General features: G+C 39.2%; 8 protein-coding genes, 2 long non-coding RNA genes and 6 pseudogenes across 46 annotated transcripts, besides 43 other annotated features; 7 read left to right on the top strand and 9 right to left on the bottom strand.

The window, feature by feature from the left end:
• Nucleotides 8,652-8,801: an enhancer, noted in NCBI's record as "active region_22080". NCBI's record gives its function as "activates an Ori minimal core promoter by ATAC-STARR-seq in GM12878 lymphoblastoid cells {active_cell/tissue: GM12878}" and the evidence as "EXISTENCE:reporter gene assay evidence [ECO:0000049][PMID:35858748]".
• Nucleotides 11,787-12,959: an enhancer, noted in NCBI's record as "VISTA enhancer hs1706". NCBI's record gives its function as "enhancer in: pancreas[3/8]" and the evidence as "EXISTENCE:transgenic organism evidence [ECO:0001131][PMID:17130149]".
• Nucleotides 13,001-21,521, top strand: FGG (fibrinogen gamma chain). Of its 2 annotated transcripts, NM_000509.6 has the most exons (10): nucleotides 13,001-13,125; nucleotides 13,222-13,266; nucleotides 13,456-13,639; nucleotides 13,759-13,852; nucleotides 15,460-15,590; nucleotides 15,894-16,027; nucleotides 17,007-17,191; nucleotides 18,675-18,952; nucleotides 20,591-20,760; nucleotides 21,303-21,521. In NM_000509.6, the coding sequence occupies exons 1-10, from the start codon at nucleotides 13,048-13,050 to the stop codon at nucleotides 21,315-21,317; spliced, it is 1,314 nt and encodes a 437-aa protein (NP_000500.2). In that variant the 5' UTR covers nucleotides 13,001-13,047; the 3' UTR covers nucleotides 21,318-21,521. The 2 variants fall into 2 exon arrangements, with proteins under 2 accessions (NP_000500.2, NP_068656.2); NM_021870.3 differs by having other exon boundaries at nucleotides 20,591-21,486.
• Nucleotides 34,915-42,531, top strand: FGA (fibrinogen alpha chain). Of its 2 annotated transcripts, NM_000508.5 has the most exons (6): nucleotides 34,915-35,023; nucleotides 36,095-36,220; nucleotides 36,681-36,864; nucleotides 38,000-38,145; nucleotides 38,739-40,119; nucleotides 40,824-42,531. In NM_000508.5, the coding sequence occupies exons 1-6, from the start codon at nucleotides 34,970-34,972 to the stop codon at nucleotides 41,531-41,533; spliced, it is 2,601 nt and encodes an 866-aa protein (NP_000499.1). In that variant the 5' UTR covers nucleotides 34,915-34,969; the 3' UTR covers nucleotides 41,534-42,531. The 2 variants fall into 2 exon arrangements, with proteins under 2 accessions (NP_000499.1, NP_068657.1); NM_021871.4 differs by lacking the exon at nucleotides 40,824-42,531 and having other exon boundaries at nucleotides 38,739-40,382.
• Nucleotides 52,850-62,677, bottom strand: FGB (fibrinogen beta chain). 9 transcript variants are annotated; one of them, NM_001382764.1, is made up of 9 exons: nucleotides 62,525-62,646; nucleotides 59,658-59,849; nucleotides 58,985-59,168; nucleotides 57,837-58,064; nucleotides 57,163-57,276; nucleotides 56,350-56,475; nucleotides 56,022-56,143; nucleotides 55,858-55,884; nucleotides 52,850-55,238 (listed from the first exon to the last, which is right to left on the bottom strand). In NM_001382764.1, the coding sequence occupies exons 1-8, from the start codon at nucleotides 62,636-62,638 to the stop codon at nucleotides 55,876-55,878; spliced, it is 1,089 nt and encodes a 362-aa protein (NP_001369693.1). In that variant the 5' UTR covers nucleotides 62,639-62,646; the 3' UTR covers nucleotides 52,850-55,238; nucleotides 55,858-55,875. The 9 variants fall into 9 exon arrangements, with proteins under 9 accessions (NP_001369693.1, NP_005132.2, NP_001369690.1 ...); NM_005141.5 differs by having other exon boundaries at nucleotides 55,858-56,143; NM_001382761.1 differs by having other exon boundaries at nucleotides 52,850-55,148; nucleotides 55,858-56,143.
• On the bottom strand, nucleotides 69,667-70,420 carry LOC100422640 (5-aminoimidazole-4-carboxamide ribonucleotide formyltransferase/IMP cyclohydrolase pseudogene; annotated as a pseudogene).
• Nucleotides 73,246-73,540: an enhancer, noted in NCBI's record as "tiled region #11496; HepG2 Activating DNase matched - State 12:CtcfO, and K562 Activating DNase unmatched - State 12:CtcfO". NCBI's record gives its function as "activates a minimal TATA promoter and a strong SV40 promoter by Sharpr-MPRA in HepG2 and K562 cells {active_cell/tissue: HepG2 | K562}" and the evidence as "EXISTENCE:reporter gene assay evidence [ECO:0000049][PMID:27701403]".
• Nucleotides 74,924-75,083: an enhancer, noted in NCBI's record as "active region_22079". NCBI's record gives its function as "activates an Ori minimal core promoter by ATAC-STARR-seq in GM12878 lymphoblastoid cells {active_cell/tissue: GM12878}" and the evidence as "EXISTENCE:reporter gene assay evidence [ECO:0000049][PMID:35858748]".
• Nucleotides 75,104-75,153: an enhancer, noted in NCBI's record as "active region_22078". NCBI's record gives its function as "activates an Ori minimal core promoter by ATAC-STARR-seq in GM12878 lymphoblastoid cells {active_cell/tissue: GM12878}" and the evidence as "EXISTENCE:reporter gene assay evidence [ECO:0000049][PMID:35858748]".
• Nucleotides 75,257-90,652, top strand: PLRG1 (pleiotropic regulator 1). 2 transcript variants are annotated; one of them, NM_001201564.2, is made up of 15 exons: nucleotides 75,257-75,357; nucleotides 76,722-76,828; nucleotides 77,804-77,946; nucleotides 78,593-78,619; nucleotides 79,444-79,534; nucleotides 79,734-79,821; nucleotides 81,111-81,212; nucleotides 83,378-83,470; nucleotides 84,723-84,872; nucleotides 84,962-85,063; nucleotides 85,604-85,706; nucleotides 86,444-86,552; nucleotides 87,549-87,688; nucleotides 88,178-88,371; nucleotides 88,913-90,652. In NM_001201564.2, the coding sequence occupies exons 1-15, from the start codon at nucleotides 75,349-75,351 to the stop codon at nucleotides 88,970-88,972; spliced, it is 1,518 nt and encodes a 505-aa protein (NP_001188493.1). In that variant the 5' UTR covers nucleotides 75,257-75,348; the 3' UTR covers nucleotides 88,973-90,652. The 2 variants fall into 2 exon arrangements, with proteins under 2 accessions (NP_001188493.1, NP_002660.1); NM_002669.4 differs by having other exon boundaries at nucleotides 78,593-78,646.
• Nucleotides 81,620-81,724, top strand: RNU6-1285P (RNA, U6 small nuclear 1285, pseudogene; annotated as a pseudogene).
• Nucleotides 90,653-100,650: 9,998 nt separating the features above from the next.
• On the bottom strand, nucleotides 100,651-101,696 carry WDR77P1 (WDR77 pseudogene 1; annotated as a pseudogene).
• Nucleotides 133,428-133,477: an enhancer, noted in NCBI's record as "active region_22077". NCBI's record gives its function as "activates an Ori minimal core promoter by ATAC-STARR-seq in GM12878 lymphoblastoid cells {active_cell/tissue: GM12878}" and the evidence as "EXISTENCE:reporter gene assay evidence [ECO:0000049][PMID:35858748]".
• DCHS2 (dachsous cadherin-related 2) lies at nucleotides 133,858-393,915 on the top strand. 2 transcript variants are annotated; one of them, NM_001358235.2, is made up of 20 exons: nucleotides 133,858-136,353; nucleotides 248,213-248,404; nucleotides 259,216-259,447; nucleotides 290,553-290,789; nucleotides 292,163-293,179; nucleotides 295,947-296,134; nucleotides 297,465-297,564; nucleotides 303,169-303,326; nucleotides 304,435-305,278; nucleotides 309,670-309,909; nucleotides 320,426-320,560; nucleotides 320,779-320,988; nucleotides 326,949-327,806; nucleotides 355,644-355,757; nucleotides 365,901-366,112; nucleotides 369,987-370,138; nucleotides 382,885-383,015; nucleotides 384,834-385,120; nucleotides 386,355-386,487; nucleotides 388,498-393,915. In NM_001358235.2, exons 1-20 carry the CDS (start codon nucleotides 134,302-134,304, stop codon nucleotides 391,119-391,121), a joined length of 10,116 nt encoding a protein of 3,371 aa, NP_001345164.1. In that variant the 5' UTR covers nucleotides 133,858-134,301; the 3' UTR covers nucleotides 391,122-393,915. The 2 variants fall into 2 exon arrangements, with proteins under 2 accessions (NP_001345164.1, NP_001136024.1); NM_001142552.2 differs by lacking the exons at nucleotides 303,169-303,326; nucleotides 304,435-305,278; nucleotides 309,670-309,909; ... (8 more) ...; nucleotides 386,355-386,487; nucleotides 388,498-393,915 and adding an exon at nucleotides 302,328-303,012.
• Nucleotides 134,118-135,073: an enhancer, noted in NCBI's record as "H3K27ac-H3K4me1 hESC enhancer chr4:155411736-155412691 (GRCh37/hg19 assembly coordinates)". NCBI's record gives its function as "activates a minimal SCP1, AML or CMV promoter by ChIP-STARR-seq in naive H9 embryonic stem cells {active_cell/tissue: H9 hESC(naive)}" and the evidence as "EXISTENCE:reporter gene assay evidence [ECO:0000049][PMID:30033119]".
• Nucleotides 134,280-134,459: an enhancer, noted in NCBI's record as "active region_22076". NCBI's record gives its function as "activates an Ori minimal core promoter by ATAC-STARR-seq in GM12878 lymphoblastoid cells {active_cell/tissue: GM12878}" and the evidence as "EXISTENCE:reporter gene assay evidence [ECO:0000049][PMID:35858748]".
• Nucleotides 134,510-134,649: an enhancer, noted in NCBI's record as "active region_22075". NCBI's record gives its function as "activates an Ori minimal core promoter by ATAC-STARR-seq in GM12878 lymphoblastoid cells {active_cell/tissue: GM12878}" and the evidence as "EXISTENCE:reporter gene assay evidence [ECO:0000049][PMID:35858748]".
• Nucleotides 135,074-136,030: an enhancer, noted in NCBI's record as "H3K27ac-H3K4me1 hESC enhancer chr4:155410779-155411735 (GRCh37/hg19 assembly coordinates)". NCBI's record gives its function as "activates a minimal SCP1, AML or CMV promoter by ChIP-STARR-seq in naive and primed H9 embryonic stem cells {active_cell/tissue: H9 hESC(naive and primed)}" and the evidence as "EXISTENCE:reporter gene assay evidence [ECO:0000049][PMID:30033119]".
• Nucleotides 208,455-208,956: an enhancer, noted in NCBI's record as "H3K4me1 hESC enhancer chr4:155337853-155338354 (GRCh37/hg19 assembly coordinates)". NCBI's record gives its function as "activates a minimal SCP1, AML or CMV promoter by ChIP-STARR-seq in primed H9 embryonic stem cells {active_cell/tissue: H9 hESC(primed)}" and the evidence as "EXISTENCE:reporter gene assay evidence [ECO:0000049][PMID:30033119]".
• Nucleotides 209,244-209,463: an enhancer, noted in NCBI's record as "active region_22074". NCBI's record gives its function as "activates an Ori minimal core promoter by ATAC-STARR-seq in GM12878 lymphoblastoid cells {active_cell/tissue: GM12878}" and the evidence as "EXISTENCE:reporter gene assay evidence [ECO:0000049][PMID:35858748]".
• LOC100419960 (kelch domain containing 4 pseudogene) lies at nucleotides 251,308-251,868 on the bottom strand (annotated as a pseudogene).
• Nucleotides 257,261-257,330: an enhancer, noted in NCBI's record as "active region_22073". NCBI's record gives its function as "activates an Ori minimal core promoter by ATAC-STARR-seq in GM12878 lymphoblastoid cells {active_cell/tissue: GM12878}" and the evidence as "EXISTENCE:reporter gene assay evidence [ECO:0000049][PMID:35858748]".
• Nucleotides 326,838-796,834, bottom strand: LOC101927947 (uncharacterized). 2 transcript variants are annotated; one of them, XR_007058336.1, is made up of 15 exons: nucleotides 793,701-796,834; nucleotides 785,330-785,500; nucleotides 783,390-783,524; nucleotides 741,604-741,698; nucleotides 717,342-717,464; nucleotides 711,476-711,586; nucleotides 676,796-676,836; nucleotides 658,334-658,426; nucleotides 598,178-598,232; nucleotides 483,415-483,541; nucleotides 423,826-423,909; nucleotides 418,604-418,689; nucleotides 356,301-356,595; nucleotides 353,371-353,489; nucleotides 326,838-327,404 (listed from the first exon to the last, which is right to left on the bottom strand). It is a non-coding gene; the product is annotated as an uncharacterized LOC101927947 (long non-coding RNA). The 2 variants fall into 2 exon arrangements; XR_007058335.1 differs by lacking the exons at nucleotides 326,838-327,404; nucleotides 353,371-353,489; nucleotides 658,334-658,426; ... (5 more) ...; nucleotides 785,330-785,500; nucleotides 793,701-796,834 and adding an exon at nucleotides 620,196-620,532 and having other exon boundaries at nucleotides 356,113-356,595.
• Nucleotides 436,014-436,214: a silencer, noted in NCBI's record as "peak5134 fragment used in MPRA reporter construct". NCBI's record gives its function as "represses an SCP1 promoter by STARR-seq MPRAs in K562 erythroleukemia cells {active_cell/tissue: K562}" and the evidence as "EXISTENCE:reporter gene assay evidence [ECO:0000049][PMID:32103011]".
• Nucleotides 487,766-488,060: an enhancer, noted in NCBI's record as "tiled region #8445; K562 Activating non-DNase unmatched - State 24:Quies". NCBI's record gives its function as "weakly activates a minimal TATA promoter and a strong SV40 promoter by Sharpr-MPRA in K562 cells {active_cell/tissue: K562}" and the evidence as "EXISTENCE:reporter gene assay evidence [ECO:0000049][PMID:27701403]".
• Nucleotides 601,283-601,803: an enhancer, noted in NCBI's record as "H3K4me1 hESC enhancer chr4:154945006-154945526 (GRCh37/hg19 assembly coordinates)". NCBI's record gives its function as "activates a minimal SCP1, AML or CMV promoter by ChIP-STARR-seq in primed H9 embryonic stem cells {active_cell/tissue: H9 hESC(primed)}" and the evidence as "EXISTENCE:reporter gene assay evidence [ECO:0000049][PMID:30033119]".
• Nucleotides 601,804-602,325: an enhancer, noted in NCBI's record as "H3K4me1 hESC enhancer chr4:154944484-154945005 (GRCh37/hg19 assembly coordinates)". NCBI's record gives its function as "activates a minimal SCP1, AML or CMV promoter by ChIP-STARR-seq in primed H9 embryonic stem cells {active_cell/tissue: H9 hESC(primed)}" and the evidence as "EXISTENCE:reporter gene assay evidence [ECO:0000049][PMID:30033119]".
• Nucleotides 637,047-638,246: an enhancer, noted in NCBI's record as "BRD4-independent group 4 enhancer chr4:154908563-154909762 (GRCh37/hg19 assembly coordinates)". NCBI's record gives its function as "activates an origin of replication core promoter dependent on BRD2, P300/CBP, MED14 and CDK7 cofactors, and independent of BRD4, by STARR-seq in HCT116 cells {active_cell/tissue: HCT116}" and the evidence as "EXISTENCE:reporter gene assay evidence [ECO:0000049][PMID:35650434]".
• Nucleotides 674,786-674,982: a silencer, noted in NCBI's record as "fragment chr4:154871827-154872023 (GRCh37/hg19 assembly coordinates)". NCBI's record gives its function as "represses an EF-1alpha promoter that drives an FKBP-Casp9 reporter gene in an ReSE screen in phorbol 12-myristate 13-acetate-treated (for megakaryocytic differentiation) K562 erythroleukemia cells {active_cell/tissue: K562(+PMA)}" and the evidence as "EXISTENCE:reporter gene assay evidence [ECO:0000049][PMID:32094911]".
• Nucleotides 691,203-691,702: an enhancer, noted in NCBI's record as "H3K27ac hESC enhancer chr4:154855107-154855606 (GRCh37/hg19 assembly coordinates)". NCBI's record gives its function as "activates a minimal SCP1, AML or CMV promoter by ChIP-STARR-seq in primed H9 embryonic stem cells {active_cell/tissue: H9 hESC(primed)}" and the evidence as "EXISTENCE:reporter gene assay evidence [ECO:0000049][PMID:30033119]".
• Nucleotides 709,147-709,266: an enhancer, noted in NCBI's record as "active region_22072". NCBI's record gives its function as "activates an Ori minimal core promoter by ATAC-STARR-seq in GM12878 lymphoblastoid cells {active_cell/tissue: GM12878}" and the evidence as "EXISTENCE:reporter gene assay evidence [ECO:0000049][PMID:35858748]".
• Nucleotides 744,467-744,630: a silencer, noted in NCBI's record as "fragment chr4:154802179-154802342 (GRCh37/hg19 assembly coordinates)". NCBI's record gives its function as "represses an EF-1alpha promoter that drives an FKBP-Casp9 reporter gene in an ReSE screen in HepG2 liver carcinoma cells {active_cell/tissue: HepG2}" and the evidence as "EXISTENCE:reporter gene assay evidence [ECO:0000049][PMID:32094911]".
• Nucleotides 793,790-793,959: an enhancer, noted in NCBI's record as "experimental_74908 CRE fragment used in MPRA reporter constructs". NCBI's record gives its function as "activates a minimal promoter by MPRAs in K562 erythroleukemia cells, with activity observed for both the introgressed and non-introgressed 4:154752935 variant alleles {active_cell/tissue: K562}" and the evidence as "EXISTENCE:reporter gene assay evidence [ECO:0000049][PMID:34662402]".
• Nucleotides 797,200-797,369: an enhancer, noted in NCBI's record as "experimental_74906 CRE fragment used in MPRA reporter constructs". NCBI's record gives its function as "activates a minimal promoter by MPRAs in K562 erythroleukemia cells, with activity observed for both the introgressed and non-introgressed 4:154749525 variant alleles {active_cell/tissue: K562}" and the evidence as "EXISTENCE:reporter gene assay evidence [ECO:0000049][PMID:34662402]".
• Nucleotides 798,086-798,255: an enhancer, noted in NCBI's record as "experimental_74905 CRE fragment used in MPRA reporter constructs". NCBI's record gives its function as "activates a minimal promoter by MPRAs in K562 erythroleukemia cells, with activity observed for the non-introgressed 4:154748639 variant allele {active_cell/tissue: K562}" and the evidence as "EXISTENCE:reporter gene assay evidence [ECO:0000049][PMID:34662402]".
• Nucleotides 802,597-802,766: an enhancer, noted in NCBI's record as "experimental_74898 CRE fragment used in MPRA reporter constructs". NCBI's record gives its function as "activates a minimal promoter by MPRAs in K562 erythroleukemia cells, with activity observed for both the introgressed and non-introgressed 4:154744128 variant alleles {active_cell/tissue: K562}" and the evidence as "EXISTENCE:reporter gene assay evidence [ECO:0000049][PMID:34662402]".
• Nucleotides 819,157-819,326: an enhancer, noted in NCBI's record as "experimental_74882 CRE fragment used in MPRA reporter constructs". NCBI's record gives its function as "activates a minimal promoter by MPRAs in K562 erythroleukemia cells, with activity observed for the non-introgressed 4:154727568 variant allele {active_cell/tissue: K562}" and the evidence as "EXISTENCE:reporter gene assay evidence [ECO:0000049][PMID:34662402]".
• Nucleotides 821,038-821,207: an enhancer, noted in NCBI's record as "experimental_74875 CRE fragment used in MPRA reporter constructs". NCBI's record gives its function as "activates a minimal promoter by MPRAs in K562 erythroleukemia cells, with activity observed for both the introgressed and non-introgressed 4:154725687 variant alleles {active_cell/tissue: K562}" and the evidence as "EXISTENCE:reporter gene assay evidence [ECO:0000049][PMID:34662402]".
• Nucleotides 832,564-832,733: an enhancer, noted in NCBI's record as "experimental_74859 CRE fragment used in MPRA reporter constructs". NCBI's record gives its function as "activates a minimal promoter by MPRAs in K562 erythroleukemia cells, with activity observed for both the introgressed and non-introgressed 4:154714161 variant alleles {active_cell/tissue: K562}" and the evidence as "EXISTENCE:reporter gene assay evidence [ECO:0000049][PMID:34662402]".
• Nucleotides 832,837-833,538: an enhancer, noted in NCBI's record as "H3K27ac-H3K4me1 hESC enhancer chr4:154713271-154713972 (GRCh37/hg19 assembly coordinates)". NCBI's record gives its function as "activates a minimal SCP1, AML or CMV promoter by ChIP-STARR-seq in naive and primed H9 embryonic stem cells {active_cell/tissue: H9 hESC(naive and primed)}" and the evidence as "EXISTENCE:reporter gene assay evidence [ECO:0000049][PMID:30033119]".
• Nucleotides 832,966-833,260: an enhancer, noted in NCBI's record as "tiled region #5783; HepG2 Activating non-DNase unmatched - State 23:Low, and K562 Activating DNase matched - State 20:ReprD". NCBI's record gives its function as "activates a minimal TATA promoter and a strong SV40 promoter by Sharpr-MPRA in HepG2 and K562 cells {active_cell/tissue: HepG2 | K562}" and the evidence as "EXISTENCE:reporter gene assay evidence [ECO:0000049][PMID:27701403]".
• Nucleotides 834,512-834,681: an enhancer, noted in NCBI's record as "experimental_74856/74857 CRE fragment used in MPRA reporter constructs". NCBI's record gives its function as "activates a minimal promoter by MPRAs in K562 erythroleukemia cells, with activity observed for both the introgressed and non-introgressed 4:154712213 variant alleles {active_cell/tissue: K562}" and the evidence as "EXISTENCE:reporter gene assay evidence [ECO:0000049][PMID:34662402]".
• Nucleotides 834,943-835,644: an enhancer, noted in NCBI's record as "OCT4-NANOG-H3K27ac-H3K4me1 hESC enhancer chr4:154711165-154711866 (GRCh37/hg19 assembly coordinates)". NCBI's record gives its function as "activates a minimal SCP1, AML or CMV promoter by ChIP-STARR-seq in naive and primed H9 embryonic stem cells {active_cell/tissue: H9 hESC(naive and primed)}" and the evidence as "EXISTENCE:reporter gene assay evidence [ECO:0000049][PMID:30033119]".
• Nucleotides 835,645-836,346: an enhancer, noted in NCBI's record as "OCT4-NANOG-H3K27ac-H3K4me1 hESC enhancer chr4:154710463-154711164 (GRCh37/hg19 assembly coordinates)". NCBI's record gives its function as "activates a minimal SCP1, AML or CMV promoter by ChIP-STARR-seq in naive H9 embryonic stem cells {active_cell/tissue: H9 hESC(naive)}" and the evidence as "EXISTENCE:reporter gene assay evidence [ECO:0000049][PMID:30033119]".
• Nucleotides 835,645-836,430: a biological region, named in NCBI's record as "OCT4-NANOG-H3K27ac-H3K4me1 hESC enhancer GRCh37_chr4:154710463-154711164".
• Nucleotides 836,261-836,430: an enhancer, noted in NCBI's record as "experimental_74852 CRE fragment used in MPRA reporter constructs". NCBI's record gives its function as "activates a minimal promoter by MPRAs in K562 erythroleukemia cells, with activity observed for the introgressed 4:154710464 variant allele {active_cell/tissue: K562}" and the evidence as "EXISTENCE:reporter gene assay evidence [ECO:0000049][PMID:34662402]".
• SFRP2 (secreted frizzled related protein 2) lies at nucleotides 836,574-845,066 on the top strand. Its single transcript, NM_003013.3, has 3 exons — nucleotides 836,574-837,323; nucleotides 839,713-839,793; nucleotides 843,902-845,066. Exons 1-3 carry the CDS (start codon nucleotides 836,822-836,824, stop codon nucleotides 844,204-844,206), a joined length of 888 nt encoding a protein of 295 aa, NP_003004.1. The 5' UTR covers nucleotides 836,574-836,821; the 3' UTR covers nucleotides 844,207-845,066.
• Nucleotides 854,170-854,339: an enhancer, noted in NCBI's record as "experimental_74848 CRE fragment used in MPRA reporter constructs". NCBI's record gives its function as "activates a minimal promoter by MPRAs in K562 erythroleukemia cells, with activity observed for both the introgressed and non-introgressed 4:154692555 variant alleles {active_cell/tissue: K562}" and the evidence as "EXISTENCE:reporter gene assay evidence [ECO:0000049][PMID:34662402]".
• RNF175 (ring finger protein 175) lies at nucleotides 865,633-915,497 on the top strand. 8 transcript variants are annotated; one of them, NM_173662.4, is made up of 9 exons: nucleotides 865,633-865,860; nucleotides 874,182-874,219; nucleotides 876,871-877,012; nucleotides 897,296-897,450; nucleotides 902,199-902,306; nucleotides 905,353-905,473; nucleotides 909,995-910,128; nucleotides 913,081-913,182; nucleotides 915,168-915,497. In NM_173662.4, exons 1-9 carry the CDS (start codon nucleotides 865,795-865,797, stop codon nucleotides 915,286-915,288), a joined length of 987 nt encoding a protein of 328 aa, NP_775933.2. In that variant the 5' UTR covers nucleotides 865,633-865,794; the 3' UTR covers nucleotides 915,289-915,497. The 8 variants fall into 8 exon arrangements, with proteins under 8 accessions (NP_775933.2, XP_011530181.1, XP_005262996.1 ...); XM_011531879.3 differs by lacking the exon at nucleotides 897,296-897,450 and adding an exon at nucleotides 879,930-879,988; XM_005262939.4 differs by lacking the exon at nucleotides 876,871-877,012.
• Nucleotides 875,186-875,480: a silencer, noted in NCBI's record as "tiled region #15425; HepG2 Repressive non-DNase unmatched - State 12:CtcfO". NCBI's record gives its function as "represses a minimal TATA promoter and a strong SV40 promoter by Sharpr-MPRA in HepG2 cells {active_cell/tissue: HepG2}" and the evidence as "EXISTENCE:reporter gene assay evidence [ECO:0000049][PMID:27701403]".
• Nucleotides 905,005-905,359, bottom strand: LOC105377499 (uncharacterized). Its single transcript, XR_007058334.1, has 2 exons — nucleotides 905,254-905,359; nucleotides 905,005-905,165 (listed from the first exon to the last, which is right to left on the bottom strand). It is a non-coding gene; the product is annotated as an uncharacterized LOC105377499 (long non-coding RNA).
• Nucleotides 905,602-905,771: an enhancer, noted in NCBI's record as "experimental_74840 CRE fragment used in MPRA reporter constructs". NCBI's record gives its function as "activates a minimal promoter by MPRAs in K562 erythroleukemia cells, with activity observed for both the introgressed and non-introgressed 4:154641123 variant alleles {active_cell/tissue: K562}" and the evidence as "EXISTENCE:reporter gene assay evidence [ECO:0000049][PMID:34662402]".
• On the bottom strand, nucleotides 915,020-941,377 carry TLR2 (toll like receptor 2). 16 transcript variants are annotated; one of them, XM_017008573.2, is made up of 4 exons: nucleotides 941,297-941,377; nucleotides 937,610-937,755; nucleotides 923,147-923,430; nucleotides 919,397-922,765 (listed from the first exon to the last, which is right to left on the bottom strand). In XM_017008573.2, the coding sequence occupies exon 4, from the start codon at nucleotides 922,747-922,749 to the stop codon at nucleotides 920,395-920,397; it is 2,355 nt and encodes a 784-aa protein (XP_016864062.1). In that variant the 5' UTR covers nucleotides 922,750-922,765; nucleotides 923,147-923,430; nucleotides 937,610-937,755; nucleotides 941,297-941,377; the 3' UTR covers nucleotides 919,397-920,394. The 16 variants fall into 16 exon arrangements, with proteins under 16 accessions (XP_047272067.1, XP_016864062.1, XP_047272068.1 ...); XM_047416112.1 differs by lacking the exon at nucleotides 923,147-923,430 and adding an exon at nucleotides 937,312-937,564 and having other exon boundaries at nucleotides 937,669-937,755; XM_017008575.2 differs by lacking the exon at nucleotides 923,147-923,430 and adding an exon at nucleotides 937,312-937,564 and having other exon boundaries at nucleotides 937,669-937,740.
• Nucleotides 941,110-941,199: a silencer, noted in NCBI's record as "silent region_15767". NCBI's record gives its function as "represses an Ori minimal core promoter by ATAC-STARR-seq in GM12878 lymphoblastoid cells {active_cell/tissue: GM12878}" and the evidence as "EXISTENCE:reporter gene assay evidence [ECO:0000049][PMID:35858748]".
• Nucleotides 941,480-941,659: a silencer, noted in NCBI's record as "silent region_15766". NCBI's record gives its function as "represses an Ori minimal core promoter by ATAC-STARR-seq in GM12878 lymphoblastoid cells {active_cell/tissue: GM12878}" and the evidence as "EXISTENCE:reporter gene assay evidence [ECO:0000049][PMID:35858748]".
• LOC100419170 (toll like receptor 2 pseudogene) lies at nucleotides 944,471-985,489 on the bottom strand (annotated as a pseudogene). Its single transcript, NR_134873.1, has 3 exons — nucleotides 985,178-985,489; nucleotides 984,640-984,682; nucleotides 944,471-947,155 (listed from the first exon to the last, which is right to left on the bottom strand). The product of NR_134873.1 is annotated as a toll like receptor 2 pseudogene (transcript).
• Nucleotides 965,645-967,191, bottom strand: WDR45P1 (WD repeat domain 45 pseudogene 1; annotated as a pseudogene).
• Nucleotides 981,973-982,042: a silencer, noted in NCBI's record as "silent region_15765". NCBI's record gives its function as "represses an Ori minimal core promoter by ATAC-STARR-seq in GM12878 lymphoblastoid cells {active_cell/tissue: GM12878}" and the evidence as "EXISTENCE:reporter gene assay evidence [ECO:0000049][PMID:35858748]".
• Nucleotides 984,925-985,424: an enhancer, noted in NCBI's record as "H3K4me1 hESC enhancer chr4:154561385-154561884 (GRCh37/hg19 assembly coordinates)". NCBI's record gives its function as "activates a minimal SCP1, AML or CMV promoter by ChIP-STARR-seq in primed H9 embryonic stem cells {active_cell/tissue: H9 hESC(primed)}" and the evidence as "EXISTENCE:reporter gene assay evidence [ECO:0000049][PMID:30033119]".

Here is a 987,335-nt window from a genome sequence, read left to right as displayed (position 1 = left end):
ACAGGACTAATAGGATAGATGTATATATGATGTATATATGAAAGGGAGTTTATTAAGGAGAATTGACTCTCATAATCACAAGGTGAGTCCCACAATAGGCCATCTGCAAGCTGAGGAGCAAGGAAGTCAGTCTGATAAAAGGAAACAGGCACAGAGAGGCTAACTAATAGTCCAGGAACACAGAGCTACTAACTTGTACAGGCAAGATTAGAACAAGTGAGTCTGATCCTTAACTAACCATGGGAGGGAGATACTTTTTTCCTACATTCAGCCATACAGAGGGAGAAGGGATTGCCTAAAAAGGGTGTGATGCTTTCATAACCTTCAATTAGTGAGCCCAGCTGGGCTTGGTGGCTTTTGCCTATAATCTCAGCATTTGGGGAGTCCAAGGATTGCTTGAGGCCAGGAATTTGAAACCAATCTAGGCAACTAACAGGACAACATTGTGAGACCCTATCTCTACAAAACTAAAAAATTTAAAAAATTAGCTGGGCGTGGTGATGCATGCCTGTAGTCCCAGCTACATGGGAGGCTGAGGTGGGAGGATTGCTTGAGAACAGGAGTTTTAAGCTGCAGTGAGCTTTAATTGTGCCACAGCACAGCAGCCTGGGCGGCAGAGGGAGAGCTCATCTCTTAAACAATAACAAAAACAAAAACAGCCCCTTGTGTGATGGTTAAACAAATCCAGCCCCTTGATTAGATTGAAGGATGCAAAGCATTGATCCTGGGTGTGTCTGCGAGGGTGTTGCCAAAGGAGATTAACATTTGAGTCAGTGGACTGGGCAAGGCAGACCCACCCTCAATGTAGGTGGGCACCATCCAATCAGCTGCCAGCGCAGCTAGGATGAAAGCAGGCAGAGGAATGTGGAAGGAATAGAATGGCTGAGTCTTCTGGCCTTCATATTTCTCCCGTATTGGATGCTTCCTGCCCTAGAGCATCGGACTCCAAGTTCTTCAGCTTTTGGACTCTTGGACTTACACCAGTGGTTTGCCGGGGCTCTCAGGCCTTAGGCCACAGACTGAAGGCTGCACTTTCGGCTTCCCTACTTTTGAGGCTTTGGGACTCAGACTGACTTCCTTGCTCCTCAGCTTGCAGATGGCCTATTGTGGGACTTCACCTTGTGATTATGAGAGTCAGTTCTCCTTAATAAACTCCCTTTCATATATACATCATATATACATCTATCCTATTAGTCCTGTCCCTCTAGAGTACCCTGAATGATCCACCTGGGTTTCAGGCTGAGTCCCTGAGAGTCAAGGCCTGACGTTGAGCTGAACTGTCTGTTTAAGCAGCTCCTCCCTTCCTGCACTCTACTAGCAATGCCAAGAGCATAAAGAGCCCTTCGCCAAACTCAGGGCCAGACTAAGGTCCCGCTGTATTACCTACAGCTGAAACAACTGTTCCCTTAGGAGGCCAAGGCATAAAAAAAAAGCCTCCACAGTGGGGCACATGGTGTGGCACATGGTGTGGCACATGGTGCGCTCTCATCCCTTCTGTGACCAGTTCTCCTGGACGCTTTGGGAAGGGACGACTAGAGGCACCAGTATCGCCAAGTAATCTTTGCCCTTTTAGAGGAAATAATGTTGCTTTCTGCAGGGGAACAACAGTAATTGAAGAAGAGGCACAGAGGGAAACTTAGGGCCATGACCATATGAAAAACCAGAGTTACCAGAGTTTATGACATTCATTTCTTTCTCCCTGCTGAGGTGAGGCCTTTCTCACCTGATAGAATGAGTTTTTCAAGGGATTTTGAGGCTGATCAAGGAAAAAAACATAATAATGAAGTGGGAGTAGCACACAATGAGCTCTATTTTGGAAGCACTTTAACAGGTTTGCGTGGTGAGGGGGAGTCCCACACAGCGTGGACCCATCCAGAGCTCTGGCAGCATGGAGGCCACCACCCAGAAGGGGAGGAGGATAAAGGAAGCCCTGAAGAAGAGGAATCAGAGAGGGGACTTCTGTATTTAGGTAACGTCCCTCAACACACTGCAAAATCTCAGGATCAGATACCCTCAAAGGGCAGCTGCTGAGTGGGGTTTTTTTAGCTGCAAAGTTTATCTTATCTATGGCTAGCAGATCTTGGGTGCAGTTGCTCAGGGTATACAGAGCAGGCAGTTTCTAAATAGCTGAAAATCTGTTTATTTGGACTGTGTTTAAAACATTAAGATATATAAACATTTGACTTGTTGACAACCTGCCATTAAAACAAAACTCAACAACCTTACCAACCTTGGCAACACAGTGAGATCCCATTTTTACCATTTTTTTTAATTAGCTGGGCATTGTGGCGTGTGCCTGTAGTCCCAGCTACTCAAAAGGCTGAGATTGAACAATCACTAGAGCCCAGGAGTTGGAGATTACAGTGAGCTATGATTGCACCACTGCACTCCAGGCTGGGTGACAGGGCGAGAGCCCCCACCCCCACCTATCCTTTAAAATAATAATAATAAATTGGAAAAAATAAAAAAAAATCAACAGCTTAGAAGCCAATATACAGAGGCCATTTGGGGGTCATTTATTATACCCTAACTGCTAGGTTGGAAGTACCTCCAAACACACAGAGAATCCCAAATTCTGAATTTCAGATTTTGACCTGAGGACCCATTTCAAATGCTGTTGACTGACACTAAGAAAAATATCTACTTCACCACCCCTTCAGCACAAAAACAGAGAAACCTAACATATGGATAAGAACTTACACACATACAAAAAGAATAGGTGGGGGATATTTAATCTACAAGAATCTATGTGGCAATTTGAGTGCACAGGTGTATCCACAGAAGTGGCTGTTGCTGTCTAGCAATAACTTCACCAGCAGGTGGCTGTATTACACTAACCATTAGAGAGGACTGGGCTTCCAACAAAGTGCCTTAAAATACAGTTCTTTTCTTGTCTTTTTTTTTTTTTTTTTTGAGACAAAGTTGAGACAGGGTTTCACTCTATCACCCAGGCTCTGAAAAGCAATGCAGTGATTCAAACACAGTTCACTGCAGCCTGGACCTATTGGGCTCAAGGAATCCTCCTGTCTCAGCCTCCTGTGTAGCTGGGACCACAAGCACACACTGCCACGCCCATCTAATTTTGTTACTTTTTGTAGTCTCGTTTTGTTGCCCATGCTGGTCTTGAACTCCTGGGTTTAAGCAATCCTCCCACGTCAGCCTCCCAAAATACTGGGATTACAGGCGTGAGCCACAGCACCCAGCTAGAATAGAGTACTATATTTCTAAATTATTTGAATTTTGGTTTGAATTAGCCCTAATAAACCCTATGTATTCATCAAAATCTGTAATGACATATGCAACATAAAAATCCATTCACAATGAAATCCAACAGTTTCCTCCAAGCATCTCAGGAAATTCAGCACAACTAGATTATATCACAGAATGTACTAATTAACAAAATCTATTTACTAGACAGCCTACCCATTTCTGGCACCACAGAACATGAAATGTGTTAAATGATTACCACTCATTCTGTATTATCTGACATATCTAACAGCAAAGGTTTCATATGTATGTATATGTATATATAATGTGTATACATATATCTGTGTATATATATATAAAATACTGTTTATAATTCTTTCATTTGAAAGCATTCCAAGACACAGATAAACAGCTAAATCACATCCAAGCGGTGTCATTTGGAGATATGAAAGTCTTTGGCTTTTGTGTAGGCACAGGGCCATGAGGTAGAGTCAGAGCCATTCTTCCCCTCTCTGCCTGTTCTGCCAGCTCTTAAATTCAGTCCACATTCTGTCCTCAGGTTGTTTTCTCCTTGGAAACTCACTTCACCCTCCATCAGCTCACCACTAGTTCTCATTCCCAAAGCTCTATCATCTCCAGCATTCTGACGCCATCTCCTCTTACAGGTCTCACTCCCATCCAAACTTAAAATGTTGGAAATTGGACTCTTCATTTTCTCTCTTCAGCAGACCAGTTCCTCTTCTTGTTTTCCTATTCATGTTAGTGTTCTCCCATATTTACTGTTTCTCAGAGTTATTATCTGTGAAACTTTTACCCCTCTCCTACGTGTTCATTCAGTCTTTCCCTAAGTCCTTTCTATTCTATTTCTGTAAAGCGATTGAATTTCTTGAACACCTACTTCTGTAATGTGTTAAGGCACTGGGGCTTGGGGCCAGTCTACTTTTTATTCTTTGGGCAGCATTGATGCCATATTCATCAATAAAGCAATATGCATCATTAAACTGGATTATCCACAATCTATTTTGTTTTTGTTTTGTTTTTTATTTTCATAGATTTAGGGGTTACCAGTGCAGTTTTGTTACACAGATATATGGTTTAGTGGTGAAGTCTGGGCTTTTAGTGTAACCATCATCGGAATGATGTACATGTACTCAATAGGTAATTTCTCATCCCTGACCCCTCTCCGACCCTCCCACCCTTTGGAGTCTCCAGTGTCTATTAATCCACTCTGTATGTGCATGTGTGCAGATTTTTAGCTCCCACTTATAACTGAGAACATGCTGTATTTGTCTTTTTGTTTCTGAATTACCAAAATCTAATTTTAAACTTCAATAGAAAAAAACTGATACCGTTGGTTTTTAAATTCTTTTTGCAACAAGAAATGATTATGGCATATCTTCAGTATTAAATACTCTAACAAAGAGGAAGTATACAAGATTTGAGATTGTCTAATGGAAATAAGGCCTTCTTAGGTAAAGCAGGTATGGTTACTCTCCTGTGTAGGGCAGTGGTTGTCCTATTTTACTGTGTATAATAATCATCTGGGGAAGTTTGTTAATAAAATGAAGATTCTTGGGGTCCACTCCCAGATACTCTTCTTCGGTAGATCTGGAAAGGGGCTGAGGAACCTAACATTTTTAACAAAGTGAAACAGAGTAATCTAAGGAGCATTTTAAGAAATAGTCGCTTAGAAGAAATTCTAAGTACTTAAAATAGAAATAAAACGTCTTTACGTCATTAAATGGCTTTATACAACTTCTCTTAGTTACCTAATTTGTATTTGATCCCATAATTCTCTTCTAATAGCTGACTGTTTTGTAAAATTCTCTTTTTAGATTCTGATGTCTTCAGTTTCCGGGTTTTTCTCAAGTTTAAATTTCAGTCTTGGTAGAAGTAATACCTTAGGCGAGCTCAGTCTTTCCTACCTTACTTCATATGAGTTTACCAGATCCTGTCATTGGGAGAGCAGGAAGTAGAGAGGGATTCCTGAATGGAGAAAGAAGGGACCACAACAAACCTAAGTAGGGCTGGGTGCTGGGGCCAGGCTGGAATGCACTGGTGCATTTCCTGACAGTAACCATAGGCTGTGGCAGCCTGAGGCCCAGTGGCAAATTCTAGTTGAGAAATGGAGTGCAGTGGGTGACACAAGGTCCTGCAATAGTGTCCCAAATGTAGGTCATGACCACTTGCTGACTTGGAGCACAGCTGAGTGAGCTGAGCTAAAGCATGGGACCAAGACAGACAAACCTAAGGAAAGGGCCAGGTGAAGGTTACTTGGCTTTCTCTATGACACATTCTAGCCCTAGTTCTGCGTATTCTAGAGAATATGCACAACACAATGCTATAAACTCCCTCATTTCCCTATCTTCTAGGATTTGACTGACCTTTGTTAAAGTTGTACTGTTTGGTTAGGGCAGCCCACCTGTTCCAGTCAAGCAGGAGTGGTTCAGAGGCCTATGTGGAGCTTTCTCTCCTTATAGTTTATAAAGCAAATCAGGAGAAACAGTGACCAATGGCTCTAGGCAATTCCTCCTAGTGTTGTGATATTCTAGGACTTGCCCACTCTATTTTATGTTTATCATTCAAACTTGGAGTTGTTTTAAAATGTGACACAATTTTGCTTTAGTTTTCCAAAAATTAAATACATATAAAGTTTCCTTCAGTCAAAAAATCACGGTGAATGTCTTGCTCCTCTCCTGATCCACTCAAATGGAGTCAGGAGGATCACCGTGGTCCCTCCCCAGTACTCTCCATCAGCTCTATCACTGACCCACACTGTGAGATCTGATTGCCTTGCTACAGATTTTTGCTCTGAAACAGATGGTTTTGAAATGGGTGTATTTCCTTTTCTTGAATGATTTTGTTATCTGCTTAATGGTCATGTTCTCTGCCTCAAACTGCATTTTAGTATTTTATGTTAGTGTTTTAGTAATATTTAGTAATTCTTAATATTTTAGTAAAATATATTTTATTCACTCAACAAATATTTATTGGGTGCATTGATCAAGCACCACAGATAATAACAGATTAAAAATCCTTGCCTTCATGAGGCTTACATAAAATTTACTTTAATTAAGGTATTATTATATGATTATGAAGGTATTTAATTAAGGTATTATATAATAATAATTGTATAATAATTAAAATACCTTTTATGTCAGCCTCATGAAGGCAAAATTTTGAAATTTTATGGGATATGCTACCTCAATCCAATTTATAAGATATACCTAACAAGTTATATTGGCCTTTTTTTTTTGGAGAAGCTTAAATACAAGGCTGAGAAGTTTATATTTAATTAGACAGGAAATGGGAATTCCTCAGAGGATTTTGATGAAGAGAATGGCATAACTCGCAAGCTCAATAGTAATGTGTAGATGGTCATTGTGGTATTTTCTGGCTAACTTGCGCAGTGTTCCTCTCTTAGTATACTTCTCATTCTATTACTTACCTACACTTGTCAAATCTCTGACAGCTCTAAATGAAAAAATATGTGTCTGTTGGCTTTAAATCATTCATCCTCCAGATGTATTGGGGCCTGCAGGTGGCAATAGTGAGCCAGCCATGAGCTTTGTAACTAGCCTCACCAGAAACCCAGCAAATGTCACCTTAACCTAGAGTGCTGCCCGACCACCATATCTAAAACAGCACCTCCTCTAGTCTTTCATTTCCTTAATCCTTCTTCATTTTTGTTCACAGCCCGTGTCACCAACTGACATTATATAATATTTTGTTTATATCCTCTTTCTCTCCACTAGAATGTAAACTTATCAGCAGCGACTTTGGTTCATTGTGTAGAACAGGGCCTGGCAAATAGTATATGCCCAATATGTATTTACTAAGTGAATGACCACTTTGATCTGAGCATCCAGCAGAGGAACACCATGGGACAGTGTGCAGTTACCCGGCAGCCAAATTTTGTGGTGCATATTTGATTCAGCATTATTTTAGATATTATCCTAGATAAATTCTATAAAGTTTCTCGGTCAGAGCTAGAAATGGCTTAACATATCAGGTTAATATGAGGAGGGGTATGGGGCCTTCCATAGCCATAATTAGATGATGTAGTATTAAATATCAATAAAGTACTAATGAGGAAATTAACCTTATAAAGCATAGTGAGATCCACAGGAAGTATTGATATGTAAATATCAGGTAGTTTTCCGACGCAGAAGGATGCATAATTAAGCAATCGGTTTCCTGGATCTTGGTCAACAGAATTTCCTCTCTGCTGTTTATAAAAGGTAAAATGCAGTGTTCTAAATTTTGACCTAACCTTGTTTCTTTGTGAATGAGCTTGCTCTGGTCAGCCCTGAAGCCAGACCATTCTTCGGTAACTTGCAGCCATAGTGTTATCCATCAAGAGTGTGATTTACACTCTAGGCTTTCTTGCACAACATTCAATAAATATTTGGGTCTTTGACTTAATCTGGTTTTGCAAATCGTATCTTTGTTTACTTAGTAGAGGTCACTGCTCCACCACTCAAGGTAAAGTATACACAGAAATCTACACTTGAAGAAGACAGAGATATGTCACCTTTCATGGATGAAGCAAAGTCCTTCAAAATGTCAATAGAAAGTTAGCCTTTGTACACAGCAAATCCTATATGGATTTAACTTTGAAAGGACTATAGTGCAATTACACTAAGACAATAAACTAACCCAAGTAGTTAGAATTTAAAACAAAGATCTAAATCTTATAAATGTTTTGTTTGTCCTCATTCAAAATTGCAGGTTAAAGCAAATGTGTGCGTTAAGCTAGATAAGATGACTGAATTGCTTTGATGATCTGATAGCATTCTCTGTTCTTCTTATTTTCTCTCCTTCTTTAGAAATATATATATATTCCTCCAAAGATAGTTTATATGACAAAATAACTACAGTTTTTCTCAAACAGGGGCCTGTCCACTTTCAACATAGGCCAGTATTTCTACTCAAAGGCTTAAAAAGTTTCTTCTTTCCGGAGCACATTCTTGTGAATATAACTTGGCCCCTTGGTTGGTGGTGGTTTATTTTTCCCCCCAAACTCATTTGCTCTTGTAAATCTCCTGCTAATCATATTTAGTCATGAAAATTCTTTCATGGGGTGAGAGATTTAAAATCGTAGATTACACAAAGATGGAAAAACACAAACAAACCAGTAGCAGATACCAATGTGGCACAGCAAAACACTTAAATCCAACTTCTCTGTTCAATTTGTCTCAATCCAGGGCACCTCAGATCATTCCTTAGTCTCAAACTAGTATTAAAAATGGCTAATTTCCAGCCTCTTTGGCCTCTGTAATTGCCAATGGGATAATCCTTCTTTCTCTAGGCACCCAGTACTTTATTTCCTAAATTCCAATCACAGCAGAGATTTTTCAACATCCCTGCCGCTAGGACAGATCCCCCAAATGACACATGTAATGAAACTTTATGAAGTTAAGAAGTGCAAAACTCAACCTGTGGGTGCTGTTCTGCTGCCAGTGAGGGAGTCCATTTTACTTGTGCCCAATGTTGTTTTTGTCTTTGATTTACATAGTGAAACTAAAAGCACATTGTTCACAGACTACCAAGAAACTTTTGCGTTTTCACTTTCCCTGGGCTATTTTTATACACAAAGCAAATATTCTAACAGACAACTCTGTTGCCCTTAATGGGATATTTTTACTATTAGGTTGGACTGGCTTTCAGTATGCCAATAGGTCATTTTCTTTCTGCCAGTTTTTAGGAAATCCAGTTCTGAGGGTTCAGGCTATAAATTTAGCTTAGATCTAGAAATGGTTTACTTGTTAGAAAAACAGATATATCATTGTCGCCATTGATTTGAGCTTCCTTGACCACGCAGTGGCTGTCTCTCCCTTTAACTTACTGATGGAATTCAATTTATCAAGTCCTATTAAACTTGAACCATGCAGTTAGCATTGAAAAACTGCTTCCATCTAAAATTGGACTGAAGCCAGGTGCATTGGCACGTGCCCATAGTCCGAGCTACTCAGGAGGCTGAGGCAAGAGGATCACTTGGGCCCAGCAGTTCAGTTTGAGGCCAGACTGAGCAACAAAGCTAGGCTGCATCTCTAAAGAGAGAGAAAAAAAAAAAAGGACCATAAACACAAGCTAATCATAAAACAACACAAATCTAGGTTTGAGAAATACTCAAAGACTGTAAAAGATCATTCACAAAATCTTGTCTCTAACCCAGAGAAGAAGATAGATAAGTTGGTAGATAGATGTAAATGTGTGTTCAAATAATCATGCACACAGTTATGTAGATGCACACACACATCTTTAAAATCCATTCTATCAGTGAATAACTTTGAGTCTCATAACACCTTGTATCTGTGTATTATTTTAAATTAAGAAGGGCTTCATGGTTGTATTAAGATTCATGGTTAAGAGCACAGGCATTGGGCCCCATGGGTTTGAGTTCCTGTTCTGGCACACTGACCCTGCATATGTTACACAACATCTCTAGGCCTTTCTTTTTTCATTATAAGATACAGGTAATTATATCTACTTCCTAGGCTTGTGGTGAGGATTAAATGAGAGAATATACATGACAACAAAAACTATACTACCACATAATATCTAGCATAAAGAAGATGCTCAAAATTGGTAGTTCTTTCTATTATTCCTTAGGGCTATATCATTTGTCACTAGGTCAAGAAGTCTTCTACATAATCAAATTTAAATTCAGCAAATAATTTTGGAGCAAAGATGAATGTAACAGACTTGGCTCACAGAGTAAATTACCAATATACACGAAGACTGTTAGCTGTAGATTTGTGTTTTCAAATCAGAACACAAACGGTTGGACGATAGGGAATTTGGGACATTATTATTTCAATAAACAAGCCCACTGACCTCAGAGTTACAGTAAATGATTATTTTGGCTTAAATACTACCTATGCTATTATCTCAAAAAACATACCTGGAAGTAGAAGAACTGTGATTTAAGAAACATTCTTCATTCCTGGAATTCATCAATCATTTATCATTTTTCAAAGAAAAAATTGGCCCAAACATGAAAAAACTAGTTAAAATTTAATAAACCTAAGTGATACTAGATTGAATGCAGGGCCAATGTAGACCGCTAAATCACTGTTGACCATTTTTTTTTCTCAGAGAGCAAGCATCTTGTCTTATATGATTTGGATTTAGGACTTGAGATTGTAGTAAAAGGAAATTATTTTCTCTAAAATTGTGATAACACATCTGGATTCCAATATAAGTCAGTTAAAAGCCTGTAATACAAGTATTCCACTTCTAAAATGGGATAAGATAGAATTTCTAATGTCCTCAATTTAAATGTTTATCAACTTTGTGAATATTATATATCTTAACACAACCAATGAAACTTTATGACATTAAGGAGCTCAGAACCCAACCTGTGGCTGCATGAATTGTTACCCTAAATTCAACAAACTAATATTTTATGGTCTTCAGCAAAAAGAACCACAAAGACATGCTCTGTCTAAACACACTTTGCTTGAACATTCTTACAGATAGGAAGTATACCTTCTCACAAGGCATGCAATCCATTTATATTATCATTTGATCTTTGATTGGTAAAATCAATTTGGATAGAATTTCCTAAACTAAACGACCAGGTGCTTTCTTCTCTGGGGAATCTTACAGAAGGAGACTGCAGTTAGTTGCAACAGATTTTTTATTAAAGAGAATTTCTGTAGCTAGAACAACAAAGCTTGTTCCCTGTGAACCAAATCTACCAATAATAGCTCTATTAAAAGAGTTTCCTATTTACATAGATTTTATACCAAATATATTTGGTAATTCATAAACCTTACAAACATTTACTTAACACTTACCATGAATTGGGTAATGTGCTCAACACATTATCCCACTAAATCTTAGTAATAGCCCTATTAAGTAAATACCATATCATAAGTATTATCTCTCTTTTACTGACATGGATAATGGAACTCAAGGAGATTGAGTAACTTGTACTGAATCACACAGCCAGTAAATTGTAAAGATGGGACTCAAACCTAGGGAGATGGACTCCAGAGCCTTAACAACTATTTATTTATACATTCTCCAATTGAGCTACACACTTCTTGAAGGCAAAGGCAATGCCTGAGTCACCTTTCATGTTCAAATCATATTAAAAAGTTAGCAAGATGTAATTATCAGTGTACTATGTAAATCTTTGTGAATGATCAATAATTACATATTTTCATTATATATATTTTAGTAGATAATATTTATATACATTCAACATTCTAAATATAGAAAGTTTACAGAGAAAAATAAAGCCTTTTTTTCCAATCCTGTCCTCCACCTCTGCATCCCATTCTTCTTCACAGAGGCAACTGATTCAAGTCATTACATAGTTATTGAGTGTTAACTACAACTATGTTAAGTACAGCTATATATGTTAGATGCCGTAGCCACAGAAATCAGTTTACAATCTAATGCAGTGGATACAGCATGTATACATATAATATAAGGTTGCTACAAATGCTATCTGAGGTAGAGCTGTTTGAAAGAATACTAATACTTAAATGTTTAATTCAACTGACTTGATTGACAACTGATTAGCTGAGTGGAAAAGATGGATGAGAAAGATTGTGAGACTTAATTGGCTGGTGGTATGGTGATATGATTGACAATAACTGCTAAGTCAGAGAGGGATATATTAAGGAGGAGAAGAAAAGCAACAAATCTGGTTTTGATGTGTTCACTTTGTTATAATTATTGATTATTTACTGAATATGAATATTTATCTTTGTTTTTGAGTCAATAAATATACCTTTGTAAAGACAGAATTAAAGTATTAGTATTTCTTTCAAACTGGAGGCATTTCTCCCACTAACATATTTCATCAAAACTTATAATAAGCTTGGTTCCAGAGGAAGAAATGAGGGATAACCAAAAATAGAGACATTAATAATAGTGTAACGCCCAGTGATAAATCTCAATAGGCAGTGATGACAGACATGTTTTCCCAAACACAAGGATGCTGTAAGGGCCAAACAGAAATGATGGCCCCTCCCCAGCACCTCATTTTGCCCCTTCCTTCAGCTATGCCTCTACTCTCCTTAGATACAAGGGAGGTGGATTTTTCTCTTCTCTGAGATAGCTTGATGGAACCACAGGAACAATGAAGTGGGCTCCTGGCTCTTTTCTCTGTGGCAGATGGGGTGCCATGCCCACCTTCAGACAAAGGGAAGATTGAGCTCAAAAGCTCCCTGAGAAGTGAGAGCCTATGAACATGGTTGACACAGAGGGACAGGAATGTATTTCCAGGGTCATTCATTCCTGGGAATAGTGAACTGGGACATGGGGGAAGTCAGTCTCCTCCTGCCACAGCCACAGATTAAAAATAATAATGTTAACTGATCCCTAGGCTAAAATAATAGTGTTAACTGATCCCTAAGCTAAGAAAGTTCTTTTGGTAATTCAGGTGATGGCAGCAGGACCCATCTTAAGGATAGACTAGGTTTGCTTAGTTCGAGGTCATATCTGTTTGCTCTCAGCCATGTACTGGAAGAAGTTGCATCACACAGCCTCCAGGACTGCCCTCCTCCTCACAGCAATGGATAATGCTTCACTAGCCTTTGCAGATAATTTTGGATCAGAGAAAAAACCTTGAGCTGGGCCAAAAAGGAGGAGCTTCAACCTGTGTGCAAAATCTGGGAACCTGACAGTATAGGTTGGGGGCCAGGATGAGGAAAAAGGAACGGGAAAGACCTGCCCACCCTTCTGGTAAGGAGGCCCCGTGATCAGCTCCAGCCATTTGCAGTCCTGGCTATCCCAGGAGCTTACATAAAGGGACAATTGGAGCCTGAGAGGTGACAGTGCTGACACTACAAGGCTCGGAGCTCCGGGCACTCAGACATCATGAGTTGGTCCTTGCACCCCCGGAATTTAATTCTCTACTTCTATGCTCTTTTATTTCTCTCTTCAACATGTGTAGCAGTAAGTGTGCTCTTCACAAAACGTTGTTTAAAATGGAAAGCTGGAAAATAAAACAGATAATAAACTAGTGAAATTTCTGTATTTTTTCTCTTTTAGTATGTTGCTACCAGAGACAACTGCTGCATCTTAGATGAAAGATTCGTAAGTAGTTTTTATGTTTCTCCCTTTGTGTGTGAACTGGAGAGGGGCAGAGGAATAGAAATAATTCCCTCATAAATATCATCTGGCACTTGTAACTTTTTAAAAACATAGTCTAGGTTTTACCTATTTTTCTTAATAGATTTTAAGAGTAGCATCTGTCTACATTTTTAATCACTGTTATATTTTCAGGGTAGTTATTGTCCAACTACCTGTGGCATTGCAGATTTCCTGTCTACTTATCAAACCAAAGTAGACAAGGATCTACAGTCTTTGGAAGACATCTTACATCAAGTTGAAAACAAAACATCAGAAGTCAAACAGCTGATAAAAGCAATCCAACTCACTTATAATCCTGATGAATCATCAAAACCAAGTGAGAAAATAAAGACTACTGACCAAAAAATAATAATAATAATCTGTGAAGTTCTTTTGCTGTTGTTTTAGTTGTTCTATTTGCTTAAGGATTTTTATGTCTCTGATCCTATATTACAGATATGATAGACGCTGCTACTTTGAAGTCCAGGAAAATGTTAGAAGAAATTATGAAATATGAAGCATCGATTTTAACACATGACTCAAGTATTCGGTAAGGATTTTTGTTTTAATTTGCTCTGCAAGACTGATTTAGTTTTTATTTAATATTCTATACTTGAGTGAAAGTAATTTTTAATGTGTTTTCCCCATTTATAATATCCCAGTGACATTATGCCTGATTATGTTGAGCATAGTAGAGATAGAAGTTTTTAGTGCAATATAAATTATACTGGGTTATAATTGCTTATTAATAATCACATTGAAGAAAGATGTTCTAGATGTCTTCAAATGCTAGTTTGACCATATTTATCAAAAATTTTTTCCCCATCCCCCATTTATCTTACAACATAAAATCAATCTCATAGGAATTTGGGTGTTGAAAATAAAATCCTCTTTATAAAAATGCTGACAAATTGGTGGTTAAAAAAATTAGCAAGCAGAGGCATAGTAAGGATTTTGGCTCCTAAAGTAAATTATATTGAATGTGGAGCAGGAAGAAACATGTCTTGAGAGACTAAGTGTGGCAAATATTGCAAAGCTCATATTGATCATTGCAGAATGAACCTGCATAGTCTCTTCCCTTCATTTGGAAGTGAATGTCTCTGTTAAAGCTTCTCAGGGACTCATAAACTTTCTGAACATAAGGTCTCAGATACAGTTTTAATATTTTTCCCCAATTTTTTTTTCTGAATTTTTCTCAAAGCAGCTTGAGAAATTGAGATAAATAGTAGCTAGGGAGAAGTGGCCCAGGAAAGATTTCTCCTCTTTTTGCTATCAGAGGGCCCTTGTTATTATTGTTATTATTATTACTTGCATTATTATTGTCCATCATTGAAGTTGAAGGAGGTTATTGTACAGAAATTGCCTAAGACAAGGTAGAGGGAAAACGTGGACAAATAGTTTGTCTACCCTTTTTTACTTCAAAGAAAGAACGGTTTATGCATTGTAGACAGTTTTCTATCATTTTTGGATATTTGCAAGCCACCCTGTAAGTAACTACAAAAGGAGGGTTTTTACTTCCCCCAGTCCATTCCCAAAGCTATGTAACCAGAAGCATTAAAGAAGAAAGGGGAAGTATCTGTTGTTTTATTTTACATACAATAACGTTCCAGATCATGTCCCTGTGTAAGTTATATTTTAGATTGAAGCTTATATGTATAGCCTCAGTAGATCCACAAGTGAAAGGTATACTCCTTCAGCACATGTGAATTACTGAACTGAGCTTTTCCTGCTTCTAAAGCATCAGGGGGTGTTCCTATTAACCAGTCCCGCCACTCTTGCAGGTTGCTATCTGCTGTCCCTTATGCATAAAGTAAAAAGCAAAATGTCAATGACATTTGCTTATTGACAAGGACTTTGTTATTTGTGTTGGGAGTTGAGACAATATGCCCCATTCTAAGTAAAAAGATTCAGGTCCACATTGTATTCCTGTTTTAATTGATTTTTTGATTTGTTTTTCTTTTTCAAAAAGTTTATAATTTTAATTCATGTTAATTTAGTAATATAATTTTACATTTTCCTCAAGAATGGAATAATTTATCAGAAAGCACTTCTTAAGAAAATACTTAGCAGTTTCCAAAGAAAATATAAAATTACTCTTCTGAAAGGAATACTTATTTTTGTCTTCTTATTTTTGTTATCTTATGTTTCTGTTTGTAGATATTTGCAGGAAATATATAATTCAAATAATCAAAAGATTGTTAACCTGAAAGAGAAGGTAGCCCAGCTTGAAGCACAGTGCCAGGAACCTTGCAAAGACACGGTGCAAATCCATGATATCACTGGGAAAGGTAACTGATGAAGGTTATATTGGGATTAGGTTCATCAAAGTAAGTAATGTAAAGGAGAAAGTATGTACTGGAAAGTATAGGAATAGTTTAGAAAGTGGCTACCCATTAAGTCTAAGAATTTCAGTTGTCTAGACCTTTCTTGAATAGCTAAAAAAAACAGTTTAAAAGGAATGCTGATGTGAAAAGTAAGAAAATTATTCTTGGAAAATGAATAGTTTACTACATGTTAAAAGCTATTTTTCAAGGCTGGCACAGTCTTACCTGCATTTCAAACCACAGTAAAAGTCGATTCTCCTTCTCTAGATTGTCAAGACATTGCCAATAAGGGAGCTAAACAGAGCGGGCTTTACTTTATTAAACCTCTGAAAGCTAACCAGCAATTCTTAGTCTACTGTGAAATCGATGGGTCTGGAAATGGATGGACTGTGTTTCAGAAGGTAATTTTTTCCCCACCATGTGTATTTAATAAATTCCTACATTGTTTCTGCCATATGGCAGATACTTTTCTAAGCACCTTGTGAACCGTAGCTCATTTAATCCTTGCAATAGCCCTAAGAGGAAGGTACTTCTGTTACTCCTATTTACAGAAAAGGAAACTGAGGCACACAAGGTTAAATAACTTGCCCAAGACCACATAACTAATAAGCAACAGAGTCAGCATTTGAACCTAGGCAGTATAGTTTCAGAGTTTGTGACTTGACTCTATATTGTACTGGCACTGACTTTGTAGATTCATGGTGGCACATAATCATAGTACCACAGTGACAAATAAAAAGAAGGAAACTCTTTTGTCAGGTAGGTCAAGACCTGAGGTTTCCCATCACAAGATGAGGAAGCCCAACACCACCCCCCACCACCCCACCACCATCACCACCCTTTCACACACCAGAGGATACACTTGGGCTGCTCCAAGACAAGGAACCTGTGTTGCATCTGCCACTTGCTGATACCCACTAGGAATCTTGGCTCCTTTACTTTCTGTTTACCTCCCACCACTGTTATAACTGTTTCTACAGGGGGCGCTCAGAGGGAATGAATGGTGGAAGCATTAGTTGCCAGACACCGATTGAGCAATGGGTTCCATCATAAGTGTAAGAATCAGTAATATCCAGCTAGAGTTCTGAAGTCGTCTAGGTGTCTTTTTAATATTACCACTCATTTAGAATTTATGATGTGCCAGAAACCCTCTTAAGTATTTCTCTTATATTCTCTCTCATGATCCTTGCAGCAACCCTAAGAAGTAACCATCATTTTTCCTATTTGATACATGAGGAAACTGAGGTAGCTTGGCCAAGATCACTTAGTTGGGAGTTGATAGAACCAGTGCTCTGTATTTTTGACAAAATGTTGACAGCATTCTCTTTACATGCATTGATAGTCTATTTTCTCCTTTTGCTCTTGCAAATGTGTAATTAGAGACTTGATGGCAGTGTAGATTTCAAGAAAAACTGGATTCAATATAAAGAAGGATTTGGACATCTGTCTCCTACTGGCACAACAGAATTTTGGCTGGGAAATGAGAAGATTCATTTGATAAGCACACAGTCTGCCATCCCATATGCATTAAGAGTGGAACTGGAAGACTGGAATGGCAGAACCAGGTACTGTTTTGAAATGACTTCCAACTTTTTATTGTAAAGATTGCCTGGAATGTGCACTTTCCAACTATCAATAGACAATGGCAAATGCAGCCTGACAAATGCAAACAGCACATCCAGCCACCATTTTCTCCAGGAGTCTGTTTGGTTCTTGGGCAATCCAAAAAGGTAAATTCTATTCAGGATGAATCTAAGTGTATTGGTACAATCTAATTACCCTGGAACCATTCAGAGTAATAGCTAATTACTGAACTTTTAATCAGTCCCAGGAATTGAGCATAAAATTATAATTTTATCTAGTCTAAATTACTATTTCATGAAGCAGGTATTATTATTAATCCCATTTTATAGATTAACTTGCTCAAAGTCACATTGCTGATAAGTGGTAGAGGTAGAATTCAGACTCAAGTAGTTTAACTTTAGAGCCTGTCCTCTTAACAACTATCCTGGTTGAAAAGCAAATACAGCCTCTTCAGACTTCTCAGTGCCTTGATGGCCATTTATTCTGTCAAATCATGAGCTACCCTAAAAGTAAACCAGCTAGCTCTTTTGATGATCTAGAGGCTTCTTTTTGCTTGAGATATTTGAAGGTTTTAAGCATTGTTACCTAATTAAAATGCAGAAAAATATCCAACCCTCTTGTTATGTATAAGGAATAGTGAAATATATTGTCTTCAAACACATGGACTTTTTTTTATTGCTTGGTTGGTTTTTAATCCAGAAAGTGCTATAGTCAGTAGACCTTCTTCTAGGAAAGGACCTTCCATTTCCCAGCCACTGGAGATTAGAAAATAAGCTAAATATTTTCTGGAAATTTCTGTTCATTCATTAAGGCCCATCCTTTCCCCCACTCTATAGAAGTGTTGTCCACTTGCACAATTTTTTCCAGGAAAGAATCTCTCTAACTCCTTCAGCTCACATGCTTTGGACCACACAGGGAAGACTTTGATTGTGTAATGCCCTCAGAAGCTCTCCTTCTTGCCACTACCACACTGATTTGAGGAAGAAAATCCCTTTAGCACCTAACCCTTCAGGTGCTATGAGTGGCTAATGGAACTGTACCTCCTTCAAGTTTTGTGCAATAATTAAGGGTCACTCACTGTCAGATACTTTCTGTGATCTATGATAATGTGTGTGCAACACATAACATTTCAATAAAAGTAGAAAATATGAAATTAGAGTCATCTACACATCTGGATTTGATCTTAGAATGAAACAAGCAAAAAAGCATCCAAGTGAGTGCAATTATTAGTTTTCAGAGATGCTTCAAAGGCTTCTAGGCCCATCCCGGGAAGTGTTAATGAGCTGTGGACTGGTTCACATATCTATTGCCTCTTGCCAGATTTGCAAAAAACTTCACTCAATGAGCAAATTTCAGCCTTAAGAAACAAAGTCAAAAATTCCAAGGAAGCATCCTACGAAAGAGGGAACTTCTGAGATCCCTGAGGAGGGTCAGCATGTGATGGTTGTATTTCCTTCTTCTCAGTACTGCAGACTATGCCATGTTCAAGGTGGGACCTGAAGCTGACAAGTACCGCCTAACATATGCCTACTTCGCTGGTGGGGATGCTGGAGATGCCTTTGATGGCTTTGATTTTGGCGATGATCCTAGTGACAAGTTTTTCACATCCCATAATGGCATGCAGTTCAGTACCTGGGACAATGACAATGATAAGTTTGAAGGCAACTGTGCTGAACAGGATGGATCTGGTTGGTGGATGAACAAGTGTCACGCTGGCCATCTCAATGGAGTTTATTACCAAGGTATGTTTTCCTTTCTTAGATTCCAAGTTAATGTATAGTGTATACTATTTTCATAAAAAATAATAAATAGATATGAAGAAATGAAGAATAATTTATAAAGATAGTAGGGATTTTATCATGTTCTTTATTTCAACTAAGTTCTTTGAAACTGGAAGTGGATAATACCAAGTTCATGCCTAAAATTAGCCCTTCTAAAGAAATCCACCTGCTGCAAAATATCCAGTAGTTTGGCATTATATGTGAAACTATCACCATCATAGCTGGCACTGTGGGTTGTGGGATCTCCTTTAGACATACAACATAAATGATCTGGATGGATTAACATTACTACATGGATGCTTGTTGACACATTAACCTGGCTTCCCATGAGCTTTGTGTCAGATACACGCAGTGAACAGGTGTTTGGAGGAACAGAATAAAGAGAAGGCAAGCACTGGTAAGGGCAGGGGTTTGTGAAAGCTTGAGAGAAGAGACCAGTCTGAGGACAGTAGACACTTATTTTAGGATGGGGGTTGGATGAGGAGGCTATAGTTTGCTATAAGCTTGGAATGGTTTGGAACACTGGTTTCACTCACCTACCCAGCAGTTATGTGTGGGGAAGCCTTACCGATGCTAAAGGATCCATGTTACAATAATGGCATTATTTGGAAATCCCAGTGGTATTCCATGAATAAAACCACTATGAAGATAATCCCACTCAACAGACTCTCCGTTGGAGAAGGACAGCAACACCACCCTGGGAAAGCCAAACAGTCAGACCAGACCTGTTTAGCATCAGTAGGACTTCCCTACCATATCTGCTGGGTAGATGAGTGAAACCAGTGTTCCAAACCACTCCGGGCTTGTAGCAAACCATAGTCTCCTCATCTACCAAGATGAGCAACCTTACCTCCTGATGTCCTAGCCAATCACCAACTAGGAAACTTTGCACAGTTTATTTAAAGTAACAGTTTGATTTTCACAATATTTTTAAATTGGAGAAACATAACTTATCTTTGCACTCACAAACCACATAATGAGAAGAAACTCTAAGGGAAAATGCTTGATCTGTGTGACCCGGGGCGCCATGCCAGAGCTGTAGTTCATGCCAGTGTTGTGCTCTGACAAGCCTTTTACAGAATTACATGAGATCTGCTTCCCTAGGACAAGGAGAAGGCAAATCAACAGAGGCTGCACTTTAAAATGGAGACATAAAATAACATGCCAGAACCATTTCCTAAAGCTCCTCAATCAACCAACAAAATTGTGCTTTCAAATAACCTGAGTTGACCTCATCAGGAATTTTGTGGCTCCTTCTCTTCTAACCTGCCTGAAGAAAGATGGTCCACAGCAGCTGAGTCCGGGATGGATAAGCTTAGGGACAGAGGCCAATTAGGGAACTTTGGGTTTCTAGCCCTACTAGTAGTGAATAAATTTAAAGTGTGGATGTGACTATGAGTCACAGCACAGATGTTGTTTAATAATATGTTTATTTTATAAATTGATATTTTAGGAATCTTTGGAGATATTTTCAGTTAGCAGATAATACTATAAATTTTATGTAACTGGCAATGCACTTCGTAATAGACAGCTCTTCATAGACTTGCAGAGGTAAAAAGATTCCAGAATAATGATATGTACATCTACGACTTGTTTTAGGTGGCACTTACTCAAAAGCATCTACTCCTAATGGTTATGATAATGGCATTATTTGGGCCACTTGGAAAACCCGGTGGTATTCCATGAAGAAAACCACTATGAAGATAATCCCATTCAACAGACTCACAATTGGAGAAGGACAGCAACACCACCTGGGGGGAGCCAAACAGGTCAGACCAGAGCACCCTGCGGAAACAGAATATGACTCACTTTACCCTGAGGATGATTTGTAGAAAATTAACTGCTAACTTCTATTGACCCACAAAGTTTCAGAAATTCTCTGAAAGTTTCTTCCTTTTTTCTCTTACTATATTTATTGATTTCAAGTCTTCTATTAAGGACATTTAGCCTTCAATGGAAATTAAAACTCATTTAGGACTGTATTTCCAAATTACTGATATCAGAGTTATTTAAAAATTGTTTATTTGAGGAGATAACATTTCAACTTTGTTCCTAAATATATAATAATAAAATGATTGACTTTATTTGCATTTTTATGACCACTTGTCATTTATTTTGTCTTCGTAAATTATTTTCATTATATCAAATATTTTAGTATGTACTTAATAAAATAGGAGAACATTTTAGAGTTTCAAATTCCCAGGTATTTTCCTTGTTTATTACCCCTAAATCATTCCTATTTAATTCTTCTTTTTAAATGGAGAAAATTATGTCTTTTTAATATGGTTTTTGTTTTGTTATATATTCACAGGCTGGAGACGTTTAAAAGACCGTTTCAAAAGAGATTTACTTTTTTAAAGGACTTTATCTGAACAGAGAGATATAATATTTTTCCTATTGGACAATGGACTTGCAAAGCTTCACTTCATTTTAAGAGCAAAAGACCCCATGTTGAAAACTCCATAACAGTTTTATGCTGATGATAATTTATCTACATGCATTTCAATAAACCTTTTGTTTCCTAAGACTAGATACATGGTACCTTTATTGACCATTAAAAACCACCACTTTTTGCCAATTTACCAATTACAATTGGGCAACCATCAGTAGTAATTGAGTCCTCATTTTATGCTAAATGTTATGCCTAACTCTTTGGGAGTTACAAAGGAAATAGCAATTATGGCTTTTGCCCTCTAGGAGATACAGGACAAATACAGGAAAATACAGCAACCCAAACTGACAATACTCTATACAAGAACATAATCACTAAGCAGGAGTCACAGCCACACAACCAAGATGCATAGTATCCAAAGTGCAGCTGGAGACAGGAAAGCTGCTTGGGGAGTCTCCCAGCAGAACCTTTTAGCTCCAAACACCTGTGGTGGGACCTGGTCACTCTGAAAGGACTGCAACTCAGAGCAGAGAGCTTTAGGGAGCTATTTGCCCTATCTCTCACTAGTCATGAGGTGAGCTGAATGGAACCATCTCTTCCTTCTGATTCAGGGATATTGACTTTTTAGCAGCCTGAGTTCAGGTTCATTCGCCAACTTTCTAAGGAATAGCTAAATCTACATAACTTAGCAAAAGGCTGACTGTGGGAAGTAATTGGCTAATTTTATGAGGTGGGTCTGGTTGTTCCGAAGTCCTGAGCTTTGGCTTTGCACTCTCTTTCTTTTCACACTTCTTTCTTTCTTCTTGCCTTTCCTTTTTTTTTTTGGATATAGGGTCTCACTCTGTCACCCAGTCTGTAATGCAGTGGCACAACAGTAGCTCACTGCAGCCAGCCTTGAACTCCTGGGCTCAAGTGATCCTCCTTCCTCAGCCTCCCGAGTAGCTGTGACTACAGGAGTGCACCATCACACCTGCCTAATTTTTCTTTAATTTTTATTTTTGTAGAGAAAGAGTCTCACTGTGTTGCCCAGGCTGGTCTCAAATGCCTGGCCTCAAGGGATCCTCCTGCCTCGGCCTCCAAAAGTGCTGGGATTACAGGCATGAGCTACCATGCCAGGCCCACAATTTCCTTCTTAATCTTTTCACTTTCTTGTTATCAGGAGTGCTGAATTTAAGATATCCTATTGAAGAGATAAAAACAGTAAGTCAGCTTCTAGATATACAACCGAAGACGTGGGAGGCTTTGGAAAATAGAAACATTGATTCATTGTTTGCAGCCTTCATATATACATGTATGCATGAAGCACTTATTCAATTAACATTTATTGAATGCCTTCCTTGTGGTAGCCATTGTGTTGGATTTGGGGATATAGTACATGGTATGCTTAGTGTTCTCCACTCTCCCAAACCTGTTCTACTCCATCCAGTCCTCAAATGCAAAAAAAACAGTGACTCATCCTCCAATCTTCCTCCCCATATCCAATTTCTACCTCCCTATATCCAATTACTCATCAAGCCTGCTGAATTCACCTCCTATATATTTATCATATTCACTTTTTTCCTGTATACCGATTGTCACCTTTGTAGTTGAGATACATCTCTTGCCAGGATAAGGGCAATCACCCACTTCCTGTTCCCTTTCTTACATCCAGCCTCTCCTGCTACCATCTCATCCTCCTCCAAACCACTTCTAAAGCCAGAATGCATACAGTTTACCCTTTGTGAACCTATAAAATCCTTTGTGTGAGCAATCTGGTCATAGCTACAAAGAGATATACAATATTCATGAGTTTTCATGCAATATCACTCTAGTGATTTATCCCAAGAAAATCATTTTTAAAAAAGAAAATAGTTATATACAGAAATAAAAATATAGATGTAAATTTCATATTAGTAGGAAATTAAGAAAATATTTAACAGTGGAAGAATGGACAAGCAAGATAGCTTATTAGTAAATAAAATAGAATATAAGGATTATATAAGCACAATAGCTTTTTATGAATATGGAAATATTTACAAAATAAGTGAAATTTTAAGATGTAAGAATAATTCTAAAATAAAAATTATGTAAAGTTGTATATACATATACTTCATGAACAAAATATAATCTTGACATATATCCTTATTTGTACATACTCGTTCTCCTGTCAACCAATCCACAATATATAATTACATGAAAATTCTAAAACATGGCTGGACATGATGGCTCACACTTGTAATCTCAGCACTTGGGAGGCCAAGGTGGGAAGATCACTTGAGCCCAGGAGTTTGAGACCAGCCTGGGCGAAATGGTAAAACCGTCTCCATAAAAAATACCAAAAAATGTTAGCCAGGCATGGTGGTGCACACCCGTAGTCATAGCTACCAGGAAAACTGAGGTGGGAGGATCACTTGAGCCTGGGGAATTGAGCCTGCAGTGAGCCGTGATTGTGCTGCTGCACTCCAACCTGGGCAACAGAGTGAGTGAGACCTTGTCTCAAAAACAAAAAAATACTAAAACACAAAATAAATATAAGGAAGTCTAAAGATTCCTGATGTCTCCCATTATCACTTGTCCAATTCTTCTTCTGAAATATCAAATATAGCATTCTTTCAAAAACATTTAGGAGTCTCCTGATTTTTGTAGGTATCCTGAGTACAAGCTTGATCTGCATGTTGAATAATCCAGCATTCATTGGTAGAAAGAGGCTACTAACTTTTTCTTTAGATATCTCTGCATTGTTTGGCTTGTTATAACGAGTACATATTAATTTTGTGGTTCACTTTGCAACCCAGTGAGGCAGAGACAAAAAAAAGAATTTCAAAATTCTACTTGTTTAGTTATTAATATCCAGCGGTGAGCACTGAAAGCCTACAGTAAGAACTAAAGCATGAAAAACCCTTCTAGACTCAGTTGCATCATGTCTCCTCAAATAAAGTGGCAATTGAAAGGGTTATGTTGAGAAATCAACCAAAAAAACCTTTTAAGTGAAAAAAAGAGTTTGGGGTCTCCCAGAGACAGATTATATATTTTTTTCACAGCTCAAATCACAGGTGACTATTGCTAAGCCCTCCTCTTTATTTTCCCGGACACAGAAAAACTCTAGTCACTGAAAAGTAGTGAGGCGAAGTGCAAAGCAGATGTGTAGTGTCTTACACCGTGACAAACCTATGGAGGGAAGCATCTACAAAGGAAGAGATCAGGTGTAGTGATACTGTGACTTTAAACCATACAACTACAGAGCAGAGTTCTTGAATCAACAGAGAGGGTGATGACTTCCTGACCAAATACCAAGATTTTAAAATATACCTGTGAAGATTCTGTTTCATACCTGTGGGTGGGTTGAAAGTGAGCGAGAAATGAAAAAATAAATGTATGGACAGCATAGTTGAAATCTTTCCAAGATCCAAAATTCTTTTGCTCTGATTCTAATTAGTATAAACTAGCCAAGGTATTTATAATAGATACCTTCAGTTTATTCAGATGAAAAGGGTGAAAACAAAATACACATTTAACCCTGTGGGAAATATGTGTACCCGTTGATTTCTTATCACTTTGATGTAGCTCAAAGAGGGAGAAAAAGTTAAAGATAGTAAGATGAGTCAAAGTGGATGGAAAATAATAAGCTGCTTTGGGAGGCCGAGGCGGGCAGATCATGAAGTCAAGAGATCGAGACCATCCTGGCCAACATGGTGAAACCCCGTCTCTACTAAAAATACCAAAAAATTAGCCGGGCGTGGTGGTGCACACCTGTAGTCCCAGCTACTTGGGAGGCTGAGGCAAGAGAATCACTTGAACCCAGGAGGCGAAGGTTGCAGTGAGCCAAGATCACACTCCAGCCTGGGCAACAGAGGGACACTCCATCTCAAAATAAATAAATAAATAAGTTGGTGAAAGAGACCAAGAGTGTGGGAAAGACTACGTTTCATTTATCTCTTTGTGTTTGTGCATGTGTGTGTGTGTGTGTGTGTGCGTGTATGCGTGCAGAGACAGAAGTTGTTACCACACTCCCAGTACATCATTCTCATTGCTCTGTTGATTGATTGATTCTCATTTATTCACATTTCCTTTTTGTTCCATCTTCCCCTTAATAAACAATCACCTTAATAGGTTTGATATTTGTTTCTTTATTTGTATGCATTCTTATAAATCATGGTTTTTTTGTGTGTGTATGTATTTTTAAATTATGCAAATGACATTATGCTATAAGTTAGTGTTACTTAGAATACTGGTCCCGAAACTTCTGTTACTTTTCTGCACTAAGTACAAAAATTGAGAATTAGCAGGGAGAAACTTTTTCCTATGTTATATTTGTTCTGATATACTTACTGAGATAGAATTTTATATCTTTCAAATCTCATAATAAAAATATGGGCCTATATTTTGAATATCATTGCTTTTTAACATTTCATTTTTTTAGTAATTATTTTTATTGAATTCTATAAAAACCTGGTCTGTGGCTGATTAGAATTTTAATAAAACTAGTCCTTCACCACAAATCCTTTGACAATCACTGCTGAAGTCTTCATCATACTTACTACTTTTTTATTTCAGCATTGTGTTTTTAAGATCTATCCACACATGAATTTGTGGTTTGAAAGCAGAATGAAAAGGAAAAAAAAAAGATCTATCTACAATCTGAGTATTTCATAATTTTCCTTGATTTCCTTTTGAACCCAAGGGTTATGAAGTGAACACTTTTTGGTTCTAAAGTTTATGAGTTTTTCAACGGTCTATTTTTAATTATTATCTAAATTTATTGCATTATAATCAGAGAACATAGTTTTGATGATATTGATTCTCAGGAGAGAGATTTCACAAATTATTTTGGAACAAATGTTTGTTACAGAATTAACTCACCCCATAAAAGTGTACATCAGTTGTAATTATTCTCCACTAATGATCTATATACTGGAAGCCTGTTAATATTTTTTGCTTTGAGAAGGAAAAAAACACCAGGCATGGTGGCTCACACTTATGATCCCAGCACTTTGGGAGGCCAAGGCAGGAGGATCACTTGAGCCCAGGAGTTCCAGATCATTCTGGGCAACATTGAGAAACCCCATCTATACAGAAAAATTCAAAAATTAGCTGGGAATGGTGTGGTGCCGGCTACTCAGGAGGCTGAAGTGGGAAGATCATTTGAGCCCAGGAAGCCAAGGCTGCTGTGAGCCGTGATTGCACCACTGCACTCCAGCCTAAGCAACAGCAGCAAACCCTGCCTCAAAATAAAAAAAATTAAAAAAAAAATTAAAAAAAAAGAAGGGGACGGGCGTGATGGCTCACGTCTGTAATCCCAGTGCTTTGGGAGGCTAAGGAGGGTGGATCACAAGGTCAGGAGCTCAAGAACAGCCTGGGCAACATGGTGAAACCCCATTTCTATTAAAATATACAAAAATTAGCCAGGCAATATGGTGAAACCCCATTTCTATTAAAAAATACAAGAATTAGCCAGGCATGGTGGCACGTGCCTGTCCCAGCTACTCAGGATGCTGAGGCAGGAGAATCGCTTGAACCTGGGAGGTTGCAGTGAGCTGAAATCACGCCACTGCACTCCAGCCTGGGCGACACAGTGAGACTCTGTCTCAAAAAAAAAATTAGTTAAAAGATAGACTAACGGTTATCATAAACATGAGCTTTGGCCCAAATGGTATTGTTGCCATTGGCTCATTCTGGGCATTGATGGTAGACTCAACCATGGCTTATAGAACACTGCTCTGTAGCAACCTGGAAAGCTTTCTGGGAAGGGTAGCTGGCACAATTTTAAGCTCTTGCTCACCTCAATTTCATTGGGAAATATTTGAAGGAAGAAATCGTGGTAAATTCAGGATCATGACATTTAATCATGTCTACAGCTGGGTCAAAAATGTGTTTCCCAAATCCAAAATCCGTATCCTTGGCCCTCACTCCTATTTCTCAGATCCTCACCCAGATTTTCTTCTACTGGCAACTTTAAAGCATGAGGTGAACTGAGGCAAGTAGAGAATCCTCACTAAATAAATCTAAATGTTGACTCTACTTAGATAAACATAGGAGGGCAGATTCCACTCTGTTATGAAAGTGGCTTCTTTGAAATATTTCGGGACGAATAGTTAAAATGTGACATTAAGACAATATGACCTAACATTTAAGAGACCTTGGACTGGAAATGTTTTCCTTCATAATTTGTCCTCCTTACATCACAAAGCTGTGATAAGGGTCAAGTGAGATAATATGTGTAACTGTTTCAGAGACAATAAAACAAAATTTTTTTTTTTACTCTTGTTTTTTACTCTTAAGATTGGTATTGCTGTGTGGGGTTTGAATTATGTTAAGTTTGGAAATAAAATTTTATAACTTTAATATTTGCTTGCTTTTGCTTTCAAATAAAGCTTTAATTTTGGAATCATGTTTTTATTTGCAGAAAATGTGTAAAGGTACTATGCAGAGTTCACTAGACTATCACCTAGTTCCCTTTCTTTCTTTCTCTCTTTCTCTCTTTCTCTTTCTTCCTCTCCTCCTCTCCTCCTCTCCTCTCCTCTCCTCTTCTTTCCTTTCCTTCTTTCCCTTTCTTTTCTTTCTGAGTCTCACTCTGTTGCCCAGGCTGGAGTGCAGTGCTATGATCTCGGCTTACTGCAACCTCCACCTCCCAGGCTCAAGTGATTTTCCTGCCTCAGCCTCCCGAGTAGCTGGTATTACAGGCGCCCGCTACCACACCCGGCTAAGTTTTGTGTTTTTAGTAGAGACAAGGTTTCACCATGTTGGCCAAGCTGACCTTGAACTCCTGACCTCAGGTGATGTGCCCACCTTGGCCTCCTAAATTGCTGGGATTACAGGTGTGAGCCACCATCCCTGGCCCCAACAGGCGTGAGCCACTGCACCTGGCCCCAGTTACGGGGTGAGCCACCGCGCCCTGCCCCAGTTTTCTTTAACGTTAGTGTCTTACATTACTATAGTACATTCGTCAAAACTAAGAAACCAACTCAGGTACCTTGCTACTGCGTAACCTTCACACTTTATTCAGATTTCAACAATTTTTACACTACTGTCCCTTTTCTGTCCAGGATCCCATCCAAATACCACATTACCTTTAGTTGTCACATCTCCTTAGTCACCTCTGGTTCCCTGTTTCTTAGTCTTTCTTTGTCGTTTCACAACCTTCACAAATTAAGGAAGTCTGTTCTGGTGTGCCAGTCATGAATTTCGTAAAATGTCCCTCAGTTTAGGTTTCTCTACTGTTTTTCTTGGTAACTTTTTGTCAAATTTTATCTAAGTAAAATTTTTATGTAAAATCTTCCATTAATATAGGGCCCAATAAATACCACAGATAATTATATGGATCTTGGTAATTGACTTACCCCTTTTTTTCATATAATTCCTTGTTTGTGGAAATTCCACATGCCTTGCAGATGATATTTCTCCAATTTTTAACATGTCACTGTTAAACCAACACCAACCGGTAGATTTTGTTTGCCAGTCTTTACTAGAAGAACCACAGTGAGACCATCCAGCAATGCACTGAATACCATGGATTTAATAGATATGATGTGAGAATGAATCCATGTTGTTGATATTAATACATCAATTGATTATCTGTATAATGGTTTTACTTTTCAAAACTAGCATTTAAGTTTTAATATACGTTAAGTGCCAAAAATTAGTAAATCTAGATCACGCACATTATAGGTAAGATAAATTAATCTTGAAAAATGAATTATGTAATTGATACTGCAGTTAAACATGAAAAGAGATAAAACAGTAAGAAAAACTCAAAGACTCTACTTTCACCTCTCTTTCTCTCCCTCTCTCCACACACACACACACACACACACTCTCATAACTACTTAATGAGAACTTGATTAAAAGTGCTTAAGTAAAAGACCATGAAAATTATGCCTAAGGATAAAAACAGAATTATTATTATATTATTGGAACAGAATAGATTTTAATCTCAAAAATGATAAAAAGTTATTCAATTAAGTGGTCATTAATCTAAAGTCAGTTCAACTACAAAAAATAAAATGGGTGTCTTTCCTGAAGAAAGAGATTAAAGAGAAATAACAGTGTGATAGAATAAATCACGATCACAAAAAGCTCTTTTTTTTTCCTCCTCACTTTCTTAAGTGCAACTCAGAATCACTTCTGGGTATTAAGGAAATTCCTATTTTATCTTTGCAGCTGTAACTTCTGGGGAAACCATTTGAGGTCAGAAAATTGATGAGTTCTGAAAATAAACATTAAACACTCCATTAGTCACACTTACATAGGTCATCCTACCAGTTCATTTACCTTTCACAGTAAGCAGCTTGGTAAAGACAAACTTTTGCAATACCCTTGAGGTGCACAAGACAAATAGAGAAAATAAGATACACAAGCTGGTAATCCCAGCTACTCAGGCAGCTGAGGTGAGATGATCCCTTGAGCCCAAGGAGTTCAGGCTGCAGTAAGCCATGATTGTGCCACTACACTCCAGCTTGGGCAACAGAGCAAGACCCTGTCTCTAAAAAAAAAAAAAAAAAAAAAAAAGAAAAATAAAAAAACTACAGAAAGTTAAATAGCTTTGCCAATGTTGTCCAGTGAATTCATTACAGATCAGACTGTATTTATAAATGCCAAAATCTTGTAAATTTTTATAATTTAGTCATTTCAAAATTTAGAAGATAATTTTAGTACTTTCCAAGAATGCACTTAATATTGTTTTAACAAAATAGTTCCTGTCAAAGTACTATTATCTTCTTGTTATTAGGATACCAAATGTCTTTGGAAAGAATGTACAGATTCATGTAGATTTTTATGATAGATGACATAAGAATTTTTCAGAAACATCTTGTATTTTGAGACCTGAATTAAATCTGACTTTTTAAGAAATATCTCACACAAACAAAACAAAAAGCAATACGTAAGTGATATAACACTCTCTGCTGTGTGTTCTAACAGAACTCAGCATATAGCTTACAGATTTTTTCCATTGTTTTATATTAGATTAAACCGTATAAAACTGTAGATATTATTGTTTTGACCTACAAAAATGTCAAGTTTACATAGTTTAACTTAATTCTCAGCTGCATAACGTATTTGACTTGCTTGCCAATTGTAAGCAACTTGAAGGTAAAAGACTATACATTGTTTGCCTTTTTATCTTAAGCACATAGTATGCAGGACTAGAGAAATAATATACATAGGATAAATGATTGCTAAATTTAGACAAATGAGTGAATGAGTGAGCTGCTCTCAGAAATCAATGCATTTAATTTCTGGTGTCAGCCCAGGGTAAGACAAATATTCCATTCAAAATAACACTGTTGTTTTGTTTTGTATTTTTAAGTTGTATTTATACAATTGCAAATATATAGATAACTGGTTATATATTTTACTTTTCCTGTGGAAGCTGTGATGAGTAGATATAGTTTAAAACTGAAACATATAGCTATAGAATTTCTACTCTTTCTGTATACATTATATACCACACAAATAAAGCTATTAAAACTAGTAAAAACTATTCTAGTCATGCCAAAAGTTATGGCATAACAAATGTGTAAATTCCTGCATTCAAATGTTTATATTAACATTTATATTTAAATGTTTATATTACATTAACTTCAAAAGGATAGATATATCAAACATCCTTCTCATTAGAGCTAAGGTAAATAGGATGTAGTTATCTATAGGAAAAAGACAAACCTGGTGCAGTAGCTCATGCCTGTAATCCCAGCACTTTGGGAGGCTGAAGTGGGTGGAGCACCTCAGGTCAGGAGTTCAAGACCAGCCTGGTCAACATGGGGAAACCCTATCTCTACTAAAAATACAAAAAATTAGCCAGTCATGGTGGTGGGCACCTGTAATCCCAGCTACTCAGGAGGCTGAGGCAGGAAAATCGCTTGAACCCGGGAGGCAGAGGTTGCAGTAAGCTGAGATGGCGCTGTTGCACTCCAGCCTGGGTGGCAGAGTGAGACTCCATCTCAAAAAGAAAAAGCCAATGCACGGCAGATTATAATTTAAGCAACTGAAAATTTCTTCCATCTTTTTTCCAGTTTTGCACATTTAAAGATACGCTTATTGTCACATGCTTTTTAAAAAATGATACTCGTATCATGCCTATTAATTTGCATGGTTTTCCAGCTAAACAAAACCTACTCCTCCAAAGCTTACAATACAGCCTGTTCATGGGGCAGAGAGCCCAGCCTAGTGAGCAGCCTGCAGTGTGGGGCCAAACAGTGAGCTACAGAAGTGCCTCATTAGGGACTCCTGGTACTACAGTCAAAACAAGGGAACATTTTATCATGGAGCATTGGGATATTCTAGGAACAATAAAAGCTACTGTTTCTAGAGCTCCTGCTGTGTATGGCCAACATTTTACATACACCATTTTACATAATCTTCACAGCAATCCTGTAAGACAAATATCATCATCCCATTTATAGCTCAGAGAATTTAAATAGTTTGCCCATGTCACTTAGCTGGAATCCAGGTCTCACATGCTGGAAAGCCCACCATGCATTGTCACCACCATATGGTGACAGCCTTCCATTTCTCCAGCAGATACTGAGCAGCAATTGCTCTATGCCTGACATTTGTGCCAGTCCTTGTGCCTTGGCCTCAGGAAGCTTTGTGTAGGCAAGACACAGAATAAACAAATACCTTCCCAAATGCACATTGTCCAGGAGTTATAAGGTACTGCGTGGAAAAACCAAGCAGAGTCAATGGAATGACATGCGAGAGTGGCAGCTCTTTAGATCAGGTGGCCAGAGAAGGCCTCTCTGAGTAGATGCCATGTGAGCAGAGGCCAGGAGTAAGAAAGGGTGTGAGATGTGCTGATTCTGAGAGGCAAGGATAAAGCCCTCAGGTGGCATCCTTGGAAACACCCTGACATGGCACTAGGGTGGTGGCATTCAACCAAATTGTTTTCTGTTAATTTACCTTCAATCAGATTATGTTCAGCCGACTCACCTAAGGCCTACCAGGTTACTCTCGGGAACTTCTTTGCTATATACCATGTTCACCTCCCAAAGGGGCACTTCTTGTGGGCATAGGAAAATGTGTGCAGAGATCAAGCCTCACCTTCCTATCTAATCCTGACATTTTGCCAGTGCAGTCATTGTGAGTGAGTGTAACCCAGCTTTTCATGGAATCATTGCCCTCTGGAACCTGGATGGGGCTCTGGGGCTTCCTCTTTGCTCTGCAGTTAACTCTAAAATCATAGCAAGCTGCTTCAGGGGTGAGCTTGATCAGACAAGGAGTCTTCCATAGAGCAGACAGTGCACTGCCTTGCACCAGGGCTTCCATCCATTTATAGAAAGCTTCACACGTCTGCAGTGCTGGGGGAGGCAGCCAGGCAACTTCGCATCTCTGGAACCCACTTATGCTTTCTTGCTCAATGAGGGCCCACACCTTTTGGGGAGAATATAAAGACCAATAAAACATTTCAATTCTCAAGTTTATGATCTAGTGGAGGAGACAGACGGTACTCCTATAATGATAAATGCCATTAGTGGTGCACAGTCTAAGGAAGTATGAAAGAACATGAGATTCCTTTTAATTGGACATTGAATCAGGTACCCTGCAAAATGTCTAGCAAAGAACCCAAGACTTAGTAAACATTCAATACACATTAGCTATTACTCTATTAGGATTGGCTTCATGTAGGAAGCAGAATTTGAGGCAAGGTAGGATTGCCAGATAAAGTACAGGATGTCCAGTAAAGTTTGAATTTCAGATGAACAACAAAAAAATTTTAAGTGTGTCTCAAATATCACATGAGACATACTTATACTCAAATAGATTTGTTGTTTATCTGAAATTCAAATTTAACTGGGACACTCTTATTTTTATTTGCTATTTCCGCCAACCTAATACATCTGGTAAATGTAAGCTGAAGATGTTTTTTACCTTTATTGAAGTATAATTGACAAATAAAAATTGCATAATTTAGGTTGTACAGCTGGATGTTTGTTTTTTTATTTTCCTTTAAAGGGGAACTTCTCTCTGATTGGTGTTTTGATACACATAAACATTGTGAAATGATTACCACTATTAATCTAATTAGCACTTAAAACACCTCATATAGTTATCTTTTTGTGTGGTGAGAAGACTTAAGATCTACCTTTTTAGCAAATTTCAAATATACAGCATAATATTATCAACTATAGTCACCATGCTGCACATTGGACTCCAGAACTTATTTATATTGCATAGCTCAAACTTTGTGCCCTCTAACCAACATCTCCCCCATTTCTCCTATGCCTCAGGCCCTGGCCACCACCATTCTACACTTTTCTTCCGTGAGTTTGACTATTTTAGATTTCACATGTAAGAAAGATCATACAGTATTTGTCTTTCTTTTCCGTTTTTTTTTTTTTTTTTGAGAAGGAGTCTCACTCTGTGGCCCAGGCTGGAGTGCAATGATGCAATCTCGGCTCACTGCAACCTCCTCCACCTCCCGCGTTCAAGTGATTCTCCCTGCCTCAGCCTCCTGAGTAGCTGGGATTACAGGTGCCTGTCACCACGACCAGCTAAGCAGTATTTGTCTGTCTATATCTGCTCATTTCACTTAGGATAATGCCCTCTAGGTTCATCAATGTTACTGCAAATGACAGAATTTCCTTCTTTTTCAAGGCTGAGTAATACTCCATTGTGTATATATATATATACACATTTTCTTTATCTACTCATCCATCAGTGGAAACAGGTTGTTTTCATATCTCGGCTATTGTCAATATAGCTACAATGAACATGGGAATGCAGGTGTCTCTTCAAGATCCTGATTTCATTTCCTTTGGAAATACACTCAGAAATGAGATTGCTAGCACAGAAACAGGAAATAAATGGTATTTTTCATGGCACTTTATGATCTCCCATAATTCACTGAGTATTTCCTATGTGACAGTCACTGTTCTGAGAGATTTACAAGAATTAACTCATTTATTCTTCATAAAAGCATGGGGTAGCTTATCAGCATCCTTATTTTATAAATGAGGAAACTGAAGTATAAAGAGGTAAAGTAACTTGTCCAAGAACATAGAGCAGGGAAGTGGTGCAGCTTGGATTATGAACCCAAGATGTTTTGTTCCTGGGGCTGCTGTCATCTTAATATTTTAAATAGAGAAAAGTAATATGTTCTAAATAAACTTATAGAAAGCCTTCAGGGCCAGCTTATCCCCAAAGTTATTTTTTTTATAAGCCAGATCACCCAACCCTAATTTCTGCATAAAGTGAAATATTGTTTGCTAAATCACTACTACTGGGGGCTACAGCTAGCTTACCTAAGCACCTTCTATATTCTTTCACGTTTAGAAATATGGATATACCCTCCTATGCTCCTCTTTTCATTCTCAAAGCCACCCTGTTCCTGGAATGTGAGATCTCCTAATTGTTGACTGGAGAATCAAATGCTACCTTTGCAACAGCTTATCGGAAGCAAACAAGCTGAGGGGAATTGAGCAAGAATTTCTGGGATACCAACAGCATAGGAGGAACAAAGGACGTAGAGGGAGGGTTGACTGTCTACACAGGACAAAGCCAATGATTAACCAAACCTCTTGCAGATTTAAATAGGATGGGAACTAGGAGTGGCAGCAATCCTTTCTTTCAGCTGGAGTGCTCCTCAGGAGCCAGCCCCACCCTTAGAAAAGATGTTTTCCATGAGGATCGTCTGCCTGGTCCTAAGTGTGGTGGGCACAGCATGGGTATGGCCCTTTTCATTTTTTCTTCTTGCTTTCTCTCTGGTGTTTATTCCACAAAGAGCCTGGAGGTCAGAGTCTACCTGCTCTATGTCCTGACACACTCTTAGCTTTATGACCCCAGGCCTGGGAGGAAATTTCCTGGGTGGGCTTGACACCTCAAGAATACAGGGTAATATGACACCAAGAGGAAGATCTTAGATGGATGAGAGTGTACAAACTCACAAGGGAAACTTTAGCATCTGTCATTCAGTCTTACCACATTTTGTTTTGTTTTGTTTTAAAAAGGGCAAGAATTATTTGCCATCCTTGTACCTATAAAGCCTTGGTGCATTATAATGCTAGTTAATGGAATAAAACATTTTATGGTAAGATTTGTTTTCTTTAGTTATTAATTTCTTGCTACTTGTCCATAATAAGCAGAACTTTTAGTGTTAGTACAGTTTTGCTGAAAGGTTATTGTTGTGTTTGTCAAGACAGAAGAAAAAGCAAACGAATTATCTTTGGAAATATCTTTGCAGTATCAGAAGAGATTAGTTAGTAAGGCAATACGCTTTTCCGCAGTAATGGTATTCTTTTAAATTATGAATCCATCTCTAAAGGTTACATAGAAACTTGAAGGAGAGAGGAACATTCAGTTAAGATAGTCTAGGTTTTTCTACTGAAGCAGCAATTACAGGAGAAAGAGCTCTACAGTAGTTTTCAACTTTCTGTCTGCAGTCATTAGTAAAAATGAAAAGGTAAAATTTAACTGATTTTATAGATTCAAATAATTTTCCTTTTAGGATGGATTCTTTAAAACTCCTAATATTTATCAAATGCTTATTTAAGTGTCACACACAGTTAAGAAATTTGTACACCTTGTCTCCTTTAATTCTCATAACAACTCCATAAAATGGGTCCTAGGATTTCCATTTGAAGATAAGAAACCTGAAGCTTGCCGAAGCCCTGTGTCTGCTCTCCTTAATCTCTGTGAGAGTGCCATCTCTTCCTGGGGACTTGTAGGCATGCCACTGTCTCCTCTTCTGGCTAACATTGCTGTTGCTCTCTTTTGTGTATGTGAATGAATCTTTAAAGACTGCAGATAGTGGTGAAGGTGACTTTCTAGCTGAAGGAGGAGGCGTGCGTGGCCCAAGGGTTGTGGAAAGACATCAATCTGCCTGCAAAGATTCAGACTGGCCCTTCTGCTCTGATGAAGACTGGGTAAGCAGTCAGCGGGGGAAGCAGGAGATTCCTTCCCTCTGATGCTAGAGGGGCTCACAGGCTGACCTGATTGGTCCCAGAAACTTTTTTAAATAGAAAATAATTGAATAGTTACCTACATAGCAAATAAAGAAAAGGAACCTACTCCCAAGAGCACTGTTTATTTACCTCCCCAACTCTGGATCATTAGTGGGTGAACAGACAGGATTTCAGTTGCATGCTCAGGCAAAACCAGGCTCCTGAGTATTGTGGCCTCAATTTCCTGGCACCTAATTTATGGCTAAGTGGACCCTCATTCCAGAGTTTCTCTGCGACCTCTAACTAGTCCTCTTACCTACTTTTAAGCCAACTTATCTGGAAGAGATAGGGTAGGAAGAAATGGGGGCTGCATGGAAACATGCAAAATTATTCTGAATCTGAGAGATAGATCCTTACTGTAATTTTCTCCCTTCACTTTCAGAACTACAAATGCCCTTCTGGCTGCAGGATGAAAGGGTTGATTGATGAAGTCAATCAAGATTTTACAAACAGAATAAATAAGCTCAAAAATTCACTATTTGAATATCAGAAGAACAATAAGGATTCTCATTCGTTGACCACTAATATAATGGAAATTTTGAGAGGCGATTTTTCCTCAGCCAATAGTAAGTATTACATATTTACTGCTTTGACTTTATAACAGAAACAACAAAAATCCTAAATAAATATGATATCCGCTTATATCTATGACAATTTCATCCCAAAGTACTTAGTGTAGAAACACATACCTTCATAATATCCCTGAAAATTTTAAGAGGGAGCTTTTGTTTTCGTTATTTTTTCAAAGTAAAAGATGTTAACTGAGATTGTTTAAGGTCACAAAATAAGTCAGAATTTTGGATTAAAAACAAGAATTTAAATGTGTTCTTTTCAACAGTATATACTGAAAGTAGGATGGGTCAGACTCTTTGAGTTGATATTTTTGTTTCTGCTTTGTAAAGGTGAAAACTGAGAGGTCAAGGAACTTGTTCAAAGACACAGAGCTGGGAATTCAACTCCCAGACTCCACTGAGCTGATTAGGTAGATTTTTAAATTTAAAATATAGGGTCAAGCTACGTCATTCTCACAGTCTACTCATTAGGGTTAGGAAACATTGCATTCACTCTGGGCATGGACAGCGAGTCTAGGGAGTCCTCAGTTTCTCAAGTTTTGCTTTGCCTTTTTACACCTTCACAAACACTTGACATTTAAAATCAGTGATGCAACACTAGCTGGCAAGTGAGTGATCCTGTTGACCCAAAACAGCTTAGGAACCATTTCAAATCTATAGATTAAAAAGAAAAGCTCATCAGTAAGAAAATCCAATATGTTCAAGTCCCTTGATTAAGGATGTTATAAAATAATTGAAATGCAATCAAACCAACTATTTTAACTCCAAATTACACCTTTAAAATTCCAAAGAAAGTTCTTCTTCTATATTTCTTTGGGATTACTAATTGCTATTAGGACATCTTAACTGGCATTCATGGAAGGCTGCAGGGCATAACATTATCCAAAAGTCAAATGCCCCATAGGTTTTGAACTCACAGATTAAACTGTAACCAAAATAAAATTAGGCATATTTACAAGCTAGTTTCTTTCTTTCTTTTTTCTCTTTCTTTCTTTCTTTCTTTCTTTCTTTCTTTCTTTCTTTCTTTCTTTCTTTCTTTCTCCTTCCTTCCTTTCTTCCTTTCTTTTTTGCTGGCAATTACAGACAAATCACTCAGCAGCTACTTCAATAACCATATTTTCGATTTCAGACCGTGATAATACCTACAACCGAGTGTCAGAGGATCTGAGAAGCAGAATTGAAGTCCTGAAGCGCAAAGTCATAGAAAAAGTACAGCATATCCAGCTTCTGCAGAAAAATGTTAGAGCTCAGTTGGTTGATATGAAACGACTGGAGGTAAGTATGTGGCTGTGGTCCCAGATGTCCTTGTTTCTGAGTAGAGGGAAAAGGAAGGCGATAGTTATGCACTGAGTGTCTACTATATGCAGAGAAAAGTGTTATATCCATCATCTACCTAAAAGTAGGTATTATTTTCCTCACTCCACAGTTGAAGAAAAAAAATTCAGAGATATTAAGTAAATTTTCCAACGGTACATAGATAGTAAATTTCAAAAGCAAATGTTCAGTCCCTGTCTAATTCCAAAGCCCATTACATCACCACACCTCTGAGCCCTCAGCCTGAGTTTCACCAAGGATCATTTAATTAGCGTTTCCTTTGAGAGGGAATAGCACCTTACTCTTGATCCATTCTGAGGCTAAGATGAATTAAACAGCATCCATTGCTTATCCTGGCTAGCCCTGCAATACCCAACATCTCTTCCACTGAGGGTGCTCGATAGGCAGAAAACAGAGAATATTAAGTGGTAGGTCTCCGAGTCAAAAAAAATGAAACCAGTTTCCAGAAGGAAAATTAACTACCAGGAACTCAATAGACGTAGTTTATGTATTTGTATCTACATTTTCTCTTTATTTTTCTCCCCTCTCTCTAGGTGGACATTGATATTAAGATCCGATCTTGTCGAGGGTCATGCAGTAGGGCTTTAGCTCGTGAAGTAGATCTGAAGGACTATGAAGATCAGCAGAAGCAACTTGAACAGGTCATTGCCAAAGACTTACTTCCCTCTAGAGATAGGCAACACTTACCACTGATAAAAATGAAACCAGTTCCAGACTTGGTTCCCGGAAATTTTAAGAGCCAGCTTCAGAAGGTACCCCCAGAGTGGAAGGCATTAACAGACATGCCGCAGATGAGAATGGAGTTAGAGAGACCTGGTGGAAATGAGATTACTCGAGGAGGCTCCACCTCTTATGGAACCGGATCAGAGACGGAAAGCCCCAGGAACCCTAGCAGTGCTGGAAGCTGGAACTCTGGGAGCTCTGGACCTGGAAGTACTGGAAACCGAAACCCTGGGAGCTCTGGGACTGGAGGGACTGCAACCTGGAAACCTGGGAGCTCTGGACCTGGAAGTACTGGAAGCTGGAACTCTGGGAGCTCTGGAACTGGAAGTACTGGAAACCAAAACCCTGGGAGCCCTAGACCTGGTAGTACCGGAACCTGGAATCCTGGCAGCTCTGAACGCGGAAGTGCTGGGCACTGGACCTCTGAGAGCTCTGTATCTGGTAGTACTGGACAATGGCACTCTGAATCTGGAAGTTTTAGGCCAGATAGCCCAGGCTCTGGGAACGCGAGGCCTAACAACCCAGACTGGGGCACATTTGAAGAGGTGTCAGGAAATGTAAGTCCAGGGACAAGGAGAGAGTACCACACAGAAAAACTGGTCACTTCTAAAGGAGATAAAGAGCTCAGGACTGGTAAAGAGAAGGTCACCTCTGGTAGCACAACCACCACGCGTCGTTCATGCTCTAAAACCGTTACTAAGACTGTTATTGGTCCTGATGGTCACAAAGAAGTTACCAAAGAAGTGGTGACCTCCGAAGATGGTTCTGACTGTCCCGAGGCAATGGATTTAGGCACATTGTCTGGCATAGGTACTCTGGATGGGTTCCGCCATAGGCACCCTGATGAAGCTGCCTTCTTCGACACTGCCTCAACTGGAAAAACATTCCCAGGTTTCTTCTCACCTATGTTAGGAGAGTTTGTCAGTGAGACTGAGTCTAGGGGCTCAGAATCTGGCATCTTCACAAATACAAAGGAATCCAGTTCTCATCACCCTGGGATAGCTGAATTCCCTTCCCGTGGTAAATCTTCAAGTTACAGCAAACAATTTACTAGTAGCACGAGTTACAACAGAGGAGACTCCACATTTGAAAGCAAGAGCTATAAAATGGCAGATGAGGCCGGAAGTGAAGCCGATCATGAAGGAACACATAGCACCAAGAGAGGCCATGCTAAATCTCGCCCTGTCAGAGGTATCCACACTTCTCCTTTGGGGAAGCCTTCCCTGTCCCCCTAGACTAAGTTAAATATTTCTGCACAGTGTTCCCATGGCCCCTTGCATTTCCTTCTTAACTCTCTGTTACACGTCATTGAAACTACACTTTTTTGGTCTGTTTTTGTGCTAGACTGTAAGTTCCTTGGGGGCAGGGCCTTTGTCTGTCTCATCTCTGTATTCCCAAATGCCTAACAGTACAGAGCCATGACTCAATAAATACATGTTAAATGGATGAATGAATTCCTCTGAAACTCTATTTGAGCTTATTTAGTCAAATTCTTTCACTATTCAAAGTGTGTGCTATTAGAATTGTCACCCAACTGATTAATCACATTTTTAGTATGTGTCTCAGTTGACATTTAGGTCAGGCTAAATACAAGTTGTGTTAGTATTAAGTGATGCTTAGCTACCTGTACTGGTTACTTGCTATTAGTTTGTGCAAGTAAAATTCCAAATACATTTGAGGAAAATCCCCTTTGCAATTTGTAGGTATAAATAACCGCTTATTTGCATAAGTTCTATCCCACTGTAAGTGCATCCTTTCCCTATGGAGGGAAGGAAAGGAGGAAGAAAGAAAGGAAGGGAAAGAAACAGTATTTGCCTTATTTAATCTGAGCCGTGCCTATCTTTGTAAAGTTAAATGAGAATAACTTCTTCCAACCAGCTTAATTTTTTTTTTAGACTGTGATGATGTCCTCCAAACACATCCTTCAGGTACCCAAAGTGGCATTTTCAATATCAAGCTACCGGGATCCAGTAAGATTTTTTCTGTTTATTGCGATCAAGAGACCAGTTTGGGAGGATGGCTTTTGATCCAGCAAAGAATGGATGGATCACTGAATTTTAACCGGACCTGGCAAGACTACAAGAGAGGTTTCGGCAGCCTGAATGACGAGGGGGAAGGAGAATTCTGGCTAGGCAATGACTACCTCCACTTACTAACCCAAAGGGGCTCTGTTCTTAGGGTTGAATTAGAGGACTGGGCTGGGAATGAAGCTTATGCAGAATATCACTTCCGGGTAGGCTCTGAGGCTGAAGGCTATGCCCTCCAAGTCTCCTCCTATGAAGGCACTGCGGGTGATGCTCTGATTGAGGGTTCCGTAGAGGAAGGGGCAGAGTACACCTCTCACAACAACATGCAGTTCAGCACCTTTGACAGGGATGCAGACCAGTGGGAAGAGAACTGTGCAGAAGTCTATGGGGGAGGCTGGTGGTATAATAACTGCCAAGCAGCCAATCTCAATGGAATCTACTACCCTGGGGGCTCCTATGACCCAAGGAATAACAGTCCTTATGAGATTGAGAATGGAGTGGTCTGGGTTTCCTTTAGAGGGGCAGATTATTCCCTCAGGGCTGTTCGCATGAAAATTAGGCCCCTTGTGACCCAATAGGCTGAAGAAGTGGGAATGGGAGCACTCTGTCTTCTTTGCTAGAGAAGTGGAGAGAAAATACAAAAGGTAAAGCAGTTGAGATTCTCTACAACCTAAAAAATTCCTAGGTGCTATTTTCTTATCCTTTGTACTGTAGCTAAATGTACCTGAGACATATTAGTCTTTGAAAAATAAAGTTATGTAAGGTTTTTTTTATCTTTAAATAGCTCTGTGGGTTTTAACATTTTTATAAAGATATACCAAGGGCCATTCAGTACATCAGGAAAGTGGCAGACAGAAGCTTCTCTCTGCAACCTTGAAGACTATTGGTTTGAGAACTTCTCTTCCCATACCACCCAAAATCATAATGCCATTGGAAAGCAAAAAGTTGTTTTATCCATTTGATTTGAATTGTTTTAAGCCAATATTTTAAGGTAAAACTCACTGAATCTAACCATAGCTGACCTTTGTAGTAGAATTTACAACTTATAATTACAATGCACAATTTATAATTACAATATGTATTTATGTCTTTTGCTATGGAGCAAATCCAGGAAGGCAAGAGAAACATTCTTTCCTAAATATAAATGAAAATCTATCCTTTAAACTCTTCCACTAGACGTTGTAATGCACACTTATTTTTTTCCCAAGGAGTAACCAATTTCTTTCTAAAACACATTTAAAATTTTAAAACTATTTATGAATATTAAAAAAAGACATAATTCACACATTAATAAACAATCTCCCAAGTATTGATTTAACTTCATTTTTCTAATAATCATAAACTATATTCTGTGACATGCTAATTATTATTAAATGTAAGTCGTTAGTTCGAAAGCCTCTCACTAAGTATGATCTATGCTATATTCAAAATTCAACCCATTTACTTTGGTCAATATTTGATCTAAGTTGCATCTTTAATCCTGGTGGTCTTGCCTTCTGATTTTTAATTTGTATCCTTTTCTATTAAGATATATTTGTCATTTTCTCTTGAATATGTATTAAAATATCCCAAGCAATCCAGTATACCACCCTTTCTTACATAGCTTCTATTCTGATATAACTGCATTATCCCTCAAAGAAGGAAGGAGAGAGGGAGGGAAGGAGAGGAGAAGAGAGGGAGGAGGAAAAAGAGGCTACAGCTAGGGGCCAGAGCCTGGGGATCAAAGGGGAAATAACCTTGCAAATGCATCACAGATGAACCCCAGAGTTCTTGCATTTCTTTATGGGGAATTGTAAATCTCTGATACAAACTAAACGCTATACCTTCAAATGGTTGGATACTTGGACAAGAACTTCTTCAGAATCAAATGAAGCTTCACTTCTTTCAGACATCAGAACTTCATGCTATCTCTATCCCCACTCTACTTACACTCACACGTATTGCCTTGACAGAATTTGAGTTGAGACTAGAAAATATTTTGTTTTCCAGAATAGCATACTATGTAGGAATATAAATGGTTCCTGGAATGAAAGTGATTATGAACGGGAAGGGCCATTCATTTCTAGTTATTCAGAAGATTTTGAGTTTATCAAAGGATTAGATAAACCTCTTTTAATTTAATAAATGGTAGCCAATATTAGCAGGATCATGAGAATTGGAGATACAATTTGGTTGTCAGAAAAGACATGAAACATCTATTTTCCATTTCACCTTATCTTTAGGTGAAATTTTTTCTGAAATTATTTCATTTTTTCTGAAATTAAATATTAATTTAGCTCCCTGACTCTTATTCACTCAGAAGCCCATTTCAACTTGGTTTTCATGCAATTACCACACTCTTGAAATTGATCTCAAATCAACACAACTTTGCAATTGTAAATTAAATGTGCTGCATTCAAGCCTCTTTCTACTTCTCTCTTTTAAACATCTGCTACTTATTTTGCCCTTATCCTGCCTCTTGGGCCTGTCCTTTTGTCTTGGTTTCTATACCATTTCTTCCCGTCTTACTCTTTTCAGTGTTTTTAACTGGTAATTTCTTCTCTGACCACTTCTTAAATGTAGGGGTTTCTCATTGCATTTACATTGGTACTCATCTTTATCATTTGGGATTAGGTTTGGTACATCTGACTTCAACAAGGCAGAAATTCATTTCCTGCTCACAAAAAAGCCTATGTAGGAGTATGTCCACATAGTCTTCAGAAAGCCGTCATTTTAATAAAAGACTTCTATCCCTTGGTTCAACTTGTAATCCAAATATCATGTCCTCTGGCAATCTGGAAGAAGGAGAAAAGAAAGAAGGGCAAAGGAGTACCTTCTCCTTTTAAGGAACTTTCTTGAGTGTTCTAAACAGCACTTCTGCTTATATTAGCCACAACTTAGTCACATAGATAAGCTCAGTTGCAGGAGAAGCTGAGTCAAGTTGACTATTAGCTTGGGTACAAGACTATCCTAACTAAAATCAGGATTCTGCTAATAAGGAAAAGAGGGAGAATAGATAAGGAAGTCTGCAATTACCAGTCTTGGCCAAACATTTTCTCGCTCTTCTCTTTCTCCTTGATTGATCTGACAATCACCATAGCTTCAACTACAATCAGTGGCCTTAAGCAGGAGGCAGACATTAAGATTAAGTTAAAACTTCTTAGCTTGGAATATAAACTCTTTCAAAAATTGGTCCATTTTCAACCTCTGCAATCATTCATTCTACACATTAGTTACACTGAATTTCTCACTGGCACTGAAATACCAGGTCCTTTAATGATTTGGGGCCTTTTCACAAACTACCTAGAAGACACCCATTCACTCCTTTAAAAACAGCTCAATGCTGCTTCTGTGAACCCTTCCCCAGTGCCCATCATAGAATGAATTGAATTGTCCTCTAGGTCCTCACTGTTTTTGTTCTTATCTCAAAAATAGCATATTCTATCCCTACCTCTAACATATTTATATTATTTGTGGCACTAGGTTATGAACTCCTTTGGGACAGAGCTCATTTATATGGTGCATCCTGTCCTACACAAAATGTTTCCCCATTCTAAGATTATACAGTATTTCAAATACTTCCTTAAATTTTTAAATGTTTTTTATTTTTCCTGTTTTTTCTTTTGCATGTATATATTTAACCTAGAATTTATTTTAATATGTCATGAAGAAAATCTACTTTTATCTTCTTGTGAATGGGTAGCCAGTTATACTGGGATCCTTTAATAAAGAAAGCATTCGTTGTCCATAGAATTAAAATGCCAACTTTTTTCTATAAGATTTTCTTGGGATCTATATCTAAACTCTCTCCTGTGCTTACACCTCCTTGCTCACATTTCAAGTACAGAGTTTGGAAGACGTAGTCTCCATCCTATTCCCCATTTTTTTTCCTTTTTTTTTTAGTCTGTAAAATTGTACTTTTAATTTTTATTTATTTTGTTGTTCTGGGACTACTTAGAGAAGTTTTTCTTAATTTCCAGTTTTCTCGTCTTAAAACCCAATTTGTTATTTTTTCAGGGGGTTAGAGTGAGTCATCTTTCAATCATTAGTTTTCAAGTATTTTATAAATTTTGTTAATTTAACCAACTGTTTCATTCTAAGCATTTTAGATTTTCTTAATTAATTGATTAATTAATTTTATTGCAGTGGTACAATCATGGCTCATTACAGCCTCTACCTCCTGGGCTCAAGCAATTCTCCCATCTCAGCCTCCTGAGGAGCTGGGACTACAGTCACACACCACCTCGTCCAGCTAATTTTTTCATTTTTTGTAGAGACAGAGTCTTGCTATGTTGCCCAGGCTGATCTTGAACTCCTGGCCTCAAGCAATCCTCCTGTCTCTGTCTCCCAAAGTATAGAATTTTTAAGGTTTTCTTTGTGAACAAGTTGCGTTAACTTTTGCAAATGTTTCATAGGTGAAAAGAATGTATATTATCACACCCATATGTTATAATATTCCATATTACCAAGCCTATTGATGGTGTTATTTAAATATCCTATATCTTTTCCTTTTTATGTATCTTTTTGTAAGAGACAGAGTCTCACTCTGTTGTTACCTAGGGTGGAAGAGTGCAGTGGTGCAATCATAGCTCACTGGAGGCTCAAACTCCTGGCCTCTTGCCTTGGCCTCCCAAAGCACTGGGATTATAGTTATGAGATTTTCATCATGTTTTTGTGTGTGTGTGTATAAAAAGACCTCACTCTGTGGTTCTGTGCATGTGTGTGGTCTCTGCATTTTAGGAATTCTGTTTCATAAGGTTGGCTCCTTCCTTATACAGTGCATGAAAGTTTATGACTGTTATATCTTCTTCACAAATTGTACTTTCTATCATTACATAATGTTTCTCTTTTTTTTTCCATTTCTCCTTTTGGAATTAAATTCCTTCTGGTGAAATAGCAACATTGTCATCACTTTTGATTTTCTTTTCTTTGAATTTGCCTACATATCTTGACATGTCATTTCATTTTCAACATACTTTTTGTCACTTTGTTTGGAAGACTTTCCCAAAATAACAGATGAATTTTTAAACATGATTTTATTTTACCATTGTTTTCCCTTTTCTTAAGTTTTATATATCCCTTGATTTTCAAGATTTATTTTTCGTCTTATTTAGAATACTTTCTTATAAATAATAAATTTTAAAACTTAATTATTTTACATTTACATTAAAATATTATTGTTTCCTCTTTCCTTAACTTTTGCTCCCTTACTTATATAAGATGGTATCCCTCCATTAACATGCAAGTTCTATTCAGGCTATCCATTTCAAATTAGTCCTTAGTTGAATGAATGGATTAATGAACAAAACAGATATGAATGTGAAAATCTTGCCAGGAAAAGACATGGTTTTAAATATTTCTGCTAGAGAGAAAAGTGTTGAAGTGGGGTTTTTAATCCTGAGTCAGGAATAGAAAAAACATCTGGCTAGATTTTAATTTTACTTCCAGGTATATCTATCTCCATCCTTTAGCCTGAAGCTGTCTTTGATGTTCTCCTTTGGTATACCATAGTATATGTTATTCTTTTCTTAGGTGTAGGAACTGTATTTGATATCTAGTACTTAACACAAGGTCTGACACATAATAATGACTCAACAAATTTTTGTGAGCTAAGGAATCTAACAGTTAAAAAGGAACTTTTGGGACCAGTCACGGTGTCTCATGCCTGTAATCCCAGCACTTTGGGAGGCTATGGAAGAAGGATAGCTTGAGACCAGGAGTGCAAGACCAGCCTGGGCAACATAGTGAGATGCTGTCTCTACTAAATAAATAAATAAATAAATAAAAAATAAATAAATAAATAGGCTGCATGTGGTGTTGCATACTTATGATCCCAGCTACTCGGGAAGCTGAGGTGGGAGGATCACCTGAGCCCAGGAGATCACGTTTGAGGTTGCAGTGAGCCGTGATTGTGCCACTGCCCTCAAACCTGGGCAACAGCGTGAAACTCCATCTCAAACAAAACAAAACAAGGAACTTATCATCTTTTTTGAACTTTCTACAGAATGCATAATATAATGAAGTTAAGATGCCTTGTTGGGTTCTTATTAAAAGATATTATTTACATTTTAATCCAAGTCTTGTGTTTATGTATTTACTTTCAGTTCCTGGAAACTCTTTAGAATAAAGAATTACAAGTTTCCCCCCAAATATGTGGATACTTTTAATGGAAATCAATTATTACTAGTGTTCTTTTAATGAAGGTGAGAACATTTTATGAACTGATTTTTCAGGTGAGTAAATAGTAATTTAAGGAGGTGAAATAATGTGATGATAAGGAGGACACCTGGGGATGAAGCCCACAGTATTGTTCTTACAGGTTCTAACCACCTAAGTTCCATGCCTCATTCATTATTCATTCTGGGATAATGATACTACACTTCATAAATAAACATGACACTATTGTACATAGCATTTGCTTTTCATTATTGGCCCAGTGGTATCACTGATCTAATTATATTTTGTCATAGATTCCCCACCAAAACAAAATATATTTCCAAGTTAGTTAGCTGATGCTTGGGGTGCAGCTGGTGAATCAGAACAGAAAGACCCATCCAGCCAAATTCACTCATCTTTTTCATGTCCAGAAAAGCCTGAAGGGAAATGCCAAGGTGTCAATGTAAGCACATGCAATCATAAATTAAAGCTTTGTTATATTCAAATAAAGTAATACAACATTTATTACTTGCTTGGGAAACAGCTTGGGAAGCAGCCACATTGAAATTTCTTGTAGCCATGAAAATAATACAAGTTGCTTGTGGATAACAAAATTCACACAGAAACCATTTCTGAGATATCTTATATTTGATGTATTTATGCATTCATTTAAGTCACATATTACCTCTTTTTAATGGAATTCCAAGTACTTCATAAATCTCCTGTATAGAGGAAAATGCTTAATTAATTGGGGATGAGGGCAGGAAGTGCATTAAATATCACTGAGGAAAGCAGTATCGTGAAGTATTTGCCCCTGGGGAAATCTCAATTAATTCTTAAACATGAACAGGACATGATGTCTTCCATTTTCACATAGTAAGAGCAACCATTCAAAACCACAGAGGCAAGAAAACTTAGAACCTGCCAGATTTGAGCTGAGAATTGCTCCGTTACTAAGCAGTAGTCTCCCTGTTCACCAGGTCATTGCTGAAGGTGGGTACGTGGTTATTGCAGCAGAGTACTCTGGAAAATATTTGCTAAATTTGCCTTTGTCTCAATCCCTCATAGGTCTGTGACCTCAAGGTTGCATGTCTACATAAGCTGTTGCAATACTGCACTAAAGTATCTCCTTTCAACAAACAAAGGGTGAAGCTAGGAGAAGGACAGAGAGGTATTTATTAAAATTCTTGCAATTTCTCTGTAGAGTATAAACTGTTCAAAATAAAAAGTTTGGGGCAGAAATAAATATAATTGAATCAAAAAACAAACAAAAAGATGTATTGCCTGTTCATCACATCTTGGCTGGGAGAAGAAAAGAAAGTGTCTGATGGTGAATATCCGTACCAGTTAAGATTATTTGCATAAGTATATGACTCCCAGTGTAATTACTTACAAATTAAAATATTTGTATAGAGGAAAATACCATGTTTCTGATTGCTATCCTACATATTATGAAATGAGTAATTCATATAAAAGATGACTTTGCTAATGGAAAATTGAGGAAAGGGCCAGGCGCAGTGGCTCATGCTTACAATCCCAGCACTTTGGGAGGTCAGGGAGGGCAGATCGCTTTAGTCCAGGAGTCTGAGACCAGCTTGGGCAACATGGCGAAACCCAGTCTCTACAAAAAATACAAAAAAATTAGTTAGGTATGGTGGTGCATGCCTGTGGTCCCAGCTATTTGGGAGGCTGAGGTGGGAGAATCACCTGAGCCCAGGAAGCAGAAGTTGCAGTGAACCAAGATCACGCCACTGTACTCCAGCCTGGGGAACAGAGCGAGACCTTGTCTCAAAAAAAAGAGAAGAGAAGAAAAAACAAGAAAAAAAAGAAAATTGAGCAAAGGACGTGGATAGGCAATTCACAGAAGATAGTAAAATAGTCATTAAACATTTTTAAATCTCTTACTTGTACTACTAATTCAAGATATTAAAATTAAAGTAATTACTAATATTTTAATCATAATATTAGTGATGGAGAAGCAAAATAAAAATTAAATATGTTATTCTGTGCATCAAAGGTAAATTGGTACAATCTTTCTGGAGAGTTACTTGGCTATATATATATATATATTTTTTTTTTAAGTTTAAAATGCCAAAAACATTTTTTTTGAGGCAGGTTCTCACTCTGTCATCTAGGCTGTAGTGCAGTAGCAGTAGCACAGTCAGGGCTCACTGCAGCCTGGGCCAAGTAATCCTCCCACCTCAGCCTTCCAAAGTGCTAGGATTACAGGCATGAGGTACTGCGCTGAGCCCAAAACCTTTTATTTCCTCCAGATATTCTGCTTCAAGTAATTTATCCTAGAAATAAATAAATAAATATTATAAATATACATTTATAATGTGTAAACCATGTTATAAAATAAATATTTTAAAATATAAAATAAATTTATATTATAAATAATGTATACAATATATTATATAATATATATGCACAAAAGGTTTATGGAGAAGGATGTTAATGTCAGTACTCTCTTTAATAGAAAAAGGTTGGAAAAAACCTAAATGTGAAATGAGAGGAGACGTTTAAATAAATTCCCATAATGGAATATCATATGGCCATTAAAAAGCAAATTACAGAAAATGATACTATAGAAGAATGTTAAATAATATGGAAAACTTTTTGTGACTCAGTGTGAAAAATTCAGGCACTAAAACATGTACAGGGTAAGACAAAAAACATAAATGAAGGTATTAGCTATTCCACTGCTTGTGTTGAAATTATAAATGGGTCTAATCATTTCTATATTTCCCAAAATGTCTGCAAAGAATACGGGCTACTTTCATTATTTAATACCACAACTAATGTTGTTAAAATAAATGTCAGTTGGCCAAGCATGGTGGCTCACACCTGTAATCCCAGCACTTTGGGAGGCCTAGGCAGGTGGATCACCTGGGGTTGGGAATTTGGGACCAGCCTGACCAACATGGAGAAACCCCGTCTCTACTAAAAATGTGAAATTATCCAGGCATGGTGGTGCATGCTTGTAATCCCAGCTACTCGGGAGGCTGAGGCAGGAAAATTGCTTGAACCCAGGAGACGGAGGTTGCTGTGAGCCATGATTGCGAGTGCCATTGTACTCCAGCCTGGGCAACAAGAGCAGAACTCCATCTTAAAAAAAAAAAAAAAAAATCAGTGATTCCACTTTCCATGTGTCTGCATTACTATGTACCAATTCATTGCTATTTGGTGCAGAGCTGCACACCACAAGAAGTTCAAGCAAGAGCATCAGATCACATGCAATAGTGAGGGGGGAGGATGGAATTCAAAAACTGAAATGTCAGCTCTATGTACACATGAGAGGTAGCATCTGTAATTCTTTTCTACACTGCAAGAGAATTTGAAGTCCAATCCAAAGAATCACCAGAGACTAGCGGAAGTATAGTGGAAATAGTGATTCTAGCATTTGGAGAGATGTTAAACCCAAGTCTGGTCTTAAACATAGGCAGTGGTCACCATGAAGTTATTCAAGGTAACTTTAAGGATGACTATTTGCTCAAAATATTGCCTCATGGTCACCATTTGAGTGAAAAGGATAGTAGGTAAGAAATATCAAGGGAGTCTCAGGTAAATACAAATGTAGCCTCTATCAGTAACTCTGAAATCCAACCAGTGATCAGTCACTCTCAGGGACATTTATTTTAAAATGGAGACTCAGGCTCTTTGCCCTTAGAGTCTCTGATGTAATAAACCTAGGTTAGTACCAAGAAATCTGCATTTTTTTTTTTGACTTGGAGTCTCAGTCTTATGCCCAGGCTGGAGTGCAGTGGCGTGATCTCAGCTCACTGTAACCTCTGCCTCCCGGGTTCAAGTGATTCTCCTGCCTCAGCCTCCCGAGTAGCTGGGATTACAGGTGCACACCACCACACCCAGCTAATTTTTGTATTTTTAGTAGAGACACTGTTTCGATTTCACCATGTTGTCCAGGATGGTCTCAATTTCCTGACCTCATGATTCACCCCCCTCGGCCTCCCAAAGTGCTGGGATTACAAGCGTCAGTAAGTTTAAATGATCAGCATACAGGATATTATGTGTGTAATGCTTAAACAGAAATGTGAGCTGAGCTACTGCAGCTGGTGATGTGTCATGTCACCCATATTTTTGCCCCATGGTGGGAATCTGTAGTCAGTTTAAAAACAATCCCTGAGTTAGCTGTTTCTCTTGGTTCATAAATAAAGAGGAACTAGAAGCTTATGTCCCAAGTGCATACATCCATTATAGTTTGTTGCAGACTTTCAGTCCTAATTGTATAATTATATATACATATATATAATTATATATGTGTATATATATATATGTATATATATATATAAATAAAATAGTTCTCATACCACAGTGTGGGATTAAAAACTTTCAACTAATCTTTCTATTATCATCTTAAAATCATGAGTTATACAATCTTGTTGTTACTGTTTTATATATTCTAAATAGGGGAAGCTACCTTTTTTATTATATTCAAAATTGTGCATGGGCAAAATCAGACACATAACATTTCTTACCAAATGACACCTTAAGAAAGTGCATTTCTTTTTTCGTTACTGTATTTTCGTTTGTTTTTACAAGTTTTATAGTAGAGCCAGGGTCTCACTATGTTGCCAAGCTGGCCTCTAACTCCTGGTCTGAAGCAATCTTCCCACCTCATCCCAGCAAAGTGCTGGGTTTGCAGATGGGAGCCACTGTGCCCAGCCAAGAAAGTGCATTTCTTTCTAGATAGACTTACATATTACCTGGGAGTGGTCTCTGTGTTTTTTCTATTTGTACATTAACTAAGAATTGACCATCAGATTATCTACTTTAGTGGTTTTTCTTCTATGGCATTACTTCAAGCTCTAGGGATTCATTTGATCCTCTGTGAACACGTAAGGAGTGAGCAAAGGTCTGATGACTGCAGTCTTCCCAACCCGCATTTTTCATTCAGTGAACTTTTGCGACTCTCAGTATTGCCCCAAAAGTTCCATATTCAAGAACTTTGCATGTTGAGTTTCTGTTTGTGGCTTTATTGGAAAATGGGTTCTACATTTAAAAAGAGGATGTTCGAGACTTTGAAAATCACTGGATTTAGCCATCCAGCATTCACAAATGCATGAAAATTAGCCATTCTGACAGGCTGATGTTTCTGGAATCAAAGCTGGATAAGCCTCAGGCATTCATTGTCAAAAAGTAATAAAATTTGCCCAAAGGTTTTAGAAAGTCTTCTCTGGGCGGTGACAGTTAAAGTGAGGTTTAAAAACAAATAGCAGTTTGTCAGATGGTGTTGGGAGGAAGACATTGCTGCAATGAGGGCATCATATAAAAGGACCTGAACATTGTGAATAATGTTGCAATGACCACAGATGCACAAATATTGCTTCCAGATCCTGATATCAGTTCTTTTGGATATATGCCTAAAAGTGAGATTGCTGGATCATATGATAATCAGAATTTTTTAAAAAATTTTTTAGGGGCCTCCACATTTCTTCCCATGGTAGCTGCACCGTTTTACATCCCCACAACAGTGCGAAAGGATACTGTGTGATTTCACTTATATGAGGTATCTGAAACAGTCAAAGTGGAAAATAGAATGGTAGTTGCCAGGGGATGGGAGGTAGGGGGAAATGGAGATAAAATTTCATTTTTAGTAGATGAATATGTTCTAGAGATCTACTGTACAACATAATGCCTAAAATTAATAATACAGTATTGTGCACTTAAAAATTTGTTGATAATATTTCATATTAAATGTTCTTACCATGAAAAACTAAAATAAATGAACACAAGGAAACTTTTGGAGGTGATGGATATATTTAATATCTTGACTGTGCCAGTGATATCATGGGTGTATGCATATTTCCAAAATCATGAAATCGTATATGTTAAACACTTTGTATGACAGATGCATCCGACAGCATTAACTCAAGCATACCCTGAGAATGACTGTATGGTCTAAGAAGAATATGTGTTCAGAGTCTAAGCTAAGGAATCCGGGAATGGCCAACCCAGAGAGATTCACTTCTTATCTGTGAAGGACACTTGAACTCCCTGCCTGTCCGTTGGAACTCAGGATGTGCAAGGAACCAAGGCCTTTTATTTTGGGTTAAATGGAGGTTGCTAAGTGGAGAGTGCTAAGTAGAAATGTTATATAAACTACATACTCTTTACAAATAGTAGCGGTCCTGTCCAGCCCACTGCCACTGGACCACATCTGTATTTAAGTCCTAAATAAACCCTATGTCCCATTCACTGGCTCTGGGTCTCTTCTTGGACAAGGCGCCATCCCTGTTGGAATCAATAGGGCTCCAGCATGACACATGTGCAGGATTTTTTAAATTATATCAATTATATCTCAATAAAGCTGTTGAAATTTTTAAAGGGCCTGACCTGTCCTGGAATGGGGAAAAACTTAATGTGACAAAAATGTAGGTTATAGTGAAGGGAACAGGAAATGGTACTGGGACCATTTTTACTCCAGCTAAAAAATTTGAATTTAAGAAATTTGGATATAGATAGGAAGGAGCTAATGTTAAGCAGGAAGTAAGTTGATAAGAGTTTTCTGTTAAATGTGATGGCAAAGCGGTAGGTGAGTATGGGCTCCAGTGGGACAGAACTTGTGGCAGAGAAACCAGGTCAAAAGTTAAAGTTGGATTTGGTGAGTAATTAAAGAGAGTAGTAGCATTTCCAAGACAGAAATTAATGAGCTTTGCTTACATGAAAAGATTAAGAGGATAAGCTTAAGAACAATAAGTACCATAAAAATGGGTGGCAATGATGATACATTAGGGGTGGAGGACCTAGGGTCATAAGGTTGCCCGTGGCGACTTGGAGTGAAGTGTTGAGATGATATGCCCATTTCATGGGGAGAAGTAGAAAGAACAGAAAAACCACTTTTACTTTAGTTCTGGTGTAACTATGAAGAAAAAAAAGCCTAATTGAGGACAAGAATAGACCTCGTTTCTATGGGCAACAGGCATATTCTGCTCCCTATTTCATTATTTCGCTTAAAAAACACTTGGTGAAGACTTGATGCAGATTGTCCTCTTGGAATCTCTGATCCTGATGTTTATTTAAGTGGCAGAGTGGTGGCTTTTCCATGGTATATAGTCAGATTCTTTTTTTTTTTTTTTTGAGGTGGAGTCTCACGCTGTTGCCCAGGCTGGAGTGCAGTGTTGAGATCTTGGCTCAATGCAATCTCCACCTCACAGGTAGCTGGGACTACAGGCACCTGCCACCACGCCTGGCTAATTTTTGTATTTTTAGTAGAGATGGGGTTTCACCATATTGGTCAGGCTGGTCTTGAACTCCTGACCTTGTGACCGCCCGCCTCAGCCTCCCAAAGTGTTGGGATTATAGTCGTGAGCCACCGTGCCCGTCCTAGAGTCAGATTTTAAATCTTCAAATATTCAAGACCGGTTTATTAGCTATTTGAGGTTGTGAACGCTTCTCCTTCCTTACAAGTGCAAAGCCTAACTCATTGAATGTGTGGATTACAAAACAAGAAAACATTAACTTATTGCAACAGAGTCTGGTTTAATTAATAAATCTTTTTGGAAGTTTTCTTTGACAGATCCTACATAAATAAATATAGTTTTAAAAGTGGACTTTTAAACATCAGTTTTTCCTTTCCGTCATGGTTTTCCTACGACAAGGATAAAAGACCCCTCTTCCTTATTTGAAAATTCTCGCAATCAACTAGAACTGAAATTATGAACACCAACTCTGTCAAAACTATACTTTTGTTACTTCTTGGTGAGCAAGAGAAATGAAGAAAACAAAAGAAAATCATGTGCTATTTTAATGTAATTTATCCTATACTTTTTTCAAAAAGTCACACTCACGTCTGCTTGAGAGTTTTAGAGGAATATAATGTATGAAAGAAAATTCCAATAACATAATGTACAAAAATGTTGTCACATACAGAAGAGCAAAAATCTACGTATTGGGGACTATTGCTGTGGGAAGAAGGGCCTGATCTTCATACTCATCTTCCTCATTGAGTACCATGACCCCTTCCAATTCATCCATACTACACCATCATCTGTGCCATGCTTTGCCATGTCCCAGGTGTACTGTCCACCCCAGTAGTATCTGCCGTTTGGATTGGCTGCATGACATCTATTATACCACCATCCACCACCGTCTTCTTTAGAACACTGTTTTCTGGGATCTGATGTTAACCTGAAAGAAAATGTGTTTGGCGTTATTAGAAACAGAACTACGGTGGTCAAGTTACGTTTTGCAGATTACCCATAAAAGACTGCTACACTCGTGTGCACAGTAGTCTTTCCTTTGGGTGCTATACATAGAGTCACACTAATACACCAAAGACCTCCTGTGCCCTATAGCAAGAAAGAGAGATAACTGGGCCTTTGTGGCCAATCCATCTAGGGACTGTGTTTGTTACTTTATACTGGAATAATAGCTTTTACAACCCTTAGTATCAGAGAACCCTGGAAATGAAAATGAAAGTTTTCACACACACTTTAGAATATAGAGATATAGGTATTTATCTAAATGCTCATTATTCAGAAAGTAACTGTGCTCAAATTCTAGTTTTATCTCTGGGTAGTTGTGTGACATTGGACAAATCACGTAATCTCTCTAAATCTCATCTGTAAAATGAGAATAAGAATGTCTACCTTATAGTTGAAATGCTTTCGAGTGATGCATAAAGAGCTTAGGACAGTGGCTGACAGTAAGTGCCCAGGAAGTGGTAGCTATTAAAAATATTGTTAATGATTCTGAGTAATGATATTAGTGTGATTTTTAAAGCAGGAGCAAAGAGTGCCACACATACCAGCCGTCATTGTCTCTGTCATACGTGCTGAAGAACATGCCGTTGTGAATGGTCATGGTCCTGTTTTCTCCCATCAGCTGAGATGCTCCATCCATGAGGGCATTACCGGCTGTTCCTCTGTATTTGTTCACTGAGATCTGGTATTTGTTGGCTTCATTCTGTACAGTGAATCCTCCATAGTGAGCCTTTACTTTGTCTCCTTTCCAGTCCTCCATTTCTATCAAAAGTTCTGTGGGTCCCATCCTGGTAAGCTGGCTAATTTTATCATTTCCAAGCCAATATTCACCTAAAAGAAAAACAAAATAAAATCTCACCAAAAATAAAATTTTGGGAAACTAAAAACTGCCTTTCTTCCCTTATCTTTAGCTTCCACATTTTTGTCAGGAAACTCCTCTTAACTGCCTAAAACAGGCTTCCAACAATGAATGTTTTTTAATTAAAAAAAATCCCATTTCAAATAGAATGATTTTATTTTGCATGCCTGTTCGTTACCTGGTAGGCCACAGTAATTCTTCCCATCTGTGTTGGTTGCAACATTTCCAAATCCCTGTTTATATGGATCCCATTTCCTGCCAAAGTCAACACTACCGTCTTGACGGTTCTGAATCACTGTCCATCCTTTGGTTGACAGAAACAAAAAGAGCATATATTAACCAACAGCAAATAATGTCACTTTGAAAATAATATCTGAATCCCCTGTCCATTCCATTTAGTATATATTTGGTGCTCTAAAATAGACACAATAAGGAAATAAATATGAGAGGTAAACTTGTAAAATCTTTGGAAACTGCAAGTGCTTTATCTTACCCCAAATTGTGAATTATAGATATTTTATAACTTTTTAAATATCAGGTTGAATTCCACATCAAATTACTCTTTGTCAGCTATGTTAGATGTTAGAGCTAAGTCTTGTTTCCTGGCTTTTTAATTAATTTTTTTTTTTGAGACAGGATCTCACTATCCTCTGTTGCCCAGGCTACAGTTCAGTAGCATGATCAAGACTCCAGGTTGTGGGCTCAGGTGATCTCCCATCTCAGCCTCCTGGATAGCTGGGACTACAGGCACATACTACCAACACAGCTGATTTTTTTTTTTTTTTGGTATTTTTTTTTTTTTTGTAGAGTTAGGGTCTCATTATGTTGCCCAGGCTAGTTTCAAACTCCTAGGCTCAAGCTATCAGCCCACTTTGGCCTCCCAAGGTGCTGGAATTACAGGTATGAGCCACCACACCTGGCCTTGTTTCCTGGCATTTTACGGTATCCAAATAATTACAGATCAACAGGTCAACAACTGTCGAAAGCTTACCTCCATTTTCTGTATTCATGTCACAGTATACTCTATACGGTTTGACAGAACTGTCAGGTTGAATGAGATACATTTCAGATGTTTCACCTCCTTTCCTGATAATTTCCTCACATTCTGCAAATGTAAGACAACATTATGTTCAGGGGTTTATGACATAATTACTTTGTATTTAGTCACCAATTCTTTAAAATAACATTACATAAGTTACTAAGGAGTGTGTTATTATAGACCTTTGAAAATAATATAACAAATATTAGATTTTCATTTTACTTTAGTAAGTCCAACCCAGTTTTGAGGACGTTTATCTGCTAAGAGGATGAACAAAGCTCTTCTCCACCTTTTGTGTCCTGGAATATCCATGAGCTCCCAGAACACACAAAATGGAGAAACTTCTACATCTATCTGTGGTTCTGCCATCTGTTCAAGCCAGTACGCAGATGCACACATCAGCCACCCCTGGGACTACCTGTGCCCCATCCTGCTCATCAAAACCAGCAAATGCACCAGGCCAGTCCAAAACACAACTGGCTAAGGATATTTTTATGATGTACTGTAATGTCATTATGATCTGTTGGGAAAATCCACTTAGCATTTTTGTTGTTGTTGTTGTTCTCTTATTTTTGGTGTGTGAGTTCTTCTGGAACTCTCTAAAAATATGTTTATGAATCAGTTACCTTTGCCAGACACCACAGGAATATTGCAACTGACAGTGCATGGGGTGCGACAATATTCCATTTGAGCTGAGACATCAGATTCTAACTTTTGTATTTTGCTTCTCAGGTTTTCCAGGATTGAACGAAGCACACGAAGGTTAGTTGGGATATTGCTATTCACAGTCTCATCTATATATAATTGGTGCTTTTCCAGTTCTGAGGAGTACTCATTGACTACATTTTCATTATCTGGAAAAATGAAATTATGTAGAAATAGTTAGCATTTTTGCCTCATAAAACTAATGTATTTAACTATACAATTTTGATTTTCTGAGAATAAACTATTAAACACTGAGCTATCACCAAGCAGTTATGATATATAGTCATATTTAGTGGAAATGATTTGGCGCATGACATATACAAATTAACATAAATCCTAACCACCATACTAGTAATTTACCATAGGTATACGCTAAAGATTGTGTCCAGTAATAAATGAAATAGGTTGTTTATTTCTTTGGTGAGGGAAAAGAGGAGAAAGCAGTATTGGGGTCTTCCATCTGAGAAGTTCAATCTTACAGAGTGGATATGCTTGATTTATTTATCCATTTCACATAAGTATAGCAGAACCTTGAAATTTATAAGATGTCATGATTCCTTTGATTTCTTTGAAAAATTTCCAACTGTGGGTATGCTACTCACTGAGATGCCTGTGCCAGGCTCACGCACTAGCTGTTTCCTGACCACCAAGTCAACAGCACTCAACATTCTGACCTCAAGATTCACAGGTTAGGTGTCATTATCCACAACACAATTGAATATATTATGGATAACTCTCTCATTCAAAACCTCAAATGTTAAAACTATAAATGCTAGGGGTTTTTTTCCACTCTGTAAATATTATCTTCTGAGTCACAAGTTTCTTGTATACTTAAAATAAGGAGTCATAGTAGAATTTTTCATAGAAAATCACACTTGCTGATGTCAGACTGGGAATAAGAGCTGAATAGTGCTTATCTGGCAAGTTGCAGGGGAAGGTGCCCAAAAGCGTATGAATGCTATTCACTAACCCAGAAATGTTAATCTTCTCACAACCATGCATTCTCGTGGCAGTCTAACGGTTCCAATTTTATAGCTGAAAATCGAATGGAAAGCACAAGGATATCTACCTTTTACTTGCTTCTGCCTCTTTTGCCACAGGTCTTTCAGCAAATACATGTACTGAAAGGAAGAAGAGGAGGTCTGGGAAACAGCTTCCACATTGTTATTTAACTCATCAACACTATTTCTGATTGGCCTTTCCTGTTGTAGCAAAGCCTCTTGCAACTGACATCCTGTAGGACACAACACCCCCTAAAAACAAAGAAAATAGCAGGCATTAGATGAAGGATTTGGGTCATGGACATTTGTTAAAATAGCACATAGGAAAATTCAGCGATACGATTAGCCAACATAAAAATTTATTATTTGGTTTTCTGTAAGACCAGAAATTCGAAAGTCATCATCATACTCTCATAGAGATTTAAAATATTACTTACCCCAGAAAAAATATAATTGGGCTATGAAAATTTTACCAACTAAACAAAGGCAGTGGCAAAATACAAATGGAAAGGTGGCACCCACATATCCTAATTTGAAATTTTGGGCCCAGACCAAAGAAAACAAGAAAGAAAGCCTAAACCAAAGGCCCAATATGTTTATGTTTTGAATTTTATTTCCAAAATAAACAAACAAAATAACAGTGATGGTAATGTGGGTCAGTGAAACATTAGCAGACTGCCATGACTACAGGCTTTCTCTGCATGAGAGAGCCACCACTGCAAGAAACATCAGTGCACCCACCAGGTCTGGGTCAGCGTGAAGACAGCCTCCAGCATCAGGGGCTTTTCTTTCTACTTTCTTTTGAGTGGCAGCTGCTTTGGCTGGACGAGCCCGATAGCCACCTCCACTGATGGGCGGTGGGGCAGGCCTCAGGCTGGGAGCCTCTTCTCTCTTCTTGTCAAGGGGTCGATGACCACGGGCACTGAAGAAACCCTACAAGGAATGAGGCAGAAATATAATACAGAGTGTTATAGAAGATTTGGAATGTAACTATTCCAACACCCTCATTTTATAATTTAGGTTATCACAAGCTTGATAATTTGCTTAAGATCCATCAACTGGCTGGTTGGTGATAGTGAATCTGTAGGTTGCTTACTGTTCAGTAACAGTAGAAAGACCAACTGCACAAAAAAGCTATGATGCAGTGTAGTTTTTAAAGAGAGGCCTTAGGATAAAGCTGTATCAGATTATGAATAGTAATGACCTCATATTCCTAAAACATACATTGGAACTTACGAAATTGTAAAGAATCTATACTGTCAAGAAGAATGAATATTCTCAAGCCACTTGGATTGTTAGATTCCTATGATTATTGTTAATCATTTCCCTACTTTCATTTTTGTGAATTGGTGATTAGACTCCTATATAAACATATTTAAGAGACATTAAAGACTTATTAAAGGTTGATTCTACTTGGAATTTATTTGTAATAAGACAATCTTTGACCCTCATAATGTACTCTGGAGCTCGGCTACTTGTAGGTCTTGACCGTAGGGTTGACTTACAGCTATGAGACCTTGGGCAAGTTGCTTTATCTGTGCCCCAGTTTTCTCATCTGTAAAATAAGTGTAATGATAGTTTGAATCTGCCTTACAAGATTATTGTAAGGATTAAATAACTTATTGCATATGGTACCCTCAGAACAGTACTTGGCAATAATAAGTGCTCATTACTATTTTTACTGGAATCACACATAACAAGTACTACAGTTTAAGTGTCCTCTCCACTTCGAATTTCACTTTTAGTCTTATCTTCTATCAACAAAATTATTTGTTAAACCATTATCTTGAAATTTCTTACATGATTTCTTTATCAAACATTATGATTTTCTTATATTTAAAATAATTCTCAAGGCTTGTGCATTGTAATTAAAATTACTTGCTAACTTAAAATATTATATTAAAGGATAATGAAGCAGAAAATACGCATTGCAATAGGAAAGTTTTGATTTGGATTAACTACATTCTCATTTTTTTTTTTGTCAGTAGCTATACATCCTTTGGAGCTTAATTACAAATTAACAAACGACATGATTTGGAACAACTGAGCAACAACTGAGCTCTCTTGCAATTTTGTGAGTCTAGAAGTCATCAGATGAACTCTATTTGGAATTGCATTGTCATTTATTCATTAGATTATAATATTATTTAACATTTAGTAGGATGGTGCTAAGATTAAAACCCAGCCAGGCTGGTTCCAGATTTTCCTGTTTAACCAGTTGACTATATACATTCTTAATATGTAAAGATTCGGAGGATATATACATATTTCACATTGAAGTCATGGTCCTAGTCAGAGCTTACCCTCTCTAAAACAAATTTTAAGAAATGTGATTCATCTGCTTATTACAAATACAATTATAACAGAGAAAACTATTTTCTTTTTATTTCAGAGTGCCACTAGAGAGGTAGCATGGATGGTCTGGCTTTACTAGAGAAAAGGAAATTTTAAAAAATATTTAAAGAAAGTATATACTTAAAGAAAAACACTTAAAGAAATTATGAAGGCCACTTGTTGAATAATCAAAATCCATTTTAAAGCCTAAACTATTAAACTATCTCTGTGAGGTTTAGTTGATAAGCAGAAATGTGAAAGTGCTTTGCAGAGTACTTTACAAAAATTTCGTCTTACACATTCTTTACATTTTTCTTACCTAATATGATTAACCAGACTTAACCAGATTAACCATATGTTTTTACACACACAACCAGATTAACTATATGTTCTTACATGTAGAGTCTGATAAGTACAACACTCAAGTTCCCTTGAAACTCAATAATGATCCGAAATGAATCACTTCATTTAAATATTATTGTGTATTCTTATTTCTAGTTTAATGATACTATGCTATATGTAAGAAATTTGGCCATGATACGTTTGATGATAAAATTTAAATTTCTTAAATATCCATTGTCCTAAATGCATTTCTGTATTTTTAGTAACTGCAAATTAACAGCAATAAGTCAGCAAAAATAATAGTTGAGGACAAACTGTTCTACAAATAAATAAATTAGACTGAACCGTGTTTCATAACTATTAATAATAACAATACACACTAACTCTAATTTGAACTTTTCATCTGAAAAAAGCAATATTTCATTTTCTATCATTACACTTGATGTATTTTGCTTTTAGGCTTAGTTATAATTTTTATAAATAGTAATCTCAGTAACAATATATATTACCTTCCTTCACCAAAGAACAATCTACCTACCACCAGTTTCTTTTATCTTAAAATTCTGCTCTTTTATTATTTTATAGTTTGTGAGATTTTCAGATCTTGTCCTCTTAATTGTAATCCTGTATTGCTAGAAGTAAATGAAAATCACAGTACTCAGAATAGCAAGTGAGAAAAACACATCTTACATTAGCTAAGCCATCCTCATCTTAAGAAAACAAAGGTGATAAACTAGAAAACAAGAAATTACTTTGTTTTTATATAAGAAATACTATGAAACATTCTTTAAATACAATAAGTCAGAGGTTAACAATTCCATTTCATAACTATAAGCAATGCTAATTTCATTAAAATAAGCACATAATATGATTATGTTACATCTTATATTAATAATACTACTAATAATATAATAATGCTTTAAAAAATTCACCTCCTCATTGTCGTTGACACCTTGGGACTTAACTAGAAAAACACACAATAGTAGCAATAATAGATGTTTCATGGTTTTAAGTTTGTGGAAGCTCCAAGAAACCATCCTTTTCATGTAGACTTAACTGAGAGATCTTCAATCCTATATATATCTGAGTCCTCTGCTAGGAATGACTTCAGAAATGGTTACCTTTCCTTAGTTAATATTTAATTTTTGGTTCACTTGTTGGCTGAACCATTTTATCATTTAAGCAACATCTTCCCAGCAAAGCTTATTTACTTGTCATACAACTATTATTCTTTGTTGGTCTAGTTTAGAAACATTAAATTTCTTCAATTCATTTAATTGGACAAAATGATGGGAAGTTAGGGCACTCCTCAAAGAGAGATGTGTATCTTGTTTCTGGTAAATTAATGTGGAAACTACACAAGCTCCGAAAGAATATGTGAGAAAACAAATCTAAGCTTAGTAAATTTGACCTACTCACAAGGCAACCACTAAAATCGTGACTCATTAATGATATACCATAAATGCTTATGTTTTCTGACAATGACATAATTCTATTTCAAAAGGGGCCATTAAAATCAATAGTAATGTTATATCATAATGTGTTTATCTTTTGTTTTAGACATTAATCAAAATAACAAAATAACAAATTCATACCCTATTCTATGAAAAATACACATCAGAAAGACCCTTTTTTTGTGCTGAATAGCTTTAATATTTTGTCCTTAATTCACATAAGGTAAAATGTTCAACAAATTCTAAACATTATTAAGATAACTAATAAATTATAGATTTCTGAATCAAAATTATGATGATGATTAAATACATGTTTAACATTCTATTTTATTGTTATATAGTTTATATCATATGATTTATAAAAACAATGTTATTTTAACACTGGTGAAGTCTTCATACATCTATTTCAATTAGTATGCTCACAGACTAAATGAGGCCCATTTTCCTTCATTTCCCACAAGCCACAAAATTTATCTCTCTTGTCTGTTCACTTGTGTGTTGCAATCAGGATTAATAACTCCTACAAGAATCAATAGGAACACCAGTCAGTAATCCAAATCCCAGTAAGTGCATTGATTCAAAGCATTTTTCTGTTTTTTGTATGGAAAGTGAAACATTCTCATTAAATTTATAAATTATTTTATTAAAAAGATGGCAGGTTATCAGGGTTTGGATCAGCGTATTGAAACAATGCTTTGAAACAGAGTCTTGAGAATGGTGTGGGACCCACGACATTTCTTTCTTCTCCAGGTAGCAGAGATTGCATTCCCAAATTCTTTTAACTCAGATTCCTAGAAACAAATTATTCTCTTGGTAGCATAGGTTGTCCTCCCAAATTCTTTTAACTTAGCTTAATAGAGACAAAGTACTCAGTTTAAATTAAGAAAAAATATTCACTTGAGTCTTTCCAAATTTGTGTTCCCTTTATTAGCAATGAGTAAATATTATATTTTAAGATTTTTTTCTTTAGCTTTAATGGTTTTTAAAGGGATACATGATCTGACAGAAAAAGCAAATATCTATGTGGCTATTAATTAAAATATATACAGGAATATTTTCCATGAAAATATAACTGATAACAAAGTTTATTTTAATAATCTAGACAGGATTTTATTTTAGTGACGTACAGATTCTTACAGATTTAAAAAGAATTATCTGTTAAGAAAACTCTAACCTTTTTTTTTTCTTTTGAGGTAACGTATTACTACATTTTCAATGACTGATGTTTGATCAACTAACAATAGAATCATCATTTAACTTTCAGAAGTCTGTAAATTTGTAAAGTTTTTTCTAGTATATAATAGACTCTTGTTCAACACTAAAGTGAAGGTTCCTTTACTTTCCTACTTTGTTCTACTCTGATTGGCATTCTTCCCATGGTCAGAAGGAGGATGGATTCAATCCAGCATGCATGCACCATAACAGCACAGACTTAACATTCATCTTACAAATAGTTCTTGAGAGTCTCCTCAGTGACGGGTAGTGTGATAGGGGCTGGGAATGCATTGGTGAGCAAGACAGACATAGTAGGCGTTCAATACATAATTACGGGATGAATGAGTGAACTGGCTGTCATTGGTACATGCCTCAGATGCCAAATTATGGTAGTCATTTATCGTATTTAATTCTTGAAACCACTATGTTCTACAGATGGTGAAACAGGTTCAGAGAGGTTAAGTAAACTACCCCAGAGTGTATAGGTAGTAGGTGCTGGTATGAGGACTTGACCCCTGACTGTCTGACTCTACAGTCCACACTCTGTGCCCATTACATTATATTTCCCAACAGGATACAAACATTATAAAAATTTACCTCTACCTTCTTTTTGTGTGTTTGTTCTTTTGGAGTATTTTGGCCAGCCTGTCATCTTGGGACCATAATGTATCAGGCTGACACACTCACTCATAGCTTTTACTTTCACTTATCTTTTTACCCTCATATGTGGGTATAGTATTCATGTCTGTGTGAAGCATGTGCAATGCAGTGATAATGAGTTTTTGTAATTCTAGTTCTTGTTAGATATGTCTTTTTTCTGTAGAGTTATGTACAGTTACACTGGGACTCTAAATTGCCTAATATTACAAAGAATATTATCATGTTTTCAGGGAAGAAATATATTTGCAGAGACACCGCTTATTAAGATGCTTAAATTTTTTTAGAATGTTGATGCCATTGGTGGAGGGGAAAGGGAGTACTATTTGTTCAGTTATTTTGAGGTCATCAGTGCAGTGTTCTTCATATTAGCTGATGTCATTGCATAAGTCAAGGGTAGTAAATCAGTGACAGAGAAAACAGAGATAATCTGTCCTGCCCAGCAGCTCTCTGGCTTGAAGGGCAAAGACTTGCCGATACCCATTGTCAATACACTTGTTGATACTTTTACAACTCATGTCAGGCCCAGTCTCCATAGCACAAGGCAATTTGTGCTTAACAACTATTTACAGAGCATCTACTTCATAGCAGGTAGTTTGCTGGGGGCCGGGGAGACCTTGGCGAAGCCTTAAGTCTAAAAGGAAAGACAGAAAATGAAAACTACTTACAATAATTAGTGTTGAGCCTAAGATTGGGGGAGGTGAGGCTTTGGGACTGGTAACTTAAGGATCTAACTTTCTTCAGGGGGAAACGAACTTCAAAGGAAAAGGGCTTTTAGACTTGAAACTTGGTTTGAATGACTGTACAGTTTATGTCATGCACCTGGCACATAGCCAGTATTTAATAAATATCGGTTGAGCAAATTCATGAATATATAAATGAACGAATGACTAAAAGGAATACTGATTCTCGTTGTCTAAATATGCATAGGTTTTGAGGTACTGTAATAAGTTGTTAGTCTCTGTATATATTTTCCTTGTGTTACCTTGATTAACACTGACGAGTTGGAGGCCAGGCTGGACCAGAGCTCTTGGGGCAAGCCTGAGAGCAGTGCAGTGGTGACACCTGCAATTTGTTGGTCATCTTTAGTGGGAAAGCATATGGTGGGGAAGAAATAGGAGATGACGCCATCTCTTGTGGAATGTCTCCCTCTACTGGCTTAGATGTCAGTTTCCATTTCTTATGGGAGCTGACATAGAGCATGGTAATAAGGGATAATAGGACATTTTCTCCTACAACAGGATGGAGATCACAAGAGCTAAGAAAAGATAGAGATGCTCTTCTGCTTTTGTCACATTGAGACCCACAACCATTAAGGGTGTAATGAACACCTCTGGGAGTGCTGCTCCCTTCTCCTGGAATGACCCCTAAAATGGAGGTATGAAGCTCCAGTGGTCCTGTCAGTACTACAACACCCTGACCCTCTAACCACAGGTGACCAAGCTAGGGGTAGACAGACCCTTTACGCAAGCTAAATCTACCAGATTGTCTCTCCAAATTTGATATTTGCTGGAAGAAGAAGGAGGAGGAGGAGGAGAAGAAGAAGGGGAAGGGGAAGGGGAAGGGGAAGGGAACTGGGTCAATTGGACTGATGTTATATCCATGGCAGCATTTTAGAGGGAAAGCCTACCAACTGCATCAACAGAAGTAACCAAAACGTCCAAACATAATAATTTGATTCTTCACAGCCCAGTCTGTGAGACACCTGATGTCCTTTCTATAGTACTCATTTTACCTTTCATTAACTTTGACTGAGATGATTTTTGGCATTTGTTGAGAAAATTAAGATCAAATTTTTAGGAATCAGACTGGCTGTCTTATTTTTAAGCATAAATTGCAGGTTAGAAAGAGAAGCTTTATATTCAAATAATGTAATCAATCACTAAAAGTTTTCATATATTAAGCATATGGGCTGGGCGCAGTGGCTCACAGCTGTAATTCCAGCACTTTGGGAGGCCAAGGATCACTTGAGCCCAGGAGTTCGAGACCACCTTGGGCAACGTGGTGAAACCCTATCTATACAAAAAATGAAAAAATTATCTGGGCATGGTGGCACACACCTGTAGTCTCAGCCACTCCAGCTACTTGGGAGGCTGAGAGGTGGGAGGATTGCTTGGGCCTGGGAGGTTGAGGCTGCAATGAGCTGAGATTGCACCACTATACACCAGCCTTGGTGACAAAGCAAGACCCTGTCTGTCTCTCTCTGTCTCTCTCCATCTCTCTCTCTCTCTCTCTCTCTATATATATATATATATATATGTATATATGTATGTATATATGTATTTTTTTGTAGAGATAGGGTTTCACCATGTTGCCCAGGCTGGTCTGGAACTCCTGGCATCAAGTGATCCACCAGCCTTGGCCTCCCAAAGTGCTGGAATTACAGCTGTGAGCCACCATGCCCCGCCCATATACATAATATATGAAAACCTTTAGTGATGGATTACATTATTTGAATATAAAGCTTCTCTTTCCAACATGGAATTTATGCTTAAAAATAAGACAGCCAGTCTGATAGTATTAGCAGTGAAACTCTAGGGAAAATGAGGACTTTTATTTTGGTGCATGTCAGTAACATGCATTTCAAAAATTTCAAAAATCTTTCACAATTTAATAACTAATAAGTATTACTTGAATTAGATTAACAATATTTTCTGTAAAATGTGCACAGGATTAGACAAAGGTTTAATAAAATTTTTATGAAGAGTTACAGTTTGATGAGAAAGCATGAGCCCTATAGATAAAAATGGGCAAAAGATATATATACATGTATGTATATCCATATATATATTTTAAAAAACACAAACATGTACTTGAAAAAATATGGAACCTAGATATAAATCAAAGAAAGCCAGAAAGGCTGGTTTCTAGAAACACGGATACAATGTTAGGGAAGGGGGAGACGTGGGCAGAAAAATCTCTATCCTCTCCACATAATAAAGAGGTAACGACAAACTAAGAAAAAGACGCAAGTTGAATGAGGATGGACAAAGTATGCTATTGGGTCCAGGATCTCCCTTCAATCCTTTGTTATTTGCTCAATGTTTCAATCTACTTTGCTGATATGGTTTGGCTGTGTCCCCACCCAAATCTCACCTTGAATTCTAGTTCCCATAATCCTCATATGTTGTGGGAGGGACCTGTTGGGAGGTAATTGAATCATGGGTGCAGTTACCCTCATACTGTTCTTGTGATAGTGAGTGAGTTCTCACAAGATTGAATGGTTTTATAAAGGGATTTCCCTGTTTCATTCCGCACTTCTCCTTCCTGCTGTCATGTGAAGAAGGGCATATTTGCTTCCCCTTCTGCCTTGATTGTAAGTTTCCTGAGGCCTTCCCAGCTCTGCAGAACTGTGAGTCAATTAAACTTCTTCCCTTTATAAATTATCTACTCTTGGTATGTATTTATCAGTAGTGTGAGAACAGACTAATATATGTGCTAACTAGTATTTTGTGTACTAGGTTTCCTTGTGGGGAGAATCGAGGCCCACTTTAGGTTTAGTTTAGGATGAAAATAGAAGCTGCCTGTGTTGACCTCTGACTTCTAGGTTACATTTATGCAGCTTTCTCCCCTTTTAGAACAACGGGGATAATTAGTATCATATAACTAATGTTTATGGATCAAGTAATTCTGTGCCGGTCACTGTTACTAGTACGTTACACTTAATTCTTACAATAACTCTATGAGGTAGAGTAGTACTATTATTCCCATTTTACAGATGGGAGAATTGAAGTACAAAAAGAAGAAAGTTACCCAAGATGATGCTGCAGGTAACTTGCAGAGAAGGAGTTGAATCATGGCATTCTGACTCTATACCCTTACCTACTATGATGGACAGTTTCTTCCTGTTATGTACAAAGCTATTTTTTCTCTTGTATTGATGTGGTGTTCCTACCTTAGCAAAATGAACACCTGTGTATGTATATCTTTGCATCCTTCTATGAAGATTATATATAATACATACATACATTCATACAGACATACACACTCTCACACAAACACACAAACACACATACATACATACCAAGGACATTTTTGGAAAGTAAATCCATTGTAACAAAAGGTATGCAAACAATTTTGGGGCCAGGAGTGGTGGCTCACACCTGTAATCCCTGCACTTTGGGAGGCCAAGGCAGGAAGGGTGCTTGAGCCTAGGAGTTCGAGAGCAGCCTAGGCAACATAGTGAGACACCTGTCTCTACAAAAAAATTAAAAAATTAGCCAGGCATCATAGTGCACACCTGTAGTTCCAGCTATTTGGGAGGCTGAGGTAGGAGGATCTGCCTGACCCCAGGAGGTCATCCACTGAAGTCTAGCCTGGGCCACAGAGAAAGACCCTGTCTCGAAAAAAATTGTCAGCTTATTGCTAAACTGCCTATGAAAGTGATTGCCACCATTTATACTCTCATCAATATTTAGGTTGTCCCTCATCCTTGTCATCACTTGTTGTTGTCAAATTTTAAAATTTTTTGCCAACCTATTAGGTGAAATATGTTATCTTATTGTTATTGTGATTAAAATTTCTTTCATCATGAGCACACTGAGAATCTTTTCAATTTACATATCAGCCACAATGTCAGTGGTCTTTCTGTGAACTGCCTGTCCATGTGCCTTGTCTTTTGAGTTGTTCATTTTTTCTGTTGATTCATGAGAGCTCTTTTCTTATTAAGAAAATTAGCCCTGTGGCTAACATACACATTGCCTATATTTCCCAATTTTTCATTTGTCTTTTAACTTTGCTTATGATATATGCAGACTTTGGCCTCATTTTCACTGAGTGGAATTTCAACAGCAGCATCTGCTGGGCTGACATGTTTGAAAAGGGCAGCAGATAGAATGCCTAATGCCTCTTTGAGTTCCTTCACCAGCTGCCAGGCATTCAAAGCATCACAAAAGTTTTTAAATCCAGGGGCTCCATTTAGAACTGTGATGGGAAGCTTAGGCTTCAGTGTGTATAGCTGCACAGGAGTCTGATGAGGGATCATTCTGTACTGCAAGGGCATCTGAGATATTCCTTTACTGTGCTATTTCCTGAGGTAATCTGAAATTGCTTCATCATATTGTGCCATATAAGTGAATGTGAATGCCTTCAAGACTAACTGGCACCTAGTCTCCAAGAAGGTGTCCTTACTCTTGGAGCTCTGCCTGTCTGTGGACACTGCCTCATAGTCCTCTGACACACCACTGTCACTGGATTGTGGTTTTTGGTGGCATCTCTCAGTAAAGTTACTCTACCAGTACCAATTTGCTCAACAGCCTCTCAACCATTACACCTGGAGAAGCCACTGTCTTCAGGAAGGGATAGAGATTACAGGCAACAATCAGGCCTGGCCATGTCAGCATTACCTTTTGGGATATTATGAGCCAGGATTCCAGCATGGATTTCAGGATGCAAAATTTTCACAGCATTTCAGGAAATCCTGTCAGCTCAGAGACCTCTCTGACTGCCAGACCAGCATCCCTGAGATGCTGGTCTCAGGGATTTTTCAGTCCCTCCAGAAGCAGCAGTAGTGAGGCCACATGCACAGAGAGGAGGGAGGTCCCTGATTCAGGTTTTCACGTCTCTTAATTTTTTTTTCCTTTAGGTCTTGCACATTTTAAAATTTATTGCTATTTTAAATAAAAATCCCTTTCCCTGCTGTATTTTTAACTGCATAAAGGAAAACTATTGATTTTTAATAACATTTTTATACTCAGTGAATTTTCATATTGTTTCGAATAGTTTTTTCAATTGGTTTTTCAGGTAGAAAGTCATACCGTTTGCAAATAAAGATAACTTTTCATCCCTATTTCCTATTTTACACAATTTAATTTTTTTGTCCAATTGAATGACTAGTGCTTTCATAAAAAATACACGTGGATAATAGTGGTGATGGTGGACATCCTTGTATTGTGACTAATAAGAATATTTTTAATATTTCTCTGTGAACATGATTCTGGCTTTTGGTAGCATATTTCTAAAAGAAAGCCTGAAGTGTCTAAATAGCATTATGTAATATAAATATAATGGGATCTATAAATATGAATTAATAATAATAGTAAAATATTCAATCAAATGCCTTACTCTTCTTAATTATTCATGTCAAAAGGTATTTCTGCTAACTAAACTGACTGTTGCAAATATTTCTACAGATAAATTGTATTTTGTAACTAAGTTGCTAAGTTTTATAGAAACTAAATAAAATTTAGAATTAACTTACTTAAATGTAATGGAAAATATTTTTCATTGTCATAAAATTTACAAAGATCAGAAATACAGAACTGAACAGTCCTTTTATAAGCAATTATCTGCATTACACACACAGAAAGACTGTGATTAAATTAATGGTTACTGAAATAGCAACTTTTCGGAGTGAGCACATCACACACACACACACACACACACACACACACACTCACAGACCATCCTTCCTACATGTTCAGTAGCTGCAACTCCAAATCAAAATTAAAGTCTCGGCTGGGCTCAGTGGTTCACACCTGTAATCCCAGCACTTTGAGAGGCTGAGACAGGTGGATCACCTAAGGTCGGGAGTGCGAGACTAGCCTGGCCAACATGGTAAAACCCCATGTCTACTAAAAATACAAGTAATTAGCCAGGCGTGGTGGTGCACACCTGTATTCCCAGCTACTCCGGAGGCTGAGGCAGGAGAATCATTTGAATCCAGGAGGCAGAGATTGCAGTGAGCTGAGATGGTGCCACTGCACTTCAACCTGGCCGGCAGAGCCAGACTCCGTCTCAAAAAAAATTAAGCTCTCAAAGCCACCTAAACCCATATTTAAGTGTACAATATAATAGCTTACTTATTCATTCATTCAATAAATATTGAAAACTTACCAGTTGCAAGTCAATTAGATTCTGACTGTGTGATAGTAAACATCATGCCATATTCACCCCATAAGTCTACTGGGAAATACAGATATTTAAACAAATATTACAACAAAACATTCAGCTAAGAAAGCTGGAACCAAGACATTGTTATTTCTTCTGTGGCAGTATAAACACCAAAAATATTTCTGTAAAATAAAAACATTTGTAAATGCCTGCAAATATTTGTAAGTACAAATTCTTATTTGTAAAGGTAAACAACAAAAGTCATGATTATGTTCAATATTGTCACTTATTTTGTGATATAGTGTTGTGGGTTGAACTGTGTCCCCCCAAATTCACATTATGAATTCCTAACCCCCAGTATCTAAGAATGTGACCTTATTTGGAAATAGGGTATTTTTGGATGGAATTAGTTAAGATGAAGCCATACTGGAGTAGGGTGGGCCTTTAATTCAATATGATTGATGTTCTTTAAGAAGGAGAAATTTGGCATAGGCATATGCACAGTGAGAACGAAATGTGAAGATGAAGGCAGACATGACAGTGATGCAGCAGAAGACAAGAAACGGCAAAGACTGCCAGAGAACTACTGGAAGTTAGGGGAGAGGCATAGAACACATTCTCTCTCACAGCCCTTAGAAGGAACCAACTTTGCCAACGCCTTTATTTCAAGCCTCTTGCCTCCAGAACTGTGAGACAATAAACATTTGTTGTCTAAGCCATCCAGTTTGTGGTACTTTGTTACATCAGCCCTAGCAAACTAATACACATGAGATGGGGCTTCATGTAGTAGAGGATGGTGAAATTGTGATAAGTAAGACCCGAGGACTCTCTCTCTCTCTCTCACACACACACATACACCTTGCTAAGATATTTATAACTGACAGTTTATAACTGATAGTACAATCTAATTATTCCCAAAGTCTTTCCAGGCATTAACAGGAAGAACAGCCCCTTCACTGTTCCTTATAGTCCCAGAAGCTTGTTTCAACTATGCTACAAGAAAGTATCTGCTAACACTACCTTAGTATTTAGGCAAATTCATAGCATTGTGCTAAACAATTAAAGACCAAAGTTTTGGAAGAAATGTCCAAGTATCATTTTTCACAGGTTTTGACCTCAGAAATTCAAATAAACAGTGATAACTCCCATGATTACTTCCTTTTGAATTAACGAACAATTTCAAATATGAAATTTAAGGGATGGACATACTGAGCCACACAACTCTAAAGAACATTGCATATAGTGTTTTTTAAAGCTTGTATATTTAACCCTCTAAGTTGAAACAGAAAAATAAATAGTAATATTTATTATTTTATAAGAATCAGAAAACACTTCCTATAAAAATATCATAAAAAGCTGATGAAAATGGCACTCAAATCTATACTCATATGACCTATCACTGTTCAAGAGCAAAGGACAATATTTGAAGGAGAATAAAAAGAGTTTCTGTATTGGTGAGTTTAAAAAATCTTGCCTAAAGAAGGAGGGCTTTCCTTAAAACTTGTATTCTTGGTTTTACACAGACATAATACTAATAATTTATATTAATAAGTTACTTGCCGTGTCTGCTTTAAGGACAGCCCTGAGGGCCCGTACAAAGAGCAGTGGTGACACCTGCTGTTCAAATAAGGCAGCTTCGGGTGTCAGCCAGGCCATGTGTGTATGACGGAGCCTTTCAGGAATCCAATTAAACTTGTGGATCCTTTCTCCAGAAAATAAAACATATTCCCATATAAATACAAAATTTTCCTACAATATACATAATTCATGAATCCCTGAACTAAATAATAGGGTCACTTGAGTTCTATATTTATCTAAAATATTGTAAACTTTCAAGGGGATGACATCATTCTATAAATTCACGACAGTGTTTTAAAAGGAGCAAATTCGAGGCAATTTACCTCAATCATTACCATGTTGTTATTGAGAAATTAAATTAATGTCTCCAGGATGATTAAATATGTAAAAAGTTAATAGATCCAACTAGACAATTAATATATTGCCATATATATTAGTCTTGCTTAGGTTTCTATGGTTTTATTGTCATTTCAAATCATGTTATTTTCTATAGTTATTATTAATAGGTGAGTATATTATTTAGTTCATCAAGTATATATTTTACAATTATGGTATTTTCTTGCAAGGAAATACCATCACCTGCCACCTTTACAGAAAAGCAATTCTTAGGCCAAACTCACAGTTAAATTCAGAGATGCTGTATCTTCAAGTAAAAACATGACCTTAAGGCAGGGCTCAGTGGCTCATGCCTGTAATCCTAGCACTTTGGGAGGCCGAGGCGGGCGGATCACCTGAGGTCAGGAGTTCAAGACCAGCCTGGCCAACATGGTGAAACGCTGTCTCTACTAAAAATACAAAAATTAGCCGGGCATGGTGGCGGGCGCCTGTAATCCCAGCTACTCCAGAGGCTGAGGCAGGAGAATAGCTTGAACCTGGGATGCTGAGGTTGCAGTGAGCCAAGATCGCGCCATGGCACTCCAGCCTGGGCGACAAGAGCGAAACTCTGTCTCAAACAAAAACCCATGACCTTAATGTTTTTAATGAATTTCCAAGTAAGGTTGATTTATATTGCTATTCTTTTGCTAGATTTTTTCCCCCTCTCAAAGTGTAAGCAGTATGCTCTCAGGACAGGATTAGTGAAACTGAAACAGGGCCAGTAAAATGTTTGTCTATTTAAGTTTGTAAATGCCTAAGTCCATCCATTTTTTTTTTTACATAGAAAAATAATTGGGTAGGGTTGATCACAAACCACAGATTTTACCAGGGTAGAAAGCAAAAATACCAATACTTGGCACAAGGATATGTATAAATAAAAATGGCTAAAGTCTCCAATTGTGTCTTCTACCAGCTTTGAAAAGCTGTACCCTGGCATTGTTGAAGCCACAATAATCAGCAGGCAACTAGGAAATGGACAAGAGCTATGCAGTTTTGAGAAATTAAAAAAAAAAATCTATTAGCAGAAAATAAATATGGGGTTTTGTTATAACTACATGTCAAAATTTTCCAAATTAAAACAGCTATTCCTCAACGTTCACTTAACAAGTGTTTACTGGACTGTTTAAGCGAAATTGTTTTCAGGTGTTAAGCCTACAAGTGTCCAAGTGCTTCTCGCCAGGATTAGAACCAGGAGACACAAAGCACGCAGGCGACCTCCAAAGAGATCAAGGTAGTGGAAATGCCTTAGATAGAGCCCACGGGAGTTTGCTCTCCAGACGCTTAGGTTCTCTGAATAAAAAGCGTTAAGCTTCCGGGGAATACAGCACGAACAACCAGGACCCCAACTAAGGCAGAAAACATAATTCTAAGATTTCTTCAGAGGGACGAGTGAAACCCTCCACCCAGGCCCTTCCAGGAGTCTCCGGCTTTCAGCCTCGAGACTCCGCCCTAGAGGCGGTCCCGAGGAGGGAGACCCGCCTCCTGATCCTAGATGGCCGAGGGAGACTAGCGCGCGTGCGCAGAGCTTGCATCACATCCGCCGCCTGGGCGCCCAATTCCGGAAGGTGCTGCACAGCTGTGGCGGCGGGTACTGCGTTAGTGATTAGAGTTTCTTCCCTGCCGGAGGTGGGATACACGGTAGCATCATGGTCGAGGTAAAGTGACACTGGGGCTCTCAAGAGTCGTTTGTCTCTGGACTGTTTTTTTTGGCAGTGCGCGTGGGGGATTGAGAGTACTTGGAGTCCAGAGAGAAAAGAGGCTACGAGGGGAGCTATTTGGCCAAGGCCGAGTGGTCTCTTCTTCGGGTTTTCGGGGAAGGGGTAGAAGCCGGATGAGAACCCGAGTCGGAGGTTCAGCCTGGGCGCGAAGCCTGAGATAATTCGTCCAGTCCTCGTTTGACTCTTGGGAGCTGGAAAGTGTCCTCGGAGGCGGGGCCTCTGTTGGTGATCGACCACTGGTACTTGCCGCCCTCGGGGCAGTGTCAGTGAGTCTGTGCCCTAAAAGATTGGTAGTCTTCTCTATCTTGCGTTCAGGTCGTCTCTTATTTCACCTCTACCCCCAGAAAAACTTGCCGTTCTTTACATCTTTCCCTGGCATGAACAGCCAACGCTGTTAGCTGGTCTTGTCCATCTTACCCCACATGTTTATTGATTCCATTCACTCTTCTCCATATCCGCTGCAGTCCACCTTAATTGAGACCAACATCATCTTTCACCTGGACTGGTGCATTAGCTCCCCGTTGGTTGGTTTCCTTGCTTCCATTTTGTTCTATAAGTTGTTCTGTTTAAAACGTAAGTTGTTCATACCTTTCTTGTTTAAAACCCTTTACTGACCCTATGTTGCTAGAACAAAATATAGGCTGTTGTAATAGTCTAAAAGACCTTACCTAATCTGGACCTTGTCTACCCTTGCAGCTACAAAGCACCATCTCATCCTCCATACACAGCTGTACTGCGCTCCTTGTATTATTTCAGTTAACTGAACTTTTTTTTACATGACATTTCCATCAGCCTGGTTCGTTCTTACCTCTGTTTTGTGCAAGGCTAACTCCCTTTCTGCTTAAATATCACCTTAGTGAAATCTTTCACAATTATACTTAGTCCTTCATTCCCTGACTCAGCGCCTTGCTTGTTGCCTTCATAGCACTTATCAAAATGTGGAATTATTTTACTTTTTATTTGTCTGTTTCCTCTTGAGCACAGGGACCATGACCACCTTTTTATCATTCTATTGTGAGATTCTAGCACAATACCTGCCAGACACACAGTAGGAGCTCAGTAAATATTTATTGAGTAAGTTAAACTCCGGCATCACTCAGTTGCTAAACCTGAGGTTCTAGCCAAAGAGGAGCTTCCTCCTCTTCTCTGAACTTGACTCCTGTAGCTTGCAACAAGTAGCTATGGTGAGTGGTATAAAGCTTTTTACATATTTAAACACGTGAAGTGTATAATCAATCTGACTTTAGGTTATGATTTGTGTAATTTGTAGATAGGTGTGTAATTACATTCTTTTTTTTTAGGAGGTACAGAAACATTCTGTACACACCCTTGTGTTCAGGTCGTTGAAGAGGACCCATGACATGTTTGTAGCTGATAATGGAAAACCTGTGCCTTTAGATGAAGAGAGGTTGGTGTAGTTTTTTTTTTTCAATTGCTAAAATACTTAACATTCTAATACTAGGGGAAGAGAGCAGGGAGAGGGAGTCCTTTAAAGATAAGCTAGTCATGGGCTAATTATTCAATAATGAGTGGTGTTTTGGCATAATTTAAGCTGATTTAACTTTTTTTTTTGGCCTTTTACAGTAAAAGTTCCATTAATTAATTGCATTTTACAAATACCCAGTAATTAAGAGAGTCCCTTTTAGGTATTTTATTTTATAATCAATCACTTTGTATGTGCTTTCAGCTTCCCGCTGCTCTCAGAGCCTTGCTGAGCTGAAATTGTACCTGGCTAGTACCTCTACTCCCATCTTTTCTCGTTAGTATGATGAAGATTTTTGAGTGGTGGCATATTTTTGGTTCTACATATCCAGCTCCAGTCTGGGAATGCATTATGTGCAGTGTTCCTTCTTTGTCCTTTACCTTTTTAAAATCTACTTAACTCCTCAAACAAGCATTTATATTTAATTTATAAAGTAGACTATTTTTAAAAGTAATATAAATGCATTTCTTTTTAAGATATTGAACCAATTAAGTACTTTGATTAGTTCTAACTAACCTGTTTGGATACATCTAGTAAAGGTTGCTATAGAGTTTTTACTATATTTATATTTTGAAGGAAAGTATATTGACTTTGAGGTTTCTTAAAGGGTATGTTAGTTTCTGTATATCTTTCAGTCAGACCCTTGACAATTTATCATAAAAGGTTTTCTATTTATTAGGTAACAAACTAAAATATTACGTAGGTTTAATGAATGCTGTGTGGTCGAATGTAAGCAAAAGAACAGATATGGTGGGGAAATGCCCTTGGAAATTTTTGATTCTTTTAAATACTACTTAAAATCATACTAGAAACTTTTTCTACGTGAATGGGCAAACTTAAGCTAAGTGTTTGTTTTAAAGTATTTATGGATACGTTCTTATGTTTATAATTTCTAAATAGTCACAAACGAAAAATGGCAATCAAGCTTCGTAATGAGTATGGTCCTGTGTTGCATATGCCTACTTCAAAAGAAAATCTTAAAGAGAAGGGTCCTCAGAATGCAACGGATTCATATGTTCATAAACAGTACCCTGCCAATCAAGGTGAGTATGGTATTATCAGAAATGTCAGACTTATATGTGAATTTTAAAAACAGAAAAATAAAATATGTTATTTTTGCCCCTCCTGGCAGGACTTATTGTGGTCGTACAGTATTTAATGGCCGTACCTGTATTATAATGGAAGTTTTGATCCTCATGGGAATACTGTTGATGACTTTTTTCTTATAGGAAATAAAAATGGTAGTATAATGATGGCAGAGATTCTTAGAGTGTGGAGAAGGTCACAGTAGAGATTAAAGGAAAAAATTGGAGAATATTCTTAACCTGTGAGGACACCATCTATCTTGTCTGTAATTCAGAAAGATGAAATTAAATACTGAAATCTTAATAAGTAAAGAGAATTCAAGATTCCACAGGAAACCATTTGCTTGGAAGAAATACCAGAGTGGATTGTCACTTGATAGGAGGGCTTCTTTGTATACCATTGCTATATAGCAAATGGTCAAGGACATGGTTTACAGAGATCAAAGCAAAAGTGATCAACTTCCCTTATTTCTGAGGCTTGACTTTAGTTGAGAAAATTTGATAGATCCAGTTGAAAACTTAATATTACTTGATACATTTAAAGAGATGATAACTTTTGTATAAGGTAAATTCACTACTGTTGATTTTTTTTGTGTTTTTTTAGGACAAGAAGTTGAATACTTTGTGGCAGGTACACATCCATACCCACCAGGACCTGGTTAGTGAGCTGTTATATATTGAAAATGTCTTAAAAATGTCACATATATTTTCACTAACGAGCCAATAATGAGATTCTTGTTGCCTATAAAATGCAAGATAAGCTCAGTAGCCAAGCATCCATGCATAGCTTTGTAGGTAATAATGAATACTCATATGCCTTCATTCAGCAAACATTCTTAAGTACGTATAATTTTTCAGGCAATGTGCTAGGAATTCAAAGACAGTAAAACTGTTGCAGGCCTAGTTATTTATTATCTGGTGGTTTAGGCAGACATGTAAATATCACTAAGCTTGTAAAAATGATGGAAATGTTAGAAGCAGTATCTGAGAAACATGTCCTCTGTCTGTATTAAGGCATTGGTCCACAGATGGAGTGGCCAGTGTAACAGGGTAGAGGACAAAAGGCTTAGTATGTAAAGAAAGTACAGGGAAATTGGGTGTTTCTAGTTTTAGTAAGTTACATCCACTCTTGGAAACATTCTGTTAGTATTTGAGGAACTGCTTAATACTGACTTGAAACTAATACCCAAATATAATGGAAATTAACTTTACTATTCTGGGCTGCTTTAATACCATGTGGGCTGTGATCAAATCAAATTTGAGTTACGTGTTATTAAGCAGTATTTATTGTAGAAATTAAAAACAAAGATGAGCAAAACTTAATCAAATTTGTATAATATCACTGCCTGGAGATAATAAACATTTGGTGTATGTTTTCCTTCATCATTTTATTTTAAGTGCATGTAAATGAATAATACACAGCTACTAAAAGAAGTTGATTTTTCATTTTAATAGGGGTTGCTTTGACAGCAGATACTAAGATCCAGAGAATGCCAAGTGAATCAGCTGCACAGTCCTTAGCGGTGGCATTACCTTTGCAGACCAAGTATGAAATATTATAATTACAAAGATCTTAAAAGCATATTTCACTGTTCACATTTTTTCTTTTTAAAATTTCTTTATAACTATTATATGACATTTTCCTTTATCAGGACTTTATAACAATTTAAAATAAAGGGTTAGTTTTGCAGAATACATGACTGGAGGCATTAATTACTTTGAAAATATTATTTCTTTTGCCCCAGGGCTGATGCAAATCGTACTGCCCCTAGTGGAAGTGAATACCGACATCCTGGGGCTTCTGACCGTCCACAGCCTACAGCGATGAATTCAGTAAGTTTTTCTGCATCAAATAGCAGGTTTCTAACTTTTGGAACATGTTGCCATATTTCCCTCTTCTTTGGAATTATTAAGATAAATAGCAGCCTGAGCTAGTCATTCATATTTCATAGCCCTAAAACTCAAGTTGGTAGTAAATTAACGTATTTTTTGGAATTTAATTCTGTTATTTGTCTACTTGTACATTGTGTGTAATATATATTTTGATAAAGATAATGTGATGTTGGTATTTATTGCCCACTATTAAAAATGCAAGGAGAGTTTTTCTGAAACTTGTGTTAGTATGTATTGAATATGAAAGTCTTTTTTTTTTTATTAAATTTTAAGTTGGTGTGTACAGTTATCTTGAGTGCTGTTAGTGTTGTACTATTCATGGGCTATACAACTAGTCTTATAAATGAGCATTTAGAAATAAGTTTATCTGTTTGTAAGTAAATGGCAACTGGTATTAGTATGGTAGAAATAGTTGTTGAATTTTCTATAGTTATTTTATTGATTTATCTGCAGCATAATAAAATATGCTGCCACTTGAAATAAGTGCTGGTTTTGCTTCTCAGCTCATTATGCAATTGATTTGACTTTATGAAGTGAATGAATGTGTAACTGCCACATCTCCTTTCCTCCTTTATTCCATTCAGAGCACGTCTTCTGTCCAGGCTCTCTACCCTCCTTATGAGGGTATAATTTAAGCTTCTTGAGGGCAGGAACTTTATGGGCTTATTTATGTTTTGGATGACTAGATGACTGCTAACAACAGATGGTATATCAGGCAGTATACCTGTTAAAATAGTATTTAAATATTGTATTAGAAGATAAATAGAAGGAACTGTCAGTCTTTGCTATATTAAACCAATAATGTTAAAATATGACAATGAAAGACAGTGGCACTAATACACTTAAAATGACTTTAATATTGGGAGCTTACATGGAGCATTTACTACTTATTAAATCTTTGTAGTAACCCTATGAAATAGGCACTATTCTTCCCATTTTACAGGTGAGCCACATAGAGGTTACATGATTGTTACCTAATGTCAAACAGCTAGTAATTGGCCAAGCTGGGTTTTGAACCCGTACACAGTGATGTGTGCTCTTAAGTCTAATGCTCTGCCTGTCTGTGATTTTATAATTGCTTTTTTAAGTTAACATACAGAAAATTGTATTTCTTCATTTATGGAAAAATTCTTTTGTAAGTTCCCTCTTTCCATTTCCATTTCTGAATTGATATCATGAAGCCTTAGGTATGATGTCTTTAATAATAATAATGTCTCTTCTATGTCTAGATTGTCATGGAGACTGGCAATACCAAGAACTCTGCACTGATGGCTAAAAAAGCCCCTACAATGCCAAAACCCCAGTGGCACCCACCGTGGAAACTCTACAGGGTGAGTGACTCTGCATTTATTTTATTATGTGAACCATGATTGCTTTGTAGTTGACAAGCACTGAAGAATAGAATAAGGAGGAAAAAGAGTGAATATGAAAAGCTGGTAGAGCGATCTGAGGTGGATTGAGAAGAGTCGTAGGGAGTATCTTAAAAGATCTCTTGGGAAGGTGACTTCCTTAAGCAAAAGTTATACTTTTATATAAAATAGTATGAAATGTCAAGATAAAGCTACTAAATATGGATGGCAGACTAAATAAATGTAGAAAAAGTGTTCAAAGTATTTAGTTTGAAGGTGAAGGGGAAAAACACCATATAAAGAAATTTATTTGGGCCTACCAGTTACTCTTTCAACTACAATAAATGAAAATGATTCAGAGTGTATCATCTAAAAGAAAATGGACATGCATGCTAACTTCAGCAGCACATACACTAAAATTGGAATGGTACGGAGAAGATGAGCATGGCCCTTCCACAAGGATAACACAGATTCGTGAAGTGTTCCATACTGTTTATTTTGCATTGCTTGCCTATACCAAAATATCTCATGTACTCCATAAATACATTTCTACTGTGTACCCACAAAAATTAAAAACAGAAAATTTTAAAAAAGAAAATGTACATAGTAGGAAATGTACAGCTACACATAATTTAATATGTATCTTAAAAATTTCATTTTTCAAATGATTGTACAGTAAGAGCCTTTTTGTTTGACATACAGCTCTAATGAATTGTAATAGATGTATTGATTTGGGTAACCACTACCACAATTAGGATATAGATGTTACACCACCTCAAAAAACACCCTTGTGCTATTCGTTTGTAGTTACACTTTCCTTCACCTCTGACAATCACTGATCTGTTTTCTATCACTATAGTTGTCTTATTTTTTTTCAATAATTTCAGTTCTAATTTATTTTTAATTTTTATGGCTAACATAATAGATGTGCATATTTATGGGCTACATATCAAATTTGATACAAGCATACAGTGTGTAGGCCAGGCATGGTGGCTCATGCCTATAATCCCAGTGCTTTGGGAGGCCTAGGCAAGCGCATCTCTTGAGCCTAGGAGTTCAGTACCAGCCTGGGCAACACAACAAAACCCCGCCTCTACAAAAAAATACAAAAATTGGCTATGTGTAGTGGAGCACACCTGTAGTCCCAGCTACTCCAGAGGCTGAAGTGGGAGGATCACTTGGGCTCAGGAGGCGGAGGTTGCAGTGAGCCAAGATCACGCCACTGCACTCCAGCCTGGGCGACAGAGTGACACCCTATCTCAAAACAAAAAACAAAGAAAAACATACAGTGTGTAATGATCAAATCACGGTAATTGGGATATTATTTCTTTGTATTAGGAACATTCCAATTTTACTCTTCTAGTTATTTTGAAATATACAATAAATTACTCTTAACTGTAGTCACTCTATTGTGCTACCAAGCTAACTAGCCAAACTAGTGCTACCAAACTAGCTAACCAAACTAGTGCTACCAAACACTAAATCTTACTCCCTTTATCTATTTTTGTACCCGTGATCCACCTCTTCTTTATCTTCTGCCTCCCCACTATTCTTCCCAACCTCTGGTAGCCATCATTCAACTCTGAAGATCATTTATTTTTTAGCTCCCGTATATGAGAGAGAGCACGCAATATTTGTTTTTCTGTGCCTGGCTTATTTCACTTAACATAGTATCTTCCAGTTCCATCCATGTTGTTGCAAATAACAGAATTTCATTCTTTTTTATGGCTGAATAGTATTCCATTGTGTGTATGTACCACATTTTATTTATCCATTCACCTCATGATGGACACTTAGGTTGGTTTAGCTGTGTCTTTTTGACTATGTCATATAAATGGAATCATACAATATGTACTTTTTGAGACTGGCTTCCTTCACACAGCTTAATACTTTGTGAGTCATTGAAGTTGTTGCAAGTATTAATAATGTATTCCTTTTTATTACTGAGTAGTTTACATTATATAGATGAGCCACAATTTGTGTTAACTATTAACTCACTGAAGATAATTTCATATTATTGTAAAATGTAATAGTCATTATCTTTTATGATTTGAAGATGGGAGGGCAATTCAAACTCGGGCTGCAGTTAAACTTAAATACATTTTAACTTCTACGTTGGCCTGCCCATTCTACTTTGTTTTATACAGGTTATCAGTGGGCATCTTGGCTGGGTTCGATGTATTGCTGTGGAACCTGGAAATCAGTGGTTTGTTACTGGATCTGCTGACAGAACTATAAAGGTAATAATGAAGGAAGAAAAAATAAACATGACTTTGTGTTTGTCATGTAAGTTTAATCAGTTATTATTTCCTGTGGCAGGAATTGCTATTGCAGTTCCTCTGTTATTTTAGACCTGAATAAGGAGTAAAATTTATCATTTATACTAATAAGTGTTCTAAATAAATATCTGTTTGAAAAGTGCTATTTAAACCACTTTTTCTTTACCTACTGAATACCTACCACTAATTCCTTTATACTTACATTGTTCTCTCCAACTGGTTACAAAATTAAGAGCATGCTCATTCATAGAAAATGTGGAAAATATAGAGAATTAGGAAAGTACATAGACCTGTATATAATCCTACCATTGTTAGATATTTGGATAAGTTTCGTTTTAGTATTTATTTCTGTAAGTATCAATACCTTCACTTCTAAGCTCTTTTCCTGTGTGTGTATCTTTTAAAAAATCATTCTTAGTATGTAATTTTGTATCTTGCTTTTTTCACTTAACGTTGTATCAAAGGCATATTCCTGTGAAAAATTTACCATCTTTTAAAGTGGTTGCATAATATTATATCATTTAGATAGTCTGTAATCTGTTTTCCTATTACTGGACAGTAGAGTTTTTAGTCTGATTTTCACCATTACAAGTAATGCTGTTAAGTTTTGTATATAAGACTTTTTCTGTATTTTAAATTATTTTGTTATGGTAGAGTTCCATAAATGGAATAAATGGGTCAAATATTTTTGAAGCTGATACCCAAAGTACAAATTACTTTCCAAATGGGTGAATCGATACTTGCAGTGTATGAGAGGATCCTTTTCAGCACATTGGTTGTACATTCCTTTACAAATATCTAATATGGTAAGCAAAAATGGATACTTAATCTTTTTAAAAAACTTTGTATGAAATTTCTAATGAGTGTGAACTTTTTCATATCTGTATTTGCTGCTTTTAGGATTTCTTTAAGTTGTTGCCAGCCTCAGTTAATTTAATACCATACTTTTCTTACTGTTATTATCAAAGATATCATTTATATAACAAGAAGGTTAACCTTTTGTCATCTAATTGCAAATATTTTTCCAGTTTGAGCATGCCAGTTTTTTTCTTGCTTTTATTTGGAGGGGAGTCATTTTGCAAAATTTTTTATTTTTACGTATTTGTTATCTTTTTCCTTTTGTCTTTGAAAGCTCAGTTTTAATAATCAGGTTTCTAAAATTTTGTTTTGCAGTAACCAGTGAAAGAAAAAAATAAATATTCTTTGATTGCAGATCTGGGACTTGGCTAGTGGCAAATTAAAACTGTCATTGACTGGGCATATTAGTACTGTGCGGGGCGTGATAGTAAGCACAAGGAGCCCATATCTGTTCTCTTGTGGAGAAGACAAACAAGTGAAATGCTGGGATCTCGAATACAATAAGGTAAGTTTGGAGTTAAGGATTTAAAACATTGTGAACTACTATTTATCTTTCTAATTCTAGAAGTTTTAACTTTCCTGCTTTGTCTTTAGGTTATACGGCATTATCATGGACATTTAAGTGCAGTGTATGGTTTGGATTTGCACCCGACAATCGATGTGTTGGTAACCTGTAGTCGAGATTCAACTGCACGGGTAAATGGGATAGAGTTGTGTATTTATCTGTAAATATATTGCATCTTGTAGGGTGCACTTTCGGTTTCAGTGTCTTCAATTGATTGATAGAGAATTAAAGATAGCTGTCTTGAGTCATCAATATCCTAGTCCCTAAGTTTCTTAACTTGCATTTTTTTCCACCTTAGTCTTCAGTTGTATGGCCTCACCATGTTAGTGTTATTAGTGCCCTGCCCCTGAAATGTGATATTCTCACGTTCCATTCTGTAACAACTATTGTCCATTAGTTCTTTCATTCAGTAGTCTTAAAAAGTAGTCCCATCATACTCATTCTTAGATTTTCAGTACCCTGATCTTTTAGCTTTTTAGAATTCTTGCAAGTTGTCTCCTATTTATATTCGTCCTCCAGTTTGTAAATCATTATCTTTCACTTAAGCATTTTCTTTATTATATTCAGGCACTAGTTATGTAGTAAATTTTCAGCCTTGAATTGATCCAGTTATCTTCTTGAGATAATGAATACCTATTCTCTTTCCTAATATGTCTATTGTGTTTTTATAGATTTGGGATGTGAGAACTAAAGCCAGTGTACACACATTATCTGGACATACAAATGCAGTTGCTACAGTGAGATGTCAGGCTGCAGAACCACAAATTATTACAGGTATGATCGATACTTTTCAAGTTTACAGAATATTCATGTCAGAATCCATGTTATTATACATATACTTTTAATATTCATGATGACTCTTGCTCTGTATTGTGTTTACAGTGTTTCTGTGTCATATTTTAATCATGGACAATTGAAATGTATTCAAATGAAATTTCATTCCACTGTTTTTACCTCATGCTTTTTACATATCATAGAGTATGCCATACATAGTATCCTGTAATGTCTGACTAGAATACTGTGTTATGAACAATTATTATTTTATAGTGTCAAAATTATTTTTCTAAGAAATTGAAGTTAGAAGACAAAACATCTTGAGACTAGTAATCTTTAGAACTGATTTGAATCTTACTTTGCTCTAAATAAAGTTAGTAACAATGGATCTTTAATACTAGAAAATAATTCCTTTGCCTGATGTATTTTATTAACTTAAAAAAATCATTGAAGTTTTTTCCTTTTCACTAGGGTATACAATTATATATTTATTTGTTATTTGCATTTGTTTTAGCTGTTCAATTGACAGTGAATCAATTGTTGTATTGCATTTTTTTAAAGAATTAAAATCAACCTAAAAATTTGGAACTATGAAGAAATTAGCCAAGACTAATTTGCGTGTGATATGACTTTCATTTAGAACATATGTGTTTTGGAAGAATGCTTTGTATTTTATTTAACTTTTGCATTATTTTTCCTGGTCTATGTTTTGAGGGATATATGTGTTTCCATTACAGGAAGCCATGATACTACAATTCGATTATGGGATCTGGTGGCTGGAAAAACAAGAGTGACATTAACAAATCACAAAAAATCAGTTAGGGCTGTGGTTTTACATCCAAGACAGTAAGTGTATTTTCCTAATTAGCTTCTTGTTTTTCTTCAGTTCTTAAGATAATGCTGAAATGCTAGTGGTGTTAGCACTGCTTTTGGCAGTCATTTAGCTGCTGTCATTTCTAGGCCTGTGCCGCATAGGAACGTGTGTTTCTTTTATTTTCCTCATGCACTATTTTGCTTCATGCCCTATAAAACATGAGGAAAGCCTTCTACTTGATAACAAATAAATAATGTCAAATGAGACAGTGTAAATCATGATTAAATGCTGCATGTCAAAATAAAAGATATTAGTGGCTAGGCTTAATGTTTTGGACATAAATGATTTTGGACACTGAGACATTCATTGAATAGTTTAATTCTTAAGGAGGAAGTTAATATATGTAGAAACAGAAATAATAAGAACCGTGAACATTACAGTCAGAGTATCCAAAAAGGTGGAGCATAATATCACAACTATTGTTTGGTGTATCAGATCACTCTGACACTTTTCTGGATTCTTCCTCTCCTTCCTTTCCTCTTCTCTGTCTTCTACTCTCCATACCCTTTTCCCCCTCTCTTCTTCCTTCCTTTGCTTATCTTTCTCACTCCCATTTCGCCTCTCCTCCCTCCTGTTCTCTCTCTTCCTCTTGCCCTCTATTCCTTTTCTCTCTTTCTTCCTGTCCTGTCTTGCTCTCCCTCCCTCCAAAAGAGTTGCATAACACATTGCCCTTCATGTGAAATAGGGCTTCTGCACATTTATTGCTCTGGCTTAGTGCAGAGCATTAAGGAAATGAAAGGAGAACAAAACATTAATCTAGGACTTAAAATATACTGTTAAAAATGTGAAGGTCTGATTTAACCTTGAACAAATGTCTTAATATTTTTACATTTTGATACGACTATTTTGCTGAATATATAAATCATTGAGTACACACTGCAAAATATAACTGAAATAAACTTTTTAAAACCCACCACTTTATTTAACTTGGTTTACTTTGTCGTTAATTCTTTTTAATATTATTTCAGTTACACATTTGCATCTGGTTCTCCAGATAACATAAAGCAGTGGAAATTCCCTGATGGAAGTTTCATTCAAAATCTTTCCGGTCATAATGCTATTATTAACACATTGACGGTAAATTCTGATGGAGTGCTTGTATCTGGAGGTAAAATAAGATTTTTATAATAAATATGTTTAGTCTGTTATTTTTTCTTTTAATGATGAATAAACATTTGTAATGCTTCTAAGCTGTCACACTTAAGTATTATAGCAGCACTTGCCTGGTTAGGGCATATTTGCATGTTATTATGTGTGTTCATGCATATTCATATTACATGTAGTATATTTCATAGCTTAGTCCTCTTTGAGTTCCCATCTAATGAATCTCAGGGATTTATGCTGGGAATTGCTTAAAATTTTGTTTATTATTCTGGAATTGGATGTCAGATTTTCAGGTGCTTTTTAAGATCTATAAGTTCTGAACCCAGCCCAAATGAAAGTAGACAAACCAATATTAAGAGAAGGTGGAGTGCCTGTGTCTTATGTATTTTTATAACCGTAGTATTCCCATGCTTGGGCTAATGATGCTTCATAAATGTTTGTCAAGCTGTACTGCTGAGGGGATACCAGGTGTAACTAGATTTTTCCCTTTAAGCTGACAATGGCACCATGCATCTTTGGGACTGGAGAACTGGCTACAATTTTCAGAGAGTTCACGCAGCTGTGCAACCTGGGTCTTTGGACAGTGAATCAGGAATATTTGCTTGTGCTTTTGATCAGTCTGAAAGTCGATTACTAACAGCTGAAGCTGATAAAACCATTAAAGTATACAGAGAGGATGACACAGCCGTAAGTTCTGTGTTTCACATTCGTTAAGTAAAACAGCTATACCAATTTGGCAGCATATTCTCATTTAATTATCAGAAGGAAAAATAATCTTTATAGTATTTAAGATATCTGTCTTCTTGAATAGTGTCCATTTATATATTTCTATATTGTTTCACTGATGCCAGTGAATCCATGGATGGCTTTAATTTTATCCCAACTTCCTTTGTTATAGTTGCTGGGAAATGTTGCACCAAGAATAACAGCAAATAAATAGATTGCTATGTAAATTAATTCGAGAATCATAAGCTTTGGTGTTAGTAGAATATCCAAGTAGAAATGTTATTTTAGATGGAAAACTACAAACTAAACATAATGAATCCATCCATCTGTTATTAGACTTGGATAATGCCAGAAGTTTATCAACTCTTCCTAAAACTGTCAAAGAACTAAGTGTATAAAGCCAATGAATAATGTTAGATACCTTATTTTTGTTAGAAAGGAAGCCTATTAGACATGAAGCAAACTAATAATACTTTATTTTAACTCACTTTTCTATTTTTAGACAGAAGAAACTCATCCAGTCAGCTGGAAACCAGAAATTATCAAGAGAAAGAGATTTTAATGAATGTGGAATTTTTTCTCTCTCTTTTTTTTTCTTTTTAATTAAAAAAAAAAAAGCTTGGCGTTCATGAGGATATCCAGTCATTTTGTGCTCTGGCTGGGAATATAAAGGAGAAATTCACTTGCTTCAATCATTGCTGCTTCATATTTTACAATAAACTGTCCCCTGTCCCCTACCCCTGTGTTTTTATTTCTAAAACAATTTGTGATACTAGGAAGATGCAGATATCAAGTAAATGCAGGTTTATTGAACATAACTATTCTAGATGTAATATTTTGACAGTCTTATTAGAAAACCCCCTTTTTTAAAAAAAATGTATGAAACCGATAATTAGGACATTTGAAGGAGCAGTAGTTTTTTTTTAGTCCTTTAAAAAATAACATCTGTGACTAATAATTTGAGATTAAAAGATTTGAAGTCTTAATTTATGTATGTTTATTCCAAAAACAGTTTTTGAGTGTATGTTCTACAAAGTTCTGCACTAGATACTGTTCAGGAAATAGACAAGTAAGATGTGTCTATCCTCTAAGACTTCCAGTTTGGTAGCTTAGTATAGAAATTCTGTAACAGAGGTGCAGGTGAAATGCTGGGGGAACAGAAGGGATAAGACCATTTATTTTTCTCAGGAAGGATTGTGGAAGACTTCATAGAGTAAGTGGCATTGGAGATTACCTTGAAGTGAAGGAAGACAAAGAAGGAAAAGAGATGAGGCATAAAGTGATGAAACCAGGCACAAGAAAGTGTGCGGTGTGTTCTGGGACAAAGAATGTTCTGCTACTGTCGAATAATGGGACTAAAGCTGGCTTGTTCTGGGGAAAGCTCATATAAGTATGGATTTTATTCCTCAACTAGTAGGATACCAATACTGGTATTGAAACTTGGGGAAAATAACTGGAGATACCAGTGCAGCTATTTAAAGCTGTAGCAAGGGCTGCAATCTTGCGGAGATTTTAAAGAGAAGTTTTAAAGTTTCTAATACTGATGCCTCTTTTTGGTAAATACAAGTTTTATAAATCCTGCCCTGGGATCCTGATTCCCCATTAATCAAGATTTGTCAGACTTCACCTTCTATAATTAGAAAACACAGTTATAAGAACAGTCAATTTTTTAAATTTTCCAAATTAAAAAATTGCACCATGATTTTGAACAAGCACTTCCAATTACATTACCCATCTTGTATGCCATAGGTGGGAGTATAATTGTCACAGCCTTTAGGAATGTAGTTTTCTGGGATTTATTGAAACTTTGAACCTTTTGGCCTACTAAGTTCATTCCTAGGAAACTGCCTAATGGGAATGATCTGACAAGTGTACACAAGCAAAGTCATTGCACCTTTGTTCTTTAATACTTAAAACTAGCCCAAATGCCCTGTCAGTAAGGGACTGGTTTAATAGATGGTACCTTTATGCAATTTGTTTCTAAGTATTCGTTAAGAGAGTGAGGAATGTCTGGATTATTAGGGCAAGATTTCTAAACTTGGGTAAAAAAAAAAGTTGTGCAAGCATTTTTGTGGACAACTTGATGCTCTAAAATATAAGTAACACCACATTACTAACAGTGGCTTTGTTAGGAAGCAGAATTATGGAAGAACTTTCATGGGTGGCTTTACATATTTCTATAATGTTTTAATTTTCTATAAGCATGTATTTCGTAAACTTAAATAAAGAAAAAAGAACACTACACTTGCATTCCTGAGAGATTCTGATATGCCTTCTAACAAGAAAAATCAGAGGTGGATGCTGTTCCATCTCTAAAGGCCAAGAAGAAATTACTAGTACAAGGAGATGAGAAAGCCCCTACCGACCTGTCTGGCAAAGCTTCAACTATTGTGTTCAAGTTAGGTATACGTATCAAATTCTGAAAAGCATTAAAAAAAAATCTCTTTCCCTGCTCCATGCTGCCCTGTATTACAGTGTTCTTGAATCCTCTGTTGCATTAATTCATATACCATAATGTGTTTGTGAACCCTATGAAAGATGCAGAATTTCATGCATGTGCCCTTTTACTTACCTGACAGACATCCAACCAGGGTTAAGCTCAAATCTTTTCCACTGCCCATTCCGTACAGCTTGAGTGTAGTCAAGCTATAAAATGTTACCAAAGAAAAACAGCTCCACTGACTGGACTCATTCTTGGTCTATAACCACATATCTCAAGTGGGCCATCAATAATGACCAAATACACATTTCCATAGTTAATGCCTTCTGCCTGCTGTTACAGAGGATGAGCAATCTGCCTCACAACAATTCCCTCTGTGCAGTTGTTGCCATACACTCTTGCCCACTCAAGGACCTTGCTCCCATGATTAAACTCTTTCTCTCCTGTACCATGAATTTCTTCCCTCTGCCCTAAATGAGTGTCATCAACAAATAGGTTGCAATACTGCTTCTTAGAAAAAAAAAACACTAAACCTATTGTTTCCCTCTAGGAATACACCCATTTCTCTACTCTTACAGCCAAACTCTTAGAGTTTTTGATAAACTTATTTCTATTTCCTCACTTTACATTTTTTCAACCAATTGCAAAAAAAAAAAATAATGAAAATGTGTTAAACATTTTTCTTTTGAAAAAAGGAATTGGTAAGTTAATAAGGAAAAATAATAAATACTGATTTTTTTGGTACAAAAATAGATAAAACTAGATAAGCCAATTAAACAGAAATATAAATAATAGAAACAAAGGGAGGAGGGAAGTAATAACTAAAAGAGCTCTGTCCAATTCCATGCCATTTGCCAAACAAAATGATTAAAGAAAAAAATAGCCTATGGCTATTTCAAAAGGATACAGAAAACATAAACAAATTAATTGCCATAAAAAAATGAAGTTGTCAAAGACAGCCACCTCTACCACCACTAACACATACATCACTAAACCTGAAGAACTTCAGAATTGAATCCTAACATAATTTAAATGCACTTGAAATTTTTCCTAGGACCTTGATAAACAAGGAAATCTTTTGTGTGTTTTTAAATGTTACTATAACAAAGACACCTAAATCCAATAAAGAACAAATAAATTGTGATTTCATCTCACTTATGGATGCAAATATTATTAGGAAAGTTTAATAAAAGAATCAAGCCACATACCCAAGTGGAGATTATTCTAAGAATGCAAGGATGGTTTACTATTAATATAGCTAATTAAGTTAATTAGCTATATTGATAATTAGCTATATTGATTTAGATAAGGTAGAAAATATGAGCATCTTCATAGATGCCAAAGAAGGGTTTCTATACATAGAAAAAAGCATATGTGTGTGTGTGTGTATATATATATATATATATATATATTTTTTTTTTTTTTTTTTTTTTTTTGAGACAGAGTCTTGCTCTGTTGCCCAGGCTGGAATGCAGTGGCACAATCGTGACTCACTGTACCCTCTGCTTCCTGGGTTCCAGCGATTCTCCATGTAATTTGAAATTTATTCTTGGTTAAGAAACTTATTAACACAGCAGTAGATAGATACTTTGATTAAATACGGCTCTTCTTTCTTAACTTGGTCAGAGGAAGTTTCTCCTGAAACTTCTTTAGGAGAATTTACAAAGCTGAAAATCAGAATTCTCATGGAGAATTTCTGTCTTTCTTTCCTTGAGAATAATTTGTTAGCTAATTAACATATCAAATAGAAATATTGATACCTAAGAGTCATAAATTATAGTTTAATTTTGTAAAAACTGAAGTTTATTGGACTACTCTGCCTTAGAATGGGGGGAATGGGTGTGCTTTCCGCTTGATTTAAAATTGTGACCCTCCTATCTAAATCACATAGTACACCCTAGCTATCGCCTATTTCTGCTCTATTTTTCTCGATTATTATTTTTTATTGTTTGTTTCACCCAATAGAATGTAAGCTGCAAAATAACAGGTCTATTTTATCACCAATGTGTTGGCTGGTATTGTTTTGTTAGATAACTGAAGTCAGAAATTTTAATAATTAGGAAATTGGAAGAATCACCTTCAGTGATCTGATTTGAATTTTTAAACTTTTGTAACAAAAGCATATTATTGAATGAATTATTAAACAATGGGATTTCAGAAGTAATTTTAACAAGGTTAATTTGTACATTTATGAATTTAAAATGTAATTAATATTTAACAGCAAACTCATAGATTTGGAAGATACTATGATGTGATTAAGCTGAATTTAGAAAGTGCGGGTTACAATCTCACAGCATTTGTACTGTTCAATTTTTCAAAAAGTAAAATTTTCTTCTTTGAACAAACTGTACCCTCTACTGCTCTTTTTTTTAAGTAGCTTATGGTTAAAAGATAGTGTCAGCTGGGCATGATGGCTTGCGCCTGTAATCCCCACAATTTGGGAGACCAAGGCAGGAGGATTGCTTGGCCCCAGGAGTTCAAGACCAGACTGGGCAACATAGTGAGACCCAGTCTCTACAATTTATTTTTTAAAAAATTAGCTAAGCATGTTAGCACAAGCCTGTAGTCCCAGCTACTTGAGAGGCTGAGGTGGGAGGATCACTGGAGCCTGGGAGGTCGAGGCTTCAGTGAGCCCTGATGGAACCACTGCACTCCAGTGCAGTCAACAACAGAGTGAGACCCTGTCTCACAAACAAAGATAGTGTTTGCATTTCTAAAAAATTTAGCTCTGAAATATATAAATAATATAAGTAAATAGAGTATGCATTACATCCTTGCTTAATTTCTGTCTGAAATTCAGAAATTCAGATAAGTGAGGATGGTCTGAAGGTCAGTGGTAAAAATGTTTCACCTGTTTGGATACAAAACTGAGATTCCTATAACCTGCACTGAGTTGTTTATACCTCCTGGGGATAAACATATTTTGTCTTGTGGCTTCACCATAAACCAAATTTATTAAAGAAAAGGACTGACATGCATTTCAAGTAGTCTTTCTTTATAGCTTTCATTTGTGGTGATAAGTATCAACTGGAAATTTCTGAAAATGAAATTGAAATGACCCACCCCTGAGAAGAGCAATATTTGGTTGGCGTCTCTAACATCATACTTAAAAGACAGCCTATGAATTTCTTAAAAACTTTCAGACATTTCAGTTTGTTCATCTTCAGCACCATCCTGATGATTCTGTGATATCATGTGATCTTTTCTTCTGATCAGATGTCTGCACTTCTGGAAGAGGAGAAGGTATAGTTCAGAGCAGAATAAAACCCTGGTTTTATTCTTGGCTCTGACGCTGATTAATTGTGCAATGCGCTTGTCTACAAGTGACTTCAGTGACTGCATTTTTCTGTTCCTCAGTTTTCTCACTGGTGAAAACGAGTGATAATAGTTCTAGTCTCATCGAGTTGTTGTGCCTATTAAAGAGTAAAGTCATTGCAGGGCCTACCAAATAGTAAACACTCTACGAATATTAGCTATTATTTTGCTGGTTATGTTAATTGCCATCATGGTTGGTTACTGCTGCTGAAGTTTTTTATGGTGTCACAGGTTCTTTGCTCTCCTTTCTATCCTGAGCTGCTGAATTAGTTCTAGACTCTAGGACACCTGTCTCTCCCAAGGCCTTTGGTAAAGCGGCTCTTCATGTTTTAGGTGCAAATCAAGATGTCTCTAGACATATCCAGTTTCTGGTGAATGTCATGTTGATCATTCAAGGAGAAAATAACATAAATGCCTTGGATGGCATATCTATATATTATGCATAATTTACTGTATGTTTATTTTTAATATAATTTATATTTTATATAATCATCTTCATCTTTATATGTAACATAGATAATTGTATTATATATAACACACTTGAAATATTTGGCTTTGTTAATTGCCATTTAAAAATCTTAATGGAACCTTAATTACTTGGTTATTTATCTATATATTTCTCATGAAACAAGGATTATTTTTCCCCACTACCCAGTCCTCCCCCAGATATGTACCTGTGAATTAATTCCACATCAACTCTCTTCAAAGACCCAGCTCTGTTTTTGTTTTTTTTTTTTTTTTTTTTTTTTTAGGAAAGGGGCATATGGTAGGGTGAGTTAATTTCCAATAAGCATTCTCCTCTTTCACTTTATTTTATTTTATTTTTATTTTTTGGCAGGGGTCAGTGGGGAAGGTGTAGGGGATGCATCCACATAAAATGCTACATTTCTCAGACTTTTATTCAGTTATGTGTGGCTATGAAGGCAAGTCCTAGCCAGTGAGATTTAATCAGAAATGTTGTGTGGGACTTTCAGAAAGTTTGTTTAAAGTTGTTGACTCAGCTGGGAGATGTGGGCATTCACCCTTTCTCCTGTCAGGAAAGCAAATGTGATAGCTGGAGCATATAAATGTGACAGCTTGTCCCACCATCTTAGGACAAGAGGTGATCCTGAAAATGGAAGCCAGCATTAGGATAATGTAGCAGGGATACAGAAGCAGCCTGAGGTCATTATGAATACAGTGCTGCTATTCCAAGTCTAGACTGCTCATCTTTAGATATCAATTACATCATAGAGAAATAAACTTCTATCTTCCTTAAGCTACTGTTGTTTTGACTTTTATATTTTATAGGCAGCCACATTGTTTTTTAACAGATCCAGGGGACTTGCTTTTGAGTGCCTCCAGAAGTGGGTACATATCCATGGCAATTCAGATGGGAGCTCATCAAAGTCTCAGGGCAGGAGAGAAGGCGAAGGAATGGTGAGAAGTTGGCTTTTGTTGAATGAGCAACGGTCCATGTATAGGCAACAACGCGAGGAAGGCATTCATAGGAAAGTCACAAGAAGAAACTTGTAGCTTTTCTGCCAGGGGCATGATGATGAGCTCACAGGAATGGCAAGGGATGGTCTGTAGGTGTTGGCTGGGCTTCTTGATGTTTCCAAGGGGTGGAGCTGACTCTTGGCTGACTCTTTCTTTTTGAAGAGGTTATAAACTCTCTGCTCTGGTCTCCTTGGAGCTTCTCTTTTTGAATCTTAAAACCCTAGTTTCTACTTCAAAAATAATATTAAAATAGTTCCTTTCTCCTTAAATTCCTGCTTTAACAATCTTAATTCTCTCCCAGGCAACGTGATTGCCTCCAGCTGATGAAGGGAAGAGTCAGGAAGTGGAGGAGAGAAAAACACAAGGATTAATATGCAGGATGTTATCTCACTGCAAGTACCTCCACCATGGTGTCTTCTAACACTATGGTAAAATGACTGTTAATATGAAAAAAAATTTTTGTTTAAGCAAATCAAAATCAGTGTAGTTTCTGTTGATTAAAAAAGTACAAAAGAAAAATATCCATCAAACTTCCTAAGAAGTATTGTCCTGTACTGAGCATGCCAAATGTAAGAGAAAATTCTTAAAAGGAGAACCCATAAATACGGATGTTGCCAAAAAGCATGACATTATCATTTAGTAGATTGCTTTATGAATGAAAACAGCTATTTGAATAAAAAGTCTTGGCTGTCTACCACCCTCTTGGAAGCTGTTTGCAACGACAATTGCAATTAATAATAATTATATTATTAATTAATAATAATTGCTTCCAATACCTTTGGTGGCATTAGAAGGTACTGTTTTCCTTAGGAATTAATTGTAGGATTTTTCATTTCATTCTCACAAGGTGTGAAGGTGGAGACATATTACAGTAAATCATTTGCATTGGAGTGTGGCCAAGAGAGGGAATGTTGCAAGAGCAAAATACGATGAATGTCCATGAGAGAGTGGGAGGCCATAGTAGCTACAGGGAAGTAGGATGGAGCCAAAATAATCTCAAGTGCTTGTATGACTGGGACTATTAGTGAGGAATAAGAAACAAGACTCCCTGAGCGAGCCTGTGACTAAATGAAAGTACCAGAGTCCACTTTCACTGGGGTCAGAATGTTAGCTCTTCCTTGTCCTCTGCTGGTGTTTGAAAAATTTGATATCCATTATTAACATAGGTTCAAAATACTGAGAGAAATAGCTAAGGGATGATCCCCAGATACAATGAAAGTAACTCTGTTTTCTTTATTTCTGGGTCCTAGCTATGGCAGGTTATCTCCTATTTTAATAAGATATTAGAATTTTGCATGATTCATTCACTCATTCAACAAACACTTATTGACAGGTCACCCTTCCCTCCTTCCAGCACAGAGGCAGGTTTTTCTCTGTTTTTATTTCTCTTAGTTATTTCAGTTGGGAAACCTGTGTAACTATATGCAAAACGTATATATATGCACACATTTATTTAAAATTATTGCTGAATTTTGAAAAATCATTTATGAAAAATTATGACATAACATATATTATTATTCTAGTATACAGGAATTGTAATGTGGGCCAAACAAGTCATTCTTGATTTTCAGATGTGCCATAGTTTTAGTTTTACATTTTATTACTTTGTAACATTACAGATTTTGCCAGTTCATTTAATCAAACTTTATTAAATTGTGTAACTGTAAATGGAACTTTCTAAGTATAAGTCTATTCTAGCTAGCAAAATGTATTTTATCAAGTATAGTAACAGAAGAGTGATATACATAGGTTAGAAGTCCGTATCTATGAAAAAAATTCTTCTAAGACTTGACATAATTGTAACCTTATATTGGACTGTAAACTTAAACTTGGATGTATATATTGTCATTTACATAGTGTCATATATTCACACTAACTTGCTTGTCTGTGAACGATTAGAATGCTGAACTTTCACATTTAGACTGTTTTAAAATTGTCCACTACTGAGACTTAAATCAATTATTGATAATAAAACTGCATTATTGATTAATATGTATAAAGGACAGCTAATGTGTTAGTATTACCCTATCATTTAACTTGAACTATGGATGAAAAATGTAAGATATTCCTTTAAGTACTTTCTGTTCAACATCTTTTAAGAGAGACTTGGATTTGAGGGGGTAATAAAACATTTATTCTAGTGTAATGTCACAGATTTGCAGATAGTTCATTTTAAATCTCTGAGGTCTACACTCATTAACACTGACTTATAAAAAAGAAAGAGTTCCATTTACAAGATATTTGGTAAATGAAGAAAAGCATAAATATCACCAGCCACACTGTTCCCTACCCGCCCCCAAGCCCCAGCCACAGGGTGGAAGACATTCATGGACAGAAGCATGCTTTTCAGGGTAAATGTGACTTAGGATTCTTCCTGGATGGTGCATACGCCTCATAGTTCCCCATTCTTCCATCCTGGAGAGAGCTGGAGGAGTGGAATGGGGTGTCTGGGAATTCTCCTAACACAATGGGGCAATGTCTTCACAGCATCCCTCCCCATTTGTTGTCATGACTTGCACCTGCAGGGCGCTCACTCCACCAGCTACCGCCCACCTGTGCAGAATCCTCATTTCACTTCCCTTCATCAAAGACCCAGCTGGTGGATGGAGCGCTAACTTCTCCTGGCTTAATTTTCTTTTTCTTAAATAAGGAGACAAATTCAATAAACTGGAACATTCTTCTGGTTTGATTGTGTGGACCAATCAAAATGTGGTCTTTGATAGCTTCTGAAATGAAACATACACACTATTTTATTAAAGGCAGAAAAACAAATATAGATGAAAATATCCAAAGTCTGCTACCAACTTTACGTTTTAAAAAATCCTCAGCCCGATTTTATATAACCATAAGCAGAAATTTCAGAAATATTCTCCTCAGAGGACAAAGTGAAAAAAGTTTTTTAATGCTTCTAACCCTCTAATGAGACTTATTTTCCTTAAACGGTTGGTCTGCCCTTATGTCCTGTCCTGTAACCTGTTTTGTTTGTTTGTTGTTTTTTTACCCTCATCTTTTCTGTGATGATAAATCTGTTCTTTTTTGTCAATGTCCTTGATCTTCCCAGAGCCTGGCAGGTTCCACCCCACCCTCTCCACAGACCTCCCTCCCCTTGCCTTCAGTTCCCTCATCCTCTTCCTCCTCAAGCTGCTCTATTACCAGTAACACATTTTAAATGTGTGGTTGGCTTTTTATAGACAATGGTTAGATTTAATATGTATGATTTATGTTTGAAAAGCAAGCAAGTTGTGGAAAGACTTGGGAATCGAGATTTGTTCTCTTTCTTGGATTGAAATCAATTTTGAAGGGTAGCACATAATGCCACATGCAGCCTATGGAACTTTATATCACACTAGACTTGGTTTAGTACACATGGATCAGGATGATGCTTTCAAAGGTGACATGCTCAAGATTTTGTTCCCCTTGGGAAATTCAGGACAGTGTTTCATCTTTTTTTTCAATAATTGAGGCCTCTTGTCTGTAATATCTTATACTTTCCAAAGAATTTTCATGTATTTTTTTTTAAATTGTGGTGAAATACACATAGAATTTATCATAACCATTTTTAATTATACACATCAGTAGTGCTGTGTACATTTGCATTGTTGTGCAATCAATCCTGAGAATGCTTTTCATCTGCAAAACTGAAACTCTGCACCAATTAAACAATAAACCCCCGTTCCCCTTTCCTCGCAGCTCCAGGAAACCACCTGTTTACTTTCTGTCTTTATGAATTTGATTACTCTAGGTTCCTCATATGAGTGGAATTGCATTTATCTTTTTACAGCTAGCCTATTTCACTCAGCATGGTGTCCTCAAGGTTCATCCATGTTGTAGCCCATGTCAGAATTTCCTTTCCTTTTAAGGCTGAATAATATTCCATTTTATGTATATACCACCTTTTTATTCATCCACTCATGTGTCAATGGACACTCGGGGAGCTGCCACCTTTTGACCGTTGTGAATAATGCTGCTCTAAACATGGGTATACAAATATCTCTTTGAGATCTTACTTTCATTTTTTTGGATGTGTATCCAGAAATTGAATTGCCGGATCACATGGTAATTGTATTTTTCATTTTTTGAGGAATTGTCATATTGTTTTCCATAATGACTGCACCATTTTTGATTCCCATCAACAGTGCACAAGGGTTCCAATTTTTCCACATCCTCACCAACACTTACTTTGTTTTGTTGTTTTTCAAAAAAGGCAGGCTTACAAGATGCCTAAACTGTTTATTTCACCAGCCAGTATTTCTGATTTTCTTCCTGAGGCTGAATTTTAAAACTTTAAAAGTCTACACATACTGCATTTAGACTTTCTATATGCAGAGAAAGGGGCTGAGAGCAGAAGAGGTCAGGCCCCAGGCTGGTTTTGGGTGGGAAAAGTGGCAAAGATTCCTCTGTAACAGTCTGTGTCAGTTTTCTAACAATTGAAATGCCTTTAAGCTCTCCAACATCCACAAAATTTCCTCTAGGGCATCTATGACAGAAAAACACTCCTCTTTCATATACACAACACCAGCAGGGAGCAGAGGGAAGGGAGTTGGCAGAAAGGAGTGGACATTACACAGGCACAGGCCACATTTTTAATTCATCCAGAAAAAGGACTTCTGATTCAGTTTAATGGAAATGAGTTGTATAAAACTATAACATGTCCTGCCTCTTCCTCAAAACGAGCTGGGCTGAATTTTTGTGATTGGAAGCATTTCCCATAACGGTGAATTAAGCGCTATAAAAAATAAAATCAGTCCCATCTCTATGAGTAGCATAAGAGCTGCTTCCAGGAACCTAGGGATGCCCACATTCCATACCCCACCCAGATATGGTCAATTCCTCAGACAGCTACATGGGAAGAATAAAACCCTTTTGTCAACTTTTTTGGGGAGTGAGGGAGAGATGGTGTTCAGGGGAGATGTGGGATAGATTTTTTTTAAATCCCTCCCCCACCGTCCCACCTCCCTACCAAAACCTACACACACACACTCAAGACGAACCTGCATGCCCATTTTTAAGAAAGCTTTTCTTTCCTGTGACTACAGGATCCCAGCATCCAGCCTCCTTCAGGCTGCGAGACGATGCCAATTAATGGCACAGATCTAATGTTTCAACATACTACAGAAGGCTCCTGTGTTATCTCACAAGCTGAGGGAACAGGGGCAAAGAAGTGGACTCTCATGGGGGACTTGCTGTTTGTCTTAAGTCCAATCTACTCAGCAACGCTTTCAGGTCCAGGGGCTGGGAGAGGTTCTGTGGGCACTTGTGGCAGACGACCTGATGGTCCCAGCCCATTGTGGTAAGCAGAAAGTGATTGAGGGGGGATCAAGCAGCATCTCTCGCAAGGTCACAGTGGCCTCGGCTTCTAAACACCTCAGAAAGGCTGGAGTCCAGCACAGCCAGTGAGCCATCTTCGCTGTAAGAGGCCGGGAAGGGAACACGGTGTGAGGAAAACACCAGCCCAATGACACATTGGTCTTGTACAGCTGAGCCAAGGGCACCTCTCCCTCTCTTGGTGTCCACAAGGGAGACTGTCCCATTCCCATCACAAAGATGAAGACTTCACTTTGCTGAGGATGCCAAGCCAGTGAGGTGGGAAGGCAGCCAGAGGCACTGCAGCCCACCTGTGACGTCGGCTTGGTCAGAGAGTATCCCAGAATAAAATTCTACTGTTCTCACTGCAGGAAAGAAACACAGAGTCCTTGCGGGGAGAGGCAGCAGCACAGGTGACCTGCCCAGCATGAGATCGGTATGAATTCAGTGCCACCTGCAGAGCAAGGTCCCAATCCTTGATGCTGAAGTCTTTGCTGCCGCTGACAGCCGAGAACACTGAGGGTAGACACAGTGTCTCCATGCTCATACTTGCAGAACTTGCTGACGGTAAGTGGCTCGTTCTCATCCACCTCCCACAATTCACCAGCACTTGAATCAGAAGCCGCTGTGATACCTCTCTCCTCCCCACAAGTGAGGTCAGCCACTCCAGCCTCCATCTGGGCTCCAGCAGAGCAGAAGCCTTCTTTGGGGGTGGCACAGGGGTCCTTAAAAAGGCAGAGGGGACCGGGCGCGGTGGCTCACGCCTATAATCCCAGCACTTTGGGAGGCCGAGACGGGCGGATCACAAGGTCAGGAGGTCGACACCATCCTGGCTAACACGGTGAAACCCCGTCTCTATTAAAAACACACACAAAAAATTAGCCAGGTGGTGGCAGGCGCCTGTAGTCCCAGCTACTCGGGAGGCTGAGGCAGGAGAATGGCGTGAACCCCGGAGGCGGAGCTTGCAGTGAGCCGAGATCGCGCCACTGCACTGCAGCATGGACGACAGAGCGAGACTCCGTCTAAAAAAAAAAGTCAGAGGGAGCCGGCTCAGCAGCGACCACTGAGACTGGAGGACCCGGAGCAGAAGCCCCCATGGGACTGGTACCGCGCAGCCTCCAACTGCGTTCCAAGCAGGCCGGTGCGTTAGGGGGCGGTAGGGAAGACGGGTTTCCTTCGGCATCTCCAGGGTTCCAACTCCAACCTGGATTCTGCTCCGGTAGCAACTCCCACGTGCTGCACCTCCTGTTTGCTTTTGGTTGTTGTTGTTGTTTTCCCCTTGATAGTAGCCATCCTAGTCGGTATGAGATGGTATCTCATGGTTTTAATTTGCATTTCCCTGGTGTTTAGTAGTGCTGAGCATATTTGTATGTGCTTATTGTCCATTTGTATGTCTTCTTTGGAGAAATCTGTATTGAAGTCCTTTGTCCGTTTTTAAATCATGTTGTTTGGTTTTTTTTTAATTGTTAAGTTGTAGGAGCTCTTATCTATTCTGGATATTAAACCCTTACCAGATATATGATTTGCAAATATTTTTTTCCATCCGTTGCCATTTCATTCCGTTTATTGTGTCTTTTGATGTACAATGATTAATTTTTATGTAGTCCAATTTATCTATTTGTACTTTTGTTGCCTGTGCTTTTGGTGTCAGGTGCAAGAAATCATGGCCAAATCCAGTGTCATGAAGCTTTTCTCCGATGTTGTCTTCTAAGAGTTTTATAGTTTTAGCTCTTCAGTTTAAGTTTTTAATCCATTTTGAGTTAATTTTTGTATATGGTGTTACCTACGGGTCCAACTTTATTCTTTCGCATGGGGATATCTGGTTTTCCCAACACCATTTGTTGAAAAGACTGTCCTTTCCCCATTTACTGGTCTTGGCAGCCTTGTTGAAAATCATTTGACCACATATGGATAATTTATTTCTAGGCTTTCTATTCTGTTCCATTGGTCTATATGTCCCTTTATGCCAGTATCACACTATTTTGATTACTATATCTTTGTAATACATTTTGATACTGGGAAGTGTGAAACCTCTGAAGTTGTTCTTTTTAAGATTGTTTTGGCTATTCTGGGTCCCTTGAGATTCCACATGAGTCTTAGGATGGATTTTTTTCTGCTTAAGCAAAAACATTGGGATTTTGATAGGGATTGCATTAAATTTGTAGATCACTTTAGGTAGTATTGACATCAAAGTTCCCATTTTTGGTGATACAGGATCACTCTTGATTTCAGAATTTTTTATCCATAGTTGACGAAAAGAGATAAGGAAAACAGCCATATGTAATGAGTTTCCAGAGATGTGAATATCAAAATATCAAAGAACATTCACTCTGTGTCCTCAGTTCAGGAGTCAGGCTTCTAGTTTCCTTTCTAGAACTCATTCATCTTTTTTACCCCAGCCTGCCTTCCTTGTAACAGAACTGGATATGAACATTCCTGTAAGAGCGCTTACCAAGTTTTCACTAATTGACAGAAATTCAAAATGTGAAACATTTTAAGTACCCATGCTACTTTTTGTTCCAGAGAAAAATGACATTTAAGATGATAAGTGTCAAACAACATGCCCACTCTAAATGTAAACTCTGTCCCTTGCTTTCTACAACAGTAGGCCTTTAACTACCCCCAAGGAACTTCACATTTTCCATTTCACATTTGATTTTTATTTCTTCCTTTCAGGTTTGAAAATCTGAATCTCCTTGACAAAGCTAACTTTTAAATGTATCATTATGAGACAGCCTAATTATTTTTTAGATCCTTCATGGTCATTTATTTTTCTTAAGGGCCATTCATTTACCTGTTTCATTCACTTAGATGGAACACCCAGCATGATTTTCAAAGTCATTTTGAAATAATGGAAACCCTGCCCAGTCCTTTAAAGGAAAGAGCTTACTTTAATAGATTTTGAGGGGTATCCTAGCAACCAGTCCACAGTGAAATTTATCAATTTCTTAAAGGGAATCTGCACTAAATCCATGAAAAAGACATTTCAATTTTGGTTTCTTAGGTCCATCTTTTCTACATTGTTCCAGGGATTGGACTTGATTGGATATCTTCACTTTTGAGACTTCATTTAATGACCATTAAAAACATAGTTGATGTTCTTCCACTCAGCGTAGCTCCTTTCATGGCATTGGACTCTACCTGAAAATAGAAAGATGGATACATAGAGAAATATTTCTAAGTTGTATAAGCAGCCCAAAACTTAGTGCAAAAATCGAATATATATTTGTGCTTTTTGTTCTTATTTCTGTACATGCAAAAATACAAGGCAAAATCTTCTTGATCCCAAGAAAAGCCAGGGCTTGGAAAGCATATTCATTCATGCCAATCTTGGCTTTCCTGGGTGCTGTGAATGAGAGAAGATTTATTTGGTCGTGCTTTCAGATATTAGTCGTTTCCAAGTTGCGAATTTTTTTTTTTTGATTCTGAACCCAAATCAAAATAAAAATTTTCCCCAGATATGTAGACAAGTCAAGCATGAAATAGCATAAATGGAGTACACATTCTGCAAGTAGGATTTAAAATTGAGAAGGCTATTAAAATTAAATAGCATTAACAATTCAACTCTAGATAACCCGGGAATAATGCCTGCATAGGAAATTCATATGGGTGAGCGAGACTTATTCTCAGTCTTTTTGCTATCTTGAAAAGCAAAATGAAATTGTTCTGTGCATTGGTCTTTGGGATTTAGAATTCATGCAATGTTTACAATACATTCATTTAGTGTTTGACTAGATAGAAGTGGACATTTGTTTAAGGACATGCAGGTATAAAAAGTATACACTTGTTTTAATTAGTACTATGATAATTTAATTATAGGGAGAGAATTTTCATAATTCAGCTGGCTGACTAATGTTTCCTTGATATGTGCTGGTGAACAAATGAATAAGCATTTAGTAGCTCATATTTACACTGATAGCCTATTTCTGGCACAATACCCATTAACAGAGTTTGAATTTATGTAGAATATTTTGCCTTTTAAAATATTAGGTATTTGGCCAGGTGCGGTGGCTCACACCTGTAATCCCAGCACTCTGGGTGGCCGAGGCAGGTGGATCATTTGAGGTCAGGAGTTTGAGACCAGCCTGACTAACATGGTGAAACCCCATCTCTACTAAAAATGCAAAAAAAAAAATTACCCAGGCATGGTTGCTCATGCCTGTAGTCCCAGCTACTCAGGAGGCTGAGGCAAGAAAATTGGTTAAACCTGGGAGACAGAGGTTGCAGAGAGCCGAGATCACACCACTGTACCCCAGCCTGGGTGACCTCCGTCTCAAAAAAAAAAAAAAAGAAAGAAAAAATAGGTATTTAATAAAGATTTGTTTATTTCACCATACTAATTATTCTTTACAGTATTTTTATTTAAATGTACTCTGAATTATTTAAAATTTTATTCTTTCAGTTATTCTTTGAGCTCTTTTAATATTACTTTTGCTTTTTTCATCATGTTTGCTTATTTTTTATTTGTTGCATCTATTATTAGCTAGTTGGTTTGAAAGATTATTGTTCTTAAACGATTGATCCTTAGCTCATTGAATCCTGCTTTATTTGTTTTCCTTTATCTTTGGTTTCCTGAAAGGAGTCAGGTTATTATTAGTTTTTGTTGGCAACAAGGAAGTCTGAGACAGGGTGACAGCAGCAGCAAGGACCCACACCAGGGAGGTGGAAACTGTTGGAACCCATCCACTTCCCTGGTGTGGTCCTCCTTTGACTTCTCTCATCCCCAAGGCCGTCAGTGTTGATTCTCCAAATAATCTTAGCCAGCACCATTTAAGCATCCCCCACAGGCTAAGAAGGCTTTACAAGCCAAAATTGTCTTATTTATTCAAACAGCACGCTTGGATTCCCATCACCTTAGGCAGTCCTCAATTCACAACTCTCAGAACAGCAATTATTGACTGAATAGCTGTATGCTGACTTTATGCCCCATATTTGCTGTAAGTTGGTTGTTTGGAACTCAGGAAGCATTTTCCAGAAACATTCCCATTCTTGTGTCTGGGTTCCTAGGTCAGTTGGCAAAAGCCCAGGGAATCTGAACCAGTCTGACTCTTCCCCTTTTTTCTTTTATATATATATATAAATCCTAGCATACCGAAGTCTTTTCTGTATATATTTACAACAATCCCAAGGAATTAGCTTTTTATTGAGTAAGTTTTAAGTCACTCTTTCCAGGGTTAAATGAGGTAATGGGAGAAATAGACAGGGATGGCAAAAATGAGCGCAGAATGTGAGCTGCAGTCTCAGATGGCTGTTCCTGGAGCACATGTGACAACTGGAGAATAATTCCAGCACAGAGGACTGAGGACAGCGGAGGCAGAGATAAGCACAAACACTCGCTGGGTGAAACTGTCGAATATGTGGGGCACTTGGGATGGGAGTACAGTCACAGAGACCAATGCATTTTGGTCTGTGTTTTATCTTCAACAATGCTAAACAGATTTATGAGCACCTTACTAAAATGGCCTATGTGGGAGATCCTCAAGAGATTCCAGAGAGCAAGAGATGTCAAATGGAAATTCATGGTATAGAACTTATCATTACTAATGGTTTTACTCTCAATCTTGATGACCTCCAAACAGTTTTTCCTTAAGATCTTAAATTTCTCAATCTGCAGCTCTCTACAGCCACCATGGTGGCAGGCATTCAGCCACTGAACTGGAGAACTGAATACTGAAAGCAGCCAAGACTAGCACAGTGGTGTTGTAGTACCCTTAATTAAAAGAGAAGAACATTAAACTACATTAAAAACAAAATAGTGGGGTTTTTTTTGTTGTTCTGTTTTTTGTTTTCTTGAATGCTGGTGATTAAGGAAAGGAAAGTCTAATTAGAGCAGGATAGGGAGATTTGGAATGGGACTTGTGGCTGCTTTCAAGTGCTTTGAAAGTTGGTGGCATTGATTCCTTTTGAACTTTTTTCTTTTCAATGTTTTTATGTGTATGTCTGGATCATTGCCCTCCAGCCCTCCTGCTCTTCCCTCACCACACACACAATCTTTTAGTTTGGCTCACAAATGAAACAAAAATCGAACAATAAATGAAAAATAAGAAAGGTGGATTCCTGAGATAAACTATCAGAAAGGAAGAAAGTGAAAGGGATCAAAGGCATATTATTGAGGGGGAAGATTTCTCAAAGCAGAACTGAGAGAATAAGGAGACAGACAGAAAAGGAGATGAGAGCAAGAGAGAGAAGAAAGCTAGGGACAAAGGGAAAGAGTAAGGCAGGGAGAAAAAGAGGGAGAGAGAGGAGCAGAAATAGGAGCGCAGGAGATTCAGTGAGGATCTGATGTTGGCAATTTCAGATGGGGCAGAGAAACTTTTGATCCTTCAGTTCTTTTAGCTAGTGCTGTGGACCTACACGTGTTTGGTTTAGATCAAAGAAACCTGGAATCAGAACAGCTTAAGGACTTCGTTCTTAACTCTGGCTTCACATTAGATCCACCCAGGGAGTTTTAAAAGCCGCCTAGACCTGCCTCCCCTCCCAGAAACAGGGACAGATTGATCTGGGCTGGGACATCATATTTTTTAAAGTTCACTGGGTAGTTCTAATGCCTAGTCACGGTTGAGACCCTAGGCAGGTCTGGAGACATTGGGGCAGTATGAAACTGGCATTGTGTGCTTGTGGGATGCTGTTTGTAAGCTAGTTGTCACCCTGAGGAGCTTGTCTACATCTAAGTACTTTTAAAATACTAGCTCATCTAGCAAAAGAGGACCCACGGGGTGCTCTCCTGTGCTGAACTCTTTCTAAGGAGTATGGACTCCACAAAAGCCATGGATAACCTGAAAAAATATAGCATCTATGATAATTATCAAATAGGTTCTTCCAACCATATTATTCTTACATTATGAATTCTTTCCTTCTTTTTTTTTTCTGGACACAGAGTCTCGCTCTGTTGGCCAGGCTCCCAGGCTAGAGTGCAGTGGCGTGAACACGGCTCACTGCAGCCTCAAATACCCAGGCTCAAGCGTTTCTCCCACCTCAGCCTCCCATGTAGCTGGGACTACAGGTGTGTGCCAACATGCCCAGATAGTTTTGTTTGTTTGTTTTTTGTAGAGACAGTCTCATTATGTTACCCAGGCTGGTCTTGGACTTCTAGGCTCAAATGATCCTCCTGCCTTAGCCTCCCAAAGTGTTGAGATTACAGGCATGAGCCACCACGCCTGGCCAAAATATTTCTTTGTAAAATAACTTGTTCCTAGTCTCCTTTTTGGTGGCTCTTCTGCTGCTCAGATATACAAAGAAAGAAAGCTCTTTTGCTTTAAACTGTCAATTAACATAGGCAAATTTCTCAAACATGAAAGAATTTTGCAGTTGGTCAATAAAAAAATTACTACAGCTGGATTTTTAAAGCAGAGGCCAAGAAATTTGAAAGAAAAGATCCTTATTAGCTAGGATATTACCATCATTATTAACAACTACTCTTTAATGAGCACCTACTGTGTGCCAGGCATCGTATTAGGTGAGTTAGAGAGGAAATGTCATTTCATGCTGACTACTCCCTACCCAAGGTTTAAATGTTGTTGATGGTGATTACAAGAGCTAGTCGAACATTTAAAGGAGTTTTGTTCACATTCTCTGAGAAGTCATTGCAGTATAATGGCATCTTTGTCTGGAAGTTAGAAACCTAAGAGACCTATTCATTTCTCCAAGTTGTGGCTCTTTTATTTGTTAAATGATGTGTTCAGACTGCATGATTTTGTAAGTTTATGAAAATCATGGTAAGAATAAGTAGTTGGATAAAACTATGAGCTGTTGGGTGCAATACTGATTTATTTCTGGTGGATAGTGCTTTGCAATTTCCATTTCCATTATAAATGTCATTATTTTTGATTCTCACTCACAGCTCCCTTGTGAGGTAAGCAGGATAAGATATCACCTCACCATTTCTGGAAACAAGCCTGGAATGTTATTTTTTCCTTAAGAAATGCTACAGAAAAGGCAGTCAGTTTTTGTTTTCTTTCTTGCAGTGTGAAGCAGTGGGAAAAGTAATTGAAAGTTTCTATGATTGCTAAAACAAATATACAAAGAAATGTAAAAGCTTGACTTTTTCACTATGCATTGCAAATATTTTACAAATTTTCATTTTATAAAAGAAGAAAATCATGTGAATTGTTTCTCTCTAAAGTACTCTCCTTGAAAAGGCAGTTCAGTCTCCTAGCAACCAACACTTCTCCAAACGAGAAAAATGTCTGGAGGAAGGGAGAAACTACAATTACACAATGAATAGAGCAGAATTCTCATGAGCCTGGAAGAGATTCATAAAGGGCATCTTAGCCCATTTCCATTCTCCCAGTGTCAGCTTTGGGGATTCTCAGAAGCTCCAAACAGAGTCACCAGCAAGGTCCAATGTAGTGGCTTACCTTATGCCTAGGCCTGGTGCTGGGGCCTCTTCCCTCCCACCCCCTTGGAGCTTTGCTCTTTCTAACCTTAAAAGTAAAATCCTCTGCAGTAGTGCTGTCAAAAATGGCAGCGACTAGCCTCATGGTTTTAGGGGGAAAACCAGTATTTTCTCTTCTATACCACCACAACACTTCTGGTCACCAAAATGTGTAGAGCTTTTTCCTATGACAAGCAATTCTCCAATTCTCTGAGGACACCAACTGGATGTCCTACAATTTAACCCAATTCTGACACCATCTACCAGGAGATAGCATCTGATCCCACAGGTTAAGGACTCAGTCCCCCAAGACAGTCCCCCACTTCAGATGTCAATCACAAGTAGTGAGCCCCAGGTTGCCCATAACTTCCGTCTGACTTAGCTAATAATAACAGGTCCTCTCTGGCAAAGGCAGCTCACGGAACTCAGGAAAACAGTTTACTTACAAGATTACCAGTTTATTACAAAGAATACAATTTAGGTACAGCCAGAGGGAAGAGACACATTGGTCAAGGTATGGGAGAAGGGATGAGGAGCTTCCATGACCTCTCTGGGCCACTCTCTCTCACAGCACCTCCAGGCATTCACCAACCCAGAAGCGCTTCAAACCCCATCCTTTTGGGTTTTTATGGAAGCTTCATCTTGTGGGCGTAATTAATCAAATCGTTGAGCACTGGGATCGACTCAACCTTCAGGCCCTCTTCTCTTCCAGAGGCGGGGGGATTGGAGATCAAAGTTCCGACTCTCTAATCATGTGGTTGTATTCCCTGGCACCCATCCCCCTATTCTGAGGCTGTCCAGAGCCCCCAGACACCAGTCATCTCATTAGTGTATAGAAAGACGTGATTACTTCAGAGATTGCAAGGGTTTTAAGAGCTATGTGCCAAGAAATGGGGAAAGAAGACCAAAATATATATTTCTTATCATATCATACATGGCTATTTAAATTAAAAGATTGAAATTTTAATTACCTGAAATTAAATAAAAAAGCAGCTCCTCACTCACACCAGCCACATTTCAAGTGTTTAATAGCCACATGTGGCTAATGGTTGCTATATTGGACAGGTCAGTTTTAGAACATTTCCTTCATTCCAGAAAGTTCAATGCTGCTCCAGAGGCTGCTCTGGAGAGTGTCCACAGATCACATTTGGATAGAGAAATTTCAGGTAGAAAGGGTTTCATTGTATGAGGGGCATTGAAATTGCCTCTCTGAATTTTACTTACATCCTTAGATTTTTCTCACCATATTTACACATTAGTTTTTTTTTTCATATAGTCCTATCCAATTGAAGAAGGAATTTTGGAAATTGGTAAGTTAACATTATGAATGCAACTAAGAGTTGCAGAGGGCAAGAATGGGAGAGGACAAGAACTTTGGGACAATCATGCAATTGATGTTTTCTGTAAATTTAAATCTGAAAGTTTATGGTACTAGTAGGAGCAGCAGGTCAGTAACAATAAAATTCTACCTCAAGATAAGTTGATATGGGATAGTCTGAAAGCCTTAGACATTGTTATTTTTTATTCCATTTTTAGTTTCCATTAGTTGGCCAGCACATGAGCAAATGCTGGCATTCATGTTTGGGAATGAATACGAATTTCAAAAGATATAACAGGATTTTCTTCTGGATTTCCTAGTCTCTTTTCTTTCTACTTATACACCACGTTAATAAGCTGCTTTGATGCCCTATGCACATGAAATAACTCAGTGCCTTGGAGGATAAGATGAAGCAGAACTGGACTGCAGTGATCCTGTATTCTAAATCCATCTGGACTGAGACCTTGAGAGGACCTGGGTATTAGACAACAGTGAAACCGCCTTTGCAAAATTATGACAGCAAGAGAAATCTGACATAGTTGATTCCATCTTGCTTATAACTTCAGAGCTTTCCTCAGTCATCTCTGGGCATAGGCCAAGCTAATTTTGGAAAGAATTTAATTTATAGTTTAACCTTAAAGTAAAGATGATAATAATCCTTCCGAATACTAAACTGCCTTTGTAAAACTAAAGAAAAGCCACAAGGTTAGGACCATGAGATAGGGGCCTGAATTCTGAGAAGACATAGGTGTAATTAATAACTGACCATTGTTCTAGAGGTCACAAGGTTTGTAACTTCTCCAATTCCTCCTATAGATAACAGCACTGTTTGTAGAACCTAAGATTGGCCTTTTGAGATGTTTTTCTGAGATGTTTTTTCTGCATTTCTGATGACTGGCTGTCTCCACATGGACCCTCATGACTCAGTCAGTCCTGTGGCCCCCCTCAGAGGTAGACTCAGTGCATGGGACCATTTTCCACACACCTATGATTGCTTCTTCAACCAATCAGCAGCACCTATTCCCCAGCCCCCTGCCCACCAAACTATCTTTGAAAAACCTTAACTCCAAGACTTCAGGGAGACTGATTTAAGTAATAGCTCTGTTTCCCTCTTGGCTGGCCTCCCATGGATTAAACTCCATCTTTACTGCAATGTCATGATCTCAGTGAATTGATTTTGTCTGTGCGGTGGGCAGAAAGAACCCACTGGATGATTACATAAGGACCCATCAGTGAAATATCCAGCTCAGGCCACTACCAGCACAGATCCCCCAACTGGAGCCTTAGCTCCCACATGGCTATGGGACCAAGCAGTCAATATGTGCCTATCAAAAATGGATGATCTTACTCTGTTTTTTTTTTTTAATTTTTGAGACAGGGTCTCCCTCTGTTGCCCAGGCTGGACTGCAGTGGTACAATCACAGCTCACAGCAGCCTCAGTGTCCTGGGCTCAAGTGATCCTGCTACCTCAGCCCCCTGAGTAGCTGGACTACAGGCATGTGTCACCACACCCAGCTAATTTTTGTATTTTTTTTTTTTTTTTTGGTAGAGATAGAGTTTCACTATGTTTCCTAGGAGGCTGGTCTTGAACTCCTGGGCTCAAGCAATCCTCCTGCCTCAGCCACTCAAAGTGATTACAGGCGTGAGCCATCACACCCAGCCTGGATGCTGTCACAAAGTAGTTCTAAGTTGATATTTCTTCTTCCATAAAATGAAAATTATTTCTTAAGAAAATATTTTTACAGATAAGTCTCTGGAAGACTTAATTTTAGAAAATATATGTCAGCTTGAGAGGTGAGAATAGAGCAAAACCAAGAGATACCTGAGAATTTGACTTAATGTATAAAAGTGTGGCTTCCTAGGAAATGGCCAAATGTAAGGCTCTGTGATCTCTTGTACCCGCAGGGTGCTGGACAAGACATGATTGAACAGCAATGCTGACAGGGAGGATGTTTACTGACATGCTCAGGGAGTGATATAGCACCCACATTCCTGCCCAAGGGGAATCAATTCCAAATGAGAATCCAAGCCAGAATTGATCCACAGCACTAGTGAAGGTTTAAAACATTGCTCTTTCCATGTGGCTGCAAAATACAGACAGCAGATCATGGCAGAGAAAAAACAGATGCACAGAGTTGGTTGAGTGTCTAAAGGTTTCAGGGTCATGATCTTGTTTCCTTAATAACTAGAGCCAGCAGCCAGCAATCCAGAGCACAGGGAAGCAAGCAAAAAACACCTTCCTGGAAATCAATGAATAGATCATAATAAAAGGGGAAGCATTTTAAACATTCATTAGACTCAGATTGGTAACTTCCTTTATTTTTATGCTAATCAAACTGCAAGCCCTATTTTGGCCCAGTGGTAGAAAAACAACCTTGCCAGTTCAACAAAACTCAGTCGCTTCTGGTTTGAAATACAGTCAGGTCAGAATTTAAACTTACGAAAATATTTCTGGGGCCCTCATCCTTCACACACACACCTAGACATCCAAGCATGTTCTTCCTTATGTCTGAAATCTGAGAAGCAGCTATTTTTCTCTACTGTTTATGGTATCACACTGTCCACTCTGAAACCGCTCTCCTAGAGCGCTATACAGGAATTGGGGCACGGGTTTTCCATACTTTTGAATACTCAAAACAAACTTGGGGGTTCAATATTGCCTCTTTCTGGGGGTAGATGCTGGGGATGAGGTATGGGATGGGGAGGGGCAGCGAGTCACCATTTTGTTGGTGTCTAAATGCCTTTGCTCTCTCCTTTCTTTTCCATCCTCCCTCCAGCCCTCCAGGGACGGCTGCTGTCTGTCCTCCGTGTAGAGGGAAACTGTTCACACACGTGTGCATTCTTACTCTCCCTGTGACTTACTGCATGCCCAAAGCCTCCAGTGCTCCACTCTCTAGCTCTTTGGAAACACAACTCTTTGTCTCTCTTAACAAAGCCAGCCTCCTGCAAATGAATGCCTTGCTTTCTAGTTTGTTATTTATGTTAGAGAGGGACAGAAATTAATTTAGCACTTTAATTGATGTCTTTGTTGTAGGTTTTACCCACCTTCCTCCTGGGAACAATGAATGCCTTTGATTAATTGGGTGCCGATCACAGAGGCTACTAGAAAATACTAGAATCACAGGGAATAAAGAAAACACATTAGTTACAAGGTCAAATATAATGCTATAATGATGATAATGGTGATAACCATCATATGTTGAGCTTTTATTATTTGCCATGCACTGTTGTGAGATCTTCCTTTGTCTCATGTAATCCTCAGACCAATTCTGTGAAGTAGGCACTGCTCCCATCATACTTTTTTTATTTTCCTGAGATGGGTCTCACTCTGTCACCTAGGCTGTAGTGCAGTTGTGCGATTATGGCTCACTGCAGTCATGGCCCTCCTGGTTCAGTGATCCTCCCCACCTCAGCCTCCTGAGTAGCTGGGACTACAGGTGGGCACACACATATCTGGCTAATTAAAAAACAATATATATATTTTTTGTAGCGACAGGGTCTCACTTTGTTGACCAGGCTGGTCTCAAACTCCTGACCTCATGTGGTCCTCCCGCCTTGGCTGGCATTCCAGGTGTGAGCTACCATGCCTGGCATCCCATCCTACTTTACAGATGAAGAAATCCCCAGTCTTAGGAAGGAGAGCACATGTGACCAGGATTGTCCAGCTGGGAACTAGAGGAGAAGGGATGTGAACCTCTGCAGTCTGACTCTGGGGCCCTTGTTCAGAATCACCCACCATATTCCTTCCTCCCTGAGTGTCATGAACATCCCCCAAACTGCAGAAGAACTAAAACAATTATCAGAGCACTTCCACCATATTGTGTTAACTATATACTGTTTCACACTTTCAAAGGAAGATCACTTCCATAATAAAATTCTACCAGAACATTCAAAAAGAAAAAGCTCTTCAGTTGATCTTGCCCATATGAGGGCAAATGATGTTACGTTGCCCTTAGAAGAAAAAAAAAAAACAAAAAAAACCAAGCAAACCAGTGATGGAGATAGCCCAAAAAATAAAATTACAATGCTCCAGAGGCCATATTTGACTTGGAGATGTGTTTGCCTGACCAGCACGAATTCTCAAGGTATCTGTATTATTAGGAGGGGCACGCACTCCTGGTTTCATTTACTCCCTGCTGTCTTAACCTTGGCTCATTCACACATTTATGTTACTCACTGGCTCCTGAAGAGAGTTGAATTGCCATTAATTAAATCATCTGTGATTGTAGGTATAAATGCAATGTATTAGATCCTTGTCATTTGCATATCTACTTTTTGAAGTGTGTGACCTGTAGCTCTTTTAAATTTTATTAGTACAAGTTTTAAATCCTGCCCAACATGTCACACAGGGCCACAAATAAGTGAGCCTGAAACCACCAGAACTCACATCTCCAAGTTTTGTTCTGCAAAACTTGGATTTTTCTATGTATTAGGGGTAAAATAATGAACTATCAAGATAGCCATAAATGTGGATATGTATAAATGTCCTGCTGTGTGCTAGTAAGTATAAAATAATCACCTATCACAGCCATGCAAGGCTTAATCTAGAAAATATTCAGAAGCAAGGCCACCAGAAATCAACACAATGAAAACACCAAGAGTGGCTCCAAGAAACAAAGTATGTTACAACTTAAAAAGACAGCCCAAAAAATCAGTCTGGGATGTTTTATGTAGCAAGAAACAGCTTCAAATACCTAAGCAGGCCCTGGGGGCATTGGGGAGTGGAAGAATCAGATATCCTTAATTACATCAAAGATTCATGGCGGATACTTCAAGTTCAGCATATTTTATTTAAAAGGCAGAATGTGAGTAATACATTAAAATATATACACCAAGAATGTACTCTAAGTCATAAAGGATATTTTCATGTGAAATGGGGCCAAATATAATTATCTGAAAATTTTGCCCAACTCCCTTGACAATACTGTTAGATAGTTTATTAAATCTGCATATCAGTTTTGTAAAAAAAAAAAATTTAAAAATAAGACAAAATGCCTCTCTATCCATATGGTCTTTGCGAACTGTCTGCCTGTGGGAGATTTGTTATGTGTGAGAATGAAAGTGCAAGAAGGATCCAATGTGTGAGAATGGAGTGCCTTTCCTGTAGTTTTAGGGAGAGAACTGTACCCAACATGGGGCCACCTACTAAACAACCCTTGGTGTGTGCTTGGTGCATGACTGGAATGCTGTACAAGACCTATACTATTTCCCAATTTTGTTTAAAAAAAGTTGAATTTTTTGCAGGTAAACCAGAAACATTTGGGTACTCCAGTGAAGTGATATTGAACCATGATCGTGCATATGTTAGGGCAGGGCAAGCCATCTGACCATGTGTTATCGCACACTGCTAAAAGCAGACAGCTGGAATGATCAAATCCATGTTACAGAGCCCAGACAACATCTCCTATTGTCCACAGGATGGACATAGGAGATTGTCCAATATCTCCATACAAAGAAATTCTTCCAGGGAATAATTTCCCAAAAGCAGGCAGAAAATGAAAGCCCTTCCATCTGAATGATATTAATTAGCTGCTCTCTCCACCATGCCTGGTCTACTGTTTACATGTGATCAAGAATGTGGGAGATGGCTAATTATTAGCACAAAAAAAAAGAAATATGGAAATTAGAGAAGGCAAAGAATGGCAAGTTGGTTAGTCATTTGAATTTTAGAGCTGTTCTGGGGGCTGGGAGTCTCAAGGTGCTATTTAAATTCAAAGACCATTTGGAAGCTTTTTTCAATATTCAAGTTATGTGAGTTTCAATATTTATGCTGAAGTTAATATTAGAAAGACTACTCTATCTTGCCTGTGGAAAAAAACAATGAAAAGGGGTTATTTACATGGTTTACCAGTCAAGGCAGTTAAGAGCTTGCCACCTTATCCTGAGTTTGTGCAGAAGCTGTGCTGGGAATTTTATCCGGATGGCAAATGGCTGAACATGGAAAATTAACATTTCAGATGAATATCTTGTGCTCAGAATTGAAAACCCATCAGGACATGCAGGCTCTGGGCCCCAAAGCCCCTCATCTGGATAGAGCATCATTGACCACCTGGAGCTAAGCCATCTTTACCTCTCTGCCTTTGCAATCTCCTACTTATATGTTTCCTCCTTCTTGTTTGCTTATTTCGGCTTTCAACTCTACTGGGCAAAAAATACTTGTTTTTTGTCCAGGTCTCAGTAGTCATGAAAATCTCAAGGTTTGACTGCACCACAGTTGGGGGTGTTTAATTAAGGCTAGACACCATCCCAGAATTTCTGTGCCCACCAGACTTGCATTGTGATATTCCAGCAAGTCAAAAGGAGCAGACAACTTAGCTAAGTGGAACTGATATACGTGGAACATGGGCAGAGTGAAAGGAAAAGAAACACATGGATTTCTTCTGGCATTTGCCAATTGGCTAGTCATAATCTTCACTGTGACCAAAGTAGGTCTCTTTATCTTGAAAACTTAACTTTTTTAAATGGCAAAGTTCCTTAAGGAGCCTAAGAAGGATACCTTGCATTTAAGGAGACAATGTTAATTTGTTTCAAAATCTCAAGTGCTCGAGATGATGACAAGATCAATGCCATGATTTCATTCTGAAAATTATTTTCTGTTTATTGCCCTGAGTGTGAATTACAGTGTGAGGCTGCCCAGCCCTGCACTTGCCCTGAATTCTGTTCTGTGTCACAGAACCTGCTTCATCTTCTTCCTTGCGAACACAGCTTGCTATAGCCTCGACCTCCTGGGCTCAAGCAATCCTCCTACCTCAGCCTCCTGAGTAACTAGGACCACAGGGATGCTCTACCATGACTTGCTAATTTTTTATTTGTACTTTCAGTAGAGATGGGATCTCCGTATATTGCCAGGCTGGTCTCAAACTCCTAGGCTCAAGTGATCCTCCTGACTGAGCCTCCCAAAGTGCTGGGATTATAGGCGTGAGCCAGCATGTCAGGCCTACTTCACTTTCTTACAACCCAAAAGCTGCAAACATTTTCTAGGATCAGTGATTTTTAAATTCACACCTGTCTAGCCTTGCTTCACCTTGTCCATTTTCCTTCTTTACTATAATAATGATGGGGGAAGAGGACTGCTTAAAAAAGAAATGCAAAGAGAGCAGCTAAGCCAAGAAGTAAATCATGAAGTTTGCTGTTTGGTCAGTCGGCCAATCGTTTCTGTGATGAATCTACTTAGACATAATTTCCAATATGGATTTATTTATAGGGCATGAACTGGTAATTAGTTATTGACTCTGAAAAACAAATTATTTACAAAGCATATATTCTATGATGTCTCATGATACAAATGAGTTTTGGAATGACCAATGACTTTTCAAAGCAGCTTATTCTCTACCTGTGTACAAAAGTCTCCAGTGGCTACTATGCTGCTTATGAGAAATCCAGTTCTAAGTCATTTGAAAACAATCATTCTGAGAACAAACCTTAAAAAATAAGCTAGTCTATGTGATGAAATAATAGTTAAGAATAGAGCCAAAGAGAGGAAGAAGGCTGGGTGTTGTGGCTCTTGCCTGTAATCCCAGCACTTTGGGAGGCCGAGGTGCATGGATCACTTGAGCTCAGGAATTTGAGCCAGCGTGGGCACCTGTTTTTACAAAAAATCAAAATATTAGCCAGGTGCGGAGGCTGAGGCCTGAGAATTGTTTGAGCCTGGGAGATTGAGGCTACAGTGAGTCATGATCACACCACTACACTTCAGTCTGGGTGACAGAGTAAGATCCTGTCTCAAGAAAGAGAGAGAGACAGAGAGAGAGAAAGGAAGAACTGGATGAACCTGTTTTTGCAAAGCAGTATCAAAAGGGGTTTGAATGAATATGTTTTACATTTCCTTTCAGCCTCACCCATCTTTGCAATGCCCTGAGTTGCCCTGAACCTATTTATTGTTGGTATGCCACTAGACATAGGTCACTTCGCCTCTCTACACCTCCATTATTCTTTTATTCAAACCCACCTTAAATAGCTCAAGAGTATAGAATATGTCAATGTTTCAAGATGGACTTGACATTTCAAAATAAAATGACTGCTTTCAAAAATATTAGAAACATTTTTCTCCACTCTTAAAATCGTCATCGTATCTGCTGTTCATTTGTTTATTCATTAATTCTCTCAATAAGCAGCTCTTGAGGACTTCTTACACGCCCTGTTTTGGGTTTGTATTGTCAAATAGCATCAACTCACTGCTGTCCTAATACAGTTGACAGCTATGGTCTGGAGCACATACCTCCTAAAAGTAAAAGGCTTAAAAAAGTTCTCTGGGCTTCAAAGGACCTGAACCTGAAGATGGCTTAAATAAGTGGGTCCTTCAGTATCTTTAAATAATCTGGGGGAGGGAAACCAACAAAACTCTACAAAAGAGAGTCACTAAGAGTAGACCCTAAAGGTAGAGTTTTGTAATTTTGAGTTTCTAGCAGTAATCAAGTGGTTGTTAGTTTTAAGGCCTGGAAAGAGGGACTGGTCAGGGAATCTCTCCAGTTCTGAGCTCCTCTGTTTATAAACATGTTTATAAAGGGAGGACCACTTGGCTTTTCACCTACTCTGTGATCACAAGGTGGCAGTATTTCTGAACTTTGCTGCTGTTATTTCACGTAAAATGGAATTGGGCAGAATTGCTGCAGGGAAGCCAGAATAAATTTAGAAGAACCTTAGCATGTGAAATAAAACCAACCCGCAAATAAAAATAAACTGATTATTTTCCACATTTTATTACTTTGCATTTTTGGAGGCATAAGTCCATGCCTAGGAGTTGAAGGCATTTGAAAGGCTACAATTTAGTGACATCTTCTCAAACTCTCACATAATGAGAGCTGGCTAAGGCCTGGGGAGGACAGGAGGGTGATGAGCCTGGGAAATGAGCCGAGGTCTGATCACAAAGGACATTGCATGCAGGAATAAGGAGATATGACTCTAGTCCTTAATGGGAGAGCCACTGAAGGGTTTTAAAACAAGAGGGGAAGGTAGTGGAGATAATCGGATTGTCTCTTTGGAAAGATAACTATGGAAGTATTTAGTAGTTTGTCAGTGGAGGGATGGAACATGTTTAGGTATTGGAGGTAGGCTGGCTTGTCAAAAAGCAATTCCAATCATTTAAACAAGACCTGATTATCCAGATTCAAGAAATGGTGGAGAGATGGAGAAAAAATTTAAATCAAAAATATAGTCCACTGGACTCAGTGAAAGAAAGGAAGTTTAGGAGAGAAAGTGGTATATTGGGGCTGGTATTTAACAGTTGTTAAATATACCAGCCCCCAAAAATACCAGCCCCAATATACCAATGGGTCCTGTTAAGTATCAGTTGGAAAAGATTCGTCATCCATTGAGAATGAGGAATTCACATTTGAGGGAGAAAGAGGCTATGTGTTCTTAAAGTCATAGATTTGAGTATCGTTGGGGTCTAGGTAGGAAGCTGAAGCTGAAGCTAAGAGAGTGGGAAAATGAGGGGGTGTCAATAGTGGGGACACCCCATCTCTTAGCAACATACCTTAACATCTTTGGCGCCTGGTCCTTCTGAGGCAGCATCCCTTCAAATGATTTCCCCCCAAATGATAATCACCATGGCATAGCAATATTCTTCTATATGGCAACTAATATTTTCTGAAACATGTAAATATTGAATACATGCATCTTACAATTGCCTTTATGTAAGCTGTGTATATGGGCATCTTGATTAAAATTTCCCATTTGTAATGATCTGGAAACGTGTAATCCAAATAAAAGAGATGTGTTTGTCATGCAAAGGCAGTTTTAAGGCAAAATCTGTCCCCCGCAAGCCCAGCCCCCTATAACCTTACCTTGGCTTTTACCCAGTTGCTAAGTTTAAAGCTGTCCCTGGACAAGAAAAGGAGAAGAGAAGAAATCCACAAGAAGTTGTCAGTCCTACCTGTTTATCAGTGGCTCTTAAAACAAAAACCAAACAGGCCAGGCACAGTGGCTCATGCCTGTAATCCTTGTACTTTGGGAGGCTGAGCTGGGAGGATTGCTTGAGCTCAAGAGTTTGAGACCAGCCTGGGCAACATAGCGAGATTTTATCTCTACTAAAAAGATAAAAATAAAAAAAATTAGATGGGCATGGCAGATCATGCCTGTAGACCCAGCTATTGGGAGGCTGAGGTGGGAGAATCACTTAAGCCCAGCAGGTCAAGGCTGCAATGAGCCATGATTGTGCCACTGCACTCCAGCCTGGGTGAAGTGACAGAGCAAGACTCTGCCTTGAAATACACACACACCCACACACACATACACACTTGGGTCTTGTCTATGGAGATTTTGATCCAGCAGGTCTGAGGAATGAAAACCAAGAGAGAATGGTTTTGTGTAAGCCACAGGAGAAGGATTTAAAAGAGAGACTGGGAAACCTTGCCTAATGCAGCAGAGATGCTAACTATGAGACAGACCGAACAGTACCCTAAATATCCCTAAACCCATGAGGTCCTTAGAGGGGCTGCCATTGGGGTGTGAAGGACCAGATCATTTGCTGAAGTGAATTTATAACAGTGGTGAAGGAGGTTCTTATAACTCAAGGAAAGGAATTTGTTGACTAAAGGTTTGTTGAACAGCAGTGGGGACCCAATTGGGATTGGAACCTATAGATTTAAAATGATATCAGTTTGCATGAATTCATAAATTCAGTCAATGCTTTTGTAGGCACTGAGGACAGAGAAGTGAATAAAATTCACCAGAATCACACATTTTAGAGAGAAGGCGGACAATAAACAGGTAACTCAACAAAGATGTTCATTTTAGAAAGTGATAAGTGCTGCTGCAGGAAACAAACAGCAGCGGCGAGACACAGACAGGAGCAGGTAGCATCTCAAGGAAGGCCAAACAAAAGGAAACACTTGTTTGGATTAATCCAAAAGGATGTGGGGAAGGAGGAGGCTGTGGAAGGGGACGACGCCTTGGAAGGACTGGGTGCGAAGGATATTAAGGTATGTTGCTAAGAGACGGTTGAAGCAATGAACTGTGTTAGCCAGATTGGATATGAATGAAAGCGAAGCTGTCTTCTAAGTTCCATAAGTCTTTATTCCCACAGCATTATTTGTCTTGTAATGTAATTAATTTTTGTTACCTACTTCCTTACTAAATCCTGGGTTCTTCCAGGGAAGGGACCTTCTCCACCAGATTCTTCCTTGAATTCCTAATACAAATACTTCATAGGTCAGGATGGTTTCCTTCTAAAATCCCAACTGAAAATATTTGGCACTCACTCCCCCTTGTGGTAGTCTAATATACCCCAAATGATCTTCCTCTTGTGTAGGTCCTCCACAACCCCAGGTAACTTGTTTGTCCAGACAAATGAAGAGTAATGTTAGAGAAAATCCTTAAAGATAACAGAACGAATTCAATGGTTTAAACTGCTTATCTTGATTTGATTTAAAGATTTCTGGGAGAAAACCAAGAGATCAGGAATGGATGTATTATTTGGAAGCTCTTTGCAAGAAGCCGGGAAAACAATTTTTATCCGAATTTGAAGAAAAAGGGGTTAAGATGATTTATTATGCAGTAAAGTGTTTATTCAATAATATAGAAGATAATTATGTCTTTGTCTACCCTGAGACGTTCTTCTTCTTGTTTTATGTTTCTGCTGCAAGCTCAGCCCACATGAGGAAGCTTATATGCATTTAGATACTTTACCTTGGGAACAGTTTTGTAGTTTGATTGTCAAGCTCTCTAGAATTAATAAAAAGATTTTCAGACTTTATTTTTACTTAGTCGTTCTGTTAAAGTGTCTTTTATTTCAAAAATCATTCATCATAAGTTAAAAATAGTTATCTCTAAAGAAAAAACTGTAAAATGTAATAAAATTTAACTACATTCTGTATCTATCTTTAACTGCTGTATCTTTAATGGCTCTGTCAATCAAATAATCCAAGGATTGGATATTACATATGCTCAAATTAACTAGATTGGGGCATCTAGGATCTTATGTGTTTAAATCATGGCACTGGACTATGCTGGAACTTCATTCCAAATTGGCAATGAAAACTCCCTCTGACAATGTGCCCTTAATGTTCCAGCTGCTCATAATTTCTCTCAATTTCATAAATCAACACCCTATTTCCCTTTAGGGCCACTAAATCTAAATACAGATATTAAAATTTTTCTTCAAAATCCTTATTTGGAATTCTGAATGCATTTCTTTCATAAGGAGTATTTGATTGAACCAGCCTAAGTTCTGGTTCTAGACAGATTGGGCAGGTGAGTTTTTTTAATCTCTCTTGTATCCAACATCTACTTTCCAGCATCCTTATTTTTGTATCTATCATAAGAGACCGTGTTCTCTCACACAAAAGAACACTTTTCAACAGAATTAATACGATTTAAAAACAAAGTTACAGAGTAGTTTTGTGATATTGTCAAAAGGCTTCTAAAATAGTGTGAGTTACACATCCCAGCTTAATGTTGTAATGCCTTGAATTGTGATCCTGTCTTAATTCTAAATGAAGCAATGTGAGCTCTTCTTCTTCTTCTTAATTTTTTTAATCTTTAATTTTTAAAAATCAATGTAGCAGGAGGCACTCATTTACATTACAGTTTATTGATGTTATATTTTAGTGGCAAGAACAAAGTCATGTTGATATATGGCAATTTAAAATAATTGCTCTTCTCAGAAGGAAAATTAGTTGGCCTGGTGGATCAGCCTATTTCGGCAATCTGTCTCCGTATGTCATCTCGCTGCTCTCCGCACCACCTGCTTGAGTTCCCATCAGGGACACAGACCGATGAGATCACTGCAGCAAGCTATAGATCTTGGGCAAGTTAACCGGTCTGGTTTTGCTTGGTAATGAGGAGAGTGTCTCTGGAAAAATAGGAAATTGGAATCTGTCACCTCTCAGCAAACTGATGAGTGATTGCTATTGTTTTGCATCTCTGAAGGGTTAGCACAATTTATTAGCTATTCTTCAGCCCTGAGAGTTTAGCATCACTTTTATTTTACAGGCAAGAATCTGACAAGTGTGTTGTGCAGCATAATTGTTAAAAACAAAGTGAAAGTGAGCAGTTTCTCTGTGAGTCTTAGGACACTAGCTTCACCTGCCTTCAGCAATATTAGTGATGAGAAGGGGAGGACAATTTCAAGATGATATTGGCTACAGCATAAATCAAAACACTCTCTGGAAGTGACTCAAAATGCTTTATCCCTTAGGAGTGATTCTAGTTCCCCAACTCCTGAAATCAAAATTCAGAAACACCAATGAACAATGTGACAAAAAAGGTATGGCAAAAATTTCAATAATTTGATTTTCATTAGAAAGACATGTTTGGTGTTTAGAACTAATAATTGAAGACCAAAACGGAATCAGAATTATTTTAGTAAAACCATTTTTTTAAATTAAACAAACTTGCTGGAGAGAAGGTTTCAAGTTATTAGTCATTGCTTTATTTTATTAAAAAAACTTTAGATAAAGTAATATTTCTTTTGATGAAAAACTATAAATTATAGACTTAGAAAGACCTTAAAGGTATTGAGTTCCAAGCTATCATTTTGTTTGAAGTTACTAGGTAGTAATGAATAGCTGTTACTACTACAACCCAAAGAAAATACCTACCTTCTTGATAATAGTCCTACTGAAGCTATGTTTTTAAACTCCAAGTCATGACCACTTAGTTGATCCTGACTAGCATTTTAAAAATGAAAAATAAATAAATGATCCTGACTAGCATTTTAAAAATGAAAAATAAGTAAATGAACGAACATCAGTGAAAAATAACAAGAAGAATTAGGAAATATCAGAATATAGCTCACATTGCAAGGGTAAGTAAGATGTCATGAAAATACTGTTTTAATTACATTGTATATGTGTATATGTGGCCTATGATATAAAATATATTATTTAAGGTGGGTCAGAAAAGTTTGGAAACCACCACATTTCCATTTGAGTATGAGGAGATGAAAAGAAACAGATTCTTTGTGTACACACTAGCAGGTTCCCACCTCTGGAGCCACTGACTCCCATTGAATAGATTTCATGGCCCATTATACAGCACTTAGATTTGTTTCCACAGTCGGGATTTATTTCTCTCCACAGTACAACCAGAACCCCATTTTCTGGCTGTTGGGTCAAGCCCTTTGATTTAAACAGAACCTTTGTGTCCTTGACTCTCTTTCCCAAAGACTCTAGTCTCTCCCTCTGATAAATTATGGCTAACTCAATATTATCCCCAAATCACAGCTAGTTAAAGTTTTAACAATCATGATTGTTATATCTTTAGCCTTTTAAACATGAGTGTTGTTTTGTGACAGGTTTTTTTCTAAAAAACATTTTTACAAAGACATAACTTCAAATAATGCATTTAAATCAAAGAAAAACTTCATCTTGACACTGTTGAGAGACACTTTCTATGAAAGGAATCTGCTCAAATTTCCAGCAGGAATTGATCTCTTGAGATACTGTTGGCTGGAGGCAAAAACTGATGCTGTGATAATTTCTGTCTTCTTTTCATTGAGAACGTAAATGTTCATGTTTGAGAGGGAACAATGGCACTGGGAATGTGAATATTTACTTCAGAGAATTCAGGGAAGAGGAAAAACTGGTCTCGGCACTGCCAAGGGGTGTATTAGTTTCCTGTGGCTGCTGTAACAAATTATCACAAATTTAGTGGCTTAAAACAACACAAATGTATTATCTTACAGTTGTGTAGGTTAGAAATCCCACACAGGTCTCACTGGGCCAAAATCAAGGTGTTGTCAGAACTGTGTTCCTTCTGGATGCTCTGGGGAGAATCCAATTCCTTGCCTTTGCCAGCTTTGAGAGACTGCCTGAGTTCTTTGGCTCATGGCTCCTTCACTCCAACCTTTTGTCCCATCTCCTCCTCCGACTCTGACTTTCCTTCCTCCCCTTTTCCCTTCTAAGGCCCCCTGGGATTACATTGGGTCCACCTAGACAATCTCCACATCTCAAACTCCTTAACTTAATCACATCTGCAAAGTCCCTTTTGTCAAGTAATGTATTTACAGGTTCAGTGGATTATGACGAAGACATCTTTGTGGGCGTAGGGAAGGAGGAATTATTCTGCCTACCACAGGGGACTATGGAGATTAGGTCTAGAATAATCCTTCAAGTTCCCTTGATTTGTGAACATGGCTTTTCTGCTGGTGATATTCTTGCAGAAGGAGAGCTGAGTTCCTGGAATCATTCACTCTGGGCACCTGCAAAGTTCAAGGATTGGCAGCTGTGGCCACTCTGCAGCCGTTTACAGCTCTGCCTTTTTCCTCTTGGGCCACACAATGCACTTGCTCAAAAATGAACGATTACATCTCTGATTACTGGTGTTTGCTTCCCAGCATTTAACATTCATCTGTGCCCCCTGAAGGGCTTTACAATTTGAGCTTTAAAGCATCTCTTCTAAACTACATTTTTTATGGCCATTTTTAAGCTTCTCCGTTATGCCTGGATAAGAGACCAGGGCTTAACAGAAGGAAGAACAGTGAATAAAGCCCACAGGTGAAACAGGGCAGACTGGGGATGAAAATGCATGAGAAGAGAGGCTGGAGGCCTTCAAAAAGGATTTTCAAGATAAAGCACACAGCAAAAACGTGGAAGCTACGTTTATTTAAAAAAAAAAAATACAGGGTCGGGGATAAAAGTCCGTGAAGTCAGAGAAAAAAATTATACATATACATTTGCAAACACAGGAAGCTGTGTTTGAAGAGAAGCTCCTGCACATGCAGTAATGCTACTGCAGATACCCTGGAGGTCAGCTTGATGGCTAAAACACTCAATGTGCAGTGGTCAGAATGGACATTGTTGACCAGGGGATTTAGGGTTGCTTTCCTGAAAGATTACTGTTTATTAATTGAATGCATCCTTTGAGGCTAGAAGCTTCTGCAATATCTTTCCTCCATTTTTCTTTCTCTCCTTTTTTTTTTTTTTTTTTTTTGCACTGAGATACAAAGAGTTATGGGAAATAAGGAATTGGCAGTCAACAGAGGAAAGATGAGGAGAACCTGAATTCATGAAGCTGTTTCCACCATAACCTCTCCTGATTTCTGGAGCAAGTAATTGGGTAAAAGAAATTCTCCCAAGGCCTCAGGATTCTAGAACCCTCAGATGTGAAGTCTGTGATTTCTCAAAACACAGGTTCTCTCCTCAGGTTGATTTTGGATAGCAAACTAAAAACACCTTTAAAGGGATTAAGCACTGACTCACTCCTTATAAATTATGTTAACAATAAGAAACCTCTGTATGATTTAAAGTAGGTAAATCTTAAGTATAAATGATTACTTAATTCATTGGAAATATCTGCCTAATTTTCAGATTAATTTCAGGGCCAACAGTGGGTTTTTTTAAAATAATGGATTGATGAAAAGTTATTTGGAAAATGTAGTGAAAATGTGTCCTTTTGACACAAAAGAAGTTTATGCCAATAAAGGAAAAGATGGGAATATGTGGAAAGTGTACATTGTGATGATAGAGATATAGGATTTTTCCTAATTCACGTATGTTCAGAAAGTCCTGGAACTTTCCTGTTATGATTATGCTACTATATTGTTGATTGTATACTAAAGGAAAACAAGATTGACTTATCAATTTTGCATTTCATTTTACATATATTCGCTGCTCGACCTAAAGAATCTGGATGGACATGCTCAGATCTTGGTGATCCAAGCAACCCTAATCAAAGAGCAGCACTGCCAAACCCACATATGTTCCAGGAGAGAAATAACTGAGATAGTAACAGAGCCCAAAAACCTGTGCCATAAGTTTTCTTACCAAATATCTGTGTATTGGAGTTTCTCATAGATAATATCTGCACTCAGTGTACCCCCATCTGTGTGTGCTAGTCACGAGCTGTGCTTGAATCCAGCAGGAACTATTTATTTCCAAAATAACTGTGTCTTGATCAAATAGGATTCATGTGTGTGCGTCGTACGCAGTAGACACACTGGGCCGGATGTGGCCCTTTTCCCTGACTGCCTTGATTCAATGGGAACCAGGCATTTTCCAACTAAACAGCTGTGGCTTGGGGAGAATCCAGGTGTTTTTCTCACTGAATATTTGTGGGATTGGCAGAGTCCTGGGTATTTCCTTTGCTTTCTCTTGCCTGGAATTATTATAACATATATTATGTATATATATTTCAGTGAACTTTACTTTGTCCCAGGAAACAGATCAGCTTCCTTAACTTCTCACAAAGAACAATAGCACTTAGAAAAATATTGGCAGGATCCAGTGCTATTTATCTTTTTCTTCACCTGCTTTATCTATCATGCCGTCTTATACAAATACATGAATATTCTAAAATTTTTTATGTGAAAGCAAGTAGATTACACTTTCCACACTGAATAATTACCAACTCAGAAAGTGTTGCTTTATTGGAATGGGGGTGTCACACCTGTTCCAACATCCACTTGTTAACCTTTTGGACTTGGCTTCAATTTCTGATTGAAGAAGTAAGTCACCTCCCCAGGTTTGGCAATGCATAGATCCTGTTAGAAAATGGTGTGTGGTTTTGGTTTCCGCATCTGATACAATATATAGGAAAATTGGAGAGAGTTCAGAGAACAGAAACAAAATGATTAAAGGGTCGAGGGAATGAGGAGCTGGGATTATTTCATCTAAAGAAAAGATTTTACAAAAGGCAAAATGGGGTATGTGCCAAAGACAGAATTAGAAAAGCCAAATTGTAGAGCCTATATGGTTGAGCAGGTTTGATTGGACTTTGTCGGCCATCCTGAGTCTGTTGGAGGGAATGGGGAGAAGTTGGTCTGCCTTACCAAGCACTGGGAAGGAGAATAAGCAAGTTAGGACAGAAAAGGGGAAATTAGGCAGGAATTACCTTAGCTAGGGGTTCTGAGATCTACAAATACCACAATCTTCAAAAGCAGGGACAACTTTGGTATACGCACTTCTTATATTCCAGCTTCTACTAGATCTGAAACTATGATTCAATACAGTATGATAAAACCAACTTAACGATAAGCCTTGTTATAGTTCCCTTCAACTATATGATGAAGTGTTGGCATAAAAATAATCGACCAGTTTTTCTTCATCTTCCCCAAAATCAAAGCAAATAACTATATGTTGATATTCAAATCAAAGATTCTTAATCTGTAAAATGTGATCATATTCTGTGGAGTTGAGAATATCATACAGGCATGTGTGGAATTGGTTCTAATGTTAAAAAAAGGAAAAGACTATCATCTCTTTTGAGTGGCTTAGAATCTAAGACAGAAAGATGTACTTGATTACTTATTAAGATCCCTATTAGGTCCAGGATTCTGATTTTAAAAACTTTAAGAACACAAAATATATGTAGATTCTAAATACCAGCTATAATATTAAATACTAAATTATCTCCACTTCCACAAAGCTCTATATTAGTTAGGGTTCTTCCCAGCATGACATAACCTTCCTAGCAGCATCTAGACCAGTGTTTCACCAAACAATGTGGGCACCGTAGCCTGGGCCAACTTGACACATCACATTTAACCATCACAAGCTCCAAACGCTCTTTGGCTCAAACGTTTTCAGAAAGATGGCATGTGAGTCAAGGGAGTATGGGGGCTTCCTGGTATCATGCACCCTTCTTAACCCTCAGAGGGCCATCCCCATGCGTGAGAAGTTGGGAAGAAACCCTCCATGTCACCCGATTCTCCTTACTGGCCTTTAAGTACCATTTCTAAGTACATTTCTAAGTACGGAGTTGGTTTTTTTTTTTGGTTGTATTTTCAAGTACTGACATGTGACTATCCTCTTGTGCCTCCCCACCACTCCCACTAACATGCTCACAAGTTCCTCCTTCTGTAGTTCTCCCAGGTCTTCCCAAAACTCACTATATCACTGTACTGATTTCATCAAGAATTCAGAAGAAGACAATCTTATTAAAGAAAATCATGAAGACAATAAATGACCAGTGAACACCGTGGACACTGGAGCAAAACTGGGTTCAGGTTCCAATTCTACTACCTGTGGGACTTTGGCCACATGACTTGCAATGCTCCTGAACCTCAGTTTCCTCATCTGTAAGATGGGAATACTAATTATAACTCCTTTCCTAAAAGGTTGACGTGAGGTGATTTGAACCCTGCTTTGAGCACTTAGCAACTACACTATTTAAATTAACTATCACAAAGCTGAGGGCTACCTACAGTCTGAGGGAAAATGTTTCTGAAGAGGGACTTCCTGTGTTACTTAAACTGAATAACACAAAGTGAAGAAATGCCTTGAGCCTTTTTGTCCAAGTTTCTGTTTACAATACTGGGGATTTTTTTTTTTTTTTTTTGAGATGGGCTTTCGCTCTGTCATCCAAGCTGGAGTGCAGTGGCAATGACACAGCTCAATGTCTTGGGTTCAAGCCATCCTGGCATCTCAGCCTCCTGAGTAGCTGGGACTTACAGGTATGCATCAGCGTGCCTGGCTATTTTTAAATTTTTTTTTTTTTTTTTTTTTTTTGTAGAGAGAAGGTCTTGCCACATTGCCTAGGCTGGTTTTTACTTCCCGGGCTCAAGCAATCCTCCTGCCTTGGCCTCTGAAAATGCTGGGATTACAGGCATGAGCCACTGCATCCAGCCAGATAGTGGGAATTTTATATCCTCCCCCTTCACACCTTCTGGGGGGCTAAGAAGTCGGAGTTTGATATTACTGAGAATTCCAAAATAATTCACTCCTAAAACATTTCATCATACAAACACCAGAGGGCAAGAAAAATACAATTTACCACATGCATTCTAGGTACCAATCCACATATATTGCCTCATTTAAGGCCCATGACATCCCTGTAAATTAGATGTATCATCCCCAATTTAGAAAGGAGGAAACTCTAAGGCTTAAGATTTAAATAACTTGCCCCAAATTATAGAGCAGAATAAGGATTTTCCAACTTTAAAGCTAAAACTCTGGCCAGTTACGCCATGATGCTTCGCTTACAAGGATCAGACCTTGACCTATTTCTTGCAGGCTGTTGGCTTCTGTATTATCTAAAATTATTTTTCACATATCTGAGAAATGCTCTTATTTCTCTTACTTTACAAAATTGAATTCTTAATTCTATAATTAAGGATATTCAGGACATTCAATGAAGGGTAATTGTGAAATGGACAGGAGACCTTGAATTGTACATGCTGGAGATATAAAGCTTTAGAACTAATAGGAAAATAGATGTCTGAGGTTCTTGATTTTCCATTTGTTTTCCACTGTTTCTAAACTAAACCACTGTTTACAAAGAATGTGTCAGTGAAAGATGCAGTAAAAGATGCTTCTTTTCCTTTATTTTTAGACTCAAGTAAATATTTGTTAACAATATGGTTGATATGGTTTGGATCTGTGTCCCTGCCCAAATCTCATGTTGAATGGTAATCCCCAGTGTTAGAGGTGGGACCTGGTGGGAGGTGACTGGATCATGAGGCAGTTTCTTATGAATGCTTTAGCACCATTCCCTGATGCTGTCCTCATGAGAGTGAGTGAGTTCTCATGAGATGTGTTTGTTTAAAAGTGTATAGCACCTCCCCATTCATTTTCTTCCTCCTGCCTACTTCCCCTTCACTTTCTGCTATGATTGTAAGTTTCCTGAGGCCTCCCCAGAAACTGATCCCACCATGCTTCCTGTACAGCCTGCAGAACCATGAGCCAATTAAACATTTTTTCTTTATAAATTACCCAGTCTCAGGTTCTTTACAGCAATGCAAGAACAGACTAATACAATGGTTTACAAAGTAAGTTGACGAAGCTGAAAAATAAGTTCAAGAAGTCCTATGAAATAATTAAGATGAGTAAGATTGCAAAGACATAATTCATTACAGTGAAGATTCTCATGGCCAATTCATTCTTGGTTATGGCTTCCAACTTCTACTTTAACAGACAAATGCATTCACTTACCCATAGGTTCAACCAACCGTCTGTCCAACACATACTTAGTAAATAGAGACACACTACATGCTAGGTACTGTTCTAGGTGCTGAGATAAAGCAGAATGAAGGTTTTGAGGTTGTAATAATCTAATAAACAAATGAAAAAAGCAAGTTGATTTCAGATGCTGATAGGTGTTGTGAATGAAATATACTGAAAGGATATAGCATTTATAGTAGAAAGGCTATCTGAAATAGGGTAATTAGGGAAGATCTTTCTTAACAGAGGGCATTGGAGTTGAGACCTGAATGAGAAAGAGCTAGCTCTTTCCAAAGCAGAAAAAAGAACTCCCAGGCATGGAAAGTTCTAACAATTCAAAGGTACAAGATCAAAAAGAAGGCAGATGGCTGAGTCCAGAGTGGTGGTATGAGGCAAGGTCAGAAAGATGGATAGGATCCTGTACTACTAAAAGGAGCTTGATTGAAGGAGTCTGAATTATAATCTAAGTATAATGGAATCATTTCAGGTTCTAAGCAGGAGGTAATATGATTTGAGACAGCTTTAAAAACATTAATCCAGATGCTTGTTCAAGAATTACTTATAGGCTGGTTGCGGTGGCTCAAGCCTGTAATCCCAGCACTTTGGGAGGCCTAGGCAGGAAGACTGGCCCCAGGAGTTCGAGACGAGCCTGGGCAATATAGTGAGACCTCATCTCTACAAAAGTAAAAAAAATAAACAAATAAATTAATAAAATAATATAAAATTTGCCAGGTATAGTGGTGGGCACCCATAGTCCCAGCTACTCTGGAAGCTGAGGTGATGGAATCACTTGAGTCCATGAGGTTGCAGTGCGCCATGATTGCACCACCGCACTCCAGCCTGGGTGACAGAGTGAGATCCTGACTCAGAAAACAAAACAGCAACAACAACAACAATAGCAAAAACAGAAAAGAATTACTTATAAAGGGGCAAGAGTGGGAGGGGAGGGACTAGTTAGGGTGCAAATGCAGAGACTGAAGATAAAAAGACTCTAAAGACTCATAACAAATCTCTTTAATGGTTAAAGAGAGTTCATTGGGGGAAAGAAAGCTGAATTTATTTTAATAATGTCCCCATTTTCGGTAACATATATGCTACAAAGTCAATTATTTTATTGTTATTTGGTCACAGGTAGAGATAACGGTGTGGCTGTGGATTAGCAATTACATACACCTCCGTTGCACATTTAAAAAGGCATTTTGTTGTTGCTGCAAGAAACCACTATGCAGGGCTTTTGGTCCTCCCTAAAGGAGAGAAACGGTATCTAGGAAATTAATTCTTCTCTCAGGCCCAAATGCAAAATTGCAGAAACCACTTGCTAAATATGGTCAGCCATTTTTAAGAGTCCAGAGAGTCTTTTCTCAGGCGTACTTTATTAGAGGCCATTGATCAGTTTCTACCGATTATTATAGTTAATTGAAGGGAAATCTGCGACTATGGCTATTTATTGGCATTTGCGTTCGGCTCAGACAGAAGCTAGTTTTGAAAGTGGTATCCGTAGAGTTATCCCGCTTGCACACTTCCTTGCCTAGGGGTGGTGGGGGAGCGCTGAGGGCTTGCGGGGTGTCAGCCACCAGGGCTTTCTGCTCATCAGTCAGCATCGTCAGACATCCTGGAAGTGTTATGATGGCGCTGAATGTAGAAAAAGGGTTCTCAGGGCGGATATATTGTCGTCATTCCTGGTGGCAGAGGGGAGTGACAAGAGGCTCACACGTCGCTGGGTAGTAGCACGCATAATAAAGTGTGGTTTGCACCATGTGTGCCACAGATTTCTCGGGTTTTCTGGAAGGCTTTTCCAAGTTCCGCCTTCTCCCCTTTAAAGCCATCCTGGCCCCAGCTATGCATCGGCCTTTGACTCCATCTGTCCTTCCGCTGCGGACGGGAGTCCCTCTCGCCAAATGGAGAACACAAGTTTGGCACCCCAAAGTGATGATAACCTCTACCCTCTTGGCTCAGCGCGAGCCAAGAGTCAGGCCTGCAGAGGGACGGTCAAGCGGATGGAGGGGGAGGCCGCGGAGAGGCCGCTCCTCTCACCTCCCCGCACCCATCATCACTTGGCACTTGGCCAAGCCCAGGCAGACGCCCCGCCTGCGCGTCCCCCACCCGCCCCGCGGTGCACGTCTCCCAGTGCTTTTGCATTTGCTCCTCTTCCGCCCTGCTGCAGAGCGCGGCTCGCAGGTTGGAGTTTGCCCTCGTGTGCGCCGCATCACACGGCAGGGAGGGGAAGGCAGGCGGCGGAGGCTGGGTCGGAGCAGGAGTCGCGCGGTCCCTGGCGCCCGGAGACACAGTGGGGAACCACCGCCCCGCCCCCGGAGCAGCGGACAGGGCCGCAGACCTCCCTTCCCCCCTCCCTCTCTCCCTCCTCCCCAGCGCCCTGACTCCCTGCCTCCACGCCCTTACTCCACCCCCTACTCCGGCCAGATCCCCATCCTCTCCTTGTGTGTGCGCGCTTCATATAATCTCCTCCTTTTTGGCAAAAGAAATAATGCACCTGACTTTACCAGGGGGGAACAACCAGCCGAGTAGAACAAGGAACAGATGTAAAGGGAATAAAAGGAGAGAGAAAAAGAGATGAGATTCGTTTAAAGAAATCCAGGGGCAGAAGAGGTGGCTGCCGCGGCAGAGGCAGCTAGAGCTTACTTCCCTGTCTGCGTGAGCTGCAGGCAGAGGACGCTTTCACCAGTTGCAGATGTAACCTCGGGAATTCCTGGGCCGTCGGTTTGTTTGCCAAACAAAGTCTTTTCTTCTCTGGCTCAGACACTGAAGAGGCTCCTGGATTTTTCTGCGATCCTGCCACAAGCTGGCAGTTACCCGAGAGCCTTCCCAAGGAGCTGGAGGAGAAATGAGCCCTTGTGGGCGGAAGATGGGCGAAGGGCGTCAGCAGCGGCGGGCTCCGGTCGGGAAGCTCCTTCTGCTCCCCGGGAGGAGAGATACACCCCATGGGCGGTCAGGCAGCAGCGGCGCCAGGACGCAGCGCTCCCTGCTCTGGCTCTTGGTGCACGTGTGGCTGTGGGCGGCCTCGGGCTCCTCTGCCCAGTTGTTCAACCTCACCCTTTCCGTAGATGAGGGGCTTCCCCCGGACACGCTGGTAGGTGACATCCGCGCCGGGCTGCCGGCCGCGCAGCAGCAGGAGGGGAGCGGCTTCTTTCTGTCGGAGGACTCCGATGACTCCCCGCTGCTGGACGACTTCCACGTGCACCCGGACACCGGCATCATCCGCACTGCGCGGCGCCTGGACCGCGAGCGGCGGGACCACTACAGCTTCGTCGCCGCCACGCTGCTGGGCGCTGTGGTGCAGGTGGAGATTCGCGTCAACGACGTGAATGACCACTCGCCCCGCTTTCCCCTCGACTCCCTGCAACTCGACGTCTCCGAGCTCAGCCCGCCAGGGACCGCCTTCCGCCTGCCAGTTGCCCACGATCCGGACGCCGGACTGTTCAGCACTCAGGGCTACACCCTGGTGCAACCGTCCGACCTGCCCAAGGACCCCGCAGGCCCGTTCTTCCAGTTGCGCTACCGGACTCCGGGGCCACTACCGTCACCGCTTTTGCCAGGCTCCTCGTCACCCCTGGAGCCTCTAGATCTGGTGCTGCTGCGGCGCTTGGACCGAGAGGAGGCGGCGGCGCACCGGCTGCAGATCGAGGCATGGGACGGCGGCCGACCCCGGCGCACCGGCCTCCTGAGCGTGGAGCTGCGCGTGCTGGATGAGAACGACAACCCGCCGGTCTTTGAGCAGGACGAGTACCGCGCCGCGGTGCGCGAGGACGCCCAGCCGGGCGCCGAGGTCTGTCGCGTGCGCGCCACCGACCGCGACCTGGGGCCCAATGGCTTCGTGCGCTACAGCGTCCGCGCCCGGCAAGTGCCTGGGGCGGGTAGCGGCGGCGGGGCACTGGGCGACGCGGCCTACTTCGCGGTGGAGGAGCTGAGCGGCGTGGTGCGAGTGTGGAGACCTCTGGACCGCGAGGCACAGGCCTGGCACCAGTTGGTGGTGGAGGCCCGCGATGGAGGCGCCGAGCCTGAGGTTGCCACGGTGCGCGTGTCCATCGCCGTGCTGGACGTGAATGACAACCGGCCAGCAATTCACGTGCTCTTTCTCACAGAGGGAGGCGTCGCCCGTGTCTCTGAAGGCGCCCGACCGGGCGACTACGTGGCTCGCGTCTCGGTGTCTGACGCGGACGGTGACTGGGAGAAGGAAGATGAGGCCACAGGGGAGCTTGGTGTGGGTCTTGGAGACGGGAGCATCTCTCTGTCCTTGGAAGGCGGAGAGGGAGACTTCGCGTTGCTACCCGGCGGCCCCCCAGGGGTATTTTTCCTTTGCGTGGAGGGGCCCCTGGACAGAGAGAGCCGCGATCTGTATGAGTTACTACTGGTGGCCACGGACGCGGGGTCCCCGCCGCTGAGCACGGAGGAGACGCTGCTACTCCGGGTCGCTGACCTCAATGACCAACCACCTCTCTTCAGCCAACAGCATTACAAGGCCTCAGTGTCCGAGGCCGCGGCCCCTGGCACTGTAGTCATGTGGGTCAGCGCCTCCGATGCCGACGAGGCAGGCAGTGATCACGCCTGGCTGCGCTACACTGTAGTCCAACTCTCGGCTCCCTGCAATCTCGGCTCCCTGCAATCAAAGATGGTCCACACCGCAGAGTGTGGACCATCTTTTGCCATTGATTCCGAAAGCGGTGCGATCAGCACTATCCGGACTCTAGACCGAGAGGTCCAGGAGGCGGTGGAGCTGAAAGTGGTGGCCCAGGACCTCGGAGAGCCCCCACTCTCTGCCACCTGCCTGGTGAGCATCACCGTAGATGATGTGAATGACAATGAGCCCATCTTCTGGAGGCAGGTGTACAATGCCACCATTGCAGAGCATGCCCCGGTTGGACACTGCTTTCTGCAGGTGAGTGCATCAGGCCTGTGGGCCAACCTGAAGGCTTGGGAAGGGATGGAGAGGGTTGTGAGTTGGCCTAGGAAATTGTGATGTGGAGGATAATATTCCGGCTCTCAAATACAAGACTGGCGGTAGTGCCCCCTCTACAGTGAGATGAATGATGCCCTCTAGTCACCTAACTTTTTTTTGCCAGGGTCTTGGCTACATGATCTCTAAGGTCCTTTCAACTTGACTTTTAGATCTTGATTTATCTTATTGAAGCCTGATTTCTTTCCTGCTGGATGTATGCACCTAAATAGGTTCAGGAGGAACTGCCCATTCTAAATCAGACCTCTTCCAACTGACAATGTCTCACATCATATCATATAAATACATGTATACACACACACACACACACACACACACACACAGACACACACACACACATATATATATTTTTGTCAAACAGAGTGTCACTCTGTTGCCCAGGCTGGAGTGCAGTGGCTCAATCTCGGCTCACTGCAACCTCCTTTTCCCAGACTCAAGCAATTCTCCTGCCTGCCACCATACCTGGCTAATTTCTGTATTTTTTTAGTGGAGATGGGGTTTCACCATGTTTGCCAGGCTGGTCTCGAACTCCTGACCTCAGGTGATCTGCCCTCCTCAACTTCCCAAAGTGCTGGGATTACAGGGGTGAGCCACCACGCCCAGCAATGTCTCATATATTTTTTTAACAGCTTTATGAGGCAACCTAGGGAATAAGGTAGTTCTCGTAAGTGAGTTTTTAAAATGACCAAGTGTATATCTTTATACACTGACACTGTTTTGAGTTACCTTTTCCAGAGACTTCTTACATGTTTTCCTACCTTCCTTCGAAGCTTACAAAGGTTGGATGAAGACTGAAGTCATCTTTATTAGTTAGCATCAGGTGTGAGCTAAGCTTCTTCCATGATGCTTTCAGGACTCTGAGGGGCAGTGGGACTCAATTATCCTTTATAAAATGGGGCACTGTACACTGCTTTTTGATTTGGGTGTTTTGCCTCTTGTAGTTTTCCTGATCTCTCCTTCACTATCAGAATGGCATGTTTTGCCCCCTTCCAGGCCATTCCTTTTTTTTTTGCTTCCGATTTCCTATTTGTTTCTTTTTTATTTTTTTGAGACAAGGTCTTGCTTTGTGGCCCAAAATGGAGTACAGTGGCACAATCATGGCTCACTGAAGCCTGGACCTCCCAGGGTAAAGTGATTCTCCCACCTCAGTCTCCCAAGTAGCTGCAAGCACAGGCATGCGCCAACATGGCTAGCTAATTTTTAAATAATGTGTAGGGACGAGGTCCAGCTGTGTTCCCCAGGCTGGTCTCGAACTCCTGGGCTCAAATGATACTCCCGCCTCAGCCTCCCAAAGTGCTGGGATTACAGGCATAAGCCACCTTGCCTGGCCAATTTCCTATTTCTTATCTGATGGGAGATAATCAAAGTTCCAAGACTGATTTATTTACTCTGAAATAACTTGAGTAAATATATCTAGCCTGAAGAGCTTACCAGGGCATGAAGCTCTAAAGCTTAATTTTGCTCTCAGCCTGGGTTGTTTTAAGATGTTTGCTGCTTACTTTCTGGTTCTCAGTTAGGGAGTTCAGGCTTTAGCTTTGCAAATTATGTCTCAAATAATAACCTTTAGATAATTGAGGTGCTACTGCAAAGTAAAAGTGGGTTTCATGACTGCTTCCACCATTTTAATCTTTTGGGTATATGGGTGATAATAATCTCCATCCCTTTCTTTAGAGTGATTGCCAGCTCTGAGTTGCTAGATTATTAAAAAGTGGCTTGATATGAATTAATGCTTGCTGATGAAATGGACAAATCCACAAATATTAGTGACTAACACTGTCAAAGTATATTTCTCTCTCAAGCAGAGTCTGATGTGAAGCAACTTGGCTGTTTCTCCTCCGTCTGAGAGAGCCAGGCCTGAGAGTGACTTACACAACTTCCGCCAATGTCACATTAGCCAGAGCCCAGCCATGCAGCGTCAGATGTACTGCAAAGGAGGCTGAGAAATGTAGAGGAGCCCGGGTATGCCAGTGCCCACTGATAGTTTCTTCCATGGATTTCTAAAAATGAAAGTCATAATAGGTGACAGGTTGGACAAGTTGACTTCCAATATTCCTTCCACCTGGAACTCCCTGAAGATCTTGGTATGAATAGTACAACTTGGCTCCATTGTTAGGAAAATAAGCAGGGTGGATTAATTATGATTTTTTTGATGAAAGCCTGTCTTTAGAGTTGTTTCTATCATCGTGAGATGATTCTTCTATGAGGTGTGAGTTTATCCCATTGTTACAACTCCATATGTGGTAGATCCATTATGGTGAGCTCAGCTTGGCTTACATGTAGGACTGCACCTCCAACAATTGCAACAAACCTTTCCAGGTTGCCAAGTATTGCTGCAGACAGCATTAAATTGTGCTGACTAGAATTTCTGGAAATTCCAGCGATCTAGCCCCTCAAGATTTGCAAAAGCCTCTTAGTCACTGGGCTCTCTGGTGGCCTCTCCAAGGCAGCTATGTGAACTTTCTGTGTTCCATACGCCCCACAGCTGACTTACCCCCTAATTTCCATATGAGATTCAAAGAAGCGTCTTCCTTCTTTCTACTCTCTCAATCTTTCTTTATACCACTTTGCAAAAACCAACTCCCCCATCTTGCCTTTGAATCTCATGACACCTCCTGTGTTCCATGGCTTTGCTTAATGACATTACATACATTCCTTGTAACTGTACCTTCTTTCTGTTGCCATCTACAAGTTTTCCTCTTTTACAGCTTATATCTGCTCAAGTTGCCTTTGTCAAAATCAAACAAAAACAAAAGGAAATACAGGAAAAACAAAATCTTGCCTAGATTTCCTGTAAGATAATACCATGTCATCTGATAAAAACAAACCCTTTAACTTCAAGTTGTCTTAGTGGTTACTCCACATCCCCAATGTTTGGGGTCCTACCACTCTAGTTGCTGCTGTTGCTGGCACTATGGTGCTGGCCACCCTCCCCTCTCCGAGTGTTGGCTGAACTCTTATATTCTCATGCCCTGACGAGACCTTTCCAAAGACTTATGAGTGAGGCAGAACTGAGGGAATTAATGCAGAGGACAAGAACCATTAGCAAACTGAGATAGATAACCTCTAGCTGCAAAAGGTTTTTACAACATTGTAGGCACTCGTCTGGACTTCTTAATAACTCAGTCCCTGCCTGTCTCAGGTGGACAGCCTCTTCTTAACAATCCACCCCTCAGGAGTTCCTTTCAATCTCTTGCTGCCTTCTTGGTCAAGACAGAGAGGGAATTCCACTCTGCAGACACCCAGAGATTTTCCTCCAGTTCTCATGTTTGGCCTGAAAGATTCCATTTTCGCTCAGATAACTGTCAAAAAGATTAACTTCAACCTCTAGACAAGAGCTCCATCCTCCACCCTACACTAAGTCTGATGTTGTGAGCTGCATTTGCAGCTTTTATCTTATAACCAGATCTTAGTCTGTACTAAGTATAACTCCAGCATTGAGACCTGAATTACATGTGGTAACATGAAGAGTATTCTTTCATACTCCCTCAAATACAAGTACTATGTTCATTCATCAATTCATTTATTTATCCAAACAACAACATTCATTAATTCAATAACATTGATTGAATTCAACAACATCTAACCAACAAATACTTATTGAATATCTATTACATGCCAGGAACTGTTCTTGGTGCTGGGGACAGCAACAAGCAAAACGGGCAAGGTGCTTGCTAGCAGAGCTTATTGTGTGTGTTCTCCATCTCCTTCCCTTCTCCGTCAGTCCTTGTGAATGAATGACATGTGCCTGACTCCCACTTGCTGATCACCCCTTCTCCATGTGTTCTGACCTTCTCCCATCACTGTACTAAATTCTGCCTCTCAAGAGGCGTGTATCTGTTTCTTTCAAATCCAATGGGCTTTTCTTAGTCATAACCTCTCTCATGCTCTCTGAAGCATTTTGGACTGCTGACCACTTCCTCTTTCTTGCATGCATCTTTTTCACTGCCCATTGTCTCCTTACATTCTGCCTCTCGCTTGCCAATTCCTCTTTTTCCTTTTTTCTCTTGTGCCACCCCACACTCAGTGTGGTAGAGGCATTCCCAAAGGCTCTGTCTTCCCCTCACTCCTTGCCTTTCTATAATCTCTTCCTGTATATTCCCAGAAGTTCATTTAAAAAAAAAAGCTCATAACACCACATGGATGTAAGGATTGGAGATAACTGGTATGTTGAGGTAGAAAGTGGTTTGTAGAGCTTTATAGGTGGGAAAGTAGATCTATCCAGTAGATCGGGGATTCTCTGTTATGTACATTTTTATTTACAACCTGTCATGGATGCATTCCACTGTAGCTGCACATTTTGTGTGTATGTAGGAATGTGTAATGCATTTCTAGGTATGATCATCTCCAAAAGAGAACCACTTAGGATGGACTTCAGAAAGTTGTGATCAGTAAGATTTCCCTTCTCTGAGGATTGAAATCTTACAATAAATCGATTTTAGTAACAACTAAACTCCAGATGTCTATTAATGGTCCCCTCACCTTTTAAATTATAAATGAAAAGTGAGCAACTGTGGAAGTAATTTATATTTTCATAGCCCATTAGGGAAATTATGCGAAATCATTTTTACAAATGCCAGGTTATTTTAATCTTACTGAATTAAAATCTTCATTTAATCAAAATATGTGTTTTGTAGTGAAAGTAGATCAGGTAAATATAATCGGAAGTATGAATTAATTGAAAATCTATGTAATCCATGGGGATAGGAGGAATTGGAATAATCACGGTGTGTCTGGTTCCTGTAGTGAAGTAATGGGAGGCTGTTTTGGAGACATGGGAGATATCAGTGTTTGCGCAGAGCTTGGCCTTTATTATTATGGAAATACATGGGAGATAATGGGAGGTTTGTGAATAGAGATTGACATGTGAAAAGTAACGTTTTAGGAAGAGTCATCTTAAATTAGTAGAAAGAATAGAAAGAAGTAAGGAGGGAAACCAGGTAGGAGAGTTCTGAGTCTCTTGTAATAACACATATTCAGCTACATGGGCCTGAATTAGGGGAATGGTAGTGAAGCGTAAGAGGAAGGATGGCCTTAGAGGTATCACAAAGGAATAATTGGTACAACTTGTATAGATGTGAGTGAGAAACTGGTGGAAGGAGTAAAAAATAACACCATGTTTTCCATCTGGATTAGTGGGAAGAATAGGAAAAGCTGGAGGTGAGAGTTTTGGGGGAAAGATGCTGGCTCTCTCGAGTTTTTGATTTCAGTGTGAATTAACGGCCAGTAGTATAGGAAAATACATCTTGAAGGCTATTTAGAGCTTCAGAACTACTAACAGGAGAGAATGTAAGGTTGGAGACATAAACTTGGAAGTTACTCATGTGGAGGTGATACTTAAAGCTGTGAAAGTGTCAGGATAATGGGAGAAGAGTCAATGGCTAAGGACGCTGGCTGAGACGAGGGTCTTGCGACTCATATGATGTTGGGGGGCAGGTCTCTGTGATGATAATGCTATGTGCTTGTATTCCTGAGCCTCAAGGACCACAACCCAGAGAGATGGTTGGCATCTTACTCCATTTTCTGAGCTCCTCAGCATAGCTTCTGAGATATTCAGCCTCCCATGCCACAGTCCCAGGCATTAAGGCACTCGTTATTTGAATCTGCCTGTTTCTCTCTCCTCTTCTTCCTGTTTCCTATGGACCATCTGGTCAGTCCCCATGTGCAGTGAAGACAATGAAAGCCTGTTTTAGTCATTGTTGTCCCCATTGTAACTCTTGTCATCCAGGCAATTTGGTCTCATGTTTCTTCAGTTGACCCAGTTTTGATGTCCTTATTGTTACTTCCTCTCCAGGAACCCTATCCTACAGCCATCCCCTGTAATCTGGAATCACTTAGAACAACTCTACCTCTTATGTCTCATCTCACTCTCTGATCACAGCTTGCCAGCCTTTCCGCTTTCTCAGCCTTTGATTTGGTTTGCATTTATTTTTTAATCTAGATTTTTTTCTAGATGACTTGCTCTTTCTTTTCTCTTCTTGTATATCACCCCCCTCCTTGCTTTAGTTCCTTCTCTGTTCGGTTGTAATTCTTCTATGCACCAAACTAACCCTTCCTCTTCCATACATGTATACATATTACCAACAGTAGATCTCTCCAACTATATCTCCCCCTGCCCCACACACTCTCTGAAACACTCAGACTACAGGGGACTGCTGGAGTAATTCCAAGTGATAATAGAGTCTACTTAGAGTAGAATTTAAGTATGGTATTTTAATATCAGCCAGGCCCTCAATTCTGTTGAGTAATTTTGTTGTATTCATCTAAGCATCTCTTCCACAACCTCATTCGCTTTAAGCACCATAGCCTGCTGCCTTTACTCTTTACAGGTAACTATGCTTCCTACTCAGTAGAGGCTAGTAGCTGAAAACTTGCTTGTGTTTTTGCCTGCCACCATGAGGCTTTCTGTAAATGCACTATCCAATCCCTAGGGACTAGATGATTTTTCTTTGTCCACATCAAACTCACCCATTCATATTCTCCCATCCATCTATCCATCCATCCAACAATCCCCTATTCCATCTTCTCTGACATGGATTCTCAATCACTCCATTTCTCCTTTATCTTTTACCTCTACCTCTATACTTACTTATTCTCTTAGCACATAATACGACTCTTTCATAGTTTGTAATATTTAAAAACTAAGTATGTGAGGGTCTTTTTCGCTCACTTCTTTCCTCAATGTCCTGTAGGAGTTGATGTCTGCTACCTATTGGCCCATTTTTTTCCCCAAGTCTTTCCTACTCAAAGAAGAGTTCTGGAAACCTGTGCTGCTATCTTTTTCAATGTCTGATATCTCTTGACGATGGACTCAGTACTCTGTTTTGGTTCTTGAGCAAAAGTGGCCTTCTTTCTCATCTGTTAGTGTCAAGAAGTTGTGAAAAAAATGTAGCTGCTAAAGTGTAAGAAATGACATATGGAATTTATTTTTGCTCATTTCTTAATGTTATACACTGTAATTGATGGAAGCCATTAACTAATATGTTTCATATGAGAAGAAATGGTTGAATCAATCAAAATAGTATATTCTATTGAACAGGCAAAAGTGTCTTAGTCTTGATTATTGTTTAAATCATCTTGCTACACTCACTTTTTACTGGATGGTTTTTGGGCATGCTAACCCTACCATATCTGTACAGTAAGACACCGTGTCTTCCTTTCTCAATAATTCTGTTTTGAATTTCCTTTTAAACAGCCCAGGCTGTTACCTTCATTTCAGGCTTTATCACTTTCCCATAAACATGCAGATCTCAGAGTCCACTGATGAAGTGTGTGAAAACTCCTTGGTAGAGAGGATGGAAGAGGTTTGCTCGTTCTCATTATTTCCAGGTGTCCTTCATTTGGACAGAAGAAGAGTAATCCCGTGGATAAAAGCTTGCAATGCAGAGTGAAACATACCCAAGTTTAAATTTCAGCTCTGTTACTTAATAGCTTAACCTCAAGTAAATTCCTAAACCTTTGTAAGCCTCAATTTTGTCATCCATAAAATAGGGATGATAATGGGATTCACCTGGTAGGGTTATTGTGGCGATTAAATGAGATGATGCATATCCAGGACACAGAGCACTGCCTAGCACATGGTAAACTCCCAGGAAAGTTTACCATTATATGTAATTTCACTTGAGTGTGATTAAACTATGGAGCTAAGAGAGAGTGAGAAAAAGAAACGTCAGGCTGGGCATGGTGGCTCTTGTCTGTAATCCCAGCACTTTGGGAGGCTGAGGTGGATGGACAGCTTGAGCCCAGGAGTTTGAGACCAGCCTGGGCAACAGAGCAAAACCTCTACAAAAAATACAAAAATTAGCCAGGTGTGGTGATGTGCACCTGTAGTCCCAGCTACTTGGGATGCTGAGATGGGAGGATTAGTTGAGCCTGGGAGGTCGAGGCTGCAGTGAACCATGATTGCGCCACTGCACCCCAGCCTGGGTGACAGAGCAAGACCCTGTCTCCAATAAAATAAAATTAAATAATAAAATAAAAGTCAGTTCTTTCTTTTAAAAATTCCTATGGCTAGTCATGTTAAATGGCTAGAGATATGATCTCAATAGATACTCTAGGAAAACCATTGTCCTAATTAATACCCAGGGCTTCCATCCCAAATTCAGTCAGCTTCCTGCCTTGGACAGCTAAACAGGAGCTGTTTGTACAAAATTTACCAACAAAAAGGGACATCAGTTAAAAACTATTTGTATACCACTTTTAAGAAAGCTGAACAACACAAATCTTTCCTTAAAAGTTCTTTTGCATATTAAAGGAAACATTATTAAAATAATTGTTAACATATTATTATAATTAGAATATTAGGCCAGGCAGTGGCTCATGTCTGTAATCTCAGCACTTTGGGAGGCCTCTGTTGGTGAGTGCTTGAGGCCAGGAGTTTGAGGCCAGCCTGGGCAACATAACAAAACCCTATCTCTATTTCAAGAAAATAAATTTTAACAAGAATATTAATGTAAAACTTTTTCAGTTGAATTGATTTGTATTATGTGTGTACTAGATATATTGACAGCCCTTCATGAAATCAAGTAAATTGTTTATGCATGCTTTATATAAATTAAAATCTTTATTTTCTATTTTAAATGACTACAGTAATTTGTAATTATTGCATACTTGCTTTGATGACACTGTTGATGTATTTCATACTAAATTCTCAGATTAGAAAATGCCATCTCCTTCATGCTTTTGAAAAATGTATTATGGCAAAAGGCAGGGAAGACCTGTAGTAGAGCTTCACTTTCATGAGAATAGCTAAGAAGAAAGAACCAAACAGAACTTGGCAATTTTTGAGTGGCTTCATTACTGATGACAGTTAATCTAAAAATTCTGTTCAATATGACAAACCGTCCTCCAACTTTTCAAAGCTTTTTTGTTCAGATTATTCTGAAATTTCCTTTGTTCTTCATTTCAATTAACTGTGCAGAATTAGCAATTGTTATGGGTATGATTTCAAGCGATTAAATATTATTTTTAGCCTTACCGTATATGGCCTTAAACACGATTTGATTTTTAACAATTGTTTTGTTAGAAACTCCTCATGTTGTATGTTCATCTTTATTTCTACATTTGGAAACACAGAGGAAGTTAATGTTTATTTAGAGATTGACTTGTCTGGTCCTAAGAATATCTATTATACAAGAACCAAGTTATGAGGTAAAGAGCAACCTAAGCTTATGCACTGTTTACTCTCCTTTGAAGTATAGATTATTTTAAGTAGGAACGGTTAAAAATAATACAAAGGCTGTTCTGTTACATTGTGTATAAACAAGAACACAATATTTCAGAGCTGTCAGATATATTTCCTGGACTCATCTTACAAGAATTTTTATATGGCATTTTTCTTGTGTAGAATCTAATTGTCATGCTTATGTCTGTTTCACTTCCACTGCCTCTATCAGCGTCCAGCATAAAGAAGAGAGGTGACAGGGAGGCCAATTTATAAATTAATGTTTGACGGTATTAGAGGTAATTTGCTTGCTGGCATTAAACATATAGTTTCTACATATATCACAGCATACTCTTAATACCACAACATGAATTTAATAAGTTTACCTTGAGTCTTGATTCTTAGTAGATTTTAAAAGAAAGATAATTTTTTTGGAACACAATAGTATTCAGATTTGCCATTTATACAGAGGAGTACAACTGTGCTCTAATCTAAATTCATAATATCTTAAGGCTACTTTATCATTATTTCTCTAAATGTGTTTTAACCTCTGAAGTACAGTTACCACATTTGTCTGTTACTTGTGAAGAAAACTTTTTTTTAAAATGAGAAAGCTTATTCTATGTGCCAACAGGAATCTTTCTAGAGAGTGCTTTTTCTTTATTTTAAAATATTTTTTTCTGCTCTATTCTTTCTTTTCTGTCTTTCAGAGATTCCAAATATACATATGTTAGACCTTTAGATCTGAGGCCTTGAGACTCTGTTCATTTTTCTTTTCAATAATTTTCTTTTCTATTCTTCAGATCAGATGGCTTGTATTATTTTCAAATTCACTGTCATGTTCTTCATCACCATCCTGCTGTTAAGCCCTTCTAACACATTTTTAATTTATTATATTTTTCACTTATACAATTTTCATTTTATTCTGTCTCATAGTTTCTGTTTCTTTGCTGATATTATCTATCTTTTCATTCATTACAAGAGTGTCTTCCTTTACCTCATATAACTATAATAGCTGCTTTAAAGTTTTATCTGTGAAATATAGTCATCTGTGTTTGGCTTCTTTAATTGTTTTTTGTCTTGTAAATGTATCATATTTCTCTAGTTTTTCAGATATTGAATACTTTTTCCTTGTATTCCGGACATTGTGTATGTTTTGTTGTGGAGACCGTAGATTCTTCTGAGTGTTACATTCTTCTGAATAATGTTGATGTTTTTGTTTTAGCAGGTAATCAACTTGATTGGACTCAAACTGCAAATTCTGACTCTCAGGCACCTGTGAAAGCCCCATTTCAGTTCTGTTTTTTCTTAACTGGGCTGTTTTCAGTCCATATCCCATGCATGTGGAGCTCAGAGGTCAGTCAGAAATTTGGGCATAGTTTATGTACAGAATTTCGAGCTTGCCCGGATTTCCCCTCTCTAAGAGTTCCCTCTTTCTCTCTAATGGCTATGGTTTCCTGGAACCCTATGCTAAGGTTCTTGTGTCCAGAAAGACTGTGTGTTTCTAGTGACTCTAACCACCCTGCATGGTGCCTTGACTGCTACCCAACCTCAGGTTCACAGCCTAAATAAATAATCCTCAAAAAATGGGAAACTCACTCCATATAGGTCCATTCTTCCATTTTGGACCCCTTGTAAAAAGTTGAATGCTTTTACTCACCCCTAGAAGGTTCAAGTATTTTTGTTTCTGTTTTATTTAAAGTTTACAGTTGTTACATGCAGGAGGGTAGGTTTCAGTAGGCGTATACTCAGTCATACCAGAAGCAGAACTCCCGCTGTATTCTTGCATTTCAATTTCTATTACTTTCAATGAGATTCAGATCATTAAGACTTAATAGTAAGAGTCCTTTGAAAATAAAGCCTGTAGAATTTTACTCTAGTTGTATAATATATTACATTGTTCTTGAGTGATAGCTATTGTGCACAGCTGCAAAGGTTTACTAGGTCAATGTGTTTTGGATTAACTAGTGTTACTAGTAGTAAATGCTAACAGTTTAAAATTATTTAAGTATTTTTAAGCTTCACCTAGTGTAAACAAATTATTGCATGTATTTATGATTATGGAATTTTAATTGAATAATTGTGATAATCCTTCATGGAAAAGTAGGAATAGAAATCAACTCCATGAATTAGCTGATAATATTTCCCACCCTATTTGGGATTGACTAGGACATATAGGAAAAGTCATTCACTGTGACCCATTTGAGGAACGTCAGTCCTTAGCAAGCTCTGACCACATGATAAGAACCACCTAGGATTGTTAACAATCATAAAGACTAAGTTTTGAATGCCAAAGACACTTTCATCTTAAGTGGAAATTTATTTTGCTATTTCTCTTTTTGAGAGTCAATGCTCTGGGACCCAAATATCTCACAATTATCTCTCACTGAGTACAACGTTCTCTTATCATGTATCAGATAGAAACTGACATTTCCTTTGATAATTGCTTTCTTTCCAAATAATCTATAACACAAATCTGATTATGTTACTCATGCTGAGCACCTTCCGTGGCTTTGCACTGCTTGTAAGATCAAGTTCACATCTAATCCATTCTGCCTGCCTCTCTATCCTTGTTTCAAGGGACTCTTCCCCAGTCCTCTGTATTTCAAAAAGGCACCGTGCTTTTTCTCAGCTCAGGCCTTTGTGCTATGTTATGGTCTGAATGTTAGTATGTCTCCAAAATTCATACATTGAAGTCCTAATCCTCAATGTGATCCTTTTGGGAGGTGGGGCCTTTGTGAGATAATTAGTTTAGATGAAGTTATGAGGGTTGCATCTGCATGATGGAATTAGTGTCCTTATAAGAGAAAGAGAGAGGAGTTGAATCTCTTTCCGCCACGTGAGGCTACATCAAGAGGTCACCTGTCCACAAACCAGGAGGAGGGCCCTCACCAGAACCCAACCGTGCTGGCACTTTGAGTTTGGACTTTCAGCCTCCAGAACCATGAGAAATAAACTTCTGTTGTTTAAGTGTTTAAGCCACCCAGCCTACAGTATTTTGTTATGGCAGCCTGAGCTGAGTAAGACACTCTAGTTCTTCCCTTTGCATTGAATATGCTGTCCTTGTCCTCTCTGTCATGAGTCTCCCCTTCCCCAGCTAACTTTTACTTGTTTCTTAAAAATATCATGTCCTTAGGAAGCCTTCCTTGACCACCTAAGCTCCCCACTTGCCCACTGTTAGTTAAGTTCCCATCTTATAAACACCTAAAGATAATATGCATTATGCAATAGTAAAGATAATATCTCTTATCATATATCAGATAGAACCTGACATTTCCTGATACCACGTAATGCGTCTTATGTTCTGCAGCATTCCTCACAGGTAACCACTTAGTATCTGCTTCCCTGCTCATTATAAGCATCATGAGATGATGGCAGAGACCTTACCCATCTTGCCTACTGCTGAGTGCTTAGTAAAATACTTGGCACATAATAAAAGTAAAATTTGTTCAATGATAAAATGAAATGCCCTGCATGGTAGCCACATAAAAGAGTGTTGATTACTTGAAGAACTGGGCACATTCTGCAGGGTAACAGTGAAGTCTATCTATAATCTTTCATGTTCTTACAGCTTTCTGAAAAGCAGTGCTGTCATTGAAATGCCTGCCATAAACATTACACAACAGTAAGACAATTAATACCCTTTTTGTGTTGTAATTTCGTATCAGACAGATCTTTCCATTTCATGTAAAAAACATGATCTTTGTCTGTGCCTCTCTTTACTGTCAGAATATGAAGCTATGAATTTTGCATATTAGCAGAAATATTACCAGAGTGATTTTGTTTCTTAAATGTCTCAAGTTAATAATCTGCTGTTTGGTCTTTTAACCTTGAGTTTCCATGTCTCCACTTGTAAGAAATCACTTTTTAAAAAGCATATATATTTCTCATTGTTATGAAAAAAATTTGGGTAGCAGATTTGAGAACACAATATTTTAACTTTTTAGTTTATTCTGTTCTCTAGTTTGAAAAATAAAACAATTGAAAACGTAAAAAGACAATTATAGTAGATATATTTCCTCTTGTTTTTGGAGAAATGCCAATATTGTGAGGCACTTTCCCAATCCTTTTAAGCAGAATATGAGTTGATTTATTAATAGTTATGTGCTCAGTGAGACACAGCAAGAGGAAAGAACAGATAGGCTTGAATCTATCTGGCTCTGTGTTTCATAAGCTGTGTGTATTGAACCTCATTTTATTAATCTAGAAAATGGGATAATAATATGTACTTTGAAGGGTTATTTTGAGAATTGAAGATAATGTATTTAAAGCACTAGCACATGTAAGCACTTAAAAAGTTTCAGCTATTTCTTATAAGTGGAGGCATGGAAAGTCAACCAGACATTGTTGTTAGGACTGCCTCTTAATAGACTGGGTGAGATTTCTGGGTGAAGCAATGTGGGAAATATTTACTACATAAAGGTAAATAGCATGTGAGTCCTCTGCCTGCTGGGTTAATTTTCTTGATTTACTTTGACTAACTAGGACTTACTTGCTTTTGTCTTAACAAATAATGGGACTGGACGTGGTCATAAATAATACATCCTAATCCTGAGAAAAACTAATTTAAGATACGGCTGTACTAAATGCAAAAAAAAAGTCTGGCTAATTTATTCCTTTAAGATTTCAGTCCTTTAAGCTTATGAATTAAATGACTCTACCCTTGAAACTTTATATTGTTCTCCAAGGGTTAATTTATAGCCTTGATGGGAAGAACTCTATAGGGTACTTTTTTGATACTTTAATTGGCTAATAAATTTTAAGATCCAGAGCCACTCTGAAATATTAAACCTTCAGTTTAAATTACAGTTTTGCCCCTTTCTGATTTTGTTGGGTTTGATATATTAAATTTAGAGTAAATATATAAGTTTACAGAAGGAGTTCAGTACATTTGTTTCTTTGATATGTATAAAAAATTCAAAAACCACTTATTACATTCCCTTGCTGAAAATTAATTAATGTGGCAATTAGGATAAGGTAATAGTGATTTTAAATAGTAGTAATACTTTAATTTTATTATAATTAGATTATCAGAAATAATATAAATTATAACTTGATTTTAGATTCATTGTCCTACTGGTTCATAACTTAGGAAAAGCTAAAAAATACAATAATAATATAAAAACGAATTCATTCCTTAATGAATGTTTTTCCTACAGAAGAAAACATGCTTATAATAGTAGCTTGTAATCAACATTTATGGAGCACTTCCTATGTTGCCAGGCAGTATTCTAAGAGATCTGGATTAATTAACTTGTTTCATTTTCACAACACCCTGCATGGAAGGTATTGCTCTTATCCTTATTTCATGGATAAGAAAAATTGGGAGTAGCATGGTTAAGTATCCTGTCCAAAATTCTCCACTAGTAAGTGGCCAAGAGGCTTGGCCCGGGATCGGGGAGCCTGAGGGTCAGGTTCCCCGGAAACAACTGCTGAAGACAGACGTAGTTTATTGGTGTGTGCTCTTGGGAACAACACCTGGACAGCAGTGAGGGCAGCAGGGTCGGGCGTAGAGGAAGGTGAACCATGATGCAAACACAGCAAGACCTCAGTCTCTCCTGTAGGGAGCTCTGGGATGGAGGTGCCCTTCAGATCTGTGCTCAGTTGAGTCAGGGGGCTGCCCCTGAGGAAGGGGCATAGCCTTGCGTGAGGAAGCTCCCTTTAGCTGAGGGCATTTTTCTGGGGGACACCACACTGCCTGATGGAGGAACGAGTGCCTGGGCTTGAAAGGGGATTCTGGGCAGGGCACTGGGCCATCCACTGCAGCCCACCTGTGACTGTGACCTTATTTAGAAATAGGAACTTTGTTGATGTAAGTTAACGCTCTGAAGATGAGATCACACTGGATTTAGAGTGGACCCTAATTCCAGTTATTGGTGTCATGAGACAAGGGAAAGGGAAGTTCGAGACAGGGGAGAAGGCCCTGTAAAGATGGAGGCAGAGACTGGAGTTACACTGCCATAAAGCAAGAAATGCCAGGAGTCACCAAAAGCTGAAAAGGGCAAGGCAGGATTGTTCCTTAGAGCCCTTGGAGGGAGCATGGCCCTGCTGATACCTACTTACCTTTAATATCGGCTCAGATTTAAGATTTCTGTCCTCAAGAACTGTGAGATAATGAATTTCTGTTGTCTCAAGCCAGTTAGTTTGTGGTACTTTATTATGGCAGCCTAAGGAAATGAATATAGCCCCTCTTGGGCTTCCTGGGTCCACTTACTTCCTAAATGTTTGTTTATTCCATCCGGGAACTGCTCCTCCAGGATTCTGGACTCTGGTTGGTTTCTTTTTCTGGGGAAACTTACAAGAAGATCAGTGGGAGGGGCCGTATCTCTCTGCTGCAGATGGTTTTGGGACTACAGCTGATACTCATCATCTTCCGCTTCTCCTGCCCATTCTAGAATCCCCTCACGCTTGGCTAGCACCCCTCTCTGTCAAGGTGGTGTGACTCAGATCTTCATCCCGGAAGGGTCAAACACCTGAATACCATAACCCTTCTAGGGCTGTATCCACTACATTTGTCCATTTGCTATCAAAATTGGGCAAGGCGCACCAAAAAACATTTCCATATGTCACCTGGGTGTCAAATGAATTCTCCCCTGTCTGCATTGTATAATATTAGCTCTCCCTTCCTCTTAATGATCAGAGTCCATTATTCTTGATAGCATAGTAACTTCTTTCCTTGCAGCTGGTCACTCGGCACAAGAAGACCGAATGACCAACCAGATAGCGGCCTCTGCTTAGTTTAACGGAATGATCACTGTGTCCCATGATGAAGTGCTCCCCAACTCTGGGAATCAGAATGTCTGGATGCACTGAGCCCAGAGTTGTGGTGGTGGCCAAGGTTTTTCACATAGAGTTGGAGTGGTCAGTAGAACCAGCTATGCAGAAGGGATGCTTTGAAGTAACCCTAGCCTGAGGATTTCTGGAGCAGCAGCTGAAGAGATGATAGAGCCCACCCGATTGGCTTTCCCCATTTCTGTAGGCTCAGGGAGGTGCTGTAGCTTATCCAGGGTCACACAGCTGAGCAGCAGCTGAACTAGGCCCTGGACACTCCCATCTTGGTGAGGCACTGTGTTGCTTCCCCTTACTTCACATGGATTAATTTTACTTAATAATGAAAATGAGTTGGCTGGTACTTAAAATATACATTTCTGTTGAATGATTTTCAAATTTGGTTTCTAACTGAAATGTTATTCTAATGAAGTCAATTGAGAGATTTTATTCTCTGTGTGATGTGATATGTGTGTGTATGTGAATGTGTGTGTATGTGAATGTGTATGTGTGGGTGTTTGTGTGTGTGTTTGTGTATTGTGGGCAGGGTGGGGTCATCTCTGAAACCTACATATTTAATATGGGTTTTCATATCCAAGGCAGTTTTACAAAGTCTTTATGCTTCCGTCAGTGTTAGCAGTTCATTAAAAAATTACTATTATAAAATGAACTTAATTGTAGACGTTTTGGTGAGAGAATGAGTCTTTCTCTTGCAGTTAGTCTTAATGAACAGTTTCCTGGAAATGTTGTGTATGCCAAAAGTTTAGGGGAAAAATGAGGACTTTCTAATATGTTGACAAAAAGGTAGTGTTCTTTAAAAATGGCTTAAAATATCCCACAACATTTGATTTAATTTAATTTAATTGTTACCTGCTAGCTGAGATTACAGTGGATAGATATACTGACAATTGTCTCAGTTGTCTTTAAGAATATGACAGAGCTCATTTCTAGGATGCTTTTATTATTATGAGATTTAAAAAGAAACAATTGGAACCAAGATTACTTTCATACTGTTCTGTAGTCACAAATGTTAGACTTGGAAGAGATCTCAGTACAGAAAATTACAATCATTGTCAAGGGGATAAAGTATAGAAGAGAAAACAGCCTTTTAAAACTGTGGATTATTTACATATGTGTGACACTGTTGACAACCAGCCAGAGAGCTGCTTTGTGGTTTCATGTCCTGAAGCTTTGCTGTCATGTTAATTAATAACTTCTTGCAATCCAAACCACCTTTTTTTGCCCAGAGCTGTACTTTAATAGCAAGTTGTTTTTGTTAGAGACTAACAGGACATGAGGCGTACAATATTTGTAGTAGTGTAGTAGAATCCTTAATGCCATTACTATTGAAATAAGAAGATGATTTTTCAGTCTGAAAGCTCCAGCAGTGTTCAAATCACCGACCTAACTATGCATCACCTTTAAAATCTGGACTGTGAGCATTGCTGTTCTCTGCTTCTGCTTGCATATTTTTTCCACACTTTTTGTGAAGATTGGGCACAGATTTGCATGAACAATTACTCTTCCAGGGAAAAGTTCAATCTCACACTCTAAAGCATTCTCTAAAGTTTAGAGAATGGAAAAGACACAAAACAAATGCTCTGCACGTGACCATAATGCGACTTTAGTTTTGAGGATGGCAGAGATGTTTGCTCTCTGAGACAGATGTCCTCTTAGGATTGTGCATATGTGTCTCAGGAGGGCCAATGGATATTAAATTCAACCCTGGATTTATTAACTGAAAAGTAAAAATCATCTGTGACTGAGGATAGCCAGTTAAGGTACTACAATAAACCATTTCTAACTCAGTTATAGACATAACTCTTGTTATAGCTGACCTTGAAAATAAAGGGAAGCATGGTTTGATCACAAGTGGGAAGCCTTTCACACCAGTTGCCCTCATGCTGTGATATGAAAAGGGTATTATCAGGAACATATTTTTAAACCATAATTTATTTCAGACCTATGCTGCAATAAATAACACACATGAACCTTAACATATGCAAATAATAGGGAGTAATCTTTGTATGAGTAATTTTACACATTGTATAGATTGTGGAATCATTCTGAAACAAAAACTGGGCTGTCGGAGACACTGTGGAGTTGAAACATTTTTAATGTGTGATTTTAAGCAAGTCAGTTTGTCCTGAACCCACATGGCAATGGTTATAAAATCTAGCCAGCACACAAAGAAATAAAGGATGTGAAATTCTGGGCCAATTAATAGAAACCATTTGTAGGTTTCTTCTCTTCATCCACCGTGAAGGGCTGGAAGAAGGTAAGTTTTGATGTTAGATTGCTTCTGTAGTGCAACTGCAGAAATCCAGTGATCCAGCAGATCCTTGTTCAGGTTCCTTCTCTTGATATCCAAATGTGGTTGCCCAAATCCAGTCTACCTGAAGCTCTAGCTATACTGTAATAATTGTTAGTTAACTTTGACCAAGTATTACAAAGGGAAAAGTATGGTGGTAGGTGGTAAAATCTTTTTCAGAATCCTTAGTCTTGCTTCATGAATTCTTTCTTTGGGGGGAAGATGGTTTGACAAACATAAATTTATGATAAATCTAATTTAACTACAGGTATTAGTTAAACTTTTAGGACTTTTCCAATAATAATTTTCTTGAGATACATAGCTTATGAGATGAGTGACATATGTACAGCAGCGTTAAAACTTTGTACTCTAAGTAAATATTGGTTAAAATTGTGTATAAGCCATTGAAGTCTAAAAACCTCATGCAAGGTAATATCAGAATTAGCTGACAGATCTTATTTAATATTAGTCACAGCTGTTTGACATTTTTTTTTTTTTTGAGACAGGGTCTTGCTCTGTCACCCAGGCTGAAGTACAGTGGTGCAATCATGGCTCACTGCAGCCTAGAACTCCTAGGCTTAAGTGATCCTCCTGCCTCAGCCACCTGAGTAGCTAGGACTACAGGCAAGTGCCACAACATCTGGTTAATTATTTTATTTTATTTTTGTACAGATGGGGTATTGCTTTGTTGCCCAGGCTAGCCTCAAACTCCTCAATTGAGGCTCAATTGATCCTCCAAGCTCAGCCTCCCAAAGTGCTGGAATTACAGGAATGAGCCACTGTGCCTAGCTAAAAATTGTTGAATATTAAGAGATTCCTTCCTTTCTTTCTCTTATCTCTCTGCATCTTTCCTTTTCTTGCTTCTTTCATTCTCTTTCACAATCACTAATTCATTGTCATTCACTCATTCATTCAACTGTTTATTCACCACCCACTACGTCTCAGGCCCTGTTGTAGAAAGCTGATGATACAAGATGGTAGTCAACAACTTTTAGGAGTTGTTTTCTTGTGGGAGAAGACAGACAGAAAATAGAAATAATGAAATAGAAGACTGTAAAAAGTGCTATAAAGAATAAAAACAGCAGGATGGGCTCAAGAGTGGCTGGGGACAAGGTGATGTGCTCTTATTGAGAGTAGGAAGGAAAGGTTTGTCTAACAGGATGATGTTACAGTTGAGAACTGAATGATAAGGAGGCAGCCATGCTAATACTACCTGGGAGAATGACTTCGAAGGTGAAAAGGACCAGTAAGTACAAAGGCACTGAGACAGGTAGGAGCTTGCTATGGTCAAGGGACAGAAGGAAGACCACTGCTGTTGGAGCTTTGTGATCAAAGGGGAGAACAGGTGAGGGCCAGGTCATGTAGGGTGTCACAGACTGTGATGAGAGATTTGGATTTGTTCCAATCAAATTGGAGGGTATTGAGAGTTTAAGCAAGAGAATGATTTGAAACTTACAAGTACATATTAAGAAGATGTTGATTCTCATTCACTACATCACAGAATATCCAATTAATGAGAATACAGTAGAGAAATTCCTTTCAGGTCTTAATATGGGGAAAATCTGAATTTTGAAACAACATAATTCTCCATTTGATATGACCTCTAGGAAGTTCAAAGCTAATTTGCATCTTTCCTCCAGTAATTATAGATTATTGTACACTGTTGTATTGAATACACTTTTTAAAATTTTAAATTAAATGTCATAAATTTTGGACATTTATGACATCCAAAAGTAAAAAAAAAATAGAAATTTTTATATTGAGAAGATGTTTGCACTCCTGTGTCTACCCAGTTCACCAGCCTCCCTTGACCCCAATAAACAACCTTTTCTCTTACTTTCTTATGTCTTTCCAGTGTTTCTCTGTGCATATACAAGCAAGTATAAATATATATATGCTATTTTTCAGCTTTATCGAGGTATAATTCTCAAGTAAAAATTGTATATATTTAAGGTGTACAACTTGATGTTTTGATATATATGTAAGTTGTGAAATGATCACCACAATTAGGCTAATTAACATATTCATCACTTTACATAGTTACCGTTTCCTTCCTTCTTCACGTCTCTCCCTTCCTCTCTTCTTCCACCAGTCTCTAAGTGCCTTCACAATAGCATGATCCGTATTTTAGTAGTCCTAGGAAACCAATGCCTGGTACATAGTAGGCAATAAATATTTGGTATTTTAATGAATAGTTTGTAATATGTTACTACTGTGCCTAGGAGTCCTAACGAATAGAGCCAAGTTGGTATTCAGAGAAGGAATCAGTGAATAAATTTAATAAATTAGTTAATAAATGTAGGATTTTTATTTTAGGAGAAACCGTTGTATCAATAGCAATAAAGAAATATTATCATTATGAAATGGACTAATCTTGTCTTATTTAGCTGGATGCTAGTATAACATAAATTAACATGATATCCCATCAAAACATGACTTTAGAGCAAATGAAATTCTATACTGTATGGCAGGTGAGGATTTTAATGAACATATTCATAAATAAAAGTGTCCAGTGAATAATTAGAAGCTAACATAGAGAAATGGTCAGGCAAAAGAATGATTCTGAGGAGAAAATTCTGCATTGGGGACCTTTAGATGACATGAGTGTTCAAAGAAAATCCTGGAAAAAATTTTAAAAGAAAATGCTTAAACTTTTCTATGTGTAATCATATATGATTGTAACATGCATTCAGTAATACTGCTGCACATTTTGGACTTGATTATTTTATGATTTGTATCTAGATGAGCTGAAAAAACATTCTAAACCATTCAAAATGTGATATTACTGCTCATGAAACATGTATGTGCAATAAAACTCTCTAGTCATTGGGTAAGAATGTCCGGCTGGAGAACTGCCCATATTTAATAATCCTTTTGTATATGAAACAACTAATCAGAGAAAACTGTGGACACCAAATAGCAAGCTGATGAGGTTTTGCTTTTAGGGTAATGGTGGTCAGGCATTGAAACCAACTACCTAGTCAGACTCATTTAAATGTGTACCTGCCAGATTTTACACATCACAATGACTAAATGTGCATGTATCTTCAAAACTGTTTCATGCTATTCAATAATCTTGGCATGAACATATGACAGAATGATTTCATCGGACTACAGGGATTATGATATTGAATATCATTCTGCAAACATTTATAAAGCATTTAAGATATACCTTGTTTTAAACAAGTCTGATTTATAAAAATACACCTATTTTATGAAGAGATTATTTTCTTTATAAATGATTTCTTCAAAATTGCCATTAGGTGTAATTTTCGTCATGCATTCAAATTATAATTCAACCTACAAATATCTATTTTCATTCCATTTTTTCCAGAAACATGTAAATATATTAAGTATTATACTTGGACATAATATACCTCTTTGTTCTTGGTAAAATTACAAACATTGTTTAAACTTTTGACATTTCTGCAAATTCCTTACAAGAATTGGCTAATGCTTCTTTTGAATATTTTCATTATTTTAGCAATTTTAATTGATAGGCTTCCATGTTTAAATTATTACAGTGGCTATAGAGTATGTATTTAGAGTTAAAGCCACTTAAAATATAGTGTAAAACAGTAAATTATTGAGATATACCTTATTTTGCTAATAGGAAATATAACCTGGTATCATTTCATGCCTGGCAATCCTTGCTCACTTGTAAAAGACTGAAGTTAAATATGCAACTTAGTAGTAGGAACTCTATCCAAAGTATAGGACAACTTGACAGCCATCAGGTGTATTGTATATTAAGCTTATAAATTATTTTCTATTCTATACCAATATACTCCATAAACATATAAATGGATTTTATAGCCTTGCACACATTTTGATTTTTTCTATTTAAAAAATGTATACCAGATTAGTTGGAATGATCTCTGGATGTAATTGGAACTATCTCTTCCTGTGGATTTTCTTCAAATTATTCTTTAATCAGGAATCTTGTGTAAACTTCATAGATGCTGCACTAAATACTGTACCAGATGCTGAGAAAGTTTTTGTGTATAATACTTAATACCTGTGAATATGGGAAAGAGAGCTCTCTTGGAACCTTGTTGACCAAGTATTACTTATATGCCAGTAAAGGAAGCTAAAATAGAAAAGGAATTAGAGTAAAATCTAGTTAAACCTTAAGCTTCCTTTTGTATAAGAAGTATAAATACACTACCTATATTTCTTGAACTAAAACAAAAAGTCTTGTCTCTGTTTCTTAAAACCTAGCTTTAAGAATAATTGTCTCATTTGATTAATAAAAATATTGAATATAAACAGTCTGGTTTTTTAAGTTGGCAAAAAATAGTTCAGCTTTTAGAGCTATCATTCTAATCTACCTAAGATGAAATGCACTTAGCATTCGAATAGATCAGTTTTCCCATAGGTCTTACATGTCTTGCTGGGTATGCCAAGAATGCAAGGTCCTGACCACTCTTTACCTGGATTATTTATCAGGGTTGCATTTTCAGCAAGCGGTCTCGAGGGATGAGGTAATGTCTCCATTCAGGATGAAGAGCTGGCTTCGTTACCGCTTGCTATAAAGTGATGGGTTCTTTAGGCTCAGTGTTCCTACTCTATCTGTGTGCAGGCATCATCTGGCCATCTATTTTGCCCTTAAAACTTAGACTTGGGTAATTGATATGAATATGCTGATATGCGGCTACCACCTTTGCTATGAGTAATGAAGGCTTTCATCTCTGATCCAGGAGTCTTCTGTCTTCTCTCAGCCTCTAAACTGGGTAATTGTAAGAATCACCTTGTTTCTCTCAGCCCAGGGATCACAATTTTGTCTTGCTTGTTCTCTGATGTCTGAGAGGAGCTAGTTCCTATATTTTGTCCAGTTTTCTAGTTGTTTATGACAAAAGGGTAAGTCCAGTCCCAATTACACCAGCATGCTGGGAAGTAGAAATTTGAAACTTAATTAATTTAAATTAATTAATTATTTTTGGGCGGTTATCTGTTAAAATTTATCATCTTTTCCTTATCAACAGCAACAAAAAATATACAGCTTTTAAAGCCTCTGTCTGACAATGCAGCTTTAATATCTGAAGCTTTATGGATCTGTTGTTTCTAGTGTATTTTTCTTTTTGTCTTTTTTCTTTGTATTCCTGGTTACCTTTGATTGTATGTGGATATTGTGTTTGAAAAGCTGTTTGCAAAAATACTTTGAGGCCCAGCATGATGAGGCATCCAGGCTCTAAGATAGCCCCCAACGACATCAATCCTTGTGTATTGTCCTTTATTGAGGGTGAACTGGACTTAGTAACTCACTTCTGACTAATAGAAAATGGTAGAAGTAATGGTATGTCACTTTTTTTTTTTTTGAGATGGGGTCTTGCTCTGTCACCCAGGCTGGAGTGTAGTGGCGTGATCTCAGCTCACTGCAGCCTCCGCCTCATAGGTTCAAACAATTCTCCTACCTCAGCCTCCCAGGTAGCTGGGATTACAGGGGTGCGCCACCATGCCTGGCTAATTTTTGCATTTTTAGTAGAGACAGGGTTTCACGATGTTGTCCAGGCTGGTCTTGAGCTCCCGACCTCAGGTGACCCACCCGCCTTGGTCTCCCAAACTGCTAGGATTACAGACGTGAGCCACTGCACTTGGCCAGTATGTCACTTTTGAGATTGTGGCTTCCATATTGGACTCCCTCTTGTGCTCTTGGATCCCTCTGGGAGAAGCACATTGAGAGCAGCCCTATGGTGAACCCACACAGTGAGGAACTGAAGCTCCTGCCAACAGTCAGATGAGTCAACTTGGAGGTGGCTCCTTCAGACCCAGTCAAGGCTTACATGATTGCGGCTCGATCTGGCACCTTGATTGCAGCCTGTTGGAAGTCCTGAAGCAAAACCACCAAGCTAAGCTACTCGTAGATTCCTGACTCAAAACTGTGAGATGATAAATATATCTTGTTTTAAGCCACTAAATTTGGAATAATGTTGTATGCAGCAACTGATAACTAATGCAGATGATGATCTCTTTTTAACAGTATTTAAACCTTCTGCCAGTTGCCTGGGGGTGCTAACACTTTAGGAAACCTGGGGAGACTAGGAGGTAGAAAGATCTCTTTTCCAGTCTCAAATATTGCAATAATTCAAAGCTGAGTTGCAAGGGCGGAAGTTGTGGTTCAGCTTTACTCCTCAGGAACAGCCTTTAGGGATCACAGCCAAAAGTGAGGGAGTCCAGCAGGGCTTTCCCCAACCCTTTGTAGGCCCTGAAGACCAACCTCTGTGGCCTGGGCACCAAGAGGATATTGCAAATCCTGTTCAGCCTCAGTCTCTAGTTCTCCCTGCTGGAACCCATGTAAGTTCCCATGGAAAGAAGTTGCTTCAAATTTGTATTTACCTAGACTCCTTTCCCAGTAAATCTTTACTATACGTGAGAGATCTGTGTGCCTTTAATGGGTTGTTTCTTTAAATATTTTGTCCAATTTTTCTAGTCATCCTCTGAGAGGATTTAATCACTTAGTTTCTTAGTTTTCTGTTCTATATTAATATATTCCATAAACATATAAATGGACTTTATATCCTTGCACACATTTTGATTTTTTTCTATTTAAAAAATGTATACCAGGTTAGTTAGAATGATCTCTGGTTGTAATTGGAGCTATCTCTTGCTGTGAATTTTCCTCAAATTATTCTTTAATCAGGAATCTTGTGTAATCAAAAGTAGGAATCAAACTCCACATTCATTTCTCTCAGAGAAGTTAAAAAGCAATGAGGGAAAAGTTTTTTTCCTGCAAATACTACTTAAGTCGCAAAGCATTTTTGGTGATATGTTTCAGTATGGCTGTTTATTGAATTCTATAGGAATTCAGTGTCCCCTCTATCTAACATGCTGGAGGGTGCTTTTTTGGTGACCAGTCTAATTTTGCCTGCTCACACATTTTACATGGTGACATTGCCGTTTTCCAACAATACATGGGCATTAAGGTGTTAATTCTGACGTTCAATCATTTTCCAACTCGTACTTTGGACGGATAGACTTGTATTTTGATGTTACTTGGGTAATAGGGAACTAAATATCATATTCTATCTCTTTGAATATTTGCTATTCTCTGCAAAGTCACTATTGATGGTTTTTATTTTTACACATGTTTTTTAGTAAAGAAGTAAATAAGCTTGTTCTGAGTTAAGCATAAAATCCAAATCACATGGAATCTATATGAAGTCTCTATGCTGATGTATATAGAGCCCTGACTTTTAAAAATTTGTTGTATTGTATCAACTTTAGTTTGGGGAGAGAGACAGAAGGAGGGAGAGAGAGACAGAGAGAGAGAGAGAGAGAGAGAGAGAGAGAGAGAAAAGAGAGAATAGCTTACAGGATTTTTAGTTTACCTAATGACCTCTGCCTGTACTATTTGTACTAAGACTTAAGGGATACATTTCTATTAGCATTTTAATAGCTCAGTACTGTTCTCCAAAAGATTCTGATTCTCCTTCAAGAAATCAATGAAAAGAGGCTTCGTTAAAGAGTTTTGAAATTGTTAGCGTACAGTTTTTATTACATGCTCCTACTTAGTTTTGTTAAAAATATGTCAGGCTTGGTATGAATTAGTTTCATGACAATAAAGTGTTCATTCTCTAGTCATGCAATTTATGTCCCGGAAAAATGCTATGATAGGGAAATTAATAGTTGGGGATCTTAAGGCCTTATATTGGGGGAAAAAAGCCTATATAATTTTTTAAAGAAGTAGATTTATGTATATTGATTTAGAAAATGTGCTGATATATTCTGAATGAAAAAAGCAGTTGTATAGTATGCTGCCATTGGTGTAGAACAAAAACAAAACCCTCCAAATTCCTGTGTGTGTGTGTGTGTATATATATATACACACACTTATATATATACACATAAGTATGTATATACTTATGTATATACATAAGTATGTACATATGTATACACCTACTTATAAATGTAAACAAAATGTTTAGAAGGATACAGAGGAAATTGAGGAATGGGGTTGAGGATTTGGTATGGGGAAGAGTCTTACTTTTTCATGGTTCATCTTTGAGGTTTTGGCTTTTTCTCATTTCATGTCATTTTCCCAATTAACTAGCTAGTTACTTTAAACATTGAGCATATACATATTAGTTGTGCAATCTTACATTAGTTGTAGAGAACTGTATACAATTATTTCATTTTATCATCTTGTTTTAGGATCTCTCGTTCATAGTCTTTTTACTACATATTGGGTTTATACATTTATGTCTTTAGCTATGGATAGTATAAATTTTAAATCTATTAGATAATGTTTTCCCCTCTATCCCAGTGTTTAATGCTTTCTGGTTATATGTATTAAAGTTGCTAAATCTCCCTAAGCAACATTTTGGATTGGAACAGTTGTCAATTTGTATATACAAAATCCAGAGTCAGACATTCTGGAAGGAATTTAAATTCTATCACTTAATAGCTGTAAGACCTTGTATGGGAAATTTAACCATTTCCAACTCTTCTGTCTCTCTGTCTGTCCATGTGCATAGAGTCAACATTCACAACTATTTTTCAGACCCTCAGTTTTCTCTCAGAGAACATAAATAATGACGCCATCTTTCTTACCTACCTTACATGTTTGTGATGAGCAACAAAAGAGAATATACATGAAAGCTTTCGTATGTTGTAAAACAATATGCAAACATAAAGTGTGATTGTTCGTAGTCCTTTGCTTGACTGTAAAGTGTTAAGTAAAGACTACTGAGTTGAGATGTCCAATTTTCCCATATTTTGAAATAAGAAAAGACATTGAAGGAGTCAGATAATATTTATGAAGCCAAAAATCTAAGGCAAAAATTGGATGTATCATTTGTAACTTGAGACAAAGAGCAACCAAAGATACTCTATGTTAAGGGGATAAAAATTCTGGATAATAAAAGATATTTGTTGTACTGAAGAGAAGGGAAGGAAGGCATCTCATCTTGTTGGGAGTGGGGCGGGTGAGGTGGGTGTGTTCCCGCCAGGTGGTTTCTGTCCCTTTCCTTCCTCTGAATTTTAAAAGCATGACCTCCCTCTTGTGCTTTTGATAAGTTTAACATCAAGTGCAGGGCCTTGAATGTCAGCTCCTGACCTCAGGGACAACTTTCTGGGAAGCCTTGGAAAGTGAATAAGTATGGGAAAGTCTTCCTCTTGCAAATGTCCCCTCCTCACCTATCCCTTGGACAATCCACTGAAAATGTCCAGGTTCTTGCTCTATGTTTCTCTAAATTATAAATACAGTTACTTAAGGATCTATGTGCTGCAGCCAGATGGTAATAATCTTAAGAGCACAAAGGAAAAAAAAGGCAACATCTTTATCCCTTCTTACAATACATGGATTTAAACCTATAATATTTAGAGTGTATTTCATTTTAGTTTATAAAAATATGTTCTATTTCTTAAATTTAATAACCTATATACCTTCTATTCTAAGTTATGATCTGTCATTATACTATGTCACAATCTTTTCCATTTTATATATTTTCTCTTTCTTTCCTACTCTCTTTCAGAAAATAGACTTAGCAGGATAGAAAAACAAATGTTAGCTTTTAAAGGGTAGATAAATATAAATTTCCCACTGAGATATACTAAATACTGATATGTCCTGAGATACAAAGTAGAGTTATTTGTTTTTATGGTTTCAGAACTATGTTTTATTATTTTTTTAAAAAGCTATATCCATCAGCTTTATTTAGCTAGGCCCTAGATGGCTATATATTGGATATATAACAAATGGACACTGAAGGAAAACAGAAATGATATTTCATAGAAGAAAAGGATAAACGTGTTTTCAATGAAAAACTCTACATTGTTAGATGACGGGCCTAAAATTGCATTTGAATTTTGGTGATACTATTGCTTAGTATGGGTCAGGGCCTAGGATTGGAAAGGGCTGTGCCTGAGTCCTCTTTGGGGCTTCCTAAGGCTGGTGGAAGTAGTTTTCTGAGGACCTGATGTTTGTCAGAAGCTTGTGATTCATATGTTATTCCTCTGCTCACTGGATTGCTTCTCCTTTTAAACACATTTGAGCTTTTCTTGGTCTGGAAGCCCATTTTGGGAACAATGGCATACAGTGATTCAATTATGTCTTTCAGTTGAAAGTGGAGGCTGAAAATAGGGTTTTTACATGTTCTGTAGATATTTTACCCTGCTAGTTTTTTAATTATTATTGTTTTAACCAAATAATATATAGATCAGCAACTTTTTCTTATTATATTCCTTTCCAGTTACTGGCATGAAGTTGTAGCTGGCAATAATAACATAGCTAAGATTTATTGACTTCTTACTATATGCTAGGCAATACCATTTAACTTTATATGGAATATCTAACCCATTTATGAGTCAGAAGCACAAGTTTCTGACAACCACCACATTTTCAGAAAACTATTTCCACCAGCCTTAAGATGCCCCAAAGAGAGCTCAAGCAGAGCCCTTTCCAGTCCTAGTCCCTGACCCATACTAAGTAATAACATTGCTAAAGTTCAAAGTTCTTCACTACAACCCCATGAGGTCAGTCCTGTTACTAAACCATTTTATAGATGTGGAAACTGAAGCTTTAATAGCAGTGAAATAATGTGCCTGAGGTCAAACAGATCATACATGGTGGAGTCAGGATGCCTAATTTGTGATATTAAGGAGGTTTACAAATGTCTCAGGAAACAAATCTCCCTTAGGAAGATGTTCCACTTCACATGGAAAATGTTTGTATCAGCATTGACAAAATCATTCAGCACAAAGTGTGTCTAAGAAGGGGTTGGAACTTGAGCTCATCAAAATAACACTTAGCATTTACATAGCAGTATACATTTGTGTTTTGCTTTGCTTTTTCCCTTCTGTATCCATCTCTAATTAAATCATTGGAGACTTTTGTCAGTTGAACCAGTATAATTAATGCCAGCTTAAGATGAGGCACTGAAGCTCAGGTTCATAGATAGGGTATTAATTCATTTGTAACAGTAGAAATGTACCAGTGATCTGTGTACAACCTTGGTATTGCTGAGCTATTCATGCTAATAATATTGGTTACAATGCAGAGAAAAGCTCCAATCAGCTGCTGGTCCATCAGGTGTAGAATTGGTGGCCTGGCAGATTTAATGTTGGGAAGACCCTACCTAAGTATTAGATTAGTACTTGTTGGGTTAAGTGGGTACATTTAGGTCTTGAATATTCTATTTTTACATCTGGATTGGGTTTTGTAAGTTGGAAACCATGAGCGAGAGAAAGAGAGGGAGATAGACATAGAGAGAGAGAGAGAGAGAGAGAGAGAGAGAGAGAGAGAGAGAGAGAGAATGTGTAGATACTGCTGGAGACAGAGAAAAGGACTGCCACATCTTGGAGCTGACCTTCCTTTGGCCCTCAGTCTCCTGCCACATCCCATTATGTAAATCTAACTAGAAGCCACTTCGCAGGGGTGCCTGAGAGAGGTAGCCTGCAGGGTCATTCCTGGGAAGGGCAAGGCAGAGCAGGGCAAGGGAAGGGAAGGGTCTGATATCAGACAGGGAGGACTGGCACATCATTTGTGGGGACGGTGGTCGGGGCTCTTTGCCTTTGCTTTCCCTTTCATTGAGAAGAGAAGAGCAAAAACTTTGATTTTTGGATTTTTTGATGATTTTTTTAAAGTCTCTTTTGTTTCTTTTTTTTTAATGAAACGTAAAATTCCTTTGAAGAAATTCTATAATGAGAGCTTTGAAGGCAGGAGTTTTATCACTTGGGCAAATGCTTCAATCCTAACCTTCCCTCTCAGGGTTTTTAAACGAGAGATTCTCAAATACACTCTACCTTCAGGGCTATTCCATTTTGTCGTGAGAATATGCTTCAGAGGAAGCATAACTCCCCTGACAAATCTAATGTTGAAATGTTCTATGGGAGCTGCTACTTTCTGATTTGGCTTATTTCCACACATGGGGAGTAGGAATTCTTCATAGTTCTTTAAAATTCTGGCCTCCATTGTGTAACTGCAAAGACATTATCTTCTTGGAAATGTAATAGAATATTTTGGGGTCAGTTGATGAAAGCAGTTATCACTGTAGTATTTTCTGTTGTGAAATCTCCATTTGGTATTTTTTAGATCAGAAGATTGGGTACATCAGAGTATTGTAATGATGTTTTCATTGTTTTTTGGGGATTAACTCTGCTGTGTATGCATCTGTGGAATATTTGTGTGTGCACCTGAGAAACTGCAACCTTAGAGGACAGTATTTGAACTGATACTACCACCAGTCTAATAAACTTTAGAATCAGTGAACATTCTAATTATCAACACTTGAAAACAGAGAATTCCATTTGTTTTATTTTCTTTAGAGTTTTCAGCATATATCTGCACATATTTGTATAGTATATGTAGATATTTGGATTGTAACATGGAATATCATTTAACAGCCATGTAAATACAGATTTCTAGATTTAATATGGTGTGTGCAAGAGACGGCATTTTATTTCAAAATTGAGCTCATCGACTTTTAGAATTTCATGAGTCCTGACTTGGCCAGACAATCATTCCCTTTTTAACTTCAAAGCAAACAAGATAAATCTCATAATGGGAAACACTGTGAGGTGCTTATATGATATAATGAACAAGAGAATATTAGCGCTTCTCTGTGAAATTAAGGCTTGGAGAAGAAAAACCGTAACAGCTGTTTTCCAGTTTGTCCTTAGGAAGCATAGAGCTTCTACATACTAAGTTTATGAACCAAGTAACTTGATTCCATAATGAAAATTCCATTCATTTGGAAATATGGGTCTGATTTTCTATTAATACAGTTATAGAATTTTATTTAGAATTTTAGCAAAATATTGTTTCTCTTTGGGTGATAGAAACTTGTTCTAAATTGAAGTATTTCATTTAAAAATAATGTTATACTAATTCTCTGCAGTTACCTTCCCCTCTTGTGTACTTTTTTCTTCTTTTAACTCATTTTAATTGGCAAGAAGGTGAATGAAACTTCAGTTTTCATAAAATAATGTATCCGAATTAACATTTATTTCTATATCTGAACATTTATTTCTGTATATGACTGAAGATTGATGTGGATTAAAAATAGGAAAAAAAGTTAAACAAAAAGGCAGAGGGCATACTGATGTAATTACAATAGTAGAGTGAATGGATTGTCCTGATTATCCAGATCAGTGGTTCTCAAGGTGTGGTCCCTGGACCAGCAGCATCAACAACACCAGAGAACTCGTTAAAAATGCAAATTCTCGTGCTCCCCCCAGGTGTACTGAAGCAGAAACTGGCAGTAGAAAGAGGCGGGGGAGAGAAGCAATTTGTGCTTTAACAAGCCCTCCAGGTGATTCTGTGGACCCTAGAATAATTACTGTAATTGGGTATCACTTGTCAATTCAGCTCACCCTGTTATAAGCCAGATGTAACAGATGGCATAGATACTCTAAAAAACAAAATCGTCAACACTACTGCTGCTGGTTGTTGGATTTGTAGAAGCTTTTCTTGTGAAGAAAAATTTGCATGGCTGTTTTGGGGATGAGCCAATAGTAGCTCTAAAGGCAGGGATGTGTGCGCCATTCTTAAATGTTGCCACGGAAGCATTAAGGCCATAGTGATGGGAGCTAGAGGAACCAGGCATGGGTGAGTACTTTCTCATTTAGTTAAAATGGTGCTTGCTTTTATTTGTGTCATGTTAATAGGATAAAAGAAGGTAATAGACATGAAAATGATTTGCACGACTTGATGGATTTAGAAAAGTTAGACAATTTAAAGTTAGCAGTTGAGGAAGATGTTTTATAAAATAAACTTTGAGTCAGAACTAGAGCTAAAGGGCATGAGGTTAGTAGATGAACTTGTTGACATCTATTTTGGGTTTACGGAGGCCTGTTTTCTTACTTTTTGGTTAGATGTGTTTGAAATTACTATATAATTAGACTATAAGTAGGTAAACTTATGTAAAGCACAACATAAATGAACTTGTGCATTTATTCAGTCAACAAACATTTAAGTGCTCTAGGGGCTGGGGAATCAACAATGAAGAAAACAGATGGTCATGCCTTCATGGAACTCATACTCTAGTGGGTTGCAGTTATATTTTAGTATGTACATGTTACAGGTAAGCTATACATGGGTACTTATGAGTAAACTGAGGTTGATTAGTGGAAAAAATCACAACGCAAAAAAGTCCCATATGGCAATAACAGTTTACCTACTTATAGCCCAAATATATTATAATATCAAACACATCTAACCAGAATGTAAGAAAAAAGTCCTCTGCAAACCCAAAATAGATGTCAACAAGTTCATCTACTAACCTCATGCCCTTTACCTATAGCTCTGACTCAAAGTTTATTTTATAGAACGTCTTCCTTGACTTGTTATTTTAAGTTGTCTACCTTTTCTAAATCCATCAAGTCCTTCCAGTACACCATGACTTTTCTCATGCTCTGTTCTTTTGTGCCTGTAATTCCCTCACTTCCTCTGTTTTGCTTAATAAAATTGTATATATTCTTCAAAATCCAGCTCACATCTCACTTCCGAGAACCGTTCTCAGAGACGGAGCTAGTTTCCGCATCTCCTGTGCACTCACAGCAGCGTGTCATATCTGCATTAGCATCTGGAGCTCCACTGTTGGGTTCCTCTCTCTGTGTGCTTATCTTCTCCGTTGGACTGCAGATTCCTGGAGGACAGGGACTGAGTCTAAAGGAGCTCAGATCATCAGCAGCTACTGCACTGTTGATGATAAATAAAAGAGGCTCAATAAATGCTTGCTATATGAATGATTTTAACATGGTAGTCTGGTTTCCAATCTCACAGCCCCTGAGAGATAGCAAATTAAAAGAAAGTTTCCTGGTGGAGAGATACTATAGCAGCGAAGACAGACTCCTGACAACTTTACAACAAAAGGCAAAACAGAAAACCTATATACTATATATACAGAAGCCTAGATAGAAGCGCAGCCTGGAGAACAAATTATTACTTTTTTTTTTTTTAAATGGAGTCTTGCTCTGTTGCCCAGGCTGGAGTGAAGTGGCATGATCTCAGCTCATTGCAAGCTCTGCCTTCCAGGTTCAAGCAATTCTCTTACCTCAGCCTCCTGAGTAGCTGGGATTACAGGCATGTGCCACCATGCTCAGCTAATTTTTGTATTTTTAATAGAGACGGGGTTTCACCATGTTGGCCAGGCTGGGCTCGAACTCCTGGCCTCAAGTGATCCACCTGCCTCTGCCTCCCAAAGTTCTAAGATTACATTCGTGAGCCACTGCACCCAGCCCCAAATTATTACTTTTAATCTTGTAAATCCTATAGCATGGTAATCTTTTGTGGCCAAGAAACACTTTATTGAGCAGCTATGAATACCTTTTTGAAATATTGTGTTGAGCGAAAGAAAATTGCTGCATGGCATTTTGCAAAGAAGCTGCGTAGTACAGTTCTTATTTGGAGTCTACTCCCCAGTCTGCCACATGGCAAGTGTAAGTTTCATCTAAATCACTAAAATTCCACCAGAAGTGATTTCCTTTTGTGCAAAATGGAGCCAAGCAAACCTACAACATAGAATTGTTTTCATAATTAGATAAAATAATGTGTGTGAAGGGCATTTAATAAACAAAATCACTTGCAGACATGGTGGGAACTCATATCACAAAATGTATGTTAAAGACAGGATCCAAGCAATTTACAGAAGTATTTAATTTTTCCATTCCCATCTCTTCCTTCCTATGATATTTCCCTTGACAATTCATGAAGTCAGATGATTCTTTGTTTACATAAAATGGCCCAGATCCAGTCGTTCTCTTGAGCTGGCCTGGCTCTTTCTAAAGTAGGTTTGTTACTGAGCCTAAATGGTTGGTAAATGAATTATAAATTCAAAGAAGGAAATCAGATGTTATGAACTGAACACCAGTACCAGAAAGCAGGCCTAGACCTGGTGAATTTAACAGAGGTTTGGATTTTAAAGACTTGTGAAGGAGTGTTTACTACACTGGACTTCTGACATATTTACAGGTAATTGAAAGTTTATATGTGCATTTTTCTTATTTAACATTTTTGTCTTCACACAGTTCTTTAGCTGCTGCCTCACATTGACATCATTGATGACAAAGCCTGTAGTGACACACATTTTGACAAGGAATAGTTAGAAAGCTGTGGTTCAGCAGGAAAGCTGAAGTCAGCTGTATTTCACTTTTCAAATCAGTGAGCTTTGCCTTTAATCCCCTCAGATCCAGGTCACAGGGTTAGCTCTGTGGGACAGTTTTCACTGCAGCTCAGATTATTTTCTTTCTGAAAAGCAACTGTACTATGAGCTGGTATCACTTGTTAATACTTTAGAGGATGTCCTCTTGGAGGGAACATTTTGTGGACTCTGGGGAGCCTCGTTTATAGCCTTGAAGTAGTACTGGGATGGAGAAGAACTTGGAAAGACTAAAAATGAATGGGAGGGGGGTCATAGGCAGCTTTACCTTCATTTGCTTTGCAGTTTTGCCTGGTTGTAGTTCCCAGGGTGCTATCGAAACAAAATTAATATTTGTTTAGTGATAACTAACATAATCCAAATTACAAATGTAATAATTTTTAAGTCCATATGTAGAATAATATTTAATTTGGGGTTAATAGGTAGATTGTTAGCCTGGGCAACATGGTGAGACCCCATCTCTATAAAAAATAGAAAAATTAACTGAGCATGATGGCGTACACCTGTGGTTTCAGCTACTTGGGAGGCTGAGGCAGGGGGATCATTTGAGCTCAGGAGTATGAGGCTGCAGTGAGCTATGTTCATGCCACTGAACTTCAGCCTGGGTGATAGAGAGATACACCATCTCAAAACAAAAGAATAGGCAGATTGTTGTCTTATTTCTCTGATTAAAACAATTTCTTTTGAAAGGCCTGAGCATGTTATGCTGAGTACATCGATATCCTGGCAAGGGGTGTGTGTGTGTGTGTGTGTGCGCGCGCATGTGTGTATAAATGCTATTTGAACAATGGGAATATATAAAATGATTGGACCATTGTACATAAGTAGTTATAGTTTCTATTTAATATTTCATTTTCATCAATTGCATGTATTAAATAATTTACTAGTTTTAGTGTATGAAAGCTAAGAGCTATATTAGTATTTGTCACATTAATGCTTTAAAAAATAAGTAATTGCATAGCATTCATGAAATTTAATGTGCTTTTATCACAGTAACAGTATTTCCTTCTTATAAAATAAAACAAATACAAAATAGCACTATTGATTATTATGTCAGTTCAGAGATGCTCTGAGGTTCAGCCTCCATGATGGAATTAGATAGGCAAGAGATTCATTGGGAGGGAAGTTTGTGAAGGACACAGGGACAAGGGAGAAGGAATAGGTGGGTAGGACTCAGACTGTGATGCCAGTCTGACACTTGTGAATGGAAAGAAGGAAGGAAGGAGGTTGGGCAGGAAGAGACTCAGACTGAATAGAGCTTTGAAAAAATCTTGGTTAGACCAGGGGGTCCTCTACAGCAAAGACTGCCCAGCAGATGAGTCAACCATTGAGCAGGAAAGCCCAGCCCCAACATGTTTAGGCATTGACGAGGAGAGGCTTGGGGATAGGATGCTGCCACAGATCCTGAAGGCATGGCAGCTGGAGGCTGTCAGCTAACTGCTGGATACTCTGAAGATGTCTGGAATCCTTGTCTTGCTAGAAACGGTGAAAAAAATCTTTATGATTTCCTAAATATAACCCTCTTGAGCTCTCTCTATCTTTGCCCACCACCCCCACCCCCTTAAATAGATTTCACATCTAGGATGCAATAGGGCCCCTGTGTCTGCCCCTTTCTGTCTCCAGCAGTGTCGCATTACTATGCAGTCCCCTAAAATGTCTAACTGCAGTCCCGTAAGGCCCTTATTAAATAGGAAAGACAGTGCTTCCTTCAGGAGCTCCAGCTGGATGTGGGCCTCTCAGGTTTGGCTCTCCATTTTTGCCTGCATGCACGGGATGGTCTCAAAGTTTAGCTGCATCTCTTTATTCTTAATGCTCCTCTTTCCCAAGACCTGGACTTCAGCTTACACCTCGCTGTGAGCTTAGCAAGGCAATAAGCTTGTTGTAGTCAGTCCAGTTTCTGTTTAACTTATTGCCTGAGGGATTCTTAGAATATCTAGCATTTCATAGTCCTCGAAGTGGAAGTGCTTACTGTGTCCTTTGAGATGTTTGCAAAGCCTTTATCCTGAAGATGATGCTTTTGTGATTGTCAAATAAAAGGACTTCCAGCTGCCTGGTTCTATCATACTCAATTTGTAATAAGTAACAAATACTGCTTGTTTTTCTCACAACATTTTGTTCCTGGAACACTTATGTAGATCCTTCTTAGTTTCAGAAAAAAAATTTAGGGTTATTTGGATGGATTTAGATTTTTCACATTTGAGATATATGAAATAAAACTCAACCTTTAACAGTTTTTTTTTGTTTTTTTGTTTGTTTGTTTGTTTTTGCGATGGAGTCTTGCCTTGTTGCCCAGGCTGGAGTGCAGCAGCACAGTCTTGGCTCACTGCAACCTCTGCCTCCTGGGTTCAAGAGATTCTCATGCCTCAGCCTCCTTAGTAGCTGGGACTACAGGCACGTGCCACCACACCTGGCTAATTTTTGTATTTTTATTAGAGACGAGGTTTCACCATGTTGGCCAGGCTGGTCTTGAACTCCTGACCCCAGGCGATCCACCCGCCTGGGCCTCCCAAATTGCTGGGATTACAGCCTCAACCTTTAATTTTTAAAGCTTCTTTAGTAGGGTGCTAAATTGACAAGTTAATACATGTTAGGAGAGTATTAGATTGACAAATGAATATTTGTTAGAGGCTTAATGCTACCTTATATTAAAGATGTAAATAAACAAATATATTCTTTCCATTCTGTGTAGAAATTGTGTGGAACTATAGTATCAAGCTGTATGATGAGCTATATATATCAACATGGGCACAAACCCATGATGATAATTGGCATTATGGATTTTGTGTTTATGTTGTGGTGTGTCACAAGCACTAGATGACTGTGTGGCCACTTTGTACATCAGCCCTTTGGGCAATGACAGGAGTGTCTGGAAAGTGGTTGACTGGTATCAACAGAACAAGTCATCCTGTCCTCTTGATATTAAACTCTTTCTCTGCTGAAACCACCCTTTGATGAGCATGCACGTGGGACACAATTATCTTCAAGTATTTTTGCCCATTTAGAGAAGTCTGTCCACATATCTCTTCCCCTGACCTTTTCACCAATTTTCCAATCATGTTCCAAGTTTCTCAACATACGACCAAGTCACTGGCTTCATCCCATTTATCAGTATAGAACTGTACATTTGGCCATTTCTCCTTCCAAGCAAAATAAACAACCAGAAGCAGTATTTGAAGTTCTGCCCTCTGGGAGGATTTCCCTTCGCTGCTGTCCTTCATAGGTGTTCCTGAAATGGGCTATAGTGCTGCAGCCGTCCACTTTCAGATGGTGCCTGCATGTCATGTGGAAGCATCTGTGAACAGGCCCAAGTTTTCTCCCATAAGGTTGTAGTTGTGGACAGAGGGAGAGGAGATAACATAGCAGGAGTCAGGTCCATGGGGATTTGGGCCACTTCCTCATGTAACTTACTTGTACCTTCAGTGCCACTTTGAGCCTATATATATTAATAACACTTCCATTTGATAGTGGATTACTGTTATGCACACCCAACTTTATATCTTGGAAGGTCATTAACATCCTGTTCATGATGAGCGTAGTAAGTGTCCAATTTCTATTAAGGCCCAGTAGCAAGCCAAAGGCTATTTCTCAAAAGGGAGAGTAGTTGTCTGCAGAGAATGGCAGGGCTTTGCTCTAAAATCCTAAGGGCTTGTGCTGTGATTCACCTAGCTGGGCCTGCCAAAGGCTCCAGACAGTATCCCTGTCTGCCTCTGGCACTTCAAGCCATTGTATCTGCCAGATCCTTTGGCCCAAGAATCAGAGCAGCCAGCATAGCATCCTGGACTTGTTACAGAACCTTATTCTGTTCAGGACCCACTGAAAACTAGCAGCTTTTGGGTCACTCAGTGAATGGACTGGAGTAGCACACTCAAATGGGAAATATGTTGCCTCCAAAATCCAAAGAGGATCACCAGGCATATACCTCTTTCCTGGCTGTAGGAGGGACCAGATGCAACAAATTATCTTTCACCTTAGAAGGGATATCTCAACGTGCCCCACACCACTGGACCCCTAGACATTTCACTGAGGTGGAAGCCGCCTAAATTTTTTTTTCTTTCTTTTTTTTTCTGAGATGGGAGTTTCACTCTTGTTGCCCAGGCTGGAGTGCAATGGCTCACTGTAACCTCTGCCTTCCGCGTTCAAGTGATTCTACTGCCTCAGCCTCCCAAGTAGCTGGGATTACAGGCATGTGCCACTATGCCTGGCTAATTTTTGTATTTTTAGTAGAGATGGGGTTTCACCATGTTGGTTAGGCTGGTCTCGAACTCCTGACCTCAGGTAATCCACCCATCTTGGCCTCCCAAAGTGCTGGGATTACAGGCATGAACCACCCTGCCCGGCTGGCTCCTAAATTTTTGATGGATGCATTTCTCACCTTCTGGCCAAAAAATTCTTACTAGTAAGTCTAGGATAGTTGCTTGAACCAGGAACATTCTCTGTAGTATCCAGCACTGAGTAAGTGCAGAATAAGTATTCTTATTTTTAGCGATTGGTAAAGAAAGTGTGATGTGAGCATGTCTTTTGGAAGATGCACAGTCCAAGCAAGAATTCCAGTCCACCTGAAACTCCCTCCAGTACTTAACAGCATTCAAGTACCGTTCAAGTCAAATCTCATTAAAGTCCCTCGTCCCCTTTCTATTCTTTGGCACTTATAACTTTGGGAGACTGCAGCCCTCCTAGCCAAGAAGTGTTTTCCTTCATCTATGTTATCCTCCCTTTCCCACTGTCGCCTTTCTCTTTGGATTCTCAGCAACCTCTGTGCTGTTTCCCCAGGGTAACCTTCTCCCAGGGGTCGGCTCCTTCTGCATGTTCAGCCCATGAGGAGTATAGTTCTTTAACTGTTTTCCTCTTGAAGATCCACTTGCATGGAATTTCCCATTTTCTGTACTCAAAGCCACAAGGGACAGGGTAAGGCTAAGCTGGTAACTTTCTCTTGTTTGTGGAAAGGTGAGAGTGGAAGGAGGAAAGGATGTGATGCTCACGTTAAGATTTTTTGTGTAGTTACAAAAGCTATGAAGACACTGATAAAATTATGACGTTGATTATCACAAACGTGAAGGCAAACAAATGATGCCCTAAGGGAAATTTTTAGCAATGCCATTTGTCTAATAAGTTAAACATCTGAAAATTGCATTATTATTTTAACAATATAAAACTCCTTATTTATACACATTTTCAGCTTTTACTTGTGAATTAAAATTTTGAGAGAAAATAAAGATTGGCTGGGCGTGGTGGCTCATGCCTGTAATCCCAGCACTTTGGGAGGCCGAGGCAAGAGTATTGCTCGAGCCCAGGAGTTCGAGACCAGCCTAGGCAACATAATGAAACCTCATCTCTACAAAAAAATTACAAAAATTAGCCAAGTGTGGTGGCACGCACCTGTAGTCCCAGCTACTAGGGAGGCTGAGGTGGGAGGGTCCCTTGAGCCTGGGAAGTGGAGATTGCAGTGAGCCATGATTGTGCCATTGCACTCCAGCCTGAGCGACAGGAACACTGTCTAAAAAAAAAAAAGATTAATTAAAAAACTTATTTACTCATTTTTTTTACTTCTTTATTACCTGTGGAATGGAGATATGGGGAAAAATCAAGATTAATTGAAAATATCATAATTCAATTAAAACATGAATGGTAATATTTAAATAACAGTTGTATCAATGACAGCATTTTTTTTTTCAATTTTGGGGATATTTAAGTGACAAATTTTATCATGTATATAATTATAAAACCTCATCTTCTTCTCCAGCCAGGGTGCGAAGGGGCAGAAAGGCAGAGGCACAATTTCTACCATTTCTAAAATCTACCTTTTATTTTTGGTGCTATTTCCTCAATATAGGTGTGTTTGTGGGAGTGTGTCAGGCATGAGTACAGTGATGAGTACATGTAAACATGTTTCTTCCCTGAGGAGTTTACAGTCCAGTGAGGAGGCACGCATTAACCATACAATCACACAGATGGAAGTTGCATTTAAATATCAGTAAGTGCTACAAAGAATGGCATATGGCAATGTGTGAGCCTATATTGGGGGATGGAGAGGACAGGCATGTCCTGCCTGAGGAAATATTGTTCATGGAGCTGAAGTATGAAGGGTGAGTAGAAATTCATTCGGCAAACAAACTGGAAAGATTGGCTCAGCCAGAGGAAACAGAGACAGCTTCTGTGAAAACCACAAAGAAGTGCTCATATGGCTGGAGTAGAGAGCAGGGGGCCGTGTTAAGGATTTTGTCTTTATAGTAAAAAGTCATCAAAGTGTTTTAAGCATGGGGGTCACAAGAAGCTCACTTGGATGGAGGTCAGGGGCATGAGTGAAGCCAGGGAGATATGTTAGCAGGCTCTTGCTTTAGTTGAGATGACAAATAGTGGTAGCTGGGATATGGGTGGTGGCAGGAGTGATGGAGAGGAGTGCACAGATTTGAGAAATCCTTACAAGGATAAGCGGGTAAGTGGGTTGCTAAGGGGTTGGATATTGAGAGTGGTGTAAAAGAACTCTTGGGTTACTTGCTTCTGTAAAGGGGAAAAGATCATACATCCAGCTTTCATATTGAGGACACTTGAGGCATCTGAGATATAGAGTTCTGGTCTTGAGACATAAAATAGTGAGCAAAAGATACATTCATAGATATAAAATGAAGTCATAGGCCTGCATCAGATTACCTAGGGAGAGAGGAGCGCCCACATGTCATAGCCAGGAATGGGAGGGCAAGCTCATAGGGCAGAGTGCAAAGGAGCACCTGAGATGTGGAGGAAACCAGAAGAGCCATGGAAGAGGGAATGCGGAAGCAGGGAGGGAAAGCAGCCTCAGAGGCTGAGGACAAGGCAAGGAACTGAGTGCAGTAATTTTCAGTTGAATTTAATGGGATGAGTTGTGAGGGTTGAAACAGGACTGAGGTAGTTTGAAGAGGGAATAGGAGGTGAGGAAAGGAAGTCAACAAGGAATTAGGCAGCTCTTTGAAGAATTTTGTCTTCTGCATGGAGAGAAACGTAGGATTGAGGGAGTGTGTTTAAGGGATATGTTTTATGATCAAAAGGTGTCTGCCACATTCAGGTTGCTTGGAAAAGGTATCCTTCCCTGTTTACAATTTTCTTATTCATCTATTTCAGTTACATAAAAATTATCTAAAAAGGTAGTGTGCCTTCCACATCACTGACCATCATATAATAGTTTTAACTTCTCAGTAAAGACAGCACCACATCAGGACTGCAGTTGAATATTGTTATTAAAGCCCTCTTGAGAATACCTCATGGTATAAAGTTTCCAGGTGATTTTTCCTCAAGCTCCATCTTGTTAAGAGCAAAAAATAGTTTGAAATTCAGTATGGAGAATCCAAATCCATTTGAAAGTGATTTTTCAAAATATCAAAAACCCTAAAGATATATATTTTTAATAATTTTTAATTGAAATTTGTATTGAGATAATTGTAGATGTGCATATAGTTGGGAGGAATAATGAATACAGAGACATCCACATACTATTTATTTGGCTTACCTCAGCAGCAACATAGAGGCAAAACTATGGTATAATATTACAACCAGGATACAGACATTGATATAAACCACTTATTTAGATTTCCCTAGTTTTTAAGTTTTTATTCATTTATTTATTTTTTAGACAGTTTTCCTCTGTTGCCCAGGCTGGAGCACAGTGGCACAATCTCAGCTCACTGCATCCCCTGCCTCCCAGGTTCAAGCAATTCTCCTGCCTCAGCCTCCCAAGTAGCTGGGATTACAGGAGTGCACCACCATGTCCGGCTAGTTTTTGTATTTTTAGTAGAGATGGGGTTTCGCCGTGTTGTTCAGGCTGGTCTCGAACTCCTGACCTTAAGTAATCTGCCCGCCTCGGCCTCCCAAAATGCTGGGATTACAGGCATAAGCCACTGTGCATGGCCCAGATTTCCCTAGTTTTACTTGCATTTATTATGTGTGTGTGTGTGTGTGCGTGTGTATGAGTGTGCCTGTGTGTAGTTCTATACACCTTCCTCACAGGTGAAGTGTGTCCACTACCTCAGTCAAAAGTAATTTGATGAGAAAACAAGCTAACACTCTAAGTTTGCATAGTTGATAGTAAATTGTACTTGAATAGGTCGAAGAGCAACTCTAACTAATTTATTTGCCTCCTTTTTTTTTCTAGCCAGTAACTTGCTTTATTCTTGAAATCTGATAATTTCCAAATGTCAGGAGAGGCAGCATTGTAGGTCCCATCATGTAATGTCATTTGGAGGAGTGCTGAGCATGGACTCCAGCCAGATCGCCTGCACTCAGGTTCCAGCTCAATCCCTTACTCTCTGTATATGATCTCAGGCAGGTCATAAACACTCTCTGACTCAGTTTCCTCATCTGTAAAATGCAGATGATAATAGGACCCACCTCCTGAAGTTGTTCTGAGGATTAAATAGTATACTGTGTAACTGAGAACTGCCTCATTATTTTTACAGTTAATTCTTTCAAGACTATAATCTGTCTGTCAGTGAAAATTCCAGAAACAGACTCTAGGCTTTACCTTCTTCACTCTATGTAAAGCAAGACTTTCTCTTGACAGCGGGTCTGTGATAACTTTAGTGTATATTTAACTTTTGGTACAAATCGAAATATGGTGCTCTACATTTGACTCTCAAGGATGTATTGATTCATGAAATTCCATTTCAGAGCCATGATAAAAGCCTTAAAGGCAACCTCTTTAACCTTCAGATTTCTAATGTAAACTATTATGGATTAGACTTTTAAGTCTTATCTATTTCCTGAGAAATCTTATTGATTTATTAAGAGCTGACGCCACATATCTAACATAGGAGAGTTAGACTCATTATTGGAAAAGGAGAAGGTGAAGAGTTCTTTCTGACAGGAAAATGTAGATGAAATTATTTTAAAAAGTTCTCCAAGGAATATTCTCATCTTCTATAAATTCAGTAATGAAACTCTTTTTCTGATTGTACCCTGAGAGATTTTGAAGTCATTTTTCAGGGGTAGACAAATGCATTCTTATAATGAGGATTCTATCATCAGTTTTTGTTCTACTCGAGGGATGTTGGTGGCTCGACCAGAAGGGCAGGTGGCCTATACTTTCTTTCTTTCGTTTTTTTTTTTTTTTTTGACAGTGTCTTGCTCTATCACTCAGGCTGGAGCTCAGTGGCCTGATCACAGCTCACTGCAGCCTAGAACTCCTAGGCTCAAGTAATCCTCCCACTTCAGCCTCCCTAGTATCTGGGACCACAGGTACACAACACCACAGCCAGCTAATTATTTTCTATTTTTTGTAGAGACAGGGTCACACTATGTTGCCCACGCTAGTCTTGAACTCCTGGGCTCAAGTGATCCCCTCACCTTGGCCTCCCAAAGCACTGGGATCAAGTGTGAACCACCATGCCCGGCCTGGCCTATGCTTTCGTTGTAAGGGGAGGTGCACTTAGAACAACCAACTATTTGAGGCTTTTCTAGGAGGTGCTTGGAGGAGCAAGAAGAACGAATTATACGTTAAGAACAAAACAAAACAGTTTCCTTCGGTTACTTGCATAAGTGACCTGGGAAATTGCCTCCTTTGTTAAATGCCCTGAAGAAATTGATTTCCTGTTCAATAAGGTTAGTTTTCTCAGAGCATGAAGACAAGATTGATTTATGAATTAATTCATTCAGGAAATATTTATTTATGGAGGCTTTACTAGGTTCCAGACTCGATTCTAAGCCCTAAAGATAACACTGTGGGCCAATATCTCTGCCTTAAGGGAGCCAGTCTAGTGGGAGAGAAAGATAATGAAGAAGTAACAACTCATGGTGCATAGTGACAAATGTATGAGTAGAATTAAAGCAGGGTGAGGAGACGGAGTGACAGCCATTGCTCTTTCAGATAAGGTGGTCAGGAAGGCCTGTCTAAAGAGGTAACCATTGGTCCAAGACCTGAGTGTGGTGAGGTGCCAGCTGCCATGCCCAACTGTGTGGGACCAGTCGTCTAGGTAGAAAAGACAGCAAGTAAAGCGCAAACACTCTGAGGTGGTAGCCTGCTGGCTGGGTTTGCAGAACTCCAGGAGGGCACTGTGGCTGGAGCTAAATGAGGAATGAACGGGGCGCGTGGAAGAGATGTGGAGAGATGGTCAGGGGCCAGCCAATATGAGGCCTGCCTTGTAGGCCACAGCAACAACTTTGCATCTTATCCTGAGTGTGGAGGAAAGTGAGTGAAGGCTTTTGAAACCAGCAAAGTGACATGATCTGATTTATCCTTTGAGAAGATCACCTGGAGCTGTGTGGTGGGATGGTGTTGTGAGGGTGGTGCTGGGGGTGATACAGCATGATTCCAAGCAGGGAGAGCCGTGAAGAGGCTGTTGCAGTAATGCAGGTGCAAGGTGGTGCTGGCTCAGCCCAGGGTGGTAGAAGTGGAGGTGGAAGTGGGGAGAAGAAATCAGATTCAGGATATGTTCTCATTGTGGAGAAGACAAGATTGGCTGATGAACTGGATGAGGGCAATGCCAGACAGACTGTCTGTGTGAATTTTGGCCTGAGTAATAGGGTGAATGAAAATGCAGGCACCTGGGGGAAGAGGTTTAGGGGAAGAAGTTTGGAGTTGATTTGGGGGTATGTTAATTTTGAGATACCTAAAAAATATCCAAGTGAGATAACAGCTAGGCATACATTGTTGGATATATACATCTGAATATATATCAGAATTGGATATACAATTCTGAAATTCAGAAGAGGTTTGAGTTGGAGATATGAATTTGAGGGTCATCAGCTAGCAGATGGTATCAAAACCATTAGTTTGGGCCCCACCACCAGTGCGTTGAATGTAAATAGGAAAGAGGCCCATGGGCTGGGCCATGCAGAAGTCCATCCCAAAACAGAAGGAGGAAGCAAGGAGGCTGAGAAAAAGCAGCTGGGCAGGGAGGAGAGGAATCAGGAGAACACTGGATCCTGGAAGCAAAGAGAATGAAATGTTTTCAAGAATCAGCAAGTGATCAATTCTGTCAAATGAAAGCTGGATACAAATGAGGGCTAAGAATGGGCCACAAGCAGTGAGCAGCTCATTGGTGATCTTGACAAGCAGTTTTAATGGAGTGGAATATAAAGAGAAGAAGACACTCCTCACTTTCCATGATTCATTTGGATAGCAGAATGGGGAGGGTGGTGTAGCTGGAGAACTGTGTGGTCTCAGTGGAGATTTTTTGAGAACTAACAGCATGTTGTATACTGAAAGAATGATCCTGAGAAAGGGAACAATTGATGATGCCTATGATATGTAATAATTGCAGGTGCAGAGTCCTGGAGTAGGTGAGATGGGATGGGGCCCAGAGCCCTAGTGGAGAGGGTACAATTAATCCATTTCTATGGGAAAGGTGTAGTCTGTGGGTATGTTTGCAGTGGGGATGGTAGTTTGTGGGTGGGAAAATATGGAAGTTCTCTTCTGGTTACCTTTTGTGTTCTCAGGGAAATAAGAGAAACAGGATTGACAGTCATCTCAGAGTGCAGGTGGTAGAGGGAATAGAGCCTTTTGAAGAGAGAGCATTCCACAATGTGTATGTGAGAATGAAAATGTCCACTCAGGAGAGAAATTTATTTTACCACAGCCTTGAGTGGTAATTTATTTTATTTTCCAGGTAGCTTCGATTGTCACTTGAGGTTGTGTTAGTAAGTTTTAAGGGAGATGAGCCAGTGTAACTGTTTTTTTGTTTAGCCGTATTGGTCTAGAGAAATATCTAATAGGTGAAGAGTTGGGTTTAACTAACTTAGGAGCGATGGAAGTAAGGGTTTGGGCATGGGGGTGACTTTAACAGTGGACCATGGAATTTAAATAATATAAGAAGGAAGTGAGGGCATGAGGCGGTGGTGGTTGTTGGAGGTGGTTGGAGTGGATACTGGAGTGAGTAGGCTGGACAGAGGGGAGGAGGTGGTCAAAGAAAGGGAAAGTTGAGTTTGGGGTGTTTGTAGATGGTGCAGTTATTGGCATTCATGATGACAGGGCATGAGCAGAGGGGTGTGTGTCTGAGGAGGACTGGGAGACAGGAGTTTTTTGCATGAGGAGGGCATGGACCTTGGCACCAGGGTTCTGGATGAGTTATCTATGCAGATAAGAAAACTAGTGACCAAGAGAAAGACAGGGAACCATAGCAAAATCTTCTAACAATAAGTGGGGAATCCTCAGGAATACAGTAGATAATTATAAGGAGAGGTAGCTTGTGTCTCTGATGACATGTGCCTTAAAGGGATTATGGATTCCAAGAAGGAGGAAAGAGAAATAGCTTGGAAGCAGCAAAGAGGATATACACCTCTCTTCCAGCCCACTGGCAGTAGGGATGTGGGGGAAAAATAACAGCTGCTACACAAGAAGGTGTCAACGTAAGCAATGTCCTGGTGTGTGTGTGTGTGTGTGTGGGGGGGGGGGGGTGTCCACTTTTCAGTGACAGCAAAAAAGTGAAGAGAATATTCAGAGAAGAGGGTGAGAACATAGGGGATTTTCCTGAGGTCATAGACCTGGATTATTCAAGGTACAGTCAAGGGGTTTGGGGGACTCAGGAAGGGCATGTTTGAGTCAGTTACAGGATATACAGAGCCATGTAGGGTAAGAGAGTCTAGGGATTGAGACTCTACATTTTTATGGGAATTGAGGTCAACAAGGTGGAGGAATGATAGTAAGGTCTGCCCTGAAAGTCACGTAGGGGAGACAGATGATCAGAAGATTGTAGCCTCCTTGGGATGACTCATTTAGGCAGTAAAATGGGGCACCATGAGTTAGGAAGGATAAGTGGTGGTCTGACTGGGAGCAAGTTGAATTCTGTGTACCTGCCCACTAAATTTTGTCACCAGCGGTAACAAGGCTGAAAGGTCACCCAGATGACGATGATATAATGATGTTTGGAGTAGGGGATGAGTATGGTATATTTGATGAGGTTATGAAGGAGACTTTGGTTTAGTGGTAAACAAAATTTACCCATTGACTTACCCAATGGTTATTGAAGATAGAGGCAAAACAAAGCTCAGTTCTTCCCAGTGATATCACTCACCAGAATATTACCTGGATGCAATCGACTGTGGCCCCGGTTTATGTCTTTTTCCCTCCTCAAACCTTTCAACCACAAGAGCTTATTGGTCATATGTGTACATTTATGTTTATTAATAAATAGCTGTTTTTATAAAACAAGAAGTGCTTTATAAACACTGAGACTTTCAAGTTAAAAAAAAAGCCTAATAAATGGTGACGTAGCTCATTCAGTACAAATTTAATAGTTTTAAACTATATTAAATTGAGTTTTGCTAACTGATAAATGTTGTGTTATAGTTTTTTTTTTTAATTCAGGGAAAGAATGTTCTGGTACAAGAGGAGTTTTCACAATGAAAATAGGAAAAAACTTTTCTGAAAAACTTTTATTTATGTTATCCTATTTGCCAGCAATCATCACTGCAAATACAAAGAGCTTTACCAATTTTCAGTTTACTTTTATTTTATGACAAATATTTTGCATACTGTGTGCTTTTAAAAAATAGACTTTACATGTATTTGATTTAAGAAGGTTGGGGAAAAAGAACATTATTTACTGTGTTTAATTAATTCATGAACTGTGTAATCCCTTTGCTTCCCAAAATGCTGATTCAGAATGTTATCTTTTTTGCTCTCAAAGACTCAACAGGTTGCTACAGTTGATGCAGAAATCTTTTGAACATACTGTATTATCATATTGAAGATATTTTGGCTACAGTTTTAAAATATGACCAAACCAATTTCCATTTAGCTTTTAAGTCAATGAGGCTTTCCGTTCTATTTTAGTACATGATTCCAGCAAAGACTTTGCATCCTTTCTTTTAACAACAATCTAATATCAAAGGACTGTCAGTGCTGTGACTCTGCTTTATTTTTGCCCATGCCAGCAAAAGTTTGAGTCATTTTTCTAAAATGCTGGCAAAGTTCAAAGAGACGTCATAGTAACTCTCAACTTACTGGTGAGATATATGTGTATGCCTTTTGCACATTATAACTCCAGGCATCCTGTATTTTCTCTAATGACATATGGAGTAATAAACATGTGAAAGACATTATTTGGTGAAACTGAAAGAGTCTGAGTTATGTGGCAAGGAGTGTAGGGTTCAATTGTGATTTTTTTAAATGCCTCTCTTTATATCTTCTTTAATACTGTGTTCTTTGGTCTTACAACTTCTTAGCCTGTAGGGATAAGAAGGGTACAACATAACATTTTTTCTGTGTAAGAAACACAATGGCTTATGATTTTGATGTCTCATTAAAATAGAATACAGATATACTCATCTTTCTTAGAATTTCATTTTGGTCTATGAATTGTTAGCAGGGGCAAAACTTGGTTTGGGGAAATAAAAAAAAATTATGACAATGGTTTTTGGCCCTCCAAAGGGTCATGGTACATGAATAGCTATACATGTATATTATAGTCTGTAATATTAAAATTTCATGCGGGCAATTAGGAAAAAATGCCCAAAAAAGGCTCTTTTGAGGGACAATAATTTCAAAACAAGGTTGAGAATCGCTGATAGAAGAATAGAAGATCAGCACCACAATAAAATGTGAGCCACCAGCACAGTGGGACTATAGACAGATTTTGAACATAAATTCCAATTGTGCATTGCAAGTACAGTTTCATTTGTTTGCTAACCATCAATCGTACACTTTTTTAGTACATCAGCCTCTTTATAACTCATGCTAGGCCGTGTATGCCAGGGTTCTAAGGCAGGGCACTGGCTCCATCAGCTTCGTCTCACTCTAGTCCTTTCCTCCAGGAGCTGTCTTTTGAGGGAAATGAGATAAGGAAAGTGAAGCACTTGGCACGGAGCATTCTGTGAGTACAAGTGTAGACAGATGTGGGATCACAGAGGAAGAATAGTTAACTTTGCCAGAAGGTGGTTAGGAAAGAATTCAATAAATAGATGACTTTGGACCAAGGAGTTTGCAAAATTGAATGGGAAAACAACCACATCTTTATTATCAATTAACCACATCTAAAATTTACTGTTTCCTTTAATTACAATGTGGCAAACCTCAGTAGTATTAGCAGGACCTGGATTTTGTCAACAGTAGAAATACTAGCTATTTTCGTAGAGCATTATGGTTGTTGCAGATATCTTGAAATATTGTTTGTGGTCATAACTACTTTGAAATTATAATAGTTACTAGATACACCTCTGGATTTTGTTACTTAACATTTTGTTAATAAAGCACATATTTTGTAAAGCTCAGATTTAACTATATAAAATGAAAAAATTCTGTTGACAAGGGACAGCACAAAGTTAAAAAGAAAATGACAGTATGGAATGCATATATAACAGACAAGAAATCCATATTCATAATAAAATAGAGCTCCTTGAGCAGATTCATGGGATTAAGGAGAAAATTCATAGCTTATCAAAGAGGAGCTAGGAAAAGACAGACTGTAGGAGAAAATATTGATATAGCCAATGCAAATATAAATATCTTCCTCAGTTCTTCAGTGTAATATTAACTAAAAAACAAGTATTTCATAACATTTTGGCAAATTGCCAAAAATTAAGAGTGAAAATGTAAAATATAAACGGTATGGGAAAATGGACTTTTTCAGAATGTTGGCACAGGTGGTAAATCCTTCTTTCAGGGCAATTTGATAGTAGCTTTCAATTTCTTAAAATGCTCATATGTTGACCCAGAACTCCCATCTTTATAAATCTCACCTACAAAAATACTGGCATAAATATGTATATAAATCTATGTATATGTATGTTTGGTGAAGTAGTGCTTTCAGTGTGAAAAGCCTCTGGTGACTTAAATGTCCATTAGTAGGGAAATGTATTAAATGTATTGTCAAATTCTTATAATAGCATAATATGCAACTACAGGTATAGCCATATCTATGCACCTGGAAACTTTTCTAAGACAACACTTCTGTATGAAAAGTCATAAAGAAAATACATAGTACAATCTTGTTTATGCAAAACATAACAAAGCCACAAACTCAACAATAGTTAAGGGGCATGGAAAATTGTCTTGATGGACATGAGCCCAACTCTTTATAGATGTCCCCTTTGGTGGGAAGAGTGAGGGTTTGTAGGATTAATGACCAGAGTGTTTGGTTTTACTCTTCTGTAATGTTTTGTAATGACTTTGTATTCATGTATTGCTGCATAATTAAGTAAAAGGAAAAAAATTTAAAAATGATTACATCTGCTATAACAACAGAAATATAGACAACTTAGGAATAAAGCGACTAGGAAATGTGCAGGACTTTTGGAAAGAGAACTATTAAATTTTATGGAGGTACATAAAAGAAGACCTGAATAAATGGAGAGTTGTAACATGTTCGTGAATTGAATGATTCAATATAAGTTTACCGATGTTAGCGCAAATCTAGTCAAAACCCATGGGAAATTAAACTTGGCAAGATTATCCTAAAGTTCTGCAAGAACAAAAAATGTAGGTGAGAATAACCAAGAAAATCTTGAAAAAGAATTGTAAGAGTATGCCTGTACAACCAGATATTAAAGCTACCCTAAAATTAAAGTAATGAAAATAGCGAACTGTTGGCTCATGATTAGACAAGAAGATCCACTTAACAGAATGGAAAGCCAGAAATTAGTGGCCTGGCCTCTACAGTCTCTTGGGCATCGCTTGCCATTGTCCTACTAGAGATTCACATTTAGCCTTCCAAGCTCTTTATTATCACTCAAAATGGGCCAGACTCAGCCCTGTCTCCTTTGCACTTTTCACCATACCTTGTGCCATTTCAGTGTTTGGTATTAGGTAGGGCAGGCAGAGGATGACCATTTGATTAGGTTTACCTGGCAAGATGATTTTAGGGGCAAATGTCTTGTTACTCTAACCTCCTTAAGGAGGGTGACTGACAGTGAGGAAGTATACAGGGGGACTGAGAGGAGTAATTTCATTTATTTATTTTTATTTTATTAACTTTTTTTTAGGAGACAGGTTCTCACTATGTTGCCCAGGCTGGTCTCGAACTCCTGGGCTCAAGTGGTCCTCCTGCCTTGGCCTTCCGAAGTGTTGGGATTACAGGCATGAGCCATCATGCCCAGTTAGGGGGTAATTTTAGAAATAATACTCAAATCTCTACTGTATAACTGTTTAGCCTCTAAGAAAAAAGAATTTTTGGAATAGTGTGTTTCTATGTAGGAGACTAAAGAATACTTTTTCAGTTTTCCTTATATATAATGATTTAAAAACATATTATTTTAGAGAAAAGTTGAAAGAGGTACTGTAAGTCAGTCAAGGAAGAACAAAGTAAGCCAGATTCAACGAATATGTTACTCAAAATCAAAGTTTATTTGCAGGAATGGAAAAAATGTCAGGGGCCATAGCACAAATTGGTTGTATAGATTCTAAAAGATTTCCCCTCCAAAGAAACCTATAAAATACATATAGTATTTATATTGCTTGATTAAAAACATAAACCCAATAAGCAAAGGTCTTTGTTTTGTTGAATTACCTGATTTTGGAGTAATCTAGGGAGTTCTCTCTACCCAAAGAAAGCCTAGATTGGGCTTGTTTTGTTTTAGGCTTTCAGTAGTCGCTGCCTTCCCTTCCCTGTCACTGAATTTATGTTTCCCATCCTTTTTTCATCATGAGAGTGGTTAGTGGTAGGAGTGAGATGGCCAAGTTTTGGACGTTTATTGATGGAAGCAGTGGTTCTCATTTTATTGTGCAAAGGAGTCACTTGGAGGTGTCTCCTTAAAGTACAGATTCTGATTTAATAGTTCAGGAGTGGGACCTGAGATTCTGCATTTTTAATAAGCTCCTGGGTGAACTGTCTAAGGCTGGTCTAGGGCTCACACTTTGAGTAGCAAGGGGCTAAACTGAAAAGGAGCCAAGGAGGCCTAACTTGAATGCAGGAACTAAATCAGCACTGTCCGGAAGAAATGTAGTGTGAGCCACCGATGTGAGCCAGATACATGATTTAAAATTTTCCAGTACCCACACCAAAAGAAGGAAGAGGAAACAGATGAAATTAATTGTAATACTATATGTTATTTAAAGAATATATCCCAAATCTTATTATTTCAACATGTAATCGATGGAAGACATTATTGAGATATTTTACATACTTTGTTTTCAAATTAAGTTTTGAAATCCCCTGTGTATTTTATACTTACAATATACCTCCATGTGCATTGTAATACAGCCACATTTCAAGCACTTAGTAACCAAGTGTGGCTACTAGCTACCATATTGAACCATAAAACAGTAAAAGAATCCTTTCTGATTTATACAAATTTTAGCCCAAATAAAAATCTGGACATGCTGGTTCCTACTTCATGTATACGAGCCAAATACATGTTTACAGTATATGTTTATTGTATATGTATATATCACATCACATACTCCAAAATAAATTTCTGGATAAAGGATTTTTAAATAAACCATACAGTAATGTGGTTGAAATATAGGTGACACATTTTCTGATATTGAGAGTATCACGAGGTATTTTTTAACATGAAAACACAGGGAAAAGCAGTAATAAAAGAAAATAATAGCTTTTCATGCAGTCAAATCTAACATTTAATTAATCAGAAACACTGCATCCCAAATTAGAAATCAAGCAATCATGATGGAAAAAAGTACTTACAACATATAGTATAGATAATAAGCTATAAAGAGCTACTTAATATTTTTAAGAAAAATGGGCAGTGTAAGTGATATAATAATTTGTTGAAAGACACACAAAGGACCAATACAATTTTAAAAATTCAGCCTTATTATTGATAAAAACATTAAAACTAGGAGTGAGATTTATCAATTGAGCATTACTGTGGGAAAAATAACATGAAGGTAGAGGGCAGGTTAGTTCAGTCTTTGGGGAACCCCCTGACAGGATTTCCCTACAGAGAGCAGTAAAGAAGGTTATGCTTTGACCCAGCATTGTTTCTACTTTGGGGAATTTAGCAAAAGAAGCAGAGAGGTTTACAAAGTTTGTGAATAAGGATGTTTATCACGATGTTATATATGATTATATTGTATGCCTTCAACACTTAGCTATCCTACTTTCCACTCTGCCTTGACCTTCACTTTTTGCTGTCACTGAGCCTATTTCAGGTTTCTCATCAAGCTCAGACTCAAATAATACTGGCACTAACAACAAGATAAATTTTTGCAGCTTGCATTTAACATTTGTGTAACAAGTCCTCTATAAAACCTTCAGATGCTAATCTAGTTTATTGGTTTTAATTTTTGGTAGCTGGTAGGTACAATTTGGATTATTTTGTTAGGAGGTAAATGAGAGGATATAAAATCTGTACCCTTTTTTTATTGGCCAGAGGTATTCATTATTTCTAAAGTAATATTAGTCTTACAATTTCTGTAATTTTTTTTTTTTTTGAGATGGAGTCTCACTCTGTTGCCCAGGCTGGAGTGCAGTGGTGCAATCTGGGCTCACTGCAAGCTCTGCCTCCCGGGTTCACACCATTCTCCTGCCTCAGCCTCCCGAGTAGCTGGGACTACAGGCACCCACCACCATACCCAGCTAATTTTTTTGCATTTTAGTAGAGTTGGGGTTTCACCGTGTAACACAGGATGGTCTCGATCTCCTGACCTCGTGATCTGCCTGCCTCGGCCTCCCAAAGTGCTGGGATTACAGGCATGAGCCACCGCGCCCAGCCATAATTTCTGTAATTTTTAAATGTTATCTGGCATAGTAACTGTGATGACTGAGAATTTGCTGATCAATCTTAAAAAGTTAGCTTTGTTTTTGCTTCTAATAAGTTTTATAATTTTTTTAGAATTGTTTTAGATTTACAGAAGAATTGCAAGGATAGTACAGATTCTCTGTGTACCCCTCATCTAGTTTTCCCTATTGTTAACCTCGTATATTTCCATGGTGCATTTGTCAAAACAAAGAAACAAACCTTGGTGCATTACTATGGATTGAACTCCATTCTTAATATCCCTAGTTTTCCCTCTTGTCCTTTCTCCATTGCGAGATCCCATTCAGGACACCACGTTACCTTTATGCAGCATGTCTCCCTGGGTTCCTCTGGTCTGTGACAGTTTCCCAGACTTTCCTTGGTTTTGATGACTTTGGTAGTTTTGATGATTACTCATCAGGTATTTTGTAAAATGTCCCTTAATTTGGGGTTTGTCCTACATTTTTCTCAGGATTTGACTGGGCTGATAAATTATGGGGAAAGAAGACCACAGAGGTAAAATACCATTTTCATCACATCATATCAGAAGTACATGCTATCAACATGGCTTATCACTGATAATGTTAACTCACTTTTTAACCTTACAATTTTTATTGGGAAGCACATTATCTTCATAAGAGTACACAGAATACATATAGGTACAGGTTAGTTATAATAAAAAAAACACTCATGTACCCTTTACCCAGCTTAAGAAACCAACACCTTGGAAATTTTCTGTATTCCACCTTTATAGCTATAAGCTATAATTCTAAATTTTGTATTAATCTTTCTCATCAAATTTACTACTTCAATATGTATAATTTAAACAATATATTGTATTATTTTTGCCAGTGACTTATTTTTTTTCTGAGACAGGGTCTCACTCTCTCACCCAAACTATAGTGCTGTGGCACAATCACACCTCACTGCAATATCCACCTCCCAGGCTCAAGCGATCCTCCCACCTCAGCCCCGCAAGGAGCTGGGGCTATAGGTGCACACCTCCATGCTTGGCTATATTTTTAAAATTTTCTGTAGTGACAGGGTCTTACTCTATTGTCCAGGTTGGTCTCAAGCAATCATCTCCCCTCAGCCTCCCAAAGTATTGGGATTACAGGCATGAGCCATCATGCCCAGCCCATTATTTGCCAGTTTTTGAATTTCATGTAAACATATAATTTTGTATGTATTCTCTGTAACTTGATTTATTTTGCTCAGTTTTACTTCATGACGTTTATCCATGTCTATGACTGATATTTGGATTGACTATCTTCATCTATCATCATATGCACTTTCTCTTTGTCAAGATTTTTGTGTTTCTTTTTTCCTTTTTTCTTTTGCTTTCTGCATTGGTCAAGGTTCTGGCATGAAACTGATGAACTCTGAAACTGGGTAATTTGGCAATTTGTAGATTGTTGTTTAGTGACTATATATGAAGGCATGGACAAAGTGTAGGAAAACCACAAGAGATAGAAGGTGGCCTGGAGCCAGTGAGAGCAGCGAGGCCACTGCAGGAGCCTAGTGAGAGGAGTGCGTTAGTTGCCTAGGGCTATGCAACAAATTATCACAAACTGAGTGGCTTAAAACAACGGGTACTGGCCTGGCGCAGTGATTCATGCCTGTAATCCCAGCACTTTGGGAGGCTGAGGCAGGCAGATCAAGAGGTCAAGAGATCATAGACCATCCTGGCCAACATGGTGAAACCTCATCTCTACTAAAAATACATAAATTAGCCGGGCATGGTGGCGCACGCCTGTAGGCCCAGCTACTTGGGAGGCTGAGTCAGAAGAATCACTTGAACACGGGAAGCAGAGGTTGCAGTGAGCGGAGATCACGCCACTGCACTCCAGCCTAGCGACAGAGCAAGACTCTGTCTCAAAAAAAAAAAAAAAAAAGGAAAAAAAAAAAACTAGTTATTTGTTTTCTCACAGTTTTGGAGATGAGAAGTCCGAAATGAATGTACTTGGCAGGGCCATGGTCCCTCTGAAGGCTCCAAGGTTGAGCTCTTCCTCATTTCCTCCAAGCTTCTGGGGACTCTCAGTAATCCTTCCTCCCTCCTTGGCTTGTGGCTGCATCATTCCAAACTGCCTCCATTGTCACATGGCCTGTTTCCTCTCTGGTTCTGTAACTGAAGTCCCTTTTCTTCTCTTTTTATAAATAAAAATTCAGTCATTGGGTTTAGGGTCCGCCTAATCCAATATGTCCTCTTCTTAACCCTATTATATCTGCAAAGAGCCTATTTTCAAATAAAGTTTCACTCACAGGTACCGGAGTTTATGATTTGAACACATCTTTTTGCAGGACATGATTCAACCCACTGAGGAAGGTAGCAGTTACTGGAACCAGGTGTATATATATAGAGAGAGAGATCTGTAGACCCTTCCCTCTAGAAGCTGAAGGCCCTGTAAAATGGAGCTAGGGAGTAGACACCCTGCTTTCCCTCCCTTTCTTCTCTCTGCTTTCTTATCCTTTCTCCTATTGGATGGCTGAGCTCACTCCAGAAGCAAAGGAACCTCAGTCTGTGGTCCATGCAAGATTAGGCTTGAAGGGCACAGATCCTAGTGGAGAAGGGTTAGGACTGGATCTGGGGCACAGCTGTTGGATTGATTGAGATTTTCTGTCTTTTTCTCATCTTTTTTTTTTTCATTCTATTACTCCATTATCCTGAAAATTTTATTATTTGTGCCTATTCTTTTAGTGTTCACCTGGCCTATTTTAACATGCGTATTTAACTTAAAGTCTAAAACAAATTAGGACCTTTACTCTCTTACTGAACAATGTAAGACCTTTAACTCCTATTATTTCCTCCCAACTTATATGTCATCATGGTTTATTTGAAATAGTTGTTATTACAACACAACTTTTGCCTGATAAAGAAAATGAGGCACTGAAAGTTATGTGGCTTGTTTTAAGACAACCAGCACACCACTGAGTTTTTATTTTAATTTTTTAAAATTAAATTGACAAATCATAGTTGTAGATAAGCTGAGAGTCTTTAGCATTATTGCATGCCTGACTCTAGGAATATAAAGATAAGATATAATCCATGTTGCAGCCTCCAGGAGAATATGTAAAAAGATGGACTATTCAAGTTGCTCTTTAGACAAAATAGCTAACATCATCTTTTTAAAATGATTTGTTTTATGATCTCTTAGAACTTCATGCTAATTATTTTGCACACAGTATTTGTTCAAAACATTTCCCATAGTCGAGAGATAGTAAGGGTGGTTGTATTAACTTCTGACAAAGTGGCACAGGTGGTTTATACCTTGATGCATTCCCTTCTTTATAAACAAATAACAATGGCAGGTAAATATTAAAATATGAAACAAAAATATGTATCCAGGCTTCAAATGAACACCTTCCTCTCTGTGGAATACAAATAGGACAGAAATTTTTTAAATGTTCATTGGAACCAAAGCCTTAGGCTTATTGGGCATTCGGCTTGGGATGGTCTGAAAGCAGAAAGTGATGGCTAAGAATTCAGCTTCTGTATGTAAAGAAGGCTGAAGGCCCATGGAGTCTGGGAACTTAGAGCCAGGTGACCAAAAACTGATTCAGGCCATCTGTGGGCTTTGAGGCTAGAATCATGATATCCCTATGTCCTCATGGGACAAGAATCCTGAAACGCCATTACAAGTCCTGGAAGAGATTTAACTGGGACTGATGTTATTATCTGCATAGAGAATTCCGAGAAAATATATCAACTAATTATAAGATGATTTTTACAATATATAAGATTAACATAAAAACTCAGGAGTATTCCTATATACAATAATATAAGGAATAAGAAAATATAAAAGAAGATGACTAGGAATATATCTAACAAAAGATGTGTGATATATCTAACAATATATATATAAGTATCTAAAAAAGAGAAAAGTATATGTTAGTGCTGAATGATACTGGTATGTTGAACCAGTACTACCGCTTATGATATAAGTTTTATGTTTTCTTTATGAAATAAGTTTTATGATTTCTTTAAGTCATACACACTGCCTTGTTTCAGTAAACAGGATCCCCACCCTCCTGTAATTGTCCAAACTTAGAAAATTTAGTGTTAAATCTCCCCCCGCCTGCATCCAAGCTGAGGTCTGTTCACTCTAGTTTTCAATATTGTAAAGATGCTAATGCTGCCCTAAACTGATCTTTAGATGCAATGCAATCCCAAGAAAAATCTCAGCAGATTTTTTTGGGTAGAATTTGACAAGCTGATTCTAAAATACACATAAACATGTAGACAGCTAAGAATAATTGAGATGTTTGAAAGAAGGACAAGGTGAGGAGACTTGAGCTACCAGATAAGAAGGCTAATAATAAAAGCATAGCAATTAAGATAGGGCATTGCTGGTGTGGGAATAGACAGATCAATCAATGGAACAGAAGAGAGCCCAGAAGCACTTGCACGTGTGGACACTTGATTTATTTCAGAAGTGGCTCTGCAGGGCCACAGGGTAGGATGGTCTTTTGTAAAAAATGGTGCTGGAACAACTGGGAATTTAGAGTGAAAAGATGAAATTGAATCCCCAAAAGCAATGTACTAGATGATCCTGAAATTGAATTCCTATAAGTAATTGTTTTAGATAAGTGGGGGATGGATACATTTTGAAGAAGATTGATAGATGCTACACCACACAACTCATGCTTAGAATTTAAAAGATACATAATTCAGACTTTTGCTGTGAGAACAGGTCCAAGAATTCTACAGCATTGTCTGCTCTACGGAAGAGACTCCTTTTGGAGTTAACTCTTCATCCAGGGGAATTATTTCCCACGTTCCCCAGGGAGGATCCTGTGGGGTCATATTTTAATTTTATCCTGCCTTGGGTCTCCATATGCCTGACTAGAATCCCTAGGGCACATGGAAACAGACTCATGTTCCTGGGGAGTGCTTTTGGATTTTTGATGCTGCCCAGGCTTGAAATGAATGCCTTTTTCTAGTTTTCTCTTTTGATCTTAGCCTGTCAGAAGTTCTCAGTTGGACTCTGAAAACTTTTCATGGCTGTAGGGTATGGCCTAATATTTCAGTGGCATAAATATGGCTGGTTGAAAAAAGAGCATTTTATGAACTGACATGACAACAGGTTTTAGACTCACATTTGTGTCATCTGCAAGCATGCTATGCCATTCTTTTCTACTTATGGAATATTTCACATGTATGCCTCTTGCCTCTTCACTTAGGTCCCAAAGTGCTAAGGACAGAGATCATGGCTTATTTAGGAGACACCTACATTACTCTTGTCATCCCACTATCATAATCACCCCCAACATTCATGGTTACTAGGTGTCAAGCCCTGTGGTAAGCCCTTTATATTATCTCATTTATTCGTACACCACCATGACATGGGTTAATGTTATGACCCATATTTTGCAGATGTGGAAACTGAGGCACAGTGTGTGAGTGGCTTGCATACGATTACACAGCTAGTAAGGAGGAGAGCTAGGGGAAAAGCCCAGCAGGGATTTATTCCAGAGTCGTGGCTACTCACTACTGGATGATGCTTGTTATACACAGGAGACATTGATGACAGAAGAGAAGTTTTGAAATTTTGAAATTATATGACAATGGAAACAGACCATATCTAATAGAAAAAAAAAAACTTATGGGAAGGATATTGGGTAACTTTAAAAAATTGATCTAAAATCTAGAAAATGAGAATAAGGGTTTGGGCAGAAACTGGGAGAGCTGGGTCAGATGGCCAAGATGGTCTAAGAAATGTGCTGCCGCTGGGTGCTGCTGCTGAGGCTGAGTTCTACGCTGCCTCCTTTTCCATGTGTCCTTTCCTCACAAATCTAAGTTTTTGTGTGGAAACATTTTGTTTGGTTAAGCCTAGGACACCTGTCTGCAGTCTATCTGCCAAGAATGAGGAGAGGGAGTATCTGGCCTCCTCTGGCTTTTGAAGTGAGAAGTAGGACTTGGCGTCCCATCAAAACACATGCACTGAGGATGTCCCCCACAAAAGGAAGGAAAGAGGGGGAGTAGGTGTCAAGCAGCCAAAAAAATGATGAACAGTCATTTCGGCTCTCCAATTTGCTGTCATGTGTTCATCCCGAAGCACCAGTTCTGTCTACCAAAAGTGGCCCAATAGGCACTCACATTCTATGCCAGCAAATAGGAGAGCTGTATGCATAAGCCAGATTAGAGACATTAAACGATATCCCCTCATAGTTGCATAGGACATAACTGACCCAGTTTATAAACCATCGCCAGGTTGTACTCTTGCTTTTGAAGATTTCTTTGTGTGTTTATAACCATTATCAAATATTCTGCTAAAACCCTGAACTTAATTTCATTCATCTCCTTTTTTTTTTAAACTTACCCCTTCTTTTGATTCTCTATCAGTAGCTTTGCCTTTTTACCCACTTTCCTTTTTTTTCTTTGAGATGGAGTCTCGCTCTGTCACCCAGGGCCCAGGCTGAAGTGCAGTGGTGCGATCTCAGCTCTCTGCAACCTCCACCTCCTGGGTTCAAGTGATTCTCCTGCCTCAGCCTCTTGAGTAGCTGGGATTACAGGCACGTGCCACCATGCCTGGCTATTTTTTTTGTATTTTTAGTAGAGACGGTGTTTCACCATGTTGGTCAGGCTGGTCTTGAACTACTGACCTCAAATGATCCACCCGCCTTGCCCTTCCAAAGTGCTAGGATTACAGTATCCACTTTCCTTTTTTTCATTTTCATTGGCCTCAACAACCACATATTTACCAAACCTCAGCAGTTATGTTTTGTTTCTTTGTTCTTGTTTTTGTTTTTATTAGACAGGGTCTCACTTTGTTACCCAAGCTGGAGTGCAGTGGTACGATCATAGCTCACTGCAGCCTCGAACTCCTAGACTGAAGCAATCCTCCTGCCTCTGCCTCCTGAGTAGATGAAATCACAGGCACATACCACCACGCCTGGCTAATTTTTATTTTTGTAGAGATGGGGGGTCTCACTGTGTTACCCAAGCTGGTCTTGAACTCTTGGCCTCAAACAATCCTCCCGCCTCAACTTCCAAAGTTCTGGGATTATAAGCATGAGCCATTCTGCCTGGCCAGTGTTTTTTCGCACCTAGAATTGGCCCTGTCTTTTTATTTTCACCCTTGTTATTTTTTTGTATGACTTGCTTTATATCTACTAGATTTCATATCTCCAATGTGTCTCTCTTCCAGTCTGCCTTTCCTTTTTCTACCAAATTAAGTTACTCTGAAGCTCAGCTCCAGTTCTATGACTCTCTTGCTCTTCACTATTCAATGGCTGTAGCCTCCTGAGTTTGAGTTCAAAGAACCACATGGCATGGCTCCAGACCGCATCTCCAGACTGCCTTCATATGCACTTCTCTCCAGCTGAACTGTGAATGAATAATCTATACCTTGTTTGCTCTCAATGTATAGAGCAGTTGATTTTGTTGATTGTTTCTACTATTTATTTCAATCACAACATTCCTATGTGACAAAGTTTTATATTTTCCGTTTTACAGATAGAGAGAGAGGTAGTTAACATTATGGGCTTTTCCCCAGGTCTCTCTGACGGGAGGTGGTAGAAGGAGTCTTCAGACCCACTCTTTCTAGCTCAGAGCCTTTGCTCTCATCAGGACACTATCACCTCTGTCTGTTGGCATTTTCATTTCACTCTGTCTTGGATCCCCTTTCCTTTTACTTCAATAAGACTAAATTTTCCCATCTTTCAAGACATAACTCAGATGCTACCTCTGTTAAAAGAAAAACTTTGGACAAATTAAATTTAACAGAGTTAATTGAGCAAAGAATGATTCGCAAATTGGGCAGCCCTCAGAACCAGAATAGGTTCAGGGTGGCTCTGGGGTTGCTGCGTGGTCGGGCAATAGTCATGGATGGAAAAAGGAAAGTGACATACGGAAAAGAGAAGTGTGGTACAGAACAGCTCTTCTCTTAGAGCTGTTAGATTGGTCAGAGCTCGGCGTTTGCCTTGTTTTAACACAGTTTGAACATTTCACCTGTGAGTGGCTGAAACTCTGTGGTGGTACAAGAGCAAGTTAGTCTATTTATACACCAGTTAGATTACAGTTCACTGTGTACAGAGAAACCTTAAAGCTGAACTTAAAATATGTAAGGAGGCAGCTTTAGGCTAGACTTAATTTATCACTTCTCAGTGAAACATGCTATTTTTCTTTAATTGACACATAATAATTGTATGTATTTATGGGGTACTTATGATGTTTCCATACATGTATACAGTGTGTAATGATCAAATCACAGTGTTTAGCCTATCCATCACCTCAAACATTTATCAAGTGAAACATTCATGAATCACTGTGGCTCTGAGAAATCTCTACCTCTTCTGATTTTGTATGGCATTTAAAAAAATTTAAATGTAAAAATTTTGTGGGTGTATATATTTATGGGGCACATGAGATAGTTGGATACAGTCATACAATGTATAATAATCACATCAGGGTAAATGGGGAATCCATCATCTCAAGCATTTATCCTTTCTTTGTGTTATAAACAATCCAATTATACTCTTTTAGTTATTTTATTTTATTTTTAAGTTTATTTTTATTTTGTAGAGACAAAGTCTCACTATGTTGCCCAGGCTGGTCTCAAACTCCTGAGCTCAAGGAATCCTCCCTCCTCAGCCTCCCAAGGTGTTGGGATTACAGGCATGAGCCATCGCACCTGACCAGTTATTTTAAAATGTACAATAAGTTATTGTTGACTATAGTCACCCAGTTGTGCTGTCAAATACTCAATCTTATTCTATCTAGTTATATATTTGTACTGATTACATGGCATTTTTCTCCCCTTTGTGGACCTGCACTTTGTATTACAATTCTTCATATATAACCTTATGCGGAGACCTGTGTAGCTTCCTGCTTATTCCCTTATGTTACCTAGATCATCATGATGAATGGAATGCCTCCCAATCTAAAGACTGCAAAGTGAGAAAACAGGTGACTTTAAAGAATCTATGGTACTATTACTGTCACCAACTGATGGCAACTTTTCTCTGTTAGGTATTCACTACAGCCTTACACTGTCTGCCACTAAAAACTAATTGAAGAAGACATGAGATATATCAGTGTATTTTTAGATGCGATAAAATGAACTAGAATTTTTTGTCACCTGTTAGTCACTCAAGGACTTTGGTGGCAATAGGCCAGTAGAAGCGGGGTCTGGGGTGGGGGTTGGCAGTGAGGGAACAGTGTTGAAGCCCCTGGAAGAGTCTGGCTTGTAGTTCTGGTTTAGACAGGCTGCACATTAATCCTGAGAAAAAAACAGAGGCCAAGAGGGCAATCAAGGAAGGAAACAAAAAATAGGGCAGGGGAGGGCGATCAAAGAAAGGCCCAGGGATCCATGTAGCCTGGGCTCCAAAGCATCCAAATCTAAAGGTGCAGGCAGGATAATGGAATGCTTTAACAGTAAAATTGAGTGTGATACTGAATTCTTCCTCATTTTTTTGCCCAGGGCCAGAACAGCTCTCAGACTGTGGGTGGGCCAAGCAAAGATGCAATTAGCCACACTTGGCTGGGGCCAGGGGTCTGTGGTGTGCACACTGAGAAGCTGATGACAGTATTACTTTTAAAAAGCTCTGTTTAAAAATTGGTTATGGTTCATTTAAGCATTGTGGCTTTGCGAGTTCCCTCGGAGCTGTGTGTTTTGCCTTAGTTAAGTGGAGCCTGATGAACCAGAAATGCACTTTCTATTATATAATGTAGAGATCGGGTGGAATGGAAATTCAGTTCCTGCTAAGTGTTAAAGGCTGAGATCTCCAAATGAGCTAACTACCATGTCAGTTTCACAGCTCTGGTTTCAATGATCAAGGGCACCTGCTAATTGGCATTTGGCTTCTAAATAGGGCAGTGAGTTTGTACTTTTTCTAGATGTTTTTCAGCAACATTTGGAAATGCAAGTGACCTCGGTAGATTAAATTATCCTATCTGGAAGAAATGCACTCAGCTCAGAAATTTTACTTAGCTTAGAAGTTTTAAATATAGAGAAGAGTCCTCCACACGCTACTTGAGGGACTGGGTATAACCACAAGGGCTCTAAGCGTTTGCACAACGCAGGCATGGTACAGAGCTACCTGTTCTTCGGATGGGGCTGGAGCCTTGAAAAGAAGTTCATCCTTTCATTCAGCTGTGACTTTGGGATGACTTCCATTGTCAATCTCTGTACTGAAGGGGTAGACCCCTCTAGATCCTGTTGCACAGCCATGGTGAATAACTGCTGTCACCTGTTATTTGGCCGTGATCCCTCAGCCCAGCGATCCTGTTTATCTGCTGCTGTCAAGGTGTGCTTATCAGGAATCTGCTTTCTGCAGTGCAGTCTTCTCTCTTGCTTGGAAAAGATGTTAATTAAAAAAGAAATAGAGCTGCCAGAAGTGAATTATTGTGTTCATGGTTATCTTTGACTCTGTACCTGTTGCAGATGTCATTATCATGGGAAGGGTCTCTGTAGCTGGAGACTTCCAGCTGCCATTACCTTGTGATAGAGGAGTGCACAGAATTTTCAGATAACACAATCCTGAATCTTAAATAGGAGGGCTTGAATGAAGATAATCTTTCTGTTTTCTGCCAAACATCTGATTTGAAGTAAAGGCTTACTTGAACACTTAGACCTAGCTAATTTACTGAGACCCTATAAGGTTTCTGACAAGTTGCAGTTTTTAGAACCTCCAGTGTCAGTGTTCATTTACTTCTTCACAGTGTGCCTTTGTGCTGTTTATTCTAAAATCCAAGAGATTCTGGTTTGATGTAGTAATTCAATTTAATGTCTGCCTGATTCATGTTCTCAAAAGAGATCTCATTTTAGTTGTTTGGATCTGTAGCTTGCTTTCATCTTCATTTTCTGGTTCTTGCACAGTTTTTCCTATCCACTGTAAAGTTTCATTTTTGCACATCCTAATTGTCTCATTTTCTTTTGCTCCTTCTAATCACTGCATAAAGACAAGGGAAGCTTTTTATTTCTTTTTTAGAGAGTACACACATTTGCTTGGAATGTTAAGATGTTCTTTTCTGGCTTCCTTTTTACTGTCCTTTACTTTCAGCTTAGTAACGTATTGTACTTATATCCCTGAATTACAGTAGTTTAGGATCTGATTTACTTTTTCTTTTTCTTGAATTCTTTGATTTTCAAAGCTCCTTGCTTTTACTTGATGTTTCAGCCCTATTTTTTTGTTGTTTGTGCACATAAGTCAGACCAAGGATGCAGCAATGAAACCTTGTTATGTCTGGAAGCAATTTATACATTTACTAAGTACTAATTCATCAAGCATTTGTTAAGCTCCTACCATGTATATTGTAAGTACAATAATTTATCAAAAATGATTTGAAGATATTTCTAAAATGCCAGCAGGCTTGAAGAAGATAAACCACGATATTTTAAGACCCTCCTGCTGAAAGTTTGGTCCCTGGACCAGCAGTATTGGCGTTACCCAGGAGATTGTTAGAAATGTAGAATCTCAGGCTCCATCCCAGATTTAGGGAATCAGAAGCTGCACTTTACCAAGATCCCCAAGTGGTTTATATGCATTTTAATGCATGCATATAAGTATGTATAAGTATATGCATTTTAACATATGCATATAAGAAAAGCGTACAGAGTTGTATAACATAAATTTGAGGGTATATTCCTAGATTTTAATTATTCTCTAATTATTGCTACAATGTACCAATATAGAATGCAGAATGAGTTTTATTATTTCAGTGATGAAAAGAAGCTCAGCTGGATTCTTAGCCTTCAAAATTGGAGTGATGTATTGCATAGGCTTTGAGCCAAGTTCACTTTTTTGATTTGTTAGTAGTTCAACAAATCATTTTTGATCACCTCTCTGTGTGATATGGGAAGCAATGAGACATGGTTTCTGGTTTTGTAGGACTTACATTTTAGCAGGAGAGACAACCAATTATTCAACTATGAAAAATAATTTGGGGGTCATAAAAAGGAATGAAGTGCTGACACGTACTACAAAATGGATAAACATTGAAAACATTATGTTCTAGGAAAGAAACTGGTCACAAAGGACCACATATCACATGACTCCTTTCATGGGAAAAGTCCAGGATACAGAAATCTATAGAGGCAGAAATTGGTCAAATGTTAGCATTGGGCTAGGCCAGTGGACTGGAGGGCCAGGCAGTGATAGCTAAAGGCTACAGAGTTTCTTTTCAAGGTGATGAAAACTTCTAAAATTTACATACCTACTAAATACCATTGAAGTGTACAGTTTAAATGGGTGGAGTTTATGGTATGAGTTATATTTTAAATCAATACAATAAATATATTTTATGGTATGTGAGTTATATTTCACATATCATAAAATTTTAACAGTTATAACACTGTTAAAATTATTTTGGACAGAGCTATGGAGGAGGAGTCTTGGGTGCTCTGAGTGTGTACAATGGAGACTTCACGCCTGGACAGGCAGGTTTCTTTGACTGTGTGTCCCTTCAGCTAAGCTTTGGTGAATGCGTGGGAATTGCCTGGACAAGCGTAGTGGGGCCACAGAGAATTCCAGGCAGAAAGGGTGGCATTGCTTGGGGCCTATGGCAGGAAGCACATAGAACATCTGAAGACCTGACAGGCTAGTGGAATGGAGCATGGGGCTGAGGGAGGAGAGCATCATGAGCAAGCCTGGTGAGGCAGCAAGGCCAGGTCACATAGAAGACTTTGATTTTTATGCTAAAACAACAGAAGATTACTAAACAGCTTCAATCATGAATGGGTATATATATGTTTTCTAGATCACTCTTGTTTTGGGTGGAGTATGGATTGGATGGGGACCAAGAATGGAAACTGGGAGACCTTTGGAGATTAATGTAATAGCCCAGGGTTCTGATAGAGAAGGAGAATAGTGGATGTTTCAGGATATATTTTGAATGTAGAGGCAATAGAACTTGCTGATGGAGTGGGTTACTGGGTAAAGAAAAGGGTGACTCAAGGGTGACTCTTAGGTTTCTGACCAGTATGTCTTGATGAGTTCATATTGAGTTTGAGGGAGCTGTGGTCACTCAAGTGAAGATGCTGAAGAGTTGTATTTAGAGTACTACAGCTCAGATGAATGTGCTGGACAGGTGATAAAATCCAAAAGCTGGCATCGTATGGGCTTGAGATCATGGGCAGAGGTGAAATAGCTTAAGCAGAGAGTATAACCTAAGAAGAGATTGAAGACCCCACCTTGGAGGGACTCTAACACTTAGGGTTGACTAGAAGAGGGTGCATCAGCCTAGGAGACTGAAAAAGGATATTTAGAGAAGTAGGAAGAAAATCAAGAGTATTATTCAATGAAATTAGGCGAAGAAACTTTCCAACATGAAGTAAAGAGTGGCAACCTTTACTGAATGATGCTGAGAGATTAAATAAAAAGAGGATAGAAAATGTTTATTGGATGTAGCAACTTTGGCTATTCGTGATTTTAGCAATAATTACTTCAATGGAGTGATGGGATTTCAAACCAGATTGCAGCAGATTAAAGAGGAAGTGAGAAGTGAGAAAATAGAAAGAGAGCATATGAAAACCATTTTGAAATGTTCAGCTGCAACAGGATGGAGAGAGAAAAGGCTGTGGCTAGAAGGGAAAATGGGTGCAAGGTAGTGTTTTTATTTTTTAAAGCAGACGAAAGCGTGTTTAAACACAGATGAGTTCGGGCGTGGTGGCTTACGCCTGTAATCCCAGCACTTTGGGAGGCCAAGGTGGTGGATTTTTTGAGGTCAGGAGTTCGAGACCAGCCTGGCCAACATAGAGAAACCCTGTCTCTACTAAAAATACAAAAATTAGCCAGACATGGTGGCTGGCACCTGTAATCCCAGCTACTCAGGAGGCTGAGGCAGGAGAATCGCTTAAACCACGGAGGCAGAGGTTGCAGTGAGCCGGGATCATGCCATTGCACTCCAGCCTGGGTGACAGAGTGAGACTTTTCTCAAATAAATAAATTAAATTAAATTAAATTAAATTAAATTAACACAGATGAGAAGGGTCTAATAAAGAGAGGAAACTTTCAGACTGCAAAGGAGTGATTCTTTAATAAAGTATTTCGATGCTTAATGAAGTATTTTATATTATAAATATTTCCTGACCTTTTACTTTTTGTTAGGCAATATGCTACAACTAGGATTATATCAATGAAAACCAGTTTCTGCTCTCAGGATACTTTCTATAAGTCCTCTATGTAGCTAAAGTTCCATAAAGCTGCATTTTGAGTCTTCTTCACTATGCTTCCCCAGTATCTAGATAATACCTATCATAGCATCTATGTCAACAAAAATTGCTGAATTGTGTTATTCAAATCACTGTCAGTGAGTGTGACTTCTGAGCCTTTTTTTTCCAATGATGGTAGTGTATATATTATATGCAGTAGTAGTAATTACCAGGTTACAAGTAGGCACTAGTAATTTGGTAATTACTAGTTTAGTTAGTATGCACCATCCACTCATGCCAAAAGAGTATCTTCCCTGCATAGCTACCAGTCCTCTACAATTGTCCTACTATGAGGGTGTGATGGTTAATTTTAGGTGTCAGCTTGACTGGGTTAAGGGATACCCAGGTATCTGGAAAAACATTACTTCTGGGTATGGCTGTGAGAGTGTTTCTGAAAGAGATTGCATTTGAATCAGTGGACCGAGTAAGGAAGATCTGCCCTCATCCAATGTGAGTGGGCACTATCCCATCAGTTGAGGGCCCAGATAGAGCAAAAAAGCAGAAGAAAGGTGAATTCACTGACTCTCCTGGGGCTGGGACTATCTTCTCCTGCCTGTAGACATCAGAACTCCAGGTTTTCCAGTCTTTAGACTCTGGGACTTGTACTAGTGTCCTGCCCCAAATCTCAGGCCTTTGGCTTTGGACTGAGAGTTACATCATTGTCTTCTCTGGTTCTCAGGGTTTTGGACACGTACTGAGGTATGCCATTCTCTTCCTTGGTTTTCCAGCTTGCAGATAGCACATTGTGGAACTTCTTGGCTTCTATAACTGTGTGAGCCAATTCCCGTGATAAATTCTCTCACATCCATCTATGTATGTATGTATGTACGTACGTATCTATCTATCTATCTATCTATCTATCTATCTATCTATCTATCTATCTATCTATCTGTCTGTCTGTCTCCCATCGGTTCTGTTTCTCTGGAGAACTCTGACTCCTTTTTTTTCTCACTTCTTCTCTCCATCTGGTCTCCCCAGCCCATCAAATCTACCTCTAAATATATGTCAAGTCTGCCCTGTTCAGTCAGCCCCCATGGCTGTTATTTTAAGCCTTGACTATTTCTACCTGTGTTAAACTAACAATCTCCTAACTTATCTAATTTACCTTCTTAGAAACCATTCTGTACTGCTACCAAAAAGGATGTTCTTAAATGCAAACTGGATGTCACTCCAGCTTGAAGGACTCCAGGATATACTCTGATTTTTCATCATCTCCTCCCTGCCTATATATGTCCACTTCCCCCTACACACCACAGTCCCTCATGCCCCAATCCTTGTCCACTCATACGTTCTTCTCTGGCTTTTTTTTTTTTTTTGGTCTTGTTCTAGTTCAAACATTTAGTTCTAGCATCACCCTGCTTTCTGTCCTGGAAACCTTCTTCACCATCTTCATATGGACTTAGATGACTCCTTTCCTCTATATTCCTTTAGTGTCCTGCACATCCTTCGTAATGGCATCCAGCTTTTTTTTTTTTTTTTTTTTTTTTGAGATGGAGTTTCGTTTCTTTTGCCCAGGCTGGAATGCAATGGTGTGATCTCGGCTCACTGCAACCTCCGCCTTCCAGGTTCAACGATTCTCCTGCCTCAGCCTCCCAAGTAGCTGGGATTACAGGTGCCCACCACCACACCCGGCTAACTTTTGTATTTTTAGTAGAGATGGGGTTTCACCACATTGGCCAGGCTGGTCTTGAACTCCTGACCTCAGGTGATCCACCCGCCTCAGCCTCACAAAGTAGCATTTTTAAAATATAATTGCTGCATCTCATTTTTCACACAATGTAAAAGTTGCTTGAGTTCCTCATAAATTTTGAATGAGTAGTTTGATATCCAAGCAGGTGAAAAACCTGCTTATAATAACCTACGTAAGTCCAGAACCTTACTCTATTTTCTGTATAAACACACAAAATAATTTTTGTGCTGACTTTATATACTTTGAATTACCCAAGAATACAACTACTAAGTAAACTGAGGTAAGATGAAACTTTATTTGTAACTTTACCATTTTGCAAAATGCGTCACTGATGGCAGCATTGCCTATTAAATTGAGTCACCTACTCAGGAGGCCTATTTTTGTAGCTATTACATTCATGCTGATTGCATGTGTGTTTGCATGTGCACCCACATGCACACATACACATGCATATAGGCTTGTTTTTTCTTTTAAAATGTCAAATATGAAGCATTCATTCATGTTCAGCATTCATGCTGTTTTTCTATGCATACAGCTTTATTTAGTCCTTATTTCAAATTGTAAAATATGTACAAAAGCTTATGGAATGGTGTCTTCTCATAACTCCAAACTTACTCATTAAAAATATGTGCAAATATCTATCTCATTGTGTTTCCTATTGTAGTCATACCTACATAATTACATATTGAAATACATGATATTTTACTATGAATCACTTTTATTTTCCCTTTATATTATAGCTAGGACATTATATCGATGTCATAAAAAATTTATATCAGGGTAGAAAAGGAGATATTACAAAATGCTTAACTAAAAAGAGTGCATGGATCTAAAAGGGGAGAACAACTGGCATTTTGTGTCAATTTTGCAATAGCAAAATTTTGTTACATTGGCTCTTCTGAAATAAATGTTTTTAATAAATACTTTACAAATTCCTTTGATATGTTCTTTTATGTTTTAGCTGCAGTGGTGTGATAATCATCCTTTCTAAATGGTGGAAGAGGAAAAGGGAGTCTTAGTGAGTGGATTAAAGGCACTCTCAGCTGGCGACACCTTGCAAGGGGCTTCTGCCATTTGAAAAGTAGTGTCCTGTTTTTAATCAGGTAGTGAGCTGGGCACTGAGACACCTGGCGTTAGTGCTGATACAGCGGGGCCATGTGCCTAACTCTGGGCACATTCATGGGTTTTCTGAGCCTCGGGTTCTACATATGTAATATGAAAGAAATACATGCAATTATTTGCTGGTTTTCACATTTATTCTGATAACTATATCCCTAGAAGAATACCATGACCTACAGGTGCATTTAAAATTATTGTATTAACTAGAAATAATTGTACGACAGAAATTTGACCATATAATATAAATGTTACAAAAATAAGAATATTTGTTCAGAAAAAGGCAACCTTCCAAACTAAGAATGGGTAGGTCATTTTTCCTACTAATATCATTTAAGGATTGTTCACTTTTTCTGACATCCACTGGTGTTTGCTGGCAAATAAGCAAAGATGAAATGGTTAGAAAAAATATTGGGAAAAAAAGCTTAACATTGAGAAATTTTAATTAACTTAGTTTGTTCTCTGAAAGTTGAGAAAATACCATATTCTGGTAGTAGAATATAGAAAGAGAATTGAAAGCCTAGTTGATTTTTAAGATAGTTTCTGCTATTAGAAGGATTTTATGTTTTGTTTTCCAGGTCTTCCTAAGACAACACTGATTCTCACAGAACCAGGACACTTTTTTCCCCCTGGCCATGTTAGGATTGTTCAGTTTAGCAAAGAAAAAGGGTGCTCAGTGAAATCTGAATTTCAGATAAACAATGAATAGTTTTTTGTTTTGTTTTTAGTATAATCATGTCCCAAATAGTGCATAAAACAATTTGATTTCTGAAACAGCTCAGATTAACCAGTCCACTACTAATGTTTGTAGGTTTTTCTCGTGTGAGGTCAAAAAATATCGTGAGATCCCTCCCTTGAAGCAGCTTATTGGGGCCACAGTTGCTCTGAGGGAGTTAATTAAAACAACTGTTGAGTAATAACAAAGTGCTTTGGCTTAAATGGAAATAGTTCTTGAATTTGGCCAAGGAAGTCTGGTAAGGCTACTAATCCTGAACATTAAACTGTCAAAAATGTGCTCACAGTGCACTTGGGAGTCTGCACTGTAAACGGGAAGAATGACTCCCAGTTCCCCTGACTGGTCTCTCTCTCTCTCTCTCTCTCTCTCTCTCTCTCTCTCTCTCTCTCTCACACACACACACACACACACACACACACACACACACACACACACACTCGGGACCGGCCTGAGGTGGTGACAGGTGGTTTTTGTGTGGTTTTAGCCATGTGATTCGCGTTTGTGTGGCTTCTCACAGAGGGCGACCCCGCCGCGATCCTGTGGTTGTAGTTGCAGCTCCTAGTAAAATAGTGCCGCTTGGCGTCCGTGATCCCTGCAGCTGGGAGAGGGTAATGGGAGGACGGGAGTGACGGGGACAGACAGAGGCCGGGGGTGACAGGAAAGGAGCGATTTCGTGTTAGTTTTGGCCTCGGAGTGTAAAAACATCTGGGAAATAAAATGAGCCACGCTGACTGGAAATGTGAACGTTCGCCAAGATTATGTGAGGAAGGTGCAGCGAGGAGCTGGAGCAGACACTTTCCTGCCTGGCGCCGCCAGCTCGGAGATTTAAACAAGCAGCACCGGGGAAACCGTGCTGTTACACAGGGGGAAACTAGCTTATTTATAAGTGTTTTTATTCAGTTTGATTTTCCCCAGTTCCTCTTCTGTGGTACCAAGTTGGTTGCTTAGGAAAGTGGGTGGAGTTACCGTGTGATCTGAGGGGCTCAGAAATCAAAGTCTCAAGTCTTGAGATGTCAGAAATGTCCGGCTAGAGCCTAGGACAAGGTGTTTGGAGGATCAGATGGCACAAAAGAGGAAACAATAGGAGCAGGACTCAGGGAGCCTGAAGATTTAATAACAGAAGGAAGACGTATTCCTCGTCGGGTGGGGAATAACACCAGAGGCCTGAAGGAAAAGAAAAAGAAAAGATGTTGGATAAACACAGCCTCCCTGCGCTGTCAGCTGCTAATGATCCTGGGATGCGAGGTGGGGGCGCTGTGAGGTCAACTGCGTCCCTCTGGCAGGAAATAGAAGACGGGGCTGATGCAGCTGTGCTCCTCTGTTTCTGGTGTGGACCCTCCTTCCAGGCTGTCCTCGGGGCCTATCCTGTCCCCCGTCTCTGGGCTCTCTTCCTGTGGGATCTCCCCAACTTTCAGACAGCTGATCATGACCATTTGACTTAGCGCCCTCTTCCTACCCCTTCTCTTGTGCTCATCTCAGTTCTACTGCATCAGCCTTCAAACTTTTTGGACTGAATGTACCTATTAATAAAAGTTTTGAGTACTCATCTCCAGTATATGTTTATTTCCTTATAAACCACGTGCAAGAATTTTGTATACAGGTGTATAAATGTGAATGTATACATGAAATAAAAATGAATATAGAAGATAAAATATGAATTTAAAATATATAAGATAAAAATATTTAAAAAATAATAAAATGGAAGAGGTAAAAAACTTATTTAAGTGAATTTATGTTTTCTTCCTACAAGTCTGTCCATCAATTCCCTTGGAGAAAACTCAGAGTGTTCTGCCACTTTTTGGAGACCTCTGGGTGGAGCTGATTCCTGGCCACGCTTTGGGCTGAATCTGATCTCATAGTCATTTTCCTCACCGACCTCGGTTTCCTCCTAATTAGCTCCATCTTACTGACGCTCGGGACCTGGAGATACCGTAGCTTTAGGTCTCCAGTACCCAAGGTCAGGCTTACTTGAGATTCTTTAGCTAAGTCTTTCTGTCTTTCCCCCAGTACCGGAAGTCAAAGATAAATATCTGAATAATCTCAGACTGCCTCTGGTTGCTTCTCCAAAAAGGAGGAATTCTGTCAAATGCCAGCTCATTCAAGAGCAGATTTAGGAGTAGGAATGCCTCTAAGTAATAATGTGGTGGCACCCCCAGAGGCAGGAAATCCATGGCAACTGAGAAAGGCTGGGTCTCTGGGAAACCTGAGGCTACTGAAAATTTGGAGCAAGTTAGGAAATTCTATTGCTAATGAGTCATGGGCTCCAATTAAATGTATATGCAATTAAATCTATGTATAAGTCAAAACAAATTATGAAATGTTTCATCAATATTTGAGAGAAGATTAGAAATGAATCCTTGTAATTGATTGAAAATACTGTTCAAATTAGTATCAGATTTCTGAAAAAATTTTTATGGTTAGTTCCCTCATCTATTAATTTGCAAATAGCATCAGTTATATCAGGTCCCTCCCGGTCTTCAGTAGTATAACTAAATGATACTGATTTAGGCAGAGAAAATAGCCATGTGTTAGGCAGTTGAACAGCTGCTAAAGAGGACAGTATGTTACAGGGGTGAACCTTTTGCCATACCCACATGAGCTCATCTGGGAGCTGTAGCCGCGGCATCACCTTCTTAGCAGCTGTCAAGGAAGGCAAGTACTTCCACTGTTGAATGGCTGTGTTCCCCAATGGCATGACTGCCAACACAGGTTCAGATCATTCTAAACTCCCTTTTCTCTGTCCACTCTTGATTTTCCTTATAACCTGCAGTATCCCATTTAGGAAAGAGGTGAGCAAGGTCTCATTTTCAGTCTTTCCTTTCACTTCTCTATCACGAATACCTAAATCAACTTTTACATATTCATGTAAGAAAAGGCCTATCCCCCATCTTGGTGGGTATTAATGTTTTAGTACTTTAAAAGCATAGTTTTATGCATGAGATGGGGAAGTTGTAGTTGGATAGCAGTCCAGTGACAGTTAGTGATAAATTTGTGTTTTGAGTAGAGAAACAAGTGTACAATGATGTCAGGAATGCTTCTTGAATTACGGCCTAATTTTTGGCAGTTATCATATGTCCCTTGGCCAAAAAAAAAAAAAAAAAAAAAAAAGAAAGCTGTATGGAGATATTTTTTGTCTTCACTTTATATTATACTCTCTGGGAATTTTCTGCTTTGCTTCCTTTAATGTTAGAAACTCAACCTAGGAGGATAATTTATAGTGTTAAGCATTTTGTGTTTTGATTGGGTTTAAAGAAATGCTAGATTTAAGCTCTGAGTTAGTACTTTGTTTTAAATCTTGAAAAAGTAGATTAGTAACTGAGCTAGTGTTTTCGAATCTTCTTCTAAACATAAAGAGATATCACTCTGAATTGGAACATATATCTATATCTCTCTCTCTCTATATATATATATATATAATTGATTTATTTGATTTATTTCTTCAAGAAATATTTATTGACTGTTTGCCCTCTATCTGCCCTATTCTAGAAGCTGAGGAGATAGTGGTGAATAAGAAAAAAGGCCTGCCATATGGAATTTATTGTTATTTTTTTGTAGGGAGGAGAAGAGTCTTGATAATAAACCCCAGTAAGCAAATAAATGAATAAGATTATTTTAGATCTTAAGTACAAGAAGGAAAATAAAGCAGATATATTAACCAGGGTCTCAAGAAGACAGAGCATGCAAATTAGTATAATTTAAGAAAAGTTTAATAAAAGTTCTGTTTACAAGGGTAAGGGTAAGGGCATGGTAGGAAGCTATAAAGTAATGCAGTGCTTTGGGGTTAGTAACAGAAGTAAACCCTAAAGTGGAGGGCACAGTTATGTGAAGGACAGGGAGGCCAGGTAAGGAGGGCCATCTTATAGGGGTTCTGACCTTCAGTGAGGGCCTCAGCCAGCCCTTGGGTTTCTGCAGGGAAGGAACTGGAGAAGTAAGTACCCAAACTCACTGGCTCCCCCATTGGCCTAACCTACTGGAAGTCAGATGGTAAGGGAGCTGATGACATAATCCATCCCTACAGGTCAGCCTTCTGGGACACAGATCAAGTGGGAGAAAGGTGGAGCATGTGGCTCTGGAGCCACCTGGAGATATCCAGCATCAGAGAGAAATGAGATGTTATATAAAACTTGCATTTCTTGATGATCTAAAATGCAATGTCTCAAAGATGCTGACAGTTTATTTAAGGTGATCAAAAATAAATTCATGAAAATATAAGTAGCAATATAGAACTGGATATAGGTGACAAAAAGTGGTGTTCATCTACACCATAACTCTTAACATTTGAGAACAGGAAAAGATTGCTTCTACTTTGGAAGAAGAGGAAACATTTAATGGAGTGAGTATAATTGAAATTGGGCTTAAGGAATGGATAGATTGTTAATAGTTGGAAAGGAAGAAGGAAGCATGCCAGGAATACAAAATGTCATGGGCCAAAGTGCACAGATAGGACATGTTTTAGAAATAAATTGGCTCCAGTGGTTGGATGTTTCTATAATCCTTTCAGAATCAGACTTGTAATTAAAAATAAGCCTGCTCTCTTCTAACCTCCCTACCAGTGTAAAGATTATGTCTGTCAATGCTGGGTAGCTTCCTTCCTTCCTCCTCCTCTTCCTTTTCCTCTCTATTTCTCTTTCTCCTCTCTTCTTACTTCTGTGCTTTTCAACAAAAATTTATTGAGCGCCCATGATTTGCATAGTTGCAATAAGTAAGCAGTATGTCACTGTGTCGAACAAGACCATGTTTTCTACTTTATCAGGGAGTTTAGTTAGAATTTCAGCATTCCACAGGGTTTTTCAGTAATTCAACAAGGTAATAATAATACAAACACTTATGTGAACATTTGTTATATGCCAGATACTATTCTTATTCAAGGAGACTTGGTTTGTCTTAGGAAGAACGTATGAAAAGCTTAGAAGAAGGGATTACTGAAATGATCTCCCACATTTTAGTCCTATAAAGCTATGTTTGATTGTTTCAAAAGTGCTCGTTTGCTGAAATATTAAATTGACTGGACAACCTACTGCTTATCAAGTGTGAATAAGATTTCAGTTTTGCGTATATTATGGATGAGGAACATTTTCTCGGTGAGGGACCCATTGAAATTGAGTTTGGGTCCAGAGTGATATCCTTCCACTCAGTGGAAACATTTCCTTCTCTTCCTCTTTTTCTGGAATTCCAAATGTCTTGATGGTGGGGATGAGAAAGGCAGCTAGACTGAAAAGAGGATTACTCACTCTGAAGGCTCAGCTTGAGGACATGCTGAAATTGATGGGGGTAAAACGTTGTTGGGTCGTCTACAGAGGAGGTGAGAAAGAAGATTTTGCTCTGCGCTCAGAGAGATGCTTCTTTAGAGACATGCAGAGGTTTCTCTTTATTCCCAATGTTGACAAGAGAGAATTCACTTGGAAAAAGAGATCTTAGCAATTTTGTGCTTTTTTTCTCTCTCTCTTTGGGAACTGTATTTCCCTTATAACTATCTTTCTTCTTATAATTAAACCAAATCAAATTTATTTCATATTTGAGAATGCATGATACAGTAAATTAGTACATAGAATTCAGTTTTTAAAAATTATTTAAGCCCTATATTAAACTCTATTCCTCTGAAAGTAAACCCATAAACATTACATTATAAAATGTTAATTGGGTCAATTGCATGTAAGAATAATTCTGTGTTTTTACACTAAATAAATTGTGTTTTCTTTATTTCTATAAATAAAACCTTCAGGCTTTTTTAGAAAAATAAAATGTATTTTGTATATGTAAGGTGTACAGCATGATGTTATATGATACATATACTGTATATAGTAAAATTGTTACTGTAGTGGAACAAATTAACATTCATCATCTCACATAGTTATCCATTTCCCTTCACCTGGTGGCAAGAGCAGCTATAATCTACTCATTTAGCAAATATCCTGAATATAATACACTGTTATTAACTATAGCTTGTGTTGTAGATTAGGTCTTTTGACTTGTTCAGACTTGTTTATTCTTTTCTTTTTTTTTTGAGAGGGAGTCTCTGTCACTGAGGCTGGAGTCAGTGGTATAATCTTGGCTTATTGCAACCTCTGCCTCCCAGGTTCAAGCGATTCTTCTGCCTCAGCCTCCCGAGTAGCTGGGACTACAGGCACGCGCCACCACACCTGGCTAATTTTTGTATTTTTAGAAGAGACAGGGTTTCACCATATTGACCAGGCTGGTCTTGAACTCCTGTCCTTGTGATCCACCCACCTCGGCCTCCCAAAGTACTGGGATTATAGGAATGAGCCACAGTGCCCCGCCCCAGACTTGTTTATTCTTTTTATTTGCTACTTTGTATTCTTTGACCTACATCTCCTTATTTCTACCTGATAACCCATCCCTATTCTACCCTGATAACCACTGTTTTATTCTCTATCACTATGTATTTGACCTTTTAAAAAAGGATTTTGCATATAAGTGAGATCATGCAATATTTTTCTTTCTGTGTCTGACTTCTTTGATTTAGCATAATGTTCTCCAGGTTTATAGCAAATGGCATTTATAGCAAATGGCAGGATCTCCTCCATCATTTCTGAAGGACGTATTTCCTGTGTATAGTATTCTTGACTGACAGTTTTTGTTGTTTTTCCTTGTAGCATTTTGCGTATAACATCTCATTCTCTCCTGGTCTGCAAGGTTACTGCTGGAAATTCACTAGTAGTCTAGTGGGGATTCCTATATATGTCAATACTTGACACTTCTCTTGCTGCTTTAAAAATTCTTTGTCTTTGATTTTTGACTGGTTAATTATAATGTGCTTCAGAGAACACCCCTTTGAACTATTGAATCTATTTGGAGACTTTTGAACTTCATGGATGTCAATGTCTGTATCTCTTCTAAGACTTAAGAAACTTCTGGGAATTATTTCATTAAATAAGCTTCTGTCCCTATCTTTTTCTCTTCTCTTTCTGCAACTCTTATAATGTGAATGTCTGTTTGCTTATTGGTGTCCCATGAGTCCCATAGGCTGCCTTCATTTTTTTTTTTTTTTTTTTTTTTTTTTGAGATGGAGTCTTGCTCTGTCAAAGTACTGGGATTACAGGTGTGAGCCACCGTGCCCAGCTGTCTTCACTCTTTTTCATTATATTTTCTTTTTTTTTTTTTTTTGCCCTCTGGGTATTTTCAAAATACCTATCTTGAAGTTTAGAGATTCTTTTTTCTTCTTGATGTAGTCTACTGTTGAAATTCTCTATTTTATTTCTTATATTATTCGTTGAATGTTTCAGCTTCAAGATTTCTGCTTGGTTCTTTTGTATGATATCCATCTCTTTGCTGAATTTCTCATTAAAGTAATCAATTTTTTTCTTGATTTTATTGAATTTTCTATCTGTATTCTCTTGTATGTTGCTGAGTTTCCTTAAGATTATTATTTTAAATTTTTTTTCAGGCAATTTATAAATTTACTTTTCTTTGGGGTCAGTTACTAGACATTGTGTTCTTTTGGTGGTATCATGTTTCCTTGCTTTTTCATTCTTTTGTGGCCCTGCATTGCTGGCTGAGCATCTGGTGGAATAATCACTTCTTCCAAACTTTACGGAGTGGCTTTTGTAAGGAAAAACTTTCACTACAGGTGGGTCTTAGTGTGCCAGTTGGGAAGGGTGTGATGACTTTGGTTCCAAGTAGATGCAGTGGTATAGCATCTGTGCAGGTTCTTCAGCTGCAATCAATGTCAGTGATGACTATGGTGTTTCAGTGGGCTAGGCTACAGGAGTTTGTGGCAGTGGTGGCAAGAGCATAGGTTGTTAGGGTCCTCAGAGGTGAGGGCTTTTGGGACCTTTTCTTCTTGTTTTCCCTATAATGGGTAATCTTAGTTGAGGGGATCCCTCTTGGTGTCATGTCTGACATGACCCTTAAGCAACGGCATTGGTGCTGGGTTCCAGGACACAAATGCTCAGAGTGGCTGTGGAGCCAGAGTCCTGTGCTCAGGAGCTTATGAGCCTATTGTGGCACCAGGGTCTTGGGGTACAGGGTGAGTCTCCAAGGCATGTTTGGATGAAGATTACCCACAACGTTGGGATCTGTTACTCTGAGGAATCCCCTGTCAGCTCAGGCTCAGGAGGCCAGGTTGTAGCTGACCCTTGGGGACAGAGCACGGTACTGGCCTGTCTCTGGGAAAGAAGAGATTCTCTGGAGGTTTGAGTTCGGTGAACAGGGTACAATCACAATTTAGGAACCAGAACCAATAAGGCACAGTGGAAACTCAGGCCCCAGAAGATAAGACACTGCATAATGGTGACTCTGGACCCTGGGATGATGGGACATGGCAGTATCTCAGATTCTGTGGGGTCAAGTATGGCAGCAGCAAGGACTCTGGAATGGTGGAGCATAGCTGTCACTTGGGCCCTGGGAGGCAGGGGCAACACAGTAATGACTCCACTCCCTGGACTCAGCAGCCCAGACTCTACTCCACTTCCAGGGAAACAGGGTACTGCGGTCACTTGGCCTGTAGGACTAGGTGTCTGAGCTCAGCCAATGCTCGGTTTCTCTAGGACATGGGGCTCCACGTCAGCTTAGTCCTGAGATGCTTGACTGCTTGGCTTGTCCAAGGCACTGATTCCACAGGAGATGATGAGCTCCTTTATCTCAGGCCCATTTTGTGTGACTGCTCTGGGCATCCAAGGCATCATCTCCCCAGGGGAACTCCACGCAGCTCACTCATCTGGGCTTAGCCTCTGTGAGAACCTCAGATGTTCCCAGTGGTGAGGTCTGTAGGTGTCAAAAGTGGTGATGAGGACTGCTGGGGTCCCCTTGCTTACTTTTTCTCCGCAAAAAAAAGTACCTCCTAGTTCCAAGCTGATCCCAACTGGGTGATGGGGTGGTGGAGGCCAGATGTTTTCTTCTCTTTTCTTTGTGTCTGTCGTAGGTTACTGTGCTCCACAGGGTTTTTGCTATTCCTTTGATGTACTCCAGCACTCTCCTTTAGTTATTTTCATCAATATGTAGTTGTTTATTTTTTGTTTTGGCTGTATTTGTGTGGGAATGAGTGCTAAGGGCTTCTAGTTGGCTATCTTGCTTTATTGCATTTGACCTTTCCTCTCATAATTCTTAAATCTTTCCTTTTTAACTTTAAACTATTAAATTAAAAAATAAGTTATATACAAAATAATGATGGCCTATTTTAGGAAAAGCCAGTACATTTTATTTTCCGTGGTCAACATATACAAATTATAGATTGATCTCCTATGAAAGTTTTCCTCAAGGACTATTAAGCTTCTTGGATAGAGTTTCAGTGCTATTCTTATTAAATTTGCTCATTAAATATAGCTCTGGCACCATCATAATATTTAAATCAGAGTAATCATTGAGTGACAAATGAGATAATATGATTAATGTAATTTTAAAATGATCTGGCTGAATGTATTTCACACATGAGAGAAGTGTTTTAAATTTGCATTTTTATCACTAAAATTCTGGAACATAGGTATTGAGAAGTTAATTTTAAAGTTATATTAGTATTAACTTTCTCATTCTTAAACTTGTTTTCTAAGGTTAATTCCATATCAAATACGTACAGAGATGAAAGATACTATTTGAGCAGAAACCCAGAGAAACTTTCCATGACATGGGCAGTCTGAGGGTGAGAGGTGGACGGTACTTGGGGTGGGTGGGAGGAGCAGCAGGGAGGGTCTAGTTATAGAAACTTTTGCATTTGTAAGGAGATGAGGAGGAAAGGGGTCATGAAAAAAGAGAAAATGCAGGATTTAGTAAAGGGAATGCATATCTTTATGCAGGGCTTTTGCTCTGACCTACCAATAGAAAATGGTTTCCCAGGGACTGCCACTGTGGAGTTTGCCATTAAGCAGATATTTGCAAGCACTGGTGCAACTGCACCCTCCCAGACCCTGCAGGAACTTATGGGAAGCACTGTACCAAGACTGAGGGGGAGAGTCTCAGGGTTGTGTGGGGCACCTCACTGGCATAGTGGGGGATTTTCAGAGTCAGTGCTCTCAGCTGTGACAGAAAGCAACCAGGACTTTGTTTCTGGTGAAATGTGTGACTACTTTAAAACAAGTATGTGGAAAGGCAGAGCAGTCCTGGGATTTAGAAAAAAGTAGGACTTCCTGTCACAAGAAAAAGAAAAGGTTTTATGTGTATGTTCAGCTTGGAATGTCTACTTGGATGAGGGCTATGCAATAGTTCAGAGTTAACACATAACCTCTGCCTCCACCACATACCTGAGAGGCTCCAAGTTTTTGCTCTTGGTTAAGCAAGTTGGGGTTGATATAAAAAAGGAGGAGAACATAGAAACCTTTCAATAGCAAATTAACAGAGATCGTATACAAGATACCTGGGAGAAATAGAAGTTAAGGTCCATATGACTCAACCTTCTAAAGCCAGATTTGTAACAAGTAAGAAAATCCCCATGATGGTGAAGCAGCTAGAGAGCCCTCAATCCCAAGCGAAAGATGCCTGAGTCCCAGAATTTGGGCATTTCCTTGTGTATCCTGTCCTCCCTCATGTTGCCATAAAACAGATTTTTGTGAGCATTTATTCTTTGACTCATTGCAGACACCAGTATGTGTGGGACAGTCTCAGGATTGCCTAGAACTTGGGAGGGTGGCTGCTTTCATAGTTCTTGCAGTATTTGGTATCTCACTGCATTCATGAGGAAAATGATTGATAGATGTGGCATCTTTTTTCTTTTGTGAGAGAGACCCCAAGGAGGGGAAGATTGGAACATGATGCTGATAACTTCCTTTCCAACGCAGTCACTTATGTCTCAGTCCCAAGATTTGTTGGAAGAAACTGTGGGATATACAGTCAGATGCCATTGGGAAATTGACAATGTTGTCCAACACAATAGCAAAAGAAGAAAGGAAGGTAGGATCTATGCTGCAAGTCAGAAGAGATTTTCTTTCCACAAGTACATATAACATGTAAGTCCTCTGAGAGAAAACTGTGTAATAGATTTGTCAGGATTCCAAAAAACTTTCCTGGAGTAAGATGTAATGAGATGAAGGAATTTAGTCATTAACATTCTTGGGTGGGGTTGATTTTCACAAGAAAAACAATAAGAGCTATATCATTTGCACTTCGAGCTACAACAGAGTAGCCAATACTGGACTTGTCCTCCCACCATAAACAACTATAAAATCAGACAGAATATATGAGACAGATGTTTTCAGGTGTTGGACAATAGGCAGAGCAGGACTGGGATTCTTGAGAGAAGAGAACAGGAATGATACCTTTGTTGGCCCTGGCACTTTGATTCAGGGCGCCTTTCTAATTGCAGCAAAATGAGGCATAGTTTGAGGAGCAGTGTTCTTGCTGAACTGAGAGGCAGTGATTGGGACTTGAGGGCTGCTAAGCTTTGTGGGTAGAGTGCTAGAGAAAAGGAAGTTGCTTAGAGGGAAGTTCTGAGAATCTGCGTGGGTGTTTACCATAGGACCATGGCCTAGGCCTGGGCTGTGCATATGCTGGCCCAGACTCTGAGGTGCAGCAGAGAACAGATGCAGTTGGGAAGAGAGCTGACATGGAGAAGCCAGAGTTCATCCAGTGCTAGGAGATAATTGGTTTTCCATGACAGAGGTGAAGAGATTCGCTGTACAACTTGGGCATTCTTTTGAGATTACAGAAAACCCACACCTTAGCAATAAGGATTATGCCTTCAAGCAAGGGCTATCCCCTAAGGACAAAATGTCAACTCTTTAAAGGGAGACAACATAATTCAGGCTATTTACAATGTATCACTCACAATATTCAGCATACAATAAAAAAAACTTACGAGACATGTTAAGAAGCATGAAACTGTGTGACCCAACATCAAACCCTGAGAAATAACCCAAGTTGACACAAAGGTTAGATTTAGCAGACAAGGACTTTTAAACAGCTGCTAAAAAATGTGTTCGAGGACTTAAAGGACAGCATGTTTCTAATGAGAGAATATGTGGGAATGACAGTAGAAAATAAAAACTATGAAAATTAGCTAAGGAAATTCAGAAATGAAAAGGATAATATCTGAAATAAGTCTAATCTGTAGAATGAAAAGAAAAAAGATTTAAAAAATATTTTTAAAGCATTAGTAAACTCTGGCACAATATTTAGAAGTCTATCTTACATATAATTGGCATCCCTTAGGGAGAAGAGAGTGAATGGAGCAATGAAAATATATATATATATATATGAATAAATATGAATCAATAAGGGCTAATAATCTCCCAAATTTGGGAAAAAAAATCAGTGTCCATATCTAGGAACATTAGCAAATCCCAAACAGGGAAAATAAAAGGAAAAATACACTTCAGCAAATCATCCTCAAACTGCTGAAAAACCAAACAAAGATAAAGATAAAATTTTATTTTTTATTTTTATTTATTTATTTATTTTGAGATGGAGTTTTGCTCTGTTGCCCAGGATGGAGTGCAATGGCGTGATCTCAGCTCACTTGCAACCTCAACCTCCCAGGTTCAAGCGATTTTCCTGCCTCTGCCTCCCGAGCAGATGGGATTACAGGTGACCGCCACCAGGCCTGGCTAATTTTTTTTGTATTTTTAGTGGAGAGGGGGTTTCACCATGTTTGCCAAGCTGGTCTCAAACTCCTGACCTCAGGTGATCCAGCCACCTCAGCCTCCCAAACTGCTGGGATTACAGGCATGAGCCACCATGCCCATGCCAAGAGAAAATGTTTAAAGTGGGTGGACTCTGGGGGTAGAGGTGTGAGTGAAGGTAGGGGAAACACATTATGTAGCAGGGAATGACAGGTTAGCAAATACACTACCTAGACAATAAGCATGATAAAGCTGGTGTGGCTTTGTCTTTTCAGATGAAGTAGACTTCAAGACAAAAATTATTACCACAGATAAAGGAAGATATTTCATAACCATAAAAGGTCAATTAATCATTGGAGACATAATAAACCCAAATGCGCATGGACCTAATAATAGCTTCAAAATACTTGGGGAAAAATCTGATAAAAGTGCAGGGAGAAAGAATAAAACACATAAATTAGAGATGTTAACACCCTTCTTTAGTAGTTGATTGGTCAAGTAGGCAAAAGTACAAACAAAAAATCCAAGAATATAGATTTGAACAACTCTTTCCTCCACTTAACACAGTTGGCATTTACAGAACTTTCTATCTAACAGTTGCAGAACATATTGTTTTCAAGTACACATAGAATGTTCAGCATCATAGATCACGTGTTGGACCATGAAAAAGTACCAATGCACTTAAAGGATTGAAGTCATAGACTATGTTCTGTGATCATAATGGAATTAAATTAGAAATAAATAACCATAGGATTTCTAGAAAGAAGAAAACATCCCAAGTATTTGAAAATCAATCAATACTCCTCTAAATAATCCATGAGTCAAAGAAGAAATTAAAATGGAAATTAGAAAATATTTTGAATTGAATGGTAATAAAAATACAATATAAAAATTTGTGAACTTCAGTTAAATAATTATTAGAGGGAAATGTTTTACATATTTATATTAGAAAAGAAGAAAGAAAGAAGACAGAGCAAGGTAGAAAATAGAAGCAAAGAATTACAAAGAGGAAATCCTATGAAGTAGAACACAAATATTAGAGAAAATTACCATATGAAAGTTTTTTGAAAATACTAATAAAATTGATAAGCCCGTAGCAAGCATTATCAAGAAAAAAAGAGAGGGAAGATAAGTTATTAATAGCAGGAATGAAAGTGAGGATATAATGGCAGATCCCACATACCTTAAAAAGGGTATGTAAACTTGTTTCAGTAAATTTGACAACTTACATGAAATGGACAAATAACCAAGTTTACAAAACTGACACAAAAAGAAATGAAAAATCACAATAGCTCTGTATCTACTTAAGACATAGAATTTTTAATAATTACCCACTCTTTTTCCTTGAAATACCAGGCCCAAATAGTTTACTGGTACTAATGTCAGACAAACTCAGAAAATATAGGGCGACGGAATGTTTCCCAACTCATGTTATAAGGCCAGGATCATCCTAATATCACAACATGATCAAAGCATTACAGGTAAACAAAATTACAGCCAGTATCTCTAATGAACATAGACATAAAAATCCTCAGTAAAATATTAGGAAATCAAATCCAATCATGTATGAAAAGGATCATAAAACCAGGCGGAGTTTATCCCAGGAATATAAGTGGTTCAACATTTGAAAATCAATGTAAATTAGCCACATTACTAGAAAAAAAGAGAAAAATTTATATAATCATCTAAATAAATGCAGCAAAAGTATTTGAAAAAACAACACTTATTTGAGATTAAAATAAAACAGTTGTCAACAAACTGAAAATAGGACCTAATAAGGGCATCTACCCAAAATTTATAGCTAATTTTATACTTACATGAAACACTAAATGCTTTCCTCCTAAGATTAGGAAAAAGAAAAATGTGCTTTTCTCACCACTTCTAATCAGTATTGTAATATGAAGGTCCTTGTCAGAATAGTAAGGCAAGGAAAAGAAATAAAAGGCAAAATATTGGAAAGGATAAAATAAAATAATCTTTAGTCACAGATGACATGATTATGTTGAAAAGCCTAAGTAATCTATAATAATTTACAAATAAGTGAATTTAGCAAAATGTGAGGATACAAGGTCAATATACCACAAGCAATTGTTTTTCTATATGTTAGCATAAAAGTAGTAAATGAAATTTTAAAAATTGAGTTGTTAAATAGTATCAAAAATCAGATAACTAAGAATAAATTTAATAAAATGCACGAGGACTTGTACACTGGAAACTACAAAATTCTGCTGAGAGAAAATAAAGGAGATCTAAATAAATGGAGAGGTATATAATGTTCATGCATTAGTGTATATGTTTGGCTGTGTCCCCACCCCAAATCTCATGTCCCCACATTTCAAAACAAAGCACGCCTTCCCAACAGTTCCCCAAAGTCTTAACTTATTCTAGCATTAACTCAGAAGTCCAAGTCCAAACCCTCATTTGAGACAAGGCAAGTCCCTGCTGCCATGTAAGATGGGACTTTGCTCCTCATTCACCTTCTGACCTGATTGTGAGGCCTCCCCATCCATGTGGAACTGTGAGTCCATTAAGCCTCCTTCCTGTATACCAGTCTCAGGTATGTCTTTGTTAGCAGTGTGAGAACAGACTAATATGGTATACTTAGTACTTTTAAGATGTCACTACTTCCCAAATTGATCTATACCTTTATCACTGTCCCAATTGACATTTCCAACAAGCTCATTTTATAAAAGTTGTGAGTTGATTCTAAAATCTATATGGTAATATAGTGGATCTAGGACAGCCAAACATTTGGGGGTTGGGAGATGGGGAACTTTCCCTACTTGATTTAAAACCTTGTATAAAGCTATATTAATCAAGAGAGTGCAGAATAAGCATTAAGAAAGACAAATAATTCAGTGGAACAGAATTAGAGTGCAGAAAGATATCCTCACATTGAGTTTTGACAAGGGTACCAGGGCAATTTAGTGGTAAAAAGAAAGTCTTTTCAATAAATCATTCTGGAATGATTGGACATCTGTTTGGGGAAAAACTTTACAATCTCACACTGTACATGAAAATTAATTTGAGATTGCTTATAGACCCAAGATTAAAAGTTTCTTCAAAGCTTCTAGAAGACAACACAGCAGAATACCATTGCACTTTTTCTTTTCAGTTGCCCAGGCTGGAGTGAAGTTGCATGATCTCAGCTAACTGCAACCTCCACCTCCTGGGTTCAAGCGATTCTCTTGCCTCAGCTTCCCGAGTAGCTGGGACTATAGGCACGCACCACCATGCCAGAATAATTTTTTGTATTTTTAATAGAGATGGGGTTTCACCACGTTGACCAGGCTGGTCTTGAATTCCTGACCTCAAGTGATCCACCCGCCTTGGCCTCCCAAAGTGCTGGGATTACAGGCGTGAGCTACCACACCTGGCCACCATTGGCACTTTTGAGACAGTGCAGTTTTTGAGATAAAAGTATTTCTTGGAGAGGAAACAAAATGCCCAGACCATAAAAGAAAAAGAAGACTGCTAAAATTGAACTTCATCAAAATTTAAAAAATTTGCTCATCAAAAGACATCATTAAGAAAATAAAAAGGCCTGCTACATATTGGAAGAATATAGTCTGATAACACCAATGTTGATGAGGATGTGGAGCAGCAGCTGGAACTCATATGTTACTGGTAAAATACTTAGAAGTGTTTTGGTAGTTTCTGTAGCAGTTAGATGGGTACCCTATGACCCTCCAATTCTGCTCCTAGATTTTTACCCCCCCAAAATGAAAACATGTCTGCAAAAAGACTCATGCGATAATATTCATGGCAGCTTCACTCATAGTCACTCCAAAATGGAAATAACAGATGTCCGTGGTGAATGGATAAATAAATTATGGTGTATAGAGTTAATAGAATACTACTAAAACATGAAACAATAGGGATGAATCTCAAAAAACTTATGTTGAATGAAAAAAGAATCAAAAAAGCACATGTGTGATCTCATTATGTAAAGTTAAGGACGAGCAAAATTAATCTATGGTGATAGAAATGAAAGCTGTGGTTGCTTAGGGGCGTGGGAGTGACTGGGAGGAGGAACAAGGAAGCCTTCTGGGCTGATTTAAATGTTCTCTATTTTGATTGGTGTGTTGATTGCACATACACATTTCAAAACTCATCTAACTATACCTTAGGGTCATTGCATAACTCTGAATATAAATTTACTGCAATGAAAGTGATGAGAAAAGGCTTGGCTGAGAGAGTGGACTTCTTAATTTTCTGGAACTGCATGCAGTTGGCAGTTCCCAAGTTGGGAGCATGGAGTAGGTGGACAGAGAGCAAACTGGTGGGGACAGGGTAAAAAAAGAGCGAATGTGTGCAACGTTACATGAGAGAGAGGGAGGGATTTTGTAGCTAGCATGAGTGTGAAACCTTAGAGGAAAGAGAAGGATGTCTAAGGCAGATTTTAAGGAAGTTTTATTTGTTTGAAGCAGCATATAGATTCTCATTATCCCTTCAAGAAAACCCGAAGTGAAGAGCCGCATTCTTCTTTTTGGTGTTCAGAGTAGGTTCCTATTGCTTTTGAAAGTGTCACTATACCGAGGCTAGTTGTATGAGGACTCTGATTTGCAAGGGTGTCAGGTAGCATCCAACTCTCATTTAATCATCAAATAACTCAACCACCCTTACAGCATGGGGGGCGAGGGTCGATGGGTGGTTACTGAAGAGTGTAGTGTACATTTCTGATTTCCTGGATGAGAAGGACCCTGGAAAGACATTCTGCAGGGGTCCTTATATCATCAAACAATAAGGGCTAGTCTTGAAAGCCTACTTCCTTTTTTTTTTTTTTTGAGACGAAGTCTCGCTCTGTTGCCCAGGCTGGAGTGCAGTGGCGCAATCTCGGCTCCCTGCAGGCTCCGCCTCCCGGGTTCACACCATTCTCCTGCCTCAGCTTCCCGAGTAGCTGGGACTACAGGCACCCGCCACCACGCCCGGCTAATTTTTTGTATTTTTAGTAGAGACGGGGTTTTACCGTGTTAGCCAGGATGGTCTCGATCTCCTGACCTCGTGATCCGCCCGCCTCGGCCTCCCAAAGTGCTGGGATTACAGGCATGAGCCACCGCGCCCGGCCGTGAAAGCCTACTTACTTTTAAAGGAAAATCTTACTCTGGATTTATATGTGAAGAATCCTGGTGATTCCATCATGGGTTGCTTGAACAGAGCGAAATGCCCTATGGATTTATGCCCTCTCACAGCTCATTCACAGCAGCGTAGCATATCCTCTCTATTCGTTTGCTCCCAGAGGGATCCCCCTAGGTTTCCCTTGCTGTTCTGAAGCAACTTGAAATGCTGTGAAAACCTCAGCAGAATGTTCCGGGAGCTGCTGGAATTTACTTTCTTTATTCCTCAGCCACTATAGACCAACATTGGTTTCGGATTCTGCTTTGGTGCATGAATCCCTTTGTCACCAACTCCCTCTGCTGGTCTTGTATTTCCTTGAAATATTAAAGATAGCAACTCCAAACAAAAACAAGATGATGTTCACTTGCAAGTGAGCACTCAATGAAACTTACTTTATTATTCGCAGTTCTCATTTTCCTTCCCACTTTCCTGTTTTTAGCCATTACCTCCAGCCCTCTATGGTCATACTGTGTAGTTCTGTAGTTCTGAATCACCACGCCTCAACACATCGTTGTTGGGGTCACCAGTGAGGCATGTCTCAGATAATGTGCTCTTTCTTTTTAATGCAGAGTACTTAAAATATGTATTTCCATAAACTGTCTCTAACTCTTAACAGATTTGTACTCACTAGTTTTTTATATTTTTTGGCAGATTTGAATGTTAAACTCTTGCGTGGCATCTGATTTGGGGGAACGATTAAAAGCAAAGGGAGAGGGTGGGTAGGTAAAAGTTGAATTATTCTTAAAGGTTCTGGGAATGATACCATATTTTAAAACCAATCCAGAATGGAAAATGGAAGTTGCTCTCAGGCATGACAGTCTAGCATTTACAGCTCAGTTTCTGTTTCCAATTCTCCCAGAAGACAGATATCATGAAATTGTTCATGAAACTCCAAATCTCCTCTTAAGATGATGTTTTTTGGAGGCATGGAAAAAGCCCACAGACACGGAGGGCTCGTGCTGATCGTACTGTTCCCATTTTCCCTTAGACCTAGTGAGAAGGCGGGGGTGATGGGGAGCAGGGTCCTGCCTAATTTGAGCATGTCAAAGAAAAAACTGTCCTTTTAAAGCCTCTGCCAATGTTTTGGCTGGAGGGATATAGACCTGTAATCCTCTATTTAGTAGAATAACTTAGTGAGTTTTTGCTTATGCAGATTTAGACTCAGATCTTAGTTCTAAATAGGAATGGAGACTTAAGTCTCTTTATATAGTAAATGTGACTTTATTGGTTAGGGCCGGCAGTAAGTTTGGGGGAGAAGGTCCTACTTGAGAGCTCACTGGAATGTAAATGACTAAGAGTGATATTATCATGGGGATAGCTTTATAGGGATAGGAATTCAATAACATTTATTTTCCAAAAAACCATTCAAAAATTTTGGAAGTTATTCTATATCATAAGCACATTAGTTGAGGCATACCTCATTGCTGATCCCAACAATGATGTGTTGAGGTGTGGTGGTTGAGAATTATGGAACCATAGTGTCACAGTCAAAGGGCTGGGGCTGTGTTCTTTAAAGACAGGGAAGTTGGAAGGAAAATGAGAACAAGAATAATAACAGTAACTATGTTTTGTTGAGTGCTTAATATATGTCAGGCATTGGACACTTTCTGCACGTTATTTCACTGAATCTTTGCTGCGACCCTGGGAAGTGGCTAATTAACTTTGATAAAGTTTGTACATGGTGAACCCAGGATTCAAACTCCTCTTTTCTACCCCTATAAGGGCATGGAGAGAATTTATGGGTACAATTCTTGATTTGAATGAAATTAAAATGAAATCAACAAATATCCATTGATCATAGTGTAAGGCCTTATGGCGACATAGATTTCAGAATCTCTTAGAAAACATAGAAGATAAACATGTACCAGATGGGATTTTTCCTCCTTAAAGCCAAAACAGAAACAAAAACAAAGTGTATCTACTTTCATGCCCATTATTGTCTCCTTTTCCAGTCTCAGTCCTTGGTCTATTTATTAACTCTTTCTTTTTATGCCTTCAAACTCTCCCCTCACTTGCCATTTTCCTTCTTTGTAGGTTTACTCTACCCAACACAGAGATGAGCAGATATTCTGAGATTTTGTGCCAGGTTTTCATTATTCATTTTTGGGGGAATGAGAGGAAGAAAAAACTACTGCTCAACCACCTCCCTCATCTCCTCATTTTGAGAAGCTGTTGCTCTGAAAGGAGCCCTTCGGAATTCATTGACAAATGGGAAATCTGGGTCTCAGGAAGTGCCATTTTTTAAAGTGAACTTGTAAAAAGTCAATTCTTTGCCTGTCCTTGGGAGAATTAACTATGGAATGGGTAAAACTCAGACTGTTAGGCACAGTCAGGTTAAAAAAGTAGGGAAAAGGTACCCACTAAGGAGGGATTGTTGTCTAGAAAAACCAGGGACACGGTATCTTGTAATTAAAGGGTGTCACAGTTTTGTGAAAAAGCAAGTAGTATTTGGTAAGAAGCATGAGAAGTATAAGTGAACTTTTTTATTTAATATGATGCAATATTTTACTTAAATTGAGCCCATATCCTAAATTGGGTCAATTTCAGGTATACAAATGGGCTCTCTTTTCAAATACAGAATAGGTATTCTAGACCTAGACTAAACTTACTTCAAACTTTTGGCCTAATTTGTAAAAGAAGTTAAGAAAAGAAATAGAGAAAACAATCACTCAGTAAGTCTTAGCCCAAATGGTATGTGTGAATGAAATAGATTTTGACAAATATGTAAGAATCTGTTTAGCCTGATAAATGCTTGCCCATGTTACTGTTTATGTCTCTTTCCCATGCTGACTTATGTTGGCTTTCTGTTGTCATTAGAATTAGTATAATTAGATTAGTGCGGTGTCCTTTTCTGCTCTTAGCTTATATTACATGCCCCTGTGCTTCCTGCACTCCACATGAACATGAGTTAGACATTCATGGGTCTTACTTTTTGCTCAGGCTGATTTCAACAAGGATGCCTTTCTTGTCTTAGGCTATTATTCCTACCAATTCCTTCAGATTCTGTTTGAAGAAGTTATATCAGGAAGGTTTAGGATATATAAGTAAATCAAATAGGAGATGGTCACTATCAGAATGATACAGAGAAGTAGCGCTGAGAATTCAGAGGAAGGGAAGATTACCTCAGCTGCGGGCATCTGGGAAGAGTTTTGGGAGTGGTAAAAATTGCATTGGGCCTTTGTATTCAAATAAATGAATTATGAGTAGCATTTTGTTATACTGAAGTAGAGTGGGAAATGGAATTTCATGCAAAGAGAACACCATGAGGCAAACACTGGAGTGAGGAGTGTGTGAAACAGTGGATTGTGTATTTTGGCAGGAACAGGCATTGCAAAAAATAAAAGAGAATAGGCTATAAAGGAGGTTAGAGACACCGTTGAAACTTTGAGCACAAAGTGTTGGCATTGGGAGCTCAATAAACTCTTTCCCTTCCTGAATTCAGAGCCAGTTAAGAGATTTTAGGTGTCAACAAATTGGAGTTATAATGCCATCATCAGTACTGTTAGAGCTGATTAGAGAATGGACTTTTAATTGGTGGCCAAGTGGGCTTATTCATACTCCACCCTTGCATTAGACAAAATTACTGGTCAACTGAAGGCCTCTCTTTTCTGGGCAGAACCTGTACCATGTGGCAGACATCAGAAATTGTTCAATTCCTTCCTTCTTCCCCCACCCTTCCTTCCATCTCCCATTTTTCCCTCCCTCCCTCCCTTCCTTTGTTTCTTCTTTTCTTCTATATATATTGAGTACCTATTATGTGCCAGGTACACTTCTACTGCTGAGAATAAAGTATTGAACAAGGAAGACATAAGACTTACATTTAAGAAAGAGTTCAAATCTTCTTAAGGCAGACCAGATCTGAAAAGAAAAATCCCAGAAAAGCCTCAGCTGATCATGCTCAATTTCTTCTCCTAAACTCAGGATGCTGTATAACCACAGAAATGACAAATGTTTACCTCGCTCAATTTCCTAACCTACAAAATGGTAATAAGAACTCTTCCCTTGAATAACTCTTCCATTTTTTAAGTCAAATGAAAGCACATTGAATATCTTAGCATACTGTTCACACATAGAGACAAGTTGAGTTAATAAACCTTATGTTTTCTTCCCTCTTCTTACTTAGCAACTCTTATTACCATAATTCCTCTTTGTCCTCTTATTCATTCGTCTACTTTCCTTCTTGCCTGCTTTTCTCCACTAAGGATATTTGAGGGCTTTCCAAGAAACCCACCCTTGAGTTTTATATAATAGTCTTATAGCTACTTTGCATTGGAAAGAAAATTTGCTTGTGCTTTGAAAATGCTTTAACTCATTATTTAAAGTTGATAAATTCTCAGTTTTACAAATAGAATTTGGTCAATGTGCTGAATCAAAAACCCTACTGGGCAGTGGGAACTAGCATTGAAGGATACAGAGATGGTCTCTCTCCTTGTAGATCTTATGGGCTATGGCAGGAGGCAGATCACAAGTGTGATGGCGGAGCAATCCAGGAGATAGGAGGATCAGTGGGAAGACCTGTATAAGGAAGTATTTTTTAAAGATTTAATCCAGAGTCTCCTAGATGGCATTCAGAGGGCCAAGAACCTTCAGCTGAAACAGTATAGAAAAATGTGTGTGCATGGTCACTGCAGAGGCACACACCTGTAGCTGCATGCTAGGTTGGCAGAAAAGTTCATCAGATTCTCCAGGTGGAGTGTGACCAAGCAGGTGTTCAGTGTTTAAATAAACGGTTTATGAATGTTGTGGAAAGACTATGTGGTACTCATACTTAATGATGTTATTAATAATGCCCTTAATGATATAAACAGCTAACATATTTTTACTTCTCTGCACTAGTGGCTAAGCATTGTGTTAGGAGCTTTACACAGATTATCTCATTTAAAACACAAAATAGCTTCCAGAAGATAGTGGCAGATCTAGTAGTTGCCTGTCCTACAGTCTCACGCCTTTTGTCCTTGCTACAGAGTCCCTGTTGTTTTTCACCTTTCTCCAAATGGGCACATTCTGGTTGGCTCTTTCTCAGTCCCTCCACTTGGAGTGAATTGTAATTGGTATAAACAAATCATAGTGGTCTAATTTGACTTGCCAAATAATTGGCTAGGCCTGGAAAGGCCATGCAGTTTTGAGACTTGAGGGAAACACTGTTGAGAATTTATGAGAAGAGTTTTCTTGCTCTAAAATATGGATGCCAGGTAAATATGTTGTCCTTTCTATCTGTGGATATTGTCATTGGCAAGTGATGTATAGCACCAAACAGCAACTTGGCCCAATTTGAGGACCAGGCTAAAGAGGATAAGCCAATGCATCAAGCATGGTCAGAGAATGGAAGGAGTGAGATATAAAGGACCTAGAACCCTGATAGGATTATCGAGCTACTGAATTAACCAGTCTTGGAACTGCCCACCCCACCACTGCCCAGATCTTGACAAAGAGGGATAATAAATGTCCTTATTGTTTAAGATATTCCTGTTGGATGTTCTGTTACTTGTAACCAAGAGAATGCCTAGAGATGAGTTATTCGGTTTCTACAAAATTGAAGCACAGAGAAGTTAAGTTACTGTCCAAGGTCACATAGCTGCTAAGAGGGAAAACCAGAGTCCAAAACCTGTCTGACTCCTGAGGGGGGCCTTGTGCCTAATGACCAGCTGTAATCCCTTTGCACTGACCTTGACATTTCAATTCTGTATGAGCAGAATAGTGCTGATTTAAGTGCATTGCATTTCAAGAATAAAAATTTGCTGTACGGTGTTGTTAGTCTGGCCTAGAGTAAGATTATTGGTGACCCTGAGGCCTCCCTGGACTGTGACTCCCTCATTGATAACAGTTATGAAGCAGCAGAAGAGAAATGTGATGGGTCCTCTCCTAGCCTTCCGCTCCACACCTCCTCTTTACCTGTGATTACTGATTTGAGAGAGAATCTATCCAATGGATGTGTAAAATTTTAGTTTTTGTCAACTGTGTTTTTAACTGCATGATAAATCTTACTTAGATTGATTCCTTGAATTCTTGCGTATGGATGTGTCTGAGACTGAGGAATTATCCCATATGTGCATCATAAATATTTATATACATAAATATTATTACTTGATGGTTTGTACCTGCCTGAGAATAAAGTCACCTTAAGAGTCAGTCCTCATCCTTGTAGAGACAGACACCATCAGGACATAATGTAATTAATTCTGGGAGTCTTTGGACATGCTGTTGGGAGTGGTGATGTGGCACATCTTAGACTTCAGGATCATGGACAAGAGCATGTCCAAGTCAGGCTGAAACAGCGAAAGAGTGGACTGGTGGGACATTTCTGGAAGACTGTAGAGATTAGACTAGCATATGACATAATGAAACATTCTATAGGGTACCTTGGCTGGAAAATCCTGCTTTTTGGCTTAAAAGTACCTTTTGGACATAGCCAGAATTTAGGCAGCACTTATGACATTGGGATGTTGAAGACATTGTGACTATCACACCATGAAATACAACATCTGATTAAACTATTACATAAAGAGGATCTTTTTAAAAGAATCACTTTATATCTCCATACTGTCTTTGTCTTAACTCCGTATGTGTTAAAATATGAAGCCCATTTTTTTTCCCCCAACCAAAAGCTTTCAAGCCCAATCATTGACTTGGAACACTGAGAGATTAGTTGAAGAGCCATGTGAATGGGACTTGAATCAACATGTAGAAGTTCTAACTTGCAAGGAATGGGCTTTGCACATAATTCATTTTAGTGGCATGTTTAGAGTTATCTGTTGGTCTCTTCTGGGCTGAAAACATTTCCTAGGTTTAAATTCTTTAATCAGGTATTAATCATATAGCTGTATGCTTGTAACATCCATTTCTGTTGGATACCATTTGTTAAGTTAATGTATTTTATTATCCATCTACTTAAAAATATAATATGAGCTACTAACAAAACTACAATAACTCAGTAAGATGAAGATAAAATTAAACAAATCAGGAAAAAAGTCAAGTGGAATAGTGAGATGAAATCAGGAAGCCTTAGTACATGGAAGTGGATTATGCAAGATTATGCACATGTATTAAAGCTGCATCAATGAAGTGATAAGACTCAAACAGTCCCCAAGTTAGAAACATTCCTAACTGATCAAGAGAAGCAGCATTGACTTTCCCTGACACTAAGCCCTGAGGAAATGTTTTTCCTGTAAGTCTTTATAAAGGGGACTCTAAAATGTAATAAGAAGTCCCCTAAATAGTATGTTTACAATAAATATACAGTTCTGTAAAAGTGATTATATTGGGAGCTGGTATACAAAACGGTGCATCCCACACTTCCATAGTTAGATCTATGTGCATGGTTTTCTCTTTTCCTCCATGAAGCAAAGCTGCTAAATTGAGAATAGGTTTCCAAACCTTAATATTTGCCCATTGTGACTATGACCCTTTTGCAGGTGTGAAAACTGAAGCAGTTAGCTATAGTGCAGTCAGTCACAGTCCATATTGGAAATCACAGCCCTTAAGGTTATATTGTGAACTTACTCACTTTGCCTCCCTACTCTTTGTCTTTTTCATTATATATTTTTTTAAAACGATGGGTTTCCCTTGAGTTTAGAGTGCACCTGTTCATGTTTATATCTGGGAATGCATCCTTCCACTGGGAAGACCTCTGTGCATAAATTCTGGGTATCTCTTTGTTTTACAAAACATATATGGGAAGGTACAGCTAAAAGATAAAAGTCAAATGATTCTGAATTATGATACTCATTCCCAAAAAAGAGGGAGATGCTTAAATGTGAATTGCTTGGAAAAAAATCAACAACCAGCTCTCCTCTCTGGACTTCATGGGCATTTCAATGTATCTTTGTGGGTGGAGTGGGAAGAGGCTGGCCCTTAACAATCATACCACGTGGAAGCTTTTGGTGTATATAAAGTAAATCAGGCTCAGTGTAAAACATTGTTTACAAAACGGTGTCATTTTATAAGTTAACTTTTCCCATGATTGTACCCCAAGAGAGAACACCTGTTAGTATATAGTATATAGTATATAGAATAACATAACCTGGGGTATGTTATTCAGATTTTTATTTTCTCTGGGAATACTAACATTTATGTAACTCTGCACAATGGTCTTCTATCTTGAGTTAGAATATTGGTCAAAAGGAATTGAGCTTTAGCTTTCAGCAGGTCAGGGCCATCACGTGGCCCATCGCCTTCATCTCCTGCTGTTCACATTGATGGAGTACAGGTGATTGCAGGGAGAAAAATATCTTGTTTTCTTCCTCTGCTGGGAACACACAGAACCCCCAAAACATTGAAAGTCACCTTTTACTTTGGATTCTTGCAATACAATCCAACCCATAAGGTGTCGAGAGGGTGTTGAGATGTCAGATGAGGTTGGCTGGCCCAGTTGCCCATCGCCTTGTCTTTTTGCCTGGACTTTTGTTGCCATTTGCATATGGTCCCTCTCCTAGAGAAGCACTCCTTTGCCTCAGTCTTTTTAACTCTTCCTCTTCTCCTTCAGCACTTTGCCTCCTCCTGCAAACTCAGCATCAGTGACTCTCTGATCTGCCTATTTTTAGTTTTGAACGCTTTCTTTATGCTGCAAGTGGAAAGTCATGGAGGTATTTCCATATGTGAACCTGTAGCACAAGGAAAGGGTTCATGCCAGAGACATGAAGTTGAAGCTACCCTCATATAGGAGATATTTAAAATCATGAGACTGGATGAGATAACGAAATCAGAGAATGAAGACGGAGAAAAGAAGATGTTTACTCAGCAGTTTGAAAGTACTGATGCCTGTGTATATGAGGTGTATGTGAAAATAAATTCCATTGTGAAATCTCAGAGGTAAGAACAAAAATTAAAAATAAGTATCAGCTTTTATAAGTCTGTTCCTTCTGCTAAATTACATATGAGATTCATACTGGCCAAAGAATTTACTTCTGAGCTTCAGGGAAATAAAGCCTTGGAAGAAATACTTAGCTAGGATCCTCTCATGAATTTGTTTGTCATTTAAAGTTTTATGGTATTAGACGTTATCAATATCTATGATAGACATATAGTATTTGTAATCCAAATTCATTTTTGGATAAATAAAATTTTCTAATCATATACTTTTTGTGTGTTTCCAGATACCTGTAAGAATACTATGAAAATATTCGGTCATGGATTGCTTTGTTGTTTACATATGGTTTCTTTCTCTTTATTTTATTATTGTTTGGTGATGAAGAATAGTACAAATGTATTTGAAAATGATTGTTGTCCTGAATAGTTAGAGTTGTACATGACAATGATCATATGAACCAGAACTAAGAGAACTTCACTTGTTACTAACACTGTTAATGCTAATAATAAACAGTTAAAAAGAGAATTTGAAGTCATATAGTAAGAACTTGGGAAAGTAGGCGTCATAACTTGTTTTTCAGGAGTATCTGGAAATGAAAGATGATGTAGGTGTATTTGGGCTAGTGTGTGTGTGTGCATGTGTGGGTGTGTGTGTGTGTGTGTGAATGACTTAGTGATATAAAAGTGAGGTAACTTTTGAGCATTAGTCAGCCAGTTACTTACAGTTGCTACCAGTATTTCCATGTATTCTTTGGCCACAGGATTAAGAGTATCAAACTATCGCAAGAACAAAAAACCAAACACCGCATATTCTCACTCATAGGTGGGAATTGAACAATGAGATCACATGGACACAGGAAGGGGAACATCACACTCTGGGGACTGTTGTGGGGTGGGGGGAGGGGGGAGGGATAGCATTGGGAGATATACCTAATGCTAGATGACGAGTTAGTGGGTGCAGCGCACCAGCGTGGCACATGTATACATATGTAACTAACCTGCACAATGTGCACATGTACCCTAAAACTTAAAGTATAATAATAAAAGAAAAAAAATAAAAAAATTTAAAAAAATAAAAAAAAAGAGTATCAACAGCCTAGGTCAGTTCACTGAAATAATTTAATAACTCAAAAGCAAGTAATCTAAAAAGATGTTGAAGTGCCAGTCCGTGGATCAGCTACCAGCAACCTAATTTTTATGCCATAAATATAAATTAATTATTCTCTTAAAGATGAGTATCTTACCTGTGAGGGCAGACAAGGCCTTATTGAAACAGGGTGTTTGGTAGAGAGGAGCTCTGGAATGAGAGCTCCTGTGCAGACACTCTATTCCTCTAACTTTAACTTCCTTCAACTTTAGCATAGGTACCATGGAGAGGTTTTTGTTTTGTTTGATTTGTGTGTGTGTTTTTCGAGGAGGGGTGGGGGTCGTGGAGTGTGATTAGATTTAAAGTTAAAAGGATCTCGATTAAAGAATTACTGGATCCTGTAATAAATCCATTTTCTGTTTTAGTTTTTCCAAAGACAAATGATTAAAATGAAATTTTTGTAAAATATAAAGTCATGATATAAAAATTTCACTCAGTGAAAGCATTTTGAAGTCAAATAGTTTAGGTCCTTTAAAAAAAGGTTATATATATATATATATATAACCTTTGTCTTTAGGAATAGAACATAGAGACAGCAATACATGGATAGTAAACCTGTCTGTGAGACCAGCTCAAATCCAGGATGTCAAACAAGCCCCTGATATGCACTGGACTGAGGTCATTCTGAAGTGGTATTCCTGGGCCTGAAGTGTTGACTCTGTTTTTCTAAAGATTACTTCTTATGCTTTAGATCAGGGGTTAGCAAACCATGGCACATGGCCCAGATCCAGCCTCCTGTCTGTTTTTGTACCACCTAGTACAAAAGGTAAGAATGGTTTTTACATTTTTAAATGGTTGAAAAAAGAGAGAGAGAAATAATATTTCATGACAATTGAAAGTGACATGAAATTCAAATATTGATATGTGTAAATAAAATTCTACTGGAACACAGCCATTCATTTACTTATTGTCCACGGCTCTTTCATGCTAAAATGGCAGAGTTGAGTAGTTGTAACAGAGACTTTATGGCTTGTGCAGCCTAAAATATTTACTGTCCGGCCCTTGCTCACCCCTGGTTTAGACATCAGTAATGCCTTCAGCCCTGTGACTCCTCCCCATCCGTGCTGTAGTGGGTCTTCAAGAACCCAGTACTGTGAAGATGCACTCATAATAGTTCAATAGACAGACGGCCAATGCCTATCAAATACAATTTTTTTTTAGGATTAATATTTTTTGATGCTCATCTTCTTTTTCATAATAATGTTTCCATAAAATTACATGTATTTGGCCGGGCGCAGTGGCTTACGCCTGTAATCCCAGCACTTTGGGAGGCCGAGGCGGGTGGATCACGAGGTCAGGAGATCGAGACCATCCTGGCTAACACGGTGAAACCCCATCTCTACTAAAAATAAAAAAAATTAGACAGCCGTGGTGATGTGCGCCTGTAATCCCAGCTACTCAGGAGGCTGAGGCAGGAGAATCACTTGAACCCAGAAGGCAGAGGTTGCAGTCAGCCGAGATCGCACCACTGCACTGCAGCCTGGGCGACAGAGGGAGACTCCATCTCAAAAAAAAAAAAAAAAAATTACATCTATTTTTGAAAATTTGGGAAAGAAATGAATGGAATAAAAAAAAATCACCTATTCCCCACATTAAATCACTTAACCCTTTGCTTATTTCCTTTCAGTTTTTAATTGTATACACTGAATTTTTTTGCATAAATGGGATTTTTATATGTAATTTTTAGTTACCTTTCTTTTTTTTTACTCACCTCAATATTTTGGACATTTTATTGTGTCTTTAAATATACAATTTTCATGCCTACATTGAATTCTCTCTTATGAATGAATTTTAATTTATTTAACAACTCTTTTCTGATTGGACATTTGGGTTTTAGAATAAATAATGCCACATTATATGTTTTTCATACAAATATCTTTCTATGTATATTCTTAGAAATATGCTAACAGAGTCAAAGGAGATGAATATTTTTAGATTTGGGAGAATGTTTAACATGTATATGTGGTAAACACAGAGTTACTTTTCAGATGGGCTGTAAGAATAAGCATATACTTAATACATCTTTCTACAACTTAATATATTATTTTAATGATTGCCAATTTGGAAGGCAAAAGTTTTATTTTATTTTTATTTATTTAATTACAAGTGAAGTTGAATATCTTAAATATATTTTTCTATGAATTGTCTGTTCATGTCCTTTGGCTATTTGTTTTTACTGGGAAATCTGTATTATTTTTATCTTTGAAGTCCTCTTTCTACATTAAGGACATTAACATTTTACTATATATTTGTTGCAGATATACCTCATTTGCCTTTAATATTTTGTGTATATTTTTGACATAATGGAGTTTAAGCCTTTATGTAGTCAATTTATTGACTTTTTCCTTTGTGATCTGCTTTAATTTTGAAATACTTCTTTGCTTTGAAATTTCTTTTCAATGTAAGGATCAGCCAAATATTTCTTTATATATTCTTTGTACTTTAAATGATTTCATTATTTACATTTAACATATTGGTGTAGAATCTCTTTTGGTCTGAGGTTAATATCAATCCTGATTTTTCCTCATGTACTTTGCCAATTTTTCTAGCAATTTATGTGAATAAACCCACATTCTTCAGTGGTTTTCTTTGTTATATACACTTTTAGTTTTAGTAGGATCTGTTTCAGGTCTTGCTTTTGTGTTCTATTGATCTGCCTGCCAATTCTTTTATTAGATCACACTATTTTAATTGTTTATTTTATAACACCTTATAGGACAAGTTACTTTCCATTCCCCTAAACCCCACTGGTCTCCTTTCACAAAATTTCCTTAGACTGCTTTTTTGAGGTGGGAAGAAAGGACAATAATTAAGTAGTAGAATTCGTGGTTGCTTAAACTCATTCTTCAATTAAGGCAATAAAAACATGCTATTGTAACAACTTTTTCAGGCTGTAACTTGAGGATATGTATTCAGCCTATTCATCTAATAGCTGTGAGAGTCTCTCTTAACATACATTTTAAAAGGTTAAACCTTTTAAAAGATGTTCTGATTCCAACATCTTAATAGTTCCACATGCTTTGAGATAGTTTTCTTTTCTTTTTGCCTAGCTGATTTTAGTTGTAGCATTTAGTGGCTTTGAAAAAGTATTATGGATCTTATTGTATGATAATATAGCTTCGTTAATAGATAGTGTTTTATGAGTAAAAATATTATTTCTCAATGAGTGTTTGATGAGTGTCACGAACCATCTTGTTCTTATGTGTTTCCTCTGAAGGGCAAATAGAGAGAATAGTCATAAAGTTTATTTCTTAAACGTGCTTGTATCCTATACACAGTATTAGATTCATTAATTCATGCAACAAACATTTCTAGCACCTCAATATGAACTAGGCACCAGTGCTATGGCTGCTGGAGATGCAGCAGGGGTGGTTAGGGGTGGGGCGAGATCAGTGTAATGGTTGTCCCGAAGCTTAAATTCCAGTGGGGAAGACATGTTATTATCAATATACAAATAAATAAAAATATATAATGCAACATAACTTGGAGATAAGTTCTCTGAAGAAAGCAAAGCAGGGTTAAGAAAAAAAAGGTGAGACAGAGGTAAAGTGACTCTTGACTAGAGCATCAATCAAGGCCTGTGTGATTAGGTGTACAAAGAGTAAAGAGATGTGAGCATGTTATACTAAAGGCTGGAGGAAAGGCCTTGCAGGCACAGAGAACACCAAGTACAAGGCCCTAAGGTGGGAACAAGCCAGTGTTTTCCAGGACTGTCGAGGAGACCACTGTGTCCAGAGGGGAGTGAAAGAGTCGGACAGGAGTGGAGGATGAGGTCAGAGAAGTAGCCAGGGGTCAGATTAAAGACTTGGATTATGTTGGGTAGGATGGGAAGTTGTTGAAAGATTCTTAGCAAGAGAGTAATAGGATTTGGTGTCATTTTAGACAGTATCTCTCTGACTGTGTGTAGCAGAAAGTGAATGGTAGTATCGTTCACTAAAAAGACCGGGAGGGTAGCAGACTGTGGGGTGGAGTGGGGTGGGAATCAGGAGTTCCCTTTGAGCAGGTTGCATTTGAGATGCCAATTAGTCACTTAAGACGTGTGAGGTGTGAGTTGGCATAGGAGGATGCAGAGTCTGGAGCCCAGATGGAGATTTAGAATTGGGGAGTCATTGGCACAGAGATTGGTGTAGTGTCGTGGGCTGGTCAGACCACTCAGGGAGTGTGTTAATTTCCTAGGGCTGCAGTAACAAATTACCAAGAATTTGGTGGCTTAAAACAGCAGAAATTGGGCTGGGCGTGGTGGCTCACACCTTTAATCCTAGCACTTTGGGAGCCTGAGGTAGGTGGGTCACGAGGTCAAGAGATCGAGACTATCCTGGCCAACGTGGTGAAACCTCATCTCTACTAAAAATGCAGAAAAAAAAAAGTAATTGAGCATGATGGCCTGCACCTGTAGTCTCAGCACTTGGGAGGCTAAGTCAGGAGAATCGCTTGAACCCAGGAGGCGGAGGTTGCAGTGAGCCGAGATTGTGCTACTGCACTCCAGCCTGGAGATGGAGTTCAACCATTGTGGAAGTCAGTGTGGCGATTCCTCAGGGATCTAGAACTAGAAAAGCCATTTGACTCAGCCATCCCATTACTGGGTATATACCCAAAGGATTATAAACATGCTGCTATAAAGACACACGTACATGTATGTTTATTGGGGGCACTATTCACAATAGCAAAGACTTGGAACCAACCCAAATGTTCAACAATGATAGACTGGATTAAGAAAATGTGGCACATATACACAATGGAATACTATGCAGCCATAAAAAAGGATGAGTTCATGTCCTTTGTAAGGACATGGATGAAGCTGGAAACCATCATTCTCAGCAAACTATTGCAAGGACAAAAAACCAAACGCCGCATGTTCTCACTCATAGGTGGGAATTGAACAATGAGAACACATGGACACAGGAGGGGAACATCACACACTGGGGCCTGTTGTGGGGTGGGGGGAGGGGGAAGGGATAGCATTAGAAGATATACCTAATGTTAAATGATGAGTTAATGGGTGCAGCACACCAACATGGCACATGTATACATATGTAACAAACATGCACATTGTGCACATGTACCCTAAAACTTAAAGTATAATAAAAATAAAAATAAAAATAAAAAACATTTCCATATTAAAAAAAACAGCGGAAATTATTCTTTCACACAGTTCTGGAGACTAGAAGTCTGCAATCCAGCAGGGCTGTGCTCCTTCTGGGGGCTCTGGGGTCAATCCATTCTTTATCTCCTCCAGCTTCTGGTGGCTGTCGGTGTTCCTTGACTTGTGGCCACATCCCTTCAATCTCTGCTTCCCTGGTCACATTGCCTCCTCCTCTTCTGTTGGGCAGACCTTCCTCTGTCTATCTCTTGTGAGGACATTTGTTGGATATAGGACCCACCCAGATAAGCAAGGATAAGATTCTCCTCTCAAAATCCTCAACTTAATCATGTCTGTTGCCATATAAGGTAGTACTCACTACTTTATCAAATAAGAGAATAGTCATAGGTTCTGGGGATTAGAACATTGACAGAGGTTTTTTGGAGGCCAGCATTCAGTCCCCTACAAGCAGTCAGTGTGGATTGAAAAGAGGTAGTCCCGAGACTGAGCTCTGGGGTGCTATAGTGTTCAGAAGCCAGGAAGAGAACGCAAAACCAGTGAAGGAAACTGAGGTGAGGTCAGTCAGGTGGTGCATGAGGAGGAGGGCCATAACATGGTGTCTGATGAAGGATGTTTCAATAAGGAGGCAATGACTAGCTGTGTGAACGGCTGCCAAATAATTCAGAAAATAAAGATCAAGCCTCGATCATTAGACTTTGGAACTTGGTGAACTTGCCAAGTGGTGTTCAGAGAGTGGCATACTTGCATTAGTTGTGGGCCCCAATGCTGATTCCAAGTTCCACTGGAATATTATAGTCCTATTTCAGCTGCAGGATCAGTGGTTGTCCAGTGCTTCAAATGTAAAACGTTATTTAATGATTTTTTTCTTCTTTTCTATGTAAAGTTCTATGTGTGTGTTGTGTTAATAACTTTGTTTCTTCAAACAAATTGTTAAATGCTCATGGATAGAAAAACTGGAAATTGTAATAAGAAAAAAATTAAAGTGGGCTATTTCATTTTGAATTTCATCTTAAGTGCTGCTATTTTTTTTTCCACTAGAACTCCTGTTTTATTGCTCTTTTTTACTGGGCTCTGAGACGTTTTTATTTTTTTTCACAAATTTTGCTGAGTTGAGTGTACAATTGCTTAGGAGTAGACAGAGGAATTATGGCCAACCCTGTTACATCATGCCTTTTGGGTGGAGTCTGGCTGATATAAATGGCTGGACTGACCACTGATGTTGAAGGGGAGGAAGCCCTATTATCCTGATGAGGGGGATGTAAGCAGATCCATTCCACTTGTAGAACATCCAAAAACCATGGAAACATGCCTTCAAGGGCCAGTGATTTCAATTTGTCTCCTGTCTTCATGACACATTCATAGGGAGGAATTCTTACCTAGATGTTAATATGAAGGAAGTAATAAAAATTATTTATTTGTATTTTACTTTATTTTTTGTAATTTCAACCTTTATTTTAGATTCAAGGGGTACATGTGCAGATTTGTCATGTGAGTGTATTGTGTGATGCTGAGGTTTGGGGTACAATTGATCCCATCGCCCAGGCAATGAGCATTGCAACCAATGGGTAGACTTTCAACCCTCTTCCAACCTCCCCCTTCTAGTAGTTTCCTGTGTTTATTGTCCCCATCTTTATACCCATAACTCCCACTTATGAGTGAGAACTGCAGTATTTGGTTTTCTGTTCCTGTGTTAATTCCCTTAAGATAATGGCAGCCAGCTGCATTCATGTTTCTGCAAAGGACATGATATTTTTCTTGTTTATGGCTGTGTAGCATTCCATAGTGCATATGTTCCACATTTTCTTTGTCTAATCCACCATTGATGGGTCCCTAGGTTGATTCTATGTTTTTGCTATTGTGAATAGCACTGTGATGAATATGCAAGTGCATGTGTCTTTTTGGTAGAATAATTTATTTTCCTTTGGATATTTACTCAGTAATTGGATTATTGTTCGAATGGTAGTTCTTTAATAAATCTCCATCCTTCTTTCCACAGTGGCTGAACTAATTTGCATTCTCACCAAGAGTGTATTTAAGTGTCCACTTTTCTTCATAGCCTCATCAGCATCTGTTATTTTTTGACTTTTCAATAATAGCTATTCTGACTGGTGCAAGATGACATCTCATTGTGGTATTGATTTGCATTTCTCTGATGATTAGTGATATTGAGCATTTTTTTCATATGTTTCTTGGCTGCTTGTATGTCGTCTTTTGAGAAGTGTCTGTTAATGTCTTTTGCCCACTTTTTAATGGGGTTATTTGTTTTTCGCTGGTTGAATTATTTAAGTTCCTTATAGACTCTGGATATTAGACCTTTGTCAGATATATAGTTTGTGATTATTTTTTCCCATTCTGAGGGGTTGTCTGTTTACTCTGTTGGGATTTTCTTATACTGTGCAGAAGCTCTTTAGTTTAATTCGATTCCACTTGTCAATTTTTGTTTTGGTTGCAATTGCTTTTGAGGACTTAGTAATAAATTTTTTTCCAAGGCCAATGTCCAGAATGTTGTTTCCTAGGTTTTCTTCTAGGATTCTTATAGTTTGAGGTCTTATATTTAAATATTTAATCCATTTAAATATTTGTATATTGTGAATTATTGTGTATTAAAATTAAAATTCATCTAGTTGAAATTAAAATTCATTTAATTTTTGTATATGGTGAAAGGTGGGCAACCAGTTTCAATCCTCTGTATATGGCTAGCCAGCTACCCCAGCACCATTTATTGATTAAGGAGTCCTTTCCTTATTGCTTATTCAACTTTGTCAAAGATCAGATGGCTGTAGGTGTGATGTTTTATTTCTGGGTTCTCTCTTCTGTTCCATTGGTCTATGTTTCTGTTTTCGTACCAGTACCATGCTGTTTTGGTTACTGTAGCCCTATAGTATAATTTGAAGTTGGATAATGTGATGCCTCCAACTTTGTTCTTTTTGCTTAGGATTACTTTGACTATTTGGGCATTTTTTCAGTTCCGTATGAATTTTAGAATGGTTTTTTATAATTCTGTGTAAAATTACATTGGTAGTTTGATAGGAATGGCATTGAATCTATAGATTGCTTTAGACAGTCTGGCCATTTTAACAATATTGATTCTTCTAATCAATGAGCATGGAATGTTTTTCCATTTGTTTGTGTCGTCTGTGATTTCTTTCAGCAGTGTTTTGTAGTTCTCCTTGTAGAGATCTTTTACCTCCTTGGTTAGATTTATTCCTAGGTATTTTATTTTTTGGTGGCTATTGTAAATGGGATTGTGTTCTTGATTTGGCTCTCAGCTTGAACATTATTGCTGTATAGGAATGCTACTGATTTTTGTATATTGATTTCATATCTTGAAACTTTACTGAAGTTGTTTATCAGTTCCAGGAGCCTTTTGGCAGAGTCTTACGAATTCTCTAGCTATAGAATTATATTGTCAGTAAAGAGAGATAGTTTGGCTTCTTTTCCTATTTGGATGCTTTTTATTTCTTTCTGTTGCCCGATTGCTCTGGCTAGGACTTCCCGTACTGTGTTGAATAGGAGTGGCGAAAGTGTATATCCTTGTCTGATAAAAATTATTTAAATCTCAGAAAGCTAACAATGGAATCAGGGGGATTTTAATAATATATTGATATTTTGCATTTTTATAATGTTTCCATCAAACTTGTGAAAGATAGACTTGGGGAGAACAATTCTGAGTTGGAAGAAGTTTACAGTGAAAAGTATCAGATTCATCTCTGTCTAAAATAGGTAAATTGAGATTAGGATGAAGAACACAGGAATGTTATTTAGAGTGCTGTAATGTGGCTCAATAAGTAGACGTAGGGATAAAATCCTCTTGAGATATCCTCTGATGCTCAATCAGCACCATAAGATTGCGATAATGGAGTTGGCCAGGTGCCTCTTGCTTCAATTTAAACAATCATCTTTGGAGAAAGGGCCCATGGAGCTTATTAACTAAGCAAGATTTCCTCTTGAAGCTTTGACAAAGCCATTTCCATTTTCTATTACTCAATTTGCCTAAATTTTATGTGTCAGTCAATGGATATTGGAAAATATAAATCTTAGAAAGATGTCAAATTAATTCTAGGCATTCAAGACCCAATATTAATTCTAGGCATTCAAGACCCAATAGGTGGGATATGTTGTTGAGAATACTAGGTCAATATTTTTAGGTATTTTGGTCACAACAGGAAGAAAAACATTCTTATGTTACGATTCTGAAACTCAGAATATGAATTGCTAACATAAATTGAGATCAATACTTTTATCCTACTTTTGTCTCCTTACATTTTGCTTTGCCAAAAGTCCAGATGAGAAAAAGGTCTTGAAAGTGGAAGTAAGGAAATTTGTTTTATATAAGCTGAATCACTTATTAATATGTACTATTAAAGGCTAAGAATGAATTTTAAAATTTAAAAGTTCATTGTATGTGTCTTTCAATGAAGCCAAAGTTATTGAGAATACCATATGGCTTTAGAAGATATATTTGGTGTCTTCAGGAACTTGAAGCTTCTAAATTATTAACAGCTGTCAGAATAGAATAGACCAAATGTATTTGGAGTTTAGTTCTTTGTAGTGGGGAAATTTGTGGATTTCCTGCTTCAGCCCAACTGATGAGAAGAATCACAATATGAGAAGAAGTGATGAGAAGAACTTATAAATATGTTAGATGGTTGCACAGGATGAATAATTTTGCTACAGAATATGAGATAGATGAGAGAAAAGATAAATTTAAAGGCTGTATCATCAGTTTAAGAAATAGACAATTAAAGCAGGAAAATAACACTGCCAATTGGTAGGAGTTTCATCATGCCCAGGGGTTCTCAGTCTAGGCACTACTAACATTTCGGGTCAGATAATTCTTTGTTGTGAAGTCTATCTTATGCATTGTAGGATGTTATATAATACATTGCAGCAGTATCTCTCGAATTAACCCATTAAATTAACCCATTAAATGAAAGTAGAAACCCTTCCCCAGTTGTGACAACCAAAAGTGTCTCTAGACATACTAAATGTCTTCTTGGGGGGCAAACTTGTCCCTAGTTGAGAACCACTAAGCTAGACTACTTCAAAATAGCTCCAAAAGTCACATTCTGGTTATATGCTCAAGATGGAACAGGATGAAGGAGAAGGTTTATTGAGAACTTTGTTGAACATGTTGTCAGGATGAAGCTTTATTTGGGAAGTACTGTAATTAAGTTGTAGCTCCTGCATGTATATTATATTGATGAAAAGCTTATTATTTTGTTTTCAGTCCAGAGTTAAATGAGTATAATAAGAGCACAAATATTGTAGGTGATGAAATTGTCTTTTATTTTTGCCTCCCTCCTAAAAGGCTTACAAATATATGCAAGACAGCCAGAATTACTTTCCAAAACTAAATCTATAGTAGAGTGGCACTGGGTAGCCATTTCTGGGTATAACTTTCCTCGTGCTTAAGTTTCACTACATCTACTTGGAGACCTACATAATCTTATGTGCCTGTCTTCACATATTCTAGACTAAATGATATGTATGACAAAGACTATTTGTATGCACCAAATATCCTCATGCTCCTCTCCTTTTCTCAGCCTCCCTTGCAGCTAAGCTGGGGACATATAACTGGTTCTGCCCAGTGGAATGTGAGCTGAGCACGGCTTCTGGGCCAAAGAAGTTAAAAGCCAGAATGCCTCTTCCATCTCTCTCCTTCCCTGTCAGAGTGACTTTGGGGACCTTGCATGTATGTGTCCTTGTGAACCAAAGAAATAGCTGCTCCTTTGCTCCTTTTTTTTCCATTTTATCTGTTTTCTCTTCTCTTTTTCTGTGATGTCCATTAGTGGGAAGTTGGACTTTCTGAATTAATCTGCTTAATTCTCTTTTATTTCCAATTGTCATCACTTTATATTTCTGCATTCTGGAACCCATTTGGAATTTGATCACATGGAATAGAAGGTTCAGCTAAGACTTAAGAGCACAGGCACCACTACTAGTTGCCTTTCTTCATGTTAATGATATTATGGTGAGAAACAACATATACCTGGGGTAAACATTTACTTGGAATGGTGCTACACATAATCTAGCACATTCTGCATCAGAGGAAGGTCAGGAGATTTGGGGTCTGATTTTTCTGTAAATAAAGGATTATATGACAAGGTGTCAGACTTGGGAGGCAGCACATAGATCATGGTCATTAGAGCATGCCCTCTGCTGCCAATTGTATGGATAAGAATTTCAGTTTTGACACTTATTCGTTATGTGACCTTTGGCCCGTTACATAAACTCTCTGAGCCTGACTTGTCTGATCTGAAGAGTGAACGTTAGTACCTATAGGTTGTAAGTATGTGATGTACTTTAAGCTCTTATAAGAGTACGTGTTCTGTAGCACGGAATCCTTCCTACCTTCCTTCCTTCCTTCCTTCCTTCCTTCCTTCCTTCCTTCCTTCTTTCCTTCCTTCCTTCCTTCCCACCCTCCCTCCCTCCTTCCTTCTTTCCTTCCTTCCTCCCTTCCTTCCTTCCCTCCTCCTCTTTTCCTCTCTTTCTTTCTGTCTTCCCTTAAAGTGCTGCTTTTATTGTAAGTGCTATGTAGGTGTTTGCTCTTACTGTTAGTTGGGTTGTAAATTAAAAGCATTATCTATCATGAGCCTATGAGCTTGAGAATTTTTTGAGTTCTATAGAGCCTGTTGTATTTCTCACTATATACTCCCACAGTTAGTATAAATAAGTTAAGTGCTTTCATAATTTCACTTGCTTCATCTTTTCTATCAGGCACAGGATTGCTGGTAACATAAGTGGTACGTATGGCAAAATAAGACGGTGCCTTTTCCTCTGGGCATGTCAGTGTTTGTGCCTGTTTTGGCGAGCACAGCATGGGCTGGATTTCATTCCCCATGTACCTACAGGCACCTGCAGACTGAATGCTACACCACTGTGCAGGGCCCTGATTGAGACATTACTCCCAGAAGGAAAGCTGGCCAGGGAGACTCAACTCTCACATTCCAGTGTGAATTCTGTCACTGGGATTGGGTTTCTAGTAATGGTGGCATTTACTGTCTTGATTTCTTGGCCCTCCCCTTGCTGCTCTCAAAGGTGGGGGGCATCAAGCCTATCACTTGAAGGCCTAGGTATGAGAGGGAATCAACAGCTTGGCTGTCAAGTCCTTAATCCTATGGGTATTCTTAAATCTTTGAGATTGGATGAGATTAGTTACGTATAGTGAATGAAATAAGAAGACTATAAGTGAATGAAATAAGGTCCTTAGGGACCTCAAACTTTCAGAGATCATCTGAAAAGATAGGAGTGGGCAAGAGATATTGAAAAGGAGAACTCACAAAGAAAGGAGAAAAGTGAAGGGGGAATTATCACAGAAGGTAAGCGAGGAGAGAGATATGAAACCAAAGCCTAGGCTTTGTGAATAGCTATGGGGGTTATGTGGTTGTGCAAATTGTTTTAATAATTCATGACTGACTGAAAAGTAATGCTAGCATTTCTGTTTCCTCCTGATCACCCTCCTGTCTCACAGGTGACAGCCTCTGATGCAGATTCAGGACTCTATGGCTTTATTGAATATTCTCTTTATGATGGATTCCTGAGCTATGAAGCACCTCAGGCATTCCGGATCGACCCTCATGATGGGCAAATCTGTGTTTCTCAAGATATCGACAGGGAAAGGGATCCAGCTACCTATGATCTCCTGGTGGAAGCTAAGGATGGGGTAAGTTTTTATGTATGAAGTTTATTTTAAACATAATCACAAGTGAGCCACTGTGTATACATCACAGAGGACCAATGATGATCAACAATTGGGTCATTCTGTTTCATGTGTCACTACCTCTTTCCTTTGCTGAAGTTTTTTGAAGCAAATATCCAGCATGTTATTTCACCCATAAATAATTCAAGAATATCTCTAAAAATGACTTTAAAAACACAGAACTACAAAACATTAACAATAATGCTTTAATGATATCTTATATCCTTTCTATGTTAAATTTTCTTGATTATCAAAACATGTCTTTTATAGTTGGTTTCTTTGAATGAAGATCCAAATAAGTTCACAATTGATTTGATCGATATATTCTTTAAGTTTCCATCTGTAACAGTCAGGCCTCTTACCTGTTCTCCTATGGCTTTTTTAAAAAACCAAGTCATTTGTCCGGTAGATTTTCCACATGCTAAATGTGGCTGATTACATCCTTGGGATTCATTTACTGTGTTCTTCCATTCCCTCTATTTCCTATAAACTAGCATTAGAGACAGAGAGCTGATTGTTTTCAGATTCATTTAGGTGATGCCATTTGCTTCTTATTGCATCAGCAGACACATACCATTATTTTCTTAGAGGTTGAAAAATGGTAGCTTTTGAATTCTATTATTCCTTTTGCATTTATTATCTGGAATTCTTCAACTAAGGAAAATGTTCTCACAACAACTATTTGATTACTCTTAAGTATAATTCATACAGGAATTGCAGGATAAGGCTTGATTATTTGTTTTTATTTTACCAGTTTTTTTTAATAGTAACTTGCTGTCTTAATTATCTCCAAAGGTAAACAATAATGTCTTTTTCCTAATTTGAGTATAAATTCCTGGATTTTAAAAAATTTGATGTATTTCAATACATTGCTGACCCTATCCTTTCTGATGTTCTCATTGGCCCATTCTTGATCAGTGAAGGCACCTTCAGTTTGATTCCTTTGTCTTTTTTTGTTGTTAAACTTTTTAATTGACATATAAAATGCATACAGAGAAATGCACAAATAATAAGTGTATAGCTCAATGGATTTCTGCAAAATCAACAGACCCATAAAAGCAAATGAGAAAACGTTACCGGAACCCAGAAGCCCCCTCTTTGCATCTTGTTGTAACTGTCCTCCATCCACCCCTCCATGCCCCCATCCCTGCCTTTTTAGAAACCACTGTTGACTTCTAACACCAAGCATTAGTATACCAATTTTTTTAACTTTCAGTGAATGGAATCATACAGTATGTGTTTCTGTCGAGTTTCTTTTGCTGAAAATTATTTGCCGGAATCATTTATGCTGTTGTGTATAGCAATAGTTCACTCATTCTCATTGGCTTATAGTATGCCTTTATGTGAATATACAATAATTTTAACCTGTTCTATAGTTGGTGGTATCCATTTTAGGCTATGCTTCTTTTAACATTCTTATACTTGCAATATGGTGAACAAATGTAAGCATTTCTCTTGAGTATATACAAAGGAGTAGAATTGCGCTCCCACCAGTGAAGTATGAAAATTTCATTTGCTACACATTCTCCCTAATGTTTGATATTTAATGCCTTTTTTATTATAGAAATAATAGTACTTATGTAATGATATATCACACTGGGGTTTTACTTTGTATTTGTTTAATAACTAATGAGGTTTTTTTTCATGTTTATTGCTATTCGTATAATTTGTGAAGTGTCTATTCTTCACAGAAGAAAATCCTTTATTCATTTTCCATTGTTATTGTTGGATCTTTTTCTTACTGATGTGCATGAGTTCTTTATATTTTTGGCCTGAAAGTCCTTTTTTCGATATATTTACTGCATATATTTTTCTCCCATTCCGTGGCTGGCCTTTTCTATTCTTAATGGTTTCTTTTGAGGAACAGAAGTTCTTCATTATAATAGAGCTTAGTAGTTTCTCAGTTTGCTTCCTTTTATAGCTAGTGATTTTTGTGTTCTTTTAAGAAATATTTGCTTATCTTAGGGATATGAAGATGTTCTCTTATTGTTTTCTTCCAAAACTTTTGTTTTGTTTTACCTTTCATACTTACTTTTTTTCAATCTAGTGGGAAGAAGTTTTGTTATTTTTTCCCCTATGATTAACTCAGCACCACTTACTGAAATGGTTATTCTCACTTTTACCTATTTATCCACCTTAGTGCTAGCAACATCTCTCTTAACTATTTTAGCTTTATCATAGGTCATGGTATCATACATTCTTTTAGCTTTGTTCTAACTTAAGATTACCTTGACTATTCTTGACCATTTACATTTCCAAATACAGTTTAGAAACAACGTGTTCAATTTACATTGTTTACAGAAAAGGTGGCCTACTATACACACCGTTCTGCGCTTTGATTTTTTTTCACTTATTTCATTTTGGAGACTTTACTTATATTTTTCACTTATACATTTTGAAGACCTTCCTTGTTTCTTTTTCATCTGCTTACTACTCTTTTGTATAGACAGACCCTACTAACACCTCTCTGGTCTAATCATTCTCTTTTGAAATTAGTGAGAGAATCCACCTATTTAAGCTGTGAATTTTGGGGAAAAAATGAGTCTAAATATATTACAAGTAAACATGTAAAAATGAACATGAAGTACAGCCCTTTATATTCAATAAATATTCATGATCTGTTTGGTTAGATTTTTGCCAATACCTTACTATGTAGTTTCAGGAATCCCTGACTCTATGTAAGAAAATATGTAGGAAACAAAAAATAGGAGTAAACAGAATTTATATTAATTCAAGTATATGTAATTATTTGAAGCCCAATAGATGCACACCCAAATATTAATCCAAGCCTTAAAAATATATTCTTGATAGATTTTGAGACAATTGTATAATGCCATCCTAGAATTGAATAATGGGTTTAAAACACAACTCTCATGAAAACCACCAAAAAGAATTAGCTGTGTCTTCCAGGCTACTGTCTGCTGTCCACTGTGATCTAAACAAGCCCCTGTTGATTCAACTAGTTTCCAGGTTTTGGTGGCCAGATGCAGGACACAGAGATCCTTGTAGTCGTAGAACTGCTGTCCATCAGGAGAAGCAAGCTCCCCTGCAAATGCTCATAACCTGTCTGTCATATCAATGCACCACCACAGCCTGGAAAGCACAGTGCTCCAGAAGTGCATTGGGAATTTTGACTTTAATCCAGGTGTCTTTTCTGGTATTGTAGATATAGAGGTGGTTATATAAGCAAGTTTTTTTTTTTTTTTTTTTTTTTGCTATTAAAATATCCACCTCCAAAAAGGATCAATTCATTGTTTTCAGGATGAGCAGAGAATGACACATTTAGCCCTGGTGAAGGTAAGGAACATGATGTTTCTATAATCTGAGTCTTTTAACATCTGGTGCCTGGAAATGGGTTGTCAGAGCTTCGAGTTTTCCTTCTCCCCTGAGTGCTTGCACACCTTCTCCATCTTGGCTGTGATTTTCTCCTTCTTGCCCTCTTGCCCGTCTTGCAGGTATGAGGCTGAATGGAGATCCAGACAGGGAGCTGTGTGCAGGAGGGAACCCTCTTGGAAGCAGGGCCCCTCCTGGAAGCAGGACCCCTCCTGAAGTAGGTTTATGTGAAAACGGGACCTGGCACAAGCCCAGGGATGCATTTTAAAAGACAAATTCTAGAAGAGCCTCCACATCACAGGCTTTTAACAAATCCCCAACCTTCACTCTGGACCTAAAACTGCCTCCAGCATTCCTTATGTTTGCCTCAGAATATATGGAGAGCAAGCAACATATGTGTTTTCATGTGAGTGTATGTGTATGTATACACATATAGTATGTATATATGTATGTAAACATATATACAAATACAAGGTTATCCAGTGTGCAGCATTTATTCTGTTGACTGCATAATCCTCATGAATTTCTTCTGTGATGAACTGAGTTTTTACAGGGTGACTTCTGCATCTATCATAATTATTCTTTGCAATATTATTTAGCAGTACATGTCCCTCAGAAATGCATAGTCAAAAAGGTTGGTAAAGAGAAAGATGACAAAGTTGGTAATGACTCAGTAGTCTTCCCCTGAAAGCAACGTAGACTGCATTCAAAGAATAAATTAATGCAGACAGGACATTTTAGGTTTACGTTGTTGGATTCTAGGCCATAATGAGTTTATTTAAACCAATAAACTGAACCTTGACAGAAGTCCTTTAACTTTATGTTGTTACCTTGACAATCTCTGGTTTTTCCTCTGATTCCTTCTCTTTGTAATAAATGTCCTGAAAGCCCTTTAGAAGAAAATTGCTGAGAACCCATTTGCTGGTGGTTACTAAGAGATTTTTATCTGCCAGTAGAAGAATTTTTCTTGTAAAATACATTGATGTTCGTTGCTACTGCTCTATTTATCCTTGTGAAGACTGTCAATATTTTTTCAACTGAGTCACTTCTACTCTACTGATATTACTTCTGAAATACTCTATTTTTGCTGCTGCTGCTACTGCTGCTGCTATTTATCTCATAAGTCATGAGAATGCTATAAAATTACATAATGTAACCAAACAATTGAATTACATTGGCAATCAAGTGGTTTTTCACAAGAAAGCTCTACAATTTAATTATTCCATGCTTATATCTAATTTTTTGTTTCCTTTTCCCATTCATTTTTACCAAATAGATTTTTTTTGGTGTATGTGCTTATTAACACTCTATCTCTATTTTTTGTTACATCCTGGATTCTGTAGCTGACATATGTGTTTGAGATAAAGCTATTTCAACTCCATCTCACCACTGAAGGTTTAAGGGAGGATTTTGTCAGACGAGCAAGAAAGGAAGTAAACGGACTGAGCTCTTCACTGTTCTTTACATTCATGAGAAAAGTTGGCTACTGAAGTTGTGCTCATAGTTTGTGTGCAATGCAGTTACTCCCAAAAAGTAAACTTGCTGAGTAAAAAGGCACATTCATTTTCATTTTAATAGATTATGTTCTTTAACTTTCTAACAAATGTTCAAATGCTTATTCCTGTCTTTCGTTTCCTTCATTAGCACCCTCCACCTGTTCTAGGAATGAGCAGTTGCCCCATCCCCCCATTGTCCCGTGTTTTCTAACTAAATTGCCTGGACCATATCTTAGATTTCCCATCATTCTTTAATATATGACCAGGATGTATCCCAAATTATCTTCAATACTCCTTTACCTCCTTCTAATCTCTAAAAGTTTAAGCATCCAAGCCATTTATTATTATCCATATTCTCCTCCCCACCCTGCCCAGTTCATCCCTTAGTTTAAATCAATCTCTTACTGATGTGGTTTGGATCTGTGTCCCATCAAATCTCATGTCGAATTGTAATCCCCAGCGTTGGAGGTAGGGCCTTGTGGCAGGTGTTTGGATCATGAGGGTGGATTTCTCATGAATAGTTTAGCACCATCCCCCTCCGGTACTGTTCTCCTGATAGTGAGTGAGTTCTCATGAGATCTGGTTATTTAAAAGTGTGTAGCAACACCCCTCTGCCTCCGCCTTCTCTCTTGCTCCTGCTCCTACCACTTAAGATGTCTTGCTCCCCCTTTGCCTTCTGCCATGATTGGAAGCTTCCTGAGGCCTTCCCAGAAGCTGAAGCTGCTATGCTTCCTGTTCACCTGCAGAGCCATGAGCCAATTAAACCTCTTTTCTTATAAATTAATCAGTCTCAGGTTTCTTTTTTTATAGCAATGTGAGAATGGACTAATACACCTACCTGCCTTCTCTGCCCTTCGAAATGCTTCTACCATGCCCTTTGGAACTCGTGGTCCATTATTTAGCAAACTCCTTTATGAACTTAAGCTGGTCTCTGATTGTTTCTTTAACTTTCGGCCCTGATTAAAACAACCTACCCCACAAGGATACCCGTTCCTTTCTGCACTCTCACAAGGAAGCCCATAGTCCACCAATCACAAGCTGACAGGAAGTGAGTTGGGTGCCCTGCTTGTTGCCCAGGGCAGCATCCAAATAATTTCTACTCCTTTCTCCATCAAAAACGAATCCCTTTTGAAGTTCTTGTTGTCTGACTATACCATAGATACTTCTCCTCTTTTTTTTTTTTCCTGTCATGACTTAAACCTCCTTATCACTTAGGACTTTCACACTTTGTTCACAGTCTTCCTCTTCACCAGTTTCCTCATCATTCTGGGAGACTTTACTATCATTTGCTGAACAACCCAGCACCCTGAGCCTCTCAGTTCCTTGACTTTCTCATTTCCAAGGATTGTCACCAGTAATTGCACAGCTTTGATATCTTGGCTTCAAGCATGCTGTTCCTGATAAACATTTTTATCTTTCTGTCTAATTTACTGTAGCACGTCCACTTTAATCAATAATTCTTCTCCCATGTTAAGATCATTGATTTGTTACCCATCACTAAAGTCACTCAGTTGCAAACTCCCTTTAGTTTTCCCATTCAATAGAACTCTCCTGGTAAAACCCCAGCCCTACGTAAATCTGACGCTGCATTTTCTGCACTGCCATCTCAGCAGCTGAAGTACTTGGAGAAAAATAACAGGTCTGCTTGAGAGAGAAAGGTCTTACCTTCCTACCACCAAATCCACTAACCTACCTGCGTATCAGCTCACATTCTTTGCTTTCTTTTCTATTATCTTTTTAGAGATGTCCCTGCTTGCATCAAAAGCAAATCTCTCTACTGTTTAGGGTCCCATCCATTCCAGCCTTCTTACAGATAACATTTCTATAATGATTTTCTCTTTTTTCCTGCATCATTAATTTATCAAGCTCTTTTGGATGACCCTCATAAGCATACAGGGCATAATAATAGTCTCTATCTTAAAAAATACTCTGGATTCCTTTTGATGTCATGTACCTTTTCAGAAAACCATTTTATTCTTCTTCTTTCTTCACAGCAAGTCTCCTAAAATAGTGGTCTCCATTTCCTCACTTTTCAATCTTTATTTGATCTATTTTTCCCTCTCTACCTCTTCTATAAGACTGCTTTTCTCTACATGGTTACTGTCGTGCCATAACCTGGGATTCTTTATTTATTTTTATCTGATTCATCCTCTCAATGAATTTGAAAATATTCTTTAGATGCTGCTTCTCTTGGATTTGGTGATGTCACAACTTATGTTTCTTTTTTTTCCCCTTTAAGAAGCTGGAACCTCATTTCCTTCCACCTTTGTTTATTGAATCATGAAATATAGACTGGAGTTCATTGACATAGAAAGCTCACTGGAATGAAACCACAGCTCACAAGAGCTGAGAGATGTGAAGGAGAGATGTTATTAATATTCTACTATTCAGGAGTCCCAGAAGGCAAGAACAAAGAGAATGGAAAGCAGACAATTACCAAAGTAGAAGTAACGGTAGAAAATGTTCCCTACCTGCTGATTGCCCTAGGCGACCCTCCTGCCTCCAATATTATATGTTTTCAAGCTTGGAGCTTTCCCAAACAACTTTCATCTTTTATAGTATAACTTGAAGAAATTGGGTTTCCTACCATAATCCTCACAATTAAATGCTGAAAATGAAATAAAAATGCCACATGAATCATCAGTGGAAAAAGAAATGATAAGACAAAATTAAGACATACTCATGCATGGAATTTATGGGATGTATTAGCTACCTATTGCTGTATAACAAATTATTCCTGAATCTAGCAGCTTAAAATAGCAAACATTCATTATCTTATATAGTTTTTAAGGGCCAGGAACCTGCAAGTGGCTTTGCTGGGTGGCTCTGACTCAGTCTCTCATGAGGTTGCATTATCGAAACAGTTTCCATGAGCTGGACAAAAGTTTAGCTACACAGCATTGGGAAGTGCACACTCTAAGTGGATGGAGAAAATTAGTTTAGATCAGCTATTCCCGCACTGTGTTCTGTGGGAAACTGGTTTCCCAATATGTTTCTTTCAAAGAGCATTCTGGGGCCTAAAAAGAGTGGGGAACACCTCAGAACTCACTCCCTCTAGAAATGTATGTGCAAAAGGCTCTGTGAGAAGTTCTGAGGCATAGAATGCATCCACTTAACTTGGTGAATTCAGCATTTTCCCCCCTTTTTGTCTGAGGAAGTTCTCTACCTTTTTTGTAAAGATGCATCTCTTCTTCCCTATCCCAGATACCTCTTTCTAAAATCTAGATTTGATCTTGTCATTTCATTGAGGATAGCAATAGTTGTCCCATGTGGGTGTTTAAGAAGACAACATTAGAATTCTGTCCTTTTACATTTTAGTTTTCTGATATTTGTAATATAAGTAATACATTAGCACAGTAAATGTATATACAGTTTATTAACAGATAAAAAATATATATTAAGAATGTACACACCACATTTTATACTGATGGAGTAGAATAAATCTGTCCTCTTTAGCACTTAAATCAGGTGAGAGGAATCTGACTGCCAAGCCTGTCCTCTGGATTCTGCCCAGCCTCTGTCACTAAATGCCCAGCCCTCTCTAGCCCCACTAGTGTGCTTACCCTACCGGCAACAAAAATGTATTGTTGGCCAGGCATGGTGGCTCATGCCTGTAATCCCAGAACTTTGGGAGGCCAAGGTGGGTGGATCACCTGAGGTCAGGAGTTCGAGACCAGTCGACCATCTCTACCAAAAATACAAAATTAGCCGGGTGTGGTGGTGTGTGCCTGTAATCCCAGCTATTCGGGAGGCTGAGGTAGGAGAATCACTTGAACCCGGGAGGCGCAGGTTGCGGTGAGCCAAGATCGTGCCATTGCACTTCAGCCTGGGCAACAACAGAGAAACTCCATCTCAAAAAAAAAAAAAAAAGTATTATACGTTTTCCACTTTGTGCATCTAACATTTGCTTATTTTTTACAGCACTGCCTGATTTAGGATCTTTGTTCTTAAATATCTTAAGCTGGGGCAATATTCATTTCTTCATATTTTCCCCACTTTTTCATTACTTCTCTTACCTCAACCCTAAGTGACCTCTTGAATTTGAGGAGAAATAAAAAAGAAAGAGGAAGGGGAAAGGAAAAGGGAAAGCAAAACTGAGAAGAAAGGCAGTTTCGAGCAGCAGCAGGGTCTGTGGCAGAGGTGAAGGAATATTTTCTATAAGCTTATCACCAGTGTGCAGTCCCCTCTTACTACGTCGAACCTGGAGACATACAGGTTACTTAGGGTGGCTGCAGATGTAGGGCGACCCTGCATTTTAAGCATAAAGGCCAGATAGATGAACTTGCATTGTTCTTTGTGGAATCATAACCAGCCCCATTTCTCCTATTCTAATTGATACCCGGCATGGCTCTGGCACTTTATTCAACTCAGAACATGGAAAATCAGACTATTTCTAAATTATTTCCCCATCATTTTTTAGTCCTCAAAGCCTGGAGTACAAGGGACCTCAGAGCTCAGAGCTCAGAGCAGGACAGCCGTTTCTGGGTTTGTCTTACCTTCCTCCCATACAATCTTCATTCTTGCCCTCCCTCTCTCCCTGTCAACAAGTGCTTCCTCTCTGCATGGCAGCAGTTCTCCCTCTGTCCCTTGCCAAATCTTCTTCCTCCTTGTCATTTTTCCTCCTTGCTCTGTGCCTCCCTGCCAGAGTAGAAAAAGGAAACAAAAAAGATGAAGAGGGGGAGGATACATGAGTGAGAAAACCCAGGCTGTTGTGACTTACCAAGGATTTTTGTCAAAGATGAAAGTGTCAAAATGTACCAGATAGAAACAGAAAATGGTGCTTTAAAGTGGGAACATGTGTTTTACTTTAGAAAAGTAAAAATTGCAGAGGATTATTTTCTTCTATTTCATTTGCTCTCTTTCTCCTTGATTTTAGATGGAGGCAACACCAAAAAAGCAGTATGGGATCCACTTCTCACTACTTTAGGTGCTGCATTCCCTTCTAAAACTTGAAAAATTCAGAATTCCCAAACAAATCTGGCCCCCAGGATCTGGGATGAGTACCTGCACTGCTCCTGTCCTCCTTCAGGCCCCATCCACTCTGGACTTGATTCAAAGAGCCTCCTCCTGCCCGTTCTCCCTCCTTCCACCCTGCTGCTCTTCGGTCTGTTCTGAACACTGCAGCTAGAGCAGTGTTAACATCTCAGTGAAATCAGGCCACTCTTGTGCTCAAAGCCCTCCTGTGAGGAAGAACCATGTCCTTCCAGAGACCTGCAGAGGTCCCTAGGACTCACTCCTGCCTCTCTGAGCTCAGCCCTTCCTGCTTCCTTGCTGCGGCTGAGCAGGCCTGAGAGGTACACCACGTTCCTGCCTTAGGGCCTTTGGCTCTGCTCTTTCCTCTGCCTGTTATTCTTTCCTTTCTGGTAACTGAAGTCTAGCTGCCTCATGTGGGTTGGTCTGCACACCAATGGTACCTTCCTAGTGAAGGCTTCACCAGGGCACCCCCCTGCCCATGCTCCCTCACACCTTCTTCTTAGCACTTACCAGCATTCACTTAAAAATTATCTTAGGGATAAAAGTGATTTTGATTTCTTTTTGGACATCAGGACAAATTTCCTTGAATGTATTTGGCCTCTACTCTGAAATTTTTGCCTCACAGCTGCTCTAAGTGGAAATCTCATTCCATGCTTAAGAATCAGCAGTGAAGTGTACATACCATGCTGTTACCTATGAATTCATACATCAAAGTTGAAAATAAAATGAATATAAAGACGTGTTTGTGTGTGTGTGTGTCTGTGTGTGTGTGTATATATACACACTCTTTTGAAATGACAAAATGTGTATGTATGGGGGTGTGTGTATATGTGTATACACACATATACATATACAAACCCCCACATATTCAAATTCTGTTGTTTCAAGACTATTGTAGGGCCATTGTCAATTATTCTACATCCTAGTGTTCAGCAAAAACCCATTTGTAATCACCACTCATTCATCCACCAGGGTGGGCTAAGTGCCCAAGCCTTTGTTCGTGTGGACCTGGAGGACGTGAATGATAATCATCCTGTGTTTAACCCATCAACCTATGTGACGAGCATCAGTGATGAGACCCAGCCAGGCACCGAGATCATCAATGTTCTTGCCACTGACCAGGACTCTGGGATATATGGGACAGTGGCTTATGAGCTTATTCCAGGAAACGTGTCGTCCCTTTTTACCATTGACTCCACCACAGGTATGTGATCTTGGAACAGTTTTCATCCTTTGGCTATAAAGTTTCTGCTTAACTACTTAACAGCCAGAAAATTAGAAAAAGTGACTTTTTTTCAATAATGGGGGTGTTGCAGGACTCACTTAACCTTCTAGCAGATGCTGAAGTATATTGAAAATGGCTGAGGCTTTGTAGTGGGTTAGACCTGGATCTGAGTCCCAGCTTTGCCTACTACTGATCTTGTGGTCTTTATTGGCCTCACTGTCCTTACCTTAAAATTGGTGTTGACTGGGTGCGGTGGCTCACACCTGTAATCCCAGCACTTTGGGGGGCCGAGGTGGGTGGATCAAGAGGTCAGGAGTTCAAGACTAGCCTGGCCAAGATGGTGAAACCCTGGTTCTATTAAAAAAAAAAAAAATTAGCCGGACGTGGTGGTGGGCGCCTGTAATCTCAGGTTCTCAGGAGGCTGAGGCAGAGAATTCCTTGTACCTGGGAAACCGAGGTTGCAGTGAGCTGAGATCACGCCACTGCCCTCCAGCCTGGGTGACAGAGAGACTCCGTCTAAAAAAAAGAAAAAAAAAAGTACTGTTATCTGGGCTCTGTGGCTGACTCCTGTAATCCCAGCTACTTGGGAGGCTGAGGTGGGAGGATGGCTCGAGGCCAGGAGTTTGAGGCTGCAGTGAGATATGAAGCTATGATCAGGCCACTGTCCTCCAGCCTGAGTGACAGAGCAAAACCCTGTCTCCAAAAAAAAAACAAAAAAGTAACACTGATAATATCTATGTTGCAAAGTTTTTGTGAGAGAACTAAAGACAGTAATTTATGTAGAAACGGTTGGCCAGTATTTACCTTGCAAATGTTAATTTCCCCTTATTTGTATGATCATGCCATCTGAGGGTGACTCGAGGGTGACTGAGCCTCATTTGGATGTATTAATAGCTAAGATTAGTGCAAAGACATTTTTACAGGCGTCCAAAGTAGATCCTTTTTTTTTGTACTAGGTCTGGCATTCCCTTAGTCTCTTTGGGTTTTAGTTTCCTTGTTTTAAAAATGATACCTAAAGCTCCTTTTAGTTCTCTACAATGGTAATTGCATATCTGCCAAAGAATCCCAGTGGGCAAGCTGTCTTTTAGAAATCATGAATATTTAAGAAGTTACCTTCCATTTTCTATTCATTAGCTTGTTGCTAACAAAATATTGGTTTAAATATTTGATTATAAGAAAATAAAACATTTCAAAAATATAATATGACATTACAATACTTTTGAGATACTTAGAGATACTCTGGTCCAAAAATGAGGCTGCAAAAAAAGAAAAAAAAAAGAATTTTTTTCTTTTGCATTTTTCCACCTGATCCAAACAGTGGGTAGAATGTGTTTCTATTGTAATGGTAATGATAATGTCAGATGCTACACTAGACATTTTCTGTACATTGTCTTATTGGATCTTCACAACATGCTTTGTAATAGCCATATACGGTAGAAACAAATGATAATTTACACAGGAAATCTAATGTGCTATGTGAGTGTGCCCTCTCACCCAGCCCCATTAGGTAGAGAGCCGCTGCTTCTGCCTGGAAACTGTGCCTTGTCTGGCTTGTGCAACTGGCCAGGGATTAGTTGTTTATACTGGCAGTCTTTGTAAGGCAAAACTTTCCTTGCTCAAAATAATACACTGATGTGGCCCCTTTAACATTTCAAAGATCAGAAGAAAATACTTTTGCGGGAAATTAGTCTGTTTAATCTCAGCTTTTTCAAAATTCATCTTAACTGAGGACTTAACTGCCTATCAAATTGTCAGGCCCTCTAGGGCACTAGCATTGCCAAAAATATATAGGTCAGCCAGTAATCAGGGCACAGGATCTAAAAGCATTTAACAGATTGTTTTAAAAAGACATTCACACACTCGTCATTCAGTTTTCCCTGGAAGATCTGGAAGAATGAGTTATACTGTATTCTGTTTTTAGAGGAGATCTCTCTTGCTGTCCTGGCCGAAGCCAGACTCATGCTTCCCTTCCTGGCAGCGACTATAGCACAAATGCCATTGTTAATCATGGAAAACACTCTGTGTGGGTGATTATCTTAGGGAACTTTCATGGAATTTTATTTTTAAGCAAAGACCAAATTTATATGGAAATAGCCTTGGGTTCTTATTGTTGGCGGTTTTGATACCCGTGTATTTAGATTGAAGACATTTCTCAGTCAAATAGTGCTTGGAATTTGGTCGCACTTAATCATAACTCATGAGAAATTCATGAGGACTGGTAGTGCTTTACTTTAACCTTTAGAAGAGAATGAAAAAGCATCGTGACTAGCTATGGGAAAAAGTTGTCCGGTGAACAGGCAGCTGCTAAGTTGAATGGTTGAGTTCTGAAAGTTCATCTGTTGGTTGACAGCAACTGAAAACACATTGTATATAATTATGGCGTACAAGGTGGTGTTTTGATGTATGTATATTGTGAAGCGATTAAATCAAGCTGGTTAACATAACCATCACCTCTCACACTTAGAATTTTTTGTGGTGAGAATATTTAAGACCTACTCTCTTAGTAATTTTCAAGTATAGAACATATTATTATTAATACATTATTATTAATGCTATAAAGTAGATCTTCAGAACTTACTCATCCTGTCTAACTGAACCTTTGTAACCTTTGGGCAACATCTCCAATTACCCCAGCCCTTGGCAACCACCATTCTACTCTCTGTTTCTATGAGTTCAGTATTTCTAAATGCCACATGTAAAAGTGAGACCATGCAGTATTTGTCTTTCTGTGCCTGGCTTATTTATTTAGCATAATGTTCTTGAGGTTCATCCATTATTGTCACAAATGATAGGCTGTCCTGTTTTAAGGCTTAATAGTACTCTATTGTGTATATATACTACATTTTCATTATCCATTTATCTATGGATGGACCCTTTGGTTGATTCTATATCTTGGCTATTGTGAATAATGCTGCAATGAACATACTAGTGTAAATATATCTTTGACATACTGATTTTTTTTCCTTTGGATATATACTCAGAAGTAGACTTTCTGGATCATATTTTAGTTCTATTTTTAACTTTTAAAGGAACCTCCATACTGTTTTCCATAATGACTGTAACACATTTTCTATACAAGGATGTTCTCAAATAATAGAACAAGAAGCAGTATTAGAATATACAGTTGATTCTTGAACAATGCAGAGGGTAGAGATGCTAACCCTCCACATAGTTAAAAATCTGTGCATAACTTCTGACTCCCCCAAAACTTAACTGCTAATAGCCTATCACTGACTGGAAGTCTTACCCATAACATAAATAGTGGGTTAACACATCTTTTGTGTGTTTTATGTATTATATACTGTATTCTTACAATAAAGTTAGCTAGAGATGGGAAGTTATTATTAAGGAAATCATCAAGAAGAGAAAATATATTTACTATTCATTAAGTAAAGGTCTTCATCCTCATCATCTTCATGTTGAGATGGCCGAGGAGGAAGAGGAAGGAGAAGGGTTGGTCTTTCGGTCTCGTGGGTGTCGGAGGTGGTAGAGACGGAGGAAAGGGCAGGCAGGAGAGGCAGGCATACTTGTAACTGTTATTGAAAACTATCTGTGTATAAGTGGACTCACGCAATTCAAACCCATGTTATTCAAGGCTCAACTGTAGTCTTCCTCTTCTGGATATTTTCTTTCAGGAATCTACATAAAGCTGGACTTTCTTGCTCCCATCATATGGCCGATCTCTACAGAGGCTGCCAGTGTAAACACAGTCCTAAGAAAGTGCCCCCATCATATATTTGTGGAATAAATGAATAAATAACATCTAGAAATATTGCAAAAGTAACTTAAATCCTTCCTACAGCCTCTTAAAAATTTCATGGGAGTTTCATTGATATATGGAGCAAAACTTTATTTAAAATCCTCTTTCTGAATCACAGCATGGTAAGTGACTCTATGGCCTATCCCCACGTTTCCTCAAAACTCTCCCTAGACTTTCTCTCCAGCCTACCTGTGCTGGCACTTTACTTTTTGTTACCTCCCTTTGTCTCTGGATTTTTCTATTCTCTTCCAGAATACCTGTCTGGCCTTGACAATGGGAATTGTTCAAGCTAGTCTCAACACCTTTTAATTTTCCTTCTTCCTTTTTATCCTAAGTTCTTATATAGGCAGGTTGAGATGTTATGTCATATGAGAAGAAGATTGAGAATTGATGAGCCCATTTATACATTGCTACTTCTTCCTGAATTACTCTAGAATTCTCTCTTAGAGATTTCATTTGCACACTGGTTCATTCATTCTTTCATTTTGATGCTTTCTTTATCAGACATGCTATTTTATAAACTTACATGCTTTCTGTTATAGGCTTGTGTTTTCCTGAAGACAAAAGATTTCTCATTGATCTATTATGCCACAACCAAGACTCATGCATTTAAAAATAGAGCTGTTTGACTTACTGTGTTCATCTGGTATGAAAAATGTTTTGGAGAAAACTAGAAGGGGGTGTGGCGATGTCATGGTTGTTTTCTCTTGTGGGTTTATCTTCCTGTTCTGTTTCTAGTTTTCTGGGTTTGTTGCTGGTTCAAAGAACATTTTTGTAAAATGTGTTTAGGCGCCACGAGAGAGATACTGAGTTGAGCCTTCATTTCTCTTATTCTTAGTTCACTGGCTTTCTTTGATGTGGGCACAAGGCAGACCACACTGTTTTGAGTTTTAACGGGAAGAAACACAAGAGACATATTTATTAATAGCTCTTTTTTCATGTATTTTTAATCCCATTTTGTGAATTATATGTAGATTTCTTCCTCCATCGTTTGAAGTGCTCTCTTTAGTAACATTAAAAGAGCAGTTCTTTAGCTTTGGGGTTTGTCCTATTTATTCTGTAGTTTTACACTGGAAGAAACTACTTTTTTTTCAACTTTTATTTTAGATTCAGGGGATACATGTGCAGGTGAAGTTACCTGGGTATAATGCATAATGCCAAGGTTTGAGGTTTGAGGAATTCAGATCATTTTAAGGCAACAGGCAGGTTTCAAGCTTTTGTGCTGGTCATTTATTTTCATCCCAAACTATCTCTTTTATTCAGGCAACCATTGGTTAAATCTTGTGGTTTATCTCTTTTTCTATAGAAGCATGTTAATGATATAAATGCAAATCAATAAAAGTCATAAACAGAATGTAGCTTATCTATTCAAGGAATAAATGGAAGCCAGTTCATCTGTTCAATACATATTTATTCAGTGCTTATGATGCAGCAGGCCGTGTTCTAGGTGTTTGGGATACATCAGTGAATAAAACAGACAAGAATCCCTGCTCTTGTAGCACTTACAGCAACAAGCTTATGTGGCTTAGCCTTTGTCTGTTCTATGTTTAGTTGTGGTGTACACAAAATCCAAGTTTAGCACTACAGAAAAACAAGTAATTGAAAGGATATCAAACTGCCAGACAAGGGCAGCTGTTCCTCAGTGTTTAGTTGTAATCTTTTGTTTGTATGGGGTGTGTGATTTTAACATAGACTGTAAGTAATGTAGTACAGACTTGTTTTCTGTATTTCAAGGGCAGATTCTTTTCCAATGTTAGTTTTATGCTCAGATTTTATACCATGTAATGATTCTTGTAATTCTTCACAAACGCCACCTTCCTACATTTAACGTTGAACATTCTGGTATACAGTTAATAAATTAATACCACACCTCATTTCATAAGGGATGTGAGCCTGTTCCTGCCAAATAAATGATGACTTTCTCTTATTTGCAAGACAGAGTCTAAAATTAATCATGAGCACCTAATCAGTGTACGTTACTTTCATAGGAAACAAAAGCATGTTAGAGAATTTCTTCATTAGGTTTCTCGTACCAGATCACAGACTTATAAAGATGGAAAGAACCTTACAAATTAGCTGCCTCATTTAGTGGAGGAAGAAATTGAGGCTGGAAGGGATTTGATGACTTATCTAAAGGTACACTGTTGGTGATGGTGGCATTGGACTTGAATCCCATTCTAAACCTGTGATCTGTTCCTGTGCTGCTCTGTCTCAGATAATAATAGTTTTCAGTGTCTTTTCCATATGTAATATTGCCTATTTGAGTCTTACATTAATTACATGGGATAAACATGGCAAATATTTTTATGTTCATTTGCAGATTAAGAGACTGAAGACTCTAAAATTCTTAGTGACTTACTCAAAGACACAGTAGTAAACCTGACACTTGAATTTACTTCTTGCACTTCCATTTCAAGGCTTGTTTCATAATTATGACTTAAAAAAAAACACTAAAGATGAAGCTAAGATAAATATAGGTTCTACTGATTCAACTAAATAAGATAGAAAAATGACCTCTCATTGTGACAGGAATTTCTTTATAAGACTACCTAAACACCAAATTATCTGTTGAATTTTATTTACTCTTTCCAATTGAGTAAGTAGAACTCAGTGGACTTTTCCAAAACAGGTACATTTTTTTCTTAAGAATTTTTTAAAATTCTCAATATGAGATAGAATTTCAAATCCATTCTAGTTTTTTCAGCCAATACTACTTAGTCGCTAAGATTTGTGTGCAAAATAAATAGCACAGTGTAATCTATTTGGTAAATAAGTTTTTATATTCTCACAAACTGAATATAGGAGATACTTCATAAATATCTACAACTAAGAAGAAAATGGTATTGATATCCTGTAGCTTTTGGTTTGTATCTGTTTGTGAGAGAACCTCACTTTTAAACTCCGTATCTGTTGAAGGTCATGATTTTGTGCTTATTTTTGTTGCTAACTATTTCATGGCTTATAATTTTAGTAATGATTTACTGATTATTTTCTAATTATGAATTGCTACCTTGGTTAAAAATTCCATTTTCCAGGATATTTTATTCTGAAAGTCAGTATTGCTTAGTTAGTAGAAGAGCATGATTATGTACGTATATATATATCTTTAAGTTCACTTAGTACTGCATCTGTTCAAAACATTTTTTGATTACAACAGTTTCCTCTATTTAAATAAAAAGTGACAAGGTGAAGAGCATAGACAAACATTATATATGATAATTGGTATGTATAAATCCAAGCAGTCATTAAAATAGAAAATAACCAGTGCTCTGTAAGTTAATTAATGACGTTTTTTAAAGTTAATGTTTGTCCCTGCACTGGTGGTTAATTACCATTTGCAAGTGTCATGAAAAATGTGAGCTAAATAATCACTGTACTTTAAAGTATTAAAATATAGTGTCATAAATTTTACTCTGACCAATATATAGGCAAAGAGAGTTATTCATTTTATTTATGATTTTATTATTTATTATTAATAAATAACATGAATTATGATACACACATATATTACATATATGCATATTTATATATAGTAAACAATTAATAACAAATATGGGAGTTACATGTTTTCTAGCCCCTCAACTTCTAATAGAGAGCTTAGTTTATTTAAGCATGTTGGATTCAAATATACAATTACTAGTCAGTTATACTCAATAAAGTTGAAAAAAAAGTTAGATTCAAGTAAATAGGTTTTCTAGCTCCTGTTTATATATAAATGTTTAAAAAAGTGAATGTTTGAAATATTCAGCATATATAATATAGAACAACAAGCTTTATCCTAATACTTCCCTTCTTTTCTAAGTGATGAGTGTTCATTCAAAGAAATTTAATGAACCTAGATGTCCATGCCTAACATTTGCCTCTCTTTGTCCCACTTTTCTTAAACTTATAAGCCACCTTTTGGATCAGCACATTTTTCAAAGATATTTTTGTATTTCAAGTACAATTAAGTTTGTAGGCCACAGAGTCACTGTCTCATGAAGGTGCCTGTATTTCTTTCATGAAAAAGAAATGCTAAGGGCAAACTTTATGTATTGATTATAGTAACTTCTGCAACTAGTGTAGGGCTTCCAAAGACAATGCTGGAAAATCTAAAACAGTCAGGCAAGAGAGCATAAATAAGATGGAACTTGAGCACAACCTTGCAGGATAGCTCAGATTTGGATAAGCGAGTTGGGAAAGAATAGATAGATTCCAGAGAGGAAAACAACACACATGAAGATAGAAATTATTAAGCATTTGTAATGAGAAATTAAAATATAAGTTTGGACTGAGAAACTAAGATACATACAAATTCTACATTCCACAGAGACTTTATGCAAGATTTACAAAGGAGATCCACCTTGTCAATGGTATAAAATGTTGATAATTTGGAGAGAGCTGCTGTTGATTTGTGGGTACCAGAATGGGGTACCAGCACCTTACCAGCTACTCAGAGAACTTACTATGTATTCCCTGCAGTCTGCTGGCTAACTGTAGGCTCATGTCTGATTCTCACCTGAGAAATCTGAAGAAAGGAAAGACTGACAGAATAAAGGAGAAGTTTCTTAAGTGGAGACACACTACATTCCAGGAGTTTGTAGGTGCAAAGAGTATTTAAGTTTTTCTTCTGAATATGGATCATTTTTGAGGGAGAGCTAGTATAGAGTTGTTTTTAAGCCCTGTCCAGAAAGGGCCATACTGCAAGTGATCAGCAACCATCTGGGGCCAGTGGCATGAGCAGTAAGAAGAATTTACCAAGACAGTTTGTAGGTAAAGAAAGGCAGGATTATTCAAGAAAGTATGAAAATACATTGCAAGTGTACAATGGGCAGGTCAGCAAGAAAGGAGCTGACTGTAAGGAGACAAAAGCTTGCTGGGGATTTTGTGTGATGTGCTAAAGAAGGCTTTGTGCAGTACTGATAACACCAAGGTTGCAGTGAACTAACCTGCATTTTACTCTCATCCAAGGGTCTGGTGATAGCTGGGCTCAGAAAGATTGTGAATTATTTGCACAAGAGTGCTACGTGTCCTGGACTATGAAGAAAGGCAGACTTATAGCTTACCTGCTTTTTCTTTTTGCTTTTCCCTGCTCCCACCAGCCTGGCTCCTTTTCCCTAATTAGGACTCTATAGTCCAGAGGTAGAAATTCTGAGTGCTGTCAACTTTTCAGCAGACAAGGAAGTAATGAACAGTTTAGAGATGTTTTTACCTCTGCTAAGGCACTTCAAGTAGAGGTTAGCCTTCTCCAAAAAAGCCAGAGTCAGAAGCATTCACCAAAAAGGCCATGAAAGCACCTATATGAGAAAGTGAGTTTTAAACAACTTCGCAGGCCAAAGGTTCGTTGATGTTAGATTATTTTACTAGCGCTTGTCAAGAAAGAACATTTCTGGGCCTCTCTCCTCCTCTTCTCCCTTGCTTTAATCCTGGATGATTCAGAGATTTAGTTTAACAAAAAGATGAAGGAAGAAAACAACTACTAGATAAGGAAAGAGAGAAGCCAACTACTTCTGACCTGTAGCCTGTGCTCCTCCAAACTTAAAAGTAAGTTTAGAATTTGGATTATTATGTGGTCCTTTATATTTAATTTTAGTCATGCATTGCTCAAAGATGGGGATACATTCTGAGACATGCATCATTTGGTGATTTCGTTGTTGTGTGAACATCATAAAGTGTACTTACATAAATCTAGATGGCATAGCCCAGTACACACCTAGGCTATATGGTATAGCCTATTGCTCCTAGGCTACAAACCTATGCAGCATGTTACCGCATTGACTACTATAGGCAACTGTTTCACTATGGTAAGAATTTGTATATCTAAACATAGTAAAGGTAGAGTAAAAAGGGAATATTAAAGATTTAAAATGGTACACCTGTATAGGGCACTGATTATGAATAAAGCTCGCAGGACTGGAAGGTGTTCTGGGTGAGACAGTGAGTGGTGAATTAATGTGAAGATGTAGGACATTACTGTACACTACTGTAGACTTTAGAAATACTACACTTAGGCTACATCAAATTTCTTTAAATTTTTTCTTCAAAAATAAATTAACCTCAGCTTATGATAATTTTTTAACTTTATAAACTTTAATTTTTTTAAGTTTTTGACTTTTTGTAGTAACACTTAGCTTGAAAGACAAACACATTGTATAGTTGTACAACCATATTTTCTTTCTTTGTATCCTTATTGTATAAGCTTTTCTTTGTTTTTAATTTTTTTTAACTTTTTAAACTTTTTAATTAAAAATGAGACACAAACGCACACATTAGCCTAGGCCTACACAGGGTCAAGAGCATGAATACCACTGTCTTCCACCTCCACATCTTGTCCGCTGGAAGGTCTTCAGAGCCAGTAACACACATGGAGCTGTCATCTCCTATGATAGCAATGCATTCTGAAATATCTCCTGAAGGACCTGTCTGTGGCTGTTCTACAATTAACTTCTTTTTTCAATCAGTAGAAAAGCACTCTAAAATAATAAAAAGTATGATATAATAAATACATAAACCAGTAATATGGCCATTTATTATCATTATCAAGTATCATATGCTTAATTATGTACTTATGTACATAAGCATGTGCCATACTTTTATACAACTGACAGTGCAGTAGGTATATTTACATCATAACCACAAGCAGATGAGTAATGCATTACATTATGACATTAGGACTATTATGACATTATTAAGTAACAGGAATTTTTTAGCTCCATTATAATCTTATGGGACCACCATCGTAAGTGCATGGGCCGTTGTTGACCAAAATGTCATTATGTATGTGACAGTGTTACTGGAATGCTGGTCCTGGTCTAGACCCCAAGAGAGGGTTCTTGGACCTCACGCAAGAATGAATTCAGGGTAAGTCCATAGAGTAAAGTGAAAGCAAGTTTATTAAGAAAGTAAAGGAATAAAATAGGCAGAGCAGCCCTGAGGGTGGCTGGTTGGCTATTTTTATGGTTATTTCTTGATTATATGCCAAACAAGGCATGGATTATTTCTGAGTTTTCTGGGAAAGGGGCAGGAAATTCTCCAAATTGAGGATTTCTCTTCCTTTTAGACTATATAGAGTAACTTCCTGATGTGGCCATGGCATTTGTAAACTGTCATAGCTGATGGGAGTGCCTCTTAGCATGCTAATGCATTATAATTAGCATATAATGAGCAGAGAAGATGATCATAGGTTGCTTTCATTGCCTTCTTGGTCTTGGTGGGTTTTGGCCTGCTTCTTTATGGCATCCTGTTTATCAGCAGAGTCTTTGTGACTGGTATCTTGTGCTGACCTCCTATCTCATCTTGTGACTAAGAATGCCTAACCTCCTGGGAATGCAGCCCAATAGGTCTCAGCCTCATTTTACCCAGCCCCTATTCAAGATGGAGTCACTCTGGTTCAAGCACCTCTAATATCAGTATTAAATTGAGACTGTTTCATCACTGATAATAACTAGGAATTTTAATTGGTTGATGGCAGCTGTGGAAGGCATAGGAGCTTCCTAAATTTTCACTTAGGAATGGGGGAAAAACAGCTAGCTGCACAACATAAATATAAATTAAAAAAAAAAGTCACTCTGTGATTGCCTGCCATGAGTTGTGCTTTGTTGTCATACTCGCTTCATGCATTCATGACAGCAGGAGAGCAGCATGTCTGACGTAGAGAGTATGGACTACTGGATGATGGGAAGGCACATTGAGTGGAGTGGATTCTGAAGTTCAAAAACATGACAGGCAAGTTTAAATTTGATTATTAAGGAACTAAGGAATGATATGAAGATATTTAGCATCAGTGTGATATGGTGAAAGTGATATTTAAGGAAAATTATTCTGGCAGCAGTGTCCTAGATGGATTGTAGGACTAGAACATTTGAATAGAAAAACTAGTTATAAAAATCCATACATAAAGTAATGAGGGTCGTACTAAAGAGACAGCAATACAGAGCAAAAGGAACTTAAGGATATTTTACAGGACAAGAATATGAGTTGTAATGAATTGGATTTATTAATGAAAGGATGAGCTATACATAATTTCTTAATTTTAACTAATGTGATTGATGGTCCAATTGACATCAAGTTGACAAATACCTTAGAAGTGCCACCTAAAGTACAGAACTGTAATTTAGATGAGAGGACAGGGGAAAATACTAAAATAAAGTATTAACAACTATTAAAGCCATGAAACATGAAAACATGAATATTTTGAAAGAAAGAATACATTAAATTATCTTCAAGCCGGGTGCAGTGGCTCACACCTGTAATCCTAACACTTTGGGAGGCTGAGGCAGGTGGATGGCTTGAGCCCAGGAATTCGAGGCCAGTCTGGGCAACATGGTGAAACTCTATCTCCACTAAAAATACAATGTTAACCGGGCGTGGTGGCACATGCCTGTAGTACCAGCTACTCTGGAGGCTGAGGTGGAAGGATTGCTTGAGCCCAGGACGCGGAGGGTGCAGTGAGCTGAGATCACACCACTGCACTCTAGCCGGGGTGACAGAGTGAGATCCTGTCTGAAAAATAAAAACTACAATAAAAAAAAGGTCTTCAAACTTTGGAGTATATAATAATTACTGGTGGAGCTTGTTAAAAATGCAATTCTTAGATCCTTTCCCAAATCTAAAAATCAGAATGTCTGGCTAATCGCCCAGGAAATTCTGTTTTTACAAATAGCCAAAATGATTTTAATGCAGGTAGTCAGGGGACACCCTTTGAGACCCTCCAGGGAATAGAACAAATAGCGTAGCACTTCGCTAGAGGAATGCTTAGAAGTCTGAGGAGGAAGAAGGACCACTGGAAAAGTCCAAGGGATTGTTAAGGAAGGCAAAAAAGAAAACTGTAATATAACCAAAGGAAAGAGACAAAGAGCAAGGGGTCATCATGTCTCTGATAGATGATAGGAGTCAGGGAACAATGAGGGTGGAGATGACTTCCAGTTGGCTGTCTTTCACTTTCACCCTGTCTGTATTCTTTTGTTTCAGGTGTGCTTCTTATACACAACATATGGTTGGATTTATTTTGAAATCCACTCTGATAATGTTTGTCTTTTAACTAGAGTATTTTGTGTGTTTGTCTTTTCTGAAGTCTTTCCTCCTTTAAATCTGCTATTGGTTCTTGGTCTCACTCATGTTGACATATTTCCTGATTTTTTGTGTGTTTTTTTTTAATTGTGGGCTTGGATCTTTATCTGAGGAATTCTTTGAATCCTTGGGTGAAGGTGGGTTTCTTTAGAAGGTATTTAGGTATTTGTGTTTCTTTTGCCCGAGTGTCCTAGAGACATACTTCTCCCTACAATTTTAATCTAACTTCTTGGCTTGAAATTTTTCACATCATCCTATATTGTGAGTTCAGACTAAAAACTGGTGTGAATCTGGTTTATAGTTAGGAATTCTCAAAGGAAATTTTTATCACCTCTTATTTATCACTGAATTTCAAGCCAGACAATTTTATTTGCGATCTACTGGGGATACAGAAGCTTATTTCTAGTTCACCCTTAAACTGAAACCTTTGTGGACCTAATTTTATTGGAGAAACTCTTCTGAGATTCTCCATCCCCAGTCTGCCCCTACCCTCAAATGGCTCTGATCTTGTCTTCTGCCCTCCATGAGCTCCACAAGGTCAGTAAAAGGAAAGATTAAGGTCACTAGGATTTTGCGAATGTCCTGAGAGCCAAAGCCAAATTCAGTATGCTGCTTATTCTCTAGGTTTCTCACATCACTTAAACTTTTTGCCTTCTTTATTGTCAATTTATTGAAGCATTTATGAGGATGTGTTTTTATATTTTATGGAGCACTTGCTTTCAGGAGGAAGGTTAGTCAGAGTCCCTAGTGCTAGAACACAAAACTTTCCTTTAGTAGTCCTTTCAGTGACGGTCTGTAAGATATAAATTATCTGTCTGTGTTTGTTTTATTTTATACTTAATTTTACCAATATTACCTGGGACCCATGAAAGAGGCCCAAGAGGAACCCTCTGCATTTACCAGAAATTGGGAACATTTACAAAGAAGACAGGTAAGGGAGTCTTTATCTGGACACTTGATTTTTCTGTAAGGACAACTAGATTCTAGATTCAACACCTTCTGCGATTAGAGGGGGTGGCTACTCATCTCTTCCCAGAAGGCTGAGCTTCTCAGAGAATGAGGATAAAGCAAGCTGTTGCTTCTTATTATCTCAGCCTTATTGGTTTAGAGAAGATCCCATATTTAGTCTGGCAGGTTGGGGTGACTTGTGGGGTGATGGCACTAGCGGGGAACCAGAAATTCTTGGAAGTCCATATAGAAAATAAAAAGTTAATGAAACAGATAATAATAATAAGCCTTTTATTGCTGGACAAACATGGAGTCCTTCATAATTTGTATGTGTATGCAAGTCTCTCTGTGTGTGTATGTATGTGTGTGTGTGTGTGCATGTGTCTGTGTGTGTGTGGAGTTAGTTCATGCTATACTCAGGTGAGTTGAATGCACCTAGCTATAACTGTGATTAAATTGCCTAATATACATAATTCATAGAAATAGCAAAATGCCTAAAAGCAATCAGTGCCTTCATAGGGCAGGGGTTCCCAACCCCTGGGCCACTGACTGGTACTGGTCTGTGGCCTGTTGGGAACCAGGCCACACAATGGGAGGTGAGTGAGCATTACCGCCGGAGCTCTACCTCCTGTCAGATCGGCGTAAGCATTAGATTCTTATAGGAGCACTAACCCTATTATGAACTGTGCGTGCAGGAGATCTAGGTTGCGTGCTCCTTATGAGAATCTAACTAATGCCTGATGATCTGAGGTGGACCACTTTTATCCTGAAACCATTCCCCCGCCAGCCCTGTCCTGTGGAAAAATTGTCTTCCACGAAACCGGTCCCTGGTACCAAAAAGGTTGAGGATCACTGATTTGGAGGTTAAATATATTGAATAGCTAAAAACTATTGTATAAATAAGAAGGCATCTATTCAGAAGAAACTGTTTATGAAGGCAGCATTTTTCAATCTGCTAAACCTATATCATCTATAGATTTCTATTTTCAGTAATAATACCACTCTAAATATTTTTGTAATGTTTTTATTGCAGTTGCATTAATTTCTGCAATTTTTGAACTGTATTATAAAAATGGCAAGTATTTGAATATGCTTTCTAGACTACAACCCCCTCCAAATTTGCCCACACAACTCCTCTTTACACTCCCATTGAGAGTCTGTAGTGTAATCCCTTATTAGCATTTTCCTGACAAAAGGACCATCTTTTGGTACATACTTTATTGGAGTCACTTAAAAGCTTTTCCTTCAATTGCCCCCTTTTTCCCACCTGTTGTCCACCATTCCCCAAATCCCTCTGCTTCTCACTGGTCATGCTGAACATAAGACAAATCCGTCACAAATGCCATTGTCTAAATGAATCTTTTCATCACTAGAAGGCAGTTTCCTTGACATAGCTTTCATGTCAGCAAACCAGAACAAGAACTTCTTGAAGGCATGGCCAATGGGTGTCCCTCTTCCTGAACCTCTGGCCATCCCTTCTTTTCCTGCATTTTCCCTGAGATCTGACTTCTCAAATAATTTTTGAAACCTTGCACTTTTGTAAAGCTCATCTTTTTAATGGACACTAACCTATTGCTGTTGGTGAAAATAAAGGTCAAAAATAATATTAAAAGGATTTTCTGACATCTTCTACCTAAAGTTAATATTGGTAAATTTACTTTCCAATATACAAAATACATGTGATTATACCTTTTGTGATGAGATTGATAGCAAAAAAAATAGATGGTAAGTGTTGCCTAAAAATCAAAATCACAAATATAGAGATGTATAAATGGTTGCTGTGCAGTTATGGATATGTAGGTTGGCTTTAGAATAAAAATAAATATCTAAGATGTAGAAGATACCAAGTAGCAGGTATTTACATGGCTCTTACAGATGCAATGTCACTGTAAGCCAAGGCCTTGATTCTGTTTTGTGTGTCTGGGGACCAGTGTGTGCACATGACTCAAATCAGCCCCAGAAAGTAGTCAGTTGGCAAAGCATAGATGTACAGTTTCACCTTCAAGTTGAAAAAAAATTTAAAAAAAACTACAGATCTTCACAGATTGTTCTTTAATTATGTAGTCCTTTCTGCAGAGATATTTTCCAATGATTTGCTTGTTTTTGGTGCTAGTTGTTAGATGTATAATCTAAGTTGTGGCTTGTGATGAGAGCTTTCATGTTAAGGTAATTAAAATCAAAGAAATTCAGGGTAATATGTCTTGGAGATAAGAACAACTTTTTCAGAAAGTTATTGAACAGTCACCATGTGCTCATGCTACAGTTCTTTCTTTACTTGTGTCCTGTTAGCTGAGTTCCTCAGAGATCTGTAAGGTAGAGCCTACGCGTTTCCTTATGTTTCCAATGAAGAAGCAGTTGCTGAGAGAAGTTTCATGATTTCTATCAAGTAACACCAGTAGGTGGAGCAGCCAGGACCTGCTCACCTTATCACAATGGAAAATTTCAAATGAGCAGATTCCAGACTCAGAGATAGAACCAAGACTATAGAATGAAATGAAAGGAAGTGGAAGGCATTTTTATTTATCATCATTTCACAGGTATTTTATTTCTGGAACTAGCTATGCATTTTCTAACTTTTATTTTTCTAAAACTCCAAAATAAGGCTTCTGATTTATTAATTAAATAGTATTCATCAACTATCTGTTAATCGTAGCAACACGTTTAAATACATATCATGTGAATCAGCATTTGGTTACAACTGTCACACAAAAAATGCATGAGTTTTACCATAAAGGCTGTGATTTCCCTTAGTTGTTGAACCCTAAGTAGACATGAAAGGATAGTAATAATAGAAACAAAGGTTTAGTCATATTCACCATGTTTATAAAAATATTAGTTTGTGTCCATTGTCACAAATCCTCCCATGAAGTAAGGAGAAGGCAGAAATAATATGCTTTTGAAATACAGGGACATAGAAACACAGTCTGTAAATCATAATGAGTGTTGTTAAATAAAATTTATAGGAAGTCATTGGTTTGAACGGAGCTCCTGCGCTAGGCCCAACAGACCAGACCAAAATGGAGTCACTCACGCTAAAGTTTCATGGCCACCAAGCTGAAATGAAGTTGTCTATTTGACCTTCCAAGAAATCAGGAGAGAGAGGGATAATAAATAGCCAAACCCCCAAATGAGCCAATTTTAGCTGGCATGATAAGAAAGTCCCATCTGATTTAACCTTTACAAGGAAAGTAACTGTGAAATGACTTTTTGTTCCCTGTTTCTGTTTTCCTTTTCTGTCTATAAAGCCAGCCACTTCTGCTCAGCTCACTGGAACACATCGAGGTGTTTCTCAACTCTAGAATTGCAAATAAAAGCCAATTAAGATCTTTAAACTAAATTTGTTGTCATTTTGTCTTTTGGCAATATTTATTGAGCATTAACTGCCTGATTTAACTGTCATGCCAAACCTTTGATATAGGAACTAGTTTTATCTCCATTTCACAAATGAGCAAATGAATCCAAAAAAGATCAACAGCCCATAAACGTAATGAGAAAGTGACAACCAAAATGTGAACTGAGACAGTCTGGCTTCAGAGTTCCCACCTTACCATACGCCTCCTGCTGGTGTTCATGTCCTAGGGCTGCCATAACAAAGCACCACGCACTGGGTGGCTTAGACAGCAGAATCTCATTCTCTAACAGTTCTGGAGGCCAGAAGTCTGAAATCAAGGTGTCAACAGGATTAGTTTCTTCTGGAACCTCCCTTAGCTTCTGGTGTTTGTTGGTGATCTTTGGCACTCCTTGGTCTATGGCAGTGTTACTCTCATCTCTGTTTCCATTTTTGCATGTCCTTCTTTTCTGTGTCTTCTTGTGTCCTTCCTTGTGTGTGGACACCGGTCATTGGATTTAGGGCACCCTTAAAACCAGGATAATTTCCTCTTGAGATCCTTAACTAATTATATCTACAAAAACCCTTTTCCAAATAAGGTCATATTCTGAGGATCCAAGTGGACATAAATTTGGTGAGACATGATCCAACTTACTATATTACCTTTCTAAAATTATGTTATCTTAAAATAATACTCGATTCTTTTCTCAATTATTGCCAAATTTATGACCTTTCCATGGTACTCCCGCAACTGTGAGGACCACTGTCAGGTTCAGGTCTTCAAGGGTTTTGGGTTTTGCTTTAAGTAAATTATTTCCTTTAAACTGAATATTTAAATTAGTGTTATGTCTGTTGTTGGTGGTGCATTGGTGTAAATAGTGGTGTTCAGAGTTGATTCTCTCAAATGATCAGTGTTTCAAATGACAAAGTGAGAGAGAATAATAGTTAAGCCATCTGTGTCCACTGGAAATGTATTTGGGCCTCCCAAAAAGGGACTATCAGCCCACATCCCTGTTGCCAACTTGTGTCAGTATCCAGCTTTATAAAATCAGAAAGCTTTATTGAAAAGATTTTGAAATATTAACTTAGGGGAACACATTGTAAACCCCATGCAAACTATAAGAGTCTGCCACCTACAGTAGTGGGACAAATGCAAAATATACATCTATCCAGGACTGGTTTAGATAAGTCTATGGACCAGAAATCTGTACCATTTAAGTAAAGGGGCTAGACATGTTGGAATGAGTGTCATTACAGCCTCTCCCAAAATGCTCCTTGGTGGCAGGCTACCAGGTCAGATTGGCCACTGGTCAGCTCTTCCAGCGGACTTCCTATGCATGCTTTGCAGTGAAGTATTGATGCTACTCAAGTTCCTCCTACTTTCCCTTTCCCCAAAATATTTTTAAATCATTCATTATTGATTATTTCTTGGTGCATGGAATTACCCATCTAATACCTTGTAGTCCTTAGGAGAGAAGGAAGGGAACTAGTATTGTATTAAGGAGTCAGTATATGTCAGACACTATGCTACAGTACTTTGTAGTACTATACTGTAGTACAACAGTACTTTGTTTATATATACGATGTAATTTTATCCTCATAGCAGTTCTGCACAGTAAATGGTATTAGTCTGATTCTTCAGTCTGTTTAAAGTGATAAACAGAAGCTCAGAGCACTTAAGAAACTGCTGAAGATCAAACTAGGGATTGATAGAACCAAGATTTGAACCCAGCTGTATCTGATGCAAAAATCTGACTCCATGCTCTTTTCTTACTCCATCAACCCTAAATAATAGATTTCTTGCCTTGCTTTTAAGAAGCCGTTCCCCATATGGAAAATATCTAGGATGCCAGGTTTATGTAGGAAGTCTGGTTCTGCTAAGATTTAATCAAAATCATTCCCAAATAAACCTAGCACTGAGAACATAAAATTAGCATATAGAATCAGAACTCTAACATTCATAGCATTTGAAGGCAAGGATTAAAAACGTTACAAATGTCACTCATTTGTTTGTGCAGTACTGATGCAGGAGGGAGACTCGTATTTTAAACTGAAATAATGATTATATCCTCTGAATATATCACATTGATTAAAGTGGTCTTCTAACTGTCACAGACGTATCTTTAATATATCATCCTAAGCAGGTTCACAAGAGTTAGATACATACAAATCTGAAGTCGGACATTATCACTAAAAATCAGGGTATTTTAAATGTCCAGTTTTGTGACACAAAGTTTGCAGCTTGTTATGGTAAACACTCCACATCAAGAGGGGGAGTATGGGTTTAAAATGCAAATGAGTACAGTTAAATATGGGGTAGACTTTTCGATGGGTATCTAGGAATTATGAATTATTTTTCTATAGTTTTTGAACATAAGATAGTTTCCCACTGGCCAGGGACAAATTTTGTGGTCTTAAGTAGAAGCAGCTCAATAAATGACTTTTCAGGGTTCCAGGAATTCGACTTTAAGCATGAACAGTTACTTACATAGGCACCTGATCTGGTGACTTTCTTTATTAAATGGGCAATTAGGTAGAATTCATGTATAATTCATTAAAAATAATTATATATGTTGACTAAATAAGGACATGTTACCAAAGGCACAAAAGTGATTTTATACACTGAAACTACATTGCATGGGACAAAGTTGTTATGGGATGATTTTCCCTCTCTGAGTTGACTGATTTTTAAATGTAGTACATCAGGACCTAGAGGAATTCCTTCATTAATATCATAACTGCCACTTAAGTAGACTAGCATCTTTGTAGGGGCTGTCTGTTCCGTTCTATTGTCTATTCTTGCTTTGGTAGCACACACTATAAATGGTTACAGATGTATAATAATGTAAATATTTGATCTGGAGTTCTGACACCACATTACTCTTCTGCTATGGACTACATGTTTGTGCCCCTCCAAAATTCATATGTTGAAACCCTCACCCCTAATGGGATGGAATTAGGAGAAAGGGTCTTTGGGAGCTAATTATGTTTAGATAAAGTCATAATGGTGGCGCTCCACAATGGGATGAGTGGCTTATACGAAGAGAGGGACTAGAGCTTGCTTCTTCTGCCATGTGAGTATACAAGAAGATGGCTGTCTGCAAACCAGGAAGGGAGCCCTGTCCAGACACTGATTCTGCTGGCACCATGATCTTGGGCTTCCCAGCCTCCAGAAGTGTGAGCGACCCAGTCTATGCTACTTTTGCTATAGCAGCCAAACTGACTAAGACATCTTATCTCTTCTTTGTGTAATTCTGACTAATCTCAAGCCATCTCATGATTTTTTTCCAGGTTGGTTTGTTTATTTGTTAATTAATTCAACAAATAATTACCAAACACCTTTTCTGAGCCTGGGACTGTGCCAGACCCTGTTTGGTAGTGGTGAATGAGACAGACACAGTCCTTGCTCTCATGGGCTTTAACTTGTGAGGGGGACAAACAAAAACAGGAAAACAGAAAATACCACAGGTTATGATAGGTTTCATGAAGGAAACAACAGGGGAGTTAGGCAGAGAATAACAAGAGCCTGTTTTGCAAGGGTGGCATAATTAGGACTTGTAGTTTTTGTCTGCCCAGCATGCACTTGTTTATTTGCTTGGAGAACCTTGACATGTGAACAAGGTGACGTTGGTCAAACATCACATCCCTTCAAGCCATAGTGATTATTACATCTAACTAGTACAAGCCAGGCCAGTAGAATCAGTTAGATCAGCATCAGTCAGCAGCCAGTCAGGAAAACAGAAACAGTAACATTTATAGTAACAGAAATAATTTAGTATAGACAGCTGGTTAAGTGGATAATGGAAGACAGAAAAGGCGAAAAGGAAACACCAAGATTAACATATGATGGAAGCAACTATCACCCCTAGGCTGGGGGAACTAAGCTAAACATTTGGCGTCATCAAAACTTAGCATTAGCGAGGAGGCCCTGCAGAGCTGGGACCTAGACATCTTGGGAGAAGGCACAGCCAGACGGGGACTGATGCCCCAAGACACTGTTACAGGCGACTTTCAGATCTGTTCCACCAGTGGCAGGTACTGGTAGGAAACTGGACAACAGGAGGAGGAGAGAAGGGGCTTTTTCATGCTTTCTTCTGTGTTTAGTATTCCTCCCAAGTCCTTTGGCACCAACTGCACCATTTTCCTCAGAAATGCCACCATCAGCTATGTCAGCCACGCAAGACCTTTTGGACAGTGAGCACTGCCCTCACCAGGCCTCCTTGGATTATAGCAGCCACACCATGGTGACCAGAGTACTTCCTGGGCCCTGCCCTTAAAGGTTTGAACGTAGCTCTGCACTAATCCTCTGAGACACCTGAGTCTCAGCTGCACAGGGATGCCTCGGAACTGTGGACGCTAGCCCTGCGGCACCGCCTCAGGGCTCCAAGACACACCATGGCTCACCCTCCTCCTCTTTTTGATAGAGGTAGCAATACTGCCTTTTTCCTTCTGTTTCTGCAACCCTAGAGAAGGTTGCAGGTTCTTGGAGTTACTGTTCATCACCCCCTTCTTATTCTTCTGGCTTTCCCATACTTGTGTAATCAGTTTCTTTAATTAAATAGCCACTAAAATTCTTAGGACGGTTTCAGTTTCCCTGATTAGACCCTGACCAAAACAAATATATTGAATATAATTCAAGAAATGAAGGAAGTGACTGAATGTATAGATATGCATATTTGCTGATAAATGACCTAGTAGCCATGCTCAGATCTAAGCCCAGCCTATTTATACAGACATACCCCACTTCATTGTGCTTCACAGATAGTGTGCTTTTTACAAATTCATGGTTTGTGGCAACTCTCCTCAAGCAAATTTATTAGTGTTATGGGGACACTTTGTGTCTCTATGTCACATTTTGATAATTCTCATAACATTTCAAACTTTTTCATTATTATTATACCTGTTATGATGATCTGTGATCAGTAATTTTTGATATTATTATTGTAATTGTTTGGGGATGCCACAAACCATGGCCATGAAAGACTGCTAACATAACTGATAAATGTTGTGTGTGCTCTGATTGCTCCACCCATTGGCTGTTTCCCGTCTCTCTCTCTCTCCCCAGGCTGCCCTAATCCCCAAGACACAGCAATGTTGAAATTTGGCAGTTAATAACCCTATAATGGCCTTTAAGTGTCCGAGTGAAAGGAAGAGTGGCATATCTCTCTCTTTAAATCAAAAGCTAGATATGATTAAGCATAGTGACGAAGGCATGACAAAAGTGCAGATAAGCCAAAAGCTAGGCCTCTTGCACAGTTATCCGAATTGTGAATGTAAAGGAAAAGTTCTTGAAGGGAATTAAAAGTATACTCCAGTGAACAGAAAAATGATAAGAAAGCAAAAGAGACTCATTGCTGAGTCAGAAAGTTTGAGTGGTCTGGATAGATCAAAGCAGCCACATCATTCCCTTAAGCCAAAGCCTAATCCAGAGCAAGGTCCTAACTCTTTTTAAATATAGGAAGGTTGAAAGAGATGAGGAAGCTGCAGAAAAAAAATTTGAAGCTAGCAGAGGTTGGTTCATGAGGTTTAAGGGAAGACGCCATCTCCATTACCTAAAAGTGCAAGATGAAGCAGCAAGTGCTGATGGAGAAGCTGCAGCAAGGTATGTAGCAAATCTAGCTAAGATTCTTGGTGAAGGTGGTTACACTAAACAATAGATTTTCAATGTAGATGAAACAGCCTTATATGAAATAAGATGCCATCTAGGACTTTCATAGCTAGAGAGGAGAAGTCAATGCCTGGCTTCAGAACTTAAAAGGGCAGGCTGACTCTCTTGTTAGGGGCTAATGCAGCTGGTGACTTTAAGTGGAACAATGCTAATTTATCATTCTGAAAGTCCTAGGGCTCTTAAGAAATATACTGTATCTACTCTGACTGTGCTTTATAAAAGGAACAACAGAGCCTGGATGACAAACAGATGTTATCTGTTTACAGATATCATCTGTCTACAGCCTGGTTTACAGAATATTTTAAACCCACTGTTGAGACCTATTATTCACAAAAAATTCTTTCAAATCATTACTGCTCACTGACAATGCACATGGCTACCTAAGAGCTCTGATGAAGATATACAAGGAGGTTTTTTCTTAATGCCTCCTAATACAAGATTCATTCTGCAATCCATGCATCCATCAAGGAGTAATTTTGACTTTCAAGTATTTTATTTAAGAAATACATTTCCTAAGGCTATAGTTGCCATAGATAGTGAGTCCTCTGATATATTTGGGTAAAATACATTGAAAACTTTCTGGAAAGGATGCACCATTCTAGATGCCATTAAGAACATTTGTGATTCATGGAGGGAGGTTAACATAGGAGTTTGGAAGAAGTTGACTCCAACCCTCACAGATGACTTTGAGGGAATCACCACTTCAGTGAAGTGGTAAAAATAGCAAGAGACATAGAATTAGAAGTGGAGCCTGAAGATGTGACAGAATTGCTGCAATCTCATGATAACACTTAAACTAATGAGGAATTGCTTTTTTGGATGAGCAAAGAAAATGGTTTCTTGAGATGGAATCTACTCCTGGGGAAGATGTGAACATTGTTGAAATGACAACAAAGGATTTAGAATATTCCATATACTTAGTTGATAAATCATCAGTAGGGCCTAGGAGGATTGGCTCCAATTTTAAAGAAGTTCTAATGTGGATAAACTATTAGCAAATAGCATTGCATGCTACAGAAAAAAATATTTTGTGGAAGGAAGAGTCAATCAATGTGGCAACCTTCCTTGTTGTCTTATTTTAAGAAATTGCCACAGCCACCGCCACCTTCAGTAACCACCACACTGACCAGTTAGTACCCATCTACATTGAGGCAAGCCCCTCCACCAGCAAGAAGATTACCACTCACTAAAATCTCAAATGACTGTTAACACTTTTTTTTTTACCAATAAAATATTTTTAAATTAAGGTATATACATTGTTTTCTTTAGACTTACTGTTATTGCACACTGAATAGGCTACAACATAGTGTAAACATAACTTTTTATGCACTGGAAAATCAAAAAATTTCTGTGTCTCACTTTTTTTTGCAGTATTGGCTTTATTGCAGTGGTCTGGAATAAAGCCCACAGTACCTCTAGAGCCCTTCAAGTTCAAAGACAAGTGAATTTACCAATTGTGTTGATTTCTTTTGATGGTTATATTTAGTTGAGTATAATGCTTTCATTTAATTAAAAAAATAAAATTAAAAAGACTAAACTTTTGGGCTTCTGGAAATAATTAACCCAAGGATTCAGCACTTTCAGACAGGAAATACTTCTGTCTGATATTACCTGGGAGATTAAGGTAAAACCATGGTAGGTTTAAGTGATTAGCCTATGGATACGCACAGAAAACAGTGGAGCTTCTGATGTTATTGAAAAATTACTTAGAGCCTAGTAATTGATGGACAGGTTTTTTGTTCACACAATATTTATAATCCCATTACTACACAGGAATTTTTGATAGATCAGCATATTATATATAGATAGATATGTGTGTGTATATATATATGAATGTATGTGTATATATATGAATGTATGCATTACGATACATATACAGTATATAGAGTGATGGTCTCTACTTCTAAGACTTCTATGAAATGAAAAATGGAGGAATATGATAACAGGCATTTTCTTTTTAAAACCTAGCGGAAAACTGAGATTTCAGAGATTTACCTTGTATGGTTAGGTGCTTATAGAGCGGTGTTTTGAAATACTTGAAAACGTTCTCTTTTTTTTTTTTTTTTTTGAGACAGAGTCTCGCTCTGTCTCTCAGGCTGGAGTGCAGTGGCGCGGTCTCGGCTCACTGCAGCCTCCACTTCCCGGGTTCACGCCATTCTCCTGCCTCAGCCTCCCAAATAGCTGGGTCTGCAGGCGCCCGCCACCACGCCCGGCTAATTTTTTTGTATTTTTAGGAGAGACGGAGTTTCACTGTGTTAGCCAGGATGGTCTCCATCTCCTGACCTCGTGATCCACCCGCCTCGGCCTCCCAGAGTGCTGGGATTACAAGCGTGAGCCACCGCGCCCGGGCGAAAACGTTTTTTCAAATTATTAACAAGGCACTTCCCTTTGAGAAGTAAGGTTCACGATTCTCCCCCCACATAAATTCATTTCTTTGAGTGGCTACCATATGCAAGGTTCTAAGCTAAGCCCTCTTCATAATAGCTAACATTTGTGTGATGTTTCACTGTTTACATACAACTTTAAATTTCGTTATCTCCTGCTCACCTATAACTGACAGCTCTTATTTGTCTTTGTTGACGTTACACTTAGTTACTGATTGGCTTGTATAAATTCTTTAAGGGTAAAGATTCTTGAAAAGGTTACATTTGTATAACTCTCTATAATTGATGTCATGTCTCCCTTTTTCTTCCCTTTTCCTTTCCTTCAAATTTATTTGATAACTCATAATATGGCAAATAAAATGGACATTCATCAGTAAAATTTTGTTAAGACAGTAAACTTAATTTTGCTTCATGGACTAACATTCCAGGTGGTATCAAGGATAAAATAAGTGATGTGTTGCTTCTTGCTCCCCATTGTCAAATCATCGGGAACCTCAAAAACTATTATTAAACTGTCTCAATTAAAAATGCCAGTTTGGGGATTTGGAGGGGCTATAATTAGACACCAAATAGTTCTATCAGAGAGAATATTTTTCAGTACCAGAGTGAATATAGTATAGATATTAATTTTATTAGACTTCACATTTGCTGTATGTTACTAGGACACACTTTAGTAATTTGAATATTTGAAACATTATTTTTCATGTTCGGCTTTATATAGACAGCTTCTCCAGAGTTTGTTTATTATAACCTCAGGGATTGATTTAATGGAAATTAATCCCTTTAATATCTTCATTTAATGGTTCTGAAATATCCATGATATTCATTCTTGAAATTTTTTGTAGAATTAGAATCCTATTTTTAAGGAAGTGTGCTCTGCAATTATTTTTAGAGGCCCACATTTTAATGTCCAATCTTAGTTTACACTATAGTTTACAAGTTTCCTTCATAGTCCTAAAAAAGTTAAATAATAACCAAACATATCTTCTTTTTCTGAATATCTTTAAAATATATTTTTTCATTTACAAAGTTAACATATAATTATTAAAAAATTTTTAAACTATAGGAATGTAAGAAGTAAAAAGTGAGCTTCCCATAATCTCAACACACAAAGATGACTTCCCTTAACAGTTCCTATCCTTTCATATTTTTCAGTATGCATAGTTCTGTGTGTATACACATCGTATATGTATTAGTGTTTGTATTCAAACTTTACATAGTGTTCTGTAATCAAATATTCTCAGCAGGTTTTCATGAATTTTTCTTTTACATTAAATAGAGATATACCATGATTTTAAAAATGTTTGGCTGGGCGCGGTCGCTCACACCTGTAATCCCAGCACTCTGGGAGGCCGAGATGGGCGGATCACAAGGTCAGGAGTTTGAGACCAGCCTGGCCAATATGGTGAAACCCCTCTCTACTAAAAATACAAAAATTAGCTAGGCGTGATGGTAGGCGCCTGTAGTCCTAGCTACTCAGGAGGCTGAGGCGGGAGAATCGCTTGAATCCAGGAGGCAGAGGTTGCAGTGAGCCGAGATCACGCCACTGCACTCCAGCCTGGGCAACAGAGTGAGACTCCATCTCAAAAAAAAAAAAAAAAGTTTGTTCATGTGATTATTACTTTTATGTGTTAACTTGAATAGTCCACAAGATGCCCAGATAGCTGATTAAACACTGTTTCTGGGTGTCTCTGTGGGTGGATTTTCATTTGAATTGGTGAACTGCGTAAAGCAGATGGCCAGCCCTAGAATGGGTGAGCATCATCTAATTCACTGAGGGCCTGAAAAAGAACAAAAAGGTGGAGGAAGGTTGAATTTGCTCTCTGCCTAACAGCTTGAGCTGAGACATCAGTCTCTTGCCCTCAGTGCTCCTGGCTCTCAGGCCATCAGACCCTGACTAGAATCTACACCACTGACTACCTGGCTCTCAGGCTTTCAAACTATACCATCAGCTTTTCTATGTCTCCAGCTTGCAGATGGGTGAACATGGGACTTCTCAGACTTCATAATCTCAGCCAATTCCTTAATGTAAATCTCACTTTATATCTATCTATTAATGTCTATCTATCTATCTCTATATGTAGATATGAGAGATATAAGATCTATAGATATCTATATCTACAGAGGAGAGATCCCATTGGTTTGCTTCTCTGGAGAATCCTGGCTAATACTTGTAGTATTGACATTATTTTTTCAAGCACAATGGATTGATAACATAGACTCACGTTTGCAACTTGTTTTTCACATAAAATGTAGTGTGTAAAGTCTTTCTAGATGAAAACATGTATATTTACTTCATTTTGATGCTACACAGTATTCTATTGTATTGATATACCACAATAGAGTGCACTGTCCATTCTTTTCCTGATGGATATTAAGGTCATTTTCAGTGTTCCAAATGACATCCTCTTGATTTATTTCTGTGTACTTACACAAATATAGAGTAGATTTCTGAGTTATTGAGTGTGAACAATTAAAATTTTGATAAGTATCACCAAAGTGCCTTTTGGAGAATGTACATAAATAACAACCTGCTATTAACTCTGGGTATTATCACTTAAATATTTTAGGAAAACAGAGAGGTAAAAATGAGGTAGTGGTTTTAATTTTGTATTTTCATTATTATTAGTGATTTTAGGTAGTATTATATTTATCAACATTTTATTGTTTCTTATCTAAACTACCTGTCCTTATCCACTGCTAATCTAACTTTCAGTTATTTTCCATTTTGTTTACAGATCTCTCTTCTCCTTATGTATAGTAAATTGTTGTTTGTATATTTTCAAAATTTCTTTTAATTTTATTTATAAATCATTCAGTAAACTAATGAGTAAATGAAGGACTGATATAAAATATTAAAAACCGGTAATTAAGTAAGGCATGTTAAGTTCATAATAGGCACATGTACCCAGGCTGCTGCGGGATCATAGAATAGTGGTAGCTAGAGCTAAGTGGAGAGAAAGAGAAGGCCAGCTGCACCAGATGAAACCTGAGCTGTGTTTTAAAATATGACTAGAGGCCAAGTGCAGTGGCTCACACCTATAATCCCAGTACTTTGGGAGGCCGAGGTAGGCAAATCACGTCAGGAGTTCGAGACCAGGCTGGCCAACATGGTGAAACCCTGGCTCTACTAAAGATACAAAAATTAGCCGGGCATGGTGATACGTGCCTGTAATCCCAGCTACTCGGGAGGCTGAGGCAGAAGAATCGCTTGAACCCAGGAGGCGGAGGTCACAGTGAGCTGAGATCATGCCACTGTACTCCAACCTGGGCAACAGAGTGAAACTTCATCTCAATAATAATAATAATAATAATAATAAAATATGGCTAGAAATTGTTACATCAAAGAAGATGAAGAAGTTGTTCTGGGAAGAGGACGCAGCAATCCAGATGGAAGACAGCAAGGTCTTTTCTGGAAATTACAAGCTGTTCACTTTGCCTAGAGCAAAAGGTACTGTACAGAGAGCTATGACACAGAGAGCTATGAGATGGGGTTACAGAGAGGGAGAGGGGCCATTTATGAATAGCTTGGTATGTTAAGATAATGCATTTAAGCTTTACCCTGAAAAGCTGGGGAGCCATCGATGTGTCTAGATTTGGATTTCAAGAAGACTGGTCTAACACAAATATAAAAATAGTTCAGAAGGAGTCAGTCGGGATGCAGGAAGACCAGGTTGTGTTGAGGCAGACATTAAGTTTTTCATTGTCATAATCATCAGGGCTCAACATAAAATCTTTTAAAATTTCTCTGTAATCGGAATTTAGTGGTAGCTCTGGAAGAATATATACCTGGTGAGTGGGGATGTTTGGGGTAGGGGGACTTTTTCTTCTCTTCTGTACACATTTGTGTATATTCAAGTTTTATTTTTCAATCAATCAGAGACTTTAATACTAAAGCAATATTTTTTAGAAACTGCACCAATAACAGATGAGAAAGATCTGACTTGGAAATTTTTTGTGATAAGTACTGAGTGCTTTGATGGACCATCAAATCAGTCTGAAACCAGATGTGAATATGGTTACTAAAAGCTGGTGTACTAATAGTTGGTTACATTAGTATTTTATGGTATTCTAATAAAGAGTGTTTATCCTCTGCTTTATAACAGTAAAATTGTATCTGGAAACAAAGTTTGTTCACTTTGGTTATCAAAATTGAGATGATCAACTTGGACCATGTTTAGGAGAAAGAACTGTGAGAGAAATGACTTAAAATCATATTAGATAAGGAATCATTAAAGAAAATGGTTATAATCACAAATTGTCAAATTGTACACCTTAAACATATGTAATTTTATTGGTCAACTATACCTTAATAAAGCTGGGGAAAAAAGGAAAATGAGTATGTGTTTAGAGCAGGCCAAGCAAGATATTTGATTTCAGTAAATAAGAATATTTTATTAAATTTCTAATAGAAATAGAAACAAGAAATCGAAGTTGCAAGAGGGCAGATTTTTATATAAAAAAGGAAGAAATCAAATGGATGTCACCTTTTAATGCCTAGAAACTGATATCCCTGATGTTTTTGCCAACTTCTCCTAAACTGGCAAAGACTGCAGTATTCATTCATTAACTAATTGTTATGGCCAGTTGTACATGATGAATTCCATAAAGGCCAGCCATACGTATTTGTTCGCAAATTCATTTAATAAGTTTGCATACATTTTTCTCATTAAACAAAACTAACAGGTTCATTTCTTAAGTTGATTGCATTAGATCCGTTTTCAGGTTTTTAAACTAGTACACTAAGTGGTAGTATTAATAATATTAAATAATTCATTTTTGTCAGTATTACCGAATCTCTTCCCAACTTAGCCATAAATAAGTTCTCCTCTCACATACTCTACATGCATAAGCCTAAGTCGTCACTCTTGTCCCCATTGTCTTTACATTTGCTGAAGTTTTATTGTACACAGCTATTGTATTATATCTTCTCACCAACAAAGGTGGAGTGGAGTCAGTTTAAAAAGAGAGCTACCCTACACGGTCTAGTTCAGGGCAAATGTCAAATACCTTAGAAGATAAAATTTTAGTTTCATCCTGTAGACTTGGGATTCTGGCACTTGAGCAGGTTGTAATCACCCTACAACCCTGCGCTAGCCTGCATTAGAATATACTGGACTATGGGATATAATCTGATCTTCTGTCATCTCGGGCTGGTGATATGGTAAGCCCTAAAGAAGACAACACAATTTATATTTTTTCTAGTGACTTTATATACTTCTAAAATGTCTAATGTTTTAACTCTAGGAAAATATTGCTTACCTAACATAATTTGACATTGTTTTGCAAATATGCAGAAGGTCTTTGGTTGGCAAATACATGTATCAGTTCATCTCCAGAGAACAGACCCAACAGGATGTATGTGTGTGTGTGTGTGTATGTATGAGGAGACTGATCACAAGGAATTGGCTCATGTGATTATGAAGGCTGGCAAGTCCCAAGATCTGCAGGGTGAGCAGATCCATCAAACTGAGCCAGGAGAGCTGGCAGTGTTGCTTCAGTCTCAGTCCAAAGACCTGAGAACCAGGAGAGCCAGTCGTATAGTTTGAGGCTGAAGACCAGCAGGCTCGAGACCTAGGAAGAGCCAATGCTTCTATCTGAGCCTGAAGGCTGGAGAAAAACCAGTGCCCCAGGTTGGGAGCAGGAGCCATTCTCTCTTAGTCAGCTTTTTTGTTCTATTCAGGCCTTCAGTGGATTGGACCAGGCCTGCCCACATTAGGGAGGATGATCTGCTTTATTCAGTCTACAGATTTAAATGTTAATGTCATCCAAAAGCACCCTCACAGACACACTCAAAATAATGTTTGATCAAATGCCTGGACATCCTGTGGCCCAGTTAACACATAAAATAAAACATCACAATACACTTAATAGACCAGGTGTTACTATTGCTCATCAGTATTTATTACATGTTATCTGTTTACCAATGTTTTCTTTTCCCTACCCAGGAATTATTTACTTAACATTACCTCTTAGTCATTTGGAATCTACCACACTTTCGTTGATGGTCTCTGCTCAAGACGGTGGTGGGCTCACAGCTGTCATTAATGCCGATGTCACCATACACATTTTCCAGACAACTCTGGCACCTGCTGAGTTTGAAAGGCCTAAGTACACTTTCTTAGTTTATGAAGATGTGCCTGAAGATAGTCCCATTGGAACAGTGAAAGCAAGAGAGCCCTTGAGTAAGTACTTATTTCTTATGCTGCATGGAATTCCATTATTGGAACATTTCTTGTTTTTTTGTAGGCGGTACAATCTTGAATAATTTTTTTCTTCTTTCCACGCAAGTCAAAACAAGGGAGATAACACAAACTGTGGCTTGCTCTTTGTTCTTCCAACATTGTTTCTGTCCATCCCACAATTTTTTTTCTGATCACAAAAATAATAGGCATTTTAAAAAGAATGTTTAAAATAATACAGATTATAATATACAAAATATATGTCTCCTATAACCCACTCACAAAAACACACACATGTACACACAATTTACAAATTTTTGACAAAAATGCATCTTTCTATATTTGTTGTTATAGAGCTTCTTTCCCCACTTAGTATATACTGAACAACTTTCCAGATAAATGGATGCCATTCTGTTTCCTTAAAAGACAGTTTATAGTGTTTCAACTTAGATATGTTTTATGTTTACATTTGCTACCAATTTGAAGGATTTAAAAAATCTTGCTAGTCCAAATAGTACTTGAGCAAATAGCCGTGTGTGACTTTTTCACACCTGTAGAGGAACCTCTGCAGGATAAATTCCTAGAAATGAATTACCTTTCCAAAGAGCTTGTCCTCCTCCTAGTCCCCTCCTGTTCCTTCCTCTCTCCCTTCCCTCAATCTCTATGGAGAGTATTTGCCCTTCATAGGTAGATATAATAGAGTAACATCAACATAAATTGAACTTGACTTCCTCAAATATATTTAAAAAAAGGTATTTGAATTATTTTCTGAATATCTTTCCCTTTTATCTAATGCAAGAGGGATGAAGGAAGAGAGTGAAACCTGTGGCTTGCTCTTTGCCCATTGGACATTCTTTTCGTACACCAAAAAAATTCTTAAAACCGTGTGTCCACTTTTCCGCAGGCTTTGGAGAGTGGAGAAAGTAAGACATTGCACAGCAGTCTCTGTAGATGGAGAATATACAATCATGCGTCCTTAACGATGGGAAATGTTTTGAGAAATGCCTCATTAGAAAATTTTGTCAGTGTGCAGACATCACAGAGTGTACTCACACGAACCTGGATGGTGTGGCCTACCAGACACCTAGGCTAAATGTTACAGTCGATTGCTCCTAGGCTACAAACCTGCACAGCATATTACTGCACTTAATACTGTAGGCAGTTGTACCCCAATGGTAAGGATTTATGTATGTGAGCACAGAAAAGGTACAATAAAATACGGTGTCAGAATCTTACGGAACCATCATAGTATATGTGATCCATCATTGACTGAAGTGTCATTAGGCAGTGGATGACTGTATTAACATTTCAATTTCTGAGTTTCCAGTGGGTCCACCCTTTTGACATACAGTGGTTGTCCCCTCTCTCTTTTTCAGACTCCTCAGAACCAATCTTTTACAGGATTTCTTCTGGTGATCTCGGCGGAAAGTTCTCCATTCACCCGCGGCTGGGCACTATTCGCACCCGGAAGCCCCTGGATCACGAGACGCAGCCCGTGGTTGTGCTCACGGTGCAGGCGCAGCTCGGCAGCGCCCCAGCCTGCAGCAGCACCGAGGTCAACATAACAGTCATGGATGTCAATGACAACCACCCAGCGTTCCTCAGGACCTCGGATGAGATTAGAATATCCCAGACCACGCCCCCTGGCACAGCCTTGTACCTCGCACGTGCGGAAGACAGAGACAGTGGGCGGAACGGACTCATCCGGTACTCCATCGCCAGCCCGCAGCCAGGCGTCTTTGCCATCGACAGAGCCCTGGGGGTGCTGTTCCTCAACGGCAGCCTGGGCGCGGGCGAGCAGCGGGAGCTCACGCTGACTCTCAGGGCCGAGGACCAAGGCGTGCATCCTCAGGCAGCCCTGCTGGTGCTGACAGTCGTTATCGAGAAACGCGAACACAGCCCATCCTGGACTTTCGAACATTTGGTCTATCAAGTGGAAGTCAGTGAGTCTCTCTCACCGATGACACAAATGCTGCAAACACAGGCGCACCCACTTGGCCCCCAGCGTGCAGCCTCGCCTCTTAGGTACTCGCTGGAACCCAGCGTAGACTCTGCTATGTTTGGAATCCGCCCTTACACGGGCTGGATTTATTTGCGGCGACAGTTTGACTATGAATCCACCCAAACATATAATTTTAGAGTGTTTGCTTGGATCCCCGAGGACGGATTCTTGCAAAATGTGAGCACTACAGTCATTGTTCGTGTCTGGGATGAGAATGACAATTCCCCCACCTTCTTGCATGATGTGTTGTTTTTGAAAGTCGAAGAGAGCCCTGTTCCCCAAGGGGTAATAGGCAAAATTACAGCTATTGACATGGACTCTGGAAAGAATGGACAGCTATTATATTTCCTTTTGTCTGATGGAAAATTCTTCAAGATGAATCCTAATACAGGTAGCACTTCATAGTTTCCACCTATTCCTTTAAAATGAGGGTTCAGTACTATCACACTCGTCTTTAAGTAAAAATAAAAATAAAAAATTAAACAAAATCAGGATTGAGAAAACTCAAGTCGTTAGGTATAGCATTAGTGCATACATGCAATTGAAATAATGGTTTTTAATAAATAAGGTATTCGATTACTCTATTGTGAGGTCTTAAAAATGGATTAAAAATTGAATAGAGTTTCACCCATAATAATTCATACTTTCCCTGCATCACATCCCCATCTTGCCAATATATGGTTCTTTTTCTGAACTAGAGGTATAGTCAGAACTGGATTGAATATATCCTTGTGTAAAGGCTAATTTTTTCAACAACCATCCTTTTCCATTTGTAGACATTTAAAAAACGTCAAAACGTATTTTGTGAAATATAAATATCATCAATGTAAAGCTAGACATCAATTCATTGGTTAAGATTTCAAAATCACTCTAAGAATATATATCCTTTTTCTCATTCTGACAGGGGAACCAGAGGAAAAGGGGGAATAATTACAGTGAAATTTTTAAAGTCTGAATTAAGAAATTAAAGATTAAAAGTCACTATATTTTAAAATTTATGTTGTATAAGTTTACGGGGAGTTTATTTAATCCTTACAATGAAACATATCTATACTGCAAATACATACCCGGGAAAACTGAAACTCAGATAGCTCGAGTAGTACACCCAAAGTCATGGAGCTGGTAAGATGAGAAGAAGCTCCCTTTTTGTGCAGGTCCAGCAGGCACCATCTATGTCATAACCTGGGCAGATGGTGCTGCTGCCTTTAGTGGGACAGACTTTGCATTCAGTTCTGATGAACTTCAAGCCTTTGTTCTCAAGTCTCTGTTCTGTGAATTAGGAGAAGGTGACCTTTCACAGCAGATGGAGGGTTTTCACAGGGCACATGGCTTGCCAAGAAGGTTGCAAGCTGCCTTTCCACTCTCATTCACTCCCTAAACTGAGACTCCTGCTGCAAGGGCACAAACCATACAGCTATATGGGATGACCCTGCTTGCACTTTACTTCCATATGGCTAGTTTTCAAGGTCTTCTATTTCACTTGTTTTTTTCTTTAAAATAAGCAAACTACAGTTGATTCCCCCGTGATCTTCCCTCCCCTACAAGAAAACGAGGTGTCCATTCCTAATTTCATTGTATGGCTTTAAGCAAGTAGCTTAAGCTCAGAGCTGCTTCCTTACCATGAATACAGGAGACAATTCCTGACACGCCCTGTGCCATGCTTTGAGGGGTAAAGAGCTAAAGAATATGAAAGGGCTTGGAACACTACGTGCTTGTAAACTGTTCCTCCTCCCAAGGACAGCATGGCAAGGCAGGGTGGAGGGTGTCCTTCAGAGCCTGGGAGACACACCCCCTTTTCATCCAGTTCTCTGGACAGTCCTACAAGTGACCAGGACTTGAGCTCCTGTGGAACCATATCCTGGTGTCGCCCATCCCCAGCTGCAGCCTGAGCTGCACAGTCTTTTACATCCCCGACCTCCAAGGCTGCTGCTTATCCATCAGATTTGCTTTATGAATAAAAATCTGTTTGCCATTCAGAAGTTAAGGTCTTCGGAGGAGAATTATAGTTTGGAATTTAAAAAAAGCAATTGTGTGTATGATCTATATTAAAACCACCGAGTAAACACTATAAATATAGTTTATATATTAACAGTAAACAGTTATCATAAACACTGCATTTAAGCTCACCAATTCAGCAACTTACCTAAATGAGAATTTTCATTTTTGTTCCCTGTTTCCACTTTTTTTTAATGCAATGCTATTTTATTTGTATTAAGAGGAAAAAAGTTTTTAGCCACAGAAATGTTTGTCGGTAGCTGCTTCATGCTCACATTCTCACAGGTACATTTTTTTTTCATAAATGGTGAGGAAATCAATGCTTGGCAGAGCTCTGACAGGCTATTGGACCGAGTGCTTGTCTTCCCAAGGTCCCTGGCAATAGGAAGAGGCACTTAGATGTTATGCCTGGGTCTGCATGGCTGACACATGAGGAAAGTTACTGAAGGTAGTATAGCTCTAGGCAGAAATATTTGAAATAAAGCTTCTAAAGCATTAAGAGTTTTTATAGGAAGTCACTATCCACTGCTACATGTATATTTTGTGAGATAAAAAACAAATACTTGTGTGCATAAAACAAGAACTATTGCCTAAGGGATATTATTTGATTTCCAGAAAGGTATTTAGCCATTATGTTAAAGTAGTAATAACAGCTTCCACTTGTGTCGTCATGTATAGCTTGCACAATACTTTTAAATGTGTGATTACATTTCTTCCTGACAGCAGTCCCAGGCTCAGAGGAGTCATTCCATGTCTGAGATGGGGAAACTGGGGCCAAAGCCAGAACCTGTGTCAGAGCTCACATGCTTTCCATCATTCTGTATAGCAGCATAAAGAGGGATAAGCAGCAGTTTTAAATCTTCCAAATCATTACTAAGTTCCCACGGAGTTTTATCATTTTTATGAATTCATTGTTTATTAGTTCAAATGATCGATGGATGATAATTTGAAATACAAAGAATAACAAATTTAAAGTGACATTTTCAGGAGCAACTTGAGAAAATTTTTTCAACAGTACCATAGAGCCAAACTACTATGTAGATGGTCTTAGAAGTCGCATATTTGCTCAAAGCTTTGTACTTGGTTTTCCTTCTGGAAATGGTTCTGGCCCTGGTGCGCCTGGTACACAGTGCCTGTGTCTTGTTCTGCTCTGTACTCTGCAGGAGAGTTAATCAATTGGGTGGCACTGGATCGTGAGCACCGGGGGCACCATGAGATGACTGTGCTAGTGACAGACCGCGGCTCCCCACCACGAAACGCCACCATGGCGGTTTACGTCTCAGTTACTGACATCAATGATAACAGGCCCTTCTTCCCCCAGTGTCTCCCTGGAAAGGAGTTACACGTGAAGGTTTGTGAAGAAACCTTGCAATGAATTTGTAATATCTTAAGTCATTTGTTTTGAGCACCATCTTGTGGTAAAACCTGTGAATTTATCACATCAGTCTTGGTGTGGCAAAGCATACTTTTTCTAGAAGACCTAGATACTGTGCACATGTTATTTTAAAAGAAAATTTTTAAAAAGTAAATGAATATATGTGCTCTTTGGCATTGTACCTCCAGTTGCTTTATAACAATAAGTTTAGTTCAGCCCCTTGTACACAAACTGAATGGTGCTTCAGGTTAATGCTCAGACATGGCTTGTTTTTCCAGTAGTTTACGTGCATCTCTTTGTGCAGAGCTTCTTAACGGCAATTGATACATGTCTCTAAGATAGTTACTTAAGGGTAGGGGAACAACCTGTAGCTCTAAAGTGGGTAGGTGGAAATCCAGAGATAGTAAAAGTTGATCCTTTTGATCACATGCACCAACTGGCAATTATATTTATATTATCTCATCTTTTTCATTTGTCTTTTTGTATGTTGTATAATATACATAATAAATTAGAATATCAGTTCATTCACATAATTAATAAATATGTTTGGACCTACTAATAATTTTTTTAGTGGATGGGTTATAATAATGAAAAGTTTAGAAGCTACTGTTCCAGAACAATTGAATTAGACATTCAAATTGTGCTCAAATATACATATTGAACAACTCAACAAAAGTATTGAGGAACTCATAACTTTAAACTGATCTGAATCCAGCTTTAAAGAAAAATTCTAACAAAGCAAAATATTATTATATCATCATTACACTTTTTAATCATATCATTAAAATGTCCTGTGGCTTAATTGGGCAGTTGGACTCTAAACATGTAGTTGAACTTCACATGTGCATTTCAACATTGCAGGACAGCTCCTGATAATTGGTATGTCCTGCATGAGTTTTGTTTTCTGAATTAAAGGTTCATACTTATTTTAAGCATATTTTAAGCCATAGCAACCACCTTTCAAAAAATGTCCTAAGAGATGATGAATGAGAATATGCTAGAAATCTTAAAATACACCAAAAATCTAAGATTGTTTAGCAAGTTCAATTTCTTTTTCTTTTGGTCAGAATTAGTTCAGATGCCTCAGATAATTCATTCTAATTGAATAAAAGATTTAATATGTAAGGAGGATTCTTTTCATGGACATACACCCATATAACTTTTACATGGTATGCATTTGAATTATATGTGGATTTTAAGATAGTTTAAAATGTTTAGTATAATGTATTCATTCATTTAAAGGTCCACTGATATTTCTTTTTAAACTTTTGCTGACTCATTTGTAAGCTGTTTGTTTTAATGGCAGGTTCTGGAAGGTCAACCAGTAAATATGTTGGTTACAACTGTGTTTGCAAAGGATCCTGATGAAGGAAATAATGCAGAAGTTACATACTCAGTATCTTCAGGTAAAACTTACTGTTCATACGGGATTAAGAACTTTTAGGATTTCTGCTTTCATTTATCAACTATCCCCTTCTGGGAAAAGAAGTTCTATTTTGATTACTTTGAATGCTGTAGTTAGTTTTGAAAAAGCACCAAGTTACAAACAAAATACATTTGCTATTGTCAAGAACTACTTTCAGTTTTTGAAAAGTAATTTAAAGTTTAATAAAAAATCAGAGTAGCTTTTTACGTTCTTAATAGAAACCATTCATCTTTAGTGAGTAATTTGCAATAATGTGAAGTACAAATTTACTTTTATTGATAGGAAAGTGTTAGTTAGGGGATAAGAATTGGTATTAAGTATGACTAAGAGTTCCAAGCATCTATAAATCTTTATGAAGACTGAATACTTGTAAGGTCAGAGTAAATCATGCCTAGAAAATGTCACATGTATACATGCGTGTGTGTATGGGGAAATTTTATTGAAGTGGGCTTACTATTATGTTTTCTGTTGGAACATGCAGGCCCCAGATTTTTTCCAGTTATTTACTTTAATTGGCATTGTGTTTTATATAATTTTAAAAGACATTTGGTGCTTTGTCATGTTTGACACAAACATAGGACATAGGAAAGAAGAGATAACATTGCCCTTTCCCACAGATAGTTTGATTGTCTGCATGGAAAACCCAAGAGATGCTATAGGCAACCCATTGGAATTAATAAAATAGCCAATTTTCTGAGAATAATGTCAACATACGAAACTCACTGGTATTTTTAAAACTTAGCAGTTTCCAAAGATCTCATTCACTATGGTGAATTCACAAAGAAAATGAAAGGGGGTAGGAGCAGATCTACTGTGAAACTAATGAAGCTAAGTTTTGCGGTGTTTTACTTGCATAGCCTCCCCAGGGAGCGGGAAGTGGACAATTTATTTTTCTTAAGGAGTGCCTCTCAAACTGTACAAACTTCAAAACAACACAGATAGGATCTGTCTCTATTAGGGGCATAGAAAAAATTCCAATATAACTTGTATAAGACTTTCATACAGAAAAATATAAAATATTAATGAAGGACATAAAAGAATGAAATGAAAAGCTGTATCATGTTCATGCTTGGGAAGACTCAATATCCTAAAGATTACAATTCTTAACAAAAATATCATTATTAATTCAGTATGATTTCAATCAAATGTTCAATGAGGCTTTGATAGAATTTGACAAGCTGATTCTAAACATCATGTGGAAAAGCAAAAGACAAGGAATAACTAAGACAATGTCCAAATAACAAGTGGGAAGTTGGCCTTACCCAGTCTTAATTTATAAAATTTCATAATTAAAACACTATTGTATTGATTCACTCATTAATAAATGGGCCAGTTAAAAAGAGTAGGGGTCACACTTTACACGTACGGAAACTTGACATATGAGGGGGTAGAAAATAAATGGGGAAAAGATGGACTATCAATACGTGATGCTGATATGATCGGTTACCTACAAGGAAAAATATCTCTACTCTCAGCATATCAAAGATGAGTCTTATTAAATGTAGAAATCTTTAACTCTTACAAAAGAAAATATGAGACTGGTTATATATATGGCATTGAGAATAAAGAAGACGGTTTAAACAAGAAGAAATGCAGAAGCTCACAAAGAAATAGATAAATAAAACTAAATGAAAATTGAAAACACTACAAAATATGCCATTGTTTACAATGTGACTATTCAAGTCACAAGTTGGGAAAAGATAATTATAGTCCAGTAACCAATACAAAATTAGTATTCAGAATTTATTAAGAACTCCTGCAAACCAGTAAGAAAAACCAGTAAATAAATAATAAAATTGGACAAAGAATGTTAACAGACAACTCAAAGAAAAGAAGCCTGAATAATTAAAAAGGTTTTTAAAGCATGCCCAGACTCCTTGTTGTGACGACTTCGAAGAACAATGAAGCAATATCTGATAAGACTGGAGATGTGCTTATGCTATACCCTTGCAGTTCTACTTCTGTTACCCTAGAGGAACTCTATATGTGCAGAGTGAGACTGTAACAGGATATTCATTGAAGCATTGTTTCAGTTGTCTGCATAATATGGTATATTCACGGAATACTATACAGCAATGAAAATGAATACAATAGAATTTCATACATGGCAGTGTGGATAAATATTGAATCCAAAGTTAAGCAAGGAAGGCAAGGATTTTACAGAAGATAAAAAGAATTTGACGCAAACAGCAGCTTTGAGTTCATTGCATTGCTTTTCCTTGGAAAAGTTACATATGCAGTTCTTCTCAATACCTCCATGGTCAGGGAGCCAAATTCTTCTCTGATGTTTCTATGCCCATATAAACCATCCGAACTTATTTACCTATAAATGTCTTCCCAAGTTCTCAGGACACTTGAATGGTGGATTATACAGAGGTAGTGAGCCTGCAGCAGATCCACATTTGGAGACAGCCCTTCCTCTGTGTTCCTGCTGTCCCCTCCTTCAGAGACTCTTTCCCCATTCTCCCCCTCTTTTTTTGTCTTCCCTTTTGTTACTTCTCAAATTTCTCTTTTTGTTGTCTTAGCTTATTTTAATCTGGTCCTTGGGTGGGAGAAAAACTGGCTTTGCAGGTATGCATTCAAGAATCTTTCTCTGGCTATGAGGTCAGTTAGGTCAATAAGATCTTTATATCTTTTTTTCCTGTCTTATTTTGGGGTGGAGAAGACAACATAGTGTACCTGTGAAGGACAATGATTGTGAAGAGGGAAAATACACACACACACACACACACACACACACACACACACACACACACGGCTATAATCCTGCTATAATACCACTATTTAAAAGCAAGCAAAGCCATGGCATATGTTATTTATGGATGTATGGACTTCAAAGATAAACCTCAACTTCAGTTATAAAAGTGACTTTCTACGGGGAAAAAGGAGGGGAATGAGATTTGGAGCTATATACAGATCCACTCCTTTATTCATACTCTGCCATTTCTTGGAAAAAATTGAAAAAATATTGAAAATTAATCAGTCTAAGAAGTGATACTTTGGTGTTCATCGAAATATTCTTTTTTTATAAATTAGCTTTTAAATGATAATTGAGGCATGTCAATACAAAAATATGGAGATATATATTACATTATTCCCATCTTTATTTTTTATCTGATAGTAAAATAGAAGCAACTACAAAATATATGGTAAAATAATGAGATGAAAATTGGTATAAGGGGAATAAAGGTATGTATCATATTCATGAATGCATTCTATAGTATTTCTGTGAGAACAAAATCAATGGATTAAAGCATAGAAATCACAACTAATAAATGTTACATAATTGCCTGCTCCATGCTATGAGTTTCTTGAAGACAGGGGTTCTTTTTTATTTGCTTTTATGTCCCTAAAAACTGATAAGGTATTTGGTCCATAGTAATGACTCAGCAACTGTTGAACTAAAGAATGGAGGGGAGCTTCTACTCAAGACTTGTCTGAGGTTTGAACTGTTTGAAATGTTCAGATTTTATTGAAGAATACAAATCTGTTATTTAACTCAAAACCTTATGATACCAATCTAAATTATAAGCATCAATATGAATGTATAGATGTGTGCATGTGTATTCTCCGTGCACTGAAAAGGCCTAGAAGTGATGACAAACCCAGAAACGATGAGCACCTCTAATGTCCCAAATATGTTCTCCCAAAACCATTTTCCACCAAAGGAACCAGGAGTCCTTGGAGAAATGATGATGTCAGGTCATGGTCAGGAAATCTACAAGATGAGTCTGCACCATTTTGTCATACCAGTTACAAGGAGGCTACTAAACACTATTAGGATCATGGAAAGAGACCCGGGAACCAACTTTAAGAAGATCCCAATGTTTGGTGATGGGACAGTTTGAGCATCAATAAGGATAAAAATGGCAATATATTGAAATACAACTAATATGTTTAAATCATGCTTAACGATTTCCAAAACAAAAGCAAGACAAAATTTTACTTATCATAGTTGGAACATTGGTGGATGTTAGTGAACCAACCCATTATTTCAAAAACTGTTAAATAAAAGTTTAACTCATCGAGCATTTATCCTGCCTTTCTTATAATGAACTCCTCTGAAAGTTTCTATTTATTGAAATATTCCAGCTAATACATGAAAAAGGGATGATAAACCAGAATGCAGTGCATATTGAGTATCCTTAATCTAAAATGCTTGGGACCAGAAGTGTTTCAGCTTTTGGATTTTTTTTTTTGGTGGGTTTTTTTTGGGGGGAGGGATATTTGCATATACATATTGAGATATCTTGGGGATGAGACCCAAGTCTAAACATGAAATTCATTTTTTATATACATCTATATGCATAGCCTGAAGGTAATTTTATACAATATTTTTTATAACTTTGTGCATGAAACAAAGTTTTGACTGTGTTTTGACTGCAATCCATCAGATGAATCAGGCGTAGAGTTTTTCTTGTTGTAGCATCATGTCAGTACTCAAAAAGTTTTGGATTTTGGAATATTTTGGATCTCATATTTTTTGGATTTGGGATGTCAACTTGCATTATACTTCACAAAACTTAAAGAATAATTAATGGATCTAGGCTGTGCATCAGTGGGGGGCCAACATCAAAAATAACTAGCTTTTGGCCCATGCCTGTAGTCCCAGCTATCTGGGAGGCCAAGGTGTGAGGATAGCTTGCGACCCTGAACTCCAGGCTGCAGTGAGCTATCATGGCACAATTGCGCTCCAGCCTGGGTAACAGAAAGAGACTTCATCTTTTTTTTTTTTTTTGGCAGCTAGACCTATGCCTCTGAAGGGAAAAACAGCATTTGGGAAGCAGTCGTGCAAAAAACAAACAAACAAACAAACAAACAAAATCCTGACCTGAATCTGGTCAGTTCTCTAGATCTGCCTCCCAATTTAAGGAAAACATAAGAATAGAGGAACATATTATGCTACACGTTGGAGATGCAACAGCAAATCTAGATCATGGAAAATGTCAGGATACAAGTTCCAGTTTATTCAACAAATAAATTGCAAGGACAAATAGAGAGATGGGTGGCAGGAATCCATAGATTAAAGAAATATGCAATATATGGACTTTATTTTGATCTTAATGTAAACAAGAAAAATAAAGAGTATTTATGGGATGGTTGAAAATTTGAAAACTTACTGAATATTTGGTGATACTGTGAACCATTATTAATTTTTAAGGTATAATATGGTACTGTGATGATTGTGTTAAAATATTTATTTTTTAAAGATGCATTTTGAAATATATACAGAAGAAATAATATGACTTCTGGAACTTACTTCAAAAAAAATGGGAGAAGCGAAGTATATACATGGGGAATAGATGAAATAAGATTGGCCATGAGCTGATCATTGTTGAAGCTAGGTGATGGACTCGTGAAAGTTTATTATACCATTTTGTCCACTTTTTTGTATGCATTTTCCATAATAAAAATTTTTAAAAAGTGATGTTTCTTGTCTATTTTTAGTGTCATTTTTGTGTTCATACTCTCATAGAATTCAAAGCAAACAAATCTTCCAAATGATCGATATATTGGATTAATTGATTTTCTGTTTTCTGCATTGTCAATTAACATTCATTTCTTAATTTTCTTGTGTGTGTAGAAGATAGTTCTGATCACTTTAAGATTGACGCCAACAATGGTGAAATAAGAACAACCACAATACTTTCGTATGATTATAGACCTTCCTACAGAATGAGTGTCATTGCCACTGACCAGGGAGTGCCTCCTCTTCAAGGACAGGCAGTTGTTAATATTCAGGTAATGTTGTCACCATAAAATATGGAAGGACATCTAAAGATTTCATTTGACTTTCATTACAAGTTTATAGAGTGAAGATACATGTAATATGTATGTATATGAATATGTATGTATGTTACATGAATACTATTTTGAGAGCATTGCACATAGCATACTTAGCTTTTTGCTATCACTAGAAAAATGATTTAGACCCAAATTATTTTGCAAATTAGCTTTGTACAGTTCTTGACAAGATAATCATCACTATATTGGCATTTATGTTGCTTTGTTTATAATGGACAAAAGGTATCTTTTCTTGTGCTTATTTCTAATGTCAAGGCTCTGGTAAATTTGCAGGAGACACTTGTATGTAAACAAATGGCCATATAATAAATGACATAGATTTTTGTAATTTTTTTAATTTAGAAAAGTAACTCCAGATTCATATTTTAAGGCTTTACTTTAATCATAATGGGCAAACAAGTTGTGAGAAGTCTCCATAGTAAGAAAAAAATTACACCAACCACTCAAAGAAAGATGACTGTGCATAGTTTCTTTGTGTGTGCATGTGATAATCAGAAATATTAATACAGGTATATACAATAACCAAGGATATATATCCACAAGAACTCTGTTTCCAAATTATATTCTTTACTGCTTAAGGGTATGTGGGTTAAGAGAAAAATCTGTATGGTCATACCTCCAGTTTCTTGTTTCAGACAAACAAAGACATATGATACTTAAATGTACACAGATGTTGTCATTATGGATAGATCAGTCTGTAGTATTTAAAATAATCTGGAGAACTAGCTACCCTGCATTCCCATTGAAGAATCACAAGGCTACAGTTCAGCTTAACTATAACATGGCTTTACCAAACTGTTGTTTCACACAATACAGCAAACTGGGAAATAGAAAATTCTGTAGCTGTTATCTCCTAAATATTATGCAGTTTTTGATCTTCTGAGACATACTGGAATTATATAATATAAAAATGACATTTTTCTCACTAATTAACATATGATCACATACATGGAAGGAATTTGCTTTCAAAATAATATTATTACATTTATTCATTAAACTGTTTTAAAAATACCCCAAATTAATATCTCTTTTATTCGTATTTCAGGTGATCCCACTATCCAAAGGGAGAGCAATCATGTCTCAGAATATTAGACATTTAATTATACCAGAAAATTTGAAGCCCACAAAAATAATGAGCTTGATAAAGTCATCTGATCACCTTCAACAACATTATAATGGAAAGTTACATTTTAGTATTGTTGCAGATGATAAGGATGGACACTTTGAAATAGACAGCTCAACCGGAGACTTGTTTCTTTCTAAGGAACTTGATTATGAGACGACATCTCATTATCTTTTCAGAGTGATTACTACAGACCATAGCAAAAACCTTTCCCTGAGTAGCACAGTCTTCCTTAGTATCGATGTGGAAGATCAGAATGACCATTCCCCATCTTTCCAGGATGAGCTCATTGTGATCAGTGTAGAGGAGAATGTTCCCATAGGAACCCTGGTGTATGTCTTCAATGCCAAAGATGATGACGGCAGTTTTTTGAACAGTAGAATACAATACTACATTGAATCCCACAACCCTGGCACGAATCCATTTCTCATCCACCCCTCATTTGGCACACTAGTCACTGTGTCCCGTCTTGACAGAGAAAGCATTCCAACTGTCATCCTGACAGTAACAGCATCTGATCAGGCTGTGAATGTGACAGACCGGCGACTGAGATCACTGACAGCACAAATAGTGATTTTGGATGTAAATGACCACAACCCCACTTTTATTTCTTTCCCCAATGCCCATGTCAAAGAGGATGTCACAGTGGGCTCCTTGGTCCACCACATAACTGCTCACGATCCAGACGAAGGAAGGAATGGAAAAGTAACATACAGCATCCTCTCAGGAAATGAAAACATGACGTTTATGCTAGATGAGTCATCAGGTACAGTGCCCTATATGTCACTTTTAAAAATATTTTATTTTATTGTGGTAAGAAAACATGAGACCCACCCTCCTAACAAAGTTTTAAGTGTACAATACATTGTTGTTGACTGTGAGTTCAATGTTGCACAGCGTATCTCTAGATATTATTTACCTTGCTTAACTGAAACTTTAGTTTCTCCCATTTTCCCTTCCATCCAGCCTCTGACAATCACCACTGCACTCTTTGATTCCATGAATTAGACTATTTTAGATACTTCATGTAAATGGAATAATGGAGTTTTGTCTTTTTGTGACTGGCTTATTTTACCTAGCAAAATGTCCTCAAGATTTATCCATACTGTCACATCTTGTAGAATGTCTTTCTCTTTTAAGGCTGAATTGTCTTCAATGGTATGCACATACCACATTTTCTTTATCCATTCATCTGCCGATTAACATTTTTAGGTTGTTGCCACATCTTAGCTATTGTGGATGGTGCTGCAGTAAACATGGGTGTGTTACTCTCTCTTCAAGATCCTGATTTCAATTCTTTTGTATAAATATCCAAAAGTGGAGTTGCTGGGCCATATGGTAGTTATAGTTTTATGTTTTGAGGAACATCCATACTATTTTCCATAGTGGCTGTAACATTTTGAATTCCCACCAACAGTATACAAGGGTTCCAATTTCTCTACGCCCTCACCAATACTTGTTGTCTTTTTTTTTTTTTTTTTTTTTTTTAGTAACAGCCATCCTAACAGGTATAAGCAATATCTCGTTGTGGTTTTGATTTGCATTTCTCAAATAATTAGTGCCATGGAGCATTTTTTCATATACCTGTTAGCCATTTGTATGTCTTTTTTGGAGATGTTTCTATTCAAGTCTTTTGTCCATTTTAAAATTAGGGTTTTTTTATGTTTAGTTGTAGGAGTTTTTTTATATATATTCTGGATATTAACCCCTCATCAGATAGATGATTTACAAATACTTTCTCCCATTCTATAGGTTGCCTTTTTCTTTGCTGTGCAGAAGCTTCTTAATTTTATGTAATCCGCCTGTTTATTTTTGATTTGTAATCTGTGTTTTTGTTGTCTACCCATGAAATAATTGCCAAGACCCACTTCACAAAGCTTTCCCCTCTGTGTTTCCTTGTAGGACCTTTATAGTTTCAGGTATTACATTTAAGTCTTTAATCCATTTTATTTTGTTTTATTTTTGTATAGTGTAAGATAAAGATACAACTTCATTCTTTTGCATGTGGATATCTGGTTTCCCCACATCATTTGTTGAAGAGATTAGCCTTTTTCGAAAGTGTAGTATTGGAAACCTTGTTGAAGATCAATTGACCATATATGGGTGGATTTATTTCTGGGCTCTTTACTCTGTTCCATTGGCCTAAATGTTTATCCTATGCCAATACCATACTGTTTTGATTATGGTAGCTTTGTAATATATCAAAGCCAGGAAGTGTGATGCCTCCAGCTTTGTTCTTTCTCAAGATTATTTTCACTCTTTGGGGTTCTTTGAGATTCCATTTGAATTGCGATATTATTTTTTTCTATTTCTACAACAAATGCCACTGAGATTTTGGTAGAGATTGCATTGAATCTGTAGATCAGTTTGGGTAGTATGAACATTTTAATAATATTAGACCTTTCACTCTATGAACATACATGTCTTTCCATTTGTATCTTCTTTAATTTCTTTCATCATTGTTTTGTGGCTTTCAATATGTAGGGTACTCACCTCCTCAGCTAGCTTTATCCCTGTTTTCTTTTATTCCTTTTTGTGCTATTGTCAATGGAATTGTTTTTCTAATTTCCTTTTCAGACAGTTCCTTGTTAGTGTATAGAAATGCAACTGATTTTTGTATCCTGCCTTTTCTGAATTTATTTGTTCTAACAGTTTTTTGGTGGAGTCTTTAGGATTTTCTATATATAAGATCATGTAATCTACAAACAGGGATAATTTTACTTCTTTCTTTCTGATTTGGATGACTTTCATTTCTCTTCCTGCCACTTTCAATTAAACCCTCTCATCGCTTGCTTATATTTAACTTTTTCTTTTTTTTCTCTTAAAATGATGGTTCTTAAGATACATATGCTTTAAATATTTTTGACTTCTTCTGTTGTTTAACTTATATATGTATATATGTATATACTTATATAACGTATATATACGTATGCATATATATATAAAATAGACACAGGGTTTGTATTTGGAGAACTAACTTTAATGGTCCTGTTTGTTAATATTAACTATGCTCTGTAGCTAGCTGACACTATGGGCTGAATACACAACAGAAAACTTCTTTGCCCCCATTGTGAGTCCTTGCAGGGTAGGATATGGTACCAATAGTGAATCAGGTAGCAGTATGACAAATCAACAGCATTGTTCAAAGACTTTAGTATGGAAATTTATCTTTGAGATTATACAAACATGTATTCGTAAATATTGGAAATAATATATATTTTTAATGGCTGAATTCATTTGGACATTAAGACCCCTGCTTTTCACATCAATTGTAACATTTCTTTTTTTGAAGAAGCATTTATTCACTGTCAGGTACTCTGCAGAAATGTCACTCACCCTCAACTTTACTTGTCTTGCTGTCACCATGTTGCTAGATAACATCTATTATATGTTTTTTATGTAGTTTGATGGAAGAGTAAATGTACAAATTTTCAGTCTTATGACTTTAAAAATGAACCTCCTACCTGATTTTCAGGGAATATTGAAAAATTAATAAACTCTCATCTTATTCACTAAAAAATAAAGTTATTTCTACATGAATGAAAAAAATCTCAGATATACACCATTTGGCCCAACTGTTAGTTAAAAGCATTATTTGGAATGGAGTTAAATGTGGAGGATTTGGAAGTCATGATTATAGTCTGGCTATATTCCGTTGGAAAATTTCATCAAAATATTTATTAAATCTTGTACATGTGGTTTCATTCTGAGGCATGCATGGACACCACCTAAATGCCCAACTGACAGAGAAATAGTCCAGACACAGGCTGCTGATATCTGTTAGAGCTGAGGCTCTCCAAGGACCTGTTTCAGTAATACTTGGAATGTGTTCCAAGATGGCTAAGAAAGGTATATTTCAGATTGTTAAAAAGAATGGATAAAATTAAACTTGTGTTTTGGTAATATAGGTAATGTGAATCTCTTGAGTAATTGCAGTGACTGTTTCAATGGAGATGTTTTTCAAAGACATAAAATGATAATTGCCAAATGCATTCATATGAGATGGGATTTTTTTCTCTCACAAAACTCATATTTCTTATAAAGAAGACAGTGAGTTTTTTGTGGCTATGGCTGTGAAATATAAAGTGATGAGTAATTATTGAAAAATTATTTTATAAAATAGAATTCCGTAAACTTCTTTCATTATTTCAAGAAAAATTCTTATAAAAGGGAGAAGCAAACAGCAATCCTAAAAGAAAAATGTGATAATTGGAATCATATAATGGCTATCTGTGTGCCAGTATGTATTACATCTGACTTATGTGGTTTATATGCTTAAATGGCAGTGGGATAGAGACACATTTTACTTGTGAAGTGTATTGTCTGAGTTATAACATCTTTGCTTTTTTTTCTTTTTTATTGAGATGGAGTCTTGCTCTGTTGCCCAGGCTAGAGTGCAGTGGCACGATCTCAGCTCACTACAGCTTCCGCCTCCCAGGTTCCAGTGATTCTCCTGCCTCAGCCTCCCGAGCAGCTGAGATTACAGGCACCCGCCACCATGCCTGGCTAGTTTTTTGTGTTTTTAGAGGAGATGGAGTTTCACCATGTTGGCCAGGCTGGTCTTGAACACCTAACCTCAAGTGATCCTCCTGCCTTGGCCTCCCAAAGTGCTGGGATTACAAGTGTAAGCCGCCACACCCAGCCTGAGCCACTACACCTGGCCTGCTCTTTATTGTTAAAAAAAATCCAGTTAACTGAGAATAAATATTAAGAGAGCATAATTCTTTAACAAAAATCAACCGTCTTAAAGAATATAGCCATACCCACATTTTTGTAACTTGGTCGCTTTTATACATGAGGTGTTATGTGACATGAAGATGATATATATTGTTAGTATCCTAGATATTTTTTAAAAGGGAGGTAGATGTTGGCTAGAGAATTTTAATGTAATCCTCTCAGTAGATAATTGCATAACATTGATTATTCTTGAATTGTTTTGTTTGATATAATTTAAATTGAGATGACTTTTCTGACTAAAAATGTTTGCTTTTAATTGTAGATAGTGTATACATTTAAAGATGATTTAATGCAGTTCATATTTTAGCAGTTAAGACTTCTGAATTTTTATTAGGTAGACAAGTTAGATATAAGTGGAGTAAGCATGACTTCTCTAAAGAATATTCATTACATGTTGCTTTTCTTCCATTTTCAAAACAGGCTTACTAACCACAACCTGTCCTTTGGATTATGAAATGAAAACTCAGCATATTCTGACTGTTCTGGCACTGGATGATGGCACACCAGCACTTTCTTCATCCCAGACTTTGACAGTTACTGTTCTTGATGTAAATGATGAAGCTCCAGTATTTAAGCAGCACCTGTATGAAGCCTCAGTGAAAGAAAACCAAAATCCAGGGGAGTTTGTTACCAGGGTTGAAGCTCTGGACAGAGATTCAGGTAATTTAGAAATACAGAAACTGGGTATTTAATGCTTAAAAGAAATTGAAGATTATAATTGACGTAATTTATAATAGTTATGGCTCAGAAAAAATGAACAGTTGCTAGTTATCTCAAATTTGTAATACTTCTTTCATTTGCATCCACACAGAAACACATACACCTGTAAAGATACAGATATATCACATAAGATTTGCTTGTATTAACTTTATTATTATTTATATTAGGGTGATACACACCTTATTAACATACACTTTATTGATTTGATCTTGATAATCGAAGTATGGACAAAGCATCACATTTCTTTCAGAGTATAATAGTTAGATACATTGAGAAGAAGAAGAAGATAAATGGTTCTTTATTTCCTCTGTATATATAGCATAGTGGAAGAGGCATGGTGCTGGTGTCAGACTGCCTAGATTTGAATCCAAAACTACCATTTACTTATGCCATGTGACCTTGAACAAGTTACTAATTCTTTCTATTTCCCTACTTATCTGTGATATGGAGATAATAACAGAGCCTAAATTATAGTTTGTTATGAGTATGAATGAATTATTACTTGTAAAGAGCTTAGACCAGTGTCTGACACAATAAATGGTCAATATGTTAACTTTGTTACTATTTTTACTATTTTCAAACACTATGTCCAGACAAATGACTTCGGAGTAAACAATTACTATGGCTAGGAATTTATAAATTTCTTAGACTTGCTTTTCAACATCACTGTGGCTGTTTTGGCAACTAAGGTTCAGCAACTTTAACCATATTCTGTTTTTATCTTAAACAAAATAATTACAAAAATTACAGTGCTGTGTTTCTTATTCACAGCACATGCTGAATTTTTCCATCTGAACTAATATGAATAGTTTATATTCCCATTCACATGTGAAACACTGAACTAATGTAAATATGAATATTATATGAATATAAACTATTCGTGTTAGTTCACCTTAATAATCCGGTCTTTTAAAATTTACGTTTGTATATAGCAAATGGCATTATATATCAATGTAATATTTTGTTATATTTTTGCAAGAATTGTAATAGATATTTTTATGGAAATAGTATTAATAATAGCATTTCCTTGTACATTGTTAATTTAAGGGGCAAAAGATACATTTACTTGAAATTTTAAAGTAAATTATAAAATATTTGAATACTTTGCCCTCTTGGAAAACACTGTCTTTTAATGAAATGCATTTTACATGAATTTGTATGTGATGTTACTAACACTCTTTTCAAGGGCTAACCCAATTTTCTGTCTTTGACCGGAGTGGGGCAGTGTGATCAAAGAGTTTTTCTAAGAGTTGAGTCCGAAGCATGCTAACGATTGTTTGCTCCAATCTGTCCTTAGAACTTAGTACGTTTTTGGCAGTATTCATTTTTAGGGTGTCAGAAACAATGAAGAATATACATAAGCTTTGTGTTTCACAATAATTTTAGCTCAGTAAAGTTCTCTTAGAGTGTTCTCTGTAGAAACAGAGCAATACAGGGTGCTGAGCAATGCAAAAACTACTTCCCAAAGTATATAGACATATACTGAACTTATTGCTGATGTTGTGTGATTTTGCAAACAGTAAGGTATGTAAAATGCTTCCTCCCTTTGGCCTTGCTTTATTTTATGAATTTTATTTTTTTGTAATGGATTCTACTAAAAAGGCTCCTCTTGCTTTAATGCTTGAAGAGGGAGAAAAGAATTTCTCTCAAAATTTGCATATATTAACCAAAGAAAATTACCATAAATATATTCTTCTGATTTTTACTGTCAAGTTGCCCAGTGTTAATGTTATTTTCATTTAGAATGAATTATCTGCAACCTGCTAATTATAATTGAATTGAAACTTTATTATTCTAGAGATTATGGTATGCCAACTGAGAATTTAGGTACAAAATTATTGTTTTTCTGAATTAATGGATGATTGAAATACACATTAACATCTTCATGAGTCTCATGTAACCTTACATATTTTGGAGACAATTTTGATTTACTGGAAATCTCAGTGTTTTTAATGAGGCCAGGTCTGTTAAGTAGGTGGTTATGTAAACACATGTGAATATTTGTGTGTATGCACGTACTTTCGAATATATTTTCCCTCAATCTTTTTTTTTCTTTTTTGATTATTGGGTTAAAACAATGAAACAGGATTATGCATGAGAATTAAATGACTTAGTCAAGATTTTAACATAACTGGCATTACACTGGAATTTATGAATGGTTTACTTTATAGTACGTATTTTTTTAAAAAAATACCACAGTGTTCCTTAATACTAGAGAGCTTAACATGTGTTTTCTAGCATTCTACGATGCAGTTTTTAAAAATGTAAGTATACAGTGTTATTTGGCATTCAAAGCCCACAGGGATTTGAGCACTGAATGTTTATGGTATATGACTCACATTAGCTCTAGCAGGAGTTTCTTCTTGTATCAAAAGGAAAAAACAACTACCAGATTTTAACTAAGGTATTAAAACTGCTGCAGCATTTGGTGCCATCAACAAGAGCGCCATTGTTAGTGAAAAAAGAGCTCCCCCTGCAGTGCCCTTCCCCCACTCCCAAGAGGAAAGGGTGCCCCACTGGGAATACCACTCACATTCGCTCAAAGGTGTCAAACGTAAAATAACTTAACAGTATATTGCCACACTGAAATATAGAATTCATTAGTGGATGTTATTCTCTATTCCATAAGAATGTATTCTGTTTCTGGGGTCATCTTCAATAAACTACATCTGGTTTTCTGGAATCCCTGGTGCTGCACTAGGTGTACAACTGCACCGCCTAAGTCTACACTTGGAGCCAGGGAGAAACACCTTATTTCATCAAATCTAAGACACCATTAATTGTAAGATGCATCTAATTTTGGAATACTTCCACTGGGCTGATAGCTTTATCTTCATAGGAAGTTATAAGGTGCCATTCTGTATACCCTTTAGAAGGTGACTTATTTGTGTGTATATCAAAGAATAAAGGATAAGGATGCTAAAATATCTGAATCTATGGCATTTTGTAATAACAATTTCTCATTCGAGTGGACAATACTATCTGGCTATTCAGTTTATTTTAAATGTTTCTTTATGGAGTGATATTTTCTCTGTATCATATACTCAGGCAAAATATCCATCAACTTTCCTCCGTACTTCATTTAAAGAGAACATATCCCTGATCCTTTATTTTTATTTATTTGTGTTTTATTTTTATACAGACGGAATCTCGCTCTGTTCCCCAGGCTGGAGGGCAGTGGCCCAATCATGGCTCACTGTAGCCTCAAATGCCTGGCTTCAAGCCATCCTCCAGCCTCCACCTCCCAAAGTATAGGGATTACAGTTGTGAGTCACAGCGCTGGGTCTCTCTGCACTTTATTAGTAGTTATTCATTGACGTGCCCCGTCATTCTTTCCCCAGTGGCATTTGTCCATCATTTTAGATTCAATCTAATTAATCCAGGGGCACATAAGGAGATCCATAGGATTCAAGCACAAGCCGATCTTACTGGCTTTGTGCCATTCCAGCAACCTCGATTATACTGAAGTCCCAGAGAAGGATTTAAAGGCGGGTTAGATTATAGAGCATTTCAAAAGTTGAATTTCCCAATCCAAAGCTATGGAACATTTGCTAGAGAAAGTCACAACAGCATGCTAATTGAAGCCATCGCCTACTTAGGCTGCAGTATTTCTGCTAATCCCTTAGTGCTGTTATGTTTTCCTTGGCTCTCTCTATATAAATTTTCTCTATATATATATTAAAAAATTCTATTATAAATATATTTGCATAAATATCAAAAATAAGGAGATGAAAAAGAATAAGGACCAGTCATAACCTCACTCACTCAGAGACAATCACTGTTAAAACTTTGGTATATATTCTTAATACATTTAATATATAGTATTATAATTGTGTAAATGTTTATTCACCTGCTTTTTCTCTAGGCTGTGAACTTCTCCTGGATTCAGCACTTTTTATCTATTAATACATTTATTCCAGGTTCTTAGAGTAGTGCAAGATATGACATAGGAACTCAATAAATATTTTTGACCATATGGTCTGAGAAACTGAAGCATGTATGACATAAGCTTCCTCAAGCTGCCCTCACTGTTTAGAATTTATTTATTATTTATTCCTTTATTCAATCAACCAGGCATAATTCTATTTTTGCTTTAGAAATGCCTGATTGTGAGGACATTGTACAGTCGAGGCATTATACAAACAAGAATCTTGGCTGGGCACGGTGGCTCATGCCTGTAATACTAGTGCTTTGGAAGGCCGAGGTGGGAGGATTGCTTGAAGCCAGGAGTTCAAGACCAGCTTGGGCAACATAGCAAGACCTCACCTTTACAAAAAAAAATATAAAAATTTGTTGGGTATGGTGGCATGCTCCTGTAGTCTCAGCTACTCAGGAAGCTGAAGTAGAAGGATGGCTTGAGCCCAGGAATTTGCTGCCGTGAGCCACGACTGTGCCTCTGCACACTCCAGCCTGGGTGGCAGAGTGAGATGCTGTCTTAAAAAAAGAAAAGAAAAGAAAAATGATCTTCCTAAAAATAACACACCCCTGGAAAGAATTCTTTATTAAATCCCCATAGTTTGAGGAAGAGGAGGATAAAATTTTATCCCTTTTAGCTTAACAATCAGCTTTCCTGTCTGTTCTCAGCTCCTAGCACTCTCCCACCTTTTACTCTAGGATAGAATTCTGGAAAACTTTTTCCTTTAAAGGACCAGATAGTAAATATTTTAGGCTTTGTGTGCTTTACGGTCTCCTTTGTGCAACTCTGACACTATAGCAAGACAGCAGCCATAGTTAATATTGTGTGTATTTCAATAAAACTTTACAAAAACAGGGAGCAGGCCAGATTTGATCACTGGACTGTAGTTTGCCAATCCCTAGTCTAATGCATGTGTCTAATTAAGACATCTAAGTTACTTGCTACTTTCTGCTCATCAGATCCAATTATCATGATGTCATCATAATATCTCTACCAACTAGATGATGTCAACAGTGGGAGAGTTTGCATAAAGATGGGTGAAAGCCAATGAGTTCTGATAGTTCTTATAAATTAGTATCAAATGTTGCTTCTCAAAAGGTGGTCCCTGGGACCATTGGCACCATGATCCATCCCCAGTCTACAGAAAACAGCACCCATTCTGCTTTTCAAGGATGCTGATGGCCTTCTAATATCTTTCCCAGTGTACTTATGAAGGTAGGGTCCTCTGATCTCTTGGGAAAGGTAGTGGGAGTGTTTGGTGAGCATGTCATACATGATAAGTTCACTCTAACATTCTCATTTCCTTAAGCTTTGGATTATTTATAGTATTCAAAAGAAGACCTAATGTCTCAACCTCAGTGATTATAGGCTCCCATTGAATCCAACCAATCAAAGAAACTCTCAAGAGACACAGCTCTATGGGCTAACACATTAAATTCTGACTCTCTAGCAAACAGTATCAATATTGTCTATTTATCTATCAATAAATCCAGCCTAAACCAATGTTATATCTTCCTAGGTCTCACATTCTTAGAACTGATTTCCACACATATTCCCCAGGTTTATGCCAATATAACTTAGAAAATATTATTATTCTTTGAAACTATAAGCTTCTTTGACTGAGTCAGATTTGCACTTGGCTACCTGAGTTATGTTGAAATCTGACTCTGGTTATGGGTATTTACATGAATAGTCATCTCCTTACAAGGTATTTATTATACCTGCCACTCAATTTGGGTCTGATCTTCAGGGAGGTTAATTTTAGGCCTTCTATATAGGAGCTTTCCAGCTTTCTAACCATGACTTGAGTTACAGGTTTAAAGCCTCAGCTCATAGTTATCGTTCTATAATTTCCTAGTCCTTTGAAAAACAGTCTTCTGCATCATAGTCCTTTTTACTATTATGTGGTCAAAGTCAGCGCCATTTGGTTCTCTAAGGAATTTGAGTCCTTTAATAGTCACTTTATCACAGTCAAACATGATTGATAATTTAATTAATCGTGACAGCACTCCAAGTATTGAATTCCTAGCATTCCATTTCCCATGGTTAAGGAACTCATAGCTGCATTCAAAGCCTAAGACATAACCAAACCAATCTCAGAGTCCCTGTTACCTGAGACCCAATTCTGGTGCCAAGTGCTCTATCAGCCATGTTTAGTCAGGAAGAATAGATGCTACAAACAGGTGTTGGATGAATGAGTAAGCAAGAAGGGAATACTGAAGTAACCAAAAAGACAAAAACAAAGCTCTAGAAGGCAGCTACCACCCCTAATACTGGGAAAGAAGAAGATGTTTGGATTATCAGACCCTGGGAAGGAAATGAGAGAGGGGGCCTTGCAAAGGAGTAGCAAAACAGACTGAATAGCATTGCTGATGACGACAGTAGGTAACTAGGAAGAAGGAAGTCCCATTTTCTGTCCTTCTGACTTTTGGTCTCCTTCTAGTGTCCTTTTGTGGCAAACCCTAGGAGAGAGGTAGTTGGCAATGGGGAATGTAGTTTGCAGATCCCCAGACCCAGCATCACAGGGTGGAGTACAGAAGAACAGATTTGGATCTGAGACACTATGGTTTAATAAATAATACACCATGTGAAGAACTGAAAAGAGCAGGCAGAGGGAACAACCACTACAAAGGCCTCAGCAGAAAGATGCTTAGTATGTTCAGAGAACAGAAAGGAAGCCAGTGCGATAAGAATATAGCAAGGGAGCAAGTCCATGAAAAGAGGTTGGAAAGATATGCAGAGCCCACATCATATGGGACTTTGTGGACTGTGGTAAGGTATTTAGATTTTCTTTTGAACTCATTCAAATGTTCTTTCTTCCCTCTTACCCATTAACTCCTATTCATCTTTAGGGTTTCCGGTTATATCAAGGCAACTCAACTTACCCATCATGTCTATTCAGGGGGAATTGTCACTGCGAGCTTGCTTATCTGTATCCGGTGCTATATTGTAAGCACCATGAGGGTAGAGAATTTGTCTGTTTACTAGCAGTTATATTTTTAGCACATGGTATGGTATCTTGGCACCTAAGATCACTCTTTATATATGTTAATACAATGAGATAATTAATGACAAACTATATACCTGAGATAAGTCTTCTATGATCCACTCCCTCAGTGATTTCATATATTCCATCACACTTTCCATTACTCGTTGATTTAATCATCTTCCACTCTAGAGAGAAACTCTGAGGTCCAAGGTAACTATTCAGTGGTGCCTTTCCAGTACCTGACATTCAGTATCTGTGCATTCATAAATGAACACATGAATGAATAAATGAATGAACCAACCAAATAGATATGGATGCAAACTGAAGACATGAATGTATAGAGTGAGATGACAATGGCGTGATGGCCAGCACATTGATTGTCAATGCACCCCACTCCTGGAACCAGGAGAAAAATATGTCATAGAGAAACAGACAAAAATATTATTTTTCTTTTATTTTTTACTTCTCTCTTCCTCATGCCTTCCTCCCCTCCCTTCTTTTGTTTCTTTGTTTTTTGTTTTTTTTTTTTAAATTGGTCAGCCATATATGATGCCACAGAGAAGACAAGTTAGGTAAGAACTAGAAATGGCCAGTAGACTTTATAATCAGAAGGTCATTGGTCACTGTAGAAAGAGTAACTGGCAATGGCATGGTTTGAAGCTAGCTGCAGACTGAATATGATTTTCAAAAGAAATTTGGCCACAAAGAGGAGGAGATAAAAGCCTAATTCTTCTTATAGCTAGAGAAGGATATAATTTAAGGAAAAAAATTTTAGGAGAAAGACTAGACCTGACAGGAAAATTCTGAGAGTGTGTTTGAAGAATGACTTTTGCCATTGAGACAGGGAGTAAGGGGTACAGTTGAGTACAGGTGCAGAGGGTGAGGGAGTTCTTTCCCAATGCCTCCTTTCTCTCTGGGAAATGGAAAGGGAAGTGATCTGTGAGAGTAAGCCAGGTAGTGGTCGGGTAGGAGACCTGAATGGAAGAGGGGTGATTATGGACACCTGGAAAGATTGCCAGATACAACAGCACTGCAGTTGTCTCAATCCATGCTGTTGTGAAATTTTCTGTAGCCCCAGCCATCTGTTGGATATTCAAATGGAGTAAAGAGATGGTTGGAATGATCCCAGGCTGAAGCTTTGCTGGAAATCTTTGGCAGAAAGCCCCAGGACCTGAGAAACTATGCAAGGTTGCTAGAGGAATAGCTCATGGGGCCGGACTGGAGAAGGAGAGAAATGAATTGAGGAGAGGTATCCTAGAGCCGGAGGATTAAGAAGTCATGGGACTGCAGGTCTTGAAGTCTAAGAGAAGGTAGATATGTGTGTGTGTGTGTGTGTGTGTGCGCGCGCACATCTGTGTATGTGTGTATTCACACTGGTGTGCATACACACATAGGTATGGGCATATATACACAGGCACACACACACACATATCTTTTAGTGGGCATGTGTCATAAGGATATCACTAAATATCTTCAGATCCAAATTTCCAATTTGCTCAGTGAGGTGATAGAATGAGGCCAAATAACCTCTTTTTAATTTTTATTTTCTTAATTCTCAAGTTTGATGATGCTATGTTTGTTCTGTAGGATTATAAGGGTGTAAGGGTGTAAGGTGCAAGGCACTAGTTAAATTCCAAATAAGCCATAGTAAAATACATTTAATTTACTTCCTAATTTGTAAAGGGTATGAAGTTTGGGGTATGAAAAATGTGTGTATGCAGACTACAGTTATAGGTAAAGATCTTATTTATCCTTAATAATATACTAGGAGGGTTGAAGGTTAATGTATTGTTATCTTAGGGATAAAAAACCTGTATAGAATAATAGAACAAAATAAAATCTGGAAGTTTCTAAAAAGTCAGAGAAATATTGAGTAGAGTGGTGAAGCACATTAGAGGATAATGGGAAGGGACAGCAGAAAGATCTGAATTTATGTGTAAACAATTGAAGACATTTTCTAGGTTTGGCAAGTGGTGAGAATTAAAAATGTATAATATATAGCATTCTATAATATGTAATACAATACATAATATGCAATGGTATATATAATGTGTAAGAAAATCATATAAAATAATATGAAATGGTGTATATATAATGTGTAACAAAATCATATAAATGAGCTCATTCATTTAAAAGATCCATGTAATCTTTTTGAAGACAGAGGTCATATCTGACTCAGCACTCTGTCTTTGGCACATAGTACTATGCTTGGCACCTGATATTTCTCTCTTTTTTTTGAGGAAAAGGAAAGTAAATATAAGATAATATTGTTCCCATTTTTATAATGTAGGCAGAGATAGGAATAACAAATTTTAACAACCTGGAACTTTAAGAAATTCTGTCTTGCTATAGAATAGATTATATGATCCTTAAGTTACTGAAATAATCACTATGACTCTTTAGTAATATCATTAATAATATACGTAATGCCTAATAATAGAATGAAACATTTTGGTGACCTCTGACCATGTCATATCAAATACATTGGTCCTATGTTATTAGACTTTTTTTCTCAGGGTCATTCCAATGCCTGCAGATTATATCTCAAATATATTTCTCCTCCAAGTTATATAGTAATATGATATGTATTTTCATTCTTATATAAAACTAGAATTCTATTTCACTCCTTTCAGCTCTCAGTCCTATATAATATCTGCCAGATCATAATGTAATGAAAATTTACTTTTTAAGACTGGCAAGATGGAAATTTGTAATTGAAGATTTTTTGTTAAGGCCAAAAGAATGACATTTCGTCTTTTATTAAAGTATAACATCATATATTCTCAGTACTGTGTGTACACCTAGATTCTTGTCAGTTAAGAAAGGAACATAGGAAAATAACTGAGAGGAACTTGTGTAAAATGCAATAAATTACAATGGCATGGGACAGACTCATTAAAATTAGTAGTATGAATGATCTTCATAACCAGAGATGGAAATGACGTGATACTTTTCTCAGGGGAGAAATGAAACCACAAAAATATGGGAAGAATTATTTCCAAAATGCATAATAATGTGGTACCACATTTCTCACTCCAGATAGCAGACTGAACACTAAGTCGAAAACAAAACAAACAGAAATACGTGTATAAGCAATTCTAGGTGCTCGCTTCTTGAGGTTGAGAATAAACAGAGTTCTATAACTTAGCACGGGCTTTTAAACAGCAGGTCAATCTACAGAAATTGTCATTTGCCCTGCAAGCTTACAATTAAGTCATTAAATCACAATCAGAGGTGTTAGAAGGAGTAATTAGGAATATGTTGTAGAGTTGCACACTCATAAGAAATTTTTTATGGGAAGGAAAAAATTCTAAGCATTCACTGTGGGGAAGTCTCATAAGACTTTTGAAAATCAAGCATTTCAGCCCATGAGGCTTTTATTTTAGCAAGAACAGCCAAAAGAGGTTTTCTTTTACCTTAATTTAAAGGCTGTTTGAGAATCTTGCCATTTTCATCTATGGCCTAACATGTTCAAAGGAAAAGAAATAGGAAAGTGGATAAATGTATTTCAAAGAAATGATTGCTAAGTTTTTCTTTATATTTTTCTTAAGGAGTCAATTCCAAGCTTCAGTTTGAAATCATGCCAGGTGCTTCATTTGAATTATTCGAGATAAATTCTGACACTGGAGAGGTAGTGACAACCACCATACTTGACAGAGAAATTCAAGAAGTCTTCACCCTTCGAGGTAAGGGATTCTTTGAGTAGGCTAAAAAATAAAAATTAAAAATTAAATTTAAAAAAAACCTGTTAAGTGGTGAAATGTTATATTTTGTTGGGGTGTTTTTAAATAAAATATTATTGAGCCAGTGCTACCTGGTTAGCCTGACATTGTCTAGTTAGAACAACATATTTTAGGTATGAATCAAAGGCCACAATTCATACCGTCTTTGTGTTCTGTGTCAGTACTAGTACGAGATGGGGGATTCCCTTCATTGTCCAGCACCACAACAATCCTCTGCACTGTTGAAGATGAAAACGATCACGCACCAGAGTTTATTGTTTCCAGTTATGACATTGAGGTTCTGGAAAACCAGGAACCAGAGGTTGTCTATACGGTTTTAGCCTCTGATATGGATGCTGGCAATAACAGAGCTGTTGAATATCACATAATTGGTAAGTTTGTTTGTTTGTTTGTTTGTTTGTTTGTTTTTTTAAGACAGAGTCTCACTCTGTCACCCAGGCTGGAGTGCAGTGGCGCGATGGCTCACTGCAACTTCACCTCCCAGGTTCAAGCAATTCTTGTGCCTCAGCCTCCCAAATTGGTAAGTATTTTTAAATTAAAATTTATTCCAGGATGCTGACTGAGTTGACACACACTCTCTGTTGATTACTCTGTGTTTGATACCTGTTGCTTTTCTCTACAAAATACACACCCAGTCAGAACTGACTGGTGCCATGAGCTTTCTCTCTACCTCCTTCTCACAGCCACCTTGAACCACTGCTCTCCACATTCTTTAAAAATCTGCCTTTGCAAACTGCTGTGAATTTTTTTCTATGCTAACATTAGTGGATGTAAGGATGGAAAAGATAGTGTTTTTCTATTTTTGTTGCTTTCATGTGATCAGTTTTAATTTTTTTTAATTTTTCTTGTCTCATAGACAGATTCTTACTGGGTCATTTCATCCAGTCTCTGTCTTTAGCTACCACTGGGATGCCAATGGCTCCCATCTCCATCTGCATCCTAGATCTAGGTCCCGTTAAAGGATATTGTTTTTAAAAGTAAAGTAATAACTCTCATACAAATATAAAAATGGTACCTGCGAATAACTTTTATTTAATTCACTAATGAATAAGTAAACCAAAAAGATGTTAAAATGGGTTCAAGGAGAATTCCAAGAGCCATACACAGGCACATACACACACAAAGGGAATAAGGAATTCTGAAATGCAGAAAAGGTGTATTTGCAAGACAACAATCAGTGCATTTCACCAGATTTACTTGCATTTCTGTGGATAAGAATCATTTACATTATTATCAGTTTTCAACAATTTACAGAGTGGTCAAAATGCGGTGAAGGTGGAAGAACATTCTGATGGCAAAGACACACTGGACACCTGTGCCCCACCCTTCTTTCTTCAATACCAGGACACCTACTAACCTTGTTCCTCCTATTTCAAATTATTTCACAATTTCCTAACAGCCCCAAGGACCCAGTCTTTATATCCAACAGCATTGCATTATCAGTGTGTCCAAAATGACACATCAGCCTCACCCCCTTTCTACCTCCCCCATCATGGTCTGGGTCCTTCTGCTAGTCTCTGCCAGTGATCTTCAGCTTTTTTTTTTTTTTTTTTTTGCTTCACTTACCCTTAAAATAATCTTGAAAACTTATGTACGCAGACATATTTTTATGTTGTCAACTAAACTTTTTTTAAAGAGTAACAAAGGTGTGTTTCCCAGCATATCCTAAATATTGACACATTAAAATAAGACTGTTATATCAATCACCTTTTAAAAGTATTTGATAGAATAAAAAAACCTTAAAAATATATGAAAGGTGTCCAGGTACGGTGGGTCATGGCTGTCATCCCAGCACTTTGGGAGGCCAACGTGGGCGGATCACCTGAGGTCAGGAGTTCGAGACCAGCCTGGCCAACATGGTGAAACCCCACCTCTACTAAAAATACAAAAATTAGCTGGGTGTGGTGGCAGGCACCTGTAATCCCAGCTACTTGGGAGACTGAGGCAGGAGAATCACTTGAACTTAGGAGGCAGAGGTTGCAGTGAGCTGAGATTGTGCCATTGCACTCCCTCCTGGGGGAAAAGAGTGAGACTTTGTCTCAAAAAAAAAAAAAAATATGTGTGTGTGTGGGTGTGTGTGTGTGTGTGTGTGTGTGTGTGTGTATACGTATATCTATTTCATATATATGTGTGTATATATACACGTATATATATTTCATATGTGTGTATATATACACGTATATATATTTCATATATGTGTGTATATATATAAGTATATATATATGAAATATATATAAGTATATATATATGAAAGGCATCCTCCCCTTGTGTCACCTTCCTCTTTCCTGGCTCTGCATGTCTCTTCATGGTCCCAAAGTCTCCACCTGTTCTGCCCAAGCTGAGGCCACCTTCTCAGCCAGGTTGGAAACTGGGAGCTCCGTAGCCCTCGGATGGCTGTGGGACTCAGAAATCTTTCCAGGAGCAGAGAGCATACCTTGGATTGGCAAAGCTGCCTGCCAAGCCACCATGCCCAGGAAATCGGCTAAAAAGGTGACACAGCAAAGGTGATAGAGGAGCCACACAGGAGATAGGCAGGGTTGTCTGCTAAACCTGCCCTTCCAAAAACAAAAGCCAGGCCTAAAACAGCCCCCACAACTCGGCAAAGAAGGGAGTGAGGTGTGTAAGGGGAGAAAGGGGAAGGGGATGCTGGCAAGGATGAGAACCACCCTGCACAAACCAAGACGCCTGCACAGCGCAGTCACAGGGAGCGCAAGGCGCTGGGAATGCCAAGTGAATTGTAAATTTTCATAGCTCACAGACTCTACTGTTTGAAATATGATTTTTTTAAGTTAATAAAAATGTAGAATTTTACTTAAGTTTTTTTCAATTATATGTATGAATGAGCATTTTCAGTTATATGTTTTGCATTTTTACTTCTTCAATCAATATTACCTTTCTACATCCTTGCAGAATTTTACCATAACGTAATGGACTTTTATGCTTAAAATATTGATCATTTTATTATACTTTTCTACAATTAAAATATGTGGATAAATTTAAGACTTCTAAAAATTTCCAATGAACATAAGGTCTCAGTTTTGAAAATTATATTAGATTGTTATTATTATGATTGTAAGATTAAAATAGCAAAAGTGTATTCCAATTTTGACCAATAATAACATAAAAAGTAAAATTGTGTTGTAAATGCATCTCTGAATCAGATTAATGGGTTCCTTTTTTCCAGTGAGTTCATGATTCTCGGAATGCATGTTCCTTTTTGCTAAAATAAGGCAAAGCAGCTGGGTGCAGTGGCTCACGCCTGTAATCCCACCACTTTGGGATGCCAAGGTGGGCAGATCACCTGAGGTCTGGAGTTAATTTGAGACCAGCCTGACCAACATGGAGAAACCTCGTCTCTACTAAAAATACAAAATTAGCCAGTGGCACATGCCTGTAATCCCAGCTACTCGGGAGGCTGAGGCAGGAGAATCGCTTGAACCCGGTAGGCAGAGGTTGAGGTGAGCTGAGATTGCGCCATTGCACTCCAGCCTGGGCAACAAGAACGAAACTCTGTCTCAAAAAATAAAAATAAAAATAAATAAATAAATAAATAAAAATAAGGCAAAAGGCAAAGCACAGTGCCAAGTCTGTTGCTGTTTCTCTTTGTTACAGATGTAAGAACTGAAAATCCTTGCTCACCTTTTTAAAAATGGAAGTATTGTTACAGAAGTTAATTTAGTACTTGTATGCCTTCTGAGTTATATGCCAAAAAGTTAATGAATAGTCTTTATTTTTTCTTTATCTACCACTTGAAAACTTGAATAGGCTCTATAATTTGGTTGATAGCAGAGACACTCTCCCACTGCATAAGGATATCTTCCCAGGCATTAAAATCAGTCACTGTTTTGACATTGAACTTTCAACATTGGGAATGACCACTTTATTTGGCAGCCATTTATTTGGGTGAGAGGGAGACTTTCTTTTTTAATTTGCAAGAAGAGTGCTTATAAAGGTGAATGTGGGAAAGATAAATTCCATGATCCCAGGTGAGCTCTCAGGTAGAGCAATTTTAGGAATAAGGATATTTAAATTGAACTTCTGGAGATTACCACAGAACTACCTGTTTCCAAGTGAATTCCTTAGAAAACTTCAAGTAACCTAGCTGTACTCAGCCCTCATTTTAAAGATGATTGACTGGTCTAAACACCCTTCACTTATTCGCCTAAGCCGGATCATGAATCCTTTCTCCATAACTTATTTTTTCTCCTTAATATCTTTGCAATGTGTTCACTTCCTGCACGCAAATATTGTTTCAGATACCCCTTGTTGCGCAAGTAGATTACTATGACTCCTAACCTTCCCATTTTCATTTTCTTTTCTTTTTTTTTAAAGACAGGCTCTCGATCTGTCACCAAGGCTGTGCAGTGGTGCATTCACAGCTCACCGCAGCAGCACAATCACAGCTCACTGCAGCCTGTACCCCCTGTCAGGCTCAAGCAATTCTCCCACCCCAGCCTCCTGAGCAGCGGGGAATACAGGCACATGTCACCATGCCTGAATAACTTAAAAACTTTTTTTTTTTTTTTTTTGTAGAGATGAGGTCTCACTATGTTGCCCAGGCTGGACTCAAATTCCTGGACTCAAGCAATCCTCCCGCCTTGGTCTCCAAAAGTTCTGGGATTACAGGAACCATCCTATTTTCTAAACAAACTTTGACATTGCTGCCTCGATACTATTCTTAAAATAGAAATTTGATTCATGACACTTTCCTGTCCAAAATCCTTCAGGGGGCTCCCTCATGGATTTCAGGAGAAACTATAGAATCTTCAGCAGTATACAGAGAGCCCTTCACAATTTGACCCCCTGCTTACCTCCCAAATTCATGTCTTTCCTCTACCGCTACTGCCAGCCCTTTTCCTACTTGCCACATACAAACACCCAGGAACCCTGTGTACTAGTCACACCCAAACATTTGCAGCCTGTTAATTCTTATATTCCTAGAACTTCCCACGGGCTCTTTCCTCTGCATAGAACACTCTCCCCAAAACTTGTAGTATGGCTTTCTCCACTTTAGGAGTGAGATTTGATGTCACTTTTTCCAATAAGCATTTCTTGAACTTACTAACATAGGACTATGTGCCCTTTCTCTGTACTTCTCAGAGAAATAGCACCCCTTGGCTAGCACTATCTATATGTACTCATTTAGCACTCTGTACATATGATTTTCACATGGTACTTTAATACCCGAGTATTGACCAGCCTTTCCTTTTAGACTGTGAACTCTTGGAGCTAGGTCATGTCTTACTCCCTTCATATCTGTGATCTTGAGCACAAACTTGGCACATAGTAGATGCTCATCAAATGTTTGCTGAATGACTGAATCACTTTATCAGCCACAAATACTACAGAAATGTGGGTTTGTCCAATCATCTCTACTTTTGGTGTAAATTAACTGTTCCTCATGAATACAAATGCAGGGCCCTCTCCTCCTCCCTAAAGCTACCTATTGCTGTTGTTTCCTTTGAATGCCATTCCACTTGGTCCTCATATGCCTCTGATATGCAGACTCTAGTAAGTTCCCACACTATTGGGCCTGCTCTTCATCCAAGAATATGGCTGGCAAGCATATGAACCACATTTTTCTTCACTAATTTTCAGGGTTATTTAAAAATGTCTTTGAAAGCTTTTTGTCCCTGTGTTCAATTTTAAGTTTTATTCTACTTGATACGATGGAATATAATAAAGGGCAGATTTTTTTTAAGGAATAGATGAATAGAACAATGTCCTTATTTATGTTTTGGAAGAAATAGTCAAGTGTCCAACTAACTCTAACCAAAGTGTTATGATTCTTGTACAAAATGCTGTGGACATGTAGAAGAGAAGGCTTACTGCAATAGTATAACAGGCATGAATACTGTAGTGGGTACTATTTGAGAAAATAACTACAAATCAAATCTGTTCATTTCTGATTGATATCTTAAAAAAGGACATTATATTCTGTTTTTTTTATCCTCATCTATTGTTTTGTGTTAAATAAAACATATATCTTCATCCTCTTATGAGGAAAAATATATTAAAATTAAAAGTTGTAGATGCACACAAAAAATCATACGGCTGCAAATTAGTGAAAGCAAGTGTTCTAATTATTGACTGATTAAAGATAGGCATTGAATCATATTATTCTGTTTATCCCCTCAATAGAAGTTTCATGAGGGCAGAGCCTTTATCATGCTTACTGTTATATCCCCAATATTTACAAAAGTGCTAGGATACAATATAATCGGGAATAAATATATTTTTAATGAATGTATAAATGAATACCATAGATAGTGCTAGCAAAGAGCTGCTACTTTTTCAATTCAAATGAATTTGTAATTGTTTTCTTTAATAGATGGAAATACTGATGAGTGCTTTACTATAAATGAGATGTCAGGAGAACTCTCAACCACTCGTGCTTTGGACCGGGAGCAAATCAGCAATTTTACCCTTGTCATTCTGTGCTCTGACCTGGGAGATCCACCTAGGAGCTCTGTAATACACCTGCAAGTTAGAGTTTTGGATGCCAATGACCACAGTCCTTCTTTTCCCACACTTTATTACCAGTCCTCTGTGAGAGAAGATGCTGAAGTGGGAACAGTGGTTCTTGTGCTTTCAGCTGTGGACAAGGATGAAGGCCTGAATGGGCAAACTGAGTATTTTCTGACTGATGAGGCTTCTGGTGCATTCACCATTGATCCTATGTCAGGCACATTGAAAACCAGCAACACCCTCGACCGTGAAGCCAGATCTCAGCATACATTTAGTGCTGTGGCCAGAGACTGTAGCATCCAGGGTTCACGAAGCACCACTGTAATTATAAAAGTATATGTCACTGATGTTAATGACAATGATCCAGTTTTGGAACAGAACCCTTTTGATGTGTTTCTTTCCCCCGAGTCGCCTACAAACCAGACAACTGTCATTGTGAGAGCTGATGACCTGGACTTGGGGCCCAATGGAACTGTGGTTTTTAGTTTTGCAGAGACCCAGTCAATGTTTTCTATTGATAAATACACAGGAGAAATTCAATTTCAGCAAAATCCATCTTCAGAATACTTCCCTATCTGGCTGCAGTTAAAAGTTACAGACCAGGGCATTCCAGCCAGGACAACCACGGGTCTCTTGGTCATTCACATGGAAGGAGAAGATGTAAAGATTTCCTTCAGCCACCACCTGTATAAAGGGCTCGTGACTGAAAATTGTGAGGCAGGTGAGTGTCCCTTCAAGTTTTTCATATATTGTACCTGTTTTGACAAAATGCTTAAGAGTACGGATTATACTACAAGAGTGCCATTGCGCATTCAGTTATACATTTTTTAGTTCAATGCCTGTTCTTGATATTGGAATAAACATGGTTAAGTGGAACCTGGTCTGAGATGAAATGACAGGGCAGAAGACAGTGAGGACCAAATTCCTTCTGACCTCTAAAGGAGGGCCCTCCCATTAAAGATTCAGTTAGAAAAGCTAATGAATAAGTGGATGGGGAGCCTTCAATCTGATATTCTTACTGTGTTTTCCTGACCTCTTGTCAGAGTTGTTCTTAGTTCCCTTATGTTTGGAATTACTTAATTAAATTTAGCTTTTATCTTTTTAATAGAACTTACTCTGAAAATTCCTTTATTAAATATTACACATAAAAAAGCCTATAGATACTTCTGGAAATAATATAAGCATGTGGTATCCATAAATATCCAGGTAGGTGTACATGTCAAGACATCTGAAGCAATAGGTTGGGACCTCTCTTTGAAGAGCAAATATAACGTGTGAAGGGCATAAGTCTAAATTGAGAGGCGAACTAAAAGTTGCAGGTGTAACAGGAAAGAGGCAAAAGGAAAGGATGACAGTTAAGGAAGCTGTTGAAGCTGACTAGATGTAATTAATCCACACCTGGGTCAGCAGGGTTTCTTGGGCCCCTGTGAAAAATAATGACAACATCATAAAATATTGATTGACATTTCAAGCTGGCTGATGCTTTGCTTGGAACATGAACTCATTACAAACTGCCAGATCATATTTTAGACACCAGAAGATTATTTTTCCTCGTTTGTTCATTTTTTGCTTTCAAATTCCCAAATTCTAGTGGTTTTAAAAGATTGTAAATCCACCTACCAGTGTTGGAATAGCCTTGATATAAATTATTTAATAACATTTTATAGCTGCCAGCGTTATTTTCTCCCCAAATACGCCTGCAATTTTAACCTTTATTTTCAAATGAAAAATAGATGCCTATCGGAAGCTTAAGTTTTCTGTGGGCCACTCACACATTTGATCTATGAGTAGGCACCACTTGTCATCCTGAGTGAATTATTTTTGGTATTATTATACATTTTCATCACTCCAAACTGCTTTTAACATTTTCTTATTCTTTTAAGAAAACAAAAAATTAAAAGTTAAAACAAATAACTCCAGTGTATTGTTATTTGTTTAACATTTCTTTGTTGGAAAGCCCACAGGTTCAGCTTTTGATTAACATTGCATTCATCTATTAACATTATTAAACTTAACATCTCAATTGTTTAAAATAATGTATAGTTTCTATTTTCAAATCAGTCTTTTGGTTGGTAAAAGTTCTTTAAGAGTCAGTCATTAAATGTTCACTTAATCGTAGGAAGAGGCACTCAGAATTTCTGGTAAGACACAGGCTGGCCCCACAGCAGTGTGACAAGAAAAGTTAACCAAGTGACTCCCCGCTCTTTACTGTGAATGCCACCCCTCCTGACTACCCCTCCACCCCTCGCATTTCCAAGCCAGATTAGAGAAAACGTAACTGTTCTGAATCTCTTTAAAAGTTAAGGATAAACCACTTGGTTGCCCACGATGTTTAACTCAACTAAACAATTTAAATGAATCTCCTAGAAACCAGCTTTTATTTCTTCGGTTTCATTTCCGGTGCTTTGATTGTCATGATAAGAATGAATCAGCAATCATAGTCCATGATGTGGACTATTCACAACTTCATGCATTTCATTGACTTGCCAGGAGGGGAGAAATTGAAATTATGAATGATATTGATACCCCGATTAAAAGTAAATACTCAGACTTTGAAAATGAAATAAAATTAAAACTGATGACATATGGGAGGACTCTCACTAGTAAAATGTATTTACTATTGTACAATACATAAATTAGATCTTGATGTTTTGAAGGAAAAACCCTTCTTCCAGCCCTTTGGCAGTTGATCTGTTGAATTCAGGCTCCACTCTTGGTAAGGCTGGGCACATGTGTGTTAGAGTGTGAAACTCATGACACCAGTTAATGTAGTTGAGTGGGTCGGCCTCTGTGATGGCTCTACTGGGCATATTCTCTTTGATGACTTCCTCACAGGGATACTGTAAAGATTAAGTTTTAAGAGGATACTAGTCATTGCTTTCTTTGGTTGTTATTTTTGTTATCTTTCTGTCCCAAATCTATGAATTTCATAAAGTTACTTGGGTATAAATTCTCACCAGAGCAACCAGTTGTTACATAACAATTATATTACAACAATGAACTAGTGGTTGTTAGGGGCCTACGGTATGTCTTTTTTTGTCTTCAAACCAGATAAGAACGATACTTTCCAAGGAGATGAATTTCTCCATAAACACAGTGTTATTCTCGGCTTTGGAATGTATGAATGTTTCCACATATGAATTCCTATGATAATGAAAGAGGGAAGCACATGTTATCTGTCATTGCTATTTTGTTATTTAGGGACTGTCTCTTGTTTTATTATAAATTCATTGGAATGAGCATTATCTAACTAGGCATCTAAAATGGTATGGAATTTAATCATTTGACTTATGACTCCAAGTTAGCTGTAGGGAAGGAAGATAGAGAAACGTCTTATTCTCAGAAGAGGGTACGTACTTCACAAAGCAGTTTTTATCTTTGCAAATTCACCCAAGTCCCACATCTGGCCCTCAGCCATACAGGCACAAGACATCATTTGATTAACTCACCAAGGATTTCCTTTCCCCAGGGGTGGGAATTTATTCACCAATATGAAAGAGACTGATATATACACCATGACAGTTTTGTTATTTATTTGGTGAGCTGTGATTGTTATGTGGATTACAGTAGTCATATTGGAATGACCAGTTTTCTCTTTCTAGGAATAAAAGACACAAGAAGCGAAGTTGTAAACAGAAAGTTGCTTGCTAATCCTCAACAATTAGGAGTAGGATGTCATTCAAGTGTTGAGTGTCATCAGCCTACATTACTCTTTCCTCAGGCAGAGCTTACCCAGCCCTGCCAAGTCAGATTTTATGATGCCTTCATTGACTGCCTGGGCTTCCATTACTCACCAATTTCCTTTTGATTTACACATTCCCTGTTGGTGTTTTAACACCTCTGTCAAGGCTCGGCCCTGGAAGCCACTTATGATTTTTTATGATGATTTTGCATAACACTGTTCTGAACTGTTGTACTTTGTTTATAAATGTAAAGGGTTAATATTTTGGAACTATATTAATACTCTTCTGTTGCCTATCTGTAGATAAGACCTTCCACCTATTCTACAAAACACATCCATTTGCTGCGGATAGCATTAGGATTATTATAGCAGGAGTACAAAGAGAGGATATTCTGCCTTTGATAAACAAAATACTGAGTGGGGCTCATAAAAAATATTAGATCAAGCATCAAGAAATCAACTAATTTTGTGTGCATATCAGCTGTACTGTTTAAAACTGTAACTCTGCTTCATACATCTTTAACTATTGAAGGACACTCATCAATATTCCTGAGGATACCCCTCACAGTTTTTCTCCTTCCCCAACATACTTCCTATTATATGTTGACTATATATTTGATATATTATATACAATATTCAATTTTAAGAAGCCTTGAACATCTATTCATTTAGTCTCTTAAAAGGTGGTTTTGATGATCAAATGAGCACTTTGTAATCTCTAAAGCATTTCACCATCATGATTACCAGTAGTTATAAGTCTAAGATATGAAGATGAAAGTGCAGCCAGACCCTGTGGATAGCAGAGCTAGAGGATATTTGCTCCTAGTGGGTATTCCCCAAATGTCTGTTGATATCATTTTACCATTTAACCATTACTTCTAAGATAACAAAAGGCATATATATGCACAAATGAGGAAAAAAAAACTCATGGGGTAAGAGGGAAGGGTCGGGGAGATAGTTGTGCCAGGCAGTGGAAATGTCATGCACAAAGCTTGGGGCCTCCACAGGGTGTGGTGAGTTGACCCCGCGACCAAGCGTCTCATCTGGAATAGCTGGAGAGCAGCGTGCACAGAGCCTCATGTGCTTTCCAGTGATAATTTGGAAGAGAGAGACATTGATGGCCTTTAAATTATCAAAATCAAACTTGACGTTGTAGAAAGCTCACTTTGGAAGCTGTGTGGAGTGTACCCTGGAGGAGAGAAATGAGTTAGGAGGATACTGTGGTGATTTATGTGATAATGACCCAGGCCTGAAGAAAGCCACAGCAGTGAGGGATGATAAGGAGGAATGTGCTTCTCACGTGTTTCCAAGACAGCCTCAATGAGGCCTGGGGGTTGTTTATACCTGAGGTTCTCAACCAGGACTACACATCGAAATACCAAGGGAGATTTAAAAAGTTCCTAATACCGGCCGGGCGCAGTGGTTCACGCCTGTAATCCCAGCATTTTGGGAAGCCGGGGTGGGTGGATCACCAGAGGTCAGGAGTTTGACACCAGCCTGACCAACATGGAGAAACCCCATCTCTACTAAAAATACAAATAATTAGCCGGGCATGCTGACGCTTGCCTGTAATCCGGGAGAATCGCTTGAACCTGGGAGGCAGAGGTTGCGGTAAGCCAAGATCACGCCATTGCACTCCAGCCTGGGCAACAAGAGCGAAACTGCGTCTCAGAGAAAAAAAAAAATCGAATACCTGGATATCCACCCCTTTCCCGCATCCAGTTAAATGGTAATCGTTGAAGGTAGAGCACACATTGTTTATTTGTAGAAGCTCCCATGCGATTCCAATGTGCAGCCAAGGGTGAAGGAAGAGGGAGGGCTGAGAAGAAAATCTAAAGTAACATCAATATTTTACAGGAGTTGATCAAATAATGTATCTAAAAAGGAGATTGAGTTGGAGGGCTAGGGTGATAGTGACAATTCCCAGGAGGATGGTGTTAGAGAAACAAGAAAGTGGCACATTTAAGAAACGGGGCGGTCAACCATATTTAATATAGAGCAGGGGCTAGGTAAGATAGAGATGGAAAAATGGCTACTGGTTCACCTGGGTGCCTGTCCCAAAAGCAGAAGTAAGTGAGGTAGTGGGCTGCCACCTGCTGGGAGTGGGGCTACAACTCACTGAGTCCCTGGGCTTGGTTGAGTTGGGAACAGCATTACCTGAGATGTTCTGGGGATGACATCTTGGTATCAGGAGGTATGAACATGGGAGAAAGGAAGGCATGTCTGAAATAACAAGTCCATGTGTTAAATATAGAGGATAAGACAATAAAGGAATGGCACTAAAAGCAAAATAAGGTGCTTGGAGAGTCTAGAGAGGAGTAAGTTTGCTCTGTTGAAGTAGTTTAGGATTTGGGCCAAGAATAGATACCAGCAGCCCAGGCTTTCTAATGTGAATTCTGGAGTCAGCTGTGGCTTCTTATAGGAATTCTTCATAGCTAAATGGAACAACTTGGGAGGGAATTGGGATTTTGGGAGTGGACTAATTCCATAGAGATTTATTTTAAAAGCCAGAATATAGTGAAGTGCAGAGTGAAAAAGTGAAATCAGTCCCTGAAATCAGACAAAGACATCAGTTTATTTGTCACAAGCTTTTCCTATGAAGGGAAAGAAAGGAAAGTGGCAATAGCTTGAAGAACCCTGAAGAATCAGAGGATTATTTTGTTATGTTTCTGAAAGCAGAAACAGGTTTGGGTATTTGTGATTTATAGCACTGGAAAATTTACAAGAAACTTTCATTATTTTTTATTATAGAAAATTTGTTTTTTTACATTTCAAAAAATTTTAATTTTTAATTTATGCAGGTATGTAGTAGGTATATATATTTATGGGTTATGTGAAATATTTTGATACAGGCATGCAATGTGTAATAATCACATCAGGCTAAATGGAGTATCCATCTCCTCAAGCTTGTATACTTTGTGTTGCAAACAATCCAGTTATACTCTTAGCTAATTTTACATGTACAATAAATTATTGTTGACGGTAGGAACCCTGTTGTGCTATCAAATACTAGACCTTATTCATTCTATCTGACTATATTTTTGTACCCATTCACCATTACCACTTCCCCTCTAACCTCCCACTACCCTTCCCAGCTTCTGGTAACCATCCTTCTTCTCTGTATTTCTATGAGTTCAATTATTGTAATTTTTAGCCCCTACAAATAAGTGAGAACATGTGAAGTTTTTCTGTCAGTGCCTGGCTTATTTCACTTAACATAATGACCTCCAGTTCCATCCATGTTGTTGCAGATGACTGGGTCTCATTCTTTTTTTATGGCCGGATGCTACTCTATTGTGTATATGTACCACATTTTCTTTATCCGTTCAGCTGTTGATGGACACTTAAGTTGCTTCCAAATCTTGGCTATTGTGAACAGTGCTGCAATAAACATAGAAGTGCAGATATCTTCAATGTACTGATTTTCTCTCTTTTAAGTATATAACCTAACAGTGCAATTGCTGGATCATATGATAGCTCTATTTTTAGGTTTTTGAGGTACCTTCACACTGTTATTTATTTATAGTGGTTGAGCTAATTTACATTCCCACCAACAGCGTATAAGGATTCCCCTTTCTCAACATCCTCACTAGCATTTTTTTTTTCCTGTCTTTTGGATATAAGTCATTTTAAATGAGATGAGATGATATTTCACTGTAGTTTTTTGATTTGCATTTCTCTGATAATCAATGGTGTTGAGCACCTTTTCTTATACCTGTTTGCCATTTATATGTATTCTATTGAGAGATGTCTATTTGGGTGTTTTGCCCATTTTTTAATCGGATTATTAGATTTTCTTCCAAAAAGTTATTTGAGCTTCTTACACATTCTGGTTATGAATCCCTTGTCAGATAGATAGTTTGCAAGTATTTTCTCCCTTCAGTGGGTTGTCGCTTCACTTTTCTGATTCTTTCCTTTGCAATGCAGAAGCTTTTTAACTTGATATGATCTCATTTTTCTGTCTTTGCTTTGGTTGTCTGTGTTTGTGGGGCACTACTCAAGAAATCTACTCCCACTCCAATTTCCTAGAGCGTTTCCCCAATGTTTTCTTTTAGCAGTTTTATAGTTTGAGGTCTTAAGTTTAAATCTTTAATCCATTTTGATTTAATTTTTGTATGTGGTGAGAGGTAGGGGTCTAGTTTTATTCTTTTGCACATGGATATACAGTTTTTCCAGCACCATTTGTTGAAGAGACTGTTCTTTCTCCAGTGTATGTTCTTGGCAACTTTGTGAAAAATGAGTTCACTGTAGATGTCTGGATTTGTTTCTGGATTCTCTATTCTGTTTCATTGGTTTATATGTTTGTTTTTATGCCAGAACCATGCTGTTTTGTTACTATAGTTTTGTAGTATAATTTGAAGCCAGGTAATGTGATTCCCTTTGTTCTGTTCTTTCTGCTCAGGATAGCTTTGACTATGATGGGTCTTTTATGATTTCATATAAATTTTAGATTTTTTCTATTTCTATGAAGAACGTCATTGGTATTTTAGTAGGGATTGCATTGAATCTTTAGGTTGCTTTTGATAGTATGGACATTTTAAAAATAGTGATTCTTCAATCCATGAACATGGAATATCTTTTCCTTTTTTGTGAAGCCTCCTCAATTTTTTTCATCAATCTTTTATACTTTTCATTGCAGAAGTCTTTCACTGCTTTGGTTAAGTTAATTCCTAGGTATTTTATTTTATTTGTAGCTATTGTAAATGAGATTACTTTCTCGTTTCTTTTTCATATTGTTTGCTGCTGGCATGGCAATATGCCATGAATTTTTGTAGGTTGATTTCGTATTCTGCAACTTCACTGAATTTGTTTATCAGTTCTAATAGTTTTTTGGAGGAGTCTTTAGGTTTTTCCAAATATAAGATCATATCATCTGCAAACAAGAATAATTTGACTTTTTCCTTTCCAATTTGGATGTCCTTTATTTCTTTCTCTTGTCTGATTGCTCTGTTTTGCTGAGGTATGTTTCTTCTATACCCAGTTTGTTGAAGGTGTTTATCATGAAGGGATGTTGAATTTCATCAAATGCTTTTTCAGCATGAATTGAAATAATCATATGGTCCTTTATTTTGTTGACATGATGTATCACATCCATTGGTTTATGTAAGTTGAACCATCCTTGCATCCCTGGGATGAATCCCACTTGGTCATGATGAATGATCTTCTTAATGTGTTGTTGAATTGGTTTGCTAGTATTTTGTTGAGGATTTTTACATCAGTGTTCATCAGAGATATGGCCTTTACTTTTCTCTTTTTTTGATGTCTCTTAGTCTGATTTTGGTACGAAGATAATAATGACCTGGTAGAATGAGTTTGGTAGTATTCTCTCTTGCTTTATTTTTTGGAATACTTTGAGTGTGATAGGTGTTAGTTCTTCTGTAAATGTTTGGTAAAATTCAGCAGTAAAGTCATCAGGTCCTGGGATTTTCTTTGCTGGGAGACTTTTTATTACAGCTTTGATCTCATTACATATTATTGGTCTGTTCAGGCTTTGGATTTCTTTATAGTTCAATATTGGTAGGTTATATGTGTCTATGAATTTATCCATTTATTCTATGTTTTCTAATTTATTGGTGTATAATTGTTCATAGTAGCCACTAATGATCCTTTAAATTTATGTAGTATCTGTCGGAATGCCTTCTTTTTCACCTCTGATTTTATTTATTTAGGTCTTCTCCCTTTTCTTCTGAGTCTGGCTAAAGGTTTGTTGATTTTGTTTATCTTTTCAAAAAGCCAATTTTTTGTTTCATTGATCTTTGTATTGTTTTCTTCATTTAAGTTTCATTTATTTCTGTTCTGATCTTTGTTGTTCTGATCTTTGTTATTTCTTTTCTGCTACCAATTTTGAGTTTGTTTTGCTCTTGCTTTTTTAATTCTTTAAGATGCATTGTTAGATTGTTTATTTGACATTTTTCTACTTTTTTGATGTAGGCACTTACAGCTATAAACTTTACTCTTTGTACTGCTTTTGCTGGATCCCATACGATTTGCTATTTTGTCTTTCCATTATCGTTTGTTTCAAGAAATGTTTAAATTTTCTTTTAAATTTTTCCATTGAATCACTGGTCATTCAGGAGCATATTGTTTAATTTTCATGTGTCTGTATAATTTCCAAAATACTTTTTGTTATTGATTTCTAGTTTTATTCCTTTGCAGTCAGAGAAGATACTTTATATAATTTTAATTATTGTCAATATTTTGTCAAGACTTGTTTTGCAGCCTAACATATGGTCTGTCCTTGAGAATGATCCATGTGCTGAGGAGAAGAATGTGTATTCTCCATCCATTTCATTGGATGAAATGTTCTGTAAATATCTATTGGGTCCATTTGATATATGGTGCCTATTAAGTTCAATATTTCCTTGTTGATTGTCTGTCTGGATGATATATCCAATGCTGAATGTGGAGTGTTGAAGTCTTCAGCTATTATTGTACTGGGGTCAATCTCTCTTTAGGTCTAATAATATTTTCCTTATATATCTGGGTCCTCCAGTGGTGGGTGCATATATATTTACAAACATTATATCCTTTTGCTGAATTGATTCATCATTGCATAATGACCTTCCTTGTCTATATAGTTTTTGTGTTGAAATCTATTGTATATGATATAAATATAGCTACTTTTTCTCTTTTTTGTTTCCATTTGCATGGAGTATCTTTTTCCAGCTCTTTATTTTCAGTCTGTGTGTCTCTTCATAGGTGAGGTGTGTTTCTAGTAGGCAAAAGACCATTGTGTCTTCTTCTTATATCCATTTAACCATACTATGTCTTTTGATTGGGGAGTTTAGTCCAGTTACATTCAGTGTTATTATTGCTAAGTAAGGATTTACTCCTGCCATTTTGTTATTTGTTTTCTGATTGTCTTAGAGTCTTCTCTTCCCTTTTTCTTATCTTCCTGACTTCGTTTTAGTGAAGGCGGTTTTCTCTGGTTGTGTATTTTAATTTCTAGCGTTTTTGTTTTCATTGTATATTTTTTGATTTGAGGTTACCATGCGGCTTGCAAATAATATCTCATAACTTATTATTTTAAACTGATGATAACTTGGCACCGAATGCATAAACAAACAATCAACCAAACAAAGAGAAAACTAATAAAGACTACACTTTAGGCAGGGTGCTGTGGCTCACATCTATAATCCCAGGATGTCAAGAGGCTGAGGCAGGTGGATCACTTGAGGCCAGGAGTTCATGACCAGCCTGGCCAACATGATGAAACCCATCTCTACTTAAAGAAATAGAAAAATTAGCCAGGTATGGTGCACATACCTGTAATCTCAGCTACTTGGAAAGCAGAGGTACAAGTATCACTTGAATCTGGGAGGCGGAGTTTGCAGTGAGCCAAGATCATACCACTGCACTCCAACCTGGGAGACAGAGTAAGGCTCCTTATCAAAAATTTTTAAAGAAGACTATACCTTAACTTTGCTCCCTCACTTTTCAACTTTTTGTTGTTTCTATCTTATTGTACTGTCTTGACTATGTCTTGAAAAGTTGTTGTAGTTATTATTTTTGGTTGGTTCATTGTTTAGTCTTTCTACTTAGAACAAGAATAGTTTACACACCACAGTTACAGTGTTATAATATTCTGTGTTTTTCTGTGTACTATTACCAGTGAGTTTTGTACCTTAAGATGATTTCTTATTACTCATTAATGTCCTTTTCTTTCTGATTGAAATACTCCCCATAGGATTTCTTGTAAGACAGGTCTGGTGTTGATGAAATCCCTCAGCTTTTGTTTGTATGGAAAAGTCTTTATTTCTCCTTCATATTTGAATGATATTTTCACTGAGTATGGTATTCTAGGATAAAAGCTTATTTCTTCCAGAACTTTAAATATGTCATGCCACCCTCTCTTTTCCTGTAAGGTTTCCACTGAAAAGTCTACTTCCAGATGTATTGGAGCTCCACTGCATGTTGTTTCTTTTCTTGGGCTGCTTTTAGGATCCTTTCTTTATCCTTGACATTTGGGAGTTTATTAAATGCCTTGAGGTAGTCTTCTTTGGGTTAAAACTGCTTGGTGTTCTATAACCTTCTTATACTTATATATTGGTATCTTTCTCTAAGTTTGAGGAGTTCTCTGTTATCATCCCTTTGAATAAACTTTGTACTCTTACCTCTTTCTCTACTTTCCCTTTAAGGCCAATAATTCTTAGATTTGCCCTTTTGAGGCTATTTTCTAGATCTTGTAGATGTGCTTTCTTCTTTTTCATCCTTTTTTCTTTTGTCTCCTCTGTTTATTTTCAAATAGCCTGCCTTCAAGCTCACTAATTCTTTCTTCTGCTTGATCTGTTCTGTTGCTTAGAGACTGTAATGCATTCTTAAGTATGTCAATTGTATTTTCCAACTCCAGAATTTCTGCTTGAATTTTTTCAATTACTTCAATCTCTTTGTTAAAGTTATCCAGTAGGATTCAGAACTCCCTCTCTGTGTTATCTTGAAATTCTTTGAGTTTTTGCAAAACAGCTGTTTTGAATTCTCTGTCTGAAAGGTCACCTATCTCAGTTTCTCCAGGATTTGTCCCTGGTGCCTTATTTAGTTCATTTGGTAAGGTCATGTTTTCCTGGATGGTACTGATGCTTATGGATGTTCTTCAGTGTCTGCATATTGAAGAGTAGGTATTTATTGTAGTCTTTGCCATCTAGGTTGTTTGCATCTCTTCTTCTTGGCAAGACTTTCCAGGTATTCGAAGTGACTTTGGTGTTGTGATCTAAGTTTTTGGTCACTGCAGTCATATCTGCATTAGGGGGTTCCTAATGCAGAGGCACCACCTTGGTGGTCCTGGATATAACCCAGAAGAATTATCTTGATTACCAGGCAGAGACTCTTGTTCTCTTCTCTTCCTTCCTTCCAAACAAATTCTTTTGCTCTGTGCTGAGCTGCCTGAAGCTGTGGAAGGAGTGACCCAAGAACCCCTGTGACCACCACCACTGGGACTGCACTGGGTCATACCTGAAGCCAGTACAGCACTGGGTCCCCTTGAAGGCCTATAGTAACCACTGCCTTGCTACCAGCTATGTTCACTCAAGGCCCCAGGGCTCTACAGTGGATGTTGAAGCCAGCCGAGCTTGTGTCCTTTCCTTCATGGCAGTGAGTTCCCCTGAAGCCTAGGAGTGTACAGAGATGTCATCAGAAAGTCAGGACTCCTGACACATCTACCTGGTGCTCTATTCTACTGCAACTGAGCTGGCACCCAAGCCACAAGACAAAAGTCCTTCCTATTCTTCCCCCAGCTTTTCTACAAGCATAAGAGTCTCTCTCATATGGCCACCACCACTCCAGGCCCATGAGGAATACTGTCTGGCTACTGCTAATGTTCACTCAAGGCCAAAGGAATCTTTACTCAGCTTGTGATGAATATTGCCAGGCCTGGAACTCTCCCTTCAAGGCAGTAGGCTCCCCTCTGCCTTGGGGCAGTTCAAGAAATGCTGTCCAAGAGCCAAGGCCCGGAATCAATGATCCTAAGAGCCCACTTGGTGCTCTGTCCCACTGTGGCTGAGCTGGTACCTAAACTGCAAGACAAAGTCCCCTTTCCCCTTCCCTCTCTTTTTCTCTAGCAGAAAGGGTCTCTCCCCATAGCCACCACATCTGGGAATATGCTGGGTCACACATGAAGCCAGCACATCTCTGAGTCTCGCCCAGGGTTCATGGTGAGTACTCCTGGCTACCAAGGAGTACTTCAGGGCCCAAGGGCTCTTTCATTAGCAGGTGGTGAATCTTGTCAGGACTAGGTATTTGCCTTAAAGATAGCAGGTTTCTTTCTGGCCCAGGGTGTGTCTAGAAATGTTGTCTGGGAGCTAGGGCTTGGGATGGGGGCCTCAGCACTCTGCCTAATGCCCTATCATACTGTGGCTGAGCTGGTATCCAAGTTGCAAGACAAAGTCTTCTTTACTCTTCCCTCTCCTCTGCTCAAGTGGAAGGAAAGAGTCTGTCCTGGAGTTATAAGCTGTGCTGCCTGGGGTTAGGGGAGGGGTGGTGAAAGTACTCCCTTGGCCACCCCAGTTGGTGTCTCAGTAGGTCATGTGCTCCCCGAAGTCCACTGGCTTCAAGCCCCGCACAATTCCTTATCCAGGAATTGTGGTCCTTGTGGCCTAGACAAACTTTCCAGAGCTCTTTAGCCTGCAGTGGCAAGGCTTGCTGGAATTCAGGTTCCAACTGCTGAGACAGGAGATTCCCCTATCACCAGGGTTGGATTAAATGTTCCCTCCATGGGAGCTGGCTGAGTTCTGCCCAGTGTTGCTTTGTGCTGTGACAGGACAGCACTGAGTTCCAATGCAGAGTCCCACAATCACCATGCTCACCCTCTCCCAAGTGCACAGATTCTCTCTCTTCAGCACATGGCCACTGCCAGGAGATGGGGAAGGTGGGGTTGTATTCAATTCAAGACTGTCCCTACACTCCTCAGTGCCTCTTTTGGTGATATGAAGTAAAAACCAGGTACTGTGATTGCTCACCTGATTTTTGGTTCTTATGAAGGTCCTTTTTTGTGTAGATAATTGTTCAATTTTGTTTCCCTGTTGGGAGGACAATCTGGGGAGACTTCTATTTTGCCATCTTGCTCAACCTCCTTATTAATATTTAAGTCAAAAATAGAATAAAACATTTGGTAGAAATAACAGGATTTTATTTTTGTTTTTAATTGGCGTCTATTGTTTGTGGATGTCTGAAGCCTGATTTTAGATTATTTTGAGGATAAAAATGCTGTTTTCATGAAGAGCTGCTGCAACAATCATTGAATTATGGAAATACTGTAGTGTAGTTTTTATTATTTGGCAACTAAAAACATCTTAAAAGGCATTTCTTTAAGTGAAGTGTAACTGTACATTTTGGTAGATACATTTACCTTGTTTTTTGAGATAATTGGAAATGTTCTGGGTTATCTCAAAACCAAAGTTGAGAATTACTCACATAGAAAAATTATGCAACCTTTCTTTCTGAACACATGCAGGCTCTGGATTCTAGCTTGATCTGGAGTTCTGGGAGCTGGAAAGGATAATGAGGATGGCTCCTGAAAATTCAGGGAATCTAAAGTCTGAGTGTCAACTTTGGGATGACAGCCCATACAAGAAATGGTTGGGAAGTGAGGGAAAATTGGCAGCACCAGGTCCACAATCAAGATGTTGACTCTGATCCAACACTGAAGCAGCAGTGAAAATTCTCAAACTCATGTCTTAAATACAGTCTTCTGTAAATCACAAAATTAGAGATATAGTTGGAACATCTAGGGATCATTTTAGCACCTGCCTTTCTCTAAGTTGCTATGTGTGCATTTTTAAATAATTAAGTGCAACAATTTATAATCACTTCTTTGAAAGTTGCCTCATTAAAATCTATAATCCTATTAAAAATCTATTTCAGACTTAATCAATTGTGTTTACTTCTCATTGCATGCATTAACTTTATTTTGGTTTATCTGCACATCTTTTTTTTTTTTTTGCTTAAACTTATAAAAAAATAAGCAGTTTTCTGGCTTCTCTATTATTTCTTTAGGTGTTCACAAAAGCAAATAAGTTTAAGAATGTATACCATTTTCATTTTAAAGCATGATTTTCACCTATCCACAAATTTTGGAAAATTATTTCTTTTGAGCATACATTTTCCATGCTTTGTCTCACATCAGGAGTGATTTTTTTAAAAAGCCTTAGTAATGGTTCAGCCATTTTTAATGATAGGAAGGTGGTAGAAAAAAATCAATGCATTTCTTCTTTTTTTATTGTGTTAAAAACACATAACATAAAATTTACCATCTTGATTATTTCTAAGTCTACGACAGTGTTAACTGTGTGCACATTGTTACACAACAGATCTCTAGATATTTTTCATTTTGTAAAATTCAAATTGTGCCCACCAAGCTATTTTCTTCTGCCCCCTCCACCAACCCTTAGCAAATGCCATTCTACTTTCTGTTTCTAAGAGTCTATTTAAATACTTCATATAAGTGGAATCAGACAGTATTTGTTTTTGTAACTGGCTTATTTCACATAATGTCATTAAGCTTTATCCATTTTGTAGCATATAACAGGATTTTCATTTCCTTCTTTTTAAAGGCCAAATAATATTTCATTGAATGTATATACTACGTTTTGGCTATCCATTCATTCATTGAGGGACATTTAGGTTGCTTTTACCTCTCATTTATTATTTTTAAAAATGCTGCAAGGAACATGAGTATGCTAATATCCCTTTGAGATCCTGTTTTCAATTCTTGGGGATATATATCCTGAAGTGGAATTGCTGGATCATAAAGTAATTCTATTTTTAATTTTTTGAGGAACCTCTGTACTATGTTCCATAGTGGGCTGCACCATTTTACATTCCCAGCAACAGTGCACAAAGGTTCCAATTTCTCGACATCCTTGTCAACATTTGTTATTTTCTGTTTTTTTTTTAATTTTTGATATAAAATAAATGCCATCCTAATGGGTATAAGGTAATATCTTGTGGTTTTGATTTTTACTTCCCTGATATTTAATGATATTGACCGTTTGGATATCGTCTTTGGAGAAATGTTTGTTCAAGTCCTTTGTTCATTTTTAATCAGGTTATTTGCTTTTGTTCTCTTGTTTATTTGCAAGAGTTATTTATATACTATGGATATTAACCTCTCATCAGATATGTGGCTTGCAACTATTTTCTCTTATTATATAAGTTCCCTTTTTAATCTGTTCATTGTTTCCTGTGCTGTGAAAAAGCTTTCAGTTTGATATACTCCTATTTGTCTATTTTTTTGCTTTTGTTGCCTATGCTTTTGGTCTTATATCCAAAGAATGAATCATTGCTAAATTAAATATCATGAAGCTCTCCTCCTATATTATATTAATTTTGGAGTTTCAGCTCTTACATTTAAGTCTCTAATCCATTCTGAGTGGATCTTTGTAGATTGTATAAGAAAAGGGTCCAACTTCAGTATTTCATATGTGGATATTCAGTTTTCCAAGCACCATTTGTTGAAGATACTATTCATACCCTATTATGTAACCTTGGCACCCTTATTGAAGTTCATTTGATCATATACATGTGGGTTTATTTCTAGGCCTTATATTCTGTTCCATTAGTCTATATGTCTGTCTTTATTCCAGTATCATACATTTTGATTGGTGTAGCTTTGTAAACTGTTTCGAAGTCAGTAAGTATGAAGCCTCTAGCTTTGTTTTACTTTCTCAAGATTATTTTGACTATTCAGGGTCCTTTGACATTCCATATTTATTTTAGGGTAGCTTATACGAACTCTACAAAAAATGACATTGAAGATTTGGTAGGGATTGAATTGAATCTGTAGATTCCTTTTGATACTATGGTCACTTTAACAATATTGTCTTCCATTTCATAAACATGGAATGGTTTTCCATTTATTTGTGACTTCTTTGATTTCCTTCAGTAATGTTTTGAAATTTTCAACGTATTAATATTTTACCTCATTGATTAAGTTTATTCTTAAGTATTTTATTTTGTTTGATGATGTTGTAAATGGTATTGTTTTTCTAATTTTCTTTTCAGATTGCTTATTGTTACTGGATAGAAACACAACTAATATTTGCATATTGATTTTTGTATCCTGCAACTTTGCTGAATTTGTTTATTAGTTTTTCTTGTGGGATCTTTAGGGTTTTACACATACAGGATTATGTCGTCTGCAAAGATAATTTTACTTTGTTTTTCTTTTTAGTTTGCATGCATTTTTTTTCTTCTTCTTCTTTCTCTTGTCTAATTGCTCAGGCTAGGACTTGTATACTGTGTTAAATAGAAGTGGTAATAGTGGGCATTCTGGCTGGGCATACTGGCTCACACCTGTAATCCCAGCACTTTGGGAGGTCGAGGTGGGCAGATCACCTGAGGTCAGGAGTTCAAGACCAGCCTGGCCAACATGGTGAAACATTGTCTCCACAAAAATACAAAAATTAGCCAGGTATGATGGCGGATGCCTGTAATCCCGACTACTCAGGAGGCTGAGGTGGGAGAATCACTTCAACCTTGGAGGCAGAGGTTGCAGTGAACCGAGATCATGCCGTTGCACTCTAGCCTGGGTGACAGAGTAAGACTCTGTCTTTAAAAAAAAAAAAAAAAGAAGTGAGCATTCTTGTCTTGTTCCTTATCTTAGCATAAATGCTTTTGGTTTTTCACTGTTGAGTGTTGTGTTAGCTGTGGGATTTTTAGATATGGCCTTTATTATGTTGAAATAATTTCCTTCTATTCCTAGTTTGAGTTTTTACCATGAAAGCATGTTGAATTTTGTTATACGCTTTTTCTGCATCTACTGAGATGATCATGTAATTTTTATTTTTTGTTCTGTTGATGTGGTGTATCGCATTAATTTGTTTTTGTATGTTGAACAATTCTTGCATCCCAGGGACAAACCCCACTTGGTCATGGTATATAATCCTTTTAATGTGCTGTTGAATTATGTTTGCTAGTATTTTATTGATAAATTTTGCATATATATTTATCAGGGAGATTGGTCTGAAGAAAACTTTCTTTTTAGTATCTTTGTCTGACTTTGGAATGAGAATAATGCTGGCCTCATAATATGAGTTTCAAAGTATTCTCTCCTCTTCAATTTCTTGAAAGAGTTTAAGAAGAATTGACATTAATTTTTTAAATGTTTCTTAGAATTCTCCAGTGATGCCATCTGGTCCTGGAGTTTTCTTTGTTGAGAGTTTTTGATTATTGACTCAATCACCTTACTAATTACAGGTTTCTTGAGATTTTCTATTTATTCATGATTCAGTCTTGGTAGGTTATATATTTCCAGAAATGTATCCATTTCATCTAGGTTATCTAATTTTTTGCTGTATAATTGTTCAAATTAGTCTCTTATGATCCCTTTGGATTTCTGTGGCATTGGTTTTAATGTCTCCTCTTTAATTAAGGATTCATTTTTTTCTCTCTCTCTCTTTCTCTGTCTCTGTCTCATTAGTCTAGCTAAGGCTTTGCCAATTTTATTAAGCTTTTCAAAAAAATAACTTAGTTCCATTGTTTTTTTCTATTGTTTTTCTATAATGTCATTTATTTCTGCTTTAGTATTTATTATTTCCTTCCTTCTACTAACTTCGGGTTAAGTTTGTTCTTTCTCTGGTTCCTTGTGTTGTAATGTTAGATTGTTAATTTGAGATCTTTCTTCTTTTTTAATGTAAGTGTTTACCACTATTAACTTTCCTCTTAGTATTACTATCATTGCATCCCATAATTTTTGGTATGTTTTGTTTCTGTTTTTATCTCAATATATTTTCTAAATTTTCTTTTGATTTCCTTTTGATGTATCAGTAGTTCAAGAATGTGTTGTTTAATTTCCATGTACTTGAGAATTTACTAGCTTTCCTTTTGCTAATGATTTTGAGTTTCATTCCATTGTGGTTGAATGGACTTTTTATTATTATATAATGTTCTTATTTACATCTTGTGATAGTTTTTAACTTAAAGCCAATTTTTCCTGATAAAAGTATGGCCAACCCTACACTCTTTTGGATAGCATTTGTATGAAATATTTTTATCATTTCATTTTCAGCTTATTTGTGTGTTCTTCTATGTAAAGTGAGTCTCTAATAGACAGCATATAGCTGGATCTTATTTTTCATTTATTTTCTTCTCTTGTTACCTTCCTTTGTGTTTTGTTAATTTTTTGTAGCAACATACCTTGATTTTTTTATTTCCTTTTGTGTTTCTTCTATACATATTTTCTTTGTGGTTACTATGGAGACTATATAAAATATCATATTTATAACAATTTACTTTATAACAGCTCTAGCTCAATTACATACAAAAGACTCTGCTCCTTTACATCCCCAACACATTCTATATTATCAATGTTACAGATTACATCTTTTATATTGCATATCCATTAACCTAGTTAGTAGTTATATTTTTATTCTTTTATCTTTTAAATTCTATACCAGAATAAAAGTGATTTTTTCATCACTATTGCCATATTATATTTACCTTTACAAGTGCTGTATATATTTTTTTGTGTTTTCATTTGCTGTATAGTGTCCTTTTGTTTCAACTTGAAGGACTCACTTTCTCATATCCTGTAAGGCAGGTTTAATAGACTTGAAATCCCTCAACGTTTGTTTATCTAGGAAAGTCACCTCTCCTTCATTTATGAAGGACAGTTTTGGAAGACGTGGTATTCTTGGTTGGCAGTTTTCTTACTTTCAGCCCTTTGAGTACATCATCCTACTCCCTTCTGATCTCTACTGTCTCTGCTGAGAAATCCACTTAATCTTATGGGAGCTCCCTTGTTCAGGATGAGTCACTTTTTCTTTCTCTTTTTTTTTTTAATTTAAGATTTTCTCTTTATCTTTGACATATACAGTTGGATTTTAATGTGTTCTCACGTAGATTTCTTTGGATTTATCCTATGTATAGTCCTTTAAGTATCATGAATATGGATGTCTATTTTTTCCCTCAGATTTGGGGACTTTTTTGCCATTGTTTCTTCAAATAAGCTTTTTACCCATTTTCCTTTGTTTCCCTCTTCTCCTTCTGAGCTTTCATAGTGAATATATTGGTCCACTTGATGATGTCCCATGAGTTCCTTAGGCTTCCTTCACTTTTCTTCATTATTTTATTGTTGCTGTTGTTCCTCTAACTTGATAATTCCAAATGATCTGTCTTCAAGTTCACTGATTCCTCTGTTTGATCAAGTCTTCTGTTAAATCCCTCTGGTGAATTTTTCAATTCAGTTATTTTGTTCTTCAGCTCCTTAATTTCTGGGTTTTTTTAAATTAGTTTCTATCTCTTTATTGATATTCTCACTTTGTTCATGCAGTTTTCCTCATTTCATTTGATTGTCTGTGTTCTCTTGTAGTGCATTGAGTTTCTGTGTAATTATTTTAAATTCTTTTTTTTTGTGTGTGTGATGGAGTCTTGCTCTGTTGCCCAGGCTGGAGTGCAGTGGTATAATCTCGGCTCACTGTAGCCTCTGCCTCCTGCGTTCCAGCGATTCTCCTGCCTCAGCCTTCTGAGTAGCTAGGATTGCAGGTGCCCGCCACCATGCCCAGCTAATTTTTTTATTTTTGGTAGAGACAGGGTTACACCATGTTGGCCAGGCTGGTCTTGAACTCCTGACCTCAGGTGATCCACCTGCCTTGGCCTCCCAAAGTGCTGGGATTATAGGCATGAACCACTGCACTCAGTTCTGAATTCTTTGTTAAGTAATTTATAGATCTGTTTCTTCAGGTTAGCACCTGGAGATTTGTTTTATTCCATTGATTCAGCCATTTTTTGTTTCTCCATATTCCTTATTGTCTTTTTTTTTTTTTTTTTGGTGTGATTTCTGCATTTGAAAAAAATCACCACCTCTCTAGATTTTACAGACTGGATTTGTGCAAAGGAAGATCTTTACCAATCAGCCTGGCTACAGATTCTGGGGGCCTCCTAAAGGTTTTCTGGGGATGAATCTTCACTGGGCTTATGTACGTGACTACCCAATTAGAGAGGTTTGCCAGTTTCTTTCTGAGGGGCTTTGTAGTCTCTTGCTCTCTCTGGTGTCTATCTGCAGTACTTCACATTCTCTGGCACTGCGGTAAGCCACTGAGTTCTCTTTTGTTCTCAGCAACCCTCAAGCATCCAAAGTATGCTGGCTCCCCATCAGTATTCTGAGCCAAGTTAACACAGAAACCATCTCCACAGGTAGCCCCCTCAAAAGCTATAAAGTTGGATGTATATTCTACCCTTCTCTTTCCATCCCAGTGGAGAAGCCCCAAGTTGTGTGTTTATTCTTAAGAGTGGCAGTAAGAAAAGAAAAAGCTATGCCAACAAAAGAAACAATCTTGCTGATGGCCTTTTTTTTATGGGTTAGAATGCTTATTATATGCCCAATTACAAAAGAAAACACAGTGACTGCTTGCATAGAAAAGAATAAAGATGACTACAGAACTGCAAAGAAGAGTTATACATGGCCTCTCTCATAAAGGAACAATCCTATTTTTATTGCAAATCAAATTTTCATAATATTTTCATAATATCAAATGGGATTGTAGCACAAAAGAATTTCACTAGCACTGTTGCTAGCTTAGGGGAATGTCCACTGGGGATTAAATGCAATGTCTACAATCTGACTATTCTTGGTTTTGAGCTTGCCTGGTGTCCCATGACTTCTTAACTGCTTTTGCAGTTCTCATGAAGGCTTTTTGGAACATATGTTCTTGTTAAGTCCGTGCCTTTGTGCAGCAAGGTCTGGGGTTTCCCATTCTGCCATCTTGCTAATGTCACTCCAGGCTTTTCTTAAGTAGTTGCAATATGTTTAGTTTCAATGGTTGGACACTTAAGTGATAACAGATAATTCAGAATCATCCAAATGTTTGAAAATCTGTTTCTCTCAAGTCAGTCATCAATAAGAAAATGTTGGCATTGCTTAGGAATAACAAACATAAAACTCTAGAATTATTCACTCATGCACTTCTATGCATACAATGTTTTCATAATTACTTTACCTAAATACTTTTATAATTATTGATTTTTACAGTCATATAGCATTAATTAATAGTTATCTAAGTATGCTTTTAAATTGCTGCTGTGAGCGGTCAGAGTTTTTTAACTCTATTTTTGTAAAGAAGAAAAAACCAAGAACATTAAATGTTTCACACTTTTTAAATACGGTGTCAGACTTGAAATAAAATTTATAAAAGCTTGAAAATGTAAAAGGTAAATTATTCTGTATGTTTCACTTAACTCATTCGAGTTGCAGGTACAGTGTTGGTTTTCATAGCTTACCCTTTCTACCTTGATAATGTGAAATGAATAGTAAGTTTCATCTATATGCCCAGAGATAGACTTTTATTTAAAATTTTCACAGTAAGCAGATGCCAAGAAGGATTCAAGTCCCTTAAGTTATTTTATCTTTTTTCAAGAGAATCTCCAATTTGGACTTTGTCAGAGGAAGAACATATAAAACATTTGCAGCTTCTTGCTGACTTCAGTGTCTAGTTTGAAGTATTTTCATTGAATGAAATTCTTTTGTGCTACAATTCCATTTGATATTATGAAAATTTGATTTGCAACAAAAATAGGATTGTTCCTTTATGAGAGAGGCCATGTATAACTCTTCTTTGCAGTTCTGTACTCATCTTTATTCTTTTCTATGCAAGCAGTCACTATGTTTTCTTTTGTAATTGGGCATATAATAAGCATTCTAACCCATGAAAAAAAGGCCGTCAGCAAGATTGTTTCTTTTGTTGGCATAGCTGTTTCTTTTCTTACTGCCATCCTTAAGACTTATATGACAAGCCAGTTGAAATAAAATTTCCTGTGTTTAGGAAATAAATTGTACCCGGAAGCACAGAACTTTGAGCAGTGGGGATAAAACATATTGTACTACTGTAAAGGCATATTCCTACCAAAAATCTAAGACATTTTTATATTAACAATATGTCTCTCAAAATGCAATAAAATAAGCATCAGATTATAATGCAATTTGAAAGAGTTCTCAACATGTGTGGTAACTTGATTCCACCATGATTGATTATAATCCATTACTTTGTCACTAAATGACTTCTTCCTAACTGGCTTGAAAAGAATAACCGTTTGGAAATCCTGATAAATGATTTTTAAACTTTGTTACAGTTTATGTTAAGCATAATGTTTGTAAAGAGAGTAATATATTCAGTTGGGTTTTCTTGCTCTTTTTCCTTAACAAATTCTGTTTTATCCCTTTTTTTTGACTGAGCTTTCACTGAAGTTTCAGTTTTGCAGGCAATATCACACTTGTTTCCTTTAATATTTACAGTGATCACTGCATTTTTGAGTGTTAGGCATTGAAAGGCTTCTAAGGAAAACTACTATTTGTTCCAGAGCCTTTTCTTTTTTCTGTTCTTTACAGTAAAATCCTTTTACATATCCAGAAAAAAAAAATAACAATTTGGCTTGGTTTAGGGGTCATTTTTGTTATTACCTCTAGCAAGATGGGTTTCAAGTTGGGGTCTCTGGGGCTTGTGTATGAGGGTTCAATGAGATGGCTCAGCAAAGATCTTGAGTAGCTGTTTTTTTTGTTGTTATTTTGTTTGTTTTTTCTAACTACTGCAAATCTCACTATCAGATATGGTATTATAGCAGTGAGTTATTTGAAAAAAAAGTTAGTTAAAAAAAATTGCTTTTGGCTTACAGTGATCCTGTAGGCAGAGACCAGGATTTTTCTAATCTCTCACAATAGAAAATGTCAGTGTCCTTTCTCCTCTGTCTCCCTTTTTAACCTCCTTTCTTCCCGTACTCATTAAGCATCTACTACATACAAGAAAATAAACTTGATACACAAAATAACATGTTTTATTCCTGAAAAATTACACTGAGCAAAATACGCCAGATACTACATGATACACAAGTATATGAAATTTTCAAAGCAAAACTAATATAGAGTTATAAAACATATACAATACAAATATATAGAAAATCTCCTCTGCTGTCATGGAACTTAGTCCAATTTAAGCAGGCAGATGAGATCAGTCTTCAACTATGTTCAGTACAAGTCCTTAGATGACAAATTAGTAGCACAATCTAAGTGCCAAAAGGGTTAGAAACAAAAGAGGAGAGATTTGTCTTCTCTATCAGAGATGGTAAACAAGAAAACTCAGAATTGGAGTCAGACCACAGCTGTGTTTTGTTCAACCAATATAGTGGGGTTTTTCCCCATAAATTAAATTATTTTCCAACACTTAGAAATTGAGAGATTTCAAATAAAAATAAATATATAAAATTTTGAGCTTCTCTTGAAAAGCCCAGAATCTTCAGCATCCTGAAGCCTCTTTTCCCTGCTGACAGCGATAGGCTGACAGTGACTGTCTGAGACATTTTCTGGCCTCCTCCACCATTTGACCTCTACATTTGTTCCTGCTTCTTGCTTTTACCCAAATGCATATGGGATGATGAGCCCTGCTCTGTACTCATCTCTGACACCATGTCAGCTCCTGTTCCTTTTAGATGTTTCCTCTTACTTTCCTCTTGTGACTTGTTACCACTGTCTTATACATGGCCTCTGTTACTGTGCACCCAGCAGCAGGGTAGACTCCTATAGCCTTACTCCCTATCCATCTCTCCCCAATCAGGACAGTGTGCATACTTTTACCAGTATGTGTAATCGTATAGGGCAGGATGACAGTTAAGTAAGAAGCACAGGCATTGCAAGATTGGGAGTGTAAAACAGATGCCATAAATTACAGGCCTAATATCAGAGGACTAAGGCCAGTAAAGGAACTATGAGGAAGCTTCTTTCATTTATTTTTTAGAATATACATATATATAATATTTTTTCTATGTATACATATTTGTTTTTTTGTTTCTTTTAAATTTAAGTTTTTATTTCAGTAGGTTTTGGGGAAACAGATGGTCTTTGGTTACATGAATAACTTATTTAGTGGTGATTTCTGAGATTTTGGTGCACCCGTCACCCAAACAGTGTATATAGTATCTATTGTATAGTCTTTTATCCTTCACTTCCCCACCTTTTCCCCCAAGTCCCCAAAGTTCATTGTATCATTCTTATGCCTTTGCATCCTCTTAGCTTAGCTCCCACATACGAATGAGAATACACAATGTTTGGTTTTCCATTCCTGAGTTACTTCACTTAGAATAATAGTCTCCAATTCCATCCAGGTTGCTGTGAATGCCATTATTTCATTTCTCTTTATGGCTGAGAGGTATTCCATGGTGTGTGTGCATATATATATATCACATTTTCTTAATCTACTCGATGATTGATAGGCATTTGGGCTGGTTCCATATTTTTGCAATTGTGAATTGTGCTGCCCTAAACACGCATACACAGGTATCTTTTTTGTATAATGACTTCTTTTCCTCTGGGTAGATATCCAGAAGTGGGATTGCTGGATCAAATGGTAGATCTACTTTTAGTTCTTTAAGGAATCTGCAGACTGTTTTCCATAGTCGTCGTACTAGTTTACATTTTCACCAACAGCGTAGAAGTGGAACTATGAGGAAGTTTCTGAGGAATAGTATGTGAGTAGTAAACAGGAGGCCAAGGACCAAAGATGGATTAAAAAGAGGAGGAAGTGGCCAATAAGCACATGAAAAGATGCACAATATCACCAGACACCAGATAAATTAAATTAAAACCACTGTAAGATACTACATATCCACTAGGATGGCTACAATTTAAAAGATTGATAATACCAATCAATGTGGATGTTATCAGTCCGTTCTCACACTGCTATAAAGATACTACCTGTGACTGGGTAACTTACAAAGGAAAGAGGTTTAATTGACTCACAGTTCTGCATGGCTGGGGAGGCCTCAGGAAACTTATAAACATGGTGGAAGGGGTGGAGGCATGCCTTACATGGCAGTAGGTGAGAGACAGTGGGCAAGAGCAGGGAAAACTGCCTTATAAAACCATCAGATCTCATGAGAACTCACTCACTATCATGAGAACAGCATGGGGAAAGTGCCCCCATGATCCCATCACCTCCCACCTGGTGCCTCCCTTGACACGTGAAGATTATGAGGATTACAATTTGAGATGAGATTTGGGTGGGGACACAAAGCCAAACCATATTAGTAGAGCAACTGCCATTCTCATATGTTGTTAGAAGAAATGTAAAATGATACTACTTTGGAAAAATAGTTTTGCATTTTCTTATAAGGTTAAATGTATACTTACCGTAGGTATTTAGGCCTTGATCAGTGAAAACATGGGTCCACACACACACTTGTGTATGAATGTTCATAGCAGTTTTTTTCATAATAGCCAAAAACTGGAAATAATTCAAATGCCCATCCCTAGGTAAATGAAAAAGAAATTGTGGTTTTCCATTTAATAGAATATTACTCTGCAATAACAATTGTATGAATTTTTATACATAAAATAACATGCTTGATTCTCAAAAAATGCTGAGCAAAAGAAATCAGGTATTGTGTAATTCACAAATGTATGAAATTTAAGAGGCAGAACTAATGTAGACTTATAGAAAGCAGATCAGTGATTTACTGGGGCCAAAAGTGAGAGAAAACTGAAATGGGCATAAGAAAGCATTTTGAGGTGTCGAATATATTCTATGATCATGATACTGATCATAGAAAATATTTTATGCTTATGATACTGATTACACAGTGTATATATTTTCAAGATTCATAGAACTCTATATTTAAAATATGTACAGATTATTGTATGTAAATTTCACATAAATGAAATTGATTAAGTAAAAAAATACTTTTACAAAACAAGGCAGGCAATCCTAAGAGGGTGACACATAGACAACTGGGAAAGATGAGCAGCAAAGGACATAAAATATTACAAGGACATCAAAGTACTAACTTGGGGACCAAATGAATACTTGGGACCCTTCCGGCTGCTGTAGATGACTTTTTCCACAGAGCTTCCCATACAGACAGCTGCCCTACCTGGTTTGCCTTAAAGGCACTCAGCATCTTCTCTTAGTATATCAGTCCCCTCAAGAACTTTGCATTTCTTCATTGCTTCCTGTCACATAAAGCGAGGATCTGCTCATCCACTTATTTTGGTAAATAAAGTTTTATTGAAACACAGCCACACTCCCTTGGTTATGCATTGTCTGTGACTACTTTCATGCTACAATAGCAGATTTGAGTATTTGCAACAGGACTGTGTGACTTGTAAAGCCTAAAATAATTAATATCTGGCCCTTGACAGAAAAATTAGCTGATTCTTGACATAAAGCCACACTTATCTCCCTGGCTCTCAAGCTCTCCCATTCTCTTGCTACCTCTCTTACCCTTCTTCACACTGTATTTATACTTCCTATTTAAATTTATTCCCCACTCCTGCCTTATTTGGTTCTAGATCTAATTACAAGGATTGTCTTCTTGCCTCTATCAGTCCTTGCTAATTCTTCTTTCATGTTGGTATTTAGTCTGTTCCCGTAACTTAAAATGACTTCCTTCTCTTTTGTCTTTCCAATTCCTATACCTAACTGAATTTCTGTTTCTCCCTTAAAGTTATCTCTTTGCCCCTGCTCTATCTGAACAAATCTTGAATTAATTCATGTCTTGCAGTTAAGTTGCTGGTTACTCTCTAGTTGGGTTGCTTTTTCCTACAGCTAGATCGGAAGCTGGTTGAGGGAATATTTCTTTTCTTTATGCTCTCATAGCCTCCTTTCCCACTCCCACCTCCAGTGTTTTGGGGCAGTGTGTCAAATGTCTTTAATCTGTCCATGTCTCTCCATCTCCCATCCCACAGTCCTAGGTCATTGTCTTCTGCTTGGACTATTGCAGTATTATCTTAATTGGCCTCTCTGCTCCATTCTTACCCCTCTCTTCTCTGTTCTCACAGCACTTAGTATGATATTTTTAAAAAGCAAATCATATTTTACTCTACTCCTTAAAATGCTTCCATGACTTCCCTTTGCACTTACAATAAAATCTGACCTTTGCTTATCCTGCCATCTCCACCTTCTTCTTCTTCCCCTACTCATTGTGCTTTACCCAACCAAGCCCTTTCCTAGCCCACAGCCTTTGTGGTGGTGGCTCTTTTTCCCAAAATCCTCTTCTTCCAGCTGTTTCTATGGCTTCTCATCCTTCACTGTCCCCAGACCTCTCTAAAGTCTGGTGCTTCCCCTGAAAAAGAAGTACCTTATATCAAGTAACCTTATTTCTCTCTTTCTAAGGGCCTGACACAATTGAAACTTTTCTATGATTATGTATGTTTTAATGGTTTATTGTCTGTCTCCTTACACAAGTTAATAACCACCATGAGGACAGAGATCTTTTCTATCTTGTTTGCTAGTATATCCCTAGCACCTAGCATGGGATCTGGCTCATTGAAGACAATAAGTTATTGTTGAATCAATGAACAAGTGAAAACATAGTAGGCAAATAATAAATAATCAGTATTTTCTCTTGTGTTTCCATGAAATTTTTTTATCCTAATGGAGTTCTTTTTTTACCTAATTTTTACAGGTACTTCTATTGTGACTGTTAAAGCTTTTGCTCCTGACTCAATTCAGGACAGCATGAAATATTCAATTTTTAGTGGAAATGAAGATGGAGTTCTTTCCCTGTGCTCTAAGTCAGGTAATCCTTCTCTACCCTATACTAGCTTTATTTTCTGCTCCATTTAATGTTATTTCTGCAAAATTTGCAAAGTAGAAATTGTTAGAGCTAAGTAATTTAAAAGGTAAGCAAGAAAGAATTTTTTAAGCTAGCCTATGAAAAATTATGGGAAATCAAAAACTATTTATTTATATTCACTAAGAATTATATTCTTAATATTTCCAAACTAGACAGTGTCTATCCTGCCCTTCAAATTTTTGAAGATAAATTAGCTTCCACTTACAATTTACCCATGTATTTGGGAAAATTGGAGATAGAGTAGTGAGATCATTGACACTGAGTCTGAATTCAAAAATAAGAACACATCTAGCTGTAAGGAGTTTTCATCAGAGATTCTTGTAATTTGCTACTGAATGTCAACAACACAACAACAAAAAAAGAACAGCTGTGAAGGTTTCTACACAGTGGTAAAGAAATTACTTCCAAACACAGCATGTATTAAACTTAGCTTCAGTAAGACCATTACTGTTTAAAATGAATACCAATTGATTACTTCAAACATACCTTTTTTCACTAACAACTCTGTAGTAGATACACATCTACTGCTTTGTTGTCAAACTTCAAGAAGAATGTTTCTAATAATGTCTCTGTTGCCATACAACCACCTTATTTAATCTATACTACATGCACCTGGGAAGAATTGAGAGCGGGTAATTCCTTAGGTAAATGTCCTTTCATCCAGGGTGGTGTTATGACTTTTTGGTCCATACAGCCTTTGGTCAGCAACCTTTCTGAGGTAGCCTGCTAGAAGTCTTCATCTCTTCATCCCATTGTTGCATTAAAGGGTAGTATAGGAAACCTGTTCACGAAAGGATCGTTTGTGAACATCACCAAGTCTTAATTTTCTTGCAGTCCAGGTGTCTGAGGGTTCTGGGAAAGCAGCCCAGATTAAAATGCTTAGGAACGAAGAAGAGTAGCATAGCTGGCATATTTTCCCAGGCTATCCAGACCCTCCGCCACCGCACTCCTAACATGGCCCAGACCTGGTCTTATTTCTTCTACAGTCCATCATTAAAATGCAGATAAAATCTTCCTAGGGTTAGTCCAAAGAGGTCATTCACAGGAACATCTTTATTTTTTGATTAGATAACTTATTTACATTGAGTTTTAAAATTTTATTGTGAAATATCTGCCAGATGGTATGTTGAAACATGTAAGACTGTTTAATGGACAATAGTAAAATAAAAACCCATACACATGCCACCCATCTCTGGAAATAGACATTAAGGTAGCCCACCCTTATCCTTAGTTTCTTTTTCTCCAGGCTTAGTTACCTGTGGTCAACCATGGCCCAAAAATGTTAAATGGGAAGGTCCAGAAATAAACAATTCATATGTTTTAAATTTCTCACTATTCTGAGTAGTGTGATGAAATCTCACATTATCCTACTCTGCCCCACACAGAAGTAAATCCTCCTTTTGTCCAGGGTCTCCACACTGTACATGCTCCCTGTCTATTAGTCAGTAGCTGTCTCAATTCTCAGTTTCACTGTCACATATTGCAGTACTTATATTCATGTCACTCTTATGTAACTTAATAATGGCCCCAAAGCACGAGTGTAGTATTCTGGATTCTGGCAATTTAGATATGCCAAAGAGAAGTGGTAAAGCGTTATTTTTTTGGGGGGGGGAAAGTGAAAGGTGAAAGTTCTCAATTTAATAAGAAAAGAGAAAAGATTGTATGCTGAGGTTGCTAAGATCTACAGTAAGAATGAATATTCTACTTGTGAAATTGTGAAGAAAGAAAAAAAAATTTGTGCTAGTTTTGCTATGGCACCTCACGATGCAAAAGTCATGGCCACAGGGCATGGCAAATGCTTAGTTAAGAATGGAAAAGGCATTAAATTTGGGGGTGGAAGACTTGAATAGAAAAACGTGTTCAATTTGACAGTAACATGTTGCAACAGAAAGCATTGAGCCCTCTATGAAGGCTTCAGCAAGGAATCCCCTGAAACGAGTGACCCTAAGCCATTTACTGCAAGTAAGAGATGGTTACACAGATTTGGAAATAGGTTTGGACTGAAAAATACAAAAACTACTGGAGAGGCTGCATCTGCCAACAAAGAAGGTGCTGCCGCATTTCTGAAGATGTTGAATAAGGAGAAAGGAAACCATCTAAAGCAAATCTCTAATTGCCGTAAAGCTAGGCTTCGGGAAGAAGATGCCCAATGGAACCTACATTCATAGATGTACAAAGGAAGCACCAGGGCATAAAACATGGAGGGACAGATGAACTCTGGTACTATGTGGCAACACTGCAGGACATATGATAAAATCAAGTGTAGTATACAAAGTGAAGAACCCACATGCTCTCTGAAACAAAAAATTATCTGCCTATGTTCTGGCAACATAATAATAAAGCATGGGTGACACACATCTTGTTTATGGAATGGTTCCACCAGTGCTTCATTCCAGAAGTTAAAAAAAAAAATACTTGGATGAGGAAAGGTTGGAATTCAAAGTTCTGTTAATATTAGACAATGCACCTGGCCATCTTGCTATGAAAATGAAAATGTTGAGGTTGTATTTTTACCTCCAAATAAAACCTCATTGCTTCAGCCCCTTGAGCAGGCATCATTTGGTTTATCAAGGTCACACACCTGCCTGGTATTTGAGTTATCAAGGTCACACACCTGCCTGGTATTTGATCAGCCACTAATTGATTGATGCAGATCATAATCTGGATGTAATGTAATGCTGGAAATCATTCACTGTTGCTGTCGCAGTAACATTCATCAAAGCTGCCATGCATGAATTAAAACCAGAAACTGTAAATGCCTGCTGGAAGAACTTCTAGAGTGAAGTCATGAATGATTTTAATGGCTTCCTGGGGATTGACGGAAAAGTTAGGAAAATAATTCACACAGCAAGACAAGTTGGTGGAGAAGGGTTTGCCGACATGCTTGATGAAGAAGTAGAAGAACATATTGAAGGCCAATGAGAATTGTTAATAAATGAGGAAGAAATTTTTGAGTCATCTACAGAGAAAGGGAAGACAAAGAAGAAACTAAAGCAGAACGAACAATGTAGACATTACTGAAATTTGCTCAAGTGTTTCCAATCACACAGATATGAAAAGACAAAATTATAGAATACAATCCTCAGATAAAGTGCAGCATTGAAGTCACCCATATGATCACAGGATTATAACCTCTGTACCAACACTTTGATTAAAAACTGACAAGCTTTCTTTTTTTTTTTTTTTTGAGACGGAGCCTTGCTCTGTTGCCCAGGCTGAAGTGCAGTGGCATGATCTCGGTTCTCTGCCACCTCCACCTCCTGGGTTCAAGCGATTCTCCTGCATCAGCCTCCCAAGTAGCTAGGACTACAGGCATGCGCCACCACACCCAGGTAATTTTTTGTAATTTTTTTAGAGACGGGGTTTCACTGTGTTAGCCAGGATGGTCTCGATCTCCTGTCCTCGTGATCCACCCGCTTCACCCTCCCAAAGTTCTGGGATTACAGGCGAAGCTTTTATTACAATGATTTCCAAAAGGTTTTGGAAAAACAAACAAACAAACAAACAACAAAAAAAAAACCCCTGCAACTCTCAAGTACTCCCAACCATCAACATCATCTGCTCTTGACATCCAACCATCGACATCATCGTGGCTCGTTGATCCAGGACCACTTGAAGCAGATGATGATCCTTCTCCTGACATACCATCAGACATTCAGTAGTAGCCTACTGCTATGTCACAGTGCCCATGTCATTTACCTCACTTTACCTTATCATGTGGGCATTTTGTCATCTCACATCATCACAAGAAGAAGGATGAATACAGTACAATACGATATTTTGCAAGAGAGACCACATTCACGTAACTTTTACTACAGTATAATTGTTCAATTTTATTAGTCGTTGTTAATTTCTTACTGTGCCTAATTTAGAAATTAAACTCCATCATAGGTATGCATATATAGAAAAAAGCATAGTATATATAGGGTTTGGTACCATCCACAGTTTCAAACATTCACTGGGGGGTCTCAGAATATATCCCCCACAGGGAAGGGGGAACTACTGTACTAGAATTTTCGAATTTTTGAAAGCCTCTGTGTGCCCCTTCCTTTTTATATCTCTTTTTTCCTTTCTCTTTTTTTTTTGTTGTTCAGAAATATGTGTACATTGCAGAATATCTAAATTGAGCCAATTAACATACACATCACTTTATGTCTCTCTTTTTTGTCCCAGAGATAATTAGTAACTTGAATTTGTATTGATCACTGGCTTCTTTTTTTCTCGTAAAGAAAGACAGGTTCTCACTTTGTTGCCCAGGCTGGCCTCAAACTCCTGAACTCGAGCAATCTCCTTGCCTTGGCCTCCTGAAGTTCTGGGATTATAGGCATGAGCCACTGCACCCAACTGATCGCTGACATTTTTGGTTATAATTTTTCCACTGCATTTGAATTTCTAAACAATATGTCATTTACTTTTACCTTGACTTAAGTATGATAATAGAATCATGCTACGTACTCTTCTATGACTTTATTCCTTTGCTCAACATTTTTACTATGACTTACAGTGCATAAACCATTACATGTTAAAGAGAAATAGCAAAGAATGAAATGTACAGGCTTGTATGTCTCTTGTTAGATTTCTCCTAAGTACATTATGCTTTTTCTCACTACGGTAAATGAAAAAAAATGCTTTTCCTGACGGTGCTGGTGTATGTATTTGAAACTGATTTTTGTCTTTTGATTTTTTGTCTGGCAAATTTGCAAACTAGAGACTGACATTTTTCTGTATATTTGACACATAAAATCATATCTGAAAATGACCACTTTCCCCTGTCTGAAGTTATATAGTTATTTTTCTTATTTCGGTGGCTAGCCTCGTTACTTTAACATATATAAAGTCCAACATTAATCAATATTCTCTTCCTGAGTAATACAAGAGATTTGCAATTACTGATCTCGAAGTGCTCCTATATCAATTTACATGCTTTTGTGACCACAATTTTGGTTCTTTCAAATTAGGCATTATTAGTATTTTTCAGTTGATTTAGCTGCATCCTTGTTGATGTCTCTGCTAACCATTCTTTCTTACATCTCAGCCTTTCTTCTAGTATTATTTTTTTCTGCTTGAACTATCTCCTTTAGTGAGGGTTTGTATAGTAAGCTCTCTCAGATTTAGGTAGTTAAAAATGTACTTATTTAATCCATGCTTTTAAAATACTTTTGCTGGTCTTGTAATTCTAGATTCACAGTTATTTTATCTCATCATATTAAGATATTATTCTACTGGCTTCTGGCATCCCATTGTCGCATTAAGAAGCTAGCTGTTGATCTAAACGCCATTCATTTGTATCTTTTCTTGGAACTCCAATTAGACAAATGTTGGGCTATGTGACTCTCTGCTACATCTCTTTTTTATATTTTTCATCTGTCTTTCTCTTCATTCTGAGGAACTGTATTTTTCATTTCCAGTAGTTCTGTTGAATTTTTTTCAACTCTTTGTCTTTTGAAAAATAGCCTCTTGTTCCTTGCTCATATTTCCAAGGGTTTTTAATGTATTTAAACATATATAATAATTCTGTGTCCAACAATTCCTGCATCTGAAGCCTTTGATGTTTGGTTCTGTTGTCTATGGGTTTGCTTGCTGTCATTTATGGTGCCTTGCTTCTCTATGACTTTAGTGCTTGTAGACTATGAGCTACTCATTATCCTTGAAAGCTCTTTGACGATTCTCTGAAGCCTCAGTTGAATTTATGCCCTTAAAAGAGGATTTGCTTCCTTTTCTGCAATTCACCTGGAGAATCATCAGGGAGAAGCCAGTTTAAGTTTAATTCCTAAGAGTTTTAAATATGTATAACTATGATAGTATAGCTACCATAAATTCAGGCTTAAACTAATACGGAAGATTTTTTTTCTCCCTTTCAATCAACACCAAGGTTAAAAAAAAAAGTCAAGCTTCTGGTGGTTTTTTGGCCAAAACCTTTTGGAAGAACATTGTAATTAGAAGTTGTAGTCTCTTTCTTTCTAACTCATCACCGTTGCTGCAGATTGTAATCCTTCTGTGATCATATGGGTGACTTTGATGCTGCATTCCATCTGTGGATTGTATTCATGAGTTTGTTCTTTAATATCTACACAATTTGAAACACTTCAGCAAATTTCAGTTATGTCCACATTGCTAATTCTGCTTCAGTTTCAGTTTTCTTTTTTTTTTTTTTTTCAATAATGGCCACTGATTTGGAATATATGCAGCCTTTAGGTTTCCAGCTTTATGCTAGTTTTTCCTATTAGCCCCTTCACCTTTTGTGGGTTCTCACCTTATTTTCCACACTCCATGCAACTATCAGAAATGAATAGTAAGATAAAAGGTTGTGGTAGAAATCTTTGGAACAAAAATGAGCTGTTAGTACTTACTAACCTCTCAGGATTTCTGTCTTCATTTCTGTTTTGTCCTCTGTAGAATTCTTACAACTGTACCAACTCAATAATGCATTGTAATACATACACATATATGTCTATGCATATATATGTATTATATATATAATTTATCATGCATTTTAGTTGTTTTTATCATGAAGATTGGTCAAGTATATAGTTTAACATATTGCTGTCAAGAAAGCTTTTTTAAAACTTTAATTATGATATTAAATGCATCTTTTATGCTACCTTTGACAAATTATCATTAAAATTGTATCTAATTGTATAGGTTTTCTGAATGTATGTATTTTAAACATACACCACTTAAAATGTGAGACTGATATGTATAATAAATCAATAATATTTATCTCTAAGATTATAGTAACTTAAGAATAAAAGTGTGAGAAAACCATTTTATTAGTAATTAGTTTAATAAGTTGTCATTAGACAGATCTCTGATGAGAACTCTGTTTTCTGTCAATTTGTGCCAGTTTACCCTCTGTTCCATCGTCACAAACCAAGTTGACTCTGTATTTAAACTTCATGCCACTTTAGTGTAAAAACATGTATTTCTCACTGTCTAAATCAGCAGCAATTTTAGAGCTTGACTAAGGTTTTGTATGTAAATAACAGATGGCAGCATTCATTTTAGTATTTATTAGAGTGGCGCAAAACAAAACTGATCAAACTTTCAATGTTTCAAAGACATTGTTTAAGTAGGAGACGGTTTGAAAGCTACTGAATAACATAAATATTTATCACATTCTGCTTTGGTTTGTACAAATGCATGTACACAGTATATAATTGATGGAAGTAACCTGATTATGTTATCAAGCATGTAGCATTTGATGAATCTTAATCTCATTTGGATGTGTATTTCATAACTTTGTCAAAAGCTACATAATGTATGTATTTTTTAGAAGAAAATGTTACTACCATTTTTTTCTCAAGTTATTCCATAACTGGCACATTAACATATAAGCAAGAACATGAAGTTAGTATTTGTGAGGCTTCTTACTCTAAGGAAGGTGTTAGTTTCTGCGTATACCATTAGACAGAGTCCAGTAGTACTTTCCTCTCACTGATGACAGTACACGCTTGATGTCTTTGTGAAAACTACCCATGTATTATCCAAGGAAAAATGTGGATCTAGCAGCCTTGAATCATCCCACAGACTGGTTATTGTCTTTTCTACTTGCACGACTTTCACAGCATATGCCAGTTATTACCCCAAAAATAAAAACCATGCAAGGAAAGCATTAGAACCGTCGATCCATTCCAAGTGCAAAATTCCAATTATCAAAGCCTAAACACAAGCCTTTTATTAAAAATCAACTTTGATCTGCACTATAATTGGCACACTTTCTACTCAGTGACACGGGCAATTTAGTGTTGCATTTCTATTCTATTTTTCCTTTACAAACAGTAACAGAACATGATAGCCAGGCAAGTGCTCTTTTTGGTGGAGACAAGAGATCTGGGTGAGAGCTGTGGACCCACCTCAGACTCGGGCTCTGGTGACATTTCGGGGTGTGGGAATCAGCCTTTGTTTCAGGGAGGTTTCTGAAGACCACCTAGTTTCATCACCAGCATATCAAAAAGCATCTTAATTATTCTCCAGCTGCCCAAAGTTAGAGCTACTCTAAATTTTCTGCCAGGGGTGTTGGTCACAACAGACTATGGTTTGTGAAGTAATTTGGTTCTAGTACTAAATTGATAACTAAATTTGATATCAAAAAATGATACTGAGTTTATGAAATTTTAAATTTGGTAGTATAGTGAGTTAATATATATTGTTTTTTTTTCCTAACAGAATATAAGCTACAAAATCTCCCCCAAAACACCCAATAACAAAGACAGAATATTTGAACAGGATATGCCTCCCACTAGAATTCAAGTAGGTGCCAGATGACCTAAAGCTTCTTGGACTAGGTTATCTGGGGAAGCTGATTCAGATAGAGCAATAAAAACTGCAGCTCCCAGGCCATAGTTACGGAACATAGTTCCAGTACAGATTCTTTCACCAGAGGATCGAACTTCTAGTAGTTGATGGCTATTAAATGTTCTCTTTCTAAATTCAGAGTTCACAGAGATATTAAATCCATATGTGATGATGAGGGGCAGACAAACACGAGTAACACATCGTGGAATCTACATGTTACTACAAAGAGACATTCCAAATATGCGTTATGTCACTTGCTCCTCACAGCCACTCTTTGAAGTCATTGTTAACATCCCATTTTATATAGAAAAGGAGACTCAGCTTTATGTCAACCGCATAACTTATCCAGGTCACAAAGTTAGGAGGTGGTGGAGCCAGGTAATTGACCTAAATTAAATTTCTAGGCCTCGGATTTATGCCTGGTTTCAGGTTTCTCTAACTCCAAATTAGTGTTCATTCAGAAACTCTCTATTTGATGGACTTGCTGACAGTGAAAGCCAAGTAAATAAAAATAATACATTGAGTCGGAAATTTTATTGTAAAGTGGAGGAAAAAACAGTAAAATCTAGACAAGGAAATTATGTTAAAGGAGTAAGTTTCTTAATTTGCTGGGGGTGGGGGAAACTAGAGTATGGCATCACCCTCAAAAATCTGCTTCCCTAACCTGGATCTGCCTTTTATATGAGGGCATAAAAGTATTACTGTGTGCCTTCTGGAGGCCAGACCCTGAGCCAGACACTGGAGATATGATGGTACGTAAGAGATGGTGTATGGAGCTTATAAACAAGAGGAATAATAGGACAAAAAACAGATGAAGGTGAACAAAGCGATGATGCAGCTGCTGGGAAATGCAGAGGCTTTGTAAGAGACTTTGGGGAGGTGATGGTACAGGGATGGTGATCTGGAAAAATCCCTGAGGAAGAATCGCTGTGTGAGCCATTCCAGGCTGATGGAACCGCATGCGTGATGACTCTTTAATAAGCATTCAAGAAGCAGATGCATATTATGATCATGGAAGGGTTTCATGCAGAACAATGACAGCATCTTTTTTTTTATTAAATTCAGAATGAAAACTGGATTAGGGAGAGACCAATTTTGTGGCTAATGCAGGGGACAAGGTGGGAAGTGCTGGTGGCTTGAAGGAAGGCAGCAGTAATGGGGCTGGAGTGAAGCTAAATTTGAAAGATAGACTTTCCAGACATGGCCAGGGGGTAAATATGGAGAGAGATAGCTCCCAGGTCTTGGTATTTCATAGTTTCTTTCTCTCTACATATTTGAACCTGCAAACATCTGCAAGATCCCAAATCTTTTCACAATGACCCGGGTCGGTGGGGAAAGGAGGCCCGGCAATGGGAGGCTTTTGCGGGACAGGTGAGCTGTGAGCACATGAGGCAAAGATGCTTTGAGTCATTTTAAGAATAACTATGGCCAGGTGCTGTGGCTCACGCCTATAATCCGAGCACTTTCAGAGGCCAAGGCAGGTGAATCACGAGGTCAGGAGTTCGAGACCAGACTGGCCAACATGGTGAAAACCCGTCTCTACTAAAAATACAAAAAATTGGCTGGGCATGGTGGCGGGTTCCTGTAACTCCAACTACTCAGGAGGCTGAGGCAGGAGAATCGCTTGAACCCGGGAGGCGTAGGTTGCAGTGAGCCGAGATTTCACCACTGCACTCCAGCCTGGGCGACAGTGCGAGACTCTGTCTCAAAACTAAATAAATAAATAAAATAAAAAATAAAAGAATAACTACAACATCATTTTCTTTTTTTTCTCCTTGGAAATAAAAATAGGACAACTCACTGTGAAAGAACCCAAGTTTCTTGATTTTGAAGTCAGAAATGAGGTTCAACTCATCGTTTTAGCTGAAAGTAGTGGGCATAGAGCCTATTGCAAAGTAGCAGTCTTGATACAGGATGAGAATGATAATTCACCATGCTTTGAACAAAGCATTTACCAGGCATCAGTGTCTGAAAGCCAACTCTACAATGCTCATGTCATACAGGTAACAGAAATATATTTGTGTGTGTGTGTGTGTGTGTGTGTGTGGGTGTGTCTGTGTGAGAGAGAGAGAGAGAATTATTACAAGTCAATGTACATAAAAATTTCTAATCCCTGTAGTACAACACTCTTTCCAGGCCATGTACATTTTATAGATGGGATGAAACCTTAGGTTAAAGAAAATCTGAAATTCTTGCACTGTCTCTTCCTCTTTATTTATTCAGTGCTCAATTACTGACATCTGCTTTCTCTAGGAGTACTGTTGAGCACTAGAAGTATGCATTTATTAATACAATAGAAGTATGCATTTAGTGTAATGAGTGAAAAGAGGAGACACAGCCTCCTCCTGAAGGAGGAGTGTAAGACTTCATAGAATAAGGATATTTACACTAAGTCTTCAAGGTGAACAGGCATGTGGACGGATCTGCTTTCAGGACTAGCCCCATCTCAGTAAAAGGCCCCAAGTCCTGGAGAAGCATCCATTCACAGGGAAGTTTTGTTCATGCTGTAAAACCCACCCATCCTTGATACTTTCTCCACCTGCCTCAGGACAAGTGCTTGTTTCATCTTTCCCTCCACTATTGAATTGAGTTTTTGTAGTCAGGAAGCTGGGCATTAGGAGATCTCTAACCTCCCGTGACTTTGGAAAGGAAATCAGTATAAATCCAACTTCCAGGCAAAGTTAGCCACAGGGAGGGTCATTCCTTTTGGCCCCTGGAATGTCATGGCTGTGGTCAGCACTTCATGCTTATTACACCCCTTTTTCTCTGGGCTAGGTGGGGTAAGGCGTTTACATGGCATGCTAGCATATTTTCTGGACAAAACCTGCAACAGTTCTTTACTGTGCAGACACCTTCACCTCATTATATAAAAAGACCCCACAGTGGCTCACAACTGTAATCCCAGCACTTTGGGAGGCCAAGGCAGGTGGATCACCTGAGGTCAGGAGTTCGAGACTAGTCTGACCAACATGGTGAAACCCCATCTCTACTAAAAATATAAAACTAGCCTGGTGTGGTGGTGGGCACCTGTAGTCCCAGCTACTTGGGAGGCTGAGGCAGGAGAATTGCTTGAACCTGGAAGGCAGAGGTTACAGTGAGCTGAGATCATGCCATTGCACTCCAGCCTGGGCAATAAGAGCAAAACTCAATCTCACAAAAAAAAAAAAAAAAAAAAAAAAAGCCTTTCTTTTACTGCAATTCCAGTTTCTGAAGCACATATCCATGCTGTTGGTGAAAACAAGACCAATAGAGTCTCAGCTGCCTTGGAGTTTTAGCTCTGTGCCCCTACACCCCGTCCAGGATATCTGGGATCCCCTAGGCTATGACTGCAGGTGTATTTTGTTTTATAGCAGCCTGATTGCTCTAGTCACCAGCCTGTTCCAGATGTGCTGTGTCTTTACCCTGGTTTCAGCCATGACTGAGATGTTTCAGAAGAAAGAACATTCACTTTTCCAGTCTTTATCATCCCTGCCCAGTGAGGCTGATCAGTGGGGATGGCAGATGCCTCCATTGCCACCTTGTCACAAGAGGATCCCCACACTGGGGCCCTGCATCGTTTCACTTCTCTGTCCCAAATGCTAACTGGGATGGAGCTAAATTGCTCAGTGTGAAATAAGTGAAGGCAAAGACCCATATAAAGCCCAGGTGCACTGAATGAGAGAGAGCCTGACCCACCAGCCCTTCAAATTATGGCAGACTTGTAGAAGGCTGAGTCAGGGACAGATAGAATGAACTTTGTTCTTTCCATTTTCCAATCATTGAGTTCCCAGGAAGCTAGCACTACCATTCTGCTGTGTCCTGTTCAGAAAATTAGAAATGAAGGAGGCTCTGGAGCTCATACCAATTGTGGTGGTTGCTTCCTGGTTTTTGACCCCACATTGCTCAATGCCCTCCTTTGGTTACAGCCCCACAAACTCCTTTGAGGGTCTGACCCTCTGTTGATGCAGTCCTGGGGGTGTTGTCATCAAGATATTGACCTGCCTCCCACTCCCATCCCGCCAAAGGTGTGGTGAACTGCCTTGCTTCTCTCAGTCACACAGACTTTCTCTCCCTGAAATTTGAATCTTCGGTGAAGGGACACCAAGACAGAGACAAATTACAGCCAATTCATCTTGATGACAACAACTCAAAGAAGCTGTGCTTTACATTCCCTAGAGCCACTCAGGCTCTTGTATTCACTGGGCACTGTCTTTCTGATACATCTCTCCCCGGTTGGGTTAGCACTAGTTAAGATGTGCCGGTACCCTAGAACCATAGCTGATAGACCACCCAGAGATACTCTCTGTAGCACTTTTTTTTTTGAGACGAAGTCTCGCTCTGTCGCCAGGCTGGAGTGTGGGGGCGTGATCTCGGCTCACTGCAACCTCCGCCTCCCAGGTACAAGCAATTCTCCTGCCTCAGCCTCCTGAGTAGCTGGGACTATGGGCGTATGCCACCACGCCCAGCTAATTTTTGTATTTTTAGTGGAGATGGGGTTTCACCATGTTGGCCAGGATGGTCTTGATCTCTTAACCTCGTAATCCACCCGCCTTGGCCTCCCAAAGTGCTTCTGTAGCACTTTTAAATGTATGGCTCCAAGGGATATAGTGGACTTTGATGCAGACTGGTTTCTTTTCTTGGTGATCCCAAAGGAAACTGCATATTGCAGCCTTTCGGTCCCAAGAGCTGTCCCCTGTCTGATGAGCTCCTGGATACTGCACCTGGGTCACTCAGGGTCCCCTGAGAACTCTGGCAGCAAAGTGAAGGATAAATTGAGATGGTAGGAAATTAGAATGAAAACCCACTAGGACATTCATCAGTATAGTAGCCCAGGAGAGAGATGACAGGGGACAGGAGCTAAGACTAAGGCTCAGGGGCATAGAAGATATAAACAAGTAAAAAGTAATTAATTAATTTGTCAACTTGTTCTTAATCAAGATACCAAATCCACTAACATAATTGGTTTAGTGATTAAAGTTTATTGCAAAATGATGGAGAATGATGTAAAACTTCTGTTTTATCCTCAACACAACTTTGATAACTCATCAAATACATGATTAGGATCTACACTTCTTAGCACTAAATCTAGGTTTTGTTTCACTTGTTTAATGATCCCTTTAAAATGAAACTTTAGGGCCAGCCACAGTGGCTCACACCTGTTATCCCAGCACTTTGGGAGGCTGATGCAGGTGGATCGCTTGAGCCCAGGAGTTCAAGACCAGCCTGGGCAAAATGGGAAAACCCCATCTCTACAAAAAAATACAAAAATTAGCTGGGCATGGTGGCGCATGCTACTTGGGAGGCTAAAGTGGGAGGATCACTTAAGCCCAGCAGGCTGAGGCTGCAGTGAACCATGAATCACATCACTGCACTCCACCCTGGGTGACAGTGCCAGACTCTATCTCAAAAATAAAATAAAATAAAACTTTAAATACAATATAAAAAAATTCACACCTAGCCAATTTTATAGGTAATTCTTTAAGCAGAAAAACAGAGCAAATGAAAAAAAAATTATCACTATGTGGAGATTTCCCATAACATTTTTTCCCTTTACTTGTGCTAGCATGAATTCATATACACTATTGGAACTCTCCTATTCAAGCAACTTAGATGTTTTTAAAAATATTTCTTCTCATTGCACAAAATTATACCTCAAAAACATGTACCATGTCTACTGAGAGCTATTTGAAAATTCTTTGGATGAAGAATTTCCCCCATCACTCAGTTTATCATAAAGTTAAATGTAAGCTTCAGTTGTCTGTTGGTATTTCATTTCATCGTTGTTTTTAAAATATGTTTGACAAGCTGTGATTCTTTCTTAATGCATGTCTCTGAAAAACAGACTGAACCCATATTGCAGAATAAATCTTATCTAATGAAACAGTCGGTTCCTCACAGGTTTTTGCTACCGACTTGGACAGTGGTTTGAACGGCCTGATTGAGTATTCTATTCTGTCTGGCAACCAAGAAGAAGCATTCCAGATTGATGCACTGAGTGGTGTGATAACAACAAAAGCGATTCTAGATTACGAGCTCACCAGCTCCTACAGGTTGGTCCAGGGTTCAGATCCATTGGCTCCATTTATTCTGCCTGCTTACTGACAACATTGCTGTTTTGTTCATAACTTCCTGTTACGTAAGCTTATTGTAAAATGTGTTATCCCTTTGATCCAACTTGTTGATATTCTCTTTGATCTACTCTTTTTGATATTGAAAATAGTCTCAGCCATTATTTGTATTTGGAAAAAAGTGATTAAAATAGCAAAACTTTAAGGTCCCTTCTAGTTCTAAGATTTTATGAATTTGTGATGCTATTAAGCACTAAATGGGGGACACTAAAAAGATAATGTTTGTGAGATGTCTAATGAACTAGAGAGCCCTCTGCAGGTGTTTGTTGTTATTGTTTTTTTAAAACGTGACGACTGAGGGATACCTTGCTTTTTGATTCTTTATTCTTGCATATGAAAGTACAACGCTGTCTTGAAGGTCCTGTTGCAGTTCTGTGTTCTAATAGAAATGATCTTATTAAACGCATACATTTAACATTAAAACTTTGTGCCTAGAGTCTAAGATATGCCAGCCTTATACAGAATTCAACAAAGGAAATAATAATAGTGTTTAAGTTTTCTTGGTGTTTAAAAAAATCAGTGCTACCAAAGACTAGACTTATACAGAGAGATAGTGATGGGATCACAATTTGTGGAAGCAAAAGCCTTTTTTTTTTCCTTTTCTGAGACAGAGTCTTATTCTGTCGCCCAGACTGGAGTGTAGTGGCACAATCTCAGTTCACTGCAGCTTCTGTCTCCTGGATTCAAGCAATTCTCCTGCCTCAGCCTTCCAAGTGGCTGGGTTTACAGCCACCTGCCACCATGCGTGGTTAATTTTTGTATTTTTAGTAGAGATGGGGTTCCACCATATTGGCCAGGCTGGTCTCAATCTCCTGACCTCTAGTGATCCACCTGCCTTGGCCTCCCAAAGTGCTGGGATTACAGGCTTGAGCCACTGCGCCCAGCCAGCAAAACACTGTTAAGAATTCTAAAATATCCATGAGTGGGGACTGCTTAAAGAATTAGCAAAACCCTGGAATAGAATACTATGAAATACCATGAAGCTGATTTTACAAAAGAAAGAGGCATAACTCTATGTGCCGATGAGGATGGAGCTCTAGGATATGTGACTAAGTGAAGGCAGTAACGAGACCCACTACCATGCTTATCCAGCATGCCTGTTTGAGTAAAAGCACACCCGCATATTGAGAATGCTTCTGGAAGAAAATATAAGAAACCGTTCACCTTATTTGTCTCTGGAGAAGCAGTCAGGCAGCCTGTGGTCCAAGAGAGGCTTAGCTCTTTTACTGAACATTTTAGTATGCTTTAGATAGATGTTGTGTTTTTCGGTTTTTCCAAAAGGCCTTGCTCATACTGTATTCTATTTAATCCTCGCAAGCACCTCCTGAGGATGTTAAGGTGGGCATTTTCTTATTTGCTGATAAGGCAACAGAAATACAGTGGCTTGCTCAGGGTCATAGGATAATTTGAGGTTCAAAAGTGAACTTGCACTTAAGTATTCTGCTTCTAAGTCACAGTCTTTCCACTGTAGAGCTGCAGAGCAGACATCCTGTTTAAGGAAAACACAGGTACAGTATACCAAAGACAGTGAGTGTCAGTATGCTTCTACACCAGACTACTTTTATGTTTTATGAAAAAATTATAATATGTGCATGTGGTTGAGCAATGAGAGCTGATTAAACTGGAATATCTTACTGGCTATATTGGATTAATTACCCTCTGGAAAACCTCCCAATGCTAAAAATTTAAATGTTTAGTTTTTTGTTTAATATACTTCAAAAGTATTTTAAAAGTTTAAGACTTTATCCTGTATTAACTATTATAAATTTTAAAATAATATTTTAGCATAATAGCTATTGGTACTTATTGTTTAGATATATTAAAACCTATTCCCTGCTACATTGTTTCTATAGTAATTGTTTAAGCATGAAACTTTTCTCCTCTTCCACGGATGACTGCAGATAAATCTCAATCTAATTGAGTGATTACAAATTCAGGAATTATTAAAGGTCTGCCATGTTCTAAGAACTAAGCATTTTCTGATTTTAAGGACTTTCTGTTACAGTGTTCTTCTTACTCAATGGAACCTAATTAACAATTAAATCTAATTTCTTTCAACTTTTTCCTATTTGCGTCATGGTTTCTATGTTCACAATATTAAATTGGTCCCAATATTAAAAATGACTCTCTCCCATTGCCATGAAGAATTTAACTCTAGGCTTGAAGAAGCAGGAACTGAGAAAAGTTGAACCCCCTACACACTGCCACAGAGAGATACACACAGGTAACAACACACACACACACACACTCTCTCTCTCTCTCTCTCTCTCCAGCATCACCAAGGCAAGGAATTATTTTAAACCTCCTTCCTCCCTGGGCTCTCCCCACACCCCGCCCCCCACCCCGCACAACACCTGCTGTGGCATGGCTTCTATCCTTTAGTGCTTTTCTTGATATTTAAGGCAATAAGAAATAAAGGAGGATTTTCCCTAGTCTGCTACACCTTTAGTGAATGTTCTGGAAACAGTCTCATTTAGCTTCCAACTTTTTACTTTTGAAGTATTGCTATTTTGTCTGATCGAGGAAAGTATCCCAATTCCAGCCCTTTGTTTTAAAATATAAAACATTTCCTCAAAAAAATAGAGCTACCATACAATCTAGCATTCCTGCTCCTAGATGTATACCCACTAAAAAGAAATCACTATATCGACAATTTATTGCAGTAATATTCACAATAGCCGAGGTTTGGAAGCAACCTAAGTGTCCATTAACAGGTGAATGGATAAAGAAAATGGGATACATATACACAATGGAGTATTATTTAGCCATTAAAAGAAAAAAAGAAGAATGAGATCCGGTCATTTGCAACAACATGGATGGAACTGGAAGTCATTATGTTAAGTGAAATACAAACATCACATGTTCTCACTTATTTGTGGGAGCTAAAAATTACAACAAATGAACTCAAGCAGATAGGGAGTAGAAGGATGGTTACCAGAGGCTGGGAAGGGTCAGGGAGGATTGAGGGCAAGTGGGAATGGTTAAAGATTACAAAATATAGTTGGAATGAATGAATAAGACCCAGTATTTGCTGGTACAAAAGGGTAACTATAGTCAAAAATTTAATTATACGTTTAAAAATAACAAAAAGATTATAATTAAAAATAACTAAAAGATTTGGATTGTTTGTAACACAAAGGATAAATGCTTGAGGTGATGGATACTCCATTTACCCTGATGTAATTGATACACATTGCATGCCTGTATCAAAATATCTCATGTAACCCATAAATGTATACACCTACTATGTACCCACAAAAATTAAAAATTGAAAAAGAAAAGATTTCCTATTATATTCTTCAATTTCCAAGACTTGGGCAATTTAACCTTTAATTAGTGATGCATTTTTTAAAATAATAATAAATTAAAACATAAAATGGAAAAAGGGAGATAGTATCAGTCATGATTCTACTAAATATGAATGTATTAAATAATTTTTAGTTTTCATATTAAGCCACATAGAAGAAAATTCAGTGGAAATTCGATGACAAATTATAAAATAGGCATTAATTTCTGTTTGATGTTTATGAATATACAAAAAGCTATTTATCAAGCATGAAGCTGGGGACACAAAGACAAATGCAAGAGCCCTTGTTCTCAAGGAGTTTGAAAATCGAGTCCTGGCCAGGTGCAGTGGCTCATGCCTGTAATCCTAGCACTTTGGGAGGCTGAGGCGGGCAGATCACCTGAGGTCAGGCGTTTGAGACCAGCCTGGTCAACATGGCAAAACCCCGTCTCAACTAAAAGTTCAAAAATTAGCCAGGCATGGTGGCGGGCTCCTGTAATCCCAGCTACTCGGGAGGCTGAGGCAGGAGAATCGCTTGAACCCGGAAGGTGGAGATTGCAGTGAGCTGAGATCGCACCACTGCACTCCAGCCTGGGCAACAAGAGTGAGACTTTGTCTCAAAAAAAGAAAAAGAAAATCAAGTCCTAGTAAGATATATGGCAGAAGGCACATTAATAATCACAATAGTTTCCATTTATGGAACTCCTGCTTCACATTTATTATCTAATTGAATTCTTGTAATAGACATGATTTATAAAATAAAGAAATGGGAACTCAGAGAGGTAAAGTGGTTTGGCCAAGAATCCGAAGCTAGTACATGGTAGAACATGATTCTAGCCGATGTGAATGATTGCAGGGCTTATTTTATGATGTGAATGAATCTTAAAAGTATATGCATGTACATTTACAAAATAAATAAATATTCAAGGCAAGCAGTTATTTTCAGGAGCAATGCTAAACTCAGTGTATTCTCCATTGAATGCTCATTATGACTGGGAGAAAGCAATTTTACAGGCAACGTAGGAAATGGACTGAGATGTTAATTATCTTTTTCAAAATACACAATTCATGAAAAGCAAAGCTGGGATTGGAATCCCAGTCTATTGATGCCCTGAGAAAAAGGGAATAAAAAGGATTTGGGGCCAAAGGCACGGGAACGTGAAAGTGTTTGGTATGTTTGGAAGTAGCAAGTAGTACAGCACACCAAAGAAGCAACTAAGTTTGGGGTAATGAAAGAGGCAGCAGGCAAGTTTTGAAAGACTTTCTGTGTCTCGTAGTGGAAACTAAACATTATTCTGTGAACTACATACAACTATAAGCAGTTGAACGAATGTTTGTATCTTTATTTCTAAAGACACCTCATAATGGATGCACTGCAAGAGAGAGAACTAGCTTAGGCCAACAAGCTGAGCTAGACTGCAGCAATGAAAAGTCTGTTACATGGATGGTGCAGTGGGGACAGAAGGAAGATACATACTAAAATATTGATTCAAATATGGAATCCATAGGAACTTGATCACCAATTGAATTTATCGAGCAAGAAAAGAGATAGAATGGTTCTTTTTCTGCTTAGGAAAGGAAGGGAGAGGAACAGATGGAGATTATGATTTTTTTATTCTGGGTATTTTGAGGTGGAAGGACCAATACAAGAACAAAAGTAAAGATACCCTTTTGGCAATTGAAAATAATAATCTGTAGCTCAGGGTAGGGGTCTTCACTCAAGATATGGATTTGAGATTCATCCAGGGAAAATGTGTAAAATGAATTACCTAGGGAGAATATGTAAAATGAGAATTGAGGAGTGGTGACTTATCACCACCTCAGGATTCGGCCGATAAATAGGAACTGCAAAATATATTTAGGGAATAGAAAGATCTAGAAAAAGATAATGTCATGGAGACCAAGGGGAGAGGTTGGGCTGAAAGAAGACTTCAAAATATGTTTGCATTAGAATCACTAAAAATACAGTCATCTCTCAGTATCCATGAGGTATTGGTTGTGAGACTCTCCACTGCATCCCTCCCACTCCCCCATCCAAAAATCCATGGATGCTCACATTTCTTATATAAAATGGCATAGTATTTGCATATTACCTATGCAATCCTCTCATATAGTTTATTTTTATTTATTTATTTTAATTTCAAATTTTATTTTAGTTACAGGAGACATGTGTGCAGGTTTGTTACATAGGTGTGTTGTACTATGTAGTGAGCACAGTACTCAGGTAGTTTTTCAACCCATGCACCCTCCCTCCCTCCCCCTCAGCAGTTCACAGTGTCCATTATTCCCATGTTTATGTCCATGCATGCTCCATGTTTAGCTCCCATTTGTAAGTGAGAACATGAGCTATTTTGGTTTTTTGTTTATGTGTTAATTTGTTTAGGATTATAGCCTCCATCTCTATCCATGTTTCTGCAAAAGACATGATTTTATTCTTTTTTATGGCTGCATAGATCACATTTTCCTTATCCAATCCACCATTAACAGGCACCTAGGTTGCCTTTTTGCTATTGTGAATAGCGTGGTGATGAACATATAAATGCATGTATTTTTTGCTCTAATGATCTACCTTCCTTTGGGAATATACCCAGCAATAGGATTGCTGGGTCCAATGGCACTCTGTGGTAAGTTCTTTGAGAAATCTCCAAACTGCTTTCCACAGTGGCCGAACTATTTTACATTCCCAACAATGTATTAATGTTCCCTTTTCTTCACACTCTCACTAGCATCTTTGTTTTTTGACTTTTTAATAATAGCCATTCTGACTGGTATCTCATTATGTTTTGATTTGTATTTCTCTGATGATTAGTGATCATGAGCATTTTTTTATATGTTTGTTGGCTGCTTCTGTGTCTTTCTTTGAAAAGTGTCTGTTCATGTCCTTTGCCCAATTTTTAATGGGATTATTTGGGTTTTGCTTGTTGATTTAAGTTCCTTGTAGATTCTGGATATTAGACCTTTGCCAGATGCATAGTTAGTGAATATTTTCTCTCATTCTGTAGGTTGTCTCTTTACTCTGCTGATTATTTCTTTTATTGTGCAGAAGCTCTTTAGTTTAATTAGATCCCATCTGTCAATTTTTGTTTTTTGTTACAATTGCTTTTGAGGACTTAGCCAAAAATTTCTTGCCAGGGCCAATTTCAAGAAGGGTATTTCTTAGGTTTTCTTCTAGGATTTCTATAGCTTGAGGCCTTATATTTAAATCTTCAATTCATCTTCAGTCAATTTTTGTATATGGTAAAAGGTAAGGATCTAGTTTCATTCTTCTGCATCTGGTTAGCCAGTTATCCCAGTACCATTTATTGAATAGGGAGTGCTTTCCTCATTGCTTGTTTTTGCTGGCTTTGTCAAAGATTGAATGGTTGTACGTGTGTGGTTCTATTTCTAAGTTTTCTATTCTGTTCCATCACTCTGTGTGTTTGTGTTATATCAGTACCATGCTATTTTCATTACTGTAGCCTTATAGTATAGTTTGAAGTCAGGTAATATGGTGCCTCCGGCTTTCTTCTTTTTACTTAGGATTGAGTCTGTTTAGGCAGAAAAGAAGTATTCAATAGATACATAAAGATTAAAGATTTTGATCTAAGCATATTTTCTTAATTTGATTTTTTATTATTATCAAAGTAATATATACATTTTTTAAAAAAATCAAATAGTGTATAGAGTGTAGATGAAAGTCAGCAACCACTGCCTCACCTCTCCCAAGGCTAAAGCCCTCCAGAAGCAGACACTATTAACTGATTTTCTCTGATATTATAAATACAAGTATGTAATAATTTATAACTTTAAACATTATCTCTTAACTTCCTGTTATAATAGATATAGGTGTAAAATCCTTACTTTCTCACACTCCAACTCTTTCTATATTCATATCACTGTTTTTCATTTAATCAGTAATTAGTGTTTATATTATATGAATCTATTCATGTTTACTTCATAGTCAAATCATATTATATGTTTTTTTCCTTTTATCACTACTCCTCAAGCCCCCAGTTTCTTTCCTGAGTGCCCAATTGGCTATATCTATGCACTGAATGCCTTGTAAATATCCCATAAGCTCTGTTATCTGCATCTAATTTATCCTCTAACTGCCTTTCATCAAATATTCTATCAAGCCCTCTTTTTTCATGAAGACCTGGTTCCTACTGCTTTATGCCCTCTCCATCTAGCATGAACAGTTTGGGTTAATAAACCTATTGCAAGGCTGAGATCCGATAACTTTGGTTTATAGCTCTCCGAGGTCAGGCCAGCACTTCCAGATCCCATGTCTTTCTCTTCCAATAGGTTTGCAGGAAAAGGTGCCACAGAAGTAAATTATCTGAGCCTTTGCATGTCTGAAAATGTCTTTATTCTACTCTTTCATGTAATATATGCAATGGACAATACAGAAGTTGAAAGTATCTTTTAGAATTTTGAAGGCATTGCTGTGTTATTCTCTGAAACCCAGTGTTGCTATTAACAAGTCTAGTGCCATTCTAATTCTTTTTTTTTTTTTTTTTTTTTTTTTTTTTTTTTTTTTGAGACGGAGTCTTGCTCTTCACCCAGGCTGGAGTGGTGTGATCTTGGCTCAGTGCAACCTCTGCCTCCCAGGTTCAAGCGACTTTCCTGCCTCAGCCTCTCAAGTAGCTGGGACTACAGGCACCCACTACCACACCCAGCTAATTTTTATATTTTTAGTAGAGATGGGGTTTCACCAAATTGGCCAGGCTGGTCTCGAACTCCTGACCTTAGCTCAGTGCAACCTCTGCCTCCTGGTTCAAGTGACTTTCCTACCTCAGCCTCCCGAGTAGCTGGGACTACAGGCGCCCGCTACCACACCCAGCTAATTTTTATATTTTTAGTAGAGATGGGGTTTCACCAAATTGGCCAGGCTGGTCTCGAACTCCTGACCTTATTATGATCCACCCGCCTCAGCCTCCCAAAGTGCTGGGATTAAAGGCATAAGCCACTGCGCCTGGCCACCATTCTGATTCTTTTACTTTGTATAATTTTTCCTTCTCTCTAGAAATTTATAGGTTATACTTATCATCCATAGTATTTTAAAATGTGATTGCATATTTTGATGTGGGTTTCTCCTTGTGCTGTGTATTCAGTGTTCACTTTTAATAAAAAGACATATTTCTTTTAATTTTCTTGTATTATTGAAAAGGAAAATTCATTGAAAATTTCCTCCCCTTTTTTTAGTTTTGTTTTGTTGTTTTGCCCTGTTTCATTTTCCTGAATCCTATTCAATTAGGTATTGGATTGCCTAGATGAATTCTTTGTTAGTTATATTTTATTTCCTACTTTCCATTTATTGTTTGTGTGTGGGTTTAGTTTTTGTTGTTTTATTTTGGGAAGATATTTCCTGAATTTTAATCTTCTAAAATTTCTTTTTTATTTTCTAATTAAAAATTGAGAGGATATTATATATTTGTTTTTACTTCTAAAAGCTCTTCTTTGATGTTTGACTTTTTAAATAATATCCAACTCTTGTTTTATGCACATGTTGTCTTCTGATATCTCTCCAAGGTATTAATTAGAATTGTTTTAAATTTTCTTTTGTTCCTTTCAATATCTGTTTCCACTGGGTTCCTTTTTTTTATTTGTCTATATTGAGCTCTCTTTTTCATGCTGAAGGCTTTCTGTAAATAAGTGTTGATTCTTAGATATAAGTGAGGCAATTTCAAAGTCATTAGAACCTCTGAGTGGGCTAGAGGGACTTGACTAGCACTCTTCACTTTCAAATGTACCACAGGGGAAGTCGACTATTTTTCAGGATGACATACAAATGGCAGTATATGGAGTTCACTTTTCTTTGGGAGGGGACTTTCAGTTCTCCAGAGAAGGTCTTTCAATATTACTAACCCCAAGTATGAACCAAAGGCATTCTTTGGCTGAGAATGCAGAGTAATGGGCAAGAGGGACAAAACTACCCTGTATTTAAAATAACATAAATAATCTTTCTATTTAAATAATCTGAATTTAAAATATTCTTCCTATTTTTATCTCAATACCTCACTGCAATATTTGCCATGTCTTGAGCCTCTCCTTGGTGACCTGGGAGCAACTCTGCTCCTCACGTATCTTTATGCTCCTCTGAATGCATTTTAAAAGACTTCTTTTAGAGTGGTTTTAGGTCCACAGCAAAATTGAGAGATGGTGCAGAGATTTCCTGTATATCCCTGCCCAAACACATGCACAGCCTCCCCTGTTATCAAAATCCCCACCAGATTGGTGCATTTTGATGAAGCTACACTGACACATCATTATCACTCAGATTTACAGTTTTCAGTGGGATCCACTCTTGGTGTTGTACATTCTGAGTGGATTTTAATCTCTGATTTCCTTTGGCCCACTCATCTGCAAACACTCTTCAATCTGCTTGTATCTTCCAGAATTTGTTGATATTTCTCATTCATTTCACCCACTAATATCTTCCCTCATTTTTTAGCTTTATGGACTTATAACTTATTATAAAAGGTTTTTGATATCATTTTAGAAGAATCTTGAGAGGAAGGGAAGATAAAACCTGTGTAGTCAGCTTGCTGTCTTTAACCAGAAATCATAGTTTTTCTTTTCATAGTTATTTCTACTGGTGGCTGATATTTTTTTTTTCAGAATTTCAGAAGGATTAGAAAATTCCTGCTAGACGTTTAAGATATAATTGAGAGTTTTGAAAAATCCTCTACCAACAAGTTTAGTACTTGTTAAGACAATCAAAGAGATCCTTCCTGGTCAAAAGCCTTATTTAAAGTTTAACATGGTAAAAGAAGCTTCCCATTGTTGATAGAACAGGAAAAAAATGCTCTGAATTTAAAAGGCTTAGAATGGGCCTGTTCTAAATCTGGTCAGTTTCATTTATTGTCTGTAGTGATAATAGTAATCAGGGCAACAGTTGTGGAACATGGAGTGAGTTGGACAGGCTACAACCAACAGTTTCACAACTGCGAAAGAGCCATCATAGATGGCTTGAAGTCTTGCAGAGGTTGTGTACAGAATATCTGCACATCTACCTTCATATTTTTTTATTTGTTCTTCAAGTCATTGAGGAACCTTTTCCTTTCCCATTTATTTTGATGCTAAACAACATATTTCTCTCCATATCAAAGAATCTCACTTCTTTTTAATCTGACAAGGCATTATGTAGGATGCCTGAAGTTGTAACATTGTGAAAATAATGGTAATTATGGCTACAGTAGAAGAGTTGATAGAAACTTAACTTTGATGTCTTGGCTGAGACTTTAGATGACATTGGAAGGGGCAAGCAGCAGGGGAGAAAGGAGTATGAGTTGATTATTTTTGGTAAAATATTTCCATATGTATCTGACTGACATTCATACTAACAAAATAAACTTTCAGCATATAATTATTCCAGAAGTTAGGCTCCAGAAATGTGAGATTCAGGTGGTTGTTCTACTAATATTCCAACTCTGATAATGCAGAAGGCAGCCTGTGTTCTTCATGAATAGTAGATAAGCCCTGATGATTTAATATTAAGTGGAATTCAAACCAAGAAGGAGTTGATGTTTATTTCATGTCATTTTTAAATTTAGGATTGGAAAGAGAAAGAACATTCATCAAGTGAATGTTCTAACAATGAAAACAAAGTGAAAGTGTATCAACTTTGAAGACATAGTTTCTTAAAAGGTGGTTCCCACAACTAGCTGAGACTAATTCCACTTCTGAAATAAAGAGCATCTTCTAATTAATAACTCATTTTATTACTCAGCCACCCTCCTAGCCTTCATCGTGTTCAGAGGGGAGTGAAAAATAAGCCAATAATTATACATTAGAATGTGATATATACACAATAAGAGAGGTATGTTCAACAAGTATCATGAAGCACAGGTTTCCAGTTGACCAACACATGAACCTGAATCCCAGCTCTGTCATATAATGTATGTATAACCTTGGGGAAATCTTGAGAAACCAACATTCAATACTTACTATAGAAAAGCAAATAAGGCGGCTCCCTGCCCATAAGAAACTTACAGAAGAGGCAGACAAATATGTTATTAAGAAAAAAGAGTGATGATTGCTATGGCAGAAGAATGTACAGGGTGCTATGCGAATACATAAAGGTGCATTTAAATCAAATGAAAGGTCCATGACAACTTCGCAGAGATGTGAGCTTTGAAAAACCAAGGTGTAAGGGCTGAGATTCCATGTAAAAGCAAGAACAAAAAAGTTTATGTGAACATGTTCAGGGGTTTGGATAACCTCTTAGAGACATGGAGAGCCAAAGAAGAGTTTTAAATAGGGAGGTCAGGTTTTCAAATTAGGATCTTAGTTAGAGCAATTGAGCGCAATATAGAGGGTGGATGGAACAAGAGGAGACTCACAGCAGGGAGGTTGGTAATTTATCAGGTCCTCCTGGTGAGAAAGGATACAATACATATAGAGCATTCCAGGTAAAAATGGTGAGGGGCTGAGGCTACAGGGGACTGGCTTGTCCAGGTTTGCCTGGGACTTTAGTGGATGTAGCACTGAAAGTCCCATGTCCAGTTTGCCTGGAGTATCTTGGTTTTAAAAACACTGCAAGTCTCATGTCCCAGGAAATTCTTCACTCCCAGACAAAGCAAAATGTGCTGATTACCATACATGAGGGCTCTGAAGGTAGGAGTGAAATGGCTGGGGACACTAATCCAAGTGACATCCAGGAGGTAATACCGATAAGATACATAATTAGTTGAACATTGGAAGGGTGGTGAGAGAAAGGGAGAAGTTGAAGACAGTAACAAGGTTTGTAGTTTGTTTGATGGACAAGCTCATTGTAGCATCATCCAAGAGAGATTAAATTAGTCTATGTAAATTCTTTCAGATCATGGACTTTTACCTCTACTTCACAATCCTAGCCAATCATACATCTTCTGTAAGTGTGTTCATCATAGCGGTGTCCTGTCTTATTTCTAGCATTTCGATTGATTTGCTATTTGGATCCAAAAATATCAGTACAAAGCAATCTTTTAGTGGCTACATCTTTTGTTGGTTCAGTAAGATGGAAATATGTAGCAATATCCAGACCAGGGCATGGCAAGGTGGAAACAGTCTACTTATCCAAAGTACAGATATTGGTGTTTCTATTTTTTAAGATTATTCTTCACAGGACAGGATTGAATTTTACAGTCTGGCTCTCCGAAATGGTCCATTTTGACATTAATGCCTCATGATCCCTGGCAGCTTGCTGGATTTGGTTCTCTGAACATGCCAAAAATAAATAAATTTCAGAGTACCATTCTTATGAAATACATTTTAAATGATGCCATTTAGAAAATCCAAGAGAAAAATAAAAGTAGCTAGTCAGCTCATTTTAAAATTTTCAACTAGATATTTGATATTTATGTTGTTTTTCTAATTCCTGGATGATGAATCACATTCTTTGATTCTTTTTCCAAACCAGCTTGATTGTCCAAGCCACAGATAAAGGGATGCCCAGGCTTTCTAATACGACTGTAATCAAGGTACAGGTGACTGATATAAATGACAATGCCCCAGCTTTTCTCCCCTCTGAAGCAGTGGAAATTACAGAAGGTAAGTGTGACAATTTGGCATAGTGGTTTTGATTAACTTGTATAATATCATTTACCATTTTCTTTAGCCAGACACTGTATTAACATGAGTGCTAATCCTCAACAACCAAGCAAACTAGATCATTTTTGTCTTCATTTTGCAGAACAAAAAAATGGATGATCATAAGTTAAATATTAAATGTCAAAGGAGTAAAATGTCAAAGCAAGTCCCCATGCTCCAACCATCATCCCTTATAGTATCTGTTTATAATGCAGACATTTCCTACAAATTATATCTACTCTATGAAGAAGCATATTTTGTTGACTGTGATAACCATTGTGAACCTCCTCTAAGAAGAATCAGCATTCATAACTCTGTCAGTCTTTTCAGGATACGAACAACAACTAATTAGTGAAGTGAATTAGATGTTTATTGCACAAAGCCATCATTTTTCCCAGAATAACCTTATCTTCAACGTTTGTACCACACTAATGGTAGAGGTTGAAACTAGAAATTTTTAAGTGAGATGCTGGTTAACCTTCATTATTTGGGTCTGTGGGTTATACAATGGTCCTCTAGTCTGTGGACCCAAAGTTGTCCATGGTCAATGGCTGCGTTGGGGAAACATAACCTAAGTCTTTATAGTTGAAGATGAAAATAATGGTGACCCTCGCTTGCCTCTCTACTTCACTCGTAATACGACATTAATTCCTAAAATGTTTCTAACATTTTATTATGTTCACTTTCTAAACAAATTACAACCATAACCTCTCACAGAGGGAAATATTCCAGACATGTCTATGCATAGAGATATCTACAAATATTACAACCTACAAATAAAATAAATTCTCCAGTTTTGCCTTTTGCATATTTGATATATTTTCATTTGATTTTATTGAAGGATCTATTTTTCAGCACATGCAATTAGTGTTAAAATATAGCAATGGGCCTAATATAAATATATCACAAGAAGAAACTACATAAATCAAAACATACTGAATAGGGTACGGTGTGGTTGGTGCACATTGAGAGTGTTCAAGCTTGAAAATGGAAAATTATGGGTTTCATATACAATGGAACTATTCTGAGCATCTTGGCATATTCTTTCTAGCTGTACCATATCTGTAAGATTAAAAACAAAGTCCCTTTCACGGGCTGTTTAGGCTACAGAACATATGTGGTGAGTGAGGCATTGAACATTTCATCTATTTTGTAATTTTTTGGTGAATAATATTTGAGATTTGCTTTCCTCACTAGTACTATGTAGACTTTGTTTTTCTATAGTCTTAATAATTTTGAGAGTCAGATTTAAGAAAAGGAAGCAGTGTGTGCACCACTCCAAAATAAATAATTGTACAAAAATAAATATAAGGAAATAAGTATCTAATTCGGACATTAGTGCCCAAATATTTAAACCTGGCCTGTTTTTGAAAATGCCATGTTTTGTATTAATGTCCTGAGTAATACCTTTCATCCCATTCATATCCCCCATGAAGATATGATTTTGATACAGAAAGTGTATATTATAAATAAGTGGCTTAGAATGTTTCTTGGTACTGGAATTGTGTTGTAAGCATATAATGAAAATAATGTAATATAAAAATTGAATATACCCTACCTCCTCAATTCCCTACTCAGTGGTAAATTTTCACTTTTATTGGTCTCATAAATTCTTCAGAGTTTTTGTTCAGTGCATAATGAGCTTTGTATGAGAAATCAAGCCAAGAAAGAGCAAATCATATTGGACTTAGAATAAAAATACTTGGATGGAACTACTAAAGAAATGTATTTCAAAGGATGAATTTTAATGGAGACTGACACTGGTCATGACTATTTCAGATTCTTTGCCTGGTGTAATTGTGACTCATGTGTCAGTTCATGATGTGGATTTGAATTCAGCTTTCATATTCAGTTTTGCCAAAGAGAGTAATCCTGGAACCAAGTTTGCTATTGATCAGAACACTGGAGTGGTGGTGTTGGTGAAAACATTGGATTTTGAAGAAATGACTGAATATGAGCTGCTCATCCAAATTTCTGATTCAGTGCACTACACAGAGGGAGCACTTGTAGTCCGTGTGCTGGATGTCAATGATAATCCACCAGTGTTTTCTCAAGATTTCTATCAGGTAAAGGGCTTAAAGAGATGCCGAAACCAAAGCCAAAACTAGAAAGAATAGAGAATAATGTAAGTCTTCCATCGCCGATAGACTAATTCAGATAGACAGCATTCACTGTTTGTAGTGCCTAAGTTAACGCTGCGGGTTTTACACTTAATATCACGGAGTCTATAAGTACATATGGAAATGAATGTCTCATTCGGTTTAGTTTACTACATATGTATTTTTTTTTTTTTTTAGTTTTTAGAGGTTGTAGTCCAGTTTGTCATGACAATTGGAACCTGCCAAATATTTGCAAACCACTGATAAGACTGTTTGCATTATCTGCAGTTAATTTGGGAAAATTCTTTCTTTCATAGGCATATTTTTGGAATGCATTGATTAAAATTTTACAGAAAAAAAATCACGAACAAAACTATAAAGTGGAAATTTTAGCTTTTAGAGCATAATATATGTTTATAGAAGTAAGGGCAAGGATAGCATTCAACTCAATACTTGCAAATGGACTCCAGAACTTTTGAATGTAGCAAATGCAAGATTTAAGTGTAAACACAAGGGGAGGGTAACCTAAGTAATGATCCCCTGTGAAGGCTTGCTTGAATTAATGCCATGCATGTAATGGAATAATATATTAGTGAATGTATTAACTATTTTCTGCCTCATAGAAATAGTTTAGAAGAACTTTTTTTCATAGTAAAAAAAACTGAATAAAATTATTTTTAAAACTTAGTTTTTCTGGCCAGGCGTGGTGGCTCATACCTGTAATCCCAGCACTTTGGGAGGCTGAGGTGGGCGGATCACCTGAGATCAGGAGTTCAAGACCAGCCTGGCCAACGTGGTGAAACCCCATCTCTACTAAAAATACAAAAATTAGCCTGGTGTGGTGATAGGTACCTGTAGTCCCAGCTACTCTGGAGGCTGAGGCAGGAGAATCGCTTGAACCCAGGAGGCAGAGGATGCAGTGAGCTAAGACTGCGCCACTGCACTCCAGCCTGGGCAACAGAGCAAGACTGCATCTCAAACAAAACAAAACAAAACAACACCTTTTTTTCTGAATCCAGGGACTATTCACACAATCTTTTTAATATGCCAATTCCATAAATTAATATGTCTAACAAAGTCAGGTTGTATTGTATGGTTTCCATAATCAAAATGAATAAAATGACCTCATGTTCTGTCCCTGTTGGTGAAAATACCTTCAGCCTTTAAGCACAATGTCCCTATTTTTCTCTTTTTCCCTCAGGTCACAGTTCCTGAATCAATACCTGTGGGGTATTCAGTGCTGACTCTGTCAGCCACAGACTTAGAAAGCAATGAGAACATTTCTTACAGAATTCTATCCTCTTCTAAGGAATTCTCCATTGATCCTAAGAATGGTGAGTTATTTATAATTGCATTAATGCTCATAGGTTTGGGTTTCAAAGTAGAAACCTGAAATAACCCTTTCTAAATGCCTCTATAAAAGTTCCCCACCTCCCCACCCCGCATGGAATTATAAGCACGACTGTTTCATTACTCTTCACATGAAGTGCTGCGATAGCAAATGCCAGTGTTATTTCTCTTCTCCAACATCTCAGTGGCTGGAAAGCAAATGTCACTGTTTAAATGCTGGTAAATGCTCACAAATTCAGAGACCCCAGTATAATAAACACCCAGTTGCATCCGTCCAACCAAGCACAGTTCAGGCAATTATCCCAGGATTCAGCAAGAATCAAAATGATGTTGAAGGGATTAAGTTAGTGCTGAAGACTTCATATTACTAGAGTCTGGATGCTTTCTTCCCAAGCCAAGTTAAAAAAAATCAGTAATAGCATTATATGTTCAATAAGCACAAGAATAATTTTAAAAGGAAAATTATTTAAGCATCTCTACCAACTGGAAACCACTGTGGTGTTTTGGTTTATTTGATGCTTCCCAAGGCTTTTTGTCTTTTTATCAGAGACCAAGACATTCGTGGTTGTGAAATGCCTTCAGGCAAGTGATTCTACATTCAATTAAACAGTATATAGAGAAAGTTGAACAGTGAGTGGACATTTAATTTAATTTAAAAGCTAAATTTTGTAAAGATGAATAAGTAGCAAAACAATGTCCCTAGCAGAGCATACTAGAAAATAACAGGGCCTGGGAGACATCACACTCTGTGTTCCCCATCTCTATCCACCATTGCATCATTTCACAAGTGAGAGTTCATTTAAAAATTAACCTTGGGATTACCTGAAAGGGGAATTTAGTCCCAAAATACCAGCATGAAGCCCACCGGGTGTTGTAAATGGAGAAGTACGTCCTGTATCATGCTGCCTGTGGATGAACGATTACTGCATGATTACAAACGTATCAGGAATTTGGCTCTTCTATTCTTCTCTCTGTATCCCCACCCCACCCCCCCACCGTCTTTTCTCTCTCTGTCTGTCTCTCTTTCTGTAGTCTCAGATGATGGCAACTGCCACCCCGGCCACAGCAAATCACAGTGTGCAAGGCAGTTCTTCTGAGCACTCAATCCTTAGCAACACTTTTACTTGACATGTGCTATTGACAGATTTTGCACTGAGCTATTGATTCAAATATTTTTAAAACATTAAATGTTTAAAACATTAAAGGCAATGTTAAAAACATTAAATGCAATGTTTAAAACATTAAACGCACTAAGCTATTGATTCAAATATTTTTAAAACATTAAATGATGGCCGATTTAGTTCATGGTGGGACTCTAACTGAAACATGGCATTTAAATGTCAGCATTCTGTATTCTTTCTTAGTGACCATCCTTAAGACATATTTATCTTAAAAATGGTTTAACACACACATTTATAAAAATTAAATATTTCTATATTTAGTACAATAAACTTTATCAACTACATTTCAGCAATAAGGGAAACATCGACTTGCATGATCTGTAGGAAAGCCCATCTCTCTAATTAAGCAATAGTATAATAGTAACTCAGCATTATCATTTTTACTGCTTTCATTTGGCTTGAATATCAACAAGTATTTCCAGAATAAGTATCTTTATGCCAGAATATCTTTATACATGTGTTTGTGGGTAGTAGAATGGGGTATAAATTTTACAAACAAAAATATTTTTTAAGAATAGTGGAACAACTTACTATACAAAAACAAAATTCAGAGGAATTTGTGGCAACAGCAACCTCAAGCAGCACACATATTTCACAGAGTGAATGTCATGAATATTATTTCTGTATCTTACATGTTATAAACATATAAATACAATAATTTGTATTTCTATTTGGAGTCATTGTTCATTGTGACTTAACAGATCTAACAAAGAATTAAACACATATTAGTAGACATTGGATAGTCAACTGCCGATTAAATGGATCATCAAAACTGCACCTCACAGTGTTGAAATACTATGTCTTATTTTTCAGGCACAATATTTACTATCAGTCCCGTATTACTTCTGGATACAATATCAACAACTCAATTTCTTGTGGAAGCCAGTGATGGTGGAAATCCTGACCTGAGAGCTCTTACTTTAGTGGAGATAGGAATAGAAGATATGAACAATTATGCCCCTGAATTCACAGTCAAATCCTATAATCTTAGCCTAAGTGAGGATGCTCTGGTTGGAAGCACGCTTGTTACATTTTCAAACATCGACCATGACTGGACCCGTGAAAACACATATGTTGAATATTCCATCATCAGTGGTAATTCACAGAACAATTTTCATGTGGAAACTAAGTTCTTTCATTCAGAATATCCTTATAAGCAAGTCGGTTATCTTGTGTTGCTTCACAGTCTGGACAGAGAAGCAAGTGCTAGCCATGAGCTTGTCATTCTGGCATCTGACAGTGGCTGCCCTCCATTGAGTTCCACAGCTGTCATATCAATACAAGTACTTGATGTCAATGACAATCCCCCAAACTTCAGCAGCCTGAGCTATCACACCCATGTCAAGGAAAGCACCCCTCTAGGGAGTCACATCACTGTGGTCTCAGCAAATGACCGTGACACAGGGTCACATGCAGAAATCATCTACAACATCATCTCTGGAAATGAGAAGGGACATTTTTACTTAGAAGAAAACACTGGAGTTCTTTATTTGATTAAACCTCTGGATTATGAAAAAATGACAAAATTCACCTTAACTGTCCAAGCTTCAGATGCAGAAAAGAAACATTTTTCTTTTGCAGTTGTGTTTGTCAGTGTCCTGGATGATAACGACCATGCACCTCAGTTTATGTTCTCAAGCTTCAGCTGTATTGTTCCAGAAAATCTGCCTATTTCCTCTACCATATGCTCTATAAATGCTCTGGATTTTGATGCTGGTCCGTATGGAGAATTGACCTATTCTATTGTATCACCCTGTTTTCTCACTCATGGAATGTCTTATGATCATGATCTCTTCCTCATTGACCCTTTGACAGGGGATATTCATGCTAAGCAAATCCTTGACTATGAAAATGGCAATAAATACTGCCTCACAGTCCAAGCCAAAGACAAAGGTGATGCAACTGCCTCCTTAGTGGTCTGGGTGGATATTGAAGGGATAGATGAATTTGAGCCCATTTTCACTCAAGATCAGTATTTTTTCACCCTCCCAGAAAAGAATAAAGACAGACAGTTGATTGGCAGAGTGGAAGCCTCAGATGCAGATGCTGGTATTGATGGAGTCATTCTTTACTCCCTTGGAACCTCATCTCCTTTCTTTTCAGTAAATAAAACCAATGGAAATATTTATTTGATTAGAGCCCTTCCCCTAATAAAAAGTCAACTCAACAAAGAAGACACCTTGGAAATGAAAATAATCGCTCATAGTCCCAAATCAGATTCCAAGTTTGCATCTTGCACTGTTTTTGTGAATGTGTCTTTCTCCTCTGAAGGAACACCCTTGGCAGTGTTCGCCAGCAGCTTTTCAATCAGCCTGGTGGTCTCCTTTTTAGTGTTTCTGATACTCATCTGCATTCTAATTGTAATGATTTTAAGACATAAACAAAAAGACACAATAAACAATTATGAGGAGAAGAAAACCTCATCTTTAGATGCGGACTTGAGAGTGACCCGGGATGCCAGTGTGCTCAAAGCCTTCCAGAAAACTGACGACTGCAGTAACGAGGTGGTCCCTGTGGATGCCACTCCGGAATGGTTGAGTTTAATAAGTATCATGGAGAAGGATATTGTCAATCTGTACAGACACTCAAACTCCAGTGGCCACTGTTCTGTGGAAGGAGAAACTGCAGAAGATAAGGAAATCCAGAGGATAAATGAGCATCCCTACAGAAAGTGCTCAGACTCAGCTCTGAGTGACCACGAGTCCAGGGTGCCAGACTCGGGTATCCCGAGGGACTCAGACCAGCTCTCCTGCCTATCTGGGGAAACTGATGTGATGGTGACTGCCGAAACAGCAGAAGCCAGCCAAACATTTGGGGAAGGAGATCAAGGGGAAGGCTGCAGCACCACCTGTGCTCAAAATAATGTGTTACCCCAGACAGTTCAGAAGAGAGAGGCAAAAGAGAGCATCCTGGCTGACGTTAGAAAAGAGTCTGTCTTTATTTCAGGTGATCAGGAAGTAAGGTGTGCAGCTCTTTCAACTCAGACGACCTCTGATCATGATGGAAAAGACAACTATCACTGGAATTATCTTCTTAGTTGGGAGCCCAAATTCCAACCTCTTGCCTCAGTATTTAATGATATTGCAAAACTAAAGGATGAACATTTGCATATGCCTGGCATTCCAAAAGAGAAGAAATCTTTTGTTTTTCCACCCCCTTTGATAACAGCAGTAGCCCAGCCTGGGATTAAAGCAGTCCCACCAAGAATGCCGGCAGTAAACCTGGGGCAGGTGCCTCCGAAACACCCACGCTCTCCCATCCCCTACCATCTTGGTTCTCTGCCAGAAGGCATGACTCCCAATTTTTCTCCATCTCTTTCCCTATTGACGATGCAGCCTCCTGCCTTGTCTCCACTGTTGAGAGAAGGAGAATTATTAGGAACACACATCAGTGGTACATGCCATGAACTTAAAGCAGAAGATGAAGTTCAAATATGAAACCACTGGGATGCCAAGTACCTGCTCACCATTGGTCATGAATGAATGAACAAAATGTTTTCAAGCCAGCAACTCGAGATTGGGCTCATTTTTATCTAAAAGCAAGTGATGTAATTTAGTTAGAGTTTTTAAAACTTCCCCATTAAAGTTTCTCCAATTTCTTCCAGCCTTAATGAAAAGTTATTTCCTCTTTTAATCCTTATGTGTTGCTCTCAGGACTCACATTTGTATATATTAAGTAGTGTATATTCTGTCAGACCTGTTGTCTGTATGATTAGACTTCCAAAGGACACAGTGAACTTAACTGACTGCCAGAATGTTTATATGGAAACAAAATATAGTGTACTCTGGTCACATTGCTGCTGATCACACTGCTATATCAAAAACAAACTAGTAAAGGCTAAATGGAGAATGAGTTTAGGTCAGAACATATAGCAGAGAGGGGAAGTCTAGAGGAATAAACTTTCATTTTAAGATAAAGCAATAGTTGGTGGATCTGATATATTTAGAGGAGTATTTCTCCATTTTTCCCCATATACCACACCTGTAGAGTTTAGCCATAATTGAATTTCAATGTGGAGTCTTTTGGAAAACTAATAAAAAATTCAGAAGGAAATTTGTCATAACTCTGTGACAATAGGGAGAAACAAATAGGATTTATAATGATAGGTAATATAAATAATTATTCATGATTCAATAAACCAGAAATGCATGTTCCTGATAGAGGGCCAGGATTGATACTCGCAATATTTATGTGGTTTGCTACCACCTGAAACATATTATCTTGGCCTTCTTTACAAACAGAATGGCTTTTTTTTCAGGTCTTGTCTTATAAGTAGGTGTGGGTAAAGACATTAAACTTCAAAGGTTAATTTATAGCAATGTCTTCATTTTATTTTCTTCTAGATACAGTAACTTTTTTGTGTGAAATAATTTATCCACTCAATGTCAGTTTTTAAAATTTGTGTAGATAAAAATCATGTCATTAGCTAATGATAAATCTCATAGAGTAATTTAGCAATATATTTTTAAATGAAGTTTTTTATGGAAATGTTTCTACTATAAAAGTTAAGAATAGAAGTCAGAAGTCTTTTTACCATTTGCTCACACACTTGCAGCTTTAATTTAACTGTCATTAGATGGAGCAGTTTGGCACATGGTTAAAATGACTCTGTACAATTACTATTTTAGAAATATAGCAGTGCTAGATGGTGCTCACATACAATGCTCTAGCCTTCTTTCTGATAAGCCTGGGAATCCCTCACAGATTCTCATCCCTTTCAGGAAGGTGGACAGCATCCTGACGATGGTGGTTCAGAAGTCCTCTTCCTGTGGTCAGCATGAGGGCCAGGTGTTAGGCTAACAGTTTAGGAATTCTAATGTGAAATCTAAAGGGTATCGTGTGGCTTTCTTAGTAGTTAGGATGGGCTTCTACTACAGATATAGTTCCTTTGTGTTCTTCTTCCATAGGCCTCATCTGTGAAATTTTGTGACATAATTTCTCTTTACTAAAAAATATTGCAAGGTGCAGTGTTTGATGTCTGGTTTTGTAGATAAGTAATTCTACAGCTTCCTATGCTGATATTTTCTATTATCTATCTATGCTGACTGAGATTGGGAACAAATGTATAAAGCTATATTACAAATTGTATGAAACATGAAGGTTTTTGAATAAGCCTGAAATCCTAGGAAAAATCCTTTAGGAGTAGAAAATTTAAATACTATGGGACTGATATATGATGTTTCTCCTTTTCTTCCTGGCATCTGGGGAAGAAGATTTCATGACTTATGTAAAAAAAAAACCCACACATATTTAATCATTTATGTGTTCCAGTATTTATTATCTCTGACTCTTTTGAAAACATTGCTTTGAGCATAGAAAGAAACCCTATACTATATTTTCCTAATTATATATGGAAGTTTTCTTTTCACAATAGAATTATTTCTGGAAACTAAGAACATTTTGTTGTTTTTAATTAAACAGGTTCTTCATTTACTTATGCTTAAAAAGAGTTATTCATCTACCTATTCCCTAAGTTAGTTATTTATTACTGTGATTTATTTACTCATTATGGATGTGATTCTGTATGTTTTCTAGCCATTGCATAACAAGAGAAGACATGTAATAGAGCTTTTTTACCAATATTTAATGGATTTTTAATTGATGGGTTTATCAGTCTGTATCCAGTGCCACAATGCCACCAAACAAGTACTACAAGTGGGAATGGGGTTAAAAATGTGAACACGCTGGTTAAGTGTTTGCAATAAATCGTATGTCAGCTCTTTCAACTAGAGTGCTTTTTTTCCTAAGTAAACAATATAATTTGTACATTTTTCCTTCAAGTTTAATATTAACTTGCCTCATATGTTCTGGGTTACTTTGCTGATCTATGCACTGGCTTTAGCACTCTGGAGGGGGTACAGAACTTGTTAGTGGAAAATCATATTAAGCCCCAAATTCATAAGCTATAAAATAAAAGACAGTTGTCTCTTGTGGAATTTTGGCTGCCTGATGAAATTCTGGACTTTCTTGTTGGCAGCCTTAAAAATACTGGTGTAAATCAGTACCAAATGGATATCAAAATTCCATGTCCTAGTAGTAATCATTGAATTGGCTTCCAAAACAGATTCCTGGGCAAAGAAAAAGAAAAATGCTGTATCTTTAGGGATTTGATCATTTAACTCTTTTAAAAATTATTAAAATGCACTCTACATTACTGGCTGCCTCCATGTATTCATATTCAATCTATAATAGACGTCCAGTTGAGACAGGATTTGTGTTTCTCAGCACCTTCACCTTTAGCCCTCCTTGCTGTGTTTTCTAGAAGTTATAGCAATGAAAATTAATTGTAAATTTTAGTTATTTTCATCCAAACAGACACTTTGTTACTTTTGTTCTGCCATTCTATACATACCTTAACTTTAAAAAGCAAGACATAACTAAGGATCTAAGATAATCCACTTCAAAGCAATAAAATATATGGCGTTAATATGGTCAGTGTATTCTCACGTGATATTCCAGATAAGCAAATTGAGTTTATTTTCACAGCGTGTTTTACTTGAGCTCAAAGGTATAGAGACATCTATTTGGCCATAACTGAAGGAACTTAGAATGGAAGATGGTCCTGTACAGGAGGGATACTGGGATCCAGTGGAGTTGCAGAAGATTTGCTTAGGACCCAAACGAAGCATTTCAGTGGGAGTTTTTACCCACTATAAAGATGGAAGGAGAAAAGTGAAAGAGGAAGGGAGGGGGAGAGGCAGGCAGGGACAGAAGAGAAATAGACAATTAAATCTTAAAATGAATAATTAGGACACAAGTAGAGAAATACAAGAAAGTAGATGGGTAGGGACTTTTAAAAAGTAATTTTTAGTGTATGAAGATTTTTCTGAGTCATTTGCCCTTCACAGATTCATCCTTTTGAAGAATCTCTTTTCCTCCTTCCTTTGTGTTCCTCTCAAATCTCTCTCTCCATTGTCTGACAATTTAGATGTATCAAGCTGTGAATTGAAAGCTAGATGATAATGAATGAGAATACATTTGACCATGAAAACTTGCATTTATTGTGTTTTTTTGGGGTGAATTTCAGAACAAAAGTAGGAATGATTACCGTATTTCCCACTCTACACTGGCACTGAGAATGCCACAGTTTTAAGTAGTTGCTTTTATTCACATAAACAAATAAATGGACATTCAGAAGACAGTGGGTCAGAATGTGGAATTTCATTACCTAATCTTTTTCCTGATGGCCAGTCCGTTTTTAAAATGAGTGCACGCTTGACAGTTGTGAGTTTATGTTAAAATATTACATTTTATATCACTTTTAAACCACAGTATAAAATAAGACAAGGGCATGGTCAACAGTTTGTTCTCAAACATTGTCAATTTTATTTGAATTCTGGTGCATAAATTATTCATAAATTAAATTGTTCCATATAGATCAAAGAAATTTGTCTATTAGAAACAGAATGTGGCCATCTTAGAAAGATCCAGCCTAAAGTGGCTGGAGTATCAAACTATACCTTTCTCTTATAAACTCAGAACTTGGCTATTTGATGACAATTAACACTTCCTACTGTTTTGGTCTACATATCTTTATTCATTTCACCCAATGCATTTGCTAAACCAAAACTGTGAAGTGAGTAATAGAGAGGGGAAAGGCATGCCAAATAAATAGCAGATGCACAAGTACATCTCTTGAATGAGAAAGCATTATTTTGGTTAGAAAACTAAATAAATGGATTTCGTTGTGAGATTATAAACCCTCAGGGTCTGTCTCCACTTGCATTATGAGGTACAGATGGTTTTTAGAATGAATGAGTACATATGTGAACGGGCACAGAGGATGCTGTAATGCAAGGATGTGACACATAGCCTTGAACCCATTAGGTGAGAATGCTACAATAGTTCTGTGATTTTAGCCAGTCACAAAGCAGAGAGAAAGTAAGTTTAAACATTATATCAAAATATTATAGAATATCTTATAAAATGCCAAAGGAATAGTAATTTCTTCTGTAATCCAGTTTGGTTTTTTTCCTTCTCTCTGCCTTCCCCACAATATACATGTATATCTTGTGAAGTTTAGACATAAGAGAAACAAGCTATATATGACATTCAAAAGCATATTGTTTGAGACAGCAACATGACATGACCAAGCACATTGGTTTAATTTAATTTCTGATCTCATAATAAACTGTAACTGCCCTATAGCAGAATGGCAGAATGAAGTTCTATCAGTATGATAACAAAATGCAGTTCAGTAGATATGCCTAGAATATTTACATCAAAATGTATCAATATTTAAAGTACAAACAACATAAGGAATTTATGAGGGATATTCTATATGTGCATATACTTAGTGTGTGTCAAGGGTAACATTTTAAACAAATATAGATTAGATTATCTCATAAGTGTGTGCCAGGTTATTAGGGAAGGGAGTAAATATGAAATTTCTCCTCACACCATAAACAAATAATTCTCAGAAAAACCAGCCGAGTGAGATAGGATAGAAAGACAGTGTAGTATGATGTCTCTCCAAAACCAAATAAAGGAAGTGATTTAGGTTTTAGTCAGGGCAACATGGCAGCATCAGTGCAGACTTTTAAACCATCCCAATTCCCCTTACAAAATGGTTAGAGCATCTAGAATAGTAAAAGTAAAACCTCATGGTTATCTTCAACAAACACAAGGATCATTCTTACAAATTCTAGAATATGGATAGGCAAGAAAAATTACCAACTATTGGCAGTAACAGAGAGGAGAAAGGGGGAACTTCCAACTTTCTGTGAGCTGGAGTACCAAGAATCCACAAGTACTCACCTACTAAAGCAGAAGTCTGCTCTTGGATGGAAACCTAGCAGGCAGGTCTGAGAATAATTGCCAAAACTAGAGAGAGGTTACAGAGCAGCAACTCTGTAGATGGGTGTAGAAAAACTAAAGTGAAATCAGATTATGCAGGGGCACTCAAGTTCCAGAGCCTCTGGAAATAGTCAACCAAAATTTCCTTCTGTAAGAAGAGAACCCCACACTAAGTAAAGTCTACTGAAAATAGAATTCAAATCTATATAAATAGAAAATGGAGAGAAGTCCTAGATATAAAGGAGAGAAGGGACCAGAGAAAACAGAAGGTACAAAGAGGTCCTATTTGTAAATATTTTGCAGAAACAAAAGAAGAAGGGGTCTTAAAGCCATGCATGAATCTAGGAAGGCTATTCTGGTCTGCTACCACCCCTACATTATAACCCCTAAAATATAATATAATCCATCTCAATAAAACGTGAGCAACAGAAAATAATTTCAGAATAAAATGTCTTGTAAGCAAAGACATTTTATTTCGTACATGCGCTGACTGACACAATAATGAACAGTGAAGATCCACTAGAAAAATATAGCAAAAAGGCCAATAAAAGTTTTTTTTTACTTAATATTTCAAAACCAGCTAAAGAACATTAGAAAAATAATAAAAACTGTAAAGGTTGCATAATCAATCAGACAAGGCAAAAATTAAAAGGCTAACCAAGAGGAGGATACTAAAAGAAAGAAAACAGAGCTCAAGAAATAATTGAGGATCCTCCATACTGTTCTCCATAGTGGAGGTACCAATTTACATTCTCACCAACATTGTAGAGGGTTCCTCTTTCTCTGTTCCTCAAAAAACAAAAACATAGAACTACCATGTGATCCAGCAATCCTATTGCTAGGTATATATTCAAAACAAAGGAAATCAGTACATCAAAGAGATATCTTCACTCCCATGTTTATTGCAGCACTACTCACAATAGCCAAGATATGGAATCAACCCAAGTGTCCATCAGTGGATGAATGGATAAAGAAAATGTAGTACAGGTAGATGCACAATAGAATATTACTCAGCCATAAAAATAGAATGAAATTCTGTCATTTGCAGCAACATGGATGGAACTGGAGGACATTATGCTAAGTGAAATAAGCCTGACACAGAAAGACAAATATTGAGGTTCTCACTAACATGTGGGAGCTAAAAATTACTAAACTCATGGAGATAGAGTAGAATGATGGTTACCAGAGGGCGGGAAGGGTAGTGGGGAGGGGAGATAAAGAGGGCATGGTGAATAGATACAAAAATACAGTTAGATAGAAGGAATAAGATTATTTCAAAATAACTGAAAGCATAAAATTGGAATGTTCCTAACACGAAGAAATGATAAATGCTTGAGGTGATGAATATCCCAGTTTCCCTGATTTGATCATTATGCATTATATGCTTTTATCAAAATATCACATGTACCCCATAAATATATACAACTATACAACTAGTATCTGTAATAATTAAAAATAAAAAAGTGTAAACAAAAAATTGGAAATGAGAGAAAAAATTCAGAAGACTAAACTGGAAAGAACAAAAGTAAATAAACACCAATGAAAATACAGTAAGAGAAATAGAAAATGGAAAGGAAAAAAATATTAAAAATCAAATGGAACTGAAAATATGGTAAATTAATGCCATATGATAAATATGATAAATTATACCATATGTCATAGACATATGTGTATACATATATATATACACACACACAACATAATATATATACATATGTCATAGAGAAGGCTATGAGTATGTAAGACCTCAAGGAACATTTTTCAAGAATCAAGTAGAAAATGAGTTTCAGACAACTGGGAAATACTGGGGCAGGTTCACCATAAGGCCACTAAAGATATTTAACTGTAGAGGTGATGGTGGATATAAAGGTGATAGAATAGTATATGCTTAATATATGCCCTGATCATCTGAATAAATTTTAACTACAAAAATGAGAGAAGAAAGGTAGAGTATATGGAAATAGAATGCTTTCTAATTGCCTGATAGGTATTAACTGGGAGTAACAGCTATTGCCATAAATTAGAAAAATGAAGAAATTAGAAGAAAAGAAATATTAAAGTTAAAAAATTAACAAACAAAAAACTCAGAATTTATGAATAAATAAATCTTGTTCCCTAAAAATCAATAAAATTAAATAAATTAAATGTGAGAAAGTAAAAAATAATAGCATACATAATAAGAAAGAGCAAAGAGAGGATAATGAGAGCCACCAAAGAGAGGAATTAACATCAAAAGAGACTTTTCTGCACAACTATATAGAAATTTATTGAAATACTTAAAAATGCATTTTATAGGAAAATTTAATTTACTAAAATTGATCTCAGTAAACATAGAATCTAAATGGACCAAACTTAAAAGAAAAAAATAAAGATATAAAGAAGCACCCTCGCAAAGTTTCAGAGTGACATCTTAAAAATCCTTTAAATCCTAGATCATCCAAATGCTATATAAACTATTCCAAAGCATGAAAAAATAAGGAAAATATTTAAAATCTTTTAATGAATTGAATGTAGAATTCATATCAAAATCTTAAAAATTGTACAAAATAGAAGACTATAGACTATTCCCACTTATAAATAGGTATGCAAAATTCTAAAATAAAATATTAGCAAAAAGAATTAATAGCATATTTTAAAATAATACCTCACAACATGTAGGATTTATTGCATAAACACAAAATGATTCAATATTAAGAAAACAATCAATGTAATTCACATTAATAGAGCTGTGGAAAAAAAATAAGAACATTTTCTTAAATGGCAAAAAGGCACTTAACAAAACCCAATACCCAGTGATGCAAAAAGCACTCAATAATCGTCAATGATTAATCCTTAAAATCGTCATTTTAAGTATCATTTAAATTTTAAAATCATTATCATCCTTAAAATGATATTTAATCCAAAAGCCAGATCTTCCCCAATGGAGATACTCTAGATTCTTTCTGGTGAAAGGAAGAACAAGACAACATGCCTAGTCTCTCTGCCAAAATTTAATGTTATATTGTAGAAATTAGTCCATACAAGTAGACAAGACAGCAATTAGAAACATCAGAGTTTGAAAGAATAAGGTGAAACCATCTCGATTGGTACACTATGTTATTTTTCTGGAAAGCTCAAAATAATTGATGGAAAACTACCATAAACAAAACAAATTAGTAAAGTTGCAAGATATAAAATAAACATGCAAGAAATTACATCACTACTCTTTACATATATGAATAACAATCAGTTAGAGGATGAATGAAAGAGAAGATTCCATTTACAATTTAAAATACCTAAGCAAAAACTTCACCCAAAAAATGTCTAACTTCTATGTGAGGAAAATTATATCTCCTGAAGTGCATAGAGTAAACTCGAGTAGATGTTTTTGAATAGAAATAGTAAATGTTAGAAAAATGCCAGTTGTTCCTAAGTAAATTTACAAATTTAACCTTATCTTAATATACATATTATATTTTTTTCTGGAGTTAAAGAACTTGATTATACTGTTTATTTGGAAGCATAAACAGACAAGATAACTGGGAAACACTAAAAAGAGCTGTGTGTGTGTATATGCATGTGTACACAAACATGCACTCATGCACTAACCCTATCAGATAACAAATGTATTATTAAAGCCTCGATAATTAAAACAGGGTGGCAATAGGGCATGACTAGATAGACTAATGGAACCGAATAGAAAATACAAAAATGGATCCAAGTGCATGGAAGGCTTCCTGTAATGATGAATTAGGTTGTTGTATACCAACCCCACCACTGAGAATAAGTACAAAAAGCTGGGTAATTAATAAAAAGGAGGAGGGACAGAGGAGGAGTGGAAGCTAGAGGTATAAGAGTAGAAGGAAAAGGAGAAGAAGAAAAAGAAACAGTTTTGTGTACGTGTGTTTGTATGTGAAGCATCAGAGAACCACCAAGGCAGTTAAGACTTGAGATGCCATGCTCCTGGAAAGATGAGAAACACAGAGAGGTAAACCTAATAGTACACTGTGCCTCTAACACCCTTGAGGCTGAGCAGCAATGTCAACTGCAAGGTGAAGTAGCTACACAGAACTATTGGCAATTTTTTGGGGACAAAAATTAGAGTTAAGGGTTGTAAACCCAAACGTATCTGAGACAGGCATCAATCAATTTAGAAAGTTTATTTCACCAAGGTTAAGGACATGCTCATGACACAGCCTTGAAAGATCCTGATGACATGTTCCCAAGGTGCTTGTGGTACGGCTTGCATTTTTATACGTTTTAGTGAGACATAATACATCAATCAATGCATGTAAGATGTACATTGATTCAATGTGCAAAGCAAGACAACTCAAAGTGGGGGTTCCCAGGTCATAGGAACAGTTAAAGATTTTGTGATTGGCAATTGCTTGAAAGAGTGAAATTATCTAAACACCTGGCATCAGTAGAAAGGAATGTCTGTGTTACAATAAGGGGTTGTGGAGACCAAAGTTTTATCTTTCAGCTGAAGACTCCAGGTAGCTGACTTCAGAGAGAATAGACTGTAAATGTTTCTTAACAGACTTAAAGTCTGTGTTGATGTGAATGTTGGTTGGCTTTTCCTGAATTCCAAAAGACAGGAGGTAAAATTAGGCATGTCCAACTCCCACTTCCTATCATGGCCTGAACTAGTTATTCAGGTTAACTTTGGAATGCTGTTGGTTGAGAGGAGGAATTCATTCAGATAATTGGGGTCTTAGAATTTTATTTCTGATTTGCTTACCAAGGAGGCAGGCCTTTGATAAATATGCCAGCCTGTAAGTTGGAAATCCTAGAAAGCTACACCTCAGGAGCAGAGGTAAACTAGAAAAGACAAGCTCTCACAAAGTATATTGCCAAGTTTCAAATAAAATCAATCACGTATTTGAGTCTGGTAATCTGTCACTACTCTAACTGCCTGCCAAAAATAATATTTAGACCTCTATAGAAGATAAAATCATTCAGAGCATTTGTGATTATTCACAACAATGTCCAGCATTCAATCCAAAATTGCTAGAGATACTGAGGAAAAGCCCACATGACCAGAGCTAATATATATATATATATATATATATATATATATATATATATATATACACATAATATACATAAATACATAATAGAAACAGGCAACAGGAAGTTCATGTATTGCATTATCCCACGTGGACTTTCAAATAGCTGTTCAAGAAATTAGATGCCATAATAGAGAATATCAGGAGAGAACTGAAAACTATTCTTTTAATGAAAAAGAAATTCCAAACTATAAAATACAACTGCCACTTCACACCTACTAAGATAGCTATAATAAAAAGAAAGATAATAACACGTGAGAATTAGTGATGATATGGAGAAATTGGAACTCTCATATACTGCTGATGGGAATGTAAAACGGTACAGTCTGTACGGAAACTGTCCAGGAGGTTCTCAAAAAGTCAAATCATAATACTCTGCAATTCCATTCCTAGGTGTATATCCAATAGAAATAAAAGTTATGTTCATATGAACATTTGTCCGGGAATGTTTATAGCAATATTATTTATAAAAGCCAAAAAGTGGAAACAACCCAAATGTCAATTAACTGATGAATATATAAACCAAATGTGGTATATCGATAAAATTGAGTATTATTCAGCAAAAATAAAGTACTGACACATGCTGTAAGACAGATGAACTTGAGAAAAATTATGCAAAGTGAAAAAATCCAGTCACAAAAGATCACGTATTTTATGATTGTTTATGTGTAATTTCCAGAAAAAGCAAATATATAGAGACATAGAAAGCAGATTAGTGGGGCTCAGAGGTTGGAGAGTTGGGAGAAGACGGTGAATGACTGCTAATGGGTATGGGTTTTCTTTTTTGATAATAAAAATGTTATAAAATTAATTGTAGTGGTGGTTATATGACTCTGTGAATTTACTAAAATCTATTGATTGTACACTTTAAATAGGTGAATTATTATATGATGTATGATTTATATTATATATGAATTATATATTAATAAATGAGTTAAGATACAGTAACTGAAAATTAAGAACTCAATGTTTGCATTAGATTAGACACAGATAAAGAGAGGATTAGTAAATTAGAAAATATATCTAATGAAAATATACAGACTGAAACACAGAGAGATGTTTGGAAAATACTGTAAAGAAAATAAGGGATGAGTGGAACAAAATAAAAAGATCTAACATAAACCTTAATTTATTACACACAGATTCTATGTGTAATTGGAATCTCAAAAAGAGAATGGAGATAATGGGCCAGCAGAAATATTTGATAAGATAGCAGCTGAGAATCTTTCAAAACTGACATTTAATCACAATTTTGTAAGTGCTACACACCACAGACATGATAAATAAAAAGAAAACCATAACCAAGCACATCACAGCAAAATTGCTGTAAAACAAAATAAAAATATCTTAAAAGCATTCAGAGAGAAATGACATATTATCTTCAAAGAACTGAGTGCATATGGAAATATAACACATGATAAAGGCCATACATTTAAGAAAAGAGGAATTTTTAAATCAGTGTGGTTGATGTAACTGGAGAGTTTTATGAAAAAAGATCAAACTGATTCATACCACACACCAGGATAAACTATACAAATAAATATAAGTAAATACTACAAGTAAACCCAAGTGCATAATTTAATAAACTGGGAATAGGAAAATATTTTCTTTTTTTTTTTTTGAGACAGAGTTTCACTCTTGTTGCCCAGGCTAGAGTGCAATGGCTGGGATTACAGCATGTGCCACCACGCCTGGCTAATTTTGTATTTTTAGTAGATATGGGGTTTCTCCATGTTGGTCAGGCTGGTCTTGAACTCCCGACCTCAGGTGCTCCAACTGCCTCGGCTTCCAAAGTGCTGGGATTACAGGCGTGAGCCACCGCACCCAGCCAATATTTTCTAATAAACTCAAAATCCAGAAGCAATAACAGAAATTGGTGACAAATTTGACTAAAAAATATTTTGTATGGCAAAAACAAACTCTAAATCAATTACAATATTCAGGAGGATGGGTTCTCTGGCCTCATGTCAATCTTGTGATGTGAAAGGTTGGGTCATGTGATTGGCAAGCACTTGGTGGAGAAAGGCCAGTTCCTCAAAGGAACATACTTCTGTCACTATAACACCATCAATTCGATACTATTTTTATCTTGCGTGTTCACTTATAACACAGATTTGTAAGTATACCTGGCTAAACCATGAATTCACCAGTTTTAAGTGCTATTGCACAGAGCAGAGCATAAGAGTAAAGCCTCATAATGTTAGTAATTGAATCTGCAGGTCATCTCTAAACTTGGCTTTTAATTTTTATTTCTCATTGCCTTATCTATCATTTTTAGTCTGTCATTCATTTTTCTCTTCAGCTAATATAATGGAAATAATTTGCCTATTGTTAGAATATTAAAGTAATCTTCAGCAATGAGACACAAGCAAATAGACTTTGATTATGAAGTTCAACTTTTTCTGATTTAATTTATTTAAAAGTATAGCTTCTATTTTTATCTAAAAATTATGGAAAACCCCTATCCTAAATGTTAATTACAGGAAGCATATGTGGTTAATTTTATGAAATGGACAAATTGAAAGTAATGAAAATAAAAGCTTCAGATTATTGTCAGATTATGTATCACATAAAAGATAATATATTAACCTTTGTGAACTTAAATAAATAATAGCTAAATTTTATTGAGTGTTTGTTATGTGCCAAATCTGGTGCTAAATGTTTTAAGTGTAGTATATTTTGTTTAATCTTCAAAATAACCCTTCAGGGTAGGTACTAATAGGGTCCCATTTTATTAATAAGGAAACCATGGCTAGTAATTGGTGGAACCTGGACTCCAACTCAGTGGTGTGACTGGAAGCGCTTCTCTTAACCCCTTCACTACATTGTCTTAAAGTGTGTCTTTTACACACTTGAAAGCACCTTAGGAAGGTCTAATTTTTAAAACAATAAACTTATAGTGGCCCTAAGTTATTCCATTTTGTGCTGATATAAAGAACACTTGAGAAGGGGCAATTTATAAAGAAAATAGGTTTATTTGGCTCATGGTTCTGCAGGCTGTACAAAAAGTGTGGTGCCAGCATCTGCTTCTGGTGAGGACTTCAAGAAGTATCTAATCATGGTGGAAAGGGAAGGGAAGTGGCATGTCACATGGTGAAAGAAGGATCAAGAGAAACGGGGAGGAGGTGCCATGCTTTTTTAAACAACCAGCTCTGTGTGTACTAACAGAGCAAGAACTCACAGGGACGGCACCAACCCATTCATGAGGGATCCACCCCCATGACCAAACAGCACCCACTGGGCCCCACCTCCAACATTAGGGATCACCTTTCAACATGAGCTTTGGACAAATATCCATTGTATGTCAGACCCTGTTTTAACAATTCTTTGGTATGCACAGATCATGTTCAACAAATGATAAATAAGCCATATGACCACTGGGCAGATATTTCCCTTGTGTTTGAATCTATAGTCATAGTGAATTCATAATTGAAGGATTATTCTGCAGACACATAAATATAATTGTTCTGATTCCCACCTTTTCTTACACACAAAGAAAGTCACGTTTAAAATAGAACTGATGACTTTTCTGGCCAAAATGGCTCCAAAAGTTCATATATTGCTTCAGTTTTCACTGCAGAAAAATAGCAACAAGAGATAAAATGCTTAAAGCACAAATAAAAGTAAAAATGGCATAGGCAAATTAAAACACAAGAAAATCATCTCCATGGCAATATCTAGTAAAGTTGAAGATATCTTAGAAAGTGGGATAATTTCATTTCTTGGTATGTACTCTAGAGAAAAATCTCCCAAGATATTGAACAAGAAATGAGCCGTGTGCAAGGCTGAAGTTTGGGCCCGGTCTACTGCAGGAAGTAGGCATTGCTAGACATGGACATTTTACATTTATGAAGGAAAGTGCTTAAAATGCTCTTTGCAAGATGGGGAACATAGCTAAGCTAAGCACTTAAAACCAGAAGCAGGTTAGGGCTGCTGAGCTCCCTCCTCCAAAAAGGATAGAACAAGATAAGTTGCTGACCACCTGGGAACTTGAGAACCTGGATAGACACTTGATCTCATGAATAAGAACTAAGTCAATCTGCCCATGACTTAAGGATCACTTCTATTACTATTTAAAAGTGTACCAATAGCTGTATATAATAGTAGAAAAAAAAAAAGGAAGGTAGGCAGGCAGTCAGGAAGGAAGGAAGGAAGAAAGGAAGGAAGGAAGGAAGGAAAGAAAGGGTGGGAGGAGGGAGGGAAGGAGGGAAATTTGGGGAAAAAAAATCTCAACAGTCCATATTTATAGACAATATCACTATCTAGACATCTATTCTATATGTAAACTATTAGAACTAACAGATAACTCATAACATTTGTGAATACAAGATCAATATCAAATATCTTTAACACCTCTATATACAATCAAATGGAAAATGTAATAGAAGAAAATCTCATAATCTCATTCACAATAACAAGGACTATAAGGTGTCTAAGAATAAATCTAACAACATTTTGAAGATCTTTTGGAAAAAAATTTTAAATTATTATTTTAGTAAATAAAATACCTAATTAAATGATGATATATAGTGGAAAGTAATACTCAATAATTTAAATGTGATAATTCTCTATGAATTCATTTATAAACTCAATGCAATTTAATCAAAGGGCCATCTGGATTTTTGTGGAATTTGACAATACTATTTAAAAGTTAATACAGAAGAATAAAGGTAAAAGAACAATGAAGACAACTTTGAAGAAAAAAGAAAGGATAGGAGGATCCTATGAGATAGAAAGAGATGAATAGATTAGAGTAGCCTAGAAATACACACCTGTGTGGAAATTTGATATGGAGATAGCTTAGTAAATAAAGAGAGAGTGTATAATTTAATAAATGGTGCTGAATTATTATTTTTATAAAAAGAAAATGAAATTGGATCTCTTCATCACATATGAAATTAAAATTAAATTTTAAACTTTGAGATTAAAATATAGGAGAGTATCTTTATAGTCTTAGAGTAGGAAAGACTTTGTTAAACAAAATACAAAAACACAAGAAAAGATTCATAAATTACTTTAAAATTAAGAAGTAGTGTTGAAACAATCATGCTATACAAAGTTATAAAAGAATCCACAACCTAGAAGAAGGCATTTACAATATACGTCATGAAAAAAAGCCTTAATATCCATAACCTTTATTAGGTTGGTGCAAAAGTAATCACAGTTTTTGCCATTGAAAGTACCAGCAAAAACAGCGATTACTTTTGCAACAACCTAATAACAAATTAGTAAGAAAGTGCTAGCTTAATAGATAAATGAACAAAGAAAAAATACAGAAAAGGAAATTTGTATAGTCAATAAACATATACACGTTCAATGTGATACAAGTACACAATGGTGCTCACCACTGGGAAGACAGGAGCATGTGGTCTTCAAATGTGGTTGTAATATTTTATTACTTTTAAAGATCTGAAGCAAATCTGGCAACATAGTAAGCTTTCACAGAGCTGAGTAGTTGGTAGTATTTTTCAAATAAAAAATAATGATTACAAGTATCAATATCAAATAAAAAGATTTTACTTTAAAACTTGGCTGCTTCTAAATTCATATTCATACTGCTTACTTAGGAAAACTAACTTGTCTTCTAAAAGAGTGTTTTTCCTATGCAAACTGTGGCAATGAATCTTTAAGCATTTAAGTGCTGTGGAAAATTTTTTAGGCATATGCTTTAATCAGCATCCTCTGCCAATGAGTTTTCTTTTCTTTCACATTACAAAGAATGTCAGTAGTGAATGCAATCATGTAACTCTACAACATTACTAGGGGTGAACCACAGAACCTGAGAACTGTTGGGGTTTTTAAAATACACATTTTAACTTTGAGCAAAAGAGCCCCTTGTTTCTGTGATGAATGAGATGTGGCATTTTCTGATTGGCAAGTGACCCATAGAAAGCACACAGAGAATGATCATGTCACCATTCAACTTCATAATTAAGTGTAGTTTTGTTTGTGGCCTTAATTGCATTTGTTGGAAGCTGAGTCCTTGATTTCTTAATCATGTCTACATTTTTACTTGCCTAGGTAAAAATGAATAAGAAGAGGAGGTATGTCTCCAAAGAAGTATAAGTTTGGGAGATTTGTTTGGTATAGATAAGCAGGGTGTTTATCCTATTACTTAGCTGACAGAGTTCTCCCAGGGAAAAGCTGAGTCTTTGTATCATCTGGGCATTTAATGATGACTGAGAATTTGTCCTTCTAGCTAAATGCTGCCAATGTGATATTTCTCCCTTAACTGCCTTGCCTCTATTAATAAATGGGCCAATTTAAGTGTCTAGGTCCTTGACATATCTTTACATATACAGATGTTGCATCCTAGCACAATTATGACTGACATCTTCCTGCCAGAATAAAATAAATAATTTAGCACCTTGGGAGGCCGAGGCGGGTGGATTATGAGGTCAGGAGATCGAGACCATCCTGGCTAACACAGTGAAACCCCATCTACACTAAAAATACAAAAAATTAGCCGGGCGTAGTGGCGGGCACCTGTAGTCCCAGCCACTCTGGACGCTGGGGCAGAGAGAATGACGTGAACTCAGGAGGCGGAGCTTGCAGTGAGTGGAGATCACGCGACTGCACTCCACCCTGGGTGACAGAGCGAGACTCTGTCTCAAAAAAAAAAAAAGAAAAATGTACATGACAGCACTTTGTATGCTGAAAACTGTTTCACAATGGTAACCTAACAATCCTGGAAGTAGAGAAAAGACAAACACAGATTTAGAGTCATATTTTTGTAACTCCACGTCCCGTTCCTTTAAAGGAAAAGAGATGTTTAGTAGTTACTGTCTCTTTGAGCATAAAGCTTCCTTCAAGGAGAGACAGGCAGAAGAAAAGGGTATGGTATTCACTATGGCCAAGCAAGCCCCAGTTTTCTCAGGAGAGTGAAACTATTGCAAGCCCACAAGAAGTGTCTGGCAACAAGTGGGTTCCTGGTGTATACTCATGGTCATTCCAAAAGCACAATCACACACTGATGACTATGTGGGACTGGGAAGAGGAGGAGCCCATCCCCAGCATCCTTTCCACCGATTGGAATATGCTAATCTGTGTGCAGAGACCCTTGGTTCCGTGTGCAACAAATGCCTGCCAGCACCAATGGGTTTGTAGAGCCAAAGATCTCCACTTCAATCAGTAAAATATGTCTGGACATATTAACCCGAAGCTATTCACAATACCGATATTATTGGTGGACCCACAAGCTGACCATGATTCATAGTGCAGGCGTGGCTTTGATAAAAGGCACAAAGAAGCTGACTCTTGGCATATCTGCTCCAATCTGAGGTGGTGATACTCATTTTTATGACCTTACACATTAAAAACAAGGCCACAAAAATTCATTTTATGTCGGCTTTTCTCTCAGCAGCCCCAAATGATCTCAGTCCCAGAATAGATTGAGATAGTGCCCTACAGGTGAAATATGTTTTAGCTCTCAATTATTATTATTATTATTATTATTAGTAGTAGTAGTAGTAGTAGTAGTAGTAGTAGTAGTATTTTGAGATGGAGTTTCGCTCTTGCCCAGGCTGCAGTGAAATGGCACAGTCTTGGCTCACCACAACCTCCACCTCCCAGGTTCAAGCAACTCTCCTGCCTCAGCCTCTTGAGTAGCTAGGATTACAGGCATGCATCACCACATCCAGCTAATTTTGTATTTTTAGTAGAGACAGGGTTTCTCCATGTTGGTCAGGCTGGTCTCTATCTCCAGACCTCAGGAGATCTGCCTGCTTCAGCCTCCCAAAGCACTGGGATTACAGGTGTGAGCCACTGTGCCCAGCCTAGCTCTCAATTATTATTTTTATTTTTGCTTTTAAAAATTATTTCTGTAAACCTAGAATGCACCCAAAAATATACAAAAACTTGAGCCAAAAGTCTTAATACAGACTTTGTGTCAGCTTTCACAAGCAGCTCTACTGATTCATTTTCTTTTCCACCTCCACTTCACATCACCTCTACATCAGTCCTAACTCCTCGCCTCCTGAGAAACCCTTTTCTGAGAATACAGCAGATGGTTTTTTAGATGAAAACACAGGAAAACAAATGCTAAACAGAAGAATGTTCTACCTTCTCAGGAAAATAAAGAGGGTACCTAGAGGAACATTGAATAATACTGGTCTAGGATTGTTACCTATGGCGGAGGAGGAAAAGAGGAGTCTCAGAGGAAAACACTGCTCATTTCTGTGCACTGGAAAGTGTGTTGTTTGCCATTTGACGAGTCCATTTAATACTGTAAGTTTACTTACTGACCCCCTTGAAAGTGCCAATTCTCTAAAATGATGTCATTTCCCTTAATTGAGACATGAATGAATGCATCAGGATTCAGAGGAGGTTGACCCTTCTGGAGTGCTAGTGCCTAACAGAACTTAACCTTGAAGTCAAGTTTAGGACCATAGGAAACCTCCATAACGAAGGCTAGTTATTGTTGATGCAGTCAGTCTCAGCTTCTTCACAGGATAACACCTTTGGACAGCAATAGTAGGGAAAATTCTCTCTTGTGCTCAGTACTATAGTCTACCTTCCTACATAATTTAAGTACTAATTTCCATTTCTTCGAGGCTACTGTGGCCAAAGGAGAGCTATTAAATGTGTTGTGTCTCCTCCTCCCCATCCCACTGCCTCCATCTTGGCCAATCTTCTTCCCTAGAGCGGCTCTCCTGTTACATCCAATCAGCCTGTGGCTCCCACTCTTTCCTCTTCCTGAGGCCATTCTTCCAGGCAACATCTTTTCTGACTTCCCCAATTAAATTTGCTAAACTTGTGGGATATGTACCAATGACATGTGCCATAGTGGGAAGACAGGCTTTTGGTGGACAAACAGACCTGGAGTCAAAATTATCTCTTGCACAAAACATAATACCTCACCCACAACATTTTTCCCTCACCAGAGTGAATCATGACCACAGATCCTGGTATCTTTTGTCCCAACCCAGAAATCTAAAAGCCAGTCTGACCTGCATAATCCCAAGCAAGTCAGTCCTTTTGTACTGTGATGGTTAATTTTGGGGGTCAACTTGACTAGATTGAGGGATACCCAGATAGCTGGTAAAGCATCAATTATTCTCAGTGCAGCAGTAGGTACTGAGCCTGTCTCTCTCCTGCTGAAAGGAAAACCCAGGTGGATTCACTTTTTTTTGGGGGGGGGGATTTTTTACCACATATTTATTTATTTATTTATTTATTATTATACTTTAAGTTTTAGGGTACATGTGCACAATGTGCAGGTTAGTTACATATGTATACATGTGCCATGTTGGTGTGCTGCACCCATTAACTCGTCATTTAATATTAGGTATATCTCCTAATGCTATCCCTCCCCCCTCCCCCCACCCCACCACAGGCCCCGGTGTGTGGTGTGTGATGTTCCCCTTCCTGTGTTGCTTTTGATTAGAACGATGAATGATGGGGCTGTTCCAGGTGTGTCTATGAGGGTGTTTCCAGAGGACATTGGTATATGAGCCAGTGGACTGAGTGGGAAGATCTGCCCTCAATGTGGACAGGTGCCATCCAATTGGATGGAGGCCTGAATGGAACAAAAAGATGAAGAAAGGGCAAATTTAATCTCTGTGCCAGTGCCAAGACATTCTTCTTTTCCTGCCCTTGGGTATCAAAACACCAGGTTCTCTGGCCTTCGGACTCCAGGACTTATGTGACACCCACCTCCCCACCCTCATGCTGTTAGACCTTCAGCTTCTGAGTGAGGGTTACACCATTGGCTTCCTTGGTCCTGAGGCCTTTAGACATGGGCCAAGCCATGCTATCTGCTTTCCTGGTTCTCCAGCTTGCAGACAGCCTATCTTGAGACTTCCCAGCTTCCATAATCAAGGGAGCCAATTCCTCTAACAAATCCCTTTTTATGTATTACTGTCTATATTCTATAGTTTCTCTCTCTGGAGAAAGCTGACTAAAACAAGTCCCTTTCACATGACTAGAAAAGACCCTAAAATCCCATTTCTTTCTCAGAATCTTCAAAACATGTTCCTATGGCAAAATATTCTGCTCATTTTGACATTCTAAATGGTATATATATCCCTGTTACTACACATCAAAAGTGAGTTATTCTAGTTTTGGGGAGCCAAGAGTCCTTTTAACACACTCCCTTTAGCTCCATGGAAAAGATCCTCCCTTCTTTACATAAATAATTTACTGATTCATCAAATCACCAGCCAATCTGTCTCCTCTCACTTGTAACTTTCTCACTTTATGTTGACTTGGTTCAAGGTCAAATAGGAAACTTTAATTAGTTCCAACCTCACAAGTTTAAAGATAAATTTATGAGGTTGTTTTTTTTTTCCCCCAAATAGGTGAAGTTCTGTCTCCTGGCTGCATTCTGCAGCTAGTAATTGATTTGTTTAGTTACATATAAAGAAGCTGAGCATTCTATAACACATTGCTGTTCAATAGAACTCTCTATTATGATAGAAGTTTTTTATATCTATGGTAGCACTATCCACCTGTGACTATTAAGGACTAAAAACATAGCTAGTATGACTGAGAACTACTTTTTAAATTGTACTTGCTATGGTTTGAAGGTTTGTCCCCTTCAAAACTCATGTTGAAAGTTAATCTCCAATGTGGCAGAATTGACAGGCAGGGCCTTTAAGAGGTGAGTGGGTCATGGGGGCTCTGCTCTCATGAATAGATTAATTCATTCATGAATTAATGGATTAATATGTTAATGGATTAATATGTTAATGGATTAGTGGGTGCATGGGAGTGGGATTTGTGGCTTTAGAACAAGAGGAAGACAGACCCAAGCTAGCAAGCTTAGCTCCTAACCATGTGATGCCCTGAACTGCCTTGGGACTCTGCAGAGAGTCCTCACTAGCCAGAAGGCCCTCACCAGATGTAGCCCCTTGACCTTGGACTTACCAGCCTATATAACATAAGGAATAAATTATTTTTCTCTATAAATTACCCAGTTTCAGTTATTCTTTTAGAAGCAACAGAAAACAGAGTATGACAGTACTTAATTGTAATTAATTTCATTTTAAATAGCCACAGGAAACTAGTGCCTACTGTACCGTGCAGTGCAACGCTAGATTAATAATGGTGACAAGGTCCTATTTCCACTGGAAATAAAAACTTATTTTAAAAGTCCAAAATAATAATAATAGCCATCATTGCTATCACTGCTCATGTAGAGGGGACAATTAGAGATAATGAGTTAATTTAAGGATCCATATTTTCTTTATTTAGTAGAACCCTAGTGAATAATCTAAAATCATGGTCTGTTAGGGACAATGATAACAACGTATAGAAATTTTTACTCATAGAAGGCAGTATCACCAGTTAGAATGGCGATCATTAAAAAGTCAGGAAACAACAGGTGCTGGAGAGGATGTGGAGAAATAGGAACACTTTTACACTGTTGGTGGGACTGTAAACTAGTTCAACCATTGTGGAAGTCAGTGTGGCAATTCCTCAGGGATCTAGAACTAGAAATACCATTTGACCCAGCCATCCCACTACTGGGTATATACCCAAAGGATTATAAATCATGCTGCTATAAAGACACATGCACACGTATGTTTATTGCGGCACTATTCACAATAGCAAAGACTTGGAACCAACCCAAATGTCCAACAATGATAGACTGGATTAAGAAAATGTGGCACATATACACCATGGAATACTATGCAGCCACAAAAAATGATGAGTTCATGTCCTTTGTAGGGACATGGATGAAGCTGGAAACTATCATTCTCAGCAAACTATCGCAAGGACTAAAAACCAAACACTGCATGTTCTCACTCATAGGTGGAAATTGAACAATGAGAACACGTGGACACAGGAAGAGGAACATCACACACTGGGGCCTGTTGTTGGGTGGGGGGACGGGGGAGGGATAGCATTAGGAGATATACCTAATGTTAAATGACGAGTTAATGGGTGCAGCACACCAACATGGCACATGTATACATATGTAACTAACCTGCACATTGTGCACATGTACCCTAAAACTTAAAGTATAATAATAAAAAAAAAACCATAGGAAGCAAACAGATCCAGAATTCAGGGAATACACCACCTATAATAAATTATACCTAGCTGTCTTTCTCCACTAAAAAATACAATTATAGTAATTTAATAGCCTAAAAAAAAAAAAAAAGAAGGCAGTATAACATAAAAGGGCACAGTCTCTGGGCCTAGACTTCCTTATGAGCTGTGTATCTTAGCCAAGTTCTTAACCTGTTGTGCCTTATTTCCCTCAACAGTAAGATTGGGACAATAATAATGTTGTTAATCCATATAAAATACTTAGAACAGAGACTTGCACATGATAAGTACTCCATAAATGTTAGCTGTCATCCTCCTTAAAGAATAAAGACAGCCCCAAATCTATATTAACCCTGGCATCAGACATGACTGATTTCTTTCTCTCAAAGGATTCAAGTCATGTTAGAAACATGTGATATCTGTGGTCTAAGGAAGTTTGACATTTAATAAAAGTCAAGTGGCCTTCTATCAAAAGACTTCCCATGGTAATTGTCAATTAGTTATTCAAGGGCCTGTCGATAGAATTTTCCCACATCTGGTTGAACATGAGCACTCCATTAGCAAAAGCATTTACAGAGGAAGCATGATGCATTGAACCCCTTCTTTCATCTAAGAAGAACATTTCCTTAGATTTAATCAGTCTTAACCAGAAACTACAGACATTCAAGTAGAGATGTAAGGAAAATTTTAATGGGGTAACAAATTCCTCAAAAAATATTATCAGAAATATTGTTTGTAATAAATCAAAAGCTAATTTTGCCACAATGTAAACTTCATTATTATAATACTGCTTAAAATGGGTTCATTCTACCAAAAGTAATACAATTTAAAAAGAAACACAAATTTTAAAATAATTTTGTTCATATTTTTCTCAGTTTTTGATCTCCTAGTTTTTTCCTACTCAAAAATATTACTTTCAAAACCTTTATTTTTCTTAGAAAACAAGTAAAAATAATGCTATGGGAGTTATTAAATAAGGTTGTCATTAGAAACAACTAGAAATTCTAGAGAAGAAACCTGACTTGTGATGTCATATTTGTTAGGGAATTTTAAAATATGGTTTTTTCCTTACAATTCCCCCACTGGACAAAATGACTTCTGTATGGCAGACATTGAGAAGAAAGGAGTAATCTACACATCTCTCCTCCTGGTTCTTATCCCCACCCCATTTCCTCCAGCCAGGGAGGTCCCCGGAAGGAGCATTGATTGGGATGAGAGGAAACAGATCCTATTCCTTTCCTCTAACTTCCTGGCCTTCAGCAACCCACTCAACCTTAAAACCTGGTTCTTCAATTGAAAATTAGTAATTGGCAATGTGGTAATTTCCAAGATCCCTTCTGATTCTAAGAGTCTGTAAACTTAAAATTTACAGAAAATCTCTTAATTAGCTTCTATTTATCAGCTAATGTAGGTATCATTTATATTTTCCCTTCAAATGAGTTTTGTTCTTATAAATGCATCTTCATGAGATGTAGCCCAGCCTACCCAACTATGATGCCACTCTTCTGGATCTTCTCTTCCAAGTACTCCCTAGTCTTAGAATAATGGAGTATAATACCCCACAAGAGCAGCAGAGTTTTAGGAGCAGATGATTAAGTGTTGAGGTTAAATGACGTCTGTTAGACTACACTATGTGGAAGGATGAATACGGGTAAACAACATTTTAATATCACCAATCGATTATTTTTACAACTGATTATTGTAAAAAATGTCTACTGTTTAATTTTTTCAGTACCATATGCTTGGCATAAGGTAGAAGCAATCAAAACTAAGAAGCTGTCTTGTATTTATGAACCTCTAAAAGTGGGCCTAAGAGTGCTTTGAAAACTTGCAAGCTCCATGGAACAACCTCAGAGAAGCTGAGTGATCTCTTCCAGTCCCAGGCACAGTCAAAGATAGAACCTCCTGCAATTATTTCCCTGACTCCTAGACCCTTCATTACCCTACCCTAGGAGGCTAGGAATACCCATTCTCTATGATTTGCACCCATTTTCTGTAACTAGCCTCTGGTCTGGCTTGCCCTTAGTCACACCTCATCTTGTACCGTGGTTCCAATAACTGTATCAAGATCTTGTCCTCAGGTGTTCTCCTGAATTCTTAGCTGGCTGTTAGGACTGTCCCTGTCCACCACACCTTCATAGCTAGCTGAGAAGTGGAGTCACTTCTCAGCAGTTTGGATACCTGTGCTCTTGTCTTGCTTTTCAAACTCTTCAGCTATTGTTATCCTCCCTCTGAGTCCCTGGTCCAAAGCTGTCCTTCATACCTGTGCTTGTGTTAAAAGAGCATAAATAACAATGAGTCTAGCCCTGCCAATTCAGAATGACATCTCTTAGATGCTGGCACTGTGCTGGGATTTGGGGTACAATAACAAATAAAGCATTGTTCCTGTCTGGAGTTGCTAACAGTCTAGAGCCAGGGTTCCCTGTCTGTGGCTTCAGGGTCATCAGAGGTTCCTGAAAAGTCACATGTGCTCTGGGCATTTTCAACCATAGTGTTCGTTCTGGGGTTTGGAGTTTTGTGTTTCTTAATCTGTTTCTGTGTGTAGTCTCTTTCTTGAGGACACAGCATACACTGTTTAATAAATATGATTCAATAATAATAATTGAGTTTGGAGTTCTTTCTGACTTTTTCAGAGAACATTCCACTTTTAAATGAAGGCATTGTCATTTTCATTTCTTTTTAAATCTTCAACACTTTAAATACTCATAACAGTAGACCTGTGTTACATGATTAAAATGTTGTAAGTCATTTGATATATTGTCCCCAGATGGGAGATGTAAAATAGGATGTTTGTCCACAAATCCTCTTCCAAAACTTAGCAAAGAAGTGGGTAGGAAGGAGCAGTACAGTTTGCCAGTTCTCTGGATGTGTTTATTTAGTTCATCTGCTTGCAAAGCATTTCTGTATCTCATTTGTTTTTATTCCAGGAAAAGACTGACAAATGAGTTATAAAATTCCCACTATATATATGAAGAAACTAAGCATAAGTGAGGTCAGAGAATCTCCCAGAAATAACATATTTGACAGTGGCAGTGTTGAATCCAGGGATTGAAAATCTAGCACGGGTGGGCCATGTGGGTATAGGGGACTTTCCAGTTCCGCTTCTGGACACTGCCCGTTCTTTGTCTATCCCATGGGTTGGGTGGTCTCTATGGTCCTTCGAGCCCCTCATCCAGATATCCAGATAGCCAGCCTCCTGTTCATTTGTTCTCCACTTTCTTCCCACTTCTATGTCTAGCACCAAGTGCACTTTGATTGTTAGGCCTTCCCATGTCCCTGAGACATGGGCGATTAGACCCCCCAGGAGAGCTCCCCAAGATGCTCAGAATCCTACTCCTAAATCATTCTAAGGAACCTGAGAGGAGGAAGAGTCCGGGAACTCAGAGCTCACATCCTTTCCTATGCAGATAAACTCAGTAACGCACATCTACATAAAGGTGGGACAAAATTCCCAGCAGCAGGGAGAAGACTCAGCAAGGCCCTGGTGGGGGCAATTCTAGGCGGACGTGAGTCACTGACACTCACTGACCTCACTGGGCGGTGCCCTCCTGAGCACTCAGCCACACCCACAGCCCCTTTGCCTTTGCATCACAGGGGAGAAGCAGGTGGAGAGGAAAAGCACAGAAACATGTCTGGCCCTGACCACAGGGCACAGCTTCCTGAAAGAAAAAACTTGGATTGTTCATAGGAAATAATGGAACAAGCATTAGTTAATCTAATTATGGTATTAAAAACAAACAAACAAACAAACAAAAACAGAGGGTTTCCCGAATGATTTCTTTGCTGACTTCTCACTTGGGTTGAGAGACCCAGGAAGAAGCAATAAGTATGTCACAGTCCAACAGGGTTTGGCCCACCATCTGATAAAAATGAGTGTCCATGCTTACAATAACAGCTAATATTTATTGTGTGTGTACTAGATGCCAGACATGCTCTAAGTGTATAATCTCATTTTGTCCTCAAATAACCCTAGAAATTGCCATTATTTCCAATTACAGATACAAATCTATTTGGGAATATTCTGGGTACTGACCTACTATTTGGTCTAAGGCTTCTACATCTTTTTCAACTTGGAGAACATTTTGGAAATTTTTTTTCTCAGTCAATCTTCAAAACACAAGATTTCTTGGCCCATTATTTATACAGGTTCTATAAGAGTAAAATAGGTTCTCCCCTGGGGAGAGGGACTTTAAAAAGTGCGAGAAATAGCAAAGACAGGAGGTTGTCACTCAAACAAGTAGATATGCTAAAGCTGCCAGCAGAGACAGACTAGCAGGTAGTGGAATAATAATTAATATTTTATTACTCTCAGAGCTTCATTCTTTCATTAATGTTTGAATAAGATAGGTCTGTTTTATAATGTTTTCTTATGTGTGTTTCTGGGTCTACTTACTTCTCCTGTATGTTTTGTCTTTTTTCCCCCTTTCAGGTTTTTTCTTTCTTGTTTCTGTCATTCAGTTTCAGGTAGCCTTTTGGGTCTCTTTTTGCTTTGAAGATTATCTCTTTTTTTTTAATCCTTGCTTTTTGTTGGAGGAGTCTTTACCTCTATCATTGTCATTTGTTAAAACTATGTTATTTTTCCATTCCTCTCTTTTCATCCACTTAGCCAATTGTGATCTGTTTTCATTCATTCTGTTTTTAATTACAAGCTTCCTCGCATGGTGCTTTTTCTCTGCTCTCCTTCATAATTTTCCTTTATCTCTTCATAACTAATTTTTTTCTCTAATTAATGGGAAGCTTATCTAACTATTCAAGTATTTATGATTTCTCCCTAATTGGTCCTTCTTTCTCCTTTCCTTGGGATCTTCCTCCAGCACTCAATTTGGTAATGCACTGAGTTGAAACAGAAGGATCTCACAATTTTTCCATTACTCAGTCATTCTCTATCTTTCAGAAACAAGTTCATGAAATTACCTACAGTGCCTTTAGGCTATAGTTCTCCCTTTAGCTTAGATTAAAATGTGACAGGTGTAGCTGGAAGTTACCTACATTAATCACAGACAGAATATAAGGAACAAAGTGCATCAGGAGGTAAGGACTGGAGTGCAAGAGCTTCTAACTAGTGAAAGCAAGGTACTTACGTGTGCAGACAGTCAGAAAATGGTCCTCTCAATCAATGATGTGGGAGATGAGCTGGAGTTTCCTTTGTCTCCCTGAAGTTGTAAATCTTTGAAAACAAAAGCAATTTTGAAAAATATAGTTAAAAATGTTTCATGGGGGTCTCACTGCCTTTTTTTGGAGACAATTTTCCAGGCCACCTTGCATTTGTTTGGTTCTTATTTCCAAAAGGCATTGGCATTATCTCAATTCATCTTATTAATAACTCTAAGAAAAAAAAAAACTGCACTGAAATTGCCCAGTTCACAGGTGAGCTTTCTCAGGGATGGAGTTTCACTTGTTCAATCTAATGTAAGATTTAATAACAAACAAGGTTTTCGGTCTATGTCTGTTGAGTTCTGTGCTTTCTCAAGATTTAGTTCCCTGCCACTCTCATCTTCCCTACGCACTCCCTGCTTCTATATTCCTGTTTTCTCTCCTTTTACAACTTTTGGAATCTTTCATATTTTATCACTAGAGAAACAGGATGATATGAACTAACTGAGGGAGAAGAAAATAGTCACCACTTTCATGTGTTCTAATGAAGTTGACCATACTCGATATATCTAAACCTCGCCTAGGAATTATTCAGATACAAAGATACTATCTCTGAGGGGTTCATTAAAAATTCAATTGAGGCCGGGTGTGCTGGCTCACACCTGTAATCCCAGCACTTTGGGAGGCTGAGGCGGGCAGATCACGAGGTCAGGAGATCAAGACCATCCTGGCCAACATAGTGAAACCTCGTCTTTACTAAAAATACAAAAAATTAGCTGGGCGTGGTGGTGCACGCCTGTAGTCCCAGCTACTCAGGAGGCTGAGGCAGGAGACGTGCTTGAATCAGGGAGACGGAGGTTGCAGTGAGCTGAGATCGTGCCACTCCAGCCTGGGTGACAGAGCGACACTCTGTCTCAAAAACAAACAAACAAACAAACAAAAACAACAAAAACAAACAAAAATTCCATTGAAGAAAACAGATAAATCAAGGATGAAAATGACAGTGAAGGCAGGTCTGGCCCACTGTTTAGTAGGGAGGAAGTCTAAGAGCCTCACATAGTGAGAAGGCTGAGGAACAGAAGGCCAAATACTTATTTTAGGTTTTATTTTTACTGCCTTTATTGCTCTTAACTCCGCAGACTTCTCTAGCAACAGCAGCAGCTATGACCCTCCCCAGGTTCTGGAATGCTCAGAAATCTAAACTCTGCCTCCCACTGCTTCTGTGTGGAGGGAAAAACAACTGAACATTCCCCAAAAAGCTTCTTATCACAAGTGTCTAAAAATTCTTTGAGTGTGCTCTCAAGATATGCTGTCATGTGTCAGCTTCCTTGTTTACTTTTTCAGAGCCTCAAGGGACTGAAACCTGTGGTTTTGTGAAACACAATTCCTTTTTTACTATCATTATCCATAAGCTTGTGCTCAAGGTCACCCGTTTTACTGTTCACGTTCACTTTCAACTAGGCCTGAAATGATACCAAAGAGATGGAAGGAAGCTTCTGGCTTTATCCCAAGTGAAGCAGGCACCTCCCTGTTTTAGCATATGATTCTGCTTAGCTTCCTATAGCTCGTCTTTCTCCATTTGACTTGCTTGCTCACTCACTTGCAATTGTAGGCATTTGCTTTATCATCCTTTGGTGAAGATGAGGGTGAAAGTGAGTGTGAGAGAGTATGGAAAATGGGTAGGAATGGAGGAACAACTGAGCAGATATGCTGTCTGGCCACCTAGTCTTCATAAAAAATTTGATAGCCCCTACCCAAAAGAATATAAATCATTCTACTATAAAGACACACACACATTTATGTTTATTGCAGTGCTATTTACAATAGTAAAGACGTGGAACCAACCCAAATGTCCATCAATGACAGACTGGGTAAAGAAAATGTAGTACATATACACCGTGGAACACTATGCAGCCACAAAAAGGAATGAGATCCTGTCCTTTGTAGGGACGTGGATGAAGCCATCATCCTCAACAAACTAACACAGGAACAGAAAACCAAACACTGCATGTTCTTACTCATAAGTGGGAGTTGAACATTGAGAACACATGGACACAGGGAGAGGAACATCACACACTAGAGCCTGTTGGCGGGTGGGGGTTGAAGAGAAGAAATTTAGAGGAGGGGTCAATAGGTGCAGCAAACCACCATGGCACACGTATACCTATGTAATGGCTTATGTAACAAACATGCATGTACTGTACATGTATCCCCTTTTTTTAGAAGAACTAGAGAAAAAAATAATAAAATAAAATAAAAAATTTGATAGCCCCATTGCACTACTTGATGGGAGAGGCCAGCTGGGATGGCAGAGGGTCTGTGGTCTGTGGTCATAATTCTTGGTCTAATCTAAGTTGATGAAAACTGCTCTTGGAAATATTTATTAATAGTTCTGAAGCCAACTTGAATAACAAATCTGGTGTGAAAATAGATCTTATCCTGTTTCCCTGTCGTCAGTCACTTTTCTGATTTCATCCTGGAATACAAACATATCAGATAAATTTAGTCTGTCTAAGGAGAAGCATTATATGTTTTTAATGACCAATAACAATTTATCTTGAGAAATCTGTTTTCCACTAACTGATGTAGCCCAGTAAATGGCTAAGGGAATTGTATTTTTTCATAACCAACAACTCTCTCGGTGATGCTTTTCCAAATAGGTGCACAAACCAAGAAAAAATATGTCATAAATGTTATTGAAAAAACTAGTTTTCTGAGACAGTGAAAACATTTGATTTATTTAAATTAAAGCAGAATGGCAGTGGCTTGCGTTTAATTCATGTTGTCTATGAAATTGAAGCAATGCATTCGTCTTGATTTTTCATGCTCATTGTCCCTCTCTTTAAATGGTCAACTTCAGTTGCCTGTTATTTGCTCAAGTTGTTTACCTTTGAGTATGTTTTTGACCAACAATCAAACAAGTGTATTGAAATGTCATAGTTTAACACATGGTCAGTAGTCTCCTTTAGAAAATCCATTTGTCCTCACAGAGTATTTACAGCCCCCAAAAGATGTTATTTTCTTTGATAATGAAACAATGTTGTGCTTAGGAATTTGGTAATGGGAATAGACTGTTTGCTAGTACCCAAAATGCTAAAATTGAAAGAATCCTCATAAATATTTAGAAGCTAGCATATGCAATCACTTAAAGTTTGGTGTGTAGGTACCTTCCATGAATTTCAGAGTCAGCTTGGCAAAGGAAGATGACTGATTAACACATGTTCCAAGTAATTTTGTAAACTGATACTGATCACTTCTAAAATCCTCTTAAACTTCACAAATTTGAGATGTGTGGAAAGGTATATAGAAGTATCTTAATTTTGGAGATAAAATCTTCATATTTTTTACACCAAACTCTGCAAGTAAAACTGATAGTTTATGTTAAAATGTCATTTTTTGCAACTAGCACAAAACTAAAAAGTGTTTTAAATACCTCAAAACAGGTGACTGTATAAGAAACCCTGTGCCTCAGAAATGAATATGTAGAAATGTGTTTTACCAAAATCAGGGTTATATGAATATATTTTCTTTTCTTTCTTTCTTTTTTTTTTTTTTTTTTTTTTTTTTTTTTTTTTTTTTTTTTGAGATGGAGTCTTGCACTGTCGTCTGGGCTGGAGTGCAGGGGCACAATCTCAGCTCACTGCAACCTCCACCTCCTGGATTCACGCCATTCTCCTGCCTCAGCCTCCTGAGTAGCTGGGATTACAGGCACCCACTACCACGCCCAGCTAATTTTTTGTATTTTTAGTAGAGAAGGGGTTTCACCATGTTGGCCAGGCGGGTCTGGAACCCCTGACCTTGTGATTCACCTGTCTCGGCCTCCCAAAGTGCTGGGATTATAGGCGTGAGCCACTGCGCCCAGCTATATGAATATATTTTCTAAGTGTGCCTTAGGTTGTACATGTCAACAACATTATTTATAATTAACTTATACCAGCATTTACATACATTTTTCTTTTATAGAAAAAGGTCATCATCACACACAAGGCTAAATTATAGGAATGTATAGAATAATTTTTAAGGAAATATTATTTTTTCCTTTTACATGGAACATGTAAAATAGTATCATTTATAAGTGAAATGAGGTGAAATAAATTACAGTTCTCAATAGGCTTGCACTAAAAACCCCAAAGACCTTTATATTACAGGAACCTGCTAGTCCTGAAAACGAAAGGCAAGCTAAAAGAATCTTTACTGTTTCAGCTCCCTTAGTTTGGAAAATGTAAAAACTGCTCTGAAAACAGAGTATTTTATTCTTAATAGCTCAAAACATTTTCAATGAGGAAATGATTTTCAATATTCTATTAAGCAGGAATCATAGGAGGGATGTTTATGCAAAATTCTGGATTAGTAGAGTACAAATTAAATAGTAATTATAGTAAAACAGAAACAGATTGTCCAATCATAACTCTAGAGGTACTTTAAAAATTCAGCCACAAAGCAAGATTTGGGAACATGTTGTGATTATTGAGTGACCGTGTGGGTAGCAGCTGTCTTCTGAGTTTGGAAGGGGCTAAATGTCTGAGTTTCCAAAGCTTTATTTGTCATAGGATGCCATATTGAAATGGCTTATCAATCTTTCCCCAGAATTTAGTTCAAGAGGAAGATGACTATGAACTTCAGAGTAAAAATGAGTAGCCAAGCTTTCATCATGGGAGGAAGAAAAGATTTATAACCAGACACATATGATAGTCATTTACTTTATTATTAATGCTTTTGAACCTAAGTAAATTTAGTATTGCAGGTATCACACAAAGAAGGAATCCTTCTCTGGGCTGGAATGAACTCAGAGAAAGGATCCATGGATTACCCTGGTGAACCTGATACTTTACTCTGGACGATTTTTCCCATCACTCCCTATTTATTGCCGTGTTGTCCTCCTTTATCCTTCCATTGTGAATCACACAAGCTCATATCATGGATATAGGAGGAAAACAACACCTCTGATCCCAGGCCAAGCTCTGAATTAACCAAGACATACAGCAGGACTCTTGTGGATAGAGATCAATAGATCTGATTTAATAGTAACAAAGCTATTTGTTCAATACAGTTAGATGTAGCCAAGCTCTGAATTAACCAAGATATACAGCAGGACTCTTGTAGATAGAGATCAATAGGTCTGATTTAATAGTAACAAAGCTATTTTTTCAATACAGTTAGATGTAGCCAAAAATGAGCTTGATAACGTTATTCAAAATTAAATACTCACCCCAGAACATAAATTTTCTGCAAGCAGACACCTCCACCAAAAGAAAGCAGAAGCCCAGTCTGTCTCCAGAACTCAGCAATCACCCTAAATGGTAAAGAGAACTCAAGAGTGTTACTCTAATTCACTGGTTCTCAAATGTGTTAGAGGGCCAAGGCACCCATAAACCCTTTCCAGGAATCCACAAAGTCAAAACTACTTTTATGATGACACCATTGCCTTTTTCACTCCCATTTTCTTACAAATATATAGTTGGGTTTCCAGAGGCTATATGACACATAATATTGTAACAGATTGAATGTAAAATTCAGAATCCATCTGATTCCCATTAAAGACATTCATTAAATTGATTTTCAAAAATGTAAAACAATGCCACTTTTCTCACTAGGTTATTTCCTGAACTATTTTAAAAGCTTTTAGTTTTGGACACCATTTTAAGCTTACGGAAGAGTTACAAAGATAGCACAAACAGTTCCAGTATACCCTTCACCCAGTTTCCTCTGTCAACATTTCATATAATCATAATGCAGCTACCAAAACTAAGGAATCAACATTGATATAATACTACTAACTAAACTACAGAATTTATTTGGATTTCAAAAGATTTTACATTAACATATTTACTCTGATCCAGGATCTAGTTCAGGGTACTACATTGCATTTAGTAGTCATATCTCTTTAGTATTGTCTGATCTGATAGTCAGTTGTACTTGTCCTGCATGACCTTGACATTTTAAAACAGTACTGGTAAGAGATTTTGTAGAATGGCCCTCAACTTGGGTTTGTCTGATATTTTCTCATGATTAGATTAAAGTTACGGATATGCGAAGGGAATGCCACAGAGGTGGTGATGTGTATTTCTCCGGGAATATATGATATCAATATGTCTTGACACTGGTGATAATAAATTTAATTATTTGGTTAAGGCTGTGTCTACCAGGTTTCTCCATAGTAAATCACAACTTTTCACTTTGTAATCAATAAAAATTTGGTCTATGCAAAACCTTATTTATCCTTAAACTTTTGCCCACTAATTTTAGCATTTATTGGTGGATTGTATTATTATGGTGTTCTAATGGTGATTTCCTATTTCCCTCATTTCATTTGATGTGGTTTGGCTGTGTCCCCACCCAAATCTCATCTTAAATTGTAGCTCTCCTAATCCCCACATATTGTGGAAAGGACCCTGTGGGAGGTAATTTAATCATGGGGGTGGTTTTTCCCAGGCTGTTCTCCTGATAGCGAATACGTCTCATGAGATCTGATGGTTTTATACAGGGCAGTTCCCCTGCACACGCTCTCTTGCCTGCTGTCATGTAAGATGTTGTTTACCTCTGCCATAACTGTGAGGCCTCCCCAGCCATGTGGAATTGTGAGTCTATTAAACCTCTTTTTGCCTATAAATTAACCAGTCTAGGGTATTTCTTCATAGCAGTATGAAAATGGACTAATACACCATGTAAATATGTAGTTTAAATAACTCTGTAAATGTTGTTCTTTATCACTCACTTATTTATTTATTCAATCATTAACATATCAATGTGGAGTCATGGACATTTATCTTATTCTTTAGATTGCATATATTATCATAAATTACATTATTGCTCCAATTGTTCCATCTTTGGCCATTGGAAGTTTTTCTTATTGGCTCATTTGTTCCTCTGAGACTTTCTTACTATCTGATACCACAAAATGTTTCAGCCTCATTTTGTACTTTTCCTGCTCCAGCCCTGGATCAACCAGTTCTCCCAAGAAGCCTAGTTCCTTTTACTGAAGATGGTATTTAGAAATCAAGATCTCTGAGTGCTGGGTGTCCTCATTGCTGTGGGAATACCACTGTTTCCAGATCCTAGAGTATAGAAATATATGTATGTATACAAACTAATGTCTATTTATCCATCTATCTATCTGTCATGTATTTGTTAAAAACCATAAGTTCATCTGGCAATTCAAAAAGCTAGAGCATTTCATTACATCCAAAGGATCACACTAGCTTCCTAGCAATGGATCCTAATGAGATTGAAATGTCTGAAATGACAGATATAGAATTCAGAACCTAGATAGTGAGGAAACTCAACAAGATCTAAGAGAAAGTGGAAATCCAATCCAGTGAAACCAGAAACACAATCCTAGATTTGAAAGATGGCATAGATATATTAAGAAACAACCAAACTGAATGTCTAGAATTTTAAAATTCACTAGAGGAATTTCAAAATATAATTTGAAGCCTTAACAGTAGGCTAGACCAAACAGAGGAAAGAATTTCAGAGCTCAAGGATCAGTCCTCCGAATCAATCAAGCCAGACAAAAATAAAGAAAACCTAATAAATTTTAATATGGACAAAGCGGGATTATATAAAGTGAACCAAATCCACAACTCAATGGCATACCTGAAAGAGAAGAAGAGAGAATAAACAACCTGCAGAACATATTTGAGAATATAATCCACAAAAGTGTCCCCAATATTACCGGAGAGGTTGACATGCAGATTCAATAAGTTCAGAGAACTCCTGCAAGATACTATGCAAGATGACCATCCTGAGGCACATAGGTATCAGGCTTTCCAAGGTCAATGGGGGAAAAAAAATCTTAAAGGCAGCTAGAGAAAAGGGTCATGTTACCTACAAATGGAATCCCATCAGCTTAACAGCAAACTTCTCAGCAGAAACCTTATAAGACAGAAGAGATCAGGGTCTATTTTTAGCATTATTAAAGAGAACAACATTTCAACGAAGAATTTCATATCCTGCCAAATTAGGCTTCATAAGCAAAGGAGAAATTAAATATTTCCCAGATAAGCAATTGCTAAGAGAGTTCATTACCACTAGACAGGCCTTACAAGAGATGCTTAAGGGAGTTTTAAACATAGAAATGAAAAAAGGACACCTGCTACCACAGCCCACAGACCTTATAAAGCAACTACACAATCAAGTCTACAAAGCAACATGGTGACAACACCATGACAGGAACAAAACCACACATATAAATATTAATCTTGAATGTAAACAGTCTAAACACACCACTTAAGACACAAAGTGGCAAACTGGATTGAAATAAAGCAAGACAGAACCTTCTGCTGTCTTCGAGAGACCCATCTCACATGCAATGACACCCAAAAGCTCAAAGTAAAGAGATTAAGAAAGATCTGTCATGAAAATGAAAAACAAAAAAAGAACAAGAGTCGCCTGGGGGCAGTGGCTCACACCTGTAATCCCAGCACTTTGGGAGGCCGAGGGGGGCAAATCATGAGGTCAGGAGATCAAGGCCATCCTGGCTAACATGGTGAAACCCAGTCTCTACTAAAAATACAAAAAATTAGCCAAGCATGGTGGTGGGCGCCTGTAGTCCCAGCTATTCGGGAGGCTGAGGCAGGAGAATGACGTGAACCCAGGAGGTCGAGCTTGCAGTGAGCCGAGATCCCGCCACTGTACTCAGCCTGGGAGACAGAGCAAGATCTCAAAAAAAAAAAAAAAAAAAGAGCAAGAGTCACTATTCTTGTATTAGATAAAACATACTTTAAACCAACAATGGTAAAAAAGGGAATTACACAATGATAAATAGTTCAATTCAACAAGAAGACTTACTTACCCTAAGTATATATGCACCCAACATTGGAGCTCCCAGGTTTATAAAACAATTACTTCTAAACCTAGGAAGAGACTTAGTCACACAATAACAGTGAGGAACTTCAATACCCCACTGACAGCATTAGACAGATCATCAAGTTATAAAACTAACAAAGAAATTCTGGACTTAAAAATTGAACACTTAACCAATAGGACCTTATAAATATATAAAGAATATTCCACCCAACAACCACAGAATATAAATTATTCTTATCTGCACATGAAACATACTCTAAGATCAACCACATATTCATTCATAAAAAAGTCTCAATAAATTCAAAAAAATTGAAATTTTAACAAGCATATTCTCCAACCACAGTGGAATTAAAATAGAAACCAACAATAAAAGAATTCTCAAAGCCACACAATTACATGGAAACTAAACAACTTGCTCCTGAATGACTTTTGGATACACAAAAAATAAGGCAGAAATTTAAAAATTCTTTGAAATAAATGAAGATAGAGACACTACATACCAAAACCTCTAGGATGTATCTAAAGCAGTGTTAAGAGGAAAGTCTATAAAGTTAAAAACCTACATCAAGAAGATAGAAAGATCTCACATTAACAGTCTAATATCATATGCAAGGAACTAGAAAAGAAAGAATAATTCCAAAGCTAGCAGAAGAAAAGAAATAACTAAAATCAGAGTCAAACAAAACAAAATCAAGACTCAAAAAATCATACAAAGTATCAACCAAATAAAAAGTTAGTTATTTGAAAGGAAAAACAAGATTGATAGACCACTAGCTAGATTAACAAAGAAACAAAAAACGAGAAGATCCAAAGGAGTACAACCAGAAATGACAAAGAACAGATTACAAATGATCCCAGAGAAATTCAAAAGATCCTCAGAGACTATTATGAATACTTCTATGTGCGCAAACTGGAAAATCTAGAGAAAATGAATATAATCATGGAAACACACAGTCTCACATGACGGAATAGGAAAAAATTGAAACCCTAGACAGATTAAGAATGGTTATGAAATTGAATCAGTAATAAAAAAACCTACCAAACAAAAAAGCTCTAGATTAGATGGATTAATAGGCAAATTCTACCAGTGAAAAGCCGGTACCAAGTCTACTGAAACTATTCCAAAACATCAAGGAGGAAGAATTCCTTTCTGTATTAGTCCATTTTTACACTGCTGATAAAGACATACCGGAGACTGGGTAATTTATAAAGAAAAAGAGGTTTAATGGACTCACAGTTCCATGTGGCTGGGGAGGCCTCACAATCATGGCAGAAGGCAAAAGGCATGTCTTACATGGCAGCAGTCATGAGAGAGAATGACAAACCAAGCAAAAGAGGTTTCCTCTTATGAAACCATCAGATCTCATGAGACTTATTCACTACCAAAAGAACAGTATGGGGGAAACCACTGCCATGATTCAATTATCTTCCACTGGGTTCCTTCCACAACACATGGAAATTATGTGAGCTACAATTCAAGATGCGATTTGGGTGGGGACACAGCCAAACCATATCACTCCCTAACCCATTCTACGAAACCAGTATCATCCTAATACCAAAATCAGTGAAAGAGACACCAAAAAAAGAAAACTGCAGCCCAATAATCCTAATAAAATCCTCCACAAAATATGAGCAAATCAAATCCAGTAGCATATCAAAAAGTTATTTCACCATGATCAAGAAGGCTTCATTCCTGGATGCAAAGTTAGCTCAACATACACAACTCAATAAATATGATTCACAACATAAACACAAATAAAAACAAAAAAGATATGATCAACTCAATAGATGCCAAAAAGCATTCAATAAAAATTCAACGGCCCTTCATGATAAAAAAAAAAAAAACTCAACAAATTAGGCATTGAGGGAACATACCTCAAAATAATAAGAGTCATTGATGACAAACCCACAGTCAACATCATACTGACTGGGAAAAAGCTGGAAGCATTTCCCCTAACAACTGGAACACAAAAAGAATGTCCACTCTCACCACTTCTATTCAACATAGTACTGGAAGTCCTACCCAGAGCAATCAGGCAAGAGAAATAAATAAAAGCCATCTAAGTAGGAAAAGAGGAAGTCAAATTATCTCTCTTTGTTGATGATATGATTATTTACCTAAAAACCCTGAAGCCTCCACCAAAGGGCACCTAGACCTCATAAACAACTTTAGTAACATTTCAAGATACAAAATCAACATAAAAAAATCAGTTTTTCTGTACACCAATAACATACAGGCTGTGAGCAAAATCAAGAACATAATCCCATTTACAATAGCCACAAAAAAATAAAATACCTTATATAGCTAACCAAGGAGTTGAAAGATCTTTACAAGGAGAACTACAAAACACGGCTGACAGAAATCATAGATGACACCAAAAAAATGGAAAAATATTCCATGCTCATAGATTGGAAGAATCAATATCCTTGAAATGACCATACTGCCCAGAGCAATCTACAGTTTCCATGCTACTTCTATCCAATTACCTACATCATTTTTTCACAGACTTAAAAATAAAACTATTCTAAAATTCATTCATATGGAACCAAAAAAGAGCATGAATAGACAAAGTAATCCCAAACAAAAAGAACAGAGCCAGAGGCTTCACATTATCAAATTTCAAACCATACTGTAAGGCTACAGTAACCAGAACAGCATGGCACTGATACAAAAATAGACAGAGCAATGGAACAGTCTAGAGAATCCCAAAATAAAGTCATGTGCCTACAGGCATCTGATCTTTGACAAAATCAACCCATAAAAAAACAACAGGAAAAGGATCCCCTGGTCAATAAATAGTTCTGGGAAAACTGGCTAGCCATATGCAGAAGACTGAAACTGAACCCCTACAAATGCAGAAATTAACTCAAGATGGGATTAAACACTTAAATGTAAGACCTCAGACTATGAAAATCCTAGAACAAAACCTAGGAAGTATGTGTCTAGAAATTGGACTTGGCAAAGAATTTATGACTTAGTCCTCAAAAGCAGTTGCAAAAAACCATATCCAGTGACCTTCATTCCTGCATGTAGATACATATTTCCCTCCAGTATTATTTTCTCTCTGCCTGATGGCCTTTATCATTTCCTGCAAATCAGGTATGCTAATAAATAATGAATATTTTCAGTTTTTGAATGTCTGCAAAAGCATTAATTTTGTCTTCATTTTAAAAGATATATTTTTTCAGCTATTGGATTATTTTTGATGAAAAATATACTGTCATTTTCAGTATGAATTATATCATACTGCTTCATTGTATGCCTAGTCACTTTTGATTAGATATAAACATTGTGAATCTTATCTTGTTGGGTGCTGGATATAATATATGATATAACTTAAATATTGTATAATATTTTATATTATTTTAATAAGTAAATTAAATAATAAATTTTATAATATTTTATAATATTTTAAGTTATATTAACTTAATATAACATAATATTTTTAAATAACTAATATAACTTAAAATATTTTTAAGCTTTGTTCTGAGATGCAGTTAAGTTTCTTGTAAATAGCTTAACCCTTTTGAGGTGTACTTTTCATCTTTTTTTTAAGGGAGATCAAAGGAACTTTTAGTCTAGGGCTAATTTTTCCTTAGTACTGAAGCTATATACTTCTGAGTACCCAGTGCCTACATATTACAGAATTATTTTTCCACTTTGACTCATGGGGACACAAACTACTGCCAGCCAGGTGTGAGTCTCATGAATGGTTCTGGGTGTTCCTTTCAGGTAGTTCTTTCTCAGTGTTGTATTCTTTTATATGTATGCTCATTAATACTCAGATGAAGACTTGAGGGAGCTGTCTGCACATTTCTGATACCCTGTCTCTGTGTAAATGAACTTCTATTTATATTTTGTACTCTACCATATTAACTTGAAAATAGATCATAGACTTAATTATAAAACTTAGAAAGGTAAAATTCACTGTATTTAAATCATATATTAATTTAAAAATCAAAAAAGGAAAAATTCTATTATGGTAAACATTGTAGATTGAACCCACATTAACAAGAGTTCTTTTTGTTTTTAAGAATTGTTAAGAACATAAAGGGCTCCTAAAAGCAAAAATGATTAAGTACCACTGATCTACTGGAACTTCTCACACAGGCACAAATGAATGGTGGGGAGTATGTCCCTCTCAAATAGTTCTCTTCATTATTTATTCTCCAGGGCTTATGGATACTCTTTTCTAATAATAATGATTATCTTTTTTTTTCAAGAAGGAGTTTCACTGTTGTTGCCTAGGCTGGAGTGCAATGGCACAATCTCAGCTCACCACAATCTCCACCTCCCAGGTTCAAGCAATTCTCCTGCTTCAGCCTCCCGAGTAGCTGGAATTACAGGCATGTGCGACCACACCTGGCTAATTGGTTCTTTTTTTTTTTTTTTTTTGGTTGTTTGTTTGTGTGTTTTTTTTTTAGTAGAGATGGGGTTTCTCCTTGTTGGTCAGACTGGTCTCAAACTTCCCAACCTCAGGTGATCCACCTACCTCAGCCTCCCAAAGTGCTGGGATTACAGGCGTGAGCCACCGTGCCTGGCAATGATTATCATTTTTAAGTCCTTCCGTGAGTCTCACAAGCACTGCATATAGTACCACATTTAATCCTTATGCAACCATATATATTAACCTCTTGCAAACAAGAAAAATGGGTGTCAAAGATATTAATTAACGTGCCCAAGTCACATAAATCAAGAATTGGAATTCAGTCCAATCCTGTCCAATTCAAAAGCCCATGTTTCTCCACTACATCAGGGTCAGAGTAAAGTGATGAAATAATGCCCTCAGCTCAGGAGCATTGCTGAAGTCAGGTCAGAGTTACCTCTTCTGCCTGTCCGTTCTGAGGGACTAGCTTCCAGAATAAGAAATGGATAGGGTGATACCAGGTGGTACTGGGGCCTAGAGTTGCCTGAGGTGTCCTGGGAAGATTCCACTGCATTATTTGAAGGATGAAGGAGGATAGAGGGGGAAGTTTAGGACTCTAATATATTTCCCCTTTTGCCAAGGGTCTGAAGATCACAGATAAAGGAATAGGTGCATAATGACCAAAGACTTTGTGAGGATCTTACAGGCACAAAATGAAGAGAGTGATATTATTATGCCTTGGGAATGTAAATGTAAGCTTTCCCATTCCCAAGACCCTTTCTGGGAGTCTGCAAGGTCAAAACGATTTTCATAATACTTAGTTATTGTTTCACTTATTCATTCTTTATCTTATACAGTGGAGTTTTCCAGAGACTACATGATATGTGATATTGTAACACACAATCTACAGAAGCAGATATGAGAATCTAGCTGCATTACAGAGATTTGCAAAAATGCAAACCAACATTAATCTTTTTGTTATTGGGTGGGTCTTTGTTCTTAGAGCTCCCAAGATGGCGGTGGGCCACTCCCAAGATGGTGGCGGCCACTCCCAACATGGCAGCAAGCCTTTTGTTCTCTGACCTGGGGTTCTTGGCCTTACAGATTCCAAGGAATGGAACCTTGGGCCATGCAGTGAGTGTTATAGCTCTATTAGTAGCTGTGGGTCACGGAAGAGAACAGTGGAACCCAGCCACTAGTGTTCAGCTCGATTAGGATGAACCCGGGCACTTAGCCATGCAGGAACAATGGCGAGCCTCTAGCCCAAACGGGAGCGGCAATGGGCAATGGGCAATGGGCGCCTTGCTGGATCAGAAACGCAGTGGACACCCTGTCGGATCTGGAGGGGTAGAAGTCAATGGCGGGTCTGCCACGATGGTGAACAGCAGTGGATGATGAGCAAAAGCTCAGCTCGAGCCGGAACATTCACGGACCAGAAGAGTGTGCAGTTGCAAGATTTAATAGAGTGAAAACAGAGATCCCATACAATGGGAGGGAACCCAAAGAGGTTTGCCCACTCCCGGCTTGAATGCCTGGGGTTTATATCCCAATCATCATCCCTCACCCCATGCTCTCAGATGATAGATGATTTGACTATTTCTTTACCTCCTGATTTTAGCCTAATTGGTATTTTAGTGAGCCCTCTTTACTACCTGATTGGTCAGGTGTGAGCTGAGTTACAAGCCCCTGTTTAAAGGTGAGTGTGGTCACCTTCCCCAACCAGGCTTAGGAATTCTTAGTCGGCCTAGGAAATCCAGCTAGTCCTGTCTCTCATTTTCACCAAACTGTTTTTTGTTCTGGAAAATATAGTTAATTTTCTTAAATATATCTTATGTTAATATGAAAAGTGCTTATTACTGTTATTATAAATAAATTAATACATATTTTTATTTAAATTCATCATTTTAATTTCTAATATAATTATCAACACATAGATTCCACAGAAACAAAAACTCTTTGGAGTCTCAACAGTTTTTAAGAGTGTTAAGCCATCCTTAGATCAAAAAGTTTGAGAATCACTGGCTAATACCACCACTGAAAGATAACTAAGCTGTGACCCACAGAGTTGAAATGGATTACCCAAAGTACCTACAACCTGGCAGAGCTCAGACACAAAGCCAGGATTTCCCACTCCAAATGTTTTAATAACACCGGTCTGACCCTCTCTCCATCCTAAGTGAAGCCTTTCTCTATTTCCCCATTCTGTCTGCCCAACTGTAGACACTATATCCAAAGGCACATTGTTTTTTGTTTGTATGCAAACTTATCTAATTTTAGTTATAAACAAGGGTCACAACTTGCCACCAGCCATGCTGCCCCACCCCTCTTCAACACAGATGACCTCTCCATCCTCACCTGGTTTGGAACTACTTTAAATATAACTCATTCTCCTCCTAGAAGCTCATAATTGGAAACAGACTTTGGATCTTTTCTCCATCTCCAGGGTGGTCCTCATTGAGCTCTTCCCTTGCACTACTATTTCAAATTCTGTTTCTCCTTTTTAATTCTTTTGCATGATACTGTGTTTGCATAAATCGAGGATTTCTATAAATGAGCTCTGGAAAGCTTAGCCTGTTTCAAGGTTATTTAGAGAGCAAAAGGAATGTGTCTTCATGTGTGGGGGCAGGAAAGATGGCACAACCCAGTCAGCTCACTCACTAGCAAACAATGTGTACACTTTGGGAAGCAAGGACATCATTGCTGTGGATGCCAGCGGACAACTTCATCCACTGGAGAAGTTTCTTTTGTCTTCAGTCGGTGCCTAGGGAAACAAGTGGAAAAGGACTAGAAAACAATTTCAAAGACAGATAGCACCAAATTACCTTCCTCTAAGATAAATAAAGGTTCATGCAAATATTGAGACTAATTGCTTAAAACTTGCAAACATCTGCAGAGGAAAATCAATTATCTAATTCATAAAATCACTGCTGAATTAGGAAAGATAGAGGGCATGTCTAATAGAGGTCTTCTCTACATTCCACTGTCCCAGGTACAATGCAATGTACCTAGTACATTGAAATCACTGCACACTTGGGCAATTTGGCCACCTCTGGCCTCAGACTTTGTTGCAGGTGGCTGGGGTGGTACCTCAGCATTTTGAGCAGTCACAGCTATTGGATAAATAGAACTGATCAATAGGTTCTCTCTGGTAAGTCCTACTTCCCACACAGGTAATGCATCTTACCAATAATACACCAAACATTCTTGATAATTCTTTGTAAATTTTTCCCTTTCTAATTTTCTTTAAGATTTTTTATTTGTTGTCTTTTATGTGAACACTTGATTAAAGGGAAATTCCTTGATAGGTTTGTGGGAGATCATGCCAGAAACGGTAGAAATTTGAACCAGTCCCCTGTTTATCCCTTCCAGAGTCTTCAGGATGGCTCGGGGACTGATTTCAGTAACGAAGTACCAACCTGGGGGATGTTTCATTGTCTGCTGTTAATTAATTTGTTTTCCCAATGTTTAGATTCTTCCTGGAGAATAAATTTTTAGCCAAGTGGTGAAGAGATTCTCATTATTTTACTCAGGACTTTGAAGATTGGGTGTACCTTAGCTGAGCTTCCACACTATCACCAAGACATGTGTAGAGAAACTTTTCTCTAGGGGCCACTTCTGCAGAGCACTGACGAATGGAATCAGGAAAAGAAAGGGAGGTTTGAGCTTCTGCACCTACCCTCTGCTAGAAAGGGTCATTTCCTCCTTCATATTTTCTGTTTTCCACTGGACTTTTCAGAGATGTTTTAAGAACCATTTATTGCTGTGAACATTGAACTAATGAAACAAAACAATGAAACTAAATGTTTAGAAATGTTTTTAACTATTTTTACACTTCATAGTCATCCATTGAGCCACAGATTGAGCAGCAATCAACTTGTGAACATAAGAAATTTCTAGGCAAACAATAAATTTCTGTGTACTCTATATCCTCATGCAAAAACAGGTGCCAGAAGAGGCACATATGAAAGCTGAATTACACAACACAGATCTCCTTCTGCAGAAAAGGACAGTAGTAGGAACAACTGGTGCTTCGTTTTCAAATCCAATTCTCATTTATCGTCACAGAATTATTGCACTATCCTGAAACGCAGAGTAACTCAAGACCATGTTCAAAAACAGATTTGACAGACAAAGGTAACTTGCCTTTGTTTTAAACATTTAATAAATGCCTCTGAGACTAACAAAGCTTCCCAGGCGGTCTGTGAGGAACACATGAGCCATATTGCAGGTAACTCCAAGGCAGCCGGCACAACTGCTTAAGGACTTTCCAAATAGCAAAATGCTGCTGATGGAAAATGTGACTCTCAGCACATTGGCATGTGGCTTCTGTGACTGTTATCCAAGGAGAGGAAATGAGACCAGAGTGGGGATGAGTTGGTTTCAGCAACCCTGCCTGGCCACACCTGTCAGATTGAATGACAGAGACTCTAAAATAAAATATTAATACCCATCTCCTGAAAAATAAGCTCACGTGACTTTAATGAATTCATTTTGACTTCTCTTTATCTCACACGGGGATAAAAGCAGTTAAAAACAAACAGTTTGATAATCCTGACAACGGGAAAAAGTAGCATTTTTCTCCCTTCAAACAAATCACTTTTTCTTTATGCATTTTCCTTCAAAATAGTTCTATGCTTTCTTCAGAAAGAATTACACATGACTTGAGATTCCAGTGTATTATTTGGGGTGGGAAAAGCTGGCAACTGAAGCATAAAGCGCCATGTTTTTGCAATTATCTCTCTTTGGCATCCCCCTCATGTGCTCCCTAGTGAAGAGGCAGAGCTGAAATGTGGGGCTGGTCGTCTAAGAAAGAATGTAGTAGTGCTAATGGTGAAAATGTGCTAATTTTAAAAGGTAGTAAAGAGCATCCACGATACAGTTCTGTAGACTCACTTCTTATTTCTCACAAAAATACAGCTGTTTTGCTGTTGATTTTAATGCTACTTAAGTCTATAAAAATATTTTATTCAGACTATAAATAGTTTTGCTCAAATTAGCTTTGGAGCTCAACTGCATTATGCTTCTGCCCTCAGAGGGCAACTTGGAAATAATGGTGAAAAGAATGTGACCTCCAAGATCATCTCATGGGAAAAACGGCATAGTCCAGGTGAGGTTTTCCTCTTCTTATTCTCTTCTATTTTGATACATGAGAAAACAGATGGGGTTTTAAGAATACAGAATGTATCTTTGTTCTTCTTTGCTAAGCTTGAATAGAATTGGTTAAGAATTAAAGAATTTATCAACAAATGAAAATAGCGTAGAACACATGTGTTGTTTTCTAATTAAAATATCTTAAAAATTAATAAACACCAAATGTAGAGGTCTAGATAGAGTCACGCACTAGCATGAACACACACACATACGTAAGTGTGGAGGCGCAGGAGTAGTTTTCTGGGGTGTGTGTGTTTACTCATTACTGCCTCAGAACTACAACAGATATGGTTATGCCAGTCAGGTGTGTAGATGCCTACATTTAACACGCGAGTCTAGTCCTTGAGATATTAAAGTATGGATAGGGAATACAATACCCTGTAGCCTTGTTTTCAAAGGGACATTGACCTTTTCCTTGGTGCTTTTGGGGTAGGAGTGAGGTTAACAAGAGCTGTTAGCTAACTTCTGGGTCTTGGTCTTGGAAATAAGGCCTGGTGGGGAGTTGGAATGGCAGAAGGTGTTGCCAGAGAGGTTTGAGAGCAAGGAAGTCAAAGAGGTGCACAGGAGCCACAGAGAACGGTGAAAGCCAGAAGTTAGTCCTTGGGATGAAGGTGAGGAAATGAGTTTGAGAAACTAGTACAAACTACATATTATAAATGGAAAACTGGGCCAAGGATCGGAAACCAAAGAGACTGGGTACAGATGAAAACTGTAGTATGATACGGATTAAAAATGGACTATGATTGCCGTAGGTTGCTTTTGCTGCTATCACAAAATCCTGAGACTGGGTAATTTATAAAGAATAGAAATTAATTTTTTGCATTTCTGGAGTCAGAGGAGGCCATGATCAAGGTGCTGACATTTTGTGTCTGGTGAGGGCCCTCTTGCAGCATCCTCACTCACATGGCAAAAGACAAAGGGCAGGAAAAGGGCACATTCTCTCCAAAGCCTCTTTTATAAAGGCATTAATCCATTCATGAGAGTGGAGTCTTTATTATTTAATTACTTCCCCAAGGCCCTACCTCTAAATAGCATCACAATGGGGACTAAGGTTGAACATAAATTTTGGAGGTGACATCATCATTTGAACCATGGCATTCCACCCCTGGCCCCCCAGAAATCCATAACCTTGTTACCTACAAAGTACATTCATTCCATTCAAATTGCCCCCAAAGTCTTAACTGTTTCCAGTATCAACTCAAATGTCTAAACTCTAGAACCTCATCTAAATCAGATATGGGTGAGATTCAAGGTACTCTTCATCCTGAAGCAAATTACTCTCCAGCTGTGAGCCTGTGAAATCAAACAATATGTGCTTCCAAAATACAATGATGGGATAGGCATAGGATAGACATTCCCATTCCAAAAGGGAGAAATACGCAAAAAGAGAGGAGTAATAGCTTCCCAAGTAAGTCCAAAATCCAACAAGGCACACAACATTAAACTTTGAAGCTTGAGAACAATCTTTATTGACTCCAGATTGCACCTTCCAGACACACTAGGGTGAAGTTTGGGTCCCCCAGGCTTCAGGGACTCCACCTGCATGGTGTTACTGGGCACAGCCCATACTGCAGCTCTCATGTGCTGGCGTTGAGTGTCTGTGGCTCTCCCCAGGGTGGGGAGTTGCATGATGGTTGCTTTACAGATCTAGCATCTCAGGAGTAGCCCTGCCCCATACAATTCCATGAGGCATTGCCCTTTTGAGGGTTCGCTGCAGTGTCCCTACCCCTGTTGTTGCAGGAAAGGGGTTCGGATCCAGACCCAGAGAGGGTTCTTTGATCTCACACAAGAAATAATTCAGGGAGAGTCCATACAGTAAAGTGAAAGCAAGTTTATTAAGAAAGTAAAAGAATAAAAGAATGGACACTCCATAGACAGAGCAGCCCCGAGGGCTGCTAGTTGCCCATTTTTATGGTTATTTCTTGATGATATGCTAAACAAAGGGTGGGTTATTCATGTCTCCCCTTTTTAGACCATATAGAGTCACTTCCTGACATTGCCATGGCATTTGTAAACTGTCATGGCACTGGTGGAAGTGTAGCAGTGAGGACGACCAGAGGTCACTGTCATAGCCATCTTGGTTTTGGTGAGTTTTAGCCAGCTTCTTTACTGCAACCTGTATTATCAGCAAGGTCTTTATGACCTGTATCATGTGATGACCTCCTATCTCATTCTGTGACTTAGAATGCCTTAACCATTTGGGAATGCAGCCCAGTAGGTCTCAGCCTCATTTTACCCAGCTCCTATTCAAGAATGGAGTTGCCCTGGTTCACATGCCTCTGACCCTGTGGCAATTCTTTGCCAGGGCCCTGCGACTCTCTGAAGCATCCTATGAAATCCAGGTAGAGGTAGCCATGCCTGCACAGCTCATGCACTCTGAGCACCTGCAGAGTTAGCACCATGTGGACACTGCCAAGGTTTGCAGATGTGCCCTCCGGGGGACAGCCTGTGCTGCACCTCAGCTCACCGGAGCCCCAGCAGTGCGGTGACAGGGTGGGGGAAGTGGAGAGAGGAGTGCTGCACTGGAATGCAGGAAGAAGAGACGTGAGGAAGCCCTGGGTCCCTTCCTCCCTTGAAAGGGTCCTGTCTTTAAGGTGGTCCTAGTGCTGTAGGCCTGCGATGAGAGTAGCAGCATTGATTATCTCTGAAATGCCTTTGGGGTTATTCTCCAATTTTCTTAATGAATAGCATCTGGCTTCCTTCTAGCCACACTAATCTCCTCATCAAAAGGTCACTTGGCCACACCCTTGGTTTTCTCTTCTAAGCAATTTTTTATTCTTTACATGGCCAAGCTGGGAATTTTCCAGAATGTTTACGTTCACTTTTCCTTTTGATTATAAATTCCATCTTGAACTTGTTTTTCTCTTCTCACATTTTACTACAAGCAGTTAAGAGAAGTCATGCAGTGCCCTGAACACTCTGCTTAGAGATTACTTCTGTCAAATATCCTAGTTCATAGCTCTCAAATTCTGCATTTCATAAAACAGTAGGACATGGACACAATTTAACCGAGTTCTTCGTCACTTTGTAACAAGGATGGCCTTCCCTCCAGCTTTCAATAATATATTCCTCATTTTTGTCTAAGACTTCATCAAAATGGCTTTCACTGTCTACATTTCTACCAATATTTCTGTTCACATCTTAGATAATCTCCAAGATTTAGGCTCTCTCCATAGCTCTCTTCTTCTGAGCCCTCACCAGAATTGCCCTTAATGCTCTATTAGTGGTAATATAGGTTTTTTTCTGGCATTTATTTCAAAACCATTCTAGCCTCTACCCATTACCGAGTTCCAAAAGTGCTTCTGCATTTTCAGGTATTAAAGCAACACTCCACCTCTTTGGTACCAATTTCTGTCTTAGTTCATTTGTGCTGCTATGACAAAATACTTCAAACTAGGTAATTTATAAAGAGAAATTTATTTCTCACAGTCCTGGAGGCTGGGAAGTTCAGGATCAAGGTGTCAGCATTTGATATATGGTGAGGGCCATCTTGTTGCATCCCTACATGGCAGAAGGCAGAGGGCCATGAAAGGGCACATTCTCTCTGAAGCCTCTTCTATAAGGGCATTAATCCATTCATGAGGCAAGAGCCCTCACAACTTAGTCACTTCCCAAAAGGCCCTGATATGGCTTGGCTCTGTGTCCCCATACAAATCTCATGTTGAATTGTAATCCTTAATGTTGAGGGAGGGACCTGGTAGAGGTGATTGGATCATGGGGGCGGATATCCTCCTTGCTGTTCTCATGATAGTGAGTGAGTTCTCATGAGATCTGGTTGTTTGAAAGTGTGTAGCTCCTCCTCCTCCTCCTCCTTCTCCTTCTTCTTCTCTTTCTCTCTCTCCCTCTCTCCTGCTGCCATGGGAAGATGTGCTTGCTTCCCCTCCGCCCTTCTGCTATGATTGTAAGTTTCCTAAGGCTTCCCCAGCCATGCCTCAGCCTGTGGAACTGTGAGTCAATTAAACCTCTTTTCTTTATAAATCACTCAGTCTCCACCAGTTCTTTATAGCAGTGTGATAATAGATTAATACAGGCCCTACCTCTTAATACTGCCACAGTGGGAATTAAGTTTCAATATAAATTTTGGAGGGGACACCAGTTTTCAAACCACAGCAGTGATGCAAAACAATCAGGATATAGATGGTCATGAGGCAGAAAGGCAGTGAGATGGGAACAGTTATAGAAAATTGTGACACTGGATGAGCACGGAAAGTCTCAGAATGCCTCATGCTGGAACCACAGATTTAACAGACAAAGGAATTGCAAAACTCCGTTTGCTCTGCGGGCCTAGCCTAGGGTTGTCTCCTTATCCTGCGGGGGAGGGGGGAAATCCAGAAGTAAAGACAAGGCCTGACCCACTTAATAAGCCTTTACTGTGTGCGAATTTATGTGTATTTTGTTTTGAATGGTGGTTCATTTACCTTCGGTAATTTTTTTTAAACCTCAAAGAGAAAAATGGTGATAAAACATTTACCTAAATAGATGTAACTATCTTAAACTTTTACTCTTTTCTTATGCCAAACTCAATACGCCAATGCATTCTGAGAAACAAACATACAAGTAAACCCAAATTGGACACTAAAAGCACTTAAAGGCAATGCAGGTCATCCCTGAAGGTGCCTTGCAGAGAGAAGAAAGAGACTGTGTTGTGCATCTTTGGAAAGCGAAGTTTCCTAAAAACCCTCCCTGAACATCTCTTTCCCTCCAGGAATTCCACTCCTTGAGGCAGTGCCCACTGCCTTCCCCCGTCTCCACCTGCTTCTCCTATCTCCTCATCCTCCTTGCCCTCTTCTGCTTAGTTCCTCTTACCTCTCATCTTGGTTTTTGCTCTTAGCCTTTTCTCCTGTAGCACAGTTTGGCCTTCTCAGCGCTTCCCACTCTCTCTACCTATTACCTCTTTCTTTAGCAGAACAAACTTCAGGTACCTAACTTGAAAAAGTGTCCCTTCTCTTTAGAAGACATGAGAAAGGAAGGATTGAAAATACTTAAATTTTACTTTTCTCTGTCACACAAGGAATTCAAATCATTGCTCTGAGTTCCTTGCTCAATATGATACAAATTTGAGTCAAACATTTCAATTTAGATGTTGGGGGGGAGTGGAAAAAAACTGGATACAGCCAGTAGTCCTGGGTTGCTGTCCCAGCCCAGCCACTAAACTGATTGATGTGTCCCCTCATTAAGACTAGACCTTTCTTGAGCTCTGTGCAGCATGATGATGTGGGTCTGGACAATGGGAGCTTCAGGCGTAGCCACTACTTGTGTAGTGCATTACAGATTATAAAGCACATAAATCATCTCATTACATTTTTACATAGTCTGTGAGGCACTGGGGCCCCCATCTGACAATGATAATTGAGGGATTGGGTAATTTGTCCAAGGTCACACAGAGAGTAGCCAAGGCTGTATCAAAACACAGATTCTTTTTTTTTTTTTTTTTTTTTTTTTTGAGACAGAGTTTCTTACTGTCACCCAGGCTGGTGTGCAGTGGCATAGTCATAGGATCACAGCTCACTGCAATCTCAAGCTGCTGGACTTCAGCAATCCTCCTCCCTCAGCCTCCTGAATAGCTGGGTCTACAGGCATGTGCCACTGTGCCTGGCTAATTTTGTTAATTTTTTGTAGAGATGAGGTTTAACTGTGTTACCCAGGCTGGTCTCAAATTCTTGTACTCAAGTGATCCTCTCACCTTGGCCTCCCAGGGCACTGAAATTACAGGTGTGAGCCATCATGCCTGGCCAAACATAGATTTTGACATAGAAGCATGAAATTTTAGTGCATGGAATTTGATGATGCAAATCCCCTCGAAGACCCTTTTATTTATCCACCAAAACACACAGTCAAATACGTTTATCATCAGTGAAACCCAACAGCTTCATGGACAACAGATATTTCTGTTGTATTTTAACTCTTTATAAAAATTCATTCCCACCTATTAATTGTATTAGCATAGGACTCAATATTTCTTCCACTTTAATTGTCTTATATTTTGTATGAAATGATTGCATTAGTCTGTTCTCACACTGCTAATAAAAACATACCTGATACTGGGTAATTTATAAAGGAAAGAGGTTGAATTGACTCAGTACAGCATGGCTAGGGAAACCTTAGGAAATTTACAATATGGCAGAAGGGGAAGCAAATACATCCTTCTTCACATGATGGCAGGAAGGAGAAGTGCAGAGTGAAAGGTGGGAGGGAAAGCCCCTTATAAAACCATCAGATCTTGTAGGAATTCACTCACGGTCATAAGAACAGCATGGAGGTAAAAACCCCTATGATCCAATTACCTCCCACTGGGTCCCTCCCATGACACATGGGGATTATGGGAACTACAGTTCAAGATGCAATTTGAGTGGGGACACAGGCAGACCATATCACTGATACTATACAGAAGGCACTGCTGTCAGAGAGTTAACGTGCTGGTTCCAGACTTTTCAAAATGTGCTTGCATAAGCATCACTGGGGAGCTTATTAGAATGCAAATAACCAGGCCCCTATTTGAGACATTCAGGTGTCTGGAGTTGGAGCCCAGGTGACTGATGCAATGGCCCATGGCCCACATATTTTAAAATGCTGCTCTTATTCATACCGCATGTATATCCACAGCAACCGAGTTTTCTTGAAATAGTCAGAACAGACCATTTCTTTCATGAAGTGCCTTGAGGTTGAAGAGAGAGAAAAAATCCACATCACAACCTCTCTGATATTGGCCCTGTGATGGTATTGGAAATCAGGTGTTCCATTTAAAACATTTTCCCTCCTTGGAGATCATTTTCCTTTAAAGCAAACATTAAGCTTTCGTGTTATTGTGAAATAGTTTTTGTGGGGTAAAAAATTATTTTGGAGTTCGGGGAATTTCCCAGACAGATCTGCAAGTGGGGGAACCCAATGAAGAACAAAGGAGGCATGGAAAAGGAAAAAAGAAATACTACCAAGGGCAAGGTGCCTCAGCATGGGTTCATGTTCACATGGGAAGTTTTAGGAAAATATGAATGCCCTGGTCCCACCCTCAAGGATTCTGCTGTAATTGGTCTGGGTGCAGCCTAAGCATCGGGATTCATAAAACTTTCCAGATGATTCCAGTGCAGCCAAGGTTGAGAACCATTGCTTTACAGTTTTTTTTCCCTGCTAACTCTGCTTAGCAAAAAGATGTGAGGTTTGTATCGGGATGAAAGCTGCGGTTGTAAAACGGAGCATCCAGTGAGCTCAAATGGGACTACAAAACCTTATTTTCTATGTTGCTGCTCTCCTGGGGACATTGGAGATGTTGATCTGATCAAATGTAAAGTTTTTAATAAAACAGCTTTTTGTCTTGCACTTTGGTTTTTGATGGCATCAATGAAAATTCAATAGATCTAGGTAATAGCAAAATGGTTGCAAGCCCTTTGGTGTTTAATATGCATGTAAATGTTTATGATTTATTGAAATGTGAACTACCAAGGGTCTCCTACCCCGCAAATGGAGTCTTTAACCGCGTGCGGGCCAGCTGCTTATAGAAAAGAGGGCAGTTCTCTTTTCTCTTTGTGTTGCGCGAATTGGGTTTGTGAGTTTTCATGATTTCCACACACGTAAAATCTCAGCCATAATGTTGCATTTCCATTAACTTAGTGGATTACAGTTGTGTGTTCTGGCATGACTTCCAGCAATAGTCCCCACACTGTTGAAGCCTTGCTGTTTGACGCCGACCTATAAAATGTGTTATAAATGATCTAAAATAAGGGAAAGGAAGGAAAAATAAAACCAGCCACAAAGGCATTTCAAAATGAGGTAAGATTTGGAATGGCTTTGGCACGTGCGGTGTTCTATAAAGTCAAGTCCAAGAAGCAGCCTTTCTTTTATTTTTAAGATACTTGCAAATGAAGCAGTAATATTGATAAGATAAAAGACTGGAGATTGTGACTCCATAGCAAAAGAAATCTTACACAGAAAGAACCAAGAGGCCATTTCCTTAGAGTTTACCTTGTACACACTATAGTCAGATGCAGGCAGTCACAGAAATCTCTAGGCTGTGTCTTCACCATGATCATGTAGTTACATAAAGACATATAAGACAGCAGTCAGGACACACTACAACAAAACGCCTCATTGGCACATGCTCCGTAACCAGTTGAATGGCTAAAAATGGCATCATCGACATTCTTTCAAATAACAAGCTTACAAGTGCAAATTCAAAAATAAAATGTCCCAACCACCACCTCCTATCAAACCAGATCCCAGGGCCACCTGCAGAGAAGATGTCTGTTTCAAGTCCAACAAACATCTTCCAGACATGTATATGCCACAGACCTTGGCTTTTCAATGAGAAGATGTATAGAGCCATCATTAAGAGCTCAGCTTTAGAGTCAGGTAAAGATGATTTTGACTCCTTGCTCTGTTATTTACTAACTGTGTGACTACATTAGGTACTTATCCTCTTGAAGAATCAGTTTGTTAATTAGAAAGTCAGGATAATAATATCTACTACTTCATAGGATTGTTGTAAAGTCCAAGTGAAATCATGAAGAGCCTAGTCAGTTGCACAGGACAGATTAGCTGCTCTATCTCAGCAGCTGCAATGGCCACATTCTCATGGTGTTACCTTAGAGCTGCCATCCAGTGGATGGTGAATATAGGGGAAAAAGAAAAGCAAAAATCTTTCCAATTTTTTGCTTTATAGATGTATTTTCTCTTTTATATCATTATCTTTGTTGCCAGCATTCACTTTTGGGTTTCTTTGATGTTTTTTACCCAAAATTTTTATTTTGGGTAGTAAATTTTCTGACACTGGGTCATTTTCTTCATTTTACTAGTTACCGAGTAAACTAGAAAACTAATACTAGTTTCTCCACAAGAGAAACACTAAGTATAATAACACAGAGTGACAGAGAGAAAGAGCAAGAGAGAGAGAGAATGTTCTGGGTTAAATTTTAGTAAAGTGAAATCCTTGTAATTTCACAGTTCCCAAAACTAGGCTAGAAGCTGATGCTGGAATGGTGGGGGGTGGGGCAGCTATGTCTTTTCTACTCTTGACCTCCTTGCATTTAACATGTGGTCAATACATATTTACAGAAGTAAATGAATGAATTCATTGTGCTCTGTTCTGTCCTTACAAATATTTGGGTGAACTGAAAATCTTGCTCTGAATAGTTCCATTCCTAAAGAAGTCATTAATATTTATCCCAAAAATGCTGGCTTCAAGGGCATCTGAAATATTCAGCACTTTCAAAGTAGTTTACCTGTGCATAATACCATTGCCAATGTGTTGGCCACAAACTTTATTATAAATGGGGTGGACAGTTATGAGCACTTTTTGGCTACTAAGCATTTGGGGCCCCTTCCCATATTGGGGAAATCTTCTACTATGTGAGTCATAATTTGAAGTGGAATGCCACTTCTCAGAATTCCTGAATATCCTTGTTCTCCCAGACCCCTAGCAACTGGTAGGGACCTAAACTCAGCTCCACAGATAATCACCATGGGATTCTAGAGTCTGGACTAAGTATGACCCAAGGAGAAGAGACAGTTGACAACATCCTCCTGAATCAGGGGAAGTACTGACTTCTGATGTCCAGTTTCTAGAGAGACATTAGAGTCAGTCATACAACCAGGTGTTCATCTTCAGTGCTGTGACCCCCTGTGTGCTCTGACTAAATTCTCACCTGGTAGACTCCTTATGTCTCTACCTGTTTTCTGCCTGTGTATTAGTCCATTCTCACACTACTATAAAGAAATATCTGAGACTGGGTAATTTATAAAGAAAAGTGGTTTCATTGGCTGACCATTCTGCAGGCTATACAGGAAGTATGGCTGGGGAGGCCTCAGGAAACTTGTAATCATGGTAGAAGGCAAAAAGGAAGGAGGTACATCTTACATGGCCAAAGCAGAAGGAAGAGAGAGAAATGCCACACATTTTTAGACAACCAGAGCTTGTGAAAACTCACTATCACAACAACTGCAAGGGGAAAGTCCATTCCCATGATCCAGTCACCTCCAACCAAGCCCCCCTCCAACACTGGGGATTACAATTCAACATGAGATTTTGGTAGGGACACAAATCCAAGCCATATCACCCAGTGTTCCAACTTTTGGTTAAGTCTGTAATCTACAACAAAGTCCTTACACAAAAGTTGGTTTATATTGTTTTCAACCAAAATCCTTGGCAACCACCATGAGGGTGGATGTGGTTTCATGAAAGATGAATGAGGGCATGTGACCCTTTTAAAGCAACCAGTCTTCTAAAATCAGTTATTATCCTTATTTAATAACACTAGTCAGGGTCCTTGTTCTCTTTTATATCCTACAATCCACCCAATCCCTAGCATGGAATGGGTGCTCAATATTTTTGTTGAATAAATAAATGAAGAAAATGTAATAACTAAAACTAAGAACTCACTAAATGAGCTTGACACCAGATTGGACATGCAAAAGACAGGTAAGCTGGAAGAGAGTTGAGTAGAAAATTTTCAGGCTGTATAAACTGCAAAGACATATAAGTTTGCGGCTTATGTCCCCATGAAACTTACAATCTGGCTAAGAAGAGGAGACTGACGTCCAAGAAATGATTTACAAACAATAAAAGACAGAATTGCATATAAATAAGGGGTAAGTGGGGAAAAGTGATGGAGGAATGTACGTATTGTATAGGTTTGACATTCCTCCTTTAGTGTTTGTCAAATTATCCCTCATTTGCCAAGGATAAAGATGTGGGCAGGAAATGATCCGGAACAGAATACCCATGTTCTCCCAGTATTAGTTTGAAATGATGTCAGCTGAAGCATTCATTCTCTGGGATCTGTGTATCGACAGAGCCATAATACCAGGTTTGTCAGGCAAAATTGAGGTTTAGTTCATAAAAGATTGTTGTACTGTCTAATTAGAGAGGATGAGGAACTAGAAATCCTGTTCAATAACATTCCCGATCTCAGTTAACTTCTGTGGAAAACACTGAGTCCCACCGAGAATACCATTGTTCCTATCTGTACCAGCCAGGCAAACTAGGATAATTTAAGGAGGATTTCATGCAGAGGCTGTTTTCAAATGTTATGGGAAAATCAGAAGCATTATATAATACCCTGGGGGTGTTACCTTCTCAAGGGGAGAAGTGGATGGAATGACTACCAAGAACAAGGAGAAAGTCAGGTAGAGATGGCCACCTAGGAGGAACTGTGACCTTGAATCAAGGGAGTCAGCCTTCCTGCTGACTGAAAACCCTGCTGAAAGGGAGCTTAGAAAATGAACACCTTGACCTGATCTCTTCCCTAACCAATTGAATAAACCTAACCAGAAGCCAGAGGGCAAGAAAGTCTGCTGGCATTCATTGAGGTCAGCCTCCAGAGGCAGAGAGCAGGGTGGAAGAGGGTGAACAATTAATTTGGAAGGGAAAAAGAACATTATCTAACATATTATAAAACAGAGTTTTCAAAGTAATATACCCCTTACCTAATTTGGGGGATACATGAAGATTTTCCTAGGGGTATGTGGCAAGAACAGCTTTAAGTCTATCAAGTTCCAGATCCTCCAGCTGCATTTGTATTCTTTCCTAATATTAATCTGCCTGAGAATATGCCTTTGGTTATGGCCACTTCTTTCCTACTATCCCTTTTACAAATGCCCTTATTCACCTTAAAAAAAAAAAAAGAAAAAGAAAAAAGAAAAAGAAAGAAAAGACAGCCGGGCACAGTGGCTCACGCCTGTAATCCCTGCACTTTGGGAGGCCGAGGCGGGTGAATCACCTGTCAGGAGTTCAAGACCAACCTGGGCAACATGGTGAAACCCCATCTCTATTAGAAATACAAAAATTAGCTGGGTGCGGTGGAGTGTGCCTGTAATCCCAGCTACTAGGGAGGCTGAGGCAGGAGAATCACTTGAGCCTGGGAGGCGGAAGTTGCAGTGAACAGAGATTGCACCACTGCACTCCAGCCTGGGCAACAGAGCAAGACTCCATCTCAAAAAAAAAAAAAAAAGAAAGAAAGAAAGAAAAGAAAAGAAAAGACATATCTTACTTATCTGGAACAAAAGGCATGCCTCTTATCCATACTTATGTATTACCCTTACCTACGAACACTTCTAAAGTGACAAAGGTACAATTTGAAAAAGAGTCTGTGAACTATCTTTTATCCAAATATATAACGTATTTCATTTATTGTGACTGTGTACCAACACATTTGCAATGGTTACTCAAACCAGAAGAACATTTTTTTAGCAGTTACAGCAGTGATTCCCTTCACATTATAACTACTTGAAGAGATTTAAAGACATCTCAGTGCCAAGGCTGCACCCCAGATCAATTAAGTTAGAATCTCTAGGGTTAGGACAAAAATTACATCGGCAATTTTTAAATGTTCTTAGGTAATTCAACTATGTAACATTGAGAAATACAGAATTAGAGACTTAACGAATTAGAGACTATTGATAATAGAATGTTAAATGTTTTAAAAATATTGTATGTGTCCATTTTGTTTCAGAAAACTATTATAGGGTGATGCATAGACATTTTAGTAAAAAGTTATACCACATTAGGATCCTAAATCACATAGGATTCCTATGGAGGAAGCAGAATAAAATATGGACATAAACCAGTTCAAAGAACAAAAGGAACAATGTAAAATTTCCAGCATTGTAGAGCTTTTTTTTAAAAAAAGGATAATGGTGTTTATCAAATCATTGTCACATTGTGCTAAGATAGAGTAGCTTCCAGCAGACCATGTTTCTGATGAAGCAACTAAAAAAGCTAAATAAAAGACAAACAAAAATTCTCTTAGAGGTATCAAAGATATACTAAAGCAACCTAGACTTCATGGGCCATGATCTCAGAGGAAAGGAAGAAGAATGAGCTAACATTCACTGAAACAAATTTCCCCATGAGCCATTTGTTGATTCTAGTCCTGGACAGGAGGCTAAAAACCAAAGTAGAACAACATGGAGGGGAGACATAGAAGCCAGCAGAGTTTTAGGCAATCTGATGGGCTGCAGGGACAAAAATAATACTTATGGGAGTGAAGACATCTAGGGCTTGAGGGGCTAAGATCGAGGAAGAAGAAAATACAAATAAATATGGCCAATACTTAGTGTTTTTTTCCCTCAGAGGAATTTGCCAGAGTAGAATTCTGTGTAACTATGCAAAAAGTTTCTGAAAAGCAGAGTGGTATGTTAGCTGTCTCAGAGAGCTGAAAGGAAAAATATTTAGAAACCTCCAAAGAAGCATCCCAAATCCTCGGTGAGGCTGCTATATGCTATACACTGCAGGGCAAAGAGAAAAAGAATTGACTAGACCTCACAAAACTGAAACTCAGCCTCAAGTCAGTTTAGTCATTGATTGGATTGAAATAATCTGTGTCACCCTGGCTGCCTATCAAAAAATAAAAATGATGCCCCTCCAGAAGAAGGCAACATCATCCATAGCCTCTGTACTTCCTCTTACATTCACTCAAAAATTCTTCCATTCACTCAAAAATTGCTAAGCAGGCTGGCAAAGCTATGGAGACAATAAATAGATCAGATGGTGACTGCCAGAGGTAAGGATGGAGGGAGGAACAAATAAATGGAGCACAGAGGATTTTTATAGTAGTGAGACTATTCTGTCTAATAGTATAGAGGTGGATAAAAGTCATTATATGTTTGTCAAACCCACAGAATAAACAACAACAAGAATGAACTCTAATGAAAACCATGGACTTTGGGTGATAAGGATGTGTTAATGTAGATTCAATGATTGTAACAAATGTACAACACTGGGGTAGGATGTTAACAATGGGGGACACTGTGCAAGTGTGTGTGTGGGCAAGCGGAAGATGGTAACTCACTGTTCTTTCTTTTCAATTTTGCTGTAACCCTAAAAGTTCTCTAAAAAGTAGTTTATTTTAAAAGATTGGCAAGCATATCAAGAAATGAAACCAAAAAGCAAATAAAAGAATTATAGATGGCCCGTTTATTGAAACAGACTTTAAAATGTATGTGATGGACATGTTCAAGAAAATAGTTATTAAAGTGAAGAATTTCAGCTGGAAACTAAATATTTTGAAACATCAAATGGAAATTATGAAAGTGAAACATTTAATATTTTAAATAAGGAACTCAATAGAAGATTTTGACAGCAGATTGGATATGCAAAAAAAAAAGTTAGTGAACTAAAAGACAGAATAATAGATATTCTAGAGAGAAAGAGAAAAAAAGAGATATCTGGGGCATAATGAAATTCGTCTACAGATGTAAACACACCTCCAGGATGAAAATCCTTCCTCCAGAATGAAAAGTGCTACAAACTAAAGTAGAGTTAATACAAAGAAAATGACATCTAGGCATATTAGAGGAAAAAACTGTTAAAACCAAAGACAAAAGATAAAAATTTAAAAGCAAGCCAAAGAAAAAAGGCATTATCTTTAAATGAGCTACAATAAGATGGACAGCTGACTTGTCTACAGAGGGCAACAGAAAAAACACCTTTATAGTATGGGAAGAAAACAACTGTCATCATAGAAATCTATACCTGGTAACAATATCTGTTATAAAAACAAGGCAAAATGAGGATTTTTTAGCCCTTCAAAAATAGATAATTCCTCACTAGCAGATGTTTACTGAAAGAAATGCTGAGAATTTTTACAGCAAAAGGAAAAATAATATAATATCTCCTCCTCCCCAAGCAAAGGAAAAGAATACAATGTCAGAAGGAGTCAAAACCAAACAGATTGATAAATACAAAAAAAAATTGACTATATGGAACAATAATAATAATGAGTTGTGGTATCAAAAGTATATGTAGAGTTAAAATCCCTGGGAAAGTAACATAAAAGGCGGAAAGTAAATAGAGTAAAAGTGCTCCAAGGTCCTATCTGGGAATGGATAAATATACTAATTTATATTAAGACTACAAAGAATTCAAGATATATGCGATAATCTCTAGGATAATCACCAAAGAACAATATAAATGTACAATTACCAATATAATAAAGCAAAAAATGGAACAATAAAAATATTTGATTAATACAACCAAAGGCTAGAAAAGAGAGAAAGGGAACATAGAAAGTAAAAACTGAAGTGTATAAAAATCGCATTAAATATAAGAAACTAAATACTCAAAATAAAAGACAAAAATTCTCAGGCTAGATTTTTTAGAAAACAGATTCTTCTTCTAAAAGCCATGTATTAGGAATAAGGCCACAGAAAAGTTGTTAGTAAAAGAATGGAAAAGATAACATGGTAATAATAAACAAAGGAAAGCTGGTGTAGCTATACTTATATCATAGTAGCCTTTAAATAAAAAGGCAAGAAACATTACTAAAAATAGAGATAGTTTATAAGATATAAAAATTCTATATCTGTATACAATGAATAACATAGCCTCAAAATACAAAAAGCAAAAGTTGAAAGAACTAGGTGGAGAAATAGAAGTGGATGACTAACATCCATCTCTCACCATTTGCAAATCAATCAACAACAAATTAATGACATAAATCTGAACAACACAATTAACAAACTTAACTGACATATATAGAACAACGTACTTATTAAAAAAGAATTCACATTCCTTTCAAGTACATTTAAAATATTTACCCATATCAACTATATTTGGCTATGAAATAAACCTCAATGCATTTAAAAGGATTAAACTCATTCAGAATATATTATCTGAAATTAAGCTAGTCATTAGTAACATAAAGTAATTATCCAAATACTAAGATTTTCTTTTTGTAAATTAAGCATCCAATTCTAAATAATCCAAATGAGAAAATCACAATGAAATCAGAAGATATTTTGAAATTAATGATAACAAAAATATGGCATTATTTTTTAAATGGAATAAAAACATTATGTATATGAAGTTGTAGGATACACATAACAATGCTAAGAGAGAAATTATATATTTAAATACATATATTAGAAAACAAAAAAGAATGAAAGTCTATGATGTAATTATTATGTAAGTTTAGAGAAAGGACAAGTTAAACCCACAAAAATTACTAGGAAGGCAAAAATAATTTTTTAAAGTAGAAATTAATAATATTGAAAATACCAGTAAGAAGTTGAATCTCTGAATAGACCAATAACAGGTTCTGAAATTGAGGCAATAATTAATAGCTTACCCACCAAAAAAAGTCCAGGACCAGATGGATTCACAGCCGAATTCTACCAGAGGTAAAAGGAGGAGCTGGTACCATTCCTTCTGAAACTATTTCAATCAATAGAAAAAGAGGGAATCCTCCCTAACTCATTTTATAAGGCCAGCATCATCCTGATACCAAAGCCTGGCAGAGACATAACAACAAAAGAGAATTTTAGACCAATATCCCTGATGAACATCGATGCAAAAATCCTCAATAAAATACTGGCAAACCGAATCCAGCAGCACATCAAAAAGCTTATCTACCATGATCAAATGGGCTTCATCCCTGGGATGCAAGGCTGGTTCAAAATACACAAATCAATAAACGTAATCCAGCATATAAACAGAACCAACGATAAAAACCATATGATTATCTCAATAGATGCAGAAAAGGCCTTTGACAAAATTCAACAACCTTCATGCTAAAAACTCTCAATAAATTAGGTATTGATGGGACATATCTCAAAATAATAAGAGCTATCTATGACAAACCCACAGCCAATATCATACTGAATGTGCAAAAACTGGAAGCATTCCCTTTGAAAACTGGCACAAGACAGGGATGCCCTCTCTCACCACTCCTATTCAACATAGTGTTGGAAGTTCTGGCCAGGGCAATCAGGCAGGAGAAGGAAATAAAGGGCATTGAATTAGGAAAAGAGGAAGTCAAATTGTCCCTGTTTGCAGATGACATGATTGCATATCTAGAAAACCCCATCGTCTCAGACCAAAATTTCCTTAAGCTGATAAGCAACTTCAGCAAAGTCTCAGGATACAAAATCAATGTGCAAAAATCACAAGCATTCTTATACACCAATAATAGACAAACAGAGAGCCAAATCATGAGTGAACTTCCATTCACAATTGCTTCAAAGAGAATAAAATACCTAGGAATCCAACTTACAAGGGATGTGAAGGACCTCTTCAAGGAGAACTATAAACCACTGCTCAATGAAATAAAAGAGGATACAAACAAATGGCAGAACATTCCATGCTCATGGGTAGGAAGAATCAATATCATGAAAATGGCCATACTGCCCAAGGTAATTTATAGATTCAATGCCATCCCCATCAAGCTAACAATGACTTTCTTCACAGAATTGGAAAAAACTACTTTAAAGTTCATATGGAACCAAAAAAGAGCCCGCATTGCCAAGTCAATCCTAAGCCAAAAGAAGAAAGCTGGAGGCATCACGCTACCTGACTTCAAACTATACTACAAGGCTACAGTAACCAAAACAGCATGGTACTGGTACCAAAACAGAGATATAGACCAATGGAACAGAAAAGAGCCCTCAGAAATAATGCCGCACATCTACAACCATCTGATCTTTGACAAACCTGACAAAAACAAGAAATGGGGAAAGGATTCCCTATTTAATAAATGGTGCTGGGAAAACTGGCTAGCCATATGTAGAAAGCTGAAACTGGATCCCTTCCTTACACCTTATACAAAAATTAATTCAAATGGATTAAAGACTTAAATGTTGGACCTGAAACCACAAAAACCCTAGAAGAAAACCTAGGCAATACCATTCAGGACACAGGCATGGGCAAGGACTTCATGTCTAAAACACCAAAAGCAATGGCAACAAAAGCCAAAATTGACAAACGGGATCTAATTAAACTAAAGGGCTTCTGCACAGCAAAAGAAACTGCCATCAGAGTGAACAGGCAACCTACAGAATGGGAGAAGATTTTTGCAATCTACTCATCTGACAAAGGGCTAATATCCAGAATCTACAATGAACTCCAACAAATTTACAAGAAAAAAACAAACAACCCCGTCAAAAAGTGGGCGAAGGATATGAACAGACACTTCTCAAAAGAAGATATTTATGCAGCCAAAAGACACATGAAAAAATGCTCATCATCACTGGCCATCAGAGAAATGCAAATCAAAACCACAATGAGATACCATCTCACTCCAGTTAGAATGGTGATCATTGAAAAGTCAGGAAACAACAGGTGCTGGAGAGGATGTGGAGAAACAGGAACACTTTTACACTGTTGGTGGGACTGTAAACTAGTTCAACCATTGTGGAAGTCAGTGTGGTGATTCCTCAGGGATCTAGAACTAGAAATACCATTTGACCCAGCAATCCCATTACTGGGTCTATACCCAAAGGATTATAAATCATGCTGCTATAAAGACACATGCACATGTATGTTTATTGTGGCATTATTCACAATAGCAAAGACTTGGAACCAACCCAAATGTCCAACAATGATAGACTGGATTAAGAAAATATGGCACATATACACCATGGAATACTATGCAGCCATAAAAAATGATGAGTTCATGTCCTTTGTAGGGACATGGATGAAGCTGGAAACCATCATTCTCAGCAAACTATCACAAGGACTAAAAACCAAACACTGCATGTTCTCACTCATAGGTGGGAATTGAACAATGAGAACACATGGACACAGGAAGGGGAACATCACACACCGGAGCCTGTTGTGTGGTGGGGGGAGTGGGGAGGGAAAGCATTAGGAGATATACCTAATGTTAAATGACAAATTAATGGGTGCAGCACACCAACATGGCACATGTATACATATGTAACTAACCTGCACGTTGTGCACATGTACCCTAAAACTTAAAGTATAATAAAAAAAAAAAGAAAAAGAAAATACATATATAATAGAGTCAACAAAAGTACTTATTTCATAAGATTAATAAAATTAATAAACTTCTGACAAGAACTGTCAAGAAAAAAAAAGGCTGGGTGGGTGGCTTATGCCTGTAATCCTAGCACTTTCAGAGGCTGAGGTGGGTAGATCATTTGAGGTCAGAATTCAAGACCAGCCTGACCAACATGTTGTAACTCCGTCTCTACTAAAAATACAAGAAAATTAGCCGGGCGTGGTGGTATATGCCTGTATTCCCAGCTACTCTGGAGGCTGAGGCAAGGGAATTGCTTGAACCCGGGAGGCAGAGGTTGCAGGGAGCCGAGATCGCATCACTGCACTCCAGCCTGGGCAATAGAGCAAGATTCTGGAAAAAAAAAAAAAAAAAAAAACAAAGTAAAAAGAAAAGAAGGAAGAAGGGAAGGGCGGGGAAGGGCGGGGAAGGGTGGGGGAGGGGAGGGGGAGGGGAGGCAAGGGGAGGGGAGGGGAGGCGAGGGGAGGGGAGGCGAGGGGAGGGGAGGGGAGGCGAGGGGAGGGGAGGGGAGGGGAGGGGAAAGTCATATATTACCAATATCATGAGTAAAAAATGGGATATTACCACTGATTTTTTTAGACATTAAAAAGATAGGATGACTTCTTGTTTCACTTTCAACAAGAGCCTAGAAGTTGTCGCTTCCATCCTTGCAACAACTACAAAAAAACACTAAACAAACTGAAAATAAATGACTTTTCTTAGATCCATCAAAAAACTGAGGTTGCAAGACAAACTGCTACTGTGAAATTTGAAGAGATAAGTGAATACAGAGAATCACAGTTGAGATCAGCTCACCTTAAGCAGAAGCCACTTGGAGCCATAAACTGTAGGAACACTTAATTGTTGAGGAACTGCTACAGTATGCCTGTGGACTAGCTTAAGAGTGGGTGAACTTCTGGGGACTCAGTTTTGTGGGTTTTACTGCCAGGGACCAAATCAAATTCTCATGGTGAAGATAGCCAAATAGAAACATAACCACAAATATAAGGTTGCCTAATTTATAACAAAGATGGCCTTGCAGTGTTGTGGAAATATATGCCATTTTAGTAAATATTCTTGGGTCAATTGGCTATGAAGCAGGGGAGAATTACTTTTACTTCTGCCTCACACAGTACACAAAAGTCAATTCAAATTGATTTTTACCTAATTAATTATGTAATACAGTAGTAATTTTATATTATATCATATTGAGATTATATTTATATTTATGTGAATGCTGAAATAATATAACCTCTAGAGGAGTACTTGCAAGAACATTTTCATAATCTTGAGTTGGCAGAAATTTCTTATACAGGATATAAAAGGTACTAACCATACAGGAAAATAGTTAAAAATTGGTACACATTAAAATTAATAACTTGCATATAAAAGACACCACTAGTAAAATTGAAAGCCAAAGAATGAAATAGGATATTTGCAATATGTACATCAAAGAGCTTATATAGAGACTATACAGAGAGTACCAACAGATCAATAAGAAAAAGAATAACCCAATAGAAAAATGGAAAGAGACTTACAAAAAAAGGATATCCAAAGAACCAAAAAAATTTGAAAAGTGCTCAAATTTTATACTCACTAGAATAGGTAAAAGGAAAAATAAACAGAGACTATCAAATGATGCAGAGCAGCTAAAACTCTCACATACTTCTAATAAAAAGATAATTTGGTACAAATACCCTGAAAAATGTCTGAATATATGACAATATATAAAAAAAGCTGAATATATGCATGACCCAATCTTCCAACAGTTTCACTGTTAGACATACAACTAACATAAATGTTTACATACATCACAAAAAAGCATGAATAAAAATATGTACAGCAGCACTGCCCATAATAGCCTCAAATTGAAAATAATTCAAATGTACACTAAAAATGTAATAAATAAATTGCAGTATATTCCTACTAAGGACTACAACACAGCAAGGAGAATGACGTATTTCTACTCCCAACAATAAATTCCATAAACTTAATACTGAGCAAAAGAAGCCATATTCAAAAGCATAACTACTATATAATCCCATTTACATAGAGTTTAAAAACAGGAAACTAATCTGTGATACTAAAGTCCCAATAATGGTTACCTTTGTGGCAAAGGACTGTCTTAGAAGGAGCGAAGAAGAACTTCTTAAACTGTTTGTCTGTTTGCTGGTTACATGAGTGTCTTAACTCTGTGGAACCAGTGGGATGTACACTCATAATTTGGTACATTTTTAAATGTTATATGTCAATCAAAAATTTGTTTTTAAATGATCACTATGGTATTTTGATGTCATTAGTACTTTTCAAAAAATGAAGTAATGGTTCTATTTTTCAATGTCATTCATTTATAACACACAGGAAAATGATATCCTTTGTAATCATTTATAGTGTTAATGAAAAATTTTAGATGTTAACTTAAAAATTTATGAAAAAGTATGTATTTTTTCTTTAAAACCTTTGAATGTATATCTGAGAATAAAGCTTATTGACCACTACTATAGTGTGTGAAACTCAGTAGAAGAGGCTGAGCCTTACTTAGGTGCTGTTTTGATAAGGAGCTGTGGACCTGTATATATTTCCCAAAATAGGTCTCCAGTCAGCAAAAAATTAGAGTATACTGAGGATACTTACAAATGATATAAGTAGAAACTATTTTTTAGCTAACAAGAAGTTTTAGGTAATTTAATGGTTGTATGCCACACCAGCAGAACTCTGGGTTGTCAAATATACACTCTACAGAGCAGTTGGTCACATATGTGCAGAAGTCCTTACTAGGATCAGCAATGATTTTTCTTTGTTTTTTTTTTTCCTGCCCCTCCATGTTAGTAATAGAAATGGAGACAACAGTAATAAGAGGTGAGAGAATCAACCTTTGCTCCAATCATTTCTAGTTTTATAGTAAATTGTTCCCTGTTATGCAGGTGAGGCAATGTCTTCGGTCCCATCTTTGGGCATATTTGGAGATAAGCCAATTACTTGTTCTAATTCTTCTTTTTCTGGAACTTTCTAAGCCTAGATCTTGGATCATAGCACTCTGCTCTTCTCCCCTCTTCCTATGCTTGAAATCTTCAAGAAACTCTCCACATAAAAGTTACTGGCCAGCTTTATATCTGCCTCTCTGCTGATATCCTTTATTTTTGAAAACTCAGAATCTCTTTACCCTCCTTTCCCCTCATTCCTTCACCCAGGATTGTGAGCTCGTCTCCTTTCTCTGGTTTCTGCTTCATCCATTGTGCCATTCTTCTTCTATGTGTTGTTAATGCCCTGCTTCCAATCAATTCTTCCTTTTTGTTTTAACCTCAGGCCAAGGTTTATTCCTCCTCAAAATTTTTCCCTTGTTTTTATTATCCCCTTGAGTACCAAACTTTGCTGTTAATTTTTCTGAAAGAATAGTCTCGACTTAGAAACATCACTTTCATTCCAAACATTTGCTATGTAAATTAATGTTGTCTGGATCCTGCCCTGTAATTCCACAGAAACTCCTATGACAAAGTTGTCAATGACCTCATAATGGATAATTCCAAAAACCTATTCCAGGCCTAGCTTTTTTGACTCACCTTTGTCATTTTCCTCTTCACACCAGCCTCTCCTCCTTTGAACTACATTTTATTTGATACTGAGGAACTTCGCTCACCCATTTCTTTCTCTCTCATTGACTCCTTTTATGACTTCATCACTTCCTCTTGTCATCTAGCCATGTAAAAGAAGGAGCTCCTTTGGGCATTGTGCTGAGAATGTCTCTCTTTGTGTCCCCTCCCCAGCCCTACTATTTTTCTGCTCATCACCCCATTCATTCTCATAGTGTTGGCCTTACAGATATAAACTCCAATTAGATCTTGTCAATGAGACTTGGGGCCTCAATAGGGTGCTCTTGAGTAATATGTGTTGACTCCTAAATCACTTATATATTTATTTACTTTACAAGATGATGTTTATATGGTTTTTGGTTTTTGTTGGTTTTTGATATTTTTTTTTTCTTTTGAGACAGGGTCTTGATCTGCCACCTAGGCTGGAGTGCAGTGGTGCAATCATGGCTCACTGCATCCTCAAACTCCTGGGCTCAAGCGTTCTTCTTGCCTCAGCCTTCTGAGTAGCTGGGACTACAGGTATGCACTACTGCACCCAGCTAATTTTTGTGTATTTCTTTTCTTTTTTTTTTTTTTTTTTGGCAGATACAGGCTTTCACCATATTGCACAAGCTGATCTGAAACTCCTGGGCTCAAGCCATCCACCCACCTCCACCTTCCAAAGTGCTGGGATTTATAGGCATGAGTCACTGTGCCAGGCCATATATGGTGTTTTGCTTATATGTTTTCAATTTTAAGGTACCCAAGGGCAAGCACCATGCATAACTAACTTTCCACATTTCAAAAATGATGATGGTGGTGATTTTAAAGCTTCCTCTTTCTTACCTTGTTGACTCTCACAGTGTCATCTGAAGGGGCCATTTCTCCTGGTTACCCTAGCTTTTTACCAGTGACTTGGTCTCTTCCTGTAGTGGCAACACACGTGAAGCCAGTCAGAAAGAAACAGTGCTTCTCTAGCAGCATGAATCAGCAGCCACAAGTTTGCATTTTGGAAATAGTTTTGGCAGTGAGGGAAATTATCCTGAGTTAATTGGTGCTGTTATCTCTAAGTGGAAAGAAGGAGTCATCTGAGGGTGGGGTGGGGCAGAATGAAATCAGTGGAGGGCTAGCAATTAGGCCAACTCAGCAGCAGCATGGGAAAGGTTAGAAACAAATATTCTGCTGAAATTGAATGTAACTTAGAGCCAGAAAATTCCTGGGAAACCACATTAGCCAAACCTCTCATTTCACAGATAAGAGGCCCAGAGAGGTTGTTATTTCATCTCTGATTTAAACAAGTAAGTCAACAGCAGAACCACAGCAGGACTCTACAGCTCCAGTTCCTAGTCCAGGGCTTTCAGCTTCACCACTCTGCCTCAAGATGCTTCCATTGCATGGTCTGCTCAGGATTAGCAAGTGGGTCTTCTCTGTGGGGACTTTTTGACTCTTGAGAATTAAAAAAAAAAAAAGCATTATCAACCAAAGACTCAGCAATATATATATATACACAGAAAATCAACAAGGGCAACATCTTTTCAGAGGCCAAGTGGTCTAAATTGATGTAGACTTTCTCTTCAACCAGAGTCTTAATGTATCCTACATGAGGCGATGTATGTGTTGATTTGGGTATCTTCCCAGCCTCACAGATCATCGAACTTTGCCTTCATTCTTACACATCAGTCCACTCCCAGGGCCACAGTCCAGATACCAGCCACTACCAGGAATTGTCTGTCAAAGTCAGTTCAGACTGCTATGACAAAATACTATACACTGGGTAGGTTGTAAATAAGAGAAATATTTCTTACAGTTCTGGAGGCTATAATGTCCAAGATTAAGGTGCCAGCAGTTTCCGTGTTTGCCATTGGCCTGCTTTTTGCCTCATAGGTCATGCCTTTTAGCTGTGTCCTCACATGGTGAAAGGGAGCAAGGGAACTCTCTGGGGCCTCTTTCGTCAGGACACTAACCCCATTCATGAAGGCCCCACCCTCGTGATCTAATCACCTCCCAAGAACCCCATCCTCTAATATCATCACCTTGATGATTAGGTTTTCAGCACACGAATTTTGAGGGGACACAAACATTCAGACCCTAGCATATTCTCTTAGCAAAATTTCACTCTCCAATCTCTACTTCTAATTCTTCCACTTCTCACACTCTAACTATGTCTGTACTGTGACATTTCCACTCTCATCATGCCTCCCTATACCCTCTCAAATTCCTCTTGGTTTCAATTTTCTCACCCAGCTTGGACCATACAGTCAATAATTTCAGCCATGTCTTTGCAACATCTTTGTCTCCCACCTTCCTGATTCCTGGGTGTTGGGTCCAGCAAATCCTTCTGATGTGGTTTGTATCTCTGTTCCCACCCAAATCTCATGTTGAATTGTAATTCTCAGCCCTGGTGGAGGAGCCTCACGGGAGGGGATTTGATCATGGTGGTGGAGTTCTCATGAATGGCTTAGCACCAGCTCCCCTTGGTACTGTATGGTGAGTGAGTTCTCAAGAGATCTGGTTGTTTAAAAGTGTGTAGCAGCAGCGTGGGAAAGGTTAGACACAACTATTCTGCTGAAACTGAATATGATTTAGAGCCAGAGACTTTCTGGGAAACCAGGAATTTCCCGCTTTCTCTTCCTCCTGTTTCTGCCACGTAAGACAGGCTTGCCTCTCCTTCACCTTCCACCATGATTGTAAGTTTCCTGAGGTCTCCCCAGAAGCCAAGCAAATGCCAGAATCATGTTTCCTGTACAGTTGCAGAATTGTGAGCCAATTAAACCTTGTTTCTTTACAAATTACTCAGTCTCGGGTATTTCTTTATAGCAATGAGAGAACAGACTAATACACCTTACTTAATCCTATCACATTCATTTTTTCTGCTCCTGACATGTTGAGCTCAGTTGAATAAAATGACAACATTGTAACAATTAGCCACTAGTGTACATTTGTCATTTCCACTCTCACATGGGCCTTCATTACAGCTCAATATTTTTATTCTCATCCTATTTCTTATTTCCTGTATACCAGCAATATCAGAGCTCTCAAATTATCTCTTCCATTTGACTCACGTGACTTTCAGAAATGGCCACATTTCCCAGGACACTAAACAAAAAAGGGCCCATTGATGTACACTCCTCCAACTTCCACCTTCCCACCTCCAATAAACACATCACCACCCTTACCTTCTTTAACCTTCTCTAAAACCTACAGAGCTATTTAGATATAAATACCTGTGACTTTCCCCTTTCACCCGCATCCTCTTTTCCTATTGATTGTACAGAAACTTTAAAAATAATCATTTTACTGGGAGAAACTAAACTTCCCTCTTTCCCTCTTTGTACTTGCTAATCAAATGTCTTTGCTTAATTTTCTCTAGTTACACACACACACACACACAGAGAAAGAAATACACACACAGAGAGACACATACACACGTGAATTTAAGTTCATATGAGCCCATGAAATTAGTGCCTTTATTTAGTAATAAATCATCTTAATAGTAATAAATCATCTTAATATTTAGTAATAAATCATCTTAATAGAGCTCAGGGAAAAATAAGTACTGGTGCATGCTAGATTTGGTCATGGTGTTTCTACACACCCTCCCAGTAGGCAGTTTGTAGTAGTTCCATCAGTAATGAAATGCCAATTATCAGCAGTTAACAGCACATACTTAACCTGCTGATATCACATGAAGTGGGAGTTTTCCAAGATCTCAATCTTTTTATTTCCAAAATTTCTAAATTAGCAAGCCTACTCTGGGGCTACTTTATAAGGTATTTATGATACCTAGGAGCCCCAAGTATGTTTCCCAGAATTCATTTTAACTAAGCAACAACTAGCTGTACACATGATATTTTCCCCGTAAACACCATTTCTGCTAAGAGAAATTAGACATTTGCAGATCAGAAGAATTGACATGCTGATGGTCCCGGATCCTGGCAGAAACACACTCTATGTTTCTCTTAGGATGGTTGAGAAAAATACAAAGGTATGACATCCCACAAAGGAACCTCAGTATTTGCCCCTCCTTATCAGCTAAACTTAAGTGTTCACTTAATTACCTCTTGACTTACATCTAGGTTGTCATTAAGCAAAAAACAAAATAAACAAACAAACAAAAAAGATTATAAGGAGATCCATTGTACTTCATACTTTGGCTAAATCTCAGCTTTTTCAGTTTAGATATTTTCAAACCCCAGACTGATGGCCACTGTGATGTTGTCTTTCATAAATTTGGAGAATACACAAACTCAGACTTCCTAAGCCTTCCCTAGGCAGTTGGTCCTGACCCTGGAGGCCCTTAATCTGCAGAGAGGAATAGAATAGAGGGCATAAGGGCTTTCGTTATTATGCTTGATCATGACTTGTACATATTACCCTTGGCATGTGACATGGTGTCCACAGCTGTAATTCTTTCTTAAATTTGTTTGGAGCTAGTGGATGATGGCCCCTGAGCCAGGCTGGGCTGACCCCCATGAATGGTGCCTTTTTGCAGAGTTATTTTGCCCGGTGTCAGAAATAACTTTACGTAACTCATTATTCTTTTTTACTGAGTATAAATAAAGTTGCATGTCATCTGATAGTTTATGAAGTAATGCACACATGCTCTTAATATGGTGAGCAACAGCACACGGCTTAGAGAAACTTAAACATTCAATCTCTTGCCACCTCTCCTTCCCCTACACCAAAAAAAAAGAATAGGGGAAAAGTTATTTTAAGTGGGAATTAATAGGACACTCTAACAGTTTCAGGTAAGGTTTGGGGACTTGTGTATATGTATAGGTGTTTAATCCTTTTAAAATAACCATAAGATAAAAACTTTGGGGAAAGTTCAAACAAATTTAGGAGGATTGATGAATATTTAGTAACTAGGGCATTTTGGAAATTCTAAGTAAGAACAGGAACCTTTCCTTTTGTCCTTTCTATCAGTGCTTCCAGTGATGTTGCTGTGCTCCTGAGCACCTCTGTATACCAGAGCCCAGAACAATAAACGCAGCAAATTAAATGTGGCTCCAGTGGTTTGGGACCGGGACCAATAAGTTATCTTTATTAATGCATTCAGGGAAAAGGTCTCATTTTTATTACATTGTTTCCTTAATGATAAAGGCAGTAACAGCACTGCACAAAAACACTCCAAAGAAATCTCGGGTTTTTGGCAGCCAGGTTAATCTCCCTGTGTGTTTCATACAGAGTAGGGATTTGGCACAGTTTAACTCACACACTCCTGGGTTTAAAAAGCAGCCCCCTCCCCCTTTTCTCATGCTGCCTCTCTTTGCTTACTCTGACATTTTCTTGGCTTCTACTGAAATTTTGACACATAAATCCCACTTGTCAAATGATATTGTAAAACAAGCATCCAAGTGTCAGCACATGGCCCGATAGTCTGGGGACTAGAGAATAGAATGAGGAACACCTCTATGGCAGCTTTCATCTGCCTCCAGCCACCTGCAAGTAATTTGAAACTCGTTTCCAACACAGCTAGGTTATTTGGCCTGGCAACATACACAGAGCAAAAAGAAAAGGCCAGAGTCATCAAAACCTGTTAACTCTGTTATGAGTAGATAAAACAGTATATTTTTAAAAATCTGCCTCAGACCAATCCATTAACATTCAGTCAGATGGGCTGAAATCTCTTTTTAGTTACAAATCCCACCAAACAGCTTTGGCCCATTAAGACATCACATTTGCCAAACACTCCCAGCCTCTGGGCCTCACGTTGTTGGACTTGCAAATAGCTGAGCCCCTGACAGGACTTCTGTGATCCTTCTGGAGTCTGAATCTGGGATGTTTCCCTCTCACTTAGGGATAAAACAGAGACTCTAAGTCAAGATGTGGAAAGTCTCTTATGAAGAAGTGGTTACCTTCTTTGCCCAAATCCATAAAATATCCGTGATTATTCTTTATTCTTAGCAGACTTATAGGGTTCTCTGTGGAGATTTTGGTTTGGTTTGCAAAGAATGGTTCAAAGTTCATAGGCAGCAATGAAGAGAAAAGCAAGGAATAGAGCTCTATGGATGGAATGACACCCAGGAAATTTCAGTTAATTTCAGGTCCTTGCTTGGCCAAAGTCAACTTCACTGAATAGCAGTTTGTTCATCTGTACAGGGGGACACTAATTTCTATCTCAAAAAAAAAAAATGTCAAATTAAATGAGGCAATTTAGCGAACCTGTTCAGCAAATGTTAGCTTTTATTATCTATTTTTTTTAACAATAAGACACAAGCACGTGAAGCAATCAGAGGTGGTTTTGCTATGGATCTAATGATGCTTGCACCCCTCTCACCTGGAAGGAGCCCCAGCAGTGCAGTAAAACATTCATAGAATTGTAAAGTTTGAAGAAGTAATATATGGTTGTGGTAACAAACTGGTGTTTGAATATCATCAAATTCAAAGATAATTTAAGGCTCATGCTTGCACAATGAAACTTGAAATAACTTAAATCTCACAGTTCTTATGAAAAAGGCACTTGTTTCAAATTTGGCAATAATCTTCAACATTTATATAGCATACCATTAACAAGTTGTAAAGCTAAAAGAATGCTATTAAACAATAATAAAAAACAAATTTTGATCATCCATGCTAAAGGAAATATTAAATCATCTTTCTTTGCTCTCATTAGAAAATAATATAACAAAAGCATTCTGATATGAAGTGATCAAAGAGTGTGCAGCCAAAAAGTAGGAAAAAGTATTTTATAGGTGAGCCATGAAGTTAATTAATTAAATTATGTAATTTTAGAAAGTTTGCAGTGTGATTATAGTGTTTTTAAATTATGTAATTTTCTATGATTACCTATCTCATAATATTCACTTTCATATCATAACCTGAATTTTTTTCTCAAAGAGGAACTACCCTAAATTATATAAGCTTCAAACCCCAAAAAACCTGGATTTGCTCTTGAGGGCAAGGAACAAGGGAGTTGTTTATGAACACAGAAATAATAAACTTCTATGACTTCAGGCAGGCCGGGCAAGCCCTTGGACAAACTTGTGCTGATTTATTTTGGGATGCTCCTTGTCCTTCCTACCCCTATTCCCTAATCCTGGATTCTCCTTCCACCTACACTTCAGGCCCTCCTCCCTTCAGCGTCACTTAGTAAAGCCCAGAAACTAACAGTATTCCCTGCATCTTCCTTCCTTCCCCTCTGCTCTGTCTATACCCCAGTCGATACCCACCTGTGCACACTTACCCTCCCAGAATTTGCTTCAGATCATGAGAAAAAAAGCCATTCATATTTTACTATGTGACGGTAAACTGGCTAAACACTAGACCATGTAAATTAACCATACAAACATGTCATTAGTGGGTTTCAAAAAACTCTAAAAGAGGATGTTTAAAAGGAAGGCTATGAGCACTTGGAGATTGAGGGCAGGAGCTACTTGGTGCATCTCTGAATGCTGGCGGTTATTCCTCCTCTAGCTTGATGGCAGTTGTTAGAGAGTTCTTCTGGAGAATGTACTGCAGCTGGTGTGGAGAACTGTTTAAAGGCAACAGCTGCCTACTTTGTTTCTAGCACTCAGACTTCTTCACAAACTATTTCCAAGATGCTTCAATAATGGAGTCATCCAGAGGAACACCTATAGGCTTTAGAGTACAAAATTTTGCAAACTTCCCACTCTATGCTGATGCACAGGATAAAAACATCCTCTGCACCCATTTCTGACTGCCAGGGCCCTTCCCTCAACAGCCCCGCCCCAATATGGTAGTGTTCTTATTACTCCACATTATGTCATCATCATCACTTCTGAGGAATAGCATAAGGGCCTGCCCAATTTTGTTGCCAGTCATCTTTTCAAGCTTACCCTGTCCACGCTGAGCTCCATCTATTTAAATTGTTCCCCAATCCTGGCTGATGGATGGAGTCACTTGGGAGCATGTGAATAGTATTGCTCTGGGCCTCACTATGGTCACACTGAGATGAGACATCAGGCAGATGGGGCTAAGAATATTTGACATGTCTCCAGGAAACGTTGATGATTTATTTTATTCCTCGATCTCATCTACATGTCCTGCTCTACTGGCTGGCTCGTCTCACACTGTTTTACCAGCCTCACTATTCAATGGTCCTTCTTTTAAAAAACCTCCATCTACCAACCTACCTGAATGAGATTCTGCTCCGGAGTTTAGGACCCAAACATTCGCCCACAAGTCCCCATCATTATTCATCTTGACTGTCACTGCCTGTGGACTAGCATTCATTCTGAGACCATTTAGACCACTTCCCACACAACAATCAAACTGATCTTTGCAAAATACATGTCTAAGTACACTACTTAGAGACCATCCTTGGCCTTGTGCCTTTCCCTGGGTTTCAATCCCCTTTGGTACAGCCTTTCATTTTAGTTACACTGTGCTCATCCAGCCTGCCCTCCTCAGTTCTTTGAATGTTTCATTTTATCTCCCCTTCCCCACTACCTTGGCACATGCTGTTCTCCCAATGCTTACCGTTCAACAAGGAGACTAAGCATATTCTTAAAGCCGGTAAAGCCCAGGCAAGCAAATAATGAGCACGAAAACTTTAAAACATACTTGGAAATTAAAAAGAAGATATTAAAATAGTTATCACAGTGACCAACTTGGTTGGTCTTCATTATTTGGAGGTTCCATTTAGTTAAGTGCTGATTTTCAAACCCATGCTGTGGGAGGGTTGCTGAGGCTTCAGTGATGAGCCCAGTAGACACATGAAGCTTAGAGCCTTTTAAGGAAACAGGAAGTGTCTAAATAATCATACTAATGACCCACTGTTACAATCTGAGACAGTTTCTGAAGGAAAGAGACACAGATATTTTAGGGCTAATAAAAAACAAAGCAACACATCGGGTGACATTTGAAGGACAGGTAAGAAGTTAGCTAGCTGAAAGTGGTGAATGTTCCAGGAGGAAAAATTCTGTGATGCCTATACTGGTAGTTATCAATACCTTCTGCATAAGAAAATCACCTGAGAGTCCGGGTGCGGTGGCTCATGCCTGTAATCCTAGCACTTTGGGAGGCCGAGGCAGGCGGATTGCCTGAGCTCAGGAGTTCGAGACCAGCCTGGGCAACATGGTGAAACCCTGTCTCTACTAAAATACAAAAAACTTAACTAGGTGTGGCAGTGTGCACCTGTAGTCCCAGCTACTCGGGAGGCTGAGGCAGAAGAATTGTTTGAATCTGGGAGGCAGAGGTTGCAGTGAGCTGAGATCGCACAACTGCACTCCAGCCTGGGCAACAGAGTGAGACCATCTCCGGAGGAAAAAAAAAAAAAAAAACGAAAATCACCTGAGAAGCTTAACTTAAAAGCATAAAAGTGCCTGGGCTCTGCCCCCAGAGGTCCCTATTTAATTGGTCTGTGGTAAGCCCAGGCAACGGTGTTTTTAAGAGCTCCACAGGTGACTCCTTTCTGTTGGTGGGACTGTAAACTAGTTCAACCATTGTGGAAGTCAGTGTGGCAATTCCTCAGGGATCTAGAACTAGAAATACCATTTGACCCAGCCATCCCATTACTGGGTATATACCCAAAGGATTATAAATTATGCTGCTATAAAGACACACGCACACGTATGTTTATTGCGGCACTATTCACAATAGCAAAGACTTGGAACCAACCCAAATGTCCACCAATGATAGACTGGATCAAGAAAATGTGGCACATATACACCATGGAATACTATGCAGCCATAAAAAAGGATGAGTTCATGTCCTTTGTAGGGACATGGATGAAGCTGGAAACCATCATTCTCAGCAAACCATCACAAGGACAAAAAACCAAACACCGCATGTTCTCACTCATAGGTGGGAACTGAACAATGAGAACACATGGAAGAGAAAGGGGAACATCATACACTGGGGCCTGTTGTGGGGTGGCGGGAGCGGGGGAGGGATAGCATTAGGAGATATACCTAATGTAAATAACGAGTTAATGGGTGCAGCACACCAACATGGCACATGTATACATACGTAAGAAACCTGCACATTGTGCACATGTACCCTAGAACTTAAAGTATAATAGCAATAAAGAACACGTTAAAAAAAATAAATAATAAATAAATAAATAAATAAAAATAAAAAATAAAATAAAACACATTGCTAAATGCTACCTTCCTCCTAAGTAGGAGGCATTTAAAAAATAAAAATAAAAAAAAAGATGCATGTTGAAATAAAAAAAAACATCAATAGTAAGAAACCAAACTAATTTTAAAATACTGGAGAAAATATTTTACAGATTCTTTGCCAAAGAAGATACACAGATGTCAAATAAATATATAAAATAATTCTTAATATCATTAGTCTTTAGAGAAACGCAAGCTAAAACCACAGTGAGTTACCACTACATAACTATCACAATGATAAGAAAGAAAAAAGAGGCCGGGCGCGGTGGCTCACGCCTGTAATCCCAGCACTTTGGGAGGCCAAGGTGGGTGGATCACGAGGTCAGGAGTTCAAGACCAGCCTGGCCAACATAGTGAAATGCCCTCTCTACTAAAAATAAAAAAAATTAGCTGGGCGTGGTGGCAGGCGCCTGTAATCCCAGCTACTCGGGAGCCTGAGGCAGAAAATTGCTTGAACCCAGGAGGCGGAGGTTTCAGTGAGCCAAAATTGCGCCACTGCATTCCAGCCTGGGCAACAGAGCAAGACTCCATCTCAAAATGGTAAAAAAAGGAAAGAAATAGAGAAGCAAATGAACAAACCAGTTTTTACAATAATAGGTGCTAATAAGGATGTGAAAGGCAAATAGAGCTCTTATACATTGCTGGTAGAAATAAAAATAGGTACAGACGCTTTGGAAAATAATTTAGAGGTGTTTAATAAGGTTAAAAATGCACCTAAAAATTAGCAATTCCACTCCTAGCTATTCACCTAAGAGAAAAGAAAATGTGTCCATATAAATATTTATAATGGCTTTATTCAAAAATCAAGCCAAATGTCCAAATGCTGAATAGATTTTTTAAAAAAAATTTTGGTACACCAATACAATGAAATACTACCCATCAATTAAAAAAATGATCTGAGTGAACTAAGTTGCACAATACTATTGCACTATACTAAATGAAAGAAATCAGATTCAGTGGTTACATATGAGTCTGTTCATATGACATTCTGCAAAGGCTAAACCATAGAGACAGAAGACAAATTAGTGGTTGCCAGGGGCTGGGTGTTGGAGGAAGGGGATTAAATAGGAGGGGGAATGAGGAAACAGTGGGGTGATGGAAGTGCATTATACGTTGTTTGTAGTATGGCTAGCTGACTGCATGCAATTGTCAAAATTCTTGGAACTCTACAAGGGTAAGTGTTATCATGTGTAAAGTATACCTCAATAAAATGACAAAAATTGTAGATAATCAAATGAAGAAAATAATTAAAGTAAGTTTTTAATATAATTCCTCTGACTGTACATTCTCTGTGGCATATATTCAAGGACAAAAATAACTGAAATGAAATGTTACGTATAGTGCAGGATTAATATCCCATTAAGAGATCCTGTACTTATCATACACTATACATAAGATAGTTTCATAATTATACTACCAATTTTAATGCAAATACTAAGCATACTAAATTTAAGATTTGAACTGTAAAAGAGGTATTAATATAAAATTAAAGAAAGTAAACAATCTTGCAATACTAATTTTAATTGAATATAAAATTCACATGTATTATAGCACTCTCTACCTAAAGCAGGTAGAAATAATGACACTTCAATAGGAATGAACAGAGTTCATGTTCAGCTATTGATTTCTAGACATCATTCCACAGTATAAAATATCATAATTTGTTATAGTAATAGCTAATTCCAAGTCCAGGGCAAGGAAAATAAAATGTAGTTTACTTGTTTCTAAGTGCTCAAATACTAAGACCATGTCAGAGGAGCACATGAGCCTGTTAAAGTGGCTCCCATGAAGCAAATTTTGCACATTTGAGTCTATAAAAGAACAATGATGGTAATTAATTGTAATACATTAATCTGAATCTGCTGTGATTCTTGGGGCTGCCCTATTTGTGAATCGTTCATTGCTTAAACTCCTTTAAATTTAATTCGGCTGAAGTTTTTCTTTTAACACTTTCTTTAAATCTAGAACAGGTTCCTCACATTTTGTTTGTTTGGTTGTTCTCATGATAATGACTTTTCTGAAAAATCCAGGTTAGTGAATTTTTTTAAATGAGTTCATAATGATAATAGAGAAGAAACAAGATAGAGAAATAAGAAAATTTTTCTGTAAGAGAATACCAGCTGATAAATTAAGAAGGAATAATAGAATTGGAAAAAATGCCATTTTGCAACCCCTAAGTAATAATTGTAGCAAGTAAGATCATGAAAATATAACATGAAAGGTTAGGGAACAGATTAGTCACACAGTCAAGGTAGTCTTCTGCAAATTATTTACTAATCCCAGAGGAGAAAATCTACCTCACAATGAAGAGATCTTTGCGATCATCACCTTAACCAAGTGGCCTAACTTAGCATCATTATGGGGCAACAGTCTAATATCATGTATATAAAGCACTGAGAAATGTACAACAACACTGATAGAGTATTCTTGCCAAAGCATGTGTAACCTGAATCTAACAATGAAAAAAATTAATCAGGTAACTTCACAAGGTAGAAAATTCCATAAGAAAACGAACCTGGATTCTTCAGAAAAGTAATTATCCTGAGAACAACAAAACAAAATGTGAGGAACCTGTTCTAGATTAAAAGAAACTGTTAAAAGAAAAACTTCAGCCGAATTAAATTTAAAGGAGTTTAAGCAATGAACGATTCACAAACAGGGCAGCCCCAAGAATCACAGCAGATTCAGAGAGACTCCAGGGGTGCCTCCTGGTCAGAATAAATTTATAGACAAAAAAAGTAAAGTGACGTACAGAAATCGGAAGTGAGGTGTAGAAACAACTGGATTGGCTACAGATTGGCGTTTGCCTTATTTAAACACAGTTTAAACACTCAGCAGTGTTATGAGTGGCTGAAATAAGGCTGCTGGGATTGGCCAATCGCTGACCTGCTCGGCGATTGTTACAGGTGCATACTTTTAAGTTAGGTTTTCAATCTTGTCTACCTATTAAGTTAGGTTGCAGTTCATCCTCAAGGACTCAAATATAGAAGTATGGAGTCCTTCTCAGGCCATATTTGGTTTGCTTTAACAAAACTAAAAAGTGATTACAACCAAATGCAATGCATCAATCTTCACTGAATCCTGCAGATAAAGAAAACAAAATACATTTGAAAAATAATTGGGGAATTTTGATATGGAGTTCATATTAAACATAATGCATGTAAATTTGGGCATGTAAAAAATGATGCTGTGCTTCTGAGCTCATACTTAGGAGATGCATGATAAGGTACATAGAAGTGAAATTTCATAGTGTCTGCAACTTACTTGCAAATTGTTCAGCAAAAATACATAAATAAATAAATAAATAGGAGATATTGAGGGAAAATAATGGCAAAGTGGGAACAATTGATAAGTCTAGATTAGGGTATATACTTTTTTTATTGTACTAGTCTTTATCTTTTATGTAAATTTTGAAACTTTCAAAACAAAATGTTTGGAGAGAAAAAAAAATAACTCTCGATCCCGATGAAGCAAAGGCCTGAGAGATGTATTGGCATCGCATTGGAAAATGCATCTCTGTGTGGCGGTTGGGAGAAAGAGGTTAGCCGCTGCGGTTGCTGACCTGTGAGGGGCTGACGTTGATGTAAAAACCCGAGGCGCTGATTTCCATGCCTAACGTTCTATTGCCCAAGGCCAGAATGCGGACTTCGCATTTTTCCCAATTGAGAATTTGGAAGATGCATGTAGCACTGAACAACAGAAGTCTGTGCTTCCCAGCAGTTTCAGCAAAGGCAGGGGGCCAAAACGTTATTAATTTTAATTCTAGCTAAACCACTGGCAAAAATGGGTGGCTCCCCTCAAATTCCACGGGAATGGATGGAAAGCACAGGCTTCTTTGGAAACCTGAAGCAGGATTTCAGCGGGATTGTTTTGGGAAGTCACATTTATGTCATTAATTAGTTTAACAAACAAGCTTACCATCACTCGTTTTAGCCTAATCATTAGCATCACATCTAATCAAATTTAGGTCTAAGAGGAAATAAAGACTTGGTATGTAATTCTGTTTGCTTTCTTTTATTTTGACAAGCATTTGTGGAAGTATTTTTTTCTCTCTCTTTTGCTAGATATTTTATGGAGAGCTAGATGTTCTTCAAAGAATATTGTGGAGAGAGGGGGCTATGGTTGGACAGAGAGATAAAAACAGCAAGTTTTCCAATTAAACAAATGAAGAAAGTTACCCAAGCCATGCATATACACTAAGGGCCCATCCCCATCAAGAGACTCAATCCACTCCACTTCAATTGTAAGAGTATGCTTTTAATACTCAATTTTAATGAAATTCAAGCAAAGCTTTTTGTTGCTCAATCTCTTTAACCAGGTGCCAAAAATCTGGCCAAATGTATGGAGGCAGATTCTTCCTCTTTGAACCACCACAAGGACTTTGATGTTTATGCCGAGTAGAAGGATTCTAGCTTGATTATCCTTTCTTCCAAAAGACCATCCCTTTCTTGGTAAGGAGCATGCTGCCTGATTTATCCAGCTTGGAAGGACACCATGAACTTGGCCTTCCAAACCTACTTATTAAAAATCCCTTCCCTTTTTTGGTCAGCCGTAAGAATCACAAAGATTCTCACACAACAAAGTAATTAACTGTTGCCAATTTTTTCTGAAAAAATAATTACGTTTAAGATAACTCATATATACTTTTTATTGGCATTTTCTGTTTATTATTATACCTTTTAAACAGCAACAAAACTAAAACTCTATCCCTTTGACACTAGATTTTATAATTTGAAAAATGAGTTTGCCTTGTGCTTCCAAATCCACCTGATGTTTCTTCGGACAAATTGTTACACAATGTATTGCCTGTTGTTCTCAAGCCTTAACTGTATAATTTAAAAGTATAACTAATATATTCCTATGAAAATTTATGTAAATACCTCAATGCATGACATTTTTTAACAAGTTACTACATATAGTACCCCATTCCTGCTGGCACTCAGTGCAAACATCTTGTCTTAATTCAACAGTTCAAATTTTCTTCAGACTTTGATTACCCTTGATTAATTTCTCAATCCCAGCTGACACCATTCTAAAAGGTTAAAAAAAAATTAATCACTCCAATGTCATTCCAGATAAGACAAGCACAGGTTTTAAAATGCTTGTTAGGCATGTGGAGTGGAATTTAAGACATCCTATATATAAAATTATCACACAGAAATTGGGAAATTAGTCACGGACCCAGGCACTAGAAAAACATGTTTGCTTTTTGACACCTCTGCAAGGTAAATTTCATTATTCCCTCATTAAGGGTTATATAGAGTAGTTACACAGCACCCATGGTCATCAGTTGTAAAGAGAATACTAGCCACGTTGTTTATTTTATACGTAAGTACAGCCAACCAAACATGCTTAACCACTTACAGCAGTTTATTGACACTGGCGAGAAACAACAATTTAGAAAAGCAAATGATGCAAATTGTATATGGTGGAGTTCTCAAGATTTCTGCCCCCCAACAAATTTTATTTAGAAACAGCTTTGTAACATTGAAAACATGCCAAAAATTTGGAAAGTAACAAGCAATCAGGTATTTTTTCCACCTAAAGTTATAATTTGGTTATGTGCCAATCTCAAACAGTAGATTTTTCAAATTCAACCAGTTTCGTTCATCAGAACGTGAAGATCTATTCAACAATGACTATATAGAGATATTTATTAGGTCTTCAAGCCTGAACTAGTGAGCAGAAATCAAGCAAAAGCTGTGCACAGAGCAGCATTATAATCACCAAATTTCAAAGCAAGAAAAGAACGCTAATATCATTAACATATTTTGTTTTAGTTTTGACCAAATACTATAGTTAAATGTATGTTATATATGGAAATAAAAATTAGTTTCAGTTTGCAAGTACCCATATAAATAGATTTCCTTTAAAAGATAACATGGGAATTTTATGTGTATTGTAGCACTGCATAGTATGATATATGATACAATATAATATAATTATTATTTCATTATTTATCATTACTGCATTACAGGGTCTCATCAGTCAACATGTTAGCACGGAGGCAATGTTACACAGGAGATGAGAATATGACCAAACTGTATTTTGTCCTGCTATTTACTGGGTCTGTTACCTTTGGCATGTTCATTAACCTCCTGCTGCCCAAGTCTCCCCATTTGAAAAATAGGGATAATAGGGGTAGAGCCAAGATGGCTGAACAGGAACAGCTCCAGTCTTCAGGTCCCAGCATGAGCAACGCAGAAGATGGGTGATTTCTGCATTTCCAACTGAGGTTTGAAGAGAGTAGTGGTTCTCCCAGCACGCAGCTGGAGATCTGAGAATGGACGGACTGCCTCCTCAAGTGGGTCCCTGACCCCCGAGTAGACTAACTGGGAGGCACCCCCGAGTAGGGACAGAATGACACCTCACACAGCCGGGTACTCCTCTGAGACAAAACTCCCAGAGGAACAATCAGGCAGCAACATTTGCTGTTCACCAATATCCACTGTTGTGCAGCCTCCGCAGCTGATACCCAGGCAAACAGGGTCTGGCGTGGACCTCCAGCAAACTCCAGCAGACCTGCAGCTGAGGGTCCTGACTGTTAGAAGGAAAACTAACAAACAGAAAGGACATCCACACCAAAACCCCATCTGTACGTCACCATCAAAACCAAAGGTAGATAAAACCACAAAGATGGGGAAAAAACAGAGCAGAAAAACTGGAAACTCTAAAAATCAGAGGGCCTCTCCTCCTCCAAAGGCATGCAGCTCCTCACCAGCAACAGAACAAAGCTGGACAGAGAATGACTTGACGTGCTGAGAGAAGAAGGCTTCAGACAATCAAACTACTCCGACCTAAAAGAGGAAGTTGGAACCCATGGCAAAGAAGTTAAAAACCTTGAAAAAAAATTAGACGAATGGCTAACTAGAATAACCAATGCAGAGAAATCCTTAAAGGACCTGATGGAACTGAAAACCACAGCATGAGAACTATGCGATGAATGCACAGCCTCAGTAGCCGATTCAATCAACTGGAAGAAAGGGTATCAGTGATGGAAGATCAAATGAATGAAAGGAAGCAAGAAGAGAAATTTAGAGAAAAAAGAATAAAAAGAAACAAACAAAGCCTCCAAGAAATATGGGACTATGTGAAAAGACCAAATCTATGTCTGATTGGTGTACCTGAAAGTGACGGGGAGAATGGAACCAAGTTGGAAAACACTCTGCAGGATATTATCCAGGAGAACTTCCCCAATCTAGCAAGGCAGGCCAAGATTCACATACAGGAAATACAGAGAACGCCACAAAGATACTCCTCGAGAAGAGCAACTCCAAGACACTTATTTGTCAGATTCACCAAAGTTGAAATGAAGGAAAAAATGTTAAGGGCAGCCAGAGAGAAAGGTCGGGTTACTCACAAAGGGAAGCCCATCAGACTAACAGTGGATCTCTCGGCAGAAACTCTACAAGCCAGAAGAGAGTGGGGGCCAATATTCAACATTCTTAAAGAAAAGAATGTTCACCCCAGAATTTCATATCCAGCCAAAGTAAGCTTCATAAGTGAAGGAGAAATAAAATCCTTTACAGACAAGCAAATGCTGAGAGATTTTGTCACCACCAGGCCTGCCCTAAAAGAGCTCCTGAAGGAAGCTCTAAACGTGGAAAAGAACAACCGGTACCAGCCACTGCAAAAACATGCCAAATTATAAAGACCATTGAGGCTAGGAAGAAACTGCATCAACTAATGAGCAAAATAACCAGCTAACATCATAATGACAGGATCAAATTCACACATAACAATATTAACCTTAAATGTAAATGGGTTAAATGCCCCAATTAAAAGACACAGACTGGCAAATTGGATAAAGAGTTAAGACCCATCAGTGTGCTGTATTCAGGAAACCCATCTCATGTGCAGAGACACATATAGGCTCAAAATAAAGGGATGGAGGAAGATCTACCAAGCAAATGGAAACCAAAAAAAGGCAGGGGTCGCAATCCCAGTCTCTGATAAAACAGACTTTAAACCAACAAAGATCAAAAGAGACAAAGAAGGCCATTACATAATGGTAAAGGGATCCATTCAACAAGAAGAGCTAACTATCCTAAATATATATGCACCCAATACAGGAGCACCCAGATTCATAAAGCAAGTCCTTAGTGACCTACAAAGAGACTTAGACTCCCACACAATAATAATGGGAGACTTTAACACCCCACTGTCAACATTAGACAGATCAATGAGACAGAAGGTTAACAAGGATATCCAGGAATTGAACTCAGCTCTGCACCAAGCAGACCTAATAGACATCTACAGAACTCTCCACCCCAAATCAACAGAATATACGTTCTTCTCAGCACCACACCACACCTATTACAAAATTGACCACATAGTTGGAAGTAAAGCACTCCTCAGCAAATGTAAAAGAATAGAAATTATAACAAACTGTCTCTCAGACCACAGTGCAATCAAACTAGAACTCAGGATTAAGAAACTCACTCAAAACCGCTCAACTACATGGAAACGGAACAACCTGCTCCTGAATGACTACTGGGTACATAACGAAATCAAGGCAGAAATAAAGATGTTCTTTGAAACCAGTGAGAACAAAGACACAACAAACCAGAATCTCTGGGACACATTCAAAGCAGTGTGTAGAGAGAAATTTATAGCACTAAATGCCCACAAGAGAAAGCAGGAAAGATCTAAAATTGACACCCTAACATCACAATTAAAAGAACTAGAGAAGCAAAAGCAAACACATTCAAAAGCTAGCAGAAGGCAAGAAATAACTAAGATCAGAGCAGAACTGAAGGAAATAGAGACACAAAAAAACCTTCAAAAAATCAATGAGTCCAGGAGCTGGTTTTTTGAAAAGATCAACAAAATTGATAGACTGCTAGCAAGACTAATAAAGAAGAAAAGAGAGAAGAATCAAATAGAAGCAATAAAAAAATGATAAAGGGGATATCACCACCGATCCCACAGAAATACAAATCACCATCAGAGAATACTATAAACACCTCTACACAAATAAACTAGAAAACTAGAAGAAATGGATAAATTCCTCGACACATACACCCTCCCAAGACTAAACCAGGAAGAAGTTGAATCTCTGAATAGACCAATAACAGGCTCTGAAATTGAGGCAATAATTAATAGCTTACCAACCAGAAAAAGTCCAGGACCAGATGGATTCACAGCCGAATTCTACCAGAGGTACAAGGAGGAGCTGGTACCATTCCTTCTGAAACTATTCCAATCAATAGAAAAAGAGGGAATCCTCCCTGACTCATTTTATGAGGCCAGCATCATCCTGATACCAAAGCCTGGCAGAGACACAACCAAAAAAGAGAATTTTAGACCAATATCCCTGATGAACACTGATGCAAAAATCCTCAATAAAATACTGGCAAACCGAATCCAGCAGCACATCAAAAAGCTTATCCACCATGATCAAGTGGGCTTCATCCCTGGGATGCAAGGCTGGTTCAACATACACAAATCAATAAACGTAATCCAGCATATAAACAGAACCAAAGACAAAAACCACATGACTATCTCAATAGATGCAGAAAAGGCCTTTGACAAAATTCAACAACCCCTTCATGCTAAAAACTCTCAATAAATTAGGTATTGATGGGACGTATCTCAAAACAATAAGAGTTATCTATGACAAACCCACAGCCAATATCATACTGAATGTGCAAAAACTGGAAGCATTCCCTTTGAAAACTGGCCCAAGACAGGGATGCCCTCTCTCACCACTCCTATTCAACATAGTGTTGGAAGTTCTCGCCAGGGAAATCAGGCAGGAGAAAGAAATAAAGGGTATTGAATTAGGAAAAGAGGAAGTCAAATTGTCCCTGTTTGCAGATGCCATGATTGTATATCTAGAAAACCCCATCATCTCAGCGCAAAATCTCCTTAAGCTGATAGGCAACTTCAACAAAGTCTCAGGATACAAAATCAATGTGCAAAAATCACAAGCATTCTTATACACCAACAACAGACAAACAGCCAAACCATGAGTGAAGTCCCATTCACAATTGCTTCAAAGAGAATAAAATACCTAGGAATCCAACTTACAAGGGATGTGAAGGACCTCTTCAAGGAGAACTACAAACCACTGCTCAATGAAATAAAAGAGGATACAAACAAATGGAAGAACTTTCCATGCTCATGGGTAGGAAGAATCAATATCGTGAAAATGGCCATACTGTTCAAGGTAATTTATATATTCAATGCCATCCCCATCAAGCTAACAATGACTTTCTTCACAGAATTGGAAAAAACTACTTTAAAGTTCATATGGAACCAAAAAAGAGCCCGCATTGCCAAGTCAATACTAAGCCAAAAGAAGAAAGCTGGAGGCATCACGCTACCTGACTTCAAACTATACTACAAGGCTACAGTAACCAAAACAGCATGGTACTGGTACCAAAACAGAGATATAGACCAATGGAACAGAACAGAGCTCTCAGAAATAATGCCGCATATCTACAGCTATCTGATCTTTGACAAACCTGACAAAAACAAGAAATGGGGAAACAATTCCCTATTTAATAAATGGTGCTGGGAAAACTGGCTAGCCATATGTAGAAAGCTGAAACTGTATCCCTTCCTTATACCTTATAAAAAAATTAATTCAAATGGATTAAAGACTTAAATGTTGGACCTAAAACCATAAAAACCCTAGAAGAAAACCTAGGCAATACCATTCAGGACATAGGCATGGGCAAGGACTTCATGTCTAAAACACCAAAAGCAATGGCAACAAAAGCCAAAACTGACAAATGGGATCTAATTAAACTAAAGGGCTTCTGCACAGCAAAAGAAACTACCATCAGAGTGAACAGGCAACCTACAGAATGGGAGAAAATTTTTGCAATCTACTCATCTGACAAAGGGCTAATATCCAGAATCTACAATGAACTCCAACAAATTTACAAGAAAAAAACAAACAACCCCATCAAAAAGTAGGCGAGGGATATGAACAGACACTTCTCAAAAGAAGATATTTATGCAGCCAAAAGACACATGAAAAAATGCTCATCATCACTGGCCATCAGAGAAATGCAAATCAAAACCACAATGAGATACCATCTCACACCAGTTAGAATGGCGATCATTAAAAAGTCAGGAAACAACAGGTGCTGGAGAGGATGTGGAGAAACAGGAACACTTTTACACTGCTGGTGGGACTGTAAACTAGTTCAACTATTGTGGAAGTCAGTGTGGTGATTCCTCAGGGATCTAGAACTAGAAATACCATTTGACCCAGCAATCCCATTACTGGGTCTATACCCAAAGGATTATAAATCATGCTGCTATAAAGACACATGCACATGTATGTTTATTGTGGCACTATTCACAATAGCAAAGACTTGGAACCAATCCAAATGTCCACCAATGATAGACTGGATTAAGAAAATGTGGCATATATACAACATGGAATACTATGCAGCCATAAAAAAGGATGAGTTCATGTCCTTTGTAGGGACATGGATGAAGCTGGAAACCATCAATCTCAGCAAACTATCACAAGGACAAAAAACCAAACACCGCATGTTCTCACTCATAGGTGGGAATTGAACAATGAGAACACATGGACACAGGAAGGGGAACATCACACACTGGGGCCTGTTGTGGGGTTGGGGGAGTGGGGAGGGATAGCATCAGGAGATATACCTAATGTTAAATGACAAGTTAATGGGTGCAGCACACCAACATGGCACATATATATACATATGTAACAAACCTGCATGTTGTTGTGCACATGTACCCTAAAACTTAAAGTATAATAAAAAAAGAAAAATAGGAATAATAATATCTTCTCTTAAGTAGACCATATGAAAATTTGAACAAAAAAAATTTGTGAAATCACTAACACAATTCCTAGCACATAATACACAATTACTGATAGCATTTCTTTTTTACTCTAGACGATTTCTTTCTAGAATAGTATTCAATTTGGTTCACAGTACTAATACATTTACTGCTGACAGATATTATGAGAAACTTTGATTTTTGCTGAACTCATCTTACATCTGTCTAGGCAATAAGAGTGATGTGTGCCTGCTAAGTCTTGGTATTCTCATGGACAAGAAAGGTAGTATTTGCATGCCAAGCGTATTATATTTGGTTATCTCATTATTTCTCACAATAATCATGTGAGGCAGGAACCATGATTCTTTCGATTCTTTAGATGAGAACCTAAGGGTAAAATGTTTCCTAAGGTTACATAGGCAGTCAAGTGGTGGAAGGAGCATTCAAATATGTGAAATCTGAAGTTAGATAATAATCACCAACTTTTAGTATCTCTCAGGCTGTATGTTAATTTATTTAAATTACATGGTTGAAGGGGAAACAGCATTTAGAGGGTGGAGAATAGGGAGGAAGCATGTGCCTGGGGCTCACACTATGGAGAGAGAAGAGGGGGAGCTCAGTGAAGTTTGTGGTTTGCATTTATGCACCTGCAGGACAACAGAAACATCTGATTCAAGAACGCGGGTCTCCTGGCTGAGTTGGCAGCCATCGCGTCTGTATACACTGCATGCATTTGAGTCGCAGTCAAAGTCTGCTCATGATTATGTCTTCTGATCCCAGAGTGTGAAAACGAAATCCAGATTCTTGTAGCTAACATATTACACTCCAAGTTAGATATCCATTGTAACAAGGAGAAGACAGTGGGATTAAATATCTACTATGTCTATGGCAACAAACTGTTCTGCCATGAGGCTTTTGGCCAAAATCAGCAACTGATCTGGAGATCACTGTTGTGCAGAATTTGAACTTGATGGAGTGTGAGGTAGTCCTAGTACTTAGTGTTTAACTCACTTAATCCTCACACAAATTCTACATGATAGTACTATAACCAACTCTGCTTAGATGAGGAAACTGAGGCAGGCAGATCTGAAACATCCCTCACATTAGTCAACAATGGGTTTGGGCAGGATTGAAGCTGGGCAGTTTGATAGTACAGCCTGGTCTTCTAATCCCCACAGAACACTCATGCGTGGGGAGGAAAGTACCTGGTCCTTGGCCCTTTAAATTAATGAAATTATCATGACACTCACACACATATGAGCACACTCATGCACCTTCACACTTTACTTTTGCCTCAAGGATGTGGGTAGTTTTAGAATTTAAAAAAAAAAAAAAAGTGGTTCCCAGGACTAGGGGCAGGATATGAGGGGGAGTTATTATTTAATGGCATGGAGTTTCAGTTGGGGAAGATGAGAAATTTCTGGAGCTAGATGGCGGTGATGGTTGCACAACAATATAAGTGTACTTAAAGCCACTGAACTGTCACTCAAAAATTGTTAAAATGATCAATTCTATGTTGCGCATATTTATCACAATGACAAAAAGTAGGAGTTAAAGAAGAGAAGTTAAATGAGGTTTACCAGCCCAAAGTGTTGACTGTGCCAATGCTGAGAAACTCTGGGTTACAGGGTTAAACAGGTGAGTCTTATAGAGGTGACCAGATGAGTGGCAGTGTTCTGCTACACCGTGAGTTGATTTAACTGGTTTTATTTTTAGACCTTGAGTTTTGTTGTTTGCTATTTTATCTTTCCCAGAGAGAATATAAGATAGAGTTCTGTTAAGCTCCTGGGAAATTGAGCAGGTTCTAAAGGAAGAGTGTTTGTTTCTGTAGCACTTTGAATTTCCATGGCTTGTAATACAGTTTTCAATAAATAAGGATAGTAATTGTGGCCAGATACAGTGGCTTCTGGCTGAAGTGGCCTTGTCATCTCTCAGTGTTTTTTGCGAGAAGACCGATATATAGACAATATTATCTTTTCTAGATTATTCAGAATTACAGAATAAGCTTTAAGTGAGAACAGAATTTCAAATTTAGATGATAATTTTTGCCCACTAATCAATAAGGTGGAAAAAGAGGACAAAAACTTTGAAAATAACTAAAACCCAAAACTGAGGCATTCAGGCCTCTGTCCATAAGGATTCCATCTCTCAGTGAATCAAAACCTTACCCTTGAAGGTCAAAGTTTTCATACCAACCAAGATAAATAAAACTATTAATTTTTTTTCAAAACATCTGTTAGAAATATCACTCCACATACCTGCTGCTTTTAAAAAATCCAGTCTTAAAAATGGAAAATAAAATTTAATACTGTGTTATTACTTACAGTTGTAATTGGCAGAGTTTCTAGCTGCCTTCTGAATTTTCAAGCACCACCCAGACTTGTTTTTCTTTCAAAAAGGATTTTTCCCTTAAGGTGTTATGAAGATCTCCAAGTAGAATTGCACGCAGTCCTGTGAAGGATAGATGTTATTTTTTTCACCTCCAGTTTGATTTTTTTAATGCTAACTTTGTAATTTGCCACAAAGAAAAGGTTCTGTATATAATATTGGTATTCTGTTATAGGATTTACACCACACATATTTGTATGGGCCTGTGCCTGGGAATCTTACCTAAATCCTTTATCCCTGCAGTTCCCACTGAGGACTTTATCTTTAGATCCAAAGTGCTAGAAAATCTTCTGTGATATTTAAACTTTTAGTCTGTAAAGCTGCTAATGTTGATAATAATGCAGATATATAAGAAAAAGCCAAGCAGAGTTTTAAAAATATTTTTGAGAGACCCAAACTATTTCTAGAAGTCTCAGCGGACTTTCATTAATCCATTCAACAAATATATGATGAGCACCATTTGTTTGCCAGACACTGTTTTGGACAACAGAAAAAACAGAAGTGAACAAGACAAGATTCAGCTCCGCCCTTGTGAAATGATTTTTTTGCAATGGAGTCAGACCTTATACCACCAGTTTGAACAATAACTCATTAAACTTTGAATGAGTTCTCCTTATTAAGTACTTCAAAGAGAAGTATGAAAGTTTATCTGGAAGATTAAACTTGGAGAAATGGATGTTTGAGCTTAGTGCCACCCATGGCCCCAGGCAAGAGTCACCACAACCAGCACTTCAAAGAAGCCCACACCTCCATTCTAGACCAGGCTCGGGGTGCCCTGTACCTCTGAATTACTGAAAGCACCTCAAGCCTCTTCCCTGGGTCTATCATGCCAGTGGGAACTAAGACAAATAGGTACACCCCAAGGCTTCAGGGTGATGACCAAGAGAGTTTGCTTGCAATGTGTGTATGTGTGGATTTTGACGTACACACTGGGATATTCACAAGCTCTTCCTTTCATGATGAGAGGAGCCAAGGATGGGGAAAGTAGAAAGATGAGGCTTCGGCCACAAGTCAGGAGTCCCTGTTCTTACACCACAGCACTCCCATGTGAAACTGCATGGAATCTGAGAAGTCTAAATTCTGTCTATAGCATGTGTTTCCATTTGCATTCTTGCTTCCAGCCCTAAAAATGTTAGGGGTGGGGCCATCTGATCTGGGCTTTGCAAGACAAGTTGAAACTAAGCAAGAAGAAAGCCTCTACACAGGAGGCCCACACGTGTCAGGGCTCTGAGGTAGAGAGAAAATGATGTGTCTGAGGAACTGAGAGGCACACAGAGAGGCTTGACTAAAGAGCAGTACAGGGCCAGAAGAAAAGCCTCCCCTGCAGGACAGCCTTAGGAAGCAGCATATTTTATGCCCATAAATGAAGGTCTCCATAGCATATTTTTGAGTAGGTGTGAAAAATTATAAAAAGATTTGCATTGCTATGCTGTAATTTCAACATAATATGTACAAAAAATTGAGACAGATGTTTTTAAAATACTTTTCTTTCAAATTCTGAATGATCAGCATCCCGTTATCACAGTTCTTTTGGACAAATACCATAAATAGGATGGCTTATAAACAACAGAAATTTATTCACAGTTTTGGAAGCTTAGAAGTCCAAGATTAAGATGCCAGCATACTCAGTGTCTAGTGAGGACTCACTTCCTGGTTCGCAGATGGCACCTTGTCACTGTGTCCTTGTGGTGGAAGACACAAACACTTCCTGCTTCTTTTATAAGGACACTCATTCCATTTAGGGCGGGTCTCCTCCCATGACCCAATCATGTCCCAAAAAGGCCCCATCTCTTAATATCATCAATTTGTGGATGAGGATTTCAACACATGAATTTTGGGGAACACGCATGCAGACCATAGCACCCATTATCTTCGTATTCCTATGAAATGTGAACAGTCATTTCCCATGTCCCCCGAGTCTCAGGCCTAGGATGTGGGGTCTGTTCCCCTCCACTACTCCAGCTGTTTTTACATTGAACAAATATTCATAATATTCATTCATCTCTTTACTCATTTAATTCAGCCATAGTTTATTAAGCTGCAATATAGGAATGATAATATATTAATAGAGAGGTGGGAAGGATGAAATAAATTTTTATATGTGTATGTGTATATATATTTATATATAAATTTCTACATAAATATTTAATGTTTAATATTTTAATTTATCAATATTTTAATACTTAATATTTATAAAGATATATAAATAAATTTATAATGTATATAGTATAATTTTTATATAATATTGTTTTATATTATATATTTTAAAATTGTATATAATTACATATATTAACATATACATTTATACATAATATATGTGAACATATAAATTATATTATATAAATTCTCATATGTAAATTATATATAATATATATTTTATATAATATAATTATATATTATACATTTATATGGAAATTATGTATGATTTATAGGTTATTTATATAATTTTATATAAATTATAAGTTTATATATAAGCAAATTTATTTTTATATAAATATACATATTTACACACACACATATATATTGCTTAGAACAGCACTAGGAAACCACTAGGCACACAATAGGATGATATGCACCAATTAGCAGGAAAATTCTTAAGAACAAGAATTACTTGTTCTTAAGACCAGAAAGGAAAAGACAGCTACACTACTTGACCAAAGGGATGAAGGCATGGAGTAGAATGCTGTGTTAGGGAAGAATGAGCCATCAGTGTGACAAAGAATGGCTGGGTCTAGTGTTGGGAGATGGGCCTGATAGGAATGAGATTAAGGAGGGACTTGGATCCCATGCTAAGGAGTTGGGCTTTTATTCAGCAGGGCAGTGTTTCTCAAAGTGTGGCCCTCGGACATTAGAATCCCCTGTGTGGCTTCTTAAAAATGAGGACCCCTGCCTCCTATTCTCCACCCCAATAATGAGTTGGAATGTAAGGCCTGGGACATTTTAACAGGCTTTCCAGGTGATTCTTGTTTATAGTCATGGTTGAGATACTGAGATACCATGAAGAGTCAAAGTATGTTTTCTAAACATATAGTTTGTACAATAAGCTTTGTCTTAGACAAGTGGCTGGCTATACCCATACATACTATGGGCAGTAGCAAGAAAGCTCCTCTTCCAGAAGAAAAACATGTATTTGTTACAGAAGTGTGAGTTTCCCTTTAAGAAAATAAATTCGTGTAAGATGCTTGTTGCCAGATATGTTAAGCCAAAGGGGAAAAAAATCTCAAAGCAAATACACTTTTTGCTAGCAAAATATGTTCCCTCATTGTTCCCTAAGATTCTGACATTTGAGGGAAAAAAGATACTAAATTCTCCTAGAAATAATAAGACTTGTTGGTTTTTCTCTATTATGCAATACAGACCTCTAACCTAAATTAACCTCAAGGTTAATTTACACTTTAGGTAATAGAAATTACAAAACAATGGCTGGAATGAAAAATGATAATGTTTCACATTTCTATGAGTTAATTTCAATGAAAATGCAACATTATCAAACCTTCTTTAAGAGATGCATCATCCTAAAATGTTATATATTGCTCAATACAAGCTCCTGTGTTTAATATTTTTACAGTTTTACGATTTCCTTCCCCATGAGCTTGACTATTTAATAAAGAATTAAAGACATTTTGCTAAAACCTAAACATATCACAAAGTTCTTTGTTAATTATTACCCTTTGTAAGATGGATCATCACCTTTCATAATATGGAATATGTATAAAAACATACATTTTCAAAGTGTGTTTAACAATATGGGACTTTTACAAATTATAAGAATTTAATATATTTGTATTAATGATATATTTATGATCTTTAGCTTATAAAAAATAGATCCCCAAGTGTAGATTAAAGATTAGAAGAACATAAAATAGTAGTTAACCCTGTGATCCTAGGGATGGTGATATTATGGATTTTTACCTCCTGCTTTGTGCTTTTCTGTAATTTGAAAACTTCTAAAATAAAGTTACCTTAGTTTTATAACTTTAAAAAGGCCCCAAATGTGCATAACGTGGCGGGGAGCAAGATGCAAGGAGCAGAGATGAGACGGAGCAGTGGCGTGGTGAATAGCTTGTGCGGGGAGAAAGATGAGAGCTCCCCCAGCCAACTGCAGAAACCCCTTCTCCCTCTTTGTGCTCCTGTATCTTCGTTGAGAGGGCCCATCCTCCACTAAACAGGGAGTTCCCTGAGGTCAGCAACTGCTTAGAAACTGGTACCTTTAAGATAACACCGAATCTGGCCTAGAGATGTTCCATAGCGGCTTGCTGTAACTGGTCTCCAGTTCTTCAGAAGCTTCCTCTGACATCCCATCTGGCTGAGTCAAGATTTCTGGGACTCTGGATCCTGCTGTTTAAAGATGGCTACCTCACTTTGTGAGCTGATTGCCAGCCCCCGCAGGGTGAAGAGAAATGATCTCATGTTCCACTCCAGAGAGCTATAGACAGGGCTAGCTAACCAGGTGTTAGGATCCAAGGAGAGGGCTCCCTGCTCTGAAATATCCACATGGGTTCCTGGCATTTTACCATCATAACTTCATTCCTTTGGGGGTTGAATTCTTGTAACAATCCCTATTAAAATGCAAATGCCTCTGGGAGGCGTTAAGCCCTTGTCAGCAAACACCTTGCTTATTAGCTAACACCTGAGCCAACAGCCATCTGAGAGCACGTGCCTATTGGGAAATCAGTTCCTAGAGAGGTGGGGAAATAGAGGGGGCAGCTGGAGGACAGCTGAAGGACCTTAGGGTGATGAAGCTCAAACTGTCAGATTTCCAGGACTGGATCTGGCACTAGGAGTGGGTTAGGAATGTCAGTTGTCAGTGAGCACTCCAAACAGGTGGTGGAGAGGGTTGAAGGGGTCTATCTTTCTTGGGCCTGGTGGTCAAGGTACAGGCCCAGGTGGGGCATATGGCAGGTGGGTGTGCTCCTGGCCTGAGTGCCCTCAGCCTTCCAGGTAGTTTTGATACAGACAGGAAACAGGAAAATACTGGGTAGAAGAGGCCAGTTCCCCAGCAAAGGCCCTACCTTCAAGCCTGAAGACCCATGGTCTTAAATGAGGACAGGCATTCCTGTTTTCACGCCCAAAAAGTTGCCTTTTGGCCTGCCACACCCCCTATGCTGCACCCATATACATCCCGAACCCCAGGCTCCAGAAGCCGACCATCAAGCCAGCAGACCAGCAGAGGGATGGTGGAACAACACAACAGAGAAAGACAGAAGAGGAGGATCGTCTGAATGCCGAGAGGAGTCTGGCTGGGTTGGTTAGAGAGGAGTCCAGCCACTGGGTGGCCTGACTCCAGGGGAAGATTACCATCCCACTCCAACCCCCGCTTTCGGTTCCCCATCCATTCCACTGAAAGCCACCTCCACCACTCAATAAAACCTCACATTCACCCTTCAAGCCTGAGTGTGACCCAATTTTTCCAGGATGCTGGGCAAGAGCTCAGGATACAGAAAGCTGTCACACTGGTCTTCTGCCTTTGCAAAAAAGCAGAGGGTCCATTGAGCTGGCTAACACTCAAGCCATCTGTAGATAGCAAAGCTGAAAGAGCTTTGTAACTCTGGGGTTGCAAGCACCCACCCCTAGACACTACCACGGGGCCAGAGCCCAAAGCACTCCCCCTGCCTCTGCACCTGCCTGTCTGCATGCTCCCCCTCCAGCTAGGGGTTTGATAGGCAAGTGAGCCTGTCCTATAGGCAGGTGAGCACGTCCTGCAAGGGGGATCAGGGAACTCTCCTATTTCAGTTTTACTTTCTTGTCAAGTCCCATACATAAATACAGGATTTCAAAATGTATTGAGAGAGGGTTTTTTCATATTTTTATTCTTTTTAAATAAGATTGTGGCTTTTTGAGTCATACGCATTAAGTTTCAGTGTTTGGTTAGTGCTGCACCTCAGCGTTCAAATTAATAATATGTCAGCTGTTTACTCCTTTGCCTTCCATCAATCAAATAACACACGTTTACCTCCTGTCATTTCTTTTCAAACACCGAAACCTGCATTTCCTAAGTATTTTTTAAACTGTTCCCTGAAAGCCTTCCTGTTGGTCTGTGTCTTTGTGGAAATCCCACGAATATAGAGAAAGACGCTGAATTTTCCTACTTTCATATTATTCGTCACCACAGGAGAGCTAAATGGCACTCTGGATTAAGATTGCATGAATAGTTTTCAAATATTTGGGGTTCAAAAAACCCAAAATGTGTTTTGCCAAAACATTTGCTTTCCTCGTTTTTTTAAGCCTATGTTTATTTCAAGGAGCATTAATTCCATGTGTTTTTAATGCATTTACACTCAGTTCATTAAAATGCTACTCTCTAACATGTTTTTGGCGTCCGAGAGCCCCAGCAGGCCCTTCTACTTTGAGCGGGTTGGTGTGCTGGGCGCCCGAGCGCAGAAGCGGGAATGGTTCACGCTCAGCCCTTCCCGGACCCCACTAGGTCCAGGCCCTGCCGGGTCTGGCACGGCGCACTGCCACCCCAGGCCCTGGCGCCAGGGTGCCGTCAGACTCTGCTGGGCACAGGGACCAATTATTAATAGTAGTCAGGAAGGTCCTTGCCATTTTAGCGCTTGGGTCAGAACTGAGTGTTTCGAAATTCCAGCCCTGCCTCCGTGAATCTTGGTAACCCTGAGGACTTGAGAGCCAAGCCCCCTGCAGCCCACATGACCCTATTAAATATCAATATTGAGACCAAGGGGGTGATTAGGAGCGGAGAATACCTCCATTGTCTCTGTTTCGGTAGCAGTGGGGAATGAATCCAACCTTGAGAAAAGTGAATGCAGAACTGGAATCTGAAATTGCTTAGTAAGTAGCAGACGGTACCCTTGATCCGTCCTTTCGCCATTTTCTTCGGGATGCATTGGCCTATCCCAAATGGGATGGTATTTCTGAAAGGCGTGGAGTACAGATAGGACTGTAGGAAGAAGGATGACTGGTGCTGCTGGACTAGCTCAGGGTAGACTCTTTCCAAAATTAAACATCTCCATGCGTGTTTCTGGTGGTTTTCCACATGTCAACCACTGGACTAAATTCCCTACATATTCTCCGCACTTTGCAATTGAGCAAAATGAGGTGCAGAAGAAAGGGACTTGCCTCAGGTCCTCAGCAGCACCACAGTCATGGTGGCTTTGCTTTGACGCTCTCACACCTGCTACATTGCTGTCTCCCAGGAGAGTCCAGGCCAGATGCTGCTCCTACCTTCACATGAAAGAGCTGCGTCGCTCCCCTTTAGCAAAGAGCATTCCTGGAGGAAAGGCAGTTACTTTGCTAGGGCTTGGGAGGTGCACAGTGCTAGGAAGGGAATTTTCAAGCGTTCTTCCATCATAGCATTAGAAGGGACTCGACACCATTTTGTCTATCTACCCTCAACTCCTTCTCCATTCCAAGAAGAATAATGTGCTCCAGTTTCTTGTGTCCCCTCTTGAAGTGTGGGCCACAGAATGGAACACAACACTCTAAATGTGGTCTAGCCAGCACTGAAGGGTAAGACTGCCTGTTCTACTTTCAACACTCTCAGTCTACTAACAAAGCCGCAGTTTTGACTGTTTTTCAAACCCACTCATTATGTGGTTACGTCATTGTGCTGTAGCCTCATATTGAATTGCCAGTTAACAAACACACTTACTTTTGTATTATTTATTTGCTTATTTACTTCTTTTCTCATTTCCTCCATGCATCCACCTCAGTTAGGGTCGAAATGCTCCTTAGCTATGTGTGCTGAGTTTCTGGTGGTCTCATCTCCACTGGGTCTGGGCACCCGTTGCTTTTAAAGTTCTTTCCCTTTTGTGGAGAATACGGACTTGGGCAGGAGAAGAGTGGTGCTGTTTTAGAGGTCTCTTTACACCTCTATTGTCCTTGTTACGAGCGCCATAATTTCTTGTTTTCAATCAACGCTTTTAAAAATGTCTCTTTTTAAATTTCTCTGGTATTTTTAGAAAACTTCAGCCCACTCTGATGCTGTGCTTAGCTGGCGTTATTATCAGAGAACATGCCAGGATTTTATAGCCACAATTTTGGGACCCTCCTTCCACCTTTTAGGCTAAGTCCTTTCCCAGTTTCTCAAAGAGCACCCTGGGAAAACCTGCTGCTTTCTCGAGTCTTTTTCTCTTTTTTCACTCTTCAAGTTTAAAGGTCAGAATTTTGCCTGTCAGAACTTTCCATACCTCTTGGGCATCTACCCTTTTGAGTCTCTGGCTATGGAATTATCCAACTTTTTACTGACTTTTTTGAAACTACTTTCCCAAACTCCAAGTTAAGTCTGATGCCTAACACATCCATTTCTGGGCAGAATCATTCAGTGATAACCTTTTCACACTTTTCTACAGTTCCCATTATTTCCAGATACCACCCGAATCTATGTTATGATTCAGATTTAAAACCAAGTAGCAATTTCAATTATTGCTTTCTCTCTGTGGTGAGAAAAATAACAAACTTAACAAAGGCTGCGCATTGAGCAAAATGAGCCTTTAAGTAGATGTCCAAATCGATGAAGCTCTTTGTCTCTACTGTGAGGTGCTTCAGTGATGGTGTTACAATTTACAGAGGAATGTCTTACCCATTTTCTAGAGATTGGCTGGGCTGCCTGAATTTACTCCCTCAGTAAGGTTTTTCCTATTTGCTTTTTTAAAAAAATTGTCTTCCAAGTATTCTCCAAAATTATTCCATGTAAAATCTCACAGAATCACTGACCTCCAGTAGTGGCCCAGAGTTTGAAGTAGGGGATCTTGGTGCATAACCACCCTTGCCTCTTCTTTACATTGGATGTAGCAATATTTACCTCACATAGGATGCTGGGAGCATTAAGCAAAGCAATGGTAATGGCTAGGCAAGGGGCCATGCAAACTAGAAAAAGAGTAGCACAAATGTTTGCAGTGATTTTTACTGAGTTATTATTACTCTGCCTCTTCAGTGAAACATGTCCATGGAATGAGACACACCTCATCTTTACAACATTCCAAAGCTGAGTCTTATTCTATTTCTTATAATAAGACTTAGAATAAAACTTTCTTATTCTTATTCTTATTTACTATTTGTAAAACTCCATTTACCATCCTGTATTAGATTATCAAGTTTTCATTGTCGATTAGACCTAATCAATACATTAGATAATAAATAAAGAAAAAAAGTTTTTAAGACAGGAAGCCTCTTTTATTTTGGAGCACCAAGCACTAGGCACATACCGCAATCAGGCTTTCAGTGTTTAGGGAATATAACTTTTTCCTCTTCACTCTGTAGTGATCTGGTCTTTGCCTACACACAATGAAGCTCTGCATAAGAAAGGGAACTAACCATATGTGATTGGCCACCTATAGGTCGAAAAAATAATCATACATTCATTTTAATATCAACCAAACAAGGAGAAATAGGAAGAGAAAATTATTATGTAGCACACAACTTAGATTTCCATACTTAAAATCCTATTTATTCTTAAATATGTTTATTAAGATATAACTCACATATCAAGGAATTCACCTGTTTAAACTGGACATTTCGATGGTTTTAGCATCTTCACAGATATGTGTGACCATTACCACAATCTAAGTTTAGAATGTTTTCATCACCCCAAAGGAAATGCCACAGCCATCACACTAGCAGTCCCCCCTTATTCCCCCCAACTCTCTCCTCCACAGCCTGAGTCACCACTAATCTACTTCCTCTAGATACAGATTTGTGTATTTCAAACATTTCATATTATTGGAATCATGAAATATGTGAGGGTTTTGCAGCTGGCTTCTGGCCTTTTTCACTTTTCAAGTTTCACCTATGTCATACCATGTGTCAAAACTTCATTTCATTTCAGGACAATATCTCATTGTACAGATATAGCACATTTTATTTTATTTATGCATTTATCAATTTAAGGTGGTCCCCAATGTTTGGTTATTATTCATAATAATTATTATTGGATATTATTATTCATAATAACCAAACATTGTTACGAACATTCATATATGATGCTATGAATTTTCATGTACAAGTCTTTTGGGGTTGGATGTTTTCATTTCTCTTAGATAGAAACCTAGGAGTAAAGTTGCTCAGTCACATGATAATTCTCCATTGCCAAGCTGTTTCCAAAATGGCTGCACCATTTTACATTCCCTCCAACAAATTTATGAGGGTTCCAATTTCTCTGCATCTTGTGAATATTTGTTCTTGTCTGTCTTTTCTATAACAGTCAACCTAGTGTATGTCAAGTAGTGTCTCATTATGGTTTTAATTTCAATTTCTCTAATTATTAATAATAATGGGTATTTTTATGTGCTTATTGGCTGAATATCTTCTTTGGAGAAATGTTTATGCAAATCCTTTGCCCACTTTTTAATTGGGCTTTCTTTTTATTATTCAGTTTTAAAATTTCTTTATATATTCCAGATACAGGTCCCTTATCAGATACATAATTTGCAATCCTTTTTCATTCTGTATATTGTATTTTCACTTTCTCGATTTTATCACTTTATTACAAAATTTGCTTAATTATGATGTAATTCAACTCAGCTGTTTCTCCTTTGGTTGCTTTCAATTTTGGTGCCAAATCTTAGAAATCACTGCTTAATCCAAGATTATCAAAATTCACTACTGCTTTTTTCTAAGAGTTTTACACTTTTAGCTCTTAAGTGTTTATCTTTTATCCATTTGATTTAATTTCACAATATAAAGTTAATCCAGTTTCATTCTTTTGCATATGGATATATAGTTGTCCCAATGTCATTTGTCGAAAAGACTATTACTATATGTTGAATTGTCTTAGCATCCTGTTGAACATCAATCAACCATAAATGTAAGTGTTTTGTTTCTAGACTCTCAATTCTATTGCATTGATATTTATATCTATCTTTATGCCAGCACTATGTCTTGATTACTGTAGCTTTGTAGCAAATGTTGAAGGTCAGAAGTGTGAGTCCCGCAATGTTGTCTTCTTCACAATTGTTTTGGCTCTTCTTGGTTTCTTACATTTCCATATGAATTTTATGATCAGCTTTTCTATTTCTCCAAAAAAAAAGCTATTTGGATTTTTATAGGGAACACATTGAATCTGTAGATTAATTTGGGAAGCATTGCTATCTTAACAATATTAAGTCTTCTAATCCATGAACATGAGGTATCTATGTATTCAGATGCTGAATTTCTTTCAACAGTGTCTTGTAAGTTTTTCATGTACAAGTCTTGAACTTCTTTTGATAAATTTACTCCTGGGTATAGTATTCATTTTGATGCTATTTTAAATTGAATTGTTTTCTCAATTTCCTTTTCAAATTACTCATTGCCAGTGTGTAGAAAAACAGTTAATTTTATTGCTCATCTTGTATCCTGCAACTTGGCTGACCTGATTGATTAGTTTGAAGAGTTATTTCATGAATTCTTAACATTTACCATATACAAGATCATATCATCTGTGAATAAAAATAGTTTTAGGCTGGGCGCAGTGTCTCATGCCTGCAATCCCAGCACTTTGGGAGGTCGAGGCAGGCAGATCATGAGGTCAGGAGATTGAAACCATTGTGGCTAATGCGGGGAAACCCTGTCGCTACTAAAAATACAAAACTTAGCCAGGTGTGGTGGCGGGCACCTGTAATTCCAGCTACTCGGGAGGCTGAGGCAGGAGGATCACTTGAACCCGGGAGGCGGAGATTGCAGTGAGCTGAGATTATGCCATTGCACTCCAGCCTGGGCAACAAGAGTGAAACTCCATCTCAAAAAAAAAAAAAGAAAAAGAAAGAAACAGTTTTATTTCTTCCTTTCCAATCTGATGTTTTTTATTTATTTTTCTTGTCCAGATGACCTAGCTAAGGCATCTGATATAATGTTGAATGGAATTGGTGAAAGCAGATGTTCTTGTCTTGCTCCTGATCTTAGCGAGGAAGCATCTAGCCTCTCACATTAAGTATGATGTCATATCTAATTTTTGAGACATACTCAAAAGCAAAGAAAAGGAAGGTCATCTTATTCCAGGAATTGTAGCTCTCCACTTAGATGTTTTGAGAACTCTCCTAGCTGAAGTCAGACCCCTTAATATTGTTTTATTGAACAATAATTGTAGTACTTTAAAGGCAAAGGTCCCATAAGACTGACATACATGACATAAATTTAAGCAACTCTTATTAATTTGTATTAAGTTAGCCTAAAGAATAACCTGTGTTCCTTCTAGACTTGTATAATTCAGGAGTCTGAGAGATTCCAGTGTCATAAAAATTGAAGGTAAAAGAGCAACACTCTTGCCTTTGCTTTTCATTTAAAGAAGAAAGCACATACTTAACTTTCACCAGAATGGAGAAAGCAAAAAAACTTTCTTGTTTTCAAACATAGCACTAAACACTGAATGAACATTCTCTCTGCCATATGATCATAAACCCATTTACACAGCAATTCTCTTTCTGCAGTTACAGAGGGAGTCAGATATCCTCAGCTACTTCAAGTTCATTCTTTGGTTATGCACTGAAGTTCAAGGAGTCTCTTGTCCATCCAAATTGGGGTTAATACCAGACCATCCAGTCTAATTTGCTTTCCTATTCAACTGCAAAGAAAATCTCCTGGTCAAAAGAAAATGCAATGTGGATTTCAGTCTTGCCTAGAAGTCTTTCCATTTTGCTTTACTAAGGCTTGTTCATGTTTAGTACTACATTAAGCAACTAATTAGATCAGAAATAAAAATAATCTGACTCTGGCCACCTATTTCCACCTTAAACCCTTTCCTTTCCAATTAAATATAACAAACATCTTTTGTGAGATTCTCAAGCCAATTTCCCTCCAAACGTTTTGATTTTTGTTTTTGTTTGCCTCCTCCCATCTTCCTCTATACCCCCCAGGAAAGAAAGAAACTTCAAATCACAGTCTAGAGCATGAAACTGATGCATGCATGGAAACCCCCAGAAGGAATTTGAGTGGAAGTACTCCAGGGTCCTTCCCCACAAGGCCAGATCTAGCAAATGTTTTCCAGATGTGGCTGCTCTTAACTCTACTACCACCAACTCAGCCCCTCTCCCACCTGCCCTCAGACCAGAAAGCAGTATCAAGACCTGCAGTCCAGCCCTCATCACCCCACAAGGGATTCCTAGAGGAGGTTATACTTAGCCTCTATTCCCTCCCTGCCATGTAGAAAAGCTCCCACAAAGCCCATGACACAGGTCATGAACTCTTGGTCTTGTTCTGATCACAGACCCTCACTTTGTGGTCTCTGTGGTCCAGCAGCATCAGTGGCATCTGGGCAGTTGTTAGAAATGCAGACCCTCCAGCCTGGGTGACAGAGTGAGACTTCCTCTCAAAAAAAAAAAAAGAAAGAAATGTAGAATCTCTGCCCCAGCCCAGACTTACTGATCAGAATTTGTATTTTTATTTAACAAGATCACCTGGTGATTCCCATGTACCTTAACGTCTGAGAAGGCCTACTCTGGAGCACTGGTTTCCAAACTTCAGTGTGCACCAGAATCCTCTGGTGGGCTTGTAGAAACACAGATTTCTGGGCCCTTCCTCCAGGGTTTCTCATTCAGAAGTCTGGGGTGGAGCTTGAGAATTTGCTTTTATAAGAAGTTCCCAAGTGAGGCTGATTTTGCTATCTGAAGTCTGAGGACTACACTTGGAGAGACACTGCTCTAGGGGCATCCCATCTCACCAAAGAGTAGGAGTGTTGAGAATTCTTGGAATCTAAAATATTGATTTATTTGCAAATTAATAGAAATATTCCATAACGTGATTGCAGCTGCCTCCTTTGTTTTCACTTTGCCACATTCTTCTGTTACTTGTTGGAAGACTGTTGGTCTTGTTTCCCTCTAACATCTCCCAACTCACATCACCCCACCATCCTGACCTGCCCTCCCTGGCCCCATGCTGGAACACTTCAGGAATCTGCAAAGCTCTGTCCAAACTGGCATTGCTGAGAAAGACTTTTCATCTCCTACCCCAGGCTGCCTCCCAGCGAGCCAGCCCTAGGACTGCCTGCTGCCACCCCTGCCTTGATCCGTCCAAGCCATTTCCCTCCATGCACAGCCATTTACAACACTCCTGAAGAGGAGGCCAGCTCAGTCCCTGCCTTTGTGTGCCTCTAAACTTCACACAGCTCCTTCCCCTTTTCTTGTGTAGCATAATCAGTTGTACTGTTTTTAAGAGATTTCAATCTCTGCCCCTGAATGAATTTTAACACAACTTTGGCAACTTACGGATTTGCCAGGAAGAACCTAGAGCAAGAGTTGAACATTGCTGGGATGCTGACTGATGCAGTTCAAAACTCTAGGATATAGCAATGAGCAATGCAGACAAATCTTGACCTTGCAGCATGTACACTCTGGTAAGAGGAGAAACAGCAACCTATTAACACATGCATGCATTTTATGTGGAAAGAACAAAGCAAGGGAATGACCAGGGAAGAAGGTTCTATGTGAACCCACATCATAAGGGAAGACCTGTCTGAGGGGTAATGTCTTAAAAGACATCTGAGTGAAGATCTAAAAGAAGAACTTTCCAAACAAGAAAGCAAGTGCAAAGGACCCAAGATGGCAGTGAACGTGACCTTTTAGAGAAGCAGCAAGGCCAGTGTGGCTGGAGTGGAGGTGATATGGACAGGGAAATACTAGGTAGAAGAGGGCAGTTCCCCAGCAAAGCCCCCATCCCCAAGCCTAGAAACCTGTGGCCCTAAATGGGAATAGGTATTCCTGTTTTTGAGCCCAAATGTTGCCTTTTGGCACAGCACAACCCCCTATTCTGTACCCATATAAACCTCAAACCCCAGGCTCCATAAGCAGATGAGCAGACGAACATAAGAGCAGAGGAACAGGAGAGTGGCACTGCAAAGAAGGAGAGAAGAGAAGGAGCATCTGAACGTTGAGAAGAGTTCAGCTGGGGATGGTTGGAGAGGACATCAGCCATGGGACAGCCAAACTCCAGGGGAAGATCATCTTTCCACCCCATCCCCTTTCTAGCTCCCCACCCATCCTGCTGAGAGCCACCTCCATCTGGCAATAAAATCCCCACATTCACAATCTTTCGAGTCTGTGTGTGACCTGATTCTTTCTGGACACTAAACAAAAACCCAAGTACCAACCAGGCAATGAGCTGGTTAACACTTAAGTTGTCTGCAGACGGCAGAGTTGAAAGAGCACTGTAGTACACCCACTCAGGCTTCAAGAGTCACAGGCACCAACCTGTAGACACTACCATGAGGCCAGAGCCCAAAAGCACTCGCCCTGGCTCCTGCTCCTGCCTGTCTGTGTGTTCCCCTTCCTGTAAGGGGTTCAGCACACAGTGCAGCAGCCACCCAAACAGACAAGCCACACCCCTGTCACACATCCTGCGAGGGGGTCAGGGAACTCTCCCATTTCAGAGGGGTGTGAAGATAGTGGTAGGAAGGCAAGTGGAGAGATGGACAGAGGCCAGGCAGTTTGAAGGGTTTGAATTTTATCTCAAGTATGTTGGTAAGACAGAGGGTTTCGAGTTGCAGTTTTACATAATCTGATTTCAAATTGTACAAGGTCACTCTGGCTTCTGTGTTAATTAAAATAATGACCTGCAGAGTAGAAATAGTTGGAAGGCTGAGGTGGGAGAATCACTTGAGCCTGGGAGGTCAAGGTTGTAGTTAGTTTGCCAGTGCACTCCAGCCTGGGTAGCAGAGTGAGACCCTGTTACTAAAAAGAGAGTGGAAGCAGAGAGACAGACAGTGTTCTAGACAAGACAGGGTGGCTGTTTGGCCAAGGGTAACAACAGTGAAGGAGGTGATTCATGGGTGAATTGAGGGATCCTTTGAATGCCGAGCTGACTAGACTTCCTGATGAATTGGATGTGAGAAAGAAAGAAGGCAGGGATGATCTGATGACCTGAGTGAAGGTTGGTATCATTTTCTGAGATGGAGCAGGAGCACAGCTGGAGGAGAAATTGAGTCAAAGAGTAAATTCTTTAGCTGAATGGACTCATGCAAATTAATTAACCCACCATCCATGTCAGATCCTGCTGCTCAAAGCTTAGGTTTAAACTGGGGCCCCTGCTATAAACAGAAGGCAAAATAGATGGAGTGGAGCTGAACAGAGTGGGGATGGGGAATGCTCATTGAAGAGTACCCCAAAAGCTCTTAATGAGCCCCCTGAGATTTGTCAGCCAACATGGAGGCTTTGCTCACCAATGAAGGAGACAGGATCTAGAAAGCCCCATGCTAAGAGTAAGTAAGAGACACAACATGGCCCATTAGGGTTGAGACCTGGCAAACCCCAGACATGCCCATTCAGAACAGATAGCCCCACCGCCACCCCTGGGCTGGGGTCCAGGGACACAGGGACATGGGAGACCAGGGCCTTTCCTGCCAGAGTCACCTCACATAGAACGTACGACAGCAGGTGCTCTGTGTGATCTGTCTAGACAGAGCCGTTCCAAAACCTTAGAAAAGAAAACAGAAACAAGCCTGAGCCTTCACCTTGGGGAACTTCCTGGAAATGCAGGGCAGGCATGTTTGCTAGAGTAATTTCCCCTACAGCACTGGAATCCTTGCACTGAGGGAATGGATTTCTTCCTGATGGGCTCTTTCTCTCTAATTTTCCTCGATGTATATCTTTTGCATAGGCAGCTTTTATTCTTGCCTGTCTCTGAGATCTTTTCTTACATATACCTTAGCGTGCCTATGGGACTCTCTTTGGAGGAGGACATGGTGTCTCTACCAAACCTTACCATTGCCTCTATTGCACTTCCTCTTTTTTGTCCCTCCTAAGGCTCCTCCTTGGCCCTTCTCAATCCCAGCCCCCATGTAGTCAGTCTCATTTATTCTCCTAGTAATTGTCCTCATCACTAGCCTTTCCTCCTCACAGAGTGGTCTTCATCAAAATGTAAAGAAGACCGTGTTCCTCCTCCTAGGGCACATTTTTCAAATGCACAGTTTTTTTCAAATGCACAAAACCAACCAATCCACAGCTCACACCCCTAAGCACCTTCTCTACCAGGCTCTCACACTCTGGGCCCCTGTCCACCTGCCCAAAACACCTCTGGGTCAAGAACTAGACAACTAGAGATAGCCCCTGTGCCCCAGAGTCACTGAAATCATTCAAACCAGCCAGTCCTACACCTGCTTCTCCTGCACGCCTGTTCCTTCCTGCAGGAGCCACAGTAGAGAATCTCACCCACAGCATCCCTTCTCTGCCTCCAGCCTCCTCCCAGTGCCTCCCTGTGTGGCCTGTGGCATGATGTGCCCTCCCTTTCCCGGGATCTGGGAGTATAGCAGACTGCCTTCCAATGGCTGTCATCTCTTGATCTGTTGGTCCTCTGGTGCTCTAAATGCTTTTGTTCCCCCCAAATTTATATGTTGAAATCTAGACCCCCAGTGTGATGGTCTTAGGAGGTGGGACCTTTAGGAGGTGATTAAGTCATGAGGGTAGAGACCTCATGAATGGGGTTAGTGTCCTTTACAAAAGAGACTCCAGAGAGATTTCTCACTCCTTCTGACTCATGAAGACACAGTGAGAAAACAGTCATCTGTGAATCATAAAGCAGGCCTTCACCACATACCAAATTTGCTGGTAACTTCATCTTAGATTCCCAGCTTCCAGGACTGTGAGAAATAAATGTTAAGCTACCCAGTCTATGCTATTTTTATTACAGCAGCTGGAGTGGCCTAAGACCATTGGTCATGCCATCCCTAAATAATAATGAAACCTATTAAAATACAGTATTGGCCGGGCGTGGTGGCTCATGCCTGTAATCCTGGCACTTTGAGAGGCTGAGGCGGGCAGATTATTTGAGGTCAGGAGTTCGAGAACAGCCTGAGCGACATGGTGAAACCCCGTCTCTACTAAAAATACAAAAAATTAGCAGGGCGTGGTGGTGAGTCCCTGTAATCCCAGCTACTCGGGAGGCTGAGGAAGGGGAATTGCTTGAACCTGAGAGGCGGAGGTTGTGGTGAGCCGAGATCGCATCACTGCATTCCAGTCTGGGCTAGAAAGCAAGACTCCACCTTAAAAATAAATAAATAAATAAAATAAAATACAGTCTACATTTTGATGAAGACCACTCTGTGAGGAGGAAAGGCTAGTGATGAGGACAATTACTAGGAGAATAAATGAGACTGACTACATGGGGTCTGAGATTGAGAAGGGCCAGGGAGGGGCCTTAGGAAGGACAAAAAAGAGGAAGTGCAATAGGGGCAATGGGAAGGTTTGGTAGAGACACCGTGTCCTCCTCCAAAGAGAGTCCAGCAGGCATGCTAAGGTAATCCTTAAGAAAAGATCTCAGAGACAGGAGGAGGAGGACTCCTACCAAAGGGTGTGGGGAGGTGACAAGGGAGGCAGAAACGCAGGGCGACTCAAGGGTATTATGAGGTTGTCCAGAACAGGGTGTGCCTAGCGTATGCACGTAGAGCAGGTTAAAGCATCAAGTTCACAGAAGCTAAAAACGGGCTAATGCAAGGCTGCAAGTCTAAACGTGCCTGGCAGTTTCTTTGGAACCCACCACCCTAATTTGCAACAGACACCCCCTAAGGCACCTTAAGAGGATCTGTTCTTTGACCAGGATCCTTTCACTGAAACTGTTCAGATCCCTCTTCTCATCACTTAGGTATAAGTAGTAGAGGTAGCTCCTCCTAGAATCCAGTTAGAGCAATGTTTTGATTTGTGTCAGTGTGTTTGTGCCACGGAAACAGATGTTCATCTGAAAGGCCCCAGGACATGGATATAGTGATGGAACCCTTGGAATTGCAGATAGACAGGCACACTAATAAAGGAGGTATTTTACAGAGGGGAAGAAATTTGTGGGACTGTCTATATCACACTAGGAAGGCAGTCACCTGCAGTCCACCCTGGCTATACAATTTTTATAATCATCTAGAGCATATAAAAAGTTTCTGGGTTTTTTTTTCTGTTTTTTACTTTTCTTCTTCTTCTTCTTCTTCTTCTTCCTCTTATTATTATTATTATTATTATTTGAGACAGGATCTCACTCTGTCACCCAGGCTGGAGTGGAGTAGTGTGATTTCTGCTCACTACAGCCTCCACCTTGCAGGATCAAGCAATCACCTCAGCCTCTCGAGTAGCTGGAACTACAGGTGCATGTCATCATGCCCAGCTAATTTTTTGTGTATGTGTGAAGACTAGGTACTATGTTGCCCAGGCTGGTCTCAAACTTCTGGTCTCAATTGACCTGCCACCTCGGCCTCCCAGTGTGCTGAGATTATAGACATGAGCCACTATGCCTAGCTGAAGCTTCTGTTTAAATGTGGCATTCTCCTACACAAAAATTATAGGCCAGTCATCAAGATACACATTCTGCCATCTAGGAATCTTAAGAAAGAAAGAGATAAGAGTGAGAGCAAGAGAGAGAGAAATTACACACACAGGCTACGCCATACCCTACAAACAAAGAAACTTGGTCTAAACTGCTCCAAAAGACAAGGGAACAAATGTTTGTAGAAAATATAAGAATATGCATTTCAGATAAACATAAGAAAAGTTTTTCTAATGTTAACTACCCCAAAAATGACGCAGGCTTCCTCACTAATGAGTGAGTTTCACATCTCATCATGCAAGGAACAGTTAAGCTAGCACAGCACGTTGAGGACAAACAGCAGAAATGGCTGGGGTGGAGGTGGGAGCACACAGAGCAACTTGGACCAGAGCAGCAGGGAGATGGGTGCAGGGAGGCCTGAGGGAAGTCGCTGAGGCCATAGCAACAGAAAATCCCAAACTGATTCACGGAGGCAGATAGGCATTCCAGATTAACTCACCTGGGCAATGGAATGGGGTACAGGACAGTTCATGGGATTGAAACTCAGGTACAAGCAGGTGAGGACTGGAGCAGCCTGATTCTAGTATTCATGTGGAGGTGACAATATTCATTGATGTAGACTGGTAAAATCTGGAGCCATTTGGGTTATAATAAATATCCTTGTAGCCGACACAGGCAGTAGAGACCCAAGTTGCTGGTATTCAGTCACTTTTAGGCTTAATTTACGTTTTCAAAATTGACTAGCTTGCATGGTTTACGTCACCTGCCATGGGATGTCGATGGCTGAGCCGGAACACCCATCACTACAAAGTGGGGACTGTTGCAGCTCACATGAAGGAGGAGAATGAGATGGGAGCTGTGGGACTCCAGAGATTGGACTTGGTGAAAGTTAGCACAAAGTGGATTTTAATTTAATATAAAAAGCAGTGTTCGGGCAGTTGGGTCTGTCTGGCAATGGAACAGGCTCACTTGTGTGGTCAATGGAAGTCCTCCTGGGTCAACTCAAGTACTCCAGCAGGCTCTGTACTGAGGGAGGGGGTGAAGCTAACTACATTCCAGCATCTTTCTGCCTCTTAGGCTTTTCTCTTTTTAACACCAAGGCTGGCAGGGATGACAATATGTTGTCCACATCATCTTCCTTAAAGCAGAACTGTAGCATTTCAAACGAGCTCTATTAGGCAGTCAGTGCTCTAAATTTATGAAGCTACCTTCAGTTGGAGCTGTCACAGCCTCTCTTCAGCAATTTATGCTAATATCAAATGCTCATTAACCTGTTATATTGATATTTAAGGGCATTTTTTGTTCCTTATGAAAACTATAGCTGATACCCACCATCATTAATATCCAAATGTTAGTATATCATAAACTCTCCTTTCTTTATTCACTCAATTTAAACTGAGTGATAAGCCTGGTTGTGATTAGCATTCTTCTACTCTTCACTCTCCAGGGCGCCTTTAAACAGAGGGGGTAGCAGGAATATAACAAGAGCATGCACCAGTTTTTGAGAGGCATCTCAATCTATTCTCAGTCCAGAGCTCTCTAGGTAAACGAGCTCTGGACTGAGAATAGACAGAATGAGATGTGAATTATTTAAAAGCAGGGACAGGTTAAGAACCATTCCAGGAGGCAGAATCTGAGAAGGCCCCTGTTGGCACAAAGGCCACAGCCTCTGACTGCTTTGAAAACACTGAGCCGAGACCTGACATTGGACTGTGCTTGCATAAGGAGGAGACATGCTGGGGGCAGGCCTGCCCCTTCCTAAAGCAAAGCAAGAGTAGGCAACTCCCTCCCTCACAGACCCTCTGGCCTGTGGTTCTGGATTTGCCACACCCTGTGGCATACAGGCCAGCATTGCAGAGCCATGGGTGGTTATCAGTTCCAGAAGGGTGGGACCTCAGAAATCATGCATTCTCATCTGGACCCTGGAGATCAGTGTTTACCGCCCTGGAGTGCCCAGTAGAACCAATTAGCAAGAGGACAAGTTTGGGAAGCCAGTGTGGTCTGCTTCCTGCAGGCAACTCGACTTGGAGAGCATGCCTACCTCCCCCAGGAAGTATCCAATGATCTTGTGTTCTTTGGAAATGTGATCTTGTCATGTGCATACTTTCATGCCACTGATTTAAGCCACAGCTTAAATCCGTCAAAAATGTTTCACCAAAAAAAAGTTCATAGTGTGGTTTGTGGAAGTTCTACTTAAACCTGAGCCAGTGATGGACTAACAGCTGCAGAGAGACTAGAAAGTGCTTCCAAGTCTACTTTTTAGAGCAATTTCTATTTCCAAGACCAAGAAGACTATTTTTTAAAACATATAAAAGCATTATCTCTTGCTCCTGCCCCCAAAGTAGTTCCAGGTAAAATTCTCTCCATTTGCCTGCATAAGCAAAACATCTTTAATACAGTTATACAAATGTGATTTCCTCACTGGTGAATATCACATTTTTGTGGGTTCACAAAAAATAAAACTGCTTTTCCTTTTGGCAGAAAATTGCTTATGAAAAGCAAAGGTGGTTTTGGTTTTCGGTGCTTTCTTTCCCAAGCAGGACATGGTGTTTTCGGTGGTGAGAAACCACCTCTGTGATACACACAGTCAATTTTCACCTGCAACTAAATCGGTTTCGCACTAAATTTTCCATTTAGACAAGGAAAGCCAGCGTTTACCTGGTAAACTAGTAAGATGTTATCCCAGACCAAATTCACCAACATCTATAAAACTGTCAGTCATGGAGGAATTTTTGCCATGAGCCAGGAACCACAAGGACATTAACCCTTTTGCAATGAAATAGATGAAAAATAATTCAAATCCTCAAACTCAAGGAAAACTAAGTCCTCTTGGGGCCCAACTGTCCTGGTGGCCAGGCAGGCACCCAGAGAGTCATCCCTCAGCCAAGCCACAAGACAGCTCTCACTCTCCTCCCCCAGAAACACTTAAGAAATCCCCAAGTGAGATGAAGGTTGATGGAAGTAAAAACCTATTCAGAACAAATGATCCTTTATCATACATGGATTTACCAGACATTTTGTTTCTCCCATATTAAATTTTTGTTTTCATGGGCACCTTTGCTCATTAGGGCCTTCCAGGGGAAGAAGACCCTTTGACATCAGTGAAATTGTCTGTTTCACGACTTTCTGGGACACCCACAGGTAAAAATGAAGGGTCTTCGTGCATGCCACCATTTTGAAGTGATGTTGACCTGGAAGTCAGTGGATATGACCCTGCTGCCTCAGGTGATTGCCAGTCTCTGGGGTGCCAGCTTTCTCCTCCATACAATGAGGGTAACAAAGGAATTGCTTCTGAGAAGAGTGACAAGGGATTTTGGTTTCGAAGTCTGCATATAAAGCAAAACAACACCCGTATTATCAATACTGCACTTGAAAATCTCCAGCCTGGAACAGATCTATTTCTTTGAGCACCAAATGAAGATGGTGCAGCTTGCATTCAGGGACTACATTAAAGGATGCTGTGCATGTCTCTTTCCTCTGGGTGGAGCACTCACCCTCTGAGGAGCAGGAGAAGGGACACCCCGAGGACACAGCTACCTTACAGCTCAGGCTGAGGCAGGGACTCCCTGAGGGGGACGATGCCACTACCTCCTGTCCTTCCTCCTCCCAGCTCACCTTCCTTCACTGGTAAAGATTACCTATGAAATTCACTAAGCGGATGTGCATATATATGGCATGCTATCATATTGTTTATTCATGTGAGATAACAATGATGATGGAAACTACTGTTACTTGTCTTTTACAGGTCGGAGCAGTGAGGCTCCAAGAGGCAGGGCTGAGATAGGTAATGAAGAGGCCCATGGTCATTCCCTAGCTCGTATGACTTCTCCAGGAGCATGCCTGGCCTCAGGCTGAATGCAGAAAGAGTGGTGAGACACCAAATCAGCCCATGTGGAATAGTCACTCTGCTGGGCATAGAACAAGGCATGCCTGCACACATTCTATGTAAAGGTTTTGTTCTCGTTGTGGAAAACCAGTGGAATTTATCATTTGTAACCATTGTAACCGCTGTCGTAACCTCCGGTGAATTTTCAAATGTAAACATAACAAAAGGTTTCTGCCTTTTGGGTTTATTAGTGAATATATCACATCAATATAAGATGCATTTCCATGCCTGCACCAGTAGGCACCCTTCCAATGGCTTGGTAATTAAAAGCCTTCATCTTCACTCTCTAGCCTGAGACCTGTCAGCACTTTTAAGTGCTTTCATTTTCAGTGTTACTTATAATTACAAAAATCCTAGGAAAAACTAAATCTAATTATATGAGAGATTTATAAAGTAAGTTATGATTAGTAAATACAATAGAATACAGGTACTGACATTTAAAAACCAGACTGTATAAGACAACATAAACAGTATACGTTTAAGTTGACAACATAAACTTTTACCTCTATAAATTTCTTCAAAATATGTGTAGTATGTGTGTTTTAGTCTGTTTTTGTGCTGCTATATGAGTGCCTGAGGCTAAGTAATTTATAAAGAACAGAAATTTCTCAGTTCTCGAGGCTGGGAAGTTCAAGATCAAGGTTCTGGCATCTAGTGAGGGTCTTCTTACTGCATCTTCACATGTTGAACACTGTCCCCTCTTCTCACAGCCCAATGGACTCTGACAAGTCGCTGCTGCTGTCATGCCCTTGATAGCTTAGACTCCCCATACAGGCAGCTGTGTTGGAGTTGGGCTTCAGGTTTCAATTCTTTGAGGTCTCACTCACAGGCTCAACCTTTGTTCCCTCTTCTAGGATATTTGAGATGATGAGAGCTGGCACATTCTGAGCCAAATTCAAGTTTTACTCATGAACCCTAGGGCTCTGAGTTGAGTCTCACTTGTTTAATGGTTGCTGAATAGTCTATTACACAGACATATGACAATTTATTTAGGCATTCTCCTCTTTTTTTTTTTTTTTTTTTTGAGACAGTCTCACTCTGTTGCCCAGGCTGGAGTGAGGTGGCACAATCTCGGTTCACTCGACTCTGCCTCCCAGGTTCAAGCAATTCTCCTGCCTCAGCCTCCCAAGTAGCTAGGATGACAGGTGCATGCCACCACGCCCGGCTAATTTTTGTAATTTCAGTAGAGGTGGGGTTTCGCTATGTTGACCAGGCTGGTCTTGAACTCCTAACATTAGGTAATCTGCCCACCTCGGCCTCCCAGAGTGCTGGGACCACAGGTATGAGCCACCACGCCAGGCCGGCTTCCTCCTCTTATCTGACAGGTAGGGCTTTTATTTCTATTTTTTTCCCTGATGTAAATAACCATAATGAACATCTTCGTTCATATATCCTTGAACACATCTCTGACTACTTTCTAAAAATAGAACTACTTGGCAACAGTGTATGAACATTTTTAAGCTCTTTTACACCTATTGTCAAATTATTTGGCAACATCTTCCAGACAACCATGTATAAAAGTAACCATCTCACCCAACCTCTTATCAGTGCTCAATTTTAGCATAAAAAGCAAACCTTGCTAACTGGATATTTTGATCTGCATTACTTAATTTTGGATATAAAAATACATGTGACAGCTTTATGTGTTTCCTCCTTCTGTGACTTATGTGTTCCTGAGTAAAGGTAAAGTTTTTCTGTGCCCTGTATAATTGGAAAAATTCAGGTTTATTTGAGTGCCCCAATCAGCATTCCGAAAAGATGAAGACACTAAATGCCTTGCAGAAGCAGTAGTACCTATTTTTTACTGTTCTCTATTAGCTGACTGAACTATTTGCTTTGAATTCTAAGAAATTATTTTTTAAATTCCCAGTTGGGGATTCTGGCTTTTCTTTCTTCCTTTCTTTCTGTTTTTCTTTTTTTTAATTCATTTATTCTATTTCCTTCCTAGTTCTGTCTTCTGATAGAAATAAATGGTAAAAGTTACTTTCTACCAGCATGAGATGATAAAGCTATGTCAACTTATGCAGGGAATTAGAAATTCAACCTTTTAAATTAATTGCAGTTTATGTTACTTCACCAAGTGCCGTGACCTGAAAAACTGATGCTGTGCCTGGCACCATTAATGTGAATATTTTGGTCTTAGCCTTTCTGTCAATAATCATGTCAAACTGTTCTGAGATGTAAACTCTTTTAGAATCATACTTTGGCATAATTCATCTAGACTATATCATTTTTGTGGTATTTTTTATTAGTAGAAGTGACAGGCCAGTTAAGAGGATTTTAGAAACAATTAAGATATTAATTCATGATAAAAGAATATTTCCAAAGTCTGGGGCATTTTCCTACATATTGCTGGGTCCAAGTGAAAACTCAACACTCCAGAAGAAAATTTGCCCCACCTTTAGGAGAGTGTTTTAAACCTTGAGCCTATATTTTATTTTATTCCTTTGCTATTTTATGAATTAATCATTTCAGGAAAGTAAATTGAAAACAGGAGTCTTCAGAACTCTGAGAAACACACACTCTAAGATTGTCACTTTTAAAATTAAGGTTCATTATTTGGATTTTCCATTTTTAGTTCAACTAGTATTTCTATTTATAAACTTCCAACCCCATTAGTTTGTTGTTGTTGTTGTTGTGTATTGTTAATGTCTTTTCTTCTGCCACAAACATTATACATGACCCAATCCCAAGCATCCCCTTGTAAAAGGTGCTTACTTAAACCAACAAAACAAACCAGCAGGAGAAAGAATTAGAGGGGACCTTTCTGAGAAGCAAAGGGGTCTCAGCATTATAAACAACATGGAAATAGATAATAGAATTGTGTCAAGTATCCCAAATCAAATTTATGTTGTCAATAATGTAATTGTTTCCACCTCTGCGAGAAACTTACGCACCACACTTTTGTTGACTATATAGATTGAGTACAGTTTTCTCTTCTAACCACACCCCCATTAAAATGTAACACATGTCTATAGCAAGCATGAAATCAAAAGACAAAGTACAGGAAATTGTTTTCATGTATTCCCTGTGCTTTAAAAGAATGGATAAGAGAAATCTTTGCAATTACTACTTTCTTAATACTTTATGGCTCAGTACAAAGAATCTTGCCTATTCTTCACCCAATCTTCTTGAGAAATGATGCAATCTCAATTCATTCATTCTTGCTCTCAGGTAAACTATAAGATTTGCATGTCAGCTTATGCAGGGAATCAGAAATTCAACCTTTTAAATTAATTGCAGTTTATGCTACTTCACCAAGTGCTGTGACCTGAAAAACAGATGCTGTGCCTGGCATCATTAATGTGAATATTTTTTATCCTAGCATTTCTGTCAATAATCATGTCGAACTGAACAGTATCTGAGTAAACTTTCTTACATGTTCTGAAATTGAAGAACATACAAAAGTGTGTTCTTCCATGAATGTAATCATAACCAAATATAAAATCTAAAATGCTACTTGTAGTATTTCAGCTGCCTGTATCAGTTCCTCAATAAAAGTAGGGAGCTCCTCGAATAGTAACTATTCTGGAAGTGCCAAATGTATTCTAAAAAGAAGGAAGAAAAGGCACATTTGCTTACAAAACCATCACAAATGTCTACCTCCTACTCTCAAATGTGGTGTGTCTGATCCACTGCAATGGACAGGGCTAGGTGATTGGAAAGTGAGGACAGCTCCTCAGTGTGGCCCAGCCTGAGACACAGCCCCGTCACTGTTGACATCAGGATCAGATTCATTGGTCTCATGGAGACAGGACAACCTGAAACACTTAGGGACCTCTGGCTGGCAGGTCAACATCCAGTTCACCTCAAGTGAAGCTCAGAGGCATTAAGTCTTGACTGATTTTTTGAAAATAGGTCTACACAAATTGCTAGTTTGGGGGTTTTGAATGCTCATTTGTAAGAAAAGTGAAATTCCCACCTTCCAAGACATTCCATAAATTGGAAAAAGAAGAATTGATTTTCTATATAGTTTTCTGTTCCTTCTATATATGTAACGCAATTAGGTACGTCTCTCGTAAGATAAATGTATGTGAATGACTTGAATGATACAGACGCTCCTTTGCTTGCACTCTGGCTAGGTTGTGGAAAGTATTCTCAGAGTCAATTATTTATAAGACCAAAGTGATTTTATTTTTTTAAATATTTTTTCGTTTGAACTTTCTCTTTTTTTAATTATACTTTAAGTTCTGGGATATATGTGCAGAACGTGCAGGTTTGTTACGTAGGCATACAAGTGCCATGGTGGCTTGCTGCACCCATCAACCCATCATCTACATTAGGTAATTCTCCTAATGTTATCCCTCCCCTAGCTCCCCATCCCCCACAGGCCCCACCGTGTGATGTTCCCTTCCTTGTGTCCACGTGTTCTCATTGTTCACCTCATTTTCTGTGCCTTTGTTAGTTTGCTGAGAATGATGGTTTCCAGCTTCATCCATGTACCTGCAAAGGACATGAACTCATCCTTTTTATGGCTGCATAGTATTCTATGGTATATATGTGTCACATTCTCTTAATCCAGTCTATCATTGATGGGCATTTGGGTTGGTTCCAAGTCTTTGCTATTGTGAATAGTGCCACAATACACATATGTGTGCATGTGTCTTCATAGTAGAATGATTTATAATCCTTTGGGTATATACCCAGTAATGAGATTGCTGGGTCAAATGGTATTTCTGGTTCTAGATCCTCGAGGAATCACCACACTGACATCCACAATGGTTGAACTAATTTACACTCCCACCAACAGTGTAAAAGTGTTCCTATTTCTCCACATCCTATCCAGCATCTGTTATTTCCTGACTTTTTAATGATCGCCATTCTAACTGGTGTGAGATGGTATCTCGTTGTGGTTTTGATTTGCATTTTTCTAATGACCAGTGTTGATGAACGTTTTTGTCTGTTGGCTGCATAAATGTCTTCTTTTGAGAAGTGTCTGTTCATATCCTTCGCCCACTTTTTGATGGGGTTGTTTGTTTTTTTTCTTGTAAATTTGTTTAAGTTCCTTGTAGATTCTGGATAATAGGCCTTTGTCAGTTGGATAGATTGCAAAAATTTTCTCCCATTCTGTGGGTTGCCTGTTCACTCTGATGATAGTTTCTTTTTCTGTGCAGAAGTTCTTTCATTTAATCAGATCCCATTTGTCAATTTTGGCTTTTGTTGTTGCTTTCGGTGTTTAGTCATGAAGTCTTTGCCCATGCCTATGTCCTGAATGGTATTGCCTAGGTTTTCTTCTAGGATTTTTATGGTTTTAGGTGTCATGTTTAAGTCTTTAATCTATCTTGAGTTAATTTTTGAATAACGTGTAAGGGGTCCAGTTTGTGTTTTCTGCATATGACTAGCCAGTTTTCCCAACACCATTTATTAAATAGGTAATCCTTTCATTGCTTGTTTGTGTCAGGTTTGTCAAAGATCAAATGGTCGTAGATGTGTGGCGTTATTTCTGAGGCCTCTGTTCTGTTCCATTGGTCTATGTAACTGTTTTGGTACCAGCACCATGCTGTATGGCATTATTCCTGAGGCCTCTGTTCTGTTCCATTGGTCTATGTATCTGTTTTTGTACGAGTACCATGCTGTTTTGGTTACTATAGCCTTATAGTATAGTTTGAAATCAGGTAGCATGATGCCTCCAGCTTTGTTCTTTTTGCTTAGGATTGTCTTGGCTATACAGGCTCTTTTTTGGTTCCATATGAAATTTAAAGTAGCTTTTTCTATTTCTGTAAAGAAAGTCAATGGTAGCTTGATGGGGACAGCATTTAATCTAAAAATTACTTTGGGCAGTATGGCCATTTTCACGATATTGATTCTTCCTATCCATGAGCATGGAATGTTTTTCCATTTGTTTTTGTCCTCTTTGCTTTCCTTGAGCAGTGGTTTGTAGTTCTCTTTTGAAGAGGTCCTTCACATCTTTTGTAAGTTGTATTCCTAGGTATTTTATTCTCTTTGTCACAATTGTGAATGGGAGTTCACTCATGATTTGGCTCTCTGTTTGTCTATTATTGGTGTATAGGAATGCTTGTGATTTTTGCACATGAATTTTATATTCTGAGACTTTGCTGAAGTTGCTTATCAGCTTCAGGAGATTTTAAGGTGAGACGATGGGATTTTCTAAATATACAATCATGTCACCTGCAAACAGAGACAATTTGACTTCCTCTCTTCTATTTGAATATCCTTTATTTCTTTCTCTTGCCTGCTTGCCCTGGCCAGAACTTCCAACACTATGTTGAATAGGAGTGCTCAGAGAGGGCATCCTTGTCTTGTGTTGGTTGTCAAAGGGAATGCTTCCAGCTTTTGCCCATTCAGTATGATACTGTGGGTTTGTCATAAATAGCTCTTATTATTTTGAGATACGTTCCATCAATACGTAGTTTATTGAGAGTTTTTAGCATAAAGTGGTGTTGAATTTTATCAAAGACCTTTTCTGCATCTATTGACATAATCATGTGGTTTTTGTCATTGGTTCTGTTTATGTTATGGATTATGTTTATTGATTTGCATATGTTGAACCAGCCTTGCATCCCAGGGATAAAGCCAACTTGATCATGGTGGATAAGCCTTTTGATGTGCTGCTGAATTCAGTTTTCCAGTATTTTATTGAGGATTTTCACATCAATGTTCATCAGGGATATTGGCCTGAAATTTTATTTTTTTGTTGTGTCTATGCCAGGTTTTGGTATCAGGATGATGCTGGCCTCATAAAATTAGTTAGGAAGGATTTTCTCTTTTTCTATTGTTTGGAATAGTTTCAGAAGGAATAATACCAGCTCCTCTTTGTACCTCTGGTAGAATTCAGCTGTGAATCCATCTGGTCGTGGGCTTTTTTTGTTGGTAGGCTATTAATTACTGCCTCAATTTCAGAACTTGTTATTGGTCCATTCAGGGATTTGACTTCTTCCTGGTTTAGTCTTGGGAGGGTTTGTGTCCAGGAATTTATCCATTTCTTCTAGACTTTCTAGTTTATTTGCATAGAGGTATTTGTAATATTCTCAGATGGTAGTTTGTATTTCTCTGGGATCAGTGGTGATATCCCCTTCATCATTTTTTATATGTCTATTTGACTCTTCTCTCTTTTCTTAGTAGTCTGGCTAGCAGTCTATTTTGTTAATCTTTTCAAAAAAACAGTTCCTGGATTCATTGATTTTTTGAAGGGGTTTTCATGTCTCCATTTCCTTCAGTTCTGCTCTGATTTCAGTTATTTCTTGTCTTTGGCTAGCTTTTGAATTTGTTTGCTCTTGCTTCTCTAGCTCTTTTTATTGTGATATTAGGGTGTCGATTTTAGATCTTTCCTGCTTTCTTCTGTGGGCATTTAGTGCTATAAATTTCCCTCTAAACACGGCTTTAGCAGTGTCACAGAAATTTTGGTACATTGTAACTTTGTTCTCATTGGTTTCAAAGAACTTATGTATTTGTGCCTTAATTTTGTTATTTACCCAGCAGTCATTCAGGAGCAGGTTGTTCAGTTTCCATGTAGTTGTGAGGTTTTGAGTGAGTTTCTTAATCCTGAGTTCTAATTTGATTGCATTGTGGTCTGAGAGACCGTTATGATTTCTGTTCTTTTGCATTGCTGAGGAGTGTTTTACTTCCAATTATGTGGTCAATTTTGGAATAAGTGTGATGTGGTGCTGAGAAAAATGTATACTCTGTTGATTTGGGGTGGAGAGTTCTGTAGATGTCTATTAGGTCCACTTGGTCCACAGCTGAGTTCAAGTCCTAAATATCCTTATTAATTTTCTGTCTCATTGATCTAATATTGACAGTGAGGTGTTAAAGTCTCCCATTATTATTGTGTGGGAGTCTAAGTCTCTTTGTAGATGTCTAAGAACTTGCTTTATGAATCTGGGTGCTCCTATATTGGGTGCATATATATTTAGGATAGCTCTTCTTGTTGCATTGATCCCTTTACCATTATGTAATGCCCTTCTTTGTTTGCTTTCTTTTTTTTAATCTTTGTTGGTTTAAAGTCTGTTTTATCAGAGACAAGGATTGCAACCCCTGCTTTTTTTTTTTTTTTTGCTTTCCATTTGCTTGGTAAATGTTCCTCTATCCCTTTATTTTGAGCCTATGTATGTCTTTGCATGTGAGATGGGTCTCCTGAATACAGCACACTGACGGATCTTGACACTTTATCCAATTTGCCAGTCTGTGTCTTTTAATTGGGGCATTTAGCCCATTTATATTTAAGGTTAATATTGCTATGTGTGAATTTGATCCTGTCATTATGATGTTAGCTGGTTATTTTGCCTGTTAGTTGATGCAGTTTCTTCATAGTGTCGATGGTCTTTACAATTTGGTATGTTTTTGCAGTGTCTGGTACCTGTTTTTCTTTTCCATATTTAGTGCTTCCTTCAGGAGCTCTTGTAAGGCAGGCCTGGTGGTGACAAAAATCTCTCAGCATTTGCTTGTCTGTAAAGGATTTTATTTCTCCTTCACTTATGAAGCTTAGTTTGGCTGGATATGAAATTCTGGGTTGAAAATTCTCCTCTTTAAGAATGTTGAATATTGGCCCCTGCTGTCTTCTGGCTTGTAGGGTTTCTGCAGAGAGATCCCCTGGTAGTCTGATGGGCATCCCTTTGTGGGTAACCTGACCTTTCTCTCTGGCCGCACTTAACATTTTTTCCTTCATTTCAACCTTGGTGAATCTGATGATTATGTGTCTTGGGGTTGTTCTTCTCAAGAAGTATCTTTGTAGTGTTCTCTGTATTTCCTGAATTTGAATGTTGGCCTGTCTTGCTAGGCTGGGGAAGTTCTCCTTGATAATATCCTGAAGAATGTTTTCCAAATTGGTTCCATTCTCCCTGTCACTTTCAGGTACACCAATCAAACGTAGGTTTGGTCTTTTCACATAGTCTCATATTTCTTGGAGGCTTTGTTCATTCCTTTTCATTCTTTCTTCTCTAATCTTGTCTTCACGCTTTATTTCATTAAGTTGATCTTCAGTCTCTGATATCCTTTCTTCTGATTGATCGATTCAGCTGTTGATACTTGTATATGCCTCACAAAGTTCTCATGCTATGTTTTTCAGCTCCATCACGTCATTTATGTTCTTATCTAAACTGGTTATTCTAGTTATCAATTCCTCAACCCTTTTTTCAAGATTCTTAGCTTCCTTGCATTGTGTTAGAACATGCTCCTTTAGCGTAGAGGAGTTTGTTATTACCCACCTTTTGAAGTCCACTTCTGTCAATTCACCAAACTCATTCTCTGTCCAGTTTTGTTCCCTTGCTGGTGAGGAGTTGGGATCTTTTGGAGGAGAAGAGGTATTCTGATTTTTGGATTTTTTCAACCTTTTTGTGCTGGTTTTTCCTCATCTTCTTGGATTTATCTACCTTTGGTCTTTGATGCTGGTGACCTTCGGATGGGTTTCTGCATGGACGTCCTTTTTGTTGATGTTGATGCTATTCCATTCTATTTGTTGGTTTTCCTTCTAATAGGCCTCTCTGCTGCAGGTCTGCTGTAGTTTGCTGGAGGTCCACTTCCGGCCCTGTTTGCCTGGGTATCACCAGTGGAGGCTGTAGAACAGCAAAGATTGCTGCCTATTCCTTCCTTTGGAAGCTTCATCCAGGAGGGGCACCTGCCAGATGCCAGCCAGAGCCCTCCTGTATGAGGTGTCTGTCGACCCCTGCTGGGAGGTGTCTCCCAGTCAGGAGGCACGGGGGTCAGGGACCCACTTGAGGAGGCAGTCTGTCCCTTAGCACAGCTCAGGCACTGTGCTGGGAGATCCCCTGCTCTCTTCAGAGCCAGCAGCACGAACGTTTAAGTCTGCTGAAGCTGTGCCCACAGCCACCCCTTCCCCCAGGTGCTCTTTCCCAGGTAGATGAGAGTTTTATCTATAAGCTCCTGACTGGGGCTGCTGCCTTTTTTTCCAAGATGCCCTGCCCAGAGAGGAGGAATCTAAAGAGGCAGTCTGGCTACAGTGGCTTTGCCAAACTGCCATGGGCTACCCCCAGTTTGAACTTCCAGGCGACTTTGTTTACACTGTGAGGGGAAAACCACCTACTGAAGCCTCAGTAATGGCAGATGCCCTTCCCCCCACCAACCTCAAGCATCCCAGGTTGACTTCAGACTGCTGTGCTGGCAGCGAGAATTTCAATCCTGTGGATCTTATCTTGCTGGGCTCCATGGGTGTGGGATCTGCTAAGCTAGACCACTTGGCTCCCTGGCTTCAGCCCCCTTTCCAGGGGAGTGAACAGTTCTGTCTCGCTGGTATTCCAGGTGCCACTGGGGTATGAAAAACAACTCCTGCAGCTAGCTCGGTGTCTGCTCAAATGGCCGTCCAGTTTGGTGCTTGAAACCCAGGGCCCTGGTGGTGTAGACACCTTAAGGAATCTCCTGGTCTGTTGGTTACAAAGACCATGGGAAAAGTAGTATCTGGGCCCAGAATGCACCATTCCTCATGGCACACTCCCTCATGGCTTCCCTTGGCTAGGAAAGGGAAATCCCCTACCCCTTGCATTTCCCAGGTGAGGCAACACCCCACCCTGCTTCAGCTTGCTCTCCATGGGCTGCACCCACTGAATAACCAGTCCCAATGAGATGAGCTGTGTACCTCAGTTGGAAATGCAGAAATCACCCAACTTCTGCGTTGATCTCACTGGGAGCTGCAGACTGGAGCTGTTCCTATTCCGCCATCTTGCCAGCCACCCAGAGTGATTTTATAAAGGCAACTATTAGCCTTATTTTTTGGCAGTGGGAATAGTCACAGTGCTAATGGTGTTCATACCTTTCTTTATATCCATGAAAATGTGTAAGTTGAACACTTATAAGAGGAAAACAACCATACTATAAATAAATGTATAACATATACATTAGTTTCCTGGGCTGCCATAGCACATTACCACAAAGTAAATGGCTTACAACAGCAGAAATTTATTCCCTCACAATTCTGGAAGCTAGAAGTCTGAAATTCAGTGTTGACAGGGTTGGTCTCTTATGGAAGTTCTGAGGGAGAATCTTTTCCATGCTCTCTTCTAGGTTCTGGTGGTCGCTGGTAACCCTTGATGTTCTTTGGCTAGGGGACACATCACTCCAATGACTGCTTTCATCTTCTCCTGGTGTCCTCTGCTTTGTGAGGAGGATTCACAAAGTGAGTGCTCTGTGTTTCCCTGAGTCCAAACATCCTCTAAGTCTAATGTCTAAAGACACTAGTCATTGGGTTAGTCCTCGCCGTAATCCAGTATGACCTCATATTAACCCAATTATATCTACAAAGACCCTATCTCCAAATAAGGTCACATTCACAGGTATAAGGGGTTAAGATTTTAAGATATCATCATGAGGAACACAATTTAACCCATAATAACCAGCATCTCCAAAACAGGGTATTTCCATTCAACCAAAATGCTAAAATTACCTTGTGTAAATGAAAGAACAAGTTTTGAAAAGTTATTATTTATGTTTCCACTGGGAATATTAAAATTTGTATCCACTTAATTTGAGAAACATTCATAATAGCAAGGTTTCATATATATGTGTATTATTTGTGGAGATACGCATGCACCCATCCACTTAACTCATATACACACAAACACACAATCTTATACCACACAGGCTTCTGCATGAGGGTGTGATGAGGCTTTACTGTCATGCTTCCCTAGCTGTGCATATGTACATGTGTACAAGCGGAGCATATCTAAATAATGTTCATCTGTCTTTGAACCCATTCCACAAATCACTGTCTGGCAGTGGAGAAATTAAGAAGATTCAGATTACAAAATTAATAAGATTCAGATTACAAAATTAATAAGATTCAGAGTACAAGTTTATTAAATGATGGTGGGTGAGTCATCAACAAACACATGTCAAGTAGTACTTTGTCCCCCCTCTCTTTTTGTTTCTTGAATTTGATGTTCACGGATGTTATGGCTAACTATTCACCTAACCTGTCTCTTCATCCTTGGCCCACACCTAGGTGACATTTCTTAGCCAGTTAGACAAAGCCATGGACCTGACTTCTACTCATCAGAATGTGAACAGAAGGAATATGTGCCACTTCCAGGCTTGGCTCATAAAAACCTGCAATGGATGCTCTTTCCTGGTGTTCCCTCCTTCCTCTGGATTGGCTCCGATGAGCAAAGCATCCTTTTGGAAGCTGTTTTGAAGATGGCAGAGCCATAAGGCAGAAGAAGCCTGAGTTTCTGAGTCACTAAGTGGCAATCATGAACACCCATATTAAGCTTTATTATGTCTAAGCCATTATATAATTTAGGGTTTGTTTGTCACATCACCTTGCACCACCTTAGTATAAATATGTGTGCTACAAACACAAATGGGGATTTAAGCTGGCATAAGTCAGCAGGAATGTGAGAATGACTGAAAAGTAATGTCATTATTATTTGATTGCAATGTTCTCCCTGCCTAACTAGTGCCTTGAAGCCTGTGCAGCTGATCATGCTCTTGAATGCCTTTCATCTTATTGCTGGCTTATGTACATGTGATACAAGGCCATGCATATTTCTCTCTTATTTCAAGCCTTTGACCTGTCTCCTTAACTACATAGTAAACTCGTTGAAGCCTTTTGCTTTGTCTGCTACTGCTCCTAGTTCAGAGTTCAGGACTATTGAATGCTCAATATATATTTATTTATCTGAGGGTAGACTGATTCTTTAAACAAAGCCAAGGGAAAATTTTACCAGCTAAATAATTTTTGGTGTATTTAATGACTTTTAAAACTAGTTTCAAGGCCATAAAGAAATTTAACCCATATGTATATTAATAAATATACTTACAGCATAAACATTAAAAACCATAAATACGATTAAAATCCATTTAAATTACTATTGGTCTCTTCATTTAAGGATATGAAAGAGGTTTTATTGAATTTTTCTCATAGCATTTTGAGAGAAAATGGGACATTCTTAGAAACAAATTTATTTTGAACTGAGACTTTCAATGTGTTTCTTGACACACCTAATGTATCAAATCACAGCTAAAATTAAATTAAAGGAGGAAAAACACCCATGCTATTTCTCAGGTTTAGACACAGTAAACAGGCTCACAAAACCAATGTCAGGCCATCTGTAAATTACTTCCCACATAAACTCTGTTTCACAATCTGGTCCTAAACTAATGAAAATGTAACTCAAGTCCAAGTCAGATTAACCTAAGTTTAACTGGCCTATATGAGAATCCATATGCAACATGTAAAACCATACAACTAAGAGACGAGAGACAAAAAGTGATAGAAGGTAAGGATTTTATCCTTGCAGTGGCTTTTGTCTATTTCTGCCCAGCTTCTGTGCATTTCTCTGGTAACATAATCTATCCCTTTGGCCTCATGAGAGTTCAGAAGACCAGGGCTAGCCCAGTTAGTGTATCCTCCTGTTCTCAGACGTGGAAGCCAGGATGACAATTGATGGTCAGTGATGGTCAGTTGCAACTGACCCTAACTAAGATCTGCCCTGAAATTTTTCCACCTAAGATTAATGGGACAGAACTTCTTTACTCTCCTGGTGGCAGAGTTGTTGGGTTGACTTGAGGGATTCCTGTTGCCCATCACGTGCCAAAGATGATGCAGAGGTAAGAGAGTGAAGTCAGCACAGACGAAAAGCAGATGCCAGACAGAAATGGAGAGAGGGAGCCTTGAGAGCATCAAGGGCCACCAGCATTGTCATTCCCGAGGCCAGTATTATCCTTTGTCCTGAGTTTGGTTTTATGAGCCTATAAATTCCCATTATTGAGTTAAAGCTAGCTTGTGTTAGATTTTTGTCACTTGAAACTAAAAGGCAGTCCTAAACCTGCAGTCCCTAAAGCTAATGTTGTCTTCCCACTCTGGCATGGGACCACTATAGTTGGTTTCTGTTAGTTGGATAATCTTCTGCCCTCAGTAATATCACTTTGGCTATTGATCTGACTCTATTTTTTCAAACTATTTTCCCACAAGACCTTAAAGGGTATATCTTGTATAACATATGCATAATAAATATTCTGAAAGATTAAGAATAATATACCTTGGTATCATGAAAATCTCATAAATATTTGTGCTTAATCTACCTAAAACTCTGGATATCAAAAGTGAACACTGGTCCTGGGAAAAACTGATTAAACTCTTGAATATTTTAGGGAGATATTTATGATTATGCATAAATATTTGTGCATAATCTACCATAAATAATTGTGCATAATCTACCTAAAATATTCTACTTCATGGTAGTCCATTTAACAAGATACTCCATTTAACAAACTAGCAAATGGTTTGCTACTTGATTCAGTAGAATTCTACCACTCTAGGAGACATCTTTATTGTTTTACTAAAACAATGCTTGGTTGGCATGTTTAAAAAAAGACACTTAGAATTCTGTGAAGAAAGTCATTGATAACTTGATGGGGATGGCATTGAATCTATAAATTACCTTAGGCAGTATGGCCATTTTGATCATATTGATTCTTCCTATCCATGAGCATGGAATGTTCTTCCATTTGTTTGTGTCCTCTTTTATTTCATCGAGCAGTGGTTTAAAGGTCATATGGAATCAAAAAAGAGCCTGCATTGCCAAAACAATCCTAAGCCAAAAGAACAAAGCTGGAGGCATCACACTACCTGACTTCAAACTATACTACAAGGCTACAGTAACCAAAACAGCATGGTACTGGTACCAAAACAGAGATATAGACCAATGGAACAGAACAGAGCCCTCAGAAATAATACCACACATCTACAACCATCTGATCTTTGACAAACCTGACAAAAACAAGAAACGGGAAAAGGATTCCTTATTCAACAAATGGTGCTGGGAAAACTGGCTAGCCATATGTAGAAAGCTGAAACTGGATCCCTTCCTTACACCTTATACAAAAGTTAATTCAAGATGGATTAAAGACTTAAATGTTAGACCTAAAACCATAAAAACCCTAGAAGAAAACCTAGGCAATACCATTCAGGACACAGGCATGGGCAAGGACTTCATGTCTAAAACACCAAAAGCAATGGCAACAGAAGCCAAAATTGACAAATGGGATCTGACTAAACTAAAGAGCTTCTGCACAGCAAAAGAAACTACCATCAGAGTAAATAGGCAACCTACAGAATGGGAGAAAATTTTTGCAATCTACCCATCTGACAAAGGGCTAATATCCAGAATCTACAAAGAACTTAAACAAATTTACAAGAAAAAATCAAACAACCCCATCAAAAAGTGGGCAAAGGATATGAACAGACACTTCTCAAAAGAAGACATTTACGCAGCCAACAGATACATGAAAAAATGCTCATCATCACTGGCCATCAGAGAAATGCAAATCAAAACCACAATGAGATACTATCTCACAACAGTTAGAATGGCGATCATTAAAAAGTCAGGAAACAACAGGTGCTGGAGAGGATGTGGAGAAATAGGAACACTTTTACACTGTTGGTGGGCTGTAAACTAGTTCAACCATTGTGGAAGACAGTGTGGTGATTCCTCAAGGATCTAGAACTAGAAATACCATTTGACCCAGCAATCCCATTACTGGGTATATACCCAAAGGATTATAAATCATGCTGCTATAAAGACACATGCACACGTATGATTATTTTGGCACCATTCACAATAGCAAAGACTTGGAACCAACCCAAATGTCCATCAATGATAGACTGGATTAAGAATATGTGGCACATATACACCATGGAATACTATGCAGCCATAAAAAAGGATGAGTTCATGTCCTTTGTAGGGACATGGATGAAGCTAGAAACCATCATTCTCAACAAACTATCGCAAGGACAAAAAACCAAACACCACATGCTCTCATTCATAGGTGGGAATTGAACAATGAGAACACTTGGACACAGGAAGGGGAACATCACACACCATGGCTGGTCATGGGGTTGGGGGAGAGGGGAGGGATAGCATTAGGAGATATACCGAATGTAAATGATGAGTTAATGGGTGCAGCACACCAACATGGCACATGTATATATATATGTAACAAACCTGAACATTGTGCACATGTACCCTAGAGCTTAAAGTATAATAATAATAATTTAAGAAGACACTTGGCGCTATCTTTCTAGCATCCTGTAAGGATTGAGATTCTGGGAAAGTAATTCAATAGAGTAATAAAAGTAGTATCTCCCAGGATACATTTGGGAGCCAATCGTGTGGTGAAAGAGTACTCACTGACTTCAGAATTAGAAAACCTCAGGGACATATTTGGTTGTAAGTGAAAGAACTGTAACTTCTGTGATCTCAAACAAGTTTAGTACCACTAGTCTAGTTGCAACTAATATTGATCATGTTAATGGATAAGTCATATTATTCATATAGGAATTTATTATTTGAATCTGTCATGAGAATACAACCACTTCTTACCTAGTAGTAAATGTAATTTTTTTTAAATTCTGGCATCTGAGTTTTTGTGCCACCTGAGCTCTTGGTGGATTGCAGATTATTATTATTATCTAAATATTCATTGTCAAAAACCCCATAACTAAGAATTTGAAAAGTACCAATTGTCATCACAACATGAAAATGTTTACTAATCAACTCTTTATCAACAATATAAATCCCCACCAAAACATGCCACCCAACTTCACACTGGAGTCTATCCTCCTTCCTCTGGTTCCAAAGTCTTTTCAACTGCACATGAAATGGCAAACCTTGCAAACAATGAAGGATTTTACAAAAGTGAGAAAAGTTTTTTTCTTAGAAAACTGCTGGAATCACATGGAAAGTTACTGACGAATGAAAATCCAGGAGGTTTAGCTGCATTAGCAATTGAAGACAACAAAAATCAATAGACAATGAAATATAGGAATGTGAAATAAAATGATTTGGATATCAAAAGTTAACACTGGTCTTTGGAAAAACCAATTAAACTCCAAATATTTTTGCAAAATAACCCTCTGTTATGTATTACCTTCCTGCCGTAACGCTACTTTCCACCAAAAATGTTATTCTGATTGTTTGTTCTAGGAATGACAGTATAGACAAAATTAAATAATAATCTAAATTTAGTTTAATAAATAAAAATTATTTTTATATTTTTAGCTTTATTTTTCAAGACAAATTCTCAAACAAACCTTTTCCAATTTACTTGGAATTAGAAAAGTTGGTCTCCACTTTAAATGGATTCAATTTAAATGGACTTTTCTTGGTTCCAAGTTTCCTTTGATAATAACAATGTTCCTGTATCTTTATGAAAGCCCTCATAACATCATTCTTGTTTGTGTTTCCTATACCAGATTCAAACTGTGAGCTCCTTAAACACGGGTATCTTTTTAAATTCATCTTTGATTTCCCTAACACCTAGCCAGGTACCTGCTGCTAAGGTTGGCAAAATAAAAAAATTCATGATTGGATGCATCTAACAGATATTCAGCATCTACCTTGTCAAGGGCCTTGGAATGTCCACTTAAGATGAATGTCCTGAGCACTGGAAGTCTAAGTCTATTTCTAGAGGTATAGGCCTAGAATGGATACTCTCTTAAAATCCTTAAATTATGGCAATCCTTACCCTTTTCTGTATTTGCCTTCCTTTGAAAACAAAATTTTCAGGTATATTTTGCCTCACACACACACAGAAACAAGTTTCCAAGATATCCAAAGAAATTGATTGCTTGTAAAACCATCTCTTGTCACTAACAAGAGCCAACTCTTAGATGAGAAATCAACAAGCTCATCTTCCAAGAGTTGCAATACATGCTTGGGAGTGGTCTAGTGTAGTTTCTAGGAGCCAGAGGCACAATAAACTACTGCCAAAATGGTCTTGAGGCAGTCCATAAAGTGATTGGAAGCTGGCTGGACTTAAAATGAAGTTGGCATCAAGAGGGTTTGCACATTCAGCCTGCAGTTGCTAACATGCCTCTTTGATTCACTTAATGGAAAGTAACCCTAACAGAGGCCCTCTCTGCTTGGCCTGGAATTATATGGCTCAGACTAAACATATTAAATTCATTACAGCAAATTGGTCTTTGGCCCCTCGTGCCTGCAGGGATACAGGGAGGACAAAAGCCCTGCTGCTGTCAAGACATTGGAAATCTGCTGCTGGAGATACACAGTGAGGTGGGGATGGATTTTACACAGATTCAAAGTGGGAGTCATTATCTAATTGAAATAGATTGATTTAACGGCTTAGAGGATGATATAATGAGCCTGAGGAGGAACCCATAAAGGGCTTTTGTGAGCCTGAACAAGCATTCTGAAAAAACATCCCTGGAGTTTCATGCAGTGCTATATGAGCTCTTCATTTGGAGGCTTTGGAAGCCACATGCAGACCAAAATTAACAAGAATACTTGACATCACTTTTTTTCCTTAAAGAGAGAATAATGAGAAGCATCATAAGGCAATTCAATTTAGTGATCACCTACTATGCACCAGGCACCCTATTAGGCACAGTGTTATCCTGTCCTAAAAGTGCTCCCAGAGTTATTAAACAGGGCATATGGGTCAGAATTGCATCTAGATGTGGCCCAAACACAAATAAATTCTATTGAAATGTAGTATAAAAATTTAAAAGTTGTAGGGAATTTAAAAATACACCAAATATCCAAAGCAATCCTGAGGAAAAAGAACAAAGCTGGAGACGACACACTACCACACTTCAAAATATACTACAAAGCTATAGTAACTGAAACAGCATGGTACTGGCATAAAAACAGATATATAGAACAATGGAACAGAATACAGAACCCAGAAAATAATCCACATATCTACAGTCAACTGATTTTTTTAAAGAGATGGGGTTTCACCATATTGCCCAGGTTGGTCTCGAACTCTGGGCTCAAGTGATCCACCAGCCTCGGCCTCCCAAAGTGTCAGGATTACAGGCATGAGCCACCACACCCAACCTATGGTCAACTGATTTTTGACAAAGGCACCAAAAACACTTCTTGGGGAAAGGAGAGTCTCTTCAATAAATGGTGCTGGGAAAACTGGATATCCATATGCTAAAGAATGACACTAGACCCTCACCTCTCACTCTATACAAAAATCTTCTCAAAGTGGACCAAAGACCTAAATGTAAGACACAAAACTATAAAACTATTAGAAGAAAATATAGAAGAAACACTTCAGGACACTGGTCTGGAAAAAGATTTTAGGAATGAGACTTCAAAAGCACAAGCAACAAATGCAAAAATAAACAAATGAGATTATACTAAACTAACAAGCTTCTGCACAGCACACCAAAAATCTTCTGCCAAGCAAAAAATCAACAGAATGAAAAGCCAACCTAAAGAATAGGACAAAATATTTACAAACTATTCATCTGACAGGGGATTAATATCCAGAATATACAAGGAACTCAAACATCTCAACAGCAAAAATACAAACAAGCCGATTTAGAAAGAGTAAAAGGACCTATACAGTCATTTCTCGAAAGAATACATAGATGTGCAAATGGCCAACAAATATATTTTTTAAATGCTCAACCTCACCAATCAACAGGGAAATACAAATCAAAACCACAATGAGGTGTCACCACAATCTAGTTAGAATAGCAATTATCAAAAAGACAAAAAAAAAAAAAGCGGGGAGTGGGGGCAGGCACAGTGGCTCACGCCTGTAATCCCAGCACTTTGGGAGACCAAAGCAGGCAGATCACGAGGTCAGGAGATCAAGACCATCCTGGCCAACATGGTGAAACCCCATCTCTACTAAAAATACAAAACTTAGCTTGGTGTAGTGATGTGCGTCTGTAGTCCCAGCTACTTGGGAGGCTGAGATAGGAGAATCTCTTGAACCCGGGAGACGAAGGTTACAGTGAGCCAAGATCATGCCACTGCACTCCAGCCTGGCGACAGAGCAAGACTCCGTCAAAAACAAACAAACAAACAAAAGCAGGCTGGCAAGGATTCCCACCAAATCTTGCACACAGTTAGTGGGAATGTAAACTTGGATAGCCACAATGCACAATGGAGAACAGGATGGAGGTTCTGCAAATAACCACAAATAGAATTACCATATGACCCAGCAGTCGCATTACTGGCATTTATCTAAAGGAAGGGAAATCAGAGTATTGAAGAGACATCTGCATCCCCCTGTTTACGACAGCATTATTCACAATAGCCAAGATTTGGAATCAACCTAGGTGTCCAACAACAGTTGAATGAACACACACACACACACATACACACAATGGAATACTAGTCAGCCATAAAAAGAGTGAAATCCTGTCGACATGAATGGAATTGGAGGACATTATGTCAAGTGAAATAAGCCAGGAACAGAAAGTTAAACACTCATGTTCTCCCTCACATGTGGATGCTTAAAAATAGTTGATCTCACAGAAGTACCAACTAGAACAGAGGATACTAGAGGCTGGGAATGGCCGGGGAAAAGGGAGATAGGGGGAGATTTGTTAAAGGATGTTAAAGTTACAGCTAGATGAAGGAATAAGTTCTAGAGTCTTATACTACTGTAGGATGACTACTTTTAACAACAATATACAGTTTAAATAGCTAGAAGGAGGACATTGACTGTTCCCAACACAAAAAATGATTAGTGTTCAAATGATGGACATGCTAATTATCCTGACATGATCACTATATATTATATGTATTGAAATATCATATGTACTCCAGAAATATGTGCAATTATTATATGTCAATTTAAAAAAGAGAAGAATGAAAAAAAATTCAGGCAAAACAAACCCTAAACTTTCAAGGTGGCTGAACATTGGAACAAGATTTTTAAAACATCACATGTACATGTTTGTTGGGCAAGTCCACCTTGAGTGATTTGTGTTAGAGTTGGAGGCTGCGTGTGAAGCTTCCTGGAGTACTTTTAAGCCTCTTGACACTAGATCTGTTCAAGAGTGAAATTCAACAGAGGGCAGTGCTTAAATAGTAGCTTTTATGGGATTGTGAATAAGGTGTAATTCCAGGTTGAGGATTTCAGCTAGAATGGCAGGTGAGAAAGTCCCAAATGGCTTCCTTTCTACAGGGCTGCTGCAAACCTTGGACTTTGAAGCTAGCCACATAATGTCTACTAGCATATTAAATTTAGCTCTAATTTTTCTCCTTAAAAAGAAATTTTGAGTTAGTTTAAAAAGAAGCCAATTAACAAAAAGATTAGTAAAATAGAAATATCAATTAATAAACAAATAAAACAGGAGGGTGTAAATATATTACTTCAAATGCTGAAGCTAAAAATTTGCCTATATAGTTTCCTTGCAGTCAAGGCAAAAATGGAAACATAATTGGTTGCATTACTCTCATTATTGGAAAAAGGAGTCAAATCAGTTGTTTAAGGAAGAAAATAAACCTCTTAAACTCTAGAAGAAATTTCTCACATGGAGCTTTGTTCCGAAAGTATTAAGTTATATAAAGAATAATTGTCATGTATTTTTTGCAGAGCAAATTAAAAAGTGAACGTCATCTGCTTGTTTCATGTAGCAACTTTTTATTCTTTTGCTAAAAGCTGAAATAATACTATTAAAGCATAACTTAGAGTGAACAAAGTATTCTGCATTCTAAGTGTCTAATTTGAGTCAAGGTTAGAACTTAGAGATGTAAATTGATCCACAGGAAAGTAAGGATCTTTGCATTTAATGAATGATATCTGAATAGACTTCCTTACATGCTCTGAAATGGAAAAACATACATCTGTGTGTTAGTCCGTGAAGGGGTAAAACAGCTTACCCCTTCGTTTTAGAGATCACACATTTTTTTTCTCTCTTCCCACAGCATTTGCAGTTCCACCAATAACGCTCCCTATAATACACAGTGATTTTCAAATGGATGGGACAAGAGTGATGGAAAGGTGCTACCAGATATTCTGAAAGACCACATTCTTCAAGGGATAGACCTGCCTGCTTCCACTTGAGAATTTCTGCTTCAGATAACTTCTCTGTATGCAATTTCCTTCATCTTAGTTTTTGATGAGAGCATAGCGTTAGACGTTTTGAACTTGATATATTGGATGGGGTTCTGAGTGCCAACTGAAAGCACATCCCAAAAAGAAGGTCCAATTGCCAGTAGAACGTTGACAAGTTCCACCTGGGGTTCTCACTAGGAACTAGATTACAAAACTCCAGAGTTTCCATATAAACATAGCTATATATTTACTCTGGTATTTGAAAAAGAAAATCTAATTCAGTCCCCCAAATCTCTTGTCCTAGAAAAGGCAGAAATTTTATATTGGCCTCGATGTTCTTCAAAGATTAGAACTGGTGCAGTTATAGAAAAACTCCAGGAATGCTTCTAAAGTGCCTGCCAGGATATCATCATATCTATAAAGGATCAGGCTCCATTCTTTACCATTTTCCTGGGAACATGGGCTGCATAGGACAACACTTTTAGATGACTACTGCTGGGTGAAATTTGACCAGGGGAGAAAGACATCAACCTGAATGGTCCCTCCTACCTATAGAATTACAATTTGATCTCATCCTTTAACTCCACCTCTTCTCCAATCCAGGAAATGGTGGCTGGAGAAGGGGAAAACAAAGGCCTTTAGCACATTCTAGAGAAGAAGCAGAGGGACATGCAGTCACTGCACCAAAGACATCACACACTTTACCTACTTGGAACCTTTGGGCGAGGTAGATGGCGGGTGACTCTAAGCTACTATGTAGTAAACATGGAGTGCTTGACACTGAACGGCCATTACTTAAAGGAATTATCGCTTCTTTTAAGCCCAGAATATTAAGGAAACCAACTGAACAAATAAAAGCATATTAAATGTATGTCTTTTGTCATCCACAAGGAAAGCATTCTCTGTGAGACAACTTTTAATAATCTTTTCAATGAGTTCAATCCATTAAATTTATTATGTGAGGGAATGGAGGAAAAAGAGCAGAAATTCCAGATAGAAATGGATGCATGGAAGAGATATTTCACTCACATTGTATCCCTGGACTCCCATCCAATCAACACCAAGTCCAGCTGATTTGGCCCTCTCAATCTCTCTCAGTATTTTCTATCCTCTCCATTCTACACACCGGCTCTTGTCTCAGCCACGGCCATCTCTCCCAAGGCTACTGCAATTGCCTCCCAAGGACTCCTTTTTACTTCATCCACCATGATTGAACCCACAAGTGTGAGCATAACATTCACTTGGCTAAAAATCTTCTATGGCTTTCCATTTTGCTTAGGATTAAAACACACACACAAAGACACACACCCCTAACAAACAAACAAAAGAGCAGGGCCTCAGGGCCTAGGGGCCTCCTCTCACCTACTTCTCTGCATGTTTACCCTCTATATACACTGGGCTTCTTTCAGTTTTTCAAACATACCATACTTCTTCCTGCCCTCAAGGATTCACACTTGCTGCTTCTACCTGCCAACTTTCTTTCCCTGAATAATGCATGCTCTAGGTCTCAGGTAAAATGTTATTTCCTTCACAACCCCAGTCTTCTCAGACTCCTCACTCTTGATCAGCTCCTATAGCACCCTAAATCTCTCCATGATAATACTCAGAGCACTTTTACCCATTTATTAAACACCTGTCTTCCCCAGTGATTGAAAGTTTCATGAGAGAAGAGGCAAGATCTTTTTGTTTCAAATTGGTATCTACAGATTCTAACATAGTAACAGACACTATTATCCCAATTTTAGAAATGAGAATATTGAGACTTTGAGAGTTAAAATTATTTGTCTATGATCTTTAAACTCATAAGTAAAACTGAGCATCTCAACTTTGTCTATCTGGCACAAAAGTCTATATATGTGTATATATATACACACACACATATATGTATGTGTGTGTATATACACACACATATGTACATATATATGTACGCATATGTACATATGTATATGTGTATATACACACACGTACATATGTATATGTGTATATACACACACGTACATATGTATATGTACATGTATATGTATGTGTCTGTGTGTGTGTGTGTGTATATATATATATATAATTTCACCTGACTCCTATGATTCATGGACAAAGACATAGAAACATAAGAAATAAGTATTGGGTGCTGTATTAGTTCATTTTCACACTGCTATAAGGAAATCCCTGAGATTGGGTAACTTATAAAGGAAAGAGGCATGGCTGGGAGGCCTTAGGGAACTTACAATCATGGTGGAAGGGGAAGCAGGCACCTTCTTCACAAAGCAGCAGGAGAGAGAGTGTGCAAAGGAGGAACTGTCAAACACATATAGAACTATCAGATCTCATGAAAACTCACTATCATGAGAACAGAATGGGGGAAACCGCCCCCATGATCCAATCACCTCCCTCCCTCACACGTGGGGATTACAGATATCTCCCTCAACATGTGGGGATTATAATTTGAGATAAGATTTGGGTGGAGACACAGAGCCAAACCATATCAAGTGCCTATTATGTTCTTGGAAATCTATGCTATTGTAATTAATCCTTACTACCCTGTGTACTGTCCTTCTCACTTGTCTCTGTGACTAGATGTAAATTATTTGAGGTCAGAAACCTTGTCTTTTATTCTTGTACATACTTGACATGTACCATTAGGTCCTAAACACAAGAGAAGAATAGTGTGCTTAGTGATTATGAGCATTTACTGACTGTTTGAAGAGTAATAATTTGGAAAAATCACCTATTGGAAGAGAGGGATTGGGAGGGACTGTAAGGATAATTTTGGTCAGAAAGACACAGGAAATTCATGCCTAAAAGCATGTACACACATACAAGCACTCTCTATACTAAAAGCATAGCAACTACAGATGAAATACATAAAGAAAAAATCATGAAGACATAGCTAGGCTCAGAAAATAAGACATTCCTATTGACCATAAATAGATCATAAATGTAAATTGCTGAGTAGAGATGAAGCCTTGGGCATGCTGAAATCTAGTGTTAGAAGGTAGGAATGAAAGTTGGGGGAGTGAACAAAAACTGGCCCCTATGAAATGATTGCAACTAAAAGTGTCTGCTGTGAGCCAAAACTAAAATAGAGAAACTAACAACTAGGATATGAATTGACCCAAGGTAAAGCTAATTTTATAGGGTAGTCTGATAAAGTATTAATAGAAAAGTGGGCGAAGGACATGAACAGACACTTCTCAAAAGAAGACATTTATGCAGCCAAAAAACACATGAAAAAATGCTCACCATCACTGGCCATCAGAGAAATGCAAATCAAAACCACAATGAGATACCATCTCACACCAGTTAGAATGGCAATCATTAAAAAGTCAGGAAACAACAGGTGCTGGAGAGGATGTGGAGAAATAGGAACATTTTTACACTGTTGGTGGGAGTGTAAACTAGTTCAACCATTGTGGAAGTCAGTGTGGCGATTCCTCAGGGATCTAGAACTAGAAATACCATTTGACCCAACAATCCCTTTACTGGGTCTATACCCAAAGGATTATAAAACATGCTGCTATAAAGACACATGCACATGTATGTTTATTGCGGCACTATTCACAATAGCAAAGACTTGGAACCAACCCAAATGTCCAACAATGATAGACTGGATTAAGAAAATGTGGCACATATACACCATGGAATACTATGCAGCCATAAAAAAGGATGAGTTCATGTTCTTTGTAGGGACATGGATGAAGCTGGAAACCATCATTCTCAGCAAACTATCGCAGGGACAAAAAACCAAACACCACATGTTCTCACTCATAGGTGGGAATTGAACAATGAGAACACATGGACACAGGAAAGGGAATATCACACACCAGGGACTGTTGTGGGGTTGGGGGACGGTGGAGGGATAGCATTAGGAGATACACCTAATGTTAAATGACGAGTTAATGGGTGCAGCACACCAACATGGCACATGTATACATATGTAACTAACCTGCACGTTGTGCACATGTACCCTAAAACTTAAAGTATAATTAAAAAAAAGAAATATATTTAGAAATTCGAAAAGATAAGAAATAAGAAATAATAAGATGCAATATATAAATTAAAAACAAAAATGACAAAACAATAAGAAATTAAGTATAATAAATAGAAAATAAAAATCAGAAGTCTTAAGAATGAAAAGTAAAATACATAAAATAAAAATGCAACATACTACATGTATGCTAGATAAGAAGTGGTTGAAGAGTGAATTCGAGTACTAAAAGATGGCACTAAGAAATTCACCCACAACACAAAGACACTGAAGTCAGGAACATAAGAGAGTTAAGAATCAGGATTGTTTGAGAAACACCAACATTTATTTAATGAGAGTTTGAGAAAAAGAAAATGGAAGGAATATGAAGAAATATTTATTGAGAGTTTTTCAAAAGTGAAATCATGACACCTCAGATTAAAAATCCACTGTAAATACCAATAAGAATAAATAAAATTATCCCACAGAAACCCATTATAGAAAAACTGTAAAACATCAAGGAAAGATATCATCTTGTTGTAAAAAGACATGTTAGCTACAAAGGAACAACCAGAACGATCCACGTTTCTTGAGAGAAACAATATATGCCAGGGGACAAAAAAAATTCCTAAATGCTCCCTGAAAACAGGGGTTGTATTATGGTTGTATTCAGCTAAACCATCATTTCAAAAGGGGGCAAAATAAACTTTCAGAATATATAAGAATGGTAAGACTACATATCTCATATAAGAATAAAAATAGTTTACCTTCCACAGAAAATAATTATTGAAAAAAATATTTTAAAAAGTAAACCCAGAAAGTAGGGAAGAATATAGGAAGCAATGATGAGCAGAAAAATCATTAAAAATGCCAATAAATTTAATCAAGTATTAGCTATAAAAATAAATAATAAACATTTCCTGTTACAAAAATATTGAAACATTTAACAGTTATAAAACAGGTGTGTAGTTCAATATATAGTTAAAGAGTGCTAAGACCCTTGCTCAGGAGGAGACTGGAAATACCCAACAATTTTAATTTTGTTGAAAAGTTTATACTTGAGTATATAGATATAGATATAAAACCAATGCACATGTTACACATACTGTTTGATGTCTCATGTCTCCCTAAAATGTATAGAACCATGCTATACCCTGACCACCTTGGGCATATGTCATTAGGACCTTCTGAGGCTGTGTCACAAGCATGTCCTTATCCTTAGGAAACTAAACTTTCTAAATTGATTCAGAAAAAACAAGAAGTTTAAAGGTAAAATTATTTAAAGGTATAATCTTTAGCTGCCTTACCAGCAGAGGTAGGAAAATAATTGCAGAAAATATTATTGACTCAAAAGACCAAAGAGAAGGAGAAAAATAGAAACAAAGGTAAATGATCATAAATCAAAAATACAAATTAAGATGATGAAAATAGAGATAAATATATCCTTAATCACAATAAATATAATTGATTATGCTTAGCTATTGAAGAACCTAGATCTTTAAATTGGTTCATGTGAATACACTTTGTGTGTGTGTGTGTGTGTGTGTGGTGAGAGAGACAAGAAAGAGAGAGACCTATAGACTGATTGATTGATACAGATAGATGTCTATATAACCATATATATGTATGTAATATCAAGTTATATGTTCTTTAAAAGAAAAACACCTGAAAAAAACCACACAGAAAGGAATACTGATGTAACAATATTTACATCAGACAAAATAGATGTTAAGGGAGAAAGCTTTATTGAAAAACAGAAGGAAACAATATAATAATAAAAGTAATAAAATAAGACGTTATAACAATAATGAACTTAAATATGCCAACAACATACACTTGAATACACATAGTGTCACACACACACACACACAAACACACATACAAATAGACAAAATCATGGCAGAAATTTACAAATCCACAATTGTAGTAGATATATTGTCACATTTCTATAAGATAGTAATAGATCAAGTGAGAAAAAAATAGCATGGACTTAAAAATCTGAACCACAAAACTAACAAGCTTGAGCTAATAAATGCATTTTCAGAACTGACCACATTCTAGCTCATAAAAGATATCTTAACAAATTACAGAGATTCAGAACCATACAAGTCACATTCTCTAACCATAAATTGATTAAGTAACAAATAAAATAAAACATAATTTTAAAATTTCATATCCTAGGGAATATAAAGTTCAAATCTTAAATTACTGATGAAATAAAGAGGAATCACAGTGGAAATTATTTAGAATGAGATGTTAGTGAAGTTAGCACATGCAAAAACTTACAGGAAGCAATTCAAGTGGCACTTGTATAATTTTTTTCAATAAGAAAAATGGAAAATAGATACATTAAACCCAAAAACATAGGAAAAGAAAATACAAATAAACCTATAGAACACAGAATTAATAAATAAGAAAAAAATATAAAGAATTAAGACCTCCAAAACTGGTCTTTAGAAAAATCTAATGAAATACACAAATCTCTAGCAAGACAAATAAGAAAAATAACATGAATATACACAAATAAACATTATCAGGAAAAATGAGAGAAGATGTAACTGCAGAAACAGTGGAAATATTTAAAAGAAAATATTAAAATACAATATATATTCTAATTAATTTTCAAAAATGTAGATGAAATGGTATAATAGTCCATAAAATATTAATTATTAAAATTTTCTCAAATGAGTAACCATTTAAAATGTTGACTATCAATTATTCTATTGGTGGGGGTTGAGAATGGGGTAAGAATGTAAGAGGACATGGTTTTAGAAGCAAGTTATAACAAATTTACAAGGAACAGATAATCTCTATTTTATAAAAACTGTTTTAGATAATTGACAATGAAAGAAAGTTGCTGAATACTTCTAGAAAGCTAGTTGACCCCAAAATAAAAAAGGACAATATAATTATAGTCCAAATTTACTTACGAATAGAGATACAAAAATATTAGTCAGCTGAATTTAGTCATTTTCATATTGATCAAGTTGGGTTTAGTACAAGGATAGAAGAATGGTTGAATATCAGAAAATCTACTGATCTTTTACACAACATTAACAGATTAAAAGAAAAATGTTTGTCTAACTGATGCACAATTTTTTTGATAAATTGCAACATTTACTCACTTATGATTAAAATTCTTGGTAAGCTAGGCATAAAAGAAAACCTCTTTAACCTGGAAAAGAGTTTCTATCAAAAAGTTGGATCAAACAGTACATTAGTTATAAAACTGTTAATCCAGTTTCATTAAATCAGGAACCACGTGCTCCTTAATCTCCATTGTTATGCAGTTTTATACCTGAGGATGCTATCTAATATAACTAGCCCAGAAAAGGAAATAAAACTTGTAGGAATTGGAAAAGAAGAATCAAAGCTTCACTCTCCTGCTCAAAGTTTCCCTATCTTCATCTGAACTCACCTCATCCAACATGTACCTTCACTTTTAAGGAATCAAGTCACCACTCTCCTCTGCTTTGAGTCAGAGATACCCTCTCTTCTAATTGTCAGAGAGAAAAGCAGTTAACTTGATGCTCCATGGGTAGGGGGAGGAAGATATCAACAGGTTTCCTTTTCTGATTTGTAGTTGATTTTTGCGTAAGAGGCTAAAACTTTCTGACACATTACACATGATGAAAATAAGCTTTCTCCCCAAATCCCTCATCAAGCTTACGAGATTTTCTCCAGTTATATAAATTTGTACTTATTATTATTTGTCCTTTACTAGCCTCAGGATTCTAAAACAAAACTTGGTAAAGAAGATCTCCATAATAATCACTTAACCCAATTTCTTATGATTTTCTTCTGACCAGCAGACAAAGGCTATCATCCTAAAATATAATTATTTCAACATAAAAGTTCTTTAAAAATGTGGTTATTCTTTGACCTACTGATTATACTTTTAGAAATTTATTCTGAGGAAAATAACACATGTTGTACAAGGATATATATCTCAATACTTTTATAATAGTAAAAAATTTGAATAATGTACATGTTTAACAATATGGAATTGATTAAGTTATAGGCTATTAATCTCATGAAATGTTTTGCAACCAATAAAAAATCATGTTGTAGTAAAACATTTGCTGACATGAGAAAAATGTTTTTGATATCTTGCTAAGTGATAAAGCAGACTACTAAACCTTGTTTGATAAATTATACTATCATTTTGATGATAGTTACATGACTGGGAAAATACTAAAAAGACCTACAACAAACATCTGAATTTTCTTCTTTCAGAATGGTGCGATTATAAGGTATTTTCTGCTTATTTGTTTGTTTGTTGTTTTTCTTTGTGCCTTTTCATGTGTTCCAAATGAGAAAGAAAAAGAAGCCCCTGAGAGCTATCAGCTGGAAGCTGGACTGGCTCTAATAGCTGCATCATACTGTTCTCCTGATGAACATAATTTCACACTGCACCAACAGCATGTGACCTTTATCTGTAACCATGATGAAGTAAAACAAACACAGGACCACTCTGTAAACATGTCTGAGCACAGACAAAAATAAAAACGCTGTGCAAACCACAAAGAGCCAAATATGAGTGACTTCAACTTCCTTGCTGACTATAGTGTTTGTTAACCTACTCTGTTCTCCTACCTCCTAAGATAAAAACTTGTAATATAATTATAGAATTCCCCTTCTTCCACTTCCTCCCAATCCACACATCCTCGAACCCTACCCAAAATACCCAACACAAGCTAATCCTAACGAGCCCCTGTAACAGCCTCTTACTGCTATGGTTTTCAGCAGCCTCCCTTGCTACAGCAAAATCCACAAATCTAACTTTTAGAATAGGTGTGTTTCTTGTGGTATTTGGCCAAAGATGGTCATTGACATAAGTTGTATGCATGGAGCATGTGTTCCTTTTGCAATTAAAGATAAAAATATTTAAAATTGAATAATCTCCATCCATTAATATGTCAAGTGACTTCAACCTCCAGAAAAAAGGTGGACTCTCAGCTACCTACCACTGGGCTCTTGCATTCACAACCAGCCAGTCCACCAACCTGCCACAGGAGCTGAGGTCCTCAGGTGTCATCGGCTTTGAGGACCATCAAAGGCATTGCAGGCACATGCAAAACAGTGTTTCTCAAAAGCAATACTAGTGATATTTGGGCCAGACAATTCTTTTTGTGGGACTGTCCTATATATTGTAGGATGTTTAGCAGCATCTCTGACCACTACCTACTTGATGCAAGTAGGACCCCTCTTGTGACAACAAAAAATGTCTCCAGACAATGTCCCCTAAGAGGGAGGAAGGGAAAAAATTGCTCCCAGTTGAGAATCATGAATGCAAAGGAGGCCGGTGAAAAGAGGAAAGATATTGCATAAGTTATTAGAAGGACTGGGGATGGTCTTCTCCCTCCCTGGGCCATGGATTCTTCATCCTTGAAAATGGAGGTAGTCAGTTCTGCCTACCTCATGGAAATAGTAAGAAGAAGGGATAGAAAAGATAGAAATAGGCTTGAAAGTAGCTAAAGAGATAACTATTTAGTCAGTAAAGATGTATCAAATGCCTACTGAGTGCTAGATATAGAGAAAGGGTATTCTAATACCATCAAAGAGTACAAACTGAAAGCATGCAAAGGCCCTAAGTCTGATTGTATGTACACAGGAAAATGACAAAATGGAGTTATTATGGATCGTTTAAAATAGCAAAACATAGCAATCGTTATAACGATGTATTCAGAAATAGTCATATAACTAAGGCAAATTTTTGTAATTTGGATTTGTCCAATGTAGCTTAGTAGGGAGAACCAATTTTCATCTAAGAAATAAGAATCAAATTATTTCTTCTGAAATCAGTCCTTCAGAGAGTGTTCTTAATTTTGGCTTCAATTTTAATGCAGAACTGCAAACTCCATTCAGGTATCTCTGAGTCATTCTTGACTGATTTTTTTGAATGGGTAGAAGGTGGGAAGAAAATAAGCAAAGAGAAATGTAACACAATATGTTCATGTGTGCTTATATGCTGGGAACAATCTTCTTTGGAGCTTCTAAATGAGTAAGAATAACAGGACAACAGTCAAAAATGGAGAAATATAGAGTCACAACATAATAATTTGAATAGCTTTTAAGTAACAGTAGCATAAGACCAAAATTACTACATGGAAAGATGACTGAATGCAAGTGGCATAGTTTACAGTATAAGCTCCATAGGACACTTTAAAAAGATATTCTAAACAATAAAATTTAGCCTCAAAATTTTAACAAAATATTCTCTTTCTAAATACAATGGGTTTTTTGTTTGTTTGTTTGTTTGTTTTTTAATTTATTTTTTTTTTAGACGCAGTCTTGCTCTGTCGTTCAGGATGGAGTGCAATGGTGCAATCTCGGCTCACTTCAACCTCTGCCACCTGAGTTCAAGTGATTCTCCTGCCTCAGCCTCCCGAGCCACTGGGATTACAGGCACCCACCGCTGCACCCAGCTAATATTTGTATTTTTAGTAGAAGCGGGGTTTCGCCATGTTGGCCAGGCTGGTTTCGAACTCCTGACCTCAGGTTATCCGCCCGCCTCGGCCTCCCAAAGTGCTGGGATTACAGGTGTGAGCCAGCACGCCCAGCCGGGTTTTGTTGTTGTTGTTGTTGTTGTTTTTCTGAAAAATAGAAATCAGCTATTTCCATTTATACATATTTTATTGAAATGTGCTGTGAGGGACCTTTTTAACCACCCTCAAACAACCAAATGGAAGACTTGCCCTTCTTTGCAAAGGATGAGATGTTTCTTATCTCACTTTTTAAAATGTAGAAACAGGGCTGATCCGGGGTTATAAAACAAGCTTTCACAAAACTGAGAAGCCAAGATTAAAATCTTTCTCCTGCATGGTAATTTAATGCAATAGTTACTATAGGAAAACAAGACAGTTAAAAAATGGATTCAAGTGTTGAAAGATGTTACATTGGGATGTGTAAAGGAATCCAGGGATAACCTGATCTCAGTAGATAACTGTTTGAGCTTTGGGGGTTTTATTTACATTGTGGTGAATCAGAAAAAAAACCTTTGGGAAACGGCTTCGTGACTACCTAGTATAGCCTTTAACAGAGCTTAAGACAACACAGGCTTCTAGCTCCTCCCAGCTCCCACCTCAGCTCCACAACTCACAGAAACTGCTCCCCAGTACAGGAACCTGATATCAGTACTCCTTTTTCCTTCCTGCCAAAGCGTCCCATTTTCCCATACAAAAGTATCTGGCAAAATTATAAAATAAATGAAATAAAGAGAAAATGATCCGGGATAATTTCAAGACACTGAAAGGTTTACACAGGGAAAGAGGAAATTTTATCATTTGATGTTTGCATCTAAGTAGAAAACTTTACACAATCATCTGACCCAGTTTTATCATCTTTCCTTTGTCTTTTTTTTTTTTTTTTTTAAGAAATATTCCTGCTGGCAAATAAGCCTTTTTGGTCAGTATTGTAGACAGTAGGCTATGCCTATCTTCCTTCAGAAAGTTGCACTTGATGCTTCATAGATACTTTAATACACGATTGTTTTCAGCACTGATACATTTCACTTTGTTTATTTCTATTTCCAATAAAAGATAATGAAAAGTAAGGAAACGTGCTATTAAAGTTGCATCCTTGTGCTACTACTTGACTCAATCTTTACATCTAGATGCTCACATGGCGTGCCCATTTACTATGGTGCTGCACCATCATGCTGAGGCAATCGGGACTTAGGATGTCTAAAGGATGGGTTCCTCATCATGGGGTGATTAAATAATGGGGAGAGGGAGCCCAAGCCTCTAGGAGGAGGAAAATGCCCACAAAATAGGAGATTCTTGCATACTTGGAGATGTTTAAGCGTCTATCTGCTACTTGGAAAGCCACTTTCCACCCTGGAACTACCTGGCACTTAATATACATGAAGTGTGGGTGTTCCACTCTTCTAATATTTCAGATAAAGGTGGTTGAGACCTTTTAGCAGCTTGTAATTTTTTGTAATTTTAATCATTCACAGTAACATGGACTTCACTAGACTGTTGATTATCAAACTGTCTACACATTTGAATAGCCTGGAGAGCTTTTTTAAAAAGTACCTATGCCTGTGCCCCAGAAATCCTGATTTAGTTAGTCTGGTGTGGGCCTTTGGCATCTGTATTTTTTGGGAACTTCTCAGGTGATCCTAATGTTCATCCAACATTGAGAACTGCTGGATTAGACTCTGTCTCTCTCTCTGATCTACTGAACCAGAAGTTCTTGGAAGAAATCCCTGGCAATATGTGTTTCCCAAGCACACTCTCAGTGCTCTGATTTCAGCAAAAAATTTCCAAATTCAATATTTATTAGGTTTTCTCTATAACCCTGTGCAGTGGACTATGAAGATGCTTTCTCCCTTATGCAGATGATGAATCAGTGGCTCAGAGAGGTTAGATGATTCACCCAAGTTCACCTGGCCAGAACTGACAGCCTGGGCCAGGACTTCTGACTCAGTAACCTTCATCCTGCTCCTGCTGAATGCATAGAATGTCAACTACATAGGTGTAGTTTGGGTCTCACTGTTGACTAGGTGCTTAATAAGTCTTCATGCTTTCATGATATTTCCGAGTCTTCTTTGTTGACAGATGGCAGAGATTTCTTTTGTTCTAATAAAAGTGTCTCAAATTGTGCATCCCCTTAACATTTCCTAGTCCCCTTCCATACTTTATTTTTCTTCTCCGCCCCATCTAGCATACCTTATATTTTACCATTGTTTATTTGGCTTCTGAGTCTGTAAATGACTTTACTGTCCCCCATGGCTTCCGCACAATGCTAGAGGAGTCGCTTGGGCTTCTCTCTCTTCGATAGAGGCCCTGGAAACCTCCACTTGGAAGAGCCCACTCAGTGCTACACAAGCCCCAACCCCAGCAAGCTGGGGCCCTGGAGCAGCAGCCGCTGGCCCCCTAACTACAGTCATTGTGCTCTTATTGTATGCAGAATATTGTGAGATTGGCAGGCAGCAAGACCTACAGGTAAGTCCCTACCCTGTTAGTTTGTCTGATTTATTGTGTCTCTAGCACTAGGTATTTTTAATGTTATTCACTCTTTTATTCCCAGAATCTAGAGGCAGTCCTTAGGATACAGCTTTTGAATGAATAAGTGGTTGAGACAATGGAAGCTCCTTCATCTCTAGTTAACAGGCTATGTCTAGGCCTCTTGGTTCTTCCTAGGAACAGTCCTGTGTTATTTCCTAAACTAATGGTCAAACTGGCCCAGTTTCTGGCTCTGTTTTTTCTTTAATATGATTTGTTAAACATACTTCTCATGTGCTGTTGAGCTAGCTTGTCAGTTTTATAATTAACACAGAAACAAATGGAGCCATCTTTTGTTGCTTTCATCAATAAAAGAGTACCTGTGAGACTACACCAAAAAAGAAAAATTGTGAAAGTTTAAGTCCTTTCTCAATGCATATATATGCCATTCATTCTTTTTCCCATTATTTATTGGGTTCTGGAGATCAACGACTTCCTGAAGGAGAGCCAGGACAGGAACTCCATTCATCAGAGCTTTGAAACAGCATGAGGAGAATGGATGTGCCTTTGGCCTGGAAGAAATGAAGCATTTCCAAATATTTCATTCCGTTTGATGAAGAGACAGAGCTGGTTTCAGGAAAGTGGTTTGTTTTCTCTAGAGGTTATATTGAAATGTTTTCTGGCATTTCACTTAATAATGAAAATGGCAAAATAAATATGCATTAGTCTGTTTTACTTGAGGCAGGATCAATGAATCCTCTGACATGCTGGGCACACCATCAGCTTACCAGCAGAGATGGTAAATGAATAAATAGGAATAGATGCAAATCAGCATACCCATCAATATGTATAATCTGGGTTCTAGGAAGAGAATTTCCAATTCCCCTTTAATTCTACTGTGTACCATTATTGGTGGACTTTGCCAGACTAAAAAAAATAAAACACAAAACATCCACACTGAACCTTGAACATATCCTTATATAAGAGTTTTTATTCCATCAGCAATAAAGCATCCTCAGAGGACCCAGAAGCCCACATTCCTGAGGACAGTGCTTGACACTGATTGATTGCTTTCTAATATATTTTCCAAGCTACCTGGTTCAGTCTTCTGACCACAAATATAACTAAAAAATCTCGCCAGTCCTTCTGAGTCATCCCTCGTGACTACTCCCATCTGCACTCTGCACTTCACTTGCCTGATACTGCTTCACTTGACCTTCCTAATTCACCCATTTGGGTTGACGTGATGCTCTGTAAATATCCCTCTACTTGTCTCATGGACCCTGGATGGTGCCACTATACCTTTTGAGGGTGAAGGAGTCTCCTGTATGTCTTTCTACCCTTAAGACTTACAAGAGTCTGCACATAGCAGGAACACAATGACTGCAGTCAGAGGGCCTGCGGCTGCTATTCCAGAATAGCCCAGCTTGCTAAGATTGACATCATGCAATGCAGTGCTGAGTGGGCTCCCAGGAGAGGTCCCCAGGCCTCTAACTCAGAGAGAGAAGCCCAAGCTACTCCTCAGTACTGTATGACAGCCACTGGGGGCAGTAAAAGCATTTTGCAGAATGAGGAGCTGGGCAGGGCAGTAAACAAGAAAGATCTGTCTATGCAGCGCCTAATAAGATGGCAGGTTGGGCCCCTGTTCTTCCTGGCTGTTTTGGCTTTACCTTGATAGTCAGAGAGCATAATTCTGGAGAAATGAGTTGGGTTCCCATTTTTGTGTTATACCACCTTTCTGCCATCCTTCCACCTTCCTGTATGGTTTCCTTTCCTTCCTTTCTGCTTTCCTTGCTCTTCTTTCCTCACCCACTCTTCCCCTTTTTCCTTTTCTGTCTTCACTATTCATGGAGAGTTTTCCACAAGGCTTTTCATGCAATGCTATGCAGATTCAAAGGTGAGCAAGACTTGATCTCTGCCTTCCAGAAATGTAAAATCTCCTTGGGGAGATGCAACCTGAACACAGGCAGGAACTCGAGGCAGCAGTCAGATGAATGGAGTGTTTAATCTTTATGAAGATGTGGATAATGTTAGGGGAACTGTAGGGGATGATGAAGTACCCAGCAATTAGTAACAAAGGGAAGCTATTACCATCCCTAAGCCCAAAGGGAAAAAAGAGGAGACTGGAACCTAGAGAAAGCCAGGCTGCCTAGCAGGAGCTGTGGCCTCATGTACTCCACACAAATGCCATCTTGCCCCTCACCTCATTCTGCCTCACCATTCACTCCCCTCCATCCTCTTCCCATAGACCTACTTCAAGCCTTTATCCTCAAGTGTCTGCACTTCTCTCCACCAGAAAACTCCATCTCTATGTACCTGATACCATGGATATACAACCTGGCCTTTGGCCCTTTCTTGTATCTTAGAAGCCAGTGTCTCAGGCTTTGGCCAAGTGATGATGGACAATGTTTTTTCTAAGTGGGAAGGTGCCAAGGGTGAGCCCTGATATCACGAAGAGGGTGGAGAGTGGGAGGAAATGAACACTGTCAATTCCAGCTCTGTCTTTCCACTAGTAAGGGTTGTGTCCAGTTTTCTCACACTTCACCACAGTGTTAATTTCCCTCCCAAGAAAAACCCAGAATAGCCTCATGTGGAGGAGTATACTATTCAGTATATTATTGAGAAATCATAATCCCAGCATCTTTGTTCTCTCTGATCCTACTTATATTTGAAACCACCATATCAACTGAACGTGGGTTTGTCTGAAGTCTCAGGGATATAGCACCAGCCCCAGATTGTTAATTTCTAACCCCCAAACATCTCTCCTGCTGGTTGGGGGTAAGAGAGAGACCCCATCCAATCTGCCACAAACAGATGAAGGAGAAGAGAAATAGAACTGGGAAAGGAAAGGGATTTTTCCTCCTAACTGAAACTTCAGATTCCATTCCATAGTCCAATGACTAAAGTAAATAATAATGTACAGTCATTTCAAAATAGCTAAAAGAGAGGCTTTTAAATGTTCTCGTGACAAAGAAATGATAAATATTTCAGGTAATAGACATGCTAATGAGCCTGATTTGCTCATTCTACAATGTATACATGTATTGAAACATTATTTTGTACCCCATAAATATATATAATTATTAGTCAATTACAAATAAAACAATTTTTTAATTTAAAAAACTTTATGCTTAATATTTTAAGTGTTATTTTAAGAGAACTTGTATATTAGAATCCCTTCAATTTCTTTACTCTTCTGATCCTTAAAGAAATATTTATTTGTGTTATGGGTTGAATTATGTATCACATACCCTCCCCAAAAATTCATATGTTGAAATTTTAACCCTCACAATGTGACCTTGCTGGTAAATAGGGTTGGTACAGATGTAATTAGTTAAGACGAGTCATCCCAGAATTGGGCAGACCCTAATTCAATATGACTAGTGTCCTGATAAGAAAGAGAAATTTGGACACAGACACACACAGGGATAACACCACATGAGGGAGAAGGAAGAGATGGGTGTGATATGCTTCTATAAGCCAAGGAACACCAAAGATTGCCAACAAACCTTCAAAAGCTAGAGGTGAGATCTGAGACAGGCTCCCACTTCATAGCCGTCAGAAGGAACCAACCCTGCCAACCCCTTGATCTTGGATTTCTCGCCTGCAGAACTGGGAGACACTACATTTCTGAGGTTTAAGTCACCAGGTTGGTGGTACTTTGTTATGGTGGCTATAGAAAACTAATACAATTGGAAACCTGATGCTTTAAATACAACTATAAGCATCTGGGCTGTAGGACTGTGGCTGAGCCTAATACAGGAATGGCTTATTCCTGTAATCCCAGCGCTTTGGGAAGTGGAGGTGGAAGGATCACTTGAGCCCAGGAGCTCGAGATCAGCCTGCGCAACACAGTGAAACCCTGTCTCTACAGAAAAATGCAAAAATTAACTGGGCATGGTGGCACACCCCTGTGGTCCCAGCTACTCTGGAGGCTGAGGTGGGATGATCGATTGAGCCTGGAGGCAGAGGCTGCAGTGCGCTGAGACTGCACCACTGCACTCCAGCCTGGGTGACAGAGTAAGATCTTGTTTCAAAAAAGAAAGAAAGAAAGAAATTAAAGAACAAAGGGCAAGGAAAGACGAGAGCAGAAACAGTAACTTTAAAGTGGGAGGCAAATTAACAGCAATAAATCAAAAAAGATAAGACAAGTCAGGTTTTAAGGGACCCTAGATGCTTATCGAATTCATGTCGAACATGACTTCTGTCTTCCAAGAAACTCATCTGTAAAATGGTTCATGTCAACTGCATTTGGATGTGACCAGCAAGGGAACAATAAAAAGCACACAAATCAAAATTACACTGTTTCCTAAACATGCTATGTTGTGAATTTTAATTACATTTAATTACATTGCTATATTTAATTACATTGAGTTTTTATCAATGCAGAATTTCATCAAAATGTCTTTGAGTAATTTCATGGGAAGTACATTTAACAGAAACTGTTTGGCTGATTCTGAAGGAACCATTCTCCAAGCCTGTTTGCCCAACTCAACTCATCAGAACGGGGCTGTTGCCCAGAGCACAGTGTGGGGCTGGATGAAATCAGTGATGGCATTGGCAGGTGATCAGTCAGACTTGTACAGAATATTTCAAATAACTGCTTATATATTACTTTATAAGCTTCTGCAGTTTGGGCTTTAATAGACTCTTAATATTTTAAACACGTTTAAAGTCCACATGCTTTTAGTTTTTACACAGAGGCTGAAAATGAATCCAAGATTTTTTTGTCCTGCTATTGCAATGAGAAGGTGGGAGATTTGTCTTCCGTTCATCACTGGACAGCAGGCCCTGTGACCCATCTTCCTGGGCCCTCACTGCATAGGCACTGCATGACCCAGAGGTTTGCCACATCTGATCATTTGACTCTGGAATGCTCTAAGGACTCCACTGACATTACTACCTTTTGAACACAGACCCCAGAGACCAAGTCCCTGCTTCTCCTTTGAAGATGCAAAGATTCAACATAATAAAGGAGCTGGTCAAGGTCACAGGTGCCCCTGTAGAATTCAAATTCTAGGCTCTTTTCTAGTAGCAGACAGGTAACGCTGACACTTTAAACATATCGCTAATTAAATGTCCAGATGCAAAGAACGTTGTCTGGGGTCTATCTAAACAATAGTGCATATTTTAGTAAGTCTTTAACTAAATATCTTATTTACAGGAAGAGATAGAAGGAAAAAAGTGTGGTCAATATGCTTGCTTTCAGTTATTAGAAATGTAATAACCAGAAGTCATTTTATCTATTATGTAACAATAGGGTTAATGATGTCTTGGTTTCGGTTTCTTAATGAACCCAAGGGATTAATTTGATCAGGTCTGCCTGTTCTGCTTGCTTTGGGTTGCTTGCTTTTTGTTTTGCTTTGCTGTGCTTTTTCTATGAAGCTGAAGGTTGTGGTAGCTGAAGGCTATGCTCCTAAAGGCTGAAACTTAATCTTCACTGGCCACTTTATAGATGACATTCATAAGTCGCCATTCTGACAGTCATTTCAGTTGTTTTTCAGGGACTTGGGCCAGCTCCTATCCAGTTCAAACCATTGAAACCACCAACCCTTCACATGGGCCTATGCAAGTGCCTAAGAGGTGGCCTTTTGACGTCAGAGGGCCAAAACCTCCACCCTTAGATCGTGGTAATGCCGCCATTTTCTGTACATGTCCTATGAAATGCCACGAACCCTGACTAAGCTTGCACAGAATAAACCTGTCACTTCATTTTTCCCCCCTGCCAATCACCTTTCTCCATGCCTTAAACCACCACAGTTCCCTAACCCACAGATATCCCCTAAGCCTTATCTTTAGGGAAGTGGAATTGAGAGCTGTTCTCCCACGTCTCAATTCCGCAAGAACTCTGTGGCCTTGTGAAGAAATCTTTTCTTTTTTGCAAAACCCATGTGACTGTGATTGATTTACTGCATGTGGGCAGAATGGACCTAGACCTGGAGCTGGCTGATCATATTTATAGAAGAGGTGGTTTAAGTGTGAGATTTGTAGATTAAAGGATATTGCAGGTTCTGGGAGGTTTATTTTCTTCCCCTTCTGGCTTCCCCCAGTTCATTTAACTCTCCAATGTTCCCCTTCTGTTGATCCCTCTCCTGTAGCCTGAAGGTCCAGGGAAATGCGATGGGCAGGTAGGAGCACCTAAGTGGTGCACAAGCTCCATAGTACAGTGGTTTGAAAGCCCAAGCCTAATGGCCAGCACTCAGCTGTCCACACACCATAGCTGAATTCTGGTGGCTCAAGACCCAAAGAGGCCACAGTTCTCATAATTGCCTCCAGAAATCCAATATCTTTCATAAATAGGGCAGTCTCAGGGAGGAGCTATTTCTGGGGAGAAATTTTCTGTAAGAAATTTAGAGTAGTTTTACCTGAGGCCTTCATTTTCAAAGAAATGCTGAAAGGCAGTGTACAGGCTGTCCCCTTCATGAAGACTTCTGACAGGAGGAAAGGAAGTGGGGCCTTGACCCCACTTCATTCCGTGTCTCTTCCCTACAAGCTGGGTGCTCCACTACTTGCTGGTACAGTCACCCAAGCTCTGAATTAGCCACCCTGGGAGTGACTTGGGGCTAATCTGAGTTTTCAGGCTTTTCCTGGCCACACTGCCTTCCACCCCATTTCCCTCCTGCCCTTCTCTAGTTATACTGGCCACTTCCTTTCCCTATCACCCATTTACTCTTCTTCCTCCTGCCCATGCCTGTAACTTGCAATTGACATTTCCACCCTAGACCCTGCCCTGGGTGGCACAACTGTATTTCCAGGGATCAGGTGGATGTCTTACTAGGTCCTCTCATGGGTACCTTAAACTGACATCTCAAACACTGCTGTTGCCACAAGATTCCTCTTCCTCCCTGTGCCCTTTCTGTGTTTATGTTATCACCCTCTTTTCAGTTACTCCTGCTGGGATTCTCAGAGCCATCCAATGGTCCTCTTTCTCTCTTCTGTCCCAGATCCCATTTTACTAGTCTTGTTCATTCTACCTTCTAAATAGGCTTTCACTCCATTCCCTCATCTCCATTTTCTTTGCTACCTCCTTGGTCAGATTCCTACCATCTCTTTGTTTCTGCAAGTGCAAGAGCCTCATAACTAACAATATCTAATATTGCCCTTCCATAGTTTGTACCCTAAAATTATTTTGTTTAAAACCATTTCCTCTAATTATCAATTCATCAGATGAAACTTTATCTAAAATTCAACCTTCTTCGAGGTTTTGCATCCATGTAAACATCAAGTTTTTGTTGACTTCTTTGAGGAATTTTAAGGATTTTGTTACCATGTCCCGTCATTCAATACTTTCTTCCAAACTGATGTCATCAGACCCATAGTTAAAACTTATGTGCCAATGACTCACAGATTTATGACTCTATCCTGACCTCTTCTCTGAGTTGTTTTTTGTTGTTGGTGGTGGTGGTGGTGACGGTGGTGGTGGTGGTGGGGTTTTTTTTGGGTTTGTTTGTTTTTTTGAGATGGAGTCTCTCTCTGTTGCCCAGGCTGGAGTGCAATGGCGTGATCTTGGCTCACTGCAACCTCCACCACCAGGGTCCAAGCAATTCTCCTGCCTCAGCCTTCTGAGTAGCTGGGATTAGAGCTGTGTGCCACCACGCCTGGCTAATTTTTGCATTTTTTATATCCACTGCCTACTTGATGTCACCACTTAGATGTCTTTAAGGCCCTGCAAACTCAGTATGTACAACACTGAACTAAGATTTCCCTCTACTCGCCACCTCACAAAAGCCCTGGTCTTCTTTCAATGTTTCTTATTTCCATGAATGCATAACACAAATCTAGCTGCACACACCAGAAATCTACTGGAGTCCCACTCTGCCACATGCAATTCATCAACAAGCCCTGTTGATTTTGCCTCTTAAATATCTCGTAAGTAGCTCTCATATCCATCCTTCTCTAGGAACAACACCACAACGTAATCAGTTGCCGTATTTCACCTTCACTGCAGCACAAAAGGTCTCCTCATGTCCAGTTTATTCCCCTTCTCACCTGTTCTCCTCACCACAATTAGAGTGATCTCTGACAAAATGCAATTCTAATGAAATCATCTCTCATTAACACATTCAATGGTGCCCTGTGGTTCTTACAATAAACATCATAGACCCTAACTTGCTTCTCAATGCCTTTCATAGTCTGGTTCCTCCCTACACACTGTGCAGCCCTCAGATCTCACATTAAATATGATTTCTTTCAAATCCCTGAATTATATAGGCTATCATCGTTGCAATTTTAAATTTGTGTGCTTGTTTGATTACTTAACTTTAATGTTAACTAAGATCACAAGCTGCTGCACTAGATGACATCAATGGCCTACAGAAATATGTAAATCAAAAGAAACACTCTTGAGAAATAAACTGTCTTATATAAAATGTTCTTGACTTGATAAATATTTACTGTTTAAACTAAGTCACAACATTTTCAGGCAAGAGTCTCCCTGATGCTTCAATCTAATCTCCAAATAAGCCCCTGGTGACTTGTGTTTGTTCCAGCCTCATCTCATGACACTCTCTGGCATGAACCATCCAGTCCATAGCCTGATGCTATGTGTTCTTTTTGTTAATACCTCTGTTCGTGTATCCTTGCTATTCCTCCACTTGAAATGCCCATTCTTTTCCACCCAGTAGGGCTCAAGTGCTACCTCCTCTAGAATGTCTTCCCTCAACTTCTCAGGCACAGGGGCCATCCTCTCCTCTTTTTCTCCATCATGTTCTGTACATTTAATCAGAAATCAGTTATTGAGGAATCTCTGAATGCCAGGAATTTTGCTGAATGTTGTGCGTAGCTTAATAGAAACACAATTCCTGCTTTCAATGAACATGTGACCTAAAGAAGGAAACATATCAGAAGTTAATTATATTGCATGTGACCACAGGAGATGGGCCCCTTAACTCCAACTCACAGTATTTGTTGTATTTATTTGCATCTGACTTCTCCACTGAGCTGTGAGTTTCTTAAAGTTGAAAACTTATTACTAGTTTACCTCTGAGTTCTTGGCACTTGTGCTCAGTGCCTAACCATGTTGCAGCCTAAGTTTTAAAAATAAAAATAGGAGTGAATTCTCATCTTAAATTTTATTTTATGTTAAGGTACTCTGTAATCAGCCCCTCATCTGTATGGATTCAAAACATTCAATCAATTCTCCTAATGCAAACACATACATTAAATGAGAAAGCAAAAGGACTCAGCAAGCAGAAAACAAAGGGATTATGGGGGGTGGGGACAGAAACAATGGGTAGCTCTTCAGTCTGAAAAAAATGTTGCTATATATTTTATGTCTATAGTGAAAACATAATAGATATTTAGCTAGGAAGGTCTGGAATAACACACTCGGCATGTGTCCTATTTTCTTTTCAGGCATTCATATTCTATATTCAGTCTTTGAATTTGAAGATGCATGAATTTCCTGAACATCAGATATACCTACACTCACCAAAAAACAAAAGCCAAAAAACAAATCAAATAGAATGGATTTTTTGAGCATCTGAAATATTACTACACTTCTATAATTGCGGAAATGTTGAACACTTCCACAACTATATCCAGATTGAATATGTTAATTTTTCCCTTGGCTTTGCCTGAAATATTTGCAGTTAATATAGGAAGCAGTAATACAATAGAAAGTTGATGATGATAAATTATAAAAATTTTTCTTACAAGATACTAAAGACAGTAGAAGATCAAATAATCCACAGCAAAAACAAATAAACCAACAGACAAATTAAGTAGAGTCAGTCAAGGCACTTGTTAATCAGAAAAAGGCCTGCAGGGCAGAATTGATGAAAAACTAAATATGAGCAAAAATTGATATTGCCAAAAACAAAATATAAAACAAAAATACAGAAACCCAGTATAAGTAGAATTCAACATAATCTCTATTTCCGCAAATTAATGTGCCATTTAGTATAATCTTGAATGTTTTACGTTGAAGTGTTTTTGGCCAAAATTATTCTGTGATGTACTGTACACTTCAACATCTTGTTAGGTAGAATACATCAAACATAATGGAATAAACTTCTTAGAGCAAGCTAGACCTTACCAATTATTCATGTGGTCAATTTCCCCCTTTCTTCTGATGACATTCACATGTGGGACACAGTCCTTCACACATTCACATGTGTCTACAAGATATGGATATTGCACAATTTCTAGCTAGCTAACAGTGATTCTACCACCCCTTGGTGTCAAAATATGTCAGTTGAGAACCACTCACCTAGAACAATTGCCTTATTTTACAGGCTGAGGTTAAGCAAAGCACCCAAAGACTTCCAGGTGTATAATGGTATAGAGAGCCTTCTAATTCCCAATTCTTTGTTCATTTAATTTGTCACTCTGAATTGGTAATCAGGAATTATGAAGATAACAATTATACTTTATATTTTAAAAGTGTTTCTAAACAATGCATCTCCTTCAAGACCCTCAGCCATAAGAGGTAGGTATTATTATAACCATGAGCATTTTGACAAATGTCTAAAGAGAAGATATGCAAAAAAAATAAGCAACTCTTAGGAGACAATATCTGAACCCTTTGAATGTGCTCCCTAATAGAGGGTTTTTGTATGCCTGAGGCCTTGAGCCACACTGTATTAGTTTGATCAAATATTTTAGGCTAGCACATCTAACTTACAGTGAATATCCCATGTGCCTTTTTCCTTGACTGATTTCAATCAGGATTCTTCTGCTGTAATAAACTATAACCATGAGTATAACAGCTTTTCTTAGACCTGTGACTCCTTGTAGTGAGTCATCAAGCCTAAGAGTCATTTTGGGGAAATCCCTCCCATGCCGTTTTCTATTGCTGCTATAAGAAATTACTACAAAGTTGGTGGCTTTAAACAATGCAAATCTATTCTCTTGTAGTTCTTAAGGTCAGAAGTCTAAAATGTTTCAGCAGGTGATATGGTTTGGCTGTGTCTCCACCCAAATCTCATCTTGAACTGTAGCTCACACAATCCCCATGTGTCCTGGAAGGAACTCCGTGGGAGGTAATTGAATCATGGGGGCAGGTTTTTCCCATGCTGTTCTCATGACAGTGAATAAGTCTCATGAGATCTGATGGTTTTATAAACAGCAGTTCCCCTGCACACTATCTCTTGCCTGCCACCATGTAAGATGTGACTTTGCCTTCTCATTCGCCTTCTACCATGATTATGAGGCCCCCCCCAGCCACGTGGAACTGTGAGTCAATTAAACCTCTTTTCTTTATAAATTACCCAGTTGGGTGTGTCTTTATTAGCAGCATGAGAACAGACTAATACAGCATGGCTGCATTCCTTCTGGAGGCTCAAGGGAGAATCTACTTCCTTGCCTCTTCTAGAGCTTCTAGAGGCTGTTTGTGTTTGTTGGCTCATGGTCTCATCTTCAAATGCAGAAGGGTAGCATCTTCCAATCTCTCTATATCCCTACTTTGGTCACTCCATTGCCTTATATCCTTCCTCTGACCCTCCTTTCTCACCCCACTCTTACAAGTAGCCCTGTGATTACATTGGAACCACCCAGACAATCCAGGGTCTTTCCAACTCAAAATCCTTAACTTAATCACATCTACAGAGTTCCCTTTACCATGTAAGGTAACACAGTCAGAGGTTCCAGATATTGGAACTTAGACATCTTTGGGGATGAGGAGGCATCATTCAGCCTGCCATAGCCCCATTTGGTTCATACCACACAAAGGCCAGAATTACAGTGGCTCTCCATTCCTCCACTTCCTGGAGGCCTTATCTCTTTGCAGGACCATGAGATAACGAGGACCTATCTCACCTGTCTCCCCCTGCCCCAAAAGCTCACCCAGATATTTCTTGGAGTCTCCAGGGATATCTTTCATTTCTTACCGCCTATTCCTCTTCTTGGATGAAGGGCAAAGGTGGAGTGTGGAGGGTAGCTCTCTAAGAACAACACAGCTAGTGTCTTCTTGGAGAACACTGATTTACTATTGCTCTCATTTTGAATTGGATTAGAAGAGATGGCATTTAAATCAGTTATTCTCAAATTGCAATTATAGAAACCACTTCCAACAGGATCACCTAGAAATTTGTTAAGCTGAACATTCCTGGCTATACTCTCAACCCAAGAATGAGATTCTGAGGTAACGTGTTCATGAGGTTTGAAATTCTTTGGCTTAACAAATAGTATTAGCTTTATAGAGAAAAGCAAAACATCCTCCTCCTTTTGTCTCCTGATAAGAATGTTTCATCTTCATCTTCCTAAACGTGTTTTTTCCCCCCCTCTGGGTGACCCTTTCCCGGGGCACACCCTGAAGCCTAAATTAAGGTAAAAGCTCTAAATCTGGTCATCACTACCACTATCTCTCTATGCGAGATACTCCCAAACTATTATTATTATTTGGCTTGAAAACGTTTCTCCCTAAAAGCACTCTAGGACATGTATTTATTCTTCCAATAAATTAAATAAAGTTATTTTTAAAATGTACAACTCTAAGGCAACTGGAGATAGTGTGGAATGTTATAAAACCAAGACAGGTAATCACCAGTTTATGCAATGTACTCAAGACTGAGAACAAGTTTGTGTAAAGATAAATAAGGAATCAACAGCAGGGTTGCAAACCTAATTAATCACTGCCCTGACACCGAGTTTGTTCAATTATGGGCATATCGGAAAAAGCCAAAATATGGAGTCCTTGGATTGTCCCTGATTTAGCTGATTACTTATCTGCATTGCCCCAAAAGAAACTTGAGAGTTATGGTTCTGCCACCCAAAGCACTGAAGACAATGTCTTTGGGGAAAGAGCCAAAAAAGGTGTGAGTCCTTTTTACTGGTGCAACACTGCCTACAGCTGGTTCCATGTAACTCATACAGGCACAAAGGATTCAATGCTTTGGGCCCTTTAAATTGTGCAGCTGGGTCACCACATGCTTAATCCTGGGAAAAGATGAAGTAAATAGTTATGATATGACCCAAAATACAAGTGGCCTATAGCCAATATTTTGAACCGCTAAAGACATAGCCATGATTTGATCTCCAAGTTAAAACACAGAAACAAACAAACAAACAAACAAACTACTTAAGCCCCTTCAATTGATTTGTTCTACCTTTCCAGGAATCAAGCTTTTGTGTAGGAGGTAGGCAGGACTGGGATGCACTCCAGTGTCACTTTTATAAATGACCCTCCTTCACACCATTCCTATAAGGGAGCCCCACCTCCAAATTACCAGGCCATCACTTTGGGCAATTTTGCTGTTTTTCAAGAGCTTGCAAGAAAGAAAATTGTGCTTGTCAGTGAATAGGTCCTTGTTATGGAGGGGAGGCTTTGTGCATTGAAAGGCTTGCCTTCAGAATATTCAAAATGATGGCAAATTTAGCCAAATTGGGCAAAAGTGAATCAGGTTTCACAAATTTAGGAATGTTTATTTAAATCTTTAAAACATATGTTGCCACAGCTGTGTTTACCATAGAATGATGATGAAAATAATCCTAATGAAAATGACGATGTATTTATATAATGTCTTTCATCCAACAAGCACCAAACCCGCTGCACAACTGATCTCATTAGGCCTGACTAAATCCCTTTGAGCTACAACATAAATATTAGTTCCAATTTGCAGATGAAGAAACTGGGACATGGGCAAGGTTATTTGCAGCTAAGGAGATGAAGTTACAACCTGACTCTCCCACCTGTGTAGTGAGCAGCCCTTTGAGCAGACTCTGGAAGGGGGATCCCTTCCTCCACACTTCCCCACTTGGATTGCCTTGTCCTAGCCATGGGAGAAAGAAAGAAGGGATGAAAAGCAAAATACCATTGATTTTTATGCACTATTTTTTCTTGGAATTAACTGTCTGGATATATGGGCAGATAATCATCTTCTCAAAACATGCCATTGAAGGTGAGAGTTGAGAAGGTAGCAGAAAGTTTTGTATCATGGGTTTCACTGGTTTCACTGATGGGAAACCCAAGACATAAAAAGGAAGGAGCTAATTTACAGCCCCCCTCCGCAAGCGCCGAGAGTCAGCCTTGTGTCCTACCCTGCTCTCCTTACCAGTGCAACTCAACTTTCTGTCTTTTTAGTGTGTTGGGGAATGGGAAGAACTTTTTAACAAAACACCCATTGTAGACTCAAATGCTTCAGTTTAGCCTATAAAATTCTGTCTTTTCCTAAATCTAGATTCTCTTGAAGTAATAGTTAACTCAAGCATTCAAGCATATTGAAGTTCAGTTCCTAAAAGAGTTCCCATGGTTCCACCAGCTAATGTTTAGTTTCTGCATGTCTCCCCCTTCTACAATTAGTACATTTTTAAGGCAGCTGTGAGATCATTACCTTAAAATGTGTGGTTCAAATACCTAATGTAAGAACCTGCATAGCACCTGAACCCTAGAGACTTTACCAAAGCACTGATTTTGACTCCACTCTCAACAGCACATTTTGAATTAAAGTTTTAAAGTAGAAAAGAAAGTTTTGCCTAATCTCTTGCGATCAGTATCGATGTTAAGTATATGCTTTCCAAATTCAATAAAAAATTGCTTTCCTTCCATTCAGAAAAAAATTTCATGCAGGCATTTTTGCCAGAACCTGAATTTAAGTCTGCCCAAGAAAAGATATTCTCTAGAAATAGCAGAGAAAAACAAACCCTTTTGAATATCTTATAGACTTTATCTAAATTTGAATTCTCAGAGTCCCACAATATATTTAATTTTAGTAAAAATGTATTTACCTATGCATGGAATATGGCTTTTATTGCCAGACTTATTTTCCCAATGAGAGTGATGGAAACAGTGGGGTGGGCTGCAGATAATCTAGGCATTTCCTACAGATAGCCTTGAGCTGTTACCCTGCCTTGCTTATTTATTCACTAGGGACCTAGGGAAGGCCACTCAACTTTTCTGAATCTCAGTTTTCTCATTTGTAAAATGGAAATAAAAATGAATACCTCACCAGTTGTGAAAATTAAACTTTAATCCAGAGCTTTTCCAGAGGAGACTCTAAACAAATTAAGATTTCTTTCACTACCACCTTTCTAGCCACTCTCCTCCAAATCTGTAAAGGTTACCAAAAGTAGTGTACGTTTTATATACAATGTGTGTGTGGACTAGATACACCAAAATATCAACATCAGTTATCTCTGAGAAGTAGAATAATGAACAATTTTTTTTCTCTTTGCGCTTTTCTGATTTTCCAAATTTGCTATCATTTATAATGAAGACATTGTATTCTTTTTTTTTTGAGATGGAGTCTCACTCTGTCACTGAGGCTGGAGTTCAGTGGTGCCATCTCGGCTCGCTGCAACCTCCACCTCCCAGGTTCAAGCAATTCTCCTGCCTCAGCCTGCTGAGTAGCTGGGACTACAGGTGCACCACCACGCCCGGCTAATTTTTTGTATTTTTAATAGAGACAGGGTTTCACCATGTTAGCTAGGATGGTTTTGATCTCCTGACCTCATGATCCACCTGCCTTGGCCTCCCAAAGTGCTGGGATTACAGGCGTGAGCCACTGCGCCTGGCTGACACTGTATTTTTAAGAGCTGATTTTTAGAAAATCACCATTGGAAAAACAAAATCAAGTCACACATATTTAGTATTGTGACAAAGAACAGAAATGGCTAATCAAAAATCTTCTAATTTTACATAAAAGAAAATCAAGGCCCAGAGAGAATTTCATCCAAAGCCTCCTAGCTGAACTGAGGCTGGAAGTAACTTCCTAGTGTAACCAAATTGCCCAGAGCTCTCCAGCCCATGAGAATAAAGGAGGTGGCAGTTTGACCCTAAGTGTACTGCTCAATGCTCCTCCCATCTCCCACTTGGAAGGTATCACCTTCCCTCCTTTTCTTTTTATGGACCCAACTGCTAGATGTTTGCCCTGCTCATAGATTCCACTCATTTGCAGTTTTGTACAGATAAAGCTAACTGATCTCCACATTATAGAGGCTACTAAATAATGTGGCATATAGCCTATATTAAGGGCCTTGCCCTTAATGCCATTACCACTTTTGTCTGGCACCTAAGGGTCCCAAAGATGGGGGCTGAGAATCAGGGCCAGGACTAGGGTAAGGTCAATGAGGCACTCACCACAGAAACCAAATTTAAGGGGATCCAGAAAGCTCAGTAATCAAGATAAATAATATTTGTTTTTTTTTTTTTTCTTTTGCAGTGGCATCAGCAAGATGGCTGACTAGAGATGCCTGGAATTTGCCCTTCTTACAAGAAAGAACCAAGGCACAGAACAAACAGCTAATATTTGAAACGAGAGTGCTAGAGTGCAACAGGAAAGTGAAGATGCAACTGTGGTGACTGGAAGTCCAGGAAAGCAGCAGGGAGGGGCCAAGCCTCTGCAGCCCTGTCTCCCCAACCTAGATTGAATCTGCTCAGAGACAGGAGGGACTTTCTGTTGCAGGGGAAAGGTAAGAGAAGATCCCCACCAGCTCCTATTGCCACCACAAACACCTAAGGTTCTTACTACAGGAGAATCCCACAGTCCTCACAATCCCTGAGCCCAGTTTGGAGAGATGCCAGGAATTCATGCAGCTTCATTGCCCCAGGTTAGAAACACAAGTTGTGCACTCCCCACCCACCCCCTGGGAGACAAGCTGTTATGGCACAGCACCATCTTGAGACCAGAGCCACCTCTTGAGTCCTCCCTACTCTGGGGACCAGCAGTCACTGCACCTCTTCAGCACTGGGACTCCATTTTTATTTCACCAAGCCCACATGAGTGGCTAAATGTCACACCCCTAGCTCTGCAGAGTTGAACCCAGTATCTGCTGTGACTTCAGTCCTGCACAGCAGAGAAACCAATTCCTGCCTCCATACTTTCAGATGGAGGAATAGTCTTCCAGCTCTGCCCAGTTCAAATCTGCCCTTGAATTGGCCAAACTACTGAGATCGCCCCCAAATGGAAGAGGCCCCTGAGCTTCCAAGCAGCTGATACAACCCCGGGCCAACAGAGAGGCTATGGACCTGGGCTCAGGACCTGAGAAACAGCCCCACAGTACCCTGCCCCTCTGCAGACACCCCTGGCCTTCCCAATGTCCCTCCACCCATAAGGGCCTGCAAAACAATCCCATAAGCTGCCTCTGATAAGCATAGTCCAAGGCTGGCTGAACAGCCAACAGCCCATGTATCAGACCTGAAAACAGCCCTGTGGGCCACTCCTGCGGAACATATCCCAGACAAGTCAAGCAGCCATGTGCCTGCATATTGGGCCTGAGAAACAGCCCTTCAGGCTGCCCCTCGTGGGCATGCCTCTGAACTGGCTGAACAGCCTCACACCTGCATTCCAGACCTGAAAAAAAATGTAGGCTGCCCCTAGCAGACATGCACCCAAGCAAGCTTGAGAAGCTATGTACCCACATCCCAGGCTCAAGAAACAGGCCTGAGAAACAAATCTGTAGGTAGCACCTCTGGTGGGCACACCACCAGACTGAAAAAGTGGACCTGTACCTGTGTCCCAGGCCTACAAAGCAGCTCCATGGACTACCACCTACAGAAATGTCCCCAAGCCAGCCAAACAGTCTTGAACCCACATCTTGAGCCTGAGAAGCAGCCCCATGGGCCGCCCCCAGCAGACACACCCCCAGGCTGGCTGAGCAGCAGTGTGCCCATGTCCAAGATGGTGAAACAGTCCCCTGGGCCACCCTCAGTGTACTTGCATCCAAGCCAGCTGAGAAGCCATCTTATTACATCTTAGACCTGAAAAATAGCCATGTGCTCTGCCCTTAGAAAACACACCATTAGAAAAACTGAGCAGTGTAAGCAGTGTCCTGGGCCTGAGAAACAGTGCTGCACACTGCTCCTGGCAGGCATAACTCCAAGCTGGCCAAGCAACTGTATGTCCATGCTCCTGGCCAGATAGCCCATGGCCTCAATCCCAGAGAGACAGACCCCAAGCTAGCTGACTCAACCCCAGCTAGAGAAATAGCCAGACAAGCCCGCCTTTGGCTAAGCTACACCACCATCACCACAGATTCTCTCAGCCTAGGCCACTGAGAAACTCACAAATACCACTAATGTGGATTATGGCTGAAGAAACTACACAGAGACTATATACTGCATCCACCTAGAGCCAAGATCAATGTACCCCATCAGACCAATACCGCAAGACCTATTCATATAAATAAGTCCCTACAAAGCCTATTCCATAAAATTACAAGAGGTGACTTTTCCCCCAGATGAATAGGAATCAATGTAGAAACATATCAACCATGAAAAAGTAAGTACATATGTTACCTCCAAAGGAGGTAACAGATCCCAATCATAAGACAATATGTGAAATACCAGAAATAGAATTCAAAATAATAATCTTAAGGAAATTCAGTGAGATACAAGAGAATACAGATACACAATTCAATGAAACAAGGAAAATAATTCCTGATTTGAATGAGAAATATAGCAAAGAGCTAGATATCATAAAATAGAACCAAACAGAAATCCTAGAGCTGAAAAATTCAATGAATGAAATTTAAAAATACAGTCATGACCTTCAACAACAGACTAGATCAGGCAGGAAAAAAAAATTTCTGAACTTGAAAACAGCTCTTTTGAAATAATACAAGCGGCAAGAAAAAGGAAAAGAGAATAAAAAATAATAAAGAAAGCCTATAGGATTTATGGAATACCATTAAACTAACGAATATTCATATTATGGGCCTTCCAGACGGAGAAGAGAAGGGAAAAGGTGAGGAAAACACATTTAATGAAATAATAGTAGAAAACTTTCCAAATCTTGGGAGAGAGACGTACATCCAGGTCCAGTAAGCTTAAAGAACCTCAAATAGATTCAATTTAGATAGGTCCTCTCTGAGGCATGTTATAGTGAAATTGTCAAAAGTCAAAGACAAAGCAAGGAAAAAGCATAAAGTAACATGTAAGAGAATTTCCATTAGATTAAAAGTGGATTTCTAGGCAGAAACCAAAAGAATAAAATTGTATGTTCAAATTTCTTAAAAGAAGAAACTGCCAGCCAAAAATGCTATATCCAGCAAAGCTATCCTTCAGAGAAATAAAAATCTTGCACAGATAAGCAAACACTAAGGAAATTGATCACCACTAGAACAGGTTTACAAGAAATGCTCAAGAGAATCTTACATCTAGAAGTGAAAAGACAATAACCATCTTATGAAAACATATGAAACCATAAAATTCCCTGTGTTAGGCCATTCTTGCATTGCTATAAAGAAATACCTGAAACTGGGTAATTTATAAAGAAAAGAGGCTTAATGGGCTCATGGTGTTTCAGGTTTTATAGGAAGCATGGTGCTTTCGTCTGCTTGGCTTCTGGTGAAGCCTCAAGAAGTTTCAATCATGGGAGAAGGTAAAAAAGGAACAGGCACATCACACAGTGAAAGCAGAGGTAAGCAAGAGAAGGGATGCAGGTGTCACACACAAACAACCAGATCGTGCAAGGCACTCACTATTGCAAAGATAGCACTAAGCCATGAGAGATCTTCCCTCATGACTAAAACACTTCCAACCAAGCCCACCTCCAACACTGGGGATTATAATTCAACATGAGATTTGAGTGGGGACAAATATCCAAGCTATATCATTCTGTCCCTGGCCTCCCCAAATGTCATGTCCTTCTCACACTGCAGAATACAATCATGCCTTTACAACACTCTTCCAAGTGTTACCAAGTGGTAACTCATTCCAGTGGTAACTCAAAAGTCCAAAGTCCCATCTGAGACAAGGCAAGTCCCTTCCACCTGCAAACCTTTAAAATCAGAAACAAGTTATTTACTTCCAAGATACAATAGGGGTATATACATATATCCCCATTCTAAAAGGGGAAAATTGGCCAAAAAAAAAAAAAAAAAAAAAAAAGGACCTGCAGGCCCCAAGCCAGTTCAACACCCAGCAGGGCAATCACTAAATCTCAAAGCTTCAAAGTAATTTTCGTTGACTCTGTCTCCCACAATTCAGGGCACACTGGTGTGAGGAGGGGGCTCCCAAAGAGGAGCAGGGATGCAGGAAGCAGTGTCTTGAGGCTGTGCAGGGCAGCAGAACCTTGGGCATGTCCCATGAAACTGTTTAATCCTCCTAGGCTTCAGGAGGGAGGGGGCCTTCCCTGTGATGGGAGGGGCTGCCTCAAAGGTCTCTGAAATGCCTCTAAGGCCTTTTCCTTGTTAGTCTTGGATATTAGCATTTGGCTCCCTTTTAGTTATGCAAATATCTCTAACAAGTGGTTGCTCCACAGCCTGCTTGAATTCCTCTCCTGAAAAAGCTTTTTCTTTCTTTGCCACAAGGCTAGGCTGCAAATTTTTCAAAATTTTATGCCCTATTTCCTGTTTAAATATAAATTCCAACTTTAAGTCATTTCTTTGCTCCCACATCTGAGTATAGGTTGTTAGAAGCAACCAGTCAACTTCTTGAAAACTTTGCTACTAAAAGATTTCTTCCACCAGATCCCCTAGGTCATCACTCTCAAGTTTAAATTTCTGCAGATCTCTAGGTCATGGACACAATACAGCCAAGTTCTTTGCTAAGGCATGGCAAGAGTGACCTTTGCTTCAGTTCCCAAAAACTTCTTCATTTCCATATGAGACCTCAGCAGCCTGGACTCAATTGTCTTTATCACCTTCAGAATTTTGGTCTCAACCATTAACCAGTCTCTGAAGTTCCAAACTTTCCCTCATCTTCCTGTCTTCTTGTGAGCCTTCCAAACTCTTGCAACTTCTGCCCAGTACCCAGTTCTAAAGTCGCCTCCACATTTTCAGGTATCTTCATAGTGTCACGCAAGTACATGTGAAGAGAGTCCACCAACAGGCTTTGTGTGAGCAGCAAGGCTGTTTATTTCACTTGGGTGCAAGTGGGCTGAGTCCATAAAGAGAGTCAGCAAAGGGAGATAGAGGTGAGGCAGTTTTATAGGATTTGGGTAGGTAGTGGAAAATTACAGTTAAACGTGGTTATCTCTTGCAGGGCAGGCAGGGGCGGTGGTCACAAGGTGCAGGATGGGGGGATCATGAGACTCATTGTCCAGGGGAGGAATGTTACAAGGTCGATTGATTAGTTGGAGTGGGGCAGGAACAAATCACAATGGTGGAATATCATCTTTTGTGGTTCTTCAGTTGCTCCAGGCCCTCTGGATGTATACATGCAGGTCAGAGGGGTTATGATGGCTTAGCTTGGGCTGAGAGGCCTGACATTCCTGTCTTCTTATATTAGTAAGAAAAACAAAACAAAATAGTGGTGAAGTGCTGGGGCAGCAAAAAATTTTGGGGGTGGTATGGAGAGATAATGGGTGATGTTTCTCAGGGCTGCTTCAAGTAGGATTAGGGGCAATGTGGGAACTTGAGTGGGAGAGATTAAACTGAAGAAAGACTTTGCGGTAAGGGGTGATATTGTGGGGTTGTTAGAAGGAGCATTTGTCATATAGAATGATTGGTGATGGCCTGGATGCAGTTTTGTATGAATTGAGAAACTAAATGGAAGATACAAGGTCTGAATAAAAGAAGGAGAAAAACAGGTATTATAGGACTAAGAATTGGGAGGACCCAGAACAACCAATTAGAGAGTATCCAAGGGTGTTCAGCATAATTATTTGCTTGGTTGGCGAGTTTTGGGGCTCTATCCTTGAGTTTGTTTTTTTTTTTTTTTATGTTTTTCTATACCAGGCCAGATTGATTTAGGTAAAAACAACATTCTTCATTTAAAAATATACAGAGTCCTCTTTTTTTTTTTTTTAGCAGTGAGTAAGTTGAGGCCTCAGTGGTTTTGGAGGAAAGAGAAATGCAAAGCCAGCAATTGTTTGTTAAAGAAGGATTAGAAACAGCTAGGAGAGAGTGAGTGAGATTGATAGTGTGGTGGAGATAGCTGGGGAGAGGTAGAGGGTGGCATAAGAACGGGAACGAGAATAAGAGTGAGTATACAAGTAAAGAATAGGACTTCATCAGGGTGAAAGTATTGGAGGGTGCCCTGTCAGCAAAGATCACCTACCCACTCCAAGAGGGAGTCAAGAATGGCAGTTTGAGGTAAAACTAGGAGATATCAGTTATGATGGTTTAGAGAAAAAGTGTAAACTGGCAGTGTAAACAAGGGCAGGGCATTTATGAGTAGTTGGGAATGGTGAATAGGAGTATGACTAGACAGAAGATAGTAGGGATGACAAGTTTTTAGGGTGCGGTCCAAGTAGTGGGGGTGACTATGTAAAGCCCTGTTGCAAAAAGTAGGGTAAGGATGAATAGACGTAATAGAATGAAGAGATGTATTAGGCTCATAAGTGTTATTACTGTTCTTCAGAAATGAAACTGAGTTCAAGGGAAGTAGGGGTGAGTACTTGCGACTTCCAGGAGGAAGAGGAGAGATCAGGCTGGCTGGCTGACAGATACAGCTTTATTCTGGAACAGTGATATGGAGGGGGGCAATCACTAGAACAGGAATGGAGAGGGTCCTGCAGGCCTGCAGTTGGGGTATATAGATGACTAAGCAGGGTCCGGTCCATTGAGGTTGTAGAGTTTGAGGGGTCAGATTCTTAACAAGAACTGATCGTTCAGCTAGGGTGTCTTCATATGGCTGAGAATCTGGAGTAGGCAAGAGAAGACTAGCAGCCTGGTGAATTTCCTGTCTCATCTGCTGGAGGACTGGAAGATAGTCATCTAGAGAGCTGGTGTCTGGGACGAGGTTGGGGCTGAGCAAGAAAGTGCGTCCATATAAAAGTTCAAGTGGACTGTACCCTGTAGCATCTCGAGGACAGACTAATTCTGAGAAGGGCAAGAGGTAAAAGTACTGTCCAGTCCTTTTTAAGTTGGTCACTGAGCTTGGTGAGGTGTGTCTTTAAAAGACCATTAGTCTGTTCTACCTTTCCTGAAGATTGAGGATGCTAAGGGGTATGAAGGTTCCACTGAATACCAAGAGCCTGAGAAATTGCTTGGGTGATTTGACTAATAAAGGCCAGTCCATTATTGAACTGTATAGAGGTGGGAAGGCCAAACTGAGGAATTATGTCTGATAGAAGGGAAAAAATGACAATGGTGGTCTTCTCAGATGCTGTAGGAAAGACCTCTACCTATCCAGTGAAAGTATCTACCCAGACCAAGAGGTATTTTAGTTTCCTGACTTGGAGCAGGAAACTCCAAGTTTCCTGGAGTTTCCCAGGAGTAAAGTCAATTTCCCAGTCCTGGGCAGGGGCAAACCCCTGAGCTTGATGTGTAGGGAAAGGAGGGGGCCTGAACAATCCCTGAGGAGTAGTAGAATAGCAGATGGAACACTGAGAAGTGATTTCCTCGAGGATAGATTTCCATGATGGAAAGGAAATGAGAGGTTCTGAGAGATGGGCTAGTGGCTTGTAACCTACATGGAAGAGGTTATGAAAGGATGACAGAATAGAATGGGCCTCTGAGGCTGGACGGAGATATTTTCCTTGGTCCAAGAACCATTTGCCTTGAGTGGGGAGGGATTGATAGGTGGAAACTTCAGTGGGAGAGTAAGTAGGAATGACTGATGAGAAAGAGAAAAACCGGCCGTGAGTGAAAGAAGTAGGAATACTGGCTGCTTCTTTTGCTGTCTTATCAGCATAATTGTTGCCTTGAGCAATGGGGTCTGAGGCCATTTGATGGCCTTTGCAGTGAAGGACTCCAGCTTCCTTTGGAAGTAAAGCAGGCTTGTGAAGAGTTTTCGTTAAAGAGGCATTAATGATGGAGGACCCTTGCGTAGTGAGAAAACCTCTTTCAGCCCATATAACAGCATGGTGGTGCAGGATATGGAAGGCATATATAAAGTCAGTATAAATATTGACATGCAGTCATTTTGCAAGAGTGAGGGCTTCAGTTAAGTCTAGGAGTTTGGTTTGCTGAGAGGTAGTGGAGTGGGGCAGAGTGGTAGCCTCAATGATAGATGTGGAAGATACTATAGCATAGCCTGCCTTTGCTGGTGAATTGTGATTAGGCCTGGTGGTACTGCCATCAATAAACCAAGTGTGATCAGGGTGAGGAACAGGAAAGAAGGAAATATGGGTAATGGAGTGAATGTCAGGTGGATCAGAGAGATACAGTCATAGGGATCAGGTGTGGTATCAGGAATAATGTGGGAGGCTGGATTGAAGTCCGGGCCAGGAACAATGGTAATTGTAGGAGACTCAACAAAGAGTGAGTATAGCTGAAGGAGCTGGGGGGCAGAAAGTATATGCGTCACATGTGAGGAAGAAAATAGTTTTTGAAAGTTATGAGAACTGTAGAGAGTGAGTTGAGCATAGTTTGTGATTTTGAGGGCCTCTAAAAGTATTAGAGCAGCAGCAGCTGCTGCATGCAGACATGAGAGCCAGCCTAAAACAGTAAGGTCAAGTTGTTTGGACAAAAAGGCTACAGGGCGTGGTCCCGATCCTTGTGTAAGAATTCCGACTGCACAGCCCTGCACTTTGGTTGTGTGTAATGAAAAAGGTTGGGATGAGTCAGGGAGAGCTAGTGTGGGAGGAGTCTCCAGAGCTGTTTTTAAGGAACAGAAAGAGGAGTGGGGAAAGGATTTAGGATCTATGGTGTCAGCTAGGTTTCCCATTGTGAGTTTATATAATGGTTTTGTTAGGATGGCAAAACCAGGTATCCAAATGTGAAAGTATCCAACCATGCCCAGGAAGGAAAGGAGTTGTTGTTTTGTAGAAGGGGTTGGGGTTTAGAGATCAGCTGGACACAATTGGCAGGAAGTGCACTTGTGTTTTCATGAAGAATTATGCCAAGGTAGGTAACAGATGAGGAAGAAATTTGAGCTTTGGAGGGGGATACACGATATCCCTTGGAGAATAAATGTTGAAGGAACAGGAGGGTGTCTTGTTGAGAAGATTCAAAGGAGGGGCTACAAAGTAGAAGGTCATCAATATATTGAATAAGGTGAGAAGCAGAGGGGTGGAAAGAAAGTAAATCATGAGAAAGAGCTTGGCTGAACTAATGAGGACGGTCCCTGAAGCCTTGTGGCAGTATAGCCCAGGTAAGCTACTGGGACTGATGGATATCAGGGTCAGTCCAGGTAAAAGCAAAGAGAGGATGGGACGAGGGGTGCAGGGGAATAGTGAAAAAAGCATCTTTAAGATCAAGAATGGAATAGTGAATTGCGGAAGGAGGTATTGAAGATAGGAGGGTGTACAGGTTTGGCACTATAGGATGGATGGGAAGGACGATTTGATTAATAAGGCAAAGATCCTGAACCAACCTGTAAGACTTGTCTGGTTTCTGGATGGGTAGGATAGGGGAGTTATAAAGAGAATTTGTAGGCTTTAAGAGGCCATGTTGTAACATGCAGATGATAACAGGCTTTAGTCCCCTTAAAGCCTATGTGGGATGGGATACTGGTGTTGAGCGGGTAAGGGTGATTAGGTTTTAATGGGATAGTAATAGGCATGTGATCGGTTGCCAGGGAGGGAGTAGAGGTGTCCCAGACTTGTGGATTAAGGTTGGGGGATATGAGAGGAAGACACAAAGGAGGCTTTGGGTTGGGGAGAAGGGCAGCGATGAGATGTGGCTGTAGTCCAGGAATAGTCATGGAAGCAGATAATTTAGTTAAAATGTCTCAACCTAATAAGGGAACTGGGCAGGTGGGGAAAACTGAAAAAGTGCATAAAAGAATGTTGTCCAAGTTGGCACCAGAGTGAGGGAGTTTTAAGGGGTCTAGCAGCCTGGCCGTCAATACCTGCAACAGTTATGGAGGCAAGGGAAACAGGCCCTTGAAAAGAAGGTAATGTGGAGTGGGTAGCCTCCATATTGATTAAGAAGGGGAGAGACTTACCCTCCACTGTAAAAGTTACCCAAAGCATCTGTGATGGTCCAGGAGGTTTCCAATGCAATTGGGCAGTGTCAGTCTTCACCCGCTAAGGTGAGAAGATCTGGAAAGGAGTCAGTCCAAGAGCCTTGGGCCAGAGTTCCAGGGGCTCTGGGAGTGGCTGCTGGGCAAGTTGAATAGTCCGATTTCCAGTGGGGTCCCACAAAGATGGGACATGGCTTAGGAGGAATCCTGGGCTGCGGGCATTTCTTGGCCCAGTGGCCAGATTTCCAGCACTTGAAGCAAGATCCTGAGGGAGGAGGTCCTGGAGGAATGCCTGGCTGCTGCAGTTTAGGCATTTTGAAGTTCTTGTGTGCTGGAGATGTGGCTGGGGTTTCTCTCACAGCGGAGGCAAGTAATTGCAACTCAGAAATACGTTGTTGCTTGACTGCCTCTTCTCTATTATTGTACACCTTGAAGGCGAGGTTAATTAAATCCTGTTGTGGGGTTTGAGGGCTGGAATCTAATTTTTGGAGCTTTTTCTAATGTCAGGAGCAGATTGGTAATAAAATGCATATTGAGAATAAGACAGCCTTCTGGCCCCTCTGGGGCTAGGGCAGTAAAGCGTCTAAGGGTTGTTGCCAAATGGGCCATGAACTGGGCTGGGTTTTTATATTTGATGAAAACTAGCCCAAACACTAACTGATCTGGGACAGGGTGGATAAAGAAAAGGAGCCTTAACCTTGACTATGCCTTCAGCTCCAGCCACCTCTCCAAGAGGAGATTGTTGGGAGGGCTAGTCGCGGAGCAAAACTGTAAGCTGGACTGGGTGTGAGGATGGGAGGTGATAGAAGGATTATAGGGTGGGGGAGTGGAGGCTGAGGAAGAATTGGGACTTGGCTCGGCCTGGCGAGGAGCAGCCTGAGGAGGAGGGGAGAGGTCAGATAGGTCTGTAGAAAAGGAGGATTCAAAGGACTCAGAGCTTGGGGTGGAGACTGAAGGGACAGACAGGAGAGAAAGGAGAATGAAGAAAGATTTGGGATGAGTCACATTGGGAGCAGATACTAGGGAGGGACCAATGTGTAAAAGAATGCCTGGACATCAGGCACCTCAGGCCATTTGCCCATTTTACGACAAAAATTATCTAGATCTTGTAGGATGGAGGAATTGAAAGTGTCATTTTCTGGCCATTTAGAGCCACTGCCGAGTTTGTATTGGGGCCAAGTGGTATTGCAGAAGATAATAAGAGGCTTAGGTTTTAGGTCAGGTGAGAGTTGAAGAGGTTTTAAGTTTTTTGGAACACAGGCTAAGGGAGAAGATGGAGGAATGGAGGGCGGAAGGTTGCCCATAGTAAAAAGGTAAGTTTAGAGAAAAGATAGGGTAGAGACACGGAGGGAGGGAGGTGGTACTTGCCACCCACAGGAGGTGGTACTTGCCACCAAGGGGAGGTGGTACTTGCCACCCAGGGGAGGTAGTACTTGCCACAAAGGTGAAGGATCAAGGCAGGGGTCCCTGCGGTGATCAGACACACCTGGAATGTGGGTGAATAATCAGGCAGGCATCCCTGCAGTGATTAGACACCAAGGGAAGACTGGCTTCCCGAGTCCATGACCAGCACCGGAGTTTTGAGTTCACAGATAAAACGCGTCTCCTCTGTCTCTACCAGAAAGGGAAAGGAACCAAAATTAAGGAAGGGAGAGATTGAAGGGTGGAAGGATAGTGAGAAAGGTTGGAGAAGAGAATAAAAAAGGCTGCTTACCCAATTTAAAATTGGAGAGATGTTCCTTAGGCTAGTCTGAGGACCTGACATTGTAGGTGGATCTCCTCACAAAGAGAGGCGAGGACAGGGGACCAGTCTCCTGAAGGAGTCTCCCTGTCCTGGGTCTCCAGCACCAAATGTCACATGAGTCCGTGTGAAGAGACCACCAGACAGGCTTTGTGCAAGTAATAAAGCTTTTTAATCACCTAGGTGCAGGTGGGCTGAGTACAAAAAAGGAGTCAGCAAAGGGAGATGGGGTGGGGCACTTTTTATAGGATTTGGGTAGATAGTGGAAAATTACAGTTGAAGGTGGTTATCTCTTGCAGGCAGCCACAGGAGTCATAAGGTGCAGGATGGGGAGATCATGAGACTCATTTTCCAGGGGAGGAATGTCACAAGATCGATTGATTAGTTGGGGTGGGGCAGGAACAAATCACAATGGTGGAATGTCATCTTTTGTGGTTCTTCAGTTGCTCCAGGCCCTCTGGATGTATACGTGCAGGTCACAGGGGTTATGATGGCTTAGCTTGGGCTCAGAGACCTGACACAGCAATGTCCCACCCCTGGTACCAATTTTCTGTGTTAAGCCATTCTTGCATTTCTATAAAGAAATACCTGAGACAGTAATTTATAAAGAAAAGAGGTTTAATTGCCTCACAGTTCTGCAGACTTTACAGGAGGCATGATGCTGGCATCTGCTCAGCTTCTGATGAAGCCTCAGAGAGCTGTCAATAATGGTAGAAGGTCAAGAGGGAGCAGGCACATCACATGGCAAAAGCAGGAGCAACCCAGAGAGTAGAGGGGAAGTGCCATACACTTAAACTACCAGATCTTGTGAGTACTCACTATTACAAGGACATCACCAAAACATGAGGGATCTAGCCCCATGACCCAAACACCTCCCACCAGACCCCACCTTCAACACTGGAGATTAAAATTCAACAAGAGATTTCAGTGGGGAAAATATCCAAACTATACCACTCCCTGGTAGAGCTGATGCATAAAGGAAAAAGAGAAAGGAATCAAAACTTGTCACTACTGAAAACCACTCAACTCAAAAATAAACAATAAGAGAGAAAGGAGCAAAGAATATACAAAACAACCAGAACACAATCAATAAAATGGCAGAAGTCCTCACCTATCAATAATAACATTGAATGTAAATGGCTTAAATTCCCCACTTAAAAGAGATAGACTGGCTGAATGGATAAAAATACAAGATGTCCCCCCAAAAAATATGCTGCCTACAAGAAACATACCTCACCTGTAAAGACACATATAGACTGAAAAATGAAAGGATGGAAAAATATATTTTATGCAAATTGAAGCCAAAAGTGAGCATGAACAGCTATACTTATATCAGATAAAACAGACTTCAAGTTGAAAGCAGTAAAAAGAGACAAAGAAGGACATTGCATAAATAATAACAGAATCAACTCAGCAAGGGAATATAACAATTGTAAATATATATGTACCAAACACTGGCGCACTCAGATATATAAAACAAATATTGTTAGATCTACAGGGAGAGATAGACTTCAATATAATAATAATTGAGGACTCCAACACCCCATTTTCAGCACTGGATAGATCAGCTAGATGGAAAATGAACAAGGAAATATCAGATTTAAACTGCACCGTAGATGAAATAGACCTAACAGACATTTACAGAACATTTCACCCAACAGCTGCAGAGCAGTCATTCTTTTCATCAGCACATGAAACATTCTCCAAGGCTGACCATTATGTTAGGACACAAAAGAAGTCTTAAAAAGTTTTAAAAAGTCAAAATCATATCAAGTGTTTCATCTGACCACCAGGGAATAAAATGAAAAATCAAAAACAAAAGTAACATTTGAAACTATACCAATACATGAAATTAAGCAACATATTCCTGAATGATCAATGGGTAATGGAAGAAATTAAGAATGAAATTTAAAAATTCCTTGAAACAAAAGAAAATAGAAACACAACATAGTAAAACCTATGGGACACAGGAAAAGCAGTAGTAAGAGGCAAGTTTACAGCAAAAAAGCCTATATCAAAACTGGAAAGATTTCAAATAAACAACCTACCTAACAATGGAAAAAGAGACTAGGAAAGCAAGACCAAACCAAACTCCAAATTAGTAGAGGAAAGAAATAGTAAAGTTTAAATTAAAGATTAACTTAATATTAATATCAAAGTGACAAACACATAGCTAATATCTTACGGAAAAGCTTTCAATGTTTCCTTTAAGACCGGAACAAGACAAGGATGTCAACTCTCACCACACTTATTCAACATAGTACTGGGTATTTTAGCCAGGGCAACTAAGCAAGAGAAAAAAATAACAGAAAATACACAAAGTTGAGACTAAAAAAACAACAAAGATGAATGAAACAAAAAGTTAGTTTTTTGAAAATATACACAAAATCAACAAATCATTACCTAGGTTAGCTAAGAAAAAAATAGCTAAGACTCAAATAAATAAAACCAGATGGAAAAAATAAAAACAAATGATCATTAGAGACTAACATGAACAACTATATGACAATAAACTTGAAAACCTAGAGGAACTGAATAAATTCTTAGGTACATATAACCTACTAAGATTGAAACAAGAAGAAATAGAGAACCTGAACAGACTTATAAGAAGCAATGAGATTTACTCAGTAATAAAACGTCTTCCAACAAAGAAAAGTTCAGAATTGGATGGCTTCACAGCTAAATTCTTCTGATCCTTTAAAGAAGAATTAATACCAATCTTCCAAACTATTTCAAAAAATTAGAGCAGAGGGAATTCCTCCTAACTCATTCTATATGGTGAGCATAATCCTAATACCAAAACCAGGCAAGGACACAACAAAAAAAGAAAACTGCAGACCAAAATCTCTAATGAACATAGATGAGAAAATCCTCAACAAAATACTATCAAATTGAATCTAACAACACATCAAAAAGGTAATACATTATGGTCAAGCAGGATTTATCCCAGGAATGCAAGGACGGTTTGACATATACAAATCAACAAATGTCATATCACATCAATCCAAAGAAGGCCAAAGCCATATGATCATGCAATAGATACAGAAAAGGTTTTGATAAAATTCAACCTTCCTCCATGATAAAAAAAAAAAAAAAACTCTTATTAGGAATAGAAGGAAACTACCTCAAAATAATAAAAGTCATAAATGACAAACCCACAGCTAATATCTTACAGATTGAGGGAAAGCTTTCAGCCTTTCCTTTAAAAACTGGAACAAAACAGGATGTTGACTCTTACCACTCTTTTTCAACATAGTACAGGGTAGTCTAGCTAGAGCAATTAAGCAAGCAAAATAACAGGCATCCCAATGGGAAAGGAGGAAGTCAGATTGTCCCTGTTTGTAGATGACATGATCTTATATACAGAAAGACCTAAAGACTTGACCAAAAAACTCTCAAAACTGACAAATTTAATAAAGTTGCAGAACACAAAATTAATATACAAAATATAATATTAATATACAAAAATTAGTAGTATTTTTATACATGAACAAGTTAGCTGAAAAAGAAATCAAGATGACAATCCTATTTATAATAGCAAAAAGAAAAAAAACTAAAAATAAATTTAGCTAAGGACATAAAATCCTCCTCCCATGCTCACGGATCAAAAGTATTGTCATTGTTAAAATGACAATACTATCCTAACCAATCTATAAAGTCATTAAAATCCCTATAAAAATAAAAAGGACATTCTTCACAGAAATAGAAAAAAAATCCTGAAATTTGTATGGAACCATGAAAGACCCCAAGTAGCCAAAGAAATCCTGAGCAACAAGAACGAAGTTGGAGGTATGACACTACCAGACTTCAAAATATACTGCAAAGCTATAGTAACTAAAACAGCATAAAAAGATACATAAAACAGTGGAGCAGAATAGGGAACTCAGAAGATAATCCACATATCTACAGCCAACTGATTTTTTACAAAGTCACCAAGAACATGCACTGGGGAAAGGACAGTCTCTTCAATAAATAGTGCTGGGAAAAGTGGATATCCATATGCAGAGAATCAAAATAGACCCCCTACCTCTAACCTTATACCAAAATCAACTCAAACTGGACCAAAGACCTAACTGTAAGATCCAAACCTATAAAAGTCCTAGAAGAAAACATAGGGGAAATGCTTCAGGACTTGAATTTGGGAAAGATTTTATGAATACAACCGGAAAACATAGACAACCAAAGCAAAAATAAACAAATGGAATTATATCAAACTAAAAAGCTTAGGCAAAGCAAAAGAAACAATCCACATATTAAAAAACAATCTACAGGATGGGACAAGACATTTTCAAACTATTCACCTGACAGGGATTAACATCCAAAATATGCAAGGACTCAAACATCTCAACAGCAAAAAACCCACAAACAATGCAATTAGAAAATGGGTAAATGATCTGAACAGACATTTCTCAAAACAGCACATACAAACAGCCAAATACATGAAAAAAATGATTGTCATCACTAATTAGCAGGGAACTGCAAATCAAACCATGATGGGGTATCATCTCACCCTAATTGGGATGGCCATTATTGAAAAGACAAAACAAAAAATGTTGGCAAGCATGCAAATAAAAGGGATCCCTTAAGCACTGTTGGTAAGAATGTAAACCAGTGTAGTCACTATGAAAAACAGTGGGAAGGTTCCTCAAAAACTGCAGATAAAAACACCATATGATCCAGTAATCCCACTATTGGGCATTTATCCAAAGAAAAGGAAATCATTATATTGAAGAGACATCTGCACTCCCATGTTTGTTACAGAACTACTCACAATAGCCAAGATATGGAATCGATCTAGTTGTCCAATAAGATGAACAGATAAAGAAAATATGGATATACACACAATGGAATACTATTCAGTCATAAAGAATGAAATCCTGTCATTCACAGTAACATAAATGAAACTGGAAGATATTATGTAATGTGAAATAAGCCAGGAACAGAAAGTTAAACACCACTTGTTCTTATGTGTGGAAGCTAAAAAGCATTTATCCCATTGAAGTAAAAAGGAGAACAGAAAATACTAGAGGCTGAAAAGGAAAGGGGAAGTAGGGGAAAGGGAGAGATTTGTTAAAGGATACAAAATCACAGCTAGATAGGAGGAATAAACTCCAGGGCTCTTTAGCACTATAGGGTGACTATAGCTAACAGTAATTTATAGTTTCAATTAGATAGCAGGAGGATATTGAATGTTCCCAACCCAAGGAAATTATAAATGTTTGAGATGATGGATATGCTTATTATCCTAATCTGATCACTATACATTCCATGTATTGAAACATCACCATGTACTCCATAAATATGTATAATTATTTTTTGTCAATTAAAATATTTTAATGTGATATTTTAAAATATCAAAAATAGTGGGAAAATGTATGAAAAACTCAAAATTTTAAATAAAGATAGTGTGGTACAATAAATAATATATATTTGGCTTTTGTCTCTGCATTCCTGGCACAGAGCTTCTAAAGTCTTTGGAGTTTCCTGACTCATTGGTGCATCTTTTGTTATTCATAATGAGCCCCTTTCAACAATACTTGAGTTTATCCTAATGAGGCAAATTTTGGTTGGCCCCTAAATAGTTTCAGCCTAGGGACTAGTCACCAGAGGAAACAACTATGTGATTACAGAGTTAGAACTTTGAGCCCTATTCCCAGACCTTCGGGGTGGAGAGAGAGCCTTAAGGTTGACTTCAATTACCAGTGGCCAATAATTTTCAAGTATGTCTACAAAACGAAAACTTTATAAAAACCCACAAATGATGGGGTTTAGGGAGCTTCCAGATTAATGAAGCCATCGAGGCATTGATATGCTCTGCGAAGGCTTGGAAACTCTGTACCCTACAGCCCCCAAACCATGCACTATGTGTCTCTTCCATTTGGCTGTTTCTGGGTTGTATCCTTTATAGTAAACAGTAATAGTAAGTAAAGTGCTCTTCTGAGTTCTATGAGTCATTCTGGTGATTTAAGAAACCTGAGAGGCCGGGCGCGGTGGCTCACGTCTGTAATCCCAGCACTTTGGGAGGCCGAGGCGGGCGGATCACGAGGTCAGGAGATCGAGACCACGGTGAAACCCCGTCTCTACTAAAAATACAAAAAATTAGCCGGGCGCAGTGGCGGGCGCCTGTAGTCCCAGCTACTCGGGAGGCTGAGGCAGGAGAATGGCGTGAACCCGGAAGGCGGAGCTTGCAGTGAGCGGAGATCGCGCCACAGCACTCCCGCCTGGGCGACAGAACGAGACTCCGTCTCAAAAAAAAAAAAAAAAAAAAAAAAAAAAAAGAAACCTGAGAAAGGAGTCATGGGGACCCCCAAATTGGCAGTTGGTGGACAGAAGTGGGAGTAGCCTGGGTGCTCTATTTGTGACTGGCATCTAAAGTGGGGGCAGCCTTGTGGAACTGAGCCCTTCACCTATGGGGCCTGCACTAACTCCAGGAGTTAGTGTCAGAATTGAATTAAATTATTGGACACCAATTGGTGTTGGAGAATTGGTGTGGAAAACTACAATTATTTGGTGCCAAAGAAAAAATCACATTTGGTGTCAGAAGTGGTATAAGAAAACAACACACGAATGGGATCAGTGACACTGTTGTGCCACGCCATAGGAGAGCCAGAGGTAAGAGAAAGAACACTAATACTGACCTCATCTCTATTTAAAATGCTGATATTTTGCTTATCATGCATTGGGGGTATTAATTTTTATTTAAGAAAATACTGCATTGAAATATTTATCCTGATTACTAAGTCTTGACTAGTAAAATGAAGAAAGTATCATTACAATAATCAAGGAGTCTACAATTGAAGCAAAGATTTGCCTCTGGATGTTATCTGAGAGAGTAGCCATGGAGAATGAGCTGTTCTGCAGTTAAGCAAATGCATTCTTCCAAGATCCCAGGGGTGTGGGGCCTTTCTCATTTGTAGACTGTACTAGCCCCTCAAAATCGAACAAATAACACTACAAAATGGGAAGACTTGAGTTCTGACAAGGCATGGGATAGGGAACTGAGCTGGGCATGGGTCTGCAGGGGAGTGACGAGGAAACCGCCACCTGGGGGCAGCAAGACTAGAAAGGGAGATCAGGACTGAATCCAGAGATAACAGACCAGCTACTCCCAGGTCCCGGCAACAAGAGCAGACATCAGTGCTTGGTGGCTCCAGTGATGGTGGCTCTGTTTAATTCCTTCTTAGAGCCTTGAAGTAATTAACTTAGAAAAGAATAATTCAAATTCCATCATATATATGGTTTCAGTATCAACATTTGGTCAAAAAAAATTAAGTTATATTTCTTCACGGTGCTTTGCATAATATCTACACAGCTCTAGATTTTTGCAACTCTTAATATAATCTTGAAATCTCTTGGCAGCAACATTTGAATACCAAAGCTTTTGCTAACACCCAGAGCACTGGGCTCCAATGTGCTAGTCCAAGTTTGCTGTGTGAAATCACTGTCTTCAGGCAGTTTGGAGCAATGACTGACAGCGATGTAATTCTAGAAGCCCAAAGCTGAGGCTCTACAAGAGGATCATATTTTCTACTCAAAGCCAATTATTTTCCCAAGCTATGAAATTTTGCCACTTGAAAGATTTTTCTCCATATCCTATGCAAGAGAGTATCCTCTGAAATAGTTCACCCTGTCTACACTGCCGTCTCAGACACCTATGGCATATCAGAAGTATTATGAATCAATGGATTTTATGAGACTTGGTAACAACTTTATGTTATTGAATCTCATTTTTTCTAAACTGTCCCTACATGATTTTTTTTCTCCATATTTTGTGGTATTTCTTGGATGACACTGCAATTTTCAAAGATACTTTAACCTATCTCTTTTTTGTTTGTGTTGCTGCTGCTGTTTGTTTATCGGCTTGACCTGCTTTGCTTTAGGTTGGGTTTGTTGGGAGAGAAAGAATATAACAGAATTCTTCCACTCAGCTCAAAATTTTGCAGTTCTGGGCTGGGCGCAGTGGCTCACGCCTGTAATCCCAGCTCTTTGGGAGGCCAAGGTGGGCGGATCACCTGAGGTCAGGAATTCGAGACCAGCCTGGCCAACATAGTGAAAGCCTGTCTCTACTAAAAATACAAAAAATTAGCCAGGCATGGCCATGCACACCTGTAGTCCCAGCTACTCAGGAGGCTGAGGGGGGAGAATCGCTTGAACCCAGGATGCAGAAGTTGCAGTGAGCCGAGATGGTGCCACTGCACTCTAGCCTGGGCGACAGAGTGAGACTCCATCTCAAAAAAAAAAAAAATTGCAATTCTGAAACCTTATGTCTTGGTCTTTCCCCCTGACAGAGGGGAGGAAATGAGGCCCCTATAATTAAGGCTCTAATCAGTGTCACTCAGCTGGTTGGTGACTGAGGCAGGAATAAGAGACAGCTTCCCAGCTGCTGCTCCCCTCATTTAAATCACACAATGTCTCAACTATCTGGAAGCAAAGTTTGGTCTGCATGGCATCTACTGAATGACACAGAGTTGTAGCAGGTGTTAAAAGCTCCCCTTCCTAGAATGGTATAAGATCCCCAGTAGCTTATATAGGGCCTACAATATGGGCAAGAGACCTAGACTCCAAGTCACTCCTCTCCCTACAGGAGGCAGCTGGTGAAGACTAGTTCTTCTCTCTCTGTCAGTCACTGCTGGTCTGGATAACTTCTGAGGCATTCCTCCCAAGTCTGCTCCAGGGACCAAGGCAGGTGGAGGTCCCCCAGAGACCTTCCACATCCTATAAAGGCATTTAGTGTCCACCCTCCTCCTGTATCCTTTGGCTGCAAAACACTGTCCACAAGCATCACCCCATGCTCAGCCCCTCTGGGTCTCTAGGAAGATAAATCCTCTCCCCACCCCTGCAGAGCAGCAACTCCCTTCAGCCCAAAGCACTGGCCTCTATTCCCTATCAGGTTAGAATCTCCATTAAGGGGCCAAAAATGCAAAATCTGTTTCTTTCTTATATGTTGGAATCCTCAGAAGCCTCTGCATCTGAAGCTTCCCCTCCCTCCACCCACCCTTTCCCCAAACCCCAGGTATGACCTCTCAGTAGATCTACAGCCCTGGGCTTTAGCAACCTCCGCTCAGCACTTACAAAAAACCCTCAGAGCAGAGCTCCTACCATCCTGACCAGCTCCATGAAATAGGGGAAAACACTGGAAGGATAAACATAGATTAATATTTACTTAAATTATCTAGTCATGCCTGGATAATATGCTTATGGGGAGAACAGATTCTTACATATCAAAGGGGAAAATATTTGAAAGCTTTGCTCAAGAGACTTAAATTGCTTCATGTTAAATAATGTTTTAGGATTATGTATTCAAAACAATAAACACTTCAGAAGAGTTTTATGATGGGAATTTTTATACTTGCATTAAAAATAAGGTGAATTTTAAAAATTTTCTCACTTTATCAAAACAGGGGATCTGTTCCCCTCCCTCTTACTTTAGTTTCTATTAGTTTCCTATGGCTTCTGTAACAAATTACCCCAAATTTAGTGGCTTAAAGCAACACATACTTATTATTTTACCATTCTGGAGGTCAGCACTCATAAAATCGAGGTGTCAGCAGAGCTGTGCTTTTTTGGCTTGGGGGATCCTCAGGGAGAATCTGTTTCCTTGCCTTTTCTAGCTTCTAGAAGCTGCCCGCATTCTTTAGCTTCTGGCCCCTTCCTGGCATCTCTCCTCTTGCCATCTCGGTTCCCACCTTCCCATCTCCTTCTCTCACTAGATCTCTTGCCTCCTCCTTTCATTTATAAATGACACTCGTGATTATATTGGCCCACTGATAGTCCAGGATAATCTCCCCATCTTAAGTCCTAACCACATCAGCAAAGTCCCTTCTGCTAGGTAAGGTAACACAGTCCATGTTCTGAGGATTACAATGTGAAGTCATTATTCAGCCCACCACATCCCTTCTCCAATTTGCCCTCATTTTGGCCTCCTTGACCCTGCACTCTCTCCTCTCTTGCCACCCTGGCCTCTGGCCCTTCAGCATCTCCCAGACACTAGAGTCCTTGCCCGGGCTGCTCCCTCTGCGAGGTGGCCCATTCCCTAGTGAGCTTTGACACTCATTCCTTCGCCTCCTCCAGCCCTTTGCTCAAACATCGCCTTCTCATGGAGCAGTTTTCTGGCCAACTTATTTAAATGTTCAATTCCCTCCCTTATCCCTAGACACTTCTTGTCGCCTTCCCTAATTTATTTTTTTCCCAGAGTAATTATTATCATCTAGCATATCACATATTTTACTCATTTACTTCTTTTATTTTCCATTTCACTCATCTTAAATGTAGGCTTCATGAGGGAAAGAATTTCTTTCTTTTTTTTGAGACAAGGTCTCACTCTGTCATCCAGGCTGGAGTGCAGTGGTGTGATCACACCTCACTGCAGCCTCAACCTCTTAGGTTCAAGTGATTCTCCCACCTCACCCTCCTGAGTAACTGGGACTAAATGCATGTGCCACCACACCGGCTAATTTTTTATTTTTTATAGAGGTGGCATCTCACTATGTTGCCCAGGCTGGTCTTGAACTCCTAGGCTCAAGTGATCCTCCTGCATTGGCCTCCCAAAGTGAAGAATTTCTTTTTTCTTTATTTTTTTCTGCTGAAACCCTTGGACTTAGAAAAATCCTTGGCACATCATAGGCTTTCAGTAAATATTAGTTAGATAAATAAGGCTGGGTAATTTATTAGAGAAGCTTCAAAGTTAATATCTGTAAGTTTTATATCTCAGGCTGGTTAGACTCCCAATAAAGCACTTTCCCTAACTCCGGCAGAGTGGTGAAGCCCTGGCTATCCAGTGAGTTCTGGGAATCCACTGGAAAAAGAGGGCTGAGTCCTCACTACAAAGTGCACATCATTCACTTAATTCTCAATTGTGCCAGACACCCTCTGTTTTAGTGTCCCCAGAGACCTCCCATCTTTGGTTGGATAGGAGAAGGACAGTCTTCTGGCTGAGTGTGGTGGGAGAAGGAACCCAGAGGTCAATGGCGTTTGAAACAGACTTTCAGCCAATCTTCCACATTTTAGGTGCATCTCACTCCCACTTCAGAGGTACCCTGTGTTGTCAGCTCCTGAGGCACTGGTGGACTCTGCAGTCTAGGTTTTGCTGATGCCTAAGTTCCCCTGTTACCTATTAATATTCCCTTTTCTATAAATCCTTTACCACTCACTCAATTGCTTTTCAGACTCCTAAGTTTTATTGCTGTTTTATCCCCACTATTCTTCCCTTCCTTGTGAGCATATGCCTTTAACAAATCCTTTCGCTGTTATTTAATTGAGATTTCAGGAGAGGATGGCATAGATGTGTGATCATCCCATCATCTTCACTACAGATGTCCCATGCTTACTATCATTTGGGGTCTTATGGATCAATACATTGATCCATTGTGTATTCTGTGTGTCTACTGAGTTTTTAACTTGAACTTTAGGAGAAACTATGTTCCAAATTATACTTAAATTATGACTGGCCACATTTCCATTTATGAGTAACACCTCACAATTGAAGATTGCTTTAAGTTGCATGGGCATTTTTGAATTCACCTAACTTAATCCTGTGAGGTAAATGAAGATCTGAGACTCAGAAAAATTGCCACAATATACCCAAGACCAACACAGCCAGTCAGTGGTGGGCCTAGCTCTCGAACATGTCTTCTGGCTTCTGACTAAACCATGTGGTCTCTCTTTGTCATGTTGCCTTTCTTCCTACAAAGAAGACAAATTAGGAAAATGTGTTTCTTTTCATAAATGTGACACAGCACAGAAAGCTTGCTGAAAAAATAGTCACATTCCTGAAACAATCTTGGAAGCCTCCCCACTCTGGTCTTGTGCAGGGAACATGTTTTGCTAGCCCATCAGGCTGGCCACATCTCTCCAGGCTTGCTGGTCTAGAATGCATTGTTGGTACCACCTCTCCCACTTTGGGGCCTATTGATAATATGTCTTAAGCTGAAAATCTTTCCTCTTGATCTCTGAGGTCCTTCCTTGGTCTCAGTACCTTCTGAAATCCCACAGAAAGCTTCTCCCCCCAGTCCCCATGATGCTCTCACATCTTTGCTCCCTCAAGGAGATCTGCACATCTGTTTCCCATGATTGTGAACTATGAGAAGTTGTCAGGGCCTTTCAATCAGTATAACAGCCTATAAAAGCTCGCTGTATTTTCAGTTTTACTAAATATTTCTATAATTCAAAAATTATGGAAATGGATAACGTTTCTCTTCTTTGGGAATATATTTAACAGCTGTGTGTGCACCAGATGCAAATGAATATATAGAAATAAATTGTGCATTTTATAGACTGCACTTCATATTAACTTGCTTCCCCTTCGGATACCTCAGGCCATGCTCCTGCCAGAATGCCGAAGACACTGGAGCACTTTCCAGGGGGCTGTCTGTTTCTTAGTTCCATGGAGAGAACAGGTAAGGTTCCACCCAAGCAATCTATGAATAAAAGCACAACTCCTCCTGCCTAAGCCAGTGTTTCTTGAGCTGAGGAGCAAATTGCAAAAGGTAGGTCTGACATTAGGAATTGTGTAAAATTGGTTAAGTTCTACCTCCCTAACTGTAGTTCACAGTTAGAGAATGGAACTATTTATCCAGCAGAATTTACTCAAGATTAAATGTGACCACTTAGGTTCCCGGCAGATAGATCAATAACTATGTGGTGTGCAGCGGTCATGCTTTTTTTGATTGCCCAACCTCTGAATCAGAAGTGGAAAAGCCAGTCTTTGCTCTTCCTAACATCTGGCAACTACTATGCAGACACAGGATTTGAAAAAGCGCCAATTGGTTATCTAGCCCAGGACTTTACATTTGAAGAAGTGATAAAACAAACAAGCAAACAAACAAGGGCAGTTGCAGAATTCCATTTGGTAGAGCAGTGGCCTCCAGGGTCCTGGCCACGGGGTGGAGTCTAGTGTCCTCCAGCAGTGGCTGTGGCTTCTGACCAGCCCATCTCTACTTGCATCCCTCTGAGCTTCCTTTTCCATTTCTGAGTCAGTTTTGCTGGCCTTCCCACCCTTCTGTGAACTACCCAGCAGCCCCTTGATAAGTTCATTTTTGGATTAGGATAACTTAAAATAGGCAAATTCTCATTTAGGATTGAGAACACTGATTGTTAGGAAATATAATTTTACTTGCTTTCTAGAGTTTTGGGACTCCTTCCATGTGCATCACAGAACATTATAGAGACCAGAGACATAGGCTGTATGAACTGGGTACACCTTCTCATAACCTCCCTACTGTTCTAGTCCTCATGCTCCCAATTATCCGGCTTATGAAGGCAAGATCCAGGCTGGGGAATGACCCCAAACAGTCAGGGGTCATCGTAACAATTGGGGTTGCCTGGATCCAACTGTGACTGGGGATTTTTTAAGAATCCTGTGATTAATAAAGGTTGGAGGAATACTCAGGAGACCATCGGAGGGAAAAACCACAGTTCCCATGGCCGGGTGTCCCAGACAAATGGGAATACACAGAAGGGCTCCCGCTATCAGCCCTGCATCATCAGCAGCCACTCCAGTTCCCGAGAGAGATAAGCGAGAACTCAATTGGTGATTTCACTCTGCCAATTTCTAGAGCTATGCTTCACATGAGGAGACAATACACACTTCCGTCCTACAACTGCCTTGAGTGAAATCCCAGCTCTGCCACTTACCACCAATAGGGCTTTGGGCAAGTTATTCAAAGTCTCAGTGTTCTTATTTCCACATTGTGAAATGGGGATAATAATGGCAGCTACTTCATAAAGCCGTTGTGAGGAGTAAATAAGTCCAAACATTTCAAGGTCTTAAAACAGGGCCCGGCCCAGCATAGGCACTCAGTATTTATTAATGGTAGTATTATTTTTTTAAAAAATGCTAGTTGCCAAATAAATGGTGCTTGTAGCCTAAGGAGAATGAGTAAAGTAACTGAAGTTACCTTACAAGATTACTTTAAAGTCATTACAAGAACTACTAACTGTCGTATAATGGCCTGCATCTCACAAAGAACTTTTTTTTTTTACAAGACTCGTAGTTAAGAGTGTCAGTCATGGCATCAGACGAACTCAGGCTCAAATCCAAATCTTTTACTTCGTAGTCAGGTGAATCTGGGCAACCCCTAAGCCTCAGTTTACACATCTATGGTACAAGGTTAATAATATTTCTCTCTTGGGCCTATGTTGAGGACTAAATTAGATAATAGGCACAAACAGCTTTACTCAGTGTCTGACACATGGGAAGCACCCACTAAATGATTGTCATCATTTTCACAACAATTCTGTGAGGCCCTAGGTTTTTAATTCTCATTTTCAAGATGAGGACCTTAAGGCTCAGAAGAGAATAGTAACTTCTCCAAGATCTTGTTGTCTGTAAAAGACGGAAAACGGGCCACGCGCAGTGGCTGACGCCTGTAATTTCAGCACTTTGGGAGGCCGAGGCTGTTGGATCACTTGAAGTCAGAAGTTCAAGACCAGCCATCGCCAACATGGTGAAACCTCGTCTCTACCAAAAATATAAAAAATTAGCCGGGCGTGGTGGCACATGCCTGTAGTCCCAGCTACTCAGGAGGCTGAGGCAGGAGAATTGCTTGAGCCTGGGAGGCAGAGGTTGCGGTGAGCCGAGATCGTGCCGCTGCAATCCAGCCTGGGTGACAGAGTGAGACCCTGTCTCAAAAAAAAAAAAAAAAAAAAAAAAAGATGGAACAGGGACTTCAAAGCCCTGTGCATTTTTGACAGAAACATATTCAGCCCTCCTAAAAAGCTCTCTGGTCAGCATGATATTGTAATTCTTATTTTGGGTGGGTGGACTCTCAGGCACCATTTGATTTTCTCAGCTAGGCAAAGATGTTTCCATGATCCTCAAAATTATTCCAGCTTTATTTCTATCTGTATCTGTGCCTTTTTCATGCTTAAAGTCAAGTGATCTCAACTCATAGGGCAGGTTATTGGAGTAGGGAGAACAGAAACTCGTCCCATGTCCATATCAGCCCAAGAGACAGTCTTCCTCCAAAACCGTATTTTGTTAAATTCAGGTGATTCTTCTCTCTTGCCTGTGAGCCTATGAGCCCTGTGGCTTTTGAAACCTCTGACTGAGTATACCCTTGTTAACCTGTCACCCTTCGTTATGTTAAACAGCATCATTCCAAGCCTGGGAACTTGTCAGTTTCCAGAGTGAAGAGCCATAGTTTCAAAACCTTAAATTAAAAACAGGGAGAAAATGTTCCATTCCATCCATCAGAAGGAACTTCGTCTCCTTGAACTTGCTTTCTCATACTTCATCTCTGCTCTTTGTCTGAATAGACTTGACAGAAAAATTATTTGGACGTGTCATATGCTTGTCATCTCAGACCAAGAAATTGATGGTTTAATGCAAAATGACATGACGGCCCAGGAATTTCATACGTAAACCTACCTCACACTGCTTTCAAGAACAAGTTATTCCACCTGGGAATTCTAAGTAAGAGTTTAACACTGCCCTAATCTCTTGGACACTGATTTCTTAGTGGGAGCACTAGCCCTGCAATGGAAGGGGAAGCAGGAAATATAATCTCATGTCTCCAAAGATGACTCTCTTTCCATCAAAGGAAGAAGAATCTTTATCTTCTTCAATGGAAACAAAAATCTCATTGTGTCTCTGTCTCTGTCTCTCTCTCTCTTCCCCTCCCCACTTGCTCCCTCCCTGTCCCCACAAAAATTCTCAAAAGTGCTCACAACATCCAACAACCCAAATACAAGACCGGGAGTTGGCTTATCCTGCTTTTAGGATTACTGTGTGCCAAATGAAATGGTCCAACATTAAATAATAACAGCACAGCTGGCTGGCAGGAAGCCTCTCACCTGGGGCAGTGGGTCTAGTTCCTGACACTGTGGGTCAGTCACCTGACTTCTCCAGGCCTCAGTTTCTTCACCTGTGAAAATGGGTGGTGTGTGGTGGGGAAGAGGTGGGCAATTTGATATTTAATGATGTGCTTCATGACCTCAGCTTGGGAAATTTTGGCTGCCTCCTGAGAACAAAGAACGAATAGAAAACTGTCTAAGTCTTTCCCAGAAAATTGATAATTGTTAGTTTATATGTAGAAACTATATTAAAACTAGAGATTTGTATACATCACATCTAAAGAGGTAACAAAATAAATAAAATTCCAAGTAAACGTAGAGCTGGAAGGGCTCACAGAGATCCTCTGAGCATTTCCTTATTCTACAGAGATGGAAGGTAAAGTCCAGAGATATGAGGAGTCAGAAACCCACATCCCCCAGCTCACCGTCTCCGGCTTTTCCCACACACAGGGGGCCTGATGCTGTCTCCCAGTCACCTGGGTTAGAATTACAGTACTCAGCTTGAGAACTAGTGTTCTCTGAACTTTTTGGCAAATGGAATCTTAGAAAGAGAATGATGAATGGATACCCATAACTGCCCTGGAGAGGTTAGGTGGAAATCTCTCACTTATGCATTTTTATGGGTACAAGGGGAGAAACAAGAAGACAGATCAACCGGATGTTTTTATTGGGGAAATGGCCCTGATAATTATCTCAAGATAATGAAGGCAGTGCTGTCAGGGAAAAACAAGCCAAGGGAAATTACATCTTGGGTGAAGCATTCTGCCTTTTCTAGGACTCTTGTCATTTATAAATGACATCGTTTCCCTGAAAATCAGAAAACAAAATGTGTCTCATAGGGTCTTAGTTAATAATTATTTCTCCCATTGCAAGTGAAATTAATATGCTCAGATGTAAATATACTAATCTTTCCAGCTGCTGCTCTAACCTGATTTTGTCTTCAGGTCTGAGTGTGTCCAAAGCCTGTCATGCATCAACATTAACTGTCCTCCATTACATTTTATACATAATTGTTTATTTAACTGGTGGCTGCTTTGCTCACTAGGAGTGCTTATATTATAAAACGAATTAAAATCAAATAACTTCATGAATAAAACAGTGATACAAACACCAATTATTGTTTTGCCAGCTTTTACATATATGGCAGCCTTAACTGTTACCTAGAGCCATCCGTTAAATAAATCAACCATTGCACATTGACAGGCAACAAAGAATGGAAAAATTCTGTTGCAATTTGACATAAGCAGAAAACCAAATTCACAGTTGAGAATGTAAGGAAGGTGGAAAAGTCAGTGTGCTAATCCTCCCAACAGCTAACCATTCTTTTCCTATGTGTTTGGATGGGAGCCAAACTGTCAGCTAAACCATAAGCAATATGTTTTAATCATATAAACCTTTAGACAACACAATTATGTAAGAGGACACTTGGGAGGAGAAAGATTTAATTCCTTCTTCATTGTTTCACCAGAAAGATGTTAGATAGTTCTAAACTCCACCCACTCCTTTTCATGCACTATTTTAATAATGACTGAATTTATCTAAGTACCTAGCTTTAAAAAATGTGGTTACATGTATTTTGGAAACCAAGCCAAGAAATACAAGACCTATAAAATCCTGAAGCATATTAAATGACGGTTCCTTTTGCCTTAATCCTCCACCGCAAATATCAATTAAATGTAATTATATTAAACAGGATCCCCTGAGAGCAAATAAAGATTTTTCCAGAACACAAATTGCTACCCAGGTGAACAATATATAATTTTCTCACATACACAGACAAATACAGATGTTATACTCCAGAATGTAATGCAACAAATGTGTTTACTATAACATATACATTTATTTTTTTTCTTCGCTACCAAAATGGCAAAGGGCCAAAAAATACAAATGAAATATATGAGTTTTTCTCTTTTCTTGGATGAGAGGATAAAGATTGCATTTTATATTAATAACTGCTAATTAAAAGGCTATTAATCTGACAATAGTAAATTAATGAACTCTGCTAGAAGCAAATGCCAGAAATAAACTTGTAAGTTTTGACAAAAAAAAAATATTTAAGCAACGCTTTTTCTTATTAAAAGCAAATGTTTTACTGAGCTAACTATGAAAGGAAGAAATGAATCCACAAATAGGAAAATGAAAACAGGTAGGATAAGACAGACTTGGTTAACCATTTTAGGAGCCAGCTATTCCATGCCTCTGGAAGTGAAAGAACAGGAAGTGGTGAGGCAGAGGACAGGGGTGAAAAACAACTTTCCCAATTATAAAAATGAGCTGCCTGCAGATGTTTGAATTCAAAAATCCCAAGGAATATATATACATATATATGTGTATATGGATTGAGAGAGAGATTGAGAGAGAGGGTCAGCTCTGTAGCCCCAACTAGAATGCAGTGGCACGATCATGGCTCACTGCAGCCTCCACCTCCCTGGCTCAAGTTATCTCACCTCAGCCTCCCGAGTAGCTGGGACCACAGGTGCCCACCACTACGCCTAGCTAATTTTCTTCCTTTTTTTTTTTTTTCCCAGGCTGGTCTCGAACTCCTGTACTCAAGCAATCTGCCCACCTCAGCCTCCCAAAGTGCTGGAATTACAGGCGTGAGCCACCACGCCTGGGTGAAATATTTCTAAAGAAAATTTTCTTTTTCTTCTGCAGGAAAAAGGAACAAATGCCATGCTCATGTTCTTTTTCATTACGTGATATGTCAGGTATGAATTTCTTCTGTCAGATGTTTTTAGGAATAGAAATTTAATTCATTTCTGGTGTCGTATGGAAAACCTTGAAAAATAATCAATTTAAGATTGAATGTGCTGATACGTCAAGTATTTTTAGTGTTTGCTCTTTTAAAAGTAATAAAAATAATTTTCTATAAACAGAATCTTGGAAGCATAGGCACTTTCCTTTTCCTACTGCTCACTCCCTTCAGATTGGAATCTCCCCTCTGCCCCTCAATATTGACTTTCATAGTAAGAATATCCCAATGTCAGGTCAGGCAATGCCAGAGGGAAACAGAAATTAGGTCTTTTGAATCTACTGATCCCCAGCTTTCTCAGCTAGAAAATGTCAGAAGTAGTCACTAACAACCCTTCTCATATTAGCGATTCTAGGATTTCTCATTAAATTGTCAAATAATATGACCTTCAGATAGAACTCCCCCTGGTGAAACAGATGCTGTCTATACATGCTGGTGTACAGAGCTGTCTGTTCCTCTCCTTCTTGGAGCCCAGGGAAAGTTCTGCATGAAACTTGGCTTGAGGGATCTTCTTCCCTGGCAGAGATGCCCCTCAAGCTCTTAGAAAGACTCCTGAGAAGATGGGGCATCCTGGTTCTGTTGAGCTGATCCTTGGGGAGTCCAAGGACCAGAAAGAGAGTATCATTCACCCTGACTGATGGACAGCACTGCCCTTCTCCCCAGGCCAGCTGTCCTGGAATAGGGTGGTGAGGCGGATGATTCCAAAAGGACCCCTTTTCCCTTCCTCACATTGCTGCCCTCTCCACTCCCCTTCCCTCATCCTCAACACCCTTAACTCCTTATTTTCCCTAAAGTTTCTTCTTTTCTCTGTTAGGCGTACTAAGCCCCAAGCTCCCTGCTCTGTCTTGTAAATCTTGACAGGCTCTTCAGCATTGGATAGTGAGTTTTAACTCTTCTCTACTGCCCTGCTCTGCAGCTGGATGGGAATGTGGGGCAGCAGCTTCCTTCCTAGGATGGCAAAGGAGAAGGAGGTTGGAGAATGGCCTTGCACACTGGGAGATGCCCTCCTTCCTTTCCACCCTTCCTGCTCCACCCACCTCCCTCCCTTCTTCCTTCCTTTACTAGGGAACCTCAGAAAGACTAATCACACCTTTTAGTTTATGGTGCATTCTCTATACGGATCCAAGGAAGGCTGATCTCTTAGTTACTTAGTTAGTTAGTTAGTTAGTTAGTTAGTTATCCCTTGTCTCCCATTCTCTTTTCCTTTTCCCCTACTCACGCCAGTTAACCATTCTAATGTTTAATACAAATCTTGTTATGTATGTTCTTACAAATTTCATAAGGTACTTCTCTGTACGTGTCTTTTAATTTATCTGAGTGGTATTATAAACCTCATGTTACTTATAATTGTCATTCAGCATCTCAATTTTAATACCTTGTCTGCTGCTTCTGCCAGCTGCATAGCACTTCATGGTGTGCAGGCACGATATGGCACCTGGGTGGTGATGGAGCAGTGACTGCCTCCACCTACCTTCAACCACACATAGCATTGCACATGTCTCTTTATGGACACCTGTGAGAATATATTTGGAACACATCCTCAGGAGTGGAATGCATTAATGTAACTGAGTTCTGCCAGGTTGCTCCCTAAAAAGGCTGTGCCAAGTGATACTCCCACTTATGGCACACAACTGTTCTTCTGTCTTCACCTCCCTAACCGTATCTGGTACTTGGATGCAAGTTCATTAAGAACGATATCATATTTTATAAAATAGAAGGAACCTTCTCTACATTCTTGGGTCCATTGCTTCCAAAATTCTTCCCAAATTTTAAAAACAATGGTGTATATTTGACTATATAGGAGATATTTTCTTTTAGAAAGAATGTGATAATACTATTAAATTGCAAAAGGAATAGAATGAAAATTGCACTAGCTCAATCTAAATAGTCTCCAAATGTTCTATACTAAGAAAAAAAATAAGTGATGTGCAAGGCTCCAGAAGAAATATATTAGGGTCTCTTCTGAAGATCTAGCTTGAAGATAGTCTCACCTGTCTACCCTCTCATCCATTCCATCTTAATTCAGTTTCCTACTGAAAGCTTTCCCTAACCCCCCAGGCTGGATAGGTGCACATCCTATGTGTCAGATCTGCCTGTTAGCTTGTCTGTCTCTCACCCTAAATTCCATTAGGCAGACTCCATGAGAGCAATGCCGCCTGTCTTGTTCATAACTGAATCCCAGTGTCCAAAATACCATCTGAAACATACTGGTCAAAATACCATCTGAAACAATTTAACAAATATATGTTGAATAAATGAATGCATAAACAAGTAAATTGATTTTGGGTTGCCACACCCTAATGCAGGGTTTGCTATAGGCCTTGGATTGAATTAATAAATGGAGGCATGAACAAATGACCAATTCTACCCCCTTTGTTCTCTCTTCCCTTCTCTCCTTTGGGCTCCCCCATCAGATCTTCCTCCTTGAGTTTTGCCACATTCCAGGTGGGAGGACAGGGCTGTCACTAGCATAGCTTTAACTCACTTTACTGTCACTTGCCCCTTTCTCACTCCAAGATGGGGGAACTAAAAATGGCCCATGCTCATTGAAAAGTTGTGCACTCCAGGGAAGGAGTGAGAAGGCACAGCCAAGAGGCAACGTTCCAACTTAGTGTGCATGAGTGGGTCCCTGCAGGGCAGGCCGCCTAAGTGCACACACACCTTGTCTCCTTTACGCTGTCTGTTTTCCTCTTCTCTCCCCTTTCCCCTCCTCCCCGACAGGCTTTATTCTTCATGACTGTCTAAAGAAAGGCTGGTTTAGGGATGGAGGTCCCCTGATTACACACAGATCTATACATGCACATACCAAAGAATGCATATAATCATATTTAGACAGTTTGTTTTCATATTCTATATAGTTTATGATGATACAAAGTTGACAGTTTCTAGGCATCATTTTCCCTAAATAAGCCCTCTATATTTTTCCTGGATGTGAAATACTGTTTTCACAGCCAGAAAAGAGCACTTGAGAAATTCTTGGGAACTGAGTGGTGCTTCGGGCCATCTTCCTTGGTTAACAATCAGTGAATAACTCATCTTAAATTCTGCTTCTACCTAATTAAAATAAGCAAGGGAGCCTTTTGAATTAAAGCCATCCCACTTAAACTATTTGGACCAGAGAATTTGAACATTTGATAGCTCAAGCCTAAGCCAGTTGCATTCCAAATATGATAATATATTTTCTTGTGCTGCAGATAGAATCTGCTTGATGTTTTCACTGATGGTCTCTCACCTCACTATGTCAACCTCAGTATTCACGCAGATTTGCAATGGGACATTGACAGCACAGATTTCAGAACCCTGACTCACTATTCACTTACAGAATTTTTAAAAAGAAAGCATTTATGCTAAATTTATGATCCTTGAGGACATGGTCTATCACCTACAGCTGTTAGCACAGAGTCTTACTCATATAGTAAGATATCAAGATTGGTTTTCTTATTGATAAAATTTTTAACAATTGAATTAGTACTATTGTTAATGCTGGCTCTACCTTATTAGGTTGAGGACAGTTGTCCGGACCTGTATGGAGCCCCCTCTTTCCCCACCTCAGACATTATTCAAGTAAGAGCCCTACCTCCCCTGGGAAGGCTTCCCAAACCCTTTGGGGTCCTTAGAAGAAAGGATCCATTTAGAGGCAAACTAAATAGCCTCCATTTTCAGTAAACCAGATTACCCAGACCAGCAGAGAGCATTTTATTTAAAAAGAAAAAAAATACATTAGGCAAGCAGATTTTTTAAGAAGACCTCCATCCTTGGAAAATAAATACAGTTTTATATCTCTATGCCATGGAATTTTCTCCAAGTGACTTGAGCCAGAGGATAATTCTGCCTGTAATTGAGTAGTATGAAAACCCTCAATAATGCCACTGTATAAGAGTGTTCAGCTTCCCAGGCGCTGCCTTCTAGATACTTAACCTCCTTGGAGAACAAAAGGATGGGTTTGCTTTGGCCCAAGTGATTTGGGTACACTGGGATTAGTCATCAGATCAGTGCTCCAACTCTAGATGATTATAGGTGCCTTATGGAAATGTATCCCTTAAGAGAGGACGTAAATGCCAGCTTAAATTATTTCTGGAAAAAAGTAGGGAATACATACATACATACTATATGTCACACGTTCATACGCTAGGCATAAAAGGAAGACCTGAAGACCCCAGAAATTCAGTCTGAAGTCCAGTCTGAAGATTAAAAATAATAGCTAGCATTTATTCAGCAGTTATCACTGTTCTGAAACACTGTTCTAAGCCCTTTACATATATTAACCCATTTAATGCTATCACTGTCCCTGTTTTACTAATGCAAAAACCAAGGCACAGAAGAATTGAGCAACTTACTCAGAGTTACATAGCTCGACCAAGGTAATTTGGTTCCAGGGCTTTCTTCTGTGTTACTTCCCTAATTCTGCCTTCTCTAAGCACTGCCCAGTTTAGAACACAGCTTTGCAGTATACACAACCTGTGCTTAATTCTGCTCAAACAAATAGGCTTTTTCTGGCACTCCCCCTTGAACCCAGCAACGTGTTGAGTTCCAAGGGGACCTACAGTAGGCACATAAAGTACAGCCCCTGCCTCCCAGGACCTCGTAGTCTAGGGTAGAAAACGTGGCAGAGCTTCTGACCAACAAGAGTGGTGGGCAACTACCCAGCTGTCTCATCCCCCTGGAAGGAGGCAGAAGAGATTCTGGGCAGGACCTCTGCTTTCTCTCTCAAGCCCAACCTGATTCAAGCTGATGACCTGCCCTTTTACCCCACCCAGGACTATCCCCCTGGAGGCTGAGAAGCAGTAAGCTGGCTGAGCTTCCCACCCAAGCAGGACAGGTCCAGAGTGGCTGCTTTGCAGAATAGCTTCCATTCAGGAAGTATCCTGTGAAAAAAGTAAAGGCGAGAGCTAAAATGAATTAAGGGGACATCCTAGCCTCAATAAAAGAAAGAAGCCTGCTAACAACACGTCTGCAGAACCCCAGAATTGACGGCACAATCACATGGGTGTGACTCCTCAGATGAGGAGAATGCCTCAGTGGTTGTTATTCTGGCATTTCTCCACCATCCTTTTTTTTTTTTTGAGACCAAGTCTCGCTCTGTCGCCCAGGCTAGAGTGCAATGGCACAATCTCAGCTCACTACAGCCTCTGCCTCCTGGGTTCAAGTGATTCATATGCCTCAGCCTTCCAAATAGCTGAGACTATAAGCGTGTGCCATCACACCCAGCTAAATTTTGTATTTTTATTAGAGATGGAGTTTGCCATGTTGGCCAGGTTGGTCCTAAACTCCTGGGCTCAAGTGATCCACTCACCTCAGCCTCCCAAAGTGCTGGGATTATAGGTGTAAGCCACCATGCCCAGCCCATTGTTCTAATAAGTAATTGCACTGACTTGAATGCCTTGGTTCACAAGAGCCACGCCACCTGCCTTCTCACAGCTTCTTCAGAGAACCCACACAACTGGCCTAAGAGCCAGGCCTGCAGCCCACTCCCTGCCTCCATACCTTTCTCTTAAAAGCTACTCAGGAGGCTGAGGCGAGACGACAGCTTGAGCCCTGGGCAATATATCAAGACCTTACCTATTTAAAAAAAAAAAATAAAAAAAAAAAGCAAATTTGAGTCTTTTTCAGGAATTTTGAAGTAAATGTTTTTAGTCTACCACAGATCATTTACAAATGTGAAGCTATCATTTAAAGTGCACCTGACATCATATTGCACAACTTCAAACTATATTACAGGTCTACAGTGACCAAAACAGCACTGTACTGGTACAAAAATAGAAACATAGACCAATGGAACAGAATAATGAACCCATAAATAAAGTCATACACCTACAACCATTTGATCTTTGACAAAGTTGACAGAAATAAGCAATGGCAAAACGATTCCTGATTCAATAAATTGTGCTGAGATAGCTGGCTAGCCATATGCAGAAGAACGAAACTGGACCCCTACCTTTCACCATATACAAAAATTAACTGAAGATGGATTAAAGACTTAAATTTAAGACCAAAACTGTAAAAATCCTAAAAGAAAACCTAGAAAATATCATTCTGGACATCGACTTTGGCAAAGAATTTATGACTAAGTCCTCAAAAGCAATTGCAACAAAAACAAAACTTGACTAACAGTATCTAATTAAACTACAAGGCTCTGCACAGCAAAAGAAACTGTCAACAGAGCAAACAGACAACCTACAGAATGGGGGAAAATATTTGCATATTCCACATTCAACAAAGGTCTAATATCCAGAATCTATAAGGAACTTAATTCGACAAGCCAAAAACAACTCCATTTAAAAAATGGGCGAAGGACATGAACAGACACTTCTCAAAAGGCAACATACAAGCAAACAACAAACATATCAAAAAATGCTCAACATCGCTAATCATCAGAGAAATGCAAATCAAAACCACAATGAGATACCATCTCACACCAGTCAGATGGTTATTATTAAAAAGTCAAAAAAAAAAAAGATTCTGGTGAGGTTGCAGAGAAAAGGAACCTTTGTACACTGTTGGTGGGAGCGTAAATTAGTCTACAGTGGAAAGCAGTTTGGAAATTTCTCAAAGAACTTAAAAAACTACCATTTGACCCAGCAATCCCATTAGCAGGTATATACCCAAAGGAAAATAAATCATTCCACCAAAAAGACCCTCATATGTTTGCCACTGCACTATTTGCAATAGCACAGACATGGAATCAACCTAGGTGCCCATCAGTGGTGGATCAGATAAAGAAAATATGGTACATATACACCATGGAATACTACACAGCCATAAAAAAATAAAATTATCTCCTTTGCAGCAACATGGATGCAGCTAGAGGGCATTATCTTAAGCAAATTAATGCAGGAACAGGAAACCAAACACTGCATATTCTCTCCAATAAGTGGGAGCTAAATACTGGGTATTCATGGACATAAAGATGACAACAATTGACACTGAAGACTACTAGATGGGGGAGGGAGGGAGAGAACTAAGAATGGAAAAACTACCCTTCAGGTACTATGTTCACTACCTGGGTGACAGGATCAATTGTACCCCAAACCTCAGCATCACACAAACCCACACATATATCCCCTGAATCTAAAATAAAATTTGAAATAAAAAAAGAAAAAGAGTGTGCCTGAGATAATATGTGATGAGCAAGACTTACATAAAGTATACATCAAAAGATGAATATTGACTATGAAGTAAGCTTCTTTTGTGGGTTTGAAAACACAATTCAACCTCCAACCCCATTCCTCCCTCAACCATACACACTCCATCTTGTTTCATTTTAAGTCAAGATTATTTTTCCCAAGGAAAACATTTATTGTGTGTTTACTGCATTTGCTTATCTGGGAGCTTATTAGCAGAATTCTCTCCAACAACTAAAAATTTGTAGGGTTAATCTGATGTTGAACAAAAAAATGGTTTTATAAACATTTGGGATCCCCATCACCTCCTTGTTCTTGGCACTCCGTGAATCACTGATCCACATCTCCCTGGGGCTTCTGATGCTGCTGACAAGAAGAAACTGCTGTTTAAATTACATCAGGGCTGAAATGAGCATCCTGAGTCAGAGCTCCAACCCACAGAGGAGTATCAGCTCCAAGGAGGCACATCAGAGCTGACAGTTATCTTAAGGTAAACAGTTCGACTGTAAAGTGCAGTTTTATGGCCCCAGTAAGTGATTTCCACTCAGCCTCACAGGTGTATGTGCATATTTTTTCTTTGTTGAGGAAATTGTAATATCTTACTCTTAGCACCACAGAATCTCCTCTCCCAGAGAGCACATTAAATGTCCCTCCAGTTTCCAAGGCTTAATTAAGAGCTTTGTAAAATCAGCTACATATTTTTACCCAGGTGGTTGCTAAGCATGTTGAATGATTCTCTGCCTACAGACACTTCCAGTCAAGAACCCATTCAATTGCGTATAAAAGGGGATAAAAAGGACTTTTCTTTCTTGATTTTTTTTTCATCATGTCTTATCTAAGGTAGTGAAAATTAGATCACCATTAGCTGGCATGTTGGGAGTATCGAGACATCTAAAACAACTTACATGTTATCCCTACCAAATGCCCAGGCCCTGATGTTTTAGGACCCTTGTTAGAAGGTGCACTTCTACCTCCAAGCATCACCTTTAGTTTACCCTCTAGAGTGTGACCAGATAAATCTCAGGAAAGGAAACAATTTCCTCTGGTCATTAGCAGAACAATAGAAAGGCAAACACAAGAACCACAATTGCCCATGATTCAGTACTTTGGGTGTTACCCTCCACTTACTATCTTTAATGAACTGTGCTAATTCCCAGTAAATGTTCTTATTTTCTATAAAAGGACATATTCCTAATATCTATACTGTATACTATAGATATTCAAGATATTCAAGAAATATCGTTTAAATGAATGTTTAACAACTCAGGTGGGGGTGGAAGAGATTTTTCTTAATAATTTTTTGAAAAGCAGCCAGTCCATAAATAGGCACAGTCTTTATTATAATCAAGGCAGATGTTTGGCCCCATCTTTCTCTTCCCTTCCCCAGACATTCTGCTTAAAATGTCTCTGTCTGATTCCCCTGTGAAGCTGCCTTCACTCTTAGGAAGAGAAAAAGCAAAATAGGAAGGACCAGATTCAAGAAGCTCCTATTCTTCAAATGCTCACAACAAATTTTCTTAACAATGACTTTTTAAATATGTAGATGCTATCTATAATTGCTTTCTTAAAAGTCTGGGGGACAGAATTGTTCTGAAGCCTTTGCTTATTAGGGAAGATTCATTGAAAGGAAAAAGAATCATCAGTCCAAATTTTCTGGATGACTTTTAAATAGACGTGAGTCTTAAAAGTTAACCCAGGATTCCTCCTGAAGACTAAGAATGCAAACACATTTTTAAAACTAATTAAATGCTTCTGGTTGCTAGCATAGTCCTTTTAAATGAGTCTCATTTTAGATACACTAAACCTTAGCTTCTCTACTTTTGACATTGCTAAGCAAAGTTTTCAACCCTCTGGTTATAGTCAGCATGTGCCTACATTTCTGCTTATTTGAAAATGAAGATTGTGAAGTGCTGAGCCCTTCTGCTTTTAGCTCCTTGATCTTGAGCCTCAATTTCCTCATTTGTGTGTTGCAGAGTTGGACAACCTCCTCAAGGCCTCAGGGGTGAGGTGGGGCTATAGGATAAGCACAGAAGAGCAAGCCAAGGCAGTTCTATTTTAATCGGACTTCAAACTTCTTCATTTTGTAAGATTTTCTTTGATCAAAAAGGGATTTTGACTTAAAAAAGAAAAAGTTCACAAACACCTGGATTAAATGAACGATGACTGAGGTCCCTTGAGATTCAAAGTTCCCATGGTGGAGATTAGCTTTACAAATTTACCAGTTGAGTAAAATGTGCAGTTTTGTGGTTGTTGAATCTTTGGTTTGGTTTGAAAAGCAGGTGATAGCTATGCCTTCTCCAAGGATGAGTTTTTGGTGAGGAATGCAATGCCCTCACTGACAGTGGTTCCTCTGGAAAGTTCTGGATCCATATTCAGAAGGTCTGCTTTAGATCATATAATAGTTCTATTTTTAATTTTTTAAGGAAACTTCATACTGTTTTTCAGAGTGGCTATGCCATTTTACATTCCCACCAACAGTGGACAAGGGTTCTAAAATCCTAACAGGTGTGAGGGGATATCTCATTTCAGTTTTGATTTGCATTTCCTTAATGATTATTGAGGTTGAGCACCTTTTCATATACCTGTTAGCTATTTGTATCTCTTCTTTGGGAAATGTCTATTCAAATCCTTTATCCATTTTAAAAACTGGTTATCTGGATTTTGGTGGGTTTTCTCCTCTATTTTCTTTCTTTCTTTCTTTCTTCTTTTTTTTTTTTTTTTTTTTTTTTTTTTTTTTTGCTATTTTGTTGAGGAAGTTCCTTATATATTTCAGAGACTAACCCGTTATCAGATATATGGTTTTCAAATATTTTCTCCCATTCTTTGGGTTTCCTTCTCAGCCTGTTGACAGTTTTCCTTGCTGTGCAGAAGCTTTTCACTCCTGGGTATATATCTCCAAAATCTGAAATCAGGATCTCAAAGAGATATTTGCACTCCTAGATTCATTGCAGCATAATTCACAATAGCCAAGATGTGGAGTCAACCCAAATGTCCATCAACAGATGAGTGAGTAAAGAATATGTGGTATATTCATAAAATGGAATATTATTTAGCCTTTATAAAAGAAGGAAATCCTGCCATATGCTACAACATGGATCAACCAGGAAGACATTATGCTAAGTGAAATAAACCAGACACGAACGATGAATACTGTATGATTCCACTGAAATGATATATCTAAAATTGTCAAAGTCATAGAAGCTGAGAGTAAAATGGTTGTTCAGGGGCTCAGGGAAGGGGGAAATAGGGAGTTGCTGTTCAACGGGTATAAAATTTCAAGTTATGCAAAATGAATAAGATCTACAAGTCTGTTGTACAATGTAGTACCTGTAGTTAACAGTACAATTCTGTGCACTTAAAAATGTTTTAAGAGGGTAGATCTCATGTTAAGCATTTTTACCACACACATACCCCCACAGACAAAGCAAAGGGACACAAGAAAATTTTGGGAGGTGATGTGTGTGTATATATATATATATATATATAACTTTGATTTCAGTGATGGTATGATGGGTGTATGCCTATGTCCAAACTCAGCAAATTATATACATTAAATATGTGAAGTATTTTTGTATATCAAATATACTCAACACTACAACATGAATGAACCTGGAGGACATTATGCTAAGTGAAATAAGCCAGACACAGAAAGACTACCACTACACGATTCCGCTTAAATAATATATCTAAAATAGTCTAAGTGAGGGGTAGAATGGCATAATAAAACAGCCTTATTTTGTGGTAGAAATCCTAGAAGGACAGGGTAGAGATAAAGAACAATGGATTGTACTTCTGTGGCTGAGGGAGGAGGTGGTTGAGGGTAAGAAAACAGCAGCAAACGAAGCTCATCAATAGAGGTTATGCAGAGAGAATGGCTCTGGAATGAAAGAAAGCATGGAAGAAGAAAAAGCAGTTACTTACCTTGGGGAGAAGAAGAGAGTTGTGAGGAGGCTTTCACTGGTAGGAGCCTACAAAACTGAAAAGAAGAAAAGAAAATGAGTGAGAAGTAGCAAAAGGAACAGAATAAGGAGGAGATGGTGACAGCTTGACATGATTTGTGAAGCTTTCTAAGGAGTGATTGCCAGTCAGAGAAATCATGAAAATAAGAAGGTAAAGATGAACCAAATACAAAAGTTGCAGTGAAAGAGGAAATGAACAGTAGGAATGACAACAACAAAAACAACAACAACAACAGACAGATAATGAGAAGAAAAATAGAACATGGAGGATTCATCCAAGGAAGAGGTTGTTTTAAGCCACATGTTCAGGAAAAGGATGAATGATTGATAAAAACTCACAACCCTTAAGATTAGCTTCTGAGTCAAACTATCACTGAAGGTTCTTATTACTGCCTCATAAATGGCCATATTCATTTCACAGCTCTCGAAGGGCTCAGAACACATTCTTAAAGCATCTTAGAGCTACAGTCTGAGGGCTAACCATGACCAGCTTTTATTCAAAAGCTTCTATACTTACCATCTGCACAGCACTACTCTCATCTTTGCTAAACCCAAACGAGAAAAAAAGCTCTAGGATTAAGAAGAAAAAGTCATCTTAAACAGTTTTTGTTGAGCTAAGTGCCCACAACTCCTTCTCCCTGTTAGATTTTTATCACACGTTTAAAAGTCAGCGAGGAAAAGGTAAATGAAGATTTCTACAGAGAAAGGGGGAATAAACTACTTAAAGAAAGAAGCTCGCATTAGGATCTAGAGAACCTCATTTTGCAAATTCAAAATATTAAGCGATTTAGATATTATGACAAGTTGTTTCTGGGAAAAGAAAACCAACTCTATTTTTTATCCATATTCACTATACATTCTCTGTGCCCACCAAGGTAGACATAGTGAGAATCCATGGGGTGCATGAAGCTAATTCAGTGCTCCCTTGAGATTTGAATCTTTCCACAGACTTCCGCTGATGCTGTCATGAAATCTGTCACTTTCTCTCTTTTAAAATAGTGACACTAGTACCCTTTATTGATAATAATGATGATTCTTATATTTATTTGCCTTAACCAAAGGAGCAAAATGGCTTTATGATTGAGAAGAAAGCATAATGTTAAAGGGTATGCATAGAGCTACTCAATAATGGCTTTAGATGTTTAATGCAAATGATAGGCTTGTGCCAAGCCCATGACGGAGTGCTTATGGGATTGTTTCCTTCTCGTGGCGGGAGGAGACAGGACCTATCGCTGTTTCTTTCTGGAATGCGACTGATTTAGATGATTTACAAACTTTGCTCCATAGAAATGCCTCTCCCTCCGCGGGCGAGGCTCTTCCTCTCTCCCCCGTAATAGAAGGGACAAAACAAAAACAACAAAGCAGCCGGGGGCAGTGGCTCATGCCTGTAATCCCAGCACTTTGGGAGGCCAAGGCTGGGCAACATGGCAAAACCCCATCTCTACTAAAAATACAAAAATTAGCCAGGCGTGGTAGAGGTCAGGAGTTCGAGACCAGCCTGGGCAACATGGTGAAACCCCGTCTCTACTAAAAATACAAAAATCAGCCGGGTGTGGTGGCGGGCACCTGTATTCCCAGCTACTCGGGAGGCTGAGGCAGGAGAATTGCTTGAACCCAGGAGCCAGAGGTTGCAGTGAGCCGAGATTGCGCCAATGCATTCCAGCCTGGGTGACGAAGACAGACTCTGTCTCACAAAAAAACACAAACAACAACAAAACAGCCTGGTAGGAGCATTGCTGAAAGAAGGGAGAGAAGAATGGGGTTCCTACAGAGGTAGAAGTAAAAAAAAAAAAAGCCTTTGGGTTTCTGCAACTCCTCTCCCTCAGCACGAGCACACAGAACTCCAGCACCCGTCCCAATGCCCCTCTCACCGACCCCAGCCTGGCCCCTCCACTGCAGCAGGGCCAGTGCCCCCAGGGTCCCCTGAATGCAGCATAGGCCTTGTCATCTTTGCTTTGCTTTCCCAGATGCTGCCCAAGCCCCGTCTCCTCAGCACAGCATTTCCTGACCTTCCAAAGCACCATTCTCTCTTCCTTCCCTGAATTCCTTCTGCATCAAGTCTGACCTGAGTGCTTGGCTCTAAGTCTCATTGCCTTTTCTTTGACTCTAGTTCAGGGACATATGTTTTGCTGTCCCACTGAGACAGCAAGCTAGAAAGACCAGGAGGCATCTCATACTTTTGTTTTCCTCATGGCCTTAGCATAAGCCTCACTCAGGGATTCCTTGCTGAGTTGAATTGATTCAAACTGAACCATGAAGAGTAAAAGTACAGAAAATCAAACCCCTTCTGAGACAAAGATCTGACGTCTTCTGCTTTCCTGAGCATACAAAGAGGGTGAGAGGCTTTCCCACCAAAGTCCCCTCTGTTCAGATTTGGGGTCAAACTGTAGCACATGAGAAAGTGAGAAGTGGTTGAGAGAATGAGAGGTCCATATTGTTTTCCTCCTACCAAATAGGGACTTTTTTTTAGGTTAGTTTTTTGTTGTTGTTGTTTTTACAGAATCTCACTTACTCTGCCACCCAGACTGGAGTGCAATGGCACGATCTTGGCTCACTGCAACCCCTGTCTCCCAGGTTCAAGTGACTCTCCTGCCTCAGCCTCCCAAGTAGCTGGGATTACAGCCGCCACTACCACACCTGGCTAATTTTTGTATTTTTAGTAGAGACGGGGTTTTGCCATGTTGCCCAGGCTGGTCTCGAACTCCTGACCTCAAGTGATCCACCCACCTTGGGCTCCCAAAGTGCTGAGATTACAGGTGTGAACCACCGCGCCTGGCCGGGGCTTTCTTCTTTCTTTGTTACCTCTTAATTTTTAAAATGGCCTGCTAGCCGGTCATGGCAGCAAGGGCCTATGGGCCCAGCTCTGCGGGAAGCTGAAGTGGAAAGATTCCATGAGCCCAGGGCTTGGAGTTCAGCCTGGGCTGCACAGTAAGGCCCCATCTGTTTAAAACACATTGCCTATAATTTTGGAGGAAAACACAAGAATGTGAGGTTTATTAAAGCCAATTTCTGAGCCTTAGACATCTTGTTCTTGTCTATGCATTAATTATGAATTTACTAAAAATATATTGTTACTGAAATGGCAAAAGTTCCCGTGTTCCCCTCGCAGGGCACGTGATGGGGGTGTGGCTCACTTCTTCAGTGCCCTGCTGCTCAAACCTCTAGGGGGAGCATACAGATCGGCAGTGGGGGCAGTGTCTAGGGCTGAATGTTTACAGCTGAAGCCCCAGTGGGCATGTATTACAGGGTGCTCTTTTAGTTTAGCCATCGTAGGTGGCTTGTGATAGCTCAGTTAGACCCCCCTGCCTTATCACAAGAACAGAGGGCTTTCTGTATCCCGGGGTTCTTGCCTTGGTGTACGGGAAGAATCAGATCACACGTGGGCTTGGAGAATGAGCGCAAGGTTTTATTGAGTGGAAGTAGCTCTCAGCAGATGGGGGAGCCAGAAGAGAGATGGTTTTCCCCTGGAGTCGGGCTGCTTGGCGCCCGGGCTCTCCTCCAACTGCCCCGGCCAAACTCCACGTCGTTCTGCCAGTCGGTGACCTGCTGGTGTGCTGGTGCCTGTCGGTGCGTTCCTCTCAATGTCCAGCCGCCCACGTGTGCCTCTGCTGAAATGCTCCTCTCCACGTCCAGCCTCCTGTGTGTCTGGCTGCTAGCGTCTCAGGGATTTTATAGGCACAGGATGGGGGAGTGGCAGGCCAGGGTGGTCTTGGGAAATGCAACATTTGGGCAGGAAAACAAAAATGCCTGTTTTCACCTAGGTCCATGGGCACAGGCCCAGGGCTGGAGCCCTAGCCAGGGACCATGCTCTTCCCCGCTTCCCTATCATTTAAAGGGACCACGCCCTTCTCTTCCCAGCACTTTCCTTCCCCATTCCGCATCATTGCTGAGTGGCTGCATTGTGCGTTATGATAGCTGCTGGGTGTCCACTGATGAACAAAAGACACCTGGTTGTTATCTTCATGGAGCCTGTACTTTAAAGAAGTTAACACATACATATAACAAAATACAAGTGGATAGATTGTATAATGTGTGAATTATATATCAATATGACCATTACAAAAATAGAGACTACAGAGAGCAGCCTTTTTAAGTAGAGTGGTCAGGGGCACCTATTTTCACTGTGTTCTAACTAAGTGTGCATGCACAACAATTATCACCTGCATATCCTCACATGATACCCTGCACGCAGTAGGTGATTTTTAACACGTCTGTGGTCCAGATGAAGAATGCTGAGGCAGGGCTGGACTTTCTTACTTGAAGATTCTGGAGAACACAAAGAGACACGAAGCATTTAGCTGCCACCTTCCATCACAGATGTTCCTGTGGCATGTTAACTTGTAACTGGATTGGCTTCTCCAGAGCCCATCCCTTTCCCCCTCTTTCTGGGGGTACCTTTAATCTCCAAGTGCTTCATTTTCCACTTTGGTGAGTCACCCAGCCAGAGGATGGAGAACGTAAGTCATTACTTTCTTCATCTTTGCAGATAATTTGATACCGTCCTTTTGAATGTTTCTTCTGTATTTAAATCTTGGCAAGGGCCTGCTACATTGTTTGCAATTCTTCTATTCTCATTGCCAGCTTTTTCTGGAAAAAGTCAAAAAGTACGATGCAGGACACATCAAGCCACAACCACTTGGCTCCCTGGTGGTATAGGGTTTTCCCCATTCTCCTGCCGCCCTCATTGGCTCCCAGCTCTCGCTCTTTGCTTCTGAGGACACTTCCTGGAGACTCTCCCCGGGTACATAGTCTCTTGCTGAGGCTGCTTGAGAACATGCTAATCCCTTTCCTCTTTCACACCCCCAAAATTAAACATTCCACAAAAACTCTTCTTCAAGGTGAGACTGATTGGCTTAACCTCTGACAGGTTTTCTACTTGTGTTGACGTGAGTGACAGAGAAAAATTAGATGTTCTCCAACAGGCTCTCTAAGAACACAAAGAAAGGAAGCCCCTTAATCTAAACCAGCCCAGAATTCCAATGGTCCTGCACCCCACACATTGTTAGAGCTAGCTCCTCTAATAACAAGGGGGAGTTGTTGAACTTCCAAAAGATAAATTAAGTTACCATTCGCTGCCCAGTGCAGCAGTTAGGGGAGTTTTCCCAACTGATCCAAGCCAATCCTTATGTAAAATGAGAGTTATTTACCAACATTCAACAGTAACTACATTAAAATATAAGCCTTGGCCCTTGAGTCAGAGTAAAATTGTTTCCTTGACATTTGGGTTTGAATGTTTTCAATATATTAAAAAAGACTCTACAGTAAAATATTGACACTGTATTTGTCAGCTTCATGTCAGTCCCTGAAATATTTCCTCTGAATAAACAGTTTGTCACAGATTTATTTGTAGGTGGCATTAGATTTTTATTCTCTAGTGCATCCATTGAACATCAGGAAACATTTCCCAAATATAAGAGACTAGTATGTTATGAAAACAGAAAACAAAATGGGGAGTTTAGACTATCCCTAAATCAAATGCCAAACATGTAATTGAATAGCCTATTTGATTCAATTACTGCAAAAAGGGTTGCATCAACAATTCAGCAATTCAGTCATGGGTTTGGTAATGAACTTGAAAATGTTCAGTTTTTTTATACTGCCCAGGCATAACCAAAAGATATGTCTTTTCAGTATAGATTTATGAAGACCCAGCAGTTATGATATTAATATAAGCACAGTAGGGAGCCAAATCAGGGAGTTAGGTACCCAAGTGGATTTTCTTTTTCTTATCAGTTTTGGAATTTGACATAATAATCAGGTTAGGTGATTTGATCAGTTACAAGTTTGTCTCCTTGACTGTTCTTTCCAGTCCTAACCCCAGGAACATGGAGCTGCTGTATGTAGTGACTTGACCGAAGGCTACGTGTTTTGTCGCCTAAAGGTATGCCTTATATTTTTTGAAAACCAAGTATGTAGCAGTGATCATTGAGCCAGTACAGTCTTGGTTATTGCTTTCAGTCTCAGGTCAACAGAATCTTTATCCTTGCCTCACCTACAATTCAGAGCAAGCAAAGAAAAGACTGAACTGCAGGTGCCAAAATATGAATGGAGAGCATACCAATGGCAGTCGTTGCTCTCCAGGATTTAGGTCCTATTTTCTCTAAATACAACTTGGGTCATATTTTTTCTCTGTTAAAATATTGGATTGTGTGAGTTGGGCACTGTGGCTCACGCTTGTAATCCCAGCACTTTGGGAGGCTGAGGTGGGTGGATCATGAGGTCAGGAGTTCGAGACCAGCCTGACCAACATGGTGAAATCCCGTCTCTCCTAAAAATACAAAAACATTAGCCAGGTGTGGTGGCACACGTCTTTAATCCCAGCTACTCAGGAGGCTGAGGCAGGAGAATTGCTTGAATCTGGGACGTGGAGTTTGCAGTGAGCCGAGATTGTGCCGCTGCACTCCAGCCTGGGTGACAGAGTGAGACTCCGTCTCAAAAAAAAAAAAAAAAAAAAATATATATATATATATATATATATATGATTGTGTCGTGGGTTGAACTGTATTCCCTCAAAAACTATGTTGAAGACTGAACCCCTGGTACCTGTGAATGTGACCTCATTTGAAATAGGGGTTCTGCAGATGTAATCTCATTAAGGTGAGGACATACTGGATTGGGATGGGCCTTAATCCAATGACTAGTGCTCTTATAATGAGAGGAAAATGTAGATGCACAGACATAAAAGAAAGAAGCCCACATGAAGGCAGAAGCAGACACTGGAGTGATCATCTACAAGCCAAGGAATGCCAAGGATTTTCTAAAAACATGAGAAGCAAAAAGAAGCAAGGAAGGATCCTGGAGCCTTCAGAGAGAACATGGCCCTGCCCATACCTTGAGTGTAGACTTCTAGCCGCCAGAACTGTAAGGGTATACTTCTGTTGTTAGAAGTACATGGTACTTTGTTCTGGCAGCCCTTGGAAACTAATACACTGTGATTTTCATTTTTTCTTCCATTTCAATTACTTACTGTCTAAATTTCCCACTTTTTACTTCTACAGTGTCTGTCCATCAGGATTTGAAGGTTATATGTTTATTTAAAAATGTATTTTGGGGCCGGGTGCAGTGGCTCATGCCTGTAATCCCAGCACTTTGGGAGGCCGTGGCAGGCAGATTACCTGAGGTCGGGAGTTTGAGACCAGCCTGACCAACATGGAGAAAACCCGTCCCTACTAAAAATACAAAATTAGCTGGATGTGGTGGCACATGCCTGTAATCCCAGCTACTCGGGAGGCTAAGGCAGCAGAATCGCTTGAACCGGGAAGGCGGAGATTGCAGTGAGCTGAGATTGCGCCATTGCACTCCAGCCTGGGCAACAAGAGCAAAATTCCGCCTCAAAGAAAAAAAAATGTATTTGGGAAATGGCAGGATTAGTTGATGACTTTGCAGTGTAATGTTTGCACACCAAGGGAAAAGAAAAGAAACGCTTATTTATGTGTTGTAATGCACTGCTCTTGCCAAAATAAAATGAATCTCCATGCATGATATGACAGTTAAATAGGGAGTAAGTCTGCAGCAGGAAACCTGCAGCGAATGAGCTCTGTATCAAAGTCACTCCCATAGGTAAGTAAGTGGACACAGTTCTAATGTGCAGAAGAAGTCTCTGGGCTCCACCAGTGGGTTTCTCCATGACTTGTTTCTAGTGGGCTGCCCTGCACATAGTTAAGTGTCGATGGGTTGACAAACAGAGAGCACTGGATTTGAATCCTCTTCATAAAATGATCCTATCTCTTAGGGTGACCGAGATAATTAAACAATATAACATAGTGCCTGCTATATACTGGGAGCTCGACAAAGAGAAACTGCTATTATTATTATTAACTGCCAAGATACCTAACATTGTCTTATTGTAAATCACTTTGAATCCCTTGTGAAAGGAAGCAAACTAGAAAAACATTAGTATATTTCAGGAAGTGAAATTTACTAGCTATTTTTCAAGAACACTTGAAAATCTCTTGATACCCAAAATACTCCCTCACATTCCTGTTCCCTGGGCTACAAATCAGCCCCCCGCTCCAACAATTGATTACAGCTGATGTTCACTCTGACTTAAACTGATTACAATATTAGCAACTGACCTATTGACAATGATCTAGACCGTGATTCTTGTTTCTGCTCAACAAAAATAAGAGACTAATATGTTGTGAAAACATCAGAAAATCTTGTATTGCATGGCCTAAGGCCAAACTAATATTACATTTTAGCTATGCACATTCTCTTTGATCAGTAGATTAACCCCCAAATTAAGTGATTCCTATAGGTGCTAAATTTTAAGTAAGATAATGTAATTTTGTGAAACAGCTGTTTGAATTATGGCACAAATACTGTTTAAGTGTGACTGGTTTTAGAGGCAACATCTGCAAGAATGGGTCATGTGTCCATGTGTGACATTGCCTGGTGAATGCCTGTTCACCTTTGCCAAAACAGCACCCAGCTAGCACTGTAGATAAACACCCCTCACGTCCTCTCTGGAGAGTGTACAGCTTCTGTGGTTGCTATTGCAACCCCCTGCCATGATTTCTGTGCCTCCCCTGCCCAGGCAAGTTAGACCCAACACTTCTCAAAACCCCACAGACCACCAGAGGGTGCCCATCGCCTCCTCTCTGCCATCTGTGTTCGACACCCTGCCTGGAGTTAGGGTGTCCCTCCCCTTTCCCTCCCCTGAGCTAGGGGCCTTCTTCCTCGCTGCTGGGACTGAGAATGACCAAACCTGTCAAGGATGCTTCCTTTTGTTTTACTTATTTTTATTTTGGGAACATTTGACAAACAGTGAAAACAGACTGAGGATAATAGAATTGCAACAAAATTAAATACCTATGATTTGAGGAAATGAATCTGCACTCTGTCTATAATTGCTAAGCAGACAGAGACAAGAATAGCCAGTATGGTCATGTAGAACACAAGTATGGAATAATAATTGAGTTTCCCAAGTGTTTGGTGATATCAAGTTTAACCAAGTTTAATCTTATGAATGTTTTTTGTCACTTTTTTACTTTGAAATGATGTCAAACATACAGAGAGGTTACAAAAATGGTACAAGGTCTACCCAGTATACCCTTTACTCCAGGAGTTATCAGTTGTTTATTTTATCCTATTTTGTCCTATTTCCATTGTCATTTTCTCTCTCTCTCTTCATATATAAATATATATATATAATCTCTCCATATATAAACATACATAGTGATGTGCATGTATACATAACTCTATGTGCATGTATGCACAGCTCTATGTATGTTTACATGTGTATACATGTGCATGTATACATATCTCTATGTATGTTTATATATGTATATAGACATATGTGTGTATATATTATTTTTTGAACCACTTGAGAGCAACTTGTAGTTATCATGTGCCTTTACCCCTTAATACTTTTGTGTGTATATCTTAGAAACCAAGGACATTTCCTTATATAACTGCAACATAATTTTAAAAATCAGGATATTTAATTTTGTTGCAAATCTATTATCAAATCTACAGTCCATTTTCAATGTTTGTCAGAAGTCCCCAAAATATACTGTAGAGCCAATTGTTTTCCAGTCCAGGATTCCATCCAGGAAGACACATTGCATTTGGTGGTCATGCCTCCTTAGTCTCCTTCAATCAGAAACATTTCCTTAGCCTTTGCTTTTGTTGACTTTTTCAATCTGGAAGATTACAGGCCAGTTACTTTATAGATGTTCCTCAATTTGGCCTTGATGGCTGTTTCTTCATGATTAGATTCAGATTATGCATTTTTTTGGCAGAAATGTCACAGAGTGATACCATGCCCTTCATATCAGGAGACACATGCTACCAGTTTGCTTCATTTTGAGTGATAATTGACTTTTATCACTTGGATAAGGTGCTATTTACCAGATTTCTCCACTGTAATTATTTTTCCCTGTGTAATTAATAAGTAATTTGAAAGGAGACACTGAGATCACGAATGCATCTTGTTTCTCATCAAACTTTCACTCACTTGTTTTAGCAACCATTGTTGATTTTCTAAGTCCATCATTCCTTCTATAGTTACGGCATGTTATTCTATTTTATTATTTTTATTATTACAGATTCTATAATTATTATTAGCATTTTATTTTCATTTATGTATATCTGTTTTTTGGCGATTTACATGCTTATTGTGCTTTTCCTTTTCCTATTTTTTGTCCTAACAATTGTAATTTATAAGGTAATCCAGGGATCATTTATGTTGTTTTTGTTTTTCTAAGACCATTTTTTGAGGTATGATTGACATACAACAAGCTGTACCTATTTAATGTACACAACTGAATGAGTTCGGAGTTAAGTATACACTGACGTGACCATGACCACAATCAAAGCCATAAACTTACCCACCACCTCCAAAAGTTCCTTCTGCCCCTTTATTTTGTTTAAGATTTTTTTCTTTTGTGGTAAGAGCACTGACCATAAGATCTACTCCCTTAGCAAATTTTTAAGTATAGAATACAACACAACATTGTTAACTATAGGCTTTATAACTATAGATCTAGTAGATCTCTAAAATCTATTCCATTTATTTTTTACTTTTGCCAATCAGAATCCATAGATTTATATTTTATGTAATGTGTTATGATCCATTATGACAATTTATTATTATGCTTAAATTGACCCACATTGGCCAGTAGGAACCTCTTTAAGCTGATTTCTATGTCCTTTCCATAGGTCTTCACTAACTTTTGAGCACTTCCTTACTTTCTAGCAGAAAAAAGGGTTTGTGAGTATTTTTAACAAAATAATTACATGTTTGCATTAGCTATAGCCACAAAAAAATACCATTGGGGTCAGCCTCCCAATTGCATGCCCCTGCCCTAGATAGCTTGTGGATGTGAAGGGAGGGGCTACACCAGGTAGGGAGGCTGACTCTGGCACCTCGTGTCCTACAAATGATATACATTTGATACACAGAAGCCTCTGCATGGGCTTAGGGATTTGGAGTCCCTGAGTAAAAGGAAAATGTACCTATTCCATTTATTCCTTCTTCAGGTATCTTTGAATGTCCTTTGCCATACTGTTATAACAATTTCTCTACTCCTGGCATTCAGGATTTATGTGGAAGAGAAATCAGATTCAAAAAGAATCAAGGATCCTAGACACATGTTGTCCATGCCCGGGCCACCAGTGTGCACACACTATATTTACATCAGGCATCTCTGCACCAGGAGACAAGCCCAAGAGGCAGCAGCCAGGCACCCAAGGCAGCAACACAGTACAGAGGTGGGTTTCAGAGTGGATTGCACATGTGGCCCCAGATACTTCTCAGTCAGCCCACAAGTGTAATGGGATGAAGAAGACCCAAACCCCAAAGAAAATGTGGAGGAAAGTGTGCATTTCAAGCTTAAAACCTAAATTCCCATTCCACCATCACAAACAGCTAAAGTGGCTAAATTAATTATTCTCCTCATAAGAAAGAATGTTAAAAGATTTATTTTAATCTCTAATTCCTCCTCAGACCTTAAGAGATTTATGGTGTGAGTGGAGGATTTAATTGTATTACAATTTTTTTTCTTAAGATTGCATTTTCCTAACAGATTACATGATTTCAGTGTATTCATCATGATGCAGATGAATTACACGTTCTCTTGTTTGGAGGCAACAACGCAATGGAGTGTTCAATTCTGGAAAGCTGACTTCTCCGTAATGCTTATTGAAAAGAAAAGGGAGTAGTCAGTTAGTCACAGATTCAGCTAGAAAATCATATTCTGTGAAACTGTAAACAAACTGCCTCAGGGACTTTTCATAGAATGTCTTAAATCTGTGTTTGCCAGATATGGACCTTACCCCTGAAAGTGGGAAAACATAATACCCCAAATCTACACACATGATGACAGACTTGGAAGAGAAATAAATTATACCCATAATAGCCTTGATTTAATCTTTAGAGCATGGTTAGGCTGAGCAAATGAAATAAGGCCAAAACATTTCCTCACCTAACTCATAAGAAAGTGAGCCTTTTTATTTTTGCAACAGACATTTATGTTATGGTTTGATTAGGCACCATTACCCTCACCTCTCCACTTACAGAGGAATTTTCCCTTCACTAAAATCCAGAGAAGAAGGGTGGAGGGTGTGGGACAGGGAGACCACAAGAAAGACATAGTCCAAACTCACCACACTCTACCTTCTGCTATTTGGAAATATGGTGACTTTAAAAGCAATTTAGAAATAAATGTGTTAGCTTGTGGAAAGTTAGTCTTAACAGAATATAAGGGGTCTTTGGCACACAAGAGGTGTCTGATAAAGTGTGTTCCAGACGAAAGCTCCAAATTAAGTATTTGAGAATGTCATCCAAGAGAAAAAAAAAAAGCCAAATAGTTGGCAAAAACACAGCTGAATCGTGAAACTGTACACCAGGCTGCCAAGTCTCAAAGAATACTCTTAGGTACAATTTACTAAACCAACTAAATAAGAGGCAGCCATAAATTACAGATGAATGCAGATGTTGGTGGACTCTAGAGTCACCTCTAAGCCTATTAAAACTTTAAACACTCTGGTGCCTGATAGCCTGAAAGGCTGAAAATAGTGCTGTGGTGAACTGCTTATAGGAGACGTGTGTGTGTGTGTGTGTGTGTGTGTGTGCCGTGTGTGTGTGTCTGTGAGGAGAGAGAGAAAGGGAGACAGAGGTCTGCTGCTACTGGATGCCCACTCCTGCCCTGCTGGTCCTGAGAATGTACCTCAGAAAATACAATAAAATGTCTGTGAAAATCACCACATCAGGCCAGTGGAAAATGTAAACTGCTCCAAGATGAAAACTTCCAACAAAGCTGCTGAAGTCACGAAACTTTCATGGATTTTTAGAAACAAAATGCCTACATCAAAGGCTTATGTGAAACACAATTCCATTAAGCTAATGTATGAAAGCAAGCAAGCATGAACTTTTAGCTTAGGAAACCAGCTGCTACACTTCCACCCCGGAGATGAGGCTGTACCACAGGGCTGAGAGGGAGATGCTGTCTTCGGAGCTGGAGGACCCTCCCTCAGCTTGGGTCTCCTCAGACAGCTCCATTTCCTGGAGCAGTGCCATTTCCCTAGGAATAGAAAATTGATTCCCTAGGAATAGAAGAACATGGTTTTGACCCATGTTTACACTGTGCTGTACAATGTACAGAGAGCAAGCACATATGTGTAGACATTTAAAGATCCAACTCTTCTAAAATTTTGAGCATCTTTTGTTCCAAAATATGTCTTTTGGGATTCCAAGATGTAATCCTAAAATTCTGACAAAAATTTTATCCACTGGTAAAATTATGGGATTTTACTCACTTGTCTTGAGACAATAATCAGATTGAAAGGAAAAAATTGAAGAGTTGACAATCTGGAATATTAACTACCTTTACAATAAGCACCATTTATGTGTCATCCAATTATTTTTTTCTTTTTTATCTTAAAAAAGAAATTTTTTAAGATAAAAAATTGGGGCATTGCCCAAATTCCTTATATAGAATGAAAAAAAAATCAACAAGTTAAACGCACAGAAGAATTGACAGACCCAATAACCAAATGTTGCAATTTATCACTTTTCATGTATTAAAGGATGTACTGAATGTTACTATTATAGGAATACTTAATATAATGAAATCTAATTTCAGCTGATAAACCCACTTGTTAATCCAGCTCCCTGGAGAAAGCAGATGCCAAGATGGGATTCACATGAGAGGATTTCATCAGGGGAGACACCTGGGAGAACCATTTAGCTGGATAGAGTTCCAACCACAGTGCATGAGAGAGAGACAGGAGGTTGGGCAGTAGCACCCTACACTACAATAGATAATGCTGGGATAAGAAGATAGCCATATGCAAAAGAATGAGGTTAGACCCCTTCTTCACACCATACACAAAAATTAACTCTAACTGAACCATAGGCTTACATATAACAGATAAAATTATAAAAATCTTAGAAGAATACACAGGAGTCAATCTCATCAGACACTTTTCTAAACTTCCTTTTAAAAGTCTAGGCTAGGCCTCTCCATGGTACATTAGCCAGATGGGCAGATTCTGTCTTCTCAAAACTGACAACTGAAAACATAAAATAACCCAGCAAAAATGATATGTGAGGCAGACCAATGAACAAATAAGTCTGAACATAAGTATGTATTTAATCTTGTGGTTAAGAGCACAGACTCAGGAGTCACACAGAATCCCAACTGCACTACATACTGGTACTGATAATGACCTTGGACAAGTTACCTAACATCTCTGTGCCCAGTTATCACATCTGTAAAGTGGGATAATCATAAAAATACCCACCTGTATTAGTCAGGGTTCTCCAGAGAATCAGAAACAATTGTGTGTGTGTGTGTGTGTGTGTGTGTGTGTGTGTGTGTGTGTGTGTGTGTGTGTGTGTCTGTAAAGGGATTTAAGGAATTGGCTCATGTGATTACAGAGGTTGGCAAGTCCAAAATCTGCAGGGTGGACTGGAAGACTGGAGACCGGGGAAGAGCTGATGCTGTGGTTCAAGTCCAAAGGCCATCTCCTGGCAGAATTTCCTTTTGCCTGAGGGAAGTCAGTCTTGTGTTCTATTCAGGGTTTCAACTGATTGGATGAGGCCCACCAGCATTATGAAGGGCAATCCGCTTTGTTCAGTCTACCCAGGTAAATGTTACTCTCAACCAAAAACACCCTCACAGAAACATTCAGTAAAATGTTCGACCACATATCTGGGCACCTTGGCCAAGTTAATTGGACACAAACAATTAACCATCACATCACTTAAAAGGACTTTTGCCAAGATTAAATCAGTTGACATATAAAATGCTTAGGACTGTGACTGGCACATAATTGGTGCTACGTAAGTGTTAGCCATTGAGACAATTATTGTCATTTTTATTATGCAAGAGGCAATGGAGTGGCAAAGGGGCCATGTTGCTTACCTTCCAGAAGCAAGACCCGTTCTTTTACAAAGCAGTTGGGAAGGGCCTCATTAAAAAAAGGGAATTTCTGTATATTGTGGGAATGAAGAAAGAATGACTAGAACACCAAGACACTAGGGTGTGGCTTTTGGGGGAAATGTGACTAGAAGCAGAGGGCATTGTGCAGCATTAGTAAGAAAAGGGTTAGACTTTGGAGCAAAAGATGAGACCCCAAGCCTTCTTTTGCAGAGCCACTGGAAGGCCCTCTGAGGCATGGGGATCAGGTTGAATGCACTGAGCAAACACAGGGTGTGAAATAACTTTGGCAGTAGAGTTGAAGGAAGGGCTGAGTAAGAGGTGGAGGCTTTCAAGAAGAGGAGACTGTAGCACTCCACATACTGAGTGAAGAAAGACCATTTTATCCACTGCCCCCAAGAACTACAGAAATGAAAAGTAATGTCTATAATACAGTGGAAAATATGATAGGGTTTCTTGCTTAGGACTTTGAAAATTGCCTGTAGGTAGATTCCTATAAAGGGGATGATTGGCCTAATGGGATAGTGGCAGAAAATTAAGCAACTTCTTTCTACAAGTGCCATTTTCAGTTTTCCCTGGCTATGCAGCTTATCTCTCACTTGAAATAAACCTACTCCTATGAATTTATACCATTAATAAAACAGGACACTAATTTATGCTGCTCAGTCAAAAGGCTCAAACATAACACTGCATGTTAGACAATGACAAATTATGTTATTGCAGCTTAACTTCAGCAGACATTCATAATCCAAAAGAAAAAGAGAGGACAAAAATTAAGTTATGGGATCAGGGCACCAGTAAATCCTCACACGTGGGGAGGTTAAGAGGGGAGTCATTCAGAACCAAGAATTAAGAATGGGTTGCAAAACCACTTGTAGTTCAAGACCAAGAAAAGTCCATCCATGAATATCATTTCCATCCTTTGTTTGCCTGCCATCTTTTGATTCAATGGAACACTTCTTCCCCTAAATTGTATATTTTTGTGGCTATAGCTAACACAAGATGTAATTATGCCCTAAAACAAGACAGTAGCACAAACAGGCCAGCCAATTGAATTAAGCCAGATCATCCTGCCAGCCATCTCCAGGTTCCTCACCTGCTCTTGTGCTTGATGTGTTTTTATCATTCTTTTTTTTTTTTTTTTTTTTTTTTTTTTTTTTGCTTGCTTGTTTGGTTTGGTTTGGTTTTTTTGAGATGGAGTCTCGTTCTGTCGCCCAGGCTGGAGTGCAGTGGCCCGATCTCGGCTCACTGCAAGCTGCGCCCAGGTTCACGCCATTCTCCTGCCTCAGCCTCCCCAGCAGCTGGGACTACTGGCGCCCGCCACCACGCCCAGCTAATTTTTTGTATTTTTAGTAGAGACGGGGTTTCACCGTGTTAGCCAGGATGGTCTCGATCTCCTGACCTCGTGATACGCCCTCCTCGGCCTCCCAAAGTGCTGGGATTACAGGCGTGAGCCACCGCGCCCGGCCGTGTTATCATTGTTTAGGCATCCCAAGTGATTCTCAGGACAGCAGGAATAGGAAGCACTGCCCAAAGGGAAGACAAATATGGAGGAACAAAAATGGAAACTTTATGCTCCATCAGCTCCTCCCATGTAGAGACCGTTCCCACACCAAAAACCGTGAGAGATCCTGCTTGACTTTTCCCCGGGACAGGGTGGTCCCCCGCAGCCCCCTAGCTTCCACGTTGTGTTGGCGACAATGCCAACATCTTGGAGAGGAGTGGGGTCTGTGGAAGGAAAGGAGCGGCACTCCTAGGCCCACCGTCCCGTTTCTTTTGAACTGTTCTGAAGCCCAGCTCCAGCGCAATATGTGAGAGAAAGCTTGGGAACTTGGGAACGCTGCTCTTAGGGAGAAATTTAAAAGCATCCCTGACTTCTGCATTTCATTTCGGATGACAAGTTGGCTTTTCAGATCAGTCAGGGAAGGCAGGGAGGTGGGGAAGCCGTGGGAGGGAGAGGAAGCTCCGCTCTTGGAGCTAAGGCCCAGGAACTGCAGCCAGGTTATAAACATTTCCATGGCTCATCACGGCAAAAGCAGAGGATATGACCGCAGGGCCATGAGGATTGGACATATCCTGTCCCTCAACTTTATAGCTGTTTTATTTCTTTCCAGACTCAGAAAACTTGGATTGGGGCTGAGGAAGGGTGGAGAAATCAAGATCCCCATTTGCAAGAGGAACTTAGAGCCCTGAGCAGGCTGTTTGGGGAGAGGTGCTGATTCCAGTCTTCAGTGACCACATAGCCATCCGGCCATGGGCTCGGCTCCTGCGAGGGGAGTCCTCAAATGGAGGCCTTGCCTGGGCAGGGAGCCCCTGCCCTTCTCCACAGAGAAGAAACCAAATGGCCACCTTTCAACCTCCCAGGGCTTACAGGGTCTTCACAAGCTCTGTTCCCAGCATTCAAAATCAGAGCTAAATTCCCAATGGTGATCTGGGAAGAGTGGGTGGGGGTCAATAGGAAAAAGGGATTGGAAATTGACGGAGGTCTAGTTTCCTTGTCTTCAGATTTATGAACCAGCAGCACGGCGAGTCCCAACAGGCCCTGTCCTAACGTGGTGCTTTTTTCTCCTTCTGAAAGTTAGCATAGCTGAGCCAAGCTTTCTGTCTTCTTTCCCTGGAGAAAACAGAAAAAAGGGCCTGTGTCCTGCATTTGAAAAACATCTGGTGGGACTATCAGGAGAGAAAAAGCAAAGACTATAATTTAACTTACCTTTTGGGATAGTTTTTATTACATTTACTTTCTCGGATACGCAAAAAAGTTTGGCATTTCCCCATTAGTTAATGGGTTCGGAATTTTATTAATCAATGTCTAAATGTTCATAAAATAATGCCACCTTTTAAAACCAGGGGCAAGGACTCCTTCCAAATGCTTCCAGTCATAAGGAATAATATTAAAATGCAGGTTGCATATGTGCCAAAACCAGTCTTCGGGGAGTGGGGCATAAGGCCTCAATTATCCCAGTCACCTCCAGAGCCAGAGATCAAGGGCAGAAATCCATGCCAGACCAAGAAATACACCTGAGGAATGGGCCCACCAGGCCCTTTCACAGCTCAAGCTGATCTCCTCACTTCCCTCCTCCCAATCGCCACACAAAACTCACCCTATCCCAGGTCTCATGTGCCCTAAGGGCTACCAGAGCAGTTGGGTATTAATCACATATCTCCAGGGAGGGTGTTGTTGCTCAAGCTGAGTGTGGTTCTCCCTGGCGGTTGCCTGCTGTGCTTTAAGTACTGGGAAAGTTGAAAGTGTATCTTACATCCCCCTTTTTTTCTGAGTACTCACTCCTGCTATCACTTGATGTGACTGCTTTTTTAGGTCAGCTCCCCAAGCTGGTTCATAACAGATTTATTCATAATAGTCCAAAACTGAAAACAACCCAAATCTTCATCAAGTAGTAGAATCGACAAATAGAAGGTAGGGTATTTGCAATGGAATAATACCCCCAAAAAAAGGAATATTAAAAAAAAGCTACAACTCTACTCAACCACACAATATTGAACAAATGAAGGCTTCCCAAAATGTGTGATTACATTCATATGAAAGTTCAAGACCAGACAGAACAAATCTATGATGATAGAAGTCAGAATAGTAGAAACTCCTGATGGGGGATGGGTGGTGGTGTATGGGTGGCCAGGTGCCAGGGGATTGACAGGGAAGGGTCCAGATTGCTTGAGGAGCTGGAAGCCCTTCCTTCAGGTTGTGATGGAGTGGAGGCTGAATGTTTCCACATTGAGAATGACAACTAGTGAAGGAAAGCTACACTTTAGGGCTCTGCAGAAGACTTGGGTCCTACCAATTGCTGTATAAGAAGGAAAGCTCCATGAGAAGAGTGACTTGTCCTTGCTCGTATGAATCTCAGGATTTAGAATAGTGGCCTCACACAGGAAAATGTTTTTGAATGAGACAGATTTGGAATCCCTTTGCCTCCCTGTGACCATGGGTCTCTCCTTGATTCTTCCGTCAGCGCCCTCTCATGCTCACTGAACGCTCTCCCCACATATGAGGCCCTGCTGTGCCTGCAGGCCAGCGGCTACCTCCAGTCAACATGTCTAAATTGGCACACCTCCTATTCCCACCCTCAGCAGTTCTTTCTCCTGGGCTTCCTCTTAATCTTCCACACCTTCAACTTACCAAGACTTGACACTTGGCCATCTTTAACATCTCCCTCTCCCTTATATACCACAACTACTCTTAAACAAGAGCCCATCTGCTATCATCTCACTCCAGTTAAAATGACTATTATCAAAAAGACAAAAAAAAAGACCAATGATGGTGAGGACGTGGGGAAAGGAGAATTCTTATACACTGTTGGTGGAAATGTAAATTAATACAGTCATTACAGAAAATAGTATAGTGTTCCCTCAAAAAATTAAGAATATAAACTACTATATGATCCAGCAATCCACTACTGTGTATGTAGCCAAAGGAAAGGAAGTCAAATATTTTGAAGAAATATCTGCACTCCCACGTTTACCACAGCACTCTTCACAATAGCCAAGATATGGAATCAACTGAAGTATCCATCAAAGGATGAATGCATAAAGAAAATCTCATATATATACACAATGGAATACTATTTAGCTGTAAAAAAGGACAAAATCCTGCCATCCACAACAACATGGATGGAACTGGAGGACATTGTGTTAAGTAAAATAAGCCAAGCACAGAAAGACAAATGTCACATGTTCTCACTTATATATGGAGTCTAAATAAATGAATCACATGGAGATAGCAAATAGAATGATAGTTATTAGAGGCTCAGAGGGTAGTGAGGAGGGGGAGTGGGAACGAAAACACACTTAGATATTATAGAAGGAATATAATCTAGTGTTCAGTAGCATAATAAGGTGACTATAGTTCACAGTAATTTACTGTATATTTTTACATAGCTAGAAAAGAAGATTTGGAATGTTCTCACCAAAAGAAATAATAAATATTTGAAGTGATGGATATCCCAATTGTGCTGATTTGATCATTGCACATTGCATACATGTAACAAAACATCACACTGTACCCCATAAATATATACAATTATTGTGTATCAAAAATAAAGCTTAAAGAGAAAAAATGTAGAAGGAAAAAAAGAAATGTAAAAAAATTTTTTTTAAAAAAAGAGCCCATCTGTTGACATGATCTGTTTCTACTCACAACACCCTGACACCAAAATATGTAAGTTTTTTTCCACACCCACAACCAGTTCTCCAGCTTTCCAGACACCAACTGGGTATCCAATGATTAAATTCCATTCTGACACTAGGTACCCAGAGTTAATTCAGACCCCACAGGTTACGGCCTCAGTCCCACAAGACTGTCCCACTTCAGACACCAATCACAAGTCCCAGCCACCCATACTTCTGATAAAACAGTCATAAAGTCAGAGGTTCCCACAACCCCTTCCTCAGTTTCAATGGTTTGCTAGAACAGCTCACAGAACTCAGAAAACCAGTTTACTTCCCATTGCTTATGTATTATAAAAGCTACAACTCAGGAAAAACCAAATGGAAGAGATGCATAGGGCCGGCGATGGGGGTGAGGACATGGAGCTTCTGTGCCCTCTTCACACGTTGATGTGTTTGCTGACCAAGAAGCCCTTCAAATCCCATTGTTTGGGGATTTTATGGAGGTTTCATTACATAGGCATAACTGATTAAATCATTGGCCATTGGCAATTGACTCAGTCTGTATCTCCTCTTCTTTCTTCAGAGGTTGAGGGGTGGAAGTGAGGTTGAAAGTTCCAACTCTTTTATCCTGTCTTGGTCTTCCTGGGAACCAGCCCCCAGCCAGAAGCTATCTAGAGTCCCCCAACCCCCAGCCATCTCACTAGCATCCACTCATGTGTGGTTGAAAGGGGCTTACGAATAAAATAACACACTCCTCTCATCCCATCGTTCAGGGAATTCCAAAGGTTTTAAGAGCTCCATGTAAGGAACTAGAGCCAGGGCTGAAGACAAGGATATATTTTTGTATTATATCACAATATCGGGCTATCTTCTGCACCATTCCCTCCTGGCAGTTCTCACCACTATTATTTAAGCTCAGGCCTTGATTATTTCAGCTTGAAATAAACATTCTCCAGGAACCTCTGACCCATGATTCCTAGCACACAGTTGGAGTCCTGGCGCTTTACTGTTCACACACTTTCAAAGGCTCCCACTGCCGACCAGGTAAGACACCATCCTCCTTAGCCTGGCACTGACAGTCTTCTAAATATAGGCCTCAAAACACCTTTTATCTTTATCTCTTGTTACTCCCCTCCACATACCCTATACTTAAGTTAAAGGGAACCATGTGAATGCCCCAAACAAACATGTCAGTTTCTTACCCCATGTCTTTGCTCCTTGCCTTCCCTCCGGCAATGCCTTCCTCTCCCTTCTCTGCCTGCCTTCTGTAACACTACAGGTTCTAGTTGAAATCATGACCATCCTTCACAAAGACTCATCCCACATGTTGGTTCCCCCAGTGGGTGCTCCCTAAACACCTCAGTTCCTGCCCTCAATTGATTTTTTTCTATTTGTGCTGTTCTTATGTCACTTACTGTATGCTGCTTTATGGTGACTTCAGTTCCCTTTTAACCTGTAAGTTCATTTAGGGCAGAGTGCATGTCTTACTCCTCCTTGAACTCACATAGTATCTTGTCCTCAGATGGTCATTAAATGCATACCAATTGAAAGAATAAATGCATGAAGGAAAATAAAATCAAGCCTCAGCTAGCTGTTACATTGAATAAGACAATAAATTAATTCACACTTAGATGGAAATGACTGCTTAAATGATTATAGACACAAAGATATTTTCATTGTAATTGCAGACAATCCATTAACCAAAGAATGACACTAAATTATGGAACCTCACAAGGGTAGTGTTGGAGTTTCCTGGTGCCACCTAAAATCAGATCACCAACTATCCTGCTTTGGGTATGAACTGCCTTAATGATTGGCTAGGCCTAGGTGTTTCAGGGTCCCCAGGATGGTCAGGTCTCCCATGTGACCAGTGCAACCTTATAATGCCACTCAGTTGAAAGTCAAACAAAGCTGACTGTCACATCCACCCTGCCATCCACTACAATATGTTACTTTGGGAAACTAACTACCTACCTGAGGCTTGGTTTCTTCGTCTGTCAAGCAAGAATGATAGTCCTGCTTTTCCAAGTTCTCATGAGGAACGGTGATCCAGGCAGGCAAGTAGAAGCTGCCAATGCAGCCGTGAGCATTCAAGTTTCTACTTGGGCCTCCAAGCACCACAGGTATGCTTGTGGTTCTGTCTGGCTCCACGTGGCTTTGGCAGGAGAAAGGGAGTCTGCCTCGCTGTCTTGCTGGACACTGCAGGAAGATGTTTGAAGCCTCCCCTCCAGTCTTTGTGGAAAGTTATCATAGGAGGCAATTTGGGGCAGGCTCCCTGATTCTTATGACTTTCTCCACCTCTGAGTTCACTGAGACCAAAGGAGCTTTTCCCAGTGAGGAGAGAAACATTCCAATCTATTGACATAAAAATGCCCATGGGAGAGTCCAGGGGAAATCATCAGACAGGAAGAAGATGGAAGAGATTGCGTGGCAGAGGCTTCAGGAGAACACAAGGTCTCAGGGTCAAGCATGCAAAGTGAGAGAGAGAGGGAGCGTGTGCTCCTGCCAATTCCTTCTGCTGAACATGTACCCTTAGCACAAAGAGCAAACACGCACACACACACTTTAAAAATACAAAAAACAAATGGGAAGTTTTCCCTTGGAAAAAAATAGCCTCTGGCAGAAAACCATGAAGGTAATTGCTAGAGACTGGGCCCATCTCGGCCCATCTATGCTGAAACGTGGCCTCCCCATACATGAAAGCTACTGCTCGCTGGTCAGGCCAGAACCCCAGGCCAGGCCTTCCACTCTCTCTGTCTCTCCTCAGGATTCAATCTTACTGCCAACTGGCAGTGAATCTGGACAAATTGGCAGGGGCCCACCTTGCTTTAAGTGAATGCATGTGCACCTCTCAAGCTCGCAGAGGATACTCATTAGCCTGCTCCACTGCCCCTTTGAGGGAGGTTAAGGTGGCCTGTCTACCAACACCGACAGAGCCCACCTCTCGAAACCAGTCACACCCCCCGCCTCGAGGAGCAGAAAGGAGGCCTTTGCTCCCCAAATACCTGTACATAGAAAGAGCTTCTATTCACAGAGTTATATGCTGGCTTCTTCTCATGCACTAGTCTCCCCACACATTTCTGTGGCTATGTGCTATGTCCAAGTAGAAAGAAGTTCATCGAGCTGAAAACTCCCCAGAAAGTTAGACATTGAGCATGACTCTAAATATGCCCCAGGGAACACAGCCCAGAAAATTTGTTAATTAAATCTCGGTGGAAAACTAAGTCTGACCACAGTCATCTTGAGTTTAACATGGATCAGCTAAGAAGTAATGGAGATCCATCCTGTGGTCACGCTAGCCGGAACTTTGTCACCTCCCTGGGCAGGGAATGGAAGGTGCTGCCTGGCACCATCTGCTGAGGAGGCCTGGAGTCAGGGCGGATGCACAAGATTTCAAGGGAAGGACAAAGGGAAGCCTGAGGAATTGGAGAATTTCCATTTCACCCCTGCCCCTTCCCCTTCTCCTCTGAGGGGCCTGCTTTTTCGACTTTGTCACATTCTCTCTCTGACCCCATTTTAGATGAACTCTTTAAAATAATGAATTTCCTATTTGATGATTCCATTTATCTCTTTGATAAATGGAGAGGGCATCGATTGCCAAGAGCTGCCATCAACCGCCTGCCTGGATTGGGCTGGTCGGGTGCGGTAATTAGCAAATGTTTAAGGACAGAAGAGTCAGTTCCATAGTTCTGGTTATTCACAATCGCTACAGTTCTTCTTATATATCCACCAATTCCACCTCTAGGAATTCCTGCTAGAGAAACATGCAATGATTTAGGACTCAAACTAGTAACAAAAATGTTATTTATAAAGGCAGAAAAAACAAAGGTTAAAAAGTAGAAATGTACTTGAATGAGTTACAGCACAAAGGAATACTTCTAAACCAATAATAAGTACACATTATTATGTATTTATCACAAAAAATGTGTTCACAATACATGAAGTAAATAAAAGGGGATCACAAGCAGTATGATCTCATTTTGGCAAAATGAAATAGTGAAAAAAAAGTAGGAAGAGAGAAAATAAAGACAGGAGGGAGGGAAGGAAAGAAAGAATCTAAGGATATGTATTTTAAAATGCTTCTTGCCTGTAATCCCAACACTTTGGGAGGCTGAGGCGGGCAGATCACAAGGTCAGGGGATCGAGACCATCCTGGCTAACATGGTGAAACCCCATCTCTACTAAAAATACAAAAAATTAGCCAGGCATGGTGGCAGGCACCTGTAGTCCCAGCTACTCAGGAGGCTGAGGCAGGAGAACGGCATGAACCTGGGAGGCGGAGGTTGCAGTGAGCCGAGATCACACCACTGCACTCCAGCCTGGGCGACAAAGCGAGACTCCGTTTCAAAAAAAAAAAAATGCTTCTCTATATAGTGACGTTCTCTTTATCCTTATTATATGGTATAAATTTTCCTTGTAAATTTCATTTTTTTAATTAGAGAGGAAAATCATGCTATTTAAGTGCGCGCGCGCGCGCGCGCGCACACACACACACACACACACACACACACACACACACACACACACACAGAGGAGTCTGTCCACTTCACTGTCCTGTCTCTGAGATGAGATGCCTGTTTGCCAGCTTCCTGCCAAGGGGCCTGGGCGGGCAGGCTGCACCACCCCGTGGCTTAGAGCATGTTCTTGCAGTACTTGCCCACCATTCCACCAGGCCAGGTGGCACCTGGCAAAGGTGAGGAAGCAGGGGTGTGGAGGAGCAAGACAGTAGGATGCCTGGCTATCCAAGTTCTCCTATTACTAGCACAGGCTTGTGAACCAAATCAGAGCTCCTCTTACAGAATATTTTTGTTTTCCAAAACTAAAATACCAAATTGACAGGAAAAGGAGAACACCCTGAAGGGCTCTGCTAAGTAGACTATTTCACTCCATGACTTTACATTCAAGGTCAAACTAGTTTAAATGTTCGCTTCCTGTTGGGGAGCAGGGTGCATGTGCTGTCCCAAGAGGGGCTGCCTTGCTAAGGGTCACAGAGTATGATACTTAGTGCTCGCTGACACTTAGTGCTCTACAGGAGGTGGCAGGTCCCAGCAGCAGCACCAGCTCCAACACTTTGGCATCACACTTCATTTTCCAGGCCTCAGTTTCCCCCTGTGTAGTAATGGGTACTATGTATTCACTAATAACCAGCATAACAGTCAGTACTCTTCACGCTCTGTTAGAGGAGCTCCATGGGGAGCTTATGGGGAGGGTGAGTAGTGGCTTAAGTGGGAGCCAAGGAAGAAGCTAAATGGGCAATGCCTTGGACCCCCAACCCCCAATATAACCAGAGCAGCTCCACACATTATCTCTTTTATATATTTAGGTTCAAGGGAAGGATTTATTGGAAAATAGATTTCTACAATTATGACTTAGCCACCAAACCAAAAATGTAGCTCTGATATATATACATATATATATATATATATATACATATATATATACATATATATATGTATATATATATATGTATATATACATATATATATAAAGAGAGAGAGTTTTTTTTTTTGTTTTTTTTTTTTTTTTTTGAGATGGAGTCTCGCACTGTTGCCAGGCTGGAGTGCAATGGCACAATCTTGGCTCACTGCCACCTCTGCTTCCCAGGTTCAAGCGATTCTCCTGCCTCAGCCTCCCAAGTAGCTGGAATTACAGGCACCCACCACCACGCCCAGCTAATTTTTTGTATTTTTAGTAGAGACAGGGTTTCACTACATTGGCCAGGCTGGTCTCGAACTCCTGACCTTGTGATCTGCCCGCATCGGCTTCCCAAAGTGTTGGGATTACAGGCATGAGTCACTGCACCCAGTCCTGATATTCTTTTTAATAAAGTATTACCTCTAAGCACAGTGGACTTATAATTATGTTTCAGCTGAGACAGGCATTGATTGCCTGGACTCTTTTTCCTATTTTCAATGTGATTTACTCATGCAGAGGAGGGCTGCCATCTTTGGGTATAATCTCAGAAATAAGATTCAAACATTCAGCAGACAAAGATGTGTTATTAAGTCATCCTCCCATAAAGAGAGTGAGAAATCCATGAACCTGGCATCTCTACAAGGCACCTGGCACCAATTATTCCTGGCCCTGGCTAAATGGTTCTACATAAGAGTGCTCAAAAATAAAGTGGAGCTATTTTGGACTCTTTGCTTGGGTTTTATTAGGTATTTTCTTTCCATATGAGGAAATGGTTCATTGCTCTGTTCTCCATGGTACCTGCTATTTAGCAATGGTGATGTCTATGTTTGTGCATATGCACCTACATGCAATGCCCTTTGGTGGTGGACATCTGCATTTTAGAAGTACTTTGAGTGAGGGGAATATATGCCAGCTTTATTTCTTAAAATAACAGCCATCTCAGTCTGTTGTCCGTTCCTATGACAGAATACCTTAGATTGGGTGATTTATAAAGAATTATTTCTTCTGGTTCTGGAGGCTGGGAAGTTTAAGGCTGACATCCAGTGAGGGACTTCTCACTGCATCATAACACAGTGGAGGGCATCACGTGGTGAGAGCAAGAATGTGCAGGTCAGCTAGAGTCTTTCTTTTTCTTCTTATAAAGCCACCCATCCCATTTTGCCCCCCCCCCCACCCTGATGATCTTATCTAAACCTAATTTCCTCCAGAAGGCCCAATGTCCAATCAATATATGAATTTGGGGATTAAGTTTCCAATACATTCAAACCATAGTAACAGCACCAGAGCAGAACTTTCACAACTATCTGATTCCTGACCCCCAACATTCCTTCCTTTCCTGGAAATAAGAAGGAGAAAGAAGAGAGGAAACAGAAAGAGGAAAAGAAGGGATGGGAAGGTAGGAGGGATGAGAAGGAAGAGTAGAAGATAAAAGAAATTAAAATTCATTTTAGAGCAAGCTTTTTAATCTCAAGTACGCTAGATTTTTGTTCTGGATGGGCTTGGGAATTCTTAGCCTGTGTCATTTTCATGATCTTGAAAAACAAAACCATCTATGGGAAGGGCTGCCATGTGGACCTGGATTTGATTTTATTGCATTTTGCTCTCATCTCTTCTGGAGTGTTGGTGGGGACCATGAGAAGCATGAATGTCATTTTGACAGAATCCAGAGCAACCTAGCCAAAAAAAAATTCCTCTCTCTCTCTCTCTCTCTCTCTCTCTCATGCACACACACACACACACACATACTCGATAAAGATGGTCAACTGCTCATGACTTCATGCTGAGCCCCCTTTCCCTGGGCCACCTCACACCTGCCCAGGCAGTGATGAAGCTCTCGGTAACCTCCCTGAGAGGCATGACTGTTGCCTGCATATTGTTGTCCATGAAAAGTTGACATTTTCTTATTCTGAAACATTTGTGTATATGTATGTATATATATATGAAAAGGCTTGGAAGGTTGATAAATTTTTCCACCTCTGGCATGTTTTTATAACATAGTGCTGAAAAAAAAGGTGACTTCAAGGGTAGGTTTGAGTTTGTGTTTTAGCAGATACACTAGGAAGAGAATGTCTCTGAATTTCACAAAACATCTGCATCCTGATGGGTGCTGGCAGTGACCATAAAACTAACATGTATTGGGTGACACCATATTCAGAATCCTCTCTGGGCCCTTCACCTGAGGTAACTCATTTAATCCTCACAACTCTCCAGTGCAGTAAGTCCTGTGGTTCTCCTCATTTTAGGCAGGAGTTTGAAACTGGTCCAGTCACGCAGCTAAGAAATGCTAAGCAAGACTGGAACGCAGCCCTCTAGCACCAGAGATTGAAGAAATACAAACAGGTGGAGGAAGGAGGGGACAGGTAAAATCTAGGAGTAGGATTGCTAAGTCTTATGATAAGTGTATTCAACCTTATAAGAAACTTAGCAAGCTCTTTTTAAAGTTTTTATTTCAATTTCAAATTACTCATTGCTAGTATACAGAAGTACAGTTGATTTTAATATAATGAATTTGTATGCTGCAATCCAGTTAAATTCACTTATTGGATCTAATAGCATTATTCTAGATTGAGATTTTCAATGTAAGCAATCATGTCATCTGAAAGAGTTTTATTGCTTACTTTCCAAATTGTATTTCTTTTATTTCCTTTTCTTGCCTTGTTGCACTGACTAGACCCCCTAGGACAATGTTGAATAGAAATGGAGAGAGACATTTACAGAACAGTTCATCTAACAGCCACTGAATACACATTCCTCTCAATTGCCCATGGAACTTTCTCCAGGATAGATCATATGTTAGGTCACAAACTTAATCTTAACAAACTAAAGAAGATTTGAACCATACCAAAATGGTATAAAACTGGAAATCAATGACAGGAGGAAATTTGGAAAATTTACAAGTACATGGAAACGAGACAATGCACTATTGAATACCCAATGGGTAGAAGAAGAAATTAAGAGAGAAATTTTAAAATTCCTTGAGGCAAATTAAAATGGAAATGCATCATATGAAAAACTATAGGATACGGCAAAAGCAGTCCTAAGAGGGAAGTTTATAGCAACAAACACCTACATCAAGAAAGAAGAAAGACCTCAAATAAACAATCTAATACTGTATCTCAAGGAACCAGAACAAATTCAACCCAAGGTTAGTAGAAAGAAAAATTAATAAAAACGAGCAGAAATAGAGATTTAAAAAGCAATACAAAGATCAGTGAAACAAAGGGTTGGCTTTGTGGAAAGATAAAATTGACAAACCTTTAGCCAGACTAAGAAGACTGCTAAAGAAAAGACTCAATAAAATCAAAGATGAAAAAGAAGACATTACAGCTGATACCACAGAAATGCAAAAAATCATGAGACTATTATAAGCAATTATACACCAACAAACTCGATAATCTAGAAGAAATTAATAAATACACATACCATATACCAAAATTGAATCATGAAGAAATAAAAAATCTGAAAAGATCAATAGTTAGTGAGGAGATTGAACCAGTAATAATACTATAAAATGTCTTCTATCAAAGTTTCCACCCAGAACCTGACTGCTTCACTGCTAGATTCTACAAAACATGTAAAGAAGAACTAATGCCAATTCTTCTTAAACTATTCCAAAAAATTGAAGAGGATGGAATACTTCCAAATTTATCCTATGAATAAGTTTGATGCCAAACCTGACAAAGATACACACTAAAAAGGAAAACTGCAAATGAATATTTATGATGAACTCACATGCAAAAATCCTCAACAAAATCCTAACAAGCCAAATTCAATGGTACATCAGAAAGGTTTTCCACAGATCATCATGGTGGATGGGAGGCAGGACTAGATTGTAGCTCTGACTCAGACAGAGCAGTGTGTGGAGGCTTAAATCATGAATTTTAGCTCCAGAATGACTGCAAGAACAAAACAGGAATCCCAAGAGGACCCACAGACCTTCTGAAGGAAGCAGACTGCTCCTGTAGGACCCGGGAGACACCCCAACTACTGTGAGTACCCCAAACTTTGGAAGTAGGAAAGGGAGACCCTCCACTCCCAAACACACACCCCCACTGGAGAAAATAAAGATCTAGTTTGTGGGACAAGTTTCCAACCTTACCTGAAGCTGAGTCAAATTAGAGAACCGAGCAAAACACAGGGGTAGAGAAAGCAGCAGGAAAGACCATGAAAGCTCACTGGGTCCCCAAGCAGGCCATTCCTGCCTGGTACCACAGGGACCCTTCAGGAGGACAGCCAGAGGCATGGAGAAAAATGCTACAGGAAAAAGGAAGTCACTAGCTGAACTCTGTAATAATTGGAACCAGGTGAGAAGCCTCCTTGCCAGAACTTGGTGTCAGGGAGGGAGTGAATCCAGTGTGCAGACTCCACAAGTTCTGTTCTTGTGGAAGAACCAAAGTCCTGTTCTTTCGCAGTGGGAGGTGGGTAGCCTGGGGCAAGCTCTCAAGCCTGGCTCACCCGCTGCCTGGAAACAGACTCAGGGCTGTTATGGGGGGCACGGTGGGAGTGAGACCAGACCATCAGATTGCATGGCAGCTGGGTAAGGCCTGTAACTGCCGGCTTTCCCCAACTTCCCTGACAACTTGCATGACGCAGCAGAGGTAGCCATAATCCTCCTAGGTACACAACTCCATTGATTTGAGAACCTCACCCCCATCCCCCACAGCAGCCACAGCAAGACCCACCCAAGGAGAGTCTGAGCTCAGAAATGCCTAGCCCTGCCCCCACATCATGAGCCTTCCCTATCCACCCTGGTAGCTGAAGACAAACGGCATATACTTTTGGGAGTTCTAGGGCCCTGCCTACCACCAGTTCCTCCCTATACTACCACAGCTGATGCTGTCTGGAAAGCACCATCTCCCAGCAGAAGGCCAACCAGCACAAAAACAGAACATTAAACCACCAAAGCTAAGAACCCTCATAGAGTCAATTTCACCGCCCTGCCACCTCCACCAGAACAGGTGTTGGTATCCATGGCTGAGAGACCCATAAATGGTTCACATCACAGGACTCTGTGCAGATGACCCCCAGTACCAGCCTGGAGCCAGGTAGACTTGCTGGATGGCTAGACCCACAAGACAGATAACAATCACTGCAGCTTGCTTCACAGGAAGCCACATCCATAGGAAAAGGGCAAGAGTACTATATCAAGGGAACACCCCATGGGACAAAAGGATCTGAACAACAGCCTTCAGCCCTAGACCTTCCCTCTGACAGAGTCTACACAAATAAGAAGGAACCAGAAAACCAGCTCTCGTAATATGACAAAACAAGGCTCTTTAGCACCCCCAAAAAAATCTCACTAGCTAACCAGCACTGGAACCAAGCCAAGTGGAAATCCCTGATTTACCTGAAAAAAGAAATCAGGAGGTTAGTTATTAAGCTAATCAGGAAGGCACCAGAAGAAGGTGAAGCCCAATGCAAAGAAATCCAAAAAATGATACAAGAAGTGAAGGGAGAAATATTCAAGGAAACAGGTAGCATAAAGAAAAACCAATCAAAACTTCAGGAAATATTGGAGACACTTATAGAAATGCAAAATGCTCTGGAAAGTCTTGGCAATAGAATTGAACAAGTAGAAGAAAGAAATGCAGAGCTCAAAGACATGATCTCCAACTTTAAAATTACCAACAAAAAAATTCCAGGACCAGAGGGATTCACAGCAGAATTCTGCCAGACATTCAAAGAAAAACTGGTATCCATCCTTTTGACACTATTCCACAAGATAAGAGAAAGAGGGAACCCTCCCTAATTCATTATATGAAGCCATCATTACCCTAATACCAAAACCATGAAAGGACATAACCAAAAAAGGAAACTACAGAACAATTTTCCTGATGGAGGTAGATGCTAAAATCTTTAACAAAATACTAGCTAACCAAATCCAACAACATATCAAAAAGATAATCCACATGATCAAGTAGGTTTCATATCAGGAATGCAGGGATGGTTTAACATATGCAAGTCAATAAATGTGATACACCATATAAACAGGATTAAAAACAAAAATTACATGACCATCCCAATAGATACAGAAAAAGCATTCAACAAAATCCAGCACCCCTTTAGGATTAAAACTCTTAGCAAAATTGCCATACAAGGGACATACCTCAATGTAATAAAAGCCATCTATGACAAACCCACAGCCAACATAATACTGAAAGGGGAAAAGTTGAAAGCATTCCCTCTGAGAACTGGAACAAAGCAAGGATGCCCACTCTCACCACTCCTCTTCAACATAGCACTGGAAGTCTTAGCCAGAGCAATCAGACAAGAGAAAGAAATGGAAGGCACCCAAATCGGTATAGGGGAAGTCAAACTGTCACTGTTTGATTATGATATAATCATTTATCTCAAAAACCCTAATGACTCCTCCATAGAGATTCTAGAACTGATAAAAAAAAAATTCAGCAAAGTTTTAGGATACAAGATTAATGTATACAAATCAGTAGCTCTTCTATACACCAACGGTGACCAAGCTGAGAATCAAATCAAGAACTCAACTCTTTTACAATAGCTGAAAAAATAAAATAAAATACTTAAGAATATACCTAACCAAGGACATGAAAAATCTCTACCAGGAAACTACAAAACACTCCTGAAAGAAATCATAGATGACACAAACAAATGCAAACACATCCCATGTTCCTGGATGGGTAGAATCAATATTGTGAAAATGACCATACTGCCAAAAACAATCTACAAATTAAGTGCAAACCCCATCAAAATACCACCACCATTCTTCACAGAATTAGAAAAAACAATCCTAAAATTCATATGGAAACAAAAAAGAGCCCACATAGCCAAAGCAAGACTAAGCAAAAAGAACAAATCTGGAGGCATTACATTAACTGACTTCAAACTGTACTATAAGCCCATAGTCACCAAACCAGCATGGTACTGGTATTAAAACAGGAATATAGACCAATGGAACAGAATAGAGAACCCAGAAATCAAGCCAAATACTTACAGTCAACTGATTTTCGACAACGCAAACAAAAATATAAAGTGGAGGAAGGACACCCTATTCAACAAATGGTGCTGGGATAGTTGGCAAACCACATGTAGAAGAATGGAACTGGATCCTCATCTCTCACTCTATACAAAAATCAACTCAAGATAGATCAAAGACTTAAATCTAAGACCTGAAACTATAAAAATTCTAGCAGATAACATTGGAAAACCCCTCCTAGATATTGGCTTATGCAAAGACTTCATGACCAAGAACCCAAAGCAAATGCAACAAAAACAAAGATAAATAGACAGAACCATTAAACTAAAAAGCTTCGGCACAACAAAAGAAATAATCAGCAGTAAACAGACAGCCCACAGAGTGGGAGAAAATCTTCACAATCTATAAATATGACCAAAGGACTAATATCCAGAATCTACAACGGAGTCAAACAAATCAGTAAGAAAAAAACAAACAAACCCATCAAAAAGTACTCTAAGAACATGAATAGACAACTCTCAAAAGAAGATATGCAAATGGCCAACAAACATATGAAAAAATCCTCAACATCACTAATGATCAGGGAAATGCAAATGAAAACCACAGTGCAATACCACCTTAATCCTACAAGAATGGTCATCATAATCAAAAAAATAAAAAAGCAGTAGACATTGGCATGGATGCAGTGATCAGGGAACATATCTACTCTGCTGCTGGGAATGTAAACTAGTACAGCCACTATAGAAACCAGTGTGGATATTCCTTAAAGAGCTAAAAGTAGAACTACCATTTGATCCAGCAATCCCACTACTGAGTATATACCCATAGGAAAAGAAGTCATTATACGAAAAAGATACTTGCACACACATGTTTATAGCAGCACCATTTGCAATTGCAAAATCGTGGAACCAACCCAAATGTCCATCAATCAATGAGTAGATAAAGAAACTGTGGTATATATATATACACAATGGGATACTACTCAGCCATAAAAGGGAATGAATTAACGGCATTTGCAGCCACCTGGATGAGATTGGAGACTATTATTCTAAGTGAAGTAACACAGGAATGGACAACCAAACATCGTATGTTCTCAGCAATACATGGGAGCTAAGCTATGAGAACACAAAGGCATAAAAATAATACAATGAAATTTGGGGACTAGGGGAAAAGGTGGGAAGGGGGTGAGGGATAAAAGACTACAAATAGGGCACACTGTATACTGCTTGGGTGATGGGTGCACCAAGCTCTCACAAATCACCACTAAAGAACTTACTCATGTAACCAAATACCACCTGTACCCTAATAACCTATAGAAAAAAAAACTCTGAAAGCAAATTAAAAATAAGTAAATAAATAAAAACAAAGCTATATGTATTCTGAAAAAAACAACTAAATGCAATATTACTTCTTAATTAAAAGGCAATTACCAGTCCTTAAGGTAGTAAAGTTATTCCTATGAATATGTGAGCAAAAATTCAACTTTACCTAATTAAATTACAGAAAGAGACCCCTCCCTCATCAGATTGACAAAGAATGAAAATAAATGCTAATAACCAGTACTGCTAAGAGTGCAATAAAACTTTCAGTCTTTAAAAATAAAGTGGGGGTTGGGGGGACCAGGCATGGTGGCTCATGCCTGTAATCCCAGCACTTTAGGAAGTCAAGGCAGATGGCTCATCTGAGGTCAGTAGTTTTAGAACAGCCTGACCAACATGGCAAAACCCCATCTCTACCAAAAAAAAAAAAAAAAAAAAAAAATTAGCCAGGCATGGTGTTGCATGCCTGTAATCCCACCTACTTGGGAGGCTGAGGCAGGAGAATCGCTTGAACCTGGGAGGCAGAGTTTGCAGTGAGCCGAGAACGTGCCACTGCACTCCAGCCTGGGTGACAGAGTGAGACTCCATCTCAAAAAAAAATGTTTTTCCATGATCAAGTAGGATTAACAGGGATGAGAGGATGGTTCAACATACACATATCAATAAATGTGATACATCACATCAACAGAATAAAGAACAAAACCCATGTGGTCATTTCCGTAGATACAGAAAAACATATGACAAAATTCAACATCCTTTTGTAATAAAAACTCCCAACAAATTAGGTATAGAAGGAATGTAGCTCAACACAATAGAGGCCTTATATGACTTACCCACAGCTAACATCATAATGAATGGGAAAAAGTTGAAAGCTTTTCCCTTAAGAACTGGAACCAAGACAAGGATGCCCACTCTCCCCACTTGTACTCAAGATAGTACTAGAAGTCCTAGCAAGAGGAATCATACAAGAGAAAGAAACAAAAGACAACCAAATTAGAAAGGAAAAAGTTATATTGTCTGTCTTTGTGGACAATGTGATGTTATATGTAGAAAACCCTAAAGACTCCACCAAAAAAACTGATAGATCTAATAAATAAATTTAGCAAAGTAGAAATATACAAAATCAACATACAAAAATCAATAGCATTTCTATACACTAATGGCACATTTTCTGGAGAAAAAAGAAGTCAAGGACACAATCCCATTTATGGCAGCTACAAAAAATAAAGCAGCTTGTAATAAATTTAACTAAGGAGATGAGAGATTGCAACACTGAAAACTATAAAACATTGATTGAATACATTGAAAAAGACACAAATAAATGGAAAGATAGTCTATGTTCATGGATGGAAGAATAAATATTGTTAAAATGTCCATATTACCCAAAGCAATCTGCAGATTCAATGCCACCCCTATCAAAATACCAGTGACATTTTTCATAGAAATAGAAAAAACAATCACAAAGTTTGCATGGAACCAAAAAAAAAGACTCCAAATAGACATAGCAGACTTGCATTTTAAAAAAAACAGTGCTCAAGACATCACACCACCTGACTTCAAATTGTACTACAAACCTATAATAACCAAAGCAACATGGTACTGGTATAAAAACAGACACATAGACCAATGGAACAGAAAAGAGACCTCAGAAATAAAGCCACGCATGTACAGCCAGTTGATTTTCAACAGAGGTGTCAAGAGCACACAATAAGGAAAAGACAGTCTCTTTAATAAATGGACTTGGGGAAACTGGATATCCACATACGGAAGAATAAAATTAGACTCTTATTTCTCACCATAAACAAAAATAAACTCAAGATGGATTAAAGACTTAAATGTAAGGCCCAATACTACGAAACTGATAGAAGAAAAAATAAGGAAAAATCTCCATGACATTGGTCTAAGCTACGATTTTTTGAATAAGATCTCAAAAGCACAGCCAGCAAAAGCAATAATAGACAAGTGGAATTACATAAAACTAAAAAGCTTCTGCACAGCAAGAGAAACAATCAACAGAGTGAAGAGACACCCTATGACATGCAAAAACATATTTGCAAACTGTACATCCAATAAGGGACCAATATCTAAAATATATAAGGAGCTCAAACAACTCAATAGCAGAATAATAAATAACTCAATTAAAAATGGGCAGAAGACCTGAATAAACATTTCTTAAAAAAAGACATAAAATTGTCAACAAGTATATGAAAAAATGCTCAACATCACTAATCATCAGGGACATGCAAATCAAAACCACAAGCTAACACCTCACTCTAGTATGAATGGCTATTGTCAAAAAAGTCAAGAAATAACTAGTGTTGGCAAAGATGTGGAGAAAAGGAACTGTTGTTGGGAATATAAATTAGACATTATGGAAAATAGTAGGAGGTTTCCCCCAAAATTAAAAATAGAACTATCACATGTTCATGATCCAGCAATCTCACTACTGGGTATATATCCAAAGAAAATGAAATCAGTATATTGAAGAGCTATCTGCACTCCTATGTTTATCGCAACACAGTTCACAATAATCAAGATATGGAATCAACCTAAGTATTCATCAATGGATGAATGAATAAAGAAAATGTGGTATAGTCCAGGCACAGTTGTTCATGACTGTAATTCCAGCACTTTGGGAAGCTGAGGCAAGTGGATTCATTAAGCCCAGGAGTTTGAGACAAGCCTGGGCAACATGGTGAAACCCCATCTCTACCAAAAGTACAAAAAATTAGCTGGGTATGGTAACCCATGTCTATAGTCTCAGCTATTTGGGAGGCTAAGGTGGGAGAATCACCTGTGCCCAGGAAGTTGAGGCTGCAGTGAGCCATGATTGTGCCACTGCACTCCAGCCTGAGCAACAGAGTGAGACCCTGTCAAAAGAAAGGAAGATAAGAAAGAAAGAAAGAAAGAAAGAAAGAAAGAAAGAAAGAAAGAAAGAAAGAAAGAAAGAAAGAAAACAAAGAAGGAAGGAAGGAAGGAAGGAAGGAAGGAAGGAAGGAACGAAGGAAGGAAGGAAGGAAGGAAAGAAAGAAAGAAAGAAAATGTGGTGTGTGTGTTGAAGGTGTGTGTGTGTGTGCAACAACATGAATGATAGGAGAAATAAGTTCTGGTATTTTAATGCACAGTGTGGTGACTATAGTTAATAATAATGTATTGTATATTTCAAAATAGCGAGAAGACAGGAATTTGAATATTCCTCACTACAAAGAACTGATAAATGTTTGAGGTGATAGAAATGCTTATTTCCCTGATTTGATCATTACATAACATATCCATGTATTGAAGTGTAACATTGTACCTCATAAATATGTACAATTATTGTGTGTCAAATAAAAACGAACATTTTAAAATAATTTTTAAAAGAGCCAAGGAAATAAAATCGCACAGCCATGGGGGTCTTTTCTTCTAAGTAGCAGAAAGACCATGCCATTTATACAATGGTGAGGGATTTTTGTTATTGTTGCTTGCGTCCTTGGTTACCATTAACTAAAGATTATGGGAGAAGCCATCCTTATTCATTGATGACCTCTCTCTAAAAAGGAAAGTAAAATGAAGTGTCAATATGTCCATTAGATTTCCACTTTAGGGATTTAGATGACAACATGCTTCTCCTATGGTGAGGAACTACATTTCAAAGACCCACATTTCTATAAACAAGGCTACAGGTCAGTACTGTCTAATAGGACTTTCTATGATAATGGAAATGCTCTATATCTGTAACTTTCAATAAGGTAGCCACTCCACATGCAGCTACTGAGCACTTGAAAGGTGACTAGTATGACTAAGAAACTAAGTTTTAATTTTATTTAAATATGTGAATTTAAATTTAAATAACCATGCAAGGCTAGTGACTATCTAAATAGCCAGTGTACCTAAACAGTGTCAATTTTATTTCTCAAAAACTCTTAGGAACCAAAGTCCTGACTAAAGAAAGAGAGAGAAAGACCTAGAAACAAGCTGTAAATGTAAGGTTTCCTGGAGAGCCTGTGGGTGGAATTTCCATCAAATTGCAGACTAATGGATTCTCAATGCTTCTTTGGTATTATTAACATCACACTGATCAAAGAACAAACTTGTCAGTGGATGGCAACATTATGCTTTTTATTTGGAACTCATGTTCTTATGGTGCTCTGTATTCTTAAATATACACTCTCTCGGGAGGCATCAAATTGAATATTCAACATGACTTCTCTGAGATTTGATTCCCACAAACTGAATGAATGTTTTGGCTCTTACGGGATGGTAGCATAAATATCTGAGCTTTATATCACCAATAGAGGATTCAGAAAGAAATCAAACTTCATTTTTGTGTCTTGCTTCTTTTAATTTCATTTTATTTTCTCCCTTCTCTCTTTCATTCTTAATAGCTGAGATGGATGGGGGGAACAATTAAAAATAAATGGCATGCTTTGGAGCAGCACTGAGCCTGACTCAATTTTGATGCATTTCTTTCAAAGGACCTTTTATGTTAAATTGCTTACTTGCTATCAGAGGTACTCACAGTGAACACAACTTAGAGATTCATCAAAATGACAAAACTGAGAATCTCCAGGGCAGGAAAAGGTCATCAGGCTCTGCGCAGTGTTCGGTCTGTATGAGTCCTTCACAAACACTCTCAGGATGGTGATGCCTTTGTTCTCCTCTGTTCTGGTGGAAATGATTTAGTGAATGCTCTGCACCTTTCCCTCCCTTCAATGCCACCCTTGACCCCTCACCCCCACCCTTTCACATTAGATCTTTTTGCTTCACTTGCCTTTCCGGATGAGGAAGAGTCTCACCAAATCAAGAATGTACCTTTTCAGAAGAGGTCAATTAGTCCTGGGGAGTAATGAGGACTAAGCTGCCCTCTTCACTTTGACCATTGATTTAAACACTATTCACAGGCTCCAGGGTGCTAGTGAGGCAACTCTCTGGGAACCGATGAGGGACATCATCCTCCATTCCCATAACCCATGCCCAGTCACCCCAGAGAATCAGCCACCAGCCGTAGCTCCCTCCCACCCTGCTACATGGTAACCAAAACAAACCCCTTCTGTGTACATTTTCTGTAGCGTGTAATTGCCAACTGGTGACAAAGAAGAATGGAAAGGAAATGCATTGAGACAGCGCCGAGAGAATTATGGTAAGAAGGATTCTAAGGCCACAACCCTGCATGCCAAGAGCAAATTTTGTGGCATGGCTCATGCCTGAAGGCTGGACCATGCCCAGAGCTGCTTCCTAAGAACTCAGCACCTTTGCCCATGCCACACACACCACGTGGGCCAGCTGTGCTCCTAAAACCATAGACTCTCAAGTCAAGAGACCTTGGAGATTCTTGGAGTCTCACTCTTTCTCACGTAAGGACTCTCTTTTCAAATCCCCCAGAAGTGGCCACCCAGGGGTAAAGACATCACTATTTCCCCAGAATAGACCCAAATTGAACCAAATATTTTATGATGGCTATCATACATTCCTTGATTTTTATCATTTCTGTTCCAAATGAAATTTCCCTGTTTTTTTCCACTGTGAATTCAATCCTCATATGATATGATTTTGAGGTTCTTCCCTATCCTGGTCACTCTTACAGTCAAGGTCAGTAAGAAATTTCAAGCCGAGCCACATCTATACAGATGCCATCATATGTCTCTAAATGTTTTATTTGAGTTTAGCAGAGAAGAGTCAGAGGCATGTGAAGAGGGTGAAGGTAGGAGGTGGGGGAAGGGGAGGTGGTAGTAGCTTTATCCTTTCTCTGAAGCCGCACTGAGAGCATAATAGATTACAGTAGAAGCACATGGAGACAGGCACAAGGTTTCCTGATGTGAAAAAGCTTCAGTCTTAGAAATAATTATCTAATTTTTGAGCACCTATCAATCAAGATCTATTCCAGACATTTTGCATATGTTAATCCTTACAAGAAGATAAGCCTTACTATTCTCACTTTACAATGAAAGGAAGGGGCTCATAGAGATTAAATGATTTGTCCAAGGTTATATAGCTAATAAGTGGTAAATAATGTATTTCTCTAAAACTTCTAACTTAGAATCATTTCTCCTGGCCAATGCCACATCCTGGAATTATACAACCTCTTGAAGGCCAGATGTGTTCTGTTTCAACTTTTCAGAGCCTTCCAGTTACTCCAGTTTGATCTGATTTTTCTGGGCTCAGATCATTATCTGCTGTGACCTTTAATTCCTTCCTTATTTTTCCAGACTTGCCTGCTCTGACCTTGGACATCTTCCTGATCCCACAAGTCAGTCTGGGTGCCTAGTTTTCCCCTCATTGTTATGTATGGACATAACCCTTAGCTCTCTCAAGAGAAAGGGAGATTCCAGGCCCCTGAATCACTGAGTCTACGTGTTCTCTTCCTTGCAAATTCTTTGCAATGGTCTGGGTGATCAAAGATGAAAGTAAGCTTTTATGTAGGTCTAGACTTCTAGATGTCATTATATGATTTTAAATTCTCTAGATTTTTCTTCTAAATGTTTACATCTTCCTTCTTTTTTTGGTGATATTTCCCAAAGAATCCAGTGTCCTGTGGATGTCTCCTGAATTGTTAGGAGAAAAAAAATGGAATAAGCACCCAATTGGTTAAAGGCTGATTAAGTGACTTTCAACGTAGCTCATTCTCAAACAATACAGCCTGAGTCAAATCTCCAGAGACTGTTTTTAAGTTGTCCTACTTGTGATACAATTCAGGTGTTTGAGAACCATTAGAAAATTCATATCAGAAATCCATTGAGGCTGAAGATGGGTGTGTTCTTACTGAAGAACCTCGTTCTAACTAACTGAAGAGTACTTTGTACTTTTAACAACTGTTTATAAACTAGAGCCCCATGTGTTCCAGTCTCTGCAAGTTATAGCATTCAAGTAAATACAGTCCTGGAACTATAAGTAATTAAAAGCAATTCCAATATTTTCTTGAATTTCTTAAAGGATGTCAAAGGAAAATCCATTTATAACCCACAATGATATTTCTTAAAGCCCTCTTTCTCTATTATTTTCCCTCTCAATATCAGTCTTATTCGCAACTTCCCCAAAGCTCTATGTATTTCATTCTCAACCTTCAATCCTAAACTCTTCCTTTAAAAACAATTAGCACAGACTTTCTTTTTCCTTTAGGTCTCCCCTACCCAAAGCTTTCCTGAGAACCACAGGAACCCATTCTGCACTCACCCACATGCAATCATGTAGTGCAAGATAGTTAACACTCCATAGCCAAATCTTCACTATAGGAACTAGGAGCTGATAGATAAATGTTTCCTTGTTTCTTCCCCTGCACATTTCTTAAGCTTTTCACATTGTCCTAGAGACATAACTTGCAATATACTTAGTAACCTTAAATAAATTCTTTTTTTTCTTTTTCCTTGTAGTAGTTATAGTGAATTATGTTGTTTGCAACCAAGAACTGTTTCCAATAAAGATTCCAATAGCAGCTATTAGAGTTCCAGTTTCCAGGTGCTTCCAAACATTGGCTATTATCAATTAAAATAAGCAAACAGCATGAAACAAAACACCTTTTACGGTCCAACCTTATAGGACAAGAAAAGCAAATAAGTTTCTCCAGAGTCCCCCCAAGTTGAGCTAGCTCTTAACTGTGAGCTATAAGCTGGGTGAGGATTCTCATATGAACCAGGGCTCATAGGAATTTAGCTGGATGGCTATTTCCCTCTTTTAATTACTCTGATCATTTTGTATTATGACCCTCAAATCTTATGGGATGCTTGGTGGAAAACATATGATTTTGTAAAGCATGACTGTTTCCGGTTAACTAGAGGAGGGATTTTTCTGACCTGCTGATTCCTTCTCAGTGAGAACCTGTATCCAAATGCATTTATCTAAAATTTGCCTCATAATGGATTCTCACACATGTGTACCTCTATTAGTGGAGCAAATTCATTCTCTTGGGGGTCTGATGGTAGAAGAAGTGGCACAACTCAACTTTAAAATAGCTCTGAAATTGTTTTTCTCAAAACATTAGTTTAAACCTTAAATTTTACATTTTGTTCCCTAAAATGCCAATGTCTACTTTTACATAAAAATAATAAATAGAATTACTAAGAGACTTCCAATTACATAAAATAGATGAAATAATACATTCGTCTTTGCTCCATCTCAAAATGCCATGAAAAATGTTACATAACATCAACCTAAAAAGAGAAAGAGATCAAAGAGATGCCAGCCAAACTGGAGAAGATGGAAATCAATTGATTAAAACTAACCTAGGCTGGGCACAGTGGCTCACACCTGTAATCCCAGCCCTTTGGGAGGCCAAGGCAGGAGGATTGCTTGAGTCCAGGAGTTCAAAACCAGCCTGGGCAACATGGCAAAACCCCATCTCTACAAAAAATACAGAAATTAGCTAAGTGGGGTGGCACCCGCCTCTAGTCGCAGCCACTCAGGAGGCTGAGGTGGGAGCATCACTTGAGCCCAGGATGTCAAGGCTTCAGTGAGCTGAGATTACACCACTACACTCCAGCCTGGGCAACAGCAAGACCCTGTCTTAAAATACAAACAACAACAACAACAAAAACAAAAACAAAATAACCTAGCTGAGTAGAAAAGTTAAGATTTAAAATGACAACAGAGGAGAATGCCAAGCGAACAAAAATTCAGATTTGGTACACAAAATTCTAGGGATGGCCAGGAATGGATGCACCTGTATCTCTAAAAGCAGAGTCGAAGATTGGGAAGAAAAGCAGAAGAAAGTGGTTGAAAGTCCATTTAGGGAGCAGTTAGATCCTACTCTACCTGTGCTTCCAAGTGGCCCTCAATCCATAATCTTAGAAGCAGATTGAAGGTTTACTTTATGAAAAAAACTAAAACAGAACCACTGAGCAATGGTTGACTGAGCAAACTGTGTGTGACTGAGCAAACTGTGGGATGGGAGCCACCTACTGAAAAGAGGGGGATTAAGTAAGACTCTACATGTTGAACATAACTACCTAGCCTTGTTCCTTCATGCAGCTCCCAAAATGCTGGCAGCTATATACTCCCCAGAAAATCTGACCCTAGAGAAAAGCCCTAAAGAAATGACATCTATGGAACACCAAGTGAAAAATCCAGGTGACTGGCCCCTGTTGCACAGCAAGGGCAGGATGGGAGCTATAAGCCTAGGGTGTGAGCAATGAAGAACTGTTTATAGATAATTTAAAACCAATAATTAAATTGATTAAAAGTTGGTTTGATTTTTATTATTACTCTGTGCAGCAGTTCTGAGTAACATGGCTCAACTTCAGTGATAGAGTACTCCTCCAAAAAAAAATGTTTTCTGGGTCTAAGTTTTGCAAGTGCTGTGACTATAATTGAATATTAGTAACATAAATGTAAACTTCAACTTGGCACATTTTAGTGTTCTACCTGAAAGTTCATTCAGAAAACTCCCCATTATTCAGTCAATTTCCAAGTAACAAAAACACAGCTGTATATGGTACCTTTGAGAGTAAGTTCAAAGGGCCAAATTCTTCCACTTTGATTTAGCTCAGTCCATGTCTCCAATCCCTGTGGCACTACATATTCCTGTGTTTAAGCAGTAGATTAAAAAATAAACACCGGGGTGGAGCCAAGATGGCCGAATAGGAACAGCTCCAGTCTACAGCTCCCAGCATAAAGGACACAGAAGATGGGTGATTTCTGCATTTCCAACTGAGGTACTGGGTTCATCTCACTGGGAAGTGCCGGACAGTGGGGGCAGGACAGTGGGAGCAGCGCACAGTGCGTGAGCCAAAGCAGGGTGAGGCATCGCCTCACCCGGGAAGTGCATGGGGTCAGGGAATTCCCTTCCCTAGTCAAAGAAAGGGGTGACAGACGGCACCTGGAAAATTGGGTCACTCCCACCATAATACTACGCTTTTCCAATGGGCTAAACAAATGGCACACCAGGAGACTATATCCCGCACCTGGCTCGGAGAGTCTTACGCCCACGGAGCCTCGCTCATTGCTAGCACAGCAGTCTGAGATCAAACTGCAAGGCGGCAGCGAGGCTGGAGGAGGGGCGCCCGCCATTGCCCAAGTTTGAGTAGTTAAACAAAGCGGCTCGGAAGCTCAAACTGGGTGGAGCCCACCACAGCTCAAGGAGGCCTGCCAGCCTCTGTAGGCTCCACCTCTGGGGTCAAGGCACAGACAAACAAAAGACAGCAATAACCTCTGCAGACTTAAATGTCCCTGTCTGACAGCTTTGAAGAGAGTAGTGGTTCTCCCAGCACGTAGCTTGAGATCTGAGAACAGGCAGACTGCCCCCTCAAGTGGGCCCCTGACCCCCGAGTAGCCTAACTGGAAGGCACCCCCCAGCAGGGGTGGACTGACACCTCACACGGCCATGGACTCCTCTGAGACAAAACTTCCAGAGGAACAATCAGGCAGCAGCATTTGTGGTTGACCAGTATCCACTCTTCCGCAGCCACCACTGCTGATACCCAGGCAAACAGGGTCTGCAGTGGACCTCCAGCAAACTCCAACAGACCTGCAGCTGAGGGTCCTGACTGTTAGAAGGAAAACTAACAAACAGAAAGGACATCCACACCAAAAACCCACCTGTACGTCACCATGATCAAAGGCCAAAGGTAGATAAAACCACAAAGATGGGGAAAAAACAGAGCAGAAAAACAATAAACTCTAAAAATCAGAGTGCCTCTCCTCCTCCAAAGGAATGCAGCTCCTCACCAGCAATGGATCAAAGCTGGACGGAGAATGACTTTGATGAGTTGAGAGAAGAAGGCTTCAGAAGATCAAATTACTCCGAGCTAAACAAGGAAGCTCAAACCAATGGCAAAGAAGTTAAAAACTTTGAAAAAAAATTAGACGAATGGATAACTAGAATAACCAATGCAGAGAAGTCCTTAAAGGACCTGATGGAGCTGAAAACCACAGCACAAGAACTACGTGATGAATGCACAAGCCTCAGTAACCAATGCGATCAACTGGAAGAAAGGGTATCAGCGATGGAAGATGAAATGAATGAAATGAAGCATGAAGAGAAGTTTAGAGAAAAAAGAATAAAAAGAAATGAACAAAGCCTCCAAGAAATATGGGACTATGTGAAAAGACCAAATCTACGTCTGATTGGTGTACCTGAAAGTGATGGGGAGAATGGAACCAAGTTGGAAAACACTCCGCAGGATATTATCCAGGAGAACTTCCCCAATCAAGGCAGGCCAACATTCAAATTCAGGAAATACAGAGAACACCACAAAGATACTCCTCGAGAAGAGCAACTCCAAGACATATAATTGTCAGATTCACCAAAGTTGAAATGAAGGAAAAAATGTTAAGGGCAGCCAGAGAGAAAGGTCGGGTTACCCACAAAGGGAAGCCCATCAGACTAACAGCTGATCTCTCAGCAGAAACTCTACAAGCCAGAAGAGAGTGGGGGCCAAGATGCAACATTCTTAAAGAAAAGAATTTTCAACCCAGAATTTCATATCCAGCCAAACTAAGCTTCATAAGTGAAGGAGAAATAAAATCCTTTACAGACAAGCAAATGCTGAGAGATTTTGTCACCACCAGGCCTGCCCTAAAAGAGCTCCTGAAGGAATCACTAAACATGGAAAGGAAAAACCGGTACCAGCCACTGCAAAAACGTGCCAGATTGTAAAGACCATCAATGCTTGGAAGAAACTGCATCAACTAACAAGCAAAATAACCAGCTAACATCATAATGACAGGATCTAATTCACACATAACAATACTAACTTTAAATGTAAATGGGCTAAATGCTTCAATTAAAAGGCACAGACTGACAAATTGGATAAAGAGTCAAGACCCATCAGTATGCTGTATTCAGGAACCCATCTCACGTGCAGAGACACATATAGGCTCAAAATAAAGGGATGGAGGAAGATCTACCAAGCAAATGGAAACCAAAAAAAGGCAGGGGTTGCTATCCCAGTCTCGGATAAAACAGACTTTAAACCAACAAAGATCAAAAGAGACAAAGAAGGCCATTACATAATGGTAAAGGGATCCATTCATCAAGAATAACTAACTATCCTAAATATATATGCACCCAATACAGGAGCACCCAGATTCATAAAGCAAGTCCTTAGTGACCTACAAAGAGACTTAGACTCCCACACAATAATAATGGGAGACTTTAACACCCCACTGTCAACATTAGACAGATCAATGAGACAGAAAGTGAAAAAGGATATCCAGGAATTGAACTCAGCTCTGCACCAAGCCGATCTAATAGACATCTACAGAACTCTCCACCCAAAATCAACAGAATATACGTTCTTTTCAGCACCACACCACACCTATTCCAAAACTGACCACATAGTTGGAAGTAAAGCACTCTGCAGCAAATGTAAAAGAACATAAATTATAACAAACTGTCTCTCAGACCACAGTGCAATCAAATTAGAACTCAGGATTAAGAAACACACTCAAAACCACTCAACAACATGGAAACGAAACAACCTGCTCCTGAATAACTACTGGGTACATAACAAAATGAAGGCAGAAATAAAGATGTTCTTTGAAACCAATGAGAACAAAGACACAACATATCAGAATCTCTGGGACACATTCAAAGCAGTGTGTAGAGGGAAATTTATAGCACTAAATGCCCACAAGAGAAAGCAGGAAAGATCTAAAATTGACACCCTAACATCACAATTAAAAGAACTAGAGAAGCAAGAGCAAACACATTCAAAAGCTAGCAGAAGGCAAGAAATAACTAAGATCAGAGCAGAACTGAAGGAGATAGAGACACAAAAAACCCTTCAAAAAATCAATGAATGCAGGAGCTGGTTTTTTGAAAAGATCAAAAGAATTGATAGACCGCTAGCAAGACTAATAAAGAAGAAAAGAGAGAACAATCAAATAGAAGCAATAAAAAATGATAAAGGGGATATCACCACCGATCCCACAGAAATACAAATCACCATCAGAGAATATTATAAACACCTCTACGCAAATAAACTAGAAAATCTAGAAGAAATGGATACATTCCTCGACACATACACTCTCTCAAGACTAAACCAGGAAGAAGTTGAATCTCTGAATAGACCAATAACAGGCTCTGGAATTGAGGCAATAATTAATAGCTTACCAACCAGAAAAAGTCCAGGACCAGATGGATTCACAGCCAAATTCTACCATAGGTACAAGGAGGAGCTGGTACCATTCCTTCTGAAACTATTCCAATCAATAGAAAAAGAGGGAATCCTCCCTGACTCATTTTATGAGGCCAGCATCATCCTGATACCAAAGAACGGCAGAGACACAACCAAAAAAGAGAATTTTAGACCAATACCCTTGATGAACATTGATGCAAAAATCCTCAATAAAATACTGGCAAACCGAATCCAGCAACACATCAAAAAGCTTATCCACCATGATCAAGTGGGCTTCATCCTTGGGATGCAAGGCTGGTTCAACATATGAAAATCAATAAATGTAATCCAGCATATAAACAGAATCAAAGACAAAAACCACATGATTATCTCAATAGATGCAGAAAAGGCCTTTGACAAAATTCAACAATGCTTCATGCTAAAAACTCTCAATAAATTAGATATTGATGGGATGTATCTCAAAATAATAAGAGCTATCTATCACACACCCACACCCAATATCATACTGAATGGACAAAAACTGGAAGCATTCCCTTTGAAAACTGGCACAAGACAGGGATGCCCTCTCTCAACACTCCTATTCAACATAGTGGTAGAAGTTCTGGCCAGGGCAATCAGGCAGGAGAAGGAAATAAAGGGCATTCAGTTAGGAAAAGAGGAAGTCAAATTGTCCCTCTTTGCAGATGATATGATTGTATATATAGAAAACCCCATCGTCTCAAACCAAAATCTCCTTAAGCTGATAAGCAACTTCAACAAAGTCTCAGGATACAAAATCAATGTGCAAAAATCACAAGCATTCTTATACACCAATAACAGAAAAACAGAGAGCCAAATCATGAGTGAACTCCCATTCACAATTGCTTCAAAGAGAATAAAATACCTAGAAATCCAACTTACAAGGGATGTGAAGGACCTCTTCAAGGAGAACTACAAACTACTGCTCAATGAAATAAAAGAGGATACAAACAAATGGCAGAACATTCCATGCTCATGGGTAGGAAGAATCAATATCATGAAAATGGCCATACTGCCCAAGGTAATTTATAGATTCAATGCCATCCCCATCAAGCTAACAATGACTTTCTTCACAGAATTGGAAAAAACTTCTTTAAAGTTCATATGGAACCAAAAAAGAGCCCACATTGCCAAGTCAATCCTAAGCCAAAAGAACAAAGCTGGAGGCATCATGCTACCTGACTTCAAACTATACTACAAGGCTACAGTAATCAAAACATCATGGTACTGATACCAAAACAGAGATATAGACCAATGGAACAGAACAGAGCCCTCAGAAATAATGCCGCATATCTACAACTATCTGATCTTTGACAAACCTGACAAAAACAAGCAATGGGGAAAGGATTCCCTATTTAATAAATGGTGCTGGGAAAACTGGCTAGCCATATGTAGAAAGCTGAAAGTGGATCCCTTCCTTACGCCTTATACAAAAATTAATTCAAGATGGATTAAAGACTTAAATGTTAGACCTAAAACCATAAAAACCCTAGAAGAAAACCTAGGCAATACCATTCAGGACATAGGCATGGGCAAGGACTTCATGTCTAAAACACCAAAAGCAATGGCAACAAAAGACAAAATTGACAAATGGGATCTAATTAAACTAAAGAGCTTCTGCACAGCAAAAGAAACTACCATCAGAGTGAACAGGCAACCTACAGAATGGGAGAAGATTTTTGCAATCTACTCATCTGACAAAGGGCTAATATCCAGAATCTACAATGAACTCCAACAAATTTACAAGAAAAAAAACAATCCCATCAAAAAGTGGGCAAAGGATATGAACAGACACTTCTCAAAAGAAGACATTTATGCAGCCAAAAGACACATGAGAAAATGCTCATCATCACTGGCCATCAGAGAAATGCAAATCAAACCCACAGTGAGATACCATCTCACACCAGTTAGAATGGCGATCATTAAAAAGTCAGGAAACAACAGGTGCTGGAGAGGATGTGGAGAAATAGGAACACTTTTACACTGTTGGTGGGACTGTAAACTAGTTCAACCATTATGGAAGTCGGTGTGGCAATTCCTCAGGGATCTAGAACTAGAAATACCATTTGACCCAGAAATCCCATTACTGGGTCTATACCCAAAGGATTATAAATCATGCTGCTATAAAGACACATGCACATGTATGTTTATTGTGGCACTATTCACAATAGCAGAGACTTGGAACCAACCCAAATGTCCAACAATGATAGACTGGATTAAGAAAATATGGCACATATACACCATGGAATACTATGCAGCCACAAAAAAAGGATGAGTTCATGTCCTTTGTAGGGACATGGATGAAACTGGAAACCATCATTCTCAGCAAACTATCTCAAGGACAAAAAACCAAACACCGCATGCTCTCACTCATAGGTGGGAATTGAACAATGAGAACACATGGACACAGGAAGGGGAACATCACACACCAGGGCCTGTTGTGGGGTGGGGGGAGGGGGGAGGGATAGTATTAGGAGATATACCTAATGCTAAATGACGAGTTAATGGGTGCAGCACACCAACATGGCACATGTATACACACGTAACAAACCTGCACGTTGTGCACATGTACCCTAAAACTTAAAGTATAATAATAATAAAATAAAAGAAATACATTTAAAAGTAAATAAATAAAAATAAAAATAAAGAAATAAACACCACCACCAAGTAATTGTGAAGAAAAAGAATCCTTGAATTACTTAATTTTGTCATTCTACATAACCACTTGGAGTTTTTATTTATGTTTACAAATTAAAGCAGTGACACAGAGAACTGTGAAGAATAACACTTTTGTTTGGCAATTGCAAAATTTATTTTATACATAAAATATTTCACTTAATTTGAATAAAATCTTTAAAACAGAAATTTATTCTCCTTTCTATTCATTGTTTTTCAGCTAAAGAACTAACCAAAAAATAATAACTGATTTTACAATTACTGACAATAATTTTGCTATATATGTACATATATAAACACATATATGTATTATAATAAATAAATATATTCACATATGTGCATAAACTGATCTGATCCAGATATCAAATATGCTAGGTACACCGCTGATTTGAACCCTACCTTACTCCTGTATCAGCACAGTCAGCAATGATCATCAGATACGTGAAATAAATACAAAGACCAAAATTAACAATCCAAAAAGAAACTTGGATGAAACAGAGACCATGCAGAGAAAGAAGGAAACTTAAACCTCAATCTAAAATTCTCAGAGACAAAAGAAAATATTGCCTTCTTGATGAGGAATAATAAGAATAGTATATTATTTTAGAAAGAAATGAAAGGAACTTTCTGAGCATAAGAAAGAATTGTTGGAATAAAAAATGTGGAGGCAAAAATCTTAAACATAGAATAAAAAGAGGGTAAAGTTGAGAAAATCTTAAAGGAAATAGGACCAAAAAATAACACAGTGGAAAATAGGAGAGAAAAGGTTTTTTTAAATAGAGGATTGATTTGGATGGTCTGGCCTCTGACTAATAGGCATTCCAGAAAGAACACCAAGTAAACAGATGGAAGTAAAAATCAGATAATATAGAGAACTTTCCCAGAACTAAAGGCCATGAGTTTCCAAATTGAAATGGCCTACCAAGTGCTGAGAACAATAAATGAAAAACAAACCACACCAAAGCAAACCACTGTGAAATTTCTAAATATTAGGAATAAAAAGAAATCCTAAGAAATTTCAGACAGAAAAAACAGGCATATACCAAGAGTCAGGCATCAATAAGACACTGAATTTTTCAAAAGCACTCTGAAATGAAGATGCTGGAGCAATGCTAGCAGTATTCTAACTTTTTAAAATATTTTAATCTAAAATTCTATCAGCAGCAAAATCAAGTGTAAATGTACAATAAAAATATTTTCTGATGGCCAAGGTCTCAAAAATATTACCTCCCATGTAACACTATGTCAGAAAGCTACTGACACATGGCTTCACAAAAATAAGACAGTAAACAGAGACATGCAGAAAATGAGAAATATAGTTTCAGAAGAGCTGTGAAGAGACGTCTAAGAATAACAATAATGGGAATACCCAGATCTGTACCTATGCAGCAGGCCTGGAAATTCCCCCAGTTCAGATTACAATAGGAAAATGAAATACTCCAGAAGAAATATCACCAAGGAAAGAAGTGGAATCAATTTCCAAAACCATCTTCTCCTGAAGAATGTGGAAACTAATTAGTATAGGTACATAACACTAGACAGATTTATTTAGAGAAAGAGATAATTTAAACTCCAAGAAAAACAAAAAGCTGGTACAAGAAAGAAAGGTAGTCATGGTAAGCTGTGAGCAATATTTACATCAACCCAATAATGTAAATATTGAGTAATTTAAAAAATAATTATGACATAACTGCCTTGGGTGAATGAGGCTGGAGAGAAGTTGGTGTGTTTATGAGTTGTATTAGTCCATTCTTGCATTGCCATAAAAAAAACTAACTGAGACTGGGTAATTTATAAAGCAAAGAGGCTTAATTGGCTCACAGTTCTGTGGGTGTGCTGTACAAGTTTTGGTTTATGGGGAGGCCTCAAGAAATTTACTGTATTAGTCCATTTTTACGCTGCTGATAAAGACATACCTGAGTCTGGGCAATTTACAGAAGAATGAGATTTAATGGACTTACAGTGCCACGTGGCTGGGAAGGCATCACAATCATAGCAGAAGGTGAAAGGCACATCACACATGGTGGCAAACAAAAGAAAAGAGCTTGTGCAGGGAGACTCCCATTTTTAAAACCATCGGATCTTGTGAGACTTATTCACTATCATGAAAACAGCACAGAAAAGACCTGCCCTCATGAGTCAATTACCTTCCACCCAGTTCCTGCCACAACACATGGGAATTCAAGATGAGATTTGGGTGGAGACACAGCCAAATTACATCACTTACAATCAAGGTAGAAGCCAAAGAGGAAGGAGGCACCATCCTTACATGGCAGAACAGGAGAGAGAGAGAGAGGGAGGGGGAAGATGCCACATACTTTTAAACAACCAAGTCTCTGAGCACTCACTCACTATCACAAGAGCAGCACTGAAGGGGATATCTGCTCCCATGATTCAACCACCTCCCATGAGGCCCCTCCTCCAACACTGGGGATTACAACTTAACACGAGGTTTGGGTGGAGACACAGTGCCAAATCATATCATTCTGCCCAAGGCCCCTCCCAAATCTCACATCCTTCTCACATTTCAAAACACAATCATGCCTTTCCAACAGTACCCCAAAGTCTTAACTCATTTTAGAATTAACTGAAAAGTCCACAGTCCAAAATCTCATCTGAGACAAGATAAATCCCTTCCACCTATGAGCCTGTAAAATCAAAAACAAGTTAGTTACCTCCAAGATACAATGACGGTATATGCATTGGGTAAATAGTCTCTTTCCAAAAGGGAGAAATCGTCCAAAACAAAGGGACTTCAGGCCCCATGCAATTGTGAAACCCAGCAGGGCCGTAATTAAATCTTAAAGCTCAAAAAAAATCTCCTTTGACTCATGTCTCTCATCCAGATCACACTGATACAAAGTGTGGGTTTCCCAAGTCTTCAAGTAGCTCTGCTCCTGTGGCTATGCAAGGTACAGTCTCCATGGCTGCTTTCATGGGCTGGCATTGAGTGCCTGCAGCTTTACCAGGCACACACTGCAAGCTGTTGGTGGATCTACTATTCTGGGTTCTGGATGACAGTGGTCTTCTTCTCAAAGCTCCACTAGGTGGTGCCCCAGTAGGGACTCTGTGTGGGGGCTCCAGCCCCACATTTCCCCTCTGCACTGCCCTAGTAGGGATTCTTCATGAGGGCTCTGCCTCTGCAGCAGAATTCTGCTTGGACATACAGGCATTTCCATACATCCCCTGAAATCAAGGCAGAGGCTACCAAAACTCAACTCTTGTCCTCTGTGCACCCACAGGCTTAACACCGTGTGGAAGGCTTGGCAGATTCCAGCTTGTCCCCTCTGGAGCAGTGGCCTGAAATGTATCTGGGACACTTTAGCCAAAGCTGGAACAGCTGGGATGCAGGGAGCAGTGCCCCAAGGTTGCACCAGGCAGCAGGGCCCTGGGCCCAGCCCACAAAACCATTCTTTCCTCCTAGGCCTCTGGGCCTGTGATGGGAAAGGCTGCTGCAAAGCTCTCTGAAATCCCTTCCAGAAATTTTCCCCATTGTCTTGGCTATTAATATTCAGCTCCTCTTTACTTATGCAAATTTCTGCAGCTGTCTTGAATTCCTCCCCAGAAAATGGGTTATTCTTTCTACCACATGGCTGGGCTGCAAATTTTCCAAACTTTTATGGTCTGCTTTCTTTTTAAATATAAGTTCCAGTTTAGGTCATTTCTTGGCATATGCATACGATTATAGGATTTTCAAAGCAGCCAGGCCACATCGTGAACCCTTTGCTGCTTAGAAATTTCTTCCACCAGATACCATAAATCATCTCTCTCAAGGTCAAAGTTCCACAGATCTCTAGAACAGGGCGCAATTCTGCCATTTTTTTGTTTGTTTTATTTTTTTGTTTGTTTGTTTTTTCTTGCTAAAGAATAGCAAGAGTGACCTTTACTCCATTTCCCAATAAGTTCTTCATCTCTATCTGAAACTACCTCAGCCTGGACTTCACTGTCCCTATCACTATCCGCATTTTGGTCACAACCATTCAACAACTCTCTAGGAAGTTCCAAACTTTCTTACATCTTCCTGTCTTCTTCTGAGCCCTCTAAACTGTTCTAACCTCTGCCCATTACCTGGTTCCAAAGTCCCTTCCACATTTTCAGATTTCTTTATAGCAATACCCAATTTCTCTGGTACCAATTTTCTGTGTTAGTCTGTTCTCACACTGCTACCTGAGACTGGGCAATTTATAAAGAAAAGAAGTTTAATTGGCTCACAGGACTGCAGGCTGTACAGGTTTCTGCTTATGGGGAGGCCTCAGAAAACTTACAGTCATGGCAGATGGTGAAGAGGAAGGAGGCACTGTCCTCATATGATGAAACAGGAGAGAGAGGGAGAAACAGGGGAGGTGCCACACTTTTAAACAACCAATCTTCAAGCACTCACTCACTATCACAAGAGCAGCATTGAGGGGGAAATCTGTCTCCATGATCCAACCACCTCCCACCAGGCTCCTTCTCCAACACTGGGGATGACAATTCAACATGAGATTTGGGCGGGGACACAGAGCCAAGCCATATCATGAGTTATTTAAGGGATTTAAATTTTTATCTTTTATAAGAAAAGTCAATAATTATAATGAGAAGTAGCAGTATCATATTATTTAGAAATATAGAACTACATATTAAGGAATAAAGCTAAAATAAACAAAAACAGCTGTCTCTGGGGAATCTGACTTAGGACGGGAAGGTAGGAAACTGATATTTCTAATTCTTATCTACTATTTGACTTTTTATAATTCTGTATATGTATTGCTTTTGGTAACATATTTAAAAGGGAGAAGCAGGAAACCAGAATTTTATTGGAAACTCCCAAGTTTAATATGTGTTGAAAATTAATACAAAATTAACAGATAGAAAGGTAGGAGGACACCTCAGGGTTCAAACAACATACCTCCCTAACTAACCTCTCTATGCCAGACCAGGCATCTGGGCCACAGGAAGGTTTTGAAGGGTAGAAAAGTAATACTTATTGAGCAACTAGCGCATGCTAGCACCATTAGAGAAGATTTTCAGAGATCATTCTGCTTCATCTTCACCACGACCCTGAGGAGTAGAGAAATTATTTTACAGATGAAGGACTAAGTCTCTGAAGGATGAAGAACATAATTGCAAGCACTCGTTTATATTTCCAACTGTGAACTTCAGAGGACTGTGGACGGCATCTGACAACTGACAACTGATTCTCATCACACCTCAGATGTGTGGAGTCATTTTACATATGAGAAAATTGAGACTCACCAAGGTCAAGTGACTGACTTTGTTATACAATGAGTAAGCAGCAGAGCTGCAATGTGGCCCCAGCCTCCAATTACAACTCCCTACTCTGAGCCTTTGGGAGACACAAACTGTGTCTTCTCCCTGTTTGTACCCCCAGCACCTCATACACTGTGCATGGCACATAGGAAATGCTCGCTCAAAGTCTGTTGACTGAAGCAGGCAAGGCTCTGAAGGGGTCTCACCTAGTTCATTAGCCCATTAGCACAGGTTGATTCCAGTAGAATCAAGCTCCCAAACTTCCTCTTTCTAGGTGCCATGCATGTGACTTGTACAAGGGCTGTCTGGATGCAGCTTCTGCAAGGGAAGACCCTTTCTCCAGAACAAGAGAGAACCATTTAGTTCACCTTCAAGTGACCCAGAAAAAGTCAATTTACAGCTCTCCAGTCCAGGACTTAACACTGAAATGTCACACACTTAAATCACAGGACAAGAGCATTTTCACTCTCACGAAATAGCAAAATTAAATCTTTAATGCCAAAAATAAAATAAAACTGTGGAAACAATTTTGGAGCCCACAGAACTTTCAAAAATGTTATTAACAAACTGTGAAATCAGGGAGATAAAAATCAGACACCCTGAGGGGGAACAGCAGGGCCCCCAGTCCAACCTCCTCACCCTGAGTCATGGAGAGACCAGTTTCCACTCTGTGAGTCCAGGAAGCAGGGGGTATGGAGCTAATGCATGTCTCCTGCTCCACGCTGGCTCTTAGGGCAACACTTGGAACATGGGATGAGTAAATTCTCCAACATATGAAATTGTTGAGAAATTGGGTTCATTCTCGTAGTTTCCCTTGGCCGATTCAACACCTCTGGGCAGGAATCGGAATTACACAGCTTATCACTAGGGCTTCCACAATAATAAATTTAAAATTATTCCCAAGAAAGAAGTACTTGTTGTATGGATTAAGTACTGTAGAGCATTCACAAAGAGCAGGGTGGATTACAAAATATTTCCAAAAGTTCCTCTTTCTTGTCTAAGATCTTTGCAGTAATGGTGATGTTAGCAGGATTCTGTTCTGCTCTTAATCAGAAAAATTTGGAGTCAGTTAACTTTATTGCTCACAGAGATGCTTCCTAAGACTAGAGAGATGATGGAATAACATCTAGAGAAGTGTATCTACCCCTAACCATGTGGCAGGGTGGTTACCTATCTAAAGTCTCTTGCCAGGTTTAAGAGGACGAGCATGTGTGAGTATGAGGAGGCTATGGCCCTATGTCCAGGAAACACAGATCTAATACCACCCCCGACCCTCGGATCCTCAGAAAAAAAAACAACACCAAAGTCCCCAAGCAATAGAATAGGGATAAGAGAAAAGGGTACAATTCTACAGACATTCATAGCTTTCCTGTAACAGTCTTCCTTGTTCTCCTGACACTGGCTCACAGGAATTTCTGAAGAACCTACTGCAGGCCCTCTGGAATATCAAATTTTTCCAGCCCTGCTCTCTGAACACAAGTTGCACAAAACTGCAAGGGTAGTTCTATATTTCTAACCATAAGTATTAAACCAGGTGGCTACTAGGCCTCCTTAGGGCCAGCAGGGTGATTCACTTCCATTCCCACTTCTATTCCCACTTCTATTCCCACTTCTGTTAAAAGTCTATTAAAGACCAATAGATAAAGCACCACAAAAATGCACATTTTTTAACTCATTCATACTTGGCATGGGAATCTCTGATTTTAACCAACATTACAAGGGAAACACTTGGATCGTGGGGGCTGGTATATCTTAGAGAAAGTCATGCAAGCAAGACTGAACTGCCTATATACATCTTCACGAATGTTCTCTGTCAATCTTTGCTCAAGAATCCTTGAAATCATGCAGTATTTCCTGGAAAAATCTCTCTTTCCTCCTTACTCAAACTTGAGGTGATGTAACCATCCTGTGTTAGGGCAGAATTATCAGCTTTAGAAATAGTTTGTCTTACAGGGTTTTTGCATTTGGGAGAAGAGTGGTTGCTGTGCTTGCCTGGCTTTGAGGACTGTCAGTCCTTTCACTGTTCTGCAAATCGACAGTCCAAAAGTGCATTAATGCTTCAAATCAAAATTATCTCCATCATATTTTTTCATATTTGCCACCCCCAAAACATCTGAAATGCTGCTGAGTATACTTGACCTTTTCTGGTGCAATTCAAGCTCAATAAATAAAACTCCACCTCTGGAATCTTTCTATGCAAATGCAAGCTTTATAATAAAGGTTGTCTCTATATTGATGGTGGAATCAGATATGGCACAACTACCCTAAAAGAGAATCTGGGACTCTGTAGTGTAGTAAAAGCCTGCAAATAATTATATCTGAGGTCACCCTTCACTTCCAACAACTTATCCTGTGGTAATTAGGAGTGTTCCTAAAGATGCTTACGCCAGCAGTTTTTATGATGGGAAAAATTTGAAATCAATCCAAAGTTTCATTAATAAGACATTGTTTCAATTAATTATTAATCTTTGTATGATGCATGGATATATATTAAAGGTAATATCAGTAGGATTATCTAATGTACTGGTTACACAGTGAGAGACATAGAAAGAGTGAAGTTTCGGCCTGAATAACTTTAAAACATGAGAGTGCCACTTACTGAGTTAGGAAACGCTGGAGGAGGAGCAGCTATAGGGCTAATCAAAACGATGTTTGCCCGAGTTCATGATCATGATCCCAGTTTACACTCAGATGTGCTTACTGGCTCTGGGCCAGGCACAGCTGTACTATTTGACAGCTATATTCACTCATTTAATTATCAGAGTAATTCTTAGAGATAGATTACTATGATTGCACCTGGGATTATGATTTACTTTTTATATCTAAATATTCCAAATATCTAAATATTCATTTACAGTGAATATGTGTACCTTATATATAAAGGCAAGTTGAATGTGTGTGTGTGATCACCCCAGTGACAAATAATGATACATGTATCAATTTTAGTACTCACTGAGTCCCTAGTGATTGCTCAATCTAGGTTGCTATGAGATTCACAAGTGATCTTTTAGTTCAGCAGTTTTCAACTTTTTTTTTCCTGCCAGGCAAGATGAGTTCATATGCAAGACTCAGTCCCATGGAAACCCCCAGAGTAATACATAGTTCCCTGTACCCTAGTTGTAATTAAACCCCCTTTTCCTCTCACTTTTAAAAACACTGGACTTCAAATGAAAGAAATAAAAATATTAAAGGGATAACCTTGAATCTGCTCTAATTGTTTTCATGTGAAATTTTGCAACTAGATTACTTTATCTATTATACCTAATACATCTGAACACGTTATTCACAACACATCCCAAAAAAATGGAGACTCACCAGTGTGTCCTTACATCAAGCTGAGATCCTCTGGTTTAGATGATTGTATGAATCAGATTCCTAGATGGTACTCATTTTTTTTTAAGTTAGGATCTCACTCTGTCACCCAGGCTGGAGTGCAGTAGTGCAATCATAGCTCACTACAACCTCAAACTCCTAGGCTCAAGCAATCCTCATGCTTCAGCCTCCCAAAGCCTTGTGATTACAGGCATGAACCACTGCACCCAGCCTGATTTTCTTTTCAACATTTTATAAATGAGAGCTCTTATTTAGTTCTGTCTTTTCTCTCCAATCACTAGGCTTCAACCACAAGTTTGGCTGTTTTGTCCAACAATTTTCATCTATGTGAACACATGCAATGAAGTACAGAGAGCTGGAGTGATTATAGCTCCTTACACTAACTAAGGAGACATTTGAGACAGGGGTCCCCACTAACTACCATGATACTCTCCCTTCTAGAGACTTGCGCAACTCTACCTGCCATGAGAATAACAGATTTGCATGGAATTCTGACTGTGCTCTGTTGCTATCTGATATTTTCAGGGTACATAAGTGCAAGATGAAACAATCATATCCAATTTAAAATGAAAAATCAGACTGAGACCTCGGCTCATTATGCTCCTCCATTAATGCCTAGTAAGCTCCCTGATTCTGGAATTTCACCAAAAGCAGTCACATTCAATTACTATAACTCCAAAATAAATATCTATTTTTATTTTCTTTTGAGAATGTAGAGAGGAATCCCATCATAACACGACTCTTATTAAATAGAATTGGATACGCCTTGGATCAAATTGAGTCTCCTGAATCATGAACATTGGAAATGGAAAGGAATTAGAGATTACATCATCCAACACTGTCACTTAATAGATGAGGAAAAAGATTCTCAGAGAAATTGAGTGATCTGCCCAGGACCACACAGAAGTGAGGACCAGAACCCAGCTAACCTTACCCTGAGTACAGGGCTCTTTCCACCCACTAGACTATGTGACCTGCCACTGCCACTGCCACTGCTGATGGTCTCAGTTGGCCACACAATCATTCCCAGGAGAGGACTAGGGAAACATCAACCACAACTGTACCCTATGCCTCATGTCCCCCATAGCATCAGAGCTGGATTGTCAAGGACAGAAGAAAACCCACCCAGGCAGCAGAACTAACACCTAGTGCCTCGTGGCTGGGGATCACGCGGGCGTTCAGCTCTACCCTAGATTCCAAGCTAGATATTGTGAAAGGAAATTTGGAAGGACTAAAGAAAAAGAAAGAGAAGGCTAGCAAGAAAATAAATTGTGCTCATGGATGTGTAGAAAATTAAGGCGACATTAAGGAAATACAGGTAAGAAGCATTTAAGAATCAAGCCTTTGTCTTTTAAAAGTTACTTTCAATAACAACTGTATCAGAGAATTTCTCTCCTTATAAATATTTGCTCAATTTCTAAATAAAATAACATGTAAATCACAATTATTTTCTTGCCTTACACCTTCTCTTGCACCCCAGCTCCAATTTCTTCAACAGGCCAGCTAGTAAGAAAACCCCAGCTTGCATAGCAGTCAAGAGTCAAAAAGCTTATAATAGGAATGGTTTTAAAAATCTAAACTTGGCAGTGCTATCAGCTCTGCAGTAATCACGAGCAACATGTTATTACCTTTGAGAGTACATTTAGATGTGGAAATATCATTTAGACTTTATGCCAACCATATAGGATAGCATTTTCCTGCCTATAACTATTTACCACAAGCTAGTAACCAACCACTGACTTTTATATACACTGTAGAATACTATAAACAGGCTGGGTTTATCTAACAAAATGCTTTACCCTCTGTTTTGATGACAAGCATGACAGTTCCCAGGTAGCCACCCTTTGGAAAGCCTTCCTTTAGGGGTGACAAGTCAGACTGCCATGTCAGTTACAGTGGCAGGTCTGTCCTGGAGTTGCATTTTTGCAGGATTGTCCCTGCTGGCTCAAATTCCTGGTTAGCTATTCCTTGGACTTACTGATTCAGTAGGATCTGCAAATAATGCTAGTAGGTCATATGCAAATCACATCACAGAGAAAACTGCCCCTCTGTTTTAATTACTAATAATGATTGTAATTACTAATAATTACTAATAATGACCTTTCAGGGAACTGGTCAGGATCCTCTTCCTGAGGCTGCCATTTGCTGCACCATCTTGGACCATTCTTCCTCTCTAAGCCTCCATTCCCTCATCTGTAAAATAATGCAAGGAGTGAAGAGGATTGCTCCAGTTGTCTCAGGCTCTGACATTCTGCAGCTTGGTTTTGGGAAAAAGTTGAAGTAATTGAAAACAACTAGCTGTGAGAATATTACGAGAGACTCTCGTTGCAGGTCAGGGCAATCCCTTACTAATGATAACGCAGATGCTGCCTGAGCTAAGGCTAAGAGGTTGTTCATTTAGATGTTTGTATGAGGATCTGCAATTCTTTGCAGAAGCATTAACATTTAAGTGTACATTTCTGGGCTATCTTTCCCTTGCTGAGTCTTGAGAGTTTTACACATATTTAACCAAGAACTGGTGTACCTTCTCAACATGCACCCAGATTATGTTTAATTCCAGGACATATCACACAGTTGACATCCTCCTCAATGAGATTCAGAAAGTGTCAGTTGGCCAGATACAGATTTTATTAATGTAACCTAATTATTAATATCTCCTCACTGGAGTCCAGCTCTTTTACTGATTTGGAATCCTGATACTTCATAATTTCTCAAGCTCTGTTCACTATCTGCAGAGTCAGCTGCCTTCATCATTCTCAATTCACCAGGCCTGCTATTGTGAAAGTACCAGCTATGGCCTGTAACACTCCTCAACCCCAGCTTTCCAAATAAGCCTCCATAAAATATTACTGAAAGAAAAGGTAATGGCAATGATAAAATAGCTTGCAAAAGCTGCATTCCATCCATAATACTGGATTTCTGTGGATACTTTTATAGCAAAATAAAACCATGCCATATTTTATCAGGGAAATTGTGCCATATTTTAATTCTAAGTGTGTAGATTTATCTTGTGTGAAGCAACCCCAATATATTAAAATCTGGCAATATTAAGTTGGTAAATTCTAGAGTAGTTACTTAAAAATATTTTTAAATTACCAGTAAAGTTTTTGTAAAGTAACTAATTAATGGTTATTACTTTTTCCACAAACAGAAGAGTGAAATTAATTTAAGCCTCTGCCTGCACTGAGAGCCCCCAAAACAGATCTTAGTAATTTATACAAGTATCTTATAAAGTCTTATAGCTGATATGATCCAAGCACTATTTTAACTTGTACCGATATTAATTCCTTTAATCCTCAGAACAATCATGTGAGATAGATTGGTTAGCATCTCTCTGAGACACTGACAGATGAAGTGGTTTGCCAGAATCATCCTCTAGTTAAGTGAAAGGACTCAGATTTGCACCAAGGCACCCTGGCGCCACACTGCATCCTCCTAACCTCATGGCTAAGCTTACATTTTAAAATGATAAACTTGCTTAGTACATTTACAGGTGATATGATTTTTAATTTTTTTAATGTTAGTTTTAAAACCAAAGTACTTTAACTTAGCCCAGACTCACAGCCAGGTCTATGAGCAGTGCTTCCCATGAGTTTTGAACTAGAGGCATAAATTTGTCATGAGTCAATCAGTTGCAATGACAGAAACTCACATTGAAGCAAAACACAGACTTGTTGGAGATATCAAACTGAGATATTGGGGTGGAGTTGGCCTCAAGGACTACAAAGGACTCAAAAATTATCAAAACTCACTACTCGTAGTTCTCACATCTGACTTCCTTTGCCTCTTGGCCACATTCTCTTCTCTTCTTTTTTTTAAATATTTTGATTATACTTTAAGTTCTAGGGTACATGTGCACAATGTGCAGGTTTGTTACATATGTATACTTGTGTCATGTTGGTGTGCTGCACCCATCAACTCGTCATTTACATTAGATATATCTCCTAATGCTATCCCTCCCTACTCCCCACACCCCACAACAGGCCCCAGTGAGTGCTATCTGATCTTTGATAAACCTGACAAAAACAAGAAATGCGGAAAGGATTCCCTATTTAACAAATGGTGCTGGGAAAACTGGCTAGACATATGTAGAAAGCTGAAAATGGATCCCTTCCTTACATCTTATACAAAAATTAATTCAAGATGGATTAAAGACTTAAATGTTAGACCTAAAACCATAAAAAACCCTAGAAGAAAACCTAGGCAATACCATTCAGGACACAGGCATGGGCAAGGACTTCATGTGTAAAACATCAAAAGCAATGGCAACAAAAGCCAAAATTGACAAATGGGATCTAATTAAACTGAAGAGCTTCTGCAGAGCAAAAGAAACTACCATCAGAGTGAACAGGCAACCTACAGAATGGGAGAAAATTTTTGCAATCTCTTCTATTCTTTTACTGAAGATGGGAAATGAGATGAGAGGCTTGCATGAGGGAGAAACAAAAGAGCAGTTGCCCAGGTCCCCCAGGACTCATGAGCAGAATGATCACCCGTATTGTCTACTGCAGATTTCTACTACAGAGAAATCAATTCCTATCCAGTTTAAGCTGCTGATATTTGGGGCCTCTATGACCTACAGCCAAACCAAATCTTAACTAAGTCTAGAAATGAAGTAATATTTAAACGTGCCAGGATATAAGGAACCTAAGTGAGGGACCGGGGGATGCTCACTTGGTGAGAGAATGGAGAGATGAGAATTTGTTGTTGTGCTTTCATGGAGAGGACCACCCTGGGGCCAAGCACCATGCTGGGCATCTGGACACACTAACTTGTTTCATCCCCAGCATCAACTCTCTGAATTCTCCATAGCTATGACCATTTCACAACTGAAAGAATAGTCAGGTGACTTAAGTCTTTTTTCTAAGGTCACACAGCTAGGAAGAGAGAGAGGTAGGATTTGAGCCCACGTGGAGCTGTCTCTCTGCTATGCAGCCTGCCTCCTCGGCCTCCTGATCCAGGGGTTTTATTGTGTGTGAAAACATAATACAAAAGGTAGTTATTTCACCCACAGATTAAACACAGAAGACGCCTCAATACCAAGCTTGCCAATCCATTGAAAACATTCAACGTTTCAAGTTCCTTTACACCCAGCTTCAGGAATATGTGCATGGCATCTCTTAAGCTTCTCCTCCACTGCGGGCTGCTTTGCTGCAAGACAGTCCACTTGCCTTTGGGTTAGGGGAGAAGGCAGTTTCACTTTGGGAAATATCCTAACAGATAAATTAAATTCAGAGATGAAACCTTTCTTCCCTGACTGCAGAGCACATTAGCAACAGAGTCAAGCCCAGATCTTGTCGCCCCAGGTTTGCTTCCTTGTAAGACTTGCTTCCACTCCAAAAGTCCTCTCGCCCTGCAGAAATCTTGCAAGAGTTCAATGCCAGAGCTTGGTCAACCACTATTATGGAGCTGACAGATTCTTGGCTCTTCCAAGTTTTTTTTTTTCTTTTTTTTTTCAAATGAATAAGTAGGTCTAATTAGGTTTATCATAGGAACAAAAGTTCTTCTGGAAAGTTAATTCTTTAAAATGGTTGAAATGAAAAATAATACTTCTTCCCCACCCTTCAGAGTCCTCTCTGATTTAAGCAGATGAAAACACTAGCATTTCTAAACCCGAGGCTCTATTTGGGATGTGGAATATAAAGTGCCTTTTCTAGCCATTGTGACAGGAAAGGAATGTACAGGTTTCTCAAAAGAAGATTGCAGGACCCATGCTGATCTAATTTATGTATCTTCCTGCCAGGAAAAAAAAGAAAAAAAACCCTCATGGATGTGGCACTTATTCAATGATTATTTGATATTTTAGATATTCAGGGCATATTTGGAAATATTTTTAAATTGAATTTTAAAACTTCTATAAAGAGAAAATACACTCTTTTCAAGTCTTAACTTCTGGACAGCCACACTGGAAAGTACTCCTCACATGCAGAAAGAGATTAATGATTAGAAGACAACACACGGAAATGTGACAATTATTAAGTCCGTGAACCGATTATAATGTTAGTCAAGTATGACTCATGGGATTGTATCTGGCTTTGGGTTTGGGTGTTAGCAATAATCATTTGGAATAGCTCCTTTAGCAAACCAGTCACCTCATTTTGCTCTTTCTTTACCTCAAAGGAGAGGAACAATGAAAGAGGAGCCTTGCCTGGAGTGCATGAGCACACTCAAGCCAATGTGTGATCAATGGAGAGGTGGGGGTGTAGGGCACTAACTGAGGCTCTGGACAAAGGGAAAAAGTCCTTCGTGTCAGAAATCTGCTTTGTGGGAGCTGGGTGGTTTTTAAAGGACTTTGTGCAGAGCTTCTCAAATGTGAATCCACTTAGGAGACACAATATTTTAAAAACTTCTATAACAAAATAAATTATTTATTAATAAGCAAGCATATTAGTGTTTCATCAGTTCTAGGGATGGGTTCTGTTTATCTCAATATCCCACTGCTGTATTAGCTTCCTAGGGCAGTAATTGCCACAAATGTGGTAGCTTAGAACCATAGAAATGTATGCCCTTACAGTTCCAGGGGCCAGAAGTGTGAAGTGAAAGCGTCAGCAGGGTTGGTTCCTTCTGGAGGCTCTGAGGGAGGACCTACTCCCTCCAGCATCTGGTGGCTGCCCATAGTTCTTGGTGCTTCTGAGCTTGTAAATGCATCACTCCAACCTCTGCTTTCTTCTTCTCATGGCCTTCCTCTCTGTGTCTCTCTGTGTCTCTTCCTTTTCTCTTATGAGGACACCCATCAGTGAATTTAGGGCCCTTCCTCATCCAGGATGACTTGATCTCTAGATCCTTGCCTTAATCACAATGGCAAAAACTCTTACTCCAAATAAGGTCACCTTCACAATTCTGGTTTCACATTCTTTTGCGGGGGGTGGGGAATATTTAACCCACTACAGAAGCAATGATGTCAGTCCCTGGAAACTCCTGAGGTTCATCGTCTTGGCTTCATGTCTAAGCTCTCTCCTTTTCTCTTTTCTTTTGTTTCACTTTCTACTTCCCTTCCCCTCTAACACACGCAACACAGAGTTTGTAACTTGATTACTCCTGCTCCATTGCAGTACTTGACAAACTAAAGTAAGATATACACACCAATAAAAATAAACACTTTCACAGACGCTGGTTGAATTTAACTATCTTAATTTCATTTCAATGTGCACAATGTAGAACTAGGTTTAAAGTTCTTAAGCATAAAGTTCTTATGCAATCATAAAACAAAAACAAATCTATGAACTAAACACAATGAAAGTATAAAACCAATAAAATTTTAATTTATTCATTCCAAAAGGTTTTTATTGAGTATCTATTATGTACCGGATACTGTCGAAAGTGCTAGAGGTACAGTGATAAATAAAACAGACAAAAGTAGCTAACCACATGGATTACACTTACACACTTCAGTATATTGATAATTCTGAAAGAACCAGGTAATATTAACATGCCCAAACCAAACACAATTCACAAGGGACTCTATGAAACTAACTGCTACTAACCAACGTCATTTGAGTTCAGCCTATCTATGCCACCGTTTACCACATAATAACCCAATTCTACAACCTTTTGTCTGTATTCCAGTAACTGCAAACATTTCCTCCATATAATGAACTATAATATCATGTGGTACAATCACATCATTTACATATTAAACCCACCCTTTCCTTTTCTCATTAAGCTTCAACATTTTAACAATAGATCACTCGGCCACACCATCCCATTTTCTTGCAAACCAAATCAACAAGTCCATATATCAAATACTCAAGGAACCAAAATTTTGCTCTATGAAAGTTCCTTCTGAGAGCAAATTTCACTGCAAAGGAGAAATTGTGCCTTTGCAACTGATTTTTAAAATTTGACCTTCACACTCTGGTCTTTTTTTTTTTTTTTTTTTTTTTGCATGTCCTGGTTTATAGCTTCATCAGGATTCCCTATATTTCTAGAGTCTTAATTCCAAAAGCACACAAGGATGGAAAACACTGCTCCACCCCAATATTTCATATACTCATCCCCTTATTTTTTCTTTCCAGCATTTAGAAGAAACAATGGGATATGTAAAATATATTTGCCAAATTTCAACTTAACATTTTAGCACTTTTGCTTAGCTGTTACCTGCCAAAATAATGAATATCCCAGAAGCACCACAACTCAATCTTAGACAGAAAGCCAGAGACAAGGGGGTTGTAGGGAAAATGCTATTATTCTATAGTGACCATTTAGTCATTCACACCTCCTTGATACCCTATGCTGTCTGGACCCCTGAATCCCAGGCATCCACAGGAGCAAATGCACCAGAGCTCATCACTGTTACATAAAGAGTTTAAAATATGTATTTTAAAGTCATTTAGGACAATTTTGTTCTTTGAGCATTGCTAGTGTTCAGACTCCTGGGTAAACAGTCATCTGCTGAACAGTGGCAGCCAAGAACGGTTACTATGATTTTGACTTTAGGAGCAACCAACCCAGTGGCAACCAGGCGTGCCTAACAGCACATTAAACGTTAAATGCTGTCATTTTGGCAATTACGTGGTGCCAATTCTCAACTACAAATACAAAGAAAATACAGCATCTAAATCATACAGCAGGTTTAGTTACAATATGGTTTATTCAGATGATCAAAAAGAAAAGGCAGCCTTTTCAAAATCTTAGGGAGCACTTGCTGGGCCTTGAGAAGGTATCTATAGACCCTGATTGGGAAACACAGATCCACACACGTGTTAGACTTCCTTTGTCCATTCCTGGTGTCCTAGCCATGCCCTCTCTAGACCTCTTATCCTTGGCTCATGGTCACATCTCTCTTTGCCTTTGTCCCCATCTACTGCAACCCATCCCCTATGCAGTAGCCTGAGTGATTGCCCTCAGTTCAACCTACATTTTTTGAGACCTACCATGTACCAAATGCTATGTAAAGTTCTAGGGATACCAAAGTGACAGATATATGATTTCTGCATAGAGTTGACTCCTAAACAACACAAGTTTTAACTGCATGGGTCCATTTATACATGGATGTTTTTCAATAAAAGTTATACCGAGAGTGCCTGCCTCTCCTGTCTCCCCTCACACCTCCTCCATCTCCCCACCTCTGCCACCCCTGAGACAGCAAAATCAAAATAAAAAATTCTCCTACTCCTCAGTCTACTCAACATAAATGACGAGGATAAAGAAACTTACCATGATCCTCTCTCACCTGGTGAATAGTAAATATGTTTTCCCTTTCTTATGATTTTAATAACATTTTCTTTTCTTCAGCTTACTTTATCATAAGGATACAATATATAATACATATAACATACTAAATACTTGTTAATCCACTGTTCATGTTATTAGTAAGGCTTCCGGTCAACAGTAGGCTATTAGTAGTTCAGTTCTGGGGGAGTCAAAAGTTATCCATGAATTTTTTACTGTGTGTGGGGGTCACTACCCCTAACAATGGTGTTGTCCAAGGTTCAGCTGTATAAGGAACTCAGAAACATGTATTCTTAAGGGGTTCTCTTTTTCAACAAGTCATGATCTCCTTCCCTCCTTCAAAGTGTTCTTCAAAATGTTTACTTTACTCATAGTCTTCCCAGACTCCTCTCTTCAGAGCCTCCTCTCAAAAACACCTTCAGAACTCACCTAGCCATAAAGTAGACCTCACTCTCTCAGTGTTCACATTTAAGTTCATATTTTTATGCACACATTTTTCTCAATTTGTGCTCTCCTTTCTTCAGACTGTGAGCTCTTCCAAAATCAAAACTTTTATTCACAGCTTCATTCTTTAAATGAATATATCCTAGTACCAACCACTATGCCCCAGGAAGCAAACATCTTCTGTTCTTTGCCAACGAGAGTGAGTCCTTTGTTACCCGATTCAATCTGAAAAGCAACCTCAGACAGTTTCAAAGGGTGAAGTTCTTTGCTCCTTCAGCCTACAGCATTTGAGACAAGCACAGGTAAAACTTGAACCAGAGTCTGGAATTTCAGAAGCCAGCCAATCTACAGAGCTAGGCTGGGCCTTCTGTGCACCCTAACCACCAGGCTTCTTGATTTAAGTCAGCCCTACAGAGCCCCCTGCTCTCCCAGAGTCTGAATTGAGGATTCAGTGCACAGAAGTTTGTTTGCTTCCTTTCTGGGTTTTTTTTTTTTATTATACTTTAAGTTTTAGGGAACATGTGCACAACGTGCAGGTTTGTTACATATGTATACATGCGCCATGTTGGTGTGCTGCACCCATTAACTCGTCATTTACATTAGGTATATCTCCTAATGCTATCCCTCCCCTCTCCCCCCACCTCACTACAGGCGTTGGTGTGTGATGTTTCCCTTCCTGTGTCCAAGTGTTCTCATTGTTCAGTTCCCACCTATGAGTGAGAACATGCGGTGTTTGGTTTTCTGTCCTTGCAATAGTTTGTTGAGAATGATGGTTTCCAGCTTCATCCATGTCCCTACAAAGGATATGAACTCATCCTTTTTATGGCTGTATAGTATTCCATGGTGAATATGTGCCACATTTTCTTAATCCACTCTATTATTGATGGACATCTGGGTTGGTTCCAAGTTTTTGCTATTGTGAATAGTGCCACAATAAACATACATGTGCATGTGTCTTTATAGCAGCATGAATTATAATCCTTTGGGTATATACCCAGTAATGGGATGGCTGGGTCAAATGCTATTTCTAGTTCTAGATCCTTGAGGAAATGGAACACTGTCTTCCACAATGGTTGAACTAGTTCACAGTCCCACCAACAGTGTAAAACTATTCCTATTTCTCCACATCCTCTCCAGCACCTGTTGTTTCCTGACTTTTTAATGATCGCCATTCTAACTGGTGTGAGATCATATCCCTTTGTGGTTTTGATTTGCATTTCTCTGATGGCCAGTGATGAAGAGCATTTTTTCATGTGTCTGTTGCCTGCATAAATGTCTTCTTTTGAGAAGTGTCTGTTCATATCCTTTGCCCACTTTTTGATAGGATTGTTTGTTTTTTTCTTGTAAATTTGTTGGAGTTCATTGTAGATTCTGGATATTAGCCCTTTGTCAGATGAGTAGATTGCAAAAATCTTCTCCCATTCTGTAGTTTGCCTGTTCACTCTGATGGTAGTTTCTTTTGCTGTGCAGAAGCTCTTTAGTTTAATTAGATCCCATTTGTCAATTTTGGCTTTTGTTGCCATTGCCTTTGGTGTTTTAGACATGAAGTCCTTGCCCATGCCTATGTCCTGAATGGTATTGCCTAGGTTTTCTTCTAGGGTTTTTATTGTTTTATGTCTAACATTTAAGTCTTTAATCCATCTTGAATTAATTTTGGTATAAGGCGTAAGGAAGGGATCCAGTTTCAGCTTTCTACATATGGCTAGCCAGTTTTCCCAGCACCATTTGTTAAACAGGGAATCCTTTCCCCATTGTTTGTTTTTGTCAGGTTTGTCAAAGATCAGATGGTTGTAGATGTGTGGTATTATTTCTGAGGGCTCTGTTCTGTTCCATTGGTCAATATCTCTGTTTTGGTAACAGTACCATGCTGTTTTGGTTACTGCAGTCTTGTAGTATAGTTTGAAGTCAGGTAGCGTGATGCCTCCAGCTTTGTTCTTTTGGCTTAGGATTGACTTGGCAATGCGGGCTCTTTTTTGGTTCCATATGAACTTTAAAGCAGTTTTTTCCAATTCGTTGAAGAAAGTCATTGGTAGCTTGATGTGGATGGCATTGAATGTATAAATTACCTTGGGCCGTATGGCCATTTTCACCATATTGATTCTTCCTATCCATGAGCATGGAATGCTCTTCAATTTGTTTGCATCCTCTTTTATTTCATTGAGCAGTGGTTTGTAGTTCTCCTTGAAGAGGTCCTTCACATCCCTTGTAAGTTGGATTCCTAGGTATTTTATTCTCTTTGAAGCAATTGTGAATGGGAGTTCACTCATGATTTGGCTCTCTGTTTGTCTGTTACTGGTGCATAAGAATGCTTGTGATTTTTGCACATTGATTTTGCATCCTGAGACTTTGCTGAAGTTGCTTATCAGCTTAAGGAGATTTTGGGCTGAGATGATGGGGTGTTCTAAATATAGAATCATGTCATCTGCAAACAGGGACAATTTGACTTCCTCTTTTCCTAATTGAATATCCTTTATTTCTTTCTCCTGCCTGATTGCCCTGGCCAGAACTTCCAACACTATGTTGAATAGGAGTGGTGAGAGAGGGCATCCCTGTCTTGTGCCAGTTTTCAAAGGGAATGCTTCCAGTTTTTGCACATTCAGTATGATGTTGGCTATGGGTTTGTCATAAATAGCTATTATTATTTTGAGATACATCCCATCAATACCTAATTTATTGAGAGTTTTTAGCATGAAGTGCTGCTGAATTTTGTCAAAGGCCTTTTCTGCATCTATTGAGATAATCATGTGGTTTTTGTCTTTGGTTCTGTTTATATACTGGATTATGTTTACTGATTTGCATATGTTGAACCAGCCTTGCATCCCAGGGATGAAGCCCACTTGATCATGGTGGATAAGCTTTTTGATGTGCTGCTGGATTCGGTTTGCCAGTATTTTATTGAGGATTTTTACAGCGATGTTCATCAGGGATATTGGTCTAAAATTCTCTTTTTTGGTTGTGTCTCTGCCAGGCTTTGGTATCAGGATGATGCCGGCCTCATAAAATGAGTTAGAGAGGATTCCCTCTTTTTCCATTGATTGGAATAGTTTCAGAAGTTATGGTACCAGCTCCTCCTTGTACCTCTGGTAGAATTCAGCTTTGAATCCCTCTGGTCCTGGACATTTTTTGGTTGGTAGGCTATTAATTATTGCCTCAATTTCAGAGTCTGTTGTTGGTCTATTCAGGGATTCAACTTCTTCTTGGTTTAGTCTTGGGAGGTGTATATGTCAAGGAATTTATACATTTCTTCTAGATTTTCTAGTTTATTTGCATAGAGGTGTTTATAGTATATTCTGATGGTAGTTTGTATTTCTGTGGGATCAGTGGTGATATCCCCCTTATCATTTTTTATTGCATCTATTTGATTGTTCTCTCTTTTCTTCTTTATTAGTCTTGCTAGCAGTCTATCAATTTTGTTGATCTTTTCAAAAAACCAGCTCCTGGGTTCATTGATGTTTTGAAGGGTTTTTTGTGTCTCTATCTCCTTCAGTTCTGCTCTGATCTTAGTTATTTCTTGCCTTCTGCTAGCTTTTGAATGTGTTTGCTCTTGCTTCTCTAGCTCTTTCAATCGTGATGTTAGGGTGTCAATTTTAGATCTTTCCTGCTTTCTCTTGTGGGCATTTAGTGCTATAAATTTCCCTCTACACACTGCTTTAAGTGTGTCCCAGAGATTCTGGTATGTCATGTCTTTGTTCTCGTTGGTTTCAAAGAACATCTTTATTTCTGCCTTCATTTCGTTATGTACCCAGTAGTCATTCAGGAGCAGGTTGTTCAGTTTCCATATAGCTGAGTGGTTTTTAGTGAGTTTCTTAATCCTGAGTTCTAATTTGATTGCACTGTGGTCTGAGAGACAATTTATTACAATTTCTGTTCTTTTACATTTGCTAGACTCCCACACAATAATAATGGGAGACTTTAACACCCCACTGTCAACATTAGACAGATCAATGAGACAGAAAGTTAACAAGGATATCCAGGAATTAAACTCAGCTCTGCACCAAGCGGACCTAATAGACATCTACAGAACTCTCCACCCCAAATCAACAGAATATACATTTCTCTCAGCACCACATCACACTTATTCTAAAATTGTTTGCTTCCTTTCACAATTTGTTCAACATTCCCTAGGAGCCCCAACCTAAGTCACATCCTTCCTTAGTTCTGCTTGGCTCCTACTGTTCGCATTTTATCATCTAGTAGGAAAAACAGGCCAAGGTTTATATCATGACTGCCCGGGGTGATTCAAAAGATTTGTAACACTCATAATGTCCAGAAGACAAAGAAGTCAAGACCCGCCTGAATTGTGTAACAAAGTAATGCATAAAATAACCCATGAGCTTCTAGCAGCAGAATTTGCAATAACAGAGAGAGAGAGCAAACGAGATGTCGAAACACTTGCTTTAGTTCACTATATTCTAGAAATCATTCTCTAAGATTCTGTTGATGGAGCAGAAGCATTGCATACATTTACTTGCACACACATATGCACATACAATAATAGCAGCAAAAGCTCTTGTAAGAACTCTCCAGATAATAGCTCACTTAATCCTCATCATAACCCTATGAGGTAGGTATTATTATTACTTGCATTTTTGATAGACATGGAAATTTGTCACCAAGATCCCACTCCAAAAAAGGACTCACTTCTCAGTTGCAGGTAGCCTCCAGCTCCTTCAGGGTCTGTCTCAACTGCCTAGCTGTCCTGTCCAGAGTCATGTTCTTCAAACAGGAACTCTGTGTCAGCAGAATGAGTTGGGGAAAGACATACCTGGCCACTGCAGCCTGACCTGGGGTAACACCGATGGACAATATTCACTCCAGGACTCCCCACTGAGCTATTCCCTATATTGTCAGGCCTGAATCACTGAATTCTCGCTCGCCCAATTCCCTTCCTCCCTTTTCCTCTTACATGTCCTAATCTCTAATCAATGCCCTGCACACCAAACTCCACCTTATCATCTGCTTCCACACAGCTTAGCCTGGAACATGCATTTTACCCATGAAAGCATTGAAGAACAGGGTTACATAACCAGTAGTGTCAGGAGCCAGATTCTAACCAGGTAGTCTGGTTCCAGATTCCATACATTTCAGACATTTTGCTAATCTACCTTGCAATATGTGAGGGACTTTAGGTTCTTCTCCTCCAAAACTTCAATTAGCCTTAAACTCCTTTAGCTTCAGGGCTGTGAACAAGGACTGAGGACATCTCTACTGGCTCTTCCACTGTCTGTATTAAAGTTATTCCATTTGGATTGACTACCAGATAGCCTTGTGGGTTTTCTTTCAAGAGTCATCTCAGTGGCTCCACTAACACAGAGAAGATATGCTGCCACAGTTGTGAAACCAACTATTCACCGAATTAGAAAACCAAAGAATAATCAAGAACTAGCCTTTCAAAGATCACTCAATGAGCATCAATAAGGAATATACAAAAACAAAGTGAATGGCAGGTGTATGGGGAAGTTTTCAAAATACTATTACTTTCATTTTTTCCATCTTGGACAAAAGAGAAGTAAAAATTATATTCTATGTATTTAGGTCCAGAATAGGATATATTTATGTGTGTGAAAATACATTAGAGATTAACAAAATTTACTATAAAAATGGTTTTTCATTGGTGTTGCTAAATTTGCTTTTCTGAATAAACTAAAGCTTATTTTGAGCAGAGGTAGGGTGAGGGGGTCTAATTATTATTATCTCAATAATAACAATAGACAATAATAATAGACAAGAGACAATAATATTATTGTCTCAATATGTCTCTTATTGAGACAATAATAATTGGACTCCCTCGCTCTACCTCCACACAAAATAAGTCAATGAGAGCTAAGATACCACTTCCCATATGGCAGTCTTAGGGAAGAAAGACCCATGAAAAGCTGATCCCAGTAAAAATGAAAGGAATAAAGGGCAATTGCACTAAGGGCAGAAGCAGTCCTGGTAAAGGAACCCAGCCCTGCTTGTGGGGAGCTGCCACTGTGAGTGCAGTGGAGTGTCCCTGTGGTGTTCTGAGACCCACCTCAGATCCATTTACCTTCCCTCAGAGAAATAGAGCAACCACAAAATGGGCATCACCCAAGTTGTAGTCCAATAGGGGCCATGCATATTCCAATCAATCGCCTAACACATACATCCTAAAAAGAAACACCCAGACTGTAAGAACACTGAGAACTGGGACTAGGAAGAGACTAAGGGTATGTTTTGCAGGATGGGAGGGGACCGGGAGGAGTTGGGTCTGGTGTCACAATGCCATAATGCCCAGACAGCCATGAATACACTTATTTTCTCTTTCAGGGGCCTTGTGGCAAATGCCCCATATGATCATACCAGGTGACCGGGCTAAGGAGAACTGTTCACAGTCTGTGTCCTGATACACAAACTCCTCAGCTAACTCAGAGGAGATATGCTGCCACAGTTGTGAAGTCAACTACTCGCCCAATTAGAAAACCATGGAACAATCAGGAACTAATCTTTCCAAGATCACTCAATGAGGCTACAGTTGTCCTCCTTCTAAACTCTCATACGAATTCACCCTTGCCTCCCATCGGCCTTTTCTCCTTCTGCCTCCTCCTTCAGTTGTGTGTGTGTCCTCACTCTTCTGACAGTCTTTGAGGGCATATGGTTAGAATTCAATGAGTGAAAAATGAAAAATAACTGGTTTTTGTTTTTTTGTTTTTTTGTTTTTTTTGAGACTGAGCCTAGCTGTGTCACCAGGCTGGAGTGCAGTGGCACAATCTCGGCTCACTGCAACCTCCGCCTCCCAGATTCAAGCGATTCTCCTGCCTCAGCCTCCCAAGTAGCTGGGATTACAGGCACGCGCTGCCACACCCAGCTAATTTTTGTATTTTTAGCAGAGATGGGGTTTCACCATGTTGGCCAGGACCTCGTGATCCGCCCACCTCGCACTCCCAAAGTGCTGGGATTACAGGCGTGAGCCACCGCGACCGGCCAAAAAATAACTGTTTTCTAAGTTTTTTCTCATACCACTTCTAAGCTAGCTCTGGAGATAAAACAGAAGCGATATTCTAGAAACATATGGTGGCCATTTTTGCAATAGGTCTTAAAGTGGGACGTTGTCTTTATAAACAAAATGACCCCTTAAACACTTATGGTTCCTTTGAGGTTCAAATGAAGGTAATAAATGCCCCCAGGTGTGACTCTCGACAATAGGCCACGGGGATCATGAACGTCAGTACAGAGCCTGGATAATGCCTCTTTTGTTGTTTGGTATTGCCTGAATTACATTTATCAGTATTGTACGAAGTCCACACTAGATGTTCTGCATACATTGTCTCGTTTGACTCTCACCACTGCTGTGAATGCCACCGCTAGATTTCCCCACTCAGTCTGGCCTTCTGTCCAGCTCTCTGCCTGGGATTCCCTCCTCTCCACTTGTCTAGGTTAAAGCTTCAAGGCCCAACTCACATCTCCCTCTTCCATGTAGCTGTACCTACTTCTGCTCACCTTGAGTGATCTCTCCTGTGAAACTCCACAAGTCTTACATGCTATGGCACTAATTTGACACCTTGTCTTAGTCTCCTCCTTATCTACACGTCCTAACTCTCTAACTGAAATGAAGGCCTCTTTGGCACAGGAATCAGTGTCCTCCATATATATTCCTGCTTATCATATTTTTAGAAATTTAGCCAGGCATGGTGGCTCTCACCTGTAACCCCAGCTACTCTAGATGCTGAGGAGGGAGGATAGCTTGAGGCCAGGAGTTTGAGACCAGCCTGAGCAATATAGTGAGACTCCATCCCTAAAAAAAAAATTTGAATAGAAATTTAAGAAATACAATAAATCCAGAGAACAATAGTCATATCACTCAGAATTAACAACTGTCCCCATTTCAAATTATTGCTTCTAGACTCACCACCAACCCTTCCAATCCTCTCCTCATGGACCAGAAAGCCCTACTCTCATGAAGTTGATATGGCTTTTACAAAAACCTATATGTGATATGAACATTATATGGTTTTTTAAGTATGGAATTTAAATTTTGCACAGGGGGCATCATATTTTACTATTGTTCTGAATCTTGTTTCTTCCACTCAACATTATGACTTTTCCACTACTAATTAATTGCATTCTTAGGACACATACCGAACACCCAAAAAGGATTTTGATAATGATGACAATGGGGAAAGACACCAAGCAAGGAGTGTAGTTACAAATTCATTTGTAATGTTTTCATGAGCTTAAGAGCTCATAGCTAAATATATATTTTTTCATTCCAGGTTCTCAACTTCCTAGTTCTGAGATCTAAGGCAAGTCACCTCACTGGTCTGTCTCTCAGTTTTCTCAACTATAAAATGAAGGATAATACCAGTAGCTAATTTACGTAGTGAGAAGTAAATTAATTAATGCATTTCAAGGTCTTAGAATAGTGCCTGACACATAGAAAGCACTCAAATCATGATTATATTTAATAGTAATCATAATTAATATTATTATTATGAAACTAAATATATAAGCAGAAGAAAATTTGAGTGATACGAATTTTGAACCTGAAGAAAGTAGTTAAGAAAAAGGAAAATGCATTACATTATCAATAGTAATTAATTTTATCTTTAACATTTTCCCAGAAAGCCTGACTCTTAAAGCCAAGGCATTTTGCTTTTTTATTCAGTTAGCTTTAGGCCTGTGGCCAATCAGTTGTCAATCATTTTAACCTCTAAACCTAACTCCATAGAACAGAATATTCTCAGAGAAATATGAAAAGTGAATTTTTTGGCTGCAATTATACCACAGTTTCTCAGCCTGCACTTTACAGAGTTCTTAGCTGGTAAGGAGAAATCCCCTCTAAAACCACTGTGACAAAGTTATTTTAGAGCTTCAGTAGTTTTTCTTTCTTTAAGCCAGGCTTTTTTTTTTTTAATGTTACTTTTACACTCTCTCTATTTATTTATTTTGGCCTCGGTGGACTAGACCACAGCTAAAACTTTATGGACCTAATAAAATTCCCAACATTCTCAGACACGGGTCGTGATGTTTGTGCACTGGGTAGAAAACAAAGGTGCTTTATGAAGAGAATGGGCATGCTCAGAGATCAATGAACTGAGGTCAGGCATGCAGGATTGGGCTGCAGCTGAACTGTGGCACAGGCAGTGTAGGCCCTGGGTGTGTCCCTCACTTCCAAACTTCCTCTCCTCTATCTTCTTTTCCAGACAAGTGACACAGTGCTCTCATGCTGTCCCTAGATTACCAGAACCTCCTACCAGGATACTGCTGAGGGCTTGTCCTCCCCAGAATAAACTTTCCATCTTAACCTGCATGCACAGAACTTTCCATCTTAATCTCACATTCATGCCTTCAAAAATTATCTTTCTTGTGCTTCCCTCCCTCATAAGCTTTCTTTAGGTGAGAGCTGGTTAGTCTGATAAAGTCAGTTCATTTGTTTTCTCTACCTTGTAGGAAAGTCCTTTCAACAGAGGCTTTCTGGAGCCAACATCTCAGTCCAAAGCTGTGGTTCTATTGTTGAGGAAGTGGTTAGAGCTTACGGAAATCTTGAAATTATACCACATCAGAGGCTGTCTCATTTATCCACCTACAGGACTAGCCTCCAAAGCTTGCAGGTTATACAACACTGCGTTTCGCTGCAGCTGTGCACGAGCCATCAGACAGCATAATTTCATCTTGCATTTCATTATGTGCTTTATAATTTTTCAATACACTTTTTTCTCACTTGATCCTCATGATACCTCTTCCTTGTTAGGTAAAACAAATCTGTCTTCCAATTAGTTTTCTATTTCCTGTCCCAAACAGAAGGTCTCTTACCAAAACGACTGGATGATACTGTTCACTTAAGGGGCTACATTATATCAGCTGATAAACACAAACCTCAGTTAGATGAGTAAAGTGGGAAAGAAGTAAGCGGTGGTTCTTAGTCACTTGTAAGGGATTAATCATTTTAATAATTCAGGTAAGAATGACTATTCCTGAAAGAAAATTTCAATCCTCAAATAGTCAGTGAATATGGCCTTTCCATCTATTAAAATCTGAAAACTCGGTGGGAATATATTAAAAGATTTATTATGCCTTGAGCAAATAAACATTGCTGTCAATCTTCAGATAAGATTCAGAATGAGTTTTTTACCCCAAAAATATTTCATCTATGCACCTGCTATCAGGCATAATATTTTAAAAAATTATTTTTAACACTAACATCTTGCCATACTTCCTGCCCCTATATTTTGTCCCTTGGTCCTTATGTCTACACGAGTTTTTAATTTAGATTCTATTTCCAGCAGATGTTATACATTTTAGTGTTTGCTTTCTCTTTCATTAAAAAGGACATGTAATACATTTTATGGTTTTGACATAAAATTATCTAAATAAAGATGTTCAGAAATCCTGAATTGTTATTCCTTTTTAATGGTGTTTGTGTGTGTGTGCATGCATGCACATGCACAGTTTCTAGGAATAGGAGAACTATAGAGAAGAAAGCTGTGTTTCACAAATGCCAGAAGACAACAGGACTATCATCCACTAATTCCTAAAAAGGTAATAGAGACAAGCATTTCAAATCACAATAAAAATTGCTATTGCAGAGCATTTTTAATATTCAAAACCATTCCCTTAATGCTCACTATAAATATTAGCTCACTATTCTAACGAGTAACTCTCTGGGTAGTTTAAGTATGTAAAGATCTGCATTTAGCTGTATTAACACAAGTTTAACTATAGTTCTGTTTAACAGGCTACTAGCTCTTTAATAAAACTGACTTCATCCAAATTTTTCACGTTCCCTTCTGAGTAGAAACACTTCACCCAAATTATCAGTGCCCTCCAGTCCTTTCTCTTCCCTCACTTTTCCAAAAAGGAAAGATTTCAGTTAACACCCCTGTTAGCTTTAAGTCTATTTAAACATCCCCAAAATATGCAATGACCTCAGTTTCTATTTGAGAAATCCATAAGTTTGGGGAAAAAGGAAAGGACTCTTGAGCTCACCTGGTCGCTTGTTCATTTCCCAGCAAGGTTGATCTTGTTAACTGTAACAGAAATAGAAAAAAAGCATAAATGACAACAGAATCTCCATGGCACTTTAAACCTATAAAATTCTCAGAGTCTGGGAAATTGGCACACAGAGTTATTCTTGGCTTCTCACCTCTCTTGAGCAGAGAAGCTATTTTTTCATGCATTATGAGATACTTTATCCTGATTTTCTTGCTTTTCACTGGATGATCTCTAAGGTCTTCAATGATTATGGAATTCTGAGGTTTTACTCATCTTAGTACCCTGAGGGTTTAGCACAGCAACAAGAGCTGACACCCAATAAATATTAAATGCTTGAACTGAGTGAATGAATGAATACATAAATGAATGTCCAAAATTGGGATTAAACTAGGATTGCAGCTCCAGGAGACAAGAGGAGCAGGGTTAATGGACTAGTGCAAATACCTGAAGGAACATTTTCAAAACTGATGTCATTGGACATTGGACGGCCTATTAATGATATTAGAACTCTGGGATGATGAGTCAGCCTCAATTAATAAATATGTCTTGGAAATTGCACTAAGAGATTGAATTTCCTTAGCAAAGTATTGGTGCAGCATCTGAGCAAGTAGTGTGTAGTCTGTGAGACAAATAAGGGTGAAACTGGTCATCAAGAAATGCTGTGTTGAGACTTTCTGTTTTGCAACAGGAAAATTACAATTAACTGCCAACTCATCTCATCTAGCACCTGCACCAGAATCCCCTGAGCACCTAAAGATCACATTTTAGAAATTCACAACTCATACACAAACTTTTGGGATTACATCCTCACTCCAAAGTCAACTTTTCTCCTAAATATATTAGACGAACCAATTTCTCTCCCAAATACCCCCTACTAATTTGGTTAGTAGCAAGCAAAGGCTTTCCCACAGTAGGATCTAAGTCTTAAAATAAAAGAACTACCCACCCCCGTCCCAACTCCAAAAAAAGGCAAATGGTTGATAATAGATTCTTTCCTGAGGTTCCATAGACTGAGCATTAAGACGAGGACCCAAGGCCTGAGAGTTGTGAAAAGAAGTGTTGAAAGGAGAAAGCAAGAGAGTTGGGCACAAAGAAGGAGGCCGCTTACCTCTGAGCAAACCAGGAGTTATATTATCAGGACACCTCAATATTTGAGCACTCCTTCTTCTCCAAAGTTTTAGCAAATGATAGTCACAACCCACAGCCAGGAAACTAGACAAGAACCACTTGCTGGAGACTAAGCAAGAGCTTCCTCCCAAGTGTCTGCATCAAGACTCCAGCCCTAGTCTCACCGACAGCCACACCTCTCCCCAACTCCCAACTTTAGGCCTGTGACAAACAAGAAGGTGGAAGAGCTCAAGGTGTGAGAGCTCTCAAGAAAAACCAAAGTATTCCCCATAAGGTCTCCAGAGGACCTAAATTCCTCTCTTGTTGGCTCCACTTCCTGACACTCCTGGCTTCAGAAGTAAGCACTCCCAGGAGTGGGAAAGAGAGGCCCTTTTTCAGGCTAAGCCCCATGTCAGGAGATCGAGGACTCCACCTGCAGGCTTAATGTCTGTGAGACAGTCACACTCCCAGGGGCTTCACTACCCCTCAGATGCTTTCATTTGCTCACAAATAAAGCCACAAGTGAAAGATCAATGCTACTCTCAAACAAAGGAGGAAAATGTGTTTTTCAAATGGAGTTTGATGGTTGGCTTGATTTGAGAAAAACTGTTCCTGATTAGTTTATCTTGAAATTCTTAAATTTAAATTGAGCATTAATGGATTGGGGTAGAGGACAGCTTTATTTACATTTATGCTATAACCAATTTACTCTATACATTAAAAATTAATATGTTTTACCAAAAAAAGTTTCAAAACATATAGCAACATTTTTCCCTTGAGATAAATGCCCTCGTGTACATGAGTGTATCCAGCTAGCCCTATTTGGGTCAGTGCTTGGATATGAGTATTATCAGAGTGTTATTTGAGCTTTGTCTTCAAATATTTTAAAGCATCCATAGTCTGCCTTTAACAAAATACATATGAATAAACCCAAGATGATGAAAAAGGATTTATAGAATTTTAAAGGAGAAGAAGAAATCTATAAGGATTATTTAAAAACTGATTAAGTAGAGAAATAACAATTTTAAAAACTGATGAAGTTGAGAACAGTTATATAATTTCTAATTATGGAATTACATATACATAAAATCCTGAGACAACTAAACTTTTGACTTCTACAGAAAAGTTACCGTCTTTCAATACTGTTTTTACCTTTCTGTTTTCAGGTTAGCAAGACTGGAGCCTCCTAGGTTACCTCCCTTTGATTTTTCTGAGTTATGTGACAATCTCCAAACTTCCTTCCATCTCTCCTGCCTCACCACATTTCCATTCAGATACACTGTACTAACCAAAACCTTCCTCAAGAAAAAGTATATCACAACTTAAATAGATGGGGTAGCGGTGGGAAGAGAACTCACAAATGAATGCTGTACTAGTAGGTATTGTCACAAAATGGAAATCAGATTTCTTCCTCTAATTTCTCAATAAAACTTATTTAATATGCTATTCATTGTGTATTTGTTCATATTTCTGCCAATTACAATAGATATTTTATCTGGGAGATGGAAAAATTCAATAGGCTCATTGAGAAGACCACCCTCTCCTCATACATCTATATATATTTTTCCTTATTGCCACACTTACATAACTATTCATTACTCTAGCACACATTGTTTCCTATTTGCAATTACAAGTATACTTACGTAGAGCATTTCTGGATTTGTAATCCAATGGGCACACAGATCAATGTGGGGGAAAGATTAGGGGGAAGAAATGAACAGAGCCTCAGACACCTGGTAAACCTAATTGCATGCATGAATTATAGTCCCAGAAACAGGAGAATCAAGAAAAAATGGGGAGAAAACTACTTGAAAAAGTGATAGCCATACATTTTCCAAATTTGATGAAAGACATAAATTTACAGATCCCAGGTACTCCATGAAAACCAAGAAGGATAACCACATTGAGACACATCAGAGTCAGACTCGGAAGTTAGGAGTCAGAGTCAGAAGCCAAATATAAATAGTAAAGCTGGAAAGCAGCAAGAGAAAAATGGGGCATTATATATAGGGGGACAGTGCTTCAATTATGAGTCAACTCCTCACTATAAAACTATGAAGGCCAGAAGAGAGTGAGCAATATTTTTAAGTGATTTTTTAAAAAATACTGTCAATCCAGAAACCTATACCCCACAAAATATCCTTCAATAATGAGACAAAGTAAAGACATTTTAAGTTAAAAGAAACCAAGATAATTTTTCTAGAAAATTGGCAGAGAAAATTAGACTCCATACTACAAGGAATCTAAAGAAAGTTCTTCAGGCTGAATGGAAATGATACGAAATGGAAATTAAATACTCAAGAAGGAAGAAAGAGCAATAAAAATGATAATGGAAAATATTAAATCAAAACATTATAATAGACAACCATTTCAGGCTATGATTGATAAGCTTGTATCAAACTAACCTTCCCCCATTAAAAAATAAAACAAACAAACTTAAGAAAAGAAACACAGAAGGGTAAGCCAGACATTTGGTGCACATATGCCCTCAAGGCATTTGCTCATTCAGAAGTAATGGCTAAAACACTAAGAAGGTGAACAGGATTTTCAGAACTTTCACAGGGCTGGAGCCAAAAATGGAGTTCAAGATTGCATTACGTTGAACAGTGCTCCCCCCACAAAAATTCATGGTGGTGGGTGCCTGTACAGCTACTTGGGAGGCTGAGGCAGGAGAATCGCTTGAACCCAGGAGGCAGAGGTTGCAGTGAGCCAAGATCATGCCGCTGCACTCCAGCCTGGGCAACACAGTGAGACTCTGTCTCAAAAATATAAAATAAAATAATTCATGTCTACCTAGAACCTAAGAATGTTAACTTTTTGAAAATAGGGTCTTTACAGTTATAATTATTAGGTTGATGCAAAAGATACTTGCAGTTTTGGCCATTACTTATAAGGTGGGGCCCTGGTGGGAGATATTTAGGTCATGGGGGCAGATCCCTCATGAATGGCTTGGTGCTGTCCTTGTGATAGTGAGTGAGTTCTCATGAGATCTGGTTGTTTAAAAGACCTTTAAAAACTAAGACGAGGGCATAGTAGAGTAGGGTGGGCCCTAAATTCAATATGATTGGTATCCTTGTAAGAGAAGAGACATGAAGACAGACACTCAGGGCAGAAGGTCGTGTAACAATGGCAGCAGAGACTACAGTGATGCAGCTCCAAGCCAAGGAATGCCAAGGATTTCTGTGACCACCAGAAATTAGAAAGAGGCAAAGAATTCTTCTTCCCTGGAGCCTTCAGAGGGAGCATGACCATGCCAACACTTTGATTTTGGACTTCTAGCCTCTAGAACTGTGAAAGAATAAATTTCTGTTGTTCTAGGCCACCTTCGTGGTAAATATTTTATGGCAGCTAATATAGCTTGGATGTTTGTCCTCTCCAAATCTCATGTTGAAATGTAATCCCTAATGTTGGAGGTGGGGTCTGGTGGGAGGTGTTTGGGTCATGGGGGCAGATCCCTCATGCATGGCTTGGTGCTGTCCTTGTGATAATGAGTGAGTGAGTTCTCATGAGAGCTGGTTGTTTAAAAGTGTGTGGCACCTCCCCTTCTCTTTTGCTCCTGCTTTCATCACATGATATGCCTGCTCCTCCTTTATCTTCTGCCATGATTGTAAGCTTCCTGGGGCCCTCACCAGAAGCAGATGCCAGAGCCATGCTTGTACAGCCTGCTAAAACATCAGCCAATTAAACCTCTTTTCCTTATAAATTACCCAGGCTCAGGTATTTCTTTATAGCAATGCAAGAACAGCCTAACACAGAAGCCTTAGGAAACTACTATAAAGGTCAACCAAGGAGGAAGGATCTAAGAATCAGTGTGAATCATAAGTAGACCAGTCATCGCAAAGAATAAAACCTAGTTTCAAATCAGCTCAATCCTGAATTGAATTAAGGTGAATTCCCTGTAACCTAAATGCCTGTCAAAAGCAAACATAAACCCTCTTAGAAAAAACATAACATTATCTGTCCAAATTATCTCTATAATTTCTATACACATTACCTATAACTCAATTTAAAATCATCAAACATTGCCACAAACAAGGTCTCAGGGCACAGCTTTGTTCAAAAGAGTTTCTACCACTGGCCCTGGGCTTCTGAACTCCCCACATTGTTCTTGCTTGTCGCACCATTTTGGAAGTCATATTTTGCAATTGCTATCTAAGAATTGCCACATGTGGACTCCCAGAGTCCCAGGGTGTGCTCTGAATCTTCCCTCTCTGCCTCCTTTTTTTTTTGTTGAGATTAAGTCTTGCTCTGTCACCCAGGCTAGGGTGCAGTGGCACAATCTCAGCTCACTGCAACCTCCACCTCCCAGGTTCAAGAGATTCTTCCGCCTCAGCCTCCTGAGTAGCTGGGACTACAGGCATGCGCCACCCCGCCCAGCTAATTTTTGTATTTTTAGTGGAGACAGGGTTTCACCGTGTTGACCAGGCTGGCCTTGAACTCCTGACCTCATGTGATCCCAAAGTGCTGGGATTACAGGCATGAACCACCGCACCTGGCCTCTGCCTCCTTCAGCAAAAGAACTTGCTCTGCTTTATCTTGTCCCTTTCAGAGTGGAGACCTCTTGTTCAAAAGGAATATTTGCTGGACAGCTCTGAGAACTTCTAGCCCTTACTGCCCTTTGAAACCTCTGGTCTTACCTGAAGAACAACATGGGCTTCCTGTTCAGCTCTGCCTTTGGCAACACTTAAAAGAAATCTGGAATTTTCTTGGGTTTCTTTTTCCTCTCACTTTTGATTAAATATATTTTGAGGTTTTTTTTTTCTTGTTGTTTTTAGTTCTCCTATTGTTTGAGTATTTTCTAGAAAAAAGAGAAAATTTAGAACTAGACTTTTCAACTGCACCTGGAACTCTCCAAAACACAAAATTGTGTATTCAATATGATCTGTGCTAATACAAACATTATCTATTGAAAAATAAAAACAAAAAGAAATACAATAGAATGCTAAGAAATGATGATTGGCAGGTGATGCAATTGCAGTTTATTTCTTATTCTCTAATATTTTATGTCTCTCATGTCTTCCATAATATATGTATTATTTTATACTCATACAAATAAAGTGGTAATTATATTAAAGTATTATTTATAAATAAAAGTAAAATTTTAAAAATAAAAATGTAAGAGTAAGAAGGTATATGCTCAGTGCTGTAGAGGCCACAAAAGATGTATAAAAGAGTTCCTGTCATGAAGGATCATGGACTTTGGCAAGGTTAAGAAAAGGCAAGTAAATAATCATTTTAATATAAAGTAAATTTGAAAATGCCCTAAATCTCAAACAATAGGCCATGGGATTTTAGAGTAGAAGCTGGCACATTAATTTAGAATGATGAGGAAGAATTTCCACTGGGAGGGGCCACATAGATTTTGACTCAACAACATAGTGAGATGGAAGAGGGATGGGGAGAAAAAGTATGGTGATCAATCTAGCATAGCCCAAGATGTGGCGAGAAGAAAGCCCAGAATGTCAGAATGTGCTTGGTGACTGGTGATTGTCCAGTTTGACTTGAGAGAGAGACCATCGCAGGGAGATGAGGCTAGAAAGATGGACCTTGTGGCTTCCTTGAGTGCCAGGCTGAGACATCTGTACCTAAGTCATGAGGAATGGGAACTCCTTGGTGGTTTTTTGAGCAGAAATGAACACTAAAAGGGGCTATACTCAGGGAAGACTAATCTAGCTGTGGTGAATAGTAAGACTGTTAAGGACATTGTAGCAATGAAAAGACAAGAGGTAAGAATGGTGTCAGTGAACGTGAAAGAGGGGACTATTCATTCACGAAATAAATCTTTACTAACTATCTGTTTTGTCCCAGGTCCTGTGCTAAGTGCTAAGTCTACAGTGGTGAATGAAACGAATATAATCTCTGCTTGCTACATAGTGGAAAAGAGATAAATAATTACAAAATATCATTTTGGAAATAAAAACAACCAGCTGCTGCGTTACCACATAAAAAAGCTGCAGAAGGGGAGTGATCAGGGAAAGGCATCCCTGAAGTGATGATACAAGAGATGTAAAGATGAGGAGTTGGCTCTACAAAGACTGGGAGAAAAGGGTTCCTGGAAGAGCAGCCAGCACAGAAAAACTCTCAAGAAAGAAAGAGCTTAGTTCATTTGAGAAGCTAAAAGGAGGGCTATAAGGCTGAGCTATATTTACTGATGGGGTGAGGATAACGTTGGACAGTAAGGAGGTACCTGGTCATACAGGACTTTGTAGGACAAACTAAGGATAATGAGAATGGTACGCTAAGAAAGCATCCAGGCTGAACAGATGGCAGGAGTACAAGAAGCTCAAGGGAACAAAGGAATGATTAGAAAACTCTGGTGTCATTTTGAGCTCTCCAGGAAGCAAACACACCATCATGGAATCAGAAATGCAAGAGATCTGTTGCAGAGAAATCCCATGAAAAGGAAAGCAGAGATGAAGCAAGAGTAGTCAGGGAAATCCTTCAGACCATGACACAGATCTGACATCTGTGAAAGGAGAGGGGCAAATGAAGAAGGATTGAAAAGGAAGAGCCCGAGGTAGCAGTGCACCTGTGAGAGTCTCAGGCCAGTGCAGGAAGGCAGAGCAAAGCAGCCTGTGAGGGAGTCCCATGTAGGCAGCAATGATCGGTTTGCATGCTCTTCCTGAGCTCAGCCACTGGCTGGAGATGGCCCATGCAGAGCAGAGCTTCAGCATGAACACTGCCACGGATCCTGAAGGTACAGCAAATGCAGGCTGCCAGCTCACTACACTCCTTGCAGCAAGTTCTCACTTAAAGGGACATCTGAGCAGGGCACCTCCCAGGCTCTCGCATTTGGTAAATCTAAATGATCTCTTTGGGGAAGTTATAAAACTAAGTTCAACTAAAATTTCAAATAATAGTTAACAGAGAAGACAGGAAGAAGGAGTTTGGGTTAAAGCATGTTATGATTTGACCTTCTTTCAGAAGAGGATAGAGACGTGGATTAATGTTAGGTCACATGAAACATGCATATTGAAATTTTAAGGGTAACCTTTAAAAAGAATATAAAGTGTATGCATAACTTTTCAGATCAGTAAAAGGACCAGAGGAACAGAGAAAACTTGATCACCATAATCAAAGGTAAGAAAACAGGGAAAGAATTAAGGAAAGCAAAGTGAATAGAAAGCAAAGCGTAGCTCAGAGAAGCTACATGGAGGAAATAAAGTGGAAAAGTACAGGCATGATTATTTCCTGGTCTTTCATAGTAAGGCAAGCAATATCTTCTAAAATTGATAATTTATCTAGAAGGAGTTTAAGTATTTTATAAAGTTAAGCAATAGAACATATACAAATAGCGTAAAACAAAAAATGTGGAGGGTAAAAGTTGGGTAGTATAAGCAAGCTAATTATTCTTCTTTCATTGTAAGGAATAAATAAATGCTATCTAAGGTTAACATGTTAATTAGCAGAGGTATGAATATATTATTCAGAGTATTGGGGTTAAAGCATAAGAATTAAAAATACAAATGGTTAAAAGTAATTGAGTTTAAAGAACTACTGAGGATGGAGGAGTGGAGGTAAACTTTCACATTTATTTTTTGTACTTCTGCGTTTTAAAATTTTCTGCCAGTAGATGATGGGAGCAAAGAAAGAAGAGTGTTCATAGATGGCTCCATGCTGATAGGCCAAAGAATAGGTAGTACCTTTAGCAAAAACAGAAAAGCCAGAAGGAGTGGGTAGGAGATAGAAGAAGATATATTTCTGTCTCACTTGTTAAACCACTGTGTTCAAATTTCTGTTTATAAATCCATTCAGCAAAGAGCTCTTTAACTCATTGAATGCAGAGGCACAGGTTCACAAGCAGGCTAAGAGAGATGGAAGCTACAGAAAATTGGTTTGATTTTTATGATAAATAAATATTGCCTTGACAAAGTATTTGTTAAAAGGTTCTGGATTCCCAGCCCTTATTCGGTCAGGATCATTCCCACACAGGGCCTGTGGTTACCCTTCTTGCTCTGAGACTCAAAAGAAATTTCAGAAGGAAAAGATTGAGAAACCTGCTTTGAATTACAGCATAGCTAGGCAATATTTTTCTTAGCCAGTGGGTTTTTCTCTTTATTGTGCTTTGGAACACATTGGAAGAGGACATTGGAATGCTGGAAGGGAAGGAGGTCTCTCAAGTTCCCAGCTCTAAGTTTAATAACTTGAATATATTCTGGTTAAGTCATCTTCAATAACTTGTATCCATTTTGATTGTGATTTTTATTTTCTGTAAAGCTATTTTCCAAATTTTAAACTCCTCATAATAGCATGATCCTCAGAACAATGGATTTTGTTATTGTCAGTAAGCCTTCATCACCTCCAGGTTCCGACATCACTAAGTTGGAACCACAGATAAAAAATTATTCCACGGAACACTGAAATCTTGGGAAGGCTGTGATCTCTTTCTTTGGTGATTGTAGAAGGCATTTATTCAGAAGTCCTAGGTAAGTTCTGGGCCCTCGATTAATAAACAAATGGATGGGTGGGTAAAAAAGAATGAATTGAACATGGAAAACCACCCATCATGTACAAATGCTCAATGATGTTAATGAATAATGGATGAGCTGGCAGCTCACGCACCGCATGTTAGACCGAGTGCTATGGCATGAGCTCCATGACAGCAGAGACCTCTCCTGTTTATATCTGTGTCCCCAGAGCTTAAAACACTGTAGCTCAATCAACTAAAAAGCAAAATGAAAATGTGACTGTCAGTGGATATTTTAGGGGGCAAATGTTATGAAACAAAAATAAAACAAAACAAACATTCCACCTTAACTCACAAAAGGTTATTTTCCCATCTATCTGGAAAGCTCAGGTTAGATCTTTAATAAAAATCAAAACTTTTAAAAATTGGTTTTAAAAACCTTAAGAGGAAGGTCTGTGAACAGAGAGCAGTAATTGATTTCTTTTTTTTTCTAGCTTTATTGAGGTATAATTATACATAAAAATTGTGTATGTTTACAGTGTATAACTACATATATATATATATATATATATATATATATATATATATATATATACTGTGAAATGAGCACCACAATCAAGCTAAGTGATATATCCATCACCTCACATAGCTATTTTCTTTTTTGTTGTGCTGAGAACATTAAAGATCTACTCTTTTAGCAAATTGCAAGTATACAATACAGTATTATTAACTACAGTCGCCATGCTGAACATTAGCTCTCTAGAACTTACTCATCCTGAATAACTATGACTTTGACCAACATTTCCCCATTTTCCTCAGCCTAAATCCACCAACCACCATTTTACTTTCTATTTCTTTGAGTCTCTCTTTTTTAGATTTCACATATAAGTGAGATCACATGGCATTTGTTGTTATGTGCCCAGCTTATTCCACTTAACATAATGTCCTCCAGGTTCATACATGTTGTCACAAATGACAGGATTTCCTTCTTTTTTATGGCTGAATAATATTACATTGTGTATATATGCCACATTTTCTTTATCCAATCAACCTTCAATGGACACAGGTTGATTCCATATTTTGGCTGTTGTGAATAATTCTGCAATGAACACGTGAGTGGATATACCTCTTCAAGATATTGCTTTTATTTCTATTAAATATATACCCACTCTGATTTATAGTAACCAGTTTACCTCCAGTTCATACCACACTTCACCGAGGAAGACTCGTTGACTATCACATCCAGACTACTCTAATAAGAAGCATCATAAGACCCTGGAATAATTTGCCCAAAGAATCTTGGCTATTTTCTATCTGCTTTTGGTAATTTCTATAAAAAGTAATTCTGGAAGATGCCAAATTTTAACTTCTATGCAATTCTCATAATTCTATTTTCACTGTTCACTTTACAACAAAACAAGCCAAGGTGACCACACCACTCTCCAAAGGAAGAAGTTAAAACCCCTTCCCAATAGGATCTTGGATTAAACTTAAGACCTGGACTTTGAGAATGTTCAGCTCAGGGAAATCTGACAGTATATGTATCTCTCTGCTGGATTCCACATGTCAACATATACATTTTCCATACAGCTATGAGTATATTCTACCACTATATGCTTAAAATCTAGCACTGTTTTTATTGCTCAAGAAAACCAGAAGATATTTATCCTCACATGATAATGGCTTCAGGACACAGGGGGCATTGGTGATGACCTCCAAATGAAACACACCCAGTGCTCCACGGCCACCCTTCCCCAGCCCAGCCCTGATGTTTCCCAGAGCATCTTCTGGTTACACTAACTGACAGCAACTTCAGACTCGCACATGGAAACTTACTGTTGCAGTTAGACTTTATCATCCCGTTGTTTCTTCCTGTGTAATACAGATAATCAACCACATGAAAACAGGGGCTGTGCAGAGCAAATACTATCAGATGGTCCATCAAAACCTACACTCATCAACTCCAAGAAATATAGATCAGCCTGTATTTCATCAATCTAACCTCGCAAACCCAGCCAGTGGCTATATATCTGGATTTCTTCCTCAATTCACATTGCTTTTTTATTGCTGGTTTGGGCAGTTTTTTCCACTGGATAAGTATTTGTGCTTATATATATTTTTTAATTTGATGAAATTTCTTTGCATGAAGTCTGATTTTGTATTTCATCATCTAATTCTAAGATATCTTGCTTTATGAACTTGAACATGCTGCTTTTTAAGGGAAATTAAAAAATAACATTACCTACTATTTCCAGGGACTTTATAAATATTAACTTGTTTATACATTTAAAAAGCCTACATGATATTGTTGTCTCTATTACATAAATGAAGAGAATGAAAATAATAGAAGTTAAATAACTTGCTCAAAACATTACACCACTGGTAAGTGTTGTTACAGGAATGTGAATAGAGATCTATCTGGTACCAAAGCCATGGTCTTTCCACTCCACCACACTGCCCCATCACAGATCTGGTTACATTGGGAGAATAGGAAACATAACAAGCCTATGAAGTACTAAGTGTTATCATTAAATTAGAATTCCACATAATACTTATAACAGGAATAATCAGGGTTCTCCTTATATTTTCTCCTAAATGTGCACAAACACAACTGTCTCAATGTCCTCGGGATTAAATGAGAGTCTATTTGATTTAGTAAACTATTATTAGACATTATTAGATTACATAGAGAGATACTATTATTAGATTATGTAGAGAGACACTATTGTATATGTTCATTGGAACTGGGGTTAAAAGACCTTTGAAAAATCCAGCTTCTCCATTTGATATCTGTGTGAATTTGCACACATTACTGATTATTCAGAGTTCTCTTATTTGTAAAATTGTGTTTGACAGAGAAGGACAATGCTTTCCAGATATACCACTCCACCTCCCTGCAGTCAGGGTGAGACCATGTGACTAACTCGAGCTGGTGAAATCTGAAAGCACACGACTTGAATCTCTACAGGTCAAGGAAGGTACAAACCAGTGTATCTCCTCCAGCCCTCCCTCAGCTGAAGCAACCTCAGAGGCCACATGTGTCAGATGTTCTATTTGGTATAGCTGCAAGATCGAGGTGGTTCATCCAATTACCATCACACTTTTCCTGAGGGAGAAAGAAACCTCTGTTGTGTTAAACCACTGACATTATCAGGGTTTCCCTGCTATGGCAGCTACAGTTAACTAACCCAACTAGTGCATGGGGATAATAGTTTCTGTCATACTACTTTAGATTATTGTAAGACTAAAAGAAGAATATTGAAATAAATATTTGTTAACCTTATCTTTACATGGATCTATGTAAGCCTTTATATAAGCCTTTACATAGGCTTATGATTGTTATTACACACATTTTTAAAATCTGACTTTATTACTCTGAGTTTTTTATAGTGTAATGATAATGTAAAAATTGTTTTAATTATCTTAACAATTATTTGTAAAAGAAAGTATGCTTCTGACCTGCTTAATATGTTGTTTTAAGTAAAATAAATGTTTTCTTTACCTTGTGGACACTATTTTCTTGTTCAACAAGCTTCCACAGAAGATAGTATAAACACAAGCTTTAGCTCAATTCTTATTGAACTACTACAAATATGCATGATCTTCTTTCTTAATTAATGAGGCCTCAATGGAGTTTACTTCCTAGGGAATTGCTCTCTTTTTCCTGATCATGTAGACAGCAGAAGACGGGAGAATTGGCATGCCCAATGGTTTTCACGAGATTAACACCTACAGAATAAATGCCTTTCATGCATATTAACATGGTACAGGACCTGGCTTTCAATCCCACTAACTATTGGCCTTGTTTGAAACAATGCCAATTCATTCACTAGGTATCAGAAAAAACAAGCCATGGCAAGTGAATGATGTCATGTTCCCTTTCTCTCTGTCCTTACGTATTTTTACTTGAATTTAGTATTGAGAATAGAACTAAAGTCAGAGACCAAGGTACAACAATGACCTAAATTCATGCACAAAAAGATACTACTTAGAGCTACAAAAAGGGCTTGTCTGGAGTTTGGGGAGGAGGTTGCTGCATTGAGAAAGAAGATAAACACAAAGAGAGCGAAGATAAAATATACAAAAATAGGTAGCAAATATTCCCTGTGAGACTGGGTGTGGTGGCTCATGCCTGTAATGCCAGCACTTTGGAGGGCCAAGGCAGGCAGATTGCTTGAGCTCAGGAGTTTGAGACCAGCCTGGGCAACATACCAAAACCCTGTCTCTACAAAAAATACCAAAAAATTAGCTTCTCTTAAGAGGCTGAGGTGGGAAGATGGCTTGAACCCAGGAGGTCAAGGCTGCAGTGAGCCGTGATCATGCCACTGCACTCCAGCCTGGGTGACAAAGTGAGACACTGTCTCAAAAAAAAATAAAAATAAAAAAATATACACACACACACACACACACACACACACACATTTCCTGTGAAACTTCTCCTCTTAAAGCCTTCCTTGTTTCATTTTGAAGAGGCAGGAGGATTCCAATATGAGGCAACAGTCAGACACGAAATTTGCTTCTTTCTCATGTTTCAGTTATTGGTTCATATAATTGAGTAAATAAGGGAGACGACACACATATGACACTAAGTTGTTATTATACACACATGAAGTCCCAGAAAACACGCTAGATGCTTGCTTTCAATGACTCAGTTTTAAAACTATCAAGAGCCACAACAAATCACAATGAAAGGCAGCAGAACCAGTGAGAACTGAAGAGAAAAGAGCCATGGAGAAGGGTGAAGACAGGGCAGGGAAGAGAAGGGGAAGGAGAGCACGGCAGGGAAGGGGCAGAATCCGCCACAGCACAGGCTGGGCTCTGCCAGCACCGAGGTTGAGCCCCATTCACAGCAGAGTTAATAGGAAGGTAGGAAGATAAAAGCTTCTCTGAGAAACCATGTTTTCTCTCAACAAGAATATCTGAATTAGGAATAAAGACATTCTCTGCTTCCTAGACTATTTTGCAACTACAAAAAAAGAAGAAGAAGAAGCTTCTATAAGCCTGCCAGAAATCTAGCTGACAAAAGTTCAAGAGCTTTTTTTTTCTGAATTATTGTGCATACACAGTTTTTTTGGAAAAATAAAGCAATCCATTAAAATTAAAAGGGTTTTAAAATGTTGGCAGAAGAAACATTTCATTGTCGCAACAAAGAGAACGCTGTTGAGAAATGCTTTACAAAGTGGGAGCTAAGGCAGTTAAAAATTGATTTTCAAAGTGGTTTGATTTTGGTCTACGTCACAAGCCGGCCCTCACATCCCACTTCCTGCTTTCCAATGTTCAGGCCTGGCCAGAGAAGCCAGGTCTCCTAGGGTACGTTTGGTGCAGAGCTTGAAAGCTCAGGTTCTCTGGGCCATTAGCCTAGCAAGCAGCCTAGGGGCAGACAGCACCTACAGGGGAGGCTCATTCAGGGCTCATGTCTGATCCTGAACCGATAACCTTTGCCTTGTACCCAGAGCTGACCCCTCACATCCAGAAGCAGCTGGGGCTCCCTTCAGTAGCTCCTCCATAATACCGCTGGACAAATTTCAGCAGAAAACTCAGACACAGGAAAAGGATACAGCAGCTTAACCTGGATTTTAAAAATAACTGCCGTTTTAGGAGTGGGTACGTGTTCTACTAGCTAACAAAGTGGGAAGCTTCCATTGCGAAGCCCTCTTAGGCCACCTAATCCCTGAGGAATTTGTCTAGTTTTTCCTCTTCCTCCTTCAGATCCCTGTGCAATAGCCCAGCTTTGAATCTGAAATGAAGCCCACAAGCAAGAGCCCTCGCCCATCTTTGTATAAGAAGGTGATTGCTTAGTACACACAAAACCACTACAGCTGGCCCCCTGCTCAGCCCTGTCCTGCCCTGAAACATATCCAAGCCTAAACAGTGGACAGTGACACATGATACCATTGATTGATTGGCCTCTAATCACCTGCTGTCTTATTTCAGCCCAGTTATGGCCACATTCACAGCCATAAAGCAGCGATGGCAAATAGGTTTCCTCTTGTGGGACAATTCTAATTGTTAGCCTCTTACATCTAAAATTTGTGTTGAAAAGTGTTTTGAGGACATATCTGCACTCAGGGAAAAGCATAACAAATAGGGGGAAATATATCACTTCACTTGAAAATTAGGGGTTGCAATTTTGTGACGAAACATCAAACTAAAAGGGAGAAGCGGCAAACCAGTTGCAGGTGAAATGAAGGGAAGGCAAGGAGGAGATGGCTGGTGCAGGTTGTCACTTGGTACAGCTTTTCAGGAGGGAAATTTGACAACACACATGAAAAAGACTTAATGATGTTCTCTAACGCAATCCTTTTACCTTTAGGAGCTTATTCTAAAGAAATCACTATGAATGCACTCAAAGATTCGTCTACAAATATGTTCATCGGAGTGTTGTTTATCACAGCTGAAAATTAGAATCTACCTAAATGTTTAAAAAGAGAGTACTGACTAAATTATGCAGCATACATACAATAAAATACTATGCAATCTTTGAAACTATACTATAGAGAACTACTTAAAAGATATGGAAAATACAATATATTTTCATGAAAAAGCATTCAAAAATAGTATGCATAGTGTGATTCAAATTTATTTTAGAATATAAAGCTATATATGTATATATGCTCCAAAATTCTAGCTCTGAATATCCTAAATTTTCTACAATGATTAAGGGTCACTTTTGTGATAAGAAAGTAAATCTTACCTGTTTTAAAGACAATAATAGACAAGCTATAGAAGCCCTGAATATGAGCATCCCACTTTATTTCCCAAAACTGTAACTTAGGTGGCTGTAAAGTGGAAAATGTATACAAAATAAATAGAAAAATAGGTAAGTTATTCAATGTATGCTACTAAAAACCGTGGTGCTACTAAAAGCCGGGCGTGGTGGTGGGCACCTGTAATCCCAACTACTCAGGAGACTGAGGCAGGAGGATCACTTGAACCCCGGAGGCGGAGGTTGCAGTGAGCCGAGATCACGCCATTGCACTCCAGCCTGGGCGACAGAGCAAGACTCCATCTCAAAAAAAAAAAAAAAAAAAAAAAAAAGAAGCCTGAAAGTATCCCAGAAGCATATCCAGGCTCCAGCTGGCTGTCTCAGCACACATAAGCAGTTAAATGGAACAAGACCAGTTTCATCGGTGTCAGAATTAATCTTTTTTTTTTTTCTGGTGCTTAACTGTCTGAAATAACCACCATAACATACTTAGAATAATGACTTTATCAGGATCACTGCTAAGTGACTTAATAAAAAATAAATTGTCCATAACTGAAGGACTCTGAGTACACATTGCTAAGAAGTGGTTATGCAATCACTCAAATGTGAACTGCAAGGTTTTCCTTGAGAAGACTGTCCTGCCTTTTTTAAACAAGTGAAATTACATCATACAATCTAACAGACTAATGGCATTGCTCACTATATAAGATGGGGAATTTGCATTCCATCTTGAGCACCACTGAGCCCTAGGCTGCTTGGTGGCATGCAGTTCCTACCTCAGCCCCAGCGGTGTGATTTCTAAACTGTGGCAAATAATTCTTGGTCACCTACTTATTCTGCCCCTGAAAGATTAATATGGTTGAGATCATGTCTGAAAAAATGTTATTTGGAAATCTATCAGTACTGGGTGCCTTTTTATCAATCAGAAAATTCTCTTTTCCTCTTGTTGTAGTTTGTACAGTAAGTTCAATCAACAAAATTCTTCTTCTAGTTTACTATTATCTCATTTTCCAGGAAGATTTAACCCTTAAGTAATTGATGCAAGTGTATTTGTACATACCTATTAAAAGTTGTATTGAGTCTACTTATGAAAAAGCATGAGCTAGCTTAACCTAAATTTTCCCATAAAGGGGGAAAAACAGGCACATTGATTTAAGATCAGATTCCTACTAGATTATCTGCAAGTGAATGGCTAGTGTATGACCTGCAGTTAAAGTGAACAGTCATTTTTCTAATTAAAATATCCAGATATCCAAAATGAAAGGTAAATTAAAGAGGGAAGAGACTTCTAGTCCCACAATCCCAATTAGCAGAAAAAAAATAGAATTTCCAGACTTAAAGAACTACAAGAATCTTAATTTTGAGAATGGGGAATTTGAAAGTCAAATAAATGAAGTTAGCTTTGTGGGCTACCAATTTATTCTTGGCAAAATAAAATGTCTTGAGTGACCCATCCACAACAGATTTCTTAAAGCTGACATTTTATCTGAAATGGGGTGTTCTAGAAGAGAAGAGAGAATTGTTACCCCAAACCCTGAGACATGATATTGGGTATCCCTACAGGGAAGGACCTCCAACAGCCCAAAAGTACCTATCTCTCCTTCCAAAGACCCTGAATGCACTACCGAGTATCTTCAGGATGATGCTCCTGCAGCCCTGCCAATATATTCACTTCCAATGTCTTTATTGGAAGGGGGCTCTTCTGGTCACAAGTTTGTTGAATGCATCCAGTGATATTATTTATGCTTAATGCCAGACTGCCTGGAATCAACAGCTTAAGTGCTGCAACACGGTACAGATCATAATATTCGGGAGCAGAGGTGCTACCTGGAATCTAAACCAAACCTAAACCCTTTATTTTACTTCTATGCCAGGCGCCAGCTCATACTACTCAGACATTTAAATGCTTTTTTTCCATAATAACACATACGACAGGATTTTCATGCTTGTGTCCATGTGTACATTTACTGTCATCTTATAAGAGAGAAGTCTACTTGTATATATATTTATACTTGGCTTCTTGATTGCCAAATCTAGAAGCAAATCTGTATACATGGCATATAATTCAGCCTGTAATCATTTCTAAAGCTAAATTCAGCTTTAGCTCCATTGGTTGCCTTGTAGTCGTGCTTTTGTTTTGTTTTAAAATAGCACTGATAATTTTTAAATATCTGATATTAGTGTTTCATGAAACTGTTTTCCCTAACCTTCCTTAAAAACATGAATTTCAAGGGTAACAGACAAAAATAATAGAATTTATGCACAACAAACAGAAAAGCATGTGAGTATGTGTTTTTGTGTGTAAGTGGGTGGGTAAGTGAGAAAGAGAGAGAGAGAAAGCTACAGGGTAGAGAAACGCCCTCAGACAAATATCTCAGCCTAGTGCTTGCTCCGAAAGATATCACTTGAAGAACTTACTGAGCAGTTTGTCATATGTTTCTGTAGGTAAACAATGGAATTCTACTGCTGCTATGGAAAAATACCTGAGTCCATGTGGCTTGGTTTTCATAGAAAATAATAAACAGGGCTTCTCCTCAAAGGAGCATCAAAAAGAACATGAAGAAACATTCAATTCTCCTTCTATAAGATAAATCCCTATGAAAGCGATAGTTCAGCTTGCCGATGCTGCCGCTTGTGCTGGTTCAGAAACTGCCATCACTTCAGCAGACGGCCAGCCCTTCCTAAAAGGGAATAAATCAGAAGGCATAGGTCTTTTCTCTTTGGCAGCCTGACCCTTGACCCCCTTTCCTTCTCCCAGGCAGAGGTCTTTTAAAATTTCTTTTCATTTTTGTTCTGGATCACTGCCTCCATTTGTTCTGACTCCAGAGTGGCTGAGCTTGTCGCCAAATCCAAAGGCTCCAAGAGAAAGCCTGAAGTTTCTCTAGCCTTAGAGGATTTCCCCACAGGCATCTCTTTGTAAAGAGATCAACACTTCAAAATTATGGTAATTGCTAGCCCTGTTGCTAGACATTGTTATCGGATGCCTTAACAAAGAAGAAACATGTTAACATAGCACAAGTTTGTTTTTCTTAATATTTCAATAATTCCCTTCCAACATGTCTTGTTTTTTTTTTCAATTTATGTAGTTTATCGTATGCATTTTAAAAGATCGTTCTAAAAGGGTCTGCTCGACTGCCAAAGAGGTCCATGCCACACAAAAGCAAGAAACCCTGGCAGTGAAAGATTTCTGACCAGAGTTTGCTCATGGTTTAAATGGAGGCTGATATGGTTGGAAAAATCTATTGTTTTACTTAATCTCTTTTTCTGCAAGTCGTTTTCAATATTGTCCAATGGATGTTCCATTTTATATTCAAATATGAAACTTCCATCTTTTTCTGGTGAGATACAGAAACAAAAGCAGATGTTTGCTTCCTGAGTTTGGATTAAGAAGTAGGTTTCTTAAAGCAAGTGCTTCAAGATGCACCTGAGAAGTACCCCCATCACCCTTGCTGCCACTTTAAACATGGCATGCTTTCTCTGTTCCTCCCGGTTTAGAGGTTACAGCTAGGTGTCCTCATGGTCTTCTGAGCTCTCCTATTCTGCACAGTATCACACAAAGATGGGCTAGATCCCCTCTGAGAGGGGAACAGACATGTCTTCATTTACTGGGACAGGCTTCAGTTAAGCCATGCTGCTAAACTTCATGGTAACTTCTAGGTTAAATTAACTGTTTACTACCTTCCTTTTACAGGCTTATAAATATGGTCAGTATGGATTTTTTCCCACAACACTTGACTACAGGAAATTTCCGATTCATTTGTTTTTCTAAATCAAATTAAATCTGCTCTAAGCTCTTACCCAAAGAGCCTAGTGACAAACTGGGCGCTCAGTATTAAGAATCCCTCCCCACCCTCAAAAGAATCACACTCAAATATGGGGCGCTAAGGAATCATACTCAAATATGGGGTGCTCTTAGTGCCAGCAAACTCTGAGCAAGGTGTCAGTTTTAGGGTTGCCATCATTCCCACTGTTCCTTCCCCTAGCTGATGCGCCTTGGCTCCCAGGAAGCCCAGAGATTGCCCCTCAGCGGGCATTCCTCTGACCATAGCCTCGACCTCAGAGAGCCTCACCACTGAGGCTGAAGGGCACAAACTACCCCATTGTCAGGCCTCTCATGCCCCCACAGACAGGCTGCTGCACAAACACAGACAGCCTCCAACCCAATCGATCCACACTCTCCTCTCAGAAAATCTACCCTCCGTGCAGTGTGCCTGCTATGACCTCTGCCTCCTAAAGTACCATCGTCCACCCTCTCCCCCCAGCAGAAGAGCCAAAGATATCCTCTCGGTGAACCCAGGCTTTCAAAAACCAGTGATGAGGTGGGTGGTTGCCTTTTGGGTGACTGGAAATTTCTCCTTTTAGCCTGTAACCCCAAGGCCCCTGAGCTATGGGAACATAAATGCCTGGCTACATTACGTGGATAAAAGTAAAACCCTACAGCAATAGAAATGAAACCCAAATTAATATTCCAATATGCAGATAGCTTGCATACGAAAGAAAGCACACAGGCTAGAGATGCATTTCTAGAGAAGATTAATTAGGTATGAATGTTTAGCTATAGAGATAGAGCTATCGTAGGTACAAATTGTAAATTATATTTTGGATTTGAATTGATTCATTATCTGTTAAGCATGTACACACACACACACACACACACACACACACACACAAAATACACTTTGGTTTTTACCAGTCTCAGAGTAGAGACCCAGTGAAATCCAGTTAGCAGACAAAGGTTACCATTATTTCGAATGAAGCATCTTGGAGAGGCTATGCAGCCAATGACGCATCTGGACATCATACTAGGTAACACAACAATTGTTTAAAGATAGCAACAACAACAAACCTCATCATGCCCATTCACGGATCTCTACTATTCTAATCAGGCCATGATGAATTTCTAACTGCATTCCCACTCACAGACGAAAAATATTTCCACTCTATGGTCATTACTCACTCTTAAAAGATTAACAAAAACGAATACCCACCACAGTTATGAATGTAATTCACTGGAAGAATGGTTTGAGAAAGCTAGCCACACTGGAAGATATTACTTTTTAAATTAATGACAGAACTGAAGATTATTTTCAGATTTGGTCAGCATTTTTGAGAAGTAATGTTTAGCCGGGGTGGGAAAAATTCAGATTAATATAAAGTGTTTGCATGTTATGAGGCAGGATAAGCTCAACCCAAGGCTGGGACTTATTATTCAGCCTCTCACCAACCGCTTTACTAGCCAAAAGGGACACACAAGGTCAGACTATGCTGTAAAACTTGGGGGATTAATAGAACTGCTACATTAAGGTCCCAGTTACATAGACTCATCACAAATAAGAGCTACTAATAACAGCTAACCTTCACTGAGTGCTGACTACACCAAGCCACTGGGAAAAGCACTTTATATATACTATTGCATTTATGCCACATAACCACCCAATAAAGGAGGTATTATTATTATGGGGGTTGTTGTTATTAATCCCACTTTACAAATGAGGATATTTAGGTACAGAGAGATTGAGTAATTTCCCAGTGGATACACAGCTGGTACATAGTGGATTCAGGATTAGATTCTAGAGTATATGTCTAAGAGCCTATTCATTTTAACCACCATTCAATGCTGTGGCAAGGATGAAAAATGCACCCACTTACACATACTCGCTTGAAACTCCTCACAGATATACACAAGCATACATTTGTGTAATGTTATGCATCACTTTTCACAGGCTTTATACTTAATCTTTGCCTAGTAATAGGTCGGTGAGTTCATTATCATAGTTCATTCTCACCTAGTGACAATGACAGCTAACCTTTATATAGCATTATATGCCAGCCTCTGCTCTAATACTTCACATGTATTCATTCATTGAATTTTTTTTTTTTTTGAGACAGAGTCTCACTCTGTTACCCAGGCTGGAGTGCAGTTGTGCCATCTCAGCTCACTGCAGCCTTCACCTCTCAGGTTCAAACGATTCTCATGCCTCAGCCTCCCAAGTTGCTGGGATTACAGGCGCAGGCCACCACATCTGGCTAATTTTTGTATTTTTAGTAGAGACAGGGTCTTACTATGTTACCCAGGATGGTCTCGAATTCCTGAGCTCATGATCTGCCCACCTTGGCCTCCCAAAATGCTGGGATTAAAGGTGTGAGCCACTGTGCCCAGCCTGAATTCTTAAAGCAATCTTATGAGGCACTTATTATCATCCCCATTTCACATATAAGGAAATTGAGGCATAGAGAGGCTAAATGACTTGTCCAAGGTCATACAGCTAGAAAGTAGCAGAGACAGAATTTGAAGCCACTAGGTTATACCACGAACCTGAGGAAACAGGCACTATTATGCCTGTTTTATAGTTGCAGAAGCAAATTCGATAAGATTGGAGGTGACTTGTCTCAAAAAGGTACTGTCAATTTATTATTAGTTTTAGAAAGTTACAGAACATTTAATAAAATAACATTCCATTCTGTAAATGTGTGTGTGTGTGTGTTCTCTGTGTTTGTAGTAGGACTAAATAGTGGCTACATGTGTATGTGAATACATGCAAACATCTCCATACATATTCTCACAAAACCCTGGCTTTCTCTCCACTCTGTGTCCCATCTCACGCTGTGCTGCTACTAAACCTTGGCCATTCTTTAAAGACTGGCTCAAAATTCTCTTCTTCACAGAAGCTGTGCCTGGCTATATAAGCTCCCCAAGTTCCATTCCTAACCCCACAAAGAAAAATCATCACTGTGTCACATGTATTTGAGCAGTGCTATCAACCTAACCAAAAGGTCTTTGAGAGGAGGGCCTTAAATGTTTTTTAGACACTCACTTTCATCCCCTGCACACTCCCGCAAAGCCTGTCTGGCACATACAGTGCTAGGGCCATAGAAGAGAGCTGTAAGACCCTGATAATGCATTACTGATTTCAGGTAGGCTTGCCAATAGTACCAAGTATAAAATTCAGTCAGTCAGTCAGTGATTTGACAAGCAGAGAACCAAAAAAGCCCTGCCTCATGAGTGTATAATAATTCCAGTGAAGGAAACATATAAGAAAATAAACAAGTAAATGTATCTCATGAATGATGATGACAGGATTGGGGGAAAACACACAGTAAAGAGGATAGGGAGATGAGGGAGGTAGATGTATATATATACACATATATATAAACATATATAAACCATATATAGAATATATAGTTTATAAATATATAAACTATATGTAAATATATAAGCTATATATTCTATATATATTCTATATATAAGTTTATATATATGTGTATATATATACATATACATATAGTAGTCAGAGAGGGCATTTCTCGCAACATTGAGCAAAGATCTGAAGGAAGTCGAGGCATGAGACATGCAGATCAAATATGTTCTTACCTGCAAAGTGCTTAGAACAGACTTGGCCCACAGTTAGCACAGTACAAGTGCTATCTCTCCTTATGGGGAAAGCGTCCCAGAAAGACGGGTTAGCAGGTACAAGGGCCCCAAGGTGGGAGCATGCTCATATCTTTAAGAAATTGCAGGGCAATCAGCATGGCTGGTGCTGAGTGAATGAGGATGAAGTAAGGGAAGTGATGTGTTCACAGAGGTAATGGATTCAGGGGAGGGAGGAGCAGATTCTAGTTGTTGACTTCTTCTTCTAGTCCTTCTAGAGTAAGGACTCTGGCTTTTACTCTAACCGAGAAAGAGAGCTGTTGGAGAGACCTAAGGCAAGCAGTTATATGATTGACTTATATTTCTAAAGGCTCACTCTGCTTGCTATACAGAGGCTAAAATGAAGGACTAATAAAGGCAAGGACTGAAGCAGGGAAATGTGTTGGGTGCCAATAGCAATAATGCTGATGAGAGATGGTGGAGGATTAGACCAGAGTGGTGGTTGTAGAGGTGGTAAGTGTCAGACTCTAGATATATTTGTAAAATAATTCAACAGGATTTGCTGATAGATTAGATGACCAGTATAAGACAATGGGAGCATTCAAGGATAACTCCAAAGTTATTTTGTTTTGTTTTGTCTGTCTTTGTGTAGACAAATAGAAAGAGGGCATAGCCATCTAAGAGATGCAGAAGATGGCAGGAGAGCAGAATTTGGGGTCTTAGGGGGATGGGAAATGGAAATCAGAAGGTAGTCTGGGACGTATTAAGTTGAAGTTGGCAATTAGGCCTCCAAGTAGAGGTCTTGAGTGAGCAGTTGTATACACACCCAATGGGCAAGGGAGAGATGAACTAAGCTGTTGCTAGCTGATGAGTAGTGTTTAAAGCCATGAGACTAAATTAATTCACATAGGAAGTAATTATGGGAAAAGAAATGGAGAGGTTCAAAGACTAATCCCTGGGACACTCCAGTACTCAGAGATCTGAAAATGAGATGGAAGAAAAACTGAGAGGAGAGGAAGTGGACACAGCCAACACAGAAAGCTCAAGGTCTTTCTGGAAAGGAGCAGAGGAAAGGAGATGAGGAATCAAGAAAGGGTCAGAGCCCGGCCAACATGGCAAAACCCCGTCTCTACTAAAAATACAAAAATTAGCTGGGCATGGTGGTGCACGCCTATAATCCCAGCTATTCGGGAGGCTGAAGCAAGAGAATCAGTTGATCCCAGGAGGCAGAGGTTGTAGTGAGCCAAGATGGTGCCACTGCACTCCAGCCTGGGCAACAGAGTGAGACCTTGTCTCAAAGGAAAAAAAAAGGAGAAAAAAAGGAAAGGGTCAGGCTGCTGAAGATGAGAGAAATGGCAGCACATTTGTAGGGCTGTCTCAGTCTGCTACAGCTGGCATGACAAAGCACCACAGACTGAGTGACTTAAACAACAGACATTTATTTTCTCACGGTCCTGGAGAGTAGAAGTAAAAGATCAAGGTGGCGTCAGGGTTGGTTTCTCCCGAGGCCTCTCTTCTCAGCTTGCAGATGGCCATCGTCTTTTGGTGTCTTCACATGGTCTTCCCTCTGTGCGCGTCTGCATCCTGATCTCTTTATTAAGGATACCGGTCATACTGGATTAGGGCCCACTCCAATGACCTCCTTTAAACTTAATTACCTATTGTAAAGACCCTGTCTCCAAGTACAGTTACCTTCTGAGGTACTGGGGGTTAGGACTTTACATATGAATTTTCGGGGAACACAAATGAGCGTGTAACAACTGTTGAGAAAAATCCCAGAGAAAATTTCTGAAATGATATTCTTTTTTTTTCAACGTTTATTTTAGGTTCAGGGTGCATGTGCAGGTTTGTCACATGGGTAACTTGCGTGTCGCTGAGGTTTGGGGTATGAGCGATCTCATCACTCAGGTACTGTGCATGGAACCTGATAGGTAGTTTTTCAACAATAGTCTGGAATAGGCAAAGAGGGATGGGATCGGGTGCAAGAGAAAGAAGCAGGCTGAAGACAGGACATGGGTGGTTCCTCATAATAACAAGAGAGAAAGCAGAAAACCTTGATACAGATACGGGAGGGTGGATGTGCATGGTGGGGAGCACACAGAAGTTCTCTCCCAATTACGTCCATTTTCTCCATGAGCTGGGCAGCAGAGTCATCACTGGATCAGGAAGGTGGGAAGGAAGTGCCGAAAGGTTGAAGAGAGAGAAGGGCTATAATGATCATATCAGATGGCAGGAGAGAGAGCTGACTCTAGGGAGAGGTAGCATAGTAGCTGGGCAACACCAAGGGCCCACTTGAGGTTAGCCAGCCTGGGCAACCTCAAGGTAAGCAAGACCAGTTTGCAGGGATGTGTTTCCTTCCCATGATGTTCTGTTGCAAAAGTTCAGCCCCAGAGCATGCAAATAAATGGATCTCACCAGGATGCTACAGGAGGGAATGCCAGGCAAGTATGACAAAAGTGGATATGGGATTTGTGGGGTGGCTATGATGTCAGACCATGGCATCTGTGCTGAATGAAAGGCATGTTTTTCTCCCAGGGCTGCTATAACAAAGTATGATGAACTGAGTGGCTTAAACAATAGCACTGTGTTGTCTCACCATTCTGGAGGCCAGAGGTCTGAAATCAAGAGGGCGTAGGGTGGGTTTCTCTTGAAGGCTGTGAGGAAATGGGGAAGTGGATATGGCCAAGAAATTGGAAGTTTGGGGTGTCTTTTTCACAGAGGAATTATTTAATAAAGTATACTAACAGAACTTTGGTTAGGAAAGACTTACATAGAAAGAGATGGAAAAATTGGTGACAGAAGTCAGAGGGAAAGTTAAAGGACAGGAAGAACTTGAGGGACAGATAACATCAATAACGTCACATGCAGAAAAGACACAGATGCAAATGAGAGCAAAGTGCTGAATGGGAAAAGAGGAAACCTCAAGACTTTAATAGACAATCCTGTACCTTCAATTGTAGTCTGTGCCAGCCCAAAATGGGCCAGCTATATTTCAATGAGAGGCTGTCAGTCTCTGATTAAGAGCATGGAAACTGTCCATAGGCTGTGTGGATTCAAATCCCTCTCTGACGCTTAAATGCTCTTGGCCCAGCAAGACAAGCTCCCTTCATTTTATAAGGAACTCTTATCTAATACAAGTCTTATCTTCCCCATCTATAAAAATGCAGGATTTGTTCTGTGGTCTTAGAGAGTTTCCAGAGCTGCCTGTACCCAAGAGAACTTTCCTATAGCCATCACCAATCCACCCAGGACCATTGCTGGTAATCTCTATATACTGTACACATAAGAATCACAGACCCTGATCCACTTCCTCCAAGCATCTTGACTGAAGATTGGTGTTCCCAGAGGATAGCAACCTCATCTGAACCTGGCATTTGTGGTCCTTAACTTTGCAGGGGGAGGCATCAGACCACCCTCCTACCTGGCTTCCATCCCTCTGTAGGGTCAGAGCAGCCTCCATGAAGCACAGAGGCCAAGCTGGACATGTTCCTGAGTAATTGAAGAGAGAGGGCCCTGTAGCGGGGTCATTTATAAGGCACCCAATCCAGTTTCTACATCAGACATTCTATATGCTGGTAACATCCTGTGAACATTTTCAGGCTGAAACAGTTATCTGTTTGTGTATCCATCTCCCTCACTCAGCTGCGAGCTCCTTAAAGGAAGGCACTGTATCGTTCGTCTTTCCAGCCCCAGCCCCTAGCCTGCCTGCAATCAATGCTTACTGAATGGTGAGGTACAGTAGCTTCATGGTTCAGTGACAGACTGGATTCTACTTCCACCACTACCACTCAATAATCAGTTGATACCGGCTTTATTTCCTAACTTTTCCAATCTTTATTTCCTCATCTGTAGAATGGGGATAATAATAGCATCTTCCCCATGGGGTTGTTCTAAAAAATTGTTTTAAAGTAGATGATATAAAGGAATAATTCAGCACAAAGCTGGCATGTTGTAGACATCAGAATGTCACATATTATTGATAATGTTCATTGTACTGAATATGCTGAACATCTGGATGTTACATGTAGTTTATTATGTCAAGTAGATTAAAAAATAATCTTAGAGAAAAACTACCTAACACAAAGGGAACCCACACATATTTCTTACAGGTTAAATACACATTTCATTCAGTGTGTGTGGCATCCTCTCATCTCTCTACTTGCTCACAATCCCAAACCATGGATTTTTTAAAAAGCAGAGCACAAAGGCAAGAAATTCTAATTTACTAGAAAAAAAAACAATAGATCACCTTTTAAAGGAGTTATAGGCTATGTGGTTACTATGGAAATAAGAACAGTCCAGACCTAGGAAACTGGTACTAACATAACAACTACAAATAAGCATTTCAGAATACAACAAAGAGACAAATACATTTTTTCCTTTTCTATTCAAGTATGTGGGAAAGGATGAATATGCTCCAATCATCAGCTAAACCTGGACAATGTGCAACTTAGAAATTAGGTAAAGATGGTTGACGTTCCCCTTTTATAGTAAACTAGGTGGTCATAAAATGCAAAATCCTTTATTCTAAATATGCTACAGTTTAACAGGCTTAAGACAAGGAGGAGAAAGGAGTCTCTTTCCTTCTCTTTTTTTGTTTGTTTTGAAAGACTAAAAGGCTAGTGATGGTGCAGGCTGACTCTGGTATATTTGTGGGAGGTGAGAGAAGGATAAGGGTTCAGCCATTTTCTTTTGCTTTTTAAGTAATTCTTAGGTGGTGCTTTTTGAAGTTACAAAGTGTGCTTAATTTCAGTGTTTGTAAAATGCCAGTAGAGGATCTAACCTCGCAGGAGGATGTTTTGAAGAGTCGGGAGGAGACAGAGGGCTTGCCTAGTACCACCTTCTATGATCTATAAAATTATACTTTGAAGAACATTGAAAAGATGGGCTTGGCATGTGCTGGCCTTCAACCATGGTTGGTGTATAAATTAGAGTTACCAGGCCATCACGAGTTATGCAAACTGTTAATATTCTAAGAAAGAATAAAAAATTATGATATGCTTCTCAACCTCAGAAATACTGACATTTAGGACACAGAATTCTTTTTTAGGGCAAAGTGCTACATGTACATGTATGATATTTAGCAACATCCCTGTCCTCGATCCACCAGATGCCAGTAGCATCCTCCACCCCAGTCATGACTACAAAAAATGCCTCTACACATTGCCAAACATTCCCTCCGGGGCAACTTTGCCCCTAGATGAGAACCACCGAAATATAGATATAAACTCACAAATGATCAATAGAAATTTTCCTTTTTTCAAAGTATTTTGCAAAAAAAGTTACTTTTTTTTTTACTAAGAGGTTTCATAAACTATGAAAATCCACATTTCTCAATACTTGCCATACTGGAGAAAGCCTTATAATGTTTCGTCACCAAGTAGAAGCAATATTCTTGGCAGATTTCCCAATCCCAATATTGTCAAGAGATTCACCAAAGTTTGCATCATTCCATAACAAAACCCAGATACTTTATTAAGTTTTGAACCCCACCCTATCCCACTTAAACATCAAATGTCCATGATCAAAATAACCCAAACTGCATAACTTTAAGATTTGAGTTGTGGGGCAAGCAGTACGAGGCAGGGATTATAGAAATAAATCTTATGAAATTTATTGAAGTCTATAAAGTACTTGCTGCAGGAATAACCTTGCATATTTTTTCCAAAGAACAGCACAAAATTATTAATTAGATAATCATTTGCATTATTAGCTCTTGAGATGATGCCCTTAGATATCTGTGGAGTACTGGGATAAACAGAGATTATGGATCACTGACACTTATTTCCTTTCCCTCTTGGAGTAATCATTATCCTTTGGATACATCCACAAAAGTCCCCAACCAAACATGAACACTAGGAGAGTTTGTGAAACAAATCATTAGGCTTCTTGGTTCTAGACTCAAACTGCTCTAGATCTTTTGAGTCTAGAACCAAGAATCCTAATGATTTGCTTACAATTAAATAGTTAAAACAATTAATGATTCTTCATCATTAATTGTTGGAGGTTAGATTGCCTTATATCTATGGTCCCTTCCCACACTTACACCATGTGTATTTTGTTTTAGAAATCCAAGTCACCAAATAGAAAACAGTGGGAATGGTAAGAATTCTTGAGACTCTATGTTCCACTTTGACACTCTTATCATACTCATATTCAGATTTGCCTAGGCCATGAAGAGGTACTATATTCATTTCAGACAAGACAAAAAATATCTCTCTGGAAGGACTTGGGTCACAATGTCATCTATCACAGTACAGAGGAAAGTCCTCTTAGTCTATTATCACAGGGCCATGAGTTTATAACCCCGCGGGGAAAGAGAATTCAGTATAGAGAAAGGGCAATCCCAAAACTCTGGCCTGGAGAATTGTGAGAAGATGTGAAATAGAGACAGAATTATGTTTTCATCAAAAATGTTATTTGTATTGGTTCTGTTACATGTATAAGAATTTAATAAGCAACTGTATTTTTGAAAAGGGGAAAGGAGATTATGTACCCGATAACCTAACTTTTCACATGAGTTGGCACATACGAACATTTGCCCTTTTAAGAGGAAACCTCCCAAACTGAAAAAACTAGAAGACTCAACTCAGATTCCTCCTTCTCAAGGTTTAATTCTTTGGTAGGTTGTGCCAGTGCTATTAGAAATACCTAGGATATGACTTTATCCAAAGGCACAGCCACAATATCATTTTGGCCATAATTTTGGCCAAATTTATCAGTTTCTTTCTTTATAATGAAATGATATAATGAAATAAAGAGAGATTATTTCTCAGATTCCTTGGAAACCGACTTGATTGCAGAAAAACTCTGCTTATAAAAATAAAAATGTGACCCAAGCTAACAAAAGCAGATACTGTGCTTTTCACTACATGGCATTACAGAAACTTTTAGTTTTTATTTCCCTATACAAGAGGGTCACACATACTTCCAAATAAGTTCTTAGCTTATAGCAGACTCACTGATGAGCCCCAAAGGTAAAGAAATCAAAACTGGCAAAGTGTCTTCACATATGGTATGGAATTCAGAGACCCTGCCTTTAAGGTTTCTTCCAGAGGTTTAAGGAAACTCCTTATGATTACAATAGGACCTTACTCTTTTCTACCTTTTTATACTCCTTCCTCACCTGGCCAGATGTCCCACAGCTTTCAAAACATCCTATTACTTTATGTATATCTATATATATATATATAGTACTACATATTTTTATTGGGATCTTTCAGTATACTAGGTCTTATTTAGAGCTCTTGGATTTTCATTGTTTAGGTTGGGATTTTACTTTTATGAGGTGTTAGCGCAGAGAAGGAGTGTGTTCTGTTTTCATTTTGTTTTTGTTTTGATTGCCACACACTCTTCTAAACCTTCCCCTGGTGCTGACCCCTCTGAAAAGATGATAATCTCATTTCCTGCATCTTAAGAGAAATTCTTAACAGGTCAAGAATCTTTAGTCAGGGTTTAGACAGTTATTTTTACCTTCCCTTTCCTACCAATGACATTAAACCCATGATGAGACAAAATGTGATACAAGCTTTTTCAAATATGCTTGAAATAGGCACATGGTTTCAGTTCTGTTCTGGAATATTCTGTTCCAAAGAATTGCAGCTTTCCAGTCCTCTTTATTTGTTAGCATTATATTTCTAGAATGTCGAGCAAATAAAGCTTTTCACTGGGCCAGTTTTAAAAAGATAAATTTAACTTGAAAGTAGATGAACTGAATTATATTTTCATTAAACATTAAAATCTTCCTCCTGAAAACCCATGAGTTAAAGAAAGGGACAAGGACAAAGTATAACAATAAGTATTGTCAAAGCCACTTGATTTCAGACCCAAAATGGGAATCTCCTTTCTGTTCTGATTCTGAAGCTGAAGAAAAGGACCAATTTAATCGTGTAATCCCCTACTCTACCCTTGTGGTTGAATCTGGATCTGTGTGTCAGGTAAGATGTCTCCAAGGAGAGCAGAACAGTAGTTTTCTTTATTCTTGCAACACCTGTTAAGAGGTTATAGGGAGTTTTATATACAGCAAGTAGAACTCCAGTCTTCTCTCTCAGGGGGAAAAAAAAAGCCTCATTAAAACATATCCTTTGCCAAAGTTTCATTGCTCAGAAGAGTCAATGAAACTTTCAACCCTTAGGCACTCTGCAAATTTTGCTTTCAACCTTTCTAAGAGCCTTCTTGTAAATTCTAAGCTTAAATATATTTAACATTATTTTCTAGGCTAATGTGGTTTCTGAATTAATATCTGTTTAACTACATAATTAAATAAGTTATTTCTTAATGAGCCAGCACATTATAGACATAGTTTTCTATCAAAGTATATATATAGTCATCTCACAAGTGTAACCAAGGTTAGAATAACAAAATGTTCAGGAAAATCAACAGGTAACTATAAATAGAATAAAAATATCACACTTTCAGTAATGGGAAACCTCCCATCAATATGGTAGACTGCATTGACACAGTACATTCTACTCCAAAACACATAGAAATGCTGAATAAAAGATAAAATGACCAAAAAATAAGCTGGGGGTGAAAACAAGAAAGAAATTTCCATGTGCCAGAAATAGAAAAGACCTCAAAACAAGAGTGAGGAGCTGAAGGCCATGACTCACAGGGTTTCAGTCTCAGATGTAGGCCCAAGAGGCTGGCATCTGGGGTAACACACTCAGAGAGACAAAACATGAGAAATTAAGCCCGAGAAAAAGGAGGGCTTGAAATGAGTCTTCTGAAAACTCCCAAGAGCATAAGGACCATCCATATTTAAGATGGGAAATAGAACACCTCTGTTCACTGGCCTGGACAAGCGTCACAAATCTTACCTTCTCCCTGAGCCGGTGGATGAAAGAAGTGATCTCTGAGTCATTAAAGCCTGAACCCCAGCCCATGCTCAGATGTGGGGTCTAAATTCTACTGCTAAGTGGAACAGACAAGCCACAGAGTGGTGGTTTGTTTCTCTCCGTGGCTTGTGCACTGACGAGAGTAAAAGACATTGAAATCTTCTCTGACATTTTGGCAAGCCCCAGGCTGAAAGTTTTATTTGCCATATACCAGCTCGAATCCTTTTCCAAAGGCAAGGCAAAGGCCTCAGAGATAATTTTCTATTCTTTTCTCTTCCTTTCTAGTTAAATTGCTCATTTGTTATCTTTTATTTTCAGCACTGATAAACTCTATAATATAATTTTTTTTCAAATTGTGATGACCAAGTGGTTTCCTCTTTCCCTTGTTTCTGGTAATCTTCAAAGTAGAAATTCCCTAAGCAGAGGCAAGATTGCTATTCCTAAACAAGTCAGCTGTCTTAATCAGCTCAGGCTACTGTAACAAAATGCCATAGACTGAGTTGCTTAAGCAAGAGAAATGTATTTCTCGCAATTCTGGGGGCTGGAAAGTACAAGATCAAGATGTCAGCCAATTCGGGGTTTCTGGTGAGGGCTTTCTTGCAGACAGATGCCTTCTTGCTGTATCCTCACATGGGGGATGGAGGAGAGATGTTCTCTCTCTGGTCTCTGCTTATAAGGACATTAATCCCATTGTGGGGGCTCCACCCTAATAACCCCCTGTAAACCTAATCACCTCCCAAAGGCCCCACCTCCTAATACCACCACATTGGGGATTTAAGGCTTCAACATATGCATTTAAGGGAGACACATTCAGTTCATAGCAGCATGCCATAAGCCTGGATTATAATCTTACTCTGGTTTCTAACTCAATGCCTGATAATGAGCAAGTTATCATTAGTTTATCATCAGTGACACAGGAAAAAGTAACATTTTTCCTTAGAAGGTTGTTGAAAGATTAAATGATACAATGATCTCAGAAAATGCTGGTTTCCTGCCTACTTGCACACTTTCAATTAATAATCTTGAATTGGTTTGGTTCATCTATTAATTATAAACTACTTTTCACCTGAAGAACAGTCAAAAATATATGATAGAGTAGATGACTTTGCAAAATCTCTTTGGACCACCTCAATCCAGTTATTTTATTTATCACCTGCTCTCAAAGGCTGGGTAATTTGCAGTTTGGCCATAGCTTAACAAGACATGTAGGGAAAAGTGGAGCCTCCAGAAAAATCCTTAAGGACTATTACATAAACTGCTTCTGGAATAAAAATTGAATGTTTCAGAGGGTAGGTGATTTTCACTTCATCTTATGAACAAAATATATAACAGAGGATTAAATTGCACCATCTACCTAGGAAAGTAACTCACCTAAGAAAAGGTTCTGTTCCTGTCATTATAAACATAATTATTTCCTTCAAGACAGAGAATAATCTAACCCCTCAAAAAAAGCCAAAAATGAAACCTCTGTGGAAGTGGTAAGTACAGACCCAACATTCAGCAAAACAGGCAATGTTGACAGACAATAGTCCATTAAATAACTAGTATGGTGTTATTACATAAACACAAATTTCCATTTAGGAGAAAAAACCCTTGAGACAGGATGAAGCCTAATAATAATTAGGAACCTGTGTATAGAAATAATTAGCTGTCAAGAACTAGACATATTCAGTTGAATCTCATAAAACGTACAGAGTAACAGTGCTTCAGGTTCAACCTAAAACGTTTCAGAAAATTCACAGAGGAACCCTGGAATTAACAACCAAACAGAACAAGAAAACAATGGAATTAGGTTAGAAGAAATTATTTTATAAATAATTTCAATATTATTCCCCTGAGAGATACATTGTGTCATGCCATATATTCACAATGTCATACGTCATACCACATCATTCATAACACCCAAGATCCAAAATAATCACATATCTATAGAAATTCTTCAAGAGTTCAGCTTAATTTCTATTGTTGTTATCACTTAAATATTGTTATGCTACCTTGATAGACCCTAAAGACTTTCTTTGAAACTTTACAGATTAAATATCAAAGAAATTCCATGTTCTTCCATGACACAAAGTAAGATTAATCGAGGGATTTATTGAATATGTAATGTTCCAAGTAAAACTAGGCCTACAACTTCCAACCAAATCTCTGAGGAGTCAATGCAGAACCAAAAAAGAAAAAAACACTGAAACTATTTGCCTATTCACAAAATGTTTCCATCAAGAGTTCTTAAATGATCAGGCTTTACCATCTGGAACCAACTGTCTTGTGATGGCGAAAACGATGTTCTAGAAAGGTTGCTTTGTGATCAAGTGGATCGAGAAGAAAGGTAGGACCAACTCTTAAAACACGTAGAATCCTGTACAGAAATGAGAAAGGGGAAGGAAGATAAGAAAGCAGATAGTCTTTGGCCAGAAATGAAATGAACAAAACTGGAAGTTATATTCTAGCCCATTCAAGAGCCATCTAAACTGTGGTAGACCAAAAATTACCACCACATTTACTCCTTGGGTTTCTGATACATAAGAGAAAGATAAGCATATTATTATTGCCATGAGTAATCCTCTTAGAATATACATTCCAGGAGGGCAGCAGCTTCTTTTCTCTTGTGCCTTTCACAAGGTAGATCCTCAGCTATTTATTACACGGATGAATGGCTGGAGAAAGGGAGGGAGGGAAAGAAGGGGGAAGTTGCTTTCCATTGAGCTGCACCCCTGATTTGGACATCTCTCTCATCTTTTTTTAGGTTGACACCAGCCACATCCAAAGAGGCCCTCAGACCCCAGCACCTTGACTTGGACAGATGTGGGAGCTCACTTACCACAGGCTGAATGTGGACGTGCAGCAAAGGAAAAATGCATTCTGTGGGTGTGTGTAGTATGGACGACAGATCCATTCCAGATCCAGTTGAGGTCAAATCTGACCCCTACTATGTGAGCAATTAGGATTTTTATAAATTTCACTCTTTCTGCCATTTTTAAAAAATTAAGTATAATCTTTACTTATAAAGAAACTAATCTTTAAACAGAGTTTTAAACTAAACTATAGAGCTTGTCTTTACTTTTGTTTTCCTTTTTTTATTAAAAAAAAGTGAGACAGAAAGTTTTTAAAGGGCAATACTTTATCATGAATTCACATATATGTAAAGAAAAGCACATAGACAAATTTGCATTTATGAAAATGATCATTTAAATTTTCTCCTTTATTTTGTTAATATGGTGAATTACGTTGATTGATTTTTAAGTATTAAATCAATCTTGCATTTCTGGAATAACTTCCACATTGTTATTATGTAATATTCTTTTATGTGCTATTGATTTAATTTGTTGATATTTCATTGAGAATCTGGTCCCTATGTTCATGAGAAATATTGGTCTGCAATTTTCCTGTCTTTTCTTTTTTTTTATTTTTGGTAATATCTTTGACAGGTTTTGGCATCAGGGCTGTGTTGGCTCATAAGACAGGTTGGGACACATTTTCTCCTCCTCTATTTTCTGAAAGAATTTGTATAAGATTGGCATCGCTCCCTTAAATATTTGCTAGAAGTTACCACTGAATCCATCTGTACCTCGGGTTTTCTTAAGGACAAAAACCAGTTTTGATATCACACTCTATTCTGTCTCAATTACTCAAAAGAACATACAATAAATGCTTTCTCCTAGTATCTCATTTAGGACCTTTGAACCACTGTTATTCAACAGACAGAGATAGTAACTGTGCACAATAACTGGTGAATTACAAGACCAAAAATTGACCTGATTTTCATAGGAAAAATGTTCAATCTCTTAATTTGGATAAAAGATAGCCTAATTGTGCCAGAGAAGTAGAAGCCCTATTAGGTAATCCATACCTCTGTCCAGCAAATCAAGGCTTGTACATCAATGCTCTCAATGTTTTCCAGAGCACACTCAGGATAATTTGTCTTTTGTGTCCCTGGCAGTCATGACTACTGCCCTGCTCCTATTTTCCAGCAAAAATAAAACATCACTGAACCTGCCAAGGCACTGAAACTGGTTCAAGAAAATAAAAACTGTCAAGAGCAGGCAGATTTGGATTATTACAGATGTCCAAAATTTTTGTTTTTAATCTCCAATTCCCAAATCCAAGTGAGATTTTCAAGACTCTATGTGCATAGTTAATTTATGGAGATGACCGCACACACACACCAAACACACACATTTTTGATTCGTCATTTTGTAGTTTTCCACTCTCTATTAAAAGTCTTCACAAAAAAATATACATTTGTTTCACCTAAAGAACAATGAAAATGTCTTAGTTTGAATGTATTAAAAGTCATTCACATATGTTCCTGTCAAAAGCTAAGACATGGCTGTAAAGGAATAAGGTAAAGGAATAAGGCTGAATCATAATGAATGAACTAAAGCATACTCATTTCCCCTGTTGGCTGCCTGCTTATTCCAGTGAGTTTCCATTTTCCATTTATGTAAGGGACCCTTCTCTTAGAACTGCCTTCCACAGCTACACCCGTCCTCCTGACAGTCTTTGGTGGAGCGATGAGGATCACTGTGAACAGGTGAGCCAGGAATGGCTGTGCTGGGTATTCTCCACTCGCCCCTCCAGATCACTCTCCATGCTTCTCTACTCTGCTCTGTGTCCTAGCAGACTGATCTGTATGGGCTGAAGAAAGGAGGGTCCCTGGCTCTCCAGCTTTCCATCAAGAATGGACAAAAGGAAGCACCATCAGAGTTTTGAAGGTAAAGAGGAGAGTGAGCTCAGAGGTGTGGCTGCCTTCTCCTCTGTAGTCCCCAGGTGCAGTGGGAAAGCTCTTACGTAACATCTGACTCAACATGCCAATAGCACCTCCCTACTTTTATCCAATCCAAACCTAGGAAAAATAAAGGCTCCCCCATCCCTTATTGGTTTCCCATTATCCCTTCCACATCTTTTATAAATAGACCTTTGTTAAAAGGTCCTCAATTAAACACACACACACACACACACACACACACTCACATTATGTAAGTGAGCAATATATTTCTTGCTTGAACCCTGACGGATAAAGAAGTCAAGTCTGCATGTGGGTGATTATGCTGGGTAACATGTCTTCTCGTACAAAAGATAGTTAGTCGGTACAATCTTGAAATAATTTTTGGCATTGCCCATTCCTTACTCCAAAGTTCTTTCCAAAAGAAAAGTTCCAAAATTGTTTAGAGCAGGGGCATGATCATCCAAGCATCTCGTCTCCAAAGGTGACTACTTTGATGGAAGCCTTATTCAGTTAGCGATTAAAGTTCTGGACGCTTATTGTTTTTAATGTCTCATGACATTAGCATTGCATTTTATGACATCTATCCATCACTTCCCATAAGAAAATACGTACCTTGGAAATTTTGAGTTGATAATCAAATTTTTTAACTACCCAGGTCCCAATAGCAAAAACAACAAATGTCTGTTACACTAAAAAGGAGAGAAAGGAAGAGATTGATTTGAGGAGAGATTTGGCTTCATGGGATACAGGGAAATAAATAAGATTATTTCCAAAAAACATATTTCATTAAGTAGACACATGTAAAATTAGTTTCATGTTGTGAGGAACAAGTTGCCTATGATTTTAGTCACAAAATATGCAAATGCTTGAAGAATCATTTATTTCCTTAGACTCCCCAAGAATCAGCTTTCTTTTTTAGAATATTGACATTTAAGAAAAACTTGAAACCTGACCGGCTCGTTCTCTACTTAGAGTCAGTAAGTTTCATAAAGTTGGTGATAAGCTATTCTCTTTCTTTTCTCTATACATAGTGTACTATATTGCGCTATTATTGTTGCTTAAAATACTTCATGAACATTTTGAATGTTCTCGGTGTTTTTAATATAGATTTGGACTATCATAGAAATTAAAGATGGAAAAATAAGATTCTTCCTCTTACTATGAACTGTAGTCCTCAGTCCAGGCTTCATTCTCCTTTTCTGATTAATGAAGCTAAAAGAAGGGAAAATAAGCCTTCTAGGCAATTGCTTCCATTATCTCAGTATTTCTGGACTAGCATTATCTTTTTAATGGAATGCCATTACTCCACTGATTTACCCCTCACAAATTATGTCTCTTGCTCTTGGCATTACGCTTCAAACTTATTGATCAAAAGAGGCTGTGTCTCTATCAACTGCAGTTTATTTGAACAAAAGATGTCATTGCAATTAACTATGATATCAAGATTGGCTTAGAAAAGATAGAGATGTGGAACTCCCCAGTCCACTCTGTTTGAGACCATGGAAACAAGGAATTTCAACCTTTTAGTCATATTTAATTTATATGATAGAATTATTGGTACAAATATGGTTTTTTTAAACAATTATATATATACATATGTATGTGTATGTATGCATATATATATATACACACACACACTTCCTTTAATCTTCTCAATAACTTGATGTTTCTAGTTCTTTTTGTTTGCTTGCTTTTACCCAAAAGACAAAATGGATTTTTAAATCTAATATTATTTTGAAGATCCTCTTAATTTTGCTTTTCTGTCTTATGTACAGCTCCATATTAAACTCATGGAGCTAAGAGTAAGAGAGATGGTGTAAATCATCTAGTTGCTAACCACATTTCACACATGAGGAAACCAAACCCGAAGGCTGATTCATCATTATCCCTTTCAAACTTTCATCTAATATTTACTAACAAGATATAATAGACTGTGCTTTTGAGAAGAACATTTGAAAAAATATATAATCTATCTCCCAGGAGTTAGGCCAAATATTTTTTAAACAATTCAGAATTCTACTAAAATGTCTCATTTGTTTCAAATCAGAGTTATTTCAAAACCAAACTCAATGATGAGTCTTCCCCAGTCCAATGTAAATAAACTGAGAATAATGCAAGACTAATTTGCCCTTATCATATGCCATGTTAACTAACTATATTTTCATATATTTCTCTTTTCTTCCTAACCAAATTTTAAACTCTTTATTCTTTCTTTCTCCCAATAAACCTTGCTCCTGGCTTTCCATGTAATCAGCTAGACTTCATGAAGAAAGTTATTGGCAACCTGGAATCCACAGCTCTTTATTCCAATTCCTTAAACAGTGATGCCAGCATTGGTTTGGGGAAAAAAATGCATTTAATTTGCTTTAGAAATACACAGAGGAATAAGGTGATTGATCTTAGCAGAAAGAAGCCAACACATGCCTGATGAAAATGTAACAGAACTTAAAAGCAAACACATGATTTGAACACTGGCATGGGAAGAACTCTAGTGAACCCCAACTACCCTCTTTGAGTGGTCAGAATTGTCCTGTTGAGTGTTCAGCCTAAGACTAGCATTTAGGATCAATCAGTACGACAAAGAAGGTAAAATCCTTTCACTTCAACTTAACCTATAAACTCACAAGCTGAGAACATTTTCTCATTTTGGCTAGAAAAACTACATAAGGATGGTTCTGAAGGAATAGACTTATTATTAATTATAAATGCCTCATATATAGGTCCTGTGACATTTATTTTTCTGCTTCTTTGTTTAAATAAACAGTGGGGTCTCCATCATAAGAACCTTAACTTGTCTAAAATATTAATTAGTTAGACCTAAAAATGTTTCCCTCTTTATTACTTTCTGACATCCTTTGGAAAGAATTTTTAACCAATAGGAAAAAATTAAAGTTTATATTGGAGAACATTTTCTCAAGTCCATTTGGCGAGGTCAGTAAGTTTGGAATTTGGCAGTGCTTGTAATTTTTAATTTCACTGCACTTTGAAATTTTGCTGACTGAATAGAACTAACTAAAGGAATCAGAGAATGAATGATTATAGGAATTTTTCAAATATTGCCCAAAAGATGGAGAAAACGACATCAGAGAATAATAGTAGGTTGAAAGACAAGGGAACCATTCAGCAGATTAAACAGAATTTTAGAAAGACAGGTACTGACAAAATAGACAGTATGAAAAGAGAGACCCAAAAAGAATTATTTTATTCCTCATGGTTATAACTGTTACTTCTCTCTCACAGAGCATAGTCAATATTTAGATGGACTAAGGGATATTTTAGTAATAAAAGTATAAATCAGGATTAAAAGTGTAAGATGAAAAGTTTGAATGATTTACAGAAATGTTTCCATGCCCTGACTACAAATGAATATAATTTTTTGCATTACCTGAGATATGAGACCATTTCCTCTCACAATAGACATCTTCATTTCCAAGGTGGGCTTCTCAGGGGGGTCATGAACCTCATAATTTTTCAGAAAACTGAGAATGTCTAAGCACAATGTGACATCCTGGAGAAAGAAGATCAACCATATAGAAGTGTCAAGGGTCACATCAACATGGACTAAATCACTGTTCCAACATATAGAATATTTTGGTAAGAAAAGACTTTGGGAGAATGATTGATTTGAATCTGAATTTCCCTCTAGACATATTTGGAGCAAGTGCTGTTTGGCTCTGGGGAAGGAGCTTCCTGTTACAAATCAAGTTTGGTCAGAAGAGTGAACTCTCCGATAAACATGGGATACCTACAATGTCAGAGACCACAGCAAGTGGCCAAGGAAGCTACAGCTTCTCTTCAACCCCCTTCAATCACAAGCTCAAACACAAAAGTAAAGGATAAATACCATTTCCAAGGAATTTTTCTGTAGGCATATTTACATGAGAAGGAAGTCTTACAGGGTAGAGAACACAAAGTAAGAATTTGCCATTGTGAGGAGCTAGCCTTCGCATAGCTTAAAAATTCATTCTAATTTAGCTCAATAGACCTTTTTTTGAGCCTCTACTATGTGACAAGCTTTGTAGTACAATTTGAGGCTCAGAGAAGGAAGGAAATCAAAAACAAAAGAGCAAGAGGAAGGGCAATTTGCACCAGGAAATGGAGATAAAGTCAGACAAAATACAACCTGCACAGTTTCAGTCTTCCAATGGAAGATCATTGCTAGGGGTACAATGTTTTGGGCTTGAATAATTAGCTCAGAAATGCCTATTCTACTGTTTGGTTGGGACCCCTGGGCCCAGACTCCAGCAATAGTCCCCTGGTGCTCACTAAGCATGGTTGTCCTCTCAAGGGAGTTAATGAGACCAAGAACAGCTTTCTCATAGCTGTGTCTGGAATCTTCATGGAGAAAAACAGGGAAATTTAAATGCATAATAGGCAAAAGGAGACATGAAATTGGCAATACTCTCTCAGAAGTAATTGTAACTCTGAACTAGGGAAAGGGTATCTGACAATGTAACTCATGAAATTTATTAGTCAAATTCATTCAATGTGGCTCAGATATGAGTGTAGCCACATGAATGAAAATAACTAATAAGCAGGAAGAGGAAAAAAGAGGGATGTCTCCTGCAAATTTGAAATAATGGCTACTAGGGTGCCATAAAGTCTTAAGATTTATTGGATTTTCTTTATGTCCTAGAAGTTATGTACCCTGACTCTGTGGGACTGCCTACTGAGTATTTCTTCATGGATGTGCCTCAAAGCATCTAAAACACATGTCCAAAACTAGATCCATTATTTTAAAATTCCAAAATAGAGTGATATAATTTATGTTTGCTCAAAGGTCTCTAGAAGCTCAAACGTGGGAGAACTGACTACATTGTGTGTAGGTGTCAAGGAAGGCTTCATAGAAGAGGCAAACCTTGAGCCACGTGTTGAATAGTGAGCAGGAGCTCACAAGAGGAATGGGTGCAGGAACAAGATTGCAGGCAGAGCAGAGCACACAGAAAGGCAAGCAGGCAGGAAGGGCATGAGGTGTTTTAAGAATTTCAAAGAATGTAGCTGGTGTACGGGTGGTGATAGAAGATGCAACAGGAGAGGAAGCAGGAGTCATATTAGAAAAGGCCTTTATTAAATTGAAATTGTATCCAGTAGTCAATGGGAAGTTACTGAAAGATCTAAAGAAGGAGAGTTAAATGGTCACATTTGTGTTCCCAAGAGATCCTTCTGGGAGCACTGTGGAGAGTGGCTCAGAGGCATGCAAGACTGACAGCCACACTCAATAAGAACTGGAATAGAGCCATGTAATTGACACTTGAGAGGCATGGGCAGATGGGAGCAAGAGCACTATCTGTGGGACTTCACAAGATAGCAGAATCTGGGAATAAAGGAGAAGGAGCAATTAAGAATGACACTCAAAATTCAAGCTTGTGTAAGTGGTTGGCAATGGCCCAAGGTGCCAAGGCCTCCAGAAGAAGAGAAGAAGGAGCAGGCTTTGGAGTGGGGCTGGAGGCAATGAGAACTCTTTGGGACATATTGAGGTCCCAGTGGGTCTTTCTGGTAGAAATGTCAAGGAGGAAACTGGAGAGGGAGATACGGAGAGCAGAAGAAAGGTCTTACCAGAGGTAAGGATTTGGGAGTCATGGGCCTGGCTAGGTCAGGCATGGGACTAACAAGCACTCCTAAGTGAGGCTCAAGTAAGAAGAGGGCTGAGAACAGAACTCTGGGGGCAAAAGCAGTTATGAAGCAGTCTCCTTGGGACAAGTTTGTATAGAGACCCACCTCTTCACCCATAACAAGCTGGCATAATCGGAGGGAGAAGAGTGTGGATAGTGGTTCCAAGAGAGGGTTCCCACTCTGTGAAGTTCTGGGATTAGGGAGATGGAGCCTGGCTCTACTGTAAGGGGTCTTTCAGCAACACAACTATTAGAAACTAGGTGCACTTAGAAGAATGACTTTTAGGAAGCCTGTGTAAAGGCTCCCAGCATAACTGCACCACCAATGTAGGATTGAAAGTGCTCCACATGGAATCAGAAGTGAAACCTAAAAATTAATGGATGAAATTATAATGTGTGGTGATATGTGCAAGCTTGTGTGTACAGTCGATCCTCATTATTCACAAACTCTGTATATGCAAATTCACCAACTAAAAATGTATTTTTAACACCCAAAATCAATACTCACAGCACTTTTGTGGTCACTCATAGGTACGCGTGGAGTGGCCAAAAAACTGAGTCCCTGACGTGCACGTTCCCAGCTGAGGTGGAACAAGCCAACGCTCTGCCTTCTTCTTTCAGCTCTCATGCTATAAATACATCTCCTCTTCACAGTCTATGCAATGCCAAGCTTTTCATGTGTCTGTGCTTGTTGTTGGTGACTTCTCTGTGTAAAACGGCCCCTAGGCACAGTGCTGAAGCACTGTCTGGTGTTCCTAAGCACAAGAAGGCTGTGCTGTGATGTGCTTTACAGAGAAAATACACGTGCTAGATAAGCCTCATTTTGGCATGAGTTACAGTGATGTTGGCCATGAGTTAAATGTTAACAAATCAACAACATATATTAAATAAGGTGTCTTTAAGCAGAGACACATATAAGCAAGGTTATGTATTGATTGCTTGATGAAAATGTTGTGACCAGAGGTTCACAGGAACCTAACTGTTTCCTCTAGGAGCAATGATATTTATGGAAACTTACAGAACATAACTACTACAAATAACAAGAATTGACAGTGTAGGGATAAGGCTGAAATAAGCCAAGAACTCCTAATTTACTCAAAATGGTTTGTTAAAAGCACAAAAATTTAGGGGATGGGCAAGTTTTTGAAGTTTTGTTTGGGTTTCTCAGGCCTAAACCAAGAAACAACAATGAAACAATTTGAACCACCTGATCATTCATTGCAGTCGCATGAACTGAAGATGGAAAAGTACATCATGGAGTCCTGGGTCCTAGCTCACCTTATATTTGCTCTGTGACCTTGGACAAGCATTTCCCCTCTCTGAATCCTCATGCCTCACCTGTGAAGTAAGGCAATGACACCATATGAACTCTCAGATCCCTGCCAGCTCTGACAGTTCATGATTCTGCAACCAGTCTCAATGCAAGAGATAGTTTGTCATGAATTATGGCTGCAGGACTCCATAAGGCTTAGAAAGAAGTATTTACTAGAAGTGCATTTCCTGCATTTTCCAGAGCAGTGTGAAGACCGAATCATTAGATTCTTGATTTAAGGGTTCTGGAACTCTTATCTAGTTTTAACTTCAATGACAGAAATGAACCCAAAGGAAAACTGTAAAACTGACAGAGTAAAATAACCTCCATTATTTCAAACTTAATGGAATTAAAAATAGAAACAGCATAAAAAGAAGAGTGTCTAATTGTAATTATTTAAAACAAATGGCTTGAGCGATGGAAGCTGGACCCAAACGATGTGCACGCCAGGCTGCTCTGAGTCCCTTGATTCTCTTTTAGGTTTCCCCAGAGGACCTCAGTATATCTCACCAACAATTGCGTGCTCCATTAAGCACTTGGCAAAGGACTGGATGGACATGTGTAACCCAGACGTTTCTGTGGAAGATTAGTCCTCCCAGATGGAGTCCTCATCTTAAGAATGTGTGCAGGATTAAGATGTAATCCATTGCTTCAAAGAACATGATGATGCACAAAATAAAATGCTCAACTTTAGTTTTCCTCTAAAAGAATTCTTTAACTATAGAGGATACATTAATAAACAGAATCCTCTATTTAATGAAAGGTCACCTCCCTTTCATCTAAATTCTCAGAGAGTAACTCTAGGAAGTAATGGGAAATGTTGAAAAGATTAAACGCATGCACACACACACACACTTACGCACACACACACCACCTTGCTTTATCATTTTTTTTAACCAATGAGAAAATTTCCATAGCTACATGCAGGCCCATACCTAACATCAGTGGTGGTCCAGCCACCTTCCCTTTTCCCATCTGCATCCTACTTGGATGGGGTCTTCTATGCTTGGGTGCACACCAGCACATAGTGATAGCAGTCAACATTCAAAATGGCAGACCTACAAGAGAAGCCCTCACAGGCTCTGATCATGGACTCAGAGACTCTGGGCCAGGGAATCTGAAGTTCTGGGTCCTCAGAATATGGTCTGAAAGCAGATGTGGGCTCCAGATAAGCATTTCCCTTGGTTCCTCAAGCTCTTCATCCCATGGGGTGGGACACGGCTAACCTGGCATATGTGCACCTCTCTGAAGATGCCATTTTTTTCTCTCTCCACATATGATAATGCACATGTCTTTGCATCAATTTCCTAAACAGCCCTCCAACTTTAAATGTCTCAGCACATCAAAAGTGGCCCCTCTTGGAGGATTTGAAGCACAACAATATGTTGCAATATCTGTGACATAGCTGTAAATTCATGAAAACACATTGGAATGAACTTCTGGGGCTGAAAATAAAGTTTCTCTTATACAGAAGCAGCTGAAGCCCTAAAATAAAGAAAATTAACATTTCGCTGAGAAACAACTATATACTCTTATTCACATTTATGAAATAAAGAAAAGCATAATCACTGCTCTGTCTCCATTTAATAAATTTCCCCGGAAGCACCATGAAACCTCTATGACCCATGCTTGTCTTTGGCACCTGGCTCAGTGTCTGGCATGTAGTGGATGATCAATAAATATTTGTTGAATAAATACATTTAATTCATTCTTTTAATCTGCAGAACTTCAGCGCCTTTACTGTAAACAATTGGTTTAATTTCAAAACCCACAAAATAAAATAGACCTGTGTTTCCTATCCCATGTCTGTTTCTGTAACTGCAAATGTTTTTAATCTTAGGAAATGCATGTAGCCACATGGTGTGGCAGTGTTTACTCAGCTATTCTTCATTATGAGAACTCAATTTACTTATGTAGTACTCTTCAAAAGATTATGTGAGCTTTCAGCTTTTGGCTTCAGGCAACAAACTGGGCACTGGTAGCAGCAGCAGTGAGAAGACAGTCACTAGTCAGAAGGGCCCAGGAGAGTGAGGAGACCCCGTCAACGTCTTTCCTTCAGAGCATCTTCACGACACGGCATCTGTTGGCATCAACCAAGATCCACGGCCTTTCTTGTTTGTTTACTTTGCTCTTGTCATCTTTTCCTCTCTAAACTTCATGGCATTCAGACATCTACACACCAAGCCAAGTAATTGCTGCAGCAGAGGCAAGAAGACTCTTGAGCCAGCTAGGATCTGGGGAACAGTGGAAAGGTAGGATCTGTGGTGTTGCTTTGCCCAAGATAAAAGACTTTAAAAGCATTTAGATATTTTTTAGTTGATACTTATAGTGCCATGATGAAAGTTAACATTTACAATAAAGACATTTTTAAAATTATAAACTTAGTTAAGAGACTTGTAATCACACTGTGATTGTGCTTTGTTAGATGAAAAGAAGTAAGGTACAAAACTACATACAGTACACTCAGGGCTGGTGGTCACTCCAGATGTGCTGGTATGGCCAACCTGGCCTAGTACTAGTAAATAGTGTCCTCCTGCTGCACTGGCCCATCCTCTAGAGTCCCTCGACCATCCCCACCATCCAACCACTGAAGGGTTACAGTGGATCAGTGTCTCTGATATACAGGTCATTCAACATTTTAAATATTACTGAATATGATCCTATGTTTTAACTTATATGTGTGTGTGTGTGTGTGTGTGTGTGTGTGTGTGTGTGTGTGTGTGTGTATAAAGAAAGAAAATACACCATAATGCATGGCAGTGATTATACTGAGAGCTGGAATTGTGAGTGATTTTTATTTTCTTCTTTATGTTTGCAGGGTTTCTACAGTTTTGTACAGTAAGCATATATTGCCATTATGGCCAGAGGAAAGAAGAACAAGAATGTTATTTGTTAAAAGAAAGAGAGGCTCTTAAAAGAAAATAAATCATCCCACTATTCACTCATACCTAATTCGTTCCTGGTAGCAATTTACTAAATTTCATATACACTAAGTTTAATAAATACATCTGGGTGCCTACTATGAACACAGCATACAGAATGCCAGGTAATATAAAACAGGACCTCTGTCGAGGAGTTCACGATCTAGTTTGGTGTTAAGACACATCACATCACACACACACACACACACACACACACACACACGCACAGCTCTTCCTATCTTTCTTCAAATATCATGGTCCCCAGGAGGCCTACCCTGACCATCGTGTGTAACACTGCAGCCCCACCTCCACCTAGGCACACTGGCTTCTCCTTACCCAGTTCTAATCTGTCTTTCTCCATACCACATAGCATCTCCTGCAAGAGCCCTGAAGCAGCAGTGCAAGCAAGTGTATTTTCAGTGCCCAGTGAAGCTATAGGCTGTCAGGGGAAGCGAAAGGAACAGAGAGACCTAAATGCTGCCAAGAAAGTGCTATGGAGGAAGTAGGACAAAGAGATGAGGAGGAAACAGTCAGCCTTGAAAAAATTAGTTTACCTAATCCTCAAGCCCCTAATCTGGAGGGATAAATCACAAACAGCAAGCCAATTTTTTTTTAATTGAAGGGCACCTTAGTCATCAGAATAACAACCTCACTTCATTGTAATTTCAGGTACAGGGAAATTTAATCCTATAATTCTAGTGGATACAATCTAAGGTTCCCTAACCAAAAATTTGACCTGGACTTGAATTCAGGCTTCACATGTGTTATCTCTGTGACCCGGAGAAGGTTATTAACACCTCTAAGCCTCAGTTTCCCCACCCATAGAGTGAAGATAATAGCAGAGCCCACTGTAAGGGATTGAATGGCAGGGTGACTGTGGAGCCCTTCACTCAGTGCCAGGAAGAAAGTCAGTGCCTGACTTGGCAAATGGCGCTTTGTTGAGAGGGAAGGAGCACAGACCTGAGGCTGAGCAAGTGCAGCTCTGCATGCTTGTCCTCTCCCTCCCTCTGCCTGAGAAGAGGCAGGTGTGTAGAAGTGGACTGAGCTGTCTCAGTGCAAAGCTGTAATGACATAGCATGCAGAGACAGTCCCATTATCTGCTGCTGTATAAGACATGCATCTTTACTAACTTCCACTCCCTCCCCTCCTGGGAGAGCCTTCCTTTGTTTCTCCAGTCCCTATAATCTCACCGTGCATGGTTGACACATGCTAGCAGGGCAAGCGACGAAGCTTGGGCGGACTCACATGCTCAGTGAGTAAAGACGTCCTCTGTGTCTCAGGGACATGGAAAAACCCAATTGCAAAAAGCTGTGCTTTCCTCCTACCCCCACATTTGCAGAATATCCCTGGAAGTGCTCAGTCTGTAGAAAGAATAACCAAAGTGACAACGTTCCCCTTCAGCTATTCAGGAGAGCTTCAAAACAGTCATTTTGCTGTGAAAGGGGGAAAAAGCCTCCTTAATCATACCAAGCTATGATGGATGTCTCTGGAGTTGAGGGAGTTTCAAGTGCTCTTAAGAGACAGTTTTAAGGTCACACAGAAGAAGGTAGTAGTCTTTTTAAGAGGTCAATTTGACCCTAACACCCAGGTCTCAGTGTTTTCCTAAGCAAGACACCACTCTTCTTGGTAGTCCTTAGAGACATGAGCAGAACACATGTTCCACAGATCTCTTGAAATCAGTTTCCCCTCTGTGCGACAACAAAGATCAACTGTCTTCTTTGGCCCAAAGGGGAATGGTTGTTTGTGGCGTCATGTCACATGTGTTAGCATCTTCTCTGTCCTCCCTGTGCTTTGGATACAGGACTGTAATCTTGTGGAACATTTATATTACACAGTGCCACAGCCGATCACTTAGAAAATAAATTTTACTCCTACCGTTGCATAGCCCCTCAGGTGACATGTCACCTAGTTACTACAGTCTGCATATCCATCTTGTCTTTGTCCTTTTAATCCAAGCAAAACCCAAACAATATCATGAATCTAAAACTAAAAGAAACCATTCTCATTTCCTGGCCCTAGAACTAAATGCATTTTTTAACCCAATTTTGAACCAAGGCTCTTTTCTAAGCTCTCTTGAATCTATCTAAAGCAGAAGCAAATCTAGTTTCCTGATTATTAATCTGGAACTAAACTCGAATTTTATTTTAATTTATTTATTTTTTATTTATTTGAGATGGAGTCTTGCTCTGTCGCCCAGGCTCGAGTGCAGTGGCTTGATCTCAGCTCACTGCAACCTCCGTCTCCCAAGTTCAAGCAATTATCCTGCCTCAGCCTCCCTCCTGCCCAGCTACTGTTGGGATTACAGGCACACACCACCACATCCGGCTATTTTTTGTATTTTTAGTAGAGACGGGGTTTCGCCATGTTGGCCAGGCTGGTCTCAAACTCCTGACCTCAAGTGATTCACCTGCCTCAGCCTCTCAAAGTGCTAGGATTACAGGCAGAAGCCACTGTGCCTGGCCTTAAACGAGAATTTTTAAAACTCTTCTCTAGCCTGGGTGACACAGTGAAACCTCATCTCTACCAAAAAAAAAAAAAAAAGCCAGGCATAGTGGTGCATGCCTATAGTCCCAACTACTTGGGAGGCTGAGGTGGGAGGATCATTTGAGCCCAGGAGGCCAAAGTTGCATTGAGCTATGATGGCACCACTGCACTCCAGCCTGGTCAACAGAGCAAGACCCTATCTCAAACAAAACAAAACAGGACTCTTTTCTGAGCTAAATGTGCCCCAAACCAACTCTTCATGCCATTTGAGTAAAGCAGTTATGAAACATCCTGGTGTCACATGCTTCTTTTGGAGACAGTGGGGCATGGAGGCCTGAAAACAATTTGATATTACTAGAATAAAAAGTACAAAGAGTGGTGGAAGATGGAACTTTAATCCACTGCTCAAAGTTTAGTCAGTGATCTGAAATAAATCGGACTAGAGATCCTTGGTAGTAATATGCCTCATTTGGGTAACATCAGAAATAGGTCAGGAGTCAACACCAGGTAAGTCCATCAGAGGCCAGACACAGGCAAGAGTAAGGATCCAGTGGAAGTTATGGGCTGGGTGGGCAGGAATGAACCAGGCAGATTATGCAGGAGGCCAACTGAGGCAGGATTCAAGAGACTGGATCAGGAACCTGGAAGCTAGCAGGAAATGGAGGAAGAAAGAATAAAATGTAAGAAAGTCATCAAAAAAGGACCAATGTCCAAAAAGACCTTAATAATGATGGGACATTCTCTGGTTACAGAGAAGATGAGAGCTGAATGGCCTAGCCAGGATAACTTAGGCTGAGGTGCCAGGAGATGGCTGCCACAGTTTTCTAAAGTCTAGCCTAACCCACAACTGGGCTTCCAGAAAATATGTATACCCCATATGTAGTATATGCACTTACATGCTTTTGTATGAATGAGTTCCTGCAGATCTGAGGTATAGGTTTGCTATTATTTTCCTATATGTATGATGTACAGCTCGCTCAGACAAGAATAAGTCTTGTAAAATAATGTCTCTAAGAAGTGCTGCACTATTCACCATAGCAAAGACATGGAATCAACCTAGGTGCCCATCAGCAAATAATTGGGTAAAGAAAATGTGGTACATATACACCAGAGAATACTACACAGCCATAAAAAATAATGAAATCATGACCTTTCCAGCAACGTGAATGCAGTTGGTGGCCATTATGCTATGCAAATTAATGCAGGAACAGAAAACCAAATACCACATGTTCTCATTCATAAGTGGGAGCTAAACAGTGGGTACACATGGGCAATAAATATGGCAACAATAGACACTGGGGAATCCAAAAGAGAGAACAGAGGGAGGAGGGCAAGGGCTAAAAAACTACCCACAGGGTTTCCATCCTTCTACTTAGGTGATGGGATCATTTGTACCCCAAACCTCAGCATCCTGCAATAAGCCCATGTAATAAACCTGTACATGTACCCCTGAATCTAAAATAAAAGTTGGAATTATACAAAATAAAAGAAATGCTACTGATCTGGGTTTTTTCCCCTTTTGACATTAGACTCTTGACTCTAATAATTGGAAAAATACCACCTGGTATTTCTCTTTAACACTACTGCAAGGGTTCTTTAATCCTAAACTTAATACGGGTAACCAAAGGATATTTTAAGACCAACATGAAATCTAATCTTCATGCGTCTCCATACCCCAGCATAAGACACACGCAGAAGGTTCTGATACCAAGCAGGCTTGAATTCACTGAGGAGCAGCTAAAGAAAACTTGTGGTGTCATTGGGATCCTTTTCTGGATGTCTCACATATTCTTGTCCCCAAAGCGGGGTGTGTCCTACACATTTATTTTTCTGGAATCACAATTCATATCAAATCTCCTACCTACTCAGAAAGAAGTCAATGATCTCCCACCAACAATTAGAGAAAATCCATACTCTGGTATACCTTTGGGCTTCTTTTCCACTATCACCTTCCACAGATCTTTCATATTAGCCATGCAGAGCTACCTGCTGTGTTCAGCCGGATCTCACACTTTCCCACCTGTATGCTTTGCTCATGCAGTTCCTCAGCCTGGAATATCCATTTCCCATTCTGTTCCCTGGGTTTAAGTCCTACCTATCCCAAATCATAAGCCCTTCCCTTGACTATTGCTAGTTCCTAGCAGCTTAATCCCTTGAATTACAATTTGCAACACTACTCCAGTAACATTTCTGCATGTCCTGCCTTTGGGTCAGATGATCATACTCAATTCAATCCCATTTAGTTTTGAGGAAATTTGTCAACTGTATAGGACTCTCGGGGAGGAGCACTTAACATATAAACAAACGCCAAAATGAGAGCAAAAGAGATAATACACTTTTACAATGGTTTGAAAGTGTCGTGTTTTGAACATGTCAAGTTAGGGACGTGTCTCAATGACATCTCCACTCAAAAAGAATGTGACTTCAGGAGGAAAGTACCTGAAGGGAGTTTTTAGGGGTGATGGAACTGTTCCATAACCTGATTGTGGTAGTTGCAACCCAAATCCATAAATGTGTTAAAATTCATATAACCGAACACAAAATGAATTAAAAAGCCCATTTTACTATACGATTTGTTATAATTGTTTTGCCAGAGAAGTTAACTATGCATCATTAGTCATTATTTTTCTGAAAATAGGGTCAACCAGGGTCTGATTTTGCATTCACCCACTCCAAGGAGATAAACAGTATTTGTTGTGTGTTGGGAAGAAAGAAGAGGGGGCTGGCAGAAAGAAAATGTTTTATGCCAAACAATACTGTACAGTTTTAAAACTTGGGCTCTTAGTATACGTAGCACCAGACTTAATTTGCAATTTCCTTTCTCACATACCTTAAAACAAGACCTTAATACAAATATAACATACAGATTTTATATACAGCTTTTCTTCATCTGACCTAGACCTTTATATTTATTTTCATTCATTATTTCTTATCTAATTAGTTTAGTTATATCAACTAAACCTGCTGCAGGTGATGCAGGCAATTTGCTTCAGAGCCATAAAACTATACGTGCTTTTATTGTTACTACAGGTTTCCAAAGTATGCAGTAATTTCATCAATTGCCTGACATGTTTTATCAGGTTAATAATTCGTTTCTATATTATTCATGGTTTGATGACTATGGTAAAATCTAGATATGTGAATCATACATTTTCTAACATAGTATCTTTGCTGTTGTTTCTTTACATTAATCTAATTTCCATCCTCACCTAATTCTATAACAATCCTAATTGAAACCCACAAGGGGTAGTTAAAATTCAGGCTCAACTGAAAAAGGATTTAAATGAGTTCTTAATGGAACCCAGAGACCTGCCAAATTTAAAAGCTGCCTAATTCCTAGCCAGGTTATAAAAGACTTTCAACAGTAGAAAGGTGCAGCCCAGAATCTCGGCAGATCTTACTGTGCTCCGTGGTGGCCAGACCAAATTTTGGGTTTTTTGTTGTTGATTTTGTTCTTTTTCTCTTCAAAAAAGCAAAGACAAACACAACGTTAAAACTTTCCTCATGTTACTTTCCTAAAAAGCACTTTCTCTCAGCCAGGTTATACACATTGTATGTTTTATGCTATGTCTCTATTTTGCATAACAGCAATTAAGGTGCAAAATCAACAACAAAAATGATGAAAATGTGGGGTTTGGAAAATTCTTAGCAAAGTGCTCATGCAGAATTAACTTCCATAATTAACTTCCATATGTACTCTTTGCATATGAAGTCACTGGGCTTTAGAAGGATAAGATTCTAACTTAACTCTCAAAAAAAAAAAAAAAAAAAAAAAAAAACAAGAAAAAAAGTTTCTGCTAAAGACGAAATTATTACCTCAGTTCTCTGCTTCAATTAAAATTGCATTAATGGAGGGCAATTTGACCTAGGGAAAATTTAACACTGGCCAGGCTAAAACCAAAAATCAATACACAAAAGTGGGGGAAGGGCAGCTTTTTCCAATCACTCATATCCAAACTTTCACAGCTTTAAAAGTACTTCACCATTTTTTCCAGTTTTGGCACAGTACTTTTCTTTCTCTAGGAAAAAATTTTAATGGTAAGATACAAGAATTCTCTTCTGTGACAAATAATTGTGTCTTTCCTGGATTTCTTCTATCAATTTCTCACTGGAAATTTTTAGATAGAAAGTTTGAGGAAATTCCTGCCCAGAAAGGAATATAACTATGGAAACTTTAAAACTCACAGTTTCACAGTAAACCATACAAATAATCACGACATACAAACAAGAGAGAACTTTCTCCAGTCAAGACATTGCATCGTGTAAAGCACAATGATGAATGATCACTGTAAAGTAGAGATTACATTTGGGGCCTCTTTTCTGTTGCTGCCACCCCAGATAGCTAGCATACTGCTCTGTTAGAGCATATGAGACTCAGTCATTGTCAGTTCAGTAAACCAGCCATCAAGCATGTCCCATGTCCATCACCTAGAAATAACCAGACCAGGAAACAGAACTGAGAGGTGCTGTCTCGTTTGATTCTCTTTTCCAGCCTTCTGCATGTGACTGTCACTGGGTGATATGGTTTGGCTGTGTCCCCACCCAAATCTCATCTCAAATTTTAATCCCCATAATCCCCATGTGTCAAGGGATGGACATGGTGGGAGGTGACTGGATCATGGGGGCGGTTCCCCCACACTATTCTCGTGATAGTGAGTGAGTTCTCACGAAATCTGATGGTTTTATAAATGGCAGTTTCCCCTGGGCTTTTCTTTCTTTCCTGCTGCCTTGTGAAGAAGGTGCCTTGTTTCCCCTTTGCCTTCTGCCATGATTGTAAGTTTCCTGAGGCCTCCCCAGTCCTGCAGAACTGTGAGTCAATTAAACCTCTTTCCTTTATAAATTACTCAGTCTTGGGTAGTATCTTTATAGCACTGTGAAAACGGACTAATATACTCAGGGGGGTGCCAAAATGGTTTCTTCTGGCAGACTTTCATATTTTCTTAGCCTGACAACAATGATCTCATTATTACTGACCCATCATCAGGAGAATAAAGCCCACTTTAAACTGTTGTTTCCCACAGAGGTGATGGATTTGTGCAGATCCATCCATATTCTCCTGGGCTCATTTGTGAGTAGCTGGTAGAGAAAAGGCATAAGCTATGGCCAGAAGAGGGCAAAACAGGTGACCTGTGTGGAGATCAAACCTATAGTCTTTTTAGCATGTTCTACACCTAACCCCTCTGAGAGGCCTCAGGGAGCTGAATAGAAGATAACAGTAATAAGACTCGGTCATCAAGAAAGACAAGGAGCTGGGGAGATGAACACAAATGAATAGGTACTTGATGTGGACAATAACTAACTATGTCTTTGGGAGATAACATGGATATTAAACAGATGATTAAATCTTGTAAAGTATGTAATAGTTCTGTGAATGTTATGATCTTTGTTTTCGAAATTAAGTCAAGAAATAATTATATAGCAATTTTAAGTAAAACACACATAAACTCTCAAAGTGTCTTTGCCTCAACTAACAGCAGTTAGAAAACTTTTCTAATTACTTAATTAATAAGGAACTCGAAATTAACTTTTAAAACTAAACTGCTAGAGCTATTTTTATGCCTTGATGTTTATATTTCAAGCAAACAAGTCTTTGGACATAAATTTCCTTTTGGAATTGCCTCGGTTGTCTGCTTTGTTGTGTCGGCATGGTGTTGTTGAAAGGGAACTTGGTGATTCTCCACTTCAAACTTTCTGTTTTATAGAATGAGAGGACTTGGATGGCTATGCACTCTGGTGAAGGAGGACCAAAAGCTTGAACACAGCATCTGACTTCCAAGCTGGTGCTCACTGCACTACAGCAAGCTGACTGCACTGATTTATAGTAAATTAACAAAAGAGAGGGAAAAGGAGACAAATCTGTCCTTTGACTTGACTACCATGAGAATGTCATTTTATTCTCTTACGGTTTTTGTAACTCAGATCACAGATAGATCCATCCATGCCTGTTCAGCTTGAAGTCAAGAATATGTGGCAGTCTACTTGAGAAATAGAAGCAGCATCAAAATAGATACTGGAAGTGTTTACTTTACAAATCATGTCTTAAGTTAAAAATTGAATAATAGCTGGGGATCCACAGTCCTTCAACCCAGTCATCCCTTCAATGTTTCTGAGAGCAATGCATGTTCAGAAAGGAAGACCAGGAAAATGCACCTTTATTACCCAGAGGCCTTTGCACCAAAGCCCATGATAGTTCCACTTATGTCAAGGCCAGAGAAAGATTAAGTGGTCTCTTACCCCTCTATTTATTGCCCCAGCCTACACTGAAGTCTCCTCTTCATCTTATCACTCTGATGGCAACCAAAGCTTAGTCCAAGGAAATATGCCAAGGGAAATGAAGGGAAAGCAAGAATTTGCCTGTGGGGCCTAGGACTTGTCTAACTTCCTTCCACGAGGCCTCTTTAGGAAGGAAAAGTCTAAAACAAAACCAACACAGATTCAGACCCTGAACTCACTCTCCAATTACACCAAAGCTCCACAGCCTCGTACTGTGGGCCAATCAATATCCTTGACCCTAATTCATTCTCATCAGAACTCCTCCCCTTGACTTGCCCTGGGGAAGAAAAAGCTAATACAAAACCTTGTGCTCCCACTAAAGTCAAATCCCCCATTGAACTCTGTAGAGTGTAAACACATTCAAACTGAGACCAGAGTTAAATAGAAGCCTACAGGCTAGACACCCAGCATCACCTCCTCCTGATTGTGAGTGATAGAAATTATCCCTGATTGCCTTCAGATAGCCATTTGCTTTTGCTCAGGCATAGGAGATGAAGAGCACCTACCCTGTCTGCAAATATATAATAAAATCCTTTACCTGATCTGAGAACCCTGAATTTTTGTCCTAATTTTCTTAGCCCCCAGAACATCCATTTGGAAGCAGGAAAAGAAATTTAGTTCAAACCACTGGGGAAAAGAAATATAGTTTAAACAACTGAGGGAAAAAAAAAAGACAACAACAACTACAACAAAAATAAAGCCCTCTTATTCCTTCTCTTGGATTGCAGTTTACTTTCAATCTTCCTTTGTTAGCCTTAGTGCATTTTGGCCTCTCTCTCCCACAGGAGTTCAAGCTACCATGATACCATGATAGACTAAACAAGGAGCAAGAGCTATTAGGGTCCACACATGCCACTTGGTCCAGAGGGCATTTGGCCAGGTTCCATCCTCCCCTTTCACATAAACCTACTCTTACTTCCTGAAACCTTTTTCCATTCGTGCTTAGATCCATTTGGGGGAAATTTTCTAAGTAAAAACTGGATTAAAAACTGAGTAGAAACTGACAGGGAGGAAAGCCAACATATAAATAGTCTCACTTTGCCAATTTCCTGTAAGAAAAGTGATTTTTTGGCTGGATGCATGGCTCACGCCTGTAATCCCAACACTTCAGGAGGCCAAGGTGGGCAGATCACCTGAGGTCAGAAGTTTGAGACCAGCCTGGCCAACATGGGGAAACCCCATCTCTACTAAAAACACAATAATCAGCCACGTGTGGTGGTGGGTGCCTGTAATCCCAGCTACTCAGGAGGCTGAGGCAGGAAAATCGCTTGAACCTGGGAGGCAGAGGTTGCGGTGAGCCAAGATTGTGCCACTGCACTCCAGCCTGGGCAACAGAGCAAGACTCCGTCTCAGAAAAAAAAAGAAGAAGAAGAAAGAAAGAAAAGTGATTTCTCACTTTAAAAGCTCCAACATTGTAGAGTAAAAGCCCATATGGTGTAGGTTCTGGGTTTGTATGGGTCATGTTGGGTCTGTGACCCTCCAACGGTTGCTGCCAGCTGAGGGAAAGGGCAACTTCATTGAAATTTGTTATAGGTTGACCAGATTTTGCCTCTTGCAGCCCCGGAAGAGCAAGAAAACTTCATTTAGGTTTCACATTAATGATAGATAGCCACTGATACAAGTGTGGGACCAATCATATAATGCAATCTGGATATTATTTGGAAGAATTGAATCCAGCCTATTCACATAAAGAATTGTCTATTTCCCTGTCTGATTCATTGGCTGCCATTACTCCCACGTCTCAGAAGAGTTATAGTTTAACAAACTTTTTCGATCCGTGAGATACAAGTACATTAAAACCACCAAGATGGCCATCCTTCCTAAGAGCTGAAATGACCCTTTTTACCCATTGGTAGACTCTTACCCATTTTCAACTTAGGGGAAAATTTCTTACTGGCTGCCCTTTTCTAAGAGGTAGAGCTGAGAACAGGACCCCAATTTCCTGGCTCTTGTGTTCCTCTTGGTTTTAGAATTACATATACCCTTTTGGTGTGCCTCTTTGGCTCCAGCTATGTTATTAAATTATTATTACCTAACAATACTCCCATTAATCACCGTGACAGATGGACACCAGCCCTGGTCGTGTTCTCTGAACTCAATGTCAAACAGTCCCAATGCTAATGGAGATGACGCCAGCCATGAATTAGCTCTAAAAGCTTCTGTTTATCCCTCCACCCCCTTTCTTATTACTTTCCATTGCAATGCCTTTTTCTTGTCACAAGACTCCATACTTCTATATGGAATGACTCCTTGTGGAATTCTGAGAAATGGTTTTCTGTTGACAGACACCATATAATGATGATAAACGATGGACAAGTCAGCAGTCTAAAAACTGTTATTCCCCTAGCAGCACACTTCCAAATACATGGAGTATTTCTACAGGCTTAAGCAGCAGAAAGCTGCAAGCCTGGAAAAAATTCTCCATTCAGCCTCCTTTCACAGACTAAGGAGCAGAAGTGATACTAAACAGAAAACGTAAATCACCTGTAAGGTAATACGCCCCAAATGATGCCTTAAAGTGTTGAAGGTACATAAACAGTTTCTTTACAAAAGAGCTTTGTCCGGACTTAACTATGAATGGGGATGTTAGTTCTTGCTTCCTCTGAATAAATTACAGCTTGTAGTAAGAGTGCTACATAATAGTGAATGTCTTCCTCTGAAAAGATGCATATACTTTTTAAACTTTTAGTTGAAAGCCATTTGACATCCTACCTCTTAAGAAACTACTAAATATGTAATTCTTCACAACTAACAGGTTATTAGCAGAAAAAAATATATATGATAAATATGCATTTCAGCAGCCCAGAAAAGCGTAGGACAATTAATTAAACTTCCTCTACTGCTCACATCGAAGGATGCTAAAAGCATTTCAAAAGATGGCATTTCACAGTCTTGTTGGATGAAGATTTTCTACCTCACTGATCCCACTGAGAGAGAAAAAGAGAAAGTATCATGAAAGAGGAAGAGGACACTCCAAAAGTTGCTGCTGCTCTTGCTGTTGATATCACTATTGATATCTTGCTACTGATTGATTCAGTTACTAAGTACCATAGGCCAAACACAGCTTTAAGATCCAATACGGTAGCCACTAGCCACATGTGATGATTTAAAAATTAAATTAATTAAAATTAAATAAAACTTCAACTTCAGTTTTTAGTACAGTAGCCACATTTCAAGTGTTCAACAGGCACATATGACTAGAGGCTGCCATATTGAATAGTGCAAATGATAGAACATCTTCATCAGTTCACTTGGACAGCACTGGCAGAGAGTAATCATTTATTTATCCACTCAGTAAACAGTTGTTGAATGCAGTGGTCACCAAAACAAAGTTTGCACCCTCAAGGAATTTACATTCTGCAAGAGGTAGACAGACAAGAAACAATAAGACAGATAAATGGACAAGATCATTTTACCTAGCATTAATTGAATACAACCAGGTGATAGGGTAGACAATTGACTGGACTGGAGGTGAGGTGGAGATGGGGGCTAGTTTTAATTTTTTAGTTTAGTTTTAATTAGGTAGCCACTGAAGCCCTCATTTAGGAGGTAACAATAAGCAGAATGTCAAATGACAAGAAAGAGGCAGCCATGGAAATCCAGGTACAGGGCATTCCATTCAGAAGCAAGAGAAAGTGCTCAGGCCCTAATGTAGGAACCATCTGGAGCATCCAAGGGACAGGAAGAAGGCAAGCTGGCTGGCATGTAGACAGATGCATGGTAGGAGGTGACATCAGACCTATCAGCATGAGCCAGGTCCAGTAGGGCCTCACCAGTCATGAGGGAGGGTTCAGATTTTATCCTTCAAGGAACCAAATTATCACTCCCTTCAACCTCTCAGTTTAGAAAATATGCTTTGAAAAATAACTCATTCTGTTATTTCTCACCAAAAGAGATTGCCCACTGAACTATAGACTTAAAAATTATAAAGATGGTGGAACTTATTAAAAAAAAAATTACCCTCAAAGGCATGGCCCAGATTTGCAGGCAACTGCTGCTAGGAATAATCAAACCTTATACTTATTCAGCACTTGCTCTGTAAGTCATGCAGAATTTTATGAACATCTCATGACTTCCTCTAACATCTTTTAGGAAGTATTAGTATAGTTCATAGAGAATGAGTAACTACAAAAAAATAAAAAATAAACGACAGCGAATGGCTTAGAAGCAAACTCCACACCAATAGCTCAGTGCTTGAGATTGCACAACTTGCAAGACTACCCAGATAAATAGCAGAATCACCCTTCCCATCTACAAGAGAGAATACGATCATTTACTTCAGTTAGTAACAGAATAAGAATAGACTCATATATTTCAGTGATGGAAGGAAACCTGTCAAATCCCTCTTTTACAGTTGAGGAAATTGAAGAGAAAAGGTAAGCTACTTTTCATTGGCACATGGCAAAGAGTTTTCTACTATTATGTAGATGAATTAATCATTTTCAAAAAGAGGTAAAATTGGTTTTATTCATGAACTAAGCAAGTACACGTGCACTTTAGGGATGAAATTGATTGTTCAAAACTCCATGAAAGAGCACACTCTCTGTCTCACCTTTTCTTCTGAGTCTGTGAGCTGGAATAGTACTGTCATACTTCCACAGACATGAGGCTGCCAGACAAAGTGCTCTGAGAGTGCAGGTAAGTGTGAAAGGATAGAGTAGACACCAAAGGGACCCCTGGATTTCACATGAAATCTCAAGGAACAGTTGGAAGGTGTACACAGGCAAAGGCGATCCTTATGAAAATCTTCCTAAGATATACAGACGAGTCCTGTCTACCACTAATCTTGCCTTCTGCAAAAAATCGGGGTAAAACAAAACAAAACAAGCAAAAGTGAGTTTCTACCTTATTTCTCTTTTCTCCTTCTCTCCTGACTGTGTCTCGCACAATCAAACCTCAATGCTTCCTTCATTTTCCTTTTTCAACAGAGGGGCTAATTAGTGTTCAACTTTTAGCACACTTCTTATACTGGCTATTTCTTTTTTCAAGCATTTTATACAAAACTCTCAAGTTTGAAATTACAGAAACCTAAAGTAAATAAGAAATACTTGTTCTGCTTTTAAGAAACCTTGTTCTAATTAGCTGGTTCATTTTTAGGTCCAGATGCTAAGTTGAAAGTTTTTTTTTTTTCCTGAAAGAATAAGATGTAACAAAGTTATGATTTTTGGAACATTTTCTCTGTCTGACTCCCTGTAATGTTTGTTACCTGGCTACTGCTTGTGGAGAATGAGCTGAAAGAGATCATGAAGGGTACATTGTTAATGACTAAAGTGACAAGACCTAAAAGACAGGGACCCTGACCCTTCCACAGGCTAAGTGGCTAGGCTGGGCCATGAGGTAAGATGATCATGTCTTCAGGCTTCTGGTCTCCCTCACTAAAACAAAGATGACACTGACCATTGGCTAATGACTAGAGTGATGTTTGTGCACAAAACATAAATTAAGATCTTTAGAAATGTTATGAAATGGATAAACACATCAAATGAATTAGCTCTTCCCACTTCTTTGCAAAATATAATTAATCTCTTCTAGAGAAGAGTTTAGGAACCCTAAACATGATCTAAGTGAGAAATCATAGATTATGGGTGAAAAAATATAAAGTGTTGATTGCTCAATATTTCTAGGCAAGGATGCTGTGCTGCAGAGAGCCAGATGGATTCCAGTTAGGACTGACTCTGGCAACTGAGGATTACTGCCTGTTGGTTAAAGAGCAGACCAAAAGAGAAGCAGCACCTCAGTGCAAACCATACACATGTGTATGATGTCAGACCCAGAACTGGAGTGGCCAGAGACAGCAGACCCCCAAAATCTAAGTAGATTATATACACAGACTCTGGACAAAAACAGAATAGCCCACATAAACAATCAAACCTCTAACATACTGAGAGCAACGCCACTGGGACTCTTGAAATGGTGAGAGAAATACAAGCTGTCTTACTATACATAAATTTTATCCACAACAATTCATTATTTTAAAAAAAAGATGGCCACAGAATGCACCTTGCAGTAAGTCCAGTAGAAATCGTCCCTTTTTTGCAAAAGAGTACCCAGTGCTAATAATCCCAAATTAAAATGTATGAGCATAATGAACAGTCATCATCATCATAATACATCTTCCATCACAAAACATTTCACCAAAATCATTCTTGTCACAAGCTCTAAAATCCTGACGTCTGGACAAAGACATAAAACATAGTCTAGTCCCAAGTTTAATATTTTCTGTGGAGGATGTGGTTTTATTTGCTGTTAATCCCAACTCTTGCTGGAACACACTTTTCTAATTCATCCAGATAGTTGTCAATGTGTTGCCCAAGTTGCCCTTTCCTTCCTCAGCTGCTGTTTCTTGTGGTATTTTGCAATAACTCATAAATGACTTGCCTTGTTACTATCTCTGCTCAAAAAAGCAAACTGCGTTTTTCTGTCTGTTTTGGAAAAAATAAAAGTTTTTCAAAATAACAGAGCCAACAGATCAAAGAGGCCTGATCATGTATACAAGCCCAAGAAAGCCACTCCTCACTGAGTCAGAGTTATGAATGAACAGCTTTGGCAAGTTCCCTTTGCAATGGATGTGACAGAACATAATGAGACATGTCCATTTCCTCAAGTCTTGTGTGTGTGTGTGTGTGTGTGTGTGTGTGTGTGTGTGTGTACATGGAGAGATAATATTCAGCCAAATGCATAACCCTCACACCTTATAAGATAATAACACTTGAGATTTCTAACTTCTACTTGGAAGATGTGTTTATTTATAGAGAAGACACAGAAAGATATTCTAGAGACAGGGAAATTCAGGCAACAAACATGTCCTTCCAGCTTTTATAATCCCTCCACCAGTCAGTACCTTTTCATGTATGCCTGAGAGTCTCTAGCATGGTATAGAAATGAAGAGAGAGAGAGAGAATACAGATCTGGCTGATGCTGGGACAGGTCAATAGTAGACTCTCCCTCAAAAACTGAGAGGAGTTTCCATGAATTCCAGTATGAGAATGACCTCTGGGGTCAAAAGTGTTTCAAACCTTCTACAGCTGAACTCCACTCCCTTCCTCATGCAGATCTCTTCAAAACCCCTGCCTGTGCCCAGCTGACCTTGTGACAGTCTGCATCTGACAGTCGCAGGTTCCAAGTACTGTGCTTGGTCCCACTGGTGGATTCTCTTCCTACCTTACTTTCATATTCAGCCTCCCCGCTTGGTAAAGTGCTTCATTCTTGCCCCTGTATATTTTTTATTAAATATTTATTGAGTACCTACCATGGTCAATTACTATTATGTTAGATGCTACTGTCGGAGCCATAAAAATAAAACTCTTTAAGAAGCTGACCATCTATTAGGGGAGGAAAACAAGTTAATAATTACCTGAATGAAAGACAGAAAAAAAGTGCAAGTGAAGTGGGTAAAAGTGATTTATTCCGACTGGGTTAATTTGAGCATTTCTTGGGTAGTGATTGGCTGAACTTTGACAGAAAAAGAGGATTTCCATTGGAAAAAAGACATGAAGAATGAAGGACATTCCAGACTGAGGAAGGAGCATCAGCTCTTAGCAAAATAAAGTACCAAGAAATGGCCACAAGTCCAGGAAGGGTGGAAAATAGTGAAATGAATGGATAAATATAGACCAGGAGATTTAGGGACAGAAGATGGAGAGCCTCAGATGTAGGCTCAAGAGATGTGGAGTCAGAAGGATGAACACAAGGGTGCTGGTGCCTATATGTAAGAATATTTTGGTGAATGATGTGAAGTTCTGTAATGGGCATGTTGAATTTGAGCACAGGGCTTCTATTTTTTTTAAAGTTCCAGGAGGTAGCTGGAATTTTGGAAGTCACCTTCATGGAGATAGCTCTGTCTGAAGGGAATTGGATGAAATCAGAGAAGCACACTTGACCTGTTCACTGTTGGGTCACAAGTGACAAGCACAATTCCTGATGCAGATTAAGTACTCATTAAATATTTGTGTAATCAATAAATGTAATACAAAAGAAGTAAGTAAGCAGAGGTTGAATATTGAGGAAGGCTTCAATTTATCAAGGAAAAGTTAATGAAAATAGAGGGGAGAAATTAGTAAAAGAAATACAGGAAGACTACAATATCTCAAAAACCAATGAAAGAGCAAATCTTAAGAACAAGCAAATGTATTCAATCATTTATTCAACAATATTTTTTGAAAAAACAGGGTCTCACTGTCACTGAGGCTGTGGTGCAGTGACACAAACTCAGCTCACTGCAACCTCCACCTCCCAGGTTCAAGCGATTCTTGTGCCCCAGCCTCCTGAGTAGCTGGAATCACAGGCACAGCCACCACATCTGGCTAATTTCTGTATTTTTAGTAGAGATGGGCTGGTCTCAAACTCCTGACCTCAAGTGATCTGCCTGCCTCAGTCTCCCAAAGTGCTGGGATTACAGGCATGAGCCACCATGCCCAGCCTTATTCAACAAGTATTAACTCCTCCTCTGCATGCCAGGTATTATTTTGTGTGCTGGGAACACAGCACAAAACAAGACAAAAAAAGAACCCTGCTCTTAGAGAGCTCACTTTCTAGACAATAGTTAGCAATGCTCAATGCTCATTGCTTCTGGAGATGTTAAATGGGATAAGAATAACAAATAGCTACTAGATTTGGCACTTAAAGGACCTTCAATAGTCAATCTTCAGTAACCTTGAATAAGTAGTTTAGCGGAGCAGTGGCAATAAAAGTCACATTTATCATGTCTGTTTTTGTCTTTGTTTTTGTCTTTTTCCATTAGCTTTTGAGGGCAGGCACCAACTCTATTCATTGTTGGATTCACACAATATGGCAAACAATGATTGGATGCATATATGAATTAGTAATAAGTGATTAGAAAACATGTGTTTGGTAGTGAAGAATAAGCCCAGAATGAACTTTTAACTCTGTTAAATGAACTAGAAAGATAGGCCATTACCTTTTAAGTTATATTGGTCAGAGTTTGGTTCAAAAAAAACAGAATTCATTTATTTTAGTCAAGGTTTTAGCAGAAAAGCAATGCCAGTGTGAATGATATGGAATAACGGAATTATTAAAGTGACTGACCTTATGCAATTGTAGAAACTGCTAAAGAATTCAATGGAAGACTGTTATTGCCCCGTGGGTCTGGTGCAGGCCACCTCAAGTTGTAAATCTGTGGACTGGAAAGCAAAGAAAAGGTAAGTGTGAAGTAGGGGAACCCAGAAAGACAAACTGTAACGTGCATCTGTCTCTCAACTTCCCCAATCTCAATGGGGATGTGCAGAAAGTGCTGGCACACTTCACCACGAAACTGTAAACACACCTGACCTAAGATTCAGAAAAACTGAAGGATGAGGTCTGACAGGAGCTAGGAGAATGTGGGCCCAGTGGCTGCCTCGTGTGGAGGAGCAGCAGGTGCCTTGTACCCTCCACCAGGCTTCAGAGTGTAACATCTGCTACTGCACTTCCACCTTCCAAACCTTGCAAATTTATTTTGTAGCCAGCCCCAGCTTTATCCTACCAAAACCCATACAGGAAACAAATTCTGGGAAACATAGTTCCAGCTTAGTCGACACATAACAAAGGCATTGCAGTCTGCCCCTTTTCCACCTCCCTCTTTTAACTATACTTACCACCCAAATAAAAATAATAACAATGTCATGCTTCTACCTAACATCATAAAACTCTCCTCCAACCTGAAACACTGACCCTGTTTGTATCAAAAATATTCAAAGCCCCTTTATCTGTCTTTTGGTGATGCTCATTCCTTTTCTACTTGAATCATACTTCCCCCTTTGATATTCCATAACTTGGCTAGTAAGATACAAGGTTAGGCCAGGCACAGTGGCTCACTCTCATAATCCCAGCACCTTAGGAGGCTGAGGCAGAAGGACCACTTGAGCCTAGGGGTTCAAGACCAGCCTGGGCAACACAGGGAGATGTGCCTGTGGTCCCAGCTACTTAGGAGGCTGAGGTGGGAGGATCGCTTGAGCCCAGGAGGTCAAGCCATGATTGTGCCCCTGCACTTCAACCTGGGCAACAAAGTGAGACCCTGTCTCCAAAAAAGAGAGAGGTATGAGGTTAGGTGGTAGAGAAATGGAGGAGGGCAAGAAAAGAATTTGTTTATGTGTGTGTTCATATCAAAATAAGAAAGAAACACTCGTAATAGTATGATGCTTTTATTTCAACTAGTCATATGGTCTTAGCTGATATTTATACTTTTCTTCTTCCATTATCCATTCCATATTCCTTTTGCCTCAGCAGACATCTTAGCTCAGACATATTTCTCCTTGCTGCATTGTTTAGCAGCAACCCTCAACAAGCCAGAATCAATCACTCCAGTCATTATAGCAATGCTCCCTCCTCCCTCAACCACTGCTTATTCATTTGATGGTATGAGGGCCCAAGTGAACAGAGGGCAAATTCAACTCCCAGTTTAAGGGAACCATGGGTGTATCCCCTGGAGGAAATTTTCCTCCTTTGGGAACTAAGTCTTCTATGTTTGTGGAATACAAAGTCACTGAGATGGGAAGCAAAATTTTCACTACTAAAACTCTAGGGTTAATAGTAAGTGGAGCTACTCTTATTTCCACTCCTTGATTTCCTGGATATATAAATCCTGGTTATGGAGAGATTAGTTGCTGCTTTATAGCAACCACATAAGGTGTTCCCACCCAAATGGCATTGTAACTGAATCTTCAAAAGGCCACTCTACCATTCTATCTGGCCAACTGCTTCAGGGTATTGGGGATTTTCTAAGGCCAGTGAATTGCATGAGCAGGAACTCATTGCTGCACTTCATTGGCAATAAAGTGAGTCCAGTGGTCAGAAGTAATATTGCATCAAATACTATGATGATGAATAAGGTATTCTGAAAGTCCACAGAGAGTGATTTGGGCAGAAGCAGGAAAGATAAATCTGTATCCAGAATGTATTGGTCCATTCTCATGCTGCTATGAAGAAATACCCAAGACTGGGTAATTTATAAAGAAAAGAGGTTTAATTGGCTCACAGTTCTGCATTGCTAGGGAGGTCTCAAGAAACTTACAATCATGGCAGAAGGCAAAGGAGAAGCAGGAACCTTCTTCACAGGGTGGCAGGACAGAGTGAGCACAAGCAGGAGAAAAGCCAGATGTTTATAAAACCATCAGATGTCATGAGAACTCACTCACTATCATGAGAAGAGCACAGGGGAAACTGACCCATGACTCAATTACCTCCACCTCGTCTTGCCCTTGATATGTGGAGATTATGGGAATTACAATTCAAGATGAGATTTGGGTGGAGACACAAACCTAACCATATCATTCTGCCCATGGCCCCTCCTAAATCTCATGTCTCCTTCACATTTCAAAATCAATCATGTCTTCCCAATAGTTCCCCAAAGTCTTTATTCATTCCAGTACTAACCCAAAAGTCTAAGTCCAAAGTCTGATCTGAAACAAGGCAAGTCCCTTCTGCCTATGAGCCTGTAAAATCAAAAGCAAATTAGTTACTTCCCAGATACAATGGGGGTCACAGGAATTGGGTAAATACACCCATTCCAAATGGGAGAAATTGGCCAAGATGAAGGGGCTATGGGCCCCATCCAAGTCTGGAATTCAATAGGGTAGTCATTAAACCTTAAAGTTGCAAAATGATCTCTTTTGACTCCGTGTCTCATATCCAGGGCACACAGATGCAAGAAGTGGGCTCCCATGGCCTTGGGCAGCTCCTCCCCTCTGGCTTTGCAGGGTACAGCCCACCTATTCTCTGCTTTCACAGCTGGTGTGAGGTGTCTGAGGCTTTTCCAGGCACTTGGTGCAAGCTGTCAGTGGATCTACCATTCTTGGGTCTGGAATATGGTGGCCCTCTTTTCACAGCTCCACTAGGCAGTGCCCCAGTTGGGAGTCTATGTGGGAGCTCCTACCTCACATTTTCCTTCTGCACTGTCCTAGCAGAAGTTCTCCATGAGGGCTCCACCTCTGCATCAGACTTCTGCCTGGACATCCAGGCATTTCCATACATCTTCTGAAACCTAGGCAGAGGTTTCCAAACCTCAGTTATTGACTTCTATGTACCTACCGGCCCAACGCCATGTGTAAGGTGCCAAGGCTTGGGGTTTGCACCCTCTGAAGCAATGGCCTGAGTTGTACCTTGGCCCCTTGTAGCCACAGCTGGGATGCAGGGCACCAAGTCCTGAGACTACACAAAGCTGCAAGGCCCTGGGCCTGGCCCATGAAACCATTTTTCCCTCCTAGGCCTCCAGGCCTTTGATGGGAGGGGCTGCCATAAAGACCTATGACATGCCATGGAGATATTTTCCCCATTGTCTTGGTGATTAACATTTGGCTCCTGGTTAACTTATGCAAATTTCTGCTGCCAGTTTGAATTTCTCCTCCGAAAATGGGTTTGTCTTTTCTATTGCATCATTAGGCTTCAAATTTTTTGAACTTTTATATTCTGCTTCCCTTTTAAACATAAGTTTCAATTCCAAACCATATCTTTGTGAAAACATAAAACTGAATGCTTTTAAGAGCACCCAGCTCAACTCTTGAACATTTTGTTGCTTAGAAATTCCTTCTGCCAGAAACCCTAAATCATCTCTCTCAAGTTCAAAGTTCCACAGATCTAGGGCAGAGGCAAAATGAGCCAGTCCCTCTGCTGAAACATAGCAAGAGTCACCTTTATTCCAGTTCCCAACGAGCTCCTCATCTCCCTCTGAGACCACCTCAGCCTGGACTTTATTGTCCCTATCACGATCAGCATTTTTGTCAAAACCATCAACAAGTCTCTAGGAAGTTTCAAACTTTCTCAAATCTTCATGTCTTCTTCTGAGCCCTCCAAACTGTTCCAACTTCTGCCTGTTACCCACTTCCAAAGTTGCTTCCACATTTTCAGGTATCTTTACAACAGCACCCCACCACCTTAGTACCAATTTACTGCATTAGTCCATTTTCATACTGCTATAAAGAACTTCCTGAGGCTGAGTAATTTATAAAGGAAAGAGGTTTCATAGACTAACACTTCAGCATGGCTGTGGAGGTCTTTGGAACCTTACAATCCTGGTTGAAGGCAAAGGGAAATCAAAACACCTTCTTCACAAGGTGGCGGGAAAGAGAAGTACAACCAGGGAAGTTACAGATGCTTTTAAAACCATCAAATCTCGTGAGAACTCGCTCTCATGAGGACAGCATGGGGGAAACCACACCTGTGATTCAATTACCTCCGCCTGATCCCACCCTTGACACATGGGGATTATGGGGATTACAATTCAAGATGAGATATGGGTGGGGACACAAAGCCTAACCATATCACAGAGTAAGTGTATATTCAAGTGAGAATGAGTGCTGTTCCTTCCACAGTTGAAGTAGTCCAGTGTAATCAAACTGCCAATAGTGGCCAGCTGGTCCCTGGATAATTCTGCCATATTGAAGGCTAGGTGTTGTTCTCTGCTGTTGGCAGGCTGGAAAATCTGCTATTCTATAGTTGCATTCCCTTTAGTGCATGGAAATCTGTGTTGCTGAGAACATACCTAACCCCTATCCTTGCTGCTCTGGCCACTTTATCCATAAGCACACTGAGCAAGGACAAAGGTGGCTGGGGAGAACCAAAGGGAAGTTCACCAAACTTGTCTACCCAATTACTGAGTTCATCCTGACTAAGGCTGCTCTTTGGTGAGCATTCATACAGGACACAAATATATTTATGTTCTGCCTACTTGGAAAGATCCATCCACATATCTCTTCCCCAGATTGCTTTGTCACTGGGCTACCAATTGTGTTCCTTCCAAGTCTTTGAGAGTCTAGTCAAACCATTAATCCTCATCCATTAATCAGGATACCTCTTCTTCCAGGCCAAATGAGCAAGTGTGTACAACCCACTGGGAGGCCTTCCCTTCACTGCTGTTCCTTCAAAGCCACCCAGAAGTGGGGCTGTAGAACTGTCAATATCTACATTCAGGTAATGCCAACATATCATATAAAATCTTCTGAAAACTAGGCCCAAATTTTCTAGCCAACTTAAGTAGAAAGGGAATTTTATAAGAAGTTATAAAATGGCTTGCCAAGTAAATGAGAAACTTGAAAAGACAGACTTAAGGCTAAGCTTCCAGGAATGACAGAACCAGGCCACCAAGGAAGCCAATACCTCTGCCACGACCAAAATGCTGTAAAATCAGGAAGACTCCAGGTGAAATTGGAAACCATCACTTTAGATAGTGGACACAGAACCATGCCACCTTTGTCACAATCCACTCCAGCAAAATGTATCTTCTATCCTCTGCCTCCCAATAGCCATGAAGCCAGGAATAAGGCACTGGAGCCTCTACTACAGTTACTACAGAAAAATCAAATACTTTCATGGCCATTCCTTGCCACGAAAGAAACAGAAATATGAGTCTGGTCTCATGAGGTTTCATTTTATTTCCATTTTCCAAACCTCATACAGGTACCTCTAATTGAATGAACCTAAATTACATCCAGAACTCTGGAAAATGGAAAATGTAGGGATGCTGAGTTTATGCTAATGAGGTGACTCAGGGTGGGGCCCCCTAGATAGCCTTGGAATGCGGCTGATCACCAGAATGACCAAGTAATTAGAGGGTTGGAACTTTCAGTCCCACCTCCCAATCTCCAGGAAGGCGAAGGGTGGGCATGCACTTAAACTCCATACAAATTTGAATAACATGATTAGATGGGCTTCTGGTCTGCCAAAGAAGCCCGTGGAATTGCTGTGAGGTAGCACATCCTGGAGACAGCCTGGAAGCTCTACTGCCCTATCCATACTTTGCCCTCTACATCCTTTATAATTAATCAGTAAATGTAAGTGGAGTGTTTCTCTGAGTTCTCGTGAGCCATTCTAGCAAACTATTGAAGCAAGGAAGGGGTCATGGGAATCCCCAATATACAGCCAGTCAATCAGAAGTCCTGGATTTGCAATTGGCATCTGAAGTGGGAAAAGTCCTGTGGCACTGAGCCCTTAAGCTGTGAGGTCTGCACTAATTCCAGACAGATAATGTCAGAATTGAATTGAACTGTGGGACACCCAGCTGGTGTTGGTGAGGGAAAAACTTGCACATCTGGTGTCAGAAGTGTTCTGTGAGAGAGTATGGAGAAACACTCTACAGTATGCAGTTTTCTCAGAGGATGTAAGTCACTCCTTAACTTAGAAACTTCCTAAGCAACATGACCCTCCTGCTTTCTCTTCCTCCTTAGATGTGGAGTGGGGGTTATGAGTTGAGGTCCAGGGCCAGAATAGAGAAGCAATTTCAATCCTATGGAACCACAAGAAGAAAGCTTTCTTGGAGGGTTTCTTGGAGAATTCTGTGTTCTGCCTAACAGAATTTTGTTTAATCAAGAAATAATTCTTTGTGTGTTAAGCCTCTGAGGTTAGTAAATACAAAATGTTATAATTTTGTCTATCTTGACACAGATATGGATATGCAGTTGTAAAATGCTGATGTTTAAAAAAAAACTTAAAATAGGTGACATTCGTGGTTAGGCAGCAGGCAGTAGAAAACTGATATGAGAAGCTTTAAAGATAATCACTGTTGTCACCTTTGGTAACTGTTGCCTGCAGTAATCAGGGAAGTAGACCACGTACTTAATGCACTTGGTGGCCTAAGGGGGAACAGGTTAGAAAACAGAAACTTAGTAATGTGTGTTAGTTGTTATTGATTGTGATTGACAAGAAATTACAAGAAATAAATGTATTCAAGAAGGAATTGCCTGGTTTGCAAATAAGCCTTTCAGAAATGCAGGTGGTGTTGCAAAGATAGAAAAGTCTACAGTTTTTTCAATCCCAGATTTTCTTCTCCCAGAAATAGAGAAGGATTTTGAGAGTCAAGGGCCCACAGTGACACAAAGTAAAGACCAGCCTAAGAGTATGGTACTTTGTAGAACCCTTCAGAAAAAAAAAAAAGGAAAAGAAAAGAAACTCAGAGCAAAAATTAGTGCCTTAAGGATGTGGCCTTCTCATCCATTTCCCAGCTGGTGACCACTGTTACACAAAGAGAGAGAGATGGGGTATTTGTGAAAAGCAAAAAAGTCAAGTACATTTGAAAGTCATGGCTCAAAAAACTTAGATAGTGTTACTCTCTTATACAACTGACTAGAAGTAAATAGATGCTAATTAAGTAAGTGATAGGTGCTGAATGAGAGTGAGAATGTATTTTTTAATGTTATAAACAGGAAGCACAATAATTAACCTAACCTTTTCATGGATTCTATGTCCAGAGCAGCAGTTCTCTATTTCACCCAAGTTGAATGCTTAAGTGATTACAATTTCTCCTTTTATGCAGAGAATGAATAAATCATCAGTGTGCAGTTATCCACCCTCCCCTCCCCTATGACAAGGACTGAGCTACTATGTCTCCTGCACCTCTGATTAGCGTGTGTGAAATAGAAATGTAAATACTATACTTCAGATATATTATGAGTAAAATAGGCCTCATCAACTGGCCAAAGACCTCAGACTCAATGTATAACATTGCTTCTGCTGGGCGCAGTGGCTCACGCCTTGTAATCCCAACACTTTGGGAGGCTGAGGTGGGCGGATCACTTGAGGTCAGGAATTTGAGACCAGCCTGGCCAACATGGTGACACCCTGTCTCTACTAAAAATACAAAAATAAGCCAGGCATGGTGGTGGGTGCCTGTAATCCCAGCTACTCGGGAGGCTAAGGCAGGAGAATCACTTGAACCCGGGAGGCAGAGGTTGCAGTGAGCCAAGATCATGCCATTGCACTCCAGCCTGGGCAACAGGAGCGAAACTCCATCTCAAAAAAAAAAAAAAAAAAAGCAAAAACAAACAAACAAAAAAAACATTGCTTCCAAGTGAAAATGTACACTGAGAACCAAACATCGACCTGCAACAAATTTTGCAAATTAAGTCTTTTGGAATCTGTGCCTATTCTAGCTTTCCAGCTAGAAAAGAGGGCAGAGAGAAGAGGTGAGGGACAGGTGCAATCTGATGGTTCAGACAGAAGAAAGGAGTCCCTTCCTACTGATAGGAGCCACAGGAAGCTAGACAGGAGTCAGGACAAACATGACATATGCAGAAACTGGTGGTTAAACTGATGCATTTATGAAGTAACTTGGTTTTGAAAATGTGGCAAAATACATAGGAAGGCAAGCGAGTCTCCATCTCATCCAAATCTGGGAACCATAGACACATCGCCTTTTGTGCAAGAGTTAGAGCAAGACCCTTTCTCAGGGACAAATTAAAAAGTTTGATGGTCTCATAGAGAGGATGTTACTTGGAATCTTTACTGTTCAACTCACTGAGTCTCTCTTAGTCCTGCTGACACTTTAAATCAATGCTTCTAATAGAAATACAGTGCAAATCTCAAAGGTAACTTTAATTTCCTAGTTGCCATATTTTAAAAAGTCAAAAGAAACAGACAAAATTAATTTTAATAATATGTCTTATTTAACTCAATATATCCAAAATATTATTTCAAGACATAAGTAACATAAATATTAATATTTTATATTCTATTTTTCATATCTCTTCGCTCTCACTGGCTGTGATGCTCTAGAGTTTAGAGAAAAGCCCTAAAAGAATTGAGAGCTTTTGAGAAGCAGAAATTGGAATATATATCTTAAATGTGTCTCAAAAAACATGTTTTCAACATTTGAAAAGGGCTTCTCGTAGTTTTATTCAAATGTTGACTGACATGAGTCAATGTATACATCCAAATCAAAGTGATTAAACAAAATATAACCAAAATAGTGCATATCATATGACTCCATATACAAAACACAACACAGGTAAAACTAATCTATGCTATTAGGAAGAGGACAGTGGCCACCCTCGGGGAGGGGTATGACTTAAAGGAACACAAAAGGGCTTCTAGGGTATTGGTGATATTCTATGGCTTTATCCAAATGCTGGTTAGATGAGTGAGTTCAGTATTAAACATTTATCAAGCTGTTCACTTGTGATATGTGATAACTTAGTGCATATATGTATGTGTGTGTCTGTATATGCACATATGTATGTATAGACATATACACACATATATATATTTATAACACACAAGTATACCTTGGAGATATTGCAGGTTAAGTTCCAGACCACTGCAAAAAAAGTGAATATTGCAAATATTTTGGGTCACACAAACATTTTGGTTTCCCAGTGCATATAAAAGTTATGTTTATACTGTATACTGTAGCCTACTAAGTGTGCAATAGCATTATGCCTGAAAAAAACAAAGTACATACCTTAATTTTAAAATACTTTATTGCTAAAACATAAAAGCCAATTATCATCTGAGTCTTCAGTGAATCATAATCATTTTGCCAGTTTCACTTCCATATTAAAGGCTGATGGCCGATCAGGGTAGTAGTTGTTGAAGGTTGGAGTGGCTGTGGCAATTTCTTAAAATAAGGTAACAATAAAGTTTGCTTCATCAATTGACTCTCACAAAAGATTTCTCCACAGCATGTGGTGCTGTTTGATAGTAATTTGCCTACAGTAGAACTTCTTTCAAAATTAGAGTCAATCTTCTCAAACCCTGCTGCTGCTTTATCAACTAAGTTTATGTAATATTCTAAATCCTTTATCAACTAAGTTTATGTAATATTCTAAATCCTTTGTTGTCATTTCAACAACGTTCACAGCATCTTCACCAGAAATAGATTCCATCTCAAGAAACCACATTTTTTGCTCATCTATTCAAGTTTTATCATGAGATTGCAGCAATTTAGCCATATCTTAGGCTCCACTACTAATTCTAGCTCTCTTGCTATCTCACCACATCTGCAGTGACTATCTCCACTGAAGTCTTGAACCCCTCAAAGTCATCCAGGAGGGTTGGAATCAACTTCTCCCAAGCTCCTGCTAATGTTGATATTTTGACCTCCTCCCGTGAATCATGAATGTTCTCAATGGCATCTCAAATGGTGAATCCTTTCCAGAGGTTTTCTATTTATTTTGCCCAGATCCATTGAGGAGTCACTATCTGTGGCAGCTATAGCCTGACAAAATGTATTTCCTAGATGATAAGATTTTAAAGTTGGAATTACTCCTTGATCTGTGGGCTGCAGAATGGATGCTGTGTTAGCAAGCACTAAAACAACAGGAATTTCCTTTACATCACTATCAGTGTCCTTGGGTGACCTTGTGCATTGTCAATGAACAGGATTACTTTGAAAGGAATCTTTTCTTTTTTTCTGAGCAGCAGGTTGTGGGCTTAAAATCTTCAGTAAACCATACTGTAAATAGATGTGCTTAATCCAGGCTTTGTTGTTCAATTCATAGAGCACAGGCAGAGTAGATACAGCACAATTCTGAAGGGCCATAGGATTTTTTAGAATGGTGAATGGGTACTGCATGCAACTTAAAATCATCAGCAGCATTAGCCCCCAGCCGGAGAGTCAGCCTGTTCTTTGAGCCTTTGAAGCCAGGCTTTTACTCCTCTCTAGCTGTGAAAGTCCTGTCTTCTTAAAATAGAAGACTGTTTTATCTACACTGAAAATCTGTTGATTAATGCAGCCATCTTTATCAATTATCTTAGGTAGATCTTGCAGATAACTTGCTGCAACTTCTCCATCAGCACTTGCTGCTTCACCTTGCACTTTTATAGTATGTTATAGAGATGGCTTCTTTCCTTAAACCCCAGGAACCAATCTCTGCTAGCTTCCAACTTTTCCTCTGCAGCTTTCTCACCTTCCTCAGCCTTCATAGAGTTGAAGAGTTAGGGCCTTGCTCTGGATTAGGCTTTGGCTTACGGGAATGTTGTGGCTGGTTTGATCTTCTATCCAGACCACTCAAACTTTCTCCATATCAGCAATGAAACTGTTTTGCTTTCTTATCATTCATGTGTTCACTGAAGTAGCACTTCTAATTTCCTTCAAAAACTTTTAATTGCATCCACCACTTAGCTAATTGTTTAGTACAAGAGACCTAGCTTTTGGCCTATCTCGGCTTTTGACATGCCTTCCTCACTAGGCTTTATCCTTTCTAGCTTTTGATTTAAAGTGAGAGATGTGTGACTTTTCCTTTTGCTTGAACACACAGATGCCACTGTAGGGTTATTAATTGGCCTAATTTCAATTTTTCTGTGTCTCAGGGAATAGGGAGGCCTGTAGAGAGGGAAAGAGATGAGGGAACAGCCAGTTGGTGGAGCATTCAGAACACACACAACATTTATTAAGTCCACCATCTTATATGGGTACAGCTCACGTTACCCCAAAACAATTACAACAGTAACACCAAACATCTGTGATCACAGATCACCATAAAAAAATAATGAAAAAGTTCAAAATATTGTGTGAATTACCAAAATGTGACACAGACACACAAAGTGAGCACATGCTATTGGGAAAATGACACCTACAGACTTGTTCAATGCAAGGTTACCACAAACCTTCAATTTGTAACAAAACACGATATCTGTGAATTGCGATAAACAAGTTTATATATAACTGCAATAAGTAGTTAAAATATAAAATGATAAGGACTTGGACTCCTTTAATAAAATGTGATTATTTAAGATTTTTTAAATGGATACTAATAGCATGCCTTTTCTGGTATCATCTTCATAAACGACGACTAACTCAGATATTGTGGCACAAGATATTTCTGATGCATAAATTCTCTGGTTTTCGTTAGTGACTAAATCAAACATTAAACTTTTCTTTCACCTTCCTTAATTTGAACATCAACCATGTGATTTCAAAAAATTATATTTAAACATATATTTTGAAGTAGGATGCAGTAACTTAAAATTGTGTTTAAACATGTGAATGAAACATCTTTGCTTCAGGATGCATGTATTCCTTAGATACTAGCCTATTCCAGCTCTTTCTTATCTACACACGAAATATGCAGCACACTCCTTCAAAAATCTGTTTTTTATGAGAAACTTGGAACCTAGCACTTAACTAGAAACCACATTCGAAGAAAACATGCCATCTTATCAATAAGAATCATTATTACCTAACCTTTTTATATATGGTGCTTAAAAGTCATCCTAAACGTATAAAAGAAAGAGGCAAAAGGAAACCAAGAGAATAATGGATGATCAGAAAACATGGGATCAAGACTCAATGTTATCATCCTCGAACAACTTCATTTTCAATACCTCCCTTTTCCCCTCCCTGCCATTCCCCTCTCGGCAATGAGTCTGACACCATATAAAGCAAGAACCAACAGAAACCAACTTTAGAACCTGTCTTGCAGGGTGAAATAATAGGGTACCTTGTGGCTTGATTCTGCAGTTCTTATACAAAGCAATATAACTCATCAATTCAAGAGAAGTCTTATTTCAAATCACATTCATTCGATAGAGAAGTTGTCTTCTACTACCGACTTCAGGATGGAGCCCTCCCCATCCTCTCAGGATATCACATACATGCCTCTAGAACACCTCTGCTGTGTTTTAATAGTTAGTTTATTATCAGTCTTTTCCTACATAAACTATGAACTCTCAGAGAGAAAGGTATTTAACATAACACCTGGCACATAGTAAGTACTTCTTAAATTTAATTTAAAATCATTTTACTAAAATGAGAGAAAACTTCTACTCTAAGGAATAAATGCCAAGAGACCTAACTCTAAGGCTAAAGACATATTCACAAAGTATGGAGTCACCAGGAAGGTATATTTATAATGGCTAGAGTCAAAATTTCGGCATAAAAGAGTGGGAAGAGGATAGCCATGGACCTTTAAAATGAATACAAAGCTTTACTTTTTCAATTGCTCAAGAAGATGCATCTGGAGAGTCCTATGGAGTAAGACAATCACACTCTGGGGAGTGTGGTTTAGACTTGACCTGTACATTATAATATGCCCAGTGCTTGGAATGGTTCTAGGCCCATGGTAGGCACATGAGAAATAGTTTTTTAAATGAATGCACAAACGAATTAATTGTCCCAAAGCATTTCTACAGTATTCTCTGCTCTAAAATTGTCACCAGAAGGTTTCGTGTTCCAGCCTATCATAATCACCTGGAGTGCCTGTGATCCTGGCTAACATGGTGAAACCCCGTCTCTACTAAAAAATACAAAAAAATTAGCCAGGCGTGGTGGCAGGCGCCTGTAGTCCTAGCTAATCAGGAGGCTGAGGCAGGAGAATGGCGTGAACCCAGGAGGCAGAGGTTGCAGTGAGCCAAGATCTCACCACTGCACTCCAGCCTGGGCGACAGAGCGAGACTCCGTCTCAAAAAAAAAAAAACAACAAAAAAAAAAATTAGGAATCACCTATCATGGAAACTCACCTAGAAAGTTTATTTAAAATGTTTAAGGTCTGGGGTTGGGGCCAAGGGATCTGCATTTTTAACAAGCACCCCAGATGATTATGTTTCTGCTTCAAGCAGTCCATGAAACTATAGCCAGAAAAAGAGAGCAGTTTATATGCTTCCTGGGTCCCATTCTGGAATTTATCCATTCCAGAATTTGCCTTTAAATTCCAGAATGGAGGTCAGTCTAACATCACATAAGATGGACATCACTGTTCTTTAGGGTGCAGTCAAAAAAGTAGAAACAACATTAGTTGCTGTTTTAACAGAGAGACTTCAATACAGGGAATGGTTTAAACAAATATTAGAGGACTGAAAAGCAAAAGAGAACTCTCTGGTAGCATAGAAATAGTTACTGTAGATGGCAGCAACCACCCTCGGGCAGGGAGAGCAAAGAGAAGCAACTGGAATTATTAGAACCTGGAGACCTGGAATAGTGATCCTGCAGAGTGAGGACCCAGACCTCCAAGGAAATGTGCTGCCGGGCAGGCTCCTTCCTCCAATGTGCAGCACATTTCCTTGGAGATCTGGGTCCTCCCTCTGCAGGGTCGCTATGCCAAGGGAACCTAGATAACACATCACCAGACCACCCCGGATGAAACAACAGCATCCAAGAGAACAGACAACCTGGGCCATGTGTAATAAAGAACCTCTTCTGCTTGAACCAGCAGATCTGTTCACATAACCAGTGGTCCAAAGACATGTATCAGCTTTAGCATTTATCAACAAAAAGACGGGATGAATTTCAGTAAATGTAAAATAGTATGGTTCAGATGTGTAATTTGTAAATAGTAAAGCCTGTAGATTTTCTAGAACAGTGGTTTTCAAAGGGTGGTCCCTGAACCAGTAGCATCAGCATAACTGGGAACTTACTAGAAATTTAAAGTCTTGGGCTCACTCCAAACCTACTAAATCAGAAACTCCAGGGACAGGGCCAAGCAACCTGTGTTTTAACAAGCCAAGCCTGCCAGGTGATTCTCATGCACAGTAAACTTTGAGATCCACTGTCGTGATACATATCAAATTTTGGAACTGCAGCATCTTTACTAGATCCTTGATGCAAGGTTTATCAGGTTTTATGTATCATCAATCATTATCCTGCCACAAACAAAGATTAATAATCAAAGCTAAGCAGAGCACAAATTATAAAAGTTTTCTGCTTCCTTTGGAGCATGCAGATGTCTTCTCCCTCAGTATTTGTAGTTCTTTTCAGACTTGCCCTGTAGTATAAGGGACCCAATTTAAAAAAAAAATACTACTTTTCCATTTTATTTTTAGTAATAAGCTGGGTAATTATGTCCTCCTTTCTGGTTCCTGGAGCAATCCAACTTTTCATAGAACTTTAAGATGAACAAAGAAAATTCAGTTAAAAAGCATGGACATAAGGGAATCAACTTAGTAAAATTAATGTTCTGGAGAAGTCATAGCAAATAACTAGACTTAGGAGGATTAAACACATCATTGTGCTTCTTTTCTCTAACTGTCCATGTTATTTTCCATATTAACATTTTCCTCCATAGTTGTACAGAGAGGATAGAGTTGATATGTGAAAATGCCAGGATAAACCTAATCCCTAAAAGAGGCTTTCTAAATCAGAGTTAGAAACTCACTGGTGCCCAGGGGCCAAATTAGGCCAGCAGATATATTTTATTTGACACATATGCCATTTTGTTTAATTCTTTGTTTGTTATAAATATTTGCCAAAATTTCAAAACTAGGAGATTTCACATAGAAATCCAGAATTCTGGCTTTTCTTGATCCAGCAAATGGGCCCTGGCAAATACAACTGGAGTAAAACAGCAGCCACCCAGCAGAAGGGCACAGGCCTCCCCACCTGCCTCACTTCACGAATACTAGAGCTTGTGATTTCTGCCTTATATCCTATCCAAAGGGCTTCCAGACTGGGAAGAGGGTGTCTGTACTAGTCTGTTCTCATGCTGCTAATAAAGACATACCCGAGACTGGGTAATTTGTAAAGAAAAAGAGGTTTAATGGAGTCACAGTTCCACATGGCTGGGGAGGTCTCACAATCATGGCAGAAGGTGAAAGACATGTCTTACATGGCAGCAGGCAAGAGACATCACATGCGGGGGAACTCCCCTTTATAAAGCCATCAGATTTCATGAAACTTATTCACTATCACAAAAACATCATGGGAAAAACTCACCCCCATGATTCAATTACCTCCCACAAGGTCCCTCCCAAGACACGTGGGGATTATTACAATTCAAGGTGATATTTGGGTGAGGACAAAGAGACAAATCACATCATTCCAACCCAGCCCCTCCTAAATCTCATGTCCTCAGATTTCAAAACCAATCATGCATGATCATGATTTTACTTGAATTTATTTGTCACAAAACAGCATATGTGTCAAATAAAATATATCTGTGGGACTAATTTGGCTCCTGAGCAACTGTTTGTAACCTCTGATCTAGAAAGCCTTTTTTAAGGATTAGGTTTATCCTGGCATTTTCATGTATCAAACCCCCAGAGTCTTAACTCATTTCAGCAAGAACCCAAAAGTCCACAGACCAAAGTCTCATCTGAAACAAGGCAAGTCTCTTCCACCTATGAGCCTGTAAAATCAAAAGCAAGTTAGTTGCTTCCTAGATACAATGGAGGTACAGGTATTGGGTAAATACACCCATTCCAAATGGGAGAAATTGGCCAAAATGAAGGGGCTACAGGCCCCATGCAAGTCTGAAATCCAGCAAGGCAGTCAAAGCTTAAAGCTCCAAAATGATCTCCTTTGACACCATGCCTCACATCCAGGTCACACCAATACAAGAGGTGAGTTCCCATGGTCTTGGGCAGCTCCATCTCTGTGGCTTTGCAGAGTACAACCCCCTACTGGCTCCTTTCATGGGCTGGCATTGAGCATCTGTGGATTTTACAAGGATCATGGTGCAAGCTGTCAATAGATCTACCATTCTGGGGTCTGGAGGATGGTGGCTCCCTTCTCACAGTTCCACTAGGCAGTGCCCCTGTGGGGAGTCTGTGTGGGGGATTCAACCCCACACTTACCTTACACACTGCCCTAGCAGAGGCTCTCCATGAGGGCCCCATCCCTGCAGCAAGTTTCTGCCTGAACATCCAGGCATTTCCATACATCCTCTGAAAACTAGGCAGAGGTTCCCAAATCTCAATTCTTGACTTCTGTGCACTCAAAGACTCAACATCACATAAAAGCCGCCAAGGCTTGGGGCTTGCACCATCTGGAGCCACAGCCCAAGCTGCACCTTGGCCCCTTTTAGCCACAGCTGGAGTGGCTGGGACTCAAGGCACCAAGTACCTAGGCTGCACACAACACGGGGGCCCTGGGCCTGGCCCATGGAACCATTTTTTCCTCCTAGGCCTCCAGGCCTGTGATGGGAGAGGCTGCCACGAAGACATGCCCTGAAGACATTTTCCCCATTTTCTTGGCGATTAACATTCGGCTCTTCATTACCAATGCAAATTTCTGCAGCCTGCTTGAATTTCTCTTCAGAAAATGGGTTTTTCTTTTCTATAACATTATCAGGCTGCAAATTTTCTGAACTTTTATGCTTTGTTTCCTTTATAAAACTGAATTATTTTAAGACCACCCAAGTCACTTCTTGAACACTTTGCTGTTAAGACATTTCTTCTACCAGATACCCTAAATCATCTCTCTCAAGTTTAAAGTTCCACAAATCTCTAGGGCAAGGGAAAATGCTGCCAGTTTCTTTGCTAAAGCAGAACAAGAGTCACCTTTGTTCCAGTTACCAACAAGTTCCTTATCTCCACCTGAGATCACCTCAGCCTGAATTTCATTGTCAGCATCTTGGTCAAAGCCATTCAACAAATCTCTAGGAAGTTCCAAACTTTCCCACATCTTCCTGTCTTCTTCTGAGCACTCTAAACTGTTCCAACCTCTCCCTCATTCCCAGTTCCAAAGTCACTTCCACATTTTCAGGTATCTTTACAGCAGCACCCCACTCCTGGTACCAATTTACTGTATCAGTCTGTTCTCACACTGTTAATAAAGACATACCCAAGACTGGGCAATTTATAAAGAAAAAGAGATTTAATGGACTCACAGTTTTACATGGCTGGGGAGGCTTCACAATCATGGTGGAAGGCAAAAGGCACGTCTTACATGGCAGCAGGCAAGAGAGAGTGTGTGTCAGGGAACTCCCCTTTATAAAACCATCAGATCTCATGAGACTTATTCACTATCACAAGAACAGCATGGGAAAAGCCCACCCCCATGATTCAATTACCCCCCCTACTGGGTCCCTCCCATGACATAGGGGGATTATTACATTTCAAGGTGAGATTTTGGTGGCGACACAGAGCCAAAACATATCAATGCCTCCTGTCCCATTATACCAAACAGGCACCAAAAAGAAAATCTTATTGTACAGACCAGGCAGATCTAAACTTTCTCCGCCAGGGCAACTCCCATTGTGTAAAGCCTTCTCATTCACCTGAACCCTTGGCTCTCACCACTTGCCTGGCTCTCTCCCATACTTCCTGGCCTTTCCTCCTTTACTCTGCTTTTGGAACACTGCACAAATTTTTCAAGCCCTAAAAAATAAAAAATAAAAATAAATACATCCTTGACCCCAAGACTCTCTAGAGGTCACCATCCTTCTTGCCCTCACCCTTTCCCTTTCATCTCCACTTTCTCAGTCCCTGGCCACTCTCCAGTCTGCTACAATCCAGCTTCCTATTGAAAAACCCCACCATTCTATTGAAACTGCTCTGGCTGATGTTACTAATGGTTTCCTAATTCCCAAATCCAGTGGACTTGTTTGAGTCCCTCTCCCCCTACACTTTATTGTCCTTTCTTCAGCCTCCTCATCCTTCATGTGTCAGTTCAGGCCTCATTCTCTCCACTGAGGCTGCCCAGGCCCTCAGCTGGGTTGAGTGGCCCTCTGGGCCAGGTATCCCATGACATCCTGTTCTTGTCTCTACCATCCTCTCCACACATGGTATCACAACTATTGCTTACAATTCTGTCTTCTCCATTGAAAGTTAAAGCCTGTGCCTGTGCCTCATTCACCTTTGTATTACAGTGCCCACTACAGCAACTGGCACACAATAAGTATGTGATAAATATTGATTAATACATGAATGAATGAACCAACAATTAAGCCACCTCTAAGTTTGTTAAGAGTGAGAAGGTCTAAAATTCTTCCAAAAGTCTTTTGTCCCAGAGCAGTAGCTTTTTATCCAGGAGGATGCCTTACATAAAGCAAATTAAATCAGATAGGAGAGAAATGTATGTACTTTTCTCCTTTTCTTGCCGGACATTTAAAAGGGGTTGGATTAATAATGTCCTTCAGTATTTACTGGGATATTTAAAAGACGCCCTCCCAAAATATTTTAAAGCTCCAATTATACAATAATGAAAGTACTCAGAAAGACTTTGCACTTGAAAGGGAGAGGAAAACCGCACTAACAATGTAGTTCAGAGACTTGGAGCAATGGAAAAAACCTAAAAGAATAATTAGGGGGGATAGGAAAAAATGGCAGATAAGAGGCAGGACTAACTTGCAGTTCCCACTCAGACAGACAGAGCAACGTGTGGAGACCCACTTCATGAACTTTTGCTCCAAGAACTACCACAGGAACATACCAGGAAAGCAAGATAATCCATAGACCCTTTGAAGGAGATGGATTGTTGCTGCAGCCTCCGTGGGACAGCCACGAAAATGTAAGCCTGCTTGCTTTCTCAGCTAGGAGGCTTGTAGCTTGGGGCAAGTTCTCAGCCCTGATCACTGGCTGCCTGGAAATAAACTTGGTGCTGTTGGTGGGGCATGGTGGGAGTGAGACTGGCCTTTTGGGCTGTGGGATATGGATTTCTCCCGCTTCCATAGTGACCTGTGTGACACAGCAGAGACAGCCATGATCCCCCTGAGAACATAACTCCATTGGTCTGAGAACCAAACCCCTATCCCCCACAGCAGCCACAGAAAGCCCTGCCCAGGGAGAGTCTGAGCTCAGACACACATAACCCTGCCCCTACCTGATGGGCTTTCTCTACCCACCCTTGTAGCCTAAGACAAAGGACATAATCTCTTGGGAGCTCTATGTTCCCACCCACTGCGTGATCCTCCCTATATGACCAGAACTGCTGCATTCTTGAAAGTACCACCTCCTGGCTGGAGGCCATCCAACTCAAAACCAGCACATTTAACAAAAATACAACCAAGAACCCTCACAAAGTCCACTTCACTCCCCTGCTACCTCTACCAGAGTAGGTGCTGGTATCTACAGCTGAGAGACCTGAAGACAGATCACATCACAGGAATCTTTGTAGGTGGTCCCCAGTACTAGCCCAGAGTCTGGTAGCTCTGCTGGGTCGCGAGATCCAAAAGAGAAATAACTATCACTGCAGTTTGGCTCTCAGGAACCCCCATCCCTAGGGGAAAGAGGAGAGCACCACATCAAGGGAGCACCCTGTGGGGCAAAAGAATCTGAACAGCAGCCCTTGAGTCCCAGATCTTCCCTTTGACATAGTCCAAATGAAAAGGAACCAGAAAAACAATTCTGTTAATATGACAAAACAATGTTCTTTAACACCCCCCAGAAGATCACACTAGCTCACATGCAATGGATCCAAACCAAGATGAAATCTCTGAAATATCATAGAAAGAATTCAGAAGGTCGATTATTAAGCCGATCAAGGAGGCATCAGAGAACGGCGAAATCCAACTTAAAGAAATTTTTTAAAAAAGGATACAGGATATGAATGGGAAAACCTCCAGTGAAATAGATAGCATAAATAAAAAGCAATCACAACTTCTGGAAATCAAGGACACTTAGAGAAATGAAAAATGCACTAGAAAGTCTCATCAATAGAATCAACAAGCAGAAGAAAGAACTTCAGAGCTTGAAGACAAGGTTTTCAAATTAACCCAATCCAACGGAGACAAAGAAAAAAATTTTTTTAATGAACAAAGCCTCCAAGAAGTTTGGGATTATGTTAAATGACCAAACCTAAGAATAATTGGCGTTCCCAAGGAAAAAGAGAAATCTAAAAGTTTAGAAAACATATTTGAGACGATAATTGAGGGAAACTTCCCTGGCCTTGCTAGAGATCTAGACATTCAAATACAAAAAGTTCCAAAAATACCTGGGAAATTCATTGCAAAAAGATCATCACCTAGGCACATAGTCATCAGGTTATGTAAAGTCAAGACAAAGGAATCTTAAGAGATGTGAGGCAAAAGCACCAAGTAACCTGTAAAGGAAAACCTATCAGATAGCAGCCAATTTCTCAGCAGTGATCCTACAAGCTAGAAGGGATTGGGGTCCTATCTTTAGCCTCCTTAAACAAAACGATTATCAGCCAAGAATTTTGTATCCAGTGAAACTAAGCTTCATAAATGAAGGAAAGATACAATCTTTTTCAGATAAACAAATGCTGAGAGAATTCGCCATTACCAAGCCAGCACTACAAGAACTGCTAAAAGGAACTCTAAATGAAATAGCATGATGAATAGAATAGTCCCTCACATATCAATATTAACATTGAATGTATATAATGGCCTAAATGCTCCAGTTAAAAGATACAGAATGGCAGAATGAATAAGAACTCACCAATCAAATATCTGCTGACTTCAAGAGACTCACCTGACACATGAGGACTCACATAAACTTAAGGTAAAGGGGTGGAAAAAGATATTCCAACACCAAAAGCAATCAATCAGGGGTAGCTACTCTTATATCAGACAAAACAAACTTTAAAGCAACAGCAGTTAAAAAAGACAATGAAGGACATTATATAATGATAAAATGACTAGTCCAACAGAAAAATACCACAATCCTAAATATACACACACCTAACACTGAAGTTCCCAAATGTATAAAACAATTACTACTAGACCTAAGAAATGAGATAGACAGCAACACAACAATAGCAGGGGACTTCAATACTCCACTGACAGCACTAGAAAGGTCAGCAAGACAGAAAATCAACGAAGAAACAACGGACTTAAACTATACCCTAGAACAAATGGACTTAACAGATATTTACAGAACATTCTACGCAACAACTGCAGAACATACATTCTATTCGTGAGCACAGGGAACATTCTCCAAGATAGACCATATGATAGGCCACAAAGCAAGTCTCAAAAAATTTAAGAAAATCAAAATTATACCAAGTACTCTCTCAGACCACAGTGGAATAAAATTGAAAATCAACTCCAAAAGGAACCCTCAAAACCATGCAAATGTGTGGAAATTACAAACCTGCTCCTGAACAATCACTGGGTCAACAATGAAATCAAGATGGAAATTAAAAAGTTCTTTGAACTGAACGATAATAGTGGCACAACCTATCAAAACCTCTGGGATCCAGCAAAGTGGTGCTAAGAGGAAATATCATAGGATCGAATGCCTTCATCAAAAAGTGTGAAAGAGGACAAACAGACAATCTTAGGACATACCTCAAGGAACTAGAGAAACAAGAACAAACCAAATCCAAACCCAGCAGAATAAAAGAAATAAGGAAGATCAGGGCAGCACTGAATGAAATGAAATGAAACTGAAACAAACAAACAAAAATACAAAAGATAAATGAAACAAAAACTGTTTCTTTGAAAAGATAAATAAAACTGATAGACCGTTAGCAAAATTAATCAAGAAAAGAAAAGAGAAGTTCCAAATAAGCTCAATTAGAAATGGAACGGGAGATATTACAACCAATACCACAGAAATACAACAGATCATTCAAGGCTACTACCAACACCTTTATGTGCATAAACTAGAAAACCTAGAGGAGATGGATAAATTCCTGAAAATATACAAACCTCCTAGATTAAACCAGGAAGAAACAGAAACTCTGAACAGACCAATAACAAGCAGCAAGGTTGAAATGAAAATTTAAAAGTTACCAAGAAAAAAGGTCCAGGACCAGATGGATTCATACCTGAATTCTATCAGACATTCAAAGAAGAATTGGGACCAATCCTATGGACACTATTCCAAAAGACAGAAAAAGAGGGAATCTTCCCTAAATCATTCTGTGAAGCCAGTATCACCCTAATACCAAATCCTCCCCAAATCATTCTATGAAGCGAGTATCACCCTAGTACCAAAACCAGGAAAGGACATAACAAAAAAAGAAAACTACAGACCAATATCCCTGATAAACATAGATGTAAAAATTCTCAACAAAATACTAGCTAACCAAATCCAACAGCATATCAAAAAGATAATCCACCATGATCAAGTGGCTTTCATCCCAGGGATGCAGGGATGGTTTAATAATCCACAAGTCAATAAATGTGATATAAACAGAATTAAACATATAAACAGAATTTAAAATGAAAATCACATGGTCATCTCAATAGACACAGAAAAAGCATTTGGAAAAAACCCAGCATCCCTTTATGACTAAAACCCTCAGCATAATCGGCATAAAAGGAACAAACTTTAAGGTAATAAAAGTCATCTATGACAAACCCATAGTCAACATCATACTGAACGGGGAAAAGTTGAAAGCATTCTCCTGAGAACTGGAACAAGTCAGGGATGCCCACTTTCACCACTTTTTTTCAACATAGTACTGGAAGTCCTAGCCAGAGCAACAAGACAAGAGAAAGGAATAAAGGGCATCCAAATTGGTAATGAGGAAATTAAACTGTCTCTGCTGATGACATGATCATATACTTGGAAAACCCTAAAGACTCATTCAAAAAGTTCCTCAAACTGGTAAATAAATGCAGCAACATTTCAGGATAAGAAATTAACATGCACAAATCAAAGCCCTGCTATACACCAACAGCAACCAAGCTGAGAATCAAATCAAGAACCCAACCGCTGGCTGGGCATGGTGGCTCACGCCTGTAATCCCAACACTTTGGGAGGCCAAGGCGGGGTGAATCACGAGATCAGGAAATCGAGACCATCCTGGCTAACACGGTGAAACCCCGTCTCTACTAAAAATCAAAAAAAAAAAAAAAATTAGCCAGGCATGGTGGCAGGCACCTGTAGTCCCAGCTACTTGGGAGGCTGAGGCAGGAGAATGGCATGAAGCCGGGAGGCGGAGCTTGCGGTGAGACGAGATCGCACTACTGCACTCCAGCCTGGGTGACAGAGCAAGACTATGTCTCAAAAAAAAAAAAAAAAAAAAAAAGAACCCAACCACTTTTATAATAGCTGCAAAAATTAAAATAGAATACTTAGAAATATACTTAACCGAGGAGGTGAAAGACCTCTACAAGCAAAACTACAAAACACTGCTGAAAGAAATCATAGGTGACAAAAACAAATGGAAACATCCCATGCTCATGGATTGGTAGAATCAATACTGTGAAAATGAACATACTGCTAAAAGCAACCTACAAATTCAATGCAATCCCCATCAAAATACCACCACCATTCTTCACAGAGCTAGAAAAAAAATCTGAAAATTCATAAGGAAACAAAAAAGAGCCCACATAGCCAAAGTAAGACTAAGCAAAAAGAACAAATCTGGAGGCATTACATTACCTGACTTCAAACTACACTATAAGGCCATAGTCACCAAAACAGCATGGTACTGGTATAAAAACAGGCATATAGATCAATGTAACAAAATAGAGAACCCAGAAATAAAGCCAAATACTTAGTCAACTGATCTTCGACAAAGCAAATAAAAACATAAAGTGGAGAAAGGACACCCTATTCAACAAATGGTGCTGGGATAATTGGCAAGCCACATGTAGAAAAATGAAACTGGATCTTTTAAAGTGGCATAGTAATGTGGCTGGCAAGATGGCCAAATACGAACAGTTCCAGTTTGCAGCTTCCAGCGAGATCAATGCAGAAGGCCAGTGATTTCTGCATTTCCAACTGAGGTACCTGGCTCATCTCATTGGGACTGGTTAGACAGTGGGTGTGGCCCACAGAGGGTAAGCCGAAGCAGGGTGAGGCATTGCCTAAGCCGGGAAGCACAAGGTGTCAGGGAACTCCATCCTCTAGCCAAGGGAAGCCATGAGGGACTGTGCTGTAAGGAATGGTGCACTCTGGCCCCAGATACTATGATATTCCAACAGTCTTTACAACCCACAAACCAGGAGATTCTCTCAGGTGCCTATGCCACCAGTGCCCTGGGTATCAAGCACAAAACGGGGCAACCCTTTGAACAGACACCAAGCTAGCTGCAGGAGTTTCATTTCATACCCCAATGGCACCTGGAATGCTAGCGAGACAGAACCGTTCATGCCCTGGAAAGGGAGCTGAAGCCAGGAAGCCAAGTGATCTATCTCAGCAGATCCCACCCCCACGGAGCCAGGCAAGCTAAAATCCACTGGCCTGAAATTCTCGCTGCCAGCACAGCAGTCTGAAGTCAACCTGAGATCCTTAAGCTTGGTGGGGGGAGGGGCATCCGCCATTACTGAGGCTTCAGTAGGCAGTTTTCCCCCCACAGTGTGAACAAAACTACCAGGAAGTTCGAATAGGGTGGAACCCACCACAGCTCAGCAAAGCCACTGTAGCCAGACTGCCTCTCTAGATTCCTCCTCTCTGGGCAGGGCATGTCTGAAAAAAAGGCAGCAGCCCCAGTCAGGGGCTTATAGATAAAACTCCCATCTCCCTGGGACAGAGCACCTGGGGCAAGGGGAGGCTGTGGGTACAGTTTCAGGAGACTCAAACATTCCTGCCTGCCAGCTCTGAAGAGAACAGTGGATCTCCCAGCACAGCACTTGAGTTCTGCTAAGGGACAGACTGCCTCCTCAAGTGGGTCCCTGATCCCTGTGTCTCCTGACTGGGAGATACCTCCCAGCAGGGATTGACAGACACCTCATACAGAAGAGCTCTGACTGGGATCTGGAGGATGCCCCTCCAGGACGAAGCATCCAGAGGAAGGAACAGGGAGCAATCTCTGCTGTTCTGCAGCCTCCGTTGGTGATACCCAGGAAAACAGGGTCTGGAGTGGACCTCCAGCAAACTCCAACAGACCTGCAGCAGAGAGGCCTGACTGGTAGAAGGAAAACTAACAAACTGAAAGGAATAGCATCAACATCAACAAAAAGGACATCCACACAGAAACCCCATCCAAAGATCATCAGCATCAAAGACCAAAGGCAGATAAATCCATGAAGATGAGGAAAAACCAGCACGGAAAGTTTGAAAATTCCAAAAGCCAGAATGCCTCTTCTCCTCCAAAGGATCACAACTCCTCGCCAGCAAAGGAACAAAACTGGACACAGAATTAGTTTGACAAATTGACAGAAGTAGGCTTCAGAAGGTGGGTAATAACAAACTCCTCTGAGCTAAAGGAGCATGTTCTAACCCAATAAAGGGAGCTAAGAACCTCGAAAAAAGGTTAGAGGAATTGCTAACTACAATGACCAGTTTAGAGAAGAACATAAATGACCTGATGGAGCTGAAAAACACAGCACGAGAACTTCATGAAGCATACACAAGTATCAATAGCCGAATCAATCAAGTGGAAGAAATGATATCAGAGATTGAAGATCAACTTAATGAAATAAAGCCTGAAGACAAGATTAGAGAAAAAAGAATGAAAAGGAATGAACAAAGCTTCCAAGAAATATAAGATTATGTGAAAAGACCAAACCTATGTTTCATTGGTGTACCTGAAAGTGATGGGGGGAATGGAACCAACTTGGAAAACCCTCTTCAGGATATTATCCAGGAGAACTTCCCCAATCTAGCAAGACAGACCAACATTCAAATTCATGAAATACAGAGAACACCACAAAGATACTCCTCGAGAATAGCAACCTCAAGACACATAATCATCAGATTCACCAAGGTTGAAATGAAGGAAAAAATGTTAAGGGCAGCCAGAGACAAACATCAGGTTACCCACAAAGGGAAGCCAATCAGACTAACAGCGGATCTCTCGGCAGAAACCCTACAAGCCAGAAGAGAGTGGGGGCCAATATTCAACATTCTTAAAGAAAAGAATTTTCAACCCAGAATTTCATATCCAGCCAAACTAAGCTTCATAAGTGAAGGAGAAATAAAATCCTTTACAGACAAGCAAATGCTGAGAGATTTTGTCATCACCAGGCCTGCCTTACAAGAGCTCCTGAAGGAAGCACTAAACATGGAAAGGAAAAACCAGTACCAGCCACTGCAATAACATGCCAAATTGTAAAGACCATCAACACTATGAAGCAACTGCATCAACTAAAGGGAAAAATAACCAGCTAGCATCATAATGACAGGATCAAATTCACACATAATGATACTAATCTTAAATGTTAATGGGATAAATTCCCCAATTAAAAGACACAGACTGGGAAATTGCAGAGTCAAGACCCATTGGTGTGCTGTATTCAGGAGACCCATCTCATGTGGAAAGACACACATAGGCTCAAAATAAAGGGATGGAGAAATATTTAGCAAGCAAATGGAAAGTAAAAAAAAAAAAAGCAGGGTTTGCAATCCGAGTCTCTGATAAAACAGACTAAAACCAACAAAGAGCAAAAGATACAAAGAAGGGCATTATATAATGGTAAAGGTATCAACGCAACAAGAAGAATGAACTATCCTAAATATATATGCACCCAATATAGGAGCACCCAGATTCATAAAGCAAGTTCTTAGAGACCTACAAAGAGACTTAGATTCCCACACAATAATAGTGGGAGACTTTAGCACCCCACTGTCAATATTAGCAAGATCAATGAGACAGAAAATTAACAAGGATATACAGGACTTGAACTCAGCTCTGGACCAAGCAGACCTAATAGAAATCTACAGAACTCTCCACCCCAAATCAACAGAATATACATTCTTCTCAGCACTACCTCGCACTTATTCTAAAATTGACCACATAATTGGAAGTAAAACACTCTTCAGCAAATGCAAAAGAATGGAAATGATAACAAACAGTCTCTCAGACCACAGTGCAATCAAATTAGAACTCAGGATTAAGAAACTCACTCAAAACCACACAACTCCATGGATACTGAAAAACCTGCTCCTGGTTGACTACTGAGTAAATAACTAAATGAAGGCAGAAATAAATAAGTTCTTTGAAACCAACGAGAACAAAGACACAACATACCAGAATCTCTGGGACACAGCTAAAGTGGTGTTTAGAGGGAAATTTATGGCACTAAATGCCCACAGAATAAAGCAGGAAAGATCTAAAATTGACACCCTAACATCACAATTAAAAGAACTAGAGAAGCAAGAGCAAACAAATTCAAAAGCTAGCAGAAGACAAGAAATAACTAAGATCAGAGCAGAACTGAAGGAGATAGAGAAACGAAAAACCCATCAAAAAATCAATGAATGCAGGAGCTGGTTTCTTCAAAAGATCAACAAGATAGACTGCTAGCCAGACTAATAAACAAGAAAAGAGAGAAGAATAAAATAGATACAATAAAAAATGATAAAGAGGATATCACCACTGATCCCACAGAAATACAAACTGCCATCAGAGAATACTTATAAACACTTCTAAGCAAATAAACCAGAAAACCAAGAAGAAATGGAAAAATTCCAGAAGAAATAGATAAATACACCCTCCCAAGACTAAATCAAGAAAAAGCTGAATCCCTGAATAAACCAATAAGAAGTTCTGAAATCGAGGCAGTAATTAATAGCCTACCAACAACAACAACAAAAAAAAACCAGGACCAGATGGATTCACAGCCGAATTCTACAAGAGGTACAAAGAGGAGCTGGTACCATTCCTTCTGAAACTACTCCAAACAATAGAAAAAGAGGGACTCCTCCCTAATTCATTTTATGAGGCCAGCATCATCCTGATACCAAAACCTGGCAGAGACACAAGAAAAAAAGAAAATTTCAGGCCAATATCCCTGATGAACATCGATGCAAAAATCCTCAATAAAATACTAGCAAATCGAATCCAGAAGCACATCAAAAAGCTTATCCACCATGATCAAGTCAGCTTCATCCCTGGGATGCAAGGCTCGTCCAACAGATGCAAATCAATAAATGTTATCCATCACATAAACAGAACCAACAACAAAATCCACATGATTATCTCAATAGATGCAGAAAAGGCCTTCGATAAAATTCAACAGCCCTTCATGCTAAAAACTCTCAATAAACTAGGTATTGATGGAAAGTATCTCAAAATAATAAAAGCTATTTATGACAAACCCACAGCCAATATCATACTGAATGGGCAAAAATGGGATGCATTCCCTTTGAAAACTGGCACAAGACAATGATGCCCTCTCTTACCACTCCTATTCAACATAGTATTGGAAGTTTTGGCCAGGGCAATCAGGCAAGATAAAGAAATAAAGGATATTCAAAGAGGAAGAGAGGAAGTCAAATTGTCTCTGTTTGCAGATGACATGATTGTATATTTAGAAGACCCCATTGTCTCAGCCCAAAATCTCCTTAAGCTGATAGGCACCTTCAGCAAAGTCTCAGGATACAAAATCAATGTGCAAAAAGCATTCCTACACACCAACAACAGAAAAACAGAACCAAATCATGTGTGAACTCCCATTCACAATTGCTACAAAGAGAATAAAACACCTAGGAATACAACTTACAAGGGATGTGAAGGATCTCTTCAAGGAAAACTACAAACTATTGCTCAAGGAAACCAGAGAGGAAACAAAAAAATGGAAAAACATTCCATGCTCATGGAAAGGAAGAATCGATATCATGAAAATGGCCATACTGCCCAGAGTAATTTATAGATTCAATGCTATCCCCATCAAGCTACCATTGACTTTCTTCACAGAATGAGAAAAATCTACTTGAAATTTCATATGGAACCAAAAAAGAGCCTGTGTAGCCAAGACAATCCTAAGCAAAAAGAACAAAGCTGGAGGCATCAAGCTACCTGACTTCAAACTATACTACAAGGCTACAGTAACCAAAACAGCATGGTACTGGTACCAAAACAGATATATAGACCAATGGAACAGAACAGAAGCCTCATAAATGATGCCACACATCTACAAGCATCAGATCTTTGACAAACCTGACAAAAACAAGCACTGGGGAAAGGATTCCCTATTTAATAAATGGTGTTGGGAAAACTGGCTACCCATATGCAGAAAACTGAAACTAGACTCCTTCCTTACACGTTATACAAAAATTAACTCAAGATGGATTAAAGACTTAAATGTAAGACGTAAAACCATAAAAACCCTAGAAGAAAACCTAGGCAATACCACTCAAGACATAGGCATGGGCAAAGACTTCACGGCTAAAACACCAAAAGCAATGGCAACAGAAGCCAAAATAGACAAATGGGATCTAATTAAACTAAAGAACTTCTTCACAACAAAAGAAACTATCATCAGAGTAAACAGGCAACATACAGGATGGGAGAAAAAATTTGCAATCTATCCATCTGACAAAGGGCTAATATCCAGAATCTATAAAGAACTTAAACAAATTTACAAGAAAAAATCAAACAACCCCACCAAAAAGTGGGTGAAGGATATGAACAGACACTTCTTAAAAGAAGACATTTATACAGCCAAAAAACATATGAAAAAAAGCTCATCATCAATGGTCATTAGAGAAATGCAAATCAAAACCACAATGAGATACTATCTCACACCAGTTAGAATGGCGGTCATTAAAAAGTCAGGAAACAACAGATGCTGGAGAGGATGTGGAGAAATTGGAACACTTTTACACTGTTAGTGGGAGTGTAAATTAGTTCAACCATTGTGGAAGACAATCCCATCAAAAAGTGGACTAATGACATGAATAGACAATTCTCAAAAGAAAATATACAAATAGGCAACAAACATATGAAAAATGCTCAACATTACTAATTATCAGGGAAATGCAAATTAAAGCCACAATGTGATACCACCTCACTCCTGCAAAACGGCCATAATCAAAAAAATCGAAAAACAATAGATGTCGGAGTGGATGTGGTGAAATGGGAACACTTTTACACTGTTGGTGAAAATGTAAACTAGTACAACCACTATGGAAAACAGTGTGGAAATTCCTTAAAGAACTAAAAGTAGATCTACCATTTGATCCAGCAATCCCACTCCTGGGTATCTACCCAGAGGAATGGAAGTCATTATATGAAAAAGATACCTACACACACATGTATATAGCAGCACAATTAGCAATTGCAAAAATATGGAACCAGCCGAAATGCCAATCAATCAATGAGTGAATAAAGAAAATGTGGTAGGCTGGGCGCGGTGGCTCACGCCTGTAATCCCAGCACTTTGGGAGGCCGAGGTGGGTGGATCACGAGGTCAGGAGTTCAAGACCAGCCTGGCCAAGATGGTGAAACCCCATCTCTACTAAAAATACAAAAAATTAGCTGGGCACTATGGCAGGCGCCTGTAGTCCCAGCTACTCAGGAGGCTGAAGAAGGAGAATCATTTGAACCTGGAGGGTGGAGGTTGCAGTGAGCCGAGTTCGTGCCACTGTACTCCAGCCTGGGTGACAGAGTGAAACTCCATCTCAAAAAAAAAAAAAGAAAATGTGGTAGATATAGATATAGATATAGATATAGATATATAGGGATGTGTGTGTGTGTGTGTGTGTGTGTGTGTGTGTGTGTCATGGAATACTATTCAGCCATGAAAAGGAATGAAATAATGGCATTCGCAGAGAACTGAATGGAACTGGAGACCATTATTCTAAGTGAAGTAACTCAGGAATGTAAAACCAAACATTGTATGTTCTCACTTAGAAGTGGGAGCTAAGCTATGAGGATGCAATGGCATAAGAATAATACAATGGACTTTGGGGACTCAGGGGAAAGAGTGGGAAGGGTGAGGGATAAAAGACTACACAATGGATACAGTGTACACTGCTCAGGTGATGGGTACACCAAAATCTCAGAAATCACCACTAAAGAACTTACTCATGTAACCAAACACCACCTGTTCTCCAAAAACCTATTGAAATAAAACAATAAAAATAAAATAAAATAAAAAAGAATAATAAGGCAAGAATAAGATAAGCGTGCCCCCAAAGTCCTTTAGTCATCCATTTGTGACAACATCACACAGAGGCAGCATTTCAGCGTGGCTAGGAAAAAAGCCACTCTGGATGCAATTGCCCTCTACAACTAATAAAACGTGATTATAGATGTGCTATTAGGCATGTCACTGTACATTTAGAAAGCTGCTATCCCTACTTCTGCCTCTTCCCAGAGTTCTGCAATCACAAATTCCACTCTGAACCAGCAGAGAGGTAAAATGGAAAATAAGGAGTGAGGTTGGAGGAAAACAGTCCCAGGCATGATGATCTATCTATGTTGGCAAGAAGGAGAGACACGGTGATGAAATCAGTATTAGCAGGAGAAAAGGGTGAGTCCTAGTGGTCATCTCACACTAAACAAGGGCTGCCTTCCCACATGGTCACTCACACATTGCAGTCATTCCCTAGCCCATGTTGATTACATACATACATATGCACACCTATGATATACTACATATATATGCACACCTATGATATACATACATACATAGAAGGCAAATTAGAATTGCTCTGCAGAAATTCCAACACATGGGTATCTGTCTCTCAAGTCTGGGCTCGAAGAATGGTCCCTGGGAACCTCCCACCTGCTGTCACCCCTTCACCATGTGGCTCCTGGCTTCCAAGTCACAACATGGAAGTTCAACCCTTATCAATGGCTGAAAGGCATTGGTGCTGGGACTAGCTGCCCATCCTAATGCGCAAAAGAGCCAAGCATTTTTCTTTCCCATTAAGCTGCTAGAATCCTTAAAGAGGCTCACCCCTACATCCTTCCTTGTGTATCTAGAAACATCTGAATTGGCTGAAGGTATTCCTCTTAGGCCCATGAGAATCTCTAGGCCCCTCACTGAGCCCCTCTCCAAAATGCAAGGAACAGACATATGGCAGGCATGGAATGCCCATATTTCAGCTCCCATGGTGAAGACGGACCTTGCTTATGCCCTCTGGCACTCTCCTTCTTTTCCCTTTCCTCCACACACTCTCTTTCATTATCAAATGACTGAACATAGTAAGGGAAAGAAGAAGAGGTCTTTAGCATCTCCAAAAAACAGTGAAAAGGAACATATTAATTCCATGCATGCCTTCCTCCCAACTCAAGTGCCTTGCCTCACTCATCCTATAGTAACTCTTCAGACAGATTCCAGTGGAAACTAAACATATTGCACTGATCAATTGATGCACACAACAGGTAATTTCTTTACAATTTCTTTGTAATTGTTGTCAGATGTATTCAAGAAGGTAATTTTAACTATTTCAAATTATTGCCTCATTGGCTCTAAATATAGGCAATCGTTTCTTAAAAACAGCCTTAAAAACACATAATCTATTTTTAGGATGTCTAATATGACAAAATAAATAAATAAAAACAGAAACTATGATAGTGAAAACTGCCATTGTATTTGAAAACCATTTGAAAGCGGATTATGAGTTTTCTACTAGGCATATGAGTAATTTGAGTTTCTGGATAATTTCATTATTAACAATAACATTTTCTGAGCATCTCTTTGTAAAGTACTATGCTCTCTGCTCTCTATTTCATATCTACCTCAGTAATAGGACTATTGCAGCTCAATCCTAATACAATTCTAACATTCACAGATATAGTGTTTGATCTCTAACATCTCTTAGCTCCTAAAAGCCAGTGCTTAAAACAGTTATATTAATCATTAGATCCGTACTCATATAGCTTAGATGAAGAAAGGCATGGCATTCAACATCCCTTCAGAGCTGCATAGGCTGTCTTGAAAGGGCATGTTATGATTATCACTTTGCCAATGGTGCATGCATCAGGGTTGACCTAAACCTCAGCTCTACCAAAACCAGCTGCCTGAGCATCCAGTCCCAAGAATGTAACTGCTTGCCTGGTGTGTTCCAAAGCCATTCCCCTCCCTCAGGACACTTAAGGGCAAAAAGTTGAGAGATTAAAAGATTTGAGAGTCCAGAGAGAATTCAGACATCCTGACTTCTGGCAACTCCCCTTCCCCTGTTTTCCTACAGTCCAGATGGCGCTTAATCAGTGATGAGTGCTAGAAAATCACTTAGCATTATTGAAACTTCTCTACCACATTGTTTTCTCAGAGCAACATATACATTATCTCTGTAGCATGTATTTGCATTAGGAATTTTCTGGATACAATTACCCTTTGCAACTAATAAAATAAGATGTAATTATAGATGGACTGTTAGCAGTGCCACTTTACATTTAGGTTGATATGTTTGTGGCTGTCTGGAATTCCAGCTCTGAGTGCTGTTGATTGCTTTCACCCACACATGTTATTTCTGGAGATGGTGCTGCTCAGGGTGAGAGCTATCTGGGGCAGCACAATCACCCTCCTTTGGGGGCCTCCCTATCTCCTCGGGCTTGCACTTTTGACCTTCTTCTGAATAGCCTACAATGCATAATTCAACCCAAAGAGGGGCCTCAGTTGCTGCCTTGAATCCAAGATCTAGTGGTCTGACTTTAAAGTCAGTTTAGTGTCAGCTGATTTAAATGAAGAACAGAGATTTATGTACAGAGACCTTAATTTAAAATTTCAGAAAAAACCCACCAGACTTGGACAAAGAGCTCTACATAACTTCTCTGCATTTTCTACAGTGAGCATGTATTACTTAAAAAAAAAAAAAAACAGAAAAATCATTTAATACATGTTATATAAAGTCAGAAGGGAAACAGGACTTTTCTTTTCAGATCGTGAAGACTTACCATGGAGACCATGGATTCAGGGAGATTTTAAGGGAATTCACTTCTAAAAACTCAACTCCCTAAACTAGGTCTTACTGAAAACTGTGCCTGAAGACATGTCCACTTACTGTTATACCTCAATATAAAAAAGTAAGAATAAATTGATGTAGAGTGTTCAGAAAATAATAAATAAAAGCTTCACTTTGGGTTTCTCTTGACTCTAACATCTTAAAAGCAGCAGGAGGTATCCTCAGCAACCATTATATGCATGTCTGCGGAGGAGGTGTCCAAGTCTTAAGAATATTCAAAGATGACTATATGAAATCCTCTAGCAATGAGAAAAATATCACTTTAGACACAAGCCAAGCAATGTGATCTGACAGCTGTCCATCAAATGAACGAGGGAGACCTAAGAGCTCAGTGCACACAGGTGAGGAGGAGGCCAGAAAATCTGCCTTGAAGCACGATCCTCTCAATGGCTAATGCCTGGAAATAACTGAGACATCTGAGGGAATCTAACCAGGGGAGGGAAAGATTTCACAGAGCAGCAGGTAGGGGGACTGCCCAGTCTGAAGACTCGGGGACAGATCAGCTGGCCAGGCAGTTAGCACAGTGTCCAGCAAGAACTGTGTGAAAGAATCACTTTAATAAAGAAGCCAGAAGATGTGGGGCTGTGAGCCATGTGGCCGTGAAGTGCCTGGGGGCCAGGTTGTTGGAGGTGTGGAGTCCAGAGACTGAGTCCTGCAGCAGGGAAGCTCTGGAAAAGTTGCAAATAGGGACATGGCATTGGAGAACAGTTTAATGTTTAGGAATATCAGCCTTGACCCCAGAGAGCCCGTGACAAAGATTCCAGCTCTGCTACTCTGCTCCCCTTGCCATGAGACCTAAGGCAAGTCCAGCTCAGGGGCCTCAGTTTCCTCCCCTCTAAACTGGGGTTCTAATAGTAGTTATCTCACCGAGTGTCATGAAAATTAAACAAAATAATTCAAGTAAAGCACTTATTACAGTGCATGGCACAGTATAAGAAGCCAGCTGTCAAAATTATAATTATTTGTTCCCCATTTTTTAAAGCAGAGGAAAATGTCAAATAGAAGCAAATGGTTTGTCTCAATCCCAGTTCAGGGGCAGAATTATAAAATGAAGATAGCTGAGGCTCAGAGGATTGGCTGAGCAGGGGTAGTAGCAAAACATAATGTCAAGTGTTTTCTATGCTTTTCTTTCCCAGCATGCCACATGAGTCAGTCAGCACTCTGCACCCTCACAGATGAGAACAAGTCTAAGAAGGGAGGTCATAGACAAAGGAGACTCTGAGGACTCTACGTGGCTATCAACACCCAGAAGTAGATAAGACAGCTCATGTTGTGTTCAATGTGAATACCTATCATGGCCAATTATGAATGCATTCAGTTATCTTTTCACGCATTTATTCATTCAGTAAGCATGTACTCAGCATCTACCACATGGAAAACACTACCCCACATGTGTGAGGTACCCAGGATACAAAGATTTTTAGAAGTACATGCATATAACTCCTGCTCTCAAGGAGAATAGGGGGTGAGTCTGTCTAACAGGGGGTGAGTCAAGATAGGCATTAACAAATTGACCCTGAGATCTCAGAATTTTAATATACCAAGGATATGTTTCTCACGCATGCTTGCACAGTGGGAGAGGGCTAAGGTGAGGGGAGGGAGGATCTGCTCCACACGGTGACTCAGGGACCAACACTGACAGATGCTTCACATATCAACACTTTCCAAATCACTACAGCAGTGGAAGAAGGAGCTGGAGGGCTTCACATGGATCCTTAAATGCTTGAGTCTGAAAATGACAAGCATTGCTTCTGCTCTGCCCATTGGCCAGTTATCTCATAGCCCTGCCTAGCTACAAAAGGCTAGGAAATGTGAGGGAACATGGAGATTCTCTGAACCATAATCATCTCTGACATAAATGGGAAAGCAGAAAAGCAACAGCAGTTAAATAAAACTTAAACATTGTCTGCTGCCTCAGGCGGCACAAGGAATAGGCAATGCCCTGAAGAACTACAGAAAAAAAGGAATAGAGGTCGTAGAAAAGAGTAGAAGCCTCCTCAGGCCAACAGAGATCAGAACCAGTCTCGTTTCCCTTGAGCAAAACATCATAAAAGATGCTCTACTCAGTCAACCTTAGATCAACACTGAGCAGGCAAGTGTTCTCTTTACCACCAAATTGAAATCCTTACTCCAGAACATCGTGGCACTTCTCATCCAAGACCTTCACGTTACCTCTTCCTGCTTATTGTGTAAAATTATGTACATTCTCCAAAAGCCCTAGGAAACTAATCCCATTTCTAAGTCAAATAATGCTCTTAACTTGCTATGTGAACAATCCCCAAGCTTTAGAGACAGTTAATACCCACCCTGCCCTGCCTACCTCTCAGAAGAAAGTATGGCTAAAGTGAGTCCACTAATGTAGAAAATATAAAATCTTATGAAAACATGTACTACAGTTGTTGATGACAAAATGTTTTGGTTTGTTTACATAAGCTGCAAGTAAGAAAATAATGAAATCTTACTCAGCCAGGAAATGTTATTTCCACAGAGACACATCCATCTTGTCTGGGGGTGGGGGGTTTAAAATATGCATGACATAAAATTTATCATTTTAACCATTTCTGCGTGTGCAGTTCAGTGTCTTTAAGTTCCTACATTCACATTGTTGTGCAACTACCACCCCTGTCCATCTCCAGAACTTTTCATCATCCCAAACTGAAGTTCTGGATTTGTTCATCAATAACTCCCCATTACCGCCTCCTCCAGCCCCTGGTAACCACTATTCTACTTTCTACCTCTATTACTCTGACTATTCCCACCTTCACTCTCTTTATCAAGAAATATTTATTGAGCATGCACTGTGCCAGGCCCTGGAGATACACCTGTGGACCCAATAGACATGACCTTGCCCTCACAGAACTTACATACATGGCCTTTGCAGCTAGGAACGTGGACAAAAGCTTCAAGGAGACTGTTGCAGCATTGCACAGGGACCAATCTGTGGCAACAGCCATATATTTTTGATCTTTTCATTTTTCAGGGAAAAGAGAGTGCTAGTGACTCTCTCCTGCCTCTAAGATTGAGTAGTTTATAGGACCAGCATTAGGATGATACTTGCCTGACATGTAAACCCAAGCTCCTTCCCCCATTCAGTTCTGTGTCTCCAGGAAAGTAGGTGAATCTTAGCAGGTGATTTCTACATCTATAAAAGGGGATCGGGGTATTTGTGCAGGCCCATGGAACGCATAATTCCAGGTAAGTTCATCTTCATCCTGCCCATGTCCCCAGTTCATGCCATCCACTACTTCACCCACCTGTAGCCTAGCTTTGGAATAACTGACCACAGAGCTATTCCATACTCTCCTCCGACCTTTTCTGATCATCTCCTTTCTGCCCCATAGACAGATAACTTTGTCATAAATTGACATGGGAGATCAAGTGTCCCAAGGGATCACAGTTCAAAATAAGATAGCACACCTCCAGTCTACCAAATCCCATTGAGGAATATATTTCCCAGAGCTGTCTCCTAGCAGCCACTGAGGGGCTCTCATGAATTGGGCAGGGTTCTTATGTCCCAGTCCCAATAGCACTAGCAGTCACTGGACTTCTTGATTTTTGTTAGACATCCTTTGAAAACATTCAAGTCATTTTTCAATGAAAGGAAACCAATATGTTCAATCCTGCTAATGTTTAGTGCCCTGCAGAAATAAGGTATTGAATAGTATTCTTCTGAGTCTGAAATGTCCCAGATTGGTTCCTCAAATACAGTCCCTACACTAAGAGATTCTGGATGTTGAGCTAGTGGTATTCATTAGGTTGTTTTGTTTTGTTTTGTTAACCATAAATCTGACCACAAGTAAATGTTTTCTAACAAGCACAAGCCATATAAAAAAGACCTTCCTATTAGGTTGTCCAACGCTTAAACAGATGCCCTCCCATGGCTGGACTAGCAACAAGTCCACAGAGGCCTCCTGGTGGATTCATTTCCACTGGGAAGTATGCACACTTTTGCTGCACTTACACGATGCAAAGACCAAGTTTTAAAGGCCAAAAAAAGGACAATAATACTCAATCGCAGAGAAACCTTAAACCATGTATCATTAACCTTTCTCCATAATTTGAGTTACACACCACCATTTTTTTATAGGTCATTCTTTAAAAGGGGTTAGCAATGTTTTTCCCCTTTGAGTCGTGGGAGCTGAAGGAGTATATACTTTATTCTTTTATGTTCTACCTTGTAGATGTTTTAAAAATGTTCTACACTGACCATGTATCATATTGATAAACAGAAAAAATAAAATGATTATGATTTCTTTCATGAGAATAAGGCATATAGAAAAGAAAAAGATTTTATTCAAAAATTTAAAGTGAGCAAGTAAGTTTGTTAATTCACTCTCTTTTTATTTTTCTCATCTGATAGAGAATGCATGCAATAACCAATAAAATTCTTTTTTATGAACTATGAAAATACACGGAATGCTTAGATGCAAAACAAAATCATCATAAGCACTTCTAGAAGAGCTGACATCAATTTCTCTCCTCTGGCAGATTTTAGCTAAAACTTCATTAATTATTAGCAAAAATAATTTTTTAAAATGAAAAAAATGTCAAACCAAATGCAACTTTAATAATTTAGAATTTAAGGACAAATGCTTCTTATCTTTTAAGAAGCTCTTATAAGATCATCTTATCTCTTACAGTACAAATATTGTTACAGTTGAACACGAAGATGACAATAAACAATGCGAACCCCCTGCCTCAGCACAGCTTTTTGACCTCTTGAATCACCACTAATTTGTACACAGAAACCTCCAAAGAAGAAAGCGAAATCCAGTTGGAGGAGCACCCACTGGCCCTTCTTCCCTCCCACTGCTGTGTGCTGCGCTTCTTCGTTAACTCAGCTTCCGCCATACCCTCAATCTTCACCTAGGGACCACAGCTGCTCTCTGTCCTTGACCTCCCTGCCTTAGGAGAATCCTGCGAGTCGTTGAGGACTTGCTCCCACTCCCAAGTGGAGGCCTCATATTCTTCCACAGCCTTCAAGGGTGCAGCTATCTTTCTTATTCCCTAATACTTCTTCCAGATCATTCCTCTTCCTACTTTCTGGGAAAACCCTACTCTTCTTCATCCCCCTCATCTTTATCTGCCATATGTCCCAGTCACTCCTCGCTTTCATTTAACATGATAGAACCCACTTACTGTCTTCATCCCAACCTGCAAATGCTCCCACACTGTGGGAATCTCAAAACTCCATCCTAGCCTCTCGGTTCCTTCACATGACTGCACCTTAGGGGTTCAGAGGTAATGAAAGATTTTACTAGACAGTTTATCAAGTCTGATCATCTTGAGTAGTTAGTCATACTGATGTAGAGTAAATATCTTATCTATGATCACTCCATCTCTGAAATATTCCATTCAAACTTCCTGATGTCTTCTCACAATCTCCTGCCCTAGGTCTCTCACTGAATTACTCCTGACACACCTATCAATCAGCCCCATCTGTCATATTATACATCCAGCTTGGACTCTGTCATCTGACCACTCTCCTTGCAATATCATCAACTCATTTGCCCACCTGGCCTTCCATCACCTCTGGCCTGGAAAAGCCCAGCTCTGTGTACAAAAAACTCTCTACCTTCTGCATGCCACATCTGTGCTGCTTAGCACTGCTAGGGACTGAACTCATAAGTTAATACAATAGCAATAAAAATGACAACAACAACAATAAGAAGAAGAAGAATATTTATTAAGTGCTTACTACCTACCAGACACTGTACTAAATGCTTTACATGTGTTATCTAAGCTCACAACTACCCCATGAACAACTCAGTGTACTCATTATCCCCATTCTTGGAAGAAACTGATGATCAGAGACATTATATCCTTGCCCACATTAACACACATGGTGTCAGAATAGGGCCTCACAGGGACTGAGCCCAGGCATGTCTTACCTCAGAGCCCGTGCTCACCAGCACAGCGTGGACCACTGTTGTCAGTCTCTAGCACCCTACAGTGCTGTTCCTCTCATAACACAGCAGCTATTCTACATCCTCATTATCCTCGGGCCTCCTTCTTCTAACCCCCACCTCCCAGCTGAAGCTGAGGCCCTCAACTTCTGCTTCACAGAAAAAGTAAGAGCCATACAAAAAGAGAATACCTGCCTTCACTTCCCATCACCAACCCAATTAAATTAGCACCCCATCCTTTCATCCCTCCCTCTTCCTTCCATGCCACCCACTTCTCAGGGACCTTGCCTACTGATTGACCATTCTCCTCTCCTTCTTGTACTGTCTTAACTTCTCACTCCCATTAGCAAGTAAGCAGGCTCATTCTCACCTCCAGTCCTCTACTACACAGAGGAATAATGTTATTCTTCTCTTCATTTGCTGGGATTCACATTCTGCCACTTCCACCAAGAAGTCTCTCATCCTCAACTCCCAAGGGAGGTCATAACACCCATCCTCTAAGCTCACTCCTACTGTGATCTGAGCTTCCTTCTCTCATCCTTGTCTATTCCTCGACTGACCTTCCAGGCTCCCCAGTAGATGGCGAGTTCTGTGAGGGCAGGGACCTTGTTCAATGAAATAGTCTCAACCCTGGCATAGTGCTTGGCACAAAGTAGGTACCCAAAAATATATATTGAATGAATTAATGAATAGACTAATGGATGCAAGGAGAGGCAAGGTGACAGAGAACTTTAAACATGCAGAACATTTAGACTATGAAATAAGAAAAAGGGAGTCATTAATATTTTTGACCAAAAAGGATGAAACAATAAAAGCTAAGCTTGGTTTTGTTTTATAAGATTAGTCTTGTTGTGTCTTTGGAATAAAATGAAGTACAGAGACTAGACTTCTGAGGCCAACCAAAGCAATATTACAAGCACAAAGTAACAAATGCCTAATCTAGGGTTACAGTAATAAAAATGAAATTATATTTCAAAACAAAAATCAGTAAGACTTCCTGATGCATCCATTGTGCGGGCTGAATGCAACTGGACAAATCAAGGTGACTCCATCTACTTCAGGATTCTGCAGTCCACCAGTAGTAGAATATAAAGTTTAAGGCGACATGTGTGCTATAATATGTTTTTGGTTACTTGTCTAAAAGTTATTTAGCCTGTCATATTCATTTAGTATATCCTATGAACTGAGCATGATTCTTAGGATACAGCTAGTGCTGACTGAACCGATGGATGAATTTAAATTCCTCTTTTATTGCCTCAGGTCACTTTTTGGAAGGTAGGGAATATATAAATCTAATATGTAGATATGCATATAGATACAGATATATGTATGGATTCCAAATGTGAATCCCAGGCAGTGAAGAGAAAATATATATATATTTTATATGTATATATATATATATGTTTTCAATATATAATTGTACATTTATTTGTATATATGAGGTGTGTACATGTATGCATATATTATTATACACACATCCCTGTTTCCTCTAATGTCTTTTTTTCAATACACGAAAGCTATAACAACCACACAGAATTAAATCTTTTCCTTGGATTTCTCTAGTCAAATGTTAATCTCCTATTAACAATCCTTGCTCCCAGTCTTTTTATCTGAATTACCAATAACATGCATTTTTTCTTCCTAAAGATATTATTATCATCTGCATATATTTCATTGAAAAAGATATGCAAATGGCAAAAACACATGAAAAGGTACATCATTAGTAATCAGGGAACTGCAATTCAAAACCACGATGAGATACCACTTCACATCCACTAGAACGACTATAATCAAAAAGAAAGATAATAACAAGCATTGACAAGGATGTGGAAAAATTGAAACCTTCTTACACTGCTAGTGGGAATGTAAAATGGTACAGTCACTTTGGAAAACCGGCTGGTAGTTAAACATAAAGTTACCATGTGACCCAGCAATTCTGCTTCTACATATTTACCCAAAAGCAATAAAACACACATCCACAAAAGAAAAAACCTTACATAAACCTGGCCATTAGAGCAAGACCCCATCTCTACAAAATAAAATAAAAAATTATCCAGGTGTGGTGGCACACACCTATAGTCCCAGCTACTTGAGAGGATGACATGTAGCTCCTGCTGACGTGGAAGGATTGCTTGAGCCCAAGAGGTTGAGGCTGCAGTAAGCCATGATTGCACCACTGCACTCCAGCCTGGGCAACAGAGCAAGACCCTGTCTCAAAAAAAAAAGAAAAACTTATAAACAAATGTTCATAGCAGCATTATATGTAATAGTGAAAAAGTATAAATAGCTTAAATGTTCATCAACTGATAAATAGATAAACAAAATGTGGTATATCTATACAATGAAATACTAAGTGGCCTTGAAAAAGAATGAAGTACTAATACATGCTACAACATGGATGAACCTTGAAAGCATTATGCTGAGTGGGGAAAAAAAGCCAGTCACAAAAGACTATATATTGTATTATTTCTTTTCTATGAACTATCTAAAATAGTCAAATCTATAAAAACAGAAAGTAGATTAGTGGTTGGAGGAGGGGGTATTGAGGAGTGGTGATGGAAGGATGCAGGGTTTCTGTGGAAAGTAATAAAAATGTTCTAAAATTGATTGTGGTAACGATTATACAACTTCTTGAATATACTAAAAACCATTGACGTATACACTGTGAATGAGTGAATCATTTGGTATGTGATTTATATCTCAATAAAGGTGTTACAAAATATATTGTCATGGAAGTAGTACACTTGTATAGATAAACTTATTTATTTAGAGAAAAGGAGCAAAAATAAATGGGGGTGCCATTTTCAGTGGTGAGAGGTTGGGCATATTTACACCAAATGACTGCTTTTCAAGAAATAAATCAGGAACGTGACATAGACAGCACTAGTCAAGGGCAGTCTGAATACTGCCAATAACGTTACCTTTTGCCTTTACTTAGGATAAATTCTTGTGCTAAAGAATCTGAATTAGGCCGGGCACAGTGGCTCTCGCCTGCAATCCCAGCACTTTGGGAGGCCGAGGCGGGCAGATCACGAGGTCAGGAGGCCAACACCATCCTGGCTAACACGGTGAAACCCCGTCTCTACTAAAAATACAAAACATTAGCCAGCCGTGGTGGCGGTCGCCTGTAGTCCCAGCTACTCGGGACGCTGAGGCAGGAGAATGGCATGAACCCAGGAGGCAGAGCTTGCAGTGAGCCAAGATCGCGCCACTGCACTCTGGCCTGGGCGACAGAACAAGACTCCGTCTCAAAAAAAAAAAAAGAAAGAAAGAAAAGAATCTGAATTAAATAGCAATATCATTGTCTATCATTTCACTAAATTTTGGCTAACCTACTCTGTCCAAATGGAAATGAGAATGTCAAGGCAAGAAAAATGTGGCTGGTCTAATTTAGAAAATACTGAGATAAGGATTATTTCCTTGGGAGGAAAAGTAAACAAAAAAATACCCCAGTTCATTTTTCTCTAAGATCCCATTCAAACTCCATGTTCTCATCTGTAGAATACGGAGGAGGGTATTTAACTAGATACCCTTAAGCTTCTTTCTGCTTCCAAAATTCTATGACTATGGCACACAATTAAACCAAGGAATATGTATCAGAATTGTGGTGAAACCTATCAGGATTACAGGGAAAACTTCAAGATTTGCCAGGAGCTCAGATAGAAACTTCATCTGGGTTGGAAAACCTTGGAACATTGGAAAACCTCGTCTAAGAGCTCATGCTCTACACTGACTCTTTTACCTGAAATAGATAAGATGGGAAAAATTCAGTTCAGCATAATTGCTCGTCCTACCATCTGTAATAACAACTAATGATCAGGGTGTGTTTTAAGCCTGAATTGCTTCAGTCACTATGTGAAGAGAAACAATCACAAAAAGACTCTCTCTGAAATGGTCTGAACTGTTCAGGCCTAGGAATTGTGACTGGCCGATTTCTTTCAAATATTATTGTTTTCTAATGGAGTGGGACTCAGCAAGAAATTTTTCAGGCCAAAGTAATACATGCTTCTTACCCCTTGATAAATCCAGACAAGATGGGGCATTCAAAATAGGAAAAAGACTTTGGGACAACGATGGAATGTGAATTGGCTTCTTAGCTCTGCAACTGGAAAGCAAAATTCCAAGTACTGGAAACCCAAAGATGTGGCAGCCCACTGGGAAACATAGCTCTGAAACAGAAGAAGCTAGGAAAGAAACAATAATAAAAAAATTGATGAGTTACCCAGGAATTGGAAATATTGATCCATGAATAGAAATTCAGAAAATTTAAATTGGGGTGGAGGAAAAATGTATCTTATCATTCTTTAAAAAACAATTTTTTTGAAAGACCCAGGCTATCTGGGCAAGGTACTAAAATATGCTAATACATTTATAGCTTAGTGTCGGAGGGCCACTCTGTCATTCTTAATCCCCATGAGCTAGTCTCTGCCTTTATCCCCTAAGTAATGAACAAACCAGTCTTAGAAGATGAAATGGGTTGGGTTCACTCAGACTGGTTCAGATAGTTTTCCCTCTAGATTATAGCTGGCTTTTAGGAAGGAGGCACATACAAATTAGGCTTCCCATTTCAATCCATAAATCTAATTTTACTTCAATGTAAGTAGGCCTTGACATCAACTTTATGTGCTCTTCAACTCTATTCCAGCTAAACCTGTAAAGTCTTTCTGTATGGGGGCAACAAAGTACCCAGTTTCATGCTTAAAAAATTACTTTCAGTATAGAAAAAGAAGACTGAAAATACCACTACACAAATTGTACTGTTGTTGAACAAGGAAAGGAAATGTGAGGAGGGAGGGCAGGAGAAATCTAGTTGCCTGTCATTTTAACAAAATGTCAGGCCTTTTTCAAGATTTCTAAGCTGGTCTTTGCTAAGATTTGATTCATGGCGTAGGACTTGTAACTAGAATGAGGATGAACTTTTCTTTGTGATTTATAAGAGACTACTGTGACTCGTTCAAGAAATCTATGTTCAACGCAATACATTAACTAGAAGCCCACCAAAGTATGCAGACTCTTCAATCCAAGTTTCCAGAAACTTCTGCAACTGGGAAAATCAGTTTCGAAATTTTTTCAAATGGTAATGTGAATTCCTTGGAAGCAAAGTTAGTATACCGTCCTACACTCTCCTAATGAGGGCAATTATGTTATACCTGCTTGATTTAAATTATATGTAGTGAGTAGAATTTATGGCAAAGGTACTGCAAAGGAATTCCAACATTCAATGAATTTACAGAAGAGGAAAGAAAGAAAATCATTTTGTGGTTCAAAAAATAATGAAAACCTCTCAGACCCAAAGTGAAATTGTATATTTCTGTTTACCAACATACCAGTAAAATGCATGCCCTGAAAAACACTAAGAGGAAGCCTGCTAAGGTCACGACAAAAACAGGACTCATTGATATCCATGGTGCCTTAAGGAAAAGGGAACCTCCGTGAGGTCCTACTAAGTGTCAGCTACCTTCCATATATCCTATGGCTCAATTCTCCCAACATTGAGACCTAAATGTTACTCTCTATGCACAGCTGAGGACACCAAAGCACAGCGAGGCCAAGCACTTTGTCCAAGATCAACATAGCTGGTCAACTGAGCCAGATTTTGAACATGAATCTATAAGCTACAGAGTCCAGGCCATTAAATCACTCTCCAAGAGGCATTCTGTGCTTTTCTAAGTTGAAAAGAGAATTTTCTCAGCAGTCTTCCTTCTTTATTTCCTATTTTTTTCTGAAAGGGGCTGCCTCACCTGAGGTAGAAATGAATTTAAATTCATTCCCATCCCCTAGACTAAAATAAACTCTGCAACATCCACAAACTGATATCAGAAATATAGCATAGGGAGAGAAGCAGATATGCCCACCACAAGACAAGTTTTCCTTTTGACTTAAGGTATTCAATGGTGCTCCTGAAAGGGAGAATGCATTGAATAGGAGCTCTTTAAGATTCATTTCTTTAAAAAAAAAATACAGCTTCATTAAAAATAATATCTAACCATGGTTTTTAAAGCTTTTGTTTTTTCCCAGAAGTTTTGTGTGTTTAATCTTGAGAACAACCCAAGAGGTAGAACAGGTACTCATCCAAGGTATTTGAGTTGTATGTAGCATTATATTAATTGCTACATACAATTACTTTTAAAGGCAAAAACCACAATTAACTTTTGCACCAAACTAATATTATTACATGGGCAAGTGAGGCTTCATGAGACAAATGTTAATAAATGCTTAATTCGCATATTAACTGCTTGGACACAAATAGTTTACACCAAATACTTGAAGTCGGTTATTTAACATACAAGAGACTCTTAACATTTCCAGTGTGGGATAGCCACTGAGCCAGTTGGCATTCCTTCCCTAAAAATCAACCCTTTTTATTTGTTTTCCATTCTTAAATCTTAACACTTTTTTTCTTTGAAGTTCCACTGAGTATAAAAAACAGTGCTGGCCGGGAGCGGTGGCTCATGCCTGTAATCTCAGCACTTTGGGAGGCAGAGGCAGGTGGATTGCCTGAGGTCAGGAGTTCAAGACCAGTCTGGCCAACATGGTGAAACCCCCGTCTCTACTAAAAATACAAAAAAATTAGCCAGGCCTAGTGGTGTGCACCTGTAATCCCAGCTACTCAGGAGGCTGAGGCAGGAGAATTGCTTGAACCAGGGAGGTGGAGGTTGCAGTAAGTCAAGATCGCACCACTGCACTCCAGCCTGGGCGACAGAGCAAGACTCCGTCTCAAAACAAAACAAACAAACAAACAACAGTGCTAGACATCACAGAGGCTAAAAAACAAAGAATCCCACAAGAACCAAAGTTGGAAAAAAGGAAAAAAACGCAGAGCCATTAAAAATAATCTACAAAAATTCACATAGTAGTAGACATTAATCCTTGGCTGCACAGAGGAGTCACTCAATGAGCCTTAAAAATATGAATCACTGGGTCATGGCCCCACATATTCTGATTTCACTGGTCTGGGGTGGAGCCTGAGCTTTGGTACTTTTTAGAAGCTCCCAGGTGATTCTATTGTGCAGCTGAGGTTGGAAGCACTGCTTACAAGAGCAATGGAGAGACACACAGTACATGGATGGCTGAGAGTGTCAGTGAACAACTGTCAGGACATTGTAGGGATCTCCTTCCTTCCTTCCTTCCTCTCACCTGAATTGGCCCCTTGAGTTAAGTAGCGTTTGGACTGGGTTATGAAGAATAGGCAGTTTTGAAGCGTTGGGGATGGAGAACAGAGAAAGTGAGTCAGAGGAGGAAGAAATGCCATAAACCAAAAAAAAAGATGTGAAAAAGAACAAGGAGCATTTCAGGGATTTTGAGTTTGAGTGGAGCAGAATCTTGTGGGACATTAAGGAGGAGAACAGGCTAGAAATGTGCGGCAGGGCCCAGAGGCAGAGAGTCTGAAGGCAGCTACGTTTGAAGCTGATTTCGGAAGTAATAAGAAACTACTGCTAATTTCTGAGCCAGGAAAGAAGGTGAACAAAATAACTGTCACTCTGTAACTGGAAATGCAGGGAAATTCTTCTAGAGAATGTGCTGCATGGATGGTAGAGGAGAGCCTGGAGAGAGGAAGGTCAGGGAGCAAGTGATAGAGATGAGGAAGGCCAAGGTCAGAGGCAGTGCACCAGGACCATGGCAGTGTGAGGGCAAAGGACACATCCAAGGCACACTGTGATGGAGGAAGTGACAGGACTTAACTGGATGATAGGAGACAAGGAGAGAAAGGGATCAAAGATGGCCCTAAGATTTAGCCCTTGGTGACATAATTAACAGAAATGGGAACTCAGGAGGAAGAAGCAGGCTTCAGAGGGCAGATGATGAATTCCATTTTACACACATTTTGCCTCAGCTGCTGTCATGTCATCAATTTGGAAATGTCCAGTGACAAGTCTGAAATTAGGAGTTTGGCACAGCAGGGTATTTCAAGGTAGAAGTAGAGACTTAGGTGTAATGTTGTCATAATAGTGGATCATTAGAGAAAGCCCTAAGTGAATTCTCTGAGGGACATAAGATAAGAAAGCACCTCTGGATATGGTTGAAGGGGCTTATGAAGGACACAGGGAACAGTCCAACACAGAAAGGGACAAGGACAGGCTGTATTATGGGACTCGATGAGAAAAAGATTCCAAGAGCATGGGATAATCTACAATAGCAAATGTTGCATACAATAATCACATATGAAGGCAAGAAAAAAAAAAAAAACTGTGTATGGCCAATCACAGGTCATTGGAGACCAAACACACAGAAGAATGAGTGCAGCATCCACAGCATGTGATGTCAGAGTAAGACCACAAGAAGTTGAAGGTGGGAGGTAAGAAGCGGAGACAAAAAGTGGAGTCATCTGGTTCAAAACGTTTACAAGAGGAGGAAAGAGGAAAATACTCAGGCAGCTGGAAAGAGTATTAGGATCACCTGAAATCAAGATAAAGTAGTGTCGTGAATGCATACGTGTAGGGATTGGAGTCAATAGAAGAGGCTTTATATGCCAGAGAGGAAGAGGGCACTGGGAAGAGTGAAGGAAATCATTGAGAAGGTAAATCAAAGGCAACCAAGGGGAGGAAGGTAGGATTGCCCCCAGACAAAAGGACAGATCCACTTTTTCCTGAAAACAGAAGGAGAGGAGGTAGGATTAATAAAAGGACAGCTTAGAAAAGATGAAAAAGAGAAGAATGAGGAAGCTAAAAGCCTGATGAGTTAGATTTTCTTAATGAAGCAGAAATCAAAGTTACCTTCAAAAGGTAGGGGAAATGACATGGTCCAGGGGAAGGGACAAAGCCTTCACAATAGGCAGGATGGGAGTACAAGCTAGAGACTTTTATTGACTCATTATTGCCTGGATAGATCACCTAAAGTAATCAAGGAACCTATATGGCATTAACCTCAAAATTATATCTCTATAAGTGCTACCACCCAGAAATAATCTGAGTGTACAAGCTGTCTTTGTGGCATGATTCCCCGCTAGAGGTCTTCAACCAGTAACTCTTTCACACCTTCAATTTAGGGTGTCAGAATTTCTTCAAAAGGATGCAAACTTCAGCCTAGCCCAGTTTAACCCACTCTTCCCAGTTGGGCTTCACTGCTATTGTGTTCACTTGCAAGTCTCCCGTGGCCCAAGCAGACAGATTCTCAACTCAACCTGTGTCCTTGAACAAGTCACATATCGTCCGCCTTCTCAACTGGAAAATGAAGGGTGATGACAATGCCGCACTGCCTCCAGGACAAAGGGCTTGTGAGGATTAAACAACAAATGGCTGAGCAATTTGCAGTTATGAAGCTATAGAAAAGCTTAGTGATCATCTCTGCCTGGCTGGGCACAGTGCAGTTCAGCAAACACAAAAGCCACATTCAGACCTTCCCAGGTGCCAAAGACCCGCAGAGAGCTGGCCAAATGAAGCAGAATCAGAAGACAAAAGAAAATCCCTCAACAAAACAAGGCAAGAGGAAAGAGAGTGCACAGAGGAAAGGGATTGGGAGGTTAGAGGGTCATGGAGTTTTCAGCCTCTGAAATTCTCCTGGACAAAGGAATCATTTCATGTTTCTCTTTGGGTTACAATATGTGAGTGCATTTATCGTAGACTGCACATTGACCCTGCAGCCATCTAGGAAATCTATCTGATGGATAGGGAGAGGTGTCTGATATGCACTGGCACCCCTTCTTTCCAATAAAACCAGCTGTTGCACCATTTCAAGGCTTCTACAAGGAATCTCACTTGTGGGTCACTGTCCTCCAGAAAAGAAGCAAGTAGAGCAACACTTCAAAGCATTTGAGGTACACTTCTTTCCCTTTTTTTTCTCAACCAGAGACTTATTCGATATTAACTTCTTCATGAACATTACAGTTTTTAGTCTTAGATTATAGACTGGGCAAAACTATTTTAAAGCCCACTAAATGTTGAAAGTTGCCACACTTGTCCTCCTTATCAACATCCTACAGTGCTCTCTAATGAGTATCACAGAGGATTTCTAAAGAAATACCCTCCTTGGGGATAGGTGAGTCACACTTGAGTTTGTAGTGTAACCCAGGGGTTCCCAAGGTCCCACGCAGCTTGAGAATCGTAGAAGAGCACTGTGACACTGTATGGCTAGGTGGGCTGAATGAATGGTCCTCATCTACTAAATAGGAATTACCTTCAAGCTCCCAGCCCCAAGGTGTCTGAGAGGCTCCACGAGAGCAGACACGGTGGTGATGGTACTATTTTCAGAGTGGAGCCGTCATCTCTGCTCTCTAACTGCTTTCTCCATCACACAGTTCTGGGGTCCCTGGGTTCCAGTGCCACTGCTGTGGGATTACTGAGGCCACTACATCCTGTGCTCACCTGCTCTTGGCTACAAGGAACCCCAGGCCTCAGCCCTCTCTGCACTGCCAGCCTCAGGCATTGGCCTCCATCTTGTGGTGGCCACTATTGCCGCTCTCCTGCTAACATCTCAGGGCAGCAGCTTCTTTCTTAATGTCCTTCTTGTTCAGAAGAGTCAAGGGCACTCACAACAACGGGGTTGGGGGCTCTTGTGGCATTATTATTTTGCATCTTCCTCATACACAATCCTCTTACACAGAACACATGGTTGTGGGCAGGAGGGCATGGTTGTCCATCTTAGATCCCGTGTGCCATCCTGACATTGGGTCGCAGGCTTGGTCTTCCCCATCCTTTCCAACTCCTTGTTCACTGAGGGTAACTTTCTCCCAGGGACCCTGTTCCTAATCTCCCTTGAACCAGGTTCCCTTGGGGTAAGCATCTGTTACAGCGATAGTCAGATGCATCAGGATAGGTGTGAACATCAGCTTTGGATGAGATTTAAACTCTTTTTTAAGGGGCTTCTGGACCTCAGGCCTGAAGTTTGCCCTCTTAGGCATGTTAAAAGAAAACCTTTAGACAAATTAAATTTGGAGGGTTTGGTTTTGTTTTGTTTTGAGACACAGTTTCACTCTGTTGCCCAGGCTGGAGTGCCAGTGCTGCGATCTTGGCTCACTGCAACCTCTGCCTCCCAGGTTCAAGCAATTCTCATGCCTCAGCCCCAACCCAAGCAGCTGGGATTACAGGCATGAACCACCATGCCCTGCCAATTTTTGTATTTTTAGTAGAGACGGGATTTCACCATGTTGTTCAGGCTGGTCTGGAACTCCTGACCTCAAGTTGACCCACCTGCCTTGGCCTCCCCAGGTGCTGGGATTACAGGTGTGAGCCACCGTGCCTAGCTAATTTGGAGTTTAGTTGAGCAAAGAACAACTTGTGAATCAGACAGCCCCTGAACCAGAAGAGGTTCAGAGAGACTCCAGTGCTGCCATGTGGTTAAAAAAGATTTGTAAACAGAAAAACAAAAATGATGCACAAAAATGGAAGGGAGGTAGAGAAACAGCTGGATTGGTTTCAGTTCCATGTTTGCCTTATTTAAACATAGTTTGAACAGTTGGCCACCTTTGATTGGCAAAACCTCAGTGATTGAACCAAGAGTAGGTTATGGTCTATTTATACATCCAGTTAGGTTACGGTTCACTATGTACAGAGAAACCTTTAGGCTGAACTTAAAATATGTAAGGAGGCAGCTTTAGGCTAGACTTAATTTAATAGTCCATAACAATGACTCCAACCTGGGTTCACTCCTCAATGTCTAGCTGACCTGTGGAAAATTCACATCCTTGCCATTCTTCCCAGTGGGAATACAGGCCCTGCAGCTGCCACCCCTTTGCCAGAGCCAGGCAGCTTCCAGAAAATCTCTATGAGCTCCACTCCAGTACCTGGAGTGAGCTGACAAACTTCTGTGGCTCAGCAAACAGCCAGGTGGGAAAGGAAATGAGATTCTCTCTCTCTTTTAAGAATATGCCAAATCTCTATGAGCAGTTCTCTTGAAGTGCTACCGCCCACCTCCCTGGCCATGTATACGTGCATGCACACACACACGTGCGCACACACACACACACACATGCACTTGCACACATACACGCACACACACAGCCACTATCTCCTGGGCTGACACAACCCTTTTACCTTTAACTGTTTACCTTGATGGCTTTCTCCAACCCATCTTTCAAAGGTCTAACCTTATTTTGGATGGCTTGAAGGTGAGAGACCGGGTTGATCGTTTTGTGACTGGCTCTGCTATCCTCTTATAAATCCAGCAGGGAGGTCACTAATCCACCCGCCTCTGGAATGTAGGAGCTAGTTATTGCTTTGTACTCAGCTTTAGAGCATCAGCTGAAATTAGGACAACAGGATATCATCTGTTTTATATGTGTATTTAGGTTACTAAATACAAATTTTGGTGTGAGTCACAATTGTTTAAAAGCAATGTTTCCTAACCATTTTAATATGTATCAGCTAGTATTATATCTGCTTCATGATGAGATACATTCTAGAGTATACCCACAATTTAGTGCATAAAAGAGAAATTATAAAGATTTACCAGAGCTTCAAAAAAATCAGGAAGAAATCCAATAAGGCAGCACTTAACACTGATTATTCCCCTTATTTGAAATCCAGTGAGACACTTTTGTTTGCCATGCGTGTTTTAGGCAGTAATAGTTCTGATGGCTTTAAGAGATCTCTAGAAATTGAAAATCAGGAAATTAGTTTTTGAAAAATACTCTTTGTTCTCCCACCTTAAAGTAAAAAAGAATAACCCCACATAAGGTCTAGTTGTTGGATTGAATTACCCATTTTTAATGAAATCCTCAACATGAGTTTACCCCTCAAGTAAAAAAAAAATCCAGATAAATTAATATGCTTCCAAACTAAAGATAGTGTGCTATTTTACATCATCCAGAAATGGTCAGACAAGATAAATCTGGCTTGACATTTAATCCCTGCTGTCATATTTTTGGCTCTTTCAGTATCATTGACCAATATATTATATAAACTTCTACTCTGAACCTAGACAGAATAAATCAACTGTATCTTTCTGTTTGGGATCTTTTTTGCAGAGTTGGCAAGTTTTGACACACAGAGAATCAGAAGCAGAGGCATCCCTGATGATCCCGCTGTAACTATATCCCTGCAGCTTTCACTGCTAAAATGGAAGACATCCACCCACATGGCTCCTTGGGCAGCCTTTGCATTTGCCATGGTTTTCTGCATCCTACCTACCTCAGAAACTAGTTCTCTCAAGCTGTGGCATGCTCTCCAGCACTTCCTCAGGGAATAGCCTCCATATATTGCCTGCCCTTTACATTCTCCCCTTTCCTGGTGGCGCTCAAGTCATTGTCCAGAATGCATCACACTCAACCAAAAGGGGAAAATGTGCCTTTGGATCCTCCACCTCTCTCTCTCTGCCTTTTCCTTCTCATTGTTATCTCCAAGTCGTACCCCAGTGCTGCAGGTTTGCTCCCTCCTCCTACCAAAGGGCATTCTCAGGAAAGAATCAGAACAAGTCATTAACACATTAAGAGTGAAGTGTAAAAAACTGATTAGGTTTCACCTTTCCTTAATGCTTTTAACAATCATTAAGTCCCCTATGTGGTTTTAGCTGAAGCTCTGATTGTGGCAGACATTTCTCTGCAATATAGTCTCATTGTCATTTAACTATTTTATATGTTATAGTCTCATTTAACAATTTCCCAATCTCGAGATTTGACCCCATCACACCCCTCCGTCTCCACTCTGACACCCAGCCATTTCATTTCCAAATATCTAAAAAGATTCACCTTTTCTTCTCTGCCAGCTACTCTCCTTGCCCCCATTCCACCATTGTCTCTCAGTCCTAAAATGTTGCATCACCTTCTCCCAATAAACTATACACTACACTCACTCCTCTAAGCAAAACTGATAAACAAACTTTCTAGGAAAACTTTGTTCATAACCTCTTGAAGAAAAAAGAGAAACTATAAGTCCCCTAAGGTGCGTTTATAGCTCATTCCTCCATTACTGAAAAACAGCAAAGGAGAAAAGATAAAGTAGCCAGCAGTTTTTCGTAAATTGAAACCAAGTTTGCGTGTTTTTATACGAGCCTCTAGCATGTGATAAAATGAGTTATCTAAAGGGTTACTAGGCTTAATATATGAAGAGTTCATTTTAAAAATTGATAATTTCCATTAGAAAAAATGTTAAAGTTACATGAACAAACAATATAAAAAGAGGAAATGTAATTTGTTGCAAAAGGGAGGAAATCTCTCCCATGCATAAAGCTTCAGTAAAATAAAAATTCTTCAAGTACAAAATTAAATTAGAAAATAACAATAATAATGCTGTGGGAGAATAAATTGAAAAAGCCTTCTGGAGAGCAATTTGGTAGACGTTAAAATTTTTTAGACTCTTCATTAAGTAATTCTATGTCTAAGGAAAAATTCTAAGTCAAGAAAAATTTAAAATATGTTTTAAGAAGTTTGTAGCAGCAATGCTTATAAAAGCAAAACATTGGAGTCATCTAAAGATCCAATGATCAGGCGATGCTTTAGTAAAATATGATATATATACTTAATAGAATAGCAAAGCAGAAAAAAAAAAGGGAGTGAAGGACTCACAGCTTTGAGGAGAACTGACCAGAAGAGCTCCCCAAACAGGAGCATCAAACTGGACTTCGTGTGAGGCAGAAATACACCTTGATTGTATGAAGCCACTGAGATTTCAGGGTTTGTTTGTTAATGCATCATAATGTGACCGACTCTGACTAATAGACTAAAAACTTACTGAAAGTAAAGAAATCCACAGGAGATAAATTCATAAATACATTTTGAAAGAGAGAAGGCCCAGGGGGGCAATTGATGACAAACAGAGGAGAGACAGCTACAGTTCCAGTATGTGCAGGTTAAGTCTACAGTGGAGGTGGGAAACAGCCTTTGCAGAAGAAACCTACAAATACCATCAAGGAGGAGGACAGGTGTGAGGCACAGAACTGAAAACAAGGAATTAGTTGAATACCTGGCAATAGAAAAGTTGGACCAGTTACCCTGTTCACAGAGAGGTAGGTAAGCCAGTGTTTACCTTCCAGGAACAAAAACAAAATCTTCTCTAAGCAACGGAAAGAAAGGGAGCAGGATGGAGGGAGGGGAGACATGAGGAGGAATGATCCAGTAGGATTTCCTAAAAGGGAGAATAGAGAAAATGAAGAGTGAGAGATTATTAGGGAAATAATAATCAAATATTCTCAGACCTGGAGAAAGTGAGTCTTTTATTTGTATGGGCTCATGGAGTACGCTGCATATAAAGGGAACCACTTGGACACAGAATTGAAATTTCAAAACAGCAAAGAACAAAAAAAGATGAATTCAAAACCAATGGTGTATCCATACTACCTGAAATTATTAAGTGGCCACTGACATAATTGAAAACTGAAGCAGTTCAAAGTGACAACCTCTGAGAAGGACTGTTGTTGGACGGGATGGGTGAGGGGCTTGATTTTCATTAGAAATTCCTTTGTCTGCTTTGTGTTTCTTGCTTTTGTGCATTCCCTGGGTGGATCTTTATTTTAATGTGAAAACAAAAGAAGTAAAAATGCTGCCTACCATATCTCTAATTACACCCATAATTGTGAATTATGAATAAAAGGGAAAAAGTCACCCTACCTATATAGAACTATTATTATTATTAGAACTATTATATTATTATAATCTATTGTTATTATATAGAACTGTGATTATTATTTGCAGATGCAAATTACATCAGTTAGCTTTAAAATATGCATTTTCCCAAGTATCCATAATTGACCTAGCCTCTCGGACTCTCTCCCTAACCCACATTAGGTCATTGGCAGGAGGAAGGATAAAATGCACGTATGTTTGGTACAGGTACAACTGCATTCAGAAATGAAAGTTATTTAAATTTGTCATCATTTAATCACTATCTTATTTTCCTTCCATTAGCAACTATTAATTATGGGTTCAATTTAATACATTTATACTCTGCCACTTTTCAGGGAAAAAAAGAAATTGGAAATCACTTACAAAACAAATAAAAATTAATCAAAATAGGGTTTTAAAAGAAGGTAAAAATGGTGGGAAAAGAAAATCTAACAGGCCAATCATAGTAGTAGATGTGGTAATAGTGATAGAGCATAAAACCTGGCATCACATTTCCTGGAAACTGAGGCAATGGGAGCTCAGGAAGTGGCAACATTTCATCTCATAAATGACACAAACCATCTTCTTGGGAAAGACAAAGGTCTTTCTTGAATCAATTTTGAAAGAAATATAATGGGTGGGGCATTACAGATGGGGCATTGAAGAACATAAAGTCAGTGTTCTTCAACAAACACAGAGTTGGAAATATCCCTTTGACTATGTTATTTAGCATCCATAGCCACCCTTGACACCCATACTCACAAAACCCAACCCTTTTTCAATGCCCGTCTGATTACACTCAGTGAGTGGTTCCAAGACTTACCTGATCATAGCAATCAGCTGGTCAGCTTGTTAAAAATTCTATTTTCTTTATCCAGTCTATCATTGATAGGCATTTGGACTGGTTCCAAGTCTTTGCTATTGTGAACAGTGCTGCCATAAACATACATGTGCATGTGTCTTTATAGTAGAATGATTTATAATCCTTTGGGTATATACGTATATACACAGTAATGGGATTGCTGGGTCAAATGGTATTTCAGGTTCTAGATCTTTGAGGAATTGCCACATTGTCTTCCACAATAGTTGAACTAATTTACACTCCCACCAACAGTGTGAAAGCGTTCCTATTTCTCCACATCCTCTCCAGCATCTGTTTCCTGACTTTTTAATTATCGCCATTCTAACTGGCATGAGATGGTATCTCACTGTGGTTTTGATATGCATTTCTCTAATGACCAGTGATGATGAGCTTTTTTTCATATATTTGTTGGCCACATAAATGTCTTCTTTTGAGAAGTATCTATTCATATCCTTTTCCCACTTTTTGATGGGCAAATCAAAAAGTTTTTTCTTGTAAATTTGTTTAAGTTCTTTGTAGATTTTTGATATTAGCCCTTTGTCAGATGGATAGATTGCAAAAATCCCATTCTGTAGGTTGCCTGCTCACTCTGATGATAGTTTCTTTTGCTGTGAAGAAACTCTTTAGTTTAATTAGATCCCATTTGTCAATTTTGGCTTTTGTTGCAATTGCTTTTGGTGTTTTAGTCATGAAGTCTTTGCCCATGCCTATGTCCTGAATGGTGTTGCCTAGGTTTTCTTCTAGGGTTTTTATGGTTTTAGGTATTAAAGTCTTTAATCCATCTTGAGTTAATTTTTGTATAAGGTGTAAGGAAGGGATCCAGCTTCAGTTTTCTGCCTATGGGTAGCCAGCTTTCCCAACACCATTTGTTAAATAGGGAATCCTTTTTCCATTTCGTGTTTTTGTCAGGTTTGTCAAAGATCAGATGGTTGTAGATGTGTGGTGTTATTTATGAGGCCTCTGTTCTGTTCCATTGGTCTGTTTATCTGTTTTGGTACCAGTACCGTACTGTTCTGGTTACTGTAGCCTTGTAGTATAGTTTGAAGTCAGGTAGTGTGATGCCTCCAGCTTTGTTCTTTTTGCTTAGGATTGTCTTGGCTATACAGGCTCTTTTTTGGTTCATATGAATTTTAAAGTAGATTTTTTCTAATTATTTGAAGAAGGTCAATGGTAGCTTGATGGGGATAGTATTGAATCTGTAAATTACTTTAGAAAGTATGGCCATTTTCATGATATTGATTCTTCCCATCCAGAAGCATGGAATGTTTTTCCATTTGTTTGTGTCCTCTCTTATTTTCTTGAGCAGTGGTTTGTAATTCTCCTTTAAGAGGTCCTTCACATCCCTTGTAAGCTGTATTCCTAGGTATTTTATTCTCTTTGTAGCAATTGGAATATATGCAGCCATAAAAAAGGATGAGTTCATGTCCTTTGCAGGGTCATAGATGAAACTGGAAACCATCATTCTCAGCAAACTAACACAGGAACAGAAAACCAAACACTGCATGTTCTCACTCATAAGTGGGAGTTAAACAATGAGAACACAAGGACACAAGGAGGGGAACATTACACACCAGGGCCTGTTGGAGGGTGGGGGCTAGAGGAGGGATAGCATTAGGAGAAATACCTAATGTATATGATGGGTTGATGGGTGCAGCAAACCACCATGGCACGTGTATACCTATGTAACAAACCTGCACATTCTGCACATGTATCCCAGAACTTAAAGTAAAATTTTAAAAATAAAAATAAATAAAGAAAATCCCAGAATGTGGTAAAAAAAAAAAAAAAAACCTTTCTGTTTTTCAAGGCTGTGTCATCTACATTATTTCAGTGGCATTGCACATCAACCTTGTAGACAGAGAAAGTAAAAAAAAAAAAAAACAATCTATTTTCCAGGTCCTTCCCCTGGAGACTTTGATTTGCTAAGTCTGTAAGAATCTCCATTTTTAACACACTCCCCAGGTAAGCAGGCAAGTTTGGAAAGCAAGGTGATAGGTGATAGTCTACAGCTGCAAGTAAGCTTGCTCCTCTTGCTGCTCATACCCTAGCTGCTTAATCTCCCTCAGCTTGACTCCCTCAGCATCCTAATGCCTGGACTCTCTCCAATCATAATCTCCTCTGATATGCATTTGCAAGACAGCATTTGAGAAAGATAAGGAATGTAACATTTGTTGCTTGATGGTAATAACTCATAACTCCTCTTTCCCTTCCTCCATAACACCAATTTCATCAGCGTTACCATGAGAATTCACTAGAGGATCCACATGAGGTCTATCATGTGCACGATTTCATACAAACACATCTGTGCTGATGTACACATCTTTTTATCTTTACAGATGATATGTCAGCCGCTGCAGAACTTTTATAAAGTCTTAAGAGTTCATCTATTATTTCTAAAATAAGGTAGGAACAAATCTCCCTGGGAAAAGTGCTACATACATTGGGGCATACATTCGTTTTGCTAGACTCCCATGCTGAACTAATTGCACTTCCGAAACTTTCTTGCCTGAGCCATGTTTCAAGAAGGCTCTCAGCTACATAGAACACAAACTACCTTCCATACACATCAAAATCAGAAGAAGTGCCAGATTTCTCCCAGAGCGTCTTGTTTCTCCCCTGCCATTCATGAGAAACCTATTCCAACATGTTGCATTACAGGGAAATTGGAGATGAGACAGTCACAAAAGTAGAGAGATGTTTAGCCTAAGAACAGTTATACGTGTTCCAGAATGAAGCAAAAAAAAGGTCAAACTTAAGTCAAGGAAATGGCTCAGCTTTCTCTAAAACAGAGACAGAGAACTTCTTCTCAGCTGAAAACATAACAAGAACGGGAGAGGAAAGAAACCTGAGATACAGCTTGATAACCTTTCTTGTCTTGGCCAAATATTCATTTGGATTGTCAAAATTCATAGAGAATCAAACTGTGCATGAAGACTAAAGGTGAAGTATAATCTATATATAAATAAAAAGAACTGTAATCATGGCTTAGGAGTAGAGGACCCAAAAAAAATGCATTGCCCATGTACTTTGAAGTTTTAGGATGCTGTGGAAGTCACAAATTCAATAAAGGCCAACTAGAGAGGTCAGACCTGCTCCAGATGTTCCAAATCAGCCTCTCCAGTCAAACCCTGACCATCTAGAAGGAATTAATGATTAGCTATCATGTGAATCCTATTAAAGAATATCTATATTTCTTTTTTAGACACAAAATTCTCTAGAGGATGGTGCTTGCCAAGACTCTGAAAAAATAATCTCTCAAAATTCTTGCAATCCACTGTGTTATGATTTCATCTCATGAAATACAACACCTTTACATTAAAACTCATAAAACTAAATCCCACTGGATCTCTTCCAGACTCAGATTAAGCAGCTCTGTTGGTGATGCTTAGAGAAGGGAAATACAGCCTCATCTCCTCAAACTGGTTCCCACCACTGGGTCCATTTTGCAGGGAGCAAATTTGCTTTACATCTACAAAATATTTACATGTGAGTAATTTCATACATAATAGATCTTGCAAATGCCTTGTGAATGAAAGAATATCTTCCAACATCACAGTGATAATTCCCCTGAAAGGAATCTTTTAAACTGAAATACACACAATTTCATCCTGGTTTTCCAGTCTATGGAAGTTATCTCTGGTTCTCCTGGATTCGCCTGTGGGTGGTCAAAAGTATGAATATAAGGGCCAGAAAGGACAAAATAAAATGCTCTTCTCACTAAAGAGAAATTCACTTGAGTTTACATTATATTCTTGACTCAAGAAGAAAGAACGCCTTGCTAAATAAAGTGACAATATCTACATGTAACATAAACACACACTGACAAAAAGCAAATCTGCACATGCTCCTATCAGTAGCTATACATTTTCCCAATACTTGGTAATTTTTGGCAACAAGGTCATCCTGTGATAAAGATCTCACCAAGAAATAAATCAATGATCAGTAACGCAAAGATTGATACCTCATACATTCATATTATTGTTATTATTAGAAACACTTTCCTTCGTTTACATTTGTCTTCAGTCTTTCCATTTATATCAAAAATGAAACAAACATCATTAAGGAATTGTCTTTGTCAGCCTCATCAAGAATGTTTTACAGGAATTCCACATGTCATCTGAAATGTCTCTGATGCCATCCTTTTTATGTAATACATGAAATGACAGAATATAGACTCTTTTGGTGTCACCACAGGATAGATTTCCATTCACCTCAGCAAATATTACATGAAATAGAGGTAAGTTTCTTGGTCTGGGAAGGCTTTTCTCTAGCTAGGCATTCATATGATAGAATGGAGGTCCTATTTCATTCAACAAGTAACTGTTGAATGCCTTCGTTGAACTGGCATGGTGAAATAAAGCATATTACCAGGTAGTAATAATTGTCCACTTCATAAGAATCCAATCCCATTTCTAATGCATCTTCTAAAGGTCATTAGTATACATTTGACATCCCCTTTTCACCTTTTCTACATTCATGTATTTTCAAGATTCAACCCACCATTCCTGAATTAAAACTCTAAGGTGATTAGCCAGTGGCATTTGGCTGCGGCCTGGGAATTCCAATGTTCCACAAAGGAGCTTCTGCTGGTCTCCTATAGCATTGAAGTTCACAAGGTGCTCACGTCTCTAGTCAATTTCAGGAATATATTTATAATTTACCCATAAGGCACTCATACATGCAAATCCATCCTTTCCACTATTTCCACATTAGTGGGAGTGACATTGTTATCCCCATGTTTCTAGTAGTAAGAAATGACCAGATTAAGGGGTCTGTATTAATCTGTGTCCCATCAAATGATCCTATGTGCCACAAAAGCTTAAGAACCATGGACCTAGGCCTCCCTTATCTTATTCAGGTTGTCAATCATTTATATTATAAATTCATAGAGAGAAAGTATTTTAGTCTTCAAAGCATGAAAATTTTTCTCTCATTGGTTGTTAGCATCAGCTGGACCTATAAGACATCTTACATCAACCGTTTCTGGCTGGCCCCTGGAATACAAATGAAGATAGTGTTTGTGTTACTACAGGGCCAGTGAGGGGGTGTGAGCCCTTATTATCAATTCCAGTGAGCTCTTCTCATATGTAAAAATGCCTTTGCTCTAAACCAATACACAAAAAATACAAAAGAATCACATATTCTCTCATTCACTTCATGTGCCATAAAACATTTACTGATCTCTGCAAGTCTGGCTGTATGGACAACAAATAACCCAGGGCCCACATTTGTAATACAGTGATCATAGAGTATCAGACTTTAAGATGTTTAACCTCTCTGATCTTCCTCAGTTTTTTTCATCTATATGATAGAAATAATACCTTTTTAGTAGGAGTTTTTAAATTATTAAATGAAAATAATACCTATGAAAACACCTTAAACTAATACTAGTTTTTGCTGCTGCTGCCATTATTAAGCCCAAACTGAACCTCCCAAGGCCATTCTTGCCCAAGATCATTTATTCATTCTACAAATATGTCCCAAGCACCTATTAAGTGCCAAGCACTGCATGATTCAGTGATTACTAAAAGCTTTATAGAGCTTATTATGGTCTGTCTAGTGAAGGGGAAATACATTGATTTAATAATCACACTCCAAAAAAATGGAAAGTTGTTACTGTAACAAGTACTGTGAAAGAACGATACGTAATGTTACGAGAATTTATCATAGAGGATTTTGACCAGAGGGGGCCATTATGGTTCATTTATTCAACAACATTAATTGGGCACATTAATTGCCACACACTGTGAAGGTGCCAGGGATTCAAAGATGAAGGCATGATGCCAATCTCCAATAGATTAGCAATGCAGAGAAGAACCAGGAATTCTAGCATCTACTCTCATTCCCTCACTACTACAACCCCTGTCTTCCTCTACACCCACTGCATCTCCGCTCCACCATCAGCATCATTCTCAGTGATTTGGCTAAGTCGCTTGGCCTTCTTGGGGCCTCAGGTACCTCACCTGTAAAACAGCAGAAATGTCTTCCCAGCCTAGGACTGGATCCTGGATCAACTGACCTCTTGGGATTCTTTCCCCTGTAAAGCCAGTGATACGGCAGACGGACTGCCACTTTGGCTGAGGAGTTAGCCTTCTGGTCAGAAAGATTTTTCTCCTAACATCATGGAGAAGAAAAATAAGTCAAGCAAGCAGTATTCCCCATGGGAGGTTCCAATATCCATCCTCCCACAAAGTCAAAGCAACCACAAAAGATAAACTTCCGCCAGGCGTGGCGGCTCACCCCTGTAATCCCAGCACTTTGGGAGGCTGAGGTGGGCGGATCACCTGAGGTCAGGAGTTCAAGACCAGTGTGGCCAACATGGCGAAACCCCGTCTCTACTAAAACTACAAAAATTAGCTGGGTGTGGTAGCTCATGCCTGTAATCCCAGCTACTTGGGAGGCTGAGGCAGGAGAATCACTTGAACGCAGGAGGCAGAGGTTGCAGTGAGCCGAGATGGTGCCACTGCACTCCAGCCTGGGCAACGACAAAAAAAGCAAGACTCCGTCTCAAAAAAAAAAAAAAAAAAAAGATAGCCTTCCACTCTGAGGTCAATATGAATTTCAGTGTGGGCCAATACTAATGTTAACCAACACTGGGATTCATCAATTTTTTTTTTTTTTTTTTTTTAGTTCCAGGGTACTTGTGCAGGATGTGCAGGTTTGTTGCACAGGTAAACATGTGCCATGGTGGTTTACTGCACCTATCAACCCATCAGCTAACTATTAAGGCCAGCATGCATTAGCTATTTTTCCTGATGCTCTCCCTCCCCCAACCCCACAACAGGCCCCACTGTGTGTTGTTCCCCTCCCTATGTGTTCTCATTGTTCAGCTCCCACTTACAAGTGAGAACATGTGGCGTTTGGTTTTCTGTTCCTGCATTAGTTTGCTGAAGATAAAGGCTTCCAGCTCCAACCATGTCCCTGCAAAAAACTTGATCTCATTCGTTTTTATGGCTGCATAGTATTCTGTGGTGTATATGTACCACATTTTCTTTATCCAGTCTATCATTGATGGGCATTTGGGTTGATTTCATGTCTTGCTATTGCGAATATTGCTGCAATGAACATATGCATGCATGTATCTCTGTAATAGAATGATTTATATTCTTTTGGGTACATAGTAATGGGATTGCTGGGTCAAATGGTATTTCTGGTTCTTGGTCTTTGAGGAATCGTCACACTGTCTTCCACAATGATTGAACTAATTTACATTCCCACCAACAGTGTAAAAGTTTTCCTATTTCTCCACAGCCTTGCCAACATCTGTTGTTTCTTGACTTTTTAACTGGCATGAGATGGTGTCTTGTTGTTGTGATTTGCATTTCTCTAATTATCCGTGATGTTGAGCTTTTTTTCATATGTTTTTTGGCCACGTAAATGTCTTCTTTCAAAAAGTGTCTATTCATGTCTTTTGCCCACTTTTTACTGGAGTTGTTTGGTTTTTTTGTGTGTAAATTTGTTTAAGTTCCTTGTAGATTCTGGATATTAGACCTTTGTCAGATGGATAGATTGCAAAAATTTTCTCCTATTTACTCAAGTCTTGGAGGAAAAAAAAATAGGGTTTTTCTTTGATATTTTATTATCAGATGGTCTGTTCACTCTGATGATAGTTTATTTTGCTGTGCAGAAGCTCTTTAGTTTAATTAGGTCCCATTTCTCAATTTTTGCTTTTGGTGTTTTCGTCATGAAATCTTTGCCCATGCCTATGTCCTGAATGGTGTTGCCTAGATTTTCTTCTAGGGTTTCTGTGGTTTCAGGTTTTACATTTAAGTCTTTAATCCATCTTGAGTTAATTTTTATATAAGGTGTAAGGAAAGAGTCCGGTTTCAATTTTCTGCATATGGCTAGCCAGTTCTCCCAACACCATTTATTAAATAGGGAATCCTTTCCCCATTGCTTGTTTTTGTCAGGTTTTTGAAGATCAGATTGTTGTACAAGTGTGGTCTTATTTCTGAGTTCTCTATTCTGTTCTATTGGTCTTTGTGTCTGTTTTTGTACCAGTACCATGCTGTTTTGGTTACTGTAGCCTTGGAGTATAGTTTGAAGTCAGGTAGTGTGGTGCCTCCAGCTTTGTTCTTTTTGCTTAAGATTGTCTTGGCTATATGGGCTCTTTTTTGGTTCCATGTTAATTTTAAAGTAGTTTTTTCTAATTCTGTGAAAAATGTCAATGGTAGTTTAATGGGAATAGCATTGAATCTATAAATTACTTTGGGCAGTATGGCCATTTTGATTCTTCCTATCCAGGAGCATGGAATATTTTTCCGTTTTTTTGTTTCCTCTCAGATTTCCTTAAGCAGTGGCTTGTGGTTCTCCTTGAAAAGGTCATTTACTTCCCTTGATAGCTGTATTCCTAGGTATTTTATTCTCTCTGTAGCAATTGTGAATGGGAGTTCATTCATGATTTGGCTCTCTGCTTGTCTGTTGCTGGTATATAGGAATGCTTGTGATTTTTGAACATTGATTTTGTATCCTCAGACTTTCCTGAATTTGCTTATCAGCTTAAGAAGGCTTTGGCCTGAGATGATGGGGTTTTCTTGATATAGGATCATGCCATCTGCAAACAGAGGCAGGTTGACTTCCCCTCTTCCTATTTGAATAGCTTTTATTTCTTTCTCTTGCCTGACTGTCCTGGCCAGAACTTCCAATACTATGTTGAATAGGAGTGATGAGAGAGGGCATCCTTGTTTTGTGCTGGTTTTCAAGGGGAATATTTCCAGCTTTTGCCCATTCTGTATGATATTGGCTGTGGGCTTGTCATAAATGCCTATTATTTTGAGGTATGTTCTTTCAATACCTAGTTTATTGAGAGTTTTTAATATGAAGGGATGGTGAATTTTATCGAAGGCCTTTTCTGAATCTATTGAGATAATCATGTGGTTTTTGTCTTTAGTTCTATTTATGTGATGAATTGCATGTATTGTTTTGTGTATGTTGAACCAGCCTTGCATCCCATTGATGAAGCCAACTTGATCGTGGTGGATAAGCTTTTTGATGTTCTGCTGGATTCGGTTTGCCAGTATTTTATTGAGAATTTTTGCATTGATGTTTATTAAGGATATTGACCTACAAGTTTTCTTTTTTTGTTGTATCTCTGCCAGCTTTTGGTATCAGGATGATGCTGGCCTCATAAAATGAGTTATGGAGAAATCCCTCCTTTTCAATTGTTTGGAACAGTTTCAGAAGAAATGGTACCAGCTCCTCTTTGTACCTCTGGTAGAATTCAGCTGTAAATCTGTCTGGCCCCAGGCTTTTTTTGGTTGGTAGACTATTTATTACTGCCTCAATTTCAGAACTTGTTATTGATCTATTCAGGGATTCAGCTTCTTCCTGATTTAGTCTTGGGAGGGTGTATGTGCCCAGGAATTTGTCCATTTCTTCTATATTTTCTAGTTTATTTGCATAAAGATGTTTATAGTATTCTCTGATGGCTGTTTGTATTTCTGTGGGCTAAGTGGTGATATACCCTTAACCATTTTTTATTTTGTCTATCTGGTTCTTCTCTCTTTTCTTCTCTATTAGTCTAGCTAGTGGTCTATTTTATTAATTTTTTCAAAAAAAGCTCCTGGATTCATTGATTTTTTAAGGGTTTTTCATATCTCTATCTCCTTCAGTTCTGCTCTGATCTTGATGTTTTTTTTTTTGTCTTCTGCTAGCTTTGGGGTTTGTTTGCTCTTGGTTCTCTAGTTCTTTTAGTTGTGATGTTATGGTGTTGATTTGAGATCTTTCTAACTTTTTGATGTGGGTACTCGGTGCTATAAATTTCCCTCAACACTGCTTTAACTGCATCCCAAAGATTCTGGTACATTGTCTCTTTGTCCTCACTGGTTTCAAAGAACTTCTTGATTTCTACCTTAATTTCATTATTTACCCAGAAGTCGTTCAGGAGCAGGTTGTTCAATTTCCATGTAGGTGTGTGGTTTTGAGTGAGTTTCTTAATCTTGTGTTCCAATTTGATTGCACTGTGGTCTGCTTCCAAGATGGTATGTTGTTGCTGCATGCTCCAGAGGGAGTAAATGCCATGTCCTCACGTGGAGGAAGGGATAGAAGGTAATGAACCCACTCCCTTAAGCCCATTTGTAAGAGCCTTAATTCCTTCCATGAAGGCTCTACCCTCATAACTTAATTATCTCTTAAAGCTTACAAAGATATAATCTGATTTATTGCATTACTACCACATTGGCAATTAAGTCTCAACATATGAATTTTGGGAGAATACATTCAGACCATTGCAAAGAGCAAAAATATTTTGAGCTCTTGAAATGCACAAGCAAGGAATTAGTCACCATGAGAGATACCAGGATAAAACACACACACACTCCCAGGAGTTTACATCCTAATCCTGACCCTTGGCTGTAAGCAGGTTTTTTTCCTGCATTCTTGCTGCCTGCTGAGGATGGTAACACAAAATGACAGCAGGCTGTTTATTTCTTTCAAAGCCACATCAGTGGAAGAGGGACATCCTGTGTCTATAACAGGTAGATGGAATTCCTTGTTGAAATTTTTTATGGATTGCTTTGTAGCAGAAAACATGCCTTTAGACATCTCATACTACAAAATAGTCCTGATGTAACTGAGCTGAGCCATGTGGCCAGAGTATGTAGTATGAGTATGTCAATATTGGTTATCACTCATACTATCACTCATACTACATACTGATATCTCATACTACAAAATAGTCCTGATGTAACCTTCAGAGCACATAGCATGTGTTCCCAGGACAAAGTGATGCACAAAGATGTCCATGTAATACCCAAACTGCCACAATGAATCCCACATGCTTGTAAAAGATTATCTGATAAAACTTGGGGCCAAATGTTGGTACATAAACTATCTCTTACTGTGGTCATGTCTTATTCCTCCTATTATAAATTAAACTCCATATACACAATGTACATGTTCCATCTTCTTCTTTCCCTTCCTCTGTTCAATCCTCCATCACTTCACTAACATACATCCATTACTGTAATGTTTTCAGTGATAACAATATTGAACAAATGAAGGAATGAGGTATCAAAGCTATATCAGGTATGCATATGTTTGGCTATAAAAAATAAAAACCTTCACTGCAAGAACTTAAAAAAATACAGGTTTATTTTGTTTCTGGCAACAAGAAGTCTAAGGTAGAAACACGAGGGCTGTCAGAGTAGCTCAGAATTCCACAAGTCACTGTCCTTAGTATCTCAAGATGGCCTCTGCACTTCCAGACCCCACATCCAATTTTCAGGAAGGAAGAAGGTGAGAGGGCTAAAGACCTTTTCCCAGGCAGCTTTTGTCTTTTTGTATGGAAAGGAATGTTGTCCATTTGCATCACTGGCTAGAGCTGAGCCAAGTGGTCACCTCAGGCAGGAGGTGCCTAAGAAAACGGAGTGTTTCACTTTTAGCCTTTACAAAAGGGAAGGCAAGGGAAAAGTCAGTTGGGAATGGAGCTGAGTAAGCCATGTCCTGATGCTATATGCAAACAGCTCTTTTTCCAATAACAAATGGTTTTCACATACATACCACCTTGCACTCCATTAATATTGTTTCATTCAACTGATTTAATTCAGTGTTTTTATTTAGGCTCTCGGAGTTAGTATTATTAAAGGTTCTCTTCATTTCATTCCCATACTTTCAGAACCCAGTGAAGAACCTCATATTCCACCCCTTCCAACTATTTGAAATTGATGTGGATACGCTATATTTCTATCCCAAACTTTTGCCCAATAATATTTATTTCAGTTCCAACTTTTGCAAATCAATTCATTCTGTTAATATCCTTTTTACCCTGCTTGGTTTGTAAATGAGAGAGTTGGAACTCAAACTCAATCAGATCTGTATTCCTCATCTCTAGCTGCTTCTGGAACACCCAGACTACAGGGATATGCACACACTCTTTGCCATTGAGAGGATTTCCATAGTTTTGCTCACTGGAACCTGTATAACTTGCCAGGCATGTGATGCATACATAACAAAAATAAAATAGAAAAAGAATTATTTATGAGCTTGGAGAGTTGGCCAATCTTTTGGGAAAAAAATGCTACAACCCTTCCTCACACCATAGACAAAAATCAATTCCAAGCCAAGTAAAGATTTGATTATGAAAAAGCAAAAATTCTGCAAAGAATGGTAGAACATTCTCTTTAGAAAATACGTTAGGAAAGAATTTCTTAAGCAAGTCATACAAAGCATAAACTATAAAGAAAAAGATTGATAATTTTATCTAAATTACAATTACTTCTGGATGAGAGAAAAGACCATAATAACATTTTTTAAAACAAGACTAAGAAGAAGTGGAGATATTTGTATTCACTTAATAGATTTCTAAAAACCATGACATCAAGAATATGTATTTTTAAAAACATGACATCAAGAATTTATAAAGACCTACAAATCAATAAAGAAAATGACAAAAAATAGAAAATAGAGAAAAACAATGTGCTCAAGAAGAAATTGAATGAGCCATAAATATGTGAAAAATATTGCAAATCTCACCTGTAATGAGGGAACTGAAAAAACGATTATGATATTCATTCACACCTATGAAATTGATAAAAATGTGTGTGTCTGCCGATACCAAGTATAAGGATGTGGGAAAATAAGAACTCTCAAACACTGCCAGTGGTAGTTTTAATTGGCACAGGCACTTTAGTGCATGCCCCATAGCTCAGCACTTCTATTCCTCAGCGTACATCCAGGAAAAAAAAATCTCTCAAATGTGCACAAGAAGACAAATACAAAGATGTTCACAAAACAGCTTTGTTTGCAATAAAAATTTGGAAGCAACATAATTGTCTACCAGAAGGGGAATGAGTAAATAAATTATTATATATTCATCCAATGGAATGCTATAAAAACATTAAAATGAATGGGATAAATCTCCAAAACATGCTGGAGTGAAAAAGTACTACCCTTAATCAAGCTCTCTGCTTTGCCATTTTTACCTTCCATCTGTTTTAATTTTATTCCTCCTTCAAATCTTCCTGAAGCACTAATCCCTCCAGAAATTTTCTCTGCTGTTTCCAATCTCGATCTTTCCCCCCGGGATTTTTATTTGGATCTCTCTTATGACATTCACTCCAACAGCAGTACAACAAATTGTCCCTAGCATCATAGTCTCACCAACAGGCTTTTTTAAAAACCTTAGTTAATCTGATGGTGGGGGGGACTCATTTTAATACACATTCATTACATTCATTTGATGACTCCTGAGGTTGAAATTTTTCTATGTGCTAATTCTTCATTTATATTTCTTCTGTCTTACTCATTTACAGCATCCTAGCACATATTAAAAATAGAAAATAAGGCCGGGGTGGTGGCTCACACCTGTAATCCCAGCACCTTGGGAGGCCAAAGAGGGTGGATCATTGGAGTCTAAGTTTGACACCAGCCTGGGCAACACGGTGAGACCACGGTCTCTACCAAAAACACCAAAAAAAAATTAGCTGGGTGTGGTGGCATGCACCTGTAGTCCCAGCTACTTAGGAGCCTAAAACCAAACGAACAAACAAAAGAACACAGAAGGCCAGGTGTGGTGGCTCACGCCTGTAATCCCAACACTTTGGGAGGCCAAGGCAAGAGGATCACTTGAGCCAGGAGTTCAAGACCAGCCTAGGTGACACAGCAAGACCTTGTCTCAAAAGAGGGAAAAAAAAAAAAAAAACAGAAAATAAACTTTTGAACCAAATTAAAATTTATAAATTCAAAGCGAACTAACAAAAACACTCAGACCAAAAAAACATTACTCCAAAATAGGTAGTGTGCTAACATATAGAAGTGTATTACTAACGCTACAAACTTACTTGCTAGGACCCTTTCTTGTATCTTTACAGAACATGTATGTTTATGGTTTACATGATGCTGAATGGAGGGAGAATCACTTAAGGCTTAAATAGTTTCTACTGGTTTGAGGAACAAAAAGCACTTTGTGCAGGCAGAAAGAACACAGAAGGCAAGAGAGTATGTGCCAGAAGCCAATATTCCCTACGAAGACTCTATCTAACATATGAGACAGATACTCATCCCAATAAATCTTGAATTCTGCAAATGTGTAACTTTATTCCCTAATTTTAACACGTCTTTTTTAAAGATTCCTATTAAATTTGTGATTCTGGGGTTTGCAGCTAATAAGCAGAGTCATAATTGAAACGATTAAATAAATATAGTCATCTATTCTCCAGAAAATGCAAGTTATTTGTACTCTGCAGTTCACATGGCTTTTGGTGGTCCCTAGATTGTTGTTTTTTGTTTTTTGTTTCTTGTTTTTTGTTTTTGAGATGGAGTCTCTGTTGCCCAGGCTGGAGTGCAGTGGTGTGATCTCCACTCACTGCAACTTCTGCCTCCCGGGTTCAAGCAATTCTCCTGCCTCAGCCTCCCGAGTAGCTGGGGCTACAGGCACCTGCCATCACGCCTGACTAATTTTTTGTATTTTTAGTAGAGATGGGGTTTCACCGTGTTAGCCAGGATGCTCTCGATCTCCTGACCTCGTGATCCACTGGCCTCAGCCTCCCAAAATGCTGGGATTACCGGTGTGAGCCACTGCGCCCGGCCAGTCCCTAGGTTTTCTTTTTTTTTTCTTTTTTTTTTTTTTTTTTGCAGGATTCTTGAGATTCCAAGGATCATTTGTAGGCAGCACAGTTTTTGCTAACAGCTTCCAGCAACTTCTTCTGCCATTCAAATTCAGAGGTTCTAATTGGGAATCAAATGTTCCATATGAAAATGATTTGTATCTAAAAGTAGAGCTATAGAACTGGAATTACCAAGATCATAGCCAGTGACCATCACTGCAATAGTTTCCTCTGTTTTTATTTATGAGTAATTTATCACTCTGTCTGGATTTTGACATGAGCATCAGACAATCCAGATTTTAAAAGAATATTTGGCTCCCAAAATGCTGAACAAACAGAATCTCTTCCTTTGAGGATAGTCAGGACATCATCAGATAGTTACTTATGAGATTTACTCCAGAATGCTACTTACCCAGGCTTTAACCTGGACTAAATCCCAACTGAGTCAGTTGGTTAACTGATTATCAGATTTTATGGTTGTCGCAGGACACAAGAACAGTCAGAATGGGTAAGTGTGTCATATTTCCACTACTTTATCTCTTCAGGGGTGCATATTACAAGAAAGTAAAAACATTCCATTAGAATGCAAAACAATGATGATAGCATTGCCCATAAATATTGTGCTTCCTCTGAATATCCTATCTACTTCCAAACTATATTTTCATAAATTTAAGTTTATAAGGAATTTGATCATGTGTCATAAGGTGTTTGAAGTATGTTTCCACTTTTGCTCATCTGGAGTTTTTTGTTTTAGTTTTTAGTGTCATGTAAAATAAATAAGACTTTGTTTTAAATCTGCAATTATCATGAGTAAATACATTTCACAAAGTTTTTTCTTTTTAAATCACCCTAAACCAGACTTTGGTTTATATTAAAAAGTTCCCCAGGGAACTAGATTTTACATTTGAGACCCTGATTTAGCTAAAATATTTATAAGGGCACATGTAGAAATACAGGTCCCCACTGGGCGATGAACCAGGGCTGAGACATAATTATGATTCTCTCTGCTCTCCATTCCAGTGGAAACTGCTCCCAGGAGCCCAGAGGTGAGTTGGTTGTCAAAGGAGAACATAAATGTTCTATGCAATGTGACAAGCTGCATCACCTTCCCAACCTCCAAGGCCAATCTAAGAACATTAGAAGATGATACACAAATCTTTTCAGATATTAAATTAATGGGAATACTTGCTTCACTTGTAATCAATGTCAGTGATGTCTGAGGACCTTGAAGCCAAATTTAGTTGGATTGATTTGTGCATTATCATTCCAGGCTGTTGCTCAGTTCAGCCTATCATAAGTGTAGTGGCACTCATAAGCCTAAATGAAAAATTATGTCTCCAAGTAACATCTATAAAACAGTCCAGGACTGGAAAATTGAAATTTTCCTTGTAAAAAAATACAATTGCTTAATAACTTGCTGAAATGTCTTAAGAGTGAGGTAACACACTGGGAGGACTGGTCTTGATGGCCTATCCCCTTTGAAAATGTCCCCAAGTCATCACGTTATGGGACAAAGTGGGGGAATTAGCCTATTCACCAGTCCACAGGGGGCACCACAAGTTTCTTACAAGGCTCAATGGGTGGCAGTGTTGTTGCAGGTGTCTGGGTTGCCATTGTTGCTGCTGTCATTTAGCTATCACAGCAAAAAACTGGGCCACCAAAAAGACTGCTCACAGGAGTCTGTTAATCAACAGCCAGGGTCTCAAGAACTCTAAGGTTGAATGTCAGTCTTCAGTTATATAACAAAAACAGGATTTAGCAAGGAGATTTTAGGAAAGAAAATATCTGTTGATGACATCCTCCCTACTCCTCAACCACATACCCTCTCCTCCGCTTAACAGAGAGTTACACAGCTAACTGCAGCAGAATCCCAATCTTGCAATAACCATCCTTCACATATGAAAACTACCATGTTATTAGTTCTCACCGAAAGAAATATACACACTTTGCATACATGTTTTGTACATTCAGAGTTGGTAAAAACATAAAAACTCAGAAATGTGCAAATCTGTACAAGAATATTAGCAAGGTATTGTTCAGGGTATTTCCTGGAAGTCTGACAATCAAGTGATTTCCATATAGAGAAACAATTTTAAGTTTTTTAAACTTTTTTTTTTTTTGACACAGAGTCTCACTCTGTAGCCCAGGCTGGAGGGTAGTGGTGAGATCATAGCTCACTGTAACCTTGAACTCCTGGGCTCAAGCGATCCTCCTCCCTCAGCCTCCAGAGTAGCTGGGATAACAGGTGCATGCCACTATGTCTGACTAGTTTTTTTTTTTAGAGATGGAAGTCTTACTATGTTGCCCAGGCTAGTCTCAAACTCCTGGCCTCAAATGATCCTTCCACCTCAGTCTCTCAAAGTGCTAGGATTAGGCTAGGTGACTAGGAGCCACCACGCCTAGCCTAAATTATTATTTTAATCCTATTCAGTTCTGTTGAATAAAATGTTGATAACATTAATTCTTTATTCCCTAAAGAAATATTATTTACACGCTTTTCTAATATTTCTATTGAGTTTTTCCCATTCCTTTGACAAAAGGATTTCATTGTTGTGGATTTATCAGCATGTCACCATTTTAATTTTTCATAATTATGTTATTCTATTTTATCAAACTTAATGTGAGGTTTGTCTCACATTAAAATACACATGGTATTTTAAACTCATAAAGTGTTTATGAAAATTAATATCATTTTTTGATACCCCCCACCCCACATCAGGCTTTTTCTACTGTCCATTTTCTAGAAACAGTCTGTTTGCCTGTGGCCCTTACCTCAGGAACTGGCCAATGGATTTACAGATGTCCCTTGTGGTTCCCGGGATTAGGCAGTCTGATTCATGAACCACAAGCCACACAGGCTATGCTACTGAACCTGCACTATGCCTTTGCGTAAATAACAGGTGAAGTGTCCTGTGACTGCCAGCATTCTCTTGACTGTCAACATAATTTCCTATGGCTTTAGGCAACAGTGCAGCATGTGAACTTATTTATGCTTCATTCTCAGTTCTAGAACACTACTTCCCTATTCTTCGGTGCACGATATTCAAAGGTCAAGGAGAATAATCACCACTATACTCTGAGCAATATGAACAAATTTTATCCTCCATATTCGCTAACTAGGTCCAAATGAAAAAAAATGGATAGTGAAGGTGAAAATAATATGTTGGTTTTGAAATATTTATTTTATGGAATTAAAAGTATTTTTTAAGAATTGACTTTTCAAAATTCATAGTAACATGAAAAAAATAGGAAGGGACACCAGAACAGAAGCAGAAGCAAATAAAGAAAATGAAAGTGCGCATCACATAAGGGCATCTGTGACATTAGAAAGTAGTGTACATAACAAGAAACAGGGAAGTCGGGTGGATGCAGGCTCCACCAACTGAACAATCAATGATGGCTGAAACCGAGCAGTGCATCGTTAGGCAAAGCAGGATGATTCTTCTGCTGCTATAGAAGAACCTATTGCACTGAAGAGTTTGTAGAAGTCATTAAATGAGAAGGGCAAAGAAATAAGAATAATAAAAGAGTATGCCTCATTGAATATAAGTAATCTAGGATATAACAACCTGCTCACAGGTCATAAATAAACGATAACAACATTTGTCTACACAGAATGAAAAGAGCAGTTCACTGAACCATATAGAGCGAATCTGTATGGCTTTATCAATACCTGCAATTATCTCTCCCTAGCTGGTTGGAAATAAGAAATCATCACACTACAGCTGGCACCCGTTTCCAATATAAATGCCTTTCAGTTGCAATGGAAACTCACTGCATTACTGATTAAGTATGAAATCCCAGAAGACTTGCTTAAAACCTACCTGATGGTATCATGTGCTCAACCCATGGAAAATCAATGGCTCATCTCAATTTCAAGCTGCAAGAGTACTGATGTGCCCAGGCACCATCATGAGGTGGTTTTCTCACTTTCTTGCAACCTTTTTGACCACATCCTGCTTCTCATAGAACATCTAGTGAATAAAGACATGAATTTCAGATCATGTCACTTTGATGTATTTGAGTATAGAGTACTTACTCTGTGCTAAGCACTTTGCTGGACTCACAGCCTATGATAGAGAAGCAGGATATCTGTATTTCAGTCACAAATTTTAAAAGCTTTAAGTGATGCCATTTTTTATATACAAAAAATGTATTTTTAAAAACATCACAGATAGCCAGGTGCAGTGACTCATGCCTGTAATCCCAGCACTTTGGGAGGACAAGATGGGTGGATCACTTGAACCCAAGAATTCAAGACCAGCCTGGGCAGCATAGTGAAATCCTATCTCAAAAAAAAAAAAAAAAAAAAAAAAAAAACACCACACAAAAATTAGCACACGCCTGTAGTCCCAGATATGCAGGAGGTTGAGGTGGGAGGATTGCTTGAGCCCAGGAGATCAAGGCTGCCATGAACCATGATCGTGCCACTGCACCCCAGCCTGGGAAACAGAGTGAGACCCTGTCTCAAATAAACAAAGAAAAAAAAACAAATAGCACAGACAGAGGGAAGGAGGGAAGGAGGGAAGGAGGGAAGGAGGGAAGGAGGGAGGGAGGGAAGGAGGGAGGGAGAGAGGGAGGGAGGGAAGGAGGAAAGGAGGGAGGGAGGGAGGGAGGGAAGGAGGGAGGGAGGGAAGGAGGAAAGGAGGGAAGGAAGGAAGGAAGGAGGGAAGGAAATCCATTTTAAGTTAGATCCTCAGGGCCTTAACTCCAGGGCTTTTTAGAGAATGCATTTTTTAAAAACAGAAGAAGGGATAAACTGAAGTCCAAGAGAGGTGACCATGGTTCCTACTTGTCTTTTTTTTTTTTTTTCCTGAAGAAAATTATGTCCATTCTAAGGGGGACAGGAAGGTCAGAAACACGGAGATTTCTTGTTGTTGCAGTTTCAGTCTTCCATTATTTTCTTTTACTTTCTCCCCTGTTAAATTTGATTCTCTCTTTCTGACTGGCATGATGATGGCCAGAAAGGCTTTAACTCAACACTTTTGTGTACACAACTCAAGGTGAAGTGCAGCTTCAGTAACTATGCAGTCAGCCTGATTAACGCAGAAGATCAGAGTGGATTTTTGTTGTGCTATCTAACCCCAGACTACACCATAAAACATGACTCACCAAGGCTGTTGAGAATAGCCATGAACCAGGAGTTCTCTCACAAACTCTCTGCATGACTTTGGTCAAGTATTTCAACTTTTCTGAGCCTCAGCTTCCTTTACTGTAAAGAGAAGGGTTATTATAAACAATACCAAAAGCCTTTTCTAGCTTTAAAATTATGTGATTTTTTTTTTTTTTTTTTTTTTTTTTTGAGACAGAGTCTTGCTCTGTCTCCAGGCTGGAGTGCAGTAGCACAATCTAGGCTCACTACAACCTCCACCTCCCAGGTTCAAGCCATTCTCCTGCCCCAGCCTCCCGAGTAGCTGGGACTGTGGGCACCCGCCACCACGCCCAGATAATTTTTGTATTTTTGGTAGAGACGAGGTTTCACATTGTTGGTCAGAATGATCTCAATCTCCTGACCTCGTGATCCACCCACCTCAGCCCCCCAAAGTGCTGGGATTATAGGTTTGAGCCACCGTGCCCGGCCAATTTTTCTTTTTTAAATCTAAATTATATAGTTGTGTGTATCCCTAAGAAGTTTCACTCCTATTCTGGTTTCTATGTGTTAGAATTCAGATTTTCATAATCTGATATTTGGTTTTCTTGCATAATATGGACCAAGCCATGACCTAAAGAGTGTAATTTGTCTTGTGATCCCAAAATGTTAACTTTTTCCTAACTAAACCCTGCCTGGTTTAAGTAGGTAGTCTAAATGTCATTTATTCAATATTCATGAATGACTTCTATCCTAAGAAGAGTGGTTTCTGGCTCTGAAAGCCCCAGTGGGCTTTACTTTGTACACTGCATGTGAAAATCAAACCTGCCCCATGCTATAGACGTTCTAAGGCCACAGACTCCATAACTTGACAGCACCTGTTAGCTGTGTGACCCTAGGCAAGATCTTTAACATCTTCATGCCTTGCTTCTTCTTTCATAAAATGGAGACAATCATACCTACTCCATAGAATAGCATGAGCTGCATAAATAAATGCAAAGGACTTAAACAGGTCCTCGTAGTGTAAGCATTATACAAGGACTTGGTACTGTAAGTTATTTTTTATTTTAAATTAAAATCCTCTACAATGAAATTGTGTCCAGACTTTGCAGGTTCTTGGTCTCACTGATTTCAAGACTAAAGCTGTGGACCCTGACGGTGTGTGTTACAGTTCTTGAAGACGGTGTATCTGAAGTTTGTTCCTTCTGATGTTCGGACCCGTCCGGAGTTTCTTCCACCAGTAGAAGAAACTCCTAGTGGTGGGTTCGTGGACTCACTGACTTCAGGAGTGAAGTTGCAGACCCTCGCTGTGAGTGTTACAGCTCTTACAGGTGGTGCATCTGAAGTTGCTCGTTCCTTCCAGTGGGTTTATGGTCTCACCGGCTTTGGGAGTGAAGCCGCAGACCTTCACAATGAGCGTTACATCTTACAAACGCAGCATGGACCCAAAAAGTGAGCAGCAGCAAGTTTTATTGCTAAGAGCAAAAGAACAAAACTTCCACCATTAGGAAAGAAATCCGCGTGGGCTTCCGCTGCTAACTCAGGTGGCCTACTTTTATTCCCTTATCTGGCCCCACCCACATCCTGCTGATTGGTCCATTTTACAGAGAGCTGATTGGTCCATTTAACAGAGAGCTGATTGGTCCATTTTACAGAGAGCTGATTGGTCCGTTTTACAGACAGCTGACTGGTCTGTTTTGACAGAGTGCTGATTGGTGCATTTACAAACCTTTAGCTAGACACAGAGGGCTGAATGGTGCATTTACAATCCTTTAGCTAGACCCAAAAGTTCTCCAAGTCCCCACCCGTGGGAGAAACCCAGCCAGCTTCACCTCTCACTGGTACCCTGGCTGGATTTTGCAGTGCCTATCCCAGGCACCCTGGCAGCCCAGAGGGAGCTCATCCCAGACAACCAAGAGGAAAAGAGGGGAAGCGAGAAAGAGATGGAGACCCGCCATCGTGGCCAATGACCCCACGAAGAGGGAGCGGTGGTCCACGCACAAGACCCAGCCTTCGATCAAGCCCAGCAGGCGCCAGCTGGCCACGCCGAGTGCGGGGCCACAGCCATCCGGAACCGCACCGTCTGGCTCCCGCCCATGCCTTTCCTTCCACACCTCCCCGCGAGCAGAGGGAGCCGGTTGCGGCCTCGGCCAGCCCCAGAGAGGGGACCCCACAGTGCAGCGGAGGAATGAAGGGCTCCTCGAGCACGGCCGGAGCGGACGCCAAGGCCGAGGAGGCGCTGAGAGCGAGCCAGGGCTGCTAGCACGTTGTCACCTCTCAAAATGTACACACCCATGAAATAAGTCAACTCAGCTTCATTAATGCACAAACATAATTAAGCATTTGTTTCCTATGTGTTTTATTTCATTACACATGATTTTCATTTCATAGAGAAAGAAAGCAAGACAAAGAGGTAAAGTAACTTTCTCAAGGTCACCTGGCTGTCTTCATCTGTACGCTTGAGGAGATATTCCATCTTTTTTCTCCTTCAATTTTCAGGCCACTTAACGTTCCTCGAAGAAATAGGGATTACACCTGAAGTGGCTTTGAAATCCTGCACAAACTGGCACATGGAGACCTATCTTGAATTTTCATCTGTCTTTCCAGTTGGAGATAACAATTTGGGAAGGAAGAGGGCATAGAAAATGAGCAACTTGCTATGTAAATAAGGTCAAAGAATAAGTTCACTTGTCTAGATCCTGGTTTATGATGCCTAAATACTGGACCACTGATAGGTGAAGAGTGGAAAGTCAGGTGGAAATGCACTTCAAAGGCAGTTTCCTCATCGGAAAAAGAGCAAGACATCAAATGAAAATCTGAGAAGGAGGGATGAATCATCCAAATGCAGCCATACTACCAAATTCCATGGTCAAAAAACAATTAAGACAGAAACTATTATCAGCAGCTTCTAACAATTCTTGGGAGTAAATAGAAAAATGTTTGAGAACACTACTTATTACCCGCACACACACAAATTGAGTAACAAGGATGTTTAAAATGATAATTAAAAAGATAAAGGAGATAAGTACGGTGTCAAAGATAGCATCAAGGCTCATGACTGAAACAGGGCAAAGGAAACTGTTAAATTAATCAGATCCTGTAGAAAATGAGAAAAAAGAAAATACTGTGTGTCAAGTATTTCCTGATGGAAAGATGTCAGAAAGTGTGGCTGGGTGGACGGTCAGCTGCTCAAAAGGTGGCAGTAGTTTCCTGTGTCACCATAGACCAGAGCATGGTCTTCAGTATTGCAGATCCAGAAACACAATCTGTCAGTGCATAGAGAATTGATCGGAGGCTTATCACATACTAAAGAAATTGATAATAGGCCTAAAGGATAGTATGTGAGGAGAAATAAAGCTGGACAACCCTGAAGGCTCACTTCTTCCAACGTTTGTTAGCTTAGAAGCTGACTCAGCAAATCTGAGTTAGCTCCGAGGAATCCAAGCTGACAGCAGCTGCTGAGCCTCAAAGACTTTCTTTCCTAATGAGGCCACTTCCCCCACCAGAGGCCTCCATTAATGCTTTCTGCTCATAAGTCCCTATGCTCAAAGGACAGACTGGAACTGTTTGATATGGGCCTGAAAGTTGTATCACACTGTAAATCAACACACTACTGTCTTCATCAAGGAAGCCTTGCTACAAGAAAATAAAATGCCTGCTGAACTACACATTGTGCTTAGGGACATAGCAGATTTACATACTGGTGCCATCTCCTTGTGTCCCTCATGGACTGGCAACTAACTGCCAGCCAATGGAGTACACCGTGAGCAGCACTGACATGGAGCATTGTACAGGTGTGCTATGGTTTGAATGTGTGCCCCAAAGTCCACTTCTGGAAACTGTAATCCCCAATGCAATAGTGTTAAGAAGTGGGACCTTTAAGGGGTGATTAGGTCCTGAGGGTTCTGCTCTCATGAATAGATTAATGTTGCTATCGCAGGAATGGATTCATTATTGCAAGAGTGAGTTTTTTATCAAATGGAGTTCAGCCCTCTCTTGCTTGCTGTCTTCCCCTTTCTCCCTCTCTCACCCTCCACCTTGGGATGACACAGCAAGAAGACCCTTGCCAGATGCCACCATCTTGATACTGGACTTCCCAGCCTCCAGAACAATAAGGAATAAGCTTCTTTTCTTTATAAACTACCCAGTCTGTGGTATACTGTTATAGTGATACAAATGGACTAAGACAGGGTGGGTCCATTCATGATACAACCATTCCAGCTGGGCCTAGCCTAAGTGTGTCTCTGTGTGGGATCATGAGAGCTTGGAGGTTCCTATGCACTTCTCTGCTTTAAGTTTTGTCCTCCAAATAAATCCTATCTTACATTTACACTGCATAACAGTGGTGATGAGTGTTCATGTCCGCTTTGCGAGACAACATATTAATTTAGAATAATAAACATAATCGTTATAGTTGCTGGAATATATGGGTCTTCCACCAGTGCTTCACAGTATTTTTTGCATTGTGCCACTAATAGAAATGTTGATCTTTGAAAGATACACTGGAGTAAATTTGGCAGCTCCTCTTGGTGCCCAGTAGCCCCTCACCCTAAACAGCCACCTCAAAGACTAAAGGAATCGATATCTCAGCACATCTGCAAGATTTCTGTGGCTCACTGGAGTGTCCTGGTATGACTCCATCCAGAGCATCTCTTAGGGGCTGAATTGTGTCCTCTACCTCCCAAAATTTGTATATTGAAATCCCAACTCCCAGTACCTCAGAATGTAACCATGTTTGAAGATAAACTCTTTCAGGAGGTGATTAAATTAAAATTAGGTCATTGAGGTTGGGTCCTAATCCAATATGACTGGTGTGCTAATAAGAAGAGGGAGAGATACCAGGGATGTGCTTATACAGAGGAACAACCCTGTGATGAGGCAACAAGAGGCAGCCATCTGCAAGCCAAGGAGAAAGGACTCAGAGGAAACTAACCCTGCCAGCACTCTGATCTTGGACTTCTACCCTCAAGATTTGTGAGAAAATTAATTTCTGCTGTTTAAGCCACACTGTCTGTAGTTATTGTCTTATGGCAGCCTTAGCAAATTAATACAGTATCTTTCCCTAGATCAGGGTTGCTTGGTGAATGCAGGAGACAGTGAAGGGAGTTAGGTAATCTTGAGAATAGCTCAAGAGGGAGCTCCCCATCCCTGTGTGCGTCCAGGAGAAATTTGGATTCCCCATCAGGGACATAACACTGGGTGGAGAATAGACCAGCTGGCTTCCAACATTTAGATTCTATCATTTTTCTCTACAAACTTTGATTTCCTCACGGAAGAGAATTATCACTTCCATCATCAAATATACTCTCCTATCTAGAAATTAAAATGAAAACAAAAGCATATTTAAAGACTTTCACTTGACTCCCTCTGTCCCCTCCTTCCTTTGGCTCCTAAATTTCTCAAGCGCATGCTGTCTTACTGCTGCCATCATCTTTGCCCTACTTTTTGGACACAAATGTTTGAAATAGGCCTTAAAGCACAGATTGGCTCCTACCAAACGAGAGAAAAAGGACTGAGGACTGTCTTTCCAGGTAGGAAGGAAGGTGATGTCGCCCTGTCTCTACCGTCAGAGTCACGGAAAGGTGAGGTGGTCTTTCAAAAACTGCAGTTACCACAGGAAAACAGTATTCCAGAATTTTCCACCTGGCTTAAAGGTCTACAGATCCACTTCTAACTGTGTTCATTTTAAAGAATCACTCAGCTTAGAGAGCTGTGATCTCTGTGAAGTTATTAGCAAGTCTAACCAATTCTGTTGAGAGAAAAGAATAGCAAGAATAATGGCTATGGTTGGCTTCAGGGATGCTACATGGCTCTTGCACCTTTTACTCCTCTGCTTTATGAAGTTTGAGTTGTATTCATCCATCTTAAAGTAGATTAAGGCCTGAGGCCAGGCTTTCGGTTTTTTTGTGTTTGTTTGTTTGTTTTTAATGTACTTAAACCTGCTTGCTTCCTACCACAGATTCTTTATTTTCCCAAACAAAAAACTTTTAAACTTTGCCATTTCATCTGTTTACACTCTTTGCCACTGATTAGCAGTATTTAAATCTTGCAAGAATATTTTGTGCTTCCTTTAGAAACACAAGAGTATAGATTTTTCTCACTGAAAAGTGAGAGTTACGCATTGCAGCCATGAAGGGATGCTAGGATCAATTATGGCAGTACCTTTTTTCCCCTCCTGTTCTTGAGCCAGTTGCCTCTTTTGTTTTGGGTCCCACTTAGGATTAACGGATGTAAGGTATTTTTCCTGTGCCTTTATTTTGTGTCATTCTATTGGAAGGAGGTGTAACGGCAGAATAGCATAGTGTTAGGGGTTTTCTTTCAAACACTGCAAGTGGTATCGCCACCATGTGAACCTCAAATATGCAATCCAGTTGTGTTGGTTTCTCGGTGACTTAGAGTGTTCATCTCTTCATGAATTGTGAGCACTGACCATGTTCTTCAGTTCTTATTTATGGTGAGTTGACAAATACCAACTACTGCTTTTCTTCAGATGGCTATAAATTTCTTATTGTCAGGGGGAAATGACACTATATTCTGTTCCACTGAGCGTCTGAGATCAGCAGGCACTGTACTGGGTAGAGAAGTGCCTATACTTCTCTACCTAAGAGGGCAGGAGGGAAACCCTACAGCTCCTTGTGAGCCTATATATTAGTATATCGGCCTGGAGAGGACAAGGGAATAAGACCACTCATAGTGAGGCTGGCCAAACTGCACTGGTTGGACCAGGCAGTGGCTGACCTAAGGAAGACAACTTGCTTTGCTTAAAAGTAGATTTTTTAAGCAATGCTTAACACAGGCAGTATTAACTTCACCTTTCGTTCAGGCCATCAACATGTATTGTTAAAATTACTGCACATCCCCCTCAGATATCGAGTATACACTGTTCATGTTGGGGTGTGTGTGTGTGTGTGTGTGTGTATGTATGTACGCACGCATGTGTCCCAAATCTTGTTTTAATTTTTTTTTTCTGAATGTGATCATGTTTTGGGTGATACCTGAGCAAGGTTGCCTTTTTTTTATTACCATTGTATATTATATTATATTATATTATATTATATTATATTATATTATATTATATATTTTTTGCTTTCTTATAACTTTGGAGGAAAGTCAAATCTTGGTATTATTAAAATTGTTTTAAAAAGGAGTAAATTTTCCAGTTGATAAATGAAAATCAATGGTCTAGCTTTAAAATAATGAGTTTTTCTTTAATTACTGTGGAATAACGTGCCAGCTATCATCAACACAATGATTTTGTACATAGGGTAGGGAAGCAGTGATGCTCTCAATGGGAAGATGTGCAACACAAATTAAGGGGAACTCCATGTATTTTACCTGCTTCAGCAATGGAACTGCAACTTGGGGCTTTGTGAATAAAGTGTAGCTGCCTTGTATAGTCGTTTGAAAGAGAATATGTGATCTGTGAGAGAATTATAGTTGTTTTAGAAGAAAAATCTGCAAAAGATCTTTCCAAAGACAATGTGCCACAGATCTTTTGTTCTCTGTAATAAGGATTAATTGCCGTTTAAACAAAAATGTAATTGTTCATCTTTAAATTCTTTCCTTTTCATAAGAGGATCAAGCTGTAAAAAAACAAAATAATTAATAAAAATGTCGAGAAATCAAAAAAAAAGAATAATGGCTACGGCTAACACAACATTTCTGCTTTAGTCAATAAATTCTAATTCCTACTCTACCAACTCATTTTACAATCAGCTGCTGCTGAGAGAACTCATTATGTGATAAGGGTGTCCCTGCTCTTCTGTGCCAGGTTTTCCTTTGGTAAAAGTGTTAATAAGTAGTAAATGCCCCAAAATGTGAATAATATTTTGATTTTTAAAGTGGACACATATACTTAATGCCACTGAACTGTACACTTTAAAATGATTAAAATGGGGCCAGGCACAATGGCTTATGCCTGTAATCCCAGCACTTCGGAAGGCTGAGGCAAGCAGATCCCCTGAGCCCAGAAGTTTGAGGCTGCAGTGAGCTATGATCATGCCACTGCACTCCAGCCTGGGTGACAGAACAAGACCCTGTCTCTTTAAAAAATAAAAAATTTAAAAAAAATTTAAAAAGGTTAAAATGGTAAATTTTATGTTAACATACAGTGTATTTTACCACAATAAAAAAAAAGTAACACAAAGTCTGAATCACATTAAGAGAGCACCTGTAAGCATGCCAGCCTTCTAAGAGAGTAGGAAGGGGCATGGTTAATAAAACCGTGTCGGTCAGCAAAGTAGAGCAGGTAGGAATGGGAAGCTGAGAATTATATCATCTGCACCCAAAGCACAGAAGCCTCTTCTGATAACTTATCAAGTAAAGACTGTAAATGCCTTTATGCTAAGAATGATACTCAGTATGAACTTATCTGTAAAACACTAGTCATGTTGCCCTCGTGGATTTTACAAGGTTGCATCTTTTTGCTGATTAAATCATTTCTCTACAGGCACTATTTATCTACTGTTTCTGACTGAGAAGGTCAAGGCCTGGGGTGGAGGGCCAGACTCCAGATGTTGTGGCTCACACTGTCAGAACCAAATCACTCTTTCCACATAGATGGTCTCTCAACAACAGCACGTGATTGGAAAAGAGAATAGCTCCATCCCAGGAAAAGCCTTCTGTTCTGTGTTTGCCTTAAGTGTATGATGTTATGTTTAGCCCTCAGTGCAAAGTAGTAACAAACTTCATTGATTATACATTTGCTGTATGCAAAGCATACTACTCAGTCTTGGGGCTATGGCAGTACAAAAAAATATACTCCTACCATCACCAGGCTTAAAGTCTGGATGGGTTGACAAAACATGTTTCTAATTAGTAATGGTTAGCCTGAGGAGATTACCAGTGAAGATTAATTACAAGGGTTTTTCTTGGAGTGCCAAAACTGTTTCCCTCAGTTAATATTTCAACTACTTGTCATCTATTTTGCAATATAATTTTGATTTAAAATTCAAATTCCAACAACAGTAACAACATTTTTTAAATAATTAGATCTCTTTTTAATTTAGTGAGCCTGATTTTCTTTTGAACATGCAACAAAATGTGAGTCAGATTTGTTTTCCCTGCCTGGGATGATGCTGTGGAGTTCATTCCCAGCCCCATCCTTAACATCCTTCCCTGCCTGGGATGATACTGGGAGTTCATTCCCAGCCCCATCCTTAACATCCTTCCCTGCCTGGGATGATACTGGGAGTTCATTCCCAGCCCCATCCTTAACAGCAGAGCAGCACTCCAACTCTGCTAATGATTTGGGACTTTATTTATGACCTGGGTAAGTCTCCTAACACCGCATTACATCTGCACGATAAGTTCCCAGAGGAAGCTTCTGTGGGTGGAGTTGGCTACACTACTGTATACCTGATGAAATAAAAATAACACACACAGAAAACACTATGTACTTCTCCTAAGTGCTTTTTCTTTTTTAATCCTCGCTAGGTGCTATTATTAACCCCATTTTATGGATGAGGAAACTAAGGCATGAAGAGTTTACATGATTTGTTCAGGATCTCACAGCTGGAAAGTAGTGAAACCAGATTTGAACACAATTTGAGTTCTTCCTATCAGCCTGTCCCAGATATCAGCCTAAGGGACACTGATATGTCCCAGCACCAAATATATATCTGAAATTAAATCACAGGATTTGCTTTCTTTGGTTGTAACAATGCTGAAGAAGAGAATTTAAGAAAACATCTGCAATCCTCATTTCCCCCTCTCTGACGATAAGACTCTGACTGCCCTCCCCTGGGGAGTGTTGAAGCATGTTCTTCCTCTTTTTGCCATTCCTTGTTCCACAGAAAACAAGAGCAACAAAATATCTTGGAGGGTTCCTTTATCTTCCTTCCCTCAATCTATGGTATTTATCTAATCTCCTGGCAGTTTACATTTCATGAACATATTTTCATAGCTGGATCACCGCGAAATGCAAAAAGAAAATTTAATTCATGAGGACCAGTAATGCATGCTATACAAATATATCATAAATGTGTATCCCTAGCTACAGCCCCATCACATTTCAGTTGGCTCAAGGATTTTATTTGATTAAAGAAAGTTAATTCAGAAAGTACTTTTCTTTCTTAAAAGTGCTTTACTCCCCCAGGTTACATTTTTGTAAGCATTCTCTTTCTCAGATCTATAATATAAGAAGATTTTTAAAGCACATTTTCTGTGCTATGTCTTCTTGGTAATGCTTTGATTTCCTATAGTTGTTCCTATGGGAAACTCCTATAGGAGTTAATTAAAATTATCCATTAGAAATGTAGGAAAACTTTCATAGGACCATCAGCATAGGCATTCTAGTTCTAGGGAGTTACATTATATTTCTCTAGCTCTCCTAACAGTAGCCTATTTTTATTTCTTCATGTCAGTTGACATTGCTAGTTACAAATGCAGTGGAACTGGATCATAACCTATAGATTCTGCTCTGATAGAAACCAAAGCATAACTATAGAAAAAGTTTCATGTAATATTTCCCAATTGTCAGTCTGTTCACTAGCCCCAACTTTTCAGCACGTCAATCTATAAATCTCAACATTTATTCATCACTTGACAGGTACTGATCAATAGTGTCTTAAGCACTATTCAAAGCAATACATTTGAAATGTCAACATATATGTGGTAAGCATCAGTCCCTAATAGCCAGTTCTTCTCCACTTCTAGCCACTGGCAGGACTACATGTTCCACTCTTCTGAAGCTAGGGCTGGCCTTCTTGCTGATTTGGCTAATAGAATATGAGTGAAAGTGACGTGTCACTTCTGAAGGAAACTATTTAACTTCCAGTGATGGATTCACCAGCCTTCTCTTTGCCTATTCAGTGATTACAGGAGCATATCTTGATATGGGAATACCATGATATCAAGCAGCTAAGAATGCTGAACTGGGAAAACTGCTGCCCTAGAAGGCCCCTCTCCTCAACAGAAAACTTTGCATTAGTGAGAGACAAACTTTAGTTGTTTGGTGGTGATTATAATACAGTACTGTGTGTGATCCATGATTTGCATCATACTGAAGCCCAGAGCCATAGGTACAATTTCTGAGTAAACTAGTCAACTTGCTCTATAAATAGCCAAACATCATTTTAACCCTACTGCACTAAAAAAAATGAGTACTAATGTGTGCTTCTAAGGAGAATTGGGAAAGATGATTTGCATAAATCAGTATACATTTTCTTTATTTCTATAAAAGCAAGTAATGGCATATATCTTAGTGATCAATGTTCACAGGACCATCCTTGTGCATAAAGGATAGCCCTGTATATCTTGTAAATCAAAAATCTATTTGAGCTAAATTAATTCTGGAAAACTATAGATAGACACAACATAAAAATCAGTTTCCAGCTATTTCATGCCAACATAAAGATCCTTATTAGAGGACTTGTAAGCACACACTCTGTGAACAAAAGGAACACCACACCTCTGACAGTGTCAGAATAGATCTGACACTGTCCCCTTCCAAAGCTACACTTAACAGTGAACACCTTCATCCCCCAGACTACGTTGCCTCAACTTCCCCACACCTTCCCTGTCAATCACCCTCATGGAAGGCAGAATTGGGCCTTCCAAGCATGTTCTCCAGGAACCAGAAAATTCTGCTTCCCAAAGTACATTCTCTGCACAAAGCGATATTTGAAATACATGGATGGGAAAAATTGATTCAGAAAAGTAAGAGCTAACCCTTCCCAAATTCTAACCATGTCATTTTTGAGGTTAAGAGAACAGCTCTTTTTTTCCTTGCAAATCTAAAATTCCTCTTTTCAAATAAGTTGATACAGGAAATATCATACTGAAAAGTAGAAGAAAAACAGTTTCTGAGTTCTGGCCAATCTACCCAAGTGTCAGAGGTATTATAATCAAACTTGCATATTGGCAGAAATCTGGACAGTAAGATGCTCACCCAGAGCCATCCTGATCACGATGCATAATTCAGCCACTGTGCAAGCAGCACCACCTGAGAACGGGAGGAAACTAGAGAGGAGCCATCAATAACACGCATCCACTCCCGAAACTGAATATGACTTGAATAGTATATTCAAAGGTAACTTATTAGAGCTTAGATCTCCATTTTGACATGTGGAAAGTTGTTATAAATAGTATGTGCCATGTTACTGCATTTTTATGCTGCTTCATGTATGTTTATTTTCTTAAGTTAAAGAATATAACTTTTTTGTGTGGATCCAAGCAGTGACATTAGAGATTTCCACTTTTCTCTTGATAACTTTCTGTCTTGTCTGAAATTTTTACATGGAGTTGTATAACTTTTATACACAAAAAGAAGCATTTGGGGTGGGGGAAGCAAGCTGTGAGTGAAAAGCTTCATATGAACTCAGTTTAATTTTCAATTCATTCCTGTTGATTTGGGAAACACAATATGACTATCAGCATATTTCTTAGCTGTTTTTTGGGGAAATGCAATTGTTCAAGATCCATCATTCATCTGGTAGGTCATGAGAATTTCCCAAGTATCTACTACAATTTAGGGTTTTTAAGATGGAATGCAATTCTCTGAAAGTAAATTTATAAACTGAACAGAGTATAATCTCCCTTTGTTCATTTAAGCTGGTCTTATGGGAGGGCAAGGAACAAATTTCTCAAGATCTTTTCCAGAATTTTTCTCTAGTAGTCTGCTTTCTAATAAAGCTTATTCTATCACAATTCAAAAAGCAACTGAAGTCCTCAGACATGACCAGCAAATGAATTGTTAGCCTTTGCTTGGTTACTCCTTTACTGAGCAACACCGATTATTTCACTGTATGAGGATCTTCATAAGCCTTCACCCTTTATCCAAGTATACTGGGAATAAGGCTTTACTCTCAGAAATATGTACCTTTTTTACGTTTAAGCTAAATGCAGACAAGCAGAAATTTTACTTTTACCTGCAAATACTAAGAAAAATCCCTCAAAGGCGTAGATCTTTTTTATTACCCTCATAGCTCATGGTAGAGGCCCAACAGTCTTTTGACTGGATGAATGAAATTAAACCCCAAGGAACTTGGGGAATTCCATCTTTAAGGTTTCAGGTTCCTAATTATATCATCTATGGTTACAGAGAAGAGCAGAGCTGAATATTGTCCTGCCTGTGGTGATATGGTGACATCCCATGAAAATCATTCCAGTGACTACCTATGGAATCATTCAGACACCATGGGAATATCCTGGGGAATAATGTACCCTTTCCCAAAAAAATTCAAAATGCAAGGAATCTGATTTTGAAGCTGGGTACAAGCAAGAGTGACTCCCTCCTTCTTCTTCCCTACCCCATCCCTACTATCCCTAATTCCTCTGAATGGAACAATAACTAGCATAACAAGCAAAGGGTTTCAACTTATTAATACCAATGGAAAGGAATGAAAGACAGGTTTTCAGTATGTGTTCCAGACAAGAATTGATAACAGAAAAACCTCAGATAATCTTGCTCATCTTCAAACTCTAGACAAACTGGGACATAAAGAATAATAACAAATCAACTATACTCACAAAAGCACTCTCTTATTTTCTTCCAGAGCAGAACTTAATCATGAATTTCTTTAATTCATTAAGATTTCCAGGAAACTAAGGGAAAACAGCAAAACTCTGGACAACATAGCTAAGATGATCACTAGACATTTCACAGACTACCAAGGAACCAAATCCACCAGGAACCAAATTTAACATTTGGAAATATTATTTCTATATAGCATGTCACTCCCCATTGTACCTCCAGAGATTTACAAAGTATTCGGAAATATTAGGCCTACTAATGAAACTTTGTTGGTAGTGCCAATGAATTCAGTCAGAGTGCTAAATCTGCATATGCTGGATACTATGGTTTGAAATTACAGATTACACACTTAGCTCTAAATCAGCCAAAAACACACGCTTTTCTGATTAACAGATTTAATTGTGTTGCTGTGAATCCTGTGACTTACTAAAGCTGAGTATATGTCATAAAAGGATAAACTGCTTTAATGATTCTGACAAATGTCTCAGTTTAAGCAGCATAAAAACCTATCGTTATAGAGAAAGACCCAAACAGACACACACACGCAGGGTATGGAAAAGTTTTCCTAAAAGTCACTTCAGTAAGAATGACAAAGGGCTTTTTATTCTGTGATTTGTCTCTGGAAAGATCATACGTGTGTGCAGGAACTCAGATTCCATCTGTTGCTTTAGAGCCTACAGGCTTTATTGTATTGACTTTGTGCTCTTATCTGATGGCAATAAATTCTCACCAGAGTGAAACACCAGCTTAGCCAGTGTTTGAACCTGCTGTTCAAATCAGACAATGGAACGGGTCTTTTTGGAGACACTCTGTGGCTTGTGGACCACCCTGCGTGAATGGCCTTGGGTTTTTGCTGTTTCCATTCAGGATTTTCTAATGTGAGCAATTAAGAGATACTTCATTTCAAGGGTCTCATCAGCAGTTGCAACACATCAGTGAGCAATAACCTACTAGGACCCCAAAAAGAGACAGGGAAAGTTGGGAAGAAAGGGACAGGGGAGAGAAAAGAAGTGCCAATAAATATTTCTGTATTTAAGATTGTAACATAGATGTACACCGGTAACATCAATCTCAAATTTTGGAATGCAAAGACTAAAGAATTTCTACTGGTCCAGCAAATTTGAGACCTTATGCTATAAATAAAAGGCTAGAGTAAGGACGTGTGCACTAAACAGAAATGGAATTTCCTCCCCACAAGTCGAGCTCGCCGAACTGCCCTCGAGGATTTTTGTGTGTGTGGTTTTTTTTGTTTTTTTTTTTTTTTTTGGTTGTTGTTTTTTAATCAGAAGCAGCCCAGAGATACAAAAAAGACATGCCATGCCTTCGCCCCATTCATTCTCCCAAAATTTCTAGGGCTATTTTCTTATTGAAGGAACAACAGAAGAAACAGAAACTGGTCTCTGCCAAGGCACCAACCCACGGCCAGCCTCCATGATATGCCTCTATCTTCCTGAGAGAAGCATAGTACAAAATAGCGTTCAGTCTATTCCCAGTCAGCTGTGGACTAAAACACTCATGGGGTGGGGAAGAACAAGAAAATGTTCTGTTGCAGAAGATTATCCTTGTAGGTGTACTTGTTTTTATCATTTTGGAGTTTGGACTGTTTTTTAGTCATTTTCTACTGAGCTTCAAAACTTCGCTGTACTTGGTTGGGGCAAAGAGGTCTCGGGAACGTGGGGTTCACACTGGCTTTGAACCCACAGACCAGATTGCTTACACAGACCTGGGCAATTACAGTTCTCTCCAGGACAGAATCCCTCAGGGCGAGAAGGGGTAGGCCCCAGACTGGCTCCTGCTTTGCCCCCAAGGAACCGCCTTCTGCGTCTCCGCCGCGCCCTTCCTCCTCCAGCGCGCCCCTTCAGGCAAGAAGGGGGCGCTGAGCTCCGCGTTGGCCTCGGCCTCCCTGGACCCTTCGTTTGCTTTCCGAGCACCCATCTGGGGCCCAGACCCTTGAAATATTTAAGGAGATACGCGCAAGAGCTCGGGGTAGGAGTTGGCAAACTGTTTGTTCTCAGACTAGACTCTTCCTAAGATGAGGGGCAAAGGCTCTCCAGACGCAGACTCTGGTCTCGTTCTCGGAAATCCGCGTCTGAACCGATGGGGTCCGAGGAGCAGAAGCGTACACGGAGGTGCACGGCCGCGGGCACAGGTCCCCCCGCGTGGCAAGAGGAAGCGGCCCAGCCAGCTGCAGGGGCGTCCTCGTTGTGGGGCCGGGTAGAGGGAGGGCCAAAGGCGAAGGAATGAGGTCATCCCCCCACCCCTCGAAAAAACCTTCCTAAAAGTAAAAATGTAAGGGATCTCAGCGTAAAGGAACCTGACTTGCAACCTCAAAGGGACAATCTCTGTTTTGGGAAATGGCGCCCCCAGATGGCTGAATCCCATGAAAAAATACTCACCCGGAGCAGGGAAGGCCTGGGTGCACGGACCCGGGGAGAGGTGACGTCACCCGCCCGGCTGGCCAGCGCACGGCTGAAAGCCAGGCGGCAACGCGGTTGGAGACACCCGACAAGTCGCGACAGGTCCCCAAGGCTAGCCCGGTAGTCACTTCACCTCACCGAGGCACATGTAACGTCAGCAGCTGTACCACTTACGGTGTGGCCCGGTTCGTTACTTAACCTCTCCATGCCTCAGTTTCCCAGTGACTGCTTGTGTGCAAAATGATCATCCGGGAGCCGGTGCTGGATTGTGTGAATTAAGGAACTAGCATTTTACACGCATCGTTCTTCTCGCTTTCACTCCTCAGAAATAAGGGTCCATCCGCTTTGATTTTACTACTTGAGAGTGGGGGTGGGAGGCTCGCTTTTCCCAGCTCTTCGCGGAGGCCAAGCGGACTCCCTGACAGGACAGAATCTGAACGTGAGAGTGAAGGTCTTGCCTGTCCAGAAACTCTTGTAGCCAGCACAGGTTTAAACAAGAAGCCAAATTGTTCTGGAGAGATTGCTGGGGGCTTTCTTTGTGCCTCAAGCTTCTTCAGTGCCCTGAGCACAGGAAACACTCAAGCAGAGAAGCAGAGCCAAACCCAGGATACGGGAGGTCGAGGCTCTTCCGTAGACCTGCAGCATTGGGGTGGGATGATGTTCATTCTGTGTGTGTTCTGGACCAAGCCCCTCTCCAGGGACCTATGGGCAGCCCCCTTTAAGCAAGATGCCCGGTGGAGTGGGCATCCACCATCACTTACCCTGGGCTTGGGTGAATAGATTTTCCGTGCCTTAAATGGGCAGGGAGGGGGTAAACATGGACGGTCCATTGGTACAAATAAAAGCCTTTGGTGGGTTTTGATCAATTGCAAGGATCGAAGGAGACCTGTGGACCTGAGGTCAACTGGCAGCAGAGAAGAGTCTGGGTTCGTGAAGGCGCCGCCGCGGTGCCGCGCCACGTGTGAGCATCCCAGGGACCAGTCTGGGGAGGCGCGCTGGGATGGGCACCCAGTGTCCCATCCCTGCGCTGCTCATATGGGCAGAGCTCCGTGCCCGCGTCCCAGCCTCCGCGGGAGGTTATTGCCCTGTTCCCCAGTGATCAATTGGACCGGTCTTAGCCCAAAAGCAGAAGGGAGTGGGGAGAGCGACTTGAGGTGGGAAAGGCAGCAGCAGCGAGTGCAGGGTCGGGACCAGACTAAGTGGCGTGGGTTCCGGGAGGAGCAGCGATGGGCCGCAGGGGACGCCGCGGGCCGGGCAAACAAGCTGGCCAGAGGTGGACACTGCGCACGGCAGGGATGGAGACTCAGGCGCGACTCCCAGCACCTCCTGGCGGCAAGCCGGGCAGCGAGGGCTCCCAAAACAATGCAGCCGGCGCGCGGAGCGCGGGGGCCGCCAGCCACTTCCGGGCGTGCGGCAGCGCGGGGCTCAAACCAGCCAGACCAGCTTCGGGCTCCTTGAACTCCCAACAAGGGGCTCTGCGGGGAGGAGGCGACCCCAGCGGAGGGCGTTGGGGATTTAGGGGTTGGCCGGGGCCGGCGGGGGGTTGGGGGGGCGTGAAAGCGAGAGGGCCCTTATCCCACTCCCAGGCCCAAGTCGTAGCATCTCTCAGAGCTCACGCTCTTTATTAGCTCTTTCTTTTGGTGTGCTTCTGTTTCCTTTGTGGTTTCATTGCAAAGTAGTTTATGTTGGGAAGGGGGCTTTTAGGCCTCTTGGTGCTTTCGTTAGAGACGAAAAGGCCCTGAACCAATTTGGGGAAAGAGAGGCCTTTTGCAGCTACCCCGGGCCCTTCCCCAGCAGAGCACCCGGAAGCTGGGCTCTTAGGGACGCAGATTCTTGGAGTTCAGAATGTGCATTCTCTCCAGATGACGATTTTCCTGGCGTGTTTACGGTCAGCAGATAACACTGAGTGGGCTTTTGCCACCCATTCATTCATTACCCGGCTCCTCTAAGCAGCTGGACCGCAAAGTGTGCCTGATAACTTGGGCCTGGGAGCCGCCAAGGCCAACGCATCTTCCGGAAGGAGGGAAATTAGGAAGCCGGGGTCTGAGCCTGTGAATGACTCTTAAGTGGTCGGGAAGTAATAACAATGCGCCCACCTTACATATGAAAGAACTTCGCCCTCCGGGGATTATCTCTTTGGATCTTCACAGCCACCCGGAGACAGCGGCTGAGGAGAGCGAAGGCCTCCTGTCCCCATAGGGAGACTAGGGACAATTAGGCAAAAGGAGCCCACCCCCCAACCCAGAACTTACTGTTTGCAGTCAGAGACACTAGATCCCAGGCTCCACGAGAGCAGAGGCCGGCCTGTTTGTTCATTTCTGCACATCCAGCGCCCAGCATGGTGCCCCCTGGTACGTAGGGGATGAATGAGCTAATTCTAGCCCTCGTGGATCTCTAGGCAGGACTCCTTCCTCTACCTCGCTCCCTCCCAGCCTGCCCATCTTTTGTGCCCGTCTTTTGTGCCGGCCACCAGTCTTTACAAACAGTGCCCTGGGGGCCCATACTCCAGCTTTCCAGAGCGCACAGCTGCAAGGGCGGCTGTGTGTTAGAGCCCGTGATGCCTTCGAGTATTGAGTCATGCCATTCATTTAAGAAGGAAAAATCTCTCCAAAACGGGGAAATGGTGGGCAGTCCTGTGTGACTGGTGAGACTCTTGTAGGGGCGTTTCTACAACGACGAAACCCTTCCTAGGCACTCACTCCAACAGAATAACAAGCCCATTTTATTAGTATTTCGTTTTCCATGTAAAGTTCTGCTCATACGAATATATTTATAATTCTGATTTTTTTACGGCATTGGGGAGCACACCGACAGGCTGCTGAACGGTGGCTGGAGATTCGAGGGAAAACGAAGTTCGCCGAGGCGGCCTCGGGCGGGCAGGTCCCGGGCTCCATCACAGGGCACACGCGGCTACCAGGGACGCAGCCCCCCAACACACACACACACACACACACACACACACACACACACACACACACCCTCTCCCACTCATGCCTGGCAACCCAGCAGAAACTTCGGACTGGGGCAAAACAAGCCCGGGCCCCGGCGGCACGCGGGGCTAGGCGCGTTCCCGCCAGTACCTGGTCGCGAGGCCGCTCGCGGGGTGCCCTGCGTGCCCCCCACTCCCGCAGCCCGCGCCCTGCTCGCTCACTGTGGGGGCGCAGCGGCCAGGCTTCTCTGTTTGTTGTTTAAAGAAATCCTAGGGCGGGCGAGCGGCGGCATCTAGGGGAGGGGGCGCAGCCAGAATTCCCTTCCAGCAAGCGCGTGAGGGGCATTCTCAACGCAAAACCAGACCCAGAAAGTAGTGACCAGCCCTCCTCGGATTACCCTTCATTGGCTCCTCCCTTGCTCCCCCCACCCTCCAGATTTGCATAAAAAAGGCCAAGAAAACTCTGGCTGTGCCCCAGCAACGGCTCATTCTGCTCCCCCGGGTCGGAGCCCCCCGGAGCTGCGCGCGGGCTTGCAGCGCCTCGCCCGCGCTGTCCTCCCGGTGTCCCGCTTCTCCGCGCCCCAGCCGCCGGCTGCCAGCTTTTCGGGGCCCCGAGTCGCACCCAGCGAAGAGAGCGGGCCCGGGACAAGCTCGAACTCCGGCCGCCTCGCCCTTCCCCGGCTCCGCTCCCTCTGCCCCCTCGGGGTCGCGCGCCCACGATGCTGCAGGGCCCTGGCTCGCTGCTGCTGCTCTTCCTCGCCTCGCACTGCTGCCTGGGCTCGGCGCGCGGGCTCTTCCTCTTTGGCCAGCCCGACTTCTCCTACAAGCGCAGCAATTGCAAGCCCATCCCTGCCAACCTGCAGCTGTGCCACGGCATCGAATACCAGAACATGCGGCTGCCCAACCTGCTGGGCCACGAGACCATGAAGGAGGTGCTGGAGCAGGCCGGCGCTTGGATCCCGCTGGTCATGAAGCAGTGCCACCCGGACACCAAGAAGTTCCTGTGCTCGCTCTTCGCCCCCGTCTGCCTCGATGACCTAGACGAGACCATCCAGCCATGCCACTCGCTCTGCGTGCAGGTGAAGGACCGCTGCGCCCCGGTCATGTCCGCCTTCGGCTTCCCCTGGCCCGACATGCTTGAGTGCGACCGTTTCCCCCAGGACAACGACCTTTGCATCCCCCTCGCTAGCAGCGACCACCTCCTGCCAGCCACCGAGGAAGGTAAGCCTTCCCTCTTGCTTCCCCACTCCCTGCTGGGCTGAGACGCTCCCAGGAGATCCCGCCCCTGCCACGCATCCCAGTGCATCCCTGCTTGGGGTGCCAGTAGCGGGAAGGGCAGAAGTTCTGCCTGACCTGGTCTGTCATCACAACAAGCCTGTATCAAATTTGAGGCACCCCTCCCACGCCGCCCAAGTCTCGCGCATTCTCCTCCCGAGTTGTACCAGCTATACTTAAGGGCAGTTTAAAAATAAAACAAACAAACAAAAACAACAAAACTAAAAAAACGAAGAACTGAACGGCGGTTTAAAAAAAAATAGATACACGATTATTGTTAAAGATGCTAGCACTGGAGCTGCGCAGAGCGTTGGAAGTGGTGTTTGGTGGAGGAGTTTGTGGTGAGCATTCTGGCCAGAGGCCCCTCGCTCAGCCTCATTCTGCACCTTCCTACCACTGGGCAGGATTCTAGTCACAGGAACATTTCCTGTACAGAAAGGAAAACCAGGATGCACAAGTAGATAACCTTTTAAGGGTCTTTTTGTCCTTTGTCAATTTAGATTTTGGAAATAAAACCGGGACTGGCACGGAGTGTGTGGAAAATTGAACATTGGTTGTAACTGCTCAGATACTTGAGGAAGAGGGCATAAAGGGAATCTCTGGAAATCACTTTTCTATTGCTATCAGTTTTTAACTTAGGAGTGGTTTTGATTAGCTGGAGAAAATCATGCAAAAGAGATTCCCAAGTTTTTAGAAAACGGAGGGAGAGTTCCTGTGCAAAAACCATCAAAGCAATGAAAACCTCATGGGCTCTCAATATTTTTTCTGAAAGGAAAACATATACAATGCCTCTGAGCTGATTTGGGTCCCCTGGGTTGGAAAAGGGAGCTTCCTAATCCCTTTCAGGGCTTCAGCAGCCTCTCCCTTTCAATCTCTAGTAGTTTTCCTACAGACATCATTAGTTAAAGCAAATGCAAAGTTCTTTAGCAATCTTTCCTGGCAGGGACCATGAGTTTGCAATCATCTTATTGGTTAGATTTCTAATTTATTGCAAATGTTTGGCATTTTTCAAACATTTGTCCAACATGTACCATAGACCAACCAATACAGGTTAGTAATATTTTATATACATCCTGAGAGCTCCTAATTGGAAATGTTTGATTTTGTTTGGGTGAGGGGACTTAAGGGCAGTTTTATGTATGTTGCTTTTATTTCTTCCCACTATCAGCAGCAACATTACGCATCTTACATTTCTCCAAAAAGCCACTTTTCTCCTTCAAAATAAAAGTTTATGTTCTTCAAAATTCCAGCTTTGTGATTTTTCTAATTTGATAAATAACGCTTCTATTAAGTCACATAGTTTTCTATGAACATTAAATTTCACATTAGTGAAAATCTCATTTCACCTAAATTTTAAAGACATAATTAACACATTTATAAATGAGAGAAGGGCAATATAATTGTTCTTTTTTTTTTTTTTTTACTTCTCCCAAGAAATCAAACTCTTAGAAGAGCTTTTAGCAGGTCTTCTGATAATTGTGCTAGTATACAATCCCTAAGTTTGATCAGACCACTAAACCATTTTTGCTTCGTCTTTGATTAGCTTCAGAAACAGGTTTATTTATTTGTTTGTTTTGAGAGTTTGAAACAGGCACAGAAGGGCAAGAAGAACCTGTACCAGGGAGCTTGCAGATAACAATGAAATGAATGCTGCCTAACTCAAGCACAATCTTGGCAGAGGCACAAGGTGACACAGAACCACTTAGAGCAGGCTGTTGTAATTAGTGAGATGTGTTTTCAAGGTGGAAACAGCCCACATGTGGAACGCTAGCCAGTCACCCCTCCCAGTCCAGACTTGGCCCCCCTGAGATACAGAGCTCTGCCGAGTAGAGCCAACTACACTGGTGTCCTGTGGCTGAGAAAGACAATCTTTTGTCTATATTTTCTAGTTACCAGTTTTCCCAAATTCCTCAAGTATCTTTGGTTCTTTGGGTGCTTTCTCCTTCAAAAGGCCTTGGGAATAACTTTTTCAGACTGAATTTCCCAGAGGTTGGGAGGATGAGCTGAAAAGCTGCACCCTGTCTCAGTTAACTATAACTACATACACTTGTATACTCTGCCCACAACTCCCTTTTGAGAGTCATAATTTATTAAACACAACAACATATAGGCATTCTCATTTTGCTCCCACCACCCCTCCCCCCCAAAAAAATTGGGAAGCATGGGAAAACTTTCTTAGGATTGAGTGTTCCTGCTTTTATAGAGGAGGCAGAAGCTGAGGTTAAATAGGACAATTGCTACTTTTGTCTGGATAAGTCCCTTTGAGTTGTTTACAAACGCCACCTACTGTTCTCTTTTAAGCAAACTTACTAAAGACTGTTTTTCACATTTCTAGCTCCAAAGGTATGTGAAGCCTGCAAAAATAAAAATGATGATGACAACGACATAATGGAAACGCTTTGTAAAAATGATTTTGGTAAGTAATACAACAACAACAACAGATTTCACATTCAGAAGTTTTATTTACCAGTAAAACTTCAAGGTGCAAATCATTATGATGTTGCTAGATAAAGGTTGGGTAAAACACCATTATAGCTCATGTATCCCAAAATCATCTAACTTGATCTATCCTAGTTTCCTCCTTATGTAACTGTCTAGCATTGAGTTGTATCTTGTTAGGTGAGACTCATTGTTCTGTTAAGCCAATAATCAAATAATGAAAATTATTCAGATTATCAATTTCCAGTGGCACATTTTAAATCCCTTTTTTTTTTTTTTTTTTTTTGCCGACAGGCATAATCCCGAGTTCTATTTTCTTTTGATTACTTAACATGTGCACCAGGGATGGAAGTGTAAATATTAGCCCCAGCCAAACAGATTCAAGGCTTTAAATTGGCCACAAATAAAAATATTTTTACTTTCTTTATAACCCATAATGATTTTAAACCTCTGTGTTCTACCATTAGTGAATATATCCAAGGCACTGATTAATAATTTGTCAAGGAGGGGTTCCTTAAGTTGAAAAAGAAGAGTGGCTTACTGAGAAGACACCTAACATGGAACACCTAACAACCTTAAAACACCATCTTAAAATCCCTTTTAAAAGGTTTTTGTAAATTTTGTATGACTAAGTCTAGACACATTTGCCACAGTTTCGAAAATAGTTTTAAAAAGGAAAAAAAAAGCTTAGAAATTTACTTTAGCAAGATACATGATAGATCACATGGTGTTTGGGGACAATAAAAAACACATGTGATATGTTCCATAAGTTGCAAGTCACTCCCCTGAAGACAGGATTATAAGGGGAAAGAGAGCTGGGGCTTTGTCTACATGGAACTCTACCAGCACCTCATCTGCTGACTTCAGGGCTCTCAGGTCAGAAGAGGAGCCCAGCTAGACACAGGATCAATGCTAAATTCAGAGTTGGGAATGACCAGGAACTTCACCCAGAGGCATTCTTGCTTTTATCCTTTTCCAAGGGCAGGTACCTTTTGGTGTGTTGGAATTATTGGTACCTTTTAAAAAAGTATTTATTCAGGCACAAGGCTGAACTTACTCATAAGCAGATATGTTCCCTGCTCTGTCAATCAATAATGGAGTCTAATAGACCCATATTAACACTTCTACATATTCAACATAGTCCTCGAGACTGAGGGAAATCACTCCAGCTCTCACTCTCCTTACCTTGCCATCCCAGAAATCTCAGGCCTGGTCAGGTCCCTAAAACTCTGGAACCATCCAATCCCTGCTCTTTGACAACTCCAGGTCTCTTCCAGAAAGTGTCCTGGGTTTAACTCTGACTGGTCCCAGAACTACCATAGTCCCGGTGTTGGGAAAGGCTTCACACTGCTGAGGAAAGAGAAAGAAGGGAGGTAGCTCAAAGTCCTTAGCAACTTTTCCCCTCAGGAGGAGCCACAAATGGGGCTGACGGGGTTTCATATGCCTGTTTTCAAATGTATACAACCCTCAAACTGGCTAAGAGCCAGGCATGTTAGCAGCAGATAATTCCAAATCACCAGAGCCTTACCAAAACACAGTTCTCAGCCCCCATGCTACATCACTTCATTAAGGGCAAGATAGAAAAATATCATTTTATAAAATTTCTATTAAAAAGCCTATAAAATATCATGTTCTTCTGGCAGTTTATATCCTTTGCACTGCACATAAAACAGATCCTTCCTGACTTCCATGAAAAGTTGATTGTTACACTGTGGAGCTCCATAACAATTGGCTTTGGGAAACATGCACACACACCTATTACTTGCTTGCTTTGTGGCTGACCTTACAGAAGACCCCCTTTCTAAGGATGCCCTATCAAGACATGAGCCAAAACATGGATGCCTGTGTGCCTTAGTGTGCTCCCTCCTTACAGAGAGAAAGCCTTTCAAAACAACACAGAAGTTATCACACTTAAGGTATCACATGCATAGATACCTCACAAGCTTTGTTTTCTATTTCTTCACTCTTTTTGACCCATAGAGGGATAATGAAGCAGAATTTTAAGAACTGCATCATAAGATTATTGGTTTATAAGCACTATTCCATCTTGCCTCTGTTCTTTGTGAATAATGGAAAAGTAGGAGGAACAAGCATAGAAATCTGATTTATTTGACTTGACTACTCTGGGAAGGCATCACCTCTTCCCTACTGTGCTCCTGAAGTACAAGGGAAATTCAGTGGTGCAAGTACTGGTGAATAAAAAATGGTTCAGAACTACCTTCCTATATATACAACCTATTGTAGGACCAGAAAGTATCATCACCTCTGCCTGCGATCACATCCTGCATCCTCAGTCACATCCTCCAGGACAGGAAAGGTTATGTGGGGGATTCAATTCTCTCTGTTTGGGCCTAGCTGAAAATCCAGGGAGAAAATCCCTAATGTTTTCTCATGATAAACATTTGCAAAATTAGTTATTTTAGAGCTAGACAAAGATGACTAAAAAATCTTCCTCCTGGTTAAAAGTGATGGTTTTTTCTGATGTTTGGAGCTTGAGAATGTTTCATTTGGCCAGGTGAAATCTTATATATGCCCTACCTGTACTACAGACAAGGCTCCCAGGTAAAGTGTAATCAGTCCATTTCTCCCACCATGGTGAGGTCTATCCAACACCCTACTCCCAATGCAGAGGACACAAAAGCATGAAACATTTCCACAAGTATGGCTTATTCCACGACTTGAGTCTCAAAAACTGAGAATTCAGTACCACAGTTCAGATGCATATCATACCAGACAAAACCATGGTTGGCCAAGTCATAGCATTTTTGATTTACCTGCTAGAGATTCTATAATTTCCTGGTTGACTAGAAAGCCATACTCAGTCAAATTCCCATTCTGATATTTAAAAAAAAAAAAAAGAAAATCTCAAAAACAGTTGTACGCAACACAGAAAAATCTTCCTCTATTACTAATTTAAACATAGATTAAACTCCATCAAAGTCAGGAAGTCATACTTACACATCATCTATACAGAATAGCTGTCAGGGGCACACAGGGTCTTAGGACACATTGCAGCTGGGCAAGTTTATGCTGCAACCACTACAAAAACATGGACATTGCCTCAAGACACCACAGTGGTATTACAGGAGGAGGTTTGGCAACTGGAGTTCTAGCAAACAACCTAAACTGGGTGACCTCATGCAAGTCACTAAACTTCTCTGGATTTAAGATTCTTTGTGTATTAACAAGCAATTTTAATGGGATGATCCCTTCTAACCTTAAAATTCTATTCTTTTCCTGCTTTCATGGAGTCTTGAAATTTAATTCCAGCATACACGTTTGTAGGGCTTTCTTTCCCAGAGCATACTGTTCATGACTATAAAACGTGTCCTTTATAGTAAACCACTTACTTTTGGTCTTCGCATTCTAACGAGTCTACATATACATTTTGGAAACAGTACATATATGATCCGTAAACGCCTTGGCCTTGGACTGGCAAATGAGAGCATATAAGGATGAGGTCTTCAGAAAAACACTTTTATGACTAACCACGTTGTGCTGTTAAAAAGAGACTTGCATATTGTTTCTCCTGCTTTACCAAATCAAATGCAGCTGTAAGATCAATTCTCCTTCCCTGTAATCTGATCTTTAGAAAACAATGATTGCGTGACACAGTTTCCTTACAGGTTTGTCCAAAAACCTCTTGCATAATAAATTGAGTTTAAACTTTACGGCCACAGAGGGATCATATTTCACCTAAAAGTCAGGCATTTCTTTTCATGCTTAAGTTTCCAACAGAGGAAGTCATTTGTTGGAGAGAGCACACACCACATGCAACTTTCTTACAAACACAAGGGTGAGTGAGGAAAGGAGAAGAAAAGTTAATTGAGTCCCGCAAAGAGAGAGTTTTGAAAAAATGGCTGATTGGAAACCAAGTGCCTGGCAAATGCTTTGAGGCTTTAGCAGTGGAGCCACCTGCTGCCCCTAGCTCCCAACCCCCGATCTGCAGCCTCTGAGGGTCCCATTAGCTCTAGGAAGCCTCTCTTTCCTCATCCAGGCCAAGTCACACGAGTTGGCAGAATGGGGGGAGGTATACTGTATTCCCTCATTATAACTGGCATGACTCTTTCTGCCCTCCCTCATAGCACTGAAAATAAAAGTGAAGGAGATAACCTACATCAACCGAGATACCAAAATCATCCTGGAGACCAAGAGCAAGACCATTTACAAGCTGAACGGTGTGTCCGAAAGGGACCTGAAGAAATCGGTGCTGTGGCTCAAAGACAGCTTGCAGTGCACCTGTGAGGAGATGAACGACATCAACGCGCCCTATCTGGTCATGGGACAGAAACAGGGTGGGGAGCTGGTGATCACCTCGGTGAAGCGGTGGCAGAAGGGGCAGAGAGAGTTCAAGCGCATCTCCCGCAGCATCCGCAAGCTGCAGTGCTAGTCCCGGCATCCTGATGGCTCCGACAGGCCTGCTCCAGAGCACGGCTGACCATTTCTGCTCCGGGATCTCAGCTCCCGTTCCCCAAGCACACTCCTAGCTGCTCCAGTCTCAGCCTGGGCAGCTTCCCCCTGCCTTTTGCACGTTTGCATCCCCAGCATTTCCTGAGTTATAAGGCCACAGGAGTGGATAGCTGTTTTCACCTAAAGGAAAAGCCCACCCGAATCTTGTAGAAATATTCAAACTAATAAAATCATGAATATTTTTATGAAGTTTAAAAATAGCTCACTTTAAAGCTAGTTTTGAATAGGTGCAACTGTGACTTGGGTCTGGTTGGTTGTTGTTTGTTGTTTTGAGTCAGCTGATTTTCACTTCCCACTGAGGTTGTCATAACATGCAAATTGCTTCAATTTTCTCTGTGGCCCAAACTTGTGGGTCACAAACCCTGTTGAGATAAAGCTGGCTGTTATCTCAACATCTTCATCAGCTCCAGACTGAGACTCAGTGTCTAAGTCTTACAACAATTCATCATTTTATACCTTCAATGGGAACTTAAACTGTTACATGTATCACATTCCAGCTACAATACTTCCATTTATTAGAAGCACATTAACCATTTCTATAGCATGATTTCTTCAAGTAAAAGGCAAAAGATATAAATTTTATAATTGACTTGAGTACTTTAAGCCTTGTTTAAAACATTTCTTACTTAACTTTTGCAAATTAAACCCATTGTAGCTTACCTGTAATATACATAGTAGTTTACCTTTAAAAGTTGTAAAAATATTGCTTTAACCAACACTGTAAATATTTCAGATAAACATTATATTCTTGTATATAAACTTTACATCCTGTTTTACCTATTCTTTGTCTTCTGTCTTGTCTTCTTAGTAAAAGGAACTGGGAATGGAGCTATGTATGGGTGGTCACTTCCTTCCATGAGCCCAGCCCTCCAGCAGTTTAAAGTGATCTACTTCTCAAGTGACTCAGAAAGTGTCTCCCCCTCCACCACCATGCCCCACATCTCACAGATTTCACCACTTTCACCCTGTGGAAGCAGCGACTTGCAGCCTCTAGAAAGGGGTTGCCTTCTTTTGACCCTTCTGAGCAGTCCAGCTGCAGCTATGTGGAAACATTACCCTAAACTTAAGGTTTATGAGCTTTACAGTTGTGCTTTTCATTTCCTGAGATTTTTCATACCGAAAAAGAATCACCACTGCAAAAATGTTAATTCCTTCCCCGACTCAAATCTAACCCTCAGATAGAGAGAGCCATGATTTGGAGAGTATCCACTGGAATGCAAGGAGGAGGAAGGGGATGGTGAAAACTTGAACTAGGGTAAAAAAGGAGAGACAGACATCTGTCCATTAAATGTCTCTTAGTCCTTTCCAACTGCTATAACAAAATACCATATACTGGGTAGTTTATAAACAACAGAAATTTACTTCTGACAGTTCCAGAGGCTGCAAAGTCCAAGATCAAGGTGGCGGCAGATTTTGGTGTCTAATGAGGGCTTTCTGCTTCACAGATGGTGCCTTCTTGCTGTGTCCTCACGTGGCAGAAAGGGTGAACAAACTCCCTCTAGCCTATTTTAAAAGGGCACTAATCCTATTCATGGGGCTCAACCTTTGGTCATGTTTTGAGGAGTTAGCAGCTCTGGCATCACCCAAATGTCTGCCTCTTGTCATATATAGTCATGTTTCACTTAAAAACAGGGGAGTGTTCTGAGAAACACATTGTGAAACCATTTTGTCATTCAGTGAACATCGTAGAGTGTACACACACAGTCCTAGATGGTATAGCCTACTACACATCTAGGCTATAGAGTAGAGTCTATTGCTCCTAGGCTACAGACCTGTACAGCATGTTACTGTACTTAATACTGTAGTCAACTGTAACACAATGGTAAGTACTTGTGTTTCTAAACATATCTAAATATAGAAAAGGTACGGAAAAATATGGTATAAAAGATAAAATATGGTACACCTGTATAGGGCAGCTCCATTATAATTCTATGGGACCACTACTGTATACACAGTCTATCACTGACCAAAATGTTCTTAGTGGTGCATGACTATATGTCTCTCCATACGCTTTCCAACTCTTCTACCTCATGCCTCTTGTTCCTGTCTTTGACAAGGGCACAAGCCAATGAGACATGCTCATTGGGGCAGAGCAGGTAGGTTTTTGTTTGATCATGATTATATTATATCAATAATCATGATTATATTCTTACTTTTTCAACTATCAGATTTCTTTTGTAGGCAGATGAAAACGTGAATGTCCATCCACTATTGGAAGAAGAAAGCAAGTAATCAAGGATATTGGATTTCTGAGTTTCCTGAGATGACTCATGACCCATTAATAAACTTAAAATGCCCAAAGTGGGGATTAGCCTAAATAACCAGGTATAGTGGCTCATATCTGTAATCCCAACTACATGGGAGGCTGATGTGAGAGGATCATTTGAGGCCAGGAGTTTGAGACCAGCCTGGGCAACATAGCAAGACCCTGTCTCTCAAAAAAAGTTTTTTAAAACTACATATCTGCTATGCATTTAATTCCTCTTCCCTTTAATAAATAGCTTGAGAAATGAGTTGTTCTACAAGAGATATTTATAAAAGGTTTTAGGGCAGCATTTTCTAAGTGAACAAAGGATGAAGGCAGTGTCTACATGCACAAACCAGTATATTGAAATTCACAGGATTAAAAAAGATCAATTTTGTCTAAAAACACCCTTTATTTCTGTCTTAGTTTGTTTTCTGCTGCTGTAGCAAAATATCACAGACTGGGTAATTTACAAACAATAGAAATTTATGTGCCTCATGGTTCTGGAGGTTGGGAAGTTCAAGAGCATGGTGCTGGCATCTGATAAAGGCCTTCATGCTGTGTCATCCCATAGTGAAAGGAGAAAGAGTAAGAGAGTGTGCAAGACACAGAATGGAAAGGGACTAAACTTATTATTTTTATCAGGAACACACTCCCACAATAAACCCACACCTGCAATAATGGCATTCATTTATTCACAGGGCAGAATCGTCATGACTTAATCACCTCTTAAAGGTCTCACCTCTCAACACTGTTGCACCAGAGATTAACTTCCCAACACATGAATTTTAGGGGATACATTCAAACTATAGCAATTCCTGATTCCCTATTCTCTAATTAGATGATAATTTGGCCAGCCTTTTTATCTTTCAACTCTTATTTACTATCAAGTTTTCAATGCTCTTAATGGATGGGGTTACCTTGAAAAGCAAATCCTGGCATATGTATCCCTCATGTAGTCACTGAATCTGGATTATTGAACAGTTTGATTTTTGCCTATGAAACACATTGCACAAATACAAATTAATTTATTAACTCAGCAACTATTTATTGAGCACAAACTATTGACATTGGCTTATTCATTCAATAAATATGCATTGAGTGCTTACCACATGCCAGACACTGGTCTAGATGGTGGGTACACAATGATTCTGCCATCCTTCAGCTTGTATTCCACAGGGATTGTGTTAGGCACTGGTAATACAGCAATGAATCATTCCCAAAAGGAACTCATAATCCAATAAGGAAGAGAGGCATGCAAACAACTCCAATGCTCTATGTTAAGAGGGAGATGTGTACATGCACCAGGGATGACTTAGAAGAGAGAGTGGTTCACTTGAGTTGAAAATAGAATGTTGGGTTTAAGTTGAGATTAGGATCTGGGTAAAGGTACTTATAAGAAGAGAATTTTTAATAAGTTGAACCAGAATATCTTCTATTAAGACAGAGCCTTAGAAATTAAGTATCATCAGTTTTACATATTGACCAATCAACAATGATATTGTGCAATATTATGCTGAAGCTATTGCCCTAGATGCTACAAATAAATCTAGCATAAGACCCACAGATTTTAGAGTAAATAACATTAAAAAATTCTCAACTTGCAAAATGATTAAATACATTATTGCTCAGAAACAAATAGTAACTAAACATAATAAAACAAAATACTTTAAAATGCACTCCATTACTGTCCAGAGAGTGATACAGAGAGGTAAGTGCTAAAAAAGTTCAATTAATAAAGGTATCAGTTAATGCAGATAGTGTTAGAAGGACAAATCAAAGAATCTGTCTCAAGATGTTCCAATTCAGAGTAGTAATAACCATTAATTTGTCATTTTATGTTATGAAATGAGAAAAGCACTAGAGCTTGGTGTAACTGGTACAAAATTTTCTACAGCTGTATCATCTAAAGTATATCAAGATAAACCACTTAACAGACTAGAAGCTGCAGTAAAAGTGTCAAGTTCATTGGCGTAGCTTTCGAAATTCAGAGAGACCTAGGCAAGTCAATAGTTTCTTCAAGCCTCAGTCTTCTCATCTATAAATAATTAAGAACTATTACTCAGTAAGTTATGCCTAAGCTTGATACATTCTCATCTCCTTTCCATCTTCTATGTTGAAGCATAATTCTCAGAGCTTGTTTCTGTGTTTGAAGACACACACAGCAGGAAGGGGCGCTAGTCTGCATCTGTTCTTCCCCACTACCAGTGCTCCACACACCGTCTTCTTGGTACACTGGGTTTTTCAAGGCCTGAATGGTAGCAGTTCAAGCAGGCAAGAGGAAGAATGAGATCACAAATATTATCTACTTCTCTCTTCTCCCAAAGAGACTTTTCCACCCCCAAAAGAAGACTCAGGCATTTTTGTGCTGCCCTCTTCTCCCTTGGCTTCCCTAAGAAGCATCAGGGTTCCAGTCTGCAACAATCAAAGTGCTGAGAGTCAGTTCCATTACTCAGCAACCTTACACTGAGTACTCAGTATGTGCAAGGCACTGTCCCAGGTGCCGGGATTCCAATGATGACCAACACACCACGGCTAGCCTTCAAGAAGCTCATGATCTAATGTAACAAACACATGTGATGGACAATAGTAACTGAGACCCAAACCTCCCCAGACACCCCTAAACACAGTCTTCCTGGGCCCCATTTGTTCTTACGGGTACCAGTAAGTTCACATTTAAAATAACACTAAAAATCAAAATCTCCAGGCCCAGAAAGTTTCACTGGAGAATTTTACCAAACATTTAAAAAAGAACTAATGCCAATTTTACACAATCTCTTCCAGAAAATAGAAGAGGAAGGGACGCCTCCCAACTCGTCTTATAAGACTAGTATAGCCCTAACACTTAAACCAGACAAAGACAGCACACGCAAAAAAGAAAACTACAAATCAGTATCTCCTGTTAACTTAGACATGAAAATCTTCAACAAAATGTTAGCAAACCAAATCCAGCAATACATAAAAAGAATAATATACTATAACCATGCTGGTTTATTTAAGGTATGCAAGCCTGGTACAATATTCAAAAATTAATTCATGTAATCTACTATATCAACAGGCTAAAGAAAAAAATCATGATCATATTAATTGATGTGATAAAAAAGCATATAAAATTCAATATTCATTCATGATAAAATCTGTCAGCAAACTAAGAATATAGGGGAACTTCCTTAACCTCAAAGAGCATCTACCAACAATCCTACAGTTAATATCATACTTAATGGTAAATGACTGAGTGCTTTCATTCTAAGATCAAGAACAAGGCAAGGGTGTCCACTCTCTCCATTCTTATTCAACATCATATTGGAAGTTCTAGACAGTCAAATGAGGCAAGGAAAAGAAACAACTGACATACAAACTGGGTTAAAAAAATAAAACATTGTCTATTTACAAATACAATTATCTACATTTTAAAAATCCCAACGAATCTACAAAACACTGAGAACTAATAAGTGAGTTGGGTAAGGTCACAGGATACAAGATTGACACTCGAAAGTGACTGCATTTACACATACCAACAAGTTGTTTTGTTGTTAGTATAAAACACTATAACCATTTAGAATTGCTCCAAAGAAAATAAAATACTTAGGTATAAATCTAACAGTGTATGTACAGGTTCTATATTTTGATAAATCCAAAATGCTGATGAAAGACATCAAGGACGACCTAAATAATTGGAGAGATATGCTATCTTCATAGATTTGAAGACTTAATATAGTAAAGATATCAATTCTCCCCAAACTGACTGACAGATTTAAAGCAATTCCTATCAAAATCTCAGCAAGCTTTTTGTAAACATGGGTAATCTTATTGTAAAATATATATTAAAATAAAAATGCTCTAAACTAGCCAAAATTATTTTGAAAAATAATATAGTGGGAGAAATCATTCCTCCCATGTTAAGGCTTACTATATAGCTACAGTAATCAGGACAGTGTGGAGGACAGACACAGATCAGTGGAATAGAACAGAGAATCCAGAAATGAATCCAGACAAATATACTCGAATAACTTTTGACAAAGATGTGAATGCAATTCAATGAAGTAGAAATCCTCTTTTCAACAAATGGTGCTGGAGCAATTGGCTATCCCACAGGCAAATAAAAAAATTAAAAATCTAAATCTAACATTGCACACAAAAGTTAACTCAAATGAACCATTAACTTAAGTGTAAAATAGAAAACTATAAAAGTTTTTGAAAAATAAGACAAACTTATCTTTTCAAGACCTAGAACGTGGCAAAGAGTTCTTAGATTTGATACCAAAAGTACAATCCACAAAAGGAAAAATGAATAAATTGAACCTCATAAAAAGGTAAAACTTTGGCTATGTAAAAGGCCCTGTTAAGAGGGTAAAAAAACAAGTTACAGATTAGGAATAAAAGACTTGTATCTAGAATATATAAAGAACCCACAAAACTTAACAGTAAAAAAATCAAACAAAGCACTTAGAAAATGAGCAAAGCATGTACAGACATTTCATGGAAGAGGATGTACGTATGGTTGTGATGGTGTCTGCCATAGGCATGGGAGGAGGAAGTGGTAGCTATATCCTGGATACTTGCCATCCAGGTCCTATGGGACAAAGGAGGTTTTCTTATAGTGCCTCCATAATGGACAAAGCTTTGTGTTTAGGGTGCCATTAAAGTGGGAATTCCAAAAACAGGAAAAGAAAAAAGCACTTAATTTTTTGTTTTCTCAAAAAAATCATCAAAATAGTCATCATGAGACAAAACCAGATAATTGTGTACTTCTTTATATTTTTAAAACTAAGTTAATGGGTTTTGGTGTTTTTGTTTGTTTATGGAATAAAAATATGGGAATGGTGTGGGGAGGTCATAATAATCTTTTGAGTGTTTTGAACTTCTAACAATTTTAACACTCATTGATGAAAGTGAAAAGCAGGGCAGGGCTCCGAGTAAAGCATGGTCTCTATTACATTTCCTGGTCTAACACCATTAAACACTTGTCCTACAGAGGATTAGAATGTGTGCATTGGCTCACAGAGATGCAAGGCTAGAAAAGAAAAATTAAACAAAACTATCCCCAAACCAGTAAAGTTACCCTCTGCCCATCAAAGCCAGACAGATGACCAATATGAATCCTTTATGATATAAGGAGTTATGTGGGCAAAGAAGAAGGTAGGATGGATGTGCTGATAAAGGACAAAGTAGAGAAAATAGACAATTCAACAATAATAGTTGGAGACTTCAAGACCATACTTTCAATAATGGAAAGAACAAATGAGAGCAGAAGATCAATGAGGAAATAGAAGACTCGAATGATACTATCAGCCAACTTTTCTCAAGTTGTTATATAAATGGGCCAAAGATGGTCTCTGTATATTGGCCCTCATGTTGTTTACTTCTTCACAAGAGGCTGGGACCAGTAGTTGAAAGCCCACCAGGACCACACTAAATTCTTACATCTAATTGCCTTAAATATATCCTAAATAAGTATACTTTTTACCATTTAGTGCCTATCCTGTTTTGCATGCCCTGCAGTTTTGCAAAACAGGATAGGCTCTAAATGTAGGCCCACATCTGCTTGTCATAGATAAGACAAACTCTGTGGCTAGAAAAGACCCCACCCAATACTGCCCTTCAAAGCCATCTGATCCGAAACTCTCCACCTTGCTGCTGAGTGACATCACCTAGACACATGAGCCCCGCCTCCAATTCCCCTCTCCTCTAGGAGTTCCCTTACCCTTTTCCCCTTTTGGATGGTGGCCCTGTCTCTGGAAGGTCTCCTGCTGTGAGAGACTTCCCCTCTCCTGCAACCCTGTTCAAATACCACCAAAAAAGCTTACTGTACAACACTGCCATCTTGTGCTCCTGTCTTTCCTTGATTAGCCCCCAAATCCTTGAACTTACCACACAAGTGCAACTGGAGAATTCCCCAGGATACACCACATTAGGCTGTATAACAAGCCTCAATAAACTTAGAAGGACTTTATAAACCCACACAAAGTATGCTCTCCAATCACGACGAAATGGAATTAGAAATAAATAACAGAAGGAAATTTGAAGAACTCACAAAGATACAGAAATTAAACAACACATTCCTAAATGTGTTTGACATTTACGTGAATGAAAACAAAAACCCAACAAAGCCAAAATGTATAGGATGCAGCTAAAGCAATGCTCAGAGGGAAATAGCTGCAAATGCCTATATTTAAAAAGAAAAAAGATCTTAAAGCAATAATCTCACCTTCTACCTTAAAAAATAAGAGTAAACTAAGCCCAAAGCAAGCAGAGGAAATGAAATTGTAAAGATTATAACAGATGTAAATAAAATTGAGAATAGGAAAATAATAGACAAAATCAATGAAAAGTTTATTCTTTTAAAAGATCAATAAAATTGACAAAACTTTAGCTAGTTTGACCAAAATAAAAAGAGAGAAAACCCAAATTACTAAAATCAGGGATGAAAGTGGACTATTACTACCAACCTTTCAGAAATAAAAGAGATTATAAGACAATACAATAAACAATTATATGCCAAAAAATTGGATAACCTAGACAAAATTGACAAATTCTTAGAAAGACACAAAATTTCAAAACTGACTCAAGAGCAAGTAGAAAATCTTTATAGACCTACAACAATGAAAGAGATTGAATCAGTAATCAAAAAACTTCCCACAAAGAAAAGTTCAGGCCCAGATGGTTTCACTGGTGAATTCCAAACATTTAAGGAAGAATTAACATCAGTCATTCACAAATTTTGCAAAAAAAAAAAAAAAAACAGAAGAGGAGGGAACACTTCCCAAGTTATTCTATGAGGCCAAAATTAACCTGATACCAAAACCAGAAAAAGAAATCACAAGGAAGGAAAACTGTAGACCAATATTCCTTATGAACATAGATGCAAATATCCTTAACAATGAAGCTGCATATTAAAAGAATTATACAACATGATCAAGTGGCATTCATCCCAGGAATGCCAGGTTGATTTATCATATAAAGAACAATCAATGTAAGACACTATATTCATGGAATAAGAGAGCAAAATCACATGACTATATCAACGGATGCTGAAAAGCACTTGAAAAAATCCAGTATCTTTTCAGATAATAACACTCAGTAAACTAGCAATAAAAAGGAACTTCCTCAACCGGATAAAGCCATCTACATAAATCTCATAGTTAACATCATACTTAATGGTGAATGGCTGAATACTTTCCCTTTACGATCAGGAAGATACAAGTAGGTACACTCTCACCACTCTTATTCAATATAGTACTAGAAGTTCTGGGCAACACAGTATGGAAAAAAGAGAAACGAAAAAAATGAAAGAAGGAGGCAGAAGAGAGGAAAGAGAGAGAGCATGAGAATCCAGATTGGAAAGGAAGAAGTAAAACAACTACTTCTATTCACAGAAAACATGATTTATATATAAAAAATTCTAAGGAAGCCACTGAAAATCTACTACAACTAATAGGAGTTCAGCAAGTTTACAAGATACATAATCAATATGCAAAAATCAAATGTATTTCTATAGCAATCAACAATACAAAAATAAAATTAAGAAAACAACTCTACTCTAGCATTAAAAAGAATAAAATAATTAGGAATAAGTTTAACAAATGAAAAGTGTAAACTTGCAAACTGAAAACTACAAAACATAATTGAAATAAATTTTAAAACTAAATAAATAGAAAAGCATCCCACATTCCTGAATTGGAAGACTTAGTATTAATACAGTGATATTCCCAAATTGGTCCATAGATTCAAAATAATCTTATCAATATTCTAGCTGCCTTTTTGGCAGAAACTGACAAACTGATTCTAAAATTCTTATGATAACTCAAGGCACCAGGAATAGCTAAGAAAATCTTGCAAAAGAAGAACAAAGTTGGTGGGAGGGGAGGAGAAAGAGCAAAGTTGGATGACTCACACTTTCCTTTTTTAACATTTAATACAAAGCCACAATAATCAACACACTGTGGTACTGACATAAGGATTGGCATATAAACTGATAAAATTGAATTGAGAGTTCCAAAATAAACCATTATATTATGATCAATTGATTTTTCACAAGGGTGCCAAGACAGGAATTCAATGGGGAAAGAATAGTCTTTACAACAAATAACAAATGGTGCCAGGACAACTGGATAGCCACATGAGGGAAAAAAAAAAAAAAAAGAAAGAAAGAAACTAAAATGAACTTGGACCCCTACCTCACACCAAATATAAAAACTGATCCAAACTCGGCCAGGCACGGTGACTCATGCCTGTAGTCCCAGCACTTTGGGAGGCTGAGGTGGGTGGATCACCTGAGGTCAGGAGATCGAGACCATCCTGGCCAAGATGGTGAAACCCCATCTCTACTAAAAAAATACAAAAATGAGCCAGGCATCACGGCAGCTGCCTGTAATCCTAGCTACTTGGGAGGCTGAGGCATAAGAATCCCTTGAACCCAGGAGGCAGAGGTTGCAGTGAGCTGAGATCACGCCACTGCACTCCAGCCTGCGTGACAGAGTGAGACTTTGTCTCAAAAACAAAAAAAATTGATTCAAACTCAATCAAAGACCTAAATCTAAGAACTAAAATTATAAACTCTTAGAAGAAACACAGGAATAATTCTTCATGACCCCGGATTAGGCAATGGTTTTTTAGACATGACACCAAAAGAACACATGAGTAAATTTCAAATTTTCATGTTTTGAAAGTTTTATCAAAAAAATGAAAAGACAACCCAAAGAATGAGAAAAAAATTTGCAAAGCATATATCTAACAAAAGACTGTCACATAGAATATATAAAGAACACTTAAAATTCAACAATAAAATAACTAATAACTCAATTTAAAAATGGACAAAGGAACTGAATAGACTCTTCTCCAGAGATATTCAAACGGTCAACCTGGGCAACACAGCAAGACCTCGTCTCTATAAAAAAACTAAGAATTAGCCAGGCATGGTGGCACATGCCTGTAGTCCTAGCTACTGGGGAGGCTGAGGCAAGAGAAATCACTGTCACACCCTGCACTCCAGCCCGGGCAACAAAGTGAGACCTTGTCTCAAAAAACAAAAACAAAAAAAAAAGATATTCAAATGGCCAATAATCACACAAAAAGATGCTTGGTATTATTAGTCTCTAGGAAAATATTTAATACAAATCAAAGCCACAATGAGATATGACTTTATGCCCACCAGAATGGCCAGAGTCAAAAAGTCAGATCATAACTGTTGGTGAGAATGTGAAGTAATCAGAACCCACATACATTGCTAGTGGGTTTGTAAAATGATGCAGCTACACCGGAAAACAGTTTAGCAGTTCTTCAAAATCTTAAATGTAGAGTTACCATATGAACCAACGGCTGCACTTGTAGAGATATACTCAAGAGAATTAAAAACATATATTCACAAAACATTTGTATATGTATTTTCATAGCATCATTATTCATAATAACCAAAATGTGAAAAAAACTCAAAAGTCTATCAATTGATGAGTGGATAGAATGTAGTATATCTATATAATGAAATATTATTCAATTATAAAAAGGAATGAAGTACTGATACATACTACAACATGGATGAACCTTGAAATAATTATGCTATGAAGCCAAGCACAAAGACTTCTTGTATGATGCTATTTATACATAACGTTTATTACAAACCATAGAGACAGAAAGTAGACTCGTGGTTGCCAGGGGATAGAAGAAGGGGGAAATGGGGAGTGACTGCTAATGAATATAAGGTTTCTTTTTTGGGTGATAAAAATGTTCTGGAATTAGATAGTGGTGATAGTCATTTTGTGAATATACTAAAAAAACATAGAATCAAACTGTTTTAAAAAGGCTGAATCATAAAGTATATAAATTATACCTCAAGCCTGTTTTTTTTTTCAAAGGCAGATGTTCCAAGATCACAGAGTTAGAGTATATTATAATTAAGACTTGAGGCCAAATGTGTTTGATCCTAAATCCCACTGTCTTAACTACCAACTATATTCCTGGACCTCCTTCCTTTCTCACATTATAGACTTCCTAGGAAATGTTATTCACTCCTGGAAAGTTTGCCACTGTCGAAAACTAAATCTCTAATCTCTAACCTTTCTCCTGACTTCAGTTTGTCTTATGTGGACAACTATGTCTGTGTAGCCTGGAGGTGTCTCAAAATCAATACACATTAAACCAAACTTAACTTCACTTTCCACAACCTTTTCTCCCTTTTCTGGATAGTCTTATCAGTAGTTAATTCCTTGTTGGCTGGGGCAACCTTTCCAGTGCTCAGCCATTCAAAAAGCAAAGATAATCAGCCCACCCTAAGTTCAGTAAATGATCAAGTTTTTCACGCTTAGGCTACCAGCTCTGACCATGTTATTTGGCGATTCTTCACACAAACGATGTACTACTAAGAATTTTTCAATTTCATTTCATTGCTAATAATGCCTTAATATACTTACAGTACAGACACATATTAACCAAGCGGAAAAGATAGAGACCCTCTCTCCAAAATAGTCCAGAGAGCAAGTAGGAGAGGCAGGGCTCTGATTCAAGTCTTGTAGTGAGTGTGTGGACCCAGACACTGTCCTTCTCCCACATTTATCACAGGCTAAAGCTTCCTTTGAGTTGTTCACTTAAAGTCATCACCAAAACCATGGCCACTTTAAAGGATATCTGTAAGATCGTCAGAAAAATCTTACACTAGTAAAGCCTAACTATTCCTTAGATTACCTACTAACCATCACATCCAGAATGGTTTCTAAAATTTTCCTTCTTTCAAAGCCCCATAGAATATTTTTACTACAAAAATTAAACATTTTAAGCAATTTTATCTCAACATATTAAATTTTTAAAATACTCAAATTTAGGCCGGTGGCAGTAGCTCACGCCTGTAGTCCCAGCACTTTGGGAGGCCGAGGTGGGTGGATCACCTGAGGTCAGGAGTTTGAGACCAGCTTGGCCAACATGGTGAAACCTGGTCTCTACTAAAAATACAAAAATTAGCTGGGCGTGGTGGCAGGTGCCTGTAATCCCAGGTACTCAGGAGGCTGAGGCTGGAGAATTGCTTGAACCCGGGAGGAGGAGGTTGCAGTGAGCAGAGATCGTGCCACAGCACTTCAGCCTGGGTGACAGAATGAGATCCCGTCTCAAAAAAAAAAAAAAAAAGAAAAGAAAAGAAAAAGAAAAATACTCCTATTTAGATAACATGCAGAGCACAAAATTTTTGTTTATAACCACTTAGTAACTTGGAATATTTGAAATCCTTTCCACAGAAAAGGCAAAACCAACAACAAAAAAACCCCAAAACACTGATATTCTATTTCTGATACTCCCAAATAATGTAAATATGTGTTTTACTTCCCTGTGTGCACTATTCCAGCTATTCTGCAAAGTGCTAGGATTACTGCATTTATAGGATAAATTTAAAAAGCAACTGTATCGCCAACACTAACTTGTGCCACATATTTTTAGCAGTTACATGGCTAAATACCAAGATTTCTGTTCATTCAATACAAGGCTAAGAGAACAGGTAGAATGGAGCAGACCCAGGCCTCATCCTTCGCACTGCTTGCCTTCTCCCATCCACATCTTGGCATCTCTAAGTGATGGCAAAAATATATCCCATTTTGAGTAATAAATAAGAAGTAGTAGATGCTTATAAGAATATATTATAAAATACGAGTATTATAAGAATATATTTATATATAAAAGTATAAACTCATTATAAAATAAGGAGTATACACTCTGCAGTGCATGGAATAATGTTAAGAGCACATTTTTTAAAAATGTTATAGGTTTTTGGGGAACAGGTGGTATTTGGTTTCCACGAGTAAATTCTTCAGTGGTGATTTGTGAAATTACGGTGCACCCATCACCCAAGCAGAGTATACTCTGAACCCAATTTGTATCCTTTTATCCTTCAACCCCTTCCCACCCTCTCCCCTTGAGTCCCCAAAGTCCACTGTATCATTCTTATGCCTTTTCATCCTCATAGCTTAGCTCCCACTTATAAGTGAGAACATACGATGTTTGGTTTTCCATTCCTGAGTTAATTTACTTAGAATAAGTCTCCAGTCCCATCCAGGTTGCTGCAAGTGCCATTGATTCATTCCTTTTTATGGCTAAGTAGTATTCCATCGTGTACGTATATACCACAGTTTCTTTATCCACCCATTGATTGACAGGCATTTGGGCTGGTTCCATATTTTTGCAATTGCGAATTGAAAAAAACATTTTACATCTCTTATCTTATTTAAAGTCTGTATCCTGCGCCAAGTTCTCAATGGTCCTGTAATGGGTAGATAAGGAAAGGCTGTGGCCACACTGACAACGACCACCTCTCCTTCCTGGAGGAACCTCTGCAGGTGATGGGCTAAAGAAAGCCACCTGTCCTCACTCTCCCTGCATAAGCCAGTGAGGGGCGTGGGGGCAGGATCGCCCATTTGATTCGGCTCCAGGCCAGGCATTTACTAGCTGTAGTGGTGCAATGAAGATGATTGAGAGATGGTCTCTGCTCTCCATGCATTTGCAGTGGGTGGCTGACAAAGACATACTTACAAGCACCTTTAAAACAAAGCAGTCTGGAATAGAGGCTGATGCAAAAAGCTGGGAGCAAAGGGCTGAGAGATGTATTGCCGCTGGGGCCTGGGACAGCCTGGGGAGGGTACAGGGGAGGGGTGGGACCTCGGCAGATTTAAATGAGGAAACGAAAGGGCTTCACAAGCATAGGGGATGGCCCAGAAGTCCTTATTCATCTTTATTTGTAAAATGATATAATAATAACCTACCTGGTACCGAGTGGAAGGTTCTAATCATGAGTTGTCCTGGTTCTTGGTGCGTTGAACAAAGAATTGAACAGCACCCGCGAGCAAGCAATGAAAGCCTAGATTTACTGAAGCGGAAGGCAATAGGAGCGAAAGTACACTCCACAGAACGGGAGAAGCCCCAGCAAGTGGCTCAACAGTCCCGGTAGCAAAGCCTTCTGGGGTTTCAGTACTCTCTAGAGGTCTCTCATTGGTTACACCATACGTAAATGAAGGGCTAGCTCACCGCCAATTAGAGGCCAAAGTGAAATGGGCTGCAGCCAATCCACGAATGCTATGATTGGCACCCTATGCAAATGAAAGTCCTAGAATGGACCACTCATAGGCCAGAGTGCAGGTTTGGCCCGTAGCCAATCAGATGCTGGCATGGACTGGTGCCTTATGCAAATAAAGGTCCTAGAATGGACCAACAGTAGGTCAGAGTGCAGGTTCTTCCTTTTAATTTAGTTCCAGGAAATTTGCGTGAATTGGCCTTATGTTCCCTGCCTTCAGACCCTATTCTCCCTCCTCAATAGTGTTGTTTTAGGATTAAATATATGTAAAGCACCTGGCACTATTCAGGAGTATAAAATATTTTAGCTATTGTCATGCGTAGAAAGCAAAGTAAGAAGTCAGGCCAGAAGTGCGCACTGGAGGGTAAAAATAACTGTGTGCTCTTGGTGCTTCTATAACTGATTGTTTCAAGCCCCTAGGGAAGACAAATATCTAAAGTAAAGAGAAAATAAGAATATTAGTACTTTTCTTTCACCAGAATGTGACTTTTTGGGACAGAGGTGCACGTGATCTTGCACCTCTGGCAATTAATCTGAAGTATGGGAATTATGAGGGCAAGTTCTTGGTCTTAACTAGAAATGAAAAAAAAAAACACAGGACACGGTATCAGGACAAGGTTTCCTGGGGGCACCTCCAGTGAAGCAATGGGCCTCCCCACACAACCTAGGGGTTAGGCCACTGGAACAGCAGTGGTTGCTGCTACACATTCTTAGATAAAGCAATTCATCTCTTTTGACTTAAATGTCTTCATCTGTAAACTGTGGATGGTGATACCTATCACTGGGAGTCCTTTTGAGGATTAAATGATATCAGACATGTATCACACTTAGCCAGTGCCTTGGCACACTGTTGGTGTTTGATAAATATTAACTCTTTTTATAGCTAGGACAGTGGAGACTAGCTTGCCTGGGACGGGCTGTTTGGCTTCTAACTTAGTAAAGAAGAAACTTCTTAGAGGAGGCACTGGGGAAAGGAAGACAAGCAGAAAGAAGGAGAAGGAGCCCCATCAAGGATTTAAATGTGGTTTTCCCTCCTGCTGAGAGGGCCCCTGGACTCAATAAACTGGAATGACCCTAGCTGAACTTCCAGGCTTGAAAGTATAGTTGTCTTTTAAAAGGAGTTCTTCTTTTCCAAGATCAATTGTTCAACAGAACTGAAAAGCTTGCCTTCAGAAGAGGCTGACTCCTAAAACCTGCAGGGTAAACCATTAAAAGAAAGAATGTGCCATTACTCAATAAGGAGCAGGGAGCACCATGCATACACTGTCTGAATGCTGCAACTCTGCTGCCTCTTCTATTCGAAATTAACCAGAAATCCGAGAACCTGAAAGCTGAGTCCTAGCTAACATTATTTAAATGAACTGGCTGTTACACGAACCTTAAACCACATGTCATTTGGTTGTGGGGCTGCCATGGGCCAAGAGACATTAATACTGATGGTTCCCAGCTCACAAATGAACTGTGTTCGTGTGTTTGGAAGGCTGTGGTTTGAAAGGCAGAATGCACTTTCCCATAGAAGCAATTTTATAAATGGCAATTAGGGCTACAAGCCAGCTCACAAAAAGCCATGTAACCATAATATAGCTAAACACCATACATTTTAGCCCAACAGAGTGGAAATCAATAGTGTTACAATACTAATAATTAAAGGATGAGATAAAAAAGTACTAGTGCTTAGGCAAAAACAGATTTAATTAAAGGAAGATGAAAATGTCTATCCAGTTAGGCAGAGGGACCAAGGAAAACTGGGACTGTTAAGTCAGGAACCCCGACAGTTGGGAATCAGACCAACTTGCAGGATTTCTGTCAATTCTAAGGAACTAGTGTCTGCATGTGAAGACCAACCTAGCACCCAGAAAGGAGTTTGGGGAGGGGGTGGAATGGAGGGTTAGGACGACTGAAAAGAAGTTAGCCTAGTCATTCCTATGCAGCTATTTCATCAGCCAAGATGGGACCTGGCTTCAGCGTTCCTCCCCTCTTGGGTGATTATTCCTATTTATAACAAAGCCAACCCTGGCCCCAAGAACCACTGGAGTCCAGAAAGTTTGGTGTCTTTTTCATACTGATTTCTGAGATCAGACAAGCTCTTGGATATTCACACAGCCTGGATGGATTTTTACCTCCCTGCCCTGCCCTCATGTAGATGAACCTGCTCTTGCTATCCCCTTCACAGAGGAGAAGTTCTGCCAGTTGCATGGAGTCTCCCTCTGCCATCCTATTCCACATGTGACCAGCACTGCACCTGGCTGGAGACATTCTGAATCATTTATTCTAGCTTAATGCTAGGGATCAAATACACATTTTATCTGGGAATATGAAAAAGACATGAGATATCTGTATATGGTATATGAAATATGAAAAGATGAGAAATGAGGAAAGGAGTAAATTGAAAATGGAAGTTACTTGAAAAAGATCATTTGTAAAGCAATACAATGGCATTCTGCAAGATCTAACCATTAGGTGGCACCACTGGCCCAAGGAAGTTTGGTGGCCCCAAGAAAGTGGAGGAGAAATGGGGAAAATTGCTGAGTGGTCTAGGGTAGGAAGGCTGGAGGGAGCCACTGCGGAACAAGTAACTGAACATATACAAGCATTCCTGTGAAGTGTGTACTCTGAATTAATCCACATATTAATAAATTCAATCATTAATTCCCTTAAAATTATTTTTAAAGTCTCATAATTTTATTTATACAAATTGATTTATATCCCTTGCCCATTTCTATTGATCTACGCTTTTTAAAAATTAATCTCTAGCAGTTCTACTTATTCTGAGTACTAGTCCTTTGTCAATGAGTTATATACAAATATATTCTGGTTCATGGCTTGCCTCTTTTTTAACCGCAAGTTTCTGTTGTACAGAAATTTTTCATTTTAATACAGGCAAACTTTTTTCTTTGCCATTTGTTCTTTGTGAGTCTTGTTTAATATATCTTTTCTTATCTTGAGACCATAAAAACATTCTTTTAGATAAACTATTGCTTTCTAACCACCAGTTTTGTGCTGGTATGGTATAATTTTTTTTTCTTATGGATAAACCAGTTACTAAATAATCTATTTTTTTCTGCTGATTTGCTACTCCTCTCATGAAACTAGTTTTCCATAAATGTATGTGCCCATTCTGTTCCTTGAGTCTGTTGATTCCTGCACCAAATATGACAATCAACTGACTAGTGATTCTTGACCCCACCTTGTTTCTCAAACACATTTACCACATTAGCTAATTTCTTCCATTACATCATTACAACCACCTCAGGACTCTACATTGCGGGACATGAAGAAGGATGCACAGACTACAGATAAAATGCTGAAGAGATTAGTGTTAAGCAGCAGAATACAGTTCATCTATTCCAGGACAGAAGACAGAGTCAGCCGCCAACCATTTGATTTGGAAAACAAAATTTCAAATTAATTAACCTTGTTTCAGTGAACTACTCCAGAGAGCATTGCCTAACTGACTGGGAAATTAAATATTCATTCTGAATATCTGCAATTTGATCATAGAAGAAACCAGGTATAAGAGGAGGATAGATTAGAGCAAAGCCATCGTTACTGATGGGGAAGAAATGCACTTTTTGAGTTTTATTCTGATATGATTGCTGAGCTGAAGCCAGAAGGAAGATGATACCTTTGTGCATACATGGGTCTCCAGTGAAGTATGTGGGTCTTTTTGGTGCCAATCAATCAGGAGAGAGAGTTTCAAATCTGGGACCTGAGACTTATATAACAATAACAGGTCAGAATTTTATAGAAAGGGAACATCTATCTCCATATGGACTATTTTCATTTTATTATTTTGCTGCCTTGGGAGAATCTAGATGAATGTGAGGATATCCTGGGCTGGAGAGAAAAAATGGCTCTTGCCACATGAAGGCAGGCCACAAGATAGGTAGAGAAGTAACATGTCCAAATGAACCCACTATTTTTGTGTCCCCAAATCTGCTGCTCTTTCAATGTTCCCATTCTCAGCAATGGCAGCACTGTCTGCCCAAATGCTAGACTGCCCAAGCCACATGCCTGGGCACCATCCTTGGAGATGAGTCAAGTACAGTAGATTCTATTACCTAGATCTCCCATCCCCAAACACATCTCTCCATCTCCCCTCCACTCTGTCCCCGCACACACTCTCACCACCAAGGCCACTGTCATCCTTAGAGCTGAAACTACAGCAATAGCTTTCTGGCTGGTCTCTCTGTCTTGAGTCATAGTCATAGCCCTCTTCCCCACTCTTGAAGCCAAAAGGCAAGTCTGGTAATGTCATTTTCTTGCTTAAAACTCGGTAATGGCTTCTCATTCTCCTGAGGCTACAGTCCAAACTGTTTAATATGATTTATGTGGATCTGGCCCTTGCTGACCTTCGCAGCTACTTCCTTGAGAGATTAAGAACCCAGACCATGAAGTCAGTTTTGTCTGGGTTCAAATTCCCACTGCCCCACCTATTAGCTTCAAAACTTGAACAAACTTCTGGACCTCTCTGTGCTTCAGTGTTCTCCCGTGTAAAACACGGACGGTCACAATGCCCACCTCACAGGATTGTCAGGAAGACTGAATGAGCTAACACAGGTAGAGTGCTCAGGACGGCACCTGGCACACGGTAAGCATTCTATCAATGTTAACCATGATTTTTATTTCTCCAATTCATTATGCCTTCTCCAGCATTCCGGCCCTTGCATCCACTGTTCTCTCCATCTCAGACACTCTTTCCAACACACTCTGATCATGCTACAAGGTAGTCTTCAGATGTAGGTAACAGCCCCAGCGGCACCTGAAAACTTGTTCAAAAGACAAATGCTCAGGCTCCACCCTAGACCTACTATATTAAAAACTCTAGGGCTCAACTCCAGCAATCTGAAGATTTTTGTTTTGTTTTTTGATAGAGTCTCGCTCTGTTGTCCAGGCAGAAGTGCAGTGGTTCCATCACGGCTTACTGCAGCCTGAACCTCCCGGGCTCCGGCGATCCTCCAGCCTCAACCTCCTGAGTAGCTGGGGCTACAGGTGTACCACGCCCAGCTCACTTTTGTATATTTTATAGAGATGGGGCTTCACCATGTTGCCTAGGCTGGTCTCAAACTCCTAGGTTCAAGCAATCCGCCCGCCCTGTCCTCCCAAAGTGCTGGGATTAAAGGCATCAGCCACTGTGCTTGGCCAGCACTCTGAGTTTTAACAAACTCAGCATTCCTCCATAGGATTCTGATGCCCAGTTAAGGCTGGAAAACCAAGGCACCATCCGTGATAAATTGTACTTAGATGCTTATTTTTCTCTATCCCCTGTTAGGCTCTACGTTCCACAATGGCAGAGAAATGTCCATCTTGGTCTGTTCACCTCCTTTGTAGGTGTTGACAAATACGAGCCATCACAAACTGGAAAGGGGTAAGCTGTATTTCGTAGGACACATCATCTAATTCTGTGCTCCTCTTTTCTGTTTCCCCAAATCAACACCCAGGTATTTCTAAAGGCTTGCCTAAACGTTCCAGCTTGTTCTCAACCTTGAAGCCAGGCTTAGGCCTAAGTTGTAAAGGCGGGAGGGGAGACCCTGGAGGTAGAGGGGCAAAGGCAAGATGCTTGCGTCGCAGGGGCCCTGCATGGCCTGGAGCAGCATAGGGGCCAAGATGGTCTGCGCTCTCCCTAGATTGGAGTTTCTCTCCTTCATCATCTTTGGAGGAAGCACAGATAACTGAGGAAAGTCTGTATCTGCACAGCCACCCGAACTCCTGCCTCCTAATAAACACCTCTGAGGGAGAGGAAACTCTCTCTCTCTCTTCTCTTCCTCCCCAGCACCCCTCGCCCCCCCACCGCCATTTCTCACTCCTCTACTCCCCTCTCTCTCCCTACCCACCTCTGACCCCTCCTCCAGTCCTGCCGCCCGGTAACAAAACCGGGGTTCCCGCCACACGCACCCGGTAGGGCTCAAGACGCTTTATCGGCGACAATGGCTGGCTGAATGGGAGGCCTGAGGTTCTGAAGGAACCGGGGTGCTGGCGACCGGGACCTCGAGGCCGCTGCTGGGGAGGACGCTGGCCAGCGTGCAGGGGGCGGAGGCGGGGCGTGCCGGGAGGCTCCCATCTCCCGCCCCGCACAACCCGGGCAGGGCCGCCGCTCCGCCGCCGCCGCAGATCCGGCTCTCACCCTCGGCTCCCGAGGCCCCGCGGCGCCTCCTTCTGCGGACTCTGCGGGACCCTCCCCGGCAGGCGCTGTGCCCTGGAGAAGGCACAGTGGCTCAGGCATGGCCGCGGGGACGGCGGCGCGGAAGGCAGCGCCGGTGCTGGAGGCCCCCCCGCAGCAGGAGCAGGTACTGGCGCGGGGGCGCGGGCGTGGGGGACGCCAGGCCGGGGTCCCGGGGCTCACGCTGGTGCCGGGCAGGCTGCACAGACTGGTCTCCAAGACCCCGGGCCCCACCGGGGAGAACCGGCCCTGGAAAGACGTGGGGACGGACGCATGACCTTCTGGAAGATGCCACCGTGCGGGGTGCCAGTCCCTCCTCCACTCCCTCCCTCCCCACTTCTGTGCCCTCCCCGCTACCTTCCTTTCCTCCTTCTGATCCTCTTCCTTCGCTCCATCCCTCTTCTCGCATCCTCGCACTTTCTCTTCCAGGCTCACCCCTTCCACTCCCGCCCTCCTTTGTGACCGCCTGTGCCCTCCTCCCTCCTCGGCGGAAGCCCCCAGAGCCCAGGGTCAAGGTCGTAAGCTGCGAGAGAGGGGAAGGGGTGTACTGCAGGCTTTTGGCTAGACCGCCCTGGTTCTCAAACTCGAGTGTCATCAGAATCACTCGGAGGGCCTGTTACCACGCAGACTGCTGGTCTGTGCCCAGGGTTTCTGATTCAAGATGTGTACCCTGATCGTCAGCTTGTCTTGCCTGGTGCTCAACCTAGCCCATTTCTGCTTCTGCTGGCGTCAATTGCAAACCCAATCTTAATTTATTCTTCGTTCATAGGACAATTCTTCTTAGGCTACATCCAGGTACCAGGAGGATTTGGGGGTGGAGGAGGGTAGGTCTTACCTGGAGGAACCCAAATCCCATCCGTAAAACGAGGACAAAAATAACTCTTAAGGGCAAAGATAACTCTTAAACAACAACAAAAATCACTCACAGAGCGGGTAGGAAGAGATTAATGTCCCAAAATAGGTTCAGGCAAAGAACTGTAGGATTTCTGAGAAGGGCTTGCTCCTGACTAACCCCCTTCTCCTCCAACCCGTGAGGGCGTGGCATTCGAGCTGGGTGTTGGGGAATGGACAGGATCTGACCTCATGGGCCAGAGAATTCTAGATGGAGGGAACAACAGTACCAAATGGCTTGGAGATTTTTTTTTTTTTAATATTGGGATGGATGGCCATGGGACAAGGCAGAGAGAGGGGACTGTCCACTCTGACTGCCAGAAACCTAGGGGTCAGGAATGCTTATAGCAAAAAATAAGGGTGGGCTAGGCTGTGGAGGGGCTTGTGTACCACAAAATGGGGAAACTTAAAATGAAACTCCATGACTTTCTTGCTGGTTTCAAACCCAGATTATCGAAAGGGAGGTTCTGAATTGATGAATGCATGCCAGGAGTGTCAGAGGATCTAGTACTGGTGGATTTGCTGCTGATCTTTGCTCTTCCTTAAGGCTGGCATCACTGCCTAGTCTGCTGCCCTCAGGAGGTATGGCCTCTCTGTTGAGGCTGCCCTAGGAGGGACTCACAGCTTTTCCCTTAATCCCATATGGCAAGACAGTGTGGTCCAGGAACCAGCAGCCAAGGCATTACCTGGGAGCCTGTTAAAAATGCAGTCTCAGTTCCCACGCCAGACCCACTGAATTGAAATCCGCATTTTAACCAGATCCCAGGGTGATTCATTTGCACATCAAAGTTCAAGAAGTGCTGGTTTCTTGACTTTACTAGAGCTAGGGATAAGAAAGTGAAAACAGAGATAGTTACTGACCAGCCTATTATCTGATAGCTTCCCTTTGGTTTGAACCTCACCCTATTTTATTTTCCTTCATCACCCTTATCACTACCTGAAGTATGTCTATGTGTGTATTTGATTGTCTAAGAACCTCCTTCAGCATGAAAGCTCCAGCAGAAAAGCCATGTGGTCTGCCTTGCTCGCTCCTGTATTTCCAGGACCTAGAACAGTCTCAGCAAACGGCAGGGCCTCAATAAATATTTATTGAATGAATAAATGAACAGTAACGTACAATCTTATGATGTAAGACCCTAACTCCAGCATACCTTACTGGACAAACACCATCTCCCTATTCCCCATCCTCCACCTCCCCAGCTACAACCCCTGGGGTCTTTTGAGCCTGCAACTGGTTAGGTATGTTTGAAACTCCTAAAATTTGGAGTGTGAGAGCAGAGACCATGGGTTTAGGAGTTCCCTCTTCTGCTTGTCTAAGGCTTGCTTTCCAGGCTCGGATTTCTCCTGAGAGCTGAGAGGACCCACCACTTCCCCAAAACTGCTCTCTGCCTGGGGGCAGGCCATACACAGCCCCTCCTCTCCACCCACAGGCATGCAGCCTTGCCTTGTGACATGAATTCCTTACCAATGAATACAGCCCTCTAAACCTAACATTCCTACCTGGCACTCACATGTGGTCCAGGGTCATCACTAGTTTCTGAGTTCATTGTTCTGGCTTTGCTACTTGGTTTAGAAAGATTTTTCTAACAGGTGGGTTTTGTGAGGGAAGAGTTGAAAGTGACAAAATCAGTTTGGAGGCAGCAGTTCAGGTGAGAGATAATGAAAGCCAATCGGGGTGGCAGTCTCCAAACACATTGAGTGTGCCATGCACCAGACATGAGGATTCAGTGGGGGGATGAGGCCAGCGCTGGCCACCTACAGATTCAGGTAAGTAAATAAGTCATCAACAATGCAGTCTGGTAACAATGTTCAAGGTCAGTATATATCCTGGTAGGGGCCTCACCGAAAGGGTGTCCTGGAGTAAGTGGGATCCAAGGGTGAGCAGAAATGAGGCAACCCAGCATGGAGGCTGGGAGTGGAGGGAGAGCATTCAGGGACAGGAAAGCTCTGCTTGGCTGGAGCAGAGGGTGTGCAGGGGCAGTGGAGAGAGGGGAGGCTGAAATGGGATACAAGGCCTTGTGAGCCATGTTGGATTTCAGGCAGGAAGACAATAGGATCAGTCTACCTTTAATGGGAACACTCTTACTGTTTGAAGAGGGAAGAGAGCGAAGGCAAGGGCCTCAGAGGAGGGGGACACCCTGCATGCTGGCCTCCATCTCATCTTCCCCTAGCCACCCTATCTAAAGAGTGACAGCCCTTGCCCTCTGCTGGTAATTCTTTATCACACATTTTATTTTCTTCATATAATTTACTTCATTAGGCAGTTGTTTTGTTTGCTTGTTTATTGTGCATCATTTCCTCTAGAACACAAGGTCCTATTCATGAGAACAGACACCTTGTTTGTCTTTCTAACCCTTGAATGCCAGCTCTTAACCCAGTGGCTGGCACATGGGAGGCACCACTCCATATTTGCTGAATGAATGACAAAATGAATGGCATAGAAGCCATAGGGGTGGAGAGAAGGGGGCATGTTTGTGAGGCATTTATAGGTAGGGTCAACAGGAGAGTAGTGGGTTGGAGGTACAGGGTTGGTTAGGGGCAAGGATGATGCCCCAGGCTTTTCTGCTTTGAGCAATTGGATAGATAGGACAGGATGCTATTAACTGAGATGGGGGATGGAGGACACTGAAGTGGGAGCAGCTTGGGGGGAAACAAGTATGTTCACTTTAGGGCAGGTTAATTCACATATCTGAGAGAGAGAGTCCCAAGTGGGGCTATGTAGGAGGCATTCAGAAGCATCTGGAGCTCACACAAATTTAGCTAGCCAAAAGAAAGATATAAGAGATTGATAGAAATGTGGTGCTGGAACAGGGATAAAAAGGACATGGCTACTGATCAGACAAGGAAAGGGATAAAAAAGAGGACAGAGGCAAGCTTACTTTTGTATTGTTCTTTTCAGTGACATATGTTCATGTAGAATACACTTAATGTAAAGAAGTATAAAAAAGAAAGTAAATGCCCAGGATGTATCACCACCCATGGAGCATTCCTGTTAATGTCTTGGGAGCCACTCTTCTGGGCTTTTTTATTACAGATGTCTCTTTATGTAACTATACATTTACATAAATAGGCTCAGATTATACACAACTGCTTTGAAGCATGCTTTTTCTGTTCAGAATATGTCATGAAAATATTTCTATGTCAGTAAATATGAATCTGTGTTATCATTTTGTAGATCTTACAGATTCTTTTATGTAGATATATAAAAATATGGGTCTTTTTCATCCATCGGGCTGGGTACTTGGTGAGCATTTCATTTTTAAAACAGGTATCTTTCAGTCCTTGGAAATTTTCTTGTGTAATTTCTTTTAAACTTCCTGCCATCTGTTATCTTCTTCTCTGGTTCTAGAACTCATTTTTTTTGCGGGGGTGGGGGATGTGAGGAGATTTCCTAGCCCAATTCACTAATATTCTTATATTTTCTCTTCTGTTTTCCATGTCTTTGAGGTTTTTTTTTTAAATTCTTTCTGAGTTCTTCAATTTATCTTCGATTCTTCATTTGAGTTTTTATTTCTGTCTTCCTGTTTTTAATTTCTAAGAGCTTTTGGTTGTTTTTCTATATTCTTTAAAGCAGTGTTCTTGTCATTATGGGTGCAGAACTCTTTCCTGTCTCAAACGTCTTGTGATCTTTGACTGTTCACTTGTGTCTGAGGTGAGACAGTACAGCACTGTTAAGCTCTTGCTAGCAGGGAAAGCCTGTTGACAGGCAGGCTTCAGTGGAGGGTGACCTGGCTGGGCCTTTTTGTAGGGAGAACAAGGACTGTCCATCTATAGGTCTTTTCTCTTGGCTTAAATTGATTCATTCCCTGTGTAAGGGGCATGTCTGGCTGCCAGCCAAGTGGGCAAGCCCATGTCTAACATGCCTAGGCCAAGAGCACAAATGGAGGCCCTCGTGCCACGTGTCTAAGTATCATCAACTGATCTGCTCTTACAGCCCTGCCTGCAGGTCCACTTGTGGCCCGTGTAGCCACATTCTCCCTACCTGCAGTGCTGGCTGCAGGCTTGAGTGGTAGCAAGGATCTGCTGGGACAGGGAAGATGGAAGTTTCAATGTACCTGTACTAGTTTCCTAGGTCCTCCATAACAACAAAAAAATGTATTATCTCACAGTTCTGGAGGCCAGGAGTTCAAAATCTAGGTGTCAACAGGGTCATGCTCCCTCCAAAGACTCTAGGGGAGACTTCTTACTTGCCCCTTCCAGTCTCTGGTGACTCCAGGTGTTCCTGGCTTGTGGCTGCATCCCTCTGGTTCCTGCTTCTGTCTTCACACGGCCATCTACTCTGCCTTGCTATTCTGTGTCTGTGTCTCTGGATGTCAAATCTTCCGCTCCTTTCTCTTGCAAGGACACTAGGCATTGGATTTAGGACCTGCCCCAAATCCAGATGGTCTTATTCTGAGGTCCTCAATTACATCTGCAAATACCCTATTGCCAGATAAGATCACATTCACAGGTACTGGGGGTTAGGACTCAAACATATCTTTTGGGAGGACACAATTCAACTCACTACGGTGCCTAAACCAGGGATGTGGACTGACCCCACTGACTCCCAAGGAAGCTGTGGTAGATAGGATCTCCCACCACACATCTCACTTTTCAGACTCGGGATTTCCAAGCAGTTCCAAGCTGCTCCCAGACTACCTCACTGCAGTTAATTGAGGAGCCTGGTCAGCCAAGATCCCACTTAGATGGTTTGGGATGGCCAAATTTCAAAACTTTATCTCCAGTTTCCCAGAGCACAGGCTATTCTTTTTCTTCTCCCCAACCTGCCAGTCCCCTGGGGTGTCAGCCCTACATCATCTCTCTCCAATCAAGGTCTACTCACTCAATCAGTTACCAGACTTTCATAATTTTTTTTTTTTTTTTGAGACGGAGTCTTGCTCTGTCACCCAGGCTGGAGTGCAGTGGCGCGATCTCAGCTCACTGCAAGTTCCACCTCCCGGGTTCACACCATTCTCCTACCGCATCCTCCTGAGTAGCTGGGACTACAGGCGCCTACAACCACGCCAGGCTAATTTTTTGTATTTTTAGTAGAGACGGGATTTCACCATGTTAGCCAGGATGGTCTCTATCTCCTGACCTCGTGATACGCCCGCCTCGGCCTCCCAAAGTGCTGGGATTACAGGTGTGAGCCACCACGCCCAGCCTCAAAATATTTTCTTAAGAGACAGAAAAGACACCAGGCACAGTGGCTCACGCCTGTAATCCCAGCACTTTGAGAGGTCGAGGTGGGCGGATCACCTGAGGTCAGGAGTTGGAGACCAGCCTGGCCAACATGGCGAAACCCCGTCTCTACTAAAAATAGAAAAATTTAGCTGGGCATGGTGGCGAGTGCCTGTAGTCCCAGCTACTCAAGAGGCTAAGGCAGGAGAATCGCTTGAACCCGGGAGGCAGAGGTTGCAGTGAGCTGAGATCGCACCATTGCACTCTAGCCTGGGCGACAAAAGCAAGACTCCACCTCGGGAAAAAAAAAAAGAGAGAGAGAGAGAGAGAAAAGATAAAAACACAGTTATTTTGTGTTTCAGGGTTTGAGATGTCCAGGGTCCTCTAAAGCAAGGCAGGGCCCCTGCAGCCGGATCTAGAGGTGATGCTGCCAGGGAGGATGGTGCTAGGGCTCTCTAGACTCAGATGAGGGCTGCCAGTGTCCTCTACTCTCCCTCCACATGCCTGGTGCCTCTTGGCCTGTGCCTCCGGTTTAGCCACTAGTATTCTGCTAGTGTGGGGGCCACCAAACCTTAAACTGACTTTCAGTGAACCTTCTGTTACTAACCCCGGTTGCATCCCCCACTTCTAGACGCCCTAGGAGCCCGCAATCCACAGCCCTCCTGAGGGTCTTAGCACACACATTCTGCTCTGCACTGCCCGCATGCTGGTGGGCTTCGGTGTCTTTTGCCCTGTGGTGTCCCAGTGTCCCTTTCCGCTGGCCCATCTGCTGGTCAGTTTCAGAATTGGCTGCTCTGGACTCCTCTCTCATTCTCCTTGGACTTGGAGGTTTATGTCCTTTTGCTATTGTTCTAGTGGTGTTTGGGGAGGGAGAGGAGGTAAGTGCACTTTTTTTATTTACCGTGTTTCAATAGAAGTCCTCATTTTTACTTTTTTTTTAAACACAGTTATTACTAGTGAGTTTGAACACCTTTCCATAAATTTATTTGTCATTTGTATATCTCAATTCGTGAATTTCTCATTCATGTACTTTGCCCTTTTGGACTGTCTCTTTTTGATTAAATTATAAAAACCCTTTTTACATATGCTTATTAGTTTTTTGCCCCTCACATATGTTATGCTTTCCCCAGTTCAATTTGTCTTTCAAATATTGAGGACTATAATGTATTTTATTTTAAATGTCCTCAAAATCTGTCATTTTTTAACTTTATAATTTCTGGGCTCTACATTATACTTAAAAATGCCTTTTCCACTGCAGAATTATAAACATGTTTACCCATGTTTTCTTCTAGTACTTTTAAGGTTTTCTTTCTCACATTTAAGAGAGAACAAGGCTTTGGATGAAATAGAAAAGTATAAGTTTAGGCAATATTTGCACAATGCCAGGACCTTTCTGGGTGATGCCAGGAAAGAAGTGGGTGGCACAGGGGGTAATACTGGCAACTTCTCCATGGCTCCCTGCCCCCAGGTGATCCCACCAGGTGGGTCCCTAATATTCAAATGGAGGTCACAACATCTGGGCTCAAGTGTTGAGTTCCAGGAGTGAAGCAAGCCTCAGGTAGTCAAGGTGCATGAGTCTCCTCCTTTGTTCCACAGGTCCCTTTCTGCTAACTTCTGCTTTGGGGGCAAAAACATTGGTTGTCTATGCTCTTCTGTGCTCTCCACCAAAGTTACACGATTACGTCTTTCCAATGATTGGCCTTAAAGGTTTCAAATGACCAAATGTAGTGGGTTAGCAATAATCTAGAAAAGGTAGTCCATGGGTGGACTCTGCAGGTCATCCAAAAAGCATGGTTCTGGAGACGATGTCTGTGCTTTCCAGCTCAATTTGTAAGGGCACAAGCCCAGATTACTCCCTTCCCTGGGGTCAGTAATGATGCCTTCTTAACAAGAGAGTACAAGAATGCTCCAAATCAACGGAGCCTCTGCTCAGCTCTGTCTCTGAAACTTTGAACTTGGAAATGATATTTACTCACTGACATTGGAGATATTTACTCACTGCAATCATTTAAGATACCAGCAAAACAGATGGTTTTTAGGGATGCTCAGACTCACACTTCATATCCTAGAAGCCAGAGTAGCATGGCCTATTGGGAGACCACTCTCTGTAACTTTGACTGATTTGCCAAAACAAAACCACAGAAATGGAGCCTCATCTGATTCTCTGATCCAGGAACAGGATCAAATATTTATTAATAGTGACCTGATTACTCTTTTTTTGTTTGTGTTGTTTTAGTTCTGTAAGCAAATTATTTTACTAGGACTTTTATCCCAAATTATTCAAATACTATGTGACATTGTTATTTTTCATGGTCTGGGTTTCCCATATATTGCTTTCACAGAAAAACCAAGAAAATAAGGACATTTTTTGATAAGGGCCCTTTTTATGTTTTTCAGCTCTCTCATACAAAGCTTTCTGCAGAAGACACATGGAAGTAAGTAATTAGTATTTTTTAAGAGTTGTTTTGCTAAAAATTAGATTTTTATCTTAACAGTTGAGAAAATGAATGAAGTCATCATTTTATTTGTAAATTTTCCAGGATAGAGAAGATGGGGTAGGATACACAAATACTACAGACCAAAATGCATGGATTTCATCTGTTTTCTACAGCATGATCTGTAGAAAAAGATCATGCAGTCCCACAAAGGTGGATTAATATATCCTTCAAAATATGGCTGTGTCAAGTTACTATTTATTTTAGGCACAAGATACACTGGTTTTGTTCCTATACCATTGCCCCTGTGTTCTGGTGCATACTGTAGGGCCATTGGGCCCTGTGAGCACCACATGAAGTGAAATAAGAATGAAAAGCTCCTCCTTTTTTGTATTACAGGAGTCAATTTTGGATATATTCCTACTCAAAAAGGAAAATACTTACTACATTTGTACACCAATATATACTTTTCAAAGTACTTCAACATAGGCTAACCAATTTGAGATGCATTTTTATTATAGATTAATCTCATATAACAGATTAATAGATTAATCTCATAAAGCATATTTTATTTTATATCTATGCAAATCCTATTTTAGACTGATGATGAAGTCACTCTTTTATCTATATGCCGTAAGTTCAAAGTCTGTTAATTATATAGAATATTAAACAGCTATTTTAGATTTGGAGCTGTATAAACCACAACTAAGCACTTGTATTCTTTTCATTTTTCTTCCCATATCTTCAGGGGAACAAGTTTGTTTTTTTGCTTGTTTGTTTAAATGAGCTTCTAGAAATCATTCCTGTCTCCTGAGCTCAGCTTCCAATAGAGAGACTAAGAGCCACGTAATTTTATTCAAGTTGCTTACCTGATATGGATTTCATCTTCGTCATTTGATAAATGAGGGAGATTCATTCCATCTATGGTAACTTCCAGCACTGACATTCTGAGAATCCCTCTCAAAGAAACTGAACTTGAGCAGTATTTACTGGGCTCTGTGGGCTGATTTCTACACCTTTTCCAGCAGGGGGCACCCTTGGGATTTGGATGAGACCCTTTTCTGAGGCATTCACTGCTCTTTGGAGTAGCTGTAGAAATGCTGGCAGAGGGAGAGAACCCAACCCACATACCCATCAAGTGCCTTTAAAAGGTCACTATCTCACGGCACAGACTGTTACCCTGTGGTGTTTTCTGGGTGGTACATTAGCTAACTGCATATTGTAACTAGACGTAAGTGGAAACTTAAGAGATTTTGTGACTGATGGTGCCACACTAGGGATGAAAGATAATGATAACCAGTATTTAGAAAGTAACTGACAGCATTCATGATTTTTCCCCATGTTCACTCATCTTGACCCTGGGCCTCTTTCTCTTCTGCTAGGCTTGTGGTTCTCAATCTTGGCTGCCCCTTAAAATCACATGGGATGCCTGAAAAATTCCTGATGTCACATCCCATTCTGCAAATCTGTATTAATTTGCTAGGAATACCATAACAAAATACCACAGAATAGGTGGCTTAAAAATCAGAAATTTATTTTCTCACAGTTCTGGAGGCTGAAAGTCCAAGATTAAGGTGCTGGCAGGTTTTGGTTGGCATGTTGAAGTACAGGGGATTAGGACATCAGTGTATGAATTTTGAGAGGGTGAAATTCAGCCCCCAACACCCAGAAATGGTCATCTAATTGATCTGGATATGGGGGGTTAAGATTTTTTTAAAGCTTCCCAGTGTTTCCTAACTTACAGACAAGGTCAAGAACGACTGCTCTAGGTTTTCATCGAGGCTACCCCAGAACGTTAAAAGAGATGACAAACTATTTTGTTGATTTTCTCTACAATTGTGCAAAACTAAGCATCCAGCTAAAATGGGAACATTCAGCCATCATGGGAATGTCTGTGCATGTCTAAGATAATACTTAAGCCTATTCTTTCTCTCTATTATAGTCCTGTAACAATTTATACAACTCATTCAGAAGCTTTCCATTGCCCCCTGGATAATATTCTCTCCTCTGGCATAAGCACCATCTGCAGGGTTTCCTTTTACTTGAAATAGTAGCAAATGATTTAAAATTACCAACGTTTGACTGTTTTTGACTTTCAAAAATTGAAGTTTCATATGATGCAGCTCAATAATAATTATTCCTTATATAGACACAAATAAAATAACATGTGCTTTATAGTCTTACAACAACCTTGTCAGTTACAGAAGGATGGTTATTTGAAATTTGCAAATGAGGAAACTGAGGCTCAGAGAGGATAAATGACTTCCCCAAGGTTGTGAGGCAATGAAGTGGCAGATCAGGGACTGGACCCCAGGTCTTCCTGGGGCTCATTACTTTTTTTAGCCCCATCACTTAACTTAAAAGACAAGGCTGAGGCCAACCACATGGGAAAGCAAAGGAACTGGTTTTGCTAAGAAAGTCAGGCTCCTCCTCCCAGCTGCTCCTTCTCCAGATCTAGGGAAAGGGAAGAAACCAAGAAAAACTTAGAAAAACTTTACAATCAAAGCTTACCAACCCTTATATTTGAAATCCCCTGTTGCTTTTTGTAAGCCAAACCTGTTTTTTGTTTTTTTGTTTTTTGTTTTTTGTTTTTTTTGCTAAATGCGCAAGGTTGAGGGCTTTTTCAGATGACCTCATTTTGCTGGTTCCAGCCTGCAGCAGGAGAGGATGTACAAGATGCACCGGGGCCACGATTCCATGCACGTGGAAATGATCTTGATCTTCCTCTGCGTTCTGGTCATTGCCCAGATAGTGCTGGTTCAGTGGAGACAGAGGCATGGCCGATCCTACAATGTGAGTCATCCCCGTGGCTGCTGGGAGCCTGCTCCAGCTTGTATCAGCTTGACTGTTTTTTTCCAGGACATGTTCTCCCTTGGTTAGCACTTTGAAGGAACTGCCTTGGTTTAAGTCAGTGGTTCTCAACCAAGTGCAATTTCACTCCCAGGAGACATTTGGCAATGTCTGGAAACATTTTTGACTGTCAAGACTTGTGGGGGGTGAAAAGGGGGAGGGGAGTTGCAACTGGCACCTGGTGGATAGAGGCCAGGGATGCTGGTAAACATCCTCCAATGCAGAACAGCTCCCCACAACAAAAATTATCTGGCCTAAAATGTCAATGGTGCCAAGACTGAAAAACCCTGGTTTAAGTAAACCAGTTTTCCCTTCATGCATGAACAACTTCTGCCAACAGTCCAGGAAAAGGAGGATTAGAATAGCCAAAAGAAATGGTTTAGGGTGTCTGCTATGGTTTGAATGTATCCCCCAAAGTTCTTGTGTTGGAGATTTAATCCCCAATGCAACAGTGCTGGGAGGTGGGGCCTAATAAGAGGCGATTTGGCCATAAGGGCTCTGCCCTTGTGAATGGATTAATGCCATTAATTATTGTGGGAGTGGGTTTATTATAAAAACATGAATGTGGACCCATTTTCTCTCTCATTCTCTCTTGCCCTCTCACCTTCTGCCATGAGATGACACAGCAAGAAGGCCCTTGCAAGATGCAAATCCCTCTGTCTTGTACTTTCTAGCCTCCAGACCATGAGGCAATACATTGCTGTTTATTATTTATTACCCAGTCTGTGGTATTCTGTTATAACAGCAGAAAACAGACTAAGAAAGAAAATTGATACGAAGAAGTGGGTCTGTTACTATAACAAATGCCTGAAAATGGGGAAGCAGCTTTGGAACTGTGTAATTGGGCAGAGGCTGGAAGAGTTTGAAGGAACAGGCTAGAAATAGCTGGTCTTGCTGTAATGGAGTATTAAAGGCAAGTCTGGTGAGGGCTCAGAAGAAGAAAAGAACTATAGAGAAAGGCTGAAACTTTTTAGCGATCACTTAAGTGGTCATGGTCAGAATGTTGGTAGAAATATGAACAATAGAAGCCATTATCCTGAGGTCTTAGACAGAAAATGAGGAACAAGGTATCGGAAGCTGGAGTAACGGCCATCCTCATTATAAAGTCACAAAGAACTTGGCTTAACTGTGTCCATGCTGGAGGGCTTTATGGAAGGCAGAGTTAAGAGCAATGAACCAGGATATCTGGTGAAAGAAATTTCTAAGCAATATATTGAAGGACCTGCATGGCTTCTTTTAACTGCATATAGTAAAATGAAAGAAGAGATAAATGATTTAAAGATGGAATTTATAAGTAAAAGAGAAACAATATAAAATTTGGAAAACTCACAGCCTGGCTACGTAAAGAATAAAAAGACTTGCAGTACAGCCAAGTGACCCTTTGATAAAGGGGATTAACACAGCTAGAAGGAAGCCAGGTGCAAGTAATCAAGACAACAGGAAAATGACCCTGAAGGCATTGCAGTGACCTTCAAGGATGCCCCTCCCATCACAAGCCCAGAGCTCTAGGAGAGTAGAATGGTTTGGGGTGACTCCCCATTGTACCCTACACAGGACCAGTGAGCAGGGCCACCTCAGGACTCTGCTCCTTGAATTCCAGCATCGTTCTCCTTGGCTGCTTCAGCTGTGGCTCCAGGGAGCCCAGGTGCAGCTCAACCTGTGGCTCTGGAAGGTACAAGCTATAAACGTTGGTGGTGCTAATTCTGTAGGCACATGCTGTGAGGCCATGGCAGCCTCCACTTAGATTTCAAAGGATGTTGCAGACAACCAGAGGGCCTAAGCAAAAACTTGTCTTGGGGCAGAGCTGCCACAGAGAGTGCCTAGGAGGACAACGCCAAGCAGAAGTGTGGAGTCACAGCCATAGCAGAGAGTCCTCACTAGGCCTAGGGGAGCCCTTCGGGGTGGGGATGCCCCCAAGTCCCAGAACTACACAACTACCAGCATGCAACTCCAGCCTAGGAGAGCTATGGGCATGCAGCATGCAACTCCAGCCTCGGAGAGCTATGGGCATGCAGCATGCAACTCCAGCCTAGGAGAGCTATGGGCATGCAGCATGCAACTCCAGCCTAGGAGAGCTATGGGCATGCAGCATGCAACTCCAGCCTAGGAGAGCTATGGGCATGCAGCATGCAACTCCAGCCTAGGAGAGCTACGGACATGAGATTCTAACCTGTGAGAGTTGTGTGGGCTAAGCCTAGCAAAGCCATGGGGGGGCAAGGCTGTTCCTGAGGCCTCAAGGTTCCAAACCCTACCTCACTATGCCCAGAAAGTAGGACATGGAGTCAAAGAAGAGTATCCTCAAGTCTTAGGATTTAGTATTGTTTACCTTGTTAAGTTTTAGACTGGCTTGGGGCCTGCTACTCCTTTCTTCTTGCCTATTTCTCCCTTTTGGAATGGGAATATCTATCCTCTGCCTGACCTGTCATTGTATTTTGGAAGAAGAGAACTTGTTAATTTCACAGGCTCACAGCTAGAGGGAATTTGCCTCAGGATGAATTGTGCCTTGAGTCTCATCCATACCTGATTTAGATGAGACACTGGACTTTTACCAGAACAAGTTAAGACCTAGGGGCAATTGGGATGAAATGAATATATTTTATGTGTGAGAAAAACATGAATTTGGAGCCAGAGCAGAATGCTGTGGTTTGAGAGTGTTCCCCAAAGTTCATGTGTTGGAAACATAATACTCAATGCAACAGTGTTGGGAGGTGGGGCCTAATGAGAAGCAATTAGGTCATGAGGGCTCTGCCTTCATGAATGGACTAATGCCTTTATTGCAGGAGTAGGTTCCTTATAAAAGGATGAGTTTCTCTCTCTCATTTTCTCTGGCCCTCTTGTCTTATGCCATGAAATGATGCAGCAAGATGGCCCTCACCAGATGCCAGCCATTCAATCTTGGACTTCTGAGCCTCCAGAACTGTGAGAAATAAATTTCTTTTCATTGTAAATTACCCAAACTGTCATATTCTAGTATAGCAGCACAAAATGGACTAAGACACTGTCTAATGTTGTTTCATTAGTAGTAAACTATCTTGGCATTAATGGTTTGCATATCCATGGAAATGTGTTCATGCACACACTGCACTGACTTCAGCAACATGGAGCAAGATTTCGTTTTCACAGACCAATCTCATTCAAGCATGTTCACCACCAGAGCCAGAGAGTCATACTGTGGGCCTTGTTGGGCCTGAGACCTTGCCATCACAATGTTTAGAGTAGTATTTCTCAATGGTTAGAGCAGGGTGCATCAGAATCATCTAGAGAGCTTGTTAAATCAAGTTCCCGGGTCCTGTCCATAGAGTTTCCGATTCAATAGGGACCCAAGAATTTGCATGTCTAACAAGTTCCCTCATGGTGCTGGTAATGTTGAAGCTGCCGGTCCTGGAACCACACTTTAAAATCCTCTGGTTTAGATTCAAATATGGACTAAATGGAGAAGTGTTGCAAAGGGAAAAGGTCCTCAGTTAACACTACATGGTTCTGGGTCTTGGAATGGCCATTATAGAGCCTGAGGGACTCAACTTGCCTGCAACATATGAAGTGTTGACTTAGACCAATATATTATTTTACTATTACCTGTCATAGAATTTATTTCCTATATAGTACAGGGTCTAAAGGAATTCTTTTGAGTTCTGTATTATATTTAAGTTTAGGCAATTTTGAACATTTTCTTTAGAAAGGGGAATCTCATTTTATTGTTATAAAGCAAATGTATCCATTTTCTGCCATGTCACCGTTGTCTTATCAATTATAATAAACACTCTTTATATTGCACTTGGATAATGTCTTTAAGTGAATGAAACTAGAATCAAACCTCACTAGTTCTTCACTCATATCAAAGAAAAGTTCTTTAAACATATCTTAACTATGGTTTCCTTATCTGCAAAATGAAAGTATCTAAGATAAAATTTCTAGAGTCCTCATGTAGGAAGAAACCTGGATTCATAAGGAATCAGTTCATAGCCTTATGCATTCTTTCTTTAAAATTAATCATTATCTCTAAATTGATGTAGAAAAAAATGTTCTTTTTCCATAGTAATACAGGTGTGGATTTTGCATAGGAAGCCCCCGACCTTGAAAGGAAACAATGCTCCAGGAGCCCTTGACTCGCACTGTGTCGCACCACTCCTGCAACATTTTCATTTGATGATTTTTTTTTTTCTTTGAGATGGAGTTTTGCTCTTGTTGCCCAGGCTGAAGTGCAATGGCGCGATCTCGGCTCACTGCAACCTCCACCTCCCGGGTTCAAGTGATTCTCCAGCCTCAGCCTCCCGAGTAGCTGAGATTACAGGCGCCCACCACCACACCCGGCTAATTTTGTATTTTTTAGTAGAGATGGGGTTTCACCATGTTGGCCAGGCTGGTCTGAAACTCCTAACCTCAGGTGATCCACCCGCCTTGGCCTCCCAAAGTGCTGGGATTACAGGTATGAGCCACTGCGCCTGGCCAGATTTGATGATTTTTGAGGTGGCATATGCACAAAGACCATCCTTGTCCTATATTTGAAGCAGCTGCTCTTGTGTCAGGTCTTGGAGGGTGTGTGTCACTGCACCAGTAAGTGTAAGTGTGGCACTTACACACTGGCTCTACCTGGCCAAAGACAGACCTGCCTATGCCTCAGAATCCCCTTTAAGGACTTGTGGCCATTTGAAGGGTCTGACCTTAGATGACTCAGGCTACACTGGACTAGGTGGACACCCTGGACCCTGACCTCTGTTAGTTAGCTGGAGTCATCTGAGTTGTTTCCTGTTGCTAACTGCACAAGCTGTGCTACCTGCAGTGCCTCTCCAGGGACTTGCTTTTGACTGCCACCTCCCCCTGACTCCTTTAGTCACCCCACTTTTGCTCTCTAAGTTTGCTATGTCTATGTCCCTCTGTCACACAGCTCCTATGTTTTATGGCTACCCAGTGGGGCTCTGTAGTCCTAAGGATCACCTTGGAGGTGACCAGGCGCCTGTTATCCTGCCTCTCATGATGATAATGATCATGGTGATCCTGTCTAGCACTTTGACAAAGCCAGGAGCCTGCATAAAGTTGCCCCCACCATAGTCAAGGACAGATTCAGGTCTCATGGTGCCTTGAGACTCTGCTGGGTTAGCTCATAGACTTTGTTGGTCTCTGGAATATATTCTACTTCTTTGCACATCAATCCATCTAATTATTGGTATTGCCCCAAAGGAACAGGTTGAGTAGCCCCATCCCCCTGCATGTCTCTATTGAGGGGCTACTCAATCTGTGGCTCAAGATGAGAGGCCAGGCTTTCCCATGCTGCAGCCTTGACTTTGCCCCATGCTTTGCATTCCTTCTTGGGGATTCACCTCCAGAGTGGTCATCAGAGCACAGCCATTTCAGCCACTCTTGGTGATGTCTGCAACCATTTGAGCTTGAAATTGTTCCTAGAGTACCACTAGCTTATTCTAACACTGGTTTCCAGCTTTCTTATACTTGGGTGAACAATATCAAAAAAAACTACGGCCTGATACACTACTGAATTTAAAGTCTTTGGGATGGAATTTGACAGACATGTGTCCATAAATGCTGACCTAAATTGCCCTATCATCCAGAGAGAAGCTAGCTTTTAATTGTTGTTCTTGGCATGTATAAGACTAGCTATTGAGAGCTTTGAACATGTTTATAAGATTCACAACATTGCTGGCTCTTTTCTACAAGGGGCTACATAGTGAAATTTATCTCCATGACTTGATATTGTAACCTCTATCAATATTAGGAACATATTAATATATATTATAATTACTATAATACTCATAATAATTATACATAAAATTACTATATATAAATTACTATTATTATTACAGCTATGATAAGTGCTTTCTGTACATTACCTCAGGTACCTTGAGAGGTAATTATTTTTTATCCCCTTTGTGAAATATAGTTCAGAGAAATTAAAAACCTTGGCCAAGGGCATATAACTAATTAGTTGCAGAGAGGCTAGAATCCAACCTCACTAGTTATTTGCTCTCATATCAAGAACAAGCTCATTAAATATCTCTGAATTTCTAGTACAGTGGCTGATCCATAGTAAGTGTTCAGTACTATTAGTTGACTCCGAAAGCATCCAATAGATACTGTTTGTTTATAACGTTTGTGCAAACGTAATCATATGCTGTAAAAGCAGTTTGCTAATAAAAGAATCCTTTTCTGGACACTTTTGTAAAGCTAGAGAGAATGCTCAACCATTGATTTACATCCTCTATGAGGAGATAATGAATTGTTTTTTTTCAAAGCAGTACATCTGCTTATACTGCCTTGCCACCCCCTTCTATTCTGCCTGAATTTTTTTTTTTTTTTTTTTTTGGAACAGAAGCTCACTCTGTCACCCAGGTGGAGTGCAGTGGCATGATCTCGGCTCACTGCAACCTCTGCCTCCCAGGTTCAAGAGATTCTCCTGCCTCAGCCTCCTGAGTAGCTGGGATTACAGGTGCCTGACACTGCTCCTAGCTAATTTTTTTATTTTAGTAGAGACGGGGTTTCACTATGTTGGCCAGGCTGGTTTCAAACTCCTGACCTCAGGTGATCCGCCTGCCTCGGCTGGCCTCCCAAGGTGCTGGGATTACAGGCGTGAGCCACCATGCCCAGCTATTCAGTCTCATGCTTTTTCTGAGGACATTTTCCTGGGCTGATTTTGTGAGATATAGTAGGTTGGTGCAAAAGTGATTGTGGTTTTTCCCATTACTTTTAATAGCAAAAACAGCAATTACTTTTGCACCAACCGAATGTGGCAGGATGGTGAAAGGAAAGAGTACTGGCTTAGAAGTGGGAAGATTCTATCTACTCATTTAACCACAAGGAGCCTTTGTTTCCTAATATTTAAAATGATGAAATTTTAAAAAATAGGAAGGACTTCTGGTTTCAGCTCCAACATATAAAAAGCTTGGAAGTCAGCACTTTTATCTTACAACAAGAAAAAAACGGACCAAACTGATTATCAATGGCTTTTCTTGGACCTGTCAGAGAATTGAGGTCACAGGGAAAACCACCACCTCAAAATCTAGAGAGACAGATGAATGCAGGAAATCACAGCTGAGATCTCCTTCCTGAAAGCAGAAGCGACAATGCCATATCAAATGTAGTAACTCTGAAGGATTGCTGGAAGCAGTGCATAGAGTAGTGTGAGAGTGAGAAACTCCTGGGAGCCACAGTCAGGGACCCCACATTTTGTTTAGGTTTTACCTCCAGCTACCCCACCGGGGTCTGACAATGAAAACCCAAGAAGTGCTCTCATGCTTCCAGCAGGGGAGGGGAAAAGTGACCACTCTGAAGCAGATCCAGAATGTTCTCCATAATAAGACCTACCACAGCAAGGGAAAAGATTGATCAGAGCCTCATCCAATATGAGGGGAGAGAAATAACCCAACTCCAGCTCCCTCTAGCCTTCCTGTGTCACCTAAGGGGAAACAAAATAGTTGAGAAACACTTGTAAAGGCCACCCCAGGTACACAGGCCTAAAAGAGACTTAACCATATGATAACAGAATGCTCCCACTATCCTTACGCCCTGCCACCACATCAACAGGTGTCCAGCGTAATAGCCAAAAGTTAGAGCTGAAAGAGCTGCAAGGCTTAGACTCTATATAAGAAGGAATGTTTAGGGAAACCCAAAGACAACAGCAGAGACAGAAACAAGGACACTAGTGGAAATTGAAGGCTTTGACACCTACAACTACAGCAAACATTAAACACAGCCCAACTCCTAGCCAAATTAATACAAAACCTCACACTAAAGGCCTGTTTATCTCAGCTTCTATTACTCAATACATCATGTCTGCTTTTCAACCAAATATTACAAGTCATGCTAGAAGGAGGAAAAAAACACAGTCTGAAGAGACAAAGAACCAGACTCAGATATGGGAGAGATTTTGGAATTATCAGACCAGGAATTTAAAATAATTATGATTAAAAAGTCAAACTCACAGAAGTAGAGTAGAATGGTGGCTACCAGAGGCCATAGAGGGGTGGGTAGATGGGGAAAGAGGAGATATTGGTAAACAAGTACAAAGTTTCAGTTAGATATGAGGAATAAATTCTGGTATTCTATTGCACAGCATGGTGACTGTAGTTAACATAAACGTATTGAATGTCCCAAAATAGCTAAGAGAGGATTTTTAAATGTTCTCACTGCAAAAAAATGATAAATATTTGAGGTGATAGATATGCTAATTAGCCTGATTTGATCATTTCACAATGTATACATGTACAGAAACATCACATTGTACTTCATAAATATATACAATTATTATTTTTCAATTAAAAATAAAATAAAACTTAAAATAATTATGGCTAATATGCTTAGATCTCTAATGGAAAAAGTAGACAACATCCAAGTATAGATGGGTAATGTAATCAGAGAAGTGGAAACTTACAAAGAACCTTTTAAAATGCTAAAAATAAAACAAAAAAAAAATGGTACCAGAAAGGAAGAATGTCTTGAATGGCCTCATCAATAGATTGGACAAAGCTGAGGAAGGAATTAGTGAGCTTGAAGATAATGTCAGTAGAAACTTCCCAAAATGAGATGCAAAGAGAAAAAAAGAGTGAAAAGAAAATAGAACAGGATATCTAAACTATGGAACATTTTCAAAAAATATAACATACACATACTGGAATACCAAAAGGAGAAGAAAGAGATAATGGAACTGAAAAAATATTTGAAATAATAATGACCAATAATTTTTCAAGATTAAGGAGACACCAAACCACAAATCCAAGAAACTCAGAGAACACCAAGTAGGGTAAATACCAAGAAATCTATACCTGGGTATGTCAAATTCACACTACGGAAAGCCAAAGATGAAGGAAAACCTTAAAAGCAGCCAGAGAGGGGAAAAACAAACTATGCAAACAAGAAGAAAGTGAAGTAAAATATTTAAAGTATTGAAAGAAAAAATCCCAGCAGTCTAGGATTCTATATCCAGAGAAATTCACTTCAAAGTGAAAGAGAAATAAAGACTTTATCAGGCAAACAAAAAATGAGGAATTCATTACCAGTAGTTCTGACCTGTAAGAAGTGTTTTTTAAAAGTTCTTCAGAAAGAAGTAAAGTGATTTAGGCCAGAAACTCAGATAATCTACATAAAGAAAGAAAGAATGTCAGAGAAAGAATAAATAGAGATAAAATAAAACTTTTTCTTTCTTTCTTTCTTTTATTTTTTATTTTGAGACAGAGTCTCGCTCTGTCGCTGGAGTACAATGGTGTGATCTCGGCTCACTGTACCCGTCGCCTCCTGGGTTCAAGCAATTCTCCTGCCTCAGCCTCCCGAGTAGCTGGGATTACAGGTGCCTGCCCCAACACCCAGCTAATTTTTGTATTTTTAGTAGAGACGAGGTTTCACCATGTTGGTCAGGCTGGTCTCAAACTCCTGACCTCATGATCCGCCCACCTCAGTCTCCCAAAGTGCTGGGATTACTGGCATGAGCCACCTCACCCGGCCCTATTTCTTTTTCTTAATTCCTCTAATAGATTAATTGTTCAAAGTAAACATAGGAACAGTGTATTGGGTGATTATGTTATATGGATAACTGAAATGAATGATAGCAGTATTATAAGAAATGGGAGGGAGGAATTGGGATTTCTGTTATAAGGTACCTATAATACCAACAAAGCTGTAAGTGTTATTTGAGAACGGACTTGGATTAGTTATGGATGTATTTTGCAACTCTGGAGAAACCACTAGAAATAATTGTAAAGGAGTATAATTGATATACTAATAGAGGAGAGAAAATGGAATCTCATAAAATACCCAGTTAAAACCAGAGAAGGCAGAGAGAGAGGGAGAAAGATGCAAGGAACAAGTGCAACAAATAGAAAATAGTTACATACATGGTAGATATTAATCCAACTATATCAATAATCACTTCAAATGTGAATGGTCTAAATATAAAAATTAAAATACAAAGATTTTCAGAGTGGATTAATTTACAAAAACAAGATGCAATTATATGTTGTTACAGATATATCAACAGTAAAGATTTGGAAAAAGATATTCCATACTAACACTAATCAAAAGAAAGCTGGACCAGCTATATTAATTTCAGACAAAGTGGACTTCAGAACAAGGAAAATTATCAGGGATAAGAAAGGGCATTTGGCTTGGCACAGTGGCTCATGCCTGTAATTCCAGCACTTTGAGAGCCCAAGGTAGGAGGACTGCTTGAGCCAAGAGCTCGAGACCAGCTTGGGCAACAAAGTGACACCTTATCTCTACCAAAAAAAAAAAAAAATTAGCCAGATGTAGCGGCAGGCACCTGTAGTTCCAGCTACTTGGAGGCTGAGGAGGGAGGATCGCTTGAGCCTAGGAGTTCAAAACCAGCTTGGGTAACATGATGAAACCCCATCTCTATAAATAATTTAAAAATTAGCCAGGCATAGTGGCATGCTCCTGTAGTCCCAGCTACTCCAGAGGCTGAGATGGGAAAATGGCTTGAGCCCAGGAGGTCAATGCTGCAATGAGCCATGATCTCTCCACTGCACTCCAGCCTGGGCAGCGGAGTGAGACTCTGCCTCAAAAAAAGAAAGAAAGAAAGGGCATTACATAATGATAAAGGGGTCAGTTATTCAAGAAGAAATTCTTAATATGTATGCATCTAACAAAAGAGCATCAAAATATGTGAGACAAAAACTGATAGAACTGCAAAGAGAAATCAACAAATTGACCATTATAGTTAAAGATTTTAATACATCTTTTAGTAGTTGATGGATCAAGCAGGCATAAAATTAGTAAGGACATAATTGACTGAACAGTTCCATTCATCAGCTTGCTCTAAATGATATTTATAGAATACTTCATCCAACAACAACAGAGTATATATTCTTCTTGACATCACATGGAACATTCACCAAAATACACCACATTCTGAGCCATAAAACACTCCAAAATAAATTTAAAAGAATAGAAATTATACAATCTATGCTCTCAAACCACAATGAATTAAACTAGAAATTAATAACAGAAAGCATGGAAAATTCCAAAATATTTTCAGATTAAATAACATAATACTAAATAACACATGGGTCAAAGAAGAAACTCCAGAGAAATTTTAAAATAATTTAAATGAAAATGAAAATGCAACTTATCAAAATTTCTGGGATGCAGCAAAAGCAGTGCTTAGAGGAAAATTTATACCATTGAATGCATATATTAGAAAAGAAGAAAAGTCTAAAATCAATAATCTAAAAATCCACCTGAGGAAACTAGAAAAGGAAGAGTAATTTATGCCTACAACAAACAGAAAATAAATAATATAAATTTTGGCAAAAATTGATGAAATTAAAAATAGGAAATCAGTAGAGGAAACACAATGAAACCAAAAGCTGGTTCTTTGAAAAGATCAATAAATCTGATAAACCTCTAGCCAGACTAACCAAGAAAAAAAAAAGAGAAAACACAAATTACTAATATTATAAAAGAAAATTGGGCTAGGCTTAGTGACTCACACCTGTCATCCCAGCACTTGGGAGGCTGAGGTGGGAGGATCACTTGAGGCCAAGTGTTCAAGACCAGCCTGGGCAACATAATGAGACCCCATCTCTACAAAAAATTTGAAAATTAGCCAGGCATCATGGCACGTGCCTGTAGTCCTAGCTACTCAGGAGGCTGAGGCAGGAGGATTGCTTAAGCCCAGGAGTTGGAGGTACAGTGAGCTATGGTTGTGCCACTGCATTCCAGCCTGGGTCACAGAGAGAGGCCCTGTCTCCCTGAAAAAAGAGAAAAGAAAATGAGATCATCATTACTAATCCCATGGACATAAAAAGAAAAGGCTACAAACAATTCTGTGCACACAAATTTGGATAAATTAGATGAGGTGGGCTAATTCTTTGAAAGACACAAACTATACCAAAACTCGCACAAGGAGAAATAGATGAACTGAATAGGCCTATATCAATTTAAAATTTCAATCAATAATTAATAACCTTCCAAAAAAGAAAGCACCAAGCCCAGGTTGTTTCACTGGTAAATTCTACCAAACATTTAAAGAAGAAATGATACCAGTTCTCTACAATCTCTCCCAGAAAATAGAAACAGAGGGAGTACTTGCAAATTCATTCATTGAGGCCAGCATTACCCTCATAAAAAAACCAGAAAGACAAAGTTGGAGGACTGACACTGCCCAATTTCAAGACTTACCATATGAAGACATTACAAGGAAAGGAAACTGTAGACCAAAATCTCTCAAAAACATAAATCCAAAAATCTTCATCAAAATATTAGCAGAGCAAATCCAACAATGTATAAAATGAATTATACACCACAATCAAGTGAGATTTATTCCAGATATGAAAGGCTGACTCAACAATTAAAAATCAATTTATGTAAATAATCACATCAAGAGGCTAAAGAAGAAAGTCCTGTGATCATATCAATAGATGTAGCAGAAGCATTTGGCAAGGTCTAGCATGCATTCATGTAAAACTCTCAGCAAACTAGGAATAAAAGGGAATTTCCCAACTTGATAAAGAGTGCCTACAGAAAGCCTACAACTGACATACTTAATGGTGAGAAACTGGATGATTTCCCTCTAAGATAAGGAAGAAGGAAAGAATGTCCTGTCTCACCACTCCTATTCAACATTGTGCAGGAAGTCCTTGCTAGTGCAGCAAGATAGGAAATAAAAGGTATGCAGATTAGAAAGAAAAATTAAAACCATCTTACATGATTGTCTATATGGAAAATCTCAAAGAATCAACATAAACTCATGGAAATAATAAGTGATTATAGCAAGGTTGGAAGATACAAAGTAAATATACAAAAGTCAATTGTTACCAGTAATGAACCATTAGAATTTGAAATTAAAACACAATACCATTTACAGTTGCACCAAAAAAAATAAATACTTAGTCATAAATCTATCAAAATATGTACAGGATCTATACAGAGAAAGGAGATATAAATTAATGGAAAGATTATTCCATATTCATAGATTGGAAGATTCAGTATCAATATGTCCAGTCTTCCTGACTTGATCTATAGATCTATAGATTAAACACAATCTCAACTAAAATCTCAGCAAGGTACTTTGTGTATGTCAACAAACTGATTCTACAGTTCATGTGGAAAAGCAAAGGACCCACAATAGACAACACAACACTGAAAGACAAAGTTGGAGGACTGACACTGCCCAATTTCAAGACTTACTGTAAAGCTACAGTAATAAATATAGCATGGTACTGGTGAAAGAATAGACACATAAGTCAATGGAACAGAATAGAGAGCCCACAAATAGACCCCCAAACAAATACAGTCACTGATCCATGACAAAGGACAAAGGCAATTCAATAGAGAAAGATAGTCTTTCCAACAAATGGTTGTGGAACAACTGGATTTTCACATGCCAAAAAAAAAAAAATAGACACAGACACAGAACATACAATACACCTTTTAGAAAAATTAATTCGAAATGAATCTTGGGCCTAAATGAAAAATGCAAAACTGTAAGACTTTGAGAAGATAACATAGGAAAAAAATATAGGTTTACTTGTATTTGATGATGGGTTTTTAGATATGGTACCAAAAGCATGATCCATGAGAGAAAATATAAATAAGATAGATTTTATTGAAATTAAAAACTGCTATGGAAAAGATACTGTTAAGAGAATGAGGCCAGGCATGGTGGCTCAAGCCTGTAATCCCTGCACTTTGGGAGGCCGAGGTGGGCAGATCACTAGGTCAGGAGATCGAGACCATCCTGGCTAACACGATGAAACCCCGTCTCTACTAAAAAATACAAAAAATTAGCTGGGTGTGGTGGCGGGTGCCTGTAGTCCCAGGTACTCGGGAGGCTGAGGCAGGAGAATGGCGTGAACCCAGGAGGAGGAGCTTGCAGTGAGCCGAGATCACGCCACTGCGCTCCAGCCTGGGCGACAGAGCGGGACAACATCTCAAAAAAAAAAAAAAAAAAAAAAAAAAAAGAATAAAAAAACAAGCCAGACTTGGAGAAAATATTTGCAAACACATATATCTGATAAAGGACTTGTATCCAAAATATACTTAAAACTCAACCACGAGAAAACAACTCATTAAAAATGGCAAAAGATCTGGATTAACTTATGTAATTAATTACACATGTAATTAATTAATTCCTACTAAGGAAAACTTACAGATGGCAAATATGCATATGAAAAGGAGCTCATCATCTCATCGTGTCATTAGAGAATTAAGGCAATAATAAGATAACACTACACACCTATTAGAATAGCTAAAATTCAAAAAACTGACAATACCAAATACTGATGACAATGTGGAGTAGCAGGAACTCTCGTTGTTGGGAATGCAAATAATGGTAAAGCTATTTTTGAAGGCTGTTTGGCAGTCTCCCACAAAGCTAAACATAGGCTTACTATATAATCACTCTACCGGGTATTTACCCAGTTAAATTGAAAACCTACATTCACACAAAAACCTGCATGCAAATATTTACAGCACCTTTATTCATAATTGCCCAAAACTGGTAGCAACCAAGATATCCTTTAAAAGCTGGATAAATAAACTGTGGTACATTCATGCAATGGAATACTATTCAATAATAAAAAGAAATAAGCTATTGTGTCATGAAAAAACATGGATGAACTTTGGTGAAACAAGTCATAGTGAAACAAACCAATGTGAAAAAGCTACATACTGTATGGTTTCAATTATATGACATTCTGAAAACCACAAAACTATAGAGACAGCAAAACAATCAGTGGTTTGAGGGGAAGAGAGGAAAATAAATAGGTCAGGAATTCTGGAGTAGTAAAATTAATTTGTGTAATATTGTATTTGTGGGTACAATATATTATGCATTTGTCAAATGTCATAGAGCTGTACAGCACAAAAACCGGACTTCAAAATAGGAACATTTTTAAGAATCATTTAGGAGGTTGGGGGATTCCAGGGAGAAATGCAGACTGTGCAAGGGGATCTAACTGCATTAAAAATATGGAAAACAACCTCACTGAAGGGTAGAGAGGGGAAAAGTATCGCCCCCTCTTTAAGTAACTTTGGAAATGAGCAGAGTCTGTAAGATGAAGGCAATAGGAACTGCAAAAAAGTACTGTATTCCACTTGATAAAATTGTTCCCCGTGGGGATACAAATTAACAATTATCATACTGCTGTGTATGTACACAGGAATTGAACAATTAAGTAAATAGCAGCTAGTGGGAGCCAGGTTACTTACTGTTGGAATGCGAGTTTACAGAAAAGCAAGGGATGGAAGTTAGAAAAAAAGTAGGAAGTGCACTTATAGTAATATGTGTAAAAGCTTTGTATACTGCATGTATTATTATTTATGCATATTATTTTTACCCTGAAGGTATTATTCATTATAAAGGATTATTATTTTCACATTCTTTTATGCATAATTCAGATCATGTACTTAAAGAGGACACAGACTAATTCAAAAAGCTCAGAATATTTTCAGATACAACTTTTTAACAAGTATGCCCGTCTTCTGAGGTGGTCTTTTAAATTTGTCTAGATAGATTATGTTCTGCGGTCTGTAGGAGCTGTGTACATCAGAGCAGCTTATTATAAATACCTAAAGCAAAAGAAATGGTTTATTTAGAAAATAAAGTATAGAAATATAATGTTAACTGCTCCTGTGTGATGTCAAAAGTGGAAAGAAGGTGGGAAATTCTTATTTCATGTGGGATACTACTAAATACCTGGATGTTTTCAAGTAGTCGCATTTTTAGCACAGCATAGTCCAAGCATCCGGGTATTTGAATTTTTCCCTTTCCAGCTGGTAATCTTGATATGTTATAGATGTAGGCAAAGCCTCAAAGTTAAATCATTTCCAAATGCTTTGAACAGCATTTAACTAGAAATAAAATTTCATTCAACATCACCCTCTCCACCTTCTTTTATGTGCAGTTACTTTCCGTATCTGCAGCAAGTAGACAGAAGAGTGCCAAAAAAGAATCCTTCTCTGACTTCACAAATCAGTAGAAGGCCTGATGACTACATGCCCAGAACTTGGGTTTCAGACACACTATTAACTTGCCTCAATACAGTGCAAATAATTTTCCAGATTGAAGCATTGCTCTATTTAAATCAACCTTCCTGCCTATTAATAGCTGTGAAATACTAGAAAATATTACTGGGCCAATAAAGCATTGTGTCTGCTCAAATCTTTTTAAAATGAGGCAAGACACAAATACATACATACTTAAATACATATGTATATAACATTGCAGAACCTCCTTTAAAAGTTTAAATAACAAAATCAGCCATCTAGATTGATGTGGAGATTAAAAAAAGTGAACCAACTGAATTTCTAAGGAACCTTTGTATGCCAATATTCCATTTCCATATTTTCTTCTTCTTCTTTGTTTTTTGTTTTTTGTTTTTGTTTTTTTTTTTTGAGACAGAGTCTTGCTCTGTTACCCAGGCTGTAGTACAGTGGCAGGATGTCGGCTCACTGCAACCTCCGCTTCCCAGGTTCAAACAACTCTCACGCTTCAGCCACCCAAGTAGCTGGGATTCCAGGCGTGTGCCACCTCGCCCAGCTAATTTTTGTATTTTTAGTAGAGATGGGGTTTCACCATGTTGCCCAGGCTGGTCTCAAACTTCTGGCCTCAAGGGATCCACCCATCTCGGCCTCCCAAAGTCCTCAGATTACAGGCATGAGTCACCACGTGCCAACCCATACTTTCTTCCTACTTGCTTTATATTCACACTCTCCTTCATTGTCTTTTACTAATAGCAGCATTGTTTCCTGGGTATTTTTTTATGATAATTTTCTGCTTACCTCTGAGCACACCACTGCCCTCCCTCCACCATCCCACCACCCTCCACACACAAATGATTGCAGATAGTTTGGGATTTGCAGTGCAGAGGAAATGAACACACATAATTTATTTATTTTTTTCTTTTTTTCCTTGTTTCCTTCCTTCCTTCCTTCCTTCCTCCCTCCCTCCCTCTCTCTCTTTCTTTCTCTTTCCTTCTTTCTTTTAATATTGCATGGCCCATTCATCATTCTGTACAATTAGCCAAATGAAAGGTATCTTTGTTTTAGCTTGATCTGTAATTCTTTTCAGATTCATTATGTGCATGGCAACACAAAGAAACCATGGTACTTTTGGGCAGCATCTGATTCATCAGGAAATTCCTCCTGCTATGATATGTGGTTGGGGAGAACGTGAGTGATGTGATCCAGATGCATGAGCCACCCGTTGCCAGTAGTGCAGATGTGTTTTATACACACATGCCCAGATGGTGACCCCTGTGGCATTATTAATGAGTTCCAGATGCCAGGCTTCCTTCTTTGCATGTATGTGCCTCGATTTCATATATTTCATGTGTTTATTTATGAGGGACAGCATTCCTACATTTCATATATGGCAGTTACTATTTAAAATGAGAAATTTTAACTGCTCTGGAAATTGATAAAGAATCTTTTAAATTGATATGAAATGTGTCTCTCATTTCAAAATGACTAGCCATGCAATCACTGAATTCACAGAGCAAATTACTGAACTTTCCCTTCATATATTGAGAAAATATGGTGCTGAGTTACATTTTAAAGATAGTTAAGAAATAAAATATTTGCACACATAATACATTCTAATGATTTTTTGCTTTCTTTTCCTTTTTGATCTCCAAAGCCTATTTTTAAAAGTACAATGTCTGTACATTGAACATTGTTACTCACTATTAATTAAATCTAGGCATCAAGAGAAATTTGACATCTTCTAGAAATTGTTCATACTTATGGATTTACAGGAAGAGAACTGGTTTTATTAAAATATAGTCCAGCTGTGGCTCCAAACTATCATGGATTGTAACTCCATGGATTAGAAGAAATTGATTAGTCTTATATTTTGGCTTAGATCTAAAGTATAAAATATAAGAGCATAGTAGTTCCACTGAATTAAAATGAACCAACTCAAGTTTTTATTTTAAAAAACTCCAGTATTTTATGGGGAAATAAAAAAATGAAACAAATTCTTAAAATAGAAAGAGGAAAAATGCAAACGACAGATGATCAGACTTTGAAAGATGAAGTTCATGTCCATTTCCTTCTTTACTACCAGAAGTAATGATCTTTTAAGTCAGCAAATGTATAATTTATGATAAAGAACTATCTCCAAAATCAGCTACAGAAAATAAATGACCAATATGCTGATAAGATTTTTGTTAAGGTGCTACCCACTTTTTTTTTTTTAAGACAGGGTCTAACTCTGTCACCCGGTGCAGTGTCATGATCTCAACTCACTGCAGCCTTGACCTCAAGGGCTCAGGTGGTCCTCCCACCTCAGCCTTCTGAGTAGCTGGGACTACAGGCACATACCACCACGTCTGGCTAATTTTTGTAGAGACAGGGTTTGGCCATGTTGCCCAGGCTGGTCTCAAGCTCCTGAGCTCAAGAAATTCATCCACCCCCGCCTCCCAAACTGCTGGGATTACAGGCATGAGCCACCACACCAGGCCATGGTGCTGCATACTTTTACTGTCAATAGCAGAGGGTCAAAGTTGCTGAATGCTTAAGTAAGCACATCTTGAGTCTTGGTTACTTAGCATATGGTTTCGGGTCCTCTTGAAAACTATTCTACTTCCTTAAGTAAAGCTTGTTTTTCCTATTTGTGTATGTGTATTTATCTCAATTACATAAAGGTGCTAACTCATTCATTTTCCACACCCACAAAGTAGGATGGAAATTTAAAGCAGTTATCTGATAAATGGAGGCAAGATTAGTGGATTTTTTTCCCTGAAAGTATTCCTTGAAGTTAAAAAACAAAAATTGAAGTTATAGGATTTGTTCCCGAACTCCTCAGATACTCACCTCAGACTTGCTCCGTGTGTGTTTTTGTTTAAGTGCATATCTATGATAACAACTCTAGGGTTCTCTGAAAGAAGATTCAGAGCAATTCTAAGAAGACTTCAGATCATTTATGAGGATGGAGCAATCAAAGGAGAATGGTGAGCCTGGGAAATGTCTTCTTATCTGACATTGAAAGAAGAATGGCTGTGGTCTTGCCTTTCTCATTTCTATCTTGAAGTCCTGTCCAAGAGCTTTGGTTATTGACCTTAGACTATTATCACCAAGACCTGTTTAAAGGATCCAACAATATATCCATAGACTCTTTTGTTCTAAGCCTCCCTTTTCTATTGCAAAGATTGAGAAGGTAAAGAAAACAAATGGCAGCAGCCTTTTTAATACTCAGGATGATGAATATGCGATAAGCAAGCTCTAACCACTCTTCCCACATTGCTGGCAGACTTCATTAACTGATTATAAGACTCTACCACTGAACCAGGATCCAGGCTCAGAATCCTCAACAGAGCGCTGCAGGCTACCACTAAAAATTAGTTAACGTACACCCTTGAGACAAAACCCTCTTTGCCGTTCCCCTTATGTTCATTCTGAGCAAATAATAGGTGTTTAGTCTGAATGCGAGAAAACATAAAAGACCAAAGGATATTGCTATTGATTAAAGCTGTCTGCTTTTCCCAAGAGGGGTGACTAGCTGGTACTAGGCCTGCTTCGAGGAGTAGGAGTATAGCTATGGTAACCATATCACATCAGTGACCCACAGACAGTCAGTTCACTCTGCCCTGCTCCCTGACCTATGGGAATGGGACCAGATTAAAGGACCCTCTGAAGGCTACTTGGACTCAGGTCAATGGCACAGATCACAAAAGGTTTATGCACCAAACGAACAGGAAACCTTGCAGAGTGCCCTGGGACTGCAGGCAGAAGACATCCCAGGGGCTTCTCTGAAACTCTGACCTCCACTTCCTCCTTTGACATTGCTGTCACTTTCGTATGGATACATGACAGTAACAAAGCCCCTGGGCTCTGTGTAGTGCAGTATGGTTTTCAGAGTGCTTTCCATTCCTGATCTCGTTTGATCCCCGCCTCAGTGAGTGCAGGGAAGCAGTGCAAGCATCTGTACCCCCAATTATACAACTAAAGTGAGGCTCCCTTGTCCAAAATCACATCTCTATGGAGGCCCCAAAGGCCTTTAATCTAAAATTGTCAGATGAAAGGAAGTGACAGAGGGCGGGTATTTTGGATTGTTTCCCATTGGAATTTTCAGATAATTGTGCCCATACTCCCCATAGCCTGGCCTGTCTAGGGAAGCTTACAGTTTGATGGTGAACCAGTTGCATGGTACAGACATGATGGTGAAGGTGGTTCTCCCAGCAATGCTTCAGACTCATTTAATAGTGGAGATGCCATTCAGGCACTTGGTCATTGAAAGATACTTCCTGTTCATTTCTCTGACAGCTGGTGACCTTGTTGCAGATGTGGGTTGTCCCCTTATATTTCACGATAAAATTATACTGGTGGCGGTTTCTGTCTATGTGGGGGATGTTCTCCGTTATTACCAGTTACATCCTCTTCAGAGCTACCCGAAAACCCCTCTCAGGAAGGACACCACGGTATGTATTCCATACATTCCTTCCCCAGGAGCCCCTTTATTTTAAATATTACAAAGCATATTTTATTGCCATTTTCCTGGGTTGGGGAGTGGGGGGGTTACATTTCTTTTACGTGTCTTTTACCTTTGGTAGCAAAACAATTGAGAAATTAGCTACACTGGTCTTAGTTTGCCTTCATTATTTAATAGCAATTCAGATATGCATGTAAAATTTATTACTTCAAATATTAGCTAGTGAAATGCAGAAGAAAGAAGTGAAACTATTGTTTAAAATTTCTAGAGCATTATTTGCAAGTTTATTTTTACCTCAGCATTTTTCTTTATTCCACTATAAGTTGTGTCACACATTTTAAAATAGAGCAAGAGTTGAAAGTTGTGTTTCAACCTGAAAACATGTAATAAATCATAAGTCATGGACAACTTATTACTCTAATAACAAATGATGGTTTAATATTCCAATGGTCACTTTAATTACCATTGTCAGCTTCCAAAGATTTGTATAACTCCGTTGTATCATTCACAAATCCTTCCAAAGTGCTTATCATCACATACTGTGCCCACAGGCTTGCTTTTGCCCTCCCTGTTCTGTGGATAAAATCCATATCCTCATCATGATAAAACTGGAATGAGATAAAGTGTGTAAAATGTAAAATAGTGATAAAACAATGCTAAATTTGACCTTTTGGAAGAATAAATCATAAGCTTCAGTGAAATACTTTTATGATTATTTAGACATTTGTCTTCATCCTCTAAAAAAGTAGGAAACATGTATATCAACTTTTCCTTCAAGTTAGGAGAAGGAAAAATATCCAATGAGAAATCAGATAAATAAATGTGATGATAAAAATGGATATCCAAATACATGAATTCATGTTATGAGTATTTTAGTTCAGTTCCACTAAACTAAAGAGGAAGAGGTCTGGGTGGTGGTAGGAGACCTTATAAACTGGCCAATTTGGGATCTTGGACAGCCCTTGTAGTGTCTGGCTTATCAATCAGTAAAGTGAATGTATGGTACCTTTCTCCTTAGAAAATATTCTAAGTTATTTAAGATTTGTGAAAGTGCTCTGAGTTTGGGATGAATCAAAATGTGCTTGTTTTCATCCCCTGGATATAATCTATGTTGTATTTCCATGAGAATGGTTCGCCTATCCACTGTAGAATGAATTACCCCATCTAAAGGCAGTGTCTTTGTGCACATCAGTTCGTGCAATGCAGAGGAACTTTATTACAAGAAATACCCAAATGCTGCCTCATTACCCTTTATGGCTTGCATATGTCCGCTCTCTTTCCCATGCCCAAAGCATGTCCTCTCAGCTTCTTCCTGCCTGCACAACTCCAAGCCCTAGAGGATAGTCTGAGAGTCAAGAGGCTCCACTGACTTTATAAAGCAAACTCAGCTGCCATTTGAAGAGACATCACTGAGCAAGGTGAAGTAGGGCCTCTTCTAGAAGAGCAGTCAGGATGGAGCTCCTGTACATAAGAGGCAATAGGCCCCAGAATTACCATGGATCTTTGCTTAATTATTGTATTACAGGTGAGTCACATTTTAACTATCTTCCATTTGGAAGCAGAGGATTTCATTACAGGCTAGGGGAGCTGGATGAAGAAATCAGCATTGCTGTAGAAGGCAGACCCATGAGCAGTGGTCTCCAGCACCAGCAGTTCAAAGCCTACTATTTCTCTTTGAGAGCACATCAAGCTCTTGTTTCAGGATGGGGTGCCCAAAGAAGGGGAAGTGAGTTTCCTCTCAACTACAGTTGGTTTGTCTGGCAAGCAGTGAAGTTCAGGGTCAGAAATAAGCCACACATGCAATGGCTCACGCCTGTAATCCCAGCACTTTGGGAGGCCGAGGTGGGTGGATCGCCTGAGGTCAGGAGTTTGAGACCAGCCTGGCAAACATGGTGAAGTCCTGTCTCAACTAAAAATACAAAAAGTAGCTGGGTGTGGTGGCAGGTGCTTGTAATCCCAGCTACTCGGGAGGCTGAGGCAGGAGAATCACTTGAACCCAGAGGCAAAGGTTGCAGTGAGCCAGGGTCACGCCACTGCACTCCAGCCTGGGCAACAGAGCAAGACTCCACCTCAAAAACAAAACAAAACAAAAACAAAACACACACACACACACACACACACATACACACACTAGCCACAAAGAGCTGGGCTTGATCACATTGAATCCAGCCCAAGGCCAAGCTTTCCTTTTGGAGGCTGCTCTGAAGCAGTTAAACAATCTCCTATCTGGCTTATCTGCCTTACAGTGTAAGTCTGGGTAGCAAGGAAATTCTGGACTCTACTGTTCCTGAAAATAGGTACCCGCAATAAGCAGGAAAATGGCAGGAGAAGTGGGGCTTGAGATTTGGAAAACTGAACACATCCATAACAGTGATATGACATATTGAGCATTTAGTGTGCCAAGTCAATAAACATCAATACATTAGCTCACACAACCTTCAGAACAACTTTAGGAGCTAGTGTTATCCTCATGTTATAAATTAGGCAATCATAGGAAGGAATGCCAAGTAAATTGACCAAAGTCCCATGGGCAGTAAGCAGCAAAGCCTTGGATCAGACCAAAGAACTACTTGGCTGCAAAGCTCCTGCTCCCAACAGCATGCTATGGCTTCATTAATTCAACAAACCGCTTTGCACAGAGAAACCCTGCAGTTTAAAGGTTATTAGTCCTAAAACATCTCTAATGCTGGCGGAAGTTTGAGAGAGGCCCCTTAAGGCAGGGAAATGGGTCACCAGTGTGTGCGGAGTTCAAGGAACCATATTCTGGTACTGGCAGGTGTTGGGGGCCTAGTAGAGGGGACCCTCTCAGAGCTTGCCTGTTTCTCCACCATCACCACTTTTAGCAACATAAACTTCCGCCTTGATCTGGCTGCCCTGAGCAATGATCTAAACTGCTCAGTACTGACAAATGAAAAGAACCCATGGCTCAAGAGTCACTGTGGCAGAAAGACGCCAAAAGCCTTCTCTGGCTTCCTTTTGAGGCCACACAGCCTCACAGTAATTTCAGCCAACTTCTGCAGCCCATGCAAGTTTCTGTCTCCACTTAACTCACCCCTGCCCACTCCCCCACGCAGTTCACCCCTGCCCACTCCCCCACGCAGCTCACCCCTGCCCGCTCCCCCACGCAGCTCACCCCTGCCCGCTCCCCCACGCAGCCTACCCCTGCCCGCTCCCCCACGCAGCTCACCCCTGCCCGCTCCCCCACACAGCTCACCCCTGCCCGCTCCCCCACGTAGCTCACCCCTGCCCACTCCCCCACGTAGCTCACCTCTGCCTGGTCCCCCACGTAGCTCACCCCTGCCTACTCCCCCCTGGGGCAGGATCACACCTGGTGGAGTAGGTGGCAGCACAGACAGCCCTTGAATATCAGTTGCTTCAAGTGCAGAAGGTGGTTCACCATAGAAGTGATGTAAATGACAACACATTTCAGGAGCTAGCCCACAACCCATTTAAACCATGATGTTCAGAAGGTCCCTTCTGACTGGAACTCAGTGAAATAGAGCACCTATTAAAATCATATTGAAACCTTATGCTAGTAATATCATAGATCTTAAGTATTTGGTGCAATGGCTCCAACAGGGAGTGAGCTGGGGAAGGTGAAAGAGTCAGAGACAGGGCTCAGGACTTGGGGGTGAGAGGGTGGGGCTAAACATCTGGAGCAAGACTCTTAATGCAGTTTGGAGTGAAAAGCAGGAAAGAGACTCCAAGAGGATGTGCAGGGAAAGGGATGTGAGGCAAACAGGGCCTTCTGCCATTGCACACCCTTGTAAGCAGCTTTCTAGCCACCTCTTCATTTTCTTTGAGCAACAAAGATAAGCCCCCAGCTTTTCCATCCACTACCTCTTGTACCAATGGGCATAGCCCCTCTGCTGTGGCCCTCCAAGAATGGAACTGGGCTCCCAACCTCTTCCCCCATCCTCCTAGACATGAAGCTGGTCACATGGTCCTTCTTGTAGTTTTTTTCTAAGGGCCTTTACTGCCAATGAAGAAGGAAACCAGCAGAGGGGAGGGCTTCCTTCTAGATTCTCTCCACTCGCCCTCCATCCTCATCCTTTTCCTTCTCCACTTAGACCCTTTGGGAACAAGGAAAGGCCTTGGAAGGTCACAGAGGGTGCTGGGGTACACGCAGGACCCTTCCACACAGCAGAAGGAAATAGCCTGGGGCTCTCATCATTTCATCCCCTGGGCTAGGGGAGGGCTCTTTGGGTGGAGGGGACATGGGATGAGGGCTGGGCCCACTACTGGTGATATCTGCACTGGGGCTGGGGGAAAAGGGGCAACAGAACAAGAGGGAAGAAAAACTCCTGGGGAAGAAGTTCTGGACTCCCCTTTGACTTCTCATCCCACTTTTTGTTCACCTCCAAGGCACTCCTGCTGAAACCACTCAAGGTTAACCCTAGGACCAAATGAGAAGGGGGCGCTGTGGGGAGGCAGGGTCCCAGGAAGAGTAACCATTCCTGAAGGCTATTTTTAAGTGAAGCACATGAGGGACGTAGACAAATTTAAAAAGAATTCACATACGCATATACACAGAAACACATGAGCATGATAGTTCTATTCATATAATGCTTATTGCTATATACATCTGTGTTCTGTGTGTTATAAATTTACTTTTAGAAACTAAAAACTGATTTATAAGTCTTTGAAAAAGACAAAATATTTTATAATATTACTGTGTTTCTCCCCATTTTTCTGTGTTTCTGTGTTCTGTGTTTCTCCCCATTTTTCACTCCACAGATTGGTCTACAAATGGTTTCTTTTGATCTACAAACTCAGCTATGCATTTGGTGTTGTGGGTTACTTGGCGATCATGTTTACAATGTGTGGATTCAATCTGTTTTTCAAGTAAGTATCTCCAATTAAGACATTAATATCTCCAAGCACTTGCTTGGCACACTCACCTGGTCATGTTCTCTTAATCCAGAAGCATCTGGCCCTACAATTTTCCATGCACACATGTTTTATAGTAGATATCCACACGTAGTCTTCTCTGGGGAAAACCAATAGAAAGGGAAGAAAGAAGCACCCTACAAAATAATTTTTTAAAATTAGGAGCTTTAAGGAGAATTTATATTTGGTCTGCAAATTTAAAAGATTGCTATTAACAGTGGACCTACAATTGTGCTAGAGTAATTCTTACTGAACTAATTTCTCTTCTACAAAATTCTCAAGTACCTAGATCTCCTTTTATATATATCTTCTTATCTAAAACCTCTAGAATTATGTTGTCCAGTATAGTAGCCACTAGCTCATGTGACTACTGAACACCTAAAATATGAAATAAGATGTACTCTAAGTGTAAAATACATACTGAATTTCAAAGACTTACACAAAAAACATTTTCATATCAATTACATTTTGAAATGATAGTATTTAAATATATTGGTGAGATTAATTTCACCTGTTTTTTGTTGTGTTTTTTTTTTTTGACTTATTAAATGCACCTACCAGAAAATTTAAAATTATATTTGTGGTTGTATTTACATTGGACAGCACTTCTCTCTTGAATTTGGTTTCTGATAGTCATGAAATGCCTTGTGTTGGGGATACTTGGAAAAGGAGGAAAAAGTGAGTGCTTCGAAATTGTAAGAGGCTGGGCGCCGTGGCTCATGCCTGTAATCCCAGCTACTTGGGAGGCAGAGGTGGGAGGATTGCTTGAGGCCAGGAGTTCAAGACCAGCCTGGTCAACATGGCCAGACCTCGTCTCAAAAATAATTTTAATTGGAAAAAAATAAAGCTGGGAAACCAAATAAATAAAAAAGATTTGAAGGATAGAAAACATGTCAATATCTATTGTTTAATAGATGGGGAGTTTTAAAAAAGCAATTGAAAGACAAGTAAAGGCATAAAACAGCAAGAAAGTCTAGGGAGAGATAAAGGAAGTAGGGATAACCACATCTTTGACCAACAGCTGTGCTCCCACTTAAGGTGGTTGCTGAGACATGCTGTGGATGGCATTCTCAGGGACACGACTGAGGCTGAGTAACCAGCCTGTGTCCTGGAAAGGGGACTGAAGACATACCACACAGCTATGGAAAGCAGCTCAAATACAAATCCCCCAGAATAGCTCTCACATCAAAGTTACTCTAAACTTCTGGGACCATAACAGAAATTGAAAAGGAGAGCTCATCAACCCTTTACTCAGAAAACAGGGAAGGCAATCAGATGGAGAGTCAGCCCTGGGTGAAAGGGCTTTTCCTATGGCAGCATAGCAATCTGATTTTATAAGCATTTCATAAAACTTTTGGAGCAGGAGCACCTAACATTTTCTAGCAGGAAAGCGGTAGAAAGTAATTGTACAAATCTATTATTGCTAGGTTAGGATATAGAAAGACACTGTAATGTCTTTTTTAACATACTGTCTATACTGGTTTATTTTAGTGAACATAAAAATACTCATAAGGATTTTTTTGAAATCACTGGGAACGATAGCTGTTCCCAGATTATTACCTCATAAGATTTCAAGATCCTTATTCATGAATTTTCCTACAGTAAGGCATACCAAAAACTTAACCCTTTAGAAAAGGAACTATTTTTTTTCACTACTTGATGATTATCATTGTATTAAGCTTTTTTCCTAGGGAGCCACAAGTGTGTTACTGTACTTTTTATCAATAAAATTATTGATACATATTTCCCTGGACATGGAAGAAAGATACTCTTCACTTCCCCCACTGTCCTAATTCTCAGATATACCCAGACAAATCTTGAAAGGATGAAGCTACCACCTGTGTTGGAAGCCTCAGTTCATATCACCCAAAAATCTGTACCTTCTAAATCTACAAAGCTGTCTGCCTTCACCATTTCTTCCTGCAATGAACAGAAAACAGAAATAGGTTTTAGAGAGAGACTACCCAACTCTTGTTCACATTTTCCTCCCTTCCCTGAATCAATCAGAACCACCAAGGGTCACCACTGATATTTGAGATTGTTTTATAGATAGAGCAAACCAAATGTGCAATTATTTAGATTCATAAATTAAATTTATGGCAAATTATTCACTTTTAAAAGAGATCTTTCCCTTAAGAAAAAAAAAAACTGGCTGGGGGGATGATCACAAAGAATCCTGGTATAATTGAAATATGATTTAACTTACAAAAAGTTTTTTTCAGTTAATACATAGCAACTCTGGCATGGTAATCAAGGGCTTCAAGATGTGAGCTTGATTTGTGGCTTTGTGATGTACCAATTTTTGTGTCAAGCAAATAATGTTTTCTAAGTCTCCATGTTTTCACATGTAAAGTGGTGGTGATAATATCTATCTCAAGCACTTGTTAGGAAAGATCATTAGAAAGTATTTTATAAAAATCTAAATTCTACAGCAGACATACTCAATCCTTGCTGTGTTAAAGAATCAATCACTTAACAAGCTCTTTAAAAATACTGCTGTCCAGACCCCAACCCGGATTAACTAAACTCCAGTCCTTGGTGGTGGGCCCATATGTTAATGTGCTTTTAAATCTTCCCAGGTGATTCTAATATATGTTTAGGGCTAAGAACTATTGCTCTAGTGGTTCTTAATGTTAGCTGCCCATTGGAGTTACCTGGGGTGTGGCCTGGAGATGGAAACTGTTACAAGCTGCTGAGGCCTACGTATAGCTGAGCCTGAAACCACTGGTCAGAGTCAGCTTGTCTAGGCACTGCAGTCCTAAGAAGCACTTGAAGGCTATCTCAAGAATTCCTTTGTCCAGTTGGCACTGAGTGCTACAATTTGAGGGAAATTCAGAGGATTTTAAATTATTTCATTTAAAAAAGAAAAATCAAACACATAAATGAAAAAAAAAATACCCACAAGGTTCTCTTAGATACCATCAACAGGAAATATTTTCCAAACTCCAGCTGTTTGGAAATATGCCACATTCTTATTTCCTTATACTGTTGTTTTCAATAGAATCAAAGCTAGAGATTCCATGGATTTTGGCATTGTGTCTTTGTTCTACGGCCTCTACTATGGAGTAATGGGGAGAGACTTTGCCGAGATCTGCTCAGACTACATGGCTTCCACTATAGGGGTAAGTGTTGCTTTCATTTTCTGAAACCATGTATGACACAAAGAGAAATGGTCTCATCTTACATGTCTGCATCCATTTTCAGAAACAAATAAGTCTTTCTCCATATACTGATTATTGTTTCCTTTGGAACTCTTTTGGTTCACCTAGACCAATTGCTCCCTGGATTCTCCTTTCATCAAAAAATTCTTTGTTAATTAATTGGAAAATACATGTCTTATGTATATAGAATACTTGTGCAATAAGGCATCTTTTAAAATAAAATACGCAAATTATTTATGTTATTGTATCTAGCATACTCCAATTGCCAACATTTAAGGATTAGTAAAACATTAACAATAACTAAAACCTTTCAGCTCTGTCTGAAACCCTGCCTAATGCAAATAAAAACTATAGTTGATGATGCATAAAACAGTTCAGAATCAACAGTGCATCTGGGTAATACTTATTATAAATACCAGTCACATTATATAGCATCTGAAGAAGTAGAAGATATAAAAAGTATGCTAGATGTATTCTGACTCTATACTGTTACCTAGAATTTTTTTAATCCCTAACAGTTGTTTTTCTTTTCTTTTTTTGAACTCTTTTAAGACTAAAATTCAGAATGGACATACTTTGGAGTTAGATGTATTCCTGATTCAGATATCAGGGGCATTTATCTATGTCTGACTCTTGCATATCTTAAAAACTTACAAACTAAAGGCTCTAGGGATGACTTAGTAGTTTCAAGAATTCCACATCTCTGTCCTCTACATGTGTCTCCTGGTACACAGCCAGATGTGAAGTAGAAAAATCAGTGTAAAGCAAAGACATGGAAACAACCCATCAATGATAGACTGGAAAAAGAAAGTGTGGTACGTATACACCATGGAATACTATGCAGCCATAATAAAGAATGAGATAATGTCCTTTGCAGGGACTTGGATGGAGCTGGAAGCCATTATCCTCAGCAAACTAACACAGGAACAGAAAACTGAAGACTGCCTATTCTCACTTGTACATGGGAGCTGAACAATGAGAACACATGGACACAGAGAGGGGAACAACACACACTGGGGCCTATCGGGAGCGGGAGGGAGAGCATCAGGAAAAATAGCTAATGCATGTGGGTCTTAGTACCTAGCTGATGGGTTGACAGGTGCAGCAAACCACCATGGTACATGTTTACCTATGCAACAAACCTGCATGTGTATCCTGGAATTTTAAATTAAATTTAATTTTTTTAAAAAAAGAAAAAAACAGTGTAAGTAGCAAGAAAAGGGTGAACTTCTGGACTGCTCCCTCCATTTCTGGAGCAGGACCTAAGTGGCTATGACCTTGACTTCCTCCCCACAGCAATTGTCCATCCCCTCCACCATAGGCTCTATCTTACTCTTTTCCTAAAGCCTGCAGCCCAAATTCTGTGGTGAAATGCTGGTACAATACAACTGCCTTTCTTATAAGGTTTAATGTGAGCACAGGAAGGAGTATTTTTATTCCCAGTTTCTCCAAGAAAAAACAGAAGTTATACCCCTTGGAAAATTCCCAAAACCTCTTGTGTTTATGGACAGAAAAGGAAGATTAGAATTATATGTGGCTGTTCTCAAGTGGACCAAGAAGAAGAGACTTTACCTGGCAAGACAACCAAGTCTTTAAGCACCAGCTTTTGGGAAACTTCTCACCTGATCCAACCCGACCAGTTCTTAACATTTTGTCATCCTGTCTGTTTATTCCAGCGACCAAATCTATAAAAACCACTGCCTCAAGCCATTGGTACAGCCACCAGTGATTTGGATTAATAAGGGGTGTGTGTGTGTGTGTCCACAGACACTTGTGCATGTGCTTGTGACTGAGGTAAGGACATACAGTCTCCATTCCCGTATCAGTGCCTAAGCCCCACACCAAAGCAAGTAAATCAGAATCTCTGGGAGTAGATCCAGTGCATCTGCTTCAAAAAAAAAAAAAACAAACAAACAAACAAACAAACAAAAAAAACTCCTTAGGAAAGGAATGAGCTATTAAGCCATCCAAAACCATGGGGTGAATCTTAAATGCATGTTGCTGAGTGTGAGAAGCCAGTCTGAAAAGACTCCATCCTGTATGACTGCATTTATCTGACATTTTAGAAAAGGCGCAACTATAGAGTTGCTAAACAGATCCATGGTTGCCAAGGCTTTAGGGAAGGAGCGTGGTTGAATAGGTGAAGCACAGGAAATGTAGAGTGGTGAAACTCTTCTGTGTGATACGATAACGGTGGATATATAACACTATACATTTCTCAAAATCCATAGAAAGTGTGAACCTTAAATTTATGCAAATTTTAAAAATAATTTAGGAAGTCAGAGAATCCAAGGGTAGAATTCAGATCATGCCAAAAGAATCTAACCATATTACAAATGTATGAAATAATGTCATTGAAAGGGGTGGGAAAAAAGGTGCTGACCTAAGTAACTTTGAAATGAATGGAGATCATAAGACTAAAAACAAAAGAAACTGTGTCATAAGCACTGTACTCTAGTTGATAAAGTTATTGCTGTCAAGTCTATGGGTTAACAATTTTGATACCACCATACATGTATTCTGTAATTGTAATTGTTTAGCTTAATATAGATATACATGGATAGATATAGAAATATTTACAGATATGTATGTGTGTGTGTGTGTGTGTGTTTGTGTGTGTATCTGTGTGTGTGTGTTAGTATATACAGATGAATTCCTTGTTCTGTCAGCTAAGAGGTCCTAGGGGCAATGACACCCCAGCAACAATGAACATACATAGTGTCCAGATCTTGTTTTCTAATATCATTCTACAATAAAAGGAACTGGCACTCCTTGAAGAAATGGCTCATTATAGGTCTGGGCAAAGAATACACAATATAAGCCTGGAGCATCTCGTAGTGACCAAAAGCAAGAAAATGCTAAAAACAAAACAAAAGAACTCCACAGTGATTGGGGATATGTCAAAGAGACACAGGAGCCAACTGAAAGAGCTCCCAATGGCCAAAGCTGGAATTTGAGCAACAAAATAGTAATAGTAGTAGTATTGGGTTATAACCCAAAGCATAAATATCCATGAGTCCACATTGATATCAAATAAATGATTGAATAAATAAATAAGTGGAAGAGAATAGTCAAATCTGTGCAAAAGAATTCCACATAATTTATATAAATTCTCCTCCCTTAACGAGGTTGTGATGATTACATTTTAGAGTCAGTTTGCCTAGGCTATGATACCCACTTGTTTGGCAAAATCACTAGTCTACATGTTGATGCAAAGGTATTTTGCAGATATGATTAATATCTATAATCAATTGACTTTACCTGAAGGAGATTATCCTTAATATTCTACATAGACCTCAGCCAATCAGTCGAAGGCCTTAAAAGCAAAAACTGAGGCTTCCTAGAGAAAAAGGAGTTCTACCTCAAGACTGCAACATCAATCTTGCCAGAGTTTCCAGCCTGCTGGCCTGCCAACCTGCTCTGCAAATTTCTGACTTGCCCACAAATGTGTGGGCCAATTCCTTTAAATCAATCTAATAATAATATAGGGAAACTAGATATGTGGTATATAGCCAATCTCTGTAATATTTTTGTATCTTTTCTTTAAATCTAAAACTATTATAAAATAATTTTCTTTGGAAAAAAAAAAGCTTCCTAGGGATTCTAATATGCTGCCAATGTTGAGAACCACTCCTTATCCACAGTACGGGAAGATGCAGATATCCCAAAGTAAAGTTCTAAATGCATTGCCTTCTAATGGTGATTGCTCAGCATGCACCCAATAAAAACATGGGGATTTAAATGACGGAGAGATGCCTCGGTTTACTCCAGAGATCTGAATCAGAATCTCCAGGACAATAAAGGGAAGGGCCAATCTATGGATTAAACTCAAAGGCTTCCTCTGAAGCTTCCTCTTAACTCCAGCCCTGGATAAAAACGATTCCTGTGAAAGGATTCCTCAATGTGGAGGTTAGATGAGAAGTTATAATTGGCAATGTGCTTTGGGTCCCTTTGGAATTCAATGAGTTTTTGCCTGGAAACCTTAACCCCTCTGTAGCATTCTTCTTACAGGAAACGGTGTCTCACATTCTAAACTATCTTAGAAGCAGTGGAGATTCTTTTTTTTTTTTTTTTTTTTTTTGAGACAGAGTCTTGCTCTGTCACCCAGGCTAGAGTGCAGTGGCGCAATCTCAGCTCACTGCAACCTCCACCTCCCGGGTTCAACCGATTCTCCTGCCTCAGCCTCCCGAGTAGCTGGGATTACAGGCACCCACCACCGCACCTGGCTAATTTTTTTGTATTTTTAGTAGAGACAGGGTTTCACCCCGTTGGCCACGCTGGTCTCGAACTCCTGACCTTGTGATCCACCTGCCTCAGCCTCCCAAAGTGCTGGGATTACAGGCATGAGCCACCATGCCCGGCCGCAGTGGAGATTCTATGTGCCAAGGGCTGCCTGTCCCAGTGCCTGGCAGTGGCTTCCTGCATTCAGAGAGTGGCATGTGCTCTCCTTTCTGACTGTGCTCTGTCCATTTCCTCTGATAGTTCTACAGTGTCAGCCGGTTGCCTACAAGGAGCTTATCGGACAATATCTGTGCAGTCTGTGGGCAGAAGATCATTGTGGAGCTTGATGAAGAAGGGCTCATTGAAAACACCTACCAGCTTTCCTGTAATCATGTGTATCCTTTTCAAAGGAAATTGTTTGGGCTTCATCAAGCCTCCTTCTTTCCTCCTTCTCCTCCTCCTCCTCCTGTCCCCATCTCCTCCATCTTGCTTACCTTCCATGCCCAAACCCCAGTCCTTTATCCTCCAGCCCAGTCGAGTCTTCCTGTTTGTCCCTGCTGAATAATGAACTGCTAATTAAGGTGAACCTCCTCCTCCAGTAATTTCCTTTCTAAAGAGGACTGTTAATGCCACATAGACAGGAAGGCAGTATCTGAGCAGGGTGCTGGCAGGGGAAATTGGTTGAAGTCATAAGTGAGCAGATAGCCAACAAAGATCAGGGAAAGAAGGGGTTTGGAGGTGAGAAAAAGAGTGAAGTATCAGGTGCAGGGGGGAACTTAAGACTATCCAAGTGGAGCCCAAGGTCTGAATCTTAGCAGATCAAGAAATACAAAGAGTGCTTTGCCTAGAAATAATCCTAGGAACCTACCTGTGGCAACAGTAGTCTTGGGGGCAGCCAAGGGAGGAAACCAAGCCTTCTTCTCAGCTTCAGTCTTTAGAAGAAGATACAGCCACAGGCAGCAAGACACCTTGGATTACAAAAGCAGGGACCAAAATTTGGACATTTGTTCTTGGACCATGGGCTCCTCCACCAATGGGTTCTATCCCAAATAGCTATCCATTGGCTGAGGGATCTTCATATGATAGGTACCAGACAGCCTGAGCCTGGAAACCAGCATTCTATGTGAACTCCAGTAACCATTAAGGAAAGCCTCAATGTGCTGAAAAATGCTGGCATCGAGACCCCTGAACAAATCAACCTGTGTTGCCTGAACATGTATGGACACTACTTTTGCTATGGATACCAAAGTTAGGCTTAGGTTGGCCAATCATCAGTATTTTAATTCTTCCTAAATACAAAAAAGGGTATCATTTATCTTTATTTTATAGTACAGTATCAATTTAATAATGTCATCGCTATGTACCCAGTTAGTTCAAAGCTCTGGCATTATGAGATGGTTAAACCATCTGTCTTTTGCCTAAAGCCCACTTAATTTAGTCAGTCATACCTCGGTGTCCAGTACCTATGATTCAATTCTGTTTAATCTGGACAGTTTCCACTTATTCAATCCTGAAAGTAAAACCAGGACCAAATGCATCTCAAAAGTAATAGGAGCCTTTACTCCAATACATAAGCCTTAAAATCTTAAGGGAAGAAACACAAAGATACCCCATATGGATTTCTGTAGTGGTTTTTTCAGTGTGATACCTTTCCCAAAAAACTCATTCTTTGTAGCAATTTTCCAAGTCTGGCCCTAGTTTTAAATATGATTTATTTTTCAAATGTTGGAACAGAGCCCCTTCTGCCATTTGCAAATGGAAATGTTTTCTCTCTCCACCTTTAAAAGCCCTTAGGGATTGTTGTACATGTGTGCATATATAATCTAAAATGTAGTCACCTTTAAATTTGCTTTTCAGGGAGTATTATTAATGGCCCATTTTAGCATGAGTCATATTAGTGAGAAATGGGCAAATATGAGTCATATTAACAAGGATGGGTTATCTGAGTCTTGCTCTGCAGAAGTTCTGCCAGTGTGCAAGTTTTTCAGCATTGAGATTTTGAAAATGAAAAAGAACATTAGAGAGAATGTGGACATTTCTGTGCTGACTCAATGGCCCCTGAATTCTATACCTCTGTAGAAGATGGGGCTGTATTCCAGCCCTTTTGAATGAAAGGCTGTTTGAGTTTTGGTTCAAAATCTTCGTTATAATACACCACTTTATTTTAAAGCATATTGCAAAAATGACCCCAATTCCAAGAACATAAAATAATGGAAACTCCTGGTTACATTGAAATTTAATACTGAGGAGTTATATACATGGCCTTGACTTGCTACACCTCCAAGCTCCTCCATTTGTTAGGGAGGGAACTTCTACATCGTTGCTGTTCACCTGGGTGTGTAGCAGGCCAGTCAGAAGATCATGTGATCTTGGCCCAGAAAGTCACATTGGGAGCAGCGATTGTAGAAATAAACAAATCAGTAGGATGGATTTCATTATAGTTCATTTTGCCCAAATCCATAGTATCAGGGAACATGGAAATATATATTCCCAAAAATAATCAGTTTTGAAAGAGTCATTCAAATGTTCATTCAATAAATATTTCTTAGGCATGGCTTAAGGTGCTGAGGACACTGAAATGAATGAGACATAGTCCTACAGGTAACACATGGTCTAGGAGAAACATGTAAGTACCAAAAGTCCTGCTACACTAGAGTAAGTCCCTGGTGCTGTGAGAACACATAGGGTTCACTCAAGTTTGGGGACAAAGGGTCAGACTTTCTGGACCAGGAGACGTATACAAATGGATCTGTAAATGCCTAGAGTTTGAGAAGTTAAGTTTAGTAGGTATATATTCTATTAAAAATAATTGGCTCCTTATCAGTACTTTTAAAAGTCAAGAAAAAAAATTATGAAGTTAATGGAAATATTTGTAACTTTATGACCACAAATAATTTTAACTTGTCTAAGTGCCTAAGACAAGTCTGATTACATGAAGCTAAAGAATAATGCACAAAAAGTAGAACAGAGAAATGCTACGGTAAATGCCTGAGAAACGCACAATAACAAGGTGGGGAAATATAACAATACACTTATGGAAGACATCACTGTAAAGGAAAAAAAAAAAAAAGGACTCATATTCTTTATCTAATCTAATTCTTACCAGAATCAAGTGAGGCAAGAAGGCCAAGAAGCTAAGTAAATTCCTCAGGGTCATAAAGCGAAGGCAGCTGTGACTCCAGGCTCACTGTCATTGTCAGGTCCCTTACAGAACCTCCCGAAAAAAGCGATGTGCCTCATCAAGTCATGACTCCACCACTAGACCCTGAAGATGGGACCATTCCATGCCATCATGAACCAGACATTGCCTTTTCATATCTAGAAGCCTCCCTAACAAGATGCTTCAGCTTTCATGAATTCTGCATCCGAGGTTGGTGTATCGTTGGGAAAAAGCAGACTTGCCCTTACTGCAAAGAGAAAGTTGATTTGAAGAGGATGATCAGTAATCCATATCCTTTAAAACAAAAAGGTTATAAGAGATTATCTTGAATGTTTCTGGGGATATATTCTTCAATGAAAAGTTTCAGTGTTTTTGTATAGTTCCAGCAGAAAATTTTTTGTTTTCCCTAACCACCTATTTCAAAATGACTTATGGTCTCTTTTCTCCTCTGTGCCTATATTACTATTCTGGTTAGAAAGTTAAATGCCAGAAAACATTCCACTCTTTATGTTCTATATTTTCCACATTAAGGGCTGTAGTGGAAATGTGATGAGACACTGCAAAAAATAGGTAAAATATATGGAAGAATATTCAGGATGGATGGATGGATGAATAAATGAGTGAACTGGATGGGTGGGTAGATAGGTGCATAAATAGAAAAATTGGAATTGAAATTTTAAAAGCCGAAATGTGAACTAGAGTACAGAAAACTATTTTTAAAATATGTTAGGGTGTACCAAATTTTATTATTCCCAGAAATGAGTAGGTATTTCCCCGTCTGGATTTTGGCTTTTTAAATTCCATGCCATGCATCATCTCTTCTTAGGCCAAACACTAGTGATAACAATATTGAAAATAAATAAAGATTTACAGAGTTGATCAGCTTCTGGCAGCCACTGAGATTTGTATAGACATCAGAGGTGTGCAACAGAATAAATTCAAGTCACATTAAGGTCGCAGGAAGGTAATGGCCCCCATCAGGAGCTAACTAGAAAGACTTTGTCTTCAACCTCACTATCTCAAGACCATAGTATATCTCATTCAGGAAGCAGGGTGGGAATGGAATTAAAACATATCCTCCCTTAAGCAGAAGAGTCCTGAAAGGTTGGCATCAACCTGCCAAGTACCATCTCTTCTCTAAGAGACAGCCTTTCTGTACTTTCTAAGTAATAGCTAAATTTTACAATGCTAAAGGAATCACCTTCCTTGCTTCCTGCTCCCCTGTTCCTCACCAACCCTATACGTATGGTTTAACAATGGCTACTGGCAGCAATGCCCTCATCTCTGGGCACTGCAGATCAGGGAGGGATTCAAGGAGGGCATCAGAGAAGGAGGCAACATCAGTGGATCTTTGGGTCTCAAGGCCCATACCATTGCAAGAGACCACCCTCTGCAGTGCCCACTCCATCCACAGACCTGGCCTTTCTCGGTGAGTCAGTGCCACTCAAGCCCAACTCAAGGCTAAAAGTGTGTGATGATCCTTCCACCTTCCTGTTCATCCACTGTCCTGGAATTCCTCTTCTAAAATGAGGATACCAAGTCCAGAACAGTTTTTGGTTATTAACCTATAAAACCTCAATGCATAAATCTTTGTTATAAAATTGGTGATAATATGATCATAAATGTCACCTCAAGTGATACTTTAACAAAGGGTCATTCATTTCTTTATGTAGTCTTGAGAAAATAAACTGTTGAATAAAACATATACTACTCTTTTATTGAGACTCAATATAAGAAAAAACTACATGTGAAAAAGCTGTCATTTTGTTTGTAAAATTGTTGTCGGAGACACTATGCATTCATTAAGCTCCCTAGCACAGTTTATCAAAGACAGCAGAAAAAGGTCTCTCTTATCTGATGAACCAGTGTTATTCTTTGTAATATACAATGGGTTCATTCTAATGTATGACTACAGGAAAGCCCAGAGCTGTTTTTGCTCATTTAGAGCAGTTTCCACTATCCTTGGTTTTCCAATATAGTCATTCCCCTCTTCTTCCTTCTTTTAGCATATACCCTTGCCTTTGATTCTTGTTTTCTAGTTTGGGATTTTATTGTAAAGAACTTCAATTTATTTTCAGGAATTGGGTGTGGTGTAAGTAACAATGACAACCATAATGCTATAAAACTCACATAAGGGGCTTTTAATTGAGCACATAGAATTAACAAGAAAGGAAATACCCATTCATTACATTGTTTATTATATTTGCAAATGACATTTATGAATATTTCTGCTACTTGGCTGTATATAGAACAACCTCCTTAACTGAGATTTAGCTGGGAGCGCACACATTTTCTGTATGGACAAATCCTGGATTGGCTTCGTTATTTGGTGGCCTGGCAACCTGTGGTGATAGGAATAGTTCAAGGCATTATCTATTCACTAGGGCTGGAATAGGACAGCAGACCCCAGAAGCAACATACTGCATGGTTGAAATCCTTGGTCCAACATTTAATATTAATTTTTTTAATTTTAGAGATGATCCCAAGTGTTTAGAAAACTAAGTAAACTTTGTTGTCAAGCAATTTGTCCATGTGGAAAGAATTTAAAGAGAAGCTGAACAATGGAATAAACAAATAAAGCATGTTTTTTCATCTTTCCCATTACAGCTGTTTCTTAACTCATGCACATGTCACATTTGTTACACTGCACTGTGGACATTCTACTTCCAGTTTGACTGATAACAATATCTGTAAAGTGTTTCAGAGGTTTGCAAAGTACTTCTCACACACAACATTTAGCCATAGCTAATACTTTCTCATCAGTTCAACATCTTTAAAGTAGGTGGAGTCGTTAAGTAATCTATGGTCAAGGACATTGTGCTTGTCTTCTGCTCCATGTGCTTGTTACCATGTGGCAGCTTCTGCACCACAGAGCTCTTCTGTAGAAAGTGGGTTACTCCCAAAGCCTCTGGCAGCAGGTGCCACACCTTCTCAATGGGCCACAGGTACTTTGGGTTTCCTGGAGCTGCCAAAAGTGCTCAAACCCATGCAACAGCTGTACTAAAGCAAGAAGAATCACTTTTCTTTTGTTCCACTCTGCGTGCGCGTGCACACATACACGTGCACAGTCATTCCATTGTGGCACTCTGCTTTTATTTTCTTCATAGTACTTCTCAATACCCGAAATCCTATCATAAATTTATTGTCTTCTCCTCCATGAAGACAAGGAATTTTATGTTTTGTTCCCTACCATATCCCCTGCACTTTGAGCACTGCCTAGCACATAAGAGGCACTCAAAAAATATTTGCTGAAAGAGTAAATTAATCTGGCAGAAGGGAACAAAATTAACTGAATAGAGAAGACCAGTCAGAAAGAATTAACCCATGAATGATATGTTGGACTCTCAAAATTAATTTGTTTTGAATTACTGGTCATTTTTAAAATAGTCAACACTGTATACATTTAACACCAGACATCTACTCTGCAATACTTGAAGCCATTACAATTGTATGAAGTAGAAAGGAAATACAATGATTATTTTCCTTGTTCAGATATTGGCACTATACTTAATGCTATTCAAAGGTCCATCATTAAGATAACTCACACTACAATTTCTTACTGTTGAGAACTTTCCTCTTTCAAACTGCCCAATGCTTCAGTATTATTGAAATAGGTCAGGGTCCATTGTCTCATTGTCTAAGGTGTTATTTGAACTTATTGTGTCATGACTGAGAAAATTAAGGAGCATGAATGCAAAGGGTGAGGTTGGAGCAAAAGTTTAGTAAGTGAAAGAAGAAAGCTCTCCACAGTGGAGAGGAGAGCCCAAGTGGGGTGCCATTTTACAGCTGAATGCAAAAGCTTTTATAAGAAACTCCTCTCATCTCTGTAGCTGTTTGAGTAACTTCTCTTATTTGAAAACCTGTCTGCACAACTCCACCTACCTATACAGCTGTGAGATGTCTCTAGGTAAGCACAAAGCATAGTTTTTTCTTGTTTGAGTAATTGTGGGTTTCTTTTAGGTAAACCCCCTCTGTTTCCAGTGCAATCTCCCATGGATCCCCCCGTGTTCATATCTGAAAAGGGGAGAAAACATTTTCCTGGGAGCCTGCTAATCACACAAAGAACAAAAGGCTTCTGTGCTGGACCTTGCCTGCTTATCTGTGCAGGTACAGTCTGAGTTTTCCCCAGGCTGCTCTATTTTTGCCTGTAGCTGTGATTTTCCAGGCAGACTGCTTCTCTGAAGACTAGCCTTAGCTGTCTACCGAACTGATTTTTCATTTTCTCCTCTCTCATTATGATTGATTCAGCATCCAGATTATAGAATTTTTAATTGCTTATTTCTCTACTCTGAAAACATCCCAATAATTCAATACTTACTATATAGTAGGCATGTTCAAGGGGTAGGGAGATAAAACAAGATTCTTGAGCTTATAGTCTATTGACAAATAAAAGACTTCACATTTGGATAAAGCACTAACAAAAAATTAGTTTTTCTCCTGTTAAACAAAAAAAAGAACCCTTAAACTGATCTCTAATTTAGTTCCCACTTATCTTTTATGTATAGCCACAATGGCAGCTTTCAGAACCATTTAGAACTCTCGGCAAATAAGCCAGTATTTATCTGAATGGGATTCACAATGACCCTCAGAGTTCAGGAATGTCAGATAATCACTAAACAGCCTCAGAAAAAAATGAAGATGCCATTTTCTTTATAAAATTTAAGTATTTACAATCTAATCCCAATTTTGTAAAGTAGTGTGTATATGTACACTGAAAAAAGATTGGAGAGTATTATGGCTAATACTAGGTGTCAACTTGATTGGATTGAAAGATGCCTGGATAGCTGGTAAAGTATAGTTTCTGGTGTGTATGTGAGGGTGTTGCCAGAGGAGATTAACATTTGAGTCAGTGGACTAGGAAAGGAAGATCCACCTTTAATGTGAATAGGCACCACAACACCTCAGGTGATCCTCCCACCTCAGCCTCCCAAAGTGCTGGGATTACAGGCATAAGCCACCACGTCCGTCCTAAAGATTATTTTTTAAATATTATTTTAAATCTATCAATTATCTATGAAGCTATTTCAGTTGCTATTTTAAGTTCTTGAAATTAAACATAGATCGAGTCAATGTTAAATCTACCTTGTTCTCATAATTAACATGGAAACAGAGAAGTAAAGCAGAAAGTCCATTACTGTATTTGGTGTCTGTGGAATCTCAAGTTTCCTTCCTCTAAACTTGTTTTTCGTTTGTTTTGTTTCATTTTGTTTTTTTGAGACAGTGTCTTCCTCTGTCACCCAGGCTGGAGTGCAGTGGTGCAATCACAGCTCACTGCAGCCTGGACCTCCCGGGCTCAGGTGATCCTCCCACCTCAGCATCCCGAGTAGCTAGGACCAGAGGCACATGCCACCATGCCCTGCTAATATTTTGTATTTTTTGGTAGAGACAGGGTTTTGCCATGTTTCCCAGGCTGGTCTCCAACTCCTGGACTCAAGCAATCCTCCTGCCTTAGCCTCCCAAAGTGCTGGGATTACACCAAGCCTGATTTTTTTTAAGGCTGGCTACCGTTTCCTCCATAACACTCTTCTGGGAGGTCGTGTGAAACAGCAGCAGCCCTATGCGAGTTCCCCAAGGACAAGCTTGTTCTGCAGTTAATGAGCATATATTTCTTTGTGGTATTTTTCTGCAAACAGCAGGATCCCTTATATCCCTGCTAGTATCCATAACAGAAAAATATCCACTTACAAGCCATAATATATAAGGGAATGAAATATCTTCTTGGAAAATAATAATAATAGCTAACATCTACTACAGACATCACCCTCACCCCACACACGAACCCATAGTGCCCATTCTCTTAGGCGTGGTACTCTTGCCCTCAACACCCCTCCAGAGAAAATGGGAATCAAGGAGCTTAGGCTCATGGTTTACTTACATTCCTACATTTCATACTCTCAGTATCTTAGGATATAGAGATCATCATCCCTATTTTAAAGACAGAAAAACTTTTTGGGTCATGTCAACTGACTTGCCAAAGATTACACATCTACTAACCCAGGTCTTTCTGACTCTAGTGCCCAATTAACCACATACACCCAGTTCTGGTTGAGAATTGAGCAGGGGTCAAAGGCTCACTTCCTTTCACATGGTTCCCAGCTTAAGAAAGTTACATAGAATCAGCAAATAGTGCTTACCAAAGAAAGTTGCATCAAAATTTAATGTGTGGTATTATTATACCTAGATTGCAAAATTAACATATGGTAGTAGTATCTACCTTTAAATTACTGTGTATCAAACTATTTTTGAGTCATTATGAGGAAACTCTAGGTATATATTTGCTTAAAAATCTATTTAGCTCACATGTACTTTTTAAAATATTCAGAAGGGGAAAAAGGGCAGGCTTTTTTAGAATTAAAAACAAGACTTTTCGAAGAAGGAAAAAGCAACAAGATGCAGGAGATATAGGCTAAAAAACAGGAACTGAGAGTCAGAGTGATTGGACAATAACTAGAACTCAAAAGGTAGTTAGAGGCTGAGGAAGACCAGAGTCCGGATGTGGGAAGTGTCTTTCAAATTCTCCTAAACTGAGTATTTATTTTGTTAAATTACAGAAATACATAATTTACTGTACCTTGCACTGTGTACTCACTCTCTCAAGTAACTATGGCTGGAGAAACCTATCTAATAGCCAGAAAGACAGATCCAGATCACATGAAAATACACCCTCTAGTATTTCTCATCCTGTAAAGTTTAATAGGAAATACACAGCACTTTTTTCTAGGAATAGCAACAAGTTTTGGGGAGTGCCCCAAATACTTTGCCTTGTTGCTCTTGAGATCAGCTGCACAGAGAAGTGACAGCTAGGTAGGACAGAGAATGCCTTTTGTGGCCACAGAGGAGTCTCTTAGCAGGAAGAAAGAATGACACAGTCATTGAGAATCTTAAGTTCATTTGTGCTGTTTCCTAATGAACTAAGCCAGTTGCTACAGATTACAGTTGGCCCTCTATATCCATGGGTTCTGCATCCATGAAGTCAACCAACTGTGGATCAAAAGTATGTTTTAAAAATTTTGAAAATAAAAAATAACAATAATAATATAAATAAAAAGACAGTACAACTATTTACATAGTATTTACATTGTATTGGGTATCATAAGTAATCTAGAGATGATTTAAAGTATACAGGAGAATGTACACAGGTTATATGCAAATACTATGCCACTCTTATAAGGGACTTGATCATCTATGAATTTTGATATCCACGAGGATCCTGCAACCAATTCCCTTGGATACCAAGGGACTATATTCAGATATCAGTAATAGACTTATGATCATGGTTATCTCATAGAAAAAAGAAAAACCAAAAACCAATTTTTAAATCTGGCATATGTTTATAAAACAGCACCCCAGACAAAATTTGAAGTTTTGTAGTTTTAGTAAGCAAGTCCTCAAATGACGGTACATCCACGTAGTTTTTATATAATTATGTCTGAATGAACTTAACTATAACTAGTGACATAAAGATCCCAACTAGACAAAGACTGGTCTTAAATATGGGAACCTAGGACTTTATCGCAGCTCTCAGATTTACCCAAAATCCTTCCCGCTGAGCCTCGTCCATGGGCCACTCCAGGTAGGTCTTGGTGTTCATTATCTTCCGCAGCTTGCAGAAGCGCTGGGGAATGGCTTTTTTCTCAATGGGCTCCAGAAGAATGAGAATGGCAGCATCATTGTTCTCATCAAAAAGACGGAAATGGGAGAAGTCCAGTTCATACTTGCACCACTCACTCTTCACAAAGTTTTCAGAAAGCACAAAGACAGTTTTGTGGCTCTTTTCAATGGAGTCAATGATATTGTCAATGATCCACTTGCCAGGAATGAAGTCCCGCTTATGAAGACACAACTTGAAGGGGGGATTGAAGTTCTCCAGCTCCTGGACCATAAGGTTCTCCACCCAGTAGGCATCCCGCTCACTGTAAGAAACAAATGCATCATAGCAGATGTTCCTGCTGGGAGCTTTCCTGGGCTTCCTTTTGGCCTGGAGCCAGGCCCACATCATTTTCATATACCACAGGCCATGGAAACGGTGGCACAGGACCCCCGTGAGCAGGATCAGCAGGAACAGAGCACAGCACATGCCAGACACCAGTGCTGTCCTGTGACATTCCGACACCGAGAGGCGGACATCCTGAACCTGCTGGCCACGCACATGGGATGGAGAGTCACACAGGTAATTTGCTGGCCAATCAATCAAGACTTTGGCCAGTGCTTGCTGCTCCTGAGTGAAGGAGAGGAATTCACAGGAGCAAATGAAGTTATTGCCACCAGCTTCCAAAGTCTTCAGTGTGTGAAATGAGTCAAGTTGCTCCTTAGAAAACGTAGTTATTGCATTCCTACTGATTTTCAATACTAGTAACATGGGTAAGAGGGAGGCATCTGGTAGAGTCATCAACTTATTTCTGGAAATATAAAGTTCTTTGAGTTGCGGCAAATTCAAAGAAAATAAATTGAGATTGTTGTTGCTAACATCTAAAATTTCCAGTGTCTTGGGAATGCAGCCTGTTACACTGTGTATTCGTGTGCTGGATAAGTTCAAATATTTCATCTTTTCTGGCCACTGACAAGTTTCAGGCATAGAATGAAAACTATTCTTACTGATATCAATGTTAGTCAAGTTTTTCAGAGTGAGCAAAGTCTCTCCGGTTTTTTCCAATGATGCCAAATGATTTTGCCTTAAAATTAAAGTTTGTAGAGAGGGCCAGGCATCCTCACAGGCTGAATTTTTCAAGTATTCTTCAACCATCAAATTTTCACTGAGATCCAAGTATTCTAATGATTTTAAATGTTGTGAAAGTAAACAAGGAACCAGAAAAACTTTACTGTTTTCTACTGTGATTCTTTTAACTCTTTCTGTAAGTGAATATAAAGTGCTCAGATCATAAAATAAGTAAAACCTTGGAATATGCAGCCTCCGGATTGTTAACGTTTCCACTTTACCTGGATCTATAACTCTGTCATTATCAGATGCTCTAAAATTACCAACTCCATTAAGGGTACAGTCATCAAACTCTAATTCTAACAATCCAGAAATCTGATTCAAAAGTTTCATAACCTGAAACAAACTTTCATCGGTGATTTTCACATTTCTAAATGTAAACTTTTTAATCAATGAATTTGTTTCACCAGTGGATAGTTCTGAAAAATGGAAAGTGTCCAAATCAGTATCTCGCAGTTCCAAACATTCCACGGAACTTGTAACATCTACAAAAATCTCCAGCAGTAAAATATGCTGCTTCATATGAAGGATCAGATGACTTACATTCTGAATTGACTTCAAACTTTTTGGCTCATAGCTCTGTAGATCTGAAGCATCAATCTCAAGTTCCTCAAGGAAGGTAAGTCCAGCAAAATCTTTTCTTTGAATCTTAGTGAAGGTGTCCATATTTCCCACTCTCAGGATTTGCAATTTTGTGAGATGAGAAAAAAGAGATGTTTCCCCTAGGGTTTTGTAAGGATTTCCCAGTAAGTTTAAGAATGTTAAAGAAGAAAGGGGCTTGAACCAGGAAGACGATAAATTAGATAAGTAATTATAGGATAAGTCTAAATGTTCAAGACTGCCCAGGGAAGAAAAAGAATCTTCCTCTATTGTGTTAATTCCATTGGATGTCAGCACCAGAGCCTGGAGGTTCACACACCTCTGTAGGTCACTGTTGCTAATGTAGGTGATCCTGTTGTTGGACAGGTCAAGGCTTTTTACAGCTTCTGTGAGCCCTGAGGGAATGGAGTTTAAAGATCCTGAGCTGCCCTTGCAGATACCATTGCGGTCACAAGACAGAGAAGCCTGATTGGAGGATTCTTCCTTGGAGAGGCTGATGATGACCCCCAAGACCCACACCATCCACAAAGTATGTGGCATTGTCCAGTGCTTCAACCTACAAATAAAAGAGGTTCAAATAAGTCATTGTGTTTGACAGCATATCGTAATTCTAATTCTTGAGAAATGTTTTCTAGGCATAACACACACACACACACACACACACACACACACACACACACACACAAAGAGAGAGAGAGAGAGAAACAGATGAATGGAACGAATGAATGGGGATAAAAAAATGAATTCCCTGATACATTCAGCAATGCTAACACAGACATACAACCACTATGCAGTACTTAAAAGCACAACCATCCGGAATTACAGAGCAAGACTCAATAACATGGATTGGAAGAGTGAGTAAATCAATGAATGGAGGAATGAGCAATCAAGCCTTTTAAGAAATGGGCTAAGCTTAACCATATGGATTTACAATCACCTTTTTCTGCACTTCAAACTTTCTTAACATTTAAGCATTTCTTTTCTCCGCTTCAGTGGCCGCCTTGATTCATAGAGATCTCACAGAACCAAACTATAGTTCTCATTCACTGAATGAAACTCCAGGAGTAGCATGCTTTGGGACCAAAAGAAAAAAGTTCCATGTTCATCAACCTGCCTCACACCTATCACTAGCAGGCAGGAGGGGTGTTGGAAACTCGAGGCAGACCAAGGTGGTTTGCTGAGTTGAAGGAGACTCACACCATCAGAACCCTGTCTTCCTGCCTAGAAGTAAATGCAAAAAGCAGTGTTTAAGTCTGGATGGGCTGTTCAGATTAATGTGGGGGAAATAAAACTATCTGCACCACAACTGCTAGTTTACTTGTAACCATAAACCCAACAACTTTCTCTTTGCCTACCTTCTGGGCCCTATATCATTCTTTGGTCTATTCAGCTACCTCATTTCTTGCATCTGTATGCCTTTGTCTGTATTTTCTCAGTGTGCTAACTATACAAAAATTTTTTTAAAAAATTTATCCCCAAGAACAAAACTTTTTATGAGTAAAACTAATTCCCCACATTCACAGAATCTGAGAGACTATAAAGGCCTGAGCTGTACAATTTATGGCCACAAAGAATTAAAACACAAACATGCTTGGTTTGGGAATTTAAATGCTGTTGAAGCCAGAATTTTTGTGTTCGCACCAAAACCACTGCTTCGCATTCCCTCTTTTTTTTTTTAAATAAATGGGTCATACCATGCATATTTATTCTGGATTTTCTTTTTTTTTTCCTTAGCTTTATTAAGGTATAATTGGTATACAAAGAAACTGTACATAATCAATGAACACAATTTGTATACATTATGTATACACACATATGTATACACTCATGGTATCATCACCGCAATCCAGGAAGTAAACATATTCATCATCTCCAAAAGCTTCTGCCACTCTGCGGTTGCCTTTTCACTTTCATAATGGAATCTTTTTGTCTTAGTCCATTAGTGCTTCTGTAACAAAATACCAGAGACCAAGTAATTTATAAAGAACAGAAATGTATTTATTATAGCTCTGGAGGCTGGGAAGTCTAAGATCAAGGCATGTGCACTGTTGTCTGGTGAGGGCTTCTCTCTCCTTCCAAGATGGTGCCTTGTTGCTGTGTCCTCACATGGGAGAACGCAAGAGGGCAAGGGGGCACTACATTCCATCTCAAGGCCTTTTATAAGGATGCTAATCCCATACCTGAGGAAAGACCCCTCATGACTTAGTCACTTCCCACAGGTCACACCTCTTAATACTTAGTTTTAGGATTAGTACTGTTACAATGGGGATTAAGTTTCAATATGAATTTTGGAGGAGACACTGCTATTCAAACTATAGTACTTTTGATGAACAGATGTTCTTATATTTTATATATTTTAATAGTGAGTTTTCTAGCCTATTTTTAAAATATTTCCTGTATTTTCATAAAGATATTCTCTTTGTTATTTTCTAAAATCTTTATTGCTTTGCCTTTCACTTTTAGATCTATAATCTACCTGGGGTTGATATTTGAGGTAGCAGAAGGATTCACTTTTTTCCCATATGGATGTTCAATTAACTTGTTTTTTACAGATCATCTTGAGGAAATAATCAACAATATTTTTTTGTTAATAGGGACATGCCCATATAGGGGTAGATCTTGTTTCAGTGCTATTCTGATCCAATGTTCATTTGTCTATCCCTATACCAGCAACACACTATATTAAATGTATAATATATCTCAATATCTAGGTGATAGATGTATTTCAAATGTGTATCTCAATATATAGGAGATATACACTTAATAGAGTTCCTTATTCTTCTTCAAATACGTTCTTCTTCCTCCTTGTTCTTCTTCAAATGTGTCTTGGTTATTCTTGCCCCTTTGAATATTATTATAAATGGCAGAATCAGCTTGTCAGTTTCAAAAAAACAAAGTCCACTGAGATTTTAACTGGCAATGTTTTGAATCTATAGAACAATTTGGGAACTATTCATATCATTACAGTATTGAATCTTCCAATCCATGAGCATGACAGATCTCTCCATTTATTTAGGTCTTCTTTAACTTATCACAATAGTATTTTATGGTTTTTGCTTAAAGTTCTTAAGCATATTTTGTGAGATTTATTTCTATTCGATACTTTAAAAACATTTAAAATAGTTTTACATATTTATATATGTGATATGATTTGGATGTTTGTCCTCTCCAAATCTCATGTTGAAATGTGATCCCCAGTGTTGAAGGTAGGACCTGGTGGAAAGCGTTTGGGTCATGAAGGTATACCCCTCATGAATGGCTTGGTGTGCTCTTCATGGTAATAAGTTAGTTTTCACTCTGTTCACAGGATTTCAGGTTATTTAAAAAGAGTCTGGGACCTCCCCCTTCACTCTTGCTCCCTCCCTCTCACTCCCTCTCTCACTATATGACATGCCTGCTCCCCCTTCTTCCACCATGAGTAAAGGCTTCCTAAGGTCAAACAGATGCTAGTGCCATGCTTGTACAGCCTGCAGAACCATGAGCCAAATAAGCCTCTTTTCTTTATAAATTACCCAGCTTCAGGTATTCCCTTATAGCAATGCAAAACAATCTAACACAATATGGCATATACATATATGTAGAAATTCAATTAAATTTTGTATACTGACCATGCATTGAGCAACCTTGCTAAATTAACTTAGTAATTCTAATAGTTTGTGGATTCTTCTCATTTTCTGTATCCCCAATCATCCTCAAGACATAATGATGGTTTTCTTCTTGCCAACTTTTATACCTTTATTTCATTTTCTTTATAACAGATTCCTTTATGCAAGTGCAGTAGGATGTATTAGCTATTATACACAGTGTCCCCTATCACACCCCCTGCCCCACTACAAACCAACAGATAGTTCAAGGCAATCCTGTTATTTAAAGAAACTTTAGCAAGAGAATTTAGAGAACTTCACTGGGCAACTATATAGCCTTTGCAGTAGAGTGAGCTGTAGTAGCTAATGTTTGAAGGGGATTTCTAATCATAACCTCATTTACATTTATTCCAAGCCAGGGAAGGAGCATTTGAACAAAAGATGCCCATTTAGAGGGATTCGTACCTGCTAGAAAGTTCCTTTTTATACCATAGTGCAAATTAAGAGGTATAGAACAATGTCAAATTTTCAGTTGGTTATGGAGTGACAGTGGTACTGTTAGAATCCCTAATCCACACTGACTTCTTATTTCCTACTGACTGGGACATGGAGTTGCCTGTGCCTATGATTGATAGTTAAATCCTTCATAGATAAAAATATATGCTAGAGGGGCACAAGAGACAGTTCCCTGTGGGACACTGTGTGCTACAGGGGTCATCAACGGGGAAGCAATAGTAGTATTTATCTAAGGCTCCACTATTAATTATCATCAATGGAGGCTACCAACAATTAGAGAATTAGGGTTATGAATTCGTCTACAAACTGTCTAATTATCTCTCCTTTTGGTTTTATTATTCAGTTTCTGGAATAATTTAACTGTAAAGCCTCTCCTATATGTTTTGTCTACTGTTAGCTTTAAACATGAAATCTGAATATGTGACTCAAAAAGCCTAACCCTATAGAAAGACCAGATGTGCAATTTGAACAGGTAGTCACACTTGGAATATCAGTGAAATCTGCTATAGGGTGAATTAGAAGATCTTTAAAAGCATATTAGTATTTGGTTCAACATGACATATCCAGCATTTACTTAAGTTTCCTGCAGATTCCCAATGAGGCAACTGAATGCAATCCATCTGTAAATGTTCAAATAGTCCAGTGGATGGTGGAAATGTACCAACTGAGGTTTTTATTATCTTATAAAAATTGTGGATTTGACAAACCAAACATTGATTATAAGCCATTTTAGCAATTTTAGAACAGTCATAACACCAATATTTTTTCATAATTTCACGTTATCTATTCTGTGATGAGTCATAGAGTGCAGAACTTTTAATAATGGCAGCTATATGGACTCAGAAAGGACCAGATAGCTGTCTGATCCATGAGGCCACATTTAACACTAAATTTATATCATTTTAAATATCAGTTTTGTTTCTCCAATTCAGGTGCATGATGCTGTTCATTTAAATAGGTTATCATAGATAATTTGATTCAGATGAATATTATAGTGTTCTTTCAAATTGCATATCTTAACAATTTCAGTACTGGCTGACTTAGCATGAAAATCTGCCAAAGCATTTCCCTGGTATTCAATTAATTCTTATTCTGCTTCATGTTGGGTTGGCAGTTTTATGAACCAATCCACTTCTTTGCTAGAGTTCTGGAAATTCTTACCCAGTCCAGTAGTATGATCTTAAAGTTATCAGAAACCTGTACTTATCAGAGTCCTTTCCACGAATCTTTTAAAAGAACACTTTACGATTTTTGTTTGGTTGTTTGTCTTATAGGTCCACACCCTTTATATAATTGTTTTTCACAGTGTTCCGGAAAGTACCAGAGTAAAACAAGTGACTCTTTGTAGATGACAAAGCTTAAAATGGACTTGGTTAAAGATATGATGAGAGTTCACAATAATGCAATTGATAAGGAAATTGTATTACTTCTGCAACACATAATATTTCACGATAATTAGAATTTTGGCTGATAGTATTATACCACGACTATCTGGTTTCTAAGAATTTCATATAATTTCTGAAGCACATATTAATAACATACCCATACAATATGACTTAAAGAAAGTTCAGCATCACTTATAATTTAACAATTCTTCCCATGCAATATAACATATCAAATAAGCCCAATTAGTTTAATATCTCTCTTTTTTATCAGGAGAGAAAACAATTTCTTTTGAGATATTCCAGAAGCCCATCTAGAAGCTTCCAAAGTTTGTTCAACGTCAAAAGGTTTTAATTTAGAATTTGATTTTGAGAAGTCAAAAATATCAAAAGGTTTAAAATATCTGATTAAAATAGGATCACAGGTCCCTATGAAACAATATTTATTCATTTAACTAGAGTGATTGGTAAAAGACTTCAAAGGCAAATAAAGAAAGCCACATAATTGTAGAAACTCTTTCTCTTTTAATAAGGTGAACTCAGGTCTCTGAGGCAGTCAAAGATCTAATAAAGACAACATGAAGCACAATAAATTATCTCAATAAAACACAGAATCTTCATTTCCTAGGCCAATTACTTAGCAGGTAAAGAAAAGTCTTTCAATTTCTTATTAAGAGCAGACCAATACTCCAAGAAAACCTTGTTGTTTTAACATAGAGGACAAATTTCTAGTTCTGTGTCAGTATGTTTTTGATATTCATGCTCAATTTTTTTAAAAAAAAACTTAGAATTTTCTTCAAATCTTAGTTTGATCACATATAAAATTCCCTTTCCAGGATTCCTATCCCACAACCTTCTACAACTTTCTTATATCCATTCAGTTTTTCTTCTATACTCTTTCTCTTTCTCATTGTCTTAACAACCAGGCATTCTACTTTAGGACAAATATTATTTTATTTTTTCCTTAACAAAACAAAACATCCCCTCATACTTTATAGCTGTTCTTACCCAAAACACATCTTACCTTCTTTTCCGAGTTGTTTCCCTTATTATTTCTGGTAATTCTAGTACCACATATTAATTAGAATTCCTTTTTTTTTTTGTAGATGGGCTCATGCTACATTGCCCCAGCTGGTCTCAAACTCCTGGCATTAAGCAATCATCCTGCCTCAGCTTCCCACAGTGCTGGGATTACTTTACCCTTAGTAATTTAATTTCCAGTGAAAACTATAAAGCAAACAATTGTGAACTGTCACACCAGCATTCTGTACATTGACATATCTATGAACTGTAATTACTAGAAGCATGTGCCTTCTCATGGTATAATTTTTCAATGTGACAGAAAACACATTTGGTAATGGACCTAACTATCTTTAGTCTCTCTGTAATAAGCAAATTCAGTGAAATTGTAGTATACAAAATCAACATACAAAAATCAGTAGCATTTGTATATGCCAACAGTGAACAATCTGAAAAAGAAATCAAGATAGTAATCTCGTCTACAACAGCTACAAATAAAATACCCAGGAATAAACTTAATCAAAGGAGTAAAAGATCTCTACAATGAAAACTATAAACACTGATGAAAGAAACACTATAAACACTGATGCAAGAAATTAAAGAGGACACCAAAAAATGGAAAGATATTCCATGTTCATGGATTGGAAAAATCAATATTGTTAAAATATCCTTACTACCCAAAGCAATCTATAGATTTAATGCAGTTCCTATCAAAATACCAATGACATTCTTCACAGAAATATGTTAATAAAATATAATCCTAAAATTTACATGAAACCACAAAAGACCCAGAATAGCCAGAGCTATTCTGAGCAAAAAGAACAAAACTGGAGGAATCACATTATCTGACTTAAAATTATACTACAGAGCTATAGTAACTAAAACAGAATGGTACTGGCATAAAAACAGACACACAGAACAACAGAACAGAATAGAGAACCCAGAAACAAATCCACACATCTACAGTGAATTCATTTTCAATAAAAGTGTCAAGAACATACATTGCAGAAAGGACAGTCTCTTCAACAAATGGTACTGGGAAAAGTAGATATCCATATGCGGAAGAAACTAGACCCCTATATCTTGCCATATACAAAAATAAAAACAAAATAGATTAAAGACTTAAATCTAAGACATCAAACTATGAAACTATTAAAAGAAAACATTAAGAAAACTCTCCATGACATTGGTCTGGGCAAAGATTTCTTAAGTCATACCCCACAAGCATAGGCAACCAAAGCAAAAATGAGCAAAAGGGATCACATCAAGTTAAAAAGTTTCTGCATAGCAAATTAAATAATCAACAAAGTGCAGAGGCAATACACAGAATGGGAGAAAATATTCACAAACTATCCATTTGAAAGGGGATTAATAACCAGAATATATAAGGAGATCAAATAACTCAATAGGAAAAAAATCTAATAATCCAATTTTTTAAATGGGCAAAAGATCTAAATAGACATTTCTCAAAAGAAGGCACATGAATGGCAAACAGATATATAAAAAGGTGCTCAACATCAATGATCATCAGAGAAATGCTAATCAAAACTACAATGAGATATCATTTCACCCCAGTTAAAATGGCTTTTATCCAAAAGACAGGCAATAAAAATGCTGCAAGGATGTGGAGAAAACAGAACCCTGTACACTGTTGTTGGTTGGGAATGTAAATTAGTACAACCACTATGGAGAACAATTTGGAGGTTCCTCAAAAGACTAACAGTAGAGCTACCACACAATCCAGCAATCCCACTGCTAGGTATATACCCAAAATAAAGGAAATCAATATATCAAGGAGATATCTGCACGCCCATGTTTAGTGCTGCACTATTCACAGTAGCCAAGATCTAGAAGCAATCCAAGTGTCCACCTACACATGAATGGATAAAGAAAATGTGGTATATATATACAATGGGGTACTATTCAGCCATAAGAAAGAATGAAATTCTGTCATATAACAACATGGATGGAACTGGAGGATATTATGTTAAGTGAAATAAGGCACAGAAAGACAAACATCCCATGTTCTCGCTTATTTGTGGGAGCTACAAATTAAAACAATTGAACTCATGGAGATAAGAGAGTAGAATGATGGTTAACAGAGGCTGGGAAGTGTAGTTGGAGGAGCAGGGGGACTGGGATGGTTAATGGGTACACAAATATACTTAGATAAAATGAATAAGATTTATTCTTTGATAGCAAAACAGGGTGACCACAGTCAACATTATTGTACATTTTATGATAAAAGGTTTAATTGGATTGTTTATAACACAAAGAAAGGATAAATGCTTGAGGTAATGGATACCCCTTTTACCGTGATGTTATTATTATCCATTGTATGCCTGTATCAAAATATCTCAAGTGCCCCATAAATATATACATCTACTATGTATCCACAAATATTAAAAATAAAAATACAAAAGTAAAACATACACAGGATTCTCTTAGTTTGTCTAGCTATTGTAGCTTTAAAAAATATGTGCCTGTTTGCCTTAAGCAGCTTTTCTTCTTTGTCCACTGTTGGGAACAGGCCCTCAAATCTGGCCATAAACTGGCCCCAGATCTTGCCATAAACAAAATCTCTGCAGCACTGTGACATGTTTGTGATGGCCATGACGCCCACACTGAAGGTTGTGGGTTTACTGGAATGAGGGCAAGGAACACCTGGTCCACCCAAGATGGAAAACCACTTAAGGCATTCCTAAGCCACAAACAATAGCATGAGCGATCTGTGCCTTAAGGACGTGTTCCTGCTGCAGATATCTAGCCAGAGCCCATCGCTTTGTTTTGGCCCATCCCTTTGTTTCCTGTAAGGAATACTTTTAGTTAATCTATAATCTACAGAAATAATGCTTATCACCGGCTTGCTGTCAATAAATACGTGGGTAAATCTCTGTTCAGGGCTCTCAGCTCTGAAGGCTGTGAATCCCCTGATTTCCCACTCCACACTCTATGTTTCTGTGTGTGTGTCTTTAATTCCTCTAGCACTGCTGGGTTAGGGTCTCCACGACCGAGCTGGTCTCGGCAAGTGGCGCCCAACGTGGGGACTCAAACCCAGGATGAAGGCTCGCTGGAGCAATGGTTGGAAAACGTGGAACAAAGCTGGAGGATACCCGAGTACTCTTAAGCAATCCCCATGGTGAGTAAGAAGGGGAGCTCGGAAGCATCAGGGTAACAATGGGCAAGTGTGGGCTCTAGCTCATTCCACCTTGGAACCTTTTCACACTAAAGATGAGGAGGAAGGAAAGTATAATGAAGTAACAGAAGAGGTGACAGAGCAGGTTTGTTTGCCAGCTAAAGCTAAAGTGGCAAAGGAGGGAGAGGTTTGTCCCTACCCTTCTGCACCCCCTCATTATTTCGAAGCAAAAGAGTAGCCTGATCCTCCAGATCTTTCTTTTCCAGAGGACACTGGGCAAAAAGTAGTCGCCCCAGTGACTGAGCAGCACCTCGAGCGACCACTCTCAGTTCTATTCAGCCAGGAATTCAGCAAGTTAGAAGAGAGGGTGATATAGAGGCTTAGCAGTTCCCTGTTAGAATATACCCCGTAGATCAACAGGGAAATATTATAGCTACATTTGAGCCTTTTCCTTTTAAATTACTCAAAGAATTTAAACAAGCTATTAATCCATATGGAACAGGTTCTCCTTTTGTAATGGGACTGTTAAAGAAGGTTGCTGTCTCCAGTCAGATGATGCCAGCGGGGATGGTAGGATTACTTCTAGGTAGGTCTAGTTTAAATTTAAAAGGCGTGCAAGTACAAACAGGAGTCATTGATTCAGATTACAAAGGGGAAATTCAAATTGTTATATCTACTTCTGTTCCCTGGAAAGCAGAGCCAGGAGAGCATATAGCACAGCTCCTGATTATGCCATATGTGGAAATGGGGAAAAGTGAAATTAAATGAACAGGAAGATTTGGAAGCACAAATAAACAAGGCAAAGCAGCTTATTGGGTGAATCAAATTACTGATAAACATCCTACTGGTGAAATAACTATTCAGGGAAAGAAATTTAAAAGTTTGGTAGATACAGGAGCGGACATTTCAATCATTTCTGTACAGCACTGGCCATCTGCATGGTCAATTCAACCTGCTCAATTTAACATAGTTGGAGTTGGTAAAGCCCTTAAAGTATATCAAAGTAGTTATATTTTGCATTGTGAAGGGCCCAATGGACAACCTGGGACTATACAAAAAATTATAACTTCTGTACCTATAAATTTATAGGGAAGAGATTTATTACAACAATGGGGATCACAAGTTCTAATTCCAGAATAATTATACAGCCCTCAAAGTCAACATATGATGCATGAAATGGGGTATGTCCCTGGTATGGGACTAGGAAAAAATTTGCAAGCTTTGAAGGAAATGCTTCAAGCGGAAAGACAAAGTTCCCACCAAGGTTTAGGATATCATTTTTGATGGTGGCCATTGTTAAGCCTCCAGAACCTATATACCTTTAAAATGGTTAACAGATAAGCCAATTTGGATAGCACAATGGCTGCTGAGTAAAGAGAAACTGGAGGCTTTAGAGGACTTAGTTGCTGAACAATTAGAAAAAGGACACATAGCTCAACATTTTCCCCTTGGAATTCTCCAGTTTTTGTAATTAAGAAAAAATCAGGTAAATGCAGAATGTTAACTGACTTAAGAGCCATTAATTCAGTTATACAACCTATGGGGACATTGCAGCCGGGACTGCCTTCTTCTGCTATGATTCCAAAAAATTGGCCTTTAATAGTCATAAATTTAAAAGACTGTTTCTTTACTATCCCCTTAGCTGAGCAAGGCTGTGAACTGTTTGCATTTACAATTCCTGCAGTAAAAAACCTGCAGCATACTAAAGCATTTGTATTGGAAAGTGTTGCTACAAGGCATGTGAAACAGTTCAAAAATTTGCCAGACTTATGAAGGGCAAGCAATTGAACCTACTCGTAAAAAATTTTCACAGTGTTACATTATTCATTATATGGATAATATACTTTGTGCTGCCCCCACTCAAGAAATATTACTCCAATGTTATGATCACTTGCAAAACTCGATTTCTCATGCCAGTTTAATTATATAGCTCCTGACAAAATTCAGACTACTACTCCTTACTCCTACTTGGGGACCTTAGTAAATGACACTACCATTGTGCCACAGAAAGTAACTATACGTAGGGATCAATTGAAAACATTAAATGACTTTCAAAAATTACTAGGGGACATTAATCGGATATGACCTGCTCTAGGCATTCCCACCTATGCCCTGAGTAATCTATTTTCTATCCTTAGAGGAGATCCTAGTCTCATTAGCCCTCAGCAATTAACAAAAGAAGCTGAGGCAGAGCTGCAGCTAATCAAAAAGCAAATCCATAAATCTCAAATAAATAGAATAGATCCAAAAAAGACCCTAGATTTGCTAATTTTTCCAACTCAGCATTCACTTACTGGTGTTATTGTATAAGAGCAAGACTTTGTACAGTGGCTTTTTCTTCCACATACTAATTCACAGACTCTAACTCCTTATTTGGATCAAATGGCTACGATGATAAGAAATGGGAGAATTCGGATTGTTAAATTACATGGATATGATCCTGGAAAAATTATTGTCCCTCTCACAAAGGCACAAATACAGCAAGCTTCTATAAATAGTCTTACTTGGCAAACCCATTTAGCTGACTTTGTGGGTATTCTTGATAATCATTTTCCTAAAATGAAATTATTTCAATTTTTGAAATTAACTAATTGGATTCTCCCCAAAATAACTAAATTTAAACCAACTGAAGGTGCTGAGAATGTTTTTACAGATGGGTCTTGTAATGGTAAAGCCTCTTATTCTGGATCAAAAGGTAAAGTTTTTCACACGCCCTATACTTCAGCTCAAAAAGTGGAGCTTTAGCTGTAATTGAGGTATTGACTGCTTTTGATATGCCTATTAATGTGATTTCTGATTCTTCCTATGTGGTTCATTCCATACAATTAATTGAAAATGCTCAGTTATGACTTCATACAGATGAACAACTGATGACTTTATTTACCCAATTGCAAACAGCATTTAGGAGTAGAATGCACCCTTTTTACATCACTCACATTAGGGCTCATACACCTCTTCCAGGACCTTTAACTGAAGGGAATCAAATGGCTGATCGCCTAGTTGCTACTGCAATATCTAATGCTAGACACTTTCACAATTTAACCCATGTTAATGCCTCTGGTCTCAAATGCAGATATAACAGTACCTGGAAAGAAGCTAAAGCTATTATCCAGTGATGCCCAACTTGCCAAATGGTGCATTCCTCATCTTTAACAGGAGGAGTTAATCCTCGAGGATTGGAACCTAATTATCTTTAGCAAATGGATGTCACACGTTCCCTCGTTTGGGAGACTAGCTTATGTACATGTATGTGTGGACACCTTTTCTCACTTTGTCTGGGCTACATGCCAATCAGGAGACTGCATGTGTTAAGCATCACCTTTTGCAGTGTTTTGTGGTGATAGGAATTCCAACTTCTGTTAAAACAGATAATGCCCCAGGCTATACTAGCCAAGCTCTAGCTACATTTTTCTCTATATGGAATATTAAACACATTACTGGCATCCCATATAATTCTCAAGGACAAACCATTGTAGAAAGAATGAATCTCTCCCTGAAACAGCAGTTGCAAAAGCAAAAAGGGGAAACAGGGATTACAGGACACCCCATATACAACTGAATCTAGCATTAATGACTTTAAATTTTTTGAGCCTGCCTAAAGGCCAGATGCTATCAGCAGCTGAAGAGCATCTACAGAAACCAGCTGCAAAAACAGAAGCAGAACAACTGGCTTGGTGCAGAGATCTGACAACAAAAAGTTGGGAAATAGGTAAAATAATAACTTGGGGTAGAGGTTATGCTTGTGTTTCTCCAGGCCAGAATCAATAGCTGATTTGGATACCATCAAGACACCTGAAACCTTATCATGAGCCAGATGCCAAGGAAGAGATTCTGGGAGGATCCCGAGGACCCTCTGGTTGCAGCCATGTCGAGACTGATGCTGAGGAGGACCCAAACTATCACGAGCAACAACCATCAAACACAGCCATCTACCTGGGGACAGATCAAGAAACTGCCATAGAGGGTGGAAGAAAACCTGAGGAAAGTGGGACAACCAGTCACAATGAGTAATTTAATGATAGCTATGATAGCAGTGATCACCATTGCCATTAGTATTCCTTCAACAAGGGCTAACACAGAGAACAATTATACTTATTGGGCATATTTATCAATCTTGGCTGGCAATAATGCCTGGATGTAATCATTCTATGACACAGTTACACATGCTTTCTGATCTCAGTATTTACCATAATAAATCTGTTTCTATAATTGAGGCATATTGCCCTCAAAAACCTATTTGTAAACAGAATTGGACCTGGCCAGAAATAATGAACATACTTGTTTGGGAAGATTGCATTGCAGAATAGGCAGAGGTGCTGCGCAGTGATTCCTATGGAATCATTATTGATTGGTCCCCTAAGGGGATGTTTAGCTTAAATTGCACCTCTCAGTCTGCGTGCCATGGCCACACTATGTTTAGCTGGTCTAAACAAAATGGTCAGATGGTAGAAATAGCAAGAAATATGGCAAGAGTTCCTATTATCTGGAAACATGATGGTATAGTGGCACCTCACCCTCAAATGATATGGCCCGCTGTAGGAGCTAAACATAAGGATTTGTGGAAACTATTAATGGCTCTTAAATAAGACCAAATTCAGGAAAGAATAAAAAAGCACCTAGAAGACACTCTACAAACTTGTCTTTCCATATTGCAATATTAAAAGAACAAATATTTAAAGCATTCCAGGCACACCAGACCTTAATGCCAGGAACTGGAGTGCTTGAAGGAGCTGCAGACAGATTAGCAGTGATTAACCCATTAAAATAGATAAAGACACTTGGAAGCTCTGTGATTTCAATGATGGTTGTGCTTTTAATCTGTGTTGTTTGTCTTTGTATAGTATGCATATGCGAATCCCGACTCCTGCAAGAAGTAGCTCACTGTGACAAAGCTGCCTTTGCTTTTATTGCTTTGCAAAACAAAAAAGGGGGACATGTGGGAACAGGCTCCCAAACCTGGCCATAAACTAGCCCCAGATTTGGCCATAAACAAAATCTCTGCAGCACTGTGACATGTTTGTGACAGCCATGACGCCCACGCTGAAGGTTGTGGGTTTACTGGAATGAGGGCAAGGAACACCTGGCCCACCCAGGGCAGAAAACCGCTTAACGTGTTCCTAAGCCACAACAATAGCATGAGCAATCTGTGCCTTAAGGACGTGTTCCTGCTGCAGACATCTAGCCAGAGCCTATCCCTTTGTTTCGGCCCATCCCTTTGTTTCCTGTAAGGAATACTTTTAGTTAATCTATAATCTATAGCGATAATGCTTATCACTGGCTTGCTGTCAGTAAATATGTGGGTAAATCTCTGTTAGGGGCTCTCAGCTCTGAAGGCTGTGAGTCCCCTGATTTCCCACTCCACACTCTACATTTCTGTGTGTGTGTCTTTGATTCCTCTAGCGCTGCTGGGTTAGGGTCTCCACGACCGAGCTGGTCTCAGCAGTCCATTGTAATTCTAAGTTACCTTTAGTAAGGCTCACACATTTCTCTAGAAAAGCACAGGTTCTTGGTCCATAATTCTTATAAATGAAATCGGCTGGAGTTGCAGATGGAGTTGTAGACTCCTTAAATCCAGATAAGCCCAGGATTCCCTGTCTTCTAGTAACCTTATCTACTTGAGGCCTCCTAGAGCACCAGTCCAGTTTCAGTTTCTTCACTGAATCCAATCCAATTCTGGAGCCAATCCATCAAAGAATTGCTCAAATAAAGTCAGAGAGCTGAAAATGCAAATGTATAGTGCTCAAGTCTGAGCAGGAACTTACCCACAACTACCAGTTGAAAGCAGTGAAAGAGCAATGGGCACAATGAGCCCCACAGGTACCTTCACTTGGTCACTAAGAGCTCCTGGGAGTCACTATAGGTCTCCTTTGGATCCTGCTTGCAACACCAAACACTGTTAAAAGAGAAACTTCAGACAAATTAAATTTGACAGAGTTTATTTTAGCAAAGAATGATTCATGAATCAGGCAGCACTCAGATTCACAAAAGTTTCAGAGAGCATCCAACAGTGTGAGCAGTGAGCTTTTATAGGCCAAACACAAGAGCATAGTAATCACCTGATTGGCTTCAGCTAGGAGTCTGCCTTATTTGGGTATGGTGTAATAGGCATTTACCTTGTTTGGGCATAGTCTGATCAGTTGGCTGCCTGTGATTGGCTAAAGCTTGGCTATTTATGATTTGGTGGAAATTTAGCTATTAATTACAAAAAAAAAGCTCCTAAGTTAGGTTTCAGTTTGTTTATGTAGTATACTAAATTAGGTTGCAGTTTATTATGTAAGAACTCAAAGTGTAGAGACAGTCTCAGGATAATGGCCTCCTGCTTATGTCATTTAACAAAAGAGAGGTCCTCAATTTTATTCCTTAGATGAGTTATTTGTACCAGCTTTTATTGTCTTGCCAGAGGTTCATCATTTTTATTAGCATTTTCAAAAAATCAACTTCTGACTTGATAGATCCCCTATTTTCTAGCACATTAATTTCTATTCTTATATTATTATTTCCCCTGTTCTGATTTCTCTGGATTTATTTTACTATTCCTTTTCCAGTTTTTAAGGTATTTGCTTGCTCATTCATTTTTCGTCACTCTTCATTTCTAATATATGCACTTAAGGTTGTAAGTTTCCTTTAAGCAACAGTTTAGGTGCATCTGACAAGTTTTTATATGTAATTTTTTTCATAAGTCATTAAAAATATTTTCTGATTTTCATTCTGATTATTTTTTGACCCATGGGTTATTTAGAAATTTACTAATTTCCAAATATATGAGAATTTTCTATAAGTTTTTCTGTTCTTTTCTACTTTAATTGCATTATGGTCAGAAGACATATTCTGTATGATTTAAATTCTTTAAAATGTATTGCAATTTACTCTATGAGCCAGTATATGGTCAGATTTTAAGTATGCTCTGTGATTTCAGCTGCTGTTGGAAGTAGTATAGGTTCCTTATGTGAACTACATTGTGTTCGCATTTTCTTTATCCTTATTGATTTTTGTCTGGTTTTTCTATCAGTTACTGAGAGATGTATGATAAAATCTCCCACTATGATTGTGGATTTTTCTATGAATTTTCTATTTTTCTAGTTCAGTCAATTTGGCTCTATTCTTTTTCTATTTTCTAGTTTCTTAATGTTGTTATAAGTACTTATAAATTCAAAATTTTTATTTCTTCTCAGTGAAACCTTTAACTTAGTGAAACGTTTATCTACAGTTATGATTTTTTTCCTAATTCTATTTTGTCTAATAGTAATATTGCCACAACAGCTTTCTTTTGATAAATGGTTGCATCTGTTCACTTTATACCTTTTAGTATCCATAAATGTGTCTCTTGTAAACAGCATATGATTGTTGGGTTGTTTTGAAGTCTAGTCTGATAATATTAGTCTGATTATCATAAAATTTAGTCTATCTCATTTAGTTACTGATGTATTAAATTGCATTTAATATAATTACTGACATTTTGGGCTTTAAAGTAATTGAACTATTGCTATGGTTTGAATGTGTGCCCCAAAGCTCATGTATTGGAAATTTCATCTTCAATGCAACAGTGTTGAGAGGTGGAATTTTTGTTTGTTTGTTTGTTTTGAGACAGAGTCTCGCTCTGTCACCCAGGCTGGAGTGCAGTGGCATGATCTCGGCTCACTGCGAGCTGAGAGGTGGAACCTTTTAAGAGGTGATTAGGTTATGAAGGCTGTACCCTCATAAATGGATTAATGTTATCACCAAGGGAGCAGTTTATTGTGAGAATGAGTTTGTTATAAAAGTAAGTTCTGTCCTCTCTTGCTCTCTCTCACCATGTGATGCTTTCCATCATGTTATAATGTAGCCAGATGACCCTCACCAGATGCAGCCCTTCAATCTTGGACTTCCCAGACTCCAGAACCATGAATGGATAAATTTCTGTTCTTTGTAAATTACCCAGTCTCAGGTATTTTGTTACAGCAGCACCCAAGGGACTGTGACAACTATGTACTTTATTCTTGTCCCATTTGTTTTATGTTCTATTGTCTCTCTTTTCTTGCCCTCTTTTAAATTTGGGGGTATTCCATTAGATTTTTTCTACTCTGTTAGTTTATCAATAAAACTGTACCCCAAAAAATTAACTGATAGCTTAGAAACCCCCAAAACATGCTGTCAACTTCTGGCAGTTTTTGTAAATGTAAAATGGGTACATTATAAAGAACTTAAAGATGTTCCTTGCTTAGAACAGGAAGAACCTTTAAAATATTGGTGAATAAATCATTTTCCAATAGTTTCTGCTCTTGCTTTTGTTGTTTGTTTGTTTTGTTTTGTGTTTTGTTGTTTGTTTGGTCTGTCCCTTCAAGTCAGGCCACCATAGCTACAGTTGCTCTTTGGTAAAAATCTTAATAACAGAGTCAAAAGATTAAAGTCATCTCAGCAAACTTTGAGTTGTCTACACCCAGATTACTCTCCTTCTCTTTCTCCGCCCCCACCCACCACTTCCAATCACCTCTTTCTCTCTCTTTCTCTCTCTTTCAAACAGGAAAAAGACTTTCCTGGCTTGCATTTAAGTTCTAAACACAAGTTCATATTTATAGAAGTTGAAGAAGTTGTAAAGGGCACTTCAAAGCATTCTTACTTGAAGGACTCGACTTTGCTTAAACGCTGTAAGTTGTTTTCTAATCAGAGACCTAACTCACACATCCTAAGAATGAAGGAACGCAGAGGTGGGGCGAAGCCTGCCAGGGAGCAGAGGTCAGACTTGGGTTAGGGAGCCAGGGTCCTGGACAGACCCAGAGCACGGAACCTTTCCCACCTCTGAGCCACGGTGACCAAAATCCAAGCTCCGTCCTAGCAGTAACCAGTGAGCGAGGACACACCCCCTGCCAGACGCTAGCTCGTTGAAAGCCTTTACCCAATCTTTGTCATCCGAGCCAAGAGGGGCCAGGAGGCGGGGAGAGCGACCCTACCGGGAATCAGGGAAGCGGGAGGGCCAGGCCGTGAGGGAAGCGGGAGGGCCGGGCCGGGGCCACCGCCCCCCTCGGCCTCCCGAGGGAGGTGGCGGCCAGAGGCCCGGAGCCCCAGCGGAAGCTCTCCGCGGCAACCCCCCCGGGGCCTGCAAGGTTGGAAGGGCGCTCAGCCCAGCCGCAGCCCATTGGCACTGCACGCGCGGGGTCCCGACCTCGGGCTCTGCAGGACCCTCGGGCTCCCTTTCCGTGTAGCCCCTGCTTCTCCCGAGGGCCGACCTGAGCCGGCTTCGCTGGTGTCCACATTCCCGCGCTGGGCCGTGCAAAGAAGCACCGGCGTCCCGGGGGCCTGGTGCGCTTCCCGCTATCCCCGCCCGGACAGGAGCTAGGGGCCCAGGTGCAGCCGAACGGGAGCCCGGGTTCCCCAGAGCCCGTGACCGGGCTGCGGCTCCCCTCCGCCCCTGCCCGACCCGACCCCAGGAAGGGGTGCAGAGAGACCACACGAGTGGGGAGCGCACGACGTACCTGGGAGAACTCCGAGCAGTCACCTGAGAGAACGCCGAGCAGCCGCCTGGCTGCGCTTTCTCGCTGCCTCCGAGCCGGCCTGCCCGGGACTAGGAAGTAAGCAAAAGGGAAAGTCCGCGCGGCCGGGCGCCCCCTCCTTCTGGGGTGCGGGAACCGCCCCTTCCACGGGGCACGTGCGCCGCTGCGCAGCCGGAGGGAACTCTGGACCTCGCGCTGAGTTCCAGGCAGGTGGCCCCGAGCGAGCCCCCGCGGCCGTGCTTCCCAGCAGGCTCCCGCCCTTGACCGTGAGCTAGGCTGCGACAGGCCAGAGGCGGGTCCTGCCCCGACAGCTGCCCCGTGCAAGGCTGGGTCGAAGAAGAGAGCTGGGGGCTTGGCGGAGGTTCCAGGTCAGAGAAAAGCGAATCGAGACGCTAGAGGCGGCCTGCGTGGGATTGGCAACCACAGGGAAAGCTAAGTGCCCAACCAGTATTTTCTTGAAGCTTCGGGCATCCAGGACCTCACATCACCTGAAACACACCGTCTTTAAATTCCACTCCTGATGCTTTTCCATCCATGGAAGCCCGAACTCAGGCTCATGAATCGTGCTTCTCCTTTCCCCACTTTTCCACACTCTATTCACCTGCCAGTACATCTCCAGGGTCCGCTTCCACCCAAAAGTCTATGCCCTCCTGCATTAAAATAGGTTCACCCTCCAGACTAACACAGAACGATTTTGCCTAAGGGAGCAGATAAGGACAGCCCCGGATTTTTTTCCCCAATCCAGTGACAGTCCCTACTGGTGCACCATCTCTAGCACCTACATTCCATCCCACTTCTCACCATGCAAAGATTTGGGCTTCCCACTTCTGTCTACAGTTTGAAGCTAAGCCCTTCCCTTGCCCCTATTCCATCCCTACTTCCCAAAGTAATACCAAAAACAGTCATTGATCAATTTTCTTCATTGCCACAGAACCTAGCTGTCTCCACGGTTAGGAATATGTATAAGGGAAGAAAACAAGCTTTTAAAATTCAACTGCCTTAATGTTAATAATCTACCTTTTATGTTCATAATTACATTTGATTTTCACAAAGTGAGATATGAAGCAGAGCAAGCATCCTTGTTCCTCCCTTACACAAGAAAATGTCATGTGAATTGTATAACATATGACAGAACTGAGATTTGAAACCAGAATTTTACCTTAAATCCAGGGCTGTTTCTCCTACCCTGTTCCACATCCCTAATCCTCTCTGATGGTTGGAACATCAGGGAAACTTAATCAATAGACCTAAATATGAAATTGAGAGGTTTTTGTATACAGGTCACTATCTTACTATTTTTCTTTATCCTGACCATCAGGTTGTCCAGCTGGCTGAAAATGCTTTCTTATTAATTCCAAATCTCCAGCTCTCTACCTTGTGATTTCTGACAAAAGAAAACTTCCTTCAAATTATTTCTCCTGAAACTAAAAACTTGTTTTTTCTCTATTTCTCTTCCCTAGTTGAACTGCCTAAGGTGGATTTTGATGCTATTGCTCTATAATCCCAAAGTCAATTAGAATTGTCTGGCAAAGTCAGATAGAAATCATTTATTTAGCCACAAATCAGTGTCCTCTGCATATATTGAAGGTAGTTGTACACTGTCCACAAAGCTATTAGCACGTCCAATTCAGACACAGTCCTTATACTTGTTCAGTTCTTGACATTTTCTTTTTTTTTTTTTTTTTTTCTGAGATGGAGTCTCGTTTTGTCACCCAGGCTGGAGTGCAGTGGTGCAATCTCATCTCACTGCAGTCTCCACCTCCCAGATTCAAGCAATTCTCTGCCTCAGCCTCCCAAGTAGGTGGGATTACAGGTGCGTGCCACCACGCCTGGCTAATTTTTGTATTTTTGGTAGAGACAGGGTTTTGCTATGTTGACCAGGCTGGTCTTGAACTCCTGGCACCAAGTGATCCACCAGCCTAGGCCTCCCAAAGTGCTGGGATTACAGGTGTGAGCCACAGCACCCGGCCTAGTTCTTGACATTTTTGAAGCACCTTCACATCTAGAATTTCATCTGAATCTTACAATAACACATGCAATAAATAATTCTGATATTACTATTCCTTTGGTTAAAGTGATTAGGGAACTTGCCCAGAGTCGCATGGCTCACAGTTAACATGTGGCAAATCCCAGGTTAGACTCCAAGTCTCCTTCTGTATCTAGATATAAGACCTCCTATAACTCTCTACCAAAAAAAAGAAAAATGTTGATTAAAGTTAGAAAATCAACACGGCATATGAAATGTACTAATATTTGGGGAAAGGGTAACTTTCATTGTATATATTCATAGTTTTGAGCATCTAACTGAAATCCTAAGCTGTTATCTGAAAGTTATCCGAAAACACAAGGCCAGCGTGGTGGTTCACACCTGTAATCCCGGCACTTTGGGAGCCCAAGACAGGAGGATCTTGAGTCCAGGAGTTTGAGACCAGCCTGGGCAAAACAGGGAGACCCCCATCTCTACAAAAATTCAAAAATTAGCCAGGCATGATGGTTTGTAGCTGTAACCCCAGCTACTCAGGAGGCTGAGGTTGGAGGATCGTTTGAGTCCAGTGTGTTGAGGCTGGGAGATAAGAGTGAGACTCTGTTTCGAAAAAACAAAACAAAACACACAGTCTATGTCTTTTTCACATAAAGTATATTGTAATTGTCAGATGAAATAATAAGAAACTCATCCACCGAAAACCACTTAATGAAAATATGCCATAAATCCTGCATTATTTTACAGATCTTTATACATGAACATACATTCTTCAAAATTTTTTTACTCTGCACAGATGTCCGTATGTCCGTAATTTTTTAAGACATTTCAAAAATATTGCCTATGCAAAATAATAGTAGTAAACTTCTAAGTTAACATAGAACCAAGTTCTGAAAACAGAATATTTCATGTTGTATATATTTCCCTTTTAAAAACTAGGAGTTTTTTTTTTTTTTTTTTTTTGTGGGCTCCTGCGGGCCAGGGGACTGAGGCAAGCACCTTGGAGCTGAGCCATAGAAATCAGATCAAAAAGTGTGTTGGAATGAGTAGATGGACAGAATGAATTATGGGGAAGAGGGAACTGCACTCTTCAAAGGTCCCAGCCAGAAGTGGGGCTGGGGGCTGGGGGCAGGGGAAGGGAGCAGGAGGCATGATGACTCCCAAGCTCATTTTTCTTTTTTTTGATATGTTTTATTTATTATTATTATACTTTAAGTTCTAGGGTACATGTGCACAACGTGCAGGTTAGTTACATATGTATACATGTGCCATGTTGGTGTGCTGCACCCATTAACTCGTCATTCACATTAGGTATTTCTCCTAATGCTACCCCTCCCCCAGCCCCCCACCCCACGTTAGGCCCTGGTGTGTGATGTTCCCCACCCTGTGTCCAGGTGGGAATTGTTCAATTCCCACCTATGAGTGAGAACATGCAGTGTTTGGTTTTTTGTCCTTGTGATAGTTTGCTCATAATGATGGTTTCCAGCTTCATCCATGTCCCTACAAAGGACATGAACTCATCCTTTTTTATGGCTGCATAGTATTCCATGGTGTATATGTGCCACATTTTCTTAATCCAGTCTATCATTGATGGACGTTTGGGTTGGTTCCAAGTCTTTGTTATTGTGAATAGTACCGCAATAAACATACGTGTGCATGTGTCTTTATAGTAGCATGATTTATAATCCTTTGGGTATATACCCAGTAATGGGATGGCTGGGTCAAATGGTATTTCTAGTTCTAGATCCTTGAGGAATCACCACTGTCTTCCACAATGGTCGAACTAAAAACTAGGAGTTTTCTTTAACTAAAACCCTTCCCGCTGAGCTTCATTAGTGGCCACTCCAGGCAGGTCTAGGTGTTAATTATCTTCTGCAGCTTAACAGAAATGCTGGGGAATGATCCTAGCCATAGACTGAAGGCCTGTGTCCTCCTGAAATTCATCTGTTGAAATCCTAACCCCCAATGTGAGGTACTGGAGGTGGGCCCTTTGATGAGTGATTAGGTCATGGGGGCAGAAGCTTCATGAATGGGATTAGTTCCCTTCCAAAAGAAACTTCAGAGAGTTCCCTCACCCCTTCCACCACCAAGAACACAGTGAGAAGACAGCTATCTTTGAGCCTGGAAGAGTTCCTCACCAGATACCAAATCTGCCAACACCTTGATCTTGGACTTCCCAGCCTCTAGATCTGTGAGAAATGAATTTCTCTTATCTATAAACTACCCAGTCTATTGGCATTTTTGCTATAGCAGCCCAGATTGACTAAGGCAAATGGCTTCTTAATGGGCTCCAGAAGAATGAGAATGGCAGCATCACTGTTCTCATCAAAAAGACGGAAATGGGAGAAGTCCAGTTCCTTCTTGCACCACTCACTCTTCACAAAGTTTTCAGAAAGCACAAAGACAGTTTTGTGTCTCTTTTCAATGGAGTCAATGATATTGTCAATGATCCACTTGCCAGGAATGAAGTCCCACTTATGAAGACACAACTTGAAGAGGGGATTGAAGTTCTCCAGCTCCTGGACCATAAGGTTCTCCACCCAGTAGGCATCCTGCTCACTATAAGAAACAAATGCGTCATAGCAGATGTCCCTGCTGCAAGCTTTCCTGTGCTTCCTTTTGGCCTAGAGCCAGGCCCACATCATTTTCATGTACCACGGGCTGTGGAAACAGTGGCACAGAACCCCCATGGGCAGGATCAGCAGGAACAGGGCACAGCACATGCCAGACACCAGTGCCACCCTGTGGCACTCCGACACCAAAAGGCAGACGTCCTGAACCTGTTGGCCACACACGTGGGATGGAGAGTCACACAGGTAGTTTGCTGGCCAACCGATAAGAACTTTGGCCAGTGCTTGCTGCTCCTGAGTGAAGGAGAGGAATTCACAGGAGCAAATGAAGTTGTTGCCACCAGCTTCCAAAGTCTTCAGTGTGTGAAAAGAGTCAAGTTGCCCTTTAGAGAAAGTTTTCTTTTCCTGCTTCTTCTCAAAGGGGAAGAAAGCATCTGGTAGGGTCTTCAACACATATCTGAAAATGTAAAGTTATTTAAATTGCAGCTAAATAAAAGTTTACAAGGCTCACTTCTAGTAAGCCTCGTGTCTGGGAAACAATTGGTTAAATTGTGAATTTTTGTGTTAGATAAGTTCAAGTATTCTTCCCTTTCTGACCATTGATAAGTGATATGTAAAGAACCAAGTATATGCTGACCAAGATCAAGGTTAGTCAGTTTTTCTAGAGTTAAGCAGCATTTTCCAGAACTTGCAGATTATTTAGCATGAAATTCAAGGTGTATAGGGAGCTTCAGGCTTCCTTATGGACTGAATACTTCAATTATTCTTCAAACATCAATTTTTCACTGAGATCTAAGAATCCTGATGATTTTGAATGTTGCAACAGAGGATATGCTATTAAGCAGATCTTGACACTTTCAACCTGAAGATCTTTAGTCAATACAAAAGTAGAAGCATGTCTTTAAAATTTTGTCATCATTGAAAATTCCTGTAGCTGAGCTCTGTTTTATTACAGTTTCTATTGGACGTGGTCTTTTCGTGGGATCTCAGCCATCTCATCTTCCATTTTCCTGAACTACATAGGCTTCCAGCTTTACCTCCAACAAGTGATTTGCAAATGCTCTCATTTGATTGCTTCAGCTTATCTTAATATTAGTTTTTTCACAATGAGCCTGACTATAAGGTCCTTTTTTCTTCCTTTTATCTCATATGAAGAACAGTGTTTCCCGCTTCCAAATACTTTTAGAAACTTGAAAGATCAAACAAAACGTCTCAGAGTAAAGTTGACTGCTTCATATGTCAGCTCAAGTGACTGATCTACATTTATTTCAGGCTTTTTAGTTCATATCTCTGGGGATTGGAAACATAAATTTTAAATTAGTTCAGAACAGAAAGTTGGTAAAATATCCTGTTGTTTTTAATTTAGAGAACTTATATATATTTCATGAATTTAAATTTGGGAAAATGGAAAAAGAGAGAAGGAAACATTTCCTCAAGTCTCTGTTGGACTATCCCAGAAGTAAAGAGTCAGACTGTGAGGATGATAGACAAGGTTAGTTGTTAAAGGATAGATCCAAATGCACAAGGCTCCCGAAGACAAGGCAAGTAGTTTTCACCTGTTGTAAGAATTCTGTCAGGCTATAGAAAAGGTGCTTCCAGATTCACACACATCTGCTAAGTATGACTGGATGTAAATCCCATGGGGCAGGGATTTTGTTTTCTTTTATGCACTGAACTATTCTCATCCCCAATAGCATGGCTGGCACTCAATGAATACTTGTTGAGTGGTGGATTGCCTTGCCTTTTCAGAATATGGGCTAGACCTGGAGGAATGGAGTATAAACATCTGAAGTGGCCATTGCAGAGACAAGACTTCAGGGGAAAGAAGCCTAGACCAGGCCCCTTGTCTTGACTGACATCTTGCCTCCACCACACAAGAGCTGACTTCATTTAAAGATGGGAATGAAGAAATATAGTGCACTATTTTCACCCACATAGTCAAGCAAAACCATGAGTGACTGATATCATTTTAATATATATAAGGGTTATATGGCCTTTCAGACCACTTCAGAGAAGAATATGAAAAGAAGGTAGAATTTTATCAAGTTCTAACTTATTTGGAGCACCTTGAAAAATGTACTAAAATATCTTAGCCTGGTTCACGCCTGTAATCCCAACACTTTGGGAAGCCAAGGCAGGTGGACCACCTGAGGTCAGGAGTTTGAAACCAGCCTGGCCAACATGGTGAAACCCCATCTCTACTGAAAATACAAAATTAGCTGGGTGTGGCAGTACCCGCCTGTATTCCCAGCTACTTGGGAGGCTGATACAGGATAATCACTTGAACCTAAGAGGCGGAGGCTGCAGTGAGCTGAGATCATGCCACTGCACTCCAGCCTGGGCAAGACAGAGTTGAGACTCCATCTCTCTCAATCTCTCTCTCTCTATATATATAATATAGATATATATCTATATATCTATATATATATCTTAGCCAAATAACTGCTGAGTCCAACTTTGTGGTATGCCAGTCTGTGTAGGGGTTGCCAACTTCCATGTAGTTGGAAAAACAATGAGTCATGATATGATTCAAAGTCAGGAATATAAGCTGTGTAACCACTGTTTTCTTTTCATTCAGTTTCTATTATTAAGTATAACTAGAGCTCAGTGTGTACTGGTCAGGGTCACAGACAAGACTACTGTCAGCTTCTCAGCCAATATTGCTGGCCAAGTATCTAAGAAGGAATTCCCCAAATTACATACAATGATGTAATCGTTTCCTATGGGTGTGTAAGAATCTTTCAAAGCCTGCAAGGTTTTTGTCCTATTGGGCACTTAGATGGACAGTCTTACTTACTCCAAAAAGTTTCTAGGTGCAACCTCTGGAAGATGTATAATTAGTATTTATATTAATATTTTGTGTTAAAGAATTGGTGGATACTTGATTTTTTAAGACTTGTCATGTTTAAAAGAATTTGGCCTATGAGAGTCGCTTATCATAGCGACTTAAAGTGTATACTTTGGAGAATTTCAGTTCCAAAATGGTGGCATACTGGCTTCATTTCCCTGTCCACAGAAAACTCAAAACAAATAGACAGTGCAGATATTATCACCAGCAATATCCCAGAACTCAAAGATGAGGATGAGTCAGTTCCTGGGGCCACAGACAAGTGAAAAAGCCTGGAATAGACTAAGAGAATCAGATTTCCACATCCACGATGCCCCTCCCCACAATCTGCCTGTCATGAAGCATGGGGAAAATTCCTCCCCACTCATAGTTTCTACCCTGGAAAAAGTGAGATAGAGGTCGACAAGCAGCTTCCCCATCACCTTCGGCTCCCTGGCAGGGGAACTGTACCTGCCTCAACCCACAGAAAGCATCACAAGTGCCTGAAGAAAGAAATATCCCTGCAAACAGCAAAAGTCAAGGTGAGAGGTGGGACTACCTTGCCCAGCCCTGGAAACTCTGCTCTGTAATTAAGCCAAAGGAGATGCCAAATCAGAGTGACTGTTTAGCAGCACTAGCTTTAGGAATTACCTTCCACAGGTCCCTTGGGCATGAACCTCTAGCCAGCCTTCCCAAATTGGCAAGATATCCCCACTGGGACTTCTTCCATTTGGGACTTGCAGCACTCTGATTCTTTGCTAGAGCTGAGGCAAACCTGTGCTTAAGGCATCATCTAGCACCAAAAAGGAGGTGGCAACTTAGTGGTGGGGGAAATAAGAAATTAACAAGTAAATTACAAAGAATCTCTAGGCAAATATACCAAATAAAAACCAAAACAAGCCAGAAAAGACTGGAATAAATAACAAATCCTTCAATGCAAAGACATAGAGGTATATCCACAAGAAACAACAGCAAATAGGGAACCAAAACCTCCCTAACTGGACAAAGCAAGATACCCATGACAGGCCCTAAGAAGATGGCGATACATGAGCTCTCTGACAAATAATTCAAAATAGCAATTTTAAGGAAACTCAGTGGCCTTCAGGATAACACAGAAAAGCAATTCAGAAATTTATCAGAGAAATTTAACAAAGAGATTGAAATAATAATTTTAAAAATCAAACAAATCTTGGAACTGAAAAAACATTTGCTGAAATGAAAAATTTATTAGAGGGTCTCAACAGCAGAATAGATCAAGCAAAGGAAGGAATCAGTTGGCTTGAAGATAGCCTATTCAATATCACACAGTCAAAAGAGAAAAAAGATTGAACAGGAAGAAAGTTTACCTAAAATACATGGAAATGACCAAGTCTAAAATTTATTGTTGTTCAAGAGGTAGTTGAGCAAGAGCAAGGGATGGAAAGCTTATTCAAATAAATAGTAACAGAAAGCTTTCCAAAAATTGAAAAAGATATAAATGTCCATGTAGAGGAAGGTCAGAGAATACCAAACAGATTCATCCCAAATAAGACTACATCAAGGCATAAAATAATCAAACTCCCAAATGTCAAGGATAAAGAGAGGATCCTAAAAGCAGCAAGAGAAAAGAAGCAAGTAACATACAAAGAAACTCCAATTCATCTGGCAACAGACTTATCAACGAAAACCATACAGGCCAGGAGGGTACGCAACAACATTTTCAATGTTCTGAAAAAACCCTGCCACCCAAGAATACTATATTTGGAAAGGCTATTCTTCATATATGAAAGAGAAATTAACTCTTCCCAGACAAACAAAAGCTAAGAGAAGTCACAACCACCAGACCTGTCTTACAAGAAATGCTAAAGGGAGTTCTTCAATTTGAAAGAAAAAAAAAACACTAACATGCAAAAAGAAAACATTTGAAGGTATAAAACCCACTAGTATGAAGACAACCCAAGAATACTCCAGTGCTGTAATTATGGTATGCAATCCACTCAAAACTCTAGTAGGAAACCTATAAGGCAAGTATATGCAAAACAATAATAGCTATAGCAACTTATTAACAGACAGACAATATAAAAGTATGTAAACTGAGAAAAGAAAAGTCAAAATGTGGGGGGTATTGGAGTCAATGTATAGAGGGTTTTTTGTTTTTTAAGTTTGTTCTTTGTTTCTATTCTTTTTTCTGATCTAAGATAAATTATCATCTCTTTAAAACAACTTGTTATATCTATAAGACATTTTTTGTAAGCTTCATGGTGACCACAATGCAAAAACCTATAATAGATACACTAAAAATAAAAAGCAATAAATTAAAACATACTACCAAAACAATCACTTAACCACAAAGGAAGACAGTAAGAAAGGAGTTTAAAAAGGAGAACACAAGCAACAAAATAGCAGTAGTAAGCCCTTATCAATAATAACACTAAATGTAAATGGATTTAATTCTTCAATTAAAAGACATAAAATGGCTGAATGGATAATGAAACAAGATCCAGCTATAAGAAACCCACCTCATCTATAAAAACCCACATAAATTGAAAGTGAAGTGATGAAAAATGATATTCCATGCAAGTAAAAACAAACAAAAAAACAGGAGTAGCTATACTTATGTCAGATAAAATAAAGTAAAAAACTATAAAAAGAGCCAAAGAAGGTCACTATATGAGAATAAAGGGGTCGATTTGCAAGAGGCTATAACAATTATAAATATCTATGCACCCAACAGCAGAGCACCGAAGTATATAAGGCAAACATAATGGAGCTCAAGGGAGACGTAGACTGCAGTACAGTAATAGTAAGGGACTTCAATGGACAAGTCATGCAGACAGCAAATCAACAAGGAAACATCAGAATTAAACTACACACTAGACCAAATAGACCTAACTGACATTTGCAGAGCATTTCACCCAACTGCTGCAGAATACACATTCTTTTGAATCAGCACATGGAACATTCTCCAGAGTCTGCCATATTTTAGCCCACAAAACAAGTCTCAACAAACTCAAAAAGGAGAAATCATATCAAATATTGTTTTTGACCACAATGGAATAAAGCTAGAAGTCAATAACAAGAGGAATCTTGGAAACTACACATACACATAAAAATGAAACAACATGCTCCTGAATGACCAATGGGTCAATGAAGAAATTAAGAAGAAAAAATTAAAATTTCTTGAAACAAATAGAAATGGAAATATAACATACCCAAATCTATAAGATACAGCAAAAGCAATACTAAGAAGGAGGTTTATAGCAATAAATGTCTACATCAAGAAAGTAAAAATACATCAAATAAACTTACCTAATGATACACTTCAAGGAACTAGAAAAGCAAGAACTGTATTAGGGTTCTCTGGAGGGACAGAAGTAATGGAATATATATATAACATATATATAAACTTCCCTTTACATATATATATATATATATACCCTTTATATATATATATATATTCCTTTTTTATATATATGTATTCCATATATATATTCCACATATATATATATTCCACATATATACATTCCACATATATACATTCCACATATATACATTCCACATATATATACATTCCACATATATACATTCCACATATATACATTCCACATATATACATTCCACATATATACATTCCACATATATACATTCCACATATATATATTCCATATATATATATTCCCTTTATATATAAAGAAAGGGAAGTTTATTAAGTTTTAACTCACATGATCACAAGGTCCCACAATAGGCTGTCTGCAGGGTGAGGAGCAAGGAGAGCCAGTCTGAGTTCCAAAACTGAAGAACCTGGAGTCCAGTGTTAGAGGGCAGGAGACATCCAGCACAGGAGAAAGATGTAGGCTGGGAGGCTAGGCCAGTCTCTCTTTTTCATATTTTTCTGCCTGCTTATATTCTAGCCCACTGGCAGCTGATTAGATTGTGCCCACTCAGATTAAGGATGGGTCTGCCTTTCCCAGTCCACTAACTCAAATGTTCATCTCTTTTCACAACACCCTCATGACACACCCAGGATCAATATTTTGCATCCTTCAATCCAATCAAGTTGACACTCAGTATTAACCATCACACCAACCAAAAATTTTTTTCTTTTTTTTGAGACAGTCTCGCTCTGTCACCCAGGCTGAAGTGCAGTGGCACGATCTCGGCTCACTGCAAGCTCCACCTCCCAGGTTCACGCCATTCTCCTGCCTCAGCCTCCCTAGTAGCTGGGACTACAGGTGCCCGCCACCACGCCCGGCTAATTTTTTGTATTTTTAGTAGAGACAGAGTTTCATCGTGTTAGCCAGGATGGTCTCGATCTCCTGACCTTGTGATCCGCCTGCCTCGGCCTCCCAAAGTGCTGGGATTACAGGCGTGAGCCACTGCGCCCAGCCTACACCAACCAAAAATTAATAGGAGGAAAGAAATAATAAAGATCATAGCAGAAATAAATGATATTGAGACTAAACCATACAGAAGACCAACAAAACAAAAAGTTGGCTTTTTGAAAAGATAAAATCAACAAACCTTTAGCTAGACTAAGAAAAAAGAGAGAAGAAATAAATAAAATTAGAAATGAAAAGGGGGGCATTACAACTGATATCACAGAATACAAAGAATCATTAAAGACTAGGATGAACAATTATACACCAACAAATTGAAAAACCTAGAAGAAATGGATAAATTCCTAGACACATGCAACCTACCAAGACTGAACTGTGCATACATAGAATACCTCAATAAACCAATAACAAGTAATGAGATCAAAGTCATAATAAAAAATTTCTCTCAAAGAAAACCCCATGACCCGATGGCTTCACTGCTAAATTCTACCAAATATTTAAATAACTGATACCAATTCTAGTCAAACTCCTCGAAAACAATTGACAAGGAGGGAATTCTTCCAAACTCATTCTACAAAACCAGCATTGTCCTGAGGCCCAAACCAGATAAGGACACAACAACAACAAAAAGAAAACTACAGGCCAATATCACTGATGAACATAGACACAAAAATCCTCAACAAAATACTAGCAAACTGAATCCAACAGCACATTAAAAAGATCATTCACTATGATCAAGTGGGATTTGTCCAAGGGATGCAAGAATGGTTCAACATAAGCAAATCAATATATGTGATTCGTTGCATTAACAGAACCAAGAACAAAAACCATATGATCTTTTTAATAGATGATGAAAAAGCATTTGATAAAATTCAACATCATTTCATGATAAAAACCCTCAATGAACTAGGTGTAGAAGGAATATACCTCACTGTATATGGCAAACCACAGCCAATATCATGCTGAATGGGGAAAAATGGAAAGTTTCTCTCTAAGACCTGGAACAAGACATGGATACCCACTTTGACTGCTTTTATTCAACATAATACTGGAAGTACTGGTGAGAGCAATTAGACAAGAGAAAGAAATCAAGGGCACCCAAGTTGGAAAGGAAGAAATCAAATCAGGCTTGTACACAGATGACATGATCTTATATTTAGGAAAACCTAAATACTTCACACACACAAAAAAAGCTATTAGAACTAATGAACAAATTCAGTAAAATTGCAGGATACAAAATCAAAAAATCAGTAGTGCTGGGTGCGGTAGCTGACTTTGTAATCCCAGCACTTTGGGAGGCAGAGGCAGGAAAATGGCTTGAGCTCAGGAGTTCAAAACCAGCCTGGGCAGCCTGTCTATACCAAAAAAAAATACAAAAATTACCTGGCGATGGTGGCGTGCACCTGCACCTACTTGGGATGCTGAAGTGAGAGGATCACAAGCCCCAGATGTGGAGGTTGCAGTGAGCTGAGATCGCACCACTGCCCTCCATTCTAGGCAACAGAGCCGGGCCCTGTATCAAAAAAAAAAAAATTAGTAACATTTATATACACTAACAGTGAACAATCTGAAAAAGAAATCAAGAAAGCAATTTCATTTATCCATACAAGGAAAATTATAACACACTGGAAAAAGAAGTTGAAGAGAACACACACCAAAAAATGGAAAGATATTTCATGCTCAAGGATTGACAGAATTAATATTTTTAAAATGACAGTACTATCCAAAGCAATTTATAGATTCAGTGCAATCCTCATGAAAAGACTAATGACATTCTTCACAAAAATAGAAAAACAATCCTAAAATTTATATGGAATCACGAAAGACTCTGAATAGCCAAAGCAGTCCTGAGCAAAAAGAATGAAGCCAGAGGCATCACTCTATCTGGCTTCAAAATATACTACAAAGCCATAGTAACAAAATCAGCATGATATTGGCATAAAAAAAAGACACATAGACCAATGGAACAGCATGGAGAACCCAGCTGTAAATCCACACATTTACAGCCAACTAATTTTTTACAAAGGTACCAGAGCATGCAATGGGGAGAGCGCAGTCTCTTCAATAAGTGGTGCTGAGACAACTGGATATCTATATGCAGAAGAATGAAACTAAACTCCTATCTCTTACCATATACAACAATCAAATAAAAATGGATTAAAGACTTATGTCTAAGACCTGAAGCTATGAAAGTTCTAGAAGAAACCTTTAGGGACCGCTCTAGAACACTGGTCTGGGCAAAGAATTTTTACATAAGATCTCAAAAGTACAGGCAACCAAAGCAAAAATAAACAAATAGAATTTTATCAAGCTAAAAAGCTTACACACAGCAAGGAAAACAACCAAGAGACAACTCACAGAGTGAAAGAAAATATTTGCAAACTATCCATTTGACAAGGGATTAATAACCAGAATATATAAGGAGCTCAAACAACTCCACAGCAAAAAAAAAAAAATCTGATTAAAATATGGGGAAAAAGATATGAGGTGACATTTCCTGAAAGAAAATATATAAATGGCCAAGGGGTATAGGAAAAAATGTTCAATATAACGAATCATCAGAAAAATGCAAATCAAAACCACAATGAGATACCATCTCACACAGTTAGAATGGCTTTTATCAAAAAGACAGAATATCAGAGCTGGTAAGGATGTTCTCCACATCCTTACCATTGTACACTGTTGGTAGGAATGTAAATTAATAAAACCACTATGGAAAACAGTATGGAGGTTCCTTTAAAAACTAAAAATAGCGGGGCACGGTGGCTCACACCTGTAATCACAGCACTTTGGGAGGCCAAGGAGGGTGGATCACCTGAGGTCAGGAGTTCCAGATCAGCCTGGCCAACATGGTGAAACCCCATCTCTACTGAAAATACAAAAATTAGCCAGCCATGGTGGCAGGTACCTGTAATCCCAGCTACTCAGGAGGCTGAGGCAGGAGAATTGCTTGAACCTGGGAGATGGAGGTTGCAGTGAGCAAAGATCATGCCACTGCACTCCAGCCTGGGTTACAGAGCCAGACTCTGTCTTAGAAAAAAAAAAATTAACTAAAAACAGGCCCGGCATGGTGGCTTAGACCTGTAATCCTAGCACTTTGGGAGGCCCCTCTGGGATCACCTGAGGCCAAGAGTTTGAGACCAGCCTGGGCAACATGGTGTAAGAAAACCAGTTCCCGTGAGGCTCTAGTCTCATGCCACTGGACCACATTGTCCTCATGCCCTTCAACTTCTGTCACCATCTGCTGACCTCCTAGTTACTCCTCTTACTTTTTGAAGACTTTGGGACCTGCTCAGAGTCTTCTTCTTCTCAAGATCTTCCAGGAGACCCAATGCCTTCAGTGTTCCCACAGATGACCTACCCAACACCCTGGCTGCTCAGTTCCTTTACCTCCTCCTCTGCAGGGATCTTCTCCTCTATGCCCCTTCAGCCACGCCCTGGACTTTGTCATTACCTACAGTTACCCAGCCTTCAGAACGACTCATTCAAACCTCCTGCATCTTGATCAGAGTCCACTGATCCCTCCTCTTTCCAATCCATTTGTTACCTCCATTCTTCTCAGACAAATACTTGGTTCAAGTTGGACCTCACAGCAGAAGAATCAGCAGATCCCTGGGCTTCCCATTCTCATAGCATACTATGGGGAGTCATACTTGGCCCCCCAAATTGCTAATTGCAAAACAGAGAGACCTGACCCCTTTTTATAGGGGAAAAAATCCATCCTGAGTGTGGCCACCAGATGGTCTGAACATGAATGCCAGCTGCCCAGGAGTGCTGGAATGAACTACTTCAGGGAAGTTCAGATAGTGCACAGCCCTTCTTACTGGCTTTTGGAAGAGCTCCCAGACTTCAGAATCTCCATATCACCCTTGCCAAAACCAGAAACTCTTTCCGGTGGTGTTGGTGAACGCAAGGTTGCAGGAGAGGGCTTTACATCATTCTCAATTTTCCTATGTCTTCCCTGTTCTTCTATATGAACAATTGATGTTTTCTTAATATACCTAATGTAAAATACTGTACAAGATGCTTCAAGCCCTCCTATCCCCAAATCAGATTGCTTCTTCTAAAGCTCTACTAAACAGAAATTCTGGAGCCATCACTGTCTCTTCTCCTTATGCCCCTATGTGACAAAACCCCAAACCTAAAAGAACCCTATGACATGCCTTCTTAGAGGAGACCAGGTACTTTATTGCATTTCTTGAGCCAGCTCTCTTGCAATTCCTGCAACACTGTCTCAAGCTTACTCCACTCTTGTCCAGCCACCAGCAGCTTCTGCCTCCTCACATCCTTTCCAGGAATGACTTTATCTCTTATTTCACAGAGAAAATTAAAACCATCTAGAGAAATTCTAACTTCCCACACCTGAACTTATACCCAAACACCCCCTCCACCTTCCTACCACAGTAGAAGAGGGGACCTCCAAGGATGCTGGGTACCCACTTGTCCTATGTAGATGTTATCTAGATGCTCTGCTTATTATCCCTCTCTTTTCTTTTGTGTTCTACTATTCCATCTTATCCAGACCATTCCTACCAATATTCACACATGCTCAAGTTTTCCATATTTATTTTTAAAATGAACAACAGCAAAAAATCTTTTTGGTCTCCTTCAAACTTCTCTCTTTCTCTCTCTCTCCACTTCACAGCGCAACACCTTTAAAGAGTTTTCTGTACCTACTGTCTCTATCTCCTCTCCTTTTACCCAGTCTTCCCTCTATTCCAGTCTGGCTTCCACCTCATCACTCCATCCAAACAGCACTTGCAAAGGTTACCAGGGACCACTGCATTTCTCACTCCCCCAGACATTTTTTGGTCCTCATGTTGCTTAACCTCTCAGAGCAGATGTGACTGACCACTCCTTTCTTTTTCTTTTTTTTTTTTTTTTTGAGACAAAGTCTTACTGTGTCGCCCAGGCTGGAGTGTAGTGGCACAGTCTCGGCTCATCGGCTCATTGCAACCTCCACCTCCCAGGTTCAAGCGATTCTCCTACCTCAGCTCCCAAGTAGTTGGGATTACAAGTACGCACCACCACACCTGGCTAATTTTTGTATTTTCAGTAGAGACGGGGTTTCACCATGTTGGCCAGGCTGGTCTGGAACTCCTGACCTCAGGTGATTCACCGCCTTGGACTCCCAAAGTGCTGAGATTACAGGCATGAGCCATCGCACCCAGCTGGCCTCTCCTTTCTTAAACGTTCTCTCCTTTTCCTTGAATGACCACATACTTAGTCTTTCCTTTAAACCCTCTTTTTCAATGTTATCTCCTTCCCTGCCCCATTTCCCAAGTCTAGGTCCGAGGCCACTTCTCACTGGCTGCTTTCTTCTTAATGAATCTCATTTATGCTGTCCATAACCCAATAACTTTCCAATTTAAATCTCTTGCCCAAATATCTCACCTGAGCTCCAGACCTAGATAGGCAACTGCCTACTTGAGACATTTGTCTCAGAGCATGCACATTCAATATGTCCCAATCTGAGCTCAAAATATTTTTGCCAGGTGTATTAGTCCATTTTCACACTGCTAATAAAGACATACCTGAGACTGGAAAAGAAAAGAGGTTTAATTGGACTTAAAATTTCACATGGCTGGGGAGGCCTCAGAATCATGGCCGGAGGCAAAAGGCACTTCTTACATGGTGGCAGCAAGAAAAAATGAGGAAGATGCAAAAGCAGAAACCCCTGATAAAACCATCAGATCTCATGAGACTTATTCACTACCATGAGAACAGTATGGGGGAAACTGCCCTCATGATTCAAATTATCTCCCACCAGGTCCCTCCCACAACATGTGGGAATTATGAGAGTACAATTCAAGATGAGATTTCAGTGGGGACACAGAGCCAAACCATATCATTCTGCCCCTGGCCTCTCCAAATCTCATGTCCTCACATTTCAAAACGAACAGTTCCCCCAAAGTCTTAACTCATTTCATCATTAACTCAAAAGTCCACAGTCCAAAGTCTTATCTGAAACAAGGCAAGTCCCTTCCACCTATGAGCCTGTAAAATCAGAAGCAAGTTAGTTACTTCCTAGATACAATGGGGATACAGGCATTGGGTAAATACAGCCATTCCAAATGGGAGAAATTGGCCAAAAGAAAAGGGCTACTGGCCCCTTACAAGTCTGAAATCCAGCAGGGCAGTCAAATCTTAAAGCTCCAAAATGATCTCCTTTGACACCATGTCTCACATCTGGGTCACGCTGATGCAAGAGGTGGGTTCCCATGGCCTCAGGCCACTCTGCCCCTGTGGCTTTGCAGGGTATGGCTCCCCTCCTGGCTGTTTTCATGGGCTGGTGTTGAGTGTCTGTGGCTTTTCCAGTTGCATAATGCAAGCTGTCGGCAGATCTACCATTCTAGGGTCTGGAGGACAATGGCCCTCTTCTCACAGCTCCACTAGGCAGTGCCCCAGTAGAGACTCTCTGTGACGGCTCCAACCCCACATTTCCCTTCCGCACTGCCCTAGCAGAGGTTCTCCATCTGGGCCCTGCCCCTGCAGCAAACTTTTGCCTGGACATCCAGGCATTTCCATACATCTTCTGAAATGTAGGTGGAGGTTCCTCAAACCTCAGTTCTTGACTTTGGTGTACCCGCAGACTCAACACCATGTGGAAGCTGCCAAAGCTTGGGGCTTCCACCCTCTGAAGCAACAGCCCAAGCTGTACCTTGGCTCCTTTTAGTCATGGCTGGAGTGTCTGGAACACAGGGCACCAAATCCTTAGACTGCACACAGCATGGGGACCCTGGGCCTGGCCCACAAAACCATTTTCTTTTAGGCCTCTGGGCCTGTGATGGGAGGGGCTGCTGTGAAGACCTCTGGAGACATTTTCCCTATTGTCTTGGGGATTAATATTCAGCTCCTCATTATTTATGCAAATTTCTGCAGTGGCTTGTATTTCTCCTCAGAAAACAGGTTTTTCTTTTCTGTCATATTGTCAGGCTGCAAATTTTCTGCTCTGCTTCCCTTATAAAATGGAATGCCTTTAGCAGCACCCAAGTCACCTCTTAAATGCTTTGCTGCTTAGAAATTTCTTCTGCCAGATACCCTAAATCATCTCTGTCAAGTTCAAAGTTCTACAAATCTCTAAGGCAGGGACAAAATGCCACCAGTCTCTTTGCTAAAACATAACAAGAGTCACCTTTGCTCCAGTTCCCAACAAGTTCCTCATCTCCATCTGAGATCACCTCAGCCTAGACTTTATTGTACATATTGCTATCATGCTTTTGGTCAAAGCCATTCAACAAGTCTCTAGGAAGTTCCAAACTTTCCTACATTTTCCTGTCTTCTTCTGAGCCCTCCAAACTGTTCCAACCTCTGCCTGTTACCCAGTTCCAAAGTTGCTTCCACATTTTTGGGTGTCTTTTCAGCAGCACCCCACTCTACTGGTACCAATTTACTATATTAGTCTATTTTCACACTGCTGATAAAGACACACCCAAGACTGGAAAAAAAAAAAAAAGAGGTTTAATTGGACTTACAGTTCCACATGGCTGGGGAGGCCTCAGAATCATGGCAGGAGGCAAAAGGCACTTCTTACATGGTGGCGGCAAGAGAAAATGAGGAAGATCCAAAAGCAGAAACCCCTTATAAAACCATCAGATCTCATGAGACTTATTCACTACCACGAGAACAGTATGGGGGAAACTGCCCCCATGATTCAAATTATCTCCCACCAGGTCCCTCCCACAACACATGGGAATTATGGAAGTACAATTCAAGATGAGATTTGGGTGAGGACACAGAGCCAAACCATATCACCAAGGCTGATTTTTTTCTGGTGTTATTTCAACATGAAGCTCCACCATCCATCCAGATGCATCTGCTGCAGCTCTTAGTTGTGCTCATTTTACCTTGAATTCATCCAACTCTTTTTATTCCCACCGCCGTCATCCTAGTTCAAGCTACCTCCTCCTCTCTTTCCTGGAGTACAAAGACAACTTCCTAAATGTTCTCCTCTACTGTGCCTTCTCCGTAGCACCTTCTCCATACTGCACTTAGAGTAGCACCATCTAGTTCAAATACAATGGGAGCCACATATGCAATTTTTAATTTTTTTATTATTATTTTGAGATGGAGTCTCACTCTGTCACCCAGGCTGGAGTGCAGTGGTGTGATTTTGGCTCACTGCAACCTCCACATCCTGAGTTCAAGCAATTCTCCTGTCTCAGCCTCCAGAGTAGCTGGGATTACAGGCACCCACCAACACACCTGGCTAATTTTTGTGTTTTTAGTAGAGACAGGGTTTTACCATGTTGGCCAGGCTGGTCTCAAACTCCTGACCTCAAGTGATCCACCCACCTCGGCCTTCCAAAGTGCTGGGATTATAGGTGTGAGCCACCATGGCTGCCCCCAATTTTTAATTTTTAATAGCTGTATTTTAAAATGTTATCAAGAAACAGGTAATTGGTTTTTTGGGGAGTGGGGGAAATGGGTTTTGTTTGTTTTTGAGACAGGGTCTTGCTCTGCCATCCAGACTGGAGTACAATGGCATGATCATGGCTCACTGCAGTCTTGACCTCCTGGGCTCCAGTGATCCTCCTGCCTTAACCTCCCAAGTAGCTGGGACCATAGGTGTGTGCAACCACACCCAGCTAACTTTTTTGTTTTATTGGAGACAGGGTCTCCCTATGTTTCCCAGTCTGGTCTCGAACTCCTGGGCTCAAGCAATCCTACCACCTCATCCTCCCAAAGTGCTAGGATTAGAGGCATGAGCCATCATGCCTGGCCTAGTAATTGTTTTTAAAAATAATTTTAAAATTGATTTTAATTACATTTAATCTGAAATACTTTTTCAAGATATAATTAATATTTTTAAATTAATGAGATATTTTACATTTTTTATACTAAGTCTTTGAAATCCAGTGTCTATTTTACATCTCTACTAAAACTAGCAATATTTCAGTGTTCAGTAGCCATGTGTAGCTAGTAGCTACCATTATTGAACCATAAAGAATTAGAATGATCTTTTCACAATGCAAATCTGATCACCTCACCTCGCCCCATGTTTAAGCTTTTCTGTGGCATCTAGTTGTTCTTAGGACTAGGATCCAAATGCTTAACATATTCTACAAGGCCCTCTAGGGTCTGTGGTGTGGTTTCTGCTTTCCTTTTGGTCTCTGCTCCTTCTCTCTCACCAACCACATGCCAGCCACACTAGTCCTTCAGCTTCTCAGACATGCAGAGGTTCCACCACTACTGATTCTTTGAATATATTGTTCCCTCTGTTGTGAATGCTACTTCCTACCACATTCCCTCCATCATCACCAGTACCTCCAATATCATCACCACCATCGCCTCATCATTGCCATTGACTCCACCATCATCACCACCTCCATCACCATCATCAACTCCACCATCACCACCACCTTCATCATCACCATCAACTCCACCATCACCATCACCTTATCACCACCATCAATTCCACCATCACCACCACCTCCATCATTACCATCAACTCTACCATCACCACTACCTCCATCACCATCATCAGCTCCATCACTACCACCTCATCATCACCATCAACTCCATCATCACCACCAGGACCTCCATCACCACCATCAACTCACCATCACCACCACCTCCATCATCACCATCACCACCACCATCACCATCAACTCCACCATCACCACCATCAACTCCACCATCACCACCACCACCATCCTCACCATCAACTCCACCATCACCACCACCTTATGACCATCAACTCCACCATCACCACCACCTCCATCATCACCATCAACTCCACCATCACCACCACCTCCATCATCACCATCAACTCCACCATCACCACCACCTTATGACCATCAACTCCACCATCACCACCACCTCTATCACCACCATCAACTCCACCATCACCACCACCTTTATCACCACCATCAACTCCACCATCACCACCACCTCCATCATCACCATCAACTCCACCTTCACCACCACCTTATCATCACCATCACCACCATCATCACCACTGCCTCCATCACCACCATCAACTCCACCATCACTACCACCTCCATCATCACCATCAACTCCACCATCACCACCACATCCACTAGCACCAGCACCACCTATCATAGACCACGCTCATTCTCTTCAGGCTCCCACCCAACTTCACTTCCCTCACTTTTCAGCCTAGAGATGTGATCTTTTCCTTCAAAGCATGTGGCTCAGCTGGTAGCTTTCTTCCTGCTTGTGTGATTAATGCCTGTCTCTCTCACTAGGCCATAACCAGGAATTCTGTTTGGTTTAGCTTACCATTGCCGCCTCAGTGCTTATTCTAGTACCTCATATATAGCAGTTGTTCAGTAAATACCTTTGAACAAATAAATGAGTAAATAAAAGTAATTAGGAAATACAAAACTATAAAAATGGGACATAGAAAAGAGGGTGAAGGAAGGAGAAGTCAGTAAACACTGTAGAGTTTGGCAGGTAGAATCCAGGGTAAGGTTGGGGAGTGGAAGTCAATTACTTCTATTGAGACCCTATCTTGAGCTAAGATCTCTTCTAGTTGTTTTAAGTGTGTTTGTTTAATCCTATAAGAAGTCTATGCAGCAGGTATTATCAGCATTTTAGTCAAGGAGGCTCAGAAGAGTTCACAAACTTGCCAAGTAACATAGTTAGGATCGGAACCTCCACCTGATTTCAAAGCCTACATGCCATGCATTTCACTAGATTTCCATAAACCAACTTCCCATTCTTCATAATCTTTTTATTTCATGAGAGCATAACCAAACACTCAAATAATACAAAAGGCTGAATTTTTTTGTTGTTGTTTTTAAGACAGAGTCTCGCTGTGTCACTCAGACTGGAGTGCAGTAGCATGATCTCGACTCATTGCAACCTCTGCATCCTGGGTTTAAGCGATTCTCCTGAAAAGGCTGAATTCTTTATTTTTATTTATTTTATTGTTGTTTGTTTTGTATGTGTGTGTGCATGTTCCCATTTTGTCACATGGTTTCTTCATACAAATATTGCCCAAATGCATTGCACAATTCAGGTACGATTGCCTCATATGAGAATTTTAAGCAATAACAAATCTTGCCTGAAACAATGCCATATACTATTTTAAGTCCAAGAAGGAAGTCAAACGATGATTGAGTAATGGCTCAAGTACCGGATACCACTCAAAGGACAGTTGATTTTCTTTCCTGTTTAAATGAGGTTATGCATATAATGTGCTTAACAGAATGCTTGACACAAAGAAAGAATTCAATCATTGTTAGCTAGTATCATCACCATCATCATCATCATCATCATCATCTTCATCATCATCATCCCTGACCTGTGACATAGCAAGAACTCTTCATTGGAATTTTTCATTTATTTATTGCATAATACTACAATATAGTATCTTTAAAATATGCTATACTGGCTCTAAAGCAACAGTCTCCAACCTTTTTGGCACCAGGGACCAGTTCCACAGACCGGGGAGGAGGACGAATGGTTTCGGAGGCATTAGATTCTCATAAGGAGCACACAGCCTAGATCCCTTGCATGTGCAGTTCACAATAGGGCTCATGCTCCCATGAGAATCTAATGCTGCCACTGATTTGACAGGAGGCAGAGCTCAGGCAGTAATGCTCACTTGCCTGCCTCTCATGCCCTGCTGTGCGGCCTGGTTCCTAGCAGGCCATGGACCAGTACCATGGGGTTGGGGACTCCTGCTCTAAAGGACACACTATGAATCACTGCCACAAATCAGCTTCTGGATTGTCTCAAGGCAGCCATCAACTGTGGCCCACGTGCCTCAGATCCAAGGTTATGTCCACTGATTCCTGGGGCTCAGCACGATTCAGTCATGCCCACCCTCCACATTATGGGAGCAATGTACCATGGTTTGTAAGGGCAAATGTTTTGCAGTCAGACAGACTTGGATTCAAATCTTAATTCTTCCACATGTTATCTTTATAACTGAGCAGATCTCCCAAGACTCAGTTTTCACATTTATTAAATGGAGATAATTCTTATCCAGAATATAGTACCTAGAACCTGGTTAAATGTTCAGTGCTAGCTATTATTTTCAAGAAAGGCCTTAGGATTTAAACTGTGAGAACTTAGTTCCATTTTTCAGTGGGACCAGGAAGTCTAATCACATTGTTGATGGATCAGAATGAAAATAGTGGAAACATTTGTCCTGGGGAAAAAGGAATATCATACAGTTACTTGCTCTGCTTGTAGTCAACATTTTATTTCTTGATTCAGGTGGCCACTGCCTTCAAACCACCAGAATCTGTTGAGATTAGTGATGGCCTCACCAAGTAACTAGAGAATAGCAGGAATAGTACCTCATCAACCTTGAGTATGCAAGGTTGGGTACAATGGGGTCTTAGTCTACCTTAAGTTTTCATTTGGTCAAACTGTTCAGATTGGCTTTTAGAAGCTTAGGATGATGTAACTTTTGTTTGTTGTGATAAATAACATTCCAAAGTGATTTTTAAACATTTCTGATAACATGAAACATAACAAAGGCAGTATGTATAGAGGTTATGAATAGAGATTCTGAGCCATCTTGCTAACTGCATGATTTTGAGCAAGTTATTATCTCTGTAAAATGGACTTCATAGGGTTGAAAATTTGGTGAGATGGCACATGTAAATTACCAGCAGTACCTGATGTTTGTTTGTTTGTTTGTTTGTTTGTTTGTTTTGCCATTAAGGGCCTTTTATTCATATTCATCACATCGGAGATCATCTCTTCCTAGGAAGCTTTTAAAAAATCCCCAGGTTGGATTAGGGCACTTCCTCTGGGTCCCTGGCAATTTCCTCCAGGTTAGGGATCCCAAGGGGTCTCTGCCTTCCTGGGTCTCTGGCCTGGCCCTTGGGGCACACAGTCATCAAGAAGTGCTGGGGGGAAGTGAGCTCTTTATTTAGACATAGCTCTGCTGAGTGGAAAGTGGGCACCAGCCGCATTAATGCTTGCTGGCTAGTGGCTTCCAAGCATGCCCCACTGCCAAGGCTCAGCTCTGCAGTCTGCCACTGCAGGTCTCTAGCACAGCTCCCAGGGTCCTTAAAAGTCATCATCATCACAGATGTCAAAGTACACATCGAAAGCCTCTCTGTTGCAGCTTCCATCAGGAGTGAAGACATATTTGTGGAAGGTCCCATCTACACAGATGGCAATGACAGAGTTGAATTTCTTGGAAGTATTGCGACCGAAGGAGCAGATGCAAGCTGACTCAGCAGGCACAGTGAACCTCGCCAGGCTCCACTGAGAGTCCACGTACTGCCCAATCATAGGCCCCACCTTGTCCACGGAGCCAGCGCGGAGCAGCGGTTAAGGTGGGTATCCTTGAGAGCAAAGATATGGATGGTGCCCTTATCGCTGGAAGCGCAGAGGAAGGAGGAGTCGTGGCTGAAGTTAATGCAGTAGAGGGTGGCAGGGTCAGTGCCTCGGTGCAGCTCCACCAGTTTCTCCTTGAATTGTGTGTCAAAGAGGCGAATAAGGGTACCATTCTGGGAGGCTGAGGCCACTACAGTGCCTGGCTGGTTTAGAGACACACAGGTTATGTCACTCTGATGTGCATTGATGGTGAATGGAGCAGACATGGTGCCAGGCTTTGTGCTCGCCAGGTCCACAAGTTGCAGACTCCCACACTTGTGTCCCGGGAACACTAACAGTTGCTTGTCCAGGCTGGGGCAGAGGTCACAGAGCCTGTTGGGGTTGACCCGGGTATCAAACTCAAACAGCTTTCGAGGATTGTCTGGGAAGGAGTACACATAGATGCGGTTCTTCAGCACGGTCACGATCTTGCCATGGAGCATGCACAGAGAAAGCACTGGCTTGGTGAAGATGAACTCCAGCACCAGCCTCTCCTTGGAGTCCTTGCCCTCCCGGGCATCGTCCCAGATCAGCACTGAGATCTCTGAGAACTTGGGGCTACTACCACCGCCCACCAAGGCCAGAAGGTTGCAGCGGTGCAGCATCTCCACCAAGCCTATGCTGCCACCTGCTTGTGGTCCAGATGCCCCTTCTCCATCAAGGGCTCCACGTTGTAGATGCGCACACCTGTCTCCATGGCGCAGCAAAAGCAGTTTTGGTCTTGGTTGAAACGCAGGCTGGTCACTCCTCAAAGTGGCTGTTGAGTCAAGGTCCAGGATTGTTCCCCCTGGGATCGTGCTCCAGCTTCCTGCCGCCTTCACCAGCCTGACCTCCGCGTGTCCCCGACCCAGGCCCCAGCTGTCGGTGCCGCCTGCCCGTACCTAATGCTTGTAAGTGCTAGATATGAGTTCCTTGGTAAGTAGAGCCAAATGAATAAGTATATTTGTTTTATAAAAAATGAATTCTGGTGATAGGGTCTGGGGAAAGAGCAGCAAGGTGGCAAGAAGAGACCAAGAAACAAGCCAAAGAGATGGAGGAGGAAGACAGGATTCCAAGCAGAAGCAAAAAGAGGAGCAGAAGAAACTTGAGGGGCTAAAAGCAAAGGACACAGGGAAGGGACTCCTGGCCACAAGTGGAATTAAGAAATCTGGCAAAAAGTATTATCGTAAGCAAATTAGTGCATAGACTGAAAACCAAATACCATGTGTTCTCACTTATAAGTGGGAGCTAAACTTTGTGCTCATGGCCATAAAGATGGCAATGATAGAAACTGGGGATATTAGAGCAGGGAGGAAGGAGGTTAAGGGTTGAAAAACGAAATATTGAGTAGTATGTTCAGTACCTGAGTGATGAGATTATTTGTAACACAAACCTCAACACCACACAATATATCCAGGTAACAAACCTGCTCATGTGCCCCCTGAATCTATAATAAGAGTTGAAAATAAATAAATAAGAAACCTGAGGAAAAAAAAAAGCTGTTCCTTGTGACTGAGGCAATGATGACCCTTGATTCCATTGCTATTTAAACCTCTGCATTTCCTGCCATAACATCTTTTGCCACCTATAGTTAGAATGAACTGTTGTCTTACAGCCTGCTGTACATGTAAGAGTAAACTTTTGTTTAAAAAAAATCAAAAAAGAAGAATCGAGTGGAGAAACAAAGCTGCCTGTCTATACAACAGATATGCAAAAACATTAGGCATATGAATACTAATTATAATGATAGGTTGACAAAAGTACATAATTATGGGGTGAATGACATGAAAGAGGAGTTATACGTCAGTTGACTGAGGAACTTTTAGACACTGCAGAGTTACTAAGGAAACTACAGAGTTTCAAAGCTGTATTGGCAAAGAATAAAAATTATAAGAGAAAAACAATATGAAAATTTTCCTCCACCTTTTATTTTTTTAATTTTCTTTCTTTTTTTTTTTTTTTTGAGACAGAGTCTTGCTCTTTCACCCAGGCTGGAGTGCAGTGGTGCAATCTTGGCTCACTGCAACCTCCACCTCCCAGGTTCAGGCGAGTCTCCTCCCTCCCAAGTAGCTGAGATTACAGGTGTGCACAACCATCACAACCATGCCAGGCTAATTTTTGTACTTTTTTTTTTTTTTTTTTTTTTAGTAAAGACGGAGTTTCACCATGTTGGCCAGCTGGTCTTGAACTCCTGACCTTAAGTGATCTGCCTGCCTTGGCCTCCCAAAGTGCTGGGATTACAGGCATGAGCCACCATACCTAGCTGACCTTTTGTTTAAAAGCATTTGTTTCTAAGATCATAATTCAATTGACAGGAAAATACCAGGTAATGATTGCCTCTAAGAAAATCAGTCCCTAAACTTGTCCCATCTCTAGCTCACTGAGGGCATAATCCCCAGTGTAGACCCAATATGAGATCACTGACCTTCCCTTCATTTTACTCTTGAAAAGAAAGACAGAAGTTATGAAGAAATAGTCATTCCCTGAGGGACACGCAGAGGAATAACTAGCCCAAAACTCTTTAGGGGAATTCTATGTGGAAAGTGTTTACTTGGATTAATAAGCGCCTTTGGTAAAAAGGCAATTATATGAAGTAATGTAAATATATTGGGCTGTCAGTCATTCACACTTTAATATGAATTAGATCAATCATAATGTTTTCCTCTAACCAACTAGATGAGCTCAGTGTCTCTCAGGAAATGAGACTATCGATGGCAAAAAGGGAGCAGAGGGCATTACGTAGCAGAGGTTCAGGTGGGACAGCGCAGGAGGAAGTATTTGGAAAGAAGTTGGGGATACATTTAGAAGCAGAGACCTAGAGAACAGGAAAGGGGAGGAGGGGACAGAGAAAGGGGAGAGAGGAATGCATTAATGAAAACTTTATTTCTAGGAGTGTTTTGCCTCTTTGTCAAAGGAGGGGTCGAGGCCCAATCTGCAATCTCAATAATAAATTATCACTTTTCTATCAGAGAAGAGGAGACAGGGAAAAGAAAAGGACATTCCTCTCTTTTCCAAGAATGAGGGACCGCTCTGCTGAGAAAGTTTGCTTTGGCATTGAAAGAAACACTGGAAGGTTGTTGTTCTGTTTTAAACCTCAGAAACTTGCGTAACTGGGCCAACACCAGCTGTGCCAGGAACTGGTACAGGGTAGGTCTGTCTTGCCCAGACCGTCCAGGGAATAACTACATTAAAATTCTGCTCTTGCATAATATGTTTCACAGAAATTTTAATCATAGGAAATGAAACTGACTGCTGCAAAGGACCTGAATTTCCTGTGGACACTGCCCCTGGCTAGTACATGGCCATCCCCTCCAGACTCAGAGAGGAAGGGGTGGCAGAGGGAGGATGGGAAGAAAGCAGTAACCAGCAAGCGCCTACTGGGGACCAGGCATGTGATTTCGGACAATCAATGTTTATTGTCATCAGCATGCCCTTTGGTCAGGCATGATGCTAGTTGCTGGGGTTAATGGCAAGAAAGTCCTGGTCTTTGACCTGAAGAAGCTCACAGTCTAGTGGGGAAGAAAGAAGTTGAACAAGTAATTCCAAGGGGGCAACATGAGCAGCACTGCAGGCATGAGGCAGAAGTCTCTTAGCATCCCCAGGAAATAACTCATCCTTGTTTAGCAGATGGGCCACCCAAGGCTCAGAGAGATCATTGAAGCAAGTAAGAGTGTCGTCAGGGAGTGAACATCAGACATCTCCTTCCCAAGCCTGTGTTCCTTCTACCAGCTAAGTGAAGGGCCTGCCATGTGCATGTTGCCAGGGTAAGGGAAACTGTGGCCTCCCCCTTACTAGTTGGGTAGTCTTGAGTATGTCATTCAGTGTTTCTGGGTCTGGGTTTCTTGGGAATGTTACCTTTTTAGGGGGTTGTTCAAAAGACGAGATTAGATGGCAGAGGTGAAAAGTGGTGTGACTGAAGTTGTCTGTCTGACTAAAGCTGAAGTAGTCCAAAGTCCAAACTCTGAAGCCTGGAGTCTGAAATCCAGGGTCAGGAGTCTGAAGTCTGAAGTCAGAAGTCTGGTCTGGAGTCTGAAATATGAAATCTGGTCTGGAGTCTGAAGTCTAAAATCTGAAATCTGGGTCTGGAGTCTGAAGTCTGGTCTGGAGTCTGAAGTCTGGAGTGAATCTGAAGTTCGAAGTCTGATCTGGAGTCTAAAAGTCTCCTGTTGTCTGGAGTGTGGAGTCTCTTGTCTGGATTGTGGAGTCTCTTGTCTGGAGTGTGGAGTCTGTTGTCTGGAGTGTGGAGTCTGTAGTCTGTCGTGTGGAATGTGGAGACTGGAGTGTGTTGTCTAGAGTCTGTTGTCTGAAGTGTGCGATCTGGAGTCTGGAGTCTGAAGCTGGAGTCTGAAAGTCTGTTGTGTGGCATGTGGAGTCTGTTGTCTAAAGTCTGGAGTCTGAAGTCTGGAGTCTGAGGTCTGAAGTAGTCTGACTAAAACTGAAATAGTCTTTAAACTAAAAACTATCTTTCTCGTGCTCATTGGTACTATTGTTATGCAGTTGAACACAGTGTTGGTAGAAAAGGAGAAGCAGAAAGAATGTAGATTAAACTTTGATTCCCATCTTGCCTTTCCTTCTGCTGGAGCCACTTCAGATGTTTTCTTTTTTTTTTTAATATATATATATATATATATATATATAATACTTTAAGTTGATTTCTTAATCTAAGTAGAGAGCAGCTTTAACTTGCTTTGAAAAAGCATTTTATTCTGCACAGCAAAGGAAAAAAATTAACAAAATGAAAAGAACCTATAGAGGTGGGTAAGGGGGAGGCGGGGGGATGGGTATGGTTAATGGGTACCCAAAAAATAGTTAGAAAGAATGAATAAGACCGACTATTTGATAGTACAGCAGGGTGACTATAGTCGATAATTTAATTGTACATTTTAAAATAACTAAGAGTTTAATTGTATCATAAGACAAAAGATAAATGCTTGAGGGGATTTTCTGTGACACAATTTGCCTGTATCAAAACATCTCACACACCTCATAAATATATACACCTACTATGTACCCACAAAAATTAAAACAAGATTTTAAACTTTATAGTAAAATAAAGAAAAAAAGAACCTATAGAATGGGAGAAAATTTGTAAACCTTATATATAATAAAGGGTTACTATCCAAAATACATAAAAAATTCAATTCAATAGCAAAAAAACAAATAACTGGATTTAAAGTGGGAAAATAATCTGAATAGATATTTTCCCAAAGAAGACATAAAAATGGCCAACAGGCATATAAAAATGTGCTCTACATCACTAATCATCAGGGAAATGCAAATCAAAACCACAATAAAACATCACCTCATACCTGTTAGGATGGCTAGTACCAAAAAGCCAAAAGATAAGTGTTGGCAAGGATGTGGAGAAAGGGAACTGTTATACATTATTGGCGGGAATGTAAATTGGTATAGCCATCATAGAAAACAATATGGAGTTTCCTCAAAATATTAAAACCAGAACCACCATATGATCCAGCAATCCCTCTTCTAGGCATATACCCAGGGAAAATGAAATCAATATGTCAAAGAGCTGTCTACACTCCTATGTTTATTGCAGCATTATTCACAATAGCCAAAATTTGGAATCAACGTAAGTGTCCATCAATGAATGAATGGATAAAGAAATGTGGTGTATACTACACAATGAAATAGTATTCAGCCTTAAAAAAATAAGGAAATCTTGCCATTTGCAACAACATGGATGAACCAGCAGGACATTATGCTAAGTAAAATAAGCCAGTCACAGAAAGACAAATACTGTATAATCTCACTTACATGTGGAATCTAAAAAAAGCCAGACTCATAAAAACAGAGTAGAACAGTGGTCACTAGGAATGGTGGAAATGGGGACATTGGTCAAAGGGTACAAACTTTCAGTTATAAGATAAATAAGTTCTGAAGCTCTAATGTACAGCATGGTGAGTGTATAGTAATAATATATTGCATACTTGATATACTCGAAATACTTGGTATTTGCTAAGAGTAGATCTTAAGTGTTCTCACACAATGTAACGTGAGATAATGGACATGTTTATTAGCTTGATTGTGGTAATCATTTCACAATGTATACATATATCAAAACAAGTTGTACACTTTAAATATATTAAAATTTTTGTCAGTCATACCTCAATAAGCTAAAAAATTTTTTAAAGCATTTTAATGATTGAAGAAAAATGATTGAAGAGGTAACTTGCAATAAGAGTTACTGAAGTGCTGAATGCTTCTGTACTTCAGAAGCATCACAGAAATGCAGATCATGCTGTATATGCATATATTTTATATGACTGAGTCTGCTTTCTATCTAAACATTACTCTGTTTCTATCTAAACACTACTCTGCCTAGTACTTTTTGTGTGCGCAATATCATCCTGAGCTTTGGATATTCCCAGTTTTCCAGACTTTTCTGGGCTCTGGAAAGGCACAGTCATAGCTATATTTAACTGCCCTATTATTCCTTTGGAAACACGGGCATATAAAAATAAATAAATAAAATAAGAGAGAGTCCCAGGGTCACAGAATGTGTAGCAGGAGAGATTCCAAAAGGAGGGCTGGTCTGTAGGGTAGGATCGCATGGAGAAGTGAAGAATAAGGACTTTCCAGATACCTTGATGTGAGGTGCCAGATCCCACAGGGGCTTAGAGTCACTGACTTCCTGTTTCAAGCACCCAGGAAATTGCAAAGTGACCAAGGCAAGGAAATACCCAAAGATCAGCTTCCAATTTTTGCTGGTGCAGCCTTTTCTGTCACACCACACATTGCTGTGCGTTGTTCATTGTCCAGTCATTCATCCGCTGAATTTCCATGAAGTCACTTCCATGGGCCAGATACTGTGCTAAGCAATTGCAGGGGGCGGGGAGGCGGGGGGGTAGGTATAATTCAGGAGGGGACACGAGGTGCTCGTATCAGTAATTATGCCAAAAGCAGGATGCCCAGAGGGAATGATGACTAAGGGAACTCTGAGTCCTTCCTGAGTCCCTAGGTCTCACTTCAGTGACTGAGAATGGACAAGGGCCTGCCTAGGTCTCTCCTAGCCCCTGACTACACCTGTATGTTAGGTCGGCTTGTCCCACAGGAATGACTTGAGCGAAGCAGAACAGAAGAATGTAAACATTTTGTTTTAACAACAAGGTGGGGTTATGCTACAGTTTTGTTTTCTTGGTAACAAAAGGCACAGCCGACTTCTCATCAGGCTGACTCAGGGCTGCCGGCTCATCCTGGGTTTCATATCACATCAGAGAACTCAGTGTTCCTGTCGTGTCTTGTGGGTGACCAGCTATCCCAATTTCCTCAGGACTATCCTGGTTTTAGCCCTGAAAGTCTTACTTACATCATGAGCACCTGGAGTGGCTGACCACCACCCAGCAGCATCCCCTTCTAGTAAATTCTGCAAGGCACTAGTGTGGCAAAAACATGGATTTTAGCATCAGATGGACTCGGGTTCAAATCCTTGTGTGTGCTGTGTCACTTACAAGCTGTGACATAGGGAAGTTACTCAGTATTTCAAAACACAGACACTATTCACTTCATGTACTCATTACCCGGGCCTCATCTCAGCAGGCGCCCACTTCCTTCGTGCTCATTCACTCCATGTCACTGGGCTCCACCCTCTTCCTCAAACAGGCAGAGCTCATTCTGCCACTTTGCCTTTTCTGTTTCCTCTGTCTGGAAGGCTTGAATCTTTCCGGGTGGGCCCTTTCTTGCCCTTTAGTTCTCTGCTTCACTGTTATCTCCTCAGTGAGGTCCTCTCTAAACACTCAATGAAGACTACCTCCCCAACACTCCCAGATGCTCTTCGTCTTATCCCTGTCCTATTTTCTCTCTAGCACTGAGTATGATCTGGAATTGTCTTGTTTCTTGACTGTGGGAGGCAGCCTTCTAAAACGGCTCACAATGATCCCCATTTCCTGGTATTCAAACCCTGTGTAACACCCTCCCCTTCAATGGGCCACCTAGGGACTTGTTCCTAACAAATAGGATATGGTATAGTGATGGGATGTCACTTCAAGATTGGTCATAAAGGACCATGACTCTTGTTTTACCGGCACTCTCCCTCTCGTTCTCTCTCTCTCTCTGGCTCTTGCTTGCTTGCTTACTCTGATGAAGCAAGCTGCCCTATTGTGAGCTGCCCTAACAGAGAGGTGCATGTGGCCAGGATTGGCAGTAGCCTGTAGCCAACACAGCAAGAAATGGAATCCTGCCAACAACCACATGAATGACTTTGAAAGCCAATTCTCCCCTAGTTGAGCCTTGAGATGAGTGCGGCCTGTGAGAGACCCTGAAGCAGAGGACCTGCTAAAGCATGCCCCAACTCCTAACCCACAAACACAGTAAAATAGTAAATGTCATTATTGTAAGTCACTAAGTTTTGGGGTAATTTGCTACGCAATAATGGATAGCTAATATATTGATGTATTATTTATTCCCCCTCTAGAATACTAGCACCATGATAGAAGGTACCTTCCCCATTTGGTTCACTTTGGTATGCCCAGAGCCAAAAACAAAGTCTGGCACATAGTAGGTGCTCAATTTCACTGAATGAGAAAATCATGAGGGCACAGGCTGCACACAGGCCATGTAAGGACAGATGAAAAAAATATTTATTGAATGAATGAGTGATTTTGAGACAATTAAATATGAGAAGGGTAGGGAAAAAAGAGAGTATCTGAGCTTAATTTTAACCATTGCTATGGTTTGAATGTGTCCTCCCAAAAATTTGTGTTGAAAACTTAATCCCCATTGTAACAGTGTTGAGAGGTGGGAACTTTAAGAGGTGATTATATGGATTAATGAATTAATGTCATTATCATAAAGTGGGTTAGTTATCACAGGAGTGGGCGCCTTATAAAAAGGATGAATTTTACCCAATTTTCTCTCTGTCTTGTGCACTTGCTTCCACCTTCTGTCCTTCCCCGCTTCTGCCATGGGACGACCCACACTAGATGCCGGTGGTGCCATGCTCTTGGACTTCCTAGCCTCCAGAACCATGAGCTAAATAAACTTCTTTTCTTTATAAACTACCCAGTCCATGGTATTCTGTTATAGCAACAGAAAATAAACTAAGACAATTATCAAGTGGTTAGACCCCTACTGTGGGCTCAAAAGATGTTGAAAAAGTTAATGAAATGAAAAATGAAAAAAATGAGGTATAGGTTAGAAATGATAAGGATGGTGTTGTCACATTGAGTGTGAAATGCCAGTAAAACATCTCATAAGCATTCATAAATAAGTCTAGCTTTTCACAGAATATTAAATGAGAAAAGGAGTTCCTAGAATAGTGTATATATTCCATTTTTGTAAAAGCACACACATAAACACAAGTCTGGAAGGAGATACAGTCATGCAACTCCTGATGACACTTTGGCCAACAATGGACCACAGATACAACAGTTGTTCCATAAGATCATAACAAAACTGAAAAATTCCTATCACCTAATGATGTCATAGCCATCAGAACGTTGTAGCACAATGCATTGCTCATGTTTGTGGTGACGCTGTACGTAAACAATCCTACTGCACTGCCAGTCTTACAATAGTATAGCATATATATTTATGTATAGTACATAACACTTAATCATAATAGACTATTACTGGGTTTATGTATTTACATACTTTTTATTGTTAGAGTGTACTCCTACTTATTTTTTTTAAGTTAACTCTAAAATAGCCTCAGGCAGTTCCTTGAGGAGGTACTCCAGAAGAGGGCACTGTTATCATAGGAGATGACAGCTCCGTGCGTGTTATTGCCCCTGAACACCTTCGAGCAGGATAAGATGTGGAGGTGGAAGACAGTGATATTGATGATCCTGACCCTGTGTAGACCCAGGCTAATGTGTATATTTGTGTCTTTGTTTTTAACAAAAAAAAATTAAAAGTAAAAATAATTTTTTAATGAAAAAAGCTTATAGAGTAAGGATATTTAAAAAGAAAATATTTTTGTCCAGCTGTACGTGAGTTTGTGTTTTAAGCTAAATGTTGCTTAAAAACAATCTAAAAGTTGTTAAAAGTTAAAAAGTTCATAAAGTAACAAATTACAGTAAGCTAAGTTTAATTTCCTATTAAAGAAAAATATTTTTTATAAATTTAGTGTGCCTAAGTGTAGTGCTTACGAATTGTACAGTAGTGTGCAGCCGTGTCCTAGGCCTTCACATCCATTTACCACTCACTGACTCACCCAGAGCAACTTCCAGTCCTGCAAGCTCTATTCATGGTAGGTGCCCTACACGGGTACCTACCATTTTTTATCTTTTATATTGCATTTTTACTGTACCTTTTTATGTTTTGATATATTTAAATAAACAAATGATTCCCATTGTGTTACAATTTCCTGCCTTATTCAGTACAGTAACATGCTATACAGGTTTGCAGACTAGGAGCACTCAGCTATACCATATATCACAGGTGTGTAGTCAGCTATACAATCTGGGTTTGTGTAAGTACTCTATGATATCTGTACAGTGATGAAGTCACCTAATAAAACATTTCTCAAAATATATCCCCACCATTAAGCAACACATGGCTGTATACCAAACTAAGTGCTTCTTCGTAGTGCAATTACAGTGTTTTTAAATTATTTCCTTTTGGTTTTCAATATTTTCTACAATTGAAAGAACAAACAATATAGGAATTTCCACTTATTCTTAAAAATCAGAGAAAAAACCCATGATGGATGGAAGAGTCAGTATCACAGAAGAAGTCACTGACAAGGAGGAGGTAACCCAGTGAGAGGGAGAATGAGAGAGAGGACAGTGGTTGTTGAGAGCAAAGCCCTAGTGTCATTTCTAAAGCAAAATTTCTGGCTGGATAGGAGAAACAGCATTTGGTCTTGACCATCAATGGCATGCCAACTCCCAGGCTGCCAAGCTCACTCTACCTCATCCTGACAGCTCTCTTTTTCTGAAACATTTATCAGACCTGCCTTTCGAATCCATTTCCTGCCAGCACGCCAGCCCAGCCTTTATTTTTCTCACACTTGCATTTCTACTGCCTCCTGCTAGCATCCAGCTTTCCCAGTGCTTTGAGGCTGTCTCATGCTCAAAAGCTAGAATAACATCCCCTGGTTTTTTTGAACATCCTTCTCATCTTAGCCCCTGCATAAAATCATGAGCTGCAAGACTGCCTCAGCCTTTATCACATCTCCCAACACAACCTGATTGACACTTTCACTTCCCACTGGGAAGCCAGCATTTTACCTCCAAGATAACCACCACGTGTTTCACCAAGTTTTGCTTCAGAATTAAGCCGATGATGAGCCCTTTCATGGCTACACAGATTTCAGGCTTACCAGTTACTCTGGCAAACTATTTTTGAATAGCCGTCCAGCAGTTCACATGTATTTGTTCCTATTATCTTACGTTTTATTTTCTCTGAAATAAAAGCAAAAATAGGCAGTACACACCATGTTTGTAAAGCCAGCTTACTAGGATCCTAGTACTCTCCAGTAGCTGTGCTACAAATCTAGTTTCCCTAATAATGAAAGCATGGAAGACCAAGTGCCGGGTACTACAGTGAATTGGCACTCACTTTTGAAGAACACCCAACAGATAGCCAAAGTGGTGGAGCTTCAAGTCAGGCTTCTTTCTGCTGGGACTGCAGAGCTACTTTCTCTAGAATGAGGACCAGGTCCTACCTGCAGCTCTGAAGTTTAGAGAACAGAGTCTTTCCAACTGGATAAAAAATAAAGGAAAGCTTCTCCAAAATTGTATAGGTGTGTTTAAACATAAGTAGCACTCAGCAGTATGCCTATAATTTCTTTTCAGGACACATAGAAGCTTCCATTTCCCAGCCTCCTTCCCCCTTGAGTGGGACCACACGACCATTTCAGGCCAATGTGCTGTAAGCAGAAGAGAGGTACTGTGTATCACCACTGGGCCAAGCATAGAATAGGTGGGCTGCATACTCCTCGTGCTTTCTGCTGTAGTTGAAAACAGGGAGACCTCTTGTCTCCCTGTGATGCCACAGTCACAAGAGTCAAGTGACCTGAATTGCTGATTCACACCAGGGGACAGTTGCCCTGGACCATCATCTGTGCCTGTTAAGGGAATAAGTTGTTACTACAGCATAACCTAGTGCCATAGTTTGAATGTGTCTCCCAGATATTCATGTGTTAGAGACTGAATCCCAAATGCAACAGCACTGGGAAGTGAGGTCTAATGGGAGGTGTTTAGGCCATGAGGGCTCCGCCCTTAAGAATAGATTAATGCCATTATGAAAAGCACTCTCTGGAATGGGTTCTCTCTCTTGTGCTCTTGCCCTTCTGCCTTCTGCCATGTGATGAGACAGCAAGAAGGCCCTCACCAGATGAGAGTGCCTTGATCTTGGACTTCTCAGTCTCCAGAACTGCAAGAAAATTTCTGTTTTTTAGAAGTTAGTCAGTCTGTGGTATTCTGTTATAGCAGCACAAAATGAACTAAGACATCTAGCTTATCCCAGCAAATACAAAAGCAATTCTGGGTTTTTCAATCAACAACTTGACCCATTATTTTGACCTAGTGATTTTTTTTAACAATGAAATAAGGTAGGCAAACAAGTTATTGTCTTCTCTTTATTAGCACTATAGATCTAGAATACACAATGAACTTGGGAACCTGGCCTAACCCAGTACTACTATTTCTTTGGTTGCAGGAATTTGTTTTAATATTGAATTATAGAATGAATGGTCATATTTCACCCCACTCTTATAGCCTACTCAATCCCAAAGTCACAGTGCTGAGTCTGTTACTTCAATCATTTTGAGGTTTTAAATAAATTCTATATCTATAGTGAATGAACAAACATCTAATTAGCTAGATGAAAGGATACTGGTTAAAGTTTTTGTTTTCTGTTTTGCTTTTAGTTTCTAAAGTAATAGCTTTCCTTTAAAAATAACTGCTTGAAATCCAAATACATTCCATCTTACTGACTTCCTCTCTGTACTCCAGCAGAAGTATTAAATTGCTCAAATGTCTAGGGCACACAGAAATAATTATTTTGAAATGTCAGTTTTCGTTTCCATAAATATATGTATTTTAATAAGGCTGTATTTTAATGGTGACTTTTATAGTACTTGCCCACCATTTTGATTAATGGTAACTAGACTGTTGTGCATTTTGTATATTGGCTATACTTGTATGTAAAGACATTCTTATGTCCCTTTAATCCCAGCCCAAGTAATTACTACATACCTCATTTTATAGGTCTTCTATTAGGGAATGCTTACTGAAAGTTTCCCTTTGCCTTTGCCTTTAGATTATGTCCTTTTATAGTATAATGTACATTTTATCAGGACTTTAGCATTTGCTTTTAAGATACTTACTTTTTACCACTATTAAATAAAATACACTTTCCCTTAAGATTTAATTAAAAGTTTTGGGGGAGATGGATGTGATAGTAGTAACACATGCTTACAGCAGACAGTACCCCCCCTCCCCAGAAAAGAAAGATAAAAAAAAAAAGAAAATGAAAATCACTCAAAATTCTACACACCCAGTGGGGCATCACCCCACCCCACATGCAGTACAGGATCACACTGTTTATAAACTTTGTATTCTACTTCTTTCATCGCCTATGTTATTCTCTTACAATGATTTTTAGAGGCTTCCTAGTACTCCAACATTTGTTTGTTCTATAACTTAAGTATTTTCCTGTTTTGGAACATTTATTTCCAACTCATTACTATTTTAAACACTGTACTGTATATGCTCTTACATCATTTGTAATAGGCAGAATTATAATTCCTGCCCCAAAGGGGTCCACATCCTAATACCTGGAACCCCTGAATATGTGACTCTACATAATAAAATATGTGATTAAATTAAGAACCTTAAGATGGGCCCAGTCTAATCACAGGAGTCCTTAAAATAAGTGAACCTTTCCCAGCTGTGGTCAGAGAAAAGGATGTGAGATGGAAGAAAGGTCAGGGAGATGCTGCGTTCCTGGCTCTGACAACAGAGGAAGAGGCCACAAGCCAAGGAATGTGGATGGCCTCTAGGAGCTAGAAAAGGCCAGGACAGAAACAGACTGCCCCCTAGAGCCTCCAGAAAGGAATGCAGCCCTGCCACAGCTTGATTTTAGCCCAGGGAGATAGGTGTCAGATTTCTGATATACAAAACTAAGTTTGTGTTGTTTTAAGCCACTAAGTTTGTGAGAATTTTTTATGGTAGCAATAGAAAATTAATACCTTGTTTTTGTTTTTTAATTTGGTCATTCTTGAAATCAAAGAGAAACCTTCATTTTCAACAAAACTGCCTAGAAAAGATGGTTCATTGATCCACTATGAGCAAATCTTTCACAACATACAGCACCAAAATATAAATTTAAAAAATTAAACACACATCCTACCCCTCACACACACACATATCTCCCAAAGGCCACATGACCTAGATGAAAGGAGAAAAAAAAGCAAACTCAATACCCTCACACAAAAGTAGTCTTTGAATCAGGATTTATAAATGTATATGTTTTTTCCTATGAGTAAAGCAAACAGAAGAAAAACAAAAAATCAAAGGAGGTTGGGCACATAGCTCAAGCCTGTAATCCCAGCACTTTGGGAGGCCAAGGCAGGAGAATCACTCGAGCCCAGGAGTTCAAGACCAACCTAGGCAACAAAGTGAGACCCCATGTCTCTACAGTAAGAATACAAAAATTAGCCGAGTATGGTGGTGCATGCCTGTAGTCCTAGCTACTCAGAGGCTGAGGTGGGAAGATCACTTGAGCCCAGGAATTTGAGACCAGCCTAGGCAATATAGTAAGACTCTGTCTCTATAAGAAATAAGGAATTAGCTGGGTGTGGTGGCACATTCTTGTGATCCCAGCTACTTGGGAGGCTGAGGTGGGAGGATTACTCGAGCCCTGGAGGTTGAGTCTGCAGTGAGCCAAAATTGTGCTGCTGCACTCCAGCCTAGGCAACAGAGTGAGACCCTGTCCTTTAAAAAAAAAAAAAGCTGGGCTGAGGGGGCCCACCAAAGGGGTAAGGAAAAACTTATAGATGAAGGCCTCACAAGACTTAATACATAGACAGCATCACTGTGCATTATCTCAGACTTTTTCACAAGGTATTCAATCCTGCCTGTCATTCTTTATATTCAGGAAATACTAAAGTAAGAAAAGTGATTTTTTCTTTTCTTTTCTTTTTTTTTTGAGATGGAGTCTCACTCTGTCACCCAAGCTGGAGTGCAATGGCGCAATCTTGGCCAACTGCAACCTCTGCCTTCCGGGTTGAAGCAATTCTCCTGCTTCAGCTTCCCGAGTAGCTGGGATTACAGGCATGCACCACCACAGCCAGCTAAGTTTTGTATTTTAGTACAGACGAGGTTTCACTATGTTGTCCAGGAGGGTCTCAAACTCCTGACCTCAAGTGATCTGCCCGCCTTAGCCTCCCAAAGTGCTGGAATTACAAGCGTGAGCCACCATGCCTGGTCGATTAACTTTTAATAGACCATGCATTTAGGTTAATTATTTCTCTGGTTAAAAGCACTCCACAAAAATAGAGTTAGAAATAAATTTTAAAAGGAGGTGTATTTCTTTTTCTTGTTTGATAATATTTTATTGATTATAATGTTTTCTTGGTTTTTGCTTGTCTTTTATATAGAATAAACAGTTTAGCTTGGACTTGTGTAATAACATAATAAAATGTAAAAATTGACGCTATTAAAGGACTTAAACAATAAAATGATGGAAAGTAGTAGGTAGATTCTGCATGATAAGAAGCATATCCACAGCTCTGAATAGCTGAGCAAGTCTACAGGACTTTTCCTATGTTCATATTAATCACTAGGGGGCAACATAGACTATACCTTTAATAATCACATATCACAGTCAGATTGCGGATACAGGAAGTGAAAGCAGAGACATGAGTGGCAGAAGTCAGGAAGATAAAAGCTGCAACTAAAATCATCAGTTAATTTTGTGAACTGCATGAAACCATCAGTAACCAGTTATTTTAGTAGGATAACCTACTGAGTGAAGTCTTAGGAGCTTTCTCTTTTTATTTTTTATTTATATTTTTTTGTAGAGACAAAGTCTCCCTATGTTGCCCAGGCTGGTCTCCAACTCCTGGCCTCAAGCAATCCTCCCACCTCACCCTCTCAAGTAAAAGATTTTTCTTTTAATTTTTGAAGGAAATCAAGTAGACATGATCATTGTGCTCTGAAAGTCATGCACAGAATCATGTAGCGCATTAAAAAGTCATGAAAAATGGAATCCTTTTTTTTTTTTATCAAGCATACCTATCAATTACACATCAGTACAATCACTTTTTTTCTGTCCAGAGTGCCCAATCAATGTATCAATGTGGCCTTGTTTTAGTTTCCTTTTTTTTTTTTTTTTTTTTTTTAAAGAGATAGGGTCTCACTTTGTTGCCCAGACTGGTCTCAAACTCCTGGCCTCAAGTTATCCTCCCACCATGGCCTCCCAAATCACTGGAATTATAGGTGTGAGCTACCGCACAGCCAGTTTTGTTCTTTACATTGTATAATATACATGACATGAGTCATGTCATCCTTGCTCAGCTTCAAAAAACATGAAGGAAGCTTCCAAATGGGGAAAGAGCCAGTAATGGAGGGAAAATAAAACACCACCTTAGGAATTGTGTTTTTGATTTTCATACTTACTAGTAATTTTTTAAATATGTTTATATCTACCCAATGTTTTGGTTGTATGTGTTTTAATTATTAAATGCTATAAATCTATTTTGGGAGAAAGTTAGTTACAATAATGAATGCATTTAAAAAAACACTAATACCTAATTGTTGTGCATATCTTTTGCTATTTTCCTTAGAAGTTACTTCCTGGAAGTTCTTAAGGTGCATGACATATATGGCCAACCAATTTATAATCCCATCCCACAATGTATAAAAGTGCCTGCCTCACTTGCCCCCACCAGTACTGAGGCCCAATTTTATATTTTTCCTGTTGTTTCATGTTCTTTCATTTAAATTGACCATAGCAATTTTATGGAACAATAATGTTACCGAAACACCAGTTCAGTCTAGGCCCCATTGCTCACCAGAGAGGCAATCGCTAAGATGACAAGCGTTGCCAGGGAAGAAGCCTTTATTGCATTACGGGTGATGTCAGCCGAAGAAACAGAAGCCAAACCTCCAATCCGTTCCTTCCCCAAGCCTAAAGTTAAGGATTTATATAGCAAGGAAGGAAAACAGGCGGGGCAAGGGAGCAGACAGTTGAATGAGGAGTCTAGTGTCTCATTGTAACCACTGTGGGGAAATGGGAATTAGAGAGGGGTAAGGAAGAGGAGTCGGTCAGCAGGTAGCAGTGCGTTTCACTGTAAGTTCTCAAGCTTCAGTTCTATGGGCACCCCGCTTGTGGGAAAATTTGGTCAGTTTCAATAAGAGTAGTCAATTAGGGGTGCTATGTGCCAAACACCATCCAAACGCTAATTCATTAAACTTCACAACTGCATGAGGTATGTTGCTATTATCATCCCCGTTTTACAGAAGAGGAAACTGAGGCACGGAGAGGTTAAGTATGTGGTGAAGCTGGAGTTAGAATCCAGGCAGCCTGGCCCCAAAGAATATGCTGTTTAATGGAGCCTCTACTAAAATGGAAAGTTCTAGAAACCAGCAGTGGTTTTTCTCCCCGCCTCCTTTATTACTCAGGTGGTTCTCATTTCCCCCAGCATGAGCATAATCCAGTGTGTAATAATCATCACGTGGATGTCTATACATGGTGACTGGTGTGTGAAAGTTCACATTGTAAGGACTGTAGTCCTGTCTTTGCCTGTGGTACTTCGTCTCACAACCATAGGATAATTGAAATATTCTCTAGTAATTAAAACTCACTTCTGGCCGGGCAAGGTGGCTCACGCCCGTAATCCCAACACTCTGAGAGGGTGAGGAGGGCAGATCACTTGAGCCCAGGAGTTCAAGACCAGCCTGGCAACATGGCAAAACCCCGTCTCTACAAAAAATACAGAAATAAAAAATTAGCCGGACGTGATGGCTTGCACCTGTAATCCCAGCTACTTGGGAGGCTGAGATGGGAAGATCACTTAAGCCCAGGAGTTGGAGGCTGCAGTGAGCCATGATCACACCACTACACTCCACCCTGGGCAACAGAGTGAGACTCTGTCTCAGAAAAAACGACTCGTTTCTTTAACCACTGGGTAATTGTATCCTTCCCCATACTTTTTCCTTCACACACACTACTGTACACCAGATACCACCATGAGTACTAGAGACAACACTCAGACAAGCAGACAAGGCTGTATTAGTTGTGATACTGCAACACAGATCCCCAACAGTAGTTCAAACAAGACAATCTATTTCTCTTCCATTTCACAGTCCCCGGGGCAGGAGCCCAGGGCTTAGAATGGCAAGGGCCTCTCTGGTTTAGAAGGCCCAGGTACTTACCTTGTTGCTCTTCTCTAACCTGGAGCAGGGGTCGGCAAACTTTCTGTAAAGGGCCAGAGAGTAATTATTTTAGGCTGTGCCTGCCAAAACTCTGTATTTGCAGGTAACTGAGTGTTTGTGTTCTAATACAATTTTATTCAAAAAGCAGGCCACAGGCCATAATCTGCTGATCCTTCCCCTATAGCAGTGCTCCTTAGGCTTTGATGTGCATACAAATCACCTGAGGAACTTGACGAAATGAGAATTCAGGTGCAGTAAATCTGCATTTCTAACAAGCCCTGGGATGAAGTCAAAGCAGTGGACAGACCACTCTTTTAGCAAGGCCCTAGTGTGCTGTCCTCATCAGCCCCCAGTCTACTGAGTATTTCTCCCAGTGGATAGAGGGAAAGGGAAGGGCACACCCCTTCCTTAGAGTTGACCTATCACTTCTGCTCACATGCAACGCAGTCCCACCTGGGTACAGGGGAGGCAGAAAAATAGTCTGCAAGCTGAGAAGCAGGCACGCAGCTAAAGCGTCTCTTCCCATCATGAAACCCACCTGCTCACATTCTTGTCCACACACATTCCAAAGGGCGAAGCGTTCCTGCTCCAGTTCATGCTTAGACCTAAGCTTGAGCCTTGGTTCCTGGCGCCTAGCAGTCTCCTACTGCCAGCTTCACATCCCCTCCGGCGACTGACCTTTTCAGCTCCCCTTTACAGTTGGCCGCCTCTGCATCCATCTCACCTTCTGTCCTCTCTTCCACTTACTCTAGCTGGGCTGGCTGCAAGGACGCCAGCCGCCGACACCACCCCAGCATGCACACCCGCTCCTTGTCCACGTGACTCAGTCTGTGGCACCGACACATGTGACCTCTCCCTCCCCTTCATGGCTTCTGCTCCCTCATCAGCGAGCCTTCCTTCCTAATTCCCGCAGCTGCCTCTCCTGCCCCGCCTCTCAACACTGGGCCCCCAAATGCTCCTCCCCAAGAGGCTCCCTCCCACCCTCGCTTTAGACACTGTCAACAGACCAAAGGCGCCCCATTGATGTCTCCAGCCCGGAACTTCACAGAGCTTCAGGTTTGTGGGTGGACTGCCTGACTGCCTATCCACATGGATATGCTGGGCCTTTCACACGGAACATGTCCAGCCACAATTCTCCATCCCCTGCCTCCCACCAGATCCTAACCATAAGAGCTTCCTCTCAGTCCGGGACCCAGGTCTCAAGGCCCAACCAGAATTTCTTGCCTTCCTACTCCCCGTCAACCCCACCCCGCCAGCCTGAATGTGCACATATAACAAGCCCAACCTCCATCATCTCCACAGTTGCAGCTGACCTTGATTTGGTGTTACGTTACTCCTGAACTCCCAGAATCCTTTCTCCACTCAACCGCCAGCTGATTTTCAAAAAATTTAAGTCAGATAACGTTCTTTCTCACTTAAAAAGCTCCAATGGGCTGGGCTCAATAGCTCACACCTGTAATCCCAGCACTTTGGGAGGCCAAGGCGGGCTGATCGCTTGAGGCCAGGAGTTCAAGACCAGCCTGAACAACTTGGTAAAACCCAGTCTCTTAGCTGGGCATGGTTGGTGCACACCTGTAGTCCCAGCTATTCTCAGGGTCTGAGGTGGAAAGATCGTTTGAGCCCAGGAGCTCAAGGATGCAGTGAGCCATGATTGTGCCACTGCACTCCAGCCTGGGTGACAGTGTGAGATCCTGTCTCAAAAAATAGAAAATGCTCCAATGGCTCCTAATTGCACTTTGAGTAAAACCTATCCTCTTTTTGGTGGCTACAAGGCTTTATAAAGGTGGCCTCTGCCTGCCTGTTCAGCCTCACCTCCTTCCACTGTGGCCTCCTGCCTCAGGACCTTTGCACTTGCTGTTTGCTCTGCAGGGAAGATTTGCCCAGGGATCTTGGCACACTGCCTTTTTTTTTTTTTTTTTTTTTTGAGATAGTCTTGCTCTGTCGCCCGGGGTGGAGTGCAGTGTTGCTGTTTCGGCTCACTGCAACATCTGCCTCCTGGGTTCAAGCAATTCTCCTGCCTCAGCCTCCCGAGTAGCTGAGATTACAGGTGCCTGCCACCACGCCCAGCTGATTTCTGAATTTTTAGTAGAGAAAGGGTTTCACCATGTTGGCCAGGCTGGTCTCAAACTCCTGACCTCAGGTGATCTGTGCGCCTTGCCCTCCCCAAAGTGCTGGGATTACAGGCGTGAACCACCATGCCTGGCCTCTGGCTTTCTTCTTATTCAAGTTTTACCTCAAATGTACCTCTTCACAAACTTTCCCCGACCACTCAGAAGGACCGGCTGCCACCTCCCCCAGTTCGTCACATCACCATTTTGTTGCTCTCACAGCACACATCAGTACCTGAAATATTGTTTGAACCTTTTCCTCCCTAACCTTCCCCTTCTGGAATGTGACCTGGCAGCAGGACCGTGTCTGTCTTGCTCTCTGCTGTATCCAAGGTCCCGGGGACAGCTCCTAGGAGGTACCCAGTAAATGTTTTTCAATAAAAAAACTTCCAGTTTCCGTATTTAGTCTTAGGGCTAAAGATAATATTCCAATAAAAGTGGGTATTTGTGTTTTCCTTTGTATATATAGTGCAATAAAATCTTATTTTGCTTTCTCATATTTTCCTGATAGGGAAATGAGGATCGATGAACGTAGAAAAATAAATTAGAACAATAGCACCGAAGCAGAATAACATCTAATGTCTCATT

This window comes from Homo sapiens, chromosome 4 (assembly GCF_000001405.40).
Source record: "Homo sapiens chromosome 4, GRCh38.p14 Primary Assembly".
NCBI classification, from domain to species: Eukaryota; Metazoa; Chordata; class Mammalia; order Primates; family Hominidae; genus Homo; species Homo sapiens.
Note: the sequence above shows the minus strand (reverse complement) of the source record. Positions and strands in the feature narration are given on the sequence as shown.

What these genes read in the sequence shown, in the direction of transcription:
- FGG (NM_021870.3), top strand. Translation starts at nt 13,048, where the DNA reads ATGAGTTGGTCCTTGCACCCCCGGAATTTAATTCTCTACTTCTATGCT. An exon ending in TCTCTTCAACATGTGTAGCA is followed by an intron (nt 13,126 to 13,221) that starts GTAAGTGTGCTC and finishes TTTCTCTTTTAG; the next exon opens with TATGTTGCTACCAGAGACAA. An exon ending in ACACATGACTCAAGTATTCG is followed by an intron (nt 13,853 to 15,459) that starts GTAAGGATTTTT and finishes TTCTGTTTGTAG; the next exon opens with ATATTTGCAGGAAATATATA.
- FGA (NM_000508.5), top strand. Translation starts at nt 34,970, where the DNA reads ATGTTTTCCATGAGGATCGTCTGCCTGGTCCTAAGTGTGGTGGGCACA. An exon ending in GTGTGGTGGGCACAGCATGG is followed by an intron (nt 35,024 to 36,094) that starts GTATGGCCCTTT and finishes GAATCTTTAAAG; the next exon opens with ACTGCAGATAGTGGTGAAGG. An exon ending in TTGATATGAAACGACTGGAG is followed by an intron (nt 38,146 to 38,738) that starts GTAAGTATGTGG and finishes CCCTCTCTCTAG; the next exon opens with GTGGACATTGATATTAAGAT.
- FGB (NM_005141.5), bottom strand. Translation starts at nt 62,638, where the DNA reads ATGAAAAGGATGGTTTCTTGGAGCTTCCACAAACTTAAAACCATGAAA. An exon ending in TCCTGTGGTGTCTGGCAAAG is followed by an intron (nt 57,277 to 57,836) that starts GTAACTGATTCA and finishes TTACATTTGCAG; the next exon opens with AATGTGAGGAAATTATCAGG. An exon ending in CATGAATACAGAAAATGGAG is followed by an intron (nt 56,476 to 57,162) that starts GTAAGCTTTCGA and finishes TGTCAACCAAAG; the next exon opens with GATGGACAGTGATTCAGAAC.
- PLRG1 (NM_002669.4), top strand. An exon ending in ACAGTACCCTGCCAATCAAG is followed by an intron (nt 77,947 to 78,592) that starts GTGAGTATGGTA and finishes GTGTTTTTTTAG; the next exon opens with GACAAGAAGTTGAATACTTT. An exon ending in TGGAGTGCTTGTATCTGGAG is followed by an intron (nt 87,689 to 88,177) that starts GTAAAATAAGAT and finishes TTTCCCTTTAAG; the next exon opens with CTGACAATGGCACCATGCAT.
- DCHS2 (NM_001358235.2), top strand. Translation starts at nt 134,302, where the DNA reads ATGAGCCCTTGTGGGCGGAAGATGGGCGAAGGGCGTCAGCAGCGGCGG. An exon ending in AGAAGTCTTCACCCTTCGAG is followed by an intron (nt 320,561 to 320,778) that starts GTAAGGGATTCT and finishes GTTCTGTGTCAG; the next exon opens with TACTAGTACGAGATGGGGGA. An exon ending in AGCAGTGGAAATTACAGAAG is followed by an intron (nt 383,016 to 384,833) that starts GTAAGTGTGACA and finishes TGACTATTTCAG; the next exon opens with ATTCTTTGCCTGGTGTAATT.
- SFRP2 (NM_003013.3), top strand. Translation starts at nt 836,822, where the DNA reads ATGCTGCAGGGCCCTGGCTCGCTGCTGCTGCTCTTCCTCGCCTCGCAC. An exon ending in CCTGCCAGCCACCGAGGAAG is followed by an intron (nt 837,324 to 839,712) that starts GTAAGCCTTCCC and finishes TCACATTTCTAG; the next exon opens with CTCCAAAGGTATGTGAAGCC. An exon ending in GCTTTGTAAAAATGATTTTG is followed by an intron (nt 839,794 to 843,901) that starts GTAAGTAATACA and finishes CCTCCCTCATAG; the next exon opens with CACTGAAAATAAAAGTGAAG.
- RNF175 (NM_173662.4), top strand. Translation starts at nt 865,795, where the DNA reads ATGGCCGCGGGGACGGCGGCGCGGAAGGCAGCGCCGGTGCTGGAGGCC. An exon ending in GGCATGGCCGATCCTACAAT is followed by an intron (nt 877,013 to 897,295) that starts GTGAGTCATCCC and finishes TTTCTCTGACAG; the next exon opens with CTGGTGACCTTGTTGCAGAT. An exon ending in CTCTCAGGAAGGACACCACG is followed by an intron (nt 897,451 to 902,198) that starts GTATGTATTCCA and finishes TTCACTCCACAG; the next exon opens with ATTGGTCTACAAATGGTTTC.
- TLR2 (XM_047416111.1), bottom strand. Translation starts at nt 922,749, where the DNA reads ATGCCACATACTTTGTGGATGGTGTGGGTCTTGGGGGTCATCATCAGC.